General features: G+C 39.0%; 5 protein-coding genes, 1 long non-coding RNA gene, 2 other non-coding genes and 1 pseudogene across 43 annotated transcripts; 4 read left to right on the top strand and 5 right to left on the bottom strand.

Moving 5' to 3' along the window:
• Positions 1 to 44,616: 44,616 nt before the first annotated feature.
• WNT5B (Wnt family member 5B) lies at positions 44,617 to 146,080 on the bottom strand. Of its 9 annotated transcripts, none has more exons than XM_087442961.1 (7): positions 145,987 to 146,007; positions 102,628 to 102,757; positions 60,490 to 60,689; positions 59,038 to 59,285; positions 57,495 to 57,562; positions 53,755 to 54,047; positions 44,617 to 49,095 (listed from the first exon to the last, which is right to left on the bottom strand). In XM_087442961.1, exons 1-7 carry the CDS (start codon positions 145,990 to 145,992, stop codon positions 48,637 to 48,639), a joined length of 1,404 nt encoding a protein of 467 aa, XP_087299087.1. In that variant the 5' UTR covers positions 145,993 to 146,007; the 3' UTR covers positions 44,617 to 48,636. The 9 variants fall into 9 exon arrangements, with proteins under 9 accessions (XP_087299087.1, XP_087299088.1, XP_087299090.1 ...); XM_087442962.1 differs by having other exon boundaries at positions 60,538 to 60,689; XM_087442964.1 differs by lacking the exons at positions 57,495 to 57,562; positions 102,628 to 102,757 and having other exon boundaries at positions 60,538 to 60,689; positions 145,987 to 146,080.
• Positions 90,661 to 94,400, top strand: FBXL14 (F-box and leucine rich repeat protein 14). Of its 2 annotated transcripts, XM_087442960.1 has the most exons (2): positions 90,661 to 92,521; positions 93,903 to 94,400. In XM_087442960.1, exons 1-2 carry the CDS (start codon positions 91,323 to 91,325, stop codon positions 93,985 to 93,987), a joined length of 1,284 nt encoding a protein of 427 aa, XP_087299086.1. In that variant the 5' UTR covers positions 90,661 to 91,322; the 3' UTR covers positions 93,988 to 94,400. The 2 variants fall into 2 exon arrangements, with proteins under 2 accessions (XP_087299086.1, XP_004438840.1); XM_004438783.3 differs by having other exon boundaries at positions 90,662 to 94,400.
• Positions 130,746 to 130,852, bottom strand: LOC147914839 (U6 spliceosomal RNA). The gene has a single exon (XR_015555023.1). It is a non-coding gene; the product is annotated as a U6 spliceosomal RNA (small nuclear RNA).
• Positions 146,081 to 173,706: 27,626 nt separating the features above from the next.
• ERC1 (ELKS/RAB6-interacting/CAST family member 1) lies at positions 173,707 to 741,590 on the bottom strand. 14 transcript variants are annotated; one of them, XM_087442946.1, is made up of 20 exons: positions 741,411 to 741,562; positions 724,934 to 725,084; positions 705,165 to 705,988; positions 642,348 to 642,764; positions 626,169 to 626,243; positions 619,974 to 620,129; positions 618,360 to 618,452; positions 615,279 to 615,446; positions 588,804 to 588,971; positions 554,403 to 554,540; positions 552,758 to 552,898; positions 551,648 to 551,788; positions 541,393 to 541,586; positions 504,229 to 504,364; positions 482,962 to 483,093; positions 442,223 to 442,383; positions 330,333 to 330,477; positions 264,870 to 264,968; positions 228,917 to 229,105; positions 173,707 to 179,349 (listed from the first exon to the last, which is right to left on the bottom strand). In XM_087442946.1, exons 3-20 carry the CDS (start codon positions 705,831 to 705,833, stop codon positions 179,212 to 179,214), a joined length of 3,360 nt encoding a protein of 1,119 aa, XP_087299072.1. In that variant the 5' UTR covers positions 705,834 to 705,988; positions 724,934 to 725,084; positions 741,411 to 741,562; the 3' UTR covers positions 173,707 to 179,211. The 14 variants fall into 14 exon arrangements, with proteins under 14 accessions (XP_087299072.1, XP_087299074.1, XP_014649413.1 ...); XM_087442948.1 differs by lacking the exons at positions 724,934 to 725,084; positions 741,411 to 741,562 and adding an exon at positions 741,569 to 741,590; XM_014793927.2 differs by lacking the exon at positions 724,934 to 725,084.
• Positions 478,336 to 478,471, top strand: LOC147914838 (thymosin beta-4-like; annotated as a pseudogene).
• A 15,640-nt stretch (positions 741,591 to 757,230) lies between the features above and the next one.
• LOC147914837 (uncharacterized) lies at positions 757,231 to 762,999 on the top strand. The gene is made up of 3 exons (XR_015554903.1): positions 757,231 to 757,429; positions 760,204 to 760,321; positions 761,495 to 762,999. It is a non-coding gene; the product is annotated as an uncharacterized LOC147914837 (long non-coding RNA).
• Positions 763,000 to 795,993: 32,994 nt separating this feature from the next.
• On the top strand, positions 795,994 to 820,361 carry RAD52 (RAD52 DNA repair protein). 5 transcript variants are annotated; one of them, XM_087442941.1, is made up of 13 exons: positions 796,010 to 796,089; positions 797,294 to 797,420; positions 806,427 to 806,531; positions 807,658 to 807,759; positions 808,429 to 808,522; positions 808,704 to 808,771; positions 810,261 to 810,379; positions 811,283 to 811,358; positions 814,511 to 814,695; positions 814,873 to 815,018; positions 817,053 to 817,133; positions 818,105 to 818,320; positions 818,636 to 820,361. In XM_087442941.1, exons 3-13 carry the CDS (start codon positions 806,445 to 806,447, stop codon positions 818,695 to 818,697), a joined length of 1,236 nt encoding a protein of 411 aa, XP_087299067.1. In that variant the 5' UTR covers positions 796,010 to 796,089; positions 797,294 to 797,420; positions 806,427 to 806,444; the 3' UTR covers positions 818,698 to 820,361. The 5 variants fall into 5 exon arrangements, with proteins under 5 accessions (XP_087299071.1, XP_087299067.1, XP_087299068.1 ...); XM_087442945.1 differs by lacking the exon at positions 797,294 to 797,420 and having other exon boundaries at positions 795,994 to 796,089; XM_087442942.1 differs by lacking the exon at positions 797,294 to 797,420 and having other exon boundaries at positions 796,010 to 796,085.
• Positions 819,938 to 987,189, bottom strand: WNK1 (WNK lysine deficient protein kinase 1). 10 transcript variants are annotated; one of them, XM_087442939.1, is made up of 32 exons: positions 985,452 to 987,189; positions 920,390 to 920,562; positions 907,557 to 907,777; positions 905,263 to 905,420; positions 869,300 to 869,388; positions 867,402 to 867,621; positions 865,531 to 865,864; positions 864,556 to 864,743; positions 858,589 to 859,827; positions 855,998 to 856,081; positions 849,770 to 849,919; positions 848,087 to 848,545; positions 847,075 to 847,353; positions 846,290 to 846,387; positions 846,016 to 846,178; positions 845,475 to 845,591; positions 844,982 to 845,155; positions 844,716 to 844,773; positions 844,459 to 844,581; positions 842,208 to 843,655; positions 840,961 to 841,044; positions 838,985 to 839,068; positions 838,294 to 838,354; positions 835,058 to 835,131; positions 832,674 to 833,335; positions 831,813 to 832,015; positions 830,182 to 830,376; positions 828,829 to 828,921; positions 826,490 to 826,531; positions 824,537 to 824,563; positions 823,410 to 823,597; positions 819,938 to 822,896 (listed from the first exon to the last, which is right to left on the bottom strand). In XM_087442939.1, exons 1-32 carry the CDS (start codon positions 986,208 to 986,210, stop codon positions 822,579 to 822,581), a joined length of 8,565 nt encoding a protein of 2,854 aa, XP_087299065.1. In that variant the 5' UTR covers positions 986,211 to 987,189; the 3' UTR covers positions 819,938 to 822,578. The 10 variants fall into 10 exon arrangements, with proteins under 10 accessions (XP_087299065.1, XP_087299066.1, XP_087299057.1 ...); XM_087442940.1 differs by lacking the exons at positions 824,537 to 824,563; positions 826,490 to 826,531; positions 828,829 to 828,921; positions 848,087 to 848,545; XM_087442931.1 differs by lacking the exons at positions 824,537 to 824,563; positions 826,490 to 826,531; positions 828,829 to 828,921; positions 858,589 to 859,827 and having other exon boundaries at positions 985,452 to 987,186.
• Positions 987,190 to 1,066,844: 79,655 nt separating this feature from the next.
• Positions 1,066,845 to 1,066,951, bottom strand: LOC147914836 (U6 spliceosomal RNA). The gene has a single exon (XR_015555042.1). It is a non-coding gene; the product is annotated as a U6 spliceosomal RNA (small nuclear RNA).
• Between the last annotated feature and the right edge of the window lie 34,295 nt (positions 1,066,952 to 1,101,246).

Here is a 1,101,246-nt window from a genome sequence, read left to right as displayed (position 1 = left end):
AAATAAGACAATTAAAAAAGAGATTGTTCAAAGATCTCAAATCTTTTCTGCATCCCTCTCTCTTCATGATTTTGCTTTGACAAAACAAAGTGCTTTACTCTAAGAAGTTTCCTCTGGAACAGTTCGTTGTGTGCTAAAAACATGTGAGAAAGAGACATCATTTTCCCACCAAGATTTTACCTCTCATTCTCTGTCATGTTGATCCCATTCCCAGATCACTACTGCCAATTCCTGATGCTCACAGTGATGAAACAAACCACATCATTTCCTCAAAATGCCCACACCTTCTCAGCTAATGAGGAAGTTGCCACCATCCCTGACCTGAGGGACATTCCCCTGAGTCCTACCTCCTTGGCTGACTTCACCAGTATCTCTTACCTAAATGTTACCATTAAACATTCTAAAGCAGATTTCTCAGGGCTGTCTCTTCGACTGTACTTCAGCTATTAATCTTTATATGTTGTCTTCTGACTAGCTGTCCAAAAACCAAGAGGAATTCAGTAAAATTCTGTATCCTCCAGTTCAGCTACATATCTTTAGAATCTCTGCTCTCTCCATTCTTATTGTGTCACACTTCTCCACGGGAGAGTGGAGTCCATCATCTTCTGCAGCACCAGGAATAGAGTCCCTTCCGCCCCTACTCCCCATACTCGTCATCAGTGACCCAACAGTGCCTTGTGGCACAGCTAGTCTGATGTAGTCATCTCTACAATTATTAGATGTTGTTGACAAGGAGAATGGATCACTGGGTGAGTAACATTCATAATCCAGTTGTGGCCATCCCAGAATGAGACTTCAGTGACACTACAATGTGTTGCTGAAATGATGATATTGGACTTGCTCTAGGGACAGACTTAGCCTCCATTGTGATATGCAAGTCAATAGCCAATGAGAATTGAAGATTTATCTAAAGCAACAAGCAAATGAAGTGCAACTTTCAAATTCTAAAGGGTAAAAAAAATACTCTAGACCTCATTGTGAATTTAAACTTGACTTTGCAACTGGTTTTTCTTGCTTCTCCTATAAAGAAAAGAGAAATTATTTCATTTATTATTTTTCTAATCAGAACAATTACTATTTTTAAGGAAAAAAAGACAAATTATTCTGCTAGTGAAAACCAAAATTAGTAGTTTTCTTTGAGAGAACTGTGTGACTTCTCAAAAAAAAATTACAACGGGAAATAAGCTTCATTATTACAAAATAGTTAAAACCATTCTAGACTCTTCTTTTCTCCCCTAATATCTATAAGCTTTTGAAATATAAACATTAGAACTGAGGGAAAAAATCTGAACAATACAGAAGATGGACCAAAAGAAAGAGCAAGGAATGTGACATCAGTCCCTGTGATTGTCTCATATAGATGTTGTAGGAGAGGAAAAACTTCTTTCTACTCTCTTAGGTTCTGTGGCTGGCCTAAGAATTAAACGGACGTAAGACAGATTAACGGGAGAAAAGTAAACAAATGTATTTAATATTTTTACGTGTACATGGGAGTCTTCAGAAGGAAAATGAAGACCCAAAGAAGCCATTAGACCTGAAACCTTATATACCTTTTTACACAAAGAACGACAAATTGTGGGGATGCAACAAGACAAAGGGGCCTGGAGTAATAATGGGACAATGACTAGGAAATATACTATGGAAACTAATGGAAGATATGGGTTACTTTAGCAGATTTGTTTGTTCAACTTCCAGTCTCTGATAAGAATGTTCTTCTCAGGTGAAGGATGTTAACTAACCTATTGTGGTGATCATTTTGCAATACACACATATATCAAATCATTATGTTATACATCTTAAACGTCAATGTACATCATTGACAATGTTAAATGTCAATTACATCTCAATAAAACTGGGAGAAAAAAATATTCTCTTCCTGGAAGAGTACAGGAAGGGTATGGGAAGGTACAAGAAGTATACCTTTCTCAGGGGAAATTTTGACCTGCTTTTAGGTAGGAAGGGGGAGAGCAGAGAGCCCTTTTTGCATCTGCTGTTTCTCAAGCGTCCTCAGCTCAAAATAATCCATATGCCAAAGTGGCGTATTTTGGGGTGGCATGTTCTGAACTCCTTCAATGTAAAACAAATTGTCAAACGCAGCCAGCTAATTGGACTTTGAAGCATTGCGATTCAATGGTGTTAGCTGCTTTAAACATAATCTAGTAATCTATATGGCAAAATTAGAGAGAAATATATAAATATCTGCATCCTGGCTTAATTGCAATTAAACTGATATCAAATATAGTCATGCGCCACATAACGACGTTTCCGACGATGACAGACCACATATACGACAGTGGTCCCATAAGATTAGTACCATATAGCCTAGGTATGTAGTAGGCTATACCATCTAGGTTTGTGTAAGTACACTCTATGATGTTTACACAACCACAAAATCGCCTAAAGACACATTTATCAGAATATAGCTCCATCGTTAAGACACTCATGACTGTAGCTATACAGGTTTCTCCTGCTATCCAAAAGTTCACTTTACACCACTTTGCTTTTACGAAAGACCTACATTAGTACCTGTTTTCACTAACAAAAAGAAATCCAAAGAGGATTTTTGCTTTTACGAAAAAAGGCAAAAAGTGAAAATAGCGTTCAGCATTTGTTTCACAGCGAGCTGTTATAGAGGCTAAGCAGTCATGCCTACTGTCGTATTTCAAGCCTTCCACATCAGCCATAGCAGTCACAGCACAGATGAATCTCAAACTTCGACACTGAGGCGGGCAGACATGGAAGGAGTAAATGTTAGTGACCTGCCTGCCCTGATGGATTCAGACGATGAGAAGACGTTAATAGATGACCCTCTTCCTCTCTTTCCTCTACCCCAACCTCCCACGACTCAGCTTAACACACCATAATCACCACCACCACCTCTCAGCCTTCCAGCGTGCTTGCTGTCTTCCCGATTCTGGTAAGTGACACTACACCGTACAGACATTATTTCTACTTTATACAGGCTGTGTATTCATCATATCATTCCTGCTTTTACTATATGTTAGTGTTATTTTAGGTTTTATGTGTCATCTGGTATGATTTCGTAGGTTATTTTTTGGGTCTGGGAATGCTCAAAAATTTTTCCCATGTAAATTAATGATAATTGCTTCTTTGTTTTTTTTTTTTTTTTTTTAAAGATTTTATTTATTTATTTTTCCCCCCAAAGCCCCAGTAGATAGTTGTGTGTCATAGCTGCACATCCTTCTAGTTGCTGTATGTGGGACGAGGCCTCAGCATGGCCGGAGAAGCAGAGCGCCGGTGCGAGCCCGGGATCCGAACCCGGGTCGCCAGCAGTGGAGCGCGCTCACTTAACCACCAAGCCACGGGGCCGGCCCCTGCTTCTTTGCTTTAAGCCATTTCGGCTTACAAAGAGTTTCATGGGAACGCTCTACTTTTGGGTGGAGTGGGGGACATGAATGGAGTGGGGGACATGACCATATTGATAAAAATCACATTAATCTTGGATTTGAAAGTTTCCAAGGGGTCCATTTTAAATACTTAGAGAAATATCACAGCACACTAAATTTGTGCCACGTTGTAGTCATGTTTAAAACTGAAGATAAAGAACAGTATAAACATTCTCGTAATTACATAAATTACATTAGCTAGGAGCTACATTAGCAGCTCCTCAAACACAGGTTAGGTACCATAGCCCTGGGGAATGGGTATAAGACTGAGAACATCATTACCAGCTGTGCTGCTGGCTCATTGTTTAACTATGGCCTATGTATTAGTTCTCGTTAAACTTTGACATCTTCACCAATAAAATGAAGATGTCTGTTAGTACATTTTTTAAATGGACACAACTTTATGAATGTGCTTGCCAGTGGGAAGAGGTGGAAAATAGGTCTGGGAACTAAGATTTTACCCTTATCAGTAATATTTCATTTCTTCTATATGAAAAACGATAAAGCAAATGACAAAATTTTTAACATTTATTAATCCAGGGTGGTGTGTACATGGATATGTATTAGAATCTTCTCTGAACATTTTTTATAGTTTATAAAAATCAGCTTTATTGAAGTATACTTTACATACAATAAAATGCACCAATTTTTTGTGCACAATTCAAGTGAGGGGGTTTTTTTAGCTTTATTGAGGTAAAATTGACAAATAAAATTGTAAAATATTTAAAGTTTACAACATGATGATTTGATATACATAAACATTATGAAAAGGTTCGCCTCATCAAATTAATTAGCACGTCCATCGCCTCACATTTTTACTTTGTGTGCGTGTGTAAGAACATTGAAGTTCTACTCTATTAGCAAGTTTCTTTTTTTTTTCTTTTTAATTAATTTTTTATTGAGGTAACATTAGTTTGTAACAGTATATGAATCTCAGGTGTACATCATTATATATATTTTTTGTGTGTGTGAGGATGATTGGTCCTGAGCTAACATCTGCCAATCCTCCTCTTTTTGCTGAGGAAGACTGGCCCTGGGCTAACATCCGTGCCCATCTTCCTCCACTTTATATGGGACACCGCCACAGCATGGCTTGACAAGCGGTGCATGTGTGCGCTGGGATCCAAACCAGCGAACCCTGGGCCACCACAGCAGAATGCGCGCACTTAACCACCTGTGCCACGGGGCCGGCCCTGCAAGTTTCAATTATACAATATAGTGTTATCAGCTATAGTCACCATGTTATACCCTAGATCCTCAGACCTTATTCATCTCATACCTGAAAACTTCTACCCTTTTACCAACCTCTCCCTGTTTTCCCCACCTCTTTTCTACTCTGTGTTTCTTCTCTATATTCTACAAGTTCAACATATTTTTTTTTAGATTCCACATGTAAGTGATACTATGCAGTATCTGTCTTTCTCTGTCTGGCTTATTTCACTTAGCATAATGCCCCCCAGTTTCATCCATGCTGTAGCAAATGTCAGGATTTTTTTTTAACAACTGAATAATATTCCATTGTATTTATATACTACATTTCCTTGATCCATTCATCCGTGGATGGACACTTAGGTTGTTTCCATACCTTGGCTATTGTGAATAATGCTGCAATGAACACGAGAGAGCAGATATCTCTTCGAGATAACGGTTTTGCTTCCTTGGATATATACCCAGAAGTGGAATAGCTGAATCATATGGTAGTTCTACTTTTAATTTCTTGAAGAATCGCCATACTGTTTTCCATAGTGGCTGCACCAATTTACATTCCTACCAACAGTGCACAAGGGTTCCCTTTTTGCCACATCCTTGACAGCATTTGTTAGCTCCTATTATTTTTTATAATAACCATCCTAACAGGTGTGGGGTTATATCTTATTGTAGTTTTGTGTGTGTGTGTGTGAGGAAGATTAGCCCTGAGCTAACATCCAATGCCAGTCCTCCACGTTTTGCTGAGGAAGACCGGCCCCGGGCTAACATCCGTGCCCATCTTCCTCCACTTTATATGGGACGCCGCCACAGCGTGGCATGACAAGCGGTGCGTCGGTGCAGACCTGGGATCCAAACCTGCGCACCCCAGCCGCTGAAGTGGAGTGCCAGCACTTAACTGCTGCGCCACTGGGCCGGCCCCTATCTTATTGTAGTTTTTATTTGCATTTCCCTGATAATTAGTGATACTGAGCTTTTCATATACTTGTTGGCTGTTTGTATGTCTTCTTGGAAAAAATGTCTATTCAGCTCCTTTGCCCATTTTTTAATTGGGTTACTTATTTTTTTGCTATTGAGTTGTATGAGTTCCTTCTATATTTTGCATATTAACCACTTATCAGATATGTGGTTGACCAATATTTCCTCCCATTTCATAGGTTGCCTTTTCATTTTGTTGATGGTTTTGTTTGTTGAGTAGAAGCTTTTTAATTTGATGTAGTCCTACTTGTTTATTTTTGGTTTTGTTACCTTTGCTTTTGGTGTCAAATCCAAAACATCATTGCCAAGACCAATGTCAAGGAGCTTATCCCCTATGTTTTCTTCTAGGACTTTTATGGTTTCAGGTCTTGCATTCAAGTCTTTAATCCATTTGAGTTGATTTTTGTCTATGGTATGAGATAATGGTTCAGTTTCATTCTTTTGCATGTGGATATCCAGTTTTCCCAACACCATTTATTGAAGAGACTATCCTTTCCCCATTGTATATCCTTGGCTCCTTTGTCAAAAATTAATTTACCATATATGCATAAGTTTATTTCTGGGCTCTCTATTCTGTTCCATTGACCTATGTGTTTGTTTTTATGCCAATGCTATACTGTTTTGATTACTATAGCTTTATAATACAGTTTGAAATCAGGAAGCATGATGCCTACAGCTTTGTTCTTCTTGCTCAAGATTGCTTTGGCTATTTGGTGTCTTTTGTGGTTCCATACAAATTTTAGGATTTTATTTTTCTATTTCTGTGAAAAATGCCATTGGGATTTTTTTTATTTTTGAGGAAGATTGGCCCTGCACTAACATCTGTTGCCAATTTTCCTCTTCTTTTTTCTCCCCAAAGCCCCAGTACATAGTTGTGTATCATAGATATAGAGTTGTAGCTCTTCTATGTGGGATGCCGCCTCAGCATGGCTTGATGAGCAGTGAGTAGGTCTGCCCCCAGGATCCAAACCAGGGAACCCAAGACTGCCAAAGTGGAATGCGTGAACTTAACCTCAACGCAACCAGGCCGGCCCCAGGCCGTTGGGATTTTGATTGGGATTGCATTGAATCTCTAGATCACTTTGGGTAGTATGGACATTTTAACAATATTAATTCTCCCAATCCATGAGCACAGAATCTCTCTCTATTTATTTGTGTCTTCTTCATTTTCTTTCATCAATGTCTTATAGTTTTCACCGTATAGATCTTTTACTTCCTTGGTTAAATTTATTCCTAAATATTTATTCTTTTTGATGCTATTGTAAATGAAATTGTTTTCTTAATTTCTCTTTCTGATAGTTCATTGTTAGTGTATAGAAACACAATTGATTTTTGTATATTGATTTTGTATCTTGCAAATTTACTGAATTCATTGATTGGTTCTAACAGATCATGTCATCTGCACATAGAGACAATTTTACTTCTTCCTTTCCAATTTGGATGCCTTTTACTTCTTTTTCTTGCCTAATTGCTCTAGCAAAGTCTTCCAGTACTATGTTGAATAAAAGTGGCAGGATTGGGCATCCTTGTCTTGTACCTAATCTTATAGGAAAAGCTTTCAGCTTTTTACCATTGAGTATGATGTTTTAGTTGTGGGCTTGTCATATATGGCCTTTATTTTGTTAAAATATGTTCCCTCTACACCAAGTTTGTTGAGAGTTTTTATTATAAAGGATGCTGAACTTTGTCAAATGGTTTTTCTGCATCTTTTGAGATGATCTTGTGATTTTTATCCTTCATTTTGTTAATGTAGTGTATCACGTTGATTGATTTGCAGATGTTGAACCATTCTTTCGTGTGTGTGTGTGAAGAAGATCAGCCCTGAGCTAACATCCACGCCAATCCTCCTCTTTTTGCTGAGGAAGCCTGGCCCTGGGCTAACATCTGTGCCCATCTTCCTCCACTTTATATGGGACACCGCCACACGATGTCTTGACAAGTGGTATGTCGGTGCACACCAAGGATCCGAACCCCAGGCCACTGCAGTGGAGCTCGTGCACTTAACCACTATGCCATGGGTCTGGCCCCTGTTGAACCATTCTTGCATCCTTGGAATAAATCTCACTTGATCGTGGTGTTTGATTCTTTTAATGTACTATCGAATTTGGTTTGCTAGTATTTTGTTGAGGACTTTTGCATCTATGTTCATCAGTGATATTGTCCTGTAATTTTCTTTTCCTGTAGTGTCCTTGTCTAGCTTTGGTATCAAGGTAATGCTGGCCCCATAGAATGAGTTTTCAAGTGTTCCCTCCTCTATTTTTTGGAAGAGTTGAGAAGGATTCGTGTTAATTCTTCTTTAAATTTTTGGTTTGGTAGGATTCATCAGTGAATCCCTGTGGTCCTGGACTTTTGTTTGTTGGGAAGTTTTTGATTACTGATTCAGTCTCCTTACTGGTAATTGCTATGTTCAGATTTTCTATTTCTTTATTATTCATAGTCTTGGTAGGTTGATGTTTCTAGGAATTGATCCATTTCTTCTAGGTTGTCCAATGTGTTGGCATATAACTATTCATTGTAGTCTCTTATGATCCTCTGCATTTGTGTGATATCGGATGTAATGTCTCCTCTTTCATTTGTAATTTTATTTATTAGAGTCCTTTCTCTTTTTTGGTAAGTCTAGCCAAAAGTTTGTCTATTTTGTTTATCTTTTCAAAAAACCAGCTCTTAGTTTCATTTATCTTTTCTATTGTCTTTTTAGTCTCTATTTCATTTCTTTTCACTCTGGTCTTTGTTATTTTCTTCCTTCTACTAACTCTGGGCTTCATTTGTTTTTCTTTTTTCTATTTCCTTGAGGTGTAGAGTTAGGTGTTTATTTGAGATCTTTCTTTTTACTTAATGTAAGTGTTTATCACTATGAACTTTCCTCTTAGAACTGCTTTTGCTGCATCCCATGAGTTTTGGTATGTTTGTTTCCATTTTCATTTGTCTCCAGATATTTTTTATTTCTCTTTTGATTTCTTCTTTTACACATTGGTTGTTCAGTAGCATGTTGTTTAATTGACACAAATTTGTGAATTATCCAGTTTTCTTCTTGTAATTGATTTCCAGTTTCATACCATTGTGGTCAGAAAAGATGCTTGATATGATTTAAATCTTCTTAAATTTATTAAGACTTGTTTTGTGGCCTAATATGATCTATCCTGGAGAATGTTCCATGTGCACTTGAGAAGGATGTGCATTCTGCTGCTGTTGGATGGAATGTTCTGTAAATGCCTGTTAGGTTTATTTGATTTAATACAAAGTTTAAGTCCAATGTTTCTGTATTGATTTTCTGTCTGGATGATCTATCCATTGTTGAAAGTGGGGCGTTGAAGTTACCTACTATTTCTGTATCACTGTCTATTTCTCCCCTCAGATCTGTTCATATTTGCTTTATATATTTAGGTGCTCCCATATTGGGAGCATAAATATTTACTAATGTTATGTCCTCTTGATGAATTAATCCCTTTATCATCACATAATAACCTTTGTCTCTTGTTACTATCTTTGGTTTAAAGTCTGTTTTCTGATATTAGTATAGCTTCCTCTGCTTTCTTTTGGTTTCCATTTACATGGAATGTCTTTTTTCATCCCTTCATTTTCAGTCTGTGCCTTCATTGTGTCCTTACACCTGAAGTGAGTCTCTTGTAGGCAGGATATAGTTGGGTCTTGTTTTTATCCATTCAGCCACTCGATGTCTTTTGATTGGAGAATTTAGTCCATTTACATTTAAAATAATTACTGAAAGATATGGACTTACTATTGCCATTTTGTTGATTCTTTTCTGGCTGTTTTGTAATTCCTTTGTTTCTCTTCCTTTTGTCTCTTTTTTGTGTTTTTTTTTTTTTTTTGGTGAGGAAGATTAGCCCTGAGCTAACATTTGTTGCCAATCCCCTTTTTTTGCTGAGGAAGACTGGCCTTGGGCTAACATCCATGCCTATCTTCCTCCATTTTATATGGGATGCTGCCACAGCATGGCTTGACAAGCGGTGCGTCAGTGCATGCCCGGGATCCAAAGCCCAGGCTGCAGCAGTGGGGCATGCACGCTTAACCACTACGCCACCGGGCTGGCCCCACTTTCTTTGTGATTTGATGATTTTCTATTGTGGTATGCTTTGAATCACTACCCTTTATCTTTTGTGTATTTTCTATTGGTTTTTGTTTTGTGATTACCATGTGGCTTACATAAAACTCATTTATAACAATATGTTTTAAGCTGATAACAACTTAACTTCAAATACATACAAAATATCTACATTATGATACTCCCTTCACTCATTTTGTTTGGTGTCATAATTTACATCTTTTGACATTGTGTATCCATTTACAAATTACCGTAGTATAGTTATTTTTAATACTTTTGTCTTTTAGTCTTCATGCTAGGGTATAAGTGATTTACCACCACCATTGTAACATTAGAATATTCTGAATTTAACTATATACTATATAGCTTAAGTATAACTATATAACTTTTACCAGTGAGTTTTATACTGTCATATGTTTTCCTATTACTAATCAGCATCCTTTCATTTTGGCTTGAAGGACTCCCTTTAACATCTCTTGTAAGTCTGGTCCAGTGTTTATGAACTCCTTCAGCTTTTGTTTGTCCAGAAAATGCTTTGTCTCTCCTTCAATTCTGAAGGACAAGTTTGCCGGGTAGAATTTTCTTGGTTGGCAGGTTTTTTTTCTTTCAACACTTTGAATATATCATGCCACTCCCTCCTGGCCTACAAAGTTTCTGCTGAAAAATCTGCAGGGAGTCTTATGGGGAGTCCTTTGTACATAACAGGTTCATTTTCTCTTGCTGCTTTTAAGATTCTCTCTTTGTCTTTAACTTTTGACAATTTAATTACAATATGTGTTGGTGTGGGTCTCTTTAGATTCGTCTCTTTTGGAATGCTCTGGGCTTCCTGGATCTAGATGTCTGTGTCTTTCCCCAGGTTAGGGAAGTTTTCAGCCGTTATTTCTTTGAATAAGCTTTCTGTCCCTTTCTCTCTCTCTTCTCTTTCTGGGACCCTATAATGTGTATATTGGTCTGCTTGATGGTGTCCCATAAGGTAACTTCACTCTTTTTCATTCCTTTTTCTTTTTGCTCCTCTGATTGAATGAATTCCACTGCCCTGTCTTCTAGTTCACTGATCCTTTCTTCCATTTGATGTAGCCTTCTGTTGAATCCCTCTATTGAATTTTTCACATCAGTTATTGTATTCTAAGCTCTGTGATTTCTGTTTGGTACTTTTTAATATTTTCAAACTCGTTGAAATTCTCACTTTGTTCATGTATTGCTTTCCTGATCTTGGTAAGCATCTTTATGACCATTATTTTGAAGTCTCTATCAGGTAAATCACTTATCTCAGTGTCAATAAAATCTGTTTCTGGAGATTTAGCTTGTTATTTTGTTTGAAACATATTACGCTGTTTCTTCATTTTCCTTGACTCACTCTGTTGGTTTCTGCACATTAGATAACACAGCCACCTCTCCTGGTCTTGACAGAGTGGACTCGTGTGGAGTTGAACCTCATCAATCAGCCCAGCCTAAGCTCCTGGTTGTCTCTCAAACCTCTGTGATTGTCCAAGCCACCTTCTTTGTCCTTAGTGGCTCCCAGTAGTTGAGAGTATGCCAAGACCCATCAGTGTCCCAAAGGAGAGGAATACATTCAGCACCTAGATACAGTTTGATTGTAATGCAGACCCCCAGGCAGCAGCTAGGAAAGTATGTAGTTAAGCCCCTTCTGGGAAGAAACTAGGAGACAGGCATTTTTGCTTGCTCCTTCTGTACTGGGTCTGCGTGTATAGCCGCAGGGAGGTGCTCCTGCACCCATTAAGAACTGCTTCTTTGTTTGCTATACTCCTGTGGGACTCATGAATGGAAGTCACATTGGCTATCAGAGCCAGGTGATCCAGGGACCTATCCCTTGGGCAGCAGCTGCAAAAGCTGGGGTGCAGTGTGTACAAGTTCCCTCAAGGAAGACACTGGTAACTTGGAGTGGGCTAGAAGGAGATGGCAAGGGATATATTAACCAGTTTCCTTGATATCTGAGGAGGATCACAGCCAGCCTCTAGATCTGTGCTAAATTAGAAGCCTGACCCTCAGGAAGCAGCTTTCAAAGTAATCAAACAGACCCCTTTCAGGGAAAGACTGAGATATGGGCATTTTTGCCTATATTCTCTGCTCTGAGCCCTGCCGATAGTGATGGTGAGTGCTCACACACCCATTAACAACTGCTTCTTTGTTTGCTATAGTTTTGTGGGTCTCATGAATGCAAGCCTCATTGGCTTTCAGAGGTAGATGTTTTGGGGCCCCACCCCTCAGGTGGGAGTCTTAAAAGTTGGGACACTAAATGTGGTGTCCAAACCCTTCACTCCTCAGGGAGAAGATGGGAGCTGGGAGTTTTCTCCCAATTGTACGGCACTGTGCCAGGGGTGGGATTTATGGCAAGAGTGTGTCTCAGGCTTTTCTACATTTTGATGTGGGGATTTTCTCATTTACAGAATGTGTAGGAAGTTTTTGCATTTCTTTCAGGGGTAATTGCTCTGTGTGTAGCTGTACATTTGGTGTGTTCATGAGAGGAGAGGTGTTCAGGAGCCATCCAGTTTAAATGAGTTTTGACAAATGTATACACCCATGGAAGCATCACTTTAATCAAAATATGGAATGTTCCCAACACCCTCAAGCCAAGGTTCCCTCATGCCCCTTTGGAGTCAGTAGCCCTCTCCCAACTCTGGCCCAGGCAACCACTGATCTTTCCTTCACTATAGATTAGTTTCATCTCTTCTAGAATTTCAAATCAATGGAATTGTGCAATATGTACTCTTTTGTGTCTGGCTTCCTTCATTCAGCATAATGTTTTTGAGATTATTTCCTGTTGTTGCAGTAATTTGTTCCTTTCTATTGCTAAGTATTATGAGTATACCACAGTTTGTTTACCCATTCACCCATTGATGAATGTTTGGGTAATTTCCAGTTCTTGACTATTATGAATAAAGCTGCTATGAACATTCATGTATAAATCTTTGAGAGGACCTATGTTTTCATTTCTTTTGGGTAAATACCTAAGAGTGACATAGCTGAGTCATATGATAAGTTGATGTTTAACTTTATGAGAAACTGCCAAATTGTTTGCCAACATAGTTGTAACATTTTACACTCTCACCAGCAATGTATGAGATTTCCAGTTGCTCCATATCCTCACCAACACTTGGTTTGGTCAGATTTTTTTATTTAAGCTGTTTTAGTGGGTATGTTACTATTAGCTCACTGTAGTTTTAATTTCCCCTTCTCTGATGACAAATGATTTTGAAACTTTTTCATATGCTTATTGGCCATTCTTATATTTTCTTTGGTGATGTGTCTGTTCAAATCTTTTGCTTATTTTTTAAAATTTGGTTGTTTCCCTTCTTATTATTGAGTTGCAAGAGTTCTTTATATATTCTTGCATACAAGTCCTTTGCCAAAATGAAAAGCAAGCAGGAAATATTTTTTAAGAACTCCACATTTAACATCGTATTTCAAAGTTACAAAGGGTTGTTTCCATTTAGTCTCTCATTTGCTGTGAGAATGGAATTGGAACACAAAAATTTTCATTAGTTTGAAAATATAGAGTAATAAAGCTTTGCATTAGAAAGCTACAAATACTGAAAAATCAGGAAATAGAGGTGAAAATCAATAAAGAAAAAAGTAGTTTCAGAAGTAATTTAGAAGCACCTGTTAGTTAAAAATCTGTCAGCTTTTAATTAAGGAAAAATTCAAGACAGCATCTGTTCTGCTTAGTGACTAGTTAAGCAATCATCCCCACAAAGAAAAGTGTGAGCCAAAAAAAAAGAGCATTTGTTGTGCTAAAGTTTAAAATCCATAACATAAAGAGGTTTTTAACCTTGAAATATCTTGATGACGTACAGCTAAACTCAGAACTTACAACAAGGTGCTTAGTCAGGGTAATGTGATAACAATTCCCTTATCAAGTTACCCAGGATGAATTCCCAAGCCCTTGGGGTTGCAATTACAGTGTAGCGACAATTTGCAGAAATCAGTTTCAAGAACTGGCAGGCATTTACTGTGGAGCAAACAGGACTGATCTGGAATTGAATTCCAATGAATGTGATCACTGAGGGTGGGGCTGTGTGATTGGGATTGATCTCATAGGATTATTTCCCTGGTTTGTTTTTCTTTCTCTGTTGCTTTAGATTAGAAGTAAAAGCAAACTGGGTAGGAAAAGGAGACTCTGGCAAAATACATGATTCCTACAGAAAAAGTGCCCAGACCATCATGAGTCTTCCTCCCTCCCCTCAAATTTTCTCTTTGTTTAATAATTTCATATGCTTCAGCCAAGTTTAGCCATGGCTGGGGTATCACTAACAGGCCCAAAATAAGGATAGAATAGAAGAGGAAAGGGGACAAAGAAGAATAGAATGTGAGAGAGCAAAAAGAAAAGCTGAAGGTGGTGTGAGGTAGGTACTCCCAGCTGCCTCAGGCAGCCATCCAGGCAAGCAAGTCAAACACTTTGAAAAGACAGAATTTCATTTTCTTCTTCCCAAGCAAATGAAGAAAATAAATGGAAGGGGCCGGCTCCGTGGCTTAGCGGTTAAGTGCGCGTGCTCTGATGCTGGCGGCCCGGGTTCGGATCCCGGGCGCGCCCCGAGGCACCACTTCTCCGTCCAACGCGAGGCCGAGTCCCACGTACAGCAACTGGAAGGATGTGAACCTATGACATGCAACTATATACTGGGGCTTTGGGGGGAAAAAAATGAATAAATAAAATCTTTAAAAAAAAAAAAATAAATAAATAAATGGAAGGTTTTCGATGTTTTGTGTACAAAATCAGCACCTGGAGAGCTTGTTAAGTATGTCAATTCCCAAACACCATTCACAGAGATTCAGGCCCAGAAATCAGATGTTCACCAGTCAGATTCCACAAATTCTGTTGCCACGGGCTCCACAGAGGCTTGGCTTCGTGGATGTACAACCTGTGCAGTTGGGTCCCTCAAAAGGACCTAGACGTGGTTTAAATCTTGAAATCTGAATAAGAAGCCCCTCATTTTCATTTTACACTGGGTCTTGCAAACTATGTAACTGGTCCTGTCCCCATGGACCACATTTTGAAAAACACTGCAGTGGGGCTTAGATCTTAGGCTTCCGTCTTCCACCACTGAAAATACTAAGACAATTGTCCATAGACCTATTAGATTTTCTAAGTCTGATAGACATCCAGCATCTGAATAAAATCACCTTACGCAATTTCTGCTTGGCACTCTTGGTTCAGGGCTCCCAGAGTGGGTTTGTTTCCAGAGGGAGAGCCCAGGGAGAGATGTAGCCATTGTTACAGGAAGCAAATTCCTGGAAGCAGTTGTTGCAGGAATTGGCAATTGTTTGTGCAAGGAAGGGATAAAGAAAAAATAGAGACCTCAAAAATATTACGTGGAAAAAAATCACCCTCAGGCATTTGAGGGGAGGCAAAATTGACCCAACAAAGGTAAACAGATAACCCTGAAATTCAATTTTCTAAAGAAAACTTTGGTCATTAAAAGCTAGAAAAAGTTAAAGACCTTTGGAACAAATTCTAATCTAATCTAATTCCAGCAATCCTTTCAGCAGTGGAGGTCAGTGGGTGGAGATTGGGACTTAAAGAAAATGTTTCTCAGATTGTCACAGTATTTTGTCAGAGAACTGAGAGAAAGAAGCTTTAGGACAGCTAATCAAAAGTCCACATCTTCCCATTCATTGTTTATCATTGGTAGAGCATCAACAACACACATTCCGTGGGTAAAAAAGACAGAACTATGGCAATGAGTCAGTTCCATCCTAGGCTAACAAACAGAATCAGTATACATTTTAGTTAAATCTAAAAAACAAATTGCTGTTGCCATTATAATTCAACTTGAATACACTCATCTCACCCAGGTTTAAGAGTCTGACTGGCCTTAAAGTAGAAGGAGAAGGGAAAGGCTGTATCAGCTTTGCCTGGAATGGGCAGCTGGTTATTCAACGTTTCTTGTGGCTGTTTATTTTCATTCTTAAGTGGCTTCAGGAAGGTATAAGTCATCATGATTTTCACCATCATTATCATCAATGCCATGTCTACGTAATAATTATAATAACAATAGCTAATATACATAGAATATTTACTGTGTGCTTAGCATTTTCTGAGTTATATATATATAACTCATGTAATCCTCACCACAACCCCATGACATAGTACTATTGTTATCTCCATTTTACAGTTGAGGAAACTAAGGCACAGAGAAGTTAGTGACTTGTTTAAGGTCACACAGCTATTAAATAGCAGAACCAGGGTTCAAACCAAGGGATGATGACTATATTACCCAAGGACTTAAACCACTAGGCTATGTAGCAAAGGGCACTATTCTGGGGGCTTAATGAAGGCAAGCAAACAGTTGCTCTTGACATTTTGTGGGTTATAGACTCCTTTGAGAATCTAAAACCCTCAGAAAAGTAAATATATACACCACATGGTTACAGATTGCCAGAGGACTGCCTCTGCCCCTCCAAGACCATACATTTACCTTTATGACTCATCCCAGGTTAAGAATGCCTACTCCAGGCACGAGTTGCTTAAAATTGTAAGGTAGCTGTCACTACCAAAGACAAACAGACTTTAAAAAATCTGATGGCTCTGTGAAGTGTAGACTCAGAGCAAAGAGAAACTGTAAGCCTTACCCTGCACCACGTCCTCAGATCCAAGAACCGAGCTATTTTTAAACAACAAACTTTAAAGCTTTTCATCAACTGCCAAATTATTTCAAGATGGGACAGTAAATCACGGTCACTTCCGGCATGTAACATGGTGCCTGGCTGGTACTGAGTGCTCAGTAAACGTTGACAGAGAGAGAGAAAGGGAGAAAAGGAGGACAAAGGCATCCTGATGCCTTTTAGTAGTGTGCTAAATGTGACTTCAAAATATCGTTGAACTTTTTAACAGCATTCACTCATTCACTCACTGATTTAATAGGATTTATTAAATATTTACTATGTAACAAGAACTACGCTAGGCATCAAGAGTATGAATTTAAAAGTTACTGTATGGGCCGGCCCCGTGGCTTAGCGGTTAAGTGCGCGCGCTCCGCTGCTGGCGGCCCGGGTTCGGATCCCGGGTGCGCACCGACTCACTGCTTCTCCGGCCATGCTGAGGCTGTGTCCCACATGCAGCAACTAGAAGGACGTGCAGCTATGACATACAACTATCTACTGGGGCTTTGGGGAAAAAAATAAATAAATAAAATTATTTAAAAAAAAATAAAAATAAAAATAAATAAAAGTTACTGTGGAACAAACACACCAAAAATGTGAGATCTGTGAAATGCCAGTTGTCGAACAAAACCAGCAATCAGAGAAGCATATCAAGGCTGAAAGCAAAATCTACACAGATGTTGCAAATTTGGTGAGGGAACTGCAATATTTGCCTTTACTTTCCAGGTGCTTTCTTCCCTAGTAACTCTCTCTCTCCACACCCACATCTTGATCACTCCTTCTCAGAATCAAGTTATTCCAGTTCTTCTCCAATAAACTCCTTAGCTTCATAGTCCTACTGCTTTTCATCAGTTCACTCATCAATTAAATACTAAATGTGGCATCTTTAAATAGCTGGTGTTCATTTAAATTTAGCCAGCTAAGAAATACGGTATAATACAATCCACAACCATTTGGGAAGGGGAGACACACACACAGGACTTGTATGAAAATAATCTTACCAGAATAATGTGAAAATAGGTACAAACCAAGACAATTTGGATTGCCACCATGCCAGTTGGATACATGACCCAGTAGGAACATGTGATTAAATTGGCCTGCTAAGAAATTTGGAGATCAAAAGTCCAGAGCAATGATTTTAGAAGATCTTGTTAACAATAGTAGCAAATAACAAGAGACCACTTAAACTCTTTCTGCTGACGCTAAGAACAGTTGTTTATACTCTGTAGAGCTTGGATCTCTCTGTTTTACTCTGCTTTCTCTGTTTTAAAAATTGTTTTTCAAACTACACTAATGCATGCTTTTCAAGCCTGGGTTCAATAGCAACAGAGCTCCAGCTGTTGGGAAGCAACTTAGCTCTAGAGAATGCCATCATATGTCTATATTGGCATCCCTTCTCAGCCCCAATTCAGTTAGTAACTACAATTATACTTGGTCATTTCAACAGCTCTCAGCCTTGGTCAGACCTTACCCCGTTAGTGCCTTCATACCTTCTTCTTGGGCTACTACAGTAGCCCTCTCCCTGCCATCAATCTCACCACCCTCCAAACCACTCTATATATTACTGCCAAGGTAACCTTCGAAATGGATTAAGTTTGAAAACTTGCAAAGGCTCTCAAAGTCCAAATTCCCTTAAACTGAAAGCCAAGGCCCTCCACAGTCTGTCCCTAATTTACTATTCCAGAAATTCACTCACATTACTCCACGTACCATGCACTGTGATCCAGCCAAACCAACTATTTACTATTCCCAGAATATGTCCTTCATTTTCTGCCTCTCTGTCTTTCATTCCATTGAAAAACCTTTGCTTCCTACCAGCCTATTATGAAGTTCTTCCTAATACTGCCGGCATTCCGGGGCTGGCCCGGTAGCGTAGCGGTTAAGTGCGCACCCTCCACTTTGGCAGCCCAGGGTTTGCAGGCCCAGAACCCCGGGCAAGCACTGACGCGCCACTTCTCAAGCCATGCTGTGGCGGCGTCCCATATAAAGTAGAGCCCAGGGCCAATCTTCCTCAGAAAAAAGAGGAGGATTGGCATTGGATGTTACCTCAGGGCTAATCTTCCTCATACACACACACAAAAAAGTGGGCATTCTTTTTGCAGTTTTACCCAACCTATTAAAAGTTAATTAATAAATTTTATAGTATGTGTATTTTACCACAGGTAAAAACATTTTTTAATTAAAACACACACAAAATTAATAGAATTCACCTTTGGCAAGTTGGCAGACCAGATAACCTGAAAATTCTCCTGCAACAAACACCTAGAACTGCTGCATAAATTCAATAAGCTTTCTAATAAAGGCAAAGCTGAATACTCAAGAAAGAAAGTTAAATTCCAAGGTGCCAGAAACATAAAGAGAATGAAAATCACTGTGGTAAATGTGAATTAAAGTTTCATTTTCCATTGGAGGTAGGGGACAGGGGAAAGAAAAAAGCCTTCCCTGAGAAATTAATAACCATGTGCCTGTGCCTCATGTGAGCTTAGGGTTTAAATTTAGAATAATATTATTGAGGCTATAAAATAAGTATTTTAAAATTATAAAATATCTAAAAGAAGAAATGAAACAAGAACAAGTAGAAATGCAAAATAATCAAACTTCTAAAATTATAAATAAAAAGTGAATAGGTTGAACAGCAGATTAGATATAGCTGAAGAGAAAATTAGTGGACTGGATGGATTTACCAGAAGGCATCACAGGATGAGAGAGAAAAAAAATAGAGATTTAGAGAGCAAGAGGATAATATGTCCACTATAACTCTAATAATAGGTGATCTAGAAGGAGAAAAGAGATAGAATGGAGGAGAGTCAATATTCAAAGAGATAGTCACTGATAATTTCTCAGAATTGATGAAAGATATGAATGTTCAGATTCAGGAATCACAATGAGTGCCAATTACAATAAACAAAAAGAAGTTCAGGGCCGGCCCCATGGCTTGGTGGTTGGGTGAGCGCGCTCCACTGCTGGCGACCCGGGTTCGGATCCCGGGCTCGCACCGACGCGCTGCTTCTCCGGCCATGCTGAGGCCGCGTCCCACATGCAGCAACTAGAAGGATGTGCAGCTGTGACACACAACTATCTACTGGGGCTTTGGGGGGAAAAGTAAATAAATAAAATCTTTAAAAAAAAAAAAAAAGAAGTTCACACCTAGACACATCATCGTGAAATTGCAGGCACTACAGACAAAGATCTTAAAATCTTCCAGAGACAAAAGACAAGGGAATTACAATTGGATGAAACAATGAAGGCCCAAAGATGATGGAATAATATTTTCAAATTGATGAGAGAGGGGTGCCACCCATTTGCATAGTGGTTAAATTCGCATGCTCAGCTTTGGTGGCCCAGGTACACACCGCTCATCAAGCTGTGCTGTGGTGGCGTCCCATATACAAAGTAGAGGAAGGTTGGCACAGATGTTAGCTCAGGGCCAGTCTTCCTCACCAAAAAAAAAAAAAAAAAGTGATGAGAGAAAAACAAAAAGCAACATCAATCTAGAATTCTATGTTCAGGTAAATTCTCATTCAAGAGTGCATGCAAGGGGGCTGGCCCCATGGCATAATGGTTAAGTTTGGCACACTCCACTTCGGCAGCCCAGGTTCTCGGATTCGGATCCTGGGCGTGGACGTACACCACTCGTCAGTCATGCTGTGACAGCAACCCACATACAAAATAGAGGAAGACTGGCACAGATGTTAGCTCAGGGCTAATCATCCTCAAGCAAAAAGAAAAAAAGAGGAATATTGAAAACTGATGTTAACTCAGAGCGAATCTTCCTCAGGAAAAAAAAGAAAGAGTGCAGGCAAAATAAAGACATTTGCAATAAAACGAAGACCAGGAGAGCTTAACATCACAGATTTTCTCTGAAAAAACAATTAAAGTGTACACTTCGGGAAGAAGGAAACTGAACCCATAACGAAGGAATAAAATGCAAAAGACAATGGTAAGAATTCTCACCTACTTCTGGCAGGAGTGTAAATTTGTATAACCAGTTTGGAGAATAGTTTGGATTACCACTTATAGTTGAATATGTGACATCCTATGACCCAGAAATTCCACTGCTAGGTATAGAAACTCCTGTATTGTGTACCAGGAGACATACATACAGGAACATCTAATAGCATCATAGTTCATTATAGCAAAACCCTGGGAACAAGCCACATGGATAAATAAGGTGCTATATATTTACATAATAGAATAAACAGTGAAAATTAATGAACAAACAACAGCTACATGTATTAGCATAAATGAATCTCAAAACATAACGTGTTTTGAAGTAAGCAAGTCACAGAAAAATACATATAATATGATTTCACTTATACAAAAGTTAAAAAATAGGCAAACTAACCAATGTATTGTTTAGGAATAGATATAGGGTTGGTTAAAAAAAAAAAAGCAGAGAAATGATGAGAAAGTTTGATCAGGGAGAGGCACACAGGTGGTTTTGAGGCATGATAATATTCCATTTCTTGGCTTGGGTGCATTTTATTGCTGTTTTTCAAACTGCACATATTTTTTTGTTCATTCACTAGATATTGAGAGCCTGCTGTGGGTCAGGCCTCATGCTGGGTGTTGGAGATACAACAGTGCCCAAGTTAGACAATGCGCCAATCCTCATCAAGGAGTTTGGTATGAATTAGATTTATGAATTCCAATTACCTTTTTTGCAGAAATAGAAAACTGATTCTAAAACTCATATGAAAAAGCAAGGGACATGAAATAGCCAAAATAATCCTGAAAAAGAACAAAGTTGGAGGGCTCACACTTCTCAGTTTCAAAACTTACTTCAAAACTACAGTAGTCAAGACAGTATGACACTGGCATAAGAACAGACATATATATTAATGGAATCAAATGGAGAGTCCAGAAATAAGCCCATACATCTATGGATAATTGATTTCCGACAAGGGTGCCAAGACCATTCAATGGAGAAAGAATAGTCTTTTCAACAATGGTGCTGGGACAACAGATGCAAAATAATGAATAGACCCCTACCTCACACCATAAACAGAAATTAACTCAAAATGGATCAAAGAGACCTAAATGTAAGAACTAAAACTATAAAATTCTTAGAAGAAAACATAGTGTAAATCTTCATGGTCTCAGATTAGGCAACAGTTTCTCACCTAAAGATGCCTAAAACATAAGCAACCAAAGACAAGTCACTAAATTGAACTTCATCAAAATTAAAGACTTTTGGACTGGCCCCGGGCTTAGCGGTTAAGTGCGCCTGCTCCGCTACTGGGGGCCCGGGTTTGGACCCCGGGCGTGCACCGACGCACTGCTTCTCCAGCCATGCTGAGGCCACGTCCCACATACAGCAACTAGAGGGATGTGCAACTATGACATACAACTATCTACTGGGGCCTTGGGGAAAAAAAAAGGAGGAGGATTGGGCAATAGATGTTAGCTCAGAGCCGGTCTTCCTCAGCAAGAAGAGGAGGATTAGCAGGGATGTTAGCTCAGGGCTGATCTTCCTCACACACACAAAAAAAATTAAAGACTTTTGTGTATCAGAAAAGTGAAAAGACAACCCACAAAATGGGAGAAGATATTTGAAATCATATTTTGATAAGGGTCTAGTAGCCAGAATATATAAAGAACTCTCACAACTCAATAACAAAAAGACAAATAGCTCAATTTAATAATAGGCAAAGGATTTGAATAGACATATCTCCAAAGAAGATCTACCATGGCCAATAAGCACATGAAAAGATGTTCAACATCATTAATCATTAGGGAAATGCAAGTCAAAATCACAATGAGATAGAACTTTACACCCACTAGAAAGTCTATAATTAAAAAAAATATATACCAGAAAATAACAAGCGTTGGTGAGGATGTGGAAAAACTGGGACCCTGGTGCATTGCTGGTGGTAATGTAAAATGAGGCAGCTACTGTGGAAAATGGTCCAGCAGTTCCTCAAAAAACTAAAAATAGGGGCCAGCCTGGTGGTGTAGTGGTTAAGTTCTCATGCTCCGCTTTGGCGGCCTGGGGTTCAGATCCCAGGTGCAGACTGATGCACCGCTCATCAAGCCATGCTGTGGTGGCGTCCCATATAAAGTAGAGGAAGATGGACACGGATGTTAGCCCAGGGCCAATCTTCCTTAGCAAAAAGAGGAGGATTGGCAATGGATGTTAGCTCAGGGCTAATCTTCCTCACAAAAAAAAACCAAACTAACTAAAAATAGAGTTACCATATGACCCAGCAATATCTCTAGGTTTATAGCAAAGAGAATTGATAAGATATGTTCACACAAAAACATATATATGAATGTTCATTGCAGTGTTATTTGTAAGAGCCAAAAAGTGTAAAGAACCCAAATATCCGTCACCTGATAGTGGTTAAAATGTAGTATTATCCATACAATGGAATATTATCTGGCCATAAAAATGAATGAGATACAGGGGCCGGCCCAGTGGTGTAGTGGTTAAGTTCGCGTGTTCTGCTTCGGTGGCCCGGGGTTCACAGGTTCGGATCCTGGGTGCAGCCCTACGCACCGCTTATCAAGCTATGCTGTGGCAGGTGTCCCACATACAAAGCAGAGGAAGATGGGCACGGATGTTAGCCCAGGGCCGATCTTCCTCAGCAAACAGAGGAGGATTGGCAACAGATGTTAGCTCAGGGCTGATCTTCCTCACACACACACAAAAAATGAATGAAGTACTGACACATGCTACAACATGGATGAACCTTGAAAACATTATGCTAAGTGAAAGAAGGTCACATATAGTATGAATCCATTTATTTGAAATGTCCAGAATAGGTAAATCCGTAGAGACAGGAAGTAAATTAGTGGTGGCCAGGGACTAGAGTAAAAGAAGAATGGAGAGTGACTGCTAACAAGTATGGGATTCCTTTTGGGGTTGATGACCATGTTCTAGAATTAGATGATGATGATGATTGCACAACCTTGTGAATGTACTAAGAACCATTGAATTGCACACTTTAAAATGGTAAATGATATGCTATGTGAATTATATCTCAATAAAAAACAATAACAACAGCAACAACAAAAAAGATTTATGATATCTCTTACCATGTGAAAGCAGGAAGGAATCTTGAACATCATTTGGTCCAGCTCGATCGTTTTAGAGGGAAGGAAGCTGAGGCCCAGAGTAGGGAGTGACTTGTGGAAAGTGACACAGCTAGGCAGCTGCAGGGTGAGTACGGGGGCCCAGGACCTCTGCTGCCAGTACAGTGCTTTCTCTTTTTTCTAAATTCTTTAACATGTATGAAGATTTTCAATCATATATAAAAATAAAGCAGGGGCCGGCCCTGTGGCTTGGTGGTTAAGTGCGCGCGCTGCGATGCTGGTGGCCCGGGTTCGGATCCCGGGTGTGCATCGAGGCACCACTTCTCCGTCCATCCTGAGGCCGAGTCCCACATACAGCAACTAGAAGGATGTGCAGCTATGACATACAACTATCTACTGGGGCTTTGGGGGGAAAAAAATAAAATAAATAAAATCTTTAAAAATAAAGCAAATGGCATCAGCTCCCTGTATCCATAACCCAGCTTTAATAATGATCAGTATGCAACCAATCCTACTTCATTTATGCCCTCACCCACTTTCTCCCCTCCCAGATTATTTTGAAGTGTATCTCAGACATCATATTATTCATACATAAACACTGTAGTATGTGCATGTTTTCATATATTTTCACTTGTATTATCTATTTCTCACATACATACATATGCATACAAAAGAAAAAAATTAACGATCTCTCGAAAAAACAAAGAAAGAAAGAATGGTGAGCAAAGAATCTGGTAAAGCCTTAAATAAGTCTAAATATGCATTCACTGTATAACTGTATATTATGATAACTGTATGATTACTGATGATGAATATATAAGGAAAGTGAAACTAAAGTACCTCAGCAAACAGCATGTAAGATACAGTGGTGGTGCCTAGAAGTAAAGCATGCTAAGGTGCTCATATTTTTCAGGATGAGGTGCGAGAGGCTGAGTAACAATCAGCTCTTGTGCAGTGCACTGGAAAACGTGTACAACAATGTTCATGGAATTCTTTATAGTAGCAAGAGAACTGGAAACAACCTAAATATGCATCAGTAGAGGAATGGATATATAAAATATGGTATATGCATACATTGTAATACTGTGTGACATTAAAAGGACTAAACTAGATCTGTGTAGATCAGTGTACACAGATCTTGAAAATGCACCGACTGAAAACAAGCTGCAAAACAAGGTGAACAGTAAAATAGCATTGATTTGAATTAAAAAGAAAAAATTATCTGCTCCTAGGATGGAGAGGAAGAGGGAGTAGGACTAAGAGTGGTGGTTAAAGGGATTTTTAGCTACATTCATAATATTTTATGTCTTTGAGGGAAAAAAAGATGAAGCACATATGACAAAAGTGTAACCGTTATAAATCTTAGATTGTAAGAATAGGGGTGTTTGTTATATTATTTATGTTTTCTACATTATTATTGGTGCTTAAATTTTTACAATATCTTTTAAATTTCTGAAAATTATATACATATATATTTTTTTAAGGAGAATTAAGGAGTCCAAAGAGCAATCTAAACTTTTGGCCCAACGTCATCTATGCTATATAAATAGTCCCTGCTAAAAGGTGGACTTGATTGGAGCTATGCACCTATTCTATGGAGGGAAACCCAGCATTTTTGCTCTCCATTCTCCCATTTCTAGATTCTGACAAAGTTGATCCACATTTTCAGATTTCCTGTCCTCATGAATTTAACTCTGGAATAGAATTCTGGGTAAGTTAGAAAGGAACACTCTATTTGAAGTAAAGTCAAAGATAATATCATGAATTAAGGAGAAATGTTTATCTTGCATTTATTTTTGATATTTACTATATTCACACTGTCACAGTAGGAATAGATTCTGTTTGCAATATGTAGGTTTGTGGGAAAGGGTACAGCCAAATACTAAGTAGACCAAAGGAGCTGAAGAATCAGAGCCAGGTACAGAGGCTGGTCCTACGCAGGGTGGCATCCAGGGGTCATGACAAGTTCAGATACAGTTAGGGCAGACGTCAGCCCTGAAAACAAGGGACAGATGATCTATCTGGCAGTTGGGATATAGCAGTTGGATTAAGAGTATTGGGTGGTGGGTGAGATTAAAGATCAAGATATTGCTGTGGCAATAGTGTAATTGCTGGTTATCTGACCATTTATGTCAGGATTCCAGCAGGAATAGAGAGCCAATATTCTGGGAGAGGGATTTGGCAATGGCTAGTCAAGGTAATATGACTACATCCTAAGAGCTTAGGAAAGACTTTTGCATTAGTCAGGACTTGTTTGGTTCCTAATAAGGGAAACTCAACTCACATAATTGGGTGGCATTGACTTCAGATGCAGTGGGATCCAGGGGTTTAAATGATGTACTCAGAACTCTTTTTCACTTGTCATCTATGTTAGTCAGATTTGCTATAATCATGCTATGTAGCAAGTAGCCCCCAAATCTCACTGCTATATAATGAGTGATCTCAAAATCTCAATGGCCTACAACAACAAACATCTAGTTTATGCTTATAGGTCTGCAGATTGGCTATGATTAAGCTAATACTGGCTGCGCTTGGCTGGGCTCAACTGGACTCCAGGCTTCAGGCTGGCTATCAGTCTGCTCTGTGTCTTCACCCTGGGACTAAAGCAGAAGGATAAACAGCTACCAGGGGCCGGCCCTTTCATGGCAGAGAGCAGAAGTTCCAAAATGGTTGGTGGAAATTCTTAAAGCCTCAGCTTAGAATGGGCACACTGGTCATTTCTGCCCACAGTCTGTTGGTCAAAGCAAATCATATGGCCAAGTCCAGAGTCAGTGGGCAGAGATGTAAATCCCATTTACTCTAGTGGGAGGCACTGCAAAGTCACTTGGTAAAAGAGATAGAGAGATAGATGATTGATAGATAGATAGATAGATAGATAATCTCTCTCTATATATAATTTCAGGGAAAAATGAAGAGTTGGAAACAATAATCCAACCCACTGCACTCTCTCTGAACTTTGCTTGTCTCTGCTTGGCTTCACCCTGCGTGCAGGCTCTGTTGCCAAGGGCTGTCCCTGTCTCACTTTCTCCAAGTTTAGAAGCCCTAATGGACAGAGACCATCTTTCCAGGTAACTTTAGTTAAAAAAAAAACATCTAAGAAGGGCTCTAGGGGCCAGCCCCGTGGTGTAGCAGTTAAGTGAATGCGCTCTGCTGCTGGTGGCCTGGGTTCAGATCCTGGGCACGCACCGATACTGCTTGTCAGGCCATGCTGTGGCGGCGTCCCACATAAAGTGGAGGAAGATGGGCATGGATGTTAGCTCAGGGCCAGTCTTCCTTGGCAAAAAAAAAAAAAAAAAAAAAGGATTGGCAGGGATGTTAGCTCAGAGCTGATCTTCCTCACAAAAAAAAAAAAAAGAAGAAGAAGATGAAGAGCTCCAATTGTGCTGGCATGGGTTCTATACCTATCCCTGAACCAATCACCACAGCCAGGGAAGATGGCCAGCCTCTGGCCAGCCTCACACACCCACATTCTATTATCTAGAGTTTGGGAGGGGGATGGGGTCAGCTTTGATAGCCTCACCATGATGACATAAAACTATTGAGGGGTGCCTAAAGGAACTAATACTGGGCACACATAAGTACTACAGTCTCCATTCTCAGCAGGAAACTAGAAGCCTGGGCAGGGAAACCAAGTAAAAACAGCCGTATGGTGTCAATGTGAGAGAACTAGGGAGGGAACGGCAGGCCCTGGGCACCAGAGTCACAGCGGTGGCCTCAGGCTGAGGCTTCTGTGCACTGATCCTTACTGTGGACCTGGGATGGGCCTGGTGGAGACACGGAGCTCTAGGAACATCCAGCGTTAGGAGCTAGAAAAAGCAATGGGAGGGGAAACAATGTCTGTTTAGCTGTGTAGGTAGAGTCAAAATGTTGTGTTTTGGGCCGGCCCCGTGGCTTAGCGGTTAAGTGCGCGCGCTCCGCTGCTGGCAGCCCGGGTTCGGATCCCGGGCGCGCACCGACGCACTGCTTCTCTGGCCATGCTGAGGCCGCGTCCCACATACAGCAACTAGAAGGATGTGCAACTGTGACATACAACTATCTACTGGGGCTTTGGGGGAAAAATAAATAAATAAATAAAATTATATATAAAAAAAAATGTTGTGTTTTAAAAGGTGAAAAAGTCAGTGCATCTGAATCTCAGGGAAAAGCTGTGTGCTCCAGCTGCAAGACTCAGACCCTGGCGCTGGCTGAGAACAGGACGGAATGACTACGGCAGCTCTGCAGGTGGGACTGCAGTGCGGCCACGTGGCTGACCTTTCACCAGGCATCAGGTGTGGTGCCCTCCATAAACTCATGACTCAGAGCACCGTACGAGGCATCGTCTGATAACACACCAACAACTTCATGTTGACAAAGGTCATAGCTGAAGGGAGAAACTTAAACTGGAGTAGAATCTTTTCAAATGAGATGTAAATTATATCATCTCAAATTAATGGAATGAAGTCTAAACCTTCAGTGATTTTTAAATTATGTGCTCAGTATATACACAGTGCATGAACAAATACGTCATTGGGATTTCCTCCATTGAGCAGTTTTGTGAAAGACCTGTACCACGAATGTGAAAGAGGGGAAGATAAAAACTGAGGGGAATGAAGGGCGGCAGCCTGAGGGGCGGTGCAGAGTCGTACAATGAAAAGGTAAGGGCGGGCACTGTTAGAGTTGAAAGCAAGTGAAGAGAAGGTGATTGCATGGTTTCTCCAAGCTGAAGAACCTTTTGCAAGGTCTCCAAGGAAAACTGTAAAGGGCCCAAGCAGGCCCAAGCATCCTCTTTCTGTCTTGGCTTACTCTTGCTCCTTCAGGAGCTGGTTCTCCTCCACCCTCAAATTCTCAGCCTTCAGAAAGGGAGGTGATATTAGCACTTGCCTCTCCGCTTCTTTCAGAAAGAGAGTTAGGGTGGAGTGTGGAAAAAGCCAAATGTCACTTCCGGCCTGAGTTTTTGGAGGTATGTCAGACTCTAGAATGAGCTCTGTCTTTCTAACACCAGAACAAACAAGAGGTGTGAGGGGTTCTTTGGCCTGTGAAAGGGAGGTACCTCAACAAAAGCTTGTGGTGTTTCTCACAATTTCTTGGAGATCATTTGAGGGTGACACAAAAAAAAATAATGTATCAAGGATTCAAATTGCACCCAATTATTATAATAGTCTACTTCTCCCCAGTCCTCCTCCCTAAGCCAGAGCTCCTATTTGCCAGCCAAATAAACTACAACCGAAGTAAAAGGTCTTTGTGTGTGTGTGTGTGTGTGTGTGTGTGTGTGTGTGTGTGTGAGGAAGATTAGCCCCAAGCTAACATCTGTTGCCATTCCTCTTTTTGCTGAGCAAGATTGGCCCTGGACTAACATCCTTGCCTATCTTCCTCTACTTTATATGTGGGATGCCTGCCACAGCATGGCTTGGTGAGTGGTGTATAGGTCTGTGATCGGGATCTGAACCTGCGAACCCCAGGCCGCCAGAAGCAGAGCGTGTGAATTTAACCACTACACCACTCAGCCAGCCTCAGTAAAAGGTCTTTTTAGACAAAGATCAAGCCAGATTAAGACTCTTTTAGCTAGGTTTCCCAATCAGTATCAGGTGTTTCAATTTCTCCCTTGTCTAGGTCTGAGGCAGTGACATGTCCATGCCATCAGGCCAGGTGCTGATCCCATGGCACTGAGTGGGAGGCTCAGGGTCCAGAGGACAGGCCTTGGCTGGGCACCCCAGAGGAGTCCTCTCATTGGTGGAAGTGGTATAGGGTGATGTGGCCTCACTTGGCTGTCACTCAGACTGTTATTTCAAAAGCAAGAACAAAATAAAGTGGGCTGATAGCCTTGGGGCAAGCAGAGATTGGGCCATCGCTACAGAAAGTTACAAAACCAGCATTTGGCTGGCATAAGGCAACAGCAATATCTCTTCCAGATACCAGACTCCCTCTGCCCTAGTTCTGTTCAAAGACCAAAGACCAGGACTTGCCCTAAAGCCCAAGCTTGAGATACGCTTGCTTGCACATATTCCGATGCTGACTTTGGAAAGAAATTCAGTTAGGATACTGGTGAAAAGGTCAAAAGCAGTGAAATGCCATCCAGCTGTAGATTAGCGAGGGGTGGCTGTGCTGGAGGGACACGTTATGTTATGTCATGTGCTCACAACATGGTTAGTAACAGACGTGTATGTGTGTATATCTATATATATATGAAAGTCAAAGCGGTATTTCACACTCTTGGCAGAAAATTTATAGGACAAAAATAAAGGAAGGTTTGGTTAAAGATCATGAGGCAGTAATAAGACCGGTGAAGCAGTGAACCTTTAAATGTCTAGTTAAAGGCTTTAGGCTTTTAATGCTTGTCAGGATTGTCAGTCAGCTGGGTGGGTAATTATTTTTTTAATTGTGGTAAAATATACATAACATAAAATTTACCATTTTGATCGTTTTTAAGTGTACAGTTCTGTGGCATTCAGTGCATTCACATTGCTGTGCCACCATCACCACCATCTGTCTCCAGACATTTTTCTTCTTCTCCAACTGAAACACTGTCTCCATTAACACCCCCACCCCAGGCCCCAGCAGCCACCACTCTACTTTCTGTCTCTGAATCTGACTATTCTAGGGACCTCACAGAAGTGGAATCACACAGTGTCTGTCCTTTTGTGACTGGTTTATTTGACTTAGCATAATGTCTTAAAGCTTCATCCATGTTTGTTGTTAGATTTTTACAGTCTGTTTTCCACTGATTGGACTGTTTGTTTTTGTTTTCTTGCTGAGGACTCTGACATTGAAAACAGGATAACCATCTGAAAGTTGGCCTGGCCATGGGGTTTCCTTCTCACCACCCTGAAATATACTTATTTTTGCCATATTGGACATTTTTCAGTGTTTTTTTCCTGCCTTGCTCACTACATAATTGGTGTGTTAATAGCTGCTCAGGGCTCTCAGCATGGCCCGCACTGAGAGGATGGAGGCATGCATCTCTCTCTCTTTCTCTCTCTCTCTCTCCCTTCAGGCAGAGACTTCAGAGAACCAAAAGAAGCCCTTTCTTCCCCAGGCGCATGAAGTACTCCTGACCTAGAGGGCAGGCTGTGCTTACCTTCCTCTTGAAGCACAGAAGGCTCTTAATGCATGCTTTTCGTGTGTTTGCTCTTTATTTTATTTTTTTAATTTTTGTTTATTGTAGTAACATTGGTTTATAACATTGTATAAATTTCAGGTGTGCATCATTATACTTCTATTTCTGCATAGATTACATCATGTTCACCACCCAAATACTAATTACAACCCATCACCACACACATGTGCCAAATTATCCCTTTCGCCCTCCTCCCTCCCCCCTTCCCCTCTGGTAACCACCAATCCAATCTCTGTCCCTATGTGTTTGTTTATTGTTGTTATTATCTACTACTTAATGAAGGAAATCATACGGTATTTGACCTTCTCCCTCTGACTTATTTCACTTTGCATAATACCCTCAATGTCCATCCATGTTGTCACAAATGGCTGGATTTCATCGTTTCTTATGGCTGAGTAGTATTCCATTGTGTATATATACCACATCTTCTTTATCCATTCGTCCCTTGATGGGCACTTAGGTTGCTTCCAAGTCTTGGCTATTGTGAATAATGCTGCAGTGAACACAGGGGTGCATGTATCTTTACGCATTGGTGTCTTCAAGTTCTTTGGATAAATACCCAGCAGTGGAATAGCTGGATCATATGGTAGTTCTATCCTTGATTTTTTGAGGAATCTCCATACTGTCTTCCATAATGGCTACACCAGTTTGCACTCCCACCAGCAGTGTATGAGAGTTCCCTTCTCTCCACATCCTCTCCAACACATATTGTTTCCTGTCTTGTTAATTATAGCCATTCTGACGGGTGTGATGTGATAGCTCATTGTAGTTTTGATTTGCATTTCCCTGATAATTAATGATTTTGAACATCTTTTCATGTGTCTGTTGGCCATCTGTATATCTTCTTTGGAGAAATGTCTGTTCAGGTCTTTTGCCCATTTTTTAATTGGGTTCTTAGTTTTTTCGTTGTTGAGATGCATGAGTTCTTTATATATTTTAGAGATTAACCCCTTATCAGATGTATGGTTTGCAAATATGTTTGCTCTTTATAATTATTATTTTTAAGTAGTACATGCAAATGGTTAACTACATACACAGTAAAAATGTGCAGTGAAAGCAAATCTCCCTCCCACCCCTGACCCCACTTCCATGTCCCCTTTCCCAGCAGTCAACCACTGGTACCCTGTCTATCTTCCCAGAGAGAGTCCACATGTAAACCAGCACCATGGGGTCTTTTTTACACAAAAGATGTCATCTTATACCCACTGATCTGTATCATGCTTTTTGGAAAAATACAGAAAAGAGTGTCATATAGGAAGTTGCCACCATCCAGAGCTGATAAGAATGTTTGGTCATAGCTGTTTCTTTTTTTTTTCCCTGCATAATGAAGTAAAATGTTACAGATAAAGTTGAAATATTCTGTGACCTTCACAGCCAATCCTATTCCCCCCCTCGCATCCCCAGAGGTGAGCATTATCGTGAATTTGTTATAACCTTTCAGTAATTTTGCATATTTTCACATGCGTACATATATATGTCTGTGAACAATATATAGTATCATTTTGTGTGATTTTTCAATTTAGATAATAACCATGTTTAATATTCATTCCCTCTATTGAGAGGCATTTAGGTTTTTTTCAGACTTTTACTCTCCAAATAATGCTGCAGGAAACGTCTTTTGCATATATCTTTGTACACACATGTGAGCGTATGTCTAGGATAATTTTGTAGAAGTGGGTTCACTGGATGAAAGGATATGCACATTTTTAATTTTGGTAGATTGCTCTAAAGAAGTGGTACCAATTTTTACTTCCACTAACAATTCATGGAGTACCTATTTCTCTACATCCTTTCTCACACAGTTTATCAAATTTGTTCATTTTTACTCATCTATTAGGTGAAAAATTGTATCTCCTATAGTTTAAATTTACATTTCTTATGTTATAAATGAGGTTGATCACCTTTTCGTGTGTTTGAAATCTATGCATATTTCTTCCATGATTTTTTTGAGGTCCTTTGCCCATTTTTCTTTGGGTTGATGATCTTAATGACTTTTAAGTGTACTTTGCATGTATAAATGAAAATTAGCTCTTGGGGCCGGCCCCATGGCGTAGCGGTTAAGTGTGCGCGCTCCGCTGCTGGCGGCCCTGGTTCGCGCACTGATGCACTGCTTGTCAGGCCATGCTGTGGTGGTGTCCCATATAAAGAGGAGGAAGATGGGCATGGATGTTAGCCCCGGGCCCGTCTTGCTCAGCAAAAAGAGGAGGATTGGCATGGATGTTAGCTCAGGGCTGATCTTCCTCACAAAAAAAGAAGAAGAAGAAGAAGAAGGTTAAAAAAGAAAAGAAAATTAGCTCTTTGTCATATGTGCTGAAAATATTTTTCCAGTTTATTGCTTATCTTTTGATTTGTCTTGGCTATTTTTGCCACATGGAAATTTTAAATTCTTATGCAGTCAACTTTATCAATCTTTATTAATGCTGTAAAGGGCTGACACATTTATTGCTTTCTCTTCCTTCTCTTTGTCTCTCACCTTCCCATTTCCCCCAAATACCAAAATTAATCCGACACCATTCTAACCCAAATCATTCCTCATCTTCCTGGGTCTAGGAACAGATCAACAGCTGGAAGTCACCCAAAGTTTATCCAGGTGAATCCTGGAGGTTCAACATAACCACCAAGGCTCCAGGTAGCCTTGCATCAACTTTGCCCTGGTGTGTATTTATCGAGTGTCCTAAGTCGGTCCCAAGCACTGCCACGTCTGGGACTTCCTACAACCTGGAGGTGCCCCGCCACCACGCTGGTCTGCTTTGGCCGCTCTGCCCTAGTGTGACCTACACCTCAGAGGCATCACAGCGGTGCTGGCACAGGGGAGCTAGGACCATGGTGACCTAACACTTCTTTTTCATTCTTTTCAGCTCCTTAAAATACTCCCCATTGGAGCCAGGAAACAAGAATGAACTTGATGGTGTTGGATTGGATTTGGAATGTGGTTATCAGTGTGAACTCATGATTTCCAATACATAAAGAAAGACACAGAGATAAATACAGATGTATAGGTGTATTTGAAATTTTGAATTTGCTTTTGTGTGTTCTTTACAGGTTTTACATACACATCTTTTCATCCTTTTCAGTAGTCATTCTCCCCTGGTTTGTACGGGCTGGGGCATGCTCAGCCATTTCCTTTTCTCTCTCCACATCTCTTCTGCCATAAACACAAGGGTCTGCACAAAATCTCATTATCTAGGCATTAAGAAATAAAAAATAAGACTGAGGAAAAAAAGATCATTATTCATTGTCATGGACTGACTGGCGCATCCCCTCACCCTTCTCGCCTTCCACGGTCCTCAGCGGTTTGACATTCTGCACCTATAGAAGACTATAGTTTGCTTTCTTAAATTCAGAGGATACTTCCAGTTCCTTATATTCATCAGCAGGCTTGTAGGGGAATACAAACGGATCGGGTGACTGCTGCAAGCTGGAGTGTAGCCCAGGCCTGGGGGAGGGAAGGATGAGGAAGGCACAGTCCTTGTCCTTAGAGAGCTTGTGATGGAGGAGGCTAACTAGATACGTAGACGCTCTACTGCTGTGAGGAGGGAACTTTGGGGGGGTATGAACAAAACACCACGTCGGGACCCTCCTAGAAGTCTCTCTTATCCACAGCACAGGCTCTCAGGGAGGAAGAGGGAATTTATGGACAAGTTTGGAGGGAGAGGGGAGAGGAGTGTCAGAAACTCATGATCCTCTTTGCACCAGCTGAGCTCGAGCGGAGCAGGGTCAGCAGAGAGGACCTCAGGCGTGCAGGGAATGTGAGAGGGACCACGGAGGGGAGAGGAACACAACAGAGGAGCAGCAGGGTGGAGCCGCCAAGGTCCAGAAGCATGAATTCATCACTGGGGTGAATTGGCCCAGGTATGTGATTTTCTTCAGCAAACTTTGCAGCAGGAGAAAAGAAGAGAGAGAAATTGGACAGCTGTTGGCCAAGGGGAAGAGGAAATCCTGCAAAGTCATGCCCATGTAAGCGCTTTGAATATATAAAAGCTGTATGTACACAGATGCAAGATACTGTTATTACCCCGTGGGGATCAGGAATCAGGTTGCTCAATAGCTCTGAGAAGGCTGTCTCCCCCAGTGGGCGAGAAAGGAAAGTGCGTTTCGTGAGTGGCTGATTCTGCAGGTTTTACCCTTGTAACTCACCTGCTGCTGAGCGCTGCTCTCTTAACAAGGCGGTCCAGGGGGAGGTGGAATTTGAGGGTGCTGGCGGGTGCGATGGAAGTGACTGGGCAGGGGAGGGCCCTGGTAGGGGAGAGAAGAAAATGAGGGCAGGAGAGGGCAGACAGCCTGGGAGAAGGGATGTGATGAGACCGCAGGGCGGGTTTGGAGGCCTTGAAGGCGAGGCAGGGGTCGAGGGCTGGGGGTTGGGTTGGAGAGGGCATCTAGGTGTTGGAGCTGTCAGAAAATAAAGAAATGATGGGATGTGACAAGCTCCAAGGCTGTGGCCAGCCTGATGCGTTACTGATGCGGCTCAGCTTGCTGTCACGAGACAGGCTAGGAGGAAGATGGCAGCCGCGGGCCTCGATTCCCAGTGCCTTTGTGGAGAGGCCCCAAGGTGGCTGGAGGACAGCAGCCAAAATGGGGAGAGCACGGTCTGGCTGGAGCGTTGGCTGAGCAAGGTCTGAGTGGTGTGTGGAGACCCCGAAAGAGCCCCACAGCGTGAAGGCACGGGAGAAGGAAGAGCCTCTACTCCAGAGGGCTTTAAACTAAATGACATTGCCAGGGAACACCCATAACTTAGTTAAGGCAAGAAGGAGGGAGAGTGTTTTAGGAAGAGTAATGTAAAGCTCTGTAAGGTTGCATTTTCGTGGAATCTTCTGGATGCTTTCCCTAGAACCAGAGTTGGATTTTCCATGGAGAAAATGAAGCTTAAGCTTCAGGACCTCTTCCTTGCCTTGTAAGGCCCTGGTCATAATTTTGTATTTGTAATTTTTAAAATTGCCCCCCACCGCGATTGTATAACCTTTAGCCCCCACAAAAGCTTAATCTACCTCTGCTTAGAACTCTACAAATTGGGGGAATGGAAGGACCTCGGTGTTCTATAAATCAGTACTGGGAATGTGAGGTACGACATGATGACTACAGTTAACACTGGTGTATCTGAAAGTTGCTAGGAGAGTGGATCCTGAAAGTTCTCATCACAAGGAGGAAAACATTTTTTCTTTTTTTGTATCTATATGAGGTGATGAATGTTAACTAAACTTATTGTAGTAATCATTTCACGAAATATGTTAAGTCAAGTCATTATGCTGTACACTCTATACTTATACAGTGCTGTACGTCAGTTATAGCTCAGTAAAACTAAAAGAAAAAAATAAAACACTTCTCTACTTGCAATGCAAAAAGAAAAAGAAAAAGAAAAAAAACCCTCAGTGTTCTGATTTCCAAACAATTTCCCTCTCCCTGTATTGTTAAAAGATAAGCAGGAACAATGATGAGTGTTGTACCTGGGAGTGAAGTTTTTTCTTAACACATGTGGCCTGGACAAAATCTGAAGCTGGGTTCCTATGACCTCAGTAGAGGACACAGTTACCCAATATTCTTCAGCCCCGAGTGAAGGTTAGGTGGCATGTTAGCAGGATACGTGACTGTCATGCATAGGGTGTGTTCCTCTGGGCAGGTCACCAGTGACCACTGTGTGCCCATGGGTTCCTAGCAAACATGGACTTGGGTTTCTCGGCACAGCCACTTTGTAGGGATGACACCCTACCAACCTCCCTCTCCTGAGAACTGCGACTGCCCAGACAGCAGTCACTTGTACAGAACGTCCCCATCTTATGAATGGGCATTGTTCTCAGAAAGAGAATTTGTAAGTCAATTGTTGAGAATTGGAAGGCATTTCCCCAGATAAACAAGGGTATGTGTAATCTTTATTATTCAGGACAGCCCAAAGAACTTCTTGTGTCCCTGAAATCAAGGACTGTACAATGGTAACAGAAACCACGCCCTGAGTAAACTTGTGTCTCTCAGAAAATGCCTTCCAGCTTCTAACCTGAGATCCTGGGAATCTTCTTCCCTCATCACAGACCCTCTGTGGACAAGAGCAGGGACCTTCCCCACCTCTCAGCCCTCCATGTGGCTGCCACGGTTTGGGGTGGAGGCCAGTGAGGAGTAAGAGCTGGGAGTGGAGTGGCCAGACCCACCCCATGGAGGGCAGAGTAAATCTCAGAATTCCTTTTAGAATCTGGCTCCCTATCCACATCTTCTGAAGGCCACAGGGATACGCCTGCTTCCCTTCTGCTTCTAGTCAAAGTTTCTTTGCCCTTTTGAAGTTTCCTACAGTCTTTGTACCGTAGAAACAATGGTAAATAGACTGGAGGCTTAAAAAAATTGCTTCCTTTTGAGGAGGAGTAGAATGCTCATTTTTCATTTAATGGCCCTCTCAGGAAAGACCAAGGTTGACAAAGGGAAGAATGGTGGATTTCTGGGTATACAAAAGGCCAAACAAATCCAGGTTAAATTCCTTGCGTTTGTGGTTGGTTTTAATCAAGAGATGATTCCCGAGATCTCATGTGTCATAATCTTATACTTTTTAAAAAATCGTTTTCTTTGATCTTGCCTTGATACAAGCTCAATGTATCTATACCGATATCTCAGTCTTTAAAAGGTTTATATTTTACAAAAGGCTTTCACATCCATTACCTTGTTTGAGGTAAAGATATTATTACCTCTGTTTTATTGCTAAGGAAACTGCCTGAGATCGCTGAGCTAGTTGGTTGGGAAGCCAGGTCTTGTGCACCAAATCCGTGCCCTTGCTGATGTGTGTTAGAGGTTGGCTAATTCCCTAAAGGGAGGCAGGACTCACAGTTCTGTAGCTGAACTGAGTCTCCAGAGAGGATCTGGTTTTCTCGCTGTCTACAGCCTCTGCTAAATTATACTAAACACCTAAATGCCTCTTATTTTCTTACACTTCTCTAGGGAATGAAATCTAGAACTCTCACTTACCTGTCCTGGTTGACAAATAATAAACTCTCTCTGATTAGAAAGACATCCTTTATTTCCACCTTGGTTCTTTTTGTCACCAGAAAAAAGTTTGTTTGGCAGAGAAAGTATTTTTTTACTATTTTGTTGGGAAAATACAATAAGGGGCTTAGAAAACAAGAGACTAGCCTGTGATTATTGGGTCTGTTCACAACAGTCCACAGAAGACCTGAAATAATAACCAAAGCAAGATTGGGATCGTGTACATTTCCAAAGCACTTCCTCATCTTCTGTGGCAGCTAAGCCTCACAAAACGCCTGAAGGGCAGGCAGAGCTGGCAGCAGCACCAGGAGCTGATAAGCAAACTGAAGCCTGGAAGCCTGGTGTTGCATCAAGGCTCTTGCATAAATAGACAGCAGAGCTGGACTAGAGTTCTGGTCTCTCTCCCTGGGATTAAAAAGCTAAGTCTCTACGCCCACCAAAAAGTCACGTTGAGGGGCCGGCCTGGTGGCGTAGCGGTTAAATTCGTGGGCTTGGCTTTGGTGGCCTGGGGTTCACAAGTTCGGATCCAGGTCTCAGACCTATTCACTGCTTATCAAGACATGCTGTGGCAGGCATCCCACATATAAAGTAGAGGAAGACAGGCACGGATATTAGCTCAGGACCAATTTTCCTCAGCAAAAAAAGGAGGATTGGCAACAGATGTTAGCTCAGGGCTAATCTTCCTCACACAAAAAAAAGTCATGTTGACTTTATAGATTAGCAAGGTTTTCATTTGGGGGAGTTCTTAATTCAGTGCCCAAGCCCAAATTCAGGACTGCTGAAGGCAGAAACAGAGATAATCCCTGGGGACTTTCCTTAGCGAGAACACGAAGCCCCAGTTGGCTGCTGCCAGGGGGTTCCGAGGCAGAGCCAGGGGAGTGTGTGCAACTCTGCAGTTGCTGGCTTTGCCCTGCTCAGGCCTGCGTGGGAACCAGCAACATTCAGACATTTCTCTTGAGCTGTGACCCATCAGGTCTGTCCAGACCTGCACACAAGCCACATGGCCTTGTACAATCTGAGTGCAGGGCTGCTTTTGATGCACGCCGTCTCTGTGTCTCTCTCCAAAGCCAGAGAAGACAGGACACGCAAAGATGCAGGCCAAGCTTAGGCTTGGGTTTGCCTTGAAAACAATCCCCCTCCTCATCTGATCATATAACGTGGTCCAACTGACCGCTTTGGAGATTAGAAACAGGTCCAGGAAGTTACGTTCACACATCTTGTTATGCAGGGCGTTTGGGGACAGACTGTACTGATTCTAGTCTCTTGGGAGACTGATCCAGGACAGTTTACCATTCCCTCTCCCAGGTTCATTTTGAGTGTGCAGACACTGACAAGTTACTCTGGATCCCCACCCTCAGCCCTCTAACAGCCCGATGCCCTGATCACGCTTCCTCTAAGCCCAACTCTTCCTGCAAACAGCCATCTCACTGCGTGGAAGGCTCGGTGTAGTCAGACATAATCACCTGTCAGCAGTTCCCAACCTAGTTGCTCAGCACTCACCCAAGGCATCTTTTGAAAACACAGATTCCCAGATCCTACCCCTGATTTTCACTCAGTTAGCATCTCTGGGTCTGGGTCCTGGGGGTCTGCATTTTTAAATCTCCCCAGGTGATTTTAATTCAGCCAGATCGAGGGCAAGTAATTAGGCACACAATGAAATCCTTCCTCCTGGCACCACCAAAAGGGGGGAAAAATCACCACCCTCCCCATTTCCGCCCATTTCCGTACCACTTGGGACACTCAGTAAGCTGTGGTCCCAGCTCTGCTCAGTGTCCTTTCCAAGCCTCCTCTCTCGTAACACATAAACACCATCTTCCTTTGACCTGGGCTCTGTTCTCTCTGGAGATGGAGGGTGGGGAGGCCCGAGAGTGCTCCTTCCGCGCTCTCTTCTAAGACTTACACCCTCCTGCACTCCTGCTCTGAACACAGAAGCCCAGGCAGAGCTCTTCAGGGAGCAGGTCACTGCCCGCTCTCGGGAGTGGGGGCAAGAGGAGCTCCCCTTCTCACTAGGAATCATAGTACCTGCCTCCATTTCCCACCTCTGTCCCCACGGTGCCTCAGTCCCTCATTCCAGAGCAACGTGCAGGCTCCCCGCCTTGACTGCTCTGACTGCACCACCAGCACGCTAGAGGGCCAGGGCTGTACTACGCTGAGAGAGAGGCCTTTGAGTGGCTGAAAATATGACGTGGAATTCGAAAGTATTTTAGGTTGTCTCCTTTTCTTGTGATAGAAATTACTCACTTGTGGTGGGGAGTTAAATCTCGGCATGGACACTGACAGGCTGAAAGAGCAAGTTGGGAAGGGGTTCAGAAGCTCAGTTCATGGCTTCATCTGTTTGATCTTGGACATTTTCAGAACACTTCTGAATTTTAAAGACCACCACTACTCAAAACCTCAGACTCATAATACCTGGGAAAGTCAATGGAAAGAGAGTTTCCCTTTGTGTAAGTTCAGGGAAGCGGCACCATAGAAAATGCCCATTCTCTACTGGGAGCGTCCGGGGCCTCCTCCTGTGGGCTGGTACATTCCCACCTCCTGGGTGCAGGTTGGGTAGAAGGACATTTCTGCCAGGATGTTGGCTGCTACTGACTGCGAAAGAAATTCCTGGAGATAGGGGCTGGCCCGGTGGCATAGTGGTCAAGTTCTCTGCTTTGACGGCCCAGGGTTTGTGGGTTTGGATCCCGGGCAGGGACATATGTGCTGCTCATCGAGTCATGCTGAGGCGGCATCCACATAGTAAATAGAGGAAGACTGGCAACAGATGTTAGCTAAGGGCCAATCTTCCTCACCAAAAGAAGAAAGAAAGAAAAAAAGAAATGGCTGGAGAGAGACTTGACTGCTCCAAGGCTTTTGAGACACAAAAGAATCCCAACGAGCCGGGAGGGGACGGGCTGGAAAGCGGACATTCCCAGTCCTGTGAGCTCAGGTGACCTCTTCAGAAGGAAGAGATGCTGCTCTGGCCCTGGGGGCTGAAGTCCAAGCCCAAGGTTTGACTGGTGGACCCAGGGAACTATGTGACCCCCTCTTCCCACTCTCGCTCCCCCACCAGCCTAATTCCATTCTTTCCCTCTGTTCTCAGACCCTATATGTCCACAGAGGGGCAAGCAACAAGCAACCTGACCCTTTCCCCTCAGAACTCTCTCTGATAATTGAAGGGAAGGGTGTTTTTTCTTGTTAAGCTCCAGGTTAAGGCTGGGCAGTCCATCCTTATCCCTCTTATCGCTTGGCCCTGACACCTAAAACCTTCCCACAGTTCATCTGTGTAGCTCCTTCCTGTCCCACCAAGAGTTCAGCTTATTGCCTCCTGCCAGCTGCCTGCACTTTCTTCAAGGGCCATCCTGTCTTGCCCAGCCTGAGGGCTTAAGTCCTTATGCTATGTTGTTACATTGCCAGAACAAATTAAGATTTTCAGAGAATTAGGGGCTGGCCCGGTGGCGCAGCAGTTAAGTGCTCCCACTCCACTGCGGTGGCCCAAGGGTTCACAGGTTCGGATCCCGGGTGTGCACCGATGCACCGCTTGTCAAGCCATGCTGTGGCCGCGTCTCATATAAAGTAGAGGAAGATTGGCACAGAGGTTAGCCCAGGGCCAATCTTCCTCAGCAAAAAGAGGAGGATTGGCATCGGATGTTAGCTCAGAGCTGACCTTCCTCACACACACACACACAAAAATTTCAGAGAATTCAAAAGAAAGCCAGCTCTCCTGTGTAAAATGAACCTCCCAGAAGGCAGCTCCATGGTTCATGCTGAATCCGAGCCACCTAGTGAGTTCCATCGTCCTAGGCACGTACTCCCTGAGCTCAGCTCTCCTCCAGCTCTCTCCCTGCTTCAACATGTGCGTCAATATATTCTCTTCATGTTGTGCATAATTTTCCGTCATTAGCCCTGTACACTTTGTCTTTTTACTTTAGATTCGGGACCACCAAGTTCCCTCTGCAACGTAGAGGGGAAATGTCCCTCATCACTCTTCTCATTCAAGATTCAGGGTGGCAAGTAGGGAAGATTATTGTACACACCTTGCAACTTAGAAGGAAATGGGCCCCTCTTATCAGGTGATTAGATTCTATAATTACCCAGAAGTTCACTGAGGAACCAGAAAGAGCTCTGGAGTCAGCATCAATTATCAGCTGTGTGAAGTGAATGATGTTACTTAACCTCTCTGAGTCTTAGTTTTCCCATCTGGAACAGGTGGATAATAATGCCTACCTTACAGAGGTACTGAGAGAATTATATGTAAGTGAAGCAGCTGGTACACAGTAAGCACTCAATAAATGGTAGCTATAATTATTCCCCACCTCTGTAATGATAACCTTGAAGCATGCAACGTATTCAGCTGCCTGGAAACTACTTAGGAGCAGGGAACAAACCGTGGCTAAACTCACCCCCGGGACGGCAGCCGCTGCCTCCGCCTGCACTCCACCGTCACCCTGGACGTCTCGGCGGGCTAGGAAGCAGGACTAGGCACTCCCCTCGTGGTTTCCTTAACTGCACTACCCTCCACTTCAATCTTTAAGAAATAACTAAAATAACACGCACCTAATTCTTCCCAAACTCATCCAAATGAGAAATTTAATTAAAACTCGGCTCTGCGGGGTCTAGATTCTGTTTCCGCCATCAATCCACGAGGATCCCCCCCGCCACGGTTTGAACTAAGGCGTGAGCCACAGACACTTGGCTAGAACTGATGAAACGGCGACACCGTGTGGCCACACGGAACTGCAGTCCGGCCCAGGGTGGTGCTGTCTGATCCCAGGGTCTTGGTGCCGGCAGAGGAGCGCTGAGGTTCTGTCGGTTGGAAAATCAAATGAGGAAGCAAGCACAGCACCCTACAAGTGTGAGGGGAATTCCTTCCTGCTTTACAAATGTGTCCTTCCCGTCCACGGCCTGAGATCTCAGGGCTGGATGGCTCGTGCTTTCGAGTCAGAAAGGACAAAAGCAGGCCAGCCATAGGGCACGTGTCGTGTTTCACGTTTGCCGTGTGGCGCCCCAGGAGCTGTGGACGATTTACAAAGAAACCTTCGGAATCCTTAACCCGCTCAGGTATTTCTTTTAGTTGTGTACCCAGACCGTGAAGAACTAGGAAAAGTATGAAGGAAGCAATTGATAGTGTACAGCTATACTGTCAAAGGGACGATATCTTTAAATCATTAACACGAATGACTGGCCCTTCAAATAGAGCTCGGTAGAAAAAAATTAATCTCTCTGTAGGATAGAATGTCAGCCAGGGCTGTCACTGAGTCTAGTCTAGTCACCTGCTTCCTAGCAACTCAACTCCCTCGATTCATCTCATCCCTGAAGTCATTCAGGGAACAGGAGCCTTCCTCTTCACACTCGTGGGCTCAGGTCTTTACCTCTTTGAGAAATGTCTCATGACTTGTCCCATAATTTTGCATTTTCACAGATAAAGGACTCCTTACTAGCACTTGCAGGGTAAATACTTAGGGTCTCGCTGCACAACAAGCTGGGCTACACGTTCTCTGATCCAACCATCAGCAGAGAAACGGAGGAGGACGGAGCAGCTCCTCCTGTCTCCACGAATTCTTAAACTTGTCTGCTTCATGGACTTGACCCACTGTAAGGTCATGGGATGGCAGAGAGAGCCCTGCGCAGGGATTTGGAACAAGGACCGGGAAAGATTCAGAGCCATGCCCGTGGCTGGAACTGTAGTCCTGTCAACTCGGAAGCTGTCAGCTGTCATGTTTCCACCGGGAGAAGCAGCGGAAGCTGGTCTGCAGAGAGACAGAGAGGGGGAAGCAGACCACAGAGGAGCAAAAGGAGGGAGGGAGAGCGAGGCGAGGCATCTGAGTCAGCTCCTGAAGGGTCTGTGAGCCTCTCCTGAACATATCTCCCTTCTTTTAAACTGGCGCAAATCCATTTCTGTTACTTCCAACTTTCAGAGGACAAACTACACGGTGGCCAGGGCAGTTAATCTCCTTCTCCTTCAGTTTCCTCATCTGCTCAGTGAGAATCATCATTCATTTATTCATTCATTCAGCAAATCTTTATTGAATGCTTTCTCTGTGCTGGGCACTGTTTTAGGTTCCGGGAGACAGAGCTGGGAACAAAAGAGATTTTCTTTTTTTTTTTTTGGTGAGAAAGATCGGCCCTGAGCTAACATCTGTTGCCAATCTTCCTCTATTTTGTATGTGGAACGCCACCACAGCATGGCTTGATGAGCAGTGTGTAGGTCCACAGCCAGGATCTGAACCTACGAACCCTGGGCCGCCTAAGCAGAGTGCATGAACTTAACTATTACACCACTGGGCTGGCCCCCAAAAGAGATTTTTTAAAAATTCCTTCCTTTATGAAACTTACCTTCTACTGAAAAGGCCTCCGGAGATAAAGTAAACATATGAGAGAAGACATAACCTTCAAATCAGGGACCAACCAAAGGGCTGGTTGACCCAACAGAGAGAGCACAGCCCCAGGTCTTAGAAAATGTCCCAGAGGATTAATGGCCAGGGCCACTTAAAACAATACACAATCTTTTTGGCTTTAAGATACAATTGGATTAAAAGGATTCACCCTTTCTTTAGTATCTTTTCTTTTATATCTTGGTGCAGCTGCTGGAGGCCCCTTCTGATACTCTGCTGATAGGCCCCACACTCAGGCCAACGCTCGCGTTACTGCGGCTCCCCACTTGTTTGGCGGTGGGCAGCTTTCAGTCTATCTCAGTTATCATGGGGAGCAGTAGATAATACACATAAGTGACAAACTAAATTCACAGATAATTTTAAAATTTAATTTTGGCCACCACTTCTCCCTTTGTAGTTATTTATCGAAACTACTTAGAAAGCCCGCATTAACTGATTTGGTTCTATTTTCTGTTGCTGCCTCTGGGAGAGGTGCAGATAAGCAGAGTGAAGACCAAAAGGCAGGCAGCGGGAAGGAGACAGCAATGCCGTGGATAATCCACATGGCGAATGCCCAGATGCTCAGACAGTCTAGAACGTTAACTGTGAGGGCCTGGCTTCCATATTGCTGAACGCCTGGCCCTCACTCCTGGGCTAAAATCTTCTCACGTATGGGCAAATTACCCAGCATGTGTATGTAAAACACCCTTTACTTATGGTTTTAAGTATAAATATAATACAGAGACTCGTGTGTAATTAAGGACTAATAAAGGACTTAGCAGCTGTGGCTGATGGCCCTTCTCAGCTCTCCAACATTCCTTCTAGCTACTAAGCTGGTTATCACTAGCCAACCAGAGGCAGGGATTTCCAATACAGACAGACCATCTACCATCTACCAGCCAGAAGTGATGACAGTTATTTTTATTTATGATTTTTTAAAGTTTTATTTATTTTTTTGGTGAGGAAGATTGGCCCAAGCTTACATCTGTTGCCAATCTTCCTCTTTTTGCTTGAGGAAGATTGGCCCTGAGCTAACATCTGCGCCCGTCTTCCTCTATTTTGTATGTGGGACGCTGCCACAGCTTGGCTTGATGAGCGGTGTGTAGGTCCACGACTGGGATCCGAGCCTGCAAACCCCAGGCTGTGGAAGTGGAGTGCACGAACTTAACCACTATGCCACTGGGCCAGCCCCGATTTTTATTTTTTTACTTATTCTATACCTCAAGTGCCTCTCCATCTCCCCCACAAAATTAATGAAAAACATTCATTCCTGTGTGCGTGGGTGTGCATGAGCGGGTGTGCACACACCCACCCCCATACACACACTGAGGGTCTCCCAAATACGTGACCAGTGTCAGTGGGATTTGGCAATGTATCACAGCTTGTTTTAAGATGGAAATGACTATTTTTTTCCACTCTCTCAGGATGGCGTGGCTCTCTGCCCAAGAAATAGGTTTCTCTCTTGATAAACTCCTGCAGCTGTAAGATCTCTATCTCATGGAGCAATCTCAACCACAGATGTCTTGCTGGCCCTAGAACTCCAGGGGATGACAATATGATTTAAGAATGGAAGCAGGGCAGAATCTCAGAAGCAATAACCAATTTGGGGTTTTAATACAAGTAGCAAGTTTTGTTTCTCCCCTCAAAGAATGGAGAGTGGAGGCCCACTAAATGAACTCTCCAAGTGAGGACTCTGAATCCAAGTTTTTGAGACTTTCATCACAATGCCTTTATGAATGGAGGCCTGCCCTAATCTGAACCCCCGCTGGGCCTGCCTCTCTACCCCCCCCATCTAAATGGAGGCAGTCAGGCCTTTCTCCCAATCTTATCTTGAAGACAAGGTGAATACATGCAGACAAATAGCTAAGCAAATATTGCCTTATTATATTTGTAATGGATCTGTAGGCTCCCCTACCAGTTCCAGGCAGAGGACAGTGGTGGAACATCCCAGGGCAAACCAGTTCTGCTCTGTGCCAGGATGCTCTTTCTCCTCTCATCAAAAAGTCTCCCTGAGATGGCTAGAACTGCTTGGTCCAGGCATTACATCCAATGCAATGATCTTCCAATTAGACTACATGGTAATAATAATACATGTCAGGTACCAGGGAATCCTGCACAGGGTTGCCGAGAGCACTGGGTTGGGAATCGGGACCTGGTGCCTGTCTCCCTAAGGATCTTGGGCTAGCTCTTAATGCCTGTAAGTCCAGTGTAGTCTTTGGACCACGAGCATAGGATTCCCTCCAGTCCTTGTTAAAGACAGTAGTCCCAGATCCACCCCAGACCAACTGAATAAAAATTTCTGGTGCTGGAGGCCTAGGACTCTGCATTTTTGCAGTACACTAAGGTTTGGGACCTGCTCAAGATTTGGAAGTCTTTATCTGGAAACCCAGGAGCTGGAGATCTGACTGCCATGTTCTCTTCCTGCTCTAACATTCTATGGTTCTGAGCAGAAGCTCGTTTTTTTAGGTTGGTCTCCATATTCTCCAGCCACATTCCTATGGCATTACTCATCACTTTACAGACAACTGCCAATCCAGCAGGGTTCAACAAGCATGTGACAATAATTATAACTTCATCCCAACCTATTTTGAAAATTAAATATTTCCTAACTCTGGTTGTCAGTGGATACAACAATCACACTGGTATTTGAACATATGACTTACTCCCCGTGTCAGAAAGAAAACATTCAATATTTACTCCATCCCCTTGCCATGACTGTGCAGGAAAACCTTGACGTGATAGGGATGATCCATCTCCCTTCATGAACAGGGAAGTCACTTTTTGGGATTGTGGACAAGCCACTCTCAACTAATTTCCTGAAGATTCTAAGGATGAACTGGATTTCAGCTCTTAAACACTATGAGCACTCGATATAAGGTAACTCTCCAGGCCTCTACGACAGTGATACAGGAAAGAGCAATAATGCCAGCCAGTGTTTCAAACCCTTATTATCATTATTAATCTGTGTGATCAGTTAGTTCATTTGGTTAAATGCCAACTAATGAAGCCAAGGACATGGTTTTGATCTTTTGTAGGCCAGCTGACTTCAATCACTTTCTTTCATGGACCACTCATCTTGTAAACGTCAACCAAAGGAATCTGAGTAACACTGTGAGGAATAGTTACTGGTAAAATAACCCTGGGTCTGATGTTCTCTCACATCAAGTCAGAAGGTTCTTCTTTAGTTACTAAAGATACAAGTAGTACACATGGCCATGGATACCCTCAGGCAGAATCTCTTTTAGATTGTTTTTTAATATCATTTGTTCACTATAACCCAATGGAATTTCTTAATTCCATTATTTCCTCAGAAATAAACTTTTCTAGAATAAAACTGGTGTCTTTATGTGGTTCCTGGCTCACCTGCAGGATGGTCACCCCAGTGCAGCCTGGATCAATGTCTCTCCCTGTAATTCCCCCCTGCCTTTCTAAGATATAGCATCTCCCTTCTCGGATCCCCGAGCTCTGTCTTACTCACTCTCCTGGCCCCACATACTGGAGTCCGCCACTGGAGACGGCAACATCAGTGGCTGCAGAGCATCCCCACAGCCTGTGCTTCACCCAGGACCCCGTGAACTAACCAGCGTTAACGTGGCGGCTGTAAAATGGAGAAAGAAGGGAAAGGGGAAGGCAAATGTGAGGTTTAAACTCAATCTCTGAATTGTTTTGTTCATAATAGTTATATTAATAGCTACTATTTATTGAATATTTAACCTTGTGCTAGCCCTTGGCGAGAGTGCTTCAATATATTACCTTATTTAGTTCTCATAACATTCTCCTGTCCCTGTCTCTAATCGAGCTCTGAAGTTTCAAGGGTAAAGGGTAGAGGGTAAAGTTTCCTTACCCTCTTCCATATGTGCACCATGTAGCAGGGCTCCATGGACAAGACTGAAAATAAAAGGAGACTAATGAAAGATAATCACATGTCCAAATAAGGAACGGGAGAGCAACTTCACTGAGGGGGATTTAATGTCAGAGAGAAACTGTACATCTGGGGCAGAGATGAAGAGACCGCGCCAGGCCGGCCAAGCCTGACCTGGCTACGCATCCTGTCATTCGTGAGGCCTCCCTTGACGGAGGAGGCGACAGCAGCAGCATCACAAGTTTCCTCTCCCAGGCGGGAGCACAGTGCAACGTTCGTGCGGTCCAGTTTGCACCTGGATTTCTGCAGCTCAGGCACAAATATTCAGTTCATGTCTTTCCTAACGTGTCAGGCCAAATGACCCCCTTTCCTCTTGGTGCAGGGAATTGGGGCAGGAGCTAGTGATCTTTGGAGGAAGAATAATTCTTGCTGGAAAGACAGGCCTGGGAGTCTGGGGAGGTGCAGGTCCCCTTGTTGTCACCGGTCAGAGATGACTCGGACTTCTCCTCATTCCTATAACTGTGGATTCTGCAAGTATGCACAGAGATGAAAAGGTAAGAAAGCACTGGGCCTCTTACGGAACCAATCTGTATTCTGGACAAGACCCTGAAGACATCACGGTTTAAGCTGAGTGCCTGCCACCTTCCAGAGGGCCTCTCGGCCTAATGGCTGGGGTCATAGGGCCGTCATCTACCCAGCAAAGACTCCAGACTTCCAGACAAAGCCATCTTCCCCAGCCTACCACCACCTCTCTCCTCAAGGCCATGGTGGAGAGACAGTGAATATTCCCGAGTCCCTACATCCTGAGAGTCCCCACCAGAGGGAGAGTTCCCACCCACTGGGAGTCGAGAGCCAGCAAAGTCCAATCCTCAAAGATCTCCAGCGTCTCTTAAATAAGCTTTTCCTTTTCATTTTCTGCTTTTCCTTTTCATTTTCTTCTTTTAATTATTTATCATCCATCCATTTATTTATACAAATATAAAATATATTTATATAGATTTATATAATATAAACTTTGTGAGGCAGAGTGGAGAAGAGGGCCAGAAGTGCGGGCCCCGCCCTGGCTATTTGCAGACATACTGGTCGACAATCTCGGTGCACTTCTTGCACTTGACAAAGCAGCACCAGTGGAACTTGCAGTGGCAGCGCTCCACCTGGACGCTCTTGAACTGGTCGTAGCCGCGGCCACAGCACATGAGCTCGCAGCCGTCCATGCCCTCCGAGGTCTTGTTGCAGAGGCGGCCCTGGGTGCCCAGGGAGCCTGTGGTTTCGTTGCGCAGGCAGTAGTCAGGGCTGGGGTCCACGTAGACCAGGTCCTCCGGGGTGGGCTGGGTGAAGCGGCTGTTGACCAGCTCCAGCTTGCCTTTGCGCGTGATGCGCATGGCTGCCGCACTGTCGTACTTCTCCTTCAGCTGGTCCCCCACCTTGCGGAACTCGGCCAGCTGGAGCCAGCAGGTCTTGAGGCTGCAGGACCCTGAGACGCCGTGGCATTTGCAGGCTATGTCTGCCATCTTATACACAGCCTGAGGAGAGGAGAAGAAGGGAATGAGAAGGAGTATCCCGATGGACGATGTCGAGAGCGTGGGAGGGTCGCCACCTGTACAGAAGAGGGCTGATGGTGTGTGTGTGGGGGGGGGGCGATAATTTTTCAAATGTATAGAGAGATCTTTCTAGGATCCTCAGGTGCTCAGATTGAAAGCAGACAAAAGGAGCACCACATAGAAAAACGCTGGGAGGCAATGTTGGTGTCTGATCAGGTACAAGGAGGGCACCTGGAGCCCTTGCACATTTTACTCTGTTTCTTATTGCTTGAAATTTGTTACCATAAATGCGTCATCTTTACCATTAGGAAAAAAAAGGACATTTCTATCATGATCAAAGTCTCAAACAAACAAACAAAAACCAACAAAACCTGCCTAGTTTTAAGCACAAGTCAGAAAAAAGAATCCAATTACTAGCCTATAACCGAAACTGCTGGCATGGCCCTGGTTAGCCAAAAGCTCTCCCTGGCCCTGCCAAATCCCCTTAGAATTAAATTGTCCCTTTTTCTGTGTTAACATTTGGTCATTAACTCCACAGAGTCATCAGGAGCCTCACCGTGAACCATACCACATTTGTGAGCAAGACCACTTTCTTCCACCCCAGCAACCCCAGACACCCCCTGGGAGAGGCTGTGAGTGTGGAGGGAGAGGGGCAAGGCCCTGTGCAATGAAAGAGAAGGTCGGCAGGCTCACCTCTAGGGGTGATGCATTTGAAAACAAATTTACCCGGAAGTCACTGAACCACAACAATGTGGAGTGGATTGGAACTTGTTTTATCCCACATCAAAATTGAAAAGCAAGAGGAGACCAGAAAGCTGCTTACAAAGTGTTTTCAGTGACAGCATACTGACGCAGTGTGTCAAATAACCCTGGCAGCGGGCCCAGCAGTGCAGACGGCAGGATAGAAGTGCAAGCCTGCTGCAGAACATTTTCTTATGCTACAGCTATTGTCACCAACTGAGTCGAGACTCATTTTTCAAGGGCTTCTCTCAGATTTCTTTTCAAGAGTCCCCAGATTGCGTCTTTATTCAGCACTATGCAGAGACCACTGCAGGTGCAAGAAATAGCTTAACCATCATCAGCTCATGTTACTATTGTCAAAACTCTTCCTGATTTTTTTCTGGTATGGAATTATTCCCACTATTTTATGGTGGAGAAACTGAAGCTCTAGAGAGTCTCAATCACCTGTTCAGGGCCACCCAGGAGGGAGTCTGAATGACCAGCACTTCTGCACTCCAGTCTTGGGGCTTAAACACGGCTTAGGGTGGAGGAGGAAGGAATGCTCCTCCCCAAGGTTAAAGGCACTTGGCTGGCAGCTCCAGGCCCACAGCATAAAAGAACCAACTCCCATTCCAGCAGGCACTTCAAAGACAGGGCCTGCAATTATCCTTCTGGCACAAATCCCCCGGGTCTGAGCTGGAGCCTGACATTCCTCTGGAAATGGTCCTTGGTTTAGAGAGGGATGTCAGGCATCTGGCACTCCTGGAAGGAGGAAGCATTAAGGGCCTAAAACTGTGTACCCTGCCGCTAAGTGCCTAAGAGGACAGGATAAGCATCTCCCCTGGGAGCAAACACTGAGGGAGATTTGGGGAAGGAGAGTCAGAGCAAGACCACAGATGAAGGATAGAGAGTTTAGGAAGACAGACCCAGAGGCAGAGTGTCACTGACCCCCACTATTCAGACATTCACTCCACCCTTCCTCTAGGAAGGAAGACATTGTAGAGACATTTTACTATTGATAGTATAGATAAGCTCCTCTTGTAGGAGAAGGAGGAAAAATCCTAATTTGTGGCCCTTTCTGCTAACTGAAAAAGCAATAAAATGTTTTTTTATTTTCTTAGTTTTACATTTTGCTCCCTGGCAAAGCACCGCACCCCCCCCCCCGCCCCCACCCAGTCCCTCTTCTACATCTATCTAATGGTGTGACTGAGCTTGGTAACTGACAGGAATGTCACAAGAATTAGGCAGCTTTTATCTGGAAGATGCTTAGAAGCCCTTAAGTGACAAGGCAATATCAACCCACGGCTCTTGCCATCAATACCTAAAACGGAGTTACTTGAGACTCTTAAAGGCCAGGAGAAATTTCTTGCAAATATGCCCAAGATTTCCTCTGTGGTCGAGATGTCAGATCCTAGATATTCTATTTTAAAAAAAAAATCTGGTGGTAAAATACTAGTCCAGGGGATTTTCAATCCCTGCCAGCACTTAGTCCTTCCTGAGAAACTTCTTATGTAGGTGTGAGGAGGTGGGAGGTGAATACCTTTAGCCTCAGATGGTGATTGATGGCGGAAGCCTGTTCCTTGGAGAGAGGATAAAAAATAGAAGGGGACAAGAATTCCCAATCTGGAGCAGACAGAGGCAAAGGGAGAGATAAAGGGCTATGGAAGAGGTGTGGAGACGGAGGAAGGGGGCCAAAGACAGGGAGACAGACAGAGAAAGACAGGGAAGGTGTGTAAGTGAGAAAGGCAGATGGAAGGGAAGGCGCTGGCCGAGATAAGGGCCCAGTACAAAGAAACAAACAATTAAGGGCAGTAAAATAAGGAGCCAGCAGAAGTGGGGTCAAGACTGTGACTGAAATGGGGCCCAGATTAGGATGAATGCCTAGTCACCTCCACATCTGCCACAATGCTCCAACGATAGCTCTGAGCAGAGACAGGAAACAGCCTTGCGTGAATTTGACCTCTTACTAGGAGGCAATATGTGAATTTTTCTCTGCATATTCACATGAACCCACAGACGTAAGGCACAGTAAGAGCTGCTCCAAAGAGGCTAGATGGCTGATCGCTGTCCTCAGGAACTCACAGCCAATAAGATGAAGTGGAGTAAGCAATACCTCAAGAAAAGTATAAAACGCTCCACCGCAGTTCAGATGCAGAGACTACTAATTATGGAGGAGGGGAAAGATCTTAAGGAATAGGTGGTATTTGAATTGTGATCTCGAAAAATGGATAGAATTTGGGCATTCTAGAGATAAAGTGAAGATCTTAACCTTTTTCACCAATCCTATTCCTCACGGTTAGACACCCAAAGACTGGCAAATGGACAGGCAAACAGAGGAAGCCCTGGGAGACTGAGGCAGCTCCACAGATGCCCTCAGGGTGGAAGGTCATCCAGGACAGTTCTAGTCTCGCTGCCCTGGTTTAAACCATAAAAACCACAGGTCAGAGCATCGACCAGAACTCCCAACACTGCCATTGAGTAACACCACCCCCCACATACCCATATCTGGCTAAACAAAACTAGCCTCTGAATATGGGGCACGTAAGGAAGACACTGGGCAAATGACCACTTCTAATCTCTACTTGGCATCACATTTGACGTCTACTTGATGCTAAGTTGACACAAGTGTGCCATGTTCTACCAAGCCAACATCACAAGATCCCAATTCATATAAAAGACATTCCCAAGTCCATTATTTGATATGTGCTCCTATGAAACGTGAGTCAATTTATTAAAAATTGATATATAAACACATGTTTAGAAATATATCCATATCCTATTACTGAATCACCAATGAACCAACATTAAATTTCTGAATTTATTTCTTCTCAAGAAACTGCCGTTCTCACTTGTTAATTAGTTCGTATTTGGTCTCACTACAGTACCTTGCCTGGGGTCCCGAGCCAGGTGGCTTGACACAGACCTGAGTGTGGACAACACTCCCAGAAAGAAGTTTGTGTTGTTTCCTGAGAGGTCTGTGGTCCCCTGGCCCTTTGCCACCACCTGGCGCTCAGACTTCAGACCTCTCTATGGGGGGACCGGGATGGCCATCCATACTCCCCTCCACAATGGATACAGTGGGCGAGCCCTCCAGTTTCCTGTGGCAGAGCCAGACCATGTCGGGGCAGCCAAGGAAAGAGGAGGCCAGAGCATGTGCTCAGAGGTGGGGTCTTCATGAGCACGGTGCAGATGGAGAAGGCATATGCTCCTCAGCACACCATAAAGGAAACCTGACGCTGTTGCCCAGGTATGCTCTGCACATACAATAAACCAAGCTCACCTCAAAACCTCCATTTTAGTTTCTACTGAAATTGAGGCTCAGAGACAGCCACATCTTGCATGAGATTGGTGAGACTGTCTACCTTAGCCTTCAAAAGATGGTTGCCTTTCACACTTCCACTTATATTTAAAATTCCTAGCACAGAAGTATGTTTGCCATTAGTACTTAACAGTGCTTTTGGACTGGGTTTCTGGATACATATGATAGCAGCTCTTAAAAGTCAGCTCTGGTTTTACCTGAGCATCCAACAAACCAGAAACCTAGAGTAGGTCTAATGGCCTAAACTTCCAATCCTCCCATGTGTTCAAATGACAGGAGGGGCAGTCAAGACAAGAACTCCACTCCCTATGTCTGGAATTCTGATCATAAGACTGCACCTAAGTCCTGTAGGGACAGATGTCCTGTGGAGAAATAAATAAAGTTAAAACAATGACAACTGCACAATGACAAGTGCCCTTGGGAAATGGAGGTTGTTGAAAGGGATTAGTTGAATAATGTGGGCATCTAGGTCGGCAGTTGCAGGTAAGAATCTCCATAATCAAACCAACCCCCTTCCTTGATGGCCAGGCCACGGCTCCAGCTCAGCCCAGGAACAGCCCAGTTGGTCTGCAGTGTGTGGAGGTGGGGGAGCTCCAGCTTACCCTTCGACCCGCCTCGTTGTTCTGCAGGTTCATGAGCACTCGGCCCTGCTCCTCAGACCCCTTGGCAAAGTTCTTCTCCCGCTCCCGGGCATCCACAAACTCCTTAGCAAAGCGGTAGCCGTACTCCACATTGTCCCCACAGCCACCCCACAGCCAGTCCCGGGGAAGATCCTTGGGCCGTGCTGTCCGGCTGCAGCCACATGTGGAGAGCTCACCCTCGCGGCAAGCCCGGCTGATGGCGTTCACCACCCCCGCGGCACTCACTGCGTAGGTGAAGGCAGTCTCTCGGCTCCCTGCAAGAGAAGGCAAGAGAGGTGGTTGTGAAGGAGGTCAACTCTCTGGCGGGGCCCTTCCTTTCCCTCTGCCTGCTCCGGACCCAAAACCATCGCCTGGGCTATGACACTCCTGGGAGACGCAGCAATGTCAGGAGGGAGCACCTTTCACTGCCCATGGCTCTAATGGTTAGAAACATCTCTTGATAATGAGCTGAAACTTGCCTCCTCTGCCATCTGAACACACAGAATAGAATGAATCCCTCGAGTCCTGGCCTATACTAGCATCCATTCCAGAGACGTTTACATGACCAGTAGATTCCTAGGAGGCAGACCTAAATGGAAGGGAGAGTGGGCATTAAGGAATTTATGGAACACGTGGGACGAAGAGAATGAGACTGAGTAGAAATCTTGGGACCAATACCAGGACTCTGTATCTTAGCAAAAATCTCTCCCTCACAGATACCAATTTCTCCCCACTCCATGAGCCACACATCTGTCTTTTTTATTGCTTCCATTATCTAGCTAGACAGTGGCAGAGACCAGGAGCAGAACGTGAACTAGAATCACAACGTCTAGAATCATCCAAGCTGTCTCCCTCTGTCTTCCGTAGGGTCCACGCCGCCTCCTAACCCGAGAGCATGGGGGAACCACATCTACAGGAGACTCAGCACGGTCTCTCTGAATATCCAGATCATTTCCAGTAGAAAATCCAAATTCTGTTCCTCTTTATTGCTGTAGTGAACTGCTTAAAAACTCATATGATGTGTGCTGTACTTCAATAAAAATGTTTATAAAAAGTAATATTCAGCCACCAGGGAAATTCAAATTAAAATCACAATGAGATACCACCTCACAGCCATGAGGATGGCTATAATTGAAAAGGCAGATAATAACAAGTTGGTAAGGATATGGAAAAACTGGAACCCTCATGTCCTGCTGGTGGCAACACTAAATAGTGCAGCCCCTTTGGAGAACAGTCTGGCAGCTTCCTCAGAAGGTTAAACATGGAATTACCACACGACCCAGCAATTCCACTCCTAAGAATATATCCAAGATAAATGAAAACACATGTCCACACAAAAACTTACACATGAATGTTCACAGAAGCATTATTTAAAATAGCCAAAAAGTGGAAACAATCCATATTGACCATCAATGGGCAAACAAAAAGTGGTATTACCCATACAATGGAATATTATTCAGCCATAAAAAGTAGTAAAGTTCTGGTACATGCCAAAACATGATAAACCTTGAAATTATTACGCTAAGTGAACCACTTAGCGTTTTGTATCTGTATTGAACCAGATACAAAAGGCCACATATTGTATGCTCCCATTTATGTGAAATGTCCATAATATGAAAATTCATAGAGACAGAAAGATTAGTGGTTGCCTAGGGTTTGGGGAGGAGTGGGGAGAGATGGAGAGTGACTACTAATGGGTATGCAGTTTCTTTATAGGGTTATGAAAATGTTCTGGAGTTAGATAGTGGTGAGAGTTGCATAATCTTGTGAATATACACTGAACTGTACACTTTAAAATGGTGAATTGTATGGTATGTGAATTATATTTCAAGAAAGCTCTTATAAGAAATAATAAATAATACTCATATGGACTCAGGTATGGAGGGAAGGGAGTGGTTCTTAGTAGGAAACTGAGACTCAATCCTGATCTCAGCTATTAAACCAGGCGCAATCTTCTGCTCTCCGTTTCCTCCTCACCTGAGTCTCCATGGTCAGAAGTAGACACCCCACAACCCTGTCTTGGCAGGTGGAGAGGGAAGCAGTCTGCAATCACCAGTAGGTCTAGAGTCATCTCCCACCTCACCCTACTTTTTTTTTGTGAGGAAGATCAGCCCTGAGCTAACATCCATGCTAATCCTCCTCTTTTTGTTGAGGAAGACCGGCTCTGAGCTAACATCTATTGCCAATCCTCCTCCTTTCCCCCCCCCCCCAAAGCCCCAGTAGATAGTTGTATGTATAGCTGCACATCCTTCTAGTTGCTGTATGTGGGACGTGGCCTCAGCATGGCCGGACAAGTGGTGCGTCGGTGCGCGCCCGGGATCTGAACCCGGGCCGCCAGCAGCCGAGTGCGCGCACTTAACCGCTAAGCCACGGGGCCGGCCCTCACCCTACTTTTTGATTGTCTAGGCGCAACATGGTGAAGTCTGCAACCAGACCACACTGGGCAAGTCAGTTTTTCTCTATTAGCCAGGGGTCAGCTTCTGGTCAGATGTGGACTAGGAGCAGCACGAGAAAAACCCAGATGATGCGGAAGTCACACTCGTGATCTAGCCATCAGGACTGATGTTTGAGTCAGTTTCGAACCACTGCTAGAGACCAGAGGTCTGTCCCGTCTAGAGTCAGATGGGAGTGAGCTCCCAAGATGGTTAAGATGGCTAAGAAGCTCTTCGAGAGGAGGGCCTGGGCCCCTCTTTCAGGGAGTCATGCCTGAGAAGTCCTCCTAAAATGGAGCTTCAAGCCCCTTCCTGGGTCAGGAAGGAGCCTCTGAAGCTGCAGCCCAGATCGACATTCCAGCCACTGTGAGCAATCCTTCTACAGCATTCCTCAGAGAAGCAGAGTGGGTTCTGAAGGCAACCCAGTCCATCTTTTTTCAAATGACTCTAATCACCATTAGATTAAGCTGAAATATGCCTCCATATAACTTCACCTGCTGGAGCCACACTGTCGAACCCCTTTTCCAGTTGACAGCCCTTCAGTATTTAAAACAACTACTATGTCTTTTATGTTTCCTCTTTTCCAAGCTACATACGTCTGATTTCTTCTACCATTCTTTAGCAAACATGCTTTTCAGAGCTGACTCATTTGTCTCAGAATTGCCTTTTAAAATAATGTACCTGCAGCTGAGCATAATATTGCAGACGCTACGTGCCCTGACGGTCCTGGCCTATCACGGTAGCTGGGATCCCAGTCTGTTTGCGCATGAATTAGCAGTCTCTTGCAGTCACTGCGTCTACCTCTTTGGGTTGCGGGCATCACTAGGCACTGCGTGCAGGTAGCTCTGCCTTCCTGGGGTAGCATTTGGGTCTCTGGTAAGCCTGGTAAGCACAGTGCTACTAGAACTACTCTCAGCAAGAAAGAGATAACTCGGGGCTTCACAATGGATAAGCAGTACAGCAGGCCTCTTTATATGTGAAACAACTCAGAGTGGAAACTCAAACCACCTCAAGGATAAAGGCTAATAAACCAGCAGCCATGGAGCTATGAGAGAGATTTTTGCATCTTCCCCCTACAAGGAGATAGCAGGACAATATCATGCTCTCTGTTCCATAGTAGCCCAACTACCAGGAAGGTACCCCCATGTTCCCTTGGGCGGAGGCGGGTGCACTGCCAATGGCTCCCTCTGAGCTGCTCTGCTGCCCTCTGGTGGTGGACTTTTACACAGGTTTCAAAGAAGGAAGGAATCTTCCAGAAGTCATACACAAGATAGTAGTGAGAGGACTCACCAGAAGCTAGCTGGGCCCAGGGGGAGGAATGGAGGACAGCTTCCCAGGTAGCATAGCCTGCAGGGAAGCTACAAAAAGGAACGGTGAAAATAAGGCAAAGAGAAGGGTTCCATTTGTAACAGAATAGGGTACAGAGAGATTGGTGGATCTGCTTTCACAAGCCACTCCACCAGGCAAATCTATACCAGAGAGTTTCTATTCCTGACGATCCCTCTGTTTCCTAAAGTAAAGCCTCCCTTTTTGGCCTTCACTCAAACAAAATAACACATGAAAGGGATCTAGCCAACGTCAGGCATACGTTAGGCTCCAAACACATATTAGTTCCCTTAAAGCGATTGGGAGATGCTTCTGTCTACACCTGGCCCACCCTAGTTTCCTCACCTGAAACCCAGGGCAGGGAGTGCTGCTGCCCAAGACTTTTACAAGGAAGAAGGGACAGATACTAAGTGTGTCTGAGAAGAACTGATAAATTACGAACAAGTTCCACTGAGCCCCCAAGTCCATTCTTTTGAGAAAGTTGCCCAGGAAGACTGTCACATGAGCATTCCTTTAATGGACCTTGAGTTGGTACTGAAGGAAGGAAGAGAGAAGCAAGGTTCAAAGGGTCCTTTCCCCTGGTGCATGCTTCTCAATAGTGGGCAAGGGCAGGAGGGGAAGGCAATCAGGGCAGGGAGGGGCCGTCCAAGCATCCTTCGTAACAACTCCCTCACATGCTAAATCATTCTTTGGGAAAGCCCCAGCCTCAGGTAACTTGGGAAGCTGCTCTGGGAGAATGTGAGACAGGGAACACAGTGCTCTAACACCTTCCTTTTATGGCCCTGGGAATAAGACCCAGTAGAATGGGGCCGGATTTCTCAATTTCTTGCCAGGGAGGGGAGGATTGCATTTCAAAAGGACCTAAAACAATTAGAACCCAGATCACACCTCCACCTAAGCAAGAGGTAGCCAAAGAATCCTAGACCAGGGGTGGGAGCGGGGAAGGGATAGGAATCCGGGAAGAGGTGGCCCCCTCCATCTTTCTTGTCCAGTCTAACCCTTCCCCCACTTTCACACACATCCCCTTTCAAATGAAAAAGCCAGGACTGGATCAGGGTCGATTTAATGACAGCTATTACCAATTTGGCTCAAAGTTTCTATGTCTCAGGGTCCAAGTGGAAGAGGCAAAAATCCTACTTGAGGGCTGCAATTTTCAGTTCTCTGCCCAAGGCTCTCAAAGGAGGCCCTTGTGCTGAGACAAAGGGCAGTGGTGCTGGGTGGGTTTCCTAATGCACTCTAACTCAACTCAGATGTTCTGACCCCTGCCCACAGTGAGTCACACACAGGCTGCCCCACACAGGGTGAAGCTGGAAGCAGAGGGCCAGCTGAGCGCCAAGCTGCATGCTGAGACGTTGCCTGAGCCTCTGCCTCCTGCGTGTGTCTCCCTCTCTCCCTGCACACCACTTCCACCGAGACTCTCCCTGTAGCAGTCCTGAGAGACCGTGCTTGCACCCAGGCCAGGTGAGCACAGCTCCCTTCGCCAAGCCCTGTCTTGCTGGCCTCTTACCTATCTGCATGACTCTCCCAAAGACAGACGCGTTGTCCACGGTGCTGCAGTTCCATCGCCTCTGCCGGAACTGGTACTGGCACTCCTTGATGCCCGTCTTTGCTCCCTCCCCTATGTAGGCCATGTGCTCCTGGTACAATTGGCACAGCTTTCTCTGGCCAGGGGAGAGCCCAGGAAGCTGGCTGCACACAGGCTGGGCACCGATGATAAACATCTCGGGTCTCTGCACCGGGTTCATAGCTAACGACCTACAGCAACGATCCAGAGAGAGGGAAAAAAGGCCAAGGAGTGAGCATATGCTGTGTGCAGCCATAAGTTATGCATTCAACACATTTATCGAGTGCTTTCTGTGTATAAGGCTCTTTATTAAGGGCTTGGAAAGGAAAATTATTAAAAAGAGTCCTTGCCTTCCAAGGGCATTGTCGGGAAACTGAGGCATGAACACAGATGACATGTGAGATGTCAAATGCCTAAGACAGACTTGAGCTTCTGGATCCACCGTGATCAGAAAGGGAAAGAGCTCTTACAGCTGGGGAGAAGCCTGTATAAGAAGACAGCCAGAGTGTGAACTGGGTCGTAAAGAATGGTGGCTGGGGGGTGGGGGGTGGGGGGTGGGGGGGCAGGCAGAGAAGGCGAATGAGAGGGAAGGGTATGCATTTGAGGCAGAGAACAGGACAGCAAACCTCCCCAGGAGAGTGCATGGCTTATTCAAGGGGAGGAGTGATCAGCTCACTTTGGCCCACGTGTAGGACACGTGATGGAAAGCAGTCAATTCCTTTCAACAGAACTCCACTTATGCCTTTAAAATAGACTCCAATTGACATACATCGAAATATCTTCTATGTTTTCACTTCTGTATCTCACGCACACATCCCCTAGCCCACTCTTACTCAGTTCAGGGGCTCTCCCTTTGCTCATCGTCTACCAAATATAATAAAGAGTTAAGTTAGAGAAGAAGGCTGTAGATCTGCCATCTGAGTAAAAACGTGAGCAGGGCACAGACCTGTGCAAAATAGGTGGTGAGTGCTTGCGTTTCCATGTTGACTTGGCAACGACAACAGTCTTAAAAACAAAAAGAAAGTCACACATGGTCCTGCAAACCCCTCATCTGCTCTTCAGACTTATAAAACAGGAATTCTACTCTCCTTGCTCCCACCAGCAAAAAAAAAAAAAAATGGATATCAATATTCTTATTGATCCAACAGCAACAAAAGAACTACTTCTAACAACCCATGAGAATAGAGGAAGTCTAGGAAAAGGGGAATGCGGACAGCATCACAGAAAAAGCCAAATGAACTAGTCCTTTATCCTCAGGGAACCTTTATCTCTGCGGGCTTGAGAGAGAAAAAGAGCTGTCCTGGGAACTTTCCTGGGATAAAAGAGGTCCTTAGGATTCCTACGGATAAAGGAGTGACCACGACACGCGGGGACCCTTCTCCACATTTCAATTACCAAAGGAGGCGCAGGTGGGGCAGGAGGACTGCAGCCCCTCTCACTCACCACCAGGAGCTGGCTTCGGCCGGAAGCTGAGCCCAGCTGGAGAGCAGCGCAGCGGTGAGCAGCAGCAGGCCGGGCATGGTGGGCCTCGGCCCTCCCCAGTGTCCTGGGGAATGGAAGACCCCCGGGACAGACGGCTTCCAAAACAGGGCTCCCTAGAGAAAACAGAAGTGAAGGGAGAATCAGTATGGAAACGCAACAGATAGCGGAACCAGGAGAGAAGAGCGTGGGCTCTCGGATTCTAACGGCAATTTCTGCTCCCCCAAAGAAATTCAGCCTCTTTCCAATCTCCATCTCCTACCTCCTCTTCTCACCACAAGCTTGCCTTTATGTCTCTTACCCAAAAGTGTGGGAACTCTACTTGGGAACTAATTCCAAAGGAAACAATGAGCTGAGAAACTAGAAAAGAGGAATGAAAACAAATCATTTCAAGAACAGAGTGCGCCCTACGCAGAATTTAGGAAGATGCTTTGGCTGTTGCAATGCACACCTGCCCTTCTTCCAGAGCAGCCAAACAAATGAGTGCCATCGCATCCACTCTTCCCTTTACCTATCACTCCAGCCAGAGATGTCTCTCTCTGACCATCAGGCTCTCTTTTGTGAGTCGGATTTACCTACAGCCAAACAGGAGTCCTCCCTCTCCACCTGTACCCTTCTTACGCTAAACAAGCTTCCCAAATCCCAACCCTTGTTTACCGGATTACTGGTAGAGAGAAGGGTGAGCACTTTTCACTTTCTCAAGGCAACTTCTCTGAGAAATGTAACAGGTGTACAGCAAACCGCCGCCTCTAAACCTCTGGCGGCTGAGCTCTGCCTTCCGAGGTGGCCCCTTCCCTTCCTCTGCACTCTGTGGCCCACAAGGGGCAGCCACGAACCCCTTTCCCAGGAGCACAGCCAGCAGCAGTGGGGGCAGAGCCAGCTCCTGCTCTGCAACCCTTGCATCAAACGTCTGTGCCGAGGATGTGTCTTCCAGAAGCAACAGCCCCTTCCCTGGTAGGGCTCGAGAGCTTCCCACATCTTTGCCGTATGCTTTTTGTAACTAACGCCTCTGCCTGTACCCCCAAAGAACACCTTTCCTCAAACCCTTAAAAACACATAGAGAATCCATGCTTCTGGATCCTAGAGCAAGTCTATAAAAACACGCCTCCTCCCACGCACTCCCACCTCGTCTCTCCCTTAGCTTCCATCCAAGGCATGACCCCACATCTCCAGTGAGTCTTCTTCCCACGACTCCTTAACACCTCCAACCTTACACACGCAAACACACTCGCACACGTGCTCCAAGCTGCCCCACCCCACCTCACCGGGCTGCTCCCACGGTTCTGGGTCTCCAGGCTCTCCGGGAGGGGGCGGCAGGTACTTTGGGTCATCAGCCCAGGGGATATTTTTGTCCTGGGGCCACCAAGAGAGGAAGCTGGCCTGAGCAGGATCCAGGGAACCTGGGCCACGGCCTGTTCCCCACCCCCTTTTGGTTATTCTTCTTGAGGTCTCAGCTGGGGCGGGGGCACCAACAGGCAGGTGTGTGGGGCCGGCAGGGAGCAGATCAAAGAAGAAACTTGCTCTTTCCCCTTTGTCATGCAGAGCCAGCTCGGAAATGATCCGGCCTCTAGGCAGGCCGACTAACAGCTCCCCACACCCAACTTTCCTAACAGACCTCTCTTCCTCCAAAGGATGCCCCTCCCCCTCCACCCTCTACCCCCCATAAATCCTCCCCTCCCTCAGGGCAGGAGGTCTGTGAATGCACCGACTGGAACCAAGAGAGATGGAGCAGAGATAGGACTGGCACCAGAAGCTAATGGCTTTATGGAGGGGAGGGGACCAGGTCCAGAGTAGGGAGGACGAGAGAAAAGCTTCAAAGAGTTTCCTTGTCCAAACATCCTCAACTCCACCTACCAGTCCTCCTTGGGGACTAAGGAGTCAGAGCTGCCCCTATTCCCTGTGGTCCTTCTCCCTCCCCACACTCTCCCTCCCACCCATCCACATGCCTCCCCAGCACCACACCTCCTGCAGACCCCTACTCCCCGCCCCGACATATATCCTCACACATTTCCACACCAGATAGCTGAGTTCTTTCTCCCAACTGGTGACACTTCTTATCTCCATGGATTCCCCCCTCACACCAGCATCTCTCACTTCTGTCACATGCTTCCATCAGGCTCCTGTGAAATCTTTCTGGCTCTGCACGTCCTAGGTTCAACCGAGGCCACATTGGGGGGCCACTGTTTCTGAGCCAAGGACAGGAGTCAGTGCCTGCTAACAGTCACTGTGGCTTTGACTCCCCAGTGACAGGCTGACAGGAGAGCTAAGGCTACACTCCCCAAGAGCTGCTAATCCCGCCCCTCTGTGCCTTATAAACATAAACGGAGACAGGAGTCACTCTTGGCAGCTGTTGCCACCACCCTGTGCTTTCCATCAAACTCAGCTCATTAAAAAAAATATTTTAGGGCCGGCTCCGTGGCTTAGCGGTTAAGTGCGCGCGCTCTGATGCTGGCGGCCCGGGTTCGGATCCCGGGAGCGCCCTGAGGCACCACTTCTCCGTCCAACGCGAGGCCGAGTCCCACGTACAGCAACTAGAAGGATGTGAACCTATGACATACAACTATCTACTGGGGCTTTGGGGGGAAAAAACTGAATAAATAAAATCTTAAAAAAATATATATATTTTAAAAACTTAAAAAAGAAAAAAAAAGACTGGCACATGTGATGGCTTCTCTCTCTGCCTTCCAGATGTGTGGCAGCTGAAATTGAACACCCCCCCACACACAACCCCTCACGATGCTCTCTCTCCTGGCAGACCGACGTGAGCCACCCCTCAGAGTGGTCACAGAACCAAAGCGGGCAGCCTTTTGCCCTCGCTTATATTCTTTGCTTTCCTCGTGAGGGCTGGGAGGAGAAAGGTGAATGTTGGCGATTGGTTTCATCAGTTTTGGCAGAATGAAAACTTCTTGCCTCAACCTGTCTGGGGCAGAAGAAAGCTGTGTGGGGACTGATGGTTTGCTCATAATGAGTAGGACACATTTGGACACAGAAAGCCCTGTTTGTGGGTCACTGGTGAGTTTTACAGCAGATCTCAACCAGGAGAGGTCCTCCTGTGTGGAGGAAGAAAGATCTATTAAATACCCAAAAGAGAGAATTCCTTCTGCTGCCTTTGTAATAACTACAGATTTCCTCAGAGAACTAAAGTTTCCCCTTGCTATGAGAAGTGTCATTTCACACACACCGAACACAGTTCAGGAGGAGGGAACCCAGGGTCTCTCTTCTTTAGTAGTGACAGGAAGGTCAGGGTGTGGGAAGATGTAACATTCTCCATCAGGACCCCTCCAGAGGCCAGAAGGAGCTGGTCAGACATCTGCTCTGCTCTGCTTCTTCATTCAGTGATTCATTCGTTCCATAAATTCATGAATCAAACATGTGTTGGAGGCCTAGGATGTGCCAGTTTCTACTCTAAGTGCCAGAGACATAGCAGTGAACAAATAAATACGTAATATGTTAGGTTCAGTGAAGACTATGCGGAAAAATCCAGCAGGGACAAGAGTCAAGACTAAGGGGGGTAGTTTTCATTATTTAGGGCCTTGGGGAAAGCCATACGCTGAAGTATGTGCCCACCCATCGCTCTGCACACCATGATGTAGGTGAAGGTAACAGGGATGGAACCCTGTGCACATCTCAGGCCCTCTGTGGCATGTCCACATCCTTACTAAGACTGCCTCGCCCCGCGTTACCATCACAACCAAAGGCGCGCACATTTGGAAATAGGAACTCCAGGTTCTCTTCCTTTTTCTGGTTGGACTCAGTCACCAATTTTCATTCCCTTAGGAGGCTGTGGCATCCAGCCCCGAGATAGGAGAGCAGGGAGAAAGACCTGGACGAGCGGAGCTGAGACCCTAGCAACTCTGTGCTTTCCACACACACTTCAGACAGCGCCTGAGACGAAAACTCCAACCCACGGGACAAGGGCTTGAAAAGGTCACTGGCTGCTCATAAAAACCACTACCCGTATCTTCAGAACTGACTTCCCTCAGAGCCCAAGGACTCAAGCATCTTATGAATTGCACAGAAAATGGTGTAATATCCCATACCTGTCCCCGTGCCCCAGACAAGCACCCTCACACCTAGAAACCTACTGAGAAATAACCAAGAACGTTGATGGGAGCCTTTTCACGGTTGCCACTGGCTACTTCTCACGGTGTGACCCAATGAGGAGCTATTGAATGTGTAATTTAAAAATACATTTGCAATTTTGTTAACATTCCTGGCATAGCAAGGTAGACCATCTTAGCAGTCTTTGAAAAGGGAACACTTCCCTTTGTGAACTCCTGGCTGCACTGCTGTGAAGTGTCTGCCTGTTGTTTGATGGTTTCTGTGGGGGGGGGGGGGACAGGTGGAGGAGGAGCACAAGTGACAGAGCTGTAATCCTGAGTCTTCTCTCCCCCGGGTCACTCCATTTCCACCACCATAAAGAGTAGAGAAAGACTCCTAATGGATCTCAAAAGACTTGACAAACGTCTCCTAAAGTGTACCTCAAGTTCATTCATTTCCTTCCCTATTTTCAAGTAAGTGCTTGCCCTCCTCACATCTGAACACCAGAACAGTTCTTTGTGGTCTAACCCACGTAGCTCCAACACCATTTTTCCTAAAATACTATGCGTATATTGTAATAGTCCCGTTTGAAAACTTATAGTGGTTCTAAGTTCTCCAACCATTCTAAACTTCCCAGCCTGGCCTGATTTTCCCTCTCATTCTTTCCCTGAATCTCCCACTATGGGGTCTCTTTTCCAATCTCCTCCTACTCCTAGAACAAGCCCTGCTTTCCCCCAACAAGACCTCATTCTGATCCTCCTCCCGGGGATGCTTTCTCTTCTTCTGCAATCCAAACCGTAAACTACTTTCAAGTCCATGCTCAAGGTTCATTTCCTCCATAAAACTGTCCTTGATTCATCCAACACCATGAGAATCTTTCCACTTACTTGGTATTTCCTTAGCATTCAGAAATACAGGTTCTAGTCTGCACTGCCCTATCCCAGACATGCTGCCTTGGAACTGTATGTATTTCTTACCTTCCCGGTAGATCCAAAGTTTCCCGAAGGTGCAAACTTCTCACCTACTTTTTCTCTGTGCCCCATTGGGCCTAGTACAGTTTTATGAGGCAATAATAAAGGGCTCTTGGTTGATAATCAGTGGCAATCCTCATATTAGTGAACATTTGTTGAGCACCTGCTACACACACTGAGCCAAGTGTTTTACATCCATTGTTCTAATTTTATCTTCACTAAAATTCTATGTGGAATATGCCATTATTATCCCCACTTTGAATAGAGGGACACTAAGGTGTAAAGAGGTTAAGTAACTTGCTCATACAGCAATTGAATGGCAGACCCTGGCTTGGAATCCAGATCTTTCTACTCTGCCCCAAATACAGGCACGTACATCACACGCTTGGTAATTCCTCCCTGGCCCTGGAACATAACGCCTCCTCTGCCTCGCTCTCCTTCTTTTCACCATTGCTCCATTACGAAGGCTTGAATAGCAAGGCTGGCAGATAACAACATCCTGATTTATAGGAAGTATAGCACAAAAAGCAATGCTTATAAAAACCATTTGTTTATAAAAACTTTGCTGATTGCAAAGTTACTAGTATAAACACATACACACAGCCTTGTGGGGGAAAAAAAGCCAGACTTTTCCCCAACGAAAATGATACGTGGATGGAGAACAGGCCAGGCTGCTTAAAGCTGGAGAAATTAAAATAGTATCATAGTTTTAGAGAGCTGGTGTTTATGTTTATTTAGGGATGGAAAAGACAAATGAAGCCAAGAGATAAAGGTCTGGGAAGACGGACCCTGACGTGGCGCGAGGGCTCAGGGGAGACACTGGCAGAGGTAAGGAGCAGAGGGGTTACATGAAGAAATGTAAAGTTTGGGGAGAAAGTAGAAAGAAGTTTTAGATTACTCATAACAGAGAAATTGACCAAGGGACTATGTCCTCAGCAAGAGAAGACTCTACTGTGATAGCATAAAATTGCCTTACCTTTCAATGAATACAGCTACCAAGAGCTCTTTTTAAAACTCAGGTTTGACCATGTGACTTCTGTGCTTAAAACCCTTGAAAGGTTCCCCATCTCATAAAGGATGAAGTCAAAACGCCTCACCACATTATACAAGGCCGTTCAAAATCTGATCCCTGCCAACCTTTCCATTCGGTTCTAGTTTTCACTTTGCCCATATATACTTCCTTACCCACCCCTCATCCTGTTTCTCCCCTTTGTGCCTTGCTGACTTCTGTTCTGGGAACAGTTTCCCCTCTCTCTGCAGAAAAGGCTCCTTTGTCCTTGAGGTCACACCTTCAAAGAAGCCTTCCCTGACCATCCCATCCAAAGAAGGCCACCACCTCCATCATTTCCATCCTAGATTCTTGCATGTTTTTGTCATGTGGCATAATTTGGCATGCTAATTTATTTGTGTTTTTGTCTCTTTCCTCAAAAGTCCTGCAAATGGTCTTGTTCACCATTTTCTCCCCAGTGGTTAGGATAGTGTCCAAGGGTACCCAGTAGGTGCTAGATAAGTATTTGCTGATTGAAGGAAGAGAAGAGCCCTCTTTGTTTCTCAAGGAAATAGGAGGCAGGCCACTAAGTCCAGCCTCTCATGGAGACAAAGGAGTCCTTTTGGCTTGTGTATGGCCCAGCCCACTGACCAGGGAAAAAGCTGCTTCTACTGGCATATACCTTTATTTGAGAAGCTACTGTCAGCTGCTAACTGAGATTTTGGAGATTCCAGGTCCCAGCTTTGTCTCTACCTTTTCCTCAGAGGAAAACTACCACTCAGCCCATGAGTACCTCTCAGCTTCTGATGCTGCTTATTATAAGATAAAGTAAAAATGCAAGAGACGCTGCTCCTTGAGGGCTTTGCTCTAGCTGGGGGGAAACATGAAAAACCTACTCCGAAAGGCAGGACACACGAAGTACCTGAGGAGTCCACGGGAGCGACCACAGCAGATGTGGATTGAGAATGTGTAGGCTTTAAATAGGAGGAAAAGAGCGAGAAGGGTTTCACACAGAGATGGAGCTCGGTCAAAGAGAAAAAATTTCAAGCTGCTTTTGGAAGGGTAGGAGAGAGACTGCGATCAAGGAGGACTTAGATAATTTCCAATGTTCTCAGAATTTTTCTGGTTCATTAAATTTATGTAGTCCCTCTGAAATCGGATATTGAATTCCCACTGAGTATTCCTATCAGTGGCCCAGGGAAACGCTCATGATCATATGCTTCTAGTTTCTGGTGCAACACTGCAGGAATGCGGCCAAAGGCTTAGGAGATCAGTCATCTTTGGACCATGAAGTGATGGTGAGTAATCCTAGAGAGTTGAAAAGTATAGAAGTTAAGATACTGATCGATTACACTCTTTCCTGGCAATTCTGCTTATTTTCTGTCCTCCAATTCTCTTCTGGATCCAAGTCTAAAATCTTGGTGTCGTTTTTGACTCCTCCCTCTCCTTTACCTTCTATGTCAAATCAATTGTCAAGGCCTCTTAATTGTGTCTCCATAACATTTTTAAACTTCATTCCCTACTCTCCATTCCTACTGCCATACTCTGAGCTACTACAAAAGTCTGCTAATTGCCTTCTTTTCTCTCCGACAAATGTAAGTGTCTTTTGTCCCACTCTTATCTATTGAACGATTGAATGAATTCCTTCCTCACTCAGTTCTCTAATTTCCAACATAACAGTCAGCTACTAGGTTTCTCAAAGTATGGTCCCCAGACTAACAGTATCATTATCACTTGGAAACTGATTAGACATACAAATTCTCAAACTCAACCCAGACCTACTGAATCTGAAACTCTGAAGAAATGCCTAGCAACCTGTTTTACCAAGCCCTCCAGGTGCTTCTGATGCCCATGAAAATCTGAGAACCACTGTCATAAAGCCATCCATAGTGATATGTAATAAATTAAAGCAATAAATCTTTCAAGTAACATATATGTATTATAATGGCAAATTTCTACACGTCAATGCCTAAGGCCAGTGTGTCCTTACCTGGAGGCTAAAGACCTCTGGGGGCCACAGAACCACAGAACATGTGCAAGCCAAGCTCTATCTCTAGAATGAATAAATATGTCCACCTACTTCTACTCTGATGGTCTACATGTATGTAGACCCTTGTAATTCATTTAAAAGTGTTACCGATGATTGTGGCGATAGCTGCATAACTCCAGGAATATATTAAACAACATTAAATTGTACACTTTAAACAGGTGAATTATATGATATGTGAATTATATCTCAATAAAGCTGTTACATTTTTTAAAAAGTGTTCCGATGATGCAGCAATTCCATTCTCCTGGAGAAATCTGCCCACCGGTACACCAGGATACATGTCAAGAATAGCAGTGCCGTTAACAGCCTCAAACTGGAAACAACACACATATCCATCAACCATGGATGGACCAATTGTGATATATTAATGCAATGAAATATTAGGCAGTAATTAAATGCATTAGGCAGTAATTAAAATGAATGAACTACAGTTACGTGCAACAACATGCATGAATCTTACAAACATAATGTTGAGAAGAAGCAAGTCACAAAAGAATATATAAACTATGATTCCGTTTACATCATAACTTTACTATTTAGGGATCCATACATAAGGGGTTAAGCCATAAAGAAAAGCAAGGAAATGATTACTGTACACGTCAGGAGAGCGGTTTCCTGGAGGGTGGAAAGAAGGGATTGTGATGAGGACAAGACAAGGGAATTTCTGGAGTGCCAGTAATGTTCTATTTCTCAACCTGGGTAATGGGTACCCAGAGGTTCACTTTATAACAATTTACTAGGTTGTGCACATATGCTCTATACACTTTTCTGTATATGTTACATTACACAAGGGTAAAAAACATTTTTAAATGGGAAAAAGTCTTATTAATACCTAATGGTTTGAGGGGATCTTTATATATTTCCTCAGTGGAGAGTACAACTATAGTCCCACGGGGCACAAGATTTTTTTTGTGTGTGTGGGGGCCTTAGAAAAGGGCCCTCATACTAAAAAGAAACCTCTCCCTTAAACACATGCTGGAAAATTTAGGCACAGAGATAGCCACATGGGATAACTACGTGAGGGCAGGTGGGGCTGGCGGGGAGGGAGCAGGTCAGGGCAGACCACACAGCTCCTTCCACGGAGTGCAAGGCCTGGATTAACTACACATGAAATAGCAGGCCCCTGACCATGCCAAGACCACGCCAGGAGCTGGCTCAGTGTTTGGTTTCTTCTATTCTCACTCCAGGAAACAAGGATCTGGCAAAACCACTTTCTGGCAAAACCATCTCTGTCTCACCTTTTATTTTTGGTCAATTTTTACTAATTTAGTCCTGTAGCTAGCTGTTTCTCTTATATGAATTTTTTTCATAGATACTTTTGTCCCTTAAAAATACTTTTTAAGTAGAGACCAAAGATTAATGCAATGATGTATGCAAGACTTTATTGGAATATTCCATAACCTCTTAAAAGAATCCCCAGTTGCTCATCTTTTTTCTCAGCTCAATTAAGGCAGCCTTACCCTGCCAGCCTTAATTCTTTCTCCCAAGGGTCTCTCTCTGTCCCCAGGTCTCCCCAGTCCTCTCTTCTAAGCTCTGCTCGATGAGTCCTCTCAGCCCTAAGGCTCAGCATGCCTTTGTGTGATCTACTTTCTCCACATTTGGTGGAGATGAAAATAAAAAAGTTTTTTGGAGGGGGTATCCCAGTTTCCACCACGTCACTTCGCAGCAACCCTTTGGGAAGCCTTATCTCCCAAACAGTCAGTGTCTTTTGCCATTGCTTCTCTGGCTTGGGGGAGAAATAATGCCTTGGGGGTGGGGAAAATGGGAGACAGAGGGTGGGTAGGAGTGAGGAGATTTTAATTCTGGCCCTCGAGGAAAATGCAAAATTGCCCCTCCTCAAAAATGTGTTTGTCATTCACGGTGATAAATTTCCCAGATTTGGGAAGTATAGAGCAAAATGACCCAATCACAGTGCAGGGTGGCAGGGACACAGAAACACATCCTGAGACCTCTGCACTGAAATCGAGTTCTTGACATTTCAGAGAGTGGCCTCCTCACACCCTGCTAGAATAAATCCCACCAGACAACCAGAGCAAGTCCCCAACGCCAGGTCCCTGCAGGAGCGGCAGACCCCAGCTGACTCCTCCTCTTATTGGGAAAAGCAGTTTTCTTCCCCGGGTACCAAGCAAAACTCCATCAGAAGTCTTATTCTGTACAGAAGAGAAGAAAGAGGAATTTCTCCTTCCCCTGAATCCTGATCAATTAAAATCATTTCAAAAGATGCTCCAGAGGGGGCCGGCCCAGTGGCGCAAGCGGTTAAGTGCGCGCGCTCTGCTGCGGCGGCCCGGGGTTCACCGGTTCAGATCCCAGGCACGCAATCATGCACTGCTTGGCAAGCCATGCTGTGGCGGCGTCCCATATAAAGTGGAGGAAGATGGGCATGGATGTTAGCCCAGGGCCAGTCTTCCTCAGCAAAAAAAGAGGAGGATTGGCAGATGTTAGCACAGGGCTGATCTCCTCACAAAAAAGAAAAAAAAAAAAAGATGCTCTAGAAAAGAAGGGAGAAACGTCTGGCCATGGATCAGTGTGGTACAGGACATTATTTTAGAAGCATGGCAGCCATGGCTGTGGACTTTGTTTTCAGCGGGGTTGGAGAGTTGAGGGGAAGCTGTCTGGATGCTCTCACATCTCTCCAAGGAAGCTATTATCACTGGGTCTGTGATTGTGGGGAAAAACATTTACCTGGGCAATTGCCACCCACTTCCATAAATTCCACGGTTTGGATAGAGTGAATGAGGCAAATAAATGGAATTCTGGATCCCCATCATGGGCAGGTTGATGACCTCTCTCGACGCCATGAGCTAATTAGAATAAAAATGCATCTTTTGCTACCAAGTAAATGTGTTCCTGTTTTTGCAAACTGAAGTATATTTTCAAAGGACTTGGCGAAATTGTACTATTTAAAAAAGCAGGGATCACCAACTGGCGGACAACCAAATCTCTTTGGCTAACACAATGTTTTAAAATTTTTGGAATATGAATGCATTGGGGGGGGCAGTGCACAGATTCTCTAATTTTCCAAAATCCCCACTATTCTCTGTTGCATTTTTCCTGGCTGCTTCCCACATTCATTTTGTTTATCAGTTGCCCAAAGCTGATATTAAGTATGCCACACAGTTATTTAAAGGAACCTTAATATATGTATTATATATTATAATTCTATTATATATATTACTTATGTAATAGTCCTTTTACTATATGAACTATCTATAAACCTGGATTTGCACATGTGGCGTTTTCTGAAAGCAGTTATACCGATTCTTCTTTTTCCTAAACAATTCTGTCATTTCATCCCAGACACTAAGTTTGGATGAGAAGTTATTGCTTCACCTATCCCAGTCTTCCTGCTCACTTTAAATCTTACTGAAGCTGCCAATCTTCTGTTTCGAAAATCGGCAATTTCCATTTGGAAAAATGGGGTAGTTATTTCATTTTTATAAACGAGTAGGAGGTAAGTATTGCAGTGAAAAGAACAGCAGAACCAGCAGCCCCGGACCCACAGAGGCCTTAGACGTCGAGTGCCGGGGACCACCCTCTAGCCGTCATCAGTCAGCGCACAGGGAAAACGGCGGAGGAAGCCCGCGGGTGCATGGGCTCCCATGGTGAAGCGGGGAAGGAGAGATTGCAAGCTAATTCTCCCCGTAACTTACTGCTCATGCAGAAATGACGGCTGGTTTTTCATTTGGGGAGGAACCAATAACTCTAAGTGATGTGGATCTGCTTATTGCTGCCCCTAGCTGTCGCTCCTATGTTTCAAACTGATCGTTAGATTGTGCTGTGAAGAGTTCCTAATCCTCAGAGGGAAAAAGTGCCAAGCAGCTTTCTAATGAAAACCCCGGGCAGACAGAGTTCAGCCCCTCTCAGGCACAGCCCCACTTCCTTCCTCACCGGATGAGAACATTCACAGCCACGCTGGCCACCTCTTCTCATCTCCCCATAGTCGGTGATGAGACACACACTTTGCCAAAACTAGAGTCACTGCCAGCAGTCTTCAGACCAGGTTTGTGGGTCTCACAGGTTCTGGGTTTTGGAGTGAAATGACTTCTGCAGCTGCCTCCGGAAAAGGCATGATCACCAAATTCAGGCCTGGGCAGGGCAAAGGGCTTCTGGTTCACCGCCGAGATTCTTGCTTTTATTTTATGGCTTTTCCAGGCCTCTTTCCACAGGACTCCCAACCCTCTTGCTAAGTTGCTCCCATGGCTGCCTGCTCTCCTGGTAAAGGCTGCAGTGATGGAGGTCAAGCCTCGGTCCGCGCTGCCTCAATGAGGGACTCTGCAGAAAATGAAGGTGCACACAGCACACAGACGGTCCCCGGCAAGCACCTCGCATTCAGCATCCACTCAATAAAGGTTAAATGTTCATCATCTAACAAATACTTATCGTGGGCCTACTGAGCACCTCACACTATAAAGGAGATTACAATAAACTAGTAAGATGTTACTTTCCTAGGACCTCAGTGTCGCTGTGCTGTCCAATATAGTAGCCACTGGCCGTTATGTGGCTGTTTACATTTAAATGAATTAAGATTAAATGTTCAGTTCCTCAGTAGCAGTAGCCACATTTCAAGTGCTCAATAGTCACATGTGGCTAGTGGCTACTGTTCTGGACAGAAGAGATTATCGGACATTTCCATCACCACAGAGAATTTATGGGTGGTGCTGGTCTGGAGCGGAAGCCAGGTAAGAAAACAAATTACCACTCACACAAACCAAAAGCTCCACCTGAAAACTACTATTTCCGTTTGGTGTAATAAGGCCATAATAGAGGTAACATGCAAAATACTACGGGCACTTGGGTAGGACAACTAACTCTAACTGATGGCCCAGGATCAACACCTGCCTACCAGCCTGGGAGATCAGCGTTTTCTAGTCCAACGACAACCTCCACTTCTCATCTTTATACTTAATCATTAAGAAAAGCAGACACTGTAATGATGTTGGGAGCAATTTCCCATTATCAGAACTAAATGGGTAGCTATTTTATATTTGCTACTCAGAGTAAAGGAAAAAGTTCAGACTCAGTGAAAATGTCAGAAAGTAATTTAAGTGGAATTCTTTCTGTGACTCCAAATCAAATCAATAAACATTATTGAGCATCTACTAGGTCTTACTCGAAGACAAGTAAGAGAATTTTTTATAATCTTCTAGGGGTGAGGTAAACATGTACAAGATTATTATATTTAGCAGCGTGATATGTTATAATGGAGGTGCCAATTTCTATCCAATTGTTATCCTAATAATTATACCCAATTATTAGTCCTAAAAAAGACTAATAATTCCAAAGGAGGGGATGCTTCAATGGAGGTGGTATTTGAACCTGTCCCTAAGAGGACAGGCAGGATTCCCACAGCTGGAGATGGAAGAGTGAAACCCTCCCACCGGGCAAAGGTGCAGAGGCCTGAAAATGCATGATGCATTTTGACAACGGCAAGAACATCACACAACAATTTCATGTCCAAAATTCAATTATAGAAAACAGAGAGAGAGAGAGAGAGAAACAAAGCCAAAATTCAAAGAAAAACAAAAGTCACTAATGCTTGGTGAAGGAGGATCATCATGCTGGGACCTCCTCATGGAAGACCTTAAGGCCCCGCCAAGGAGTCTGGGCTTCATTCTGTAATCTGTAGGAGCGATCCAAGACATTTCAACAGGAGAGAGGCACCACCAGATCTGTATTTAGGAAAACTGGCGATAGTTTGCTAGTGCTAATGATTGATGGAGTCTAGAGAGAGTCTAGAGGTGGGGAGCCCAGCTGGGAGGGCTAATCCAGCAGAAATATGATAAGTGGCAGAACGAAAACATTGTCAGCCTGAGTGGAAAGCAGGGGAGAAGGTGTGGTCTGTGCATTATGCTGCCATGAGAATGACAAATGTTAGCAGTGGGAAGCAACCACCAGTACAGGCCCTCAGACCACTTACCTTTGGTCACCACTGAATTGAAATAAAGAATACTGATGGTAGTACACCTACATGTGCCTTTGGGGAGAGCCCACTGTTTCTGTGCTCATCTCCAAGGCTACATTAGGTGGCTGGAGCAGGGTTGATCCATGGGACCTGACCATCTTGCAAACACATGTCATTGATCAGAAAGAGTCACCACTACAGAAAAAACAAACAGCTTGAAGTACATATACCACCTGGGACGAGTCAGCAGAAATACCTTTATGAAAATTAACAAAAATTATAGTTAATAGTAGAAATAATTATTAATAACTTCTGCATTCCTGGGTGTATATATATATTTGTCTAATAAGTTACTTCAGCCTCATAAGATGTCTTCCCACTTTGGACCCTCAGAGCTATTTGTGGCAGAGCTCACTTGATAGTCACTAAAACTGCACACAGGTTGACTACATTCTCCAGCCTCCATTGCACTAAGATGTGGTCACATGACTGAGTTCTTTCTAATGGAATGTTAGAAGAAATGATGCCTGCAACTTCCTGGCCTGGCCCATAAAAACCTCTGGTGAGCAGTCCTCCATGTTCTCTTTCCTTCTTTCAGCTCAGTAATGGCTAAAGATAGAGTCCTAAGACAGAAGCAGCCCAGGTCCCAAAAGTACCACTTGGAGAACTGCCTGCCAGTGAGGAACATGCACTTTGGTTTTTACATGGGCTAGAAACAAACCTCTATGGTTTTAGAGCCAATTTACATTCGGGCGTTTGTTTACTACAGGAGCTAGCAATACCTTAACTAACACAAACTCTTACAACTCTTATGCTACTTTGTATTAGGCTCATCTATGTACTTCTTAAAAATCCCCTTTTAGACTGTAAACACATTATTTTTATCTGTAGTTGCTCAAATGGTTTCTAACTAAGACTATAAAAGGGACTTCGACTGTGGATGGATTGCTATCCTCATGAAAAATATAGAGGGATCCAGCCGCTCAGTCACGTAAGGACAGAGAGTGAATGAGGAAACAATGCCTGAATTCCTGTTATTTGAAGTCTATGACATTTTGTCTGTCTAGAAAGACAGTAAATTATTAAATTTACTGGAGGTATTAAAACAGAAAAAAAGGGCCGGCTCCGTGGCTTAGCGGTTAAGTGCGCGCGCTCTGATGCTGGCAGCCCGGGTTCAGATCCCGGGCGTGCCCCGAGGCACCACTTCTCCGTCCAACCCGAGGCCGAGTCCCGCGTACAGCAACTAGAAGGATGTGAACCTACAACATACAACTATCTACTGGGGCTTTGGGGGGAAAAAATGAATAAATAAAATCTTTAAAAAAAAAAACAGAAAAAAAGTTTAATCCTCTATTAAGCTATTTACCTACAGCGAGATCTAATAATAGCACTCATATCTTACTAATGCATTTCCAGCTCTTCGTAACTATGTGCCGCGGACAAGTCACACAACTGCTCTAGATCCCTGATTTCTCAAGTATAATTGAGAATGAGGGGCTGAAGCATATAATCCCTAAAGTCTTTTCCAGTCCTAACATTTCTGGCATCTATTAAGCAGTCAATCAATCCAGTTAAACTGGCTAATTAAGTTTACTGGGCAATTTATTACTCTTTCAAAGTAAATTATTTTTAAAATTTCCAACCTTTGATGAAAGTAAAGCCTAATAAAACACTAAACTAGGTTTTAGTTTTAAAAGACAAAAGTTAATTAGCATGTTTGGATAGTATCATTTAAAAAAAATCTTTTCTCATGATAGGTGAAAAATGCTATCTCATTTTAAACAGTTATTTTAATTTTATTTATTTTTCCCCCAAAGCCCCAGTAGATAGTTGCATGTCATAGCTGCACATCCTTCTAGTTGCTATATGTGGGACGCAGCCTCAGCATAGCCAGAGAAGCGGTGCATCTGTGCGCGCCGGGGATCCGAACCCAGGCCGCCAGCAGCAGAGTGCGCGCACTTAACCGCTAAGCCACGGGGCAGGCCCTGCTATCTCATTTTAAACTGCATTTCTTTGATTATTAGTGAAGGCATACACTTTTAGATGTTTATTAGCCATTTGTATTTCCTCTTTCACGGATTATTTAGTTTTAAGATTAGAACACTGCAGTAGGATCACAGGAGGGGATATGACCGCCTGCGTCTTTCAGCCAGCAGCCAACTAAAGGGGGTTAAAATACCTTCCCAGAAACATCACCAGCTCAACCGATGGAACTGTAGGACTCCGAGCACTGGTTCAGCTCCGCGCCTCCCAGAGCATGCCTGCCTTTCATTATGCGTTAAATTCAATGGAATAAAAGTGGCTGCAGGCATAGCATTGTGGGGTTCCATATTTATTCTCTTTCTGTGACAGCCGCATCCAATTTTCTCAGTTGAGAAGTCAAGGGGGTTACGAATTCCACCGAGGACCTGGAAATCCAGCTGGGCTGTTTGAGTTTCTTTCTACTTCTCCATGAATAAAGATTCTACAGAGGGGCCCTAAACAAATAATGCTGCTAATGACTAATGACGTGTGAGGCAGATGGGTCCTCAAACTCAGTGGCCAGGGAGACACTGGCTTTGCCTGGCTAACTGCAGCGCAAAAACTTGTTTTTGCCAAAGAAACCTTGTAACTAGATATGCGCTGAAGTCACACGGAGAGCGGAAGTGTTGAATCAGAAGTCATTTCTTGGCTCTGTTGCTTTCCCAAACCTAACCATGCTCTGCAGCCACAGCACTGTCCTGACATCGCCCCTCGAGTCTAGGTGCTACAGTGCATGTGCAGTGACTCAGCCGATGGAAAAACAGCTCTCTCCTGCCATCTGGGTTCTATCCACAAAATAAAACAACACTGTTGCTTTCAAAAGCATTTATAAATTTAGTTTAAAAAATAGATTTAAAAAACTGACAGAGAGGGAAATTCTAATGAGGATCCTCTGCAAAAAATGCCCAGTAGCCAGTGTCCCCAAATTCAAATCAAGGAAACTGTTAGCAGGAGTGCTGTCAGATCTCAGCCACTAGAGCAAGCAAAGCATTCTCGATCTTCTGCAAAGGGCCTTATCCCTGTGGGTGTCACTGTCTGGAATGGCAGGAACAGGCAAACACAGCTGGATCTGAAGCTCTGTTAGACCACAAATGTGTGTTAACGGCACACAGCATTACCAGGGTTTCCTTTTCTTCCCAGCTGCATAAGAGAAGCTGCATTTTTTCTCCTTGTACGTAGCACGTCCAACTACACCACAGAAAGCCCATGCTCTGGGTGCACCCACAGATGAAAGCAAGAACAGGAATGTCAAAATGCATCCCAATGACAATTTCCAGCTTAAAATGACCAGACTCCTTGGAAAATTTCAGTGGTAAAATATATTCATGTTTGTGTCAAGAGAAACCACACACCCAACCCTAAAAGCCAGTATCAACAACCTAAAAGTCAATGGAAAACAGCACAGCATAACACAGCAAGTACAATGTGACCTGATTTGGTTCAGTGGAACAGCATGGAATGGTGTGCAGCAAATGATAAAATTATTGCATTCTTCCAACATTAAGAAAACATGCTCAAAGACTGAGGCAAAACCAGAAATGTCTGGGTGTTCCCTGTCCCAGCTCCTGCCCAATCCCAGGTTGCTCCCCATGACACAGATTCCCTGATCTATTCCTTAAAAAAATCTTCCTTTTCCCCTTTCTCTCCCACTCTACTCCCCGCCTCTAACACATATTAACCAAAGGAAAATGATCAGAATTAAAGTCAATATTTATTGAGTGCTAACTGCATACGCTGTACCAGGGGCTGAAGGATGGGGGTGAGCAGAGGCCTGCAGGTGAAGAGTAACAAAGAAGGACAGAATCCTCGCCCTCGTGCAGCAGGGAGAGCAGCCAGGCTGGGCAGGTCCAGCAGGGAGTGGCAATCACAGGCTAGAGAGGGTGGCGGTGCTGAGGATAGGGCCGAGTTACCATCCCTATTCAATTCTGGGCAGCAGCTGCTGCAGAATCTCTACCTGTTTGGTCAGCCTGTTGAACAAACAGAACTTGTGATAATTTGTATGCATAGAAGAAGATCTTCCTTAACCCATTAAACTCTCTCTGACATAAACAAACAAACAAACAACTTTTTTATTGAAACAAAACATACATAGAGCAAAATTTGAAAATCTTAAATATACAGCTTGATGAATTTCTACATTTGAATACACCCACGAAACCACCACCCAGATCAAGTACCATTTAACTATGAGGCAAATCAAACTGGTATGCTGCTGAAAAATGCAGGCAGACTCCAGATGGATCTCTAACATGCCTCTTATTGTTGTTGTTGATTTTATTTTGATGTTGAGAGATAGTTTACTCTCTTTTTATGGGGGTGGAGGAAGGTCCACTCAAGCAGGCTCTAGGAAACACTCCCCTAGCAGGCACACAGATACTCATTCAGGAGGGAATTTTCTACTTGTTTAGGGATCTTTCAGGATCCCTAACATTTAAGAAATGTTTAAGAAAACATTCAGGCTTCAACCTACGGCTGCCACATGTTTGCATCCTTATGTTTAGGAACAGGGTGTGAAGAAGTTTAAACTTTTATGTGTAATCTGGGTGCTTTCTCCTGCAGAACACCACAAACTTAATTCCTGCCAACTTTTTTTTTTTTGCAAGCCATTTATTTTCCATGGTAGAACAGCAATGGCAGACAATGTTATTTTCAGATCTTTAATTCTCCCTCTTCCAGCTTTGTCTTCGAATTTAAATGAACAGGATAAAAAATAAAACTTGATTTTTTTTAAAGAAAAATGAAACAAACAAAAACATCCTCAGTTTGGAACATGATCCATGCATTAGAATTGAACAATCAGCCCTCTCCCAGAGCCACGGATAATTTAAGATGATCTAATGTTAACCAGGTGATTCTTTATATTGGTCAAGGATTAAGAAATGCTCAAATTTTAAGCAAAATTACTATCTTACAGTACACAGAAAAATATGAGTTAGCATATTAATTCATGTAGTAGTCACAACTTTCTATCAGTTTATGACACCTTACAGGATGTTTTTAATAAATGCTATGTTAATATTGAAAACTATAATGGTCAGGATATTAAGTGTAGCGTTAGGAAGAAAATGTGCAATTTCTATAGCGAAGGCTTACAGACTAAAACATGTTGCTGATGAAATCACAACGCAAGCTAATTCAATTTTGGCTCTGCTAGCTACGACAATTTCTTAGTTTATACATTATTTTTCAAAGATATATCAAACTTTTTAAATTTATAGATATAAAATCAGGAAAATGGAGAAGTAGGCTGAAAGAGGATCCCAAAGATTGTGTTTTCCATTTTCCCACAGCACTTTAACAGTCACTAACATGCCTGGGTGACACACATAATCACTCTATTTAAAATGTCTACTTTTCCTCCCTTATTGCAGTTATAGTAATCCTAATCACTTAGTAGCATAAGTGATCAAATTTCTGTGTACTCTTCTGCCAATGTCTGATTACCCTTCCAATTGCACACGAATTTTACTGAAACATCAGGTACAAGGGTGTAGGTGAGTGTGCCCCTTTGAGGGGTTCCAAGATGCTCTGCAGATCACAGGAAAGACACACTCAACCTCGACTGTTCCCACAGCTCTGGGAAAGTCATGTCTTTATTCTACGCCTTATTTTCTCCATTTGTAAAAAAAGAACAAGCGTTGTCATTCAATGTCTACACAGTGCTCTCAAAGCTTTACAGAGAAGGTGTCATCTAATTACTAGGTTTTGTTATTATGCCAAAATGTTGACAACTCCAATTTAGGCTCCCTCAACCAGCTAAATCAAGGAATTCTTGATGGTTACAAGAGTAGGCACTAATTACTGGAGTAACTTGAACGTTTTGGCCTTAAACGGTAAGTGAAGTTTAAAAATAAAAAGTAAACAACAAACAAAGAACCTCACTGAATTCTAGGTCTCAAGACTGAGACCAGTTGTTCCAACTTTGGAAAAAATTTGGACAGGGTTTTCCTACTGTTTTCATGTCCCTCATACAGGGGTGAAAATCCAGTGCTTGGTGTTATGGACATCTTTGGGAATAACTGGTATTCAGGAAGGCAACAGTAGCACATAAGATGAAGATCTGATTTTTATCTCCTAACCATCTTTTCTGGGGTGTGAAGAGTTAACACTAACAAGGTTAATTTTGCTTTTTTACCCCTTGAGATTCCGGCTATTTTTTTAAACCTTTAACCCCTATCCTCTCAGCAGGAAAGGGGACCCGGCTGTGAACTCTGCGACAGGGTGGACCCCTAATACTCCTCTGGGTCTGGCATTACGTAAGAAATGTAAATGCTCTGGTTCATCCAAATAGAACTTTCCAGCAAAGCCTGGCTCAGCGCCAGCATCTTTTCAAAAAGAGAATAACCTTCAAACTCTGGCCCACTAAGGCTTTAGACAGCAGAGTTCAGGCCTGATGTGGAGTTACAAACCAGGTCTGAGTAAGATTGATCTTGATCCCCTCCTTGCCTTTTGAAATATTTATCAAGATATGACAAACCTATGAGGATTCTGGTTTAAATGACCTTTACCAGCAGAGAACACAGCCTCGGACAATGGAGAAGCAGTCAAGTCAGCTGTCCGCTCCAGGGTGGTGGAAGCTTGGAATCTAGTCAGTCTTTGTTAGTCACACAGTCTGTCCCTACTTCTCCTGCAAAAGAGAACTGAAACTGGTTAAAAATATTCCTTCTCCATTCCCACTTCAGCTCTCTGTCCCGAAGCTCTGGAAAGAAGCCCAGATGCAGTAACTGTCCTGTCCCACAAACATAAAACGGTACTGGATAAAAACGGATATGCAGGAGCCTCGCTTGAGACCGTCTTCCTTCCCCTCCTCTCTCCACATGTCCTGCCTTTCCTGCTTCCCCTTTCTTCTCTGCCAGCAGACTAACAGTTATCCCTGGTAGTATTTTCCCTCTCTTCAGATCCTGCCACTCTCTTCTTGCCCACGGCCACACTCCTCTTTTCTCAGCACTGCCCCTCCATGCCAAAACCTCCCTGAGGTTCTGCTCACTGAATCTCATTTGGAAGAGCGGTCACCGACACCAAAAGTGGGCTGTTTCATGGATAAAGGGCTAATAGGGAAGCAACCACTAGAGGGTGACATAACTATACACAAGCACATTCCCTTGGGACTATACAAGGCCAGAGCCAGTCAGGCATCCAGCTGTGGGCCTGGAGGTATAAAATGGATATCAGCACGTCTACCCACAGCGTGCACACTCACACAGGCACCCCTTTTCTCTCTCTGTCATACACCCACACACACCCACACACACACACACTGACCTACTCTGGCTAGCAAATCAACAAGGGCCTTCAAGTGTTTCACATGAAAGCCACACCTCACCACGGCCCAATACTGCTCACAGCACAGTCAATATCTAATTCACTGCTGACCATTGCTTTCACGGACCCCTCTTTATGTGGTGTCATACAGAAACTGCATCCTAGCAAGGTGGAACAATAAACTTATATTGTTAAGGCAGCAAAGCACAGTGGTTTAGAATGTGGTCTCTAGATCTAGACTATGGAGTTCAAATTCCAATTCTGATAGCTGTTTGGTCTTGAGCAAGTCACCTCCCTGTGCCACAGTTTCCTCATCTGTAAAATGGAGAAAATAATGGAACCTTCTTCATACATTGTGCAGGTTAGCTATTGTGAAGAATAGATAAGTTCATATATGTAAAGACCTTAAAAGAATGTCTAATGCACAATAAATGCTCAACAAATATTATCTTTTCACTACGGTCAGGAACTGTGTTAGGAGGTTACATGCATTATCCCATTCAATCCTCACAAAATTCCCAAGACAGGAAAATCGCTAGTGCCATTTTACAGACAAGAAAATTGAGGGTCCAAGTGGTTAAATAACTTGTCCAAAGTCACAGAGCTAAAAAGTCATAGAGTCAAAATTTTAACCCAGAATCTGTCTGACCACAAAACCCACATTCTTTTCACTATATCACTGGGGAAAAAATTCAGTCTTCATACTAGAGGACTAAAAGACAAAAGATGGGGGAAAAATGGTTTTTGTTCTATATTACTTTTATTTTACTAAAAAGGGAGAGGCTTTAAGAAGTATAATTTATCAAAAGTTTCAAAGCATGAGAAAGAAAACTGGGTAGTAGGAGGTCGTTCTACCACTGGTTCTCAGTGCTGTGGTCCCAGGTCAGCAGTATCTGCATCACCTGAAAACTTGTCAGGAATGCAGATGCTTGGGCCCCGCCCCAGACTTTCTGACTCAGAAGCCTTCAAAGTTATTCTGATGCATACTCAGGTTTGAGAACCACTCTCTAAGCAAAAGACAGGTGAGAGCTGGTAGTGAAAATACGGGTCAAGGGCAACAGGAGGGATGCGTGTCTGGCAGAAGAGAAGTTTGGGACTACCTCTTGGCGACTGAATGAACATGCTACTCTCCCTGACTTAGGGAGGAGAAAATGAGGTGCAGAGAGATAGATGGCTTGTTCAAAGTGAGAGACCATTTCATTAGGCTCTTGCACTTTCGCTATGTTTCCACTCCTTTAACCTGCATATTTCTTAAAAACAGGAAATAATGTTTAAAAAATGTTTAACTGTCAGCATATGTGTATCTGTACAATTTTCGGGCACATCTCTGTGGGGTTTCTTCATGGCGCATTTATAAAAGAAAAAACAAAAATGGCATTTTTAGGTGCCTGCTATGTACCAGGTTCTACACTGGGCCACTCCTTTCTCATGGATTTTTTTCTTCAATGAATTCTCTCAACAGCTCTGTGAACAGGAATTACTTTCTTTTCTTTTTTTGTGAGATCAGCCCTGTGCTAACATCTGCCAATCTCCTCTTTTTTTGCTGAGGAAGACTGGCCCTGGGTTAACATCCGTGCCCATCTTCCTCCACTTTATATGGGACGCCGCCACAGCATGGCTTGCCAAGCACTGCGTCGGTGCACCACCGGGATCCGAACCGGCGAACCCCGGGGCCGCCGCAGCGGAGCGTGCACACTTCACCGTTTGTGCCACCGGGCCAGCCCCTACTTTTATTTTATAAATGAGGAAATTTAAGTCACTTTGCCGTAGGTCATGCAACTATAATGGGAGAGCTAGAATTCCCATGCGCAACTTCAGACTCCAAGTCTGGTGTACATTTAGCTCACAAGGCTGCCTTGGGGACAGAGGTGTGCTAAGGAGCCCTCACGTCACAGGCACTTAAGGGAGACTCACACATGGAAGCCACCCTGTCACTGGGGCCTTCCTGGGGGCCAGGCAGAACACTCCGAAGGGCTCCCCCCTTTCCATCGCTGCCTGGATATGGACCACCAAGCTCTATTGTCAGAGAGGGGTGAACTGGGCAAATGAAGAGAAAGACAGTTGATTAAAAACAATTTTTTTTCAAGGCAATCTTGGTTGTAAAAACAGTAGCAGAAGTCCAAACCATGAACTAAAAATTTCTAACTTCACATACTGAATTCCAACTCCAGATAAACAAGAGTTAAAATAAATGTTCCTTATTTTTTGGGGAAAAAAAAAAGCTAAGAATACCTTGAAAAAGTGATTTTTAAAATTAACCTGGGCCGGCCCTGTGGCTTGGTGGTTAAGTGCGCGCGCTGCGATGCTGGTGGCCCGGGTTCGGATCCCGGGTGTGCATCGAGGCACCACTTCTCCGTCCATCCTGAGGCCGAGTCCCACATACAGCAACTAGAAGGATGTGCAGCTATGACATACAACTATCTACTGGGGCTTTGGGGGGAAAAAATAAAATAAATAAAATCTTTAAAAAAAAAAAAATAAATAAATAAATAAATAAATAAAATTAACCTGGGGCCGGCCCCGTGGCTTAGCAGTTAAGTGCACGCGCTCTGCTGCTGGCGGCCCGGGTTCGGATCCTGGGCACGCACCAACGCACTGCTCCTCTGGCCATGCTGAGGCCGCGTCCCACATGCAGCAGCTGGAAGGATGTGCAACTATGACATACAACTATCCGCTGGGGCTTTGGGGGAAAAATAAAAATAAATAAAATTAAAATTAACCTGATGCCTCAATATGGAAGAACCATAACAGTGTATACAATATATGGTTGCTGTTATAGTCTTCTTATTTTTTTCTAAACAAGTAAGGAAAAACAAGCCTGTTCTCTAAATAAGTTTCCACCCTATGTAATGACCTTCCTCCCATCAACACCTATTCAAATTCTAGGCTTCCCCGCGGTGATCTCTAGCCTGAAGACATTTTATTTATAATATCACTGTTGGCACTTATACCACTAACTAATACGGTCACTCTCAGTAGGTATTTTCTAGCTCATTGCTGGGTCCCAAGTCCTCAAAGGCAGAAACACCATTCATCGTTGTCTACTTCGTAGCACAAAGCACTGCACGTAAATTGTATTAACATTTCCTGAACCATTCAATGATTGAAAACCCACCTTTCTAAGTGTTCAGTGCCCTGGAAATGGCTACGTTTACAACTCAGCCTGTTTTTTTAGGGTTGTAACAAGTACCTAGGTGTTTGATTATATTAATAAATAATAGCTGACATATGGGATTATTCCATCAAAATATTTCTAATCCTTTGGTCGAGTGCCTGAAAATATGAAAACATATATTAGAGTTAACACTCAAAAGCTGCAAATTACAAATTACAAATGGCAACCCCATTTCCACAGTAGAGGAAGGGAATGACCATTCAGCAAGGGGTGATTGTTAATAGCACGCCCTTTCACTCTCATGAGTTTTTTCCCTTTGGACAATAAAGTGTAAGTCATCCTAATGGGAGGGCTCTAGCTACTCAGACCTCAAGCCCTTATTTTTATTGTGGTGGATAAAGCCCATGTTTACAGGATAGAGCCAACTAATAATTTGGGAGAGAGTAAACAAATATTTTGAGGTGTTCCTGGTAATTTGTTGATTTGAAAACAATTTTCACATATTTTTCCTACTTATTTACATCTTTATTTCAAAATGTTTGTTCTGCTTAAATCTTTTCATTTCTAATTGTGGTGAAATATATATAACATAAAATTTACCATCTTAACCATTTTAAAGTGTACAATTCAGTAGTGTTAAATATATTCACATTGTGTAACAAATCTCCAGAACTTTTTCATCTTGCAAGACTGATACTCTATACCCATTAAACAACTCCTCATTTGCCCCTTCCACTAGGCTCTGGCAGCCACCATTCTACTTTCTGTTTCTATGACGTTGACTACTCTACACACCTTATGTAAGAGAAATCACACAGTATTTGTCTTTTTTTGTCTGTGTGTGAGGAAGATCAGCCCTGAGCTGACATCCATGCCAATCCTCTTTTTGCTGAGGAAAACCAGCCCTGAGCTAACATCTATTGCCAGTCATCCTCCTTTATCTCCCCAAAGCCCCAGTAGATAGGTGTATGTCATAGTTGCACATCCTTCAAGTTGCTGTACGTGGGACGCCGCCTCAGCATGGCGGGACGAGCGGTGCGTGGGTGAGAGCCTGGGATCCGAACCAGGGCTGCCAGTAGCGGAGCTCGAGCACTTAACCCCTAAGCCAAGGGGCCAGCCCCAGTATTTGTCTTTTTGTGACTGGCTTATTTCACTTAGTATAACGTCCTCAAAGTTCCTCCAGGTTGTAGCATGTGACAAGATTTCCTTCCTTTTTAAGGCTAAATAATATTCCACTGTATGAATATACCACATTTTGTTTATCCATTCATCCCTCGATGGACATTGGGTTGTATCCACCTTTTGGCTATTGTGAATAATGCTATGAACATGGGTGTACAAATTGTTCTCCAAGATTCTACTTTTATTTCTTTTGGATATAAACCCAGAGTGGAACTGCTGGATTACATGGTAGTTCTATTTTTAAGTTTTTGAGGAATCTCCATAGTGTTTTCCACAATGGCTGTACATTCCCACTAACTGTGCACTAGGGTTCCAATTTCTCTACATCCTCACCAATACTTTTTACTTTCTGTTTTATTAATAGTAGCCATCCTAATGGGTGTGAGGTGGTATCTTATCGTGGTTTCGATTAGCAACTCCCTAACAATTACTGACATTAAGCATCTTTTCATGTGCTTTTTGGCCATTTGTATGTCTTCTTTGGAGAAATGTCTATTCAAGTCCTTTGCCCATTTTTTAATCAGGTTATTTTGTTGTTGTTGTTTCTAGTTAAATCTTCTATTTGCAGTCAGTGAATCAAGTCCTCACTCTCTCTCATCTTCAATACTCAGGAGGTGCTCTCCTGCTTAGAAATACTTAGGTATGGACCAGCCCATGGCTTAGCGGTTAAGTGCGTGCGCTCCACTACTGGCGGCCCCGGTTTGGATCCCGGGCACGCACCGACGCACTGCTTCTCCAGCCATGCTGAGGCCGCATCCCACATACAGCAACTAGAAGGATGTGCAGCTATGACATACAATTATCTACTGGGGCTTTGGGGAGAAAAAGGAGGAGGATTGGCAATAGATGTTAGCTCAGAGCCGGTCTTCCTCAGCAAAAAGAGGAGGGTTAGCATGGATCTTAGCTCAGGGCTGATCTTCCTCACAAAAAAATAAATAAATAAAAATTAAAAAAAAAAAGAAATACTTAGGAATAGACAACGTTGCTCTCAAGAAATCTTGAAGTTGGAAAGGCACCATTTTATAAACCTTAGAAATTTATTGCTGGGCCGGCCCCGTGGCTTAGTGGTTAAGTGCACGCACTCCGCTGCTGGCAGCCCCGGGGTTCGGATCCTGGGCACGCACCGAGGCACTGCTTCTCCCGCCGTGCTGAGGCCGCGTCCCACATACAGCAACTAGAAGGATGTGCAGCTATGACATACAACTATATACTGGGGCTTCGGGGGGAAAAAAATAAATAAATAAAATCTTTAAAAAAAAAAAAAAAGAAGAAATTCATTGCTATTGATTGTCCAGAACTCTTGGAGAGGTTTTGATATGTATGAAGTCTTTCACAAAGATATGATATTATTGTTATTGTTCTCACTCATTTTAGTTCCACAACATTGACAGAGTGCCTACTACATAGCAGGCATTGTGCCGAGGGTGTGCTAGAGTTAATATAAAACACACACACAAAATTTTAACTCCTTTGATCCAACACCCACCAGCTAGACTCTGGGTCACTATTTTTGGATACATATATTCTTGAATGAGGAATTTAAAAAACTACAGATCTCTTCTGATCTTTCCAGCCAGATCTTCTCTCTCTGTATGAGGAAGTATACATCCTTAAGTAAGCCTGATCTTTGGGTTGGGCTTCTCAATTTTCCCAGGCCCCACCCAGGTGAAAAACACACCCTATCTGAAAATATAGTTTTAAAAAAATTCTTGGTAAAGTTTTAGAGACTCCCTGCACAAGGCTATCACCTCTGCTTCTAAACAGAAGTTCACAGCTCATTCAGGAAAAACTTCATTCTGGCTGCAACTTGTTAAACCACATACAAAAATCTCAACCCGCCTTCAAAACATGAACAGCTATCCACAGGATTTTCTCCATTGGTATACATCTTCTCCAGACAATCAGAGTCTCTGGTCCATAATACCCTCCATCTATTTTTGTGTCCCCCATCTGAGCCTAACCCAAAACCCCCAAGAAGCCACTGCATGTAGAAACGTTCTTAATCTCAGGCCTGCATTAGGAACAATGCATAATGCCAGGGTTCAGGAGACAGCAGGACTAACGTAGGCTCTTGATCTCACAGAGTGTTACTGTCGGAAAGGACCCTGGAGATTATCCAGTCAAACTGCCCTAGTGTTACATGAGGAAACTGAGACCTGCAAAGGGGAATCATTTTCTCAACGCCACAGTCACCAGGTCTTCAGACTCAACATAGGGCTCATGTGATGCCACGCTTCTTTCTCCCACTAATGTTCATTTTCTGAGATGCTTCTTTTCCTTTTTTTTTTTTTTTTTGTGAGGAAGATCAGCCCTGAGCTAACATCCATGCCAAGCTGCCTCTTTTTTGGCTGAGGAAGACTGGCCCTGGGCTAATATCCGTGCCCATCTTCCTCTACTTTATATGGGACGCCGCCACAGCATGGCTTGACAAGCGGTGCGTCGGTGCGCGCCTGGGATCCGAACCCAGGCCGCGAGCAGCAGAGCGCGCGGCACTTAACTGCTACGCCACGGGGCTGGCCCCAACTCCTTTTCCTATTTACTGAACACGAAAATAATCATATTGCCGAAAATCTTTAGAATATATGTTTGAATGCCTTAAATAAAAGGCTCTGTGTTAATAAAATTCTAGACTTCAACTCAAGAAAAAGTTTTGCTAGAACTAGGACCAGGTGGCCAACTTCTTGAGAAAGTATTTCCAGGCACCTCTGAACAACTCCGAAGACTTGAGAGGAATGGCCCATCTAGAGGAGGAAACCCACTAGGCTCCTTCTCCTTAGGTCAGGCCCCCCACCCCATAAACCCTCCCAACCTCCCATGTGTTAAACCGGATTAAGGTGTTTTGGATTAAGACTCTGACATCAACACAAACACATCTACATCCACAGAAGAACAACAAAAAAAGTGAGTTTCACGTAGAGTCTAAGGTAAAAGTTTAGACAGAAGTGACTGAGACAAATACAAGCCTAGGTACACTCCAGGAGAAGAGTATAGGCCCAGGTATGCCCCAGAATTGTGACACTTATTGCCACAGCGCATCTGGCATCATCTGGATGACTAACAGAACAGCCTGTTACTTCAGGAAGGTTATAAAAATCTATGGGCCTCACACCACGTGTAACGTGGGTCAGGGAGGAAACTTGTAAGAATTTTTGCTTCTGCATTTCCTGGTTTAGGAACACGAGAGGTGGGTGAGGGTCTAAAATGTATTATGCCTACTAGTGAATCTTTATGCATTTGGTCTAGTATTGCTCTCTACAATCTCATATACTTAATACGGAAATTAACATGGAATCAAAATCTTGTTCAGGTCCTCAAAGAGTCAATGAAACATTTTCCTTTTCTGATAGACAAATCAGGTTGTCTTGTATCTAGTTTTGTGGACCCATAAATTCAATAAAATTAAGGAGGGTCATTTTCCCTGATCCAAAAACTCTTGGTTTGGGGGCAGTTAAAATGAAACTCTGAAATCCTATCCTCTGTGTGGGCATTTAAGACCCAGGAGCCACATTCCAGAATGGAACATTGCCCTGGTTCCATAAAACAGTTGATAAACCAACAGATATTGGCTGGAACACCTTAAACCAAGTCCAATTGTCATTCTATTTTATAAAAATGTAAATTTGTATTAGCACATACAAATATATTGACTATCAGCACACTTGGGCCATACAATTTATATATACTCTAAGAGGCTGATGAGAAAGAAAAAGATCATAAAACGAGGCGTAGGGAAGGCTGCCCTTGTAAGTGCAAAGCAGGCTAAGGAGCTGCGAGGGCATCAGGGCGGCGCTCCGACAGTCCACAGTTCAGCAGCGAAGCGCGGAAGTGGAGGCAAGTTTTGAGGTATAAAGTACTCACAGCGCTGTCTGGAAACAACCAGAAGATGCTAGGAGGAAGTAGTAATGGATAATTCTAGAATGAGGACTGGAGAGGCTCAGTGTCAAGCTAAGGTATGAATGAATAAAGCCGAGTTTCTCCGTAATATAAGACACAAGACTGGAGAGAAAGGAATCGTAGGAAACAGCCTCACTGGGGAGAACTGGGGTGTGATAACAGAGACGTGTTAAGGGGCATTAGGGACAGTAAAAAAAGGAAGGAGAGTTGGGGTGACGATTATTGAGTACTACTACTGGGAGGAGGGTCTGGTAAGCATAATAAAAGGAGAAGGGTGTAAAGCAAGGGTCAGGAATTGTAGGAGGAAACTATGGGAAAAGACTGTGCAGACGTCAGCAGCAGAGAAAAAGAGAAGGAACAGGCTTGGGGCATAGCCCAGAAAGGGAACGGCTCAACAGCGGGCTACGGGGTGAAAAGCAGACGGGTGGGGAAGCGCTAGGCTGACAGCTGCTCTCAAACGGCGCCTACAGGGTTAAAAAGCAGGGGCGGCGAGAATAGGAAGAACTCGGTTTCCAGGGAAACGGCTCCTCCAGTTCCGGCAGCGCCGGCCCGTACCACTGCGCGGGCGCGCGGGGGGAGCGCCGAGGGGCGGAGGGCCGCGCGAAGGCGCAGTCGAGCCGAGGGTACGGCCCGGACTCTACCAAACGCGCGGCCCGCCTGCCGCCCCGGGGTCCGCGCCGAGCCGCGCTCCGGCCGCCGCGGCCGCGGCGTCCTCCGAGCCGGGGCCGGCAGCTCCCAACTGCCCGCGGGCGGCGGGGGGAGAAGGGGCGTGCGCCCGGTGGCCCGGGTTGGCCTCCTGGTCCCCCCGCCTGGCGGCGGAGTGCGGGCGGCCCGGGCTGGGAGGTTTGAAAAGCGGGCGAGAGACAAAGGCAGCAGGCAGCCCCCGCGGCGCCCGGAGCCCGTGCGCGCAGCCCGGGGCCCTCGGCGGCCCGGCGGCAGGAGGTGGAGATGCAGCAGGGGGCGTGGGAGCGGCGGCGGCGGAGCGGCGCGGCCCGAGCGCGGCGCGGGTAGACCCCAGGCGGCGGCGGCGGCCCGGCCGGCTCGGGAGTGAGTGAGGGCGCCTTCCCCGCCCGGGATGTGAGGACCGAGCGGAGCCCGGGGCGGGGGGAGGGAAGGGAAGGGAGGCGAGGCCGGCAGGAAGGAAGGACGGACGGACGGACCAGGAGGAGGAGCGGCGGCGGCGGCCGGAGCCGGAAGGCGGGGAGGGGCCGTCCGTTGGGCCCGAGGCGGCGGCTGGGGCGAACCGCTCTCGTCGCCTCCCGGGGCCGGAGCGGCGGGGCCGCGCCTCCTCCCCCCAGCGCCGCGGAGGGGGGAGGAGGAAGATGGAGACCCACATCTCGTGCTTGTTCCCGGAGCTGCTGGCCATGATCTTCGGCTACCTGGACGTCCGGGACAAGGGGCGCGCGGCGCAGGTGTGCACGGCCTGGCGGGACGCCGCCTACCACAAGTCGGTGTGGCGGGGGGTGGAGGCCAAGCTGCACCTGCGCCGGGCCAACCCGTCGCTGTTCCCCAGCCTGCAGGCCCGGGGCATCCGCCGCGTGCAGATCCTGAGCCTCCGCCGCAGCCTCAGCTACGTGATCCAGGGCATGGCCAACATCGAGAGCCTCAACCTAAGCGGCTGCTACAACCTCACCGACAACGGGCTGGGCCACGCGTTTGTGCAGGAGATCGGCTCCCTGCGTGCCCTCAACCTGAGCCTCTGCAAGCAGATCACCGACAGCAGCTTGGGTCGCATAGCGCAGTACCTCAAGGGCCTGGAGGTGCTGGAGCTGGGGGGTTGCAGCAACATCACCAACACCGGCCTCCTGCTCATCGCCTGGGGTCTGCAGCGCCTCAAGAGCCTTAATCTCCGCAGCTGCCGCCACCTTTCCGACGTGGGCATCGGGCACCTGGCCGGCATGACGCGCAGCGCGGCGGAGGGCTGCCTGGGCCTGGAGCAGCTCACGCTGCAGGACTGTCAGAAGCTCACTGATCTTTCTCTGAAGCACATCTCCCGGGGGCTGACGGGCCTGAGGCTCCTCAACCTTAGCTTTTGCGGGGGCATCTCGGACGCAGGCCTCCTGCACCTGTCGCACATGGGCAGCCTACGCAGCCTTAACCTGCGTTCCTGCGACAACATCAGTGACACGGGCATCATGCATCTGGCTATGGGCAGCTTGCGCCTCTCGGGGCTGGATGTGTCCTTCTGTGACAAGGTTGGGGACCAGAGTCTGGCCTACATAGCCCAGGGCCTAGATGGCCTCAAGTCCCTCTCTCTCTGCTCCTGCCACATCAGTGACGATGGCATCAACCGCATGGTGCGGCAGATGCACGGGCTGCGCACGCTCAATATCGGACAGTGTGTGCGCATCACGGACAAGGGTCTGGAGCTGATTGCTGAGCACCTGAGTCAGCTCACTGGCATAGACCTGTATGGCTGTACGCGAATCACCAAGCGCGGCCTGGAGCGCATCACGCAGCTGCCCTGCCTCAAAGTACTCAACCTGGGACTCTGGCAGATGACGGACAGTGAGAAGGTCAGGTGAGGGCGGCAGCACCACCTCCCCTCGTCCCGCCCTGTTCATCCCCACCCCGCCCCGTCACCACCACGCACCCCCCCCCCCACCCGACACGCACACTTATACATAGATCATTGCGGTGGATGAGATGGAGGCAATGACACGAAGCCTCAGGCCCATTTTCTCTTCCCTTCTCCAGCATCCCCGCCCACTACATGCCCATTCTCCTCATTGTATCTGGGGTTCCCCTGCTCCCCCTCCCATACTCCCCTCTCTTTTTCCCAGAGGATAGAGAGATGGACTCAGCTACTTACTCAACCACTCCTCTCTGCGGGGGGGATGGAGGACTGACTGAGCTACTGTATTCCCACTGCGATGCATTTGGAAATGGGGGTGGGGGTGGGGAGTGACTAGTCCTTGCGACCCTGGGGAGCTGAGGAAAATGTCTGCCTTCACTTAAAGCTTTCATTTGAATACTGTGATCTGGTTTTTATTTTGAAATGTATAAAAAAGCAAACGCAACTGCAACGGCCTTTTCACCTTCTTCCACTTTGTAACTAATCCCAGTCTCTTCTCATCACTGCTCCTTTTACAGTACTCTGCTATTCACGATCATTTCATTTTTATTGTCTGTCTTTTCCTTTTTTTAGTTTTTGAAGAAATTTGAAATCATGGTCCCTTTTTTCTGCTGAATATATTCTATATATTATATATATATAAATTATATATATATATATATATGTCTGGCTACCTCGTTTTAGTTTACTTTTTTCTCTGAAGCCCTGGAATTCTACAAGAGAGATATTTTGAGACTAAACATTTTCGTGCCTAGACTGGAAAGATGCCCATTGGGTTTGTACGTCCTTTTTGTTTTGGCTTCTTCCCAAACCCCATCCATCCAGTGTGTCCCCTTTCCACATTCTGGCTATAATTTTCTTTTTCTCCTTGTCTATTGGGATTTTAGGGCCCAACCCTGTTCCTAAATCTTGACTTAATTTATAGCACAAATGTGTGGGAGAAATGAGTGGAACTGTTTTTTTTGTTTGTTTGAGATGCAGATTGTGTCTTGAAAATGATTATTATATATGCAAATTCTGCCCTACCCTCACCCTCTTCCGAGTTTCCCCACAAAAAGGTCACACGGTGAGGCTTCCTGTTGGAAGCACAGGAGCAGAGTTGGCCTTCAGAGCCCCTGGGGCTGTGATGTGAAGGGGAGGAGACTGAAATTCTCGTCTTATCTCTTGTTCTGTTAATAAAATGGGAGTTTGTGGGTTTTAAAAAATTCTGTTTCTAAATGGAGGAATAGGTGACTTTATTTTGGTGGGGGTTGGGACTTGTGGCTTTAAAAAAATCGCTTTTGAGTAGGATGTATATTTTTGTTGGATTTTTTGTTTATTTTTTTAGAATCCTCCACAGCAACATGAGAGATGGAGTTAAAGAAACCCAGAGACCTTTATCAATTAATTGTACTGTTTGTGAATTTGTATAAATAATAACAAAGATCCTCTTAAAACGTTTATATTCTTACAGTAAAAGGTTAAACTGATATTTATATAATAAAAGAGGAAATATGAAGTATGTTTTTGAAAAAAAAAACAAAACATCTTGTATCTGTGAATTATTTTTAAGGCAGTGTGTGTTTGGGTACGTGCCAGAGTAGGAGGTGCTGTTCGTGTACTCTACAGTGAAGGGAAATAAGGTACAGAGTTTGGTGCATCCTATGTGGTCTGAGTAAGCTCGTGGTTCAAAATTTATTCTGTATAAGGTTTACTACTGACATCTAAATGTTTTGTTTCTAGAAATGTGATTAGACTGGAGATTTATATAATTTTTGGTTTTAAACTGTCAACAATATGGAAATTTTAAAAAATTGAACAAAATGAAACTTTTTAAAAAACCAGATTTGTAAGAGTCACAATTTCCCCAGGGTGGCCAATTTTTCTTTGGGTGGAAACAAGATCTAAGGGTAATGCTGAAAAAATGGGTCATGAGATGTGGAAGTGGGGAAGAAAGATGGGTTTCTTTACACTTTTGAGTGGGTGTGGGGAGCATGTGAAATGATGAAGGGTGGAGGGAACTGAAGCCATTGTTCAGGAAACTTACAAGAGTGCTGTCCTTGCTGGCGCTCCCTTGCTCAGTCATGCATGCTGAACCTCCAGTGTGAGTGAGGGTCCAAATGGAAAGGAGGAGGGCAGTTCTACCCCTTCTTTTTAACATTCTCCTCCAGGCCTGGCTGTATGTAAGCCCTTTCCTGGGGGATGGGGAGTTTGGCCAGGAGTCCTGCACATTTGCATTTTAAGCACTTCCAGCGCTGAAGCTGCCCACTCATCCACCCTGGTCAGAGTTCTTAGGCCGAATTTGGGGCAGATAAATGAATACCAACAATTCTAGCAAAGAGTTCCCTTTGGTAGACAATAACTAAATCATCGGACACCCTGTGGTTGGGCTGTGGAAACGAGGGAGCATAAATGCTCAGACGGTGGAGTAAGTCATATTTCCTGGTTTCACATAGGTCTGTCTTAGTTGTTTGAGATTTCTTTTTTTAAACAAAACATACTGATCCCAGCAAGAGCTGATAAGAGTAATATAAAACTTTCCTCGATCTACACCTCTTTCCAGGAAGAGAGCTAGAACCGAGGTTTCTCTTGGAGTAAGATTGTTTTGTAAAATTTCCAAGCTTTCTGCTTGTGCATATCACAAAAGCTGCATTGTTCCTTTTTGGAGAGCCATCACAATTGGGTCTAATTGAGCCTGACACTAGATCCATCTTCCTTTTCTTTGGGGAAGGTGTGGACCTTTCTTCCCTCTTAGGTTACAGTGCTTATTGCCCGAAAAAAAAAATGTGTGAACCCCAGTAAGAAGTAGGGACTTTGAATTAGGGTCAGCTTTTGACACTATGATGCATGAAGGTTACACAAGCTGTAGGTCCTGAGATAGTTTTTCTTCCTCCAAGAGACTGCATGGCTGTACAGATGCAGTCAATAAAAATGTGAGCACCTCTCAAGTCTTAGACTCTGTGTTCACATTCTTCATATTAATACGTAAAACAGTCCTACCAACTGTAACCGAAAGGGTTTTCTGCTTTTCTGTTTTGTTTTTTATTTTAAAGGTTAAATATAAATTTGACTAAAGGTCAGTAAGTTAATGTTTGAAAGTTAAGATCATGGGCCTAGTATCCTCATCCTGAATTGGACATGCTTAAGAATACATCTGGAGTGGCTCTGGAAAAGATGAATAAACCACTTTCATTAGTCAAGGTTAACTGCTTATCTCTCAACCTTTTTGGATGAAAAGAAATGAATATGGTGTGCTTTGCATGGTGCTTGTAAATTTCTCCTTTTAGTCCTCACAGCAATATGCTGAAACGGGTAAGCTGTTTTCCAGATAAGGCCTACTACTTGCCTTAAGTTATCCAGCCACTAACTGAAGGGAACCAGGACTCAAACCAGGTCCAGTTCCCAAGTCCAGCTCCCTTCTGCGCCATGAGATGGTTCAGTTACTGATCACACCTTGGTTTCCCGTAAGGTGACCTCACAGAAGTGGTTGGTAGCTGTCTGAACACAGATGGACGAGCTCATGCCACAGGGCACTACTTTAAAGGGAATATGGGTGGATTCCATCTCCACCATGCCTACAGGAATGGAAAGAAATGCTTTTAAAGAACAGAAGCACCAAAGAAAATCAATTGATACATATTTTATGGGTGGTACAAAAGTTAAAAGGCACTTCAGGGCAATTTTTAGAATAACACAAAAAACCTGATTCACACATTTGCTGAAACTTCAGAACTGAAAAACAAAACTAGGAACTTAGTGTAAACTTCATCATTGAGAAGTAATCAGCCTCATAGAAACTGGGTAGTAGTTGAGAAAGTGCTCCGGATACCTGTCTTTTCTAAGTGTCATTGGGCTATTAATGTCTGTACTGAAAAAATGATCTACAAAGGCAACTGTGTGACTCAGTCTCTGCAGACCCCTAAGGACCATGACAGGCCTCTAGCTAAGCGTACTGGGCATTTTGGCATAGTTCACCCTGCAGTGCACTCCTTCCTGCCGAATTCCTCAGGCCTAGGGTTGGAGGAGGGCCCACTTGATTTATTCCACATTTGGCAACAGCGACAAGGATGCTTGCCTAACTTACAGTACTTGCCCTTAAATAGTTAAGAAAACTCAAACTGATAATATTCTCTCATGATTCAAATCAACAACAAAGATCTGACAAAGCAAATGTTCCTTTTATTGGCATTTCTTTTTAAAGGTAAGAACTTCTCTTAAATAAGGACGCGTGACATGTAAATTGAAGCATGGCCTAGCCCCCAAACTTGGGGCTTTCCTGCAATGGTTACTAGACAGGTGCTGGTCTGGGAATATAACTAAAACCTTTCACTTTTGACTTAGAGAATTTGAACTCAGGTTTTCAAAGGAGAAAGAGTAGTGGCCCCCAGGGACCACTGTGTTTCCAAAGAAGAAGAACCTCTTGATTACAAGATCAGATTTGTAAAACAAGTCAAGACCTCAGGCAGCTTCTGACAACCGTCCCTTCCCAGTCCCAGGCAAGGGAGAGCCCTGGCCTCTGCTCTCAGCTGCTCTGCGTGAAAAAGGGAGCTACAGTGAGTCATCTAGTGGTCACTCTCTGTTCTTTCTCTTCCCTGCATCAGACATCACCCCCTTTTAACAGTTAATTGTATCCCTTTAGTAGAGGGCAAGACCTACATTTTGTGCCACTGTGAACCTCTGAGGAGTCAGGGTGAGGCTTTCTGATGAAATAATGTGGCTCACGGGGTTAGAAATTGGAAGGTGCATTCAAACCTAAGCTTATGCTTGGCTACATATTTATCTCATTTTTGTCAACGTACTTGTTCAAATATTAGGTAGCGAGTTAAATTTTTTGAAAAGTGAATGTTGTCAAACAGGTGAGACATTCATATTTAGATCAGTGCCAACTATTAATAATTTAGAACTTATCAAAGGTAAGTGCACAGCTGGAATAAAAGCATATACTCTGAGGTCTTGGATTGAAAAACGGATATTTGTAGACAATTGGTAAATTTAAATGTCCACAAATGATCAGTTTTAGTCTTTTCCTGTTTTTCAGGGATTGCTCTGATTTTGCCTGGTGGAGTTGCCTGTACCAACCCAGAACATTTGGTACTGTATAAAGCTGAGTCTTCCAGTTAAGGTGCAAGAGAAAATAAGAGATCTTAACTGCACAGCACTAGAGTAGGGTATGTTAAGCATCCCCCCAAATAAAACAAAATAGAAGTGGAATTCCTCTGCCTGTGTTTGTTAACCCAGAAAAGTGTACATATTTTCTTTAAAAAAACAGGACAAGTTTTTATCTCATTACCCTTCCACTTTAATTTTCTAAGGGACAAATGCCAATATCCTTGTAAGTTTGCTTTTATTTGTGATAGTGGAAAGTAGTCTCAATTACAGAGAAGAGAAGAATGAGGTCTTCTGTGGCAGCAGCAAAGAAACCCAGGTGAGAGGTGCTAGGGATGTGAGTGGGATCTGCTGGAAGAATTGTCATAACGCAGTGCTCAATTTCTCTATCTCAAAATTTTTGTTTACCAAATCTGGCAGATATTGTACATTTAATTTTATAAATGAGGAAAGAGGCTTGACAAGTGAAAAGATCCTGTCCAGGTGGTGCGAGGAGTCAGTATCAGCACCGAGGCTGCTCCAGACTGTCAAGACCACAGCAGAGAGCGATCGGCGTGCAAGTAGCTCTGACTTTTCCCAGAGACGTGACCAAGCAGCACCCTGACCTCTCGCTTCAGAAAGGTGCTAAACTAGAGCATGTTATTTTCATTTGGAGTAAAAAAAACCCCAAATGCTGAAAGTTATTATTACTATTTAATGAGCATTAAATTATGCAAACTCAGTTTATGTTCTGCAAGCATTACATACAGGGTTATTCAAGAAGCTGAAAAAGTAGTGCAAGTTGGTAAATGGGCTACGGGGTACCGAAGTAGCTAGTAGTGTCAAATCTGTCACCTGTTGTCCTCGAGGATTTGAGCCAGTTTCAAAAACACTGCTTTGTCACAAATAGTAATATGAAGTACAAACGCTGGAAGTCTGTGCTTGTGACAGCCTCAAAGCTAAGAACTTACATAAATTAACATGTTTACAAATGTCTGTCACAGTGTCCTTTCATAAAGTAGAATCGGGTTGCAGGAATACTAGCTATTTTCTCTTTATCCAAGAATAAAAAGGGTTGACTTCACAGATGTTTTAGTTACAAATCCCTCTTGTCCAGAAAGAGTAAAAGGGTCTAATTTGTTAATATCAGGCACTCTCTTATGTTTATTACTCCTCAATTTATGTAATCCACACTCCAGAAGGATCAGGCCTAGCACACAGCCGACTGTCAATGATTACTACTCATATCGTGGATCTAAGTTACTAAACTGGACTGTGGGAAAACAGTTCTCGGAGACCAGATTAACTTTTTTATAAATAGTATGGAATCATTCAATATGGCTTGGAAAGCATTGTTTTCCTCATCTAAGAGGAATGTGAAAATATTTACTACAAAGGTACATAACAATATTTCTCCTGAGGAAATCTTTACCCCAAACTGGCATTTTTATGTACACATTTGTGTAGGAATAGCTGCCTGTTTCCATTTTGGTCTCTAAATAGGGAAGAACCAAAAAAATTAGTCCTGATATTCCTTAGAATCTTTAGTAAAATCACCAAGGCTAAAATTGGACAGATGGGTAAAAAAAGGGAGGAAGTGCAACAGTTAAGCCCCTCAAATTCTTAATGTTCTTGGATGGAAGACAACCTAATAAGAGTCTTCCATTTTCACTACAGTGTTTGAAAGCTGAGCTTCATAACTCAAAAGCCCACTGCTGTGAACTACCAAGAAAAAAGGACCAGTAGATGTGTCTTATGCAAACAATATGAAAATGACAAAATTAAAGTGACAATTTCTAGTTCTTCTAGTTCATTTCAAATGCATAAAATTTAGACAGAGTCTTTCAGGAATCTGTAAACACAGCATGGCCATGTTCTGTGGTCTCCTGAACTTTATGAAGCTTGTAGCTTGCTGTTGTAGGAAGCAGAGAAGCCTTCACGTCTCCTGGCCTGGAACAGACAGATGGCTGGCTCCTCCAGCCCTGGCTCACGTCTGCACACTGGAGCCACATGCCCTGCCACTGTGCTCAGAATCAACTGGCGACAATCAGAACAGTGTGACCCAAAGGAAGGCCGCTGGCCTATCTTTTTGCCACACACATGGGTCTCGTTTCCAATGGAATCACAAGAGGAACTGCAGAAATTTACTATAGTAAGGACGACACAGGACTTAGCAGCAAACAGCCTCATCGCTGCTTACTTTAGAAATAAAAATGTGTATATGCAAATTAGGAGCTAGAAGTCAAGCACTACACTTCACTGAAAGGCAGGGGTGGGAAATCATTTTTGTCTCCTTCTGGATTGTTCTTTCTTTGACCCCCCCCCCAAAAAAAAAAACCTCTCCCACCAACTGACGCAATCTACCCTCCCCACTGTGATGCAGCTACGAATCATGTCCACACCAGATTAGGTAGCTAGGAGTCTGACCCTGTGTTTTCCTTTACCCAAAGTTTAAGATGACTTCAGGATCCACTAAAAGGCAGAAAAAGTATGGTTAATGCAAAACTCTATAAATACTTGTTTTCCAGTGTGGAAGATGGAAAGTGGAAAGAGATGTCTTTACCCACCAAGTCTGCACGCCCCGTGGGTGGTCAGCAGGCGGCAGCATTGTCTGTGAGTTGGAGGCTATTTCCAGCGGGAACCACGACCTCCTCCCCTCTGACAAATGCCCTCTGGTCAGCCCCCACCCCTCCAAAGAATTCCCCCAGGGCATAAGAGTTGACAAGAGAGGAATCTCACGTGGCCAAAAGATAAAATGAAATTTTAAAATAGTGAAACGGCTCAAAGGAGCCCCAGGTGCTAGCATTTGGTTTTTGGACGAGGTAACCCATGTGACCTCCTCATGAATGTTCCTGATTTAGTTCCAGCTCTTTGCCTGGAGGCTGTGGAAATCAAACCTCAACTTCTAATTTTCCGTAAAGACCATTTCATACAAATCCTGTTAGATTGCCATATTTGGGAAGTTTGGGAGAACCATTGGGGAAAAATTTTACAATCATATATGGAGATATCAATTTTAACAGCAAAAGTACTAGCTTTTTTTATTACAAAAAAAAAAAATAGAAAGTATACTGCCTGTGATGAAAAATTCTAGAGATCTTTTAAGGAAAAACAAAAATATTTTTAAATTTTTAGGAGTATCTATTTTTATTTTTTTATTATTAAAATGAGAATCTTTATTGCCCAGATGAAGACATCTTCATAGAATCTAAAGGAGTCTATGAAACTGAAAATGATTAAGAGCCCTGATAAAGAAGTAAGGCTGCTCACATACCTAAATTCCTCCCCTGGAAAACAGACATTAGGAAAAGGTAGCAGAAATTAAAACAAAGAGAAAGAACTTCCAAGCCAATTTGGCTGGATTCCATAAAATACCACAATAAGGGACAGGCTGAGGGCAGGAGAGGCCTGGGGCTCTGGCCCTCATGGCACTCCATAGTATGGCCTCAGGAAGTCAAAGCATGGGTCTGAAGGGTAGTTGGTGCAAATGTGGAATAAACACGTAGAAGGTGGAAGGTGGAAATCCCCTGTGGCTACTTCTACCAAGCTGAGTAAGCGGATGAGGCACAGCTTATTAACTTGGTAATACAGAGGTCATTTTTGGTTAGAGAATGAGACAAAAGAAAAGAAAAGCTTCTGGAACTCAGGGCCCAGGCATGTAGCAGATTACGATTCCTGGCGCTATCTGTGATGGTCTTATAAAAGAAGAAAAGCTCCCCATGCAGCTTTATGGACACCGTAGCTGAAATATGCCCTTGTTAGTGACCATACCAAATGAATACAGATCCAGGGAAAACAACCAAATAGGAAAAGGAGTGGTAGCAGAAAGAAAAGAGACCAAGTATCACTCCACACAAAGCTGAGGAGAAAACGGCAGGCTGAGGAGCCAGGATAATAAAGACACATGAAATTATTTTATTTTCATTTTTTTTTGTGAGGAAGATCAGCCCTGAGCTAACATCCGTGCTAATCCTCCTCTTTTTGCTGAGGAAGACCGGCTCTGAGCTAACATCTATTGTCAATCCTCCTCCTTTTTTTTCCCCCCCCACAAAGCCCCAGTAGATAGCTGTATGTCGCAGCTGCACATCCTTCTAGTTGCTGTATGTGGGACGCGGCCTCAGCATGGCCGGAGAAGCGGTGCGTCGGTGCACGCCCAGGATCCGAACCTGGGCCGCCAGTAGCGGAGCGCGCGCACTTAACCGCTAAGCCATGGGGCCGGCCCTCATTACATGAAATTAAATGAGAGAAAGTATAAACTATTTAAGGACTAGCAGTTCCTAGAGGTGGTCGTTGGGATGAACTAGGAGGGTTGCTCTTTGATCTGCAGTCTCCAAGGACAGCTTTCCTGGGCTAGCACATGATTCCAAGAAGATAGGCCCTCTCTCTGGTTGTTTGAATCTGATTTGAAACAACAATTCCAACTAATAGGTCACCAAGCTGCCCTGAGGTGAACCTGTCACTGAGGAGATGGATGTACGGTGACAGCGTCACACACCTGAAAATGTCCTACTCAGAGACAAGCTGTTACTGCCCCACCCTCCTCGGCCATCATCGTCTCTAGCCATGTGTTCATGGCAGTCAGGAAGAATGTTGTTTTATCTATTATCCCACTTTTACAGGGAGAAATAGAAAACAAGAGTTTCCAGGGCAAGCTGTTGACATCCCTCAACGTGGCCCCTCAGGTAGCAGCTGGCTCCAGTGGCCTGAACACTGCCCATCAACCCCACATGATTCAGGCTTCTACGCTCCATTCTGGCCAAGAAGGTATAGCTGACAGCTCTAGTAATCTCGAGAAGATAGAGTTTCTATTTTAGGTAACTTTCCCCAAATCCTCACCTTAGAAAGTTCCCATGGCACAGTTTGCAAATCCACATAGCCCGGATACTTACTTGCAGACTGGGCAGCCACTGCTACGGCCTTCTTAACCTTCCTCTGTCCTCTTAGTCCCTCCCCCACGAAAAGAAGTGTCCACATAGACATCCATTTACCCTTTCGAGTGATCCAGCACGGCCCCTTCCCTGTTCCTTGATTTCCTGCTGCCTCGTCTGTGGAGACGGTGGAGAGGGGCACGGCGAGTTTTGTGATGGGAGGGTTCCAGGTAACGTGGCTGTGCAGGACCTGTAATGAAGCAAGTCTTATGGCCTCTTACACACCACTGAGCAGGTCTCAAGCATCACCTTGCCATCCTCCCTGATTTGGGTTGCCTTCCCCTTGATGCTGCAGAGTTAAAGCCCCCTCTGCCATTCCCAAGCCTGTTAGCTCCCACTCCTGTGTTCATTCCTACTTCTGCACCTGTCCGGAACTTGCAGAGAAACTAAGGCACTTGTGTGCAAATGGCTGCAAACACCTTCCCACCCTTCCACTAGTGCCAAAAACAAGCCTGCTAATGCTAATCTACCCCTTCACTTGCAGCTCAACAGCTTTTCTCCTTTAAGCCCCTGATAATGGTTTTACTAAAATCCCCTTTTGATGGAAAAAAATCCCAGCTGGACATTTCAGGCCTCAGCACAATGTACAAGTCTGCAGGTCCCTTTCCCTACCTCACAAAGGCCTCTAATCAAGTGGAAAATGTGCTGGAGGCCAGAGGTTTGGGTCTGCAATTATTTTTTAAGGGATTACTAGAGAAGAATAGTGGGCAGCAAGGACCTCCCCCGCTTTGTTTTCCTGCTTTTAGACAGATTGAGCCAGTAGTAGCCGTCCAGATCTCCAAGAACAAGAGCCTCATCTCTCCCTTCCCTAGTGGAAGGATATCATCTTTGAACACCATCACTTGGAAAAGATTTACAGAGTTAGGAAGCAATACGCAGGTCCTATTCTGACCCCATTTAAGCCCTTATTTATAAAACCACTATCAAACAGGATCTCATGTGTGAGGAGAGCACTCATTCATTAACCTCTCACCCTGCTTGGTATGCAGAGGGGAGAGTTCACACCCTGTCCGTACACTGCTAAGATTGGCAGCATTCATTCGGGCTTCCCAGGCTTTGGAGGGCAAGAGGTCATGTTCCCAATCTTGCCAGATATCCTTCTTCTTATTTATATACATTGGCCCTTCCCCTCAACACGAAGCAAATATCCAAAACTCCTAATGCAAGACATGGATAAAAATATAAACTGCAAACCATTTTTATTAGCCTATTTGGAATCTTCGTTTAAAAATGTACACTACAGAAGGGAGTTTGTCTTCTCTGTATATTGTGAAGGACCTTCTTTGATGTCATTTATACATGAATGTTCAGTAAGAATTAATTGATAAAGATGAACATTTCAGCTTGGCCCTAAGATCTCACCATTCTGTTTCAGCATAGAGAGACTGCTCATCCTGTTAAACCTGGGTGGTTAGTATGGATGCAAATACCCAGTAACAAGGAAATGGTCACAAATTCTTAAACTCATTCTGGGATGATCAAGGATTAGGCTGTTCAACTCTGAAAGTCAGAAGTCAGCATATATTTCAAAATAAATACCAGGCTGAGTAATAATTTTCAGGTTCTTTCTTCCAAGTTCCTAAAATACCTTTGGTCAAAAACAACTACAAAAAACAAAACAATAACTCTCATCTGTCTTCATCAGTATAAATGCCTTACTGACATATTTTGCCTTATTGATTTTTCAGTTCTCCCTCAGAAGAACCCTAAACAACTGAGAACTAGAAAGAGAGAAGCACAATTATAACATTTAATATATTACATTTAATACTTAATGAAAATATTGTACTAGTATTTGATGTTGGCCTTCATACTTCTTTGGATGGGTGTTACAGGAAGCGGGGACCATATAGTTTCTCTAAAGAAAGCAAGTAAGGGTGGACCTCTGGAGTCCTCTCCCCAAATAATGACAGAGGCTTGCAGAATCACTTCTGCTAGCTATCAAAATGTTCTGACAGCTTCTTCCAGGAGTGAATAATCTTCACCCCACTTTAGATGTAGATGAACTTCTTTAGAAAGGTGAAGTGATACATTAAGGGCATCAAAGGAGACAGCGGACTGTCTCTAAAGCAGAGCCTTAAGAGGGCTGACTCCTTAAATAAAGAGCAAGTCCTGAGATAAGTCTGCCTTCCAGGGAGAGTTGTTCTAAAGCTTCCTCTCTTGGATTCACTTCCTGAATCACTACTCAGAATGCCCCTTTACTTCTTTCCTTGGCCTAGCACCATTATTTTGGTATTCATCAATATTCTTATACTTCTCTGTCCTTTTAACATACTATATTGAACAAAATATCAGTTGTTTCAGAAGTCGCTCTTCCTACTAAAACCAGCTTAGGGAAGAGTAAAATAGCAATTTGGAAACAATACTTTGATAAAATAGTTGACAACAATGCATCTCAGATTTTTCAGGGCAGTTGAAAATTTTAGTACTTCGAAATATAAACATCTTTCAGCCTCTCATTAGATCACAAAAGTATCTAAAAACCAACTTAAGACCAACTTTCTTAATTTTCCATTCAAAGAACAAGACCAACATAATTAGAATTAAGAAGTACAAAGTATGGGCTTTCAAAGTAACAGAGAAAATTTTGGTCAAGGTCTAAAGAGAGAAAGAAATGATATCTTGAGTTTGAAATGCTATTGGTCCAAAGTTCATTGTGTCTAACCGGCATACGTACAACAGTTGGGAATTCCCTTGAATCCACGAAGAAGACAGGAACTATTACTTCTCCAGATCGCACCAGGTGGGGGAACCTACAGGAAGAAATGGAGCCTCACTTCTCTATGCTATTTTCTCTAGCTCCTTCTCTCATGGTCTTTATAACCGAGGTCTGCACCTAAGTCCTGCTCAAATTGTCTCTGTTGTATTGTTTTATATTTCTAAAATTCTCTCTGTTCACTCATTTTCCATCATAGGGGCACACATATCATCGGGTTCACCTAACTCTCTAAACCACTATCTTCTTGCCTAACAATCTCAATTCAGCATCTGCAGACCCTGCTTGGGATGGCTGCACTCCTGACTTTGTGGCTCTCTGCTTCCCCTGCTATGCCCCCAAACCCATCCCCGGCATCTCCCAATAGCCATGGAACTTTCCAGAATCATCCAAACTCGTGGTGGCCAGATGAGTGATAACTGCCATTATGGTATTTGATTGGCAATCTCTACATTACAGTTTTAAAATATTATTCTTACTAAAATATGCCTGCCTATTTAAGGCTGCTCTTAAAAGTGATACATAAATCCTTATTTTTAAAAATCCTTATTTAAAAAATTGTCCAGGGCCAGCCCCGTGGCGTAGCAGTTAAGTATGTGCACTCTGCTGCTGGTGGCCCAGGTTCGGATCCCGGGCGCACAGTGATGCACTGCTTGTCAGGCCATGCTGTGGTGGCGTCCCGTATAAAGTAGAGGAGGATGGGCATGGATGTTAGCTCAGGGCCAGTCCTCCTCAGCAAAAAGAGGAGGATTGGCATGGATGTTAGCTCAGGGCTGATCTTCCTCACACAAAAAAAATTGTCCAGAATAGAAAAATTTGGATGATAAGGCAAAGTTGCCCTTCAATCCTCATCTGATGCCACTTCCCTCCCCTGAGGTCCCCCAGCTGACAGAGTGGGCTGTCTCCTTTTGGACCCAGCTCCAGCTTTCAGAGTTACCAATAGTAGTGAGGTGACAAATGCCCCAAATTTGGGTCTGATAGAGAATCTTATTCCTAATTTGTATAAGATCTTGAAATTAAGCATTTGTCACCACAGGTTAAGGCCCCAAAGGGTCTATGGTAATGAAGCAACATTAAAAATATCTCTCCCCAGGTCTCATGCTTAAGAATCTCTTCAAGTTCCTCTCTGGGAATTATTATGAGTTTATCTACATAGTGCTGACAGTCAAATGGCAGGACTGATAACGCTCGTGCTTGGTTTTATCAGTTATAGAGCTAAAAGTACTTTCAGAGCCTATAAAAATGCTAACAGATATTCCTTCTGACCAACCCATCACAGCACACCTTCACAATCACAAGATCCGTCTGGTTTATTGGGATTAATTGCTAACTAATAGTTAAAATGCTAGCGTTTATGAATGACTTTTTAAAAATACGAATTAGTGTGGATTCAAGGCTATCTTTTACTTAGTAAATATTTCTTTGGCAGTTATTATAGGCGGGAGTCCTGTGCCAAGGGCTGGGGGTACAGAGCAATGTCTCACACTTTCTTGTATGGAGGTCTGCTTTCTTGAGTGGCAGAGAAAGAAATGGAGTTTCACTGGGAACTGCTCCCAACCCACAGCTGATTTATCTATGCCGCAGCCTGTAATTTGGATATGCCCACGCGAGTGTGTCTCATGTGTGTTTTAGGGAAAAAAAAAAAGCTGGGGGTTGCTGCTTCACAGAATTCACTTCAGACTCTCAGCGCAGGAGGGAGCCAGAGCCAGCCAGTGGTGAATAAGGAGGAAGAACCAAGGTTAGACACATACCACACGAAATTCCCTCTAACTGCCCGAGGGGCAGCCTCCTGGTCCGTGCCTGAACTGCTGTCCTCTTGCCTCATCCCCCACTCCTCCAGCTGCCCTCCATGTCAGTTTCAACATGATCTCACTGGTACAGAAATATTGAGTGAGGGGCTAAATGAGCACACAATGGCCCACCCCCAGGCCCCGTCACTGGAACTGCCCCCTGCCTTTCGCTTGGGTCAGCTTAGCCAGCCTGGACTTGATCAGCGTAGCACAAGCTAGAATGTGTCCAGGGGAGGTCAAGCCAAACCAGGTCCTTGATTTAAATGACCATTTGAATTATTCCCTGCTTCATCTCTAGTAATTTTGTTTTATTAGAGAGAGCATTTGTGAGAAGAAAAGGAAATATTTGTTTTCCTCTTGCTATTCAAAGCTAGTTAAATGTAAATAGAAAAAACCTGTTGGGCTGTGTTGAGGCATTGTGTACAATTTGTCATGTGCATCTCCGTGTTGACGCAAACACACGTGCCGGTGGGCTTCACAAGCAAGGGGAAGCTCTCCTGAGCTGCTTCCTCAGGACAGGACCTTGTCTACCCAAGATCCTGCAGAGGAAGAAAGTTGAGAGTCTGTGCCCAACCTGCATACCACTTTGTAATAATTCCCCAGGATCCAAGCACAGACAGTTCCCCAAAACACTGCCACAGAGACGGTACCCCTCCCGTCACTCTTCCTCTAACGCGCACATAAAAACTGATTGCACACACTCCTCTCGCCCTTCTCCTCCCCAGCAACCACCAGGTGCCTTCGTAAACTCCCATGACCGTCAGCTCCAGACACTGACCCGGCATGGACAGGAGCCAACAGCAACTCCAGGGGCAAGGATCACAGTGTGCTTGGGGGCGGAGAGGGTCGACTCCACTCCCAGAGGCCTACATGGGCTTCAGACACAGGCTTGTTGAAGCTGTGAGCACAGGATTCTCACTGACCAATGAGGAGGAGGACTTTTTCCCCAGGGGATCCTGAGCGGCACAGTGTTAGTGTTTATTCAAAGTACCATTAATGCCAGCCATGCACAAAGCTCTATTGCTGTGGCTGGCATGTTCAAGACCAGAGGTAGACAGACAGACAGACAGACGGACAGACAGATAGTTGGAAATACTTTCTTTTTGTTCAACTCTTAATCAGCATCTCCTGAGAAGCCGAACTACTTTTATCTCAAAGTGAAATAAAGGAAACCCCGTGAGCAAAGGAGGATAAAGCTGTGGGGGAGCTTTATTTTTATTTTAATTGAAATTTTTTTCTCCCTTGGAGTTTTGTTTATCTGTCCATATATGTCCAAAGAAAATATTATTCTTTGAGTCCAGAGTGTGCTCACATTTGTTTGTACAGATTTTTAAGGGCAAATAAAAGATAAGCAGGGATACTTTTGATACTTACTGTTGTCTTTAGATGATGTGTTTAGATCTTTCCCATCTAGTTCAGGAGCAATTTGTTTATCATTACTGGCCAAAACGTACTTTTGAAATACACTATTAAGTTCACGAAAGATAACTTGTAAAAGAAAGCCCCTAACTTTTCTAATGAACTCCTACCAAAACCTTTTCAATAGCCATAATAATGCTCACACTATACTAAAATCACATCAGGACACCAGGGACTGCGAGCAGATCAAGTCTCTAGGTAAGGCAGGATCCTGCTGACGGCACACTGGCATGGCCGTGTCCCCAAAGCTTTCTGCCCACATCCAACCATTAAAGCAAGCCCTAGGCAGGACTGCAAAGCTTCATGTGGTTCATCATCACTGATGCTCTGGGATCTCTGAGGCCCTGAATTTCAGATCCCTCAGAAGGTTCTGAAGACTCCTTTAGCTAACTCGTTGGGGTGGCCCTCATCAGCTCTCACTTGCGCTCACTGTCCCTGCTTCCTAAGGTGCTCCTCTGTGACCAGCCTTAACTTACTCCAGCTTCTCACTCACACCACTGTTTCTCCAGATGTGGTCTTTGGATGACCTACATAAGAATCACCTGGGTACTTGCCAAAAATGCGTTTTTCAGGAGGAGGGGTTCACAACCTCTCTACTCTATCCTGAGAGATTTCTTCCTAAAAATGTAATCAGAGCATATTGCTGTGCTGCTCAGAAACCTCCACCAGCTTCCTGCTGCATCAACCACAGTCCCAACTCCTGACCACAGTACTGCAAGCCTGCAGGGCCCCAGTTACTCTTCAAGCGCCATGGCCGTCCAGACCTCATCCCCCTGAATCCCAGCCTCTTATTCTGGACACAAACAGCCCTCTCACTCTTGTGTGACCTTGTGTATGTGTATGTTGTACCCTCAGGCCTTGAATGTTCTTTCCTCCCTGTTTGATTGGAGAATCTTCCTCACCCTTCAAGGCCTGGCTCAAATGAACTTCGTAAAACCTTCTATTACTTTCTCCTCTTTGTCCCCACAACGTGTTCTCTGAGGCTCCAGTATTAGCACTTCTGCCACTGATTGTAATATCTTCTTTGCATTATTCCCTCTCCCTAGAAGGATCTCCTAGTCACGGATGGTCGGGGTGGCATTCAATTGACAAGTATGAAAGGCTGTACTGAGTTTCTACCAGGTGCCCAGCTCTGTGCTAGGGACTGAGGACACGGCAATGGACAAACCTTGGTTCCAGTCTCACAAACCTTATAGCCTTATGGGGAAGAGAAACAGTTAGTAAGTAATTACCATAATGTGTGATGAATGTTTTGATAGGAAAAGTACCTAGTGCAGGGTTGGGGTGAGGAACCCAAACCAAGAGGACTTTACCTGGCCTAGGGGTCAGAGAATGCCTCTCAGACAATGCCAAAGCACTGCTGCCCACACACTCGGAGGCTCTGAACAAATTTACCTAAGTGAAGTGTCACTTAAATGAGGATGATCCTCAAATGTTCAGCCCAGACCTCTGGACCCACAGGCCCAACTATTATTAGACACTTCTATTCTGTATCCCACAGATATCTCAACCCAACCCATCTAAAACTAAACGTCTTCCCTCTCAAACCTACTCCACTTCCCCAAATAATCTACAGCCTCCATAAAGGCACCACCTGGTTGGCCAAACAATAAACCTGGGAGTTATGTATGATTCCTCCCTCTCTCTCCTTAAACCATATGCCCAACCAGAGCATCCTAGCCTGTCAATTCTGCTTTCTAGATTCAGAGTGCTTTACCCTCCTCTCCATCCCCCCACCACTGTCCTAAGTTAATCTTCATCATTTGTAACATCTAAAAGTGATTTTTCTAATATACAAATCTGATTCTATCACTTCCTTGGTCACAATTCTCCAATGGTTCCTTCTTGTCCATAGGTTAAAATCTAAATTCTGTTGCCCACCATCCAAGGCCCTTGGTGATCTGGCCCCCTCCTTTCCTCTCCACTGCTCCCTGCCCCCAGCCTGTATGTGCTGGCAGCACTGAGCCCCTGCAGTTGTGGTTGCTCCATGGCACATCCTCTCACACCCTGGCCTGTGCACAGGAATGCGGCAGGACCCCTGGACTTGGTGGTCCAGTGCAAGGGACTTTGTGAAGTACCAGGTGGGCTGAGACCGAAGGACAGTTGAGGGTGCCTGGTGCATCTTACTTGGTAACCAAAAAAGCCAAAAGTATAATGAATAGTGTTTTGATAAGATCAAAATGTTCCTGCATTGAAAGAGGCACATTATTTGTATTAAAATGTTCCCTGCATCAGATTGCAAAGGTGGAAGAAGAGACTTTTCGGGATGAAGAAAAGTTCTGTATCTTGATTGTGGTGGTGATTTCATGGAGGTATAGATTTGTCAAAACTCACCAAACTGTATTCTTTAAATGCATGCAATTTGTTGCACATATAAATTATATCTCAATCAAGTTGTTATGAAAATGTCTCCTCTGTGAAGACTAACTGTTGCATGAATTGTCAAACGCTCACCTAAAATGTTCTCTCTCTGCCTACCTGCCTGTCACCTCTCCTTTTTTCTTCACTACCTCCATGAAGCCATTCTTGACTCCCCCAGGCAAACTTGGGTGTCATTTCTCTTGTCCCCCACAGTTTTAGTCATCCCTTCCCGTCCTTGATGCTGAGGTCTCTGAAATCCCCTTGATAGAAGAACTGGCAGTTAAGGAACTTAAGACTTTATAGAAATGATAGGCTTGCGGTGGAGAGGTCTCAAGTGATGAAAGCACAGGAACTGTCTTGTCATTTTGGTAGCCCCTGCACTCAGGAAAGTGCTTCGTATATAGTAGGAGTTCAATAAATATCTGAGGAACAAGTGGAGTAGACAATAATACTCTACATTAGGCTCAAGTGATTCTTACTTGAAGAAGACAGATGGAGCTATTGTCTGCCATGGCAATGACTGCCAATGGGATTTGCGGTCTCACTTGCACTTACCTTGCTAGTGAGGACTGTATTAAAAACCCAGATTTATTAAAAAGTCACTCTTTGATAACTGCTGTGTCCCTGACCCAAGGTAACCATTTCAAAGTCAAAGAAACAACATACATGATTAGAATATTTCAAGTATCTTTTTTAAAGCATTATTTGAGTTCATGCAATCGATGGGCTATGTTGCTTAAGCTTTGCTCATTAAAAAAAGTAAGTGTCCACAACTGCTACCATACAAAAACCCACTTTTGGAGCTATATACAAGTGTATCTAAAACCTAAGATACACAGGGGCCGGCCCGGTGGCGCAGCAGTTAAGTTCATGTGCTCCGCTTTGGCTGCCCGGGGTTCGCGGGTTCAGATCCTGGGTGCGGACCTGTGCACCGCTCATCAAGCCACTGAGGCGGCGTCCCACACAGAGCAACTGGAAGGAGGTACAACTATGCCATACAACTATCTACTGGGGCTTTGGGGAGAAAAAAGGAAACAAGGAGGAAGATTGGCAACAGATGTTAGCTCAGGGCCAAACTTCAAGAAAAAAAAAAAAAAACCTAAGATACACACAAGATAAAACAGTTACTGAAGGACCATCCAGTCAAATGGTCATAGCAATAACTGATTACTAATGATACACAAATGCCACACAGGGAGAGGACTACTAACAATAATGGCATATTTAACTTGCCCTTGTCTTGCAGTGATCTCTCACCCAAGACTCAGCAGACAAGGGTAAGAGGAGCCGGACTCTACGACAACCCTGCGGTCTGTGCTGTGGCCCTGCCATCATGACTTCCCCCATCATTACCACAGCCACTTGGGAAACCCCAAAGGGATAAAAATCAAGAGAGACAGAGGAAAATTAATAGCATTTGTTCTCCATGATCATATCATCAAAGATTTATTGAACATTTACTGTATGCTCGGACTAAAACAGGCAAAAATGGTCAAGAAACTTGAGTTCTATTCTGCTTTGCTCATTCAGTCCTTGGCTTAACTTGATTGACCTTCTCTTGCCTCACTTTTTTCACTTGTAACTCCAGACAAGATGCTAGACTTAGTCTTCGCCGGTAGATCCAGGAAAGACTCTAGGAATCACAGAGTGAAATAAACTTCAGTTCAGCAAGGATGTGCTGCGAGTGTGGAGCGTGCAGCTGGTGACGCCCACATCCCCTCACCTCCACCACTTCAGGGCACAGGAGCCCACCTGCTAACTGCCAGACCCTGCATTTCTTTGCAGAGCCCTCTTTGCCCATCCTGGTAGGAATTAAACAATGAGAATTAATGCTCCTTGCGACAGCCCTCAGCCAGTGACTGATAGGAGGTGGGGTAGAACCACTCCAGCCCCTGGGGCGTGTGTTCTACCCTGGCTGAGTTCCCCAGCGGGTTCAACCCCAAAGCCCCCAGTGGTAACCGGCTTGGCAACGCACCCTTTACTGGCTGCCTTCCCTTCTCAGTCTCACTCTCCCACTCCCTGACCAGAAGTTCCCTCACCTCACAAATAATCTACACAAACAACTGCTGTCTTTCCTCACCTTAGAAAGGAAAGAAAATGAAAAGGAGAAAAAAGATGAGGTAAGACAAAGAGATAGGATGAATTTAAGCTAGCTCATTCCTTTTACTTCACACACAGTCTCCATAAATACACATACATATGCATACAAAGATAACACTGACTATATTAGCATGTGTAGCGATAAAGATGCACCCATCTTCTCCTTTCGGTTCTGTAAGAACTTTAATGTATTCTCTACACAGCACCCTTACAAAAATGTTTTTAAGATTATTATTAGATTATTAAAGATAATTATTAAAAGTTATTCTTGATGTCCCAGGACTATACTTTGTGCTGCCCAGTCCAAAGTGACCTCAAAGAAGCAGAGTTTAATTATATATGTATGTATATGTGTGTATATATCTATATGTGTATGTGTGTGTGTGTATACATATATGTAAAACAATGATATATGTAATGATGATGTATATTTCTGAGAAAGAAAACTATGATTACACAGCGATAGCTGGACACACAAAGAATTCACAACTCCCCAAAGAAAATGCATCTGGATGACCTGCCTAGCAATTCCCCCCTGAGATATAGGAATGTCTCCATATTTCATTCCCTGTTGCTGCCCTGAAACAGTTTCAATCACTTGACAAATCATTATCATTCATTAATAACGTTTACTGAGCGCCCATATGTGAAAGAAATTCACTACACATTTCACAGATGCAATTCCTTTCCCCAAGGACTTTTCATTCTAATGCAAACAATATAGAATATATGTCTTCCTTTTACATCTTCTGTTTGGGTTTCTTGTTGTGTCTTTCTCTCTCTTTGGTCCAGAGGAATAATTTCCTGGTTTTATAAACTAAGTTGGATCATTTCACTTCCGTGAGTCAGGGAATACTTTATGAAAGAGTAAAGATTTACAGAGGACAGGGGATAAGAGATGAAGGAAGCTGAGGGGAAGCACACTCAACTGGCTGACCCGTGATGGCTGCGCCTCCTCAGCATGGAAGAAGATTCCTGGCTGTGGGTCACCTTATGCAAGGATCAAGGAATAATCACTGGGGACAAAAGGAGCACACGACAAGAAGAGGTCAACTGACAACAAGCCAATGTTGTCCCATCAGCACTGTTCTCAACGCCTCATCTCAAATTACTTTGTCAATTTGATGGGACCAAATTCTCTCGGTCCCCATTTCAGAGCCACAGAGACTGAATTCTGTACTATATACACTTTAGGAAGTCTGGAGAGGTGGAATCTAATTTTCTCTTCCAAAGCTCTCTATCAGGCCTGCCTTAGTTCAGCTATGATGGCCAAGGTGTTGGAGACCTTTGTCCCTTTTGATTGTTCTAGAAACTGCTAGGGACACTGATAAGAATCCTCTCCCTGCTGCCCAAAAAGACCTTCTGGTTTGGATTCTGGTATAAGGGTCCCAAGGCATGAGCTTCCCTACATTCTGAATCTGGTGAACTTGGACTTTTGGTGTAGGCAGGCTTCCTAAAAATATGATAGTATCATCTGGTGGTGTAGACAATTTGATGGTAAACCTTATATTGAATCATGCAGGTTTAGAGGTAGTGATTATCTAGTTCAGTGGCTTTAAACTTATTTTTTTTAAGAAACAGAACTCTGCTTTTCCACTAAAATCATATGTTGAAGCAAGAGAAATAAAAACATTTATGTAGCTGAAACTTGGGGAAGAGAGGGATCTCCACACTGGCCCCTAAGTAAGAACTGTCTCAAAAACCACTGTCTTGCCCAGTCTCTCCATTTTGTGTGTGTGTGTGTGTGAGGAAGATCAGCCCTGAACTAACATTCATGCTAATCCTCCTCTTTTTGCTGAGGAAGACCGGCTCTGAGCTAACATCTATTGCCAATCCTCCTCCTTTTTTTTTTTTCCCCCAAAGCCCCAGTAGATAGTTGTATGTCATAGCTGCACATCCTTCTAGTTGCTGTATGTGGGACGCGGCCTCAGCATGGCCGGAGCAGCGGTGCATCGGTGCGCGCCTGGGGATCCGAACCCCGGCCGCCAGTAGCTGAGTACGCGCACTTAACCGCTAAGCCAGGGGGCCGGCCCCCAGTCTCTCCATTTTACAGACGAGGAAATGGTACACAGAGAGATCGGGTAAATTGCCCAGGGTTACAGAGCTAGGGACCAATCCAGTTTCCTGATGTGAATCTTGTGCTCTTTCTACTTTGTCACCCTGTTTTGAGAATCTATTCTGAACCTATGGAACTACATGTGGCAATATTGAGCCACAAAAAGTACTGACTCAATGCATTCATTAAAGACTCCCTCCTGTTTATTTCCTGAGAATGAGAAGTTTTTAGTTCTTTGTACCACATTAACTCCAATTGGTAATTTTGCATTCCTCCTGGCAGAAGTAATATAGGTCAGATTCCATTAGACACATATCACTACAATAAAAAAAAATTCAACCCAGCTTATGGTCTACAAACTCCAGTCAGATCTAATCAGCAAGAGTTTAGTGCTATACTACGAAAGAATTTGGACAGTGTTTTGGATTTTACTATAAAACGATTTTGCCTATACTGTATATACTGGCCTCACGTTGGTTGATTCGATAATTCAGACAACAGTTGGCTTCCAAGTCTGTCACCATAAAAGTGGCTGCATATTACAATTCAACACTAGGACATCACTACCCAGACCCCTGAGGAGTTATCCCCACACTTCATTTAGTTTCACCAGGTAGTCAGATATGATATGCAATTTGCTACCCTGTCACAGAGAAGAGGAAAAGAACCACTGGCACTCCCTAGGTCCACCCAAGGCCTCCATGCGGCCCCTCAGGGGGCCCTGTGATTCCAGCTTTGTCAATAAGGAGTCGGGTTATTTACAAGACGAGAGAATTTATTTTAATATGTCCAAAAAAGGGAAGGTAAGTGAGAATTTGATAGAAATGTATGTACATGTTTAAGGAATTCAAGGACATGGAAGTGGGCATGGAAGTAGGATGAGGTAGGGCATCAGATTGAGAGGCTGACACTTCTGTGCAAGAACCTGTGGGGGGGGCCCTCTTACTCATTCCTACACCACTGAGGTTGGGGGAAGGGGTGATGTTGCAGTTTCAGAAAGGATTGGTCACGGAAGCAACAGCAATGAAAAGGAGGCCACAGGAATGAGGAAATCGTCTACATGGAGTATAAATTCAAGGCCAAGATCCAAGTAAAACACGGAATTGGAAAGAAAAAAATAACAGAAACATTTCAGATGACAAAGCTGAAACTCCATCTCTGAGATGTGAGGTCCCCCTCTCAGGCCTGACAGCTAGAATCCGAGCCCTGTCATTTCTAGACCCTGAGTCCCTGACACGCGATGCCTCTGGTACAGACAGAACCCCTCACTGTGCAAGTGATCTGGGCAGGGGACTAGGTGTGTGGGGCCAACTCACATCCCCTACTCAGGTTTCTCAACCATTAGCTTGTATTTGAAACCCGGTATTAGAACAGTTCATGCTGGGACACTCTCTGAACTCTGCTTGCCCTGGTCCTGGCACTTCTACCCTACAAAGGGACAGGAATTTTAATAGCATTGAAAAAACAAGAGAAAGGGGATGAAATACTTGTAAAGCTTTTGGTAGTATTGAGTCATATACATATAAGCATGCAAGTGCTAAGAGTACTGTACGTTCTATAACATACACAATAAAACTTTCAGTACAACAACCTTTTATATTACCTCATGGAGCAGCAAGGCTAAGATAGAGTTGAGAACCAAACAGAAGCCTCTAAACATCTGGGACTTTTGAATACCTTTGCACTATATATTGTTTTGGAGTGACCTACAGCTTTCTGAAGAAAGCTGAGCACTCAGAGCATGTAGACTCTGCAGCACTGTTGAAAGAGCGCTGGGGTTTAAAACACAGTTACACCAATTATTTGCTGTGTGACCTTGGGCATGTCTTCTAACTTCTGGTCCTCAGTTTCCTAATCTGTAAAATGGGAATATGAACACATACTTCATAGGGTTATAGTTGGAATAAATGAAATGAGATGATGTATGCAAAGCACCTACTATAGAGCCTGGTACATAGTAGAGGCTTCATTTCTTCAACCAGTATTAGTTGAGCACCTTACTATATGAAAGCACTGTGCTAGGTGCTGGAGATAGGAGTTAGCACAGACAGACCTAGTACTGTCCTCTTGGAGCTCTCAGTATGTCTAGTCACTGAATAGGAGCACTCACTGTGAGCTGTTTGTCCTGACAGAGGTGTGCCGGTGGTACCACATAGGTTACAAGATAAGAGAGGTACAGACTCTGTTCCTCAACTGCTTAAATCTGATTGAAAAGGTAAGAGAAACCATATAACTGGATGGCTCTGCCACTAATTATGTGACCTTGGGCGAGTCATTTAACAATTTTGGAGCTCAGTTTCCCCGTAAGTAAAATAAGGAGACTGGATTGGATTCGTGGTTCTCAAACTTGACCATGTATCAGCATCTCCTGGAAGAGCTTTTAAAAATACAGATCCCAGGGCCCTACCCCAGACCTGCTGATCAGAATCTCCAAGTGTGGGGCTCAGGGGTCAGCCAGGATTTTTCAAACGTCCGCAAGTGATCAAATGCAGATATTTGGGTCTTGGTCCTTCTGTAAGATCCCTTTGAACAGTCAAGTTCTATGATAAATTACTGTACCAAAAAGCTGAAGCTAAGAGTGCCAGAGAAAAGTCACCAGTAAATGCTATGAGAGTTAGGAAAAGGTGGGAGGCGGTAGCACGGAAGAGGAACTTAAGCTGGGCCTTGGATGAGGACTACAATCTGAATTTGAGGAGACTGAGAAAAGGAACAGTATGAAGAACAGAAGCCAAATATTCGGCCGGAGGACCAAGTGTTTGAATGGGAATGATGGGACATGAGGTTGGCAAGGTAGATTGAGACCAACTTCATTAATTATTTCATTCATTCATTCATTCACTATGTGACCTTATTTGGAAACATGGTCTTCATAGAGATGATCAAGTTAAAATGAGGTCATTAAGGTGGGCCCTAATCCAATATGACTGGTGTCCTTATAAAAAGGGGAAACTTGGACACAGACAGAGATGCGTGGAGGGAAGACTACGTGAAGAGACACAGGGAGAAGGCCTGTGAAGGTGGAGGATCGGAGTGTGCATCTACAAGCCAAGGAATGCCAAAGATGGCCAGTGAACCACCAGAAGCCAGGACAGAGGCATGAACAGATTCTCCCTCACAGGCCTCAGAAGGAACCAATCCTGCTGATGCCTAATTTCAGACTTCTAGCCTCCAGAACTGTGAGACAATAAATTTCTGTTTCTTTAAGCCACACAGTTTGTTGTACTTAGTTACTGCGGCCCTAGGAAACTGATAATGTAATGGCAAAGGGAACAGAGGCAAAAGAACTGTTAGAGATTGTGTATTAGAGGCTTGACGATTCATTTTCTGGATTGTTGCATTAACCAGTAATTGTGTACCTAGATTGGTGCCTGGCACACCTCATTTAGTATCATCCAGGATCAATAAATATTTGCTGAGTAATTAATGAGATGTTGAGGGAAAAAAGAGAGTAAAGATGGATTCTTGGGGAGAATGGTGGGATATGGGAGGAAATGCACATTCAGCCTCAGACACGTAAACTTCTCCAGATGGAGATATCTAGAGGCAGCTGGAACTCAGAAGCGAAACTTGGGAGAAAGTCTGGGCAGAGATTAAGTTTTGGGAATCATCCATATAGAGATAATACACTACACACAGTTACGAAAAATTATATAGGAAAAGAAAAGAGCTAAAGGCAGACTCACCGTAATTTAGGGTCTCAGAAAAGGACCGAGAAAGAAGAGAGGAAATAGACAAGTCTGGTGGCACAAAAGACGAGAGGAGATTTCAAGGAGGACTTAGCTAAAGAGAAATGGAAAAGGAGACACGAGTTTTGACGTATCTCAAGTTATTTTCCTTCCATATAATAATGGGTCTTTTTTTTTTTTTTAACATAAGTCAATAACAAGTCTTGAATGCTTTTAAATGGAGCAGCTTCTGAATTTCTTAAATTCAAGAAAAGGTTCTGCGGAAAAAAAGTGGTAGTGTTAATCCTGAGTGTTTCCATAGCAATCTTAACCTGAAAAGCTCGAAGAGTGTTGGCTCAGGCAAATAATCTGGTGGCAGACATCACCTCCCAAATGTCACAGATAAGAAGGCTCAGAGGATAAAGATTTGTAGCAAAGTTTTACCCAGAAGTTCAGGTGAAGAGCTGGGATTCCTGGGGCAAATATTCAAATCAAAGCACCAGCCAGATCATCCATTTATTCGTTCATTCAACACATTATTGACCACGTGGCACTGCACTAGAAGCACAAAGATGAATAAAATCATCAAGGAGCTTACAGTCGAATGGGAAAGATAGACACGCTATCAGGTAGTTTAAAAATACACTAAAGACTTTTAACTAGAGAAACTTCAAAAAACAATAATGTTCCATCGATGGATGACTGGATAAACAAAATATGGTATATACATACAATGACGCATAGAGGAACCTTGAGGACATTATACTAAGTGAAATAAGCCAGATATGAAAGGACAAACATTGTGTGATTCCATTTAGACGAGGGAGCTAGAGTAGTCAAATTCACAGACACAAAGAAGAACGGTGGTTGCTGGAAGCTGGAGGGAGAAGAGAGGAACGGGGCGTTACTGTTTAATAGGCACAGAATTCCAGATGGGGATGATGAAAAAAGTTCTGGGGCCGGCCCCGTGGCTTAGCGGTTAAGTGTGCGCGCTCTGCTGCTGGCGGCCTGGGTTCGGATCCCAGGCGCGCACCGACGCACCGCTTCTCCAGCCATGCTGAGGCCGCATCCCACATACAGCAACTAGAAGGATGTGCAGCTATGACATACAACTATCTACTGGGCCTTTGGGGGAAAAAAAAAAAAGGAGGCGGATTGGTGACAGATGTTAGCTCAGAGCTGGTCTTCCTCAGCAAAAAGAGGAGGATTAGCATGGATGTTAGCTCAGGGCTGATCTTCCTCACAAAATAAATAATAATAAAAAATAAATAAATAAATAAAAGTTCTGGAGATGGATGGTGGTGATGGCTACATAACAATGTGAATGTACTTAAAACCACAGAACTGTATGCTTAAAAATGGTTACAATGGTAAATTTTATGTTGTGTACGTTTTACCATGATAAAAAAACCCACAATAATGTTTGTGAACCTATCAGGTAACTGAATAAATTGAAGATCTTTTTCCATGAGTCCGTATCAGAACATAAGCTCGTTCAGCTCAGTGAATGGCTAAGTTCTTATGCTTACAGATACTATGTTGAAAGGAAAGTATCCTACTTTCTATTGCCCAATTTGACAGCTAGCAGCACCCCATGGATCAAAAGACACATGGAGGCCTTCTTGACTGTGACCTTGTGTGTAACAGGTTCTTACCCTGCACAATTAGGGATCAAATGAAGCTGATACAACGTTCCAGGGGTTCACTAATTACTGCCCATCATCAGGGAGAAATAAGGACACCCCGAACTGGCTCCCTCCTCCCACTGCCACAGAAGTGAAATTTCTGCCACAGCCCTCTCAGAAAGCGACCAAACTCGGACTGCAACCAGGGATAGTGTCACCTAACTCAAATGGCATGTTACTACTGACATTAACTACTAACATTGGTCTTAATAGCGGGCATTCCAAATTTCATTTTAATACACAGAAAAGGTATGGAGGGGGCCGGCCCCGTGGCTTAGCGGTTAGGTCCTCGTGCTCCGCTGCTGGTGGCCCAGGTTCTGATCCCGGGCGCGGCGCCAATGCGCTGCATCTCTGGCCATGCTGAGGCTGCGTCCCACATACAGCAACTAGAGGGCTGTGCAACTATGACATACAACTATCTACTGGGGCTTTGGGGGGAAAAAATAAATAAATAAAATCTTTAAAAAAAAAAAAAGAAAAGGTATGGAGAAGTTCAGTGACTGACTCTGTCGAATAATAAGTCAATGTCAAATTCAAGTAAAGAGACTAGGTCTAAGCTGCTATTCCAGTACATACTTCACATTTTAAAGTTTTTATTACTGAAATTAATTAGTGTTTGCATCTTTTAAAGTAACTTTGAGTTTTACTTTTTGTGTGTGTGTGTGTGAGGAAGATCAGCCCTGAGCTAACATCCATGCCAATCATCCTCTTTTTTTTTTTTTTTTTTTTTTTGCTGAGGAAGACTGGCCCTAGGCTAACATCCATGCCCATCTTCCTCCACTTTATATGGGACGCTACCACAGCATGACCTGACAAGCAGTGCATCGGTGCGAGCCCCGGATCTGACCCCGGCCGCCAGCAGTGGAGCACGCGCACTTAACCACTACGCCACGGGGCCGGCACCAGGTTTTACTTTATTATATGTTTACCTTCAGAAATGTTAAGAATAAGAAATGGGACGGAACAGCACTTAAAACTCTATCACCTAAAGAGAACCACTATTAATACTTTGCACAGGATTTTTAGCTATAATGTGTCCTATATTCCTTTTTTTTTAAGTTCAAATCCTTATATGGGAATTTATCATTCTCCCTAGGTACAAATGGCAAAGTGTCATCTAAAAGGAAGGGTCAGGTGACTCTCCAGCATCTCAAATCTGTCAGGAGGGAAGCCAGAATTAGAATTCAACTCTCCTCAGCCATCTGGGCCTCTCTGCCACTCCAGTAACTATCTGGATGATCAGAGTCATCGCCTACCACAGCCAGAACCCCTGGCTAAAAATACAACCTCCTTTGAGATGGTTTCCGTTATTTATATGTTTGAGAGCAAGCCAGAGCCTGGCCTGGGCACTGAGCGAACACCTGGGTGAGGGACCGGCCAGAGAACCACCCGCAGCTGGAGGCCATCTGGGCACTGAGCCTCTCCAGCCAGCAAGGCCTCCCTCCACGTCCTCCCCCTCCCCACACACCTCCGCCTTCAAAGGCTTCCGCCCCCTCTTTTGCCAGATCACAGCTCTCCTTCACTCCTCTGCCCTACCTCACTTCCCCACTCTGCCCAGGATAATCATTTCTCCTGCTTTCTTTGTTCCTTTTCTCCTTGTCATGTCTCCACCGTCTTCCTTTTCCACTCTACCCTGCACCTGGAAGAGTGTTTCCCTCTCTTGCTTGTCGGTCAGTCAGATGGTTTCCTCTGACTGCTTCCTCAAAAGCCATTTGTCTCTGAAAGGCTTCCATGGATTTCCCACCCCGGTGGCTTTGCTGCAGCTTCCCCAGACCAGTTAGCCTTACCAGAGAAGGGTCATTCATTTAATCAGATTCACCAAGACTGGCTCTGGGTCAAGCACAGTACTGAATGGGCAGGGGTCTCTGCCCTCAATGGCCTGAGCCTGGTGAGGGGACAAACCAAAATCAAACAGTTAAAGGAATGTGCTAGGCTGTATGCTAGAGTTTTTGTGTACAAGCATCTTTGGGAGCTTTGAGGTAAAAACCAGCCCTGCCCCGGAAGATCAGGGAGGCATGAAGAAAGGGCTGTTCTGGGTGAATCTTGTGGTAAATGTAGTGTCTGACGGGCTCTCAAGGCGCAAAAGGGCATTGCAAGCAGCAGTGAGGGCATGTGCAAAGGACTACCTGGGCAGGAAGGGCTTGGAACTCCACACCCAGGAGTGAGGGCCAAGCTCCTCGTGGGGCTACCGTGTGCTGCTCGCGTGTCCCTAGTCAAAGGCGCTTAAACCCACTACAAGCTGACCAGATTCTGTATCTAATTCTTATGTTCCGTTGGGGAAGTTCAGAACAGTTTTCCCTAGGCGTCAGTTCACAGCACAGCTAAAACCATTGCTGCATGCACTGTTAACGGTTCATAAACATTACACAGAGTGGCATCATCACAACGGCCCATTAAAGCCACGACACAGTCCCCAGAGTCTATCTAAAAGACGACTAACCCCAGTGAAGTCAGGTTCTCAGTACTCGTGAGTTTGCTCATCTACTAAATACGGCAAGGGATTAGACCAGGGACTTGCTCTGACAAAGAGGGTTCCACAGTCAACTGAGTATGGGAAACACTCCCCTTCCTGAGGGATTCATGGCGCACATGGACACATTCAAGTTCTGTGGTAAAAAAAAAAGTGTTTAATTTGGCTGAAATGAACACATCTCAAACTTATTTGATCACAACACTTTTTTTCACCAAATAGCTATTAACCTGTAGGGAGGAGCACATGCTGGAAAGTGTTGGATTAGATGCTTTCCAGCCTACCTTTCAGCCATTAAAACCCTCAATCTTCATGGATTAAAAATAAGTCACTAGGGGGCCAGCCCCTGGCTTAGCGGTTGGGTGCGTGGGCTCTGCTACCGGCGGCCCGCGTTCAGATCCCGGGCGCCCACCGACGCACCGCTTCTCCAGCCATGCTGAGGCCGCGTCCCACATACAGCAACTAGAAGGATGTGCAACTATGACATACAACTATCTACTGGGGCTTTGGGGAAAAAAAAAAGGAGGAGGATTGGCAATAGATGTTAGCTCAGAGCCAGTCTTCCTCAGCAAAAAGAGGAGGGTTAGCATGGATGTTAGCTCAGGGCTGATCTTCCTCACAAAAAAAAAAAAAGAAACCAGTTTAAAAAAAAGAAAAAAGAATAAGTCATTGGGCTGGAACTGGAGTAATCAAAATATAATTGGGTTTTATATATATATTAACATTTACTCTAAGAAGAGAATGAAACTGCAAGTGGGGCATGGCTTTATGAGAAGGTGTGATGATGATGATGAAGGGTGAAGCAGGATGCCCAGGGGACCAGACGTGAGGACAGAAATAATTCAGAAAGCAGGAAAAGGAACAAGTCCTGAGGGGAAAACAAATTGGTTAAAAGATAAAGCTAGGAAAACCTCGATCAGAAAAAAAAAACCAGTTCTAATAAGTTGGGAAAGTGCAGAAAGTATGAGACAGTTTCACAGAAACTCTCGGGCACCAACGAAGGCTGAGGCAGGGATCAGGAGGCCATGAGAACAGCCTCTGCCTCAGACTGAAAGAAATCCGTGTCCTCAGGGACCACGATGGCGAGAAGGAAACTCAGTAGCAGGCGAGGGAAAAGTAAGGAGAGCCTAGTAAGAAACAGAGGGTGAAGGAGGGGAAGGAGAGAAAGACTCAGATAACCTTGGGGTGAAAAGGAAGGAAACAAGGGCTGATGAATCCCTGAAACTGGGCAGACAGACTGTGGGAACAGCAGGGTCCTGGTTCCCTGTAATCTACCCACTTGGTGGGAATAGTTACCAGTTAAACCCCTGCCCTGTGTTCCCAATCCCTCTCCTTCTCTGGGACCTTGTCCACTAACCACACTCCTCTCTCAAGCATCTCATGCCCCTTTGTAACCCACTTCCAAGCTTTCCTTGACTCTGCCACCCACCTCAAGTTACTGCCCAATTTCTAGCCTTCATTGCCAAACCTGTTGAAAGAAGTTCCAGTGCCACGTTTACCACCTCCAGTTTAACATAGCCAACAGTGAATCCACCCACTTCCCCTTCAATCCATCCCTAACTTAGTTACTCATGCGAGTGCCACAACCATGTTCCATCAGCCAGTCTTAGAGCCACAGATACGTCCCCGTGACTACGTAGGTGAGAAGTCTACCTTTGCACTGTCTCTTACATCTGCGCTGCTCTCCAGAGTCTCACCGCACCACCTGACCCCGATTAGAGTGGCCTTCTAAATGTTCTCCGTGGTCTCATCCTGGAGGGCAGATACTCACACGCAAGGCCGCACTCCCTCTTCCTTACCAGACACCAGTCAGAAGACACAGTGAGGGAAGACAGCGCTCCTTCCTGCTGAACCAGACTTAGTCTCACAATCCTTCTTAACAAGTATACCACCCTAGGAAGCCACCATCAGTCCACTAAAGTTGACACTAAAGATGACACTCAAGCCCACCTTTCATCACAGTTTAACAACTTTGAAATCTGAATGCAAATGTCAATGCTGTCAGCCAAACGAATTTCAGTGCTGCAATTACGCAGTCACGACATAATTGCTATTGCCCCTGAATGACAGAACTTGGTCACAGTTGTTCATGTTGTTGTCACTTCAGTTGAGTAATGTACATTGTTGGTACTATGCACACTGAGTTTAACTGTCATTTGAAATGTCTTCAAAAAGATGACACCATGATTTAGCATTGAAACACAGTTATTGGTACACAGAAAGGTATAGAAACAGAATAGTAGAATTTAAATTTTATATTACATAAAATGTTTGTCACTGGAGGAATGACCAAAATTCCATACCTTATTGCAAAGCAACAAGCAAAAGCTTCATGGGACCTAAGAAAGGAAGATACCCACAGGTAGATGAAGTTGGGTTACTTCTTACTAAGACATCCTTATCACAGGCCAAACAGTGTACCTATGCCCCTGGAGGCAGGAGACATGACAAATCCCTCAGAACAGAGCAAAGAAACTGTAAAGCAAGAGAGGCTGGCATAAATTCCTATGTTTCACAGGACTATCTTAAAGGCACTATATCATAGGTGATTGGCAGTGTTTTTCTTTCTTTGTGATACAGAAAATAAAAGCACAGCATAAAACCAAAGGCATGTTGGAGTCAATGAACTCTCGGTTCATGTCACACTTACAGCTGCGTGATTTTTCCATGGAGTCCCTAGGCCAAAAGAAATACCTAACAGGTCCATTTATTAAGTAGTTAACTCCAAACAACTTAATAAGCATTTACGTTCCAACAACTTAGTAACCATTTGAAAAGATGATACACATACATTGAAAGAAAAATATTTTTATTTTATTCTTAAGGAACTTCACAATAACCCTTCCAGGTGAATTCTCATAACCTCCTTTAGGGATGAGGAAGTTGACACCCAAAGAAGTTCAAAGACTTTCCCACGGTCCCAGAGCTCATCAATGGTTCTGCCTTGTAATACAGTAATTTGCATAGTATTTTTTTCTCTCTCCTGTAGAACATAAGCTCCTTAGAGGCAAGAACTACGCCTCAGTCATGTCTGTAGTCAGCAGAACCTAGCATAGCATCTTGCCACAAAACAGACGGTGAATAAATACTTCTTGAATTAAATAATCTCTATCAAAAGAACCCCTCTCATTATAGCATCTTGGCATTTTTAGTCGCTAACTCTCTGCTTGCCACATTGAAGAGGATGGTAAGAAAAAGGTACCAAAGGAAATGGAAAGAAGAAAGGATGGTTGATTGTACAGCCTGGACATAGGTGGCCAAGAGTTACCCAAGTGGTGACCCCTCCTGGCCAACAGCAAGTTTGCCTGGGGATGTCTTAAACTTAGAAGTCACTCCCGAGCTGTTCAGCCTTCTCAAATTCCAATGTGCAGTGCCCCACTCGGCTCTGGAGTGCCAACGTGAACTCGACTGAAAGGACTCGTGTCCTCAGCCACCCCAGCATGCACATCTCCACTGTAAAACTAAGGCAGTGTGACCACCAACGGGTTAATCACGTGTGTGCTGAAACCAGCTACACCAATGGGCATGTGGAGAGCCACAGGCAGGTGCCCAGCTCCCGGTCGGGGTCGGGGAGCAGCTTGCTGTCACTGCTTCAGAGCCGACGTCTGAGGCCTGACTCCCCGAGGTGGCAGTCCAGGGCCTCTGCGAAGGAGATTGCTAGGTTCACTTTGCTTGTGGAAACAGCAGCTTCCATCACAGCTCCGACCACGTGAAGCACCTCCGGGTGGGCCCTTACAAGGCTCTGCATTAAACGGTTCCAGCTGTACTTCAGGACCCGCTCTGACTTCTGCTGTAACACCCAACACAGTAAAATCCCAACCTCACACACGTAGTTTACGGCATGGTTGTGAGCCACATTTCCCAGTTATCTGTCCTAAAAAGGGTTTTTATTTCTCCTCTGGAGGAAGATCACCTCTGAAGAAAGTGCCAAGCGTGTTGGAGGGAACTGGCTCTCCACAGGAATTCATTTAATTCACTTCACCTCGTGTACCCTCCTCAATCCTGAACCTGAGGTGTGTATGTATGTTTGATATGGGGTGGCTGACAGAAAATGTCTCCCCAGGGAAAGGGCCCAGGAGAAACTCCATAAGGATTAAATGGATCTACCCTGCTGAAGTGCTGACAAGCCGCTGCAGTCTTGAAATGACAGCAAGTCAACACAGGATGCATAGATCTCCTGAGACCACAGGAATCATCCGGGGAAGTTACATGAGAGACAGAAAGCTTAGTAAACAGGACTGGACAGAAACAATCTGGGGGCCACATCGTCAATCAGCCTGGAGACCTTGCAAAAGCCCCAAGGGAGAAGTTCCTGCCTTTCTTCTCCCAGGCCTCCCGGTTCTCTTACTGCCCATTCTGATGTGGGCAGTTGGGGCAACAGGGTGGCACAAAAAACCCTGACAGAACCTCCTACGATCCTTCGCATTTGTGGAAATGAGAGCAGCGTTCAAGGTAGTCTCACGTACGTGACTTCATTTGATGCTCACAATACCCCAGTGAGGTGGCAGGGCACACATTAGCTCCCGAGGAAACGGTTACTCATGAAAAGTAAGTATTGGCCTGAGGTCAGACAGCGAGTTCTCAAATCCAGATCTCTCCAAGTCAGGACTTGGCCACTCCATCTTTAATCCAAACATCTCAAAGCATTCTTACCACCACACAAATGGGCAAATGGCAGAGTAAAGTGATTTGCCTGAGATCACACACACATGCAAAGCATTATCATATTATCACCTACTCTTGGAAAAAGAGTCCCATAAACCGCAAGGTTGTTAGTTGATGGAAAGAACAGGCTGGCATGGGAGACTTTACTCACCACCAATGACAGACGTGCCCTTGAAATATAACTCGTAGAAATGCTTTTCAGAATATTTAACAAGACAATAATATTCAATTAGAATTTTGGGTTATCTCTAATTAGCTCCAATTATCTTAAGAGGTATCATGAAATACAAAACTAAGTTAATTTCAATTCACATTTATTTAAAAGACATACACCATGCAGTATTTTGGGAGAAAGGAGAGAAGAGGTGTCACAACCCATAATTATAAACGTTTCCATTCCAAAAAGTTTACTTGTATTTTCAGAGGACTTTTATTCACCCCTAAGCTTCTAAAATTGTGCAAAGACACTACAGCATAATGCTCAAGTTACTGTGGAATTTGAACATCCCTAAGATTCCTGAGCTCTAACCACTAGTGCCTCACTCAGAATGCTCCCATTCAACAAGCCAACTGTCAATGGGGCTTTGATGCACAAGAAAGTCCCTAGGCTTCTGAGCTCCTGGAACCCTAATGATATTAGTTAGTGACAATTACAGGATTTCCTACTTACTATACAAGAAAACAACATTAAATACTCCAAATATATGAAGATTTATGCTGTGTCAATTTATAATAGCTTGACTGGATTTTCTAAAGATGTTCAGGTTACTTCCTCTATTGATAACTAATGCAGGATGCCTCAGAGACCTGTATTAGCTGCTTAACATGCTTCAAACTTCCATCCTTAGTGGCACAAACAATGCACCCAAAAGTCAGTAACCCACAAAACAGGAGTAAGTATTTGCAAATCATATATCTGATAAGCTACAATATATTAATAACTCTTACAACCCAATAATTAAAAGACAAATAATCTAATTTTTTAAATGGACAAAGGATCTGAATGGATATTTCTCCAAAGAAGATATAGAAATGGCCAATAAGCACATGAAAAGATGCTCAACATCATTAGACATTAGGGAAATGCAAATGAAAACCACAATGAAATACCACTTCATACTTGTCTTAGTGTGCTCAGGCTGTCATAACAAAATACCATAGACTGTGTAGCTTAAACAGCAGAAATTTATTTTCTCAAAGTTCTGGAGGCTGGAAATCCAAGATCAAGCTGCAAGCATGGTTGAGTTCTGGTGAAGGCTCTGTTCTTGGTTTGCAGACAGAGCTGCCTTCTCACTGTGTCCTCACATGGCAGAGAGAGAGAGAGAGAGCATACTCTGGTATCTCTTTTTATAAGAGCACTAATCCCATTATAAGGGCTCCACTCTCATGACCTCACCTAACCCTAATTACCTCCGAAAGGCCCCATCTCCAAATATCACCACATTGGGAGTTAGAGCTTCAACATGTAAATTTGGGGAGAACATAATTCAGTCCACATAGCAATACCCATTAGGATAGCTATAATAAAAAAGACAGATAGTAACAAGTGTTGTCAAGGACATGGAGAAATTGGAATCCTCACACACTGCTGGTGGCATTGTAAAATGACACAGCCACTTTGAAAAACAATCTACCAGTTCCTCAAAAGATTAAACATAGAGTTACCAAATGACCCAGCAATTCCACTCCTTGGTATGTGCCAAAGAGAAATGAAAACATATTTCTACACAAAAACTTGTACACAAATGTTGATAGCAACATTATTCATGATCACCAAAGAGTAGAAACAATCCTAATGTCCAATAACCAATGAAAAGATGAAAATGTGGTATATCCATTCAATGGAATATTATTCAGCCACAAAAAGAAATGAAGTACTGATACATGCTACAACATGGATTAACCTTGAAAACATTATGCTAAGTGAAAGAAGCCAGTACAAAACACCACATATTGTAGGATTCATTTTTATGAAATGTCCAGAATAGGCAAATCTATAGAGACAGAAAGTAGATTAATGGTTGCCTAGGGCTGGTAGGGCGTTGGGGAAAAACGGAGTGACTGCTAATGGGTATGGGGGATAAAAATGTTGCAAAATTGATTGTGGTGATGGTTGCACAACTCTGTGAATATACCAAAAACCACTGTATTATACATTTTAAATGGGCGAATTGTGCGGTATGTGAATTATATCTCAATAAAACCATCACACATATATAAAAAAGTAACTGATAGTTACCTGTAGAATCCAGCTGAAACATGCCTTAGGAGTAAGGACCATGCCCTTGATGAAGACCTCTTCTAGACACAATCTAATAAAATCTAAAACCAAGTCCTAACAAAATCTGCAGGGAAGATTGAGTCACAGTTTGAGTCCTGCCAAGTTCAAGTTTGTGCTTTCCACAGATCCACATTAACAATGTGTCAAACCAAGACTATACTGGCAAAAAGTGATCAGCCAGTAATTTAACTGTCTGCCAAAATAAGAATCAACACACTTCAGAGAATAATAACAAAATCGAGTCTTTAAAACATATTATCACAATGCCCAATATTCAATGAAAAATCTCTAGACAATAAATAAATAAATAGGAAAAAGTTGAGAAAGAAAGTCAAAATACACTAAATTTGGGGCCAGCCCGGTAGTGCAGCAGTGAAATGCGCGCGCTCCGCTGCGGTGGCCCAAGGTTCGCCAGTTCAGATCTTGGGCGCTCACCGACGCACTGCTTGTCAAGCCAGGCTGTGGCCGCGTCCCATATAAAGTAGAGGAAGATGGACATGGATGTTAGCCCAGGGCCAGTCTTCCTCAGCAAAAAGAGGAGGATTGGCATCGGATGTTAGCTCAGGGCTGATCTTCCTCACACACATACACAAAAAATACATTAAATTTGACAGGCTTTGATGATGAACTTAGCTGACAAAGATTTAGAAGCAGCTATTATAACTATATTTAAATTATTAAAGGAAAATATGTTAAAAACTTAATAAAAATATGTTCTTAATGTGGAAATAGACATGGACTCTCAGGAGAGAAATGAAAACTACATAAAGAACAAAGTGAAAATTAAAGAACTAAAAAGTGCAAATCCTAAAATGAAAAATTCACTGGATAATCTTTTTTTTTTTTTTTTTTAACTTTTTGTTTATTGCAGTAACATTGGTTTATAACATCGTAAAAATTTCAGGTGTACATCATTGTACTTCTATTTCTGCATAGATTACATCATGTTCACCACCAAAATACTCATTACAAAAATATGGAACGCTTCACGAATTTGCGTGTCATCCTTGCGCAGGGGCCATGCTAATCTTCTCTGTATCGTTCCAATTTTAGTATATGTGCTGCCGAAGCGAGCACGACTGGATAATCTTAACAGCAAATTGGAGATGGTAGCAAGAAGAGTCAGTGAACATTAACACATCAATAGAAATGATCTAATCTGAAGAACAGAAAGAAAAAAATAATTAAAGAAAAATGAACTAAATTTCAGCAACATGGATGACAATACCAATCAGCCTAATATAAGTATAATGAAACCATCAAGATAAGAGGATGAGAATGGAGCAGAAAAAATGTCTGAAGAAATAATGACCAAAACTTTCCCAAATTTGATGAAAACCACTAACGTATAGACCTAAGAAGCTCAACAGACTCCAAGGAGGATAAACATAAAAAGAACCATGCCTAGGCACATCACAGTCAAAATGCTGAAAGATGTGATAAAAATCTTGAAAGTTGTGGGGATTGTGGGGTAGGGGAGACACACTACAGGGAACAAATATTTTGTAGAAGACAGCCAACTTCTCATCAAAAGCTACAGAAGACAGAACACAATGAAATGACAGCCTTAAAGTGCTGAAAGAAAAAAAATGAATTTTATATCCAGCAAAAATATCCTTCAAAAAAAGGACGTAATAAAGACATTTTCAGATAAATGAAAGCTGAGGGAATTCATTATCAACAGACTTGCACTACAAGAAATGCTAAAGGATATCCATCCAGCTGGAAACTTGGGTCTACTGGAAAGAATGAAGAGCACCTGAAATGGTAAATAAGAGTGTAAGTATAAAAGACTCTTTTCTTTCTTCTCATAATTTACTTTAAAACACAACTGACTGTTTAAAAGCAAAAGCAATAACTCTCTAAAGGGGTTTATAACATATGTAGAAGTAAAAGATATGACAACATACTACGGGACGGGAGCAGGTAAATGGAATTACACTGTTGTAAGTTTATCACGTCTGGGAAGCATGGACCGTGCAGAGGTACTCCAAATAGACTCTGACTGGTTAAGGATGCATATAGTGAGCCCTAGAGCAATCACACACACACACACACACACACACAAAGCAGGGGAGAGGATGAATGGGAAACAAATAGCAACATGGCAGACTTTAACCAAACCATATAAAAAATTACATCACATGATCAAAAGTTAACATCACCAGTAGTAGGAAATACTGACATCAGGACCCCCTGATATGATGTGTTGAGAAGGGCACAACATCACTTCTGTAGTATTCCTTCCAGAAATGCATAACCATGATCTAACCACGAGAAGACATCAGACAAGCCCAAACTGAGGGTGGAACCGTCCATAAATGTACACATCAAAAGTGTCCAAGTCACGAAAAAGGAAGTGTCACTGACTGGAGGAGACTAAGGAGACACAGCAACTAAATTTAATGCGAGCTAGTGAAAAAGATATTAGGTAAAAATTGGTGAAATTGGAATAAGATCTGTGAACTACTTAATAATACTGTAACAAGATGAATTTCCTGTTCTTGGTAATTGTACTATGGTTACGTAAAATGTTAACATTAGGGGAAACTAAGTGAAGCGTATACAGGAATTCTCTGAACTATTTTTGCAATATTTATGTAAGTCTAAATGTAAATAGACTAAACATCCCAATTAAAAGACAGAAACTGTCATATTAACCAAAATCTAGAATAACCCAAATGTCCATCAAAAGTGACTAAACCTACTATAGCATTCATTCAATGGTATACTACTCAGCAATAAAAAGGAACAAACTACTAATACTTCAACAACATGAAAAAATCTCACAGATATTATGCAAAGCAAAAGAAGCCAGACACTGGGTCCGGCCCAGTGGCATGGTAGTGAAGTTCACATGCTCCGTTTTGGCGGCCCAGGTTCGTGGGTTCAGATCCCGAGGGTGGACCTACACACTGCTCATCAAGCCACGCTGTGGCAGTGTCCCACATACAAAATAGAGGAAGACTGGCACAGATGTTAGCTCAGCAACAATCTTCCTCAAGCAAAAAAAAAAGAGGAAGATTGGCAGCAGATGTTAGCTCACAGCCATCTTCCTCATCAACAAAAAAAAAAAAAAAAGAAGCCGGACACCAAAGAGCTGAAAGAAAAAAACAGAGAATTCTGGTATGATTCTATTTATGTGAAATTCTAGAACAGGTAAAACTAATCTAGAATGACATAAATCAGATCAGTGGTTGCCTGAGGTGGGGGGATGGCATGTAGAGATTATAAAGGGGACCAGGCAACTTTCTGGGGAAGTAGAAACAGTATCTTCATTGGGATGGTGGTTTCATGGGTGTATAATTTGTCCAAATTTATTGAACTGTACACTTACAATGTATGAATTTTATTATATGTGAATTACACTTCAATAAAATTGATTAAAAAGAAAAAGTAAGGAGCATCCCCACCATTCAGCTGTGGCAACATAGGGCAGCACATGAAGAAATAGGACAGAATATATGAAGCTTACGAGTTTTGACACTGCTAAGACTCTCCGTAACCCCCAAATGCAAACAGATTGTGGAAGCAAGTGGATGATACTTTTTCAAGCAGGCCTCCTGGGCTTTTAAGCATAAAAACAAGATGTCACTTAAGACTCTTCCTCAGCATGTGGGATGGTTAACAGTACACTGCAACAATCTCACTTGAAAGAAAATATTTAAAAGCTGTCTGCTAAGGTTTTGACGAGGATTCTCTTGATTTGGTTATAGTACAACAAACTATGTATCTGAAAATGCAACGTTATTGAGATCAGATTACCATCAAATTGATGTGTTTGTGTAGCTTATTAATGCCATGCTTAAGTATGAAAATAACACCAGCTCTATCCCTTCTTTCCAGACACAGCCAAGCTTTTGATTATGTCAGCAGAACTAGTCACTGGCGATTGCACAATAGCATTTTTTGTGGTTGTTTAGAAGCATAATTAGAATGAACATCTACTGGGAGCTTTCTATGCACACAGTCCTGCTAAGTGTTTTTCATGCATTTCGTTTAATTCTCATAATAACCCTTTAAGGATTTTTCTTTTTCCTTTTTTTTTTTTGTGAGGAAGATTAGCCCTGAGCTAACATCCAATGCCAATCCTCTTTTTGTCGAGGAAGATTGGCCCTGGGCTAACATCCATGCTGATCTTCCTCTACTTTATATGGGACGCCGCCACAGCATGGCTTGACCAGCGGTGCGTAGATGCACGCCCAGGATCCGAACCTGTGAACCCCAAGAGGCGGGGAAGCACACGCACTTAACTGCTACACCACCGGGCCAGCCCCCACTTTAAGGATTTTAACAGACGAGGAAACTGAGGTGGAGAGTGTCTGGGTAACTTGCTCAAGGTCACCTCTGTGCAGTGGTCACACTGCTGGTGAGTTTTGGGGTCAGGATTGAGCCAGCACATAATGGGCTGCAGAAGTTGATTTCTTAAGCACTGTGCAGAAGAGATTAGACTTATTCTTTCATGATAAAGATACTTGTGTTAATGTTAATGATATTTTATTGGAATACTTTCCAATGCCAAGGCAGGGAAATGGAAAAATATGAAATGAGAAAAAGAAAAAAAGCTTGTACTCTAATTATAGGATGTAACTTCTTTTTGATCCTTTGGGATATTATTTCACCTCACCGGACAAGCTTCTACAAGGTTTTCAAAGACTCTCTCCTAGAAACAGAGAAATAAGAAGACAAGTGCCAGGTATGAATCCCTGGTGAGTCACCTGGGGCTATATTTTGTGAGTGGATTTAAGAAGTCTCTGGGTCACATTTCCACTCTGCTCATCCTACAGGTAGGAACAGTGACTTACACTGGTTACAAACCACTTTCATACACACTGTCTCAATCCTACAATAACTCTGATAGGCAGGTAGGGGGCTACATTGTGAACCCATCTATGAAAGAGGAAAGGGAGACTTGTCTAAGGCATCTTTTGCCCCAGATCCCTGGAAACACGGGGGCAGTAAGCTAAACTTCTGATTGACAGCTGGCTGCAGGGAGGCTGATCCTCCAGCATCAGGGTACAGGGTCCATGGGACATCTAGTCTTTGCCTAGAATTTCTTATCTCAATTTTGACTCTTAGTCAATAGATGTTCATCATGAAGGTGACACTCTAAATACTCTATTTGGCAAAAGAACAGAAGCACGCTTCCAAGGGAACCACCAAGGCAGGCACCAGGAAAAGACAACAGGTCATCTTAGCAAGCAGTGATCAATGACATTACCTTATTTCACAAAATCTAAGAAGCTACTCATTCTAAAATGCACCATTATTTGTACCACTAAGAAAGAGAAGTACTCCCAATTAAACTATGACACATTGATTTTAAGATGCATCCTGACCTCAGATATGTTCAAATGTGTCTTAGTATTGATGAAATATGGTAATTCAAGACCAGTTTTCTCCAACAGGGGATTATAACCTTCTTAGAAGTCACTAGCTCATTAATTTATCAATTTTATTGAGTAGTAACAATGCTGATAGCCTAGACTGTCAGTGGGAAGAGAGGAAAGGAACAAAGATCACTTCCGCCATCCAGGAGCCCACCTCTCAGACTGGCTTCTTCAAGGAAAATTCCAAGAGCCCGGAGCTGCTGAGCTCTCAATAGGTCTTTGGTAGAAGTAGCTGTCATAAAAGTGAATTTTCAGGTCTCCTTTGTCTCCTCAATGTCAAAACAAACCAAATTCTAAAACACCCCGTTCTTCTGGACCCAACTCTGAACAGGTATTTGGAGCAGCTAGGTGACAATTTCTTTACACTTTCATTTTTTTCAATAAAGAAGGGAGCTATCACTGCCTGAGTACATACTATGTGTCAGGAATTGCCCTAATTCACATAAATTATCATGCTGAATTCTCAAAATAACTTATGAGTTGGACATTATTATCCCTGTTTAAAAGATGAAGAACTAGGAACTCAGAAAAGCCAAACAGTCGGGGTAAGGTCAGTCAGGTTGGGAATGTGAGTCAGGATTCAAACCCAAGGCCGTTTGCCCCCAAAGGCCATGTGCTTTCTACTGGACAGGGGACAGAAGGCATGGAAGGCAAAGGCTTTTCTAAGCTTGAAAATCACTGCTAGACTAAACTGAAGTCTGGAAGGCTGACATTCTATTTAAACAACTCCACAGTAAATAACAAAAGCCCTTCTGCTACAGGACACCTCCCTCAATTTGAGAACCCGTTTAATCAGCAGGATGGCTGTTCACCTCTCTGAGGTGATTTCTAGCTGCATGTAGGGGCTCACCTAAGATCTACTGAGAAGACAATTTAACCAGCCACAAAGCTAGTAGTGAAGATAAGATGTGAATACAAATCACTCCAATACACGACAAAGTGTGCAAAGGGCCATCATAACAAATGTTCTCTGAACTGTACTAGCCCTTCGGGGAGCCAACTCCCAGCCACAGAGACATCACTTCTGACAGAGGAGATCAGGGAGATGGCATCTGAGCTGCACCTTGAAGAACAGGTAGGTATGAACAGGAAGAGAAGGAAGGGGAAGGGCTTCTGAGGAGCAAACAGTCAGAAGCAGACTTCGAGTCTGGTGCAATGTAGGGAAGCACTGGAGAGAAAGGCAGGTTAGGGTAAGATTTTGAAGGGTACCAAACACCAGAGTAAAGACATTTTATTAATTCAGTAGGGAGATGAGGAGTCACTCAAGAAGTCTGAGCAGGAGAGAGACCTAGAGCAGCAGCATGACTCGTCTGGGAGCAGGTGACGATGTCCTGGTGAGGAGTGGACCAGGGACAAACGGCCGGTGAGAAAGCGAGGCCATAATTCACATCTGATGCATAAGGGCTCACACTCGGGCAGTAGCATGGACACAGGATGCAAAATGGAAAACAATTCCAAAGGATTGAGGGGAAACGAAAACAAGGCAAGACTGTCGGGAAAAAAGCAGAGACACTTTAGAACAGTGGTCCTCAACCAGGGCAGTTTTGCGCCCACAGGACATGTGGCAATGTCTAGCGACATTTTCGGCTGTCATCACTGGGAGGCAGATGCTACCGGCATCTAGTGGGTAGAGGTCAGGGATGCTGCTAAACATCCTACAAGGCACAGCACAGCTCTCCTCAACAAAGAAGTATCGGGTCCAAAATAATCAATAGTTCCGTGGTTTAGAAACAGTTTTAGAACCATAAGGAAACAAAAGCAGTAAAGATGTTACACTCACCATGCAGCTCATGAGCCAAACAGGCAAAGAAACCACTGAACCTGGCTCTGCATAGAGACGACCACTCACAGGAAACAAGCACACACGTCTTCATTCCTTCCTTTAACCTACACTTTTGTGCACCTGCTATTGGCCAGGCCTGTAAGCACTGAAGATAAGGAGACCAGGCAGGGTCCTGGCCTCAGGCATTACCACCCAGAAGGGAGAAGCATGTAAGAAACCTACACCTGTCTGAAAATACATATGTGCTTGTGCATATACATATATAAAAGACTGAAAAGGATTGCACCAAAATATTATCAATGATTAACTTGGAATTATCGTTTTTATTTTTCTTCATATTTTTCAAGAAAATATGAATGAATTGAAATTGAAAACATGAAAAAAATTCAATGTTTTTCAGTGAACGTTTTAATTTCATCAGTTATAAGAAATAGAGGTATGTCCTAGGGCCACACGTCCTCACCAGCTGCCCCACCTCTGTGGTCTGGCGAGGGGAAGGGGAGAAGGACAGGAAGGCACAGACCAGAGAAAGGACTGCCTCCTCGATGTCAGACTCGTCCGTGTTGACACGCAGACTTCTGTTGTTCACTCTTGTAATTCCTTCACCCACTACGTGTCAGGCATTGTCCGTGTGCTCCACATACAACAGCGAACAGAACAAACATTCCTGCCCTTGTGGCGTTTCTGTTCCAGTAAGAGGAAGCAGACAAGAGAACAAACAAGTAAAATATAAAAAATATGTACGTTCAGCGGAGAACTCTGGAGAAAAATACAGCAGAGAAGGGGGCTCGGGAATGGGTGGAAGGGTTGCAATTTACATGGGGAAGTCACAGAAGCCCTCGTTGGGGTGACATTTGATGAAAGATCTGAGGAAGGAGTGGGGAGAGGAGGGAAGGGGAGAAGGAACAACAGGGTGCAAAGCGCCTGGTGGGCTCACAGACAGCAAGGAGGCCAGTCTGCTGGAGCGAAGGGAGAGAAGAGACGAGGTCCCAGAGGGAAGCAGGGGTCAGATCACTCGGGAGTAAGCCACTGTGAGGACTCTGCCTTTTTCCTGCCCGAGACTGAAGGCCATCGGAGGGCTCTGAGGAAAAAAAAAACACGATTTGACACGTTTCAACAGGACGCTGCAGCTGACTAAGGCAGGGAGACCAGTTAGGAGGCTATTACTATAATCTGGGAGAGTTGCTGCTGGTGGAATGAGCCAGGAGCAGAGGGGGGAGGAGGTGAGAAGTGGTGAGGGGTCTGGGTATCTTCTGAAATTAGACTTGGCAAGATTCACTGGTGGACTGGATGTGGGCAGTGAAAGAAAGAAAGAAATCAAGAATGACTCCAGGGTTCATGGCATGAGCAACTAGAAGGATGAGATGGAGAATTGCCAGTCTGAAGGACAAGGAAAGGAACAGGCAGGAGATGAAAATGTGGGATTAGTAAGAGTGCAGATGGTATTTACCGCCATCAAAGTGTATATAGAGAAGAGGTCGAAGAAGAGAAAGAAAACCAGGAAAGCTGCTGCCAGTAAAGGAGAAGGGAAACTAGGAGAGTGAGGTGTCCTGGAAGCCAGATGAAGATCCTGCATCAAAGAGGAGGCAATGATGCAACTGCCCAGGGCAACCAGGGACCAAAGAGATGAGTTCTAGTAACTTCTAAGGGTGCCAGTAGTCTGGAATGACAGCCTAGCAAGGTAGATGACTGTGTGCCTGGGATACAAGGCACTGATCACGGAGCACTCATGGAACTCCTAATCCAGTTCCTTCACCATCTCCCAATCTGGTCACATGTGGGTAAAAAATACCCTACTAGTAATGGCAGCATGGAGGAATGTTCCAGTTCCCCTTGAGAGCAGCCCAGGATCCAGCATGAGCATAAGGTCAAGTCAGCTTCCTCTCATGGATCTACCACTGGCCTGAACAGCTTCCTCTGGCTTCCTGTACTTCCTGCATTTCGGCTCTATACTGCATCTCAAAACCAGCTGTGACGTATGTGATTGCAAGATGGGTCTTCAGCACAGGGTATGGGAGAATAAAAGACTTGAGAGATTCTGGAATGCCACGCACTTGCTACTTGTATGCAGTAAAAGTTACTAGAACAAAAGCTACTGAAGTTCAAGAACTATACATCTCTAGCACCTGGGACACGCCTGAGTCAATATTTATTACATGAATAATTCAACGGTCAACAGAAAATTATTAAGGATGGTATATTTATTAGGCAAAATGGGGCCTATTTCTAGCAAGGAACATGCTACTTGCTACAATTACAACTTTGCTACGATTACAAAGTTCATTGCCCTAAGATCAACAACAACAGATATTTACCAAACACCTCTTAAGCTCAGGCACTGCTGAGCCACTGTTTTAGCTCTGAGGATGTGTGGAAAACAGGACAATCATAGGGGGAGCAGACATTTAACAAGAACTAATAAATAAAAAAGAGAGTTACAGATGGTGATAAGGGCTCTGGAGAAAAGAGTGAGAAACAGAGAGGGCCTGGGGGTGGGCGGCAATTCTGCCTGGCAGGGCCTCTTTGAGAAGCTGAGACCTGAAGGGCAGGGGGAGCCATCCAGCACAGAGAGGGCAGGGTGGTGGAGGCAGAGGGAGCAGCAGGTACAAAGACCCGAGGGCACACGGGGTGTTTGTGCAGCATCATGGACGCCCACATGGGGCGTGTTCACACCACTGGGTGTGAGAGAGAGCCGTGCGAGATGAGGCTGGAGATCAGGTCAGGAGCCAGGCAATGGAGAGTTTGGTGGACCATGGTGTGGAGTCTGGGTTGTATTAAAAGCTGCCGTAGAGAAAAAGAGGGTGTTCTCTGGGATGTGTGAAAACTCCTTGTTAATATCAGGAATGATAGACAAAGTCTGTAGAAAACTCCATTTGTACCTGATACCTCTGAAAGAGATGGCATTCTCTTAGAGAAGCCAGGAGATTAGGTTCAGAGCAAAGCTGGGAGTGAGTAGCCCCTGGGCTTTGACAAGTTAAAGGACCCGACCCAACCCCCCAGATGAGGCCTCACCTCCATTCTGGAGAAAGGCCTGTAGCCAGGAAAGCACGTGGTCCCCACCTGTCAGCCTGAGGTCCCCTGCAGTCACAATGAAGGTCTCGGACAGCATCCAGCCAACAGGTGTTTGGTAAGGCTGACTCAGTGAGTTTTAAATGTGAGTTTTAAATGTCTGAATTCGGATACCTTTAGGTGGGAACACACTCTCCAGTTTGCAACAGGGAGCATACCTCCACTCACTAGGGTAGTATAAACCCTCCCATCCTCCCTCACTCATTTCGGCTACCCGCTTGTTCCTGGGGGCACCTGAGGATGAGACCCTGACAATTTTTCCTTCACAGGTATATTATACTGTCTCACAGTGGTAGACAGACCTGGACTGGGGGGAAAAGAAAACTCTCCAATCTGATCTTCCCTTTTATATTTAAAGCTTATTTTAGATTTGATTTTGCAGAGGTTACCTTTTTAAGAATAAGAAAATACAACATGTCAAGATTTTAAGTGGTTTCCAAACATAAGGAATGTATTAGCATCTGCTTAGTTAAAACAACAGACTTGTTTGAGATGGAGTCAGCAAGACCCCTTCCTTCTCAGCTAAGACTTGCTCAATCCTCAACATCCAGGACCATATCAGAATCTAACTCGCCCATTGACAGTGTCCCACTTTTCCTTCCCTTCATGACAGCCAACAGTGAACATATGTCCTCTCCTGTCATTGGTCATTCCACAAACTGGGACCCTCTACTCCCATCGGTGTAATGATCAAAATGACATCTACACCTGACTGGACACAGTCAATGGTCATGAGAGTCATTTCCTTCGAAAATTGGCAAGCACATGCTGACATAAGCAATGGGTATGCTGCTAATGTCCCATATGAAGCAGCTCACATCTTTAAATGCAGAGCAAGTCAGGGGTGGGGGGCCAAGGAGTTCTAACCGCCCTGCCATTGGACCCTCATCAACAGCACCATAATAGTTAACACTTTCACAGCCCTGCAAAGGGCATGGTGTCAGTGCTTCACATCCTCCAACCCTCACCGCAACCCACCTCACCGCAACCACAGGAGAAAAGTGTCAAGTGACCGTTTCCGTTTCACAAGTGACAAAACTGAGGCATGGAGAAGTCAGGTAACCTGCCTGCCTAAGACTACAGAACTGGCTACTAAGTGCCAGGGACTTAGTCTGACGCCAAAGCCCTGTCTCCATTGTCTTAGCTGTCTACAGCCTCCTGCCCCAAGGCACATCCTGATAGTACAATCTAGAGCCCCCCCCCCCACCACCAGTTCATCAGCTCCTGCTCCTGCGTGTGACATGGCATTTTCTAGTTCTAAACTTAGACATAAAACCTCTTTAAAGGTTTAATTACTTTGATTACAGGTCTTGTACCCCAAACAAGATTTGTATGAAGTATTTACTAATTCATCACTCAAATTTTCCCAGGTGAAACTTCTCAACGAATATGGATGAGGTGTAGACATTAGCGATGTCTACGAAGGGACTCAACTGTACTGCCACCTCCCGCAGCAATGGAACCTTCTTATCATCTCTGAGTATTTGCTGGGAAGAGAAACGGGTGGGGGTGCGCGGATCCTGGTTCAGACCCAGCAGCAGGAACAGAGCCCAGAGCTCAGAGCCGCCCTGCGCTCCTCCCTGAGCCTCCGGCTGCCCTCTGCGGAAGGAGGCAGACTGAGAGCGGTCAACAGGATTACCCCAGCTGGTGTCAGAAAAGCTTTGTGACCATATTTTTCGCTCCCCCAGCAGGACTCAGAGCAAATCTCCTGACTGAATATTCCTGATAACTAAGTGACGTTTAAGTGACGTTTTGGGCTAAAGTTTGTATACCGAGAACTTTAATCCACTGCCTTTTTTAACGTAAGCCCAGCTCTCGTTTCCCAGGCCTGGGGAAATTCCCTCCTGACCCTTTATCAATTAGCCAGACAAGACTAACCTTTGAGGGGTTAGCATTTCGGGTCAGGGAAGCCGTAGAGCAGAGAGGACTGGAAACTCGTTTAAGAATGGACTCCAGGTGCCCCCCTCTAGAGACTCAGGCACCATCCCCCAAGTCGCCGAAGCTGGAGACAGAGCCTCGTGGTAATCCTCTGGATGCCGACGAACCACAGAGGCCCCTGCCAGGCCGGAGCCCAAAGCCAGGAGCACAACCTGAGCCTCCAGGAGATCACAGGCCCTGCGGGCAAGAACAGGGCTCGGGGAACAGTAACCCCGCCGGGCAGCGGGCCAGCCGCCCTCGGGGACGCGCCGCCTCTGATTGGCCGCTGCCCCGCCCCAGGCCTGGTCCACAGCAGAGGGATTTCCAAAGGTGAACCAGCTAGAGCTGTTGACCACGACAGGGTGTTAGAGCTGGAAGGGGCCTCTAGGACAGTCTAATCCAACGCCTTCATTTTATAGAAGAGACAACTGAGGCTCCGAGAGGAGAAGCTACAACGCGCCCCCTCCCGCCGCCCAAAATAAACCTCCGGGGCAAAGCTTCAAGAAAAGACAACAGGACATACAGGCTGCTTGGGTTCTTGGGGCTTTGTAGGTTTGGGGGTGCAAAAAGAAATTCTGAGAAAACACCCCTGTGCCTTTAAGGGCTGCAGTGCTGAACGCACTGTACTTGCTCAAAGGGGGTCCCAGGGCCTGTGGGCTGGGCTGGGCAATGAGTACAGTCGGCATGGCCCCTGAGGACCTTCGTGGCAGTCTGAATCTAGGTTTCCTGAAGCCTCCGTGCATGGCATTTGGAGCGGTCAGGGGAGAGTCTCCCCCAGTGCCAACCAGGTTTCAAATCACCCAGGAGCAAGAGTTGGGAAAAAAGCCACATGGGTGGAGAAGCAGGGAGGAGAAAGACCAACTTTAGAAAGTCTAGAGGAGGCTTCCTGCAGCACAAACAGACCTGATTGCAACGACGGGGGTCAAGAAGTCAGGAAACGCTGCCGGGGGCCGCCAGCCCAGTGGTGAGACCGCCAGCCAGTGGGTCAAACTGGGATGGAGGGGGCAGAGGTTTAAATTTAGCGAGGTAAACAGAGCCGGCAGTGGACAGGACCTGGTCAGAGCAAAGCCACCACCTGCTCCGAGCAGTCAGCGCTTCTCGCTGAAGGGCAAGTGTGGCCAGAACTGTACCAGGTGGCAGGTCTGCTTTCGGGGCTCCACCAACTTGCTGTCCTCGAGTGGGCAGACGGCTCCTCAGAGCTCCCCAGAGATGGGTAAAGAGTGTACTGTTACCTGAAAAGGTAGCTCAGACACAAGCCTATCAGGTCTTTTCATCATTATCACAGTATCTAGTCTCAACCCTGCTCCTGGATTTTTCTGGACTCTTGAATGCAGTTTGAAGATGCTCAATAGAAACCAGCCCAGGACGCCCTTAGGTGAGGGTGGGGAGCCCCATATTCTCTCCTCACTAGGGGATTTTTACATCTATTGCTGTTGTGAGTCTTGAGAGACCTGACGGAGCTACAAACACTACAACCATCCACAACCACAACAATGCAACTCTGAGGACTGTGTTCAGGTGTGGGGCTGGGACAAATGGGGTTTGAAGACCAGTTCAAAAGATTAAGGAGATAAATGGCAGGGAGTTTGAAAAGGAGATAGGGAGAACAAAATCAGAGGAGCGACAGGAAAGCTTTTGTGGACATACTGGTTTTTATTTCAAAGAAGGCAAGTATCACTTCACGCAAAATTTCCTCCCCTGCTAGAGATGCCGGGCCATGACAACCCAGAAACCAGCAGAACTGTCCTGGAAGTAAAAATTAGAACAGACTAGCCTGGTCCTCTGCCCTCCTTGGAGAAGAGCAAACAGAAAATCTTTCCACTGCACTCGAGTAGGAGGAGGGTGGAATACCAGGAGAAGTCCAATCCCCAATTTTTTCTTTTCGCAGCTTATGACTCCCAGCAATTTGGCAGTATCTGTTTAACTTATGCTTTAGGGATAGAAAAATTTTTAGAAAACACTTGTTTCAAGTCAATAAGATACCCTTGGAGATATTACAACAAACAAATGAACTAAATAGGGGACTGGTTTCAGACACCTTGAGCAAACACCTAACTCACACACCCTCGCTCACATACTCATACTCAAATATCTAAGAAATCAGAGCCTGGGAAAGCAGGAAATCTACAGATGGAAGAGGGCCAGCAAGCTCTTCCAAGGCTGGCTCCTGTCCCCTGGCGGCAGACCCCACAGTGTGTCACACGCCCTCTGTCTGATTTTCTTTAGGAAAGGAAAGGGAGCTGTTGCTCATGGCTGCCCTTAGGTATTTATCACATATTGTCCTTTTAGGTCCCTTTGCTCCGTTCGCCTCCTACCCTGGTGTCAGCTCCACCTGCGCCTTTTAGCAGGAACCTGGCTTTAAGTCTCCCTCTTTCCTTGGGCTGCTGGACTTGACCTCCCGGCGAGGAGCCCAGCTGCATCGCTTTCCTCACAACTGCGCAGAGCTCTCTCAGCACTGCCTTTCCTTGGGGGGAGACACACCTCCTGCATCTTGCTATTTATAACCACAAATCTTCTGTGTCAAAGAGAGAACAGACACTATTTTGAAATGGAGAAAAACCACCACTCAGCCTTCCACCTCTCATGGGTCGGTGTGTTTGCCAGGACTTGTGTGTGTGAGTCTGGACAGGCGTGTGGGCACAAGCTCAGGGCCTGGCACCCCCTCATCCATGCCTGAGATTGGGAGTCTTGCCTTTGATAATCTGAATCAGACAGCAGCAGGAGTGGCTGGGTCCAGAAAAGGGTCCTCAGGCTTTGTGAGGTGTGCCCACTGCTCCCAGGGACCCTATGTTGCCTTAGGGCCAGCCACAGAAGGGGTCACCCTAAGCTCCCACCCATATGTGTGCACCAGTCCTGGTATTTGGCCAGGAGTGTGACCCTGCCCCACTGACTCAGAGTTTTCTGCACCCATACTGATGGCATGGCACAGATGTCCCCTCAGGGCTCTGTCAAGTGGGCACATTCCTTGGCGACTGGAGCAGTTCAGGGGATTGGTAACATGATCCCGAGCCTTTCTCCTCCAGGTACCAGGCTGAAATTACTACCAGAGCGGTAGTAATTGAAAGCTGTTGCCACCATGGCCAGGTGGCCAAAGCAGTGAAGATGGCCCCGGGGGAAAGCGGAGAGCAAATCCCCCATTCACTGCCCGGTAAACACCCCACGGCCTGAGCCGCCTCAGTTTCCCTCTCTGTGAAACAGAACAAATCATGCTCCAAGCAAACGTAATGACCTCTCACATGGTCTGCAGGATGAAAGTATCTAGGAAATTTGGCTCTGACAAGAGTGCACGGCCAAATATCCACTGAGGCTCCACAAGAAGACGGAGGAGGTCCCTTCTCACTTCTCCCAGGGCGAGGATGGATGCAGCCTGAGGAGCGGAGGAGCAGTGAAAGAAAACAGAGAACTCGGCACACCAGTCAGGGCTTTACCTGCTCCGGCTTAGGCAGGAATTCAGGCACCACACTAACCCTGCTCGCGGAGGTTAAAGTAATCCAGATGTAGTCCTCGCCCCAGTCTGGTGGATGCGGGGCGCAGACCTCAAGCAGAGGATTCCAGCTGGCCCGACAAGCCAGGGAAAGTGGGGCTCCGAGGGGCTCACACTTCTCGGACAGCCGCGGGCAGTCCTGGCGCACGCCGGGGGCGGCGGCTCCCGCGCTCCTCGGCCGCCACCTTCGGAGACGGAGAGCCGCGAGCGCCCGAGCTGCCGGGAGAGGCGGGGAAGCCCTGCCTACCTGCCCGGCCCGAGCGCCCTCCGCGCCCAGCGCCGCACGCCCGCTGGGGGCAGCAGCTTGGTCCGCGGCCGGGGCGGGAGTGACCCTTTCCCCCCACCCGACGGGCTGCCCCCCCGCCCCCCGATCTGCAGCCCAGCTCCCAGCCCAGCTCCAGTCTGCCCGCTCCCGGAGCCGCCGGCCGCCCGCTCGTCCCTCCGCGCGCCCGGGACCCGAGAGCCCAGACCCCGCCGGCCCGCGGGCCGGGAGCTCTAGGAAGTTTCGGGCCTGGCCGGGGGCGGAGGCCGGCGGGCGCCCCTTTCCCACCGCGGGCAGCGGGCTTACCTGCATGGCCCGTCAGGCCCGGGGCTCCGGCTCGCCGCGCTGCTGGGCCCGCTCTTCTGCGCTCGGTCGGCGGGGCGCGGCGGCGGGAGGCGGCCCGCGGGGTCGGGGCGGCCGGGGCAGCCGCCCCGCCGGGGTAGCCGCGCAGACCCTGCCCGCTCCTCTCAGCGCGCGGGCCGCTCGGGCCGCCGCACCGGACTCGGCACGCGCCGCCGGGCGCGGGGCTGCTGGCGCGGGCGGGCGCGCTCCGCTCCGGGGGTCCCGCCGAGGCGTCGGCCCGCCCCCCGATGCTGGGGCCGCCTCCCGGGGTCCGCGGAGCCTAGCCGGGCGGTCCGGCCCTCGGAGTCCGCGCTGCGCCCTGCGCCGGGAGGGCTCCCTGCTCGGCGCCCGGGACCCCCGAGCTCGGCGGGCGGGGCGCGGAGCCCGCGGCCGAGCCGGAGGAGGCCCTGGGCCCTGGGCGCCCGGCGCTGGCCGCCGCCGTCGGTCGTCGCTGGGCTGCGCGCCCTGCTCCGGAGCGCGGGCCCCGGAGAAGTTCCGGCCCCGAGTGGGCCGCGGGGCGGGTGGCGGCCGAGCTCGGAGTGCAGGGGCCCGGGCTGGGCGAGCGGCTCCCGGGGCTCTGCCGCCTCCGCCCCGCCTCCCGCGCCGCCTCCCCGCCCCCCGCGCCGCGCCGGCCCCCGCGATGCTTCCCAGCGGCCGAGCCCGCGACACTCCTCCCGAGGGCTCCTCCCGGGCTGGGACCGTGACCTCCGCACCTGCCCGCCGCCTGGGTGCCCTCGCCCTTCCCCTCGGCGCCTCGGCAGAGCGGCCCGGGCCGCGACGAGGGGTGCGGATTCGGAGCCCCCGCCCCGGAGGACCCCGCCCGGCCCCCTTCCCCGGCCCAGCACACCGCTGCCTTCTTCTCCCGGAACCCGACCTGGTCCTCCGGGAGGACCCGTGGACTCACCACGGCCAGCAGCCCCCTCAGGCCGCCCAGCAGGAGCACCCACCTCAGGGGCTGCGGAGCTGGAGGCTCTGAGAGGGGAGGGAGTCACATCAGTAGCTCTTATGTTTCCAGCAAACACTTGCACGCGCTTTATCCTCCTCTGTATCCCCCAAAGAAGTAGCGTGAGCTATTATTTCCGCTTTACAAATCCAAGTCATTCGTCTCCTATTCCTGGACGCTTTTCCTTCAGCACCAGGCAGAGAACTCTCTGGGATAACGAAATCTGATGGAGGGGCACACCAAGAAAAGCGTCTCCAAATGGGACACGCGTTCTCTCATCACTTCTGTGATAGCTTTAGGGCTGAATTATTCACCTGACTTTTTATGGGGAAACCAAAGCACAGAAAAGTGGCACGACCGGCCCATAGTCACTAAAGGCAGTTAGTGGCCTGAAAAGGTTAGTAGAGTCCAGTTTTCAGCCTCAGTTAGACGGAAGTTTAAATACTTTTATTGAGCTCGCCAAGCCCTGTTGGGGACCGCATAGCACCCCTAGATGAGCTGCCCAAGGAGCTGGCCAAGGTCCCGGGTGCTGGAACTCAAACCCCGGCTGCTGGACCCTGTTTCAGACCCAGTAACAGGGCACCCACGGGAGTAGTCCGCCCGTTTGAGGCCTGCCCTCCAACGCCTTCAGTTTACATTCCGAAACCCCCTTCTCTTCCCTGAGTAGGATGTTGCCCTGCTAAAGAAATTGCCTTTGAATGCAGTACAGTGAGAAAAAAAAATAGTAATAATAGAAGGCTTTGCCTTTCTTTAGTTAGTAACCAAATAAGGTGACAGCCTTCCCCTTTCAGTGAGAGGAGGGGCAGCAGGGAGGTTCAGGGACTGAGGGACCAGGAACCCACCACACTGGGTTGGCGACAAGAAGCAATTGTCCTCTGGGTTTTACAATAAGGAAAGTAAGAGCTGTTTTAGCAAATACCTGACTAATTAGAGGAAAAGGCTTCCTTGGAATTGTGCTGGCTTAGGCCGGAGGTTCACTGTGACTTTTCTCACCTCGCAGTGAATGGGGTTTATGAGACCAGGTCCAGCAACCTTAAATGAAGGGCCTGTAATTGCCATGGGGATGCCTGCCTTCACCAAGGGGAGCTAGTTCCAGGCTTTATCTTTGGGGACAGATGGGACAGGGAGGAGAGCTGGTCTAAAACAGGCATACAAGCTTTGAATCCACTTTGTCAAATTACCAAGAGGCTCAGTTCCTCTCCTCCTCGGAAACAAGCATCAGTGCTGGGGTTGCAGTCTTTGTGGGAGGTCAAGGGAAGGCCCTGTCCAGGAGGCCCCAATCATTCCGGAATGTAACCTGGGAGAATTTGGGGATTCACTTTATACACAAGTTTATTGAGCCCTAAACACTCAGAGATGACAGAGACCAGTTCCCAACCTGAGGAGGTTTAAAGTCTGAAGGAGTAGGATAGGGGTGGGGGACAAAATTCTGTTGGGGCCCAGAATGAGCACAAGAAGGGACGGCTCTGCTTGGTCCCCAGCTGACGACCCAGGAGAAGAGCAGGTGACGGATGACAGCAACCTCAGCTGAATGTCCCACATGTCGTCCTGCACCTCCCACCGTCTTGTCCAAGATGAGTCAAAATTTGTGGTCCAGAGAGGGAAGCTGTAGCGCCCCCAGGAAAGGAGCCTGTGGCTGAGTAGCTGGGGAAGCATTTGAATGAGGAGACAGTGGCCAGATTCCCATGGGAAGTGGTGAGGGCCCCATTGCTTGAGTCACTGCACCGCTGAGGCCTCTCCAGCCGGCCCGGGGGGCAGTACTGATGGGAATGTGGACAGAGCTCACCCATGTTTTGTCTGTGATTGCTGGGTGGGGTCTCTCGTCTTCTCCCCCAAATAAAACATATCCCGACTTAGCATTTGTGGTTTAAACAAAGAAAGAAAAAACAAATACTTGGACCTATGGAAATTTGTAGTGATTCCTGCTCTGTTTATTGGAGACACTGTTCCCCTTCCTGGTCATGCCCTCGCAGCCCACCAGCCACACTCAGAGGTCCCTTCCAAGCCAGAATGTCTAACAAAAACCCTGTCGGAAAGAGTCAGAGAGGAGCCGGCCTCCTCCTTCTTCTTGGCTCTCTGTGGCTTTCCCATGGGGGTATATCTCGGGGTAACCAGTGGCCCTGGGGCTGTGCGTTCTTAGGGCGCTCGTTCCCTTCCCCATTCCCAACACCAGGAGCAACAGCATCAGGGAGCACCGAGGGTCCTGCTGCTGCTGGTGGCAGGAGGAGGCACCCTGCGGTGAGACAGTCCTCCACTCCGCCTCAGGCTGCTTTCCTGGCCCCTGTCAAAGGCGTTATTTGGGGTGCACAGAAAATTTCTTGGGGGAACCAGCCTGATGAGCCTTCGAAGTCCAGAATAGGACGGAGAGGCAAAGCTGATAAGCTCTTGTCCCAACAGCTATTTCACAGGCATTTTACCTGTATTGTGGTCATTTTACCTCTATTCAGTGTTCATTTTGTGCTTGCTACCTGGATGTTTTTCTAAGAACAAGGGCTTAAAAAACTCATAGATTCTGACCCAAATATCCAGACACCATCCATGGACTACCCCCTAGACCCACAGCAGTTGAGACACTTTGGGACATCTGGATCCGTGGGAACTCTAAGAGCTGAAGGCAGCAGGATTGGTAAGAAGAAAACTCCGCTATCGTGAGTTCAAATCTGGCTCTGCAGTTCACTTGTAGGGAAAATGTTCGCACTAAGATAACAGCAGCTGAAGGAATTTGTATAAAGGCAGAAGGAGGGCTGAACTATTGACAGTCTTAACGTGTGCAGAGAGCTTACCAGTTTATAAACTGCTTTTACATTTTCATCTTAATTGAGATCCACCAAATGAGAACAGTCCGGCTCATCTCACTTGGAGGTCTCTCCTTGAACCACTTCTCCCCAAAAGAGACCCTAGCGCCCTCCAGGGAGTGGGGTTACTGAGCAGGAGGCTCCAAATCAGCCCACATGGGAAATCTGGCCTCACCTCCTATGTGATCTTGGGCAAGACACTGATCTCTCTGAGCCTCAGTTTCCTCATATGAAAGGGAGTGGTGGTCAGATCATCTTCCTCGTGGGACTATGAGAGTTAAATAGGACGATGCAGATAAAGAAACTAAGAAGCAGGTCTTCCCTGTAGTGCGCACTGCGTAAGTACTAATAATGGCGTTATGACTACCAGATGGACAGGACCTGAGTTCCCGTTTGGACAGTCTAATGTTGCTCTCAGTCCTTGAACTCCTGGATTTTAATCCTCACTTTTTCTCCTAAGAGAAAACAGAGTCCTAAATTGTTCCTTGAATGAATTACTGCTTTACACATATCTGAATGAAGCAGTTGAAGGTGTCACTAAAAACTTGCAAAATCCAGAGACACCCACTGACTGGGATGGCGGAGAGTTGTCATCCCATCAGCATCACTCATCAAGGTCTGGAAAAAGAGAATGAGAAGTACTAATGAACTTGGTCTTGTTAATAGACTGCTCCAATGCTTAACCAAAAACTGAGGTACTAGGGGCCAGCCCGTGCCTAGTGGCTAAGTCTGGCATGCTCCACTTCAGTGGCCTGGGTTCACAGGTTCAGTTCCTTGGCGTGGACCTACACCACTTGTCAACCATGCTGTGGCAGTGTCCCACATACCAAGCAGAGGAAGACTGGCACAGATGTTAGCTCAGGGAGAATCTTCCTCACCAAAAAAAAAAAAAAGAAAAAAAGTGAGGTACTATTTGGAATTGGAATCGACATAAAACACTGCTACCGCAGTACACAGTTATATATCCTAGTTGTAGGTCCTTCTAGTTGCTCTATGTGGGATGCTGCCTCAGCATGGCTTGATGAGCAGTGAGTAGGTCCACGCCCAGGAGCCAGACCCACAAACCCCAGGCCGCTGAGCCAGAGAGGCCAACTTAACCACTACACCACCAGCCCGACCTCTGCTTTCCCTTTTGAGACTCTAACGTCCCCACGTCCCTCCTGTTTTCCCCCTTCTCGATGTGACCTCAAGTCCTTTCCTGTGTTCTCTACTGAGGGACGTTCCAGAGGAAACGGAGACAGGGTACCTGCCCTCAAGGAGCTTTGCTGTCAGGGTGGGGCCAGGGTATAAGCACATGGACAGTTGCCCATGTCGTGTATCCCCAGGGGCCCAGGCAGCTCCCGGTGTCAGGACCAAGGGTGGAAGCCGGGGCTTCCCTTCTTTCTGAGAGCTTCCTTCTCTGGGTCTGAGTGTCCTCGCTAAAGGAATCTACGACTGAGTCAAAGGGAAGTGGAGGAAGATGGAGGTGTGGGTGGAAGACAATGAACTTGACTTGATACATATTTCGTTTTGCGTGTCAGTAGGGGCATTCAAGTGTTGACAGCAAGAAAGAGAGAGCTGGAAGGAAGGTTAGAGGTCAGGGTAGCTGGAGATGTCATCTCAGTGAAGTGAACTGATAAATATGAGGGCCCAGTGGCAAGGGGTGGAGGGAGGGCCACATGTGTGGATGACCCTACAAGTTTACGGGAGGGCACCGGGAGGGGCCCCGGGGTCAAGTGATGGGTCTTCACAATAAGGGAGCCCGGGACACACTTGAAAGCAGAGAGAAGAAACGTGAGGAGGGTGAGAAATTCCTGTTGTTAGAAAGAGATGGGAGAGGCAGGGAGCGAGACCTCCCTGGGTGGGAGGAGGGGAGGCGGGGAGCTCACTAGGGGTTATCATTCCAGAGCTGAGGGGCCCCTTCTTCCTCCCTCTCTGGAGACCCTTAGGATGACAGGAAAGGCAGATACCCAAAGAGAGGAGTTCGCAGTGAGGAGCCCTCTTGGAGGAGCACCAAAGTGGCCCCGCGTGGGAGAGACACCTCCGCCTTGTGACTAGAAGGTGTCTCAAGGTCATTGCTCTCAAATATCTCCTTGGGGGGCTTCCTAGGGCTCTGATGGGTTGAATTGCTGCTCTATCAGAATCTCCCAGGAAAGAATGTTAAAAACACAGATTCCCAGGCTGCACCTCAGGCCTTCTAAATATGCGTGGTTGCAATCTGTAAGTTTTAAGTCCTCACAGGCAATTCTAACCCTCAACCCAGCTTGAGACCCAGCCACGGGGTCCCAAAGGTCCAGCACTGAGCAAGCCTCCTGGGAGGGGGAGAGGTGCCTGCTGAAAGGTACAAATGTAAACCTGGAGAAGGCCGTGGCCCTCCCCTGAGCCCCAAGAAATGATCAGTTAAGTTCCCTCAGGCTACACTGCAGTGGGTGGGGGAGCGAGGGGGCTATGGTAGAGCCTGAATCGGCCTGGTTTTCCGCCTTGGCCTCTGCAAGAACCAGGCTTGGTGCCCTCATCCTACAGGACACTGGGTTCCGGTTCCGCTGTGGCCATGTATTTGAGAGTTAACTTTTGCTAAATCGTACTAATAAGGATGATAAAGGAAATCCACAGGTAATCCAAACGTCTCAAGGTAAGTAGTGGTTTGTCTCCTGACCTATAATTGTCATCAAAAGCATCTATAAACTCCTGAATTCCGCTCCCTGAGCTGGGATGCTTTGCTAGGCAGTTTCCCATCTGAAGCCTTTGCTTGGCTTGAGGAAAAGTGGTTGTACCACAAACAGTGACAAGGGAATTTTCACTTGTATCATTGAAATGGACAATAGTTAAACATTCAGAATGTTAAATTTAAAGCATTATATATAATATTATATAATTAAAGCATTATATATAAAATTCAGCATCCTGCATTAGTCCTTGAGGTTCTTACATATATTGATCAATAAAAATGACTCATAGAAAATAGCAATCAGCTACAATGTTCATTAGACTCCAACATTTCTCCCTTTTTCGACGTCCTTTTCAAAGCTTCATGCATTGACCGTAAAGACAGTGAGAGAAAGATGATTACCAAAGAGACTGAAATTACATTCAGTATTTCCTTTCCTTTCAAGTTTCACATATGGGCCTGAAACACCTTTGATTCTAAGAGAAGAATGAAGACAAATACCATTGGTTTTCACAGGCTCCAGTACAGTGTGCTGAAGGTGCTGACTTACATCTCCCAACCCTGAGTAGGTAGGAGGGAAAGAGATAAGGAGAGAACAGGGCAAGAGGCGACTAGCCCAGGTTGGAGAAAGCGCTGCCTAGTGACCTCACCCTCATGTGAAACACTGCAGATCTCTTTCATGTCCACACTCCTACCTCCCCTTTTAATTTCCTTTTTGTCTTCCTTGAAGCCTGGCAACCATACCTGTATCCCCACCTGCCTATTTCATTCTTGGGCTGCCATCTGTGGTGCGTTTTAAGCAGGATTTCTGGAAACAGAAAAGATACCAGACCCACAGCAGATGATTCTCCAGTGGTGGAATTTCAGGCACCATGGCATCCAGTGGAGGAGATATTTCAGGGCCCCAGGGGTGGGTGGTGAAGCTGACCGGAGCCTTCCCATTACCTTCAGATCTTACCACCTAGAGGGCTGCCTGCTTCTGGTCCGCTGCCTAAGGCGCTTTGCTCAGGGCCCCCCACCCCCACCCCAGCCAGTGGCAGGCAGCCGGAGCTGCCTGCTCGGCTTCTTTAGTTTAAACATCCATCGGGGTTGCAGTGAGTTACAGGGACACGGTCTCCAGAAGCTGACAGTGAAGGCCCAAGTAATGGAAACCTATGCCAGGCAAGCCACAGTCCTCTGGAATTTCCCTCCCAGGGAAGGGTTTTGAGTGTGTGTTTTAAAGATGCCTTCAGTCTAACAATTAAAGGATCAGAACAAATCTGGTCACAATCAGTACTTTTAAACCTTCTCCCTTGGCACTTAGAGAACCCTCAGCATCACCCTGCTTGCAATGATGGCTGATGAGGGGCCCCAGACAGACAGAGGAAACTCACTTGCTCCAGATTCCAGGCACAAAAACATTTGCTTAGATCCAAGCAATGGCCTGACTGCCTTTTATGTGGCAGGGAGAGAGGAATGAATCAGGCAGGTTGGCAGTTGGGCCAGGATGGGTGGGGGGGCGGTTCTTCTCTGGGAGCAGCTAAGAGCTGTCAGAAGTGGGAGAGGGGACTCTGGAGCTGGGGGAACTTGGGAATGGGATGTCCTGAGAGGGCGCAGGCAAGGGGAGCCAGTGGGCGTGCCGGGAGGACCGAGCTCTGCCTGAGAGGACCGTGGGTCACTTCACCAGCAGATGCCAGAGGCTGGAGGGGCCCTGGCGTTTTCACCGCTGTTTGAAACAAAGATTGTAATCTCAGCCTTGTCTTCCAGGGCCAAACATGGGAAGAGGGAAGAGAGTAACACCTAATAAGGAAGGGTGTTGACACTGAGGCCCCTTCAGCTGCCACCAGCCTGCAGTGCCAGCACTGCTGAGGACTGGGTTCCAGAATCCATGCTACCAAGAAAATGGTCTTGCTGTAGGTTATGCCAGAGATGGTGTGTCTTCTCCCACACAGGTAGCACTATCACCCCAGTCACGCCCTTGCCCCCACGCTGAGACCAAGTTTTAAAGATTTTATTTATTTTTCCCCCCAAAGCCCCAGTAGATAGTTGTATGTCATAGCTGCACAACCTTCCAGTTGCCGTATGTGGGACGCGGCCCCAGCATGGCCAGAGAAGCGGTGCGCACCCGGGATCCGAACCCGGGCTGCCAGCAGCGGAGCGCGTGCACTTAACCGCTAAGCCACGGGGCCGGCCCCTGAGACCAAGTTTTAGCCACAGAACCCCACTGTGTTTCCAATCTCAGTGGGGTCAGGGAGTGCTGGGCTGACTGGTAGCAATAAAGGATGTTTTGAGCGGTTGAACCCAAAGGCATAAACTGGGATCCTGGGGTTGGGCCAACCCCAGGACAAGCTATGGGGCAGCCCTATGCATCACCCCTTTCTGTCCCAACTCCTCGTCACTTAGGGCTGCTTCCTCAACAGGGGGAGCCACTTCACCCGGAGCAGTCTCTGCACCCCCTATTTGACCGCTGTGCTGCTCCAGAGGCAGCAGAGAGAGAAAGAAGGAAGGCAGGGGAAGTGATTCTATCTGGTCCTTGTTCTAACTAGAGGAGATGTTCATCTTCTCTGAACCAGGCCCCAGCCACCTCCTCTCTGCTCTCCCTCCAGTAGCCCCTCTGGGTTATCAGGATCTTTCATTCCGGGGGCCCAGGTGTGGTAGTTGGGGTGGGGGTGACGGTGTTGTCTGAGTTGGGGAGGGAACACCTGCTCCAGCAGAATCCAGCATTAGAACTACTGTCTTGGTGGCATAGATTCTGGAGTCCAGCCTGCAGGAAAAGTTTGTGGATTAGGATAGTTTCCATGGCTATTCAATGAGGGTGCTTTGTCAATAGCACTGTAATGTGCGTATAAATGTTAGGTTTTTTTTGTTGGTGTGTTTTTTGTTTGTTTTTTTTTTTTTTTTTTGGTGAGGAAGATTGGCCATAAGCGAACATCTGTGCCAATCCTCCTCTATTTTGTATGTGGGACGCCACCACAGTATGGCTTGATGAGTGGTGTGTAGGTCCATGCCGGAGATCCAAACCCAAGAACCCAGGGCTGCCAAAGCGGAGCACGTGAGCTTAAACACTACACCACCAGGCGGGCCCCAAATGTTAGTTTGTATATGTATTCTCCTGGCATGTGGTGTGAGGCAGAATGTGGGGGGACACCTGCAGCAATCCAGGACTAAGTTCCCCAGGAGATTTATAATGTCAGGACACCAATCCGTAATAAACAGTCCTAACTGAGCACTTACAGTGTGCTAAGGCATTTAATCCTCACAACAACACTGTGAGGTTGGCACTATTACCCCATTTCACAGATGAGAAAATGGAGACCCAGCGAGGTCAAGTCACTTGCCCACAATTGCACAGCTAGCAGGGATCCAGGTCGGGCTTCACCCCCAGCTGTAGGACAGCCTATCCGGAGAGAGAATGAGGAGACTCCTTGCTGCTGGTTAGGCCACGCTCTCTCCCCCAAACCACCACGGACCAGGAAGCAGTTCTCCATTCCTGCTTCCCTACAGTTGCTCAGGCATGGGAAATCTGCCCTGGCCCTAATTCTACAAATGATGGGAGAGGAAGAGTTGGACTGGAACTTGAGAGAAACGCGGAAGATAAAGTACTTTTTATAGATAATTTGTTCAAGTTCACGGTGAGGCAGGAAACCAATTTTCCCCAAACTAAGAATTGAGGAACGAGCAGCTCTTTGATTCTTAACCTCAATCTCTCACCCCTGGGGCCAGAGATGTGTTGCTTTTAATAAAGCAATTTTGAGGCCGTGCTTGGAGCTCAGGGAACAAGGAGCCTGAAGTCTGCCCGGGCTGTGAATGGGTCAACCCATGAGAAATGGCTCTGAGAGCTGGGAAGGGCTGTGTTTCCTTCATTTGATTCTTCCTGTTTCCTTTCTCACCTCCATCAAGCTGGAGGCTGCAAAGAAATCAAAGACCCCACCAAATCCCAGGGTGGGGAGCTCCCCCTAGTGGCCCAATGGACCCACTTGCTGGTGGCCCCTGGGGTCTTGACAAAAGACGGGAAGGAAGCAGATGTTTGAACGAGTCCAGAGTCTGGCATAAGGGAGAACCATCTACCTCTGGGTACACACCCAAGAGAAGTGAAAGCAAGGACTCGAAGATATTTTTGAACACCCACGTTCATAGCAGCGTTATTCACAGCAGCCAACAGGTGGAAACACCCATGTGTCCCTTGATGGATGAATGGATACACAAAATGTGATCTATACATACAATGGCATACGATTCAGCCTTAAAAAAGAAGGGAATTCTGACACATGCTACAACAGGATGAAGCTTGAAGACATTATGCTCAGTGAAAGAAGCCAGATACAGAACAAATACTGTGTAATTCCATTTACATGAGATACCTAGAGTAGTCAAACTCAAAGAAACAGGAAGTAGACTGCTGGTTGCCAGGGAATAGGGGGAAGGGGGCATTTAGTGTTTAATGGGTACATAGTTTCATTTGGGGATGATGAAAAAGTTCTGGAGATGGATGGTTGCATAACAATGTGAATATGCTTAATGCCACTGAACTGTACACTTAAAAATGGTTAAATGGTAAGCTTTATTTTACGTATATTTTACCATAATAATAAAAAACAGAGGGCCGGCTCCGTGGCTTAGCGGTTAAGTGCGCGCGCTCTGATGCTGGCGGCCCGGGTTCGGATCCCGGGCGCGCCCCGAGGCACCACTTCTCCGTCCAACGCGAGGCCGAGTCCCACGTACAGCAACTAGAAGGATGTGAACCTATGACATGCAACTATCTACTGGGGCTTTGGGGGGAAAAAAAAATGAATAAATAAAATCTTTAAAAAAAAAAAAAAAAAAAAACAGAAAAAAGAGAGAGAGAATGAGTTTACCTACTTTTGTGGGAAAAAACACACCTTTTTAAAGGTTCCTAAAAAATTTCCCAAATCACCCAATTTAAGTTGAAATTTCCTGTGCTTTGTCTCAGCCTAGAATGAAATCTAGGGTGAATATTGTCTTAAAATCCACTCAGTTTGGAAGAATAAAATGGGAGGAATTACTCTATTTGATGTGAAAACTAACTGTATAGTTAGAGTAATCAAGACAGTATGGTTTTAGTGGAAGGACAGACAGATCAGTGGAACAGAGCAAAGAACCCAGAAACAGACCCACACAAATATGCCCAACTGATTGTTGACAAAGGTGCAAAAGCAAGTCAATGGAGGAAGAATAATCTTTTCAACAAATGGTGCTGGTAGGGCCGGCTCCGTGGCTTAGCGGTTAAGTGCGCGCGCTCTGATGCTGGCAGCCCGGGTTCGGATCCCGGGCACGCCCCGAGGCACCACTTCTCCGTCCAACCCGAGGCCGAGTCCCGCGTACAGCAACTAGAAGGATGTGAACCTACAACATACAACTATCTACTGGGGCTTTGGGGGGAAAAAATGAATAAATAAAATCTTTAAAAAAAAAAATGGTGCTGGAGCAACTGAATATCTATGGACTAAAAATATGAACCTCAACCTAAATCTCACACTTAATACAAAAGTTGATGTGTTCATCATTAACCGCTATGGAAACACAAATTAAAACCACAATGAGGTATCACTACACACGTATTACAAAGAGCTAAAATACAAATAGTGACAACACCAAATGCTGGCGGGTCATGGAGAAACTGGATTTCTCATACCTTGCCAGTGGGAATGTAACATGGTACAGCCACTCTGGAAAACAGTTTGGCGGTTTCTTAAAAACTAAACTTACACTTACCAAACAATCTGGTAATCGTAACCTGGGCATTTATCCCAGAGAAATGAAAACTTATGCTCACACAAAAACCTGTACATAACCTTCATAGCAGCTCTATTTGTAATAGACAAAAATTGGAAACAACCCAGGTATCCTTCAACAGGTAATGTTTAAACAAACTGTGGTATATCCATATGGTAGAATACTACTCAGCAATAAAAAGGAACTGACTATTGATACATGGAACAATTTGGATAGATCTCAGAGGTATTACGCTGGGAAAAGCCAATCTCAAAATGTTACATACTGCATGATTCCATTTATGTAACAGTCTCAAAATGGCAAAATTATAAAGATGGAGAACAGATTAGTGGTGGTAGGGGTTAGGGTTGAGGTGGGAGGGAGGAGGATGGGTGTGGCTATTAAGGACAGCACAAGGGAGATCTTTGTTGCAATGGAACAGTTCTGTATCTTGATTGACAAGAATCTACACATGTGATAAAATTGCATAGACACACACACACACACACACACACACACAAATGAGTAAACTGGTGAAATCTGAATAAGGTCTGTAGCTTGTACTATGTCAGTTTCCTGGTTTTGATGTTGTGCTATAGTTATGAAAGATGTGACCATTGGCAGAAACAGGGGGAAGGATACAGGGAAACTTCTGTACTATTTTTGTAACTTCCTATGAATCTATAATCTCAAAAAAAAAAAAAGATTGGAAAAAATCCACTCAGCTCTTCAAGAGACAAGGAAGAAAAGGGAAGTGTCATGGAGCATTTACCCCTTGCCGGGACCTGAGCCAGGCACTCTGCGTGGGTCTTCTTATTCCGTCCTCCTCACGGCTCTGTGAAGTATGTTATACTCCATTTTATAAAGGAGACCAAGGCCCAAAGTGGCAGAATTGTGTTTCAGACCAAGTCTGTCTGACCTTAAAGTCTGTCCTCTTTTAGGGAGCTGAAGTATATGTGAGCTTTTGAGGTTGTGGGCTTGCAGAGAATAAATGGTCAAGTTTTGCTTTGCCTGCCAAAATTACCACCTTCTCAGAGATGAGCCCTGTGCACTTTATTTCAGTCATCATTAACTGAATGGCTCGTCTCCTCAGGTTCTCCTGTTTAAGGTCATCCATATAAGCTAATCAGAACAAAGCTCTGCCTTCCGAAAGCTTATGTCCTCCTTTAAGCACCACTTTTGTTACGTCACTCTCCAGCCCATAAATCTAAGCGGCTATTGAATGAAGGCTAAATCCTTCTGCTTGGACACTCAAGGCCCTGACCAATTGCCTCCTGAACAAATGTCTGGTGTTTCCTCCCACTGCTCTCCACGTGAACTGTCTCCTCTAACTGAAACAGTTCATGGTCCCCATACTGACTTGCCCACAGTCTTTAGCTCCCTCTGGTCCTTTCACTGTTCTTAGCCCATCTAGATTCTGTCCATTTTTACGGGCCTGTCTTCATTGCCCATGGAGCCCACCCTGACTACCCCAGCACCAGGGCATTTCCCGTTCTTCACACTGAGGTACTTAGGCCTCTGCCTAGCATGCAGTAGGCACTCAGCACAGGCTTGTTGAGTAAGTGAATTGTGAACTTGTCACATATGGCCTTATATTGACATTAAGTGTATATTTATGTGTTCATTTGACCCTTCTCACCAGAAGGTAAGTTCCTTAGCTTACACTGTTTCATAACCTCAACAGCCCTTAGCTCAGTTTGTTACTGATTTTAGAATAGCCACTAATAATGAGAACTTGTTCTCACACCCACAACTGGACATCCACCTTCACCCCTGGTCAGCTGTTGGGACGATCTTGCCTCAGACACAGTCACTGCTGAGGGTGCTGGGAGCCTGAGGTCCAGTCGCCACTGACTTTCTAATTCTTGCTTCTCCTCTTCTTTTGTGGAGAAGTTTGAGTTGCAAAGGTCCCAAGATGTACAAACTCTTCACAATAGCCCATCCACCCACCTCTCTCCTCATGATTATTTCCTCAGCAATAATCTTCCTTGGGGGGCTGACTTAGCTCCTTCAGTTTCAAGCCCATGTCTGGAATGAACTTAGACACCGGCGCTCATAGCCTTGGTCTTCTATCTCTCAGGATGAGGGAGCTATAGAAACTGTAACTGAAGAAGAATTAGTTACACTGGGGAAAGGGCTGGGGCTGCTGCTATGAGTGGGCCTGAGCTCATTGCCATGCATAACATAAGTCAGGGCTGAGGCCTTGAGGGAGACATGCTAGAGGGAGAAAGGTGTTTGTGGAGCTCAGAAGACTGGAGAACGAGCTTGTATCAGAGATAGGGGGTAGGAAACGCTGCTCTCCTTTCTGCTCTCCACACGCTTCTCAGAGAGCTCCAGGAGCCCTCTTGAGCCAGTAAGATGTAGAGGCATCTGCTCAGGGGGGCCTTTCAGAGGGAGGTTCTGGGTGTTCTTGAGCCTTGGTGCTCAGGAGTCAGACCGAGGCTCTGCCATCCAACCTCACTCCCCAGAAAAACACTGTGGAGTCCACATGAAGAGGTTCTTGGAACGGATTCAGCCACCTGTGTCGATGCCGAGGTCTCTAGTGTCCCTCCTGTTCTCTGGTCAGGCAGAAGAAACAGACCCAGGATCACAATTCTGGGGACTAAGGTGGCTTTGTAGAGGGAAGGAGTAAGAGGGAGGGAGTGGTGGCCTAACCTCCACCTCTGCTTTCATTGGTTGGTCAGATCCAGGGCACCAGAAGGAATAGGTGAATTAGCTGGAAAGGTGTTGCCAAAAGGTACATTTCCCTCCTCTACACCGCAGTGTAGACACACACAGTTCTAACTGATAACACCCCATTCCTGTGCCCAATATGGCAGCACTCTAGCACGACCTGTGCAGAGTAAGCCTGGTAAATTCCCAGGAATCCAGAATTTCTATAAGAGGAAAATTATAGTCTCTCCAGATTTTTCTCTGGGCCAAATTTCAGCCAACTATAACTCAGGGGCTGAGTTCAGCCCACCACCTGTTTTTGTGAGGCCTGCAAGCTAAGAATGGTTTTTACATTTTTAAGAGGTTGGAAAAAAGTTTTCTTAAAGAATGATATTTCATTCTTCACGTGAAAATTATATGAAATTCAAATTTTAGTGTCTACAAATGAAGTTTTATTGGAATGCACACCTCCGTTTACATACTGCCTATGGCTGCTTTAGGGCTGCAGCAGCACGCCTGAGCAGTCGCGTCAGAGACAGTAGGGGCTGCAGAGCCTGAGATCAAGACTGGCTACAAAATGAAAACGTGGAGCCCTTTGTTAAAAAAATGATTAAGACTTCCACGATGGCAACAGGAGAACATTAAACCAAGTGTGGGGTGTGGGCCCCTCTAAACCCAGGGTCCAGTGTGACTGCCCAGGAAGCCAGCCAGGACTGAAATATTTACTATCTCTCTATTTACTTACAGCAGTTTTGCTAGCCTCTGCTCTAGGGGTTCAAACACCGACATGCTTTTTTTTTTTTAATGATTAATATTAATCTCTAGCAAAAAATTTAGAGGAAATTATTAAAGTGTTTCTGGATATTTTGAAAAGAAATTATTAAATACTAGGACTCCGTATGGATTCACTAAAAATATATTATTCCAAGTTGGACTCATTTTCTTTTTTGATAAGATTATCTATTGGTGCGGGAGGGTGGATGAGGCAGGGCCGGCCAATGCCGTAGTTATGCGCCTCAGCCCTTCAGTTCAGGCACTCATCCCGCATCCATACCAAAGTATCAGGGAACATATGTGACATTCTCTTCATGCATGAAGTTAAAATTTAAAAGTATAAATATTTTTGAGTCTTCTTATTTCTCAGATACCACGATAGTTCATTCGAAAGTCTACTCCATATGCCTTATTGTTGGGTTGAGAAGTTAATTTTGAAAGTTATTTTGAAGTTATTTGGGCTTTTTCTCAAGCCATTTCAGAGGCTGTGCCTGAAGTTGAATACATATTAGCATTTTTGTCAGATACAGTAATTGAATTTGGTACAAAGCTAGGCAGCAGATACAGTTTATGGCTCCAAAATGGGGAATGGGGGTGAATCCCCATCTAACCCCAAAGGCTCATATCTACACCCTGTAATTGCTGGCAATTTTAGAATCCACATGAACGTTATAGTTTGCAAGCTGCAACACGGTCTTTTGCTGTCTCTGCTAGATAACATCAGCTTATTAAATAAAATGTGAGATGTAGCTTCTGTAGGAGGTCCTGATGGGGTATCCATTTCTAGCTGGAGCGAATAGTACTGATCTTTGCTATTTCTAGGAGAACAGATTTATTCTTGTTGAGGTAGAAAGGGCTGGGGCATGGGATCCGCGCTCAGCTTGTGCCTAGCCTCTAGTTGACTAGCTCTTGGGTTAACCTTGGGGAAGATGTGCTCTTCACTGGCCGTGGACAGAGAGGTTCCCTGAGCAGGGGAGCACATTGTCAAGGCTAAGGCAGGAAAGAACTGGCTGTAGGGAAGGCCTGAGCTGGTGTCTGATTTAGCTGGGGTCAGGCTGCCCCAGCTCAGAGGTCTCATGTGCCATGCTGGAGGGAGCCCTGGGCTGGAGAGCGGAATCTGGGGCTGCCACTAGGGACCGTGGGACCTTGACTGCATTGCTTAGTGTTTCTAGACCTCCTTCTGTTTAAAATGAAGAGACTGGACAGGATTATTTCTAAGACCCTTTCCAGCTCTAATCATCTATGAATCTATAAGGAAGACTTGTTCAAAAATAGAACTGGCTGCCTTAGAGAATAAGAGGGGTTGTATGTAGCGGAGGGGATCCTGCAACAAAAAGGAGGTTAGGGTGACCCCACTGCTCTCTTACAACGCCTGTAATAGAAAGCAGCCTTTCTTTATTCTAACATAAAATGAATTCCTCAGGAGGTTTCTGCTCTGAACCAAACATATCTAATAAAAAGGAGTTCACTCAACCTCCTTGTGCCCATTTGGAAAATGGAAGAAGCACTCAGGTATACTTTAGGGTAGACACAGGGAGCCAAAGGAGTGGCCAGACAGCCTGGGGCAGCAGGGATGGAGAGGGTCAGAAGCCCCTTGGCTGCTCGGGAAAGGGAGTGGACAGGCAAAGTGCTCCAGAGACACTAGCCCTACACTGGGGCCAAGGCTGAGCACAGGAGGTGGGAGGCCCCGGGATGCTGGGCCAGGGAGCCCCGAGGAGCCTTGGTGCCAGGCTGACCAGGCTTTATCTTTGGCTAGAAGGAGCCTTTGAAAGACTCTAGACCAGGGAGCGACAATGGCCAAAGCAGTGCCCAAGGCTGCAAGGATTTGATATGGTGGGAGCCTTTAAAAATTAAAAAAAAGAAAATTTTTTTTTTCTAAAACTAGGAAGAAATTTATTTTTTATTCTATTATTTTTTCCCCAGTTTTATTGAGAAATAATTTACAGACATCACTGTATAAGTTTAAGGTGTACAGCATGGTGGTTTGATTTACATATACTGTGAAATGATTACCACAATAGGCTCAGCTAACATCCATCTTCTCATTAAAAAAACACAAGAAACCAAACTCATAGAGAAAGAGATCAGATGTGTGGTTGCCAGAGGTGGAGGGGAGAGGAGGGGGAATCGGAGGAAGGTGGTCCAAAGGCACAAACTTCCAGTTACAAGATGAGTGAGCACTAGGGGCGTCCCGTACAGGCGCTGCCCGTAGCTGACTCAGCTGCACGATACACGGGGACGCTGTGAGGAGAGTAGGTCCTGAGAGCTCTCGTCACAAGGAGAAAATCTGTTTTCCTTTTTTCTTTTCTTTTTATTGTATCTATGTAAAAACTTTTTATTGTGGTAAAAAATACACAATATTTATAATTTTAACCATTTGTAAGTATACAATGCAGTGGCACTAAATAAATGCACAATCTTGTATAACCATCACTACAATCTACACCCAAAACTTTTTCATCACCAACAAAAACTCTGTTCTAATTTCTGTCTGTATTTATTATTTTTTACTAATTTTTTATTGTGATAAAATTTATATAACATCAAAGTTACCATTTTAACCATTTTTGTGTATAATTCAGTGGCATTAAGTACATTCACGCTGTGGAGCAACCATCATCACCATCCATCTCCTGAACTTTTTCATCTTCCCAAATTGAAACTCTGTACCCATTAAACACTAACTCCCCATATGCCCCACCCCCAGCCCCTGGCAACCTCTAATCTATTACCTGTCTTTATGAATTTGCTTAATCTAGGTACCTCATATAGGAGGAATCATAATATTTGTCCTTTTGTATCTGACTCAATCACTTAGCATAACGTCTTCAAGGTTCCTCCATGTTGCAGCAGGTGTCGGAATTTCTTTCCTTTTTAAGGCTGACCAATATTCCATTGTATATATCTATTTTGTTTATTCATCCATCAATGGACGCTTGGGTTGCTTCCACCTTTTGGTTATTGTGAATAATGCTGCTATGAACAGAGGTGTACAAATATCTCCTTGAGGCCCTGCCTTCAATTCCTTTGAGTGTATATGTCCGGAAATGGGATAGGCATATGGTAGTTCTATGTTTAATTTTTTGAGAAACCACCATACTGTTTGAGGGCAACCTTTGCAAGAGCCCCACAAGCTATATCCAGAGAAGATGTGGAAGACCCTGGAAAGGCAGGAGAGGAGGAGCCCAGGCTGGGGGCCAGGCAGGCCTGGGCCTCCATCCACCTGGCTGCACCGGGCTGGGTGACTCCACATAAGTGGCATCCCACTCTGAGCCTCTGTTTCCCTTCCATTCACTTCTAGAACACATTTTTATTGAACACCCAGAATGCCCCAGCCTCTCTTCTAAGCACAGGGATACCCTGATGATAAAATAGATGTGGACAGTGTTCTCATCCAACATCTGGATACAACGTGGACAGTGCTCCCCAGTAACATGTGCAAAGGGCTGGCTCAGTGACCAACTCAGCACAAGCTCGTAATAGAGTTCTTTCCTTCCCGTTAACTCGGCAGCTGGATGATCAAGGATACTGTCTGTTCTCATATAAGTAACCTCCTGCTGAGGTATTTAAATAAATAACTCCCTTCTAATTCTCAATTTTAAACTCAAAGAGGGCCACTGTGAAAAAATAACAACAAATCCAAGGGGTGCTTGTTTGAATGAGGAGCAGTGTGTGAAGGCTGGTGCAAAGCAGAGTCGGCTCGGGCCAGACTGCTGCTCATGCTGGGGCGGGAGGCATGAGGGGGACCGTGGGGAGCCAGGGGGCCCAGGCTTGCCCTGGTAACTAAACTTACTGCCAGTCAACAGTGACTGAGGCAAACCTGGAAACAAACACATATCAGCAAACCTCAGAAGGATCCCAGAGCAGCTGCTGAGAGACACAGAACATAAGTAATGGAGTTTGGGTCAGGAAACTTCTCCACCAACCGGCCCAGCTGCCAACAGTGGGGATTTTGTGTCTCGGGGACCCAGGAAAAATCCTTCCCAGTTCTGCTGGGAACAGATCAAACCTTGAAACCGCCCCTGGTCCACACCTGAATACAGTGAACTCCTGCCTGCAGACCAGTGCAATTTCCAGCCCCTATGGTTTGCTGCTCTGGTTGCTACATAGGGAGGAAGAGAAGAAAACATTTTTGCGGTGGGATCTTTTTAAGCAAAGGGGGAAAATGGGAAAGAAAGAAAGGGCAGCTGCTGAGAAACGCTTGCCAGGTTTGGGGTTGGCACTGCCCCCACAGACCAGATTAGCAGCAGATGTGGGAGAGGAGGGCCAAGGGAGAGCAGGCCTCGTCTTCCTTGGGCCGCAGAGTAGCTCCCGGCTCGTAGCACACACCTCTCCTCTCTTTCAGTCTTAAGCCGGGGAATTCAAAGAAACTCCAGGAGGAAGCAATTACATTTAATAGAAGCCTTGGTTTGCAGACACAGATATCCAGTCAAGAATATTTAATCGCTATTTACAGAGACACCTACAAACACACATATATGGGAAATTATTCCAAGGGAATTAGAGGAAGTCCTGCCAGACCCACCCCCATGCCTCACATCTTTGAAGGTTGCAGAGAATCTGGGCAAAGGTCCTCCCGCTCCCAGGAGACAACACTGAGGAGAATTATAAGAATGTTGTGGCCAGTCCCAAGCTGTGCTGATGACTTTTAACACCTTATAATAAAACCAATACTTTTGTTAAGACGGGAAAGATCAAGCAGATCTCCTGAAGTTGTTCTGCCACTGAAGTCTAACACAGTTGGAAGATCAGCGCGTTCCCACATCCACCACCTGAGGCTCCCTCCCTTCCTCCTCGCACCGTGGTCGTCTAGAGGGCCTCGTGGCTCCCTGGGGTCAAAGAGCTCAGAGGGGCCAGCTCAGGGACGGAGGGCCTACGTCAGGTGTGGAAGGGACGGCTCCTGACCAGGTGCCGCAGGGCTCTGCAGAGTTGGGCTCCCGCCCTTGGCAAGCTTGTGTCAGAGACGGGAGAGGAGGCACTTGCAAGTTCAATGACACAAAAATCGCAAGAGACCCTGAGAATGCAGAAACGTCCTCAGGAGTTGAAACAGATCAAGCATAGGAGGTGGGCCAGGTGTTAGCGAAGGGCCTGAGCTTGGCAGGGCCCTTATGGGAAGACGTCGTGGAGCTGAAGCCGGGTTGGAGGTAAGAGTGCTTCCCTCTGCCCTGTGAAGGCTCTCTGGTGGGTCCCCTACACCCCGATTCCCTCCTGAGTTACAGTGCTCACTGTTGATTCATGTCTTTTTTCTCATTCTTCATCTGGATTTAGAAATCCTCGCAAGCAGGAATCTTGTGTGTCTTGTGAGATGCTGAGCATAGTCCCTGCCCCCGTAGAGAGGCAGCTAGTCTTTGGAGGAGGGGTCCTCGTGGTGGGTGGGGAGGAGCCCAGCGGGGGAGCAACAGGAGCTTGCCTCTGCTGCTTGTATCTCACGGCTACTCAGTGGGCAATTCTGGCCAGCTCTGGGACCCGCTGCAGTAGATGCTCCCCTCCCTTGCCGTGAATCCTTTAACCATAACCAGCCTCCATTAGTTAAGAAAATAGTATGAGGAAAGGTAGAAAAAAGAACCAGTAGTTTAAAGGCCTCCCCGGGCTCCCGCAGCGGCCTCCCTGGTCGGCTGGGTGGGTGGCAGAGTCCGAGGTTGCGGCCCCCACTCCTCCTTCTGTAGGTCGGCTGCCTTGGCTGACTCCCACCCACTGTCTTCCTCCACCTGATTCCTCTGGATCAGCTCAGAGGAGCTTTACCCCCAAGACTCTGTCCAAGTTGGCGAGAGTCACACATTGGGCTGTTTGGCTTTTAATAAAGTTTATGATTTAAATCTTGTGCTCTTAACACCTTCTTTGCAAGCCTCAGAGGGGGAAAAATACTGAAGTTGTTTACTCATTTCCTTCATAACATGGAGACCCTCACACTTGGCCAAAGCCTGTGTGGTGTGTGTGTGTATATTAACATAGAGTGAGGTTGTATGGCTGTGTGTACACACACACACACACTCAGAGGGAGAGGAGGAAACTTTAGAAAGACTGGCTGCATTTCAGTCCCTGGCAAGTTCCCCAAACATCAGATGTGCCCTTTAGCATGATGACATTCCTCGGAAGAACTAATATCTGCATTAGATGCTGAGTCTTTGCTCCCTCACCAAGGTCAGTGAGGTAAGGAAGGAGCCTTATCAGACTTCTCTAGAGCTCCTGGAGGGAATTAAAGTTCAGAGACACCAGGGGACCTGAGCAGAGTTCGGCACAGGGGAGTGGAGAAGGCCATGGTAAGATCCTCAAACAGGATCCTGAGGCCCCAAGGTCAAATGCTAGCTGCTTCCCTCCTACTGCTTCACAGGAGATGCAGGCAGAGGGACCTGCTGCTCCAGCCCCGGCCTGGAAACAAGGAATTTGACAGCAGGCAGCAGACGGGACTCCCCATGACATGAAGCAGCTCTGGTGCTGGCTTGTTCTGAGCTGTCCCGTCCACAGGGGAAGTTCAGTTCATAACAGATGTCCGTGCTAATAGTCCAGAAACAGATACATTTCTAGTGACATGGGCTAAAACTGGGCCAGCTGTGGAAAAGAGTCTCCCGGAACACAAAGCTTGTGGGAGGCCGACAGGTGAGCAGAGCAGTCTGAACCACTTGGTAGACCCTAGTGTGAGCACGAGCGTGTGACACTGGCATGCAGGGGACCCAAAAGGAAGAACAGACACATTCCCTGTCCTCAGAGGCCTTTTATAGGCAGTGAGGGGACAGGGAGAAGAACAGGCCACCGGTTTGGGTGGGAGGAAATGGAGATCAAAGTGTCCTCTCACTCCCGGGGTTGAATGGGGGCCACTCAGGCACCTGCTGCAGGTTTCAGTACACGTGGGAGAGCTGGGAGGTGCTGGAAGCGGGTTTGTTTGTACGCTGCGGCCGGAGCTCCACGACGTGATGTCCTAGCCGAAGAATCCAACGTCAGGCTCCAGTCTCCTGGGTCTCTTTTGTCACAGTGACTAACAGGCAGGACAGACAAAGCTCGCATTCAGGAGCCCATCCCTGCAGGAGGGTAACACGGCCCCAGCTGATGAGGCAGGCACATTGGCACCTGGGTTTTCTTCCTCCTAAAGCAGAAGCAATATGATTGCTGGCATCTGACTGCCCTGGGGGAGGGGACTGCAGCCCAGGCCCAGGGACCAGGTTCCCAGGAAGGCAGGCCCAGAGCCCTCTGATGGTACTCTCTGAGTTCAGAGAGGGCCTGGGGGAGCCTGGAACAGGGGCAGAGTGAAGAGGGCAGCAATCCCCTGCAGGAGATTTCTCCTTCTAGGCCTCAGTTTTCCCATCTGTAGATAATTTCTACATCCACGGAGGATTCCAGATGGCAGGAAATAGCCCTTGGAGTAGACCCTGGTCAGAGGGGGATGACCTTCTATAAAGGTGATGGTCCCATTTTCAAGGCTTTATAAGGCGAAACAATATGTGGATTTCCTCGCAGGCCACAGGGATAATCCTACCCTACACATGGCGGTGCTGCCCAGCAAGAGCTTCCCAAGCAAGAGACACTCACTCAAGCTGATTTAATGCAACCAAGGGCTGCAGGGGGCCCACCGTGTACTGTGTGGGGCTTGATGCTTCCCATGCATCATCTCATTTACCTTCACTACACACCTGTGAAGTGGGCAGCATTATTTCTATCTTAAAAATGAGAAAACTGAAGGTCAAAGAAGTCAAGTGAATTCTCCACGGCCACACACCTTATTGCAGCAAAGCTAGGGTGGGAATGTAGGTCTTCCAATTCCTGGCCCACTTGCCTTCACGTTCAAGGCCAAAGTTCCCATAGGCCAAGCCCTACTTTGCCCTGAAATCGAGAAGCTGTTTGTCTCCCATTCAGCGGGATAAGCATCCTGTTCCCCACAAACCCCGAAAGCCCCACAGAGGCTGCACTTGGGCGAGGAGCTGGTCTGGCCTGAAGACAGCCTCCCAGAGACGGCCCAGCCCCTCCTGGACAGGCTGTCCTTTAGGCAGCTAGCACCATGGGAATGTCCAGCGATGAGCCCAACTGATGAGGAAGGCTGACTGGTTTCTGGAGTTTTCTTTTCCCCTAAAGAGTCAGACAACTCCTAAAAGCTGCAGGATCCTCCTGCCATCAATGCTTATGATAACAATCCAAGAAAAACTGGATGCAGTCACCCATTCACCCTGGAGCCTGCCCCATGTTTTCAAGGTCTCTGCCCACTCGGTTCACCATTTACCTCAACGCCTGGCCCTGTTGCTGTGGGAGGGGCAGCAGTGGCGGAGCACCATCACAAAGTTCTCCTTTCTGGGTTGTGTTCCCAACACATGTACGCTGCACAAACGCACAGTAAGGAGTCGTCCAGGGACACCAACCCGTTAAACAATGCACACAACTTCAAGTCCAAGTTAAGGTTGCAAACAGATTCCCTCCAAAGCCTCATTTCCCACAACCCTTAAGAATAAAATCCTGATAAAAAAAATTCAAGCCCAAGATGAATGAAACAGGAACCACCTCTTGAGTGTAAATTCCACCAGAGGCCAGAGACGGCTTTTTGGCATGGAAACTCTGCAGACAAGGGACGTTTTCCTCACACGGCCAACTCTCCCTCTTAAATGGAACATGGCTCAAGTTCTTCGCCCTCATAAGCAAGGCTGAGGAGACTGAGCGCTGAGACTGAGAGATTGGAAGGAATGTTAATTCAGGAGGGGAAAGATGAATGTCAGCACACTGTCATGAACAGTTTGGAAGGAAAACAGAGCATTCATTTCACAGGAGGACCAGCACAAGGCTGGGAAGATCCCACAGTCGCCCTCTGAGCCACTGCTATGGCAGGGTAATAACTTTTTCCCCCGCACAACATGGCAAAGGAATGGTCTCTGTGGATGGGGAGGGCTGATGTGGCACTACCAAGTCTTCAAACCTCATTCCTTTCCCACGAAGGGCCCAAAGAAGGTGAGAACATTCATAGCGTTTCATCACCTGATCCTTGGTGAATAAATGGCTTCCGGAGCCTAACAGGGCACGAACTCCTGGTGGGACTCACATCCATCCTGCTGGTGAACAAGCCAGGTGTTTTATTTCCTTCTTTCCTCCGAAATCCCAAACCACTTCCTGGCCTCGATGCCTCAAATCCTCCAAGGCTGGCAGGAAGTCTCCTCAGTGTCCCATATCACACATTAGCCTCCTACCTGGCTTTGAGCCTTTGATGGTGCTGTGGACTAGTGGAAGGAACTGGAGAGAAAGGTCTCTTTGGAGAGAGACCCACTCAGGTTTGAACTCCAGGTCCATCACTTCCTGGCTGTCTAACTTTGGGCAACTTCCCTTGACAGCTCCAGGCCACGGCCTTCTCTTTACTTTCTCCAACTGCCCTCAGGGTCAGCAAAGCTGGAGACTTTCCACAGTGGACACGCCCAGATGCTTTTTTTTTTCTGAGGAAGATTCGCCCTGAGCTAACATCCGCTGCCAATCTTCCCCTTTTTTTGCTTTATGAAGATTAGCACTGAGCTAACATCTGTGCCAGTCTTCTATTTTGTACGTTTGTCATTGCCTCAGCATGGCTTGATGAGTGGTGTGTAGGTCCGTGCCTGGGATCTGAACCTGTGAACCCAGGCTGCTGAAGTGGAGCGCATGGAACTTTAACCACTAGGCCATGGGGCTGGACCCCAGGTGCTTTTTTTTTTGATCAGCCTCTTGTGGTGGCTGTGGTTAGGGTCACTGGTGGTGTGGGTAATGCTCTCCTAAACTGGCCTTCCTTTCCAGAGTGTTTCACAACATGGGCTAATTCAACCTCCTTTTAAGCTACACTTTTGGCCACCATGCCCCTTCCTTCATGCTCTCAAACCAAGCAGTATTCTATCTATTGACATTGGTCTGATTGCTTCCAAACACCTCGTGTCCTTTCCTACCTCCCTGTTTTAGCTCAAGCTATCTTTTCTGCCTCCTCTCATCCCTGAACTCCTTTGCTGGCAAAATTTATCTTTTAAGGTCAAACTTGAATGTCTCTGAAGAGATTGCCTGCTCTTCTGTGCTCCCGCAGGACGTTTTATTGAGATTAGTTTCCTCCACTGGATTATGAGCTCCCTGAGAAGTGGCCACAGTAGTGGTTTGAAGAGCACAAGGTGGGTCTGAATTCTAGCCCTACCACTGATGAGCTGTGTGACCCTGGGAAACATGAGTAACCATTCTGTGCCTCATCTGTAAAATAGGGATAATAGCACCTACCTCCTAGGATTGCTATGAAGATGAAATGAGACACAACAAGTACCGCGCTGAGGACTGAACCCGACACATGAGAGATGTCCCACTAGCTATGAGTATTTGCATGCCTGGTGCCTAAAACACATGGGTATGAACACTGGACTGAGTGCTACAGTGGCAGTTTGTGTATGTGGATTACCTGGATCCTGGGGAAAGGTCCACATGTGATGACTGCGCACGTACAGTTGAAAGATGTGACTATTTAACTTACAAAAATTTCAAACACACAGAAGAAGAGAGAGAATAGTATAATGAACCCCATGTACCCAACGCCCAGCTTTAACAATTATTGACTCACGGCCAATCTTTTCTGTATCTATAGCCTGCTTCTCTCTGCCTCCGCAATACACACACTGGATTATTTTAAAGCAAATTGCAGATGTGAAGAAAGCAATTGTATGCTTTAGACTCTTAAAGGAGCTTCCAAAAAGGAAAAATGTCATTATGTATTTTCCTCATTATGGCTTGTGACCTAGATGAAGGCAACATTATTTTAGAGGGGAAGGGTGAAGAGGGGCCGAGAGGTCAAGGGCAGACAAGGGCTCCAGGCTGGAGTCCAGGGCTCTGTCCAGGACATCCGGGAAAGCTCGTGGATCTCAGACTGCTTCCTCAGAACACTCCCTCACCCCAGGGCCTTCTTAACCATCTTTGAGCTAGCCTGAGATATTCCACCTCAAAAATCGAATAATAGCAGTCTTTCCCAATTCAGAGAAAAAACCAAGTTAATGGATGGAATTCTCAATTGCAAGTTCTCCTCTCACGTATTTTCCTTAAACCTTGTAGTCTCTGTGTCCATTTGTCTGCAACCGAGTGCTGCTAGACCACAGAGTGAATAAACAGTGAAAAAAAGATTAATGGAGAACCCTGGAAACAGCTGACCAGTGTAATCTGACAGCTTTCTGTGGACACATCTTGTGGTTGTGATTGTGTACTGTGCAGTATGATACACATTCTGCTAGGAAAACTGTTCCTGCTTCATGATGGAATGATGAGCGACATCAGGTTCTCGGTCCTATAAACAGTGCCATCTCCCAGGTGTTCCTCCACCTGGCAGAACTTCCGAACAGCTGCTCCGGCTGGAGAGAGCCAAGCAGGGGCAGAGCCTGGGCACTGGGAGACCCTACAGCAGGGGCACCGTTCGACCCTCACACTCCAGTTCTCAAGTGCCAGCGCACCGAGGGCAAGAGAATTTACAACGGGAGAGGGACACAATGCAGCAAGCAGGCTGATTCCCTTCTGGGGCAGACACAGAAATGAAGCTAACCAGAAAACTAATTCTCATAAAAGAAATTCCCCAGGATAATTTCTTATTGAGCATAAGGCCCAAGACAAATATTAGAGCTGGAAATTTTTCCAACACTTGGCTCCCTTTCACTCTTGGTATTCACACTTTCTGTTGGCTGATGCGGCTCACACATCCCAGAGTTAATACATCAGAGTGCACCCCAGCGAAGCTCCAGTCCCAGTTCTGAACAACCCCTCAAGTCGTGGCCTTCCTCACTGCTCTCTTCCATCTGGGCATGAGCAGTGCTCCACGGTCCTCGGCAGGGGGTGCGCACTCCAAGCTCGGGAACACAGGTGGATCCGAAGCGGAGAACCTGGCTCGGGCCTAGGGTGTAAAGAAGGAAAGAGGGAGGTGGAAATTGACTTGGAAAGGCAGTTATGGGGGCTGCCAATTCAGAGTTCAGGCGGGACCTAAAGGAGGCCTACTCCTCTCTCTGAGGAGATCACCTCACCAGGCCCGTCAGAGCTGGGTGTGTTGTCAATCCCTCTGCCCCTCCCTTAACCCTGGGCATCCCTGGTTCTCGGGTTACCCACCACTGGAAGTGACCTCTTGGGGACTGCTGGCCTCTCCTTGCTTTTCTAGCATTTGAGGACACATGTCACTTGGCTTATCAGACTGGATGAGACTTAAAGAAAGATACAGCACATGATTTTTAAATAACTTTATAATTTCCTGATGGGTTTAGTTTGTGAATAAAAAAGAAAAAAATGAACAAAGTGTTTACAATAATTATCAAGGCAAAGTTGACTATAACACAATTTCTTTGTAATGTCATTATCCTGTCAGTAACACAACTCTGGCCATCACACACACACACACACACACACATACACACACAGTTGAAGGCAGCGGGTGCATTTGCATCACAGACACCACCATTGCGGTTGCTATTGTCACCAAAAGGAACTCAAGCTACAAGGAGTCAGTACCCAGTGCTCCTCAGCTCCTCACTAAAGTGCAGCACTTCTCTTTGGAAGCAGAGGGGAGTGAACCCCAGAGAGACCCCAAGTCTCCTGGTGTGCTTGGCAGGTTCCTGGCTAGTCCTGCACGGGGGAAGCAGGCCAGACCAGGCCAGAATGGGTGGTGTGTTGCCCTCAGGTGGGTCTAGCTGCATTAGAGGATGGATGCAATACTGGTGTGGTGTGGAAAGAGGGGCTGGGCTCAGAGGGCTTGCTCTGGCCCAGGGGTGGATTCTCTGGCTTTAGTAGAGTTCACTTCCTTTCCTGACCACGGTATCTCTGGGGCCAAGAGAGACCGCCTGGGCCCGGATCTGGGGTCTAAAAAGCTTTAAAGGGAAAGAATCTAGGGACTGAAGCCAGAAAGAACTGAGATCTGAGTACAATTCATTCGCCTGGATTGCAGGCTCCAGGTAGCCCGTGCTTGGCCCACACTGGATGGGTCCCTGGATGATGTAGCACCAAGTGGGCAGGAAAGAGGTTCTGTGGCCTGTACAGGGCTGCTGCCAGGTGTGGGGCTTGAGAGTCAAGCCCAGGTTACCACACAGTATTAGGCACACTGAGCTGGGACCAACGTGGGCGTGAGGGTGGTTATGCAGTCACAAAGTGTGAAATCTCTACCCAGAGGTCCTGAGGATGTATAGGAAAAACTCTGGCACAACGGGGACTCTCTGAGCCCCAGGTTCCTGTTCCTTTTACTCAGCAGTTGCTTCCTTCACCCAGGCAGTCACCTACCTGGAGTGTGGTCATTGTGTTGCCCAAGCAGCCAGCCCAGCTGCCACCTAAGCCAACTTAGGAGGAGGGGGAGTTCGGCTGCCTTATAGCTTGAATTCCTTTATTAACATGATATTGGTTTGCATTTTCTTTAAATACAGCTCTTTAATTTTTCAGTTCTACAACTACTTTTCAATATCTTAATAATCTCAACAATGGACAAAATGTAACTGCCCCAATTCTCTGAACCACACAGACAATATCGACAAGCAGAGAAACGAGAGGAGGTGGGAGGGGACAAAAATCCGCTCCTCCCAAATCAATCCTAAAACCACCTCTCCCCCAAAAGAGTCAGGGGGAGAAATACCTACAGCAGGGTCACAGCACTCGCCAAATACATTGGGGAAAAATCAGCAGACACTTGGTTACAGCTTGGACACTAAAAAGTTTGGAAACAGTTTTTCTTAAAAAGAATAAGTAAAGAAGCCATTTTGTTCAGAAGGATTTCCTTGTAATATATATTTTTTTCTTCCCCAAATATTCCCTTAGTTCACATGGGGGAAACTCCAGATTCTTTTTCAAATATTTCTTTGAATGGTTCAAGTCACTGTCCTGAGAAGCCCGGGGACTGGCAGTGATGGATGGGTTGGCCTTGCAGGCTTTGCAAAGGGCAGCGTGCTGCACTGCCTCTCTTCTCTCTTCTCATCGCCTTTTCCATAGTTCTGAACTCCTGTAGGTCGGGAGATGAGGATGGGGAGGGAGACATGAAAGTTACTGATATTGCTGACACAGGGCCCACTGTGACTTTGGAGGTGCCATGTGAGGGTCACAATTCACGTGGCAACATATTTCTCAATTTGGTCTTTCCTCCAACACCCCAAGGGTAGCCAGTGGGTCCATGCTTAAGTAACGGAGTCAAACAGGAGGGCAGGATGGTTCTGGGATCAGCAGAACTCTCTAGCAGCAAATCCAAATGCCAATCCTGACCATCCACAGGGGAGGGATTAGTTCAGCAGTTGACTAAAACTTTGTGATGACTTCCTCTTCCTCTTCTCTCACTCTGAGGAATGGATGAGCCAACGAGCTCCTCACTGAAAACCAGACAGACTTTTGTTGACAAGAAGTGCCAAGTCACATCGCCACTACTGACACTGAAGGTGGTCTTGGGTGCAGTCTGCTTTACTAGTACTTCTAAAGCTCAAGTGTAAGGAAGAGAGAGAAGCACTTAGATCTTCTTTAGATTGTGAGGTACAAGGTCAAAGGTTAGAGCTGAGATAGATTTGGGGAATCCCATTCATATTTCTTAATATGTTAAAGACCAATTAAAAATTGTTTCCATTTCAAATGGTATCCAAGTCCTTGCAAATCTCAATTCAGATACTTCATTAAGAACTCAATGAGTACCTGGGACAGAGGTATATGAAAAGATGAGAAAGTCACATTGTATTTCTTTAGTCATGAGCCCCAGGTTGGATTCTACCCACTCTTCTTCTTCTTGTCCCCTTTAAGATGACCTTGATTTGGGGTACAGATCTTTAGGTGCTGAGGGGCAACTAGATTTGCCAGTGGAACGGATGAGTTTGGTGAACATTACAGGCAACCTGCAGTGCGTTTTCAAGGCTACCGACCTTCGGTAGCAGTTGAGGGACCTTGTGAAATCATGAAGACCAGAAGAGGGTCATGGGATGACAAGTCTTTGTGTGATGGGAATTGTGCATTTAGTATGTTGGCTCAATGGTCTAAACTCAGTAAGATACTCTAAATGCTAGAAACTGTATTAACTTTGCCCCTATAATATAAAGACAGGTCACGTTCACTGTTAAACTTTAGCCAGAGACTACTTTCATCTATGACCAAACAGTCCCCAGAACCACGTGAGATGCCAGGATGACCACCCAAGAAGAATCAAGGATATTCCCTGCTACGGTTCATGGAGACTAGACAAATGATGTCTACCCCAGAAATTTTTCTTCTCAGAAGCACTTACTTGTCCAGAGGACTTCCATAAGGTTTTGGAGGAAGCAACAGGAAGGGTTGAAATGAGAAGGGGAAGGAAGGAGGTGCAGTGAGAGTCATGTACCAAGTGGGCAAGAGTGGTAGGTACTGTATTTGATGGTAAAGGTAGAATAAGCGGGATCCAGGGAGACCTGCTTGATGCCTTCCCTTGCCAGACCAGCTAGAGAGCAGCCAGCCAGTACCAAGCCAGGCCACCTCTTTGGGCCTGGCCTCTTCTCCTTGATTTCTCTGTTCTGCTGTAGTCCTGGGAAGGATGTTATCATACCTCTGGTCTTTGCATTATGATACATAAAGTGAGATTCTAATATTCTAGCCCTAAAATACTGGGGGCTTTCTACATGATTTATGGGCAGTGCAATAAATAAATGGAATTGAGGTAACTGACCACAAACAACTATGGCACTTACTATCTAACTCTTGCACCCTCGCTCTGGCCAGCCTGGAAGCATCTCAGTAAGAAGTTTATGAGCAGAGTCCATTTAACCCTTTGATAAAGAACACTCTACAGCTTCTCACAGGGAGAGATTGTTTTACAGCGGGGAATCAGGGCAGCTGCAGATTTGACCATATAAGTTAATGGGACAGTCAAGGGCTGCTAGTGGGAAGATACTGAACTGATGGCTGTGATGACTTTACAGGCAGCATCAGATTCTTTGGGTGAGTAACTAGGGAAGGGGAAAGGAAAAAACGCAAGACAAAAACATTTAGCCCAGCAACTTTTATCAGAAGATGTGAGTGTCTGGTGGGTGTCTGGCCGTACAGGTGGTCACAGGGCTAGATTTGGGTTAAGTGGTCTAGTTCTTGGTGCCTGACTATCTATGATTGCCATTGTCTATGCTTGGGAAAAATGTCCTTCAAAATGCCAATACTTCCAACTGGATCTGCAACTTCGCGGTCAATTTTCTGATATGCAACATGGAGCTGGCCAAGTTCCACGATGTGCACAAAGATGTGTTAAGAAAACACTATCCGCTATCGTAGCCTTCTGAACAGAACACTCTTTCAGGGTAATAACAACAAACAAAAATCCTGAATCACCAAATGGAGTCCTGCAGGCAAGTAAGTGACTCAGCCCTCTGCCCCCAAAACCCATCAATTCCATTATAATGAGAAATGCTGAGTTGTGAAAGATTTTTCTAGAAAAGATACCTCCTATTAGGATGGGAGAGGGGAAAGGTATGCCTTTTACTGCTATGACTCAACCAGGTATGTCTCATAGAATCCTTTACACCTCTCTCTCACTGAAAAGATACTTCTTTCAAAGATGGGTGCCTAACAGTGACTTGCATGCAGTAGGCATTTCATATATTCTTTGAATCAAAGAAGGGAGAAAGGAATGTCTGTGGGATGAGAAACATTCATTTGGGCCAGAAGGAGGTTCCAGGCAATGCACGAGGCCCATGGTTCTGGGAGTGCCAATCAAGAGTGAAGCTAAAAGGGTGGAAAGGTGGGTCATGAACTTCAGTGACCACTGGGCTGCAAGAGCTTGGAGCATGCATGGCGGGAAGGCAGAAGCATTCTTTTGGGGCTCAGGGGCCTAGAATGCTGATCAGGGAGATGTTTGGGAGGAAGCAGCCTGACCCCAAGGAACAGTCGGTCATCTTCTACAGAGGCAGAGCCGCAGGTGGTGATGACAGTGCCTCAGCTCAAACCCTCTTCTCTTTCAATTAGAGACATATGATCTGACAAACCAAGTATAATCGGGTCAAAGGCCTTAAACAAGACGGACGAGGGGAGAACTGTTCACACCACCCTCTTGTTCACTGGTTGAGGAGAAGAGCAAGGACAAGTGTGACAGAGAGGGCTGGGTGAAGACTTGAAACCTGGGGTATTAGTGTTCACTAAGCCATCATGAGGCCTGCTTGTAGCTCCTCTGCGTAAAACATTATACATGAAAAGTAAACAAAAGAAACAGTAAAAAGAAGTGTCAGTTCTCTCTTTTCCCCTCTCTTTTATTCTAATCCTCTCTTTTTGAGATTTTTTTTTTTACCCTTTTAGGAGAAAGCACCTGTTGTGATATTAGAACAGTTAGCTCTCTGGTCCAGGGGGAAGCATTCTCTCAACATGTTGAACTCCAAGTAGATTCCAGATTTAGTTCTCATGTCAAGTACAGAGGTAAGAGGGCTCTCTATTACATGTCCCTCTGTAATGGCAGAGCCACCAGCTTCCACAGTTCTCCACTATTGATGACTGGATGGCAGTTCTTCATGGAGACTCAGCCACTTACCTGGACACCAAGAAAATTAGTATAGAGACAACATCCAAAGTAGAAAGGCAGAGTAAGATGACAGACATAGAAACGGCGCTGGAATCACACTTGAAGGACTAACCAAGACAGGATAGAGTTTGTAGTGTTTGTTTGGTGTCAAGAAGTTTCTGGGTGCCTGTTCCTTGTAGTTCTCCTTTCTTGGCTCCTGGGTTCACTCCATCGGGCTGCTGGGCTGGCCAGTCCCCATGAAGCAGGGTCAGGATGACTCTTCTAATGCGTTGACCACTTGCTCCAGGATGTCAGGGCAATGATCTGCTATCTGCTGGAGAATGGCATTGGCAAACTCCTGCAGTTCTGCATTGTCCCGTTCACCTTTTTCTAACTCATTCTGAAGCTGAAAGAAAAAGGAAAGATGGATTTCAGATAAAATAAAACAATCCTATTTGCACTGAGTTAAGAATTATTGTTCATCAATAAATGACATTTACAACATGGATGAACCTGTAGGGCATTATGCTAAGTGAAATAAGCCAGACAGAGAAAGACAAATGCTTTCTTTGGTATCACTTATAGGTGTAGAATCTAAAAAAAAAGTAGAACTCATAGAAACAGAGTAGAATGGTAGTCACCAGGGACTGGGGAGCAGGGGAAAGTCTGATAAAAGGGTACAAACTTTCAGTTATAAGATGAATAAGGTCTGAGAATCTAATGTATAATACGGTGACTATGTTAATAATATTATATAATTGAAACTTGCTAAGAAAGTATAACTAAAGTGTTCTCATAAAGAAAAAAAGGAAACGTTGAGATGACGGATGTATTAACTCGATTGTGGGAATCCTTGCACGATGTATACATATATCAAATCTTTGTGTTGTACACTTTAAATATATCACAACTTTCTTTGTTAATTATACTTCAATAAAGCTGAAAAAAAGAGAAATGACAAAAAAAGGCTCTTTCTACGTGAAATCTTCCTGCATCAAAATTAACAACCAGGAAAGTGTAAAAGTAAATATCATACATCTCTTTATGAACACGAGGCCTTGACGTTAAGTGACTAGTCCAAGACCCAAAGATGGTAATTTGCAGACTGGAACTCCAATCCCAGGCCTCTCGTTCCAGGTGAAATGTTCTCTCCACTGTGTACTGTGTATCAGGAGCGGGAGAGGGGTACATGGGTGATCTCAGACAGGATCTTAATCTTGCGTAATGGTCTTTGACCTAGGGAAACTTATAATTTTAAAGACTTTCCTCATTTGCTATGTACCATTCTTTTTTTTTTTTTTTAAATTTTTATTTATTTTCCCCCAAAGCACCAGTAGATAGTTGTATGTCGTAGTTGCACAGCCTTCTAGTTGCTGTATGTGGGATGCGGCCTCAGCATGGCTGGAGAAGCGGTGCGTCGGTGTGTGCCCGGGATCCGAACCCGGGCCGCCAGCATCGGAGCGTGCACACTTAACCGCTAAGCCATGGGGCCGGCCCAACTATGTACCATTCTTATTCAGTACATTAGACTATCCTACCTTAGGCCTGCTAATTTAGCTAAGGAGATTATTTTGAGAAACATAAGATAGTCTTCCTGTTTGTTTAGGAGTAAGTTCATTTCTAACTTCCTATTGTTTTAAACACTCTTTGGCATGTCTTCTCAAACATTAAACCAACATTTATTGAGGGCCTACTATGTGCTAGGTGCTGAAAGATTAATGGATTTGGTGCTTGCCCTGAAGACCCATTTAGGTTAATGGAAGAGACAAACACACTAACAGATAATTACAACCCAGTATGGTAAGGACCGTAACTGAGGCATGTACATGTGCTACAGGGGAAGACATAAGAATGACAGTTTCATCCTGGAGGAGTCTGAGAAGATGTTACTAAAGGCAACATGTGATCTGGATCTTGAGAGCTGAATAGAAGTTTGCCTGGGAGATCAAAGACAGAAGAGGCTTTCAAGCAGATGAAACAAATGCAGATCCGCAGAGCTATGAAAGGGCTTGGCACAGATCTGGGGAAGAGTAAAACATTCAATTCGGTTGGAGCATAAGGTAAGGGGACTGGGGCAGAATAATAGGAAATGAAGCAGAAGACACAGACTGAGGCCAGATTGTGTATGTAAAGCTAAGGAGCTCAGATTTAACCTGGTTAAAACAACAACAACAACAGGAAGTCCAAGAGTTTTTAAAATGTGCAGTGACATGATTAGCTTCATTTTCTTAGAAGATAAGTACCAAGATAAAAACACGTGAGATTGAGTGGAAGGAAGAAAACGTCAAGGGAGGTTATTGTTACAAGCCCAGGTGAGATTTACAGAGGGCTAAAACTAAGGTAGGTTGGGGGACGTGGAGAGGAACAAACGGATGTGGGACTTTCCAAAGGTAGGACAGATAGGAGGTGGAGTTAAGTGAGAGAGAATGAAGAATAATTTTGACAGTTCCAGCTGGAGAAATTAGACAAATAAGATTGAAAACACAGGAGGCAGAGCAGGTTTTAGGGAAAGAGGGAAATTAAAAACTGAGTGTAAAGTGTAGTTGATAACATAGGCTGCCTGGGTTTCAATGTCAGCTCTGCCAATTATTAGTTTGTATGACCTGGACCTCTCTGAACCTCAGTTTCCTCATTTGTAAAATGGAGTAATAACATTTATACAGTTGTTTTAAGGACTTAATGTTTTAAGGATTTAGTGCAATGTACTGCACTTTAATGTAAAGTTAATGTAATGTAAAGTTGTTACTGTTGTTTTTATTAAATAGATAAGATTACCCAGAAAGAACATGTTGATTAAAAATCCAAAAGAATCAAGTTTTAATTACACTGTTGATAAAATCTAGATGCTCTAAGCCTGGAATTAGCATGCTACTTCTTCAAATATATCTAAGAGTTGGGAACAGACTTAGTAATCTTCTTTCTGGTAAATATTGACTTTAGTCAATTTACAAAGACCAGGACATACAAGGGTCAGATTTAGACCACATTAAGTCTTGGTGCATCTCAGGGTCTGGCTGAGATGAGACAATATATAATGATAAAAGGGACACTCCACCAAGAAGACATATCACTTATAAATATATACGCACCCAACACAGGAGCACCAAAGTACATAAAGCAACTATTAACAAACCTAAAAGGAAATATTAACAATAACACAATCATAGTAGGGGATCTTAACACCCCACTTACGTCAATGGATGGATCATCCAGACAGAAAGTCAATAAGGAAATAGTGGACTTAAACGAAAAACTAGACGAGATGGACTTAATAGATATATAAAGAGTACTCTATCCAAACACAGAAGATTACACATTCTTCTCAAGCATGCATGGAACATTCTCAAGGGTAGACCATATGTTGGGAAACAAGGCAAGCCTCTATAAACTTAAGAAGATTGAAATCATAACAAGCATCTTCTCCAAACATAATGCTATGAAACTAGAAATCAACTACAAGAAAAAAACTGGGAAAGTGACAAAGATCTGAAGACTGAACAACATGCCAATGAACAACCAATGGATCACTGAAGAAATTAAAGGAGAGATCAAAAAATATCTGCAGACAAATGAAAATGAAAAGACACCATGCCAACTCATATGGGATGCAGCAAAAGGGATCCTGAGAGGGAAACTTACAGCAATACAGGCCCAGCTTAACAAACAAGAAAAATCCCAAATAAGCAACATTAAACTACACCCAACAGAATTAGAAAAAGAAGAACAAACAAAGCCCAAAGTCAGCAGAAGGAGGGAAATAATAAAAATCAGAGCAGAAATAAATGAAATTGAAACAAAAATAACAGTAGAACGGATCAATGAAACAAAGAGCTGGTTCTTTGAGAAGATAAACAAAATTGACAAACCTTAGCCAGGGTTCTCACTAAGAAAAAAAGAGAGAAGGCTCAAATAAATAAAGTTAGAAATGAAAGAGGAGAAATTACAACAGATACCACAAAAATACAAAGGATTATAAGAGAATACTATGAAAAACTATGTGCCGACAAATTGGACAATCTAGAAGAAATGGATAAATTCTTAGACTCATACAACCTCCCAAAACTGAATCAAGAAGAAATAGAGAATCTGAACAGAACAATCACAAGTAAAGAGATTGAAACAGTAATGAAAAACCAGCCAAAAAATACAAGTCCAGGACCAAATGGCTCCTCTGGAGAACTTTACCAAACATTCAAAGAAGATTTAATACTTATCCTTCTTAAACTATTCCAAAAAATAGAGGAAGATGGAACACTTCCTAACACATTCTACGAGGCCAACATCACCCTGATACCAAAGCCAGACAAGGACAATACTAAGAAGGAAAATTACAGGCCAATATAGCTGATGAACATAGATGCAAAAATCCTCAACAAAATATTGGCAAACCGAATACAGCAATACATTAAAAAGATCATACACCATGATCAAGTGGGATTTATACCAGGGACACAGCGATGGTTCAACATCAGCAAATCAATCAATGTGATACACCACATTAACAAAACAAGGAATAAAAACCACATGATCATCTCAACAGATGCAGAGAAAGCATTTGACAAGATCCAACATCCATTTATGATAAAAACTCTCAACAAAATGGGTACAGAAGGAATGTACCTCAACATAATAAAGGCCATATATGACAAACCCATAGCCAACATCATACTCAATGGGGAAAAACTGAAAGCCATTCCTCTGAGAACAGGAACAAGACAAGGGTGCCCACTCTTGCCACTCTTATTCAACATAGTACTGGAGGTTTTTGCCAGAGCAATTAGGCAAGAAAAAGGAATAAAAGGAATCCAAATAGGCAAAGAAGAAGTGAAACTCTCCCTGTTTGCAGATGATGTGATCTTATATACAGAAAACCCTAAAGAATCCATTGGAAAACTATTAGAAATAATCAACAACTACAGCAAAGTTGCAGGGTACAAAATTAACTTACAAAAATCAGTTGCATGTCTATACTCTAATAACGAACAGAAAGAGAACTCAAGAAGACAATTCCATTTACAATTGCAACAAAAAGATTAAAATATCTAGGATTAAATTTAATCAAAGAGGTGAAAGATCTATACAACGAAAACTATAAGACATTACTGAGTGAAACTGATGATGACATAAAGAACGGAAAGATATGAATTGGAAGAATAAACATAGTTAAAACATCCATACTACCTAAACCAATCTACAGATTCAATGCAATCCCAATCAGAATCCCAATGGTATTCTTCACAGAACTAGAACAAAGAATATCAAAATACATATGGGGCAACAAAAGACCCCAAATAGCTAAAGCAATCCTGAGAAAAAAGAACAAAGCTGGAGGCATCACAATCCCTGACTTCAAAATATACTACAAAGCTATAATAATTAAAACAGCATGATACTGTCACAAAAACAGACACACAGATCAGTGGAACAGAACTGAAAGCCCAGAAATAAAAACCACACATCTACGGGCAGCTAATCTTCAACAAAGGAGCTAAGAACATACAATGGAGAAAGGAAAGTCTCTTCAATAAATGGTGCTGGGAAAACTGGACAGCAACATGCAAAAGAATGAAAGTAGACTATTTTCTTTTGCCATACACAAAAATTAACTCAAAATGGATCAAAGACTTGAAGGTAAGACCTGAAACTATAAAACTCCTGGAAGAAAACATAGGCAGTACACTCTTTGACATCGGTCATAGAGGGATCTTTTTGAATTCCATGTCTACTCAGACAAGAGAAACAAAAGAAAAAATAAACAAGTGGGACTTCATCAGACTAAAGAGCTTCTGCAAGGCAAATGAAACCAGAATCAAAATGAAAAGACAACCCACCAGCTGCGAGAAAGTATTTGCAAATCATATATCTGACAAGAGGTTAATCTCCATAATATATAAAGAACACACACAACTGAACAACAAAAAAACAAACAACCCGATCAAAAAATGGGCAGAGGATATGAACAGACATTTTTCCAAGGAAGATATACAGATGGCCAAGAGGCACATGAAAAGATGTTCAACATCATTAATTATCAGGGAAATGTAAATGAAAACTACACTAAGATATCACCTTACACCCGTTAGAATGGCTGTAATCACCAAGACAAGACAAAAGATAACAGATGTTGGAGAGGTTGTGGAGAAACGGGAACCCTAATCCGCTGCTGCTGGGAGTGCAAACTGGTGCAGTCTCTATGGAAAACAGTATGGAGATTCCTCAAAAAATTAGAAATACCTTATGATCCAGCTATCCCACTACTACGTATTTATCCAAAGATCCTGAAATCAACAATTCAAAGGGCTTATGCACCCGTATTTTCACTGCAGCATTATTCACTACAGCCAAGAAGTGGAAGCAACCCAAGTGTCCCTCGACTGATGACTGGATAAAGAAGATGGGGTACATATATACAATGGAATAGTACTCAGCCATAAAAAAAGACAAAATCGTCCCATTTGCAACAACATGGATGGACCTGGAGGGTATTATGTTAAGTGAAATAAGCCAGAAAGAGAAAGACAAACAGTGCATGATTTCACTCATATGTGGAAGATAAATTAACACACAGACAGAGAGAACAGTTTGGTGGTTACCAGGGGGTTTGGGGGTGGCCACAGGGGGTGAAGGGACACATTTATATGGTGACTGACAAACAACAATGTACAACTAAAAGCTCACAATGTTATAAACTATTATGTCATCAATAAAAAAAAATCATGTGATCACCTCAATAGATGCAGAAAAAGCATTTGACAAAATTCAACACCCAATTATGATAAAAACTCTTAACAAAGTGGGTATAGAGAGAACATACCTCAGTATAATAAAGGCCATATATGACAAGCCCACAGCTAACATCATACTCAATGGTACAAATCTGAAAGCTTTTCCTCTAAGATCAGGAACAAGACAAGGATGCCCACTCTTGCCACTTTTATTCAACACAGTATTGGAAGTCCTAGCCAGAGCAATTAGGCAAGAAAAAGAAATAAAAGGCATCCAAATTGAAATGAAACAAGTAAAACTGACACGATCTGCAGATAACATATTATATATAGAAAATCCTAAAGACTCCACCAAAAACTGTTAGAACTAATAAACAAATTCAATGAATTTGTAGGACATAAAATCAATACACAAACCTGTAGCATTTCTATACACTAGTAAATAACTCAGAAAGAAATATTAAGAGAGCAATCCCATTTACAATTGCATGAAAAAGAGTAAAATACCTAGGAATAAATTTAAGCAAGGAGGTAAAAGACCTGCACGATGAAAACTATAAGACACTGATGAAAGAAGAATATAAAAATAAATGGAAAGATGTTCCGTGCTCATGGACTGGAAGAATTAACATTGTTAAAATGTCCATACTACCCAAAGCAAGATACAGATTTCGATGCAATCTCTATCAAAGTTCCAATGGCATTTTTCACAGAAATAGAAAAAACAATCCTAAAATTTGTATGGAACCATAAAAGATCCCAAATAGCCAAAGCAATCCTCAGAAAGAAGAACAAAGCTGGATGCATCATACTCCCTTGATTTCAAACTATCTTACAAAGCTATGGTAATCACAACAGTATGGTACTGGCATAAAAACAGACACACAGAACAATGGAACAGAATAGAGAGCCCAGAAATAAACCCACGCATATATAGTCAATGAATTTATGACAAAGGAGTCAAGAACATACAATGGGGAAACGACAGTCTCTTCAACAAATAGCGTTGGAAAAACTGGACAGCCGCATGCAAAAGAATGAAACCACAATCTTACACCATACACAAAAATTAACTCAAATGGATTAAAGACTTGTATGTAAGACTTGAAACCCTAAAACTCCTAGAAGAAAACATAGGCAGTAAGCTCCTTGACAACGGTATTGCTGATGATTTTTTTGATTTGACTCTAAAAGCAAAGGCATAAAAAGCGAAAATAAATAAGGGGGACTACATCAAGCTAAAAAGCTTCTGCACAGCAAAGGAAACCCAATACAATATGATCTCACTTATGTGTGGAATCTGAAAAAAAAAAACCAAAAAACAAAATGAAAAGGCAACCTACTGAATGGGAGAAGACATTTGCAAACCATATATCTGATAAGGTGCTAATATCCAAAATCTATAAAGAACACATACAACTCAGTAGCAAAAAAACAATCTGATTAAAAAATGGGCACAGGTTCTGAAAGGACATTTTTCCAAAGAAGACATACAGAGGGCCAACAGGTACATGAAAATGTGCTCAACATCACTAATCATCAGGGAAATGCAAATCAAAACCACAAAGAGATATCATCTCACACCTGTCAGAATGGCTATTATCAAAACACAAGAAATAACAAGTGCTGGCGAGGATATGGAGACAAGAGAACTCTTACACACTGCTGGTGGGAATGCGAACTGGTGCAGCCACTGTGGAAAATAGTATGGAGATTCCTCAAAAAATTAAAAATAGAACTACCATATGATCCATCAATTCTACTTCTGGGTATTTATCTGAAGAAAATGAAAACACTAACTCAAAAAGATATATGCACCCACGTGTTCACTGCAGTATTATTTACAATAGCCAAGATATGGAAGCAACCTAAGTGTCCAATGATGAATAAATGGATAAAAAAAATGTAGTGTGTATATATATATATATATATATATATATATATATATATATATATATACACACACACACACAATGGAATATTATTCTGCCATAAAATAGACGGAAATTCTACCATTTGCAATAAAATGGATGGAACTTAAGGGTATTATGCTAAGTGAAATAAGACAGAGAAAGACAAATACCATATGATCTCACTTATGTGTGGAATCTAAAAAAAAAACAAAAAACAAACTGAAATCATAGATACAGAAAACAGATTGTTGGTTGTCAAAGGTAGGGGCCTGAAGGGTGGGCAAAACAGGGGAAAGGGGTCAAAAGGTACAAACTTCCAGTCATAAAATAAAATTAATAAAATGTTATGAATTGAATAAAAAATATAAATATATAAAATAAATAAGTTATGGGGATGTAATGTACAGCATGGTGACTATGGTTAATAATAACATACTGTATATTTGAAAGTTGCTAAGAGAGTACTTCTTGAAAGTTCTCATCACACACACAAAAAACTTTTGTGTGGTGATGGATGGTAACTAGACTTATTGTGATCATTTCATAAGATATACAAATATTGAATCATTATGTTGGACACCTGAAACTAACACAATATTATATGTCAATTATATCTCAATAAAAATTATAAAAAAATTATACTGTGAAAGTACTAGAAGCAAATTTAGGAGCATGTTTTATAACTTTGGGCTGAGGGACAGGTAAATGCTTTTTATTTTACTTTTTTTTGGGTGCAATGGACTGAATGCTTATGTCCCCCCCCCAATTCATATGTTGAAATCTTAATCCCAATGTGATGGCATTTTAAGGTGGGGCCTTGGGGAGATAATTTGCTCATGAGGGTGGAACCCTTGAGATTACTGCCCTTATAAAGAAGAGTTCAGAGAGCTAGCTAGTTGTCTTTCCACCATTTGAGGATACAAGGAGAAGTAGGCAGGCAACCAGGAAGAGGGCCCTCACCAGAACCAGACGACACTGGCGTCATGACCTTGGACTTTCAGCTTCCAGAATTGTGAGAAATAAATTTCTGTGGTTGATAAGCCATCCAATTTATGGTATTTTGTTATAGCAGTCTGAACTAAGACAAGGGGTAATGCTTTTAAAAAAAGCTATAAAAGGAAAAAAAAAAAGGGCAAATTTGACTATACAGAATTTTAAAACATTTGTATGAAGAAGAAGAGACATAAGTTAAATTAAAATACAAGTGATGGCTTGAGAAACATTTATAATAAATAAGACAAAGAATAAAAAGACAAAGGATTGATATCAACCTATTATGAAAGTAACTTAATAGAAAAACAGGCAGAGGATATGAACAAAAAACTCACAGAAGAAATACAAATGGCTAATAAGCACATAAAAAATACTCACCTTCATTAATAATTTAAAAAATCCACATTAAACAAGATGCATATTTATTTTTCCCCTATCACATTGGCAAAAGTTTCAAAGATTGTTAACAATCAGTGTTGGTAAGGATTTGGGGAAGTAGGTACTCTTACTAGTATTAATGGGAATATAGATTGGTGAGCAATTTGATCTTATTAACCAAATTTAGTTGTATATATCCTTTGACTAAATAATTCCACTTTTAAGAGTATATTCTATAGAAAGAGTATATTCTATATTCAAGAATGGGGGCCGGTCCTGTGGCGTAGTGGTTAAGCTCTCACGCTCCGCTTCGGCGGCCTGGGTTCACAGGTTCAGATTCCGGGCATGGACCTACACCACTTGTCAGCCCACATGCAGTGACCCATATGCAAAGTAGAGGAAGACTGGCACAGATGTTACCTCAGGGCTAATCTTCCTCAAGCAAAAAAGAGGAAGATTGGCAATAGATGTTAGAATCCTCCTCAGAAAAAAAAAAAGAAAGAAATTCAAGAAAGCATGCACAGTATGTTTATCAAGGCAATTTGTAAGAGCAAAAATTTATTAACGACCTCAGTGTCAAACAAGAAGTGAGAGAGATCTTTATGTCTGGACCTATATATATAAAATGTATGGAAAGAAAAACACAAAACTATGAAGAGTGGTCAGTTTCAGTGGATGGAAGGACTTTTGATTTTACTCTATATACTTCTGTACTGTTTGATTTAATATCACAAGCAACATAATTTTATGATAAGAAATACATATATATAAATATATAATATAAATATTCAAAGCTGCATGTAATTTAAAATGTGTAATTCTTATATTCTAAGACACTGAGAAGGGACAATAGAAATGTATACAATATTAATTCAAAAAGCACTGACTTATTTGCCAACGAAAAAGAATAAGTTCTGATACATTCTATAAACATGAACCACGAAAACATTATGCTAAGTGAGAGAAGCCAGTTACAAAAGACCACATATTATATGACTCTATTTTTATGAAATGTCCAGACTAGGCAAATCCAGAGTAGTTCAGTGGTTGCCTAGGGCTGGGGTGGGATGGGGTGATTGGAAGTGACTGCTAATAAGTAAGGAATTTTTTTTGCAATGGTGAAAATTGATTGTGGTGATAGCTGCACAATTCTGAAAACATACTAAACCTACTGAATTGTACAGTTTAGACAGGTGAATTGTATGGTGTGTAAATTATATCTCAATAAAACTGTAAAAAACATTGATACTCCATGCAAATGCAAAGCACAGTGTAGTAAATGCCCACAGAGAAGCATGGCATGCTGCTGCCTTCCGTGTGGGCAGAAAGAAGGAGGAGAATGAGGGGAAAGTTTCTTGAAGAATGTGGCAGTTGATATTGGAGGACAGAAAAAGAGTCATCCAAATGGAAAACTAGTATGAGCTAAAAAGGCAAAGAGGAGGAAATGCACTTGGCTGTTCACTGCAGTCCAGGAACACAAGAATTACTGGGTCTTGACAGAAGTAATACCAGCTCTTTGAGAGTGACAAAAGGCCCCTGGGCTGGCCAGGCTTGGGCACTCTCCCTCAGAGGACCCTCTTCCACTATACGGTTTCAGTGAAGCCACACCTAGGGCACTGTGTTCCACTTCACGTACCTCATTAACAGAAAAATGGAGACAAACTGGAATAAGTTCAAAGAAAAACGGCAGGCAGGATTAAGAAGCTGAAAGGATCATTTTATGAGACAGGATTAGAAGAACTAAACAGTAGACCTGAACTAACTGAAAATGAAGGGGAGGGAACGTGATTATTACCTACGAAAGTCAGGAGGGTGTAAACAAGGAGCGGGAAGAGTGACTTAGCACTGGAGGAGGAAGTATAACTAGAAGTGATGGGAAAAGATTAGGGGAAAAAACCCAGAGGTAGACTATAACGCTTTTTCCAAGGTGTAATGAATGGTTTGCCTGGGAAAAGGTATTTAAAAATAGAGAGTATCTGAAGAATCAAGAAGTTTTGAGACGGAAGTGCTCCGTCATTAGCCAGAGTTGCTTTCCGTCTGGCAGGCCTTTCTCTGTTCTCCAGGGATTATGCAGAATTTGTATTTTATCTGAAAGCAGTATTACAGGTGGGCATGGCTGAGCAGGGAGAGATGTCTTCGGCACTTGATCCATTATATGCTAAAATTTCCTGTCTTGAAAAAAATCTCAAAGATCAACCTTTCTTGTGAAATTGGAATTACTTTTAAAACAAGGATTTCTATTTTGACTTTGAAATGCAAAGCTTTAGTCATTCTGAAGTCAAAAGAGTACAGGAACGTGTTGTTAAAACTTTTAGACCACTTACGGAAAAAAGGCAACACAAAGTAAGCAAACTAAAAACTTAGATGTGTTATATACAGCACAGGTGTGAAAACAAATCTTGAGATGGATTAGTATCTCGTTATTTTAAAATATTTCTTTAGCATGCACATCACATGTAAAAAAGGAAGTTTTTGTATGGCTTCGGTAGGCAGCAGTCCTATGGATAAATCGGGAAAGGTGTATTCTAGCTTCTAAAAGGTAATTGACCAGACCTCACTCAAGATATTCTTGTTCCCTCTCCCCCTTGCCCACTGCCCATACCCACCCCACCACGCTTGCCTAATCCGTCTCTCACCTCCTCCTGAAAGAAAGGCTCATTTAGACTTAACACTAGAAAATAATTTCCCCAAAAATATAAGCATGTAATATTTGGAATCTAATGAAAACGCTTATTACATCCTAGCTGCAGTGAATTAAATCCTTCTCTCTCCCTCCTTCCCTTCGTGGTTAAAGCTACAAATCCAAACTTAGACTGAGTAATCCAACAAGAGCTTCCATTTCCGACTCTCTACTTTCTGAGATTGGCAGGCTAATTCCACCACTGCAAGTACTACAGTGTCTTCTGTAGTCTTCTCATTTACTTTCTTAAAAACAACATAATTGTACCTAGCACATAAGTTTATATGATCCCCTCTCTAGATATAAAGATGCAATTTTCTGTGTCTGTATTGAAAGCTGTGCACCTAAAGACAAACAACAACAAACTTAAAAACACTTCCAAAGTAAAATAATTCCCACTAAACTGCAAAACAAATTTGTTTCCAGAATCCTGCAAGCTTCTGTAACTTAAGCATTAAATCCCATATCTCAGCACCTTAGTTTCCTCTCTATCTAAAATATCTACTAAAATTTTACTACAAAATTTTCTTCAAGCCTCTTGGGCAACTCAAAATTTAGTGGAGAAGCCCCTTTCTACTAAACCTTAATTTAACTAAGATACTCTGGAGGAAGGAACTATTGGAATAAGAGATGTTCAGGTATGCACCTCCAGTAGAGAAAACATAAAATAACATGCTCTGCATTATTTACAATAGCCACGACTTGGAAACAATCTAAGTGCCCATCGACAGATGAATGGATAAAGAAGATGTGGTATATATACAACGGAATACTACTCAGACATAAAAACGATGAAATCTCACCATTTGCAACAACATGGATGGACTTTGAAGGTATTATGCTAAGCAAAATAAGTCAGATGGAGAAACACAAATACTGCATGATTTCACTCACTTGTGGAAGATAAACAAAACAATAACAAACAAACAAACACAAAGATACAGAAAACAGATTGGTGGTTACTAGAGGGGAAGGGGTGGGGGGAGGGCGAAAGGGGTAAAGGGGATCATTTGGAAACTAGATTTTTGGTGGTGAACATGATGTAATCTATAGAGAAGTCAAAATACAATGATGTACACCTGAAATTTATATAATGTTATAAACCAATGTTATCTCAATAAAAAAAAATGCTCTGCTAAAAGAAATAGGGATTTGAAAATGTGGATCAGGATGACCACGAGGGCAGCAAGTCCTGCTTCTCCAAATAGCCTACATGTGGGGTCTGGTGCTATTAGTGGCAAAGGGCACAGCACTCACAATGGCTCAGGACTGTTCACTGTATAAGCAACCCGAGTCTGAGGAAACTGTTCCTAAGGTAAGGCAGCCATGAAACATCCTGCCTCAAAGTGACCCCCCAACACTCCTTATTTCAGCCTAACTTGAGCCATGTCCCCGTCCCTTCAATTAACTCTTGTGTTTCCACCCTCTCCCCTCCCCTGGTCTTTCCCCATGGTTTCAGAGGGCACTCTCTTCCTGAAAATACCTTTTGAATATGCATCTCTCACAAGCTATTATGAATTTTTCTCTTTATTTCACCATCAAACATCTCAAAAAAATAGTCTACATTTGCTACCTCTGTTTCTCATTTCCCTCCGTAACATCTAAGAATTTAGTTTTTCCCATTTCACTGAAATTGCTCTCTCAAAAGGTCACTAAACTAAGACCTCTACATTGAAAACTAGAAAACATTACTTAGAGAATAAAAAATATCTTAAATGGAGGGATACAACATGATCATGGATTGGGAGACTCAATTAATTCTGCCCAAACTAATCTATAGATTCAATGCAATCCAAATCAACACTTTGGCAGGTGTGTGTGTGTAAACTGACAAGCTGATTCAAAGTGTAAGTGGAAATGCAAAGAACCAAGAATAGCCAAAGCAATCTCAAAGAACTAAGTTACAAGAAAAACATGAAGAACTGTCATGAGGAAAAATACTACTATAAAGCTATAGTTATTAACAGTGTTTGCTACTGGCATGTGGACAGACATATAGACCAATGGAATAGAAAAGAGAACCCAGAAAAACGGCCCAAATCTGGGAATAATCCAAGTGTCCATCAACAACTAAATGATAAATTGTGGTATATTAATACAATGGAATACCATACAGCAATGAAAATGAATGAACCATACCTATGTCTATCATAATAGATGCATTTCATAAACATGATGTTGAATAAAAGAAGCTAGACACAAAAGAGTTCACACTGTATGATTCCAGGTATGTAAAGTTAAAAAATAGGCAAAACTAATCTGTGGTGTTAGAAGTGAGGTAACCTTTGGAGGGTGGAGTAGCGACTGGAAAGAGGCACGACAAGAGGATTCTGAGGTGCTGGTAATGTTCTGCTTCTTGTTCCAAGTGTTCGTTATATATATGAGTGTGTAAAAATTCAATGAGTTGTACACTTACGATTTGTGTACTTTTTTGGATGCATGTTATACTTCAAAACTTAAAAACAAAAACAAGAACCAAACCTCAAGGATTACCTAACAGCACAGTCCAATGGTCTTTACTCAGTCTTCATCCTACTTCAGCCCCTCTGTGATACTTGCCCCCATAACACTTCTTCTAAAATCTCTCTCTCTGCTTGACTTCCTGGCTCTCCTCCACCCGTTCATATATTTCTTCTCGGTCCTGCAGCTGTTCTTTCTGCTTCCGCCCACACGTGCAGAGGTTTCCTGGGGTCTAAGGAGACTTTCCTCTGTTCTTCCTTTGTAATCTCTGCTTGGGTAATCATGTCTATCTTCAGCTTTATAAAGCGGTAATAATAACAGCAACTAACCTCCTGGACATTTATTACGGGCTAGGTATTGTTCTAAGGGCTTTAGTGCATTAACATACTTAATCCACTTTCTTTGCCAGTTTATTTCTTTTGAGGTGGGTTTTTCTGGGCTTTTAAAAACTTTTTATTTAGCACAAGAAATTTCACGCATATACAAAAGAAAAGAGAATAGTATAATAACCCTTATATGACCTAAAATCAACCATTATCAAGGCCTATCAACATAATTATAACTCTAGCTCCCTTCTCTCTCCTGAGTTTCAGACTCACATTTTTCAGATGCTTGACAAACATCTCTTTGTAAAGTTCCATTTATACATCAAATCATACTGTTCATACTATCTAATAAACTGTTCTTTTCACTTAATAATTACTACAAATAGTTTTTCATGTGATTAAGTGTCCTTTGAAAACACAATTTTAAAACGAGCTGTATTGTAATCCATTTTACGGATGTATTATAATTTATTTAACTAATTCCATTATTAGAAATTTAGTTTGTTTTCAATTTTTCACTACTACAAATATTAGTGTGTTGAATTTTCCTATATATTAATAGTTGGATATGTAAAATTGTTTTCTTAAAACTCCTGGGTCAAAGGGTATACACTTCTTTAAAGCTTTTGACATGTTACCACACTGTTCCAGAACAGTTGTACTAATTTTCAGCCCATAGGCAACAAATAAGGGTGCTCATTTCCTCCCTCTCTCAACACAGTGGGGTAACAGACACCCACCCCAACCCTGCCAATATGACACGGCTGTTTTCATTTGCAGTTCTTTGTACTTCTTTTCAGTTGTAGTGAGGCCAAAAATTGATGTAAAACATTTAAAAATATATTTATTGGCCCTTTCTTCTTCTGTGAAATTCCTGTTAACACCCTTTCTAGGCTATGTTTCTCTTGGTTTAGTTTCTTCTGGTCACAATTCTAATACAAGCTCTCAGATCATAGCATCTTTTGCTTACTGCAATAGCTTCACAACCACTTCAGCCCGGTTTGTAAGAGTAATTTTTCTAAAACAGGTTGATTTAGGTTCCCTCCTCCTCTTCCAATACCTTAAATGATTTCTTACCTACAAAATAGAGTCCCATCTCCACAGTCTGGCCCCATCCTACCTTTCCAGTTTCATCTCCTGGTATATATCCTTACCATTCCCTTGTCTTTGCTTTTACTTTGATGTGGTTCTCTCATCCTAGGATGTGGACTATCTTACCTCCTACACATCTCTCTTCCCCATCATACAACCTCATCTTTCACGGTTGAGCTCAGTTGCCCCTTTTCTCTGTGAAGCCTTCTCTATTCAGAGGCGAATACTGCTAAAGTATTAATTTTGTCTTGTGTTTCAAGAGTTGGCTATATGTTTAACTCCCCAACTATTCTGCTAACTCTTTGATGAATTTTTTTTCACATGCCAACGTTGCCTAGCAAAATACCTTCCACACAGCAGACAATTGAAAAACGACTGGTGAATAAACTAAAGGAACAGATGCTAATCCTGGGGGAAAACATGAATAATTTTCCACAGAGCTTTTTAAGATAAAATTTGAAGCATTTCCAAATTAAGACTGTCTGATGACACAGACCTTATAGCAGGGCACATAAACTATACACTGTAGCACCCACTTGGTTTAAAGTTCTCATAAGACGGAATATGGGACAAGAATAGGATCCTAAGGTGCCTGGCCTCTGGCAGAAATTTTCTGGCTTTGTCTGCTGAATGTTATTATAATGTATTCTGTTCTTAGTAGCTATTCCAGCCCTCCCTGAACTCAGAGTAGTAATATGATTTCTAGAGGGACTCGAGCCAAGAATCACAAATGTAACAGCAACTCAACCTGAATGCTCAAAGCAACACACAGTGGAAGTGTGTGTAGCAGAAGGGAAGGAGAGAATGCTTCACCTCCACCACTGCTCAGAGGAGAAACAGACAGAGGAAGCTCAGAAGGAACCAGAGGCATTTCAGAAATGATGTTTTACAACCTCACACCCAACAAAAGCATTGTTATGAAAAGCTGGCTGTAGGGGAAAGCACTCGAGCTCCCTTCCTGCTTTCCATGTTAGGATAACTATCAGAGAAGACAGCTGATGGCGTCAAGAATAAGGAACACAGCTGGGATGGATGGAGGAATAGAAGTAGTATAGCTGAGGGATGGGCTATTGATTCAGAGAAATTGCCCCAGAACATTTACTGCTCAGCACAGGTCATGATTTTAGAATAGGTACTACATCTCTCCATAGCCAAGTAAAAGCATCTGGGAGAGCTAATAGAGATCCACAAAATAAGAAACTCTTAAAAGAGAGAAAATAGCCTTATTTTAAGGTAGACAACTCTCTATTCAAAGTCACAAAGGATGAGATGAAAGAGGAGGATTACGGATGGGTATAACGAGGAGATGGTTAAAAGAGAGGTTACTGAATGAATTCAGTTGTGGTTGGCAGTGACTCAGATTAATTCCTTTCTGTAGATGGTTTTGTGGTGGGCAGGAAATTATACAGAGATGCTTAGTTTGATTTAAGCAGACAAGAATCTGAACTTGAGGTTTTTAACAGCTAGGTCCCAGGATGCATAGGTCATGAGGTCTGAGCTGTAAACTGGCATGGTGATCGGAGACTTTCAGAGGTGACGGATCAAGCTGAAATTGTCCTCTATCTTAGCCAGATCTGGGCTTCAGCCCACAGCCCCAGTCAGCAGGCTATTTAACTATATCTGCTTAGGAAACACGAAGACATGAAATCACTTGTGAGTTTGGATTTTCAAGCTAGAATAAACTGAAATGTTTTTTGCCATAATATCTGTTGAATAAAACATAAAACTTATGTGGTCAGAGGGATCTGAAAGCATGGTGGATAGTTCTTGCCCAGTCATTTACTTTTCTACAGGTATCTGTAGAATCCCTCTAGCATTTAGTACCAGGGAAAAGTAAAGTTGCTTTTGAAGTATCTGTCCTAACGATTATTTCCCACAGATTAAGACTAACTCCAAAGTCCTCTCTTCCTGGATATTTCAAGTCTGAGCTTGTGGCCTGACTCTCCGAGTTTCTTTCTATTGTCTCCACCCGCCCCAGCCTCCCGTTGTGTAAAGCCTGAAGTGACTGCCTCCACGGCCCTGGGCTCTGTGTAGCCTGACTGTAAGTGGCAATGATCATGAGGTTGCTATTGGGCCTTCCCCTTCTCCTCCCTACCTTGTGATCACCTCTTTTGCCGGGCAATGTCTGGATCTGTTTCTGTAAGAAGGAAAGGCTGTTCTTGCTTAGGCCAAAAGTAAATAAGATGTTACTGCTCTTCCGCAACTCATCTTCAACAACATGCAAAATAAAAACAAGAGCTTAGCTTACTCCACCAAGGGGGCCTGTGTATACACGATCCACAGCCACAATTCCACTGCTAAACAGTCTGATATTTCACAGTAACCTCCGCAGGTTTCACTTGGTGACATAAAGGAACTTCCTCCTTTCCTTCCCTCAGGACAGAAGCATCAAGGAGGGAGGGAACCCCAAGTACTTTAAGCCTCTCAAAATATGAAACTCATAAAATTACTTTCTAGTATTATCAAGAGCACTTTATGCCTGGGACATAGAAGGTGTTCCCTAAATATTAATTGCATCAATGCTGGCCACATACCTTAGGGTACCTAGATTTTTCAGTGCTATATAACCATGCGTTTTTATCTTTAGTTTTCAAAGGTTAAAAACAAAACAAAAACAAAAACAAATCAAGAGCTTCTCTGCTTCCCAGCTATGGCACTGAAAACTCTGCAATGTGATACTGGCAACTCCCTAGCCCTGAAAGAGATAAAATGGTTAAGATTTTTAGTGAATCTTTATTAATACAAACTTATGTTACTTTTCTACACTAACCCACTCCTCCCACAAAATATCAAACAGTGGAACTACTAGACCTAAAAGCAGGCTAATTCTGAAATTTAGAATCATGAACCTGGAAGGGAGCTAATAGAACCACCAGTCCAATTCTCTAACATCACAAGGAAGACAACCCAGGCCTAAGGAGGTCAAGTGGCTAGTACAGTTTAGGTGACAGAAGTATTTGCCTCAGGAAAACTTATGTATTATCCTTTAAGCCCAACCAGTGAGTGGTTAGGGGATAAAACTCTACTGTCTCCAGATGCACAAGTTCTCCAGAGAGGAACAGAGGAAGTCTCTCTTGCCTCAGAGGAAAGTTTTAGAAGAAATCTGGTCTTGCTAGCTCACTACTAGACCTCTTAGAGTTGTCATATCACTCACGGCTGCTTCTCATTCTTTTGAAGGTTAGAGTCAGTCATGATTTTGTGAAAGTCAACAACTGAGAGGTCAAGTAACTCAGGTAAAAGTGGACAAATGAATTAGGGTAAAGGGCAATCTATAGGACCAAAACACATGTTGCTAACACCTGTCACTCCAAAGTAATCTCCTTACGTATAGCAAGAGCTAGAACCAGGAAGGACAATGGAAGTAACAATCCAGCTTCAGACAGTTATCTGTACATAAATCAGCACAAACTTTTGCTTTCTGATGAATCTATTTTGTATTTGCAGACGTCATTAATGTACTAATATCTTAATTTCTAACCTACATATGTCTAGACACTTCTAAAATGCTGGCTGCTTTCTTGCCTAAAGCATTCTTCCGTGACTCAGGTAATTTGAGTTTTTTCAGTCTGATATTTTGTGTCTATAAGAACCTCCCAGGTTACCATCTTTCTTGATACGTTATATCTTGATACAGGTATTATACCTTGTCTTAACAAGTGGCGGAGTGGAGTGAATAGAGAAGGAGTATGGCAAGAAACAGAAAACATGGCTACAAAAGATAAAAGTGGGAACAGAATCCCCACCAAACGTTAACAGGAGATTTACAGTGGTCTGGCTGGCTCCCTATACGTTAAATTTCAAGAGCCAAGAGAATGGGGGATCATCTCTTGTGTAAAAATGTTCCTGGAACACCAAAAGAACTGTGATGTATCACCCCACTCAAAGAACAAGCCAATTGTGACTACACTTGATAACACTGTATTGTATAATTGAAATTTGCTGAGAGTAGAACTTAAAAAAAAGTAAATATGTGAGGTGATGGATGTGTTAATTAATTCAAAGGGAGAATCCTTTCACAATACATATGTATATCATATCATCACATTATACACTCTACATATCTTACAATTTATTTGTCAATTATACTTCAAAAAAGCCAAAAAGAAAAAGAACAGCTCAGTTACCCATCTGGGTGGAGTGCTTAGATGAAGCACAGTCCTGAGGCAAAGAGATAGATGAGATGGTCACTACAAGACTTTACCAGTCCAAAGACTTGCTGAGGTAGTACTCTAGTCCTGAGAAAGCATGGAGTGTTATAAACAAAGAACCAGATTTCCCAGCTGGGTGGAATTTCAATACAGTTGTCTAAGTTGACTTGGTAATATCTCACATTATCTCTTACAAATCTGTTAACTGATTCGAACAGAGATACTCAAATTAAGGGCCTGTCATTATCAAAATGGAGAAGAATTTCCCTCTTAGCCAAAGGGATCCATCAGAACAGCAGCAGGGTTCTGGGAATCGCAGACACAGCCATGCTAGCTAGCCAGCCCAGTGTATTTGGTTTGGCTCTTGAAATGAAAAATGTCAAAAGGGAAAGGATGAAAAAAAAAACTCCCAGAACAACTAATAGGAAATCTAACGCTGAAACTGTCAGGGCGGTAAGAACAAGGCTTTGTTGCAACTGAGATTTAAGTGCTAAACCAGCACCAATCCCAATACGTGTCCAGCCAACCTCTCTAGCCAAGCAGGAAGAGAGAGGAGGACGTTTCTTCCAGTCACAGCAGCACGTACTCAATGCACATTTTACGTCCAGGACTGCTGTTTGCTGTTTCCAGCACACAGTATCTGATTCTAGGGCCAGTGTGACAGGGAGAGACTGGAAACGCTCCCACAGGGAACTATGGATCTTGCTTTTCTTTCTTTCTTTTTTCCTTTCCTTTCTTTTAGTTTCAACCTGATACTGTCAGGGTGGTGTCTCCTGACTCTCTGGTGAGACGATGAAATGACCCTTTAGTGTAGTACAAGCTCCTGGCCCAGTAACTCAGAAGGGTCATAGAAGGGGTGCCATTACCGACCAAGGCTCTGAGGTTATGTGGGCTATTCTGAGTGATCGTACACATGACCATCTTATGGAAGACCATGTGCAGTGGAGAGGGGCAAGCATAATATGATGATACGGCAAGTTGTGGCTGACGTGGCTGACGTGGAGAAAGATGGTAGTGGGGTGGGAGTCTGGAGGTGCATGTTACTAATTTTGGATTGCTAAAGGGAAGAAAGGATGTGATGTGATTTGAAAGCCCTTGGGGAAGGGTGGGGTTGAAAGAAAAATATTCCCACAGCCCCCTAAAGCTCAGATAATCTTGCAGTCAGCAGTTTCTTAGGTGAAGAAGAGTGAAAACGAGAGACTCCAGGGACATTTCCAGTCCATTCTGGCTCAATCAAAGCTCAAGGTTCGGGCCGGCCCCGTGGCTTAGCGGTTAAGTGCGCGTGCTCCGCTACTGGCGGCCCGGGTTCGGATCCCAGGCGTGCACTGACGCACCGCTTCTCCCGCCATGCTGAGGCCGCGTCCCACACACAGCAACTAGAAGGATGTGCAGCTATGACACACAACTATCTACTGGGGCTTTGGGGGGAAAAAATAAATAAATAAAATCTTTAAAAAAAAAAAAAAAAAAAGCTCAAGGTCCACCACACTTGTGAGCACAGTTCCCTCAGAAAGTGTGGGCAAAGCCATGGCATTCCAGGGCTCAAATGGCCTCACACACCTTTATTTCCACATGGAAGGAATGGCCAAACATAAGAAGGAAAGTCCACACCAAAGCAAGGACTTCTGGGAAGTTTTCCCTAGCTTATTGAAGAGGGGAAGGACCACCAGATCTTTCCTCTCTACTTCTTTTGCTGAGGAAGCAGCTGGAGAGGGAAGTGTGCTCAACCTTCAGAAGCAGCCGAGCGATGAAGCGAGCGCTACATGAGCAAGAGAGATGGAGAATTCATGGGTCACCTCCCTGTGCACAACCCAGGGGGGCTAACCCAAATAAACAGGCCCTGCTACTCCCACATGTGGCTCTTTCCAATGATCCCAGTGCCCACAGGACTGCTGCCTGTGGGCTGCGGCATACTAGACAGTGCTTCAGAGCTGAGCACAAAGGGTTCAACCGACAGTGCACGGAGAAGAGAGGTGTTGGCAAAGCTACAGCCCTGAAGGAGACTCAAGAAACTTAATAGATACTTGTAATTATCTACCATTCACCTTTCTCCCCTCAAAGAAAGCCACAGTGCTTGGTTGGTCAGCACACAATGCCTGGAACAGATATGCATCTATCTGCTGTTATCCATTCCTGAAATGCACTCTGCTTGAGCTGGAAGGCAAATGCCCGTGCAGCATCCTGCAGATGATTGAACATTACTGTAGGAGACCACAGGTATTATTAAAGCTTCCTCTGACAGGCTAAGAGGATTTTCTTCCAAGGGGGCTGCAAAGTAGTGGGAAAAGGTCTGAAATGGAAGAAAATGTCCAGTCCCAAGTGTGCCACTTCCTCTCTCTGGCCTCAGCTTACTTAAGTGCAGAAAGGAAAGTGGAGATTAGATGATCTCTAAATTCTTTCCAGCTTTAATAATCTCTGAATAAATATAGCTCATTCCTGATAAAATAACATTAGAACAGTGATCCCCAGCTGAGTGCCTGCAGGCTATTTCTAGTTGGAGGAGTTTCTCAGCTCACCAAGGCTTCTCACTGCACCTTCTCTGTGTCTCATCACAGGATGCGAGAGAAAACTCGTTACCTTATCTTTTCAACAATTCCCCACCTTCCTGCTAGGTGCATCCTGACATTAATCTGCGGTAAACTTACTTTTAGGAATAAATATCTCTTGACTCAAATTTAGGCTAAAGACTTGCAAAAGGTTGATGTGATTTCCCACATACTCTAGATGTATCAAATAGCCAAAAGTCAGACAGTTCTAACGATAATGAGTCATTATTGCCAGACTTGGGTTACACTGAAGAGGAGATTAATCTGGTTTTTAATTTGGCAGTTTTGCCCTTTTTTGAACTCTTCTTTTCCCAGTTACTTGCTGTTCTTATCATTCTAGTGTTCAGGTACCCTAGCATGCTAAGGTGATAGTGACAATGTGCTACCCTTTCTAGAAATACCTGCATTTAAAAAGGCAGTACCTTGGAGGGATGCTTGATTCAGAGGAATAAATTGAACCAGTGAAATTTCAGGCCTATAGGTAGGAGAGACGAAGTCAGGCAGGAGCCTTATCAAATATCTCATCACACTATTCTTAAGCCACTACCACATACTGCTCTTCTGTAAGTTGGCAATAAGATGTTAGCCGTCTGAAGTTTGGCTCAGGGTTTACACTAGAAAACGGTAAGATTTTTTTTTCAGTCTGGTAACATTAGAAACACTATTTATCTTTAACGAGACTCCCTGAAAAATCCCATCAATCAAAAACTCATCTTTAGAGTAACTAGGCATCACCACAATTTACAGCAAGATCTGCTATCTTCGTGTTAAAATTAAAGGTTGTCTTTCACCAGAAGAGCACATGCTAGGTAGGGGCATTTTCTTTCGTGCCCAGGTGGTCTTCTGTATAAAAAGAGGTAGACAAAGCAATAGGATAGCATTTATATAATGTAGAGGAATACCACAATCCTATCTATAGAAAATTCCCAATTTCATTCATTCAATGAACAAGTATCTCCTTCACATTTTATACCTTTATGTCTATTACACAGCTTTTTAAGAAAGGTCCAGTTACTACCTTCTTTTTAAACAGCACTCTGGATTCCAGTCGCCAGCAGGCCCTGCATCTCCCCTAAGGGAGTATTCTGTAATTGGTGGATGTGAGTAACCCTACCTTTTAATAGGCAGGACCCCATGATTTATTTGGAATGCTGTTTCCAGAGTTTTTTTGGAAGTCAGTTGTTTGAAACTCTGAAACAATTACCTAAGTAGTAGTTAGGTTCCCCAGTAGTCCCCATGAGAATATTGACCCATAATGTTTATTATCAGCTGAAACGTGCTCCCCCACCCCCACCCTCCAATTCATATGTTGAAGCTCTAACTCCCATAACCTCAGAATGTGACTGTATTGAAGAGGTGATTTAAAGAGGTGCTTAAGTTAAAATGAGGCTGTTAGGGCTGTTAGGGTGGGTCCTATTCCAATTTGACTGGTGTCCTTCTAAGAAGAGGAAATTTGGACGCACACACAGACACCAGGGATGCACATGAGCAGAGGACAGACCACCTGGGACACAGCAAGAAGGTGGCCATCTGCAAGCCAAGCAGAGAGGCCTCAGAAGAAACCAATCCTGCCAACACCTCCATCGTGGACTTCTGGCTTCCAGAACTGTGAAAAAATAAATTTCTGTTGTTTAAGCCATCCAGTCTGTGGTATTTTGTTATGGAAGCCCTAGCAAATTAATACAATGTTGTTGGTGTACAGTGTCATAGAACCTAATCACCATTCATAACATTTTACATATTGGAAGATGCCTTCTGAGTTCTAACTCCAGACATCAGAAATACATCTTCACTTGCCCCAGGGGCAAGTGAGTGTGGCCTGGTCCCATCTTTCCTACTTAGCACTGGAAAGGGATCGGGGTGAAAACTTTGCTTCTATGGCAGTGGCCCCAGCAGCAGCACATTCTTATAAGGGGTGCAGGAGATTCTCTTAGAGGCTCAGGTTAACAGCAACAATAGCCAGAACATCTCGCTAGTGGCTGCTGTGGAAGGCTGGGTCATTCAAGTAGAAGAGACGCTGGACTAGTGAATAATATAGAAAGGGAGGTTGTGGCAGTATTTCCCCCAACTCTCTGGCGGAAGTGTTACGGGGCACAGGGGAGTCAAGTAGGGAATGGCAGTACCGTCTGTTTGTATGTAAACTGGAGACTGCTTACATTTCAGGGTACTCCTTTGATTTTACACCTGGGAGAAGGTGTAATGGTCCCACCCCCTTTATTTTTTTAAGTTTACATAGGTTTCCCTTAGAGAATTATCCATATATCCTTAAGTGTGCTGGGGCAGAAAATGGTTGAGAGCCCTTGGCATACACCATAGTAGATACTGTCTATAAGAAATTTAAGTTACTTCTATTTCTAGACTGTCCCAATAAAACAGGTACCACCAAACTTTTTGTAAAGAATTAAAGAGTTTGGAAGAAAATTAAGGACAATTTATTTCAAATGCTCTGACTGAAATGGAAAACTGTCATTTCTGAAGTTTCTAAGTTCCACTGGCTTTAAGTTTGCAGTGCCTATGCTGGTCATATTTTTTTGGCATTCACAAGGATTAATTTTCTTCTTTGCTTAGCTGGGGGAGTATTATCTCTGGAAGACGACATTAGAGACGACAGACCCGTATTTAATGTACTGGATTGTAGTAATTGTCAAGACTCATTAAAATTCCAAGATGGTAAATAATTGCTCCTGCAGGAGCTCTAGGAAATCTGGAGTGCAAACCTTCTTCTCCCGTGGGAATACTTTAAACACAAAGGAAAAAATGCAATTAGGGCAGCTAGCAAACATTAGGATCTCTATAAATACAGAGCTTTGTAATTAAAAAAATATTCCATATTCATATTATAGAAGTCTAAAGAGTCTAGTGTGAGGCCAAGGTAATAAAAAGTAGACTGAAAAAAGGTTCTTGCATTCTTTGCTGCAAAGCCAAGGGTGCATGAGACCTGAATTCAGAGTAGGTGTTTTCTGTTCAGTTTTATTTAGTCCCTGTGAGTTGGGGGTGGGCACCAGTAATAAGGATCAAGAGCTGCCCTAGTCAAGAAGTGGAGGGTAAGACCCATAGACAAAACAGAAACAGCAGAATTCCTCTTCTCTGAGACAAGTTAAGGAAGGAAATGGTTGGAGGGATTTTTTTGTATCAAAAAAGTTTTGGCCTAGCTTGGTCTCTCAATATTCTTTCTCTCTCTCCACAAACAAGATTATTCTACATTTAGCACAAGGCCTATAGTTTGCCCCTATTTAAGTGCATCCTTTCACCTATACACCATAAGGCTGCTCTCACACTGGGAGGGAATTAAGCAAATAATGCTTAATATCTGTGTAATTTCAACTATGTAAAAGAGTTCCTGGGCTGGCCCAGTGGCATAGTGGTTAAGTTTGCGTGCTCTGCTTCGGCGGCCCGGGGTTCGCAGGTTCGAATCCCAGGCGCAGACCTATACACCGCTCACCAAGCCATGCTGAGACAGTGTCCTACATACAAAGTAGAGGAACATGGGCATGGACGTTAGCTCAGGGCCAATCTTCCTCACCAGAAAAAAAAAAACAAAACAAAGAGAGTTCCTTATCTCCTCTATATTCAAATCCTCACTGCCTCTTCCTTTCCCTAACTTAGTTTTAGGGGATTTTAGGCAGCAGATTTGTGTCTAGGGCCCAACTTAGCACCTTGTCAGCCCCTGTCCTCTCTTGTGGAGTCTGCCCAGCTCTTCCCTGTCCTCCTCCTTTTTTTTTGAACAAGCTTTTCATTGCCAGATTTTCAACGTCTTGCCATCCAACTGCAAGACACTCTGCTCTTTGCATAAAAAGGTTAATGGCAGCTGTTAGAGGAAGGAGAAAGTGCCAGACTGTGTGAGAGCAGAGAGCAGAGAAAAAGTGAGGCTACTCCACAGAGTTTTTCTCATAAACTTTTTAAAAGACACACACATGTACACACATACAACCCCACTCTCAAGCCCAGTCCTGATACAGAAACACATTTGTCTTCATGGTTCTGCAGTTCTTTTTGTTGGATTGTTGGTCTTGCCTCTCTCAGCCTCTCACACTCTGCTGGTCTAAGTCTTTTGGACAACAGTTCAACACGGAGCTGAGGAAACAAGTTCCAACATCACAAAAAGAAGAAAACCAGATCAGAAACATTCAGGCTGGGAACCAGAACAAAGTCTGTTGCTTCACAAAGAACCATTCCTCTTTTTTCTTTCTTTCTTACTTTCTCTCCCTGCTGCCTCTTATCCCTTGCCCCCCAACAGCTCACATGTCCATCTGGCTCACTTCTGCGGTACAGCAATTTGTGCAAATACATTTGAGAGAGAAGAATGAAATGTCATGTGGTGACTGACGACTGATGCATTCCCTGAGTGAGGGAGAGGACTTTTAGGTTCTATGCCCAATACTGCCCAAGCATTAACACCCCTGATTCACCACCTTGAAAAGAGAGAGGTACAAGTCAAAGAGTGACCGATCAAAAGCGAAAAAACAAATGGATGAAGGAATCCAAGGAGAGGACAAGGTCTGAGCCAAATTTTGGAACAATACTTCCCTGAAAATTAAAAATGGCACTGTGTGCTGGGAAAGGGAGCTGGAATCCAAAGTTCCATGACCCACTGAGCAGCCTGGCTGATACAAGTTCATTCCAGTGTGGTCGGCCCCTGATGGGAGGCTGGCATGCATGGTGGAAAAAAAGAATTTGTACTCTAGGGAGAAATTACACTTTTAGCTTTTTAACAGAATCTGCCTATCAGTCAAACTGCTTCAACAAGTTCAAAAGGACACTAGTAGTGGGGTCTGGGTTTTCTATTTTTGTTTTAAATTAAACTATCATTGACATACAGCAAAATGCACAGATCTTTAAGTGTACAATCTGATGAATTTTGATAAATACATACACCCACATGACCATCTCCCCAACTAAAATATAGAACATTTCCATCATTCCAGAAAGTTCCTTGTACTCTTTTTTCAGTCAATTCCTATAGGCAACCAGTGTTTTAATTTTTATCACCATAGATTAGCTTATCCTGTTCTTGAATGTCATATAAGTGGAATTGTACATTAATTACATATTCTTTTGTATCTGGCTTCTTTTGCTTAACATAGTGTTTTTGAGATTCATTCATAAAGTTGCTTGTATTAGCAGTTCATTCTTTTCTATTGCTGAGTAAGTACTCCATTATATGAAATATAATAATTTAAAAAAATCTATTCAGTTAATGAACGTTTGGGTTATTTCCAGTTTTGGGCTTTTACAAATAAAGCTGCTATGAACAGTCCTGTACACATCTTTTTGTGGACATGTGTTTTCATTTCTCTTGAGTAAATAAGAATGGAATTGCTGAGTTACAGGATGGGTACACATCTAATTTAAAAAGAAACTGCCCAATAGTTTTATAAAGTCTTGTATCATTCTCACCAGCAACGTATCAGAATTCCAGTTGCTCCACATCCTCACAACAATTTGGTATTGTCAGTCTTGTTAATTTTAGCCACTTTTGTGGTATTATAGTACTGTCTCATTGTGGCTTTCATTTGTGTGAGCATTTTTTCATGTACTTACTTTGTGCCTCTTCTTTTGTGAAATGTCTGTTCAAGTCTTCTGTCCATTTTAAAATTATGTTGTTTTGTCTTTTTATTACTGATTTTTAAAATATCTTCTGGATACAAATATTTTGTTCAATATATACAGTGTATTTTCTTCCAGTCTTTTGATGAACAGAAGTTTAAAGTTTTGATAACGTCCAATTTTTAATTTTTTTCTCTTACGTTTAGTGGTTTATTTCTCTGTGCCTGCTGAATTGGGGGTAGTTTTAGCAACATATGTGACATTTGGCTAATATCTGGAATTAAAACATATTTCTTTAAGAAGGCTTAAAAACAACCACCTATTGCTAATCTTTGGTTACAAAGGATGAATTTTAGAGCCAAAACCATTCGCTTTACCTAAAATTCCAGGGCTACTAAGGTTTTAAAAATGAAAGATGCACTTTCAAAAATATTCAACCATACAACATATAGGTCATATATGTTTACTGATAGGATGAGATGATCTGTACTAAATGGGCACAATACTGACAAGTATGATAGGGTTGGGGAAGGGGTGCTAAGTGTTTGGGACTCAATCTTAGTTTTTAAATCTTCTCTGAAAGGAAGTTCTAAAACATTCCTTTGAAATTTATTCCATGTTCACAATTCTATAGTCAGATTCTTCCTTATGTTTAACCGAAATATTTCTTTTTATACTTGAATATATTCTCTCATTCTGTCCTCAGTAGAAATAGAAAAAAGGAGAAACATGGGCCTCCTCACCATTTAGACAAAAGCCTTCATCCTATAACTGAGTTCTCTACCTTTGTAAGAGGTACCTCTTACCTCTATGTAAGCTGCCCTTTCTAAACAATTGTTTATTTTTTAATACTCCTATCTTCCTCTTTTCAAGTCTTTTACCTTTGTTTTTTTGTGTGTGTGGAGTACGAGCTAGGACGTCACATTCAAATATAGTCCTAAAATTTTGGGGGCTATTTTACATACTCTTTACAGACAACCAGGGTTGGAAAAAATCTTAGAAATAATCTGACTCAAATCACCTCCCAGTGCTGAATTCCTTCCATAACCTGACTGAGCAGCTTCTCCTCCATGAAGAAGAACTTACCTCATATATTGCTGTCCATTCTTTCTGTCGACAGATCTAGGAAGTTTTTCTTTTTGTTAAGCTAAAACCTGCCGTTTTATAATGTCTGCCCACTGGTTGTGGAATAACACTGAATCAGTCTATATACAAAAAGTTTATTTTTTCACCTGTAACTGATTGTACATCTTGCTGCTGCCTGTGGGTAGTACCTTGGGGTCATCTAGGCTAATACACTTAGTATTCTCAATACTCTTAGGCATCTCCACTCTCACGAGAGGATGAAAATATGAACGCCAGATTTACTGACTTAAATTTTTAAAAATTTATGTAACTATAAATAAAAACCATGTAACTATAACTCTGTATGTAATTGTTAAATTCAGGTTACAAATTGTTTGGCAGGAATACCCACTTGTGTTCTTCTCAGTACACATTATCAGGAAGCCCATAATGTTGATTTGTCTCACTACTGGTGATGTTAACTTTAGTCCCTTGGTTTAGATGGTGTCTGCCAGGTTTTTCCAATGTAATTTAACTAAAAGAATTTTGTGCTAATTAATTGACATAGATTTTTTGTGAAGAGATACTTTCGGACTAGCAAATATCCTGTTCTTCAACAAACTTTTACCCATTGGTTTTCACATTCACTGATGATTCTTGTCCAAATCAGTTATCACTATGATGGTTGCCAAATAGTGATTCTCTAATTCCATTATTCCTTCTACATTTATTTGCTGGCATTCTACTATAGGACACAGCTTTCCTTTCTCCCCAATTTGTTTATTCATTCATTTCCTTATACCATACAGATTTATAAATTTCTCAATGGGTTATAATCTTTTACTATCATTATTTATTTTGCAGCTCAAATTCTTCAATATTTTGCCATTGGGAGCCCCCATATCCTTTCGACATAGCCCCAGAACTCTTGGAAGACTTCCTTACTTTCTGGTATAACAAGATGTTCTGGATCTATGTTATACTTTGCTACACATAAGCCCTAGACTCAGCCTTATCTCCAAGGAGCCTTGATTCCTTTAGGTGGAAAAAGCCATCTAGAAACCAAGATTTGGGTGCTAGATGAGCTCTTGTTACTGGTGTATCACTGCTTCTATGTCCTCTCAGTAGATAAAGCTAGGAAATATATGTATGTATACATGTAGCTGAACACACACATATTTACACACAGAGATATCTAAATCTATTTATCTATCTATCTGTTAAAAACCATGGGTCCATATCAATATCTCCAACAACAATCCAACACCACAGAGTTTGCCTTTACCCTTTCTATATTTGTTACTCCCTTCTACAGTGACAAACCTGGCTCCCATTATCCTCAACATATTTCCTCATTTGCTCAATCTCTTTGTACACAACCAATCTCCCAACCATGTGCGCCATCATCTTGGTCCTGGACTACTAGTTCCACCATGACAGCTGAATCCTCAGCCCTGCCAAAAATGCTGGCCATGTGGGTTGAATCTTTGGCCCCAGCATGCCAAACATGCCAGCTGTGCTGGCAGAATCCTTGGTCCCACCAAATATATAGGCCCCAATTCTTGGATCCATCTCCAGGCCAAATATGCCAGCCATGGTGACTAAATTCTTAGTCTCTGTTCTGCTGGCCGTTTTGGCAAAATTAGCTAAAGCCTTAGCCCCAGCCCCACTGACCATGCCAGCTGATTCCTCAGTCACAATAAAGGGGAAGGGGCAGATTGGCTGACTTTTAAAGTATAAAAACAATTTAAAAGGAACACATAATATCTACATTCTCGTATTTGTCAGGGACTAAGTCCTTAAACCTACTACTGCTTAACATATAAAACATTTTGTTGAGACTACTAATATTTAGGGAGTATTGCCTAAATACTTTCCAAAGACTTGAAAATTTATTACTTATGTTAAATAATATATTAGATATCCAAGTACTCGGGCAGCAATATTTAGGGTTTCCCAAAGAATGGTTTTTATTGAAATAAACTCTGGTGTTATGATATTGTTGAGATATTTTAAAAAATGGGCATACGAAACTGATTTTTGTATATAATGGAAAGATGCTGAAGATTCTTTACAATTTGATCTTTTAGGAGGACTCATGGGGAAGAAGTTTTTTTCACGATCATTTCAATAGATGCAGAAAAAACATTTGACAAAACACAACATCCTTTCATGATAAAAACACTCTCAACACAATAAAGGCCACATATGACACAATCACAGCCAACATCATAATAACGAAAGTTTGAAAGCTTTTGCTCTAAGATCAGGAACAAGACAAGGGTGCCCACTCTCACCTCTCCTATTCAACACAGTACTGGAAGTCCTAGTCAAAGCAATCAGGAAAGAAAAAGAAATAAAAGGCATCCAAATAGGAAAGGAAGAAGTAAAATTGTCTTTGTTTGCACATGATATGACCTTATATATAGAAAATCCTAAAGAGTCCACCAAAAAACTGCTAGAACTAATCAACAAATTCAGTAAAGGTGCAGGACACAAAATCAACATACAGAAAACAGTTGTGTTTCTATACACTAACAACAAAACATCTGAAAAAGAAATGAAGAAAACAATCTCATTCACAATAGCATCAAAAACAATAAAATACTTAGGAATAAATTTAACCAAGGTGAAAGACCTGTATCCTAAAAACTACAAGACTTTGATGAAAGAAATTGAAGAAGACATAAACAAATGGAAAGATATAACATATTCACGGATTGGAAGAATTAATATTGTTAAAATGCCCCTATTACCCAAAGTGATCTATAGATTCAATGCAATTGCTATCAAAAGTCCAATAGCACTTTTCACTGAAATAGAAAAAACAATCCTGAAATTTGTATGGAGCGACAAAACCCTGAGTAGCAGAAGCAATCCTGAGAAAGAAGAACAAAGCCCAAATTATCATACTTTCTGATTTAAAACCATACTGCAAAGCTACAGTAATCAAAGCAGTATGGTACTGGTATAAAAATAGACACAAAGACCAATAGAACAGAATTGAGAGCCCAGAAATAAACCCCTGCACGTATGGTCAACTAATATTTGACAAGGGAGCCTAGAATACCCAATGGAAAATGATAGTCTCTTCAATAAATGGTTTTGGGAAAACTGGATAACAACCATGCAGAAAAATGAAAATGGATCCCAATCTTACACCACTCACTAAAATTAACTAGAAATGGATTAAAGACTTAAATATTAGACCTGAAATTGTAAAACTCCTAGAAGAAAACACAGGGGAAAAGCTCCTTGACATTGGTCTTGGCAGCAATGTTTTGGATATGACACCAAAAGCACAAGTAACAAAAGGAAAAATAATTAAGTGGAACTATATCAAACTAAAAAGCTTCTGCACAGCAAAAGAAACCATCAACAAAATGAAAAGGCAAACTATGGAATGGGAGAAAATATCTGCAAATCATATATCTGATAAGGGGTTAATATGCAAAATATATAAAGAACTCATACAACTCAATAGCAAAAAAACCCAAACAACCTGATTAACAAATGGGCAGAGGAATTGAATAGACAGCTTTTCAAAGAAGACATACAAATGGCCAACAGGTACATGAAAAGGTGCTTGGCATCACTAATCATCAGGGAAATGCAAATCAAAACCACATGGAGATATCACCTCACATCTGTTAGAGTGACTATCATCAAAAAGACAAGAAATAAATGTCGGCAAGGGTGTGGAGAAAAGGGAACCCTTGCTTGTGCATTGCTGGTGAGACTGTAAATTGGTATAGCCAGACGGAAAATAGTATGGAGGTTCCTCAAAAAATTCAAAATAGAACTACCATATGATCTAGCAATCCTACTTCTGGGTATGTATCCAAGGAACTAAAATCAGGATCTCATGAAGATATCTGCACTCCTATATTCATTGCAGCATTACTCACAACAGCCAAGATATGGAAACAACCTAAGTGTCCGTCAACAAATGAACGAATAAAGAAGCCATGGTATATACACACAGTGGAATATAATTCAACCATGAGAAAGAATGAAATCTTGTGGTTTGTGATAACTTGGATGATCCCTGAGGGCATTACGTTAAGTGAAATAAGTCAGATAGAGAAAGACAAATACTGTATGATAACACTTATCTGTGGAATCCAAAAAAGTCAAACACAGAGAAATAGAGTGTAGAATTGGTGGTTACCAGGGGCTGGGGGTGGGGGAAATGGGCACACATTGGACAAAGGGCACAAACTTCCAGTTTTAAGATTAACAAGTTCTGGGGATCTAACATACAGCATGATGATTATAGATAATAATACTGTATTATACACTTGAATATTGCTAAGAGAGTAGATCTTAAATGTTTCATCATAAAAAAGAAATGGTAATTATGTGACAGGACAGAGGGGTTAGCTAATGCTATGGTGGTAATTATTTTGCAATATATAAATGTATCAAATCAACACATTATACATCTTAAACTTAAACAATGTTATACGTCAATTTTATCTCAATAAAGCTGGGGAAAAAACAAAGAAATTTCTTTCAGATCTCAGGACCAGAAACAGTCATACTTTTGTTTAACTACTGGTTTGTTTTAGTCTTGTAGGATACTACAAATTGCATAACTAGTTAAATTTCTCTCTTGACAGTGCCTGAGAGCTCACTCCTAGATTCACCTTATTTTTCTCTAACCTCATTTTCCCTTGATTATTAGAATCATGGATACGGGAATGCAGAAGGGAGGAAAGTTCTTTAGGATATTCTGATATCCTCTACCCTTTCTGAGAAACACTGCTTCAGAATCACTCACTTGGGACTACTGTAAGATTTAGAATTGAGTTTCTGATTACTCATTCCATCCTTTTGAAACATGTTCCCCTTTAACCTTAAAGCTGAACAAGTATACTATTATGACTATAATTTCTAATTTTATATAAGAAGTATAAATATATAATGTGAACTAGAAAAAAAGTTATCTCAGATAAAATAACGGCCTTCATGCATACAAGATATTTAAAAACAGGCTTTTCTGGCCATAAAGTATCTGAAATGTGACTTAGTTCAAATTTATTTAGTTGTTGGAACTTGACAAGATTGCAGCTAGAGGCAAAGTGGCCTTAAATTCATTATTTGAACAAAGTATGCTTGGTAAAGTCTAGAGAAAGAAAACCAAAGGAATAGGATCTAGATACTGAAGTCTTCAAAATATAACTTGCATGTATCTATTCACCTGCCAATCAAAATATTTAAAGTGTATAAAATTAACTATAGGTAGCCAAAACCAAACTTATTTAATCTATGGTGACTACGTGACTCTGGCCAGAGTATGTAAAATCACAATACATAAAATTTCTTCAAACTAGGATACTTTGACTCAAGAACAATATTATGCTCCAAGTTGGTTACCACATTCACTTTATAAACTATATGAGCCATTGTACTGGTGAGAAGTTGAAAAGTTGAAGTTTACTATAGCAGGGAAATCATGTTACACAACACAGCAGTGCATGAATAAGAGAGCCATATAAGACATAAATGTTTCCTCACCTCATTGTAAAGCTGAAAACAACCTCTTGCAGCTATGAGAAAGATTACACATATGAGTGTGGTCTGTCCAATATCTGCATCTGCAAATATCTGGAGTGTCCCACCTTGTTGCATCTTTCTAAAACTAAGGAATTGATATGTAGCATATGTTCAACATAACCTTTTAAAAACATACACAACATTTATGTTAAACTCATCATTATTCCTCCCAAACACACCAAGACCCAAATCCTTGAGCTCTATGAAAATAACTAAGTTTGAAAATTTAAAACCTCAATCTGTTTGCATTTATAATGACGGGAAAAGCCATTTGTCTGAAAAGTTTTAGTTGAAAATTTCCCACAATTTTCATGTAGTTCTATAATACTTGACCTAAGAACCAATAATTCAACTCCTTGTAAATGTTAGTTCTCTGTTAGCTAGTATCAATGCCAGATTCATGGAGAGAGTAACAAGGTCTCCTCCCAAGAGTTAGCAAGAGGGCTTGGCAAAGAAATGAAGGCACCTTATGGAAGGAGGAGAAGGTAGAAGTGCAGTGTAAGAAATGTGGACCTAGAATTTCAATAATGAGCTATAATTCTGGGAGATAACAAACAGTGGTCAAATACAGGACTGTCCTAAAATAAACAGAGAAGATGCTTAAATCTAAAACTGAACTTATAAACTTTTTCTTAGTGCTAGTCACCTTGTACCATAATAGCATTCTACTTTGACACCACTTCAACCTATTTTTTCAAAGAAAGTGTTTTTAGGGACTGGCCCGGTGGTGTAGTGGTTAAGTGTGTGTGCTCTGCTGTGGCAGCCCGGGGTTTGGGTCCCAGGCACGCACCAACACACCACTTGTCAAGCTATGGTGGCGTCCCATATAAAGTGGAGGAAGATGGGCACAGATGTTAGCCCAGGCCAGTCTTCCTCAGCAAAAAGAGGAGGATTGGCGACAGATGTTAGCTCAGGTCTAACCTTCCTCATAAAAAGAAAAGAACAAAGAACAAAGAAAGCGTTTTTAGGGCTCTAGAACCATACATAAAATGGTATAAGTGTTACACTTATCTGAAAAATTTCAACAATGGCTCTTCTTCCAATACCAAGTGACTAGAGGGCCTGGGTTCAGTAAACAATAATGAATAGAAAGATAGCCAGAGTAGTATCACAGCATTTATTTCAAATTTAAATCAACATTAAACAATATTGCATACTGTTTATGGAAACAAATATGTGTATTAAAAAGATAAAAATATGGACTGTGAAAATGCACACCCATTAAGGAAAGTGGTTGCCAATGCAGATGGAAAGAGACAAATGCAACTGAAAAGGGGTACGAAGAAGACTTGAAATATATTTAGCGTTAAAAAAAAAAACTCTGAAGCAGATATAACAAAGTAGTATTTGGTAATTCTGAGTACAAAGGTGATGTCATATTAATCTCTATACTTTTTCTGAATGCTTGAAATTTTCGTTAAAAATAATTTGGTACAGCCACATATAAAAAATAAAAGAGCCTAGGGACCAAAATTGGAACTAAATATATATTTCATAAAAAATGGCAACTGTTTATAAATCAATGTGACCTCAACAACAACAAAAAAGAATACCCACCCATGCACATAAAAAAATGGCAACTGTAGGTTTTCACAGAGGAAATCATCTGGAATCCTACGCAAAAAATTTCTGTGACTCCTAAAATATACATATTTAAGACTGCTCTCTTGGATCACAACGTGGATACAGAATGATAGGAAGCTTGAAATTAAGAAAGCCCAGATATGACTAGAGATGTAGGGTCAGAAATTTTTATGCTCAAGATTCTAGAAAAAGAAAATTTCAAAATTGATGTGGGGGTCATCAGGCTGATTCTTAGTAAAATATTAACTTAAAATAATGATGATAGTAATAGCAATAACAACTGTCATCTACACGCATTATAGTTCTCACAACAACACTATGTCCACCGAAAGATGAAGGAATAGGCAGAGATGTTAAGAAAACTAAGATCACGGAGTGATGTCAGCAACATGGTGGAGTTGAGCTTCCCCATTGAACTCTCCCCCTCTAAGACACAACAAAAAGAGCATTCATATCCCAATAGAAGCTATTCACACAACACAGGGGACGTCTGAGGCAGCCAGGCAGCTATACACTTGAGGACCAAGGTGCTGGAATCCCCAGAGTAAGTGGAAGGAGGTAAGAGGAGCTCCTTTCCTTCCCTAAGGACTGCGACACAGACTGAGATTAACGTGGCTCTCAGAGTGGGTGGAGGGGCGGCTTGCCACATGAAAACCGGCGCTCTCCAAGACCCTTCACAGCCCGTGGTGATGCCCCTATGGAGGCAGCAGAACTGTTGTGAGGGTACTTTCAACAAGCTAGCCCCTCAGGAGAGCAGAGAGTGATAGCGAGGTGAGAAACCTCTGAGATAGGGGAGGTGAAAGTAAGCACCCTCCCCGACCCGGCCCGCCCGACCGGCACTTCAGCACAGCGGTGCTTCAGCGCAGCCCCATCCCCAGAGGCAGCAACCCCCAGGTGCCTGGTATCCACCAGCAGGGGCAGCATGACTGTGCCCTGCTCCCACAGACAGCAGGCCCCAGGTGCTCGGGCCCAACCAGCAGCAGGGCAAGCCAGCGCCCCCGCACCAGAGGCAGTGGCAGCTCAGGCCCCATCACGCCACAGCCCCAGCTGCTCCGGCTGGACCAGGCCAAAGCCCCAGCTGCTCTGGCTCCACCGTGCCACAGCCCCAGCTCCTTCGGTTTGACCGCCCCCCGGCTCCAGCTGCTTCGGATGGGCCTGTGCTCAGGCTCCAGCTGACTTGGCGCCAGCAACTTTGGCCCACCACACTCCAGTTCCAGCTTCTTTGGCCGAGCGGCGCTCCAGCTCCAGTTTCTTTGGCCCAGTTGCCCTCCAGCTCTTCCTTCTTTGGCCAAGCACACTCCAGTTCCAGCTTCTCCGGCCCAGCGGCGCTCCAGCTCCTCCTTCTTCAGCCCAATGCACTCCAGTTCCAGCTTCTTCAGCCCAGGGGCACTCCAGCTCCTGCTTTTTCAGCCCAGCAGCACTTGAGCTGCAGTTGCTTCAACCCACCTGCACCCGAGCCCCAGCTGCTTTGGCCTAGCTGTGCTCCAGGCCCAGCTGTTCCCATGCTCCAGCTCCAGCTGTTCCTATGCTTAACCCGAGCAGCCTCCAGCCAGATCAGCCAGGGACTGAAAAGAGTGCCTGTGGATTGAAGTGGGCCAGAATACATAGCCCTTGACCCCTACCCAGCAGCAGCAAGAGGAAACTGTGACCATATATTTTCACTATGAGGAAAAGTAAGCCAACACTGACAGGCACTATGCAAAAATATATTAAATCTCAAGACCGAAAGGAAAATGACAAGCACCCAGAAGTCAACCCGGAAAGCACAGAAATGTATAACCTTAATGACAGAGAATTCAAAATAGCCATCAAAAAAAAGCTTAATGAAATACAAGAAAACACAGACAGACGATTCAATGAAATCAGGAGTTTCTTCACAAAAGAGATTGAAACTATTAAAAGAAAAACCAATCAGAAATCTTAGAGATGAACAACACAATAGAGGAGATAAAGACAAATCTGGAAGCCTTAAGCATCAGGGCTGACAATATGGAGGAAAGAATTAGCAATGTTGAGGACAGCAATCCAGAAATGCTCCAGATGGAGGAGGAAAGAGACCTAAGACTAAAAAGAAATGAAGAAACTCTCCGAGAAATATCCGACTCAATTAGGAAATCCAACATAAGGATTATAGGTATTCGAGAGGGAGAAGAGAGGGAAAAAGGAGCAGAAAACTTGTTCAAAGAAATACTATCTGAGAACTTCCCAAACCTGGGGAAGGAGCTGGAAATACCAGTGAATGAAATCAATAGCTCTCCTAAATATATCAACACGAAAAGACCCTCTCCAAGGCGTATAGTAGTAAAGCTGGTAAAAGTCAATGACAAAGAAAAAATATTAAGGGCAGCTAGACAAAAAAATAATAATAATAATAACATACAAAGGATTTCCTATCAGGCTCTCAGCTGATTTCTCGACAGAAACATGACAGGCTAGGAGAGAGTGGAACGATATATTCAAAATTCTGAAGGACAAAAACTTTCAGCCAAGAATACTCTAGCCAGAGAAAATATCCTTCAGGTATGAAGGAGAAATAATAACTAACCCAGATAAACAAAAGCTAAGGGAGTTCATTGCCACAAGACCCCCACTACAAGAAGTGCTCAAGAAGGCCCTCATCCTTGAGGAAAAAAAGAGAAAGAGGATTCAAAGTTTTGAACGAGAAGGAAAATACGTCGACAAAACCAGAAAAATTGCAGTCCTCTATCAAAATAGATTAGCAAACCCTTAATTATAAAACCAAAGATCAAGGGAAGGTAAGCACCAAGCATAAATAGAACCTCATCATGTTAAACACAAACTCACAACACAAGAAGGAATAAGATGTGACAACAATAATGTAGAAGGAGAAGAGGAAAGGGATCGAATCGACTTAGTCTAAGGAGTAAGAGGCCATCAAAAAATGGACTATCACATCCACGAGATTTTTTATACAAACCTCATGGTAACCACTAACCAAATAATCAGAACAGAATCACACATGATAAAGAAAGAGAAAACTAAGAGAACCCCCATACAGAACTACCAAACTAAATTGGTAGTCCAAAACACACGGGACGAGAAACAAAAGAAATGCAAAAGAACCAGAAGAAGAGTGACAAAATAACAACAACAAGCCCCCATATATCAATAATTACCCTAAATTTAAATGGACTGAACTCTCCAATCAAAAGACACAGGGATGGATTAAAAAATAAGACCCAACAATATGCTGCCTCCAGGAAACACATCTCACCTCTAAAGACAAACACAGGTTCAGAGGGAAAGGATGGAAGACAATACTCCAAGCTAATGGCAAACAAAAGAAAGCAGGTGTTGCCATACTTATATCTGACAAAGTTGACTTCAAGATAAAACAGGTAATGAGAGACAAAGAGGGGCAATATATAATGATAAAAGGGACACTCCACCAAGAAGACATATCACTTTTAAATATATATGCACCCAATACAGGAGCACCAAAGTACATAAAGCAACTATTAACAAACCTAAAAGGAGATATTAACAACAACATAATAGTAGTATGGGATCTTAACACCCCACTCTCATCAATGGATAGATCATCCAGACAGAAAATCAATAAGGAAATAAGGGACTTAAAGGAAAACCTGATGAGATGGACTTAGATATACACAGAGCACTCCATCCAAACACAGCAGATTACACATTCTTCTCAAGCATTCATGGAACATTCTCAAGAATAGACCATATGTCGAGAAACAAGGCATGCTTATATAAATTTAAGAAGATTGAAATCATAACAAGCATTTATTCTGACCACAATTCCATGAAGCTAGAAATCAACTACAAAAAAAAACTGGGAAAGTGACAAAGCTGTGGAGACTCAACAATGTGCTACAAAACAACCAATGGATTATTGATGAAATTAAAGGAGAAAGCAAATCATATCTGGAGACAAATGAAAATGAAAATACACTGTACCAACTCATATGCGATGCAGCAATAGCAGTCCTGAGAGGGAAACTCATAGCAACATGGGCCCACCTTAACAAACAAGAAAAGCCCAAATAAGCAACCTCAAACTATGCCTAACAGAATCAGAAAAAGAAGAACAAACAAAGCCCAAAGTCAGCAGAAGGAGGGAAATAACAAAAATCAGAGCAGAAATAAATGAAATTGAAATAAAAAAAACAGTAGAAAGGATCAACGAAACAAAGAGCTGGTACTTTGAGAAGATAAACAAAATTGACAAACCCTTATCCAGACTCACCAAGAAAAAAAGAAAGAAGGCTCAAATAAATAAAATTAGAAATGAAAAAGGAGAAATTACAACAGATACCACAGAAATACAAAAGATTATAAGAGAATACTAGGAAAAACTATATGCCAACAAATCAGACAATCTAGAAGAAACGGATAAATTCTTAGACTCATACAACCTCCCAAAACTGAATCAAGCAGAAATAGAGAAGCTGACTAGACCTATCACGAGTAAAGAGATTGAAACAGTAATCAAAAACTTCCCAAAAATTAAAAGTTCATGACCAGACGGCTTCTCTGGAGAATTTTACCAAACATTCAAGGAAGGGTTAATACCTATCCTGCTCAAACTATTCCAAAAAATATAAGAAGATGGAACACTTCCTAACACATTCTACGAGGCCAACATCACCCTGATACCAAAGCCAGACAAAGACAATACTAAGAAGGAAAACTACAGGCCAATATCCCTGATGAACATAGATGCAAAAATCCTCAACAAAATATTGGCAAACCGAATACAGCACTACATTAAAAAGATTATACACCATGATCAAGTGAGATTTATACCAGGGACACAGTGATGGTTCAACATCAGCAAATCAATCAATGTGATATACCACGTTAACAAAACGAGGAATAAAAACCATATGATCATCTCAATAAATGCAAAGAAGGCTTTTGACAAGATCTAACATCTATTTATGATAAAAACTCTCAACAAAATGGGTATAGAAGGAAAGTACCTCAACATAATAAAGGCCATATATGACAAACCCACAGCCAACATCATACTCAATGGAGAAAAACTGAAAGCCATCCCTCTGAAAACAGGAACAAGACAAGGGTGCCCAATCTCACCACTCTTATTCAACACAGTACTGGAGGTTCTGGCCAGAGCAATTAGGCAAGAAAAAGGAATAAAAGGAATCCAAATAGGCAACAAAGAAGTGAAACTCTCTCTGTTTGCAGATGACATGATCTTATATATAGAAAACCCTAAAGAATCCATGGAAAACTATTAGAAATAATCAACAACTATAGCCAAGTGGCAGGGTACAAAATCAACTTACAGAAATCAGTTGCATTTCTATATACCAACAGCGAACTAACAGAAAGAGAACTGAAGAAGACAATCCCAGTTACAATTGCAACAAAAAGAATAAAACATCTAGGAATAAATTTAACTGAGGAGGTGAAAGACCTATACAATGAAAACTATAAGACATTATTGAGATAAATCAATGATGACATAAAGAAATGGAAAAAGATTCCATGCACTTGGATTGGAAGAATAAACATAGTTAAAATGTCCATACTACCTAAAGCAATCTACAGATTCAATGCAATCCCAATCAGAATCCCAAGGACATTCTTCACAGAAATAGAACAAAGAATACTAACATTCATATGGGGCAACAGTAGACCCTGAATAGCTAAAGCAATCCTGAAAAAGAAGAACAAGGCTGGAGGCATCACAATCCCTGACTTCAAAACATACTACAAAGTGACAGTAATTAAAACAGCATGGTACTGGTACAAAAACAGACACACAGATCAACGGAACAGAATTGAAAGTCCAGAAATAAAACCTCATATCTATGGGCAGCTAATCTTTGACAAAGGAGCTAAGAACATACAGTGGAGAAAGGAAAGTCTCCTCAATAAATGGTGCTGGGAAAACTGGACAGCCACTTGCAAAAGAATGAAAGCAGACCATCTTCTTTCGCCATACACAAAAATTAACTCAAAACGGATCAAAGACCTGAAGGTGAGACCTGAAACTATAAAACTCCTGGAGGAAAATATAAGTAGTACACTACTTGTCATCAGCCATAAAGGGATCTTTTTGAATTCCATGTCTACTCAGACAAGGGAAACAAAAGAAAAAATAAACAAGTGGGACTTCATCAGATTAAAGAGCTTCTACAAGGCAAATGAAAACAGGATCAAAATGAATAGGAAACCCACCAGCTGGGAAAAAATATTTGCAAACCACATATCTGACAAGGGATTAATCTCTGTAATATATAAAGAACTCACACAACTGAATAACAAAAAAACAAACAACCCGATCAAAAAAAGGGCAGAGGAAATGAACAGATACTCCTCCAAAAAAGATATACAGATGGCCAATAGGCACATGAAAAGATGCTCAACATCACTAATCATCAGGGAAATGCAAATCAAAACCACACTAAGATATCATCTTACACCTGTCAGAATGGCTATAATCACCAAGACAAAAAACAACAAATGCTGGAGAGCTGTGGAGAAATGGGAACCCTAATCCACTGCTGGTGGAACTGCAAACTGGGGCAGCCTCTATGGAAAACAGTATGGAGATTCCTCAAAAAATTCAAAATAGAAACACCTTATGATCCAGCTATCCCACTACTGGGTATTTACCCAACGATCCTGAAATCAATAATGCAAAGAGGCTCATGCACCCCTATGTTCATCGCAGCATTATTCACTATAGCCAAGAAGTGGAAGCAACCCAAGTGGCCCTCGACTGATGAGTGGATAAAGAAGATGTGGTATATATATACCATGGAATACTCCTCAGCCATAAAAAAAAGACAAAATCGTCCCATTTGCAACAACATGGAGGGACCTGGAGGGTATTATGTTAAGCGAAATAAGCTGGAAAGAGAAAGACAAACAGTGCATGACTTCACTCATACGTGGAAGATAAACCAACACGTGGACAGATAGGACTGCTTGGTGGTTACCAGGGGCTCGGGGAGTGAGGGGTGGGCACAAGGGGTGGAGGGATGCACTTATATGGTGACTGACAAAAAATAATGTACTACAAAAATTTCACAATTAAAAAAAACAAAAACAAAACAACAAAAAAAGAAAACTAAGATCAAACAGATACGCAGTAGAGGTAAAAAAATGCAAATCTAAGTCTGTCCGACTCTAAAATGTGTGCCCTTAACTCCCATACTACACTGAAGCTGCCACCAGTAGCACATGACACTACTGTACATGTGTTTGCCTGTTATCCAAGCACTCATCTATCAAATTCAATCCAATCAAAACAAATAAATTGCACCCAAAGAAAATTCCAGAGTATAAAATTTGCAGGCAGACTTACAAAACTCAAAAATTAATAGTCACTGCTATGAAGAGATTCAAGGCAGAGCCTAGAAAGGAATTCATCACATTCTGCCATCTAGCTATTCTATAATTATCATTCAGATACCACAGGAAGTTTGATACGTTGAAAAAAAAAAAACCTTAACAGTTCTACGGGTCTAAATAATCTTCTAACTTTCAAAAATGGAATGTTTTATTGCATAAGTCAACCCCAGTTTGCTCAATTTTATAGCACCAGGAATAAAACAACATCAATCATCACATTTTCTAAATGGACAATTATGGAATTCTGACACAATGATAAGACTTTATTTCCTAATTCTATTAGCATTTACTGTGTGTTAGAAAGATTAGGAGCAGAGGAGGAAACCTGAGAGGGCCTTCCCTCTATGGTGCAGGTGTGTGAGGCCTGGCAGGGTTTGAGGGTAGAGCAGGAGTACTACCATAGGAGAAAGCTATCCATGCTCTAGGCCCTGTTTGAGCACAGCTGGTAATGGGCACCAGCCATGAGAGGATGGGCACACAAAACCCACCTGCAAAAATTATGTGCCAGGGAGAGGCAAGAAACCCTTCAGTGCCTAGAGCCTGACCCTGCCTTGACAAGAAAAGCTGTGTGCTGCTGAAGGCAGGGTAGGAAACCCTCATGGCCCCTGTTCCTAAGCAAAGATTGGCTGCCACTAGAGTAGTAGAAAATCTACCCTATCTTTTGCATTGACAAGGCAATCTGTCACTAGAGAAGAGAGAGGAAGTCCACTAGACCCCTAAATTCTGACCTGATTCAAAGCAGCAGTCGGCTGCTATTAGGGAAAAGGGCAGGAAATCTATCTGCAGTCTAGGCCCTGTACTGAAGAGCAGGGAGAGGTATCTGTTACTGGGGTGGGGCAGGGACACTGAGACCAAGGCTGCCTAAGACTGAAGCTGGAGCAGGAGAATGAAGAAATCTCCCCTGCTCCCACCATGAGTCTTGCACTGAGTAACAAGTAAGCGAAGCCTGACACTAGGAGAAGGGCAAGAGCATAAAGAAAGAAACCTCTGTGGTGCAGGCATGAAGGACCTACTGAAAGCTGAGAACAAAGTAGGAAAACTGAGAAAAATTGGCACTCTAGAACTTATATTAAATGTAGGATAGTGGCAATCTACCACTGGAAAATGTAAAGCCTGTCGTATAATGAAGATAACTATAGCAAAAATAAAACTCAAACCTGGCTCAATTACTGACTTATTTGACTCAGCCCCCAATGCTAACGGCCTGATGGAAGAAGAGGAATGCCTATTTCCAGATGCAAATATTATTTACCTCACATATAATATTTCATATATATATATGTTCTGTTCTTTCACATATAATATTTACCATTTAACAAAAAATTATGAGACACAGAAAAAAAGCAAGTGAACCTGAATAGAAAATTATCCAAACTGATAGTAGGAATCTCCAAACATAATGTGAAAAAAACAAAAAACAAAACAGAAATCCAGGAGATGTGGGACAAAATCATATGATCTAACAAGTATGTAATTGTACTTATAGAAGGAGGAGAGAGAAAGGGGCCAAAACATGTTTGAAGAGATACTGGCCAAGAATTGTCCAAAATTAATGAAAGACAACAAAACACAGATCCAAGAGACTCAGAGATCCCAAACAGGATTTTAGCACAAACAGGAAATATAAAGAAAAACACAAGGCACATTATTTTCAAATAGCTGAAAACAAAAGATAAAAAGAAAATCTTGAGGCGCTGGCCCGGCAGTGTAGTGGTTAAGTTCGTGTGCTCCACCTTAGTGGCCTGGGGTTTGCAGATTTGGATCCCAGGCACAGCCCTATGCACTGCTTATTAAGCCATGCTGTGGCAGGCCTCCCACATATAAGGCAGAGGAAGATGGGCACGGATGTTAGCCCAGGGCCAATCTTCCTCAGCAAAAAGAGGAGGATTGGCAACAGATGTTAGCTCAGGGCTAATCTTCCTCACCAAAAAAAAAAAAAAAAAGAAAATCTTGAAAGCAGTCGGAGAAAAAAGAAACATGACAGAGTGAAAAAAATATGACTATTGCAGACTCTTCAACAGAAACTATGGAAGCCAGAAGAAAATGGAACAATATTTTTAAAGTATTAAAAAACAAAACCAAAACAATCTGTCAACCTAGAACTCTATAGCACAATATCTTCTATACATATAGAAGAATATCTTTCAAAAAGAAGATATATTAATTTGCTAGGGCTGCCCTAACAAAATACCACCGACTGGGTTGGGTTCGCAACAGACATTTATTTTCTCATAGTTCTGGAAGTTAGAAGTCCAAGATCAAGGTGTTGGCAGGGTTGGTTTCTTCTGAGGCCTCTCTCCTTGGCTTATAGATGGTCACTTCTTCTTGTGTCTTCACATGGTTTTTTTCTCTGTGACCTCACAACCTACGCAGTCTCTCTGTATGTCCTAATCTCCTCTTCTTATAGGGAAACCAGTCAGAAGGGATTAGGGCCCACTTTTAAAATCAGCCTCATTTTAACTTAATTATCTCTTTAAAGGCCCTATCTCCAAATATAGTCATATTCTGGGAGTTTGGGCTTCAACAAAAGAATTTGGGGCAGGACACAATTCAGCCCATAACACCCTGCCCTCTGTACCCCCAAAGTTCTTGTCCATCTTACACACAAAACACATTCACCCCCATCCCAACAGCCCAAAAGTCTTAACCCATTCCAGCATCAACTCTAAATCCCAAATCTCATTTAAATATCATCTAAATCAAGTGTGGGTGAGACTCAAGGTTATCATTCATCTTGAGGCAAAATTCCTCTCTAGACGTGAACCTGTTAGAACTAGACAAGTTGTCTGCTTCCAAATACAATGGTGGGCCAGACATAGGCTAGACATTTCCATTCCAAAAGGGATAAACTGGAAAGAAGAGAAAGGGATCATGGGTCCTAAGCAAGTCCAACACGTAGCAGGGCAAATTCCATTAGATTTTAAGGCTTGAGAATAATCCTCTTTGGCTGGATGCTTTGTCCTCCAGGCCCACTGGGGTGGTAGCTCCATCTCTCTGGCCCTGGGTGGTAGCCTGGCCTATTGAAACTGAGGAAATAGCCCTGCCCTCCAGAACTAAGGAAGAAGAGAGAGCCTTGTCCCCTAGACCTGTGCCCTCTGGGCTGGTGGATATATGTTGTCTTCAAGAAACTCACATTAAATATAAATATATGGAAAAAGATTTACCATGAACTCACTAACCTAAAGAAAAGTGGAGTGGTTACGTTAATATCAGACAAAGCATACTTCAGAGTATGGAATATTACCAGCTATGAAGACAGACATTATGATAAAAGAGTCAATTCATCTAGAAGACATAACAATCCTTAATGTGTATGCACTCAATAACAGAGCTTCAGGATACATAAAGCAAAAACTGATAAGGCAAGAAAAACAAACAAATCTGTAAATTTAGTTGGTATGGTAGCTAGCCTCTAAGAAGGTAAAGGAAACAAAACAATTCAGGGAATCTTCAGGTATAATGTTATATTTCTATAGGCCAGGCAGTTCCAGATTATAGGGTCACTACTCAGTATGGAGTCTGACTGGTTCCTGACATCAATAGTCAGATTATCCAAAGCTATTGAATGGCACTGAAGAAACTGTCTTGGGTCGCCAAATAAATAATCAGCAAAGTATATACTAAGCATTTTCTACACGCATACTACTGTGCTAGAAATAAAAGACATGGTTCTGACAGTGAAGAACTTACAATCTAGTTGGAGAAATAAGAGTCACAAATATGAAAGACAATATAATAAACTATGCAGAACTCACTAGAATTCAGGCACTCATTTAAGTTACTGAGCAAGGACCAAGCACCTGACGTGGTGCTAATTTTAAGATGAAAGTGATATGGTTCACATCCTCAACAGACAGAAAGCCTAAAATGGGAAGACATATGAAAACAAGTAAGTATAAGTGTTATAGGTACTACGAAAGCCCTCAAGAGGGAGTGGCACATTCTGCCTGGAGTTTCAGGAAAGAATGCATACAAGAGGGGCCAGCCCAGTGGCGCAGCAGTTAAGTGCGTGCCCTCCACTTTGGCAGCCCGGGGTTCGCAGGTTTGGGTCCTGGGCGTGCACCGTCGCACCGCTTGTCAAGCCATGCTGTGGCGGTGTCCCATATAAAGTAGAGGAAGATGGGCACGGATGTTAGCCCAGGGCTAGTCTTCCTCAGCAAAAATAAGGAGGATTGGCAACAGATGTTAGCTCAGGGCTGATCTTCGTTGCAAAAAAAAAAAAGAATGCATATAAGAAATGATGTCTGAGCTGAGTTTAAAAACTCAGATTCCTATTTAGGTATTCCACAGAGAGACAAGGTAAGGAACGGCATATCAGGCAGAAAGATTAGTAGGAGCAAAAAGAAAGAAGTATGAAAACTGTAAGTAAAAATGTTAAAAAAATTAACTTACATTAAAAAATGCATTACATTAAAAAAATGTAAGTGGTTGGATATGTTTAAGGATAGGGTGAGAATAGATGTGCATTTAATAATTAGGCCAAATGAGAGAAGGCCTCGTATGATATGATAAGGAATATGGACTTTATCCTATCTGCCTTCGTCTTCCTCTCTCTCTTATTCATTCAACAAATATTTACTTAGTGGATACTATATACTAAGCACCGTTCGTGGTACAGAGGATACAGCATTGAAAAAGATAGACAAGGCTCTTGTCCTGTCCTCATGGGGGTGCTATTGTGGGGAGCATGGTGGCAGTGAAATGCACTGGAAATACCGAGTGGAATAACACAAATGTCAGTTGCAGAAGGCTCTACGTCCCTAAAACAAAAATATAAACAATATACACATAGAAAATAAACCAATATGCATATTTAGAAGTGATTAATGTCTTATGTTTCTAGGGCTTCAAAAACCAAAGTCCAACTTTGATCACAATACTTTCATAGGCAAATCATTTTGTGTTATTAGAGGTCATCTTTCTCAATAGTCTGCATTATTCCCTTAAACTTTCTTTCTTTCACTTTCCATGTCTGCTCTCTATTCCGATACTCATCCTGTTGTCTCTGTTTCCTTTATTCACGGTTTTTGTCTCCAGATTAGCCTTCTCATTTCTTTATTGAAATAAAAAAATCACAACATGAAAAAAAAAGAATCATTGGATTTTTACAGGCAACAGTAAACAGAAAATGTAGCATGGGGGAAAACCTAAACTAATTCATCTAGTGGTTCTTTTACTTAAAAACTTAGTTATGTTGTAACCCACAGTTCCCTAGAGACAACTGAAGATACATGCTACCAACTTGTCAAGAATCCCTTATCCAAATATCCTTAACTCAGACTTTCCTTCAGTGGCCGTAATTATTAGTGGCCATCACTTCTATGAAATAACTATGGCATGTTAACAGATTGTCCTTAACCCTTTCCCTTGTAAACCAGCCCTTTCTGATACTTGAGCAAGTTACACTGAGGGAAGAATAAAGTGGCACTTCTTCAAATGGTAATTTCTATTATCTGTTGAAGAACTAACCATTGCTAAGAATCTTGAATCTGAACACTGAATTCCCCAAGGTAGCTCCTGTTGCATCAACCTGAATTGTAGTTGCTTTTTAATAGGGTTTTGTCAAAGTTCAAGTGAGAGACTTACCTCTTCCTGGGTCATCTTCTGCAGCTCATTCTCCCAAGCTGCCTGGTCATCGTCCAAGTTATAGGAAGCTGGTGGAGTGAGTCCACGAAGGATCAGGGGGTCTCGGTCATGGCAGAGGGCTGTCAGGTGTCCAATATACAACTTTAATTTGCTTCTATTTTGGTCAAGTTCTAAGAGGGGCTGGATGATCTGAGGTGAAAAAAATGAGGAAAGTCAAGGTCAATTTGATACAAGGAGTTCAAATATCTTTATGCCTCCCAAGTCAAAGAAAATTGACCAAAGACTAAAGCTCTGCTAATCACTATTGAGATCTTCAGGCTTATAAAAAGAAACAGTTCACAAACTTGCACATTTACACTGTCACACCCCCCACCCCACCCATTCTGGGAGATGGGTAGGGAATGTTGGCTCCGTATATCAACCCGAGACTGAGAGTTCCGTACTTAGGGAGGGGATTAAGCACAGGACTAACTTGTTTCTACAGAGATGACATTCCTGATACAGAAAGACTCCAAGTTACCTCACAATTTCTCTTTCCATTTATTTAAGAGTAGAGTAGGTTACAAATAATTGCTAGTGAAATTTGCTCATCTGAAAGCCTGGACAACATACATTTCATGTGTTCCTCCACCTCCCAGAAGGAAAGAAAAATTCTGTCTCTGGAGAATGTGCATGTTTTTCTTGGCCAAGAGATGTGATGAGTGAACTCATTACTAAATCTGCCTCATCCTGGCTTAAGCTCCTTTCCTTCACTTCACAGAGGCTCTCCGATATTTTTTTCAAACAGTGATTAATAAATCCTTTGTAATACCAAACACCTGACTCACAGCCAAGGACTCTCTGCAGTTCTCTCAGTTGTAACGTTGGTTCTATGTTTTTCCTGTTCTCTACTGTTTTTCTACTCCCTTTACCCTGGATGAATAACTATCCCTTTGACTCTGTTTGGAAGCACATTAAATGACAGATGACTTCTGCCCCAGAATTTTGTTAGACAGCTCTCATGACAATTCTCTGGCCAGGTAACTTGGTAGTTAGTCAAAGCCTGGGGTGTTTAGGAAGAGCTGGGCCAGCACTCCCATCTCAGAACACTGAAATGTTAGAGCAGCATCTGCGTGATATACAGCAGCTGTGAGAGCTGCAAACCCTGCCAAAATGCTGGTGATTCTCAAAATGTTCCCAGGGCTTACAAGGCAGAGGTCTGCACCTGTTGCATGTCACTAGGCTGGCATTTCTCATCAACAGGACACCTATGACACACGTCATGAATAAGGAGCTCAATAATCTTCAAGTCAACAGAAACAACGTGTGGTATTACTTTCAAGATGACACTGATTTCTCCCTGGCCTCCTCAGAGAACTGTTCCTACTACTTTCCTTTATTTCTTTTTAAGAGTTTTTTTTAAGTGAATAAAGTTTATGTTTTTTATTATGAGATCAATACATATTTTACTCTGAAAAATATGGAGAAAGAAGTACAAAAGAAATAAAAAAATAGCCTATAGGTCCATTTGCAACAGTTTTGTGATTTCCTTCCAAGTCTTTTTTTTTTTTTAAAGGAAGGGGCAGTTTGTAATTTTATTTATTTATTTATTTTTTCCCCCAAAGCCCCAGTAGATAGTTGTATGTCATAGCTGCACATCCTTCTAGTTGCTGTATGTGGGACGCGGCCTCAGTATGGCCGGAGAAGCAGTGCGTCGGTGCACGCCCGGGATCTGAACCCGGGCCGCCAGCAGCAGAGCGCGCGCACCTAACCGCTAAGCCGCAGGGCCGGCCCCCATGTCTTTTTATAAGCTCATGTAAGTCAACTTTTAACAGTATCATACTTCACATTTTGCTTGATACACTGTTCACCCATTTAATGTCATAATGTGAGTACTACTTACGACATTACGTATTCCTGGCAAACATGGTTTTTAATGCTTGCTTTATAAATACACCACATTTCCTTTGTTTCTCATACTATTTCCGGGAAATAATTGAGAGGGAAGGGCCCGAGTTTAGTGGCTAAAACAATCTTTAGCTTACTCAAGAGATCAGAGTTCAGAGTTTAGGCCTATATAATATAACATAGAAGTTGGAGCCTGGCTAGATAAATGAGAAAAAGTGATTCAATTTAGCGTTATTTTCATTTTTAAAACATACACATGCACACACAGTTCTTTAAGGATAAAGGTGAAACACTTGGGAGCTGGTGTGAAAAGCTCTTGGGCTCTATCAGTAGGCTCATGGTACCAGTTCTGAGCTGGCATTTCCTACCTATGATAGGCATATCAACACTGCCAATCTCAGAAGGAAGAGATTATTTCAATAAAGCAGAGGATTTGGAGACCACCAATCTCTGTATTTTATTTCTGACCATAAATGCATACTCACTGTAGAAAATTTAGAAAGAACTTCAAAGTGCAACCTTTAAAGCAAATTTAAAGGCAATTTCTTTTTTTTTTTTTTTAGTAAGTCAACCTATTTTTTTTTTGAGGGAGATTGGTCCTGTGCTAACATCTGCTGCCAGTCTTCCTCTTTGTCTTTTTTCTCCCCCAAGCACCAGTACATAGTTGTGTATCATAGTTGCAGACTTGCAGCTCCTCTACGTGGGACGCCGCCTCAGCATGGCTTGATGAGTAGTGAGTAGGCCTGTGCCCAGGATCCGAACTGGCGAACCCAGGGCTGTTGAAGCAGAACACGTGAACTTAACTACTACGCCACCGGGCCGGCCCCTAAAGACAATATTTCTTTTTAGTTATTTGCACTTCAATAACTAAACTGGCTAGTCATGGTTCTACTACCACACCCCTCATGCCTCCAAGCAATGCAGCCCTATTTCATTTTCCATTTTTTTTAGCTTGGCCTTCTCTATCTTCTTTTATAGATGCATTGATAAAAAATCACTTTTGGGATTTCCACTGGGTTTGTGCAATTTAATAACCATTCCATGTGTATGTGTGTGTCTGTGTATAGTTGCCATCACATCTGGGCTGCAAGGCTGAAAGAGCTGATAGTAATTACTGTTTGGATTGGAAAGCTGGCATAATAAAGTATGACCACTGAGGAAGGGGACAATGTGATAAATGGTAGTAATGAAAAGATCAAATTTCTTACAGTAAAATAAAATTTAGAAGGATACTAGCTCACTACTGTATGACTGGGGATGAAAAAATTGACTTTAGATCTCTGTTCTTAATAAAAGATGAATTTCAAACTGATTTAAATGCATTTCATGTTTAAGTGCTAACTGATTAAAAAATATGATAGTGTTTTGCAATCTGTAATTTTTCAAAGTCCAATTGAAAACTCAAAAAATGATGGAATTTGAAATTTTTTTCCAGGATGAAAATTCATTCTACGCAATAGCCAAGATGTCTGTCCTTTTTTCCCTGCCAAAGGGAACTGCTTAAAAAAAAAACTCCAAAAAAAAAAACTATGGAGGTTATTATGTGAAAGTATATGAAACTGCCCCACTAGTATAGTTCCCAAATCTATATATAAAAAAAAATCACTTTGGCATCTCTGGGACACATTTAACCATGTCAATCATGTGGGAAATGCCCTTATCTCTTCCTTTTCTCCCCTATCTAACTTGGGTAGGCCACTTAGAAAAGAAATTGCGTTTCCCACAAGGTAGAAACTGCCACTGTCTAATCTCAAGAGGGAAGAGGGACACTTGCCAAGTAGAAAGAGGATGCCTTACAAGATCCATAAGTCATATCTTTTGTCCAAATACAACCTCAGTAGATTGGCAAGGAGTCCTACCAAAAACCATCAGAAATGTGATCAGGCCACATTAGTTCTACAGCTATGCAGAACTATATCTTTTTTGGCAAAAACAAGTTAAAAAATGAACTTGTCAAGATAACCTCTGCTTCCATCAAATATAATGCTAAAACAGCAATATTCCCCCAATCCTACATTTACCAAGTTGTTAAAGAAAAGAGTTTAAATCATAAAAAGGGATGAGAGATTTTTGGTTGATGTACTGAGAGCTTTGTTGCTTCTTGCAAGGATTTATTTGCTTACATATTAATCCTCAAATTGGCTTTGGAGGCCAGCATTTGACGACATATGGTGACAGAGGACAGAGATCTTCTGAGGGTGTTTATTTTATCCTTCCCATTTAAGCAAGGTTAGATGGCTAACGGTCTTCTAGAAGACAGATAAGTTGCTCCTATACTGTTTAATGCAGATTGTAACTGAAAATTCTATAGTATTCCATTTCTGCAACCCATTTATCTATGAGATTTGAACACACTTTCTTAGACCATTTGACTTTTCAGTACCAGGATGGACTGTGTGGAGCGAAAGGCCCCTAACCAGTCAATTATATGGCCTGCTTTTCTCTTCCTATCTTACTGTTTCTGTGTCAGACATTTACTCTAAGTACAGGTTAGTTGGTTGCAACACATTCTATGGGCTCATTTGAGAGGAATGCTCATCATAAAGACTTGATGAATAGGTACTGAGTATTATTTGGGGCTTAAGGTATTTGCCCTTGGGGTACTAATGCTTTGTTGTTTGGAAGATGTGACATTTTTTAAGCTAATATTTATTGATCATTTACTGTGTTCCTGGCAAATTATTTTAATATTTACTATGATTCTTCTGTGGCTAGCCCACTGCCCTTAATTGGCTATAAAATATTTTTGCTCTTCTTTCTATCTGCTGAAGTCTTCAAAAGCAGGTTCAACTATCCATATATTAACTGCATAAATGCTAGTGGTACTTTTGACTTCTCAGTGGGCTACCATTACACTGCTGTCCCCAACACAGGTACATCAAGAAAGTCCCAGAACAACTAACATATTAACTTCCCAGAGACATTATTCTCTTAATGGCATTCTTGTGCAGAGGCCCCAGCAGAGAGCTAAACTCTCAAAAGTGAAAAAAGAGGCAAGGGGGGCCGGCCTTGTGGCATAGTGGTTAAGTGCACGTGCTCCGCTGCTGGCGGCCCCGGGTTCGGATCCTGGGCGTGCACCAACCCACCACTTGTCAGGTCACGCTGTGGCAGCCTCCCACATAAAGTGGAGGAAGATGGGCACGGATGTTAGCTCAGGGCTGATCTTCCTCACAAAAAAAAAAAAAAAAAAAGAGGCAAGGGAATAAAATTCATCAATCCAGCCTCAAAGTCTTTTTTTCCTTAATAACTAAGCTTATCTTCTTGGTTAATAATGTACTTCAGGCTCAAGAAGATGAAGGACAGTGTCAAGTCTCTTCACAAAGGTTTGGAGCTTTGTGTTACATTCTCACTTAAACGTATCTACTTTGTGAAAGAATAGTTCTTTGAAAAAATATAGTAAGCCCTCATAATATTTTATCAAATCATACATATTGAAACTAAAAAATTACATTTAACAAGCATGTAGTGAATGCCTTTGTGCCATATCATATCCAGTATTAGCAGATGGCAAAATTAAGAATAAGATGTGGTCCTACTCTACATTAAAAAGAAAATGAAATAATAGAACTAATGTGTTGAGGGTATATAAGAATTAAAATGTGTAAATTAATGATTTATCCTTGTTTTAACTTTAATTTTGAAGTTTACTTCAAGCAAGCCCTTAAATTGTTAAATAAATCTCTTTGCCTCGATTTGAGGCTTAGTCTGATTTAGTCTTCACATTTATAAGGTTATAAAATTCAACAAGTTTTTTATTCTTAATGGTCTCTGAGATCCAACCTCTTACTGAGCCTTCCCATATGAAGCACAAACAGATGGATAATTAATGGATTCTCTGAATGCTTTTAGTGTTACGGTCCTTACTCATTCTTAAACCTAATGAATGGAAAAAAATATACATTTGAGAATAGCCCTCATTTTATACCTCTCCTGCAAGAGACATACTGGACAAAGACATGCCTAGCAAGTCTGCATCTTCATAATAATCTATAAAGAAGTCAAAATTTCAGAATAGTTTATAAGATACGCCTATATAATCTCCATCAAAAAACAAACCTTATCATTAACAAGGAGAATCCCGAAAGTTTCAGTAGCTTTAGACTGAGTATGTGCTTAGCTAGAGGGCTACAGTCACTGAAAAAAAAAGTTTCTATTACAACATAGGTGCCTTTCTTTTAGGGGTAAGACAATAAACTTCTAAAACTTCAGGAAAAATTAAGATAACCTAACGTAAAATTAAGATAATCTAACGTTAAAGGAAAGAAACTGCAGAACTCCAAATCCTAACCCACTTCATAACTATTTCTCATGTATATTTATTTGACTCCCCAAACAAATTTTATAGAATGTGACTGTCTCACATTTATCTTCCAAAACAAAAATAAAAAGTCATGACAGGGGGCCAGCCCAGTGGCGTAGCAGTTAAGTTTGCACGTTCTGCTTCGGTGGCCCAGGGTTCACCGGTTTGGATCCTGGGCACAGACCTACTCACTGCTCATCAAGCCATGCTGAGGCAGCATCCCACATAGAAGAACTAGAAGGACCTACAACTAGGATATGCAACTATGTACTGGGGATTTGGGGAGGAAAAAGAAAAAGGAAGATTGGCAACAAATGTTAGCTCAGGGCCAATCTTCCTCAAAAAAAGAAAAAAAATCATGACAAAAGCAAAAATTGCAAAATGATATTACTTATACCATAAATGTCTACTAAGTACTTAGGACATTAGTTCTATACTAAGCAGGGTCCCTTCCTCAGCATCCCTTATAGATGACCTACTATTATTACTTGTTTAGTTAATGAAATATTTGGTCCAGGGAATCACTTAGGCTCAACTAATTTTTTCATTCTCCTTATCTATATACTGGTGACAAAGATTCTCTCTTTGACCAAACTTTGGTCAGGCTCCTCTGAACTCTCTTCTCAACTAGGCCCTGACTTTTGGGCTTTTGTGTTCATCTCTACATTGTCCAATTCCAGCAAGAATCTGCTCAAGTTGGTTTATCAAGAATCTCCCATCCTCGACATTTGATCACCCTCAATTTCTGATCAGGTTCCTCATCCTCCACTACCCCCCAGATGACATCTGATCATTCCAGCCTGCCTTAAGGAAGAATTCTGTTAGGTTGGTTTAGCCAGAATCCCCCTGTGTCCCTGATGTTTCTTCTTAGTAAGTGTCCATCCACTGTCCCCCATCCTGCTCCTCGGCTATAAATTTCCACTTTTCCTTGTTGTATTCTGAGTTGAGCACAATCTCTCTCCCCACCTGCAAAACCCCATTGCAGTGGTCCCTATACTTATTATGATGGTCCTGAATAAAGTGTGCCTTACTGTTCTTTAGTAAGTGAACAAATAATTTTTTCCTTAACACTGGTTAAATGAGAGGAATAGTAAATACTGAGTTACCATTAGGAGTTCAGGTCCAGGGACCACTAGGTCACCGATGTGGATAAATGTTAATCAGAAATCTTACTACAAATAGAAACATCTGGTTCTAAAAGTAAAAACTCTCTCCAAAGGTTTCAGATACAAAGGGATTTATGATTTGTTAAAGTATAAGTGTGTATGAAAATTGCAAAAGGCTATAGGTTTTGAAATATGAAAAAAAAGTGGGAATTATTTTTTAAAATAAAATGTGATCATTTCCTCTTACAGCTCAGAAATCTGTTGTCACTTTTTCTTCAAGCATACGTTACTACAGCAAAACAAAACAAAACATCCCCTATTTCTTGATTCAGATATGGAGAGAAAAAATTCTGTACTCAAAGTTGTAAGGAGACAGGAAACAGGGTTTAGAATAAAATGAATCTTGAAATCTGAATTATAGACTTGCTAACTGCATTCTGCCTATTTGCTATTCATTTAGTTAAAACCTATCCTATCTTATGCAGTCAGCATAATACATGCTACTCAAATAGAGAGCAGAGTGGTGGGTGCCTGCCCACTAGTGAGGGAAGGAAGTCTCCTGCTATTCATGTGTTTACGGAGGATGTTAAGGTTATAGGTATTTCAAGTACTTGCTGCTTTAATACTTGGAAACTTGTAAGATACATGAAAATAAGGTCATTCTCCAGCAAGAAGGCAGACAAGTAGGTACAGATGAAGACAGTGCGGATGAATGGGCATTGAGTGGAGAGAATGCTATTTTGAGGCACAGAAGCTATTACAAGCTAACCAATCAAAGGGACACAGAGTATGCACCCTGAAGGGATGGTCAGATGAAAGACAGTGAGATAACTAGAATCTAGAAAGCCACCACTCTGCTAGATTTAGAAATGCTAGAAGCATGTGAGTGTTCCAATATTCTTCTTCCTTGCTCTTCAGAGCTAATAAAGATGGGAGAGCATCTTCAATTCAGTTCTTGGCTTGAGGCTTGCCTCTCCAAAATAAACCACTTATTGTATTTTAGTGAACAAGTAGGGGTTAAATATTAGTGCGTGTGTGTATACAGATGCACATATATAGAATAAAATAGCTGAATGACTTTCCCACTGTACGGTCAAGTCCCAGGGCTATACACTTATGAATGAGAAATTATGGGGGGAAAAGTCTAGGCATGGGAAAAAATAAGACAAAAGAGGGAGAACACAGGTTCATCTTTTTGAGCAGACGAGCCAAATGAAGGCTGATGCTGAATTTAAAAGGAAAAACTAGGTAGGCAGTTGGCCATAGGCAACAATGGTGACCTTCAACTCCTTACATGCCTGTGCACATACTCAAGTGCTGAAACTGATAACTCACACTCCATTCTGATCCTTTGGGGTCTGGTGCCTAAAGTACCCAGGCTATAACTGTTAGCTATAGTCAAGCACAACACCACTTCTTGGCATTATTACATGTCTGCTCGACAGATGGATCTGAAAAACAGCAACATGCTTGTTTCCTGCTGGACAAAACACAGTAACAACCTTATTACAACATTTCATTTTCTTCTCTCTCTAATACAATATACCAATTGTATTGGAAGTGGAGGGGAAGGCCAAGTGGAGTTGCCCAGAGTAAATAAAAGGAACCTTCTGACCTTGACAGTATCTCAATAAATAAGGAATAATGAAACAAAGGATGTGAATCTAGATTATAGGGAACACAGCCATTGGCTCCTTCTCACAGTCTATAGGAATATAGAGAAGAAAAGAGCCAAGTATGATTATCTTAGTAACAATGAGATGTGATAGCTTCTCTGTACAAGGGCTCCCAAACAGAGGCCAGTCTCGGGAGCAGACTTTTCTGTGATTAGCAGTTATTTCAAGGTCACATTAAAGGTGCATATGTGTGTGTGTATAACAGAAGAGCTGGCGGAGTAGAGAAACAATTTGCCATTAGTCACATTATTATTTCAACTCCAGTGTCAAATCAAACACAACAGATCAGGGAGATATTTAGAAGTCTACTGGGGGCAGGCTCCATGGCTTAGCGGTTAAGTGTGCGCACTCTGATGCTGGCGGCCCGGGTTCAGATCCCGGGCACGCCCCAAGGCACCACTTCTCCGTCCAACGCGAGGCCGAGTCCCACGTACAGCAACTAGAAGGATGTGAACCTATGACATACAACTATCTACTGGGGCTTTGGGGGGAAAAAAATGAATAAATAAAATCTTTAAAAAAAAAAAAAAAAAAGAAGTCTACTGCTGAATGCTCAAAGGTTGTGGCCACTGAGAGTCTCATTCTGTGTCTGAAGCCTTTGATAGACATGGCTCTTCAGCAAATAGTGCTTAAGAAGAACTTGACTTAAGAGGGTAAAGGTGGGAGGGAAGGAGAGTTTACCTATCACCTGGAATGCAGGGGAGAATGTGTCTGTAGCTGTGTATAAATATCAGAAACAGGTATCTGTGCTACTTAGAGAAAGAAATTACATATAGGGATTTGATCTCAATGCTAAAGTCATAAATAGCCAGGAAACAAACTCTGACAGGCTAGAAACATTTGTGATTTGGTGTGCATGAGAACGCACATGTATATATGCCTGCAGAGGCAAGAGGGTGCAAGGGCAAGATGGGAGGAAAGATCTGAGCAAAATGGCCCTTAGCGAATATTTTCAGCTTTAGTACAGCTTAGAACTCTGCATAACTGAGAGGATGGAAATGTTTCTGAATATTATAAAAGAACACTCCAAGAAGTGAAACCAGTACCAGGACAGGAGGCACAAAGGGTGTCTCCTTAACTTCTTCCTCTCATTACTATAAATTAAAATAAAGCTAGGCTCTCAGTGAGCTAACAGCTAATTCCAGGAAAGGCATGGGTATACACCCCCCACCTCCACCCCAGCAGCTTTGTTTTGTATCCACCACTATTACTCTCTTCCTTTCCTCTTGTACCTCCTCTCTCCTCCTGACCTACCCACACAAAGAATCTTTATTTCTACTCCCCCGCCCTCCACACACATACACACCAAAAAATGTCATATATCTGAGAAGCTAAGAGGGATCTTGGCTGCTCTGACAGAGTTGTCCTTCCTGGATTTGTCTGCCACAGTCAATAAGGAAATCATATTTAAAAAGCAAATTCTTTCAGAAAATTTTATAGACCAAGAACAAATCTCATGGATTAACGATTTCCAGACATCACCCCTCTCACCTTGGGAGTAATACAGGTTTTGGGTGGAAAAAAAAGATTTGAGAAAAACAAAAATTAGGAAGACTATTTTCTCTACCCATTTTCTTTGAGTATAAAACCTCCCATATAGTCACTGAATTAATCTCCCCCTCTTCCCTCTCTGAAAGTGGCTTAATTGCTTAGCATAACACAAACTCGGACAGACATCACCATTTCAATATTGCTAGTTGTCGATGCTTAAGCAAAGTTTTATTATTTGAGGATATACAGACATACCTCGGAGACATTGTGGGTTCGGTTCCAGACCACCGCAATAAAGTGAATATTGTAGTAAAGTGAGTCACGTGAATTTTTTGGTTTCCCAGTGCATATAAAAGTAATGTTTATACTATATTGTAGTCAATTAAGTGTGCAATAGCATTACGTCTAAAAAAACAATGTATATACCTTAATTAAAAAATACTTTAATGCTAAAAAATGCTAACCATCATCTGAGCCTTCAGTAAATCATAATCTTTTTGCTAGTGGAGGGTCTTGCCTCGATATTGAGGGCTGCTAACTGATCAGGGTGGTCGTCACTGAAGATTGGGGTGGCTGTGGTGATTTCTTAAAATGAGACAACAATGAAGTTTGCCACATCAGTTAAGTCTTCCCTTCATGAATGATTTCTCTGTAGCATGTAATGCTGTTTGATAGCATTTTATCCACAGCAGAACTTCTTTCAAAATTGGAGTCAATCCTCTCAAACCCTTTATCAGCTTTAAGCTTTATCAACTACTAAATTTATATAATATTCTAAATCCTTTGTCGTCATTTCAACAATCTTCTCAGCATCTTTATCAGGAGTAGATTCCATCTCAAGAAACCACTTTCTTTGCTCAACCATACGAAGCAACTCTTCATCTGCTAAAAGTTTTATCATGAGATTGTACCAATTCAATCTTCAGGCTCCACTTCTAGTTCTAGTTCTCTTGCTATTTCCACCACATCTGCAGTGACTTCCTCCACTAAAGTCTTGAACTCAGAGTCATCCATGAGGGTTGGAATCAGCTTCTTCCAAACTCCTGTTAATGTTGATAATTTTGACTTCTTTCTATGAATCATGAATGTTCTTAATGGCATCTAGAATGATGAATCCTTTCCAGAAGGTTTTCAATTTACTTTGTCGACATCCATCAGAGGAATCACTATCTATCTACGGCAGCTATAGCCTTACAAACTGTATTTCTTAAATAATAAGACTTGAAAGTTGAAATTACTCTTTGGTCAATGGGCTGCAGAATGGATGTTGTGTTAGCAGGCATGAAAACAACATTAATCTCGTTGTACATGTCCATCAGAGCTCTTGGGTGACCAGGCGTGTTGTCAATGAGCAGTAATATTTTGAAAGGAATCTTTTTTTCTGAGCAGTAGGTCTCAACAGTGGGATTAAAACATTCAGTAAACCACACTGTAAACAGATGTGCTGTCATCCAGGCTTTGTTGTTTCATTTATAGAGCACAGACAGATTTAGATAGCATAATAATTTAGATTTAGCATAATTTTGAGGGCCCTAGGATTTTCAGAATGGTAAATGAGCACTGGCTTCACTTTAAAGTCACCAGCTGCATTGGTCCCTAACAAGAGAGTCTGCCTGTTCTTTGAAGCTTTGCAGGCAGGCATTGACTTCTCTTTTCTAGCTATGAAAGTCCTAGATTTCATCTTCTTCCAATATAAGGTTGTTTTGTCTACACTGAAAATCTGTTATTAATTATCTTGGCTAGATCTTCTGGATAACTTGCTGCAGCTTCTACATCAGCACTTGCTGCTTCACCCTGCACTTTTATATTATGGAGACGGCTTCTTTGCTTAAACTTCACAAACCAACCTCTGCTAGCTTCAAACTTTTCTTCGCAGCTTCCTTACCTCTCTCAGCCTTCACAAAACTGAAGAGAGCTAGGGCCTTGCTCTGGATTAGGCTTTGGTTTAAGGGAATGTTGTGGCTGGTCTGATCTTCTATCCAGACCACTAAACTCTCTCCATATCAGCAATAAGGCTGTTTCGCTTTCTTATTCACGTGTTCACTGGAGTAGCACTTTTAACTTCCTTCAAGAACTTTTCCTTTACATTCACAACTTGGCTAACTCTTCGGCCAAAAAGGCCTAGCTTTCAGCCCATCTCGGCTTTCAGCGTGCCCTCCTCACTAAGCTTAATCAGTTCTAGCTTTTGATTTAAAGTAAGAGATGTGCAACTCTTCCTTTCAATTGAACACTTACAGGCCACTATAGGGTTATTAATTGGCCTAATTTCAATATTGTTGTTTCTCAGGGAATAGGGAGGCTTGAGGAGAGGGAGAGAGAGCGGGGAATGGTTGGTTGGTGAAGTCAGAATACACAGAACATTTATCAATTAAGTTCACTGTCTTATATGGACGTGGTTTGTGGAGCCCCAAAACAATTATAATAGTGACAACAAAGATCACTGATCACAGATCACCATAAAAAATATAATAATAATGAAAAAGCTTGAAATATTGCGAGAATTACCAAAATGTGACACAGACATGAAGTAAGCAAATGCTGTTGGAAAAATGGAGCTGACAGACTTGCTTGACGCAGGGTTGCCACAAACCTTCAATTTGTAAAAAATGCAATATCTGCAGAGTGCAATAAAATCAGGTATGCCTGTAAAACTGACCAGGACAAAAGAGGCTCAGCACAGAAATCCTACAAGTTGTGACTGATGTTATAAGTTAACAGCCACAGGAATTCAGGATTAAATAACCTGGGGCATGCCAAGCCTTTTTGTGTATATATATTCCAATCTTTGGAAGAAGGGCCCATGTGCCCTGATTCCCTCTGATCTAACACAGGGCTCATTAACTGCTGACTGAGGATCAATTCTGAAGCGTAGTGGCAGAGTGGAGCAGGCCCACTAGAATGCGAGAAACAGAATGGTCAGAAAGCCAAATCCTAGTGTTCTGACAGAGCTGACAGACCCTGAGAGAAAAACAGCCGAGTACTAGCAAGTGAAAAAATGGGATGCAGGCAGGCTGAGGGAGAAAGTTCCAAGGAACCAGAAATGGGGTATATCTAGACTGAAGCACGTGAAGCTACATGACCTAACAAAGAGTAAGTAGGCTCCTAGTATAGTTGTAAAGTGACTTGTCGGTGGGGAAAAAATCAGTTAAGTTTGTACAGAATCTTCGTATTTGTTTTATCTGCCAGGCTCTAGCCCCACTATTAGTAGTCATAAAAAAGCTATCATACACATGGACTCATATCCAAATTTTGTAGCAATTTTAGTGAGGAAATACAAAGGAAACCGTGTTTCTGATATAATCAGAGTACCCAATATATTACGGGTGCTTAGAAAACAGGAAACAGAATAAGAGTGAAATAGAAACTCCAACTCTAGAGATCAAGCAAAGAAGAAAAGGGACAAGAGAATGCAGAAATACATCTTTTCTTCACTATGTTAATCTGCTCATGTTATTAGTGCTTTTCCTTGGTCTCTTTCCAGGGAGTATCCTTTTGGTGTCATAGACTTGAACAGCAACTAACAGGAGGAATAGCTCTCTCCTTGCTTTAAGCAGTCTGCACGAATATATGCTCCACACAATTTGGGGAGATTCTTCATACTCAGTTGCCTTGTGAGTTTCAGCAGCTATAATCTTCTTATATATGAGATGCCACTGCTGACAAGAAATAGAAAGCCTTTCTTAGATCATCTGCAGGGAGCAAAGTCTCTGCTATCTTATTCACCTAAGCAATAAGATCTCATGCCATTTGGTCTGAATCACTTTTGTTATTCGTTTATCTAGTAAACCATCCACATATTATTTCCCAGATGTACCATTTCAAAGAATACTGCAAAGCCATCCTAAGGCTGACATGTGTGTCTCAGACAATGTCATGAGTTCAGTGCTGTACATTCTTCTACAAAGGTTTTCAGTTTCCCCTGATTTCATTAACATGCCAGTCTCAATGATCATATACTTCCGTGTATGAGAACCAAGCATCAGGTTCATGCATTACTTAAAACACACATGCATGTACGTACACACGTACAGACACACACACACACACACACACACACACACACGCACACACCGAATGTGGTCTGATTGGCAGGGGCCAAGATCCTCTGAACTGGAACTCCTGCATCCTAGTATCTCTTGGAGCAATTACAACTTGTACTTTCTAGGAAAGCACAGTTGTTTGCCTGGCTGCTTGCCTTGACCGTTCTCATGAATTACCTCCCTAATAAATTTTTTGTTAGCTATGGAATTAAATTAACTTAGGTGGTCCTCTGCATCTCATGATCTTAACTAAGAATTTTACCTACTTGAACATTTCCCTGGCAAAAGCTGTTGTGGCATCTCACACCTTACAGCACTATATGTCAAGCAGACACAGTGGTCTCCATTCGTTAGTGCCAGGGAAGGCAATGTGGCTAGCTGTGGCCATGGCCATAAACATCACCCATTCAAATACTGTAGCCATAAGCATGCAGGCCCTTGGCTGGTAATCATGTTGACTACTGGGCATCTAGTTCCAGAGACTGTGGCAAAAAAGGGCTTTTTTACCCAGAGGCTTCCCTCATCAGAGACAGATGTGTATCACTTATGTTACGTGCTATAAAATCTTTGTACTGTACTGATGACTCTGTGAAGCACTGCAGAACTACAGAGTAATAAAGCACACTAGTTAAGAGCATGGGTTCTGGAGACAGACTGTTTGGCTTAACTCCAGCGTCTGCAACATTCTAGCCATGAGACCTAGGACAAGTTACTTTGGAGATAGTATAATTCATGGGATTGTAATAATCCATACCACATAGTAAGCTTCTTCAGTAATTATTACCTATTATTATTTCCAAGAAATTGTTTCACCATCTGTAAAATGGGAATGATAGTGCTCGTTCTTGTGAAAATTTGAGTACATGTAAAACACAAGTTATTCTTTTTTGTGAGGAAGATTAGCCCTGAGCTAACAATCTGTTGCCAATCCTCCTCTTTTTGCTGAGGAAGATTGGTCCTGGGCTAACATTTGTGCCCATCTTCCCCCACTTTATATGGACGCCACCACGGCATGGCTTGACAAGTGGTGTGTCAGTCCACGCCCAGGATCTGAACCTGAGAACCCCGGGCTGCCGAAGCAGAGTGCGTGCACTTAAGTGCTATGCCACCAGGCCGGCCCCCAAGTTATTCTTGGTAACTCTAACTGATATTCTGACCTTAAGGACATCTCAACCCTATCATCTGCATTTAGCTTTACCAACAGCTGTGGATGGCCAGATAATGGCACATGAAGTGATGAGAAGCACAAAGAATTGGATGAGCAATACAATAGACCAGAGGTTGGTAAATTACAATCCATGGACCAAATCCATTACCACTGCCTGTTTTTGTACAATCCATCAGCTAAAACTGGGTTTTACACTTCCAAATGGTTGAAAAAAAATCAAAAGAAGAATATTTGGTGACATGTGGAAATCATATGAAAATCAAATTTCAATGTCCATAAATAAAGTTCTATTAGATCATAGTCATGCTCATTCCCTTACATATTGTCTATGGTTGCTTTCACACTACAGCAGCAGAGCTGAATAGTTTTGACAGTGTATAGTTCACAAAGTATGAAGTATTTACTACCTGGTCCTTTACAAAAAAGTTTGCCAATCCCTGCAATAGATCAATTCCAGACAAGAGGGTAACTATTACATTAGAGAGGAAATTCTTATAATTTTCTCACAGATTAGTTAAGAAATAAATAATAATTACTGTTTTTAAAAAATTCAATTCAGGGGCTGGCCCAGTGGCGTGGTGGTTAAGTTTGTGCCCTCTGCTTTGGTGGCCCATGGTTCACAGGTTCGAATCCTGGGTGCAGACCTATGCAATGCTCATCAAGCCATGCTGTGGTGGCGTCCCATATACAAAGTAGAGGAAGACTAGCACAGATGTTAGCTCAGGGACAATCTTCCTCCAGCAAAAAGAGAAAGACTAGCAATAGATGTTAGCTTAGGCCAATCTTTCTCACCAAAAACAAAAAAAACAAAAAAATTCAATTCATAATGAATATTACCTGTATCAATAGTAATATCAACACAAAATAAAACATTGGCTAAACAGAAAATTGGATTTGGCAGCAGGCATAAAAAGAAAATACACAGTTGCAGAAAGTTATAACTAGTAAAATTTGATATGGACAAAAACTCTGACTGATAAATAAAATCATTATAAAATTTAAATATGGAAAAGAACTGATACTAAAATGATTCAGTAAAATATGAATATTGAAAAAGTTGGACATTTTCAACTACATGTATGGAAAATTGATAGGGAAATTAAATCGAATTAACTTAGTTTCAGCTCCAGCTGAAATGTTCAGTGAAAATTCCTTGACATTGGCATAACCTGATTTAAATGTCTGTGAATAGGTAACGTGTTTCTGTTGACTTTAACATTCTCAAGGTTAAACAAGTATAAAATACTAATTGGATCAAATCAGCATCCTGTACTCACTTTGAGTACAGAACATAAAAGATGGAAAGAATTTTAGAGATCACCTAGGTCACCTACCCTCTTTCTCCTTGCCTCACTTTCTAAATGAAAAATTTACGACCAGGAGAGGTAACCTGATCTGTCAATATGCTTAGAAGCTAAGTTACTCAGGTCTGTGCATCACAGCTTGATGCTTCTCACCTTGACCAATTATAGAACAGGCAGGCGTCATTTTATTACTTTTTATCTGAATAGTTCCTGTGGGCAAGTTAACTTTCTGAACTATAACTGGGGTTTCAGATTGTGTTATTTATTTCCTAATCCAAAGAAGACTGGAAACAATTTGGGACATGTCTAAGAAGAACCAAAGCTTCTTGATAACGAAGATATTCCTACTTCTCTAACTCTTCCATCGTCGCACCCATTCAGGCCCACAGCATCACTTTCCAGGACAAAGGAAGAAGCTCTTAACTGGCTTTCTTGTTTCCAGTATTTTCCCCTTTCTGTCCATCCTCTCCAGACTGCAATGGAATACTAAGGTCCTTATGATCCACCTGCTGCTGACTGCACCAGCCTCATGACTTGTCACTCCCCTCTAGCCCCAACATCCCATGGTGGTTTTAAAATAAGTCCACAAATTCTTGGACATTCCTCTTTTCAAAAAGTAGAGCTTAAGACACTCTTCCCCATTAAATGTGGGATGGTCTTGGTGACTCGCTTCTAAGGAACAGAATGCGGTAGAAGTGACAGTGTCTAACTTCTGTTCTAGATCATAAAAGGCATTGTAACTTCCTCTTTGTTCTCTTTTCCTGAATCATTCATTTTGGGTGAAGTCAGCCACCATGTCATGAGGCCACTCCAGCAGCCTTATGGAGAGGTCCATATGGTGAGGAACTAAAGGTTCTTGCCAACAGCCAGCATGAACTGTGGGTAAGCCATCTTGGAACTGGATGCTCCATTCCCAGTTAGCTTTTGGATAACTGCAGTGCCAACTGACATCGACTGAAACACCATGAGACACTCTAAGTAAGAACTACCCAGAGAAACTGCTCCTGAATTCCTGACCCACAGAAACCATTGAGATAACAAGGGTATATTGTTTATTTATGCTGCCAAATTTTGGGGTAATGTGTTATGTAGAAACAGATAATATACATCCTAAGCACTATCTATAGCAAACTACTAAGAGTATGCCAAATTTGTTATGCTGTTTATGCTTCTATATCTTAGCAAATGTCTAAAATTATATCTGCTTGGCAAACGCCTATTACTCCTTCAAGACGCAGCTCAAGTGTCACCTCCTCTGTGAACCCTTGAGTCTCTTGTGGAGACCTGGGTTTTCCTGTTGCACCTTATATAGTTTTTTCTGTGGAGAAAATCTGTTGTTTAGTTTGTTTTATGGTCTTGAAACATGTATTTTAATCCATATACCCAGTGCACTGTAGGTACATGGTAGGCTCCCAATAAATATTTTTGACTTATTTTTTTCATTTTTAAGTCAGTTTTAAACCAAACAATAAACACTTCAAACCACACTTACGGAATTATTCTATGTGAACTTAGGACTCAGATGCCAATGATAAAGGAGTGTGGAGAATGTGCTTTTCAGTTTTTTAAAACATAAAGTCAGGAAAAAACATCCTAGTTCAATTTCTGGAAGATATAACAATATGAATACTAGATTTTAAATATTGACCCACCAACAAAATGACTATGAGAATTTAAACATTTAAGAGGTTTTCATTTAACACCTAGAATGCCAAAAGCAAAATCTGAATAACTTATTTCATATTCACATGAAAAGGAACCTAGCTAGTCTAAGAGCTTTCTATGTTTGCCAAATCCGTCCTCATGCAAAAAGTTTGTGATTCTAGTCTTGAAACTGAGGAAGAGTGGTATATGTTCAGTGTTGTCTATCTTTCAGTGAAAAGAAATGAAGCCTTGCTAACAAGTGGTTTGCCTTAAAACCTGAATATTCACCAAAAGAACCAGCCAACTGTTTTGAATATTTTAAAGACTAAGCCTCTATTTGTGCTCTGCTTTGATCTTCTCTGATAACAGGAAGACAGTGCTACAGTCCAGCTACACCTCATTCAAGTGTGCTCATCTAATTTATCCCAGAAATGCTGACTGCCAGGTCCAGCTGGAAACTTTAGTTTTGCCATGCTAAGATCAGGAAGAAGAAGGAAGACACATCAAGGGAGAATAGCTCTTTTGTTTTGGTTGACAATGCATTTTTGTGTCCAAGAAAATATTCCTGTAACCCAAAACAGATAGTAATCCTAAAGACAGAGAGACTGTATAGAAAATAACAAATTAGTGACGAGCTGAGGACAAGTTAACGAAAGGAATACTGTAAAATCCTATTGCAACAAGACTGCTGTTTAATAGTTCAGATAAAATGTGAATCAAATCATACCCACCAAAACATAACTCTATAAAATAAAAATGTAATATAATAGGCAAGTGTTAGACCTGTCTTACAAAACTGGTATTTTTAAAAAGGAGTCCTCTCATATATTAACTGAGGGGTGTGGGTAGTGAACTTGATATATTCTAGAAGGTACATGAGATATTGACTGGAGCTAAGATCAGTCTGGGAAACTGATACACATGAATTGTGTCAGGTTAGAGGATAACCTGGTAGGGTACGGAGGAAATTAAAAGATTAAAAATATCTACTCCTAGTGCATAAAACTTTAAGTAAAATACATGCAACTTTTCTTTAGGGTAAAAACTCACCACTGTTTTCATTCAATAAATATTTACTGAGCTTAGTAGTGTCCCCACATTATCAGATGACTGTGAAAAACAATTAAATGTGAAGAACTTTATTTTGCACAAAGTGCAAGGATATTTTTATTGTCCAGGAAAAATGTCTAAATCACAAATAATACCACAAACAGGAGGAAGACAGTCAAATGCTCATTAGTCGAATGCTCATAATTATTAAGACTAGAACCCATAGATCTGAGAGCATATGTCTCAGAGACATTTAAAAGACTGTAATTTTCAGTTCAAAAAATAAATCAAGTGAGTCACAGGTAATGTCAGCTTAAATCATTCAGTAGAAACTACAGAAATGTAGGATGTACCCGTGGAACACTATAAATGATGTCTTAAAAATACATTAAGAGGAAGCTCTCTCCTCCAAATTACTTACAACTTACTCATGTGGTCTAAGAGGTCTCTGCCTCAGTTGAGCTCCTGTAATCATCAAGCCTGTCAAGGATTACTTAGAACCACACTGCAGAGGTAGTGGCTTCTGCTTCTTTCTATTGCCTGAAAATCATCCTTAGGTCAGAAAACTCCAGAAGAAAAAGTCACCTGCAACCATGGGGTGCTTCTTAAAGTTAATTAAGTATGACTTAACATCTGTGGCTGACCTCCCATGCCTTGATACCTTGGGGAGGTAGCTACATGGTTGCTCAGGCAGTATTGGTGAACTCACTAATAACTCAATTCAAGATTCAGAAAAAATTAATTTCTTTTGCTGCAGGAAAAATTAATTACTAGGATTGTGGGTTACTTGTGCAATTAGAGGAAAGTTACTATATTAGGAGAGAGAAGAAGTCTACAAAGTAAACAGTAGCATCAATGGATCTCATAAATATCCTAGGGTTGTATCACAACCACTATCAACGTCATTGTCACTGTCATTTATTGAGCACTTTCTACGTGCCAGGAAAAGGGCTAAGTACCCTGAATACATTACTACATTTAATCCTCACAATAACTTTTGCTGTAGGTTTTATTATTTTTTTTATTAAAAACTTTTTAAAAAATTATGGTAAAATACACATAACTAAAAGTTACCATTTAACCATTTTTAAGTGTACAGTTCAGTAGTGTTAAGTATATTCACACTGTTGTGCAACCAATCTCCAGAACTTTTCATCTTGCAAAGCTGAAACTCTATACCTATTAAACAACTCCCCATTTCCCTCATTACTTCTGTTTTTTAAAAGGGTTTTTCCCTTGAATCAAATCTGATTAAAAACACAGCTTCCATTTTGATATGGAAAATTAATATCAAAATGAATTTCAATGTGGAAATTTATTTTATAGAAAACACTTTTTTTCCCCAAGAATAGGACTCTTCCCTAAATGTATGAGATGACTTACTAAATAGAATAACAGGATGTGAGTGCCAGGTTTAGAAAGACCTTAGCCTTGGAGGCTTCCTATATGGTATGTTATTGATATTTGAAGCAAGAAAGGTACGCCATATTTACATAAAGAAATGTATCTAGGATTTATAATTTTTGAGGAAAATGCATTTGTAGTCTACTAACCATAATATGCATTATCAGAAAGATTAAGGTAAACAACTAGGAAAAGTAGTTCCAGTAAATGGGTTAATTGGTGAATTTTATCAAACATTTAAGGAAGAAATTATACCAATTCTCTACAATCTCTTTTAGAGGACAGAAGCAGAGAGAATTACTTTCTAACTCATTACATGAGGCTACCATTATCCTAATACCAAAGCCAGGCAAAGACACCACAAGAAAAGAAAACTACAGACCAGTTTCTCTCATGAACATAGATGCCAAAATCCTCAACAAAATATTAGCAAACTGAATCCAAAAATGTATAAAAAGAATTATACACTAAGAACAAGTGGGATTTATTCCAGGTATGCAAGGCTGGTTCAACATTTGAAAATCAATTAATGTAATCAATCATGTTAACAGGTAAAAGAATAAAAATCACATGATCATATTAATACATGCAGAAAAAGCATTTAAGAAAATCCAGTATTTGTTCATGATAAAAACTCTCAGTAAACTAGGAATAAAGGGGAACTTCCTCAACTTGATAAAGAATATATACAAAAAAAAATACAGCTTTCAAAATTCTAACGCCTAATGTGATGGTATTAGGAGTTGGGGTCTTTGGGAGGTAATTAGGTCATGCAGGTGGAGCCCTCATGAATGGGATTAGTGACCTTATAAAAGAGACCGAAAGGGCTGGCCCTGTGGCTTAGCGGTTAAGTGCACGTGCTCTGCTACTGGCGGCCCGGGTTCAGATCCCAGGCGCGCACTGATGCACTGCTTCTCCGGCCATGCTGTGGCGGCATCCCACATACAGCAACTAGAAGGATGTGCAACTATGACATACAACTATCTACCGGGGCTTTGCGGGAAACAAAAAGGAAGAGGATTGGAAATAGATGTTAGCTCAGAGCCGGTCTTCCTCAGCAAAAAGAGGAGGATTAGCATGGATGCCAGCTCAGGGCTGATCTTCCTCACACACACACATACACACACACACACACAAATGTTAAAAAAAAGAGACCCAGAGAGCTTCCTAGCACCTTCCACCATGTGAGAACAAGTGAGAAGGCATTATTTATGAACCAGAAAGCCCTCAACAAATGCTGAATCTGCTGGCACCATGATCCTGGACTTCCCAGCCTTTTGATGTGTGAGAAACAAATGTTTGTTTTTTATAAGCCAAAAAAAAAAAAAAAAAAACATCTAACATCATACTTAATGGTGAGAAACTTGATGCTTTCCCACTAAGATCAGGTACAGGCAAGGATGTTCCCTCTCACCACTCCTTTTCAACATTATATTGAAAGTTATAGCTAATGCAATAAGACAAGAAAAGGAAATAAAGATATACATATTGGGAAGGAAGAAATAAAACTGTCTTTGTTCAGAGACAACATTATTGTCCAGTAGAAAATCCAAATGAATGAACAAAACAACTCCTGGAACTAACAGGCAATTATAGCAAGGTTGCAGGGTATAAGATTAATATACAAAAGTCAATTGGTTTCCAATATACCAACAATGAACAAGTGGAATTTGAAATAAAAAACACAATGCCATTTATCTTAGCATTAGTATAATTAAATACTTAGGTATAAATCTAAAAGAATTATGTACAAGATCTATATGAGGAAAATTACAAAACTGATGAATGAAATCAAAGAACAACTAAATAAATGGAGAGATTTTCCATGTTCATGGATAGGAAGATTCAATATTGTCAAGATGTCAGTTCTTCCCAACTTGATCTCTAGATTCAATGCAATCCCAATCAAAATTCCAGCAAGCTATTTTGTGAATATTTACAAATTAATTCTAAAGCTTATATAGAGAGTCAAAACTCAGAATAGGCAAAACTTTTGAAGGAGAAAATAAAGTTGGAGGACTGACATTACCTTACTTCAAGACTTAACATAAGGCTATAGTAATCAAGAGAGTGTGGTATTGACAAAAGAATAGACAAATAGGTCAATGGAAAATAAAGAACCCAGAAACAGACCCAGACAAATATGGTCAACTGATCTTTGACAAAAGAGCATAGGCAATACAATGGAGCAAGGCGGTCTTTTCAACAAATGATGCTGGAACAACTGGACATCCACATGTGAAAAAGATCAATCTAGACACAAACCTTACACCCTTTACAAAAATCAACTCAAAGTGGATCACAGACCCAAATGTAAAATGCAAAACTATAAAACTCCTGGAAGATAATATAGGAGAAAACCTAGATGACCTTGGGTATAGCGATGACTTTTTAGACACCAAAGGCATGACTCATAAAAGAAATAATTAGCTCCACTTCATCAAAATTAAAAACTTCTCTGCAAAAAACAATCTCAAGAGAATTAGACGACAAGCCACAGACAGGGAAAAATATTTGCAAAAGACACATCTGATAAAGGACTGTTATCCAAAACATATAAAGAACTCTTAAAAACTCAACAGTAAGAAAACAAACAACCCATTAAAAAATAGGCCAAAGATGCTGACACCTCACCAAAGAAGATATGCAGACAGCAAATAAGCATATAAAAAGATGCTCCACATCATATGTCATCAGGAAAATGCAAATTAAAACAACGAGATACCAGTACACACCTATTAGAATGGCCAAAATCCAAGAAACTGTTCACCTCAAATGCTGGAGAGAATAACAGGGACTTTCATTCATTGCTGGCGGGAATGCAAAACAGTACAGCTACTTTGGAAGACAGTTTGGCAGTTGTGTTTACAAAGGTAAACTTACTCTTACCACATAATCCAGCAATCATACTTGTTGGTATTTACCTAGAGTTGAAAACTTATATCCACACAAAAACCTGCACCTGGATGTTTACAGCAGCTTTGTTCATAATTGCAAAAACTTGGAAGCAACCAAGATCTTCAGTAGACTAATGGAAAAACTGCGGTACGTCCAGACAATGGAATATTATTCGGTGCTAAAAAGAAATGAGCTACTGAGCTATGAAAAGATATGGAAAGTAGTTACAAATTAGTCCAACATACGTATGTTGTTACTAAATGGGATCAGAGTAGGCCATCCCAAAACACGCCACTTTGGCATAAGGATTGTTTTGAGCTGAAGGCAATTAGCTCTTTGCCCTCCTCCTTTCTGTCTTTATTATTATTATTATAGTTGACATACAATATTATATTAGTTTCATGTGTACAACATAGTGATTCAACATTTATATAAACGATCACCATGGCAAGTCTAGTAACCATCTGTCACCATACAAAGTTATTATAATATTATTGACTTCCCTATGCTGTACATTACATCCCTGTGACTTATTTTGTAACTGGAAGTTTGTCCTTCTTAATCACCTTCATCTATTTCGCCCATCCCTCACCCCTCTCCTCTCTGGTGACCATCAGTTTGTTCTTTGTATCTATGAGTTTGTTTCTGTTTTGTTTGTTCATTTGTTTTGTTTTTTAGATTCCACATAACTATTATCGATTTTTAGTTTGTGGTTACCATGAGGTTCAGATATAACAACCTATGTATATAGTAGTCTGTTTTAAGTTGATGGTTGCTTAAGTTCAAGTGGGTTCTAAAAGCACTACATTTTTACCGCTCCCCCACTCTATGATTTATGTTTTTGACGTCATATTTTACATCTTTTTGTTCTGTGTATTTCTTAACTCATTATTGTAGATATAAACGATTTCACTACATTTGTCTTTAATCTTCAAACTAGCTATATAGATGATTGGTTCACTGTCTTGACTATATGTTTGCCATTAACAGAGAGTTTTTCTTTCATAATTTTCTTATTTCTAGTTATGGCCTTTTCTTTTTCAGTTAAAGAAGTCCTTTTAACATTTCTTGTAAGGCTGGTTTAGTGGCGATGAACTCCTTTAGTTTCTGTTAGTCTGGGAAACTCTCTCTTCTTCAATTCTGAATGATAACCTTGCTGGGTAGAGTATTCTTAGATGTAAATTTTTTCCTTTCAGCATTTTAAATATATCATGCCATTCCCTTGTGGCTTGTAAAGTTTCTGTTGAAAAATTAGCTGACAGTCTTATGGGGCTTCCCTTGTATGTAACTAGTCGTTTTCTTTTGCTCCTTTTAAGATCTCTCTTTATCTCTAATTTTTGACATTTAATTATAATGTGTCTTGGTGTGGTTCTCTTTGGGTTCATCTTATTTGGGACTCTCTGTGCTTCCTCTACTTGGATGTCTGTTTCCTTTGCCAGGTTGGGGAAATTTTCAGCCATTATTTCCTCAAATAGATTTTCTGTCCCTTTCTCTCTCTCTTCTCCTTTTGAGACCACTATAATGCAAATGTTAGTATGCTTGATGCTGTCCCAGAGGTCCCAAAAGCTATCCTCCTTTTTTTTGATTCTTTTTTCTTTTTGCTGGTGTAATTGGGTGATTCCTACTACCCTGTCTTCCAGATCACTGATCCATTCTTTTGCATCATCAAATCTGCTGGTTGATTCCATCTAGTGTATTTTTCATTTCAGTTATTGTATTCTTCAGCTCTGATTGGTTCTCTTTTATATTTTCTAACTCTTTGTTGAAGTTCTCACTGTGTTCATCCATTCTTCTCCTGAGTTCAGTGAGCATCTTTATGACCATTACTTTGAACTCTTTTATCTGGTAGACTGCTTATCTCTGTTTCACTTAGTTCTTTTTCTGAGGTTTTGTCTTGTTCTTTCATTTGGAACGTATTCCTATGTTATCTCATTTTGCCTAACTCTGTGTTTGTTTCTACGTGTTAGGTAGATCAGCTACATTTCCTGGTCTTGAAGGGGTGGCGTTATGTAGAAGGACTCCTCTGGGGCCTAGTAGTGCAACTCCCTCCCGGTCACCAGAGCCAGGTGCTCCAGATGTATACCCTGTGTAGGCTGCATGTGCCCTCCTGTTGTACCTGGGCTGCAATTGCTGCAGGTGCACTGGTGTGCCGGGGCTGGCTTCCCCAGGGTGGGAGCCACTTTGGAGGGGCTCTGGTGCCATTCAGGGCTGCCTGCCAGGTGGGGCAGGGCAGGAGTCACTTTGGAGGGGTGTCAGCCGGGGCAGGTCCACAGGGGAATGCTGGGGTGGAGCAAGGTAGATGGAGAATGTTGGAAATGGTGCTCACCAGGGTTGGGCTGCCCTAGCTAGGTAGAAAGAGAGTAAAGGAAAAAAAAAAAAAAAAAAAGTCACCCACCAGTGTTTCCATCCCCAGAGAAAGTTCCAACAAATCCCTGCCCATCTGGCACATGCCCTAAAATCAGTTAATGAATCTTCTTCATGTATAACTTAGGCACTTTTCAAACTGCTGCCTCTGTGCTGGGACTCAGAGTGAGTGAGTTTGTGCATGTGCCCTTTAAGAGCAGAGTCTCGGTTTCCTAGAGCCTTCTGCTCTCCTGGACGTAAGCCCTGCTGGTCTTCAAAGCCAGATGTTATAGGGGTTCTCTTCTCAGCATAGGTTTCCTGGGCTGGGGAGCCCAATGGGGGCTTGGGCCCATTGTTCTTCCAGGAGAACTTCTGTGGTCGTGAAATCCCTCCCGCTTGTGGATCACCATGCCGGGTGTGTCCCCCTTCCACCCAACTCGATGTGGCTTTTTCTTTATATCCTTAGTTACGGAAAGTCTGTTCTGCTAGTCTTCAGGTCATTCTCAGCAATAGTCGTTCTATATATATAGTTGTAGTTCTGGTTTGTCCATGGGAGGAGGTAAGCTAAGGATCTTCCTACTCCGTGATCTTGATCTAAACACAAAGATCTGTTTTCTCCTTTCTGTCTTAAAGCAGGGCATAAGTTTTCCTTTATAGAGGTAACCTAAATTTCCATTTGTAAAGGTGTCTCTCTCTCCTGTACTAGGAAAAGAACAACTTCAGAGACAACTCTTATCACCTGAGGCTTATTTGCAACAAACCTTACTAAATAACCCTTATTTACCATACATTTCCAAGTTACCTTCCCATAACTTACCCCCTCCTCAGAAGCCCCAAATCCCTTTACTCCACACTTTACATTCTTTTGTTAAGATGGTATATAAGCCCCAAATTCTTTTTTTTTTTTTAAAGATTTTATTTATTTATTTTTTCCCCCCAAAGCCCCAGTAGATAGTTGTGTGTCATAGCTGCACATCCTTCCAGTTGCTGTATGTGGGACGCGGCCTCAGCATGGCCGGAGAAGCAGCGCATCGGTGCGAGCCCGGGATCCGAACCCGAGTCGCCAGCAGCGGAGCGCGCTCACTCAACCACCAAGCCACGGGGCCGGCCCTATAAGCCCCAAATTCTAACTGCCTCCTTGAGTCACATTTTTTTGTAAGCTCCTGTGCATTCAAATGTAATTAAATCTGTTTTTTTCTCCTGTTAATCTGTCTTTGATTAGTTTGATTCAACAGGCCTCAGTCACTGAACCTAAGAGGGTAGAGAAGAAAGCTTTTCCTTCCCTACACTACCTTGGGGTCCCCTTCTACTTGTTTAGCTAGGTTTATTGATATTCTTAATTTTTTTTTTCTTTGTGAGGAAGATTAGCCCTGAGCTAACATCCACGCCAAACCTCCTCTTTTTGCTGAGGAAGAGTGGCCCTGGGCTAACATCCATGCCCATCTTCCTCTACTTTATATGGGACGCCACCACAGCATGGCCTGACAAGCAGTGCATCGGTGCGTGCCCGGAATCCAAACCCAGGCCACCAGCAGCGGAGCGCATGCACTTAACCACTACGCCATGGGGCCAGCCCTTCATTAATTTTTAATTGAATATTCTTACTCTCCTTTCTCTTATAATTAGCATAAATACAAAGGCATAATAACCTCTTTAAAAAACCCTTCTAGCTATGTTTCCTTATTGGAGTTGGGTCATATTCTGGCTTAGTCAGTCATATCTGGGTTCAAATCTGGCCTCTACTATCTCAAGGCTATATGAACTTGGATAAGTTTGCTAAATTCTTTCTCTGCAGTTCAGTTTCTTCAGCAGTAAAATAATGAGAATGGTTCTATCTTCTAGGATTATTGTGTTGGATTGAATGAGAATATACTTATTAGGGGCTTATAAGCTTACACTAAGTGTTTGGGACTTAGGTAGTAGGTATTAGGTATTCTTTAAATGGTAACTACAGCATCACCATCTTTTAGTCTGTATTCCCTAATGTTCATGTTGAAAATAGCTCCATTTTCAAAAATCGTTTTGGATTCGACATAAGTTCAAGCTGATTGAGACCAGGAAAAAAATGAAGCAGCATCTAAATTGTGTATGTATACAGTTATATGCTAAAAATAAGAAGCGATGGTGGCTTAAACACGGGTCCTATAGAAGAGACTTACTGAGTATGGTATGCAGAGAGAGCTGGGGGAAAGCTTGGCACGATAACAGCAGAGGACAGAGTTTTGAGACAGCTAGAGAGAATCCAGGATGGAAAGATTAGGAAAGGAGGGAGTAGAACCCTCTGGAAAATCATGAAGCGCAGAAATAAATGAAGATGCTAAATTATTTTCAGGAAGGAGAAAGGAGAGAGGAGGAGAAGCATGAAAGGCAGAAAGCAGGCTGTGTACCTAGGACAAAGAAGAACCAGCTAAAGACATTTCTGAGGAGAGTATACAGGAAATGCTATTAAACTGGTGGTGTAAGAACAGTTTGAATCCAAAGCTGAAAATTAAGGAACTCTCACCCAATCCTCCTATTTAAAGGAAGAAGAGAGCCAAGACGAAGAAAAAGAGAAAGTAGGGAAAGAGGGAGGGAGGTAGTGAGGAAAGGGGAAAGGGTATCATGTATAAATGGTCAGTGTGTGTCTTCAGGTTAAAGACATTAACAATTAACATCAATCAAGCAATCATGATATACAAAGGCACTGTTTTAAAGGCTTAATATTATCTCATTTAATCATCCAACAACCGAATGAGGTAGGTATATTATCTATTCCCATTTTACAAATTAATAAAGTTAGGTACACAGAGGTATGGAGCAAAGCAATCTGGTCCCAAAGCCCACATTCTAACTAGGACCCTAAAGCATCAGAACTAGATGAGGAGGCAATCAACTCAGAATACAGTGATTCAGACAATGTCCAAGGGAACCTGGTTGCTATTTCAATCTTCTGTAAAGCTCAATATATAATTGTTCTTGTGAGCCACTCACATTTGTAGTTTTTCTATTTGAATTACTGCTACCCTGTATTACAATAGAAGTGTGGGTGGGATATAAACATGGAATGAATGAAAGGACAATAACATCCTCTGTTTTAGTTGGTCTGGTTTCCATACTGGCCCTGACATATCATATTCTCATTCTTAGGGTCTTCCTTCAAGTTGGTTCCTATCCAAGATTCTTTTCCTTTCCCCTTCCATCCATCACACTTGACCCAACCTCGAAGATCTACTTCTTGTCCTTTCTTAATCTCTACAGTTCCAAATTCCTCACTAGATAACTAGGCGGTTGCATTTATTAAAAAAATACCAGTGGGGGCCAGCCTGGTGGCGCAAGCAGTTAAGTGTGCACGCTCTGCCGCGGCAGCCCGGGGTTCGCCAGTTCGGATCCCGGGCGCACACCGATGCACTGCTTGTTAAGCCATGCTGTGGTGGTGTCCCATATAAAGTGGATGGGCACGGATGTTAGCCCAGGGCCAGTCTTCCTCAGCAAAAAAGAGGAGGATTGGCATCAGATGTTAGCTCAGGGCTGGTCTTTCTCACCCAAAAAAAAAAAATACATATATATCAGTGAAGTGATGTCAGAAACCCTCTTAGGTTTCTTTTAGTAAGGGAAATTCCTTGCTGGTAAAGGCAGTTCTGTTATTTCCCCACATGGGAATACAATTCAATTCAACATGCCTCTACTGAGCGTCTATCATCTTCAAGAAACTACAGTGTGAAGCAGAAGAATCCTTCTCTTTTTGGTATGGTATAGTGAAAAAGCATAGTATCTGGAGTCAGTCCTGGGTTTAAATGTCTGCCCCTTGTTACCTGTGTAGTCTTGGAAAATTATTTAATTTCTATGATCTCTGGTTCCTCTTTTATAAAACATGTTCTTAGGACGGCTGTAAAAATTAAATATGAGATAAGAGATATGAAAGTGTCTGGCCCATAGTGTTTAATAAATGTTCCTTTTCTCCCTCTCATTTCTCTGCAGCTAGGATCTTCCTTCTTCCTGAATTCTACGGGCTTTTCTAAGCTTTTCAAGAAAGAAGCATCTTGCTAAAATCTCTGATCTACTTCTGAAAATATGAGGTCAAATTCTTCCTTGCCTGTTCTGTCAAAAACTGGTCCTGGTATTGGTCCAAATTGTTTAAACAGTTGGTCCAATAAACAATTTGGACCATTCTGACAAAATATTCCAATTCACTATCCCATTCAATTCTGCAAGATGACTAACACCTCCCTTCTACAGATATATTCTCTAGAGACTTCCACTGTAGTACTCACGCAATGGAATAATTTTAGGATGTTTCAAACTGGTAAGGAAATTATGTGGACAACCCAACTAGGACAGACAAAAAAGAAAAGGAAATGCCAAAAGAAAAAGAGACACTTGTTTTAAAACACTTGTTTTAAAAGCTTGTGTTAACATTTATATCATCTCTAACTAAAAAAGAAAAGTTTCATAACATACCGGTCCACATCCTGTTTTGGGATGTTACAGTGCTGATCTAATAGGCATGAAACCCATTTCCAGATTTTAGTCAATGGAATGGTCTTACATCAAGATCAACTGCTAAGCCCCTTGGCAGGTTCATCCTTCACTTGAGGCGCCTGGCACCAGTTTACAAAAACTGCTTCCATAGGATGAAGTCCAGATAGAGCACATGGCCATGGTACCTACTATGCTCCAGGCTCTTCTTGATGGCTATGAACCACAGGTTAGCAGGAGAAAAGTTTCCACCTGAAGGATGTTCAGTTAGCATAGAAAATATTTCTGAATTACATTCAACTCCTTCTTATTTAGCATGAAATCATAGGAGCTAAATTCTATGACTTAACTATGACTGCCCTTCAAATTCTCAACACTTCTCTACAAATCTTTTTTCTAGATGCTTTTCTTATCTCCTCTTTCGAAACTTCCCTTTCTTGTACTAGTAATGCTGATATTAAAACTAATAGCTAATTCTATGCTCTTGGTTTCAAGGTAAATTTTACTGTTTCTTCTCTGGATTTCATGAATTCAGAAGTTAATGAATTCAATATATATTTACTGAGGGCCTAAGGTATACCAGGCATTGTTATAGATGATGGGAATACAAAAGTAAATAATAAGTCCCTGTCCTCACCGGGGCCTACACTCTACTGTAAGGGGAAAAACATAAGAAGAAAACTCAAATTAAAGGGATAGAGAGTGGCAGGGATACATTTCACATGGATTTCCTATAGGCTGAGGGGAGGGAGAACATAGCTCTGTCACTTTTTCTAAGAGGAGGCAACACTTGCTTCACACTGTGTGTCTTAGGAGGGTTGCTTGGTGGCAACGAATTCTTTCAAAGGAAGTTTCAGTGACTAAATTCCTTTTATAGGGAATTTCTTTATAAAATTCAAGATGTTTTTCCTAAGGGAAAAAATTCCTCAACATATAGGAGATTAATCTTTTGAAGATGAAAAGGGAGATACAATCATCAATATGTCTTGGATATCTCCTTCACTGTCGTCTCTTTCCAGACCATAGAAATGCCTGGGGACCTTAAAGTCACAACTTCCACATCTCCCTTCCAAACCTCCCTTACCTATAAAATGAGGGCACTGGACTAGATATTAATAATAACTAACATTTACTGAAAGATTACTATTCCCCAGCGATGGATTCAAGTTAACCATGACAACAGCAACAACAAAAAATAACAACAGCACGAACAGAGTACTTGCTGGTAGAAGGCACTGTTCAAAGCATTTTACGTATATTAACTTATTAATCTTTCCAACAACCCTATGGAGTAGGCACTAGTAATAAACCCATTTTTACAAAACACTCAGAGATTAAGTTGTTTTCCCAAGGCCACAGAGTAGGTAGAGGAGTCTACACTCAAAGCTGTGCAGTCTGGCTCCAGAGTTCATGCCTCTTACAACTCATTTGCTTCTTACAACAACCTCATTCTAAAGATGAAGAAATTGAAGTATAGAGAGATTAAACACCTTGTCCAAAGTCACAAGCTAATAAGTGGTGGTGTTAGGATTTAACCATAGGCATTCCGCTCCAAAGCCTCGACATTTAACCATTATGCTCTACCACTTCTGATGAAATGGCCTAGACCCCTTTCAGCTCTATACTTCTATGAGTCTCTTCCTGAGTACTGATTATATCTAATAACGCTCATACTTTGCTAGTATATATGGTGTTTTAAAAATATGCTTTAGATGGAAAACATTATGTTCTTAAGTTTGATAAAATAAATCATCAATTTCAAAAGTTTGAAATTTGGTTAAGAAAATCTGTTCTCTGTAGAATTAGCAAGGAAACAAGTAAAGGAAACTGGATAGCAAGTAAAGACTTCTGCAATATTTTAGGGGTCACTCATGCATTTCTCTAGGTAAAAGTCTTATGGTATAATGATATTTACAGCACATTTTAGAAAATTTGAAATACCATATCATAGAAACTCCAGCTATGTCCAGCTGACATCAGCTGTACTGTGATAAACCAATGGCAGTTAATATTTTAGTGCAGTAAGTTCAACAGTGCAGTAATTGGAAAAAACAAAATCAGTAACATTTGAACTCTTGCTAGGAGTTACTCTATTATGGGAGAAGAGAAAGGAAAATGGAGACTTCAGGAATAAGTCTATGTGAAGAATTGTTCAGTTTTCAGTCTCCTGGTGAAGTTACCTGTGGGCCTTGTTTCCTAGAAAACTAACAGGTTTCTTCTGATTGGCTAGAAAAACGGTGTACAACCAAAATACGATCCTGTTCATGTATGTGGTGGAGGTGCTTCCTGCTAAGGCATGCCAAGAAGCTCCTATGTTTTGCCAAAACAGACAAGGCAGGTTCATTTAGAAGAAGGAGACTGGTGAACTACATTCAACTACTGTATGGCCCCCACGTGCTTAATGATGACAAATAACTACCCTTGTAGGGTGTAGTATAGATAAAGGGAATTAGCACACTAATTTTCTCAGCTTTAGCTTTGTCTGGTATGCAACATTCTAACCCAAAGAGCTTTTTGGTTGGTATTGTGCATTTCACATTCTTTCACACCCTCAGGATAAAGTCACTTGGAAAGTTTCCCATCTTCACAGTATATGCCCCTTTCCACAACTTACCTTATCATCCTTCTTGGCTGTGTTTGCCAGTGAGAGGTCTACACATGTCCTCATCATTTTAACACATACAACACCAAGACACAGACTCTTCAGGGAGAACTGACTCCAAAAGAGTGAGATCACCAATAAGAATGGGCAGTGAATCCAGGGAGTGCAAGGCCACCAATATGTGTGAACTTATTAATCATAATTATTATTTTTTCTAAGAAAAGGATTTCCTTAGTCAAACCTCCAGGGCATCAGATCAAAGGGAGATACTGCCACAGCTGGACTACATTTTCTAGCCAATTGGCCTGGAAAGGAGAATCTAGACAGTGTCCTGGCAACTGTTTAACACAGCAGCAATCCATAAAAGAGAGGAAAAAGAATTCTTTAGACAAATTTTTTTAAAAGTCTCCCTTTATTTCTCCTTATTTTTAGAGACAGCTTGAGAGTAATGTCAAAGCCCTAGGGGATGTCCTAGGTACTCACTCTATAAGAATTACTGACCCAGAGAATTCAGAGTATTCTTCTATAGATAGAAACAAAAGGTTTTAGTTCATAGTACAGTTTTGTTTTTTTTTTTAAAAGACTACATATTTAGAATTAATTATCATAAGAAGTATATCCCAAACCTACTGGCAGAGTATTTGATCAATTTTCTATTTCCAGTTTGATATAAGTCACTATAAACCTTACCAGGACACTGTAAAATCATGCTAGATAGGGAAGGTAGTTTATTAATAAAATCATAATAGGACCAATTTAGTTACATGCCCCGGAAGTTCTCCCAAATGTGTATAAAAAGAAACTATAAAAGTGACTATTAACACACAACAAGAAAAAAAGCCACAAAACCCAAACCCCACCAAGTCAGAAGCATAGCAATACACACAGGAATCATGTGAAAATGAGAAAACAAACAGCATACCAAAGGATTTCATGAATTACAGAGAAACAAGATGTGAGAATGACTGTGTAAAAAATAAAATAAAATAAAAGCAAACAAACAAAAAGCATTTCTATAGTTAAGGAAAGCTGTTTCTCACCGTTCTGAACAAAATGGCTGAACTAAGAGCATCTGATTGGCTATGCCCATATACCCTCCTCCTCATCCTATGGGGAGAGATGACAAAGGGAACATGCCCCAGAGCAGCATGGGAATGAAAAAGAGTTGGTTAGTATTTAAAACAAAGACATAAGCATAATGTAGTAGAAGAAAATGGTCTCTTAATTTCTTGACTATTTTAGATTTTAATTCCCTAAACTACCAAAATTAGTAATTGGTTTGTCATCACACTTCTACTCTTCCTACCTTTCCAAGATGCTCTCTCTATCCCAGGGCTGGATCTGGGCAAAATTATCAAGTTGGACGCTTTTTATTTTTTGCCTTTTCTTCAACCCTTCTCCATTTCTGCTTGCCTCCCACTACTCCCAGGCATCCAATTCCTTGTATTTATTACCAAAACTTGTTTCACGGAAAGGATCTAATACTCATCTTATATACCCTGGCATAAATTTAATTCTAAGTATCAGGAAGCAGGCGGAGAAAACAAAATGCTTTCTTGGCAAGGAAAGACTGCTGACATCAGGCAGACGGCTCTCCATTTTGCCTAAAGACTGGTACTGTTTTCCCTCTAAAATATAAGGCTTGCCTCAACTGTTTAGTAAACATCATCATACTATGACAATACCTTCTCAATCTTAGAAAAAATTGCCATTGGATATCATTGCTGCTTTCGTCTGCAATATTTCTTCTTCTTCTCCTCCTAAGACAACGCCATGGCTATCATTCAGTGGAGATGTTTAGTGAGGGAGTTTCCCTGACTCTTTAGTCATATGGCTGTAATTACTTACTATCACTTTTTTCCCTCAGCTACATATTTTAAAATTGAGTGTGATAGAGATGTTGAAATCTGATTTTTGGCAATGGGATACGAGGTAATCTGGTCACTACTCTCCCCATCCATCATTTTCAAGATCTTGGGAGAGTTCCCTTTTTCCAAAAAACTGGAGTTGAATACGGTTCCCTTCAGACTCATCAATGCCTCTTTTGCATTGACGAGAAGCTGAAGGCAACAATTTTCCTTGAGAATGACATATTCTGGAGGGATCCACCAAGGAAGTGGGAATGAAGAAACTAAGTTTCAATCTTCACGTTTAATAGGTGATGAGCACAGATTTTACAATTGCAATTAAACAATAATTACCTCAACACTGAGTTGTGCCTCACTGAGATCACAAGGAAAGAGTCTTGTTTTTCTAATAAGGCATTGTTTCTTTAATAAGGAAAGCAGGACAGTTACAAATTAGAATGTATCTCTGAGAAGATTAAACTTTTTTTTCTCAACCCAATTCAAAGATTCTTTATTGTCCTCAAATCTTTTGAATATCTCCTCTTAAAATATTCAGAATCATCCATCACCTTCCTATATAGAAAGTGAATCTGTGTTTTAAAAAAAAGTGAAGGAATTTTCAGAAACTGATTATTTTTATTTTTCTAACTTATACCCCAGAATTTGTAACATGCTAGTACAAAATACACCAAAATAAAAGCATACTAGTTTTTATAAAACATTCAAGAGCAGTCTTACCTGGTCTGGGGAGGGTTTATGATTGGTTTGATTGGAATGGGAGGATTTGAAGTGGTCATCCTCATAGTTATCAGCCATTAGCTTCATTCGATTTTGTGTCTAAGAGGAAATGATTCATAAGGTTAAGTTTAGATAAAATTTCTGATATGCTGTAAAGTAACAAATGCCTTAAGAACGTCATAAGAAAGGACAAAACTAATCTTGTCTGAAATAAAATAAACACAGGATTTCTCAGAATATTAGGGCAAAAGTTTAGGCACTGCTATGAACTGAACTGTGTCCCCCCAAAAAATTCATGTTGAAGCCCTAATCCCCAATGTGACTGTATCTGGAGATAGTCTTTCAGAGGTAATTAATGTTAAATGAGGTCATAAGGGTGGGACCTAATCTGATAGGACTGTGGTCTTGTAAGAGGAAAAGAGAGACCATTCTCTCTCTCTCTCTGCCATGTGAGGACACAGTGAGAAGGCAGCTTCTGCAAGCCAGGAAGAAAGCTCTCACAAGGAACTGAAACAGCTAGCACAGTGATCTTGGACTTTCTAGCCTCCAGAAATGTGAGAAAATAAATTTCTATTGTTTAAGCCATCCCATCTATAGTATTTTATTATGGTAGTCTGAGCAAACTAAGACAGGCACCTAAATTGGTACAGGAATTCTGGGGGGAGAAGTAATCTCCCCAAATTAAGCACTTTATGCAGTGTTTGCTTTTTAAAGTGTTTAAAGTACTTAAAGTCTTTAAGTGTGTAAAGACTGGATTATACTATACAAAGGATAGGACTCTGTAACTCTATTTTTTCACTTTAATATATTGGACTCATCTATCCATGTTGTTACTATAACAACTACTTATCCTTTTTAACAACTATTTCATTTTGGGGGATGTTATATAACACAGAGACCATAAATATTGGAGAAAAAAGTTATCATTATCTGTAAATGAAATGATTATATACCTAGAAAATCCAAGAGAATCAACTGAAAAATTATTACAACTTACAATAAAGTTTAGTAAGGTGATCATAAAGAAGCTATGTATATAAAATTCAATAGTTTTCTTTATACCATTAATAAACAATTCAGGTTTCGAAAATAAGTCACAGATTCTGAAATCTTTCTCCTCAACCCTAGGCTAGAAGAGGATTATTACCCCACTGCCTTTTCTCCACATTTACCAACAAGGAGGACTGGATTGTGTGTGATTGGTTAATTTAAGCTCTGAATAAATGAATTTATATATATAGAGAGAGAATTAGAGAATTCACTTCGCAGAGCAAGCAATTCATAAAACACAGGTTACATTACGCATAAAATCAAATAGCAATATATATTGACTAATAAAGTATTGTTAAAATTTGAAATTTTAAGAGCACTAAAAATAAACTTGCTAACATTGTATGATTTAAAACGTTCGCTGTAGATAATCTGAAAAATAAAAATAAAAAAAGAAAAATCACCTGTAAATCCCTATAATCAGTGATAATCAGTATTAATATTGAGGTGTATCCATGCAGCCTCTTCTCTATGAAAATAAAAAGTAGCATGCTCTTCTGACTTGTCCTCTATTTCTGCTACAATATGGTATTTTAAAAATTACTGTATCTTATAGTATATTTTTTTTTTTTTTTTTTTTTAAAGATTTTATTTATTCAGTTTTTTCCCCCCAAAGCCCCAGTAGATAGCCGTATGTCATAGGTTCACATCCTCCTAGTTGCTGCACGTGGGACCCGGCCTCACGTTGGACGGAGAAGCGGTGCCTCGGGGCGCTCCCGGGATCCGAACCCGGGCCGCCAGCATCAGAGCGCACACACTTAACCGCTAAGCCACGGAGCCGGCCCTGTATCTTATAGTATATTTTGATATCTGGTAGGAGGACATGCTGTCCTTCCCCTCTACCAATTCTGCTTTGTCAAAATTTGATTGGGTATCTTTAACACATTTTCTTTTCTAGATGAATTAAAAATATTTTGTCTAGTTCCATAAAAAAGCTTACAGAGATTTGTGGTATTTTTTCATATAATGATGCCTATGCAAGGGCTTTAGAGCCAAATTGCTTGGGTCTGAATTTCAGTTCTGCCTCTTACCAGCTATCTAAGCTTGGGCAAGCTACTTAAATGCCTGAGCCTCAGTTTCCTCACTTCTAAAATGAGGATAACAATACTTTCTCCCCACAAGACTGTTGTGAGGATTAACCAACCGAGTTAATACAAGCACATAAAATCTACACCCAATAAATTTTAGCTGTTACCATCACTATGAACATTTTTTTTTGGTCACTAAATATTATTCTAAAATCTAATTTTAACTGGCTGCATAGTATTCAGTTGAATGGATGTTTAGTTAGTCCCATATTGTTGGGCATTTAGGTTCTTTACATTTTTATCTAATAATATATGCACATTTCTAAGCCAGTTCCTCTCTCCCGTATATAATGATAGCAAAGAAAATACTTATCAAAAAATTGTCTGTGATATCAAATTTCTCTTTTCTGAGATGACTTACAGTGACTTCGAAAATATGTAGGGTAATTTTTCTTATGTCACATGATATTGCATGACAAATGGAAAGTCTTCTACATAGCAGTTCTTGAGAAAGAGGGGAGGAGAGCAGAAAGGGCAAAGAGGTGTACTCAGAAAGTGAGCAGAGCACTTGCACGTCATTCCTGTGGTTAAGAAACTTTCCTATGTCGACTTTAACAGGAATGTGCAGTGAAAGGATACTTGGCTAGTTACTTTCTTAGAACATGACACACTTAAACCTTTAATACCTGATACCTTCTGTAAGTTTAAAAACTTAAAAAGAAGTACTAATAAAGCACACACAAATCTAGTTTCAAGGCAGAATGTATTTCAAGTACTTCTTAGGAATGAGTATGAAATCTCCTGAAGGAACTGATCACAGTAGACAGATTAAGACCAAAGATTACTTATTTGATCTGTGTAAGCGAATGAAGAAATAGTCATAAAAACTTACCTCTCCATTTCTAAAAGACATGAAGATTTTCAAAGTTTAGTGTTACTAGGTCTAGTATTCAGAAATTGGGTGTGAAGTCCGTTTCCCCGTATAGTCATGAAGTTGAGCATTAAATATCTGACAGCTCACAGAGCATTATACAATCATACAGATTGTATAAATGACTCTCTGATCTTAAGGAGCTCTTGCACTACATTCTTTTTAAGATAAGACCAACAAGCAAAAGGAGTAAGTCCTTTATGTTTTACTGACATGAAAGGTACTTTATATCTAAATATTTTCCTTCTTGAACCACACCATGTGCCTGTGCAGATAGTTGAACTCCCCTGGTCCCAATGACATGAGGAATAACATTGCCTGAACGAAGGAAGGAAAAAAAAAAGAAAGGAAGAAACTTGCTGAAATAAACTTCTTTAGCTGTAAACACATATCTATGTGTATAGGTATGCACACTCTCCCAGAAGAAAAGAAGTTCATGGTTTATTCTGTTAATCCTTTCGTCTAAGATTAAGATGTCAATGCCCAAACAAGGTGTTACAGAAACTATATTTCACAGAAAAATACTTATTTAAGCTAAGAAACAGTATATGTTAGTTATCCAAACCCAGGCCTTAGAAGAAAAGGTTTGAAAATCCAAGCAGAGTTATTTGGTTGTTTACTGATCTTTGCTTTTTGGTTTGTGATAATGCTATTAACCTGCCTAAATAAGTTTTAGAAATAATAATCCTTAGACATATTCTGAAATTTTTCTGAATATTTTAGAAAACATATCACAAATAAATCTTAACCTTAACTAATTTGGGTTATTTCCAATTATAATTATCTTTAAGAAAGTATTAAAATTATTTCCACATACGTTTGTTAAATCTTGGAAATAATTTTATTATAGTGAATTTTAATTACATTTTAATTTGTTATATTGGTATTTGATATACAAAATGAAAAAAAGAATAATCTCTATCAATTCCAATTAGGTGGTCAGATTCAGTGTTGGTTATAAATTGAACAAAATCTCAACAAATTACCTTTGAGCTTTATTATAAACTTCGATTCATGAAAAAATATAAATTAGTCATTAAATATTCTTGAGTTGTTCTATGTGTTTGTCTTTTTATATACACTTGACTGAAGATTATCTTTCTAGCTGGGAAAGCTCCTTTTCCATTGGTTGAACAGCTTTGGGAAGAACTCACGTAAAGCAGTGGGGCAGAGGCGACAGCAACAAGATTAGAAGAAATAACTGTTGAATTTAGCCCAACAGCTGTCACAGACAGATTACCTTTACATCCCATTTTATTTTCTCAAATGGACGGTAAAATCTATAATAGAAAAGTGTGTCTTCTACTGATTTTGTTTTGATTTTTAAATAAATCAGTTTGGTAGTTTAATTTTGGGCCTGATTAGTATTTTTCATTTATTGATGAAATCTTGAAACTTATTATCCTGCATATACTTTCTATCATGCACCAAGAAAAATGAAACCATGAAGAATCTCAGCTGTAGCAACTCAAAAGCTGACCAACTCTCATTATTGTCATGTTGTTTTTAAAAACTTTATTATTATTTTGAATATTTTTGTACATTTATATGGTACAAGAGTTTGTAACAGTAAAAGTAAGTCTACCTTCTACTCTTGACAGTTTCTCTCCAAAGGGCTACCACAGTTACCAGTTTCTTGGGTATATTTCCAAAGATTTCCTGACATTCCATGGTTACATAAGTGTGCATACACACACACATGCACACATGCACTTTTCTGTCCAACAAATGGTAGCATACTCTATTCACTGTTCTGAGCTATTTTTTTCCACCGAACTAGATCTTGAAGAGCCTTCCATATCAGTAAACAAAGAGCTGCCTCATTTTCTTTGCTGATTTGCTGATGCACATTTAGATTATTTCTAATGTTCTGCTGTTACAATGTTGTTAAGAATAATCTTGCACATATGAAAAACTGACAAATTTGAATTGTCAAAATTAAGTATCATTATGTTATATATCACTCTTCCTCCAGATAACAGCTTTTCCCATAAGGTAAAAAGCCTAAATTTGTTTGGTCATATAGCTGGAATGGTTAGAAAGTACAGGCCCCTAGGACACACACCTGGTTTCATAGAAAGGTAAAGAGGGGTGAGAATGCATAAGAACATCCATATGTCTAGTGGACTTCTACTTAATTTAAATAGAGAACAATGAAAAATATTGACACTAAAAAATGTATACAGCTGTTAGAAAAATTTATTCCTATTTGATATGGAAAAGTCAAATGTATTCATATATAGTATTTGTACCCACTTTATTATTTCTAAGGCTTATGGAAATAATGACGTGTATATATATTCTCACTATTTGGAAAACATCTAAGAGTTATAGTTGCAGGCTCTGTTTACCAGCCTAAAACGGTTTCTTAATCTTTCAGTAGAGACCTAAAGAGACATCAGACTAAATCACTGTTAAAATTATTATACTTGTGACAAATATGAATATTATAGAGGCATTTTGTGAGGCTCCTTATGAATAAGTTGTTCTTCCAAACTGTTCTATGATTTCCTTTACTTTTGTTTCTTGTGATCAGAGTCACATCTTCATAATGAAGAGACACATAGAGGGACAGCATTATGTCAAATACATCACCATGCAGAGAGCACTGTGAGCTCCCCTTTCCTTCCCCAGGTCTTCTCACCATTCCAGGTATAACTCTCTGCTTGGTATTTCTTATCTGTATGAATGTAGTCTTTTTTCACCGAGTTGCTCAATCTAAAATTCTCAGAATCATTCCTAACGACTCCTTTTCCACTAATGTCTATATCCAATCAAACCACAAAGTCCTATTGATCCTGTTTCTAAATATTTCCTCTGTAATTAATTGCACCGTTTCATCTGCATTACAACTGGTGTACTATTTTGTTGCTTCTCTTAAATTGTTGTCACAGTTACCTTCCAATAGCAAATTTGATCCTGACGCTGTCCTGATCAAAAGAAATATACATATATCCACTGTCAGCAAGCAGCCACCAGAGTCCAGTCCTCATAGTGAACAACAGAGCAAGGCCCTTCACTGTCTGACCACATCCTACCATTCCAGTCTCATTTTCTCAAGGCTTTTTATAATATATTGAGATTATCCTATTTTTCTCCTTCACTTTAAATCTAAATATTAAACCATCCCTAAATTCCTGAGATAAACTATATCTAGTAATAGTGTAATATTTTTACACATTGCTGAATTTGCTAATGTTCTATTTAGAATTTTTGTATCTACATTCATAAAGTAATACTGGCTTTTTTGTATTGTCTCTAGTTTTAGCATCAAAGTTATGCTGACTCATGAAATGAGTCAGGAAACTTTCCTTTCATTGTATTCTTTAGGAACAACTGTTAAAAGGTAGGAATTATTTGCTGTTTGATGTTTGGTGGAATAAACCTCTAAAAACAACTAAGCTTTGTACCTACTAGTAGGAAGATTTTAAACTGACTTAAATTTGTTGGTTCCAAGGACTACTCAGGTTTGGTAAGTTACATATTGGCATAAAGTTCATCCTATTTTTCTATGATTTTAAAGGTCTCTTTTGTAGCTGTAGATGTGTCTCCTTTTCCTTTCCCAAATACTGTTTATCTATATCTGGTCTCTCATTTCTTGAACAATCTGTCCTCCTATCTTTGATATCCAATTTAAGTCACTAAATTCTGTCTATTTTGTAAGTCTCCTCCATAAATCAGCTTTGTTAATCTTCTATATGGTTTCTTTGTTTTTCTTTTCATTCATTTCTGCCTTTATTTCCTTTCTTCTTTTTGGGGGGTGGACGACTTACTTTGATGTTATTTTTCTAATTTCTTGAGGGATGCTTAGCTCACTAACTTTTAATCTTCTAAAATATGCATGTAAGGGTATAAATTTTTCCCTAAGAACTGCTAAAGCAGGGCCGGCCCTGTGGCTTGGTGGTTAAGTGCGCGCGCTGCGATGCTGGTGGCCCGGGTTCGGATCCCGGGTGTGCATCGAGGTACCACTTCTCCGTCCATCCTGAGGCCGAGTCCCACATACAGCAACTAGAAGGATGTGCAGCTATGACATACAACTATCTACTGGGGCTTTGGGGGGAAAAAATAAAATAAATAAAATCTTTAAAAAAAAAAAAAAAAAAAGAACTGCTAAAGCAGCATCCCACAAATTTTGATATATAATTTTTCACTGTTGTTCCAAATATTTTGCATTTTCCCTTAGGATTTATAATTTGACTCATGATTATTTAAAAATGAGCTTTAAAATTTCCAAATGTATAGAATTCAGTTGGTATATTGTTTTTATTATTGATTTCTAATTTTACTGTATTCAGAGAACTTGCTCAGAACAGCATAAATTCATAAGCATTTGTTAGACTTATTCTAAGATTTAGTATAGAATCACTTTTTATAGATGTTTCATGTGTGCTTTTAAAGAATATATATTTTATAATTGTTGGGTACAGGGCTCTATATGTACCCAGAGATAAAGACTGTTAATTGTATCTTTTATATCCTTTTTAGTTTTTTCATCTGTTTGATCTGTTCAGTTTCTCAATATGATTGTGAACTTGTAAATTTCTTTTTTCCAGCTATGTTCTTAGGTCCATAGAGCTTCTTTGGTAAATACCAAATATGTTCTTTGATTATACCTTTTAGGTAAATTATTCCTTTTGTAAATATACATTGAATATTTTTATACCTAATATTGCTTTTCTGCTTTAAAGCCTATTTTGTCCAATAATCATAGAGCTCTACTGGCTTTATTTGGGTAGTGTCTGCCCAGCATACCTTTTACAAACCTATTTTACTCTTTTTCATTCTGTATCATTTTATTTTAGGGGTTTCTCAAAAATAGCATATTCATTCATTCAACAAATATTAGGTGTCTGACATTGTTCTAGGTGCTGCGATAAATGAACAAAGTCCCTGCTCTCATGGAGCTTACATTTTAAAGAATATTGGCTGAACTTAAAAATAGCCTATAGCTGGATTTTGTATTCTTCCATCTGTCATCAAAAAAATGTAACCTTCTTACATTTAATGTATTACTGATATATTTAGATATATTTTTAACATTATTTTTGGTAACACATGTATTTATCCCAACACCTCTCTTTCCTAACTTCTAGTGAATGGATCAACAAAATTTTTATTCATTCTTTTCCTTATTTTGAAGTTTTGCATTCTATTTCTATCACTTTACTGCTTACCTGTAATATTAGCATATATAGTTGACAAGTCCAAAGTTATCATATCTCTATTCTCCTTCCTCTACAATACAAAGATTTTATATAATATTCCCACTGGTCCTACTTACCATTTATTGTTTCTGTCACTCTGTTTTTAATCTCTCATCAAATTTGTCACTGGTATTGAATTATGTATTATGTTCAACGCTCATTTAGATTTGCTTATATATGCATTCTCCCCAGTCCCCAGCATTGTTTCTGGTATCTCATCTAATTTCTTTCTCACTGAAGTAGTTCATTTTTAATGAGCATAAATGATAAACTCAAGTGTTTGAAAGTATTATTTTATCCATATTTTGGGTGCAGATTTTTAAATTTGCATTTATTATTCCTTATCACTTTGAAGATATTTGTTACCCCACTCTCTTATGCCTTTTATTGATTCTATTGAATCTGTTGACAAATTCTTGTATCTTTGTAGGTTATCTGTTCTCTCTGGTTGCTTGTTAACACGTCTTTCTCTTTGATGATCTATAGTTTCACTAAAATATTTCTGTGTGTAAATATTGATCTATCTCAAGACTTGTAGTGCCTCTTCAGTCTGAAGATTCATGATTTTCACCAATTCTGGAAATATGTTTTTATCCATTCTAATATTGTCTCTTCTGAATTTTCTCTGTGATATTCCTCAAAACTCCTATCAAATGAATGTTGTACCTTTTCAGTCTCTCTTCCATGTCTCTTAATCTCTCTTTCCTATTTTCTATCCTGTTTTATCTCTCTGTGCTGTATTTTGGGTAATTTCTGCAGTGTTTCCTTCCAAATAATTAATTTTCTTTTCAGATGTCCACTAATTTGTCCATTAAGTTTGTAACTGAATGACTAGATTTTTTGTTTCGTTGTATATTGATTATTTGGCAAATCTACATATAGTTTTTTAATAGCCTATTTTTTCTCCTATGTGCCAAGCACTGTTCTAAGAGCTTTACGTAACTTAAATTAAATTAATCCTCATAGCAACAACATGAAGTAGGTACAATTATCATCCCAATTTTATAGATGAAGAAACTGGAGTACAGAGAAACTAAATAACGTGGTAAAGTTCACGTGACAAATAAGTCACAGGGCTGGAACTCGAATACAAACAGTCTAGCTTCACAGCCTGTACTCTTTTTTACAACTAAAAATATTATATTTTATATTGAGAATTTCCAAACATACACAAAAGAGGAAAACAGAAACAACCCCCATAGATCCATGTCCCTCTTCAAAAACCATCATTATATTGCTCTACTTGTTTCCTTTATCTTCCCTTCTCTTTATTTGCTAGAGTATTTCTTCCTTTTTAAAAAAGTTTTTAAATTTGAGATAATTGTAGATTCACATGCAGTTGTAAGAAATAATACAAAAATAGCCACAAAAATCTTGAGACAGGAAAACAAAGTTGGAGGACTCATACTTCCTGATTTCAAAAGTTACTACAAAGCTTACAGTAATAAGACAGCATACTAAGCATAGAAATACAGATCAATGGAACAGAACTGAGAGTCCAGAAACAAACTTGAACGTTCACAGTCAGTCAGTTTTGGACAAGGGTACCAAGACAATTTAACGGAGAAAAAATACTCTTTTCAACAAACAGTGTTGGAACAAATGGACACACACATGCAAAAAAATAACATAAAAGAATGAATTCAAAATGGATCATAAACCTAAATGTAATAGCAAAAACTATAAAACTCCTTTAAGAAAAGACGGGTAACTATTCATGACCTTGAGTTACGCAATGATTTCTGAAATATGACACCAAAGAGCACAAGTGGCAAAAGAAAATGCCAAATAAATTAGACTACATGAAAATTAAATAACTTTATAGTGCAAACTATACCATCAAGAAAGTGAAAAGACAACCCACAGAATGGGAGAAAATATTCACAAATCATATATCTGATAAAGGATGTGTATCCAGAACCCTTAAAACTCAACAAGAAAACAACAACTCAATTAAAAAATGAGTAAAGGATTTGAATCGACATTTCTCCAAAGATATACAAATAACCAATAGGCATACGAAAAGATGTTCAACATTATTAGTGATTAGGAAAACGCAAATCAAAACCATTATGAGAAACCACACCCACAAAGATGGCTATAATAAAAAAGAAAGACAATAATAAGTATTGGTGGGAATGTGGAGGAATGCTTATATAATGCTAGTGGGATTGCAAAACAGTACAGCTCTTTGGAAAACAGTTTGGCAGTTCCTCAAAAGGTTAAACATAGAGTTGCCATGTGATCTAGCAATTCCACTCCTAGGTATATATCCAAGATAATTGAAAACATATTTCCACACAAAAAATTGTACATGAATGTTCATAGCAGCATTATTTATTATAGCAAAAAGGAGAAATAACCCATTTATCCAACAACTTATAAATGGATAAGTAAAATGTGATTTATCCATAGTGGAATATTATTCAGCCATAAAAAGGAATGAAGTACTGATACATACTACAAACAGATTTAAACTGAAAATATTACGCTAAGTAAAATAACCCACACAAAGGGCACATATCATATGATTCTATTCATATGAAATGCCCAGAACAGGCAAATCTATAGAGACAGAAAGTAGATTAGTAGTTGCAAGGCCAGGGGTAAAGAAAGAATAGCTGAATATGAAGAAGTTAAGTATCAAAATCAATAATGCTTTCAATTTATTAAAACATATTGAATACACTAATGCTACAATGGCAATCACATTGCAACATAAATGTATCAAATCAAAATGTTGTACACCTTAAACTTACATAATGTGTGTGTCAAATATATCTCAATTAAGGGCCGGGCCAGTGGCACAAGCAGTTAAGTGCGTGTGCTCCACCGCGGCGGCCCAGGGTTCGCTGGTTCGGATCCCGGGCGCGCACTGACACACCGCTTGGCAAGCCATGCTGTGGCGGCGTCCCGTATAAAGTAGAGGAAGATGGGCACGGATGTTAGCCCAGGGCCAGTCTTCCTCAGCAAAAAAAGAGGAGGATTGACAGATGTTAGCCCAGGGCCAATCTTCCTCACACACACACACAAAATATATCTCAATTAAAAAGAAAAGTACTACATATATAAAAAGATATGAGACTGAATGATACTAAAGAAAAATAGATACTAAAAAAAATTTAGGAGTTTGTGGTGACGGTTATATATCCCTGTATTTACTAAAAAACATGGAATTGTATACTTTAAATGGATGAGTTACATAATCAATGAATTACGACTTTAAAAGGTACTTAAGGGGCCAGCCCGGTGGCGTAGCAGTTAAGTTTGTGCGCTGCGCTTCGGCAGCCCAGAGTTCGCAGGTTCGGATCCCGGGCACAGACCGACACACCACGTGACAAACCATGCTGTGGTGGCGTCCCATATAAAGCAGAGGAAGATGGGCACAGATGTTAGCCCAGGGCCACTCTTCCTCAGGAAAAAGAGGAGGACTGGCACTGGATGTTAGCTCAGGGCTAATCTTCCTCACAAATAAAATAAATAAATAAAATAAAATAAAATAAAAGGTACTTAAAATAAGTAAATAAATAATAAAATAAACTAACGTGCAGTCACGTGAATAATGCTTTTGCTCTTAAAAAATAGAAGAAAAGTTACCAGGGGCTAGGGGGATGGGGGTGGGCACAAGGAGTGGAGGGATGCACTTATATGGTGACTGACAAACAATAATGTACAACAAAAATTTCACAATAAAAGAAGAAAATAAAAAAATAGAAGAAAAGAAAGCAAAACTAATTTGTCATCACTGAAGTTTGCTAGGGCATCAACTCATTAAACACACACACACTCTCATATTTTTTTTGCCTTCTTTTTTTTTTTTTTTTTTAAATTTTATTTATTTATTTATTTATTCCCCCAAAGCCCCAGTAGACAGTTGTAGGTCATAGCTGCACATCCTTCTAGTTGCTGTATGTGGGACGCGGCCTCAGCATGGTGGGAGAAGTGGTGCGTCGCTGCGCGCCCGGGATCCGCACCCAGGCTGCCAGCAGCGGAGCGCGCACACTTAACCGCCAAGCCACGGGGCCGGCCCCTTTTTTGCCTTCTTATGAATGGAATTTCAGGGTAACAAAATAGCTCTAATAGATGAGGAAAAAAGTTAAATACAAAATAATTTCCATTAATAAATGTGGAAGGAATAATCATCCTGTGGGTTTTTCATATGGTATTAGGGTTTCTTTGTCCTTTTGACATGATCTTTATTACTCTTGCTTTCTGGCAAAGAGGTGCTAAGTTCATCTTGTACATTTCTTGTCCCGGATCTGGAATCAGCCATTTTTCCAAAGAGCTCATTCAGTTCAGTGGGAAACCACAATGTGGGTGCTAGGTATTGACTGCTGCTTACTAGGCTGTTTCAGTAAGAGCCAGGAAACATTTACTTTTTCCTTTTAAAGAGGGAGAAATTTATAAATTAACAATAATATTTTCAATACAGATTTAAGATTCTAGATCTTAATCTTGAAGAATAAGTTTTTACTTAACTTCTTTGTATCCTTTTGATTTTTTTTTCCTCCTATGCTGAAAAATCTTGGTTCCTAACAATACTAACATAACTACTTGTTATTTGCTTTATCTATCAATATAATTCTTTGAAAACACCAAGACCAGTACAGTTACTATCAATATGCCGGTAGGATGAACTTTAAAATTTCTTTGCTTTTTTTTTTTTACTTGTCATTGGAGTATTTTCTACTGAGGATGTACAGAGAAAAATCTCTATTATATAAGGTTAGTTTAAATAATTCTTGAGAGACTGGAGGGGAAACGTTTACAAACCAAGGAACGCCAAGGATCGTAGGCAGCTACCAGAAGCTAGAAAGGCACATGTCAGAGGGGCGCCGCCCTGCCCACACCTGATTTTGGACTTCTGGCCTCCAGAACAGTGAGAGAATAAGTGTCTGTGGTTTGAAGCCCCCCGTTTGTGGCACTTTGTTCCGGCAGCCCCAGGAAACGAAGACCCTGGGCCTCAACTTCCTCATCTGGGAAATGGGAGACAATGCAGTTGCTCACATTTAATGAAAATTTGAGGACCCCTCCTTGCAGACAGCAGGGGTGGGCATCAGCAGGTATGACTTGGCTGTAAAGGACTCCATGCTCCTTTTGCTCGTGAATACCTCCGAAGTCACCCCAGCACATTATGGGGTCCCTGGAGATGGGGGCAGCCTAGGACTGGGACCTCACACATGCCTGGACACGTCCACCTGTGACCTGAGCCGTTAGCTGAGCTGTTTTCTCTGCCTGAAATTCCCCTCCTTGGACGCCTCATTAGTCCTTCAAGGGCCAGCTCCCTGGCACCTTCCTCCAGGAAGCCTTTCCCGCCTCCCCCACCACCGGGTGTCCAGCCACGCCCCCTCCAGCCACGCCCTGACCTGCGGGACAGCATGTCTGTGTCCAGCTCTGTCTCCCAGTGCCAGCCAGCACCAGGCAGGACGGCCGGTGAGTCACTCTGGGGCGAACTCAAGCCATTGCTGCCTCTGCATCCCTTTCCTCTTCTGGACGGTCTCCCCTCCCCACCACGTGGCTGTCCACGGCGAGAGGGGAGGCCTCCTCCTCTCTGCTCCCCCATTCCGTCCCAGGGACGCTTATGACAGACAGACTTCCCCACGGACAGACGGACAAACCGAGGCCGGACAAGGAGAAGCAGCAGCCACACACACACGATGGGAGCCCAATGGGGACCAGCTCGGCGCACACCCTACTCTGAACTCTGAGCCTCGTTCCCGCCTTTTGAGCCTCAGTCTCCCTATCTGTAAGGAGAACACTCCCCTCTTTTTCTCCAAAAGAAGACTTTTCCTTCTTCTAAAAGAGTTAATATTTTGTTACTATTTGATATCTTATTCTCCTTTCAGCTGTTTCCAATGAGTTGAAACTTTGTTCCAATAATCGCCTACGTCTGAGCCAGCGCATGCGTGCAAATGAATGATGCTTCTGAGCGTGTGTGCAAGAGAATGATGTTCTGAGCCAGCGTGTGTGTGTGAATGAACGATGTTCTGAGCCAGTGTGTGTGTGCAAGAGAATGATGCTTAAAAGTGGGAGCAGTTGTGCGAATGGTCGGCAGCTGTCAGGGGGCAGGAGTCCTCTGAAGGCACCGTGAGTAAGGAAGTCACAAACACAGGAGAAGGAGATCTCGTTCTCCGTTTTCGCCTCCGAGCATCGGGCGGCTCGAGCACAAAGGCTCTGAGTGACGAACGCTAGATCCAGACAAGGGTGACTCCACACCCGCCTCTGCCACTGATTGTGACACCCTGCATACGTCACTGCATTTCCTCGGGCCTAAGCCTCAAACATAAAGAGGCTAGACCAGACGCTCAATCTTTTTTAAAAGTTCCTTCTAAAATATTCCCTCTATAAACTATCCAAGCGCTCTGTGGCATATACAAAATATAGGGAAATTCAAAGTAAAAATTGTTCAAATACCTACAAAAAAAGGAAAAAGCCTATTGGTTGATGCTAAAGATTGACTAAGAAGCTTATGAAGGTTTTCTTCAAGTGGCTTCAGATTCAGTTTTCCCAGCGGAGCTCTGAGCGGAGATGGAAGCGCTTTCTCTCTGCCCTGCCCAACATGGCCGCCACCGGGCACAGGCGCATGGCCCTGGCCACTCCAAAGGTGTCTAGAAGGATGGAAGGACTGAAATCTTGTTTTCTTTATTTTAATTAATTTAAATATAACTTCAACAAGCCACCCGCAGCTACCGCGTTGGGCAGCACAGCTCTGAAAGCTCAGTGTGCCCCGTGGCACAGAGATGGACAACGGAGGACTTGTTTTCCCACTGCCCTGGAAAGAAAACGACCCTGAGGGCTTCTCCACATCTCAGCCACGAGGCAAACACTTGTTTGCGTCATTAACTTCGTCGTCAAGGAGGAGCCTACGTGACTATGTTTCATAACTGGGCGTTGCCCTGAGCTTTTGGACCTGGAGTAACACGGGGTGGTTCTGAGGGACCCACTTCTGGAGACACTGCCAGAGCACAGAGACCGGGGCCCTCTCCTCGGCTGATGTCGCTGCTGCGCCATGCAGAGGGAACCTTGTCTTTGTCCAGCTGTGGGGCCCTGGGAGGCTAACTCTGCAGGCTCCGAGGTGCCTTTCTCAGAGCCGAGAGGCGGTGTGGCTTTGTGGCTGTGGACGTGGACTCAGAAGCCTGCTTGACAGGGTTCAAATCCTGGCTCAGCCACGTACTAGCTGTGTGACCTTGGGCAAGTCACGACCTCTCTGTGCCTCGCTTTCCTTATCTACGTGGGGAGATGAAGAGATGAATCCTCACCTTGCGAGATTGGTATAAGGAATAAGTGAATTAGCTGGGACCCATTAGAACGCCTGGCACATAGTAAGTGCTCAGTTAACTCTCACTACTCCTCTTGCTTAAAGACTAGACACAGCAGGGGCAGGCGGGTGAAGCTGACCCCTGCAAATGCAGAGTTGGAGCCCGTCTGTACTTAAAGTTTGGATATTTTATTCATTGTGGAGTTTTAAAAATTTCATTGAAGTATAACATATACAACAAAATTTACTCTTAAAAAAAAAAATAAATAAATAATTCTTTGCTCCATGTGGCCATGTCAACAATTTAATATATAATTAGATTCATTTATTTCAGTTTGTTTTTGAATTTCAAGAATTGCTTTTTCCCCCCTTTCTAATCCGATTTTATTTTTGATTATGTAAAACATTCATATGATTCTAGAGCCAAAACTAGATAACTAGGTACATTCAGAGAAGGCTGGCTTCCATCCCTGTCTCTTCTATCCTGTTCCTTTCCTTTTTTGTATGGAATTTTTTTGGGTAAAACTTTGATTTATCTTTATATTACTTATTTATGCAATTATAAGCAAATATACACTCTTACAAACATTTATCCATTTACCCACCTTTCTTACATAAAAAGTAGAATATTAAATATACTATTCTGCATCTTGCTTTTTCATTTAATAATATATTCTAGAAAACACTCCATATCAATGGAGATCTTTTTCATTCCTTTCTACAGCTGCAGAGTACTGGATATACTATAACTGATCCAACCAGTATCTCATTGTTGGACATCTGGGTTACTTCTAACCTATTGCTATTACGATACTGTAGCAAAAATTACAATAGCGAATACTGAATTACCTTGTACGTATGTTATTGCGTATTTCTGAAGATGTATCTTTGCGATGGATTCCTAGAAGTGAAGCTTCTGGGTCAAAAAGTCAAAGCATAGACAAGTAATTTTACCAGTATTGCCAAATTCCCTCTATAGGAGGTGCACATTTTGCACTCCCACCAGTAGAGTATTAAGAATGCCTGATCTACACAGCCTTGTCAACTGAGTATGCTGTTAAACTCTTGATTTTCGACAAATGGTACCTAAGTTTGCCTTTACCTTACTATGAGTGAGGCTGAGCATCTTTTCATATGTTTAAAGACTATCTACATTTCTTCTCTATGATCTTCTATTCATACCTTCTGACTATTTTTCCCCCTATTAAACTGTTATTTTCTTCTCAGTTTTTAGGAATGCTTTTTATTAGGGATATTAGCTCTTTGTGATGTAAGTTGCAAATTCTCTTCTGTAGTCTGACATTTGTCTTAATTTTCAGAGCCCATACTCTTAACTACCACGCTATACTGCATCCACTGTTCTTTCCTTATGATCCTTATACTTTATCTCTTTAGTTGTTTTAAAATCTTTTAAAAATGTTGCTCCTCTATGATCTCAAGTCTTTAGAGAGGTAATCTTCCTGTTTGTTTCATCTTCCTCATCTTAAGGGGCACTTATTTTTTTCTATGGGATCATTGTGAAGTTTGTGCTGTTGATACCGTGATTGTTTCTGCTAGGCTCTAAAGGGGCATATAAGTCTGGGATAAATTTTATACTAATATTTCAGGTAGGAACTTCCCACACCAAGTGGCAGTATAAATTTGTACTCTAAATGTGCAGGAGGTACAGGCTTCAGAGTTTTGATATCTTATAGGAGACTTTGGGTTTCTTCCCAGAGTCACGGCACAGAAAAGCTCCTTTGTCATTCACCAGCGGTAAAGGTTTGACTGAATTAGTCTTGCTTTCCCTTGTATTACACTCCTTTCACTGTCTTATCCTACAGCAGAGGTTCAGTTCCAACTCCTCACCTCTTGTAATCCTAATGTCTCATCTCCTTTCCCTGTGTAAGCACTAAAACCAAAGCTCCTAGTCATAACTGGGTCATAACTAGTTATAACTTCCCAGGGCTGCTGCTGCATTAGTTCAACACCTCATCTCTGCCTTTCAACCCCCTCCTGGATTCCGACACCTGAAGATTTTCCTTTCTTTCAATGAGCTCAATCATGCATCACAAATTTTGAGAAGTGGTTAAAGCTTATCCAGCATCTTAAAGCTTATCCAGCATCTTTAGGCTTAAAACAAAAGCGTTTCAGTGTCATCTGAAACCTCTGTCAGATTCTAATAGTCTGTTTACAAATATTTTCTTCCAATAGATTGTGAGTTTATGAGGGCTGGGACAAAGACTCATTCACCTTTGTTGCAATCCAGTTCCTAATAAAATTGCCAGCATATATAAGATCCTTAATATATGTCTGTTGAATTTAAGAATCTATTTTCCACGGTTGGTACAAAGGGAAAACAGGTTAGTAGTTCCCACTTTTCCTACCATTTAGGACTATATTTTATTATTTTTCCAGCAGTGAACTTCATATTTTGAAATTTTTCTATCAAATTTATCTTTATTAAATAATATACTTTTCCATTTGCATTAATTAAAAATAGATATACTTAGTAAACAGAATTTCTCATGACTACGAAAAATCCAGCATTACCACAGTGAGTTATGTCAGCCAAGAGGAAAGAAAATAGACATTTTCACTAACTAGCAGAGTTTTAACCCAAATAAAGACATAATTGCTGCTACTTAGTTTCAAAAAGAACCTCGAAATCCAGGGATCCTGATTTATAAGCATTTATAAAGTTTCTTCTTTGATTTCCTCATATACAAATGGATTTAAATATGAAAAGGAGAACTTTTGATTGCAGATATTCATATACCTATTTTAGTGATCAGTGGATTTTTCTTTTTTAAAAGGCTTCATGTAATTTTATTCTCTTATCTCAAGAGTACTCAGATACATCACCATTGAAGGCATTAAGCTCTTAAGATACCGGTTCTTTCAACATATTCTGTACTTCCTACCAAAACTCTACTTTTTTCTTCTCTTGGTAGAAAGCAAAGAAAAATCAAATGCACACTAAATTGTCTATCTGCTTGTTTGCAGGAGCCTAGTCTCTTCCATCTCATTATGATCATTCCTAAATTCTCAGGCTGTGTGGGATGCCTTGCTTCTATAACACAATACAGCTGCGAGGATTTTCAAGCATAGTTAATAGGTTTCACTGAGCTGAAGATATTTCTTCTCAGCCACCAGAAAGAATATATTAATCTTAATGGTTAATCCTGATTATCATGTACATCCAACACTTTCCTCTATGCCACGCAGACTTTAACTTTAAACTCTGGAGGATAGCAGCCTACACTTTCTCTCTTCAAACAAATATTAACATGAGGATAAAGATATATTCAGCATTTTTAAATTAAAACACATTTTTTATAAGAATTTCTATTACATTCCTAATTTTTCAGAGCTGTTCTGTTTTCTGGCAAGGCCATGGTGTGTGACTGCAGTACACTGGGGTGAAAAAGTCAGAGTCAGATCCACAAAGCCATTCCTAAAATTAGGTGAGGAACTTAAGTTCCAGGAATGAAATATCTTGTAGGCCAACTTGCCTATACTGACCCAAACCAATGTCTGAAATTAAACTGTTCTAAAACAAAGTGCAATTAAGACTTTATTCCTGATCACCGCCTCACTTTCTAACACATATTTCCTCAGCCTTGCAATAAACCTAAAGTAACCCTAGTTCAGTTTTAACATCACAAGGATCATTTCTCTCAGTTGTATCGGTTCTCAAAGAAACAGAAGCCCTACATTCTGAAAAGCAACCAGAATGTTTAAGGGGAATATTAGCTGGATCCAGTGAGACTCACCATCGTATCTAAGGAAAGAAGAAAATGTAGGCAGGTGTTCTCTGTTATTCTAGAAATCAGAGAGTATTTACCACAGGGTTTTGTCTATGGTTTAGGCTATCTGGGTTGATGAGTATATAATTAAAATTTTACAGATACAGAAGGCCATGAAAAAGAGAAGTGACACTAAATTTCTTCACCTGTAACAGAAAATACAGGCTTTTTTTTTTTTTAAATCTTAGATGTTATTAAACACAAGTTAAAAAAAATCATTTTCTCAAGGATGATGGCACAAACTAGAGGTATCACTTACAATGCACCCCAATCCAACAACTTACTTCTGACAGCAGAAAAGCTTAGTATTCTCCCTTCAAATAAAAGATTTTCCTTAGTTAATACACAGAAATTAACTTTAAATTATTTAATGCTTTTTATTAAAAAAAAAAAAGCATTTTATCCTGAGGAACAGCTAAGCAGGCAGAGGGGTGCTCTTCAAGAATTCTAAGCATTTTAAACACATACACACAAAGAAAAAAACACACTTTAGATCAGAATCAAAATTCTTCTAGTAAGAAGTTTTTAGGGAATTTTATCTTTTCTTTTTACAAAATCATGGTTCATGTGTGGGAAAGGAAAGAATGGAATTGACTCAAAATACGTTAACTATAAACTGTACACTCATGTGCACGTACACTGAAGTAACACCTGGGGGATGTGAAAGCATTCAGATTCTTACTGGAAACCATCCATACTGAAAGCAATTGACATAAGGCCAAACTCCGCAATACCATCTTTTCTTCCTGTTCTGTGAGAATTCATTATAAAGGGATTTCTCTGTACATATGTGCTTGCACAAACTTTTATATGTGGTTAAACTGTTAAAATTGGCATACAATGACCAGTGCATTCTTGGTGTCTTCTCTATTCTCCAAAGTTACTTTTTGTGTGTGTGTGAAATTGAGCTAAGTGGCTTTTAGTCTTTTGTGTAAAAGGAAAAAAAGAAAACGGACATTTATTAAAATCAGGACTTTCTAGAAAAAAAAAAGCTTAAATTATAGAGAAGTATCTTAAATGATTTCATATATTATTGAAATATATGAAATATGTATTTCATTGAAATACTTGAAATTGTTGTTGAAATACTTCACTTATCATTTAATGAACTCAAGTACTTGAAAAAATTTAATTTCTAGAAATAAGTAAGAAGTATCAGGGGCTGGCCCCGTGGCTTGGTGGTTAAGTGAGCGCGCTCCACTGCTGGCGACCCGGGTTCGGATCCCGGGCTCGCACCGACGCGCTGCTTCTCTGGCCATGCTGAGGCCGCGTCCCACATACAGCAACTAGAAGGATGTGCAGCTATGACACACAACTATCTACTGGGGCGTTGGGGGGAAAAAATAAATAAAAATAAAATCTTTAAAAAAAAAAAAAAAAAAAGAAGTATCAGGCATAGATAGATTATAACAAGGAGTGGATACCTATTAAGGACTATTTAAAAGGAATTAGAAGCTGAATAAATTAATGATACTAGACAGCAGAACTTGTCTGCTACTAGAGGTATCATTTTCTAAAACACATAAATATGTGACTAGGGGTTAGGGGTAGGGTAGTGATGAAAATTATGATTTCAAAACAGTTGGGTTATCTGAATGCAAGCACTAAAATTCAGTCTACTAATCACTTAGATATCTAAACCCAGAACATATCTTTTGTTTTCCTAAAGAAAAAAGATAGTTTTGCCTAAGTTTTCCTTCAAAAATAAATGTAGCTATAACTTGTGCCTTCGTAAGATGGAGCAGACATAATTTTCCCTATACCTTCCAATAAGTACAAAAGTACAACTAAAAACTATAAGCTATATATATACATATACAACTACATCCACACCTGCACAAACATAAAAAAGGTGGAGAGAAGATGGCAAATTGGTTAGGGACACTGGGACCCAAAGAATCACACAAATGGTAAGTTCCCTGGATTTTCTTTTTGCCTCATATGTCCAAACTTGGAGCTGCAGAAACTGGCAATCTGAAAATGCCAACAGTCACAGACAACAAAAGCCCATGTTCTCTAGCCAAAACAGTCTAGAAAATAAAGGGGCAGCCTAGCAAGATAGGAAAATTTTAGACAATAATCACTACTCGAAAGTCCACAGAAAAAACCGTGGCGCCACTGCCACTCATAGCAGCAAAGGCTGAATGGTGAGTTGAGATTTCTACCCTCACAACCTCCCCTGCCCCTGTGGAAGGTGTCAGAGAAAGCCAAGGAGGGAGGAAGGGCTTTCACCCCCAGCAGGCAGTAACAAAGTCTCCCCTCGACCGTGTCAGTGGAGACAGGGACGGATCCTCCCCTGAGAACTGTCAAGGGAGGCCTAGTGGAGAGTCAGGACTTCCACCACCACACAGCAATAAGAAGTCCCCCTCGCCCTCCAACCTCACTCTCCACCTTACAGTGTTTGTAGAGGTATTCCTACTCCTCCCAGGCAGGAATATGTCAGTGGAGATGTAGTAGATATGAACTCACACCTCTGCCCAGGAGTAACAGCAGCCCCCACTCCTTGGGTGTCAACAGAGGCCAAGTGGGAACCTGGACTTCTACCTCCACTGGGCAATAATGAGGCAGTGCCTCCCTCTTCCCCGGCTGAAGTGTATCAAAGAAAACCAGCTAAAATAGAAAGTTTAGGAGTGACGTCAGCATCACGGCGGAGTGAGCTTCCCCCATTGAACTCTCCCCCTCTAAGACACAACAAAAAGGACATTCATGTTCCAACAGAAGCTATTCACATGACACAGGGGACATCTGAGGCACCCAGGCAGCCGTACAACCGAGGACAGAGGTGCTGGAATCCCCAGAGGAAATGGAAGGAGGTAAGAGGAGCTCCTTTCCTTCCCCAAGGACTGCGACCCAGAGACTGAGACCATGCGGCTCTCAGAGGAGGGGGAGGGGCGGCTTGCTGCGTGAAAACTGGCGCTCTCCAAGACCCCTCACAGCCCGAGGGGATCCCCCTATGGAGGGAGCGGAACTATTGCAGGGTAGTTTCAACAAGCTAGCCCCACAGGAGAACAGAGAGCGACAGCGAGGCGAGAAACCTCTGAGATCAGGGAGGCGAAAGTAAGCACCCCTCTCCCACCCAGCTGGCCCAACAAGTGCTTCAGCTGAGCCCCGTCCCCAGAGGCAGCGGCCCTCACGCACCCGGGCCCCACTAGCAGGGGCAGCGTGACCGCCCCACCCCCACAGGCAGCGGCCCCTAGGTGCCCGGGCCCAACCAGCAGTGGGGCGAGCCTGTGCCCCTGCACCAGAGGCAGCGGCAGCTCAGGCCCCACCACACCACAGCCCCAGCTGCTCTGGCTGGACCACACCACGGCCCCAGCTTCCCCAGCTTCCCCATGCCACGGCCCCAGCTCCTTCGGCTGGACCGTGCCCCCCACCCCTGGCTCCAGCAGCTTTGGCTTGGTCTGTGCTCAGGTTCCAGCTTACTGGGCGCCAGCAACTTTGGCCCATTGCACTCCAGTTCCAGCTTCTTTGGCCCAGCAGCGCCCCAGTTCCTCCTTCTTCGGCCCAGCGAACTCCAGTTCCAGCTTCTTTGGCCCAGCAGGACTCCAGCTCTTCCTTCTTCAGCTCAGCGCAGTACAGTTCCAGCTTCTTTGGCCCAGCCCACTCCAGTTCCAGTTTCTTTGGCCCAGCACACACCAGTTCCAGCTTCTTTGGCCCAGTGGCACTCCAGCTCTTCCGTCTTTGGCCCAGTGCACTACAGTTGCAGGTTCTTTGGCCCAGCGGCGCTCCAGCTATTCCTTCTTCAGCCCAGCCCACTCCAGTTCCAGCTTCTACTGCCCAGCAGCACTCCAGCCCCTGCTTCTCTGGCCCAGTGCCACTTGAGCTGCAGCTGCTTCAACCCACTTGTACCTGAGCCCCAGGTGCTTCAGCCCAGCTGTGCTCCAGTCTCAGCTGTTCCCAAGCTCCAGCTCCAGATGTTCCCACGCAGCCTCCACTCAGCTATGCCTTAGATCAGCCAGGGGCTGACGACAGTGCCTGCGGATTGAGGCGGGCCAGAATACACAGCCCTTGACCCCTACCCAGCAGCAGCAAGAGGAAACTGTGACCATATATTTTCACTATGAGGAAAAGTAAGCCAACACCGACAGGCACCATGCAAAAATATATCAACTCTCCAGACCAAAAGGAAAATGACAAGCACCCAGAAGTCAACCTGGAAAGCACAGAAATGTATAACCTTAATGACAGAGAATTCAAAATAGCCATCAAAAAAAGCTTTTTGAAATACAAGAAAACACAGAAAGACAATTCAGTCAAATCAGGAGTTTCTTCACAAAAGAGACCGAAACTGTAAAAAAAAAAACCAATCAGAAATCTTAGAGATGAAAAACACAATAGAGGAGATAAAGACAAATCTGGAAGCCTTAAGCATCAGAGCTGACAATATGGAGGGAAGAATTAGTAATATTGAGGAAAGCAATGCAGAAAAGCTCCAGATGGAGGAGGAAAGAGAACTAAGACTAAAAAGGAACAAAGAAACTCTCCAAGAAATATCCAACTCAATTAGGAAATCCAACATAAAGATTATAGGTATTCGAGAGGAAGAAGAGAGGGAAAAAGGAGCACAGAACTTGTACAAAGAAATAATATCTGAGAACTTCCCAAACCTGGGGAAGGAGCTGGAAATACCAGTGAATGAAATCAATAGCTCTCCTAAATATATCAACACGAAAAGACCCTCTCCAAGGTGTATAGTAGTAAAGCTGGTAAAAGTCAATGACAAAGAAAAAATATTAAGGGCAGCTAGACAAAAAAAAAATAATAATAATAACATACAAAGGATTTCCTATCAGGCTCTCAGCTGATTTCTCGACAGAAACATGACAGGCTAGGAGAGAGTGGAACGATATATTCAAAACTCTGAAAAACAATAACTTACAGCCAAGAATACTCTGTCCAGCTAAAATATCCTTCAGATATGATGGAGAAACAATAACTATCCCAGATAAACAAAAGCTAAGGGAGTTCATTGCCACAAGACCCCCACTACAAGAAGTGCTCAAGAAGGTCCTCATCCTTGAGGAAAAAAAGAGAAACGGGATTCAAAGTTTGGAACGAGAAGGAAAACAGGTTGACAAAACCAGAAAAACTGCAGTCCTCTATCAAACACTTAATTATAAAACCAAAGATCTAGGGAAGGCAAGCACCAACCATAAATGTAACCTCATCATGCTAAACACTAACTCACAACACAAGAAGGAATAAGATGTGACAACAATAACAGAGAAGAGGAAGAGGAAAGGGATCGAATTGACTTAGTTGAAGGGAATAAGAGGCAATCAAAAAATGGACTATCACATCCACGAGATTTTTTAGACAAACCTCATGGTAACAACTAACCAAATAACCAGAACAGAATCACACATGATAAAGAAAGAGAAAAGTAAGAGAACTGCCATACAGAACTATGAAACCGAATTGGTAGTCTGAAACACATGGGATGAGAAACAAAAGAAATGCAAAAGAACCACAAAAAGAGCAATAAAATAACAACAAGCCCTCATATATCAACAATTACCCTAAATGTAAATGAACTGAATTCTCCAATCAAAAGACACAGAGTGGTGAGATGGATTAAAAAACAAGACCCAACAATATGCTGCCACCAGGAAACATATCTCAGCTCTCAAGACAAAAACAGGCTCAGAACGAGAGGATGGAAGACAATACTCCAAGCTAACGGCAAACAAAAGAAAGCAGGTGTTGCCATACTTATATCAGACAAAGTGACTTCAAGATAAAACAGGTGAAGAGAGACAAAGAGGGGCAATATATAACGACAAAAGGGACACTCCACCAAGAAGACATATCACTTTTAAATATATATGCACCCAATACAGGAGCACCAAGGTACATAAAGCAACTATTAACAAACCTAAAAGGAGATATTAACAACAACACAATAATAGTAGGGGATCTTAACACCCCACTGTCATCAATGTACAGATCATCCAGACAGAAAATAAATAAGGAAATAATGGACCTAAATGAAAAACTAGATGAGACGGACTTAACAGACATATACAGAACACACCATCCAAACACAGCAGATTACGCATTCTTCTCAAGCGCACATGGAACATTCTCAAGAATAGACCATATGTTGGGAAACAAGGCATGCTTATATAAATTTAAGAAGATTGAAAGCATAACAAGCATATTTTCAGACCATAATGCCATGAAGTTAGAAATCAACTACAAGGAAAAAACCAGGAAAGTGACAAAGCTGTGGAGACTCAACAACATGCTACTAAACAGCCAATGGATCATTGATGAAATTAAAGGAGAAATCAAAGCATATCTGGAGACAAATGAAAATGAAAATACATTGTACCAACTCATATGGGATGGAGCAAAAGTGGTGCTGAGAGGGAAACTCATAAATACAGGCCCACCTTAAACAAGAAAAAGCGCAAATAAGCAACCTCAAACTACGCCTAACAGAATTAGAAAAAGAAGAACAAACAAAGCCTAAAGTCAGCAGAAGGAGGAAATTAATAAAAATCAGAGCAGAAATAAATGAAATTGAAATTAAAAAAACAGAAAGGATCAATGACACAAAGAGCTGGTTCTTTTTTTTTTTTTCTTTTGTGAGGAAGTTCAGCCCTGAGGGAACATGCATGCCAATCCTCCTCATTTTGCTGAGGAAGACCAGCTCTGTGCTAACATCTATTGCCAGTCCTCCTCCTTTTTCTCCCCAAAGCCCCAGTAGACAGTTGTATGTCATAGTTGCACACCCTTCTAGTTGCTGTATGTGGGACGCGGCCTCAGCATTGTCGGAAAAGTGGTGCATCGGTGTGCGCCTGGGATCCGAACCCAGGCCACCAGTAGTGGAGCACGCGCACTTAACTGCTAAGCCACGGGGCCAGCCCAAGAGCTGGTTGTTTGAGAAGATAAACAAAATTGACAAACCCTTAGCCAGACTCACCAAGAAAAAGAGAAAAGGCTCAAATAAATAAAATTAGAAATGAAGGAGAGGAGTCAAGATGGCGGCGTAAGCAGACTCGGAACTCACCTCCTCCCGTGGACACAGCCAATTTACAACTACTCGTGGAAAAATTACCCCTGAGGCAGAACTGAAAACTGGATGAGAGGAACTCCTGCAACAATGGACAATCCTAACTGAGGTGGAAGAGGCAGAGACCCCCTTCCGGAGAGGAAAAACGCTGCCTTCACAAGCCGCCAGCTTCACGGCCGCCGGGAGCAGCTCACAGGTACGCAGCCTCCCTGGAGACGCCGGGCCCTGAGCCAGGGAGCGCCCCCGCTGTGGGCATTTTGTGGACCCAGCACAATCGAGACCAGCGGCATCATATCTGACTGTGCCTGCTACTAAAACACTGGGGAGCACCCCCAGAAAACCCAGTTCACAAAGAAACTAAAACTGGCTCTTAAAGGGCCCGCACGCAAACTCACCCGTTTCAGGAAGCACCCTAAAATCACCAGAAAGAAAGGTATACAGTGCTTTGGTGACAAGAGACTCACCTAATAGGCCCTGAGTGCATCTCGGTGAGGGGTGAGACCTCTCCAGGGACTGGGACATTGGCGGCGGCCATTGTTGTGGCCTGGTGTGGGCGTGCTGACACAGACACCATTGGAGTTCTCCCTGAGGCCTGCTAGCCCAGGTCTGCCCCACCCGCTAGAGCACCGATTTAATCCAGCTCAGCAAGGGCAGGCAGCCCACCCTAGAGACTGGCCCCACCCAACAACAAGCCCTCAGGCAACTTGTGGGCCTGCATAGATTGGTGACTGGATTCTCTGCAGCCTGGCAACTGAGCCGACTTGAGCAGGGCAGGGTGTGCACAAGGAGCGGGTGGAGAGTGTGGGGCGGTGGCAGAGTGTGTGGGGCTCCTGCCGTGGAGAGACTGGGTCCGCTTGGGGAGGTCGGGGCGCTCATACGGGGCAGGACTGTGTTGACTGTGTGTGTGGACCTGTGGGCGGCAGGGCTTCTCAGCCACAGAAGACTTGTACTTCTCAAAGACCCACATAGGAGGTTTGCTCCACCTTCCAAAACCTGAAACAATTGGGTGCTCCTGTGCCTGAGGCCAGCCCCACCCAGCTGCAATCCTCAGAGAACTGACAAGAGACCTAATAGGCTAGAGGCTTACAGCAATTGTAAGGCCCTGAGCCTAACAACCTGCCACGGTGGGGGCCTACTCACTTAAAAGAAATACTGCAACACAAATGTGGTATTAGAACTTGCAGCCAACTGTGCTGGGGCTCCCCACACCTGATAAAGAGACTGAAGGGCCCACAACAACTACAAGCAGCTGAGCATTACAACAGCTGGCCAGGAGCATAACTCAGCCTCCCTGGGCGCCTACAGGGAGAGCAAACAGGCCACAGCAGAAGGATACACGTAGCCCACACAGGGGTCACCCCTGGAACATTGAGAACTGAGGTAAGCACACTGGAAGCCTCCTAAGCCATCACTTACATAAGGTCACCTATCCAAGAGCAGGAGACATAGCTGACCTACCTAATACGTAGACACAAGCACAGGGAAAGAGGCAAAATGAAGAGGCAAAAGAATACATTCCAAGTAAGGGAACAGTACAAAACCCCAGAAAAGGAACTAAGTGAAACAGAAATGAGCAACCTACCCGACAGAGAGTTCAAACTAAGAGTGTTAAGGATGCTCACTGATCTGGGGAGAAGAATAGATGAACTCAGTGAGAATGTCAACAAAGAAATGGAAGATATAAAAAAGAACCAATCAGAAATGAAGAATACAATACTGGAAATGAAAAATTCATTAGAGGGACTCAAAAGCAGAGTAGAGGATACAGAAGAACGGATCTGTGAGCTGGACGAAAGACTAGAAGAAATTACCCGAGGTGAACAGGTAAAAGAGAAAAGAATTAAAAAGACTGAGGACAGTCTAAGGGACCTCTGGGACAACATCAAGCGCACTAACATCCGTGGTATAGGTGTCCCGGAAGGAGAAGAGCGAGACAAGGCGTCAGAGAATCTATTTCAAGAAATAATAGATGAAAACTTCCCTAACCTAAGGAAGGAAACAGACATCCAGGTACAGGAAGCACAGAGAGCCCCAAACAAGATAAACCCAAAGAGGCCCACACCAAGACACATCATAATCAAAATGTCCAGAATTAAAGACAAAGAGAGAATCCTAAAAGCCGCAAGAGAATGTCAAGTTACGTACAAAGGAAACCCCATAAGGCTATCCGCTGACTTCTCTGCAGAAACCTTACAGGCTAGAAGAGAATGGCACGATATATTTAAAGTGCTAAAAGGAAAAAACTTACAGCCAAGAATACTCTACCCAGCAAGGTTATCATTCAAAATGGAAGGAGAGATCAAAATTTTCCCAGATAAGTAAAAATTAAAGGAGTTTGTCACCAAGAAACCAGTGCTACAAGAAATGTTAAAGGGACTGATTTAAGGGGAAAAGAAAAGACCACAAATAGGAAAAATTATCTATTTCCATGATTAGAACGTAATGGATACAAATGCACAAAAGAGGTTAGATATGATATCAAAAACATGAGGGAGGAGGGGAGTTAAAGAGTACAGCTTTCAGACAGAGGTCAAACTAAAGTGACCATCAATTCTGTATAGAAGAAGAAAGGAACAGAGAAGGACTACTAAAACACTGAGAAAAAAAAAAAGTTAAAAAATGGCAGTAAGTACATACTTATCAATAGCTACTTTAAACGTCAATGGAATAAATGCTCCAATTAAAAGGCATAGGGTGGCTGACTGGATAAAAAAACAAGACCCATACATATGCTGCATACAAGAGACACACTTCAGACCTAAAGACACTCACAAACTGAAAGTGAAGGGATGGAAAAAGATACTCCACGCAAATGGCAATGAAAAGAAAGCTGGGGTAGCAGTACTCATATCAGACAAAATAGACTTTAAAACAAAAACTGTAAAAAGAGACAAAGAAGGGCATTACATAATGATCAAGGGAACAATCCAACAAGAGGATATAACACTTGTAAATATCTATGCACCCAATGTAGGTGCACCTAAATATATAAAGCAATTATTAACAGACATAAAAACAGAAATAGACAGTAACACAATAATAGTAGGGGACTTTAACATTCCACTTACACCAACGGATAGATCATCCAAACAGAAGATCAATAAGGAAACATTGGCCTTAAACGACACACTAGAACAGATGGACCTAGTAGATATATACAGAGCATTCCATCCAAAAACCGAAGAACACACGTTCTTTTCAAAGGCACATGGAACATTCTCCAGGATTGATCACATATTAGGCCACAAAACAAGTCTCCATAAATTTAAGAAGATTGAAATGATACCAAGCATCTTTTCTGCCCACAACGGTATGAAACTAGAAATTAACTATAGGAAGATAATTAGAAAAGCCACAAATACGTGGAGATTAAACAAAATGCTACTGAACAATGACTGGGTTAACGAAGAAATCAAAGAAGAAATCAAAAAATACCTGGAGAAAAATGAAAATGAAAATACGACATGCCAGAATTTATGGGATACAGCAAAAGCAGTTCTAAGAGGGAAGTTTATAGCGATACAGGCCTATCTCAACAAAGAAGAAAAATCTCAAATAAACAATCTAACAATGCACCTGAAGGAACTGGAAAAAGAAGAACAAACAAAGCCCAAAATCAGTAGAAGAAGGGAAATAATAAAAATCAGAGCAGAAATAAATGAAATAGAGACCAAAAAAAAAATAGAAAAAATTAATAAAACCAAGAGCTGGTTCTTTGAAAAGATCAACAAAATTGACAAACCTTTAGCTAGACTCACCAAGAAAAAAAGAGAGAAGGCAGAAATAAGTAAAATCAGAAATGAAAGAGGAGAGGTTACAACAGACACCTCGGAAATACAAAACATTATAAGAGAATACTATGAAAAGCTATATGCCAACCAATTCGACAATCTGGAAGAAATGGATAAATTCTTAGAATCATACAATCTTCCAAAACTGGATCAAGAAGAAGTAGAGAATTTGAATAGACCAATCACCAGTAAGGAGATCAAAACAGTAATCACAAACCTCCCCTAAAATAAAAGTCCAGGACCAGACGGCTTCCCTGGTGAATTCTACCAAACATTCAAAGAAGACTTAATACCTATCCTTCTCAAACTCTTCCAAAAAATTGAGGAGGGGGGGACGCTCCCTAACTCATTCTACGAAGCTGACATTACCCTGATACCAAAACCAGACAAGGACAACACAAAAAAAGAAAATTACAGGCCAATATCACTGATGAACATCGATGCAAAAATCCTCAATAAAATACTAGCAAATCGCATACAACGATACGTTAAAAAGATTATACACCATGATCAAGTGGGATTTATTCCAGGGATGCAGGGATGGTTTAACATTTGCAAATCAATCGTCATACACCACATTAATAAAATGAAGAATAAAAATCACATGATCATCTCAATAGATGCAGAGAAAGCATTTGACAAGATACAGCATCCATTTATGATAAAAACTCTGAATAAAATGGGTATAGAAGGAAAGTACCTCAACATAATAAAGACCATATATGAGAAACCCACAGCTAATATCATCCTCAATGGTGAAAAACTGAAAGCCATCCCTCTAAGAACAGGAACCAGACAAGGATGCCCACTGTCACCACTCCTATTTAACATAGTACTGGAAGTCCTAGCCAGAGCAATCAGGCAAGAGAAAGAAATAAAAGGGATCCAAATTGGAAAGGAAGAAGTGAAACTGTCACTATTTGCAGATGACATGATTTTATATATAGAAAACCCCAAAGAATCCACCAGAAAACTTTTAGAAGTAATAAACGAATATGGTAAAGTTGCAGGATACAAAATCAACATACAAAAATCAGTTGCATTTCTATACACTAACAACAAAGTAGCAGAAAGAGAAATTAAGAATACCATCCCATTTACAATTGCAACAAAAAGAATAAAATACCTAGGAATAAACTTAACCAAAGAGGTGAAAGATCTATACACAGAAAACTATAAAACATTTCTGAAAGAAATTGAAGAAGACACAAAGAAATGGAAAGATATTCCGTGCTCTTGGATTGGAAGAATTAACATAGTTAAGATGTCCATATTTCCTAAAGCCATCTATAGATTCAATGCAATCCCTATCAAAGTTCCAACAACATATTTCACAGAAATAGAACAAAGAATCCTAAAATTTATATGGAACAACAAAAGACTCCGAATAGCTAAAGGAATCCTGAGAAAAAAGAACAAAGCTGGAGGTATCACACTCCCTGATTTCAAAATATACTACAAAGCTGTAGTAACCAAAACAGCATGGTACTGGCACAAAAACAGACACACAGATCAATGGAATAGAATCGAAAGCCCAGAAATAAACCCACACATCTATGGACAGCTAATCTTTGACAAAGGAGCCAAGAACATACAATGGGGAAAAGAAAGTCTCTTCAACAAATGGTGTTGGGAAAACTGGATAGCCATATGCTAAAAAATGAAAGTAGACCCTTACCTTACACCATACACAAAAATTAACTCCAAATGGATTAAAGACTTAAATGTAAGACCTGAAACTGTGAAACTTCTAGAAGAAAACATAGGCAGTACGCTCTTCGACATCAGTCTTAGCAACGTCTTCTCAAACACCACGTCTGACCGGGCAAGAGAAAAATAGAAAAAATAAACAAATGGGACTACATCAAACTAAAAAGCTTCTGCACAGCAAAGGAAACCATCAACAAAACGAAAAGACAACCTAACAATTGGGAGAAGATATTTGCAAACCATACTTCTGATAAGGGCTTAATCTCCAAAATATATAAAGAACTCATGCATCTTACCAACAAAAAAACTACCAACCCAAATAAAAAAAGGGCAAAGGACCTGAACAGACATTTCTCCAAAGAAGATATACAGATGGCCAACAGACACATGAAAAGATGTTCAAAATCATTAACTATCAGGGAAATGCAAATCAAAACTACAATGAGATATCACCTCACGCCCGTCAGAATGGCTATAATTAACAAGACAGGAAACAACATGCGTTGGAGAGGGTGTGGAGAGAAGGGAACTCTCATACACTGCTGGTGGGAGTGCAAACTGGTGCAGCCACTATGGAAAACAGTATGGAGATTCCTCAAAAAATCAAGGATAGAACTACCATATGATCCAGCCATCCCACTGCTGGGTATTTATCCAAAGAACTTGAAAACACCAATTTGTAAAGGTACATGCATCCATGTGTTCATTGCAGCGTTATTCACAATAGCCAAGACTTGGAAGCAACCTAAGTGCCCACCAAGGGACGAATGGATAAAGAAGCTGTGGTATATATACACAATGGAATACTACTCAGCCATAAGAAACGATGAAATCCAGCCATTTGTGACATCATGGATGGACATTGAGGGTATAATGCAAAGTGAAATAAGTCAGAGGGAGAAGGTCAAATACCGCATGATTTCCTTCATTAAGTAGTAGATAATAACAACAATAAACAAACACTTAGGGACTTAGATTGGATTGGTGGTTACCAGTGGGGAAGGGGGGAGGGAGGAGGGTGAAAGGGATAATTCGGTACATGTGTGTGGTGATGGCTTGTAATTAGTATTTTGGTGGTGAACATGATGTAATCTATGCAGAAATAGAAGTACAAAGATGTACACCTGAAATTTTTACAATGTTATAAACCAATGTTACTGCAATAAACAAAAAATTAAAAAAAAAAAAAGAAATGAAAAAGGACAAATTATAACAGATACCACAGAAATACAAAAGATTATAAGAGAATACTATGCAAAACTATATGCAACAAGTCGGACAATGTAGAAGAAATGGATAAATTCCTAGACTCATACAACCTCCCAAAACCGAATCAAGAAGAAATAGAGAACCTGAATAGACCAATCATAAGTGAAGAGATTGAAACAGTAATCAAAAACCTTCCAAAAAATAAAAGTCCAGGACCAGATGGGTTCTTGGGAGAATTTTACCAAACATTCAAAGAAGACTTAATACATATCCTTCTCAAATTATTCCAAAAAATAGAGGAAGATGGAACACTTCCCAACACATTCTATGAGGCCAACATCACCCTGATACCAAAGCCAGGAAAAGACAATACTAAGAAGGAAAACTACAAACCAATATCCCTGATGAACATAGATGCAAAAATCCTCAACAAAATATTGGCAAACAGAATACAGCAATACATTAAAAAGATCATACACCATGATCAAGTGGGATTTATACCAGGGACACAGGTATGGTTCAACATCTGCAAATCAATGAATGTGGTACACCACATTAACAAAACGAGGAATAAAAACTATATGATCATCTCAATAGACACAGAGAAGACTTTTGACAAGATCCAACATCCATTTATGATAAAAACTCTCAACAAAATGGGTATAGAAGGAAAGTACCTTAACATAATAAAGGCCATATATGACAAACCCACAGCCAACATACTCAATGGGGAAAAACTGAAAGCCATCCCTCCAAAAACAGGGACAAGACAAGGGTGCCCACTCTTGCCACTCTTATTCAACACAGTACTAGAGGTTCTGGCCAAAGCAATTAGGCAAGAAAAAGGAATCCAAATAGGCAATGAAGAAGTGAAACTCTCGCTGTTTGCAGATGACATGATCTTATATATAGAAAACCTGAAAGAATCCATTGGAAAACTATTAGAAATAATCAACAACTATAGCCAAGTGGCAGGGTACAAAATCAACTTACAGAAATCAGTTGCATTTCTATATACCAACAACAAACTAACAGAAAGAGAACTCAAGAAGGGAATCCCATTTACAATTTCAACAAAAAGAATAAAATGTCTAAGAGTAAATTTAACCAAGGAAGTGAAAGACCTATACAATGAAAACTATAAGACATTATTGAGCGAAATCAATGATGACATAAAGAAATGGAAAAATATTCCATGCACTTGGATTGGAAGAAGAAACATAGTTAAAATGTCCATACTACCTAAAGCAATCTACAGATTCAATGCAATCCCAATCAGAATCCCAAGGACATTCTTCACAGAAATAGAACAAAGAATACTAACATTCATATGGGGCAACAAAAGACCCCATATAGCTAAAGCAATCCTGAAAAAGAAGAACAAGGCTGGAGGCATCACAATCCCTGACTTCAAAACATACTACAAAGTGACAGTAATTAAAACAGCATGGTACTGGTACAAAAACAGACACACAGATCAGTGGAACAGAACTGAAAGTCCAGAAATAAAACCTCATATCTATGGGCAGCTAATCTTTGACAAAGGAGCTAAGAACATACAGTGGAGAAAGGAAAGTCTCTTCAATAAATGGTGCTGGGAAAACTGGACAGCCACTTGCAAAAGAATGAAAGTAGACCATCTTCTTTTGCCATACAGAAAAATTAACTCAAAATGGATCAAAGACCTGAAGGTGAGACCTGAAACTATAAAACTGTTGGAGGAAAATATAAGTAGTACACTAGTTGTCATCAGCCATAAAGGGATCTTTTCGAATTCCATGTCTACTCAGACAAGGGAAACAAAAGAAAAAATAAACAAGTAGACTTCATCAGATTAAAGAATTTCTACAAGGCAAATGAAACTAGGATCAAAATGAAAAGGGAACCCGCCAGCTGGGAAAAAATATTTGCAAACATATATCTGACAAGGGATTAATCTCCATAATATATAAAGAACTCACACAACTGAATAACAAAGAAACAAACAACCCAATCAAAAAATGGGCAGAGGAAATGAACAGAGACTTCCCCAAAGAAGTTATACAGATGGTCAACAGGCACATGAAAAGATGCTCAACATCACTAGTCATCAGGGAAATGCAAATCAAAACTACACTAAGATATCACCTTACACCCGTTAGAATGGCTATAATCACCAAGACAAAAAGCAACAAATGCAAGAGAGGCTGTGGAGAAATGGGAACCCTAATCCACTGCTGGTGGGACTGCAAACTGGGGCAGCCTCTATGGAAAACAGTAGGGAGATTCCTCAAAAAATTCAAAATAGAAATACCTTATGATTCAGCTATCCCAGTACTGGGTATTTACCCAACAAACCTGAAATTAACAATCCAAAGAGGCTCATGCACCCCTATGTTCATCGCAGCATTATTCACTATAGCCAAGAAGTGGAAGCAACCCAAGTGGCCCTCAACTGATGATTGGATAAAGAAGATGTGGTATATATATACCATGGAATACTACTCAGACATAAAAAAAGACAAAATTGTCCCATTTGCAACAACATGGATGGACCTGGAGGGTATTATGTTAAGTGAAATAAGCCAGAAAGAGAAAGACAAACAGTGCATGATTTCACTCATATGTGGAAGATAAACCAACACACGGACAGATAGAACTGTTTGGTGGTTACCATGGGCTGGGGGGATGGGGGTGGGCACAAGTGGTGGAGGGATGCACTTATATGGTAACTGATAAACAATAATGTATAACAAAAATTTCACAATAAAAATAAATGAATAAGTAAATAAGTAAATAAATAAATAAATAAAATAGAAAGTTTAAATAAGATCTAGAGCTGCATAATGTAATACCTGAAATGTCCTGGCTTCAATAAAAAAGTCACTCATCATACCAAGAACCAGGAAGACCTCAAACTGAATGAAAAAAAGACAACTATGGTTAAAGGCACACCAGGGACTGGAAACATTCTTCTCCTCCATATATAGTCTTCTTCTGGATCACTTGTCTCAACCAGTGGAACCATCTCCACTTACTCATCCAAATCAGACATTTGGCTCCGGCCAATGGTGTGCGAGTAGAAGTGACCTCAGGGCCCACGTATAGAAGTAACAGCACTCAATCCTCCAGCTAACTCTTCCTATGCCACAGTGACTAAGGAGGACTCACTCTGAAAGAGATAAGCTATAAAAATTTAAGTAGGTCTGGATCATTGTATTGCTGCATGGAGAGCGACCACCTCATCGAGTCAGTAAGACCTGCAGTAGATTCCGCATAACTGAGAAATTAACTTTCACTGTGTTAAACCACTGAGATTAGGGGGTGTTTGATACCACATGATAGCCCAGACTACACATTACCTCCCCATTTCAACTGTGCTGTATTTTTTTTTAAGATTTTATTTATTTTATTTTTTCCCCCCAAAGCCCCAGTGGATAGTTGTATGTCGTAGCTGCACATCCTTCTAGTTGCTGTATGCGGGACTCGGCCTCAGGATGAACGGAGAAGCGGTGCCTCGATGCGCACCCGGGATCCGAACCCGGGCCACCAGCATCGCAGCGCGCACACTTAACCACCAAGCCACAGGGCCGGCCCTGCTATATTTTTTTTAAATTAAAAAAAATTTTTTTCTTTTTTTATTGTGGTAAAATATACATAAAATTTGCCATTTTAACCATTTTTAAGTATAAAGTTCAGTGGTATTAAATTCATTCACACTGTTGTGCAACCATCACCACCATCCATCCCTGTTTTCATCTTCTAAAACTGAAACTTCATTACCTACTAAGTAATAACTCCCCATTCCCCTTCCCACCAGCCCCTGGCAACCACCATTCTGTTTTCTTTCTCTATTATTTTGATTACTCTAAGTATCTCACATAAGTGGAATCATGCAGTATTTGATTTTTTGTGACTATCTTGTATTGTATTGTGATTTTCATTTAGCATAACGTCCTCAAGTTTCATCCATGTTGTATCATATTACAGAATTTCCTTCCTTTTTAAGGCTGAATAATATTCTATTGTATGTATACGCCACATTTTACTTTTCCATTCCTCCCTCGATGGACACTATGGTTGCTTCTACGTTTTAGCTATTGTGACTATTGCTGCTATGAACACAGGTATATAATATCTTGAGACCCTGCTTTCAATTCTTTTGAGTATATACTCAGAAGTGGAACTGCCGGATCATATGGTAATTCCACTTTTAATTTTTTCAGGAACAGCCATACTGTTTCCCACAGTCGCTGTACCATTTTACATTCCCACCAATACTGCACAAGGGTTCCAATTTCTCCACATTCTTGCCACTACTTGTTCACTATTTTTTTGATAGTAGCCATCCTAATTGGTGTGACATGGTATCTCATTATAGTTTTGATTTGCATTTCCCTACTGGTTAGTGATGTTGAGCATCTTTTCATGTTCTTATTGACCATTCGTATATCTTTGGAGAAAAGTCTATTCTCAAGTCCTTTGCCCATTTTTGAACTGGGTTGTTTTCTTGTTGTTGAGTTTTAGTTCTATATGTATTTTGGATATTAATCTCTTGTCAAAAATATGGTTTGCAAATATTTTCTCCTGTTCTGTGGGTTGCTGTTTTGTTAAGTGTTTTTTAATCATGAAAGGGTATTGAATTTTGTCAAGTTCTTGCCCTTCATCAACTGAGATGATCATGTGGTTTTCTTCATTCTGTTAATGTGGTGTATTACACTGACTGATTTTCACATGTTGAACCATCCCTGAATTCCAGGAATAAATGCATCTTGGTCATGGTGTACAATCCTTTTAATATGCTGCTGAATTTTGCACGCTAGCATCCTGCTGAGGATTTTTGCATCAATGTTCATAAGGGATACTGATCTGTACTTTTCTTGCAGTCTCTCTGTCTGGCTTTGGTATCAGGGTAATGCTGGCCTCACACAATGAGTTAGGAAAGTATTCCCTTGTCTTCAATTTTTTGGAAAAGCTTGAGAAGGATGGACCTAGTTCTTCTTTAAATGTTTGGTATAATTCAAGGGTGAAGCCATCAGGCTTTTCTTTGTTTGGAGATTTTTGATTGCCGATTCAATTTTCTTACTAGTTATAGGTATACTCAGATTTTCTATTTCTTTGTGATTTAGTCTTGGTAGGTTTTGTGTTTCTAGGAATTTGTCTGTTTCATCTAGGCTACCCAATTTTTTGGCATACAGTTGTTTATAGTACTCTCTTATAATCCTTTTTATTTCTGTAGAATCAGTAGTAATGTTCCCACTTTCATTTCTGATTTTAGTAATTTGAGATTTCTCTCTTTTTTTCTTAGTCCATCTAGCTAAAGGTTTATCAATTTTATTGACTTTTTCAAAGAACCAACTTTTGGTTTCATTGATTTTTCTCTACTATTTTTCTGTTCTCTATTTCGTTTATCTCTGCTCTAATCTTTATTATTTCCTTTCTTCTGCTGGCTTTTGGTTAGGTTGTCCTTCTTCTTCCATAAGTCATAAAGTTAGGTTGTTGATTTGAGATCTTTCTTGTTTTTTAATATAAGCATTTATAGCTACAAATTTCCTCCTTAGCACTGGTTTCACTGTGTCTCCTAAGTTTTGGTATGCTGTTTTCATTTTCATTCATCTTTAAGTATTTTTTAATTTCTCTTGTGATTTCTTCCTTCATCTATTGGTTGTTTAAATGCGTATTGTTTAATTTCTACAATTGTGTAAATTTTCCAGTTATACTTTTATTATTGATTTCTAACTTCATCCTGTTGTGGCCAGAGAAGATACTTTGTATGGTATCTATCTTTTTAAATCTATCGAGACTTAATGTGTGGTCTAACGTAAGGTCTATCCTGGAAAATGTCCCATGTGCACATGAGAAGAATATGTATGCTGTTCCTGTTGGGTAGAGTGTTCTGTATATATCCGTTAGATCTATCCGGTTTACCGTGTTGTTTACATCTTCTATTTCCTTACTTATCTTCTGTCTGGTTGTTCTATCCATTACTCTGAGTGGGGTACTGAAGTCTCCAATTATTATTGTAGAACTGTCTATTTCTATCTTCAATTCTGTCAGGTTTTGCTTCATATATTGTGATAGTCTGTCAGTAGGTTTGTAAATGTTTATATCTGTCTTATCTTCTTGCTGTATTGAAGGTTTTATGAATATATAATGTCCTCCTTTGCCTTCTGTAACCTTTGTTGATTTAAAGTCTATTTGTCTGATATTAGTATAGCCACCATTCCTCTCTTTTGGTTACTATTTGCATGGCATATCTTTTCCCATCCTTTCATTTTAAACTTGTTTGTGTCTTTGGATCTCAAGTGAGTCTCTTGCAGACAGCACATAATTGGATCAAGTGTTTTTATCCATTCTGCCAATCTCTGTCTTTTGACTGCAGGGTTTAATCCATTTACATTTAAAGTCATTATTGACAAGGAAGGACTAACTTCTGTCATTTTGCTATTTGTTTTCTACATGTTTTCTAGTTTTTTTGTCCCTCACTTCCTACATTACTGTCTTCTTTTGTGTTTAGTTTATATTTTGTAGTGAAACGTTTAAATTCCTTTCTCATTTCCTTTTGTGTATATTCTACAGCTACTTTCTTTGCGGTTACCATAGAGATTACATTTAACAGCCTAAAGTTATAACACTCTAATTTGAATTTATACCAGCTTAACTTCAATAACATACAAAAACTATGCTCCTTTACAGCTCTGTCCCCACCCTTTTCAGTTGTTGATGTCACAAAATTACACCATTTTTTTGCTGAGGAAGAGTCACTCTGAGATAACATCAGTGCCAATCTTCCTCTATTTTTTAGTATGTGGGCTGTCAGCACAGCACGGCTGCTAACAGAGCAGGTCTGTGCGTGGGAACCAAACCTGAGCCGCTGACGCAGAGCGCACTGAACTTAACCACTAGGCCAATGGGGTTGGCCCCAAATTATATCTTTATATTTTCTGTACCCAAAACCAAACTAGTAATTCCTTTAAATGCACCAGTCTCCTAAACTATGTAGAAAACAAGATGTGGAGTTACAAGCCAGAGTCACAGTAATACAAGCTTTTACGTTAATAATTGTTTTCCCTTAAATATATTAGTCTCTTAAATCACGTAGAAAACAAAGTACAGTTAAAAACCATTGTTACAATAATACTAGTTTCTATAATTCCCCATTTATATACCTATATTGAGATCTTTATTTCTCCATATGGATTCAAGTTACTGTCTGGTGTCCTTTCATTTCACCTTGCATGACTCCCTTGAGTATTTCTTGCAGGGTATGTTTAGTGGTCATGAACTCTCTTAGCTTTTGTTTAACTGGGAATGTCTTAATTTCTCCCCCATTTTTGAAGGACAATTTTATTGGATATAGGATTCTTCTTTTTTTTTTTTTTCTAGCTCTTTAAATATATCAGCTCACTGACTGTCTTCTGGCCTCCCAAGTTTCTGATGAGAAATCTGCTGAAAATCCTATTGAAGATCCCTTGTATGTGATGATTCGCTTCTCTTTTGCTTTCAAGAATCTCTATCTTTTGACAGTGATTATAATGTTTCTCGGTGTGGATGTCTGAATTCATCTTACTTGGAGTTGGTTGAGATTCTTGCATGTTTATATTCAAGTGTTTCATCAAATTTGGGAAGTTTTCAGCTATTATTTCTTCAAATATTCTCTCCGCCCCTTTCTCTCTCTCTCTTCTCCTTCTGGGACTCCCATGATGCATATGTTGGTCCACTAGATGATATTCCACAGGTCCCTTAGGCTCTGTTCTCTTTTCTTCAATCTTTTTTCTTTCTGTTCCTCAGCGTCGATAATTTCCATTGTGCTATCCTCAATTGCACCAATTCTTTCTTCTGTCTGCTCAAATCTGCCTTTGAATCCCTCTAGTGATTTTTTCATTTCAGTTATTATACTTTTCAGCTGTAGAATTTCTTTTTGGTTTCTTTTTACATTTTCTATCTTTTTATTGATATTTCCATTTTATTCACACATCATTTTCTTGTCTCTGTCCACATCTTCCTTTAGTTCTTTGAGCATCTTTAAGACAGTTGTTTTAAAGTCTTTGTCTAGGATATCTGCCATTAGGTCTTTTTCAGGGACAGTTTGTGTTGATTTACTTTTTTCCTTTGAATGGGGCATACTTTACTATTTCTTTGTATGTCTTGTGCTTTTTTGTCAAATACTGGACATTTGAACCTAATAATGTGGTAACTCTGGAAATCAGATTCTCCCTCTTCCCCAGGGATTGCTGTTTTTATTTATTGTTTTGATTTTTTTATTGTTGTAGGCTGTCTCTGTGCTGAGGATCAGCCTGAGGTGTAAACTTAAGGTCTTCACAGGTTTTTTCTGAGCCTTTCCTTGGGCATGCATGGTCACTTTCTAATTTTCCCTGTATATGCAGTTGTTTTTGAATGTTCTAGTCTTTAATGTTTGGCTCCCAAAAGGGGAAAAAGCAAAAAATGAAGGGGGGAAAAAGGGTGCCAGGCCTTTAAGCTCCCTGAAAGTCATTTCAGCCCTAGGAAGAGGGCCTTGCAACAATTGGCGGAGGAGCAACAACAATGGCTACCCACCTCTTTGTCTGCACCTCTGTGATCAGAAGCAGTGATCAGTGATCAGAGCACAGACCCCCAATATTTGGAGAACAGGGTCCTTGTTGCCCACCCTGGCTCCCACAGGCTGTGTGCAAGCTGCTCCAGGAACACGTGCACAGCTGCCTGCCAGGTGGCTGGTGGTGGAGGATGGGTAGTTGCTACTTTGCTAAGACCTGAAATTGACTGAAATTAACCACAATTTACCATCCAAGTCTTCTCCCTGGAAATTACAAGACTTCAACAGACTCCAGAGTTCCAAAATAGTTACATTGCTCAGATTCTGCTAGTGCAATTGTTGTCTTGGTGAGGAGACAGACTCCTTATGCTTCCTGCTATGTCAGTCACCTTTCCAGAATCCTCTTGATTTTGCCCTGTATTCTTGGCCTCATCAATTATATTGGATAATTGGAACAGACTCTTTAGTCTCCCTGTTTTTAACCTTACCATCCTCTTCACACTCCAGGCCCCCTCAACTTTCCAGGTTCTAGGGATTTGGATGTGGATGTATGTTTTTAGAGACCACCATTCAATCTACCACCGTGTGCTCTCTAATGCCCCCAAATTCATAACCTTCTCATATGCAAAATACATCACTCTATCTGGCTGTACATCACACTGTCAGAGCGATGTACCTAAAAGAATACTCTGAAAACATCAGTGAGACTAAAAACCTCTCCATGGCTTGGCATTACCTACAGGATCAATTCCAAACTAACCTCAGCATTGTCAATACGAGACTCTCCATGCAATTGTCCCTTTCTAGCTCTAGAGACTCATCTCATGTCAATTCCTATGAGCAGTATATACTTGGTAATAATGACTCTCTTGTAGCTCTATGATCTCATGTCACTTCATGCTTCAGTGCTCCTGTTCATGTTGGTCTCTCTGCCTAAAAAGGATCCTTTTCTAGTTTTTTTTATGAGGGTACCTCTTGTTAGTCTTTTAGAATTCTCCTTTCTCAGAAAATATTTGACATCTTCTGCCCTCAGGCTGTCTTAAGAATGTTTGTTGATAGAATGTTTAACATCTATTAACGAATGCTAATCATTATACAGAAATAATTTATTTATGTTTCTCTTTCAAATAAAGAGCAAACCTAACACATTCAAGGGCCACAAACATGCCTCATTCATTTTTGTATCCCTATACTTAGAAAAATACTTGGTACAAAATAAAATGTTGAACTGAATTCCTACCTCACTTTCCAGAGTAAACCAGAGGCAAACAAAATTCAGAATATAGGTGTTAAAAATTACATATTTTTCTAGCCAGTTCTAATTACATATTACAAAACCTTGAAGATGTAGGAGAGTGAGACTGTTAATATGAGAGACTTGAGAAGTTGTATCCCCTTCATCCATGTTTTAGTTTCCTGTAGCTGCCATAAGAAATTACCACAAACTTGGTGCCTTAAAACAACATAAATTTATTTTATCACAGTTCTGGAGGCCAGAAGTCCAAAAGTAAGGTGTTGGTGGGGCCATACTCCCTCTGAAGGTGCTAGCGGAGAATCCTTCCTTGCCTCTTTTAGCTTCTGGTAGCTGTTGGTATTCCTTGGCTCATGGCCACATCACTCCAGTCTCTGCCTCTGCCTTCACATTGCCTTCTCCCCTGTCTGCCTTTTCTTCTGTGTCTTAAAAGGGCTTGTCATTTCATTTAGGGCCCACCCAGATAATCCAGCATGATCTCATCTTGAGATCATCTCATCTTGAGATCTTTAACTTAATTCCACCTGCAAAGGCCCTTTTTCCAAATAAGGTCACATTCATAGGTTCTAGGGATTTGGATGTGGACGTATGTTTTTAGAGACCACCATTCAATCCACTACCGTGTGCTCTCTAATGCTCCCTAATTCATAACCTTCTCACATGCAAAATACATTCCCTGTATCTCAACATCCCCAGAGCCGGCCTGTGGCCTAGTGGTTAAGTTCGGTGCGCTCCGTTTCAGTGACCCAGGTTCAGTTCCCAGGCACAGATCAAGACCACTCGTCTGCGGCCATGCTGTGGCAGTGACCCACATACAAAATAGAGGAAGACTGGCACAGATGTTAGCTCAGGGCTAATCTCCCTCAAGCAAAAAGAGGAAGATTGGCAACAGACATTAGCTCAGGGTGAATCTCCCTCAACAACAAAAAAAAAACAAGTCTTGATCCATTACAGCATCAATTCTAAGTCTAAAATCTCATCTAAATATGATCAGCTCAAAAGTCTCAAATCTCATCATCTAAACGGGATGAAGGAGACTCTGGATAGGATCCACCCTGGGGCAAAATTCCTCTCCATCTGTTGACACATAAAACTAGAAAACAAGTGATCAGTTTCTAAAATACAACTTGGTGGGGACAGGTATAGACAAGATAGACATTTCCATTCCAAAAGGGAGAAATTGGAAGAAATAAAGGAGTCATCAGTTTCAAGCCAGTTTGAAATCCAGCAGAACAAATTCCATTAGGTTTCAAGGCCTGCAAATAATCTGTGGCTCAAGGCTCTGCCCTCTGGGCATGTGGGGCTTCACTGCCTCTGGACCCCAGCCTCTTGATTTTAAGGTAAAACTAAGCAATACTATTAGAATTCAGGACAGCAGTTAGTCTTGCAGGACCGGGCAGGGTATAGTGCCTGAAAGGGAGCATGAGCACTAGTTTTTGGAGTACTGGTAATGATCTGCATCTTGAGTGTGGATGCTGGTTACATGAGTGTGTTCTCTTGTGAAAATTCACTGATGTATACTTATGATGTGTATTTTTCTATGTCTACGTTATATTTCAATAAAAAATATGTTTTTAAAAAGATTATATCACAAGAAGCTTCAAGCAATAGAGGAAATGATCTCTGAACAAGGAGAGTCATTTCCTTCAATTACAGTTCATGTTTTGTCTTTTTCTATAGTTACAATTTTGTGGTAATGAATAGAAGACATTAAGTTATGTTATGTTAAGAAGATGTTAAATTATGGTTGCTTTTACCAGGTGACATAAAAGTAAGAGATTCATCTTAGTCTCAGATTACTGAAAGATATAATTTAGTTATCTTTCCTATTATACATTAAGAGAAATCATTATTTCAGTGTACAGCCATAAGAACAGCTGCAAGTCAGCAGCTAATAATATCATTACCATTCAGGAGGATAATCCAGGATTAGGAAATATTGCTATGACCATTGTCGTGATGTCTAAATACAAATAGAGTCAAAGTTGGCAATAAGCTAAAGTAGAACCAGCCTTGAAAACCGGTCACCTGTAGCATACAGTTCTGCCTGGCTATTTTTTCTATACAACAAGGTAAACAGGGAGGCAACTATGAGGAAAACTGCTACAAAAAATGACGATTTTAAGGATCCTCCATTCAGCAGAGATTGAAATTTAACATGTTGAACATAGCAGACCAGAGGGATCTGATACAACTCTGTCCTTTCACTGGATTCAGCCCAAAGACTAAGAAGCAATGAAGAGTCAACTGATGTTGACTGTTCAGTCCTAAATGTGTTTAATGTGAGTCTTAATAGACAGTTGGTTTCAGGTCTGCAATTTGGGTACACTTGTGAAAAACACATATACATTTAAACACATATACATTTAAACATAGTAATATCAATTCAATCTCTGTATATTTCTGATGCATCAGCTAGTTAAAATCTAGGGAGGACAGGAAGGTGCATATTCAAAATTGTTTTCAGAGACCCCATAATTTTACATTTGACTATTAGTAGGTTGCAATTGTATACAAGTCCAGGAAAAACATTATACCAAATTCAGAACGCCCTATTCAGGAATATGATTGGCAATACCATAAACTTTATTTTTAAGCATTCTCTACTTTGAAAACCAACTACCACAAATACTGTTTTAGTACTACAGCTCAACAATTTATTTAGTTAATTAAATTCTTATATTTTATAAAATTTTGAAATACAGGGGGAAGAAACCCTTGAACCATAATAGATGCTCATCCTTTGACAGTCACTATTTGCTAGGAGCTTTTCAATAACAGTTCTTCAGTCTCTCATCTCTATGAGCTCTTCTTGAGAATGCAAATTTATTGATTCTTTTTTTGTTGTTGTTGTGAGGAAGATCAGCTCTGAGCTAACATCCACGCTGATTCACCTCTTTTTGCTGAGGAAGACTGGCCCTGGGCTAACATCCGTGCCCATCTTCCTCCACTTTACGTGGGATGCCGCCACAGCATGGCCTGACAAGTGGTGCATCGGTGCGCACCCGGGATCCAAACCCCAGGCAGCCAGCAGCAGAACATGCGCACTTAACTGCTACACTGTGGGGCTGGCCCCTATTGATTCTTAAAATTAAAAAATTCTGGTGTCCAAAAGCTATCGTAATAAATGCTGTGTAATATTCTGGGGCCGCGTTCCATATATCTGCCTATGTATATACATGACAGTACCTGTATTTTAACACCAGAATTATTTGTGATGGTAATTTAGGGTTACAAGCACATAGGTTTTCAAATTTGGCTGCTTAAAAAGCCTATCTGATTTCAGATGTTCTCTGAGTTTTGAATCAGAATTCTCTGATCTACAGTTGCTCATTAATCCAGTCAACAATTTCTAAGATAATTGTTAAAATAAGAAGACATCTTTTGATATAAGATGGAGAAGAGATTTTGACCTGTCACGATTCTGAATTAATTTTTAAAAACTGAGAGCAGTCCTTTATGATAATTTACATATTTTCACTGTAATTAAAATAAGCATTGATTAAAGTACTATTAATCACAAAAGAGAATTATGGGGTCATTAATAACATGGCTGAAGGCTGTTGAAATCTCTAACCAAAAGCACATAATGATGGCAACACATTCTGGTGTAGTGCTGAACAGTGTCAGCACGGGAGAGATGATTTGTCCTGAATCCTAGCTCAGTCCCTTACTAGCTATGTGACTTTGGGAAAATTACTTAACATCTCTCTCTCAGCATCTCCTTTGTAAGATGAGGATAACTCTATTTCACAGGGTTGTCGTGAAGATTAAATGAGTTAATTCATGTAAAGCACTCAAAACAAGGCTTAGCTCAATAAATGTTAGATATTATTATCTGTGAGATGACCAATGGCATGAATACTGTTTTCTAAAAGGCCATGTAGTAGTACAGATGATTTAATTTGGTCATGTAAATTGCCCACGTAAAGGGCACTCTGTGACAGCTAATGTTATAGTTTATCTAATATCACTTCTCTTGTCCTTGAATGCAAACATCATTTAATTCCATAGTCACTTTTAATAGTATCCACATTAATTCAAAAGAGACCAAAAGAGGCGGTAGGAATAGACTCTGTGGAATATATTGGTCTGACTGATTCCCACCAAGAGAAATTTCTAGTTTTACTTATGCTTAATGAGATCCTCAGGCCAAGGTCAATCAGCTCAGGAAACATAGTTATAAATCATGCCACCTGACAAACACAGAAGAAGAAGCAAGAATAGGAGGGAAACAAGCGTAGGGGCAAGAAAGCTAGCTGATTTATTTGTATTGAGACAATTCCAGAGGGATTAGGAAACTCAGAAGATTTATAATTTCCCTATGGCATCATAAAAGGCAGCAGTCTGACAATAGGAAGGGCAAGTTAGATCTGATGCTAGAAAAGAAGAGAAGAAAGGGAAGAAATCTTATCAAATTTTTGTGAAGGATTTTCCTACATCTGGAATTGATGACAAAGAAGATGGAACGGGACTGGGAGGAATCCAGATTCCCCACATGTCCTAACCTCTGCACTTTACTTAACGCCAAGCAAGCAGAATTTACCTAAATATGATCTATTTCTTTGTAGGATACAAAGAACATTTTAAGGGGATAGTGAGTAACCAGGATGTTTTTTTCAACTTGGAAATCCAATACTTATACTTCCATAAAATAGACAAATTTCTATAGACAGATTTAAACAGTCCTTACATATGTGTTTTCTTATGCTTTATAATTGCTTCTTTTTAAACTATTCCTAACGTCAGCAATTAGCAGATAATATAGCTATAGGTAAATATACTGATTTGTCAAAACATAGAAAAATAAAGAACTTTAGACCTCAAAATTCATTTTATCTACCCATCCAATATTATAGATGAGGAAGATAAAATCCAGAGAGGGTAAGTTAGGCAGCTTGTAGCATGGTTTATATAAAAAGAAAAAATAAATTAATTGCCAACACTTAGATATCAAGAGATTTATAGGTGAAGGGGGTCAAAAAGTACAAACTTCCAGTTATAAGATAAGTAAGTCTTGAGGACGTAATGTACAGCATGGTGACTACAGTTAACAATACGTATCGTATATGTCAAAGTTGCTGAGACTAGATCTTAAAAGTTCTCATCACAATAAAAAAAATTTGTAACTATGTATGGTGATGGATGTTAACTAAACTCATTGTGGCAATCATTTCACAATATATTCATAAAATAAATCTCTATGGTGTACACCTAAAACTAATATAATGTTATATGTCAATTATATCTCAATTTTAAAAAAATTTATATAAAAATCTAGATTCTCTGGGGAAAAAAACAGATGCTTGGGTAACATGAGGCTCACATCTTGCATGGTCACAACAAGCTGGAATTAAAAGTGGCTGCCTCTTTAGACAAAGCATGTGGCCCCTAGTTCATCACAGTTCTATCTCTCCTATTGTCTTACACGCTTCACTCACTTCTTTTATTTATGATATCTGCCCACAGAGCCCGAGGGTCAGGTACCATAAGGTATTTGAATAGTACTTTGTAAACTGTTAAGTGCTGTATATTAGTTGATGGTGTTATTACTGCTCAAGATATATACACAGTTATCAACAGAGTTGGGGCTAGAGCTCAGGTATCTTCACACTCAGTGTAGTGTTATTTCTGTGGTACCACCTTGCTTCATACAAAGAAGTAAACAAGACAGCAACAGTTACAGAATGGGAATTTCTATATTTGAAGAAATAGCCACACCAATGAGAATAATTTGGCTTAGAATAAATAAAACTAACAACAACCGTAGTACAATGAGTGAATAGCTTCTCTTTTTCTTTCCTCCTCCCCTCTCATGTTTCAACTTAATGCCCAAAGGAGGATGAATGTGTGAATGAAAAAAACCATAGAACGGCTTTGCTAATGATAAGGAAAAAAACTGATTTCATGGCTAGGAAATTCCAAACTACAAAGTTGAGTCTGGAAGTGAAGATTACAGTAGAGATTAAGCCGAGGAAGCAGAAGCAATTCCAGGAGTAAGGACAGTGAATGAAAAATGCTTTGCATCCAGTTCCTTTCAAACAAATCTGGATGCCATCAGCAGGAAAATTCTGGCTGATCTTCATGTTTGTAGTGGTTTAGAGGAAGAAGTATAGTATTGAATACTTAATACATAAAAATCTAGAACTCAAAGGAGATATGATAATTAAAGTGATTAACGTTTTTATCTGACCAAGTCAATAACGGGTGTTGAATCATTAAATACTGATTGAATCTTCTATGCTGTCAACTTCTGAATATTGTATATTCTAACTAGACAGAAGGTTTTTACTTTCTATGGTCACAAAATAACAGGGACTGTCAGGAGATAATGTCATACACGACAGCTGACGTTGATGCTTGTGTACACAGCAAATACAGGAGAAAGTAGGCACTGTGAAGTGCAACACAGAAGGAGTTCTCCAGCAGCGCCTAGCATAAATGTGTTCTCTGAAGAATGTCTGCTCAGTCAAGCAAAAGGTACCTGGCATTATAAATGTGTGGTTAACAAATAGATACTTGAAAGCTCTCAAAGGCTGGTCTCATTATCAAGAATTTAAACTGCTTAGTGAGATGGTAGATGCCAACGACATTTTCCTTTCGACACACAGCTTCTGTAGCACTCCAGCGACTTTAACATTTGCTATTTCTTTTTCCCTTTGTTCACTAACAACTCAGGAACTCTTTGTAGCTTTACTCTATTACTGTTCTCTTTTTACAGAATGTAAAAATTTTATTGTTCTCTCTCCAATTTTAGATGTCACTTTTAAGCTAGTTTTAACATTATGATGAATGAGTTTTTCCAGTTGTTTCAGAATTGGTGACCAGGGCCCAAAGCTAGGAACAAAGAAGAGCTAATAAACAAACTACATTATAAAGAGAGGTTACTAACGGGTGGCAGAAAGGCACAACCGTCCACCAGTCCAACACCTCAGCACTTGTCTTTTTTAGTCTGAAACTGGTGTGAGGGTGATGCTAGGAATCTTGATGTCATGAGAAGTATATATTCATGCATAAGAGGTCCCCTTTGCCTAAGCTAACTGAGAGGGGCTCAAAGAGAATGCTATCCTAAATCTTAGAGTATTCAATCCTAAAGATTGGATGTGAGTACAAGAAGATTGGCATCTCATTCCTTTGTTTGGCATACTTAGGCATCAGACTTGTTGATTTGCTCTGTGCTTATCTGAGGAGGAAAAAAGGCAACTGGAGATAGATGGCAGGATGGACAGAGAAGCACTGAGGCAGCCTAAATATTCTCACTATTTGGCATGGCAAAGATGCATGAGTTTCCTGTGGGTCAAGTGACATTACGGAAAGCAGCCAGGTTTGTGTCTTTTGGTTACTGCTCTACCCCAAGGGGGTCAATGGTGGCCACAGAAGCAGCATCAGAGGACTGCAAGAATATTAGAGGACCCCAACACCAAAGGAAGAAGAAAAAAAGGGAATGAAAGAGAACAGAACTCGTCCTTTTCCACTGCATGCCCCTCACGTGAGCTGAGGTAGGGAAGAGTAGATGAAATGACTTCTGCTTTGTTGTCTGATCTGCTTTCTGAGGTCATAAATTAATAGTCTTCTCTAGAGTTTAATATAAATATGAAATCATACAGTATGTATTCTATGTCTGGATTCTTTCGCTCAGTGTGTTTTTGAGATTCATCCACATTGTTGTGTGTATTTGTAGTCCATGCCTATTTACTGCTGAGCAGTATTTCATTGCATGAATATACCAAAATTTGTGTATTCATTTACTTGTCATGGTAGCCAACCTTCAAGACAGCCTGCAATGATCTCCATCTCCAGTTAGTCACATCATTGTGTTGTTCCCTCCCACACTGTAGAGGGTCGGTCTATGTGATCAACAGAATAAGGTAGAAGTGATCGTACGTCACTTTTTTATTTTATTTATTTATTTATTTATTTTTATTTTGTGAGGAAGACTGGCCCTGAGCTAACATCCAATGCCAATCCTCCTCTTTTTTTGCTGAGGAAGATTGGTCCTGGCTAACATCCATGCCCATCTTCCTCTACTTTATATGGGATGCCGCCACAGAATGGCCCGACAAGCGGTGTGTCAGTGCACGCCTGGGATCCGAACCTGTGAACCCCAGGCAGCCGCAGCGGAGCATGTGCACTTAACCACTGTGCCATGGGGCTGGCCCCTGTACGTCACTTTTGAGGCTACCATTTTGTGACTTACATTTTGGTTGCTCTCTTCTTCTCTTGGATCACTTGTTCAGGGAGAAGGCAGCTGCCAAATCCTAAGTAACCCTAAGGAGAAGCCTAAATGGTGTAGAGCCAAGAGCCACATGAGTGAATTTGGAAGTGAATTCTGCAGACCCAGTCACGTGTTCAGATAACTGTAGACCTGGCCAATAGCCTGACTGTAAACTCATAAAGATCCTTAGACAGAACAACCAGCTAAGCTGTTCCCAGATTCCTGACTCTCAGAAACTATGTGAGGTAATAAATGTTTGTTGTTTTAAGACACAAAATTTAAGGTAATTTTTATGCAATAATAGATAACTAATAGATTTTGGTAACTGGGAATAGGGTATTGCTGTAACAAAAACCTAAAATGGAGTGGCTTTGAAATTGGGCAGTGGCTGGAAGCTAGAAGAAGAGCTGGAAAGATTTTGAGGAGAGTGTTAGTCAAAATCGAACATGTCTTGAATAGATTGTTAGTAGAGATATGGGCTTTGAGAAGGTTACCAGTGGGGTCTAAAAGGAAAGTGAGGAATATGTTATTGGGATCCTTGTTATGCAATATCAGAACATTTAGCAACAACATCGCTTGCTGCTATGTGGAAAGTAAAAACTGTACCTAATGAACTGAGTGATCTAGTTAAGGAGACGTCTAGCCAGAGACCTAAAGGTGTGTCCTGGTTCCTTCTTGCTTCTTATAAGAGAGGAGAGAAATGCACTAATGTGGCCACCCCAAAGACAGCTTAGCTTGATCTTTTTATGTGTTTATGGGAATTTACAAACAAAGCCTGATTCTAATAATACTTTTTAAAAACCTCCTTACATATATTATAACAAACTGAAAGCAAAAAAATTAGACCAGTATATCACACAGTACATTCCCTAAATTAGACAATATTTGGCCTAAAAATAATTGTTCTTTGTGATGCACTTCCCTTTGATAGTTTATTTGTCAAAACCATGAAGCCCCCACTAGAAATAATAGGTGTAGAATATCCTAACTGTACAGTTTATTTCAGGATGTCATCTTAAGGTCTAAGTGCAATATTACAATAGTCAACAAAGCACACTCTGCCTTCAAATGCCTTAAATTTTAAGAGTCTTAAGTTCCTGCCTCCATAAGAATATTTAGTCCTCTATTGATTCAGAAAGGAGGGAAGGGCAAGGGAATGGAAGACTGCTATAGGAAGCAGCTAATGAAACTGACTAGATATGTGTCTTTCTCTGGCTCACCACTATAACACAGAATGATGGCAACCCAAGATTCTACATTATGTATGTGGCTTTCAAGGCTGATTCTCCATTACTCTTATTGGCAACAAACTTCCATGAAGAATTTCATTCATAAGGAAAAGGCTTTAAATGAGTAAGTAGCCAACTGAAGTGTCTAATTTCTTGGCTAGTCAAAAGGATTTTTCATACATCAATTTTTTTCTTTTAGGAAAAGAGAATAACAAATCCAAAATGGTGACTTTCATTAAACTGGGATTGTATCAGTAGATAATTAGTACGTCCTCACACTATTTTAGCTTCATTCAGGAACAACCTATGTATACTACAGAGAGTCAAACAATAAGTTTGACAGGTAAGAATCCCATAATTTACTGTGCTCCAACTTGGTAGTCCTAAATGTTACTCCAATAGGTGGGTCAGGGCCTGGGGCTAACAATTTGGAAACCAAATCTGAGCTTTTTTTTTTAAAAATGTATCTGACCCATACTTTCATTCTTCAGAACAATGTTGAGCCAGTTCCACCCAAAATTTAGTAAATAAGAACAAATCACATTTCTATATATAAAACAATAGATTACATTCTTTATTCAAAACTATGAGATACGTATAGGAAGACACATTCCAAACAAAATAAAATGATTTGAGCTTGGCTTGCTTAGAATCAATACTAAAACAGCATTTCCTTTCACAGAAACTGTGATAAAAAACCATGGCACCAAAGTTGGAGTTGGAACAAGTGGTAATATTTTGTTGTTGCAGCCCTCAGTACCAGACACAGGGAATTTACTGAACTTTCAAAAATTTATTCTCCTTTGGACCATGAATAAGCATGAGAAATTGTAGTGCAAAGGAGGATTTATTTGGAAAGTTCCAAGTGCCTAGACTGGTTATGATAAAAGTGACTTTTCAACCATAACTTCACAGCACATCACACTACTATAATAGACAGTAGCCTTCTATGATATGAGAAAGAAAAGATAGATGATTTAAATATTTCTGTTTAAAGGTGGGCCAATGGTCAGCCCTATAATATGTGAGAAAAAAGGTCTGAAGTCAAAATAAGAAAGGCATTACCCTATATACACATTCTATTCACTAAGAACAAGGGAGTAAAATAACCCAAAATAAAGGAAGTAAAAGAGAACAAGTCCATATTATAGGATAAATTGTTTCTGAGTGAGATATGTGGATGGAACATTGAATAGTCATTACCATTAACCAGAATTCTAACAAGGATGAGGAAGTCTGAAAGAATGTATAAACGTGGGTTTACAGATGAGTGAACATATGCTGAGCCAGACTGAAGTGCCAATTCAAAGCACAGGCTCGTTTCCTGGGCCTCACCATTGGTTGTCACAGTCCTTAGCTCTACCTGACAAAGTGATAAACAAAAGTAAAAGTGTCATGCAAGGTATCATAAATAGCTCCTTGCGAGACTAAAAAACTGTTAACCAGAGAGTGGGCAGATCTTAATAAAAGACAATACTTAAAGTATAATTCATTTAATTCAGATATTTGTTCATATTGTACCTATTGAAAACACTTGAGACAACAGTGAAGTACCCCCTTTCCATCAAGAACTTAGAGATTAGGGAAATAAAGTGGTCTTGTGAGGGTTAAACAAGTAAAATATACACAACACAATAGGAAACAAAGAAAGTATGTGAAACTGCTTGACTGAAGAGTGCAGGATGACCACCAATGCCAATCAGGATCACCTGGGTGTACTTGCAAGGAGGCAGAACTGGGACAACTGGAAAAAGACTGTGTGAACAGAAGGGTGATGTTCAGCCTGGAATAGTGAAAAGGAAAACCAAAGAGAACAGGAGCAGACTCTGGTCAACTGAATACTGTGGAGATGAATCTTGACGTTAGTATCTGTTTGACAATCAGCTAACTTCCCCAAGTGACAGACACCTTTCTGCAGACTATGTACCAAGAGATCTTAACACATCACACAGCTCTGCACTTACATACTACTCTTCTCAAAAAGATCTTGGTTCTCTTTGAAGATACTAATTGATCTTCAAATTTCACTTAATAGGAATAGGAGAGAGATAACATTCATTTTATACCTGGGAGAAATGAAGCAAAAACACACAGCAACTCATTCAAGTTTTTTCTGTAACCACTAAACAAGTATGTACGCATTATGATTCTTCAGGCCTACTTAGTCATCTTAGCTATCCTTAGTCCATTTATAATTCTTCTATTGAGCATAATGGAAACTGACAATTTGTTCAGAAAATATGAAATAAGAACAAATTAAAATTAGAGCTCTAAATTAGACAGACTGAGCAATCTGAGATTGTGTGACAAATTACTGATACGTTTTTTTGCTCCGTATTCCTGTACAATATGAAAGAAGTACAGCTTCTCTGCCAAACTAGGTAACCTGAAAATGCTTATGTGACAAAATATTCAGAAATGCTGAATAAAGTAGCTGAACTTCCAATAAAGAGAAGTCCCCAACAGCCATGTTGGTTTTGCTTACCCTTGTATCACCAGCACCCAGGAAAGGGCCTGGCACATAGTAAGCACTAAAGAATAATTGGTGAATGTTGGTAAATAAATTTAGAAGACAGTCTGGAAGGATCTGTTAACAATAAAGTGGGTGGGTCAAGGAAGAATAAGTTCCTGGACAGCAGGGAATGTGCTAAGGCTTAGGCGTGAATTAACTAGCCCTAATTGACGTTAGTATCTGTCTAATTAGGAACACTGATATGGCAGTATAGGCTATCTATGTTCAAGTACAGCTCTACTCTTCTTATAAACTTTTGATTCCCATAGCTGATTTATGCAGTTAGCTGATTAGTGCCTTGATTTTACCTTCTGTGAAATGGAACTATACTATTAATAATGTTTTCCTTATAGGAGATCTTGTTAGAAAATGATGACAGAATTCTGCAAGCACGCCAAAGGGAGCAAAGGGATACTCAACATTACAGATAGCCAAGTGTGAGTGTGTAAATAAAAGATGTGAGGCTGTCCTGACTTTTTATAAAGATCTTTCTTTAACTCCACTGAATTTTTGATGTCAGTATAGAGTAGGTTTCAGGCAGTACTCTCTGGTAGTTCACTTACTACTAGATGTCAGTAGCAGAGCAGACTCCTCAGGTCCGGAGGAGAATGGAAATACGAAAAGTATAAAGAACCACAGGTTTAATGCTGACAATAATTTTCATAATACATTATGAATATGAGAAATTAATATTTGAGAAGAAAAGGTTAAAGCCTAAAACATTTTATGTGATGTAATTCAGAAGAAGTTATGGATTTAAAAAAAAATAACCAATCAAAAATTTGGGCTTCTCATCATGAGTGAACTGATTCATATACTTATCTTACTTAGACCTAATTTGGCATTAACCTATTACAGAAAGTAGAGCATCCGCTCATGGAACTCACGAGTTGAAAAGTCCATAGTGAATACCATCAACAAGCACTAAGTTTCCAGGGTAATCTGTGATTATGAAAAATTAGCATTTTAGAGGTGGTTACTTCAGACTAGTTTTAAAAAGCATAATGATTTTCTAGTTTTTGTTTTCTTTAAAAAGCAACTCATCCTGGAAAGCAACTAAATTAATGCAGTCTAAATCTTGAGTGGTTACCTAACTATTCTTTTAAAACAATAGTTTTGAACCCATAGGACCCTGAAATGACTATTCTGACTGGCTGCTCTCAGAAGGGGACTATAATCGCTCTTATTTCATGTATGTCATGTTCACAGGTAATGAAGGTTTAGGGGTACCAGACCCTAAGTGGATGATTCTCTTAACCCCGTATAAAGGCCAAAAAGACTGGCCACACAAGCTACCTTCTAGATAGCTGCAGGGTCAGAATATCTCTTCACTACCCATAGGTCAGGGATCCAGGGAATCAAACTTTCCTCTATGATCACTCTGAATTTGAAAAGTCTCCATAGATTCAGGGTGGTCAAAACCTCTAGGAGGCTGGCTCCTGGTTGGTGCTTTTAGGAGTGGTTTGCAGACTGCTCAAAGTAGGCAGAATGTGCAGCATTCCTGGGTGCATACTGTTAGAACCACAGCATGTTTAGTCCTGATAGAGTACTGCCATCTCTAAAGACATAAAAGAAGCTAAATTATACCTCACTGTTATTTTGTAGCTTCACGTTCATAGTACTTCTCTTGGTAATTTGTAAAACAGGGATAAATCACATCATTTTTTTTGTGTGTGTGAGAAAGATGGGCCCTGAGCTAACATCTGCCAATCCTCCTCTTTTTGCTGAGGAAGATTGGCCCTGGGCTAACATCCATGCCCATCTTCCTCCACTTTATATGGGACGCCGCCACAGCATGGCTTGACAAGCGGTGTGTCCGTGCACGCCCGGGATCCGAACCGGCGAACCCCAGGGCGCCATAGCGGTTGCACTTAACCGCTTGCGCCACCGGGCCGGCCCCCACATCATTTCTTTTTTGTTTCAGGTTCTTCATAGGCAGAAAGAGAAGGGAGAGATTGGAGTATAAGTAAATACCCTTTCCTATCTCTCAGGGGAACAAATGAGTGTCATAAGAACTTGAAATAGCATTGTTTGTATTATAATTCCAATACAACCTTTATAATTACCAACTGTCTGGAATTTCCACATATGATGGGAAGAGTAACAAGAGAATTGGTTATACCAGAGGGGAGGGTGGGGGAGAAGGGCAAAAGGGATAATTAGGCACATGTGTGTGGTGATGGGTTGTAATTAGTATTTGGGTGGTGAACATGAGAACATGATGTAATCCACGCAGAAATAGAAGTGTGATGTACACCTGAAAGTTATACAATGTTATAAACCAATGTTACCACAATAAACAAAAAAAAAATTTGAAAAAAAAAGAAGAGAATCGGTTCTAATTCTGGTTCCACCACTTAGTCCTTGTGGAAATTTCACCAAAAAAATTTCATCTTTTGGGGTCTCAAATGCGTCATCTATATAATGAGGATAATATTATCCAGAGTTGTGGTGAGGACTAGATATGATATATATAAAGCAACTGTGCCGAGCATATTACAGTCAATTGATAAGTGGCAGCCATTTTTGTAGTTATTCCATTTTCACACAATTCTGAAAAGTTATACCAGCCAGGGATAGTATGCAAATGGAAAGCCACAAAACTAGAAAGTGAATGAAATAGAATACATGCTTGGGAGTTGTAATTTTCCTAGTGCTGACAACTTCGGGCAGGTGGGCATTGAAATGATGCTCTTCAATGATGAAAATGTAAGATTTAAGAAAGACATATTAGATTTATTTTTTCAAATGCTATTATTATAATGTATCATTAAAAAAACAGGTAGAAAAAAGGAAGGATAAAATGTACTATTGTACATCTTGTTCTCCTAACTGCTCTGAGAACTATGTTCTTCCTCAGAGGAGTAGAACACAATGTGCTGGTTGCGTAATTCTGAACACTACAGCCATGTTGAAAATTAAATAAAGTATCAGAGATGACTGAGAACGAGAGCCAGTTACTGAAACCTCCCTTCCTTCAATGTAACGCACATCACCTAGAGCATGGTTCTCATGTGGAACAGGGATCTTGGAGAGGGAACAGAAGTGGGGATCTAAGTGTTTTAAGTATTTAATTTCACACCAATCCTGTAAGGTAGGTAAAGTTATCCAAATTTTACAGATGAGGAACATGAATCTAAAGAAGTAATCGTGTAACTGGTAAAGGGACAGCTAGAGCTACAACCTAGGTCTGATTAGCTCTCTACCAGGCCGTTACTGGGAAGTAAGACATTCATTTTCCATTAATACAATATTTGACACACAGTAGATGCTCAATAAATCTGAAATGAATGGGCAAATAAATCACGTAATGCAAGGATGATTTGCTGAGGCTGTCAGCAGGAAAAGATGGTAAGGCCAGGGAATATCCTCTACAGAATGGTTTTGCCAAATGTTGAGAACAACTAGTACTTTAAAAACTAGACTGTAAGCTTCTTCAAGACAAGTACTGTGTCTTGATATCCCTCATGCCTAGAAAATGTTGGAATAAAAGAATATGTTGTCTGACATTTAATCCTAATGCCGAGTATTATAAAATTGTAGTTGTAAATGAGATTGTCTAGACTCAAATCAAATCAGTGTAAGTTTGTAGCCTTTACTCTTATAATGTTATAATTGACTTTTAAAAACAGAAAAAAACCATCTAGCCTGTCTTCAAAAGCCCAATCTGCCCATGACACATCTGTAAACAGCACATACAGGCAGAGCCAGACTCCACACTAACAGCAAATACAATATGGAGGTTGTAAAATTCTTGAGGGGAAAGGAGAAAATAATGCTGAGAGAAAGGCTATCTTGTGACAGCTGCTGCGGCTAAACAGATTGTGTTACTGCTTTCCAGGTTTCTATCTGAGTTTACATTAAATCCATCGTGGGTGCCTGACAATCAGAGTGGGGGCTTCTTCATGACTTATAATCTGAACACATTGGTTGGCACCTACCACAGCACATCTGGAATCTGTTAGACAATCTTTAGTTTTTATTTTTTTCACTGGCCCTGGCCCCTTCCTCTGATGTGGCCTCTCCAAGTGCTGCTTTGCCATGAATGAGTTAAGGAGACAAGTTACCCTGGAGGGGTAAGTAAATTGGGACTATCTTAGAGGGTGACCCCCAAATCTGTAAATCCCTTGTTGCTTCACTTCTTTCTGAGAATAGAAATCACACATGAATGCCAAGAGCCCATCAGGCTGGGGCAGCTCCATGTACTGGAAAGCCTGGTCAATGCTGACTGTTTCCTTATTAGGAAATGGCCTTTAGATTGAGGCACATTCCAGCAATTCAAAAACTAGAAGCTTTAAATTAAAACAACATTGGTGCCATATCCTCTTTCCAAAAGGCCTCTCCCTTGTCCAAAAGTTAGTACATACACTTAGAGAAATTAAAGAATCAAAATGTCTTTGGCACGACCTGTTCCTTCTTGCTCACAGCATCCCAGACACCTTTTGAGAGGGCAAGAATATGAAACTTTACATGGAAGGGAGACAGAAAAACACTGTTAGGAAGGACTCCCAAGAACCACATTATCTTTCTCCGTACAAAGATTGCATCACTACGGAATATTCAGGGCATATATTTAGTTGTAAAGATATCAGGAATCTTTTAGCCACTCCTTTCTAAGGTTATAAGTTCATGGATTACTTAATATCCTTAACTTTCACCTAATAAAAACATATCATCTTGAGAGCTAAGTAATCAAAAGCCACTGTGAATGAGATACAGTACTCTTGGCTGCTAGACATTTTATTCTATTTGGTGTCTTAAGGTGGAGGGACCATAAACTACTTAAATCATATGTCTATATATTCAGGCCTAACTACTTAAGAGAACTCACATTACTAAATATATATACTTACAAACTAGTGAATGAATGCCTTTGCTCAACAATACCCTTCTATTCCATGTTATCAGCTTTCCCCCACTGCTTTATTGAGGTATAACTGACAAATATAAATTGTATATATTTAAGGTGTATGATGTGATATTTTGATATATGTATATATTGTGAAATGATTACTACAATGAAGCTAATTGACGTTTTCATCACCTCACATAATTACCATTTTTTTGTGTGTGGTGAGAACACATAAGATCTACTCTCAGCAAATTTCAAATATACAATTCAGTATTATTAACTATAGTCAGCATGCTGTACATTCGATCTCCAGAAATTATTCATCTTACATAACTGAAACTTTGTGGCCTCTAACTAACATCTTCCCATTTGCCCCACTGCCTAGTCCACGGCAACCACCACTCACATTATCAGCTTTGATAAGCCAAATTTCAGTTTTGAACTGGACAGATGTCTTTAATAATAAGCACATTCTTCTTGTTTTACTTAACAGGCATCCAAATACTAGATGATGTCCTCTTTCTGTTACAAATTATTTTAGGACACTGGAAAAGTTTTCTTTTACTTGTAAATAAGCAATGGGTTGTTTTTTGCTGGTTATTTATCTCTCCTACAGAAAAGGGACATCTTTTGGTATTTTCTTGGCAAATCAACCACATAAATAAATATAAAGTCTATTTCCAAGCAGTTTTTTTTTTTTTTTTGTGAGGAGATCAGTCCTGTGCTAACATCTGCCAATCCTCCTCTCTTTTCTTTTTTTTTTTTTTTTGCTGAGGAAGACTGGCCCCGGGCTAACATCTGTGCCCATCTTCCTCCACTTTATATGGGATGCCGCCACTGCATGGCTTGCCAAGCAGTGCGTCGGTGCGCGCCTGGGATCTGAACTGGCGAACCCTGGGCCGCCACAGCAGAGTGCACGCACTTAACCACTTCCACCACTGGGCCAGCCCCCAAGCAGTTTTAATATGGGTCTACAAACAGAGAAAATATCTTGTCTAAATATTGATACTTGTTAATTTGAACATTAAATATTATGCCAAAATACTATCAACTGATGACTGATCCTCCAAAGTTGAAAAGAAGAAATTCCCTCACTTGAAAAATTTTACCAGTCTGATTACTTCAGGCAGAAGAGCAAAACCTAGGCAGGCAAAATGCACAGAAAATGTGACTGAGAACACACGAGATAATACTGGACGATAGGATTGTAGACACTGCAAATAGTACAGGAATGGCCAGTGAAGAGCATTAAAGATAAAGAAGAGGACTCAGATTTAAAAATTCAGCTTTCGGAGGAGTGAAGTCAAGATGGCGGGGTAAGCAGACTCTGAACTCACCTCCTCCCGTGGACACAGCCAATTTACAACTACTCGTGGAAAAATGACTCCTGAGAGAGAACTGAAAACTGGATAAGAGGAACTCTTGCAACAAAGGACAACCCTAATTGAGGTGGAAGAGGCAGAAACTCCCTTCTGGAGAGGAAAAACGCCGCCTTCACAAGCCGCCAGCTTCACGGCCGCCCGGGAGCAGCCCACAGGTACGCAGACCTCCCTGGAGGCATGGGGCCCTGAGCCGGGGAGCGCCCCCACTGTGGGCATTTGGTGGACCGAGCACAATCGAGATGAGTGGCATAATATCTGACTTTGCCTGCTACTAAAACATTGGGGAGTACCCCCAGAAAAGCTGGTTCACAAAGAAATTAAAACCGGCACTTAAAGGGCCCATGCACAAACTCACCCGTTTTAGAAAGCAACTGAAAATCACCAGAAAGAAAGGTGCATAGTGCTTTGGTGAAAAGACACTCACCTGATAGGCCCTGAGTGCATCTTGGTGAGAGGTGAGAACTCTCCAGGGACTGGGACATTGGCGGCGGCCATTACTGTGGCCTGGTGTGGGCGTGCTGACACAGACACCATTGGAGTTCTCCCTGGGGCCTGCTAGCCCAGGGTCTGCCCCACCCACTAGAGCACTGATTTAATCCAGCTCAGCAAGGGCAGGCTGCCCACCCTAGAGACTGGCCCCACCCAACAACAAGCCCTGAGGCAACTTGTGGGCCTGCATAGATGGTGACTGGATTCTCTGCAGCCTGGCAACTGAGCCCACTTCAATGGGGGAAGGCGTGCACAAGGAGCGGGTGGAGAGTGTGGGGCAGTGGTGGAGTGTGTGGGGCTCCCGCTGTGGAGAGACTGGGTCCACTTCAGGAGCTCAGGGCGTGCACACGGGGCAGGACTGTGTTGACTGTGTGTGTGGGCCGGTGGGCGGCAGGGCTTGTCAGTTGCAGAAGACTTGTGTTTCTCAAAGACCCACATAGGGGGTTTGCCCCACCTTCCAAAGCCTGAAACAATTGGGTGCTCCCGTGCCTGACGCCAGCCCCACCCAGCTGCAATCCTCAGAGAGCTGACAAGAGACCTAAGGCTGGAGGCTTATAGCAATTGTAAGCCCGTGAGCCTAACAAACTGCCACGCTGGGGGCCTACTCATTTAAAAGAAATACTGCAACACAAATGTGGTATTAGAACTTGCAGCCAACTGTGCTGGGGCTCCCCACACCTGATAAAGAGACTGAAGGACCCACAACAACTACAAACAGTTGAGCATTACAACAGCTGACCAGGAGCATAACTCGGCCTACCTGGGTGCATACAGGGAAAGCAAACAGGCCACAACAGAAGGACACACGTAGCCCACATAGGGGTCACCCCTGGAACATGGAGAACTGAGGGAAGCACACTGCAGGACTCCTAAGGCATCCCTTGTATAAGGTCACCTATCCAAGAGCAGGAGAAGTAGCTGACCTACCTAATACGTAGACACAAGCACAGGGAAAGAGGCAAAATGAGGAGGCAAAGGAATACATTCCAAGTAAGGGAACAGGACAAAACTCCATAAAAGGAACTAAGTGAAACAGAAATGAGCAACCCACCCGATAGAGAGTTCAAACTAAGAGTGTTAAGGATGCTCACTGATGTGGGGAGAAGAATAGATGAACTCAGTGAGAATGCCAAACAAGAGAAACCCAAAGAGCCCCACACCAAGACACATCATAATCAAAATGTCCAGAATTAAAGATAAAGAGAGAATCCTAACAGCCGCAAGAGAAAGACAAGTAACATACAAAGGAAGCCCTATAAGGCTATCAGCTGACTTCTCAGCAGAAACCTTACAGGCTAGAAGAGAGCGGCACGATACATTTAAAGTGAAAGGAAAAAACTTACAGCCAAGAATACTCTACCCAGCAAGGTTATCATTCAAAATGGAAGGAGAGATCAAAAATTTCGCAGACAAGCAAAAATTAAAGGAGTTTGTCACCAAGAAACCAGTGCTACAAGAAATGTTAAAGGGCCTGATTTAAGGGGAAAAGAGAAGAACACAAATAGGAAAAATTATCTATTTCCATGATAAGAGGGTAATGGATACAAATGCACAAAAAAGAGATTAGATATGTATCAAAAACATAAAATGAGGGAGGAGGGGAGTTAAAGAGTAGAGCTTTCAGACAGAAGTCAAACTAAAGAGACCGTCAATTCTGTATAGAAGGAGAAAGGAACAGAGAAGGACTACTAAAACACTGAGGAAAAAAAAAAGTCAGAAAATGGCAGTAAGTACATACTTATCAATAGCTACTTTAAACGTCAATGGAATAAATGCTCCAACTAAACGGCATAGGTGGCTGATTGGATAAAACAACAAGACCCATATATATGCTGCATACAAGAGACACACTTCAGACCTAAAGACACTCACAAACTGAAAGTGAAGGGATGGAAAAAGATACTCCATGCAAATGGCAATGAAAAGAAAGCTGGGGTAGCAGTACTCATATCAGACAAAATAGCCTTTAAAACAAAAACTGTAAAAAGAGACAAAGAAGGGCATTACATAATGATCAAGGGAACAATCCAACAAGAGGATGTAACACTTGTAAATATCTACGCACCCAATGTAGGTGCACCTAAATACATAAAGCAATTAATAACAGACATAAAAACAGAAATAGACAGTAACACAATAATAGTAGGGGATTTTAACACTCCACTTACACCAACGGATAGATCATCCAAACAGAAGATCAATAAGGAAACACTGGCCTTAAATGACACACTAGAACAGATGGACCTAGTAGATATATACAGAGTGTTCCATCCAAAAACCAAAGAATACACGTTCTTTTCCAATGCACATGGAACATTCTCCAGGACTGATCACATATTAGGCCACAAAACAAGTCTCCATAAATTTAAGAAGACTGAAATAATACCAAGCATCTTTTCTGAAAGACAACCTAACAACTGGGAGAAGATATTTGCAAACCATACATCTGATAAGGGGTTAATCTCCAAAATATATAAAGAACTCATGCATGTCAACAACAACAAAACTACCAAACCAATTAAAAAATGGGCAAAAGACCTGAACAGACATTTCTCCAAAGAAGATATACAGATGGCCAACAGACACATGAAAAGATGTTCAAAATCATTAACTATCAGGGAAATGCAAATCAAAACTACAATGAGATATCACCTCACGCCCGTCAGAATGGCTATAATTAACAAGACAGGAAACAACACGTGTTGGAGAGGATGTGGAGAGAAGGGAACTCTCATACGCTGCTGGTGGGAGTGCAAACTGGTGCAGCCACTATGGAAAACAGTATGGAGATTCCTCAAAAAATCAAGGATAGAACTACCATATGATCCAGCTATTCCACTGCTGGGTATTTATCCAAACAACTTGAAAACACCAATGCGCAAAGATACATGCACCCCTGTGTTCATTGCAGCGTTATTCACAATAGCCAAGACTTGGAAGCAACCTAAGTGCCCATCTTGGGACGAATGGATAAAGAAGATGTGGTATATAGACACAATGGAATACTACTCAGCCATAAGAAACGATGAAATCCAGCCATTTGTGACAACATGGATGGACACTGAGGGTATTATGCAAAGTGAAATAAGTCAGAGGGAGAAGGTCAAATACTGTATGATTTCCTTCATTAAGTAGTAGGTAATAACAATAATAAACAAACACATAGAGACAGAGATTGGATTGGTGGTTACCATGGGCGACGGGGGGAGGGAGGAGGGCAAAAGGGATAATTCGGCACGTGTGTGGTGATGGGTTGTAATTGGTATTTGAATGGTGAACATGATGTAATCTATGCAGAAATAGAAGTATAACGATGTACACCTGAAATTTATACAATGTTATAAGCCAATGTTACTGCAATAAACAAAACAAACAAACAAAATTCAGCTTTCTCCTTAGTTTCAAACGGAAATATTTTCCCCCAGTTTTTAAATTGTGGTAAAATATACATAACATAAAATTTATCATTTTAACCATTTTTAAGTGTATAGTTCTGTCCATTAAGTACATTTACATTGTTGTGCAACCATCATCAAAAGGGAAACTTTTAGATTTTCTTTTCAAAGATGACAGTCCTTACATCAATTTTAAGTATTAAATCTGGGGACGGTTTAGGTTGGAAAAGAAAAGGGCAATATTTGCTCTTAACTTCAAGCTTACCTAGCCCTGAATAACTAGAAATTGTTTAAATAAAAATATACTTAGTGCCTTCTGTAGTAGGAATCTGACTGGATGTCAAAAAAGAGCCTTTTTTTTATTTCAAATGGGCAGAATTTCACTAACTTCACCTAGCCATTGCACACAGTTAAAAAACATTTTCATAGAAAACTTCTGACATCTTCTAAACCAGTCCTTTCACCAAGGATACTCTACATTTCCTAGACATAGCCAGAGATTTGTGAAGAAGATCAAAGTCTTTGCTTATGAAATTAACTAGATACAAAGATCAGATGAGACCTTAAAATACAAGCTGGCAAAGACATGAGTCCCACTGCCCCTCCTCCACTGGACCTTCCCTGGCATTTAATTCTACCTGCTGCTTGAGCTGCTGTACCAGGCGATCCTTCTCCCGCTTCAGAGCAGCCACCTCCTCTTGGGTCTTTTTCTTAGAGGATGAAAGCTCCAAAAGAGCTATATTGGCATCTTTTTCACTAATGGCAGCCAGAAGAGCTTCTTGCCTGCAAAAGAAAGAAAACGCCAAGACTTTCATTTAACCCTCACTACAGTCCTTTGAAGTTACTATTATTATTACCCCCATTTTATGGGTGATTAAACTAGGGCTTAGAGAGCTTGTATAGCTTGCCCAAGATCACACTTGAAGTAAATGGTGCAGCCAGGAATCCCACTCAGGTTTTTCTGACTCTAAATGTCTTTATTATGTTGTTATACTGACATCTTAATAAAGAGTTCCTAGATGTAAACTTTAAAAGTAAAAAAAGTTAATGACTTGTTTTTAAGTAAGAATAATCCTGTCACCTATACACTTTTCCCATTTAACTCATTCTTTGGATAAGTATTCTATAGCTTCCCAGCAAATTGAGGCATTACTGAAACTGAAAACACTTTTTTATGCATAGGGTGTGTAACAAATTGTAAATGTTAGTAAATAAGATTTAGAAAAATCAGCCAGCCATCTGTTCCTGGGGCTTTCTGAATACCTATAACTCTTTTTATCTCATCAATGCAAATAAGTTTCCAGTCGTGGCTTTATTTGGCAATAAGCTGTACAATCTGACACAATAACTTAAACTTTACAGATTCCTTGTGATTTAGCTAACTACTTTTTGGTTCATATCCAGAAGGAAAAGAAGATGAAATTTAGTAGGGAGTGAACATGAGAAAATAACAAAATAATCAGAATGAAGTTGGTGAACAATTAGTCTACAGTCCAAAATGCATTCCTCAATAGATCATCTTCTATGTAAGTCATCCATAAGAAGACAGATTTGATTTACAGGAATTATATAAGTGGCCTGAGCGTTTGATCTGAGGAAATGCTGAATCTGAGAATGCACTGCCCAAGTTTAACCTTGCTTCTGACTTTTGTTAAGATAATTATGCCTCAATAGCAGTCATATGGAAGAGTTTTGGTTTAGCCACAAACTAGAAGACTATCTTTTAAATTTTCTGAGAAGGATATTCTGTATTCTGGATGGGTAGATCTGGGGAACTCCAAACAAGCGGTACTAACAAATAGCGGTTGTAGATCAGTTTACATCACGGAAATGAAGATCTGTTTCACCAGTCTTTGCTGTTGGAAGGGAAGAAGATTCTCAGTGACTCCAGTATAACTTTCCACTATCCTCACACTCTATATAATTCTAAGAAACAGCAGATGGCTTATCCCATGAAGCTCTAGTCAACACCAAAGGGATAGCGATAGTCTAAATATATCCACTGACCACTTGAAAAAAATATGTTAAGTGGTGAAATGAGCTTAAAGGTGAAGGAGTTCAAGATGGTCTCACTATGCACAGTTTCCTGTTGATTGCTGTCATCTGTTCCCTTTTGGGAAGCTCGAAGACTGACAAAGCTGGAATGAGAAATGCGCTTTCTCAACAAGGGTGCTGCATTTCTGTGCACCAATAGTCAGAATTACACACTTAGCAGCAGGCAAATAACAGAAGATGAATGAAAGATAAATTACTCTATTCAGTTAGACCGAGTCATGAGCACCTTCGCTGAATACAAGATACAAAGGTACTGGGATCTGAGTTCCATTCTGTGCTTAAGGAAAGCACCATCATATGAAATAGTAGTAAAAATTATTCTATATTGTTGAAGCATCTTGACTGAATTCCGAATTCTTTTATAAATGATATGCTTGGCTAGTTAGCGTGGCACAGTTAATCTATGGGTAAAATGTCACATTCCCAAACTGCAATAGGATATAACAGGTGACAATTCAGATTCTAAATTTTAAAATAAAGAATGTGGCACTGGAGGCTGAGCCATTGGAATAATGCCTTTTAAATAAGATATAATTTGAAGTTTTTTCTTTTTATATACAATTCAAATAGAAATTTTATTATGTCATTGATGCTATTTATTTTTTATTGAGCATTGCTAATATACTATGAACTACACAGAATCAAACTTTCTCTCTCATACCCATGGCTCTCACCTTCTAAAAATTCCCTAACAGATTAACATACCATTGTCCTTTCCATTTTAAAAGTATACTCTTGACATTGATTTCTTCATGTGTATGTGCCTAAAAAGGGCAATTCATAGTCAAGAGAATAAAATGTTTTGATTATACATTGTACATGTAATCATATAAACTCTCAGTATCTTTTATGGGTATATTGGCTTTTAAGTTCTTCTTTTGTTTTTGGAAAGTGACAGAGATAGTATTAATATCTTGTCTACAATTTTAGTACATTTGAAATGGACACTTATAGGGAAGAACAACCTCTTGAAAAAAATTTGGAGGAATAGTAAAGGTGATAAATAGTAACAGCCATCTAACTTTTTGAGAATAAAAAAAATTATTCTTCCCTTAATATATCTGATAGAAAAGACCATATGGTGTAGTTGAACTTACGTGGTTAAGTTTTACAGAGAGCACTCAAAGTATCTAAACTACAAAATTTTGTTAAAGGCACCCTGCTTTTCAGTGGGAATGGGATTCAAAGTGAAAAAAAAAAAAGCAAACTACAAAAAGAATCTTATTGTAGTAGCCACCTACTCCTAATATAATTGCTTCTTTGAAAAAATATATTTTCTGATAAAAGTAACATGCATTCAGGGCCAGCCCGGTGGCACAGTGGTTAAGTTCACACGCTCCACTTTGGTGGCCTGGGGTTTGCCAGTTTGGACCCTGGGCGCGGACATACTCACCGCTGATCAAGCCATGCTGAGGCGGTGTCCCACATAGAAGAACTAGAAGGACCTATAACTAGGATATACAACTACGTACTGGGGGCTTTAGGGAGAAAAAAGAACCAAAAAAAAAAAAGAGGAAGATGGGCAATAGATGTTCGCTCAGGGCCAATGTTGCTCAAAAAAAAAAAAAAAAAAAAAAGTAACATGCATTCATTGAAGAAAAACTGGAAGATACAGAAAGAAGAAAATAAAAATACCAGAAATAGTTCTTTTTCAATCAGAGTCAATTGCTTGAGATCTGGAAGTCACCTATTCCTATTCTAATATGGCTATTTTAAAGAAAAATGAAGCTTGATGGGGATTAATAATTGACTTGAAGAGCTTTACTAACTAAAGGCTATCCACAGAAAAGGAGGACTTGCTGGTGGAGCAAGCTCTGACTTCATTTCCCATGAGCCCCTAGGGAGTAATACAAGCACATAAAATATGAAAGGTAATATATGTATGCCACAAGCCCAGGGCAATATAAGAACTGCAACGCTCTTCCTGCCAAATTACTCCTTGTTCTGTTAGTGTCTTTTCCTCAGTAAAAAAAAAAAAAAGAAAAAAAAAATTGAAAATGTGGACACACAACGTTTCAAAGTGATTAGCAACCCCCTACTGCATGATTAACATGCCATATTACTTGCATAATGAGTACTAGTAGCAGAAATCCAACTTTAAGTCATTCAAGTGGTCTATTCACTCCCTCCCTGGTGCTTTAAACTACCAGAAGAGTTGAACCTGCCCTTTGACCTGCAAATTCTAATAGAATCAAGATGTCTCTAAAGTACTCTGCTGTGGAATTTGAGCTAAAGAAATAGTAAGACCACCCCCTATCCCCTTACCCCTTCTGAGCAAATTTCAGAGAAAAGAGGCAAACATCCAAGGCAAAAGGAGCTCAAAGTCTTTCTGATAATTCCTGAATCCTTGAGAATAATACAACATTAGCCTTCTATCACTAGTAAATGAGATACATAATCAGTGTTGGAATGATGGTAGTTAACAAATTAAGAGTGAGTCTTAAATATGTGTGTGTGTTTAATAGAAATGCAGGACAGAAAAGGAGTATGAATGAAGGGGTGTTACCAACGTTTATATTCCCCTCTTCCTCAACTGGGTATTTCAAATTGAATGATTAAATAATCATGTTTCATAAATTCCATAATCCTGAAAACATCAGGAAAGAGATCAGATGAAAACAAGAATGAGATCAGTAGCTTTGGACGTATTATTGTCATGGACATGTAGTCACAGTTAAATGACTCCAATTTTAAGATAAATGTGAAACCTAAATTCTCTTATAAATGCCTCCTTGATTCTGATGCCTCCTTTACTTGTTATTTAACGAATCAACTACCCAGAGTGAGTAGTAAACTACTAGGCCATCTCTTCCACTCTTTCATCTCATTTTCTGAAGAAATCCTTTCAATCATTATTTTCTCCAACTTCTCTCACAGAGGTCTCAGAGAGTATGGCAGATACACTACCTTAATTAAGCTCAGTGAAAACCAGTCTGAAGTTGAGGCTCTGTGGGTAAGCCTGACTCAAATGCCTGATCTTTCAAACTTTGGTCCCTGAACGTATATTATCTCCTCTTGAGGTCACCTTTATTTAGATACCCAGAAATATTTTTAATGTAAAATGTCAGCACTACATAAAGTTTTCCATCCACCATAACAGATTTCCCTTTCAATGTTAATTAAATCACCATATTCCTTGGTCCATATGCTTACAACATTTAAATAATTGATTTCTTCTTTGCTCTCCATAACCAACATTCAAGTTTTGTTGGTTCATCCTTTCTAATAGTTTTTAACGAACTCACTGCTTTGTATCTGCATGTTCACTATCAGAGTCACTACCAGCCTTTTATCATGGCCTGTATTATTCTTAAAACCCCTTCTCTGATTTCCCCATCATTCGATACTGTCCTACTCTTCTAACGTCATTTTATCAGGTTTCTTACCACATCAAATGCTTTGGCCAAATATTTGACCAGCTACCATTTTCAACCTATTTCTTCCTCACTGTTCTCCAAAGACCATGTGTCACCGAGTTACTACTTGTTTTCACTTAGGTTTATGCTATGCTCTCTACCTGAAATGGCTGTAGCTTTCTCTCCTTCAAAATCTGGTTCCTCATCTGACTGCTAATTTCTCTCTATTCATCATTTCCTTTCAGCACTTTCACAGTTTAGATTATATTAACAGGCCTTTGCTCTGTAAATGTCCTTCAATTAATTCTTCTACATGTGCAGGGTCTGCTTCCCCAACTATATACTATGTTTATGGCTTATGTCTTCAAAAATTTCTTTTACTATTTCTATGAGTTTATTGGTCTTTTAATTTATTAGCTTACTAATTTTTAAAATTTTTTAATTGTGGTATCATACACATAACATAAAATTTACCATCTTAACCATTTTTAAGTGTACAGGTCAGTAGTGTTAAGTACATTCAGACTGTTATGCAACCAATCTCCAGAACTCTTTTTATCTTGCAAAACTTAAACTGTACCTATTAAACAATTCCCCATTCTCCCCTCCCTCCAGCCCCTGGCAACCACCATTTACTTTCCATCTCCATGAATCTGACTACTCTAGGTATCTCATATAAAGGAAATCATACAGTATTTTTCTTTCTGTGACTGGCTTATGCCACTTAACATAATGTCCTCAAGGTTCAGCCTTGCGGTGGCATGTGTCAGAATTTCCCTCTTTTTCAAAAGCTGAATAATATTCTACTGTATGTATACACCACACTTTGTTTATCCATTCATCAGTCAATGGACATTTGGGTTGGTCTACCTTTTGGCTATTGTGAATAATGCTCCTATCTTTAATTTTTTAAATATGTTACTTTCCTTCTAGTGTCTTGGCTCATGGCTTTGAACACCAGAAGCTTGCAAATATTATTCATTTTTTGCATTGCATGTGCCTAAATGGCTTACAATTTTTTTTTCTTTTATTTGGGCAGCAGTTACTCTCCATACTCTGTATACCCTGACATTATTTGCCAGTCTTCCTCTTTTGTCTAAAGCCTTTGCTTAGAAATAACTGGAATACAAAATCCATGAAAGCAGGATCTTTGTCTGTTTTGTTCACTAATGTATCCCAAGTGCCAAGAATAGTTCCTGGCATGGAGCAGGCTCTTCATAAATGTATCTTGAACCAATAGCTCCTTCAATTATGACTCCATTTCTATTTGTTGTGGTGGTTTCCCAACTGTTCCAATGTTTTCACTTATTTTGAAGCTGTGTTTCACCATATTTTTTTTTTTTTTTTAAAGATTTTATTTATTCAGTTTTTCCCCCCAAAGCCCCAGTAGATAGCCGTACGCCATAGGTTCACATCCTTCCAGTTGCTGTACGTGGGACCCGGCCCCGCGTTGGACGGAGAAGTGGTGCCTCGGGGCGCTCCCGGGATCCGAACCCGGGCCGCCAGCATCAGAGCGCGCGCACCCAACCGCCAAGCCACGGGGCCGGCCCTTCACCATATTTTTAAGGCTTTTTTTTCAGTCCAGAAGCATGGAAGGCAAGCAAGCAGAGAGTTCGAGTTGAGAATACCAAATTTTGAAAACATGAAAGAAACCAAGACTAGAAAGAGACCACAAGCTCTGGCCAATATACATTTCATTTAACAAAGAGTTTTGTTTTTCTCTACCTAGATGGATGACAACTAGAGTAGTAGGTTCAATTCTGGATGCCATAATTTAAGAGGCAATGTAAAAGTAGAGGGTATCCAAAGGAAGGTGAGAGGAAGGGGTTATAAAAGGGCATGTTAATCCAAAAGGATTTACCCATACAGCATGATAATTATCAAAATAGCAGGAACAGGAGCCAGCCCTGATGGCCCAGCGGTTAAAGTTCAGGGCTCTCACCGCTTCAGTGGCCCGGGTTTGTTTCCTGGTCATGGAACCACACCAGCCGTTTGTCAGTTGCCATGCTGTGGCGGCAGCTCACATAGAAGAACTAGAAGGACTTACAACTAGGATACACAACCATGTACTGGGGCTTTAGGGAGTAAAAAAAAAAAAAAGAGGAAAACTGGCAACAGATGTTAACTCAGGGCAAATCCTTCTCTGGAAGAAAAAAAAAAATAGCAGGAACAGGAATAGCAGAAATAAGATATTTAATCTGTTTCTCTACAGGGTACAAATGACACTAAAGGGAGGAAAGTCATAAAGATAACATTTCAGTTTATAAAATGGACATATTAACTCCTGTTAATAAATAGAATTGGGAGATCTAAAAAAAGATAGAGGTTCCCATGACTAGATGTTTAAAGAGATTATCAGAGATACTGTATAAGTGATTTTGGTCTGAGTGGAGAGTCTGTCCTTCTTAACTGTAAGATTTCACTATAACTAATGAGATGAGATAGTAAATGATAGGTACCAATAAACCATCTGGGCAGTAAATGCTGAAGTAATACGGTAGTCAAAGAAATTACCTTCAACCAAGGACATGGGAATTGAGATGGGCCTTATTTTGACAAATAAGAAAGACACAGAAAGTGGCAAGTGTAAAAAAGTGTCCTCATATGGGAGGACACACTGCAGAACTAGATTAGAGGGTTTCTATAGCGAAAGGAACCAGTGAGAGAGAAGCTGAAAAGGTAGCTTTGAATCAGAGTACAGATGATCTGGAATGGCAGTAAGGAATAAACATAGATTGTGAAATCCTTGAGAGTTCTAACCAGAACCTGGCAGGCAGAGGGTACTCAAAATGCTAAATAAGGAATGATTTGATTTTGAATATATTACAGGAGCATCAAAAGTTCCAGAAAAGTAAACCAAGGTTTTAGAAAGACTAACTTGGAGACAAAGAGGAAAGATTAGAGAATTCTGGAAACAGAAAGGTCAGCATGCTACTGTTAGAGATGTATTATGAGTAGAATTCTTATTCTTAAATTATTTTTAAAGAACGAAGAATAAAATGCTGCTGTTTGACTCTTGGATTCAAGAGTCACAGGGAAGACTATGATAAATTGCTATACTATTCAATGAATATGAAATATTTAAGTATCACATTTATGTTTTGCTGCTGGAAAGTAACTTTCCAATGTCACCAAATATAGACTATCTTAGGGCATTTAATCCAATAGTGCATGCTGGGGTCCTGCCTAGTGTAACCTTGCAGCGCAGTGGCAAGGCCTTTGCACGGCACAAGTTTGAATCCTCTTGTTTACTGCTTGTCTCATGTCTCCTGAAACAAGGGAAAGAAATTGATCTATATTAAGAAATACACTGACATGAGGATGTGTAGAGAAGTTATCCCAATATGGCCTGACTTTTATTTTTCAGAAGTCCCTGAAAACAATCAAAATCCACATAATAAAGGCAGAAACTGCTGATAGTTATAGCTCAGTAAATGAGGTTGACTGAACAAAATTTTGTGTGGAAAACCTGTGTTCAGTTTTTCTCCTCACTTTTTCTGAAAAATGATCATTCCAATCCACTACAGATTATGACAAGTTTGGAAAACTTAGTTTTACTGTGTAAAACTTCTTTTACAAAGCTTCTGTCTGCTTCTCAGACTGGCAAAAACTTGATGTCTGTACCTCCATTAGTTAGAAAAAACAAAAGCTTGTATTTTTTCCATTTGTTTAAAATATATAAAAATTAATTGTAATCTAATCCACAAAGAGATAAAAAGTAGATGAGTGGTTGCCAGGGACTGAGGGTGGGAGCTGCAGAATGACTGGAAAGGAACACAAGAGAACTTTTTGGAAATGTATTACAGCTTGACTACGGTGGCAGTTACACAGTATATGCATTTGTTAAATCTAACCATACTATACACTTAAAAGGTATGCGTTTTATTATATGTACATTATAACTCAATAAAGTGATTTTTAAAATCAAGAAAATTGTCTGAATGAGCAATGTCACACCACAAACATTACAATAAGCACAATGTATTTTTTTATTGTGGTAAAATATACATACGATAAAATTTACCATTTTAACCATTTTTAAGTGTATAGTTTTGTGGCATTAAGTATATTTACAATGTTGTGCAATCATCATCATGATCCTTCTCCAGAACCTTTTCATCTTCTCCAACTAAAACTCTGTAACCATTAAACACTAACTCCCCATTTCCTCCTTGCCCCTGCCCCTGGCAACCACCATTCTACTTCTTGTCTCTATGAATTTAACTACTCTAGGTACCTCATAAATGGAACTATATAGTCTTTGTCCTTTTGTGTCTGACTTAGTTCATTTAGCATAATGTCTTTAAGCACACTGTAAATTTATGCTTCCAAATTTAAGTGACCTTGAAGATAAAAAATACACTGTATTTTTCCCAAGTCTTTTTTCTAACTCTTTTTCTTTACCACCATTCTCCAAAAAAGAAAAATAGATCTCTAAAAATTTATGCCTCTTATTCAGTCATTGTAGGACTAGGAAGGTGATGGTGGGAAGAGCCATGATCAGATGGACTGAGCAGATGAGGAAAGGTCTGAGGTAGAAGCACTGACCAGACTTGGTGAATGATGGTAGCCTCTTTGGGGTCCTGAGGCTCCTCTTTATTAAGTCTAGTGCAAAAGTACAATATACAAGCATGGCTTCAGTGCTGCTAGACTGGATATAACTTAGAATTTCTGTGAATGACTTGTTTTTTGTTGCTTAATGTTGAAAACGTCATTTATAGCGATACTGAAAATCTGTTTAAGAAACTGGAGGTGATATTTATAGGAGTTCCAATATTTGGTTAAACTTGAAATAAATATTCAATTGTACAAAAGCCTGTCCACTCTTTCATAGAGCTGTAAGACAATGACATCTGAAGAAGTACTAGCAACAGAATAAAGCAATTTGGAGATAAAAGGTCTAAAATAAAGAATGAACCTCAGAAAAAATAGAATGGCTTTCTTTTAAGAAGCACTGGAAACCAGCACCTCTTCTATGAATATTTGTCTTGACATGAGTACAGCCATGTTTGGCCGCTCCATTGACCTATAGCCACCAGCACACAAAGAAATATAAAGCGGCTTTCTGTGTGGTGGGAACTGGCCTTTTCCCAGGAACTGGCCTTTCTCCCGTGGAGAGAGTTGCAAGTTGTAACATTTCAAGGCTCTTGGAGCATCGTAGCACGGGATGGACTGGCCATCTGTGCCGGGCTAGGTCGATAACCAGAGAGAACAATGCACGTACACAATTACTGGGCTGGGACGTTAGCCAGGGGGCTCAGCGCACGTACGCCACCGATAACCATTTGTGCATGGAAACACTAAATGCTTGCTCTGCAAACTCTGTAATTGCTTACTCTGAAAATTACTGATAGTATAAAAACTGCTGGAAACTGAGCCCTAGTGAGAGTTCCACCTGTGGAAGGGACGCCTTGCCCAAGACGTGTGATCTTTGCCCAGCTGTGTCCATTGACAGGGCTCTCCCGGCAGTGGGGCGTGGATATTGTGAGTAATTGATTTATTATGAAGTAATTGATCTGATGTGTTCTCTTTTCGGTCAACCTGGTGTTTCTCTTTCTGGTTGATTTGTGTCATTTCCCTTCAGTCGATCTGGTGTTTCCCTTTCCGATCAATCTGATGTTTTTCCCTCTTATTATATGACCTATTCGAATCTGCTGCTATCTCAGCCGATGTGGATGTTTTCCCTTTCCAGTCCAGCTGGTGTTTTTCCCTTTTATTATTTGACCTATTTGGATCTGTTTGCGGACTATCGCCTTTACTATCCTCTATATAATAAAATATACCTTCGGTCCATTTGTTTGGAGTGGAAAGTTTCTTTTACATTTCCGATCGAATCCTCGAACCTCTCATAACAATATTTTAAATAAAACTCAGCTTCCCTGACTCATTTAAACAAGGTCCCAATAAACTCTGGAAATTCTTTCTACTCTTTCTCCCCCCATATTTCATTCAGAGTCAGCTATTAGTTTCATCCCTTATTGTGTTGACTAGCTAACAATAAGTAAATGCTTTTCAAAAACTGCACCTTCAGCTTTTGCATGGATAGTCACAGTTTTATACATGATGCATTATGTGGTCCAGTATTCCAGAGTTTTGCTTTTCTGGAGGCACTTTCATAAAACCAATTTCATGAGAAATTTTTCATTCTATATTCATGACTGTGGAATGTGAATTCAAACTAGAGTTTTAGATCTATGTCTTGTTTACAGTACTGAAGATTAAGATGGCAGGAGGGATCTGGGTATTTAAGCACAGCAGAGAAGGTGAGGTTGGCATGCAAAACTCATTTTGCCAAAGCACAGATTTCCATAAATTCTTTATCAGCTTAATACAAATAGGCTTTTTTTTTTTTCCTTCAGGCCAGAGATGAAATAGCATGACCTCAATTTGATGGCTGTATCTCTGAATACCTTCCACTCATCTTTTATGCCCATCTTTTCAAGTCTATGTTTACTCTCTCGATAAAGCCTTCTCAAGTTCTATTTCTGGCATCTTTCACTTGTCTTATCACAAAGAACTTTACTATCTATACCATATTGTTTTGGAAGAGGCATTGCTGGTAGGTTGAAGACAGCTTTTTAAAAGGAAATTTTACACATATTTAAATCTTGAGTACTCAAGTAGAGTGTAAGTTTCTTGAGTACACTGTATCCTCTACATATAAGCTCTTCCTATAGTAGGCACTCAGTAAATTAGAGTCAATTAATCATAAACTGAACTACTCCAGAACTAAACATCTTTCTTGGTCTACTGTCTCTGAACCAAAGTTAGGACAGCCCATTTACCTGAACACAAGAGAAAAGAAGATAAATGATTAATTGTCGCAGTATCCATTCTATATGCAACAAAGTAGACCTTCCAATAGTTAAATAAATAAATTTTAATCAATGCTGACACAGTTATTTGATGACAGAAAGCAATACCTTTTTGCATATGAACTCATCTAGAGTCACTGTTATGCTCATTCTTCTTTATGCTGACCTTTTAAAGATGAAACTTGAAGAAGTCCCAGTACATTAAAGGTCGTTAGAGCCCTACAGAAAACAGCATCCCTTTCTGACTCTATTAAGAAACATCTACAATAAAAACTGAATAGGATCATAGAGGGAAAGCACAGTATGATTTCCAAGGAAGCAGACACTTGCATAACGTCAACACCCATAAGATTTCTGAATGCAAGCCTTTTCACTTAAGCTACTCTGCAATTTAACGTCTTAATGATTCTTCAGAGGGAAAAAAAATCTAATTTCTTTTAGTTTGTCAAAAAACACACAGGAAATTTATCCCATTCATATTCCATATTGTCTTAACAAACAGGAAAAGCATCTTTAAGAAAATGTATACAGTAGAATGTATACAGTAGAAAAAACAAGGGAGAAACATTTTAGTTACTCTAGACTTTATAGATATTGTAGTAATATACCACAGCAAAGTAAAAATGGATGGAAGCTCACCAAGCAACATCAGAAGCTCTCAAAAATTATACTGGAAAGTCCCCAAAAGCCAGCTACTGAGAAAAGTAATTTAACAACTTTGCTAGTTCATTTTTTAGGTATTTTTATATGCTGAGCTATAGATCTAGAAGCATGAACTACTTTACTTACTTACTAGCCTATGACCTGACACTTAGAATCCTACTACCACAAACAAAACAAGATGTAAACACCAATTATCAAATATCTGAAGTGCCTACTATGTGCCAGGTTTTATGCTAAGTACTATTGATACACTGAAAAGATGACTCCACAGAACTGAGTCTACTACAGAAGCTAGACATGAAGCAAAATTATGCACATGACTAATAATTATAATGAACTTCTTTTCGCTCTTTAATGTTAGACGTCACACAAACTTTAATAAACTATTTTTAGTTCTACTGATGATACCCATGTGTCAAAATGTTAGAAAATTCCTTCTGTATTAGAAAACAAATCAACAAAATTTTCTTTTTTATTTTTATTTGTTTATTTTTTTTGTGAGGAAGGATTGGCCCTGAGCTAACATCTGCCAATCCTCCTCTTTTTTGCTGAGGAAGACTGGCCCTGGTCTAACATCCATGCCCATCTTCCTCCACTTTATATGCGACGCCACCACAGCATAGCTTGACATGCAGTGCGTTGGTGTACGCCCGGGATCCGAACCGGCGAACCCTGGGCCACCATAGCAGAGCGCGCGCACTTAACCGCTTGCGCCACCGGGCCGGCCCCAAAACAACAAAATCTTTAGCTAAGTGTTCTTTTAATGAAGTCTGGGGCACCCATTTTAAATTTTATACATGGACAACAAAAAGACTGACTTTGTTAAAACTGCAGCAAATGCTGAGGCACTTGCAAAATGCAGCTGTCCATATGGGAATAATAAATATGGCATAATCTACATTCCATGATTAAATCAGCTTGCCCCAAAGTAAATGGCCTCGATTCCAGAGCTTCCTTGGGACTACTGAGAGTTTAATATTACTAATACAAAAAGACGCTCCTTCTTATCCTGTATTTCCCTAAAATACTGCAGAAGTTATCCAGTTGCTTCCTTCATGAAATATACCTATACTTGTACTTTAAATGAAAGATAAGTTCTTCAAAGAATTTATTTTGGGAAGTTATATAAAAACATTTACTCTAATGATGCTGCCAAATTTATCTTTAAAACTGGCTTCAAAATCTATTACATTATATAAGTATTTGGAATTATGACAAATATCCTTTTTATTAAACTGAATTTTAATTTTGACATCAAATCTGGGGCACTGAAGTTAGACAACAAATCAGGATGATATCTCTTTTGGACCACAATGAGGTGTTAAGTTTATATTTATTCTCAGGGGCATCTTGTAAACTGGCTCTGAAAGTAACTTGCAAAAAAAGGCTTACAAATATATTCTGAGCAAGGACAGCATCAATGGAATAAGTGTAAAACTGTCTAGATGACTATTTTGAGACTCAGTTGGATCCTAAGTTCCAACATTTTTATTTAAAAAAAAATATTCTTACCACTTCATAGACAAGCCTCATATTCTTATGTATATATCAAGACAACACAATCTCCTCTATACAATGTTACATCTAGAGATTCCCTCCCGATGAATACGACATCCAGACTCTTTTGATATTCTAAGTTTTTGATATTCTAAGTTTCTTTACTTTTGAATTATACTTAATCAAAGTAGCTCATTGCTTATGTAGCTAAGTATGCCCTCACCTTCTCCCTTTCCTGCTGTCTAGGAAGCAATGTGGTAGTGAGCCACCTTGGATTACGTGAATGAGGGTAATACCCTAGGGATGGCAAAGCAACAAGAGAGGATGACTCTGAACCTCTGATAACTTCACAGAGCAGAATTACTACACCAGTTTGGACTCCCACATGAAAGACACATCAATTTATATATAGTTTACTCTGTTATTTTCATCAAAGTTGGTGAACATATATCCTAACTATGTTTTGTATACATGAGGCAAAGTCTGTAAATAGTAAAACAGACAATATAACTGGAAGCTAAAAATTAGAAAAGAGGGGCTGGCCCGGTGGTATAGCAGTTAAGGTCGTGCATTCTGCTCTGGTGGCCCAGGGTTCACTGGTTTGGATCCTGGGCACGGACCTACTCACTGCTCATCAAGCCATGCCAAGGTGGCATCCCGTACAGAAGAGCTACAACTCTACAACCATGATACACAACTATGTACTGGGGCTTTGGGGAGAAAAAAAAAAAAAAGAGAAAGATTGGCAACAGATGTTAGCACAGGGCCAATCTTTCTAAAAAAAATTTGAATTAAAAAAAAACACTTTAAAAAAATTAGAAAAGAAATTAAGAGATCAGAATTACCCTCAGAATATAATCTTAAAAAAAAAACCTAGAAGAGAAAGAAATACCTTGTTAAGATAATGTTGAGTCACTTGGAATGTCATTTTATTTATTGATTAGAAGAAGATCTATTAAAAATTTACAGAATCCACAATAATTCGTAAAATAATGGCACACAGTACCTTTTTTAAAAAGAAATCTAGAACTATAAAATTAGTCAACTACCAAATTGTACATAAAACGTATCTACATATTCTCCACGTTAGAGGATTCTAGTGATGATGCATCTTGTGTGATACCCAAATACGTAGAGATCAATAGTCTCTTCAATATATTATGCAGGGAACTACAATTTATGGTGAAACATTATACCAGAAAGGAAAACAATATCATTTAGGAAAAGTCTTAGATTTTGTTCTCTATAGAATCACACACAGTTCATCAGATTAACTTGTCTCTGTCTCTGGTTCAGTGCAGAAGTGATTCCTGGATTCTACCTAATGTCTACCTGTTTCCAGAGAGAACTCATAAAAATTAAGAACATGTGTTTTATTTGATCTAAAATGTTGATCGTTCAGACTCTCACCATGCTACAATTACTGATACTCATCTTGAAAGAAAAAAACCTCTATGGACTCTACTTTTCCCTAGGGCTGCTATGCTTTCTTTTTTCCCCTCCTGGTCAAAATTTTTGGGACTCCAATATAAGACTAATGACAATTCTGGATTCCTGATTTCAAGATGGCAGAACAAAGACCTATCTGCTCCCTTCTCCTCTAGAAAATCACTCCAAAACAACAACAAAAAACAGAAACAAATCCTATCTTTGATGATCTAAGCAGATTTATGTTATGCCAAACTATAATATACAAAGATAAAATGGATAAGGAAATTCTTAGCACGTGAAAATCAATCCAAAGCACCTACGGAGGGAAATATCTATAAGAGGGAAGTAGATTTACCTTTGGAACACAGTAAGAGCTCAAGAATGGTTAAGTCAAAAGCTGTGGAAAGTTGTGTAACTTAAAAATATGTCAGACTTGCTTTACAAACAGTGGTTCTCAAACATAAAGAAATTATTTAAAATGGAAGTCTGTGCTCTATTCCTGACCTACTGAATCTGAATTTCAGGGGATGGGCATCTATACTTTTAAGAAGCTCACCAGGTAATTTTGAGACCGACTAATTTACAGAAAGATGAACTAATTTAAAACAACAACAGTAAGGTATTAGTTATCCCAGATTCACCATACCCTTGCCAAGACTGGGCGTTTAGCATTTGTATTTACTTTTCCTAATTCAGTAAGTATATAAAAAATCTTCTAATTCCATAGTGAAAATGATCAATTATTATTTTTTTTTGTGAGGAAGATCAGCCCTAAGCTAACATCCATGCTAAACCTCCTTTTTTTTTGCTGAGGAAGACTGGCCCTGGGCTAACATCTGTGCCCATCTTCCTCCACTTTATATGGGACGCCGCCACAGCATGGCTTGACAAGTGGTGCCTCGGGTGTGCGCCCGGGATCCGAACCCGGGCCACCAGCAGCAGAGCGCACGCACTGAACCGCTATGCCATGGGGCCAGCCCGATCAATTATTTTAAACTCTTAAATTCTAATGCTATTGCAGAGATTCATAATATGGACCAGTACTGGACTTAGAAATATCATGCAGAGATTTTTGTAGTGTGGTTCTATCCAACAGAGTGTTTGAAAAAAAGTTTAGGCGAGCATCTCACAATGCATTCACAGGCAAATTTCTTCCTATCTTCATGGCAAGGGCCATCACAAGACAGACAGATGAACTTGGAATCTTTTGCTTTCTAAATCTCTGCCTTTAAGAATAGCTGGCAAGCCAAGGGAGTTTGTGTAGGGGGGATTTACTCAAATCCTATCAAAATCCCTTGTGAATTATGTCTTAAATCCACTGATTTGTGTTGGAGATCTGGGGGGAAAAAAAACGCTTAGCATGAGCCTCAAGAGATAAAGCTAAGTGGTGGGTTCACAGTAACATCTGTGGATGATGTGTACAAAAAGATTTCTACTAGCCTTTTCTTTCACTTTGACTTTACTATTTCACAATAGTATGTCCTTTCTGCCTCATGTCTGATAGTATAATATGAACAGAAAATTTCAGAACACAAACCTCCCTTATAAAGATGCAGTCCCTTCAAAATGAGGTACACCTGTTATTGCTATACTAACACTTTTGCGCTATACCATTCGCTGTGTCTTCTTTTCTTAGGAAGTCTCTGTTTCCAAAAGAAAATAAAGTCCTCTTATATTGTTTCTCAGAACTCAAACTCCGGAATACCTCCATTTATTTAGATGTCTGTTTTAAGAATTATTGAATGCTTTAAGCAATTAATCCCTGCACTTTGTCACTGTCCCACTGTTTACTTAACCTTTCCAGTCGTAGATGGATAACATGTCCATACCAGCTGTCCATGCTGTGCTACTGTGGGGGCTTGCTTGCCTTTTCCTTAGCTTGCACTACATCTCAAGTCTGTTTGCTATGACATTTGCTAGAAGAATGCCAGTGGTATCATGGCATTCATTTCTCCACCTTCTCGCACAACCAAGAGTTAAATGTGTCTTTTTGTGTGTGTGTGTGTGTGAGGAAGATGAGCTCTGAGCTAACATCCGTTGCCAATTCTCCTTTTTTTGCTGAGGAAGATTGGCCCTGGGCTAACGTGTGCCCATCCTCCTCTACTTTATATGGGACGCCGCCACAGCATGGCTTGACAGGCGGTGTGTCGGTGCTTGCCCGGGATCCGAACCTGCGAACCCTGGGCCACCGCAGCAGAGCACACGCACTTGAACACTGCACCATGGGGCTGGCCCCTAAGTGTGTCTTGATTTCACAACATAGCCAACATTATACAGAATATCTAATGTTTGGATTTGTGGTACACTACCTAAAAAAAAGTAGAACTGTTCCAATGAGTAAATATCTAAGATATTCTTCAAGCTGTATATGAAAGTTATAGGGATATATATGAGTGACTACTGGGGTGCACTGAGAGATGACTCACGACACTGGGGATGCTGAGACCTTGAAGGTCACCGAAAGCACTTGCTGGCCAAAATAGATGGAAACACACTCTATAATTTATTACCTTCCTGTATTAATGATTCAACAATTTCATCATTCATATGCCATCAATTTTTTGGCAAAAATTATAAGAACAGCTCCTCTCCTACACAGGTTTGGAATGAAACATCTGGTGAGGAAATTCTGTAGGAATGGGCAAATGACTATGCTTGCATTTGACAGATGAATTATTATTATTGTCAGCTGGGATGATCTTGTCTTCTCTGCATCCTCCCTTAGGTTCTAGCTGCTTGTCAAATGATAGACATAATTTAGAAAACATGGTTACTACACTTATTCTTCCTTTTTATATATATATGTAAGGGGCACATGGTTACAGTAGGCATAAAAGGATGGGACATGTAGAATCTTCTGATACAAGTGTTTTTTAAAACATCTGAATTTTTCCTGCATAGCAATGGTATTATTTTTAATAGGGAAAATATGCCCCCAAATAGTAAAGCAATAACAATCACTGCCTACTGAGTCACACATTTACTTCTCAAAGATACAAGAAAATGACAATTGAAAAAATTAATTCAAAACAAGTTTTAGAATTTTACTATATGTAAACTAAAAAAAATTTTTAAACTTTGCCTAGTATTTTAACAAGAGTAGTAAAAATTTGAAAACTATAGGAAATGATAACTATTACTGCTTGTATTTTGTATATGTCCTCTAGATATTTTCCTCCTTGACTGAATATTTTATCTTAGAGGATCTCTATTTTGCCTTATGTTATAGCAACATACACATTTTTCCCATTCCTAAAAGCTAATCGATGGCATGACCTTTATCATGTCCACCTTCAACTCAGCCAATCCTTAACTCAGCTGTAGTGCCTAACTGGTGCCTTCCTCACAGGGGTAATTCCATTTTCCAAACTGCCATTCTTTCTGTGAATAGTTAGCTCAGCTGATCAGAGCAAGAGTAATAAAGAGAAAATACTTTCTCTTATCATTTCCAGTCTGTTCCATAGCCAAAATTTTCACCTCTAGCACATATAGTTATTCTGTAGGTCAGCATTTCTCAAAAGGGTATTCCACAGAAGGATGGCAAGAGATATTAACAAATGTCCTATGAAAAAAGATTTCCATGGTCAAATAAATAGAAGGAACATTGGGTCTAATAGCATACTGGTGCAGAACTTATAAGAGCTTCTTATGGTGTAGGTTACACATCTTTAATAGGAAACTACATTTTAAAGTAGAGCTTGCCCAACTACTGCCCACAGACCAAATCTGGCCCACCACCTGTTTAAAGATTTTATTTATTCATTTTTTTCCCCCCAAAGCCCCAGTAGATAGTTGTATGTCGTAGGTTCACATCCTTCTAGTTGCTGTACGTGGGACTCGGCCTCGCGTTGGACGGAGAAGTGGTGCCTTGGGGCGTGCCCGGGATCCAAACCCGGGCCGCCAGCATCAGAGCGCACGCACTTAACCGCCAAGCCACGGAGCCGGCCCCCACCACCTGTTTATATACAGCCCATGAGCAAAGAACAGCTTTTGCATTTTTAAATAATTGAAAAAAATAAAAGAATAATATTTTTGTGACATAATATAATATATAATAATATTTTGTGAAAATGATTTGAAATTCAAAGTCCGGTGACTATAAATAAAATTTTAATGGAACACAAACATACCTTTGTTCACGTTATTTTCTATGGCTGCTTTAGCACTACAACAGGAAATTTGAGTGGTTGTAACAGAGACTGAACGGTCTACAAAGCCCAATATATTTACTATCTGGCCGTTTACAGAAAAAGTTTGCCAACCCTGTTATAAACCATTTTCAAACTTACTTGACCATAAAACCCTACTTCCTCGTTTTCCAAGTGGAGCGCCAATTAACACCTTAAGGCATACTCGTATTCTAAGAAAACAGTTTGGAAAGTTGGTGATTTAAGGATAAGCCAACGGTTCCTCAAGAGAATGAATAAAAGAGTCTGAATGAACTGGATAAAAATTTATCGTGATCAACACTGTCAGCCTGATTACTCCAGAGCCAGATACTCTGCTAAGCATTTTACACGGATTAAATAATTTAATCTGTACAACAACCTTATGAACTTCAGAGAGGAGATATTTAGTAGGCAATTGTATTGATGGGCCTGCAGCCCCTCAATAGTTAAAGATGGATGTGGAAATGATGAGCACAGAAGATAGTTGAAATAATAGGAGTGCGTGAGACCACCAAGATCAGAGGAGGGGCACATAGCACTAGTGGAAGAAAAGTCTGTAAAGAACCAAGGGGGAACAGTCTTAGAGGCAGAAGAAAACAAGGAGAAAGTGGTATCTTGGAAGCCAAAGAAAGAAGCTTTCAAGAAATAGGAAGTGACCAAATACTTGAAAGTGTTTACAGACAAGTCAAGACAAAGAATGCAAAATTTTCATTGGCTTTAGCGGAGAATGTTACTAGTTAATTTGGAAAGCAGTTTCAGTGCTGGGAGAAGCCACACTGAAAAGGGTCAAGGAATAAACAGTAGAAAGAAGTGAAAAGAGACCATAAATTAGTCTTTCAAGATCACAGAGAGCAAAACTAGAATCACGGACTTGGAACAGCAAAGACCTTACAGATCATCAAATCCATCCATGAAAATCATTGCTTGATATTATTCTGTCACATTTCTGTCAAGTGGCCCTCCAGCCTATGCTTAAACATATTTAAAGACATGGAACTCTAGCTATGGCAAAACAGCCTATATCAGCTTTGATAACCTAACTCCTAGAAGTTACTTTATAAAATCAATCCTGAAAGCTGTCTCTTTGTAACCTCTTTAGTACTATCCTTTTAGGTCACATTAAAGAAATTTAATCACTCTTCCATGATTGTTCTTAAAATATCTGGAAATGCTATTCTGTCTCCTTAGTGCTAAACAATTATTTGCCAAAAGATTGGCCAAAGTGCTGTGGCTTAATTTAGCTCTACACTAAGCCCAAGTACACTGAATAAAAGTCTCATAGAGCTGGGTGATCTGTATGAACTGGCACCTGATGGGTTGATTTGCTGATGAATTTCTAAAATAAGTAGATATGTCTAGATACTTTATTTAAAGCAATCTGTAAGCTGTATCATATGTAAAGTCTAGTCTTAAAATCTCAGATGTTGGCCCTCCCGCCTTGATTACTTTGGAAAACAAAGTTAAGGCTTAAGAAATTTGTATAAAGAGTACAAACAACAAATGTGGATCTTCAATGCCTCATTTATGATTAAACTGATACTAGGAAATTTTACAAAGATTAAAACATAACATTATCAGGGAATGTTCCTGCTTGAATCAGATGAGGGAAAATGAAATGACCTCTTGTGAAATGTATCTCCTATTAATTGGCTAGGAGTTCCAATATCTTCTCTATGGTAGTTTCTGTGTCAATCTCTGCAGGGCAGGAGTCCTTAATGAACCATATCTCTGCTACTACCCTAGAAAGTTAAAACAATTGAAAGCCTTTTGTGAAGGAAAAAAAAAAACCAACATAACACTATATCTTAATTTATAAAGTTCATTATTCGATTTGTCCAAATACACCTGTAGGTAAAAAGACTTGATTGATTCTCATACCCTAAAATCTTATCACAATGGGAACTAAGACACTGGATTGAGCACACATGCTTAAATAGCATTTAAGACTACACTTTAAAAAGAAAAAAGATGTTTCAAACTTAAAGTAGTCCTATTCTAGAGTAAGTGCACACTGTCTTACACAGGAGATCATGAATATAAGAAGTATTATTTGTATGTATTTTGAAAGAAACAAAAAGAAAGCAACAGAAAGATGAAGTAAAAGCAAGCGTTACAGTCTCCACACAAACCCCAGATGCTCTCTAATTATGTGTATTGTTTTTATTTTTGCAGATTTCTGTGATTACTATGTGCACGTGCCAGCATACTTGAGGATACAAGAGCCTAAGAACGAAGGTGTAGGAGAACGAGAAATTATTTGGAGATCTACTGACAGATCTCAAGTGGATGTTTTCTGGATTAAGAAAATGAATTCTAAGAACATTCTAGCTATAAAAATTCACCTTCTATGTAAAATATAAGTATATAAATTCACAAACTACACATGATGACACTCAAACCATTCACAGTTTGGCTCTAACCCAAATTTTCCAGCCCGATGCTTTAGTCATTTGGAAATTTCTGATGTTACCTAAATATATGCTTTCTTTTCTTAGTGCCTATTAATCCTTCTCACTTAGAATGCTGTCTTCTAATCTGTCTTGCCCCTGCTGGTTCAGCTCAGTTCAGTACATATTTATTGTATGTCTTCTATGTGACAAAGGTCACGCTAAGCATTGAGCCAAGATAAGGACTCAATCTTAAAATATTATCCTGAGAAATCTTCTAGGTAACTGGAACAGCGTGGCACGATGAAGTCTTATGGTGGATGGAGCCTGGTGAGCTCTAATAGCCCTGTGAGGCAATTAGGTGGGTAAAGCCTGAAGCTTTTTGAAGCTCTGGGGAGAAGAGGGAATTTTGGTACATTATGTTGGATTTAAACTGGTGGCCTAATGGATCTTTGGGCCTTTTGAGGCAGTATATATTAAGCAGTGATTTACTTATCAACTGTTTAACCATATTAAAAAAAGGAACTGGTTGTTTTCTTCTGAACAGTTATTTGCAAATGACGCTTATAAAACTGAAAAATTAACCAGTTGGGTTTATCATGTATATCTGGAAATTATTTTCCCCTACATTTCATTAATAATGTCTCTCCACTAAAAAAGAGAATCTTAAATTGCCTAATTTAAGCATATAAGTCTTTGTATTCTGGATACTTTTGTTGAAAAATAAACATGTACCATTATTTTATAAAACATATGTGTTTAAAAATTTCAAACATCAAGAGAAGACTGAGGAGACAGGCCAGAGACTGGGAGAAAATATTTGCAAAAGACACATCTGATAAAGGACTGTTATCCAAAATATACAAAGAACTCTTAAAACTCAACAATAAGAAAATGAATAACTTGATTAAAAAAATGAGCAAAAGACCTGGACACCTCACCAAAGAAGATATACATAAGAAAAGATGTTCAACATCATATGTCACTAGGGAACTGCAAATTTTTATTTTATTATTTTTTGTGTGTGTGAGGAAGATCAGCCCTGTGCTAACATCCATGCCCATCTTCCTCCACTTTATATGGGACGCCGCCACAGCATGGCTTGCCAAGCAGTGCGTCAGTGTGTGCCCGGGATCCGAACCGGTGAACCCCAGGCCCCCGCAGTGGAGTGCGCGCACTTAACCGCTTGTGCCACTGGGCAGACCCGGGAATTGCAAATTAAAACGAGACGGCACTTCACACCTATTAGAATGGACAAAATCCAAAATATGGACAACACCAAACGCTGGCGAGAAAAAAAGGGACTTTCATTCACTGCTGGTGGGAATGCAAAATGGTACAGCCACTTTGGAAGACAGTTTGGTAGTTTCTTGCTCACAAAACTAAACCGACGCTTATCATACCATCCAACAATCATGCTCCTTGACATTGATCCATATGAATTGAAAAACTTATGTTCACACAAAAACCTGGAAAGGGATGATTACAGCAGCTTTATTCATAATTGCCAAAACTTGGGGAACAACCAAGATGTCCTTCAGTAGGTGAGTTGATAGACTGTGGTACATCCAGACAATGAAATATTACTTGGCGCTAAAAAGAAATGAGCTATAAAACCATGAAAAGACATGAAAGAAACTTAAATACATACAGTATTACTAAGTGAAGGAAGCCATTTTGAAAAAGCTACATACTCTATAATTCCAACTATATGACATTTTGGAAAACACAAAGCTATAGAGACAATAAAAAGATTAGGGGTTGCCAGGGGTTGGGGAGAGGGGAAGATGAATAAGGAGAGCACAGAGGATTTTTAGGGCAGTGAAACTACTCTATATGATACTACAATGGCAGATACATGTCATTATACATTTGTCAAAAGCCATAAAACGTACAAAACTATGAGTGAACCCTAATGTAAACTATGGACTTCGGGTGACAATGATGTCAATGTAGCTTCATTGATTGTAATAAATGTACCACCCTGGTGCCCACAGTTGATAGTGGGGGAGACTGTGCATGTATGGGGATGGGGGTATATGGGAACTCTCTGTACTTTCTGCCTAATTTTGCTGTGAACCTAAAACTGCTCTGAAACATAAAGTTTATTAATTAAAAAAATATATCCAATAACTAAAGTCACAGTTAGTTAAAAGTTTCTGTTGAGAGGATGAAAAGGTAAGGTACAGACTAGGAAAAAATACTTGCAAACCACATATCTGACAAAAGACTAGTATTCAGAATAAAGAACTCTTCAAAACTCAACAGTAGAAAAAAAATCTAACTAGAAAATGGGAAGAAGATATGAAGAGATATTTCACTGAAAAGGATATACAGATGGCAAATAAGCACAAGAAAAGATATTTAACATCATTCTCCATTAGGGAAATGCAAATTAAAACCACAATGAGATATCACTATATACCTATCAGAATTGCTAAAATAAAATTAGAGACAACACCAAATGCTGGTGAAGAGCCGAAAAACAGGATCACTCATACATTGCTGCTGGGAATGTAATATGGTACCACCAGTCCGGAAAACAGTTTCTTAAAATATTAAACATGCAACTACCATATCACCCAGCAATTGTACATCTGGGCATTTATTCCATAAAAAGGAAAACTTAAGTTCACCCAAAAATCCATACACAAACGTTTATAGCAAGTTTATTTATAATAGCCAAAAACTAGAAACAACCCAGATGTCCTTCAACAGGTGAATGGTTAAACAAACTCCAGTACATCCATACCACAGAATAAACAACAGAAAGCAATGAACTATTGATAGACACAACAGTCTGGATGAATCTCTAGATAATTATGCAGAGTGAAAAAAATCTGAAAATATTACACATCGTATGATTCCATTTATATAACATTCTTGAAATGACAAAATTACAGAAATGGAAAACAGATTAGTGGTTGGCAAGAGATAGGAAGGGAGTGGGGTGAGAGGGGAATGGCTGTGGCTATAAAAGAGGATCTCTGTGGTGATAGAAATGTTCTATGTCTTGATTATATCAATGTCTATATCCTGGTTGTGATATTGTACACAAGAACACATCTTGGTTTTAAAAGATGTTACCATTGGGGAAACAGCCTAAATGGTACACAGGATCTCTCTGTGTTATTTCTTACCACTACATGTGAATCTATAATTATCTCAAAATAAAAAGTTTAATTAAAATAACAGACTATTTCATTCAGATAAATTAATTATTATGTTGTCCATTTTGGTTCAATATTTGGCTACCTCATATAAACCCTAAGTGCAATTCTAATAGAATCTCTTTATTAGTGCTGGAGAATCAAATGAAGTTCAAAAAGCTAGGTAGAGGGCCGGCCCCGTGGCTTAGCGGTTAAGTGCGTGTGCTCCGCTACTGGCGACCTGGGTTCGGATCCCGGGCACGCACCGACGCACCGCTTCTCCGGCCATGCTGAGGCTGCGTCCCACATACAGCAACTAGAAGGATGTGCAGCTATGACGTACAACTATCTACTGCGGCTTTGGGGAAAAATAAATAAATAATTTAAAAAAAAAAAGCTACATAGAATTCCAATTTTATTGTAATACTGGCAATCAGAAAAGGATGACTGATCATTGGCTTAGTAGTCCAATGCAGTATTTTCCAAACAACAACAAAAATTGCTTGAAAAACCTGTGGGCAACAATCTAAAACATTCAAGTCAATTCCACTTTATAGAAGTAAATCCAAGAGAAAGTATGAGTGACAACAGGACTAGACTACATTTCAGAGCTATTTTTCAGATTTGTAAGCAATGAATCAAAGACTGGGTAGCACACAAAAAGTCCAAGGACACAATCCGAGAAAGATGCTGAACTTAACCAGTTCTAGAACTGTAGATCCCTATAAAATAGAAAGAGATCTCTTGGACATGACATGAGCTGTGGCTGACTCTGCCCTAGCTCACTTTATGGATTTATGGCAGTTTCCCAGTTAAAGACCCATCCCAGAAACCACGTGTGGCTTACATATTTGCCATTCCTACTATGGTATGGCATAAATAAATCATGGGGCTTGGGTCAGTGCGGCCAGCCTGTAAAGTGATTCATGGAGCCAGCAGTACCATCCCCTAGGACGGTGTACTTTATTACAGTAAACCTCAGAACAAGATACAATTTCCTGACTCAAGAAGTAGCCTTTAATTCAGGACACCTGGACAGCCGTAGCATCACTTAAAAAATACAATAGGTCTCAATCCACCACTGTTTCTCAGTGCTGGCCTACACTTGCCCCAGGCCTGTTTCTTTTAACACTAAATACTAAATTCAAAATGAATCCTTTCTGAGTGAATTATCATGGTAACAGAACCATAGAATAAACTTAAATGCATCCCATTTCTTATCTCATTTGTCCTCTGTTTTTCCCTGAATTTATTTACTCACTCAAGAAAATAATATGACCCATGTCAAATTTCCCTCTCAATCCTTTTCCCAGCCTTTAAAACTCATAAACCAACAGCACCTTTTGGTGCCTAAAATAAAAAAACAAAGGACTGTGAACCTGGTTTCTCTGTAGATAACCCAATAAGGAGCACTAGTTAGACTGAGCCTGGAGACAAAGTTGCCAGGGCATTCTCTCGGCTTGGAGACCCACACTGCAATCAGTGCGCTTATATAGATATTATATATACTTTAAACCAAGACTGACAACAGTTCCACAGTCTTTTTTAGGAAAACTGGAAATAGAACCAGTTGTAAAGGTCATGAGTTTGTTGAACTTCTAAGGGCTTTTTACATTAAGCTCTAAGTATAACCACCAAGCTAAAATCTTTTATGTTCTCAACTCTGAATAAAATGCTTAAAGCAGCTAAAATAAACAAAACCACATTACTAGTTATCAAAAAGAACTACTTTTAGGCCAAGATGCCAAACAGTTTTTAGCTAGACAAAAAACTACTAATCCTAATCAGTCTCACTCTATGGATTTACTGAAGCCTCCAAGCCGAAGGCCAATCACATACCAATATTGTTTTATGCTTCTTGTAGAGACTCTGGAGGAAAAAAAGGGTTGGGACTCTCTGTTATGACCATAGAACTGGCTCCAGTGCCTCCCTGATCCTTTAGGGGTACAACTGAAGCAAATCTACTTTTATTCAATAATGACCTACTTGATGCATATGTTTGGGGAACATGCAGCCAACAATAAATATAAAAAGCTGCAGTGCTTTACTACATTCCTTTTCAATAAGAAACAAGCCAAGAGAAAACACGGAGTCTAGCTCATTAGCTTCTTCACACATTCCCAAGTCATTGAATTGACTGGACTGTAAATATGCATGAGGTGTTCAAAAATTTGAGCATGGCAACTGGAGGTCAAGGTAAACTACAATAATTAAATCATACATATATCAAGCTTTCCAGTGAATCAGAAAGAGAGGAAAGAAATGACTATGGGAATTCTCAGTAACTACAAACAAACTACATTTTGATGACAATGTGATCTCTCATATACCTCAAGGCACACAGGTCTTTGTAAGTCCTGAGTAGGAAATCTTGTCACATTATGTTGTAAGACATTATACAATTTTTTCCTTAAGCTGATTCTTCATCATTTACCATACAGTACAAGGTTTCTAAAACTAATTCAGTAACAAAAGTTCTTTAATTAATACATATTAAAACTTCCAGAACAAGAGAGGCACTGACATGTTTCTTCTTAATGACCTCTGGCTCACTTCTTGCATCTGTGTTTTGCTAGAAAGGACATCCAAACCAGGAAGAGGCAGTGGCAGATCAATTACATTGGTCAGGGAGTTATTTCTCACTAGGAAATGCCACAAGCCTTTGTAGCCTCCCAGACAGTGTAAATAAACACTGCAGATAACATGCTATAAAATGAATCACACTCTAGAGAATCAACTAATTGGAGAGATATATGAGAAACTAGCATTTAAAAAAAAATAACATTCATTTCTAGATAAGCCTTGAATTCTTAACCTGGCAGCAAAAAGATACTTTTTGTGGCTAATGTGAAAATTGATACCAATCACAAAATTTATTTAGTATTTTGGAGGAAATATATCTTAAGGACCATCAAAATAGATGTGTTTGAGTTTTATAGAATTTCTCTACATAGAAATTATTACATTATTTCAATTTCCCTCTTCAAAGTAGTTAATTTTGATTTGGGTGCATTTTAAATTGACCAATAAGTTCAAAATTGACACTTTGAAAAAGTAAAAAAGTACCTGGCACTAAAACATATTCTAGTATTTCGATGACATATTTCAAGAAGATACATTTTGAAAACTGCTAAGAGTAAGTCTTGACAAAGATGAATAATTGCATTTCTCAATTCTATCACTATTTAAACACTGGACTACAAAATACCATCCTCATTGATCCTGGGTGCAAGTCTGAAAAACAAAAACAAAACCCAAAAACGTCAAAACCATCTATCTACTAAGTAAACAAATGTCACAACACACTCTGTTTCCTATACATTACATCAACTGACTGATAATATCTACTTACTCTATTAGGGTCATTTAATCAGTGGTTCTCCTAGAAATGAGAGGAGGATTGTCAGTTTTTTGAGTTGGGCCATAGTTGACCAAATTTTTTAACTAAAACATGAAGCTTCTTCCCATCATTAAGGACTATGATCCCTTCTGAAGTTTACCATGCTTTTCCTCCTCAGTTTCCTCCTTCGTAAACAGGGATCCATATTAAATAGATATGAACATTAATAAATATTCGTAAATAGCCCTGAAGAATCTGTAGTGATATAATGAAATGTGAAAAAAAGAACAGGTTTTCATCAAAGGAAAACCCTTTGGTTATTCTCTCCAGTATTAGTGATTTCTATCGTTCAACACACAGCTAGACAGGGAGACAAACCTACTCCTGTTAGTCAGGTCCACTTCTCGCCCGGGCTGCTTACTGTCACAGATTCTACCACAATAATAAACTGGTATTGTGTAAAATCTACAGCTTTTAAATACATGTGTAAAGAAAGAACATAAACATTTTATGTGTAACATGAGCAGTGGCTTATTAGAAATGATACTTTTCAAAACTGTATGAAGGAGAAGATTAAAGTCATTTAAAGTTGAATGACAAAAATATATTTTCTTTTTCCTAATTAAGAGTTTTATGTGAAATTAATATTATCTTTCTAATCCTGTGATCTTTTGACATCATAGGGCAACTGCTTCTCTCAATTTGCAATAAAAAATTGAGCAAATATTAAATAAACATTGAACAGACTATGAAAATATATACACAAGTAAAAAAAGAAGACCCAATTCTTAATTTCATTTGGCTATGTTGAACTTCTCTACTATCTTCAATAAAACAGCTGTAAGTGTTAGACGCTATAGATGCAAATTGAAAGAGACATAATCTCTGCACTCAGTTTATAATCAGGGGTAGTCAACTATGGCCCACGGGCCAAATTCACCCTGCTGCCTGTTTTTGTTTGTTTTAATTTTTTAATTATTATATATATTTTTAATTGTGGTAAAATATATATATATATATAACATAAAATTTACCATTTTAACCATTAAGTGTACAATTCAGTGGCATTAGGTTCATTCACAATGTTGTGCAACTACCATCACTATCCCATTTCCAGAACTTTTTCATATTTTAAACACACTGTACCCATTAAACAATAACTCTCCATTCCCCATTCCCCCAGCTCCTGGCAACCTCTATTCTACTTTCTGTCTATATGAATTTGCCTACTCTGAGTACCTCAGATAAGTGGAATCATATAATATTTTTCCTTTTGAGTCTGGCTTATTTCACTTAGCCTAATGGTTTCAAGGTTCATTTATGTTGTAGCAGGTGCAGAATTTAATTTAAGACTGAATAATAGTCCATTGTGTGTATATACCACATTTTGTTTATCCATTTATCTGTTGACGAACACTTGGATTGCTTCCATCTTTTGGGTATTATGAATAATGCTACCACAAACATGGGTGTGCAAGTATCTGGTTGAGTCTCTGCTTTCAATTCTTTGGGATATAGACCTAGGAGTGGAACTGCTATACTACTTGTTTTTGTAAATTTGTTTGGAACACAGTCACATGTATTTATTTACATATTGTCTATGGTTGCTTTTACACTACAATGACAGAGTTGAGTAGTTGTGAAAGAGACCATACGACCCACCAAACCTAAAATATTTTCCATCTGGCTCTTTACAGAAGAAAGTTTGTTGACTCCTGTTATAGTTCATTATAGTAAGATGTGGAAGGGGTGGAGAAGAAGCTAATTTGTTTTATAAAGTTATGTGGGCTCTGTGTGTGTGTGTGTATTTGGTGTGCACACATGCATGCGTGCGTGTATTCTGGAGGGGGCAAAGGGAAGGGAATCATTAGACGCCAACAATACTACCTTGGAAAAAATCATTCTGTGTTTTCACACTGAGGTTAGGGTCACTATGCTAACTCACTAAATTAAAGCATTTAGTTTAGGCTTTTCAAACTATACTATTGAGCTTTACATTTTATGATTATAGCTTAACTATAGTTCCTTATTTTCTCAACATTGTATTCTCCCTTGGCTTCTGTGAAATCTTACTGGTTTACTATCTAACTCATATCACTTCTTCTCTGTCTCCTTTGCTAAATCCTTTCCCTTCCCCAAAACATTGAAATCCCCAGTGTTCCATCTTAGGCCCTCTTCTCTTCTCATTTTATACTCTTATTCATTCCCTTTTGTTTGAGCTCTAGGCCTACAGATATCTAATTGTCTACTGGATAATTCTATCTTAATATCCTATATCTCAGTGGACCACATCAACATCCACCTAGTTTCTCAGGCCAGACATCTAACAGTCATCCTTAACTCCTCTACTTCCTAACTTACCACATCCAATCAATAAATTATGCCTTTTCTGTCTCTTAATTATTCTCAAAAAATCTCTTAAACCTCATAAGCACTGCTTTAGTTCAAGATCTCAACACCTCTACACTACAGTGTTTCCGTGACTTTAATTTTGCCCTTTACACCTCATTCTCCACACCAGAATCATATATCTGAAATGTAAATAATGAACATCACTTATATGTTCAAAACATTTAATAGCTCTTTATCAATTCCAGGATGGAGAAGCCAGCCTCCAACATGGCCCCCAATGATCCCCATGGCCTGATATTCACATCCTTTTATAGCCTCTTTCTATATTATACCAGTGTTGACCTGTGTGACCAACAGAATATGGTAGAAATGATGCATATCACTTCCAAGGTCAGGTTATAAGAGATACTGTGGCTTCTGTCTCTGGTGCCCTCTCACTCTTAGATCACCTGCTCTGTGGGAAGCCAGCTGCCATGCTGAGAGCAGCCCTACAGAGAGGTCCATTCAGTGAGGAAATGAGGTCTCCTGCAAAACAGGCAGTGAGGAAGTGAGAAGAATTCTCACCACCCATGTGAGTGAGCCATCCTGGCCATAGCTCCTGAAGCCACAATCAAGATGACTGCAGCCTGGGCCAGCCCCATGGCTTAGCGGTTAAATGCACGTGCTCCGCTACTGGCGGCCCGGGTTTGGATCCGGGCGTGCACCGACGCACCGCTTCTCCGGCCATGCTGAGGCCGAGTCTCACATACAGCAACTAGAAGGATGTGCAACGATGACGTACAACTATCTACTTGGGGGCTTTGGGGGAAAAAAAAAATAGGAGGAGGATTGGCAATGGATGTTAGCTCAGAGCCAGTCTTCCTCAGCAAAAAGAGGAGGATTAGCATGGATGTTAGCTCAGGGCTGATCTTCCTCACAAAAAAAAAAAAAAAAAAAAAAGATGACTGCAGCCCAAGCTGACACCTTAACTGCAACCTCATGAGAGATCTTGGGCCAGAAGCGCACAGCTAAGTGGTTCCCAAATTCCTGACCATCTGAAACTACGAGATAATAATTGTTGTTTTAAGCCACTAAGTTTGGGGTAATTTATTACACAGCAATAGATAACTAATACATAGGATAAAGGACAAATGCCTTAGCATGGTACATAAGGCTCTTCATGAGCCATGATTATATATCTCTCTCTCCCTCCTCCATTATCCATTGTAATTTATGTTCCAATATTACTGAACTACTTGTAATCTCTATGTCTTATCAACTGCTATCCAGCTTTCAAAATCCTTTTCTGATATCACAACCTCCTAGAAGTTGTCTCTGATCATCAATTCCTATCTCCTTTTATGTGTCAGATAATTTGACTACTGCCAGAATTCTGTGCTACCTTTATACATGGTACATACAGGGCCAGTGGCAAAGCACAACTTCTGCTATAGTTGATATGTGAATGGTACACTGTGGCCACACACAGTAGCTTTATGTATAAGCTCCCATTTTTTAACTTGATCATGGTTTAGCATATTTGTTTATATATTTCTCCTTAGCTCCTAAAATAGGTATTCAATAAATACTTGTTGAATGAACAGACTTGTGTTAAATTATTATACAACCATATTATACAAACACTTAAAATATACAACTTTAAAAAATGAGAATTGTGCAGATCCAGCAATTATAACTCTCAACTCTTATTTTTAATTATACTAACTCTAGACAGAAACTCTTTACCCCTAGAAAAGGAATAGGCTATAGTGATGTAGAGAATGTGTCCTAGGAACCTATATTTAAAACACACAAAACATTTCTGTTGTTGAAAGAACAAAATACGTGAATTTTAGGTCCTGGAGTTGATTAGTGCTTCCCAATCCTTTTCACTTCATTGAACACACAGAAAGGGATAATATTTGTATGGAAAATTGAGATACAAAGAGGAAGCTGCTCTTGGCCCACGTGTGAAACCTATTAGTCAGACAGCAATATGCTGCAGCATCCTGGTTCATATATATGGTATCCTCCTAGGTTGCCTTTCAAATTAAATATGGCAACTTTGCCTAAAGGTGGCAGATTTCAGAATTTCTTCCCCAATACTTAAACGAAACAAACCAAACACTGTAAAAGCCTGCAAAATACTTACCTGCAGGAACCAAACAAGAAAAAGGACATAATCTCAACTTTACCTGCAAGTAATAAAATGGAACAAAAATTCTGGTGGGGAATGGAAGAGTTCTTAACTTGATTCTAAGCCCCAAAACGATACAAGGGTCAGAAGTGAGGTGACAAAATCATAAGAAGTCCCAGTAATATCCCCAAATTTGTAGAAAAAAAGACTGAAAGGGTGAATTGACATTTCAAGAAATCAGCCAGGAGAAAACACGTATCTACAGAACCTGCAGTACAGGCAAGAAAAACTACCAGGATATGTCATCTACTAGGGATCACTAAAGAATTTTGCAAATGATCTGAACTCACTCTGACCAGGATGAATACAGGACATTTATCAAAATTTCAGAAGAAAAAACCTGAGCCGAGGTGCTCCAACAAATACCGTGCAAGGCTCTAGTTGAGTATTGTCACTGCTCCCCACATTGCTCAGGCTACGGAAAAGAAGACTGAAGTCAATTTCCAGCCCTTATACTCTGACTCAGCGGAGGAAGCAACCAGATTTCAGATAAGGTGGCCATAAGAAGGGTATCAGTGAACGTTCACCCACTCTACACTAGATGAAACATGTCCAAGAATTTCATAACCAGCTAAATAACTCTTCAATTATAATGGCAAAATAAATAATATCAAGCATGCAAAAACAAAAAATGAAAATAATTCAGTATAAGTCTTTCCTGAAAAAGCTGATTAAAGATACAATTCAATAAACAAAAAGATGAATCACAGCAAAGAATTCAAGAAAGCAAAGAGAAAATGTGGCAATAGACAGGTAATAAGCACTGAATTTAAATGTAGAACCTAGACTAAGTAAATTTGAGAATTACAGTTATAAAATCAAATGCAAATGTTAAAAACCTTGGCGAAGCTAAAATAAAAATATATCTTTAAAAATCTGAGAGGAATAAGTGTTAATTTCCTCATTTTTTTAGAGCATGGGGTAAATTAATACTGATTAAATGCTGTTGAAAAGCATGACTGTAGTCTCTTAATGTTTTCTCTTATCCTTACAAGGATGTCTTAGGAATTCTTCTACACAGTAAAGAAATATTCAATTGAAATTCCATTTGTTTATTCTATAAAAATCATGTAAAATCAAATTCAACTTTTATTCAAAATGGCATGTTATTATGATCCTGTTACTTTTTCCCCCTATTTTTCCTTCTGTGTATGTGCACAGAAATATGACAAGAATCAATACTCACCTACTACAAATGATGATTATTTCCTAAGCAGTTGACTTTGGTTTTTTTTTTTTTTTGTCGTCTTCTATTTTTTGTTATTGTTTAAATTTTTAAAAAGAATAAAATAATAAATAAATAAATAAATAATTACAGACCTCTGATTTGAGGCACACACTATGAGACATAAGGAAAAGCACGTGCTTTGGACTACAACTTTCCCATTTACTAGTTGTGTGATCCTAGACAAGTAACTTCTTGAATCTCATTTTTCTTAACTATAAAATAATACAAATGTCTAAACTTCTCAGAGAAGTTTTTAAGATTGAGACATTTTAAAATAATACACCTCTATTTCAGCTGTGAATCTGTCACATGGTAGGCACTTAACAAATGTTAGTTTTCCTAGAGAACTCAGGTTGTGACAACAGAAATAGAAAGAAACCCAATAACACTCCAGGCTTTGTGTTTCTCTCCAATTATATCTTTTAACCTTTAGTCAAGAGTCAAATGGATGAGTTTTATTTCCCAAGATTAGCGTGGCTAAGGACTGTTTGCTTTGTTAGAACCTGAGGACCAAAACGTACTGTAAGGGCTTTCACAACATAAACTTTCCTGCGGTCCAGAGGCTTTCCTTTCCTCCTCTTGAGAGATCAACATCTTCTTGACTCAATGCAAAGAGATTATATTTAACGTATATTAAAAATCTTCTTTCTCCCACTGACACGTTCACAGAATCTATTGCATCCTGAAAGTAAAGGTCATGATTAGCAAAGAAAAACCACCACCACACAACTGGATCAATAATCTTAAAAAAAAAAAAAAAAAAAAAAAAAAAAAAGCCCTGCCCATAAACTGGACACGTCCCCCATTTAGTCCATAAAACTATTTTAACATGGTTAGATGTTTTGTTTATAAATAAAGATAAAAATGTTTTTACATATGAAATCCATAATTTAAAAGATAAGCCTCAGAATACAGTTTATTTCAGCATATTAGCATGTAGTTTAGAAGCATTATTAAAGAGAAGTCCAGCACTAACAGGAATTATACAATGTGCTAATCTCTCCTGGCACTGCAGGGAATGAAATAAAAGCATGTGAGACTTGAGTGAGGAGGAGGAGAGAGAAGAGGATGCAGGACACAGAGGTTCAGAGAGGGTAGAAAGGGTAGTTAAGCGACTGAACAATGGAAGTGATGAGTTAATAACAGCTACATAACTTCCTAAAAAAATGACTCAATATCAGGCCTGCCCGGTGGTGCAAGTGGTTAAGTGCGCGCGCTCTGCTGCGGTGGCCCGGAGTTCGCCGGTTCGGATCCCGGGCACGCACCAACACATCGCTTGTTAAGCCATGCTGTGGCAGCGTCCCATATAAAGTAGAGGAGGATGGGCATGGATGTTAGCCCAGGGCCGGTCTTCCTCAGCAAAAAACGGAGGATTGGCATTGGATGTTAGCTCAGGGCTAGTCCTCCTCACACACACACACAAAAAATGACTCAATATCAATACCAACATAACTAAACTCTAAAGACACAAGACAATCTGCTTCAAGGAAGAACAGAACTGCTGTTTTTATGGTAGATACAGTATTCCTGATGTAGCTTATAGGCACCTTTTAAATTAAAAGCATCATGATGACTGAATGGGATATTTTCATGCCAAAATAATGAGCAGCAGAGTTCTGAAACTGTAAAATACAAAGATTGATACCAAAGCTGCTATAATTTGAATGTTCCATGAAATGTTTTAAAATCAGTGATACAGGTAAAGGAGAGAAACACTAATTGCAACAACTGGTACTCTCTTTGGAGGGATGGAGCTTGTAATGGAAAAAAATGGTCATTTGCTTATGAAGCTTATTTGCACAGCGCTCCGTTGATCTCATCTTGCCTACACGAGAAATCCTCAGAAGAGCTTAAAGTCGGCTTTAAGTCCAGGTGCTTCCATTCCTGTCTCTCAAAACAGGGACATTTTCTTAATAAACCTTGCAAAGCTGCCTAGTGCCAGGTCTATGCATATGCAACTATGACATACAACTATCTATTAGGGCTTTGGGGAAAAAAAGGAGGAGGATTGGCAATAGATGTTAGCTCAGAGCCGGTCTGCCTCAGCAAAAAGAAGAGGATTAGCATGGATGTTAGCTCAGGGCTGATATTCCTCACACACACACACAAAAAAATAGTTAAGATAGTAAATTTTATGTTATGTGTTTTTTGTCTCTAAAAAATTTTGAATTAAAAAAAGACAATTCCTGGGGCTGGCCTGGTGGTGTAGTGGTTAAGTCTGCGCACTCCACTTCAGTGGCCACACTTTGGGGTTTGCGTGTTTGAATCTCGGGCGCGGACCTACACACTGCTTATCAATCCATACTGTGGCAGGCATCCCATATATAAAGTGGAGGAAGATGGGCATGGATGTTAGCCCAGGGCCAATCTTCCTGAGCAAAAAGAGGAAGATTGGCAACAGATGTTAGCTCAGGGCTAATCTTCCTCACCAAAAAAAAAAAAAAAAAAAGACACTTGCAAATTAAAATATATATATATATATATAATGCCTTTCCACTTTGATTCAAGTCCAACGTTTCCTTGTTGATTTTCTATCTAAAAAGATTTATCCATTATTGAAAGTAGGGTATTGAAGTTCCCTACTATGATTGTATTATCTATTTCTCCCTTCAGATCTGTTAGTATTTGCTTAAGATATTTAGGTGCTCCCATGCTGGGTGCATATATAATTATGATTGTTATATCTTCTTGATGGACTGATCCCTTTTTATCATTATATAATGACCTTTGTCTCGTTACTGCTTTTGGCTTGTTTGGTTCCACTTGCATGGAATATCTTTTTCCATTTCTTAACTTTGAGCCTATGTGTTTCCTTAAAGCTGAAGTAAGTCTCTTGTAGGCAGCATATACTTGGGTCTTGTTTTTTTGTCCATCCAGCCATTCTATGCCTTTTTATTGGAGAATTCAATCCATTTACATTTAGAGTAATTATTACATGTAAAGACTTACTAATGCCATCTTATTCATAGTTTTCTGGCTGTTTTGCAGTTCCTTTGTTCCTTTCTTCCTCTCTCGCTGCCTTCCTTTGTGAACTGATATTCCAAAGTGGTATGCTTTGATTCCCATCTCTCTATCTTTTGTGAATCTACTGTAGGTTTTTGCTTCGTGGTTACCAGGAGGCTTAAATAAAACATCTTATAGATCTAATGGTCTTTTTTTTTTTTTTTTTGTGAGGAAGATCAGCCCTGAGCTAACATCCATGCCAATCCTCCTCTCTTTGCTGAGGAAGACCGGCTCTGAGCTAACATCTATTGCCAATCCTCCTCCTTTTTTTCCCTTTTTCTCCCCAAAGCCCCAGTAGACAGCTGTATGTCATAGTTGCACATCCTTCTAGTTTCTGTATGTGGGACGCGGCCTCAGCATGGCCAGACAAGTGGTGTGTCCGTGTGCACCTGGGATCCAAACCCGGGCCGCCAGTAACGGAGCACGCACATTTAACCGCTAAGCCACAGGGCCAGCCCCCTAACAGTCTATTTTAAACTGATAACAACCTAACTTTGATCACATACAAAAACTCTACCCTTTGATCACCCCCTGCCTTTTATGGTTTTTGATATCACATTTTACCTCTTTTTATATTGTGTATTCATTAACAAATTACAGCTGCTAAACTTATTTTTAATACTCATACTTTAACACCAGAATTTTAATACTCTTGTCTTTTACTAGAGTTAACACACCACATTACTGTATTAGAATTTTCTGAATTTGATTATGTACTTCCCTTTACCAGAGTGTTGTATATTTTCATATGTTTTCATGTTACTAATTAGCATCCTTTCATATCAGCTTCAAGCGCTAACTCCTTTCAGCATTTCCTGTAAGGCACGTCTAGTGGTGATGAATTCCTTCAGCTTTTGTTTGTCTGGGAAATCTTTATTACTCTTTCATTTCTCAAGGACAGCTTTGCCAGGTAAAGTATTCTTGGTTGGCAGGTTTTTTCCATTCAGCACTTTGAATACATCATCCCACTCTCTGCTGGCCTGTAAGGTTTCTGCTGAGAAATCTACTGATAGCCTTATGGGGGTTTCCTTGTAAGTTACAAGCTTTTCTCTTGCTGCTTTTAAGATTCTCTGTTTGTCTTTGATTTTTTTTTTTTTGGGTGAGGAAGATTGGCCCTGAGCTAACATCCATTGCCAATCTTCCTCTTTTTGTTGAGGAAGATCAGCCCTGAGCTAATATCTGTGCCCATCTTCCTGTCCTCTATTTTGTATGTGGGATGCTGCCACAGCATGGCTTGATGAGTGGCGCATAGGTCTGCACCTGGGATCCAAAGTCACAAATCCCAGGCCACTGAAGCGGAGCACATGAATTTAACCACTATGCCACTGGGCCTGCCCCTGTTTGTCTTTGATTTTTGACAGTTTATTATAATATTTCTCAGAGAGGATTTTTTTTTTTTTTCTAGTTATATTGAAATATAATCGACATACAACAATGTAAAAGTTTAAGGTGTTCAGCATAATAACTAGACATACATATATTGCCAAATGATTACCACAATAAGTTTAGTTAACAGCCATCACCTCATATAGTAACAATTTTTTTTCCTTATGATGACAACTTTTAGGATTTACTCCCTTAGCAATTTTCAAATATACCAGACAGTAGTGTTAACTATAGCCATCATGTTGTACATTGTATCCCCAGTACTTACAAATGTTATAACTGGAAGTTTATACCTTTTGACCACCTCCACCCTATTCCCTCATTCCCCACCTCTGGTAACCACATATCTGATCTCTTTTTCTATGAGTTTGGTTTTTGTAGATTCCACATATAAGTGAGGTCGTACAGTATTTGTCTTTCGCTGACTTACTTCACTTAGCATAATGCCCTCAAGGTCCATCCATGTTGTCACAAATGATAGGATTTCCTTCTTTTTTATCGTTGAATAATATTCCGTTGTGTACATATACCACATTTTCTCTATCCATTCACCTGTTGATAGACACCTAAGTTGTTTCCATATCTTGGCTATTGTAAATAATGCTGCAATTAACATGGGGGTGTACAAATATTTTCAAGATCCTGATTTCATTTTCTTTGAATATATACCCAGAAGGGGGATCACTGGATGATACGGTAGTTCTCTTTTTAATTCTTTGAGGAATCTCCATAGTGTTTTTCATAGTGGCTATACCAATTTACATTGCCACCTACAGAGTACAAGTAGTCCCATTTGTTTATTTTTGCTTTTGTTGCCTTTGTTTTTGGCATGAAATCCAAGAAATCATCACTAAGACTTTTGTCAAGGAGCTTACCTCCTATGTTTTCTTCTAGGAGTTTTATGGTTTCAAGGCTTACATTCAAGTCTTTAATCTATTGTGAGTTGATTTTTATGTATGGTGTAAGATAGTGGTCTGGTTTCATTCTTTTGCATGTGGCAGCCCAGTTTTCCCAACACCATTTATTGAAGAGACTATCCTTTTCCTATTGAGTATTCTTGGCTCTTTTGTCATAAACTAATTGACCATATATGCATGGGTTTATCTCTGGGCTCTCAATTCTGTTCCACTGGTCTATGTGTCTGTTTTCATGCCAGTACCATAGTGTTTTGATTACTATAGCTTTGTAACATAGATTGAAATAATCCTAATCAAGTGAGATGCTGAAATAATCCTAATCAAGTGAGATGCCTCCAGCTTCGTTCTTCTTTCTCAGGATAGTTTTGGCTATTAGGAGTCTTTTGTGGTTCCATATAAATTTTAGGATTTTTTTTTTTTATTTCTGTAAAATATCCCATTGGAATCTTGATAGGGATTGCATTGCATATACAGATGGCTTTGGGTAGAATGGACATTTTAACAATATTAACTCTTCCAATCCATGAACACAGGATATCTTTCCGTTTATTTGTGTCTTCTTCAATTTCTTTCACCAAAGTCTTGTGGTTTTCAGTGTAGCTATCTTTTCACCTCCTTGGTTAAATTTACTCCTAGGCATTTTATTTTTTTGATGCTCTTGTAAATGGGATCATTTTCTTTATTCCTTTTTCAGATAATTCATTGTTAGTGTATAGAAAGGCAAGTGATTTTTGTATGTTGATTTTGTATTCTGCAACTTTACTTAATTCATTGATTAGATCTAACAGTTTTTTGGCGGTGTCTTGAGAACTTTATACATATAAGATCATGTCATCTACAAACAGAGAAAATTTTACTTCCTCCTTTCTATTCCTTGTCTGATTGTCTGGCTAGAACTTCCAGTACTATGTTGAATAGGAGGGAGAGGATTTTTTAAATTGATTTCTTTTTTTTTAAATTGATTTCTTTTTTTTTGTGAGGAAGACTGGCCTTGAGCTAACATCTATTGCCCATTTTCCTCTTTTTATTTTGGCTTAAGGAAGACTGTCCCTAAGCTAACATCTGTGCCAATCTTCTTCCACTTTGCATGTGGGACACCACCACAGCATGACTTGATGTGTGGCGTTTAGGTCCGCGCCCAGGATCTGAACCTGTGAACCCCGGGCCACTGAAGCAGAGCACGTGAACTTAACCACTACACCACTGGGCCAGCCCCTAAATTGATTTCTTTCGGTGACTCACAAGCTTCATGAACTTGGATATCCAAATCTCTCCCCAGATTTGGGAAGTTCTCGGTCACCATTTCTTTAAATAAGCTTTAAATAAGCTCTCTGTCCCCTCTCACTCTCTTCTCTTTCTGGAACTCCAACAATTCACAAATTGGTCCTTTTGAGGAACCCATAGATCATGTAGGGTTTTCTTCATTCTTTTTTCTTTGCTCTCCTCTGACAGCATATTTTCAAAGTTCCGGTCTTAAATCTCACTGAAATTTCTTCTATTTGAACAAGTCTGATGTTGATGCTCTCTACTGCATTTTTCATTTCATTCACTGAATTCTTCAGCTCCAGAATTTGTTTGGTTCTTTTTCATGATTTCTATCTCTTTGTTAAACTTCTTGTTTTGTTCGTGTATTGTTTTCCTGATTTTGTTAAATTGTCTTTGCGTGTTTTCTTGCAGTTCGTTGAGTTTCCTTAAAACAGCTACTTTGAATTCTTTATATGGTAAATCATAGATCTCCATGTCTTTGGGTTCAGTAACTGGAATATTATCATGATCCTTTGATGGTATCATATTTCCTTGATTTTTTATGCTTCTTTGAGTTTTGTGTTGCTGTCTTCACATTTGAAGTAGTAGCCACTTCCTCTAGTCTTTACTAACTGTCCACTGCGGTGTGTCGAAACTTATATTTTTTTGATCCAATGGATTACTGGATCTTCTCCCATGGGAACCTGAACTTCAAAAAGCCTCTCTCTTCTGTGGGTGATTGTCTAAGTCAGTGTTCTCCATGGGCTCCCAGACCATGGTCAACAGAGACTGGAGCTGGTTCACCAGTCACTTCAGGGTCCACAGCCAGGAATGAGGTCTATCTGCCTATTACGCAATGCACAGGTGGGTGACTCCTTCCAGGTTCCCCTGGTATACAATGGTGAATTCCACATCTCCCACAGAGGCTCCTTTGTTATGGATGGATGCCAAATATTTGTTGTTGTAGGGGCAGGGGACAAAATTGAGAAATGTCTCATGTCACCATAATGTTGACACCATTCCTGTCTTTCCACTTTGAAAATATACTGTTCCTTTCAAAAAAGAACTGTAGACAAGATTAGCAAGATAACAGAAATTGCTTCCTGTAGTCTGAAAATGGCTTACATAAATGTTCTATTTGTCTCCATGGAATTTTGTATTGTTTGTAAGTGAACCTGAATGCCTTAAGACTGTCCTACTTCAATCATTTATATTATGTCCCATTTCAATAATTTATATTATCTGCTTGACCACTGAATACATCTGATTTTGCTACTATACACTTACAAGATTGAAAAGCTAGACCAAACAACCATGGCAGAATCTTCTCACTTACACAGATTTAACAGTACACTCCTTACATTCAGGTAGCTGCTTAAAAATTTAGTTATTTCACAAATTCAAAAGCATGGCAGGTTGGTGGGAAAGGACTAGTTCCAGCATACTGCTAATCCTGGAAGTCTCTCTGGTTTCACCCATCCTGGCTCTGCTGAATAAATGTCTGAGCATTTGAGTGTAAAAATCTTGGAACCTAAGTAGGGGTTACCACTGTGGCCTGTGCAGAAATCTGGGCTAGCAAGGGCACATCACCACAGCAGAGTAAAATTACCCACAGAACTATGCAGGACCAATTATCCAAGCCAAAAACAAATGAGCCATCCTTGATTCCTTCATTTCCATCATCCCCAATATCCAAGCCATTAGAATGCCAAAGGTTCAACCTATAAAATATACTGTAGATTTATAAGCTTTAAAAAGGATAAATTATACCATGCCAATACTTTGGTTAAAATTCTTTGATGGCTTTCCATTCCATTTAGAATAAAATTCAAACTCCCTTAAGACCTTAACTGACCTGAGTCTTGCCTACCTCTCTGAACACATTTCTTATAAATCCCCTTATTTATTACACTCAATGGCCTTGTTTCTATTTTTCAAACTGTCCAACCTCAATCCTGCCTCAGGGCCTTTATATGTGCACTATCTTCTGCCTAAAAACAGCATTCCTGGACCTCCTCATGTAAATTTTTTCCCCACATACCATCAAGCCCCTCCAGCAGTCAATCTCTATGAAAGAACTTTTGTATTTTCTTCCTGTTACTTAATCATTATCTAAAACTATCTTATTTATTTGTTTACTTATTTTATGACCTCTCCCCTCAACTAAAATGTAAAGTCCATAAATGCAGGGACCTTATCTGTCTTGATCATGGGTGTGTCTCTTGATATTAGAAGACTTTCTACCACACAAGGAATATTTAATAAATGTTTGGTGAATTAATTAATCTATCTTCAATAATTATATCAACTGTTAGTAGTGATTTGAACTTTCCAATTATCCCTTTGAGCTTGGTCTCTGAAAGCTCTTCTAGTTCAATGGAGACCCCACTGAAATGATACTAAAGAAATACAAAGAGGAAATAACTTTACTGCTTTGGGTGTATTTCCTATTTGTATTTCTGTAGTATCAATATCAGATGAGAGAGTTCAATAAATTTCAAGAAGAAATAACAAGAAAGCAAGTATGCTGACAGATGAATAGAAATGGAGGAAACTGAAGACTAGGATAAATGTAGTAAGGAGCTAAAGATAAGATGAGAGCAGATCTTCCCCTGAAAAGCTCCAAAGAAATTCAGGACTCAAAACCAGCACGTGTGAGGGATAGAAATGATAAGACACTTGAGAAAAATACGGGGTTTCATTCACAGTCTGTCAAGTGAATAGGTGTAATAGTTGTCCCTCTTCACTTTCCTATCCTCTCGTATGGGACAAGCTGCTTATTATTTTCCCTACCTAAAACAAGCAAGCAAAGAAATCTGAAAGGATCTTCTCTATGATACTAAAGAAACTACTTGGGGAGATATAAGGCTGTTTATGTCAGGGTTGGTGCCCCTAAGTAAATTATTCATTCTTGCATTTGGTGGGGAGCCTCCAACCTAACAGCTGGATTTATGCCCAACCATCCTAAAGAGATGTCTGCCAACTGACAAGTTGTGCTTCTGCATATAAAACTACTGTCAGCTGCCTCGTTCAGGAGAGACTTAGGAGGGAAGTAAACCTACTAACAATAGCACAGGAATCTTAATTCAGCCACCTAGTGCAATCAACTCAGTTCTTAAATATGAATGGACAATTAAGGATCATCAGACATATGCGGTAAACCTCCAAAACGAAAGAGAAAATAAACAAATCTAATAACTCAGCCAGGAGGAAACACAATTCAGGAAACAGAAAAAAGTTTTGAAAAAGGTCTAAGTACCTTTCTCAGAGAAATTAAAAAAGATATTGAAGATACAATACAAGATTAAGAGCCCATGAAAAGAACATTCAGATTATAAGAAAATTAAAATGCTTATTATCAAAACAAAAAAAAATTCAAAGGGACTGAAGATAAAGTCAAGAAAATACACCCAGAACTAAAGGAAGAAGAAGAAAAAAATAAAGATTTAAAAACATAAGAGAAATTAGGGCTGGCCCCGTGGCTTAGCGGTTAAGTGCACGCGCTCCACTACTGGCGGCCCGGGTTCGGATCCCGGGCGCGCACCGACGCACTGCTTCTCTGGCCATGATGAGGTCGCGACCCACATACAGCAACTAGAAGGATGTGCAACTATGACATATAACTATCTACTGGGGTTTTGGGGAGAAAAAAAAGGAGGAGGATTGGCAATAGATGTTAGCTCAGAGCTGGTCTTCCTCAGCAAAAAGAGGAGGATTAGCATAGATGTTAGCTCAGGGCTGATCTTCCTCACAAAAAAACAAAAAAATTAAAAAAAGAGAAATTGAGGATAAATCTAGGGAGATCTCAAGTCTACCTACTAGACATTTTAGAAGGCGAGAATAGTGAAAATGAAGGAAAGGAAATGACCAAAGAACTAATACGAGAATTTTTCTGAGCTTAAACAAAGGTGGGGAAAAAAGACATGGATATATCCCCAAATCCAGGAGTCTTCAGATTCAAAGACTTCTGGCCAAGATGTTTTAGTAAATTCACGCTTTGAGGCACAAAATACATAGCCACGACAAATAAAATAAAAGCCACAGATGGGCTCAGAAATACACGTGAACAAGAAATGGAATAGAAGTACAAAGTGATACGCAGGGCTGAAGCCATGGCCTGCCAGGAACCTGGATCAGCGAGTAGGCTGGGGTGGCTAGGAATCAGACTCCCACTGCATGATGGGGACTAAAAGCACTTTACAGGAGATATAGGCTGATTACTTAAAAGTAGGAGCCAAAATCCTCTACCCCTCACCCTTCCCAATTGTTAATTGCTCTCTAGAATTTGGGCATAGTGAATCAAGACAACAGCCTCAAGAATAGAAACAGAACCAAGATATTTACTGCCTCTGTGACTTGATCTTTGTGAAACCCTCAATATCACCTTGGGTCAGGAACCACTATTATACTGAAAATGGTCATGGTACCACTATTTTTAAGTGCCCCAAACTAAATACTCTATGTTTCCATCAACATTGAATAAAAAAGTAGATAGATAAATATCCATTTAGATAGATAAATAAGTGGTAAGTCACACAATGTAATACTAAATAGCATGAGATTAAAAGAACTATTAACTGCATGTAACAACTTGAATAAAAATGTAAAGTGAAAAAATCCAGACCCAAAAGAATATTTACTGTATAATTCCATTTATATATAATAAAAAACAGGTAAAATTAATATATGCTTTCGGAAGTCAGAATGCTGGTTAATCAAGGGAGGGGAGCACAAAGATGGCTTCTGGAGTACTAATAATATTCTGATTCTTGATCTGGGGTCGGGTTATATAAATTTTTCAATTTGTGAGAATGTAGTGAACTGAACTGACACTATATACATTCTTCTGTAAGTGTAGTATACTTCAATAAAAAAATTTAACAAATAAGTTATAAAATTAAAAACTAAAGAAGTGGGAGCCTTATCATTGGATACAGCTAAAGATGAAATCAGTGAACTGGAAGATAGTATTAGGAATTCACTCAGAACACAGAACAGAGAGATAAAGAGATAAAAACAGCCAAGAGAGAGGCTGACCTGGTGGCGTAGTGGTTAAGTTTGCACGTTCCTCTTCTGTGGCCCAGGGTTTGCAGGTTCGGATCCTGGGCGCAGACCTATGCACCTCTTATCAAGCCATGCTGTGGCAGGTGTCCCACATATAAAGTAGAGGAAGATGGGCATGGATGTTAGCCCAGGGCCAACCTTCCTCAGCAAAAAGAGGAGGATTGGCAACAGATGTTAGCTCGGGGCTAATCTTCCTCACATACGTACAAGAAAACAGACAAGAGAAATTAAGAGACACGGAAGAAAGAATGAGAGACTCTAATGTAAGTCTACTAGGAGTTGCAGAAGAAAAGAACTCTGGAGAGAATGGGGAAAGAATAATATTTGAAGTGATAATTGTAGCTAATTTTCCAAAATAGAAGAAAAAGAGGAGTCTTCAACTTTAAAGCATTATTGTATGTACTGTATAAAATGAATAAAAATAAGTTCAACTGTCAGAATTTAGGAACCGAAGGCTGAGGGGATGAGAAGTGGAGGGAAGGGTAGAGGTACTGATAACCTTATTTTACATAGTAACTAATCAAAGAGAGCCTATGAGAAGTTGACAGAACAGAAAGTAGAGTATTAAGTGTATGAGTTAAAGTCACAGAGGTAACAAATAGGAGTACTAAAATAACTATAATACTAATGTGAAAATTGGGACAGTGAGGGAAGGCAGTCAGCAGTTTAAGTGAGCTAAATCTTAACCTTCTGAGTCACCAAGAAATAATAGTACAAACCTCAAGTCCAGAGGGATGAAGAAACCTCAAAAAGAAAAAATAATTCAATCTAGGAGGTAGAAATGGGGACAAAAAAGGTAGTATTGTTGCTTTTCCTTATAAGTCCTTCTGTACTATTTGGTTTTTCACCATCATCATGTATTATGTTGATTATGTATCTCACAAAAGAACATTATAGAAAATGTTGATCCTACAAAAAGTGAAGTTGCTATTCCTAGTTACATAAAACAAAGGATACTGATTAAAATTTCAGCATTGAGTCCACTGTTGCTGGCTCTAGGATTTAAATATCCCCATCTCAGCTTATATAATTTACTTCCATAGGGAAATGTTAAACTATTCTCCAGAATGTCTTTAAAGGAGAAACCACGCATACTAGAAAACTGAGGTCAAAAGTCTTGGGAGCTTTTAGCTTAAATCATCTTTGACTCCTCCGTTTCCTTCAAACTCCACATATCCCTTTGTCATTAAATCTTCTGTTTATTCTACCTCCTCAAATTTTCTTCAACCTCTACTTCTAACATAACCCCAATTCATTACTACTTGCCTGAATTACTTTAACATCTCACTTTTTGTATCCTATTTCTTCACATTTTCCCCCTTTCTAAACTAGGTAAGATTTAGAAGAGCAGGATTAGGTGGCAAAAGGAAGCCGAAGTTTTAGATCTGTTCCTTTCCATTTATTAGTGTAATTGGCAAAATTACTCACTTTATTATAGCTTCAATTTCCTCAACTACAAAATGAGTATACTGAAGTCAGCTCTTTCACAGGCGCCTGTGAGGCTTCCATAAATTAACTTACCACAATATGCACTTGGAAAATGTGAAATAGTATGACAATTTATTATTATTATTATCGTATTTATTTCATCTTTTTGCATACCAAATAGGCTATCATTAAATATTTGTGCGATGGGTTTGGTTTAGGCTGTTATAAAATTATTTTTGAGATATTAGATGAATCTACATTGAAGAACTGAGAAAAAATATAACTTTTTCTAAGATTAAAAAAACTTTTAAATAGACATTTATTCCTTTATCAAATGAACTCTATAGGAGTTCCAAGAATGAAAAAGACAAGAACTCTCCCTTCTTCCTTGAGAACAGAGACTGTGTCTTATTTACATTACACTGTCAGGATGCAGAACTGCTCCTAACACTTACTCAAGATGCTTATGATTTAACAGAAAAGAAAACATGTACACAGATAATTTCAATCTGTGGTAGAAAATAAGCAATATGAGAGGTTCAGGTCAAACTCAGAGAAAGTAGTGACTGCTTCCTGCTGTGGTATCAAATTGACAGAGAAGAGGGGAGAGAGGGAGAAAGAAAATAGAAATGGAGGGAGTGAGGGAAGGAAGGAAGAAACAGAAAGAATGAAAAGTGAGGTACTAAGCAGTTCAGGCAGTGGTGAACAATAGGGAGAGGCCAGATTAAGAAGAACCTTGAGTAACATGCTAAGGAGCCTGAATTTTATTGAAAGCAATGAATAAATAGCCTTTGGAAAAATTTAAGGGGAAATAACATGACCATATATGTGTTTTTAAAAAGTATTAATCTGGGAGAAATGGAGGAAAAGGGCTAGCAAAGGGCAAAACTAGTTAGAGGATCCATTAATTAAGATGCTGTTGCAAAAACAAAAGTGATAAAATATTAGAAAAACTGCTATAAAGAGAGAAACAAGATGACGTGGAGATATAATTCAAAGTTTGAATCAATAGGATATATGCTTGAAAAAGCTGTGGGGGATAAGAGAAAGTAAGTAGTTAGAAATTATTTACTAGTTTCTGCCTTGAACAATGGAGTGAATGGATTACATTCATTGATGTTGAAAATACTGGAGGAAGAGTGTTCTTGTAAAAGAAAATGATGAGCATAATTTTAGACATGTTGAGATTATTTGTGGAATGTTCAAGAGGTCATTTACAGTTGGCAGTTGATACAGAGGTCTAAAGCTTGGAAGAGAGTATGGGCTGGAGAAAACAATGTATGGGTATGTGTCTATTTGTACTTGGAAGTCATCAGCACTTATAGATGGTAGGTGAAGTTTTAAATAGCTAAAATTACTTGGGGAGAAAACATAGAGGGAGGAAGTATAGAAGAAGAAGAGAGCTGAAAATGGACTCATGGAGAGCATCAACTTTAAGGGAAAGAAAAAGGAGCTCTTTAAGTAATGGCCAAAGAGGTAGGAGGAAAACCAGGATAAGTAATTAAAAGAACCAAAGATGAATCTTTGAGTAATGTGAAGAACTTTCTATACAATTTTTTGGGGGGCTGGATATCATTTCATGCTGTATTAGGGTAAAAGGCCTCTAAATGCTACTAAAATACTTGTGTAAGTATACATTTATTCTGCTAAAAGCAATCTATAAGAACACCGTTAGAACATAAAGATATGAGAAGTGACTCTAAGGGATGGGTCCACAGAGACATATGAAAATCACTCTAGTTACTGTAATAGAAATGTCTTATACTTTCCTTCTCCAGAGTAACTGGCCCTTAAAACATAAACGGGTTATAAATTTGAATTAATGCAGCCATTAGTAAACGTATGACACAGATTTAGAACTAAAACCAGGCCACTAAGATAGGATATAAAATAACTTGAAATTGTGTTGATTTTCAATATTAGATATAAAGAGAGTTAAATAAACAAAAACATCCAGCATTTATAGACCACTATAAATGAGGTAACATGCTAAGTGCTGTACATTCACTACCAACCGAAATACTTTAGTTCTATTAGCGCGTAGGTTAACTTACTTTCGAAATTATTTTTTAAAAAACAGCACAGTAAAGGATTATCTAAAATTGAGTCTGGACTAATGTGACTGTGCCACACTCTTCATTTTGGAGAAGGACATGTAGAAGGAAGAAGTTCTACTTTGTGTTGGCAATCCCTAACCTTTCTAAGAAAGAGAAATAATGAATTTTAAAAGACTGAAGAAATTATCCTATGAACTACTCGTAAACAGGAAACAAAAAAGATACTTAGTTTTTAACCCAAAACATTTGTCCTTACAAGCAGTTCCTACTAAAACTCAAGGGAGAGGTTTTTCTCTATCTCTAAAGCATCAACTTGCAAACACAAACATGGCACCTAGTCTGTTCCAAGCTCTTCTCACATATAATCTTTCTCGCTTTGATAAAGAATGTTTAAACCAAGTTCAATTTGGAAACAGTACTATCATGCAGGATAAAAAGTTTGCCTCCTTTTTCAACTCAGATTAATTGCTTTTCTGCTTCAAAGGTACAATATCAAGGTGACTTTTTGTTATGAATACCTTCAGCTTTACAGATTCAGGATTATCCCAAACCTGACTAGACATTATCAGCCAATGATCAGGCAATTTAAGTGTAATAATGGGACTTAACACAGTTAGTTATTCAATCTAATTTGTCAGGTCAAGGACTGTTAGGCCAGACTCTGATTTAGCCCTTTTCAATTAATAGGGTTTGAGTAAAATGTCTTGCTTCTAACCTTGTTCCACTTTTCCACAGGCTGCTAATCACAATAGTGAGGATTCTTCTACCTTACTTTCATAAAATAAGGATTCAGAGAAAAACTTGTAAAAGATTCTGACATACTTTAAGGAAAAGAAATTAAAATGTATTTTTAGGACTACTGATATCATAATAAACTTTGGCTCATTTTCTCCAAAGGAAAGAGAAGTTTTTGGATCATGAATATCAAGGTAAAAGATTGCTGGTTTTAACTACACTCAGGTCCCTGAAATCAATAAGGTTTATTTGACTTTAGAATGAGTTTGTTTACTATGAAATCAAAACAAATATCAAATTGAAGTAAGTGTATACAGTGGTAACAATTAATGATCAAATAAAGAAATGAGACAAAACTAAAGAAGCAAGCAGGCATGGGGAAGTGAAGAGGAATGAGTAGACAAATTGGTCTATTATCTTGTGTTAAGAAAGAGATTAAAGATAAATTATATTCATGAAAAAGAAATGCCGAGTCAAAACTGCAATCCTTAGATTATTCTTTAATCTACACATTTTCCTAAAGAAAGAGGAATAAGTGGTTGGTATGGTCAATGTTAAGAATTACAATCCTTGAAAATATAATCTGAAAAACAAATGATTCAAAGAAAGTTAAAATATATATAATATTCCCTCTACTAAATTGTTTTCTCCAACCTCTGCCCTTGTAATGTTACACTTACAGGGTTTTATGAAACATGCCTTCCCTTATAAGCTTACTAATAAAACCAGTTGTCTTGGCTTCTGAGGGTTGTTTTCCTATGTCAGGGAAAATGCTAGTTAAATAGAATAAGAAACAAAGCAAACTCAATGGTTACTGGACAAGATCAGCAACTTTGTCCAAACCTCTGGGCACATAATCACTTGGCATTTTTTCAACTTTTCATCTAGTAAAAAATAGCACACTATGGGTTCCTTGAAATTTCCAACAGAAGCTAAACGAGACCAGCCAGTTTCTTTGGCCTCTGGCAATGTGCATCAATACAGACTCCTAGAACACTGATACAAACTGCTTTTATTCTTAATGTTTTCTTTTTAAAAATGTGGTTTTTTGTTTCTTCCTTATCAAATCTCCTAAACTGATGGACCACTACTGCAGTTTAAAGACAAAGGGAAACATGGATGGGGATAATAAAATAATTTTTTACAACTTCCCAAAGTTCATGTTCTCCTAAAAAACCAAAAAAAGGAAGCTGAAGAACTTCTTTATGAATACCGAAAGACAAGTTTTTCATTATATAGTAGGACATTGTCTATCAAATATTTCTTTAAATCAGTGAACCAATTTCAAGCCATTGATCAATCTTTTAATTACTATGATAACTGCCACAATCTCAACTAATAATGATAATACTTTAATTTTCACAACTCAAAGAAGCAGTTGCTATTATGCTCATTTCAGAGATGGAAAAGACACAGGTAAGTTAATTAACTTGTTTAAATTCACATAGCTAAAAAATGGCAGAGATTTATATCTAACTTTGACCTATATTTCTCTATAGTAACACTATGAGCAGGAATATGGTTACAGAAAACAATTTAATCTAACAAGACTATAAATCTAAGAATCAATTTACAGAAGACACTATTAGTGGAGAAATATGTTAAATGTCTCAGTGATACAACTAGCAAAATCTAGATCGCAAGGCTAACATCTTTTGTTTTTTTCAATAAATGTACTGGAAGGGGGAACAAGAGGAGGAGGGAGAACTTAAAACAGATTTAAGAGACATATAAACCAACTGCCATAAACAGACTGATCTGGATGCTGAGTTCAACAAACTATAAAAAATCAAAAGTACAAACCATTAAAGAAACAACCTGGGAAATGTTGACAGTAACTTTGATGAGAATAAAGAATTACTGTTAATTTTTTTTTAGCTGTGATAATGATACTGTTGCTATGTTTTAAAAAAGAATTCTCTCAGAAATATATAGGATAGTCCAGGACCAGACGGCTTCCCTGGTGAATTCTACCAAACATTCAAAGAAGACTTAATATCTATTCTTCTCAAACTCTTCCAAAAAATTGAGGAGGTGGGGAAGCTCCCTAACTCATTCTACGAAGCTGACATTACCATGATACCAAAACCGGACAAGGACAACACAAAAACAGAAAATTACAGGCCAATATCACTGATGAACATTGATGCAAAAATCCTCAACAAAATACTAGCAAATCGCATACAACAATACGTTAAAAAGATTATACACCATGATCAAGTGGGATTTATTCCAGGTATGCAGGGATGGTTTAACGTTCACAAATCAATCAACGTGATACACCACATTAATAAAATGAAGAATAAAAATCACATGATCATCTCAATAGATGCAGAGAAAGCATTTGACAAGATACAGCATCCATTTATGATAAAAACTCTGAATAAAATGGGTATAGAAGGAAAGTACCTCAACACAATAAAGGCCATATATGAGAAACCCACAGCTAATATCATCCTCAATGGTGAAAAACTGAAAGCTATCCCTCTAAGAACAGGAACCAGACAAGGATGCCCACTGTCACCACTCCTATTTAACATAGTACTGGAAGTCCTAGCCAGAGCAATCAGGCAAGAGAAAGAAATAAAAGGGATCCAAACTGGAAAGGAAGAAGTAAAACTGTCACTATTTGCAGATGACATGATTATATATATAGAAAACCCTAAAGAATCCACCAGAAAACTCTTAGAAGTAATAAACGAATATGGTAAAGTTGCAGGATACAAAATCAACATACAAAAATCAGTTGCGTTTCTATACACTAACAACGATTAGCAGAAAGAGAAATTAAGAATACAATCCCATTTACCATTGCAACAAAAAGAATAAAATACCTACGAATAAACTTAACCAAAGAGGTGAAAGATCTGTACACAGAAAACTATAAAACATTGCTGAAAGAAATTGAAGACGACACAAAGAAATGGAAAGATATTCCGTGCTCTTGGATTGGAAGAATTAACATAGTTAAGATATCCATACTTCCTAAAGCAATCTATAGATTCAATGCAATCCCTATCAAAGTTCCAACAACATTTTTCACAGAAATAGAGCAAAGAATCCTAAAATTTATATGGAACAACAAAAGACCCCGAATAGCTAAAGGAATCCTGAGAAAAAAGAACAAAGCTGGAGGTATCACACTCCCTGATTTCAAAATATACTACAAAGCTGTGGTAACCAAAACAGCATGGTACTGGCACAAAAACAGACACACAGATCAACGGAATAGAATCGAAAGCCCAGAAATAAACCCACACATCTATGGACAGCTAATCTTTGACAAAGGAGCCAAGAACATAAAATGGAGAAAAGAAAGTCTCTTCAACAAATGGTGTTGGGAAAACTGGATAGCCACATGCAAAAAAATGAAAGTAGACCCTTACCTTACACCATACACAAAAATTAACTCCAAATGGATTAAAGACTTGAATGTAAGACCTGAAACTATGAAACTTCTAGAAGAAAACATAGGCAGTACGCTCTTCGACATCGGTCTTAGCAACATATTTTCAAGCACATATCTGACTGGGCAAGAGAAACAATAGAAAAAATAAACAAATGGCACTACATCAAACTAAAAAGCTTCTGCACAGCAAAGGAAACCATCAACAAAACAAAAAGACAACCTAACAATTGGGAGAGGATATTTGCAAACCATACATCCGATAAGGGGTTAATCTCCAAAATATATAAAGAACTCATGTATCTCAACAACAAAAAAACTAACAACCCAATAAAAAAATGGGCAAATGACCCGAACAGACATTTCTCCAAAGAAGATATACAGATGGCCAACAGACACATGAAAAGATGTTCAAAATCATTAACTATCAGGGAAATGCAAATCAAAACTACAATGAGATATCACCTCACGCCCGTCAGAATGGCTATAATTAACAAGACAGGAAACAACATGTGTTAGAGAGGATGTGGAGAGAAGGAAACTCTCATACACTGCTGGTGGGAGTGCAAACTGGTGCAGCCACTATGGAGGACAGTATGGAGATTCCTCAAAAAATCAAGGCTAGAACTACCATACGATCCAGCTATTCCACTGCTGGGTATTTATCCAAAGAAGTTGAAAACACCAATGCATAAAGATACATGCACCCCTGTGTTCACTGCAGTGTTATTCACAATAGCCAAGACTTGGAAGCAACCTAAGTGCCCATCAAGGGACGAATGGATAAAGAAGATGTGGTATATATACACACAATGGAATACTACTCAGCCATAAGAAACGATGAAATCCAGCCATTTGTGACAACGTGGATGGACATTGAGGGTATTATGCAAAGTGAAATAAGTCAGAGGGAGAAGGTCAAATACCGTATGATTTCCTTCATTAAGTAGAAGATAATAACAACAATAAACAAACACAGAGACAAAAAAAAAAAGAAATATATAGGATAAAATGATATGATGTCTATAACTTGCTTCAAAATAAAACAGAATGGGGGAAGTGAGAATATAGGTAAAATAAAATTAGGCAAAAGTTGATCATTGTTGAAGATGAATGACACAAATACAGGGGTTCATTGTTCTTTTTCTTCTACTTTTGAGTACGTTTTAAATTTTGCATAGTAAAAAATACTCGATGTCTTGAACACTGAAATCACACAAAATGTTATTACTTGAATTATAGATCGAGCATCAGAAATTTTAAAACTATCTTATACTTTCATTTGAGTGGCTTAAAAAAAAAAATCACAATTTTTAAAAACCCAGTTGTCAAAGCAAAGGAAGAAATATACAGCTCTTGTTGTATAATAGAAGGGACATTCCAAGTCATCATAGAAAGTATCCTATTCTGAAGTAAAGATTTTTGGGGCCGGCCCAGTGGCTTAGTGGTTAAGTGCGCGTGCTCCACTGCTGGAAGCCTGGGTTTGGATCCTGGCCGCGCACCAACGCACCGCTTCTGTGGCCATGCTGAGGCTGAGTGCCACATACAGCAACTAGAAGGATGTGCAACTATGACATACAACTATCTACTGGGGCTTTGGGCAAGAAAAAAAGGAGGAGGATTGGCAATAGATGTTAGCTCAGAGCTGGTCTTCCTCAGCAAAAAGAGGAGGATTAGCATGGATGTTAGCTCAGGGCTGATCTCACTCACAAAAAAAAAAAAAAAAAGATTTTTGTAAGAGTATTTATAAAAGGAACATGGAACAATATAGAGGGGGTATCATCCATTACAATAATGATATTTAAATTTTTACTACATATAATTATTTTTAAAGATTTTATTTATTTACTTTCCCCCCAAAGTCCCAGTAGATAGTTGTCTGTCATAGCTGCACATCCTTCTAGTTGCTGTATGTGGGACGCGGCCTCAGCATGGCCGGAGGAGCGGTGCGTCGGTGCGCACCCGGGATCCGAACCCGGGCCGCCGGCAGCGGAGCGCGCGCACTTTAACCGCTAAGCCATGGGGCTGGCCCATACATAATTATTTTTAAATTTTAGAGAATTTCAAAGCCCACCAATATTCCATGTTTAATGCATTTCTAATAATTAATCAAAAACATTTTTTTGTACATTCACATTAAGTTGTCTACTGTATGGGCTACAAAGTATATGTCTATGAAGGGCTGCTACCAGAGGAGGCAGAGTATGTGAAGTGGGGACGGATGGATGAAGTAAATACTTCATTGTGGTGAAGCCTGAAAATAAAAAAAGGTCAGTGGAAGTATAAACTAAATTTGGAATAATAGGACATTCCCCAGCATTCATAACTGGAAGATTTACTGTAAATATTGACATTATTTTCAAATAAGTTTGAGATTGTTAAAAAACATTTCCAGAAATCAAATAAACAGGAGTAGCTAATAATTCTGGAAAGTCTAATTTGGCATACTGTATGTATCAGATAACTTTTTAATGGAAGGAAGGAAAGATACATATGTATATTTTTCCCTGGGTAAAATGTGGGCATAGTTAATTCTCTGCAACAAACTTTCTGCCCACACTCAGAGAGAAAACTTAGTAAAGAATACATACACACAGGCACACACACAAACTCTGAATTCAAGCCCTACTTGCAGTGCTTCCTCTTTGACTGGATTACTCTCAGTGATTGGCACTAAGACCTGTGATTTACTCTATTGAGAGTAACATAATGTATATTCTGCTTTGGTATTGATGAGTGACAAGTTACACTTATAACAAGGATCCAGGAAAGTCTACCTGTGTTAACATCCTTGAAATGTATTCTATTAAAAAAGTAAAAGTCTTGGTGGGCTCCAGAGTGAGGCATGCCTACTGTCTGGGTTCCTTTCCTACCCAGGCAGTAGGGCAGACTTTTGAGTTCATTATCACCTCATCAGCATGTCTGTAAACTGCCAATGGTGAGAGAAGACTAAGCTACTCACTAACTCTTGGACTTTTTGACCTCTCTAAAGCAAAAGCAAATCCCTAACAGATGGATACTTTTCAAACCTCCTATATCCATTTTAATTTATTGGATCAATTAACTCAACTCAGAATAGGAAATGACTAACACTAGATATGCCATTAAATGGGCATATACCCTATTGTCAGGACTAAGAGTAGGAAAGTCAAGATGTGAGTTGGCGGGAGACAAGAGCACTGACTCACCTTTGATATAATGCTAATAACTGCGGTCCAAGTCTGACAGAGATTCAGAGTTTACAAGGTAAAGCAGCAGAAGTGAAATCATGTAAAAGCGGTGAAGTTTGTTGTGAGGGAGAAATAGCAAACAATACAGGTCTCAAGAAGTAGTTTAATGTTGCACATTTAAAATAAGGAATAGAGAAGACAAAAAGAAAAGCAATCATTCTTTCTAAGCAAAATATTTTCCCAGCATCTTTTCTATTTTGGAATGTGGGTTTAAGTCTTTAATTTTTCCCTGGGTAAAATATGGCCACAGTTAATTCTCTGCAACTAATTTGCTATACTTTCTGCCCACACTCAGAGAGAAAACTTAAAGAATACTGAGAAAACAGAATTTAGGTATAAAATGTAAGAGAATGTATTCTAGATATGATTGAGTTTTCCTTATACAAATAGCAATTGATTCCCAATGTTCACAATACACGGGGAGTCTTTTTCAAATGTTGTGACAGCAAAAGGAATTATAGACAATGACCATTTCTTTACATTGAAATATAATTTTATTTATTTATATATATATACCACATGTATATATAAGTACTTTGAAAAGTTACAATATGTAAATGTAACGAGTTGTTATTTTCAAAGTTAATATCTTACCTTGGCTAGAGGGAAAGCCAATACTCAAAGTGAAGGCAAAAAACATTATAAGTAACTATAAAGTGATACCTTTGGCTGCAAGCTTGCTTTCTTCTATCACCAGCCTCATAATTCAAGTCATCAAGTAAGTGTGTTGACATTAAAATTATTTGGGTTTCAGACACTACATACTTATGTCCAACATTGTTTGTCAAAAGTTAAATATTCACATTCCTCACAAATATATACTATATACCAATTTGACCTCTCTTTTTGAAGATACAAGATTACTTTACAAATGTAATTTTTCTTATTGTGGTGCTGAAGAAGCCCAGCAATGAGAAGAGAGATGGTAGAGAGAGTAGGTTTCTCAATTCTAGACTAGTTTTCTTTTTATCAATCCACTGTTAAGGCATACAAACTCTTACATATATATACATATATATATTTGCGTGTGTGAGGAAGATCAGCCCTGAGCTAATGTCCATGCCAATCCTCTTTTTTTTTTTTTTTTTTGCTGAGGAAGACTGGCCCTGGGCTAACATCTGTGCCCATCTTCCTCCACTTTTTTATATGCGACGCTGCCACAGCATTGCCCGACAAGCGGTGCATTGGTGCGTGCCCGGGATCTGAACCTGGGCCACCAGCAGCAGAGCGCATGCGCTTAACTGCTATGCCACAGGGCTGGCCCCCGCACACAAACTCTTATTAATCTTTAATCAGCAAGACTAAGGAAAATCAGATGTGGAAAAGGAAGTCAGAGATAATTGAATTAATCCAACAAAATCATGGATGGTTTAGCTGTTCTAAAATGGACAAACTGAGGTTAGCAAACTGGAAAACCAAGTTAAAAATGAAAGTTTAGAAAATATAAGCTTGCTCAGAATGGAAAAATGACTATAGAGGCAAGTTACAGCAGCTTTCAATAAGGATAAAAGTTCAGAATTGAAAAATTTTATCAGTTGAGAAGAGGTGAACCTAAAAGAAACTGCTGAGATTTGTGGAATTATCGTTACTGAAGATGTTTATGCTGGAACTCAACACCTACCTTTCTGGAATGGGGTCAGTGTAATGAAGCTTAATTCTTAGCAATTTCTATAAATACATACTAGATCTTAACAGGATGGAAAAAAACATTAAGCAATAGTTTTTGTTTTTTTCTCACTGAAAATTGTATACACGAGAATAAATGAATGATAAATAAATAAATAACATGATAAATAACTTTGAATAAATGAACAACCACATATGGTTCTTGCTTGATATAGTGGAAAGAATCCAGTGGCAATCAAAGTTGCAGATCTGGTCCCAGTTCTGTCACTAAATTGGCCTTTTGACTGGGCATAAATCACACAGCCATTCTGAATGCCAGTTTCCTTAAATGTAAACTAAGAGAATGGAAAGAAAAGAAGGAAAGCAACATATACTGAGAGCCCACTATGTACCATGCATTCTTAGTTATTTTCACAAGTGATAATACTCATTTTATGCTTACAACATCCTTGTGAATTAGTTATTAGAATGCTCATTTTCATAAGTTATGAAAGTTGGTTCAAAGAGACTAATTTGCCGAAGGTCACACCTTTAGAATAGGTAGCAGAGCCAAAGGTTTGTGTCCAGCTCTATATGACTCTGAAGTCCATAATTAAAAAAAAAAAATAACTGCACTGCCTCTCAACAGCCTCAAAAGGTACTAGTAACGTTAATTCTCTGTGGTTTTGCTGATTAGACACTCGCCACCCCTTTGGCCACTTCCTTACTGAAGATCTTTCTTCTGGCATGCTGTACTTGCTCCCTAACAGGTTCTCCCTGCTCTGGTCTCTATCCTCCCTCATCTACTTCCCATATTGTGCCTAGAATGTCATTCCTAAGATATACAAATTTTATTTTTATACCCTTGCATAAAGGCTCAAAACACAGGGAAAATACCAAAATCTTTGGAAACACATATTAATGTCTTCATAGTCCACTTCCAACTTTCCCTCCTAACATCATTCCAGACATAATGAGCTATGTGCTACTGCCCAAACACATCTATGCCTTTCGGAATGCTGAAGACTGGCCTAGAATGCTCTTTCTCTTTCATAGCTCATTTTCCTCAGCCTTTGAGTGTACAGTCATGTGTTGTTTAACGAAGGGGATATGTTCTGAGAAATCGTTAGGCAATTTTTGTCATTGTGTAAGCATCACAGAGCATACTTACACAAACCTAGATGGTATAGCCTACTGCACACCTATGCTCTATGGTACTAATCTATGGGACCACCATCGTTTATGCGGTCCTTGTTATGTGGCGCGCATAACTGTAGTCTGTCTCCATCAAGTAACTTTCTCCATCCACACAGTTACTAAGCTGACCAGCCCAGAATGTATTTCCTCCTCTTCTCTACTGGCAAAAATCCTACTCAATCTTTAAAACACAACTCAATTGTTACTCACCTCCTCTGTGATCTATCACCCCCCAAATTCCCAATGAGCTGATTCTTCCTTTGAACTTCTACACAGTGTCTCATTCATACCTTTATAAAATATTATATTAGTTTTGAGGTTGTCTTCTCTATTGTAAACTCTCAGGGTTTTATTTATCTTTGTATTATTGTCCCCCTCTTATCACCTATCAGTGTTTGGCAAATAATAACTACTTAATTTAAGTTTGTTAAACGAATAATCTGAGAAGAGTAGCCCTTTCATCATCAGTAAACGTCATTGTTTCCTTGTTGACTCTGGAGTAGTCCCATTTCTAGCAAAACATATCAAACCTCAAGAGTTAAAAAATCATCTTATTTAGGATGTGTGTATGGTGCAAGGGTGTGGGAAGGGAGAGGAGGAGAGAAAAGATGGTAGGCTAGGACCGGATTATGCAGGGCCTTACAAGGAGTTGGGACTTTATCCTACAGGTGATAGGGTGCTACTGAAGGATTTTTAATTTGAGAAATGACATTGCCATATTTGCTTTGTGGAAAGATGTTTAACAGCAGAAGAAAGTCTGAATTAAAAGACAGAGGAATCAGTAGGCAATTTAAACAGGTGAGGTGTGAGATGATGAAGGGCCTGGACTAAGATAGTGAGGACAGAAAAGGGATAAACTGCAGGGGCAAGGAGGGGTAGGGAGAAGAAAGAATCAAGGTTTTCAAGTTTAGGGAATAGGATGGAAGTTAGTATCATTATTTAAGGTGGGAAATATAGGATGCAGAATAGATGTGCTGGTAGAAATTATGAGTTAAGCTTTAGACATGTTAGAATTTAAAATTCCTATAGGAATTGAGTTGAATATGCCAAATGGCCATATAAAAATATAAGCTCAGAGAGCTTTAGGATAAAAGGTTTGGAAGACAAAGATACACAGAGAGAAGAAAAAGAAAAAAGTAAGCATCATTATTTATTAAGTGCATTTGACATGCCAGGCACTGTTCTAAGGGCGTACATGTGTTAATTCATTACATCTTAAAATATAGGAGGGAGCTACTATTACCTCCATTCTAAAGATGAGAACATTGAGACAGAGATTTTAAGTACCATCTTACCAAGTTTACACAGATGGAAATTGGTGGAGCTGGAATTTGAACCCAGGCAATCTAGTTTCAGAGCACCCCTTCTCTAACATAACCTCTTAATAGTAAGAGGAAAGATTGCCCAGAGTGAGCTTGTAGATGGGAGATGAGCAAGCTCAGGCTGAAAGGGAATACCAACAGTTAGGAGTGGGAATAGTTCACTTCCACAAATATTTACTAAGTATCTACTATATAACAATTAATGTGCGCCAGGTATTGGGAGGTATAAGGGTAAATAAAAAATAATTCACAGTCAAGTAAGGGAAACAGATTTACACACAAATAACTAAAATATAGAATGATGGTTCAACAAAAAGAGGTCATTATCCAAGTATTAAAAGGAATAGTTGAAGACAAACAAGAAGTATGAGAGCAAGGTATCACAGAGTCAAAGGGAGGAAACTGTGTCAAGAAGAAAAAGAGGTGGAGGGGCAGCCAAAAAAACCCCCAAAAACCAAAAAACACACTGTACCCAGCCAAAAAAAACCCACGAAAAATCATACACACTATATCCAGCCAAAAGAGAAAAAAAGGGGTAATTAATAGAGTAGCAAATACTACAGTGTCCACACTGAATAAGGACCAAAAAGATACTAGTTTGCTTCTTAACTTTTGAAAGTAAACAAATTTTGAAATTTCATATTTAAGAAGATGGCATCTTCAGTTAAGTATTTTCCTCCAGGTGTAGATTAGAAATTCCCATAATTCTAAACACTGCATTATGACTAATTCGAGTGTCAAATACCTTAACAGTGGGATCTAAGTCCCTCACTGCATCAGGTAGGTAGATATCAACTCACATATATAATCCTATATGAGCACATTTATTCAACCTCCTCCCACAAACTTAGGAGCAGATGACTGATTACTTCTCAAAGCATTAAAACACAGAAAATGCTCTGAACATTGGTTCCAAAAGGATTAGCACTGCTGAACACAGTATGGAAAGAAGTAATCCCTTATTTCTAGGAATACGGTATTAATGTGGAAGTGATTCTTAGTCTTTTACTTAATTTTATTAGCACAAAAGGAGAGAAATGCTTAACACTGTGTAGTTGAGTACAGTGAATTCAATAAACTTACGGAAGAGAAGTAGAAAACGGTAAAGGAAGACAAACATTATACTCAAGTGTTATTTATAAAGGCTTCTAAAGTATCTGCATGCTTTCCCAGTATATCACCTAAAACTACGGGTGAAAAATACTCTATTTTAAGTGTCCATAGAGAACTTTCATCAGGAACAGAACAAGCTGTAGCGGTCTCAAGTTTCTAGGAGTGAAGCTATGTGCCTGTAAATTATTCTCAGCAGTAAAATAGATAATTCAAAGCAGAAGCTGCATTTTCTATGATGACAGTTCAATGTATAATTGATTAAATAAAAACATCATTGACAATAAGGCTCCACACTATATATGTGCAGTAGGCAACTGCTACTTTTACAAGAGATATCTGTGTCTAACATGAGAATATGCAGCAAAAGAAATTTAAGCTTGAGATAAAGTTACATACATATATATTTGTAGCAAAGTGAAGGTCACTTGTTTTGTAATAAGTGCTGGAGGAAAAAAAGACTCTCAGAAAATAGTAATAAATCCAACCTGACAATACCAGGAGTAAAAGGCAATCAAGTACAGTCAGTGCTCCTTATTCATGGTAGTTATCTTCTCTAACAGAGCTGAGAACGTTGAATTAGCAAATACTAAGCCACTGCTCCTAAGGAAAAACACAGGGTTAGCCTCCTGCAAGCTTCTCGTTACATTTTCATCAACCAATCAACACATAACCGTGTTTAATGTGTGTTTTTGTTTTAAAACATCTTATTTAATCTAGTTCATATAATTCATCTAGTTCATCTAATTAACAGTGAATTCATGGCCAAGAGCACTATAACTCTTGCCTGAACGGAGCTTAACTACACACGTATTTTCTCTATAAGGCACATCACAGCCTTTGTGTGCTTAGGAACACCACATAGCGTTTTGTGCAAAAATGTGAAAAATGTAGCACTAAACAGACAGTGGAAAGGACACTTACTTATATTATAAGAGCTGAAACAAGAAGGCAAAACATCACTTTGTTCAACCGCAGTTGGCAATGTGCATGTAAGGTGAGTCAAAAATTTTTGCCACTCTGCCCAGGTCCGTGAATGACTGTGAAAGCATCATGAGTATTGATTTTGGAGTTGCAAATAAATTTTAGCAAGTAGGTGAATTTGTAAATACAGAATCCACGAGTAATGAAGGTTGACTGTACTTGTTTCACAAATGTATTAAGTGAAAACAAACTTTTATTTTCCACTCCATTAATCAATCCTGCTTCCTATTAGAGTGACTATGAACTGGCAGGGGCCATCTCTTTTGGCTTTTGTTTTTGTTTCTAGTTTAGAAAAGAAGCAATGTATCTACATATCAAGAAATGAAATTAAATGTAGGACAAAATACCTGAGGGATTCACTATTCTTCAATCACAACGTTATAAATTCTTGAATAAGAACATGTAAAGAAAATTGTGAATAAAATCAGTAAAGACTGAGTTTATAAATAGATCTGAACAAGGAATTAAAATTCGTAATTCTTTACCTCATCAGGTTACACTCTACAAGATAAGGTTTCTCTTGCCAATTCTAAGATAAATTTCATTCCTAGTGGATTCTTGAGATGGAAAGGTTTGGAAAGGCAAAGGTCTGACTCTATTTGTCATCAGTACTCTTCTAACAACTCAACAGCCTAATACTATATATGAATACTATACCACTGATTTCATGTAGACATCTTTGTTTCTAAGAAAAATAAAAATGTGCTCAATAGTCATAGAAAGAGTGGAAGAATTTACTAAGTACAGATATGGAAAAATTGCTGCTTAATAAAACTCTACATTTTTCTAGAGTTTTTAAATGGGAGTTCACTTTTCCCTAACAAAGGCCTATGAGTAAACACAGCTGCAGTAAGGAGTCTGAGAAACATAGGACATATTTTTTTTAATTATCACTCTAAGAATGGCAATGGGTATTGTCTAATTTGTGTTACAACAGTAGAGTAACCTTCCTCCTCCCTGTCTCCATTCTTTCAAAAAACTTCTATGTCATGTAATGTGCTAGAACTTACAAAAATTAAAAACAACATGGCCTCTATAAATTCAAAGTCTGTTGGAAGAGACTATAAGTAAAGAGGCAAATAAAATATAATGTGGTCTATTTGTAATTTCTCCAAACCAGAAACAACCCAAATTTCTATCTATGATTGAATGGATAAATAAACTGCAGTATACTCATAGACTGGAAAACTACCTAACAATGAGAAGAAGCAAACTACAACTACAGATAGGGGTAGCAGAAAGCAGGAGAGAGATCATGAACAGCTACACAAACCATACTAAGAAAAATCTATTTTTTGTGAGGGATATGAGAGGAGGGGATAGGAACACTGAAGATTTTTAAGTAGAAGATTCAAAATATCTGAATTTTATACCAATCATTCTGGCAGGCAATGTGAAGAATGTATCACAACGAGAAATGAAGACCACTTAGGAGGCAATTAAGGAAATCCAATCAACAATCATCGTGGAGGTACAAATTATGTTAGTGACAGCAGGAATAAGGAGAAGAGGACAAGAGAAATCAAGTATATAGAATCAAAAGGACTTGGTGTCAAATGACTGTGAGAAGAGAGAAGAGTCAAACATGAGTCCCAGAATCATTTTGGAAGGAGCAGAAGGCAAATTAGAAAAGACTGCTGGAAAGTTTATTCCCAGTAGTTTCTATTGACATCTTTGACAAGGAAACTTTTACGAAGTCTTTGAAGTAATAAATGATTTGAGAGGGAAAACTAATGGAGCGAATGTGGAAGAAACACAAGACATTTTAATATATTGTAGTGATAATAAGTACTTGGTATTTAAAAAGTTGATATTCTTGTACTATGTGTGCATACATATCACTAATTCAAAATTTCTTTCTTTACAGGAATTACCCAGAAGCTATTACTGGCTAAATTATTGAGGCTTATAAGTAGATCCAGTTTACACACACACACACACACACACACACACAGAGCAATATAAGACTGCAACACACATGCCTGATAACATATGAACCTGTCCTAAGGATTGCTTGCATCAGCCATAGCTTCTGAGGAAGTGTTTAACTCACTGAAGCACTATAACAGTTCTATTCTGTATTCATTTATATACATATCAGTTTCCCACTCATGTTCATTTTTCCACTGTCTAGTAATATAAAAGAAGTCACTGTCAGAAAATCAAGCCAAGGTACTGGCCTCCTTGCTAGTAACACAAATGGTTCACTTCTGCCTCCATATTCGTATTTCAAGAGAGTGGAACAGCTAACAGACATTCTATGACTAAGTTTTATCCCTCTAAGTATTACCTCTCAGGATTTCATATTACAGGAATAACTCTGGCAGAAAGAATGGAAGAAATCTAAAGGAACTTACAATTTACTTACATGCATCATGCGCTGGCCACTGTGTTATATACTTTCCCATACAATTTCTCACTTAATTCTCATCCTTCTTTATTTAAGACAAGCATTTACTTGTTTCATTTACATTCATGAGGAAACAGATTCAGAGTAAATTAAATGTTTATGCCTAAGGTCACAGTGTGCATTTAAATTCAGTTTTAACTTGAAAGCTCATGCTTTCACCACTACATTAAAGAAATATTTAAAATACTATATAGGTAATACATTCACATAGTTAAAAACTAAAACATTATTTTAAATAGTGTGTATGTGTATATATATGTAAAAACGTCCCTCTCACCCTTGTCCATCATTTTGCCCCCCGCCACTGACCCAGATAACATATAAGTATGTATATGTCTGCATATATATATTCCTATGTTTTCCCTTTTTAAACAAATGGTAGCATACTCTGCACACTTTTCCATCTTGCCTTTTTTCATTTAACAATATCAACTAGAATTACAGATGTATATACCGTCTAACCTTATAATTCCACTTCTGGGATTTCATCCTACAGAAATACTTGTATATATGCGAAATAACTTTCATACAAGGTTACTCTTATATTTATGAAAATTTTGTATTATTACAAATTTATTATTATTTTGTAGCATTGTATGTAAAAGAACGAAGTGTTAGAAGTAACTTATATGTTCATCAATGGAGGACTACTTAAATATAGTACTATGGAATCCTACGCTACTGGAGGAGAGAGTAAGCAATGATATGGAAAGATATCACAAATATAAAAATAGGTCAGCAAAAATTTAAAAGATAGATAATATAAAGTATGCCCAACAGTGTGGGGATACGTACACTCTCATACACAGTTCTTAGGAGCATATCTGGGTAGAGCCTTTTTTTAGAGCAATTTAGCAACAGGTATCAAAATAAAATATGCATTATGTTTTGACTCAGCAATTCCATTGAAGAATCAATCCTACAGAAACATGCTGACATATGTGAAAAGATGCAAGCATAATAACATGCTTTGCAGTATTGTTTGTAATACTGCAAAACTGGAAATAATCTAAATGACCTTCAGCAGAGAAATGATTAAAAAAATAATGTAACATCTATACAATGGAACACTAAACAGTTGTTAAACAGAATATTGCAGATCTTTATGTTGACATTAAAAAATAACCATGACACATTCTTCAGTTAAAATACTAATTGCAGAACAACGTATCTAACATTTCATCTATATATATACGTAATCAGAAAAACAAAATGTAAAATAAAATGAAACGAGAATCCTCCTCCCACCACAAACACATAAACAGACACACAAATATTCTATATGCCTTTCCATTTCTACCATAGCTTTAGCTACTTTGAAAATGAAAACTTATTACAGGTAAGTAAAGAAATACAGGATTTAAGCATGCCAAGCACATCTTTGCGATGGCCAAAAGTTTGAAAACAAGAGTCAAATTATTAAAATTCTGAGGCCTTCATTTTCTAATGATAAATGACGCATAATGTTTCTTTCAGTGACAATATCGTCACCTAAATAGAAAGACAAAATCTGAAATAACACATTAGTACATCGAAGTCTTGCCATAAAACCCAAGTGATATTTTTAGTAATGTAAGTTTATGGGACTGACCAGCTATGTATGTATGGACACCAATCGGTAAATTATTTGAAAGAAAAGAACATGTATCTCACATAGCACCTAACAGTGTTCTGCATACACAAAGGGCTTAATACATAAATAACAAAAAGCAATGAAAAACAGAAATTCTGTAATATAGAAACTCAATCTGGGTCATGTGATAACAGACAATCACCTGTTTTGGGGATTTCAAATCAGTAACCAAATCAGAGATGGAGTGAGTGATCAAGAATTTTTCTATTTGGGCCGGCCCCGTGGCTTAGCGGTTAAGTGCGTGCGCTCCGCTGCCGGCGGCCCGGGTTCGGATCCCGGGTGCGCACCGAGGCACCACTCCTCCAGCCATGCTGAGGCCGCGTCCCACATACAGCAACTAGAAGGATGTGCAGCTATGACAGACAACTATGTACTGGGGCTTTGGGGGAAAAATAAATAAATAAAATCTTTAAAAAAAAAAAAAAAGAATTTTTCTATTTGGTGTGTGAAGCAAAGCAGAAAGCTAACCAACAGAGGCAAATACTATCCTTAAAGAATACATGCAAAAATATACCCATATATAACATAAACAACATAGATGAATTAAACATCAAAATTGATTCTTAAATTATAATCTTGTATAACTAGATAATATCACTGTCGATTTTTCAAAATAGGCAATAAAACTGACATTGACTTGACACTAAGGAACGAAAAATGAAGAAAATGATCACTGTGAAATATAAAATAGCAGAAATAATAAGACAGCTATCATAAAGAAAGCATGAGTCAGTTCAAAAGTCAGGAACATGGAAGAAACACGGCTGAAAACCCTCTTCTTTGGGAACTTTTCCCTCTTTTTGTTGGGGAAGACATATTCTGACACTTAATTGTTCCCACAGAGGAAATGCTTTTCTATAAACTCTTCTTCAAAATTACAGAGAGCTGAGAATTACACAGTAAATTTCTGGCAGCTAACCGTGGAGAGACTGCTGCTTGGAGCTGCTACACCCAAACACTAAGCTTCTCAGCAAACAGGGCCTGCTGCAGCCATAAACAAATCTCTGTGGAGGGCCCCACTGGAGATCTGCAAGTTCTATAGCCAGTGCCAACACCCCTTTCAATACTCCAAAGATTCACTTGCAACTCTCCATAAATTGTCAGTTTCTCTTGGCTCCAGAGACAGCTTCACCTGCAGGGTTTCATTTTTCTGTTTGACACCTTAATGTTGATTTTCCTATATACTACAAAAGAGCCCTCTCCAGTGCTTCTCACACAATTACACAATCACTCCATTGTAACTCAGAAGAGGATTAATGACTGGGTTTTATTTGATTGTAGTTTTGATTAATCCTGACTTTGTTTAATTTGTGACCCTTGCTGGAATCCCAAGGGCTGGGAATTAGAAAATGCACACTGTACCACTGTAGTTCAAGCAGTTTAAACTTGCCAATTTACTTCATGCCTCATTAGCCACAAAAGCTATGAAATTTTAGTCCAAAAACAGCTTCACATTTTTTCAGGGTATGGGTACAAAATTCTGTATGAGCTTTTCATTCTGATTTAAATATAGTAAGCCAGTAATTAAGTCTATCCTGGTTATGCCCATAGGGCTCCCATTCCAATTCGCAGGTATCTCAGTAAAATATCAAACTCACACAAGTCACATAATGATGCAGCTGTCCTGACTTCCCAAGGATTAGAATTAGTTTTTGTGAAAGGTTGAAGAGAAAATCTGACTCTTTAGATTGCAAAAAATTACAATATTCTTTGACAAATTCGTCTTTGGAATTAAAAACAAATTCATACAAATAAATTTAAACTAGTTTGTGTTAAATCTTAAAGATATCACATCACGGAAAAGGTGCTATAGCTTTTAGTTACTTACTAGTTAAGAACCAGCTACCTATAACATTCTTATACATAATTTATAATACACAACATTTGATATAAAAGCTTTACCTTTTGGAGTTCCCAGAATCAAGAAATTATTTACGAGAAACTATAGAAAATGGCCTTTTATAGGACACTTGATTCTGCTAATTGATTAACTAAAAAAAGAATGGAAAAATTATACATATAAAAGTACACTGCTTCACCAAATTTTGACGAAAGCAAGGTCCAACCTCGCCATATGATGCAATGACTTAAATTCAGCATTGTCTTTTTTTGTATTCTGTCCACTTCCAGTTTTGTTAAAGTGAGGCTAGTACTTAAAGACATTTGAAAGCAATTTCAATTTAAAACACTTTTAGATTAAAAAAATCCCCCCAATATTTAATAATTATCTTACTTTTCCCTAATTCAACAACAAATTTTAAATGGCTTCCCTGTATTCTCTTTCCAAAACATTGAGCTTTAGTTTCATAGAAATATTTTTTTCTTACAGATATGTCATTCATTTCATATAATAATGAAAGTACCTAATTACAATATCAAGAATACCTTGAATAAACATGTGTGGGAACAAACATTAACTTTTAATAAGCACACAACTCAACAGGTTAACTGAGATGTGCCGGCTATATGTGAGTGTAGTCTAATAGCTGTTCCAGCATGCTACTTATCAGTATCTTTAGCAGAGTAAAAATAAAGCTTCAATTAATCTGGCAAGTAGGTTAAAGGTTAAGTAGAGGTTGGTCACAAGGGCTTCTTATATATTTAATAGTAGCGCTCAGTTAATCTAAAAGTGCCCATTAGCGTAAAAAAGATGTTTGCCGTTTCAAAACAGATTTGTGTTTCTAGAGATAATATAATTGGTAGCAGTTTTATGAAGTGATGAGAGGCAGGAGCCCTGATCACTTTCCTGTTTTTCGTTAAAGTCAATTACACCATATGTCTCTTCTCTTTCTCTCTCTCTCAATGTACCAAGTCTAGAATATAAAGAATAGAATATTTTACAGGCAGAACAGCACAAGAAAAGGAAAAAGTCTGAGGATTAATTTTGGAAGAGGCACACCTTCATACATTAAAATCTTACAGAAAAGCTTCTGAGTATGTTGTTTACTAACTAAAATGCAACAAAGAAATAGAAGACAGAGCAAAAGGCTCTTATGAAACCTTTGTTAGACCATTAGGTGAGTTTCATTTGGAAATACTTTATTCAGATTTCACTATAGGTAAAATAGACAATACCAAAATGGACTGATTAAAGCAAAAATCAACTAAACAAAGAAACCCACAATAGTTATTGTTATTTTAAAAAGGTTACATATCTGTATCTAATTAAAGATGGTTGCCATTGTACTCCTAATACAATGTGAAAAAAAAACAACTAAATGTTCACAGCTTCCATTTTCTTTAGAAGGAAAAAAGTTTGACAGTAAATGTATATTTATTTCTTAGAAAGCTATATGTGATTTAATTACTACAGGAAAGGAAGAAACTGGCTGGAGTTTAAAATACCTTGTATCAATTTGCCAGGTCAATCATTGTGCACTTGTCTAAAATTTTATTAGGAAAAGTTCCTTGAAGTAGAACTGCAGAGTCAAAAGGTCTGTGCATTTTTAAAGCTTTTGATAAATATGCCCAATTGCCCTATAGAAAGTTTTACTACTTTAGACTCCTACCTTATCATATATGAGAGGCTTGTTTTTTTACATTCTTATTGTAATGGGGTATTATCATATCTCTGCTACTGTTAGATGTTTGAGAAAGCCATCTTTTTAATTTAATTTTCTTTTGTCATAAGTAAGGCTTAATATTTTCTTATAGTTTTATTGACAATCTGCATTTACATTTTCGTGAATTGCTTGTTTATGTTCTTTGCCCACTTTTCTATTAGGGCCTATGTTCTCATTCCATAGATGAAGAAATAGAGGCCCAGAGAGGTTAAATAACTTCCTTAAGGCTCTACAGTGATTTAATCATATTCTTGGAGTTAAAATCTTGGTATCTTTCTAATAGGTGTGTAGGATGTACTGCTGAAACACTGATAGGCAGTAAGCTTAGCATGTCAGCAAAGCAGACTCACCACACCCTCCAGCCCATGACTACCCCCACAAAAAAGAAGAGAAAAAAGTATTTTAAAAAGAATATTTGATATTTTTGAAAAAATACTGAAAGTCATAGGAAAAATCAGACCGTTTCTGATCCTCTTTACATATATTTTGTTCAATTTATTATAAAGTTTGAGTTACATATGGGAAGTAAGCTTCTTTCCAGTGAGTTGTTAGCACCTTTAAAGGCCTGATTCCGGTCTTATAATTCTTCCTTGGCTAAAGAGCCTAATATGCCAGGCAAAATGGAGTTATAATATGTTTCTGAAAAGGAGAGATGTGGCAGACACTGCTGGTTGCCTGTTCAATATCCATTCCATCATCCTTGTTTACTAATAGAATCTGGATTTTGAATTAGAGAGTCCCTGCACAACTAAAACTGGTTTTCCAGACTCTCTTGCAGCTGGTTGAGGGGTAGGGAGGGCATACTACATAGTTCTGGCCAATAAGAAGTAAAAGGAAATCTAGTGGGTGGGTCTTTGATAAAAGAGTTAGACTCAAGTTTGCAAATAACTTTAGTCCCTTGTATGTGTCTTTCTTCATAGTCTGGAATATGCATGCAAGGCCTCAGTGCACAGTCATTTTGCAAACATAAGGAAGAAAGACATATATTAGGGATTGTGGAAAAGAAATAAAGAGCTCAGACCCTTCTGGTATCATGGAACCACTAAGGCTGCACTAGATTGCCTACCTTCATACTTCTTGTTAGGTGAGAAAAATAAAACCCTGTTCTACTAATATTTTCTTATACTTTTACTGGAATAGGGACATCATTAGAATTTTCATTAAAAATGAACAAAGACAATCCTAAATTGTATTAAAGTAATCTGTCAAAAGTAACAATTGAGGGCCAGCCCGGTGGCGTAGTGGCTAAGCTTGCGCGCTCCGCTTCGGCAGCCCGGGGTTCACAGGTTCAGATCCCAGGCGCGGACCTATGCACTGCTTATCAAGCCATGCTGTGGCAGGCAGAAGAAAATGGGCACAGACTTTAGCCCAGGGCCAATCTTCCTCAGAAAAAAGATGAGGACTGGCAACAGATGTTAGCTCAGGGCTAATCTTCCTCACCAGGAAAAAAAAAAAAGGTAACAAATGAAAAAAATCATTCTAGCATTTATATGTCAGATAGCTTAGAGCTGAGAGGAGATTTAGCAAGACTGGTTGCAGTTATCCAGGGATAACATGATAAGTGGTTAATGCAAGTGGATGCAGAAGAAGCAGAAAGGAAACAAAATTGAAGAGATTTTGATAGTAAAATGTTTAAAAACAAATTCATGCGAAAGAATAGACCAACCCATAACTATGGTGGATGATTCACGTCTAAAGTTAAATGTGATTTAACAGAGGTAAATATTCTAGGAGTGAGGAAAGAATCAACTAAAGTCAATATATTAAATCAAACAACTGTTTTACTTCTCTGAGAAACAAATACATTTTGAGAGTCATTGTCACCTTCAGTGGGTTAGGAGGTCACAGGCAAATATATCACTTTCTTTTGCCTTTGGCAACTGTTTTTTTCTATCACCTTTCATTTATGCTTAAGGCCAGAGGTCAAGCTCAAGGTACTGAAGTGGCATTCAGCAGTACTAAACTCAGAACAAAAATTCTATATGGGGAATGCAATCACACTCCTGATTACAGATAAAGAGCCCCATATTCCCATTACTGATGAAATAATACAAATAGTAGCCATAAACAAGAGAAAACGCACTGCAGGGAAAAGAAATTACGCTATCTGACCCCTGAACTGAGATGTAAAAGACAAAATGATGTTCTTGGGGGAAAAAACGGATATATATTTTTCAAACAATGCAATTATGTATCTTGGGTAGCATGAATAATAATTGGTTTAATTTTCCATAGTACAAATTCAATCATATAAAGCCAATGGAAAAGTTTTTATATTACTCAGACCTAATCAAATTCCATTCCACCCAGCTGTTGAAAACACTTATTTTTAGCCACAGTAAGAAAGAAAAGCATGGCTAGTTCAACTGAGTCAGAAGGATAAATGATAACTCTATACAATAAAGCAACTGCTCCTTTTTGAGCAAAAAATAGAATAGTGCTTGTAAATTTTCTGCTATGGATAGCAACCATGTCCAAGAATTTCTAGTCTAAAATAATCTGTACAAGTCTTGGTTACCCAGAACCTATAAAGAAAAAAAGCCTGATTTTTTGTGTGATGCTTGCAGGCAAAAGAAAGGTTCCCTTTAATAAGGCAACAATGGATCTGGGTTAGAAGTGACGATAAAAACTGTATTGATAAATTATTTTCCTAGACAATCTAGAAACACCAAAGGCCAAAGGTACATCTCTCTCTTGCTCTCTAGGCTCGTAAGGTCTTTCATACCTCCCAACTAGAGAAAAAAAAAAATTCCCTACACTTGTCCATCCCACCTCTACTATTTTAGGTTGCTACATTTGACTCTATTAACCAATAACCTCTGCCACATTAGACTTAGAATGACAATAATCAACCTACGCCATACTATGTAGCTGAAAGCAATGACTTTAAGGATCTGACTCATTCCAAGTGAAACCAAACACTTTTTATTGTGTTTCTTAAAGAACAAGGTCTCAATGGGAAAATGGGAAAGGAAATAATAAGAAACCACTCAAAAATAGTGCATTCATGTATGTCAATCCGTTATATTCAATCAAAATTATAAATTCAACATCAAAGACGAAGCAGACTAAAATTTAAGCAAATTACCTCAGAATTTATGTGTAAAATCCTTGACATGGGCTAAAAGGCCCTGCATGATGTAAGTCCTGCTTTCTTCACATATCTTGAATACTTTCGTCCCATTTTCTATACTTAACCACACTAGCTTTCTTTCAGATTCTTGAATAATCTAAGCCTTGGTACCACTGGACCTCTCCTCATGCTGATTCCTCTGCTTAGAATGTTGTTCTCTTCCTCTAATCCCTTACTGCCCTCCCTAGTCATATGGCACTCCCACTCATTCCTCACCTCTTTTTTTATCTAAATCTTTAAAAAATCTAACATATTTTTTCAGTTTACTGAGATATTACTGATCATAACACATATAAGTATAAGGTGATGATATGCATATATACTGCAAAATAATTACCACAATAAGGTTAGCTAACACCTCCATTCTGCCACATAATTACCATTTATATTTTTGGTGATTACAATTAAGATCTACTCTCTTAACAACTTTCAAGTATATAACACAGTACTGTTAATTACACTCACCAAGCTGTACCTTAGATCCCCATAACTTACTCATTTTATAGCTGGAAGTTTGTACCCTTTGACCAACATCTCCCCATTTCCCAAAGCCCAAGCCCCTGGCAAACACCATTCCACTCTCAATTTTATGAGTTCAGCTTTTTTAGATTTCACAAAAAAGGAGAACATACAGAATTTGTCTTTTTCTGTCTGAGTTACTTCATTTAGCATAATGCCCTCAAGGTCCATCCACATTGTCATAAAAGGGAGGATTTACTTCTTTTTTATGGCTGAATAATATTCCACTGTGCATATGTGTGTGTGTATGTGTGTATACACACAACACATTTTCTATATTCATTCATCTGTCGATGAACATATTGGTTGGTTCCATGTCTTGACTATTATAAATAATGCTACAATGAACATGAGGGTGCACATATCTCTTCAAAATAGTGATTTCATTTCCTTTGCATAAATTCAGAGAAGTAGAATTACTGGATCATATGGTAGTTTTATTTTTAATTTTTTAAGGAAACTCCACACTGTTATCCATGGTGGCTATATTTTCCATACTGGTACATTTCCAAAATGCACCAACTTACATTCCTACCAACAGTACACAAGGGTTCCCTTGTCTCCAAAGACTTGTCAACACTTGTTATCTCTTTTCTTTTTGATTACAGCCATTCTAACAACCGTGAGGTGGTTTCTCATTGTGGTTTTGATTTGCATTTCCCTGATGATTAGTGCTGCTGAGCCTCTTTTCATGTACCTATTGCCCATTTGTATGTCTTCTTTGGAAAAACGTCTATTCAAGTCCTTTGCCCATTTTTCAATCAGATTGTTTTTCTGCTATTGAGTTACATGAGTTCCTTATATATTTTGGATATTAAGCCCTTATCAGATACGTTTTGCAATATTTTCTCCCATTTTGTAGGTTGCCTTTTCATTTTGCTGATTGTTTCTTTAGCTGTAGAGAAGATTTTTGATGTAGTCCCACTTGCTTATTTTTGCTTTTGTTGCACAAGCTGTCATAATCAAAAAAATGTTGCCAAACCAATATCAAGGAGTTCTTTCCCTGTTTTCTACTAGTAGTTTTATGCTTTTGGATCTTACATTTAAACCTTTAATGCATTGTGAGTTAACTTTTGGGAGTAGTGTAGGACAGACAACCAACTTCATCCTTTTGCATGTGAATATCCATTTTTCCTAATACCATTTACCCAAGAGACTATCCTATCCCCAATGAGTATTTTTGGCTCCCTGGTCAAATATTAGTTGACAACAATCCCCATATACGCACGGGTTTATCTCCGGGCTCTAAATCCTGTTCCATTGATCTGTGTCTGCTTTTACATCAGTACCATAATGTTTTGATTACTATAGCTTTATAGTAAAGTTTGAAGCCAGGAATTATGATGGCTCCAGCTTTGTTTTCTTTCTCAGGATTGCTTTAACAATTTGGGACTTTTGTTGTTCCGCGCAAATTTTAGTATAGTTTTTTCTATTTCTGTGAAAAATGCCATTGGAATCTTGATAGAGATTGCATTGACTCTATAGATGGCTTTAGGTAATATGAACATTTTAACAATATTAATTCTTCCAATCCATTAACATGGGTATCTTTATAATTACTGGTGTCTTTTTCAATTTCCTTCATCAAGGACATAATTTTGAGTGTACAGATTTTTCACATCCTTGGTTAAACTTATTCCTAGGTGTTTCATTATTTTTGATGCTACTGTAAATGAAATTGTTTTATTTATTTTTCAGAGAGTACACTGTTAGTGTACAGAAACACAATTGACTTTTGTTATGTTGATTTTGTATCCTGAAATTTTACTAAATTTCCTTTTTAGTTCTAATAGGTTTTTGGTGGAGTCACTAGTGTTTTCTATATATAAGATCACATTATCTGTAAAAGGAGACAATTTTACTTCTTCCTTTCAGATTTGGATGTCTTTTATTTGTTTTTCTTGCCTAATTATTCTGGCTAGGACTTTCAGTACTATGTTGACTAGGAGTGGTGCGAGTGGGCACACTTGTCTTGTTCCTGATCCTAGTGGGAACTTTCACCGTTGAGTACGATGTTGTTAGCTGTGGATTTGGCATATATGGCCTTTATTATGTGGGGGTGCACTCCTTCTATACTCAATATGTTGACAGTTTTTATGATCAAAGGATGTTGGATTTTGTCAAATGCTTTTTCTGCATTTATTGAGAAGATCATATGATTTGGGGGAATTTATCCATTCTAGGTTATCCAATTTTTTGGCATATAATTGTTCATAGCAGTCTTTTATGATCCTTTGTATTTACGTAGCGTCAATTGTAATGTCTCCTCTTTCATTTCTGATTTTATTTGAGTCTTCTCTCCTTTATTCTTAGTTAAGGATTTTTCAATTCTATTAGTTTCATTGATGACTTTTCCAGTTTTTCTGCTCTCTATTTTGTTTATTCCTGCTCTTTGTTATTTCCTCAGTTCTGCTAAATTTGGGCTTAGTTTGTTCTTTTTTTCTAGTTTCTTAAAGTGTAAAGTTAAATTGTTTATTTGTGATCTTTGTTTTTTCTTAATGTAGGCATATATCACTAAAAACTTGTCTCTTAGAACTGCTTTTGCTGCATCTCATAAATTTTAATATATTGTGTTTCCGTTTTAGTTTGTTTCAAGATATTCTTTGATTTAACTTTTGATTTATTCTTTGGCCAGTTTGGTTGTTCAGAAGTGTGTTATTTAATTTCCACACATTTGTGAATTTTAGTTTTCCTCTTGTTGTTGATTTCTAGTTTCATACCATTGTGGCTGAAAAAAATGCTTGATACGATTTCAATCTTCTTAAATTTATTAAGACCTGTTTCATAGCCTAACATATAATCTATCCTGCAGAATGTTCCACTTGCACAAGAAAAATGTGTATTCTGCTGCCATTGGATGGAATGTTCTGCAAATGTCTGTTAGGTTCATCTGATTTAATATGTCCTTTAAGACCAATGTTTCCTTATTAATTTTTTATCTGGAGGATCTGTTATTGAAAATGGAGTATTAAAGTCCCTTACCATTATTGTATTGCTGTCTACTTCTCCCTTCAAATCTGTTCATAACTGCCTTATAAAGTTAGGTGCTCCTATGTTGGATGCACAAATATTTACTAATGTTATATTCTCTTGATAAAGTGCCCTCTTTATCACTATATAATGATCTTCTTTGTCTCTTATTACAGTTTTTGACTACGCTTATTCTCTTTTGTTTTCTACTCACATGGAATGTCTTTTTTCATCCCTTTACTTTGCACCTATATGTGTACTTAAGGCAGACGTGAGTCTCTTGCAGGCAGCATATAGTTGGGTTTGTTTTTTTTGGAAGAAGATTAGCCCCGAGCTAACATCCATTGCCAATCCTCCTCTTTTTGCTGAGGAAGATTGGCCCTGGGCTAACATCCGTGCCCGTCTTCCTCTACTTTATATGGGATGCCGCCACAGTGTGGCTTGACAAGCAGTGCCTTGGTCCACACCCGGGATCCAAACTTGTGAACCCTCAGCCGCCGAAGCAGAGAGCATGAATTTAACCACTACACCACTGGACTGGCCCTGGGTTTTGTTTTTTAACCATACAGCCACGCTACACCTTTGGATTGGAGAATTTAATCCATTTACATTTAAAGTAATTATTGATAGGTAAGGACTAATGCCATTTTATTAGTTGTTTTTCTGGCTGTTTTGTAGTTCCTTGTTTCTTTCTTCCTTTTTTGTTATCTGTCTTTGTGATTTAATTTTCTATAGTGGTATGCTTTGATTCCCTTCTCTATCTTTTGTGTATCTACTGTAGGTTTTTGCTTTGTGGTTATCATCAGTCTCACACAAAACATATAATAGATATAACAGTCTATTTTAGGCTGATAACTTCAATTGCACACAAAAACTTTACCCTTTTGCTCCCTTCCTCATATTTTACTTTTTTTTTTTTTTGTGAGGAAGATCAGCCCTGAGCTAACATCTGCCAATCCTCCTCTTTTTGCTGAGGAAGACTGGTCCTGGGCTAACACCTCTGCCCATCTTCCTCCACTTTATATGGGACGCCACCACAGCATGGCTTGACAAGCAATGCGTCGGTGTGCGCCCGGGGTCCGAACCAGTGAACTCCGGGCCACCGCAGTGGAGCAGGTGCACTTAACCACTTGCGCCACCAGGCTGGCCCCATATTTTATGTTTTTGATGTCATAGTTTACCTCTTTCTACACTGTGCATTTATTAACAAATTATTGTAGCTATAGCTATTTTTAATACTTTTGTCCTTTAAACCTTTAATGTAGAGTCATGTGATTAAAGTACCACCATATTATGGTATTAGAGTATTCTAAATTTGATTATATACTTACATTTACCAGCATACTTTATATTTTCATGTTTCCAATGTTACTAATTAGTGTCCTTTTGTTTCAGCTTGAAGAACTCCTTTCCACATTTCACTACCGTAAGGCAGGTCTAATGGTGATGAACTCCATCAGCTTTTGTTTGCTTGGGAAAGTTTTTACACCTCCTTCATTCCTGAAAGACAACTTTGCTGGATAAAGTTATTCTTGGTTGGTAGTTTTGTTTCTTTCAGCAGTTTGAATATATCATCCCACTCCTGGCCTGTGAAGTATCTGCTGAGAAATCCACTGATGACTTATGAGGGTTCCATTATACATGAGAAATGTTTTTCCCCTTGCTGTTTTTTTTTGTTTTTTTTTTTGGTGAGGAAAATCAGCTCTGAGCTAACATCCATGCCCATCTTCCTCCACTTTATGTGGGACACCGCCACAGCATGGCCTGATAAGCGGTGCGTTGGTGTGCGCCCGGGATCCGAACCTGGGCCACCAGCAGCAGAGCACACGCACTTATCTGCTACACCATGGGGCCAGCCTCTCTCTTGCTGTTTTTTAAATACTCTTTCTTCTTTGATTTTAGGCAGTGTTATTACAAAGTTTCCTAGAGAACATAATATTGCATTGAAATTTTGTGGTGACCTATCAGACTCATGAACATGGATGTCCAAATATCTCCCTAGATTTGGGAAGTTCTCAGCCATTATATCTTATATCAAATAAGCTTTCTGCTCCTTTCTTCCTCTCTCCTCCTTCTGGGACTCCAATAACGCATCGATTGTTTCCTTTAATAGTGTCCCATAATTCACATAGGCTTTCTTCACTCCTTTTATTCTTTTTTCTTTTTGCTCCTCTAACTGGATGATTTCAAATGACCTGTGTTCCAGTTAAGTAATTCTTTCTTCTGCTTGGTCAAGTCTGCTGCTGAAGCTCTCTATTGAATTCTTCAGTTTAGTCAATATATTCTTCAACTCGATGATTTCTGTTTGATTTTCTTAAATGGTTTCTATTTCTTTGTTGAACTTCTTATTTGCTCATGTATTGTTTTCCTAATTTCATTTGGTTGTCTGTGTTTTCTTGTAGTTCACTGAATTTCTTTAAGAGGATTGATTATTCTGAATACTTTCTCAGACAATTCATATATCTCCATTTTTTTAGGGTCAGTCATTGAAGTTTTATTAGTTTCCTTTGGTGGAGTCACATTTCCCTGATTATTCATGATCCCTTTGGCCTTGCATTGGTTTCTGTGCATTTGAGGACGTAGAAACGTCTTCCAGTATTTATAGACTGGTTTTGGCAGGCAAAGCCTTTCACCAGTCAGCCCATTCAGAGATTCTAGGTGGGCCATCTGGTGGTGTCTGTGAGCAGGCTGGCTGCTGGAGTTCTTGGGTGGGTGGGTCTGGTGCCTGGGTCTGTGGAGGCAGGCCTGCTGCTTGAGTCTGTGGTGACTGGGACCTGGGTCTGCATGGGAGGACCTAGATTCTGGGTCCACTGGGACAACCAGGTACCAGGGACTACTGGGGTGGGCCTCGCATCTGGGTCTGTGGGAGTTGATCTGGTATAGGAAGGGCCAGGAACCTGGTTTTGTGGGGGCCAGCCTGGAGGGCCAGTCTGGATCTGTGGGAGTTGGCCTCTAAGGTGGGGTGGCTGGAGGTTAAAGGGGCTGTCCTGGGGCTGGAGTCAGCTGAGAGCCTGGGTCTGCAGTAGCTGGTCTGGAGTCTAGGTCTGTAGGGACCAACTTGGCACTGGAGTCGCTGGGGATCTGGAGCCAGGAGAACTGGCGTGGTACTAGGGTGGGTTGAAAGTGTAGGTCTGCGGTAGTTGGCTTGGTGCAGGGCCCAGCTAGGAGCCTGGTTCATGGTTGCCCACCCAGAGCATGGGTTCATGGGTGCTTTTTGGAAGCCTGGGGCCACAAGAGCCACCCCAGGCCTCTGGAGCCAGCTGGTGCTCGGATGTGCTGGGAGCCTGGGTTCAAAGGAGCCAGGAGGCACTGGCGCTAGGTTCACAGGAGGCCATAGGGAGCCACCTAAGGCTGCAGCAGTTGGCCTGGTCCTGGGGTAGACCAACTCTGGGGTCCATGTTGAAGTCAGGTACTCATTTCACTCTCCTTTTCCCATGAGGAGATTGTCTCTCTCTGTACTAGGCTGCCTTTCTCTGTGCCAGTTGCCTGGGCTTGGGCGACGGGTGATGGGAGTAATGTGAATCTATCTTTCTTACACTCCTCAAAGTGTCTTTTCTTATTTCTGTGCTTTACACAGGTGCTGTAATCCCTCATATGAATCCATGACACCTGTAATAATATTTTCATGTAGGGATAGTTGTTCAAATTGATGTTTTTGGCAGGGGCAAGAGTGCTAGCAATTCCTATGCCACCATTTTGCTGATATCACTGTCATTCCTCAGGTCTTAAATGCCACTTCTCAGGGAAAATCATTGCAGATTAGCTCAGACTCCCTCTCATAGATTTTCATTTAACACTATACTTTTTGTTAATTAGATAGTACAATCATAATTAAATTATTATTTGCTTAACATGTCCTCTCATCATTAGAGTATTCAATAAAGGGACTGCATACATCTTGTTCAAAATTATATTATTAATGTCCAGTACGGTTCCTGAGACATAGGTACTATTATAGACATTTATTAAAAGACAGAAAAAAACAAAGAATAGGAGGGAGGAAGAGACAGAGGAAGAGTAGAGGATGAGAGAACTGGGAGGCAACTGAAACTCTTACTGGGAAAACTTTTTTATTATCACTAGCTTTACAAAAAAATAAGCCAAGATATTCCATCATTTGTTCTAATAAAAAAGATGGCTTCTATATCCTCCTAAGATAGCATAACCTAATAACCTGGACTAAGCATTATGTACTACTCCACTAGCTACAACTTCAGGAAATTATCAACTACAATTAAGTGTAGGGACACACTGACGGAAATATTCTACTAGAAATAACTACTGGTCAACTGAGACTGACCTCATATCTTTAACACTATTATAGTGTGATAAAAGCAAATATTAATAAACTTAATATTGTATGAATGGAACAGGAACGAGAAGTTAGTGGTCAATTTTTCTTGCAAAGCAGTTGTGTCTGTTATAGGACTCCTGGAAATTCTAGGTTGCCCAAGCAGGCGCAATTAGGTGAGACAGACAGGATTCAAATCCTGGTGTGTCTATCCTTAAAGTTCATACCAGAAAGGATACCTAACTGCTAAAAGTTATGAAACATGAACTTGATTACGGGCCTCCTGTATCCCTGTAAAATGTTCCTGCTCTTAGGGTAACATTATTCATTCTCCAGATTTTTATGCCTCTCTTCCCACTCTCACTCCCTGGAGAATTAATCTGATTGGCACGTTTTGTAGAAAGAAATGAACATGCTCATTTCAGCCCCTCTGCCCTCCTCTCTCTGGATTCGCCTGTTTTTGCAGAATGTACATCCTGTTCTGCTCTCTGCCGTGTAGTAAAATGCCTCCAGTTATTCAGCTGAGCTAGTTGATAGACCTAATACAGGAGTGAGATATTCGGAAGGTCACTTGGCTGCAAATATAAAGTCACGTACTCTAATCAGCTTTATCAGTATAAAGACAATATTTTCATCTCCCTTGTTCTGATTCCTCTCTTTATCTCCCAACTGGATCCAAATTCAGAAGGGTAAATACAGAAAATCTCTGGCAAAGGATACAAAATACATCTGCCCAGGAGTAAAAATCCAGAAAAAAAATTCAGACTCCTTTAGATAGATATATACATAGATAGATACATAGATAGATAGATAGATATAGAGTACCATTTTTAGAGGTTGAAACTACGTTTCTTTCCAATCCCCCAATGTCCTAACTTCTGATTATTCATTGAGATTCTAGTAATAAATAATATAGCAGTAATTAACAGCCAAGGTCTGTTTCAAGTGTTTTACATGTATTGACTTATTTAATCCCCTCAACACTGTGTATTATTATTAATCCCTACTTTATATGTCAGGAAACTGAGTAACTGAGAGGTTAAATATCTTGCCTTTGGTCACACAGAAAGGAAATGGTGAAAGCTATTTTAAAACCAAGTTGGGTCCCAAAGTCTATGCCCTTAACTAATCTTCTTCAGTTTAGTAGGTCTTGAGGAACAAGATTTAAAAAAAAAAGTAAACAAGAATAAACAAGAACAGAAAATATCAGTGCACATAGTAAAAGTACTGTTTTGTTAAATGCTCGTTTCAGCTGTGTGTGTGTGTGCATGAGAGTGAAAGAGGGAGAGAGGAGAGAGGAGAGGAGAGGAGGAGAGGGGAGGGAGACAGAGAGAGAAGGGGAGAGGGAAAAGATGTAAAATGTTTTTCTTACTAGAGTTGGAGTCAAAAAACTTTGAAAGCCACTGTTCTTAGTTAATATGCCATGCTGTCTACCCATAGGCAGGCGAAGAGTCATGGTTACCCTGTTAGCAGCTTAGTGTACAATTTACCCACTTTCCCTATAGTCTGGCAGGGCAATAATTATTCCTGAACGGAGGTGCCATCAATACTTATTATTAGCTAATCTTACTCTCTACAGTACTACCATGGTTCTCAAATTGCTCAGTGAACTTACAAGGGCACTGCAGAATATTTTAAATTTAAGAAGGAAACATAGTGACATTTGTCAGACAACATGAAAATTACTAGCTTGAAGTAGTGTACAGTTTTAACACTAGATCATGCTACATTCCAAAAAGGACACTCTAACTTTGTGAAACTGCGTTTTCAATGGTTGCCGTGATTAAAAGCACAGCACAGTAATGCACAGAAATCAATGTAGAACAAGAAATGAAGGTGGCAGTGTCTAATCTGATTCCAAGATTTCAAAAACCGTGCAGTGCCCAGCTGCACACATCCCATTAGTAAGTTATTGTGGTGATTTAAGAATGAAATTAAAATATTTTTCCTTTTAATTTATGTAAACTATTATTTTTGAAGTGATTAGTAAATTGATAAGACACAAATATTTAAATTATACAAACCTAATTACCATTAGGAACTGTTAGGTATTTATTTTGGCCTAGAAGTCATGAAAAATTTACTGATTGTACTGAAACCAAGAAAGTTTGGGAACCTCTGCCCTACTATAAGTAAATGGACTTCCTTTAAGCAAGTTATAGGATAAAGTTTAGCATTTAAGTTTGAAGAAATTTCAAGTACTCTTTCATTTTGTGCATGTGGAACAACATAAATGGCTTTTGTTTTTCATTAAAAATTCTTCATCTTAATATAATTGAATATGAGCTCTTTTTTCTTTATCTCAGGTCTTTATCTGCTTCTAATCTGTTATAATACTCTAGGATCCAAGGAAAATTGCCTATGATGTAATCACAACTATTCATGCAAAAAACTTATAGCTAAAAAAGAAAAAGAATCTCAACTGCAAAAATATTACAATTCAGCAGCCACTCACCTCTCATCTCACCTCTATCCCTGAGAGTCTAGGACATTGCCCTAACTTACCAGCAATACTGCTGTTTTTAAAATAATGAAATAAGGTCTTAAATATGCACAATGAGCATTCACACCAATGTGACCTTAGGATTTATCTCCTGATATTTTGAACCATGTTGTCAGTATTCAGACGGGATTTAGAATAAATCAAAGCTACGGCTGTCATATGACATTACATCTACAATAGAATGCAATAAGATACCATAATATCTTCATTTGGTACTTTTTTTTAGCCTACAGTTCAGTTCTAGTCAATAAAATACACAGTGCTTTCTAAGTTGAAAGCCTCTATCTTTAGTACTTCTTTAAGAAGCTGAGATGGAGGAGGAACACCACAGAGGATATGATCCCTCTGATCTAAAAAGCAAGTAAAAAACGCTCAATTTTATTTTTTTTTATTTATTTTTTTTTAAAGATTTTATTTATTTATTTCCCTCCCCCAAAGCCCCAGTAGATAGTTGTATGTCATAGCTGCACATCCTTCCAGTTGCTGTATGTGGAACGCGGCCCCAGCATGGCCAGAGAAGCGGTGCGTGCCGGGGATCCGAACCCGGGCTGCCAGCAGCGGAGCGCATGCACTTAACCCCTAAGCCATGGGGCCGGCCCAAAAAATGCTCAATTTTAAATAAAAAATGTTGGGCAGCATAAAGGAATCATCAACTTATTTAAAACAGTGATCGGTGACTAAAGGGATGCTCTGGTATTAGTTTAAAATAAAAACAAAACATAGCTCTGGAATCTTCTTACGCTTTAAAAGTAAAAACAAAGATGTCATTATTAGCAAGATGCCATAGGGAAGCACCCAAAGCTAAAAAGCAGTAGGAGGAGGAGAAGCTACTATAGCAAAGAAACTCCTTCAAACTAACCACACCCAAAGAGGTAATTGTAAAGGGAGGAAATCACTTCATTCAAAACAATGTGTTAATTCTAATCAACCCCAAGTTCTAAAAGAGACAAACACCCTACCTAACATGATTCTAGGGCCTCCGGACTTACTCAAGACTTCTGTTCAAAACCGCAAAGCAGGGAGTGATGGGGCTCCAGAGTGTGGGGTTGAAAAGAAAGAAGAAAACACATGCTGACGCAATTCAGAGTAAAATCACAAAGAACTTACTTTATGCAACACTTACTAAACTTGACTACTCCTTCTTTATTTATTGGCCCAAAATTAAGTGACCTAATTAACTATCTTCAGGAAAAAAATTAATCGATCTTTATTTTCAATCCAAAGAAACTGACAACAGCTGACACTTGCTGAAAGAGCTCTCATTTTAGTGATAAAAGAGATGGGATACTAATGAGGACTGGCATATTATAAATGGTTTCTAGGGCTGCTCTTGGTCTGGAGCCCATCAGCACTTCCCAGAATGGTGACTGGGAAGAAGAGGGTATTTGCCCACACAATCCCCACATGAAACCTCCCCCAAAACAACCATGCCAAAATATTTCTATTGTTTGCATGTGATGCAGAAGTTTGTGTGTGTTGTGCAATTATTTGGATACTTTATAACAGATGGAATAACAATAAAATGAGGGGAAAATACTCTCTTAACTAGCACAGACCCAATCAAAATATGTATATTTGTCCCGTAAAGAAACTCTCTGATTAGGCCCTCTGCCACATCTGGAAATTATTGACAGCTTGAACCATATTACTTCATCACAGTAGGACTTCATCCCTAGCAAGAAGAACTACAGGATCTACTTAAAAATACAACAATAATTTAATCCTTTTCCTGGTGTCTTAGAACTTTAGTACTGAGGGGTTTAGTCACATTAAGCCTGCCAATAAAATAAAAACAAAACAAATTAAAAAATCAGACCTAGAAATAAAAAGAAATGTCCTCCAGCACAGTTTTACACGGAATGACGGAAATACACAAGCACAGTGTGACTTTCTTATCTCTCCAGAAAATTAGGAGCCAAAAACGTTTACTCCTCCAGTTTCTACTTCAATATTATTGGGTTGAGCAATTACCACATGGAACAAGCCCCTTTAATATCACCCGGTCTACTTCCCAGCAGTAAATTCCACTCCCAGGCTTGTCATGGCTCATTTAGATAGTACAGTGAGTTTCCTCTGTAAGTCTGCTCCTAGAGCTGACAGAGTATAAGATATAATGAGATACGAAGGTGTTTATCATGAGGCAGAATGGAACTCTGAGCCAAAGCAATAGGAGCTGGGTATCATGAGCAGGCTGGGAACAGAAAGGTTTTTTTTTTCTTTGAAGTGTATTGGAAAAATCAACTATTCCATAAAACACACAAAGTTCGAGTAAAGACAAGTTTTTAAGCAGAAGTAACTCTCCACCTTACAGAAAGTTAAAAGAACAAAATAACATTTCAGAAATAGAGATGAAGAGGGGCAAGTACATCTTTCATCATAAAATTTTGGCTCAAGAGAGTTGTAATTTACCCCATCCCATAAGAAATGGCAGAAATTTTGCAACAGATACTCTGTCTAAAAACTAGCAATCAAAATTCTTGTTATGGATCTTGAAGATATCAGGAAGGAAAAGTATGTTTATAAAAATAAAGGCCAACAAAAAGCAGGAAAGGAGAGAAAAAGACAAAAAAGCTAACATACTGAAAATAAATTTGGTTTCAAGTGGAACTTACGCTTCTAATAAATATTATGAACTAAGCAACATAAAAGGACTTGCCTCTATTGCTCCAAACTCATGAAAATACTGCATAAAATAAAAAATAACAATTAGGTATCAAGCATGAGCTAAACGAGGAGAAGTGCCAATACTGAAGACAGAACTTAAAGTCAGAGCATTGATGAGAGCTTAAGAGGAAATGGTTCATGAGGGGTAAAAAGCTGGGTTCTAGGCTCTAATAGTTAAGGACCTGGGAGGAGATCTCAGAATTCAAGCTAAGGGGCAGACAGAAATAATCTATGTGTATAAAGCTAAAGAAAGTCACAATGGTTGGCTCCATTTGTAAAATGGGGACCAGAAAAACTGTCTACCAGCTCAATGGAGCAGCTAAGAGTCTAGAGCTATGGGTAGGAAAAGAAATCATCCACGAGAAACCACTGGTGCATGAGACACACACAGAATTCCAAGCACAGATATTCACACAAAAATTGGTTCAGACACAGTATTTGGTCCCTGCACAAACTCAAAGCTGATCTGAAGAAGTAAGACTCCTGAGGAAAGTAGCCCAACAGAAGATGAGCTCATAATCAAAGATTACAAACCATATGAAAAAACAAATCCTCATGAGAGGAATTGAAATGTTACAACAAACAGGAGACTTCACACTGTAAAACTAGAAATAACTGAACTGTGTTAAAAGGCATTTAAATAAACACAACAGAAGCTCTCCTAACAGAATGCCATGTATCAGACTCTCCAGATTAATCAACATCCTCTTTCTCCCTTCCAATAAATTCACTGATACCCACAGCATACTGAAATATGGCAACTAGAAGGCAATATAGAGAAGACTGTATTGGGCTGCCTAACTAACATCCATACTCCCAACTCCCACCTTCTCCCTTCCAATTTTTTTCATGTATCCACCCCTTCCACAGCGTGACTCAGAGATAAAGATCCTATTTCCAGATTTCAGAGGTAAATTCTGATTAGAATAAGATAAAAAGTAATCCTATTTTCCCTTCCCAATGACTTGGCATGTGATTCAGTCTGGGCAAATGACGTGAAAGGGAAGTCTACTGTGGGAGGAGGCAGGAGAGAAGAACTTTTCATATATTTAGAAAGAGACCCTGGAACACCTGGAAATGGTAGCATCATCCTGATACCAGCCTGAAGATAAAATCAACATACAATCTAATGCCAGTATACCTGGTCAGTGGATAATTTTAAACATTTCTAGTGTAGTTGTATTTATGCCTCCTTTGCTGATCTTTTATAGACTATGTTTACTCACTACAATGCAATAATATTGTGAAATCAACACTGAATACTCCCCCCTAATTTTATGAAGTGAAATCACCACATCTTGGATAACACATGGATTAAGGAGAAAAGCTCAGGAAACCAAAAGACATTTATAATACACAAGGAGAAAATTCTATAAATCAAAATTTAGATACAGCTAATGGAAGTCTAAGAGAAAATTTTATAGCCTTCTATAATAACTGAAAATATTCAATTCAAGTAACTTGAAAAAAAATAAACACGGCAAATGTAAGGAAAATAGAAGAAAATCATAATAGAACAGAAACCAGTGGAGTAAAAGCAAATACAAAATAGACATTAAACAAAATCCAAATCTTAAAAAAAGGCTCCTTAAAAAAACATATAAAGTATACAAACTTCTGGCAACACTGAACAAGAAAACAAAAGATAAAAGTCACAAAGCATATGAATGAAAACAGGGCATAAATACAGTACAGATTTATTTTTTTTAACTTTATTTATTTATTTTTCCCCCCAAAGCCCCAGTAGATAGCTGTCTGTCATAGTTGCACATCCTTCCAGTTGCTGTATGTGGGACGTGGCCTCAGCATGGCCGGAGAAGCGGTGCGTCGGTGTGCGCCCGGGGTTCCGAACCCAGGCCGCCAGCAGCGGAGCGCGCGCACCCAACCGCTAAGCCACGAGGCCGGCCCAATACAGTATAGATTTAAAAAGTACCTACCAATCAGAAATAACAGCATTGGACTGTTAGACAAGTGAGAAATAAACTTTTACTGTGTTAAGCCACAGAAAGTTTGGGGTGAGTTTTTTTACAGCACCTTGTGCTACTCTAACAAAACTAATAAGGGGCAATAGAGTATACAAAATATTTTTAATTAAGCAATATTTTTAAGCAATTTATTTAAGCAATATTTTTTTTTAAAAATAGCCTTTCTATACACCAGCAATAAAAAACGAGAGAATTTAACAGAAAAAAAATATCATTCATGATAGCAGCGCACGAGGCATCTAGGAATAAATCTAACACAGATGTGTAAGAACTTTACTGAGATAAAGCACAAGATATTAATGAAGGTCATAGAGGAGAACTTAAATAAATGGATAAATAGGCCTTATTGGTGAGTGCAAGACTCACTGTTATAAAAGTATCTAATTCTGCCAAACTTAGTCTATAAAATCGATGCAAATTCCTATCACAGTTCCAAGAGGATTTTTTTAAAGGAACTAGTCAGTGTCATTATAAAATTCATATGAAAGAGTAAAGGTTCTAGATGAAAGAACACTGAGGAGAGATTTGTTCTACCATATACCAGAACCTAAAAGTAATCGTATATAAAACATTAATGAATGAGTTAAGCAATAACAAACAAGTGAAGGGAAAACTCGACAGAGCCCAGAACAGACTCAAGCACATATGGGAACTTACTATATTATATGGGTGATACTACAACTGGCTTTGCATAAGGAAAAACTAAAATAAAAAACTTTCCTTAAACCAAATATTTCAGATATATTAAAAACTTACATGTGGAAACAAAACTTTAACACATATAAAAACAATTCTATTAAAATATCTCCTCCAGGATAATATATCTATTTATGAATTTACCAAAAGATGCACCACACTCATACTGGCTGTTTAGGTTTTATGTTCACCCACAGAACCCTATGCTTTGCCCTATAAAAAACTGTGTGTAGTTAAGTCTATGAGCTCTGTGAAGTTAGGAAACATATATCATCTCAATGAGTGTTTTATCCACAGTGCTTAGCATAGTTTTGGAGCATGCAGTAAGTCTAGAAACAAGGCATAAGTAATGTAAAATGCTCCAAAAAACAAAACAAAATAAAGAGCAAAGTGACGGGGGACTAGTGTTGACTGGGAAGATTCAGGCAGGTTGCTTTCTAGCTAATGTGATTTGGTGTGAGCCATAAGGAAAGGGTGAAACCATAAAAGGCAGAATTATGGAGAACGGGGCCGGCCCCGTGGCTTGGCGGTTAAGTGCGCGCGCTCCACTACTGGCGGCCCGGGTTCGGATCCCGGACGAGCACCAACGCATCACTTCTCCAGCCACGCTGAGGCCACGTCCCACATACAGCAACTAGAAGGATGTGCAGCTATGACATACATCTAGCTACTGGTGCTTTGGGGGAAAAATAAATAAATAAAATTAAAAAAAAAAAAAAAAAAGAATTATGGAGAACACATTTGACAGAACCATTTCAGCAAAACGTGAAGGAGGGAGAATATAAGTAAGTTTGAATAGTTAGATGTTTCTGGAGAATGGAGATAAGAAGTATAAAGGGAAATAAAGCCAGATATGTATTTAGGGACACAATTCTGGAGGGCTGATTGAAATATGGAGCTTCTGAAGGTTTCTAAACATAAGCGCAACATAATTAGATTTTTGTTCCCAGTGAAAGTAGGAAACTTCTTATTTCCATTGAGCAACTGATTAGAAAAAAATGTCTTGAATATATATGCCTATCTATTAGAAAGGTCATGACAGTACTTTTATCCAGTTCATGTTCAATTCAGTGATGTTGATTACACTGCTCACCCCCAAAGATGAAAAAAAGAAAATGAAAGCAATAACATGAGACTTTATTATATTTCATATTATGGGAGAGGGAATCATGGTATGAAAGGAGTATTTCTAATATCTGCCTTTTAACAACAACAAAAAAGTGACAGTGAATAGAGATTTGATTCTATTTTTAAAAAGATAATAAATAACATCCATAAACATATCTGAATCAATCATACTTTTATGACAAAAGAAAACTATCCTATTTTCACTGTCTCATTTTTTTTTAAATTTTAACCCTCAACTCCAAATTTGACCATGGGATAAAGGCAATTTAACAATCCTGAGGATTACAAATGTTTCATAAATGAGCTAAGAAAATACAAACACAAAGAAAATATAAACAAGCAGGACAGTAAAACGAAACAAAAAAAAAACAAGAAATAATGAACGAAAAGGAAGGTATGCAGGCTGGATGTACCCAAAACAGAGGAACACCAAAGGGACTACTGTATATCTGTATACTTTGACTTGAAAGATAACACCGAACATGACACCAGACCCCTGAATAACAGGCAGATGTATTCTGGTAGGTTCACTCCAGATGTGAACGCTTTCACCTGTGAACTAAAGCTTAATTTCAAGATCAGAAGCGTTTGCTATCTCTGCTAGCTAGTAAGCACCTTGCTCTAAAAAGTAACAGTATCTTTAACCAGAAAATGCATGGCCAGAAACACACTGAGAAGAAATAACTTCATTCTGGGTGGAAAATTATACCAGTGTGGATGGGTGTTATAAGAATGTCATTATGTGGAAGAAAGGCAAAGAAGAATGAATCCAGCCACAATTGCTTTCACATGCATAGCCAAGATATCCTCTGCTAAAAGGAGAGGTTTATCTGTTGTCTCTCTGACAATGACTTACGTATAAAACTGATGTCTGTCACAAATATTTTCCATAACAACTGTTCCTAACCCAACAGGCATCTTTTATTTAATTTCCTAGAATATTAAACCAAAAAGAAAAGACGAACTCTGGATCTAAACAATGTTCAATCTGTCTTAAAGATCTAACTTGTAGAAAAGACAAACAATATAAAGGCTATTTAAAACAATCAGTTTTTTGGCTATATATCCTCTGAGAATAATTACTTCGAGGATAAAATAATTTAGTACAATTCAAAAAATATTTACTTAGTGCCAATTGTGTGTTGGGTATTGTACTTGTTTCTGGGGATTCAAGATGCACAACGCTTCTGAACGTCAAGTGTCTGGAGGAAGATAATAAAGCCTACAAATAAATGACTATAATACAATTGGGTAAATCCTATAGAAACACAGATATAATAGAAATTTGACTATCATCTCTAAAGATTCTATACAAAATATTTTCCACATCAATACTTTTTATCTTTATCATTTAATTATATTCATTTTCTTAATGGTGTCTTTTAATGAATAGCTTTTAATTTTGATTAAGTCCATTTTATCAACTTTTTCTTTCATGATTACTATATTTTATATACCTGAGAAATCTTTGCTCACTCCAAAGTTTCCTGTTTTCTTTCAGAAGATTATGGTTTTACCGTTTATGTTTAGGTTTATGATCCATTTTGAATTAATTTTTGCATAAAGTATAAGGTCCTAACCTCATTTTTACCCAACAGACTTCCAGTTTTACACTTTTATCAAAAGCTTTTCGTGAATGTCCTGAGATAATTATATGATTTCTTTCATTATTGTTAATGTAGTGAATTTAATTAATTCGATTTTTGAATACTGAACAAGCCTTGCATTCCAGAAATAAGCCTAACTTGGTTGTAATATATTAACTTTCTTATTTATGTTAGATTTAAGACTTTCTTGGGAAATTTCATGTCAATGTTCCTAAGGGAGACTGATCTGTACTTTTCTCTTTATGTAATGTCTTTATCAGGTTTAAGTGTGAGGGTAATTCTGGTCTCATAAAATAAATTAGGAAGGAAGTATTTCCGTCTTCTCTGTTTTCTGAAAGCATTTATATCAGACGGGTATTATTTCTTTCTTAGATGTTTGGTAGAATTCACCAGTAAAGTAATCTGGGCCTGGAATTTTCTCTTTTGAAACATTTTTTATTACAAATTCAATTTCTTTAATAGATACAGGCCTGGTCAATTTTCTGTTTCTTTTTGAGCCAGTTTTGATAAATTGTATTTTTCAAGGAATTTGTCTATTATATCTAAGTTATCAAATTTATTGGCATAAAGTTGTTAAAATAATCTCTTCTCTTTTTAAATAGCTTTAGAATCTTGACTGATTTCTCCTCTTCCCCTCTCTCATTCCAAATATTGGTGATTCATGTGTCTTCCTTTTTCCCCTTGATCAGTCTTGCTAGGGGTGCCTATCAATTTTACTAATCCTTTGAAGAACCATGGTTGACTTTGTGAATTTTCTGCGTTGTTTTCTATTTCCTTGACTTCTGCTCTTTATTATTTCCTTCGTTCTATTTACTTTGCCCTTCTTTTTCTAGTTTCTTAGTGTAGAAATTGAGATCACTGAATTTAAACTTTCTTCTTTTCTAATATACACATTTAAAGGTATAAATTTCACTCTAAGTACCACTTGACCTGGATAACACAAAATTTCACATTTCTATTTTCATTCAGCTCAAAATGATTTCTCATATTCCTTACGACTTCTCTGAGCCATTGTATTTATTTATTTATTTATTTGTGAGGAAGATTAGCCCTGAGCTAACATCCATTGCCAATCCTCCTCGTTTTGCTAAGGAAGACTGGCCCTGGGCTAACATCCGTGCCCATCTTCCTCTACTTTATATGGGATGCCACCACAGCATGGCTTGACAAGTGGTGCGTCGGTCCGCACCTGGGATCTGAACCTGCGAACCCTGAGCCACTGAAGCGGAGCACATGAACTCAACTGCTACGCCACTGGGCAAGTGCCCGAGCCATGGTATTTAGAATTGTATTAAGTAATTTCCAAACATTTGGCGAATTTTCCAAAAACCTTATTAACTTCTAACTTAATTCCACTGTGGTCAAAGAACAATTCTGACATATTTCAGTCTTTTAAAATTTATTAAGATTTATTTTTATGGCCCGGCATATGGACTGCATTGGTGAACATTCCATACAGATTTGAGAAACATATATATTCTTCAGTTGTTCAGTGTACGACTCTATAACTATTTAAAAAAATTTTTTTTTTGTGAGGAAGATCAGCCCTGTGCTAACATCTGCCAATCTTCCTTTTTGTTTTTTGCTGAGGAAGACTCGCCCTGGGCTAACATCCATGCCCATCTTCCTCTACTTTATATGGGAAACCGCCACAGCATGGTTTGCCAAGTGGTGTGTCAGTGCACGCCCAGGATCCGAACCGGCAAACCTCGGGCCGCTGCAGCAGAGTGCACGCACTTAACCGCTTGCGCCACGAGGCTGGCCCCCTACTATAACTATTTAAATAGGTCAAGTTGATAGTTTTCAGATCTTCTATATTTTTACTTTTGTGTTGTTTTTTTGTTCACTTACTCTATCAATTTCTGAGAAATAGGAGTTATAATTTCCAGCGATGACTGATGACTATATTTGTCTGTTTTTCCCTTTTCTTCTGTCAGCTTGCCCTTCAGGTATTTTCAAGCTCTGTTACTAAGTGCATGCATATGAAGGATTGTTATGTCTTTCTGATGAAGTATCCCCTTTATCATTATGATATGTCCTTCTTTATCTCTGGGGATACACTTTGGAAGTATCCTTTATCTGATATTAATATAGCTATACCAGGTTTCCTATGATTACTGTTTACAAGGACGATTTTTTTCCATTCTTTAATTTCAACCTATTTGTGATTATTACAGTGCATGTCTTGTAGATATAATTGCCTCTTTTTTTAATCCATTCTAACCATCTCTGTCTTTTAATTGGAGTGTTTAGTTCATTTGATTTTGACACAACTATTGATATGCTGAATTCATATCTATCATCCACTTATCCCTTCTATTCTTTGTACCTCTGTTGCTCCTTTCCTGCCCTTTTTCTTCTGGGTAAATGAAATAATTTTTATTCATATATTTTATTTCCTCTATTGGATTTTCAGTTTTTTGGTTTTTATTTTTGTTGTTGTGGTTAACCTTTCGTAGTTGCTCTAGAGCTAACAATATACATTTTTAACTTTTCAAAGTCTATTTAGATTAGAAATTATAAAACTTCACAACTGATACTTCATATTTTCCACTGCACAAAGTTAACAACCTTACAACAGTATAAATCTAGCCCCCTAATCTTTTGTGCTATTGTTGTCATATCTTTCACTTTTACATACATTATAAACTCCACTTTACAACATTATTATTCTTGTTTTAAATGGTCACTTGTCTTTTAAGGAAAGTACGAGAAGAAAAAATAAATTTTGCATATATGTCAACTTTATTTACCATGTCTGGTGTTCTTCATCTCTTCCTGTAGATTCAAGCTCCCATCCAGTTTCATTTCCTTTCAGCTGGAAAAACATCCATTAGCATTTCTTATAGGTGTGTTTTCTAGAGACAAATTTTTTTCATAGTTGTTTATCTGAAAATGCCTATTTAACCTTAGTTTTTTTTTTTTTTTAAGATTTTATTTATTTATTTATTTTCCCCCAAAGCCCCAGTAGATAGTTGTATGTCATAGTTGCACATCCTTCTAGTTGCTGTATATGGGACGCAGCCTCAGCAGGGCCGGAGAAGCGGTGCGTCGGTGCGCGCCCGGGATCCGAACCCGGGCCGCCAGTGGCGGAGCACGCGCACTTAACTGCTAAGCCACGGGGCCGGCCCTTAACCTTAGTTTTTTAAGGGTGATTTTTATTTGACCACAGAATTCTAGTTTCACAATTTCTTTCCAGTACTTGAAAAGAAGTTCCATTTTCCTCTGATCTCCAAGGTTTCTGATAAGAACTCAGCTATGATTGTTTCCCTTTACATACTGTGTCTTTTTTCCCTTGCTGCTTTTGTCTCTTTATATTTTGTTTCCAGAAATTAAATTATGATGTTTATAGATGTGGTTTTCTTTGTATTTATCCTTTTTGGTTTCACTAAGTTTTTCAGATCTGTAAATATATGTGTGGTTTTTTTTAAGACGTTATTTATTATTATTATTTTTATTTTTTGGTGAGTAGATTAGTCCGGAGCTAAAATCTGTACTCATCTTCCTCTATTTTATATTTGGGACGCCTGCCACAGCATGGCTTGACGAGTAGTGCATAGGTTCTCACCAGGGATCTGAACCTGCAAACCCTGGGTGTCTGAAGCGGAGTGCATGAACTTAACAACTACGCCACTGGGCCAGACCCTGAGACTTTATTTTTTTAAAGCAGTTTTACATTTAAAAAAAATTGAGAGACAGGCAAAGAGATTTCCCATATACCTCCTTAAATCAATATATTTTAAGTCAAATTAGAGAAATATTTCAGCCAGTATTTTTCAAATATTTTTTTCTACCCCTTTCTCATTCTTTTATCCTTCTGGAGTTCTAGTTACATATACATTAGCCCATTTAATATTGTCCAACATGTTATTGAGGCTCTGTTCATTTTTTAAAAACCCTTTTTCTTCTTATTTTTTTGTTTGTTTGTTTGTTTTTGTGAGGAAGATCAGCTCTGAGCTAACATCCATGCCAATCCTCCTCTTTTTGCCGAGGAAGACTGGCCCTGAGCTAACATCTAGTGCAAATCTTCCTCCTTTTTTTTTCCCTTTATATCCCCAAAGCCCCAGTAGATAGTTGTGTGTCATAGTTGCACATCCTTCTTAGTTGCTGTATGTGGGAAGCCGTCTCAGCATGGCCGGACAAGTGGTGTGTCAGTGCGTGCCCGGGATCCAAACCCCGACCGCCAGTAGCGGAGCGCATGCATTTAACCGCTAAGCCACGCAGCTGGCCCCACCTTTTGTTTTTCAGATTGGATAATTTCCATTGATCTGTTTTAAAATTTATGGATTCTTTCTTTTGACAGTTCCAATCTGTCATTAAGACCATCCAGTAAGTTTTTCATTTAAATATCAGTTTTCAAATTTCCATTTTTTAATAGTTTTCCTTTCTTGGCTGAGATTTCCTATCTGTTCTAACATTAACATGCCATTTTCCTTTAAGTCTTTGAAGCATATTTGTAGGAGTGACTCTCAAGTCTTTATCTATTAAACTCTATATCTAGGACTTCTCTGAGTTGATTTTTACCGTATGCTTTTCTTCACTATGGGTCACATGTTACTTTTTCTTTGCATATATGGCAGTTTTTAAAAATCTAATATAGGATATTATAGATGATACATTGTAAAGACTCTGGATTCTATTATTTTCTTCTGAAGAGTAACGATTTTTATTCTAGTAGGTAATTCAATTAATAGCTGAGCCTCTTGTACTTGTAGGCTTGGATTTATCCAAGATATTTCTCAGACTCTCTATCGGGGTATTTCCCAGACCTCTCTATCTTGGTGGGACTCATTCCCCAAATTGTATCTCCTCTGTAGACTTTCTTGGGGCTTTAAGTTTTGTTAGTCTGAGTCTATAGTAGGCTTTATTGTAGGGCATGATTCCTACTCCTAAACCCTAGCTTTTCTGTTATCTTGGCAAGATGCCTGAAGTTTTAACAAGATTGGGTTGAAACTCCAAATTCCCCAGCACTGCTCTGGCTCTAGTATCACAATTCCACTTTCATCCCCATGGCAGCCAATCTCTGGTAAGTCTTGGTTAGTCTCATCCAGTGAATGTGCAGCATACTCCTAAGTGAAAAAAATTCATGGACACGTAACCCCCAATTTCTTCTCAGTATACTATTTATATATGTTACTTCTCTGATTTGCTCAGAGCATTTACAACTACAGAATCAAGGGACCTCAGAAAGTCACCTAGTCAAAGAACTATATAATTTTTAAAACCACATGGATCTTAGAGATTGAGAAAACCCTTTCATTTCAGAATGAGAAAATGACAGACCTGAAAAGTTAGCTGCAAATTGGATTTTCATTTGTGAGCAATCATGCTCTTCAAATCTTCACCTTTACAAATTTCAAAGTGTTTTCATTACTTTATCTCATTTGATCCTCACAACAACCTCAGCAGTTGGGTCTACATGTTATTATCACTGTTTTAGAGGTAAACATATTGGCTCAAAACATAAACACAGGAACGGCTTCGGCTTCCAGAGGGGGTATTTCCCATGCCGGGAACCGGGAATCTTCCCCCAACCCCCGAGGGAGACCTGCCACTGCGCCGCAGCCTGCGGACAATCCTTCACATATAGACCGTGTTTGGCTTGAAATCTTCCTGTTTTCACTCCATTCAATTGACTTAGCAGGGTTTCAAGAGCAGCATTTGTAAATTTGCAGACTGGCCCTGGACTAAGATCTGTGCGCATCTTCCTCCACTTTATGTGGGACGCCACCACAGGATGGCTTGACAAGTGGTGCGTTGGTGCGCGCCCGCCATGCAAACTGGCGAACCCCAGGATGGCGCGGCGGAGCGCGCACACTTGACAGCTTGCGCCACCGGGCCAGCACCGATGTTTTAATATTTTTGATTTATTCATGCAACAACATTGGTTGAGCATCTACTGTGAGCTCAAGTGTTGTTCAAGGAACTGGGGATACAGAAGTAAACAAGGGGAGGAAGTCAAGAAGGCGGCGTAGTCAGACTCTGAACTCACCTCCTCCCGCGGACACAGCCAATTTACAACTACTTGTGGAAAAATTACCCGAGACAGAACTGAAAACTGGATAAGAGGAACTCCTGCAACAACGGACAATCCTAATTGAGGTGGAAGAGGCAGAAACTCCCTTCTGGAGAGGAAAAACGCCGCCTTCACAAGCCGCCAGCTTCACCGCTGCCCGGGAGCAGCGCACAGGTACGCAGCCTCCCTGGAGGCGCGGGGCCCAGAGCAGGGGAGCGCCCCCGCTGTGGGCATTTTGTGGACCCAGCACAATCGAGTCGAGTGGCATAATATCTGACTTTGCCTGCTACTAAAACATTGGGGAGTACTCCCAGAAAAGCTGGTTCACAAAGAAATTAAAACTGGCTCTTAAAGGGCCCACGCGAAACTCACCCGTTTCAGAAAGCAACCGAAAATCACCAGAAAGAAAGGTGCACAGTGCTGTGGTGAAAAGAGACTCACCTAATAGGCCCTGAGTGCATCTCGGTGAGGGGTGAGACCTCTCCAGGGACTGGGACATTGGTGGCGGCCATTGTTGTGGCCTGGTGTGGGCATGCTGACACAGACTCCATTGGAGTTCTCCCTGGGGCCTGCTAGCCCAGGGTCTGCCCCACCCACTAGAGCACCGATTTAATCCAGCTCAGGCAGGGCAGGCTGCCCAGCCTAGAGACTGGCCCCACCCAACAACAAGCCCTCAGGCAACTTGTGGGCCTGCAGAGATTGGTGACTGGATTCTCTGCTGCCTGGCAACTGAGCCGACTTCAGAGGGGCAGGAGCGGGTGGAGAGTGTGGGGTGGTGTTGGAGTGTGTGGGGCTCCCGCCCTGGAGAGACTGGGTCCGCTTTGGGAGGTTGGGGCACGCACACAGGGCAGGACTGTGTTGACTGTGTGTGTGGACCTGTGGGCGGCAGGGCTTCTCAGCCGCAGAAGACTTGTGCTTCTCAAAGACCCACACAGGGGATTTGCCCCACCTTCCAAAGCCTGAAACAATTGGGTGCTCCTGTGCCTGAGGCCAGGCCCACCCAGCTGCAATCCTCAGAGAGCTGACAAGAGACCTAAAGGCTGGAGGCTTTTAGCAATTGTAAGCCCCTGAGCCTAACAAACTGCCACGCTGGGGGCCTACTCACTTAAAAGAAATACTGCAACACAAATGTGGTATTAGAACTTGCAGCCAACTGTGCTGGGGCTCCCTACACCTGATAAAGAGACTGAAGGGCCCACAATAACTACAAAGAGCTGAGCATTACAACAGCCGACCAGGAGCATAACTCAGCCTACCTAGGCGCATACAAGGAGAGCAAACAGGCCACAACAGAAGGACACACGTAGCCAAGATAGGGGTCACCCCGGGAACATTGAGAACTGAGGGAAGCACACTGCAGGCCTCCTCAGCCATCACTTACATAAGGTCACCTATCCAAGAGCAGGAGACATAGCTGACCTACCTGATACGTAGACACAAGCACAGGGAAAGAGCCAAAATGAGGAGGCAAAGGAATATATTCCAAGTAAGGGAACAGGACAACACCCAAGAAAAGGAACTAAGTGAAACAGAAATGAGCAACCTACCCGACAGAGAGTTCAAACTAAGAGTGTTAAGGATGCTCACTGATCTGGGGAGAAGAATAGATGAACTCAGTGAGAATGTCAACAAAGAAATGGAAGATATAAAAAAGAACCAATCAGAAATGAAGAATACAATACTGGAAATGAAAAATTCACTAGAGGGACTCAAAAGCAGAGTAGAGGATACAGAAGAACGGATCTGTGAGCCAGACGAAAGACTAGAAGAAATTACCCAAGCTGAACAGGTAAAGTAGAAAAGACTGAAAAAGAGTGAGGACAGTCTAAGGGGCCTCTGGGACAACATCAAGCGCACTAACATCCGTGTTATAGGTGTCCCGGAAGGAGAAGAGCGAGACAAAGGGGCAGAGAATCTATTTCAAGAAATAATAGGTGAAAACTTCCCTAACCTAAGGAAGAAAACAGACATCCAGGTACAGGAATCACAGAGAGCCCCAAACAAGATAAACTCAAAGAGGCCCACACCAAGACACATCATAATCAAAATGGGCAGAATTAAAGATAAAGAGAGAATCCTAAAAGCTGCAAGAGAAAGACAAGATACATACAAAGGAAACCCCATAAGGCTATCAGCAGACTTCTCAGCAGAAACCTTATAGGCTAGAAGAGAGTGGCACGATATATTTAAAGTGCTAAAAGGAAAAAACGTACAGCCAAGAATACTCTACCCAGCAAGGTTATCATTCAAAATGGAAGGAGAGATCAAAAATTTCCCAGACAAGCAAAAATTAAAGGAGTTTGTCACCAAGAAACCAGTGCTACAAGAAATGTTAAAGGGACTGATTTAAGGGAAAAAGAGAAGACCACAAATAGGAAAAATTATCTATTTCCATGATAAGAACGTAATGGATACAAATGCACAAAAAAGAGGTTAGCTATGCTATCAAAAACATAAAACGAGGGGGAGGAGGGGAGTTAAAGAGTAGAGCTTTCAGACAGAGGTCAAACTAAAGAGACCATCAATTCTGTACAGAAGAAGAAAGGAACAGAGAAGGACTACTAAAACACTTAGGAAAAAAAAGTTAAAAAAAGGCAGTAAGTACATACTTATCAATAGCTACTTTAAACGTCAATGGACTAAATGCTCCAATTAAAAGGCATAGGGTGGCTGACTGGATAAAAAAACAAGACCCATACATATGCTGCATACAAGAGACACACTTCAGACCTAAAGACACTCACAAACTGAATGTGAAGGGATGGAAAAAGATACTCCACGCAAATGGCAATGAAAAGAAAGCTGGGGTAGCAGTGCTCATATCAGACAAAATAGACTTTAAAACAAAAACTGTAAAAAGAGACAAAGAAGGGCATTACATAATGATCAAGGGAACAATCCAACAAGAGGATATAACACTTATAAATATCTACGCACCCAATGTAGGTGCACCTAAATATATAAAGCAATTATTAACAGACATAAAAACAGAAATAGACAGTAACACAATAATAGTAGGGGACTTTAACACTCCACTTACACCAACGGATAGATCATCCAAACAGAAGATTAATAAGGAAACATTGGCCTTAAATGACACACTAGAACAGATGGACCTAGTAGATATATACAGAGCATTCCAACCAAAAACCGAAGAATACACGATCTTTTCAAATGCACATGGAACATTCTCCAGGACTGATCACATATTAGGCCACAAAACAAGCCTCCATAAATTTAAGAAGATTGAAATAACACCAAGTATCTTTTCTGACCACAACGGTATGAAACTAGAAATCAACTATAGGAAGATAATCAGAAAAGCCACAAATACGTGGAGTTTAAACAAAATGCTACTGAACAATGACTGGGTCAACGAAGAAATCAAAGAAGAAATCAAAAAATACCTGGAGACAAATGAAAATGAAAATACGACATGCCAGAATTTATGGGATACAGCAAAAGCCGTTCTAAGAGGGAAGTTTATAGCAATACAGGCCTATCTCAACAAACAAGAAAAATCTCAAATAAACAATCTAACAATGCACCTAAAGGAACTGGAAAAAGAAGAACAAACCAAGCCCAAAATCAGTAGAAGAAGGGAAATAATAAAAATAAGAGCAGAAATCAATGAAATAGAGACTAAGAAAACAATAGAAAAAATTAATAAAACCAAGAGCTGGTTCTTTGAAAAGATCAACAAAATTGACAAACCTTTAGCTAGACTCACCAAGAAAAAAACAGAGAAGGTACAAATAAGTAAAATCAGAAATGAAAGAGGAGAAATTACAACAGACACCTCAGAAATACAAAAGATTATAAGAGAATACTATGAAAAGCTATATGCCAACCAATTCGACAATCTGGAAGAAATGGATAAATTCTTAGAATCATACAATCTTCCAAAACCGGATGAAGAAGAAGTAGAGAATTTGAATAGACCAATCACCAGTAAGGAGATCGAAACAGTAATCACAAACCTCCCCTAAAATAAAAGTCCAGGACCAGATGGCTTCCCTGGTGAATTCTACCAAACATTCAAAGAAGACTTAATACCTATCCTTCTGAAACTCTTCCAAAAAATTGAGGAGAGGGGGAAGCTCCCTAACTCATTCTATGAAGCCAACATTACCCTGATACCAAAACCAGACAGGGACAACACAAAAAAAGAAAACTACAGGCCAATATCACTGATGAACATCAATGCAAAAATCCTCAACAAAATACTAGCAAATCGCATACAACAATACATTAAAAAGATTATACACCATGATCAAGTGGGATTTATTCCAGGTATGCAGGGATGGTTTAACATTCGCAAATCAATCAACGTCATACACCACATTAATAAAATGAAGAATAAAAATCACATGATCATCTCAATAGATGCAGAGAAAGCATTTGACAAGATACAGCATCCATTTATGATAAAAACTGTGAATAAAATGTGTATAGAAGGAAAGTACCTCAACATAATAAAGACCATATGTGACAAACCAGAGCTAATATCATCCTCAATGGTGAAAAACTGAAAGCTATCCCTCTAAGAACAGGAAGCAGACAAGGATGCCCACTGTCACCACTCCTATTTAACATAGTACTGGAAGTCCTAGCCAGAGCAATCAGGCAAGAGAAAGAAATAAAAGGGATCCAAATGGAAAAGAAGAAGTGAAATTGTCACTATTGGCAGATGACATGATTTTACATATAGAAAACCATAAAGAATCCACCAGAAAACTTTTTGAAGTAATAAACGAATATGGTAAAGTTGCAGGATACAAAATCAACATACAAAAATCAGTTGCATTTCTATACACTAACAATGAAGTAGCAGAAAGAGAAATTAAGAATACCATCCCATTTACAATTGCAACAAAAAGAATAAAATACCTAGAAATAAACTTAACCAAAGAGGTGAAAGATCTGTACACAGAAAACTATAAAACATTGCTGAAAGAAATTGAAGAAGACACAAAGAAATGGAAAGATATTCCGTGCTCTTGGATTGGAAGAATTAACATAGTTAAGATATCCAGACTTCCTAAAGCCGTCTATAGATTCAATGCAATCCCTATCAAAGTTCCAACAACATTTTTCACAGAAATAGAACAAAGAATTCTAAAATTTATATGGAACAACAAAAGACCCCGAATAGCTAAAGGAATCCTGAGAAAAAAGAACAAAGCTGGAGGTATCACACTCCCTGATTTCAAAATATACTACAAAGCTATAGTCACCAAAACAGCATGGTACTGGCACAAAAACAGACACACAGATCAATGTAATAGAATCGAAAGCCCAGAAATAAACCCACACATCTATGGACAGCTAATCTTTGACAAAGGAGCAAAGAACATACAATGGAGAAAAGAAAGTCTCTTCAACAAATGGTGTTGGGAAAACTGGATAGCCACATGCAAAAAAATGAAATTAGACCCTTACCTTACACCATACACAAAAATTAACTCCAAATGGATTAAAGACTTGAATGTAAGACCTGAAACTGTGAAAATTCTAGAAGAAAATATAGGCAGTACGCTCTTTGACATCGGTCTTAGCAACATATTATCAAGCACCATGTCTGACCGGGCAAGAGAAACAATAGAAAAAATAAACAAATGGGACTACATCAAACTAAAAATCTTCTGCACAGCAAAGGAAACCATCAACAAAACAAAAAGACAACCTAACAATTGGGAGAAGATATTTGCAAACCATACTTCTGATAAGGGGTTAATCTCCAAAATATATAAAGAACTCATGCATCTCAACAACAAAAAAACTAACAACCCAATTAAAAAATGGGCAAAAGACCTGAACAGACATTTCTCCAAAGAAGATATACAGATGGCCAACAGACACATGAAAAGATGTTCAACATCATTAACTATCAGGGAAATGCAAATCAAAACTACAATGAGATATCACCTCACGCCCGTCAGAATGGCTATAATTAACAAGACAGGAAACAACATGTGTTGGAGAGGATGTGGAGAGAAGGGAACTCTCATACACTGCTGGTGGGAGTGCAAACTGGTGCAGCCACTATGGAAAACAGTATGGAGATTCCTCAGAAAATCAAGGATAGAACTACCATATGATCCAGCTATTCCACTGCTGAGTATTTATCCAAAGAACTTTAAAACACCAATGCGTAAAGATACATGCACCCCTGTGTTCATTGCAGCGTTATTCACAATAGCCAAGACTTGGACTCAACCTAAGTGTCCATCAAGGGACGAATGGATAAAGAAGCTGTGGTATATATACACAATGGAATACTACTCAGCCATAAGAAACGATGACATCCAGCCATTTGTGACAACATGGATGGACACTGAGGGTATTATGCAAAGCGAAATACGTCAGAGGAAGAAGGTCAAATACCGTATGATTTCCTTCATTAAGTAGTAGATAATAACGACAATAAGCAAACACATAGGGACAGAGATTGGATTGGTGCTTACCAGAGGGGAAGGGGGGGGGAGGGCAGAAAGGATAATTTGGCACATGTGTGTGGTGATGGGTTGTAATTAGTATTTTGGTGGTGAACATGATGTAATCTGTGCAGAAATAGAAGTATAATGATGTACACCTGAAATTTATACAATGTTATAAACCAATGTTACTGCAATAAATAAAAAATTAAAAATAAAACAAAACATAAACACATTCTTTGCTACTAAGAGCATCTTATAATACTCTTTTACTCAGGATCCTCAAATAGGAAAAGCTTATGATTAAATGGATGGATTATTACCCTCTACATCCAAAGCTTGAGGGAGGTTTTGCCCATTTACAGAATGAGAACCTATCTATATGGTACTCTCTGAGGGACACTGAAAAGGAAGCTCCTGAAAGCAAAAGAGTAAAAGGGACCCAAAAGATCTCAAACCAAAAAAACTCTCATACTGGTATATTATATAACATATTTTCCTAAAATGGGTATTACAATTAGGTTAAGGGATTAGGTTACCTACCTGCAACAATTAACCCTTTAACTGATTCCCCTGTATTTAACAGAAGGGACTAGGAGTGACCCTACACCTCAAGGAGAAGAAAAAATAAAAAGATAACTAAGAAGTAGAACAGTAACCCCACTCCTTTCTTGCTTGGGAGGAAGAGGATGACTTATATTCTTTTTTTTTTTTTTTTTTTTAAAGATTTTATTTATTTATTTTTTCCCCCCAAAGCCCCAGTAGATAGTTGTGTGTCATAGCTGCACATCCTTCTAGTTGCTGTATGTGGGACGCGGCCTCAGCATGGCTGGAGAAGCGGTGCGTCGGTGGGCGCCCGGGGATCCGAACCCGGGTCGCCAGCAGTGGAGCGCGCTCACTTAACCACCAAGCCACGGGGCCGGCCCTGATGACTTATATTCTTAATTTCATCCCTGCACAGGTGAGGACATTCTTGCACATAAACCATATATTGAGAGGGGGAGAGAAAGAATTATAAAAGCTGTAAAAGAGAGGTACTTTGGGGCTTTTATCAGAAAAGCTCATTTCTTTACTTGCTACTTAGAGATTACTCTAGCCATCTGAGGCGTTTTACATGAAAAGATCATTAAGAAGCATGATTTTTTAAAGAACTATGGTTTCTTCTGTTTGGAAGTTACATCTGACCCTAAATGACTAAAAAGCGGAATGGATTTAGGCTTTAAGGTGGAGAAAGTGATATTTAGGGATACTTGTAATTTATTAATTACAATTCAGGTCACAAGAAAATAAAAAGATTTGAGAAAAACATTTGTAAAACTCACGCCTCATCTTGAGAGAAGCTGAGCATCGGGTCAAAGTTCAGAGCAGGAAGAGGTAAGGACTCTAATAATTACTGCATTTAATAAACCCATTTCCACCACTGTCCTATAACAACTCAGAGCCCCAACTAAACTATTAGCTCTGTGAGGAAAGATGTTAGGAACAGTAAAGATCACACATTCTATAAGGTGAGTAGCACAAGAGAGCTGGATATCAGGGTAGAAAAAGGCAGGGCAGAATTAAAAAGTTAACCAAGACTAGGGAGGAAGTCCCAAAGTCCCAAGAGATAGTTGATTGTAGACACAAACTTTGCTTTATAATTTCAATTAGGACTTGTCCCACCAGTGTTACTTGTTTATAGCTACACTGTACAGCATACTTTTTCTTTTTCAAGTGCAGAAAATTTCTATATTAATTTCTGTGATTTCCTACAGAATATTTAAACCTCAGTATTTTATGCCACTGTTAAACGCTTCCAACTCCACTAAAAGTCCTTCAGCACATATCTAATGACTCAAATAAATGCATTGGGTAGGAGTATAAATGAGTGCACCTTTGCAAAAAGTATACATGTTCTTATATAACTTAGAATGCATTTTAATTTGTTGCTAGGATATAATTTGCAGAACTATTTTCAATTTGGTAGTTAATTTGGAAGACTGGCATAAATCCACAAATGAGATGTTTTTTAATGTCAGCAAGTGTACAATAATAAATTTTAAAATGAAATACTAGGGGGTATTAGGAGATAAAATAATTTAAAATACAGTCTTATCTTAATTATTCAAGGTATGATAGATTGATCACCTAACTATACTACCCCCAAATAGCCTGAACTTTTTCCAGTAACCATTTTTTATAGCTTTCTTAATTATAATCATACTCTACATTTTGCTTAAAAGGCAAGGATTTTTAAATATCAGAATTCAGATTACTGGACACGTCTTAGGTCCTTATAAAAATTTATTTTCTGTTTGTGGGAAGTCAGATCTTTCTTTAGCCAAAAGGCATCTCAAGAGTATGTAATTTAGCCCATAGAGGTTTGGATTTCTCTGCCAAGTTTATTAATGGGATGCTAATTATCATACAGCTCTGGATTCTCAAAGAAACTAAAGAGCTCTTTGACAACTTCCCCAAACAAACCAGTTTTCAGGGTAGTCAAATTCATACTTTGATAAAAACTTTATTCAAAATGAAAAATGAGTCTTTTAAGCTTTATTCGTAATGCCAACAGAGGGTGAGATTGCAGTAGGAGTTTGAATGCAGGGAAGTGGAGAATGAATCAGGTGAGATTGCAGTATGAGTTTGAATGCAGGGAAGTGGAGAATGAATCAGCTCATCTAGAAATCTTAATAGTGAAGCTCATGACCTGAACTGATACTTAAAATTTATTATGGTTATTAGAGACATTTTTTTTTTTTTTGTGAGGAAGATTAGCCCTGAGCTAACATCTGTCACCAATCCTCCTCTTTTTGCTGAGGAAGATTTGCCCTGGGCTAACATCCATGCCCATCATCCTCCACTTTATATGGGACGCTGCCACAGCATGGCTTGACAAGTGGTGTGTCGGTGCGCACCCGGGATCCGAACCTGCGAACCCAGGGCCGCTGAAGCGGAGCACATGCACTTAACCACTGTGCCACTGGGCCGGCCCCTACAGCTGTTGTTATTTTATGATTTTTCCCCTTTTCCCATTCATCCTTTCTTTCTTAGGGAAAGACGTTAACACAAAAGTGGAACAAAAAAATAATGGGTAACAAAACCACAGCATAAGGAAAAGAGGAACCAATATGGGATCTGCCAATAAAAACATTCCTTCTCTTCAGGACTAGCTATCGAACTCAAATGTTTCTATTGAATCACTGGCAGGCTACCAAGCGAACAGTTTCCTATCTCCCCAAACTCATGGCCACCATTTATCTGTAACAGACACTCAAAATCATAGTCACAAATGATAGGGATAGAAAAGAACTGTTAGATTATTCCTCTTGGTGTGACTAGATCAGAATTATTCCAGAAAACTAGACTAGTCTAGTGCTTTGCTGAAAAATTTTCTATACAAATAGTCCCATTTCCTTTTCCTCAGGGAAGACTTTTCTTATTCTAGATTCCAAGTCACATATATGCATGTTTTGGTCTCTTTTGCACATTGCATTCCCCTCATATTTCTTCTACATTTCAAGTTCTCTGGTTATAATGAACAAGCCCTTTTACTTGTACAATTGTCAATAATTAAACAACGTAAACATTTAAAATATGGTAGGTCCTGCCATGATTACAGAATGTAGAATCTAGTTGTCATTCCCAACAGCCACATCTAGAATACTGCCTTTCTCCTTTTAAAGTTTGCTTAAATAATTATCTGTTTTCCCACAAATCATCACCAGAAAATAACTTATACCAAGCGAATAATACCCACTATTTTTTTTATTTTTATTTTTATTTTATTTATTTACTTATTTTTTCCCCCAAAGCCCCAGTAGATAGTTGTATGTCATAGCTGCACATCCTTCTACTTGCTGTATGTGGGACGCGGCCTCAGCATGGCCGGAGAAGCAGCGCGTCGGTGCGTGCCCAGGATCCGAACCCGGGCCGCCAGCAGCAGAGTGCGCGCACTTAACCGCTAAGCCACGGGGCCGGCCCTAATACCCACTATTAAGTGCTTAGTGTGCCAGGCACTGTTCTCAATTCTATATATTAATAATTTCTTATTTTATTGTCAGGAAAGCTCTGTGAAGGAGAAACAATTATTATTGCCATTTTAAAACTGAGGAGACTGAGGGGCCGGCCAGGTGGTGTAGTGGTTGAGTTCGTGCCCTCTGCTTTGGCGGCCTGGCGTTCGCAGGTTCGGATCCCAGGTGCGGACCTACACACTGCTCATTAAGCCATGCTGTGGCGGTGTCCCACACACAGAGTAGAGGAAGACTGGCAGAGATGGTAGCTCAGGGACAATCTTCCTCAAGCAAAAAGAGGAAGACTGGCAACAGATGTAAGCTCAGGGCCAATCTTCCTTACAAAAAAAAAAAAAACACCAACAAGAGACTGAGGCATAGAGAGGTTAAATAACTTGCTGAAGTCACAGAGCTAATAAGTGGTGGGAGTCAAAATTCAGATTCAGGCTCTTTTATTCCAGGAAGTATGTTCTTACTAGCTGCTATTAGTAATTAGAGGCAGATATCACGCAGAACTACTTGGAGAGAGTAAACTCCTTACAAATTGACAACAGAATGAAGTAAATTCTGAGCAAAGGTGTAGAAACTGAGATAACCCCAACCAAGGACAGATGATTAACAGAACTTGTTCCACATTAGGGAGAGAAGGAGGCCAGAATACAGTAAAAGAAAGTCTATTCCCTTGGTCAGCTACATAGTGAAAAGGAATCGAAAGTTCATTGTATCAGAACCCACAATATGTCATACACAGTGTTTTCTGTATAATTATACTTATGTTACTGTATAGTTTTCAACTGAGGTTTTATGAATCATTACTTTATATTTGTATGCCAAATTTTTAAAATCTATGTTTTTAAAAATACATAGGGGTTTCAATTCACTGTTCTAGATGGAAAGAACAGAATAACTGTTGTTCCCCACTTGGTAGAACCATATAGCTTGGTCTACAGGGCAGTGCAATCAGAGAACATCTGTGAAGAACCACTACTCTCTCAACAGAATATCTGGATAGAGGATTAGGCCTAAAGGGCTGAGATAACTTATTAAAAAGAAGACATTAAAAAACCATTTACTAAGATATGAAAAAGAAAGACACAACAAGGGAAAATTTAAGTGAAAATTAAAGCAAGGACTACTTTAAAAACTTTAAGTTGGTAAATCTGCATGACACTAAACTTGTGGAAAATCTAAGAACATCACCATGCCACCATAATATATCCTAAGCAATTGAAGAAGGTGATTTAAGAGGTCATCTGTCAGAGCCAAGTTTTAACATTTTATTTCTAGAACTTTTATTTAATGTTTGTTTATTAAATTTCTATACCACTTATAAATTTCTCTATATACTTTAATTACTTATCCCATGCCTGATTGTGTGAGTGCTTATCTTGCCAACAACAGTTTTTCTAATCATAGTATTTTTCAGAAATGTAATCTCCAACCTGGGTTGGCAAGGGAAATTCATAATAGAGTTTAGTACTGTGGTACCAAAAAAACAACAAAAAAAAAATCACACACAACTCCTTTTTCATGGTTTGAAGTCAAGCATTCTTTTAAAAATTCTTTCATATTTTTTCAAAGTCCTAATAATAAAGGAAAATTTGTATACAAATACACCACTATTTTGCTTTAAATAGATATTTGAACTGAATGGGAAATACCTGACAAAGTCAAGATATTGGTACACAGAGAAAACAAAACAAAATTTATACACTGCTTCTTCAGCAAGGCCTGTTTCTGCTTAGAAACATCACACATGATACCTTGTTTACTCAAACATTATATACATCCTTCCTCCATTTTCTTAATTACTTTGGGCCCTTAATTTTCTTGTCGAGTCTATATTTTACCATGTTCTAGGAATGGTTCCCAGACCTCTTTAAATTAAATGATTTTACCCTTTATCGCCCAAGAGTTACATCTGTTACTCCATCTCCAAAATATTAACCTTTGAATTTTACCACCAGTGATTAAAAATTTGTCTTACACCTCCTTTACTAATTTGCTCCTAGGAAGCATATTTGCAAACTTTTTTTTCTCATGATGACACTCAGAACCCCAACCTAACCTCTCCCTACTCTCCCAGCATATCAATCTATTTCTGGCTTTAAGCAGATCATCTGTAATGCTTTTCTCAAAGGTTAGAATATCTTAACCTTGCACTGTGGCCTAATAATCCATAAGCACAGATGATACCCCAACATTTGCTTCCTTGACTCTTGGGTTGCTGTCATGAAATCACAATAATCCTGTCCCATGAAAATTCACACTAATGTATCGTGGCAAGATCCTCTGCTGTTCTATAATTCTGGTATTGAACATTCATTGATAGTTCAAAGTAGCAGAAAAGAAGAGGTGATGTTAGGGGCCAACTGGGTGGCGCAAGTGGTTAAGTGCATGCGCTCTGCTGCGGCAGCCCGGGGTTCGCCGGTTCAGATCCTGGATGCGCACCGACGCACCGCTTGGCAAGCCATGCTGTGGCAGCGTCCCGTATAAAGTGGAGGAAGATGGGCACGGATGTTAGCCCAGGGCCAGTCTTCCTCAGCAAAAAAAAGAAAGAAAGAAAGAAAGAAAAAAAGAGGAGGATTGGCAGATGTTAGCACAGGGCTGATCTTCCTCACACAAAAAAAAGAAGAGGTGATGTTAGCTTAAAGCACTAGCTGAGCTGAGAAAAGTTTGTTTACTTTAGGTCAGAGACACTGTGTACTTATGCAGAAGAAGAAGGAACTAATAGAAAGTGAACAAGATTACGTGAGAGAAAATTGACAGAGGAAGATTGCAGAGGAGGGGACCAGTGCTTAAAATCTGTAATAGAGCTAAGAAGCTAGCCTTATGAAGGAGAAAGAATATCTCCTCTGAGACAGAAGGGAAGACAACAAAAATACAGATAAATGTTGAGGTAAAGAAGGTAACTGACGGATCCCAGGATAGACTTGGTTTCAGTAAAACGGTATAGGACAATTAGGTAGAGGTGAGGGTTGAGAATAGTAAAGGAGACAGTAGTACTGGACCTTCAGAAGGACGTATTTGTTCTAAAGAGAAGTAAACCAGAACTTTTCAAAGTCACAGAGAAGAAAAAGAAGCATCCATTATGTACTAGCAGATGTATACATGCTCCACAATAGATCATCTCAAGAAGCCACAAGATGTGGGGGAAGTATAAAAATGATGTACAGCAAGGTTTTGCTAAAAGTGACAATTTTGTAAAAATTGACTGGAGAGTGCAGCAAAATTTTAACTGTTAAATATGGGTATAGGTATATGAAGGCATTCATTATATTATTCTCTCTACTTTTGTGTACCTTTGGAAATGTTTGCAATAAAAAATGTTTTAAAAAATTGTTTAGCCATCATATGATCTCAAGACCAACAGTCATCTTCCTCAGTAAACTCAATAATTTGCCTAAAGAAGATTTTAGAAATTTCAGACATGTAACTGGATACAGATACATATACTCTAAAGGACTTTAAAAGTTAATGAAGAGGAGGCAAAATAATTCTATTTGACCAGGATTTGTTCCAAATTTGTTCTATGGATTGAGAAACACAAGTTGGCATTAAAATTACGCTAAGGGTGTCAGGGTATTGTAATAAATAGTGCTAGAAGATGAAGGTAATGAGGAAAAGTATTCATACTAAGCGCATGCCTGAAGAATAAGATTCTAAACACTTACTTCATCTCCAGAACTTCCTCTAAGTGTTTCCTTCTCTCTGCCCGAAGATTGGTCAAATGAGTTTCCTTTTCTGCTAGAGACTGTTGAGTAGAGGACAGCTTTGCTTTCATGGACTCTAGTTCCTGCTTTACTTTCTCCATAGCCATCAGTAACTCCTCCACCTGTGATAAATATGGAAAATAAAAAACTGAACATTTTGATCAATTAAAGTCAGAGGAGCTGGATAATGAGCAATTCTGGGTCCAGAAAAACGAAGACACACACACGTCAAAAATTCTGTACTCTTTCTGGATCAGACATATATCTCAAGAAGATAGAGCAGATAAAGAAATAACTCTCTGATCATCCCTCCACTATAATCCTTCTCAGTGTAGGTCGAAAGAACTTCATTTTCTTTTTGGTAAATGCAAGGCATGTAAGTTAGCAGTTCAAGAAGTCACAGTCTGCCACAGACAATCTCTTTTAAGGAATTTATTTAGAAATTGCCCATAAATTTCCATGAAATAATATAATGCAGATAAAAATATAAGGAACAAATCATAATGAATATTTTTAGAAGGATTTTAGGAAATGAAAGACAAACTTGACTAATAACAGATTCAGTTTAAACATAAATGAGTCATTTTTATTCATCCAAACTAAGATTTTTCTGTTTACAGAATCAAAAAGACTTTCTTTCTTCTTCTTTTTTTTTTTTTGTGAGGAAGATTAGCCCTGAGCTAACATCCATGCCAATCCTCCTCTTTTTGCTGAGCAAGACTGGCCCTGGGCTAACATCTGTGCCCATCTTCCTCTACTTTATATGGGATGCCGCCACAGCACGGCTTGACAAGTGGTGCATTGGTGCACGCCCGGGATCTGAACCTGTGAAACGAAGGCTGCCGAAGCGGAGCGCGCACACTTAACCACTACACCACCAGGCCGGCTCCCCCAAAAAGACTTTCTTTTTAAAGAAATTGCTAGAATTCAATCAGATAATTTCTTGCTCTAAAGCCAGGTAGGTAGAGTTTTTTCAAAGAAGGCAGGAAGAAAAGAAAAGAAAAATATATGACCAGATAGAGAGGAGACAGAATACCTTTAAAAGACCTAAAAAAAAGACCCAAGAGAAAGAAGATAGAATGCTAAAACACAAGAAACTAAGACAGCAAGGTTTGTACTTCATCAGTTATTTCCACTTACTCTGGGTGGTTCCCAAATCAGAATTATTTAAATAAACATGTTCAACTTAATTCAGAAGCAAAAAATATGCTGACAGAACTATCTGTTATTAACAAAAAGCAACCTCAACCAGGCAACTGCACCAATCACAATAGTTTATGTCAGGTTGCTACCTGCCAAGAAATAATTTTGGTGACAATCCTTTTCAGAGGTAGAGGTGAGTGTAGGGAGAGACAGGGGATCTGCCATTCACTAACTCCTACATAAAACCAATTTGTGTGATATGAAAACAGAGCAGTCTGGAGACAAAACTATAGTATAACAAATCAGAGTTGAAACAGACCCCTGGATATTAGCGCCTCATACCTAACCAAAGTCTCCATGTTGATTGCTAACAGCCGCTAAACATTGCTGGTAAACAGATACATTTAGTTTTTTCTGCACCTGAATAAGTTTACTTTGTGTATCTTTTCAGAAGTGATCAAGTTAATGTTCTCAGCTAATAGCATCCTGACAGTCCCAGTTGCTGTGAGAATATATATTACTATGCAGATCTCCTCGGATATGTATTCACATATCTGCAAGTTTTACATGGACATATATCACTATCTGACCTTTTGAAAACTGTCTATAAGAATGATTCCATTTTATCAGTTTAATTCACATAAAATCTTATCTAAAAATGGATTGAAATGATACACCAACGTATGTTAACACAGAATCAGCAATCTACACCACTATTTACAGAAGCTCTACTAAACAAAGTGTGGGATGTGTCTATCCATCATGAACTTAACTTAAACATATCTCAAAAAAATCCCCCTCCTATCCTGTCTTTAACTTCTCCAGCTTGGAGAGATATCTTATACATACACAAGCATGTACAAATAACTTATTCCTCCTTTTTCTACACAAAAGGAAGCCCACTCTATAAATAGTCTTATGCATCTGAAATTTTCAGTCAACTTTTCATTGAAATACAACATAAATACAGAAAAATACACAAACAATAAATGTACAACATGAAGAATTTTCTAAGTGAACACACCTATGTAATCAGCACATGGACCAATAAACAGAACGTTACTAGTACCCCAGAAATCCCCCTCATATCCCCTTTCCAGTTAGAGAGTAACCATTATTCTAATACTCTCAATTAGTTTTGCCTATTTAACTTCCTACAAATGGAATTACATAGTATATAATTTTAAGTATAGATTTTTTTCCACTCAGTGAGATTAATCCATATTGTTGGGTAAAATTATAGTTCTATAATTCTCATAACTGTATGATATTCCACGGTGAGAAAATAGCAAAATTTACTAAAGGCATTTGTGATAAATAGAAATCTTTTAATTTAATGGAGTTTAATTTTTTCCTTTATATTTCTTTTACGTTCAGAGCTTTTTGTACACCGAATAAGAAAATTTTGCCTATCTCAAGGTCATGAGGATATTGTTCTATTCTTTCTTCTAAATCCTTTATTGGATTACATGTTTCACATTTAGATCTACAACATATATGCAAGTGATTTTTGAATATGGTGTAATAGGTCAACATTCATTTTTCTCAATATGGATATCCAAATGACTCAGCACTATAAACAGGAGAACTTCAGTCATGGTGGGAAGGTACTTTGGGCCTACTTGGCAAAAGATCAGAAATTATTTAAAGACTACTTATAAACTGTAGGAAAAATAATTTAACAATGCTTTATATTGCACATAACCAACTTTAAATTTCATAAATAAGCAATGTGAAATATTATATGCATATTTTAGAAAAGCAATATGTCCATATCCTAGAACCAAGGGCAAAACACATATCTATATACACACCCCCTAGGAGCTTTGTAAGTGCAATTATCCAACTGTATCCCTTAAATCCCCTGTGATAGATAATCACCATTCTTATTTAGTGTTCCTTATTCCTTTGCATTTCTTTATTTTTACCTCTGATGATATATTCCAAAATAAAGCACTGTTTAGTTTGATCAGTTTATGAACATTGTATAAATGGAATCTTTTGACTTGATTTCATCCAACATTATGTTTTTTCATGCATATAAAAAAAGGGCCCACCATATGTGTATATTCCAGAACGAAGAGCAAAACATACACCTATATATTCACCACTCAGGAGTTAAAATCAATGACAGCCAACAGCACTGAGCACCACAACATCGAGATTATGGCTTCCCGCTAAATTGAATGGGCTCCTTGGAAAAATGGCTGATTCCAGATTTGGGGCAAGATATGTACAAAAAAAGAACTTTGTACATCGTATGCTAGAAAGCAAGAGAAATAGGGATCATGACACAGAAACCCTGATAACAAAACCAGAAAAACACAGCACAAGAAAGAAAGAAAATTATAGAGAAATATCCTTAAGAATACAGATGCGAAAAATACTAGAAAACCAAACCCAGCAACGTTATAAAAATTGGGATTTATCCCAAGAATGCAAGGTTGACTTAACATATAAAATCAATATAATAAACCATATTACTAGAATACAGGCCAAAACCCTGATGATTACCTCAATAGATATAGAAAAGCATTTGACAATTTCCAACACCCTTTCATGATAAAAACACTCAACAAACTAGGAATAGAAGAGAACTTCCTCAACCTGATAAAGGGCATCTATGAAAAACTCACAGCTAACATAATTTTTAACAATGAAAGACTGAATGCTTTCCCTCTAAGACCAGGACCAAGAATAAGACCAGGATGTCTGTTCTCACCACTTCTATCATAGAGATGATAGCCAGGAAAATTAGGCCACACAAAAAATTTAAAAGCATTCACATTGGAAAGTAAGACATAAAACTGTCTTCATGTCTCTTGAAGATGACATGATCTTATAGAGGAAAAAACATAAGGTATCTACCAAAAATATTATAATAAACACGTATATGAAGGTTGCAAGATACAAGATCAACATACAAAAATCAATTGTATATCCATACACAATCAGTGAAAATGAACTGATTTTCCGAAAATGAAATTAAGAAAACAATTCCATTTAAAATAGCATCAAAAAGAAGAAAGTACCTAGGTATAAATTTAACAAAAGAAATGCAAGACATGTATACTGAAAATTACAAAAAATTGTTGAAAGAAATAAAAGAAAATTTAAATAAATAGAAAGCCATCATGTTCACAGATAGAAAGACAATACAGCTAAGATGGCAATATTTCCCAAATTGATCTACAGGTTCAATGTAATCTTTATAATTCTTTTTTTGCAGAAATTAACAAGCTGATCCTAAAATTAATATGAAAATTAAAGGGAGCCAGAATAAGAAAAGTAATCTTGAAAAAGAAAAATAAGGTTGGAGGACTCATACTTCTTGACTTCAAAACTTACTACAAAGCTTCTGGGTGGCATAAGGATGGACAGAGAGATCAATGGAAAAGAAGTGAGAGTCCAGAAATAAACCCTAACTTTTATGGTCAATTGATTTTTGACAAGAGTGTCAAGGCAATTCAATGAACAAAGAATAGTCTTTTGAATGAAAGGTGCTTGGACAACTGCCCAAGGCTCTACATTTTAAATTTCCCATGCTGTTGACTTCTTGACAAATACAGGTCACTTGTCCTATACAATGTCCTACATTTTGGATTCAGTTGACTTTTTTTTTTATGGTGCTACTTATGGTATTCCTCTTATCTTCATGTTTCCTGTAAACTGAAAGTTTTATCTGAAGGTTTCATTAGATTTAGGTTTGATTTTTTTGTCTTTTTGACAATAGTACTCCATAGGTAAGGTCGTGTACTTCATGTTAGATCACATGAAGAGACATATAATGGCTGTCTCTTTCACTTACACTGATCAGTGGGTTCAGACAGCAATTGCCTGATTTCTTCCTTATAAATTTCTCAATAAATTTTTTACCAAATTCTTTTATTATTTCAATAATAAATCAATGAGGTTAAACATGTTTCATTTGTTTAGGGACCATTTGTGCTGCTTCTTCCTTGAAACTCTCAGACGAATCTCCCCTGCCGTGTCCCGCCACCAGTCCACCCCCCATACTCCTGTCTTGACATGAGTACAGCCATGTTTGGCCACTCCATTGACCTACAGCCACCAGCACAAAAAGAAATATAAAAGCTGCTTTCTGCGTGCTGGGAACTGACCCTTCTCCCACGGAGAGAGTTGCAAGTTGTAACATTTCAAGGCTCTTAGAGCGTCGTAGCACGGGATGGACTGGCCATCTGTGCCGGGCTGAGACGATAACCAAAGAGAACAATGCACGTACACAACTACTGGGCTGGGACATTAGCCAAGGGGCTCAGTGCACGTACGCCACTGATAACCATTTTGTGCATGGGAACACTAGATGCTTGCTCTGCAAACTCTGTAACTGCTTATATAAACTGCTGGAGACTGAGACCGGATGAGAGTTCCACCTGTGGAAGGGACACCTTGCCCAGGACGTGTGATCCTTGCCCAGCCGCGTCGATTGACAGGGCTCTCCCGGCAGTGGGGCGTGGATGTTGTGAGTAATTGATTTGATGTGAAGTAACTGATTTGATATGAAGTAATTGATTTGATGTGTTCTCTTTTTGGTCAACCTGGTGTTTCTCTTTCCGGTTGATTTGTGTCATTTCTCTTCAGCCGATGTGGATGTTTTCCCTTTCCAGTCGGGCTGATGTTTTTTCCCTCTTAATATTTGACCTATTCGGATCTGTTTGCAGACTATCGCCTTTACTATCCTCTATATAATAAAATATACCTTGAATCCATTTGTTTGGAGTGGAAAGTGTCTTTTACATCTCCGATCGAATCCCCGAACCTCTCATAACAACTCCCTAGCTTGTTTTTCTCATTTTTGTTGATGTGGAGGAGTTTTAAACATATAAATGCATATATATTCTAGATACCAACCTTTCATCAATTATATGTATAGCAAATTTCTTCTCCCAGTTTGTGGCTTATGTGTTCCTTTAATTATGGTGTCTTTTGATGATCAGAAATACCTTAAATTAATATAATCAAATTTACTAAGCCTTTATTTTAGGATTTGTGACTTTTACATCCTATTTAAGAAATCCTTTCCTATATCCAAGGTCATATGATATTTCCACTTTTATATTGCCTTCAGTAGTAGACTGAATTAGGGGTATCAATTATTCATTCCTCTAAAGTATTGGTATACAGCCATATCCTTGCCATGACCTCATGGTAGGAAGAGTACACTTCTTTGATCCTTGATTTTGGCTTGGCTATGTGACTTGCTTTGGGCAAAAGGATGTTAGCAGACAAGACACAAGTGGAGGCTTACAACATGTGTGGTCAGGTTGTATTTCCACTATTGCCAAGAAAACAACATTCTGAGAAACTGTTGTCTCTCAGTTGGGTCCTAGAATGAGCAACATGTGGCACAGGCAATTTAGTCAACAACTAAAGCAGAGCCAACCATAGTAACCCTCCAATCTATGTAATTGAGAAATAAATGCTTATTATTATATGTGTATTAGTCAAGGTTCTCCAGAGAAACAAAACCAATAGTATATATATTGAATACAGTACACGTGTGGGTATACGCATATACATCCAAACACACACACACACACACACACACATATATACTGATTTCAATATATATTCTACTGGTTCTGCTTCTCTGGAGAATACTGACAAATAAATCAATATTAATATAATTAATTATAATATAATAATATATTGATATAACATCTTATAACATTATAATTATAATAATATAATACATAAGACTTTTATATATAATATATATTATAAAGTATGTATTTTATAAAAAATTATATATGATATATATTACATATATAAAATTAGCTCATGTGATTATGGAAGCTGACAACTGCCAAGATTTGCAGAGTGAGTACACAAGCTACAGACCCCAGAGAGCTAACAGTGTAGTTCCAGTCCAAAGGCTGGCAGGCTCAAGACCCAAAAAGAGCCAATGCTTCAGTTCAAATCCAAAGGTAGGCAAAAGATGATGTCCCAGTTCAAACACAATCAGGCAGGTTTTCCTTTTATTCAGGGGAGACAAATCCCTTTTGTTCTATCAGGACTTTGACTGGAAGGCCTGAATATTAACAGGATGAGGGTCACCCACATTAGGGTGGGCAACCTGCTTTACTCAAGCCTATTTATTTAAATGTTAATCTCATCCAAAAATACCCTCACAAAAACACCCAGAGTAAGGTCTGACCAGATATCTGGGCACCCCATGGCTCAGGCAAGTTGACACATAAAATTAACCATCACAATTTGCTACTGTTATTTTTTGATTGTTTGTTATACAATACCTGACTGAGAAGCTTTCCAAGAATTTTAAAGTATTGCATGTCACATTTAGTCTTTAATCCACCTAGAATTGATTTTTGTGTATGGTGTGAGATAGGGGTCCAATTTCATTTTTCCCCATAGGGATATCCAAATGTCTCAGTACCATTTATTGAACATCCATTCTACCTTCTCCTTTGACATTCATCAAGTATTCCCATTAGCATAAGTATGTTTCTGTGATTTCTATTATGATCCACTGGTTTGCCTACTCCTGTATCAAAAATATACTGTCTTAATTATTATTGCTTTATAAGGCTTGATATCTAATAAAACAGGTCTTTTTTCAAGAGCATCTTAGCTATTTCTGAATTTCTGCAAAAAATATTTATTGAGTCTATTTACTGAGTCCAGGCACTGTTCAAGAACAGTTCATGAAAGAGAGATATATTTAGGATGTCACTATATTTCAAAAATTTTTATAATTTTCCCCATTAAGATCTCGAACATTCTGAAGATATTTATTCCTAGACACTTTATGTTTTTTTAAATGTCACAGTAAATAGTATCTTTCTTAAAAAATGTAGTTTTCTGTTTGGTGCAGGTTATAAAAATGCAACTGATTTCTGAACATTGATACTGTATCTAGCAGCATCCTTAAATGCTCTTATTTATCTACAGATTTTTATTTATTATGGAGACAACCATATCATATATGAATGATAGTTTTCTCTTTCCTTCCAATTCTTATAATATTTACTTTTTACTTACCTTACTGCACAGCCTAGAATGTCCACTACAACACTGAAAAGAAATGATGACAGCATGCATTCTACTTTAAAAGTTTTACCCATAAGTAAGTAGTTTAACTTTTAATAGATGTCCTTTATCAGATGAAGGAAATTTCCTTCTATTGATAGCTAGTTAGGAATTTTTTCAAATTATAAATTAATGGAAGCCTGGGTCCAAGATGGCAAAGTAGGAAGACCCTGAACTCACCTCCTCCCATGGACACACTGAATCTACACCTACATATACAGCAATTTCTCCTGAAGAAGAACTGAGGGCTAACTGAAGCTTCTACACAACAAATGATAGAAGGGCCACATAGAGCTGGGTAGAAGAAAGGGAGATACAGTATCAATGGGAACCCCACCCCCAACGTGGCGACCTATAGTAGAGAGGGACATCACTGAGGGGACCATGCACAGACACGCCTACACTGGGGTACAGTGAAAAAACAGTAGTTTAAAGGGCACTTCGATTGTACAAAAAGGAAATCCATTTACTAACCCTGGAGTGCCTGTCAAATGGGCAGAGAACTGCTGGAACTCTCTCCAGGGTCAGAGGCAGTGGCAAGTGCCACTTTGTGTGTTTCTCTTCCACCTTAATAGCATGTGTGGAAGCATGGTTCAGCTGCTCTAGCTGGCCTGCCAACAACACCCTAGTGTGTCCTGGGGCCCTGGCCCACACCAGCTCCAGTCGTTGTCCTGAGGTGGCCCCAGCATGGCACACCCTGGGCCCTCCAACCACACCAACTCCAGTTACCCTGCCAGGGTTTCCTCAGCATTGTCTGCCCCAGGACACCCCTAGCCCAGGCCCACTCCAGCCAGCCTGTCAAAGCCGCATAGCACAGGCAGTCTACACAGAGGATGCTTCTACACAAGGCCACCCCTTCAAGACCAGGAGAGGTAGCTGTTTCACCTAATTCATAGAAACCAACACAGAAAGTCAAACAAAATGAGACAAAGGAATATGTTCCAAATGAAAGAACAAGATAAAATCCTATTAAAATCCCTAATGAAATGGAGACAAGTAATTTACTTTATAAGGACTTCAAAGTAATAGTCATAAAGATGCTTACTAAACTTGGGAGAAGAATGGAGGAACACAGTAAGAACTTCATCAAAAAGTTAAATGATATAAGAACCAATCAGAGCTGAACAATACAATAACTGAAATAAAAAAAATACACTCTAGAGGGAATCAACAGCAGATTAGGTGATACAGAACAGATCACCAATCTGGAAGACAGAATAGTGGAAATCACCCAATCAGAGAGCAAAAAGAGAAAAGAATTTAAAAAAGAGGATAGTTTAAGGGACATCTGAGACAACATCAAGCATACTAACATTTGCATTTAGGGGTCCCAGAAAGAGAAGAGACAGACAAAGCGGCAGAAAACATATTTAAAGAAATAATGGCTGAAAACTTCCCTAACTTGGGGAAGAAAATAGATATCCAGGTCCAAGAAGAACACAAAGTCCCAAATAAGATGAACCCAAAGAGATCCACCCCAAGACATATTATAATTACAATGGCAAAGGTTAAAAAGATAAAGAGAGAATATTAAGGGCAGCAGGAGAAAAACAACTAGTTACACACAAGGGAACTCCCCTAAGACTATCACCTGACTTTTCAGTAGAAACTTTGCAGGCCGGAGAGAAGTGGAATGATATATTTAAAGTGCTGAAAGGAAAAAATTTACAACCAAGAATACTCTCCCCAGCAAGATCATTCAAAATTGAAGGAGAGAGAAAGAATCTCCCAAACAAGTAAAAACTAAAGTAGTTTATCACCACTAAACCAGCTTAACAAAAAATATTAGAGGGTTTTCTTTAAGAGGAAAAGAAAAGGCCATAACTAGAAATAAGAAAATATATGAAAGAAAAACATCTCACTGGAAAAGGCAAATATTTAGTAAAGGCAACAGATTAGACACTTAAAAAGCTAGTATGAAGGTTAAAAGACAAAAGTAGTAAAATCAGCTATAACTACAAAAGTACCTAACAGATACACAAAATAAAAAAATGTAAAATATGACGTCAAAAACATAAAACATGGGGGGGTGGGGTAAAAATGTAGAGCTTTTAGAATTAGAATTTAGGTGACTATCACAGTAAAAAAAAACTGCTATATAATATACAGGTCAATATATATGAACCTTATGGAAACCACAAACCAAAAACCTACAATAGATACAAAAAAAATAAAGAGAAAGGCACCCAAACTTAACACTAAAGAAAAGCATCAAACCACAAGGGAAGAGACCAAGAGAAGAAGAAAGTAACAGAGAAGAACTACAAAAACAACCAGAAAACTACTAATAAAATGGCAATAAATCCATACCTATCAGTAATTACTTTAAATGTAAATGAAGTAAATGCTCAAATCAAAAGACTTAAGAGTGGCTGAATAGATAAAAAAAATAAGACCTATCTATAGGCTGCCTACAAGAAATTCACTTCAGATCTAAAGACACGGATAGACTGAAAGTGAAGGGATGAAAAACGATATTCCATGCAAATAAAAATGAAAAGAAAACTGGGATAGCAATATACATATTAGACAAAATAAGACTTTAAAACAAAGATTGTAACAAAAGACACAGAAGGGTATCACATAATGATAAAGGGGTCAACCCAAGAAGAGGATATAACATTTGTAAATATTTATGCAACCAACATAGGAGCACCAAATATATAAAGCAAATATTAACAGACTTAACTGGAGAAATTGATAGTGATACAATAATAGTAGGGGTATTTAATACCCCATTTACATCAATGGATAGATTATCACACAGAAAATCAATGAGGAAACACTGGCCTTAAACAACACATTAGACCAGAAGGACTTAAATAGATATATACAGAACGTTCCATCCCAAAACTGCAGAATACACTGTCTTTCAAGGGCACATGGAACATTCTCCAGGATAGATCACATGTTAAACCAAAAAACAAGTCTCAATAAATTTAAGAAGATTCAAATCTTACCAACATCTTTTCTAACCACAATATAGTACGAAACTAGAGTTAATTACGAGGAGAAAATTGGAAAAAACACAAACACGTGGAGACTAAGCAACACGCTACTAAACAACCAATGGGTCATTGAAGAAACCAAACATAAAATTAAAAAATACCTTGAGATAAATGAAAATGGAAACACAACTTTCCAAAATCTATGGGATGCAGCAAAAGCAGTTCTAAGAGGTAAGTTCAGAGTGATACAGGCCTATCTCAAGAAACAAGAAAAATCTCAATTTGACTTTATAGCTAAAGGAACTAGAAAAAAAAGAATAAACAAAGCCCAAAGTTAGTAGAAGGAAGTAAATACTAAAGATCAAAATAAATGCAAATAAAGCATTTATAAATGCAAAAATAAATGAAATAAAGACTAAAAAAAAATAGAAAAGATCAATGAGACTAAAACTGGGTTCTTTGAAAAGATAAACAAAATTGATAAACCTTTACCCAGATTCATCAAGAAAAGAGAGAGGGGGTCCAAATAAATAAAATCAGAAATGTAAGAAAAGAAGTTACAGTTGAAACCACAGAGGGGTCAGCCCCATGGCTTAGCGGTTAAGTGCGCGAGCTCCGCTACTGGCGGCCCGAGGTTCGGATCCTGGGCGCTCACCAATGCACCGCTTGTCCAGCCATGCTGAGGCAGCATCCCACATACAGCAACTAGAAGGATGTGCAACTATGGCATACAACTATCTACTGGCACATTGGGGAGCAAAAGGGGGAAAAAAAAGAAGGGGGAGGATTGGCAATAGATGTTTGCTCAGGGCCGGTCTCCCACAGCAAAAAGAGGAGGATTGGCATGGATGTTGGCTCAGGGCTAATCTTCCTCATGAAAAAAACAAGAAAAAGAAAAAAAGAAACCACAGCAACACAAAGAAGCATAAGAGACTGCTATGAATAATCATACACCAATAAATTGGAAAATCTAGAAGAAATGGATAAGTCCCTAGAAACACACAACCTTCCACGACTGAATCATGAAGGAACAGAAAATCTAAATAGACTGATCACAAATGATGAAATTGAATCAGTCGTTTAAAATCTCCCAAAAACCAAAAGTTCAGGACCCGACAGCATCACAGGTAATTTCTACCAAACATTTAAAGAAGATACCTATTTTCAAAATATCCCAAAAAACTGAAGAGGAATGAACACTTCCAAATGCATTTTACGAGGCCAGCAGTGTAACACTGATACCAAAACCAGACAAAGACATCACAGAAAAAGGAAATTACAGGCCAATATCCCTGATGAACACAGATGCAAAAATCCTCAACCAAATATTAGCAACCTTAATTCAACAATACATTAAAAGGATTATACACAAAGATCACGTGGGATTTATCCCAGGGATGCAAGGATAGTTCAACATCTGCAAATCAACCAACGTGATACACCACGTTAACAAAACGAAGTATAAAAATAATATAATCATCTCAATAGATGCAGGAAAAGAATTTCACAAAATTCAACATACATTTACGATAAAAACTCTCAACAAAGTGGGTATAGAAGGACTATACCTCAACATAATAAAGGCTATAATTGACAAACCCACAGCTAATACCACACTCATCAGTGAAAAGCTGAAAGCTTTTTCTCTAAGGTAAGGAAAAAGACAGGGATGCCCACTCATGCCACTTTTATTTAACATAGTATTGGAAGTGCCAGCCACAGCAATCAGGCAAGAAAAAGAAATAAAAGGCATCCAAAATGGAAAGGAAGAAGTAAAACTGTCAATATTTGCAGATGACATGACACTATATATAGAAAACCTTAAAGACCAAAACTATTAGAGGGCAAGCCCTGGTTGCCTAGTGGTTAAGTATGGCATGCTCCCCGTCGACAGCTCAGGTTCAGTTTCCAGGCGCAGATCTACATGGCTGGTCAGTGGCCACGCTGTGTGCTGGCAGCCCGTGTACAAAACAGAGGACGTTTTGCCAGAGATTCTAGCTTGGGGCAAATCTTCCTCAAGCAAAAAGAGGAGGATTGGGAATATGTTAGCTCACGGCAAATCTTCCTTAACAACAACAACAACAAAAAAATCTCTTAGAACTAATAAATGAATTCAATAAAGTTGCAAGATACAAAATTAATACAGTCATGCGTCACTTAACGACAAGGATACGTTCTGAGAAATGCGTTGTTAAGCAATTTCGTCATTGTGTGAACATCATAGGGTATAGTTACACAAACCTAGATGGTAGAGCCTACTACACACCTACACTACATGGTATTAATCTTATGGGACCACCATCATATGTGTGGTTTGTTGTTGACCAAAACATCATTATGCAGTGCATGACTGAATACAGAAATTGGGTGCATGGCTATACACTAATAATGAGCTATCAGAGAGAGAAATTAAGAAAACAATCCCATTTACAATTGCATCAAAAAGAGTAAAATGCCTAGAAATAAATTTAACCAAAGAAGTGAAAGACCTGTACTCTGAAAACCATAAGACACTGATGAAAGAAACTGAAGATGACATAAATAAATGGAAAGATATACTGTGCTCACAGATTGGAATAATTTATATTATTAAAATCTCCATATTACCTAAAGCAATACACAGATTCAATATAATCCCCATCAAAATATCAATGGCATTTTTCACAGAACTAGAACAAAGAATTCTAAAATTTGTATGAAAACACAAAAGACTCCAAAGTGCCAAAGCAATCTTGAGAAAGAACAAAGCTGGAGGTGTCATGCTCCCTGATTTCAAATTTACAAAGCTATAGTAATCAAAACAGTATGTACTGGCACGAAAACAGAGACATAGATCGATGGAATAGAATAGAGAGCCCAGAAACAAACCTATATGTATATGATCAATTAATCTATGACAAGGGAGACAAGAATATGCAATGGGAAAAACACAGTCTCTTCAATAAATGGTGCTGGGAAAATTGGTTAGCTATATGAAAAAGAATGAAATTGGGCTATTATCTTACACCATATACAAATATAAATTCAAAATGGATTAAAGTCTTGAATGTAAGACCTGAAACCATAAAATTCCTAGAAGAAAATATAGGCAGTCAGCTCTTTGATATTGGTCTTAGCAACATTTTTTGGACCAATCTCCTTAGGCAAGGGTAACAAAAGCAAAAATAAACAAATGGGATTACATCAAACTAAAAAGCTTTGTACAGCAAGGGAAACCAACAACAAAACGAAAAGGCAACCTACTCAATGAGAGAAGATATTTGCAAATCATACGTCCGATAAGGGGTTAATATCCAAAACATATAAAGAACTTACACAATTTAATATCAAAAAACAAACAACACAATTAAAAAATGGGCAGAGGACTTCAATGGACATTTTTCCAAATGGCCAACAGGCACATGAAAGGATGTTCAACATCACTAATCATTGGGGAAATGCAAATCAAAATCACAATGAGATACCACCTCATGTCTGTCAGAATGGATAAAAAGACAAAAATTAACAAGCGTAAGGAAGGACATGGAGAAAACGGAACTCTTGCACCTGTTGATAAAAATGTAAACCAGAGCAGCCACTACGGAAAACAGTATGGAGGTTCCTCAAAAAATTAAAAATAGAATTACCATACAATCTAGCAATTCCACTTCTGGGTATTTATCTGAAGAAAACGAAAACACTGATTTGAAGAGATATATGCACCCCTGTGTTCACTGCAGCATTATTTACAATAGTCAAGATATGAAAACAGCCTACGTGTCCATCAAAGGATGAATGGATAAAGAAGATGTGGTATATATATATAATGGACTATTAATCAGCCATAAAAAACAATGAAATCTTGCCATTTTCAACAGCATGGATGGACCTAGAGGATATTACACTAAGTGAAATAAGTCAGAGAAAGACAAATACTGTATGATCTCACTTATATATGGAATCTAAAAAACAAAACAAACGAACAAACAAAAGAGAGAAACAGATTCATAGACACAGGAAACAAATTGATGGTTATCAGAGGGAGGAAGCGTTGAGGGGCAGGTCAAATAGGTGAAGGAAATTAAAATGTACAAACTTCCAGTTATAAAACAAATAAGTCACGGGGATACAATGTACAGCATAGGGAAGATAGTCAATAATATTGTAACAACTTTGTATGGTGACAGATGGTAACTAGACTTTTCATGGTGATCATTTCATAATGTATATAAATATCATAGCACTATGATGTACACGTGAAACAAACAGGATATTATATGTCAATTATACGTCAAAAAATCTTTTTAATTATAAATCAGTGTAAAGTTGTTGCATTTCTTGAGATGATCATATCACTATTCTATCATATCTAATGTGGTAAACTATAGTACCTAGTTTTCTAATGATAACTATCTTGAACTCCTGGAATAAACCTAACTTCTTCAAGCATATTTTTCTTTCTCACTAATTTTGGATTGGCAATATTTTGTTTAGGAATTTTTGCACTAATGTTCATGGTTGAGACAGGCCTAAACTTTTCTTTTCCTGTACTAACTTTGTCAAGTTTTGATATGAAATCATGTTAGCCTTATAAAATACACTAGTGATTAACTGCTCACTCTATTTTCCGGAGTTGTTTCTTTAAGACTGAAATTATTTGTTCATTGTATGTTTATTAAAAATCACCAATATAACTCTCTGGGCTTGAAATCTTTGGGAAAAGATTTTATTACAGACTCCTTTCTTTCAGGTTCTCTTTTTCATATTCAGCTAGTTTTGCTAAGTCCCATTTTTCTTGGCATTTCCTCATTTAATCTAAATTTTCAAATGTACTGGCAAAGATATCTTTTTAAAGGTATCTTTTTAAAACCTGCAGAACTTGTAGTTGTGAGCCCTTTATCATTCCAAAAATTGTTCAATGTGCCTTTTTTCTTTTTCTCTTATAGTTTCATGAAAGGCCAATTTTCTTAGTGTTTTCAAAGGACCAATTTTGGACATTATGGATCCTTTTTTAAAAAGAAGGGGAGTGTTGGTAGTCTATTAGACTCTCCACCTTGGGCTGCCATGGACCTTTTCTTTGTCCTGCCAAGATACAAAAACCACTGTTCAAGTTCAACAGCTTACCAAGTACTTTTCTTTGAATACCCTGTCTATTTATGCCCTGACCTGAGAATTTCTTACTTTCTTGCCAACTTATGAATGCATATTTTATCAACCATCTTTAATTGTTTCTGTGGAAGTTATTTTCCAAGCATCAAGACTGCTATGTCTATAGACATTTTACCTTTCATTCCAAACTTTCACATACAGAATTTTGCCTGTTAGTAAAACACGATTTTTTAAAATATTGCTTAATTTTCCCTGTTAGTAAAACATGATTTTTTAAAATATTGCTTAATTTTCCCATCCACGTGAGTGCCAGACCCTCAAGGTATTTCTTCCTCAGATCATACATCCAAATAAGTTTTAAAGCATTTCAGTATTTAAGGCAGGAATGGTACCATAAATCAGGATTTCCAACTAATCATCTGATTTGCACTCTGGCTCCAAGTCAGGGAAATAGTTTCAAGGTCAAATTGACATATTTCACTTTCTGTTACTTTTCCACAATCCCAGAGGACACATTCAGCTATCTCTATTTGAATATCTATTCCATTACCTGCCCAGCACACAGCAGTTGTTGTATAGTTTTAGGTATAGTCACTGAGAAATAAAGGTAATGAAAGCTGAGTGGAAGAAGAGATATATATACACCACATTAAACAAGGAAGAAACTCTCCACAATTTTTAAATGTGCTCCAGGTCACAGTACCATTTTCAAAAGCATATGTTTTAAGACATAAAAAAAGCCCAAGCCAGAGCTGGGATTGAAGTACGCAACTTAACAGCCTCCAATAACATATTAAGGAGAAAGCACAGGGCTTGATAGTGCAGTATGCCAGCAGGACCAGATGGTTTGCTTAAATCACAAGCTAATAAACTTTTACTCAGAATAAGAAGGGAACAAATTATGACTTTACCACAGACCCATTTTCCTTAAGAAAGCAAAGGAATTGGGTGCTTCAGGTGCTGGCAAAGATGGCATCTTCAAGTTTTCCACCTTCTTCTGTTCCACAACCAAGAGCAAAATACTTTTTGTAGTTTTCAAGATGCTTAAGGAAAATCTTGTTGTAGTTTCTTGGGAGAGTAAGAAGCATAAGTCTCCAAAGGAAAAAAAAGGATTAGAAGAAAAAAAGAGTGGTCCAAAAAGATTATTTAGAGATTAGGTATTCAACATGTCAGTCGGATTTTCATTTGAGAGTTCCACTACTTTTCTTGATTTCAACGAAATTCTAGATCAAGAACCACTCTTATATACAATTATAAAAAAAAAAGTTACCAAGCTTCTGAGTTGAGGAGCATTTTTGAAGTATTAGTGAGAATTTACATACATACATACATATATACATTCTACCATCCTCTCCTAACAAACTCCTAAAAGGTGTCTCACAATTACTACTAACGAGAATTTGAATTTACAGAATTCTTAAAAGAGATTTATACTAGTATTTATACTAGAAATCTTTTCTTTATCCCAATACATTCTTTTTGCCAACGCTTGGTAATTCTTTGACAAGATATACATCAACAGTACGGTATTTTATGAATATGGAATAGCTATAGCTATTACAATAATCACAGCAGCAACTTACATTATTTGAATAGTTTGAAGTGTTCTAAGTGCTCTTCATAGGTATGATACCACTAAATCCTCACAATGATCCTATTAGGTATTATTATTATCCTCATTTTTACAGAAGAGCAAACACGTTTACAAAGTTTAAGTGCCTTATTGAAGGTCATACAGCCAGAAGAGGCAGAGCTAGGATTCCAACCTAGGCAATCACACTCCATGTATTCACAGTTAATGCTGCTTTGCTACAATGTATCAGTGTTCAAGAAATTCTAAAACAGCTTTCCACAACTACATCTAATGAATCACTCTGGGGGGTGTTCTCATACGCACTTTTGCATCTTTCCAGCCAAACTGAATAGAGAGGGAAGCAAAGACAGGGCTAATGATTTAGGTTAAAGCAAAAAGAGACAAGTTCAAATGACATGGAAAGATAGTTGTAGTGGAATACTTGAACAGAAAGATAAAATTATAGGATACTGTGATTAGAGGAAGATGCTGTAATGAGCGAATCTGGACGTAGACCAGATGACAAGGTCCAGGATGCTGGATATGGAATGAAGAAAGTGAATGGAGGCAAAGGCCATTGTCAAGAAACTGAGAGGACAAAGTAATAAATGGTTTATTCATGTAGATGCTGAAGTCAGTGAGGTAACAAAAGTCTTCAATGAAAAGCTTCAATGTTATAGCTGAACAGCATGAGCCTCAAAGAAGCAGGAGTTCTTATAAGAAGGTGATAGGATAATGGTCTAGGATACAGCAGGAAATAAGAATGATGAGAGTCCTATCTCCAACCCTAAGGTTCAGAACATACACTTACTTATCACCAGAAAGGGTTGTCGGGAGTTTTCAGGGGAAAGGCTAGATTACACTTCAGGCAAAGAAGGTGAAAGGTGGTTCAAGAAGGAAATTAAAAATGTATGTGCCAGGGCCTGACACAGAGTAGACACTCAATGAATATTTGTTGAATGAGTGAACTAATGAATTTAGATGAATTTGTGAATTTTGGTGACTTAGTCGAGAGATGTAAAAGGGATAAGAAGAGTTAAAGAGTTGGGTTAAGGCAAGAAAGTACTGAATAATATAGAGATGATGGTTCAGTAGAGTATAGATAACTGGGATCTTATTTTTTGGACAATGGTGAAATCCAGGATGAGAGGCAGAGAAAAATTAACTCCACTAGGTTCTTTGACGAGGGTGGGCACTGGTCCCTTTGGACTATAACTTCAAAATAAATCAGATGCTACCAAAATAAGAATTTAAAATTTTCATTTTTTCTTTTAGTCCCCGTTTAAATGCATATATGACTTACACGATAATGTTTATTATAATTTTCTATTCCATTTATTGAACATCAGATAGTCTAAGTGATTCTTGAGGTAACCTAACAGATGCCACTGAATTCAGCAGGATATTAAACTCAGGAACTGCCAGGTACTACTGCTATCTTTTATTCCTGACTTTACAGAGGACCCAAATATGAGTAGGGGTCACAGATACAGCATTGAAGAAGAAACTATAAAACCCATATTTCCAGGGGCCGGCCCTGTGGCATAGTGGTTAAGTTTGGTGTGCTCCACTTCAGCAGCCCAGGTTCATGGGTTCACATCTGGATGCAGACCTACACCACTCATCATCCATGCTGTGGCAGCGACCCACATCCAAAATAGAGGAAGGGTGCCGGCCCTGTGGTGTGGCGGTTAAGTGCATGCGCTCTGCTGCTGGCAGCCCGGGTTTGGACCCCAGGCACGCACCAATGCGCCGCTTGTCTGGCCATGCTGAGGCGGCGTCCCACATACAGCAACTAGAAGTATGTGCAACTATGGCATACAAATATCTACTGGGGCTTAGGGGAGAAAAAGGGGAAAAAAAAAAAAAAAGAGCAGGAGGATTGGCAATAGATGTTAGCTCCGGGCCCGTCTTCCTCAGCAAAAAACAAAAATAGAGGAAGACTGGTGCAGATGTTAAGTTAGGGCTAATCTTCCTCAAGCAAAAAAAGAGAAAGATTGGGAACGGATTATAATCTCAGGGCGAATCTTCCTCAGCAAAAAACCCCCAAAAAACCATATTTCCACGATTCAACTTTGGGAGTGTTTGTAGATTTCTTGGCTTTTTATATATTGTTGCATTTCTCTAATAAGTCAACACTGCCAAAGGTTTGTGAGAACAAATAAAATACACAAAGGACACTTTAAATAATTAATGTGCTCTATGGGTGAGGAATTTACAAAATGTTTTCACCATTTCTCAAAATATAGCTCATATTTCCATAGGACACTTAACAATGATGGGTATTTCTATAAAAGCTTATGGTTTATAAGTATCCACAGAGTTAAGACTGACTTGTAACATGAGAAAAATTCACATTGATTGACTATATTCCTTCAATGGCAACTGCCTTTAAGTTTCCAGTAATATGCTGTGGTAACAAATCTTCAACTGAAAATAAATTTAAAAAGAGTGGAAACCTGACAATATGAAAGAAATGCTTCCTTTTTGAGCCATCTCAATTTTCCTTTTTTTAAAAAATCAACTCAGAGGCTTGGGTAGATAAATCCTATAATAAGTACTCATCATGCCTAAATGGAACTTGAAAAATCAGACATCAATAAAGTGTGGATGCACATATTCAAAGCAAAGCAAATGTCCCCCTGGTGCTATGACTCTCATCATCTTATGTCACAGAGGGTGGAAAGAGGCTTCAAGAAGAACCAAGGTTTGTCTCATTGCCAGTTCTATTTAGGTGATTTTTTTTGTAACATAGCATCAAAACTAAAAACTAAAAATTTGAATTAAAGCACTGCAAATTATTTTTTTCAGAAGACTGTTATTTTATTAACGTCTCCTATAATTTGCTTATTTCAGCAACAAACAGGTTGTACCAGAATCAAGTAAGAAAAAATATTAATAATTTCCTGGATCTACATAAACTCCATGGCTCCCCTCTACTTCTGGAAGAAAGAAGAACAGAAATAATCTAAATAATATCACATATTCTTTCTACAGCAGCAATAACAAAGAAGATGTGGCAACCATCATTTTACACTCTTCTGCATCTGGGTCTGGGAACTTTTTATATTTCCTTAGGTTTTGTGACAAATGAGTAATTTGGGAAAGGAATACAAATAGAAGTGGAATCACAAGACGTTCCCTTGAATTTCAAGCTCTGGTAAGTTCTCTTCTGAAAAAAAAAATTTTCTGCATTGCCAGGAAGTCAAGATAACAGCACGAAGCACATGCTAGGAAGGCTATATAAGTTGTCCAGGTTTTGGAAAGAAATTTCCTTATTAGTTGAAATTATTTGGTCATTTCACACGAGAAAACATTAATTCCATTTTATTACAGAAAACAGCAATCCCCTCACTAGCATAAAGATACCAATAGAGAACAGAGCATTCAGGGCTTAAGTATTTTTTCTAAGAACAAATGAACACCTTGAATAAAACAGCTTCATACTGTTTCCTTAAGTTTTGAACAAGAAAAATAAAAGTCTACTGGCATTTTAACTGAAATTTTAATCCTTCTCATCTCAACTGCTGAAAAAAAATCAAACAGCTACCTAAAAGTAAACAGAGTGATATTTCATTAATTAGAGATACACTTTGTGGAGAAAACATATTATTTCAATATAACTCCTGGAAAAGAAAGAAAATATTGGCAAATGAAATGATAGTTATTGGACTCAAAGAAAATATTGGCAAATGAAATGATAGTTATTGGACTCAAAGAAAATATTGGCAAATGAAATGATAGTTATTGGACCTTATCCAAACTTTACTATTAGCCAAAAGAGAAAAGCAAAAGGGTGAGATTTAATGTCTGGCAACCCAAGGATACCAAGAGGGAACTCATAAGTATCACATGAGTGTGTGCATGTACACACACACATACACAGATACATATAGAATTGTTTTGGCCATAGTAATAAGCTCAATCTTTGTATACTGCCTTTGTAGACTACCAAAACACTTGCGGAGATAATAATTTGCTCCATACAGGTGAGGCTACAGAGGCTTAGAAAGATTATGGTACTTACCCTAAATCACAGCTAGTAAATAGAAGAAAAAAACGAATGCACATCACTTGACTTCTGGTTCAGCACACTTGGCACTAACCCTTATTCCCTCTTTATTCATTAAAGAGGGCGGAGATAAGAGAAAGGAACAAGAGAGGGCCAAATAAGAGCTTGAGACATGCCGCACACGAAAACTATCTGTTGTGTAGAATAAATCCTGCTGTGCGTATTTCTCTAGGAAAATATGTTTCATTGAAAACATCCAGGAAGGTGCAGCCAAGGAGAACATACATTGCATATAAAAATAAGTGGAAAGCCATCTGGCTCTCATGACTTCACCTTCAGCCATATCTTGGATGACTGCCTCTATCGTCAATAACTTGGTTTATCAAACTTCTCAGTAGGAGATAACAGAATAAGCGCCAAACACCCCAAGAGCTCATTACAAGCAAACTAAATATCATCTGTTATAGATCTGCCACATAGATTCCAAAAGTGCTTCCCAGCGCAGTAGTTGTTATGTAGTTTAGACAGAAGTATAAAAACATGTCCACTTTGAAACTCAATATCTACAGACTCTGGCACTCATCTCTGGTTGCTTTGGGGTGTGCCAAGGTTTTACTTCTTTTCCACTACAGCTAATTTTTTCATTTGATTATAACTTTTGAAAACATAGATGTGGTACTTTTGTTGAATAAAAAGGAAAATGAAGCTGAAATTCAGGGACATACATATTTCATGAACTTCCAGGACAATATAATCAGGCACTACATTATCAAAAATTTTTCAAGAGGAAAAAACTACGATAAAAAAGACAAGCAGAGAGAGAGAGAAGTCAAGATGGCGGTGTAAGCAGACTCTCAACTCACCACCTCCTGCAGACACAGACAATATACAACTACTCGTGAAAAATTACCCCTGAGACTGAAAACTGGATAAGAGGAACTCCTGCAACAAAGGACAATCCTAATGGAGGTGGAAGAGGCAGAAACTCACTTCTGGAGAGAAAAAACGCCGCCTTCACAAGCCGCCAGTTTCATGGCTGCCCACAGGTACGCAGACCTCCCTGGAGGGCGTGGTCCTGAGCCAGGGAGCGCCCCTGCTGGGGGCATTTTGTGGACCCAGCACAATCGAGACGAGTGGCATAATCTGACTTCGCCTGCTACTAAAACATTGGGAGTACTCCCAGAAAAGCTGGTTCACAAAGAAATTAAAAACGGCTCTTAAAGGGGCCACGCGTAAACTTACCCATTTCAGAAAGCAACCTAAAATCACCAGAAAGAAAGGTGCACAGTGCTTTGGTGAAAAGAGACTCACGTGATAGGCCCTAAGTTGATCGCAATGAGAGGTGAGACCTCTCCAGGGACTGGGACATTGGCGGCGGCCATTGTTGTGGCCTGGTGTGGGCATGCTGACACAGACGCCATTGGAGTTCTCCCTGGGGCCTGCTAGCCCAGGTATGCCCCACCCACTAGAGCACCGATTTAACCAGCTCAGCCAGGGCAGGCAGCCCACCCTAGAGACTGGCCCCACCCAACAACAAGCCCTCAGGCAACTTGTGGGCCTGCACAGATTGGTGACTGGATTCTCTGGAGCCTGGCAACTAGCCCACTTCAGTGAGGCAGGTCGTGCACAAGGAGCGGGTGGAGAGTGTGGGGCAGTGGTGGAGTGTGTGGGGTGTGTGGGGCTCCTGCCGTGGAGAGACAGGGTCTGCTTCTGGAGGTTGGGGCATGCGCACGGGGCAGGACCGTGTTGACTGTGTGTGTGGACCTGTGGGCGGCAGGGCTTCTCAGCTGCAGAAGACTTGTGCTTCTCAAAGACCCACATAGGGGATTTGCCCCACCTTCCAAAGCCTGAAACAATTGGGTGCTCCTGTGCCTGAGGTCAGCCCCACCCAGCTGCAATCCTCAGAGAGCTGACAAGAGACCTAAAGGCTGGAGGCTTATAGGAATTGTAAGCCTCTGAGCCTAAGAACCTGCCACGCTGGGGGTCTACTCACTTAAAAGAAATACTGCAACACAAATGGGGTGTTAGAACTTGCAGCCAACTGTGCTGGGGCTCCCCACACCTGATAAAGAGACTGAAGGACCCACAACAACTACAAGCTGCTGAGCATTACAACAGCTGACCAGGAGCATAACTCGGCCTCCCTGGGCGCCTACAGGGAGAGCAAACAGGCCACAACAGAAGGACACACGTAGCCCACATAGGGGTCACCCCCGGAACATTGAGAACTGAGGGAAGCACACTGCAGGCCAATACAAAATCAACATACAAAAATCAGTTGCATTTCTATACAGTAACAACGAAGTCGCAGAAAGAGAAATTAAGAATACAATCCCATTTACAATTGCAACAAAAAGAATAAAATACCTAGGAATAAATTTAACCAAAGAGGTGAAAGATCTATACACCGAAAACTATAAAACATTGCTGAAAGAAGTTGAAGAAGACACAAAGAAATGGAAAGATATTCCATGCTCTTGGATTGGAAGAATTAACATAGTTAAGATATCCAGACTTCCTAAAGCCATCTATAGATTCAATGCAATCCCTATCAAAGTTCCAACAACACTTTTCACAGAAATAGAACAAAGAATCCTAAAATTTATATGGAACAACAAAAGACCTCGAATAGCTAAAGGAATCCTGAGAAAAAAGAACAAAGCTGGAGGTATCACACTCCCTGATTTCAAAACATACTACAAAGCCATAGTAACCAAAACAGCATGGTACTCGCACAAAAACAGACACACAGATCAATGGAATAGAATTGAAAGCCCAGAAATAAACCCACACATCTATGGACAGCTAATCTTTGACAAAGGAGCAAAGAACATACAATGGAGAAAAGAAAGTCTCTTCAACAAATGGTGTTGGGAAAACTGGATAGCCACATGCAAAAAAATGAAAGTAGACCCTTACCTTACACCATACACAAAAATTAACTCCAAGTGGATTAAAGACTTGAATGTAAGACCTGAAACTATGAAACTTCTAAAAGAAAACATAGGCAGTACGCTCTTTAATATTGGTCTTAGCAACATATTTTCAAGCACCATGTCTGACCGGGCAAGTGAAACAATAGAAAAAATAAACAAATGAGACTCCATCAAACTAAAAAGCTTCTGCACTGCAAAGGAAACCATCAACAAAACGAAAAGACAACCTAACAATTGGGAGAAGATATTTGCAAACCATATATCTGATAAGGGGTTAATCTCCAAAATATATAAAGAACTCATGCATCTCAACAAGAAAACAACTAACAACCCAATTAAAAAATGGGCAAAAGACCTGAACAGACATTTCTCCAAAGAAGATATACAGATGGCCAACAGACACATGAAAAGATTTTCAAAATCATTAACTATCAGGGAAATGCAAATCAAAACTACAATGAGATATCACCTCACGCCCGTCAGAATGGCTATAATTAACAAGACAGGAAACAACATGCGTTGGAGAGGGTGTGGAGAGAAGGGAACTCTCATACACTGCTGGTGGGAGTGCAAACTGGTGCAGCCACTATGGAAAACAGTATGGAGATTCCTCAAAAAATCAAGGATAGAACTACCACATGATCCAGCTATTCCACTGCTGGGTATTTATCCAAAGAACTTTAAAACACCAATGCGTAAAGATACATGCACCCCTGTGTTCACTGCAGCCTTATTCACAATAGCCAAGACTTGGAAGCCACCTAAGTGCCCATCTTGGGACGAATGGATAAAGAAGATGTGGTATATATACACAATGGAATACTACTCAGCCATAAGAAACGATGAAATCCAGCCATTTGTGACAACATGGATGGACACTGAGGGTATTATGCAAAGTGAAATAAGTCAGATGAAGAAGGTGAAATACTGTATGATTTCCTTCATTAAGTAGTAGATAATAACAACAATAAACAAACACACAGAGACAGAGATTGGATTGGTGGTTACCAGAGGGGAAGGGGGGAGGGAGGAGGGTGAAAGGGATAATTTGGCACAAGTGTGTGGTGATGGGTTGTAATTAGTATTTGGGTGGTGAACATGATGTAATCCATACAGAAATATAAGTATAATGATGCACACCTGAAATTTATACAATGTTATAAACCAATGTTACTGCAATAAACAAAAAATTAAAAAAAAAAAAAAAAGACAAGCACAAATGCATTATGTTAAGAATTACTGTTACAGGGCCGGCACCATGGCTTGGCGGTTGAGTGCGTGCGCTCCACTACTGGCGGCCCAGGTTCGAATCCCAGGCGCGCACTGATGCTCCGCTTCTCTGGCCATGCTGAGGTCGCGTCCCACATACAGCAACTAGAGGGATGTACAACTATGACGTGCAGCTGGCTACTGCGGCTTTGGGGGAACAAAAAAAAAGAAGAAGGGCACGAGGATTGGCAATAGATGTTAGCTCCGAGCTGGTCTTTCTCAGCAAAAAGAGGAGGATTAGCATGGATGTTAGCTCAGGGCTGATCTTCCTCACAAAAAAAAAAAAAAAGAATTACTCTTACGAACTACTCAGGTATTTAGAGATTTTTTTTGGTCATACTACCACTTGTGGTTATTTCCTGGGGGCTTCAGTTTTCCTTTAGAATTCCTTTGGTTGTTGTCTACTGACCCCATCTGGCAAAATTATAGGGGAAGTAATAGTGGCTAAAGGTTCTGCCTAGTCAACTTTTTTATTTTCTGTAAGGAGAAATTTTAAGAGAAATAAGAAAGCAGGTCAGGGCAAAAGAATCTAAGGAGTCTTAGCTTTATCCTTTTATAATACATAGGATGAGAGGGAAAACACATAATTAAGAAAAGTCATGCCATTGACTTATAATGACTTTAAATCATAAATTTCAGCTACTCCTCACTCTCACTTCATATCACATATAAAACCTCCACATTTTTACTGCCATATTATTTATAAAGTTTTCCTTTTTCTTTTTCATGTATACTAAACATGACTCCATCAAAGGGATATCTTTTAGGGTTATCTGTATTCTAAGAAAAAGAATTTATGCTGCTGCCTTTTCCTCGTTATTCCTGAAGATGCTCGTTAGTACTTTGATCTTTTATTGAAAGAGTTTTATTAAAACTCTGAGATCTTTTTTAATAGAAAGATAAAGTAATTATTTTAAAATTGTATTCAGCATAACTAGATGAATAAGATTTTAAATAGTACAAGGTAGTTTAAAATATTAAGTACAGAGTTACTAAAAGTACAGAAATATCAGTTTAAAACCATGCAAATCAGCCTTGAGATTACAGGCTTTAGTTGTCTGCCATTCTTACTATCAACATTCAGAATTTGATTCTACTCAAGCGGGTAAAAATTACAAGGAGAAATTGAAGGAGAGTTTTAAAAACACATTGAGAGTTTCATTTTATTCACCATCTGACTTATTCCACATTTGTGAAGATTGCTAAAACATTAATACAGAGTTTCAAATCTTCTTTTGAACATTCATTCTCTGAGACATTTGAGTTTTTAGACTTGCTCTTATTTGAACATATTTGGGTAATTTCCATTAAAAAGTGGACTGAAATGTAGAATAATATTGGGTTGCCATTACTATGGACTGTATCATTCCTTTAACTTAAAGCCATTTCATACATCTTTCTAAGATCAAAAGACGGAGAAGTCTAAACATGGAGATTTCTCCTATGGCAGGGTACAGCCATTTAACAACTTCTTTCAACAAGCCAGAGATGACAGAATTCTCTTTGAAGTAGCAGCCCTGTTGGCCTTTGAAGTCCCTTGTCAATTGCAGAATGGCTCTGGGGGGTTTGTTTTGTAGCCAGCTGTCACCATGAAGGCAGACATGACGTATTTCCAGCAGTCTCACTTCAGGGTCTGTCAAGTGACTGATTTCATAACCAGTCACCATAACAAAGGAGATTCAAACTCACTGACATTAGAGCAAGAGTCTATAATGAAATTTACTAGGTTCCTCTTGACAGAGCTTGATTTAAATACTGAAATGATTACATAATTGATAAGAGAAAATGATTGTGAATTTAACTGTCACATCTCAGGAACATTAAAAATGTACTTTCCATATGTTTATCAATAAATAACATCTTTTTTTAAATGAAATATCTTTGAATAACAATATCTTCAATCTTTACATTGATGAAAAATGATGACTTCTGCAGAAATCAGTAAACTGCAGTTTTATATTGCTAACTTACAACTGGACTTTCTTATAAGACTGAACGATTCTATATAGTTCTGATAAACATGTTTGTATTTGTAATATTTTTAGACTCCTCAGCTACTCACCTCAAAATCCCCATCACTACTGACACAGAAATCAGTTTAAGACTTATAAGGGGAAGTAAAGAAAAAAGAATTTAAAGATACATTAAGAAACTTCTATAAAATGTAAATGTAGCCCATTATAACACTATATAAAAAGAAATAATCTTAATATTATAAATCTATTTTTAAGGCAGAGAGAGACGAGATAAAGGTTGAAAAACCTAACGTCAAATTTACCAATGATGATCAGAAGTATTAGACCTACTGGAAGGAAATAAAGTAGGATCAAAAAGATTTTCTACTAATTTGATCACATTTTATATCTGTTCTGTAGAATGTTTTAAATTTTTATGTTTTTATGAACATGGCTTACTGCTATTTCAGAGTTGAAGACTAGACGCTACACAAGACTTTTAGCTAGCTCCCACTACCTGAAGTTCAACAACAGTGGGGCTAGAGTGTTGCACATTGACCCCATAAGACACAGTAAGTCCTCTGTTTCCCACTGAAGTACAGGTCAGGGATAATGATGATTTCTAAATTTTATTTTTCCATTCTGGCTACCATACTTTAAAATCAAGCACTAAAAAAGCCAAGTTACTTTCAAACAAATAACATTTATTCTAATTTTTTAAATCTACAATTCTGAAATCTTTGAGTTTTTTTGGTCAGATGACAAAGTGCTTCATCAAATCCTGTGGAAAGGAATTGCAACAAAGAATAAAAACGTAATAATTCAAAATATTTTTTTGGTAACTACCAATTATGAAATTACCATTAAACCTTAAATTGTTTAGTAAGTAAAGTGATGCTGCTGTGATTAGGGGTGCAAGCATTCAGGAGCTAAGAATAAAATTTCATTCATTTGTTCATTCACTCAATATATTCACTGAATGTCATTATATACCAGACATGGTGGTAGGTATCAAGGATACAACAATAAACAAGACACAGCCCCGGCCCTCAAGGAGCTTTCATTCTATTAGAGAAGACAGAGACAGTCTCTTAAAGTGATGAATGTAAGTAATAATAAGTAATAATAACAGTGTTGCTTTACAACAAATAGTACAGGGTACTGCTGAAAAACATGGGACAGACTATAACTCAGACTTGGAAGGTCAGAGAAGGTTTTATGGAAGGAGAAGTAGGATTTATCCAGATGAGAATAAAGATGAAGACACCACTTCATAAAGAAGAACATGTAATTTAATAAATGCAAAACATTCTTCGTTCCTCTAAAAAAGGACACAATGAGCACTGATGCTCTTTTTCTGTCCAGGAAACACTAAATATATCTAAGATTTATTGCTTAAATTATTAAATCATACTATTAAGAAAGTATTTATCATGGTGACTGGTAGTTAATAGGTAATCAATAAATGTCAGTATCTCAAGCCTTGTAATTGTATTAAGAGTAAAATGCTATGTACTTCCCGTGTGTCATATTTTCTAGTAATAAGCCAGTCACATATTTATGGAGTCATCAGAAGCTTAGTTTGTAGAAATATAGAAAGTAAACAGGCAAGTACTCAATTTATGTGCATTTGAGATTAACTTGAAGAAGCCTGTATATGGTGAATGGCTAACACAAAGTTAAAGTAAAAGAAGAAAATTGAACCATATGTTACCCCCCAAGTTTATATTTTTAGCTCAGAGTACTCTTCTGAGCTAAATCCATATATCCAACTGTGTACTTGACATCTTCATGCGAAAGAGGGCACAGACATCTCAAATTTAACATATACAAAGCTAAATTCCTACCTTAAACTCTTCCTCCTCCAGTTTTCCCCACAGTTCAATAAACACCACCACTAACCACTTAGATCCTCATGGCAGAAAATGTGGGGGTCATCCTTGTCAAATCCCTCTCCCTCATCTTCCACGTGCAATCCATCAGCAAATCCTGCTGACTCTATCTCCACATAGATCTCTCCATCTCCATTGCCAATACCCTACTATGCCTCTAGATTATGCAATATTTTCCTAAGAGGTACTCCCCCTTCTACCCTTGCTCTCCCTCTATTTATTCTTCATATAATTGCCAGTATAATCTTTTTAAAATGTAAAATGGATTTTTATCACTCTTTTGCTTAAAATGATTTAAAGGCTAACCATTATGATTAAGATAAAATCTAAAATCATTTATAAGACCATCCTACATAATCGGTTTCTGCCTACATCTCCAGTTTCATGTCACACCATCTGTTCTTTCACTCATTCACTCACTCACTTGTTTAACGACCCACTTAGCCACCAACTCACTTCTACTCAGTATTCTCCACTAACTCTGGTCTTCTTTTGGTTCCCTGACTATACCACACTCTTCCCATAATTGGGGTGTCCACACATGTAGTTCCCACTGAAGTAAACTTCTTGCCATTCTTAATCTCACTAATTCCTACTTACTTCACCTCTCAATTTAAATATCAATGTCTTAGCAATGTTTGCCTGACCCTTCATTCTAAATAAGGCCCCCTTGTTATACTCTTTTACAAAATACTATACTTTTATTTACTTCTTTGTGTCATAATTTTAAAGATGTTTATATCTGTGATCACCTAATTAATATCCCTAATAATGTATAAACACTATAAGAAAAGGGACCATATTTGTTTGGTTCAGTAAAATATTCCTATTTTCTAGTACATAGTAGGGTCTCAATAAACATTAACTGAATGAATAATGGAGTAATGGAATAAACGATACCTCTGAAGCCATTAAACTCTTAACAATGCTGGGGTGGCATATTCTCATGACAGACAGATGTCTCTTTGTCACTTCTATAACTATTCTACTCCTTTTTCCTACATTAATTCCATCACTCACGCTATAAACTTAAGTGTCTAGTATAATATGAATATGGAGTAATACCCACACAATTATGACATCTCTTGAAAGTGACTTAGTCTTTTAAAGATTTTATTTATTTATTTTTTTCCCCAAAGCCCCAGTAGATAGTTGTATGTCATAGTTGTACATCCTTCTAGTTGCTGTATGTGGGATGCGGCCTCAGCGTGGCCGGAGAAGTGGTGCGTCGGTGCGCACCCGGGATCCGAACCCGGGCCGCCAGCAGCGGGGCGCACGCACTTCACCGCTAAGCCACCGGGCCGGCCCCGACCTAGTCTTTTACCCAGCTAGTCTTTCATCATTATTTCTTAAAGGAAAAATTACTTTTGACAAACATGTTTTTAGACCACAGATGTTTTTTCAAAAACAAAATGGAAAAAGGACCAACTACATTAAAAAAGTGCTTGTACTTTTATATTTCAGTACTACAACTCTGTCAGGCTCAGAAGAAAAAACTAAATAGTAGCTGCTAAGTATGTATATGTATATACACAGGTATCCATTCATCCAACACATTATAGAGTTCAGCTGCCCAATGCACTAGCCACTAGCAAGATGTGGCCATTTAAATTTAATTAAAATTAAATAAATGTGAAAACTCAGTTCTTCAGGTGCTCTAGCCACGTTTTAGTATTCAATAGAAATGCATGGCTAGGGGCTATCATATGGGACAGGAGAGATATAAAACATTTCCAGTGTTTCAAAGTTCTATTAAACAGTGCTGCTATGAAGACTACAGAGGCTTCAGTAACCAATGAGCACTCGTGAAGAAAAATGTATCTTCACAGAATTCACTTTTTGTCAAAAGAAAAAAAGTAACTTCTGTTTGGAATTCAAATCCTTTTAATAAGGAATGGTATTTACCTACCACACCCGAGCACTAGGAGTATGCATCACTACTGAAATAATCACTATTTTCTAGGTATTTTCAGTACACAGAAAATGTGTGTGTGTGTATCTGTGTGTTTAAGAGAAAAAAGTCATAAATATTCAAACAGATATTTCCAATTCCAATTTAAGATTATGAGGATCAAACACTTAAAAAAAAATTTTCTAATCCTAAATTTTCTGTATCCTCTTACTTCTAGGAATAAGGTCTAAGCATTATGTTCTAAAGTCCATATTATGTTTTCAATAGTGCTAAAAAAGTATTTTTTTCCTTTCCCTCTCTCCTTCCCTCCCTACTTTCCTTCCTAAAGGAAACCATAGAATACATGACTTTTAAAAATGAAAAATAATAGCATTAGGGTTGGATTTCACAGCACACATTTCTAGCCATTTACTAAAGCTACCCAAACTATTTTTATGAGGAAAACCTAAAAGTAAATTGGAAAATACTAGTGGTAGTATTTTGTAGTACAGAAGTATCAGTAGTAGCTAATGTTTATTAAGTGCTTACTATATGCCAGACTCTAGGTGCTTTATACATATAACCTCTCTTTAATGTGGCAGATAAAATGGCAGATAAAATAAGTATCTTTCTTTGACAATTAGGGAACTGACCCGGAAGTAACCTGCCTGAGATCGCAATTTGTAAGTGATGGAACCATAATTCCAACTGAGACTTCTAACTCCAGAACCCACTTTCATAGCCACTATGTAATGCAGCTTCCCTAGAGTTCTGGAGTGGCCCTCTGAACTGGAGACCCCGAGTATAAAATCTCTGTACCCAACCAACCACTCATGCCTTTCTTGGACTTGATTCTCCTAACACTCACTATGCCTAATTTCAGCTTTGTAGGGTACAAGTGTTTTCTCAGGTGAAAGCAAAAAGCCTGAGGGAAAGCTGGTTTCAGGGCAGAAATCAAGAATGCTGGATTTGGATGGTTTCAGGTTGAGATGTCAATGAAAGAGCAGAGTGAAGCTATGAAGCAGATTTAGTTTGGATCTCAGAAGAGAGAACTGGGCTGAAAATATAAATCCAATGTCATAATAATTCTCCTACTAATGATAATATAGCTAACATTTCTTCAGCACAATTTCTTTGTTCTTATCCTCAAACAAGTTGTTCCCTCAGGCTTTCTCATCTCATAAAATGGAGCTACTATCCTCTCAGTTGTCCAGCCAGAAATGAGAGGATCATCTTTGTTTTCTCTTTCATCCTTACCCATACATGCATTCACCAAATCTTTTCAGCTGTATTTCCAAAAGACATTCTAAATCCATCCACTTTTCTCCAGCTCCACTATCACTACGTAACTTACTCAGCCATTGCCTAATCTGCCCAACTTCTTCCTAGACCAGGAGTGTCTAACACAATTTTGCTTGTATACTCCCTAAGAGTTTATATAACTGTGATTTTAACTTGATATCTAATTTTTTTCACATCAAAAGTTTAAAGAATTATAAAAAATGTAATTTCTTAGATATTTTTAAAAAACAAAGCATCAATTTTTTAAAAAAGAAAGTATCGAATGAAATATAAATACCATGGCGACTTAATATCCATTATTAACTATTTAAAAACTGTAAGGACAAAAGGTTCTCTAACAATTAAAATGATTACATTTGCCTTTTTCTCTTTGACCTTGTGTTTCCATTCCATTTCTCCCTAAAATTTTATACTAATGAAATTTATTTTATGCTAGACTGCTTGTATGGATGCTCTCTTGCATTTTCTGCAACAAAAATATGTATATAAATTTAAATTTGATATTTACAAAATTTCCTGTGTTCATAACTCTGTTAAAAAATTCTTTTGGATTGAGTTATCATCACAATTACTAGTAACATACAATCAATCAAACTAATATAAATATTAGATATTTTGAGAGACTATTAAATGCGTCAAGTAAAATTTTATTAAAAATGTATCTCATCATTAAATGTATTTATCTTAATGAGATTAATGGAACTTTTATTTTTATTAGTTTAGATATCCCTTGATGAATATTACTTATTGCTAGAAAGACCCAGGGTTTAGTATCAATTCTACGTATGTTTCATTGTCACAGGTGTAAGCACTAACACACCTTCACATAAAGAAATAAATAGGAATGGAAGGAGTTTTGTTATAGTAATATAACTCAATTTTTTTGCACTCCTTCAGATTTATATACCCCAAATCACATAGTAGCTTATCATAAAAAATTATTTATAATAATCTATCAGCTGGCAACTTAATTAGGTTGCCTTTCAAATCTGTTGAAAACAAAGAACTGTAAACAATCTGACTCTTCTTACCCATTTTCTCAACACCAATATTTGGAATTATGCCTTTGTTATTGTTCCAGAGGTTTTTTTCTTCCCCAAAAGAATACAGAATGGTAAGATTCAGGAGAAGTGTGTGTATCGTAAAGTGAGGGATGTAAAACTGCAAAAGGGGAAATGAAAAAAGAGAATCTGCACATCTTACATGCCTTCTTAGGCACATCAATTTGAGGGGAAAGCACCTTTAGAAGCTGAGGAGCTGCACCCATGTGCCTTTTGGGAAAATGCTCGTGCATCCAGGTGTATGTGCATCTCAGTTTGAAGACCTCTGGCTTCGGCTACTCTAATATCCATCTCATCTTCTTGCTTCCACTCTTAGCCCTGTTGAATCCATTTTCCAACTAGCAGCCAGAATAATCTTTTAAAAACACAAATCAGAGGGTGTCATGCCCTACTTAACCCTCTTTAACAGCTTCCAACATGTTAAAAAAACACACACTTCTTGCCACCACTTACATAAGGCCCTGCATCCCTTGCATTGCTCCCGCCCACCAGCTGTCCTCACACATGTCCAGCTCTTCCCCACCTTACTGCCATCCCAGTGCTGATTCCTCCCCACACTTCAGATGGCAGGCTTCTCATCCTTCAGGGCCCAGGTTAAATGTTACTTTGTCAGAGAACCCTCTCTGAGCACTCAATCCAAAATAGGTTCTAACCTCTCCAACCTCCACCAAATTATTGTCTATAGCAGAAAACCTGTTCTTATCCTTTATAGTACTTTGTGACAACTTGTAATTAAATGTTATTTGTCAGGTTATTGCCTGTGTCCCCTTGTGAACTGTAAGCTCTCTTAGGGGAGAGACCACAGCTGCTTTGTTCACCATGATATACCACCCAGGACTACCGCAACACCACTGAATACTCAAAAAAGATCTGTTGAATGAATGAATGAATGAGCAAGCAAACTCATGAAGAAACACTGTTCTGTGCTCAAAATGCCTCAATAGTTCTCCATTGCCTTGAATATAAAATCAAAATTCTGGAATATAACATAAGACTAAACATGCTTCAGCATGACCTGCTTGTGTGCACTTCCCTCTCCTACCCTCCCTCTGTCCCTCCCCTAGATCGTGCCACTCACATCTATCCTGAACTGTAGCTACTAACCACTAGTATATAAAGTTTCTCGGATGCTTCCAGTTTTTACCTATGCTGGTTCCTCCACATGTAATATGTTCAATATCCTTCCACCTCTTCTTTGCCTAACTCTTTTTAAGACTCAGCACATGCATCAGCCATCTCCTCCAGGAAGCCTTCTATGGAGCTCTCCAATCTGGATGACATGCCTGCCCTTCCTTTTCTATTCCTAAAGCTCTCTATTCAGATCACTACCATGGTACTTATCAAATTGAACCATAATTATAAGTTCATTCTTCAGCCTTTTCCAATAAACTATGCACTTCCTGAGGCAGAGGCTGTATCTATTACCGTTTTATTTACAGTGTTCAGTGTAGCATCTATAAAAATACATGGTATTCTATGTTGTAGAAAAGGTAGCATAAGTAAAAGTACCATTATTTCATTTTCTGAGCATTATTGTCATTTAATTAAAAATGAGAGAAATAAACTTCCTATAAATATTCAGATCGCTTCAGGATTATGTTTATAAAACCGAAGAATAAATTGTCCACTCTGGAATAGCTAAAAGTAAGACGGCAATGGGAAGGATTGGGGAGGACAATTATAGTTCTACTATCACACATCATCTTCTACAGGCTACCCAGCTACCAATGCTGCTTCAGTAGTGGTAACTGTTCTATTTGAAAAAATACTGCTGGGTAATTGACCGGGGAGATCTGCAGTCAACAGAGGATTTAATAAATGTTTAAGAATAAAAAAAGATGGGACACTCAGTAGTGGCTACTGTGCAGACTGAACTCCATTCATGCATGTGTCTAGCTCTACTTCCTCTGCAACCACGTCTGACAAACCAGATATGGGTGAAATTGAGAAACTCGATTAAGTCAAAAATGAAAAAAATACATATGCAAGAGAAAACTGCACTGCCTTCAAAAGAAACAATCGAACAGGAGAAGCAAGTAGGCGAATCATAACGAGGCGTGTGCCGCCAATATGCACTATACAGTCCCCAGGCAGGGCCTTCCTACCTTACTTCTTTCAGCTATTTAACTTTGTGAGATGCAAAGAGGTTGGATCAAGTTTAAACGACTGTGCTGCCCGTTTCACATCAAAGAATCAAGAACTACTGACAATAAAGGCCATGCCTGCCTCTCCCATCTGCCTGTCTGGCTGGCAGGGAAGGAAAAGAACTTGCACGTTGAAGGAAGAAGCTAGGTGGGACAACAGGGAAATCTAGAGTAAAACCCAAGCTGGCCTGAGGCGTCCCGCAGACTGTAAAATTCAGTTTAATCAAGAGTGCCATTTTTTTGTTCAAATTATTTTAATTATTGGAATGCACAATTTTTAATATGCAAGTAAAAAGTTTTAAAACCTGAATAAAAAAATGAAAAAGATGCAGTCCTTAAAAATGCTCATTAATCTATAACTATCCAGCAAAACAGGCCAAATAATATCAAAATGGCAATGTGAAAAAAAATGAGTATCACTATTAAAAATGAGCTTTTAAAATAAAAATCAGGGGCCGGCCCGGTGGGACAAGCACTTAAGTGTGCGCACTGCGCTGCGGCGGCCCGGGGTTCGCCAGTTTAGATCCTGGGTGCGCACCAATGCACTGCTTGGCAAGCCATGCTGTGGCGGCGTCCCACATAAAGTGGAGGAAGATGGGCACAGGTGTTAGCCCAGGGCCAGTCTTCCTCAGCAAAAAAAGAGGATTGGCAGATGTTAGCTCAGGGCTGATCTCCTCACAAAATAAATAAATAAAAATAAAAATAAAAATCAGAACTCATGCATATGTTAGTTACACTGAAAGGATATATCATTATCATTGTTCAAAACATTAACAAATATTTATTTAGGAACAGATATAAATCCAGCTTACTGAGCCACAAGAAACAGTTTTATACTTTAGAGGCATTTTTTAAACCTTTAGTTAGCAATCTATTTGCAAATGGCTCCTTCAAAAACTAAATTTACATTCAAAGAATACCAGTGAAGATATTAAAACACTCTTTTCAAGTGCAAAAAAAAAAACCATTCCAACAATTTTCAGTTCACAGCAGCACTGCTGAACCAAGGATACTGCTCCCTACCTCCTGATAGTTCTGTGACTTCTTTAAGAGAACAAATTCTACTCTATGCTCATTTTAAGAAAATGGACTTGGGGCTGGCCTGGTGGTGTAGTGATTAAGTTCACATGCTCCGCTGCGGCGGCCCAGGGTTTGTCGGTTCAGATCCCGCACATGGACCTACACACTGCTCATCAACCCATGCTGTGGTGGCATCCCACATAAAAAATAGAGGAAGACTGGCACAGATGTTAGCTCAGCAACAATCTTCTTCAAGCAAAAAGAAAAAAAAAAAGAAAGAAAATGGACTCTCACAGTCAACAAAACACAACACCTGCCAAAACTTAAGCAGAGAGTAGTTTCAGAAGGAGAAAACCCATGTGAAAATGAATAAAGCAAAGTAAAGAACTCCCAGGGTTTTCCCCATAAGATTATTCACTTTTACCTCTCCATTTGCCAACACAGGTTAGAGGACATCTTCCTTCACTGGATCATTAAAAACTTCTCTAAATTTGGGGCTTGGGCTCAATATAGAGCAACATGTATTAGGAATAAAGATACCGTAAGGGGATTCTGTAAGAATATGGCAAAGGCATCAAGAAATGTTTTCCTTTGAGAGTTTTTCCCTGCTCAAACTTTAAAAAGTTCTGTATTTTATTTTAATAAGAGATAGGGTTCCCAAACAATTTTACTCTGCTCTTTGAGAAATCAAGAGATGCAGATATCCTCCTTCTATCAGAGGGAGTCATTTCTTCTCAGAAGCTAAACATAGGCAAGAGACAGATAATTTTTGGACCTGAGAAAGATACTAAGAATAGTGTCCCTAGCCAAAAAAAGCTTCACCCATTTAATATATTTCAAACGAATATGTGTAAATTACCTTATCTTTTTTTACAATTAATACATATAAGTAAAATTAACAGTGGGGCTTGAAGACAGAAGATAAAAATAAGAAAAGAATAGAAGATGAGAGCTGGGGGACAGTGGATGAAGGTTATACAGCCTCAGAAGTACAAACGTAAAAGCAGTTTCTTCATACCTTAAACCACTTAAAGCCTAAATGACTGGTCTCACGCAATATTTCACTCAACAGCTTCAGACAGGCATTGAGTAGCAGAACAGTGGAAAAAGAATAAACAGGAAAGAGGGAAAGAAAAAAGCATGCAATTAAAAGCAAATTATATATAGCCACTTGGGAAGAGTTTCACAGTTTCTTACAAAGCTAACTATAGTCTTACAATAGAATCCAGCAATCACACTCCAAGATGTTTACCTAACTGAGTGCAAAATTTATTTCCATACAAAAACCTGCAGATCAGTGTTTATAGAAGCTTTATTCATAATTGCCAAAAACTGAAAGCATTTAACATGTTCTTCAATAAGTGAAGGAATAAACAAACTGCGGCACATCCATACAATGGAATATTATTCAGAAATAAAACAAAATGAGCTCTCAAGCCACAAAAAGACATGGAAGAACCTTAAATGCAGAGGCTAAATGAAAGAAGCCATCATACTACATGATTCCAATTATATGACATTCTGGAAAAAGCAAAACTATAGAGACAGAAAAAAGATCAGGGATTGGAGAGATAGGGGAGGCATGAACAGGTGGACCACAAGGGATTTTTAGGGCAATGAAACTATTCTGTATGATACTGTAATGGTGGATACATGACATTATTCATTTGGCAAAACCTATAGAACTGTACAACATGAAGAGTGAACCAAGATGTAAACTACGGAGTAATTAATAATGTATCAATATTGGGTCATCAATTTTAACAAATGTATCACACCAATGCAAGACATTAATAACAGGGAAAACTGAGGTGGCGGAAGGAGTATATGGGAACTCTGTACTTTCTGCTCAACTTTTCTATAGACTGAAAAACTGATCTAAAAAAAGTCTATAATAAATAAATGAATGAATGAATGAATAAATCCACAAAAAAAGCACATTATAACCAGTTCACATAATAGCTTAAAAAAAAAAACACATAAAAGCAGTCTATATACCGTAACGACATGATCTATTATTATTATTAATAGACAAAATTTCTACACGATCTCTGATATGTAAGACTTGTCACTAAATAATGATCCTGAAGCAGAAAGAAATCTTTATAGAAAGAAAAAAATGGAGAATAGTTTGAAAATAAAGGGAACAATGGGTAAGAATCAAGGTAAAAGAAAATCCCTCCTCACTCCGGAACAATGGCTGTCCCCTTCCATTCTCTGAAGCTCTCCACTACCCACTACTCTATCTAACTGTACATTAGGAAATATTCAAATAGAAAGTGGACTAAGGCATTTATCTAATAACAGGGCACTGAAAGATATTCATTCTGTGAAAAGATCAATTTTCCTTCAGCTTTCCTTCAGCAAAGCTAATAAATGTCAGTTTGTCTTTCTTTCTATACTTTCTTTCTATATGACTCGAAAGAAACGATATCCTCACATCTAACACAGTTTTAATGGAACCTCCTTGTGGTACATACTACAATATGTCCGCTTTGAAAATGTATCCTTCTTCCTTGCGATACAACTACCTTAACTCACAAGAGCACTGATGGTCTGATCAAGGGGTTCCCCAAAAGATTCATGTTACCCTCTCATTGAACTTTTTACCTGTTTAGCATTTATATTTCTCCAACAAAGAAACAAAAAGGAAACAATCACTGAAAAAATTAAATATCATGAATCTCTGTGTGCGGTAGATTCAAAACCTCAAATCACACTCTCATAATGGGAAATGAGATTAGAGCCTTCACTTGTTAAAACTATTTCTTCCATTCACATCTCCCATCTTTAGTTATTTTTCCTAATAAAAAGTTAAAAGCAAGAGTATGGGGATCTAAAAAGATGTAAAAAAAATATATAAAACAAACAGCAACAGCAGAGCTCTTTAACAAGTCACCTCAAGGTTAAGATATGCAGAGCCGGGACTCTCAAGTGTCATGATACCTATGTCCTTCATACCTGGTAATAACTTGTTAAAACTTTTACTGCTTTTTTGAACAAGGCAGAGTATAAAATAAATAATCTATCTGCTATTTAAAATTAACATCTTTGACTAGAAATATTTGTATTTTCCCATTCCATTTTAAAGCAGGGTTGTGCCCAGTCTTGTAACAGACAGACAAGTTCCATTTCATCTCATCAGATATGAGCATATACCACATAAATATATATGAAATAAGTTCCAAATTATTAATGCAGAGACCTCTGCATTAACACGAGTCAATTCTCATGTAACTATATTTCAATTCTTATTTAAATCTAAATACTACTTGATGAAGTGCTTTTGAAACCCTATAAACATAGATTATGTATAGTTTACCTAAACTATACTGGTTAGGTTTTACCTTTTGTTTAACCAGCAGCATTGCCAGTAACTGTATAAAATAGCAGACCTGTTTTTCAGCATTGGTCCTGGCTGATTCCTCTTGTGCTAGCACCATTTCTCGCTCTGCAGTTATCTGTACACTTTCTCTTAGTGCTTCTTCCAGCTCTTCAATCCTGTCATCCTTCTTACGGAGACTGTCCTGGAAAATGATGGAAGACTAGGTGAAGTAGACTAGTAAGTCAACCCAAGGAGAGCCTATTTATCAAGAAACGGGTATTTGCTTATTAAATGTTCTTCCCTTCAGAAGTAAACCCAGGCCAAAAAAGATATCTTCAAAGAGGAAAGAATAAAACAAGGGAAGAAAGAAGTAAAGGAGGTTGAAGAAGTATATTATTAAGAGCAAAGGGTCAAGCTAGTTAAGCAAGAGAAACTTGTGATCAACTTGTTCTCCATAACAGAGAGAATAAAATTGTTTGTGTTAGGCAGCACAGGTAGCAAGGGCTTGATTATTTAATAGCGCAAAGTTGTTTTTGAACTACTCTCTGAACTGTGCTTAAAGCCAGCTTTGATGAAGCCTAAGTAGTAAGACTCTACATCAAAACATACTCTTTCCCTGCAAAGTTAAGCCTAGATGAAAAAGTTAAGTAAGTAGCATGATCTTTCAGACTATAATCCTCATACAGACATTTGTTGGCAAACTAATTTTTAAAAAAATGAAAAAGGAGATTTTTTCCTAATGAATTCAAGAAAGCCAAATTTTCTCTTAATCTCACATGAGAAAACTAAAAATGATAACTGGATGTTAAATGACTGGTCTGGTTCAAGATGAGTAATTTAGTTAGCCAACCAAACCCTACTAGGCCTGATATTCTACACAGGTTTAAAAAGTAACTTTTGGGGAGGTGAATATGGATTTCTATCAGAAAGAGAGACAAAATCCTACAGGACTTTAAGATTACGTAAGATAGGAGATTTTAAAATAAGAAGGATAAATGAAGGAGCATTTAAGTAGGATGAAGAACTGGATTCATCAGGTTATTATAAGCATTTCGTTTTTTAATTCTTATAGAACCAGAAGATTAAGAATAAAGTGCTACTTTTGATTAATATATGAAACAAAATAACAAGATTTTCTAAATCATTCTCCAACTTTCAGAATATTCATATCAGCAAAAGATATCAAAGGATTTAGTATTTTGTCTATGCAACTCTCATTTAATTATATAGTAGTCCACTTTTATAAGTACAAGGTAAAAGAAAGTCCTTTTTTGACAACTTCAGGAATCTTTTGTCTTCAGGAATCTAGAACTTGAAATCTGCCAAAGATAAATCAGATTTTTCTCCCAAATTTGAAGGAATGGCATCTATTACTTAACATCTTTCCTATTAAGAAGTTGATAAATCTTTTGCACTCTCTCATTTTTCTTAATTTAAAAAAATGAGATTTAGAAAAAGGAATATTCACATTTTGGTGATACATGTTATGTTCATTTTTTTAAAATGTTTTCGTTCTTCTCAGAGATAATGTTACAAAATATTCTAATTTAGTCCCATAAGTAAGGTTCTGTTTTATGCAGGGCAGTTTAGCTATATCAAAAAATGCTCTTTATTAAAATCTTAATGCCAGTTTGCTTGCCTTGAACAGCAGAGCACAGTGAGTGTTTCTAAAACGATGTCAAGCCAAGAGGGACAAGAAATAATGACAGTAAAAACAAAGGCCAAGGTAGGTTCTTTTGATTCAAAGAACATGAAATGTAACGAAAGGATTATGCGGAAATGGATGGATGCAATGATCAGTTAGTTCAGTCCTTTCAAATCCTCTAATGAATAACTACATTTGGAGTAACATGGATTCTGAACTACAGATTGCTGTAAGCAAAAAGAAACACTAATGTTTCCCATTATCAACTTGCTGTGAATAACTCAGTATTATGTTTTTGTCCAGTCTATTACATCCTTCACTCTTAAACTGTCTTTTGAAGATCTCCTGAGACGCTTCTGTTATCCTAACATAAATTGAGGCTGAAAAAGTTATTCCAAATAACTTCCCAGGAACCAATTTCAAACAAACAGGTTAACTTGCACTTCGGCATGGACTGAAAAACAGCCTTGTGGCCTTATCAGTAAAACTTTTTTCAGAGAGAGGATGATTAGTAATTTGTCATAATGCAGATGATAGGTGCAGGTTTTCATACTGAAAGTTTCCTCGAAACCAGTGTAAAGCCAGAGCCAACAGAGGAGCTCAGTATGCAAGACCAATTACTTAAGAAAAGTCTTCTGGACTTAACGGCAAAGCTTGGTTCAAAATATTTCTCTATAATAAGGACAAAGAACAAAAGCCAAGTGAAACCACAAATAAAGAGAAAAGGAGAGGATTGTTAAACAATATTTACGAGATACTATAAATTGCATAACATTTCAATGTAAAACTAGGTATGGAACCATCTGCTCTAAGGACACCATAGTAAACCAGGGTAGTAACGGGAGAACAAAGATAGCAAATGCCCTCATCACGTTCATCGACAAAGTCCTTGACTACTTAATCCACCTAGTGAGTGAAATATAGCTCCAGTTCTGTTTTTGGAATCTTAAGAGATATCTGCTAAGGCAAACCAAGGAAGTTTCCTTTGTACTGAACTACACCTTGAATCTATTTCATTTAATAAAATATTGAACCAATGCCAGAAATAAACAGAACCTTTTAGTTCTACAAATACTGAAGCCCTAAACACACTGCTAGGTCATATTTATAATTATTCTTTCTCGAAGACTAAGTACATTCTTCTGTACTTAGATTATAATATGAGTACTCTATTTTTTTTAAGTTTAGAATACTAGAGAAAAGATCTTAAAAAGTTTTAGAAAGGCAAAAAATGATTACTCACAAAGAATAAAAAATTGGAAGGCAATGGAATTTTTAATGGCAACACAGGAAACTAGAAGACAACTGAGGTAATGCCTTCAACCTCTGAGGGAAAGATGATTTCTGATCCAGAATTCTATATCCAAATTATCAATCAAATGTGAGGGTAGGGGGCTGGCCCAGTGGCACAGCGGTTAAGTTCACATGTGCCACTTCAGCGGCCCGGGGTTCGCCGGTTTTGATCATGGGCGCAGACCTACTCACTGCTCATCAAGCCATGCTGCGGCAGCATCCCACATAGAAGAGTTACAACTCTGCAACTATGACACACAATTATGTACTAGGGCTTTGGGGAGAAAAGGGAAAAAGAGGAAGATTGGCAGTAGATGTTAGCTCAGGGCCAATCTTCCTCAAAAAAAAAAATGTGAGGGTAGAATGCAAAATCTGAAAAAAGTTATCTCACATTACAGACTCTCTCAGAAAGCTACCAGGAATGTGCTCTATCAAGGTGAAGAAGTAAACCCAGAAAGAGGAAGACATGGGATCCAGAAAAAAGGGGATCTATCACAAGTGAGTGGTGGTAAAGGGAACCTCAAGGGTGACAGCAAGGCTAGAGAATAAGTACAGTTTGGAGCAGAGGAAAGAAACTTGAGGAAAGATGTTTCCAAGAAAAAAAGGGGATGTATAGATTACCTGAGGTTATCCCTTTAATAAGGGATGATGTCTTTTACAATAGAAACAATATTGGGAGAAATGTTACAGTTTGAGAAAGGAATTTGGGAAGAAACTGGTGATATGCATACAAGTAACTAATAAAACAAACAAAAATCCCAAAGCAATTATTACCACCAGGAAAAACTAAAAGTACAATAAAGGAAATGTAATCACAATATGATATGTGCCTTAGACACAAAAATGTACAACTTGATATAACTATGGGAAAGCTAGAAAGAGGGAAGTGTGTGGTGTGGGGCTGCGTAAAAAAGCTAATTCCTCATCATTCATGATAAGAAGTCAATAGATAACTAATGTCCAAATAAGAAAAATAATGAAACAACAATATAAGAATATTATTTGGAAAGGTGGAAATAAACAGCAGAAGAAACAACTAAAAGTGATTGTCTCAGAGGAGGAGGAATCAAGGTTAGACAAGAATGAGGTAGAGACTATTATTATCTATTATAAGCCATGTAGTATTATTTCACTTTCGGTATGATATAAATACATATTGTTCTGAAAAAAATCAAAATCAAATTAAAAAATATGTTAAAAGAATAGCACATTCTGCAAATAAACTAATAAGAATATAAAGAGAACTTTGGGAAATAGTTATAAATGTGGTGAGTATTTCAGATACTGATTTTTTGTGTGTGTGTGAGGAATATTATCCCTGAACTAACATCCGTTGCCAATCCTCCTCTTTTTGCTGAGGAAGATCGGCCCTGGGCTAACATCCATGCCCGTCTTCCTCTACTTTATATGGGACGCCACCACAGCATGGCTTGACAAGTGGTGCGTCAGTTGGTGCCCAGGATCCGAATCTGCAAACCCTGGGCTGCCAAAACGGAGCGCGTGAACTTACCTGCTATGCCACCGGGCTGGCCACCAGACACTGACATTTTAAACATATAGGTTAACTATTTACTGTGGAAAGAGAAAAGCAGACTAGGCAAATATATCTCAAGACAGAGCTAACGGCAAAAAAAAAAGTTTAAGAGGAAAAAATGTATGAATTTTAAGTCATTGTGCTCTTCAGTTTTTTTATTGAAAAGTCCTGTGAATTCCTTCATGCCAATAATTTGCATGAGTCAAAATTATGATGAGAAATACCTTTTAGTCTTTAGGTAACTGTTGGATAGTCAAAATAAGAACATTTTTTAAAAGGACAATATATTGCAATAAGTTGTGCTATTATTCTGAAGATTCTAAACATACCTAAAGCTTAAATAGCCCAAGAGCAGATGTCTGAGACACAGCACCAAGCCAAGAGCTTTCAAAATTGTCCCCTGTCCCCCTTTCTGTGCAAATAGTTTCCCTTTTCTTTTCATACCTATTAAAATACTAGTCAGTAGATTTTGGTGATAAAGTTTGACACAGAATTCTAGTGATAAAACTGTTCATCTACACTATACGGTGTATTTTGATTTGAAGGAAGAGAAAAATCTCTAATCTGTTCAACGCCTGAACTTTGAGTAGAAGTGCCAGTTATCACCAGCTTCTCTGAATATGTGTAAGCCAATAAAATGTCAGTTGGTAAATTCAGAAACTGTGAAACACAACTTGGTATACTTCTGCTCTCAGGCCCAGGCTCAAGGAAGTAAGAAGTTGTGCTGAAACCCCTAGGAAGTCCTTCTTGGTGGCTCAAATAGTGAGAGTGATTATACCAGGTACAGCCTAAGGCCCTGAATATGCACTTTACATTCCTAACTATACTTTTTCTCTCAAAAAGTCCACGTTCACCAGTCTTCAAGAGAAATCATGAGGCAGTCATGCCATTCTGACTCTCTGATCCTAGAGAAATCTACAGAGAACCTCTGAAATTCCTAATCCCTACTATCCCCAGGATATTCCACAGGTTTGAAGGATCTGAGGCATTCAGAAAGTAGAAAGATGACTTACTGGAACTAAATGTAGATAGCGATTAAAGTTAAGGTATAATATGCCACATTAAAGTTTGAGAAAATCAAACTTCCTGTTGTTTATATGCATTGTTGATTTGCTTCTAGCTTGGAATAAAGTCTTAACTTCCTCAGCTAAATACATTATTTGTGCTGTCCAATATTGAAACCACTAGTCACATGTGGCTACTGAGCACTTAAAATGTGGCTAGTCGAAACTGAAATATGCTACAAATACATACTAAATTTCGAAGACCTAGTACCAAAAAAAAAAGAATGTAAAATATTTCATTAATAATCTTCACATTGACTATATACTGAAATCGTAATATTTTGGATATCTTGGATTAAATAAAATACATTTTTAAAATTAATGTCATGTTTTTAGTTTTTTTAATGAAGCTATTAGAAAATTCAAAATTATACATGTGCTCACCTTATATTTCTTCTGGACAACACTACTAGCTAGAACAGTTTTTACATATGAAATGTATCTATAAAAGGCTATACAACACATCACATTTTATATAAATTCATAACTCTTTTCTTAGCTTATCAGCACACAAATATGAGTTACACTGAGAATCCTTATGGCCAATACTGCCAAAAGCTCTAACAATCCTCAGTGGTGTTACCATGATCATGATTATATCATGTTATCATATCACTGTGGTGATAACATCAATAAAACAAATTCAAATACCACTTACTCTTCTGACAACAGAGAAATCAAAATGTGCATTAAAGGGAAAAAATTCAGGCATACAGCAGATCACTTTAATATCTAGGATATAAAGTATCTGTTATTAGTTTTTTATTGTTATATAACAAGTTACCTCAAAACTTAGCAGCTTAAAACAGTGACCATTTTTTATCTCACACAGTTTCTGTGGGTCAGGAACTCAAAAGCAGCTTAGCCAAAAAGTTAGCAAAAAGTCTGGTTCCAGGGTGTATCACGGGATTATAGTCAAGACATCAGCTAGAATTTCGCTTCCACTTATATGGCTGGCAAGTTGGTGATAGCTACTGACAAGGGGCCTCTGTTCCTCTCCACAGGGCTGCTTCAGTGTCATTACGACATGGCACCTGGCTTTCCTCAGAGCAAGTGATCCAAGAGAGCAAGGCAGAAGCATCAATGTCTTTTATGATCTAGCTTCAGAAGTCATCACTTCTGACATTTTCTGTTGTTCACATAGACTAATCCTGACACAACGTGGGAGAGGACTACCCAAGGGCATGAATACCAGGAGGTAAGTATGATTTGGGGCGATCTTGGAAGATGGTTATCATAGTACCCAAGGGTGTAGCTCCAGTACAAGAAAACTGGATTATCAATAAAGCAATGAAGAATGAAAGCAGAGATTATCAAAATTGCTTCTGAGAGAAAAATATCTGTTAGGATAACAGGACCTTTACTACAAAGACACAGCTTTTGATTACATTAAAACAGAACTCAATATGCCTAAATGTAAAAGGCAGATATTAAGGAGACTTCACAAAATTGAGATACGGATCAGCATATCATTGGATATGAGATAAGCAAAATATTCATTCTGTCAGGAATTATTCAGAATAAAATCTGCAACTGGATTGAGTTCTAATGAGAGATGTTTTCTTGTGATTATGGTAAAATTTAGAGTAATCCAGCTTAATTCATTAATAAGGACTAAGAATACTCAATGACATGTCAATCAAAGTTCAACTGAAAAAAACTATTGGGCAAATATTTAGAGAGCTATACAATATTAATAAGTTTAGTGTTTACATTTTAGTGAAGTTCCTTCCTTTTGGGAATCAACTCATTCTTTAAGAAAATATGAGAACGCAATATTCAGAGTCCTGTTGGCCCCACTGAGTAAAGACTCTGTTCCCTCACAAATTTTCATTATAATTGATTCTTTAAGACAGACAGGTGGAAAAGTCACAAAATTTAGCCAAAAGTAAGAATTTAATTTAAAATTACAAAGAGAGGAATTATTTGTACTGTTTTGAGTTACTTTCTAGCACTCATTATTTGGAAGAAAAATATTAAATTGGCAGCCTGGGGGAAAAAGACTAAGTAGAGAAAGAGTATTCAATTTCATTTACCTGCTCTAATTTGGATATTTCACCCTGTTTAACCAATTCAGGCAAGCCAAAATTCTGACATAGTTATCTGAAGACAGTAAAGGAACATGCTTTACCATTTTAAATAGTTCATATCACTTAAAATGAAAGCAATATCTTTAGAATTCTACTTCAACTGCTATAAATTATGTTTGCACTCATCAAAACTAACACAGACCAGTTTTCCTACCACTGGATTAGGTACTGAAGCCTACTTATTATGCCAACATTCTTATTAACAAAGGTCAAATGAGACCATTTCATTCACAGAGTATAGGAATCAAAGCAGGAGGTTTGTGTGATTTGTTTTTGGGGAGATGGTAGAGGGAGAGAGAGAGGAAATGGGAAGCTACCAAAGAATTCCTCACATCCTTAAATAAGAAGACCCCTATATTCAAACGAGATTAGGGCAAAAACTGTGACAGCTGTAACTGCAACTTCACTTAGGCAGACCCTTTAGCAAAACCCATACTACTCCCCAATACATTCCTCTGAACTTTGCTTCTTGACATCACCTCTGTCAACATCAAGCTATATAGCTCTGCAGCTGTAAGACCCTAGTCTCCACTGCCTTTCTTTCAAATCAAACATTCAAAAAGGAAAGCAAAGGCAAAAAGAAAAATAGCAACTAAAAATTAATTTTTGGTTCTCTTCAAACATCTCCCTCAAAATTAAAAGGAAAAAGGCTCAATAATACAGTAACATAAAAAGAAATCACTTGATGATGACAGATCTTATTAAGCTTTTCCCTCTTTCAGCTGCAGAAAGAAGGTGACTGCAGATTTCACACAGATTATCCAAGGTAACACAGCCTTCCACGTTCACTCATCCCTTTCCCAACTCAGACTCTGCCATGGTTATGGAGGTCATTTATTTGGGTTATTATTAAGAGCTGCCTCCTTTGGAGTAAATACCACTTGCCAGAGAGACTTTAATACGTTCTGAAAGATATTAACGTTAACTGCTATCCATTATCCTTAATGTAAAGAGACAGTAGTTCTTTATCCCCCTCAACCCCACTGCTTATTCTTCCTCCCTCTTCCCTATCCCCAAGCATATAAACACATGCAGAAGATTTCATTAAAATCATTCAACATGTCAGAATTCAATTACCAATTGCTCAGAAGCTTAGTGGGGAAAAAAGAAACTGAAGCCAGATGCATCGATGAACTCAATGTTAAGAAAAGAAAGCTAGCCTAATACACAGAATTTAGATACACACCAACTACTTTTTATTATAAGGAAATGTTTTGTGTTAAAATTTAAAGATATTTTCTTCTCCTTCTCTTTAAAGTCCCTCAATTATCTTCCCCCCACCCCCCGTTAGAGCAGAACTCTGTTATAACCTCAATAGTTAAAAATCAAAGTCAAAATAAAAGCAGATGAATTTCATTAAAGAAATGGGAACGCACACATATAAAATGATGTTTTATATAAATAACTTTTGCAGAGCATCTAATACAAATATTCCATATACATTGGTGAGTTTCTCATCTTGAAAACTCTGGTACTGGGTATCAGAAACTTGGGCAAGGACATGGGGTTTCCCTAATCTTAGGACAGGTCTCCTCTGATTGGTAATTGGCAGCTTGGCTATCAAATGAAACTGAATTCTGGCCACGTGGAAAAGTATCTATAAAGTACATTTCAAACACTGCCGAGTTTCTTGACCTTAGGACTTGTTTAGCATTTTTTCTAAATGGTAAAGAGCGGCACAGTTTGAGCTAAAAGCTCTAAAAAGTCGCATACACGTCAACAATTTGAGTAGGTGCTTCACCTGAAGGAAAACGGAATCTTCAAGTTAATTTCAGCAACTGTCCAGAGTGTTATAAAAACAGACGCTGATCTGCATGTACACTTTTCCAGTGTAATCCCTAACTCCATTTAATATTTGTCGAAAACACCGTGAAAACTCACCTATGCCCATACTCTAGACAGAAAAAGCCCTGTTTTTGCCAAGAAAAAAAATTAATTAAAAAGAAAGAAATGATATAGAATTAAATCTTTAACTATGTCGAGAAGGTCTATTAAGAAGAAATCAAAATTTATTTTTACAACAAGAAGAACATTAATACATTAGAGGTATCTAGCATGTGACACATCACATAGTGTCTCTAGAAAGACATCAGACAATCTTAACTTTTTAAAAAGTTTTCTTAAATAATTACCCCCATGGCCAATGTGAAAGCCAAGGATAAACAGTCTTCATCTCAGAAAGGAAAAAAAATCTCTTACCAAAATGGAAGAAACTTTTTTTGTAGATAGAACAAATCAAATCAAATTTTAAAGAAAAACACAAATATTTCACTGATTCCGCATCTAAAAAGAGAATAGGCCTAAATATATGTAAAGCTGATTTCCCCTATCTATATGTATTTCTATTGTTTTCACTTTCTTTGAACTAATATTCTTAATACAGGTTTCCCCCACTATCCGAAAGTAGAGCGTTCCTGTGAAAGCTTTGTAAACCGAAATGGCATCAAGTGAAAACATGCAAAAGCATTTCGTAAAAGTGAAAATCGACTTCGGATTTCTTTTGGTTAGTGAAAACAGGTACTAACATAGGTCTTTCTTAAAAGCAAAGTGGCGTAAAGCGAACTTTCGAAAAGCGGGAGATACCTGTATTCACTGGTCTCAGGAGAGCTGATTCACAAGAGCCACAGTGTTCTTTCAGCAGTTTCATTAATCTCCCCGGCAGTACCCTCTCCCAAGGTTAAATTCAGATACTATCTTTGTTATAAAAACAAAGCACCAGGGGCCAGCCTAGTGGCGTGGCAGTTGAGTTTGCGAGCTCCAATTCTTGGCCCGGTGTTCACAGGTTCGGATCCCAGGCGCAGACTGACACACCGCTTGTCAAGCCATGCTGTGGTGGCGTCCCATATAAAGTAGAGAAAGATAGGCACGGATGTTAGCCCAGGGCCAATCTTCCTCAGTAAAAAGAGGAGGATTGGCATCGGATGTTAGCTCAGGGCTAATTTTCCTTAAAAAAAAAAAAAAGGCACCAAACCACTATTGATATGAGCCCCCTTGTCCACCAGTTCAGTCTACTTTGCCTTATTAGAATGTGACTAAACTAAAACTTGTAGTTTTGTCAAAAGATAAAGTGACTGTTACTGCTTAAAGAATAAAAATATATACGGTAAATATTCTCAACTCAGGGATGACAACTTTTCCTTTGTTAAAATATGTGAGAGGTCCTTAACATGTAAACCTATGAAATTTTAGGAATATCAGGATGCTAAATGTAATATTATCATACAAAGTTTTTTTTTAATTTGTAACTAAATTTTTAAATTTTATTTTTAATATTCATAGCAACAATTATAGCTATAATTAACGAACAGCTATGTAAAACACTGTTTAGAAAAAGCTAGAAAGAAATTTAAAAAATAGCCCTTAACCTAAGGCAGATATAAACTAGTTAAGAAGGGAAAAGAAAAATGATTAAATCACATGGGAGCAATTATAAAATAATGTATTAAAAAATATAAACAATAAAGTATAATTAAACATACAGGCTGAGGAACAATGGATAAGAGAGTAACAAGAACAGGGTAGAAGAGTTCATCAACAAAGGTTACTTTTAAGCCGGAATCCTTAGGTGGTAAAACTGAAAATCCACAGGAAAAAGATTCTGTGTAAGTAGAAGAGCACAGATTAGAAGACCCATAAACTATAACTATCAGCTTGTCCAGAAGAGAGTAGCTATGCTAGTGAGTCTCTCACCTAAAAATGAGGTTAGAAATTCTTAAAGGGTTTGGTTGATGGAAGACTCGAAAGGTCAGGCTAAGATGCTTGTGAATGAGAGTTTTTGACATCTGTCAATGCAATTGAAATCAATAAACATTTTTATAGAAAACCAACTATGTGCAAAGTACCAAGACAGGGTTCCCAAGTATATGGGGGCAACAACACACAAACCATTAACATATAATACAAACTAAGATAAAATAAGTCCTAAAATCAAAGCAGAAACAAACTCTAATGGGATTACAAAAGAGGGTATGATTGGGGCTGGCCCGGTGGCATAGTGATTAAGTTTGCACACTCCGCTTTGGTGGCCCAGGGTTCACAGGTTTGGATCCCGGGCGTGGACCTACAATACACACCACTCACCAAGCCATGCTACAGCAGCGTCCCACATAAAAAATAGAGGAAGATGGGCACAGATGTTAGCTCAGGGCCAATCTTCCTCACCAAGAAAAAAACAAAAGAAAGAAAGAAAAAGAAAAAGAGGGTATGATTAGTTCCAACTGTGAGGATTTAGGCAGGCTTCACAAGGGAGGGAGCATTTGATCTGAACCTTAAGAAGGGTAGGCTTTCAACAGGTTTTCTAATCCCCAAATCACTATCAGTCAAATCAGCTAAAATTATGCTTCCATATAATGTTTACTGCGGAGGCTCTTGTTGCTGGGACATACCTAACTTCAGTTCTTCTTACAGCAATTACTTATGAATTGCACTGTAACACACCTTTTGACATATCCAGTACAAAAGAATGTTATAATAAGCATTTTTAATGTTCACAGTGAGGAAAAAAACATTTCTTATTTATCTCTATATCCTCACAGCACTCAGCACAGTGACAGTTCCATAATAGGCACTCAATAAATGTATATTGATGACAAGTACAGATTATTCTGAAATCTGATTTAGGCATTAAAGTGAAAATGGTTTACAGAAAATGTTAATGAAACAACTAAGAATTGAATTTAACTAATATAGAGCTAAATTCTTGAGTAAGGGACACAGAAAGTTTGGCAAAATTAAACACACAACATCAACAGAAGAGGCACTATAATAGAAAAATATGATAATTGGAAAGGCTCATCACCAATACCTGTCTCACTGTTTTTGTTTTGTTTTTTGCTGAGGAAGATTCGCTCTGAGCTAACATCTGTGCCAATCTTCTTCTATTCTGTATGTGGGCCACCACCACAACACGGCTGCCGATGACTGGTGTAGGTCCGTGCCCGGGAATCTAACCCAGGCCACTGAAGTGGAGCACACTGAACTTAACCACTAGGCCACGGGGCCAGCCCCCTATATTGATGAATATCAACTAGAATTGTAAAATAGTTTCAATGTATGTATCAACCATGCTAGAAATACTTTAAATAACCATTGTGTAATCATGTCTTAAACTAGTCAAGTACATACCTAAGGAGACATTCCAAAGATCTTGTGAGAAGCAGTGAATTTTGGTGAGTGTGACAGAAAAACTGGCTAAGTATCTGGATCACTATAGGACTATCTACGATCTCCAAGGTCAATAAGGCATAATGGAAGGAATCTATCTACCTTAGCCCATGGAGATCAATGTATATTCTCTCTTGATTGTTATGGATACACTGGATCAGACCACTCAACTATGTCCTCCTTCTCAGCCTCTCAGCAGCATTAACATTAATGTACTTACTTCCTCCTCTGGAGACAATTTTCTCTCTTGCCTTCTGTGATGCCATACTCTCCTTTTCCTCTCCCACTTCAACTGGACTTTTCATTTTATTTTCCTTTCAAGCATGACCGTCTCCTACTTTACCCTATCTCTAAATGTTGAGGATCCTATGGGCTCAGCTCTAATTCCATGTTCTTTTGTTAATTTTGTTAATTTGTTAATTTTACCTCTAGATGATATCACTGATTTTTATGGATTTCAATATGATTTTTAAGCTCAAGTCTCCAAAATTAATTTAACTACACCAGACTTCTCTAAACTTCAAATCTGTACATCCAACTGCTTGCTCGATATCTCTGTTAGGATATCTCACAGATACCTTCACATGTTGAAAATGGACTTGTTCTTTTTCCCTGGCAAACCTGTTTATCATCACCCCTAGGGTTCCCCCACCTTATTATTTAGCATTAGCATACATCCAGTTACTCAACCCAGGAACCTAGGAATCATCCCTGATTCTTTCTTTTCCTTTAGTGCCCACATTCCAATCCATAAGAAATTCCTGATCACTCTACCTAAAAAAATCCACCCTCTCTTCTTTTTCTCTTCAGAGCCTCCCCAAACCTCTATCATTAACTCTCACCCTCATTATTACTACAGAGCCTCCTACTATGATGTGAGCTCCTTGAGAGGAAGGAGCTTGTTTGTCTTATATCATTACTATTTCTGGCACAGAATATTATACAGCACAAAGTAGGTGTGCAATACATATTTGTTGACAAATACTTTCTTTGTAACCACTCTTATTCCATTCCAATCCATTCTCCAAATATTACAAAAAATAATATTCACAAAATGCAAATTGGATCCTGTCAATCTTCCACTTAAAATGCTTCACTACTCATAAAATCTAGACTTCTTATCGTGGCCTATAAGGTCCTGCAAGATTAATACCCACCCTTGCCTATTTTCTCCCTTACTCATTCTGATCCTTGAACATGCCAAGCTTTTTCTTACCTTAGGGATTCCCTCCACTTTAAACACCGTTTCCTCTGCTTTTTACATGGCTTCTTTAGATCTCATCTTAACGTCACATCATCAAGGAGACCTTCTCTGATAGTTCTATCTAAATTTGGTGCCCATCATCTTTCCCTCCTCCATTATCTTTCACAGTATCCTGTTTATTTTCTTGTAACACTTAACCATAATTTCTATTTACTTATTTGCTTAGTTTCATCATTACTTTTCTCCCCCATGAAACAATATACTCCAGAAGGGCAGGGAACATGTCTTTTCACTACCGTATAAACAAACTTTAGCGACAAAGCTCTACACTTAGCACTCAATCAGTTTATATTGAATAAATGAAATATATCAAGTATGTCTAAAGAAAATAAGTAAAATTAAATCTAATATCTGGAGGGATACAGACCAAAGTCTATCAACTCTAATAATAATGGGCATATCATCATATCATCACAGCTTTAAGATTTGGCTTCAGAACAATCAATGTGCTCAACTAAATTCTAAATTGAACTATGGCCTTATGATGTCAAACAATATGGAGTATACAATAACATCTGCATTACAAATTTAGAAATGATATATGAAAAAAGCCCAAGATATCTATCCTGTATCATTAAATTTGGTAGTAAGATGTTTTTGAAATTCACAGCTCACTTATTTCAAGGGGATGGGAAAGGGAAGTGGGTGATTAAAAATGCTAAGGAAATATAGAGTCAATGACTATTTTTAATAAAATTTCTATTCTAAACTAATTACAGACATACTTAAAAGTTGCAAAAATAGTACAGAGTTCCCATATACCCCTCACCCAGCCTCCTCTAATATTAAGAGCTTACATAACTGCAGCACAATGATCAAAACTAGAAAATTCACACTGGTGCAATACTATTAACCAAACTAAAGACCATCGTCTAATTTCAACACTTTCCCTAACGTCTTTTATTTGTTCCAGGCTTTAATGTAGGATCCCACATTTCATTAGTTAACATTTCTTATTTCCTCCAATCCACCTATAACTGTGCTCAATCTTTCCTTGTCTCTCATGATCTTGACATTTTTAAAGAGGACTGCTCAGTTACTTCGTAAAATGTCCCAGAATTTGGATTTGTCTGGTGTTTTCTCACGAGTGGAATGAGGTTATGCATTTTTTGGAAAGAATAACACAGAAATGTATTTATCTGCTTCTCACTGCATCATATGAAAGGGTTCATGATGTCAGTATGTCCCATTACTGGCAATGTTAACCTTAATCATTTTGTTAAGGTGGTGTCTGCTAGGTCTCCTCACTGAAAAGTTACAGTCTTCCTTTTATAGTTAATAAACATCTTGGGGAAGATATTTTGATACTATGCAGATGCTGTTACTCTTCAAACGTTCACCCACTAATTTTCACAACCACTGACAGATCTTGTCTGCAACAATTATTACTGAGGTGTTTGCTTCACGGTGATTTTTTAAAATCTATTTCCTTCTACATTTATTAACTAGAAATCTTCTATAAGAAAGAGTTATCCTTACTCCCCGTTTACTTATGCATTTGATTATTATCAGTATGACTCATGGATATTTATTTCTATGGATTAAATTCAAATATTATCATTATTTATTTTTTTACTCAAATTGTTTTAGCATGGGATATTAGGAGCTCCTTCAGGTTGGCTCCTATATTCTTTCCACAAGCCCCCATCCTTTTGTTGAACACTTTCCTACTTTCTGGAACCACAAGGTTGTCGAGGCTCACTGTGTATTTCCCCTGCCCCAGCCTGGAATCAACCACTTCTCCAAGATGCCTTGGTTCATTTGATTGTAGAAAGGTGTATAGAAACCATAACCTGGGTGTTAGGTATGCTTACTGCTTCTAAGCCCTCTTAATGGACAGACTTAGGAAATATATGCATGTATAATAATCCCATGCATATATACACACCAACATCTCTATGTCTTTCTATCTGCATATAAATTAAAGACCATGAGTTCATACTAATATCTCTGATTCCAGTCCAACACCACAGGGTTCATTTAAGTCTTTCCAATACTTTACTTGTTTGCAACTTCTTTCTCAAATAATGAAAAACTCAGCCCTCATTATCTATAATAAATTTCTTTATTTGTTGAATTCTAGTACACAGATAAAGTGGTTTCAGAATGGCTAATCTATCCTCTGTGAGGAACACATTTACCACTAGATTACAGCATTTATGTACAGTTTTTTTGTCTTTTGCTTTACAGTATTCAGTCAAGAAAATGTCTTCCAAAGCTATTTAGGTTAGTTCCCTTCTCAACCCCTTTGATGGTGGTTATATTACCCATTTATAAAACAGGTTCATCTGTTAGCACTTGTGTTCCTTTTGGGGTTCCACCCTACATCTTGATTGGCTGTAGTTTTTAGAGTATGTGAAACATTACTACAGTTCTAAGAGTCAGAGCTATACAAAGAGATATGCTAAGAAAAGCATCACTTTCTCCTCAAATTTATCACCCCAATCCCATTTCCCCCTCCTTTCCACCCCTCTCCCAACCATTCCTGTAGAAAACTGGTCTCTTTAGTTTCTAGTTTATCCTTTCTGTTTTCTTTTACAAAAAAGATCAGACATGTGTGTACTTTCTTATAATAAGAACAGCATACTATAGATAGTATTTTGTGCTTTTTTTTTCTTTTTTCACTTAACAGGATGTCTAGAAATCACTCCATATTGGTTCATTAGAGATCTTCCTCATTCTTTTTTAAAGCTGCCAGTCTCCAATGTGTGAATGTACCATAATGAATTCAAGCACTCTCCTACCTATTTGCAATTGAGTCGTCTCCAATATTTTGCAATTACCAACAAGACTACAATTATATTATTGAAGATGTATCTTCACAAACAGCTAGACACTGGATAGCTGGGTCACTAAGTAACTGCATATGTATATGATAATTATAACCCACATAAAAAAATCACTTTTGGGACTGCATAATTTTTAAGAGTATAAAGGAGCTTCTAAAACCAAAAAGCTTGAGACTAGTTAATACAGATCATAGCAATAACTGTACAAAACACAAAGGTACAAACAGGATACAGGCAAGTGGCAATGTGATATCTTAAGAAAGGGTATTCATAACTAAGGCCAAGGTAAACAAAGGCAGTGTTTAGAGTCTGTGGGATCCCTAGATTTTCTCCATTTTGGGGTATCATTTTCATTTTATATGTAAGGAATTTGTTTAATCTCTTCAGAACACTTTTAATGCGTTGAGCCAAGAACAAAGAGTAAAGTAACAACTTATTTCCAAACCCACTTTCTGCCAAAAAGGAATACTTTTAGTTCCATCTGAAGTATTCAAAAAACAAAAACTGGAAAGAAAGTTATTTTTTAAAATATTTTCAAGATAAAACATGAAATTTTGAATTAAAAATAAACACAGGGCCGGCCCCGTGGCTTAGCGGTTAAGTGCGCGCGCTCCGCTGCTGGCGGCCCAGGTTCGGATCCCGGGCGCACACCGACGTACCGCTTCTCCGGCCATGCTGAAGCTGCGTCCCACATACAGCAACTAGAAGGATGTGCAGCTATGACATACAACTATCTACTGGGGCCTTGGGGGGAAAATAAATAAATAAAATCTTTAAAAAAAAAATAAAAAAAAATAAACACAGTCAGGCTGGCCCCGTGGCTTAGTGGTTGAGTGCGCGCACTCTGCTACTGGCAGCCAGGGTTCGGATCCCGGGCGCGCACCGACGCACCACTTCTCTGGCCATGCTGAGGCCGCGTCCCACATACAGCAACTAGAAGGATGTGCAACTATGACATACAACTATCTACTGAGGCTTTGGGGGAAAAAAAGGAGAAGGATTGGCAATAGATGTTAGCTCAGAGCCAGTCTTCCTCAGCAAAAAGAGGAGGATTAGCACGGATGTTAGCTCAGGGCTGATCTTCCTCACAAAAAAAATAAAAACTAAACACAGTATAGCAAGGACAATAAATGTGCAAATTCTACGTGCAACTATCACGAATAAACCTCACACAGGATGCTGAACAAAAGAAGTCACTAAAGAATAAATACAATGCCTCTATTTACATAAAGTAAAAATATGCAAAACTAATCCATAGTTTTTATTTAATATATACACAGGTTGTAAAGAAAAGAAATAAAAATCACAATAACGATCTCCTCTGGAGGATGAGGGGAAATAATGATTGGGAAGTAATAGACACATGATTTCTGGGATGCCAGTAATATTCTAATGCCTGAGACGATCACTTTATATGTACTATTTGCATCGTGTGTGTGTGTGTGTGCGTGTGTGTGCGTGCTATGTACTTTTTTTAAAATGTATTTTATTCTTCAAAATAGAGAAAAGTAAATAAAAAAGTAGTACTACTGCTTTTTTGGCAAACTATAACTTCTACCAGGAAGAGTGAAGCCACAGATGAACTTAACATCATAATTGGCAGTCACTGAATAACAAAAGATGAAAATGAACCTTCTAGATTAAACCAAGTTTTAATCTTCACAAACAAAAGAAAACACATTATGTGTTTATTAACATGATTAGTAGAATTAATCTTTGGATGCCAAGGTGGCATCTGACAAAGACTAAATATTGATTACTCATCAAAGTTCAAAACATTAAATTTCTTTTTAACATAATAAAGAATATATTTTAATCTTAGAATTATTATTATGCCTATCATGAAAATACTAAAATAATTCCTTCCCTTTACTTCTATTTCACAAAAACATCAACAGGTGGATCCAAATGTATATTCAGAAATTTAAAACACACAAAAAAATTCAGGTAATAAGAACATTTTTTTAATACAAATCCTCAGTTAATTGCTTTTCTACTCCCCCATGAATTCTACTATTAGCCATTTCTCCAAATATCCCTAGCTTCTTTTAGGGGGAAATCATATTTAGAGATCACAATCTGGGTGCTAGGGATACTCACTACCACTGGGTTGTCATTTGCAATAACACAGTTAAATAAGTAGCAGAGCTAGTTAGTAAAAGAGATAAGATCAGATCCACAGCATTCTATTTGTAGTCCAGTGCTCTTTATACTACATTTGAATGAATTACATCCATGTGTATCTTGTATATGGCCATCAGCTATCATTTTTAATAACTTTAATATCTATCACTTACTGAGATACCTTGGAAAAGTCACTCATCCACTCTAAATTAGTTTTCTCTGTATGTAATATATAAATAAATAATCTGACTTAGTTCTTTCTTGGATTATATAAAGAGGAAATAAGAGGTTACATGTGAAAGCTCGTTTGGTGTTATCATAACAACTGATAGAAGATTAAAAATGCATCTTTCGGTTTACAAAGATAGACTAGCAGTAGAAAACATCAAATGGGGGACAGAAATGACAAACAGTTAAGAGGCTAACACAAAGAAGGGCTTGTCTTATAAATCTTTTCTATAATTAAAAGCTATGTGATCCTAGTTCAAGAGTTTGAATTGAAATCCTAGAAATAGTCTAATTATTAAACAATTTCATAAAGTACAAAGATGCCAATTCAAACTTGTGAGCAATGAAATAATTTCCTATAGTCTAGTGAAATTGTTAGCAATAAAGAAAAAATAAGACCCTCACCACACAAAATATCCTAAAATAATTTAAATTAAGTAGTAAAGGTAAAAAATGAAAGCCCAGAATATCTTAAAAATATTTATAAGTACAGTCATGTGCCACATAACGACCATTCAGTCAACAATGGACTGCATGTACAAGGGTGGTCCCATAAAATTGGTACCACATAGCCTAGGTGTGTAGTAGGCTATACCATCTAGGTCTGTGTAAGTACACTCTATGATGTTCACACAATACTGAAATTGCCTAACAACACATTTCTCAGAATGTATCCCTGTCATTAAGCGATGCATGACTCGAAGTATTTATATGTTCTCAAAATGGGGATGAACTAAGTAAAAAAGCCACCACGGAAAAGAGATAAATTTGAATTACATTAACAAACAAATTAAAATTTAAGACAAGAAAATATATTCAGCCTCACTGGTAATCAGAGAAACATAAATTAAAACAAAAATTAAATATTTTCCACCCATCAGATTGGAACAAAAAAATAAAAAAGAAGGAAGAAAACTGACAGCATCAACTGTTGCTGGCAAGGGTGAGGGCAAACTGGTATGCTGCTTTTTTCAAAAGTTGATGCATTTGAGAAAACTTACACTGTTTCTGTAAAGAGTATGTATTTTATAAACAGTAAAAGTTATATAAAATAGGAATGAAAAAAAGAAAAGTTGGATTTTCATGTCTGAAATGAATTTGTTGTAAAGCCTAAAAATGGCTTCCACATAACAGATAACTCCTCTAAATCTCTGCAGTAAAGATTTCCTGATTATGCAATTGTGGCATAAACACTCTATCATACCCCATTAGAAGTTGTAACAAGAGAAAAACAATCTGGCAGTGGCTTAGCAGTCTTAGCAGGAGTTTCAGAGATTTCCAGCAAGTAAATGGTATTCTTCTTGAAAACCTAAACCTTCATTCTGACATGCTAGAGATCCAGGAAGTTTCGGTTAAAATCATAGCTGAGCCACTTATAAAGTTGTGTGCATTTAGGTAAGAAATTCAAGTTCTCTGAGTCTATTTCCTCATCTGTAAAACGTGCACAAAACCATCTGCCCCACTGAATTATTGTGAAGGTCAGAAACAATGAGTGACCAGGGCCTAGTTGCAAGAACTGGGCACATAATTGGCACTTATAATGTGGTCACTGCTACTATTGTTACCAAGCCTGGTTTAACTTAATGTGATTAATTGGGTTTACAGATCAATTATCATTTCATTGAAGTAAAAAAGTGTAGTATATACGTCCTGTATGACTGTGAAATATGCTCTCTAAATTGAGTTTTTTAAAAGGAAGGAAAGAAAGAGGGAGCAAAAAAAAGGAAAGAGAGGTGGGGAAAAAAGGGAAAGGAAGAATGAAAAAAAAGAAAGTTAAACAGACACAAACCAAGATTAGCAGTGCACTTTGATGAAGGAAAATGGTAAATAGTTATACTGACCACCCTGAAGCTCAATAGAACCCATGTATTAAACTGACATTGAACTTACCAAATAAATGTGATCAATTCGAAGCAAGATGAACTTTGTCCTATGCTGAGGTGTCCTCACAAAGCTGTGGAATAAAACTTGCCTTTTCTATTTAAAGCCATTCCTTTATTGCTAAAGAGTTGGTCTGAGAGGAAGGCAGCAAGCAGGGTTAGAAAGAGAAAAAAGAGGAGGATAAAGATGAAGAGAAAAACAACATGCAATTATGGATCAAATCTCTTCACCCGATCCTTCCAGATCCTCCTTGCATTCTGACCTGTAGTTGTTGGGAGCTGTCAGTGAGATTGTCCTCCCTTCGTCGAGCCTCCTCTAGCATCTGTGCACTCTTCTTCTTTTCCACCTGTTCTTTGTGCTTCAGATTTGCTACTTTCTTATTCTGGTCTTTCACTTGCCTATTGATAAGGAGGAGAAAAATCAAGCTATTCATATACATGCGTAGAAAAATATATGTTTATTTACAGACTTGCACCGCTGACACCAAGGAACAGCTGAAAACCAACAAAGACTTCCTGCTGCAAAATTTTCCCAACACTTCCAAATTCTTTCCTACCAATGGGAGCAAATTGTTAACAATGATGTTTCAGGAAGATGTATTTCAGCATGTACTTTATGAAGCACAATGAAATCATAAAACAAAAGAAAGCCATGTGATAGTCGGAAATGACAGAAAAAAGAAACCAACTCAGAGATTTATGTTGGAAATATGGAAACAGTCTCCTGACATCAATGCTATGAAATAGTAGAATGGCTGATTAAGAAAGGTTTTGTAATTCAACTCTAATTTTACTATTGTTAACTATTTCAAACTTTCAAAAGGCTATCTATAATGTATATGTATATGAAAATAATGATAGAAAGATCTGGGAACCCAGCTTAAGCAAGAGAACATTATCTTTACTTCTGAAACTTCCTATCCTACTCCACTGCCTCCACACTAAGATAAAAATAACCTATATTCTAAATTTTGAGTTTAAAATCCCTTTGCTTTTATTATAGTTTTGCTACACCTATGGATCTTTCATTTAGATTGCATGTTTTTGAAATTTATATATAAAGTTGTTAATAAACTGTTTTTTCTTTTCAATATATGTTTTGAGAATCATACTGTTCAATGAGTGTAATGTATTGTTTTATCCCCTCCATTTTCACTGCAGTATAAACTAATATATGGCAATTGTTTTAACCCATTCCCAAGGTGATGGGCAATTGGGTTGTTTTTGTTTTTCTTACTATTATAAACAATGCTGCTAGGTACATTCTGATATCTCTGTGCAAGAGTTTCTCCGAGGTAGAGGCCTAGAAACTAAATTGCTAGGCCATTTAGTAGGTACACCTTCAATTTCACTAATTACTTCCAAGAAGCTGTATTAATTTATACTTTCACTAGTAGTGCATAACAGTGCCTGTCACACTTCTACACATCCACTAATACTTGGTACTATCAGACTTGCTTTTACCAATCTAGTATATATAAATAATACCTCGTAGTTTTATTTTTTTTTTATTTATTTATTTTTTTTATAATTTTTATTTATTTGTTTATTTTCCTCCAGAGCCCCAGTAGATAGTTGTATGTCATAGTTGCACATCTTTCTAGTTGCTGTATGTGGGACGCGGCCTCAGCATGGCCGGAGAAGCGGCGCGTCAGTGCGGGCCCGGGATCCGAACCCAGGCTGCCAGCAGCAGAGCGCACGCATTTAACCACTAAGCCACGGGGCCGGCCCCATACCTCGTAGTTTTAAAATGCACGTTCCTGACTACTGAGGCTGAACATCTTCTCATATAGTATCAGGCAATTCCTGTTTCCACTTCCATGAAATAGCTATTTATGTGTTTTGCTCATTTTTCAATTAAGATATCTTTTTCTTAATGACTTATAAGTATTCTTCATATATTCTGGATAATAACCTTTTACCTGTTGTATGTTATATAAATATTTTCTTCAATCTATGAATTATTTCTTTGATTGTTTTACGGTTATGTTTTCATTCATAAAATTTAAAAATTTTAACTGTTTCAAATGTACCAATCTTCTTTATGGTTTGCAATTTTGTGACTTTTTCATAAAATCTTCCCCATCCCAAGTTCATAAAGATATTCCCCTAAAAATTTTGTAACCTTGTCTTCCACACTGAAGTCATTAATCTACCTGTAACTGATGTTGTGTATGGTATGAGGTAAAGATATAATTTCATTTTGGGGGTATGGTATGAGGCAAGAATAAAATTTCACTTTTTACATATATTGATAACTAATCGTCCCAGCAGTACTTACATGCATTGCTATTTCTGTCATATACAAAGTTTCTACATACATGTGTGCCTGTATTATGAATCTCTAGTCTGGTATCTTTGTGTATTTCGATGCCAGATCTATACTACTCTAATTACTATACCTTTACAAGAAGTCTCAATAGTACCTAGTAAGGCAAGCCTGCCAACCTCGTTTTTCTCCAGGACTATTGTGGCTATTCTTGGCTCTTTACACTTCTCATATAAATTTCAGAACCAGACTGTCAAGTTCTATTAAACCAACCAACCAACAACCACGGCAACCAAAAGTCAACAGCAGCCTATTGGGATTTTGATCGAAATTGCACTGAATTTAAAAATCAACTTGGGAAGAATCAACACTTCCATGCTCTTGAATCTTTCAATGCATTAACATGGCATATCTTTCCAGTTATTTAGCTCTCCTTAAAAGGCTTTCAACAAAGTGTTATAATTTCTTTGATAAAAGACTTGCATTTCTTTTATTCCTAGGTACCTTATATGTTTTGTTGTCATTTTAAATTCCAGACATCATGTCATTTACACACGGTTCCTTATATAAAGTACTCTAGAAAAAGTACTCTTTCAACAATGTATTAACAAAATTGACAATAATTCCTTGTCATCATTCAATATCCAGTCCATATTTAAATTTCCCCAGTTGTCTCAAAAACATTTTTTTAATAGTGGCTTGTTTGAATCAGAATCAAAAAAAGGTCCACAGCATTGTGTTTGTTAAATACTTCAAGTCTCTATTAATCTAGAGGAAAGTCCCTCACCTCCCCCTCCCCTGTTCCCTTTTTTAATGGCACTGACTTGTTAAAGAAGCTGAGACAGGTGTTCTGTAAAATGACTCACATTTTGGACTGTCTGTCTGCTTCTTTATGGTATCATTTAACTTGTTTCTTTATCTCCTGCTTTTTCGTTTTTCTTTTTTGGATACTTAAAGACTTGAGCAGATTCAGTTTCAACTTTTTAGGTCAGAATACCAAATAATGGTGTTGTATACTTCATATTGCCTCACATCAGAAAGCATATAATGTCTGGTTTCCTCACTCTTAGTGAGGCTAAGATTCATCAGTGAATTAAGGTAGTGACACAGCCTGGTTTCTTATGTGTGTAAAGTTCACCTTTTACCAACTTTTCATCTAATGGTTGGTTCCATGCACTGAGGAACCTTTCCTGAATAAATTATTTCAATGATATATTTTTTAAATTAAATTTTCTAATGTCTTCTTGTTAGCATGTAGACATGCACTGGATTTCTGTATATGGATTTTATATCTGGCAAACTTGGTAAATGCTCCTGCTATTTCTAATAATTTTTCTGTGGATTATTTTGGGTTTTCTATGTAGACAGTTATATAATACATAATGATTTTTTTTCAATCTTTACACTCTCTTTTTTCTTATCTTATTGAACTTGCTAGACATTCCAGAACCATGATGAAAACAAGTAATGAGAGTGGGTATCTTTCTCTTTCTCCTGATCCTAAAGGAAATGCTTTTTACATTTCACAATTGACTATGGTATTTGCTACAGTTTTTTCTGTAGAAACTTTTTATCTATTCCTTGTCTGCCAAAAGTGGCCATTGTTTTAGTTGTGAATGAGTGAATGTTGAATTTATTGCCATGCTTTTGGGATTTTCTAATGTTAAACCAATTTTTTCACAAGATAAACTCGATTTTGTATTTTGCATCACATTTACCACTACGAATTTCCTTACTTCCTTCCAGCTCAACTACACATTTATAAAATTCATGAAAAAAATCTGGCATTTTTATTGTTTTGTGTAACGAAGGTTTCTCAGAGAATACGGTTAATGACATTGTCAAAAACAAAGCTGCGGAAACCCCTCTTAAGGTTTTGAAAACCCATTCTCTTTCGGGTGATTTGGATATGATTCTACCTATAGGTCATAAAAAACTTTTTTGATAATTTCTAAATGCTTCTTCAGCATAGAATTTTAATTATGAGAAATTATTCAAAACTAGCATATTAATGACATAGATGGTAAGATAAAAAGTCATTCTCTGATGGAAGTGCACACTGATAAGATATCCAAAAGTCACATTTGATATCTTCACTTTCTGCCATGTTGAATATCTAGAGAAAGATACAGCCACAGAGAATATAATAAAACCAGTTACCACTAGAAAAAATGGAAGTAATGTCTATATTTGATTATCCTCATTCCATGTTTTCTATGCTAATATTTCTATTTTTATTAATCTGATATCATTCATATCAACTAATGGAAAAAACAGATTGAGATCTTTGCATCAGAAAAGACAAAGAAATGGAACAAAATTTTGCTTTCATGAATTGAACTGCTCTTTCTCAACATTAAATGCCTCATAACATTGGTTTACTAGATGCAAAAATTTTGCTGTTTTAAGAGAGAAAAAAATTTTAAATGGTATATAAATTCGTTTTACGTTGCAAGTGTGAATTATTCTGGACGATGCCTGTAGCAATAGCCTGGTTATTTGGAGCAGTAGGACACATGGAGTAAGGAGCCTAATTAAAACCACTTGACTCTATTTTGGTTAGAAGGCATGTATTATAGGCTAAGCTTTTGATCCAATCAAAGCCAATTTCATTCTTCAGCACTTTTTATAATTATACCTGAGAGTGAGTGATTTTTTTATCCTAACTTTACCCCCAAGTCATAGAACTAAGTCAGGGTATTTTTTAGTTGTGTTTCAGAAAAGAGAAGTAAAAAATTCATTGTCCCTATCCTATCCCCAACCACCACCCAACTTGTGTGTGTGTGTTGTTAAAAAAGGTTATTTTGATCTTCAAAATATTGGGCAAATAATTTTAATGATTAGCTCCATCAACTCCAAAAAGACATGATAAAGTGCTAAGTAAAAAATACAGAATATCAAGCTGAATACAGAGCATAATCTTAAACATATGTGTGTACATGCATAATCAAGAAAAAAATTAAAAATTAAAAAGGAGGCGGAGTCAAGAGGGCGGCGTAAGCAGACTCGGAACTCACCTTCTCCCGTGGACACAGCCAATTTACAACTACTCGTGGAAAAATTACCCCTGAGACAGAACTGAAAACTGGATGAGAGGAACTCCTGCAACAACAGACAATCCTAACTGAGGTGGAAGAGGCAGAGACTCCCTTCCGGAGAGGAAGGACGCCGCCGTCACAAGCTGCCAGCTTCACGGCCGCCGGGAGCAGCTCACAGGTACGCAGCGTCCCTGGAGGCGCGGGGCCCTGAGCCGGGGAGCGCCCCAACTGTGGGCATTTTGTGGACCCAGCACAATCGAGACCAGCGGCATAATATCTGACTGTGCCTGCTACTAAAACACTGGGGAGCACCCCCAGAAAACCCAGTTCACAAAGAAACTAAAACTGGCTCTTAAAGGGCCTGCGCGCAAACTCACCCGTTTCAGGAAGCATCCTAAAATCACCAGAAAGAAAGGTGTACACTGCTTTGGTGACAAGAGACTCACCTAATAGGCCCTGAGTGCATCTCGGTGAGGGGTGAGACCTCTCCAGGGACTGGGACATTGGCGGCGGCCATTGTTGTGGCCTGGTGTGGGCGTGCTGACACAGACACCATTGGAGTTCTCCCTGAGGCCTGCTAGCCCAGGGTCTGCCCCACGCGCTAGAGTACCGATTTAATCCAGCTCAGCCAGGGCAGGCAGCCCACCCTAGAGACTGGCCCCACCCAACAACAAGCCCTCAGGCAACTTGTGGGCCTGCATAGATTGGTGACTGGATTCTCTGCAGCCTGGCAACTGAGCCGACTTGAGCGGGGCAGGGTGTGCACAAGGAGCAGGTGGAGAGTGTGGGGCGGTGGCAGAGTGTGTGGGGCTCCTGCCGTGGAGAGACTGGGTCCGCTTGGGGAGGTCGAGGCGCTCACACGGGGCAGGACTGTGTTGACTGCGTGTGTGGACCTGTGGGCGGCAGGGCTTCTCAGCCGCAGAAGACTTGTGCTTCTCAAAGACCCACATAGGAGGTTTGCTCCACCTTCCAAAACCTGAAACAATTGGGTGCTCCTGTGCCTGAGGCCAGCCCCACCCAGCTGCAATCCTCAGAGAGCTGACAAGAGACCTAATAGGCTAGAGGCTTACAGCAATTGTAAGGCCCTGAGCCTAACAACCTGCCACGGTGGGGGCCTACTCACTTAAAAGAAATACTGCAACACAAATGTGGTATTAGAACTTGCAGCCAACTGTGCTGGGGCTCCCCACACCTGATAAAGAGACTGAAGGGCCCACAACAACTACAAACAGTTGAGCATTACAACAGCTGGCCAGGAGCATAACTCAGCCTCCCTGGGCGCCTACAGGGAAAGCAAACAGGTCACAGCAGAAGGATACACGTAGCCCACATAGGGGTCACCCCTGGAACATTGAGAACTGAGGGAAGCACACTGGAAGCCTCCTAAGCCATCACTTACATAAGGTCACCTATCCAAGAGCAGGAGACATAGCTGACCTACCTAATACGTAGACACAAGCACAGGGAAAGAGGCAAAATGAAGAGGCAAAAGAATACATTCCAAGTAAGGGAACAGGACAAAACCCCAGAAAAGGAACTAAGTGAAACAGAAATGAGCAACCTACCGGCAGAGAGTTCAAACTAAGAGTGTTAAGGATGCTCACTGATCTGGGGAGAAGAATAGATGAACTCAGTGAGAATGTCAACAAAGAAATGGAAGATATAAAAAAGAACCAATCAGAAATGAAGAATACAATACTGGAAATGAAAAATTCATTAGAGGGACTCAAAAGCAGAGTAGAGGATACAGAAGAACGGATCTGTGAGCTGGACGAAAGACTAGAAGAAATTACCCGAGGTGAACAGGTAAAAGAGAAAAGAATTAAAAAGACTGAGGACAGTCTAAGGGACCTCTGGGACAACATCAAGCGCACTAACATCCGTGGTATAGGTGTCCCGGAAGGAGAAGAGTGAGACAAGGGGTCAGAGAATCTATTTCAAGAAATAATAGATGAAAACTTCCCTAACCTAAGGAAGGAAACAGACATCCAGGTACAGGAAGCACAGAGAGCCCCAAACAAGATAAACCCAAAGAGGCCCACACCAAGACACATCATAATCAAAATGTCCAGAATTAAAGACAAAGAGAGAATCCTAAAAGCCGCAAGAGAATGTCAAGTTACGTACAAAGGAAACCCCATAAGGCTATCCGCTGACTTCTCTGCAGAAACCTTACAGGCTAGAAGAGAATGGCACGATATATTTAAAGTGCTAAAAGGAAAAAACTTACAGCCAAGAATACTCTACCCAGCAAGGTTATCATTCAAAATGGAAGGAGAGACCAAAATTTTCCCAGATAAGCAAAAATTAAAGGAGTTTGTCACCAAGAAACCAGTGCTACAAGAAATGTTAAAGGGACTGATTTAAGGGGAAAAGAAAAGACCACAAATAGGAAAAATTATCTATTTCCATGATTAGAACGTAATGGATACAAATGCACAACAAAGAGGTTAGATATGATATCAAAAACATGAGGGAGGAGGGGAGTTAAAGAGTACAGCTTTCAGACAGAGGTCAAACTAAAGTGACCATCAATTCTGTATAGAAGAAGAAAGAAACAGAGAAGGACTACTAAAACACTGAGAGAAAAAAAAAAAAGTTAAAAAATGGCAGTAAGTACATACTTATCAATAGCTACTTTAAACGTCAATGGAATAAATGCTCCAATTAAAAGGCATAGGGTGGCTGACTGGATAAAAAAACAAGACCCATATATATGCTGCATACAAGAGACACACTTCAGACCTAAAGACACTCACAAACTGAATGTGAAGGGATGGAAAAAGATACTCCACGCAAATGGCAATGAAAAGAAAGCTGGGGTAGCAGTACTCATATCAGACAAAATAGACTTTAAAACAAAAACTGTAAAAAGAGACAAGGGCATTACATAATGATCAAGGGAACAATCCAACAAGAGGATATAACACTTGTAAATATCTACGCACCCAATGTAGGTGCACCTAAATATATAAAGCAATTATTAACAGACATAAAAACAGAAATAGACAGTAACACAATAATAGTAGGGGACTTTAACATTCCACTTACACCAACGGATAGATCATCCAAACAGAAGATCAATAAGGAAACATTGGCCTTAAACGACACACTACAACAGATGGACCTAGTAGATATATACAGAGCATTCCATCCAAAAACCGAAGAATACACGTTCTTTTCAAAGGCACATGGAACATTCTCCAGGATTGATCACATATTAGGCCACAAAACAAGTCTCCATAAATTTAAGAAGATTGAAATGATACCAAGCATCTTTTCTGACCACAACGGTATGAAACTAGAAATCAACTATAGGAAGATAATCAGAAAAGCCACAAATACGTGGAGATTAAACAAAATGCTACTGAACAATGACTGGGTTAACGAAGAAATCAAAGAAGAAATCAAAAAATACCTGGAGACAAATGAAAATGAAAATACGACATGCCAGAATTTATGGGATACAGCAAAAGCCGTTCTAAGAGGGAAGTTTATAGCAATACAGGCCTATCTCAACAAACAAGAAAAATCTCAAATAAACAATCTAACAATGCACCTGAAGGAACTGGAAAAACAAGAACAAACCAAGCCCAAAATCAGTAGAAGAAGGGAAATAATAAAAATCAGAGCAGAAATAAATGAAATAGAGACCAAAAAAAAATAGAAAAAACTAATAAAACCAAGAGCTGGTTCTTTGAAAAGATCAACAAAATTGACAAACCTTTAGCTAGACTCACCAAGAAAAAAAGAGAGAAGGCACAAATAAGTAAAATCAGAAATGAAAGAGGAGAGGTTACAACAGACACCTCGGAAATACAAAAGATTATAAGAGAATACTATGAAAAGCTATATGCCAACCAATTCGACAATCTGGAAGAAATGGATAAATTCTTAGAATCATACAACCTTCCAAAACTGGATCAAGAAGAAGTAGAGAATTTGAATAGACCAATCACCAGTAAGGAGATCGAAACAGTAATCACAAACCTCCCCTAAAATAAAAGTCCAGGACCAGACGGCTTCCCTGGTGAATTCTACCAAACATTCAAAGAAGACTTAATACCTATCCTTCTCAAACTCTTCCAAAAAATTGAGGAGGTGGGGAAGCTCCCTAACTCATTCTACGAAGCTGACATTACCCTGATACCAAAACCAGACAAGGACAACACAAAAAAAAGAAAATTACAGGCCAATATCACTGATGAACATCGATGCAAAAATCCTCAATAAAATACTAGCAAATCGCATACAACAATACGTTAAAAAGATTATACACCATGATCAAGTGGGATTTATTCCAGGGATGCAGGGATGGTTTAACATTCGCAAATCAATCAACGTCATACACCACATTAATAAAATGAAGAATAAAAATCACATGATCATCTCAATAGATGCAGAGAAAGCATTTGACAAGATACAGCATCCATTTATGATAAAAACTGTGAATAAAATGGGTATAGAAGGAAAGTACCTCAACATAATAAAGACCATATATGAGAAACCCACAGCTAATATCATCCTCAATGGTGAAAAACTGAAAGCCATCCCTCTAAGAACAGGAACCAGACAAGGATGCCCACTGTCACCACTCCTATTTAACATAGTACTGGAAGTCCTACCCAGAGCAATCAGGCAAGAGAAAGAAATAAAAGGGATCCAAATTGGAAAGGAAGAAGTGAAACTGTCACTATTTGCAGATGACATGCTTTTATATATAGAAAACCCTAAAGAATCCACCAGAAAACTTTTTGAAGTAATAAACGAATATGGTAAAGTTGCAGGATACAAAATCAACATACAAAAATCAGTTGCATTTCTGTACACTAACAACGAAGTAGCAGAAAGAGAAATTAAGAATACCATCCCATTTACAATTGCAACAAAAAGAATAAAATACCTAGGAATAAACTTAACCAAATGGGTGAAAGATCTGTACACGAAAACTATAAAACATTTCTGAAACAAACTGAAGAAGACAAAAAGAAATGGAAAGATATTCGGTGCTCTTGGATTGGAAGAATTAACATAGTTAAGATGTCCATACTTCCTAAAGCCATCTATAGATTCAATGCAATCCCTATCAAAGTTCCAACAACATTTTTCACAGAAATAGAACAAAGAATCCTAAAATTTATATGGAACAACAAAAGACCCCGAATAGCTAAAGGAATCCTGAGAAAAAAGAACAAAGCTGGAGGTATCACACTCCCTGATTTCAAAATATACTACAAAGCTGTAGTAACCAAAACAGCATGGTACTGGCACAAAAACAGACACACAGATCAATGGAATAGAATCGAAAGCCCAGAAATAAACCCACACATCTATGGACAGCTAATCTTTGACAAAGGAGCCAAGAACATACAATGGGGAAAAGAAAGTCTCTTCAACAAATGGTGTTGGGAAAACTGGATAGCCATACGCAAAAAAATGAAAGTAGACCCTTACCTTACACCATACACAAAAATTAACTCCAAGTGGATTAAAGACTTAAATGTAAGACCTGAAACTGTGAAACTTCTAGAAGAAAACATAGGCAGTACGCTCTTCGACATCAGTCTTAGCAACATCTCCTCAAACACCACGTCTGACCGGGCAAGAGAAACAATAGAAAAAATAAACAAATGGGACTACATCAAACTAAAAAGCTTCTGCACAGCAAAGGAAACCATCAACAAAACGAAAAGACAACCTAACAATTGGAAGAAGATATTTGCAAACCATACTTCTGATAAGGGCTTAATCTCCAAAATATATAAGGAACTCATGCATCTTACCAACAAAAAAACTACCAACCCAATTAAAAAATGGGCAAAAGACCTGAACAGACATTTCTCCAAAGAAGATATACAGATGGCTAACAGACACATGAAAAGATGTTCAAAATCATTAACTATCAGGGAAATGCAAATCAAAACTACAATGAGATATCACCTCACGCCCGTCAGAATGGCTATAATTAACAAGACAGGAAACAACATGTGTTGGAGAGGAATTGGAGAGAAGGGAACTCTCATACACTGCTGGTGGGAGTGCAAACTGGTGCAGCCACTATGGAAAACAGTATGGAGATTCCTCAAAAAATCAAGGCTAGAACTACCATATGATCCAGCTATCCCACTGCTGGGTATTTATCCAAAGAACTTGAAAACACCAATTTGTAAAGTTACATGCACCCATGTGTTCATTGCAGCGTTATTCACAATAGCCAAGACTTGGAAGCAACCTAAGTGCCCATCAAGGGAGGAATGGATAAAGAAGCTGTGGTATATATACACAATGGAATACTACTCAGCCATAAGAAACGATGAAATCCAGCCATTTGTGACAACATGGATGGACACTGAGGGTATAATGCAAAGTGAAATAAGTCAGAGGGAGAAGGTCAAATACCATATGATTTCCTTCATTAATTAGTAGATAATAACAACAATAAACAAACACATAGGGACAGAGATTGGATTGGTGGTTACCAGAGGGGAAGGGGGGAGGGAGGAGGGTGAAAGGGATAATTCGGTACATGTGTGTGGTGATGGGTTGTAATTAGTATTTTGGTGGTGAACATGATGTAATCTATGCAGAAATAGAAATACAATGATGTACACCTGAAATTTATACAATGTTATAAACCAATGTTACTGCAATAAACAAAAAATTAAAAAAATAAAAAATAAATAAAAAGGAAAAAATTTAGGGCATTTAAATTTCTCTCTTTATGGTTTTCTATAGTCGTGAAATTTTCTACAATAGACATAAAAATTTTTTTTTATTTTGAAGTTACATCTTTTAAAAGTGAGATATAATTATATCTCAAAATAGGGTCTTCATCCATATCAGACTGGATAGAAGGTAGTATAGTGTAGCATATTTGAATTTCCCTTATATTTTTGGTCTTAAATTTTCTATTTCTTAACCCATTTTCTTTTCATATTTTCAATTTCCTTTAATTTAGTTTCTTAGCTATTACTTCTACATTTTTACTCTGTACACTAAAAGATAATTAAATATGAAAATAAAATGATTTTATCTAAGTCAGGCAAGCAAGAAAAGTATAGAAAACTGTGAGAGGATTAAATCAATCCCTCTCCTATTGCCTCCTTCTTCCCCACCGCCTTGCATTATTTGTGTGTGCACACGTGTACAAACACGAGCATGAACATATATATAGTTCTGAATTCGTGAATTAACTAGAGTGGATGATACACACTACTTTCTTGCCTCACTAATATCCTTTTCAATATTGTTGCTCAGGGAAAGGACACAAAAGCATATCAAAACAAGTTAAAAGTAAAAACGGAGGCCATTTCTTGAATGTATATTTAGGAATAAATATTCTGAGACATAATAGAACCTCTGAAATATGGAATTTCCTTCTCTTTACTTATAAATAGATCAATATATAATTTGATTTAAATCCCAGTTCACAAGAAAATCCAAATGTTAGTAAATCTATACTTTAAAGTGCTACTAGAAAGAAATGGATTAAACGGCTTAGTACAGACGTAACTCACAGACTTCTGTTGTGCCTGAATTAATTTGTGATAAATTCGAAGTGAACTTATATCTTTTACTATTATTCAAGCAGGAAAAGAGGAGAAATGAGATTCATAAACGAATTAATCCCTTAAAATCAGATTCTCAATGGATGAGTTCCCAACTACTATAATAAACAATGAAATGATGACTAATAGATTTAACTCTCTCCCTGCAGATATTAATAAACTAAAGTGTAAAAAGAGAGAACAGTAGAGATGGAAAGGAAACAGTTTAATCTCTATTGGTCTCTGCCACAAGAAGTTTTATACAATGTGGTCCACCATCTGGCTATTCAAAGTGTGATCCATGAACTCTCATCATCAGCATCACCTGGGAGTTTGTTAAAAATACAGAATTCTCAGGCTCATATCAGATCTACTAAATCAGAATCTGCATTTGAACAAGATGCCCAGGTGATATAAACACACACTGGTCTACCACATAGGCTATGCCAGGCAGGCTCTGCCTCTATTTACTTTGTTATTGTTCCCTCAGCCTCAGTCTCTCCTTATTTTCCCTCTTCTTCACTTGTCATCCTTTCTCGATCATTTCTGATTCCATCATACTCCCCTAGGAGAGAACCTGCTGTCAGAGATGCCAAAAGAAAACAGTGTTTCAAGGAAGGGAGTGTGTAGAACGATGCTGAAAGGTAAAGTAAGATGGTGACAAAGAGTGATTTTTGGACCTGGCAATGTAGATACACATTACTGATAACCCTGACAAAAGAAGTTTCAGGAAAGTGATAAAAATAGATTTAAAAAACAGATAAAAATAGAAACCTGATTTGATTACCCTGAAGAAAGGTGAGGAAATGCAAATAACAATTACAGTCGATTCTTCTAAAAAGATTTGCTGAGAAGGAAAAGAGAGAAATGCGGTGCCAGTTAGAAGGGGATATCATGTCAAGCGAAAGCCTTTTAAAGATGTAGGGTGGAAATTTTATGGCATGCCTGTGATAATAACCCAGGAGAGAGATAAACTTTGAAAAATAAAGGAGAGAGAAGGATAATTGAGGGAGCAGCATCCTTGAGCTGAGAAACTAGGATTGGATTAAGAGAAAAAGTAGTCCAGCTGAACTTAGATAGGAACAGTGACACTACTGTAAATTAGGCAAAGCACATAGGTACAGATGCACGGAAGTCGGTAGATTTAATGGTAGGAAGATGCAGTGGATAGCATCCGATTATTTTAATTTTCCCAATGTAATATGAAGTGAAATCAGCAGCTCTGAGTGGGAGGGGAGGGATTTTGTAGATTTCACAAAAGAAGAGAGAATATGATATAATCATCTCTGAGACTGGGAAATCAAATTTAATAGGCATTTGTACTAGGACTGCCTGTATAATTGGGAGCACACTGGAGATATGTGGCCATAAATTTAAAGTGAGACCAGTCAGCACAGTTGTGTAATTTTTTTTTCCAAGTAATATGCAGCTGCTCAGTGCGGAGGCAGTATAGGTAGATCCTGGATTGGGGTTTTGCAAGGTAAGTATGACAGAGGAAAGAAGCAAATAAGGGTGTTTAGAAGGGAATGATTACATTGCTGGATCATGAAATCTGAGCCAGGTAAGGAAGGAAGTGAGGACATAAGAGATTTAAAACAAAGGAGTATGCTGCTATATCCAGGTCCTAATGAAGCCCAAGAATTGTTGGAGTGGGAGACAACTAGAGTAAATGAAGTGAGGGGACAGGAGGTGGTGGTCAGAGCTGCACTGTATTTTTCGGCATCACTAAACCAAGGTGGAGAATTCTGACAGGTAACAATCAACTCCACATACTTAAATACATAGGAAAGGAAAGAGGCAAGTTTTACTCTAGCCAGAACAGCTACACAATCCCCAAATCTAAGAAATGACACTGCCCAGGAATGGCACCAGACCAGAGGAAAGGAAAAGCAGAGAACCTATTCTCATATATCATGGTATAATTTGTGGAGTTGTTTTATTACAACAGTCACTGCCTGTTTCCCAAATTGTGTAAAGATAAGAATGCAGTACTGTTGATATATTCAAAATCAATTTATAAAGTCTGAAAAAAACAGACCAAGGATATACCTAATGTTACAACTCTACTGTGCCAAGAATCTGAATATCTGATAGAGAAACAGAAAACCAAAGAAAATCCCTGCCTTAAAACGTTGACTTGGCTATTTGGACCTATGACAGAATAAATATTGTCAATTGTTTTCATTTTTTTTTTTTTAAAAGGTGGGGGGAAGCTGCTTTATGATGCTCACTCTGGATTTCTCCCTGATTTATTCATAATGACAGAGGAAAACACCAAGCATTGTTATGGAGAGTATCCATTTCTTTTATGCATTATCTTAATTTCTATCATTGTCTAAAACAGGACATATAACTTAGACTTTTGAGTAAAAACTTGGTACCAAGAGAAAAAAACATATATATCCTCGTGCCCACTTTTATTTTTTCTCCCTTTTTCATTACATTTATTTTATTCTTCTTCCCCAACACTCCTAATTTTCTTCTCCCTTTCATGTTTTTCTGCTTATATGCCTCAGGTCTCATAGAATCAAGCAGGGATTCAACCCTTCTGGTAGAAGTTAGACCTATGGACGTTACTGGCCCAGTGACTCAGGAAAAGTAATGTTCTAGCATGAACAGAACAATGAAACAGACAACATGGCTTTCTATTTCCTGCTATCTCATTTTCCTCTTTCTATCCGAAAAGTGCTTTTGTAGATATTAGTCCATTTACTTTTTTCCCCCCTAAGGCTATGTCAATGATGAATGCTGTAATTGCTACAGTTTAATCATACTGCACAATAGCATATTAAATTGTGTAAGAAGAAAGAGTACACCATTCATATTTTTCACATGGTGATTTCACAGGGCTGTTTAAAAACTAATTTAACTTGGACATTTCACAACATGCATAGTGTAGAAGTACTGGCTGGAGGCTACTGTGGGAACCAATGCATTAACAAAAGCATTAGTAAAAAGCAGATATATTAAGTAGATAATAGTAACAGTTTTTCTCTGGTGCAAATAAATGCTAGGATGAGAAACCTCATAAGTGGTTTTCTTCATAATTTTGTTTAAAATACAATAAAAATCATTAAATCAATTGGGTAGAAGACTATTAATCACTAAAGCATTCCACTGAAATGGGAGGAAAGAATAAAGTTTCAAGTTTCTGATTTCATTAATAAAGGATAAGCCTAGAGGAAGAAAGGAAGGAGAAAAAATCAAAATTGTAATTTATAAATCTGAAAATGTACAGGACAATTTACTTTCATTACAAAAACATTTACATTCCACTTCCAAGGGTCCTTAACCAATAAGGCTCTAATTTTTTGTAAAATTAATGTAATTTTACAAAATGTAAATGTAAAATTACATTAATTTTAACATGATTTAATTTATAAAAATTCAGTATGTACACAATCTAATTATAAAAGTTTAGTTTACATTCCCCTGCTTTTTGCTTTTGTTGGATTCATACTGACTACATAATAAAATTCAAATTCCCTTAATTAGCATTCCCTTAATGATCAGGTCATCTATATTTCTATCATTCCCTCATGCAGTAAGTTTTTTGTTTTGGAGTGTTTTTGTCTTTCCATATATTTTAACGTCCTTACCCTTTCCCTTGCCTTGTCCCTGCCTAAGATACATGCACTCACTCTTCAAGATGAAGATCAAATGGCAGCATCCTGGCAAAGCTTTCTAGCACTCTCCTAAGCAGAAGTGCTTCATTCCCATGACTGAAGGGTCTGCATCTAAACTATAGTACAAGTATAATGTTATAGGAAAATATTTTCTAGATTCCCTGTTCATAAATTATAATACTTAAAAATACACAAATATTAAATCTAGAGTTTACAAATTAAATATAAGGAAAACTGAAATACACAATGAAATGCAAATTACCAATCTTAATTTAATATGCAGTTAAATCACTACTCACAGTACACTCATGGTACTTACTACTATGGTCCAAGTTCTTTTGAGTCATAAGAAGATTAAATTGTCCCAAAACTTTTCTTTGTTAAATTGCTAAAAACAAGTTTGCTTCATACAGTGCATCATAACATCATTTGAACTTTGCTTGAAACAAAAATAACATTATGTGTTAGTCCACCACTCTTTTCTCTTGACCCATAACAATTACAGCAGTAATACTTGAGGACAACACAATCATAACTACAAAAATGGATGATGAAACTACATATGCTATTTAGTTGTAAGACATTCACTCAGATGATCCAAAATATGTATATAAATTATGTTTTTATTGTCACGGAAATGGAAATGCAAAATCATAACATCTGCATGGTAAACTTGTAAATCTCAAAACATATTCATGGTCCACCAGGACGTGAGGACCTCTAATGGAAACACAATGATGAAGAGGTTAAAAGCAAAGGTTTTAAGGGTTAGAGAGCTCTGGGTTAAACACTAGCTCATCATTCATTACCTATGTGACCATTAGTTCTTTAAATTTCAGAGTTTTTTTTAATCTTTTTAATTTGTGATATGGGAATAATGCTCATCTCCCATAGAGTTGTAATGTGGAATAAATAAGATAATGTATAGAAAATGCATAGCATAGGATTTGGCACATTGGAAGAGGCTAGTAACATTCATTCTCTCCCCCTCACACACACACATATTTACCTTATTATATTTTAATATATAAATTTAAATAACTAAATTCCCCAAACATTAGCCTTCAGAGAATCATGGAATATGCTTTTTCCTTTTTGTAGGTAGGGGGAAGGGGTGTGTACATGTATGTGTGTTTGCTACTGAATGTTCTGTGTTATATGTTCAAATTTAAGTCTAGCACTATGTTAGATATAATACTATAATAACCCTATAAGTTACTCATTATATACTAAGTACCTTAATGTTTATCATCACATTATCTTATGTGTCACCTTATTCAAAACACTCTTAGGAGGTTTTATTAAGTCCACTTTATAAATGAAAAGACCAAACCTTCAATAAAATTTAGGAATTAGCCCAAAAGCACAGTTTTACACATCACAGAACTGGTATTCAAATCCAGATCTGTCTGACTGCAACTGTTGTACATTTAACCTCTCTGCCATAGTTAATAATAAGCAAAAACTGCTTATTTGGTAAGATCTTTGACACCAAACATTGAATGAAGATGGTTTATATAATACATAAAAAATAAAGTAGAAGGTGGAAACCCATTGCTTTATAGAGTTGTTACCTTACATAGCTTCCTTTGTTCTTAAGAAATTTCATCCTTTAGTGTTTTTGCCTCTTTCCAAAAGGGCAGCACATCTTGGCGTTCTCAGATTGATTCATTTCATTTTTTTCAGCTGAACTCTTCTGAAAGTGAGCTTCAACTTTAAGGTTAGTAGCATTTCTATGCACTTTGTCTTTTAAAACACTACTACTTTCTCTCCACTTGAAATGATAAGTGACACAATAAGTCTTTAGACCTTCCATAGGACTTGTCTCTTCATGAACATCAAACAGTGAATGTGAAAGTATATTGTAAACTATTAGATACTAAATAAATGTAAGACATTATGATTTATTTTATTTTATTTTTTTACTTTATGTGGACAGCTCAAAAAGAAACCAAAAGTTTTAGGCAGAAAGAGTCAGGGAATAATTCTACATCCAGGAGAAATTATCTCAAGGCCATATGGTTGCCAGAAAATTAGACCAAATGCTAGGTTACAGGTAAAGAAGACTAATCTCATCCAAGCACGGAATGAGGATTACCAATGAATTAAAAAATATGTTTAAGGCATTTCCCAAGGAGAAAATGGACTCTGGACTATAAGAGAATCTACATTTGCCTAAACTTTAAGTCTGCTAAGTTCTTTACATTTTCATTACTCATTAAATAGAAAAATATTTGGTTAAACATCACTATCATCTATCAAACACTAGGGACATAATGCCATGAATAAAAATAATTCCTGCTCTCAAATACCTCCCAGGCATCCAAGCAAATGCAGTATGTACTAAGTACTATGAAAGCATACAGCAAAGGGAACTAACTTAGTCTAGGGGTAGGCGTGGTGGTGATGATCAGGAAAAGCTTCCTAGAAAGTCATATATGAATTTTCCCAAGGGATTAGTCCAGGTTACTAGGCAGGGAGAACAGTATGAGTAAAGCCCAGATGAAAAGGAGAACGTATCATGTTGGAGGAAAACCGCATTCAGTATGACTACAGCCTCAACTTGGAGGAACCAAGTAGAGAAAAAGGAAGCTAAAGGTAAACAAAAGTCAAATAATTACATCATACTAAGCAAGGAATTTGTAGTTTGTCCTAAGTGTGTAAGACTTTGCGTAGAGAAGTGATATAATCAGATTTCCAAAATTTTGGAGAACAAACTGAAGGGGAATCATAATCTGGGGGAGAAGGGGACAATTAGATAGCTTTTACGGTAATGCAAAAAAGAATCAATTTGACTTTGTCCTAAAGTTGCATCAATAAACTGAACTAATAATGAGAACAGACAAGCTAGTATGGTTTATATTTAATTAACCTCCTTGAAATCAGGTAACGATAGCCTGAGGTGAGTTTTCCTTTCACAATACATTCTACAAAAGTTATTTTGATTATCTCCAAACTATGTCACCATGACCACTTTCCCAAACCCATTATTCTTTGCTTCTAGTTCTCTTGGAAAGTCATTAGGCAAAGAATTTTCCTTTTCAACTCAATTTAAAAAACACATTTGAAAAGAATCAATTTTCGCTACCACTTTCAAAATAGAAGTTTAACAAACTTCTTAAGTGATTTTTTAATTTAGAGACTCATAATAACTAACACTGAAACATTCAACACCTAGACCAAATAGCTAGTTATAGCATCTTAACAATGTCTTTTGTGGCCATTGGTGGCAAATATCCCAACAACAGAAACAAAAAAAAATCCCACCTTAATGAAGAAAAACAAAGTGAAGAAAATTTAAGCAGATATATTTCTTGCTGCCTATGACAAAGGTCAAGTTCAATTCCACTAGACTTATACTTTAAATATGAAATCTGCTTGCAAAAAGAAACTACTTTAGTGATCTTTGCGATCATGTTCTAAAATCCCAGACAAGAGCCGCTCTCCGCTACTAGCGGCCCGGGTTCGGATCCCAGGCACGCACCGAGGCATCGCTTCTCCGGCCATGCTGAGGCCACGTCCCACATACAGCAACTAGAAAGATGTGCAACTATGACATACAACTATCTACTGGGGCTTTGGGGGTAAAAAAAAAAGGAGGAGGATTGGCAATAGATGTTAGCTCAGAGCTGGTCTTCCCCAGCAAAAAGAGGAGGATTAGCATGGATGTTAGCTCAGGGCTGATCTTCCTCACAAAAAAATAAAAAATAAAAAAATAACAATATAGCGACTCTGTTCTTAATACAGTTGGTAAGAAGTATCCCATGGATTTCAAACGTTTTGAAAACAAGTCTGTAACAGTCACTGCTGAATAAAACATGGGTAAAAATAATATTGAGCTCAATTTGTTTAGACCTAAGAGTGAAAGAAATGACATTTATAGGCCTTACCTCCTGCAAGTCTTGTCTTTAGCCAAATGTGCTGCTATATAATAAAAAGGAAGGATGAATTCTAGACAAATCATATATTTGCATCTATTCATAGTATTATTTCTTTGTCTTCATTCTCTGGGTGTCATGTCATTGATCAGGAACTAAAGAGATGTATGTGTTTTAAGGATAGAGAATGTGAATCTTCAGTTATCCTCACTGTAAATAAAATCTCTCTGCTCTTTACTGAATGGAAAGGGGGACAGACAAGGGCAGGAGAGGACAAGGGAGGAAGAGAGGAAACAAATAAATCTATCCAAAATGGAAATGCTAAGTGGAGACACTAAAATAAAAACACAACAGATAAGTATCACTATTAACACAAAATAGGTGGCTAAAACAAACATCGAAGGGTTAAGTATGTTGCCTATAGTCATATAATAAAGTCACCCAAACATCCAATCCAATCTCAAACCATCAATAAATTATACTCTCTTGATGACCTACCCAATTGGAGTTGGCAAAACCATAATTAAAATGGTGAACTGCTTCTGTATAGAAAAAAATACTGCACTAAATTTCAATCTGGAATGAAGAGATAGCTTTTTTACATACTACAGCCAAAATGATCTTTGCCACTGGAAAAACAAAACCTGCTTTATTCCTTAGAAAACAAACTTACTTAGAAATAAGTATGGTTTAACGGCATTTACTGCTAGAGTAAAAACAACTAAAATGAACCAACTAAAAATATTATAACTAACATAGCTCGTAACTCAGAGAATTATGTATATACCAATGACTTCCATGGACAAATTCTTCTGGAGCATTTCAAAGGGTTTTGTTCAGAGACACTTAGATCAAAACTTGTCATGCAAAAGACAAAATATGGCAAAAACCAATAAAACTTCAGTAAAAATGTGTGTAGAGAGCACACAAAATGGAAGAACTTATGCTAAGGACTCATGAAAGGGCACAAGAAAATGGAGTTATGGGTGTACTGACAATGCCTTGACACACCCAGAGATAACCAGACAGCACAACTGCAGATCTGGATAAGATGTGCAAGCAGCACAAAAGGGAGAAAGGAAAAAACACTGATGCCAGCGTGTCATCCCAGAAAGAGGACTATATTTTGCCTTGCTGATTCCCGTGCCTCTCGCCGCTCCCGTCGGCTGGACCAATTTCCCATTATGGACTCGCTGGACTGTGACAAGGACTTTGTGGACTTTGGTTTGTAACCCCTTGCATACTGAATGCTGTGTATGGTGTTAATTAATATGTTTTTATGATACTCGTATGATTTAATTATGTGATGTTTGATTGAATCTCTGTAAAAGAACACCGGGCTATTACTGCTATTCCTGGACCTCAGTCGCTTGCAGTGAGATCCTCTGAATTTACGCTAATAAATTCTGGCATTGTGGAAAGACACAAAAGTGAGTGGATAATCCATTATTAACTGCTCATTACAATATGAGTCCACTTGAAGCTTAAGTTAAGTTGAAAGTTCTTCAAACACAAGGTACAAGCCTTCACAATATTTTTTCTACTAAAGCTGAATTGTTTTCAGATTTTGCCATACTTGGGATTACTTAGTGGTACCCATACTGTTTTACTATACTATGTGGAAAAAAATGTTTAGAGTAGAAAATGGGAAAATCACTTTTAAAATGCAGCAACTGTGCTTGCTATTTTTACTGCAAACTTGTAAGATTTCTTCTGTTACGAAAATAGTTTATTTGAAATAGGAGTTCCATAAAAATTTAAACAAACAAAATAAAACCGAGTCTTTGGTGGTAACAAGGCAGGTGACCAATAATGTAGATGAAAAAGGAATTTTCTACAAGAACATGAGAAATACCAAGAGTTAAGAAACATGTAAAAGAAGAAAAGCAAAATAGACTGAAAAATCTCAATGAGGTGGTAAGAGAGCTAATAGAAAACAGTGTCACATAAACTACGAAAGAAGAGTTTCTAGAAGGAAAAGAGATAGTCAATACTATGTAACACCCCAGAAAGGTCAGTAGGCCCAAGACAAACAAGGTCACTGAATTTGCCAACTAGCACATCACTGAAGCAATTTAAGCACAGCAGTGAGAGAAGAATCCAAATTATGTTGGCTTGAAAAATACATAGAAAATGTGAAAGTGGAGGCAGCAAGCATAACTGTTCTTTCAAAAACTGTACCAGTAAACAGGAAAAAAAAGTAGAACGTTAAAGTAGGATATTACAGTCAATTGAAGCCAAGGAAAAGACATTGGGAAGGATTATTTATGTTTCGTTTTAAGGATGGGGGAAACCAGGATATGTTTTATGTTTGGGAGAATCAGTAGAAAGGAAGAGAATGGAAATAAGGAAATGAGGAGAAGAGGATTTAATTTATTTAATTTATTTTTTTATTAATTTTGTTTATTTATTTTTCCCCCAAAGCCCCAATAGATAGTTGTATGTCACAGCTGCACATCCTTCTAGTTGCTGTATGTGGGACGTGGCCTCAGCATGGCCAGAGAAGCGGTGCGTCGGTGCGCGCCCGGGATCCGAACCCAGGCCGCCAGTAGCAGAGCACGCACACTTAACTGCTAAGCCACAGGGCCAGCCCAAGAGGATTTAATTTATGAAGCAAGGTTTTGAAAACTGCTAAGAGGGAAGGAATGAAGGGAACAGTTAGATGTAGCCTTGGAAAAGAGCTGGGACATTAGTCCCAATGAAATAAAAGGAAGTTCAAGATGAGTGAAGATATAAATTTCAAGATTGCTGATACTCTAAACTCTATTTACTTGGTAAAGTAGGATAGGTCATCTGCTAAGAGAGAAAGAAGACAGTGTAAATCTGACTGAAGAAGCTTTTTCATGAATTAGATTAGTATAAGTAATTATGAAAGAAAGGTTTTATTTTGTTTTTTAACATACATACACCCCACACAATCGCTTGTTTTTAAATGAGTCAAAGATAAGGGGACTTTTTCAGAAATATCATTTAGGTCCTCAATTTAAATACTGAGAAGAAATAGCAGCGAGTAGAAATGGAAAAGAGAACTTTTTTCCAAAAAAGCCTCAACATCATCTTTCCACCTATAATAGAAATTTTAGCACCTTAAAAGATAAGCAGAGTCTTAAAATATCATTACAGACAAAATATGTCCTCTCTTCTCATTTTCTACACATATACAACTTTGCATTGGGATTCTACTTTGCACTTTCTATTAATACTGGTATGAATCAATAAAAACAATATAGTGTTTTAAAGAACCTGAAATATATGACATTGTGCTATGATATCCTTGATCAAACAGGAATCCATGAAAAAGGCAAAAAGGAATAATCATAATAGCTCCATTTATTGATTTCTTACCCTGTGCCAGACACTAAGTGCTATTTGTATTAACTCATTCAATGTTTACAACAACCTTTTAGATTAGATAATTATCCCAATTTTACAGATGAAAAATCTACCTAAGAAAATTAAAGCAATCTGGGGCTCCATAGCTCATACTCTAATTCCTAGTCTAGAGTGCATATGACATAAAGAGCCCTGAGGTTGAAATGAGAAGATGTGGCTTCAAATCTAAGTACCATCACTTACTAGTTGGTTGACCCTAGAAAAATCATGTTCATTAATCTTAGTTCCTCATCAGAATAACAATCTGTCCTGTATAACTCATATGCTAGCTGTGAGACCCAAAGAGCTTTTATAAACAGTAAATATATATGATGTCATTGTTAATAAATAATATTATTTATTTGTGAAGTTTGAAGGAGGAAAGTGTTCATCACCCAAATCCAGAAATCACTCCAAACAGGAACGCTGCTGTGCCTTGAAGGGAGAAGGCTGGGGCGATCCCTGTGAGCTGTGCCCCACTGAACCCGATGGTATGTCTGCCATCTGCATTTCTCTTTGGGCCATTCAAGGTGCAGACTGGCCATGAAATAAGATTGAAGGCCTACAATCTTATACACATAAATATATATGATGTCATTATTATTAGAAAATAGCTGCTAGGTAAAATGCATATGGTATTAATACCATTTTCTGAACCATATCAGAAATTCTCACACCTTAATTTACACTGCTAAGGCTCATATGCAAAATAAATAACTTTTAAAATGCAGGTTTCTGATTGTTTTCTGCCAGCTTCTCTTACTAATTTACTTACTAACGAAGACAGACAAGTTACTTAACGGGCTCTGAACTTGTGTTATACACCTAAAAAGTGCAAATAATAAATCTCTCTACGTACTTGCTGGGAAGATCAATTGAAACAAAACATGTCAAGTTCCCACCACAGTGCCTCTGGCACATATAGACAGTAGTCATTGCTTTCGTTATCACTCGTTCTGGTTGCTTTTGTTATCACTAGGTCTACCATTCTACCATTCAGCAGAATCACAAAAAAACCCCAAATTTAAACGGAGTGTGTGTGTGTAGGTTCGTGTACATGAAATAATTCAAAGGTTCTTATACAAATCCACAGACTGTAGCAACTTTCCCTCCATCATTCATGCTGCACTTGACCCTGCTATTCTAACATAACAGCCAGAATGTCTTTATGAAATTTTAATTAAGTTAAAACAATATTTTGTTTTCTCCTCATTCCCCTGGTGGCTCCTTTCATCTCCATTTCTCTCTCAGTCAAAACCTGGTCAGTCTGATTCTTGCTTTCTGACTACTCCCACTATCTTTTGAAGCACAGAACTCTGAATCCACTCTTCTGATAAACCTAAAACTCTTGCCATTTTATGCAACCATAACTAGATTTCTAGACCTCTCTTTCCTGGAGTAAGTTCTATCATGTCAGTTCCTTATTACAGTTCAAGATAATGTTAGTGTCCAATGTTCTATTACATATCTTTGTATTAGTATAAGCATACTGACCTTGAGGTGAGACTGAAGGAAACAGCAAATCCAGGAAGAAAACGTGAAAGAGAAAGTTAGAAGGCATTAATAAGGACAATATTTAGAAATATTATTATTCATAGATACAGACAAAACATAAAGCACAGGATTAGCGAAGGGGAAGGAGACACACAGATTCTGCACAGGCACTAAAAATTAGTAATTTCAGATTTTCAATTCTCAATAACTATTAGATTTGCATATTAGATTACACCATTGTACCTTAATGTAAATTTCTAAAGGAAAAAATTTTGTCTAAAATTTATCATTTCCTCTGGTGGGGGAAAAAAACAATTTCTTAAACACAAAGGAAAAGAAGAGAAGGTTAGCTGCTCCCCTTTTCATTTAGGTTAGCTTAGTTTGTGAAATTGTGATTTCACAACTTTAGTAAGCTTAGTTTTACACACACCCACCTTACAACTCACTACTCCTTCATCCACTCTGCTCCATTTCTTGGATCCAAGTCATCCATGAACAAAAGCAAAAAAACACTGACAGCTTCAGTTATTCTGAAGAATACAGAACTCTAATTTATTTTCCAAATAAATCTGAAATAATTTTCTCAAATGTGAGAACAATCATTATTTTTCTAATTACAACCAATATTTCTCATTCCAAATCTACCAAAATCACCTCAAATGGTGCAATCTAAAAGCAATAATGAAGAATATATGGCTCTATAAACATCAATTCATTTCCAATACTGCTCAACAGTAAGAGATGCAAAGTAGTCATGCTTAATATTCCTACATAGCATGAACCCCTTGTGGTTCATTATTGCTTTTTATAATAACAAGCAGAGGCAGTATTTCCTTTATAAAAATTAATCAATTTCACTGAGATTTAGTATGATCCTTCAAATACTTAGACTTCCAATGGCCAGTGCCATCCAGATTGTCTTCAGGATCTAAATTTTACTTTAAGAATCTATAACAAGATGTTTTCTCTTGAATGCCAGCACCATTTCAATTTGTACTTTAATGTTTTCTAGTGTGTCAGTACTTAAAAAGAGAATTTATAAAAGTCATTTTGAGAATAATGAAAGGTAAGGATGACAACATTTATTATCCCCATTATATAAGATAAGGCGATGAAAAACAGAAACAAAATGACTTCCTCATAATCACACAGTGAGTAAGTGGTAGATCCAGGATAAGAACGTAGGTCTGCTGACATATCACCCAGGCATACTTCAAACATTCTATGATGCTTATAGATTCCTAAAGAGAATCTACAAAAATCCATGGATCTTTGGGATATATAAAACAGTGTAGAATGCAGACAACGTTCAAAGTAAAAGGAGGCCAATCTCTAAAATTATTATTGTTGGTTATGACACAGTAAGTTAGAATAATTTTAGATCAACAATGACACCAACTGAAATCTCCTATAGATTTATATAAGGCTTTATATAAGACACAGATATATCCATGGGGGAAAAAAAGAAGTTTATTCCTGTCAACAGTGAGCAACTTTAAGAACTTTCTTGCCTATCTTACTGTTTGTGAGTCATATTTCACTTTGGCATCAAACTACAGCTCTTGGGAAGTAATTTAGGAGAGAAAAATCTGCATATAGAATAACTATATATGTCTAATGCTTACACTTTTAAGTAAAAATTTAAGGTAACCACTAAACACAAACCCCTATCAAGCCTGAGTAACAAATTATAAGGTGCTGTGCCCACAAGAAACTTTGGAAGGATGACCTAACACAATAGAATACAATAGAATTGACTGTGTAAAACTGTGTAATTTATTCTTCTTTTAAATGAAATCAGTGAAATTCATCAAGGAGGAAGAAGAAAGAAACAAGCAGCTTCCCTGGAAAGCAAGCTGAAGCAAGCAGGATCAGATAAAGAACCAGTCATCTTCAGTTAATAATACTCTGAGCATCTTTCGTTTCCTTTTTTTTTTTTTTTAACACAGCCCATTCTTCCTCAAGCAAGAACACACAACCACCACAGCAGCAGCAAACATTTCTCTTCACTTCAACTACACTAAGAACATATTCTCTGACACTATACTTCATAGACCAAAGACACAGAACCATAAATTTAAAAGTAAGGAAATTCTTCTCTAAGGAACCATTTCCCTCATGAATTGTATACTAGATTATGCCAAAGAGATATAACCTTGATATTAATTTCTATATGGAAGATCTTTGAAGACCTTAAACTGAATATCAATTCAAGCTTTCTTTATGGAAAAATATTTACAAATATGTAGGTTTATATTTTCAGGTTATACTGTGACATTGATGCCTGAATATACTGTGATACTAATATAAAATAATCACAAACATAAAGCCTATTTTCCCAATGAAAAGGTCCAAAATTTTTTCAGGTCAACCTAAATGAATAAACGTTCAAGATACTGGTAAAACAGTCAAATATCTAATTATAATAGTAAATATATTCATTTGGTTACACACCTATTTGAAATGGAATACATGAGAAAATAATGTTAATTTGGAAATACTTTCTTCCACTCCCACATTCATTGAAACAATTTTATTCACTCTCTTTGCAGGCATCTTCAATATTAATTCGCCAAGCATAGAAGATGCACCATTATATATGTATCACTAAGAAAGAAAAAAATTATATCAATTAAATTATACCATGCCATTATTTATACACGTATCTCAGTTTCAGAGATGTTAAAATGTAAAAATAAAAGTTAGAATTGGTACTTCATTGTAACAAGAGGAAAGAGGTTGTCTATACTTTTGTTTACCCAGAAGCTCAAAAACTAATCCCAGTGAATATTAAATTATATAAGAATATTCTATGCCTGTGAATTTACTTATACTTTTCCTTCTGTAAAAGTATATGTACAATTGTGAGCAAATAACAAACACAAAAAAAGAATATAAAAATAATATTTTCAATATAACTAACAAGTATATAACAGACTATTAAATCTACATCTGTTTGATGAAAGGTCTGAGTAGACGGGCAATGGGAGGATAAAACGGAGGAAATGTGGGATGACCGGATAGTGAAATGAGAAAGGAGCTCTGCTCTACGTTTTAATAAATATATTCACTGGGTCCTCGGTAATGTACAGTGAAGGACAGAATGTGATAAATACTATAAGAAAAGTACAAATAAACGAAAGAGACATTACTACGTAAGGGAGGTCAGTAAAGTTTGTTTTTGTTTTCTTTTTCCCCAAGGGGTCAGATTCTCACAAATGAAGAAGGGGAAAAATAATTTTAGTCAAAGAGAAAAGAATAAGAAAAAGTAGATAGAAAAAAAAGCATTCATCTTGGGGGCCGGCCCGGTGGTGCAGCAGTTAAGTGTGCACACTCTACTTTGGCGGCCTGGGGTTTGCAGGTTCAGATCCCGGGCACGCACAGATGCACCGACTGTCAAGCCATGCTGTGGTGGCGTCCCATATAAAGTAGAGGAAGATGGGCAAAGATGTTAGCACAGGGCCAATCTTCCTCAGAAAAAAGAGGAGGATTGGCATCAGATGTTAGCTCAGAGCTGATCTTCCTCACTGAAAAAAAAGCATTCATCTTCTAATTTTGAGGTCCATTTTTTAAGAAAACAGAGTTAATTCTACTAAGACTATGAAACCAAAAATTGGAAATATCATAAACTAGTTTAAGTCTGCCAATACATTTTAGAAGATTTATGAAAAATAGAAACAACTCCATTTTCATTACATAAAATTTCAGATACTAGGAATCTTTAAAAGCAAATCAAAAACTCAAAAAGCCATATCCCTTGAGCCATGAGATTTAAGCCTAGCAACTATCTTCTCTAATTCCTCCAAATACCACCAGAAAAATTTTCTCTTGCACACACACACATGCAAATAACACCCCAGATTAAATGTCACTGCTGACAGGATAGGAAAATGACCTCATTCTTTGTGTTCAAGCTCAGTTCAGTATGTTTATCTTGATCTATGGAAGTACAGACTCCTCTCGCTTACCAAAATGAGGTCAAAAGTTACTGCTTTAGCAGTTCAGACAGTTAATTCAGGAGCTAACTACCCTGAGCCTAAATTCTGAGCAAACTGAGAACACCCCTACTTTAAAAAAAATCAACTAAAGTAGCTCCAAATCTTATGAATAGATCATATACCACTTTTTAAATAAAACCAGTTGTTCATAAATCAGAATGTACTTCCCTTGGAAACAATATTATAAATACAGGTTAGGTTTTCTTGCTAGTTCATAAAATTTAAGTTTAATCATGATTAAAAGTCTACAACTGATAGTTCTAGATGAGGTCTGGAAAAGATGGTTAGCAAAGAAAATAAAATTAACCATCACAAAGTGGAAAAACTAAGTTTCCTCCATTATAACTACTTACAAGATTGGCCCAACAATGCATGTGCGTATATCTACTCATATATATATACACACATACACACATACACACACACACACACACACACGAATGAATAACAAAACTGATCTCTGGTTCTTTGCCTTCTTCAGAGTAGTCATAGTGGCAGTACAATAGCCTGGCTTTCCCTCTCCATTTCCTATCTCTACCGACATCAGAGTTCTAGGACCTGAAATTAGCAGTTTAGGATCCAAAATTACTGAATAGCCTTCCAACCAAATGAGTTCTCAAGCCATTATAATTTAATATTGGTCTAAAAAATTAAAAGACCAGACTTAAGAGTCCACAGTTGAACGAGAAGCCCCTTCTCTATGATAATCCCATATCCTGAGGCACACATTAATTGAGTATGTTAAGTATTACTTCCCAGGAGAGCTCAACCAGCCCTGAATCTGAAACTCATCACTGAAATTTCTAGCTACTGGACAAGCTGTGGAAGAATGCCTCTGCTAGCATCATCTACAAAGGAAACGACAATAGCCGCTCTTTGTTGCAATCTTAGTCTTCTGGGGCCAGAAGTATCTCTTTACTGAGTCCAGACTGACAGAATGGCTAAGAGTCACATATGTGGAAAAACTGGCACCTGGCAGCAAAACAACCCACACGTCAGTTCCAAAGCATCTGTCCTCTAAGAGGGCATTCCAGCGTGTGGGAAAAGCCTTTGGCCTCAGCAAGATCCTCAAGTGAAGAGCCTCTGAATCATCTAGCTGTCTACATCCTCCCCTTGCAGAAGGTGGGCTCATTAATGAAAAGTGAACACACAAGGTTCAAAAGGAGAAAAGGTAGAAGAGACAGATTCTGGAATCCTTCAGCACAACTCTGCTACCACCTACGTACTTATGTGATATAGGACCACTCACGCAGTCCCTCTGGGCCTCAGCCTCCTTATCTGTATCAAAAAAATCTATATAACAACCCTTTCCAAAAACAAACAAGAAAGTCATGATGCAAGAAGGGGTAGCTAAAATTAACAAATATAACTTTTACACAAATTGCATTAAAATTTTGGGGCATCTTGCTTAGAAAGATAGGATCTACCTGACATATAACAAACAAAACACATGAGGCTTACAGAGTTCCTGCAGGAAATCTCCACCCAAAATATGTGCCAGTTTGCTTTTTAGTGTTTCTAATAAAGGACAGAAAAAGAATTGCTCATTGAATTCAAATGGGGTAAGAGTAAAGCCAATATTTCAAAGTGAAACATGACCATTTCTGCCACAATAAAAATTTATTTTTAAAAAATCAAAATATATTCCTTTTTAAATTATTTGCCTGATAAGGGGCAAAAATCTGCTGTGTAATGCCCCTTTCAAAAAGCAAAGGGGTGAGATCTATTCCTGACATTTTGGTGGGCATGGGATGAGAGTAGAAACAAAGGAAGACAGAATTAAAACAAAGGAAAAGCAGGACAGAAACCTGTGTGAACATATCTGAAAATAACAGCATAACAGAATAATTTATGACTGGTTTAACTGGACCCTCAAATTACTGCCTTATTTTAAAAGAATCAAAATGGGCATAGCAAGTGAATCACTCCTGATCTACAGAAGTAATTAAAACAGTGAGGAAGTCATTTTTGGATTCGTAAGGTATTAAGTAGACAAAAGGACCCCAACCTTGGTCAGGGCCCCTAAGCTGCTTCTGTTCTAGCACTTTCAATCCTTATTTGACTTCCCAAAACTTTAAATCTTTCCAAAATGGTTGCTTCTACTATAGAGAAAACAAAAAGAGGAAATAAGTTTGCAAACAGCTATAACAGTTTGAATGCTTTTGGCTGCAAATAACAGAAAATTCTGTTTCAAAATGGCTTAAACCATAAGAAAATGTACTATCTCACATAACAAGAAGTCTAATTTCAGGAATAGTCCCCTAGGGTGCTGGCTCTGCTTCTCTGGTTTTCCTGCCTCTGTCACCCTCTGGATGACTTCATCTTAGGCTGATAGAAGGTCGCTGCAGCAGTTCTAATCATCATATCCGGACGTGATAATGTCCAGAACAAAGTGGCCACCTTTCTTCTGGTAAATCTTCCTTATAAGAAAATCATTTCTCAGAAGCCTCTCTGTAGTTTTCCCCTCAAATCACTTAGGGATTATATGCTCAATGTGTAACTAGTCACTGGAAAAGAAAGTTCTATTACCTTGACTGACTTAAATGAAAAATGATCTACTCCTGGAGCTGGGGGTATAGGAAACTACAAAACTGGGGATTGTGTTAGGATAGAAGAGCAAATGGATGTTTGGTTGGTGTAATACATTCTTAACTCCAAACAAAAAATGGAAAGCAGAAAACTAAAAGCTAAGATAAAGTTAATTTAAAAAGTGGTTCTCAGGGCCAGCCCGGTGGCGTAGCACTTAAGTTCGAGCGCTCCGCTTCGGAGGTCCAGGGTTCGCAGGTTCGGATCCCGGGTACGGACGCACCGCTTGTCAAGCCATGTTGTGGCAGCATCCCATATAAAGTAGAGGAAGATGGGCACAGATGTTAGCCCAGAGCCAATCTTCCTCAGCAAAAAGAGGGGGATTGGCAACGGACATTAGCTCAGGGCTAATCTTCCTCACACATATAAAAAAATGTGCGTCTCAGATCTGTGGTGCTAGGGCTAGGGATGGTAAGAGATTTGCTGCAAAGGGATATGAGAGAACTGTTGGGGGTGAAGGAAATGTGCTATCTCTTGACTGTAGTGGTGGTTACACTGGTGTATACATTTGTCAAATCTCAAACAAAAAGCTTAAAATGGGTACATTTTATTGTATGTAAATTGCACCTCAATGAAGTAGGTTTTTTTAAGGGCTTCTGAGGACTTCTAAAGAAAAGAGCCTCTCCTTGAAGTGTCTGCTCAATCACATTATCAGAAGATCTTTCCTGACCACCCCAAAAATATAGCAACCAGTCACATTCTCACACCCTCTTATCCTGCTTACTCTGCTTTATATTTTCCATGGTATTCATCACCACTTGACATTTACATCTTTAGTTTCTATTGTCCATCTCCTCCCAACTAGATTATAAGCCCTATGAAGGAAGAGATTTTATCTGTTTTGTTCCCTGGTGTGTCCAGAGCCCAGAACAGTAACCAGCAAATAAGAGCCTCCATAAGTAAAAAAATTAATTCACCAAGTAATGAAGAAGGAAAGGGTATATTTTGTGGCAGAGAGGAGAGTAGGTTGTGGAGAGAAAAACCAAACTCACAGATTGGATATTATTTCAAGAGCCTGATAACTATAAATCCTATTAACAAGGGTATTTTTAGAGACACATATTTAAAGGGAGAGTAACCAGGCAAAAGGAATAAGGAATAAAAAAAACTACAAGGTTGTTAAAGATTAAAGGTTTATAAGAAGGTATGTCCTTTCTTCTCATCTTTTAATTCCTCTGCTAAATTGCAAAACACACCCCAAAATGAAATCTACATCCATGAAAATCCCAGTTTTATATTCTCCAAATCAGGAAATATAGTAAATCCACATTTTCTATTCATTATTTAGGTTACACAATAATAGATTCTATTATTCTTTTGATCACTAAAAATTCCTAACTTTGATAAATCAAAGACAATCCTTGATACCTAAATTATATGAAAATCAGAAGATGGCTGCCATTCGCTAAACACTATAAAAGTTTCTAAATGGTATGTTGAATCCAATCTAAATGAACTTCATATTAGAATGACCCGAGGATTTCTGCTGCAAACACCAAATTCTGCAGATTCATTAGTATTTCTGTACTAGAAAAAAGGTAATAAAGCAAATACAAAAGCAAAATTTATGAAGCAAACACAACACATGGCATGGGAGATAATGTTTCCAGCATACTGCCATGACAGGAATATCTGGCTAAAAGGAACGGCATTAGTGAAAGAGAAGACAATTAACAATTCTTTCAGGAGTCTGAAAAGATACTAATATCAGAATTCTATCAGCCTACATTACTAAATATTTTAAACATTATGCCAAAGAAAAGCTATTCATTATGAATCTAAATAGAAACTCTAATATGCTCACTTTAGAAGAGAAATTTCAACTACATTCAGTTCCTGAGGCTAATCTAAACCCATCTACAGACTTATAAAAGGACATTCCAAGCTCTAGTTTTGTTTTTGTTTTGTTTTATTTCCTTAAATTGACCTATAAAGACTATCCAGAACTACCAGGTGATGACTTTCTTGAAGTGTTACCTTCAATAGGCTATAGTTCCCAGTTATTTAATCAAACGCTAGTCTAGATGTTGCTATGAAGGTATTTTGCAGATACAATTAAGCCTCTAATCCATTTAAGTAAAGGAGATTATCCTGGATAATCAGAGTGGGCATAAGTGAATCCTTTGGAAGGCACTAAAAGCAGGGCTTAGGTTTCCCCAGGAAAGAAAAGAAATTCTGCCTGTGGACCAGTTTTGGCCTGTGCCCACAGGAATTCTACCCTGCTGGTGATCTCTTCCTGACAGCTTACCATACAGATTTCAGACTTGCTTAGCCAGCCCCCCACAATCATGCAAGACAATCCCTTGTAATAAATCTGTTTATATGTATATATATCTTCTACTGGTTCTGCCTCTTTGGTTGAACTCTCACTCATATACACCACAGTATGGAATATGATTTTAGAAGTAATACTTCTTAAACTTAATTGGAGAAAATATTTCATATTTGCAGATGTATGGGTGAGCAGACATAATCCTCTTTTTAAAACCGCAGTAGGTCAAGACAGTGGTACAACACTAAATCATCTCCTAACAGAAACTACTGTTGTTCTGTGAGAGTAATGTAAGGGAATATTTGTTTTCCTCAAGACCACAAAAATAGGTCTAGGAATTCTTCATGATTTAATCTAAACCTTTTAATACTGGAGATCCTTACATAAATACTAGGAAACTTGAAAAGAATGCTAAGAATTTTCTTTAGTTCAATGATTATAACAGTCTGCTTTTATTTTTGCAATTAGAAGCTTGCTGAACACTTTTTAGAAATGAATTCTACATCCTGAATTACAGTGGAGCACTACAGTTGCCTCAGTTAAGGGGCTACTACTTAAAGGGCATTCCAGCACAAAAACAATCACATAAAAGATGGGCTAGAAACAAAGACTAAGACAATTATAAACAATATCAGAACCTTACCAGAGAGAATACACACTTTATCCACAAGCAATGTACCTAAGAGGGACAATTCAACTTGATATATAAATGGCTGTTCTTTAATTCTGATCAAGCAAAATTCCCAGCAAGCCCCAGCAGTAGCAAGAGCAGCAACAGCAATTCAGTCTAGTACAGAAGTGTAGCCTTACGGAACACTCACTTTCCCAGGAAGTCCCAAACAAACCCCCCTGACGGTGCAGGGACAGAAACCTGGCGTGGAAGGTACAAACTGCGGGAGACTGACTTTCTGAGAAACAGCATGGCCAAGAGGGAACACACATATGAACACAAAGAGACCAAAACCCCAATGGAATAGGACCATGATAAGACAAATCAAAAGAAAAGTGAAGAAACGCAAACGATAAATTACAGGGAGACAGACACCCACACATAGGAAATAGTGGAATGGCAACACAAGAAGCAAATGGTTAGTAAGAAACACAGCAGCCACACACATGCACCTCAGTACTAAATCTGGGAACAAAAGGCATAATATAATCCTAACTATTTTTGACTATTTATTCTTATTTTAAACTATGTTGCTCAGTAACAAACTACAAAGCCAGTGGCAAAAACGGAATTTTAAAAACTGTTTCGTTCTTTGGTAACCAAGAAACTTTGTCTCAAATCCTAAAACAAAATTACAGTGCTGCACGACCAGAGAACAAACCTGGACAGCGCTTTTTCAACCTTATAAACTATATTCTGTGCAAAGAGTATATCATTTACAACTCTTTCTCAAAATACGAAAAAATAGTGGCTAATAAAAGCTATTTGGTGTGCTTTGGATATCAAATATCGATTTAATCCTATTTCTTAACTCTCATTTAAATCTTGTCCATCTCCCCAAATCAGTATTAGCTCCAAAAATGAATCAAAATGTTTTCAAGCAAGCCGTCTGGAATAGCAAAGCAATAATTTCAATGTAGATTTCTAATATAAGAAATCAAACTGAAAAATGAAACTTTATCAAGGAATTTCTTTTCTGAAATATTGAAATATATTTAGTTGGAAGTCATTAATCCATCAAAAGTATTGTATTTTAAAATCTAGGCACTACTGCTGCTGATGTCAGGCCAACACAAAAGCAAAGAGAGGCATGTATTCATGCAAGTATGTAAGGTGTGTAGGGGTGTGGGGGGGGTGTGTGTGTGTGTTCGGGGGGGAGTAATGCAGTGTAAATATGGATGAAGACATAAAAAAATGCACATAATCTAATCTTGAGGTTCTGGTAGTTTGTTAATTCTGACAAAGAATTTTATCTGTTCATCTTATCCAGAACCAGAAACTATAAATAGAGTTAATATCAAAACAAGAGGAAACGAGTAGGTAAGCAGCCCATGTTATTCACACTTTCAATACAGGGAAGGAGAATTGTTAGGGTTGGACTTCATTGTTTTAGTTTCTTGAAAATCAAAATTCTATGGGTACAGAATAGGAGAAAAGAAACCTTCTAGGGGAAAATATCAAGTCTTAAATTCAAGTAGTCCCCAAATTTAAAACTTAATAAACTTATGAAAGGAGTCTAATACTTCCCTACTTTCAAGAGCATGAAAATAAAATATTCCTAAGAATCAGGCCCCATGGAGCCACCAAGATTAGTGACTTCATTCTGTCACTGACAGTCTCTCTGACTGTTCAGAATACAGGTGATTAATGAAGTTCTACTGAAGAACTGTTTCTATGCATCTGTGAATTTACGTTAAATATATGGTGTAAAAGAAGAGGTCAAGAGGCATATGCTCAATCTTCAGTATAAAACATCCTAATAAGAAAAAAGAGGACAAAGAAAATTCCAAGAGAGCTGTCTGACTGGATCTGTTCAAACGCAGCTCATTTAGATGAATTCAAAGTCAGAGCTCCGTAAAAATCAAATCCAAGTCTCCTAAATTGTCCTCAAAATGTCCCTCGACCTTCTAAATTTGACCTATGCACTGATGTAATAGCCTGCTTCTCTACAATACAAACTGTGAAAAGTCTAAAAATTCATAATCCAAAAGAGTATGAGCTCAACAAAAAAAGACTAAACCTATGAAAAAATATTAATTCCTTGAACTTGGGGCTCATTTGCTCTTTAGATAGACAGATAAATAAAGAGCAAGCAGCTATTTGTACTCTCTTGATTAGCTGGTAGAAAACTTTAGTTTCTTAATCAATGAATACTTTCTGTCTTTCCAATCAATGATGCTGAAGTCCATAGTTGCCCAATTTATTCCCATTCTGTGTTGCCTTTTAGAGACTGCAACAATGAAATTACACTGACTCAGGATAACAAGTAGATGGGGCCAGCCTGGTGGCGCAAGTGGTTAAGTGCACATGTTCCGCTGCAGCGGCCAGGGGTTCGCCGGTTCGGATCCCGGGCACGCACCAACGCGCTGCTTGTCAAGCCATGCTGTGGTGGTATCCCATTTAAAGTGGAGAAAGATGGGCATGGATGTTAGTCCAGGGCCAGTCTTCCTCAGCAAAAAGAGGAGGATTGGCAGATGTTAGCTCAGGGCCCATCCTCCTCACAAAAAAAAAAAAAAAAAAAGAATAGCAAGTAGATAATAAAGTAACATCAACCACTCAAGAATCTAAATTCAAAGAAGCAGATATATTGAAAGAGTATGCCCCCCAAAATACATAGTTTTAAAACCATAACTTTAACATTTCTAACATAGTGCCCATTCAGCTTCCCTTTCCCTACCTTTCCAACTCAGCGATCTTCTTATCTTTATCATTCTTCTCATTTTCCACCTCCTTCAAGATTTCCAAAAGGCGGTCAACTTCTGCCTGGGCCTTGCTAGATTCATCTTTGTACCTGGCAATCTCTCTCTCCAATTGCTGTATTCGGTCACTCATCTCTGGACTGGCTCTGGCTTCCAATGTTGCCTCATGTGCCTATAAAGAAAAGTGTTCAAATTCTATCAGATAAACATACAATGGCAGAAGGCAAACCACGTCCCAAAGAACTATATATATTCCAATTTAAATAGAGTATTATCAAAAATCTAATAAGCTAGTCTTCAATTTATAAGGTTTTTCTCTGTTTAAATACTACATAGACAAAATATTAGTAATAAATGAAGAAATAATTATCTTAGATCCTGAATGAATTAGTTATTTTAAAATAGTACATCTCTGAATATTTATTAGGCCCAAAACCATCATAAGCCAAGAGATGCTTCAGAGTCTAGTGAGATGTACTAACAAGCCATCAGACTACTATTGATCTCTCCAAGATAATGTCAGAAGGCAACATCAGGGGGCAGCCCAGTGGCGTAGCGGTTAGGTTCACACACTCCACTTCGGTGGCCCAGGGTTCACAGGCTCGGATCCTGGGCACAGACCGACGCACCGCTTATCAAGCCATGCTGTGGTGGCGTCCCATATAAAGTAGAGGAAGATGGGCACGGATGTTAGCCCAGGGCCAATCTTCCTCAGCAAAAAGAGGAGGATTGGCAACAGATGTTAGTTCAGGGCTAATCTTCCACACACACACACAAAAAAGGCATCACCAGAGATTTACTGCTGATCTTACCATAGCCAGTACCAATGCTGAGATCTAATTTCCACTTGAGCCTTACTTCCCTTCCCTTCTCCTATATACTGCTTTACCAAGCATGTATGAATCATATGGCCTTGAGCACCTAGAATCATATACAGTCATGCATCACTCAGTGACAGGGATACATTCTGAGAAATTTGTCGTCAGGTGCTTTTGTCATTCTGTGAACATCACAGAGTGTACCTACACAAACCTAGATGGTATAGCCTACTACAAACCTAGGCTATATGGTACTAATCTTAGGGGACTACCACTGTACACGTGGTCTGTCAACTGAAACAGCATTATGCGGCGCTGTGGCGTATGACTGTAGATACTGCAAGCGTGATGCCATAACAATGGACTTAGGTTAAGAAAATGGCTATCACCACATAGGTACCTTCCTAAGGCAAGGATTCAGAATTGTTCAAGATAACACAAGACGAGGTCAGAAATCAACAATCACATTTAGAACCGAGAAACGATTTTTTATTCAGGATCCTGTTGCAATGGCAACGAACACCTTCAATGTGTTTTAGAATACAAAGCAGTTTCAAGAAATAAAAACCAATTTTCAAGTCTTCAATTTTCCTCCTGAATCTCTAAAGCCATGCGCGTATAATGTATTTAATCAGAAGGTAAAGGTTAAGATATTTTATTTTCCCTTATTCAACAGACAACAAAACACACTTAGTCCCTTAAAATGGTTTGAAAAAATATTAAAGGGGTAAATATATATTCTTAGGAAATACTTTGGAAAGCTCTGAGGCAAAATACCTTGAGTAAAAGACAAATGTTTCTATAAAATGGGCTAAACCCTTTGTCAAAGCAACAGCTGTACTTTTAAGATTAAGTCCTTTACCAATATCTTTTGTGACAGGTTTAATCAGTTGTGAAAATTCACAATTACTAACAGTCGCCTTTAAAGGAGATTCTATTGGCAGACGTATTTTAATGTGTTAGCAAAATTCTGCCCTTAAGTGGTGTAGTTAAAAGCCACAACAAAGTAAAAGCAAGGGGAAAGAGAGGCAGCCCTGAGTGAATTAACTCACTACGCATAAAACAAAGCAAAAGCGACAGAAATGCGAACATTTACCAAAGTTTGGGGGAGAATTTTGGTCTCACAGAAACTTTCCCACTTTGTATCTACCTCAAGATACTTTAGAAAAGAATCATTAAAAAAGAAAAACTCTAGAGTTCCTATTCAAGGAAAGGAGAGATGAGAAGGTCAAGTGTATTCATTTTTCTATAGGGCAGTAAAAAATCACTTGTGCCAAATACAGAAAAAACATCAACAAGGACTTTATGGCACCACTTTGTCAGGTCACTGACTGGCTTGGATGGGTGGCTTAACACTATTTCAGGATGCTAAAGGGAAAGAAGAGTCAAGGAGAAAAGAACGAAAAAAAGTAGAAGGAGATGGTATGAGAATAGAACAAGCAAGAAAAACATAAGTAAAAGTAAAAAATATGGTTAAAAAAAACTCTACTAAAAAAAATCAGAGTCTATTTCTTTCCAGAGGAGGGAAAAAAAAATTTATTAGCATTTTTAAAAATTCCAATAATACAAAAGTTGAATTTCAATGCTTTCCTCAATAATTCTGAGGTTATTATTTCATGCTGAAGATACAAAATACCAAAATACAGGCATAGGGTAAAAATTTTTAAGCTATAAATAGGTCAAAAATGATTTCAATTTATCATTATCTCAAGACCAGTCATTTCCTACTCCAAACAAAACAGAGAAGAAAATTCAATGATAAGCACAGCCTTTTGAATAAATATATATTAGAACACCAACTTTACACCAGTTATGGTTCTTAGCAAGAAGAAAATATGCCAAATATTACTTCAGGTAAACCTATAAATAAACTATAAAGCAAAAAAGACTGCTAATATAGTAGACAAAGATAACAAAATTCTAGGCCTAAGAAGCTACCAAGAATTAAAATTTTAGTGAATAAAAAACCAACTGACAATATTTGTCCAGCTGTTTTTTTTAATTGAGATATAATTGACATACACGTTATATTAGTTTCAGGTACACAATATAATGATTCAATATTTGTATATATTTCAAAATGATCACCACAATAAGTCTAGTTAATATCCTTCACCACACAGTTACAAATGTTTTTTTCGTGTGATGAGAACTTTTAACATCTACTCTCTCAGGAACTTTCAAATATACAATACGGTATTATTAACTGTAGTCACCATGCTGTACATTACATCCCCAGGACTTAGTTATAACCAAAAGTTTGTACCTTTTGACCACCTTCACCCATTTCACCCACACACCACCCTGCCCCCCACCTCTGGCAACCACCAATCTGTTTTCTGTATTTATGAGTTCAGGTTTTGTTTTGATTTTTATATTTCACGTATATGTGAGATTATATGTTATTTGTCTTTCTCTGTCTGACTTACATCACTGTCCTGCTTTTAAAATGTAGTAATGCTAGGGAAGTATTTATCTACTAGAATGAGATAAAATCTGAAATGCAATACTTAACTATTGTTTTCAGTACATTTTATTACTTAACTCTTATCTCAATCTTACATTAGGCAATATGCTCTCATTTATTCTAAAATATTTTTTAAAGTCAAGGTGCTTTTTTTTTCAATACAGGAAATTTCCAATATAAATTAATAAGAGTTTAAAACACTTAGGTAATATGATAAAATACTCAAGTTAATTTGACATCTAGCAGAACTAAGAAAGCTGTAAAAGACACATATATTGTTAATTAAGACCTCTGTGATTTCCTCTCAAATTCCTGGGGATAGGTAACTTATTAATTCCATAAATGTGTTAATTAATAAAACCTAAATCTGATTCCCAAATATAAGCAATAAATTGGGTTTTTATTATGATTTTAGATTTTATTCTAAATGGCAAAATTCACATAAATATCCTCATAAAATAAGAATGAGTAGGTCTGTTCCATGTGGAAAACTACTGTAACTTCAGCTCCAACATGGAAAAAGCTTGGAAGTCATAACTACCATTGTTACAACAAGAAAAAGTTGAAAAACTAAGAATCAGTGAATTTTCTTGGACCTGTGAGAGAACTGAGGTCACAGGACAAACTTTCACTCCAAAATCAGGACACAAAGGCAAATCCATAAAGTCGAAGTTGAGATCTGCTTACCTAGAACAGAAGCTGTTAGTCGAAAACACTTAAATGGTAATTTTGAGGAACTGCTAGAGGCTGAGTGTGACAAGCAAGAGAGTGAGAACGTCCTAGGTCCACAGTTTTAAGGAAGCACCACACACTTTCATGGGCTTTACCTCCAGGGACCCCCACCAGGTTCTCAGTGAAGAACTGACAAAAATACCCTTGTGGTTCTGGCAGGGAGAGGGAAAGACTAACAACTGTGACCAAAGGGTACTCTATCCAAAGACTGACTCTCCAGGAGTGAAGATTTTAACAGAGCTTTATCTTACTTGGGGGAAGGGCATTTCTCCCACTCTATCCTGCTCTAGCTAAGGGGGAAAAGAAGCTAAGAAACCTTTGTGAAGTTCACAGTCAGGGACACAGGTTCATAAAAGACTGAGACTTAAAAGATTACAGAACGCTCCCCCTCACCTTACCACCACCTATAGTGCACCAATGTAATTACAGGGGATCACAGCTGAAAGAGCTGAAAGATACAGACTCTCTCTGAAGAGAGAGGCCTAAGCCAACAGAGGAGACAAAGACACTAGAGGAATGTGAAGCCTCTGGCACCTAGAACTACAGCAAACATTAAATACAGCTCAACTTCCAGCCAAATTAAAAACTCACACACAGGCCTATGACCTCAGTTCCTACTATCTGATACATCACATCTGACTTTCAACAAGGAATTACAAGGCATGCTAAAAGGCAAGAAAAAAAACACAGTCTGAAGACATACAGCAAGCATCAGATATTTGACACAGATGTTGGAATAATCAGACAGGGAATTTTAAATAACTATGATTAATAGTTAAGGGCTGTAACAGAAAAAGTAGAAAACATCCAAGAATAGATGGGTAATATAAGCAGAGAGGTGGACACTCTAAGAAAGAATCAAAAGGAAATGCTAGGTATAAAAAATACATAAGAGAAATGTATGCCTTTGATAGGCTATTCAGTAGACTGGACCTGCCCAAAGAAAGAATCAGTAAGCTTGAAGATAAGTCAACAGAAACTTCCCGAACCAAAAGGCAAAGAGAAAAAAAAGAAATGAAGAAACAGTATAAGACATCCAAGAACCATGGGACAATTTCAAAAAGTGCAACATACACATAATTGGAATAACAGAAGGAAAAGAAAAGAGAAGAAATATTTCAAGTAATAATGTCTGAGAATTTTCCAAAGTTAATGGCAGATAGCAAATCAGGAAGCTCAGAACATCAGGCAATATAAATACTAAAAATCTATACATAAGCAAGTCATAATCAAAAAGTAGAGAATGAAAGACAAAGAGAAAAGCTTAAAGGAAGTCAAAGGGAAAAAACACCTTACCAGTAGAGCAATAATGTTATGAATTACAGTGGACCTGTCATCAGAAACCACATATGCAAGAAGATAGTAGAGTGAAATATTTAAAATGTTGGAGGGAAAAAGAAAATACCAACCTAGAATTCTATGTCTAGTATTATTATCCTTCAAAAGTGACAGATATCCAATCACTATGAGGTATACCTGAAACTAGTAGGATATTGTATGTCAATTATACTTCAATAAAAAAAATTTTTTTTTAAGTGAAGGAGTAATAAAGACTTTCTCAGGGCCGGCCCGGTGGCTTAGCGGTTAAGTGCGTGCGCTCCGCTGCTGGCGGCCCGGGTTCGGATCCCGGGCGCACACCGATGCACCACTTCTCCGGCCATGCTGAGGCCGCGTCCCACATACAGCAACTAGAAGGATGTGCACCTATGACATACAACTATCTCCTGGGGCTTTGGGGGAAAAAATAAATAAATAAAAAATAAAAATATTAAAAACATAATGTTCTTTAAAAAAAAAAAAAAAAAAAAAAAGACTTTCTCAGACAATCAAAAACTGAAGAATTCATTGCCAGGAGACCCAATATATTTAAGATATATTAAAAGAAGTTCTTCAGGGAGAAGGAAAACGATTCAGGTAAGAAATTCACATAAACGTAGAATTAGAGATGGAATAAATGAAGCTAAAATTACATCTTTTATTATTCGTACTTCATCTAAAAGGTAATGATTTAAAGTAATACTAAACGTATTGGGTGATTATAGCATATGGGTAATGAAATGAATGACAATAATGTCATCAGGGAAAGGAGGAAGGAATTGGGAATATTCTTACGGTACTTGCACCACACATAAAGTGAGACAGTGTTATTTGAAGGTGGATTTACATTAGTTAAAAATACACATGGCATGATTTTTTGAATATGACACCAAAAGCACAGGCAACAAAGACAAAAATAAACAAGTGGGACTACATTAAACTAAAAAGCTTCTGCAAAGCAAAGGAAACTATTAACAAAATGAAAAGGCAACCTATAGAACAAGAGAAAATATTTGCAAATCATATACCTAATAAGGGAGTAATATCCAAATATGTAAGGAACTCATACAATTCAATAGCAAAAAAACAAAAAATCCTATTAAAAAATGGGCCTTTGACCTGAATAGATATCTTTCCAAAGAAGACTAACAAACGGCCAGCAGGTATATGAAAAGGTACTCAACATCACTAATGATCAGGGAAATGCAAATCAAAATCACAATGAGATTACACCTCACACCTGTTGGGATGGCTATTATCAAAAAGACAACAGAAGGCCAGCCCGGTGGTGCAAGCGGTTAAGTCCGCGCGCTCCGCTGTGGCAGCCCGGGGTTCACTGGTTCGTATCCTGGGCGCGCACCAATGCACTGCTTGTCAAGCCATGCTGTGGTGGCGTCCCATATAAAGTGGAGGAAGATGGGCACGGATGTTAGCCCAGGGCCAGTCTTCCTCAGCAAAAAGAGGAGGATTGGCAGATGTTAGCACAGGGCTGATCTCCTCACAAAAATAAAAATTAAAATTAAAAATAAAAAAAAGACAAGAGATAAGTGTTGGCAAGGGTTTGAAGAAAAGGGAGCCTTTGTATACTGTTGGTGGGAATGCAAATTGATACAGCCATTATGGAAAACAGTATGGAGGTTCCTCAAAAAATTCAAAATGGAACTACTATATGATCCAGCAATCCCACTCTTGCATATATATCCAAAGGAAATGAAATCAGTATCTCAAAGAGATATCTGTACTCTCATGTTCACTGCAGCATTATTCACAATAGGCAAGATATGGAAACAACATAAGTGTCCATCAACAGATGAAAAGATAAAGAAAATGTGGTATACCTATATATACATAAATACAATGGAATATTATTCAGCCATAAAAAAGAAGGAAATCCTGCCATTTGTGACAATTATGGATGAACCTGGAGGGCATTATGCTAAGTGAAATAAGCCAAACACAGAAAGACAAATACTGTATGATGTCACTTATACATGGAATCTAAAAAAGGTGAACTGATAGAAACAAGAGAGGAGAATGGTGGTTGCCAAGGGCTGGAGGATAGAGAAAATGGGGAGGTACTGGTCACAGGGCACAAACTTTTAGTTATAAGATGAATAAATTCTGGTGATCTAACGTACAGGACAGTGACTATAGTTAATAATACCATATTGCATACTTGAAATCCGCTAAGAGAATAGACCTTAAAAAGTGTTCTCAGCAACCTAAGTGTCCATTGATGGACGAACAGATACAGAAAATGTGATACACACACACACACACAGAGAGAGGAATATTATTCAGCCATGAAAAAGAATAAAATCTTGCCAATTGTGACAATATGGATGGACTTTGAGGGCATTATGCTAAATGAAATAAGTCACACAGAAAAGACAAACACTGTATGATCTCAGTTATACGTGGAATCTAAAAAAAACAACAAAAACATAACACTAAGCTCACAGATACAAGAGAACAGACTGGTGGTTGCAGAGGCAGGAGTTGTGGGGTGGCCGAAATGGGTGAAGGGAGTCAAAAGGGACAAATTTCCAGTTATAAAATAAATAAGTCACGAGGATGTAATATATAGCATGGTGACTACAGTTAATAATATTGTATATTTGAAAGTTGCTGAGAGAGTAGATCTTAAAAGTTCTCATCACAAGAAAAAAATTTTGTAACTATGTATATTGACAGATATTAACTAGATTTATTGTGGTGATCATTTCACAATATATACAAATATCAAATCATTATGTTGTACATCTGAAACTAATATAATGTTACATGTCAACTACACCTCAATTAAAAAAAAGTTTTCTCATCACAAAAAAATGGTAACTATGTAAGGTGTGGATGTGTTAATAGCTTGATTTATTGTGGTGATCATTTCACAATATATACAAATATCAAATCATTATGTTGTACATCTGCAACTAATATAATGTTACATGTCAACTACACCTCAATTAAAAAAAAGTTTTCTCATCACACAAAAAAATGGTAACTATGTAAGGTGTGGATGTGTTAATTAGGTTGATTGTGGTAATCGTTTCACAATGTATACGTATATCAAATCATCATACGCCTTAAATATATACAATTTTGTCAAGTATATTTCAAAGCTGGGGAAAAAAAGAGTCAAAATGCATATAGCAAATTCTAGGGCAACCTTTTAAAAAATTTCAAGAAATATAATTGATATGCTAAGACAGGAGAGAAAATGGAATTATATAAAATGCTCAATTAAAACAGAGAAGCAGAAAAGAGGTAAAAAAAAAAAAAGAAATGAACAAACAAAACAAACAGAAAGCTAAAATTACAGTCTCCTTCCTGAAGTAGGGCACCATGGAAGCAGTAATAATAAGAAAACATCAGTAATTATTTAAAATGAAAAGAAATAATTATCCAGAATTAAACAAGGGAAAATATGAAAAGAAAAATGGCCATGGGTAGAAAAACAGGTAATAAATCAAAGAAAGGGAAAGCCATCAACCTCTTCTACCCAAAGTTTATTTTTTCTCATGAACCTAAATATAAAACCTAAAATATAGGAGACCATATAAATAACCAGCTATAGATGTATCATGATAACAAGGAGATTAAAAATAAACAAAAGGAGGGGAGCTGGCCCTGTGGCTTAGCGGTTAAGTGCACGTACTCAGCTGCTGGCGGCCTGGGTTTGGATCCCGGGCGCGCACCAATGCATCGCTTGTCCGGCCATACTGAGGTGGCGTCCCACAAACAGCAACTAAGAAGGATGAGCAACTATGACATACAACTATCTACTGGGGCTTTGGGGATAAAAAGGGGAAAAAAAAAAAAGAAGGAGGAGGATTGGCAACAGATGTTAGCTCAGGGCCGGTCTTCCTCAGCAAAAAGAGGAGGATTGGCATGGATGTTAGCTCAGGGCTGATCTTCCTCACACACACAAATAAATAAACCAAAGGAAAGAAAATGTGGGACTGTCATAAACAGGGGAGTTTGGAATATTAATGAAAAACATTACTCTTGATAGTTACCACTCAGTTTTATAACCCTAAATATATTTAACAGCCTTACCTTCAATATTCAGGTATTAAATAGAAAATTAACTCCACCTTTTTAGTGAGGAAAAAAACAGCCAACTATCAAATCTGAAATAGTTAAACCAGAATCCTTAATCACAAAAAAAGTATTTCCCTACTTATTCAAAAGTAACTTTAAGACACCGGATTTTCGTCCTTTCCTTAGCTCAAGAAATGATTTTATTTTTGGCATATCCTAAATGATGATTATGAGGGCATCATGTTGAATGCACTCAATATATGGAAAGAGATCAAAACTTGAAGTCTCAAGACTAGGCTGTACCCTTTTTTCATTAGTTATGATATGAACTGTACCCAGTTAATGTAACTGCTCCCAAGTCTCAGTTCTAATTCTCACAGAGTTGATAACTCAGAGAAAATAAATATGAAAGTGCTTTGATAACTATAAATTGCCATATAAATATTAGAGAAGTATAAATCAAAGAAATGGACAGTAAATATCTGCACCATATCCTGATATTCCCCAGTGTAGGTAACTATCACTGTTAAATTATCTCCCTCTAGGAAGCCTGATGCTAATAAAAGGAAAATATCAGATAATTGAGATTTTTACATTGTAGTCTTGTATTTCATCCATAAAGGACCTGTATATTTTAATATTCCCCTGAACTGTCAATTTCTAAGAGTTTGGGAATTCTCAGGAGTAAAATAAAACAGGCTAAGAATACTAAGAGACTTAATCCAGGTATAAATGGTATTTTGAACTTTAGGGGATTATTACTCCATTGGTAAGTTATTCCATATAAACACTGTAGAGTTTTCTACTATGTTCTTATTTAAAGCAAAGCAAGAAAATAGAAAAGTCTTCTTTAACCTTTTTCAACTGTGATTCCATTTTCAGACACTCCTCCTTCTTCTGCTCCAAAGCAATTTCTAGTGTCTTAAGCCGTGAGTCCTTCTTCAGTCCTGAGGAAGCCAGGGAAGAAGCATGCTCTTTCAGATCCAAGAGTGAAGCCTAAAAGAAGCAACACAGATCTAGAATAAATACTAACTATAAACAAAAAGGGCCTTTAAAATTTTTAATTTATTTTCTTGGTGGCTTGTACTTTCTTTCTATTACCATATGCTGACATATTTCCATTTCAAGAACACAAAATGTTTTCAATATTAGCTTTAGCTTTCAAGTGCTAACTAAAATAAGATGAATTCCCAAGAAATACCAATTGAATAGTGATTTAAAGAGTTCTATGAATACATATCCATTTCCACAAAATAAATGGAAGTAGATCGAACTTTGTAAATGTAAATAGTCAAGCTTAGTAGCTACACTGACTTAAATATAAAACACTTTCCCCTTTTAGAAGAAAAATTCTACTAGGAATTTAAATTTCCATAAATTTTCCTAAAGATAATAGAAAGAAAATCCTGAGAATGTCCCTAAGGCTCATGCATTATTATCTGATCACAAGGCATTAGGCATTTTTACTATTTAGCTCACATAATGGGACTCTCCAAAAGCAAGGTCAAAGCACAGTAAGTCACCTAATTGGTCAACAATCATTAAGATTTCTCTGCCAATGTAGAGATGAAGTTTAAGTGGCAGTTTAAGAGCTGTTGTAAATAAACTGTCCTCCTTTTGCACATTCCTTTTGTCTGTCACTTTTCTTACCATTAGTACAATGTTTCTCCAAATGTAACTGGGCTTCAGTTATTTTAGGATCTATAAAAATGTCATTAACAAGTGAGAAACCAACTCTCAATACACTGAAAGAGATTAAGACTTAGAAAATAAATGATCCAATCTACTATGTCTCTGCAAAGTTTCCTGAAATATCCCTTACGGTCTTCCCAAAAGGCCTGCTCTAAGAATATTAAGAAAATCTTCCATCAATTACTTTTTTATATGTATTATGTAAACACCAACAACATATACACACAATGCACTGGCTATGCAAATGAAATAATTCCATTTTGGGATCTTAACCTCTTTCTCTGAGAGATCGCCTTGCAATAGGCTGACTTTTTCTTTCAAGTCTTTAAGATCTCTTTTGTAGTTATCAATTTCCTCTTGTTTCTCTCGCTCATCTCTGTCCCGCTGCTCCTTTAAGCGTTCAATTGTCCGCTCCTGATGAGACAGCACATAAATACATGAGAAAATTTCTTTCATACTTGTATCATATGACTGTAATTCAGCTTTTAGCTGATAAACTTTCACACTTCCATCCTCCATTCAAAAGACAGTGATAAATTGTTTTTGTTTTTTTTTTTAAAGATTTTGTTTATTTATTTTTTTCCCCCAAAGCCCCAGTAGATAGTTGTATGTCATAGTTGCACATTCTTCTAGTTGCTGTATGTGGGACGTGGCTTCAGCATGGCTGGAAAAGCGGTGCGTCAGTGGGTGCCCGGGATCCGAACCCGGGCCGCCAGCAGCGGAGCACGTGCACTTAACCGCTAAGCCACGGGGCCGGCCCAATAAATTGTTAATAATTTACTTTTTAAAGAATTCATCCTTCCTACCTATCTTGCTTTAACCAAGATCTGGTTTTGTTCTTTTGATTCCCCTAGGTTTCTTTTCCTGTAATCTCAACTAGTATTAGATGTCCCTAAAGTATTCTTTTGGAATTATCCCATTTATTCAATTCCCAAGTAACCAAAAACTTACATATATACCCTAAGGACAATAAGTAACAAATATTTCTTCTTTATAAGTACTTCACACGTTGCCTACAAGGCAATGGAAACAACTCGCAATTCATGCACTAAAGGAAGGAAAAGGTTGGGGAGATTATGATATGTTCAGCTTAAAGCATAAAGAAGGGTAAACAAAGGAGAAACCATTAAAACTTCTTTCTGTCAACAGATACTCAGGAAGTTTGAAAGTTGAAGTAATTTAAGTATATTTCTGGGTATTATTTCTGAATATATTCAGGGATCAAGACTTGATCCCTGGCAGGCAGCCTGAAGCATTCTGAATCCAAGAAGCTTAAGGAACAGTGACCCTATTCTTTTTTAAAAATCCAACTAAAATGCCCCATCAAGATTCCTTAAACCTCCTTCCAAGACATTAACACTTGTCATGTTGGGCCACTTCTTTATTTAGTCAACTATTCCTGAAAAACTAGGTTTGCTCATAAAGGCAAAATGAAATAGCAAGGCCAAGACTAGAAAAACAGCAAGTACAGTATATTAATAACTAAAATCCATGAATACATTAGGTATCAATATGGCATAGTAAAAGAGAACTAATTATACATTGCCTCCTGATGGTCAATGTCTGATATTCCCACATCCCTGAATTCTAGCTGACCATATACATAAAAAGAACTTTTCTTTTTCTTCAGAAGATAGTAAACAGGGAACATATGGCTGATTCTTTAGAAATTTCAGCCACTGCCCTCTAGTGTGGAATCCATCTTGCCCAGCAACAGATGCTTAAATTGGCAACAACGAAATGGATTTTCTTTCCCCTTAGACTATATATGTCAGCAATAGTCCAGAGAGCTCTGTTCCCTTTTGCCCAAAGGGATTTCTTCTCACTTTTATATCCAAGTCTCATCACTAGAGAAAATTTTAGATTAATGAGAAAGCAGAAGAAATGTGTCTATGAAGAGTCTGGACCAGTCACTCACTTTCTCTGCAAGGGCCTCCTCCAAAGTTGTCAAGGCAGTGTCGGTGTTGGTGGTGTCAGCCTGCAAGGATTTGACTCGTTCTTTCAAGCTGCTCATCTGCTTTTCCTTATCTCTAAGTTGCTCTTGAAGATTTTCAATCTGAGTGTGCATATACATTTAAGAGAAAAAAAGGAAATTAATACAAATACAAATAGTCACAATAAAAATCATTTTAAGTTGGAAACAGGTAGATCAGGGTTGTCTCTGAGTATAAAGGTTTTAGAACTGCACGCAAAACTTTAAACCCAGAATTTATAGCCAGAACAGAGAAAAGATGCACACATGGGTATGGGCACACACGCATACACATAAATCTCTAAAGAAATAAGGAAAGTAGGTAGGGAAAAGAGACCCACCATAAAGAGATGGGAATGGAGAGAGGAACTATACAGAGGAAAGCCATGAAAAATTGGATTACTTCCCCAAAACAACAGTGTAAATGCTGAGAGGGATTCCTTCACAAAGAATCAAGGGACAAGAGAGACTGAAACAGCTAGACAGTAAGAAAAACAAATCAGCTGTATAAAGGAAAAATTGTTCTTAAATGCTAGTGTTGTTAGATTTTTATATCATCTTTTATCTAAACAGCAAGCATTTTCAATGAAATTTCTTATTGTTATACATTCCTTCACACACATTTATATGCATTCATTTACTCAAAAAAGTATTTACTTAATTCTATACTATATGCCAGGCACTAGTGATACAAAAAAACAGGAACATACTCATTTTTATTATGTTATAAGATGACAAGAGAACCCCGCATTATGTAGCTGGATCCAAGCTATCGAGGGGCTTGTGTGCCATCCTAAAGAGCACAAATTTTATTCTATACAGATGGGAACTATTAGAGATTTTTAAGCAAAGAAATGGTCTGGTCAGTTCTGCATTTGAGATAGATAATTCTGATGGCTGTGGAGAAGAAATTTAAGGGAACTTGCATGGAGACAAGCAAGACAATTAGATTTTATCAATTCAGGTTAAGAGACTTTGGAGACTAAATGAGCTAAGAGAGATGGAAAAGAGGGTATGGGTTTGAGAAACAGTGTGGAAATAGCATTTATCACTAGGGAGATTCAAGTACACATAATGAAAAATACTAAACAAAAATATGAAGGAATTGTAGAGAGATATTCTTAATAAACTAGAGGAAAACAATAAGGCAATTATTCTAGAACTCACAAACTTCATTCAATCTCTCAACACATATTTGAGCTCCTGCTATGTGCCAGGCATTTTTCTAGGTGTTGCAGACATAGAAGTAATCAAAATAGGCAAAAATCCCTACCCTCAAAGAGCTTACATCCTAATATGGTAGACAATAAATGAATGAATGAAATGAACATAGTATGTAGGATGGTGATAAGTTCTATGGAGAAAAACAAAGCAAGAGAATATAATCATAATCTCCTGTTGAGCTAAAATCAGAACTAGCTAGTTTATTTTACATGGCTTTCAAAAAGCAACATTAATGTTATCTCCTTTGGGAAGACTTTCTTGCTCTTACCCCATTAGATGATCTCTGTCTGTACTCCATCACACATATACATGTTAAATATACATACACACACATACATACTTATCTCCATTCTTTATCTATATATTTATCACATTTATCTCCAATATTCCACCTATCTATATATTACAACATTAATCCTTAACCATACTGTAATTATTTGTTTTATACATGTCTCCACAAATAGACTGGATCCTGCCCCCTACCCAGTTTTCTATCTTCATATCTGGCACACATCAGTTCTATAATAAATATTGGTTCACTAATCAGTAAATGAATAATATATAAGCTTGGACCTTTACAAACTATATTTAGGCATACACATAAACTCCTGCCAAGAAAGGAACTACAAAAGATCCCTAGATCCAACCTTCGGATAATTTCCTGCATTAATCAACTTAGTATACGCTCTTTAAGGGTCCGCTTCATTCCACAGGGGAAGAAAAAAAAGTCCCTCTCTAGAGTCAATGTGAATTCCACAACCAGAACAAATAAGCTAAGCAAAAAGATTTAATAATTTAGAATAGGGTACTACGAACACTGTAAGGCTTGGATTTTCATTCTTTAACAAAGACAAAATCATACAGGTAAACCACTAAAATGGGCTCCAGTCTTTTCATCACTAATAAAAGTCTAAAGCCTATTGTGAGAGAAAAGACCATCAGAGATGAAAAGCATTAATCTTCCTTTAGTTAATCAGACACTACTATTGGAATCTCATATGGATCAATATGGATCAATAGTAGTGGTAAACTCACAACCGCTAAAGAGAGTTTTGCCACTCAAAAATCTAGTATTCCATATACATAGAGAATGCAATGACCTGGTATTCACATGTTTAAACAGCTGTGCAGATCATTCCAGTTGCTAACATATAAACCTTATACAAAGACAAGATATGATCATGCTGTTGATTAGACTTTCTTATCAAGAAAGAGCTGGGGCCGGCCCGGTGGCATACTGGTTAAGTTCGTGTGCTCCGCTTTGGTGGCCTGGGGTTCATAAGTTTGGATCCCGGACACGGACCTACGCACCGCTCATCAAGGCAGGCATCCCACATATAAAGTAGAGGAAGATGGGGATGCATGTTAGCCCAGGGCTAATCTTCCTCAGCAAAAAGAGGAGGATTGGCAAAGGATGTTAGCTCAGGGCTAACATTCCTCAGCAAAAAGAGGAGGATTGGCAAAGGATGTTAGCTCAGGGCTAACCTTCCTCACCAAAAAAAAATTAAAAAAGAGCGGTACTAGAACCATTATTTAAAATGAAATTGCACAGGGCCGGCCCTGTGGCTTGGTGGTTAAGTGCGCGCGCTGCAATGCTGGTGGCCCGGGTTCAGATCCCGGGTGCGCATCGAGGCACCACTTCTCCGTCCATCCTGAGGCCGAGTCCCACATACAGCAACTAGAAGGATGTGCAGCTATGACATACAACTATCTACTGGGGCTTTGGGGGGAAAAAATAAAATAAATTAAAAAAAAATTAAAAAAAAAAAAAAATCTTTAAAATGAAATTGCACAGAACCAACCAAGCTTTACATACAAGAAAACATATTTGTTTTATGAGTCCACTTAATATACAAATAGCCCTTACATGCATAATAAGAATAATACCCTTCTTTCTCCTCCATCATTAGTATCTAAGAAAGAAATTGAGAGGTTAAACTGTTAACAATTCCATTTGTATAATTTATATGTAGTCGAACTATTAAAGTAATCCATTATTCTTTGCTGGCAAAAACTTTTCCTAATATACGCAAGTGCAGAAGCTGCTAGTTTAGTAAAAATTTAGTAAAATCCACATCAACAAGTTCTCCCTAAGCTACTTTCTTCTTCAATTACCCAGCTGTCTAAACAAATTGACTGTTGAGTTGGAAGAGAGGAAAGGATGGCTATTCTTGGACTCCTATTTACTTCTAAGGGGAGGAATAAACATTCCATAGTGAAAGGAACTGACAAAATGAAGAACAGTGGACACTAAAATTGCCTCCTTTGGGCTAGTTGCCATCAGTGAGGAAGACTTGAAATAGACACAGATATGTACAAACTAGCTGCATAAGCATTGAACAAACCCAAAAGATGCTGTGTGTGGTGTGTCGGAGGAGGGGTGTGTACAAAAATACTTTTCATTTACCCAGCATCATGGTGGATAACAGTTGAGCCCTACTGAAAGCTCCTTTTATATATCCTCGCATTGGCTGTGATTCAATTGTGCCTTTTGATCAAGGATCTCCAGGTTTACGTGTGTCACTAACCAGCTGGTGTATGAATGCTACCAGATTATTCTTGCCATTATTCTCCTCTTTTTCACTAACCTAATGTGGAGGTTGTAAAAGCTGTTCTCCCTGATAGTTCCATATCATATCACTTCAGTATTTATTATGCAATTTCCTTAAAATACACAGTGGCGATCCTATTCTATACTCAGTTCAATTGTCCACAGGATCTGAAATATACGATTTACAAAAAGTTTTGAATACAACAGCCAAGAGAAAAACTGGATCAGTTATGCACATTGAATATTAATGATAAAGATTATTGTTTGGAATCATGTTAAGTGAAAAAATACTCCTTTAAATATCCTAAAGAATATTCTAAAAAAAATTAGAATATCCTAAAAAAAACCCTCTCCATTTTGTAGGAACAGAAACCACAGAATCTCTAAAATAACAATATGATAACAATAACAACAACAAAAATAATAATAATGGTGGTGGTGGTGGTGGTGAGGAAGAAGTAGTGGTGGTAACAGGGGCCACTAACACTTAAAAAGAGTGTTAACAGGCACGCGTCAGGTACTGTTGTAAGAACTTCATAGTTAACAACTATTTAAGCATCACCACAAGACTATGAGATAATCACTTGGCAATCTAGCTCCAGAATCCTATTCCTTTTTTTTTTTTTTTTGTGAGGAAGATTAGCCCTGAGCTAGTATCCGTTGCCAATCCTCCTCTTTTTGCGAAGGAAGATTGGCCCTGGGCTAACATCCGTGCCCATCTTCCTTTACTTTATACGGGACGTCGCCACAGCATGGCTTAATAAGCGGTGCGTAAGTCCACACCCGGGATCTGAACCTGCAAATCCTGGGCTGCCGAAGTGGAGCGTGCGAACTTAACCACTATGCCACCGGGCCAGCCCCCAGAACCCTATCCTTAGTCACTATGCTATAAATAATATGTTCTATGATAAACGAAAAAAAGAAAAACAATCACACAAAGGTGACCCTAGCATCTTTCCATAAACTATGGAAAACAGACTATTTTAATAATACCACGATATTGAAATTCTGATATCAAGTATCTTTGGCTTTGCCCATCAGCTTTAGTGTTTTGTGTTTGGATATACATTTGTCCCATGGAAGATGTACTTTTGCATTTGCAGTGGTTTGGTAAATCCACCCTTCATTCTTTGCTTCAGTAAGGGATAACGTTTTAATGTAAGTGACCATAGTAATAATATACTATGTTACCCCCTGACTTTCAAGGGGTAGAAGGAAACTAGTTTACTTATATACATGGACTAAGGAATACTTGACAATGAAACAGCTAAAAAGCTTTTCTTCCTTTTCTTAAATAACTTATTTTTAATAATTTTGAAAATTAATAAAATGATTGTTGCAGAAAATGATAGATTTTATAATTCTGTTGGCATTTTTTCTACTTTTGCATACCCTAACTGATATAGAAAGACATCATTAAGTACCTATTAGCATGTATTCAATTTCTGCATGAGTAAAATTTTGTAGAGATTGAAGGAATTGGTGTTTATTCTATATATCTGTGTCCTTGATGATAAATAGGAAGGGGGAGGTCAACCAGGTTTATACATATAGTTTATTATCATAGAGAAGAACTAACAATGAGAACACAAGAAGGAAATATTTTTTAATTAACTATTTAGAGAAAGAGGACATTTTTCTTAAAATAACCTCTCTAATCATAGTATAGTTCTATTAACTGGGTTGGAAAGAAAAGAGAAATAACCTAATTATTCTATTATAAAGAGCCTTTCTTCTCCTTATAGAATTCTATTTTACAAAGAGAGAGAAAAACCAATGAAACCAGAGGAAGACTAATGCCAAATGCATGCTACACGTGAATTCATCAAATCTGCATACCAACTCCACATTGGTACAAATTTCGTGACATCTTTTGTTTTGGTTTTTATCAGCATTGCCACTTGTCAGGAACTATCATGTTTCAACAGGGGTAATTTATTCTTAGTCAAGTGGAAGTGATTACTCTGCGTTTGCGGCCCTAATCACTGAGTTAAGGTAGAAGAGACTTCCTCTAGGATAGTTCTAAGGACAAGGAATCCCAAAACACTTCTTGCAATCACCTGGCTACTTTAAACATCATTTAAAGGAAAGAATTTTTTTGATGATGACTCTGCAGTTGTTCATCAGCATCAAATTTATTGTATGAAGCAAGTTTATTCAGAAAGGTTCTGACCTTTACCTTCTTGGTTAATAACACCTTTAGTACTAATGGTAAAGTACAGTCTGGATGAACTGGTCATAATCAGCTGGCAAAAAGGGATCTACGGTAATTAAGAGAATCTAAAAAGGAAAAATTCACTAAGTCCCCTAATTTCTAACCAATTGTTTATCTACCACCCTACACTCCGGCAAAACGTACTAAAAAGGCACAACTATAATTTACCAAAATGAGCAGGTCTTGCCCAGACTATTTATATTGGCATCTAAATTTTACTTGTCCAATCATGCATTTCCAATGCTTCGTAGAAGACACAAGAGCAACAAAGTCATGAGAAACTCTAAGCAATGTTTTAAACTCAATTTAGGTTGTCAAATGTTTCCATATCTATATTCTCAATTACTGTTTACAGTCTTTAATAAGTACAGCCAATTTTGGTTGGCAATCAATTATGTCCTTGGTTGAGTTTCCCTCTCAATTATGCTATTCTCTCATCATATAAGTTAAGGAGTGGATAACTGTAATAAAGACATAGCTAGCTACGTCATATTGGGCAAGTTATTTGATCTTTCTAATTACTTTACCTATAAAACAAAAGACCACTAATATTCCTTTCAATTCTAAAATACAACTATATTATTATGATGGGGAAGATGAGAACATCTAAAAAGTAATAAACTTCATCAGAGTACTACTATATTTTATCTTAAAGACTGTTCAAATTGAACTGTACAGGAAGTATAGGTATGATGTCTAGAAAAATACATTTCGAGTCCACTGCTCCAGATAGATTTTATTAATTGCTGGGTGAGGAAGTAAGTTACTTGATAGACTTGCTCAATGGGACAGATAATGGAACTAGGGACCTCTTGCATTAAAATAACTGGATAATATAAAGCAAAAGCTGGTAAAACCAAAAGTCACTGCCAGTCAAGTTCTGCTCGGCAGTCAATTACGGAAACGGCTCAATACTTTTTTTATATCTGGCAGGCATATATAAAAACTTGACAGACATTCCTGTGCTAAAATTGCTCAAAAAAACAAAAATCCATAAATCCATAAATCCACAATGGCAATCCTTCTGAGGCAGTGGCAATGATGAGACTGCACTTAGGACCTCACATTATATAGATAATTCTCATTACCTATATGAATGGCATCCCCTCAAGTTGTACAATAACAATGGCTATCTAGATACAACAGTCTTAGATCTAACAGCTCACTATATTTTAGTGATGAAAGAACCCAGTAATTTTAAATAACTAATTAAAGCAGACACACTAGGCTTATTTTCAAAAAAAAAAAAAAAAGCAACCACTATTCCTTGTATTATTTATTAACAATAACAAAGTTGAGAAAAACCAAATATATAACAAAGGGAGGCTAGCTAAATTAAATATGATCTACCCACTGGAGAGGATATTATGCAACCATTATAATTCATATATTTGAGGATTAATTAAGGATATGGAAACCTGTTTATTATATACTACTACATGAAAAAGTTATCAAAATGTATATACAATATCATCCCAATTTGAAGTAAGGAAAAGTTTATTCTTACATAGAATTTTCCTTATTATAGCTTTTCGTATTTTTCAGATATTTAGAATGGACATTCATCATTTCAACGATAATGACAAAAGCAATAATATTCTAAACGCTATCCAAGAAATTTTAGGATTTATGATAAGGAATATGGTTAGGATTATGATAAGAGGGATTCTCTTATCACATGCACTTATCAACATGGGAAGTCTCTAGGGGTCTCTGTGGGACATATCAGCAACTCTTTATTTAAACACACCTTTCCTACTGTGTGACCAAACAAACTGAGCTGTCAGAAACCGTGGGGGTTTTCTGCAAAGCCAAAGAAAGACTGGGAGACAATAAATGAATTCAAAGAAACCAAGACTTGCAAAACTTACTTAAAATAGAAGGTCTGAAGGAAACAGTAATTGGATGCTTCACATATTTTAAGTCTAAATTCCAGTTCATCTCACCAAATTTTTATTTTAGCCAGGCCTACTTTTATGGCCTGAAGTAAGCTAATTTGTGCTAATATTCAACCCTAGTGTGACAATGCTGGGATTCTCAGGAAGCAGACCTTGAGACAGATTTTACTGTGCAAGAAGTTTATTAGAGGGTGCTCTTGAGATCAATACCAGTGGAAAGGAAGGGGGGCAGGGAAGCAGGATTGTGCAGAGGAAGAAATGCAGCTGCCACAAAGTCCCAAAGGATTCAGACAACCCCATGAGGAGCTCTGAATCTGAGATGACCTTTCAGAGCTGTCCCAAGTCAGGACAACGGATTCAAGCCCTTGTAGCCTACAAGGATCAATCACTGGATGCCAATGGGAAGGGGTATGCCCTTGTGCAAGGCAGGTTTCTTTAGCCAAGGCAGCCTCCACAGGGACTAACAACTAAGGGCTGTGTCAATAGCACTTCCAGCATCTAGGGGAATATGTCCTTCAACCCTCAGAGGGGATTTGGGTTACTCATCACAACATCCATTATACCATTATACCCAGCAGCTATACTCTTTCTAGTTAAATTATACTTAACATGAAATTGTAATTGCCCTCAATTTATGTTGTATTTGAACCAGATACATAATTTTATGGCTTTGTAAAACCTAGAAACCCTTGTATCCCAACTTGGTTGTTTCATAGAGGGTGGGCATTTTTAATCAGGACGTAATGGATGGCCTTCAGTGGTTTATGACATCCCAATCCATATAAATAAACTATGTGCGTTTTTACACAGAGAGAGCCCATAGCTTTCACCAGATTGTCAAAAGGGTAGGAGAAGTTACAAATCGTTAATCAGTGGCATTCTTTTCAAATACCCAGAATGTTGTTTAAAATGGACAGCCACTTCACTTAAAACTGCTTGCTTAGCTGCTTTATAAAAATACTGTTACTAAATTTGCATTGCATAAAATAAGAGTTTGGCCTGGGTGGGACGTGGGGAGAACAGGTCCAAACAATAGTTTCTCACCTATATGCAATGGAAGCCCAAGAATCTTATCAAATTTAGCAAATTTTGCTCAGTAAATTTGGATAATTTTTCTAATCTGAAAAACTCCTCTAGGAAAAAATTATTCTCCTCTAGGAGAAAAAACTAAGGAGGTCTGACAATTACAGGGGGTGAAACAGATAAAGGACAAAATACATGTCTGATGCTTGAAGCTATTTTCTGGTTAGGGTATACATATTGGTGTGGCAGAGAGAAGGAACAGCACAAAAAGCTACTTCATCAAAGGTTGATTTAATAATTTCTTCAGGTGGTTAATTATTTCAACTTCTCAACTAGAGTTGACAGGTACCTGGGCATCTATCCAACCAGCCATTCCCACAGGTGAGAATGCAATGCAAGTTAACTCATGTCAAATTATATAGCAGTTTTTAAGCAGAAGAAAATATTGACTGTACTTCAAAACTTTAATCAAGCATTTTTTTCAAATCCTTTGTCCCTTTCTAGATACTTATCTATGGATTTATTACTCTGACAAGTTCCTGCTACAAGGTCTCCTGAGAGACCACTAAGAACAACTTTTGTCACAATAGGGACCTGACCCTTCCATACTGACTTGTTAATTACCATTTTTCAAGTTTAAAATTGTGTTCAGTCAAAACAGAAGTCAAGGCACTCTGAACTAGAGCTTGCAAGACTCTGAGAATACTAATATGGCATACTATCAATAGAAAATGGACAAAGATAAACATAAATCCTCAAATTATTCACTAAGTTACTTACTAGTACATAGAAATGATGTTTCAGTAAGGGTCAAAATTACTTCTATGTTGTACAAAGCATTACCAATATAAGCCTTTGAATAGTCCTTATTTATGTTATACCTTAGCACTTGAAAATAAAGCATTTATCCAAAGGCTAAGTTCTCTCAGGTCCATTCCTATTGCCTCCATGATAATGGTAGTAGAACAAGTTTCTACATTTCTCCAGGTGAAAAATACAACACAATTTAAAAACATCCATCCTTATCCCAGGAATGCAAGATTGGTTCAATATATAAAAATCAATCAATATAATGTACCATATTAATAGAAAAAAGAACAAAAACAACATGCTCATCTCAACAGATATAGAAAAAGCATTTGACAAAATCCAACACCTTTTCATGATAAAAACACTCAGTAAACTAGGAATAGAAGGGAATTTCATCAATGTGATAAAGAGTATCTATGAAAAACCCACAGTTAACCTCACACCTAATGGTGAAAAATGAAAGCTTTTCCCCTAAGATAAAGAACAAGAAAAGAAAAGAACAAGATGAATATAACGCCACTTATATTCATCATTGTACTAAACAATTAGGGAAGAGCAATTGCGGAAGACAGAGAAATAAAGGCAGCCATATTTGAAAGGAAGAAGTATAACTATCTCTATTTGCAGATGGCATAATCTTATATATAGAAAATACTAAAGAATCCACTGAAACACTATTACAGCTAACAAGTTTAGCAAAGTTGCAAAACAAAAAATCAATATGCAAAAATCAGCTGTATATCTGTACACTAAAAATGAATAATCTAAAAATGAAATGAAGAAAATTTCATTTACAATAGCATCAAAAAGAATAAAATATTTAGGAATAAATTTAAAGACATACAAAACTTGTAAATTGAAAACCTCAAAACATCAATAAAAGAAATTAAAGACAACTTAAATCCTGTGTTCATCAATTGAAAGACTTGATATTGTTAAGATGGCAATAGTCCACAAACTGATGAACAGATTCAACGCAATCCCTATCATAGAGTTCCAAAGGCCTTTTTTATGGAAATGGACACACTGATCTCAAAACTCATATGGAATTACAAGGTACCCCCAAAAGCCAAAACAACCTTGAAAAGGGAGAAAGGTAGAGGATTCACAGTTCCCGATATCAAGACCGACTATAAAGCTACAGTAATCAAGACAGTGTGGTATGATACATAGATAGACATATAAAGCAATGGAACAGATTGAGAGTTCAGAAAGGAATACATGTCTATGGCCAACTGATTTTCAGCAAGACCATTCAATCAGGAAAGAAGAGTCTATTCAACAAATGGTGCTGGTTCAACTGGATATTCACATGCAAACTAATGTAGTTGGACCCATACGTTACACCATATACAAAAATTAACTTGGAATGGATCAAATGTAAAAGCTAAAACCATAAAACTCATAGAATAAAACACAGATGGAAATCTTCGTGACCTTCAATTAGGCAGGTCATATCTAAGAAATGACACCGCAAGCACAAGCAACCAAGGAAAAAAACAGACAAATTGGACTTTATCAAAAGTTAAAAATGTTGTGCAAAGAATGCTATCAAGAAAGTGAAAAGATAATGCACAGAATGGGAGAAATATTTGCAAATCACTAATCTTATACGAGTAAAGTCTCCAGAATACATAAAGACTTCTAGAACTCAACAATAAAGACAACTCAATTTAAAAATGTGCAAAGGATTTAAATAGATATTTCTCCAAAGAAGATACATAAATGGCCAAAAAGTACAAGAAAAGACGTTCAACATCATTCATCATTATGGAAATGCAAATCAAAACCACAATAAGATTCCACTACACACGCATTAGAATGGCTATTTGAAAAAGAAAAATAAGGGGCCGGCCCGGTGGCGTAGTGGTTAAGTTCGCACGCTCCGCTTCGGCAGACTGGGGTTCACAGGTTTGGATGCCGGGCGCAGATCTACACACCATTTATCAAGCCAGGCTGTGGCAGGCCTCCCACATATAAAGTAGAGGAGGATGGGCATGATGTTAGCCCAGGGCCAATCTTTCTCAGCAAAAAGAGAAGGACTGTCAACGGATGTTAGCTCAAGGCTAATCTTCCTCACACAAAAAAAAGAAAGAAAAATGAGTGTTGGCAGGAACATAAAATCGTGCAGCCACTTTAGAAACAGTTTGGCAGTTCCTCAAAAAATTAAACATAAAGTTAATATCAATTCCATTCCTAGATATATACGTAAAAGAAATGAAAACATACGTTCATACAAAAACTTGTACATAATTGTTCACATAATCATTACTCGTGAATAGCCAAAAAATGGAAACAACCTAAAAGACCAAAAACTGATGAATGAATCAACAAAACATGGTATATTCATTACAATGGAATATTATTCAGCCATAAAAAGGAATGAGGTACTGATACTTCCTACAACATGAATGAACCTTGAAAACATTTATATGAAATGTCTAAAATAGGCAAATTCACAGAGACAAAAATTAAATTAGTGGTTGCCAGAGGATAAGGGGTTTTGACTGCTAACACACATGGGTTTCTTTTGGGGGTCATGAAAATGTTCTGGAATTGGACAGTGGTGATGGTTATACCACGTTGTAAGCATACAAAAAAGCGACCAAATTATACAGTTTAAAATGGTAAATTTTATGATATATGAACTATAAATAAATTAGAAAAAAAAAATCCATCCAATTAACCCCTTAATGCTAGCTTAAAAGTCAAAGTTCCACAATATCCATCAATGAAGTGTGAAACTACTCTAAGCCTGAGATTTATCTTGCTTTACTCCCCAAATAACACAAATCAATTTAGCCAAGTTTGTTCTTAATGGACTTAAAAATTCTTTTGCATTCAATGTGTCATCTCTGCACCAATTCAGTCTGATTATCTTCTAGATGGAAGTCTCTTCCATGTTAGATAACTAATATGCAAAAGTTTCCCTCTAGAGAGTTTTACTTCTCATCTAAGGTGAATCTCCAAAATAAATATGCAGCATTAATTCACCTTCTGCTGTCAGTCCACCCTTTCCAAACATCTTATTCCTCTGTACCCTTTTCCTACGAATTATTTTCATACCCTGTGATAATTCCTGAATTGGGTAAAACAATTTTAAACTGTTTACAAATCCTTCTGGTTTGAGGTGACTTCTGTTGGGAGCAATGAATGATAGTAGAAGCCCTAAGAATAACAGACTAAAACACTGAACAGAACACGGAAATAGAAAAATTCTTCTTCTATTCTTACTAATAAGGCTGCAATGTCATAAGATAACAGAAAAGGGAATAAGAGCTTTATCACCATACCACACAAAAAAACTCACCCTCATATTTTCAATCCTTTATGCAATGTTTTTATTCATTTGGAGCAGATATTTTCTAAAGATGGGCACAACAATATCTCCCACCTTCAACACTCTTCTGCGATGTGGCTTTGCCAGTTCTTCATTAAGAAGTAGAGTCTACTTCTTGACCCCCCTGAATCAAGGTAGGTCTTTTGACTACTAGGACCGACAGAACACAGCAAAAGGAATCCTCTGCCACTTCTAAGTTTAATTCCTAGCATAACTCTTAATTGGCCAGGCGGCTTCCGCCTCTAACATCTGTGACTGTATAAGGCAGGTGCCACATAAGAAGTATGACTACCCGCATCATGCTGTGAGATACCCAGGGCATGTGCAGAAGCCCTGAGGCAAAAGATGCCATGTAGCCAGGGGCCAAGGAGTACCTAGGCAGAATGTATTCAAGTGAAGAAGCCATCTTGGTAGTGGATCATCTAACCACAGACACACTCAGCTGTCACCAAACAAATTAGGAACAAACTACCCAACTACCCTTCCTGAATTCCTGACTCACAAATAAGTGAGCAAAATAAAATGGTTGTTTAAGCCGCTAAGTTTTAGGGATAGTTTATTATGCAGCAATAGGTTTTTCTCCACCAATGTATTGTAAAACAATTCTATTACTATTGTTGTTTTAACTACTTACATCTGAAGTTTATGGTTTCTAGATTATCAGAATGTAGGGATAAGGGGTGTTGTGTCTTGTTTTATTGTTTTTATCTTTTAGAGAGGAGTGTTCTGGAAGTGGAAGGGATGGTGAGGAAGAACATATCATAAGTAAAAGATATTTTATAACAAGGTAAACTAAGACCCTCCCTTTTTTAGGGAATAATTCTTTGATCATTATAAAATGTCACTTGTATAAGATCAGCATCATTTAAAAACCGTTATCTGTTGACAAATTGGAAGTTAAATCAGACTTTGCAAGTTCAACTATCTACCTCCTTAAGGTTTACTTGAAAAAGAGAGGAGAAAAATGTTATATGAAGCAAAGTAAATCCATATGGAGTATATTCCTCCCTAGAAATTTCATCATCGGGGCCGGCCTGGTGGCATAGCAGTTAAGTGCGTGCGCTCCGCTTCGGCAGCCCAGGGTTCACGGGTTCGGATCCCAGGTGCGCACTAACGCACTGCTTGTCAAGCCATGCTGTGGCAGCGTCCCATATAAAGTAGAGGAAATGGGCATGGATGCTAGCCCAGGGCCAATCTTCCTCAGCAAAAAGAGGAGGATTGGCATTGGATGTTAGCTCAGGGCTGATCTTCCTCACAAAAAAAAAAGAAAGAAAGAAATATCATCATCAATCAGACTTCATTTACTATGCACCCTCTTTTTTCAATAAAATGATATTTCAAGAATTTAGCTATATATATTCTGCATAAACAAAATTTTAATTAAACTGAGTTCTATTAAAAAATTGTAAGTAAAAGAAAGAAAAAGGAAAATTCTAATGCCTAAGCATATTAAGTTTCCAACTTAAAATTCAATTAGGGCCTGACTTGGTCTTCTCTTAACTTAGTTTCATTAACAGCTGGGTTGTGACTTAAAAATAATAACATTTAGGAAACACTGCAATTAATTCTTATTAAAAATAAAATAGCACAATTTTAAAAACAAAATATTAATTTTCTCTAAATAAATTAGTAAAAATTGTTTTTGATGATAAAACATATTCTCTTTTCCATTTTATGATATGGAAGAAGTGAAGACACTAACACTGCCTTAGTCAAGACTCCACAGAAAACAAATAGAATATATAAAGAACCTATTCTTTCTGACTTCCTACTCAAAACAAAATAACAGATGAGACTTAAAGAACCAACGCAGGACCAAAAAAACAAACAACAAAAGCCTTCTAATTCTATGAATCAATCAGCTTTCTGCTACTGTTAAATCTAAACTCTAAATACCAAAACCTAGGAAACTGGAGAAGCAAGCAAAGCAAAATAAACAGAAGTTACAGAAGCACAGAAGAGAATGATGATAACATCTGTGTCAGCAAATTAAACTCCAAGCTACATTATCATTTATAATCAATCAAGCAAGAAGCTATACAATTTTGAGCTGAATACAGCTCAAATTCAAATGCTCAATTGCATTTTCCAGGTCAGTGATTTATTACAAAGATAAGAAATTTACTGTAACACAAAACTCCTTTAAACCACAGGGGAGAACCCTGGGAAGGAGGAGCCCAATGCTAATCCCATTGTACAGCATACCTGGCTATCTGCTATTGTCCCATTTCATTCTCTGAGCACAGGGTTATCCCAGTGCACACAAATACATACACCACCTAGAAAGCTGGGAGACTATGGGCAGGCAGTGGTGGCCTAGACAGAGCCAAAAATAGCCCAGAGTATCTGACTCACAATCCAGCCATAATCACAGCTGCTATTGTTCTCAGAAAACAACGATTTTTTTTTTTGAAAATGCGTATCAAATATGCCAAAAGTAATGCCAAAGTAATATATTGTTTCCTGGTATTCCTCCTTAAATATACACTTATAAATATTTGTGAAAAAAATGATTAGAGAATGCAGATGCCAAAGAACAAGAAGAAGATGAAAGCAAAGTTACCATATCCCTCTTCCTTAAGTGTCTGAATCAAGAAGCAAAGTAGGTTAAGTGTTGTGCAGAATTAAGACATCTCTCCAGGAATATCCAAAGTTCTCCCTGAAAGGTTATACTTCAATATCCCACTGCAGATAAATTTCTAAAGTTGCTGACAGAAAATCTTCAGGGCCAGAGGAAAGAAAAGTTGAATTCTATTCATTAGTTTTCTAAATAAACTAACAGGACAATCAAGATGAGTATATTCACTGAAAACTTTCTCATTGTCTAAGAACTGGGAATAATTTTCCCAGAGACCAGGTAATACGAGAGTTCATAATAAGAAAGAAAAGGCATTCAAAGACAGAGCTCTGCCAGTAATTTTTAAGAATCCATATTACAAAATGTTTGAAGAACAGAGGTGAAATCCCAAAGCATAACAATCTGGAATGGAACATCACTCCACGTTTTCATCCACACTGCCCTCTCGGCTTGGATGTCTTACCCCTTCCCCATCTGCCTACCAAACTTTCATTCATCTTTCAAGATTCAGCTCCTAAGACTTTCTTAGACACCTTTCCCACAAGGTCAAATCCAAAACTCCTTGCTTTGTGCCGTACTGTACACCATTCATATCATAACTTCAACTCTCACAACTCTGAGATTTTTAGAGTAGAAACCACATCTTATTTCTTTGTACTTAGCACAGTGGCCTAGTATATAGCAAAAGGTACTATGCTGAATGCATGAACAAAGACAGTTTAGGAAGACTGGGAAGCCCACAAGAACATAATTTTGACTGTGCAACTATAAACGTACTCAAGAGGGGGAAAAGAGGACAAAGAGCAAAGAATATTCCAGCGTGTACAAATATATACATTGCTTAGAAAGCTAGGAAAATGTGTGCGTGCTGGTGGTCCTGAAAAAGCCCAAAACAGGCGAGTATATCATGTAGCTCATACTCCAGGCATAACTATAAGAAAGAATTATACAGAGTGATCTCTCCAATTGACTCAGATTTTTAAGACAGATTTATAAGAGTCTAGATGAAGAACAGAGAGGAATATGAATTTATAAAAAGGCTAGACCTGCAAACAAACTAGGCTTACAAAAAAAAATTCTCCAGACAACAAAAAGAGCTTTTAGATTGTTTTGATAAATATATCAATCTGATAGCGGTTTCTTACAAGATACCACAGAAGTCTTTTTTGGGCATATTCAACATTTTATCACTTATATGAAAGTATAAAGAATATGCTGTAGAAGGCATAAAATTGAAGAATCAAGATTCAACAAGATGCTCAAAGATTAGAGAAACTGGCTGAATTCAGCAAAGTAAAATTTAATAAGAATAAATAATATTAACACCTTACATCCACAGTATGTAACAGGTTCCAAGGTACTTTCATACACATTACATCATTTAACAAAAACCCCCTGAGGTAACTATTATATCCTGTCTACAGATGAAGGAATTGAAGGTTGGTGAGTTTCATTGAGTTGCCCAATATCATATTTCAGCTAGGCGCAAGAAGAGAACATTAATAACGTTCTAATCATCTCTCTTGTAATTAGATCCAAAATTCCAACAGGACAAGTATAGTATGGAGGAAAAATGAGTTTAGACAAATAACTGCCATCAGAAAAATTAACCAGGGTAAGTAAGAATAATGGAAAAAACAAATTTTTCTCCTAGAAAAATAAGATTTGGGGCTGTCAAATAGTAAGCCTACAATATCTAAAAAGCCATCCTGCAGAAGAAGGATTACACTTGATCAATATGGCCCCAAGCTAATCTCAATCAGCAAATACTAAAAGTAGCTAAAGTCTGGTTCAAGGAAAGAGAGTCAAAACTGTTCAAGTTATTCATTCACCATAATCGGACATATTTGACCATAAGCTGAATAAATCCATTTGCCAGAGACTTTGGAGGAAAAATTTAATCAAATGGACAGCTGGACTTTATCAAATGAGGCTCTACATCTGTATCAGACATTGTTTCAAATGTACAAATGAACTTCTAGGGAAACGTGGTTTTGATTTTAGGATTATAAAATTAAGAATAAATTTAAAATAAAATATAGGAAAAATTCTTTTTCAATGAAGATAGATGTGTACATATATATATAGAGAGGCTTTCTTTCTAAGCATTTTTATTACTAACATTCAAAGAAAAGGAAAAATATAAAGTATATAATAAACACTCACATACCACCATGCAAATTTAACACAAGTTAATCTGCCTCTAGTTATTTTAAATTATATTACATAATATTTAATATATCTATATTTGTTATGAAGTTTAATAATAAATTAAACACACACAAACCCATTACTCATCCTAAGAACGAGAACATTACCTAAACTACTTAAGATACTTATATATTCCTCCTTATCCCACCTCTCTGCCTTTCCCAGCTCTGGAAGAAATGACTCAGCTGAATTTTTATCCTAAATATTCCCTTTCCTTAAAACAAAAATAATATGTTCCATTGTGTGACTATACCACAATTTACTTACTCAATCTTCTGTCAATGAACATTTGCACAGTGTTTCCTCAGTTTTATTTTGTTTTGTCTTTTTTCTTTTTTTTTTTTTTGTGAGGAAGATCAGCCCTGAGCTAACATCCGTGCTAACCCTCCTCTTTTTGCTGAGGAAGACCGGCTCTGAGCTAACATCTATTGCAAATCCTCCTCCTTTTTTCCCCCCAAAGCCCCAGTAGATAGTTGTACATCATAGCTGCACATCCTTCCAGTTGCTATATGTGGGACGCGGCCTCAGCATGGCCGGAGAAGCGGTGCGTCGGTGCGCCCCCGGGATCCAAACCTGGGCCGCCAGTAGCGGAGCGCGTGCACTTAACCGCTAAGCCACGGGGCCAGCCCTGTTTTGTCTTTTAATCCAAACGAGGTTACTATGAGCATTACTACACATGTCCTAGAGTTCATCTAAGGTAATATGTATCTGGGAGGGCATGCTCACGTTTAATTTAATAAGGTAAGTGCTTTCCAAAGTACCTGTACCAATTTAAAAACTCAACAGCATTGTGTGAGAAACTCAGCTGCCATATTTACCAACACTTGATAGTGTCAGACTTCTTAATTTTTGCCAACATAGTATAAAATGGTAGGTATAAAATGGTTTCTTAATCTGGTCTTATTTTACACTTCCCTGATTACTAACTACAGTAAGGGTAAATAACTTTTCAAATCTACTTGCCATGTATATTTCCTCTTATTATATATATTTTATTAATACATACATAGGTTGTAAAATTACAAAAACATGTATCCTGATCTAAGGCATAGGGGCATGCATAAACACTAAAATGAAGTGTTTATCTCTGAGATAGAAAGGAGGAGAATGCTATCAAGGAAAGATATGCCAAGGAACTTCAACTGTACTTGAAATTTTACTTCTTAAGTTGAGTAATTACAATCACTTATTGTATCATTCTCTATATGTTTTTGTATCTCCGTAATAATGAAATTATAAAATATAAAAAGATAATATAAACATATGGTCAACAAGCAAGAACTTGGGAAATACAGCATCCACGACCTTTCTTGAAAAAGAATTCAAAGAAACTCTTGGGCAACCAAGAATTTAATAAAAATTTAAACCTTGGGAATAGTTAAGCTATGATGCTAAAAGACTAGTAATAAACACTTAATTCATTTAAACACAGAATGAAGGCTAAACAATATGAATTACAATTACAGAAAAGAATGTTTTTCCCCCTCAAAAAGCAACACAGGTAAATCTGTATTATGGACTCAGCAAAAGACAACAAAGCTTACCAACAAAAATTAGGAAGGGGAGATTATAAATAAACTAATTATTTTTCATAAAAAAGTAGTCAATAGATGTGGATTTGTTAAATCAAGACAAAAAAATTAAACACATTGCTTAAAATAATAGAAAGATTAAGGAAACTAGGCACAAATTATAAACTTTTCCCACTCTATTAAACTATTGTAATCAAGGTTACCAATGACCTTTGCTTTATTAAACCCAATGGTCAATTCTCAATTTCCATCTTATTTAACTCATCAGCAGTATTTGACAAAGCTGATCATTCCTTCCTCTTTGAAACTTTCTTGACTTCTGAGACATCACCTTCCAACCAAAATAGTAACAAGATTATTTTTTGGAAGAAGGGAATTTGACAAAATGATACTAAAGTTCATCTGGAAAAAGAAACAAGTGAGAAAAGTCCGAAATTCCTCCAAAAAGGAAAGTTAATAAAGCAGAACAACCTACTAAACATTAAAATTCATTCTGAAACTATAACAATTGAAAACAGTTTGATACTGACACAGAAAGAGAGGCAGATAAATGGAACAGACCAAAATCCAGAAACAGGCCCAAGTTTATATGATAATTTGTGGCATTTCAAATCGGAAGAGAAAAGGTAGATTATTTAACAAATGTTATGACGACTGGCTGGCCATATAAAAACATAAAGCAGAATCATTACAGCAATATATAAATTCTATAAAACAGTATTTAGGTGTAAAGAAAAAAGAAACTTTAAAAGTACCAGAAGAAAGCATGTATTAATTATTTAATAATCGTGGCACGCATAAGTACTTTCTGAGCATGACCTAAAATTGAGAGGACACAAAGGACTACTAAATTTGACAATTCTAAAACAAATACCATAAATGAAGTAAAAAGAAAATGACAAGAAAATATATTTGTAAAACATGAAGAAAGAGGCCAATCCACTAACAGGGAAAGAACTCCTATAAATCAATAAGGAAAAAATAAACCATCTAATAGAAAAATGTAAAAAAAACACGAATATGTAGCTTCCAAAACAAAGAAACCCTACGAAAAGATGTTCAACATGCACTCAAATTTAAATATAATAGTAAGCAAGAAAATAGATATTTTCTTTTATTTTTTGTAAGGAGATCAGCCCTGTACTAACATCTGCCAATCCTCCTCTTTTTTTGCTGAGGAAGACTGGCCCTGGGCTAACAACCGTGCCCATCTTCCTCCACTTTATGACGCCGCCGCAGCATGGCTTGTCAAGCAGTGCGTCAGTGCGTGACCGGGATACGAACCAGCGAACGGGCCGCCGCAGCGGAGCGCATGCACCTAATCGCTTGCGCCACCGGGCCGGCCCCTGAAAAGAGATATTTTAATAATTTTATTTATTTATTTATTTTCCCCCAAAGCCCCAGTAGATAGTTGTATGTCATAGCTGCCCATCCTTCTAGTTGCTGTATGTGGAACGCGGCCTCAGCATGACCGGAGAAGACTGACCAGAGAAGCGGTGCGTCGGTGCACGCCCAGGATCTGAACCCGGGCTGCCAGCAGCAGAGCGCGCGCACTTAACCGCTAAGCCACGGGGCCGGCCCTAGAGAGATATTTTAAAATTATCTATTAGGTCAGTCGAAATTTTAAAAGGTTTGGTAACAAATGTTTGATGAAGCTATGCAGAAAGACATTCTTAACATAAACAAATACAAGGTTTTTGAAGAATAATTTGGCATCTATCAATTTTTTAGATGCATACAATCTCTAATCATGAAAAAGGTATATTTATATCATTATGTTATACCATTATAACAAAAATATAAACAAGAAAAAACCCATTAAAAAAAGAAAAAATCTATAAACATTTACTTATAAAGCTATAGGCCATTAGTTAATTAGATTATGGTGCAAGTATGACACTGAAAACCACACAGGCATTAAAAACAAGGTGAAGCTACATATAAAAAGACATAAAAATATGTTTATTTTCAAATGAATAAAAAGTATGATTCTAGTGGTCTTAAAAAAAAAAGATGTGTAGCACATATATACCTATACGTGCATAGATATTTTATAGGGTGCACAAAGAATTGTTAACAATGGTTACATATCCAAGGAGCTGCACCGAGAGGGTAAAAGGATAAGGGAAAAGACTTCCATTTCATTTGTTTTTGTACTTCTTGAATTTTCTTTTTACCTTAAACATATATTACTTTCATAATTTTAACATTAGTTAATTTTTTTAAAACCACGTTGTCATTTCTTAGTTTTTTTTAATTGAGGTATAATTGACATATAACATTATATTAGTTTCAGGCATACAACATAATGATTTGATATTTGTATATACTGCAAAATGATCACCACAATAAGTCTAGTTAACATCTGTCACCATATATAGTCACAAAATTTATTTTCTTGTGAGAACTTTTAAGATCTACTCTCTTAGCAACTTTCAAATATGCAATACAGTATTATTAACTATAGTTACCAAGCTGTACATTACATCCCTATGATATTTATTTTATAACTGGAGTTTGCATCCTTTGACTTCTTTCTTAGTGCTTTAAAAGAATTACTTATCTAGATTTTAAAAGAGTTTAATACACATATTTCAAATATACTAGTTGTTCTACATTATATATAAAAATCAGACAAAAAAATTTCAGAGGCCAAAATTTCACAATGACCGTACAACACTCTCCCCCAAAGAATATTTCAGAATTATTTTCCCTATTAAAAAATAACTGCTGGCACACTGGAAGTCAGTAGCAAAGTTATACCAACAATCTACAGTGAGCATAATCTAGGCCTGACAGCAAGCCAAAACATTGATGTATAATGGACAAGAAAAAAAAAAATACTCAAGCTGTATAATATGTTTTGTAAAGCTAAAGAGTGTCAAAGTCCCCAATTAAAAGCAATATAGGGGCAGTTCCTCACAAGGTAAACATAGTCTAACCATATACCCAGCCATCGCACTCCTACGTATTTACCCAAATAAGTTGAAAACTTATGTCCACACAAAAACCTGTACATGAATATTTATAGCAGCTTTATTCATAATTGATAAAAAATGGAAGCAGCCAAGATGTCTTTCTACAGATAATTACATAAACAAATTGTGGTACAACCAAACAATGGAATATTATTCAGCAATAAAAAGAAGTGAGCTATCAAGACACGAAATGAAATGGAGGAATTTTAAATGCATACACTAAGTGAAAGAAGCAAGTCTGAAAAGGGTACACACTACATGACATTCTGGAAAAGGCAAAACTATAGAGACAGTAAAAAGATCAGTGGTAGCCAGGAATTGGGAGAGAGATGAATAGGTGGAACACAGGAGATTTTTAGGGCAGGGAAATTATTCTGTATGATACTGTTTATGGTGGATCCATGTCATTATACACTTGGTAAAACCCATAGAACTGTGCAACACAAAGAGTGAAACCTAATGTAAACTATGGACTTTTAGTTAATAATAATGTATCAATATTGGTTCATCAATTTTAACAAATGTACCACATCAATGCAAGATGTTAATATCTGGGGAAACTGTGGGCAGGGAGGAGCGAATATATGGGAACTGTCTATACTTTCTGTTCTATTTCTCTGTAAACCTAAAACTGCTCTTTAAAAAAAAATCTATTAATTTAACAACAATAATAAAAAAATCAATATGGGGTACCTCAAAGGCACAGGGAAGGGAAGAACCAAGGGAACGGCACTTGGCTGGGGGTTGTAGTCAAGATGACACAAAATTAGGCCATGAGGAAGATCTGGGAGGATAAGCCCAGCATCCAGATGCACTAGCTTGGCCAGGAAGGGACTTCTGAGCATGTGCTCCTCCTGAATTCACAGCGATCCACTTCTTCTGTCCTCTCCAAGCTCATGCATTCTTCAAGTCTTGGTAACTGGAATGGTTATCTCTTCAGGCTCAAAAACAATCAGTGAAAAAGGAACCAAAATAAATACTTCATTATGTGTCTAGATTAACCTGGGAAAACTGTGTGGCTGTTGACTGGATTGTTTCTCTGAATCAGCTGCTACTCTAGTTTTAAAAGCTCCCAACAGGCAACCTGAAATCCAGAATCTTCTCAGAACAGGATGGGGGTAATTCTGAATATATCATCAAACAGTAAGAGTATCAAGCTCTGGAAAGAGTCAAAATACAAAAAGCAAGAAATTGCACAGCTTTGTCCACATTGGTGTGATACCCTGATAATTATCTAACAAATTCAGCATGTGTCCATCCGAGTTCCAGAATAACGAGAACTCTTGGGATTCATCTGATTTAAGAAATATCTTTAATTACAGCTGAGAATCACCTCCATGCTCTTTATACAATTAAGTCCTGGAGTCTTCTCACTGTGTCTGTTCATGTGACGTATGGCTCCCACCAATGTGAAAAGGAAGGATAACTTTGTTCTGTGGGGAAGACAACTATGAAGGAAGGAGCTGTGAGTGTGGAAGAGAGAGTCACACAGAATGCCCCCACCAAACCAGCCAGTGGACAGTCTTTTCCTAGAGGCCTCTAACAGACCCTGGATGCTAAAGAAACTGCAGGAGCTTGGGATCTGGGAGCTTCCAGGAGCTTAAAATCTCTCTTGCTCTGGTCTTTTCCATCATCATACTTACCACGGTCCTCTCCCATGCCTTTGTGCCTACCACCATCTTCCTTGCCAGGAAGCTCCACACTCCAGCCATTTCACTGGCTCCCTGGCCATGACCAATCTCTTGGTTTTCATCTTGGTCATATCCATCAGCATCATATATACCATCACCCACACCTGGAACTTTGGCTAAATCCTATGTGACATCTAGCTGTCTTCTGGCATCATGTGCTGCATGGCCTCCAACCTGCATCTCTGCATCACTGCTCTGAATAGGTACTAGGCCATCACTGATGCCCTATAGTACAATAAACGCCAGATATTCAGCCTCCATGGTCACCATCGTCTGGGCCGTCTTCATCTGTATCTCCATCCCATTGCTCTTCTCCCCGATCTCCTACACCATCTACTCCACGTGGTGCCTTCTACATCCTGTCCACATTGCTCATCATCTTCTACATGGCCTTCTGAAGTCACCACCATTTCACCACGGCCCAACTCATCATAGTTCACTCTACTCCCTCAACCCTAGCCTCCAGGAGGGGCACTTGCACTCAACCAGCTCCCCTCTGTTTGTCAACTACACAAAAATCAAGCTGGCTAACAGTATCCTGGAGCAAGAGGATGTATGCAGCTCAAGAAAGAAAAGTACATCATAAAAATAATTATAGCTCTTTTGAGAACCTTAAAGTATCTCTCAACTAAATGTGTACATTTTATTTAATTTTATGTGGATCTAAAAATCAAAGCTAGTTGTATTTTATCAGCAAACAATGGTCCAGGAAATACACCACAAATGTTGATTCTGCTCATCTTAGTAAAGTAACTTCTACAACAAAATAAGTAGACAGAAGATAAAGGCTCTAAGCATTGAAAATGAGAGGTATAGACGTAACTATCGTAAAAGAAGCAGTACTAATCTAAACCAGTTTTGAAAGTAGCTGTGTTATCTATTTGATAACTGTTTTAAGACAAATCAAAGTGTGTAACATGACAAATTAGTGAGGCAGGGTAGTATACTAGAAAGAGCACAATTATTGGCCTTCCACTGCCTCCTGCGAAAGATAAACATGCTAGACAAAGAATAATACGTGTACTATTTGTACGATGTTCTATAGCATCAAAAAGTTTTACACACATATTACCACCTAATCATCCCAACAGGGAAGTTGCTGTAATGGGAAAAGCTGCATTTTGGAATCAGACCAACCTTGTATCAAAATCTGAAGCTACTGGGGCTGGCCTTGTGGCACAGCGGTTAAGTACGTGTGCTCCACTGCTGGCGGCCCAGGGTTTGGATCCTGGGTGCACACCAGTGCACCGCCTGTCAGGCCATGCTGTGGTGGCGTCCCACATAAAGTGGAGAAAGATGGGCACGGATGTTAGCTCAGGGCCAATCTTCCTCAGCAAAAAGAGGAGGATTGGCACAGATGTTAGCTCAGGGCTGATGTTCCTCACAAAAAAAAAAAAAAATCTGAAGCTACCACTTCTTAGCTAAACAAATTTGTACAAATGAAACTCTCTTATCATATGATATGTCTGGAGTTTGTTTGCTTCAGGATTGTTTTTGTTTTTGCTTTGAGGTTAGGAATAGGGAAGCATGGGAGATAGGAGACCAAGGTATAAAAGTCTTCTATTGGTGGGTACTGAAATAGTTTAACAGGTCAGGACTAACATTTTTTTATTTCCTTTAAGAAATGGGAGAAGACACTTTAGAGTACATTTCATAAAGTTAGAGTAAGCACATTTTGTGAAAGTTTTGTTTTAGCTAAATCCTCTAAAGATCTATACTATATGTAGACACAGATGAATGTGTATACTATATCACATGTAAAATATATTTCTTGGAGAGAAGTCAAGATGGCGGCATAAGCAGACTCTGAACTCACCTCCTCCTGCAGACACAGCCAATTTACAACTACTCGTGGAAAAATTACCCCTGAGATGCAACTGAAAACTGGATAAGAGGAACTGCTGCAACAAAGGACAATCTTAATTGAGGTGGAATAGGCAGAAACTCCCTTCTGGAGAGAAAAAAACGCCGCCTTCACAAGCCGCCAGCTTCACGGCCCCCCGGGAGCAGCCCAAAGGTACGCAGCCTCCCTGGAGGCACAGGGCCCTGAGCCGGGGAGCGCCCCCACTGTGGGCATTTTGTGGACCCAGCACAATCGAGACCAGCGGCATAATATCTGACTGTGCCTGCTACTAAAACACTGGGGAGGACCCCCAGAAAACCCAGTTCACAAAGAAACTAAAACTGGCTCTTAAAGGGCCCGCGCGCAAACTCACCCGTTTCAGGAAGCATCCTAAAATCACCAGAAAGAAAGGTGTACAGTGCTCTGGAGAAAAGAGACTCACCTAATAGGCCCTGAGTGCATCTCGGTGAGGGGTGAGACCTCTCCAGGGACAGGGACATTGGCGGCGGCCATTGTTGTGGCCTGGTGTGGGCGTGCTGACACAGACACCATTGGAGTTCTCCCTGAGGCCTGCTAGCCCAGGGTCTGCCCCACACGCTAGAGCACCGATTTAATCCAGCTCAGCCAGGGCAGGCAGCCCACCCTAGAGACTGGCCCCACCCAACAACAAGCCCTCAGGCAACTTGTGGGCCTGCATAGATTGGTGACTGGATTCTCTGCAGCCTGGCAACTGAGCCGACTTGAGCGGGGCAGGGTGTGCACAAGGAGCAGGTGGAGAGTGTGGGGCGGTGGCAGAGTGTGTGGGGCTCCTGCCGTGGAGAGACTGGGTCCGCTTGGGGAGGTCGAGGCGCTCACACGGGGCAGGACTGTGTTGACTGCGTGTGTGGACCTGTGGGCGGCAGGGCTTCTCAGCCGCAGAAGACTTGTGCTTCTCAAAGACCCACATAGGAGGTTTGCTCCACCTTCCAAAACCTGAAACAATTGGGTGCTCCTGTGCCTGAGGCCAGCCCCACCCAGCTGCAATCCTCAGAGAGCTGACAAGAGACCTAATAGGCTAGAGGCTTACAGCAATTGTAAGGCCCTGAGCCTAACAACTTGCCACGGTGGGGGCCTACTCACTTAAAAGAAATACTGCAACACAAATGTGGTATTAGAACTTGCAGCCAACTGTGCTGGGGCTCCCCACACCTGATAAAGAGACTGAAGGGCCCACAACAACTACAAGCAGCTGAGCATTACAACAGCTGGCCAGGAGCATAACTCAGCCTCCCTGGGCGCATACAAGGAGAGCAAACAGGCCACAGCAGAAGGATACACGTAGCCCACACAGGGGTCACCCCTGGAACATTGAGAACTGAGGGAAGCACACTGGAAGCCTCCTAAGCCATCACTTACATAAGGTCACCTATCCAAGAGCAGGAGACATAGCTGACCTACCTAATACGTAGACACAAGCACAGGGAAAGAGGCAAAATGAAGAGGCAAAAGAATACATTCCAAGTAAGGGAACAGGACAAAACCCCAGAAAAGGAACTAAGTGAAACAGAAATGAGTAACCTACCTGACAGAGAGTTCAAACTAAGAGTGTTAAGGATGCTCACTGATCTGGGGAGAAGAATAGATGAACTCAGTGAGAATGTCAACAAAGAAATGGAAGATATAAAAAAGAACCAATCAGAAATGAAGAATACAATACTGGAAATGAAAAATTCATTAGAGGGACTCAAAAGCAGAGTAGAGGATACAGAAGAACGGATCTGTGAGCTGGACGAAAGACTAGAAGAAATTACCCGAGGTGAACAGGTAAAAGAGAAAAGAATTAAAAAGACTGAGGACAGTCTAAGGGACCTCTGGGACAACATCAAGCGCACTAACATCCGTGGTATAGGTGTCCCGGAAGGAGAAGAGTGAGACAAGGGGTCAGAGAATCTATTTCAAGAAATAATAGATGAAAACTTCCCTAACCTAAGGAAGGAAACAGACATCCAGGTACAGGAAGCACAGAGAGCCCCAAACAAGATAAACCCAAAGAGGCCCACACCAAGACACATCATAATCAAAATGTCCAGAATTAAAGACAAAGAGAGAATCCTAAAAGCCGCAAGAGAATGTCAAGTTACGTACAAAGGAAACCCCATAAGGCTATCCGCTGACTTCTCTGCAGAAACCTTACAGGCTAGAAGAGAATGGCACGATATATTTAAAGTGCTAAAAGGAAAAAACTTACAGCCAAGAATACTCTACCCAGCAAGGTTATCATTCAAAATGGAAGGAGAGACCAAAATTTTCCCAGATAAGCAAAAATTAAAGGAGTTTGTCACCAAGAAACCAGTGCTACAAGAAATGTTAAAGGGACTGATTTAAGGGGAAAAGAAAAGACCACAAATAGGAAAAATTATCTATTTCCATGATTAGAACGTAATGGATACAAATGCACAACAAAGAGGTTAGATATGATATCAAAAACATGAGGGAGGAGGGGAGTTAAAGAGTACAGCTTTCAGACAGAGGTCAAACTAAAGTGACCATCAATTCTGTATAGAAGAAGAAAGAAACAGAGAAGGACTACTAAAAGACTGAGAAAAAAAAAAAAAGTTAAAAATGGCAGTAAGTACATACTTATCAATAGCTACTTTAAACGTCAATGGACTAAATGCTCCAATTAAAAGGCATAGGGTGGCTGACTGGATAAAAAAACAAGACCCATATATATGCTGCATACAAGAGACACACTTCAGACCTAAAGACACTCACAAACTGAATGTGAAGGGATGGAAAAAGATACTCCACGCAAATGGCAATGAAAAGAAAGCTGGGGTAGCAGTACTCATATCAGACAAAATAGACTTTAAAACAAAAACTGTAAAAAGAGACAAGGGCATTACATAATGATCAAGGGAACAATCCAACAAGAGGATATAACACTTGTAAATATCTACGCACCCAATGTAGGTGCACCTAAATATATAAAGCAATTATTAACAGACATAAAAACAGAAATAGACAGTAACACAATAATAGTAGGGGACTTTAACATTCCACTTACACCAACGGATAGATCATCCAAACAGAAGATCAATAAGGAAACATTGGCCTTAAACGACACACTACAACAGATGGACCTAGTAGATATATACAGAGCATTCCATCCAAAACCCGAAGAATACACGTTCTTTTCAAAGGCACATGGAACATTCTCCAGGATTGATCACATATTAGGCCACAAAACAAGTCTCCATAAATTTAAGAAGATTGAAATGATACCAAGCATCTTTTTCTGACCACAACGGTATGAAACTAGAAATCAACTATAGGAAGATAATCAGAAAAGCCACAAATACGTGGAGATTAAACAAAATGCTACTGAACAATGACTGGGTTAACGAAGAAATCAAAGAAGAAATCAAAAAATACCTGGAGACAAATGAAAATGAAAATACGACATGCCAGAATTTATGGGATACAGCAAAAGCCGTTCTAAGAGGGAAGTTTATAGCAATACAGGCCTATCTCAACAAACAAGAAAAATCTCAAATAAACAATCTAACAATGCACCTGAAGGAACTGGAAAAACAAGAACAAACCAAGCCCAAAATCAGTAGAAGAAGGGAAATAATAAAAATCAGAGCAGAAATAAATGAAATAGAGACCAAAAAATAGAAAAACTAATAAAACCAAGAGCTGGTTCTTTGAAAAGATCAACAAAATTGACAAACCTTTAGCTAGACTCACCAAGAAAAAAAGAGAGAAGGCACAAATAAGTAAAATCAGAAATGAAAGAGGAGAGGTTACAACAGACACCTCGGAAATACAAAAGATTATAAGAGAATACTATGAAAAGCTATATGCCAACCAATTCGACAATCTGGAAGAAATGGATAAATTCTCAGAATCATACAACCTTCCAAAACTGGATCAAGAAGAAGTAGAGAATTTGAATAGACCAATCACCAGTTAGGAGATCAAAACAGTAATCACAAACCTCCATAAAATATAAAAGTCCAGGACCAGACGGCTTCCCTGGTGAATTCTACCAAACATTCAAAGAAGACTTAATACCTATCCTTCTCAAACTCTTCCAAAAACTTGAGGAGGGGGGGAAGCTCCCTAACTCATTCTACGAAGCTGACATTACCCTGATACCAAAACCAGACAAGGACAACACAAAAAAAGAAAATTACAGGCCAATATCACTGATGAACATCGATGCAAAAATCCTCAATAAAATACTAGCAAATCGCATACAACAATATGTTAAAATGATTATACACCATGATCAAGTGGGATTTATTCCAGGGATGCAGGGATGGTTTAACATTCGCAAATCAATCAACGTCATACACCACATTAATAAAATGAAGAATAAAAATCACATGATCATCTCAATAGATGCAGAGAAAGCATTTGACAAGATACAGCATCCATTTATGATAAAAACTCTGAATAAAATGGGTATAGAAGGAAAGTACCTCAACATAATAAAGACCATATATGAGAAACCCACAGCTAATATCATCCTCAATGGTGAAAAACTGAAAGCCATCCCTCTAAGAACAGGAACCAGACAAGGATGCCCACTGTCACCACTCCTATTTAACATAGTACTGGAAGTCCTAGCCAGAGCAATCAGGCAAGAGAAAGAAATAAAAGGGATCCAAATTGGAAAGGAAGAAGTGAAACTGTCACTATTTGCAGATGACATGCTTTTATATATAGAAAACCCTAAAGAATCCACCAGAAAACTTTTTGAAGTAATAAACGAATATGGTAAAGTTGCAGGATACAAAATCAACATACAAAAATCAGTTGCATTTCTGTACACTAACAACGAAGTAGCAGAAAGAGAAATTAAGAATACCATCCCATTTACAATTGCAACAAAAAGAATAAAATACCTAGGAATAAACTTAACCAAATGGGTGAAAGATCTGTACACCGAAAACTATAAAACATTTCTGAAAGAAACTGAAGAAGACACAAAGAAATGGAAAGATATTCCGTGCTCTTGGATTGGAAGAATTAACATAGTTAAGATGTCCATATTTCCTAAAGCCATCTATAGATTCAATGCAATCCCTATCAAAGTTCCAACAACATTTTTCACAGAAATAGAACAAAGAATCCTAAAATTTATATGGAACAACAAAAGACCCCGAATAGCTAAAGGAATCCTGAGAAAAAAGAACAAAGCTGGAGGTATCACACTCCCTGATTTCAAAATATACTACAAAGCTGTAGTAACCAAAACAGCATGGTACTGGCACAAAAACAGACACACAGATCAATGGAATAGAATCGAAAGCCCAGAAATAAACCCACACATCTATGGACAGCTAATCTTTGACAAAGGAGCCAAGAACATACAATGGGGAAAAGAAAGTCTCTTCAACAAATGGTGTTGGGAAAACTGGATAGCCATACGCAAAAAAATGAAAGTAGACCCTTACCTTACACCATACACAAAAATTAACTCCAAATGGATTAAAGACTTAAATGTAAGACCTGAAACTGTGAAACTTCTAGAAGAAAACATAGGCAGTACGCTCTTCGACATCAGTCTTAGCAACATCTTCTCAAACACCACGTCTGACCGGGCAAGAGAAACAATAGAAAAAATAAACAAATGGGACTACATCAAACTAAAAAGCTTCTGCACAGCAAAGGAAACCATCAACAAAACGAAAAGACCACCTAACAATTGGGAGAAGATATTTGCAAACCATACTTCTGATAAGGGCTTAATCTCCAAAATATATAAAGAACTCATGCATCTTACCAACAAAAAAACTACCAACCCAATTAAAAAATGGGCAAAAGACCTGAACAGACATTTCTCCAAAGAAGATATACAGATGGCCAACAGACACATGAAGAGATGTTCAAAATCATTAACTATCAGGGAAATGCAAATCAAAACTACAATGAGATATCACCTCATGCCCGTCAGAATGGCTATAATTAACAAGACAGGAAACAACATGCGTTGGAGAGGGTGTGGAGAGAAGGGAACTCTCATACACTGCTGGTGGGAGTGCAAACTGGTGCAGCCACTATGGAAAACAGCATGGAGATTCCTCAAAAAATTAAGGATAGAACTACCATATGATCCAGCTATTCTACTGCTGGGTATTTATCCAAAGAACCTGAAAACACCAATGCATAAAGATACATGCACCCCTGTGTTCACTGCAGCGTTATTCACAATAGCCAAGACTTGGAAGCAACCTAAGTGCCCATCAAGGGACAAATGGATAAAGAAGATGTGGTATATAGACACAATGGAATACTGCTCAGCCATAAGAAACGATGAAATCCAGCCACTTGTGACAACATTGCTGGACATTGAGGGTATTATGCAAAGTGAAATAAGTCAGAGGGAGAAGGTCAAATACCATATGATTTCCTTCATTAAGTAGTAGATAATAACAACAATAAACAAACACATAGAGACAGAGATTGGATTGGTGGTTACCAGAGGGGAAGCGGGGAGTGAGGAGGGCGAAAGGGATAATTCAGCACATGTGTGTGGTGATGGGTTATAGATAGTATTTGCGTGATGAACATGATGTAATCTATGCAGAAATAGAAATATAATGATGCACACCTGAAATTTATACAATGTTATGAACCAATGTTACTGCAATAAACAAAAAATTAAAAAATAAATAAAAATAAATAAATAAAATTAAATATATTTCTTATTATGTCTCATGGCCTAAAACTTGAGCCACTGACTGTGACAGAGCAATCAAGATCTAAAAGCCATTGCCAAAGGGTTGCAAGGATTAAACAAGATTATGGATATAAAGGGGCTAATATAAGTGTTGCTGTTCTATTTTTACAAACTATGACTATCTCTGGATAAAGATGTGCTAATTTGAACTTCAAACCTCCAGTCACAGTTATTAAAAGCTTATTTTAAAATGTTTACCTAGTTAAAAACAAAACATGCATTACTTCCAAACAGTCTTTGGATTCTAATCAATACACTTGTTACTTGGCAAAATCCACCAACATTACAAATGCATATCCTTTCACCCAGCAATTCTACTTCAGGGAATTTACCTAGAAATATACTTCACATATGAATAAACTAAATGTGTACAATATTTTTTTTTACTGCAGCATCATTTTATGTAACAGCAGAAATTTTAAGCAAACTAAATATCCATCAGTAGAAACCTTGTTAAATTTTAGCACATCCATACAATGCTGTTGGTAACAACAATGAGGAAGCCATTGGAAGGAGTTTCAAAATACATTAATGAAAAAAAAAAAAAAAAAAAGAACAGGCAAAAAGGAAGGGTAACACCTGTGTTGAAAGAAACATTTTTGCTCTAAAGGGATTATGCATAAAATGTTTCCGGAAGAATACAAAAACAAGTAAATAGAAAAAAGAGAGTATATATTTGTTTGTATATACATAGACTGTTTCTGGAAGAATATATAAGAAATAGGTAAGGAGAAGAGAGCAGTTGAGGTGAGAAGGATAGATATATATATACATGTATGTATGTGTAAAAATTTAAAACAACAAATCAGAATCCACTAACAAGATATAGTCAACTGATATTTAGAGTGATCAAATTTTATGCTTACTTATAGAAAGCAAATGAAAACCAAACTAATATAATGCAGGACAAACATAGGACATGGTCCTCTACATAAAAGAAAAGCTGCATTTGAAGTTTAGCAAAGAAAGTTTTACTCCTTGGCTATTGTTAGAGGTTAAAAATAAACTGGGACAATGTCAAATATTTCTAATCTGTCACCTCAATGAAGATCAACAATAAATACTAGTGTCTACTATATATAACTGTTATCTCTAGCACTCCTTAATTAAGCTCAAAAAAAAAAAGGAGGCAATTACTAGTACTTTCCTTATCTATTCCAGAGTTAGCCTCTTTGCAATAATGACTAAGGTAAAAAAGGAAAGAAATTCATTCTTTCCTTGACACATATACATTATATGTTAATTACATATTAACATATATGTATGTATACATATGTATGTAACATACATACATGTATGTATGTCTTACATACATAAGACTACAAAATTGTAGTCTTATTAATCACATAGATGGAGTTGCAACCATCCCAAGACCATGTATTATACTAATTCATGTCATTACAGTTCCAATACAAGAAAGAAGATCAGAAGAGGCAGAAGAATGTCAACGCTAACACTTGGGCAATTTACAAAGCACCTTTTGAAAAGAGCAGCATGGAAACTACTACTGAAGATACTAATAGTGTTTACTTTAAAATTTTAAAAATTGAATCTGCATAGCAGTTTCTACCTATTGTAACAACAGTCTCAATTATTAACCATAAAAATATAAACAGAGGAATGAGAAAGAAACCTTGACAGCACTTGGATGTAAGTTGGTGGTAGGAATGAGGACGTATGTCAGATGCGGGACACTAAACTCAGAACACCTGCACCTTACCTTCTTCTGAAGAACATTAACCTTGCGCTCCTTCACATCCAGCATGTCCTTGAGGTCATGTATCTCTCCAGCCTGTGTCCCCTTCTCCTCAGCCATATCCTGAATTTGTTTTGTCTTCTTATTCAGCATGGTTTCCTTCTCTTCCAAACGCAATCGGAGAGCATCCACCTAAGAATGTAAGATTTTTACAAATGATTAATTAAAAGAAGGGAATGTAATTCCTTTCAAATAGATGTGTATAGTTGCCCAAATGATACTTATGTAGTAAACTTTCATTAGAATCAAACACAGTCCCACTCTAAATATAATTATTACTACTTAGAAATCAAATCCTAAAACTTTGTGAGCACTTTTATAATAAAAATAAAATTTATATCAGTTAAATTTATATCAGGATAAACAGATCTGAATCAAGGGGACAAAATAGAGAATTGTTATAAAGAGGTTGAGTTTTGCTACTTCTATTAAAGTTGTATAATCCGCAACTATGTTTCTCAAACTTTCTGTGCATTAGAACCACTTGGAGGGTTTAAAGAGATTGCCAGGCCCAGCCACCAGAGTTTTTGATTCAGCAGGGTTGGGGCTCAAGAATTAGTATTTTAACAAGTTCCCAAGTGATGCTACACTGCTTTAGAAAATGTAAAATTGGAAAGAAAACCATAAGCATTACCAAGCATGACACTTGCTGTATCAGATAACACAATCTAGCTGTAGGACGTGATGCTTTTAGGGCAGACAATCCCATAATTCACTTAGATATCTGTACAAGGCAAAGCAAAGGTCTACTTTCAGACCCCAAGACTAGTCAGCTAAAGTCTGGTGTCCAGTTATCTTTATTCCTGAAGTTTAACAGCTTTTGTTAGATGTAACTTTAAAATAAATAAAATCTAATCATAGTCCTTTTTTTTTTTTTTTTGGCAAGGAAGATTAGCCCTGAGCTAACATCTGCTGCCATTTCTCCTGTTTTTGCTGAGGAAGACTGGCCCTGGGCTAACATCCATGTGCCATCTTCCTCTACTTTATATGTGGGACACCTGCCACAGAATGGCTTTACAAGCAGTGCCTAGGTCCGTGCCCGGGATCCAAACCTGAGAACCCCAGGCCATCAAAGCAGAGCATGCCAACTTAACCACTACTCCACTGGGCCAGCCCCACAGTACTTATTTTTAACTCTATTCACAGTAAATTTCATTAAGCATACTCACACACCAAATTTTTCTGGTTTTTTTGCTTTTCCGCTAAGGATTTATAATTCAGCAAACAGTTACACATTTAATTATAGCAAAACAAGGAGGTGGATTTCTTTCATCTTAAGACAGTGAGACATCTTAAGACAGAAATATAACGTAAGTCATATACGCAAGCCACATATCAAATTTTAAATTTTCTAGTAGCCACATTAAAAAGTAAAAAAGAAACAGGTAAAATTAATTTTAATAATATATTTTATTTAATCTATCTACAATATTGTCATTTCAAGCATGTAATCCATATTTAAAAAACTGTTAACTTATTTTACATTCTTTGTTTCATACTAAATCTTCAGCGTTCAACGCACATTGTAATTTATACTTAACAGCATATCTCAGTTTAGACTAGCCATACTTCAGGTGCTCAACAGCCACATGTGGCTGGTGGCTACCACACTGACAGTGCAAATCTAAGATATCAAGTATGTTTCTACAAAACATCTTTAGTCTTGAACTTGTCCTATATTATTTTTTCTGTCTGACTGTGGATTAACAGTTAATGGCTTAAAGAAAAAAAAGGTAATATGGGTAATGACTCATATTTAGAGTACACCAAAACTCTCAGGAAAAATCTAATATTATATCTAAACTATAAGGTATTTGAGAACCAATACTATGTGTATGGTGGTACTTACAGCTCAGTGGGCATGGAAAATTTCCTCCTCAACTGCTATAGTTGAGTCACTATGTACTTACACATTATGCTGGACTATGCTGGGAAAACAAAACACGTAAATAAACCAGATTTCACTCTGCTAAACTACATTTCTACCAACCACTTCAATGCCACCAGTCTCACCGAACCAGAAACTGGGGAAGCTATGTTTTTAGGTACCATTTATAATCCTTCACCACAAGTTCTACCATGCCCCCTCAATAAAAACTCTTTCACCTCTAATCTTCCTCTGTTCTGCTTCAATGAACGATATACGGTTAATCTTATCATATTCTGGAAAGGCCCACCTAAGAACTTTCAAACTCTGAAAATCTTATTTCTGAAACAATTCTTTTCTTTCTTCTATGCCTGCTAAATCTACTCTTTGTTCACAGCATAACCTCTGATCCATCATCCCTATGTTTTTTTCCTTATTCATGTCTATTCTGGTTTTACTTGTTTTTCTCTCAGTTTTTCTCTCAGCCTGAACAGTCATTTCAAACACAGCCTCACACCATCTCCCTTTTTTTTTCAGTCACATTTGCTTTACAAATCTTTACTTCTATATTAAACAGCTTTCTTTATTCTACCCTCAAACTTCTGACCCTTCCTACATATGGTCATGTATATGCTTGCCAACCATATATATAGTATATTAAAAATCCTTACCATTCTATCCTCAAGTATCGTATTTTCTTCCCCTGCATTCTCCCTGTGGAAAATTTCACTCTCCCATGGCAATCTGAGAAGCTGATACTTAGAGAGGATAGCAGGCCCAAGATCTCATAGCCATAAATAAGTGATAGAGAAGGGATTTAAGATTAAATGGTCTGTCTCCAGATCCTATGATCTTAACCACTAATTCTATAATACACTTCTCCTCTCAGAGCTAGACAAAAAAGAGTATATATTGTATGATTTCATATATGTAAAGTTCTAGAAAATGCAAACTAATTACAGCAATGCAAAGCAGATGAAAGGTTGCCTGGGAATGAGGGCGGAGGGTGGAAGTAGTGCAGAATATCAGGGAGAGGCAGGAGAAAGAGATTACAAAAAGGTACAAGAAAACTTTTGGGGGCCAGCCGCTGCGGCTTAGTGGTTAAGTTCAGCGCGTTCCACTTCGGTGGCCCAGGTTTGGTTCACAGGTGCAGACCCACACCATTCGTCTGTCAGTGGCCATCCTGTGGTAGTAGCTCACATACAAAAAGAGGAAGATTGGCAGCAGTTGTTAGCTCAGGGCGAATATTCCTCAGCAAAAAAGTTTAAAAAAGAAAACTTTGGGGACAATGTTCATTATCTTGTCTGTGGTGTTGGTTTCACAAGTGTATGTGTCAAAACTTACCAAACTGTACATTTTAAATATATGCAGTTTATTTTATGTCAATAAATCTGCTTTTTTTAAAAAGTAAAATTAGAAAACATGGTAATGGTATAGGAATAAACCAACAGACTGTCGCAACAGAAGTGGAAGCCCAGTTACTGACCCACACATACAGGGACTCATACATATATAAAACAGAGGTGACACTGTAATCAGTGAGGAAAAGATAGAGTATTCAATAAATTGTTGAATTTATTCAGCTAGACAATTGGCTACCCATAACGGGGAGGAGGGAGGATCCCTAACTCATATCATACACAGAAATGAATTCTAGGTGAATTAAAGATTTATATATGAAAAGCAAATCTTTACAACTTTTAGAAGGAAATATAGGAAAATACTTTTAAGGTATTGAGGCATGGAAGGATATTTTTTAAAAGACACAGAATGGACACATCATAAAGGAAAAATACTGATAAATCCGACTATGTTAAAATTTAAAACTGCACATCATGATACCATTTTAAAGTGTTTATATTTTTATGTGCCTGAAATAGTTCTTAGTAAAAATAAAACTAAGGAAAATAGAGGCATATTTATACTTGCTTTTAAAAATGTAGATATTTTGTAAACTGGCCAAAATTAAACATGACCCAACACAGAACTACAATTTTTAAAATTTATGACCATTTACAATTGCTCCAAAAAAATTAAATTCTTAGGTATAAATCTAATAACACATGATAGGATCTGTATGCTGAAAGTTAGAAATGGCTAATTAAAGAAATCAAAAAAGATCTAAATGAGTCCTTCCTTTGAGTACTATATGAAATGTAAGCCTACCTAAAATTTTCCTCCAGGACAAAGAAAAAGAAAAGATTACTTAGCAGTGATTAAAAAAAAATGTGTTTTACTAACAAACAGTAGAACTACAATAAGTCAAACCCAGTGAATCCAAGAGATGTTACACTAAAAATTTCCACTTTTGGTGCCTGACTTCAGCACTGAAGACCTCAGAGCAAGAATTAAAATCCAATCCAAAACAAAGATGAATTATATGATTACCACTGAGTTTTCCAATGGTCCTTTCTAAAGTGCAAGATGACAAAAGTCTTTAAGTTTCCCTTGGTTTTCCTTCATCTACCTACTACAATCAGAAACACTTCACCAAGCAAAGAAGAAAAAAGGTCCAGAAGAGAAATGTCAGAACAGACTGAATATTAATTCAATCGAGAGAAAAGGACTGCCACCACAGAGCAAAGATCTTTGTAGAATATGAAATTCAACAACTAGGCTGCTCAAGATGCCAAAAAAACTCACTGACCCTTATCCACTTGGCATTCAGGCACAGCTCAAGCTTGCCTGGCGTGGCTACTAATCCTATCTGACAGTATCAGATTTGGTTCCTATTAGCTGAATCCATTACAGGGCATCAGTCACGGTGAGTCAAGAGGGTGCTTATTGAATCCATTGACCCTTCTGCATAGTTAAAGAGGTCAAAGTCTTAGAAAAGTATACATGTCAAAAATTTAAAAAATAAATAAATCACACACTAAATAATTTGTACCTAACTTCTACATTCTAATTTGTATTTTGTATACTATATATTCCACCTCTAATATGTATACTATGTATTCCAATAACCACAAGCAAAAAACAAAGCAACTCACCTAAAAAAAAATTTTATGCAACATCCCCGAAATACACTATTCAATTCTTATTATAAAGGCAAAAATCCCTGACATTTAAACCTGTAGATAAGTCTTAACTGCCTAATTTCCTTGTCTCTCAGTTCTTCTCAGCATTAATAGCAGAAAAATGAAAGGCTTTCCGTCCGTGGGTCAGGAATCAGAACACAGCAGGAAAACATCCCTTATCACTTCTAAATGTTTCTCATTCTGATGGTACCAAAGTCTCATAGGACAATAACTGTTAGACTTCATATTGCTGCTTCTTTACGAAAAGTACCTAGATGCCCTTGTTCCACTTTTACATTAGATCCCTGACTCAGGTAAGTGACCTGGAAATGTGCCAGTGCTAACCAGTCATAAAAACTGGCATGCCATTTTGAGGGAATGTCAGGTATGAGACCCACATACCTGACACAAAAGGACACAAAAAAGTAAAGAATGAAAACTCTTGTTATAAACATATAAACCTTTGGTATAAGAATAGCTGGAAATGCAGGCTTTGATATAAGAAATACTTCATATCACAAATATTGAGCACAGAAATTACCCAAGTCCATACTCTAATTACTAAAGGATCTTTTCTTTACTAAGTATTCAATTCAAATCACCTGTGTACACTTTTTCTTAGTCTGCTTTTTCGTGCAATGCAGAATTTAAATGTGCTGGTCTGGAGATCTGACATAAAAACAACCACAAAAACCACCTTGCTACTACTAGATTAATTGCTCTGAATTTTAACTGATCTTTTCGTTTGGAGTGAACTAAATTCACAGCATAATTTTGCGTGAGGTCCACATTTTGCAAACCACAAAAAACATATTCAGGAAAGCCCCTCAGAGACTCAGGGACACAGTCATCACCCTAACACCATTCCTGGCAGAAGGAATAAGACCTTGTTTATTCACATCAACTGAGCTGGAGGAATAGCATCCACCCAGCTTGCCAAGCACAAAGGTCTGTGGCAAATAGGTATGCCAAGTTCAACAAAAACAGAAGGTCTTTCTCTAAAAAAATTTCTCTACCAATGGACATGAACAGAAAAATGGCTACCTTGCTGTTTTGGCTTCTCGCTTCTGATCACAAAACTATTATGTCAACCTATCTTAACCTTCTTTTGTTTTACATCAATAAATAGATCTACCTAAATGCATATTAGCAGTAACAACTGCATGGAAACAACAGTTTGTTTCCTGTAATTCCTCTCTTGGCTTTATCAATATGACTCACCCCCTTTCTAATTCTCTGACCACACCTTTTCAGTTTTCTTCACTGGATCCTCTGTCATTTCCCCCTCTTCACATCTCACTTTATACAACTTCCTTTGGAAAACCCAATTCAATCCTAAGGCTTTAACCACCACCTCCATAATGACAGCTTCCGAATCTTTATTCCTAGCCCCACCCAGTTCTAAAAACTTGAGATTCTAACAAAATTTTCTACTTAAACCAGATCTTTCATTGAATATTTAGTTTAGAATGAGATTTTTTTTAGAACCTTTTCTTTTAAAGGATCTTTAAAGATCACCTAATACAGCCAAACATTAGTGTAAGTTAAATCTGAGTGCTAAGTATCTATTACATTATTTTCTGCATTTTTTCTGTATTTGGCAGCATTTCATAAATTTTTAAAAAATTAAATAATCTAAATTTCTAATTTTAAAGCTGAGGAAATCAAAGCCCAAACTAAGTGACTTGCCCAAGATCACTGTGTATAATTTCCTATCACCATATTTCCCATTGTTCCTATCTGGAAAGGAGGCTGAATGAAGGGCATTGGGCCATGAGATTGACAACGTACACAAGTAAATCTTTTTAAAAGGCTTTGAGGCAACAAATTGCATTGAGCTCTGAAGTCTCATACCTGACAAAACGTTGAAAAGCTCAGAGAAACATCAAAAAGGCCAAGGGTAGAGATGGGCCATTCCAGAGTACCCGGTTTATCTGTATTTTGTTTAAAAAAAAAAAAAAGGCTGCAAATATATAATCTAAAACACCAATGTTGATATCGTCTCCACCCACTTTCCCTTGAAAATTCGTAGCAAAGAAGACACTATAATGATTATACAAAGTATATTGTAATAAGCTGTATTCAGGTATGCAGCCCTAATAGGAATGTTAATACTCTAGGTCTCTGCAAATGCAATAAAGCAAGACAGTCAGCCAAACTAGTTCTTCTACCTTGATTCCTCTAAGCCAACACATCTCTAACACTTCCTCATTGTGGTATCAGAACTAAAATCAACTAAGCCTTATAGCCCTCTCTATTTGAAAACCCCTAGAATCTCAAAGAGCGAATCTCCATATTGGAAGAACCCTTAAAGGTCACCTGATTCAATCTCTCATCTAAAGCCTGAATCTCTTTATACAACACCCCTTTTAAGCAGGCTTCTCTAGTATTTGAACACCTCCAATAAAAACCAGGTACATGGTTCCTCTCTAGAGGCTGCTCACACTCTGCTTTTAACAAGTATAGTAAAAAGTACGTAAAAATAATATGTTTTTCTACAGTTTTATCCACTGGCCCAAGGTCAACCCCTTAGGCCAGCCGCTCTTCCACATAACAGCCATTCAGATACAAGGTGACTATCATGTACTCCCAAGAGCATTTCTCTTCCAAGATACCCTTCAATTATTCCTTAGTATTCCATGGTTTCAGAATCTTTGCATCTAAACATGCCTAAATGTGCCAATGTCCCTCAAAGCATTGTTTCCAGAACTCAATATTTTAGGTGTGGTCTGATCACCTCATCCTTATTTCTAGACATTTATAAAACAATCTAAGATTGCATAAAGTTTTTGTTTTTTTGTGGAGTTTTTTTTGGCGAGGTGACTTTGGCAGCCACTTTACAGATATTGAAGGATTACTTAAAGTAGACTGTTTTGTTTTGTTTTGGTTTTGGTTTTTACGGTTTTTTGGGTTTTTTTTTTTTGGGCTAGCTTTTTGTTGGAGAAAGGGAGGGACAGAAAAATAAAGAGTTTTACAGTCATCCTATTAAATTTTATCCTGCTTGATTTAGCCCATTACTCTCCTTTAAAGTTCTTTTGGAAGGCTGAATTTCTAATCTAACAGGCACGTCACCCACCCCACCTGACATTTTTTTCCATCCAATTCATTAATAAAAATATTTAACACAGAACAGTCAAGGTTAGAGATACAAGATACTACCAGAAACTTATATGTAGGTTAACACATATCATTAAACACCATCTTTTGGGAAAAGTCATTTTACAGCAATGAAGAAACCCAATTATCATCTTATCCAGCTTACATTTCTCCATCTTATTTACATCAACTTGCCAATGCTTTGAAGATGTATAGATCTACTATGTCTCCCATATATTCCTGATCTTCCAGACTAGAAATCCTTTATATAGAAAGAATATAAAACGAGTCTGAGATGATCTAGTTTTAATGCTGACTTTTAGCGATCACTGTTTCTACTTCAAGGTCCTCCAATACTCCATTCTAAAACTGCACTTAGGAAAAAGATTAGGTTGTGCATAGATTTGGCAATCCTTTCTTCCCTTTTTTGAAAATCAAAATATTTGCTCAAAGCCAATCGCAGAAACCTGTCTTCATGATTCCTCAGTGATGATCAGTAACAGATCAGTATTTTTATTTGCACCTGGGATTTAAACTGTCCTAACCAAAAGACAAAAATTTTATAGCACTTCTCAAACTGAGGAAACTGTTAAAATGCAAACTCTGATTCAGGAGGAAGGGCTCAAGATTCTGTGTTTCTAATAAGCTCTCAGGTGAGCCTGTACTGCTGCTCTTTGAACTTTGAGTAGTAAGGTTGTAAACTTCTTGGATGCTTTCTTATAATTTCTCTTTTCACACAACATGGGCTTCATTTTCATGTTTCCACTGTTGAAATATACATTCTACCCTTTTCAGTCCTATGATGTTCATCTTGATGGGGACAACAAAAATAATCTAGATGCAGAATTTCAGCTGCTCTATCATCTAGCAACATTATACCAACAAGTAGAAGCAACCAATAAGCTCCTCATTTTATGATCTTTCTCCAAAAGTCTTCACTTTTATTGGATAAACTCCAATTCATTTTGGAGTTTTGGTTTTAACAGCACTATTGTTGTTAGGCCTGTGCCAAAATCTTATATTGATATTTGATTATCTTTTCCTACTTGTCACATTAACATCATTTTTCTACTATTCTTTTGTGCATCTCACTCCTTCCCTCTAGCTACAATTTCTTTCTTTTTAGCAATCCTTTCTATGTAGATCCATGGGTAGTAAACTCTCTGTTTGTGTTAGTCTGAAAAAATATCTTTATTCTACCTCCACTGATGAATGACAGTTTAAGCTAGGTACGGAATTACGAGCTGCCAATGTCTTTCACTAAACGTTGAAGATTTTACTGTACCATATTCTCACTCCTGTTGTTGCTGTTGAAAGGTCTGCTGCTGGCCCAACCGTTAATCCTGTGTTGGTTAACTATCCTTTCTCTCTGGCAGCTTTTAAGCTCAGTTTATCTATGGTTTCGTTATGATGTATGTAGGTGTGGATATTTTCCTGCTCAAGAGTTCTTTGTTCCTGAACTGAAGGTCCATTTCTATCAAGTCAGCAAAATGCTCAGCAATTATCTCTTTTAAAATTGCCTCCCATTCCTTCTATCTTCTCCTTTTGAAACTCCCTTAGACTTCCATTTCCACAGACTTCTCTTTAATAAATCTGTCTTTTTATCTGTCCTGTTGCTCTCTGGATAATATCTCATCAGATCTACCTTCCAATTCACTAATTGTCCCTGCAACTCTCTTTAATCTGCAGTTTAATACATTGAGTTTTTCATTTTAGTTATATGTTTCTTGTCTAAAATCCTATACCGTTCTTTTACAACATGCCTGGTATTATTTATAGTGTTTTGCTTTGTTCATGTTTTAAATCCTTCCTTCATGTATTTAATAATAATAATAATAGTTAATATTTACTGAGTGCTACTATGTACATATATTAATTCATTTAATTCTCACATTTTAATTTAATTCTCTATGAAGTAATGCCATTATTCTCACAAATGAGGAAACTGAGGCACAAAAAATATAAACTTACATAACAAGTAAGTGGCAAAGCCAAGATTAGAAGACACACCACCAAACAGCTAGTACCTACCTTTACTACATTGCATCAGCTTTTACTCTTAATAGACCTGAAACAACATCCCCAAAAGTTGTATCTGTTCATCCATTCTGGAGACTGCTCCCATGCTTATTAGTCCATCCTTTATTTTAGTCATTTAACTTACAGTTTCATTCTATTATCCAATGTTCCTAAGGGTCTAATCACTCTATTTGTTCTTACTTCTGATATTGGCTCAGAACAGATTTAATTCCACAGGTGATTAAGTAATTTGGGGTTGTAAGTTCATTCTAAACAGGGCTTTTATCTGTGGGAATCTGTGTGGACTAGGTTGAAAGCATGTTCCCTGAGAGCAGCTATGTATATTCAAATTCAAACCTGCATGAGGAGAGATTTTTTCCCCTAACTCAAAGGTCAGGTAAGTCAGTTTCTTATACTGTCAATTAATACTGGTAGGAGGAATTTTTCCTAGTCCACCCTTTCTCAGGAGTGTTCTGGATTCATGCAGGGGTCTCAGTTTCAAATCCCAACCCCATTTAGGGCCAAGGTCTATCTGCTGTCCACACATTACCATTAAAATCCAAGCCCCTTGGTTACAAAAATGATAACCCCTCAGAACAACCCTGGTGTAGAGTCCTTGTTGACAAACGCTCATTGTTGGAAGGAATGAGGAGAGACATCTGCCCTGTCAGAGAGATCAGCCAAATCAATTCTGAGACTCAGTGTGGTAATAAACCACATCCAGCTTACCCTCACAGTAGTTACATAGTCAGAATTACTTTTTTCAAACTTTTATCAACTTGGAGAAAGAACTATATTACTCTCATTCCTCAATTCACTTAAAACTATCATTGATCCATGCAAAGTTCTACTGTTGTTTTATTTTATAGTAGTCTCCCCTTATGTGTGGTTTCGCTTCCCATGGTTTCAGTTACCTGCAGTCAACCACAGTCCAACAATATTAAATGGAAAATTCCGGAAATAAACAATTCTTAAGTTTTAAATTGTGCATCATTCTGAGTAGTGTAATGAAAATCTCACAGCATCCTGCCCAGGAAGTGAATCATCCCTTTGCCCAGCTACCTGTCCATTAGTCACTTAGCAGGCATCTTGGTTATCAGATCGACTGTCATGGTATTGCAGTGCTTGTGCGGTTCAGGTAACCCTTATTTTACTTACTAATAGCCGAAAAGCACAAGAGTAGTGATGCAGGCAATTCAGATAAGCCAAAGAAAAGCTGCAAAGTGCTTCCTTTAAGTGAAAAGGTGCAAGCTCTCTGCTTAGTAAGGAAAGAAAAAAAATCATATGCTGACGTTGCTAAGATCTACAATAATTTTTATTACAGTATATTGTTATAATTGTTCTAATTATTAATTATTGTTGTTAATCTCTTACTGTGCCTAATTTATAAGTTAAACTTTATCATAGGTATGTATGTATAGGAAAAAACAGTATATACAGTCATGCTTTGCTTAAAGACAGGGAATGATCTAAGAAACGTGTCATTAAGCAATTTCGTCAGTGTGTGAACATCATAGAGTGTACTTACAAACCTAGATGGTATAGCCTACTACACACCAAGGCCATAAGGTACTAATCTTATGGGACCATGGTCATATATACAGTCCATCACTGACCAAACAGTTGTCATGCAGTGCATGACTGTATAGGGTTTGGTACTATCCGTGGTTTTAGGCGTCCCCCTGGAGTCTTGGAATGTATCCAATATCCATTCTCCCTTCAATATGCAGCCATTCTAAAGCGTTTAATATGTTCTTGAATATGCATGCATGTTAGAAATATAGAGGCTTCTTTTTGTATACATATGGTTTTAATTTATATGAACGCTATATAACTCATTCTGTGTTTCTTACTTTTAAAAAATATATATCCATGGTCCTATGAATACTTTTATCTAGATCATTGTTGTTGACTTTTACATAACATTCCATGGTACACATCCACTGTGTTTTACTTACCCAACTCCCTTAGTAACAAATCTGTTGGTTGCCTTCAATTCCCTGTTCTGTAGTGAACATCCTTATACATGTCCTCTTGTGGACCAGTGGGAAATTTTCTCTGGGGAATATATCCAAGAGTGGGATTACTGAGACCAACTATGCCGTCTATGCTCCTGTTAGCCCAAATCCTTATAAGCATTTAATATTATCTCTTTTAATTCTTATCAATCTGATGAATGGAATGTAGTATTTCATTGTCTTTAAAATGTGCATTTCTCCATTTCCTAGTGTGATTGAGGATCTCAAGCTGTATTTGTTAATCACTTAGGTTTCCTTGTCTGTTAACTGCCTATTCAAATCTTTTCCTCCCTCCCTATATTCTCTACCTTTTCCTTACTGATTTGCAAGCATCTTTTTTTATTCTAGATGTCAATCCTTGGGATTTCGGGAGGCAATGAAAATATCTTCTCCCAGTCAGTCACCCATTTGTTAATTTTGCCAATGTTGTTCTTTCATTCTTTCTTGAACAGAAATACTTAAATTTGATGGAGTCATTTAAGATATCCTACCTAAAATGTAACATTTTCATTGATTAGCTTTACAGCTTTCTCTTTCACATTGAGGTCTTTAATCAATCTGGAGTTCACTGTTTTACACGGCATGAGGTAGGTGGCTAACTTTATTCTCCATATAGTATGTCCGTTTTCTAACACTTGTTTAATTCACACTAGTTTATGATACCCCCTCCATATACATGTCTCTGATTTCAAATTCTCTATTGTTTTTCACCAGTCTATCTGCCCATTCCTGTGCCAGTACTACACTATTCTGGGGTGTATTGTTTGGTTTGGTTTGGTTTATGGCTCTGTAGTATATTTTCACACCTAACAGGACAGGTCTCCCATGTTTTCTTTTTCTTCACTTTAATGCTAGAGCTTTATTTGTCCATATAATTTTTTTCTAATCTTAATTGTGGTAAAATACACATAAAATTTGCCATCTTAACCATTTTTATGTGTATAGTTCAGTGAAGTTGAGTACATTCACATTGTTGTACAACCAATCTCCAGAACTCTTCATCTTGCAAAATGATGCAAACTTGCAAAATTGCAAAACTAAAACTCTGTACCCATTAAACAACTCTCCATTCTGCCCTTCACCGGCCCATAGCAACCACAATTCTACTTCTATCTCTATGAATTTGACTTCTCAAGGTATCTCATATAAGTAGAATCATACATCTTTTTGTGACTCATCCATTTACATTTTAAAATAAAATGAGTTCCCCCAAAAATACTGCTGGGTATTTTCACTGGAGCTGCCAAAAAAAAAAAAAAATTATACTAGGGAGAATTGATGTCCTTACAGTATTAAATTATACCATCCAATGATATCGTATATCTCTTAATTTGTTTTTCCTCATATCCTTTTGTAGAGTCTTGGGCTTTTTTGCTTTTTCTATTTTTTGGAACAACTTGAATATAAAAATGATTATCTACTTTTGGATGTTTGATAGAACTCTACTGGAAAGCCATCTGGGCCTTAGGATTTGGGAGAGAGATAGGATTGAGGTTTACCATTTTAAAACCTATAATGATCGTTGTTCGTGTTTTCTATTATCCCTTAACCTACTTTGTAATATTTTCCAGAAATGTATTTCTTTCCTCTGGCTTTTCAAGCTTATTAGAATATAACTGTTGATAACTGTATTATTTTAAACTCTGTGGTACTATATTAGTTACTTTTCCATTATCATTCTGTAAGATTATTCCTATCTGATTAACGTTTTTCAAATAACTAACTCTTGGTTTGGTTTTGTTTTATCCTATGGTCTATACTCTACTGATTTCTGATTTAATATCTGTTACTCTCTATCTTCTTGTTCTTTTGGATTTAATTCTGTTGCTTTTTTTGTGGTTTCTTGATTTGAATGCTTAGCTTATCTGCTTTCATTATTTCTTGTTTTCTGATAAATATGTTAAAAACTAGACATTTCCATCTAAATACTACTACTTTGTTATATCCCACAGATTTTCCTTTACTTTCTATTCCATACACTTTGATATATAGTGCTTTCACTGTCACTCACTTCTAAAATTTTTATATTTCTACTTTAATCCAGGGGTCATTCAATAGCACATTTTCAGATTCCAAATTATTTTGGTTTTGTGTTGCAACTCTTTATTACTGATTTCTACTTTTGCTGCATTAGGGGGTCAGAGAATACAGTCCATGTGCCTTGGATTCTTGGGAATTTTGAAGTTTCCTCTGTGACCCAGCACTTGGGTTGATTTTTATGAGTGTTCAATTATGAGCGAAAATATTGCTTATTCTCTATTTGTTAATACATATCCAGTACTTTGAGCTTACTAATGTTATTAAAATTTTCTAAATTTTTGTTTGCCTTTGTTTCATCAAATTCTGAAAAGAGCATGTTCAAATAACCAACTGCAACTGATGATTTATCTATTTCTCCCCATTGTTGTTTTATATACTTACAGGCATATTGTTAGATGTATAAATGTTCATAATCACTACATTTTCCTGATCTGTTGTTCCTTTATCAGTACATAACATTGCTCTGTGTGCTTTATAACTTCTTCTTTGTCTTAAAAGATAATTTAATAATGTTAAAACAAATTTGGGGGTCATATTTTCCTAATATACCTTTTATTTTTAAATTTTTTCTATCCTTTTACTTTTAATTTTGCTGTTTCTTTTTGTCTTATGTTTAACTCTTGTTGACAACATATATCTGTATCCTATTTTGTAGCCCAACTGAGATTTGTATTTTGATCTAAATTTAACTCATTTGCATTTATTGTCTTTCCCATTATTCACATCTATTTCAGCCAATTTTTTTCATGCTGTCTATATACCGCCTTGGTTCCCGCCCCCCGCACCCCCATTCTATTCCATTCTCCACTGGATAAACTGAGTTTTATACTAATGGTCTGAAACTTCTACATTCCATTTTTATTCTCCTAGTGTACTAACAGACATACTTAAACTTACATTTTACTGTCAATTTCTTAAGCTTATCATTATCTACATCTCCCCAAACAAGACACTGCCCCATCACCACCGTGAGTGGTGCCAACTCACCATTTGGAATGGGGGAAGTAGTGGTGGCAGGAAGCAGCCCCCCAGATCAGAGAGCCTCTGAAGTAATTAATCTGCACCTCTGCTCTCCAAAGCTCTTTTTCAAAAGCTATCTTCTACCTCAGGTAGAGAGAGGATGTGGAGAGAGGAGAAGGCATTCAGAAGCTGGTCAGACTACCTTCACAAGTTGGCTTGAACGGCACACCAACATTACCCTGCAGTACCTGCCCACTCCGCTACCCCATAACTCATATGGGGCTATGCACTGCTCACAGTGGTGATGGGGCAATGATCCACCTAGAACAATCTGAGACAGAAAAAGGATCTGAAAAATATCCCAAATCATCTCATGACACTCAGTCTTCTTTTATTCTGAGCAGCTGTTTCATACACACACACACACACACACCCCAATCATTTTCTGTTACACAATTTTTATGCAAATTTGTCAAGATTCTTCAACTTCCCTCACTTCTCTGTTATCTCTAGGGTTGGACAGGGGAGAGAGACCTGTCAGCCTTTCTGTTTTATTCACCACTGTATCCCCAGTACCCAGAAGAGTCCTTACCAGGTATCTACAAATAACTGTTGAATGAATGAAAGAATCAATCAATAAATCTTTCTCTTCTTTCATAAGCTCATGTCATGAAAGCATGTTCTCTTTTTCTGAAGCTATAGATTTCCATTATCCTAAATTCTAGGCTACAGCCTTTTCTCATCTCTGCTAACATGAATTGTTTCCTTTTCTCCCACTTTTCTTTGTAGCTAGTTCTCAATATACCAATCAAACAAGAGTCATGGTCTCTATAGCATATCATAATTAGCAGAGTTAGAAAAGATAGGTTCTAGTCTCAAAACCAATACCAAGTAGTCGTACAGGCCATCAGCATGTCACTTACTGTCTTCACACCTCAGATTCCTCACAGGGAGGCATTACAGCATTATGATCAAGAACATAAGTTTTGAAGTTTTAATTGGTCAGGTTCTGAAGCCCAGGTAATCAGGCAATAAGTCATGCAACCTCAATCTCTCTAAGCTTCAGTGTGTCCATCTATAAAATGTTACAACAATTCTTTATTTCTTAGAAGTTTATTGTGAGAATTAATTGAGAAAATCAATGAAAGTATGTGCAACCTGCATAGTATACAAAAAGCATTCAACATTAGATATTATCATATGTTTTTTAAATTATGGAAAGACTATACGATCTCTAAAATACACTCTAGCTCAAAGAATGTATTATTAACTCTAAGTATGCTGAGGAAGTCAGAATTCGAGCTTGAAGAGGACAGCATACTGGGGTACCAGGTTGGGCCAATGAGCAGAAGGTGCATGTCAAACAACAGCATCCAAGATCCAGTGCCTGAAAGTCCTGGAGCTAGGGCAGTTCTTAACTTCAGACTGGATACCGATTCCCTGAATCACTTCCTCTAATTATCACTAAGATATGGATGATAATGTCCACCTATAATAAACAGAACCCCAAAACTCAATGTCTTAGGGAAGTAAGAAAAAATGGTACTACTCTGAGGCAGTAAGGTCTCCATATTTTAATTTACTGATAAAATCAGCTCTGCTCTGCACATTGAGAACTCATCCAGAAAATAAATTCAATGAGATGTCCTTGGTATGTCATCAAGATTTACGAACAAGAAAGTGGGCATAAAATAGAAAAATTCCTGTAAATATTGTAACCAATATTGAAAGTCCCTGGGATACTAGTGAGATTGGCCCCAAGTGCCAATCAAAAGGAATGTACTAATTAAACATTTTACCTAATTTTCACTTACAAAAGCAAGACAACAATACTTATCTTGCCTAACCCATACTATTACTCTGAAGATTAAATAAAACCATAGAGAACAAATAAAATAAAAGTGCTTGAAAACTGTAAGGTAATTAAAAAAATTTTTAACCCATTGATATTTAATATTTCCCTCCAAGTGCAGATGAGGGCTACATAATTAAACATCTATTCTAATCTAAGGAAGTTGGTTTATTATTATCCTTATTTACAAATGAGGAAATGGAGGATTAAAGAGGTAAAATAACTCAACCAAGGTCATATAATTAATAGATGTAGAGGGTGGTGTTTCTTCAAGCATTGGTCTGACTCCAAAGCCCATGCTTTTGACCACTATGTTACTAAATCCAGACCACTTCTGTGAAGGTCAACAGATTAAAAGAGATGTTCATAAAATAGGAGCAATCCCATAGATACTGTATATTGTACACTGCCCAACACAAGAGGGCCTCATTCCCTGGACCCTGAACAGGTAGAAAATCACATCTTTTCCCACATCCCTTTTTTCCTTAAATAATTTCAAAATTTAAACAAACTTCTTGATCCATGTTCTCTTTGATACATGCTTAATTTAGTGATTTGCAAGTTAGATCAAAGTCTACTATTTGCTGTAGAGAGGAAGACAAGATCAATTAAGAGCAAAATGTGAGGAGGAAGTGAAGATGGCGGCGTAGGGAGACTCTGAACTCACCTCCTCCGGAAGACACAGCCAATTTACAACTATTCGTGGAAAAATTACCCCTGAGACAGAACTAAAAACTGGATAAGAGTAACTCCTGCAACAACGGACAATCCTAATTGAGGTGTAAGAGGCAGAAACTCCCTTCTGGAGAGGAAAAGCGCTGCCTTCACAAGCCGCCAGCTTCATGGCCGCCCGGGAGCAGGCCACAGGTACGCAGCCTCCCTGGAGGCGCGGGGCCCTGAGCCGGGGAGCGCCCCCACTGTGGGCATTTTGTGGACCCAGCACAATCGAGACCAGCGGCATAATATCTGACTGTGCCTGCTACTAAAACACTGGGGAGCACCCCCAGAAAACCCAGTTCACAAAGAAACTAAAACTGGCTCTTAAAGGGCCTGCGCACAAACTCACCCGTTTCAGGAAGCATCCTAAAATCACCAGAAAGAAAGGTGTACAGTGCTTTGGTGACAAGAGACTCACCTAATAGGCCCTGAGTGCATCTCGGTGAGGGGTGAGACCTCTCCAGGGACTGGGACATTGGCGGCGGCCATTGTTGTGGCCTGGTGTGGGCGTGCTGACACAGACGCCATTAGGAGTTCTCCCTGAGGCCTGCTAGCCCAGGGTCTGCCCCACGCGCTAGAGTACCGATTTAATCCAGCTCAGCCAGGGCAGGCAGCCCACCCTAGAGACTGGCCCCACCCAACAACAAGCCCTCAGGCAACTTGTGGGCCTGCATAGATTGGTGACTGGATTCTCTGGAGCCTGGCAACTAGCCCACTTCAGTGAGGCAGGTCATGCACAAGGAGCCGGTGGAGAGTGTGGGGCAGTGGTGGAGTGTGTGGGGCTCCCACCGTGGAGAGACTGGGTCCGCTTCGGGAGGTCGGGGCGCCCACATGGGGCAGGACTGTGTTGACTGTGTGTGTGGACCTGTGGGCGGCAGGGCTTCTCAGCTACAGAAGACTTGTGCTTCTCAAAGACCCACATAGGGGGTTTGCCCCACCTTCCAAACCTTGAAACAATTGGGTGCTCCCGTGCCTGAGGCCAGCCCCACACAGATGCAATCCTCAGAGAGCTGACAAGAGACCTAAAGGCTGGAGGCTTATAGCAATTGTAAGCCCCTGAACCTAACAAACTGCCACGCTGGGGGCCTACTCACTTAAAAGAAATACTGCAACACAAATGTGGTATTAGAACTTGCAGCCAACTGTGCTGGGGCTCCCCACACCTGATAAAGAGAGGGAAGGGCCCACAAAAACTAGAAGCAGCTGAGCATTACAACAGCAGGCCAGGAGCATAACTCGGACTCCCTGGGCACCTACACAGAGAGCAAACAGGCCAGAACAGAAGGACACACATAGCCCACACAGGGGTCACCCCTGGAACATTGAGAACTGAGGGAAGCACACTGCAGGCCTCCTAAGCCATCACTTATATAAGGTCACCTATCCAAGAGCAGGAGACATAGCTGACCTACCTAATGCGTACACACAAGCACAGGGAAAGAGGCAAAATGAGGAGGCAAAGGAATACATTCCAAGTAAGGAACAGGACAAAACCCCAGAAAAGGAACTAAGGGAAACAGAAATAAGCAACCTACCTGACAGAGAGTTCACACAAAGAGTGTTAAGGATGCTCACTGACGTGGGGAGAAGAATAGATGAACTCAGTGAGAATGTCAACAAAGAAATGGAAGATATAAAAAAGAACCAATCAGAAATGAAGAATACAATACTGGAAATGAAAAATTCACTAGAGGGACTCAAAAGCAGAGTAGAGGATACAGAAGAACAGATCTGTGAGCTGGACGAAAGACTAGAAGAAATTACCCAAGCTGAACAGGTAAAAGAGAAAAGAATTAAAAAGAGTGAGGACAGTCTAAGGGACCTCTGGGACAACATCAAGCGCACTAACATCTGTGTTATAGGTGTCCCGGAAGGAGAAGAGCGAGACAAAGGGGCAGAGAATCTATTTCAAGAAATAATAGATGAAAACTTCCCTAACCTAAGGAAGGAAACAGACATCCAGGTACAGGAAGCACAGAGAGCCCCAAACAAGATAAACCCAAAGAGGCCCACACCAAGACACATCATAATCAAAATGTCCAGAATTAAAGATAAAGAGAGAATCCTAAAAGCCGCAAGAGAAAGTCAAGTTACATACAAAGGAAACCCCATGAGGCTATCAGCCGACTTCTCAGCAGAAACCTTACAGGCTAGAAGAGAGTGGCACCATACATTTAAAGTGCTAAAAGGAAAAAAACTTACAGCCAAGAATACTCTACCCAGCAAGGTTATCATTCAAAATAGAAGGAGACATCAAAAATTTCCCAGACAAGCAAAAATTAAAGGAGTTTGTCAACAAGAAACCAGTGCTACAAGAAATGTTAACGGGACTGATTTAAGGGAAAAAGAGAAGACCACAAATAGGAAAAATTATCTGTTTCCATGATAAGAACCTAATGGATAAAAATGCACAAAAAAGAGGTTACATATGATATCCAAAACCTAAAAGGAGGGAGGAGGGGAGTTAAAGAGTAGAGCTTTCAGACAGAGGTCAAACTACAGAGACCATCAACTCTGTATAGAAGAAGAAAGGAACAGAGAAGGACTACTAAAACACTGAGGAAAAAAAAAAGTTAAAAAATGGCAGTAAGTACATACTTATCAATAGCTACTTTAAACGTCAATGGACTAAATGCTCCAATGAAAAGGCATAGGGTGGCTGAATGGATAAAAAAACGAGACCCATATATATGCTGCATACAAGAGACACACTTCAGACCTAAAGACACTCACAAACTGAAAGTGAAGGGATGGAAAAAGATACTCCACGCAAATGGCAATGAAAAGAAAGCTGGGGTAGCAGTACTCATATCAGACAAAATAGACTTTAAAACAAAAACTGTAAAAAGAGACAAAGAAGGGCATTACATAATGATCAAGGGAACAATCCAACAAGAGGATATAACACTTGTAAATATCTACGCACCCAATGTAGGTGCACCTAAATATATAAAGCAATTATTAACAGACATAAAAACAGAAATAGACAGTAACACAATAATAGTAGGGGACTTTAACATTCCACTTACACCAACGGATAGATCATCCAAACAGAAGATCAATAAGGAAACATTGGCCTTAAACGACACATTACAACAGATGGACCTAGTAGATATATACAGAGCATTCCATCCAAAAACCGAAGAATACACGTTCTTTTCAAAGGCACATGGAACATTCTCCAGGATTGATCACATATTAGGCCACAAAACAAGTCTCCATAAATTTAAGAAGACTGAAATAACACCAAGTAGCTTTTCTGACCACAACGGTATGAAACTAGAAATCAACTATAGGAAGAAAATCAGAAAAGCAACCAATACGTGGAGATTAAACAAAATGCTACTGAACAATGACTGGGTCAACAAGAAATCAAAAACTACCTGGAGACAAATGAAAATGAAAATACGACATGCCAGAATTTATGGGATACAGCAAAAGTGGTTCTAAGAGGGAAGTTTATAGCAATACAGGCCTATTTCAACAAATAAGAAAAATCTCAAATAAACAATCTAACAATGTACCTACAGGAATTGGAAAAAGAAGAACAAACAAAGCCGAAAATCAGTAGAAGAAGGGAAATAATAAAAATCAGAGCAGAAATAAATGAAATAGAGACCAAAAAAACAATAGAAAAAAATTAATAAAACCAAGAGCTGGTTCGTTGGAAAGATCAACAAAATTGACAAACCTTTAGCTAGACTCACCAAGAAAAAAACAGAGAAGGTACAAATAAGTAAAATCAGAAATGAAAGAGGAGAAATTACAACAGACACCTCAGAAATACAAAAGATTATAAGAGAATACTATGAAAAGCTATATGCCAACCAATTCGACAATCTGGAAGAAATGGATAAATTCTTAGAATCATACAACATTCCAAACCGGATCAAGAAGAAGTAGAGAATTTGAATAGACCAATCAGCAGTAAGGAGATAGAAATAGTAATCAAAAACCTCCCCAAAATAAAAGTGCAGGACCAGATGGCTTCCCTGCTGAATTCTACCAAACATTCAAAGAAGACTTAATACCTATCCTTCTCAAACTCTTCCAAAAAATTGAGAAGGGGGGGAAGCTCCCTAACTCATTCTACGAAGCCAACATTACCCTGATACCAAAACCAGACAGGGACAACACAAAAAAAGAAAACTACAGGCCAATATCACTGATGAACATCGATGCAAAAATCCTCAACAAAATACTAGCAAATCGCATACAATGATACATTAAAAAGATTATACACCATGATCAAGTGGGATTTATTCCAGGTATGCAGGGATGGTTTAACATTCACAAATCAATCAACGTGATACACCACATTAATAAAATGAAGAATAAAAATCACATGATCATCTCAATAGATGCAGAGAAAGCATTTGACAAGATACAGCATCCATGCATGATAAAAACTGTGAATAAAATGGGGATAGAAGGAAAGTACCTCAACATAATAAAGACCATATATGACAAACCCAGAGCTAATATCACCCTCAATGGTGAAAAACTGAAAGCTATCCCTCTAAGAACAGGAAGCAGACAAGGATACCCACTGTCACCACTCCTATTTAACATAGTACTGGAAGTCCTAGCCAGAGCAATCAGGCAAGAGAAAGAAATAAAAGGGATCCAAATTGGAAAGGAAGAAGTGAAATTGTCACTATTTGCAGATGACATGATTTTATATATAGAAAACCCTAAAGAATCCACCAGAAAACTTTTAGAAGTAATAAACGAATATGGTAAAGTTGCAGGATACAAAATCAACATACAAAACTCAGTTGCATTTCTATACACTAACAATGAAGTAGCAGAAAGAGAAATTAAGAATACAACCCCATTTACAATTGCAACAAAAAGAATAAAATACCTAGGAATAAACTTAACCAAAGAGGTGAAAGATCTGTACACCGAAAACCATAAAACATTGCTGAAAGAAACTGAAGAAGACACAAAGAAATGGAATGATATTCCGTGCTCTTGGATTGGATGAATTAACATACTTAAGATGTCCATACTTCCTAAAGCCATCTATAGATTCAATGCAATCCCTATCAAAGTTCCAACAACATTTTTCACAGAAATAGAACAAAGAATCCTAAAACTTATATGCAACAACAAAAGACCCCGAATAGGTAAAGGAATCCTGAGAAAAAAGAACAAAGCTGGAGGTATCACACTCCCTGATTTCAAAATATACTACAAAGCTATAGTAACCAAAACAGCATGGTACTGGCACAAAAACAGACACACAGATCAATGGAATAGAATTGAAAGCCCAGAAATAAACCCACACATCTGTGGACAGCTAATCTTTGACAAAGGAGCCAAGAACATACAATGGAGAAAAGAAAGTTTCTTCAACAAATGGTGTTGGGAAAACTGGATAGCCACATGCAAAAAAATGAAAGTAGACCCTTACCTTACACCACACACAAAAATTAACTCCAAATGGATTAAAGACTTGAATGTAAGACCTGAAACTATGAAACTTCTAGAAGAAAACACAGGCAGTACGCTCTTTGACATCGGTCTTAGCAACATATTTTCAAGCACCATGTCTGACCGGGCAAGAGAAACAATAGAAAAAATAAACAAATGGGACTACATCAAACTAAAAAGCTTCTGCACAACAAAGGAAACCATCAACAAAATGAAAAGACAACCTAACAATTGGGAGAAGATATTTGCAAACCAAACATCTGATAAGAGGTTAATCTCCAAAATATATAAAGAACTCATGCATCTCAACAAGAAAAAAACTAACAACCCAATTAAAAATGGGCAAAAGACCTGAACAGACATTTCTCCAAAGAAGATATACAGATGGCCAACAGACACATGAAAAGATGTTCAAAATCACTATCAGGGAAATGCAAATCAAAACTACAATGAGATATCACCTCACGCCCGTCAGAAAGGCTATAATTAACAAGACAGGAAACAACATATGTTGGAGAGGAATTGGAGAGAAGGGAACTATCATACACTGCTGGTGGGAGTGCAAACTGGTGCAGCCACTATGGAAAACAGTATGGAGATTCCTCAAAAAATCAAGGATAGAACTACCATATGATCCAGCTATTCCACTGCTGGGTATTTATCCAAAGAACTTGAAAACACCAATGCATAAAGATACATGCACCCCTGTGTTCGTTGCAGCGTTATTCACAATAGCCAAGACTTGGAAGCAACCTAAGTGCCCATCAAGGGAGGAATGGATAAAGGAGATGTGGTATATATACACAATGGAATACTACTCAGCCATAAGAAACGATGAAATCCAGCCATTTGTGACAACATGGATGGATATTTCGGGTATGATGCAAAGCGAAATAAGTCAGAGGGAGAAGGTCAAATACCATATGATTTCCTTCATTAAGTAGTAGATAATAACAACAATAAACAAACACATAGAGACAGAGATTGGATTGGTGGTTACCAGAGGGGTAGCGGGGAGGGGGGAGGGCGAAAGGGATAATTCGGCATATGTGTGTGGTGATGGGTTGTAATTAGTATTTGGGTGGTGAACATGATGTAATCTATGTAGAAATAGAAGTATAATGATGTACACCTGAAATTTATACAATGTTATAAACCAATGTTACTGCAATAAATAAGAAATTTGAAAAATAAAAAATCAAAATCAAAAAAAAAAAAAGAGCAAAATGTGAGAACTTTCAAAGAGCTGGTTCAAACTGACTTTTATGGGCTCTAAGATGAGAAAGTTGCTTTGGAAAAAGTGACCTTTGCCAAGTGTCACCAAAGTAATTTGAGGAAACAAAAGTAAACGCTAATAAATAGGCACATTACATTCATATAATCATCCCAAATTCAAAAGGAAGTTAGCTTTTATACTGTTATCTTTCATGATGAGACAGTTATCTTTGAGCAGTTGTCCTAGTAACTTACAGGAGTAATCACTGAAACTCAGTTACGCCTACAATGGCTAAAAACAAATATAAGAACCATTCAAGAATGACCACAAATACAGCTTTATTCTCTATGGTACAAGAAACCAATCACAAGCCCATCTATGTGAGACCGAGCTAATAAGAACATTATTTGAGAAGGGTACAAAGAGAAGGATGGATTGTCAAGGGGAAAATGTCATTTATCAGACTGTGTGTGACATGCTTTTAAACGTTTCTATTATCATTAACCAACTGCCCAGGTCTCTGGTTCGCACACTTGCCACCTCCATCCAAAGTTATCATTGTAGCAAACTTGGAAGTAGGCTCACCTCTAAGACACTGGCACCCTCTTCTGATCTTTTTGTAGTACTGCATGCATACCAGTTACTGAAGTGAAAAACTCTAATAAAGCCATAAATTAATAACTTTGCAGGTAACACTTTCCAGATAATTTTTTATTTGCAATTCCCTGAATAAACCTAAATTTACCTTAATAAAAATATGAAAGAGCAGACCTTCTAATAAAATTTATGTCAATGAAAAGAAAACCAACTATGTTCTCATAACATTTTAACAGTTTATATATAATTAGCTGATTTTATTATAATTATAATGACAACAATAACTAACATAGCAAAGACCTCACTGTATGCCAGGCACTAGTTGTGAATAAACTAATTTAATCCTAACAACAACCTTATGAGGTAGGCACTCCTATTCTTTTCATCTTATAGATGTGTAGTTAAATAACATGCCCAGGATTGTGCACCTGGTAGTAAGCACTAAGCTGAAGTTCAAACTCAGTAACTATGACTCCAGAGCCAGAGCCTAATTTATACCCGAAATATCCCTCTGAGGTAGAATGGAGCTGATATCATAAAATGAAACACAATTACAATAGAAAAACTGTAAGTTATAAGGAAAATTACAAAGACATCATCCAAATCTCTCATGTTTAACAAAGTCCCAAACTGTATGAAAATCAAATACTACATGCAATAGTTTTGGTCATTTTCTCATTCCTCCTCAGTTGAAGATTCTCATCTTCTGGGTCTATGATGTTTTTTTGCATTCTTTTATTCCCCATTCCTTTTTCTATCAAACTATGCCCTTATTTATGTATGATCTGGTTCTTTAAAAGAAGAGAAAAAACTAATCCATACTGTATGCTTTATTTTTCTTAGATGAAGCAGAACTACTTACCTATTCCTAACTAAATTCTCTACTTCATTGAAATCTTTAAAAAATGTTTGCATTAAGACAGTAAATCCAAATAGCATCATCAATTCCGTTTCATAGCAAATATGATAGATTCTCATCTGTCTGAATTATTTAGTGTATTCCTACCTGAAATTAAGGCTGACAGACTAGATAATCTTCTGAGATTTTAAAAACACTAACTTTATTTTCAAACAGGATATGAAGGTACATTGTCTAATGATCTGTAGTTCAAAACGAGATCTAGAACATTTCTAGATTTCATAGTATGCCTACTATTCTACTACTACTACTAACAATATCAAAAATTAAGAACACTTCATAATCCAAACACAGGGTAACAAGCTCAATGCCATTCATGACTGCAAGTTTTATGATGGGTGGGCACAAAAGCTTTATTTAGATTTCTTTTTTACAACTAAATATCTTTTCATTTCATAATGTTAGTTTAAAGTATATTTAGAAGTAGAGACTAAGTGACAGTCCAAAGTATTAAAAACATATATAAACTGCACCAGCTTTAATTAATTTGTTAGATCCAAGATCAACAGAAACAAGATGATTATATTTTAATACAATAACTGAATCACATTGTTCAAGAATTAACCATAACATTATTCTTATCTCCCAAATCTAAACAGAACTAATACAGCATAGGTAATAATACATATGAAAAGGTGTCAAGGAATCAACTCCCTGCAAATCTGAGAATTCTTCTTACCTCGGTCTGTAGGATGGCAGCCCTTTGCTCCTTAGCAGTCAAGGACTCCTTCAGCACTTCAATGTGTTGCTTGCTGTCTGAGAACTGGTTCGTGAGTGTTTCTAGCTTTGTCTGTAGGGCTAGTAGTTCTGTGTCCTTTCTGGACAGCTCCTGCTTCACCTGGCCAATCTGGAAGAAAATAAAATGCTGTAAGGAAAAAAGAAATGACACAACCACCCCTGATCTGGATTTTTGACAGATCTGAGTCATGAGATATGAAATTAAAGGCAGTGTTAATTTTATGACAGGATATAATTCATCTTTTCGCATCATCTAATCTTGGATTACCACCCCCTCCCCCCAAAAAACAAAGCTTATTCAACTAATAGAGAAATTTCCTATAAATTTTCATTTATTGTGTCTCCTAAACATTTTTTTAAATCCTTTAGAAAAGGAATGGAGAGAAAAATCCCAATTCAATTAGATGTCTATGAGATAGCAGTAAGCATCTGAAAACCACTGTGCTGATAAAACAGTTTTCATTTTATTAAGTCAGGCCTCTTCAGAATATAAAGCAGGATTAGTGTAGATGTAATAAAGAAGGAAAAAAAGGAACCTCCTAGTATTGCTATCTAAATTTAAATTCAAAAGCTAGTGCTGCTGTATTTTTTTTCATTAAGTTTTTTCTTAAAGTCATGTCATGCCATACCAACTAAATGGATAAAAGTTATTTGACCTAAACAAAGAATGCATAAAATTTCATTCTCTAGGAATCTACATGTGTAATTTTAATTTGAATTACTATGACAGAGTAATCCATAAATCAATAGGTACCATTCATTCTCCCATAAATTTCTCTCATCTTAACTTAGAAAACATTTTATTTCAAACATCTCCTTTACACTTCTACTGTGTTTCTAAGAATTCTTAAAATAGTCTTTTATTCTAAAGGTAAGCCAAAATAACAGAAGTCAGACCTGCTTTTACATTATGTCTACTGCCTAGCAAGGTAGCTGTGCACTAAAAGACAGACTAATCATTAGAAGCATAAACGTGACAAGAAGTCAATAATTTCAGTATCACTGACAAAATGAAAAGCACTTTTTTTAATTGAATGTATCTAAAGTATTTTAATTGTAATAATCTTAGGTATAAGAGACAAAGCTTTTGAGAATAATTTCCCATGAGAAAGTATGAAATAAATTTTACTTAATTAAAATTAGACTAAAGAGCACTAAAAGTAAATTTCTAATTTACTCTTCTGTTTCAGCAAGAAGACAAGCATTTTTCTCATATGCATTAAATCTCTATTTACAGATAGTTATTCATTCATTCAACAAATATTTATGTGTGCTTATTGTATGCAATGTACTTGAGGATACTAAGAACACCAGTGGAAGATAATTGTAAATGGCAGCTATTTTCATCTGTAATATAGATATGTACCCAGGAGTTACCACACTCTGTAATGGTGTAGCATCTTTCATGACATCCCTTTACTAACAAAACACACATATTAGTATTATTCTATTCCTAACATACAGAACACACTAAAAACACATTTGTTGTATGAATGAATATTCAGGAGAAACGTTCAAAGTGTTATCATTTCCTCAGCTAGAGATCTAGGGCTTAAAGATAACTCAAATTTCCAGCTACCTTTAATCATGTGATCAAAAATAAATATAAAATCTCAGTTTCCTCATCATCTGCATTATTAAGTAATCTTCAAATAATGCTGTATTGACCATAAAGATTGAGAAAGAGAAGAAAATACTCTAAATGGAAAGCAGAGTTTAGAAGCACAAATTTTCCTTAAAAGTTAGGAGCACAAGGCTTTGCAGCCAATCACACATGAGGATGAGTGTGTCTTTGAGTAATTACCTCTCTAAGCCTTGGTTTCCTAATCAGTAATATGGAGAACGTAAATCAGAGCCACTGTACTATTTAGATATTAAAATAATGTATGGAGTGCGCTTAGCCTGTTTGACACAAAGAGAAATGAACAATAGTAGCTGAGGAAAAAAAAAAGAAGTTATAGATCAACTTCTCTAGATAATACATGATCACCATAAAACAAATTAGACCCTTTCAGAAAAAATATTTCACTTTTCTATCTATACTATAAAGTGGTCCATAAATAGCAAACACACCAAATTAGCACAAGTTTTTTTTTTTTTTCTTAATGCTGCATTCCAGTCTTATCTCACAATTATTTTCAGAAGCAGTTTTTCTGACACTTGTGTGACAAACGTGTGCACGGCCTAGTATAGGGCAGTAGAGTGAAGAGCTTACCAGCATAGATTCTGGAACCAGATTGCTTGTGTAAAAATCAAACTGTGCCTCTTACTAGCTGTGTTTCCCAAGCACCACTCTGTTACCTCAGCTTCCTCATCTATAAATCGGGGTTGATAACATACCTACCTTAGTCAGTTATAAAATGTTTATAAGTGCTCATGTGTTAGCTATTCTATTATTAACTATTTTATTATATTTTGAAATAGAATTTTAAGTTCTTTAGACAGAAAACTGAACTATATTTAGAGACTTCAAATAAGTTTCATGCTAATTCTAATTTACTAGATAATTCTAAATAAGCTAATCACTTTCTACACATCTGTTTTAAACAAAGTAACATTTGTAGCAAAATCACCTAATGGGGATGTAAAGATGATGCCTATATATGAAGGTAAAGCGTTTTACTCAAGAATTTCCAATTCAAATAAACACTAGGTGATGGACCTAGAACATTTGGATATTTTTGTACGTAAGAAGAAAAAGAGACTACCATTCATATAAATCGAGTATCTAGTAACAGAAAAGGAGCTGAGAAAAAACAAGCTTTGAAGTTCCATCCATACAATGGCAAAAGCAACCATAAAGAACCAGGTATAGGGCTTCCAGAACACATGAGGGCTCACCGCACACAAAGTGACATATGGGTCAAACTGGTGAACAAGAGTCGGTTAAAGAGCAAAGCAGGCTGGTTAGTGCTAGTATTGGGCAAAGCTGCCAACCATAGAGAATGACAGTGTAAGTCACCCAGAAACCAGAGCTAGCAGGGTCCCACTGTGGGATCACTGCATACAGAGTAAATCTTACGGCAAAGACCTCAGCCTGAAGACCAGCCGCTCTCTTTTTCAGCTCCTCCCCTTGAGCCTCTTTCGAACTTAGTTCCTCCTTCAGTTGCTCTACCTGTCACGACATTGTTATTCTTTTTTACTTATGCGTCAACTTAGGTCTTCTTCTTATCTGCTTTTAAGCCAGAGCAGTAACTGCAAATAATAATAACTTATATAACACAATCAAATCTGTTCCCCTAATTTCCTTTTCAAAGGACCCCAGATGGTTTCTCTATTTTCACAGGGTTTTTTAAATGGACTGGAATGTGCTAATCAGCAAATAGGAGCAGAGATTATATTGTAGTATATTTTGTTCTCAAATTAGGGTGAAAAATTCAAACTAATAGAAAGTTGAATATGTGAATTTTTCAGTTCTAAAATTAACATGAAATTGGCAGCAATCATCGATAACAGATTCTTAAAATAATAGAGGAATATTCTACAGACTTATGTGCCAGGTACGGCTACCACAGCAAGAAGCCAGAAACTAGAGAGTGAGAAACTTGACAGTTTTCACTTCTGAGAAACTGTGGAACTAATACAATTTGGATATGAGGGTTGGGGAGAATACTTATTTTCTAGCTAACATTTTATAATTACAATGATGATTTTTAATTAAACCACAACAAACCTGATAAATTGATAACTGTAATAAACTAAATCCTCCAATTTGCCTAAATAGTTTATAGAATCAAACTAAATGACTTTGGATCTAAGGAAGGAATACTGTGACCTAGTTTATAAATACAGACTGATATGTCTCAATGGTACCTATCTTACCGTACATACACCTGAAGGGCACATGGGAAACAATAAACCTGATACAAATGGATCTTCTCAAAGGGATAGAGCAAAGGACTTTCCTTTATGGAACTGTATTTGAAGGGAAAACATGATTTTACTTAAGCCATTTCAGGAGAAAAAGCGGGGGGAGGCAGTGCTGGGTTCAGCCTCTTAAGAGTTTTGACTTTTTTTTTGTTTTTTGTTTTTTGGTGAGGAAGATTGGCCCTGAGCTAACATCTGTCGCCAATCTTCCTCTTTTTGCTTGAGGAAGATTGTCGCTGAGCTAACATCTGTGCCAGTCTCCCTCTATTTTGTATGTGGGACACCCCCACAGCATGGCTTGATGAGCAGTGTGTAGGTCCACATCCAGGATCCGAACCTGCAAACCCTGGGGTTGCCAAAGCGGTGTACGCAAACTTCACTAAGCCACCAGGCCAGCCCCTAGGGTTTTGACTTTTAAAACACTTCACAAGAGGTAGAGAACTTGATGTCTCATATAGTGAGAAAAACTCACCTGGATGTAATTCTACTAAACCACCACAGAAGTACTGATGGATATAAAATGTTAAACTTTTATATAAATACTTAGCCTCATACAGGTAATTTTCTCTTAAGTGAAAACACGAATAACTACATGACATCAGTAATTCTGCCTTTAATTCTGGGAAAGTTCCATTTGAAACAATTATGTTAGAAGCATTCTTCCCTGAAGTCTGATAAAACAGTGTGAAGTTCATCATCACTAAGGAAGTAGGAATATGCATCAATTTTTCAAACCCCATTTAAAAATTACAGTATCACACACCATTACCTTATTTTTCATAAATTTAGAATGGCTCCGATAGACCTCCATTTGCTTCATTTCTTCCTCCCGCTCTTCAGTACTCAAAGCCCCATTTGATTTCAGCATCTGAATTTCCTCTTCCAAGTCTCGGAGCCCACGCTCCATAGAGGAAATTTTTGAATCCTGAGGACATTGGAAGATTTAGACATTAAAGTATTCACAAAAAAATCAGAGAAGTTGACTCGATCTTCACAGATGTTAAATTTAATAAAGATAAACACATATGCAGAATTGCTGCCTAGCAATTGGTGCCTTGCTTCCAAATTATATCCTTTATGGTCATTTGGGTGGGAGAAGGAGGACTCATGTCTATAATATGATTCTTCCTCTATCCCTTCCTCCAGTCTACACCTTTTCCATTAAAGTTGAGAGAATTAACTAAAGAAGTAGAAGCAATGGAAAACTGGTTAAAGTTTCTTTGCACTCTGTGGTCCACAAACTTCTAGTGAAAAATTTTGTAATATTAACAGTAAAAACTTTTCTAGCTATATTTTATCATTTTACTTGGTGACCCCTAAAAGGTTTATTTCTGCCCCCAATGGTGGGAGGAGAAGGAGAAGAGGGCTTCAAAGATTTATACAATAATATGTGTAACTATATTTACAATAATAAAGATTTTATAACAACCCATTGCACAAAAACAAAGAGGTGAATAATTATATTAACAGTTACAATTTATCATATTAGTAATCTTATTGTCTATACTTATCCATATATTTGAAATATTTCATAATAATTCAAAAAAGAAACATCACTGTCCTTGTAAATCACCACCACAAATTATCAACTCCCAGTAGAACATCATTCTATAGTCAATTTCTTGGTTTTGTTTATCACAGTATCTAGTTTACCCCTGGATTATTTTAGATGTTATCAATTACAGAAAGATTGCTTTAGACGGCATCAATTACAGAAAAACTCCTACAAAGAATGGATATTTTCATATCTTTAGTTGCACATGCTTATTCATCTAAGAAATAAAGACCTTAAAGAGCATAAATAAAGAGCTTCATTTTATTTCGAATTTTAGAGAAACCACTCCTTTAGGAAGTAATTTTGAGATGGACTTCCTTTTGCACTTTACCTCAAGGATTTCTTGACTGACTCCTTGCTATCATAATTCTTAGAGCATGAAGATAAAAGTTAAAGGATCTATCATGAGACAGTTACAACTAGTTATTTTTAGGTTCAGGGGAGAGGAAAGGGATGTACTCCCCTGTCTTGCATTGCATTACCTTTAAAAATATCACAACAAATATTTTCTTTTACAAATCTATTCAATATAACTTATGTTTGGTTCAAACTTAAATGTATTGAATTAATACAGTCAGAGACATTCTAAACCTAAACCAAGATTTTGATTTACTTGTTTAAAATTAGTGGGTCTCAGGCAATCTCCCAGCCTATAAAGAATAAATAAACTACCTCAGTTGCACTATCTGATTCACTGCTGCACTACCTAAAATTCACGTTTTTGATGTGAGGAAGAGTGGCTCTGAGCTAACATCCACCGCCAATCCTTCTCTTTTTGCTGAGGAAGATTAGCCCTGATCTAAGATCTGTGCCCATCTTCCTCTATTTTGTATGTGGGATGCTGCCACAGCATGGCTTAATGAGCGGTGCATAGGTCCGTGCCCGGGATCCAAACCTGTGAACCCCAGGCCGCCAAAGCGGAGCATGTAAACTTAACCACTATGCCACCAGACCAGCCCCTAAAATTCACTTTTAAGATTACTATAAATCTTCCTGGAAATATCAGGATGTAGTCCCTCAAGAATGACTAAAATACGAGGCATGTGCATGTGACTAACTGCAAATGAAAGAAAGTGAAATGTGGTTCACCTCTGACATCAGCCTGAGTGGTAATGAAAGGGGCCAGCAGAAAGAGAGTGCATTTCTAGCACCACTGGTGCTCCACACAAGACAAAATAGCCTCCAGCTAAGAACTCCAGCTCTGCACATCACATAGACAACCTCTACCTCTACAAAAACCCTTGCAAGGCCCTTGCCAAGAAACATTATCCATCTTCTCCCCTAACCCCAACACAGATAGATGCAGCTCTTGACCAGATCATGCACCGGGAAAAGCTACTCCCCAGAAAGGGGGCATAACTGCAGCTCTGAAAGCCATGAGGTAGGCACTAACTAATCAAAAAAAGAACCTGCCAGACTACTCTCTGAAATCAGGAGACAAAATGAATGCCTAATATGCTCAACTAGTTCTAGCACCAACTCAACCAGTTCTCAGGCTGGGTTTATTTGAGGATAGTCCATCCAAGGAGGTTTCTTATTCCTAGAATGTGTAATAACTAAGTAAATAAATTCCTTTTCATCTTACTAGTCTGTATTTCCCCAGCCTTAGGTCTTCCATCATTAATCAATCAAGCCCACTGAGCCTACTGAAATTCTCTGCTCCTTGTTAAATTTCCCAAATCCTCAACTGTTTTCAAAAGTTGTCTCCCTACCCCAAGTAAAACCTGGCTTTCCCATAGGATACCATTTCCCTGAACTCTCTCCGGTGAAGGTCACTAATCCCCCAGCACCACAAAGGAGCAGGGAAAAAGTGGGCATCCTCCTGATTCCTCTCTGCTGTTCCCCTTTATTTAAAGCTCATACTCCTTTTCACTTTACCCTCTTTACTACTGCCACCTAGTGACTTTCCAATCACTCTTGCCCATTTTAAGTCTGGCACCTGGCTCACAATCAATATTCCCTCCAAATGCCGTTCTTGCCATCATCCCAGGATTTCAATATCCAAATTCCTTGATGTCTTTAATTCCAGTGACCTCATGCTCCAGTCCATTTTAGCTATCCAGTTTATAGGACTATACTCTGGATCCTATCATCACCTAGGACTCACTTCCCAGGCCCGTCACACCATCACTCTGTTCTTCAACCTCACAGAGATCTCCACTTCTCTGACTTTCAGATTTTCTCCCAACCTGTCACTCCATTCTGAACTGTCTTCCTTCCTATCCAGGTGACATTCCTGGACTGATCATGCAAACTACTCTTTCACCATCACTCTCAATTCATTTGCATCCCAACAATTCTGCTGTATCTCCCCAGCAAAACTCTAACCCTAGAGCAGTACAGTAATTCTTCCCTGCTCCTCCACTGCTAAAGGAAAAAGAAAAAAAAAAAAATCAGAGAAGAAGGGAGGAGGAAGCAGAGGGGAAGAAGGGTAGAGAGGGAAAAGATGGAAAGAGGGAAGAAGGTGAGTGAATGGAGAAGGAAGGGAAAGAGAGGAGGAAGAAGAAGAAAAGGAGGAGAAAGAGGAGGAGAGAGAAAAGAAATGATATCACCTTGAAGACTGGGGGGCCCTTTTACTGTCTATCAGTCATCTTCCTTTCTCATTTCCCCCACAGACCATTCTAGATCTACATAATTCTCTCAAGCTCATCCCAGACTCTCAGCAACTCAACTATTTCAGTTGTAATTTCAGCATAATATCCACCAGACCCCACTGAGCCACTAGAATCTCTTGCTTCTTAGCAGAATGGCTGAAAGTTAACACAACTTAAAACAGATTCACTGCCGATTAATACCATTACACTTCCCCATTCTGTCAAAAGGCGAGTAAAATAATTTTGTGAACATAGGTACATTCATGTGTTTTATTCTCAGGTTTCAACAGAGATTATGTACCAATACACTTGTGGGAAATGTGAACATGCAACTAAACCTTCCTAAAGGCTCTTTATAAGATTATGCTCAAGACTACTAATTGTCTAACTATAAACAGCCCAGAATCCACTAATTTGGAATTTGTTTGGTAAATCCTTTCCCGATTGAGAATAAAGACGTACACAATATACACAAAGTTTTAAGAGGAAATCATCCAAGAGAACAGTTCTCATAACTGTATTTGAGAAGCATATATTTACATAAAACTATTTATATACCAAAAACTAAATATTTTTGTCACATCAGCAAATTTTTTTTTTTTTTTTAAAGATTTATTTATTTATTTTCACCCCAGAGCCCCAGTAGATAGTTGTATGTCATAGTTGCACAGCTTTCTAGTTGCCGTATGTGGGACACGGCCTCAGCGTGGCCGGAGAAGCGGTGCGTCGGTGTGCGCCCGGGATCCAAACCCGGGCCGCCAGCATCAGAGAGCATGCACTTAACCGCTAAGCCACAGGGCCGGCCCCACATCAGCAAATATTCAATGAAGGCCCAAAATGCACAGTGTCAAACTTTTGAGGGGATATGAAGAAATTAAAGAGAGAGAAAGAGGTCCTTATCTATAAGAGTCTTTTAGCTTAAGAATATGTTGTTAATAAAAATAATAATAGCAGCAGCAGCTAACACTGATTGAAGCTCTACTATGTGCCAGGTCCTGTTCAAAGTGTTTTACTTGTTTTAACTAATTTAAACCTCAAAACAAACCATGGGATAAGTACTATTATTGTCATCATTTATTGATAAAGAAATTGAGGCATAGAGAGGTTAGGTAACTTGCTCTATATCATATAGTTAAGTAAAGCCAGATTTTGAATCCAGGAAACTTAACTCGGAAGGCAAGATCTTAAGCACCAATCACCATTTCATACAGCCTAAAGATTTCTAACTGTTCATTAACTTCAAGTAGAGGTTTTCAAAGTATGGTCTGTGGAACCCTGGGGGTCCCCTCCTAGACCCTTTTCAAGAAGTCAGCATAGTCAAAACTATTTTCATAATAATACTATGACTTTATTTGCCTTTTCCACTGTGTTAACATTTGCACTAAAGATACAAAAGCAACAGTGGGCAAAACTGCTAGTGCCTTAGGACAACACACAATAGCACCAAACTGTACAAGAAGTCACTGTATTCTTCAATGTCAGGCACTTGCAGAACAAAAAAAGAAGGAAAAGTTTTAAAAAACTGCTTCACTTAAGAATGTCCTTGGTTATTTTATTTTAATAAATCTCAACCCTTGAGTACATATCTTTTTAATATTCTGTGTGATGGAATGGGAAGGAGCTAGGCTCCTGCTATATACTAAAGTATGATGGTTGTTCCTAGGAATAGCATTTGTGTGCTTCTTTGAGCTGCAAGCTGAATTAGGTACTTTTTTCATGGAGTATTATTTTTTCTTCTTTGTGAGGAAGATCAGCCCTGAGCTAACATCCATGCCAATCCTCCTCATTTTGCTGAGGAAGACTGGCCCTGGGCTAACATCTGTGCCTATCTTCTTCACTTTATACAGGACACCGCCACAGCATGGCCGGACAAGCGGTGCATCGGTGCACGCCAGGCTCTGAACCCAGGCCGCCAGCAGCAGAGTGCTCGCACTTAACCACTACGCCACCGGGCGGGCCCCCTGGAGTATTATTATTATTTTTTTTAAAGATTTTATTTATTTATTTTTTTCCCCCCAAAGCCATAGTAGATAGTTGTATGTCATAGCTGCACATCCTTCTAGTTGCTGTGTGTGGGACTCGGCCGCAGCATGGCCGGAGAAGTGGTGCCTTGGTGCGCGCCCGGGATCCGAACCCGGGTCACCAGCAGCGGAGCGTGCGCACTTAACCGCAAAGCCATGGGGCAAGCCCTGGAGTATTATTTTTACTTAAAAGAACAACTGACTACTCAGACTTGATATCTGGCAGATATTTTCTTAAAAATGAATGAAATGAGCCTGTTACTTTAAGAGAATAAAGGGGTCCTGAGATCAAAAGGTTTCAGCATAGCAGATTTAAAGAAATTCTGGGGGCCAGCCAGTGGCGCAAGTGGTTAAGCGCGCATGCTCTGCTGCGGCGGCCCAGGGTTCACCGGTTCGGATCCCAGGCACGCACCGACGCACTGCTTGGCAAGCCATGCTGTGGCGGCGCCCATATAAAGTGGGCACGGATGTTAGTCCAGGGCAGGTCTTCCTCAGCAAAAAAAGAGGAGGATTGGCAGATGTTAGCACAGGGCTGATCTCCTCACAAAAAAAAAAAAAAAGCAATTCTGGACAACCCTTTTCGGCCCAATTTTGAGTTATGGTCTACAATTAAAAGGAAATGAAACTGAAGTTCTTTTGAAGTGTCATTTTCATTAAGTCTTACTATGTCTTCTCAACCTACAAAATGAATGAAATATTATTACATACCACTTTCTGAAACTCACACATGAAAGTGTGTGATCACTTAAAAGTGTAAACTGATTCATAAGATTCTTTATTAGATTCTCACTCACCTTCATTTCAATAACAGTTTGCAGAGCTTTTGTTTTGGCAGAATCAGGAGCATTCTCAAATCTCCGATGCATCTCCTATACAAGAGAAGCAAAAAAGAGAGTAAATGTCCTCCTTTTCACTCTCATTTTTTTTAAAAGGGAAGGCAGAGGAGGGGAGCGAAGAGAGAGTAGATGTGTGCAAAGATGATTACCCCAGCCTTACAAAACACTCTGATACCTTTCTGTCTCCCCAACCTTTCCCTGTGGATCAGGGAACCCACAGACCGCATTCAGGCTAAGGAGGCATAGGAGGGTCCCCATCTCTGAACACCTAGTTATTTAAAATTAGTCACACAGACCCCAGCTACTGCAACAGTTGAAACTGTTAGAGTCAATCTTCCACACGACTCCAAGACATATAATCAGAACTCCAAACAATCCAAAAAGGGGATCAGAAATATTCCCTTTTTAAAAGAAGAAATAAAAGCAGCTACAATCAGCCTGTATTGCACAAAGTGACCGAAAGCATCTGTGTTGACAACATCCTTTCCACAGCATCCACCCCCAGAGTAACAACCACCTAGCTACCTATGATGAAAATCTCTCTCCAGTGGGGCTACAAGTAAAAAGAAAAAGAAGATAAGACTGTTGAACAAGTTTCCTAAGTAGTTCATGTATAGAAAATGTCAGAAAAACATAGCTATTTTTTTATCCAAATTTTACTCAGTTCATGATAAGGAAGGAAGGAGGGGATGATAGTAATATTACAATTAGGGTCTTCAAGGATCACCCTGAGGTTACCAGACCACCTCAGGCTATTTTCTTGACAGACTTTGTGAATGTCTCTGAGTTAGTCAGTATTTCCAAAGAACACTGGGACAGCCTCTAGTGACCCCAGAGAATACACAGATGAATACTTTGCATCTGAACAGTGCTAAACCATAATGTATAATACTTTAATTATACTTTTCACCTAATTTACTCATTCTTGCCTGACCAGGAAGAATAGTTTGAGAGAAAAAGAAAATAGAACTACAAACTTCACTAAGTTACTTCTTCCTGAAAGAGTAGTCTCAATGAACTGACAAAAGTTCTAAATCATCAACAGTCAACAGTTTCAACACCAGTAATTTCTGAACATCCACACTCCCCATCTGGCTGCTGCTACTATGGTGCAAATCACTATTAGTACATACCACCTTTCTGCTACCTCTCTCCCTAATTCCAATCTTAAATATGCAACTAGCCATCCCTCTTGTACGTTTAACAAACACCTCAAACTCTACATGCCCAAGACTAAACTCTTCGTGGTGCCCCAAAACCTGCTCCATGCTCCCAGTTACTCAGGTTAAAATCCTATGAGTCTTCTTAATGCCCTCCTTTCTCTTTCAAGCCACAGGCAATCAGTCAGGAAATTCAGTTAACTCTATCTTCAAAACCTATCAAAAATCCAAACACTTCTTGCCATCTCCATTACTACCACTTTGAATGAGCCACTAATGAAAATATCCTTTTAATCCAACAATAACCTCCTAGTTAGGCTCTCCACTCTTTTATCTTGCTCCCCTACAGTGTATTTTCAACAGAGCACTCAGAATGACCCTTTTAAACATAAATTTGATCCTCTGCTCAAAACCCTGTCATGGATCCCCATCTGACTCAAAGTAGAGCCAAAGTCCTCTCCACAGCCTACAAGATCTCATCTCTTACCACTCGATTCCCTCAGTCACTATGCTTTAGCCACACTGAACTCCTTGTTGTTCCTCAAATACGCTAGGCATTCTACAGTTCCTTAGGACCTTTACACTAGATGTTCCTGTTGCCTACACTCTCTTTCCTCAGCTCGTGGGGGAAAGACTTCATCTCCTTCAAGTCTTGGCGCTAATGTCTCTTCTGTATTATTAGGTTTATTAGAGCAGTGATAATCACATTGTGGTTATGCAAGAAAACATCCATGTTTTAGGGATGCATATTGAAGTCTACAGAGGTAAATTACATTGTGTCAGGAATCTGCTTTAAAACCTTCTGTGAAGAAAACAAAAAGGAAAAAAAGATACATGAAGCAAAGTATGGCAGAATTTTGCTAACTGCTGTATCTGAGTGATAAGTATATGAACATTCATCGTACTATTCTCACTACTTTTGTGCAGGTTTGAAATTTTTCATCAAAAATTAATGTTTAACGTTCTCAGTGTAACCTACCATTTTAAAACTTAAAACTGACAAGAAAGAACCCGCGTGTCCTTTCCCTCCTTTTTTTTGTCCTTATTTTACTTTTCCTTTCTCCTATAGCACTTATCCTCTAACATATTAGATAATTTGTTATGTGTACCATTTATTTTCTTTTTCCCTCTACAAGAATATACACTCCACAAGGCCTTTGTTTCATTCATTGATGAATCCAAAGTGCCTAGAACAGTAGCTGCTACACTGGTAAGTGCTTAATAGATATTTAAAGAATGAATGAATGAATGAATAACGAATGGTTACCAAACTTGCAAGACTTAGCTAAAGAGAGAATCTTTTTTCTTTTTTTTGTGAGGAAGATCGGCCCTGAGCTAACATCTGCCAATCCTCCTCTTTTTTGCTAAGGAAGACCGGTCCTGAGCTAACATCTGCCAATCCTCTTCTTTTTTTGCTGAAGACTGGCCCTGGGCTAACATCCATGCCCATCTTCCTCCACTTTATATGGGACGCTGCCCCAGCATGGCTTGACAAGCGGTGCGTGGGTGCGCGCCCGGGATCCGAACCGGCAAACCCCGGGGCCGCTGCAGCGGAGCGCGTGCACTTAACCGCTTGTGCCACCGGGTTGGCCCCAAGAGGGAATCTTTTAACCCTTCTTACTCCTGCGCTGAATTATATGCACCTCCTCTTATTTCTCATACAGCTTGCTACACAGCCCTCGTTTAACCACCTACAACATTATATTTGGAATAATTTTCTACTCTAACATACCAGATTGTGAACTCTTTAAGGGCAAAAACTGTCTTTTGTATTCCTCAGACACTATGTGACAAGTAAACAATCATTAAAAATGATTTCTCCTCGACATCCATTCCTCTTTTGTTGGATGAAGAAATGAGTGAATACATGAATAAATTATCAGCTAATTTCCATCTTCACCTCTCTATTGGACAACTCTCTCTACCATACCAAATAAAGGACCTCCTTGTTTCTAAACCTAACAGCTGTGGTCAGTCCACACCCTTTCTGAACTCCATCTAGTAGCTGACTTTTTTTTTAACCATCTAGTTAAAGGAGGAATATCTTTAAATTTTTCAATTGGCTTCCATTAAAGAATTATCCCAGCTCTAAATGCTTATTCTCTCTGCCGTTTCCCCTATCTTACCCACAGACAAACATTTTCTAAATTCCTGTCTTTGGAACTCTTCTCAATTCTATAGCTCCAAACAAGGGCCTCCACTAGCCCAGAGAGTAACTTAATTTGAATTAGAAAAAAGCAACCTTTCTGGGGTAGATGCAACCTCACCATGAAGCATGGGTTGAATTTTAGGCCCCACTTGCTCCATCAGTAGGAAGCTCTTGTTTGGTGAAGAACCTACACACACAACCAATCCAAGGCAGCCCTTCAACCCCCAGATTTAACTATTACCTTTCCATGGATAACCTGCAAAATCTATTTCTCTAGCCCAATAGTGGATATCTATTACCTTTTCTTGCCATGTCTGATCTCCTTTCTATGGTTGGGGACTCCACATTTTAAGACAGAGTCTACGTTCCACAATAAAAGCTAAAAACGTCACATACTTGTTTTCCCATCCTTCCTTGCAGTTAAAGCCCAGACATGTGACCTAACCACCCCAATCAGACATATATATCACTTACTTTGAATTAGAATGCTATACCATGAAGAAGCAGGGACATGAATATTTAGAGACAATTCTGGCAATAAGTGGCAGAGACAGCAGCTACCTCAAGCTTCCAGACTCAGGAATGGTAGAGGTTCCGGTGTTAGTAAGCAGTGTCAGTGGTATCAGTGGAACAAGCCGCTGTGCCTGCACCAACAGCAACACCCTTCACCAAACCCATAAAGGAGCATGACTGATTTGGGCCCCTGTTTTTGGCTATATAACTTCTGAACCCAGTTCTCTAACCCCCCTAGAGATTCTGGGACCTAGGTATTTATTCATTTACTCATGCCAGGAACTACGCTAAGTTTTGGAGATATAATTGGGGAGCAATAAATTTGGTCCCTTTTATCGTAGAATTTTTAGTCTACCAGGAAAAACTAGACTTTAATCAAATAATCACCTAAACAATTCATCAGGGTCACCAATGACCCCCACATTGCTAAAACCCATGACTCATCCTTAGTCATCATCTTACTTGATCTATGAGCAGCATTTGACATAGTTGCTCAATCCCTCGTCTTTATTACACTATCTTCCCTGGGCTTCCAAGACGTGACACTAAGTTTTTCTTCCACCTTAAATGGTTTCTTTTCTGCTCAACTCCCTAGGAGTGCCCAAGGCATTAGTCCTTTGTCCTCTTCTCTTCTCCATCTACATTCATTCCCTTGGTGTTCTCATCCAGTCTCATAACTTTCAATACCACCAATATAATGATAACTCCCAAATCTGACCTCCTGCTGAAATCCACACTTGTATATACCACTGCCTTCTTAGCATCTCCATGTGTATGTATATCTAACAGATATCTCCCTGTTAATATGTCCAAAACTGGACTCCTAATCTTTCCCTCAACTCGCTTCACCTATAACATCACGATTAATGGTATGTGCCCACCCAGTTATTTGGGCCAAAAATGTGAGTCTTTTTTTCTTATACCTACATCCAAGCCATCAGGAAATTCTGTTGTTCCTACTTTCAAAATGTCTCCAGAAACCGACTGTCTTACTACCTCCACTGCCACGCTGATCTGAGCCACCATTATCTCTTGCCTGAATTACAGCAACAGTCCCCCAAAGTTGATCTCCTTATTTACAATAAAGCAGCTAGAGTGTTCTTTTTAAATAAACATCAAAACATGCTTGAAACCCTCAAAAGCTCCTCACTTCATTCAAAGTAAAAGTCACAGTCCTTATGCTGGCCTAGAAGGCCTTATGTGATCTGGCCCCGTTACCTGTCTGGCTTCATCTCTTACTATTCTCTCCCTTGTCTCCAGCCACACCAGCTTCCCTGCTTTTCCTCAATACATCAGTCCTGCTCCTGACTTAAGGCCTTTGCACTCACGGTCCCCTTTGCTTGACTCTCTCTTCTTCCCTTAACTATTCAAGCATTCAAAAGTCAAAGCCTCAAAGAGGCCCATCCTTATTATTCTATTGAAACTTGCACTTCATCTCTAACATGAATACTTTCAATCTCCTTAACCAAGCTCTATTTTTTCTTAGCATTTATCACTTTCTAAAAGCATGTTACTTATTACGATAAACATAACATCTCTCTCCTATCTCAGGGGTCTTTTTCTTTTTTTGTTCCTTGATATATACCAAGCACCCAGAACAATATCTAGCACAATGGTAGTACTCAAAAATTTGTCAAATGAATAAATAATTTAAAAAATGTATAATTCATACGTGAAAAGTGTTATGAAGAAAAACATCCACAGTACCATAAGAGAAAAAATTACCATAAGAGAAAAAAAGAAAAAATTAGAATCTTGATCAATTCTAAAGATCTTGGAAAGTTTCCCAAGGGATACTTGAGAGCTGAAGAATAAGTAGGACTTAACAGTAGGCAAAGTGCAAATGTAAACGGGGAAGAGATAGAAGAACTCACAGATATGTACTCAGCCAAATGTAAAACGTAAGAAATGAGGACAAATGGAAGTTGAGAATCCGGAATTGCCCTGCACGCTGCTCACATATCCCTGGAAAGTCTTTGTGAACTCCAAAATATACAAATACCTCAGTCTGAAGTCTGCTAGTCTATACAAGCTACCTATCTCATCTTCTTCATTTCCCATTCATTCTTCTATTCAATTAATTGTAAAATATTTCAGACATACAAGATCCCTTTACTCATGAAAGCAGCTTCTTTCTCTACCTCTCCATTCAAACAACTCATCAAGATCACCAATGAATTCCAGGTTGCCAAATCTGGACATATTTCTGTCCTCATCTTGCTAGAACTCTCAGAGGCATTCAAAGCACGGCCCACTCCCTCCTGTATTCGTGTTTTCTCTTGACTATTATGACACCACACTCTCCTGTTTTTCTTTCTATCTCTCCAGCTGCTCCTTCTCTGTTTCTTGTGCAGGTTTTTCCTTCTAAATTAGACCCCCAAATACTATAGTCACCAGGTGATCAGTCCTAAGCCCTTTTCTCTTTTTCATCTAAACTCTCTAATCTACTACACTGCTTAAAATTCAGTTGAGATGCTGGTAAATTTCCAGGCCTGCCCTCTGCTCTGATTTCAAGACTCATATATCCAACTGCCCATCTGACATCTCTATTTAGATGTCTAATAGGTAACTCAAATTTATTTTATCTAAAACAAAATTCTTAATTTTCTCTTCCTTAATCTTTTTTTTTTTATAATTTTATTTATTTATTTTTTCCCCCAAAGCCCCAGTAGATAGTTGTATGTCTTAGCTGCACATCCTTCCAGTTGCTATATGTGGGACGTGGCCTCAGCGTGGCCGGAGAAGCGGTGCGTCGGCGTGCGCCCGGGGTTCCAAACCCAGGCCGCCAGCAGCGGAGCGCGCGCACTTAACCGCTAAGCCATGGGGCCAGCCCACTCTCCTCCTTAATCTAACCCCTCATCTGATGAATCTGATGAGAGATGAGTCTTCTCCATCTTGTTAAATGGCCCCTCCCTCCCTGTGGCTCAAGCCAAACACCAGAATGTCTCCTTTCATTCCTCCCAGATCTTCATTTCCCACAACCAATTCAACAGCCGGTCCTAATTGTTCTATCTTCAAAATATTCCTTGAATTTATCCATTTCATTACATTTCCAGTCTAGTTTAAGCCTAGGTTACTAAAACAGCCTCTAGTTAGTTCCCTTCCATTTCCTTTGTCCATTTTCAAGAGGGCACCAGAGTAATCTCCACAAAGCATCAACAAATCATGGCACCAGTCTGCTTTAAATCCTTCAGTGAGTTTCCCATTTACTTCTCACTCTCTACAAGATCAACACGATCTCACCATAACAGATAGAAGACTGCCCCTCCTGTCATAAACTATTTTAAAATTAGACAAAATGCATGAAATAACTTTTCAGACATTGGAAAACAAGCAGCATAGGACTATGAACCTTGAGAGAAGAGAAACAAATAAGCTGTGGCCCAGACTTGCTATCTAGTATGTGATGCAGGAATAGGAAGCCCAAACAGAAAACAGCAGTCATGCAGAGCTCAGAAGACAGATCAATGGGTAAGACTCCTAAAGACAGGGGAAATGTGCAAAGCAGAATAACACAGAGAAGGATGCTAGCCCGAAAAGAAGCAGTGTCTAATCTCACACGGACCCCTTGAGTCTTTGGCCAAATACCAAGTGTGCATGCACAGGGCAAGACTCCAAAACATCAGACAAAGAACAGATACCCGAGAACAGAACAACCACCTGAGAGCTATGAGTTGAGCAACTACCTTAACTCCCACGGGGCTGGGAAAATTCAATTTCCAAACAGCCCAAGTGGAGAGGACATCAGAGGCATTTAGTAGAGACACCAGAAAGGCCAAGCCTTAGGAGCAAAGCTAAATCGAGCCCAAGAGGGAAGGCTATCTAGACCAGCCATAGCAGTTTAAAAGCAAGTCTTGTAAGGATCAAGTTAATCCACAATTAAATTAACTCCTGCAAGACAAAACACTTCATATAAGGAAGACAGTAAAATCCAGAACACATTAACCCAGGACAAAATCTGAACACATGAGTTCAGGCCATAATAATCTCTCACCTCTATTAAACCAACAAACTTATCAGCTTCCTCCCAGCCTCCAGTTCGTCCACATTTAATCTGTTCTCCACACTGTAAACACGGGGATCAACTGGGCACTCAGTAGATATTTAATAATATTTGTTCAATAAATGAGTGTAAAACTTTAAAATGTATAAACAAAAATAAAATGAATCCTGCTAATTTTAAATAATCTTCATCTATTAATAAAAATCCTGTAACCTATACTTTACATTTTTCATTTGGTATTTCTGTATCTACTTTAAACAATTAAAACTGCATTTCTTTGAAAATACCTCACTATTCAAATACCGAACTAATTTTATCTGACCTCTTCCCCATTACCTAGTTCTAAATTAGGCAAATTTCCAAATGCTTTAAGGTGAAACTACTATAATTTCACTTTAAACCCCAGCAAACGTGAGTAAAACATGAAGAAGCCAGAAATTTATTTGAATAAAAAAATCCTTCTCTGCTAAGGAAGTAGGATGCATTTTAAACCATTCACAGGCATAAAGTTTTCCTATTAGGACATTTTAAAACCTATCACTAGTAACAAATTTCCATTCAGAGGGCTACACATTAAAGCTCACTACGAACACATCTTGCAGTCAGTGAGCTGATAAACTCCCCCTTCCCACAGAGCACATCAAGCCTCTGACTCATGTACTGTTAATAAATAGAGGAGACTCTGGAAACAGAAATGAATGTGCTATCTAAACAAATGTAAGAAGTAGAATAAGCTATCTGCTCACTTTATTTTACTCCTCTGGGCCTGAAAATTTTCATTCAAAAAAATTAAAGTACAAGTAGAATTATCTAGATCTTGTTATACTGTCAACTGTTGTAGACAGTACAAATATGTTCATTTTCTGTCATTAATTTACTAAAAAATAATGACTAAACTTAGAAAACAAACAAGTTAGGAATAAAATTTCATATTTCTCTCTTTAGTAGTTTTTTCTTTTTAAAAGTAAGTCAACTTTTACTTACAACTGAGAGAAAGGAGTATTTGTGACTGAAAAGTAGTACTTAGGTCTGAGGTTTCTTTTTTTCAAGTTTCACGTTTTAGCCTCCAGCACCCTTGGTTCAAGGGTAGAAGCTCCAGATTGCTTGTGAAGTCCCTTCACAGACTCAATCCTCCAAACAAGTTCTGGGTTTACTGTACTCACAACACAGAAGAGACAGAAATGAAAAGGGAAGAGTAAACATAAAGAATCCTCACTACTTTTTCTGTATCTTAACTCAGCCAATGTCAAACAGCACTGTGCTTCAACCCTTTACCATCTCTAATAATGGCATTATTCTGAGAAAACGTTATCTTCTTGTCAAAATGGAAATAGGGCACAAATGACACAAAAAGGCAAGGGTGGTGGGGGGGGGTGGAAATAACCTGAATAAATAAGGTATGCAACTGTTCTCGTTTTCCAAAATCACTACAAAAGAGCAAACTATCTAAGGACCCTTTTTTAGCTTTTTTAATTTTTCCTATTCTTTGCTGTTGTTTCTATTTTTTTCTCTCTATTTCTTTTTTTTCCCTCCATTCTCCTCTGCTTATACCTTAAACAATTGCCAATGATACAGACAGGTATTCCTCAGATATGCTAGTTAGAGTCAGAATTCCTAGCCTAGAACCTAGTCAAATACTAGGACTTTTAACCTCAAACATTTCTGCAAACCTTAACATGATAGCTGTTGTACTAACAAGGTTTGTTGATTGAAATATTATAGAGACAAAAACTAGCATGCATGTAATAATGTTTTAAAACAAATCTATATTATATTCATCACAATAGCATCTACACTTTAAAAAAATAGGAGCACATACAGGTCTGAAATACATCATTTATTTGGCCTACAGACAATGCTTGGTATGCCATATGGATTGCAGATCTAAACATTCCATAGCCAACCTAGGCATGTTCTGCCAAGAGACTGAGAACCAAAATTCGGGCCCCAAACTTTGGTGTATAACAGAATCACCTGTAAAGCTTGCTAAAACTCCATATGCCCAAGCCCCATGCACTAACCAAGTCTTGATTGTAGTTCAGTATTTTTCCAATAGAGGTCTTCACTATTCTATCAATCAAAGGAACAGTACTATAGTAAACAATACAAAATCTAACAATAAGCAGTCACATAACGTAATTTCCATACAAACAGAAAATACAATGCTTGATTAAATTTTATTTTTTCTTCTTTGGCTTTTATTTGGGGGAATTATTTACCTGTTATCTACAGAATCATGTTCAGAAACAAAACGGAAAACTAATCCAGATGTTACTGGATACAAATGCCATTTTAATGTTACTGTATTTCATCAAATCTCAGATGCCACTGATTGTAGGACACACCATTGTTTTATGTGCTAGAAAAAAAAGGGGGCAAATGCCTCCAAATAAATGATGACACAAAGCTTTATCATTCAGAATTTTTATTTTATACTGATTGCAAGAGTTCTTTTTTACTTATTTAACCATAGAGTTTAATTATATATTATTTTGAAGTGTTTTTATAACTTTCTCCATACTTTTTGTTTCAGTGCTGATTCACAGCATAATATTACTGAATACATACTGAACAACAATTAAAGTTAACATGAGAAATACCAACAATGCTCACATCCTCAACTGAAGTGATAACACAATGAGCAGCTATGACTACATTTGTGAAGGTACAGGCAAATAAATCTAGCAGGACTGCTGCCTGGCTGCCAGAGATCATACAATGCCATCAAGGGTAAGAATACTCAATTTCATATTGTTTAAATGCGAAAAACTGTGAGTCTTAGAATTGATGAAATAGCAATTTTTTAAAAGATGGACAATAATCCAATGAACAACAAAACCTAGAGATACCCTGGTGTTGATACACTAGTGATAGAATGTACCACAGTCATTTCAAGTCACCATTCACCTAACATAGATCAGAGCTGTTAGGTTCTCTAATAGACTTCCTGGTTCATTTTTTATTTTTAATGATTTTATTTATTTATTTTTTCCCCCCAAAGCCCCAGTAGATAGTTGTATGTCATAGCTGCACATCCTTCTAGTTGCTGTATGTGGGACGCGGCCTCAGCATGGCCAGAGAAGCGGTGCGTCGGTGCGCGCCCGGGATCCGAACCCAGGCCGCCAGCAGCAGAGCGCATGCACTTAACCGCTAAGCCACGGGGCCGGCCCCCTGGTTCATTCTTGACTCTTCCTCCCCCATTTATTCTCAACACAACCAGAGTAAATTTTAAAAGCTAACCAGATTTTATCACTCCTTTGATTAAACAATAGAATGGTCTTCTCTTGTATTTTAAATAAAATTGTTGCATTATCTGCAAGGATCATGAAGGCAAGTGCTTTGTCTCGTAGAGGGCATGGATTTTGTTTTGTTCCCTGCTATTTCCCTAATACTTTGCACACATTAGTGCTCAATAAACATCTGATGAATGGAATGAAAGAATCTGGCCCTGGCTACCTGTTCAACCTTTCATCTCATGCCAGTCTTCCCCTTATACAATATGCTTTTGCCATCTAGCCTCCTTGCTGTTCCCTCAAAAATTCCTTCCCATCAGGCCTTTGAAACTGTTAACCCTTCTTCATGAAATGATTTTACCCAAATGCTCAGCAAGACTGTCTCCTTGCCTTTCTTCAGATCTCCCTTAAAGGGTACCTCCTCAAAGATGCTTAATCTGTTCACAGAAATCCCCTCCCCCAACATAATTAGACTCCATTCAATTCATTAATTTCATCTCATAATTATCAGTTTACTATCTCTCATCAGATTTTTAAGTTCTAGAAGGGCACAGACCATGTGTTCTGACATGAAAAATGTATACCTAGTGCCTATCCCAGGATCAAATACATATTAGGTGCTCAGTAGATACTTGTTGAGTAAGTGAGAAAGGAAAGGTGGTACCAAGGGCTTCTAGCATCTTATTGTTTTGGAAACAATCTTTATGTATTAGTCTAGCCACATGTTACAAAGCTTTACCCCAAATTATCATTTTAACTTTTGTTAATTGTATTTTCCAACATACACAAATTAATTCTTTAAGGTTCTTGCTATGACAATGAAAGATTCTTTCCTATCTCAAGATTATATTAAAAGCTTTTTACTTACATTTTCTTCTAGTGTTTTTATTTCTTTTTAAGTAGCTCTTTACTTCAACTGGAATTTTTTTGAGTGTGTGTGAGGAAGATCAGCCCTGAACTAACATCTGCCAATCCTCCTCTTTTTTTGTTGAGGAAGACTGGCCCTGGGCTAACATCCATGCCCATCTTCCTCTACTTTATATGGGACGCTGCCACAGCATGGCTTGACAAGCGGTGCATCGGTGCGGGCCCGGGATCCAAACCAGTGAACCTTGAGCCACCGCAGCAGAGCGTGCACACTTGCACCACCAGGCCGGCCCCTGGAATTTAATTTGATGTAACTATGTAACTGTTTTCCAAATAGATGGCTATTATTCCAAAACATTCATCATATACTTAAAACTATATTATTTCTAGGTTCTATTCTGTTTCATTGATCTAGCTATATATTGCTGTGCCAAAACCCTACATTTTAATATCACTGGGTTTAAAACATATATATCACGAACTGTTTAAGCAAGTGTTCCTGCATTGTTGTTCTTGCAAATAAACTCCAACATTATTTGGGCACATTTCAAGAATACGCCCACTTGGATTACATTAAATTTATAGATTTGGGGAAAGTAACATCTTTATATTAAATGTTCCCATCTACACGGTAATGAAAAATCAGCCCTAACCTTTCTACCACCATTACTGATATTATTTATTCCATTTCCCACCTAATTGCACTGCCTAACACTTCCAGAATAATGCTAAACACTGATGAACACAACGATCTTTGACCTCTTCATAACTTCAATGGGTGTGTCCAGTATGTCACGGTAAGCATGATGCTATTAGTTTGAAATATGTTTACAATATACATTGTTATCATTTATTTAAATCGTGCTATAAAAGTATCATTCAATTCTTATTTTTAGTTCACTTGGTTTAGTTTTCAATCAAAATGTCTAACATTTTATCTAATGTCTTTGAGACACCTATCAAATACTACAAGGTTCTCTTTTTCTTTTAACTGTTATAAATTATAATTGTGTATGATATATTGAGGCATTCTGGCATTCATAGAATAAACTCCTTTTGGTCAGAGTATTACCCTTTTATCATAATGCTAATTCTATCTGCTAATATTTTATTTACAATTTCTGTATCTAAACTCATAAGCAAAACTGGTTTGGGGGTTCAGTTTGTTTTCTAATCTTCATCAGGTTTTAGTATCTAGTGGTCATACTGGAAAAAAAGAACTGGAAAGGCTATCCTTCTTTCTGTAAGCTCCAGGTTTAAATTTCTTTGCCTATGTTTCAACTTATTCAACTAACACTCCTTGAGTAGCCACTGTATATATGTTAGACACTGACAATATAAAGATAAAAAAACATAAATCTTTGATGCAAAAAATTAAGTGAATGATGAATAAAACATACTTGTCAGTGTACTATAATATGACTGGTTCACCTACACATACGTATAGAACTGCACAAGGAATTCTTCACAGAAGAACTGAAATTTGAGCTAAGTCTTGCAGATAAGGAGGAGAAACAGAAAGGAGAACAAGCATTCTAAACAGATGTTACTGAACCAATCATTCCCACTTGCTCTTAAATAATTTTAATTCGTATGACTGTATTTTCTATAAGATGATGCTATGTTACTAATAGCAACTGGAATCGTATGTTGGTATATTGACAAGACCTGTATTTCTTTCCTCTTTATGTACGTAAGTGGGACTTGATATTTGTAGAGCTTGTTATTTGAAAATCACTCTTAAATTCATGTTTTTTTCCACCATTTTTTCAAACTCACCATATTTCTGACTGTTCTCTGCCAGAATAACACTGTGGCTTTTCACAGTCCTAAACTATTCACCATTTATTAACTCCAACACTCAAAAATAAATGGGTATAGGTTGAAATATTCAGAACAGAAGCAGTAAAAACGTAACAATCAAAGGTCATCATGATGCTGGTACAGTTTTCATGTCACATGCTGTTTGAGATTATCACAGATTCTCTTACAATGTTCTATGGCTAGGCTCTGGGTTATCTCATTAAAATATAAAGTCTTCAAAGTAAACTGAAAGAAATCCAAGATGTGCCTATAACATAGTCGATAGAAAATTTTCTAAAATAGTATGGTCTGGTAATTTGAAGGGCATAACGTCCATAGCTGCACATTAACCATAACAATACAGTATAAGCTGTTGGGAGGATAAACTGGTCCAATCACTCTCGAAGATAAGATTATTCCAAGTTTCTAAAATGTACACACTCTTTGATTGAGCAAATTCATTTCTAGGAATGTATCCTAAAGAAAAAAATTAATGTACAGGAATATATGATTAAGGATATTCAGTACAGGACAGTTTTAAAATACTGAAAAATTAATAGTAGTCTAAATTTTCAACAGTAAGAGATAGTCAAATAAATGCAATGGAACACTATAAATTCATCAGAAACTACAAAACTCTACACATACTGACAAGGAAATTTATCTTTGTCCACTGGTCAAGATAAACTATTTAAAAAAGTAGGTAATATTACATTATGCATAGTTCCACTATCTAACACAGTAGCCTCTAGCTGCATGTAGATATTTAAAACTAATTTGATTGATTAAATTTACTTTTGGGGCCAGCCTGGTGGCATAGTGGTTAAGTTCACCCGCTCTGCTTCGGCGGCCTGGGGTTCCCAGGTTTGGATCCTGGGCATGGACACACACGCCCCTTATCAAGCCAAGCTGTGGCAGGCATCCCACATATAAAGTAGAGGAAGATGGGCAAGGAGGTTAGCCCAGGGCCAATCTTCCTCAGCAAAAAGAAGAGGATTGGCAACAGATGTTAGCTCAGGGCTACTCTTCCTCACCACCCCCCCCCCACAAAAAATTATTTTTAAATTAGTTATATTTAAATAAAATTCAAAATTCAATTTCTCAGTCACACTAGCCACATTTCAATTGCTCAAAAGTCACATGTGGCTAATGGGTAGTGGCTACAACACTGGACAGATACAAAATTTCCTCATCACAGAAAGTTATATTAGACAACACAGTATTATATCTTTTTAAGGGAAAGAAACATAGAAATAATGAAAGAATGTATACATAATAAAAATGACTGGAAACATATACATAATGAAAATTAACAGTTTTTACTAGGTAATGATGCCTTGGGTTTTAAGTTTTTGCTACTCTATTTTCTAATTTTACTATAATAAACTATAATGGATTTACTGTGTAATAAAATCATGTTTTTACAAAACAGTGAATTTCTCCTTCAAAAATAAAAATGTCCCCACTGTAAATAAATATTTCAGATTTTTTACAAAAGGAGAAATTATAGAACAAACTACGAATTTAGAAGTATTCTTTTAAAGTCACTGTTTTGCTGCTTTGGGAATATTCCATTGGTTTAACCTCCTTCTTCACATTTCATTTAAAAAGGAATTATTCAGACTGGCACTAACACAGTTCTGAAACTTTTTTTCCCCCTCTCCAAATGTGAAAGTTATCTGAAGTCTCTGACCACATATAGAGAATTACGGCTGTTCATTTTTTTTAATTCAACGTAAGATGAAGTCCTCATTTATGCTTTCTTAAAATGAAGCATTACCTAGAAAAGTGAAAAATTATCAATAGTCACAGTGGTCAGCTAAAGTCTGAGTTTCCTCTCTAAAAAATAAGTGACAGTGTGCCTCTATTTCATTCTTTCTCACTGTGCCTCCATGGCAGCAAATGATTTTTATCACATACCTTTTACAGCAAGGCAACAGTTTCCATGGAAACCACAGGGCAAACATCCATTACTGCTGCCAAGAACTTTACAATCACACCTAAACTGAGGTAACTGCTTACTGTCTCTTACTAATATTTTAAAATTGAGCAATAGATAGCTACTCTGATTCTGGTTTTGTTACATGTATCTGTATGAACAAATCATGAGATGAGTAATCAGGAAAATTCTGTGCCTCTCTAGCAAGAAAATGAGTCTACAGAAACCAGGAGCGGGGGGCGGGGGGGAAGACCCGGAAAGTTATCAAGCTAGTATACACACCAGTCAATGTCATCTTATACTAGAGAGCAAATCAGAATAGAAATCAGTAAAGCACGTAAATATCAAAGAAGAAATTCCCTTCCACTAGCTCAGTAGAGCATATAAATTTATCTAGGCCAAGATGCTGATTAATGAAGGAAAAACAAGACAACAATAAGTCATAACAACTGAGAAAAGTGGTCACTCACCTCTCTCAACATATTGTTCTCTTTTTCCTTCTGCTCCAAAAGGCTTTCTAGGTGGTGGACGTGCATCTCTGCCTCTGCCAGTCGTCTTGTTCTCTCATGGTCTTCCTCGGTAGCCTTAGCAGAAAGTCCTTTGCTCTGCAACATCTCCAGAAGTTTCTTGATGGATTCATCCCGAGCATTTAGGGTTTGCTTCTGAGTCTCAATACGCAGCTCCATTTCCTCCAGAGTCTTTCGAAGAAGGAACAGCTCTTTGGCCTGGCGCTCATGCTCAGCCTGTAGCCTCTGAAAGTTCTCCTCCGTCAGCTCTGCAACACAAGGTTCACCAGTCCTACTGCTACTATCTTGCTGAAATAGCTGGTTCAGGTCCCTCTGGATCCGCAATTCATCCTGGAGAGCCTGGATTGTCATTTGCATGTGCTAGAACCAAGACAAAAAGGAAACTCCAAATCAGCTTTCCTCCTCCAGTAACAAAAACGGAGCAGATTGAGGGGAGTCAGGCTACCAGGGTTCTCAGAACCCTGCACTTAGCAAATCAGGATTCACGTCATTCTATTTTACATTGTCTTAAAAAACGATTGAGATAATCTGTAAAATGTCAATAATTTAACTTGTGTTTATTCCCAACAGGAAACAAGTATGGCAGCTCCTCACTTTGCATAAACCATGACAAACTAAAGACACTGTTCAAAATTAATAGACAGTATTACATAGAACTGAAGAGGAGGGGAGGGGAAAGGCAGGGGAAATCTACAGGAATATAAACACATCTTACAAAAAATCTCACCAAATAATACAAAGTATATAAAAACATACATGACTTTTAAGTATTTTACAATTAAATTTACACATTAAATAATAAATACTATCATTTAATGAGTAGTCTACTAGCCAGATTGTGCCAAGCACTTTTTATGTATTAATTCATTTAATCCTCACTATGACACATACTATTATTTCAATTTTATTGATGATGACACTAGGCTTACAGAGATTTAAGGAACTTGCCCAAGATCACACAGTAAGTGACAGAGCTGGCATTCAAATCAAAGCAATTCTCCCACCCCACTGAAACTAGTACTACCCAAAGGTAATAACATAACTTGAAGCTTTAAAAAACAAAACAAAACTGAGACTATGTGAGCTTTTTATACAGGGGAAGATAACAATATAGGCAAGTAATTAAATGAAGATGTTAATGCAGATAAACTACTAAAATGTTTGAGAGGATATATCTTTAGCCTATACCCCTAATGAAGGTATATGAACCTTTAATCTGAACAGATACATTCCAGCACCTTACACAAAGACTCTAAAAGGATGTTACATCAAGAATCATATTTTTAGAAATGAAGAAGAAATAAAAGATCACTTTTTATACTCAAGGTATTCAAAGCCTGGCAGTATGCCACAGTGGAAAAAACACTAACCCACAATCAGAAGACGAGAGTTTTAGTTCCAACTCTCACACTAACTAGCTACGTAATTTGGGACACATTGCCATCTTTCTGGGTTTCAGATGCCTCATATTTAAAATGAGGATATAAATATCTGCACCATCTTTCCACAGAGTTAATAATATCACGGAAATCTTTGTGGTGTATATTTTAAAAGATACATTGTTTAAAAATTTTGGCAGAATGGAAAATAGCAGTATAGTAAATATCTCAAAAAAATGATTTTGCAAGTGTACAAAGATGTATATATAAAGATACTCATTGTTTATAATAGTGACAAAATTAGAAATAAGCTAAATGCATATTAATAGGAGATGAGTTAAGTAAATGGGAAATGTCCAAAACTTAATGCTATGCATCAATAAAAAATAACAAGGTAGATTTATATTTACTGATGAAAACTATGGTCACAATATATTATTTTAAATGTAAAAAAAGACTATATAATAGCAGGTACAGGATGATCTCAATTCTGATTTTTAAAAGAGTATATACACGCAAAGAAAAGTCTAAAAGGATGTAAACAATTACCAAAGACTATCTCTGGGTATGGGCAGCTTTTATATTTTTCTTCATACATTTTTGTACTATCTAAATCTCCTACAGTAAGCCTATAATCCTTTTGTAATAAAAAAAAAATGACATTTTTACCTAAAAATAAGAGAAATAGACTTCAGAGATGCCTGCTTGGATGAAGAATACTGTGTTCAGTTTGCTCCACTTTCATTAAAAGGAAGGGAACAATAAATATTTACTATAAACAAAAAGTAAAACATTCATAAGAAATAAAGATATTTCTGGAAAGTTACAGAAGAAAAAATTAATGGTTATTTTTATTAAAAAAGAAAGAAAAACTGGAATGGTTGAGAAACAACTTGTGAGAAGACATTATATATTTATTCTATTCCTCCTAAAATTTTTTTAACTGAGGTATAATTGACATTTTAATTTTGTTAGTAACAGCTTTATTGAAATATAATTCATCTGCCATAAAGATCACCTCTTTAAAGTGTACAATTCAATGGTTTCCAGCATATTAAAAGTTATATATCGATCACTACTAATTCCAGAACACTTTCACCACCCCTAAGAGAAATTTCATACCCATTAGCAGTCACTTTCCATCTTCCCTACTCCTAACCTTCCTCTTGAATTTAAGCTAAATAGATGTACTACCCATTCAAAAATTAAATTTAAAAAAATGCCTACCAGGAGCCGACCCGGTGGCGCAAGCAGTTAAGTGCGCGCACTCTGCTGCGGCAGCCCAGGGTCCGCCAGTTCGGATCCTGGGCGCGCACCGACGCACCGCTTGTTAAGCCGTGCTGTGGCAGTGTCCCATATAAAGTAGAGGAAGATGGGCATGGATGTTAGCCCAGGGCCAGTCTTCCTCAGCAAAAAAAAAAGAGGAGGATTGGCATGGGATGTTAGCTCAGGGCTGGTCTTCCTCAAAAAAAAAAAAAAATGCCTACCAATATATTTCAACCTTATAAAGGAATGAAATTCTGACACATGCTACAATATGGACGAACCTTGAGGATATTACACTAAATAAAATAAGCCAGTCACAAAAGACAAATATTACATGATTCCACTTAAATGACATATCTAGAGCAGTCAAATTTATACAAACAGAAAGTAGAACAGTGGTTGCCGGGGCTGGGAAGAGGGGAGGGATGGGGAGTGACTGTTTAACGGGCACAGAGATTCAGTTTTACAGGATGAAAGAGTTCTGGAGATGGAGGGTTGCACAACAATATGAATGTACTTTATGCCACTGAACTGTACACTTGAAAAATGGTTAAGATGGTAAATGTAAGATGTATTTTACAACAATAAAAAAAATTGGGGGAAAAAGACATCTGCCATAGAATTCCACTGTATGAATATTAAATAATTTATTTATAACTATTGATAAACATTTAGGTTGGTTATTTTTCACTATTATAACAGGCACCTTCATATGTACATCTTTGCACCTATATCCAAATTGTTCCTGGGGAAAAATGCTCAAAGGTGGAATTGCTAGATTGGAGGGTATGCAGTTATAATTTTGATACATGTTACAAATTATCTCTAAAAGAGTCTGTACAGATTTAAACTTCCCCCAAACAATATCTGGGAGTGGGCACTTCTCCATACCTTTTTTTTTTTTTTGTGAGGAGATCAGCCCTGTGCTAACATCTGCCAATCCTCCTCTTTTTTTCTTTTGCTGAGGAAGCCTGGCCCTGGGCTAACATCCGTGCCCATCTTCCTCCACTTTATATGGGACGCCGCCACAGCATGGCTTGCCAAGCGGTGCGTCAGTGCGTGCCTGGGATCCGAACCGGCGAACGCCGGGCCGCCGCAGCGGTGCAGCACGTGCACTTAACTGCTTGCGCCACTGGGCCGGTCCCCACTTCTCCATATCTTTGAAAACTTTGGGTACTTTCTTTTTCTGGCATTTCTTTGATTACAAATGAGGCTGAACATCTATTCACATATCTACTGGCACTTTGTATTCCTTCCTTTGTGACTCATCTGTTCTTGTTCTCTGCCCATTTTGTTAGTGTGACATTTAATCTGTTTTCCTAATTCATTTTAGGAGCTTTTTATATCAGAAAAATAACCTTTTGCCTGCTGTGCATGTTACAGAATATTTCCAAGTCTGTCATTTTTCTCTTAACATAGTTTACGGAGACTTTTAAATAGACAATTTTTTTTTTTTTTTGAGGAAGATCAGCCCTGAGCTAACATCCATGCCAATCCTCCTCCTTTTGCTGAGGAAGACTGGCCCTGAGCTAACATCTGTGCCTATCTTCCTCTACTTTATGTGGGACGCCGCGACAGCATGGCTTAACAAGCAGTGCGTCGGTGCACACCCGGGATCCGAACCAGGGCCGCCAGCATGGGAGCACGCGCACTTAACCGCTATACCATGGGGCCAGCCCTAGACAATTTTTTTTAATGTAAAGATATCAACATTTTCTTTTATAGTTTCTGGTTTTGGTATTGTGCTTACAAAGTAGTAAACTTTCAATTCTGGTAGTCTTCAAACTCTTGAAAAGTATTGCTTTTTCTTACCAAGAATATATTTAAAATAAAATTATCAGGGGCCGGCCCCGTGGCTTAGCGGTTAAGTGTGAGCGCTCTGCTACTGGTGGCCCGGGTTCGGATCCCGGGCGCGCACCAACACACCGCTTTGCCTGCCATGCTGAGGCGGCGTCCCACATACAGCAACTAGAAGGATATGCAACTATGACATACAACTATCTGCTGGGGCTTAGGGAAAAAAAGGAGGAGGAATGGCAATAGATGTTAGCTCAGAGCTGGTCTTCCTCAGCAAAAAGAGGAGGATTGGCAAGGATGTTAGCTTAGGGCTGATCTTCCTTGAAAAATAAATAAATAAATAAATTAATTAATTAAATAAATTAAATAATCAGGTATTTTAATTAATGAATATGATTTTTTAAAAGCATTTAACTGGCAGCATCACACTATAAAAAGTCTCAACAGTTGATGGAGTTCAAAATCCTTAATAAAAAAAGTGTCAAAATGCTAATTCTCTGAAGCCTAGAACCAACCCTAGTTTCCTTCCTTACTTTTGGAAGTCAAAAAATCCAGTTAAATCCTGAGCGAATTTATCCCAAAGGGAAAGATCAGAAGTTAAATTCAACAACGAAACTGATTTCTAGGTACAACTTTCCTCCTTTTTTGGACATTCATCACCAATTCATTCAAGTAAGGAGAAACAGACATTGACTACAGCTAATAGTATCACATATACTTCAGCACATACGATTAAATCTAGTACGGCCATTAGTATTTTGGTAAAGAAAGAAAATACAACTACTAATGTGTCCATTTCTTCAGCTCTGCTTGCACCCATTTTACTATGGTATAGAATTAACACAATGCTCTGACTGGTAGCCTAGAAGGCTACACAGCAATTTTCTCCACTGAAATAGGAATCAACGTTCCTACTTGAGGCTACACTCAAGCTAGCTTTACTTTTTAAAAAGTCCTGCCAACTCCCTTGGGAGAAGAAAGAAGAAGCAGTCTAGAAGCCAGGATACTCTTTTTCCAGCATCTTCATACAGAAGAAAAAAAGGGGCATATCTGCACATCTCACAGACATTGACAATGACCAGCCAAGAACAGATATGTACAATTAGTGGGAAGATATCAAATGTAAGATATTAGGAGAATTTCTATTTGGGAATTCTGCTCATGACACTCTCCAAAATGATCTCACACTTCTCATATTCCAAATACCGACACTCACTAGTCTACTTCTTTTCACTCTAATATTAAGTTTGATCTGGAAAGACTGGAAAGTAATGGCTTAAAATTTACTCCAAGGATTATGCTATTATTACACCAAGCTATATCTCAATGGAATGGTAGAATATTGTGAACAACAATAATGAAAACTCTTAAATCTCTGATAGGAACTATGACTTAGAAAAATAATACATCTGCAAAAAGGACAAAACATCACAACAACACTTCATATATTTTAGATAAATATTAGAAGCTCTTCTGAGGGAGAACTTTCAACAAATAAACTATCATTAGTTACTTGGAAGAAGACAATGATTTGATCCAATTTATCTTGATTTCTAAAATGACAGAACTACGTAGTCTAGAACTATTTTTAGTTAGAGAAAAAGAATATTAGAGATATATGAAAATAGTCATCATTACAAACAATATATCACAGAGAACTCAATGCACTATTTGTGAAGATAACCAGTTAGAAAAAATACCAGTATTGCACCCTATTACATTAAAGAACAATTTCTTTCTGAAACATGTAAATAAATACATTGAGTAAACTTTATTAATATAATATGCAAAAGAGCTTATAATAATCTTACTAAAGTCATTTGAGTCAAGCTTCCAGCTTCCTCACGCTATTTGATGTTCTGATCTGTGCTACCACAATACTGTGTCCCTAAGAACAGCACTTACCAGACTGATCTGCAATTTATTTCTTTGTATCTGTCTTCAATAAAATGTAATAGGTCTTGGGACTGTCATCTTTTTACTCTGTGGCACAGCACAGTGCTTGGGATAAGTGTTCAATAAACTTTTGATAAAAGATTGACAAAAACAAATTTTGAGAAATTATTCTGAAAGTAAATGGCTACTGGATAGTAGATGCAAATCAAGTCCCTGGAAAGTCCTGTCCTTTCCCTATAATACAGTAAATTACTCCTATTCTGTAACAATTAGTTCTTTACCAGCTAACACAAATAATTCTATGTTAAATACAAACTGGCCAAAATACAAAACACAATCCTAATAAAAAATGTTAATTATATACTGTAGGTTTATTTGTGCTTGATCCAAAGAGCATTTTCAGATAATTAATAGTCAACAAGAAGCTTTCATACTTTTAGTACTATACAAAGCACACAAAAAGTATAGGATAAAGTTCTTGCCCAAAAATAAAGCTTACAAATCAGTAAAACACGAAAGTTATACACACACTCACTCACCAGCACTATACCCTATTATAAATTTTAAATTAAGAACAATATTCAAGAAAGAGATATGCGACACATATAAAGCACTTATTATACATGCCATATATTCAAATGAAGTTTAGAATCTATAAGATCACTATGAGCTAGAATCATGAATCTTTAATATGAAAAGAAAGTGTTCTAACTTCTATCATTTTAGAAGAAACTTGGCAAAGTAATTTAATGAGTCTGAACCTCAGAGACTAAGACAGAGGAAGAGCCTCTGAGGTAATTTATTTCTTCTGATTATTAGTCTAGTATTCTTTCAGTTGATGACAAAGATTTATTTTCTGTATAGCAAAGCACACTAAACTCTCAAATATTAAACCAAAACCAAGTTCTCAGACTGATCTAAACACCAGCAATAGACAGACTACAATGCAAGAAACAAGCACACCAGAATTCAAATGGATAGATTGAATTGTTTAACCTTCTCACCCTTTACTTTGAGCTTATCGTCTTCTAAAAAAGATGTCGGAGTCAAGAAAACAAACAAGGAATTATACTAGAATTCTAGCAACTAACGCTCCGCTACTGAATCCAGGAAAAATAAGAACATCTATCTTTATGCTAGCACAACCCAGAATGGAAGTTCAAGAATAAAGGAAAATGCTATCAAAATGGGGAAGTCCTGGGGCCCGCCTGGTGGCATAGTGGTTAATTTCATGCGCTCCGCTTTGGTGGCCCGGGGTTCACAGGTTCGGATCCCAGGCGCGGACTTACCACTCACCAAGCCATACTGTGGCAGCATCCTGTATACAAAATAGAGGAAGATGGGCACAGATGTTAGTTCAGAGCTAATCTTTCTCAGCAAAAAGAGGAGGATTGGCAGTGGATGTTAGCTCAGAGCCAGTCTTCCTCACAAAAAAAATATAGGCAAGTCCAAAGGTCATAATACATTCCATACACTATGCGCTCATCAAGATAATCAACAACTTGGGCCGGCCCCGTGGCTTAGCGGTTGGGTGTGTGCACTCCGCTGCCAGTGGCCCAGGTTCAGATCCCGGGTGCGCACTGACTCACCGCTCCTCCGACCATGCTGAGGCCGCGTCCCACATACAGCAACTAGAAGGATGTGCAGCTATGACAGACAACTATCTACTGGGGCTTTGGGGGAAAAATAAATAAATAAAATCTTTAAAAAAAAAAAAAAGATAATCAACAACTCAAGAAACAATAAACTGCTTTTAGTATAAGTTCTAGAAATCTCAAATAGCTTTTAGTTACCAAAGCCCCATACTATTTATAATTTACCTCTTAACCTCTACATAGGCAGTCTCCTCTGCCCTTTCCCTCTCTTTCACTCCCAGCTAAATCCTACTTGTCCTTTCATTCTTAGCACAGGCATCATCTCCTCTAGAAAGCCTATTCTGACTCCTCAAACAGAAAAAGAAAGGAAGGAAGGGAGGGAGGGAGAGAGAGAGGGAGAAAAGGAGAAAGGGAGAGAGAAAGAGAGAGAGACAGAGAGAGAAAAAGAGAGACAGAAAAAAAGAAAGAGAGAGAGACAGGAAGGAATTGGTGGAAGAAGAAAAGTACAGAAAGAAGAAAAGATAGTACTCCAAATCAGAAATTACAATAGTAAAAATATCATACTAACCAATGTCAGAGTTGGAGAGATTCATTCCATTTAAATAACATCAAAATAACTAAAAAAACAAAACAAAAACACTTAAAAGTAAAATTGACCAGCAGAGTGATCCTGTAACAACCATTTCCATAGTGTTTGAAACTTGAGAATGCTCAGCAGTAACAGAGCAACGGCAGAACTACAAGGGTCCATGAAGATACTGCTTATTCCCAGCAGCATCTGAAGTATCAACCTCACTTCTTTCTTGATTCTCTACAACCCAAAAGTTTCCAACACCCGCAACAAAGGTAAATAAGGTTAACAAAATTCCCAAATTTAGTCACAGAAATACTAGTATATGAATCAACAAACAGAAAGAAGAGTAAAGAAAGAAGAGTTAGGTGATACCAATCAGCCATGAAAGTGGTAACAGCTAATCTCAGCAATGCTGTTACTGGGAGTGGATTTTGCTGAATGAACACATATTGGAGGCAAGAAGCTTGGCTATCTGAAGAGAGTCCCTGCCAACACTGAGCTGCAGCACACAACGTAAAGCCGACAGTGGCTAATGTCTGTGTCTAGCAGAGCTTTGTCAACACTGAAGTCACTGTGTACCCAAAGCTTATCAGAAGCTATAGAATTTCTTTCTTCTCTTCCTCCAGAGACAGAAGAAGTGAGGAAGACTATTTGATATTGAGGGAAAGTACAAAGAGATCATGACCTTACAGTCTTATGGAAAAGCATTCATGTACAGTGCTATTGTTTAAGATGCTTTCACATACTCTATCACTGAAAAATTTTAAATTGAGATGAAGCCAAACAAAATTATTTATATAAATAATTCTCTATGGGGGAGAAAATAGCATAAAACATACATAAAGAACATCAGTAAACCAGAATAAACTGACCAAAATTATTCACATCTTTTTTGAAGACTTACATTCTTAGTAATGTGCTTTCCTATAAAAATCAAATCTAGCTATTAAGCAAATCAAGATGAAACAGACTAGACTAGGCAACAGACATTACAATAGTCCACTAATATCTGTATTATTAAGCATTCAGCAATCCTGGTAAATACAAGACCAACATGTAAAATTTAACTTCATTTCTCTACACAGGAACAAATCTTTAAAAAGTATAATTAAAGAGAGAGAAAGAAAAGCTTGACAAGAACAAAAAGGCACCTGGGGATAAAAATAACAACAACACGTCAAAGCTTTTATAGAGAAAATCACAAAACACTAAAGTGTAAATATAAATATTTATTGTATACAATCCCTTAATATATTCCATGGCAACCACCAAATAAGGTGTGTCTAAGACTCTTGCCCATGCTTCTGTACAAATGTTAGGTAGATAAAAGAAATCTTTAAAAATTAATGAAAAATTTTTGAAAAATTAATGAAAAAACAGAAATCAACTTAAGTAGTAAACATAGTACAAAAGATTGCTTCATGTTTTAGTAGCACTGTTGAGAGCAAACAGGAATACCAGACAGAAGCTTCATGAGGTATTTAAAAGGAAAATAATTTGCTTTCTTGACTCTCACCAATTCTATCACATAAACTCCAATAAATACATTTGCTACCATTATTTTCAAACATTTAACTCCTGCATCCACATTTACAGAGATTTTACTTACCATATTGTATTTGCAATTCAAATATTTAGGTCTATGACCACAAAAATCTTTCACCATCACTTCAGCTGACTGTACACTTTTAAGGAAAAGATATTTGGATATCTATGTTAGAAAGCATTGCTCATAAAATTAAAAATTGATAAATTGGACTTCATCAAAATTAAAATTTTTTGCTTATCAAAAGTGATCATTATAGGGCCGGCCCTGTGGCTTGGTGGTTAAGTGCGCGCGCTGCGATGCTGGCGGCCCGGGTTCGGATCCCGGGTGCGCATCGAGGCACCACTTCTCTGTCCATCCTGAGGCCGAGTCCCACATACAGCAACTAGAAGGGTGTGCAGCTGTGACATACAACTATCTACTGGGGCTTTGGGGGCAAAAAATAAATAAAATCTTTAAAAAAAAAAAAAAAAGTGACCATTATAAAAATAAATTGGTAAGCCACATACTGGGAGAAATGGTAACTGTCAAAGGACTTGTATACGAATATACTAACAACTCCTATAACTCACAAATAAAAAACAAACCAATGTTTTAAAAATGGGTGAAAGACTTAGATTCTTCAAAAAGGAAGATATATAACTAGCCAATAAGCAAATGAAAAAGTGACCAATATCAATTGTAATTAGGGAAATGAAAATTAAAACCAGAATGAGATACTACTACACACCCACTGGAATAGCTAAAATTTAAACTAATGCCAGTATTGGTAAGGATGTGAAACAACCAGAACGTGAAATTATACCAACACTCTGGAATTGGCCTGGTAGTTTCTCATAAAGTTAAACATGCACCTACTCTATGACCAAGCAATTCCACTCCTAGATATTTCCCCAAAAGAAATGAAAACGTCCACAAACACAGCTGTATAAAAATGTTTATAGCAGCTTTATTCATAAGAGGCAAAAACTGGAAACAACCGCATCAACAGAAGAATGGATAAACTGATTATGCAATATCCATACAATGAAAACTACTCAATATTAAAAAGTGACTACAGATACACGCAACGACATGAATAAATGTAAAAAACAACATGCTGAACAAAAGAAGCTACACATAATAGAGTATAGACTTTATGATTCTTTTTATATGAAGTTCTAGAACAGGCAAAACTAATCTAAGGTGAGAGGAATTAGAACACTATTGTTAAGGGGCAGGGAAGATATTGACTGGAATGGGATGCAAGGGAACTTTACGGGATGATGGAAATGTTCCATATCTTGATAAAACAGTGGATTACACAGGTGTTGGCATTTGTCAAAACTCACGGAACTATGATGCTTAAGATCTGTGTATTTCACCGTATGTAAACTATATCTCTACAAAAAACGACTATTAAAAGAGAAAAAGTAAAACAAAGAGAAAAACAAACAAACATTCAAACCAATTTCTTAACAAGTAGGAACAACTTCCCTTAAAAGAAGATAATTTAGTTGATTTTGAAGAACGCTTCCAATTCTAACATGCTTTGTAGTACCCTCTATCACCTAATTCAATTGTTAACTTGCAATCTTAAAAAAGTAAGAGAAGAAAGCAGAAGCTTGGGGTTATAAACTCATTCAAACATATGACAAAGTAAGGAAATCACTGTCAACAATTTGCCTTATTTGCTTCAGATCAATCTCTCTCTCACTATTGTTTGTTTAAAATTCACATAAATGATGTCATTTGCACATGGTTCTCTTTGCAACTTGTTTTTCCTACTCAACATAAGGTCTTTGAGAACGTAAACTGGTGCAGTCACTATGGAAAACAGCATGGCGGTTCCTCAAAAAATTAAAAATACAGCTACCATATGATCCAGCAATTTCATTTCTGGGTATTTATCCAAAGAAAACAAAAACATTAACTCAAAAAGATATACGCACCCCTATATTCACTGCAGCATTATTTACAATAGCCAAGATATGAAAACAACCTAAATGTCCATCAATGGATGAATGGATGAAGAAAATGTAACAAATATATATACATACACACATACACATACACACAACAGAAACTTCGGCCATAAAAAGAATGAAATCTTTCCATATACAACAACATGGATGGACCTTGAGGGCATTATGCTAAGTGAAATAAGTCAGACAGAGAAAGACAAATACCATATGATCTCACTTATATGTGGAATCTAAAAAAAACCAAAAAACAAAAAATACATATACACACACACACAATATACATATACATATACATACCCACATAAACACATACACACACAATTATAATTGCAAATAGGGATAAAAGCTGCAAATTCAAGGTAGTAAGAGAATACATAACAAAAAGACCTGAACCACCTTGGGAGGTTCAGGGAAAGTTTACCCAAGAAAGTGATTAGGGGGCTGAATGAGATTTGAGGAATGAATTAACTTCTGTTAGCTATTTAACGACATGAAGAGACATAAAGACATGAAGAGAGGACAACTTATGTGAAGACCCTGAGGAAGGAGGGTGTATGGCACATTTGAGGAATTAAGGAGACTGAAGCACAAATGACTTTAAGGAAGTGTGGCAAGAGTTTTAATGGACTTTAAGTGTAGTAGGAAGCCACTGAAAACTTTTGAGCAGAATATTATCACCCCCATCATCATTACTAATATTTATCAAGTGCTTACCACATGCCAGGCACACATTACCTCACTTAACTCTTACAACAATCACATGAAGTAAGAATTACTATAACCATTTTACAGATGAGGAAACTAAGGTTTGGAGAGACTTAGCAACTTGCCCAAGGTCACATAACTAGTGAGTGGGGAGCCAGAATTCAAACATCACGTGCATTTTTAAAATCTAAAACTGACTGCAATGTTGCTGCACATTAGGGCAAAAGAGAAAGACCTGGAGAAAATGAGAGACTGTTCCAACAATCTAAGCTAACAATGCTGATGATTGAACTAAGATAATGGTAGTAGTGGTGGAAAAATGGATGGGCTTAGTGAAATACTTAAGACAAAAAACATCACCAAGATTTGATGGCAAGGTGGGAAATGAGGGAATCAAGGAACATTCTGAAGTTTCTGACTTAAACATCCTAGATAAGTGTGTGGTGCCATAAACAAAAACGGGAAAAAATAAGAAGGACCAGAATTGAGGAGAGATCATGAGATGAATTTTAGGTGCCTTTGAGATGTTGAGAAAATGTTTCAAGTGAGCAATTAATTGGCTATGTGGGTCTGGAGCTTGGAGGAATGATATGAGCTAAAGATATAAATGCGGAGGCTCTGATACACAGATGTTAACTGAAGCCACTCATAATAAGTGAATGAGCCTCTCTAGGAAAAGAAAATAGAGTAGGAGGAGACAGTCATAGGATTGATCCTACATTAAATGGCAGGTACACTATGAGAGGCTGGCAAAGGAGACAAGAGAAGCAGTCAGGGAACTGGACGGAAATCACGAAAAAACAGTGTCACAGAAATTAAAAGCAATAAGACCCTTTCTCTAGGTTAAGGGGAGAACACAGACCAAGAAAGATTTGGCTCTGGGTTCAATTCCTGGTTCCATCAGGTTAACTTCATTTTTAGCAAAGTGATTTAAATACTCTGAGCCTTAATTTATTAATCTATGCTATATATATATATATATATATGAATGAAACTTAACCTGCAGGGTTATTATAATAATTAGCAATAATATAGAGAGACAGCACCTATTACATTGTAAATAATCAATAAACGGTAGTCACTGTTGTTGCTGCTGTTTGTAAAACCAAAAGGTTTGCTTAGTAGCTTTTCGAATCAGGCTCTGTAAAGCCCTAGGGGTTCCGGAGCGCATCTTCAGGGAATGCCTGGCAGGCCAATACTGGGGGACCTGGACTCCCCAGGCCTGTCTCAATTAGAACAACTCTGCCTTCTTTTTTATTTTATGTCTTAAAATAAGTTTTGTTTATATACCAGAATAAAATTTGTCTGAAAAAAGGGGTCTGCAGCTTTTTAAAAAAATTTTTGAAAAACCCCTGACTGGATCATCTCAATAGTCCCTTCAAATCATTTAGATTATAGCTTATAATTCTTCACCAAAGTAAAATATATGAGAAATAAGAACAAAACAACCCATCTGATAACATAATCCCCAAGATGAACTTACAATTTATAAAAATTACTTTAGAATAATGGTTACGAATCAATTAGCTCTGTTTATCTACTGAAAAATGGAACTCTTCTTCAAAAAGTACAAGAGAAAATTAGAAGCTAGAGACAAAACACATGGCCCACATCATCTATAAATGTTTAAAATACATACACACACTTATAATGGAATCATTGTATAATATGCCACAGCACAGAAAACTGAAAGTAACCCATTTATTACCACAAATTTGTCCAAGAGAGGAATGTCCTTATCAACACTGTATTTCTTTACTTACCAGTATAAGCACAAATAAACCAATCAACCTTTCAGAAGTCATTTTCTTTCATGCCAAATCTTCCAAATCCAGTTCTCATGTTCCTCATTATTATTAAGTGAGCTGTTAAAATGAAGACAACTATTGATCGACCATCAGCTCCTATTTAATTGCTCAAAATTTCCTTCATACACTATGTCATAAGAATCTAGAGAACAATTCAAGCACACAATTTTAAAGTAAATAAAAAGAAAGATATAATTAAAGCCTTTAAAATCTACAGCCTGTCTTATTATTGGCTGATTGATCTGCCTCTGAAAATTCTCACTAGCAAATACTATTGTTTAAGAGAACCAACAATATTATTTAAGAATGTAAATTCCAAAATTGTAGTTAAAAAAGGATATTACACAATACATATTTGATTATGTCCTAAATGAAAAAGACAGCCAGCGGCTGGGACACAAAATCTGAGAGGCTCTGTAAAACCTTTGTCCCATTTTAAGACCAACTACTAGGATGTCTGTGCCACAGAGTTTCAAGCTAAGTGTTCCTGAGAATTTTCAGCTGCACTAGAGGGGCAACTGCTCAAGAGACTAAAACTGAAGAGTATGTGGGATAATTACCACAAAGAGGACCAGACACAATGATGACATGAAAAATAATTAACTAAACAATTGCATAAGAAAGGGATATTAAAAGAAAGTTTTTAAAGGTACTAATTTCAATGAGAAAAGGGTGGTGAGATTTTTTTGATGCTCTACTTAGCATTTTCCTTCACGTAGGCATATCAAAAAGAAAACTACAAGTAATCTGAATATTAACCAACCTTATTTTTATTTTTTTTAATTTCCAAAGGCTATTTTTTAGTCTCTGAATGTTTCTTTTTTTTTTTTGAGAAGATCAGCCCAGAGCTAACATCCATGCCAATCCTCCTCTTTTTGCTGAGGAAGACCTGTTCTGAGCTAATATCTATTGCCAATCCTCCTCCTTTTTCTAGTTGTATGTCATAGTTGCACATCCTTCTAGTTGCTGTATGTGGGACTCCACCTCAGCATGGCCAGAGAAGCGGTGCATCAGTGTGCGCCTGGGATCCGAACCCGGGTCGCCAGTAGCAGAGTGGCTACTTAACCGCACACTACTTAGCATGCACTTAACCACTAAGCCACGGGGCCGGCACCCCAACCTTATTTTTTTCATTAACCTTATTAACCAACCTTATTTTTCATGAAAAAGAAATCCGTATGTTATTTTAATGCAGCTTAACTCTTTTCTTCACTGTTCACACAGTTGCAATCTTAAGCAAAAATAGTTGAATATGAGACTATGGTGCTTCAATAGCAGTAATGACACTGGCCCTAGTGCAATTAACCCTTTATCCTTAAAGACAAAAATAATAAGAAATATCAATAAACACCAAACTGCAGGAGTAACAGCAGCTCAGTTATCTTCCTTTAAGCATTTGAGTAAAGAAATTTATTAGAGTTAGCCACAAAGCCACCAACTACAACAAAATATTTAGGAGGAGGAAAGATCTGAAAAGAAAAGCTAATGATATGTTAAAGACCTGAGTTAATAAAACCTAGAACAGTACTTCCTTTCCTCACTCAAGCAATTTTAAATCCTTAGTTTCCTTCATTATAGCTGCACTATAAAAAAAAGAAAAAGCATATAGCTATACATATGCATTAGTAAGGGGAAACTGCCCACTCAGTGAAAAATACTTAATATCTCAGCTTTATAATATTTAAAACTCATTGTGTTAGCAATTTTAAATTTTGTTGTTGCTGTTGATAAAACGAATAGTTTGTGGTATAACATTCAGACACACTGGGGTGAACGCCTCAGCAGTGATGGGAGACTGTCACACAGAAAGAAACTGATAAAACGCAAATATATTAAGAAAAATGGCACACAAGTTTCTCACTGTAGGAAAAGGGAATTACAAATATAGAAAGTAAAAAAAAAAAAAAAACTAGAAATGAATCCTGTGGTGTTGGACTGGAATTGAAAGTATCAGTGTGAACTCACGGTTTTCAATACAGAGAGATAAATATATTATAATATGTGTGTAAATGTATATGTATAAGTATGAATATTCCTGCGAGCGTGCGCGCACACACACACACGCACAGATATTTCCTAGCTCTGTCCACTGAGAGGGACCGGGAGCAGAAAATCTCAATAGCAATGAGCACATCTGAAGTTCAGATCTTGGTTTCTAAACATTTTCCACAGAAAGGAACCAAGCCTCCTTAAAAAAGTAGCTGATTCCAGGCTGAGGCACGGAAAGCACAAGGTGAGTCTCGAATCTTCTATTAGGCCTGAAAGAAGAAATCAAAGAATAATGGGAAGATGTCAAATAGACACAGGAACAAGATTGAATGGGCTCCAACTGGCCAATTCTGGGAGAAACTGAGGATCAAAATGAATAATGATGGTTATACACAACCAACTGAAAAAAACAGGAACCCATAAATCCACATAGATAGAAATAAATTGATAGTTTGATGAGAACTGTGATATTTATTTAGTCTCAAAGTATCTCCTCACAAAATATTTATTAATTACAAAGGGAAAGAGCAACTGCACACGGAGATGCCTGACAGACATGACCTTAATCAACAGATCAAAGAGATTGTCATTAGTAATGGGACAAATCAAAATCATGTGTCACGTGACAGGATGCAATGACAAGAATAAAGCATAACTTCGGTGATATTCTTTCCAATAACACACCACCTGAATATATCATAAGGAAACATAAGACAAATTCAAACTGAAGTAGAGCCCATAAAATTACTGGTCTGTAATCTTTAAAGTATCAAGGTCCTGAAAGACTGAGAAACTGTCCTAGATTGAAAGAGACATGCAACTTGTGACTCTGAACTGAGGCTTTTTCTATAAAGATCATTATTAGGACTACTGATGAAATTTGAACAGTCTGAAGTTTAGATGATAGTACTGTATTAATATTCTGAATTTGATAGTTGGATTATGGTTATATAGGAAGAGGTCTTTGTTTGTGGACCTTTTCTCTAAGTTTGAGATTGCATTTTTTTAATTACTCAAAAAATATGATGGGAAAAAAATTTCACTCAAAGTAGAAAAAAAACCTTACAAGTTACACAGTAGTAACCTTGACAAAAAATGTGCGTGACAAATGAAGTAAACTATAAAACTTTGCTGGAAAATGTAACAAGGTTTCAATCAACAGACAAATAAGCCATACTTGAAAATATTTCCAAAATAGTTTGTAGGTTTGACACAACACTGATTGTGGTTGAGTTAGAAAAAATGTTTCCAAAGTTCATTTGGAATTTATTCAGTAAGCCAAAAAATATTTATTGAGTGTTTACCACACGTCAGGCACTAGAGATACAGTAGTAAGCAACAAAAACAAGATACCATCGTGGAACTGATATTCCAATGAAAGAGACAGTAAACAAAACGCTCAGCATGTTATTTACTGATTGTTAACACTGATTAACGCTACTGAAGAAATAGGATAATAAGGCAGATGAAGAGCAGGCTGTTCTACTTTAGATACAGTGGTTAGGGAAGGTCCCTTTGAAGAAGTAACATATAAGCTGAGACCTGAGGCAGCTGGCACATAAGAAGAGCGGGGTGAAAATACGTGGCAGCACATAAGAATAAAGAGTTGAGAATGGCAAAAATAATCATAGTTGAAGGAAACTGTTTTCAATGCCAAACCAGCCATTAATACAAATTATAAAACTGTAATAATCAAATCAATGTAGTGCTGGAAAAAGAATATGAACAAATAAATCAATGGAAGAGGTCTTACAATAATGAAGCACTTAATAAAGAAAAAGGAAATGCCACAAACCTACAGAAAAGGGACTGATCTTCACCACACACCGTTTAGAAAGCTTTTCAATTATTAGGAAAACATCAAAATAAATATGTTCTTCTCACACAAAATTATAAAATAAACTCCAGGCAAATTAAAGAACTAAAAGAAAATATAGACATATTTAATGATATGCAGACAGAGAAGGGCTTTCTAAACAAAAAAGAAATGTAAGAAATTATAAAGAAAAGTGTGGTGCATTTTACTGCTTAGAACAGTGTATATCAAAAAATAAAAACTAGAGAGTGACGTCAGCGTCATGGCAGAGTGAGCTTTCCCCCTTAGACTCACCCACTCTAAGATACAACAAAAAGGACATTCATAAACCAACAGAGGACATTCAGACAACACAAAAGACATCTCAGAGACCCACACACCCTTACATCGGAAAGTGGAGGTGCTGGTACCCCCAGAGGAAGTGGAGGGAGGTAAGGAGAACTCCGTCCTTCCCCAAGGACAGTAACCCTGGGACCAGGACCACGCAGCTCTCTGAGAGAGGTGGGAGGGGTGGACCTCCACAGGAAAACTCGCACTTTGTAAGTTCTCTCACAACCCGTGGGAAATACCCATATGGAGGGGACTGACCTGTTGCAGGAGTGTCTGCACCAAGCTACCACCCCAGGAGAGTAGATAGCGAGGGAAGAACAAGAAGCCCCTGGGATCGGGCAGATGGAAGAAAGACACCTCCCCCTGCCCAGAGCACCAGCACAGCCAGTCAGTCAGAGTGCCTGCAGATCATGGCAGGCTCAGAATACACGGCCCTTGGCCCCCACCCAGTGATGGCAGGTGGAAGCCGCACCCAGATATTTTCAGAATGAGGAAAAATAAGCCCACACCCTCAAGCACTATGCAAAAATATATTAAATCTTGAGACCAGAAGGAAAATGACAAGCACCCAGATATCAATCCTTAAGGCACAGAAATTTATAACCTAAACGACAGATAATTCAAAATAGCTATCATAAAAAAGCTCAATTAACTACAAGAAAACACAGATAGACAATTCAATGAAATCAGGAACCTTTTCACAAAAGAAACTGAAACTATAAAGGAAAACCAATCAGAAATGTTGGAGATGAAAAATACAATGGAGGAGATAAAGAAAAACCTGGAATCTTTAAAGAACAGAGCTGACAATATGGAGGAAAGAATTAGCAGTACTGAGGCTAGGAATGCAGAAATGCTCCAGATGGAGGAGGAAAGAGAATTAAGACTAAAAAGAATTCAGGAAATTCTTCGAGAAATATCCAATTCAATTAGGAAATGCAACATAAGGATTATAGGTATTCCAGAGGGAGAAGAGAGGGAAAAAGGAGCAGAGAGCTTGCTCAAAGAAATAATAGCTGAGAACTTCCCAAACCTGGGGAAGAAGCGGGAAATACAAGTGAATGAAATCAACAGATCTCCTAAATATATCAACACGAAAAGACCCTCTCCAAGACATATAGTAGTAAAGCTGGCAAAAATCAATAATAAAGAAAAAACATAAAGGGCACCAAGGCAAAAGCAAATAACGTACAAAGAAAGTCATATCAGGCTCTCAGCTGATTTCTCGGCAGCAAGTTTACAGGCTAGGCAAGAGCGGAATGATATATTCAAAATTCTGAAAGACAAAAACTTTTAGCCAGGAATACTCTATCCAGTGAAAATATCCTTCAGATATGATGGAGAAATAATAGCTATCCCAGATAAACAAAAGCTAAGGGAGTTCATTGCCACAAGACCCCCACTATAAGAAATGTTCAAGGCCTTCATGCCTGAAATAAAAAAAGAGAAAAGGGATACAAAGCTTTGACCAAGGAGAAAAATAGGTAGACAAAATCAGAAAAATTGCAGCTCTCTATCAGAATGTTAACAAACACTTAATTATAACACCAAAGATTAAGGGAAGGAAAACACCAAAAATAAATATAATCTCATCACTTTAAACACAAAACTCACAACACAAGATGGAATAAGTTGTAACAAAAAAAACTTAGAAGGGGAAGAGGAAACGGATGGAATCGACCTAGTCTAAGAAAATGAGAGACCATGAGAAAATGGACCATCTCATTTACGAGATTTTTTTATACAACCTCATGGTAACCACCAAACAAATAATCAGAACAGAGGCACATACGATAAATAAAGAGAAAACTAAGAAAACCATCATACAGAACGACCAAACTGAATTGGTAGTCTGAAACACACAGGACAAGAAACAAAGGAAATGAAAAGAACCGGAAAATGAGCGATAAAGTAGCAACACTAAGGGCTCATATATGGATAATCACTGCAAATTTAAATGGATTGAGGGGCCGGCCCTGTGGAGTAGCGGTTAAATGTGCGCTCCGCTGCTGGCGGCCCGGGTTCGATCCTGGCCGCGCACCCTGGCACCGCTTGTCAGGCTATGCTGTGGCGGCGTCCCATATAAAGTGGAAGAAGATTGTCACAGATGTTAGCCCAGGGCCAATCTTCCTAAGCAAAAAGAGGAGGATTGGAGCGGATGTTAGCTCAGGGCTGATCTTCACATACATACATACATAAATAAACGGATTGAATTCTCCAATGAAAAGACACAGAGTGGCGGGATGGATTAAAAAACAAGATCCAACAATATGCTGCCTCCAGGAAACAGATCTCAGCTCTAAAGACAAACACAGGCTCAGAGTGAAAGGATGGAAGACAATACTCCAAGCTAATGGCAAACAAAAGAAAGCAGATGTTGGGGCCAGCCTGGTGGCGCAAGCGGTTGAGTGCGCGCGTTACGCTGCGGCGGCCCAGGGTTCGCCGGTTCGGATCCCGGGCACGCACTGACACACCGCTTGGCAAGCCATGCTGTGGCGGTGTCCAATATAAAGTGGAGGAAGATGGGCACGGATGTTAACCCAGGGCCAGTCTTCCTCAGCAAAAAGAGGAGGATTGGCAGATGTTAGCTCAGGGCCGATCTTCCTCACAAAAAAAAAAAAAAAAGCAGGTGTTGCCATACTTAGACAAAGTAGACTTCAAGATAAAACAGGTAATAAGAGACAAAGAGGGGAAATACATAATGATAAAAGGGACACTCCACCAAGAAGACATATCACTTATGAATATATATGCAACCAACACAGGAGCACCAAAGTACATAAAGCAACTATTAACAAACCTAAAAGGAAATCTTGACAATAACACAATCATAGAAAGGGATCTTAACACCAAACTTACATGAATGGATAGATCATGCAGACAGAAAGTCAATAAGGAAATAGTGGACTTAAACGAAAAACGAGACGAGATGGACATAATAGATATATAGAGAGGACCCTATCCAAACACACCAGATTACACATTCTTCTCAAGCACACATGGAACATTCTCAAGTGTAGACCATATGTTGGGAAACAAGGCAAGCGTCTATAAATTTAACAAGATTGAAATCATAACAAGCATCTTCTCCAAACATAATGCTATGAAACTAGAAATCAACGACAAGAAAGAAACTGGGAAAGGGACGAAGATGTTGAGACTGAACAACATGCTACTGAACAACCAATGGATCATTGAAGAAATTAAAGGAGAGATCAAAAAATATCTAGAGACAAATGAAAATGAAAATACACCACACCAACTCATACGGGATGCAGTAAAAGTGGCCCTGAGAGGGAAACTCATAGCAATACAGGCTCACCTTAACAAACAAGAAAAAGCCCAAATAAGCAACCTTAAGCTACACCTAACAGAATTAGAAAAAGAAGAACACACAAAGCCCAAAGTCAGCAGAAGGAGGGAAATAATAAAAATTAGAGCAGAAATAAATGAAATTGAAACCAAAAAAACATTAGAAAGGATCAATGAAACAAAGAGCAAGAGAGAAGGCTCAAATAAATAAACTCAGAAATGAAAGAGGAGAAATTACAATGGATACCACAGAAATACAAAGAATTATAGGAGAATATTATGAAAAACCATATGCCAACAAATTGGACAATCTAGAAGAAATGGATTCTTAGACTCATACAACATCCCAAAACTGAATCAAGAAGAAATAAAGAATCTAAATAGACCAATCACAAGTAAAGAGGGTGAAACAATAATCAAAATCCCCCCAAAAAATAAAAGTCCAGGACCAGATGGCTTCTCTGGAGAATTTTACCAAACATTCAAAGAAGATGTAATACCCATCCTTCTCAAACTATTCCAAAAAATAGAGGAAGATGGAACACTTCCTAACACATTCTACGAAGCCAACATCACCCTGATATGAAAACCATACAAGGACAATATTAAGAAGGAAAACTACAGACTAATACCCCTGATGAACATAGATGCAAAAATCCTCAACAAACTATTGGCAAACTGAATACAGCAGTACATTAAAAAGATCATACACCATGATCAAGTGGGATTTATACCAGGGACACAGGGATGGTTCAACATTCACCAGTCAATGAATGTGATATACCACATTAACAGAACAAGGAACAAAAACCACATGATCATCTCAATAGATGCAGAGAAAGCATGTGACAAGATCCAACATCCATTTATGATAAAAACTCTCAATAAAATGGGCATATAAGGAAAGTACCTCAACATAATAAAGGCCACATACAACAAACACACAGCCAACATCATACTCAACAGGGAAAAACTGAAAGCCACTCCTCTGAGAACAGGAGCAATACAAGGGTGCTCACTCTCACCACTCTTATTCAACATAGTACTGGAGGTTGTGGCCAGAGCAATTAGGCAAGAAAAAGGAAAACAAGGAATTCAAATAGGCAATGAAGAAAGTGAAATTCTTGCTGTTTGCAGACATAATTTTATATATAGAAAACCCCAAAGAATCCACCAGAAAACTATTAGAAATAATCAACAACTACAGCAAAGTTGCAGGGTACAAAATCAACTTACAAAAATCAGTTGCATTTACACACTCTATTAACGAACTAACAGAAAGAGAACTCGAGGAGACAATCCCATTTACAATCCCAATAAAAAGAATAAAATATCTAGGAATATATTTAACCAAGAAGGTGAAAAACCTATACAAGGAAAACTATAAGACTTTATTGAAAGAAATCAATGATGACATAAAGAAATGGAAAGATATCTCATGCACATGGATTGGAAGAATAAATACTGTTAAAATGTCCATACCACCTAAAGCAATCTACAGATTCCATGCAATCCCAATCAGAATCCCAAGGACATTCTTCACAGAAATAGAACAAAGAATACCAAAATTCATATGGGGCAACAAAAGACCCCAAATAGCTAAAGCAATCCTAAGAAAAAAGAACAAAGCTGGAGGCATCTCAATCCCTGACTTCTAAATATACTACAAGGCTAATAATTTAAACAGCATGGTACTGGTACAAAAACAGACACACAGATCAATGGAACAGAATTGAAAGCCCAGAAATAAAACCACACATATACGGACAGCTAATCTTCGACAAAGGAATTAAGAACATACAATGGAGAAAGGAAAGTGTCTTCAATAAACGGTGTTGGGAAAACTGGACAGCCACATGCAAAAGAATGAAAGTAGACCATTTTCTTTTGCCATACACAAAAATTAACTCAAAATGGATCAAAGACTTGAAGGTAAGACCTGAAACTATAAAACTCCTGGAAGAAAACATAGGCAGTACACTCTTTGACACTGGTCATAGAGGGATCTTTTCAAATTCCATGTCTACTCGGACAAGGGAAACAAAAGAAAAAATAAACAAGTTGGACTTCCTCAGACTAAATAGCTTCTGCAAGGCAAATGAAACCACAATCAAAACAAAAAGACAACCCACCAGCTGAGAGAGATATTTGCAAATCATATATCTGACAAGGGGTTAATCTCCACAATACATAAAGAACTCACACAACTGAACAACAAAAAAACAAACAACCCAATCAAAAGATGGGCAGAGGATATGAACAGACATTATTCCAAGGAAGACAGACAGATGGCCAATAGGCACAGGAAAAGATGTTCAACATTACCAATCATCAGGGAAATGCAAATCAAAACAACTCTAATATATCACCTTACACCCGTTAGAATGGCTATAACCACCAAGATAAAAAATAACAAATGTTGGAGAGGCTGTGGAGAAAATGCAACCCTCATTCACTGCTGGCGGGAATGCAAACTGGTGTAGCCTCTATGGAAAACAATATGGAAAGTCCTCAAAAAATTAAAAATAGAAAGCTATCCAGCTATCCCACTACTGGGCATTTACCCAAAGATCCTGAAATCAATAATCCAAAGGAGGTTATGCATCCCTATGTTCACTACAGCATTATTCACTATAGCCAAGAAGTGTAAGCAACCCAAGTGTCCCTCAACTGATGACTGGATAAAGAAGATATAGTATATATATATGTGTATACATATTTATAAATAAATATATATACATATACACAATGGAATACTACTCAGCCATAAAAAAGACAAAACCGTCCCATTTGCAACAACATGGATGGACCTGGAGGGTATTATGTTAAGTGAAATAAGCCAGACAGAGACAGACAAACATCACATGATTTCACTCATATGTGGAAGATAAACTAACACATGGACAGAGAGAACAGTTTGGTGGTTACCAGGGGGAAGGGGGTTGGGGAGTGGGCACAAGGGGTGAAGCGACACATTTATATGGTGACTGACAAACAATAATGTACAATTAAAATTTCAGAATGTTATAAACTATTATGACATCAACAAAAAAAAAACTAAAGAGCAAATTACAAATACTAAAAATTATTTACAGCAAATGTGAAAGAATTTTATCCTCACTATATAAAAAGCCCATATAAGTCAATGAAATACTAAGACCTTCCTCTCCCCAAGAAAAATTAACAATAGGAATACACAATTCACAGCTAATACACAAACATCCAATAAACACATGAAAATGTAAACAAAGACATGCAAATTAAAGCAAGATAATACTTTTTTAACCCATAAACAGGCAAAAGATTTTTTTTTCCAGGCAAAACATTTTTAAACATTCTATTAACAGGTAAGGTGAGACAGGCATTCTTACACATTGCTGATGATCACCTAAAGAGGTCCAATCTTTCTACAAAACAATGTGTCGATAGGTATATTCATCTCTTTTATCTTATAAGCACAATTGTGCCACCCTCAGGAGGCAGAGGCTATCTTTTAGCAATGGTGCTTTTCTCTCCAAATATAACATAGACAATACAGTAATATGCAGAATCATTTTTGTAACATTTTCTCATTACAAAGTAACAAATATATGTTAAACATTTTAAGAATATATAAATTTATATGGGAAAAACTCTCCTGTAATTCCTTTGATCCTCTTTGATTGATATATTCAATTTTTTAGCACTCTATCATAGGAAAATAATCAGAAATGTGAAAACGTATTAACAAAGATGGCCACAACAGTATTACATATGACAAAAATCTGAAAAATCCTAAATGTCTAACAATAAAAGAATGGCTAAAAGTATGACAACTTTATGTAGTCATTTAAAATAATGTTTCTAAAGAATATTTACTAACATGGGGAAATGTTCATCTCATATTAAATTTTGAACAGTAATACAGGAGTGATGTCAGCATCATGGCGGAGTGAGCTTTCCCGTAAACTCTTCGCCCAATAAGATACAACAAAAGGAACAGTCACAGACCAACAACAGACTCCTAGACAGTGAAAAGCAAGATCAGAAAGATCCACACTGCCGCACATCTGAGAGTGGAACAGGCTGGGCCACTGGAGAAAGTGAAGAGAGGTAAGGAGAACTCCTCTCCCTCCCCATCTGATCCCAGTCCGCGTGGCTCCCAGAGAGGGGGGAGGGGCGGCCCTCTGCGGGGAAACCGTAGCTCTTCAACATCTGAGCACCCCAGGAGAGCGGATAACGAGGGGCGATCAAGAAGCCCCCCACGCCAGGGACCCAGCAGGCAAAAGAGAGAGCCCACCCCCTGCAATCCGGACACCGCAGCTCAGCCAACCACACCAGACCAAGTGGCTGGCGGATCACAGCGAACAGCCAGGGCAGAGCGCAGGGGGCTCAGATTACACAGCCCTTTACACCCATGCAGTGGCGGCGGGTGGAAATTGCAACCAGATATTCCCAGGATGAGGAAAAACAAAGCCAATACACGAACCACAATGCAAAGGTACATGAAATGACCAGACCAGAAGGAAAATGACAAGCACCCAAAAACCAACCCTGAAGACACAGAGATCCATAACCTAAACGACAGAGATTTCAAAAGAGCTATCATAAAAAACCTCAATGACACACGAGACAACACAGACAAACAATTCAATGAGATTAGGAGTTTCTTCACAAAAGAGATTGAAATCATAAAGAAAAACCAATCAGTACTGATGGAGATGAAGAACACAATGGAGGAGACAGATAAAGGAGAATCTGGATCTTTAAAGAACAGAGCTGACAATATGGAGGAAAGAATTAGCATTATAGAGGATAGGAATACAGATATGCTCCAGATGGAAGAGGAGAGAGAAGTAAGACTAAAAAGAAATGAAGAAAGTCTACGAGAAATATCTGACTCTATTAGGAAATGTAACATAAGAATTATAGGTATTCCTGAGAGAGAAGACAGGGAAAGAGGAAGAGAGAGCCTATTCAAGGAAATAATAGCTGAGAACTTCCAAAATCTGGGGAAGGAGCAGGAAATACCAGTTAAGTGAAGCCAATAGGTCACCTAAATACGTCAACAGGCAAAGGCCCACTCCACGACATGTAGTGGTAAGGCTAGCCAGAGTCAATGACAAAGAAACAATATTAAGGGCAGCTAGACAAAAACAAAAAATAATGTACAAAGGAACTCCCATCAGGCTCTCAGCAGATTTCTCAACAGAAACTTTACTGGCAAGGAGAGACTGGAATGATATATTCAAAATACTTAAAAACTCTCAGCCAAGAATACTCTATCCAGCAAAAATATCCTTCAAATACGATGGAGAAATAGTAACTTTCCCAGATAAACAAAAGCTAAGGGAGTTCATGGCCAGGAGACCTCCACGACAAGAAATACTCAAGAAAGCCCTCAGGCCTGAAAAAAGAAAAGAAAGGGAATACAAAGCTCGGAGCAAGGAGAAAAACAGGTAGACAAAATCAGAAAAATAGTAGATCTTTACCAGAATAGGTTAGCAACCACTTAAATACCAAAATCAAAGATCAAAGAAAGGAATTCACCAAAAATAAATATAACCTCATCACTGTAAACACACACCCACAACACAAGATAGAATAAGGTATAACAAGAACGACTTAGAAGGGGAAGAGGAAAGTGACTGAATTGACTTAGTATTAGGAAATAAGAGGCCATCAGATAATGCACTATCTCATACACAAGATATTTTTTACAAACCTCAAGGTAACCACTAAACAAATAATCAAAACAAAATCACATATGATAGACAAAGAGAAAAACTAGAAGAGTCATAAAGACAGAAGAACCAAACTGAATTGGCAGTCCAAAACAAATGGGACAAGAAACAAAGGAAATGCAAAAGAACCGGAAAATAAGTGACAAAACAGCAACATTAAGCCCTCATATATCAATAATTACCCTAAATGTAAATGGATTGAACTCTCCAATCAAAAGATACAGAGTGGCAGGATGGATTAAAAAGCAAGACCCAACAATATGCCGCCTCCAGGAAACACATCTCAGCTCTAAAGACAAACATAGGCACAGAGTGAAAGGATGGAAGACAATACTCCAAGCTAATGGCAAACAAAAGAAAGTAGGTGTTACCATACTCATATCAGACAAAGTAGACTTCAAGATAAAACAGGTTAAGAGAGACAAAGAAGGGAAATATATAAGGATAAAAGGGACACTCCACCAAGAAGACATATCACTTATAAATATATATGCCCCCAACATGGTGCACCAATGTACATAAAGCAACTATTAACAAACCAAAAAGGAGACATTAACAACAAAACAATAATAGCAGGGGATCCTAATACCCCACTTACATCAATGGATAAATCATCCAGACAAAAAGTCAATAAAGAAATAGTGGACTTAAATGAAAAACTGGACGAGATGGACCTAGTAGATATATACAGAGCACTCCATCCAAAAACAGGTGACTACACATTCTTCTCAAGTGCACATGGAACATTCTCAAGGATAGACCATATGTTGGGAAACAAAGCAAGCCTCAATAAATTGAAGAAGATTGAAATCATAACAAGCATCTTTTCAGACCATATTGCTACGAAACTGGAAATCAACCAAGAAAAAAAAACTGGGAACATGACAAAAATGTGGAGATTAAACAATATGCTACTGAACAACCAATGGATCACTGAGGAAATTAAAGGAGAAATCAAAAACTATCCAGAAACAAATGAAAATGAAAATATGCCATACCAAACCATAGGGGATGCAGCAAAAGCAGGCCTGAGAGGGAAACTCATAGCAATACAAGCCCACCTTAACAAACAAGAAAAAGCCCAAATAAGCAACCTTAAATTACACCTAACAGATCTAGAAAAAGAAGAACAAACAAAGCCCAAAGTCAGCAGGAGAGAAATAATAAGAATCACAGCAGAAATAAATGAAATTGAGACCAAAAAAACAGTAGAAAGGATTAATGAAACAAAGAGTTGGTTCTTTGAGAAGATAAACAAAATTGACAAACCCTTAGCCAGACTTACTAAGAAAAAAAGAGAAAAGGCTCAAGTAAATAAAATTAGAAATGAAAGAGGAGAAATTACAAGGGATACCATGGAAATACAAAGGATTATAAGAGAATACTATGAGAAATTATATGCCAAAAAATTGGACAATCTAGAAGAAATGGATAAATTCTTAGACTCATACAACTTCCCAAAACTGAACCAAGAAGAAATGGAGAATCTAAATAGACCAATCACAAGTAAAGAGATTGAAATAGTAATCAAAAACCTCCCCAAAAATAAAAGTCCAGGACCAGATGGCTTCTCTGGTTAATTTTACCACACATTCAAAGAAGATTTAATACCCATCCTTCTCAAACTATTCCAAAAAATAGAGGAAGATAGAACACTTCCTAAATCATTCTATGAGGCCAACATCACCCTGATACCAAACCCAGACAAGGACAATACAAAGAAGGAAGATTACAGGCCAATATTGCTGATGAACATAGATGCAAAAATCCTCAACAAAACATTGGCAAACTGAATACAGCAATACATTAAAAAGATCATACACCATGACCAAGTGGGATTTATACCAGAGACAGAGGGATGGTTCAACCTCTGCACATCAATCAACGTGATACATCACATCAACAAAACAAAGAATAAAAACCACATGGTCATCTCAATAGACGCAGAGAAGGCATCTGACAAGATACAACATCCATCTATGATAAAAACTCTCAACAAAATGGGTATAGAAGGAAAGTACCTCAACATAATAAAGGCTATTTATGACAAACCCACAGCCAACATCATACTCAACAGGCAAAGACTGAAAGCCATTCCTTTGAGAACAGCAATGAGGCAGGGCTGCCCACTCTCACCACTCCTATTCAACATAGTACTGGAGGTTTTGGTCAAAGCAATTAGGCAAGAAAAAGGAATAAAAGGAATCCAAATAGGCAACGAAGAAGTAAAACTCTCACTATTTGCAGATGAGATGATTTTATATATAGAAAACCCTAAAGAATCCGTTGGAAAACTATTAGACATAATCAACAACTACAGCAAAGTCGCAGGGTACAAAATCAATCTACAAAAATCAGTTGCTTTTCTGTATGCTAATAACAAACTAACAGAAAGAGAGCTCAAAAAGATAATACCATTTACAATTGCATCAAAAAGAATAAAATATGAAGGAATAAATCTTACCAAGGAGCTGAAAGACCTATACAATGAAAACTACAAGACATTATTGAAAGAAATCGATGATGACATAAAGAAATGGAAAGACATCCCATGCACATGGATTGGAAGAATAAACATAGTTAAAATGTCTATGTTACCTAAAGCAATCTACAGATTCAATGCAATCCCAATCAGAATCCCAATGACATTCTTCATGGAAATAGAAAAAGAATACTAAAATTCATATGGGGCAACAAAAGACTCCAAATAGCTAAAGCAATCCTAAGAAAAAAGAAGAAAGCTGGAGGCATCTCAATCCCTGCCTTCAAAACATACTACAAAGCAACAGTAATCAAAACAGCATGGTACTGGTACAAAAACAGACACACAGATCAATGGAACAGAATTGAAAGTCCAGAAATAAAACCACACATATACGGACAGCTAATTTTCAACAAAGGAGCTAAGAACATACAATGGAGACAGGAAAGTCTCTTCAATAAATGGTGTTGGGAAAACTGGACAGCCACATGCAAAAGAATGAAAGTGGACCATCTGCTATCGCCATTCACAAAAATCAACTCAAAATGGATCAAAGACCTGAATGTGAGACCTGAAACTATAAAACTCATAGAAGAAAATATAGGCAACACACTATTTGACATTGGTCATAAAGGAACCTTTTTGGATGACGTGCCTACCCAGACTAGGGAAACTAAAGAAAAAATAAGCAAGTCGGACTTTATCAGATTAAAGAGATCCTACAAGACAAACAAACCAGAACTGCATGATTCTGAACAGACAACCCACCAGCTGGGAGAAAATATTTGCAAAACATATATCTGACAAGGGGTTAATCTCCATAATATATAAAGAACTCACACAACTGAACAACAAAAAAACAAACAACCCAATCAAAAAATGGGCAGAGGAAATGAACAGACAATTCTCCAAAGAAGATATACAGATGGCCAATAGGCACATGAAAAGATGTTCAACATCACTAATTATCAGGGAAATGCAAATCAAAACAACACTAAGATATGACCTCACACCTGTTAGAATGGCTATAATCACCAAGACAAAAAACAACAAATGTTGGAGAGGATGTGGAGAAACAGGAACCTTCATACACAGCTGGTGGGAATGCAAACTGGTGCAGCCTCTATGGAAAACGGTATGGAGATTCCTCAAAGAATTAAAAATAGAAATACCCTATGATCCAGCTATCCCACTATTGGGAATCTATCCAACGATCCTGAAATCAACGCTCCAAAGAGACTTATGCACCCCTATGTTCACTGCAGCATTATTCACTATAGCCAAGAAGGGGAAGCAACCTAAGTGTCCCTCGACTGACGATTGGATCAAGAAGACGTGGTATATATATACAACGGAATACTACTCAGCCATAAAAAAAGACAAAATCATCCCATTCGCAACAACATGGATGGGCCTGGAGGGTATTATTTTAAGTGAAATAAGCCAGAAAGAGAAAGACAAACACTGTGTGATCTCACTCATATGTGGATTATAAACCAACACATGGACAGAGAAAACAGTATTGTGGTTACCAGGGGCAATGGAGGTAAGGGGTGGGCACAAGGGGTGAAGGGAGACATATATATGGCGATAGACAAACAAAAATGTACAACCCAAAATTTCACAATGTTATAAATTATTAAAACATCAATAAAAAAAAATTTGCTCCTCAACATACCTTCAGTTGTAGAAAATCCAAAAAAAAAAAAAAAAAGTAATACAAAGACTGTGTGTGTTTACACTCACATAGACAAAAGACACAAGTATAATCTCAACTGTGTATGTCTATGACATTCAATTACAAGAGAATTTTTTCTTCCTACAAATGTTTATGTATTCTTAAAATGTTTTACTGTATGTATTTATTAACATATGTATTTAGCATATGTATTTACCGTACGTATTAATGTATTTACCGTACGTATTAATATATTGTAATGAGAAAAAAATGTTATAAAAATGACTCTACAAATTACCATATTATCTACTCTGTGTTTGGAGAGAAAAGCAACATTCCTAAAATACAGTGTCTGCTTTCTGAAGACAACAAAATTGTGCTGTATAAAATAAAAGAGACTGAATACAATACTCTTCTTAAACAATACGCAAATCAATATTCTTAACAGTACTACTCTGATAATATGCCCTTCCACGTACTCCAAAGTCAGTCTCTTGGGAGTAAAGTTAGTCTCCAGTCAAGAAACTCTGATTACAACCACATGAACATTTAGTAAACTATTTGTTTACTACAGTTGTACAGTTAGTACACTAAACCTAGGAAACTTGCTGACCCTTCAAATATTCACTAACGAGGGACATTTAAAAGCTATTAAGCAATAGTTTTCCTTGAGATTTGGCCTATATGTAAAATCTGCCAGATATCAACATCCTTTCCCCACCCAGTGTCATCAAAGTTCTAATCAAGTTCAAAGTTCACGTAAGTATAAAACTTAGGCAGCAAATAACCTGAAATCAATAAATATATAAATATGAATATATTGCTTCATTAGGCAATATAAATGTAATCTCTAGACACAAGAGAAACTCGCATTTAAGCAATACACACAGAGTTTACAGACAGACAGTAACAAAGAAACTGTAAAATCATCTTATGCTCTAACAAAGCACTAGTAACAGTTTATGCCTATCATTCAGAGACTCTAAGGTCACTGTTTGACATTTGGAACAAGACTATAACAGGATCTTTGAAATCAAAATTTCAAGCTGACACTACCAGCTATGGCGATTACTCTAAAAACAGCAGCTGAAATGGAACACAATGAAAGTGGCCAACTCCAAAAGACACACATACAGTCTTGTTTTGCAATAAAGTGTGTTTTTATATTATGAATTAGCTCATACATGATCATGGTAAATAGAGGACTATCATTACATCAAAGTTATGTTGGTTCATAAGCAATTTTTCCTAGGCAAAGGAATAACAAAGGGCAGAAGTAGAATTACAGCCTTCAGTAGGAAGGGAAAATGCCCTCAGCTTGGCTGCTACATAAACAGGAATCCTTCCAGCTATTTTAGGAAAATTAAAAGTGAGCACCTGCAGCAGGGCTCCCTCCTACAGGAGCACACCTCTAAGCATTCTGTTCAAGGCACGTTGCATGTCCTCTTGCGCTCAGAGATCCACTTCCATCTGCATTGTCTCAGCAAGCCAAGCAAGCGTTTCTGCTCAATTATTTTTATGAGTTTTCAGTATCTGCTGGAGCAGTCTCCAGTCACAATGCCCTGCTACCCTGGGGCTATCCAAGTTATCTCCTGAGGTACCATTTATCATTTCTGTTAACTGTCCTGGTTATAAAGTTGCACATATTTTAAGCAGTCTCCCCCAAACCCTAACTTTCCTATAGTGAAATTTTATACAACTCGATGGTCTCCATGTAATAGAAGAAACACCCACATTTAACACTAGTGACTTTTTTTTTTATAATTTTATTTTTATTTATTTTCCCCCCAAAGCCCCAGCAGATAGTTGTATGTCATAGTTACACATCCTTCCAGTTGCTGTATGTGGGACGCGGCCTCAGCATGGCCAGAGAAGCGGTGCCTCGGTGCGCGCCAGGGATCCGAACCCTGGCCGCCAGCATCGGAGTGCGCGCACTTAACCACTAAGCCACGGGGCCGGCCCGTAACACTAGTGACTTTTCAAGCTGACTAGCTATAAAATGAGTTGTAAAATTAATTTAGCAATTGACAATCAACATTTTTTTCAGTAAAACAATAAAATTTAAAATATCTAAATACATCTCCCATAGAAAGAGCAAATGTTTTTTCAAGAAAGTTATGTTTTATATATTATATAACATAATATATATATTTCTACAATGGGTTATGATCAAAAAAGTGCTTAGTTTATGCCAAATTAAAATATATATTGCTGAAATAATTCAAAACATTAGCTGTCACTAAATGGCTTAAGAATAAATATTAATGTTAACTATTAAATGTTATTAAGAGTCCTCATAAAAATTACCACCAGTTTTTAAATTCAAAGTGCTACTGAAAGAGGCAAACCATTCATATAATGTGTTCAATGGACCAGTCATACCTAAAACATCAACATCTGACAAACCCAAAAAGACTATATTTAACCATGATTTAGAACTAGGTACCAAAAAAAAAAAAGGAAATAGACATAGACTATCAAAAAGGAAATTCTTTTCCAAGTTAAAAAAACAAAACTAATTTACTATTTCTATTAAACAAATCACCCATTTAAACTATTTCGTACAACACATATTTTTGTTAAATTTTTAAATGTAATTTTCATATTTTCTTTTAAATCAAGAATATCAAACTTCAAATACATGAGGTCACAAATACAAACACTTTTTCTACAGCAGAAAAACGTCATCACTTACAATACTGAAAACTGGAAGATAAAACACAGAATTCAAAAAAGTGCAAGCTCATGATCAGATGCTTCAAGCTGGCAATTTCCAAAGTATCCAATTCATATAACAAATCTAAATTTATGACTTAAGATGCTCTAAACATAACCAGAGCAAGGTAAGTAACAAGAGTGCCCCCTACTGGCCAGTCTTTGATTAGATTTCAAGAGCTCACTTTTAATTTGATTGATAAACTAGGTTTAAAGTGGTTCAAAGTCAATATTTTAAACTGTAAAGATTTCTTTTAAACCCACTAATATAGTTCTTTGTTTTTCTTGTTCCTAACACCTATCTTGCAGTGCTGCCGTAAGAATTAAGATCAATATATGTGAAGCTTCCAGCCTACAGTAAATACTCAACAAAGGACAGTTATCATCACCATCATCTTTGTAACAAACATCTGTTGTATTTAATGGCTGTTCATACACTTTTTAAAAAATAATTTATTGAGGTGAAACTCACATAATGGATCATTTTAAAGTGAACAATTCAGTGGCATTTAGTACATTCCCAACGTGGTGCAACCACCACTTTCATCCAGTTCTAAAATGTTTCCATCACTCCAAAGTAAAACTCCTTACCCATTAAGCATTTTCTTCCCATCCCTCCCTCCCCTCAGTCCCCGGCAGCCACCAACTGGCGTTCTATCTCTGTAGATTTATCTACTGTAGATATTTCATATAAATAGAATCACACAATATGTGATCTTTTGTATCTGGCTTCTTTCACTTAACATAATGTTTTGGAGGTACACCCACATCATAGTATGTATCAGAATTTCATCCCTTTCTATGTCTGAATAAAATCCTGTTGTATGTATATACCACATTTTGTTTATCCATTCATCCACTGATGGACATGTAGACATTTCCACGTTTTGGTTATTTTAACTTATGCTGCTATAAACATGCATATACATGCACCTGTTTGAGTATTGGTTCTCAATTCTTTTGGGTGTATACCGAGGAGTGAAACTCCAGGGTCATATGGTAATTCTATATTTAACTTTTTGAGGAACCGCCAAACTTTTCCACAGCAGCTAAACTATTTTACTTTCCCACCAGCAATATACAAGGGTTCCATTTTCTCTCCATCCTCACCAACACTTGTTATTTCCCGTTTTTTTTCATTATCATAGCCATCCTAGTGGGTGTGAAGTGGTACCTAATTGTGTTTTCTGTTTGCACTTCCCTAATGACTAATAATGGTGAACATCTTTCCCTGTGCTTGTGCTCATAATCTGTTAAATAGTCTTTCTACATATGAAGAAATCCCCTTGTTATAAGTCCTGCTTTCCCAATGTAAGAGTGAAAACTCAAATTCCCACACTCCCTTGTAGCTAGACCCAGGCATGTGACCAGACTCTGCCAATCAGATGTACGCATAAAAGACTGATACGGAATTGAGTAACAAGAGGAAAGAGGCTCTATTTCCATTTTTACTGGTACAGATGATGACAGATTAATCCAGCTCTGGAGACAGGAACAGCAGCAGTTGCCCAGTGATTACAAGGTCAATTCTTGGCTCATAAGTGGCATTAAAGCGTCAACTGAAATATTTCCTCCAGGGTTCAGTGAAGCAACAGCAATAGTGGAGGTTTCCTCATCAGCATAGTGTAGAACATTGTAGAAGCTAAGCCTCAAGCCTAATTCTCCAGTCCTACCGGCAATTCTGTGAGCTACTCAATATCCTTTCCTATTACATCAATAATCTTGGAAGAAGCCTTAGATTTGTTCTACCTAGCTCCAAACTGAAAAACCTAGGATAAATGTCAAGTAGTTAAACAGATGCAGGTCTAGTTCAATTTAAGAAAATTTCCTAACAGATACCAAAATTTTTTTTTAAAAATTGAATAAATTATCTTAAAACAGAGTAAACAACCAGTCTCTGCAAATTTAATGTTGATATTACATCTATCAAAGATGTGTGAAGGAGGTGGATGTAGAACTGAACAAGATAGCCTTTAGGACTTTTTCCCCTCTGTATTTCTACCAAGTCTCCTATACTAAAGTGTGAACAACTTAAAGATAAAAATCACACCTTCGGAGCCCACCGAATATCACTCAAATATTTACTAATTTACTAGCAACTAATTCTAGCTTTTGTCACGTAACAATTCATATAAACGTTAGGACTAAATCTTATTCTTCATTATTTTTTACTTTACTATATAAGAAATGCATGTCCATTATAAGAAAAACAAAAGAATTATAAACAAAAAGAAAAAGAAATCCAGCATCTTACTTATCTGAGAAAAATCAGTGAAAATATTTTGGTAGGTATCCTTCAAAATAGTTTTTCCTATGCTGAAATTCACCTTTAAAAAAAAAGATTATAATAATAATAAAAGTTATAGCTAATATCTAATTAGTGCTTACCACATGCCAGTCCCTATTCTAAATGCTCTATATATTTTAACTCATTTAATCCTCACATCTCCCATGTGAGATGTAGCCCATGATGGACTATTATTATTTTCATTTTACAAATAAGGAAACCAAGACACAAGAAGAAAAGTGACCTGCCCTAGGTCACTTGGATAATATGTGGCAGAACCACTCAGCAGTCTGACTCCATACTTTGTGCTTTTAACACTATGTTATAATGATTCTATACTGCTTCCAAAAAATTGATCATAGTATACATACCATATATATTCCCCTATTATATCTTTCCATTTCAATAACTTTTTAAGTCCTGAAATTGTGGGAAATACACTACATATTTTAAGATATACTGATTTTTAAAAATCATATATAAAATACCAAATTTAAGAAAATCCTTAACATTAAATCATATTCCACTTATATGAACAAGTTACACTTTAGTTAGGAAACAGCTTCTCTTATGAATAATTCAATGCTTGAAGTTAGTTTAGGCCAAAATACTCTAGAATTCCTCCCCTCCAAAAAATTCATTTTTATGAAACCACAAAGCAGATAGATTTCATGATAACATGGTTTTTAAATCCTCAAATGCATGTCTCTGTTTCTCTCTCTTTCTTCTCCCTGCCCTCTTCTTAAAAAAATCTCTCAAAGTACCCAGCATACTACTGGCATTCATAGTAGGCACTCAATAAATATTTATTGATAGACTGGTTAGACAATGCTACGTTGAAGAAGAGAATATGCAGCAACAAAGGTCATCTTGTGAGAGTGAATGCAGCTGGACCTCCTTTCTCTCATCAGGAAACCACACAGATACCCACAAAGCATTCCATCCCAGATAATGTATAGTGACATACTACGAGAAAAACAACTAACTCTGCCAGCCACTTTGCCTAAATGCTGAACTTTAACTGCGCTATCTAAGGTCAGGTAAATATATAAACAGGCAAAGTACAAACTAAAGTGAATTTTTTTTAAAGGGGGGCAGGGGGGCAGGAATCCTAGTGACACAAAAAATAGGCAAAATAAAAACCCTAAAGGGCTTGCTACGTGCAGTTCCTAACCAACTGCAACTGCTCTGTGATGTCCATCCTACTACACAATGTGCCTAGGACCTGGACATCATCCAGCCTTAGACCAGCCCTCTACAAAGAAGGAAGTCAGTTACTGACTGGTCCTAGATTTCAACGTTAAGCTAATCCTCATGAATTGAGAATTATGATAGTTCAAACTTTGAATACATGATTTTTATAGTATACAACATTTAAAATAATTTCCTCTTTGTGAATTTTCAGATCCTTATCCATGAATATGAGGAATTCAGCTAAAAATAATATAATAATATATATATTTTTCCAAATCTAGAAGACCAGGACCCTAGAGATAACATAGGTAGTATGCTTTGACATGCTGGTCCTAATTATTGCACACACTTGAAAGATGAGCAAATACTATCTAGCAAGTTAAGGCTAGCTTAAAGACTACTCTCCCATTTGCCCAAAAAAAAAAAAAAAAAAAGACGCAGCTTCCAGAGAGAAGAAACCAAATCACCAGACTGTATGAAAACTGAAGCAAACACCTCAGTAATTTACAAGGTCTCTGCTTTTATTTGTCTTCTACTACCTGCATATACTTAGTATGTGAGCTGCAAACACAAGCTGGCCTCCCTGTTAAAAGAAAAATGGAAAGGATTATTTTTCTAAGGTCTACCTCATGAGTGAAGATAGTTTTAGCAGGAGGGAACAAAGAATCCAAGAAGGAAATCAAACAGGACAAGAGTCTGGAAAGAAAGCAGAAACAAACAACTGCGTCAAGAGGATAAATACAGGAAATATGTGATATGAGGAATGAACGAATGGATGCATAGATGGATGGATAAATGGACAGATGGATGAACAGACAGGAGGGAGGAAGAAGGAAAAATTGAAGCTATACAAAGATTGTCATCAAACAGTAAGTCCATACTTTCCAAAGCCATGTACAAATATTCACTTCAAAGAACAGTGAGGAAAATTCAGGGAAGCTAGGAATCCTAATATTAGCTCCAAGATGAAAAAGTATATAGAGGTGATTAAAATAATGCATACAAAAACAGCATCATTTCTATCTCACAAAACTAATTTGGCTGGCGAGATCGCTACAAAATGAAGCCTCTATTTAAAGCATGACAAAAAGCTAGGCAAGACTAACCAAAACTGTCTTAACTGGGGCGGCCCCGTGGCGTAGCGGTTAAGTGCACACTTAAGTTTGAGGACCACCTGACTAGATAAAAGATCTTACCATTTACCAAGAACAGAAAACAAGAGAAGCAGGCTGGGGCAGAGGACATAATTAGGATAAAGAGCCTTGGTACTTTACCAATTCACCTTCTTTTCCCTCCTTCCTGCCACACCCCTAGGTAGCTTCCACTACCTTCCTTATTTCTAATTCTACCCAGATAAATTCATTCAGCACTCATGAATTTATGCTTCTTAGTCTATTTACATTGTACTTTTTTTTTAATCTCTAAATTCTCAGCCCAAAATATACATGATGATTACCTGGGAGAGCGTTTTAAAAATACGGATGCCCAGGTCCTATTCCAGACCAATTAAATCAGATTTTCTAGGAGTGCGGACTGCCAGAAAGTATCTTAAAAGCTCCCCATGCAATTCTAGTTTACAACCCAGAGCTGAAAACTACTCAGACTAAATGCAAGTTTTTGTCTCTATTTGATATATTTCCAAGTAGGAGAAAACTACTTGTATCAGAATCACCAGGGGCATATTTCTCAAAAAGATATTCAAGATAATCTTCAGTGATACCTACATATATGACCTTTTTTTAAATAGCTATGTATTTACTTTTACTTTTTTTATTGTAAGTGATATGTTTTCCATGTATGGCAGGGAGAGTTTCATTTTTAAATAAGATTTCATTTTTTAAAAGTGAACCAATTTTTTTTAAAAAAGAAAGAAAGAATAGTACAAAGGATAGGGCAAATATTACAAGATGGTGAGCAAAGAAAATCATTTGATTAACCTCGACAAGGTGCCTATTCAAAATACAGATTTCTGAGCCCTACTCCAGCAGTTCTAAATGAGAAACTTTGGGAGTGGGATCCGGAAATTTACATTTTTAACAAGTGCTACCAGGTGATTCTTATTCACTAAAGCTTGAAAAATGCTCTAATAAAAGGTATTTGAGGGCCGGCCCCATGGCTTAGCGGTTAAGTGCGCGTGCTCCGTGCTCCGCTGCTGGCGGCCCGGCTTGGGATCCCGGGCGCGCACCGACGCACCGCTTCTGCGGCCATGTTGAGGCCGCATCCCACATACAGCAACTAGAAGGATGTGCAGCTATGACATACAACTATCTACTGGGGCTTTAGGGGGAGAATAAATAAATAAATCTTTAAAAAAGAAAAAGGTATTTGAGCCTTTGCCACTATGAGAGAACAAGTTTGGATGTAAAAGAGAATCCTCTCATTCCATTCATGTTACTACCACCACTCCTGGCTGAAGGATGAGCCTCAGCTACACCTCCCGGTTGAGGAAGAAGTACAGTTTTCTGCTTCAAGGCTTAGATCCCATCCTGACTTCCCATTCCATCCTTTTAGTGCAAGTCCCTCAGAAGCGAGAGCTCATTCTAATTTTGCTTTCTTCTTTTCACTCCTCTCATCCTGCTTAACACCAGCCCTAACTCTTGAGTATTCCCACTCCAATATGACCACCTTTTCTTCCATGCTCATTCACCTTTCCAGTTACCCTGTGAAGCTAATTCTTTACAAATGTCACAAAATACTAGCACAATCTAATCACCCCCAGGTTATATCTGCACTCTCAAATTCCAATGATAAACATTCTCTATTCAAATTGTAAATTTTCTTCAGATGTTCGTATATTATGGCATGGTTATAAACCACCTCACTAGACAGAGGATTGAAAATAGGTTTCAGTTCATGTACCAACTCTTATCCATTAGTAGTAGCCAGTGGTTCTCAACCTTGACTGTACATCAGAATTACCTGGGGAGCCTTTACAAATTCCCTTATGGAGGCCACGCCCCAGTCCCAATTAAATCAGAATCTCTCAGGGTAAGGGTGAGACCAGGTATCCTTTTTTTTTTTTTTTTTTTTCTTTTTAAGTTTCTCAGATGCACGCAGCCAAGGTTGACAACCATTAAGCTAGGTTCAGCTAGAAAGATGACCAAGACAGATTTAGAAATTGTCTGCCCTGGGTGGGCAACATTTTTGCCATTATTGCACTAGATTCACTCAGCCATATACAGAAGACTCTGACAGAACAGTGGTTTCTGAAGACAGAAATTTCATATTCCAACACTAATGAGGGTAATGTGCAAGTATTTGTTTATATTTAACTTAACTTTTTTTTGGTCAAGAAATACCCTATAGGGGCCAGCCCAGTGGCTTGGCAGTTGGGTGCACGCACTCCGCTGCTGGTGGCCCGGGTTCGGACCCCGGGCATGCGCCAACGCACTGCTTCTCCGACCATGCTGGGGACGCGTCCCACATGCAGCAACTAGAAGGATGTGCGGCTAAGCCATACGGCTATCTACTGCGGCTTTGGGGGGGGGGGAATAAATAAATAAATAAATAAAATTATTTAAAAAAAAAAGAAATACCCTATATTTGTTTACTCTAACTTGGCAGGTGTTTTTTAAAGCCAAATACCATATCTCCAAACACGAACAGAATTTTTATAGAATTACGGGCCGGCCCTGTGGCTTGGTGGTTAAGTGCGCGTGCTGCAATGCTGGTGGCCCGGGTTCGGATCCCGGGTGCGCATCGAGGCACCACTTCTCCATCCATCCTGAGGCCGAGTCCCACATACAGCAACTAGAAGGATGTGGAGCTATGACATACAACTATCTACTGGGGCTTTGGGGGGAAAAAATAAAATAAATAAAATCTTTAAAAAAAAAAGAATTTTTATAGAATTAAACTGGCTCAGATTTAGACTTATAATTTGCCTCAGTGTCTAAGATGATGTCATTTATATCCACCAATGAACAAGAGAAATACTGAGCAAGAAAGTTAAAATGGAAACATACTATTGTCCGTATGTACCACAAAGCATATTCAAATATAAGTTCAAAGTTTAATACCATACATCACAAACAATTTCAACTGCCTTTGGAATCTCTGGGATAATAAATCCCTTTCATGATTATATTCATTATACTCAGTAAAGGTAGATTTACTCATTCAATATCTTGTACAGACTGCAGTCTAATATACTACAAATATTTGAGTATGTGCAATTCAGATTTTAAAACCTATTTTGTAATAAATATGCCACCAAAAAATACTTACTATACAACAAGTAGAAAGTATATTCTAAAAAAAGTAACAAAATTCACTTTACTAATGGTATGACAAAGAAATAATGTTTAATTTTAGGAAGCTGCAATTCTTCTACTAAATGAACACTTGGCAAAGAGAGTCACAGTTGTATCCACTTCCTGCCATAAATGCCAGCAGCAAGTACATCCAATTTCAAGTTGAAGCCAATGAGTGGGCAGAAGACAATCATAGCCAAAATGCGGAACACAGGGTATCCATTCTTTGAAAAAAATCAGCAGTGGATTATAACCAGGAGGGGAAGCCATCTGTCACAAAAAAAGAGGTGGCAGTAGCTGTCAAGGACTATAACATGCCACCTCAACCTGGGCAGAGTCAAGTTTTAGATTTTAATTCCAGCTAACTCTTGTAATAAGCAATAGTTTTCAAAATTATTAGTGTCAAATTATGAATGGAATGGGTAAGAGGAAGAAAAACCACCAACACTGTAATTCTACCAACATTGCAACTCTATCTCGCTATTAGGAAGGGCAACGACATAGCAAATAGAAACCACAAACATGCAACAATTCAAAAACAAGTCAACACTTGGACAAATTCAACTCCCTCTACTACAGAAAGCACTGACAGTTTTATCTGCATTATATTTCTTTACATTTGCCCAAAATGAAAAAGAAAGCAACTTCCCAAATATGAAGGTAAAAGTGAACCTCAAGTCAAAAATCAACCTTTAATTACCACCCCATCCTTCACCTAACCCCCTTCCTCCAGTCACCCTAATCACACCCCAAATCCTGCAAGCACCATTGTCCCTTGTTTGGGATTCCACCTATTATAAGATAAAATCACTGGGCAATTAAACAGATTTGAAAAAAGACTCTTCCTTAAGTACCAGTCCTATCTTCTCTATGGTCTTAAACCCATTAAAATCAGTTTCAGACATAGCAGGTTTCTAGGCTTCAGAGGATCACAAAACTAACTGAACATTAGTTACCATCATTTTTAAATCTCAAAATACAGGTGATGTTTAATTCAGATAAAGTGTAGCCACTAGACCTCTATTTATTTAAATCAGCATTTTATACTGTCATTAGAATGTACAAAAGCTGTTTTTTTTTTTTTTTTAAAGATTTTATTTATTTATTTTTCCCCCAAAGCCCCAGTACATAGTTGTCTGTCATAGCTGCACATCCTTCTAGTTGCTGTATGTGGGACGCGGCCTCAGCATGGCTGGAGGAGTGGTGCCTCAGTGCGCACCCGGGATCCGAACCCGGGCCGCCGGCAGCGGAGCGCACGCACTTAACCGCTAAGCCACGGGGCCGGCCCTACAAAAGCTGTTTTTAAACACAATATATTATTTGTGAAATTATAATTGGTCACACTAATTCTAGTTTAGTCACTTACTTGCCAATATTCCTTCCTTCATTTAAGCAGTCTTTTTAACCTCACTTCCTCCCCTCAAAGCCTTCTTCTCTAAAAGGAAAATAGTTATTTCCTCTGGAATAGATTCATTAAATATCCAACAACCAGTAACCAGTAATGTACAAGTAAATTTTTCTTGTACACTTTGGCTTACAAAACCATATTTATTCTAAAAAAAAAAAAAAAAAGCAATAGCCATTAAATTTTCTTAATTAAAGTATACTTCAATAAAAGTGTAATTTTTAAATTAAATCAATGACAGGAGGTATACTTTATGCTCCTTAAGAACAACATAATAAATACTTATTTATGATGATGGTGAAGAACAGAATAAAGTTACCTTACACCAAGTTAATAGTGCAATTTATTATGCTAATTATACCAAAAATGAAGTCAATGTATGGTACAAAAATGACATTTATTTGGTCAAAAATTCAATAAGTAAAGACATCAATAAGTAGATCATCTCAACAAACAACTCTGTGGGAAAAATCTACTGAGTTAAACAAAAAAAAATGTTCATATATCATAAAGCAATTAATGCTGACTTCATTCAACTACTCAATGATAACATTTTGAGCAACTACAGAACAAGGCTATTTTCCTTTTTTCTTAAAATAATTAAGGTAAATGTGAAGAATATATTCAGTGTCCTCTTTGTTTCTTTTTTCTGACAGTCTAGTGCAGTAGGAAGGAGCACAGATAGTGGAGCAGACTCTCTGGGCTTGAATCCTGCCTCGGCCACTTAACAGCTGTGTGACCTTGGGCAAGTTACTTATTCTCTCTAAGCCTCAGTTTCCGTATCAGTAAAATAAAAATAACAGTACCAAATAACATTTTTATGAGGATTAATAATATAGGAAGAGCATATAAAATAGGGCCTGCTTCTTGGTAAACACTACACAAAAACTATTACTACTTATTAGTAATAGTAGTTGTCTGTTAGCTATTACTATTTATTCTGTAGTCTAAACCAGATGTCGGCAAACTTTCTCTGTAAAGGGCCAGAGAGTAAATATTTCAGGTTTAGAGGGTCATATGAACTCTGTCACAACTACTCAACTACACTATTGTGATGGGAAAGCAGCCATAGACAATACATAAATAAAAAAGCATGGCCGTGTTCCAACAAAACTTTATTTAGGGACACTGAAGTTTGGATTTCATACAATTTTTGCATGTCACAAAATATTATTCTTCCTTTGATTTTTTTAAATCATTTAGAAGTGCAAAAACCATTCTTAGCTTGAGGGGGATGTACAAATTCTGTGGGCAGGATTTGGCCCATAGGCTGTAATATAACAACCCCTGTTGTAAACCAATGCTTCTTAAATACTAGTCCATGACCAAGTTTCCACCAATCCTTAATAAAATTGTCACTGTAAAGTTAAAATTTTCTTGGGAAGAACTGTCCTTTACTCAGATTATGCAATTCCAACTCCTTTGGTGTTAACAATGGTTTCCCTCTTATAAAATGACGGTAAGAATATGTGGTCATTTATCTTTTTTTAAATTGTCTTTATTTGACAATCCCATACCAGCCTCCCTCCCCCACTTTTTTTTTGGGGGGGGGTGTTGTTGTTGCTTATTTTTTATTTTACTAGTGTGAAATCCAGGTCTGGGAATCAGTAATATAAAGCTTTATGCTTAATCAAAACAAGAAAAGTACTGATATGTGTCATTTACACCTGCTGATATAGAATAAATATTTAAACTAATCAAATTCACCTTTACCATCTGCTCAATTGACCACCTATAGATCTTTTCTCTGTCCTTTCTCTCAATTTAATGTTAACTCCTTTCCAGAAGCCTTTAGATCCTAGGATACTCCCATTCTTGTATTTCCTCCTCTAACTAAAATATAGAGGAATTTTAATGTAGTCTTTCATGTTTAATTAGTGACTGAATACACGTTAATTTTTCAACAAATATCTTATACAAGTACCTACATTTGAGTCAGTTATTCTTAGTTGAAAACACCACAATGACATTTTAGTTGGCTTTGTAACCAGGGAGACCAAGATCTGTCACTTCCCAGATACAAGACATGAACAGGTTCTTCTCTTGATTTCTAGTTTCCTCACCTATAAATGAGGACAATATCACTTACCTACAGGATTGTTGTTGGGATTAGAAGTGATATAAGAAAGAATCTAGTATGGTATCTATAAATGCTCTATAAAAATAGTTATTATTAACATGTTCATTGGGTCTCTATAAGCTGTACTCAGAGATGTGTTTGACAACAGTGTCACTGTAAGACATTATTTTCATTGACAAACCTATTACGATATTTTTAAGGGTACAACAGCAGATGATATACAAAAACCAAGGAGAACATCGGAGGTAGTGCTACATTTTTTATGTCAGCGGAGTAAATAATAGAGATAATGTGAGCAAAGAGCACTTTTCAGTGACATACACTTATGTAAAATTTCAGCCAAAAAGAAAGTAGCACAGCACAGAAATTAATAGGTTGAAATACACAGAATGAGTAAATATAAGCATTCTGTGTTTCCCATTCTCAACAAATCTCCGATTGGTTAAGTGTGCTTCTTACAAAGGCACACAGTTTAAATTATTTGCGGAGAGTTTTGGGTCCAACTAACCAGCCAGAAACTCCTGACCACAGAAAGAAACTACAGCAGTAAAAAAATTATTTCCAGCAGTATTACATTCCTTTTGGGAAAGCACTCTATAATTTATGGATGAGTCATTGTGGAAATAAAAATGTTAAGTAATGGATATGACTGTAACTGAAAATCCTGAGAATTAATTACCCTACTTAAAGTTCCTGGTAACTCCTTCAGGAACACTAAGGCTACACTGGTAGTGATTAGTTATCCAAATGAAACTTATTTTTCATTGTGACCCAATTTCTAGAAAAACTATATAGGTCCCATGCTACTGTTTCCCTTCTCATAGCAGATTATAAAGTACATTTCATACTTCAAAAAATGTTATACAATATTATTTGTATTTATGAAATATTTGACTTTTTTCAAATTCAATTAACATTTATTGCATTCCATACCTATTATGTCAGGTAGTCTTATCCATAATTTTATACATATTATCTCCTTTAATGTCATTTAACTATCACAACAACCATAAAAGCATTTTCTCCATTTGACAAGTGATGAAACTCTTTGGTCTTTCTTTCTTTCTTTTTTTTTTTTTTTTTTTAGTGAGGAAGATTGGCCCTGAGCTAACATCTGTTGCCAATCCTCCTGTTTTTTTGCTGAGGAAGATTGGCCCTGGGCTAACATCCATGCCCATATTCCTCTATTTTTTGTATGTGGGATGCCACCACAGCACAGCTCGGTAAGCGGTGTGTATGTCCGCACCCGGGGTTCCGAACCTGCCAACGCCAGGCCGCCGAAGCGGAGTGCAAGAACTTAACCCACTATGCCACTGGGCCGGCCCCACTTTGGTCTTTATATGCAAGCACTGATTTTATGCTCCCTACCTTGGAAAGAATATCAATAGTCAAGTATTTCTCATTCCCAGAAGCATTTAACTTGGTTATATGAATCAGTCTTGAATTAGGGCATTACAATCAAAGTGAAGAGACACTTAGAAAATTCCATCAGGATAACCGACAAAAAAAAATCAGATAATTTTAGAAGTAAGGAAGAATCTCTAGAGACCACCTTATCCAACTCTCTGGGCTTTACAGACAAGAAAACTAGGTCCAAAAGGATTAAACAATGTTCCCATAGTCATACACGTAGTTACTGATTAGTAGAGCCAGGATCAAAACAAGAATGCAAGTCTCCTTTTTTAAAATTCCATGTCCTATCCACTACACCAGTGATTCTCAAGATCAACAGACAGAACTCCTCCTCTCCCTTTATATAACAAATATTTTGCAATGTGTCCTTTACTAGCCTGAAATGAAATTCACAGATAACAAGCCCACTGTCATATGCAATCAAAAAAATTAATATGCTCAATAAAAGAAAAATAAAAGGAAAAAATTTTATAATAAAATAATTATGTCTGTTAATATGTAAATACTGTGGTACAGCAAAAGACACATGCACTTGCAAATAAAGGGCAATAGGTGGTAGCACTGGCCAACGATGCAATGCTGCTGTTGAGGTGATTTTCTTTTTTTTTTTTTTCTGGTGAGGAAGATCAGCCCTGCGCTAATATCTGTTGCCAATCCTCTTCTGTTTGCTGAGGAAGACTGGCCCTGGGCTAACATCCGTGCCCATCTTCCTCTACTTTATATGTGGGACACCTGTCACAGCACGGCTTGATAAGCTACGCGTAGGTCTGCACCCAGGATCCAAACCTACGAACCCCCCAGGCCGCCACCGAAGTGGAGCAGAAGAACTTAATCACTACAACACTGGGCCTGGCCCAGTGATTTTCTAAAATGATAAAAACTGTAAGTAAAGTTTCAAACAAAACAAAGTACAATCTTCCATCAACTTACACTGGTAGAAAATTCAGTGTATAATGAAGCCATTCAAAAAATGCTAATGTGCTTATAACACATTTAGGTAGTTAGGATTTAGGCTCAGGGCATTATAAACAGATTTTTCACCTACACAAATTTCTGGCAAGATATGTGAAAAATCATATGGAATGAGGGAGGAACTTTTCAACATACAGGCCTAACCTGAGCATTACAGAGTATCTAGCAATCTAGATATCTCTAGCCTAAATCTCTACCCTATATCCCAGAAATGCCTTCTGCCTCCAAGTTATTCTAGGAGCCAATGTTCCCTCAACTTTCTAACAACTGAGAACTAATACATTACATCTTGAAAATAAGTACCTACCATCAGAAATATCAAAAGAAATTCAAGAATTTATTCATTGCCATTTAAGTAGATTATCTTTTACCTGCTTCATCTTTCGAAAATGTTCTGTACCATGGGTAACATATTTTCATAGAGAAACAAGAAATATACCCCACGAAATCACACAATAGAAAAGACGGGAAAAGCTCATTAAAGTGTGCTTCTCTCCTAAGAATTTGGCACCTATTCTAAGTTCCTATGCCCAGGAAGAAGAGCCATGTGGCAAGAATAAGTTACTAATTATTCTGGTTATCAAATCTATGAAAGATGATCAAAACTAAGAACATTTTCTGAATATATTCTTCCAATTTCTCAGATTTTAAATGCTACACAACTGTTTTCACTTAACTCCAAAAAATATTTTCTTTGAAACAGAATGAATGCTGTAGGAGGTTTATAATGTAAACATAATGCAACTGTGTAAAAAAAAAATTAAAAATACTATGCTTATGCAGGGTACAAAATCAACTTACAAAAATCAGTTGCATTTCTATACTCTATTAACGAACTAACAGAAAGAGAACTCAAGAAGACAATCCCATTTATAATCACAATAAAAAGAATAAAATATCTAGGAATATATTTAACCAAGGAGGTGAAAGACCTATACAAGGAAAACTATAAGATGTTATTGAAAGAAATCGATGATGCCATAAAGAAATGGAAAGACATCCCATGGATATGGATTAGAAGAATAAACACTGTTAAAATGTCCATAATACCCAAAGCAATCTACAGATTCAATGCAATCCCAATCAGAATCCCAAGGATATTCTTCACAGAAATAGAACAAAGAATCCTAAAATTCATATGGGGCAATAAAAGACCCTGAATAGCCAAAGCAATCCTGAGAAAAAAGAATAAAGCTGGAGGCATCACAATCCCTGACTTCAAAAATATACTACAAAGCTATAATAATTAAAACAGCATGGTAGTGGTACAAAAACAGACACACAGATCAATGGAACAGAATTGAAAGCCCAGAAATAAAACCACACATCTACGGACAGCTAATCTTTGACAAAGGAGCTAAGAACATACAGTGGAGAAAAGACAGTGTCTTCAATAAATAGTGCTGGGAAAACTGGACAGACACATGCAAAAGAATGAAAGTAGACCATTTTCTTTCACCATACACAAAAATTAACTCAAAATGGATCAAAGACTTGAAGGTAAGACCTGAAACTATAAAACTCCTGGAAGAAAATATACGCAGTATACTCTTTGACATGGGTCATAGAGGGATCTTTTTGAATTCCATGTCTACTTGGACAAGGGAAACAAAAGAAAAAATAAACAAGTGGGACTTCATCAGACTAAAGAGCTGCTGCAAGGCAAATGAAATCGGGATCAAAATGAAAAGACAACCCACCAGCTGTGAGCAAGTATTTGCAAACCATATATCTGATAAGGGATTAATCTCCACAATATATAAAGAACTCACATGACTGAACAACAAAAAAATAAACAACCCGATCAAAAAATGGGCAGAGGATATGAACAGGAGGAAGACAGACAGATGGCCAATAGGCACAGGAAAAGATGTTCAACATTACTAATCATCAGGGAAATGCAAATCAAAACAACACTAAGCTATCACCTTACACCCGTTAGGATGGCTATAATCACCAAGACAAAAAATAACAAATGCTGGAGAGGTTGTGGAGAAAAGGGAACCTTCATTCACTGCTGGTGGGAATGCATATTGGTGCAGCCTCTATGGAAAACAGTATGAAGAGTCCTCAAAAAATTAAAAATAGAAATACCTTATGATCCAGCTATCCCACTACTGGGTATCTATCCAAAGAACCTGAAATCAACAATCCAAAGAGGCTTATGCACCCCTATGTTCATTGCAGCATTATTCACTACAGCCAAGAAGTGGAAGCAACCGAAGTGTCCCTCAACTGATGACTGGATAAAGATGTGGCATATATATACAATGTAATACTACTCAGCCATAAAAAAAGACAAAATCGCCCCATTTGCAACAACATGGATGGATGTGGAGGGTATTATGTTAGGCGAAATAAGCTAGACAGAGAAAGACAAACACTGCATAATTTCACTCATATGTGGAAGATAAACAAACACACAGACAGAGAGAACAGTTTGGTGGTTACCAGGAGGAAGGGGGTTGGGGCGTAGGCACAAGGGGTGAAGGGACATTTATATGGTGAGTGACAAACAATAATGTACAACTAAAAGTTCACAGTGTTATAAACTATTATGACATCAATTTTAAAAAACACATTTAAAATAAAAGTTGCTAAAAGAAAAAAAAATACTATGCTTAAACAAATATTTATCCATGACCAGCTAATCAGAGTTGCTTTCATTTTAATATCATTATCTGAGACCAACAAAAGGAATGATTAGTGTACAAAGAAAAAAAAAATATATATATATATCTATAAATACTTGTCCAAAACTCTTCACCCCAAACAGATAATCTATAACATACCATTATTTATATTTTTTGACAATGAAAATACCTGAATTACAGACACATCTCTTCCTTGATTTCACAAAACATGAAAGAAAAATCCAATATAAACAATAAAGAACTTACTTAACCTGAAAAAATATTTCCTTCAGCTATGCTTTTAAGATACTAAGAAAATGAAGGACCAAGTTTCTTCATTACAAAATTTTACAGCATGAAGGAAAACTTAGAGATTAACTTGTCCAAATCCCTGCTTCAGGGCAAAAAATGTGTAATAAACCGGTGACAACCTATCATCATATCTTATGCTAGTAGTATCAGAAAATAAAAATACATAATTTCTCTTTTTTACCACATAGAGAATTTAAAAATCAAATCAAAATGAAACATACAAAAAAACAGGCCTAAACATACACAATGTAACTTTAGCAGAAGGCAACACATACCACCGGTTCAACACTCAAAAATACTCCCTTAAGTTTAATGGGATGGGGAAAGAAGATACTGTATTCCTCAAGCACGAACTAGGTAATAAAGAGTTACATAAAATTTTCCATGAGAGTGGCTTAATATGCATTGCCTGCCAATATTCTCAGTCTTTAAAACTGAGCTCAGAGACTTGCAGAATTTTACAATGCTTTCTAACAATTAAGCAAATGTAATACAGATTCCCATTGTCAAGGAATTCTTGATGATCTGCTCTCTTCTTTTTCAAGGCAACAAATTATAATGTTCAAGTACTGCTCACAAGATAATTTTTAAAATACACAGTGATTCCTGAAGAATTTAGGTCTTCTTTCGTTTAGAATTACGGATATGGCTGTATTCAACAGCTCCCAGAGAGTGGGAGAACAAAATTAAGTATTAGTGTGGACACAATTACAACCATCAATTATCAGGATGTCCTTTTCCTTTCTTCACAGTGAAAACTGGGTAATTGATGAGACAAAGAGGAATCTTGACTACAAAACACTCAATAAGGAGAATACACACGGTTAGCCAACTAGAATTACTGGCTAAGACAGCCCAACCGAGGAACCTTTCTAAGCTAAGGACAGAGAAATACATGCTGTCAATCAACAACAAACAAGTCAGGAAGAAAACACTGGATCTTTTGACCTTTTTCAACTTGTTGCTCTTTCTTTCACTGATGTTTCTACTAACGGTTACTATGTATTTCTAGAAGTCTATTATCTTCATATTCATTTTACCCTACAAAATAAGACACAGTTTGAAAAGAAAAATCCAGAAGAAAATGTATGTATTCTTTACATATATCCTCTAAATCGCTAAGTCACTTTAATGTTAATGTTAATTCAGGAGTCCAAAAACTCAAGAAAGCAAGTTACCACCTTGTAAAGTTTTCACATTGCTTTCAGCTTTATTTCTAGTTATGGCAGTTTACCAGAAAAATGTAACGGTACAAAGAAGGTGTTCAATATTTGTTAAATCAACAAGTAAATATTAAACATTAAAACTAGTATTTAAAAACAGATGAACACTTTCATGGCTTATCAGAAAAAGGGAGGCATCTTTAATCACAGTTAATTGAGAATGCACAACCAAAAAACATTAACGACAGATCTCAAAGCAGGATTTTTCATTTAACGTGCATGGATAAACTTACCTCAAAACTTTAAAGAAGTACTTTTTCAGCTTTCTAGAACAGCGAAGCTTTCTCCTATTATTTAATATTGTCTGGGCTGAATTTTGGCCAATTAGATTTCATCCAGTCTTTTCCCATTACTCACTATTACTGAAGAAATAATGAAATTTCCTAAACCATGGCAAGAAGCAAAAGCCTTGCTGATGTCAAAAACCACATTTTACTACAATACCCAACAGATAAGAGAAGAGGGACATTAGCTAAAGAATAATCTAGTCAAGGCCCTCTTCCCAAAGTCAGAAGACCCCTGTAAGGCCTTTAGACTTGTAGTTCCTTCTCCCTGGAACATTTAACCCCAGACAGTCACATCATTCAGGTCTCTCTTTGCTCAACTAACATCTTCAAAGAGACATAGAGCACTTCTGCTGCATACTGAAATACAATGGTTATCTCAATGAACACCATTTTCACCTAAAAGTCTAAACTGACAACCTACGATTCTTCAGACTCAGGTATACGGCTGAATTTTTCTCAAAAAGTAATGAAACAAACCTGTCACTTCAAAGATGATAACTGACAATATTTCTTGCCAATGATAAAATTTGAGCTTTCAAGCAAAAACCAGAATTTTCCAAAAGTTGTATCTCCCAACCAGAGATAGGTAGCTTGACAGGCTACCAATACTTAAAGACTTTTCTGATGCGAAAGAAAGTGATATTAAGAGAGAATTTTTTTAATTTGTCTAATGAAATGTGTCAACATTTGGAAGATCTGCATAACTCACTGAACCAATATTTTCCAAATGACCAATACACAATGTTACAAATGCAGGAGAAGGCATATGTATTATTCATGTATATCCTCTACAAGTAAATAAGATCTGTTGAAATTGCAAGACAGACCAACATATTTTAATGTAACAAAGTATGGAAAGCTCACTGATAAGGTTTCAGATTCCACACTGCAACTAACTTTAAGAAACTACACTTGCTGATGAAAATGTTCTAAAATTAGATTATGGTTATGGGTGCAAAGCTCAGCAAACTTATTTTTTAAAAAATCATTGAATTGTACACTTAAAATTGATGAATTTTATGGTATCTAAATCATACTTCAATGAAGTATTAAAGAAAAAAAACTACTGCTTGTTCAATTTTGGTGCCATTTCAAAAAATATCCACAATTATCTGAAAAGGCTTTTAAAATACTCCTACCTTTTCCAACTACATATTTATGTGAGGCCTGATTTTCTTCATATACTTCAACCAAAACAACAAATTGCAACAGACCACTGAAAGCAGAAGCAGATATGAGAATCAGCTGTCTTCTATTAAGCCAGACATTAAAGAGACTTGCAAAACTATTTTTCATTAAAAATGTTATTTATGTTAACATTTAATGTGTTTGTTATTATTTTTAAATATATAAATATTTTTTAAATTTCTGTTTTAGTTTCTAATATGGCAAATATTGATAGATAAAGCCTACATAAACAAAAGCTGCTGGGGGCTCCTTAATAATTTTTACATGAGTACAGGTGTCCTGAGGCCAAAAAATTTGAGAATTGCTGCTAAAGGGGACCATACAAGTGCCCGAGGGCTCATCCAAGACTAGAACAAGTTATCCAAGGGTGATTTCAAAGCAAAATAGGCTCCTGCATATTACACACTCTGGAAGCATATAAGCCACCAGCCACTGGTAAGGGACAGTACAATGTGTACATCAAGGCTGAACTATTTCTCACCTTCTCAGCCTACAAGGTTTCCACAGATGAAATTAAGCTGGACAAATGTCATTTCAACCCAGTATTCTCTACCAAATGTCAAAATGTAACAAAACTTACATAGAGCCTATTATGTAGGAAAGACTACCAGAACAAAGAGAAAGGGAGGTAGTTTCAATAAGCATTATTGCTAATAACATGTAAAAATAAAAGGAATAGATCTATGTTAAAGACGAACTTTCAAACTCCAAAAAGAAAAATGAAAATTTTTAGAGAGGCATATAGCAGCATAGAAAATGATACAATTCATAAAACCATTTCTAATCTTGTCCATAAGGGAAGAACAGAAGATTTTCAATAAAAAGTTAATCATTTCCTTGCTGAAAGCACATTTTCTGCAATACTTCTTTTTGACAAGTTTACTCCCAATTCATCATGCAGAGGTACATGATCTTCAATAAACTTGTTAATCAAAATAAAATAAAGGATATCTATCAGCACAAGTTCATCACAGGAATATAAACCATTATTAACCTTTTTTAATGAATATAGTCAGCCCTCCCTATCCATGGATGTGAAACCCACCGATATGAGAGCAGGCAGGGGGCCGGCCCCGTGGCGTAGCGGTTAAGTGCACACTCTGCTGCTGGCAGCCCGGCTTGGGATCCCGGGCGCACACCAATGCACCACTTGTCAAGCCATGCTGTGGCGGGGTCCCATATAAAGTAGAGGAAGATGGGCACGGATGTTAGCCCAGGGCCGGTATTCCTCAGCAAAAAGAGGAGGATTGGCATGGCCTTTAGCTCAGGGCTGATCTTCCTCACAAAAAAATAAAAAAGAGAGAGTGGGCTGTATTGACTACAGCACACCATTTTATATAAGGGACTTGAGCATCTGCGGATTTTGATATTTGTGGGGGTTCCTGGAATCAATCCCCTGCAGATACTGAGGGATGACTGTAATGACTTTCAGGAGTTGAATCACTCAAGTTATCCTGCCTTCAACGAAAAATACCACAACAAAGATAGAAGATCAAAAATAGCTGGGCAAGCAAATACATATAAAACATGTACCATGTAATGGCTTCTCTCTTCCTCTCCACTCCTTACTCCCACAAGCAGAGACATGTAGCTTCTGATACTGAATTAACTAGATCAGTATATTTTCCAACATTAACAAGCATATATACAATAACACTTAGGTGCATGTACCTAAGACCACAGTCATCAATCTCTTATTTCCAAATGCTTATGAAAAACTTCTACTCAAATAATTAAAACTAAATTCACCATTTCTTACCCTAAATCTTTAGAAAGTTCCACTTTCTAATCCCTATCCATTTTTCAACAATGGCAAAAACATTTCCCCAATCTCAATACCACAGTTCATCATAGCCTTCTCTCTTGCCATCATAGCCTATATCCAAACATTTCTTTGAAAATATCTCATGGATGTATACCTTCTTCTCCATTCCTATTACCCAAATTAATCCAGGCCTTCCGCAACAAACTCATTTCCTTTCCCTGCCTTCCTCCCTTCAATTCACTCTGCTAACAGCAATAAAAGCTGCTTCTAAACAGTATTTTTTGTTACATCATTCATCCCCTCATTCAAGAACTCCTTAGGGCAACTTTCTATTACTTTCTTCAAATTGTTCTTCAAATAAGTCAGATTAAGAAAGAAAAAATTACACACTTTTAAAAGATTAATTGAATTATATCTCAATAAAGTTGTCATAAAGAGAGAAGGGGAGGAAGCAAGGGAGGAAGGGACAAAACAGGGTGGGAGGATGGGGGAAACTCTCTACATGGTTCTCCATGAAGTCCCACTTTATTCCATACCACTTCAGGCATTCTGAAGAGTTGAAAGACTCAGAGCACCCAGTTGTCAGACGTAATCTGGCCTCCCAGTAACCAATTCCAGTGATGGTCAATCATTACTTTCTGAAACTTACGCTTCCATCAATTCCAGTGATGGTCAATCATTACTTTGTGAAACTTACGCTTCCATCAAATGGATATAGCTTTGCTAGAAAATATATTCCTCCATGGAGCCAAAATCTAAAACCGTAATATCTGCACTCATTTTTCCAGTTTTAGCCTTTCAAAGAAAATACCAAAAAAGAAAGAAAAGAGAAAAAAACTTCCTTCTACGTGGCTGCCCATCAAATAAACAGAGAATAACTAAAATGTCACAAGTCTCCTCTTTTTTAGTTCCCTCAACCACTAGCTATAAAGCATGGTTTCTAGGCCCCTCCAATACTCTTCTGAGCAAACAGAGCACCCATAACATGATGTCAAGTTCCAGCGGCAGCATGATTTTAAAAAGTAAAATGGAACTATGACATCCCTTGATCAATATTAATATAACTAAAAACTAAGTTCATTTTCTGGTTTCTTTCACATAAGAGAATATAAAGTGGGTTTCCCAACTCATATTTAAGCTGCTATCTGCAGTGACTGTAAATTAGCAAATCCCTAAAAACAATTCTATTTCATTGAGATGAAATCACACACTAGATTGCACTGTGAAATACAAGAGGGGGCGGCGGGGGGAAGAGACTGCAATCCTCTGTTAAATTCTCTTATTTCCTCACAGATAAGCCATGTCAGATATTTGCACAACATTTTTTATTAGATTCATGGAATCATTTTTCAAAATACTCCACTAGATTCCAGGTAAGCAAACTTACCAACTCTACAAGAAGCCAATTTCCCATAACCACTTATATATCTTTGTACATGACAAGATCCAACGGATAAATAGCTTAAATTTCTATAAGCCACACATGAACAAATTTTGCTTCTCAAAATGATTGTTAAAGCCCCAAAAGGAATATATCTTTTTTACATTTGATTTAATTTTCTCAGGGCATTCTGCTAGTGCCTTTAACACACCCCATTTCTGGAACACCAAAAAAGATCAAATCTATCTGGAAAAAAGACTAGAATACAGATTTATCCACAATACTCTGAATAATCATTCATAATTCATCTCTATGCTAAAACAGAATTATCAAAAAGAAAAGCTAAACAAATAGTCCAAGATATAGATCTCAGATTTTAAGATCAGACTTTAAATGACAATGAAACAATTAGCAACCTCATGAAAAAGCTTAGTTAAATTCAAATAATAACGGCTTTCACCATGTGACAAATCAAGGTACAACCTAAAATTATAAAAATGTTAACAGTCACTAATGTCCAAACAGTGAGAAAAACGACAAAACAAAGATTTACACAGAGTAAGTCTACCTTTTGTATTTCTAAACTTGAAATTCTCTTGATCCCTAAATAAATAAAATCAAAATCCAAAAATCAGAATCCTGAATAAACTCAAACTCCAAAAAGAAAACAACACACAAAATATTAAACTCCCTTGCCGCACTATAATATTAAACAGAATGTACTCTGATCACACAAAATTCCAAAGAAAGTGCTTTAAAACAATTATTTTTAAAATAAGCTTCCGACTAAATTCAACATACAGAAATACTACAAGACATAATAATCAAAAAGAAGTATCACAATATCTTGTTAGATGTTAGAACAAAATAAAAAATATAATCATCCAAAGCCTTAGTTTCCCAATTCAACCAAGCTCACAGCTGGATTTTTATTCTTCATCAAGTAAACATATACTAAAAGCCTTTCTCATTCTCAATTTACAAAACAAAGAGAAAAGGCATTTCCTGTCAAAACATATATTGTTTCCATCTCTCCAACCACCAGTATTTGAAAGTTCAGTTACAAAAGGAGTAGGAGACATAAAAACAGCTGGGTATTTATTTTAGAAATAATCTTCAAAAAGAACTCCATAATAATGAACCATACACATTAGGCAATTCTAAGCAAATGTGTTTTTACATTTGACTGGATTCCAGACCAAGATCTCTGCGGCACAATCAGATCAACCATTTAGAACCCATCTAAATCCCCAGTCTCAAACTGAAATGGGGAAATTTATTTAATTACTGTAAATCCTAATAAACCAACCTTCTTTGTAAACTAGAAAATGTCCGACCTCTGAGGGCTATGGAGGGTATAATGAATGCAGAGTTTAATTAGGGCCCACTGCTGGCTCACTATAATTTATTAATTAGCATTATCAGTTCTCCATATCTCACTGCAGTATTTCACTTCACTTTAAAATTGCACCGTTCATTTTTTGGACCAAAGTTATACAATTCTAGGATTGTGTGGTAATTACAGTGGGTGCAAGAAGAACATATTCCTGCCAGCACTGGTGTTTAATTAGGGCAAGAGGTGGAATCCAGATAAGACAGTGATCATCCTCCTTCAGCACATAGGGTTTTTTTGGCATCATAGTCCTGTGGACTGCTTCACTTCTACTGGACTCAAGTGCTGAGTCCCCACTACAGCCTTTTCAGAAGATTCAAGTATTTTACCTTTGAACATAGCTTGATAATTAGAAAGAATATTGCCATTGCTTTTTACCCACACAGCTTTTAAAGTATAGGCATAGGGCCGGCCCCGTGGCTTAGCGGTTAAGTGCGTGCGCTCTACTGCTGGCGACCCGGGTTCGGATCCCGGGTGCGCACCGACACACCGCTTCTCCGGCCATGCTGAGGCCGCGTCCCACATACAGCAACTAGAAGGATGTGCACCTATGACACACAACTATCTACTGGGGCTTTGGGGGAAAAAGTGAATAAATAAATAAAATTATAAAGTATAGGCATAACCGGCAGCCTCAATTATTTCAAAATAAAGATGTACCCCAATAATTTTTTTCCTTGTTAAAATGGACATTTCCAAGCTGCTCGATAATAAAAACCATCTTGGTGATAGGTATATTTTCAGCATTATCAGAAAGGTACATTGGAGGCTAGCTAATTCAATGATAAATCCAGTAACCTCAATTCAACTTCTATCAAAATCCGCTTTAAATTTTATATATATATATATATAGACACACACATCTATACACATTACATTTACATCTATACACACACACACATACTGTCAATCTATTTTGAAAGGTAGAACCTTTAAAGGGAAGTGTTTATTCATGTGTAATTTTATTAATTTATTAATAAGAATTTATAGCTCAGCCACTTTTCAGGTAAACAGAAGTAAACTTTTATTAACAATACACTTGAGATTGGACAATACTAAAGTATGACGCTTAACTGCCTAAATACATATAAAGTACTTCATATTTGAGCACCGATACACCATTGGTAGATACTCCAAATTAATTAATCTTATTTTTATAAAATTAAAAGAATCTAATATCCTCCCAGGAATGCAGATACAGTTTCTAAAACCTATGCTACATTGATACTTTACAACAAGACTAAATAAAGCAAACTCATTTTTTCTCTCTTGATATCTACAATTCAATACCAAACTATAAAAATTTTCAGAATGTACTCATTTTATATTCAGGAATGAGAAATTTTTGGTGGTGTACTTCACTTTCTGACAACTTAAATGTTAACTAAAAAAACTACTACCCCATTCTGTTGTCATATATCATATGAATATTTTATCTTATGCCTCAGTGATTCTCAAGGTGAGGAGACATCAAAATCACCTGGACTTTTTTTTAACTAAACATACCTAAGATTTTAAAAACCTTTTTTCCATACACATATTCCTTCTACTGAAGGTCACTGTCACAATTAATGATCATTATGTATAGGAGTCTGTCACAACTCTGAGTTGTAATATGGGAAAAAACAAAAAAAGGATGAGAAGCACTGAGCCAATGGTCCCTTGTTTTTTTCCCCTTCTTTCACAATCGAGCTCAAAAGTAGCAATAGAACCATCGCAAATTCCCTATGGCAAATGAGCAACAGACTAGTTTAAGAATTAGATGTACTAGATTCTAAAGATCCCAAAATCAGTTTACAATCAGAACCACCAGAGAAACCTGTTTAAAACACATGTTCCTGGACTCCATTTCCAGAGACATTTACTTAGTTGGTATGAAGCTGGGAATCTATATTTTAAACAAATATATCTGTTGATACTGATGTATCTGAGCCAGCACTTAGGAATCCTGTCCTTACTTTTTAAGATCTAACACTGGGGTCTATTTCAGTTCTTTTCTTTCTTTTCACATTTTTAAAGTCTTGAAGACTCAAATGCAAAGAACATCCTAAGGAATACTTTTTAAGGGACATTTCCTCTTTTTTAAGAAGGCTGTGTCAGGCCGGCCCCGTGGCTCAGCGGTTAAGTGCGCGCACTCCGCTGCTGGCGGCCCGGGTTCGGATCCTGGGCGCACGCCAACGCACCGCTTCTCCGGCCATGCTGAGGCCACATCCCACATACAGCAACTAGAAGGATGTGCAGCTATGACATACAACTATCTACTGGGGCTTTGGGGGAAAAAAATAAATAAATAAAATCTTTAAAAAAAAAAAAAAAAGAAGGCTGGGTCTTTAAGAGCCTTAGAGATTTAAGACTACTAACAAAACATTCAGATTTTGGGTAGTGAAAAATTAAATTTAATCACTGGTTAAAAACTAGAAGCAAAGCAGTTTGGGGTTATAATATATCTGAGAAAGAATAAAACTGTAAATTTTAAATATTTTTTAAATCTCTGATTCAAATGAATTCAAGGTTTAGTTTTTAATTCATATTATACTATCAAATAATAATTTGAAGATTTAAAAATCTGAAGATTTTTAACTGTGATAGTTAAATTAACTGGTACAGTCACAATAGTATATAGGCATTAAAAATAATGATTTAGATACATATCACAGGGCTTTACTAAATACAATAGAAATGTTGTTGGCTAAAAAAGGTGACAACAAAACACCTACAATATTCCATTCATGTAAAATTTATATGTGTGTACGCACAAAGTTCATTAGGGAGAAACATCAAAATGTTAACAGTGGAATAGCAAAGTTATCAGAGATGGGAGGATCTGGACTAAATTTTGCTTTCTTATCTATGTTTTCCTGTATTATTTTTATGATCAGAAAAAAGAAGCTAACTTTATTACTGAAAAAATAAGTCTGGGGTTTTAACATACAAAACAATGTAACTAGAGATCTTTTTCAAATAACCAAAACAATAGCTCTGAATGTCTGAACTGAGGATTAGTAATAGAATGGTAAAACAACCAACAGAAATCTTAAAATTAGATTCACTTCATCAGTGACAGAGATCATTTCAAATTCCTCTACTTCTTAGCATCATTCAAGAACACTGCAGAAATCCAAATAAGTTTATTACTGTCTTCATGATTTTTATTAACCTAACCCAAAAATAAAATATAATATAAAACGAGGTAGCTACTTCAAAATTCTCCTTTAAAAGTACAGGAGAGGGTCGGCCCCGTGGCTTAGCGGTTAAGTGCGCGTGTGTGCGCTCCGCTGCTGGCGGCCTGGGTTCGGATGCCGGGCGCGCACCGACGCACCGCTTCTCCGGCCATGCTGAGGCCGCGTCCCACGTACAGCAACTAGAAGGATGTGAAACTGTGATGTACAACTATCTACTGGGGGTTTGGGGGAAAAAAAATAAAATAAGTAAAAAGTACAGGAGAATTTTTTCACGGAGGTAAACTCAAACTTGCAAGTGTAAGAAAATTTCTAAAAGTCTTTTAAACAAAAAGTATGGTTAAGTTTTTAATTGCTGGAGTTTAAATATGATTTGTTCAAATCTTTGAAGTCATATGCCGCTGAATGTGACATGGCTATGGCCAAAACATCAACTATAACCTGGAAGAGTGCGGAAAAACAATAAATAAATGTTTCATATAGCCATAAGATAGCACTTAACTCTTGAACTGCAAAGCCCATAATTATAATGCCTACTTATCTCAATTATTCTCTAGAAGCAACCAATCACACCAAGTTGCCTTTCTTCCACCTTAAATTTGAAGAATTAAAGAAAAAGAAAAAAAAGCTACATAAGCATCCTGAAGTTAAACTTTCACGAATGTCAACAAAAAGAACTGCTACTCACTGTAGCAGTAAATAATAAATATTTACATAATCCATGTTATTCTTTTTTAACTAATTTCCATTCTGTGCTGTCAACACAGTGATTTGCCTTGTGATAGTTTTTTTGTTTTTTTTAAGATTGACTTGTTTGACCTTAGGGTAAATCTTAATGCTATATCTCACACTTAAATTACATAGCCTGAATAATTTTGATAAAAGATCCTAGAGCGTGTGGCAAAATTATATTCTCACAAGAACAGAAAAACAGATAATATATGCTGAAAGAAAAGACAGGAAGAGAAAGAGAAGCCAGGGAAAAGAAACAAGCAAGAATGGTGAGCAAGCAGACATGGCAACCAGAAAAAAATGAAGGCACAGGACCAAATCTGGAAAAGGCTGAGAAAGGGAGGACAGAAAATACTAACATAAATAGGAAAAAGAAAGATAAATGAACCAAGAAGAGAAAAACCTAAGAAAGAAAAGAAAAAGAATGGCTCATTTCATTTACATACATGAATTCAGCCAATAAAGGTAATTATACAGATAAAACTAACCTGGTTTTCCTCCTGCACAACTCTATACTGTTCCTTCCAAATAGTGATTTTGGAAGCTTCATCTTTTCTCAGGGCTCGTTCTTTCTTCAGCTCTGGGCTCCAGAAGGTCTTGATGCTATTCATTGAAGAACTTAATTTGCTCTCCTTTACTTCCACATCCTTCCTCAAGAGATCATTTTCCCTTAATACTTCCTTCAGCTGTGTCTGCAGATCCATGATTGTGTTATCTCTTGCCTGACGAAGAGAATGCGGAACGGTGGATGCCATACTCACAGGAGGGAGGTGATGCTCTCCAAATGCTATGGTGTCACTAGCAACCCCACTGCTAGCTATATTGGGGCTACTGCCCATAGCAGTCATCCTAACACCATAAGGCAGACGTCCCCCAGAACGGCCAAGTGTCATGGTGCTTTTAGGTGTTTCTGAACCCACATTTTCATGGTCACTTAAGTACATAGGGCCAGATGTGGCATAGGCAGCATTTAAGGATTGGATATTCTCCATTGAAAGGGTTTTTCCACTGCCACCTCCAACATTGCTTCCAGAACTCCCTCCTGTACTATTCGTTCGACGATGACCCAAGCGAGGGGAACGTGGAAGCCTAGGTGAACGCCCAGGGCTCTGGTTGCTTGGTTCCACCTTCCCAACTGAGCGAGCACTTCCATACATGGTTGCAAGATGAATTTAGGTGCCAGAAAGGTGTAAAGCAGAAAACAAAATATGGAACTCCGTGAAGTTTCTCTATGGCTATAACTCTGCTTAAGGCTAATCAGAAATAACAGGTCCTCAGCTGTCCAGTCTTGAAGAAATATCTTACACCATATCTGCAATGAAAATGTCACATATTAAATAAACAACTTATTTAATTTCACAATAAACATTTTTAAAATATTTCATATGTCTCAAAACTGAATACTGAAACCATACCATGCAAATGGAAGATAAAAAGAAATAAGAGATACAAAGATTAGCAAGGAAAAGATAAAACTCGGGGCCGGCCCAATGGCCTAGTGGTTAAGTTCGGCACACTCCACTTTGATGGCATGGGTTTGGTTTCCAGGCGCGGACCTACACCACTCATCAAGCCATGCTGTGGTAGTGACCCACATACAAAATAGAGGAAGATTGGCACAGATATTAGCTCAGGGCAAATCTTCCTAAGCAAAAAAAAAAGATAAAACAATGTTTGAAAAATGATTTTCTGACTGGAAAACCCAAGATCATCAACTAACAGGTAATCAGAACTGATAATAGAACTCAACAAATTGGTCAGACACAAGATCAATATATAAATATCAATACTTTCCTGTATATCGGTAATAATAATAAGAAAATGCAATTTTTTAAAACTCCCATTCACAATAGCAACAAAACCATAAAAACACTTTGATATAAATCTAACAAAAATGTGTGAGCATTTTTGGAAAAAACTATAAAACTTTACTGAAAGAACATCTGAACAAAAGGAAAGTTATCCATGTTCATGGATGAAAAGACAAACACCTTAAAGGTGTCAGTTCTTCCCCAACTACTTCAAATTCCAATGCAAATCTCTATAAGATTCTTCACATAACTAAACAAGCTGGCTCTAAGATTCAAATGGAAGAGTAAAGATACAATAATAACCAAAACAATTTGAAATAGAACAAAGAAAGAAGATGTCTCCTAAATAGCAAGATAAATTATAGGTCCATGATCCTTTATTTGCAATGCAAAAATCCAAAAAGCTCTGAAAATAAGTTTCTTTCTTTTTAACTCATTTAACTGATAGGAGGCCATTTATTGGTTATGTGTGTCTCAGTGTGATTATTCCTACATTTTATTGAGAAAACAATGTATATGATTACAGGATACTACATAATGCCCACTGGGTATTATGTGGAAAAAATCTGGACTCCAAAACCTATCTGACCCCCAGGATTTCTCATAAGGACTCATAGTAGCCTTTTAAAGCTATAGTAATTAAAACTCTATAGTACTGGCCCAGGAATAGAGTCTAAATTATATATGTGAGTTTAGTATATGCTAAAAGTAAAATTTCAAAACAGCGAGGAAAGGAAAAACCACTCAATAAATGGGGTTTGAACAACTGGTGTTCTTGGAAAAAAATTAATTACATCCCTCCTTCACACAGTACACAGAAATAAATTTTATGTACATTAAAGATATAATTTTAAAACCATTAAAAGTACTAGAAAAAAACTTGGGAGAATATCCTTGGGAACTTGAGTTAAGGTAGGACTTCTTAAATAAGAAACAGAAAGCAAAAACTATAAAGAAAAACAACTAATATACTTAATTATGTCAAAATGACAAAATATTATACAAAAAAATACCATAAGCAAAATTAAAAGAAAAACCAAAAACTAGGTGAAAAATATATCTAACGTATGTATAAAAATCTGCATACAAAATATATAAAAAATTCCTACATAAGAAATGCCAAACTTGAAACAGCAATGGTAAGATGGGAAGGGAACTTGTATTGTAAGGAGAGGTTGGGGCGAAAATGTTTATGAAGGCTTTAGCTTCATTTATAAAGCTTTTATACTCATACTACAATAAACCTTGAATATGTTCATATTCTACAAGTAAAATTAAAACAAATTTTAAAAACATATCATAGCTATCTGTTTCCCACACTTCTCTCCAAGATAAATCAAGACAGATTAAACCAGATCTCTGTGATTTCCTAACATAATTCTACCACAGAATTGGCTTAGGTCAAGTAATAGGTTTCAGCACATTAGATAGTATTTTCCAAAAATCCACCGTTACGTAGAATTGATTCTTGTAAGTGTTTCTTCATTGAAAATGCTATCCAAGTACATCACAGGGTCAAAAATAAGATTTTAAAGGGTCTATATATTCTAGCCAAACTCAAACAGGTTAAAGATCCTCAGAAATATGAATAACTGGCAGTCTCATCTCTACATAAGTGACATTACATCCAGTAAAGACAGCCCTAGGGTAACAACAAGCAGGACAGGAAATACCCTGAGCCCAAACCTTTAAGGTTCCATCTCAGAAACAGCAATAATACACTAAGTTCAGGAATTGCAACATTCTGCCAGCAATATGAGGAAATTCCTTTCCGGGACTAACCTAACTCATGAAGTAAAAATTCCTTTTCATGATTAATCTGGACTGTAACATAGGTGACAAGTAATAATCTACATATTACTGTTTGAATGAATTCTTTTTCAAGATCAGTGAGGGAACCTGAATACTGATTAAAATAAGAGAGCCATTCATTCATTATCCAGAACCCCTTGAATGATAACAAAAGCTAATATTCAGTGAGTGTTTACCACATGCCAGGCATTGTGCTCACAATTTTATAAGATTTAATTTAGTATTTATAAGCCCCCTATAACATAGGTACTGTGATTATCTCCATTTCACAGATAAAGAAAGTGAGGCCTTTGGGTGTTACATGACTTAGCTAAAGTCACATAGCTATTAAGTGGTAGGGTCCAGATTTGAATTAGGGCACCTAATTCCAGAGCCCTGGAGGCTCTTAACTGCAATGCTTCACCAACACCATTGCTGATGTTAACATCTCGATTGTCCATAGGATATTAAAGGCTTCCAGAGTTTTCAGGCAGTGTGTCCTGCTAACCCAGTACTCTAAACCTAAACTTTAGGGCATATTTTAGGTTTTCCCAGGTGTAAAGCTTATCTCATTTATCTTTCTATTAAAGAGAAAGTCTTTTTTAAAAGATGGTGGGCAAAAGAACAAATAAGTAAAACTAACAAAATAAGGAGTAACAATGCAGAGTTTCAGGAATCATGTCATCAGAACTTTAAACTGCTACATTCAAGAAAAAAATTCCCAACTGTGCTTTTGTGCAGAACTCTATTTTCATGTAGTCGAGTAACTAAATAGGCTAAGATCCAATAACAAAAATTCACATCAAGTTTTCAACATTAGCAGGTGCATTCTATGTTCAAGTCACTTTCAGATCCAAAACAGCATTTGCATGTGGAGTCTTTGTTATTATCAGAACTATATTCATTTATACAACAAAAGAAGGAAATTCACTAGCTCTGTCAGAAGCCCTCATACTGGCTTTTTAATCTCATGAGCCTTAGGGAAGAGTTTTTAAAAAAAAAAAATTTCTTTTCAAAATACGCCAGACACACAACCACAAAATAATAATTATTAGACTTTAAAACAGCTGACAAAAAAGAATTTTGACCAAAAAAAAAGTTACAAAGTACGATTTCATTTATATAAAATTCTAAAACTAATCTATTATTACAGAAAGCAAATCAGGGGCGGCCCCGTGGCTTAGCGGTTAAGTGCTCACACTCTGCTGCTGGCGGCCCGGGGTTCGGATCCCGGGCGCGCACCAATGCACCGCTTCTCTGGCCATGCTGAGGCCATGTCCCACATACAGCAACTAGAAGGATGTGCAACTATGACATACAACTATCTACTGGGGCTGTGGGGAAATAAATAAATAAATAAATAAAATTATTAAAAAAAAAGAAAGCAAATCAGTCCGTGCCTGGGGATGGAGGTGAGGGAGGCATGGATCACAAAGGGGTAGGAGGAAACTTTTGAGGTGATGAATATGTTCATTATCTTGACTGAGGTGATGGTTTCATAGGTGTATACACGTCAAAACTCATCAAACTAATACTTTAAATATGTTCGGTTTATTGTACATAGATTATACCATGAAAGTTTGAAAAAATAATTTCACATTCCAAACTCCTTTGCCTTTGATTAATCCAAAAGAAACACTTTCACTGATTATACACCTGGAATCCTGATTGCTGCTGGAGAAAATCATGCAGCTGTTCAGTTTGAGCCCATAATGTTGCCCCCCACAGTCCTGAAAGTCCCTTAGTTAGCTTCCTAGACAATATTTTGTTAGCTCTCTATCTAATATCTGTTGTGGTGGTTATTTCAAACCTTTTCCCTCTGCCCATCAGACAGAACATATGAGTCTCCTGGGTCAGAGACAAAGAACTTGATTACTCACAGCACAGCAAGCAGTATGAGCATCACGTTTGCATTGGCTCCCTTTTACCCCCAAGTCCCACAAGGTATCACAGAAAGGCCCAGGTAGATGCTACACATGCCAGTGGGCTTGCATCACAGCTGAAGAACATTAAGATTAGGGAATCCACCACTTTTACAGTAAGCAGTAAGTAAGCCTGCTCTCTCCCAACAGGAGACATTACCTCATCCCTCAAGGTGGCTTGTTGCAAACACAATCCTGACAAAAGGTCCAGGTTAAGAGCAGACAGAGCCTTGCATCCTTAGCATACCCAGCAAGACATGCAAGAAAGAAGAGACCCATGAAAGACTCACTCTCCTGACAAGTATTTGTGGTAGTTTTAAGGTATCTCCACAAATTCTTTAATACTCCTTCCCTTCAAGAGGGGAAGCAAAATACCTCTCTGTGAACGTGAACTAAGCAATTTGCTTCTGATGATGTACCACTTCCATGACACTGGAGCTTCAGTCTCGTTCACTCTCTTGGATCACTCACTTTGGGGGAAGCTAGCTGCCATGCTGTAAGGATATTCAAGCTACCCAACAGAGAGAGCCACATGGTGAGGAACTGAGGCCTCCTGCCAAAAGCCACATGAGATAGCTTGGAAAAGGATCCTCCAACCCCAGTCAAGTCTTCAGATGACTGCAACCTCATGAAATACCTTGAGCCAGAACCACCCAGCTAGGCTCTTCATAAAAACTGTGAATAATGTCTGTTTTATAAGTTTTCAGGTAACTTTTTATACAATAAGAGATAACTAATACAGTATTGTTTCCTGAAACTTTTGTTTCAGGTGTGCATATGTAAACACATGTGCCTACTGGATCACAATTTAAAATGTATTTCTTTTTGCTGGTTCTAAACAATTCTCAACACCATTGCCAGAATGACCTAAAACAACAATTCTCCAAGTGGGTCAGGAACCCCCAGGAGTCCCAAAGACCCTTTCAGGAGGTCCATAAAAGCAAAACTATTTTCATAATACTATGATATTTTTTGCCTTTTTCACTGTACTTTCTCACAAATGCATAGTAGTGTTTTCCAGAGGCTACATGACATGTGACATTAGCCCAGTGACAGCTAACAGAATGTGTGCTGTCTCCTATGTTTTAAAAATTTCTCAGTTTTGGGCCGGCCCTGTGGCTTGGTGGTTAAGTGTGCGCGCTGCAATGCTGGTGGCCCGGGTTCGGATCCCGGGTGCGCATCGAGGCGCCACTTCTCCGTCCATCCTGAGGCCGAGTCCCACGTGCAGCGACTGGAAGGATGTGCAGCTATGACATACAACTATCTACCGGGGCTTTGGGTGGAAAAAATACAATAAATAAAATCTTTAAAAAAAAAAAAAAAAAAAAAAAAAAAATTTCTCAGTTTTACTTTCTAATATGGTAAATAGTAATAGATATAGTTTACATAAACAAAAGCTATTTAGGGTCCTCATTAATTATTAAGAGTGTAAAGGGATGCTGGACCAAAGAAGTTTAAGAACCACTGCTCTAAAATTTAAACATGACATAATCACACACACCTACATACTTCCTTTGATGGCTTCCCAAAATAAGAATCTAAATTCCTTGGCAGTGCATATAAGATTTTTCAGGATTTGGGCCCAGCCTACGTTTCTAAAGGCAGGTCCCTTCTTAACCATTCTCCTTTTCCACATGACAACCATGATCAACTACCTGCAGTTTCCTCAAATACCATGCTCTCTCTTGCTTCTATGACCTTCCTCTTCCCCATCAACTAGCTAACTACTTACCATTCATCCTTTCAAACTAAGTTTAACAGTCACAATCCTACACAAACCCTTAAACCTCTTAGTCTAATTTAGGTGCCCCTCTTCAGGAACCAGGGGCTTTTAAAATAATGTACTTACTATGTTTTAGTTAATTACTTCTTTAAAGGCAAAGGAATGTCTCATCTCCAAAACCTAGCACAGTGCCTAATGCAAATCAAGTATGCAACAAATGTTTGCTGAATCCACAAGTTAACCTAAATCCAAATAAAATTTCATTAAGATAGTTCTTATACATTCAGAAGGTGGTAGTAATCTTGAAATTCGTTTATGGAAACTGCAACTAAATGCAATGTAAGACAAATATAACGGAAGACTTTTTACCATTTCCTTCACGTTAATAAACCTTATTTTGAAATTGTAACCAAATTCCATACACTGACAACCTCCTTCTCTATATGTATTGCTATATATTTTTGTCCTCTAAATTTATGCCTTGAAAATCATAAAGAAACTTACTAAATGGTCAAGATTTCAATTTTGTAAAAAACAAACTGTTCTTCTTAACATAAATAAAAATAGGAAATTCTGTAGCTAAATCTTAATTCCAAGAAGACAGCATAAGCTCAACAAGAACAGACTAATGTCTCTCATCTTCTAGAAAAAGAATTAAAATTTCACACACACACAGCAATCATACACAGAAAATATCATGCCTATGGGTACAAATCTGCTCTCAATACTGAAAAATCTCTATTAAATTATATGTCAAGTTAATACTATAGCCAGAGACCTACGAAGTACTTAAAATTAGTTTTCTTATCCTATATTTTGAGTTTCAAAAAATATCAGCACAGCATTTAAATCTCTGCAAGTTTGCCCAGATTTATGCTTAGAAAAATTTCCTAAAATCTAATTCTGATAAGAACATTTCCAGAAATCTGGTCTATCTTCAATTTTTTTTTTTTTTTTTTAATTTTATTTATTTTATTTTTCCCCCCAAAGCCCCAGTGGGTAGTTGTATGTCGTAGCTGCACATCCTTCTAGTTGCTGTATGTGGGACTCGGCCTCAGGATGAACGGAGAAGTGGTGCCTCGATGCGCACCCGGGATCCGAACCCGGGCCACCAGCATCGCAGCGCGCGCACTTAACCACCAAGCCACGGGGCCGGCCCTGGTCTATCTTCAATTTGATGTTTGTTGTTTGTTAACAACATAGTTCCACAATCAATTCATATTTCCATATTCCCATAAAAAATGACAATTTTTAGAGCTTTTCTATTTTCACTAAAGAAATATTCTAACTCAAAAACAGGCTGAAAGACTCACAATACTGGGTTTTCCTTCTGAAGGCACAATTGTTTCTCAGAAAAGAAAGTTAAAAAAACTAAAATTAATTCAGCTTTGGTGCTATATACTTATAAGCAAATACTTTAAAGATATATAAGACAATCAACATTTAAAAGGATTAGATTTATTTTTAAAATAATAAAGTCATTTTTTTAAACTTCTCCAAATGAAGTGGAATGGCAAAAGTTAAAAACACAATTCCAAATCACGAAGTAACAGTGCTCAGAATACATGGACATAGTAGTTTTTAGACTATCCTCAACACAGTTGCTCTTCGTATTAAAGCAGATTAGTAACACTATGCTCAACTATGAAACCAAAAAATATGACTTGATATCTTTTCTACAGAGTAAGTGTAAAAATATGCAGTAACAAAAATGCAATGCATAAACCTTAAATATATTTCATCCTAACAAGGGCCCTGTGAAATAATTCTTATTGTGCTCCTTAGGCTTAGTCATGTAGCGACTAGTACAAAAGGCTTGGGCCAGTTCAGCTCCACTATTTAAATGCATAGCTTTGAACAAATAAACGAATCTCTTAGAGCCTCATCTATGAAATGGACAGAGTATCTTCCTCAAAAGATGGCTAAAAAAAAATTAAATCAGTGAGTAAGTATAAAATATCTGTTTCTTGGTAGGTTTTCAATAAATGTTAGTCATTACATTTCTAGAAATTTGTCTTATACAGATTTTCACACAAATGGGAAAACTGAATAAGAATAAACTGTAAAATTCTTTGAAATAAGACTCTGGTAATAGCCTATATAATTATGGGAATATGGTGCAGTTATTAAAAAGAATAAGGTAAATCTAGGGCCAGCCCCGTGGCCTAGTGGTTAAGTTCAGTGCACTCCACTTTGGCAGCCCAGGTTTGGTTTCCGGGTGCGGACCTACACCACTTGCTGGCAGCCATGCTGTGGCAGCAACCCACATATAAAATGGAGGAAGACTGGCACAGATGTTAGCTCAGGACTAATCTTGCTAAGCAAAAAGAGGAAGATTGGCAACAGATGTTAGCTCAGGGCAAATCTTCCTCAGAAAAAAAAAAAAAAGAATAAGGTAAGTCTATATGTACTGACAAGAGATAGAAAATAGACATTTTTTAATTTATAAAAAGAGGAATATAAGAATTCATGGAGAAAGGTGGGTTTTCCACATTTTTATTTTCTGTACTGATAGAGGTTTTAACATGAATATGAATTGCTTTTATAATTTAAAAAGTACTTACAGACCCACAAATATATGGACAACTCATTTTTGACAGAAGGGCAAACACAATACAGTGAAAAGAGTAAGACAATAATGCTCCCGACAACAGGAGATCTGCAACAGCCCTTACATTTTCAGGGCTGCCACAGTCCACCCCTTGCATTGCATAATTACTTCTCCACACAGGGACAGGAAGCAGCTTCTCCCTGATTCTCATAGCCCTCTGTTTTTGAGGAGAAATCACAGAAAGATGAAGGTCACTGGAACAAACTACAACTGCTGTTAGTCTCAAGAGCACAAATGGTACTCATCTTCTCCTCCTCTACTATTCTAAATTGCACTCATCCTCAGTTTTCACTTCAGCAGGTCTTAGTGGCTTATCTGATAGCAACCCAAACTTTCATTACTAAGGGGCCTAACCCCTTGGCAATCGTAGTCATCCCAGGCCAGGGCTGCTGCACATGTCCATTCACAGTTAAGATGGGGCAAGGGAGACCAAAAAGTGCCCAGCTGGATCACCTAGATTCTACTACACATATTATTCCCTGCCCCTATTATGTTCATAATAGTGAAAAATTAATCTAAACGTCCAACAGTGGGACATTGGCTATATAAGTTAAGGCACAACTATAAAATGGGTTACTCTCTGTAATGGGTTAAATAGTGTCCCCCAAAAATTCATGTCCACTAGGAACCTCAGAATGTGACCTAATTTGGAAATAGGGTCTTTGCAAATGTAACCAAGTTAATACAAATTCATACTGGATTATGGTATGGTAGACCCTAAGTCCAATGGTGTTTGGGTTGGTGTTTCTCTATGAGAAAAGAAATAGAGATTCTGTCACAGAGACACATAAGAAAGACCACGTAAAGATGGAGGCAGAGATTGGGGTGATGCAACTACAAGTCAAGGACCACCAAGGATTGCCAGGAGCTGCTAGGAGCCACCAGAAGCCAGGAAGAGGCAACAAGGGATTCTCTCCAGAGCCTTCAGAGAGGGCTAGGCCCTGTTTACACTGATTTTGGACTTCTAGCCTCCAGAACTGTGAGATAATAATTTCTGTTGTTTATATCACCAAGTTTGTGGTACTTTGTTACAGCAGACCTAGAAAACTAATATACCATACCATTATAAATGACATGGCTCTACACTTAATGATAGAGAAAGATGTTTATGATCTGTTGTCAAACCAAAGAGAAAAAAGAAAAAGTTATAAACACATATTCCACCTGAGTTTGTTTTTTTTTTAAGTTAAAGCAGGATATACAACTCTGGGTGTAAGATTTCTGGTGGTGATTGCATTCTCTCTCCAAACCATAAATTTTTTTCTATGGGCACCTACAGTCCTCCCTTGGTATCCGCAGGGGATTGGTTCCAGGAGTCCCCCCACACCAAAAACTGCGGATGCTCAAGTAGCATCGGCGGTTGGTTGAATCCGTGGCAGCAAAACCCACGGCCATGGAGGGCCGACTGAACTATTTTTATAATCAGTAAAAAACAATAAAACTATTTGTGGGATGGATGGTATAAAGATATTCAACAGAAATGGTATATTTGCCTAAAATAAGGCTCTAAGTACTAAAAAGTCCCACTATCACTTCTAGAATAAAGCCAGAATGGTTTCCTTATAGCCAAGTTCAATGGATTTTCTTTACTTCTACTGCATTTAACATTACTGACCACTTCTATCTTGAAACTTTTACTTGGGTTTCTCTAATTCTACTCTTCTGGTTCTCCTACTATCTCTCCAAGACAACTCCTTTTTTGTACATTTTATTGGCTCCTCTTCCTCTTTGTTGTGTTAGTGCCCGTGAAGTTGATTCCAACTCCTAGAGACCCTGTGTACAGCAGAGCGGAACCCTGCCCAGTCTTTTTGCACCATCCTCTTCCTTCCACTGAAATCTATCCACCATGAGTGACCCTGCTGGTATTTGAGATACTGGTGACATAGCTTTCAGCATCACAGCAGCACTGCAGCTGCCACAGTATGACAACTGAACAACAGACAGGTGGTGTGGTTCCCTAACCAGGAAACGAACCTGCGCAGTGGTGGTGAGAGTGTGGCATCTTAACCACTAGACCACCAGGGCTGGCTCTGTGTTTCTTACTATACGATAAACTCTATGAAAATAGGATTTTTATACACACACACATCCCTTGTTCATTAGTGTAGCATCCACAGACCTTACTACCATACCTGGCACATAGCATGCATTCAATAATTATATGTTCACAGACAAGATGGACAGATTTGTGGAAGGAAGGGGAGGGTGGAAAAGAAGAGGGAAGGTCAGGCCATCAAGGATGTCAAAGCCAACCTACTTTAGACATTAAGTATCTTTATATAACATCCATTCTCCAGCATCAACCTGAGACAGAGTTAAAAAGGAAATCAATCTACATATCATACAAGCTCTACCAATGCAGGAAATGTCAACTAAAGGTTAAGTTAGAATAAGAAAGTAGTATCCTGTTTGTGTAATTCTGTTATTTTTACAATAAAAATTTATTGCTTTTAATAACCCATTTCTCTTATTTTAAAACCTTTCAATACACGGGGGTGAGATTTTGAGGTGTTCCTCCCTTCTTTTTTTTTTTTTTAATTTTATTTATTTATTTTTTTCCCCCAAAGCCCCAGTAGATAGTTGTATGTCATAGCTGCACATTCTTCTAGTTGCTGCATGTGGGACGCGGCCTCAGTGTGGCCGGAGAAGCAGTGCCCCGGTGTGCGCCCGGGATCCGAACCCGGGTCGCCAGCAGCGGAGCACGCGCACTTAACCGCCAAGCCGTGGATCCGGCCCCTCCCTTAATTCTTTAGTAAAGTTCCTTCTGAAAAATTTCAATTTTAACTTCTCAAGGGAAAAGTGCTTTTTCTATCCTTTAACCAGAATATACAGATGGCCATAAAGAAGTAGTAATAGTGAGAATAATCCACTTCAAAGCCTCCAAAAGGAACCAAGGAAATGCTGCTGAGCCAAACAGAAAAACATGGAAGGTGGAAGAGGCATAGCTGTGGAGGTCAATTCTTTGTGATCTAGAGTTTTTCTTTTTTTAATTATAATTGTTTCTTTTTTTTTAAGAGCATTTACTTATTTTTTTGTTTTGTTTTCTGAGGACGATTGGCCCTGAGCTAACATCTGTTGCCAATCTTCCTCCTTTTTTTTCCTTTTTTTCTCCCCAAAGCCCCAGCAGATAGTTCTATGTCATAGTTGTACACTCTTCTAGTTGCTCTCTGTGGGACACCACCTCAGCATGGCTTGATGAGCAGTGCGTAGGTCCGCGCCCAGGATCTGAACTGGCAAACCCTGGGCTGCCAAAGCAGAATATGTGAACTTAACCACTACACCACTGGGCCGGCCCCAGAGTTTTTCTTAACATCCTAAATCATACTTCCCATATTCATTACCAAATCTCCATGAGGTCTTAAAACAACAACAAAACTGAGTTCAGATCCGGCCACTACTACATATTCACATCACAAAGCCTGTCAGCTAGGTTAGGAAAACCATAAAAAGAAGAATGCTAGAAAATTCCAGAATCATTTTTCCCTACAAGAGAAGCATTGGTCCCAAAACCTATATACATGCTGAGAGAGAATAGCCCCCAGCCCGGCCCCACCCCACAGACACCCATATACACCCACTCAGAATCCTGGAGTATACCCAGGGACCTAAAAATAAAAATAGTTCCACACACAATGATTGTATGTTAGCCTTTAATTCTCACTCTTCCCACAAATAGCTACAAGTGTAATGCAACTACAAATAGCAGTCTCTTACTCTTTCCTCACAGATTAGGATAATAATAGCTCTCTACAACCTGAGTCGCCAAAGAAACACCAAATATTCATAAATTAAACTAAAGCAGAAAGTCCTTTAATAGCAACACAGTAACCTACTTCAAATTAATTACAACTGGATAGGCTGACATAGATGTGCTATGAGATATTTATAAGGTAAACTAGAAAATATATCACCCATTAGCTATTTAAAGCATTATATGTGAAATTCTAACCTAAATCTCAAAATTACTAGTCCAACCTGCTGTGATGGGTTATATTCATCACTAATTAGCATTCATTTATTATCAGAAAATGAGTTGAATATTTTTAAACACTGTATTTCAAAATTTTAAAAAATTCTCTTTGGGGCCGGCCCCGTGGCGCAAGCAGTTAAGTGCACACACTCCACTGCGGCAGCCTGGGGTTTGCCAGTTCGGATCCCAGGCACGCACCAACGCACTGCTTGTAGAGCCATGCTATGGTGGCGTCCCATATAAAGTAGAGGAAGATGGGCACGGATGTTAGCTCAGGGCCAATCTTCCTCAGCAAAAAGAGGAGGATCGGCATCAGATGTTAGCTCAGTGCTGATCTTCCTCACAAAAAAAAAAAAAGATTCTCTTCATTTTGTTAAAGGGTTATAAATGTCACTAGGAGCAAGAAATATGCTGCTATCTTAAGTGCTCTATGAAAAGATTAACAGACCAAACTTTTAAAATCCCATTCAAGTACAATTTGGCAGACTCTATCAAATAAATTTTAAATGTGCATACCCTCTGACCTGGAAGTCTCACTTTTAAAATTGTGGGGGGGCCTGCCCCGTGGCCGAGTGGTTAAGTTCAGCGCACTCCACTTCTGCAGTCCAAGTTCAGTTCCCGGGCACGGACCTATACCACTTGTTGGCAGCCAGGCTGTGGCAGCGACCCACATACAAAATAGAGGAAGACTGGCATAGATGTTAGCTCAGGGTGAACCTTCCTCAAGTAAAAAAAAAAAAAAAAAAAAGAGGATGATTGGCAACAGATGTTAGCTCAGGGTGAACCTTTCTTGGCAAAAAAACAAAAAAGTATTCTCTGTAAGACATATTTCACAGGTTCAAGGATATATGTGCAATGATGTTCAATTATTGCATTATTTGTACCCGGAAAAAAGAGAGAACAACTTAACTTCCATGAAGAGATTTGTTAAATAAATTATGGTATCTCCAAACTATAAAATAAAATACTGCTGTTAAAAAAATTTCTTAAGTAAATCTCTATATGTGACAATCTCTGTAAAGACATCTGTAATATATTGTGAAATGGACAAGAAAGCAAGTTTCAGAAGGATTGCATAATACAATCCCATCAGTATACAAAAGTATGTACATAGGTATGTTTGTATACACACAGAAATGATTTGGAGAGTAAGAAGCTATTTCTGAAAGGTCAGATGGAGCCACTGTTTCCCTTCCATATATTACTTCTTTCCTTTTCTTTCTTTTTTAATCATTTTAACAGTAAGCATATATTGCTTTTACACAGAACACACACACACACCAAAAAAAAGTCTCACTATAAACTAAGGGCTTAAATTAGGACCTCAACCATTCAGCACTATTATATGATAATTAATAGACTGGGCTCCATGCTGATAAAATCTGTGAGGAGTAGGAAGTTAAAAAAAAAAACCTGCAAGTTAAAGAAAGCACAGATGTCTCTGCTTCCACTCTCAGCATGTAGCATATCAGATTTGCTAACACCACGCATCAGGTTGTATGACCTTAATCTGATTCTCCCAGAGACCAAAATTACAGAACTGTGTGGCTAAAGCAGCACTGTTTTGGCGACATACCTACCACAAAGAGCACCTCTGCTAGGAGCCGCAACAATACAACACTTGCCACAGTTGCCATTTCATTCTTTTTTATGGAAGGGTGAGAAGGTAACTCAAGTTAATTGTGGTTTTTAATAATTCTTATCAATCAGTTAATCAAGTTAATTGTAAGGTCTATCAAAGTTATCACCATGACAAACACATCGTCAAGCAGATACTTAGAAGCAAACACAAGGTTATTAATCATAGTTGTTCTCTACTTATATCAGCAATCTGTGCCATGTAGTTCAAGAGAATCAAGTTCTAGGTTGTGTAACCTTCCCCAATGACTCCAGTCCTCACTGATACCCTGATTTCTTAAAATCCTAAAATATTAAATTGTTTGTAGTTATATTATCTTTCACTCTGTACCACATCTCATACTACATTATGATCAGTTCAACACAAAGTTCAACAAATCTTTCCAGATTGATTAAACTAAACAAACACAGTGAACAGATGCACGTGTTCACAACCACTTATCCACAAATGTGAATTCCAAAAATCTCTGAAAACCCAAAAATTCTATAACTGATTTGGTGGCAAAACCACACCTGAACTGATGCAGAAATACCAATGTGTCTGATGAAGGAATTGAGTGCCCCCTAAGCTTGTTTGGAAAGTTAGATAATATATAGTATATGCATCATATTGCCTTCCTAAAATCTGAGAAATTCTGAATTCTGGCCCAAAAATCTTGGATAAAAACCTGTATTATTGGATGAGATTAAACAACCACAGCATTGTTGGTAGAGACATTTATAATTGGCGAGAGCTACCCAAGGAGTTTTTATATTTTATTTCTTAAGCTAAGTATTAGGTAAACAGGTATTAATTATACAATTCTATCTTTTTGCATATCTGAAGTATTTCATAAATTTTAAGTGAAAAATTTTAGGTATCCAATGTTTTATTTTATTCCTTAAAATAATAAAAGCATTTGTATTCAAAGTCTTTGTTTTCTTCCTTAAAATGGTTAAGAGCATTTGGGAAGCAGAAAGTTTGAAAGTGGTTATGTTAAGGGTCTTAAAAACTTTCATATCATTTGATCCAACAATTCCATAAACAGGAAACCAATCTACTTATATGATCCAAAATGCAGAGAAAAAACCAGCTACATTATGAATTATGACATACCAGCTTTATTAGTACTCATTCAATCGGGAAATGTTTAAGTGAAATCTTTATGATTTAACACAAGCCTACAAAAATATATTTACAACCAATGTCTGACATAAAAAACGTTTATAATACAGTAAATGAAAGTGGATATATAGGCAAACCTCAGAGACCGCAGGTTCAGTTCCAGACCACTGCAATAAAGCAAATATCGCAATAAAGCGAGTGACACGAATTTTTTGGTTTCCCAATGCATAAAAAAGTTATGTTTACACTATACTGTCATCTGTAAAGTGTGCAATAGCATTATGTCTAAAAAAACAATGTACATACCTTAATTTAAAAATACTTTATTGCTAAAAATTGCTAACCATCACCTGAGCCTTCAGCGAGTTGTAATCTTTTTGCTGGTGGAGGGTCTTGCAAAAAATGCAATTCCGACGGACAAAAACTAGATTATTGGGGCTGAGCACAATGCAGTCTATACAGAAACTGATATATAATAATGTACACCTGAAACTACACAATGTTATAAACCAATACGACCTCAATAAAATAATTTTAAAAATGCGATTCTGCAAGGCGCAATAAAGCTAAATGCAATAAAAGGAGGTATGCCTGTACATTTTAACATCCAGTAGATCCTCGATTTTGCAAATATACATATAAGCATAGCAGAAAGAATGGTAGGAAATCTTTTTACTTTATTTTTAATACCTGCCAAAATTTTCCAAATGGGTATATAACTTTTTTTGTGTGTGTGTGAGGAAGATCAGCCCTGAGCTAACATCTGATGCCAATCCTCCTCTTTTTTGCTGAGGAAGATTAGCCCTGGGCTAACATCCATGCCCATCTTCCTCTACTTTACATGGGACGCCACCACAGCATGGCTTGACAAGCAGTGTGTGGGTGTGCACCCGGGATCCGAACCTGGGAACCCCGGGCCTCCAAGGCAGAGCACAAGCACTTAACCACTGCACCACCGAGCAGGCCCCCATAACATTTTTTAAAAGGAAAAATATTTAAAAGATTTAAACAGAAACAAAAGGAAAATTAAGGTGAGCATTTCTTTCTTTGGGACCTGGTCTCAAAATCCTTCCCAACATAGCACTTCCAGCTGCCACCACCAAACACAGTTGGCATATAATATCAAACCTATCTATTGGCCCTAAAAGCATCATAAAAATTTTTCATTATTTGCAAGAATACAGATGCAAGATGTCTAATATTATTTCAGACCTGAGTGAATATATGGGAAATACTGTGAAGAAGACAGCAAGATTTCCTAGCACACTGGAGGTATACAATTCATGAGATAAGCACTACAAAAACGTTTCTTGTCTTCTCCAATACACTCAAGGAACGGTACACTGCCAGATATAATGGGCAACACAGGACTCGAGGAAAAGACTTGGAAAAACAATTTGTGGAGCCATTAAAAATCATAATTCCTTCCTCCTTCAACCTGGGATAGTCTATTTGTCTCCTGTTACCATGTTTCTCTGAATAAGCTCTACCAAGGCATTTTTTAAAAATAATTCTTTACACGTATACACCCAAATGTAGAATTACAGACTCTTTTTTTGTTGTTTTTTGGTGTGTGTGTGTGTAAGGAAGATCAGCCCTGAGCTAACATCCATGCCAATCCTCCTCTTTTTCCTGAGGAAGACCGGCCCTGAGCTAACATCTATTGCCAATCCTCCTCCTTTTTCTCCCCAAAGCCCCAGTAGATAGTTGTATGTCATAGCTGCACATCCTGCTAGTTGCTGTATTTGGGACGCTGCCTCAGCATGGCCGGACAAGCGGTGCGTCGGTGCGCACCCGGGATCCGAACCTGGGCCACCAGTAGCGGAGTGTGCGCACTTAACCGCTAAGCCACGGGGCCAGCCCCAAATTACAGATTCTTAAATACTATAGATTTAGCCCAGAGTACTACAAAATCATAAATTTAAGAGTATCCAAAGCGATTCAAGCAGAATTCAGTGGTTTCTGGAATAACTAAGAAAGAGTTAGAGCATAATACATTTCAAAATTCCAGAATTAAAACAGCCCTTCTATTACAAAGTTTACCTAAGTGAAACTTAACAACAGAAATATCATGTTATATAGCACATTTTTTAAACAACCTTTCACATCATCATATAAAGCATTTAACATAGTACATGGATCATAACAAGCACTCATCAGTATGAACGATAAGCATATTTCCTCTATTTTAAGATATACTTTTTTTCATAAAGTTTCTGAAAATGAGATTCAGCTTATAACAACAGGTATAATTAAAATAGATTTTTTTCCTAAAAAAAGAATTATTAAATTGATGGTACACTCCACAAGAAAGAAATGGCAACACAGAAATGGGGAGACATGGTATTATACGTGGTCAACACTTGCCATGAATACTTCCTTTATCCTTCCAGCAAACCTTTGGAGAAAGGTTTTACTATCCCATTTCTAGATGAGCAAACCAAGGCTTAGAAAGGCTCCATAAGTTGCCCAAGATCACACATTTAACTCTGAAGTTAGACTTTTTTTTTTTTTTTGAGGAAGATCAGCCCCAAGCTAACATCCATGCCAATCCTCTTCTTTTTCTGCTGAGGAAGACTGGCCCTGGGCTAACATCTGTGCCCACCTTCCTCCACTTTACACGGGACGCCCCCACAGCATGGCCCGACAAGCAGTGCATCCGTGCAACCGGGGAACAGAACCCGGGCCGCCAGCAGCGGAACATGCGCACTTAACCACTACACCATGGGGGCGGCCCCTCAAGTCAGACTCTTAACCATCATACACTGCATCTTCATCTACTATTTTACACTCACCATTTATATATTTTTCTAATGGAGCACTGAGAAGTTAATATTGGTTTGTCCAAAATCACATCCACATTTCTCACAGTCCCTGCCATCTGGCTCTCTGTTTCTATACCTCTTTCCTGAGCTCCAGACATGAATTTCCAACTATCAAGAGAATGCACTTAGTTATTCCAGAGCTGCACTGTCCAGTATGGTAGCCAATAGCCACAAGTAGTTGCTGAGCACTTGAAATGTGGCTAGTGAGACTTGAGGAACTGAATTTTTAATTTTATTTCATTGCAATTAAAAGTTAAAATTTAAAAACTGATAGTTCAGTTACTAGAAAACTTTTAAGCATGTTTGGAACAAGATGGGTATGTGAATCCACTTTTCCAACTGTAAATCTTATGAAATCTAAATACAGATCAAGTATTTCTGATAAAAACTTAGCATCTGAATTAGGATATGCTGTAAAAGAAAAGTATATAATTGATTTCAAAGACAGTATGAAAAAAATGTAAAATGGCTCATTAATAATTTTTTAAATATGTTTCAACATGTTGAGATGATACTTTAGATGCACAGGTTAAATAAAATTTACTTAAAAAATTACAAAAACTAATAGTTTCTTTTTACTCTATAATGTGGCTACTAAAATTTTAATTGCCAATTAATTTACTTCAACTAGTTTACTGGTTAAGATTCCACGCTCTCACCACCACGGCCTGGATTTGCTTCCTTGTCAGGGAACCACACCACCCATCCGTTGGGTTTTCATACAGTGGCAGCTGCATGTTGCTGTGATGCTGAAAGCTCTGCCACCAGTATTTCAAATACCAACAGGGTCACTTGTGATGCACAGGTTTCAGTGGAGCTTCCAGACTAAGACAGACTAGGAAGAAGGACCTGGCCACCTACCTCTGAAAAAACTGGCCATAAAAACCCTATGGTTAGCAGCGGAGCATTGTCTGATACGGTGACGGCAGGTCAGAGGATGGCTCAAAAAGACCGGGCAGGGTTCTGCTCTGCTGCACACAGGGTCGCTAGGAGTCGGAATCAACTAGATGGCCTAACAACAAAAAATTTTTAATTACTGGCTCACATTATAAATATATGTTAGCTCACAAATATAATGGCTCACATTATATTTCTATGGACAGTACTTTCTAGAGGTTCCTATTGCTCCCACCACAGCCATCAATAGCTCAATGAATGACATCACCATCCCTCTAGCTCAGTGCTGTCCAACAGAACTTTCTCTGATCATGGAAGTGTTCTACAGCTGTTGAAGACTGGATGATTGTGGTGGTAGCAGTGATGACGGCGTCTGACTCACAGAATCTCTTAAGATATTGTGAAGCCAGAGTTCTTAGAAGACTAAAGAATAACCTATTATTTTGACTTTCCTCTGGGGGAAAAGGTAGTAGATACCAAAAACTGCAGACCAGTGTTGTACAACAGAACTTTCTGTCACAAAAGAAATGTTCTGTATCTGCACTGTCCAATAGAGAGGCCATTAGTCCCATCTGGCTATTGAGCACATGAAATACGGCTAGTGCAACCAAAGCACTGAATTTTAAATCTTATTTCATTTAAATTAGTTTAAATTTAAATAGCCGTATACAGCTAGTGGCTACTGTATTGGACAGCACTGCTTCTAGTCTACTTGATCCATCTGAAAGTCTGGGAGTCACCTTAGTCTCCTCCCTCCCTATCAACTGTCCTTTCCCCCACAAAAGTACACGTACACACACACACAAACACACACCTATACTCAACAACCCAGTCCTGTGTTCTTTAAAGCTTTCAACTCTGTATGCTTCTCTATCCTCACTGTCACTACTTTAGTTTTCAGGCTTTAACAGGATTAAAGGCCAAGCCTCATAGCTGGCCTCCTCACTTAGCCTCCTCCTATCCACTCCTTGCAAAATGTAAATATAAACTTGTTATTTCCTTTATTCAAAAGTCTTCAAAGTCTTGCCATTGCCCTAAGGTAAAATTCCAGACTCTAATACGATTTACAAAGCCCTTCATAATCCAATCCCAATCTCCAGCCTCATCTTTCACCACTCCCTTCCACGTTCCAGTTCTTGCCCATATTAACAGTTACCATGTTCTATTAAAATTGCCTGTTTACTTGTCTCCCTTCCCAGTCACTAGCATCAGGGCAGAGACAGTGTCTCAAACATTATAACGCTAAGATGGAGCACAAGAGAGTCATAGTACACGAAGGAAGTATACTAGATTTTCCATACATACTTTCTGAATGAGGGAAGAAAGGGGGAGAAAAGAAAAAAGGAAACAGATGTGTACTCTCGGACAACTATGAAAACAAAAATTTTGTAAAGCAGATATTTTTGCTATACTACTTAAAAGAATTGTAATATGAATTTGTTAAGAATCAACTCCTCATTCTGAACTTTTCAAGGAAATTCCTGATTGATGCTTTAAAAAAATACACATATGTACTTGCTATATAGATATATATAGTTATATATTATCTGCATTTGTGAATTTAAACCTAAAGAATAATTTATATCCATTTTCAATTAACTTATTATTTTTTTTAATAAGCAGTAGGGGGTTTTTTTGTTTGTTTGTTTTTGGGGGTTTTTTTTTGAGGAAGATTGGCCCTGCACTAACATCTGTTGCCAATCTTCCTCTTTTTCTTTTTTCTCCCTAAAGCCCCAGTACATAGTTGTATATCACAGCTGTAGAGTTGTAGCTCTTCTATGTGGGACGCCACCTCAGCTTGATGAGCCGTGAGTAGGTCCACGCCCAGGATCCAAACTGGCGAACCCCGGGTTGCCGAAGCAGAACACACGAACTTAACCGTTATGCCACCGGGCCGGCCCCCAATTAACTTATTTTTAATAACAACCAAGGAAACAGATAAAAATTGCTACTCAATTAAAATTAAGAAGTATCAAGCCCTAAGCATAAGAATAAATAATCAAATTATTTCAGAATGGATTCAGAAACTTGGCAATACTATAAAATTTACTACCAGCAAACCACTAGAAAAGCCAACAGAAAAACCAAGTGGAACGGCCAATAACTCTACTTTCAATAACTCTTTCTACTTACGCAGAGGAGAAAAACACCAAGCAAAGGTTCAGCCTAAATTTAAGACAGCAGTTTAGAAAAGGGATGCAAAACTATTTGAAATATTCAAAATTACCTGCCACTAATGAAAGTGAATGAATATTCCCATGAAGGTAGAAGTCACCTGTGTAGCATCTGAAAGGATGTATCCTAAACGATCGGAAGGAATGTACTCAAAAAGATGTAAAACATAGCTACTTCTTGTTTCAGAAGAAATCCTATGAGTCTCTTAGATCTTTAATACTTCATATTGATTAATCATAACTTCAAATTAGTCTTTCTTCCTTGAAAAGGTCAGCAACAGTAAATTCTATACATACAAGGAGAAAATTATATATATACACAAGGTGAAAATAAAACAGGCAGCCAGAGAGAAGAAAGTCTCTATCAATTTTTTTCAAATAAATGAAAGCTTTTAAAAGAAAAAAATGCTAAGAAGTTCTTTAACCAGTAGAAATGAATTTGAAAATCCATGCAATTAGCCACATTAACAGGTTAAAAGAAAAAAAAAAAACCTGATTGTCTCAATGGATATGAAAATGCATCAGGTAGACTTTAACATTTATTAATGATTAAAAATCTTAACAAATCAGGAATAGAAGGAAATTTGCTTAATCTAATAAAGGATACGTGCAAAAGCAAATAACAAGTATCTGTAGGGGAATGGCTCTGCTGTTCCACATGTAGTGACCTGCAGTTTATTTGATTCCCCTAGAACAGGAGAGGATGGGAGGCCTATAAGAATCCGCTACCAGGCCATTTCCCACCGCTTCCCTATCTCCCTTAGAGGCTGTCATGAATCCATCACTGTCTGGATTACAATGAAGCATCAGAATCAGCCTTGCTCATCTCAGAACAGAGTTGCAGAATATGAAACCCCTTAGCAGCAAATTAGAATAGGCTCCTCATCAACAGGGTATCTCACAGCTCACACTGTAGTCATCAGCAATGTTTTCGTTTTGGTGTTATCCTTTTTGGTTATGGGACAAGGGTCACAGGGAGCTGGCACCTTTGGCTTATTTGTCTTTCCATTGCCCATCTAAGTGATAAACTGCCTAAATCTAAAGGGCTCATTGTATGTATATCAGTCAAACCAGTCAGGCCTATGCCTTGGCCTTGCCTTGTCTTGTGTGTGTGTGTGCTTGGCCATAACATACTTAATAGTGAAAAGTGCATCAATTTCCCTTTGAGATGGGAAAATAACAAGGATGTCTCCTATCACCACTCTATTCAACCACAAGCCAGAGATCCTAGCCAAAAGTAAGGCAAGAAAAAGGTGTCAGAATTGCAAGGAAAAATACAAAACAGTAATTATGCACAAATGACATGATTATATAAGTAGGAAACCCAAGAGAATCTATAGATAAAATTATTAGAATACATAAGATTTTGGGAAAACACAAAGTCAATATTCAAATTCAATTTTATTCCATATACCAACAACAAATAGAAAATAAAATTTATTTTAAAATCCCATTTATAGGCCGGCCCCATGGCTTAGCGGTTAAGTGCACGCGCTCTGCTGCTGGCGGCCCGGGTTCGGATGCCGGGCACGCACCGATGCACTGCTTCTCCGGCTGTGCTGAGGCCGCATCCCACATACAGCAACTAGAAGGACGTGCAGTTATGACATACAACTATCTACTAGGGCTTTGGGGGAAAAAAATAAATAAATAAAATCCCATTTATAATATCATCAAATACCTAGGACTAAATCTACAAAAGATGTGTAAGAATATTGCACAGAAAACTATAAATCATTACTGAGATCAAAAAAACATAAATAAATGGAAATACCATATTCAATGATTAAATATTATATTATCAACAAGTAATTTTACCCAAATTAATCTATAAATGCAATGTAATTTCAATCAGGATCCCGACATAATTTCTTTTTTATTTGCTGAGGAAGAGTCACCCTAAGCTAACATCCGTTGCCAATCCTCCTCTTTTTCTGCTTGAGGAACATTAGCCCTGAGCTAACATCTGTGCCAATCTTCCCCTATTTTGTATGTGGGTCACTGCCACAGCACGGCTGACGAGTGGTGTAGTCTGTCCCTGGGATCCGTAGGTCTGCACCTGGGATCCGAACCCCTGACCCAGGGCTGCCAAAGCAGAGTGCACCAAACTTAACCACTACATTACAGGGCCATACCCCCAACGTAATTTCTTTTTAACTTGACAAACTGATTCTAAAATGTATATGGAAATACAAGACCAAGAATAACCAAAACATTGTTTTTTTTAAACAGCTTTATTAAGTCATAATTTACATACCATAAAACTCATCCACTTTAAATGTACAATTTGATGAGTTTTATTAAATTTACGCAGTTGTGCAACCATCACCACAATCCAGTTTTAGAACCCTTCCATCATCTCAATAAGCTCCATTATGTACATCTGCAATTAATCCTCACTCCCACCTCTAGGCCCAGCAACCACTGATTTATCTTTTCTAAAAATTCCATGTAAGTAAAATTATAAACTGGCAGCTTTTTCACTTGGCAAAACATTTCTGAGTTTCATTTATGTTGTTAAATTTATCAGTAGTTCCTTTTTATTGCTCAGTAGTATTCCATTGCATGAACATTCTATATTTTGTTTATGAACTCGCCAGCTGATGCCTTTCAACTGCTTCTAGCTTTTGCTATTATGAATAATGCTGCTATGAATATCTGCATACAAGTCTTGTCTCAACATATGTTTTCTTTTCTCTTGGGTAGATATCTAAATAAAGTCAGATGGTTGAGGACATACAGTAAATATATGTTTAATTTAAGAAACTACCAGACTGTTTTGCAAAATGGCTGTAACATTTAACATTCCCACCAACAATGTACTAAAGTCTCAGTTTCTCCACATCCTTGCAAACACTTGGTATTTCAATCTTTTGATTTTAGCCATTCTAGTGCATGTGTACTGGTATCACACTGTGGTTTTAATTCGCATTTCCCTAATGACTAATGATGGTGAGTATCTTTTTCAAGGGCTTATTATCACCAGTTTATCTTCTTTGGTGAAATGCCTATTCAAATCTTTTGCCCATTTTGCAGGAGGCTATTTGCATCTTATTTAGTTGTAAGATGTCTTTAGATATTCTGGATGCAAATCCTTTATCAGATATATGATTTGCAAATATTTTCTCCCATTCTGTGGTTTGTCTTTTTTATTTTCTTAATGGATTCTTTCAAAAAACAAAACTTTTTGAGCCAGCCCTGATAGCCTAGCGGTTGAAGTTCGGCACTCTCATCACTTCAGCTGCCCAAGTTCATCTCCCAGCTGCAGAACCACACCACCCATCTATCAGTTGCCACGCTGTGGCGGTGGCTCACACAGAAGAACTAGAAGGACTTACAACTAGGATATACAACCATGCACCGGGGCTTTGGGGAGGGAGGAAAAAAAGAGGAAGACTGGCAACAGATTTAGCTCAGGGCAAATCTTGATCTGCAAAAAAAATAAAAATAAATAAATAAAAAGCAAAACTTTTTAATTCTGATAAAGGCCAATTTATCAATATTTTTCTTTTATGAGTCAAGCCTTCAGTGTCATATCTAAGAAATCCTTTCCTAACCCCAGGTCGCAAAGATTTTTTCCTATGAGGTAAGGTTTTAAGTTCATTTTTTTGCACATTGATATCCAATTATTGTAGTACCTTTCGTTGAAAAAACTACCTTTCCCTCTATTGAATTACCTTGGCACCTTTGTTGAAAATCAATTAACCATAAATGTGTCAGTTTATTTCTGGACTCTCTATTCCATTCCACTGATGCATATATCCATCCCTATGCTGATATTACACTGTCTTGATTACTGACCATGACAGTCACTGACAGACATTGAATGTCAAAGAAGACATTTTTGCAAAAAAACAAGGATGGAAGCACTTACTCTACCAGGCATTAAGCTTACTACAAAGCTACAATAACTAAGACAGTCTGGCACTGGACCAAGATTGAGAAACCAGTGGAACAGCATAGAGAGCCTTAACTTATACAAAGCAGTTGAAGAAAACAAAGGAATTGTCAGTAAATGGTGCTGAGAAATCACCTACCCATATGGTGAAAAAACAAAACTCATCTTCTACCTCACAGCATACACAAATCAATCATAGGCAGATCACAGAGCTATATGAAAAAGGTATAGCAATGACACTTCTGTAAAATAATAAAAGAGAGTAATTTCATGCCCTCAGGGAAGGAAAGATTTCTTAAACAGGACATAAATAGCACTAAGCATAGGGGCTGGCCCAGTGGCGTAGAGGTTAAGTGCACGCGCTCCACTTCGGCGGCCCGGGTTTCACAGGTTCAGATCCCAGGCACGCACAGACACACCACTTCTCAAGTCATGCTGTGGCAGCATCCCATATAAAGTAGAGGAAGATGGGCACAGATGTTAGCCCAGGGCCAACCTTCCTCAGCAAAAAGAGGAGGACTGGCATCGGATGTTAGCTCAGGGCTAATCTTCCTCACAGATTAAAAAAAAAAAACAAAAAACAGAGAGAGAACTAACCACACAGCAAAACATTAATTGGACTACACTAAAATTAAGAATCCTGTTCTTCAAAAGACACCATTACAAGAGCAAAATGGCAAGCCACAGATTAGAATGGAAATATTTGTAACACAAATAACCAACAAAGGGCTCATATTCAAAATATATCAGTAACTCCTATAAGTCAATTAACAAGAAAGACAAACAGAAAATTGAGCAAGATATTTGAATAATCACTTCACAAAAGGTTTTCCAAATGACCAAAAGACATAAAGATATTTAACTTCATTAGTAACCAGTGAAAGCAAACTAAAACCATGAGATACTACTATAAATAGTATAAATGAAGTATCCTTGAAGTATAAATAATTTCACCAGAATGGCTGAATTAATAACACTGACAATATCAAGTATTGGCAAGGATATACAACAAAAAGAAGTCTCAAATACTACTTTGGGGCATGTAAGTTTGTACAATAACATAAGAAAATGGTTTGGAAATTATCTACTAAAATTAAACATATGCATACTCTATCATGCAGCACTTTCACTCCCGGCTATGAAGGCATCAGAAACATATGCACCAAAACTCTTGTACAAGAATGGTCATAGCGGCATAATTCATAATGTCCCAAAACTGGAAACAACCTAAATACCCATCATGAAATAATGGGTAAATAGCGGTGTATTTATACAATGGAATACTATTTAGCAATGAAAATGAACAAACTACAGCTACACACAACAAATCTTAAATTTCACAAACAAAATGTTGAGTCAAAGAAGCAAAACACAAAAAGATCTTTACAATATGATTTCATGTACATAAAGCTGGAAACCAGGCAAAACTAAACTATGGGTTTATAAAAGAAAAGCAAGAAAATGATTCTCATAAAAGTCAGGACAGTAGTTACCTTTTTGGGGGAAGGAGTGGGTTGTGACTGGGAAGGGGCAAAGAAAGTTTCTGGAATGCTGGCAAGGTCCTAATGTTTGACCTACATGATGGTTATGTAAGTGTTTGTTTCATAAGTTGTTAACCTATACATTTGTTTTATATATTTTCTATATGTGTGTTATATTCAAGAAGAGCTTCAAAGAGGAACTAATTCCTTCAACCAATAAGTTATATAAGGGGCCGGTCCTGTGGCGTAGTGGTTAAGTTTGCACGCTCCACTTCAGCGGCCCAGGGTTCCCAGGTTCAGATCCTGGGCGTGGACCTACTCAAAGCTTACCAAGCCATGCTGTGGCAGGCGTCCCACATATAAAAAAGAGGAAGATGGGCACAGATGTTAGCCCAGGGCCAATCTTCCTCAGCAAAAAGAGGAGGACTGGCAACAGATGTTAGCTCAGGGCTAATCTTCCTCGCCAAAAAAAAAAAAAAAAGTTATATAAAATTATGTTTAAGGTCCAAACTTTTATTTCTTGAAATGTTTTCACAATTTCAGTGATGTTCAACTGAAGTTAGACAAGTTTTTTCCATTAGTTATCTAATTTCCACACAAGGACTTTCAAACAAAAAAGAAAAATAATAAAATATGGAGAAAATGAAATATATATATATATACATGAAGGGCCTGTCAGATGAAAATCACTGCCTATTCATCACAGAGCACACCATAATAAAGAAAATTAAAGGGAATACAAGGTTTAGTTTCATTCTTGATGAACCACTAAAAATGAGAGTTCATATGGACTTTGGGTGATAATGATGTGTTAATGAAGGTTCATCAATTATAATAAATGTACCACCTAGTAGCAGATGTTGATAATGGGAGAGGCTATGCATGTGTGGGGGCAGGGGGTCTATGAGAAATCTCTGCACCTTTCACTCAATTTTGCTGTGAACCTAAACTGCTCTACAAAATAAAGACTTTTTTTTTAATGTGTTCAAGAGTTGCTATATCTCTAAAGCACAGCTCTGATCATGTGTCTCCTAATTAAAAACCTTCAACAGCTACCAACACAGTATCTCAAGACTGGCAGGTACAGTCTTAAAATCACCTAGCAAACATTCAATCAATGTTTGGAACCTGACAGGGGATGCACTACCTCACAAAAACATTCACACCATCACTGGACAGCATTACTTTTACAAAATTAACAGGGAATAGTAAAATGGAAGGTGGAAGAGTGGGAGAAATCAAGAACACTACACATATTTCTGGCTGGAGCAACTGGTAGTGTTATTTAATGAATTAAGGAACACCAGAGAAGAGCAGGAATCACACATTTAGTTTGGACGTGCTGAGTTTAAGTGGCATCCAAATGAAAATATTGAGTAACAATGGTCCTTAGACTCAGGGGAGAGGTAAAAGCTGAAGACAGAAAAATGAATACTCAGCATACAGATGAAAAATGAAACAGCAGATGAGATCATCCATAGAAATTCAAACATTTAATGAATGGGTACAGAAAGATCAACAAAGGTGACCGAGAAAGAGAGCCCAGAGAACCAGGAAGAAAAATAGAAGCATGATCTGAAGATCGCAAAAGAAGTCAGAGTTTTACAGAAGAAGGAGAAACCAACTCTGTCAAACGCTGCTGTGGTAGGCAATCTTGAAAACAGCTCTGAATGATCTCTGCCTCCTAGTAGAACTCATGTTCTTATGGAATTCCACCTTGCGTGTGTTGGACCTAGTGACTCCCTTCTAAATGAACAGAATACGGCAAAAGCGATAGAATATCATTTCCGAGATTAGGTTACAAAAAGACTCTGGCTAATATCTCCCTTCCTCCTCCACAGAGCTCTCAATCAAGAAGAAGCAAGGTGCCGTGTTGGGAGTCCTATTTTTGTTGTTAGTGCCAGTAGAGTCGATTCCGATTCCTAGTGACCCTGTGTACAGGAGAGTGGAACCCTCACCTTCTGGCAGTATAGCAGCTGGTGTTCCACTACTATTCAAAGGGTTTTCACGGCCAATTTTTTCAGAAGTAGGTGGCCAGGTCCTTCTTCCTAGTCTGTCTTAGTCTGGAAGCTCCACTGAAACCTGTCCACCGTGGGTGACCGTGCTGGTATTTGAAATACCAGTGGCAGAGCTTTCAGCATCACAGCAGTACTGCAGTCGTCATAGTATGACAACTGATAGACGGGTGGTATGGTTCCCTGAACGGGAAATGAATCCGGGCCTCGGCAGTGAGAGCATGGAATCCTAAGCGCTAGACCACCAAGGCTGGCAGGTTATCCTACACAGAAACTCAAATGGCACAGAGACTGATTTCTTCAGCAAACAACCAACAAGGACCTCAGGCCACATGAGTGAGTTTGGAAGCAGACCCTCCCCCAGTCAAGCTTTGAGGTGACTGTAGTCCTAGGCAACATTTAATTGCAGTCTTATGAGTGACCCTGAATCAGACACATCACATTCAGATGTCTGACTCCCAGAAATCGTGAAACAGTACATGTTTCTTGTTTTAAGCTTGGGGGTAATTTGTTACATATCAATAGACATGTAGTACAGCTGCTACGAGGTTAAAAAAGAGGACAGAAAAATAGCCATTGGCTTTAAAGACATTAATAATCGCAGCAAAACAGATTCAGTGAAACTACGGAGACAGCACAAGACAGAAATGGGTTGATAAAAAAATTACAGGTGAAGAAATGGAGATGTATAGCAAATGTAGACAACTCTTTCAAAAAAGTCTGGCTGTAAAGCAGAGAGCAAGAGTCAGAGAAAGTATGAAATTGGAGAAGAGTTTTTTGTTAAGATGAGAGACTTTTTAAAGTTTAAGTGACGAAAATAAGAAGCCTATAGGACGGAAAAAACACACTCTCAAGGAACTCCATTCTATTATCAAGAAACTCATCCAAAAGTTCTTACTACCTCTCCACCTTGGCTGAAAACTGGCTTTGCCAGGACACCTCTTCCCATGCAGCCCTTTAAAGTGGAGGCTATTAAGTCTCTCACACTCCACATCCAATACTGGGAAATGAGGCTGGTACCCTTCTTTGTTTCAGTGCCACCTCCAGACCATTATTCCTGAACCCTAACGTAAAATCCTTGTTACTCTGATTCTCGTGCTATTCAACAATAATCTTCTACCTCCACCTCTTCACTATCAGCTAATGACCACCTGGACATCCTCCACGCTCAGTGAGGCTATACTGGCAACTAGTTCCCACTGCCACTATCTTCTATGCTACCACTCCTGGGTCATTTCAATACACACATGGATGAGTCATCTAACACCAGTTCCTCAAAGGTATCATCCTCAGTAAGCAACTCTCTATTCTCTGGGTATAGCCATTCACACTCAGTTGTGAATTCACTTAATTGTATTATTATCCATTCATTCATCAAATACTTATTAAGTATCTAGTATTTGCTCAGTAGAGAACACACGACAGATAGTCCCTGTTCTCATAAAATCTAGGACTTATTTTTTCATATTTTCCACAAAGACGGCATGAAAAGATCTAGCTGAAGTCTAGATACATTATAACTACCACATTTCCTTTATTTATCAGTCTAGGAACCATGTCAATTCTAGGAAACTAGAATTATTGTCTAATGGGACCTAGTGAACCCATGCTGTGATCACTACTTTCCTTGACAAGGCTTCTAAAACTACCTTTCAAATAATCTATTCTAAAACATTGCCAGAATTCAATATTAGATTCATCAATCTATAAATGCATACCTGTGCTGTCCAATACAATAGCCACTAGTCACAGTGGGTATTTAATTTAATTTAATTTTTTTTTTTTTTTGTGAGGAGATCAGCCCTGTGCTAACATCTGCCAATCCTCCTCTTTTTTTGCTGAGGAAGACTGGCCCTGGGCCAACATCCGTGCCCATGTTCCTCCACTTTATATGGGACGCCGCCAGAGCATGGCTTGCCAAGCAGTGCCCGGGATCCAAACCAGCAAACCCCGGGGCTGCCGCAGCAGAGCGCGCGCACTTAACTACTTGCGCCACCAGGCCAGCCCCTAAATTAATTTTAGTAAAATTAACAATCCAGTTACTCAGTCACACCACCCACATTTCAAGTGTTCAATAGGCACATGTGACTAGTGGCTACTGTATTGGATGGTGACGATTGAGAACATTTCTACCATCACAGAAACTTCTATCGGACAGTGCTGGTCTAAGGTTTTTAGTACTCACTTCCTTCCTCCCAGAAAAAAATTAAAATGACAGGTGTCATCCTCCAGTCTCCTGAGAACTCTCTGGGGCTCCATAACATCCTAAGGAATTCCATACATCAGGCATCATCATCACCAACATCATAATCACCATCACTATCACCCTATTGTCATCATCAGTGCAGCTGATTTTTATTGAGTTATTACTATAGTCTAAGGACTTTATTAAAAGCTTTATGAGTATTATCTCATTTATTCTTCAGAACAATCACATGAAGTGGGACTATAACTTCCTCATCCTTAAAATGAGAATAAACTGAGTTTTAGACAATAAAGTAACTTACTCAAAGTTATACTGCTAGGAAGTGACAGCAATCTGTAGAGAGTGTAAGCACATTAATAATGTAATTATTTTGCCTTTTTAAGGCACACTTTTTAACAAAAAGGAGGAGTGAGACCAACACCTCATGCTAGCACTCAACATTCCAGCCAGACCAAACTATTTTCAGATCACTCAATTTGCCCTACAGCTTTCTTGCCTTTGGGTTCTGCACATGCTGTTTCCTCTGCTTGCATCCTTTTCATTTGGCCAAATCCTGCTTATCCTTAAGATCTCATCTTAGATCTTCCCACAATCCAGTTTAGGGATCTATCCTATGAGCTGATGCAGAATGCTGTATGTTACCTATTAAAGCACTTATCACCGCAGACCACAAACTCCTGTTAACTTTTCCTCTTCTCCCACTAGAATGAAACTCCTTAAGAATAAGAGACCCTGTCCCTTATTTATCATGGACTCCATCTGGCCTAGCCCAAAACTTGGAACACAAAAGGTACTCAAAATTACTTAATAAATGAAGGAAAAATAAAAAGAAGATGGTTAGATAATTAAATCATTTCACAACTATTCACTCAACCAAATAAAACATTATCTAATTTGACTTTTACAAAAACTTATGCTTCAATTCAATGAGAGAATATTAATAGTACACATTAAATGGCTTCATTGCCATTTAGTTGGTAACAAAAGTATTTCACAAACATTTTTCCCACACAATATGCAAAACAAAACTTAAAAACCAAAGGTCAGGGGAGTAACTGCTAATGGGTTTGGGGCTCTTTTTGGGGCAATGAAAATTTTCTAAAATTGATTGTGGCAATGGTTGCACCAAAAAAACTGAATTGTACACTTTAAATGGGTGAATTTTATGGTATGTGAATTATCTCTCAATAAAGCTGTTATAAAACAAAAACAAAACACCTACAGGTAGCTAGAATTAAATTATGAAAACAAATATTAAAGATGCAAAAAAAATACCTAGAAGATAAAATACTTGTTATATTTAGGCATTTTAAAATAGCTAAATACCATATTATTGCAAAAATTTCACTGGTTAAGAAAAACAAGAAATTGAAAACAATGACTGCCTTCAAGAATAACTGGATGGGACAGGAGAGACTTACTTTTCCCTGTGTACTCTTTTACATCTTCTGATTTTAAAAAAATAAGTATACATAACATTAATAACAACCAAGTCATATCTCTCCTTAATACTAGTAAACATTCCCAGGCTGCCTATTTTGTTCTGAAAAGAATAAAGAATGAAATATATTTTTAAAAATCACTCCAGGGAAGTAAAAAACTGAAAGATTCTTACATTTGTCTCATCTCCCACTGAAAAGCATTTAGTCATTTCTCTGTTACTAGACATTATAATCAAGCAGAATTCTCTCTTACCCAACACTCCGACACATCTTTAAACAATGACACAGTTGATCATTCCCTCCTCCTTGAAACTTCCTTTCCTTCACTTCTAGTACATCACACGCCCCTGGTTTTCCTGCTAACTCAATGACCCCTGTCATTCTCCTTTGCTGGGTTCCTCTTCACTTCCCCAGAGGTATCTAGAAGGTAAGTTCCATGAAGGTGGGGATTTTTGTCAACTTTGTTCACTACTGTATCCCCAATGTCTAAAAAAGTACTTGGAACCATAATAAATTACTGTTGAATGAATAAATGAATGAATCAATGCCCTAAGGCTCAGATGTTGAAGAGCCATAGAAAAAAAATCATATTCCACATAACCTTTATGCTAAGTTTACTTTATTACATTATATTTCTCTTAAAATTGATAATCAATGTACTGGTTATTATTTGATTAACCAAAATACTTCATTCCTGGTCTTTCTCCATCAATATTTTTGATACACTATGTGTAAAACACACATTTAACAGCTCTTATACTAGTTCTAAAAGCATAAACATATCGTAGAGGAGGAGCAGTTGTTGCTAGAAGCTTCAATTGTTGTTTTTTTTTTTTTTTATAATTTTATTTATTTATTGTTCCCCCAAAGCCCCAGTAGATAGTTGTATGTCATAGTTGCACATCCTTCTAGTTGCTGTATGTGGGACGCGGCCTCAGCATGGCCAGAGAAGCGGTGCGTCGGTGCGCGCCCGGGATCCAAACCCAGGCCGCCAGCATCGGAGCGCGAGCACTTAACCACTAAGCCACGGGGCCGGCCCTTGAAGCTTCAATTGTTTTCAGTATTAATGTTGAATTAACAGACTGACATATTTATCTTAATTTAGTAATTTAAAAAAAGGAACACCTCAGTAGACTCAACAAGGATATCAGAGTAACGACTAAAAAGTGACATTTCTTGAAAAATAAAAAGTAGCGGGTTTTTTAGGTATAAGAAATTCTAAAGAGAAATAGATCACTTCTACCTTACACTTTCCCTCAAATCATATATTTCATTCCTACAAGAAGAATAACATCCCACAGTCAGCCATGCAAATGTCATTTTAGCAATATATGCACCAAGTTTCACCCAGTATCTTAGTTCGAATTTGTCTCGTGTACCCAATTAAATCACAGTAAAATTTAAAAGTCAAAACTAGACATATGAACTTTAATTTTTCCATCAAAGTAATCCCAAATCAAAACTATTCATTGTACCAACTTATAATTTGATCTGTCTGAATACAGCTAATTAAATCTTTTATTTATAATTACAAATTGGACCACACCCTTTCTCACTTAATAGCTATTACATCATCTGCTTCCTATAAGTCTCTTCAAGCAGAAGTATTTGCTAGAAGATAATAATCTGCTCATTAAGTAGGCATGTTAAAAAAGGCAATGATCTGCAACTACTGACACTCACATCTGTATATTTCTCTCTTGGGTGACAGGAAAGCACTTCTCTGGCTATGTTCCCAAATAAATTGAGTAAGCCTTGGGAAAGTCACTGCTTAAATTCCATTTCATGACGGTTTCTCTTCCTCCATAAATGAATTATTGAGAGTCATGCCTACTTCCATCCATTACATAATACATGTTCATTACATGACCTGTTTTCTAAGCAAGAAATAGCTCAAATGACACTGATAGGTAAGGTCAGTGATTATTAGATAGTATAACCTAATAGGGAGCAGGAGTCCAGAAAAGAAGATTCTGATTTGATGTGCTAAGTTGTGAAACACTGATGTGAAGAACACTGAACACTGTTTACTGTAGTAACATCTCCCTATGAAGTGACAGACACATGCCCCCAAAAATGTTATTAAAGAGCATTTTAAAAGCCCTTGACTCCAAGAACACTTCTCAGAAATTGAGAGGTCTACCAGAAAAAAAAAAAAAATTATTCCACTTCATTTTTAAAGTGTCTAATAAAGACATCTGCAATTGAGAAATAAAAATAATCTCAAATAATTAAGTGCTGAAGACTTAAAATGTCTAACATCAGGTCTATTGAAAAACAAGCTGTAAAAGACAGCAGTGCTTTAAAACATTTAAGCATTTTTCATATAATTGGCTTCGACAGAACTGTTCAAATTGTTCATTTATCTATCCAAAGCAGTCAACCACAACCACCTGCAACTATTACTCAGAAATGTGTCTTCCAAAGCAACCACTTGATTCTCAGGCCTTCTCGTAAGGGACCAGAATAAAGCTAGTAGAAGAGATGGTATAAAGAGACCTTTCAGGTACAGAAAAAAGACTGGAAGATAACACCTTTAAGGAACTAAGTGTAACGGGACCTATTCCTTTATGTTGCTGCCAGAATGAAGTTGTCAACCCAAGATATCACTCTTCTTGAAGGGTCTAAAACTTCAAATCCATCCACGCTCATAATTTACCCACTCCGAGCCAAAAACAGAGAGATTCTCCTCCCCCCGGGACTCACCCACCCACCCCCCGCCAGGATGATAAAAAGAAAAATAACCAAAACCCTAAAGTAGAAATGTCAGACCGAGTGCAATCGCTTCTCCAAATGCCTCAAAGGCAACATCCACAGCTCACCTTTTTGAAATACAACCCTTCACCTCCTATCTTACCATTTACACAGAGGGAAAAAAAAAAAAAGAATCCTCACCTCTTTCAACATTTTACATCAATCACCTAAACCCAGATCTACCCTGACCGCACCCCAACCTCCTCATGGCTCCCCAATTCCTCCATCTCGCCACTACCTCGCCCGCAACATCACGCCTCATAAACCTTCCCCGCTCGGTTCTCCGAGCGCCCAGAGCCCCCGTCTCCCACCTCCCGCCCCGGGTTCCCCACATCTATCGCCACAGCACCCGTCCAAACCCGGAGCCCGGCCGGGTGGAGCCCCCCGGTGGGCTGGGGTGGGGCCCGCCCCTCCCGGACTTCCCCATCCCCCCGGCAGGGAGCGGAGGGGGAGGGGGTGCCGAAGCCTCACCTACAGCTCCGCCCCTGCCCGGGGGCGCGCTGCCCTGCCCTACCCAGGGCCGTGAGGGAGAGGCAGGCGAAGAAAAGGCAAAAGCCTCAGCGCCTGCGAAGGCGGGAAGCTCTAGGGCCCACCCGACTTCCGAGCTGCCGCCACCGCAGCCGTCTCACCCTCCTCAGCGCGGCTGCTGCTACCGCCCGGGCGCCGCCGCCGCCCCCACCACCACAGCCACAGCACGGCCCCGGCGCCCGCCGACGTCACCGCGCCCCGCCCCCTGCGCGAGACACCTAGCACCGCCCCCAGGCCCGGCCGCGAGGCGCCGCGAGCTCCGCCTCCTCCGGGCCGGGCAGTCTCTGTCTCTGGCACCCTCCTGGGAGTACGGCTCGGCAGCCCGCTGGCATCCGGCGCCTCCTAGGGGAGAGCGGCGAGGTGACGCAGGGTCCCGGCGGTGGCCGCGCGCCGAAGCAGAGTAACGGGCACGGGGCAGACGCACGCACACCCCCCCACACACACGCGGCCCCTGAGGCCGCGGGAGGGGAGAGCCGCAGCCGGCTCGGGAAGAGGCGGTAGGTGGGAGCGAGGCAAGGCGGCGCTTGTCTCCTTCTGCTTGCCGTAGGAAGTGGACGGGCCAGGCCCGAAGAGCGGAGTCGTCGCTTTCCCAGACCTTAGAGCTGCCCCACCCCCTCCCTCCCGGGGCCGTTAGACAAACCCCGGGGCCGCCGCCGCCGTCGGGGCTAGCTCTAAGGCTGTCAGTACATTCCCGGCTGCGCGCCCGCGGCCGCAGTGGGCACCCTTTGTCCAGGGAAGTTGGATTTTTCCCCACCCTTAGCTTTGGCCGCGGAAGCTAGTAATATGATCTGAGGTACTCGGGGCTGTCCACACGGCCCTAAGGAAAGAATTCAGGCGTCGTGGAAGAACCACGCCAGTGTGCGTCGTTCTTCTGTAGTGATTGTCGCAGGAGAGGAGAGCGTGGGCGGAAATTAATGTGCACGTTCAGTACCTGCGATGTGCCAAATGCGGTGCTACAGTGTCTTACTGAGTCCTCACCACAGCTAGGCAAGTCTACCAGGCAACTGGTACCTTGTTTCAGGCAAGCCAGTTCTCTTGTGCTGAATCGCAGTCGGGTTTTCTTTTGTCGGAACCATGCAAAGAGGGTAACTGCATCCATTAAGGATGTCGATAAGCTATCTCTAAACCAAGAAAGGAATAGTGATGTGAATTGTATTTATTCCCAGCGCTCCAGTGTTCATTGAAATAATTTAAAATGCCCTTGAAAGGAATTGAGTCATCATTTTACCCCTACTTTCCACCACCGCAATTAACCAGTTTACGCTCCCTCATAATCCTACTAACATTTTCCCGTCTCTCCTCAGTATTCACATTCATTCTTCACCAAATTCTACTGTTTCATCCTGCCCAGGATCACCACACACTTGGATTCTTGCAGGTCCCCTTCCTGCTGTACAGTCGCCCCCTTCAGCACATTCAACATATGGCTACCAATTGTTAGGCTGCTGCCAGAGAAGGAGACTGACTGTATGGCTCCCAAATAAGCAACCTGAAATATTTCATTTTCTTGGGCATCTAGCTATTGGCCCAGGAAAAGCCATCCCTCTTTGACTGTTTTTCAGGATCTTTCTCATCTGGCCGCTGATGTGCCGGTCCTGTTACTCCCCAGCAGAGTGGTGAGGTAAAAAAAATAATAAAGTGCAAGTCATATCTTTCTGGTTTTCATTCTGCCACTCTCTACTTATGCGACCTTGGGGAAATCACTTTGCTTCTCGGTCCTACTTTTCTTAACTGTAAAATGAGGTGTGAACTAGATGTCTGAGATCCATCATATCCCTAAAATGTGTAGATCTGGAGAGTTTGAGATGCTATGCACTAAGTTATATATACACAGGAATACTGTCAATATCACAGACTCAGAATTTTTCTTTTTTTGCCATTCCACTGGTTGTTTTTTCTTATTTCCTACTCTGCCTCAGATATCTTTTTTTTTAACCTACATTTAGGATTTTTTTCATTAAAGCTGGCTAACTGAGCACATACATTCATTGCCTTTTCTTCCTGAGACCCCCAAATAAAATGATAATTAAAAAAAATGATGCACACTCATACAAAATAGAAAATGGGAAGGGGGCCACCAAAAGATAATTTATTTTTAAATTTTACTCACAGAAAGTGAGTGCAGTCTGACTAAACAAAATGGAAGGAACCATAGTGTGGAATAGGTGTAGGAGGTGCTGAAGCCAAGGAAGGGGCCCTCTCTGCCAGAGATGATTTAGGGAGACTGAAATTTGGAGACACAGACAAGAGAGAGAGCAAGAGTGAGAAGCAGGGCTGAAAACACGGAGACTAAATAAAGGTTTCTATACAGAACAGCAGAACCCTCTGTATATCTCAGCTACAATAGCTAGGCAGTTATCCCAAGCTAAAAGTCAAGAGTTCTATAATCTCTGGGGAGGACTTGGGCAGCTATTTGCGCGTTTAATGACTCAGAGTAAAGCATTCTTCATTCTGGCACAATAGCCAGTTTCCTACCCACTTACCCTAGAGTGAAGTTGTGCAAGTTCAAAAGACCCTCCCAAGTTCACAAGATTCCTAATCAGTATTCCAACTACCTCATCTTAAATATGAACAGACACGAAGGATTATTAGATATTTAAGGGAAGTCTCCAATTTGTTGGGGAGGGGGAGGATAAAAAGAAAATGTGACCACAGAGGAAACAAGAGAAACTTCAGAGAACTTAAAAAGAAATAATTGGGGGCCAGCCGGGTGGTGTAGTGGTTAGGTTCGCGGGCTCCACTTTGGTGGGCCGGGGTTTGCAGGTTCAGATCCCGGTTGCTGACCCATGCACTGCTTATCAAGCCATGCTATGGCAGGCATCCCACAGGGAGATGGGCACGGATGTTAGCTCAGGGCCAATCTTCCTCAACAAAAAGAGGAGTATTGACAGTAGATGTTAGCTCAGGGCTAATTGTCCTCACCGAAAAAGAAAAAAAGAACTAATTAGTATGCTTACAGACTTATATTACATCTATGAAGTAAGAACAGTATGTTCAGATGAATTAGCAATCCAAAAATAAAAAGTAGGTCTTGAAATTAGAAATAAGAAATTGCTAAAATTATAAATTCACTTGAAGTGTTGAAACATAAAGTCAATGAAATTTTAAAGAAAATAGAAGAAATATGCAAAGAGATGGAGATTGCAAGAGAAAATATAGGAGAAATAGAGAGTTAATCCAACAGGACTAATATTACAAAAGAAAGAGAAAATAAAGTAAATAAATAATGGAAAATTACCCTAAAAGTAATGGAAGAAAATTTTCCAGAGCTGAAAGCATCCACTAGTGCAGAGCAAAAACAAAGAAAAAACAACTTTGTGAAATGTTATAACTCTAAAGATAAAGAGAAGGTCCTAAATTTCCAAAGAGAAAAAAAAAAAGTGACCTATAAAAGAACAAGAATCAGGCTAGCATTAGAATTCTTAACAGCAACACTAGATATGAGAAGATAACAGGCAAAGACCTTCAAGTTTCTGAGAAATGTTTTTTGAACTTCAAATTCTAAGAAAAAATTTTTAATTTTCAAAAAAACCCTCTATACCTAGCTGAATTATCATTAAGTGAAAGAGCAGAATGAAAATATTTTCAGATATGCAGGGACTCATTAAGTTAAACTCCTATGTACCCTTTTTTGAAAGAGTTACTTGAAGATGTGCTTGAGGAAAATGAGGTAGAAAACAGGTATCTGACAACATCATATCCAGGAATCATTAGATCTAATTCAGGAAAACAGTGAGGAAAAGTCCCAAGAGCAAGGCCAGATTGGAATGGAAGGATAGGAGTTCTGGGAGAGAAATCTGAAAAAGAGAGAATTCAACTGAATAATTAATTACTATGATAGAAAGCTTAGAAAATGCTGTTTTCTGGCGTTCAACTTTTAGACTTGACCTATTAATAAATTATAGATAATCTTGCTATAGTTAAAGCATAGTTTATAAATTATATCAATGTTGACAATATAAAGGTAAAAGTATAGCTGACAGTTTTAGATGTGGAATGTAGGGAGGAAAGGTAGAGGTAAAGGTAGAAGCATTCAAGAGATTGTGTGTATAGTTGGCAGAACCAGAAATGGTTGTTGAAATGTATTGTTAGAAGTAGGAAAACTAACCAATGGAGAAGCAAGGAATTATTAGGCTATACTGAGAGGATAGGAAGACATGAGCGAGGTACAGGGTTTATAATGAAGCTAAATCATCATCTGTCTAGGTAGTTCATCAAGAAATAGTAGCAGAGACTTAATATTAAAATGGCAGTACTCCCCTGTTTTGTTCTATAGACTCTATGCAATCCTATCAAAATCTCAGCTGCCTTTTTTTGTGTGTGGAAATTGACAAGCTGATCCTAAAATTCACATGAAAATGCAAGGGAGGGGCCGGCCCCGTGGCTTAGTGGTTAAGTGCGCGCGCTCTGCTACTGGCGGCCCGGGTTCGGATCCCGGGCGCACGCCGACGCACCGCTTCTCCGGCCATGCTGAGGCCGTGTCCCACATACAGCAACTAGAAGGATGTGCAGCTATGACATACAACTATCTACTGGGGCTTTGGGGTAAAAATAAATAAATAAAATTAAAAAAAAAAAAAAAGAAAGAAAATGCAAGGGACTCAGAATAGCCAAGACAATCTTGAAAAAGAACAAAATTGAAACACTCATTCTTCCCAATTTTCAAACTGACTACAAAACTACAGGAATCAACATAGTGTGGTACTGGAATAATGATAGACATATATCTCAGTGGAAAAGAATTGAGAGTTCAGAAATAACCCATACATTTATGGGCAATTGATTCAATGGGAAATAGTTTTTTCAATAAAGCTGCTGGGACAATTGTATATCCACATGCAAAAGAATGAAATTGGGGGGCCGGCCCGGTGGTGCAAGTGGTTAAGTGCTCACGCTTCATTGCAGCGGCCGGGGGTTCGCCAGTTTGGATCCTGGGCACGCACTGACGCACCGCTTGGCAAGCCATGCTGTGGCAGCATCGAATATAAAGTGGAGGAAGATGGGCATGGATGTTAGCCCAGGGCCAGTCTTCTTCAGCAAAAAAAATAATAAAAATAGAGGAGGATTGGCAGATGTTAGCTCAGGGCTGATCTCCCTCACAAAAAAAAAAAAAAAAAAAAGAATGAAATTGGACCCCTAATTCACATATACAAAAATTAATTCAAAATGGATCATAGGCCTAAATGTAAATGCTAAAACTATAATACTCAGAGAAAACATAGGTGTAAATCTTTGTGACCTTGGATTAGGCAATGGTTTCATGTAAGAAAGCACAAGTGACAAAAGAAAACAATAGAAAAACTGGACTTCATCAAAATGGAAAAACTATTATTTGTATTATTGAAACTGGTGGACAGTTATTAATGATTAGATAGCTAGTAACTAAAGTTTTTTTGGCAATTATTAATTGTAGTCTTTATTTATTCACCTGTTCATTGTTAGCTGTGCTGCTTATGTTTCAAAGACAAGTAGACAGGCAATATATTATCCAACTCCCACTAGGTTCCTCATAGATAACATCTCCCTGACACTTGGTCACCATGGTAACAGATGCCTGAGTTGTTTTTCAGGAACTAAGAGTTGACCCTTGTCCTGTTTGGGCCAGTCAAGATCACCAACCCACCAACTGCGCCTGTGCAGGTGTCTGATAGGTGAACTCCTGACATCAGGGAGCCAAAAACTCCACCCCCAGATCCTGTTAATGCCACCATTTTGTGAACATGCATCCTATGAAGAGCCGTGAAGCTTGACTGTGCTTCTCCTTATCTCCAATCATCCATTCCCACATTTCAGACCACCCTGCACCTTTTCCCATAAATATGCCTAGTCCTCATTTTTGGGGAGGCAGATTTGAGATTTGTTCTCCCATCTCCTCACTTGGCTGCCTTGTGAATAAACCCTTTCTCTGCTGCAAACTTGTCATCTCGGTCATTGGTTTTTCATGTGACAGACAAAATGAACCTGGTTCAATAACATTATTCAGCCTTAAAAAGGAAGGAAATTCTGATGCATGCTACAACATGGATGAACCTTGAAGACATTATGCCAGGTGAAATAACCCGGTCACAAAAAGACTGTATATTATATGATTCCATTTATAGGAGCTACTTGGAATAGCCAAATTCATAGAAACAGAAGGTAGAAGGATGGTTGCCAGGGGCTGGGGATGGTAGGTGGCCATCTGCAAGCCGACCAAAGCTGCCAACAACAACTTGATCATGGATGTCCAGCCTCCAGAACTGTGAGAAGTAAATTTCTGTTTTTTAAGCTACCCATCTGTAATATTGTTATGGCAGCCCTACCAGACTAATACAGATTTTGGTACTGAGAAGTGGGGTGCTGTTGTAACATTTCCCTAAAAAAATGTGGAAATGGCTTTAGAACTGGGTAATAAGTAGGGGATGGAAAAGTTTTGAGGTGCACATTAGAAAAAGCCTAGATTGCCTTTAAGAGAGATTGTTGGTAGAAATATGGATGTTAAAAGTGATTCTGGTAACAGACAGAAATGAGGAGCATGTTATTAGAAACCGGAGGAAAAGTGACCCTTATTATAAAGTGACAATGAACTTGGCCAAATTGTGTTCGAGTGTTTTGTGGAAAGTAGAAGTTAAAAGGGATAAACTTGGATATTTAGCTGCAGAGATTTCTAAGCAAAGAGTGGAAGGTGTGGCCTGATTTCTTCTTATCAGTTATAGTAAAATGCAAGAGGACAGAGATAAATTGAAGGAACTGTTAAGCAAAAAGAATCCAGAATTTGGACAATTCTTAGCGTATCTGTGTATTGTGATTTATAAGAAATATATATTTGCCCATTCAGATGGCCAAAATGTATTTCTCATATATATTTGGTCTTAATCCAAGGTTCTTGGCTTATGGCTCCTAAAACCCTTGGAATTTCCTCAGCCATAAGAGCAATGGGAGCATCTTTTGTCATAACATTTGGTCTCTTGTCCTAAATGCCTGAAATCACTTCAAAACTGTAAAGTTGAAATGGGTGTCTTGTTATTCATAACAACCCCTTTCTGCCACAACTGGGTTTATGTTAATGAAGTGACTTTGGGGAAGCACCTAATGATGGGGGCTGGATGCCAGGGGAACCAACCAGGAATAGAGGGTTGGCAGTTTCAGTCCTGCCTCCTGACCTCTGGGGAGGGGAGAGGGGCTGGATGTTGAATCAATCGCCAATGGCCCATGATTTATTCAATCATCACTGTGTAATGAAACCTCCGTAAAACCCAAAAGGATGGGGTCTGGAGAACTTCCGGGTTGGTGAACACATGGAGTTGTGGGGAAAGTGGTGCTTCTGGAGAGGGTATGGGAGCTCTGTGCCCTTTCCCCATAACTTGCCCTATGCATCTCTTCCATCTAGCTGTTCCTCAGTTATATCTTTTTATAATAAACCAGTAATCTAGTTAGTAAAATTTTTCTCTGAGTCTTGTGAGCTGCTTGAACCCAAGTAGTGGGTCACGGGAACCTCTAATCTATAGCCAGCTGGTCAGAAATACAGGTAACAACCTGGACTTGCGATTGGCATCCTGAGTTGGAGGGGGTTGTTGGAACCTCCAACGTGTAGCCCATTGGTCAGAAGCACCGGTAACAACCTGGGCTTTCAATTGGTGTCTGAAGGAGGGAGAGTATGGTAGTCTTGTGGGACTGAGCCCTTAATCTGTGGGATCTGATGCTATCTCTGTGTAGTGTCAGAATTGAATTGTAGGACACCCAGTTGGTGTCCAGAGAATTGCTCCTTGATGATGTGGGGAAACCCACCTCCCTCCCCACATGCTGGAATGGGTGCAGAACCCAATTACTATCCATATTACAAAAATGGAAAAAGTATGCTCTGAAGAGCACACCAAGGGTGTGACTGGAAAATATTTAATAAAGAGATCACGGGTGCAACTCATGGATTTAATCAGCTAGCTCAGAAGTAGCCAGGAATAGAGATGGGATTATACGAGCAGAAGCTGCCAGCTTGGACTCAAGAGGACAGAGGCAACAAAGTGAAGCAAGACTGTCCAACTTCTGGAATTCTATAGGACAGGACAGTAGAGCTATCCGGCTGCCAATTCACATTATCCTTCAAGAAAAGGGAGAAATGACACCAAAAGCAATTCAGAGATCAGCAAGGCTGCCATTCCCACCATGGGCTGGAGGGTACAGGTCTGAGGGGCAAGGCTGTCTCCTCAGTTTCAGTGGGCCACGCTGCTACCAACCAGTGCCTCAGGAACGAAGCTGCTGCCCAGGGCTGAGGGGGCGGAGCCACCACTCAGGATCATGGGGATGATGCTGCCACCCCAGGGGGCCCAGAGGGCAGAGCATTGAGCCAAAAAAGGATTATTCTTGAGCCTTAAAATCTAGTGGAATTTGCCTTGCTAGATTTTGGACTTGCTTTGGACCCATGCCCCTTTCTTCTTTCTGATATCTCTCTTTTGGAATGGGAAGGTCTATCCATGCCCGTCTCACCACTGTATTTTGAAAGCACATAACTTGTCTGGTTTCACAGGCTCACAGCTGGGGAGGAATTTTGCCTCAGGATGAATCATAACTCAAGTCTCACCCATACCTGATTTAGATGACATTTAGGTGAAACTTTGGACTTAGAGTTGGTACTGGAATGAGTTAAGACTTTGGGATGGGGGTTAATGTATTTTGCACATGAGAAGGAATGAATTTTGGATATCCAGAGGGCAGAGTGTTTTGGACTGAATTGTGTTCTGCCAAAATTTATATGTGGAAGCCCTAACCCACAATGTGACTGTATTTGGAGACACAGCCTTTAAAGAGGTGATTAAATGAGGTCATATCCAGTATGTGGTATTTTGTTATGGCAGCCCTAGTAGACTAATTCAGACACTGTCAGAAAAGTGAAAGGACCACACACAGAACAGGAAAAAATTTTGCAAACCACATATCTGATATTATATCAAGAATATATAAATAACTCTTAAAACTCAACAATAAAAAGACAACCCCGTTAAAAAATGGGTACAGGATTTGAATAGATATTTCTCCAAAGAACATACAAATAGCCAATAAGCACATGAAAACATGTTCAATATCATTAGTCATTAGGGAAATGCAAATCAAAACCACATTGAGATACTACTTCACATCCACTAGGATGGCTATAATAAAAAAGATATATAATAATAACTGTTAGTGAAGACGTTGAGAAATCAGAATCCTTGTACACCCCTGGTGGGATTGTAAAATGGTATAGCCACTTTGAAAAACAGTCTGGCAGGTCCCTGAAAATGTAAACATAGACTTACCATAAGACCCAGCAATTCCACTCCTAGATATATACTCAAGAGAATTTAAAACATATGTCCACACAAAAACACAAAAATTTAGGGGCCGGCCTCATGGCCTAGTGGTTAAGTTCGTCATGCTCCGCTTCAGCAGCCTGGGTTCAGTTTCCAGGTGTGGACCTACACCACTCAGCAGCAGCCATGCTGTGGTGGTGACCCACATACAAAATAGAGGAAGACTAGCACAGATGTTAGCTCAGAGTGAATCTTTCACAAGCAAAAAGAGGAAGATTGGCAACAGATGTTAGCTCAGGGCTAACCTTCCTCAGCAAAAAACAAAACAAAACCACAAAAATTTATATATGAATGTTACAGCAGCATTATTCATAATAGCTGAACAGTGGAAACTAAATCATGAATAAATTACAAGAAATAATAATTTTTAATAAATTGCTGGCTTGCAGCCAAATAAAGGAGTTGTCCTCAAAGACTCAGTGGCTTACAAACAACAAATATTTATTTCTCACTTAGTTGGAAATTGACAGCTGGAGGGAGGGGCAGTCAACTGCTGTATTCTAGGTGCAAGTCAAATTCAAGTCAGCTCCACATGTCTCCCATTCAAGGACCCAGACTAAAATAGTAGTAGTCACTTTTGCTTTGATGGAAGGCAAGCACACCAGAGGCTAAGCCGCTGAAACTCATTTGAAGCCTCTGCTCAGATGTATCATTTGTTCTGTGTGCTCACATTTCATTAACCAGAGCAAGTTACAATGGCCAGGTCCAATATAATAGTGTGAGAAAGCATACTCTTCTCTTGGAGTAGAAGGAGGGGAGAAAAAAACGGAAGGAAAAAGACATGCCTTTACCTTTACGAAAACTTCCTAAAAATTGTGCACACCACTTCTGCTTATATCCCATGGTAAAAGCCTAGTACATGGTCATTCCTTGCTCAAGGGCAAATTGGAAATAGAGCCTTTATCATGAATGGTCATGTACCCAGTTAAAATGAAGACGTTCTTTATGCAATATAAGAAGGAGAAAATGGCTTTTGGGAAGTAACAATCAATCTCCGCTACAAACTTCTAAAAAAAATACTGACATTTAAAAACTTGATAGACACATTGGATGCATCTGAGGAACAAATGAAGTGGAAGATACAGCCGCAGAAACTACCTAGAATGCAGCACAGAGAGACAAGGAGATGAAAATATGACAGGTTAAAGACGAGGAGAATAGAAAAAGCAGTTTCCTAATTTAAATCTATTTAGAGTCCCAGAAGGAAAACTGAGAGAATGGAGGTGAGCTTATATTCATAGAACAGGTGAGAAGTTTCCAAACCAATGGAAGACATAAATCCACAGATCAAGAATCACTGGGTATACTAAGCAGGATAGGTCAAAAGAAACTCAACCTAGATACATTGTAGCAAAACTGAGAACGTAAAAGACAACACATCTCTCTTTTTTTTTTTTTACAACACATTTTAAAATTGTATTACTTTCCTAGGGCTGCAGTAACAAAGTGCCACAAACTGGGCAGCTTAAAACAACGGAAATTTATTGTCTCACAGTTCTAGAGGCTATAAGTCCAAAATCAAGGTGTCAGCAGGGCCATGATGCCTCTGAACTGGTAGGAAAGAATCCTTCCTTGACTATTCCTAGTTTCTGGTGATTTGCCAGCTATCCTTATCATTCCTTGGCTTGCAGTTGGAGCACTTCAATCTCTGCCTCCATCATCACATAGCATTCTCCCTTCGTGTCTCTGTGTCTCTTTCCCTCTTCTTATAAGGACACCAATTATATTGGATTAAGAGCCCACCTTTCTCCAATACAGCCTTAACTTAACTGATTATATCTGCAATTACCCTATTTCAAAATAAGGTCACGTTCTTAGATACTGGGGGTTAGGACTTTAATATATCTTTTTGAGGAATATAATTCAACCCATAACATCAGACAAATTAAAGATCAGCTTACGTACAAAGAAACAGTAACTAGACTGACAGCAGACTTACTAACACACAAGGGAAGCCAGGAGACAGCAGAATGATATCTTCAACTGCTGAGAGAAAATAACTGTCACCTTAGAATTACATACCCAGTAACACCATTTTATAAGATCGAGGACAAAATAAAGACATTTTCAAATAAACAAAAGCACACGGTTTATTACCAATTGATCTTCATTAAAGGAAAATCTAGGGCCAGCCCCGTGGCTTAGCGGCTAAGTGTGCACACTCCGCTACAGGCGACCCGGGTTCGGATCCCAGGTGCGCACCGACACACCGCCTCTCCGGCCACGCTGAGGCCGCGTCCCACATACAGCAACTAGAAGAATGTGCAACTGTGACATACAACTATCTGCTGCGGCTTTGGGGAAAAAAAGGAGGAGGATTGGCAATAGATATTAGCTCACAGCCGGTCTTCCTCAGCAAAAAGAGGAGGATTACCATGGATGTTAGCTCAGGGCTGATCTTCCTCAAAAAAAAAAAATAAAAAAAAGGAAAATCTAAATGATACTTCAAAAGAAAAATAATCCTAGAAAAAGTTCTAAAAGACAAGAAGATGGTGATCAAAGAAATTAGTGAACATGTGGGGATATCTAAATATACATTGTTTGTTTATAACTTCCCAAAACTGATTGAAGAAGAGTAAGCCTGAATGTTCCTATAAAAAATAAATTTGATTGGTATTAAAAAACTCTTCCATTAAAAAAAAGGAAAAGGTCCAGAAGGTTTTACAGATCAGTTCTACAAGATATTCAAGGAATAACTCATATTAAACTTATTCCAACTCTTCCAGAGAATTTACAAAAAATATAGTGAAAGAGAAGATGCTCCCACTCCAACTCATTTAGTGAACTTAATAAAATATTGATACCAAAGTCAGACAAGGACAGTATAAGAACATTAAATTATAGAGTAATAATACTCATGAAGAAAGGTGCAAAAATATTAAGTTAGTAGCAAACCAAATACAACAATGTATTTAAAAGATAGCATATTATAACTAAGTTGGGTTTACCCAGGTGTACAAATGTGATTTAATATTAGAAAATAAATCATTGTAATTTGCCACATTAACATATTAAAGAAAAAACAATCATATCAATAGATACAGAAGATACATTTGATAAAATTTAAATACTCATTTATGATTTAAAAAACTCAGCAAAACAAGAGAGTTTTAATCTAATAAAAAGCTATTTTAAAAATGCCTATAACAAACATTATCTTTAGTGGAAAAACATTAAAAGCATTCTCTTTATTTATTTATTATTTTTTTCGAGGAAGATCAGCCCTGAGCTAACATCCATGCTAATCCTCCTCTTTTTGCTGAGGAAGACCGGCTCTGAGCTAACACCTATTGCCAATCCTCCTCCTTTTTTTCCCCAAAGCCCCAGCAGATAGTTGTATGTCACAGTTGCACATCCTTCTAGTTGCTGTATGTGGGACGCGGCCTCAGCATGGCTGGAGAAACGGTGCGTCTGTGCGGCCCCAGGATCCAAACCCAGGCCACCAGTAGCGGAGTGTGCGCACTTAACCGCTAAGCCACGGGGCCGGCCCCAAAAACATTCTCTTTAAAATCAGGAACAAGACAAAACCACTATTGTCTCTTCCATTCAAACTTCTATCATTGTCCTAACTAGCACACTAATACAGGAAAAGAAATTTATAAAGATCAAAAAGGAAGAGACAAAACTGTTATTATTCACAAATGATATGATTGTCACCTTTAGGGCTTTCTACATAAAAGAATTGACAGACTAAACATTAGCCTTAATAAAATAACTTAATAATATATCTAGATATAAGATCAACATACAAAAATCAAGCATATGCTACACCCTGGTTAGAAATATAATTTTAAAAAAGATATCCAGGGAAAAAGATATAAATGACACATAAACATATGACAAGATGCTCAACTTCACTAATGATAAAAGAAATGTAAATTAAGAGTACAATGAAATAGCATCTCGTTATCAGATTGGCAAAAATTCAAAAGCTTGGCAACACACTGCTGGTGAGGCAGTGAGGAAAACACACTCTCATACATTGCTGGGGAAAATATAGAATGGGGCAACTCCTCTAAAGAGTTATTAGGCATTATCTAACAAAACTACATATGCATGCACCCTTTGACTCTGCTATCCCTTTTCTAGGGATTTACCCTAAGTAGACACCTCCACAAAGTGTTTAAAACATCAAACAACATGTACATAATGTTATTCATTCAGGCATTATTTGTGGTAGTAAAATATTGGAAACAAGAGTTGGACAAACTGTGGTAAATACATACAATAAAGAAATGCAGTTGTAAAAAAGAATGAGGAATGTTTCTATAGACTGATATAGAGTGATTTATAGAATATATTGTTAAGTGCAAAAGAGTATATAGTATGCTACATTTTGTGTAAGAAAAAAGGAAATGTTTGCTTATTTTCTCAAAAAGAAACACAGGGAGGATAAATAATATACTGATTAATAGTTATTGTATTCATCTGCTAAGGCTGCCATAGAATACCACAGCCTGAGTGGCTTAAACTACAGAAATTTATTTTCTCACAGTTCTGGAGGTTAGAAGTTTAAGATCCAGGTGCCAGAAAAGTTGGTTTCTGATGAGGCATCTCTTCCTGGCTTGCAAATGGCTGCCTTCTTGCTGTGTCCTCACATGGGCTTTTCTCTGTGCATGTGCATAGGGGGAGAGAGAGAGCTCTGGTGTCCCTTCCTCTTCTTATAAGGACGCCAGTCTTATCTGATTAGGGCCTCACCCTTATGATCTCATTTAACCTTAATTACCTCTCTAAAAGCCCTGTCTCCAAATATAGTTACATTAGGGGTTAGGGCTTCAACACTTGAGTTTTGGGGAACACAATTCAGTCCATAACAGTTACCTCTAGGGGGTGGGTGGAATGGATAGAGATACTAATGAGATTTCTCTGAGCATTCCTTTTTTTTTTTTTAAAGTTTAACATTTTTAATCACATAAATGGTTTATGTATTTTTAAGAAGTAAATTAAAAACTAATGAAACAAATGAACCTAATTATATCAAATTGATAACACAACCATACTGACAAAAATTTTATTCAAGTCACTTTTTTTTTTTTTTTGATGAGGAAGATTCACCCTGAGCTAACATCTGTGCCCATCTTCCTCTAGTTTGTATGTGGGACACCACCACAGCGTGGCTGCTGATGAGTAGTGTAGGTCTGCACCCAGGAACCGAACCCAGGCCACCAAAGCAGAGAGTGCCAAACTTAACCACTAGGCCATGGGGCTGGCCCCTCAAGTCACTTTTGAACATAGTATTCTGATTGTACACCCTTAGTGGTATATAGTCCAATAACTACAAAGAAAATTTGAAAGTTACTTAGATTTGTCATTGGTGGCATCAATGGAATAGTAATTCTGAAACTATTTTGCCTTTATTGTAGGATAGAGCAAATTAATAAATATATTGATGCTATTATGGAAGACATGAAATTCAAATATGGAACGGGGGAAGGTGAAGAAGAACCCTGTGGCACTGGATTTGGAATAAAGGGATCAATGTGAACTCACGATTTTTCCCTCTTGTTCTGTCCACTGAAAGGGTCTAAAAGCCAATAAATTCCAGCAGCAGTGAGCACATCTAGATCTTTCTTTATAAATACTATTCCCCTCTAAAACAAAACAAACAAACAACAGCAAAAAATCAGAACTCCTAGGAGATATGACAGACTCCAGGTATGGGGGAAATAATTAGTAAGTAATCTGTAGAGTGGTATTCTGAGACTATGCGAATGAACTGAATAAAGAACTACAAAAGTGAAAAAATATTTTGACAGTGGAGAGATCTGGCAGACATCACCTTAACTGAGTGATTAAACTTAGTATCACTAATAATGGAACAAACTGACATTATATGCCTTCACATGGGATGCAAAGGGAAGCACACAACATCATCTACTTAACATTCTTGGCCAAAAATTGTTTAACCTGAATCTAATCATGATGAAACAGTCAATCAAAGCCATTGTCAAGAACTACGAAGGGTCTGAGCCAGCCCTGATGGCCTAGTGCTTAAAGTTCCGTGTGCTCTGCTTCGGCGGCCCGGGTTCAGTTCCCGAGCGTGGAACCACACCACTCATCTGTCCGTAGCCATGCTGTGGCAGTGGCTCACACAGAAGAACTAGAAGGACTTATAACTAGAATATACAACCATGCACTGGGGTTTTGGGGAGGAAAAAACGAACTATGATGGTGTCTTGACATGAGTACAGCCATGTTTGGCTGCTCCATTGACCTATAGCCACCAGCACAAAAAATATATATAAAAGCTGCTTTCTGCGTAGTGGGAACTGGCCCTTCTCCCACGGAGAGAGTTGCAAGTTGTAACATTTCAAGGCTCCTGGAGCATCATAGCACGGGATGGACTGGCCATCTGTGCCGGGCTAAGACGATAACCAAAGAAAACAATGCACGTACACAGCTACTGGTCTGGGACGTTAGCCAAGGGGCTCAGTGCACGTCCGCCACTGATAACCATTTTGTGCATGAGAACACTAGATGCTTGCTCTGCAAACTCTGTAACTGCTTATATAAACTGCTGGAGACTGAGACCTGGTGAGAGTTCCACCTGTGAAAGGGACACCTTGCCCAGGACGTGTGATCCTTGCCCAGCCGTGTCGATTGACAAGACTCTCCGGGCAGTGGGGCGTGGATATTGTGAGTAATTGATTTGATGTGAAATAATTGATTTGATATGAAGTAATTGATCTGATGTGTTCTCTTTTCGGTCAACCTGGTGTTTCTCTTTCCGGTTGATTTGTGTCATTTCCCTTCAGTCAATCTGGTGTTTCCCTTTCCGATCGATCTGATGTTTTTCCCTCTTAGTATATGACCTATTCGGATCTGCTGCTATCTCAGCCGATGTGGATGTTTTCCCTTTCCAGTGGAGCTGGTGTTTTTTCCCTCTTATTATTTGACCTATTCGGATCTGTTTGCGGACTATCGCCTTTACTATCCTCTATATAATAAAATATACCTTCAGTCCATTTGTTTAGAGTGAAAAGTGTCTTTTACATCTCTGATCGAATCCCCGAACCTCTCATAACATAATTGGCGCTGTGAGCAGGATTCGATTAAGGAGATGCCTTTCCTATTCAAACGAAAGGTAACTGAAGCCAAGGTGGAAGAAATTCCAGGATGGGAGGACCCTCCCTTTTGCACTCTGGCTGGGGAGTGGGCTCATAGGTCAGGGTTATGTGAAGCTTGGGATGCTCGTCTGCGACGATTTGAACCGTTGGATCTGACCAAAGCTTTGCAGACGGTAGAAAAAAAAGAGATGATGTTTCTTTTCTGGCATGGCGAGGTTAATGTTTATTGACTGTTTATCGTCGGGCTATAGATGATAGGGATAAAATACAAGGGAGAAGGTACTCTTAGAAAAAGAAGCTTCAAATTTACAGTCCCGGCTGATGTCACCCAAAATAAAAACTCTTTCCTTGCTGTGAGCCTGGCATTCTAGTTTTATTTGCCCCCTCTTAAGTGACAAATAGAGAGCCTAAATATATATCCAATAATAATTGGGCAAGCCAGTCGGGAGGCTCTTTGTCTGTGGCTCGGTGGCCCTGGGCCGGGTGGGATGTCCTGGGAAACAGTCCAGCAGCTGCCTAGGTGATTTGCCCTAGGGACTGCTCCCAGTGCTTTCCATCTGACCTGGCACCGCTGACCCTGGGCACATTTTTCTTATGACAGGGAAACAGGCTCTAAAATTATTTGTTTGTTTGTCTATTTGTTTGTTTTTGCTTACACCAAGAACTCCCTTCCCCTTCATCTGGAGTCCTGTCTGTTTAAGAGGCAGGGCTATCCCTACTAGAGTGAGAATAATTGTAGGACTTTTACCCAGAATCTGTTAGATGCATTTTTCTGTTCTGTTTGAGATCCCGTTTAACTGTCTGTTCTATATGTTTATAATTTTAAAGGGGAGAAGTTCCATCTGTCCCCAAGGAGAGCCCTCTGGGCCACCTCTTGGCTAAATGGGCTATATTCAGCTAAGAGCCCATGTCCAAAAAGAAGATAATTTTTTCTTGTAACACCACATGGCCACAATATTCCATAGACTCCAGAAAGGAAAAGTGGCCAAAATGGGGCAATTTCAGTTTACCAAAACTGATGTATTTGCTTATACAATTAGAAAAAGCCAACTAAAAGTTAAACAACTAGTGGGAAGCCTATTTTAATCCTTTGAGGTTTTTAAATAAAATCAAAAACACTATATTGCCTCTTTAAGAAAGAATAATTAAATAATTAAACATGCCAGCAGCCGAAGCTAAATCTGCTGCTCCTCTCCCCTCTCTTGCTGAGCTTCCCGCTTCAACTCCCCCGGAATTCCTGATCTAAAATTAAACAAGTAAAAATAAGTAAACTTTTAAAATAATTTGAAATTGAGATGGCTATTCTAGAAAATCTGTTTCAGATGAGTTCACCTTAAAGGTCACCCTTAAAAGAGAGGCTTCAAAACCTCTCATGATAAAATACAATCTTTAATTAATACACAGAGACTTCTAAAAGACAAAGTTATTTCAAAAACAGCTTCCAAAATCTTTTTGGTAACTTAAAGCTTTAGAGTTTTGCTAAATTAAGTTGATAAAAATTTATTGAGTCTCTGGGTCATTTCCACATAAGATAAAACATTAAAAATTGGTTACTAAGCATAGATTTGTCTGCCTATGGTTTCTTATCTTAAAAAAAAAAAAACTAAAAGATTCTTACGTTTATTGATAAACATGTTATGTGCATGTTGAAAAATTTTCTGTGAAAAAGTACACATTTCTAGAAAGTCTATATACAAAAAGCAAAATATATGTTGTCCATAAAAAAGATATAAAAAATAGAGATATTTTTGTTTGTTTTATTAAAAAAGATAAATTTGTCCTAAAGTACTAAAAAAAAGAAAAAAGCATGGGACAAATTCTAAATGTAAAAAATAAGTGACAAAAGGTTTATAAAAGTAAAGCCCTGAAGAGTTTTGCACATGATCAAGTTGGCTAAAATAAGCTGATATAAAATTAAAATTTGACTTTCTCTCTTATAAAGATAATTTTCTTAAACTTTTAGTCTGCTCTTTATATAGAGATTAAAAGGTGTTCTTTTAAATAAGCCTATGTAAAAGACGAAACACCTGCGTTTTGTTAAAATAATTTCCTATAAAAGGACTAAAGTCTCTCCATTAAAGTTTTTCTTTTTGTTTTTTGACTGTTTTAACTCTCTGTTTGCCTTTCACTATTTTTGTTATCAACTTGATTAAATAAATAACTAGGCATTATTTCCTATTTGACCAAGTGTTTTAAAATCTTTTGATATTTTTGATAAACTTCTGCCAAAATTAAAGTTTTTTTAACTTAAAAAGAAATTACAAAAAGACATATGATTATGATGCCAAAATACAATTGTTACTATATTTCATGTTGATGCTCACAGTTCTTTAATTTCTGCAGAACAAAAATATAACTCTTATGCTGATCAGCTGGTGCAAAGTCATGCAACGCACAACCCAGGCTTAGCACAGTGGGTCCACAAAAAGAGTGGACACTTGGGAGAACAAACTTCATACAGGTGGGCACAACAAAGGGAAATCCTTGTCACCCATGATGATATTGCCACTGCAGTACAACAATGTCAGTTATGCCAACGGTTAAATAAATGGGGAGTTCCACACCCCTACCAAGGTCATATCCAAAAGGGATTATTTCCCGCCCATACATGGCAAATAGATTTTATTGAACCATTGCCAAATTCTTATAGATATACTTATGCCTGCACTGCTGTTGATACATATTCTAGTTATTTATTTGCTATGCCAGCTAAAGTGGCCACCCAACAGAGTGCCATAAAATTATTAGATACAATTAAGTTATATTATAAAACACCAAGAGAAATTCAGAGTGACAATGGTTTCCACTTTACAGGTAAGTTGATTCAAACTTATACCAAAAAAAATTATATAAAATAGATTTATCATATACCTTATTACCCCCAAGCTGCAGGCCTCATAAAACAAATAAATAGATTGCTTAAATAACAATTGAAAAAACTCAGTCATGGCTCATTAAAGGGGTGGCACAACCATCTAAGTACTGCTCCTCAGTCAAGGTTATTACCAGCAAAGATTACAAAAGTGACAACTGCCACCCATGAGTTTATGACCTTAACCTATTGGCCCTTGACTCAATCTGCTAAACTGCCTTTTTGTGCCACAGCCGAAGCGCCTAGATTAGATTTATCTACTGTTTATTCTATTCAATTGCCCCCTAAGAAGCAGTCTACAGTCCCTACTGGGATAAGGATACAATTTCCTAAAAACACCTTTGGTTTATTAAAAGGACGCTCTAGACTAGCAACAAAAGGTATTGATGTACTAGGAGGAGTCATTGATCCAGATTACCAAAAAAAAATAAAATTTATATTATATAATGATAGTGACACAGTACTAACTGTAGAGTCTGGGGAACGAGTGGGACAATTATTGGTGCTTCCCCTCCTGACTCCAAATGTGTCTGTCACAAGGACAACCTCCAAATAAATTAACTAAAAAAAAAAATGCAAAGATTTAGGTCTACAAATAGATAAAAATCTAGAGCTAAAGTGTGGGTGACACATCCGCCCAATGCAGCTTCCCGTGCTGCAAAAATAGTGGTCCAAGGGCCCACTACAACACTCATAGTTATATATCCAAAAAATAAACAGTTATATCATGTTCCTAAAAATTCTGTTTCTTTGCGTAAATAGATATTCCTGCTGTGTTCGCTATTGCTATGCTGCACTTCCATGTCTGCTGCAGACCTACACACCAACTAACGTCTCCGTAGCACAACCTTTGACCCTGCACTGCTGGACCAACTGCTCTGCACCAGTGAGACCTATAACCTGGACTATAAATGGCCAAAAATTTGGTCTCAAAAACATCAAGCAACTTCTCAATATAAGATAATTTCTCTATCACCCTGCCTTCTGCTACCCTCCGTGATGGGGGCTGGTCTGGACTTCTACAAGCTAGTTTGTTAGGCCTAAGTCTTACCTTATCTAATGTTATCTTTGATGCTATACATAATTTACAAGATCAAGTTAATAACATTTCATATTCTAAGGGGTTATTTGATTGGTTACCTTGGGGTTTGGGTCCTTTATTGTGAGATAGTTTTATAACTATTATAGTCATTAGATTTTAGATTCTTAGATATGCCTTATATACTTGTGTACAAAGTTCATTGTCTGTGCATATGGTGTCTTATGGTTAATAGAGACGGCCACGGCCAAATATCTCGACATGAGTACAGCCATGTTTGGCCGCTCCATTGACCTATAGCCACCAGCACAAAAAAAATATATAAAAGCTGCTTTCTGCGTAGTGGGAACTGGCCCTTCTCCCACGGAGAGAGTTGCAAGTTGTAACATTTCAAGGCTCTTAGAGCGTCATAGCACGGGATGGACTGGCCATCTGTGCCGGGCTAAGACGATAACCAAAGAAAACAACGCACGTACACAACTACTGGGCTGGGACGTTAGCCAAGGGGCTCAGTGCACGTACGCCACTGATAACCATTTTGTACATAAAAACACTAGATGCTTGCTCTGCAAACTCTGTAACTGCTTATATAAACTGCTGGAGACTGAGACCCGGTGAGAGTTCCACCTGTGGAAGGGACACCTTGCCCAAGACGTGTGATCCTTGCCCAGCCGCGTCGATTGACAAGACTCTCCGGGCAGTGGGGCGTGGATATTGTGAATAATTGATTTGATCTAAAAGAATTAGGGCCGGCCCCGTGGCTTAGCGGTTAAGTGCGTGCCCTCCGCTGCCGGCGGCCCGGGTTCGGATCCCGGGTGCGCACCGAGGCACCACTCCTCCAGCCATGCTGAGGCCGTGTCCCACATACAGCAACTAGAAGGATGTGCAGCTATGACAGACAACTATGTACTGGGGCTTTGGGGGAAAAATAAATAAATAAAATCTTTAAAAGAATTAATTTGATATAAAATAATTGATCTGATGTGTTCTCTTTTCGGTCAACCTGGTGTTTCTCTTTCCGGTTGATTTGTGTCATTTCCCTTCAGTCGATCTGGTGTTTCCCTTTCCGATCGATCTGATGTTTTTCCCTCTTAGTATATGACCTATTCAGATCTGCTGCTATCTCAGCTGATATAGATGTTTTCCCTTTCCAGTCGAGCTGGTGTTTTTTCCCTCTTATTTGACCCATTCAGATCTGTTTGCAGACTATCGCCTTTACTATCCTCTATATAATAAAATATACCTTCAGTCCATTTGTTTAGAGTAAAAAGTGTCTTTTACATCTCCGATCAAATCCCCAAACCTCTCATAACAGACGGGTTTGAGGTTTTACCCTACTTGCAAGGTAGAAAATTCGCCTGCCACAGCTTCATGATGGCAGAAGATACAAGAATCCTGGGTGGGTCAGAGACTGAGGACAGTTTATCACTCACAACAGTAGCAGTAATCAAAGTATCATTATTTTATTATGCCAGTTTCCTGAGCCCCAGTTCCCACAGGATGAAACAAGAGCAGGTGATGCCTGCACACACTGTGGGCTGAGTTATAAGACAGGAATCCCAAGTTTAGGGATCCCCAATTCTTTTTATAATAGGCAGCAAGCAAACCTGCTTGACTTCTGCCATAGAGAGAGACATAACCTTTATGATACTGGATAATAACAAACAAACCTGTCCCGATGGGAGATATTATCTCTAGCTTCCAAGACTGTTCATTATCTAAATACCTTTGAAAACATAATCCAGAATGAAAGGAGAGTTAGTGCTTCTGCTCACAAGTCATGAAGAAACATGAGACCATGGAGAACTAACTCCCAGCAGCCAATTTGTAGGATATTCTACAAAACTGGCCTGGAATTGTTAAAAAAAAAAAAAGTTAATGTCCTGGGGCTGCCCCGGTGGTGTAGTGGTTAAGTTTGGCACGCTCCGCTTTGGTGGCCTGGGGTTCGCAGGTTGGGATCCCAGGTGCGGACCTACACCACTCATCAAGCCATGCTGTGGTGGCAACCCACATACAAAATAGAGGAAGATGGGCACAGATGTTAGCTCAGAGCCACTCTTCCTCAAGCAAAAAGAGGAAGATTGGCAACAGGTGTTAGCTCAGGGCCACTCTTCCTCACCAAAAAAAAAAAGTTAATGTCCTAGGAAATGTTGTCAGTGTCCTGACCATATTCCCTCAACGTTCCCACTTCAATGTGCTTCAGCTCCCAGGCTCCCAATGTGTCTCACTCCTAGGTTTTTCATTTCTTTGTCTGAGGGCTTTTTTCCTAAACCTCTGCCTAAGGCAGGCTGTGGGAAATTAGCACCCCCATGAGCAGCCCTCAACCAATGACTGAGAAAAGTTAGCATGTAAATATTCCAGTTCCCTTGCCCTCTGAGTGAGATAACTCAGACGTACATGTTTTACACGAATTCCCTGAGTTCCCCAATAGCATAAAGCAGTTTTCTTCAGTGGTAACTGGCTTGATAACACACCCTTTATTGTCTGCTTTCTTTCCCTGTCTCACTTCCACACTACTGTACTGGTATTCCCTTGAATCACCTCTCAAATAAGCTACTTGTACTTGAATCCTTGCCTCAGAGTCTCCTTCTGGTAGAACACAAAATAAGGCTTGTCCATGTGGAAATGTCAGATATGCAGTTAGATATGAATCTGGAATTCAGAGGTCAGGTTCAGGAAATTTGTGAGTCATCAGCAAAAAGATAGTATTTGTTCTGGTTATCTGTTGCAGCAAGAGAGATTACCCTAAAATTTAGTGGCTGAAAACAACCTTTTTTTTTTTTTTCTTTTTTTTTTGTGGCTAACAATTTTGTGGATCAGAAATTTGAGCCTGTCTCAGCTGGGAATTCTTCTGTTTCACATGGTATCACCTGAGGTCACTCACTCCATGGTATTCAGCTGCCAGATATGCTTTAATGTGCCACAACATGTAAAGCTATGAGCCAAGATGAGAACACCAAAGGTGTGAATGGGGATGCAGTCCAAGCACTGAAACTTCCAATGCTAGGAGACCAGTGAACTGAGGAAGAACAAGCAACAGAGGTTGAGGACTATGGCATATGTTGCTGATAAATCAGTAAGATGAGAATTAAAATTTGGCATTGGATTTAGTGATGTGAACATCATTGGGCACCTTTTTTTTTTTTTTTAATTTTTTGTTTGTTGCAGTAACATTGGTTTATAACATTTCAGGTGTACATCATTTTACTTCTATTTCTGCATAGATTACATCATGTTCACCACCCAAATACTAATTACAACCCATCACCACACACATGTGCCGAATTATCCCTTTCACCCTCCTCTCTCCCTGCTTCGCCTCTGGTAACCACCAATCCAATCTCTGTCTCTATGTGTTTGTTTGTTGATGTTATTATCTACTACTTAATGAGTGAGATCATATGGTACTTGACCTTCTCCCTCTGACTTATTTCACTTAGCATAATACCCTCAATGTCCATCCACGTTGTCCCACAAATGGCTGGATTTCATCGTTTCTTATGGCTGAGTAGTATTCCATTGTGTATATATACCACATCTTCTTTATCCATTTGTCCCTTGATGGGCACTTAGGTTGCTTCCAAGTCTTGGCTATTGTGAATAACGCTGCAATGAACACAGGGATGCATGTATCTTTATGCATTGGTGTTTTAAAGTTCTTTGGATAAATACCCAGCAGTGGAATAGCTGGATCACATGGTAGTTCTATCCTTAATTTTTTGAGGAATCTCCATACTGTTTTCCATAGTGGCTCCACCAGTTTGCGCTTCCACCAGCAGTGTATGCGATTTCCCTTCTCTCCACACCCTCTCCAACACATGTTGTTTCCTGTCTTGATAATTATAGCCATTCTGACTGGCGTGAGGTGATATCTCATTGTAGTTTTGATTTGCATTTCCCTGATAGTTAATGATGTTGAACATCTTTACATGTGTCTGTTGGCCATCTGTATATCTTCTTTGGAGAAATGTCTGTTCAGGTCTTTTGCCATCATTGGGCACCTTGACGAGAACAGTTTATTCAGATGTTGAGTCAAAAGTTTGATTGATTGGTTCAAGAGAGAAAGGAGTGGGTGGAAATAAAAATTGTGAGTATTAGCAATTCTTTAGAGAATTTCTGTTATAAACTTGAATGGGTGAATGCATCAGGAGCTGGTGGGGAAAGTGAGGTCAATATTATGTTTCCATGTACCTTTCTCCTATTCCCAAATTCCATTTGACACCATCCATTTCTGGTCACTTATGGTTTGGAATTTGTAGGTGAAAGAGGCATACTGATTGGTATAATAATTTGGGATCCTCCTTTATTATCTATTTTATTTGCATAATGAGAAGATAACTAAACTTGCTTTAAGTATCTCCTAAAGCATTTTAAGTCCAAAATTGCAGGGAGGAAAATGAGAATGATTTTTAGTCATTGTTTAGCCATATATAATATCATGTAACTTTATCCTTTGTATTTGAAGTCTTTTACACCTGATAAATGTCCATATTGTATAGGTGAAAAAGAATTTGCCACAGTAAGGTTTATAGTTGTACTGTTCGTCTTTTTTTTAAATTGGGTTATATCAGCACATAGCATTTTAAGGTTTTTTTTGAAGAAGATTGGCCCTACGCTAACATCTGTTGCCAATCTTCCTCTTTTTCTTTTTTCGCCCCAAAGCCCCAGTGCATAGTTGTATATCATAGTTGTAGAGTTGTAGCTCTTCTACGTGGGAGGCCGCCTCAGCATGGCTTGATGAGTGGTGAGTAGGTTCGTGCCCAGGATCCGAACCGGCAAACCCCAGGCAGCAGAAGCGGAACACACAAACTTAACCGCTATGCCACGGGGCTGGCCCCCATAGTTGTAGTTTTATGTCAAATTATATAATCACAAATATTGGAAGCCAGTATAGCAGAGCAGTTATGAGCAAAGGCTCTGGAATCAGACTGCCTAGGTTCCTATTACAGCTTCATTTCTCCATGCCTCAATTTCCTTATCTAAAGTGGAGACAAGAATAGTAACTATCCCATAAAGTTATTATAAGGATTAAATGAGAAAAAATATATAAATGCTTAGACTAGTAAGCACTTACTTAGTACGTAGTAAGTACTTGATAAGATTGCTACTATTATTATTGAGCAGTGAATCAGTCAGGAATGCTTTCACTGTAAGTAAGAGAGGACCTGATTTACAGCAGCTTAAATCAGAAGGGTTTGTTTCCCTCACATAGCAGGCACCCCAGAGATAGGTGGTTGCTAAAATTGGTTCATTTCTACAAAGCCAGGGCTTGGCTTCTCTTCAGTTCTCTTGGACTATCCCTGATGGTTGCAACACCACCAGTCATCCCATTCTCAAACAAAAGCATTCAGAGGCCAAAAGCAGGGGCAAGAAAGGGCAGAGAATTTCTCCTCCTGTGCCTTTCTCTTATTAGAGAGGAAACCACTGCTCTGTGTGTTGTGTTGTGTTTTTGTTTTGTTTTGCTTTTCAAGTTTGTCTTAGTTTGAGAAAGCCCCCTGGCCGTCAAACGAAGGTGCTGGCAGTCGGAGGTCAGGCTGTAGTAAGTGCCCTGATGTGCTACAGTCAAGGGATATGGGTGAGGCACCAACTTGCTGCCACAGCTGTCTAAAAGGCATCTGAAGGTACACCCGAAATTTATATAATATTATAAACCAATGTTACCGCAATAAAAAAATTAAATTAATAAAAAAATTAAAAATAAAAGGCATCTGAAATCTGACATATTCAAAAACAAACTTCTGATTTCTATCCCCAAATCTGCTCCTCCCACATCTTCCCCATCTCAGCAGATGGCAACTCCATCCTTCCAGTTATTCAGACCATATGCTGGAGTCCTCCTTAATTCTTCTCTCTTACATTTCACATTCAATTAGTTAATACATTCTGTTAAGTCTACCTTCAGATTACATCCAGAATCCAACCACTTTCATCACCCCTATCACTACCACACTGACCCAACCCACCATTTTTTCTTGCCTGGATTATTTCAATAGTTTTCCGACTGACTCCTGATTTGCATATTAAGTTGACATTTTCATCTGGATGTCTAACAGGTAACATATTAACATATTCAAAGTAGAACTCTTGATTTCCTCCTGAACCTGCTCCTCCGTCTGTCTCCCCATTTCAGTACATCATATCACCATCTACTCAGTTCCTCAAGCCAAGAGCCAGGTATTAGCCTTAATTCCTTTCTTACTTTATCTCCATTATCCAAACTGTATTCAAGTCCTAAGATTCTCTATGAACACATTTCCCAAATCTGTTACCTTTTCTCCAACTTTACCAAACCAATCCCTCTGCATCCCCACTTGTTCTCCTACGATCAATTCGCCGCACAACAACTGGAATGATGTTTTCACCCAGATCGGATCATTTATCTGCTTAAAATCTCTGAAGTGCTTCTCATAACACTTAGAATAAAACCCCAAATCTTTACGTATAAAGTTGACATGATCTGACCTCTGTGCCATCCTCCCCACCTTGTACTAATCTCTCATTGTCCCATTCCCCAAACTCCTTCCACCTCCTGAACGTTTGTGTTTGCTGTTCCCAGAGCCAGAATTGCTCTTCCCCCAAACTTAGCCATGTCTGTCTCCTTATTGTTACTCAGGTATTGACATAAAGTCATCATCAGATATCACCCTCATTTAATGTCGTCTTATTATTACTGTTCTTTCCCCACTAGAAGTAAGTTCCATGGTGGTATAAACTTTATCTGCTTTGTTCACCGATGTGTTCTTAGTGCCTAGAACAACGCTAAGTCATCATAGGGCCTAATAAATGTGTTAAATGAATAAAATTATCTATTTAAATATAATAGGGCAGCATAGTTAAGAGGCACTGGAATCAGACTGGGTTTGAGTTCCTACTCTGTTACTCCCTAACCTTGCCAATTACTTCACTTCTCTAAAATGCACTTTCCTTAACTGTGAAAAGTTTTGAGTAGTTTTGAAAATTAAATGAGATAATACATGTAAAACACAGCATCCTGTTGAGTAAACAATAATGTTAATGTTATTTTTATTTCTTCAGCATTTCTCTGTCAAAGTATTAAATCACATGCCTAAAGGCATCTTTCCCTGGTGAGTAGAGTGGCAGTGACTCAATAAGCGGTACAGCTGCCATCGTAAAATAGACAAGGACAGGAAATAAAAAGAATACTCTATCCTCTGGGGATCGAGGGCAAATTCAAAGAAACAGAATGTTATTACCAGCTTTGGAACCTGGCCGAGTTACTAATACTAACATAGTGATGCCTGAGGAAAATGTCACCCATTGTCCTGAGGCCAGACTCTATCCTATTACCGAAGCACCCCACCCGCCTCTATTTTATGTAAAATAAAATGACCTCTGAATCACCACTTCCATTCCACATGACCCAGATCCTTCCAATTTCAGCCTGCATTAAGTGTGAAAGTACATAAAAGGCTTGCCAACCACGTCACGTCCTGGCCCAAATCATTAGTATTCTGTGGCAGATAGCATTTTCCAAAATGGCTGTCACAATATTTTCCATCTCACATATTCTTACACTGCAGTTTTGCCACTCTCCCACTGAGAGCGAGGTTATCTTTTCTCCCCTTGAATCCGGGTGTGCTTATGGCTAGGGTGGATGTTACGTGACTTCTAAAGCTAGGTCAAAAAGGCAATGCATCTTTCTGCTGTTCTGGATTGCTCACTTTTAGAGCTCAGTCATATGCCATGAGAAATCCCAAGCAGTCTGCGGAAAGGCCCATACGGAGAGGAACTTAGGCCCCCAGCCCCTATCCACAACTGAAATCTGAGCTGAGAGCCAGCGCTTGCTCGCCAGTCGTGTGAGTGAGCCATCTTGAAGAGCAGATCCTGCAGCCCCCAGTCAAGCCACCCCAGCTGATGCCACAGGAGCAGCTGAAGCTGCCTTGCTGAGCGCAGCCCAAAATGAGACACATGAGCAAAGTAAATGTTTTCCTCTCCAAACAAATATTTATAATACAGGAGAAAATGAATATGGATAGAACCCATTTTTCCCAGTGTCTACACCAAAGTGGTAATTCTTAATTACTAAAAATTTTATTTCCCTTTTCAGATTCTTTTAATTCTTCAATTTAAACTTTATTTACTCGTTAATCTCTGAAATGTTTGTTGGTTGTTCTATTTTTTTTACTGAGAGCTGAAGGTAGTTTTCCCAAATAAAGACTTTTGTCTGCATAGAATTCTTATGCTTCTCTCCTTTTACCAGGTGGGCTTGTTGCAAGGTATGGAATTGAGAGTGAATGCAGCAGATATTACTGAACGTCTATTAAGTATCAGATATTAAGCTGTGTGCTTTACACGTTACCTCATTTAATCCTCCCTAGATTCTGACTAGTAGGTATTATTTATTCTCATTTTAAGAAAAACAAAACTGTGGTTCAGAGACTTAAAGCAAAAAGCTCGAGTTGTAGAGCTCCCTAAATCCAAAATTCACACTTTTATACAATTTTAATATTTTTCTCGCTGAGGTGAGAATCCAGCGATTTTATAGGAAACATTGTTATGGATGGATCTTGCCTCAAGTTTAAATACTGTATCAGAATGTGTTTAGTTACAAGTAACAGAAAGCCCACCCAACAGTGTTCTCATCCAGAAGGACATTTATTGTTAACAAGAGGTTTGGAAATAGGAGATTCCAGAATCTGCACTGTCACTCTAATTGGAACTTGCTACATAATTTGTGAGGCCCAGTGAGAATGATAATCCAAGGCCCCTTGTTAAAAATTATTATTATTATTATTATTATTATTTTTTGCTGAGGAAGATTAGCCCTGAGCTAACATTCGTGCCCATCTTCCTCTACTTTACATATGGGACACGTGCCACAGCATGGCTTGATAAGCAGTGTGTGGGGATCCAAACCTGTGAACTCTGGGCCGCTGAAGCGGAACACAGGAACTTAACCACTACACCACCGGGCTGGCCCCTAAAAATTATTAATAGCTTCGGGACAGAGACAGCAGAGTGTTAAACCAAGAGCAGAGTCATTCTAAGTGCTGAGGCCTGCGTGACTTGGCCCATGAAGCCAAATCCGGTTCTAATGATGTCAGGACTCTGGGTTGGCATCCACAATTTTCTTGTCCTTTCCTATTTGGACACAAGATGGCTGCTGTAGTGCCAAACAGAAGTGGATGGACAGAAAAATTCCCAGAAGACGTCCACTTGCATTTTGTTGGTCAGAACTAAGTCACGTGGCCACCTTTTGTTCAAGGGAGTCAGGGAAAGTGAATATCAGGTGAAGGGGAACTGAATTGCCACAACAGACTTAGATCAATGGAGATTCAGTCCCGAAAGAAGAGTACATTGCTGTCCCAAATCAGCGTTCTATTAGTAAAGATGAAGGCTTGGGGTAGCAGCCATTGGGCAAGCAATCACTGTGTCTTCTACAAATATGTTTTCAGAGTGTCAGAGCACATTAAACTTTTTTATATCCTGTGGTTCAGCCAAATTGGATACAATTTGTCCTGCATTTTTACTGACACTTTTTCCTCTACTTAGAAGTAGAGGAAACACTTTTTCCTCTACTTTTTCCCCACCACATGGTGGGCATGATGCAGTCTACTCAGAAAATGATAAATAATGTACACCTGAGATTACACAATATTATAAACGATTATGAACTCAATAAAATAATTGAAAAAACAAAAGAAGTCACCACACATGTAATTTCTTATGTATCTAAAACTTACACATTATTTCAGTCTATTGAAAAGGGCATTTCTGTCATGAAGAATTATCTAGTTCTCCCAGTAGGGTGCAATTGTTCCCACATCTAAACCCTTAAGAACTTTTACTTTTAAATTCTAATAGGCATATTTATCTTATCACCTCTATAGTGACTACTGTTTTGTCTGCCTAGCACTTGGTAAGGCATCTTGCTAATCAAGCCATAGTAATGGGCATGTGACCTAAGCCAGACAATCAACCTTTCTCTATAATTTTTCAAATTGTATCTAGGAAAAAGAATCCCCTTTCCTCACTGGTCACATTATTGAGAAGTTGCAAATATGGAATGCTTTAGTCACATCACTCATGGATCCCTAACCAAGGCCACATTTAAGGGAAAATTCTAGATTAAAGTTTTAAGTATGAAAAATTATACCATCAAGATTTAATTTAGAATTTTAATAGAAGATGTAAGATAATATTTTTGTGATCTATAGCCAGGAAGGGGCTTTTAAATACAATTGTAAAAGTACAAACCAATAAGGAAAAATATCTATGAATGTTATTATATAAAATTTAGGGATTTCTGCTCAAGAAATGACACTATAGACAAAGTTAATAGGCAGCTAACAGAATAAGAGAAGATATTTACAAAGTCAAAATCTGACAGGAGATTGATGTCTAGACTCTCAAATAATACCTGTAAATCAACAAGAAAAAGGTCATGACCACATAGAAAGAAAAAAAACATATCAATAGAAGAATGATATAAATAGCCAATTTAAAGAACAGAAAATCAAAAAACTTAGCAGGCACAGGAAGAAATGCTTAAAATCTCTAGTAATCAGAAATGTAACAACTTAAAACAAAAATAAGGTATATATTTACTCCTATTAGACTGCCAAAAACTAGAAAGTCAAGTTTTGGCAGGGATGTAAAATATAGGAACTCGCATGCACTGCAGCTATTGTGGAGCACAATCTGTCATTACATAGGCAAATAAAGTATATGTCTATGACCCAACAATTCCAGTCCTGTGTGTATATTCCAAAGAAGTTCTCACACAGGTTTATACAGGGACATGTATGAATATGTTTTCTGTAGTATTATTTATGCTGATGGTGAGTTGGAAGCAACCTGGATGCCCATGGTGGGGAAAGTAGATAGGTGAAATGTGGGGGAGGTTACACCACGTAAAATTCTATGGCAGGTAGACACAATGGATTAGATATAATAGTGTGTTAGTTTTCTAGAACCACCATAACAAATTACCCCAAACTGGGTGGTTTAAAACAGCAGAGATTTATTCTCTGAAAGCCCAAATGCTAGAAGTCCAAAGTCAAGTTATTTGCAGGGCTACTGTCTCTCCAAAGCCTATAGGGGAGGATTTTTCTTTGCTTCTTCAAACTTCTGGTAGTGTTAAGTGTTCTTTGGCTTGTCACATCATAACTCCCATCTCTGCCTCCGTCTTCACATGACTGTCTTCTCTTTGTGTCTGTGTCTCTGTTTTCTTATAAGAACATCAATTACATTGGATTAGGATCCACTCTTAATTGAATATGACCTCATCTTAGCTTGATTACGTTTGCAAAGACCCAATATCCAACTAAGGTCACAGTCACAGATACTGGGGGGTTAGGACTTCAACATATCTTTTTAGAGGACACAATTCAACCCACGACAAATATCAAGAGAAACAATCTTAAAAACATGATGCTGGGGGCTGGCCGGGTGGCCTAGTTGTTAATTTTGCTTGTTCCACTTTGGCGGCCTGAGGTTCACAGGTTCGGATCCTGGGACTGGCCGTACACACCACTTATCAAGCCATGCTGTGGCAGGTGTCTCACGTATAAAGTAGAGGAAGATGGGCATGGATTAGCCCAGGGCCAATCTTCCTCAGCAAAAAGAGGAGGATTGGTAACAGATGTTAGCTCAGGGCTAATCTTCCTCACCAAAAAACAAACAAACAAACAAAAACCATGATGGTTAGCAAAAAACAAAAATAAGATATTATATTCAGTAACATTGATAACTTTAAAAATACAACTACCCCAAAATTTATATACCAAAATGTGTAGAATAAGCAGTTCTTAGAAGGAAACTTATAGCTTTAAATGCTTATATTAGAAAAGAAGAAAGATTTAAAATCAAAGCCCTAGGGTCCAGGCCCCATGACCTACTGGTTAAGTTCGGCCACACTCCACTTTGGCAGCTCGGGTTTGGTTCCCAGGTGTGAACCTACACCACTTGTCGGCAGCCATGCTGTGATGGCAACCCACATACAAAATAGAGGAAGATTGTCACAGATGTTAGCTCAGTGCGAATCTTCCTCAGCAAAAAAATAAAATAAGTCAAAGGCCTAGCTTCTACTATAAGAAACTAGAAAAGGAAATGTAAATTAAACTAAAGTAAGCAGAAGAAAGGAAACAATAAAGATAACAATGAAATTAAAAAATGGAAATATAATTGTAATAATTAACAAAACCATGAGCTATTTCTTTGAAAAGATCAATAAAATTGACAAATTTCTAGCTAGACTAATCAAGAAAAAAAGAGAAGACACAAATTACCAAAATCAAGAATGAAAGGAGGGGCCAGCCTGGTGGCACAGCGGTTAAGTGCGCGCGTTCTGCTTCATTGGCCTGGGGTTCGCAGGTTCGGATCCCAAGCGTGCACTGATGCACTGCTTGTCAGGCCATGCTGTGGCGGCGTCATGTATAAAGTAGAGGAAGATGGGCATGGATGTTAGCCCAGGGCCAGTCTTCCTCAGGAAAAAGAGGAAGATTGGCATCGGATGTTAGCTCAGGCCTTATCTTCCTCACACACACACACACACACACACACACAAAGAATGAAAGGAGACATCACTACAGACACTAAAAGGATGATTAGAGAATACTACGAACAACTTTATGCCAATAAATTCAACAACTTAGATAAAATGAAAAAATTCCTTGGAAGGCAACCTACCAAAGCTCATTCGAGAATAAATAGATAAAGCAATATTTGTATATCTCTAAAAGGAATTGAATTTGTGGTTAAAAACCTTCCCAGAAAGAAAATTCTAAGTCCAGATGATTTCACTAGTGCATTCTACCAAATGTTTAATAATAAAATAACATCAATTCTATATAAACCTTTTCAGAAAATCAAAGAGAAAGAAAACTTCCCAGCTAATTTTATGAGACAAGCTTTAACCTAATATCCAAACTAGACAAATTAAGAAAAGAAAACTACAGACCAATATCTCTCATGAACATAGTTGCAAAAACCTCAAACAAATTTTAGCAAACCAAATTTAGCAATATAAAAACCATCATGGCCAAGTGAGGTTTTTTCCCCAGGAATGCAAGATTGATTTATCAGAAAATCAATCAGTGTAATTCAAGTTAATAAACTAAAAAAAAAAAAAATCATATGATTATCTTAATAGCTGCAGAAAAAATATTTGACAAAATTCAAAACCAGTTCGTGATAAAAACTGTCAGCAAAGTAGTAATAGAAAGGAACTTTCTCAATCTAATAAAAAAACAACCAACCTACAGTTAATTTCATGTCTTTATTTATTTTTAATTATTTTATTGAGGTCATATTGGCTTATAAGACTGTGTAAATTTCAGATGTACATTATTACATTACAGCTTCTGTATAGACTGCATCATGTTCACCACCTATAGTTTAGTTTTTATCCGTCATCATACATATGTGATCTTTTACCCCTTTCGCTCTTCCCCCATCCCCTTCCTTTCTGGTAACCACTGGTCTGTTCTCTTTATCTATGTGTATGTTTGTTTGTTTCTCTTCCACATGAGTGAAATCATATGGTATTTGTCTTTCTCTGTCTGACTTATTTCACTTAGCATAATACCTTCAAGTTCCATCCATGTTGTCACAAATGGCATGATTTTGTCTTTTTTAAGGATAAATAGTATTCTGTGTTTATGTATACCCCATCTTCGTTATCCATTCAACCATTGATGGATACTTGGATTGCTTCCAAGTCTTGGCTATTGTGAATTATGCTGCAATGAACATAGGGGTGCATATATCTTTTTGAATTCATGACTTCACGTTCTTTGGATAAATACCCAGAAGTAGAATAGCTGTATCATGTGGTATTTCTATTTTTACTTTTTTTGTGACATCTCCATACTGTTTTCCATTGTGGCTGCACCAACTTGCATTCCTACCAGCAGTGTTTGAGGGTTTCCTTCTCTCGACATCCTCTCCAATACTTATTATTTCTTGTCTTGTTAATTATAGCCATTCTGATGGGTGTGAGGTGATATCTCATTGTAGTTTTACTTTAAATTTCCCTAATAATTAATGATATTGAACATCTTTTCATGTGCCTTTTGGCCATCTGTATATCTTCTCTGGAAAAATGTCTGTTCAGATTCTCTGCCCATTTTTGGATCAAGTTATTAATTTTTTGTTGTTGTTGAGTTGTATGAGTTCTTTATGTATTTTGGAAATTAACCCCTTGTTGGATATGATTTGCAAATATTTTCTCCAAGTTGGTGAGTTATCTATTCATTTTGTTGATGGTTTCCTTTGCCGCGCAGAAGCTTTTTAGTCTGATGAAGTCCCATTTATTTTTTCTTGTGTTTCTCTTGCCTGAGGAGACATGGTATTAGAAAAGATACTGCTAAGACTGATGTCAAAGAGTGTATCGCCCATGTTTTCTTCTAGGTGTTTTATGGTTTCAGGTCTTACATTCAAGTCTTTAATCCATTTTGAGTTAACTATTATATATGGTGTAAGATAATGGTCTACTTTCATTCTTTTGCATGTAGCTGTCCAGTTTTCCCAACACCATTTATTGAAGAGACTTTCCTTTCTCTATTGTATGTTCTCGGCTCCTTTGTCAAAGATTAGCTGTCCATAGGTGTGTGGTTTTATTTCTGGGCTTTCGATTCTGTTCCATTGATCTGTGCGTCTGTTTTTCTGCCAGTACCATGCTGTTTTGATTACTATAGCTTTGTAGTACATTTTGAAGTCAGGGATTGTGATACCTCCAGCTTTGTTCTTTTTTCTCAGGATTGCTTTGGCTATTCGGGGTCTTTTTTTGTTCCATATACATTTTAGGATTCTTTGTTCTATTTCTGTGAAGAATGCCACTGGGATTCTGATTGGGATTGCATTGAATCTGTTGATTGCTTTAGGTAATATGAACATTTTAACTATGTTTATTCTTCCAATCCATGTGCATGGAATATCGTTCCATTTCTTTATGTCATCATCGATTTCTTTCAATAATGTCGTATAGTTTTCATTGCATAGGTCTTTCACCTCCTTGGTTAAAAATATTCCTAGATATTTTGTTCTTTTGTTGCAATTGTAAATGGGATTGTATTCTTGACTTCCCTTTCCTCTAGTTTGTTATTGGTGCATAGAAATGCAACTGATTTTTGTATGTTGATTTTGTGCCCTGCAAGTTTGCTGTAGTTGTTGATTATTTCTAATAGTTTTCTGGTGGATTCTTTAGGGTTTTCTATATATAGAATCATGTCGTCCACAAACAGTGAGAGTTTTACTTCTTCTTTTCCAATTTGGATTCCTTTTATTTCTTTTTCTTGCCTAATTGCTCTGGCCAAAACTTCTGGCACTATGTTGAATAAGAGTGGTGAGAGTGGACATCCTTGTCTTGTTCCTGTTCTTAGAGGGTTAGCTTTTAGAGTTTCACCATTGAGTATGATGTTGGCTGTGGGTTTGTCGTATATGGCCTTTAGTAAGTTGAGATACTTTCCTTCTATATCCATTTTATTGAGAGTTTTTTTCATAAATGGAGGTTGGATCTTGTCAAATGCTCTCTCCTCATCTATTGAGATGATCATGTGATTTTTATTCCTCATTTTGTTATGTGGTGTATCACATTGATTGATTTGCAGATGTTGAACCATTCCAGTATCCCTCAAATAAATCCCACTTTATCACAATGTATGTTCCTTTTAACGTATTGTTGTAGTCGATTTGTTAATATTTTGTTGAGGACTTTTGCATCTATGTTCATCAGCGATATTGGTAGGTAATTTTCCTTTTTTGTGTTGTCCTTGTCTGGTTTTGGTATCAGGGTAATGTTGGCCTCATGAAATGAGTTAAGAAGCACCCCATCCTCTTCAATTTTTTGGAATAATTTGAGAAGGATAGGAACTAACTCTTTGAGTGTTTTGTAGAATTCACCTGATAAGCTGTCTGGTCCTGGACTTTTGTTTTTTGGGAGGTTTTTGATTACTTTTTCAATCTCTTTGCTTGTGATTGGTCTATTCAGAGTCTCCATTTCTTCTTGATTCAGTTTTGGGAGGTTGTATGAGTCTAAGAATTTACCCATTTCTTCTAGGTTATCCAATTTGTTGGTGTATAGCTTTTCATAGTATTCTCTTATAATTTGTATTTCTGTGGTGTCCATTGTAATTTCTCCTCTTTCATTTCTGATTTTATTTATTTGAGCCTTTTCTCTTTTTTTCTTAGTGAGTCTGGCTAAGGGTTTGTCAATTTTGTTTACCTTTTCAAAGAACCAGCTCTTGTTCCATCGATCCATTCTATTGGGTTTTTTTTTAGTCTCTGTTTCATTTATTTCTGCCCTGATTTTTATTATTTTCTTCCTTCTGCTGACTTTGGGCTTTGTTTATGCTTCTTTTTATAGTGTTAGATTATTTATTTAAGATTTTTCTTGTTTCTTAAAGTAGGTCTGTATTATGATATACTTCCCTCTTAGTACTGCTTTTACTGCATCCCATAAGTTTTGGTATGTTGTGTTTTCATTTTCATTTGTCTCCAGGTATTTTTTGATTTCTTCTTTGATTTCTTCACTGATCCAATAGTTGTTCAGTAGCATGTTATTTAGTCTCCACATATTTGTGACCTTTCCAGCTTTTTTCTTCTAGTTGATTTCTAGTTTCATACCATTGTGGTCAGAAAAGATGCTTGATAGGATTTCAATCTTCTTAAATTTATCAAGACTTGCTTTGTTTCTCGACATATAGTCTTTCTTTGAGAATGTTCCATGTGCACTTGATAAGAACGTGCATTCTGCTGTTTTTGAATGGAATGTTCTATATATATCTAAAGTTCATCTGGTCTAGTGTTTCATTTAAGGCCATTGTTTCCTTGTTGGCTTTCTGTCTGGATGATCTATCCATTGATGTTAGTGGGATGTTAAAGTTCCCTACTGTTAGTGTGTTGCTGTCAATTTCCCCCTTTAGGTCTGTTAATAGTTGCATTATATACTTTGGTGCTCCTGTGTTAGGTGCATATGTATTAATAAGTGTGTTGTCTTCTTGGTGGAATGTCCCTTTTATCATTATATAATGTCCATATTTATCTCTTGTTATCTTTTTTGTCTTGAAGTCTGTTTTGTCAAATATAAGTATGGCTACTCTTGCTTCTTTTGTTTGCCATTTGCTTGGAATATCATCTTCCCTACTTTCACTCTGAGCCCATGTTTGTCTTTAGAGCTGAGATGTGTTTCTTTGAGGTAGCATAATTGTTGGGTCTTGTTTTTTAATCCTTTCAGGCACTCTGTGTCTTTTGATTGGTGAATTCAATCCATCTACATTTAGAGTGATTATCGATATATGAGGCTTAATATTGCCATTTTATTTTTTGTTTTCTTGCTGTTCTATATTTCCATTGTTCCTTTTTCCTTGTATTTCTGTCTACCATTTAAATTTGGTGGTTTTTCTGTGATGCTTTTATCAGTTTTCTCTTTATTTATGATTTGTGATTCTGCTCTGATTTTTTGTTTTGTAGTTACCATGAAGTTTCTAATTTCATGTTTAATGATGAAAGACTGAATGCTTTCTCTCTAAGATTGGGAAATACTTAAGGATGTCTGCTCTTATTATATCTATTCAAGAGCCTAGCGGAATCCTAACCAGCACAAGAAGGCCAAACAAACAAATAAATAAACAAAAAAGCATACTGATTGAAAAGGAAGACATAAAACAGTCTTTACTCATAGGTGTGACGTAAGTGTCCATGTAGAAAATCTTAAGAAAACTACAAAAAAGCTACTAATAAGTAAGTTAAGCATCGACATAGGATAAAAATTCAATTACATATAGGCAGACTAGTAACAAATAATTGGAAACTATAAAAAATACCATTTCAATAGCATCAAAAATACGAAATACTCATGGATAAACTTAATAAACTGCAAATACTGCTGAGGGAAATTAACAAATACCTAAATAAATGGAGAGATACACCATATTCATGGACCAGAAGACTCAACATTAAGATATCAACTCTCCCTTAAATTGATCTATAAATTCAATATAATCCAGAGAGAATTTTCAGCATGATATTCTATAGAAATTGACATGTTTATCCTAAATTTTATATTAAAATGCAAAAGATCTTTAATAGACAAAACAATTTTGAAAAAGAACAGAGTTAGAGAACTTAAGCTACCTATTTCAGGCCTTACCATAAAGCTACAGTAATCAAGACAGTGTGGTATTGGTGTAAAGATAGGCATATAGATCAATAGAACAGAATAAAAAGTCCATAAATGCAGTCTTATGTATTTAGTCAACCGTTTTGTTTTTTGAAAAAGCTACTAAGACAATTCAATGGGGAAAGGATAATCTATTCAATAAGTGGTGCTAGAACAATTAAATATCTACACACAAAAAAATGAATCTTCACATTTACCTCACACTGTATACAAAAATTAACTTGAAAAGGAACATAGACTCAAATACAAGAGCTAACACTAAAAGATTTCTTGAAGAGAACTTAGGAGGACATCTTTCTGACATTGAGTTAGCCAAAGATTTTTAAAATAGACATTAAAATCACAAACTATTAAAAAATTGATAAGTTGGACTTCATCAAAATTAAACATTATTGTTCTTCAAAAGACACTGTTAAAAAATACAAGAAAAACCACAGTCTAGGAGAAAATATTTGCAAAACATATATCTGATCAAGGAGTTGTATCTAGAATATATAAAGAACTCTTACAATTCAATAACAAGAAGACAATCTGATTTTCAAAAAATGGACAAATAATTTTGCAGATATTTCACGATGGAATACATAAAGATGGCAAATGATGACCACCATCATTAATACTTAGGGAAAAACAAATTAAAATCACAATAAGATACCACTAACTACATACCTACTATAATGGCTAACCTTAAAATGATTGATAATAACTACTGTTTATGAGGATGTGGAATAAGGGTAACTTCCATACATTGCTATTAGGAAACCAAAATACTATAGCCACTCTGGAAAAATAGTTTGGTAGTTTCTTATAAAGTTACCCTCAACATAGCCATTCCATTCCTAGATACTTATCCAAGATAAATGAAAAACAAGTCTACACAAAGACTTGTTTTGGAATGTTCATGACAGTCATATTTATAATATTCAATTATTATAAACAAATTGTGATGCATTCATGCAATGAAATACTGCTCAATAATGTAAAGGAACAAACTCCAGATATGTGAAATAACATGATTGCAACTCAAAAGCATTATGTGAGTGAATGAAGCCAGACACAAAAGCCTGTATTATTCCACTTATATGAAATTCTAGAAAGAGCAAAACCAGTGATAAAAGAAGATTAATAGTTACCAGGAGCCTAGGGGTGAAGGAGGAGTATAGGGAACTTTTGGGAGTGATGCCTTCAAAGGGCACAAAGTAAGTTTTGCAATGATAGAAATTTTCTATATTTTTATTGTGGTGGTGGTTGCATACAATTTGTCAAAACTCATTGAAATTAATATTTAAAATTGGTGAATTTTATTGTACACAAATTTAACCACAATATAGCTGATTAAGAAAATCAAAAATAAGTAATTTTCAAGAATTTATCAAAAAAGGGATATACATTAAACACATCAATGTGATTGCTGGGGTGGAGGAAGGAAATGAGGGTGGTTTATGGAGATTAAGGGGAATAAATAATTAAGTAAGAACAAAAGAAGAGCCTTACACAGACCAGTGCTGATAATATGTTATGAATTGTAGAGTATGATGAGCTCAACCTTCTACATCTGAGGTTAAGAGAAAGAAAAAGAAAAAAAGACAATTCATACAGAGACATCCTAAATAATTTCGGCAGGCACTTCTAGATGTATAACCCGAAGTCTATTCTGGTCTTCTCTCTTACTACCAGAACCCTGACTTTGTTCAGGATGGTATTATGCTTGGATGAAAATACTCACTTCCCCAGGAAGAGGTGTCCACATGACCTTGTTTTAGCCTCTGTGATGTAAGTTTAATGCTTGATGGCACTATATAATGCTCGTTTCTACAAAAGCTTCCAAACATTGTCAGACTCAGCTAACACATCTTTTGTCATTTTCCTTCTGGAACATGCATGTGAGGTTGAGGTGGAGCAGCCATATAATGATAAGGAGGCAAAAAACATGTGGATGAAAGCCACATGTTAAGATGGTGAGTCCAAAAGACAGAAGAAGCCTGAGTCATTAATGACTTGAAGCTGCTATGCTAGATTTAGATTAGATCTCTAGACTACCTATTATGTGAGAAAAATCTACTTCCATTTGGTTAAACCACTGTTGTGGGGTTTCTGATATACACAAATGGATGCAATCTTAGTTGCTATAATAGTTATATCATTTCAAAGACATAAATCAAGTTGATTCTTTTATTTTTTTATTGAGATATAATTGACATATAACATTGTGTAAGTTTAAGGTATACTACATGTTGATTTGATACATTTATATCTCGTGATATGATTACCACCATAGCATTAGCTAACACCTCCATCATATAATTATCATTTCTTTTTTAGAGTGAGAACATTTAAGATTGAGTCTCTTAGCAACTTTCAAGGATATAATACAGTATTATTAGCTATAATTACAACACTGTGCATCAGAGCTCCAGAACTTACTTATTTTCTAGCTGCAAGTTAGTATCCTTTGACCAACATCTCCCCAATTCCCTCACCCTCCAGCCCCTGGTAACTATCTTTCTACTGTCTGTTTCTACAAATTCGGGTTTTTAGATTCCACATGTAAGCGATATCATACAGTATTTGAGGTTTTCTGTCTGACTTATCTCACTTAGCATAATGCCCTCAAGGTCTATCCATGTTGTCTCAAATGGCAGGATTTCCTTCTTTTTTATGGCTGAATGATATTCAATCATGTATATATATCTTCTTTATCCATTCACTCCTTGACGAACACTTACGCTGTTTCCATATCTTGGCTGTCGTGAATAGTGCTTCTATAAACATGGGAGTGCAGATATCTTTTAGATACCCTGTTTTCATTTCCTTTGGACATATATCCAGGAGTGGAATTGCTGGATCATATGGTAGTTCTATTGAGCATTTTTTGAGGAACCTGCACACTGTTTTCCATAGTGGTTGAACCAATTAAAATTTCCACCAACAGTGCACAGGGGTTCCTCTTTCTTCACATCCTTGCCAACACTTATTTCTTATCTTTTTGATGATAGCCATTCTAACAGGTGTGAGGTGGTATCTTATTGTGGTTTTTATTTGCATTTCCCTGATGATTAATGATGTCGAGCATCTTTTCATGTATCTGTTGACCATTTGTATGTCCTCTTTGGAAAAGTTTCTATTCAGTTCCTCTGCCCATTTTTTAATTGGATTATTTATTTTTTTGCTATTGAGTTATATGAATTCTTTATAATTTTGGATATTAAGCCTTTATCAGATATATGGTGTGCAGATATTTTCTCCCATTCTGTAGGTTGCTTTTCATTTTTTTGATTGTTTCTTTTTGCTGTGCAAAAGCTTTTTCATTTGATGAGTCCCATTTGTTTATTTTTGCTTTTATTGCTTGTGCTTTTGGAAGTTGATTCTTTTAAATGAAACATAAAAACTAAGACACTAAAAGAACAATTTATGAGGGCTATCTTTAAGATTTGGACTGAGAGATAAAAATACTTACATTAAGTCGTTTATTCTCCCTCCCATTCACCCCCAACATTAGGCATTTATGATCACTTGCTCTGTGCCTAGCATCATACAAGATTTCTACCAGGAATTCGCAGTCTTAAGGAGAATACATACAAATAAACAGATAAATTATAGTATAATACAGTGAAAGCCTTATGTAGATGAGGAATTTGTCAACAAGAAAGACTGAAATGATACCAGGCATAGAGCCCAGATTCTTGCAGATTTCTTTCAGGACTTAAACAATGGTGCCTAAGTTTTTCTTTCTGTCATTGATATGCAAAATCTTTCCTTCAAACTTTTCTTAATTTAAGAACAATTGCATACAACCAACTCTTGATTTTACTTGGCAATGAAAGGAACTGATATTTTGTCAAAATTGACTTCAGTGGAGCCATTTTAAAATGGAGTCAGAGCTGTCTTTCCAGAGAAACTGCCTTGCAGTCTTGAACCTTGGACTGCCTTGCAGTCTTGAACTTTGGACTGGGCCAAACCTCTGGACTAGGCCAAAACGGCAATTGATCTCCAAGCAAGTGTTTGAGAAGTCAGCAGAATGGACATCCTGATCACAAAGACTGAGAATTGTGGGCTTTCTGAAGATAAAATCACTAGTTAATCTATGTTTAGCCAAGACTAGTTCTTTGCCTCCAACTCCAATTAAAATTCTTTGTAATACGAACCTTTCTTCTTTGCCTTTAAAAGCCCCTGACTTTTACTTGCTAGCAGGACACTATTTGGGTTTCTACCTACTTCTGTGTTCCCCGAACTGCAATTCTTTGGACTCAAATAAGCACCTTACCTCTTGAACTGGTTTCTGATTTTTATAGGTTGACAATTTCATGGACAATTAAAATATGTAGAAATTCCCAGATCACATTGAAGGCAATAACCTAATCTGCCTAATGTTTTACCAGAACTGTTATAGCAAAATATGTTGTAGTTCTTTCCCACTTTCTGGTAGAGATATTAATGAGTTGTGAGAGGGCCAAACTGTGGACATTCAGAGGGAAAGGGAAGCAAGAGCCTGAATAATCCAAGACTACATATATATTAGTGTCAGAATAAGAAAATAAAGAATACCTCCTAATAAATGCAATAGATTAGCTCAACTATAGGTTCAAACATAAGAAATTGCGAATATTCAACCATTTTTGACCTGTAAAAAAATGGCTATTTCTTGTGGTTCAACTTCTATGTTAGGCAAAAGAAGAAGTAGGGAGAAAAAAGTGGCTGGATCAATTTGCATAAGTCCTGCACTCTACCTTCTAGGGTTCATTTATTCAATAAATATTATTGAGCATCCCACTGTGTGTCAGCCTACTATACTTCAGTCAGTTAGCACATAGTGTTGAAATTAATTTCTAGGCCCAAGATGGAGCCCCTCCTGCCCAGGTGCCATGTCAGCAAATGGAAATTTAGTTAACTTTTGTGTCCCTGTAAATGCTCCCCTTGCCCAGAAACACAGTCTATCCAGTCAGCCAATACCTAAACACCAAGCCAACTCTGGACTCTATACTTATTTCCTTGTTCCTTATTCATTTTCTACTTTTCTCTTCCTTGTTCCTTATTTTTTATCCTATGAAAGCTTCCTGCCTTCTGCTCCATTTTGCAATTCTCTGGATCCTTGGGAACAGAGATTGCCCACTTCATGAATTGTTAAGTAAAGTTTGTTTGTATCACCTAAATTGTCTTCTTTAATCATTTTTAACAATAATATCAAAGAAGACAGCATCATAGATCAGCTTTGGAATGATACAGGGACAAGAAGCCCCAGGCCTTCCACATGTAGCTTTTCTGAATTGCTTTTGTTAAATCATGAAGTTCCACTGTTGAGAAGGAACTTAGAGGCCATTTAGTCTCAGGCAGTAAATACAGAACAAGAAGCAATTTGTCAGGATATATATTTTCTCCAATAAATGAGGTAAGAAAGTTACTATTGATCACTGACCCTCCTTAAAACAATGAAAGCAAAGGGCAATCCTTTTTGACTATAAAAGTCTTCTCTCAGAGGAGTAATAATTGAGTTAATGGATACAGAGCTAGACTTATTCTCTGTAGAAGCTACAAAAATGTATTAAAAATAATTGTTTTACATTTGTAGAGAGCTCTATAGTTTATGAAGTTCTTTTCAGTGATAATAATTATGTTTTACATTTGTAGGGAGACTTACAGTTTACAAAACTCTTCCACTCATGAGACTTTATTTATCTTCCCCCAAATTCTGTGAAGTGGATAGGACAGGTATTATCACCTCCATTTTAAAAGCATTTCAGGGCCGGCCCCATGGCTTAGCGGTTAAGTGCGTGTGCTCCGCTGCTGGCGGCCCGTGTTCAGATCCCAGGCGCGTACTGACCCACCGCCATGCTGAGGGCGCGTCCCACATATAGCAACTAGAAGGATGTGCAGCTATGACATACAACTATCTACTGGGGCTTTGGGGGAAAAAATAAATAAATAAAAATTATAAAAGCATTTCATATTAACATAATTTCAGCCTTAAAGAAAAGTTGTAATAGTACAAAGAATTTCCATATACCCCGCACTCAGATTCTCCAACTGTTAACTTTACCACATTTGCTTTATATCTATTTCCCTACTACATTGTAAGTTCCTTAAGACTAAACATGTGGTCCGTTCTCTTTATATTCTCTATAGTTCCTTGCACAGTATTTTGCACATAGTAAGTGCTCAGTAAATACTTGTTGAATGAATTCGATACAATTGGTCTCCTCATCATTTGGGAAACTACAACTAAAACACTGTCATATGAAAGAGGCATTCGGCTTGTTCCATGTGGTGCCAAAGGATGGATTAAGAGGGGAAAAATTTTGATATACAAGCACTTTCTTCCAATTAGAGTTGTCCAAAAATAGATTTGCTGACTTGTGAGGTGAGGTTTGCTATTTTTCGTGGTTTCCACCAGCAGAAATGGGATGAATATTGAAGATGCATAGGGTAGAATCTTATTCCACTCTGGAAGTCTCTTAGTGGCAAAAGCATCGACTCTGAAGCCAGACTGCCTGAGTTCAAAGTCTGGTTAAGCTGCTTACTACCTGGGTGGTTTTTGGCAAACCACTAAATCTCTCCATGCCACAGTTTCTGTATCTACAAAATGGGGATAATTTCTTTGATTCTAAGGTACAATTATTTTAACATTTCTGAAATCAGGATGTTTATTCCAATTATTGCCAGCCAGATAGCAGCTGTGACATAATTGTCAGTTTGTATTGTTTACACTTGAAATGAGCCATCTTAGTACACCACGTGTATTGAATTTGAATTCCTTTTAAAACGTCTTTCAAAATGTTATAGTATAAATTGGCAATGAAACTAAATGTTTTTGTGTATGCAAAAAGGCAAGGAAACAGAGCAGTGGGTGTAAATTTCAGATTAGTGAACAAATATTTATTGTTTCAGTTTTTTTTCCTTTCTTAAATAAAATAATGGTAAGTCTTAAACTTGACAACATCTTGGATTCAGTGAATCTGGTACCTTATTGGTTACTTCATAAGGTTATCGTAAAGATTGTGAGGATTAAATGAGTTAATATATGTAAACTGCTTAGAAGAGCACCTGGCACCAAGTTAGCTCCATATAAGCACTATTGTTATCATATTTTTATATATTTAGTCACCATTAATTTCAACAGTTGCATCCTCTAATCTAGCTTCTAATAGGATGTCATAAGCAGTAAGGTCATGGAGATTGCAAAAGGAGAACTAGGGGTTTCTCCAAGGTGAAAATATAGTCTTGGAAATTAGGAACCAATGCAGTTAAAAGTGGAGTAAAGGCTCTGACAATACAGTGAGTGCTTGTAGAACCAAACTCTTTAAACTTTTTTCAATGAAACTGAATGCAGATGAAAAGACTCAAATAAAAATATCAAGATTATGGTGGCAGCATTGGCCTTATCTCACTCTTACTCTCAACAATTTCTGTGCTGACCCACATTTCTCTTCTGCCACTTCACTGTCTGGCAGGGGTTCACCATTTTGAAGGTCAATCACTTATAGAAGACTCACTTCATTCTGAAGTTTGCAGCAACAGGAAGAGAGCCAGTGCTTCTCTGAAATTCCTTGCCTGCCACTGCCTCAAATGCAGCTAAAATAACTTTGCCCAGGGAGTACATTAGTTGGGAAAAGATGTTTTTCATTGAGGCGGGGTAGTTCTGATCCCAGCTGGCTTCAACTCAGGACCACCTAATTTGGATATTCAGCCCAGGGTAGGCTTTGTGGAATGATATTTATTGAAAGAATGCAATATGGAGATTTCCGCTTGACAACTGCTACATTGAGTTCTCAAAACCTCTTATTTCCTGTTAAGAAACAGGCAGTAGAATGCATAGGAAATTGAAGGCTAATTGGGGGTGCTGCTTCACCTAAGACCCACACCTATGTATGAAATGTCTCCTAGTATGTCAGCTCTTGCTTTTCAACAAACAATAGTTAGTGAATCATGTATTAAAATTTCACTAGTCTTGTTTCAGGCGTTAAGTTCACTTCTGCTGTAACTTCAGTAGGGTCGAGCGATGGAGGAAGGGTGGGAGGATAGAGGGAAGCAGTAGAGGAGTTAGGGAGACATTCTGCAGTCTCTCTCACTCTAGGATAACAATAGGCTACAGGAATGAAGGATCAGTAAGCTCTGGAAATAATTTAGATTGATACCCTGTCTTCTCCACATCCCTCCTTTCTGGCTTTAAAAGACTAAAGATTCAGTCCTCATTACACTGGGTTGATAACACAGGTAGGAAAGATCGATTTTCAATACAGCTGGTTTAGGTGTGTGCTTGAAAGAAGATTCACAAAAACAATCAGCAGTACTGGAAGAGGGTAGAATTTGCACAACTCACAGAAGTGTGTTCTAAGGTTATGGAATAACGCCCCCGTCCTGAGGTATGACTCAACCTGTTCCGTCTCTACCTCAAAGAAATATGCTCGGGATAAAGCATAATTTTAAAATCCTGGAGCATTTTAGAAGGAAGTTGTGTGATAAACACCAGATTTTTTTTTTTTTTTTTGTGAGGAAGATCAGCTCTGAGCTGGCATCCATGCCAATCCTCCCCTTTTTGCTGAGGAAGACTGGCCCTGGGCTAACATCTGTGCCCATCTTCCTCCACTTTATATGGGACACCACCACAGCATGGCCTGACAAGCGGTGCATCGGTGCGCGCCCAGGATCCGAACCTGGGCAGCCAGCAGTGGAGCACGCGCACTTAACTTCTACGCCACAGGGCCGGCCCCAACACTAGATGTTTTAATATGGCTAATTCAATTATTGTGAGGCACCTTGAGGAAGTATCAGGATGTCAATCTGCTCCGAAGTCATGTAAGAGGTATTGAAGGCATATATCAAGAGAAACGAAGAATGCCTCAGCTGCCATTCAAACACAATTTTTTTTTCTGATTGTAAAAAATAATACCTGCTTATTGTGGATGGGATACAGAAATGTGTACATTTATAGAAAAAAATAAAATTACCTATATTCCCCTTGCCCAGAAAAATCTGATATTTCCTTTTTGTCTTTTTAAAGAATGAATACATACATAATACAAATGATACAAAATTAGTATCATATTGCATATACAGTGAAAAGGAGGAAGACTATCCTCTACCCACTCTGGGTTCTTTCTGGCTGGGCTATAAATTAAATTGCCATGAGACTGAATAGCAGGAGAAAATCAAATAAAGCTTTGTATATAATATGTATACATGGGAGAAACCAGGGAAACTGAGTTTCTCCACAAATGGCAGAGGTTTTCACCTTAAATAGCATATTCAGGTAGACAAAGGAGGAAGTAGGGGGTGGGGGAGTCAGCTATGGGAGATCACCAGAAAGCACACTAATCAAGAGTATGCAGATATAAATCCTCGCCTTCCGCACTGACAAGAGTTTCTAGAAATAAGGTCATTCCCCCTTCTTCCTGGTACAGAAAGGGAGATACATTTACAAATGGAGATTTCCCTTACAAATGTAAATGTTTGGTCTTAGCAAGGACCCTCCCAGTCTATTGCTTTTAGGCAGTTTGGGGGAAGGTCAAATGTCCTTCAGAGAAAATAATCAAGGTAAAGAGATACTTTGAGGTGTCCAATTCTGATTTCCCACAACAATATTTTTAAACTTTTTATTTGGAAATAGTTTCAAGCTTACAAAAAGCTGCAAAAATAAAAATAGCACAAAAAATACTTGTATACCCTTCACCTAGATATGCTTTATGGTTAACATTTTACTCCATCTGCTTTATCATTTGTTTTCTCTCTCTCAGTATATATATATATATAAAATTTAAGTTACATACATCATGGCTCCTTTACCCCTAAATACTTCAGTGTGTGTTTCCTAAGAACAAGCACTTTTCTTGAACACAACCACAATTGTCAGCTTTATAAATTTACATTGATTTAAGAATTTTCTCTAATCTACCATTCATATACCAATGTCATCAATTAAGCCACAAATGTCCATTATGGCATTTCCCCCCTCCAGTACAGGGTCCAGTCTAGAGTGAGGTATTACATTTAGTTGTCAATTCTCTTTAGCCTCCTTTATTCTGGGACATTTTCGTAGCCTTTATCTTTTATGACATTGACATTTTGAAGAATTCAGTGCCTCTCATCCCTGCCCCTAACACATAGGGAGTTTTCTATTGTAATTGAGTGTTCCTATTTTGGGTCTGTCCAATGTTTCTTTGTGATTAGATTGAGGTTACGCATTCTCTGTTGGAACACATAGGTGATGCCGTCCTTCTCAGGGCATCACATCTGGAGACACAGTGTCCTGCTATCCTTCGCTGGTAATGTTAATCTTGATCACCTAGTCAAGGTTTGCTTAATTTCTCCACCACATTATTACTGTCTTTTTTCCTCCTTTGCAGTTTGTAAGTCTATGGGGAGAAAATTTAGGATCATGCGAATATTCTGCTCCTCATCAAATTTCCCCTTAGATTTAGCATCCATTGATGATGCTTGTCTGATTCAATCTTTACCATGATGGTTGCCAAATGATAATTTTCCAACTCCAGCATTTCCTCAACATTTGCTAGCTGGCCCTTGTCATTCTGCTATAACAAGAGACCTCACTTTTCCCCAGTTGTTTATCTTTTTTTTTTTAATTGGGAAAGACTCATTGATAATTCTCAATACAATTTTCCCACATGTCCAAAAGTCAGGTAATCTATTAGCACCATTTTTTCCCCTCTGTAGATGTTCCATCTGGAGCTCTTCATCTTCCTTTCCACTCCAGACTGATGGTCCTCTGGCCTACAGCATAGCTGCCTTCCTGAGGTTGTTACTTCCTATCATCTCAGGAATTCCATGACCTTTCTTCTGTGTTGGATCCTGTTTCCTGAATCCTGTGCCTCTCTCTTTCTTAGTTTCCTTTTACATTTTGATGAAGACATTCTTCTCCAACCCTCTGAGAAAAGGTGGCAACAAGTTACACTTTTTTGAGGATATGTGTATCTAAAAATATCTCTACTTTTTCTTTCACTTTATTGACAGTTTGGATATTGAATTCTAGGTTGGACGTTATTTTCCCTCAGAATTTTGAAGGCATTGCTTTAGTGTCTTTTAGCTTCTATTTCTGCTCTGAGGAATTCCAATGCCATTTTGATCCCTGAAACTTTTGATGTAACTTGATACTTTGTATGTAATGATAATTTTTTTGTTTTCATTCTTGATATTTTCATTTAAAAGACTTCTTCTACCTCTTATGATCTAAAATTTCTCAGTGTAGCTCCTTTTTAACTCACCATATTGAGCCCTGGGGTGGGACATTTCAATATGAAGACCCATGCTTTCAGTTCTGAAGCTTTTTTGTGTTTTCTCTTTGTTAATTTCTTCCTGGTATTTTCTTATTCTCTCTTTCCAGAACACTATGTCAGATATTGGACTTCCTTGATTGATGCTTTAATTTTCTTATTGTTTCTCTTTTATTATCCATCTTTTTGATCAACCTTCTGGGAGATTTCCTTAACTTTACTTTCCAACCTTATAAGTGAAATTTTTATGTTATATTTTTAATTTCTAAGAACTTTCTTTATCTAATACATTTTTTTCTTATAACATATTGTTCTATTAATGAACAAGAATACAATATCTTTTTTTTGTTTTTTTTTGCTGAGGAATATTTGCCCTGTGCTAACATCCATGCCAATCTTCCTCTGTTTTTTAGTATATGGGCCACCAGCACAGCATCACCATTAACAGAGTGGTGTAGGTCCATGCCTGGGAACCAAACCCAGGCTGCTGGTGTGGAGCACACTGAACTTAACCACTAGGCCACTAGGGCTGGCCCCCAATATCTTCTTATCTGAGAATATTATTTATATTTCCTTTGAATTTTTTTTTTCTGTTTGCCTTGTCTCTTGGGTTTCTTTATCATTTGTTTTTATAGCTTTTACATCAAAGATATTCCTTGTGATCCTTTACTGTCCTCATATTTAAGAACGAGGTGTTAATCATGTCATTGTAAGCTTTTTGAGGGTATGAAAGCTCTCTGATTTGTTTCATTGTAGGCAAGCTTTTAAGAATTATTTTATTTTAATTTAAATTTTTAAAATTGTGACAAAATACATATAATATAAAATTTTCCATCTTAGCCATTTGTTAGTGTACAGCTCAGTAGTGTCAAGTACATTCACATTGTTGTGCAACAAACCTCCAGAACTCTTTTCCTCTTGCAAAACTGAACTCAATATCCATTAAACAACAACTCTCCATTTCCCCTTCCCCAAGCCCCTGGCAACCACTCTTCTGCTTTCTGTCTTTATGAATTTGACTACTTTGAGTAGAGTTTGAGGAGAATTTGACTCTTGTAAGTAGAGTCATACAGTATTTGTCTTTTTGTGATGAGATTAATTTCCTTAGCATGATGTCCTCAAGGTTCATCCATATTGCAGCACAAGTCAGAATTTACTTCCTTTTTAAGGCTGAATCATATTCCATTGCATGTATTTACCACATCTTGTTTATCCAGTCATCTGTCAATGGACGCTAGGATTGCTTTCTCCTTTTGGCTATTGTGTGAATAATGCTGCTATGAACATGGGTGTACAAATATCTCTTCAAGACTTTTCTTTCAATTCTTTTGGGTATATATCTGGAAGTGGAATTGCTGGGTCATATGGTAATTCTGTTTTTAATTTTTTGTGTGTGTGTGAGGAAGATCAGCCCTGTGCTAACATCTGCCAATCCTCCTCTTTTTTTGCAGAGGAAGACTGGCCCTGGGCTAACATCTGTGTGCATCTTCCTCCACTTTATATGGGACGCCGCCACAGCATGGCTTGACAAGCGGTGCATTGGTGCACGCCCAGGATCCGAATCGGCGAACCCTGGGCTGCTGCAGCGGAGCACGTGCACTTAACCACTTGCTCCACCGGGCTGGCCCCTGTTTTTAATTTTTTGAAGAACCACCATACTGTTTTCCATAGTGTTTGCACCATTTTACATTCCCATCAACAGTCCACAGGGGTTCCAATTTTTCTACATCCTTGTCAACACTTGGTATTTTCTGTTTTTTAAATAATAGCCATCCTAATGGGTGTGGGCAAGCTGTTTTATGTATATAGTTTTGGACTCTGTTTTTCTACAGAATATCATCTTGAACATTTTTCCACGACAATAGACATTTTTCTAAATGTGATTTCTAGTGGCTGTATTATTGAATAGATTCCATAATGCAGTATTTTAATTTGTTTCCAGTAATTTTTCAGGGATAAATAATGTTGTGCAGAATATTCTTATAAAGAAATCTTTATGTACATCTTTGGTATTTTCCTTAGTTGATAAGGTCCTGGAGGCTGAATTCCTGGATCAGAGGGTATATATTTTTAATACAAATTGCCAGATTGCTTTCCTGAAAGGTTGCATCAGTTTCTATTCCTACTAGCAGCGTGAGAGTATCATCTACACTGAATAGTATCAGACAAAATTATTTCAGTGTATAATCATAAATACAAGAATATACATACAGCAAAAATATACATCAATTGATAAACATGGGTAACTCTGAGAATAGGACTGGTTTGGCTGTGAGTGCTCAAAAAGAGTTAGGTTTACTTTTATTGTTTGTATTTTTCAGTAAGAATGTACATATGTAATATTTGTATAAAAATAAATATTTTAATTTCCTAATTTAAAATGCAAATAGGTGAAATGATAAACTTATTTTAATATGTATGCTTTTTACTTTTATTAAAGTTAAATCTTTTTTTCAAATTTATTATATTTCTCCTTTTGTGAAATATCCACTCATTTCAGTTGCCTATTTTTCTTGAGTTGTTAGAACTTTTTCTGTATGAACTCTCTTTACCATACATGTTAATAATATTTCCCCCTTTTTCTTGTTTACTTCTAAAGTTTTGTTTATTTTCTATTTCCGGAAGTTTAAAAAGTTTTATGTAGGTAGTTACATTTATCCATCTTTTACTTAACGATTTATTTCTTGGCTTTTATACAGACAATCCCCGACTTACAATGGTTGGACTTAAAGATTTTTTGACTTTATAATGCTATGAAAGCAATGTACATTCAGTAGAAACAGTACTTTTTTGATTTTTTTTTTTTTTTTGGTGAGGAAGATTGGCCCTGAGCTAACATCTGTTGCCAATCTTCCTCTATTTTTTCTACGTGGGACACTGTCACAGCATGGCTCGATGACTGGTGTGAAGGGCCATGCCTGGGATCTGAACCAGCGAACCCCGGGCCCCCGAAGCAGAGTGTGCGAACATAACCAGTATGCCACTGGGCCAGCCCCACGAATTCTGAATTTTGATCTTTTCCCAGGCTAGCAATATGCTGCAGGATACTCTCTCCTCATGCTGGGCAGTGGCAGGGGAGCCACAGCTCCCAGTCAGCCACGCGATCACAAGGGTAAACCTACAACCATCCTGCACCCCCACAACCATACTGCTTTTCACTTTCAGTACAGTATTCAATAAATTACATGAGATATTCAACTCTTTATTGTAAAATAGGCTTTGTGTTGGATGATTTTGCCCAACCGTAGGCTAATGTAAGTGTTCTGAGCACTTTTAAGGTAGGTGAGGCTAAGCTGTGATGTTCAGTAGGTTAGTGTATTAAATGCATTTTCAACTTATATTTTCAGCTTACCATGGGTTATCTTACCCATCCTAAGTTGAGGAAGATCTGTAACTCAGAAAGCCGTTCTCCCTTCTGAGGTCGGATATTCATCTGTATATTTTTTAGTTTGTTTTATGTGCATCTTTGTGTGTTTAACACTTCACCCTTGAATTCAATTGTAATTTATTTTAGTGTATATTTTGGTCAGGAACGTAATCCAAACAGTTAACTAATTGTACCAACACCATTTTAAAAGCAAACATTCCTTTCTTGGTTGATTTGAAATGCAACCTTTATCAAATAAATTATTTCTGCATTGGGTCTGATTCCAGGCTTTTTACTCAGCTTCTGACGGTGTTACTAAGAAGAGTGAGAAGTCATCCAAGAAATGATTTGCCCTGGATGGAATATTACTGCTCAGACAACGAACCATCTGATTAAAGGGGGTTTATTGAAACAACCAATTTGTAAAACGTAAGAGAATGATTTTGTTGGAGTCCTTAGTACTTAATTTGGGTTTGTGATGACTAAACTTTTTAATCCTGTTTCTGAGCATTGCTAACAGGATATGCAGTCATCACCCAGTTGCAAGGCACGGTTCCAAGGGACATTCTAAAGAAGCACTCCCTTCCCACAAGTCGCCACACATTTCCCTCTGGGCCTAGCTAATGTAACACGCCATCCGGGGATCAGTGGGTGTATGCAGCAGTGGTAGGAGAGAAAGGAGGCTTGGTGAACAAGTATGTCCACATTGCCTTGGTTTTGCTGTGCCTGTCTGGGGTGGAAACTACAAAGAGCTCTGACAACCATTATTATTTTTTTTTGTGAGGAAGATCAGCCCTGAGCTAACATTCATGCCAATCCTCCAACCCTCCTCTTTTCTGCTGAGGAAGACTGGCCCTAGGGCTAACATCTGCGCCCATCTTCCTCCACTTATATGGGGCGCCGCCACAGCATGGCCTGACAAACGGTGCATTGGTGTATGCCCAGGATCCAAACCTGGGTCGCCAGCAGCAGAGCACGTGCACTTAGCCACTACGCCGCCACCGGGTTGGCCTCTGACAACCATTCTTAATAAGACTTAAAAGCATGGTTTTCCTTTCCTGCAATATCCCTAGTGTGCACCGATAATACCAGGAAGTTCTTCGCCCGCCCCATCACCGCACCCTGACTGGGACTGGGTTTGTGAGGTCCTGTGGGAAGGGGCGAGAGAAGTGGGCCCTAAGAGGCCTTAGATTAAGCCGCATGCACCGGGCGAGCTGGCCGGACCCGCCAAAGGGCAGCAGAGAGCTGGGCGGCCGCAGAACTGGAGGCAGGCGTCTGGGAGCCGCAGGCAGAGAGAGCGAGGCGGAGACAGCGGCTCCGAACGCAGCGGTCAGCATCGCGCTTCCAGCTTGCTTTACGGCTGTCGAAAGATTGCTTTGCGGCTCCTCTCCCCTTCCGACTTGAATTACCGCTCCCCCCTCCTGTTCTTCTCGCCCCACCCCCGGCTCCCTCTCGATTTGGACCTTCTTCCCAGGGTTCTCTTGTGCTTCTTTCCCAGTTTCCTCTGCGCGGCTGTGCCTAAACTCCATTCCCCTCGCATTTAGTCTAAGGGAGCTGCGTGCGTTCGCCGCGCGCTGCCCGAGGCGCGTAAGTGGGAAGGGAAAGCGGCCCCGCTGGGGTGGTCGGCGCTGGGGTTGTGGAGCGCGGGGCGGCTCGGATCCTGAGTCGGGCGCCGGGGGCGGCGGTTGAGCTCGCCTGCGGTGCCCCCAGAGTGGCCGTGAGACTGGAGGCCTGTGCTGACTAGTCCAGTGGGGGTTCAGGAGCAGGGCTTAACTGCGAGTGGGATTGGGAGGGGCGGGGTGCAGGGGACTTGCGCCGCCACACGGGGCGCACGCACCAGGACCCGCGACGGGGTGAGAGCGGCGTACCGTTGCTTGGGGCGGTTCCCTGCGCGGGCGCCAGACCTTTGCTTGCTGCTTGTTGACAGGCGTGGAGAGCGCTGAAGTTTGTGTCGGTAGCTGATCAGAGTTGGAAGAAGTGGCTGCGGTTGGGCAGGAATTACCCATTTAAAAGGAATTTGACACTCAATTTAGACGCGTATTCAGCCTTTCTAGATGTTTTCAAAAAAGTGGAGATACAGTTCATATACTATTAAATTCATACTTTTAAAAAAAATTTTCTCTTCTTTTTACTTTTTGTGAGGAAGATCAGCCCTGAGCTAACAACTGATGCCAATCCTCCTTTTTTTTTGGCTGAGGAAGCTTGGCCCTGAGCTAACATCCTGCCCATCATCCTCTACTTTATATGCGACACTGCTGCCACAACATGGTCTGACAAGCGGTGCCTCAGTGCGCACCGGGGATCTGAACCTGCGAACCCCAGGCCACCAGAGCAGAGCTCGCCCACTTAAGCGTTTGTGTGGTGGGGCCGGCCCCTAATTCATACTTTTAAAGTGAACAATTAGTGGTTTTTAGTATATTCACAAGGTTGTGCAACCATCACCATTGTCTAATTCCAGAACATTTTTGTCACCCCAAAAAGAAACCCCCAACTCATTAGCAGATACTTCTCGTTTCCCCCTAACCCCAGTCCCACTAATCTACTTTTTGTCTCTATGAATTTGCCACTTCTAGAAATTTCATATAAGTGGAATCATACAGTATTTGTCCTTTTGTGTCTGGCTTATTTCACTTAGCATAATGTTTTCAAGGTTCATCCATGTTGTAGCATGTGTCAGTACTTCACTCCTTTTTATAGCTGAATATTAATATTCCATTGTTGGGATATACCACATTGTGTTTCTCCGTTAATTGATGGGCATTTGGGTTGTTTCCCCTTTTTGACTTCCTAGACCCTTTTAAGGTGTCTACTCAGATGAATTGGATTACATCAAAATTTGAAACTTCTCATCAAAGACAACTCTAAGAAAATGAATAGGCAAGCACTGACACCTATCTGACAAAGGACTGATATCCAAGGTATGTAAAGAACCATTGGGTTCAAGGCCTGGGACTAATCCTCTGTGGCCTGCCCTACCCTCTGCACCTGTGGCTTCATCTTCAAGTCATTCTTCTTTTTTCATGAAGAGTAGCATGTGTTTACAGCTGGGTAGTTTTATCAGCCCATTTCCTGCCAACAGTGTATGAGAGTTCTAGTTGCTTCACATCCTTGCTAACTTTTGGTGTTGTCAGTCTTTATTTTTAGCCATTCCGCTGGATGTAAAGTGGTATGTTATTAGGTTTTAATTTTAGTCCTTGATTACTCATGATGTTGAGCACTTTTTCCTGTGCTTATTGATATTTTTGTATCTTCCTTTGTGAAGTGCCTGATCAAATCTTTTGCCCATTTTAAATTGGATTATTTGTCTTTTTATTATTGAGTTGTAGGGGTTCTTTATATATCCTTTTTATATTATGGATATCAGTCGTTTGTGGTTGCCTATTCATTTTCTTAGAGCTGTTTTTGATAAGCAAAGTTTTACATTTTGATGTTGTCATAGTTATCATTTTTTTCTGTTATAGTTATTGCTTTCAGAGTCCTGTCTAAGAAATCTTGGCCACCTCCAGTTTGTGAAAATATACTTCTGTATTTTCTTCTAGAAATTTTATAGTTTTAGCTTTTATGTTTAGGCCTGTGATCCAGCTCTAGTTTTTGTGAATGGTGTGAAAATTATTTTGTGAAAAATATTAAATTTTTTTCCCACATGGATATCCAGTTGTTCCATCATCATTTGTTGAGCGTGCCATTGTATTGCATTGATAACTTTATTGAAATTCAGATGTCTGTATAAATGGCAGTTGATTTCTGGACTCTCTCTTCTGTTCCACTGATCAATCCTTATGTCAGTAACACACTGTTTTAAATATTATAGCTTTATAGTAAGTCTTGGAGTCACATAGTGTAGGCCAACAACTTTGTGGTTATTTTTTAAATTTGATTTGGATAGTTTAGATCGTTTGCATTTTCCATATAAATATTAGAATCATCTTACCAGTTTCTACCAAAAAGTCTGGTAGGATTATGATTGGGATGGATTAACATCTTAATAGTATCCAGTCTTCAAATATATGAACATGTACATCTCCCTTTTTATTTAAATCTTCTTTAATTTCTTTTAGTACTGTTTTGCAATTTTCAGTGCAGGGGTCTTACACATCTTTTGCTAAATTTACTCCTCAGTATGTTTTTTTAAGTCTGGAAGATGGAGCCGTCATTTGCATTGTTACTCTGTATGTAACATGCCATTTTTCTCTGACTGCTTTCAAGATTTTCTCTTTATTTTGGGTTTTTAGCAGTTTGCCTATGGTGTGTCTAGGTGTGATTTTCTACGTATATCTCCTGCTTTGAGGTTTGCTGAGCTTCTTAAATCTGTAAATTATGCCTGTCACCCAATTTGTGAAATTTTGAGCCATTATTTTTTTAAATATTTTTTTCCCATTCTCTAACCCCTTCTTTTGGAACTTTAATTATATGTGTGTTAGCCATTTTGATATTATCCCACAGGACCCTGAGGCTCTTTCATTATTTTCAATCTTTTTTTTTTTCTCTTCTTTAAATTGTATAATTTCTGTTGAATATCTTAAGTTCACAGACTTTTTTTTATCTCTAATTTTGCGTTTTGTGAACAGAATTGACAGTTGGGATGATTTACAAGATTCTTTGTTCAAGAGTAGGTCCTATTTTGTAAGTGTAGTGAGTATGGTTTCTTAGAAGGCTTTTTAGGAGAGATGGTTGTCTGTCCCTTGACTTTTAAATTTTCTCTTATTTTATAGGATCCTAAATTTCCCCTCTTTTGCCCTTTACAGAACAGTTTCAGAGGGCATCTGTCATTCTTTATCACCCTCTTCTCCCCGGAAACATTGACTTTCCAAGACTCCTTCATTGAGTTCTGCATACACGTGTCTCTTTCTTTTTCCTACGCTGCTCTGATCTACCAGAACTCTTTGTCGGTATCTTCATACTTAGTGTGCGGTTTCTCTTTCCAGGAGTGATTTTGGTTCTACCTTAGGCTCTCCATCCTCCTCTTCTCTCTTCTATGCATTTCCCTTCCCATCTGGGTCTCACCTTGCTCTCCTTAAAGAGTTGGAATGAGAGTTTGAGAAATAATCTCCAGCAGAAATTGATATTTATTTTTCCAACTTCCAGGCAATTTGAAGCTTGTAGTATTTTCAGTCTTCTAATTATGTTAGAAGATATGAGATATTTGTGGTTTTATTTGTTCCTCTTGTTGGTCTGTATAGTTTTTGGAGGATGTGTTGGGATATTTGGATTTATGTACCTGCCATAACCTTGGCTATCAGGAAATCTTTCCTAACATTTTATTTTGAAAAATTTGAAGCCTTCAGAAAAGTTATATGATGAACGTCTGCACATCCTTCGCCTAGATTTATGAATTTGTTATTTTGCTTTATTTCTTTCTCTCCCTCTCTTTACACACACACTTTATTGGTTGAATGATTTGAGGAAGTTGCAGAAAACATGACAGTTTACTCTAATACTTCATCGTATGTCTCCTATTAAGATCATTTTCCTGTATAACCATAATATGATTATCACACTCAGTAAGTTTAACGACAATACAATACCATCATCTAATATGCTCTCCATCGTCAGATTTCCTCACTGTCCCAAGAATGTCCTTTATTCCTTTATTTTTCTGATCTAAAATCCTATCAGGGATCACCCAGTGCATTTTAGTTGTCATGTCTTTTTAGTTTTCTTTAACCTAGAAGAGTTCACTAGCCTTTTTGTTTTGCTTTGTTTTGTTTGAGATATTTACATTTTTGAAGGATCCAGGCCTTGTAGATTTGAACTTGTCTGATTATTTCCTCATGATTAGAGTTATGCTTAGATTGGTGGAAATGCTACCTAAGTGGTGTTGTGACCTTCTCTATACATCCATCAGGAAGCACTTGATGTGACTATTATTGGTGACATTAAGTCTGATTACCTGATTAAGGTGGTTATCTGCCAGATTTCTCCACTGTAAAGGTATCTTTTGCCCCCCCTCCCTTTTTCCTCCAAGTGCAAGTGGTTTGTTTGGGAGATGACCCCAGGACATACTGGTAGAGGAGAGGGGAAATGAGAAGGGAAAGACAAGGCAGTCAACAAAGGGTGCATTGTCCAGCTGGTTACCACTGGTGGGCAAGCAAACCTAATTTCACTGGGGAACTCTGGAGCCAATGCAGAGCTCACAGCTCAGTGTTATCTCACAGAGGGGTAAGAAATCTGGATCTTTAAACACCAACTCCCGCCAGTTAGTGTTTGAGGGCTGCTCCAGGGGCATGTGTTCTCTGGCACTTCCAGCTTAAATGGGCCCTGAATGCCAAAGAAAGCCCTCAGGTAAGGAGTTGCACATGTTGGCATTTGGGAATTAGGCCAGGGTGCACTATTGTGGTAAGAACTGAAGGAATAATTAGCAGAGCATCAATAGTGCCTGCTGTACCTGGGTACCCCAGAACCTAGAGCTTGAGGCAAAAGCTTATGTGCTATTTTTTTTTAGGAAGTGCAATTCCAGGAAGCAGAAGTGAGGGAAAAGGGGATTGAGGACAGATGGATGACTAAGTCAGTTCCAGGGTACATTTTCTATCTGGCCACCCCTTGGCAACAAGTACAACTTAATTGCTTGATCTCCTAAAGCTGTCTCCTAGGAAGATGTTTAAAGTACTGCATCCCAGGACAATCCACCCAAAGGAAGGAAGGAGAATTTACCCCTCAGCTGTGTATCTCGTTGGTAAAGGCTGCCCCATGGTACATTAACTCCCCAAAACTTCCAGGTTGTGCATGTGTGGGCATCAGGTGGGTCCCATAGGTTCTCACACCTCAAAAGCAAGAGGGAATCAAAGGGTGGGAGGTGAGAGGTACCCAGCATGAGCAGGAAGTAAGGGACCATAGTGTTGTGCCTGTGTGCAGTTGGTTAGAACCCATGCATATTTGGTCCAGCTAATGGCAGCCAGGGTGGAAAAAGTGGGCAAGGGCCTCAGAGACAGGCAAGGCCAAGAAGATTTGAGGTGCTGCATGAGATACGCCTGATACATTCGGCTTCTACTTTTGTTTAACAAATATGCACATATATTCACACACATACAACACTCATATGCAAACAATCACATGTGAAAAAAGACAACAGCTATCTCTTGCTGGTGAGGATCTAGCCAAATTTTACTCCCTTATTTTTTGATGTATGTTTAAAGCTTTCTACAGACAAAGATATTTTAATTTTATAGGGGAAAATAGTTGTGGACAGTTTTAGAAAGGAAGGCAGAGCAGTAAACATTTTTTTCAAACTAGACACTAGCAAAAAAAGGAATGATTCCGTGTTTTATTTTATGGGCAGAAATAAAAGTTTGAGTCTTTTAAGATATTGTTTAGAAAAGTAGCAACAAGTTGCTTTTTAAATGTGAGAAGTGTTACTCTTGCCATATAAAATTAGTTTCTAAAGAATTAAAAAATATACTTTGTTTATATATCTTGTATTATGTATTTAATTCATTCATTCACTCATCTATTCATTCATTTACTTACTCACCAACATTTCCCTTTCTGACCCCCTTCTATGAGCAAGGTACTGTGCTAGTCACTAGAGGTGCCAAGAAGAATCAGGAAGAATCTCCCACCTTCTAGAGGCTCATATTGGAGTGGGGGAAAATGGACGTGCCAGAGACAGAACTCAGCAAATATTCAGATACTGTCTTACGTTTCCTAGCCTCCATTGCAATTAAGTTGGGGCCATGTGACAAGTTCTGTCCAGTGGACTGTGACCAGAAGTGATGCATATCAATCACTTCTGGCTTAAGGTAGCTATGAGCTGCTGTGATTCCTCCAACTGTGTCTACCCCTGCAGCGATGACCTTGGAGGTCACATGTGCTAGATGACACAGCTACAAGATGGACAAGGCCACCTGACTGCATTAGATCGTGCATGAATGAGATATAAACTTTTATTGTGTTGAGCTATTCCCCCTCTTTTTTTTTATTATTGTGGTAAAATATACATAACATAAAATTTTATCATTTTAACTTTTTAAGCATGCAATTCAAGTGGCATTAAGTACAGTCACAACGTATACCTCTTTTTTTTTCTTGTAAAATTTTTGTTGTACATTATTGTTTGTCAGTCACCATATAAGTGCATCCCTCCACCCCTTGTGCCCACCCCCACCTGCCTAGCCCCTGGTAACCACCAAACAGTTCTATCTGTCCGTGAGTTGGTTTATCTTCCACATATAAGTGAAATCATGCACTGTTTGTCTTTCTCTTTCTGGCTTATTTTGCTTAACATAATACCCTCCAGGTCCTTCCATGTTGTACCCCTTTGTTTTTAATGAATAACCAGACGGGTGCTCATTTGAGACTTTGTGAATATCCTGTTTCCCAACAACTTTTTAGTCTCCAATGATAATTCTTCCTGGATGCTATTATCCCTCCTTTTAATATGATAAATTTATGAGGTCGATCTTGTTGATACAGTCATGTGTTGCATAACAACATTTCGGTTAACATTGGACCACATATATGATGGTGGTCCCATAGGATTAGTACCACACAGCCTAGGTGTGTAGTATGGTATACCATCAAGGTTTGTGTAGGTACTGTAGGGGAGGAAGACATTTTCCTCTACCTTTCTAGGTTCTTCTGGCTGGTCTAAGAATTAAATTGATAGCAGACCTTAACGAGAAAAACAAACAAAAGTTTAGTAACATGTATATGTGGGAGATCAAAATTTGGCCACGCTGAAATATATCTCTTTACCTTGATTGTTTTCTCTGAAGGACATTTGACCTCCCCCACTAACTGCCTAAAGAACTTGACATGGTGGCTCCTTCCTGGAACAGATCTTCTATCATGATGGCTGTAAAGATAATGTAAAATAGATGTTACAATGGGAGGGGCACCAAGCCCCTTTTATCAAAAACTCTGTCTCTCCCTGACCACGTTATCTATAGATGACCCCAAAAAGAATTGTCCTCCTGCCCTCTGAAGTCCCAGGCCACTACCCACCCCCAACACGCTCCTCGCCTTTAGCTGCAATACTTAAGCAAGCAGCTTAGACAGAGGGACGAGTTGCTCATTTCTGAGTTTCTCCCATGTATACATGTTATTAAACTTGGTATTATTTTCTCCTGCTAATCTGTCTTGTTAATTATTTGGCCAGCCATAAGAACCTTAAGGAAAAGGGCAGAGGGAGATTCTCCCTCTTCCCCCGACATATAAATGGGAGAAACCCAGGAAAACCTAGTAACTTGTCAAAATGGCCGAAGCTCTTACCTCAAATACCTCACCTCAAAGAAGATGTTGGGGGTGGGGCGAGTCAGGGCCTTCAAAGGGAAGAAAGGCAATTCACAACTAGGTGAAAAAAAGCAAACAGTTGGGAAAGCAAGTGTTTGGCCACACAGAAACTGAAGAACATAGTGGGGAGCCCAACAAACAGGCTTTTCTAGGTTCCTCCTTGTCTACACCTAGTTCATGTGATGCTAAGGTGATAGCTCGTTTCCTGAGACAGGTTTTTTTATCTGAGTTCTTTTAGGCAGTTAAGGGGGAGGTAACAAGTAAACCGGGTCTTTTGTTTCTTAAAAATCATCAGCCTAAAATAATCCTCATGTGAAAGAGACATATTTTGGGGTGGCAAATTTTGTTCCCCTTCAGTATACTCTATGATGTTTGCACAACAACGAAATCACCTAAGGATGCATTTCTCAGAACAGATCCCCGTTGTTAAGTGACGCATGACTGTATTCCCTTTTAAAGATGAGGAAATTGGGGCAGAGAGGTTAAGAAATTGGCCAATTTAAGTAATTTACCTAGTGGAACTGGATATTGAGCCACATCTGACTCTAATGTTCAAAGCATGCTTTATAGCAGAGTTGGCACACTATGGCCTGTGGGCCAAATCTGCCCCTCTTTATTGGGACACAGCCATGCCCGTTCATTTACATATTGTCTGTGGTTGCTTTCATGCTAAAGTGCCAAAGTTGAGAGGTTGTGACAGAGACCATATAGCCTGCAAAACCTAAAATGTTTACTATCTGGCCCTTTACAGAAAAAGTTTGCTGACCCCTTTTTTATAGAGTAGGTGTTTAAATTTTTTATTTTTATTTTTATTAAAATAACACATGGACATATTGGAAAATGAAATAGTGCTAAGAGTTTTATTTTGGAAAAGGAGATCCCTGTTGCGCTACAATCCCCCCCAGCACCACTCCTCAGAGACAGATGTGTTTCATTGTTTCAACTATCTCTTCTGGCATTCACAGTTACATTCTAAATATCCTTATTCTACTATTTCTGGATTTAACAATTTTAGACACTAATTGTTTTCTAACCTAGTTTAGGCCACTATCCTACTTTTTAGTGCTAGATTATGAATAAATTTATCATTTTTACCTGAAATGTAATGTTTTATGGTCATTTAAATAGTTTTATGCATTTTCATCATAATGTACATAAGAAAATTGACCTAAATTTAGCAATAACTAACATTTATTTAGTCCTTCATATGTGCCAGGCATTATTCTAATGCAGTTTTCATGCAGTATCACATTTCATCATTACAGAACCCCTAGGGAATGTAGAGACTGTACTGTTGCAATACTGTGGTCTTCCTGGATGTTAGGGGTCTTCTGTATCGCCTTCTCTTGCTTTTAATTGTTGCATGTCTGTTAGTCTTCTCCCACCAGCTAGCTTGTTAGCTCCTGGGAAGCAGTTCAGTGACTGTGGCTTCTATGTCTTTTTTGACCCCACTGAGGCCAGGCTTATGTTGCTCATATAGTAGATAGTAGTAAGTGGATTGTTTTCTCTCCCTTAGAGTGTTTTTGCAATTTTGAGTTTTTCAATTATAAACATTATAATACATAATTGTAATTCATTCTTAGTGTAAAAATCACCTTTAATAGCACCACCACTCTAGCAAAAATTTTAGTAGGAAGGAAACGTCATTTAGAGAGATTATGTGATTGTTTTACCTTGGTCAGGCACCTAGCAGGTGATAGAGCCAGAAATCGACATTTAGAACTTGAGCCCTTAAACATTATATTGTAACGGCCATGTGGAGAATCATACTACTTGACATTCATAGATTTGTGATTCTACTATTAGCAAATAATTTGAAGATTTATACCATCTAAGTTTGCTGAGGCACAATTTTAAATGTTTGATTTGAGACAGGTGTAGGTAGGGGTTGTCAGGTAGTGGGTCAGCCAGTTGCAGATGCTTTTTCTGAGGGTAATTCTTATTTTCTAATGGACTGGACATTTGCATGGTCTCAGTCTAGTGCACTGGCTCTCAAACTTGAGCTTGTGTCAGAATCAGCTGGTGGGCTTGGTAAAGCACTAATTCCTGGACCTCACCTCTACTTTCTGATTCAGTAGGTCTGGGGTAGGGCCTGAGAATTTGCATTTCCAACAAGTTCCCAGATGATGCTCGTGCTGCAGGGGACCAAACTGTTGCAATACTGTGGTCTTCCTGGATGTTAGGGGTCTTCTGTATCGCCTTCTCTTGCTTTTAATTGTTGCATGTCTGTTAGTCTTCTCCCACCAGCTAGCTTGTTAGCTCCTGGGAAGCAGTTCAGTGACTGTGGCTTCTATGTCTTTTTTGACCCCACTGAGGCCAGGCTTATGTTGCTCATATAGTAGATAGTAGTAAGTGGATTGTTTTCTCTCCCTTAGAGTGTTTTTGCAATTTTGAGTTTTTCAATTATAAACATTATAATACATAATTGTAATTCATTCTTAGTGTAAAAATCACCTTTAATAGCACCACCACTCTAGCAAAAATTTTAGTAGGAAGGTAGAAGCAAACTCTAAAGGATTTTCGGTGGCTTCTTAGACTATAGTGAAGCACTGAGGAACTTAGTCCTTGATTGGGGCAGTGTTTAGAAGTATATAAATATAGTAACTTGTAGATACTTTATCTGGTTTTTAGTAGAGGCTCCTGCCTTTTACCTTTAGCATTCTTTGAGATCTTTTTTTAATCTTCTGTTTATATAGAGGTCAACCAGAATCAACATGTCTGGGACTGAGGAAGCAATTCTTGGAGGCCGTGACAGCCATCCTTCTTCTGCTGGTGGCAACCCTGTATTATGCTTTGGTCAGGTAACTGGCTTTTTCATACCTGGAAAGAAAGGTTAGGTGAAAAAGGTGTGAGGAAGCAATTTGTAGAGCACTGTCATATTTATGTGTGCTCTTTATTGTTATTAGTTTTTTCCTTTAGATGCATTATTATTTGGGAGTCTTTAATGAACTCTGAGGGCATTTTGAAACTTTAGCATCAAAAGACTAACAGTACTGGGGATTACATTTACATTGACATTTTATTTATTTTTTGGATAGATTACATATTCATATGATATAACATTCAAATTAGACAAAGACCCTGTGTGAAAAATCTCACTATTTCCCTATCACTGCTGTCCACATCTCACCCAGTTCTCTTTTTTGGAGGCATCCAACATTTCTGGTGTCCTATTTCTTTGTGGATATATGTTATGGATATAAAAGAGATTCTTGCTTTGTCCACCCAAATTCTATCTTTGTCTTTACCAGAGATCTGTTTGTGAGTATTTATTTTACTTAAATAGGGCAAGGGGAAAACTACCCAGGGGACAAAAATCAAAACAAGTAGTCATGTGTTTATTAGTGTGTAGGATGGGAAATGGCCGGTTAGAGGAGCGTATAAAACTTTGGAGGCGACAAATGGGAGCAAGACTTCCTGTCATGGCTTCTCTCCCCCACACCCTTGCCTGTATAAACGTTATATCCAGACTTGGAGGCGGGAAGTCTTAGCTTCCCAATTCTGGCTTGAGAAAGTTTTATAAGGATGGTAGTAACACCTAAGGCAGTGGTTCTCCAAGTGTGGTTCAGTGACCCCTGGGGGGTCCACAAGACCTTTTCAGAGTCCCTGAGGTCAAAATGATTTTCATAATAATACTAAAATACTATTTGCCTTTTCCACTCTCCTTGTCTCATGAGTGGACAGTGGAGTTTTCCAGAGACTACATAGCATGTGATGATATCATTTCTCTGATGGCTAGTAGAATTGTGCCTTAAAAGTTTCTCAGTTTTAGTTCCTAATATTGCTAGGTGGAATCCACCTAAGCAAAAGCTCTTAGGGTCCTCAGTATTTTTTTGTGTAAAGGGGTTTGGACACCAAAAGGTTGGAGACTTGCTGATGTAAGGAATGGTGGAAATGTCAGTTTAATTTTCCCTTTCTGGATTTTAGTACCAATACACAGCAGAAGAGTACCAGGCCATCCAGAATGCTCTGAGGCAGAGGCTGGGCCCAGAATATATAAGTAGCCGCATGGCCGGAGGAGGCCAAAAGGTAGGAGAGTTTATATGCCTTAAGAGTGGGTGCCTATATAGCTGACCGCCCAGATGATCTTGCCAACTCCCTCTCTGGGTCCTTATGGATTCAGAAGGTCTCTTGTTGGGGACTGGCCTGATGGCATAGTGGTTAAGTTCACGTGTTCTGCTTCGGCGGCCCCAGGTTCGCTGGTTCGGATCCTGGTTGTGGACCTACTCACTGCTCATCAAGCCATGCTGAGGCGGCGTCCCACATAGAAGTGCTACAGTTCTACAACTATGATGCACAACTGTGTACTGGGGCTTTGGGGAGAAAAAAGAAAAAGAGGAAGATCGTCAACAGATGTTAGTGCAGGGTCAGTCTTCCTCAAAAAAAAAAAGAAGGTCTCTTGTTCACTGTTACTAGATGTTTCCTAGTGTCTTTGGGAGGGGTGGGTTCCAGCCGTCCTTGTCATCTGAAGTGACCCAAGCATTGTCTTGAGACTACCTCCCTCAAGACAGAACATTAGTTCTAACTGGCTCCTTCTGGAAGATCTTTGAAATAAGTTCACTGAGAATTTCCCTGTAATGTTTAAGGTTAGTTTTGCCAAAACAGCTGGTAAGGAATAAATTAAGTAAATTTTGATCCACATTTAAGTATGGCAAGGAATTTTAACAAGCTTTTTTTTTTCTTTAATTTTTGTTCTAGGTGTGTTACATTGAAGGTCACAGGGTAATTAATCTGGCGAATGAGATGTTTGGTTACAATGGCTGGGCACACTCGATCACACAGCAGAATGTGGGTGAGTGTGCTTCCTGGCAGTTGACTTCTTCGTCTCCCTTACTTTGGCATTGTCTGATTTCTGACAAGAGCACTTTGTGGGTGAGGATGCAGGGTAGGTGTAATTGGTTGCCAGCAGGAGGAATATGGGTGAGGTACAGGGATCAGCGTCCTCTTCAACTGGTTCTCTTTCCCACTCCTAGATTTTGTTGACCTTAACAATGGCAAGTTCTACGTGGGAGTCTGTGCATTTGTGCGAGTCCAGCTGAAGGTGAGGGTGGTGGAGCAGACCTGCTGCCTGCAAGGATCGGGGGTGGGAAGAGAGAAGGAGCAGGTGGGGAAGTCTCTGGACCGTGGCACAGCCGAGCTAGAGAGCTAGATCCCAGCGCTGTGTCTCAGCCAGTGTTCCTTTGATGGTGGTATTCAAACATCTTACTCATGTGCCCCCTACAAGAATTTCGAAAAGCTGTTCTCTTGCACATTTTAAGTTGACCCCTAAAAGTTTTCACCATAAATATAAATAGTTGCAAGGGTGTATTTTTTGGCATATGGTAAAATTTGACATTCTATAATAAATCTGTTACATCTTTTTAAAATGTACCAATGGATTCTGTGTACCATAAAGGATTAAATACTGTCATCCATTTAAAAAAATACATGAGCAAGCTATTCCTTAATCATCAGAAATTTTATGTTGTTCTTTAACTCATATTTCCATTCCATTTCCCCATTGGCTTTTATGCTAATATATATTTATGATTGAAAATCTTTTATTAGTAACCTTATGTTTGTCTGCCTCTGTGTGTGTGTATATACGTGCGTATAAAAATAATTTTTGGCGGTAAATTTCCGGTGACCTTAAGGCTCTAAATATTAGACAGTTTCTTCTGGATTGAGTTACTATTATAGGTATTATTAACACACAATTGATCAGTCAATTGTGTTTATGTTGAAGAGATAACATACCGCATCAAAATTTTTGTACTTAATAAAAATAAAATTTTATGGAAAATGCATTGCTTAATGAGGTGAATGAAACTGTTTTTTTTCTTTTTAGTTAGTTTATATATCCATAGTTTCATATTACTTATTCCTAGACTAAACACTCAGCATTATTTCTATTCTGATTTCTTATTTTTATAAATAATACTGAAAAACCCCTTTCACATAAATGAACTGGGAATGGAAGGGGTTTTGTTATAGTGTCATTCATTTCTTTGAATACTTTCTGAGTTACATTTCAAAAATCACAGAGTGCTATCTTCAAAAATTATATTCAATTCTTTATCAGCTAACAACTTGATCAGGTCCACCTTCACTTTTGGTGAAAGCCAAGAAATGGATACCACCTGACTCGCAAAAGGATTTGCTGTCCAACCATTAGAGTCTGTTAAATACAATATTTCAAATTTTCCTTTTGTTTGGTGTACCAGAGGTTTTTATATATACCTTCGGGTAATGCACCTTAGTAAGATTTGGTGTGGGTTAGATATGTGCCTTTTTTATGTAAAAGAGAAGGTGGGAAAGGAGAATTGCCTGGGCACTTTGACCACAAGCACATTTCCAGGCAGATCAGGTCTAGGAAATAGTACTGGAACTTGATTCTTTTATAGCTCTCTGTGCCCGTGTGCCCTTTGGCAAGTCCCCTGGGTTCTTTATGCCCAGTCTGAACACTGCTGCCTGAGGAAAAGAAGAGCTGTGGAGCCAGGGACAGGACTGCAGCTTTTCATGTAGATTTTGCACTCTTCTTCTACCCCCAGGATGGGTCATATCACGAAGATGTGGGCTATGGTGTTAGTGAGGGCCTCAAGTCCAAAGCCTTGTCTTTGGAGAAGGCAAGGAAGGAGGCAGTGACAGATGGGCTGAAACGAGCACTGAGGTAAGCAAAAAGGGTTGGATTCCAACTTGCTTCATTTCAGCTCTTGTTTCAGAGGCGTTTTCTTTCTTTTTTTTTGAAAAGATAATACATTCACATGGTTCAAAAAGTCTCACTCCCACCCTTATCCCTGTCTGCCCTGTTTTTCCACTCTCTTTTGTGTTTTCCCAGGTCTTCTTTATGCCTGCGTCTCCACTTTTTTGGGAATATGTGGTAGAATACTATATTTTGCATTCTGCCCTCCTCTACTCAGTAATGTATCTTAGAGACCTTTCCACATGAGTACACTGACAGCTTCCTCATTTTCTTGAAGATACCTAAACAGTTCTTCATTATGTACACATAACATAGTTAACTTAGTTACATAGAGCAGGGTTTTTAACCTTTTTTTTGGGTCAGGGATGCCTTTGAGAATTGAAATGAATTGAATCACCAGAAAAAAACATGTATAAACATGTACAAAAAATTTGCAATACCATAACCTGTGGGGAGTCTGTATATGACAAGTAAAGAACTTTACGAGAATTGTGCCCATAAGTGTTTGTAGCTCACTATTATTGGGGAATTGGAACAGTCCTCAGAGAAAATCTCTGCTCTGGAATTTTCTCTTCATGTCAGGAGGTAGCCACTGGGTTTTTTTGTAATGGTTTCTTAGTCTTTTCCTACTCATTGCCTCTTCTGGAGGGCAGGGATTTGTGACTGTTATGCTCACTGCTATATTCGCAGAACCTAATACAGGGCAGGAACAGGGCAGATGCTCAGTAAACATTTTTGAATGCATGTTAGTGTCCATTTCCTCTGCTGTAGTTGAGAAGCAACTTGCACAAAGGTTGTAACTCTGGTCTCTGATATTTACATGTAATAATTGTCAACCCTGTTTAACTTTTTTTTTTTTCTTACCCTTAGAAGTTTTGGGAATGCACTTGGAAATTGTATTCTGGATAAAGACTATCTGAGGTCACTAAAAAAGCTTCCTTGCCAGGTATGTTAGAAATGGATGAATGGAATGCATTGCAGTAAAGATAGAACTAATTCCCGTGTGTCATAGGTTGAATATTTAAGGATGGAGAGAGAAGTGAAGACTCAGCTATTTAGAGGGTCTAGAATGTATATGTCAGACTTCTTTGAATATTAGAGCTAGCAGGAACCAGTCACCTTATTTTACAGATGAAGAATTTGAAGCCTATAGAATTGATGTTAACTTGTCTCTTACATAGAGAGAACTCTGGTTGGGAATGGTCTGTGAAACCTCAAAAGGAGCACATAGCCCTCTGCAGCACCACTGTCATTTCCTAGAAACAGTCAGAATCTCACCTGTTCAGCCTTCTTGCTTTTCCTTAGCTCTGGTGTCTTTAAGGTGTAGATGTCCCTTGTTTCTACCAATGCCTATCACACTATCTGAGTGTTTGCTTTTGGAGAATGGGGTCTGAAGTTTAGCATCCCCAGAGTCACACTTGACCTGGGCTGAGTCCGGCTTTAGAGTGTTCCTTTTGCCTGGTGGAGTGTGGCTGCTTTCTCTGTGGCATTCTCCAACGTCCCTGCAGTGCTGCCAGCCATTAGGATTGCTGCTATCAGGGCGATCCTATGCAATTCTATAGTATCAGGGCAATCCTATACAATCCTACGCTATCAGGGCAATCCTATACAATCCTACGCTATCAGGGCAATCCTGTACAATCCTACGCTATCAGGGCAATCCTGTACAATCCTACGCTATCAGGGCAATCCTGTACAATCCTACGCTATCAGGGCAATCCTGTACAATCCTACGCTATCAGGGCAATCCTGTACAATCCTACGCTATCAGGGCAATCCTGTACAATCCTACGCTATCAGGGCAATCCTATACCAGGGCAGCATTCCCTATCTTGTGCTTGAGGGATTCTTTTTCTTGTGGAGCCCCTAATAGAGATGTGTGTCAATTGGCATCTGTCAAAACTCCATTTCTTTCCTTTTTTAAAATCCTTTTTATATATAAATATTATTGGACTCAGTTTGCTAATATTTTGTTAAGGATTTTTGCATCTATGTTTACAAGGCATATTAGTTGTAGTTTTCTTTTCTCATTTTTATTGTGGTAAAAAACACACAACATAAAATTTACCATTTTAACCATTTTTAAGTGTACAGGTTAGTAGTGAAACAGATCTCCAGAACTTTTTTATCTTGTAATACTGAACTCTATACCATAAAACAACTCCCCTTTTCTCCTCTCTTCCAGCCACTGGTAACCACCATTCTACTGTTGCATGAATTTGACTACTTTAGATACCTCATATAAGGGGAATCATACAGTTATTGTCTTTTTGTGACTGGCTTATTTCAGTTAGCATAGTATCATCAAGTTTCATCTACATTGTAGCATGTGTCAAAATTTCCTTCCTTTTTAAGGCTGAATAATATTCTATTGTATATATATACACTACATTTTCTTTATCCATTCATCCATCGATGGGCATTTGGGTTGCTTCCATCTCTTGGCTGTTGTGAATAGTGCTATTATGAACATGAGTGTGCAAATACCTCTTCAAGACCCTGCTTTCAATTATTTTGGATATATATCCAGAAGTGGGGTTGCTGGATTATATGGTAGTTATATTTTTTATTTTTTGAGGAACTTCCATACTGTTTTCTATAATGGCTGTACCATTTTGCACTTCAACCAACAGTGCACAAGAGTTCCGATTTCTCCACATCCTTGCCAACAATTGTTATTTTCTATTTTTTTGATAGTAGCAATCCTAATGTGTGTCAGGTGATATCTTATTGTGGTTTTTATTTGCATTTCTCTGATGATTAGTGATGCTAAGCATCTTTTCATATGCTTCTTGGCCATTTGTATATCATCTTTGGAGAAATGTCTCTTCAAGGCCTTTGCCCCTTTTTCGGCTGGGCTATTTGATTTTTTATTGTTGAGTTGTAGGAGTTCATTTGTCTTGGGAATTATTGGGTCAGGTCAGAGGATAAGCATATGCTTAGTTTTTGTAGATTCTTCCAGTTTTCCAGTATGGTTGTACTAATTCACACTCCCATATAGCAGTATATGAGAGTTCCAATTGTTCCATATTCTTGACAGTACTTAGTAGTTTCAGTCTTTTTAATTTTTTCAAAACTCATTTTTTTCCCGATGTTGCTCCCTTCTCCCTACAGCCCCTGGCAACCACCATTCTACTTTCTGTCTCTTTGATTTTGACCACTCTAAGTCCCTTATATTAATGGAATCATACGTATCTGTTCCTTTGTGATTGTCCTATTTCACTTAGCATAATGTCCTCAGGCTTCATCTATGTTGCAGCATAAGCTCATCTCTTTTGAATTTACTTCTTAATGTAGATAAATTTCACAGTATAGTTTTCATTTTTGGGTTATCTTTATCAAAATATAGTCATCTCAATCTTTCATATTTAATTATTCTATCAGTATCAATATTATGAATTGAGAGAGAAGTTTTCCCAAGTGAAAAACCTCTGGTTTCTGTAGTGCTCATGGCCGCCTAGAAGTAAAACAAGTTGGTATACGCCATGAAGTACATGATCATTCCTTCTCACATTTGGTGAGAGGCATGAAGGACCCCAAGTTGGGAGATTCCCTGCAGCCTTGGCCGGCAGCCTATATGAGTGCTTTCCAAGTTTTCTTCTTCTTGTCATTTGAAGGACACTTAATTGCACCACAGCATACCTGAGGCTTCTTCAGTGATGAGTGTTGTGTCTGCAGGGGAAGTCCTGGCAGAAAGGGCAGAGAAGGTGTAGGCCTCCACAAAGACTCTGTGACCATTTCCATAGAAGAGAGAGAAAAAGTAGACAGCTCCAGTTGCCAAGGAACGATTCAAATTAGATTTGACATACCATTTGCCCTAAATCAAAACTAAAGTTAAGATTCCTTTTTATCAGAACTTCATTAATACAGAGTGGTATAAAGTAGAAAATGAAATTGTTTTACTCCTTCTCATGTAATTAAAAATATTACTTGAAGTCGTGGATCCTTTGTCTCTGCTTTTCAGGACCTGCTAGGAATGACAGAGGATTGTCAAATGCCATTTTTCAGGAATCTGGATCTTTAAGGCAGGGAAAAGAAAGGAAGGGGAAGAGCAGTTGGAGGAAGTTATTTCCCACTCCCTCTTTCTTCCCTCATTAGTTGCCTCTTGAAGTGGATTTAACTAAAGCAAAGAGACAAGATTTTGAACCATCTGTGGAACAAGCAAGATACAGCAGCTGCCGACAGAACATGGCTCTGGGACTCCCAAAACCACAGGAGGTGACCTCCCCTTGCAGAGCAAGCCACTCAGATGATCCCCAGGGGGATAAGGACAGCAGATCCCGGTATGGGCCTAAGTTCCCCCCCTTTCCTCTTCTGCTCCTTCTCATGTGGTCTAAGTTACCTCCATTTCTACCTTCAGAGCCATCAAGTTGTTTTATATGCTCCCTCAGGAACCATATATTGTTATTTACTCAGTTAATTCAGGAACTCACTCCCACCTTGTTGCTCTTCTGATGCAGAAGCCTGCCCTCCTCTGCTATGGAGAGTGATGCCACATACCAACGGAAGCTCCGGCAAAAACAGTTGCAGCAGCAGTTCCGGGAGCAAATGGAGAAACAGCAGCAAGTTCAACCATCTGCTCCATCAGTTGAAAAGAAGAATCAGGGTGTGCGAGAAGTGTGGGAGCAGAGGCCCTGGGGAGGTGTACTGTGAAAGAGGAAGTCTAGTCAACAGAGTAACCTGGTCATTTGTCAGTTAGGTCCAAACCAGAACTCAATAGGACTTCTCTCAAGTTACACACAGGATAGATGAGTCTAAGAAATTAAGATAACGAAATCCTGCTATGCATTTCCCCATTTCTAAAGACATTGATCTTTTGTAGGGGGAAGGAAATAGGCCTTGACATAATCTGGAACCAGAAATTTCAGGGTACAGAATTTTTTTTGCTTCAGTTACTTTTGCTGTCTCTGCATTAGAAAGCCTTTCTGAGCTATCCTTGAATATGATGCAAAATTGGGTTTGAAGATAATGGGGGCTCTTGGCAATTATTTATCCATGAACTTGAGTTTACAGGCATACCTTGGAGATATTGTGGGTTTGGTTCTAGACTACCGCAATAAGGTGAATATTGCAATAAAGCTAGTCACACGAATTTTTTGGTTTCCCAATGCATATAAAAGTTATGTTTACACTATACTGTCATCTGTTAAGTGTGCAATATTATTATGTCTAAAAAACAATGTACATACCTTAATTAAAAAATACTTTTATTGCTAAAAAATGCTAACCATCATCTGAACCTTCAGCAAGTCGTAATATTTTTGCTTGTGGAGGGTCTTGTAAAAAAATGTAATATTTGCAAAGCACGATCAAGTGAAGCACAATAAAATGAGGTATACGTATTTCAGAGTCCAGATTCAGTGGGAGTAGTAGATACAGATTTTTTTTGGAGTCTTTCCCAGAGAGTAGAAACAAAGACAGGGCTTATCCCAGACCAACTGGACTTTTGCCCAGCTTCTCCCTAAGAATTATGAAGATTCATAGATGACTTGCTTCACGTTTAGTTCACTAATATTCCCTCAGTTTCACTTTGTGTGAAACTAATGTAGGAAAAAAACCCCAAAACAACTTCCTGTGCTGGGGATGTTCTTAATAAGAATTATTCTAGATCTTGAGCTTCCAAACCATTGCAGAAGCTCCTGGGGTTGAGGGGTAGAGAGTGTCCTCCAGGACTTTTCCCTACCCCTAATCAGACAACCAGTCAGTTTATATTGGTTTTACACTAGTCCCCCCTTATCCGCAGGGGGTATATTCCAAGACCCCCAATGCATGCCTGAAACCGTGGATAGTACCGAACCCTATATATACTATGTTTTTTCCTATAAATACATACCTATGATAAAGTTTAATTTATAAATTAGCCACAGTAAGAGATTAACATTAATAATAAAATAGAACAATTATAACAATATATTGTAATAAAAGCTGTGAATGTGGTCTCTCTCTCTCACAATATCTTCTTGTACTGTGCTCACCCTTTTTGTGAGGATGTGAGATGATACTCAGCCTCTGTGATGAGATGAAGTGAGGGGAATGACGTAGGCATTGTGGCATAGCATTAGGTTACTGCTGACTGGGCGATACATCGGAAGGAAGATCACGAAGCCGTGATGATGATGGTTGCGGATCCAACGAGAGACTCACATCCCAGGAGGGATGGAGCCAGTGTGAGATTTCATCACACTACTCAGAACGGCATGCAATTTAAAACTTATGAATTATTAATTTCTGGAATTTCCCATTTAATGTTTCAGACTGTGGTTGACCATGGGTAACTAAAACTGTAGATAAGTGGGAACTACTGTACATACTGCATTTTTGCTTAAGATTTTGTTTGAACAAGGGTTATAGCTTTAGAAAGTAAAAACTGGACCACGTGGCTTCTAATAACCCTTCTATTTTTGCTGCTAAAGGAGAAATAAACTTTTGTTTTTTTTCGCGATTTGGTGAAAAGAAAAGAGTATTTTTAACTTCATATATAGAGCTGTAGGTAGGACTGGGACTCAGGAATCTTGAGTTCTACTACTGGCTGTGCTATGAACCAGTGTAACTAGGCAGCTTTGGACTTCTGAGGCTGTTCCCTCTGACAATTTAGTTACGTGATTCTATGATTTTGTCCTTTCTCTTGTGTAAACTGCAGCAGTGCTGCCGATGCCTCCTTTGAAGCACAGCACTCCCATAACTACTGTTTCAGAACCACTCACTGAGGACTTCCTTGCAGGTCAGTAGGGCTAAAGGCATGACTGAAGTATTAGTACCTATGAAATGCTTGGATGCTGCCGTGCTGTATACTTTTGGTGGTCACAAATACATTTTATTTTATTTGTTTATTTAATTTATTTTTGAGGAAGATTAGCCCTGAGCTAACATTTGATGCCAAGCCTCCTTTTTTTTTTTTTTACTGAGGAAGCCTGGCCCTGGGCTAACATCCATGACCATCTGCCTCTACTTTATATGGGACGCCACCACAGCATGGCTTGACAAGCGGTGCATCGTTGTGTGCCTGGGATCCGAACCTGCAAACCCCGGGCTGCTGCAGTGGAGCGCGTGCACTTAACCGCTACGCCACTGGGCTGGTCCCACGAATACATTTTTTTTTTGGTGAGGAAGATCAGCCCTGAGCTGACATCCATGCCAATCCTCCTCTTTTAGCTGAGGAAGACCGGCTCTGAGCCAACATCATCATCATCTATTGCCAATCTTCCTCCATTTTTTCCCTTTTTCTCCCCAAAGCCCCAGTAGATAGTTGTATGTTGTAGTTGCACATCCTGCCAGCTGCTGCATGTGGGACGCAGCCTCAGCATGGGTTGGTGCATGCCCGGGATCTGAACCTGGGCCGCCAGCAGCGGAGTGCGTGCACGCAACTGCCAAGCCACAGGGCTGGCCCCCCACAAACACATTTTAAGAGAGGCATAAAAATCCTCATTTCTATCTGTCACAGTTTTAGAAAAAGGGAAGGCGGACCTGAAATGGATTGATGGCAGTTCTGACTGATAGCACATATTCAGTGCCTCTCTTGTCCTAACCTAAGAGGATCTTCAGTGTACTGTTAGGGGTAGGGGAAAGAGAAATTCCAAAAACGATCATAGGGCACTCATGATGTGAAATTTCTTGTGACCTGGTTTTCCAGTGCTTTATGTGAGAATACTTCTTTGTTGATGCTACATGTTCCTGTGATCTCTGTCCTGGCAGACCATCTTGAAATGTGGGATATGGCTCCAGATGCAGGGGACAGTGTTGTCAAGCCCTTGTCTAGACCAGAACCACCCCAGACCCCTGCCACACCAGTCCTGAAGAATCAGATGGTGACTTGGAACACGACCCCACAAAGCCTCTGCCACCAGAATCCACAAGCAAAATCTGGACCCTGGCACCTCCAAACTCACAATGTTAACCAACACATAACAGGTGGCAAAGTGTTTTAAGAACAAAAATTGAAGGGGGAACCTGGGTTTAATTCTATGAATTTTAAAGGAAGAATGACATTTCATTTTACAAAGTTGGGTAGAATCATGCCAGAGGAATATCAGTGTAAGCAAATGGAAGATAACTGGTTATTACTGCACTTGGTCTAGTTACAGAGGGATCTGTCCTCCTTGTAACAATTGTCATTCTTGGGCTTTTAGTTTAGGTTAACTAATACAATTCAAAAATTATTAGCTGTCGGTTTATTCCTTATTTTAAAATCATGGCAGCTATATTGAAACTTTTTTCTTTCCATAGGAAACTGTGATTCCTATAGGAAGAACCAGGACATGAAGAAAAGGAAATTGGATCCATCTTAACTGAGGCTCAGGTCCCATCATTGGACTCTGTCACAAAGGGACTTTCGAAAACTACTTTTTGGTCGTGAAGTTGTTCATCATTCCTAGGGAATGAGCTTTATTTCCAAGGATTTACCTTGCTTCATTCTGAACTTTACCAGAGGATTTGACCATTGGGACCTACTGCAGATAACGCTGAGCAGTGGGAAAACAAACACTTTAAAAAAGCTTGTCATACACTGCAGTGGGGAGGATCCATGGAGATTAAATACCTTTTCTTTGGCTCTTGAGGCTCTTCACTATTTATTCCTAAACTACTATGTTAATAAAGATAGAAATTTTAGAAATCACCAGTGGCTACCTGCCCTCAAGCAATATAAGCCATACTACTAAGCACCAACCTGAACAACTGCCCACATTAAATTATTAAGAGTCATCTCTGCCTTCTTTCATTTTCGGGCTCCATGTTTTTAATGTTGCTCACGTGAGTACTGTGTATCATGCTAAGAACAAAGGCTATAGTAGTGTTTTACTATTTTGCTATCAGTCCAAGCTACAATCTTCATCTGTGATTATCTGTCATTTATAGGTTTGTCACTATCCTGCATTTTTTCCTAATCAAGGAAATAAATGCTCTAAGACCAAAGAAAAGGCATTTTAAGAAAACAAAATAAACTCGTTACTTTGTTACAAAATAGAAAATGTAAGTAGCTTTTTATATTTCCTCATTTCAGATGTGAGATATAACCCACCTTAACACAAACTGTTTTTTCATTGTGTTCAGACGTTTCATAATTCTTTCTCCCAAATAATGAGTTTATAATTTTACTTTTTAAGGTGCATTTTGGGCCGTGCCTTTTATCTAATCTTGAAGCAGTGGTTTTTATTGTTTTTTGGATCACAGACCCATTTGTGGGAAGCTGTGAACCTGAGGTAAGAACTGTGATTAAAGTACAGGAAGGCAGTCAACCATTCTGTTCCTTTGGAAGATGAAGCGGCAGTAGCTTACCCTGATCTCCCTTTTACCTTACCTGTTGTTGCATAGATTTGGTCATATATTCATCTTTTGATTTTGATATCCTTACTGCTTTCTTCAGAAAAAATATCATCTTCCTTGTCTGCAGCATAATCTTAGTTCAGGTCAGAACTGCCACTAAAAATAGTTCCTGGAGTTAGGAATCCAGTTATAAACTGCAAACAACTCAAAACCGATCTAATGAGATCATGAAAAAGGAATTTGCTAGAAATGAAACCCCACAGCTCAACAAAAGCAAGTTTGGTTTATTTGAATGGTTTCATTAAATAAGTCTACAAAGGTAACAAACTGAAGCACAAGCGCAATCTTACAAGAAGCGCAACACCCAGAGTTAGTGCAAAATGTACAATTCACGGCTGCTGAGAAACCCCCAAGGTCTGAATTCAGTTTATTTGTTTTTTTAAACAGTGTACATTGTTAAATAATGTAAGGAAAACATTTATAATTCAGAAAGTTTTTATAATGTGGGAAAAGATACTCAAAGTGTACTATTAACAGAAAAATAATTTAAACAGTTCAGTAGCACTAGTTCATTCCTCTAGGCTTCAGTTATTTCATCCACAGGAGGGAAAAAAAAATCGACAGTAAATAAAGCCAGTTCTTTCTGTGTGTGAGTGAAGAATGTCAAAATTAAACCAAAATAAAACAATACGTGCTGCATTTGGTTCCCTCGTTCCTCTGGTAGAAAATATTGTTTCATTCGTCTCAGGTGGTCCATTTCTCATTCACTTGACACCTTCTTTGTTCTATTCTTCCTCTTATCTCCCCAAGAATTATAAGCAAAGAATAAATAAGTAAACAATTTTGAAGCAGAGCTTGGAACCCCTGCCCTTTTCATTTCTACCTTCTTAAAACCTTCAGCTGTCATTGGCATCTTGGGGGTGTAGCCTAACTTAATAAAGAAAACAGGACCCGTGAAGGAATGACAGGATAGGACAGCCAACCAGGCTCTTCCTATTGTGGTGATTCCTGGGATGTGCCGTTGAGGTGGGTAAGAGGTTGGAAATGTGTCCATTTCCCAACTCAAGAGTCAAGAGAAGAAGCACCCAAAAAATTAAGAGTCCTAGCTTCCTTCCCCATCTTCAGAGATAACTGAGATCCTAAACATAGCCAATTAGGAGAGTATTTCCTGAAAGCTCAGAAAATAATAGAAGTGCCAACGAGGTCTCACAACTAAATAATACTGGTTGGTTGCAGTTATTAAGGGGAATATTTGTTTATATGAAAATGTGAGAATATCAGTTGCAATTCTAGAAATAAAGGTGGCATAATAGATTATGATCCTGCAACCATTTGGACATTAAACAGGAAATAAGTAGGAATAAGCATTCTTTCCTACAAAGCCTAATTCAGGTGTGGGTCCACTTTTTCCACAAAATATTGTACCCCAAGCTGAGAAATGCATGGTACATTTGCAACAAGAGGAAAGCAATCCAAACAGTTTTTCTTAGAGCAACTTTCTCCATCTATGACTTTTCCCAATCACGTTTCTCAACTTAAAATAGCCCCCAACCCCCTTCCCTTTATATTCAGCCATTTCTTCTAGCTCTTGTCTGTTCAAGCCCAGCTCAAATAAGTAAGGCTTATGGCAGCCACTGGCCAGGCATCACATATCTTCAAAACAAGTTTGTTCTCCCACTCTTTAGTCTTTCTTTTTCTCTTACTTATCACACACTACCCTTAATCTTTTAAATTGCCCAATTTTGTTACAACATCCTGCCTCACTGTTCCTGAAACAGAACTTTCTGCTTTCAATCACTGATGTCAACTTAACTTCTCACTCTGCTCATCTTACACCTGCTCTAGACAAAATTGTTGAATGACTTAAGAAAAAATACTCTTTCGATTTCCCTTTGGCATAATCTACTGCTGGGGTCACATGGACCTTGGATTTCCTTCCACATGCCCTTTGCTGATCTGGGGTCTGATGAGAAGTTGATGCTAATGGCAGAAGCAATAGAAGTCCAAGGCACTAAAATATCCAGCAAGCAATACTGGCAGAACAGAAGTATTCAAGTACAGTAATTTATACAATTTTACATTCACATTTATTTATCTAATACAATGGAAATACAAAGGAAAAAGTTAAAGTGTCTCAATAAGTAAAGGACAGAGCTAGCTTTTTTTCAACTTTTTAAACCTTTCATATTTTACTCTTAAAACTACTGTTGTCCAACAACATTTATATATCACAGTGTTTCCACATCAAAACTGATGGCAAAGTTACATGTCCGCAGGGAACTTAAGTTTTTTTCCTAATTGCTAATGCTGCAGTCAAAGCTGCTAATATCATTTGCTTAAAGCACTAATGACCTATCATAAGAAAGGGTTGAAACCTCAGTCCCCTGGTGTTTTTCAATGGGTTCTAAAGAGAAAAAAAAAAGAGAAAGAAAGAAAAAAAAAAGGAAGTGTAGGGAGAGAGCCCAATAGTTTTTTGTCTTGTGGTTTAGATTCTTGACAGAATAAGGGATTTGCAGTGGGTACCAAAATTAAGAGCTCTACCCACTTGAAAATACAGATGGGGTTTGGTTTTCCATTGAGCTCTCGAGTAGCTTTCTGATAAACACAATTCTCTTTCCTAGCCCTCACTGTTATGTATAGATCAACAGGAAAGCATAGTTGGAAGCTGCCCCATCACAAGAAACCTGCTCTTTCCTTCCCACTCCAATAAATGGTGAAGGTAGAGGGAGATTCTCCATTCTGAGGGCTCTAAGCGGTATTAAAAACATTCCTTTCTGGCAAGAAATTACCAGATAAATGCAGCACTAGTAGTTAGTATATAGGCTACTCTTTCCAATCCCCCCTCCCACCCACACTCAGCAGTCCATCTCCTGCCCCCAAATCTACTCAGTTAATGTCTCTAGGTCTAAGTGGTCCGCAGGTTGGAACCTGGGGGGTTGCTGATGGATTTCTGCAAATTGCTGATGTTGAAATTCTGTAAGGAGGCAGTTCCCACAGGTTGGAACTGGCCAAGTGGCTGTGGTGCTGGGCCACCCGTCCCACTCCACTGAGTGCCAAAGGGGGGAGCTGGAAAACCGTACTGCTGCGGAGGGCACATAGACTTGGTGAAGTGACCTAGAGAGGTAGCTGATGCCGCAGAGATGGGGGCAGAGCCACCCAAGTTTGAGGTCATGGAGACGCACAGCTGACCAGGTGCGGAGAACTTCCTTGCCATTCCAGGGCCCTGAAAACAAATGACTATGTGTAAAGTTTGGTATAACACCCATGGGTGTGAAATGGGTGGTACTAAAATATAATTCTAGAACTGGGACTGTTTTACTCTTTTACAGAGTATAGCAAAACAAAAACCAAAACAAAACCCTCATAATTATTGGCTCTTTACACTTAGCAAATAGGGGTGATAATAACTATTCTGATTGGAAGTGGGCAGTGTCATGTGTATGTGTGTGTATGTGCATGCAGTTCAGGGTGCTGAAGGAAAAGAGAAAAAAAACTGAGTTGACCAATAGGGACCTAGGGATTCAGGGAATGAAAAATAAAAGTGTACCTGAGTGATTTTTGTCTTGTTTGTCTAAAAGTGTTAAAATTCATGAGCTACTAAAGAAGGTCATGGGATGAAATGTTAATTCATAATTAATTAATGTTAATTAATTTAGTTTATATTGCCTCTGATTCAGATATATGTGCTAAGTGATACTCTGATAGATCAGGAACATGGCAAAAAGGGAAGCCTCACCTCATAATTCATGTGTCCTTTGCTTCCTCTCCTGCCTGAAAGAGTCATAGCATCCCGGGCCCAATTGTCTACCAACTTGTGCAGGTCATCTGTGAATGTGCCCTTCCTGCTTGATGTCATGGCAGGAGGCTGAGCTTGGGCGGCTTGGCTGTTCACTGTTCCCCCGACGGTATTTGTGCTGCTGGTCCCTAGAGTTAGAAGAAGGAACAGAAGACAATCCATTAAAAGGAGCTTGGGTTATAATTTCAAGAAGAGGAAAAACTTCACAGGATGATGAATGGCAAGCCACAGAATGGGGAGAGGATGAATTGGGAAGCCATGCAAGAAAGGAAGGTTCCAAGGTCTTATTTAACCAAATGTTTTTGCCTAACAGGGTAATGAAAACAGATTTTCTTCAGGAGTTGCAGATCAGGCTAAACAACTCAGGATGATGGTAGGCACAAAGGGTAGGGACCTCTTTCAGCCCATTCACATAGCATCAGAGTACTGAAACTTACTGCAAGTACTCTATTTCCAGCATCACATTGATGAGAGAGGTCTGGTATGGTCAATGAGGCTACTTGCTCTAGAAAATTGCAGAATGCAGGGCAAAGGAAGAAGACTTCTTGAGTACGGAGGCAGGGTTAAAGTAGGACTTAAAGGAATGCAAAGATAGGTGCTTGGCCCAGGAAAAGATGGGGTTCCCAATCCACGTGGACACTGCCACAGATTTTAGCCATTCTTTAATAAAAAGAGGTAATAGGAGAAATAGCATGCTCTGTTCAAAAAACTTTTTCACCTGGACCCATAAACATGAATTTGTAAACATAAACTTGGGATGAATTAAGGCTTCAACCTCTCCCAATTTCCTATGAGTAAACAACCAAGATTACTCATGAGGAAGGTTCTCTATGGTGTGCCTGAATCTTTCAACTCCAGGAAGACATGGAGATGACCTCAGTTGCAACTGGTTCAAGGATTCTAACCCCCTTTCCCTCCTCTTCCCAGAAGAGCAAGCACTTTCATGTGGAAGCAACAGGAACATTCAGCTGAGGTAGGGGTGCAAAGGGGAGGAGGAAGCTCTGAGGTTATGATATAGGAATTCTATTTCTATGGTTTGATGAGAAAGAAAGGAGTCTGTGTCCTGCCTGATTTCGGCTCTGCTGGAGGGCACACTGAAGATTATTCGAAGAGGCAAGTTTTAGGGAAGAGGGAAAGAAGAGTCATGGTCTTGTTTTTTTTTTCCTCGCCCCCCACTTTCTTACCAGATATCACACTTGCTGCAGAATAAACAAAAGCTACTAAAGTAAGTTGTGAGCCACTAGGCCTTAAGATATCCAAGTAATGCTGGGGGCTAAATAAATGCATAGATTTTCCTGTTTTCAAGCTCAAAGCAGCACCAGAGCACAGCAGCATACCTGAAGCAACTCTGCCATTTAAAAGCCCTTTGTAATCCATCACTGCTCTCAAGTCAAGTTTATAACCTACCACCCAGGGAATGGCACACACAAGCATGTCTGTACTGGAGTGACAGCTAATTCTGAGGTGAAGCTGCAGAGTGAGGAAAGTCACATGCTTCTTACCACCACGGCAAGACATGGAACTACTGCAGTGTGTATTAGCTCACTTCTTAGTGCCTGCTGGAGCCACTAGGGGATTGCTATTGCACATACAGTGTGAAGAAGAGTAAGTTCCCCTATAGTACAGGAAACCCAAGTGGAAAAGTATAAAAGCACAGGAAACAGCCTTCCTCGAATAGCAAGAGTGAGACGGTGGTGGAGTGGGAAGCGCTGGCAATGATGACGGCAGTCATAACAAAGATGAAATCCAGAATAAGCATATCACATGCACGAGGACTATTATCCTATCTGAATGATTACTGCTTGGTGAGCTTGATGATGAGTGAGACAATCACAACAAAACCCAGAAATAATCACAAGTGAGCAGAGCGGTCAAAAGCCAAATACAAGCAGCTCAGTAGAGGTGGATGCTGCTTATTCACAAAGAGCTCATGCTAGGAGTCACACCTCTCTAGTCTCCTGCTAGTCACCTTTGATACTGTGAGGCCCCTTTATAACCAAATTTCACTTTTCATTTTAATATATATTACACAACACTGGATTCTGAAAGCGGTGTTTATAGAGTGAAGGAGAGTCAATCACACAGTTAACTTGCTTATTCTGGCTTCTGAAAATAGGCTTTCCCATTAAAGAAGGAAGCAAACAAACACATCCCTTTCTGACCAGAAATTAACTCTTGGGAAAAGGTGACTTGACTATAAAAGCTTGGAGAATGGGTAGTACATTTAATCCATTTTAGTAGTAAAGTGTTTAAGAATACTTGAAATACAGACATTTCTGAGAACACTGCTTGCTTTCCAGAGATTATACTAACATTTAAAAGTTCTAAAAAGTAGTGTATGCTTTACCACCAAAAACCCACTTTTGATTTTCTCTTGCCATAATACATTTCCTCCTTCCCCACTCTCAAGCTGTCAGATCCTAGTAACAATAACCTATTGTGAACCACAACTTACTGCCCAGCATCTCAAGTATAGAGTTTTCTGGTTGACCCTGTGGGTGGCCTGTTGGGTTGTTGAGCTGTCTGCATCTTAAGGAGAAGCCACCAGTCTAAGAGGCCAAACTCTACAAAGTAGCGTTTCTCTCCTCACCAATCTAGCAGACGTCTCCCACTACAATGTGAGGGTATGGACTTTTGTATGCTTTGATCACTGCTGATTTTCCAATGGGCAGAATGGTGGCTGGCACATATTTGCTGACTAAAGGACTCCCTTTCCTAAAGCAGCCAGGTATCCCTGATCTCTCCATACATACCCATGAGCATTATCAACCCATAACTGTCACAGAGCTAGGTTCACAGGGGGTCATCACTGAGAGCATTTACTACGAGGTGATTTCTTAATCTGAAGGATAGCCAGTGGTCAGCAATTAAGCTCATTAAAGGATATATTAGAAAGGGGTGCAGAACTAGACAGAAAGAAGTTGGGAATCAGGGAGCTGTGAGGCTTCAGGGTTCAAAGAACTCACAGATAACAGGCTTTGCAATCAAGGACCAAAAGTAACAGAAAAAAAGATAATTACTACAGAGCTGGTTGCAAGGACAGACTTTTTTCACCATCTTCCCTGAAGCACAAAGAAAGAGCAATGTGTTAAAGATAAAGAAACATCAGCATAAAATATTTAGAATCTCCAAACAGCACACAAAGTCCCAGCAAGAGAAAGCAGGAGGGGAGACAGATTGGTAGAACCTGGGAGCCCTTGCCATAGATAGCGTTCTATGGGATGTATCTTACTGGCTTGTTAGCTTACCATGGTTATCTGATGGACTGTGGTACTACCTGGAAGACAGAAGTTGTTTCCATACCCAACATTTGTATCTAAAAGTGTAATGCCCTGCATTAACATTCTAGGATGGGGGAGGAACACCAGTCTCAGGTTTCACTGCTTGAATTTCAAATAACCAAGCAGTCTTTCCAGGGATCCTGTCCCACTTTCTGTTTCTCCTGCTGGGTTGTTAAAAAAGCACCCAATTAAATGCATTAGCAATTCTACTACAGTAGGCTGATAAATATACCACTGTTACAATTTTAAGTTAATTTAAATTGGGTAATGTATTTCCACATCCTAGACATACATACTAACCCTTTCCCATCTTGAAAAATCTTTAAAATTATGTGGAAAACAAGCAACTTTTGAACGTAAATAAAGCATTAAGCCAAGCCGTGCTTCCAAACCATTATCTATTTTGAGAGCATAGAATAATGCATCCAAAACTAAGACCCCCATGCCTATAAGCACCTGTTTTCTTTCCATATTTGCTTTACATCTGCCTCTTGCAATTTGTTCACCAAGGCTTATGTGATGTATACTCACGTGCTGTCAACAGATGTCGGGTCTCTCATTTTAGACTCAAAATGAAGTGATAAGATTTAATATTTTTAACCAGTTTCATTTGAGCAACAGTGTAATACCACCTACCTTTAAGAGTGTGATGATAATTTACTGAATTAATTAATTTGAAGTGGTACCTGTCATATTATACTTCACAAAAAAGCCTTGGTTGTCTTTCTTCCTTTATAGACATTTCAGGCTGAATAATACAGGCCTGACATGTCACATTCTACTTCAAGACACTTGTCTCCTATTATCAATGCCTTTTCATCTTTCTAGCTGGACATATAAATTAAGTGCTTATATATGTGTTAAGGTGCTAATATGCTTGGTCCAGCCTAGTCTAATCAGAAGAGCTACTGATCTGAGTACTCAAAAATCACACATGCTTGGAAAACTACTAAATTGGGTAATGCCTTCACCTTATTCTTTGTTAAATAGCCCTGGCCTAGTGATATGTGAGGCCCAAGGACCTCTGAACCACACTCAGAAACAGTGATGGCCTTAGCACATGCATTTATAAAGCACTGCAAAAACCACATCAGAAGTTTGAGGCCTTAAGAGAGAAGATCTTTATCCAAAGTGTAATAAAGGTTTTCTACTTGAGCTTTATTTTTAAAATTTTTGTTCCAATATATATTTATTGACTACCTACTATGTGCCAGGTAAGCACTGGCTAATCAGAGGGAAATGATGTGTGCTTCCCAAGTGCTACCTGTTTTTCTGTAAATGATCCAATTTGATTTGTACAACAACCCTAGGAGGTAGGTATCATCTTCATTTCACACATGGGGAAGATGGGCCGGAGAGGTTGGGTGACTTGCTATTGAGCCTTGTTCTTAAGAAGAAAGCTGAGAAATTCCAGCAATCATGTTAAAAAAGACCAGTTTCACTTGCAGGTGCTGGGCTTTGGTCTTTAATAGAATAAATGCTTTATCAGAATAACCACACTAAAACCCTTTTTGAACTACTGATTTTGTGGAGTTAGAGGGTAGTGGTGGTGAAAGGATCCAATGAAGAGATTCTAGCATCTTTTCAACTAATAGATGGTTAGGCTTAATTGAGAAGAAAAAAAAGATTCCAACCTATTCTGGAAAAACAAAAAAGAAAAGAAAAATAGAGTGTTACTTTTACCTGATGCTAGGATCTAAGTGCATCAGTGGTCAAGATGCTATCTGTCTAATGCTAGAGCAAGGGGCAGTACTGAATAAGACTGTGGAGTTCAGTCTTCGTTATTTGAAATGACCCAGCAGTCGATATAGCCTTGATACCGTATCTACCCTCTGTCACAAATCTATGAAGAAGCAATTCTACCAGGAAGTTATTTTTTAAGTTTATAGAAACCTATCATTATTTCTACATCTTCTAACATAATTAATATAGAGACCCAAACTTCTGAGGGTAATAGTAGTTCAGCCAAGCCACTGACTAGATGATATACAAAGAGACAAATGAAAATGGACTGCGTGATACATCAGATCCAAGCAGCAGAAAAACAAGGACGAGGAAGGAGTAAAGGTGTTACACACAAAGAGCCAAGCAGGGCGTACTCAGAAATCGGGTCCTCCTGCCACCAGGTTTGAATGTCACCTGCTCAGATGCACAGTTAAACTTCGCATAGCCTGTGAGAGGGGAAAAACAGGGAAGAACAGAGAGAGAAGAGACAGAACACAACTACAAGATGTTAGAAACTTGAGGCTGGAGTGGTGAAACGCACTCAGATGGCACACAGAAGAACAAGATTCTAGGGAAAGGTCAGATATGTAGGACAGGAAATATTAGGCCTCAATTCCCCCTACCTGCAAAATGCTGAAGCTTTTCCCAGTGGGAATAATGCTAGCTAGTTTGCACTCCTACCAACAAGTACATTCATCTTGTGAAGAGACGATCTAATCGTTAATTTCTGTGATATTGTGGCAAAAGCACCTATGCTAGTTATCTACATTTTCTTTCATTCTTTTCTACCCAGACACCCAACTCCTTTCAATTCGTGTTCTAACCTAACGTTACTAGAAGCTTTTTCCTCTATAGGAATGTTTTGAGTGATCATTAATAAACAAAACTATATCTGGAAAGTAGATTATGGATAAAAACCTGAATTGCAGGGCTATTCATCTTAGTATGCTACTCTCAAACTTAGAAGTTGAAAAAGTCTACACTGGCTAAGCAAATGCACTAGCTTTCAGAAACTGCTAAAACTCCTTAGAATTTGGTCCAGGAATTCTCAGTCTAGTATTTTTTTTTTCTTTTTTTGTGAGGAAGATCAGCTCTGAGCTAACATCTGTGCTAATCCTCCTCTTTTTCTTTTTTTTTTTTTTGCTGAGGAAGACGGGCTCTAAGCTAAGATCTACTGCCAATCCTCCTTTTTTTTTTTCCCCCAAAGCCCCAGTAGTTAGTTGTATGTCGTAGTTGCACATCCTTCTAGCTGCTGTATGTGGGACGCGGCCTCAGCATTGCCAGAGAAGCGGTGAGTCGGTGCGTGCCAGGGATCCGAACCTGGGCCGCCAGTAGCGGAGTGCGCACACTTAACTGCTAAGTCATGGGGCTGCCCCTCAGTCTAGTATTAAAGCTTAAGTTCCAATCCCAAATGAGTCATTTATTTAGTTAAGTCCTCATATAGGCGGCAGATGTAATTTGTTACTGTAATCCCTTGAAAAAAGCTATTTCACCTGATGGGAGCAACAAGCCCACCTAATCTAATCATCACCCAACTTCCTGTTTCAACCCAAAGATCCCTAAATGTGCAATACACAGGCTGTGTTCTGGTCAGCTGGTCTTCCAACCCACCTTAACAATACGTGACTCATCAGGCTTTTGTTCCAGATATGGCAATATCTCCATTTTAATGTTTTTGGAAGATGATGGTTGCTCTGATTTCTTACCTTGACCTGGAGCAGAAAGGCTTGGTACTGAAATGGCACCATCACTGGTGAAGGCTGAATAGAGGTTGTCACTGGAGGGAGATGGCTTAAGGGGCTGTAACAGCTGATTCTGCCCAGTGTCTGGGATGTTGCCAGGAGGGTGGAGGGTCTGCTGGGGGTGCAAGACCGAAGCTGCACTCTGACCAGACAGGTTACCTGCCAAAAGATAAAGCAGCATGAATAAATGTGTACCACCTTCCCAATGCACTTAATAGGCACTGCTCTTATTCCTCCACTTTGTCCCACTGAGTGATTAATAATGGGTCAAAAGCTGTAACTGAAGAAAGAACAAAAGCCTCACTAACAGGAGGGGAAGTGAGGAATCACAGGAGCTTCAGGGCCATAGGATAAACTATCCCAACAGGTTTTTTAGCTTTAGATAACCTAGATGGTTCATAAGTCTGAGCTGAGTAAGAAGACTAGAACATGCAGTGGATATGAGGGAAGTCCATTTTGCAATTCCATGATGGCTTTTTTTACCCTATTATAAAACACTGAGTTGGATCATGATACAAATAGGTTTGGTAGGCAGTCTCTACTTAGTCTTTCTTGTAAGCATGTGTCAGATCAAGTATAAGAGGTATCAAAAAGTGATGCAGATGACTAGAGTAATGTATATTTAAAATTGTTCTTAGTAGGTGGCTTTCAATCGCTAGTCAAGTGTCTTGAAATTGACTAACTTCTCTGTGCCCTAGTAACTAGTGGAACAGAAGTCCACTCAAAAAGTATGTCAAAATTGGGATCAGAATCTAAATTACCTGATATCTCTTATAATCATATCTCTACTAATGGATTGATTCTAATGTGCTAGAGAAAAGGTCTGGGTCTCTGAAAGCTTTCAGAAGATGGAAAGCTGCTATGAAGTTTGCAACTGCTCTCCAACATATTTAAATTAGACCTGGAGAGCAAATATGAGGTTTAAACTTATTTCAGTCCTTTTCACTTTTCAACTAATTATCTGTTAACATTACCATAATTTCACCAAAATGTAAAACCTACCATGATTAAAATAGACAAACTATAGTTTATTAACAAGAGATTATGATTTAACTATTTTTTTGATTACAACCACTAGCAAGTTCTTTATTCCAACATAGATAAATGAAATAAAAACTTTAATCAAGGAAATTACCACTCAAGACATACCCAAATAGCTATATGAAATTTATATTCATCCCAGTTGCAATTATCACCAATTCATTCATTAAAATGAAGAATCTACCTGAACTTTACTAAATAGAGAACAATGTATTTTCTTCCAACTGCCCAAGAGTTTGGTGAAGTGTGAGTTATATGAATTACCAGGCAAAGCTAAATGTTTTATCCTTAGGAACTATAAATGAAGACTACCAGTAGACAGCAATATGGATTACAATGGAATAAGCCATTGTATGCACACAGTCTACTCCCATACACTCAAAAAGAGGTACTATAAATATGGGGATTAGAGAGGTAAACAAAACAAGATTATTAAGACAGTCAAACTCCTTTGAAATTTAACAAAAACAGCAAATGTTCAACAGATTATATACAGTTGGAGACAGAAACAACAGATGGGACAGCCGTGGCTGACCTGGTCCAGGGCTTTTTACCTGAAAGCTGGGGGCTTTTATTCCCCAAGGAACTGCTGCGACTAGATTTGCTGCCTTTGCTTTTAGTGGGTCGCCTTCTTCTTCCTGAAAGGGGGGCAGCTGGAGGAATAATGACAGCAGGGGGAACCTTGCCCAGTTTGGTATACAAAGATTCAATTTCATGCTTCTGGCGACTCTGCAGGTCTTGAATCTCTTTAAGATGTCTATGAAAGATAACCAAACATAATTCTTGTTTGAAAAAGGTGGTTATAATATTTTTGAATTAACATATTCTTTGACCTCCGATTCAAGTACTTACTTACTCATGAATCTTTCCCTAAATGTACTTAATCTAATTTCCACTACCTTGAGATTCTAGTTTGTCAGTACATCTTGCTGGCCTCCATTATCTAAGCCAAATTCCGACAAGCTCCTAGCCAACAACAAATGATTGCTGATGTGTTAGGAGAAAAAGATACCCTGACTTTAGAGGCTATATGTAGGAGTACTGAATTTGCCACTCTGATCCAGTTTGTTAAATATGACCAAAAAAGCTGTCAACATCATCCATATCTCAGTGCCATTATCAGATTCATTTGGTAGACTAGTAAATAGCTAAGATTAGGTTAATAATGATAATAATACAGTAACACTAATACAAAGGTGCTGAAGGAGTTCTATAACTAGAGATGCCATTGGTTCGTATGAGTACAAGAGACTCAATGAGAACTACATTCAGATAACTAGTTTTTGCATATCACCCTCTCTTTAAAAGAAATGAGATAGAAGCATATTGCAGTGAAAAGAATACTAATCTAGGCACCAGGAGCTGGTCTTAATACAATCGTGTTATTATTCTCTCGCAGGAGAAAATATACTTACTTTTCTCGTAGTCGTCGCAGCTCTAACTTTAAGTCTTCATCTTCAATATCTGACTCATTGTCACTACTCATGTAAGAGGAGTTGAATGAATTACTAAGGCTTTGACTTAGATTTTGGACAGGAAGGCTCTTTGAGCTCAGCTGATGGGGGGAGTGTGGACTACCTGAACCATCATCCGCATCCCTACTTAGGAAGGCAGCCTCCAGGTCAGAAGACGGCCCGTTAAGATGAGAAGGCTCCGACAGTTCAGGTTTTTCTTTCTTTGGTATCACAGCAGGAAGAACAGCTTGTTCCAAATCCACAAAAGGAGGAGATGCCATCGATCTCTCTTTCTTTGCCTCGGCAATCTTGTCTTCAGTTTTTGATACAGAGAAACGACCTACTTTGTTTGCCGTAGTTGTCACCTGAAAACGTCCAACCTTGGTAGGCTGCCCAGTTTCTGACTTTGCTTCTGAGGCAGGAGTTTTGTGGGCACTATCTGGCATATCCGAAGAGATGCCATGAATGGTTATCCCATTAGGCTCTGGCTTCACCAGGGTACTTTCTGGACTACTACTTGATAGCACTGAGGACTCTGAAGTGCTGGATTCAAAATGAACAGACTTTGCATCTTCTGACTTAATTTTACCCTCTTTCTGGGCATCATCCATTGCAACTGAAACCTGATGGGACGAGACCAAAGTGAGATTAAAAAACAAAGTCCCTGATATTCAATTTTTAAAATGGACCATAAAAAAATTGAATCACTTTATTTCCCAGTCAGTCAGTAGGCTGATTATCTGTTTACACAGTCCATCTTTGACTGTGAAAATAAAGTGACTATCATTATAAAGAACAAACTATCTGTACTGAGATGTACAGATTAGATGTAGATTCTGAGTGCTTGGCTAAGCTTACTAAGTAAATGATTTACTTTCATATTTCATGGTATGCACAGGACTCAGATTCAGGTCTTAGTGAAAATACAAAAATCAACAGGTCATGGAATCTTGAAGGCTGCTTGTGAATAAGAAAAACTACAGGGGCCGGCCCCCTGGTGTACTGGTAGAGGTCCGGTGCGTCTGGTGTGCTCTACTTTGGTGGCTCTGGTTCCCAGGTTCGAATCTCGAGCATGGACCTACACCACTCGTCAAGGCACCTTGTGGCGATGACCCACATACAAAGTAGAGGAAGACTAGCACAGATGTTAGTTCAAGGCTAATCTTTCTCAAGCAAAAAAATAGGAGGATTGGCAACCAAAAAAAAGAAAAACTACAAAGATGAAATCTAATAAATGTTAAACGCCAGCTAAGCTTCAAGAATCTACACAACTAACTGCTACTAAAAGGAGGATCCAGATCTTTGTCCTAGTTTGTCCATATATTATAAATACAAACTCAGCCCAGCTATAAACTCTCAGAACCTCAGTTTACAAATGAGAAAAATATCACCTAATATCCCCAACTCCAAGTGCTATTATAAGATTAATCAGAAAGTCATTGCAAAAGCAGTGAAAGAAAAAAAAAAGATTTTTCAAAGCTCATTTGGCGCTACATACTAAAAGCCAGAAAATGTTCACTTCTTGGGCCAGCTGGGAAAATAAAAACGATATGGTATCACTTGATGCTGACTCAGTATTTTCACTTCAGAAATTAATCCCAAGAAAATTATCCTAAACATGGAAAATGTTTTTTATATACAAAGATGTTTACTATTACTTTACTTATTATGTTGGAAAAATTAGAAACAACCTAATGATTAACAATAGGAGACTGGTTAGGTAAAGCAAATACTAGATGGGAAAAAAAGATACAAAATATATTCAGAGGAGAAGCAGGGTCAATTTTAGATATACACATGTTTATCTGAGGAATGGAATGGAAGGAAATAGATCCCAAAAAAGTAATCCTGGGGTAGCAGAAGGATGGGCAGATAGCATGGCTATCTACTGTTTCTCTACTATTCTAAGTATTGTATATTTTCTCTAATTAGCATGTATTATTATTATTATTATTTTTTGGTGAGGAAGATTAGCCCTGAGCTAACATCTGTTGCCAATCCTCTTTTTGCTGAGGAAGACTGGCCCTGGGCTGACATCCATGCCCATCTTCCTCTACTTTATACGTGGGACGCCTGCCAGTGTGTGGCTTGATAAGTGGTGGGTAGTTCCACGCCCGGGATCTGAATCTGCGAACCCCGGGCCACCAAAGCGGAGCACACACACTTAACCACTATGCTACCAGGTCAGCCCCAGCATGTATTACTTTTAAGAGGGGAAAGTGATAAACAGCTTTATAAAAGAAACGTATCATTGAATTGGCAATTATATCCAGAAAGGTAGGTAATAATTTTATTATATACACACTCCCCCAAAAGAGGGAATCAAGAAGAAGTGATTGTCTTACCTGAAATCGCCCCATCTTAAAAACACCAGTTCCTGAAGTAGTTGCCAGGACAGGACCTTCTGTGACTTGAGAAACTGAAACCAATACATGGAGAATGAAAAGAACTTAAATTAGCATCTCTTTTTAGTTAGCTTCTTTTCCCTTTGGCCAGAAATACAGCAAAATGAAACTACGTATCAGATGAGGAAAGTCTTTAGAAGCAAGGAAAACTTCTTATCTCCCTTTCCCCTTAGGCTTTGTCCAACAAGGCGAAACAGTTATTGTTTGATCTCCTACAAGATACCTTTAGTATGAAAGATTATACTGTTTGTGAAAAACTGTCACAGTCCCAGGGCCTGCCTGGTGGCGCAAGCGGTTGTGTGTGTGCTCCGCTGCGGCAGCCCGGGATTTGCCGGTTCGGATCCCGGGCGTGCACGGATGCACCTCTTGTTAAGCCATGCTGTGGTGGTGTCCCATAGGAAGTAGAGGAAGATGGGCGCGGATGTTAGCCCAGGGCCAGTCTTCCTCAGCAAAAAGAGGAGGATTGGCATGGATGTTAGGTCAGGGCTGATCTTCCTCACACACACACAGACACACAGACACAAAAACTGTCAAAGTCTGAAAATATATCGTTAACCCTCTACCTTTCCTTTTACACACGGACAGATGATATGTCATTGTTTGAAAGAATAAAAGTTACATATAAGCAAAGCAGCTTCACAGCTTAACTACATTAGGAGATACGATAAAAACTAAGGTTAACAAGCAGTAAGAACTCAATTATTCATTCTTTAACTCAAAGATATAGATAAATGAAGGGAACAATGAGATTTTAAAAGGATATTAAAGGCTTAGAATATTATAGGATACTAGGATATTAAAGACCCATTTTTAAATGAAAACTAGGTATGGCAAACTGGTTTAGGCACTTAGGCGACATCCTAGAACATGAAAGTACAGGTGTCAGAATCACTGATAAGTAGTTTTGAGCAACTTTAAAGCCATCTAGGTCTTCCTTTCTAGGGACAATCACTTGTTTGAGTTTCTTTTTAGAGATAATGTAGATACATACCAGAATTTTCTTTATTTTCTACAACTAGTAGAATACTGATTTTGATATTTTCACTTAATGATATAACTTAGAGATCATTCCATATCAATATCTCATTCTTTTTAATGGCTGCATAGTATTGTACTATATGTATGCATCATATGTATACTTTTGTTAATGTACCATATTTTAACTAGGCTTCTACTGACGGACATTTAAGTCATTCAGAACTTCTTGCTATTATATAAGTGCACTAATGAATATTTTCTTATAGATCTGTGGAATAAATACCTAAGAATGGAAGTGCTGAATCATTTCCATTTAAAATTTTGATAGGCTTTACTAAACTGATCTCCAAAGAGACTGTACCAAGTCACTGGTGGCTACTAAACTTCTGAATTTGCCAATGAGAGGTGAGAAATGCAATCACTTGTAGTTTCACTTTGCATTTCTCTTATCATGAAGGAAGTTAAATATTTTCACGTCTAAGTTTCATTTTTCCATACCTTTTGATTATTTTTTGGTCCATGCTGAATTTATAAAACTCTTTATATTAGCAAAGCCAGTCCTTTTTGTGATATGAATACACACACACACATTTCCCAGTTTTTCATTTATCTTTGGACCTAACGGCATTTTTTTTCCCGTGCAGAAAATTTAGATCTATTACTGCTTCTGGGTTGGGTAGTAAACATAATAACACCTTTCTATATATCAAGGATCAGCAAACTATGATCTATGGACCAAATTCAGCCCACTGCTTATCTTTGTAAATAAATTTTATTGAAACACAGCCAAACTCATTCATTTATGTATTATTTATTGCTTCTGGGCTATCATAGGAGATTTGAGTAGTTGTGACAGAGACTATATGGCCAGTAAAGCCTAAAATATTTACTTTCTTGCCTTTTCCAGAAAAAGTTTGTCGACCCTGCTCTAGATAAAAAACAAAAAAAGAAAAATATTCCTTTTATGTTTCCTTATTTTATATACTATTTTATGATATCATATTTCATTTTTGATCCATCTGGAATTTATTTTGATCTAGGCTAGCAATCAATCTTTGCTGTTTTCCAGATGGCTGTCCAGTTGTCCCAAACTATTTATTGAAATATCCCATCTTTTCCTCACTAATTTGATAGGCGACCTTTTTCATATTCTGCCCTTTTAGTTTGTCATTTTCTAGACTTTTTATTCTGTTTCATTGATTTTCAAGTCACTTCTTTTAAAATGAAGAGAGCCAATTCAGAATGTTATTGTCTTAAAAATAATTTAATTTAGAGAGGTTTTAAGTGAAATTTAGCATTTAAGGAAGACAAGAAGTAAGAGTAATCAGGTAATCTTATTAATAGTTACACAGGGAAGTACATTTATTTCAGGTGGTGGTGAGGGAATGGATATACTGTAAAAAGGGAAATTAAGCATGTGCTACATAAAATCACACTAAGTATAGTTCATATTTAATCATTTTCACTTTTGAATATAAATGATTCTGAAGGAAAAGGTGACAAAAAATAGCTTAAAATTTCCTAGGTTGTGTGGGACTGATGATGTGGTGAAGACATTCAAAACAAAACTTGAGAACAGTAGTAGTTGATATGAACTTATGACTAAGCACATGGTGATAAAAGTTCTAATAAAATATTTAAGTTGGTATAGATAATTTTTACAAAATTAAGTTGGAAATATGCCTTTCTAAAGAGATTATATTTATGGACATGGCAATTCTAAAGACACTGGAAATAGATAAAAATAATGTTTCAAATGATTAATTGAAATCTTACATTTGTATTTCTACTATCTATGCTGTTCAAGCTTATCTGTATCTCTATATATCCAGTGTCACGGAAGCCAAGAGGTTACCAGTAAACTAACTTTTATAAAGATGCTTGAATTTCCTGATCTGTCTTAGTTAGCAAGGATCAAAGGGTCTTATGCTAAGAAACTATCATTACCCCTTGCATTCTCCCTACCCCCGAAAAATACCAACGTAAAAGATTCATTAATTTGCTAATATTATATGTTCTAGATATTAGTATCAATGCTCCTTGGTCATGAAATACATAAAAGTGTTCTTTAAAATAGTCTCAAATACACCTAGATTCTCAAGAATATCTTTCTTGACTATATTGACTATTTAGTCAATATAATCAATTATAGGGAGGTCTGGAAGCCGTAATATAAGAGGAAGAAGGATGATTCTCACCATCCTTCTGAGGTTGTGCTGCTGCTTCCATAACTGCTGTTGGAGCCACCACAGACACCGGCTGCAAAACACACACACACAGATACCACAAAATCTTTAGCTTTAGTCACTCAAACTTTTGTCCTGCTGCCTTTCCTCTGGTCTTTACAGAAGGCAGAAAGAAAGACAGTATATGTGAAGAAACACATGTCTGAGGCAATTTGTTTTTTTTTTTTACAGCCTAAAAATAAGTCTGATGTAAAGAAAGAGATTTTTAAGAAGAAATTTTGAGTCTTAATCCTTCTATGTTGCTTGCTTAATTTTTCTCATGGGATACTTGAAATTATAACTTGGATATTCATAGAAAAGTAGTTTTAATCAGAATGTTACTGTGTTACAAGCCTAAAAGAAGTTAAAATTTTAAAGTATAGCCTCCTCCAAAGCATAAATACAAAATCCATAGGACTGATCTGTAGTATAATTCTAACCAGAGGTAAGACAAGAAAAGTATCTTTCAAATCAAATATTTTCCATAGTTACATTGGGTCAGTGTTACTCTTTCATTAATCTGTCTCATTTCTGTTGGCTGAAACAAGCAAAGTCTCCAAATACGTGTTAAAGGTATTAATAATGGTCTAGGTTACAGTTTACGTTCCAGGAATAAAATACACTAGACTTATAGGAAGATTTCATTAAGATTTTCAAAACTTACACCAACTGCAGATGTCACTGCAACAGTCTCTGGACTAAGTGTTCTTCTCAATTGAGCATCAAGATCTTCCAAAGGTTGCTGGGACTAAATGAAAACAGCCACAGTAAGTATAGGTCTTTGGTATATTCAGAGCCACTATATATAGCCAATTTATATAGGATATACCGTTTTATGCTTTAGATTGACACAATATAACATTTGTCTATTCACTGACTATAAAACTCAATATACTAAGTTCAACTCAGTTATACTGCTTGAATGATTTACCATTCTCTCAAAATTTTATGTCAATCTCGCAAGCCTTAGATAAATTCGGTTACATTTATGTTTTTACAGTTTTGAAGTCTTCTTTCTTACCTTCTGTTTGATGTTACTTAAAGTGACAGAAAAGTTGTCTATTTGTCCTCTCCTTAAAAGTATATTCTGAAAAATGTATCAAGATCTATTGGTAGATTAATTGTATCACATGCTCCCTATTTTCTTTTTCAGTTTGGTACATCTTTCTGAGAACTTGTCCTTATGAATAAAAGATGACATTAACATATTCTGTCACTATAAAGGAATATTATTTTTTTCTTCAGGTCTTAACAATCTATACTCTTATATCCTATAGATGGCAGCAAGGAGTAACTGGAGGTTGGGCATCCCATTTTGTTAACCAAGTCTTACTATCACCCACCCCAAGGCCATAACTTTTATCCTTTGCCACAGTCTCTAATCCCACATCTATTTTGGCTTCTATCATCCTATTCTTCCACAGCCTTCATTTATGCTTCTCACTCTACATGCAGGCACTATCCACTTACCCTCCCCACCCCCCACGTCTTATTTGCTGTTTCTCATCACATTTTGAGCCCTCTTAGGAATTTGAATACAAGTTTTTAGTGAAAAAATAGGTTTAAAACTCCTAATTTACAGACCATCACAATGCAATTTCTTCAAAATTTAGCAGCTGATGGATTGGCTTCTCTGTTGGAGTTATTACTTTATTATGGCAAGTTCCTTAAATTATGTTCTATTGTACATCCGGGATTAAAGAAGCAAGGATAAATTCACACTTCTCAAGTTAGCAATTTACTATGTTTTTCTTAAATACAATTCTAAAATAAATTCTTCATTTAGTTTCAACGTTTACTAGCTTGTCCCATGTCAGAAGCTTTTTCATGGTTATAATGGATTCATAACGAGTACTTTCCTTAAAGGAATTCAACTAAATGTGTAGGGTAGTAGGGTAGTGTGGGAAGGGGAAACAATAATTTAAAGATTGCAGGCAATTCCGACTACCAATGAGCACAACTGAGTGTGAGATGGAAATCTCATATTCATGTCACTGGTCTCAGTTTCTCTGTGAGAAATCTCATGTTAGCTGAGCTGTGTGGTTTTTGTATTTAAAGATATAATACATATTTTTCATGAAACATGACCCTTAAACCCACCTATATGTAAGTCCATTACTTCAATAGGTGGTCACTGAAAGAAATGTCAAACACTCAAGAAAAAACTGGTAGCACTGAACTCATAGAAAAAGGGTATTACCAGTTATCAGTATGGTACACTTTCCTAAGAAACTTTCAAAGTTAATTTTGATTACATACAATTTTTTACTTCCACAAAGGTCTAGAACCTAATCTCACACTTAAAATGTAATTTCATTATTTTATAAAAGTGTGAATGATAGGAGGAGTTATATTTGTCTAGCAAAATATCAACTTTGCTATTTTCTTCCTTCATAAGATATGAAAAAACATTAATATCAAATGTTTTCTAGATGACTTGAAGCAACATTACAAACAAAACAACTGTGAAGCTTCTTACTTTAAGTAGGGCCTGGGTCATTAGCTACACTGTTTTAAAAGAAAGTTGTTACTAAGTTAAAACCAAATAGGAGCCAGAAGCCAAGATCATAACACGGAGAATTTAAATAAGCTCTGTGAAAAAGTACAGCACAAAAAGAAATTTGCCAAGTTTTGGTGTACCTGAGTTAATGAAGGTCCTGGAAAAGGTGGCAGCTGCTCACTGGGTAGAGTACCAGCTGGAAGTTCAGTGCCCACTGGCAGTACCTACAGACAATGAAGGGAAATTCAAGTTCACGAGACACTAAGAGGAAAGACTACATACTGGAGAGCAAATCAACTAATTCGAATGCAGAAGCATAAGAATAAAATGTATCTGGTTATGGCATGTTTGTCACCTGGGTTACATTCTGGTATCTATCTTAAATAAAGGACATTATAACCATGATACTATCATAGGAGTTACTATGACATACCAGTAAAATGAATAGTAATATTTAGTAAAAGGTTATTCCTTATGGAAAATTGAGAGAACAAAGGCTATATATGGACATGAGAGGCACAGCCTAGAAAAATTCTTGAGCCACTTATTTGGTACAGCATTACCAGGCTTTTCTTAAAACAAACAAGACTTTTCTGAGAAAACAAAACAGTTCAGAAATAACCAAGGGGCAGGTCTGATAACAAAAGGCATCAGAAATCTACTACTACCAAGCAATTTGTATTTTGTCTGAGTGAAGCCAATACATTACCCTACTGTAAAAGGAACTGCACATCAATGGCAAAGCAGAAAGATAAGTGAAACATTCAATACAGTAGAAAAAATATAGCCGTATTATTTGAAGATCAGAGAGAGTGAAGATGGCAGAATGAGAGGAAATCCACCATAGCAGAATTAGAAAACATTGTCTAGTTATTTTATTCCTAGGACTGGATTCTTTTCTCGCCCTTTGTATCAAATTCATCACCAACTTCCAACTTTTTATAAACCCCAAATTGTACATCTGTGGAATCTAAGCAAAGCAGAAAATTTGCTTCATTCTCATTGAAACAAAGATTTTGAACTGCTGTTACTATGTATAATTGTCAGCAGAAGCATTTAGCTCCCTTTTGGGATACAGATTTCTTCAGTTTATACCAATTAGGAAGAAATGCCTGTATTTTACCCAATTATTACACATTCTTAGAACACTGTGCAGTATGATTAACCCAAAAATCCTGCCATATTTCAAAAGGAAAATATCTTGTGTTCAATGTACATATACCCTAAAATCACCTTGAATTTATTTAATAAATACCGAGAGCTGACTATAAGCCAGGCATCTTTATAACTACATTTCTAGTATGTAAGGCTGAGTTAAAAAAATGCACTTATTAGGGAGAAAAAAAGTGATCACACTTATCAAATTATTTCAAAACAAGAATCTTACTGGAGCCTTAGTTAAAGGTGGCTTTGATGGAGCAGTTCCAGGTTTCACTCCTGGTGTAGTGCTGACTGGGGCTGAAACATAGCTGACTGGGGTACAAACCTGCCCAGGTGTGACCACTGGTATAACTGACAAACCAGTTGTTCCTAATGGCAAACTGGTTGGTGGTAAGCAAGTACTTGTAGTGGATGTCATGAGTTTGCCTGGTGCAACAGCAGTGGTTGGGATGCCTGGCGCGACAGTGGTCTCTACCACTAATGATGTCTCCAGTGAGACAGAGGCATGTTGAGCTCCAGATGAACTGTGTTCACTAAAGAGAGACCGCAGCTTTTCTTCTAGAGTCTTTATGTCATCAATCCCAGGAGCTTTGGGTTGTGTATCAGCATCTATTTCAGGACAGTGAGTATGGGGCTGATTGGGAAGCAAAGCTGGTTGAGGCTGACTATGAATTAGTGTCTGCTGTACAGCAGGCACACTGGCAACAGGTTGTGCCAAGGGTGGTATACTAGGTACTTGGGGTAATAAAGGTGTAGAAGTAGGTCCTGCTGCTTGGGGAAGGACAGGAGTAGAAGCTATAGCTGATGAGATGACCAAAGGATGCACTCCACCAGGTTGAGAAATAGAACTAGATAGTCCTGCTCCAGGGGAGGAGGATGATGCAGAGAGGGACAAAGCCAATCCAGTTGTACTGCTATGAGATGTTTTATCTAGTGAGTGTGCACTAATCACCACTGTTTCAGCTAGAGTAGGAGCAGAGGTGCTGCTGCTAAGCTGAAGAGGCGGCTGTGAAGCTATGCTTGGGAATGGAGTGATAGTAGAAACTGATGTTAATGTGGCTACCCCAGTAGTACTGCCTGCTGCCTGCTGAGATAATACGGGTGGAGGCTTAGCACCTGGGGCAGCAGGACTGCCCATTGCAGAGGCTGAAGTTGTTGAAACTGATATACAGGGGAAAGTGCCTATACTAGAAACAATGCTCCCAGATGTGGGAGCCTGAACTGACTGGGATGTTGTTGATATTGAGACAACTGCAGGTACTGTGATGCTTGAAACCATGCTGGAAAGTACTGGTGATTCAGATGCAGGTGGTATAGAGAGACCACTTGAAATTATTACACCTGTGCAGGTGGCAACTCCAGCAATTCCTTTTTCAGTGGGCACTATAATCTCAGACTGAACTACTGATGTGGAAATGTCATTAAGAGGGCAGCTAGTTGTAGGGACAGATACTGAAGGTGTGGCTGCTGCTGCAGTTGAGACTCCAGCAACGCCACTCATGGAAGGAGGTGCTACTGGAAATGTTGGTCCTGTATGACTAAAGTTGGGAGGTGCTGTATTGGGTCCTTCTGTCATTTGGGTACGTCTAAGTTCAGAAAAGGCCTGCTGTAGACTAAGGGATGAAGCAGAGTGAGACAAGTTCATTCCAGCACCATGAGACGTAGAGGCAGCAACTGCAATGGAAAATAAAAAATTTAGAATCAGTCCATTTTAAAAGAGTGGTTTTATTTTATTTATTTTTAAAATATTTATTGATTTAGTGTGTGTGTGAGAGGAAGAGCAGCCCTGAGCTAACATCCATGCCAATCCTCCTCATTTTGCCGAGGAAGACTGGCCCTGGGCTAACATCCGTGCCCATCTTCCTCCCCTTTATATGGGATGCTGCCACAGCATGGCCTGACAAGTGGTGTGTCGGTGCACGCCCGGGATCTGAACCCGGGTCGCCAGCAGCAGAGCGCGCGCACTTAACCGCTATGCCACGGGGCCGGCCCCTAAAAGGGTGGTTTTAAAAGATTGTCCTAAATCTATTTTTGGATTACCAACAGTGCCACATACCAACAAGGTTTAAAACCCTTCCCAAGGAAATGATAGGCTGTAAAACACTGCTTTGATCAAAATAAGCTAGCTTGTATGAATATTTATTTCTGAAAAAAACATAAAGTAACCTCAAAGCATATACAATAGTACTAAATAGAGAAACAAACACATACTACCATATCTACACAGTACTTATTACGTGGGCTATATCTAGTATGGTGGTCCTTTTGGGCTCTTTTTGTTTAATTCTCACTATTCATCATCTTTTTCCATCCTCCATATGTTTATCTGTTGATTATAGTCTCAATTTCCTACTCTTCTTTACTGTCTATGTCATCATTTGAACTACTGCTTGATGACCAAGCTTCCAATATAGCAGAGATACTGTACAATTTATGTAAAATTCTACACAAAGCATACGGTAGAATCACTTCTTTACCCGTATCTGATATTTCACTGGTGAAAACTTTTGATTCTCGTAATCGACTTTCTGGCACAGGACTCACTATAAACCGTCTTCCGGCAGAATGAACAACTTGAGTTAAAGAACTGGTAGGAATGCCTGGTTAAAAAGAAACAAACCACCTCATCACATTATTATTATATGTATTGTCACCAACACGAAGCTTCAAGATTTCATTATTAGCACACAACTTCTTACATCAAAGAACAAACATGAAAAGAAAAAAAATTCACCTATTTGCTGTGGCATGGAAGATGCAGGAATTGGTTGTTTGAATTCTCCTTCCAATTTCTACAACAAACAAAGTGAGTAATTCATTCTCAAAAGCAATCTTAATGATTAGGCAAAGCAAATTGCCACATGCAAAGAGAACATAAATGTTTGATAATCTCAGTCATAGGTGTAATGTGATATCACTGGACATTTTGCATGGCAAATTTAGCACTATTTAGAAATATTTTAAATAAACAAACCTTCACTATGGTAATGGTGAACTTACTTGAGAACCTGAAAAGCCATAGTCATCTTTTTCCTGTAGACTCTCCAATCCTTGGTCACCCTCTGGTTCCACACTGACATCCTCACTGAGCATTTCATCAGCTTTTTCAATAATTTCCCTCACTTGATCCACAAATGACTCTCTCTCTATTGCTAGAATAAAGTCATTGTTCACCTGTAAAAGAAATGCGATTTCAGTCTGATTAGTAGTGTTTCTTAAGCTTTAAGTCATTCAATCACCACTTTCATGACTTCTGCCCTATCTGTATACCACTTGTATTATTATTTATTTGATATTAGTTCTTCAATATTTAGACAGACACGTACTAGACAAAAACATCTCTAAATCATAAATTTGATGTTCTAGTTACATTCACATTGAAATAAATACATAATTGTCAAAATAGATGACAAAATATTACAGATTTGCCTAGGGCAGTGGATAGTACACTTAAGTTCTGAGGCAAAATTTAGAACTTTAAATGCAGACATACCATAATTGTTGCTATCTCCTCAGGGTTGTCACCATCTAAATCAAATTTGAATGTAACCATTTTCCGATTGTGAGTCTCTAACTGACATTCTACTACTCGGTCACCTTTATTTGAAACCTAAAAAGAAAAAAGAAAAGGTACTTCATATCTCAGAAGACCATATTCAGCTTTGCTACTGAATTTGAGAAAGTAATGCAGATTATTACTTGAACTTAAGCCTGATGTTACCACTATTCCTTGAAGCACAGGTACTTTTGCCTCTTAAACTGGTAGCAAGAAAATATTTAGAAAATATCAGCCTTTGAGCTACTCACTTACTTTCCACTGAAGAGTCTGGAAGGAATATAAAGTCTTTGTTCTACAAATTAAAACTCCATTCTTTTTCTAAAAGGTAAATAATACCTTATCATAGAAATATGAAATTTCACAATATCATTTAGGTGACGAGAAGATCTCAAACTTTCATTAATACACCTAAGCTCTAGAAATATTTAAATGATATTAACTAACTATATGAAACCCACAAATCAGTAATACTTACATTCAAAATTCTCAATTTTGGGCGTGAAGTCTTTTCATGACGAGAACGACTTCTCACAGATTTTCGATAATGCCGTTTTGTGGTTCTCCCTTCATGCCTTCCACTGGATGATGGCACATTCTCATTGCCATCACTCATACCTGAAGCAACATCTGAATGTGCACTTGAAAAAACAAAAGTTCAGTTTACAATATAATATTTAAATATTTGATATTTTCAAGTTTCACACCATCCTATCTACCAGTCAAGAAAGGAGAATTTTACTTTTGCATACCTGTCTATAGAAGAGACCAAAGTGGTGGGCTGGGTAGGTTGTGGCTGTGCTACTGGAACTGGCTCTGGAGGAGCAACCTGGGTGACTCCCTGAGTACTCTGTGAATAGAAAGGATAATTCAAATCTTGGCAGTAATATATTTTATTTGTTTTTCACCATCCCCAATAAGCTACTCTTTTTTTTCTTATCCCTCCCCTAAGTCCTAGAAGCACTAAATTTACTAGTAATTCTCAATATTCAGCATCTAGAGACAGTGGTCTTAAAATTCCAAAGGAAGTTTCTATAGCTAGTCTCTGGTATAGACTGCATGGTGTGACATCAGCCAACATAGTTGCTAGGTAGTGAGAAACTACAACTTGCCATGCAGCCAGCATCTTACCAGAAGTGTGCAATAAGGCAGGCAGAGCAAAGTGCAAAGATGATTCAGATCTTTCTCCTAGTAGGGCAAAAATGATTACTGGGAGCACAGCGGGATAAGATACTCTTATGACTGCCAATGGCAAGAATTTGTGAAAGGATAAGAATAATGGCTAAAGTACTAGCTAGAGAAGTGAAGTGCTAATAGGGTTAATCTTCTCCAAGGCACACTCACTTCCCAACAGAACAGCCAGTGGCAACAAGGCCCCCACATTGGCATTTCATTCTGCTGTAAGAAAAAGTCATTCAAAAGTTAGTTTGAAATAGTCTCCAAGTGAATTCTAAACCAGGGGAACCTATGTTTCTCCTTTGTCATTTTAATCCCATTACATATGTTTTAGATATAAACATGCAGAAATTCTATTTACCTCCAGAGCTGCCTGCTGGGAGGATGTAGCGGGGGCTTGTGCTAAACTCACTGCTGGTTGGGACACTTGAACCTGTCCTCCTATACTGCCCACAGGAACCAAAAGATTTGATTCCACATAAGGCTGCACCACTGTAGGAAAGTAACCTGGTGTAGCCAATGCTTCTGCTGGCATGGGAGGGGATAGGACTGTAGAAGGGATGCAAACAGAAGCCACGCTGGAAGAGGGAGCAATATTTGAATCTCCTGGGTATTGTGGTGGCAGTCGAGGTGGGAAGCCCTGTGATAGAAATGAGGAAGGTGAGTTAGTGCAGGTCAGGTCATCAAACTAGCAAAACAGCAAGAGATGCAGAAAAAAAAAAAAGAAAGCACACAGTAAAGAAGAATAGTAGCCCAATCTCTTTCTAATAATTTAAAGAATATTTAAAGATGATTCTTGAAATGAAATGATAGAATGGTTTCAATTTAGGGGACAGGACTCTACTACTTTAAATTGCTGGTTTTTTTCCTCCTGGAAATTATTTAAACAGGAGGAATAGACATAATTCCTTCTAGAAAAATGTCTACTTTCTAGCCAATCTCATATGAAAGAAGGTAAAACCTCTTCAAGGTATTAGTCATCCCAGTCATACCATGACATGCTAATCTTCTAAATCCAAACTCTGAAGCTTTTTTTCGATACCATGTTAGGTACTCTACCTCTAAAAAAAAGTAGCCTGATGTATTCTATTATTAGCCATATCTAGCATTCAATTAGCTTAGGTTGAATATTTAGAGAACCATTTTTCTCCCAAGATGTGTCTTGAGAAAAATGGAAATGAATTATCAGACATCATCACCCTATCCTTTCTCAGAATTTTACTATTTTAGCCTCTCTAGTTGAGATCAGCATCTTTTGTTGCTGCTAGTTATTCTGATACTCAACTATGAGCTTTTCAAGTCCTTGATGGTCTACGTGATGGTTTTAGAACCAAACCCTCTGGTGCCCTCCTTTTTGATAGCCAACACAATACCTGGTACAGAACATCTCCAGAGGGAAGTGGAACCTCAGCAGCTTGTCCAAGGTTAGCTGGTATTCCCATGGACTGAACTGCTGGTTGCAGGAGCTGTGGGTGAACCTGACTTGGCAGCTGAGTCACAGGCTGCAGAAGGGTTGGAAGCTGACTAGGAACCACAGTTGATCCCCCTGGGATCGTAGCTGCTGTAGCAGATGAAGCCAAGGTGAGCAGAGGCTGATTAATGCCAGCTGCCATTGTGATGGGAAGGGAAGAGAAACTTGTCTGAGACACAGACACATGAGGAGTTGATATGGGAACCTGAGAGACAGGGTACTGAGGAAGCAAGGAAGCAGGGAGTGGCTGTCCCATTGGGAGGAAATGAGCACCAGAATGGACTGGAACAACTGAGGGTTGTGTCGCAACTGGGATGTGAGGTTCGCCTTGGATAGGTGGTACTGGCTGGGAAACTGGAAGCTGGGAAGGTAAAGAAAAACAAAACAGACAGACTTTAAAAAAAAAAAAAAAAAAAAAAAAAGCAAGGTTGCCAAAAGCAAGATTCATGTATTAGCCAAAAAAAAAAAAAGAAAAAACAATCCTGCACACATTAGTGTAAGTTAATATGCCACATAAGAATAGGGAAAGGATGGCAGAGACAAAGAGGCTGATAGAATGGCTACTATTCCAAATCTTTTGTTGTAGAAAATTTTGCTAATGCTTCATTGTTCAACAATAAAAAGCAGACCCTTCTATAGGTGAGGTTTTTTGTTTTTTATAGCTTTACTGAGATATATTTCACATACCATAATCCATTGGCATGTTTGCTGTCACTAAATCTATGACTGCTTTTATAGCAGTTATTGAAATTCAAATGAACTCCTTCCAGTGGAATTAGATTTCATCCATATTGCTTCTACAATTCTTAAGTCTAACACAGGCCTATAAAAGTAGGTATAATTTCCATATGTCATTGATTCTAGAATGCAATCATCCCTCTCCACCACTTGGTCATTTTAACATATGTGAAATTGAGATATATCTTACAATTAACGGTGTATCAGTACTCAGTGTTACATAAAATAATGGCGCATTTTACAATTGATAGTACCTCAGATGCTATGAAATATTACAGGAACAACAAATTGTGCCAAAATACAAGCACAACAAGCCCCAATAGTAAAGTTGAAAAAGGGTCATTTGGAAAAGCACATCTTTTACGGTGTACTTTTCAAGTGATTAGAAGGACAACTTGGAAGAAACACCATTCCATATAAGGGGTTTTATGACTTACTGTCAGTAGGCAGTGAGAGATGAAACAATGCATAAATACAGCATAGTTGCAAATGTAGAATATTAGATATAACTGACACAATTCTAGAAAATGTCATAGGTTCAGTTACCAAAGCACCTTTATTTAACCTGTTAGTTCTAATACCTGTCAAACTGATTTTAGACTGACATGTCTAAAAGTTAAATTTTTAAATTTCTAAAAGTTAAATTTTTGATTGTTACTGCTATCAGTATGTACCCATTTACATTAATCAATGCATATGCACAGAAGGAGCAATTTTGACTTCATTTTTGCAGTGATAATAACAAACTTTCAAATTTCACCATTAGAGAAGGTAGAGGCCTATCCACATGAAAGGGCAAGGTACTTGGAGATCCCTTTTAGCATCCGTTTAGAAATTAAGAGTTTACCTGTTTTCCAGCTGACACTTGAGGCAAGACCTGTGGAGCTTGAGGTTGACTCACTGGCTGTGCAGTAGTGGCCTCACTGGAGGTGGATGTCTGTGGAAGTGAATACTGCATTGTCTGTTGAGGAGGGGCTGTCTGCTGTATTCCTTGCTGCTGAGGTACAATATAATTATTCAGTTTTATTTCAAGTTTTTATTGGCATGTTTCTAAGGAAGTATGTTTGCCTAAGGCCTTTAGTGTCTGTAAATGACAACAATTTTAATAATCAAGACATGCACAAACCCAAGTTCATCAAGTCCCTTTTACGTTTCTTTTTCCTTTGGTGTTCTTTCTTTATTTGTGATGGTAACACCAAGAACAACTAATCACTGTTTCTAAACTTGAGTCACCCCAACAGTAGGTCATTTACAAAGACCTTTAGATAGTATACCCAAATAGATTCTCTCTCCTCCAACTCCCCCCACCTTTTTTTCCTAGTTCTTGGTATCAGCTCTCATTTTGGTCCTATATTAAACTAATCCGATCTCCTCCTTCAATCTCTTTCCCTTAATCTATTCTATCAACTGTATAATTAATTTGCTTGAAGAATAGCTCTAACTATAGCTACAAAATAGTGAGAAAAGTACTGAATCAGGAATTTTAGCTTTACCATTTACTAGCTGTAATACCTTAGAGATTGCTCATTTTACTGCCCAAATGAGGTTTCCTTCTTTGAAAACAAGGACGCTATCACACAATTCAGTAGGGCAAAGGGAATGATATTTGGGAATGATATTTGGGAATCAACTATATGCTAGGAACTCTGGTATAATACACCTAAACTTAATGCATGGCACATAACTATACCCAAATATTAAATATTGTAATAAATTAATGGCCCCCTCTGGCCTAACAAAAATCTGAACTTCATAGCTGACTTTCAAGACTCTAATACCTAGAACTAATTTAAAATTAATCTTTAAATACTAAACAACACCTCTTTGTAATAAAAATTTTAACCAACATATTAGATTATAAAGTTAAATGAAAATACCCCAACCCCATTTCTCCAGAGGCAACCATTATCAGTAGTTTGATGGATCACTTTTATGGATTTTTTTCTACACATAAGTGGTCATTTACACACAAGTATATTTTTGTTAAAACAAAACAAAACATGCCCATTCTATAAATACTGTTTCCTAATATGCTATTTTCATTGCATTTACCAATGGCATCAATATCTTAATGATGAAAGTTTTTTTTTTTTTTTTTGCTACTTAAAATAATGCTATAATCAATAGCCTTTTATATACGTCTTGGGTCCATACAACTAACTGGTTACTGCTAGTATAAAGATAAGCTATTTGTATGTGTGTGTATATGTGTATATACATATTTTTTAAATTGAGATATAACTAACATATAACATAATCAATTGATACATGTATATATTGTAAAATGATCACCACAATAAGTCTGGTTAACATCCCTCACCACACATCATTACAAATTTTTTTCTTGTGATGAGAACTTTTAAAAACCACTCTCTTAGCAACTTTCAAATATACAATACAGTATTATTAACTATAGTCGTCATGCTGTACACTGCATCCCAAGGACTTATTTATTTTTGTTTGTATATTTATTATGTATCTAGCCACTTTAACAAGTATCCTAGATTTTGTTAGGTGATAATCTAGAAATATTTTTGCTCTCCTGATATTTATTCCTTACTTCTTTCTTATTATACCAGTTAAAAATCACCAATAGGATCCTGAAATATAATGGTGACAGTCATGTTTGTTTTATTTTTATTTAATTATTTCTGATAAGGTATTCTTACTTTAAATTTAAAAAAATCAGGAACACATGGCTATTGAACTATATGAAATTTATTTCAGCAACTAAGATATATCATATGTCTCCAACTATAAGGCAATTCTGAACATAAGACAATTTCCCCATTTTCCCACCGAGAAAGAACTAAAAAACTATAAAACCTTGTTGGTCAACTTGAATATATTTAAACTTTAAGGCACTCACATTGAAATATCCACAAGTATCTGTCATTAATTTACATACCTAAATAAGATTGCATATTACATAAATATACTAATTTAGAAATATCGCTCCTTCTCCCTCATGCAAACTCTTCACATGTAACACACCAGTGTCTTTATCTTCAATGGAGCTACACTATGAATACTCTAGTTTTCTGGAGCATAACATAACACTTTCTCTTTAAGTTGTGTCTTGGGATAAAATTTGCAGTGACAAGCATCTGTCTGAATGATATTAGGATATTTGTATTTTTTTGCATTTGTCTTACAGGTTTATATGCATGTAATGTTTGTATTAACTCCTTAAAGTGATCTTTAAATAAGCTGTTTACAATGACATACAGGACCTGGAATAGTGAAGTTGTTCCCCTAAGAATAAGGACCAAATCTATGTTTAACTTCTTGGTTTTTATTTTAAAACCAATTCTGTGAAATGTTGTCTATAAACATTTCCAACTACATACACTATTTAAGGTTCTTACAGGCAAACTTGTTCTCACCAGTTTTATTTTATTCCATTAACATTTTTTTTGGTTATTGTTCAAAATAAAGGGCAGTGAGAGCCCTGTAATATGAAAGTACAATAAAGATTTGAATATATGGTGATTCCCTTGTTTACTAATGGAAAGGGATAAATTTGAGGAAAAATCCTCACCTTATATTTGGGCATATAATTAACTCTCTCTCACCCCATTAATGTGGAACCACGCTTACATCAAGATTCAGACTCAATCAGCTCTTTCCTGAATCTATACCTTCACTTATTTGTGTTCTACCTAAACTGAACTGAAGGTTTGTTTTTGTCTCACATTTTTCTACCTCTGTGCCTTCTATCTTGCTTACATTGCCCTTTTTTTTCTCTTTTGGCCTAGAATAGTCTTTATTCTTACATCTGAGTCTAACTCATAATCAGAGACCAGTTCAAATGCTCTCTCTTTCATAAAGCATTCCTGATAGCACCCACACTGCTCGGGAGAGATGTAATTTCTCTCCTTCTATGACATAATTGTGTAGTAGTTAAATGGTGAGTTGTGGAGTCAGGCTACTTGGATTTAAATTCTGTTTTTACCTCTTTTAAGCTGTGTAAGCTTGGGTAAATTACTCAGCTTCTTCAGAACTTATCTCAGCTTTCTCATCTGCACAATGGAAATAATGATAATATCTATACTTATAGGGTTCATATAAGGATTAAATAAAAGGTAGATACAGGTAAAGTGCTTTGAAATTGTATATAATGTCAGCTATTATCATTATTTGTTTTGTAGGAGTTGACATATATGTTTACTAGATTATTTAGGCTCCCTCAAAGTAGTCATATCTGGTCCATCTTGGTAGACCCTCAACGCCTAGCACATGGCCCTTCAGAGGATGAACTCAATTAGGAAAAAAACTGTTTAAATAGTGGTAGTGGGGTAAGGACTATCAAAAATGAGCAGCATTATAGACATATTCCCTTACTCTTTAAAATAATTGAAAGGCATGTATGCCAGTTATACCTTAGAGCATTTAGGGAGAAGTGGCACCTCCAGGTAGGCCAGGAGTATATGGTGATTTTTTGTGCACAATCACACTGGCTAATAATCAACACTTCAGCCAAACAGGTATTATTTAGCATAGCAGCGTGGCATCATGTTTTGCATAAACTTGCTTCATGAAACCAATTCAAACAGCCTATACTGACTGTGTACTAGCTGCTGGACACAGGTGCTTGATGAAAAAAATGTTCATGAGCCTCATTTGAACAGAAAGTAAGAAATATCTGAAGACTCTACATGTGCTCTATGGAAGAAATTATTAAGTAAGTAAGGTAGCTCATGACCTTGCTTGTGGCAACAAATTATTAAGTTTTCCAGTAGAAGGAGGCTATTTTTGGTACTTCATTAAGAAACAGTATACCACTAGAAGGCACTCTTGAAAAAAACATAAAAAAAAGCAATCTTTTATTGATTATATTCCAGAAGCCCATGAAATAAGGTAAAGTAAATTACAGTTAAAGTACATTTCTTTCCTCACTGTAATAAAACTAGAGATATAGTTTCTTAAGGTGGGGTTGGGACCTGACAGTATGTAAAACAAAAATCACATCTAAAAATAGATTCTACCCTTGCAATGTACCCTTATAGTACATAAGGTTTACAACCTTTCTTTTTTATATATGGAACCCCAGTAGCTAAAATAAATAAATGCAGCTTCTTGGGTACCTTTATAGAATATAACTCCCTGTAAAAACTTTAATACAGAAAAAATAACACTATTCTAGAAATCTTTTTTTTTTTTTAAATGAGTGTTTGCATCACTCTAATTGTATTTATTTATTTTCCCCCCAAAGCCCCAGTAGATAGTTGTATGTCATAGCTGCACATCCTTCTAGTTGCTGTATGTGGGACGCGGCCTCAGCATGGCTGGAGAAGCAGTGCATCAGTGCGCGCCCGGGATGTGAACCCGGGCCACCAGCAGCGGAGCGCACGCACTTAACCACTAAGCCACGGGGCCGGCCCTATTCTAGAAATCTTGAATTTTAAGTTCTATCCACTTACTGGCTATGTGACCCTGGAAAAGTTAAACATTCTAGATTGCATATGCTTATATAAATTGAGGGCTCAATTTTATGATTTTATTTAACTTAAATATCATGCTATATTTAAAATAAGTCACAAAATAAAAGTATCTTTAAAAAGCATCACTGAAACATAAATTAATTTTTGTTTGTACTGTAGAGATCGCCATTTAGCCATATTTTTTCCCGGAAGGGTCAACCACCACTTAATTCTTTTAACCTGACATTTATGGAATTACCCTCCCCTACTCCCACGTACTTTTCTCACCAGTGAACCCAATGACTTATTTCACTATCTTCTTCACTTGGTAGTAAGTATACACATATATGCCCAAATACAAGATATATAACAAATTCCTTTGGAAAAGGAAAAACAAAGGACACACTTATATTTGCTCAGTTTATTGGTGTTGGCCTGTGTCCAAAGACAAGCAAATTAGGAGACTAGTACCCACAATAGTGCTTCTGTCCTCCATCAGCTTTAGGTGACTTTTAATTTGTATCCTTATTTGGGGTTGTTAATATAATTAAAATAGAATTTGTTAAGGCTGGCAAAAATGTGACTACTCGAACTAACCATAATAATATATAGATTCAGATACTTGTCTGGAAGGAAGGGCAGAAGCAAGATAAAGCATATAATTCCCAGCCCTTAAATTCTGTAACAGGGAGGTGTTGGTCACAGAGTAAATGTATATATAACCAAACTAATCTTATACAAGCAACATCATAATCTAGTATCAAATGACTAATTGATCACACACTGGACTGGAAGCAGGCCATCTGTATTAAGAATTAAAAGCTTTGTTTCAAAAATTAATAGAAACAGAAGCCAATTCATAATCTGGTGGCTCAAAAACACACTTCGTTAGGGAACCATCAATGAAATAGTTCATCGGGAAGTTTTTATGACACGTGTAGTGGCTATAAATTTTATTTGAAACAGCTAATAAATATTCGATTGTGCCAAAAAAGGCATTATTCCCATGCAAATAATTGCTATTTACTAATATCAGTGATGAACCATAGGTATTTAATTTTAGAATTAACAGTTTTGCCGCTGAATACATCAGCATTGTATCAATCTCTTGTGTTCTTTTGAAAACAAACTCCCCAAATCAGAAGTTTAAAAAAATTTTAAAAGTTCCTGAAGTAGTTGTTCTTAGGCTTTCAATCAGTGCTTCTTAGCATAAGATCTGATACCTGCTTCCACAGACTAGAAATAATTACAAAGGAGTGCAGTATTGTTAGAGTCAAGAACAATGATAGCAATGGCAAAATGCTCATAAAAGGACAAGTCATAAATATAAGTAGAAACAAAACTGATATTCTTTGTATGATTGAATTATGTGTAGAATTATCTGTTTAAGAAGGCAGATGAATTATAATATATCAGTAATAATGATTCTTTTGAATTTCAATGTATGTCTAATCTAGCAGATTGTTCAAAAACACATTTAACAAAAGAGAAGATTTTCTAAAATGTTATTGGACACGAGGAATGTTATGCCTCTTGATTTTCTTTCCAATAACTTAGCAAGCTATTTATATCAGGAATCTAATTCACGAAAGATGTAAAACAGAGTTTGGGCTACCTCTAATCCTTAAAACGTAGCAATGAGTTGTTCTCACCTGCTGAGAATGTTGTATGGGCTGGGAAGATGGAACGCCTGTTAAGCTACTTGAGGATGGCTGACCCTGGCTCTGCCCCTGTGCCTAAAGGGAAAAAGTGAATACAACAAATTAGAGAAGCCCCAAGCTAAGTGCATAGAAAGATCAGGCTTTTGCAATAAATATTTAAGCTCCTGAGCTTGAGCTTGAGCTTTTGCTTGAGCAAAATGAAACATCAGCTTGATTAAGGATGTATGGGAGACAATGCTGGGAAATCTTTTGTAAGGAAGAGTTAGAGAACGATCACATCATAAAACATATTCTGATCCCATTCAAAAACCAGTGATGCGTTAAAACCTAACCTCACTGCTGCTCAGGCTATAACTTTTGCTGGCCAAAATATTATGATTCATAACAAAATTATTATTGAAAATATAATAATCAGGAAAAAAGACTATCAATGAGGAAAAAACTCTGTATCTGAACAATTAAAGAAAAAAGGGTATTTGATAATACTTATTTGGTTCCTTTTGCTACTTCTTGTAGTGCCATGATGACTTTTATCAAAAATGTAAGAAGTCTGTTATCATCAACTGCCAAGTACATAGAGCAATGATTCTCAGCCAGAAGCGATTTTGCCCCCCTCCCTCAAGGGGACACGTGCCAATACACGAAGACATTTTTGGGGGCCACCCAGTGGCATAGTGGTTAAGTGCGCGCACTCTGCTTCGGCGGCCCCTGGGGTTGCGGGTTTGGATTCCAGGCACACACCAACGCACCGCTTGTTAAGCCACGCTGTGGCGGCGTCCCATATAAAGTAGACAAAGATGGGCACAGATGTTAGCCCAGGACCAATCTTCCTCAGCAAAAAAGAGGAGGACTGGCAGCAGATGTTAGCTCAGGGCTAGTCTTCCTCACACACACACAAAAAAAGACATTTTTGGATGTCACAACTGGAGGAGGTGGCTGCTATTGGCACCTAGTGGGTAGAGGCCAAGGATGCTGGTAAACATCCTACAATGCACAGAACAGCCACTCACAATGAAGAATTATCCAATCTAAAACATCAATAGTGTTGAATTTGGGAAACCCTGACCTAGAAGAAGTCTAAGTTAAAATAAATGAGAAAGTGAGAAATAAATGCAGGACTTTATAAACAGGTAAGTTAAGGAAATGAAAAGGCCCACCTTTGCCGTTCCATTTCAGTTTAGAGGGGTTTCTTTGAAGCTAACTTGGATATGACATCACATTCCACTGCATCTTAACCACTGTAAATATTCATTCTTTCAGCAATGTCTGTAAATTAACTATCTGATATTTGAAATTTTACTTTGGAAAGTTTAAAGAGAATGGCTGGCAGTGCAGTAAGATTTACAGTACGGGCTGACAACTAGTGTATTAATGTGAGTATACTGCATGCCTAGGCAGTATAATTTTCAAGTTTCTGGATCTTTCTGCTTCTTGGTACTATTCTAAGTAACTGATACTTTATGTACATTTTCAGGGTTGTTTATGCCCCTAATGGCGGAAGAATATAGGAAAAAAGTACAAAGAACACATATTACTTTATAAAAGAGTGGAATGTTTAAAAGATCCAAATGATGTCTTGAATATATAAGTGCCAAGTCTCCTATACAACTGCATAGTCTCCAATATAGATTTTATAAGACTTATACATTTAATAAAATATATCAAAGGAATATATGAAATAGTTAATACTGACTCCACTTCTTGAATCCTATTATGTCCATTACTTTGTCTTTTATTTCCAAGAGTGCATATGCTCATCGACATAATAAATAAATAAATTCAAATCTGTTAAGGAAAAAACCAAAGCCTTATCTTTGGTTTTTACAAGCTAAGGTTTGTTACAAGCTAAGAAAGCTAACCTTTCTTAGCTTGTAACACATTATCACCAATTCTTAAAACAAAACCAAACACCCACACTAGATTCTAACTGAGTTGCTAAAAATTAGAATCAGTCAATTTTATGGATTAATATTTTATTTGGACATATAATACACAGTGACTTGTTTGATTGAATGCCATTTTAAAAAGGCATCTTCATTTGTTAGGACAAATTCCTAAGATATTTTCTTTCTCTGTCTTTTAAGATCTTTCCACACTAATGAAAATTCTGTGTATTCTTAATACTGCTTCAAAAAAAAGTATTCCCTATTTTCTATTCTTTTCATTTTACTGGAAAAAAAATGTTATCCTTTCTAATTTTTTTTTTAAACTAACCATATCTGTCTCTAGGGAGAAAGGAATACTTCACATTAGTATTTGTTAATAATCAATGATGAGTCAACTTTACATTATAGACACCTGCATTTTCACTAATTGAAAATATTATACAAATAGAATTTATTATGACGAGTGACTAAAATTCTAATTTTTGTGTTCTCTTTTCCAAGGGTTTGCACATTTTATAGGTAAATAGACACCTTCTCTCTCCTATTTTGTTCTTAAATACAAGCAGTTTATGATCCCCCCCAAATGGAGAAACTCTACTAAAATTAAACAATATCCTCATAAATGGAAAAGAGGGATAGAAAACTTAAATGTAATGGTAGGATAGTTTAAAAGAATTGTGGAAGTTTTCCTATAACCTGTGGATGGAGTGCAGATCCTCCTGAAGAAACTGAGGCAGATAAAACCTGCTGAGATGTGGTTCCTTGGGGGAAACAGAAGAAAAGTGGGGATTCTTGTAACACTGTCTGAGGCAGACGGATATAGGGTAATGAGACGTCAGAGCCAAAAGGTGCAGCTGCTCCCCCTGTAGGGGGAGGTGATTGAAAATCACTGGGGTCTGAAGAAGTAATTTGTGAGGAATCACTGGAATATTCTGGGCTTCCTATTGGCCAGTTCTGTCCGATAGGCTCTACCACAGAAACGGTCAATTCTGGGGCATGGTAATTATGCTGTTCTTCAGTCACAGGCTGCAGGCGGCCAAGTAATCCAACTGATTGAGGAGGTGGTTCTTCCTGATTCAAGTCCACTGCAACCTGTCGATTTCGGTAAACACGCTGAGGTAAAACTCCTCCTCCTTCTCCTGAAGAGGAGCTTGGAGTGTGAACGTGAAACTCAAATACACAATTGCTTCTGCTCTCATTGTTATGAGTTAACACAGCGGGCGCAGAATGAGGAACAAAGATAGGGTGAAATTTCAAACGTGTAGCATCTGTACTGATAGGTGCAGAAATACTAGAGAGGGGAGATCCCGGACTCAGTCCAGAATCTAATCTTAAATTCTGAAGGTGTCCTACCAGAAAAGCCTGTCCAGATGGAAATTCAAAGACAGAACTTGAGGTAGGACCCCCTTGTACTGGCTTCTGTTCAGGTATCTGTTTCATATAACTTGACAGCACTGGTGAGTTGTATGGAATACCCTCATACTGTTCTGCCACCTGGGTCTCGTAATGTGCCCCAGCTAGATACACTGCTTCCTGAGGAATAAAATAGTGAGCTTCTTCTGGAAGTACTAGTCCAGGTCTATAGTCATTGTAAACTTGAGTTGGTTCAAACATAGGATGGACCTGTATCTCACATGGCTCTCCAGTTATTCTACTGGCTGTAGTACCCAACATAACTACAGCCTCTGGTGTCCAATTAGTTGGGCTGCCACCAGGTGGAAGAAGATTTTGGCCAACAGTCCTCAGCAGGGGTTGGAAGTGGTGAGTTTGGGCTTCCAGGAAGGAGGTGCTCTTACGCCGCTGGGAAATGGCCACCTTCGGTGGACAGGTGGGAGGTGGTGAAAAAGAAACTGGACGTTCATGAATAGTTGGGAAAAATATCTGTGATTCTGGGTATGTTGGGGTCCCCCCACACGGATGCGCCATGGACTGAGGCTGTATCAACATGAATAAGACAAGTAATTCATACATTCATATGTGAAATTACATTAGACATGCAGAACTGGGTAGCTCTCTGTAACCCTATGAAACGGTTACATCAAATTTATAATTAATAAAGAAATAACAATGCTTTTGGAAATTATGTGCATAGTAAAAATCCATTAAATACATCCAGGGTCAATAAAATTATTCTGTGAGACTCTGCATTAGATGGCAGCTGCTTTTCCACAACTTTCCTCTCTCAAAGGAAATGGAAGAATTTAACTTTCTAAGTAGTTATTCTGTTTTTACCCACAATTAATATGCTTACTCTTAAGACAATGTAAATTACATCAGTGGAAAAAGAGTTAAGGGAAGACAATAAGCCCAACAATTTTTATAATGTAAGAAATATGCTTCAATTTAGGCTACTGTACAAAGTCTTCCTATATCCTATATTCTTATTATCCTGTGCTGTGTTCAGGGCTTCAGTGTTACTTTCATGGTATTACTACTAATAGCATGTCTTCTAAGTCAAATCAAGAGATTTTTGGCGGATAGTTAAAAACACACAACTTGACTAGTGATAGTAATGTCTTTTCCCTGTCTATTCCAAACTAGATGCAACTAATTTTACTACATGAAACATGTTACAGATGCCAAATCACTAAATTTCCACTTTTCTGATCCTACTTAAGGGGTGAATAATTTGGTGTTCAAATCAGGTGAAAAGGACAATATAAATAATAGCTGACTTGATTTAACAGCACTTTTTGTTTACAGAAGCAGCTCTAGATTTAAGACTAAATTTAGAATCTTACCTTGCCAAATGCAAACAGTGTACACTGTAATAGCTCACTTTCATGGACTCTTGTTTAAAAGAGTAGACCAGTTTCATTCTTTCAATAGGGAAGACCCCTATCAAGTTAGCAAAATGGCTTAACTGCTACTTCTTCACAACAGCTAAAAGAAGGTTTCTATTTTGAATCAAAATGCTTTATTTTATTGTTGTTTATTTGAGTATCCCAAAGCTATACAACACTATACAGTTAATCATTCTCCTAGGTAAAAATCTGAAGATTTTGGGCTTGCTAGATCAAAATATGTTAACTATATTCTCTATCTGGAAAAGCAGCAGCAAGGTCCCACAGTGTATAAAACAACTTTAAAAGATAGATCTTTTATAGACATGAACGGGGCCAAAGAAAATCATATGTATTATATGTGTATCTAATGCATTCATTAGCGACAAGGTCCTATCTTAATTTAAGGAAAAAAACTTCCATGAGGGAACATTATATTATGTGGCCTTTTAGTTTGCTGACATATCATTTTAAACAGCCAACAAATTACAATCAATTTTCACTCTTCAATTATTCTTCACTGACTATGGGAACAAATGGACTCATCCAGCTCCATCAGTGTCTCTACAGAATCAAGTGAGGAAAAAACATGTTTGGATAACGTCTGATAAAGAGAAAATCTGCTTTTGATTAAGCCAACAATAAGTTTAAAATTAAATAATACACATATTCTTTACTAGGATATGAAAATGCAAGGATTTGTGTGCAAGGGAAATATTTTACTATAACTAAATTTTATTGTGCACACACTGATATGTGCTAAGGGTGTTACAAGCATTCTCTCTCATTACCTCCTTGCTTTTTTTCCCCTTTAAAGTCTTATAACAAAAGTTTCCTATAGGAAGAACTGGTATCCTAAAAGCATAACATATTACTAAGTTTAGTTATGTTCTTTATTTAATTTTTATTAAAATTCTTGATGCCTGGATGTATTCATTGGTAATAAATTTTCATTTGTCAGGAAGTTTATGGTTACATACAGTACTGACAAAGAGGGAAGGCAGGCTGGAGCGTTGGTGCTTGCGCTGAGAGGCAGAGTGCATAGGCAGGACACTCTCCAATGCTTTAGAAAGCTTTTCGGCAAAAGTTTCCTCAGGGGCAGTCCGAAGGAGGGAAGAAGAAAGAAGTGCAGACAACACTGGTGGTGGGGTGGAAGGAGCACTGGGAGAGATGCGGGACAGAGAGGGAACAGCAGAAAGATGGGGAACATAAACTGACATGCTACGGCCGTGACGAGGCTAAACAGAAAACAAACACACACATGAAAAACACAGTACTTTGAAAACAAAATAACCAAATGCACAATGATAACTGGGTATAGTTGACATAAAAATGTTCCATCCTCCCCCAATTCCACAAAGCCAATTTTTTTGAGGAGAGATATAATTCCACAAAGTACACCTGGCAGATCACAACTATTCTCTCTACACTATTGGTCAAGTACAGGTTTTTTTAATGAACAATCATGATAATTATCAATTATCTTCCTAAATATTCTGAAATAACATCAATTGTTATGAGTGTACGAATAAGAACGACTGACTGAGGTGGCAGAACAGACACGGAAAACAATGAATATTGGCTTGCAGTTTCTGCAAACTTATTAAGACTAAACAAGAATGAATTCTACTAGTTTAATGTACATTATAAGATGTAGATGATTTTAAGACTAGAATACCTTGCAGGAGCTCCGCAAACATCAGAAAAGGGTTCTCAACTCTATTTTAGAAGGTATCAGACTAAAAAAGTTGTTGGCTTACACTATTTTATTATTACACTTGCCTATCTTTATCTGTATGGGTAAAAAGTCATTTTCTACTAGGAAAAGCATTAGCTTTCTAGAAGTAACTCACAATAGCTACAGGAAACATTCTGTATTTCTATTAAAGTAGTCAACAGAAAAATATTTTAAATGTGAATCTCTAAAGAATAACTTAAAAAAATTTTCAGGCATATCTGAGATTCAACTTAGGTTTACCAAGTTTGAGGCATCTTAACATAAAGGTTTTAATATAGCTACAAAGCAGTACATCTAATACTGTAATAAGGCTGTCCTGAGCAAGTCTGCTATTTCCTTTTAGGTATTGTGAACTGTGTAACTAATTACATTTTCTTTTCCAAAATTGGCTGCATAGAATGCTTTGAGCCAAATTTGTGGCCTACCTGTAGTGAGTATGTAAGTATCATCATATGATTACTTAATCTCATTCCTGATTCTATCTTTCTCTACCCTTGTTTCTCCTTTATTCTAATTTTTTTATTCCACTTGTAATTGATATAGTGCTGTAAGCCACAGTAAATTCCTTCTAGAATATGAAAGGAACAGAATTATAAAATTTCAAAACAATCCTCAATACTTAACTCTTCATGATACCTCCACAGAATATTGTCATTAAAAGGCAAAACTGTCATTAACAGTCTGCTCTTAGAGCATCAATAAATATAGCTATGTTTGTGGCTCAAATATTTTAAATCTTCATAAATGGTCATTCCATTTCCTTTTCTAAAACAGAGATCCAATGTCCATAACCCTGTGATGAGGGAAGCCAAGAGATTAAAAATAGTTGTTAAAAAATCTAGTTATGATGATCCAGATAAAAATCAATTAGAATAAGAGCGGAAACTGACAAGAAATGCTGACAAATAATAATTATCAGATCAGAGAAATATCTCTATATAGTCTTTATAAGTTCTTCTACCCTACCTAATTATTTTAAAGGTCAGAAAAGTAGACTGTTAAAACATTAGGACATTAGCAGTTTTCCATGTGTTACTGTGGCCATTCATCTTGAGACCTAGCCAATGCAGGACTGATGAATGGACTCAAATAAATAAATATCTTTTATTCTAAGCTGTACGATAAAAAACAAGAGCAAGATTTTCATTTAATGAAGAACAAGAGTTCCAAAAAATTCAGACTAAAACCTTTCTGAGAAAGAGTGAATATCTATCTGTCAAAGATCTCACTAAACAAGTGCTATACAGTGATCAGTTATACTCTAATTCCTTCCTGAGGCCGATGATGTATTTTATTTACCTCTGAAGACTTCATGGAGGGTCAACAAAAGAAATGGGGTATTATCTGATGATCTACTTTAACATCTTCTATATGAGAAGCAAGAGTGGCTAATATAAAATATGGGATAATAATGTGCGTGTATATATGCCTGTGTATGTGTGTATATATATATATATATATATAAATGCATAAAATATTTCAAGAAATAATCTCCATAAGTTGATACTAAAAATAAATCAGTAATAAAACAGATACCAAATAAAGGGAAAAAGCAAATGAACATATACTGGGGAAGGAACTTGTGTCCAACATAGACTTTAAGGCAGGAGCACACATAGCAACTGATGACACAAGCGCTAAATTAAATGGTCATACAAATAAAGGATTCCTTCACTCTAGAGTACTCACATGCAGCATTCTATAATCGTTTGAAGGTCTTACCTGTGTTTTATACAATAAGAAATCTCACAGAAAATACTTAGTAATTCTTTTAATAAGTATCCTCATCCCCACCCCCAAACCATTTATTTGTTATGTCCAACTTAGGCTGCTTTTAACAGTCTCAACTCCGAAGTGCTAAAGAGAGTATTATCTTTAATTGAACGCAGATTAGTCTAAATCTTGTACATAGTTTCTCCACATAAGAAGTTCAGCTAATTCCCACACATTAATGTATATATCCTATTCTGCCTGAACTACCCCAATTATATTCTATAATAAACCTATTTCCTTTAGAAATATACCATTTATATTTTCTACTGCAGACTCATGCTGTTCTTTGGATAGTAGAAAGAATCTGAATTTAACACATTATCTATTGGCTCTCACTATAGGCTTACACTCTCTTATGCAGTTACTTACCATACTTGAGGATGGATATACCCCATGGGGCTGAGATTGTGCTTGGACTATAGAAGCTGTATGCCCTGGGAGCGTGCCAGTAGAATGTGCCTGTTCATGTTGGGAACCATATGAAGCGGTCTGTTGGCTGCTCACTCGAGATTCTGTGAAGACAGAAGATCCCTGACCACTGTCAACCGTCCCATCAGCTGAAGGAGAAATGAATTGCCAAAAAACAGAGAGAGAGAGAGAGAGACAAATCACGAAAAGGAGGTTCACATTTTCCCATCAGAAACCCATGACTTGAGGATTAATTAGTTTTATTTTTGCACAGATCTGAACTAAATAAAAAGTGAATATTACTTATTTTACTAAGTAGATTTCTATGTTTAAATGAGGGATCCATATGGAAAAAAGTCTCAATGTCTTAAAAAAATTCCCTGGCTATCACAGACTCTCATTACCTGAAGAATAAAGGAAATAAAATAGAATGTTGTTAGCTTTAAGTTTGACACAGCTTTCAAAGTCTGATCTTTGGAGACCAGTGGGTTCTTAGTATTAAGCAGGTAGCTCAATTAATAACTAGTGGTCTCATTAGTTTCTAGCTTATATGTTATTCAGCTTTACTAGAAGAGCTGAACCAGATTAATGGGTTTATTTATAAGTGGGCTAAGATAAACTCCTTCATTTTTCATTATTAATTATACTTTATTTTAAGGAACTGTGAAAAGTAGAAATCTACAAATTGGAACTTCCAAGATGTTGGAATCTATAAAATTATTTTATTTCCTAATCACATTTCCTCACTGTCCAATCCTTCTATTCTATTAGCCATGGACATAAGAATAGAAAGAAAAGGTAGAAGGGAACAATTTCAAACTTCTTATACATTGGATTCATAATTCAAAACCAAGAGGCCAGTGCAAAATGATGAACAAGAAGATAAGTCAATTAGGAGTATCATTAACATACTTGTCCACTTTCCAAAATACTTACATAATACAGATATACTAGGTGGTTGGTACTGTAGTTGTTGATGTTGATCTGCCTCAGGTTCTTCAGGTTCTACTTGTGTAGAAACTGAAGCTGAAGTGGTTGAGGCAGTTGGTACACTGGTGCTAGCAGAAGGGAGCTGCTTGATTCCTGCTTGGGGAGCACCTGATTGTTGTTCCACCTGCTGTTTGAGACTGCTCTCTTCCTGCTTTCTTTTTTCTTGCTCTTCCCGCACCAACTGCCGCTGCTCTCGTTTTCTCTTAATTAATGACACTCTATCCTTGATGGCTTTCGCCATGGTCTTGTGATCACCTTCACAGACATACCCAGAATCTACCTACAGGATAAAAGGGTACATTAGGAAGCAGTAGAATATCAAAAGAAAACAAAGCAAATATAAAACAAAAAAGGTACTTTTGGGGAGAAATGTAGAGAAGAAAGGGAAGAAAGAACTCTCTAAGACTGGTCTTAACCAGTGTGACATAAGTGGTCTGCATTATGCATTTCCCCATCATCTTTGTAGAAACTCACAGGGTGGATCTATCTTCACTCCTTACAACAGAACAATGGGGAACCTAAAAACGAAGTTGTTAAACCAAATAAGGTTCATTCTATTCTATTTACTTTATTTCCCGCTTACATGTAACAATTAATATTAACTTGTGTTGCTTTTACTTCCTTTCACTAGGCAACCACTTAACTAGATAAAACAACTGTGGTAAAAATAAGGTTAACCCCCCCCCACCAAATTCTCAAATAGTTATAAAAAACCAACAATTAAAACTAAGTATCTCTTGGGCCAGCCCCGTGGCTTAGTGGTTAAGTGTGTGCGCTCTGCTGCTGGCAGCCCGGGTTCGGATCCAGGGCGTGCACCGATGCACTGCTCCTCTGGCCATGCTGAGGCCGCGTCCCACATACAGCAACTAGAAGGATGTGCAACTATGACATACAACTATCTACTGGGGCTTTGGGGGAAAAATAAATAAATAAATAAAATTATAAAAATAAGTATCTCTTAAGGCAACTACTATTAAGTGGTTCTTATAAATTCTAGTAGAGATATTCTTTGCATGAAAAATGGCTATTTTAGGCACTACAGCAAGCTTAAAATTGGTGAAGTGTTTCCTTTTTGAAGAGTGATCTCTCAGACATACTTCAAAAAAATGATTCACCGAAGGCTGCCTACTAATAATGGATCTTGAAAACTCCCTTCAAAGTAAAAACAATTTATGATCTATTTATAGGGTTTATCCAGATGACTCATCAAAGGCTAATGTATCAATATTTAAAAAACATAAATTGTCATTCTAACTAAATAGGCTTATACAAAATAGGAGTGATTCAACCTTACAGACTTTCAAAATTACTTCAGCATGCATTCTAGTTTGTTCTACCTACCTACCTATCTATTCTATCTATCCATTCATCCTTATACATATCTATGTCTGTATATTTTTTCCTCAAATAAAAATAACTTTGGGGCCATTAATCAACACAATTTTATATCAATGGGATATGCCATACACTCTGCTTCCTAAACTGTTCTTCTGCTCAACAATATCAATGTATAGAAATCTACATCAAATTTTTTTTTTGTGTGTGCAGGAGATTGGCCCTGAGCTAACGTCTGTTGCCAATCTTCCTCTTTTTGCTGAGGAAAACTGGCCCTGAGCTAACATCCATGCCCATCTTCCTCTACTGTTTTGTATGTGGGATGTTGCCACAGCATGGCTTGATGAGTGGTGTGTAGGTCTGTGCCCAGGATCCAAACCTGTGAACCCCAGGCCACTGTGCAGAGTGTGCAAACTTAACCACTATGCCACTGGGCCGGCCCCTATATCAATTTTTTAAACAGCTGATTAGTGTTAATTTACCATTTCTTGAGCAACATCTTCTGGCACATCTCTCTCCAAGTCAAAGGAAAACTCAATAGCTTCATTATCTTTGTATTTTCCCTTTAATTTCTTAATATCTTCAATACGTAGCCATAATTTAATGGCTATCTTTTCTCCATCATCTTCTTCTGCTAATTCTACCCGTACCCCTGTTTCTTCCTGGAAGAAGGCATGGTTCAAAAGGTCTTTGATAGAATATCTTCCAAAGAGAGGGAAAAGAAACAAAAACAAATGCTATTAGATTGAAAAGATAATTTTCAACTGTGGCTGATATTTGTTGTGCTCGGAATAATGAACAAAAGACTGTGAAAAGAAAAACGGGAAATTTTATAACTCATTTCTACATTGCTCCATTTGAATAGTGATTACAGAGTTTGACTCTCAAGTTACAGAACATCATAACAATCTCATTTATGAATAAGAGCTGAAAATGATACTTTTTTAATCTAATGATCTGATCTCATATTAGTTAATAGTGTACTAATAATAGCAAGTAATACACAGAATATCATAGCTTCAAAATACCACATCATCATTTATATAGCATTTATAGTTAATAAAAACTCTTCATACGTAAGATCTCATCTGATCCTTGACCAACATCCAATGACATATCATTTCCTGCTTTTTAGGAAATGGAGGCTCAGAGAGGTTGAAAATCTTGCTCATAGTTATAAAAGTCATAAATGGTGGAATCAAAATTCAAAAATAAATCTTTTGATTTCAATACCTTCTACTACAGCAACCTTTATTTACCCCAATAAATTCTCTCAATTCCTTGTTCAACAATTTGTGTACCAGGCAAGCAGAAGTCTGATTGTGGAACAATCTTCTTTAGACAAATGGTTTCAAAATAGCAGTAATCAGTAAACTGTTCTATCCAGAAAAGAAAGAGAGTAATATGTTCTAAGACTGAAAACAAATATTCCTTTGTCTATAGTAAAAAAAAATTCTTAAAGAGATTAAAGACTTTCCTTTCCAATCAGGGTATATAAAACTAGAAACCCAAACTAAATTTCTACTAAAAAGCCTTAAAGATCCTGATGTTAAGCTCTTCCAAATAACAAAGTTATGAATCTGAGACTGGAGAAGTGAAGATACGGAATTCTTTAATTTGGCTGATATACCTGACTGCTCACATTCTTCAGGAGGTAGATTATGCTCAACTTACAATTTTTATTTGTGCTGGCTGGTCTTTTTGTTTTTTGGAGGCTGAGGGGGTACGGTGAAGGTAGATTATCTTTCAAAAACAGACACTGGACCTTTGCCATGCCTAATGGGTGATGAATCAGCTATATGGCAGATCAGATACTTGCCACTCCTCTGAGAAAAGTCCTCTGTTAGCACAAATGACTAAGCCAGATCTCCTCCTAAGCTTTGGGTGAAGTCGTCTCTTTTTACTCAAAGGAATTTTGATGTTTTGCTCTTCTTCAATTCTGGCATAATGACAGCAAATCAAGACTTGTACAGTTGAGTTGATTTTAAAAAGCTAAGATTCTATTTCACCTTTTAGAATTCAATGGGTAGAGGACTAAGGAATAGATCTGCTGTGTTAGAGAGGAACTGAACCCCACAGAGTTTTATAAATCATGGTAATGCTGTAAGCAAGCAGTTTTCACTGAATATAGTGGCTATATTTAAGGTGGTTCTGGTTGGCAAACTCTACTACACCACATTTTTACAAAATTTCAGTATATCAGATCTGAATACTACCTTCAATGGACAGAATTCTACTTTTAAAGATATTACATGACATAAATGGAGAAACTAATAACAACTAAAGTATCAAATATACCTTAGATTGAGTGTTATATTCAGAGCATATTATATTTGAGGTTTTTGTTTAAGCAATACCCAGGTCAAAAGAGGCACCTTACCTTTCATCTTTGTTTTGCCGTATGCATCCTTCAATAATTTCCTTCACTTCAGGAATTGCTACTTTGTCAAAACTGGCTGGCTTCACCCCCTGAAAATCATAAAAATAGCAACAGATACACATTAATGAAGGTAGGGCCTTTGAACTTGGATTTTTTTTTTTTTTTTTTTTTGGGCAAGGAAGACTAACCCTGAGCTAACATCCAATGCCAATCCTCCTCTACTTTATATGGGACGCCGCCACAGCATGGCTTGACATGTGTGTCGGTGCACGCCCGGGATAGGAACCTGAGAACCCCGGGCCACTGAAGCAGAACACGCACACTTAACCGCTGCGCCATCGGGCCGGCCCCTGAACTCTGATTTTTAATTGCCTCTTAAGGTTTTACTAGGTTGCCTTCTTACCATCCTGACTTTTTTCTGATTTGTCTGCAGGAGCTGGTCCATGCAGGGTCATAGTTGGGTATGGCAATTTAACTCCCACAAGAAAACAACAAGGAACGGTTAGATAGTGGGGTCACTTACTTCCATGGCCTCTATATGTGGCTAGGGAAAAATTCAGGCTGTTGTCAACATCTTCTACTATTTCAGGTAAAGGAAGTTATTGGCTAAAATGAAGCCCAAATAGTCTAATTGGTTAGAGGATCTTTCGTTCAATCTTGTTCCCTAACATATTAATCAACACAGCATTTAACTATTTTGAACAGTGAACCCATGTGTGGGCATAAATTCATATGCTTAGATTGACAGGTATTCTATTATTATACAAAGTACTCTTTAATAAACTCAAAAATGTAGAAGGAGTTAAGTATTTGGATTGGTTTACAATGATAACCGAAGAGCAAACTGTCTTGTTTGTAAGAAACAGAAAATGAAAAGTGATATATCAGACCCATATGAATGACAAGCTTTCTAATTAATTTCAGAAGAAAACTCAATATCACTATTACATGTAATACTAAATAGCATCACAGTAATAACTGAGAATCTTCACAAAGTGTAAATTCTTTGCAAATAAAAATTTCAGGAATGTATGAAAAATATACATAAGATATAAAAATAACAAAATACTCCTATCTGAGAGGTGGTGTGGAGAAAAAGGTCTCATAATCCATTCCTACCTCATCTAAGCAACCACACAATTGAGCTGAAGTAGCTACACTGATATAGTGTCCAAGTGGCCCTGTAAATCTATAAATACACAGATCACAGGGAATGGGAAATAGGGGAGAAGGAGCAGAAAAGTTTAAATATATATAAATTCGAATCATCTACAGTCTCAGTGACAAGATATACAATCATGCACTGCATAACGACATTTCAGTCAAGGATGGACCGTATATACAATGGTGGTCTCACGTAGCCTAGGTGCGTAGTAGGCTATACCACCTAGGTTTGTGTTAGTACACTCTATGATCTTTGCACAACGACAAAATCACTGAACGATGCATTTCTCAGAACATATCCTCGTCATTAAGCAATGCATGACTGTATTAAAAACAAAATTAGTGATAATTATTTGATAAATCACAGAAACGCATAATCTCTCATAGATTGAAATGAAATACATCAGATGGTTAGCTCTAAAAAGTCTTTAAATATTAGAGTTGTGGGGGATAATTCTCATTAATTACTCACTGCATTATTCAAAAGTCCTGATTTGGAGGATTCTACCTCTAGGACTAACTTTCCACAGCAAGGAATTGTCTAATAGGGCTAACCCTAAAGTTAAATCCACATATTTAAAAGGTTCATTTCTGCGCAATGACTACAAAGATCACTATTTGTACTTTTCTCAATCTTCTTATTTTTCAAATTCAGCTAACTAAAAGTTCTCTGGTAGTAGAAACAATGGAGATTTTGTTTCGTATTTGTTTCTAATTTTCTACAATAAACATGTAAAACTGTATAAAAGCAAACTTTTAAGATGCTATTTATAGATATAGTGGGAAGAGCAATCTTAAGTACTCTATATTAAGTTTGTAGAACGTTCACTATTGGTAGAAAATTATCTGCAAGATCGTTCTTATAATACATAGTTGGGCTCTGCATGTACAGACATTCCAAATGTTACAGGAAAGTGGTTAAAGAGAATATAGAACATGATTAGGAAAAATGTTCCTTCTTTCATAAACACATATATTTTAAGGGAATGTAGTTTGGCCTTCTGCCAGAAAAATTCCACATATTAAGTTAACAAAAGCACACACATATTGATTATATTAAAAGACTCTTCTGTTTCCATTTCGCATAGTCGTATTGCAAAGATGAAAGGAATGAAGAGAAGACTTGAATTCAGTGTGAATTGGGTAAGTAGAAGCAGCTCTGAGCTTCAGATTCCCTGTCTAGCAAATGTGGATAATACCTGTCCAACTTACCTACCTATATTCACGGTAGCTAGAATCAAATGTGATATCTAGGTTGAAAGCTCTTTGAATTATTAAGTTTGCTGACCTAAAGCCACCTCTGAGTTCAAAGGCACTCACCAAAGATAATAAAGCTCAGGCTTAAAAGGAAGTGAAGAATTCTCTTGAAAAATAATCACCAAGACCCAACCATTTTGGTTATCCTTAAAAATAAGTAATCCTCTTGTTAATCCTACCCATGCAAACATGCACAAACTCATGACTTTACAAATAGGAATTCCTATTTACAAACAGAAATACTAGTTGAACAAATGAGATATAAGGTCATAATAGCAAAACCCGTAACTGTGCCTCATATACCACCTTGAATCTACTAGGTTAAGCTGCTTTCAAGACATACACCAAGATTTAAGTATAGAAAATTCCATACCAATACTATACAACATATTCAGATGCCACTGCTGCCTTGAAAAACGTATTGCAGGTACCAAGGTAGACAATAAAACTGAGATACACCTTATCAGCCCAGCAGCTAGTATTAAAAGATTAAGGCTGCTTACTGTTGCCCACTTAGATAAAGAAAAAGTTAAGAAGAAATTTCTTCTTTATATCAAGAAGCCAGGATTATCAAAATATCTAGCAGAGGTATTCTGAATCATTTGAGAAGAAACAAGAACATACAAGGATTGTATATTAAAAATGACCCAAAAAGGGTAAAAATGAGTATGAAACCTCACTGACCCTGAAAGTGATCCACAGGAAAGTCATCTGGGACATATAATAGAAAGCTGCTTAAAAATAAACAAGAACAGGTTTTGGGGCCGGCCCGGTGGTGCAGCAGTTAAGTGCGTGCACTCCACTGCGCCAGCCCGGGTTTCGGATCCTGGGTGTGTAGGGACGCACCGCTTGTCAAGCCATGCTGTGGCGGTGTCCCATATAAAATGGAGGAAGATGGGCACGGATGTCAGCCCAAGGCCAGTCTTCCTCAGTAAAAACAGAGGAGGACTGGCGACAGATGTTAGCTCAGGGCTAATCTTCCTCACAAAAAAAATTAAATTATATTAAAATAAACAAGAACTGGTTTTGATATACTCCTCATACTCATAGGCTTCTTGTTCCTAAGACATGAGAGAACTCAATGTATTTTTTTATAACTGATATTTTTCTTAAATTAAAGTTGGTCTAGATTATCCTAAAACATGATTTTAAGCACCAGACAGAACAAAGTAATGATTAGAAAACGTTTTAACAATAAGACTTTATCTTTTTTTCCTTTTAGTTCATATACTTCAACAAAGACAGTAACTTAGAGCCTAAAAATTCTCCAAATGTCACCCCTTTTCTTTATTCCCTGATTTAGCCGCACACAGTCCTATTTTAGTCTTATTCTGACCATTGTAAAGGTCGAGTTTTATTCACCTCTTCTGAATGAGGTTCAAAAACACAAAACAGAAAAGAGTACTAAGGTAGATAAACTGGGCTAATATTTTACACATAAGAAAAATTAAGTTAATTAAAAACACATACCCTCTCACTCCAATCTTCCAGAGCTAGCAACCCACAGGCTCTAGAAACATTCTTACTTAACTTTTTTAATTTACAGGGTCTCTCTTTAGGCAGTAGTGCCATATTATGTTTTTTGAAACGGGACATTAGCATATTTCTCTGCATTAAACAAAAGTACTTCTTGAACATCTAATGTATATCCATTCAAGATACTGTCGGGGTTACACAAAATTATGTATTCTCCTAAATAAAACAAAAAACAAAGGGCACTTTTGTGCAATCTTAAATGGAATATTAAAAAAATAACAATTGTGACTCACCAAAGGCATATCAAGAGTTGATAAAAGATAAAAGTTTATAAAATGTTGCTTTATTTGAACTAAGAAAAACCAAAAAACATACACATGCATTTTAAAGACTCTGAGTTTTTCTTTGAATTCTGTATACTTAGGGTTTGCCAACTAATCGGCTGGAAAAATAAAAGTGAGTCATAATATAGTATTCTCTGGTTCAATCTTCTAGCTCTTAAAAATTGTCAGCACTTGCTTCTTAAAAGCTTAAGTTTCAAATGTGTTAGGGTAACATTTAACTTTTTTTTCATAAAGTAAAACTTTTCCTAACTATACAGAATTGAGAAAAGCCTCCTTCTTCCTCACACAAAATATACTGTAAGTTAACTAAACTACAAAATTCTAAATATTTTAAAAAGCATTCTGAAGTAAACAATTTCAATACTTCAACCGAAACTTTCTACACCTATCACCAAATGGCTACAATATACCTTCTGTATAAATTGGAAATTCTTACCCACCTCATTTACACAATCATTTGGAGGACAGCAGCAGCAACGAGAATTTACGATGACAAACACTGAGCAAAAATCTTTCTTTGTAAAATCCATCAGAAAAGGCAAAATAGACTTGTTAGAGTTAGAGGAAAACGAGGGGGGAAATGGTAAGAGGTAAATTAACAGAGTAAATTAACCCACAGCATAAGCAAAGCAGACATCAAAATCAGACTGAAGCAAAGTCTCTTCTTTAACACTAGCCATGCTTCCTCAACTCTCAGATAGGAGTTTGCTCTGCTCAGCCAACAATCTACTTATTCTAGATCGGCCCTTTAAACAAAACTACACGCTAAACAGGAGGGAAACTGTTCTACTATTCCTCCTGCTTCTCTTCCAACAGCAACAGATCTCTAGACAAGTAAAATGTGATTCTGACTTGCTCAAAGCTCCACCCATTATGTCCCCAGGTTCTGCCTCCTTGACATCAAAATCTACACTAGAAATCTATTTATCTAAACATTCCCTTCCCCCCTAATTATGTTGAAACTGTGCTTCAAAAGAAAATGGGGATTGAGTTCAATGACCAAAATGTAAACTCAGAATTTGTAGCCAAAAAACACTGGACAGACAAGGAAATCACAATACTGGGGTTGGGTTCTCAGTTCAACCTCTCATATACCAATTCTGTGTGACCTGGACCATATCCCCTTAAACCCACTTGAAAAGTACAGATAATAGTTCCTCTGTTTACCTAATTTAAAAAGTGGTGATATTAAGGTAAACTGCCTTACCTTCTCTCATGGTACATTAAAAGAAAAAAACAAAAAAACAAAAAAACAGCAGTGAACACAGAAGCGGTAAGAATTTATTCTCCCTTTCCTCTATTATTAAAAGCCTCAATCAATATGCACATCTACCTAAAGACATTTCCATTTGCCAGGAAGATCTCATGGACCCAAATAACTACTACTTTGATTTTAGTGATTAAGGAAAAGTTTTTCTTCATGGCATTTCTACCAACAAAGATGGTAGAGAGAGCACTGTTCATTACACTGTTATAATGGGTAATAGAATAAAGTTCTATCCCCTGTCATTTGGTAAGCTTCAATCCCCATCAAGGCAGTGGGTACTAAGGTTTCAATTGCTCAATGACAGTAGCCAAAGATAAGGACTTGGAAGCTATTTGGGAGGAATATTTCTACTCTAAAGGCTAGAAATGACTATTAATTCTAACAAGCTATCTCAAAGTAGTTGCCACTGATATCTGGCTCAACACAATTCATCACTGCTAAGTAGGCAGTCTAGGATGTCAGGTATTGGTCAGAAATACAGCAACGTGGTCCAGCATTACCTTTAACTTACGTGTTTAAGCAAGCCTGCTTAGGACTATGATTAGCTAAAAGAAAATGAAAGAGCTAGAAAACAGGTACCTTGTTGCCTGCTTCATAGGTTTATCAGATATAAAGATGTGGGTAAGATTTTTTTTTTTTTTGTGAGGAAGATCAGCCCTGAGCTAACACCCATGCCAATCCTCCTCTTTTTCCTGAGGAAGACCGGCCCTGAGCTAACATCTATTGCCAATCCTCCTCCTTTTTTTTTTTTGGTCCCTTTATCTCCCCAAAGCCCCAGCAGATAGTTGTACGTCATAATTGCACATCCGTCTAGTTGCCGTATGTGGGACGCCGCCTCAGCATGGCCAGACAAGCAGTGCGTCGGTGTGCGCCCAGGATCCGAACCTGGGCCGCCAGTAGCAGAGTGTGCGCATTTAACCGCTAAGCCACGGGGCTGGCCCAGTGGGTGAGTTTTTAAACTCTACTGGGTAACAAACAAAACCAAAACAAGATAGCTTTTTTTGGACAAAGGTATAATGAAGGCAAAAATATCTAGGTCTATAAAAACCAGGCTTTTCTGTATAGCAAAATAAGAGTTTTCAGTATATACAACAAAAATACCATTCACATACAGATAACAGTTCACATGTCTGAACTCTAATTCCTCTTTCTCTTCAAGTCAGTGCCTTTCTCTGGATTTCCCCATTTCTTTCAACGGTATCATCACTATTTCCACGATCCAGAATAGAAAACTTAGTTATTATTGGATGCTTCTTCTCCCACAATATTTAGGTACTATTATTCTCTATGAGCCCCCTACACAAAGATAAATGTCTAGAACAGCTGATAAACAGTTCTGCTAATGGTACTCCTACTGCCCCTCCAACAGCCAAAGATCTCTGGCCAGGCAAAACGAGATTTTTACTGGCTCTTTTGTTACCTCTCAAAATCACTGCTTCTTTTGCATAACAATTATGACCACCAAAGTCCAGATTATCAATACATCACCTCTTTAAATTTAGACCAATTTAAGACAGGCCTCACTGTTCTGATTCTCTCCATCTCTAAGTTGTATTTCACATCGTGGCCAGCTTGACCATCTGGCTTCATTTAATTATCTGACCTTTAACCCTTTCCAATCATCTGACATCATTTAACTCACATCACACTGCTCAAAAATGGTAACAGTTCTCCACATCTAGAAGATGGCCATAGGATCACAGATCTAGAAAGAATGTGAGTGAGAGTCCCTTCTTGTTCAAGTGAGACAATTGTGGGCCAGAGACATGAATGTCATGTCAAAGTTAGAATTAATTCATTAATTCTAATTAATTCAACTAGCATCTATGGAGTATCTAGTTTAATAGGTATAAAACACCTACTAGATATATGCATTATCTTCAGCACCTAGAATAAAACAAATAGAGTCTATATTCCAGTGGGTAAGGGCCTAGTCAATGGTAAAGCAAAAACTGGAATCCAGATTCTACAATGTCTAGTTCAACGTTACTTCTAGTCCATGTTAGTGCTTTTAGTTTCCTTAATCTGGTGTGAAAAGCCCTCACAATCTAACTTCTACCTACTACTCTACTCCTATCTCCCTAAAATAAGTCAAATTGGTTACTTGTTCACTGAAATACTTAACGTACATTTTCACTGACAAGAATACTCTCTCTACTCCTCCCTTTTTAAGCCCAGTCCTACACTTCTTTCAAGATATATCTTAAATCATATATACTATAATGAGAAAGCAGCAATTACAAAGTATCTACATGAATCTTTTAGCATATAAATTATTTACAAGATATCAGAAAACTTGACACTGTTATAACGTACTTAAATATAGAAACTATCTTTCTATATCCTACCAGTTTTTATTCTATAGTCGAATGCCTTGTGAATTATAGATCAACATTCAGTGTGGATAAGTAAAACTAGCTTTTCTGAGAAATTCTGAAATAAGAATTTCACAATTGTCTTTTAGTACCTAAGACCCAGAACTGTTTGGTTTAAGATTAACGATCTGATTAAGATTAAGAACTTTTAATCTTAATCAAATCACAGTAGAGTAATGGAATGACTCTGAAAATCATGCAAAATGTTCCCAAGATACAGCCCATGATACACAAAGTTTTACATGTACAATCCAAATTTATTGGGTGGAAACAGAAATCAGATTTATAAAGGTACCATTTCAGCTAATTCCAGTGGATTTAGATCTCTGTGATAGCACAAAAAATTCCAGCTGCTAAATAAAAAAATACAAAGTTTTCCTCAACTTTTCAAACTCTATCTAATCAGGAATCAGTCTCATTTGTTTCTGTAAAAAAGTAAGGTGAATTGCAATCTGTTATATAAAAACTAAGAGGAATTTCACCCTAATTGCTTTAATTCTGTTTTTCCCAGACAGAATGTTCAAACCCGGCAATCCAAAGGCTAATGAAATCAGTGACAAAGTCAAATTACACAAACAAAGTAATTAAAAATCCCCATTATTTCTACCTTGGTTGTTACGAGGCTGGATTCAGCCAGATTCTTACCGGTATGAACCATTAGTTTACAGGAATTTGAACATACCTTATGATCCCATTGGAAAACAAGCCTCTTCAAACTCCCTACCAAATCCAGCTAGCTCTATGAAAGGAAATTAGTTTACCTCATGATTCCCCAAGGCTCATTACTCTCTGGATACATGAAAGCTTGTGTATTGCTCTACCTTTCATATAAAAAATGCACTATCTTTCATATAAAAAAATCGATACCACCGCTTACTGTAGTTTCTATTCTTTTAATAGCAGACAAAAATTGTGCTAAGTACATTACTACTCTTATTTGGATCTTCTCATTACTAATGACAGAAATTTTCAAGATAATTGAAATTTTTCTCCCTTGAAGAGGGATCATGAACCCTTTACACAGGGCTCAAACCTGCAATACTAGTCTTATGCTACCCATGTACCTTAAACTTTTTACTCTCAGATTTTTTTTCCTTGAGGTCTAGAAAAAAAGTTAAAAAAAAAAATCAAGCAGGTAAAGAAAAACATTGTAAGGTTTGTATTAGTATCATGTTAGAGAAGCTTGATTTCTGACCTTATTATTATTTCTCCTGGGCAAAATGCTTAACCTCTGAATCTATTTTCTTACCTGTGAAATGAAGATATCTATTTACCAGGATACAAACGATTAAAATAAGATAGTATAAGTAAAACACTTTGCAAGGTGATTGCCAAGAAGCAAGATTACAAATAAACGTTAGCTCATTTGCTCTCATTTAAAACTGGACTTGTAAGTTCATTGAACATATTTTAATCATTGAATTTGCTCAATGTCTCTGGAAAAAAGAATACAATAAGAGACAGCTTATTTCCCTACTAAGCATGTCCCAATGATATTAATGATAACAATGGCAATGTCTAGTAAGTACTGATTGATAACTGCATGTCAGGCACTTTGCTACCTTCTATATGCATTTCGCATTTAATCTTCATAAATACCTTAGGCTCAGAGAGGTTAAATAACTTGTCCAAGGTATCACAGCTAAGAAACAACGTTGCTGGGATTTGAACTCAAGCAGACTCAACTTCAGAGCCCATTTCCTCCACAGGAAAATTGTGTTTCACTCCCTATAGTTCTGTATTCATTTCACAAATACTGACTGACTGCCTATGACTTACCAATCTCTAAGCACTAAGAATACAGCAAAGAACAAGCCAAATAAAACCCCCAACCCATAGAATTTGTATCCTAATTGGGGCTTTAGATAAACACTGCAAGGCTGTGATAAAAGTCATAAAGAAAGACAAAACCATAAGGGGTTAGAAGTAAAGTGTGTGCACATTTAAGAACATTTTAGGGGGCCCGCCCCGTGGCTTAGCAGTTAAGTGCGCGAGCTCTGCTACTGGCGGCCTGGGTTCGGATCCTGGGTGCGCATCAACACACTGCTTGTCCGGCCATGCTGAGGCAGCGTCCCACATACAGCAATTAGAAGGATGTGCAACTATGACACAACTATGTACTGGGGCTTTGAGGAGAAAAAGGAGGAGGAGGATTGGCAATAGATGTTAGCTCATGGCCGGTCTTCCTCAGCAAAAACAGGAGGATTGGCATGGATGTTAGCTCAGGGCTGATCTTCCTCACAAAAAACAAAACAAAACAAAAAAAAGAACATTTTAGATAGAGCGGGCAGGGACGGCCTCTCTGAGCAAGTAAAACTTAAAGTAGAGACCTGAATGAATTGCATGAAGAACAACATGCAACAGTTTATTATCAGTGCACTATAGAATGTAATTATTAAATCATAATCTACATTTACCCCCTTCACATCGGCACTTACAGACAGGTTTAAATGACCTCAGGTCACAGACTGACACTGTATAGGATTTTGATATGAGCGGGGGATCTGGGATCAGAACTCTGTTATTTTCTAGATATGTAATCTTGCGTTAGCCATCCTGCGTTTCAGACTATTTATTTATAAAGTGTTGATAATAGTAGTATTTATCGCCCCCAGGGTTGTTGGAAGAATTAAATTACATAATATATGCAAAGTGTTTAATGCTATGTCTGGCACATAGGATGTATATTTATTAGTATACTGCTATCATCTGCTATTTACATGGTGGTGTACCACTGCAGGGTCAGACATGTAGTTGTAAATTGATCTACAGAGGAAAAAAGAAACCTGTCTTGAGAGGCTCAGTTCTAATGGGGGGAAAATAGTTAATACAAATTTAATTATATTAATAAAACAGAGATAGAGCATGATGGGGACACAGAAGAGGGAACAATATTGGCATGACTTTATTCTAAGAATCCTAGAAATATTTCTGGTAAAGAGTGCCAGAGGCATGAGGCTACTGGCTTATTCCTTCATACAGATTTATCTCAGCATCCCTTTCACAGTAGGTCAATAAAGTCTCAATTTAAACATACTTTCTCAGGAACACTGTCTTTGACCATCTCAAGGAGATTAAAACCCCTTACTTCATTATGTCCATAAAATCCATCTGCTTTACTGTAATTACTACTTCAATGATTACCTTCTCTACTAGAAGGTGGGAGAACACTGCACACTGCTGTATCCCCAACATGGCACATAGAAGATGCCTAGTTAACAGCTGTTAAACAGACTCTGGAGCACGTCATGGCGGAGTGAGCTTTCCCGTGAACTCTTCCCCCATAAGATACAACAAAAGGAACAGTCACAGACCAACAATGGAATCCCAGACAGTGAAAAGCAAGATCGGAAAGATCCACACTGCTGCACATCTGAGAGTGGAACGTGCTGGGCCCCCAGAGGAAGTGGGGAGAGGTAAGGAGAACTCCTCTCCCTCCCCATCAGATCAGCGATCCCGGTCTGCACGGCTCCCAGAGGGGGGGGAGGGGCGGCCCTCTGCGGGGAAACCGTAGCTCTTCCAGCTCTCTCAGCCAGTGGGCAACTCCCACACAGAGGACTCAGAATTGCTACAGGGTACCATCAACATCTGGGCACCCCAGAGAGTGGATAACGAGGGGCGAACGAGAAGCCCCCCACCCAGGGACCCAGAGGGCAAAAGAGAGAGCCACCCCCCTCCCCGAAAACCGGACCCTGCACAGCTCAGCAGACCAGACCAGACCAAGCGATCCGAAGTAGACCAGGCCAAGCGAAGGATCGCAGCAGAAAAACTGGGGCAGAGCGCAGGGGGCTCAGATTACACAGCCCTTTACCACCACACAGTGGCAGCGGGTGGAAATTGCAACAAGAGATTTCCAGGATGAGGAAAAACAAAGCCAACACAGGAACCACAACACAAAGATACATGAAATCACCAAAGCAGAAGGAAAATGACAAGCACCCAGAAACCAACCCTGAAGACACAGAAATCCATAACCTAAACAACAGAGATTTCAAAATAGCTATCATAAAAACACTCAATGAAATACGAGACAACACAAACAATTCAATGAGATTAGGAGTTTCTTCACAAAAGAGATTGAAATCATAAAGAAAAACCAATCAGTACTGATGGAGATGAAGAACACAATGGAGGAGATAAAGGAGAATCCAGAATCTTTAAAGAACAGAGCTGACAATATGGAGGAAAGAATTAGCATTTTAGAGGATAAGAATACAGATATGCTCCAGATGGAAGAGGAGAGAGAACTAAGACTAAAAAGAAATGAAGAAAGTCTCTGAGAAATATCTGACTCTATTAGGAAATGTAACATAAGAATTATAGGTATTCCTGAGGTAGAAGAGAGGGAAAGAGGAACAGAGAGCCTATTCAAGGAAATAATAGCTGAGAATTTCCCAAATCTGGGGAAGGAGCAGGAAATACCAGTAAGTGAAGCCAACAGGTCACCTAAGCTGGTGTTGAACCTATAGAAGGCCTTGTGTATTTAGGAAGAGGTGGTTTGCTGATTACTAATAGCGTATACATAGTAGATCTGAGATGGAAACCAGACATCTGGAGTGGTAGAGATGGGGCGGGGGAAGGGGGAGTGGTAGGGGGGAGTTTGCATTAGGGAGCCCTATGCTAACATATGCTTTAAAAAATTAGTTAAGGGGGCCGGCCCCGTGGCGTAGCGGTTAAGTGTGCACACTCCGCTGCTGGTGGCCTCGGTTTGGATCCCAGGCGCGCACCAATGTACTGCTTGTCAGGCCGTGCTGTGGCGGCGTCCCAGATAAAGTGGAGGAAGATGGGCACAGATGCTAGCCCAGGGCCAGTCTTCCTCAGCAAAAGAGGAGGATTGGCGTGGATGTTAGCTCATGGCTTATCTTCCTCCCCTCTCAAAAAAAAAAAAAAAAATTAGTTAAATTTACATCCAAAGCAGACTTAAGAGAAAGTACAACACTTCAAGGTGTATTTCAACACAGAGTCATCACTATTGCTTATATAAATCATTGTATAATCTAGGCACTTATTTAAATCCCCCACATTTATCTCAGCACCCAAGATTTGAGAAAAACTTTTGAAAATTAAGAAAAGGTATAGCCCTTTTTATTCATTGGAAGCCAGAAGATGGGAATGGAGGTTGATGAAATCAAGACAGCATTTCCCAGATAAGAAATATAATAACTGACACAGAATAATGGACTGTAGATAACACAGAACTTAATTTTCACAGCTGAGAGGAAAAATAAAGCACAAGTGAATACATGCAATACCCTTAGAAACTAAGAATTCTAACAGAGTTCCAACTGACTTAAAGAACTCAAGCTTTTTATTCCATCTTTTCTACAGCTTATTATTTTGCTTTTTAAAAAAGCAACTGCTAATAAGGAAGAAAAAAATGCAGTTAAATAGAGTTAAATTTCTAAGTCAATATGGTTACTTACAATCCTAGTTAAAAGGTTCCATGAACAATGGAATGATAATTTATCCAAATAATGTTTTGGTATTACATTATTTAGCCTACTTTTTATTTGTTTAACCAAAAATAAGGTATACAGAACTGAAGGGACCTCAGGTGCACTGTTCCAGCTCAAACTTCTCAAACTTTAATGTATACATTAATCATATTTGGATATTGTAAAATGCAGGTTTTGCTTTAATCTGTCCGGGATGGGGCAAAAATTTTACATTTTTAACAAGTGCAATAGGATGCTGATTCTGCTGGTCTGGGGCTGCACTTTGCATAGCAAAGATCTAAACGGTGATTCTCAAAGTGTGGTATGAAGGCCCCTGAGGGTCCCCAAGACCCTTTCAGGAGGCCTGCAAGGTACTTCCTTTTCCAATAACATACCTGCGTGAGGCTAGATTTTCTTCAAACACTTCAACCCAAACAATATATTCTAACAGACTGAATGCAAAAAACAGGTATGAGAATCTGGTTGTCTTCTTTCTGACCAGACATTGAAGAGATTTGCAAAAAGGTAAAAATGCTGCTCTTTTCACTAGATTTTTAAAATTAGTTTTGGAAAAAGTTATTTTTTGTAAAAATGTTATTGATGTCAACATATATTGTGCTTATTATGTTATTTTTAAATTAATAAATACATTATAAAATTCTGTTTTAATTTTTAATACGGTAAAATAGATATAACCCAAGTAAACAAAAGCTCTTTGGGACCCTCGATAATTTTTATGAGTATAAAGGGGTCCTGAAACAAATAAGTTTGAGAGCCATTGAGCTAAATCATTCAAGTCTGGCGGCTGCTACCTTGATCCCTTCTCAAAAGATCTCAATGGACAGGGGCCAGCCCGGTAGTGCAAGCGGTTAAGTGTGCGCGCTCCACTGCAGCAGCCCGGGGTTCGCTGATTCGGATTCCGGGTACGCACCAACGCACGGCTTGTCAGGACATGCTGTGGCGGCATCCCATATAAAGTGGAGGAAGATGGGCATGGACGTTAGTCCAGGGCCAGTCTTCCTCAGCAAAAAAGAGGAGGATTGGCAGATGTTAGCACAGGGCTCATCTCCTCACAAAAAAAAAAAAAAAAAAGATCTCAATGGACAGAATCTCAAACCTTTACCAGCAGGCCTTTGCAATGTCTTATAATCTTGCCAAGTTCTGTATGTTCAACTATGATTCTTCTGTCCTTAGTCTCCTCTAGGTCAAGAAAACAATTGCTGAGCATCTCCCTCTTTCAATTAAGCATATAAGCCCCTTCTCTCAAGAAATCAAAAGGAATAGTTCTAAAAATTGAAAATGATGAGTCTCAATCAGAAAGGACTCAGAACATCAGGAATTGTCTTGAAACATCTGAGGGACTAACAAGGGAAATTATGACTTGATTTTCCCTACGAAATCTCAGAGAAAAAAGTGAGAGTAATTATAGGGTAAAAATTATGGTGAAATACTTTTCAACTAAATAAAACACAGACCTAGTCCCGTAAGAGAGTTACTTAAATTAGGTGTTTAGAAATTACAACTATGAGATTTGAGAATCAATGGAAGAGCATATAAATAGATGACTTTTTAAAATGTCTTTCTAGTCCTGGAATTTTGACTCCTTCTAACTACTAAAGTTATTGTTTTCTGCTTTATTCGCACCAAATATTTTTTCCCATCCTATAAAATGTATTGCTTTTACATGTGTATCAGTTTCTACTTACTACTATTCAATTTCATTTCAGTAGGATAATTTTGTTAATATTTCAAAGGTGACCTTAAGTTTCATTCCTCTTTTGCAGGGTAAATTCAACTCTCCCAAACTCACTTAGTGTCTAACTGACTATATTTGAGATTCCTTTAATTGAATTACTTATTCTTTAAAATATCAGAGTGCCTACAAGGTGCCATATACTATGCTAAGAATACAATACGTTTAAACAGATTTAATATATCAGGCTCTAGGACAATACCTTTTCAGACATTGTATATTTCATCCTTCCTGTTCCCCATCTCTCTCTAGAGGTGAGGGTAGCTATAGGTTCAAACAGTTTAACAATGAAAAAAGGAGAAAGAAACTACAGAAGTAAAGGGAAATAAAACCTGTTGAACATAATAAATGTGGTATACCCATACAATGCAATATTATTCAGCCACAAAAATGAATAAGTACTGATTCACGCAACAACATGGATAGACCCTGAAAACATTACGCTAAGTCAAAGCATAACACAAAAACAAAGTTTAACACGAAAGGCCATATATTGTATGATTTCATTTGTGTGAAATGTCCACAACAGGCAAATCAAATCCACAGAGACAGAAAAGTAGATTAGTGGTTGCCAGGGACTGGGTGGAAGGAAATGGGGAATGACTGCTAATGGGTATGGGGTTTCTTTTATGGGGTGATGGAAAGGTTCTGGCATTAGAGGTGATGATTGCAGAACACTGTGAATATACTAAAAACCACTGAATTGTAGACCTTAAAATGATTTAAACAGTTAATTTTACGTTATGTGAATTTTATCTCAAAAGAGAAAAACCTGCCAAAAAGCTGAAAATGGTAAATACTATACTGAGAACATGGAAACAGTGATAAGGGTCTTTCTAGGTTCTATTAAACTAACACCGAGGACTGCTTTCATTTGAGAAGGGGATTTTCTTCTCATCTGAGCTCAAGTATGCATCTGTAAATGAAGATGCATTTGTTTACTAGACAATGTCTTAAGTGCCTTTTCTTAAAAATCTAATCTCTTTACTTTTATCAAATTACTGCTTATATAAATTTGTATCTGATCTTATGGCAGTGCTGTCCCTCACAGTCTAAAGCCAAAGAACTCTGAAACACACTTTTAGCCGTGAGCCTCTGGTGAGCAACTTTTTAATCAGTAGGGTTTAGCTCTATTTTTCACCTACTCATTCTCCAGTCATTAATTTTAACGAGTTAATCACATTTGCTGGGTTAGAATATAGAATAGTGATAAAATTTAACACAGGTCACCCATAAAATTTGCATTTAAAAAAACTGGTACTACCATATAATTTATAACTTGATCTCTTTAATTTTTTCTTAATCTTATTTATTTATTTTTTTCCCCAAAGCCCCAGTAGATAGTTGTATGTCATAGCTGCACATCCTTCTAGTTGCTGTATGTGGGACGCGGCCTCAGCATGGCCGGAGAAGCGGTGCCTCGGTGTGTGCCCGGGATCCGAACCCGGGTCGCCAGCAGTGGAGCGCGTGCACCTAACCGCTAAGCCACGGGGCCGGCCCCTAACTTGATCTCTTTAAATAGCAGAGTTACTTTTATACTTCATTTTACACACAAAAAATCTAAAATTCCATGATCCCCTGAGACATTTTAAGTACCAATCTTTATTGTTTAGAGAAAAGAAATCAGGAATTGAATTCACAAGATTAGTCAGAGACACTTATCACTAAATAATGGAGACAGCCCAGTCAATGCTTAGTCAGTATCTCTAACAGCAGCCTACAAAACAGTAGAGCCACTGTCTGTGGGTATATAACGAAATCTACCCCAGTTTCAAATTAGAAATACTGCAAGATCAACAAAGAAGGCTGGTGGCTGAGAGAAAGCTAGGAATGTTTTGTTTTTTTGTGTGTGTGTGAGGAAGATCAGCCCTGAGCTAACATCCATGCCAATCCTCCTCCTTTTGCTGAGGAGGACTGGCCCCGAGCTAACATCTATTGCCAATCCTCCTCCTTTTTTTCCCTTTTTCTCCCCAAAGCCCCAGTAGATAGTATGTTGTAGTTGCACATCCTGCTAGTTGCTGTACGTGGGACGCTGCCTCAGCATGGCCAGACAATCAGTGCGTTGGTGTGTGCCCGGTTCCGAACCCAGGCTGCCAGTAGCAGAGTGCACGCACTTAACTGCTAAGCAATGGGGCTGGCCATAGGAATGTTTAAGTATATAGCTATCTTATCTATACTTCATTCTCCTACTCTGTTCAGTATCAAAACATTCAGCACTGGTGGAAGGTAAATAAAAAATAACGTTTCATAAACCTTTGTGTTTAAAATCTGGAATGATCAGCTCAAGCAGTAATACTAGGTTTGTTTAAGATGTTATTTATTCTTAGGCCAATACCAAGAATAAGTATGGCCAGTGAAAAATGGTTATTACATTAAAACCTCTTATGTTTTCATTACAGAATTAAAGTGATAGTTCTACTCTTAACAGAGAGAAAAGACTGCCCACACATTTTCAGAGCTAATAATTTAAGTAGCTACTTGCTTGCACTGAGATTCTCGTGTCTACTATACATACAGAGGCTAATAGCATTCTAACAGAACACTTCCACAACTTTTGCAGGTTATTAATTACTTACAGAACTCTTTAAAGGAGAATTTTTTAAGAAGTTCTGGTGACACGTGTTTAGAATAGGAGTCAGCAACTACTTCTGTTAAGAGCCAGAGAGTACATATTTTAGACTTTTTGGACAATACAGTCTGTTGTAATTACTCAACTCTGCCATTGTAATATATGAAAACAGGCATAGTTAATACAGAAACAAACGAGTATGGCTGTGTTTTATTACTTTACTTACCGACACTGAAATCTAAATTTCACACATCATGATATAGTATTCTTCTTTTGATTATCTCCTGAACTATTTAAAAATGTACATAGGCTATACAAAAATGGGCAACAGGCTGCATTTGGCCTGTGCATCATAGTTTGCTAGTCCCTGGTTTAGAGTATGATGGAATGAAGAAAATTAATAGATGCAAAGTTAGTAAATAAAATACACAAACTATTCCATATACAAATTGTAAATTTTATAGTCCTAAAGTTTAAAGTTATGTATTTAACCTCATAATCAGGTTTGATGTTCAGTCTGATCTTATTTTCTTAAGAAGATATGTATTTATAACGGGTTTTTATTTTCATAAATGTTAAGTGGAAAAGAAGAATTTAGCTTAATTGAATTCATCCATCTACTTTGGCCATCTCTACCGCAACTCCTTAATTCAGACTATTAATCCTTCCCTCAGATTACTGCAACAGCCTCTTAACTGGGTTTTCAGCTTTAGTGTTTCCTCATAAATCTATTCTCCACTCTGCAGCCAGAATAACCTTTAAAAAATTTAAAATTTAAGTCTGATCTTATGACACCTACCCAGTCTTAACGTGCTGCAATGGTTCCCCCAGTGCTCGAGTACAGTCTAAGCTTTCCTCTCCTCCCTTATCCCCTGCCTCTTCCTTTTCCTACTTCCAAACTCTCTAGACATACAAATTATAGATTTCTCACATACAACACTATCTTAGTCTCCCTATTTCTTTAAGATCATTTTTCTAACCTGTCCAAACTCAATTAGGCACCACTCCTACGTGCTTTCGTTAAGTACCTATCCCTAGAATAACTTTTTATACCATATGGTAACTGGTTTCCATGTCTGTTTCCCTTCCCAGTAAGCTCTTGAGAGACAGGGATTGTGTTTTACCTCACAATAATATTCAATACCTAGGATCTAGAAAAAAGTCTGGAACATAGGAGAGACTTAAAGTATTTGCTGGATGAAACCATGAACTGTTATGAGATGAACTGTGTTCCCCAAAAAGATATGTTAAAGTCCTAACCCTCAGCATCTCAGAATGTACCCTTATTTGAAAATGGGATCACTGCAGATGTAATTAATTAAGATGAGGTCATCCAGAAGTGGGGTGCACCCTTAATGCAATCTGACTGGTGTCCTTATAAGAAAAGGAGACACAGAGACAGATGAAGGGAGAATACCATGTGATGACAGAGACAGACAAGCCAAGAAATGGCAAGGATTGCCGGTAAACAATCAGAAGATAAGAGGCAAGAAGGACTCTCGCCTACATGTTTCAGAGGGAGCATGACTTTACTGAAACCGGGATTTTGGACTTCTGACCTCAGAACTGAGAGACAATAAATTTCTGTTGGTTTAAACCACTCGGTTTAAGGTACTTTGTTACTGTAGCCCTAGAAAACTAACACAAGGTCTATGCTCAAATATTTGGTGAAACCAATTTAAATTTCAGGTATATACAATTTCCTGTGTCCCTCCACACCCCCACTATCAACTCTTCCTTGAAAGTTAGATAAAAAAATCAATTGATATTAGCAGACTTGGTGAGGTAAGTTTGATGCAATATAATGTGATAGAACAAGTAATTAAATTCACATATTTGGATTCAAACAAGAATTTGTACAAGATCTATCAAAACAATTGGGTGGTTCACATTTTTTTAAATTCAATGTTTTAATTGTCAACCATCCTGTCATTTCTAGCAAAATTGGGATGGTTAATGAAAGGAAATAAAATCCCAACCAACTTGAAAAAAAGGGCAAATTATTCTTAGGAAAAGTAAAAACATAAAAGTAATTTACTTATGAAATTTTATTTATTATTCCTATAGTTAAATTTTAAAAATAAGAAAACACTTTTATTGGTTATTTCACTGAAAAGTTGAGAACTGTGTGTTCATCTTCTCTCACACATACATAGACTGTGTAATTACAATGGGAGTGGAATCTGACATCATCAAGAGATGCTCTTTTTTCTCATTAGAAAATCCCCAGAAGCGGGGCCAGCCCAGTGGCCTGGCGGTTAAGTGCGTGCACTCCACTTCAGCGGCCCTGGGGTTCACAGGTTTGGATCCCGGGCATGGACTGACACACTGCTTGTCAAGCCATGCTGAGGCAGCGTCCCATATAAAGTAGAGGAAGATGGGCATGGATGTTAGCCCAGGGCCAGTCTTCCTTGCAAAAAGAGGAGAATTGGCATTGGATGTTAGCTCAGGGCTGATCTTCCTCACAAAGCAAAAAAAGGAGGGGGCCAGCCCTGGTGGCCTAGTGGTTAAGTTCAGTACTCTCTGCTCCGGCAGCCTAGGTTCAGTTTCCAGACACAGACCTACACCGCTCTGTTACCAGCCATGCTGTGCTGGCAGCCCATATACTAAAAAAAAAAAATAGAGGAAGATGGTACAGATGTTGGCTCAGGGCGAATCTTCCTCAGCAAGAAAAAGAAAAAAAGAAAACAATAAAATTCCCAGAAGCCAAATACTACCCACAGTCTCTTGTTTTTCCAACTTTATCCCCAAACCTTTGTTGATTAAACTACAAGTCAGTCATTTTTCTCAATTCTTTCTCACAGGTAAAGCATATATTCGCTCTTGCCAAGTCTTATATTTTTTTAAGAACTATCCCTATTCACAGATGAAATGATCTTGTTTATAGAAAATCCTAAGGAATCTACTAAAAAAATACTAGAATTAATAAATTAGTTTGGTAAGGTTGTTAGATTCAGGATCAATATTAAAAAACTAATAGTATTTGTAATGAACAATCAAAAATTGAAATTAAAAAAAATTCCATTTACAATAGCATCACAAAAAAAATACATTATTTAGGAATAAATTGAATAAAAGAAGTACAAAACTATACTCTGAAAACTATAAAACATCACTGAAAGAAATTACAGAAGATGTAAGTAAATGGAAAAACATCCCATGTTCATGAACCGGAAGACTTAGTATAGTTAAGATAGCAATACTCCCCAAATTGATCTGTAGATTCAATGCAATAACTATCAGGATCCCAGCTGACTTCTTTGTAGAAATTGACAAGCTGATACTAAAATTTATATGAAATTTGCAAAAGACCTAGAACAGCCAAAATTTGAAAAATAGGAGGACTCACACTTCCCAATTCAAAACTTACTACAAGGCAATGGTAATCAAGACATATACAGTCATGCATGGCTTAGTGATGAGAATACATTTTGAGAAATGGATCCTTAAGTGATTTTTGTCATCATGAGAACATCATAAAGTATATTGAAGGACAACAAAATTTGCCATGCCAAAATACGTCTCTTTCACATGAGGATTATCTTAGGCTGATTATTTTTAAGAAACAAAAGACTCAGAAAATTTTTGTCACCTCTCCCTTAAATGCTTAAAAGAATTCAGATAAAAAAACGTGTCTCAGGGGCCAGCCCTGCGGCGTAGTGGTTAAGTGCGTGTGTCCCGCTGCTGGCGGCGCACATGCAGCTCCCAGGCGCACACCGACGCACTGCTCATCAAGCCATGCTGTGGTGGTGTCCCATATAAAGTGGAGGAAGATGGGCATGGATGTTAGCCCAGGGCCAGGCTTCCTCAGCAAAAAGAGGAGGATTGGCATGGATGTTAGCTCAGGGCTGATCTTCCTCACCAAACAAAACAAAACACAAAACAAAAACCTGTCTCAGGAAGTGAGCTATCACCTTAGCATCACATGAACTAGGTAAAGTAGGCAGGGAGGAACCTAGAAAAGCCTGTTTGTTGAGCTCCTCTCTGTGTTCTTCTGTTTCTGTGTGGCGAAACACTTGTTTTTTGAACATTTTCTCCTTTTCACCTACCCGTGAATTGCCTTCCTTCCCTTTGAAGTCTCTGCTTCTCCCCACTCGCAACATCTTTTGTCTTTGGCTTAGGATGGTATTTAAGGTGAGGGCTTCAATCATTTTGACGAGTTACTGGGTTTTCCTGGATTTATGTCATGTATACATGTTATTAAACTTTTGTTTCTTTTTCTCCTGTTAAGGTCTTATGTCAATTTAATTCTTAGATCAGCCAGAAGAACCTAGGAGGATAGAGGAAAATTTCTTCCTCCCCTACAGTACTTACACAAACCTAGATGGTATAGCCTACTTAGGCTATGTGCTACTACTGTCCTATATCCGGTCCATCATTGACTGAAATGTCATTATGCAGCACACGACTGTAGATCCATGGACTAGAACTGGGAGTCCAGAAATAAACTTATGTGCCTATGGTCAACTGATTTTCAGTAAGGGTGCTGAACAAGACTATTCAATGGGGAAAGAATAGTCTTTTCAACAAACAGTGCTAGGACAACTGGACAGTCACAAGGAAAAGAATAAAGTTGGACCCTTACTTCACACCATATGCAAAAATTAACTCAAAATGAACCAAATGCCTGGAGAGTGACATCAGCATCATGGCGGAGAGAGCTTCCCCCATTGAACTCTCGCCTTCTAAGACACAACAAAAAGGACATTCATATTTCAACAGAAGCTATTCAAACAACACAGGGGACGCCTGAGGCACCCAGGCAGCTGTACACCCGAGCACTGAGGAGCTGGAATCTCTAGAGTAAGTGGAAGGAGGTTCCAGCTGACTCGGCGCTAGCAACTTCGGCCCACCACACTCCAGTTGCAGCTTCTTTGGCCCAGCGCACTCCAGTTCCAGCTTCTTTGGCACAGCGCACTCCAGTTCTGGCTTCTTTGGCCCAACAGTGTTCCAGCTCCTCCTTCTTTGGCCCAGCGCACTCCAGTTCTGGCTTCTTTGGCCCAACAGTGTTCCAGCTCCTCCTTCTTTGGCCCAGCGCACTCCAGTTCCAGCTTCTCTGGCCCAGTGGCACTTCAGCTGCGGCTGCTTCGACCCACCCGCACCCGAGCTCCAGCTGCTTTGGCCTAGCTGCATTCCAGCTCCAGCTGTTTCCACACTTCCCCCGCAGCAGCTTCCACTCAGCCACACCGCAGATCACCCAGGGGCCGACAAGAGTGCCCACGGACTGAGGCGGGCCACAATACACAGCCCTTGACCCCCACCCAGCAGCAGCAAGAGGAAACCGAAACCATGTATTTTCACTATGAGGAAAGGTAAGCCAACACTGACAGGCAACATGCAAAAATATATTAAATCTCCAGACCAAAAGGAAAATGACAAGCACCCAGAAGTCAACCCGGAAAGCACCGAAATGTATAACCTTAATGACAGAGAATTCAAAATAGCCATCATAAAAAAGCTTAATGAAATACAAAAAAACAAAGACAGACAATTCAATGAAATCAGGAGTTTCTTCACAAAAGAGATCAAAACTATAAAAAAAAAAACAATCAGAAATCTTAGAGATGAAAAACACAATAGAGGAGATAAAGACAAATCTGGAAGCCTTAAGCACCAGAGCTGACAATATGGAGGAAAGAATTAGCAATATTGAGGACAGCAATGCAGAAGTGCTCCAGATGGAAGAGGAAAGAGAACTAAGACGAAAAAGAAACGAAGAAACTCTCTGAGAAATATCTGACTCAACGAGGAAATCCAACATAAGGATTATAGGTATTCCAGAGGGAGAAGAGAAGGAAAAAGGAGCAGAGAACTTGTTCAAAGAAATAATATTTGAGAACTTCCCAAACCTGGGGAAGGAGCTGGAAATATGAGTAAATGAAGTCAATAGATCTTCTAAATATATCAACACGAAAAGACCCTCTCCAAGGCATATAGTAGTAATGCTGGCAAAAGTCAACGACAAAGAAAAAATAGGGGCAGCCAGACAAAAAAAAAATAATATACAAAGGATTCCCTATGAGGCTCTCCGCCGATTTCTCGACAGAAACTTTACAGGCTAGGAGAGATTGGAACGATATATTCAAAATTATAAAGGACAAAAACTTTCAGCCAAGAATACTCTATCCAGCAAAAATATCCTTCAGATATGATGGAGAAATAATAACTATCCCAGATAAACAAAAGCTAAGGGAGTTCATTGCCACAAGACCCCCACTACAAGAAGTGCTCAAGAAGGCCCTCATCCCTGAGGAAAAAAAGAGAAAGGGGATTCGAAGTTTTGAACGAGAAGGAAAATAGGTCGACAAAACCAGAAAAACAGCAGTCCTCTATCAAAACAGATTAGCAAACACTTAATTGTAAAACCAAAGATCAAGGGAAGGTAAGCACCAAGCATAAATAGAACCTCATCATGTTAAACACAAACTCACAACACAAGAAGGAATACGATGTGACAACAATAACATAGAAGGGGAAGAGGAAAGGGATCAAATCGACTTAGTCTAAGGGAATAAGAGGCCATCAAAAAATGGACTATCACATCCACGAGATTTTTTATACAAACCTCATGGTAACCACTAACCAAATAATCAGAACAGAATCACACACGATAAAGAAAGAGAAAACTAAGAGAACCCCCATACAGAACTACCAAACTGCATTGGTAGTCCGAAACACATGGGACGAGAGACAAAACAAACGCAAAAGAACTGGAAAAAGAGTGATAAAGTAACAACAACAAGCCCCCATATATCAATAATCACTCTAAATGTAAATGGACTGAACTCTCCAATAAAAAGACACAGAGTGGTGGGATGGATTAAAAAACAAGACCCAACAACATGCTGCCTCCAGGAAACACATCTCAGCTCTAAAGACAAACACAGGCCCAGAGAGAAAGGATGGAAGACAACACTCCCAGCTAATGGCAAACAAAAGAAAGCAGGTATTGCCATACTTCTATCAGACAAAATTGACTTCAAGATAAAACAGTAATGAGAGACAAAGAAGGGCAATATATAATGATAAAAGGGACACTCCACCAAGAAAACATATCATTTTTAAATATATATGCACCCAATACAGGAGCACCAAGGTACATAAAGCAACTATTAACAAACCTAAAAGGAGATATTACCAACAACACAATAGTAGGGGATCTTAATACCCCACTCTCATCAATGGACAGATCATCCAGACAGAAAATAAATAAGGAAATAACGGACCTAAATGAAAAACTAGACGTAAGATGGACTTAACAGACATAGAGAGCACTCCATCCAAACATAGCAGATTACACACTCTTCTCAAGGGTGCATGGAACATTCTCAAGAATAGACCATATGTTGGGAAACAAGGCATGCTTATATAAATTTAAGAAGATTGAAATCATAACAAGCATCTTTTCAGACCATAATGCCATGAAGTTAGAAATCAACTACAAGGAAAAAACCGGGAAAGTGACAAAGCTGTGGAGACTCAACAACATGCTACTAAATGGATCATTGATGAAATTAAAGGAGATATCAAAGCATATCTGGAGACAAATGAAAATGACAATACACCATACCAATTCATAAGGGATGCAGCAAAAGCGGTCCTGAGATGGAAACTCATAGCAATACAGGCTCACCTTAACAAACAAGAAAAAGCCCAAATAAGCAACCTCAAAGTACGTCTAACAGAATTAGAAAAAGAAGAACAAACAAAGCCTAAAGTCAGCAGAAGGAAGGAAATAATAAAAATCAGAGCAGAAATAAATGAAATTGAAATTAAAAAAAACAGTAGAAAGGATCAATGAAACAAAGAGCTGGTTCTTTGAGAAGATAAACAAAATTTACAAACCCTTAGCCAGACCCACCAAGAAAAAGAGAGAGAAGGCTCAAATAAATAAAATTAGAAATGAAAAAGGAGAAATTACAACAGATATCACAGAAATACAAAAGATTATAAGAGAACACTATGAAAAACTATATGCCAACAAATTGGACAATCTAGAAGAAATGGATAAATTCCTAGACTCATACAACCTCCCAAAACTGAATCAAGAAGCAATAGAGAACCTGAATAGACCAATCACAAGTAAAGAGATGGAAACAGTAATCAAAAACCTCCCAAAAAATAAAAGTCCAGGACCAGATGGCTTCTCTGGAGAATTTTACCAAACATTCAAAGAAGACTTAATACCTATCCTTCTCAAACTCTTCCAAAAACTAGAGGAAGATGGAACACTTCCCAACACATTCTACGAGGCCAACATCACCCTGATACCAAAGCCAGGCAAAGACAATACTAAGAAGGGAAACTACAGACCAATATCCCTGATGAACATAGATGCAAAAATCCTCAACAAAATATTGGCAAACCAAATACAGCAATACATTAAAAAGATCATACACCATGATCAAGTGGGATTTATACCAGGGACACAGGGATGGTTCAACCTCTGCAGATCAATCAATGTGATAGAACACATTAACAAAACGAGGAATAAAAACATATGATCATCTCAATAGATACAGAGAAGGCTTTTGACAAGATCCAACATCCATTTATGATAAAAATTCTCAACAAAACGGGTATAGAAGGAAAGTACCTCAACATAATAAATGCCATATATGACAACCCACAGCCAACATCATACTCAATGGGGAAAAACTGAAAGCCATCCCTCTAAAAACAGGGACAAGACAAGGGTGCCCACTCTCACCACTCTTAATCAACACAGTACTGGAGGTTCTGACCAGAGCAATTAGGCAAGAAAACGGAATAAAAGGAATCCAAACAGGCAACGAAGAAGTGAAACTCTTGCTGTTTGCAGATGACATGATCTTATATACAGAAAACCCTAAAGAATCCATTGGAAAACTATTAGAAATAATCAACAACTATAGCCAAGTGGCAGGGTACAAAATCAACTTACAGAAATCAGTTGCATTTCTATATACCAACAACAAACTAACAGAAAGAGAACTCAAGAAGACAATTCCATTTACAATTGCAACAAAAAGAACAAAATATCTAGGAGTAAATTTAACCAAGGAAGTGAAAGATCTATACAATGAAAACTATAAGACATTATTAAGCGTAATCAATGATGACGTAAAGAAATGGAAAAACATTCCATGCACTTGGATTGGAAGAAGAAACATAGTTAAAATGTCCATACTACCCAAAGCAATCTACAGATTCCATGCAATCCCAATCAGAATCCCAAGGACATTCTTCCAGAAATAGAACAAAGAATACTAACATTCATATGAGGCAAAAAAGGACCCCGTATAGCTAAAGCAATCCTGAAAAAGAAGAACAAGGCTGGAGGCATCACAATCCAGCAGTCAAAATATACTACAAAGCAATAGTAATTAAAACAGCAAGGTACTGGTACAAAAACAGACACACAGATCAATGGAACAGAATTGAAAGTCCAGAAATAAAACCTCATATCTATGGGCAGCTAATCTTTGACAAAGGAGCTAAGGACATACCGTGGAGAAAGGAAAGTGTCTTCAATAAATGGTGCTGGGAAAACTGGACAGCTACTTGCAAAAGAATGAAAGTAGACCACCTTCTTTCGCCATACACAAAAATTAACTCAAAATGGATCAAAGACCTGAAGGTGAGACCTGAAACTATAAACCTCCCGGAGGAAAATATAGGTAGTACACTACTTGCCATCAGCCATAAAGGGATCTTCTTGAATTCCATGTCTACTCAGACAAGGGAAAAAAAAAAAGAAAAAATAAACAAGTGGGACTTCATCAGATTAAAGAGCTTCTACAAGGCAAATGCAACCAGGATCAAAATGAAAAGAGAACCCACCAGCTGGGAAAAAATATTTGCAAACCGTATATCACAAGGGATTAATCTCCATAATATATAAAGAATTCACATAACTGAATAACAAAAAAACAAACAACCCAATCAAAAAATGGGCAGAGGAAATGAACAGAGACTTCCCCAAAGATATACAGATGGCCAACAGGCACATGAAAAGATGCTCAACATCACTAGTCATCATGGAAAGGCAAATCAAAACCACACTAAGATATCACCTTACACCCGTTAGAATGGCTATAATCACCAAGACAAAAAGCAACAAATGCTGGAGAGGCTGTGGAGAAATGGGAACCCTAATCCACTGCTGGTGGGACTGCAAACTGGTGCAGCCTCTATGGAAAACAGTATGGAGATTCCTCAAAAAATTAAAAATAGAAATACCTTATAATCCAGCTATCCCACTACTGGGTATCTACCCAACGAACCTGAAATCAACAATCCAAAGAGGCTTATGCACCCCTATGTTCATTGCAGCATTATTCACTATAGCCAAGACATGGCAGCAACCCAAGCATCCCTCGACTGATGAATTGATAAAGAAGATGTGGTACATATACACCATGGAATACTACTGAGCCATAAAGAAAGACAAAATCGTCCCATTTGCAACAACATGTATGGACCTGGAGGGTATTATATTAAGTGAAATAAGCCAGAAAGAGAAAGACAAACAGTGCGTTTCACTCATATGTGGAAGATAAACCAACACACGCACAGATAGAACTGTTTGGTGGTTACCAGGGGCTAGGAGCATGGGGGGTGGGCACAAGGGGTGGAGGGATGCACTTATATGGTGACTGATAAACAATAATGTACAACAAAAATTTCACAATAAACAAATGAACCAAATGCCTAATTATAAGAGCTAAAAGTATAAAACTCCTAGAAGAAAACACAGGGGGAAATGTTCATGACTTCGGATTTGGCAATAGATTCTTAGATATGATACCAAAAGCACGAGAAAAAGAAAAAAAAAGTAAAACAGATAAATTGGACTTCATCAACATGAAAAACTTTTGTGTTCTATCGGACACTATTAGGAAAGTGACACTACTAAGAAAAGACAACCCACAGAATGGGAGAAAATAATTGGAAATTATATATTTGATAAAGGACTTATATCTAGAATATACAAAGAACTCACATAATTCAATAACAAAAAGATAAATAACCGAATTAAAAAATGAGCAAGGGAGCTAAATAGGCATTTTTCCCAAGGCGGGAGGGAGACATACAAAACAGCCAATAAGCACATGAAAAAGACGTTCAACATCATTAGCAAGCAGAGAAATGAAAATCAAAACCACAATAAGATAGCATTTCAAACCTACTAGGATGGCTAGAATAAAAAAAAAAAAAACAGATAATAACAAGTGTTATCAAGGATATGGAGAGATCCTAACCCTCTTACAGTGATGATGGGAATGTAAAATGGTGCAGCCCCTTAGAAACAGTCTGGCAGTTCCTCAAGTGGTTAAAAATAGAGTTAGCATATGACCTAGCAATTCCACTACCAGGATCATATCCAAAAGTTTTGAAAACGGATGTTCAAACAAAAACTTGTACGTAAATGTTCGTAAGCAGCTCTATTCAAAACAGCCAAAAGGGGGAAACAGCCCAAATGTCCATCAACGGGTGAATGGATAAACAAATTGTGGTATATATTACTCAGCCTTGAAAAGGAATGAATTACTGATAATCCTACAACATGGATGAACCCTGAAAACACTATGCTAATTGAAAGAAGCTGGTTACAAAAGACCACATACTACATGATTCCATTTATACGCAATGTCCAGAATAGTGAAATCTACAGAGACAGGAATAGATCAGTGGTAGCTTAGGGCTGGGGGGATGTGGGTATAGCGGATGACAGCCAAAGGGTATAGGATTTCTTTTTCAGATGATGAAATTATTCTAAAATGACTGTGGTGATGGTTGCACATACTCGTGAATATACTAAAAACCACTGAATTGTTCACTTTAAGTGGGTAAATTATATGGCATATGAAATATCTCAATAAAGCTGTTTAAAAAACCTAAATGTAGATTTCTGGTGAGCATATACAATAAAAAAGAAAAATCATTCCTAATCAATACTCTGACCCAGCACATTATGTCACACAGAGAATAAATCAATCAATAAAATCCCCAAAGGGTCTATAAAATTTAATAAAAGCCATAAGCACAAAATATTAGATTAAAAAATTTATAAAAGTCACTAAAGGATAGAAAGCAGATTTTAGAACTACTAAAAGCCTATGACTTGATTATGTAGAAAATTCATACTTATAAGTGTCAAGAGCTAGATACTTAGCTGCACAAGAAATAATTTGTTGCATATTTCCTATTTAATTGAAAAGCTGAAGGAATAAAACAAAGTCAAATTCTTTTAAAAAGTCCTAATAACAGATTTTGGAAATTTATGCAAACAACGCATTTGAGCCTTATTAAACTAACCAAAGCTAATTATTACTACTATCCTCCCAATCTTTCGTGGCAGAAACCCTTATGTGTCAAATCATTCTAAAATATCAAGAATCTATTGAGATAGAAGATATTTCAGAGATCATCTAGTTACATGTCTAATACAATAAATTTATTTTTAAATTTTTTCAAATGTATCTTCTTATACAATTTCAACACATTGCTCTTCACAACAACCTTAGTAGGCCTGGCAGTTATGATGACCATTATCAGATGTGGAAATTAAGGCTCAGAGGTAATTTGCCTGAAGTCACATAACAGAGACATCTTTTACTCTTTAGTAACATTGCTCATACAGAATGTTGATCTATAAACTTACTTTGATTCATAGCAACTTTTGTTATCTTTTCCTCAGGTTTGAATCTATTAGCTTGTATCTTCTCCCTCATTACTTGGTTACTTATTCTACTATAAAAAAATCAGACTGCTTTGGTATCTAGTCATGCAGTTCAGGCAAAAAGAATGAATTCGTGCCACAACACACCTAGTTCAGCTTCTCAATCTTAATCTTCCATCTACTCTAGACATGAACCTTGTTATCACACTAATAGAGTTATCAACTGTTTTCATGCATGTGAATGTAAGCTCCATGTGAGAAGGGACTTTTTAACCTCATTACTTGGTGTATCCTCGGTACATAGTATAGTGCTTGGTCACAGTTTATAATGAATAAAAGTATTCACAAACAGATGAAATCTGTCAAGTGGACAGGATACCAAATAAGTAATATTTCTCCCATGAAGCCTCACTCACTTGTGTCAACATACCTCACCATAGTCTACTCTTCAAACATTGGTATACAGAATTCAGAATATAGAAAACTGAGGACTAATAAAGCATTTTAAGCTATTATAGTTTATCACAAGGAATACGTAAGTCATAGATGAGAATTGCTCTTTTATACTTACATACACAAGTACAAACAATGAATTCATTGTTTACACAGTAATGTGTATCAATGCTAAAAAGCAATTCTGGAAGCTTGGTGCTGTTTCCCAATTATTATTTCCTGGTCAGTTCAAAATTCCATAGATGTTATTTTTAAGCCTTTACCACCTTTAAAGGTCATCTTTCATTCTACACCCCAGAGAAGATGACTTAATTCATATTTCACAGAAAATAACCAGGACCTACTCCTAGCACCTGTACCAGGTACTGTGCTAAGCAACCTGTAGGGGAGTATTAGTATCTTTCTTTTATAGAGAAATTAAGCGACTTGCTCAAATGAAGTTTATTTTATTTTATTTTTTCCCCAAATCCCCAGGAGATAGTTGTATGTCATAGCTGCACATCCTTCTAGTTGCTCTATGTGGGACGCGGGCTCAGCATGGCCAGAGAAGCGGTGCGTCAGTGCGCGCTCGGGATCCGAACCTGGGCCGCCAGCAGTGGAGCGCGCGCATCCAACCACTAAGCCACGGGGCCAGCCCAAGTGACTTGCTCAAGATCATATAATAAGAATAAGAGAAGGGAATGTGAACCCAAGACTGCACCCCCAAAACCCATCTTAATATCTTACCTCATCTCAAGAAAAAACGTCCTTCTTAAGGTTTACCATATGCCTTGCTCCAGATCCCACTGAATCCTGGCTATTGCTCTATCAATTACCCCCCTACTACTGTAATTTCAACCTTTCTCTTTTCCTCTTGCTACTTCCAAAAGCCTATAAACAAATGGAGGTCTCTTTCATCTTTGAAACATAACAATACAACAGCAGCAAAAAACACTTATAAGGAGACACTAGTTCCTCTTAATTACAGACCCCTAAGTCTTTGCTCTGAGATGAGAGACAGGATTTTGGAGCAGGAAAAACCAATTAGTGATCCATTCTTGTCCCTTCCTTCCAACCACAAAACAACATCCTCACCCTATTTGATCAATTTGCCTTTCCTGTAATTGTACTATGGTGCTCACCACCTCAGTGTTCAAGTACACACTATTCTCATTTCTTAGAATGCTCACTATTATTCCCCATTCTCTCTTTTTGCCAGTTCCGTCTCCATTATAATACTCATCATACTGTAATTACAACTGTTTGCTTATACATTTATCCTCCATATTGGAGCTAGTTTTCTGAAGACAGAGAATATGAATGTTATTCATCTTTAATTACCTGGTGTCAAGCTCTGGACCTGGCACACAGCAGGGATTCAGAAAATGTTGCATATATTTGCATTTGAGATTTATATTTGGGATAGTGCTAGGGATAAGGATTCATTTCATATTTAAACAGAAATACTTTATAGAGGTAAGATTACAAATTTTAAAGAAGAATATAAATCAGTAAAAATAATAAACAGCAAGCACTTATATAGTGCTTATTATATGCTAAGCACTATTTTAAATGCTTTACATTAATTCAATTTTTGAACTTATAAGTAAAATAATCAATTACAAATAAAATTCTATGATTCAGATCAATTGAGAAGCTCAGCTCAGAAAAGGCAAAGATCATTATGCAGTAGAGCCAATCAGATAAAATTTCATCAGGGAAGTTTGTTAAGTACAGTATAAAGTGTTTTTTTTCTTTTAATTTTATTTATTTATTTATTTTCCCCCCAAAGCCCCAGTAGATAGTTGTATGTCATAGTTGCACGTCCTTCTAGTTGCTGTATGTGGGACGCGGCCTCAGCATGGCCAGAGAAGCGGTGCGTCGGTGTGCGCCCGGGATCTGAACCCTGGCTGCCAGCAGCGGAGCGCACGCACTTAACCGCTAAGCCACGGGGCCGGCCCATTAAGTACAGTATAAAGATCAACGGGATAGCAGAAGAGCATGTAGAGAAAGCAAATAGCATGCACAAATGGATGGATAGCAATAAAGGAAAGGATGTGGCATATGTTAAGATAATAAAGAGGACTGGCTTGACTAAAAAAAGTGTTTAGATGAAGATGAGGCATAGCAAAAGATAATTTAAGAATTTGTACATGCTTTGATAAGAAAACTGGTACCATATAACATAAGTTCCTTATACCAGGAAGAGACAGCAAGAAAGTTCAACTAGTTTAAGTGAAGCAGAAAAACAAATTTATAATGTAAACTACTCCTGGAAGATAGTGTAAGGAAGATGTGAAATCAGAATTCTGACAATGGGAATGAAGAAGACCTGCATCTTCTAAGAGTTATTCTGAACCAAGAATCTGATAAACTGGAAGGAGTGAGTAAAAAAAACAAGGAGTCTAATATACTTCTTGAGGTTTCAAGATTTCTAAATAAAATAAAGGGGGAAATCATCCAGTAAATAGCCCACCCCACACCCAAAGAATAAAAGGGAAAATTATTATGCATTGGGGAAGAAATGGGAATAATAATAAAAGACCTGAACTTGGAATACTGATATCAAACTCTAAGAGGCAAAGCAGATGAGCTTTCTAAGGGTAAAACTGTAGACCAGTGATAAGGATAATTATCATAATTATCTGAAGGCTAAACAAACTACATTTCTCCTGTCCCCACTCAGCCTGAGTTAAGGATCAATGCTTTAGAAAGCCCTATCATGGATTAGAAACTGGGGTGGGTGGGTATTGAAAAGAGGCTGATAAATATAACAGTAAGGCCTCAGGACAGAGACTTGGAGACAATAATAATAATTGATAGAATACTACTGCAGCTATAAAGCCAAGAATAACTTGAGTAATGCTTCTTTCTACACAAACACCCTAATGCTTATCATTCACACTGAATTAAATAAATTAACTGTCCAAAGTAGCTCCACACACATCATATAGCAGAATCACATACAAACACACACAAAAAAGACATTAAAGGAATAGTCACAGCAATTATAATTAATTAGGTAATCAAAGATTTCTCCCAAGCCTTTTGTGAAGATGTAAAACTAATTTGGTCTACCTAAAGCTAAATGTTTCCCATCTGTTTTTAGAAATATACTAAATTACCATTCTAATCAGCTATCAAAATCTAAATAAGCAATTTATAATCACATCTAATATACCAAAATTCAATGAAATTGCGTCACTAAAAATAGGTTAACTAGAGGGCCTGCCCGGTGGCACAGTGGTTAAGTGCGCGTGCTCTGCTTCAGCAGCCCGGAGTTCGCAGGTTCGGCTCCAGGGCGCGCACTGACGCACTGCTTGTCAAGCCATGTTGTGGTGGCGTCCCATATAAAGTAGAGGAAGATGGGCACGGATGTTAGCCCAGGGCCAATCTTCCTCAGCAAAAAAGAGGAGGATTGGCATTGGATGTTAGCTCAGGGTTGCTCTTCCTCACCAAAAAAAAAAGGTTAACTAGATACCATGTGCCTCTTGATGTAATATAATACGAAATACACAGCACCACGTATTAAGTATTCTTGCAAAAAAATTTAAACTAAATTCTATCAATCCTTTGGAACAGTGGGTCTCAAACCTGTTTCTCTCAGGACCCCTTTACGTTCTTAAAAATTACTGAGGATCCCAAAGGGCTTTTGTTTATGTATTATATCTATTGATATTTACCATGTTAGAAATTAAAACTGAGAAAGTTTTAAAATATTTAATTCATGAAAAATTATAATAATGAACCTATTAGTATGTTAATAATATATAACCTTTAAAATAAAAAACTCAATATTTTCCAAAACAAAAAAAACTCAGAAGTTTGGTATGGTTTTACATTTTTGTAATCTTTTAATATATGGCTTAAGAGAAGACAAGTAGATTCTCATATCTGCTTCTGCATTTAATCTGCTGCAATATCATACATCATTTAGCTTCTGGAAAACTACATACACTCTTGTATGAATGAGTGAAAAAGACAAAATTATTTTTACATCATTGACATCCTCCCAACTACTTTAAGGTAAATTTCTGTTTACAGAAATATGGAAGATAGAATAAAAGCTAAATGACATCATAAGGAAGCAAATCAATAAATACAGAATGTATTCCTTAAAACACTTCATCTAATTTCTTCAACAAATCAATAGAACACAGAAAAAGAAAGTGGGGGCAATAGTTCTAGATTAAGAGACAAAAACAAAATACCTTCTGTGGACCTTGATGAGCCCCATTTTGAACACTGACTATAAACAGACATCTCTGAAACACTGGGGGAAACAGCTGAATAGATTAGGGTATGAGATGATCTAGAAATTGTTAATTTTTTTCAAGGGTATGATATGGTTATATAAGAAAAGATCTGTATTTTTTAGAGAAGCATAATTAAGTACATAGTGGTAAAATGAAACAAAGAAATAGAGAAAGAGGACAGATGATGCAAGTGTAGTAAAAGTGGTCCTAATATTCATGCTGCATTGAATAAACGGGAATTCACTGTAATATTCTTGTTACTTTTGTATATGTTTGAACTTCTTCATAATAGAAAAAGTTCCAAAAATATTCAATGGAATTACTTGGCTTAACTTTTATGCCATTGTTGAAAGCCTCCACATTCTTACAGTAAATTTCTTTTAGTGCTTTATTATTATGGATCTAACAACTATGTTTCACGTTTAAATTGGATAACTCTAGAAAATATCTCTTTTGGCAGCAGAGATGAACCACCATGTGTAATTTAAACTGGAGTAAAGTTTTAATTTATATTTCAACACTATGGGTACTTACAAATGATTTAATAAATTAATAAATCACTTTTAAGCCATTCAGGGAAAGTCTATGAACAAAGCAGCTTCAGTTAGGAGTGTTACTTTTAACTCAGATAATAAGCTTTATGGCGGGAGAGAATGAGAACTCAGATGAATAAACAGGGGGTTGAAAAGTAGGTAATGAGAGTATTTTTAAACATAATATATCTCATAATAAAGGTTTAAATAAGTGCAGGGAGGGTCCAGGATAAAATGATGCTTCTTTGATCTTTACCTCTCACTGTATCTTTTGCTCTCCCTATATCATGAGCAATAAAATACCTCAAAAATCCCTCTCCCCCAACAGCTCAGTATGTTTTCTACTATTGTTTCCTTTTGCATGGTTTGACGTTATCCAGCTTGGGAGTCTTTCTTAGATGTAACCTAAGCTCACCAATCAGTTAGGGGAAGACTTACACTGGTCACTCGACGGTAGATCTGTGCAGCATTTTGGCACTCTGAGTAAGGGTATTCAGATGTGGCCATCTCAAGCATGCACATCCCAAAAGCATAAACGTCAACGGATTCATCATATTTCTCTTCATACATCTCAGGGGCCATGAACTCCGGGGTACCTTAAATTAAAACAACAATTCAGACTTAATATGAGCAGAAGCTGCAGACATCACTTACCAGTGGGGAGAAGCAGAGGGAGTTGACCTGCAAGAGAGAAGAAAGTGGAAGAGAGGAAGAAAGAACGAACGAATGAAAGAATGAAAGGAAGAAAATGGGGGGGTGGGGAGAGGAAATCTTAGTCAGATTTAATATCTTATAGATCTGCCGCAAGGCCTTCATAAGAAACTGGAACAGGGTCAAGCGTCTATTTATTTACTGTTTCAAATGGATTACTGTTATACAACACCAAAATAGAGCCTTGGCTAAGAGATCAACTAATATAACTGATATTGAAAACATATGGAAGGAAAAGGTAAGAGACTAGCAAGGAGCAAAGTAGATATAATGGCATCTACCTGTAAGATAGGATGATGGGTTAAAAAACATCAAACTACTTGTCTGCCCCCTACCGTATGGTAGCTGTAAGGTTAACATTTATAGCTAGTCTCTTGCCATTAACATTCCATCTGATCATTTTCACTTTTAAGGAGGTCTTGCAGTGGAAAACTCAATATTCAATATATTTTTTAAAATAATAAAATAAAGTATAATTGTCTGTAAAGGTCACTCACCAGAGCCCTTTTCTTCATATACTTACCATTCCACCTGTAGTATACAAATAAGCCTACTGCAGGTACAAGAAATATAGTGAGGGACATCCTACAGGCAAAAAACAAATACACACACACACACACACACACACACACACAACCCAAATACAGACTGAATTATGAGCACAGAGTGCATGATCCCACAGACCAGGTTTTCAATGTTTCCAAAGGAATTAAGTCTGGATACTTTGAATTATAGGATATTTCCAAGCAGAGGCTTGCACACTGTGATTTAAACAAAAAAAGAAAAAAAAAAACAAATTCTCTTGTGCCAGAGATTTTTAAGATGCTAAAGACAATCAAAGAAATGTTTCCTGTAAGGAAGGCAAAAAAGAAATTCAGCTTTAAATAACTTTTCCCATTCTTCTTGTTAATCTATTGTAAGGAAACAGAAAAACAGCATTCCAAGCTCAAGTTACATAATATTCCAAGGAGCATACTATTTTATAAGGATGTGCAAATTACTGGTGTTCTATGCTTTATTAATACATAGGATTCTAGCCCACTTAAAAATTGTTTTCTTGTTGTTGTCATCATCACCTTTTGGGGAGAGTACAGTGTTTATGAAGATTTCAAGTTTTCAAATTGTTATATCCTCTTCAGAGAGTGAAAGCTTATCAAAATAATAAGCATTAAATTATTTTTCCAGCTGCAACTCTCTAACATATAGTTAAAAGTCTGAAAGGACAGCCTTGTTCTTTAGATCAGTGATTCTCAACAGGGGGCGATTTTGCCACCCAAGGGGATATTTAGCAATGTCCAGAGATATTTTTGGTCGTAACAACTAGCAGGAGGTGGACAGCGGGTGTGCTACTGCCATCTAGACACTGGCATCTAGCGAGCAGAGGCCAAGGATGTTGCTAAATACTCATATAATGCACAAGATGGTCCTTACAACAAAGAATCGTCTAACCCAAAATGTCAATAGTAAAGAGGTCGAAAAACCCTGTTTAAGATATATCATATCTTCTGAAGAGTAGGACTAAGAAAAAAGTTGATAAAACCAAATTTTCAGAATGAACTGTCATATTTTCACATTTAAAAATAATGTTTCAATAGGCAAATATTTTTGAATATACATATATATCCAACAGACATTTTTAGAAATTAAACTACACATAAATTCTATTTCTCTTATAAGAAAGAAACACCCTATACCTATTATATAAATTAAGTATATAATACTAATAAGTATCAACAGCATGACCCAGTAAGATTGATAGTTACACAAGGTTTTGTCAACAAAGTTCAACTTACTTCTCTTCATATAACTTTATAAAACATCAATAGTTTTAAAGATGATTCTAGAAACATAAATATAGAGAACTCTACATCTTATAAGTAGAACTAACTGATCGCTTCCTGGGTTCAAACTATGAATTTTTGAAGGTTTATTTCACGTAATAAAAGCTCTGACAGGATCAGGTTTCTAAATAAAAAGAACGTCAGAAGTCAGTTAGGCTGCAAGGTACACCTGAAACATACCTATCACGCTCTTGGCAAAAGAAGCCCTCTTCAGGGTTGCCAGACCTAGGTCTCCAATCTTGACTGAGCCTGTAGGGCCAGTGATAAAGATGTTGTCACACTTAAGATCTCGGTGAATAATAGGTGGAGTTCTAGTATGAAGAAACTGAAGTCCTTTAAGGATCTGACGGCACCAGCTTCTTAGAACTTTGATCTTCATCACCTTAAACCTTTTCAGGTACCTAGAAAAGGCAAGGTATACACCAAAAAGGTTATCAATGATGTGAGTTTACCGCTTTTAAGAATTCCATTAAATTCTAGCATATCTAAGATGGGAATATCAAATTAAGAATATTAAGATTCAGTAACTTGAAAGGTTAAGTGATACGTTCAGTGAGGTTAAAGGGGAAAGGATAATAGGTGGTCGGTAAGCAAATTCTGGTAACAGCACAAAAAATGAATTCCTTCAAATTAGATCACTATTAAAATGACTTAAAAGTTAAGTAGAGTTTGACTTCTGATAAATGATAGGGCAATTCTTACTGGACACAGATAATATGAACTCTAGAAAAAATATATACAAAACAACTACTTGAAGGCTTTGGAGAGCAATCAAAATCAGGCATAAATTGGAAGGGAGTTCACACAAGGAAAAAGGAAAAGCACTGCTTGAATTTCCTACTATCTATAACTTGTCAGCTGAAGGAAGGCTCCAGTTTGACTATGCAGGTCAGCTCACACCTGGATAGAAACCTGTAGCCTTATTAGCTGAGGAATATGAGGACAGAGTTCGAGATGACCATAGCATCCAGAATAGTGCTGTCCAACAGAACTTTCTGCAATGATAGTCTGTCCAATACAGTATCCACTAGACAAACGTGAATATTTATATTTAAATGTAGATTAATTAAAATAAAAAATTCCATTTCCCAGCCGCACTAGCCACATTTCAAGTGCTCGACAGCCGCCTGGGGCAGGTGGCTACCATTTCAGACAGTGCAGATTATAGAACATTTCCATCACCACAGAAAGTTCTCTTGGACAGCAGAAATCTAGAAAGTGAAGGAGGGAAATCCCAGAAAGGAGATGTGCAAGGGGAGCCCCAAATTCTGCAAATTTACTTTGCCCAAATCTCTGGTTGACCTCTAAGATATGTACATGTGGGGCAGATTCCAAGTAGCACCAGCTAATGCTAAAAGAACAGAACAGAGATTTCTGATGCTACCCACTGCAAGGAAAATAAAGTTTGGGGATTGAGTTCAGATGCATATTTTACCTGGAAATAATCAGAAAAAAAATGAAGAACACTTAAAATGGTAAATATAAAAGATTACATTTTCCTCTAACTTTAAAATACATATGACTATTTACAGGAAAATTTCTAACATTGTATTATAGGGTCTATAATATATATAAATGTAACATATATGAAAACTACAGCATCAAGAACAAGTATTAGGGATAAATGGAACTATATTTGTGCAGGGTTTCTTTATTTTACATGAAACTGTATGGTATCAATCCTAAGCGTGTAAAAAAAAAAAAGTTAAATGCAATCTCTAGAGCAACAGCTTAAAAACAAAACAAAACAAAGAGGTTTAAGTACAAAGCTAATACAGGAACTAAAATGAAATTCTACTTCATTTGGGTGGGGTAATTAAAGAAAACTAATGGTGAAAGTTGGGTTATGGTTTAAAAAAAAATCCAAACATAGTTACCTCTGGAGGGTGAAGGAAAGACTGCCTAGGAAAAGGCATGAGGGCATTTACTGAGATGATGGAAGTGTTATATATCTTAACAGTTTTGATTACGTGAGTGAATGACTTTGTCAAAACTCACTGAATGATACAATTATGATTTATACTTTTTACCATATGTAAATTTTACTGGAAGGAAAAACAAAGCATAAAAATACCGGAACTTCATAGAAATGCATACTGAAGTGTTTACAGGTGAAGCATACTGATGTCTGCATGTTATTTTATCTTTTTATTTTTTTTTTGCGGAAGACTGGTCCTGAGCTAACATCTGTTGCCCATCTTCCTCCTTTTTTCTTCCTTTTTTCTCCCCAAAGCCCCAGTAGATAGTTGTATGTCATAGTTATACATCCTTCTAGTTGCTCTATGTGGGACGCTGCCTCAGCATGGCTTCATGAGCAGTGTGTAGGTGCACACCCAGGATCTGAATAAGCAAATGTCGGGCCACTAATGTGGAGCATTTGAACTTAACTGCTACGCCATCTGGCCAGCCCCTGCAACTTATTTTAGAATGAATAAAATTAAGATAGATTGATAAATGGATGATTAGATGGACATATGTGATAAAGCAAATGTAGCAAAAGTTTAGTAAATTATAGAATCTAGCTAGTGAGGATGTGTGTGTTCACTGTATAATTCTTTCAACTTTTCTGTATAATTGAAAATTATTATTATTATTATTTTTTGTAAGGAAGATCAGCTCTGTGCTAACATCTGCCAATCCTCCTTTTTTTTTTGTTTTTTTGCTGAAGAAGACTGGCCCTGGGCTAACATCCGTGCCCATCTTCCTCCACTTTATATGGGACACCACCACAGCATGGCTTTCCAAGCGGTGCATGCCCAGGATCCGAACCGGTGAACCCCAGGCCGCCGCAGTGGAGCGCACGCACTTACTACTTGCACCACCGGGCCGGCCCCTGTATAATTGAAAATTTTTATAATAAAATGTTGGGAAAAAGTTGAGGCTGGCTTGTATCACTTTCACATCTATAAAATGATGAAGTACATAAAATATAATAATATTACTGTATATTAACCTTACTAAATTTGTTTAGAATCACTGAAATTTTCTATGTAAACGATTACATAATCTGCAAACAAGGGCAGTTTTATTCCTTCCTTTCCAACCTTAATGTCTTTTACTAGTTTTCCCATTTTTTAAGCCTTATTGCAATGTGTGGGCCCTCTAGAACAATACCAAATGCAAGCGGTAAAAACAGACATCCTTGCTTTGTTCCTAATCTCAAGGGAAAACAGCAGGTATGATGCTATTAGCTATAGCTTTTTCATGGATGTTCTTTATCAGTTTGAGGAAGTTCCCTACTATTCCTAGTTTGCTAAGAGTTTTTACTCATAATAGATGTTAAATTGTCAAATGCTTTTTCCATATATATTGAGATCATCATATGGTTTTTCTCTTTTATTCTGTTATTGTGAATAATATTGACTTATTCAATGTTAAACCAACTCTAAGATTCTGGGATAAACCCTATTTGGTACTGATGTATTGTGATTGTTGGCTTCAATTTGCTATTATTTTTAAAGGATTTTTGTACCTATATTCATGATGGACATTGCTCTATAAATTTCTTTTGCTATAATATCTTAGGTTTTGATATTAGTGTTATGTTGGCTTCATAAAATGAACTAGCACTGATTCTTCTGCCTCTATTTTTTGAGAAAATTCAACAGATTGGATTTTCCCATTTTTTAAATTACGATAAAATACATATAATGCAAAATCTACCATTTTTAAGTGGTATTAAGTATATTCATATTATTGTGCAATCATCCCCACCATCCATCTCCAGAACTCTTTTCATCTTGCAAAACTGAACCTCCATACCCACTAAATAATAACTCCCTATTCCCCCTTCCCCTCAGGCCCTGGCAACCACCATTCTACTTTCTGTCTCTATGAATTTGACAACTCTAGGTTCCTCATATATAGTGGAATCATATAGTATTTGTCCTTTTGTGACTGGCTTATTTCACTTAGCAATATTGTCCTCAAGGTTCATTCATGGTGTAGCATGTGTTAGAATTTCCTTCCCTTTTAAGGCTGAAAAATATTCCACTGTACATATATATCACATTTTGCTTATCCATTCTTCCACTGATGGACATGTGGGTTGCATCTACCTTTTAGCTATTGTGAATAATGCTGCTATGAACACGGGTATACAAATATCTCTTTGAGACCCTGCTTTCAGTTCTTTCGGGTGTACATAGACTCACAAGTGGAACTGTTGGATCATATGGTAATTCTATTTTTTTAATTGAGATATAATTGACATATTAGTTTCAGATGTACAACATAGTGATTCGAAATTTGTATATATTGCAAAATGATGACCACAAAAAGTCTAGTTAACATCCATTGGCAGACAGTTATAAATTTTTTTTCTTATGATGAGAACTTTTAAGATATCTTCTCTAACTAACTTTCAAATATAAAATACAGTATTATTAACTATAGTCACCATGCTGTACATTACATCCCCAGGACTTATTTATTTTATAACTAGAAGTTTGTACCTTTTGACTACCTTCACCCATTTCACTCACCGCCCACCTCTGGCAACCACCAATCTACTCTCTGTATCTATGACCTTGTTTTTTCTCTTAAAAGATTCCACATATAAGTGAGATCATACAGTATTTGTCTTTGTCTGTCTGACTTATTTCACTTAGCATAATACCCTCAAGGTCCATCCACATGGTTCCAAATGGCAAGATTTCCTTCTTTTTTATGGCTGAATAATATTCCATGTATATATATACACATACCTTAATTTCTTTATCCACTCATCCAGTGATGGACACTTAGGTTACTTCCATGTCTTGGCTATTGTAAATAACGCTGCTATGAACACGGGAGTACATATACCTTTTTGAGTTAGTATTTTCATATCCTTCAGGATAAACACCCAGAAGTAGAACTGCTGGATCATATGGTACTTCTAATTTTAATTTTTTCCAGACTGCTTTCCCTAGTGGCTACACCAATTTACATTCCCACCAACAGTGCACAATGGTTCCCTTTTCTCCACATCTTCACCACCACACTTGTTATTTCCTGTCTTTTTGATAACAGCCATTCTAACAGTCATGAGGTGGTATCTCATTGTGGTTTTGATTTGTGTTTCCCTAATGACTAGTGATGGTGAGCATCTTTTCATGTGTATTCGCCATTTGTATATCTTCTCTGGAGAAAGGTCTGTTCAAGTCCTTTGTCCATTTTTGAATTGGGCTGTTTACTTTTATGTTGTTGAGTTTTGGGAGTTCTCTATACATTCTAGATATTAATCCCTTCTATACATTCTAGATATTAATCCCTTTTGAGTTATATGATTTGCAAATATTTTCTCCCATTCTGTGGGTTGCCTTTTTACTGTTGATAATATCTTCTGATGCACAAAAGTTTCAAATTATCATGAAGTCCAATTTTAAACACGCTGGATTGTAAAATATTTGATATGGCATACATTTCAAGCAATGCTAATAACCAAAGTCACTTCCACTTTTGGTGGAGAGTATTAAGTTTTTCTTTCTATTGATGAGGATATTGAGCCCAAGGTAACACAACTATTACAAGACAGAGATGGCAACTGAATTCTTAAGCTTGGGCTACTGCTACTGCCTGACTAGCAACTCTACCTCTAAAGCTGTTATGTATACTACCATCAGATAAGTCTTTATAAAGGAATGCTAATATAGTCCCTGGCACATCGTAGGTACTCAACTGTTTTCTGAATTATTCAATGCATTGTAACACTGCTAGATCATGATCAAAACCTTTCCAATGGTTCCCTACTACCCTTAATTAAAGCAGAAACTAATCTTTTGCCATGCATTCAAATCTCTCTTGTATATAGATATATATATACACACAACAGAATATTATTCAGTCATAAAAAAGAGGGAGATCTTACCATTTGCGACAACATGGATGGACCTTGAGGGTACTATGTTAAGTGAAATAGACAGAGAAAGACAAATACGGTATGATCTCATTTATATGTGGAATCTAAAAAAGAACAAAAAACCCAAAACTCATAGATCTAGAGGACAGATTGGTGGTTGCCAGAGGTGGGGGTGGGAGGTGGACGAAATGGGTGAAGGGGATCAAAAGGTACAAACTTCCAATTATGAAATAAACAAGTCATGGAGATGCAATGTGTAACATGGTGACTATAGTTAATAATACTTTACTGCATATATTTGAAAGTTGCTAAAAGAGCAGATCTTAAAAGTTCTCATCACACGGGAAAAAAATTCTGAAACTATGTATGGTGACAGGTGATTGCAGTGATCATTCCACAATATATACAAATATCAAATCATTATGTTGTACACCTGAAACTAATATAATGTTGTATGCCAATTATACTTCAACCAAAAAAATTTTTTTAATTGAAAATAATATAGGGGCTGGCCCTGTGGCATAGCGGTTAAGTGCGTGCGCCTGGCTGCTGGTGGCCTGGGTTCGGATCCCGGGCACGCACTGATGCACCACTTGTCTAGGCCATGCTCTGGTGGTGTCCCATATAACGTGGAGGAAGATAGGCACAGATGTTAGCCCAGGGCCAGTCTTCCTCAGCAAAAAGAGGAGGATTGGCATGGATGTTAGCTCAGGGCTGATATTCCTCACACACACACACACACACACACAAAATTACACACATACTTTGACTCACATTTCACTTTTAGAACCCCTAATCTACAGAAAAAAATAAAGACACAGGTATAGGCATGATTACTGTGGCATTGTTTGTAAGAAGAGAATGTGGACAAGAAGAGATCCAATTTGCCCCATACAACCACAAATGGGACATTTGCAAAGTCAGAGAAGCTAAATATGGTGAGAATAATAAGTGGTGCTAAAAATAGGAATATTAGTTAAAACCCACCACAACCAAACTAGGAAAATGACAACCAAGCAATATCAATGCAGAAAAGACATAATTAACTAATTACTATATATATTACATACAAATGAACGAATGATCTCCCTGATACAGCATTTCCAAGTCCTTCATTACAGCTGACTCATGTACAAGCACTTTGAAGAAAAGCCTAAGTAGTTGAAAAGACCCACCACTATAACCATAGCTCCTCATCAGCTTTTCAGTGCTAAAATATTTAATATAAACTGACAACTTGTGATTAAGTGGGGGTAATTATAGTACCTAATCCACAAAATTGGAAGATTAAATGCTAACAACAATGGCTGCACAATATTACAGCATAGGAAATGATAGCTCAATAAACATAGAATATTAATAAACAGAGAGAAATTACAAAAAGGAACCAAATGGAAATTTTGGAGCTGAAAAATATAATAACTGAAATAAAAAATTCACTAAAGGGTTTTAACAGCACATTTGAAGACGCAAAAGAAAGAAGCTGCAAACCTGAAGACAGGTCAATTGCAATTATACAGTCTGAGGAACAGAAAGAAAAAAGAGTAAAGAAAAATCAAAAGAGTCTATGAGACCTGTGAGATACCACACCAAGCTGATCTACATACACATAAAGGGAATCCCAAGTAAAATGAGAGAAAGGAGCAGAAAGAATATTTGATAAAATAATGACCAAAAACTTTCCAAATTTGATAAAAGACATGAATCTACACATCCAAGAAGCTTAACAAACTCCAATAAAGATAAATTCAATGGAATTCACAATGAGACACATTACATTCAAACTGTTGAAAGACAAAGACAGAGAGAATCTTGAAAGCAGCAAGAGAGAAGCAACTTGTCAGACCAAGAGAAATCCTCAATAAGCTCATCAGCCAATTTCTCAGCAGAAACCATGGAGGCGAGAAGGCAGAGGAATGCCATATTTAAAGTGCTGAAAGAAAAAAACCCTGTCAACCAAGAATTTTATATTCAGCAAAATTATTCTTCAAAAATGAAGATGAAATTCAAGACATTCCCAGATAAACAAAAGCCGAGAGAGTTCGTTATTAGTACATGTGCCCTACAAGAAATGCTAAAGCAAGTTCTTCAGGCTAAAATGAAAGAACACTAGACAGTAACTTGAAGCCATAAAAAGAAATAAAGTCTCTGGTAAAGGTAACTACATAGCTAAATATAAAAGCCAGCATCAATATATTTTTAGTTTGTAACTTCTCTGTTCATTTCCTACATGATTTAAAAGACAAATGCATAAAATAATAATTATAAATCTGCATTAATGGGAACACAACGTACAAAGATGTAATGTGTGACAATGAAAACATGAGGAAGGCAAAGCTGTACAGGAGCACAGATTTTGAAGGTTATTGCAGCTAAGTTGGTATCAATTCAAACTAGACTGTTAGAAATTTATGATATTAATTGTAATCCCCAAGGTAACCAATACGAAAATATCTAAAAATATACACAAAGGAAATGGGAAATCAAAATGGCACACTACAAAAATCAATTAAATATAAAAGAAAACAGTAATGGAGGAGATGAGGAACAAAAAAGGTATTGAGAAATACAAAAAGCAAATAGCAAAATGGCAGAAGGGCTTCCTTATCACTAATTACTTCAAATATAAATGGATTAAGCTCTTTAATCAAAAGACAGTAGGATAGAAATATATATATATATATGCGCTGTCTACAAGAGACTCACTTTAGAGCCAAGGACCCACGTAGGTTGAAAATGAAAAAACAGAGAAAGACAGTCCATGCAAATAATAACCAGAGGAGGGTGAGGTGGCTATATTAATATCAGACAAAACAGACTAAGTCAAAAACTGATACAAGAGATAAAGAATATCATATATTGATAAAAGGGTCCATTAATCAAGAAGATATAACAATTATAAACATATACACATCAAACAACAGAGCACCCAAATACATGAAACAAATATTGACAGAACTGAAGGGAGGAATATATAGTTCTGTAGTAATAGTTGGAGACTTCAATAACCCACTTTCAATAATGGATAGAACACATAGAGGGAAGATAATTAAGGTTACAGAGGATTTGAACAACACTATAAACCACTTAGACCTAACAGAAATATATGGTACATGACACCCAACAACAGCTGAATACATATTCTTCTCAAGTGCACATGGAACATTTCCTCAAGAAACCTCCCAACAAAGAAAAGGCCAGGACTAAATGGCTTCAGTGGTGAGTTCTACCAAACATTTAAAGAAGAATTAACACTAATTCTTCTCCAACTCTTCCAAAAAGTAGAAAAGGAGGAAATGCTTCATAAGTCATTCTATGAGGCCAGTATTGCCCTGATACCCAAGACATCACAAGAAAAGAAAACTACATACCAATGTTTCTTACAAATATAGATGCAAAAATCCTCAACAAAATATTAGCTAACTGAATCCAACAGCATAGTAAAAGAATTATAAAAGTAAAAGGATTATAAACCATGACCAAGTGGGATTTATCCATGAAATGCAAGAGCAGTTGTTAAGAAAATCAATCAACATAATACACCACATTAATAAAACAAAGGGAAAAAAATGATCATCTCACTTGATGTGGAAAAAGCATTAGACAAAATCCAACACCTTTCCATGATGAAAATACTCAAACTAGGAATAGTAGAGAATATATTCAATATGATAAAGAGCATTTGTGAAAAACCCACAGCTAACATCATACTCAATGGTGAAACATTGAAAGCTTTTCCATTAAGATTAGGAATACAACAAGGATAACGAATGCTATTCAACATTGTACTAGAAATTCTAGCCAGTGTAATTAGGCAAGAAAAAGAAATTAAGGTGTCCAAATTGGAAAGGCAGAAGTAAAACTATCTCTATTTGAAGATGACATGATCCTATACATAGAAAATCCCAAAGAATATACACCCACACCCCCCAGAGTTAATAAAAGAACTCAGCAAAGTTGCAAGAGTACAAGATCAACACACACAAATCAGTTGTGTTGTATACACCAACAATTAACAATTTGAAAAGGAAATTAAAAAAACAATTATATTTGCAACAGCATCTAAAAGAATAAAATACCCAGGAATAAATTTAAACAAGGAAGTGAAAGATTTATGACTGAAAACTAGAAAACACTGTTGAAAGAAATGAAAGCAGGCTTAAATAAAATGAAGACATCTCATGTTCATGGATTGGAACACTTAATATAGTGAAGATGGCAATATTACCTACAGTGACCTACGGATTCAATGTATCTACAGATACATTTGATTATATCTACAGATACAACCAAAATTCTATCAGCCTTTTTGCAGAAATGGAAAGCTAATCCTCAAATTTATATGGAATTGCAAGGGGCCCCAAATAGCCAAAACAATATAAGAGTAGATATGTAGACAAATGGAATGGTATTGAGAGTCCAGAAATAAACCCATACATCTATGATTAAATGATTTTTGACAGAGGTGCCAAGACCATTCAATAGGGAAAGAATAGTCTCTTCAACAAATGGTGCTGGGACAACTGGACAACCACATGCAGCAGAATGAAATACACAAAAGTTAACTCAAAATGGAACAACAACCTGAATATAAGACCTAACCCTATAAAACTCTTAGAAGAAAACATAGGGGTAAATGTGCATGACCTTGGTTTTGGCAATGGATTCTTAGATATAACACCAAAAGCACAAGCAGCAAGAAAAAATAAATAAATTGGACATCAAAATTAAAAACTTTGTGCATCATAGGACATTATCTGGGAAATGAAATGACAGTTTTTTTGCAAAATCATGTATCTGATAAGGGTTTAGCTTGTAGAAATATATAAAGAACTCTTATAACTCAACAACAAAAAGATAAATAACCCAATTAAAAATTGGGCAAAGGACTTGAATAGACATTTCTCCAAAGATATATAAATGGCCAAAGATATAAAAAACACATAACAAGATGTTCAACACTTGGTTGAACTCATTATGATTTCACTAGAGAAATGCAAATCGAAACCACAACGAGATACCACATCATACCCAGCAGGATGACTACTAAAAAAACAAAAAACAAACAAATAAACAAAAACGCAAGCGTTGGCAAGGATGTGGAGAAATTGGGACCCTTATACATTGCTGGTGGGAATATAAAATGGTTCAGCCACTATGGAAAACAGTTTAGAGGTTCCTCAAAAAGTTAAACATAGAATTACCATATGACTCAGCAATTCCACTCATAGGTATATATCCAAAAGAAATCAAAACAGATACTCAAACACTTGTACACAAATGTTCATAGCAGCACTATTCACTATAGCCAAAAGGAAATAGCCCAAATATCTATCAATAAATGAATGGATAAACAAATTGTGGTATATCCACAAAACGAAATATTATTTAATCATAAAAAGAAATGAAGTACTGATACATGCTACAAAATGAACCTTGAAAATATGCTAAGTGAAAAAAGACTAACACAAAAGGCCACAAATTTTATGATTCCATTTATATGAAACATCTTGATTAGATAAATCCATAGAGACACAAAGCAGTGGCTGTCAAGGGCTGGCGCAAGAGGGGAATGGGGAATTGTTTAATGGGTTTTAGTTTTGCAAGATGAAGAGTTCTGGAGATTGGTTGCACAGCAGTGTGAAAGTACTTAACATTACTGAACTGTACACCTAAAACTAATTAAGATGGTAAATTTTATATGTTTTTTACCACAGAAAAAAACATCCAATCCATAAATCCTAGAGATCCGCTAGTCCAACCCCTTATTTTACACATAGAGAACTGAGGCCCAGAGAATGGGAACAGCTTGCTCCAAATCACAGTTGGTCAGAGGTAGAGCTGGGAGCAGAACTCATGGCTCCTACTCTAAGTCTAGCACTCTTTCCACTACACCCTCTTGCCGCCTTAGCTCTGAAGCTCAGAAACTATAACAATGATGGGAAAAGAGAATTTTAAACCTAAAAAGAAAAATGACTAAGAACTTAGATTGTGTGCAGTTAAAGAGTAAATACAATGAGTGGGAAGGGGAATGGGGAGTAACTGCTTAATGGGTATAGGGTATTCTTTTGAGGTGATGAAAATATTTAGGAACTTGAACAGATATACACACCACTACTACCACACAATTCTCCTTAATTCATTCAAATATTTATCAAGTTTCTGGCACAGTGCTAGAGGGTACAGTCTAGTGAAAGAAACAGACGTGATAACAAGAAGCCTAAATGACTAAGAAAAAGTGTTGCCATAAATATTAGTGAAGTTCGGTGGGGCAATTAGAATCTCCAGGGGGGGAAATAATCTGTTGGCTTTTCAACATGTTAATCTTGAGAATCCAAGAGCACATACAAGTGACTATATCCAGGAGATACAAGACTATGTTTCAAAGATCTGGGATTAATCAGCTCAGTAGTATTAACTAAAGAAAGTAATCAAGAATAAATATACACCACAGAGACAATTTTTAAAAATCCAGTTCCTCCACAATAAAAAATTTACACTATATAACTTACACTAGTTTCCTCTCTGAGTACAAACAGATACTCTAAGAGACCTGGGATTCCAAAGGCATACTTCAACTCTTATCTAAAAACTCTTTATAATAGGGAATAGGGAATTGCTGCATTTGACCTGTCTATATTCCCGAAAAGGAGGATAGGTCTAGTTGTTTTTGCTTCAATTTCTGATGCTATGGGAAATGGAATTATCTAGTGATAATTTTCACAATACAATTTGCATTTGATACAAGAGCTGCCGAAATGCAGCAAAAACTGCCCTACACAAGGTGATAAAACAGATGAAGCTTCTCAATAAGCTTCAACCTTCTTAATAAACTTCAACCTCATTTTAACCACTAGAGGGCTACCTTGTCATCTCAATTCTCATCCCTTAGCCAATAAATTTTAGAAACGCCAAGCACCATGACTTAAAAGAACTATGTTTATTCTGCAATAACTTCTCATTTTAATACTTACCAATAAATAATTATAAAATCATTCTATACACCAGAGGACTTTGTGGGCAGGAAAATGTGCTAATATACTAATGTTTGGAGAGATTGTTCCCTCCTTAGTATGCTGGGCAACAAAAGCAGGACTGATAAGGCCTAAAATAAGAAAACTTAACTTCTCTCATACTTCTTGGTCAGCTTTTATAATATTGATGGACTTACGTTTTAAGTGTTCCAGATGTCATAAGTTCAGTCACCAAAACAATGCACTTCTTTCCCTTTACTGTGGATTCCCAGGAATCATAGAATCGAACAATATTGGGATGCTGAAGACCCTTTAACATTTCAGCCTCTTCTTTAAATCTCTGCCTCTCAGACTTTGTTAACTTTCGATCCTAAAATCAGAAATCAAAACAAAATGTGGTTTAAAATAATAAAACACCAAGTCACACAGTTAAATTTAGACGCTAAACATGTACTAAATTATAACGATTAATAGTGTTAAAATAAAACAGGAACACTGTAACACTGAAGTTACTAATAACTAGTAATTTCATCAGCCTGTCATATGAGGGAGAACAGGTTCAAGTGTAAATAAGAAAACTTTGGATTATAAAGTCACGCTTGAGATTTAGTATCTTTACTGTCTGTGCCTCAGACACAGTCATGTTTTTTACATGCAGTTAACTTACCACTTCCAAAATAAGTTTTATTGCTAGAGATACACAATTTAATAACATGGAACAATTATGGGCTTTGGAGGCAGAAAGATCTAAATATAAATTCCAGTTCTCTCTTTGCTTTAATTAGAATTTCCTTTATGAATAAATACCTTCACAGGACTGTTGTAAGAATTAAATAATCTACTAGGTATGCTTTCATCACATGTTTAAAGTGCCTGGCACTTCCTAAGTTAACTGACTTCTTATCTGAGATGAACTGGGGAAAAGCACTAAATTAAGTGCTTTTTATTAGGGAACAACAAATTAGTTGTTCTTCCCTTGACAAGGTCCCATATATACAAACTCGGAATTGTCCTGTAAATTAAAATTGAAACTATCTCTGTCATATTAATATTTTGTCAATGTATGTAATACATATTTTAACAAAATATTCCAGGCATAAAATAATGTGTCCATCATATGGTTAAATAATTAAACATTACGGACATAATTTAAAGCCCTCTGTGTAACTAGATTGTCCTTCCTATCACTACTGCTTACCCTTGAATTTGAACATACCATTCCCATATGGGTTTTTATACTTTATATGAAATGTTATAATTTCATAAAATGATATTATACAGTATGTATTCTTTGGAAGCTTGCTTTTTTCACTCAATATTGTTTGAGATCACCCATGATGGTATTCAAAGGAGACATTACAAGATATGTACCATATTACTGTAACTCAGCTTCATTATCACTGCTATGCAGTTATTCATTGTCTGAATATATAACAATTTATATAATCTCCTACTGATGAATCTTTATGGGCTGTTCGCCATTTTTTGCCACTACAATACTGCAATTGTGTTGCAATGTTAATCTCCTTTGACATACATTTAAGAGTGTCTCTAGGACACAGGTTCTTAACTTGGGGTCTACAAACCCCTTTAATGCAGGTTTGTGAACTTGTGTGAAAACAAATCTTTATTTTTCATTAACCTTGAATTGAAATTTAATATTTCCTTCAATTAGGAATATATACACCTAATAGTATTCAGCAGTACCTGTGATTTTTGTCACAAACAGACCTAGAAATTTTCATATCACATAATAGTGGTGGTGGATTATTTCAAAATATCATTTACACTAATAATTACTTTTGAAAGTATGAAAGCTGTTAGATCTTCCAGTAGATCTTATTAGTATGCACTAATTACGCACACTATAACACAAATTAAAAAATTTTGATAACTATTTCAACATAATTTTTTCCATTATAATCCTATGTATTTTATTATACGGACTTAAAACAAAACATTATTCTAGCCTTCCCTAGACTTCAAAAGAGATCTGAGGCACAAAAAAACTATTAAGAACAGCGATTAGGATACATGGCTAGCAGAAGAACTGCTAGATTAGACGGTATAGGCATCTTCAGTTTTCACTGGTATCAACAAATTGCTTTTAAAAGGGACTGTACCAATTTACTCTCTCAATAGCATTGTATGAATGTTCCCATTGCTGTACGTGGTCACCAGCTATTGGTATTATCAGACATTAACTTTTGTCAATTTGATAGGTGTAAAATCACACCCTGCTGCTTAATTTACATTTTCAGAATCAATAATAAGAGGGAGAAATTTTTTTTTTTCTTTGCAGACTATCTGAGATTCCTCTTCTGCAAGCTGCCCAGTCATATCATTTGTTGCTTTATCTTATTTGTAGGAGTTCTTAATACATTCCGGATATTAATCCTTTATTGGTTTTGTGAGTTAGAAATAGCTTTTCTCAATTTGTGGTTTGTATCTTCACCTTGCTTATGATGTCTTTTGACTTACAGATGTTTTTATTTCACTGTAGTTCAATTTATCTATCTTTTACCTTGTGGTAGGTGGGTTTTATGTCTTCAGTAATTCTTTCAGACACTGAGGCCATAATTTTTATTTTTCTTTTCCGTTTTAAAATATAAATTTGTTTTGTTTGCTACATTTGGGAATTTATTTGTTGAGGAATTTATTTGGTTGAGTAAAAGAAGATTTGGCTGGGGCCGGCCCCGTGGCTTAGCAGTTAAGTGCGTGCGCTCCGCTGCCGGCGGGCCAGGTTCGGATCCCGGGTGCGCACCGAGGCACCACTCCTCCAGCCATGCTGAGGCCGCGTCCCACATACAGCAACTAGAAGGATGTGCAGCTATGACAGACAACTATGTACTGGGGCTTCGGGGGAAAAAAAAAAAAAAAAAAAAATCTAAAAAAAAAAGAAGATTTGGCTGTTACTTTTGTTCTATATCAACCAATAACCCCAATACCATTTGATGAACAATCCATCCTTTCCATATGTGTAGTTCTATTTCTGGATTCTATATTCTATTCTAATGGTCTGTCTACTCCTGCACTAATACCACACTTTATTGCTATAATTTTAAAATAATTCATAGCTAATAGGACTACTTCCTGCAACACCCTCTCCAACTTTACCTTCTAAATTATTTAGGTTACTTTTTATCCAATGAGAAGACTTTTATTTTCATAATGCAGAAATTATAGCATGTCAACTAAAACTATTAGAATATTATCAAGAATTTTAATTAAAGGCATATTACTTCAAATGACACTGAGACTGTATATTCTGTTCTCCAAAAACCGTTGTTCCCAAGTAGCATATATTAATCTTTTAAACCTCATTGAGGTAATTTGCATACTATAAAAAATCACCACTCTAATCACCCCTCCAATCTTACATGTTATTTCCCCTAATATTTTAGTTCCATCTTATTACTCCTTAAGTAGATACCATTATAACTATTACTTAAACAGTATATGCTTACTTGTATTTACCCACATATCTTTGTCCACCATTCCATTTTGCTCCTTACTCCCTTCTCTGGGTTCAATTTTCTTTGTTTTTGAAATATATTTTTCAAAATTCTTTCAGTGAATGTCCATTAGTGGTACAGCCCTAGGTTGTTTAAAATATTTATTTCTTCATCGCTCCTGAATGATAGTTTAGATGGATGTAGAACTCTAGGTTGGTTCCTTTTTCTTTCGGCACTTTCAAGATATTGTTTCACGGTGTTCTGCTGTCTATTGTAGCTGTCAGTATAAATGTCCTCCTTTGCAGGTTATCTGTATTTTCTCTCTGGTTGCTCTAAAGACTTTTTAAAAAAAATTGTGCTCTGCACCTTCACTACTATGTATTGTTTTATTTATACACAATGGGGCTAATTGTGCTTTTTAAGCCTAAAGCTTCAAGTATTTGTCTTCAAGTCAGGAAAATTCTTAACTATTATGTCTTTGAATATTGCCTCCTCCCATTCTCCATTCTCTCCTTTGTAAGATTTTATATGTGTCTTTGTATGTGTTGTGTGTGAGGGTATGTGTGTGTGGAACCTTATTCTATCCTTCATATCTTTTAACTTCTCTCACTTTCCATTTCTTTCTCTCTGCTACCTTCTGGGCAATGTTCTCAGATCTACCTTTTAATTCACTAAGTCTCCCTTGAGTTATTATATCTAACCTGCTTATTACCTCTCTTTAAAAATTTTTTAAAAATTAATCAAACTTTAAAGCCTAAAGGAGGCAGGGATGCAAAGGACATATGGCAAGGTCTCAGCCTCTACTCCAGAAATAAGAGATGAACACAACCCAGACACTTCCAACTGACCATTCAAGTCCTGGAGGGCTGGGTATATAGGTGAGAGGGGCATATATTTGGACATCCATAAAGAAAATAAAACATAAAGTCAAGCAGTTAGTCTGTTACCAGAAGCATCCACTGAGGGGTCTGATAAAGAGAACTCAGTCACCACTCCTGTCCCTACTCTACCCTTTAGCATCATAAAACAAACCTAAGAGGGAAAAAAGAAGGAAAAAAAAAAAAAGGCACTTACTAAAGGCTTCACGTGGGAAGGAATGCTGCCACTTCACCAGGCCCAGTGCCTGGGGAAGGGATTTGTTCCTCTCTACTCAGTGGTAATCCTACACATGAGGTTTTGAATAAGGCATGAGAACCGGCAGCTCAACTTGCAATGATCCCATCTTATCTCTACCCCATCCCTGCTTCATAAACAGACAAGTTTTCCCAGCATCCTCCTTGGAATTTCCTCCCTCTCAGGGTCCTGGCTCCATCTCCAAATTATCACTATAAGATTGACCTGTCTCAAAGTTCCACAAAAGCTCCCTTTCACAGCCCTTGATCATTTTTTATTCCCACTCCCAACCAGAGGCTGCAACTATCCACAAAGGCACATACCCTGTCCACTGAGACTCAGATCCATGGCAGCAGAACTATTCCATGCCGGGTTATTTTCCTAAAACATTCTTTTCCCAGAGAACAGACAGCCAGAGGACAAATCAAAGTATGTGGGGCCAGATGACTGAGGAAGGTAGCACTTATCATTTAGTTTTTAATTGCAATGCATTTTCATTTCTTGAAGCTCTATTTGGGTCTTTATCAAATCAGTCATTCACTACCCCCTACAACACCATCTTGATGTTTTTTGTTGTTTTAGTTTTTAGTCCTTTAACTCTTTGAAAGTAACTTAGAGGCTCAATTCAATACCACCTTTATCTGAGTTACTGGGGATTTAATTTTGCCTATTGTTTTGGCTGCTGACATTTACTCACGGTGATTTGCTTCTTCATGTGATTTCCACTATTGGATAATATGGTTATCTTAAACTGTGATTTGTCTCTTGGAATATCCTCAGTTGTGGGTGTATCCCTGTAGACAGGCTCCAAGTTTGTTTAGGCCTAGTGCCCGAGGGATATTACTAGTCTTGGCCATGACTCGATGCAATCAGTTCAAATTTGAATCTCACACATGTATGAATACAGGTCCTTGATTATGAATTCTCAGGGTAAACTTTTTTTTCAGCTGATCTGGAGAAGATTGTCTTGTCTGTTTCAGAAACTGAATTCTTCTCTAGTCTGTCTTTTCATTAAATGTATAGCTCTTCAAGAAACAACTTTATTGGATCTCAGTTCCAATATCTGCTTGGGCTTGAGATTTCATCTATCCTCAGATAGATGGTTAATCCATGCCTCTTAGTTAAGATTGGCAACTGTCCCAGAAAAGCCCTAGTGTCAATTCACACTTTTCCCACTCTGGGTTTTAGTTTCTTCTTAGTTTTTAGACCTTGGAGATTATCCTTACATTCTTATAAGTTCAGCTATGCATTTAAAAGGATAGGTTTTTGCAGTCCTTTTAATTAAAATGTTCAAAATATCTGGTGTTTTATAGTGGGAAGAGTTTTCAGTTTGTTTGGTTTTCCATTTACTGACAATAGGATTTCCCAACATATTTTTTTTTTAATTTTGTTTATTATACATTCTTAAATGGTGGTCATTTAAGGAAAATTTATATAGAAAACAGAAGAAAAATCTAGATCACTTGTTGTCTCCCTTACACATTAGTGAACCTTACTATAGTCGAATTAAGAAAATTTATTTTAAAGAAATTGTGAAAAGTTAGTCCAGTCTCAAGACAATTAGAAGACTGTAATCACATGAACCAAATGAATTATGATATTCTACCTACCATTAAGTGACATATAATTTTTATATTTTAATATATAGTCTACTTATGTGATTGTTTTGATAAGTACTCTGTCATCTGTAGCATGCAACACTCATTTTAGTTTTAGCAAATATTGTACATCTTCATAAATGTTTGCTTAAAGTTTAACAAATATTTGGGCACCCTATGTCAGACAACAGAATACGGTGAACATCAGAGACAAAGTTCCTGCTATCCTAGACTTCACAGTGTAAGAGGAAGAGGCATTAATTTTATTAAGTATAATGAAGAGAAAAAAATTGGGTGCTTTGAGGGTATATCACAAAAGACCCAATGCTGCGCGCACAAGTGTGCACAGGCTAGAGTTATCCATGTAAGAAGAGAACCCATATTAGCAGGTTACCCTGAGGATTAAGTGAGATCACAGTTCTAGTCATATAATACTAAAAATGCTTAAGACCACAAGAATCTGTAAAAAGTGCTAAAGGCAAACTTGGAAATATAGGATATAGATTAAAGGTGAGGAGACTCATAACTTTAATAAAAAGTGAGCTACGAAATTTAAATTTATTTATTTATTTATTTATTCATTCATTCATTCATTTATTTATTTTGTGAGGAAGATCAACTCTGAGCCAACATCCATGCTAATCCTCCTCTTTTTGCTGAGAAAGACCACCCTGAGCTAATATCTATTGCCAATCCTCCTCTTTTTTTTCCCTTTTTCTCCCCAAAGCCCCAGTACATAGTTGTATGTTATAATTGCACATCCTTTCTAGTTGCTGTATGTGGGACTGCCGCCTCAACATGGCCCGACAAGCAGGGCGTCGGTGCACGCCCGGGATCTGAACCCGGGCCGCCAGGGAGCGCGCGCACTTAACCGCTAAGCCACGGGGCTGGCCCCTAAATTTATTTATTTAAATTTGTTTATTCACTGATAGTTTAGAACTGCTGGGTAAATACACCATTAGAGTAGACCATTATAATTGAATCTCGGAATACACATTATACAGGATAAGGTAGTATAGTGCTTAATAGTAATAACAAATATAAATTATGTAAATACAATCACTGTTGTACAAATAGCAAGTTAACTTTAACTCTGAATAATTTTCTGTGTAGGGCTTTCACAAAATCCTTATATAGTTTAAAAGACATTGAATCTTCAATTGTGAAATGTTTTCTCTTAACTGGTATATAACTTTAGACAGAAATTATCACTAGATATGAACTAAGATTGTAGCATAAATCATTCTACCTTGTTACTTAAATTTTAATTATAATTTAAAACCTACTTAAAGATTGTTTCTATCATATCTAAAATTCCAAGTTTTCGAAGTGTTCAAGGCCTGTAAATTCTTTCTGCTGAAAACTTAAAGTAATTTACATATGTCTTGCTCAACTACTACCATCCTATTTCAAGCCAACACAATCTCTTCTGAATTCCTGCAATAATCTACTAAGTCATTTCCACACATCTAATCTTACCCTTTTACAATGTGTTTTCCACTTTATCCATAGATAGCCAGAAAATTTTTAATGCCAATTTAATCAATTCTAAGGTATGTCCACTTAATTAATTCTTAGAAATACTGTTTTCCACATTTTTAACATCTCTGAAATTAAGAATGTGTACAATTGGAGTGTGAGAGTCAATGAAATATTATATGTCATAACCCTGTTTAAAACTCTTTAATAGCTTACTACAGCCTTTAGGATAAAGGTGAAAATCACTGTGAGCTATATGAGGTCCCACTTATATGGTCCTAACCCACTCTTTGAACCTAATTGCTTGTCACTCTAATATTTTCCATTCTCAAACATGCCACGCTTCTTGCCACTCAGGTCCTTCATACATGCTGTTCCCTCTATTTAAGATGCCATTCTATCAACGTTTTTCGCCTAGTTAATGTCCAGTCATCCTTCAAAGATCAAATCAAGTCACTTCCTCAGGGACACCTTCCCCGACCACCCCTTACTCTAGGTTAAATCAAATCCCCTCCATATTTACATATGTTTTTATGAACTACGTATATGCTTCTTTAATAGTACTTGATCACAAGTAATATTATATTGAGGCTTATTCTAAAAGCAGTGACAAAACGCTTTTTCAGTGCTCAATCTTTAGCATCTGACAACCTAGCATAATGACTTGTTCAATAGCCACGTGTTGAATGAATCCATGAGTATGCTTTCCAAAAACAAAGCGTGTGTATATATCCTTAACAAGCAGTTAGCATCTCCCCAGGAATAAAAGAACATCCAATGACTTAAAAGAAAGGTGAGAATTCAAATTGGGTCTCTGAATCTCAGTAAGTCTAACACAACTCAAACACAATAACCAACTTGCATAAGTCACAGCTGCTACCATTTTGATTTTCAAAAATAATTTGTAAAAACTCATTGTAAAAAGGCTGACAGCTTATTTATAGCAAAGCATAAATAAAGGGGGTGGAGGGCCGGCCCCGTGGCTGAGCGGTTAAGTGTGCGAGCTCTGCTACTGGCGGCCCGGGTTCTGATCCCAGGCGCGCACCTACACACTGCTTCTCCGGCCATGCTGAGGCCGCGTCCCACATACAGCAACTAGAAGGCTGTGCAACTGTGACATACAACTATCTACTGGGGCTTTGGGGAAAAAATAAGAGGAGGAGGATTGGCAATAGATGCTAGCTCAGGGCCAGTGTTCTTCAGCAAAAAGAGGAGGATTAGCATGGATGTTAGCTCAGGGCTGATCTTCCTCACACACACACAAAAAATAAAATAAAGAGGGGGAAAAAAACCCAAACAGGGACTTCTTCACCAAAAATCGACAACCAATTTTCCTTGAGAATACACTAAATGGCAATCTTAAAATTCTATGGGAATATTAAGATGAACTTTTATCTAATTTTGCCTAGAAGTCATTACACTATAAATAGAGGCTATTTTTACACATCTATTATAGATTTTTATCCTTCCTGAGAATTTCTGATGATTTATTTTAAGGGGTCTGAGAATCTTGCTTAAATCTTTAAAATTAGAAACATAGTTGCATGAGTACAGATTATCAACTAAGTGGGAAAAAAACCCAAACAAATAATTTGAGCCTCTTTCAATAATTTGTCAACTTGTTCTATATATAACTAAGTCTCCCATTTTTTATCTAGAAGCATTTCATAAAACATCTCAGAGAACTACATTATTTTAGCACTCAAAGGAATTTTTAAGACAATAGTAAAATAGATCAAAATTAACATAAGTATGCAGACCACTAAGAACAACTGGGGTTTTAAAAATAATATTTGCCAAGTGTTTGCCATTTACTAGCTGGTTGTTTTCTTTTGTTCTCATTAATTCTCAGAAAAACTCTGTGAGATATTAGGTAATATTACCTTATTTTAACAGATGAACAGACTCAGAAAATTTTATACTTCCCTCCAATCTACATGAAAAGTAGAACCAAGAATTAAATGATTTGATTCAAAGCTCATGTCCCATTCACTATACTAGACAAACATATCTTAAAAATTTTGTAAAGCTTCTAAAACAATTTTCTTCTCAAAAAAGCCATGTTAATGTTTTTGTTATTAACTAGAGATCCCTGAAAAGGATTAGGTACTTCACTAAATTATAGCTGAAGGTGAAATAAGAGGAACATACATTGTTTAAATACTACCAACTGTCAATCAAATTATCATGATAAAAATTTTTTTTTTTCTGTGAGGAAGATCAGCACTGAGCTAACATCTATTGCCAATCCTCCTCCTTTTTTTCCCCAAAGCCCCAGTAGATAGTTGTATGTCATAGTTGCACATCCTTTCTAGTTGCTGTATGTGGGACGCCGCCTCAGCATGGCCTGACAAGCGGTGGGTTGGTGTGTGCCTGGGATCCGAACCTGGGCTGCCAGTAGCGGAGCACGCGCACTTAACCGCTAAGCCATGGGGCCAGCCACTGATAAAACTTTAAAATAAAGTATCAAATAAGATTTAGAACAAATTAGCCACCGTTGCTTTTTAGTACCTCTCTCCAGCATTATCAAGCCGGATATTCCTGGGCACTTGACAGACTATCCCAATTGCAGCATTCATTACCTTCAGTGTAAACTACAGCTGATGCAGCTAACCCACTCTATTCATTTCATTCATTTCTTTCCACCTACATAAAATTGTTTTGATAGGCTAAATGAACAAAATCAAGGATACTGTCACATGACCTCCCATAACATGCACAGTTCCAGGATGCTGAGGGGTGGAGATGGGGAGCCAGGCAACAACTAAAACAATTGTTCATCTCAGTACCATGCAAATAACAGTGCTCAGTGCTGATGTAATTTCTGCTTGGGTGAGAATCACAAGGCTAATACTTGGCACAATGGCCTTACAGCAATTTGCACATCTTCAGTTCCTTGCTTTTAAGAAGTTATTTTACTGTAAACATCTTCTGGAAACATTTTCTCTTTATCCCTGAATTTCAGTATTTTCTCAAGTAGCAATCCTATGCCTTCCTATTGTTTATTTTATTAGCCCTAGAAGCAAACCTTCCAAATGAATCGTGTGACTGAAACAGTAAAAATGGTTTTCATTAATGAAACCTGAAATATTCACTTTATTAGCTAACATCTGTACCCCAAAAATATTTGGCCCTCAAGTATTATTTAGTAACATTTAAACTTCTGTAGCATTTTATTTTTAGCAATATTCAAAGTTTTACTGCTAAATTAAGACCACAAGATAATCTACATATCAAAATATGGGTGGAGAGAAGGGTCTGGAATTTCTTGATTAAAATATTTTAGGTCAATATTGGAGTCCTCCCTCCTTATCATTTTCTGCACCACACTGACTTAGCAAAGACCTGGGCATCTATTCCAAGTTTTAAAGTGATACTAATTGTTGGGTGTTGGGATATAGAAATAAAAACTTGTCTTCAGGCAGAGAGAACAGCAGTTTGAAACATTGCTTTCCCACGCAGCATGGGTTTCAGTTACCGTTTACAGAAAAAATTTTTTTAAAGAATTATTCTGTATTTTGAAAGGAAGAAATCATATAGATAATTATTTAAGTGTGGCATCTCTCTCTCACACAGGTCTACTTGGTCTAATAATAATTCAAAGACAACAGAAATATTTTGTACTTCTACATACTTCTATCTACTAAATACTTTGCCTTTTTAACTACAGATAACTTTTCTTAAAAACTCCAGAATAATTAAGAGATTGAAGGCCTGGGGAAAGGTGGGAAAATAATAGAAGCAAAATAATGATTCTCATGCAAAAACTCTTAACTGTTAACAACAATAAAAAAGATTAACAGGGCTTTTTTTTTTTTTTTGATGTTTTAATAGTTTTTAACATTGTGAAATTTTGGGTTGTAGATTTTTGTTTGTCCACCACCATATATATGTCTCCCTTCACCCCTTATGCCCACCCCCCCCACCCCCATTGCCCCTGGTAACCACAATACAGTTTTCTCTGTCCATGTGTTGGTTTATATTCCACATATGAGTGAGATCATACAGTGTTTGTCTTTCTCCTTCTGGCTTACTTCACTTAACATAATAACCTCCAGGCCCATCCATGTTGTTGCGAATGGGACGATTTTGTCTTTTTTTATGGCTGAGTAGTATTCCATTGTATATATATACCACATTTTCTTGATCCAATCGTCAGTTGAGGGACATTTAGGTTGCTTCCACTTCTTGGCTATAGTGAATAACGCTGCAATGAACATAAGGGTGCATAAGCCTCTTTGGATCGTTGATTTCAGGTTCGTTGGATAGATTTCCAGTAGTGGGATGGCTGGATCATAGGGCATCTCTATTTTTAATTCTTTGAGGAATCTCCATACTGTTTTCCATAGAGGCTGCACCAGTTTGCATTCCCACCAGCTGTGTATGAGGGTTCCTGTTTCTCCACATCCTCTCCAACATTTGTTGTTTTTTGTCTTGGTGATTATAGCCATTCTAACGGGTGTGAGGTGATATCTTAGTGTTGTTTTGATTTGCATTTCCCTGATGATTAATGACGTTGAACATCTTTTCATGTGCCTACTGGCCATCTGTATATCTTCTTTGGAGAAGAGTCTTAACAGGGCTTTTTAAAGTGTTTCGAAATACAATATGAAAATTAAACCTGGATTTTATGTGGCCTCCAACTACAAATTTCTTTATGACCTTCCAATCCGGCGCCCTTAGAGAGGAACTGGGTCTATCCCACAAAGAAGAGAGTCTACATTAGTTGAATTTTCCTCAATAGGCCAATAGATATGATAGTGGAGGGACATTTAAAGAATGACATTGTGTCCCTTGCTTCTCCATGGAGTCTTCTAAGAACTATTCTGAAATAGTACCAGTTTCCGAAAGACAAAAAAAGGTCATCCAAAGAATAGTAAAAAGCAACCTGGTTGTTCTAACTCCTCCACCAATCCCTTCTCAATCCGGCTCATCTTTATTTGCATTTCATTTATTTACAAAAAGCTTCTCTGTGTTAAAGCAGCAAGAAAAAATAATCTACTTACACAAGAAAAACAAGAGTGTTTTCTCATACCAGATGCGTACTAATTTATATAGTTCTATCATTAAACCTCCTCCACTTCATCCCCAAATCTGGACCACAAATATGTAAACTTGAGCCCTAAAGAGACTCTCTCCAGCCCTCTCTTTTGTGGGGGCCCAAAAGCCAAACAGAATTCAATAATATCTAGAACCTGGCACATATAGAAAACTTTATGTTAATGGTAAAAATATAGCAGATACTTAACATAGCTGAACCACAAAAAGAAAGTGAACACATTTAGTCTTATTTGAAAATGGCAAACTATTTTACTAAATGACTTATAGTACCCATTACACTACATAGCCATTCACATAAATTCAACAAATATTTACTGAAATAGATTAGATGGATTTGAATGCAAAGGCAATTAACTGAGAGGGCTAAACTCCAATTGTAGGTAGGGCCTTGTACTAAAATTTTCTAAAGAAGGCAAAAAGGCCAAGAAGGGGACAAGAAGGAAAGTTGAATGTGGACCAGAATAAAAACTGAAAAATTCCTGGGGCTGGCCCGGTGGCTTAGTGGTTAAGTGCATACACTCCGCTACTGGGGCCCGGGTTTGGATCCCAGGCAGGCACCGACGTACAGCTTCTCCGGCCATGCTGTGGCGGCATCCCACATACAGCAACTAGAAGGATGTGCAACTATGACATGCAACTATCTACTGGGGCTTTGGGGAAAAAAAAGGAGGAGGACTGGCAATAGATGTTAGCTCAGAGTTGGTCTTCCTCAGCAAAAAGAGGAGGATTGGCATGGATGATAGCTCAGGGCTGATCTTCTTCACAAAAAGAAAAAAAAAAAGATCGAAAAATTCCTGCTCATTATTAGGAAGGAAATTTTACACTTTAGAGACAAATGTTATGCTGCAGCAGATATGAGAAAACCGTTTCCAAAATTTTTTCAATAGGGGTAATGAAGAGATGTCAAAGGGGAGACTAACAAAACAGAACTGAAAAACTCAAATGGAGTTATTAGCGCTGAAACTTAGTGGGTCATCTTGTTAAGAATCCGCCACCACAGGAAAGCAAATGTGGTGGGTGCACATTCCAAAGACAGCAAGAATCTCATCAAAGAATTCACCAAGCCTGATATCCAAAACTTGGTTTCATTTTGTTCAGGAAAGAAATCAACAAAATAAATAAAGTCCAGTATACAAAAACACAACGTATTAGCTTTTTGGTGTGCATGATGAGGTATTCACTTAAGAAAATAAGACCAAGGCAAAATTTTTTTAAATCTTAAAAAAAAGAGAAGACTATAAGTATAACATACATTAAGTATTTAAAGTTAATATGAATGGGTATCACCTTTTCTTCTAGGATCCTCTCCTTATCAGCTCAATCTTAACCTTTCCGTCTTTCCCATACTCACTTGAGGGGCAGGGAGTAAATATTTCAACTTTACAGGGAGACTCCAAAGTGCAGAAAGCAATAAAATTTGAAAAGTCAAAGAAAAACAAAAACAAAACCAGAAAGCTCGATTTGCACAAGTGCACCTGTCTTAACAGAGTTTTATATTGAGAATAATAAACACTTATATCTTCATGCTTGGCAAGGTCTGACTATTTTAATGTAATGTTTTACTAATTCTGGAATTCAAATTAATATTTACAAATGTCTACTGGCCATTTTATGACCAAAGATTCTATATCTCTAACCCTACAAAGTTTCTTCCACAAATCAGCTTATCCACTCCCATCTCCCTATATCTTTTTGTCTTCCCAGGAAATAAGGTTGGAACCATTTTCAATCCCTATTATTCTATCATTCCCCACATCTCATTTCCACTGTTGCAAGCTAGTAAAAGGTACAACTACCTCATGTCAAAGTAAGTATTGCCTAATTACTTTTTTCCCACTTCAACCTCTCCTTTAGATGCAGATGTTCCCCCAAACACTATTTTTACCACATCAGGTCCCCTGTTTAGAAAGAGTGAGTGTAAAATTAACCAATTTTGCCTAATTATAAGAATCTTCTGGAGCACTTGTTAACCAAGGATTCTAGGGCATTACCCAAGTCCCAGTGAATCAACCACCAGAGGCAGGACTTCTTATGAGCAGTCAGTTTGGAAAATATTCTATTACATCAAATCCAAATTCCAAAGCCACTCAGATCCACCTTCTTTTTCAACACTTTCTGAAATAACTCATCACAGATAGGAGGGATTCCTATATTCTCACAAGCCATGCTTATCTCTTCTTTAGCACTCTTATATCTAAAGTAACTGACATGTCTTAGTTTCCTTCCCTGTAAAATGGAAACACCATCTTTCTGGACTAGCTATTTTGAGGATTCAACATGTTACATGTAAGCTTTTAAAACTGTGAAAATAATTACACAAAATAAGAACATTATCTTTATGGCAACTACTCCATTCACGGTGATTTATTCTCCCATATGTATTTCTGAACATAATTCACATTTGGCTATTTTTACACTGCAGTGAAACAGACTGTTGAACAAGTCATCAGGAGAAGTTAGCATTTTCTTAATTTGGGACTACAGACATATGAACGGTGGGTAAAAGAATTTTGTGCTCTTAGACAATTACAAATTTATATATGTATATTGTGGCTCAACTGGTGGACCAAAAGATTTCACGAGGCACTTTGCTTTTTCAATTACATTAGCAACCAAATGATAACCTAAGTGGTAATTTATAAATTCAATGTATTGTTAATAAATTAATTTTGGCTGTAGGTAGGTTGGCATGTCCTAACGTCAGCAAATTTCCCCAGTCAACTATTTACTCGGAATTCCTTTACCAGTTAAAGATAAAATTTCTGCAGATACAGTTTGTGACTGAAAAAGACATTCTCATAAGATTAAGTTATTTATAAAGGAAGACTGACTGCAACAATTTGCTTTAGACTGGTAAGGAAACATTAATTTGATTTTAGTTGGTTTTAATTTGCATTTAAACTGAAAGTCTGTTTTGACGTTACAGTTGTATAAGATCTATGAAGCACAAGGGGTGTATATTTTGTTTTCTACTTACAGGTGTAAAATTTTAATAATTTAAGTCATGCTAAGGGGCCATAATTTTTTTTCCTTTAAAACATGTTTAACAATGAGACACCACTGCAAATCCGTTAGGATAGCTATTATTAAAAAAAAAAAAAAAAACAAAACCTAGAAACTAACAAGTGTTAGCAAGGATGCAGCGAAATTGGAACTCTTGTGCATTACTAGTAGGAATGTAAAATGGTACAGCCACTGTGGAAAACAGTACAGCGTTTCCTCAAAAAGCTAAACATAGGATTACCATATGATCCAGCAATTCCACTCTTAGGTATATACCCAAAAGAATTGAAAGCAGGGACTCAAACAGATACTTGTATACCAATGTTCCTAGCAGCATTATTCTCAATATCCAAAGGGTGGAAACAACCCAAGTGCCCATCAACAGATGAACAGAAAACAAAATGTGGTAAATATGTACAATGGAATATCATTCATTGAAAAGAAAATTCTGACACATGCTACAACATGGATGAACCATGAGGACATTATGCTAAGTGAAATAATCCAGGTGGAAAAGGACAAAACACTGTATGATTCCACTTCTATGAGGTACCTAGAATAGGCAAATTCATAGAGACAGAAAGTAGAAAAGAGGTCACCAGAGGCTGAGGGATGGGGAGTTGTGTTTAATGAGTTCAGAGTTTCAGTTTGGGATGATGAAAAATTTCTGGATATGGATAGTGGTGATGATTGCACAACACTGTGAATAAATGTACTTAATGCTATTGAAGTGGACACTTACAAAACGGCACATTTTGGTAAACTGATGTTATGTATATTTTACCACCAAAAAAAAAAAAGTCTAAACATTATTTGATTTTAGGAATTCTGCTCTTGACGCTTAAGAAAATGAAATGCAAAATTCAGGATAGGGGAAGCATGTGGATGCTACTGGGGAGAAGCACACTGAGAACTTCAAAGGTATAGATAATGTTCAACTTCTTACACTAGGTAAGTACTTGATGTACATGTTGAAATATATGAGATATTGTATATAATTCTTTTACACCTAAGAGAAAAAAATGTCACTGATCATCTATCAACTCCCTAAATAAGAGAAAAAATAAGTTACAAATTTCACATTTTCTTATTTTGAAGGCAAGTAAATAATTCTACCTCAATACTGATCTCTTGATAAGTCTACCTAAGAACTAGAAGGTTTGCATTGATTATTATCACAATCTAATCCAACTGTCGTTTCACCCAATTAATTGGTTTTAATGTATCTCTTGAAAAAATTCACTGTTAACAACAATTTAAGTGGGTATATGGAGAATTTAAAAATTTTAAAACTTTACAGGAACTTTTTAAAGCATACAGAAATGTAGAAAATATATATAACTATGTATGCACCTTCCGTATCTGTCACATCTTAATGTCTTGTCATACTTGCTTTAGATTATTTTTTATGAAATACAAATAATACCATTCCTCTCTCCCTCTCCCCATAGCCAGCCACTGTCTGGAATATGACATTTACCACGCCAGTGTATATTTTTATAGTTTTACAACATATGTACACATTCATGAATTATATACTGTACTGTTTTATATATTTTTATTTTTATATAAATGCTATCTCTGAACTTTTTCTAAGTCTCGCTTTTTGGCTTAGGACTTTTTTAATGAACTAATTTCCCATCCCAACAGAGAAGGCCATCACCAGAGTGTACCTGACTAAATAAAACACATATCCTTGTCAAATCTGCAGCAATAACTATGGATTTTCAAAGTAACTATTATTTATTTAACTATAGTTTGTAATACATAAAACTAACCTTTTAATTAGCATACTTTTAGAAGCTGCTTGTCAATCAGGGGGAAAAATATGCACATTTTCCTTTAGCTAAATCTTGTTCATCATTTTCAAATATGGATACTATAGGGGGGCTGGCCAAGTGGCGCAGGTTAAGTGCACGTGCTCCGCTTCAGCAGCCCTGAGGTTCGCGGGTTTGGATCCAGGGCGCGCACCAACGCACCGCTTGTCAAGCCATGCTGTGGTGGCATCCCATATAAAGCAGAGGAAGATGGGCACTGATGTTAGCCCAGGGCCAATCTTTCTCAGCAAAAAAGAGGGGGATTGGCATCGGATGTTAGCTCAGAGCTGATCTTCCTCAAAAAAAAAAAAAAAAAATTGAGACTATAGAGGAAAGCTCTTATTTATTGAACATATCCACCTAATTTTACAAAATTAGATCTGAATGCATTTTATGCATGGCCTCAGGCTGGCTGGAAAGTTTTTCCAAGAAAAAGGAAATCAGTTGCTGCTTCAAAAGTATCTTGTTTCCTACCCATCTTTACAATGAAGTTTTAGTTTATGTGGAATCACAGTATTTCATTTAGAAGCAAACATAATTCCCCAGTCTTAACGCTTAAACTCTGACATAAGAGATCAGTTCCAAACGGCTACATTTCCAGACTTATATTCAACAGTAACTGAAAATTAAGTAAAGGGTTTTTTTCCATTGCCTTCTTTTATTTCTAGAAGGGAAAAAAGACTGAAAACAAAATCAGATTTGTTTAGTATTACGGCTTCAGCACCAAGTCAAAGGCATATCTATAACCAATCATAATGGAACTCTATATTATCCACCAATATGTTATTTGTCCTAAGGTCAGCTCTACAAAACCCAATTCTTACTGAAATTATACATAGGGTCATTAAGTACCACACTAAAGCACAAACAATTCAAAGTATAAGAAGGGTGTGGCACCTGTACCCGAGAAACTCAAAGGGAGGTGTGAGTGTGGGGGCTTCAGGATAAAAAAAAAAAAAAAAAAGGCAGAAATAGAATTAACCATATTATAAGGTTGAACCAAACAAAACTGTCATTTTTGTCAGTCATAATGGTTGAATATAGGCTATGTCATATGATTCAACCTAACATGACTGAATTATTTTCCTTTTAATTTCTTCTCCCAGTGGTTTGGCTATCAGTGCTTACTTTTAAGTTGTCCAACAATATTCTTTAACATATCTAGTATCAGGATCTTTGGAGTACCTTACATTTGAGTTCAAAACACGTTTCCCATCTTCCTTACCTATTTCTTAGTTGTGAAAGTAATTTGGAGATTGATTTTTGCTTCCTTTTTGATGCCATAGATTGTTAGTCACAAATAACATGACATTTATGTTCCTTTTATAGCCATGTTTACAATTTTAACCATTTCATACATACTGTCAGTCATTATAAAATGACTTCAATTCTTGATGCCTTAATTCTTGTTTCAATACTCTAGTCCCTTTAAAAACAGTAGATGCCATGGTCTTCTGGCATCTAATATTGGAGTGAAGAGTCTGATTTTAGATCTTTAGTAAATAACAGTAATTCCCTACCTAGATATTTATAAGATGCCCTTCCACCAATCTTTAGAGCTCAATTATTTTGCTAGAATGTGTCTAAGACAAGAGTCCCTTTTCTTGGTTTTTTAACTAGAATTAAGTGAGTTCTTTCTGTCTGTATATAAAGAATTTTCTTTAACTCAGAAAAGTTTTCTTCTAGGCTATCAATTATTGATCCTTTAAAAATATCAATTATCCATATATTGTTTCTTGCTTCTCCCAACTCACTTATCTCACCATTACTATATTTCTTTTTTCATCTGCATTCTGAAAGTATCCTCCTCATTACTAATTTGACTTCCTATGGCATCAGCTCGTTTTTTACTAAGTTCAATGTGGATTTAAATTCTGCTATTGTTTTCTTGAATTGCCTTCTTTATCCCTCCTTAAAATATTCTGGTTTTCCTTCTCACATGCCATAAGCCAAGTCTTCACACCTATTACTAAATATGTTGGCATTTTGATTTATACTTTTGGATCCTGCATCATTCTTCTGGATTCTCTTCTTAGACTCATGCTTTTTTCTTTTGGCTCTTCGTCGAACAAGGATAGACCTAAACTTAGGGTTTATGGCTCCACTGTCTGCCACACATGTGGAAGTCAAATTCCCTTCTCATATTCACAACTCTGATATGCATAAATAGCAGTATTATTGCCAGTTTCTAGCAAGCTTTTATCTAGTGCAGATGTTTCTCAAACTTCCATTGTTTGCCTATCATTTTCAAAATTTTTTGCTAAAACCAATACCAGCTATAATAATATTTACTTGATATCTTTATTTACAACACATCACTATACTTAATACCTATTTTAGCATCCTCTTAACCAATTAGCATTGCTGGTTATTAAAACACTTCTTAGTATTAAAACAGTCATTCATATATCACCTAAAAATATCTTTTATCTCTAGCAGTATATGTACCATATTTTGGATAACAATGCCCAAGTATACTACATGCACACTATTGGTTACTACCTACACAGCCTTCTCCTCCCACCACCCCATTTACTTTTATGTTTACATCCAGAAAATTTGTGAGGGGTACACACTTAGAGGCACGGAAAAAGGACATCTGGTTCATCTCACGTAAGAGTGGGTGAAGTTGATGGCTGCTCAACTTTCCGGTTAGCAAGGGCCCCAGTCTGACTTTTGAACAAATAATGGAGATAGATAAGGTTATTTTTTTTCCTGCTGGTGGTCTCTATTTCAAAAAACAAAGTTGATATATATTCTGTGTGCTGAAATCAACACAGTATTTCTCTATCTGGCTCAATTTGTCTCATCGTTAGTACCACTTATTCCCAGTTCTGTCTTTATGTCTATCAATTTTCATTTGTAGTAATGTTAGCTTTCATTCATTCCTAATTTCATGATTATTTGAGTGAGAAAAATAAGAAAAGCTGTATTTGGAGTTGCTAGTCAGCCACTATCTTGAAGCGCCCCCCTACACACACCACATTTTCAGCTCTGCTAAGCAAACAACCAAAGAGCTATACAATTGACACCAAGGAACAAGCTTGTCATTCCACAGAGAAAGGTGATTCAACATCATTAACATCATTCAAGAAGTTTGCAGGGCCAGCCCGTGGCTTAGCGGTTGGGTGTGCGCACCCACGCATCGCTTCTCCAGCCATGCTGACGCCGCGTCCCACATACAGCAACTAGAAGGATGTGCAACTATGACATACAACTATCTACTGGGGCTTAGGGGGAAAAAATAAATAAATAAAATTAAAAAAAAAAAAAGAAGTTTGCAGAAGTTTCCAACTCAAGATGGCAGTATCAACATCTTACTTTACCGCTACCTACTTTCCCTCCAGACTCTATTAACATGATAACCCAAAAAAGTTACAGAAATAAATACTAAATGCAAAACAATAAAGAAGATGGGAAAGGAGGCTTCAGCAGATAAGAGACGTCTGCAAATGGTGACATTCTGGCACAAGAAGTAATAGCCTAGAATAAAGTTGGAGGGTAACTAATAAGGGAGCCAATTCTTTCCTCAAAAACACCAAGAGGCCCAGGAAAGCAGAAAAACATATTTACAAGGGTCCGTTAACAACCCAACCCAATGGATGGAGGAGAAAAATTAAAAACAAAATAACCAAAAAGAAGGAAGCCCCTCTAGTCCTATAAGACAATTAAAAAATGTGTAAAGGATCTGAATAGATCTAATGGCCACAAAGATATTCAACATCGCTAATCATTCAGGAAATGCAATCAAGATCACAATAAAATAGCCACTTCCTCTGCACATTCACTCAAGGCTAAGTTTAAAAAGATACATAAAAATAAGTATTGATAAGGATGCTGAGAAACTGGAACCCTTATTCATTGCTGGTGGAAATGTAATGCACCTACTTTGGAAAACAGACTGGCAGTTCCTTAAGATTCAATATGGAATTACCATATGACTTAGCAATTCCAACCTTCAGTATCTTCCCAAGAGAAATGAAAGTATATGTCCATACAAAAACTAGTGCGTTAATGTTCATAGCAGCATTATTCAAATAACCAGAAAAGTGGAAGCAACACAAATGTCAATCAACTGAGGAACAGATACACAAAATGTAGTATACCCATACGATGAAATATTACTCAACCATAAAAAGAATGAAGTACTGATACATGCTACAACGTGGATGAATCTTGAAAACATTATGCTAAGTCAAAGAAGCCAGTCACAAAAGATCATATATTGTATTATTTCATTTATACAAAAAGTCCAGAATAGGCATATCTATAGAGACAGAAAGTAGATTAGTGGTCGCCCATACCTGGAGGGGTTGGAGAGAAATGCGATTTCTTTTGGGGGTGATGAAAATGTTGTAAAATTGATTGTTATGATGGTCGCACAACTCTGTGAATAAATTAAAAACCACTGTATTGTATACTTTAAATGGGTGAAGTGTATGGTATATGAATTATCTCAATAAAGCTGTTTTTAAAAAATGCAAATGTCAAGCTAACAATAAAATAATACAAACCATCATCAAATGGATTTAAGAACTGCTATAATTAGTCAAATTTGTGGTCCCTCTTATCCAGTGTTCTGTCTCAGTGCCAGAAAAGAACATATATATAGTGAGAAAAAATGGTCCATTTCCTTTAGATGGAGAGTCCTAAAACCATACTGTCACTCATTATGAATCTCTATTATCTAAATCCTTTTAAAAATTGATATCATCCTCTCTTTTTACTTGGAATAATTAGTTACAGTGTTTACTACCTATTGAACACAGAAATATTATCCTTATTTTTGTCCTTAATTTACTATTTAGCTCTTCTGTGGGTGTTTCCTTATTTTAATATATGACAGTTTGGAAGACAATGTGTTTTCTCCTTTACAATTTTATAGACTTTTCAGGTCATCCAACCTTGGTCAGCTCTGTTTTATAAAGTTCTTCCATAAAAAGCTAACAGTTTGGTATCTCAACAGTTCTAAAAACCACAGAGAAAAGGTCTGATTTGTTCGTCATGAAACAGCCCTTTAATCATTTGGTAACAGTCATCAGTGCCATAACTCCTAGGCCCCATATAAAGATTTTATTCTCTAGATTTAGAAGGTTGGCTGATTGTGCTCTACTGCTACAAGTTTATTTCTTAGGTATAGGAGGACAATACAGAAATACGCTGGCCTTGTTTATTAATAATAGTAATAGTTACTATGTGTTAGTTTACCAAGAACCAGTTACCATGCTAAGGAATCCATATGTAGTCTCATTTAATCGTTGTAATAACCCTAAAAGGTAGATGCTATCATTATCCTCACTTTACAAATGAAGAAAACAGAGGCTTAATGGCTAGCTGGGTATTTAAATCCAAATTGTGTCTCTTCCTTAGAGTTCCACAGTGATAAGATCTCCATGAGTTAGAGTTAAGGATAAAAAAATCAAGTCACAGAACAATGTTTATATATATATATTTTTAATGTGAACATATACTTGTGGAAATGTGTGGAGAACTGGAAGCACATGAAAATACATGGTTGCCTCTGGGCAAAGGAGTGAAAGCAGAGTAGGGGCAAGAAGGAACTTTCAGGTTCTGCTGTAAACATTTACATATGGTTTTAATATTAAACAATGTAAAGGTAATCCTGTTTGTACTTTTTTTTTTTTTTAATGTTTGTTTACTTATTTTTTTCCCCCAAAGCCCCAGTAGATAGTTGTATGTCATAGCTGCACATCCTTCTAGTTGCTGTATGTGGGACATGGCCTCAGTATGGCAGGAGAAGTGGTGCATCTGTGCACGCCCGGGATCCGAACCCGGGTCGCCAGCAGCGAAGCGCGTGCACTTAACCACCAAGCCATGGGGCCGGCCCTGTACGTTTTTTTCGTACGAGAACAACAATATTACAAAAACGGAAAAATAGTTTTATTAATCAGAACTAATACACATAGTACTGTAGTTTTGTGCCAAGCTCTTTCACCTTTAGACCTTTGTTCTTCCTCAGCCTACAACATACATTATTTCCCTCCCCTGTTCCATGTGGCTAATTTTTTCCCCCAGAAAACTTCTCTGACAAGCTCTCTCACTTTTGGGGGGTTGGGAGTAGGGGAGTAGTAGTGTTTAGGTATTACCAAGATCACTAAGAAAGCTCCTGTCCTTAGGTCTAGGTGGGGAAAAAGGCAGGCAGGCAGACAGTTTGCTGTAATGGCAAATGCCATATAGAGTGCCTTCTTCCATTGTGGGCACTCAGGCTACAGTTACTGAGTAGAATAAAACAGCTATTTCCAATTGGAGCGTGGAAGTGGGAGGGGGAGTATTATGAAGTGTTTCAAACATGGACTAATAAATGACTCTTGTATCACCACACATACAAAAATAAAAAGACTAAAAAAAGCAAACATCCTCCTTCAATTTAAGATTAGAAATGGACAGAAAATTATCAGGAAACAACATACCAATCATACTGATGATTAATGTTATATACTTTAAGTACAATGTCCTGTGCTAAGTAAGCTATAAACACAAACAATTTTATCCTCCCTCCTCCACATCTTTCACAAAGTAAATCATTAATAAATACCTGATGAACTAAAATGGCTTACCACATTAGGGTGGCAGGTTACATACAAAATGTAACCTTTTATCAAAAAGAGGCTCTCTCAAGCAAAAAGAGGTCAAGTATAAACTTAACCCAAGAATTATAGAAAACCACAGATCTAGATTTTAGGTAAGTTAAGTTGTACAAAAAGTTCTCACACAAGAGTTACAAAGAACCAGTATTTATAACAGTATTCTGATATCACTAAAATTTTGTGTGAAAATTTCCAGATGGGTCTCACTATTAGTGTAGTAATTATCTCTTTTTCTCTTAGTTACAAGAAGGACCTTTTTTATATGTTCATAATTTTTTTAAAAAACATAGTGAAATTCTGTTACTGACATTTCTAGATTCTTTTCCAAGTTTGCTACTTAACTACTACATACTGTGGTATTACGACATCCACAAAATTTACAATAACCTACTAATCCTAACAAAAACAGTTTTATATCCCTTTTTAAAATATCAGGCTTTCTTTGGTTTAAAAAGATCTTCAGAGCCAGCCCTGACGGCATAGTGGTTAAAGTTCAGCATGCTCCACTTTGGCGGCCCAGGTTCGGTTCCTGGGCACGGAACCATACTACTCGTCTGTCAGCAGCCGTGCTGTGGCAGCGGCTCACATAGAAGACTAGAAGGACTTGCAACTAGAATATACAACTATGTACTGGGGCTTTGGGGAGGAGTTAAAAAAAAAGAAAGAGAGGAAGACTGGCAACAGATGTTGGCTCAGGGTGACTCTTTCCCAGCAAAAAAAAAAAAAAAAAAAAAAAAAAAGATGTTAAGACAATTGTCTCTAGAATCTTAACACAGCATATTTCCCTTAGTTCTCCACTACAGCTACAATTCATTTCCCTAAACAACCTGACTTCTAAATGAACCTCTACTAGCCAAACGATTTCAAGCAAATAATTTAATCTTTTTGAACTTCTACATCTTCATCTCTAACATTAGAAGAACGAGACCAGGAAGAAAGAACCAAACGATGTACTTAAGTTCCATTCCAAAAAAAGAGAAAGGCAGAAAATGATGCTAAGGAAGAGAAGGGAAGAGAAAGGAAGGAGGGAGGGAGGAAGGGAGCGAGGGAGGAAGGAAGGATAGAAGGGAAGGAAGAGAGGGAGAGAGACAGAATAAACACTGAACAAAACAACACTTAGGCTGTAAACTCAATATCTCCCAAAGTTAAAAAAAAAAAAAAAAGTTAACACTAAGGTATGAGACATCAAAAGATTTTCTGTCATTTTAAAACAGTGATTAGCAGTTTCCTATAAGGCCCTTATCTCACAGAATATGTTTCATTCAACTAAACCAGTTGCTACATGTTCCTTTTAAAAAAGTCCACGACACAGCTTTTACACACACATACATAGAAGGTCAAGACAGATTCCTAGGGGAATACGTTAAACACGTTTACTATTCTTAAAAAAGAAAACACAAGCAACGAGAATGGCTTAGAAGGATAAGGAAAAGTCTCCCTACTAATCTCCCCTTGTCCACAAAGCTCAGCTTAGAAATCACTTTATCCAGAAAGTTGTTTCCTTCTACTTTACTTCCTCTCTATCCCTCAAGACTGAGTTAAGTAGCAGGCATTGTCAGAGTTAAGTAGCAGGCATTGTCAACTGTCTACCAGCCATTCCCAAACCCCCTTCCTGCTAACCATGATCACTTATTTGGTTCAAGTACCTATCCTGTGTGAGAAGAAAGGCAGGCTCCATCTCCAGTCCAAGGGAATGAATCATGATCACCCTAAGCCAATCATGGAGGTCTCATCTGCAGTACTTGATTTAGGCATGGGCATGGGACCACAACTCTGGCCAGTGAGACATGAGGCAATCTGAAAGAAACTGTTTCTTCTGCTGCTGAATGCCGACCAGGATACATGTGATGCCTGGGAATGGGACCATAAAGGGATTAGTCTGAAACACACGGTGAGAATGGCAAAGAGATCTTTGGTGACATAACTGAACCAATCTATCTGGAAATGCCCTACCTCTTATAAAACATTATAAATCTTTATTGATTAGAGTTGGATTTTCTGCAACTTGCACGCCAAAAACATCCTGAAAACTCTCAGTGCTTTCAGAAGACACTTTATCAAAGCAGAATTATCACAGAAATACTACGACAGGACTTTTCACAAAGACTATTTGCAACTTAAAGGCAAAAATGGTGCCTTGATCTTTGCAATGTCTAAGCTGAGAGTATATCCTCAATATGTGTTCCTTGGAAAACTGCTAGTGTATGTGTGCAAGGTAAGAAGGAGATGAAACTAAAAATGTTGGTTGGAGCAAGACTAAAAACCTGACCAAGCTAAGGAATTTAGACGTGATCTTGTAAACAGGCCAGCGTTTCCCAAAATGGTGTTCTGGCATATTAAAAGACATACCAACAAGAGTATCAAATGCCTTTGGAAAATGTTGGTGAAAGTAAGTTAAATAGGTTTCCTCAATGCAAGACTTCTTATGAACCTACAAGATGCAATATGCATTCTCAACTCCCAAATGTTAGTCAAGAAAATGCAATTTTAGGCAATGCTAAGTAACGTGAAACATGAAGTTTTGTTTCATAAAATTTGAGTCTGGTGGCAGTATAGGAAATGAAAGATTTATATATATGATTGGGTGGGGTAGTGTGGGTACATGCAAAGGGTTAATGCAGCTGGATGCTGAACAGTCAGCTAGATTATTAAAACATCAAGATGAGATGACGGCCTAAATTAAGGCAATGGAGATGGAAGGAGAACAAAAAAGAGAGTCATTTCTGAGATAGGATAGGGTTTAATGAAATGGGAAGAGACAGAGTTGAGATATAACCACAACCATATAGTTTCTGCCTCGGCGAAATGAAAGGCAAAAGTGATACGATTAACCTGAGCATTGAAGAGAGAAAGAAAGACTAATACAGGCAGAACTGGGGACAGAATCTAAATTTTACTCATATTAGGGTGCATTATTTACAACACTCTACTATACTGGTTAAAAATTATGCTTTAATTTTAAACACAAAACATTATGTGGCCTTGTTTAACGTTATCTATCTATACACGGTACAATAGGACACTGTCATGCTTCTCACTTAACAACTAGAATGGAAAACCACTGGGGTTTTATGCTACAGCTTTTTCCAAATTTATGATTTTTATCATAAATCAGCAGCCCTGTTTGGTGCCATCAACAAAAAAGTACCTTCTCTCAAAATTATGGGTTGCCTATGAATCTTACCTCCTCACTTCCCAATCTATTTCTATTCCAGTTTCCCTACCCTTTCCTTCACACTTGATTTCACTAACAAAGATGTATTGTAAGCTCACTATCATCTTTCACTACTATGCCTTAATTGAAGGGAGCATGTGGTTTTCATATCTGAGCATTCAACTAATAAGTATTCCCACAGAAAATGTTATAAACAAAGGTTAAAGTCTAAACAAATATTAACATTACTAGCACCACAAAGATGTACAGCATTTAATGGTGTTTTCTTCCATTTTAAAATAGGTTTCTTTTCCACATGTAATATTTCAGAAACTGTGTGGAATCAACTTTTGCTGGCTTTTCTAGGAACAATCATTTCTAATACTGGCATTATAGGCCTTTTTCACTGAGAACTCAACAAATGACCCACAAACTTATAGAATATGATCTATGTATGTGTAAGTTGACCTCATGTTAGCAAGGTAAAACTATAAATTATATTTTACTAAAAATCTGGATAATGCTTAATTTCCATGTAGCATTACACACAGTAACTTTTTAATTTCAAGAGGTTGACGGGCAAGGACAATCTACCCTGAAACAATATGCCCATCTATGATGGTTTTACGTGTTGACTTACATACAATACTCACTTAATCAAACACTGATCGAGACATTGCTGTAAGGGTATTCCGTAGATGTGGGTAATACCTACAATCAGTTGACTTTAAGTAACAGTTGACTTTAAGTACCCTCAATAACATGCGTGGGTGTCATCCAGTCACCTGAAAGTCACTAAGAGCAAAACTGAAGTTTCCTGAGGAAGAAGAAATTCTGCCTCAAGACTGCAGTATAAGGTCCTGCAAGAGAGTTTCCAAGTGATGGCCTGGCCTGCCCTGTAGATTTCAGACTTGCCAGCCCCAACAATCATATGAGCTAATTCCTTGAAATGAAATAAATCTGTAACATGTGATATTGTGATTTAAAATAGGGAATATATATTCCACTGCTGGGTATTTATCCAAAGAACTTGAAAACACCAATGCGTAAAGACACATGCACCCCTGTGTTCATTGCAGCGTTATTCACAATAGCCAAGACTTGGAAGCAACCTAAGTGCCCATCAAGGGACGAATGGATAAAGAAGATGTGGTATATATACACAATGGAATACTACTCAGCCATAAGAAACGATGAAATCCAGCCATTTGTGACACCATGGATGGACACTGAGGGTATTATGCCAAGTGAAATAAGTCAGAGGGAGAAGATCAAAGACCGTATGATTTCCTTCATTAAGTAGTAGATAATAACAACAATAAACAAACACATAGAAGACAGAGATTGGATTGGTGGTTACCAGAGGGGAAGGGGGGAGGGAGGAGGGCCCATGTGTGTGGTGATGGGTTGTAATTAGTATTTGAGTGGTGAACATGATGTAATCTATGCAGAAATAGAAGTATAATGAGGTACACCTGAAATTTATACAATGTTATAAACCAATGTTATTGCAATAAACAAAAAATTTAAAAAAATATAAAATAAAATAGGGAATATATATTTGGTCTTCATCCCCATTCCTGGCACAGAGCTCCTAAAACCCTTGGAACTTCCTACATGTTAAAAGCTATTTTTTTAAGTGTCTTTTATTATGTTAATGAGGTGACATTTGGAAAGGCTCTAGGTAACCCAAGGAGGGGGGTTGATTGCTAGGGGAACCACCCATGTGATTAGAAGGTTAGAACTTTTAGTGGTACCCCCATTCTCTTGGGGAGGGGAGAGAGGCTGGAGATTGAGTTCAATCACCAATGGCCAATGATTTAATCAATCATGCCTATGTAATGAAGCCTCCATAAAACCCCAAAAGGACAGGGTTTGGAGAGCTTCCAGGTTGGTGAACACATGGAGATGTGGGGAGAGTGGCATGCCTGGAGAGGGCATGGAAGCTCTGAGCCCCTTCCCACATACCTTGCCTATGCACCTCTCCCATCTGGCTGTTCCTGAGTTATATCCTTTTATAATGTAGTAAGTAAAATGGTAATGTAGTAACTAAAATGTTTTCCTGAGTTCTGTAAGCTGTTCTGGCAAATTAGTAGAACCAGAGCAAGGGGTTGTTGGAACCTCTCATCTATAGCTAGCTGGTCAGAAGCACAGGTAACAACCTGGAAATGCGACTGGCATCTGAAGTAGAAGCAGGGGCAGTTTTGTAGGTCTGAGCCCTTAACTTGTGGGATCTGATACTATCTCCAGGTAGACAGTGTCAGAATTTAGTTGAATTGTAGGACACCCAGGTGGTGTCGAAGAATTGCTTGGTGATGTGAAAAACACACACATACAATATCTCCTAATAGTTCTGTTTCTCTGGAAAACCCTGACTGACACTCTCTCACACTCAATTTACACACACACACACACAAAACGTGTAATTAAAGCATTCAGATATCCATGCCACCATCCAAGATGTTAACATTTTTGGGTTGAACCTGTCCAGAAGGTAAAAGGGGATGGAAGGAAAAAGAGAGGGAATACACAGACAAAAGTCAAAATAAAAGGAGATAACTCAGCTGAACAGAAGACATACTTGAGTCTTTACTAATAGAACAGCCCATATACATTACATAATAATGAAAATAGAATTGTAAAAAGGATAATGAATATCTTAAAACAGAAAGCAAATACCGATTAAGAACTAAGCAAAAATCAACCACTGGGACCCACAAGAACTATGCTTATTAATGTAGTTTCAAGCTTTTGTTAATAACTGATACCTAATAATGATTAACTTTTATTGAGTCCTTACTATGTGCCAGGCCCTGTTCTGTGCTTTACATATATTAACACATTTAAACCTAACAACACCCCTGTGAGGTAGGTACTGTTATTATCCTCTTTAAGGATGGCGAAATGGAGGCCCAAGTGGGTCACAGTTAAAAACCAGCAAAGCCAAGCCAAGATCCAAATACAAGCTGTTTTGATCTAGAGTCTGTGCTCTTTTCATTACACAATACCACCTAAGAAATAAGAGGAACAGTATTATTTTTTAAAAGTAACAATTACTACTTAAAGGTTAGATTTCAACAAAAATTTTACAGTAATCACTCGAATAACAAACAACATATAACATACCGCCCACTAGGGATAAAAATGCATCAAAGAGGGCCGGCCCCGTGGCTTAGCGGTTGGGTGCTCGCACTCCCCTGCTGGCGGCCTTAGTTCCGATCCCGGGCGCACACAAGTGCGCCGCTTCTCCGGCTATGCTGGGGCCATGTCCCGCATACAGCAACTGGAAGGGTGTGCAACTATGACATACAACTGTCTACTGGTGCTTTGGGGGGAAAAAAGAAAAAAAGGAGGAGGACTGGCAATAGATGTTAGCTCAGAGCCGGTCTTCCTCAGCAAAAAGAGGATTAGCATGGATGTTAGCTCAGGGCTGACCTTCCTCACAAAAAAAAAAAAAAAAAGCATCAAAGAAAATCAAGTTAAGGAAAGGAAAAGCAGAAATAAAACATATACAAGGCAGGAAGAAGACCAACGCCAAACACATCAATTATCAGTACAAATGTGAATAGGTTAGGTTCTATTAAAAGAGACCTTTGGAACAGGCTTTTTCTTTTTTTTTTTAATCTAGCTAAGTGTTGTTTATAAGAAATATACCTAAATTAAAATGACACAGGAAGGAAGAAGAAATATCAACAAATAAATGAGATAAATGCTAATGAAATGACAATATGAAAAAGAGAATTTGTTAGGCAGAAAAAATTATTTGAGTCAATATATTTTATATTAATGAAAGGTACATTACTCAAGTATACAACCTTCATGCATTTAACTCAGCCTAAATATAAATACATATTATATAAAAACAAAAATTTTTAGAAATAAAGAGAAACTGATAAATTCACAATTATTAGGACTGACACGTTTCTCAAATATTAGCTAATCAAGTAGTGTAACAAGGCAAGAATATATGGAATTTAAGCAATATGATTAATATAGAACATTTTCCCCTAAGAAACAGAACACACTTTTGTCAAATGACCACAAAACTTCAATTTTTAAAACACCCACATATTAGGCTATAAGTAGTTTTAATAAAATCCCTAAAGTAGAAACCACATAAACCATAAGCTATTCTTTAGTTATACATTTATATAAACTATATATATATATACGTAATATACATGCAATAAAACTAGGAATCCGACTAGCCTAAATGGAAAGATTTAAATCAAGATACCAACATCTGGGTTCCAAAACCTTCCCCAACAGGCTCCCGAGCAGCCCAGTCAGATCACAGTGAGGCCCACAGTAAAAAAGCCCCAACCATTAAACTTCTTAACAGTTTTTCAATGCCCAACTCAAATACCAGCAATCAATCAAGGCTCATCGGATACCTGAAGAAAGCCTTTAAAATCAAAGAGCAACTAAAATCAATAAACAGACAAAAAAAAAAAAAAAAAAAAAGGCAACTAGGAAAAAGCACAAGCTATGAAAGGAAGTGAAAACTTCAAGAAGGAAAAAAAACTCTAAAATGAGAAAATCTTGTATACATGAAACAAAATGATCCTTAAAAAAAAAAAAACACTCTTGGAAGTTAAAAAAATATGATAGGAGAATTGAAACTCAATAGCATCATCAAGCCAAAATTTTCCAAGAAGAAATCGAGAGAACAGAACATAAAGATATGAGAAACAGGAGAAAAAAGGTAAGCAAATTAGACCATTGGTGTAGGAGAACCAACATGTAACAGGAGTTCCAGAAGGAGCAACAGAGAAAATAGAGGGTAAGAAATAAAGCAACAAAAGGAAAATTCTCTGAATAGATGGTCAATGAATTTCCAGACACAAAGAGCCACGATGGAAAAAACATACCCACACCAAGGCACATCACTGTGAAGTTTCAAAACACTGAAGACAAACAGAAAAACCTAAAAACTTTCAGAGGGAAAAAAGAGGTTACAGGGCACAGAGAATCCTACTAGCATCAGACTTTAACAGCAACACTGGAAGTTAGAGGAAAATAGAGCAATGCCTCTAAAATTTTGAAGGAAAATTATTTCCAATCTAGAATTCAGTATATCTAAACTACCAATTAAGGAGGGGAGGAAAAGAAAGTTGTGAAGGAAGATATTTTCAGAAATGCAAGGTCTCAAAAAATATATGTATCCCAAAGGCCCTTTCTCAAACAACTTAAAGTATACTTTCAAAAATGAGGGAGGAGACCAAGAGAAAGAAATGGGATTCTGGAAACAGGATCCAACATCAGCTAGAGATAAAAGGAATTCCCAAAATGAATGAAAGGAGACCCTTAGCCTGGGCATCAAGCTGGAAAGCAACTAATACAGATTGGTGAAGGTTAGAAGTCTCTAAAAGAGGCATCTACAAAATGGAAGAATATCTAGAAGTTTCAATGTGTTGATAGGACATTTAAAAACAACTGGGGGAAGAATTTAGGGGAAAAAAATATAATAAATAAATAGAAAACTAAGCAAAGACTCAAAACATTAACTCCAGAGAAAGCAAAAGGTTCTACAATAAAGGAAAAGTAATCATATTTATTATTAGGCTCAGCTTTGTACAGCACTTAAATAGTCATAATGATGTAAACATAAACACTAAATATTTCAACTTCATTGGGGAGATGACAGAGGAAAAGTATGCAGCAAGGATGTGAGAGTTAATCCACAGTGAGAATCAAAACATAATGTCGAAAAGTGAAAAACCAAGAAACTGCAGTTACACAGATATATAGAGGTAAATACCAAAAGAAACAGCTCAAAAAAATTGCAAGTAGGTACCTCTGGGGACTAAGAAATAGGAAAAGTGGGCCGGCCCCGTGGCTTAGCAGTTAAGTGCGCGCACTCCGCTGCTGGCGGCCCGGGTTCGGATCCCGGGCTCGCACCGACGCACCGCTTCTCCCGCCATGCTGAGGCTGTGTCCCACATACAGCAACTAGAAGGATGTGCAGCTATGACATACAACTATCTACTGGGGCTTTGGGGGGAAAAAAATAAATAAATAAATAAATCTTTAAAAAAAAAAAAAGAAATAGGAAAAGGAAGGTGGAAAGAAAACAGAGGGACTGTTATTTTTTGTAATAAGCTTCATAAAACTATTTACCTCTTCAATTTATGTGAGTATACAACCAACCATAAAATTAAAAACTTAACCAATGGTAGCCAGCCCTGGTGGCCTAGGGGTTAAGGTTCAGCATGCTGTGCTTTGATGGCTTGGATTCACTTCCTGGGCATGGACCTATACTGGTCTGCTGCTAGCAGCCATGATGTGCTGGCAGCCCACATACTAAAAAATAGAGGAAGATTGGCATGGATGTTAGCTCAGGGCAAATTTTCCTCAGGGGCAAAAAAAAACTTAATTAGTGAATGTGCATACCCAATTACCTAGCAATTCCACTATGGGGATCCATCCTACACAAATATGTTTGCACTAAGCAAGGATGCCTAATATATTGTTTATACTGTTTAATAAGGTATAAATCTGAATATATAGCCTAAATGTCACCTCAAAAAATGATTAAATAATTTATGATATAGTTATATTAAAAGAGCTATGAAACTGTCCAAGAGAGTAATATATGGGGCTTGCCCGGTGGCACAGCGGTTAAGTGTTCATGCTCCGCTTCAGCGGCCCAGGGTTCGCAGGTTCGGATCCGAGGCACAGACCAACGCACCACTAACCAAGCCATGCTGTGGCGGCATCCCACATATAAAGTAGAGGAAGATGGGCACGGATGTTAGCCCAGGGCAAATCTTTCTCAGCAAAAAGAGGAGGATTGGCAACAGATGTTAGCTCATGGCTAATCTTCCTCACACACACACACACACACACACAGACAAAAACAAAGAGTAATATCAGTGTGATACAGAATATTATCAAAGTTTAAAATTTGGGCAGGGAGAGGAAGGGGCGGTAACATCAATATTTCAATTTTTGCAAAAAGTTATTAATATATGTAAAGTTCATTAGTGACTGTTAATGTGTACAGGGTTTCTTTTTGGGGTGATAAAAATGTTCTAAAATCGATTGTGGTAACAGTTGCACAATTCAGGGAATACACCAAAAGCCAATGAATTGTACATTTTGGATGGATGAATTTTACGGTATGTGACTATCTGAATAAAGCTAACCAAAAGGGACAACTGATTTTTGACACAGGTACAAAAACAATTCAGTGAAGGATAGTCTTTTCAACAAATGGTGCTGTAATAATTAGATATCCATATGCAAAAATAATGAACTTTACTCTATACCTCATGCCATATTCAAATATTAATTCATAGACCTAAATGCAAAACCTAAACTACAAAACTTTTAGAAAACTGCTGTGATGTTGGATTAGGGGAAGCTTTCTTAGGTATGTCACCAAAAGGATAATCTACAAAAGAACAAATTGATAAATTAGACTGCATCAAAATTAAAAACTACTGCTCTTTGAAAGATATGTTAGGAAAATGAAAAGACCGGCTACAGACTGTAAGAAAATATTTACAAATTCATACACCTGTTAAAGGACTTGTATCCAGAATATATAAAGAACTCAAGAAATATATATAAAAAATACATATTGAATATATATATAAAAAATATATGAAGAACACAAAATTCAATAATAAAACAAACCAATAAAAAAAAAAGTTGGGCAAAATATTTGAACAGACACTTCACCCAAGATATCCAGATGGCAAATAAGCACATGAAAAGATGCTCAGCTACAAGTCATTAGGGCAACGCAAATTAAAACCACAATAACACACCACTACACATGTATTAGAAGGTCTAAAATTAAAGACTGACCATACCATGTATTGGTGAGAATGTTTATCAACTGGATTCTCATACATTCTGGATGTAGAAATGTAAAATGGTACCACACTTTAGCAGTATCTTAAAAAATTAAACATATACCTAACAGGTGACCCCACCTTTCCACTTACAGTATTTACCCAAGAGAAATGAAAGCACATATCCATACAAAGATTTGTATACACATATACATATGACCTTTATTTGAAATAACAAAAACTGTAAAAACCCAAATGCCCATCAATAAGTTAATGGATAAACAAATTTCAGTACATCCATTCAATGGAATACTACTCAGCCATTAAGAAGGGATGTATTGATTGGATTGGTGGTTGCCGGAGGGGGGGGGTGAGGGGGGTGGTTCGGTGCATGTGTGGTGATGGGTTGTGGTTGGTGTTTTGGTGGTGAGCGTGATGTGGTCTATGCAGGGGTGGAGGTGCAATGGTGTGCACCTGAGATTTTTGCAGTGCTGTGGACCAGTGTTGCTGCGGTGAGCAGAGAATTGAAAAAAAAAAAAAAAAAAAAAAAAGAAAGAAAAGAGGCCTGAGGGCCAGCCCCGTGGCTTGGCGGTTAAGTGCACCCGCTCCGCTACTGGCGGCCCGGGTTCGGATCCCGGGCGTGCACCGACGCACCGCTTCTCCGGCCATGCTGAGGCCGCGTCCCACATACAGCAACTAGAAGGATGTGCAGCTATGACATACAACTATCTACTGGGGCTTTGGGGAAAAAAAAAAAAAAAAGGAGGAGGATTGGCAATAGATGTTAGCTCAGAGCTGGTCTTCCTCAGCAAAAAGAGGAGGATTAGCATGGATGTTAGCTCAGGGCTGATCTTCCTCACAAAAAAAATAAAATAAAATAAAATAAAAAAATAAATGAAAAGAGACCTGAATGAAGTGAGAGAGCAAGTGATGTGAAGATATGAAGGAAGAGCAATCTAAGCAGAGGGAACAATGAAGGCTGTGAAGGGAAAACCAGCTTGAGGTGTTTGAGGAACAGCAAGGAGGCCTGTGATGTTGCAGCATGGTCAGTGAGGAGGAATGTGGTAGAAGGTGAGACGAGAAAGGCAGGCCTAGCCAGGTCATGTTGGACATTAAAGGCCAAGGAGAGAACTTTATGGGTTGATGAGCCAGAGTTTGTACCTAGACTTATTGCACTCCAGAGCCTCCATTACTTATACATATCACGTTCTATAATACAATGATGGGATGGGAAACCTTTAGGCTGTTCAAAAATGTGTAATTAAAATGTAATAAAAATGAAAAAATTAATCATATTCATTAATTAGGAAAGAAATATACAGTATTTTAGCCCTAGTATTAGTCTTTGATCTATTTTGATCAACTCAGTGAGGATATAGGTTTTTATCAGGCTGAACTATTCTTTTTTTTTTTTTTTTTAATTTTTTTTAAATTTTTTGTTTGTTGCAGTGGCATTGGTTTGTAACATTGTGGGGATTTCAGGTGTGCATCATTGTGCTTCTGTTTCTGCGTGGACTGCATCGTGTTCGCCACCAGAATACTAGTTGCGGCCCATCACCGCGCGCATGTGCCGAATTGTCCCTTTCACCCTCCTCCCTCCCCCCTTCCCCTCTGGTAGCCACCAGTCCGATCTCTGTCCCTATGTGTTTGTTTATTGTTGTTATTATCTACTACTTATTCTTAAAAACTGTTATGTTGGGGGCCCCGTGGCTTTGCGGTTGGGTGGGCGCGCTCCGCTGCTGGCGGCCCCAGTTCGGATCCTGGGCGCGCACCGACGCGCCGCTTCTCCAGCCATGCTGGGGCCGCGTCCCACATGCAGCGACTAGAAGGCTGTGTAACTATGACATACAGCTATCTGCTGGTGCTTTGGGGGAACTAAAAATAAAATAAATAAATAAAAATTTTAAAAAATATATTAAAAAAAAAAAAAAGAAGGGATGTATTATTGTTACAGGCTACAACATGGATGATACTCTAAATAATTATACTGAGTGAAAAAAGCCAAAAAAAGGGGCACAAGGAAACTTTAAATACATGCAGTTTATTATATGCCAATTAAACCTCAATATAACTACTTTAGGGGCTGGCCCAGTGGTGCAAGCGGTTAAGTACGCACACTCCGCTGCGGCAGCCCAGGGTTCGCCGGTTCGGATCCCGGGTGCCAGTGGGTGCATACTGACACACTGCTTGTTGAGTCATGCTGTGGCAGCGTCCCATATAAAGTAGAGGAAGATGGGCGTGGATGTTAGCTCAGGGCTAGTCTTCCTCAACAAACAAAAGGGGAGGATTGGTGTCAGATGCTAGCTCAGGGCTGATTTTCCTCACAAAAATAAATAAAACTACTTTAAAAAATAAAAAAATTTCATAAAAATATTCATTTTAAATGCTAAATTATACACCATAAAACAAGACTCATAATCGCATGAACAAATATAAACAACACCATAAGATAAACCTATGCATAGCCAACATTTGTCATTGTTAGTGCCATCGAGTCGATTCTGACTCCTAGCAACCCTGCGTACAGCAGAGCCGAACCCTACCCAGTCTTTCCGCATCCTCTCACCTACTGATGGTATATCAGACAATGCTCCACTGCTAATCATCGGGTTTTCACAGCCAATTTTTTTGGTAGTGGCTGGCCAGGTCCTTCTTGCTAGTCTGTCTTAATCTGGAAGCTCCACTGAAACCTGTACATCACGGGTGACCCTGCTGGTATTTGAAATCCGGTGGCATAGCTTTCAGCATCACGGCAACACACAGCTGCCCCAGTATGACAACTGACGGGGGTGGTGTGGTTCCCTGATGGGGAAATGAACCTGGGCTGCTGCTGTGAGAGCACCAAATCTTAACCACTAGACCACCATAAGAGACAACATACCAGAAGAAAATTCACTAAAATATTAACACTATTATTTGGGGATGGTGGAAATACAGGTAATTCAGTTTTTTTTAATTGAGGTATCATTGACATATTATATCAGTTTCACGTGTGTAACACAATGATTTGATATTTGTATATATTGTGAAATGATCACCAGGAAAGTCTAGTTCACATTTGTCACCCTACATAGTTACAAAATACTTTTTTTCTTGTGATGAGAACTTTTAAGATGTACTCTCTTAACAACTTTCAAATATGCAATATACTATTACTAACTACAGTAGTTCCCCCTTATCCACAAAGGATATGTTCCAAGACCCCCAGTGGATGTCCGAAACCACAGATAGTACTGAACCCTATATATACTGGTTTTTCCCATATCTATGATAAAGTTTAATTTATAAATTAGGCACACTAAGAGATTAACATCAACTAATAATAAAATAGAACAATTATAACAATATATTGTAATAAAAGTTACTGTAGATCTTAGCAACTTCAGCATACGATTTTTTTTTTCTTTCCTTATTAAGTGGAGAACTTTCACCTTTTCACTTAAAGGAAGCACTTTGCAGCTTCCCTTTGGCATATCTGAGTTGCCAGCATCACTACTCTTGCGCTTTGGGGCCATTATCAAGTAAAATAAGGGTTACTTGAACACAAGCACTGGGATAATGCCAAAGTCGATCTGATAACCCAGATGGCTACTAAGTGACTAATGAGTCACTTAGCGTATACAGCATGGATACAGTGGACACAGGAATGATTCACATCTCGATCAGGATAGAGCAAGATTCATCACACTACTCAGAATGGTGCACAATTTAAAACTTACGAATTGTTTATTTCTGGAATCTTCCATTTAATATTTTCAGACCACGGTTGACCATAGGTAACTAAAACCTCAGAAAGCAAAACCACGGAAAAGTGGAGACTACTGTACAGTCACTATGCCATACGTTAAATCTCCGTGATTTATTTACAACTGGAAGTCTGTACCCTTTGACCCCTTTTACCCACCCCACCTCCAGCCCTGGCAACCACCAATCTGTTCTCTGTTATCTATGAGCTTGGTTTTTTTTTTTGGTTTTGGTTTTTTAAGATTCCACATATAAGTGAGATCACAAGGTATTTGTCTTTCTCTCTCTGACTTATTTCACTTAGCATAACACTCTCAAGGTCCATCCATGTTGTTGCAAATGGCAAGATTTCATTCTTTTTTTATGGCTAAATAATATTTCATTGTATATAAGAAACACGGGCAGTTTTTCTTTCCATCTCTAGATTTTCCAAAATGTGCAAAATGAGCAAGTATTAATATTCTAATACTGAACATCTTTAAATTAATTACATTTTCTTCAACTTGAAACTGAGGAGAACTCAGAGAATGCAATCTCACCCATGCTTGCAACCAGTCTTACTACTGATATGACATAATTTAAAACTTTTTTCACCAACTTCTTGAGATGGTGGGAAAAGGTTGCTCAAGCACAGTTTAGCAAGAAGTCCTCAGCATTCAGAAGTAAAAAAATTGGAAACCTCAGAACTCAGTTGTCTAGTAATGGCAGCCAAGCCAAACATGGCTATTGAGTGCTTCACTGAAATGTTGCTAGTATGAATTGAGATATGCTAAGTGTACAATATACACTGAATTTTGAAGATTTAATAGAAAAATACTTTATAATTTTTATATAGATCACATGTTGAAATGATACTTAGATATACTGCATTATATAACATATATTAAAAATTAATTCCACGTGTTTCTTACGTGTGTGTGTGTGTATGTGTGTGTGTGAGCAAAATTAGCCCTGAGCTAACATCTGTTGCCAATCCTCCTCTTTTTGCTGAGGAAGATTGGCCCTGGGCTAATAACATCCGTGCCCATCTTCCTCTACTTTATATGCAGGATGCCTGCCACAGCATGGCTTGATAAGCAGTGCGTAGGTCCGCGCCCAGGATCTAAACCTGTGAACCCCAGACCACCGAGGTGGAACATGCAAACTTAACCACTACACCACCGGGCCAGCCCCCAAGTTTCTTACTTTTTTTTAATGTGGTTATTAGAAAATTTAAGCTACATATGTGGTACACATTATATTTCTATTGGACAGTGCTGATTTAGGACATTAATTTTTTAATGTACCTAATTTGTCATAGATAAATATAGTTAAGATAAAGTCTCTCACTACAATTTTATTTCCATCGTTTTCCTTGGATTTTAATTAGATTTCTAAATTCTAATTAATTTCATAGACTTAGGAACCCCAAAGTGATATATTCAATGATACACAACTAAGCCCCTGGGAGGATCCTCAATTTTAGAAACATTATTCCAACCAAATAGTTCCCCTGGTTTTCTCATCTACAGAATAGGAATGACAACATACTATGTATGGGATTATTAGAGAATCGAACGAGATGATACGCTACGGAACAACTAAACTGACACTGTTTATAGACTTGCTAGATTAAATAGTCAGCTATGTAGCTGCTTCTACACTATTCTCCCTCAGAATTCAGGATACAAATTCAAGCCTCAATGAAATGACAATTAGGTCATGAACTTTCAGGGTCACTTTAGGCCAAAAATCTCACAAATTAATCTCCAAAGCCAAGCCAATGATAAAATTTCACAAGGTACTGTGAGTGTACTGCATTTTTTGGTTGTTATTTCAAATAATCCAGTCAAGTACACAAATTACCATTTTCAGATGAGGAAAAAGGCTCAACTATATCTAAGACAAGCATTTAAGAAAGTGGGATATCCAGGGTCACACAAATATCAAGTAATATTCCCAGAAAACTTTATTTTAGATTAAAAAAGTAAGCAAATCCCAGAAGAACTCAATCATGGAAGGGGAGGAGGAGACAAAGTAATCTGATAGAATGAGAAGATTGGCAAATTAAAAAAGAACAACGTATCTTGATGGTTAGAACACAAACGCAAAAAACTCATTTAAAATAACAGCACATGTATGCCTTAAAATTAAATCTGTATTCTCCACAAAATACCTTTCAAAAACTCAAATCCAAAAAGGTACTGAAGATTTTTAGTGCCACTGGTTTGTGTTATAGCCAATGTCTATTATAATGTGCCTATTAATAAGGGACTCAATAAAAAGCAGAAATAAAACTAACAGATCATTAAATTATCTACACTGAAGACCAGCAACTGCAGAACTACGTGTGTCTAACTTCAGCTGTTCTACAAAATCATCACCATTTGTTCCTTCCTAAGAATGAACACTGCATTCGCAGCTTCTGTTATGAATAACAAGCAATGTTCAGGAGCTAAAATTCATATAGCCACTTTTTTTTTTCATTTTGTGGCAAATATTTATCAACAACTTACTGCTTGATTTAACTAGTTAGGTTAAAAAAAAAAGGATCTAGCTTCAAGTTTATACTCTGAAGTGTTTTTCAAAGAGTAGATTGTACATAGCCTTTTTTTTTTTTAATGAAATAGAATGGAAAACATAACTCATTACTAGTAAGGTATTTTGCGAAACTTTTGTCTTTTTATGTGTATATATGTTGGGTCATAATGCAAAATGTATTTCTTAGAATGGGTCGCAGTCAAAAAAGTTTGAAAGCCACTACAAAGTAGTCTATCTAGTACAGCAAAGCTACTACACATGTAGTAACTGGAAGAGGGTTTGGGGAAATCAGACTGAATCAAAGTAAAAAGTCCTCCTTTTTGATTGTTCAAGAGGATAAGAAGCATATTTCAGGCAACAGCCTAAAGCTGAAAGGATCCTTAAACAATTCTGCCTCTCACTTTATGAATACGACAACCTACTTACCCAAGGTCATTCTTCTACAGTTAGCATTAGAACCAAGTCTCCCATTCTAATTCTCTTTGTACTAAATTAGGTTACAGAAAGCCACTTAAAAAAAAAAAACACATTTAAGTGCTAATTCTGAATTTCCTATTTTGGTTTCTAATAACCAAAACAAACTGCATATTAACACATACAACCATTTTCTCAAATACTGTTCTACCAGATTAATGACCGTGCCAGCTTTCCCATTAAAAGCTTTTTCCAGCTAGTTACCTGGTACTTAGCTTTTTATAGCACTTTTCTTTTCCCATTATGCTCAGTAGTGCATGCGATACACTACATTTAGGAATGCAACATACTGCTTTTGAAAATGCATTGCCAAGGCCATAATACAACTGAAATTTTCCTAAACTTCTATATTCTGTCCAAATTTTAGAAGCGAAGTACTGCAAAATTAAATTCAATCAGACCATATTTTTTTCTGATCTGTGTACCTCACTCAGTATAAAACACTATAAATATTTTAAGAGGTCTCATTCAGAACAGTAAAACCTCGGGCCGGCCCCATGGCTTAGCGGTTAAGTGCGCGCGGTCAGCTACTGGCGGCCTGGGGTTCGGATTCTGGGCGCGCACCAACACAGCGCTTCTCCGGCCATGCTGAGGCCGCGTCCCACATACAGCAACTAGAAGGATGTGCAACTATGACATGCAACTATCTACTGGGGCTTTGGGGAAAAAAAGGAGGAGGACTGGCAATAGATGTTAGCTCAGAGCCTGTCTTCCTCAGCAAAAAGAGGAGGATTAGCACGGATGTTAGCTCAGGGCTGATCTTCCTCACAAAAAAAAAAAACACAAAAGGAACAGTAAAACCTTAAAGTAAATGCAAAATACTTCACTCCCATCTCCTGATAAATCTTCACCAACAACTGAGTCAGTAAGAAAAGAGAAGAAACATGTAAGGATTGAAGTCTAAACAAAGGTGATCTTTCTTCCAAGAACTAAAAGGATTAAACACTACAAGTGGGGGGCAGATTATCAGCACTTCATACTACAAGCAAAGATTTATTTCTACATCCTCTCTCCTAATATCCATAATAAAGTCATATTACTTGCAAAGAATCCAAAAAAAGGTGCCTCAAATTATTTCCATAAAGAACACTAATTGTTCACCCTTAAACAATTCTGTTAATGATTACCAACAAAATTCCAGATTAAAAAAAATTGCTAAACATAGGGAATGGCAGAGATATAAAGCTATTTCTTCTGAGCCTTATGATGACTAGTCAAACCATTAAGTACATAGCAATTTCAAAAAAATGCAGGGAAGAGGAAGAGGAAACGGAAGCTGACTGAGGTACAGTGACCTTCACACCAAAACAAAGAAGAGAAAATGTCTTAGTTATTCTTTATTTCTCAAAACTGCAGTATAGTGGTGGAGACATTAAAAAATACAATATTTTTATTCCATAGTCCAGTCAATTCACAAGATTGTGTATGAATTTTTTCTTAGAAGATTAAGGGAAAGAGAATTTATAAATAAATATATGTATGTATATTTTTAAATTATACTCACAGAAATATAACCTAGATTATTTTCCCAACAGGGAATTCTACATCTGAAAGCAAGTACCACTCACATGCCAAATATAAAAGCTGCCAAAGTTCACTCACTAATTTTTCTAAAATATAATGAAAAAAGTAAATCACTCAACTCTTTTGAGAGAGAATAGACAATATGATCACCACTGTTAGGAGAAACATATAATCAGTAGTGGTTTTAATACAAGAAAATGCTGTCCTCCTGAACGTGAGGGGGGAAAAAAAAATCAGACTTCACCCATTTTCCCTTTTAGAGTAGTAAAATAAGAAAACGCCTGCAAATTCTCATTCCTCAAACAATATTCCCCATTATTGCTTACTCCTCTCATAATGTTTATTCCTCCTTCAGTTCAAAGATTGTCCTAAATTTTGAATTTCCTGGCAATACTTGAATTTGTTAATATTTTTAGAACACCTCTGACCCTGTGGTAAGGTTCACCGTGTTACCAGGGAGAAGTCATACCTGTGTTATTAGTCTACTACCAGTATTACTAAGGAGAATCAAAAAGTTTTGTTCTAGAGGTTAAAATATACATACCTAGTGGTTTTTTCCTTAAAATCTTTCATTTTTCCATAGCTTGGTTACGTCAATCTCTTTAAAAAGTGGACATGTTCTAACCCATATTATTTTATTCAGTTGTTCATAATCTCAAACCCTAATCACGAGCGTTAGCACAATGAGTGTTTCCTTCCAATTTCCATGAATCACTTTTTAATAACAAATTATTCACTTAGTATGACAATCAAGTAGTCACAATATGTTAACTTTTTTCTAAGTTTATGTTATATTTAATATCTCATTAAAATATTTTACCATTAGCATATCAATACAAATTTTAACACTTTATAAGACTTTAAAAACTTAAGTATCAAATCATAATCACAAGTATGAAAAACCTGAATATTAAATACTATTAGAAAATAGCCCTCTTCTGGTTTCCCACAACTCAAGTAAACAGTTGAAACAAAATTTAACCCTAATTATAAGCAAAGATGTGAAATCACTTAGGTCAGAAGATAATTCCTCTTAAGTAAAAATATTATAATTTAAATCGTTAGGAAACCAGGAGCCAGCTACTACTTATAAACTTCCAGCTAAGGCACTAAATAAGAAGTGAGGCTTGAAATCCTTCTAAAGCAACTAACAAAGTATCCATCGTCAAAAGTTTTGAATTATGTTTGAGTCATACATACCTGTGGCTACAACTCAAAATTAAACACTACTCAAAGCTTAGGTTTAATAGTACAACTCTGTCACATCTCAACAGGACAGAAAGACAGATGAAAAGCATTGCAAATTTTTGGAAGCCAAACGTTCTGAAGTTCCTTGAGTCTGTGGTAAGTTGTCATAGATTCAATGCAATCCCTATCAAAGTTCCAACAACATTTTTCACAGAAATAGAACAAAGAATTCTAAAATTTATATGGAACAACAAAAGACCCCGAATAGCTAAAGGAATCCTGAGAAAAAAGAACAAAGCTGGAGGTATCACACTCCCTGACTTCAAAATATACTACAAAGCTATAGTAACCAAAACAGCATGGTACTGGCACAAAAACAGACACACAGATCAGTGGAATAGAATTGAAAGCCCAGAAATAAACCCACACATCTATGGACAGCTAATCTTTGACAAAGGAGCCAAGAACATACAATGGGGAAAAGAAAGTTTCTTCAACAAATGGTGTTGGGAAAACTGGATAGCCATATGCAAAAAAATGAAAGTAGATCCTTACCTTACACCATACACAAAAATTAACTCCAAATGGATTAAAGACTTGAATGTAAGACCTGAAACTGTGAAAGTTCTAGAAGAAAACATAGGCAGTACGCTCTTCGACATCGGTCTTAGCAACATCTTTTCAAACACCACATCTGACCGGGCAAGAGAAACAATAGAAAAAATAAACAAATGGGACTACATCAAACTAAAAAGCTTCTGCACAGCAAAGGAAACCATCAACAAAACGAAAAGACAACCTAACAATTGGGAGAAGATATTTGCAAACCATACATCTGATAAGGGCTTAATTTCCAAAATATATAAAGAACTCATGCATCTCAACAACAACAAAACTACCAACCCAATTAAAAAATGGGCAAAAGACCTGAACAGACATTTCTCCAAAGAAGATATACAGATGGCCAACAGACACATGAAAAGATGTTCAAAATCACTAATTATCAGGGAAATGCAAATCAAAACTACAATGAGATATCACCTCACGCCCGTCAGAATGGCTATAATTAACAAGACAGGAAACAACATGTGTTGGAGAGGATGTGGAGAGAAGGGAACTCTCATACACTGCTGGTGGGAGTGCAAACTGGTGCAGCCACTATGGAAAACAGTATGGAGATTCCTCAAAAAATCAACGATAGAACTACCATATGATCCAGCTATTCCACTGTTGGGTATTTATCCAAAGAACTTGAAAACACCAATTTGCAAAGGTACATGCACCCCTGTGTTCATTGCAGCCTTATTCACGATAGCCAAGACTTGGAAGCAACCTAAGTGCCCATCAAGGGACGAATGGATAAAGAAGCTGTGGTATATATACACAATGGAATACTACTCAGCCATAAGAAACAACGAAATCCAGCCATTTGTGACAACATGGATGGACATTGAGGGTATAATGCAAAGTGAAATAAGTCAGAGGGAGAAGGTCAAATACCGTATGATTTCCTTCATTAAGTAGTAGATAGTGACAACAATGGACGGATACATAGGGACAGAGATTGGATTGGTGGTTGCCAGAGGGGAGGGAGGGAGGGAGGAGGGTGAAAGGGATAATTCGGTGCATGTGTGTGGTGATGGGTTGTAATTAGTATTTTGGTGGTGAACATGATGTGGTCCATGCAGAAATAGAAGTACAATGATGTACACCTGAAATTTTTACAATGTTATAAACCAATGTTACTCTGCAATAAACAAAAAATTAAAAAAAAAAAAATAGCTACCATATAGTATTAATATTTGTTTCACTGAGCAACTACAGTGAACTTTGATACTAAATATTTACCATCTGTCATTTAAAAAGAAATATCACACTTGTAGCAAGCTTTGCTTTCACTGTTTCTCTTCAAATGCTTCTCAGCTCATAATATCATAATACTTGAGAAATTACACAGCTGGGTAATGGTTCCATGGTAGACCATATCTAGCTCTACCTCCAAATTCTAGCAGACTATGCTTGGCCCAAAGTAACACAAGCATCTAACTCCACGACAAAATCTTGTCTTTCACACAGAAGCAAATCCAACTCCTTAGCGATTTAAAAACTGCAAATGAAAAGCACAGATGTTGACTGATATTATCCAATGAGAATAAGTAGCAACTAAAATTAACACTGGACATCAAAGAATGAGTTTTAACATATGCACATAATTCTAAATAAATCACAGAATACTAGTAACAACAGGGACCAAGGTCATTTAGTCCAATCCTTTATCTTCAACACTTCTGAATGAACACCTACTCTGTGTAAACAGGTCTTTGCAAACATTCTAGTCAACAATTATGACTCAAACACAGGATTATTGGCTAATTTTCTGCAGTTCCCATTCTTACCTAGATCCCCATTTTCTTTTACTGCCTCTCGGAAGTCCTTGGGAAACCGCACAATTTCTCTCCCAAAGCACCCGCCCAGCTACAAATGCCATACAAAGCAAGAACACGTTGAGATCCAATTTCAACTTCATAAACTTAAGATATAACATCAAACACCAGATTGAAAACTGAAAAATTATCAATTTGGTTTTTGGGTCACACACAGACAACCTGAACCATTCATTTTAGTGTGCACTACAAGGTAATCATAAAGTTTGAAGAGAAGCATGCTAGCTTTTAAAACAAGAATGAAAGGGAAAAAAAAAGAAACAAGAATGATCTGGGCTCAACTCCCACTTCTACCATTTGTTAGTCATGATCTTGGCAAATTACTGAATTTCAGCCTCCCCATCTGTAAAACAGTGAATGATCTCTATGTGGCACAAGAATTAAATGAGACTATATTTAAAACACAGTGCCTGGTCCATGAATAGTATTCCCTCTTCCAAGTCCTTTAAACACAAACACACACACTTCAAACTTTTGATCAAACGTCACATTAGACCCTAGAAGGAGTTGCTAATGAAAATACAACTTGTCATGAGACAGAAATTTAAAGACAACTGAATTAAAAACTATCCTGTGTCACAAGAAACAGTATTACCTGATGTGCCATTCACCTCACCACATAAGTAATGTCTTAATTTACTCTCTAAATACTAATAAAGAACACAGAAATGAAAGAATAACCACTATGGTAATTGCAAAAGTAAAATTTTAAACACTGATGAGGTGTTAGTATAAACATTTTTTAAAAATCTATTTCTGTGCATATTAAGTTAAAATTTGGATCTTAATACTATAGCATAAATATGCCCACAAGGACAAACCAATTTTTTAATACCAACATCAGGAAGACATGAAATTAGAAATTCACTTATCAACTTCAGAGGGAAGAGTCACTATAATTAAAAGTAATAAAGAAATGTAGAATCAAAGACAATCCAAAAGAATTAGACCAATTCAAAAGAATTAGAAGACAAGCCAGAGATTAAGAAAATATTTGCAAAAGATACATCTATAATAAAGGACTGCTATCCAAAATACACAAAGAACTCTTAAAACTCAACAGTAAGAAAACAAACAACCTGGTTTAAAAAATGGGGCAAAGACTTTAACAGACACCTCAGCAAAGAAGATATACAGCTGGCAAATAAGCATATGAAAAGATGCTCCGCATGTCATCAGAGAAATGCAAACTAAAACAACAGATACCACTACACACATATTAGAATGACCAAAATCTGGATCACCAACACCACCAAATGCTGACAAGGATGTGGCGCAACAGGAACTCACATTGGTTGCTAGCAGGAATGCAAAATGGTACAGCCACTCTGGAAGACAGTTTGGCAGTTCTTACAAAACTGAACATACTCTTAACATCCTATCCAGCAATCATGCTCCTTGGCAGTTACCCAAAGGAGTTGAAACTTATGTCCACACAGAAACAGGCACACAGATCGTTTATAGCACTTTTACTCATAATTGCCAAAACCTAGAAGCAACCAAGATGTCCCTTTAGTAGGTGAATGGATAAATAAACTGGTATATCCAGACAACGGAATATTATTCAGCACTAAAAGGAAATGAGCTAACAAGCCAAGACATGGAAGAACTTTTAAGTGCATATTACTAAGTGAAAGAAAATCTGAAAAGGCTCCATGTACTCTATGATTCCAACTACATAACGTTCTATAAAAGGCCAACTATAGAGAGAATGAAAAGATTAGTGGTTGCCAGGGATGAGGGTGGGAGAGAGATGAATAAGCAGAGCACAGAGGATTTTTAGGGCAGTGAAAATACTCTGTATGATATTATAGTGATGGATACTTGTAATTATATATTTGTCCAAACCCATAGAATATACAATACCAAGAGTGAACACTAAGGAAAACTATGGACTTGGGGTGATTATAATGTGTCAATGTAGGTTCATCCTTGGTTAAAAAAAGGAACCAAAAAGTGTGCCATTCTGGTGAGTGATGTTGATAACGGGGGAGGCTACGCATGTGTTGGGGGCAGGGGGTATATGAGAAATTTCTGTACCTCTCTCTCAATTTTGTTGTAAATCTAAAACTGCTCTAAAAAAATTAAGTCTTACGAAGAAAAAAAAATTGTAATGTTGACATTCAATTCCCAGCACTGAAAAAGATTTGCCAAAAATATAACAAAGGATTATTAATCTTGAAGAATTTATTAAAATTGATTAGGGGAGAAAAGCACCTGAAAGCAGGCAAAATATATCAAAAGACAAAAGAGGAAATATGATTATCAAATATATGGGAAAAAGTTCTGAAAAAATAAAATATAAAGCAATGAGAAAATTTTAAGATAATAGTATTTATTGATAAATGGGCAGTGAAATAAGAACTCTCACTTGGGTCACTGAAACTATACATAAGCATATATCTTTTGGAAAACAATCTGACAATATGTAGAAAGTATTTAAATGTTCATACCCTTAGAACCAATAATTCCATTTCTGAAATTTAATCCTTAAAAAATAGGTCTAAAAAGTAAAATCTGAGGTATTAATTTGTGTTTTGTTCACAAGGCACTAGGTGAATTTCTTTCCCCTATTCCAAACCTTTGTGGTCCCTAGCCTCGGGGTCTTTTGTGTTATTTTAGCAATTAGAAGACAACCCCCTCAGCTAGCTTCTGTTTGAGAAAGCCCAGGCCCAAAGAGAGGACTTTAGCTGGACTGTACCAGAGACGGAGGGGATGGAAGGAATGAAGAAGTTTGAAGAGGTAGAAACTGGAAGAAAATAAGGGGATTAGAGAATTTGCCCAAGATCAATATCCTCACCCCCACTGGAAGTTGCACAGGGGTGGGGGGTGGGAGGTATGTGTGCGTGCGTGTGTGATGGAGAGACAATGATCCAAGAATTGTTTTAAAAAATTCTGCAAAAGATTCTATTACCCAAGATTCTATGTAATTTGGACTTCAAAAGAACCTTCCAGGCTTACATAAATGAGCATGTCAATGACAAGCAGTGTAGGTAGAAGGCTGGAAAGCCCTTTCCTGATAAGGTTCTAAACTGTATGAAGCTATCCAAGGACTGGGGAGAGGAAGAGTTGTACAGGGGAATAATGACTGATTAAACTAGGTGAGGACACAACACAGATTAAATTTTAGTAAAACAGGAATATCTTTCATAGTTACAACCTTATAGGACTCATACCTACTGTATTTATAATAGAAAAAATAACACTTAACAACACTGGGGGTAAATTATGGTGTTTCTGTATAAGGAACTATCATAGAGCTGTTAAAAATACTTGTACTAATTCTTATGTTACAATGAATTATAAAATCATCATGACATAAAATTACACATATACACATACCTATGATCCCAGCAGAACATAAGTTCCATGAGGGCACAGTTTTTTCTCTGTTTGCCAACTAAGATAGCACTTGGCACACAGGAGTTCAATAAATATTTGTTGAATAAATACAAAACTATTTTGAGGGAGAGGGAGAGATGAAAGGAAAATATTCCAAAATGATACACTGGCACTGTCTTTTAGTGATGGAACTTCAGTGGGGTTATTTGATTTTTATTTTTCCCTGTCTTCTAAGATGTCTCCAAGCATATATTACTTCTATTATGGAAAAAAACCAATTAGGAAGTAGTTGCCTTTAAATGCGTTAAGAATTTCCTATTATTTTCAAAACATCTTTGGTATGCTCTAGAGAAGACAATGAAAATTTAAGTAAAGGAAGTAGATTTAACTTATCTTGAGCGGGTAGGAAGTAGAAAAACGCACACTAAGGCCTTTTTTCCCCCTGTAGTTTAGTCAATACACAAAACTAAACTTCCTCAAAGAACTTTCAATGTATTGTTATTAAAGCCTCTAACACTTGGCTTTTACAAACTTCTCAACCACAGTAACACTGCTCTAAAGCAAAAGATTGATTTAAAATAATCTGACCATGTCCAAAATCATGAGAGGGAGTGAATGAACCTTCTGCAAATCTCTGAGCAAAGGCTGAATGTGGGAAAAAAAAAACAGCTTTGCAAAATATCAACCATGACTTTCAAACTTCTGTTCAGAGTGATCAAACGCATCAACGACCAATTTCCTAGATTTAGTTGTAACTAAATGTTGGCATTTGTGGGTCAAACATTCTAATTGATTTTCTTGTATTGAGAATTAAAAAGAAATAATACATACTCAAGTACGAATTTAAGTGTTGTTGTAAATTCTAACTTAAGATCAAAATGTTAGTTCTGAAATTGATGATGTCACAGCTGCATGTGCAGTGGTACAAAGTATCAAAAACAATTATGATAACAGTGTACAAACATTAGTTTGTATCTAAAATTTCAAATTTTCAACCTAAGAAATATTTTTTTCTGTGAGGTAAATCAGGCAAATTATGCCACCAAACAGCATAATCACAACTATGTAAACACACATACCAATTACGATTACAGTATACAAAAAGTATTTGTCGTTTATCTAAAAACCTCAAATTTCTAAATGAGAAAATGCTTTTGCTATGCAGTAAAACAAACTGTACCACCATACAGTATGATCACAACTATAAAAACAAAAATCAAACACACAGAAATTAAAACTGTTACAAATGGTAACGATTATCTCTAGATGAAGGGATTAATTGCAGGTGATTTTTATTTACTTTTTTTTTTCCTAATTTCCCAATTTTTATAATGAGACTGTATTAGTTCTATAAAATTTTTTCTTAAAAAAATCTTCTTTTTGTGTGATTTAAGGATGGTTACAAATAACTAAGATAGAAATAAATGAAGCTTATAACTCAGATAATTGAGTCAAAAATCAAATTAGCATGTAGCTGTAAACAATGATCAAATCAAAAGCCTTATACAAAAGAAAAGCAAGCCTCTGTGGTCATTAAATTACCATTTAGATTTGAAAAGCATTGTCTTGGCATCTCATATATTTTACAACTTTATTAAAATAAAGCAGTTAGCTATATTTTCACTAATCTTTTCATCCTTATTCGTTGTACAGGAACAACTAGTCGAAGAATTAACTATTTTGTAAAAACTTAATGCAAATAAGTAGTTAAACTACAAATAATGTATCTTTTATAAGTAAAAGATACCAAAAGTCAATTTAACCTTTTCTTCAATATCATTAAAATATGAATATGGGCACTACATTGGTTAACAAATTTAAGGAGCCACAATGGCCAGAAATTACTAAAGAATATAAATAAAGCAGCAGGTTTACACATTCAATATACGTCTAAACATGCATCAGTGGTTTATCTGAATAGACAAACGTATTTCAAGATATTTGCAGTAATAACTAAAGTACTCAAAGAACAAGACCATAAGAAATATCATTTCTGATACAGACATGCTAGTAACTAACAAAAGACAAGATAAAATTTTAAAGGACTAAAGGCTGATTTTCATAATAATCAGATATTAAAAGCACCACAAACCAAAAAGAAAAGACTTTAAAAACCCCAATTTCTGTGTTCAGCAATAGAAAAAGAATTATGGTTTGTAAAGGGTGCTTATGAAATAAACCACAAAAAGGAAGGTGCTAAGGTATTTTTTAAAAGGAAGTAGTAAACTTCATTTACTGCAGCATCAGGTCTTTTACAGTATTTTATTTTAATAGACTAGTCTAGGTCAGTGGTAGCCAACAGAAATATGTGAACTATACATGCAATTTTATATTTTCAAGGAGCCACATTTAAAAAAGGAAAAAGAAACAGATGGAGTTAATAATATATTTACCCAATATATCTAAACTTCATTATTTCAACATGTAATCAATTTTTTAAAAAACCAGAATATTTTAACTTTTTGTTAATATTAGTCTTCAAAATCCAGTGAGTATTTTATACACAGCATATCTCAATTTGGATACTAAATTTTCATCAGAAAAACCTTAGAAAACAAATACTGAATTTGATACTAAGACTCATAGAAGTTATCTGTATTTACACGGAATGATTTTGAATGTGGGTGAGGGAAAAACTCTCCTTGATTACTGCACTCTTCTCCTACAATTACAAAGTAAATTCAGAGCAGTTTATATCATCTGTTTTCTTGTAAGGCTAAAAAGCTGTATCATATCCCCAACAGCAGCAACAGAAAGAATGTAAAAGGACAGACAGCAAATTAATTATAAAAGAGTATTGCTGCCAGAGAGGAAGATATTAGAGGAAGAAGGGATGGCAGCCGTAATGCAGTGAGAAGGTGCCTGAGGGGACATCAGCCCAGAGGAGCTAAGAGACTGGCTACTCTGAACTGTTTTTTCTCTCAATACTTCCAACACCAAATGTGTCATGTTTTTTACACCATGCATTTTTCAATTCTCTGGACAGCAACTGGGTGTCCTACAATTCAATTCATTTCTGACACTAGGTGAAGTTAGTGCAGACCCCACAGGTTAAGGGCTAAATCCCACAAGACTGCCCCTACTTCAGATGCTAGCTTCAAGTTCCAGTTTGCCAGCCAAACTTCTGACCCAGAGGCTATAAATCGGGGATTCCCATGACCCCCTCCCTCAGGTTTGATAATTTACTAGAGAGGCTCACAGAACTCAGGAACACTTTACTTACTGTTACCAGTTTATTCTAAAGGATACAATCCAGGAACAGCCAAATGGAAGAGAGGCATACAAAAGGCAAGGTATGGGAGGAGGACCACAGAGCTTCCATGCCCTCTCCAATGCACCACTTTCCCAGCACCTTGATGTGTTCACCAACCCAGAAGTTCTCTGAACGTCACTGTTTAGAGGTTTCTATGGAAGTTTCATTACATAGGCATGACTAATTAAATCATTAGCCATTAGCGATTAACTCCATCTCCAGCTCCCCTTCCTCTCCATCTCCAGCTCCCCTTCCTCTCCCCGGAGGTGGGGGAGGGCTGCAAGTTCCAAACCTCTAATCATGCCTAGGTCGTTTGGTGACCAGGCCCTATCCTGAAGCTATCTAGGGGCCAGCCAAGAGTCACCTCATTAAAACAAAAGATATTCCTATCACTCTGGAAATTCCCAGGGATTTAGTTCTCTGTCAGAAAGTGGGGGGGTGGGGTGAGGGGGAGGGGGTGGGCTGCAAAGATCACATATATATTTCTTATTATGTCACAGCCACATACAGGAGGATTATGCAAATTCATACATATATTCAGGAAGATGAGAACCAGGTTTCTCACTCTTGGAGAAGGGAGGTGTATACACATACAGAAAAAGAGAAAAGCTAGAATGAACTCTACATTGAATTGGAATTGGATATATCAATGTGAACTCATGGCTTTCAATATATATAGATAGATATAGATATAAATATAGATGTATATACACACACACAGAAGCACAAACACACATGCCTACATATAAATATTTCCTAACTCTTCACTGAAAGAGTCTGGAAACAGCAATGCTCAGATCTTGTTTTCTGAATTCTATTCTACACTAAAAGGCAACAGGCTCCTTGGAGAAATGGGTGGTCCAGGGCTGGGGCGGGGAAAGAATAAGACAAACCTGGAACATCTTGTGCAGAAAGCAAGGATGTAATCAAAAAATGACAGGGATATGTTAATAAAAAAGACACAGATGGCAGCTTAGCTTCTGGCCAAATCTGAGACAACCATTATTTTCGAAAGTATTTCACAGTAAGAAGTTTTTTTAAAAGTATTACTGTATCCATCACGTGAAGATAAGAGGAAAAAAATTATATCGTGTAACATTTAGCTAAGTACTAGTTGTTAAAGAAATCATCTTTACTCATGAAGAGGGTTAAGGATGACGTGTTTAAAACTTTAAACTAATAATGTATTCACACTGAGTACATACTCAGTAAGATCTGTGAAAACTTTTAATAGTGGTATTTACGGGAAGTACAGCAGTTTCACTCCTGCCCTTATAAGAGAGATAGAAAATGGTCAAGATTCTTATCACAGAAATCAAAGCTATGCTTTAGCCATAAGATGTTGACCAGCAAAATACCACTATGCCCCCATAAGAGAAGGAAAAAAGAGGTAACAAGAAAAGAAAAATCAAGGGAAAAAAGACAATTCATACTGTCAGTGTCAGCAACTAAACTAACAAACTATAACCTATATCTCCAAAGTAGATAAAACTACTAAGTCCTATGGAAATTACGCAACAATTAACATATCGATCTATTCATTGGTACTTCAACATCCTTAATTCTGCTTTCCTGGTGAGTAAAAATAGCAATGGTACCTAACAATTTTAGGAATTTAGAAGTCCAATTAATTCTTACCAACAATGTAAAACTTGAAAATGAATAATCTTTATACATAGAAGTCATCTAAAAACCACTGACAAAAATCTTACTAATTCTATAGTCATTCAATTTGTCCCTATTAGAAGGGAATTTAATACACACAGACCACTAGAAATATTCCTTCTGCTTAAATACTTAAGTCTAAACAGAACATTCTCTGCAACAACCAATGTAAATAACATCTAAAAAATTCTGAACACACCAAGTAGTTAATAAAACCAACCTGCCATCTTCCTCCTTATAAAATCTACATATGTACACTGGATAAAAGGCTATTTAAGTGGAGATTTATTTCATGAAGTAAAAGTATAAAAGGCATAAGATGCTCAACAACAAATTATAATTGCTAAATTGAGCAAAAGGACTTAGAATTCCACTAGAATTCAAACTCTTTTTACTGGCTTAATTAAAGTATTTTGCAGTGGAAAGAACAAGGACTCAGATATGCCATGTGATCTTAAACAAGTTATTAAACCTGAGTGAGTTTCCTCAAATATAAAATTAAGAAAATATCTGCCTTTTACTGTTGTGAGAATTACAAATAACATGCTGTGGGCATAGCACTGTGTCTGTCACAAAAAAGGGCTCTTATTAGATAGCTAAGTATTGGTAATTATTAATACCTTTCCAGATTAATTGACAAGAAACACTCGGCAAAAAGTCAAGGCCTGAAGAAAGTATATGCAGTATTTAGGTTTTTTGTTGTAGAAAAGTCCATTTCGACCACATCCTAGAAACACTATAATAATTCAGAATCTTTTTTGTAATGGCATTTTATTTGAAATCTGGCTGTTTCCTCAAGTGACACACAAAGATGGTCACTTCAGAGAGATGCGCCACTTATAAAGTATATATCACCATATAAATATGCATATATAGCATGAATGTAAGAGATTATAGGAGAGAAACAAACTGTTTAAGAATCAGCTTATTACTCCCAACACTTAAGTGAGTATTCCAGAAACTAGTTGATAAATGTCATGAAGTAAGAAAACTTATTTGGATTGAATTTATCCACAAAGAATAACCAAAACTAAAACAGTAATGGGCTTAGAACAGACTCTTAGGATAGATACTGAGGCAGAGAAAGCAGATATGCTTTAACTTTTAAAGACCTTTCCTTGCTCATCTATCCATCTTATCCTTGATTACTCCTTCTAGTTACCCAATCTTTCTTGCCCCATATTCGTTCAAGCTTATCTAAAGAAACAGCCTACTCTTACTGTCTCTACTTCTTAACCTTCCTCAGCCATTCCTTAAACCCACTGCAAATTTTCCACTCTTCTGAAACTGTAAGATCGCCAAATAGCTGGAGCAAACGTGACATAATGTCAATCTTTGTTAATTCTGCATGTTTATGTGAGTTTGTGATAATATCCTTTGTACATCTTTCCCAAAAAAGACTATTTTTCTTTATTATTAATACAGGATACATTTTTTTTTTTTTGGTGAGGAAGATTAGCCCTGAGCTAACATCCATGTTGCCAATCCTCCTCTTTTTGCTGAGGAAGATTGGCCCTGGGCTAACATCCGTGTCCATCTTCCTCTACTTTATATGTGGGACGCCACCACAGTATGGCTTGATAAGCAGTGCGTAGGTCTGCGCCCAGGATCCCAACCCACGAACTCCAGGCCACTGAGGCAGAGCACGCGAACTTAACTGGTACGCCACCGTGCCAGCCCCAGAGGATACATTTCTAAAGTGTGTAAAACTTAAGTTATAAAAGCACCACACTGTATATTCTTTACGGTGTGTGAATTTTATCTCAATAAAGCTATGAAAAAAAAAAAGCACAGCTCAACTCAAGATCTAGATACACCACATTCCAATAGAACTTTCTGCAGTGAAGGAAATGTTCTGTATCTGAGCAATCCAATATGGTAGCCACATGTGGCTTTTGAGCACTTGAAATGTGGCTAGTGCAACTGAATGAATTTTTAAATTTTTTTTCATTTTAATTTATTTAAATTTAAAAAGCCACATGAGGCTAGTGAATACTTTATTGGACAGTGAACCTTCGATATGCAGAAATCTAGGATATTACCAGCTACTTCATCTATTTATGTGCTCCTCCCTTACTCAACCTCTCCTCTCACTTAGATAATCCCAAATTTTGTTAATGACTTCTTAATAGCCAAATAGTCAAATGCAATATATAATTTCAGCAGCTTAACTATTCTATGCTTCTTTTTTACTCCTTCTAAAATCCATTATCCACAATTACTACTACGCAAATTGGACTTCTCTGCTATAGTCTTTTCTTGAAATTTTATCCCTTGATATTACCATTCTCCTAGTGTTCTATTTAGTCTAACCTCTGGGCTCTTTTTTCCTTTGCCCACCTACTAATTATTCCTATTTTGCCCTAGGACCATTATTCTCCCTGTCTTTTCCTCTCTTTCTCTCTCTATATATATCCTCTCCCTAGATGATATCATTTATTTCCATTATTTCAGCTATGACTCATAGAGCCATTTGGGAATCATTAACCTCTATCTCTACCTCCGACCTCTTCTTTGAGCTTCAGTAATATCTCCAACTACCTACTGAACTTCTTCCTGGAGGTTTCATGAGTACCTCAAACTCAACACGTCATACTGAATACATCGCCATACCCCTTTCCCTTCTCAAAAAAACAAAACTATTCTTTCTTATTCCCTCCCTCAGTTGACAGCATCATCATCTATCCCCATTAATTGGCATTTTTCCTCCAAACGCCAATTAATCACTAAACCCTGCATATCTTACCTCCTAAATATTTAAAGATTCCACTCCTCTATTACTGCCCTAGTTCAGACTCTAGAAATCTCATACTCATACCCTAACTAAACTCTACACATCCCTTGTACTCCTTAAATCCATTCTCCACAATTACTACTATGCAAATCTAACCAATTAACTTCTTCGCTTAAAATTCTTTAGTTACTCTCTACTGCCTACAGATGAGTATTTGTGCGGGAGGGGAATGTTAAAGAGATGATCTGTTACATTTCCCAAATTGACCTTAATTCACAATGACTTACCAGTCCAATTAAGGAGAGTATCCACATAGGGATGGATATCTGAGGTTATTTAGCTAAAAACTATCAGCCATGAAGATGATCTTGTCATTATCCCACGCAATCTGATTACTTGTCTCCACTAATAGAGAAAATGTGCACATCAATAATAATTTGATTCACTAATTAGTTTCATCTCTCACTGTTTGGTTTATAGATTAGTTTGTGTTTGATTAACACAAGAACATCTACTATGCACATTCTGACAAAAACAGATCACCTGTCTCCGAGGAGCTGAATCTTGGCTGCACAAAAGGCATCTATAGAAATAGTGTGTTTTGTCTTAGCTAACCTGAATATGATGATTATACCAAGTAGATTTCCAAACGCTCTTTCTTAAATTATTCTTAAGACTTCTTAAATTCCTAGGAAAACTATATTTGCCTGTGATGACAGTTTATCTGAGGATTCTCTTCTAAAAATCATTAATTTAGCATAGCACATTTAATGTCAATTTTGTTGTGGTATATATATACACACACACATATACATACAATGGAATCCCACTCAGCCATAAAAAAGACAAAATTGTGACATCTGCAACAACATGGATGGACCTTGAGGGTATCATGTTAAGCAAAATAAAGCCACACAGAGAAAGACAAACACTGTATGATTTCACTCATATGTAGAAGATAAATACATGGATAAGGAGAACAGATTAGTGGTTACCAGGGGGAAGCGGGTAGGAGGTAGGGCAAAAGGGGTAAAGGGGCACATATGTATGGTGATGGATAAAAACTAGACTATTGGGGGTGAGCACAATGCAGTCTATATGGTAACTGATATATAATAATGTACACCTGATATTACACAATGTTATAAACCAACATGACTTCAGTAAAATAAAATAAAAAAATAAAATACGTCAATCTTGCAATACCAAGATTCAAGTCACAAACTGAAAATAAAATAAAAAAATAAAATATGTCAATCTTACAATACCAAGATTCAAGTCACAACATCAAAAAGTAAAATATTTATGAAAGCCCATCTGAAAAATCTAAATTAATATAAATTAAGGGTGAGATATTATATAATCAATGAAGTCAACCACAAAACCAAGCAAATTACTGACATTTTTCTTCTCATGTAGAACGTATCAATAATCAATCTTCTTAAAACTACATACAAAATTAAGTCTGCCACCCATCAAAAGTACAATCCTCTTCCAAATAAAAACACTCTTAAGAAGAGCTTCTGGCAATCTCCTCAGTCTGAAAAGCTGCTCCCCTTTTGTCTTAAGATTTGATAAAATTCCTAAACAGACAAAGCAAAAAGTTCCTAAAACCCAACTTTAACTTAGAAGTTTAAAATATTCAGGGGCCAGCCCCGTGGCTTGGCGGTTAAGTGCGCGCGCTCCGCTACCGGCGGCCCTGGTTCCGATCCCGGGCGCGCACCGACGCACCGCTTCTCCGGCCATGTTGAGGCCGCGTCCCACATACAGCATCTAGAAGGATGTGCAACTGTGACATACAATTATCTACTGAGGCTTTGGGGGCGAAAAAAAAAGGAGGAGGACTGGCAATAGATGTTAGCTCAGAGCCGGTCTTCTTCAGCAAAAAGAGGAGGATTAGCACAGATGTTAGCTCAGGGCTGATCTTCCTCACACACACACAAAAAATTTCCATTTGTAAAAAGTGACAACATATGGCCCTCAAAATGCATTTTTTTAAGGCACCATCATTCTTTTATTATATTGTGTATGACACTTCATATTTTTCAAAGTACCGTCACACGGTATTTCAGTTGATCCTCAACAATCTTGTGAAGTCAGTAAGACATGTTACCAATAAATCAGCATTACAGATTAAGTTCCTTACCCAGGGTCAGATAATTGGGTAATGTAGAACCCAAGTGTTCTGCCTTAAAGCTCTTTTCCATTATACTTTCAGTACTGTATTATACCATAGTAAACTCGCCAAATACAAGATTAGAGAATTTGCTGTGGACCAAAGACAGGCAAGGGCTATAGATGAAACAACCCTGGAAACTACAACTATTCCTAACTTAATGACAGAAAAAAATTAACATTTATTAAAGTATGGTATTGGGCACCTACTTATATTTTCAAAGAGCTCAAAGACTAGTGAAGTAGACAAAGAATGTAAATGATTGGCAATCAATTTGAAGAACACTATAAGAAAGATCCCAAAAGGAAAAAGATCTTAGCAAATTCTGGAAACTAGTAATTCAGAAAGGCTGACTTTTGAGAAAGTGACAGGTCATGAAATTAGAAAGGCAGAGGACAGGTAAAGCTAAAGAATTTGAAAGCACATTTGAAAGATGACACCATGTTCAACTCCAAAGTTCTTCCTATAAGAATGGTGGCAACAGTAAAAGTTTTGCTACATGATTTTTCAAGCATAAATGTAAACAAACAAACAAAATCTTCATAGATACTCTCAAAAAGCCTAAAAAAGATGCTGTATCATCATAGCTAATATTTATGTGCTAGGCCCTGTCCTAAATGTTTTACATAGATATTAATTCATTTAATCATCATAACTCTATAAAATAGATACTCTTATTACATTCCATTTTACAGACAGGAAACTAGCATAGAAGTTGTTCAAGGTGACACAATTATTAGCTGAGCCAGGATTTGAATCCAGGCCACTCAGTTCTTAAGAACTATGTTATACTGCAGAAAAACAGTACCCTTTTCAAATCAAAATTCAGGTCATGCTAAATCTCACCTATTCCTGCAGACTAGATTGGTCCTATATTAAAAAAAAACAAAACAAAAAACCTCAAATAAAATGCAAGATGCTAAAAATAAATATATAGAACTGGTAGAGCAAAACCTAGTAACTGTAATTATTATGAATTTTGTCATGGTATACTGACATTTTCAGAAACTGTAATTTGAGCATAACCACTCGTGCTGCTTTTATAGCTTTATCTAAAAAATTTAAAAGCTACTATAAAAACCCAAATAACAGGCTTAGGATGATTTCTGAAAATGAGAGCTCAGTTTTAGTTGAATGTTTCCATAGAGATTAACTAGGATGACTTTCAAATGACCAGGATCTTGCACTAGAATCTGAATATCAAGAAATGAACTCAGGGAGCAACAGACTGTCAATTTTTTTACACAAATACAACCTCTCTTTCCAAGTTCTCACACTAGGAACAACTGTGATACTAAAGGTCAGAAAAAAGGTAAATAAAAGGAAAATATTTAAACCTCTAAGACTAAGAACTAACCACATCATTAAAAATCAACCTAAATGTAATTTAATTCTCAATTCCTGTACCACAAAAGTTACAGCAATAAATCTATATATATTTTAAATCAAATCTTACCTAACCAAAATTATCCTGTCTTTAATTCTATTCTGTCCTGTGTAGAAAAAACAAAGGATTATTTCAAACCAGTTACCAATCATTCTTTAATTGGCACAGCAGTTACCCTTGAGTTATATGAATTTTATCCATACTCCTAACCGGTGACTCTGAGAATTAAAAAAACAAAAAACTCCAAAGACTATTCTCTGAAATCTAGTTCCTGGGGCTAAAAGTTACTGAAGATTCTCATCCTAAAGAACAAGGAATGTGGCACAAATTTAAAAAGTGAAGGTAAAAAAATCCTCAATATTCAAATGGGAAGATTCCATTTAATGAGTTGTTTTAGGAACTATAGCAAAGAAATAAGTCATGGTTTCTTAATCACAGAACCACATCCCATTTCTGCAGCATTGCTAAATGTTTTATAAAACATTAATATAATATACTCATGACTAGACATGAGCCGAACTTACTAAAAGCCAGAGAAAAGCAAGCACTAAGGATACTAGAGTTTAAACAAAATTGATGATTTGACCTCTCCTTTCAGGTAGATCTGGAAACAATCTCATTAATATATAGTATGAATATATCAAGTGAACTCAGTATTTAAAAGCAAGCTGGGGAGAAAAGTGCTTAAAGTAAATCATTCCTAAATCTCTGTGTATAAATACATTTTCTTTAAGCAAATTATGCTATGTTTCTTAAAAAAAAAACAAGATCCCTCCCTAGAAAAGCAATGTAAACTCTGCAAAGTCCAGCAATAACATTTTCTGACCACGGCAACAGAGTATTAAAATTAAGGCACATCATTCGCCTAATAAAACCAGGTAAAGATATCTGATAACTGCATCTTAAAAGATCTTAGTTATCACTTAAGATCTTGTGATACCAGAGTATTACCTACATATTATTTATTAAGAATAGCTACTTGTTTTACTAGATAGCTATGCATACGAGACTCTAAAAATAAGCTTGATGGAAACAGGGTTTGATTTGTATACCATACTCATCCATTCTCCATCTCAAAAAGCCTATTTATTTCTTCATTTGAAGTAATAAAATCAACACCTGAATCAAAAGTCTGGGACATGCCATGGTTACAGCATCAGATTTCTCCAGAAACCCGACAACGATTTCAACACCAAAATAGAATTGCTTTGAGATTTACTAATTTGCCATCTACTAGACTACAAATGCTTTCACATTTCCCAAATTATTAGATCCTAATCAGTTTAATTTTTATTCTTCACCAACTTAAGCAAGTCGTTTACCTGCTCTATGATTTCAGGTTCTTTATTCATCAAATAAGTAGTTGGGCAGAACAACCTAAGATTTCTTCCAGTTTTAATACACTAAGATTTTTAACTCAGCAACTGAACACAATGTTTCTCCTGTCTTCCTACAGAAAAATACGTATATTAGAAGTATACATTTAGTGAAAAAAGCTTCCCTTTCTTCCCAATGCTTTAGTAATCCTTGACTTGTCCTTTAATTTGGATCCAAAGACAAAAACTCAAACACTAACCTAGTGAATAGGTTATTAGGCAAATGTCCTGGTCAAAAAGCCAAAAACACTGCCCACCTAGTGCTAGAAAAGATCCTGAGGCTACGATAATCACATTTTAAAAACCAAAATGAAAAACTGTAGAAGCAGGGTCAAATGACACATGGAAGTTTCTAAACCAGAGTACCACTCAATGAGCTAGCATTCATTTGGTTCTACAGCCAAATCTTGAACTATTAAAAATATGGTAATACTATATATAAGGATATCAGATAGTCTTTAGTTTGACCATGCCCACGCCTAGACAGAGAACAAAAATCCAAAACAGTCATAAGTTTTAAGAAAAACTGAGAAGCTTAGACAAAATTCTTATTGTGACCTTAGACAAATTGAGTTTTTTCCATTGTATCATTCAAGATAAGAAACAGAAAAATTGAGGTGATAAAAGAAAACACACATTACATTCTGAGAAGTCTTAAAAGTTAAATAATTGAAACTAACAAAATTAATCCATAAAGTGCTCAACATTTACTTGGGTCCAGTCTTCAGAGACAGGTAACAAATTAAGGGAAAAAAAATTGCTAAAAAGCACCTTTTCAAATACGAAACTATGTAACAGAAGAACAAAATCCAGGATCAGTAGCAATAGGCATTTTTGGTACAAAAAAAGAAATAGGTGTCCGCCTGTAACCTAAATTTTAGCCTGTAAACCAAAAGAAATCAGATCTAAGTTTCTGAGTATGACTGACCAGTAGGAATAAAGTTAAAGTTTGACAATTTTTTTAATTAAAATTTAAAAAATTTTTTGCTCCCTTTCCAACTCTAAACCACTAGAAAATTGAGTAGTTTTTATTTCACAATACCTTAGAACTTCTATATCATTAACTGTAAAACTTAAGAAATTATTATGTTTCTAAAGAACTTGTCAGTTTTTAAGTTTACTTCCTTCCACATGTTCAGTTCATTTCCCTTCACATTTGATATGGTCTTGGTCATTTGCAAGGTGACATTCTAAGGGTTAAGTGTCAACATATTAGTTCATGGATAAAATAAATTCCTAGATCATTCAGTTACTTTCAAATTCTATTTCAGGTTGGTCCATCTTCTTGGCAAGAAGAATATGGACAATGGCATTTTTCATGTATAACATGGATGACTTTTCCATTCAATGTAACTCTGTTTCTTCCAACAATCCATGTTCACTTCCTGATGAGGGCAACATTCAATCAAGCTGCTACAGGTCAAGCAACAAGTAGCCCAAACCCAGCTATTTAAACCTGGAATATACTTGTCAACCACAATGACACACCATTATTTACACTATGAAAACATTCCTGACAGGTTAAAAAGGAAGCATTGTGACTTCTTTGGACTCTTGAGAAAGCTCAGCTTAAAAACCTTTTATAACAAGATTAAAACAATAATGACAATACAACTCTCAAAGCACTTATATAATTTTACATGGGCTCTTGTACTATTCACTGTCTAGTGAATGGGCTGAAAACATATTAGTTTTAATTAACAACATCAGATCACTGCTACCATAAGGCTTAAGCATCATTAGGTGGAACAAATCAAACACTTACTAGTACCAAGGCATTCATCTAGAAAAGAAAGTCTTTTTTATAGTTTATATTAAATGCGCGGGCAATCACTAACTAAGATATATCCAAAGGAAGGTCATTCACCAACAAGGTGGTTTTTAAAAAGAACAGCATGATCTCAGGGATGGAAACACCCATCTAACACACCAGCAGCTCATCACTACAGAGCCTCTGATGAGATTGAAATGCACAAGGCAAGAAGACTCCGTACTTTCCTAAAAAAAAAAAAAAAAAAAAAAAAAAAAAAATCCCCACTAATTCCAAGTTTCCTGCCAGACACTAAAACAATAATAAGAAGGCAATGGGTTTGTACTAAGATGACTTGCACCACTCCTTCCTTAGTAGCAGATCTCTTTGGCTACCAATAATTCCTATCCCATTCAAACACCTAGATACATGCCCCAAATTCCAGTTTCAATCTCTTTCAAAAGTTGGCCTCCCCCTACTGAGAGGGAACAGTTAGAGAATGACATGTAGAGGATGAACTCAATTAACTGGCTTAACCGAGCCAAATCTGGGATCTAAACCACCGTGACATACATAAGTAGATGGGGCTATACCTGCAGTTCACACCAGGCGACCTCCACAGTGGTTTCAGTGTCCAGACCTTTGTAGACCGTCTTAAAGGAGCCTCTGCCAATTTCGATGTCAAACTTGAGAAAGCGGCCATCATTGGACATTCCCACGGCCTTGGTCTCCAGCTCTTCGATATCATCCTGTTGCTGGCTCCGTTCCTCCTGCGGTTCCTTGGCGCTGCCGCCGCCGCTGCCACTTCTCGCCGACGGAGGCTCCTCTTTGCTGCCCACATGGCTGGGCTGGTAACCTTGGCGGTCTTTGCTGGTACTACCGGGGGCGGTCGCGGCGGCAGGGGCTGCGGCGGCCGGTTCTCCAGGGGCCGCAGCGGCGGGAGGCTGCTGGGCTACCTGGGCCGCGGCGGTGGCGGTCAAGGTCTCCTCGCGGTGGGGCTCCGGTGGAGCACTCTGCAGAACAACCCCGGCGACGCTGGGCTGGGGGAGAGAGAGAGGGAGGCCGGGCAGTTCCAACGCGGTGGCGTTGGAGTCGCAGATGACGCTGCGGCGGAAGAAGCGGTGCTCAGTGGTGGTCGTGGTCGCGGCCGCGCCGCGGCTGTCTTTATCCATAGTGTGGCGGCGACGCCGGTACTCCTCAGTTCTGCCAGTCCCGGCGTCGGTGCCCGCGGCGCCTAGTTTCTCCCCCACCGAGGAATCGGAGCTGGAGCCATTCTTGGGGGCGGACGCCGGCGGCGAGAGGAACAGCGCGCTCGGGGTGCTGCTCTGCTTCTCCGCCGCGCCGCCAGACATGGTGGGTCCGCTGCAGCGAGGCGAGCGCGCTCGAATTCGTGACGGAAGAGAGGGCGAGGGGCCGCCCCGAGGAGCGGGGAAGGTCCGCAGTCCGCTCCGACGGCTCCCGCCCCCGGCGGCTTCGGCCCGGGCGGCCGACTCCGCACTCAGCACTCGGGCCGCCCCGCGGAGAGGCGGGACGCTGGGCCCAGGTGCGGCGGCTGCTGCGGCTCAGAAAGCGGGCTCGTCGGCGGGCGATCGAGAAGCTGGGCCGCGGGGGTCAGCGCCTCCCGGTCCGCATCCATCCTGCGGCGGGCGGCGGCGGGGAAGGCTGTGGCGGCCGCGGCGCCGCAGTCATGAGGGCAGGGCCCCGAGCCGGGCTGAGGCGAGGCGGTGCGGCGGATGCGGCGGCGGGTCGGGTCCCGCGCCGCGCTTCCCGGGCTGGGCGCGCTAGGCCCTGAGGGCGGCGGCAACGCGCGCAAGGGACGAGCAGGGGCTCCCGAGCGGCGGCGGCTGCGGGGCCAGAGAGTGGGAGGGGCCGAGGGAGGCCGGGGGCTCCGGGTCAGTCAGTCAGCGGCCGCCGCCTCCCACACGCTCCCCCACCAGGGGGACGAGTCTCACAGGGCGCCCATCGCCGAGAGGAAGGGCCGGAGCCTCGAAGCCTCGGCGCCTGAGGAGCGGCCCCCCCTTCCCCGAGGCCTCCCCGCCGCCCCGGGTCTGGCAAACCCCGTCCCCTCCCGGGCCGGTGCCGGGGGCTGACGAGGGAGGGAACGGTGGGGAGGGGAGGGCCGCTCACCGCGGGGCCCGGCTCCGCTGCTTCTCTGGGCCAACAGTAGAGGAGACCGAGACGACTGGGTGAAAAGGGGTTAGGGAGAGAAAAGGAGTAGTCACCCCCACCAGGCGCCTTCTGTCACCGAAGACGGGGGTGCAGAGCGTCCGAGGGACAAGAGTCGCGGCCGCCAGGGAAACTCTCCGCGCTAAATGGCGCCGGGAGTCTGAAGTCTCCACACAGCCTGCTCGGACCCCGCCCCCCGCCGCCCGGGGCAGCCCCACCCCCACGGCACTCTCGGGGCTCTCGCGCAGGCGTGCCAGTACCGAAGGTCCCTGGGACTCGTAGTTTCCACATTTGAGGACTGAAAGGGACTGAGGCGGAAGGAGCCTACGACTTCCGTGATGCCCTGCGGTTGCTTTATTCTGGTGCCTCATGGGAGTTGTAGTTTTCTTCGGAAACCGCCCCTTCTGGAAGGCTGATGGGAGCGTCACCGTGGGTTGCTAAACCTCATCCTTAAGTCAGCGCTAGTGAGGAAAATCATTATTTAGGGATTAATTGTGGAAGGAGGGAAGGAAGAAAAAAAGAGAGAGGGGCAGGACGAGAGGAGGGACTCCCATCATGCTCTGCTGAGGCGAGAGAGAGCTTTTAGGGTTGCCGGGCAATGAAAAATGATCTGTTGTTCATCTTTAATGGAGAGAGCGCGGTAGCGTTGAGTGACTGTAGAGGTTGGGGGGGAGGGGGAGGGTAACAGCAAAGCAGGAGAACCAGCGCCTGAGCCAGAGAGCCAGAGGGCTGAAGATTCCTTCTGTTTCTGTTAGGGTAAAAGAAACTTTGAGAAGATTGCACATGAGATTAATATTGATTAAATGGATTGGGGAAGGATACAGGGAAAATTATCTTCTATCCTCCTCCTTCCATAACAGTTAAGGCCGCGTTCTCAACTCCAGCCCAAAGACAGATATTCTGGCTCTCAAGCATAGGCTGCCGTACTGAAATCTAGGATCATAGCAAACTCTTTGCTTTGCTAGAAAAAAATGAACGGTGCCGGAGAAGTGGGGATTCGAGAAAAGATAAGGTCTGCATAGCTTTGCTTCTTTCACCACAAACTTGAGAGCTGAGTTGACTTTTGCCTATGTAGTTGGTTGAAACTTAATTTCCATCTTTCTTTTGCTTGGTGGCTTAGTAATACAACATCCCCTCTTTCTCTAGAGGTGCGTGAATGTATGTACACGTGTAATTTATACCATGGCTTTTACATAGAGGAAATCTGGATCCATACAGTTCACAGTAATGGAATGCTTTTATTGAAAACATCCTTGGGCACCCTGGACCCCTTTGCTCCTTGCAACTACTCAAGATTGTACAGGCGGTGAGCACCAGGGGGCACCAGACAGAATAGGAAGCCAGACCTGCGAGCCAGACGACAGTTAAGTCTTAGCCCAACGGGTAAGAGCGGGAAGCCCTTAAATGTACGCAACTGCATCAGAGCGTCCACACGCTCCTGCCCCTCACCAGCGCCTGCTGTAGAAGGAACTCAGAAGCGCACGTCGTAGCGGAAGACTACACTAAGACTACGCTAGGTATGAGTAGTTTGAAAGCCAGTTGACAGAAGATCCCTTAGTACTAGTTACCAAGGAAATGCCCACAACTTCTCTAGGTGGGCTCTACTTAGAGAAGTTTTACTATACAATTCATATTAATTCATCTGATACGTAAAATAATTGCACTATTTTTCAGTTTTTTTGTTTCTCAAAAGTTACACTTTCAGGTTTACAAAAAGTTGGTTTTAAAACAAAGGTTTGTTAGGTTTCACCAGGCTAGCAAATTATGAACGTTTTAAAATATAAATTCAGTGAGGGCAAGTAGAGCACCCTCTGCGTTGGATACAAGTCCCTTGACAATCACTGTGCCCTGTCAGCATGTTTTTTCAACCAGGAACAACTAAATGCGTTGTAAATAATTTAGCTGTTGACTTTAAGCCATGCTTGCCCACGTGACAGCTTTTCCTACTTGTGCAACCCTTAGCTTTACTATGAAAACAGGTACAACTTGGAGTATAACTATATTGGGTACGATGCTTAGATTTAAAGGTTTAACTGTCTAGTGTGAATATTTTACTTTGTTGTTAGTGCCATCAAGTTGATTCCAACTCCCAGTGACCCTCTGTATAGCAGAGCGGAACCCTGCCCAGTCTTTTTGTACCATCCTCTCACCTTCCTATGCTATATCAGACAATACTCTGCTGCTATGCACAGTGTTTTCATAGACAATTTTTTCAGAAGTGGGTGGCCAGGTCTTTCTTCCTAGTCTGTCTTAATCTGGAAGCTCTGCTGAAACCTGTCCACCATGGGTGACCCTGCTGGTATTTGAAATGGCATAGCTTTCAGCATCACAGCAACACACAGCCACCACAGTATGACAATGGACGGCAAGTAGTGTGGTTCCCTGACCCGAAAACGAACCTCAGACGGAGGTGGTGAGAGCTCTGAATCTTAACCACTAGAGTTCCAAATCTTAACCGCTAGACCACCAGATATTTTACTGCAGACACTTATTTGCTCAGTTCCCTTTGTAATGCTTACCAACTTCCAATTAACATGATATTTTGTGTTACTCATTACTATAATATCCCTAATAGTACTTTTCCATTCTCTGTCATTTCAGTTATCAAGTAAAGAATTGACCGCTCTATAATCCATATAAAACATCAAATGATATGAGTAGAGATGGCAGCAAGAAGCCAGGACACAATGGATGCTCTAAGCTCAGAGAGATGACTGCCTGACTGGTGGGTCTACAAGAAGAATACAAGTATTCTATTTTCTTTCACCATATTCTTTGTTCACTTTAGTCCTTGCTTATTATCTCACATTAATTCATGTTTCTTTCCATTTCTTGTCTTCACATTTTGTGTTTATATGGTCCCTGCCGTTGGTAACTGGCTAGCAATGAAAGCCAGAGGCAGGTTTGATTTACGCATGGCTGAACATAAAAAATCTACCTTATTTTGTATGTGGCATAATTCCTAGGGTAACTTCTTGAAGCGTAGGGGAAAAAATACCATGCTGAGAGCATTTCTCTTTTTTTTTTTTGTCTCCTTTCCCTCATTTTCCATGCTCCTTTATCTTGCCTATGGATAATTATTTTTTATTGAGGTCATAAAAGTTTATAACTTTGTGAAATTTCAGTTGTACATTATTATTTGTCAGTCACCATATATATGTGCTGCTTTACCCCTTATGCCCACCTCCCAACCCCTTTCCCCTCTGGTAACCACTGATCTGTTCTCTTTGTCCATATGTTTGTTCATCTTCCACATATGAGTGAAATGATAAGGTGTTTGTCTTTCTCTGTCTGGCTTATTTTGCTTAACATGATACCCTCAAGGTCCATCTATGTTGCTGCAAATTGGACGATTTTGTCTTTTTTATGTCTGAGTAGTATTCCATTGTACATATATACCACATCTTCTTTATCCATTCATCAGTTATTGGGCACTTTGGTTGCCACCACGTCTTGGCTATTGTGATTAATGCTGCAATGAACATAGAGGTGCATAAGTCTCTGAATTGTTGATTTCAAGTTCTTTGGATAAATACCCGGTAGTAGGATAGCTGGGTTGTATGGCATTTATGCTTTTAATTTTTTGAGAACGCTCCATACTGTTTTCCATAGCAACTGCACCAGTTTGCATTCCCACCAGCAGTGTATGAGGGTTCCCTTTTCTCCACATCCTCTCCAACGTTTGTTGTTTTTTGTCTTGGTAATTATAGTCATTCTGACAGTGTAAGGTGATATCTCATTGTAGTTTTGATTTGCATTTCCCTAATGATTAGTGATATTGCACATCTTTTTGTGTGCCTATTGGCCATCTGTATATCTTCTTTGGAGAAATGTTTGTTCATATCCTCTGCCCATTTTTTGATCAGGTTGTTTGTTTTTCTGTTGTTCAGTTGTATGAGTTCCTTATATATTTTGGAGATTAATCCCTTGTCAGATATATGATTTGCAAATATTTTCTCCCAGTTGGTGGGTTGTCTTTTTGTTTTGTTCGTGGTTTCCTTTGCCTTGCAGAAGCTCTTTAGTCTGATGTAGTCCCATTTGTTTATTTTTTCTTTTGCTTCCCTTGCCAGAGTAGACATGGTATTTGAAAAGATCCTTCTAAGACCAATGTCAAAGAGTGTACTGCCTATATTTTCTTCTAGGAGTTTTGTGGTTTCACATCCTACCTTCAGTCTTTGATCCATTTTGAGTTAATTTTTGTCTGTGGTGAAAGATAATGGTCTACTTTCATTCTTTTGCATGTGGCTGTCCAGTTTTCCCAACACCATTTATTGAAGAGACTTTCCTTTCTCCATTGTATGTTCTTGGCTCCTTTGTTGAAGATTAGCAGTCCGTAGATGTTTGGTTTTATTTCTGGGCTTTCAAGTCTGTTCCATTGATCTGTGTATCTGTTTTTGTAACAGTACCATGCTGTTTTAATTATTATAGCTTTGTAGTATATTTTGAAGTCAGGTATTGTGATGCCTCCAGCTTTGTTCTTTTTTCTCAGGATTGCTTTAGCTATTTGGGGTCTTTTGTTAACCCATATGAATTTTAGGATTCTTTGTTCTATTTCCATAAAGAATGACATTGGGATTCTGATTGGGATTGCATTGAACCTATAAATTGCTTTAGGTAGTATGGACTTAAAATTTTAACTATGTTTATTCTTCCAATCCATGTGCATGGGAGATCTTTCCATTTCTTTATGTCATCATCGATTTCTTTCAATAGTGTCTTACAGTTTTCATTGTATAGGTCTTTCACCTGCTTGGTTAAATTTACTCCTAGGTATTTTATTCTTTTGTTGCAATTGTAAATGGGATTGTATTCTTGACCTCTCTTTCAGCTAGTTCATTGTTAGTGTATAGAAATGCAACTGACTTTTCTAAGTTGATTTTGTACCCTGCAACTTTGCTGTAGTTGTTGACTATTTCTAATAGTTTTCTGGTTGATTCTTTGGGGTTTTCTGTATATAAAATCATGTCATCTGCAAACAGCGAGAGTTTCACTCTTCCTTGCCAATTTGGATACCTTTTATTCCTTTTTCTTGCCTAATTGCTCTGGCTAAAACCTCCAGTACTATGTTGAATAAGAGAGACAAGGGTGGGCACCCTTGTCTTGTTCCTGTTCTCAGAGAGATGGTTTTTAGTTTTGCCCCATTGAGCATGATGTTGGCTGTGTGTTTGTCTTATATGGCCTTTATTATGTTGAGGTACTTTCATTCTATACTGCCTATGGATAATTTTTATTTTACCTCCTTGTCACATGAAACTCAAGGAAGAAGGGAGAGTCAGCCAGTTAAACAATGGAGAATAGATTTTTTTAAAAACCTTTTTTATTATAAATGAAATAAGGTGGAGTGGGACTTGCCCCATATCAAAGCATATTACAAAACCATAGATTAAATCCCTATGGTATTGAGGTAAGCATAGACAATGGAACAGAGGAGAGAATATGGAAACAGACTCATGTATGTATAGGAATTTCGTGTATGAGGAAGATAGCATTTCAAGTCAGTGGGGAAAGGTTAACAAACAGTATTTGGACAATTAGTTATTCATTTGAAAAACAAATTAGGTTAGATGTCTACCTCACACCATTCACAAAATTAATTTCCACAGTTTAAAGAGCTAATTTTTTTTAAAGAGCTCTAAGAAATTTTAACATATAGGAAAACATGGGATAAGAAAGGACTTCAAAGAACCACCCAAGAACCATAAAGAAAAATATTTGACTATATCAAAATCAACAGTTCTGTTCAATAAAAAACAAATTATGAAGTGACAGAAAAACTTTGGAACCTGTATAACAAAAGTGTTTGCAAGGGTATGGAGAAACTCATGTGCTATTAATGATAGTATAAATTAGTACAACCTTTTTGGAGGGCCATTTGTTAATACTTATTAAAATGTATAATGTGCACAGCCTTTGACCCAGCAGTCTCCCTTTTTGGTACCTATGGTCGAGAAATACTTGCACATATGCACTAAAAGTATATCTATAAGAAGATCCACTATGGCTTTGTCTGTAACAAAAAATTGAAGCAATCTGTGTGTACCTCTATAAGAAAACAATTAAACTATGGAATACCTAATTTTTGGAACACAATTTTGAAACAATAGAAGAGAAGGTGGTAAATATATATGTGGTGGGATAAAAATAGTAAGTGAAAAACTCTAGTTGCAGAATAATATGTACTAGATCATATGTTGTATTAAAAAATTATGTTTCTATATCTATTTAAATGCACAGAGAAAAAAGTCTGGGCAGTATATATCAAAATGAAAGTAGGAGGTTACTTCTGGGGAGTACTCATGTATATATTGTGTGATTTTCTTAATACGTTCTTGCTTATTGCAGACAGTTTGAAAAACACAGAATAGAATATGAAAGTAAAAATCCCCAGCAACTCTACTAGCCAGAGATATCAGCCCTTTATATTTAGGTGTCTTTCTTTCCAGACTGATAGAAATTTACTTATATGTTATATAAATTTATAATCGTTATAAGCATTTCCAATGTCATTAAATAGTCTTTGGAAACATCATTTTTACTGGCTGCATGGTATTCCATCGTATGACATTACCAAGTATAAATTTATGACATCATCTAGAAAGAACATTGGGGAAAATATTTAAAAATTGGAATCCATATCATGTTCCAGGCCTTAACAAACTCTCACAGGAAGAGATTTAGCAGAATCACCTGGAAAGCTATTACAAAATACATCTGTTGGAGTATTTTACCACCACCACCCCACCCAATGTAGGTGTATTTTTGGTGATAGAATTCATTGCAAGCAGCCCTGCACTACAAGAAATGTTTAAAAAAAAAAGTTCTTCAGGAAAAGAAAATATTAGTAGATGGATTAATAAATTAGGATTTCAACAAGGAATGAGAAACACTGGAAAAGATAAATATATTTTTTTAGTCACATTAAAAGACAAATATCAATTTGAGCAAATATAATGATAATGTATTATATACATATATAATATATATAGAAGTAAATGGATAACAGTTACAGCATGAATGACAGAAGGGGGAATAGAAGAATACTATTATAAGGTTCTTAACACTATGTATGAAATGGCATAATATTATTTGCAAGTAAACTATAATAAGTTAAAGATATATACCCTAAACACTAAAGCAATCACTAAAATTATAAAATAAAATAAAGAGGTATAAGTAATAAGCCAATAGTAGAGATAAAATTGAATTATTAAAAAAATACTTGTCATTGGAAAGAAGGCAGGAAAAGAAGAAAAAGAAAAAACATAGGGCAACTAGAAAACAAAGAGCAACAGGAAGATTTCAATCCAACCACATTGACAATTACAATAAATGTAAATGGATTAAACTCTTTAAACTCTCCAATTAAAAGGAAGACGTTGACAGATTGGGTAAAAAAGTAACATCCTAATACATGCTCCTATTTTTTAAAAAGCCATCTTAAATATTAAGACACAGGTTACAAGTAAAAGGATGAAAAAAACGTATACCATGCAAATACTAATCAAAAGAAAACAAGAGTGGCCATATTAATGCAAAACAAAGACTATTAACAGGGATAGAGAGGGGTATCTCATAATGATAAAGGGGCCAATTCATCAAGAAGATATTTCAATCTTAAATAAGTATGCATCTAATAACAGAACTTCAAAATACATGAAGCAAAAACTCTGAAAAGAGAGAATAGAGAAAATCCACAATTATAGTTGGGTATTTCAAAATTCCTCATTCATTATTTGATAGAGCAAGAAGACAAAAAAGTCATTAAGGATATAGGGTAGAACATATCAAAATTTGCAGGATGAAGCTAAAGTAGTGCTTAGAGGGAAATGTATAACATTAAATGCTTATATTGGAAAAGAAGAAAGATCTAAAATCAATAATTTAAGATTCTACCCTAAAATGTTAGAAAGAGAATGGTAAATTAACCCAGAGTAAGCAGAAAGAAGAAAATAATAAATCAAGAGTGGAAATCAGTAAAATAGAAAGTGGAAAAACAATAGATTAAATCAATGAAACCACAAACTGTTTCTCTGAAAAGATAAATAAAATTGATATACCTATAGCTAGACTAATCAAAAGTAGAGAAGATTCAACTTACCAATATCAGCAACAAGAGAGTGGACCTCATGACAGTTCCTATAGACATTAAAAGGATAATTGGAGGGCCGGCCCCGTGGCTTAGCAGTTAAGTGTGTGCGCTCTGCTGCTGGCGGCCTGGGTTCGGATCCCGGGTGCGCACTGACGCACCGCTTCTCTGGCCATGCTGAGGCCGTGTCCCACATACAGCAACTAGAAGGATGTGCAGCTATGACATACAACTATCTACTGGGGCTTTGGGGGAAAAATAAATAAATAAAATTATTAAAAAAAAACTATTAAAACATCAATAATAAAAAAAATTTTGTCCTTTTAAAAATAATGTTACAAAAATGAAAAGGCCACAAACTGAGAGTAAATATTGCAAAACAAATATCTGGAAAAATATTTGTAAACAGAATATGTAGAGAATTCTTACAATTCAACATTAAGATAAACAGTGCAGGGGCTGGCCCCGTGGCATAGTGGTTAAGTGCGTGCGCTCTGCTGCTGGCGGCCCGGGTTTGGATCTCAGGTGCGCACCGATGTACCACTTGTCAGGCCATGCTGTGGCGGCATCCCATATAAAGTGGAGGAAGATATTAGCCCAGGGCCAGTCTTCCTCAGCAAAAGGAGGAGGATTGGCATGGATGTTAGCTCAGGGCTGATCTTCCTCACACACACACACACACACACACACACACACACAAAACAGTGCAATCAAGAAGTATGCAGAAGATATGAACAGATACTTTACCAAAGAAGATAAATGAATGACAAGCACATGAAAAGATGTATAACATCATTAGTCATTAAGGAAGGGAAAATTAAAGCCACAATGAAATATTACCACATACTCACTAGAATGACTGAAATTAAAAAGACAGAGACTACCAAGTGTAAGTTGAACATACACTTACCATATGATCCAGCAAAACCACTGCTAGGTTTTTACCAAAGAGAAATGGAAACATATGTCCACACAAAGACTTATATGGAAAATTTCATAGCAATTTTATTCATGATAGCCCCAAACCGGAAAAAAACAAATGTCTATCAACAGGTGAAGGGTAAGTAAATTGTGATAGTTCCACATAAGGAACAACTACTGATATGTACAATAATATGAATGAATCTGAAAAGCATTATGCTAAATGAAAGAAGCCAGACGCAAAAGAGTACTGATTTCATTTGTATGTCAATCTAGAAAAGGCAAAACTATGGTAACAGAAAGATCAGTTCCAGGGTTAGGGGATGAGGGGAGGGGATTGACTGCAAAGGAGTGCAAGAGAACTTTCTGAGTGATGGAAAGTTTTCTGTCTCGTTTTTGGTGGTGGTTACATGACTCTATTCATTCAAAATTCACTGAACAGTATACTGTAAATGGGCAATTTTTTATTGTACGTAAGTTATACCTCAATAAAGCAGATTTTTAAATGGCATATAATTCTGCCAAAATTATTGAAACATAGTATAGTTTACAAAGCATCCTATTCTGTTTACAATTATTTGTCTTAATACCCAAGAGATGTAAAACATAATACTTAAAAAGTCTACGTAAACTCTATGGGTGAAAATGAAATTACTAGTTCAGTTAGATAAACCCCTGAGCAGTGGTCGTTTTCATTTGTTTAATGGTTTGGAGGGGTAGGGATAACTAGGAAGAATACTGAAAAGAATTATGAACATAATCACTGCTCACCTTCTGAGTACCTTCTTGCCAATTAATAGAAAGATGAGCTTTCAAACTCCTTATGATCTCTCTTAAGCATTTGCATACATTATTTAGTCATTTATGATGGAGGAAAATTCTATGTGCTACTGCAATATTCATAATTTAATATTCAGTGATAACTTTCTAAATCCTAAAATGATGATCTTACTGAACATATTTTGCTCAATTAACCTCCACAGTTAGGTTCCCTCTGCAACTAGAGAGAGTATTTAGCAAATTCAATCGCAACAGCAATAATATTATTGTCTTCCAAATGTCTGTATGTGTTTGAAGCAATCGAAGATATTGTAAATTTGCTCTCACCTAACTGCCCATCAAGGGACGAATGGATAAAGAAGATGTGGTATATATACACAATGGAATACTCAGCCATAAGAAACGATGAAATCCAGCCATTTGTGACAACATGGATGGACATTGAGGGTATTATGCTAAGCGAAATAAGTCAGAGGGAGAAGGCCAAACACCATATGATCTCACTCATAAGTAGAAGATAAAAACAACAAACAAACACACAGAGACAGAGATTGGATTGGTGGTTACCAGAGGGGAAGGGGAGAGGGAGGAGGGCGAAAGGGATGATTAGGCACATGTGTGTGGTGATGGATTGTAATTAGTCTTAGTCTTTGGGTGATGACCATGATGTAATCTATGCAGAAATCAAAGAATAATGATGTACACCTGAAATTTATATAATGTTATAAACCAATGTTACCACAAAAAATAAATAAATAAAACATTAAATAAATAAATAAATAAATTTGCTCTCTTAGAATGGCTGAGAATTAGGAAAAGAGCTCCAAGTTCTACATTGGGTAATACTCCACAGTAGACAGAACTGTACATTGTTTTTTTGTTTTCTTCTTTTGGTAAGGAAGACTGGTCCTGAGCTAACATCCATTGCCAATCTTCCTCTTTTTGCTTGAGGAAGATTAGCCCTGAGCTAACATCTTTCCCAGTCTTCCTCCATTTTGTATGTGGGATGCCTCCACAGCATGGTTTGATGAGCTGTGGGTAGGTCCATGCCTGGGATTCGAACCAGCAAACCCCAGGCTGCCAAAGTGGAGTGCGTGAACTTAACCACTACACCATGGGGCCAGCCCCTGTACCTTCTTTTAAGATGGTAAAAATAGTCCTTAAACAGTAGTCTCATTTTTCTCCAACTTGATCACACAGCTCATAAAATTATACACAATACAAGGAAACAATAGGGGAAGAAGATGAAGAAAAAGGAATCCGGGCCGTCTAGGTCAGCAGTGAGTGAGACTGCAGCAGATTTGCCTTTGCAGAGCTGGACCCTTCGTTGAACTGAATTATAATTAGTTGGTATTCCATTGTCAGAATGGCAGGTTACCTCAACCTACTCCCTTTTGGACTTCCTGTGAAGTTTCTTTATACTTTCTCTAGGAAAATCCTAAAATGATTATTTCTTTCCCCCTCCACTGCTTTCCCTCCTTCACCCTCTCCTAAGATACTTCTCAATTTCTTTTGTGTGCATATCTAGATTAGGTTCGCACTAGAGAGGAAATATGTCTAATTTCACATTTTGTATGCAGTGTAATTTTTATTCTTCAATAAAGGTGCTAAGCAATAATAACAGACATGATGATAATAGAGGGCCACGTTAGGGATATGTGTGTGGAACCTAAATTTGGAATGTGGGGGTTACCTAGGGAAAGACAAGATAATGTTGCCTCATAGCTTAGTGCATGTTAGGAATAACTTCTCAAAGTAGACCTTTTCAACTGCCAGGCTGATTGTAGCTCTCTATCTGTACATCTTTACAGCTCTTATCACCCAGTTTTGACAGAGGTATTAAGTTATGACACAATAGGACTGGGGAATCTTATCACTTGTCTCTGCCTATAACAAACCAGGACAAGTTGAAGTGTTGGATTAGCTACCAAAAAGAATCAGGTCACAGTGCTGGCTTTGATTAGAAAAAATAAAGTCGCAGGTATTAATTAGAAGGAGGCCCAAAAGGCTGAACACTAGCCCAAAGAGAAATTTAAAAACCTTGTAAAGTCTTAGCTCCTATCTTATTGCCAAATCAATTTTGATTCAATTTTTTAAATGAAAAACAATGTCTTACCTTTTCATATTCCTGTGATACATGGTTATTACCTAAAGACAGATAACATTCCAAAATAGACTGACTAAGATGTTTTCAAGTGTACAGGTCCTCTCAAGAAGCATCTTCTGGTCATCAAGTTACAGGAATGAAACATCATGTGATGACTTGTGGAAAAACACATCAGCTAGCCATGGGGATTGTTATTGACATTTCCACATGTTTAAGCCTTAGTTCCACAATCAGATGTAAGCCTTCTGCAAACAAGTTCTGTGCCTCCTCATGATTGTGTCCTCTACAGCATCTATAAGGAGGCCTGGTCACTGCAGGTATGAGTTATGTGATTATTTAAAACATTACATTTAACTTTGTGTATCCACGACCACCCCCCACACACATTCATACACACAAACTAGGTTTTTAATAAATTCTGTTCATCACAGCAGTAAAAGACAGACTTTTAAAAATTACATTATTTTGTCTCTTCAAAGGCCAGAAAGCCTTTTTATTTCTTTATTGCACTCTTTAAAAACTAACTTTCATTGTTTTATTCTTCCAGCAGTATACATGTTCACTTAGAAAATTTACAAAATAAAGATAAGCCAAAGAAAAAGTAAAAACCACTCATAATTCTACCACAGAGAGATAACCTGTGGTATCTTTTGATATATTTCCTTCCAATATTTTTTCTGTGCTTTTATGTGTGGGTATATGTTCTTCTTTTCTTTTTTACTGTACATGTTGTTTAATATTTTTTTACCTAACAATATAATCATATTTCCAATTTTCCATTAAAATTATCACTAATTTTTTATTTACAATATCATTTTAAATAACAGCATAGTCTTTTATCACATGGCTGAACCAAAACTTATTTAAACATTACCTCAGTTTTGGACTTTGAAGTTGTTACTAGTATTTTACTATTATAAATAAGATACTTTTGGAAGATCTCTCTCTATTCCCAGGTCTAAAAGTGGAAGTTATGTGCAGTGAGGAATAGAGATAGGGCAGAAATGTAATCTGACTCCACTATCACAGAGACCTCCTTCCTCTCTCCGGGGCCTTGGCACATCAATAGAGCTTCTTTAAGGAAGATTTTAAAAAATTATTATTATTTAAATACTAAATATGAGATACAGAGCTTCATTTTCTTTACCTCTCCACATTAGCTTGAGTCACCCAGTCATCCAATTTTTCCTGACTCATCTTTATATTCATTCCTCCTTTCCAAAAATTGATTTCTCTCTTCACACAAATACTAATGACCGTTTACTTCATAAAAAGATCACTAAGAAAAAAAAAAAGAGCACTTCAAAGTGTAAGCAATCTGATAATCCCGTTGCATTTTAATTACATGTAGAAAATGTATAATTGGACTGGATATTATCACTAGAGCCTTCTCTTGAGGAGATAAGGGGAAGACCAAAATAAACTTCTTAATGAGTTTCTGTTTGTTGGTACAAGTTTTGTGTTAAAGGCTTTTGTTTTTACTGTTAGAAGCTCTGTAATGAGCCTAGTTAGAAATAGTTCAGTAAATGGATGGTAACTAGACTTGTTGTGGTGATCATTTCACAATATCGAATCATTATGTTGTACACTTGAAACTAATACAATGTTGTATGTCAATTATACCTTAATAGAAAAGAAATAGTTCAGTGGGAGGAGAGATGACCTGCCAGTCTGTGTTGTTTTGGTCACATTAAGGCCCTCAAACTAATATATTCTTTTTCCATGACCACTGAGAATAACAAGAGTTGACAATGGGGAAAAGGTGGGGAAGGAAATAAGTAGGAAATTGTGACAAATAGACATGAGAGCCAAGCTCCATTTAAAGGTCAACAAATCCATTTAGATATTATGATAACTTGTCAGCTTCTAGCACACTATAAGCTTTTAGTATTTATTTAATATTAACTGGGTTTTTTAAAGGCTCTCCTAGTCAAATTTTTTTTTTTTTCAGGTGAAAATAAAGGCACCAGGGACAGTCAATGTTGTGTCAAATAAAGTCTAACCTGCCCTATCCTGACAAGAGTCCCCTCCACACTTAAAATCCCACATCAACAATAGTCCCTGAACTTTCAGCTGGCAATTTATGTGACTCTTGATTTAAGTGAGGCCAGCAGTCCTAATCCTCATGTTTGATTTAGGATTAAACAGCTTTCTAGCTGGTATGCATGTCTGTGTTTTTAAAAGGTGATGCAATGGCATATTCAAACTGATTATTTTACTGTAGTTTTGATTCTACAGTGTGTTAATTGGTCTTTATGGGTTATTGTTCAGGACAGATCGATTCTAGTAGCATCTTATATTTTCCTAGTATCTTTCAAACTCAAAGCTCTTCACATAGTCATACTCTTATTTTCATTTGCCCACAATCCCTCTGAGGAAGGGAGGAGACTGGGATAAAACAGATGGGAGACTGAGACCCAGAAAGGGGAAGAGCTTGGCCCTAGTCACCCAACCAGTGACTAAACTTGACTAGTAGGTTCTCTTATGTCCAAATTATAACCTCCACCTAGACTAAGGCATTTGATCTTAGTGAATCTTAGGATTTTTTACCACCTTTTATTTTTTGGTTAGAAAGAAACTTGCCTATCTTAAAAACATACTTTTCTGGGAAAATAGCAAGTGCTAAGGTTGCTCTATTCATTTTCTTTGATTGATATGTAATGTGGAACCAGGGTAGAAATACTGAGAGAGGAAACTAAATTTGAAGATGATTATCCAAGAGTTTTCCTTATGCTCAATCTGGGATTTTTAAAATACAAGGCTGTATAAGCACATGAATTCTCTAGACAAACTATCTGGGTTCAAACCCTGACTGTCACTTAATAGCTATATAACTTGTGCAAGTCCTTAACCTCCCTCAGCCTCTTTCCTTTTCTATAAAATGGGGATAATAATAGTACCCATCTCATACAGTTGTCAGGTTAAATAAGTAAGTGGATATAAAAAATTTAGAACAGTCTCTGACTCTGCTCTATGTTAGTTATTATTAATACATTATTATTTGCACAAATCTTCTTAGGAGTGCAACTGTTACATAAAATGATAAATATGTATCAACCCTAAAACTAACTCATTGTAATAATTCTCATTTCCTTTTCTGATAAGAGTTCTAATCTGGTAAATCAAGGAAATGTCATAAGACATAGTATCTTTATTTTTATCAAGACTTATTACAAAATCCCCTAGGTTATTTTTATGGACAAGATGGAGAAATGTGAGCTGAAAGATATCAGAGTAATATGGCTGTTATATTGGAGGGAGGTCCTCTGGCACATGCCACAAAATTCTGTCCTTGACCTGTACTATTCAACATTTTAATGAATGTCTGCAACAAACACTAAAAGAAACACCAACTAAATTTTCAGAAGACATGAGGCTTGGAGGGATTGGTGATTAATACCATGAGTATGAAATCAAGGTTTTAAAAGATCTTAAGAGGCTTGGATAATGAACCAAAATGATCAAAATAAAATTTTACAGAGATAAATATAAAAGTTCTAAACTTATATTTAAATAATCATCTGCTCAAGTAAGCTTTGGAGATATTTCATTGACAACAACAACAAAAGAAAGAAGGTAGAAAGGGAGGAAGGAAAGTAGGAAGGAAGGAAAGGAGGGAGGGAAGGAGGGAAGAGGGGAGGCAGGCAGGCCACCATTTGCCAAAATTAACAGGCTAAATACTCAAGTCAACAAACCTGGGATAAAAGAAACCTTAGACTTTATCAAATATTCAATTAAGGAAGGTGATAGAACTATTATACTTCATAAATACTATTTAATAAGTGGGGTCTACGGTTAGACTTTAGACAATTCTCAAACTCCCTGAATGGGCTATGCAAATGATGAATTTTTTGTCTACATTCTTTTAGGGGAAAATGTGCATAGTTTTCATTGGACTCCCAAAGATGTCTTTCACTCCTCCCCCGTCAAATAAAAAGAGCTTAAATACCACTAATCTATAATGCGGTCTTCAGTTCTGAGCACTATTTTTAAAGAAGAAATTGATCAAACAAGTGCCAGTTAATAGAGCCCAGGATAGCAAATGGCTTGGAAATCATGTCCTATGAAAACAGCTGAAGAAACCTGGGAAACATAGCATGGATAAGACAGTTTGTGTTGGGGACACGATAACATTCTTCAAATATCTGAAGGACTTCTATGTGTAAAATGGGTTAGATTTATTCTGTGTGGCTCCAAAGGGCAGAGGGGTAGAAGTTACAAGGAGACAGATTTCAGCTTAATATAAGCAAGAATTTGCTAATGACTAAAGCTGCCCTAAATTGGAATCAACTGTCCTATGAGCCAGTGAACATCTTGTTACAGGAAATGTTCAAGCAGAAGCTGGATAACTGGTCTTCAGTCAGTGATATTGAAGAGAATTTCCACATTGGACAGTAGGTTGGTCTAGATGACCACCAAGGATTCTTTCAACTCTAGGATTCCTTCATTCCCTGATCTTTGTCAATGTTAGGCAGATTCCTTAGCACCCCTCCCTACCATCCCCAAATTTTCAGGTGTTTGTACATCACATTCAGAGGATAAAACTAGCTCTGTTCAGAATGGTGACGTTAGTATCATGGCAGAATGAGTTGTTCCCTTTGTCTCTCCCCTCTAAATTACAACCAGTAGGATATCCATAAACCAACAAAGGACTCTCTGCACAGCACACCAGAATGCCTGAGAGATCTATACATCTATACATCTGAAGGTGGGTGGGCTGGACCTCCTGGAGGTAGTGGAACCAGAGGAATAGTGGCGGCAGCTCCTGAGACTGGAGGTTCTGGGAACTGCAGGTATGCCTGCAACCAGAGGGCCCAGGAACTGAAGTAACACCCACGAATGGAGGCCCCAGGAATCGAGGCAGCCCACACTCCCAGAGATACCAGGAATCACTGTAGGCCCACTACTGGAGGCTCCAGGAACCTCGACAATACCTGTAACCCAGCCCTCTCTCTGTTCTCCCCCTATGGCAATGCCTTTGACCCTGGCCCTTCCAGCAGCAGAGGCTTCATCCAAGACATCAATAACCCTGGCAGCAAGAGTGATGCCAGTGACCTGAGGTTCTAGGAATTGCACAGGTGCTAGAGACCAGAGGCTGCAGGATCCATAGCAGCACTCATGGCTCAGGCCCTCCCCCTGTCCCAGCAGTGGTGGCTGGCGCCCATGGTGAGGCTTCAGGAACTGCAATGGTGGCTGCGACCCAGCCCCCAGCCACAGCGCCCCTGACACTGGCCTTATCAGCAATATGGACTTTGTAAAGGACCTCGGGCCCCTGGCAGCAGCGATGGTGCCAAGGACCTGAGGTCCCAGGAACCACGCAGGTGCCAGAGACCAGAGGCTTCAGGAGCCCTGGTGCTGGCAACCCAAGTACCCCTCTCCTCATAGTGGTGGTGGTGTCACCCACAACCCCGGCCTACCTAGCAGCTGCAGTGACACCCATGAACCCAGTGCCCCTGGCAGCAGCATTGCCAGCACACCCAGATAGCCTGAAAGCAGCAGTGTGAGTGGCACATGCAGCAGCAGCACATGAGCCCATGGAAGGCCAGGTAACAGTGACAGCAACCATGACCCTGGTGCCCCCCAGCTACAGGGGCACCCACAACTTTGGCTCCCCCACTCATAGCAGCAGCACCTGCAGACTCAACAAACCCAGATGTGGTGGAGGAGCTTGTGACCCCAGTTCACATCTCTCTCCATTCTCTCCCCTCCCACCACAGTGGGGGAACCCATGACCCAGGTGACCCTGGAAGCAGCAGAGGTGTTTGCCAGCCTGGTGACCCAGGTGGTGACACCCATGACTTCAGTGACATGGCAAGCAGCAAGGTGCCAGCAACCTCAGAGGCACATGAAGCACAATGACAACACCTCCAGCACAGGCAGTGGAGGGTGGAAAGTGCAAGGTCTCAAATACAATCAGAAGCAGCTCAGAATCAAAGTAAACAAAGCTTTACCCAAATAATAAAGGTGTTTGCTACTACAAATTCGCCAGCAGAGGAACAACTCATCAAGCGCCATGAAGAACTACAGTAACATAGTATCAAAAAAAGAAAATGACAACTCTCCGGACATCAAGCTTGAAGTCATGGAAGACTGCGATCTAGCTGATAGAGAATTCAAAATAGCTGTCATGCAAAGTAGACTTCAAGATAAAACAGGTAAAGAGAGACAAAGAGGGGCAATATATAATGATAAAAAGGACACTCCTCCAAGAAGACATATCACTTATGAATATATATGCACCCAACACAAAGCACCAAAGTACATAAAGCAACTATTAACAAACCTAAAAGGAGATAGTAACAACAACACAATAATAGGAGGAGATCTTAACACCCCACTTACATCAATGGATAGGTCATCCAGACAGAAAGTCAATAAGGAAATAGTGGAATTAAACAAAAAACTAGATGAGATGCACTTAATAGACATATATATAGGACTCCATCCAAATACAGCAGATTACACATTCTTCTCAAGCATGCATGGAACATTCTCAAGGATAGAACATATGTTGGGAAACAAGGAAAACCTCTATAAATTAAAGAAGATTGAAGTCATAACAAGCATCTTTTCTGACCATAATGCTATGAAACTAGAAATCAACCACAAGAAAAAAACTGGGAAAGTGACAAAGATGTGGCGACTAAACAACATGCTACTGAACAACCAATGGATCATTGAAGAAATTAAAGGAGAAATCAAAAAATATTTTGAGATAAATGAAAATGAAAATACACCATACTAACTCATATGGGATGCAGCAAAAGTGGTCCTGAGAGGGAAACTCATAGCAATACAGGCTCACCTTAACAAACAAGAAAAATCCCAAATAAGCAACCTTAAACTACACCTCACAGAATTAGAAAAATAAGAATGAACAAAGTCAACAGAAGGAGGGAAATAATAAAAATTAGAGCAGAAATAAATGAAATTGAAACCAAAAAAAAACAGTAGAAAGGATCAATGAAACAAAGAGCTGGTTCTTTGAGAAGATAAAATTGACAAACCCTTAGCCAGACTCACTAAGAAAAAAAGAGAGAAGGCTCAAATAAATAAAGTTAGAAATGAAAGAGGAGAAATTACAACAGATACCACAGAAATACAAAGGATTATAAGAGAATACTATGAAAAACTATATGCAAACAAATTGGACAATCTAGAGGAAATGGATAAATTCTTAGACTCATACAACCTGAGAAAACTGAATCAAGAAGAAATAGAGAATCTGAACAGACAAATCACAAGTAAAGAGATTGAAACAATAATCAAAAACCTCCCAAAAAGTAAAAGGCCAGGACCAGATGGCTTCTCTGGAGATTTTACCAAACATTCGAAGAAGATTTAATGCCTATCCTTCTTAAACTATTCCAAAAAATAGAGGAAGATGGAACATGTCCTAACACATTCTATGAGGCCAACATCACCCTGATACCAAAGCCAGACAAGGGCAATACAAAGAAGGAAGATTACAGGCCAATATCACTGATGAACATAGATGCAAAAATCCTCAACAAAATATTGGCAAACCAAATATGCAGCAATACTTTAAAAAGATCATACACCATGATCAAGTGAGATTTATATCAGGGACACAGGGACACAGGGATGGTTCAAAATCTGCAAATCAATCAATGTGATGCACCACATTAACAAAACAAAGAATAAAAACCACCTGATCATCTCAACAGATGCAGAGAAGGTATGTGAAAAGATCCAACATCCATTCATGATAAAAACTCTCAACAAAATAGGTATAGAAGGAAAGTATCTCAACATAATAAAGGCCATAAATGACAAACCCACAGCCAACATCATACTCAACGGGGAAAAACTGAAAGCTATTCCTCTGAGAACAAGACAAGGAACAAGACAAGGATGCCCACTCTCACCACTCTTATTCAACATAGTACTGGAGGTTTTGCTGGAGCAATTAGGCAAGAAAAAGGAATAAAAGGAATCCAAATAGGCAACGAAGAAGTGAAACTCTCGCTGTTTGCAGGCGACATGATTTTATATATAGAAAACCCTAAAGAATCCATTGGAAAACTATTAGAAATAATCAACAACTACAACAAAATTGCAGGGTACAAATCAACTTAGAAAAATCAGTTGCATTTCTATATACTAATAATGAACTAGCAGAAAGAGAGGTCAAGAATACAATCCCATTTACAATTGCAACAAAAAGAATAAAATATCTAGGGGTAAATTTAACCAAGGAGGTGAAAGACCTATATAATGAAAACTGTAAGACATTATAGGTACCAGATGGCTTCTTGATACCAGAAGGTAATCAATGATGACATAAAGAAATGGAAAGATCTCCCATGCACATGGATTGGAAGAATAAACATAGTTAAAATGTCCATACTTCCTAAAGCAATCTACAGATTCAGTGCAATCCCAATCAGAATCTCAATGTCATTCTTTATGGAAATAGAACAAAGAATCCTAAAATTCATATGGGTTAACAAAAGACCCCAAATAGCTCAAGCAATCCTGAGAAAAAAGAACAAAGCTGGAGGCATCACAATACCTGACTTCAAAATATACTACAAAGCTATAATAATCAAAACAGCATGGTACTGTTACAAAAACAGATACACAGATCAATGGAACAGACTTGAAAGCCCAGAAATAAAACCATGCATCTATGGACAGCTAATCTTCAACAAAGGAGCCAAAAACATGCAATGGAGAAAGGAAAGTCTCTTCAATAAATGGTGTTGGGAAAACTGGACAGCCACATGCAAAAGAATAAAAGTAGACCATTATCTTTCACCACAGACAAAAATTAACTCAAAATGGATCAAAGATCGAAGGTAAGACCTGAAGCTATAAAACTCCTAGAAGAAAATATAGGCAGTATGCTCTTTGACATTGGTCTTAGAGGGATCTTTTTGAATTCCATGTTTACTCCGGCAAGGGAAGCAAAAGAAAAAATAAACAGGTGGGACTTCATCAGACTAAAGAGCTTGCGCAAGGCAAATGAAACCAGGATCAAAGTGAAAAGACAACCCACCAGCTGGGAGAAAATATTTGCAAATCATATATCTGACAAGGGGTTAATCTCCATAATATATAAAGAGCTCACGCAATGAAAAACAAAAAAAAACCTGATCAAAAAATGGGCAGAGGATCTGAACAGACATTTTTCCAAAGAAGATATACAGATGGCCAACAGGCACATAAAAAGATGTTCAACATCACTAATTATTAGGGAAATGAAAATCAAAACTACAGTGAGATATCTCCTCATGTCCAACAGAATAGCTATTATTAAAAAGATAAGAAATAACAAGTGTTGGAGAGGATGTGGAGAAAAAGGAATCCTCGTACACTGCTGGTGGGAACAAAATTGGTGCAGCCACTATGGAAAACAGTATGGAGAGTCCTCAAAAAATTAAAAACAGAAATACCATGTGATCTAGCTATTCCACTTCTGGGTATTTATCCAAAGAACACAAAAATACCAATTGAAAAGATACATGCATCCCTACATTCATTGCAGCATTATTTACAAAAGCCAAGACTTAAAAGCAATCTAAGTGCCCATCAATGGATGAATGGATAAAGAAGATGTGGTACATATATACGGTGGAATACTACTCAGCCATAAAAAGAGGAAGTCTTGCCATTTGCAACAACATGGATGGACCTTGAGGGTATTATGCTAAGTGAAATAAGTCAGCTGGAGAAAGACGATTACCATATGACTTCCCTCATATGTGGAAGATAAACAAACAAACAAACACGTAGATACAGAGAACAGACTAGTGTTACCAGAGGGGAAGGGGGTGGGGGGAGGGCAAAAGGGGTAAAGGGGAACATATGTACCATAATGGATGGAAATTAGACTTTTGGTGGTGAGCACAAAACAGTCTATACAGAAGTAGAAATATAATGATGTACACCTGAAATTTATATAATGTTATAAACCAATGTGACCTCAATAACAACAAAAGAAGAGAAATATACTAACACTTAAAATTTTTGTGGAGGAAGTGTTTTTCAGAGCAAATTTCAATAGACATTTTAATTTCTTGATCAGTTTTTAAAATATAGCTCCATATACCAATTCTAGTTTATCCACATTTATTTTTAATTCATGAAATTATTTTTTATCAGGATCAATTATTTTTTAAGTAAATGACTTGATTTTGTATCCACACCATAAAGTATTAAGTATAGATTCTGCTATTTCAAGCCTTGAAGATGGAAACCACATACTAGGATGCTGGAGCAAAAAGACATACAATATGTGAACATCTGTGGTGGACAATCCATGGTCAATCATAGACTGGCCGCCCCCAGAGTTCATTTATATGTGAAAGAAATGAATCTTTCCTGTTTCTGCCACTAAAACAAAAACAAAAACAAAGAAAAAAAACTAGCTCTGTTCATTCTGAACGCTCAATAGGTAATTGGGAGATTAGTAAATTCCAAAACTATGTGTAAAATATTGGTGAAAGACCAGAATGAATTTAACGAAATGCTTAATTAAAAAAAATAAACATAGGGGCTGACCTGGTGGCGTAGTGGTTAGTGGCGGCCTGGGGTTCGCAGGTTTGGATCCCGGGCACGCACCGATGCACCACATGTCAAGCCATGCTGTGGTGGGGTCCCATGTAAAGTAGAGGAAGATGGGCACAGATGTTAGCCCAGGGCCAATCTTCCTCAGCAAAAAAAGAGGAGGATTGGCAACAGATGTTAGCTCAGGGCTAATCCTCCTCACACACAAAAAACAAAAAACAAAAAAACATAATGCAAACCCACAGTTACTATCATACTTAATGGAGAGAGACTGAATGCTTCCCTCTAAGATCTGGAACAAAACAAAAATGTCTGCTCTCACCGGTTCTGTTCAACATTGACTGGAGGTTAAAGCCAGGGTAATTAAATAAGAATGGATTGGAGAGGAAGAAGTAAAACTGTGTCTATTTGCAGATGACATCATCTTGTATATAGAAAATCCTAAGGAATCTACTGAAAAACTATTAGAACTAATATCGAAATCAGCAAGTTTACAGGATACAAAATCCATATACAAAAATCAATTGTAGTTCTGTATAGTAGCAATGAAAAAACCAAAATGAAATTCAGAAAACAATTCCATTTACAATAACATCAAAAAATAAAATAATTAGGGATAAATTTAGCAAAAGAAGAGTAAAACTTATACTCTAAAAATTACAAAACGTGGAAAGAAATTAAGGAAGACCTAAGTAAATAGAAAGACATCTTATGGTCATTGATTGGAAGACTTAATATTGTTATGAGGGCAATACTCTCAAACTACAAATTCACCACAATCCTTACCATAATCCCAGCTGTCTTCTTTGCACAAATAAACAAGCTGATCCTAAAATTTGTATGGAATTTGAAGGGAATAGCAAACACAACCTTGAAAAAGAAGAGCAAAGTTAAAGCACTCACACTTCCTGATTTCAAAAACATACTACAAAGCAATAGTAATCAAGATGGGGTGGTATTGGCATACAGATAAACGTACAGATCAGTGGAATAGAATTGAGAGCCCAGAAATAATCCCTCACGTTTATGATCGGTTGATTTTCAACAAGAATGCCAAGACCACTCAGTGGGGAAGAATAGTCTTTTCAACAAATGGTGCTGGGACAACTGGATAGCCACGGGCAAAAGAATGAAACTGAATACCTACTTCACGCCATACACAAAAATTAGCTCAAAATGGATCGTAGACCCAAATTTAAGAGCTAAACCTATAAAACACTTAAAAGAAACATAGGAGTGAATCTTTGTGACCTTTAGTTATGCAATGGTTTCTTAGATATGACACCAAAAGCGCAAGCAACAATAACAAAAATTAGATATATTGGACTTCACTGTTAGTAGGAGTGTAAAGTGGTATAGCTGCTTTGGAATACAGTCTGGCACTTCCTCAAAAGGTTCAAGACAGAGTTACCATGCAATTCCAGCAATTCCAGCTGGAATCAAGCTATTTATATATGTGATAAATGGAGATAAGAGGATAAAAAAGCTTAGAAAAGTTCCACTCCAAGGTTCATACCCAAGAGAAATAAACACATGTCCACACAAAAACTTGTACATGAATGTTCATAGCAATGTTATTCATAGTAGACAAAAAGTAGCAACAACCCAAATGTCCATCAACTAATGAATGGATAAATGAAATGTAGTATATCCATACAATGGAATATTATTCAGGCATAAAAAAGAATGAAGTACTAATACATGCTACAACATGGATGAGCTCTGAAAACATTATAGATAATCTGCCCTTAATCCAATCCAGTATAGTCATCATCTTGGACATTAGAGTTTTCATTTCTAAAAGTTCAATTTGGGTCTCTTAAAATATCTTCCATGTCTCTACTTAACATATTCGGTCTTTCCTCTAGCCTTTTGAACCTATGGAATAGGGTTATAATAACTATTTTAATGTCCTTACCTCCAATATCTGCATCTGTTCTGGGCCAGTTTGATTAATTACTTCCTCATTATGGGTCATATTTTCCTGTTTCTTTGTATGCCAGTAATTTTTTATAATACCATTCATTGTGAATTTACCTTGTTGAGTGCTGGATATTTTTGTAGTCCCATAAATATTCTTGAGCTTGCTCTGGGGCACAGTTATTTGGAAACAGTTTGATCCTTTCAAGCCTTGCTTTAAAAATTTTTTTAGGGAGAACTAGAGCAGCATTTAGTCTAGAGCCAATTTTGCTCTACAACTGAGGCAAGATCCTTCTGAATACTTTACTTAATGCCCTGTGAATTATGAGATTTCCAATCTGGCTGGTGGCAACAGGCACTATTCTGTTCCTGTGTGAGTTATAGTTACATACTGTTCCCACAATACTTTCAGGTGGTTCTTTCCCTAGCTTTGAACAGTTTCCTCACATTCATGTGCTGGTGAGTATTCTACTGAGTACTTGAGGTGGACCCTCTGAAGGTCTCTAGATTTTTGTTGCTGTTGTTAGTCATTTTTCTCTCTGTGTGTAGGCTCTCCTTTATGGTATTTGGCCTTGCAAACTCTAGCTGTCTTAGTCTCCCTAGACTCTCAGCTCCATCTCCTCACCTGTGGGAATCTGGCAGGCTCTACCTAAATTCCACCTTTCTGTGCCACCATCTGGAAATTCTTTCAAGGCAGTAAGCTGGGCAATCATAGGGCTTACCTCATTTGTTTCCCGTCTCTCGGGGATCATTATTCTTCATGGCCTGATGGCCAATGTCTTGAAAATGGTTATTTAAAAAAAATATTTTGTCTAGGTTTTTAGTTGCTTCAGGTGGGAGGGTAAATTTGGTCTCTATTATTCCATCTTGATAGGAGGTGGAAGTCCAAGCTCATGCCAAGTTTAAAAAAAAGTTAGAATTAATTGGCTCCCATAATCCAAACACAGAAAGGAAGAAAGTATACTGGCCTTAGGGTTGACTGGATCTATTGACTCAAATTACACCAGAACACTTTCTTTTTCTCTCTGCCTCTGTCTTTACATCTCATTTCTACTTCTATATGTTAGCCACATTCTAGTGGAGGACATGCCCACTGTCAGCTCTAGAGCCCACCCTGACAGCCAGCATGCAGAGGACAAAGAAAGAACTCCTTTTCCATTTATTTATTATTTTTTTTGTGAGAAAGATCAGCCCTGAGCTAACATCCATGCCAATCCTCTCCTCTTTTTGCTGAGGAAGACCGGCCTTGAGCTAACATCTATTGCCAATCCTCCTCCTTTTTCCTCCCCAAAGCCCCAGTAGATAGTTGTATGTCACAGTTGCACATCCTTCTAGTTGCTGTATGTGGGATGCCGCCTCAGCATGGCCGGAGAAGCGGTGCGTCGGTGCGCGCCAGGCACTGAACCCCGGGCAGCCTGTAGCGGAGCGCGCACTTAACTGCTAAGCCACGGGGCCGGCCCTGAAAGAACTCCTTTTCCATCTCCAACTTGGACAATTCTGTAGAAGGAGTGACCTGAGTTGGATGTATCCTATGTCTGTGTACCAACCACTAAGCCCTGGAGGGTACATTACAAAGATTGACCTAACAAACAACAAGAAAAAATACATATTGTCTACCTTACCATTGTACACATAGGTTTGGGCATGTGTAAGAATTTTCTTGGAATAACTTCCTAGAAATTGCTGTGGTAAAGGTTTTAGACAAAGCTTTTTTTCATATTGTCAACTTTCCCACCAAAAAGTTTATACCACTTTACCTTCCTATCAACAGTGGCACATTTCCCCTCACCATTACCAACGCTGGGTATTATTTTTTTTTTCACTGTTGCAAAACTGACAGGTGAAAATGATATTTCACTGTTATTTTAATTTGGAATTCTTTGGTTAGTCCTGAAAGCAAACATTTTTCATAGACATTCATTCATACAGTGGATATTTACTGAGTGCCAACTATGTGACAGACACTAAATGTTTATTAGCCTTTTGTATTTTTTGTTTTGTGACTTGCCTATCCTTTGGTCATTTTTCTACAGGTGTTTGTCTTTTTCTTACTGATCTGTAAGAATTTCTCATATAGTAATGATGTCAGCTCTGTCACATATGTAGCAATATTTTAAAATTTAAGTCATCTGTCTTTGATTTTGTTTTTTATAATTTCTTGATGTGCAACTTTTTAATGTATTTGTGTCAAATCCTTTATGATTTCTACCTTTGATGTTATTACTTTTCAGCTGGTCACATTGGGCATGTTAGCCTGTTTCTGTTTAAGACTCACCAAGTCATATGTAAAAATCAGCTTTTGGCACATTTCTCTTCTAAAGGTTAATCTGCTCCTGCTTCTTAGAAGAGTCCCAGGGCTGCAGGCATCGATTCAAAACATGTTTCTCCCCAAAGGCTAATTAAGAGAAGGAGTACTTCTGCTGTGTTTACCAAGATCATCACAGACTTGGGTTATAAACACATATTTTAGTTAATGATGTTCTCTGATTATTAACTTAAGAAAATCTATGAATAATGATACAAAAAAGTCAAATAACAACACATTCATTTTTCATTTATGACCTTTTAAATTTTGGTTTGATCTGATCTGATAGCTAACTTATTTCCTGGTAGTCCCAGGAGAAAAGCAGACGAACAGCATCCGCAAGTGTACCTGTGCCTGAGCTGCTTCTCTCATACAGACCCAGTTATCTGGAACAAAGGTGGCAGGGCCAGGACGACCAAACCAATGAAATTCAATCCAACAATCTTTTATTGGATGCCTTCTGTGTGCAGAACAAATATTCAGCTGTATACGCCAGTATGGCTGTGTGAAATGCCGAAGACCAGTGTCCATTTGAGTTGGTTGGTGCCTGTGCTGTACTGGATGTTAACTATCTTGAATATCATCCCTGACTGTGAGGAAAACAAGGGAGGATGTCTTGAGATCCTCCTCTCCAGGAATTTGCAACCTGGTAGAAAAGCAGACACCAACTTTAAAAGCAAGCAAACAAATAAAACAAAACAAAACAAAAGCCCTTTAATGTAAGACAGATACTAAGTGATATATGCAAGGAAAATGCTATGGGAATATAAGGGGTCAGCCACAGAGGGAACCACAGGTGGATGATGTTGTTTGGTTGGTTAGTTGTTTTTTGTTTTGTTTTGTTTTGCCCAGGTCTAATAAACTCTCATCTTCTTACCTTTTCTTCCACGGGCTTGACAAATTTTTCGAATAAGATTTTTAGACCCCTGTAGGGTTAAATCAAGATGGGCATATTTGTGAGTGTATACTACAAGAAAACTTCCCTCACTTTATGCAAAGAAAGCCAAAGGATCCATCAGTCAGGAACCCCAAACCAATGAAGTGCAATTCAATTTAAAAAGACATTTGTTGGGGCTGGCCCCATGGCTTAGCGGTTAAGTGCGCACGCTCCGCTACTGGCGGCCCGGGTTCAGATCCTGGGCGCGCTCGGACGCACCGCTTCTCCGGCCATGCTGAGGTGGCGTCCCACATACAGCAACTGGAAGGATGTGCAACTATGACACACAACTATCTACTGGGGCTTTGGGGGAAAAAAGGAGGAGGATTGACAGTAGATGTTAGCTCAGAGCCCGTCTTCCTCAGCAAAAAGAGGAGGATTGGCATGGATGTTAGTTCAGGGCTGATCTTCCTCACAAAAAATAAATAAATAAAAAGACATTTATTGAGTACCTACTCTGGCAATGTCTGTAATTCCAGACTACTGGGTTAAGTTTCCTGGTGTAGCAGTCCATTTATTCTACTTCCCTAATTTCTATAGTCAAGAAGAAATGCACAGATCTCTCCACCAATCACAGACATAGCTGGATGGTACTCTGAGAGTCATCCAGCCCTTGTTCAGCCCATCTACACTACAGAAAGTTGCCAATTACTGTATGTCCCTTTCTCCTCCCCTTTCCAAACCTTAACTCCTAGATGAGGTTCTCTTCATTTTTTTCTCCATTACTACTCTCTGAAAATTATGACAATTCAAAATTTCCCCTAGATTTTGAACTTTAAACATGACTCACAGCTGTGCAGCAGATAATTGTGGATACACTGATTCTTGCATCTGCAGAGTGTTAGCTGTTGGTGGTTCACAGCTGAGTCCCCCTCTGAATGGCCCTCAGTAAGAATGCTGCCTTACGCAAGCTTACACCTCTTCCTGGGGCAATCAGCATTAAGTGACTGGTCAATAGGGATGCAAAGGCCCACACCCCATTTTATTGGAGACAACTTTGCACTGTTATCCAGCACCCCATAGGCCTAGCTGAGGCCTCTGTTGGAACAGCATCGAAGTTCAACTTCTCCCTCTGCCCAATTCTGCTTCCCTTACTCCTGTACAGGTGTTGTTTCTAAGAGTACTCCACACCAAAACAAAAACAAAAAACCACAACACCCTGCACACCCATCTCTGCCTAGAAGTCAGTTGCTGGGGAGCCTTACTGACATAGGTTGTTGAAATATCTCTTAAGTAACATTCCAGATTCTTAGGACAAACTTCTAGCTTTGTTGAGATTGGCTTTTTCTATTGCTTGTGAAAAACATGGCCTGAACTGCCTTTTTCCAGACAGATAGGCAAACTTCATAGAGGCAGGAGACTGAGCAGTTTCTGGAATGTGAGAGGAACTTTCCAGAGTTACATTAAGTGGGATGACCAGACTGGCAGGTGCCTGCAATTAATCTTCCTATTCCTCAGTAAAAAGCAGATGACCCAGTGAGAAACATAGATCTCTGGATATGCTTAGGTTAATCCAATCCTGGCCAGCAAAACAGTCAGTCATTATAGTGAAGGAATCCCAAGAGCTAATTTCACCTTCTGTAGAAATAACTATTTCCTCTTTCTTCTAGTAGGCCTCTCACTTATCCCTCTCCTGACTAACTTTTCTTGCAAGACTAAAAGCTGCTATTTGGGATCTTGGGAGTGGACCTTGATGCTTCTGATTCGAAACCACTTAATCTTGTGGAATTTGACTAATATCTCTCTCATTGCCAGCTGTCATCCATTCTTCTCTCCTTTGGCTTTGTGCCTGCTTTCAGTGTAGCTGCAAAGTGGAAAATGAGGGTAGAGTGGAGGGTAGAGCTTATATGCATGGAGTTTCTACTACGTACCAAGTACTGTGCTGGGTACTTCACATACTTCACATTACCTCATTAAACCTTACAGTAACCCTAGCAGATATATACATCTTCCTTTTCCCCCCAACACACACAACACCAAGGTTCAAAGAGTTATGTAATTTAGTCATTTGAGATGTGTAACCTCTCCTCTTTAAGAAGTTTTCAGTCTCGTGAGGTTTGCCCAGGATAGTGAAGCAGTGTCTAGGTTAATTCTAATGGTATTAATGTTAGTATTGGTAGAACATGGTTTGATAGTGATCTGGAGTCAGATCTAACCTCTGAATATCTCCCGATTTTACTTCTAAATCCTTTACAGTCTTAGCTTTCCTAATGCTGTAGGTCAGAGGAGATATCTGAAAGTGGGAGAGTCTCCTAACAGCTGACCAACATTTTGTTGTATGACTAATTAACTAACTGATTAATGAATTCATTTAGCAAGTATTTAATGCATCTTTATGGCCTACAATGTGCAGGAAGCATTATTGGGGGATGCTACAGCCCGGTAACAAAGAGCATAGACTCTGAGGTCAGACTACTTGAATTTGAATCCAGGCTCCATCACTCAGTAGCTGCATGACCTACTAGATATCTACCATACTAGATACTAGATATTAATCTTTTTGGCCCTCAGTTTTTTCACTTGTAAAGTGGAGATAAAAACATTTCATGGGGAGTAGTTGTGAGGTTTAAATAAGATTGTATGTGTAAGAGCTTGGCATACAAATAACTGCTTGATCAATGGCAGCTGTTCTCTTATTATAGGAGAAACAAAGTGACTGAAGAATGTATCCTGATTCAGGAAACACATAGTCTAGGAGAGGAGATAAGATGAGTGCATGAATAACTATAATACAAATTTAGAAAGTGATGGATACCATGGGGGTAGAAACCATGTGTAATGAAATTTAGAGGAAGGAAAGATTACTTCTAGGTGAGGAAATCAGAGAAGGCTTCTTGGATAAAATAACATTCAAGATGATGGATGATATTCACACTATTCAGTATTAAACCTGTGAGTGGCAACCCTCTTGTAAACCAGTAAGTTCTATCCTAAGTTTAAAATGATACCAAATAACAGACTCCTGGTGCAGAGTCCTGGAATACAGCATTACGAGGCTGGGTGCCCACTGGACATGAGGATGTGCCTATGAGATAGTATAGGATAATACATGTCCAACCCACAGATTCTGCTTCCCAGCTGGTTCCACAACGTTATTTTGACCCAGGCAAGACTTCTGCCTAGGTGACTTTAATCAGGACTCACTCTGGAAAAGACTCCAAATTAATGACTGTCAGCAAGAGTTTATTAAGTGCCTACCAAGAGCTCTAAATTATAGGTATGGGAAAGGATACCAAAAAAAAAAAGTGACCCCTCTCTCAGAGAGTTTATATAGTCTAATTAGGAAGATAAATTTAACATACAAAATGACTTTTATAACATTTATTGTTGTTTCTTCTGTTTATAAAAGCAATGCAAGTTCACTGTAGAAAATTTAGAAAATATAGAAAATTAAATAGAAGAAAAGCAAAATCATCCCAAATCTCACTACCCAAGATTAACCTTAGTTCAGATTATAAATTTTTACCCACACACCCCTCTCTCGCCCTCCACAGACAGGTATACTACCCCTACCCTCACTCACACTCACTTATAGGAGGAGGTTCTTATGCAAGTGGATCATAAATCCTCCCATTTCCTCTTTCCCTTCTGGAGATGTCTGCCTGGGAATGTGATTTGGCTTAAAGTACAGAGAAGTGTTTTTTTAAAAAGCTACTTCTCAGTGTAGCCATCAATCAACCAACAGCTCTGTAAAGTCTCCTGTTTCTCATACAGGTAGGCCTCTTGTATTACCATATAGGGTTAGGGGGAAAGAAAGTGACTGACACAGCTCTGCACCAAAAATGTAAAGCTATTCCCATTTGGGCACAGAAGAGTCAGTAAATATTATGTTGCATATGGGGAAATGGTTTTCTTCCATAATGTAGCTCCAAAATATACTGTATTTGGGAGTTAATATTAGTTGGGTATGCCTGTGTGTGTGTGTGTGTGTGTGTGTGTGTGTGTGAGAGAGATTCTGGATGACTAAGAAGAAATCCTCATTCTGAATCTCTCAATGGCAGTGAGATCTTTAAAAGGACTCACAGCCCACTTTGGACTGATCTGTTGAAAGGAAGGCCCCCTGTGGTGGTAGTCTAGACTAAAGATCCTAAACTAGGAGCCTCATACATTGTTGGTCTGTACAGTGTTTAAAATTTAAATTAGTATTCAATGTGAAACCATCAGGAGATATCATATAAAATTTTGGATTTCCAGCTTTTATTGGAAGGAACGAAGGGAGGGAGGAAGGGAGGAAAGGGAGAAAGACCCTGCAATCCTGGGATCTTTTTTTTTAATTAAGGAAATTAGCCCTTTGGGTGTCATATTTTTTCCCAGCTTGTTATTTGTCTTTTTAATTTTGAGTTGCTTTTTATTGTTGTTATTTGTTTTTCTTTCTATGCAGAAATTTTAAATTGTTATATAGTCAAATTTATCAATCATTACTTGTATGGCTTCTGAATTTTGTATCTTGTTTAGAGAGATTTTAGTCACTTGTGTTAGTTTGTTAGGTCTGCCATAACAAAGTACCACAGACTAGGCAGCTTAAACAACAGAAATTTATTTTCTCTCAGTTCTGGAGGCTAGAAGCCCAAGATCAAGGTGTTGGCAGGGTTGGTTTCTTCTGAGGCCTCTCTCCTTGGTTTGTAGATGGTCATCTTCTCTCTGTGTCTCCACATGGTCTTTGTGTGTGGCTGTGCTCTAATCTCTTCTTACGTAGACATCAGTCATATCAGATTAGGGCCTACTGCAATGACCTCATTTTAACTCACCCCCTCCCAAAGCCCCAGTAGATAGTTGTATGTCATAGCTGCACATCCTTCTAGTTGCTGTATGTGGGACGCGGCCTCAGCATGGCCAGAGAAGCAGTGTGTCGGTGCACGCTGGGGATCCAAACCCGGGCTGCCAGTAGTGGAGTGCGCACACTTAACCGCTAAGCCACGGGGCCGGCCCGACCTCATTTCAACTTAATTACCTTTTTAAAGACCCTATCTCCCCAAATGGTCACATTCTGAGATATTGGGTGGGGGTTAGGACTTCAGTATTTGAATTTTGAGGGAACACAATTCAGCCCATAACATCACTCAAGATTATTTTTTAAAATTCTCCCAGGTTTTCTTCCAGTACTTTTATAGTTTTATTTTTAACATCTAAATATTTGATCCATCTGGAATTTCTTTTGGTGTAAGGAATGAGGTAGGGATCAGATTCTTTTTTTTCTAGATAGTAAGCTAAATGTTCCAACTCTGCTTATTGATAATCTTCCGCTCCTGTCTTGAAATTCTACCTTTATCTTATACTCAATTCCCCTGTATATCGGAGTCCATTTCTGGATACTGTTTTATACCACTAATCTGCCTATTTTTGTACCACTACCAAACATTTTTTGTTTGTTTGTTTTTTGTTTTTTGTGAGGAAGATTGGCCCTGAGCTAACTTCCGATGCCAATCCTCCTCTTTTTGCCGAGGAAGATTGGCCTTGGGCTAACATCCGTGCCCATCTTTCTCTACTTTATATGGGACGCCACCACAGCATGCTTGACAAGCGGTGTGTTGGCGTGCACGCAGGATCCGAACCTGCGAACCCTGGGCCACCACAGCGGAGCGCGAGCACTTAACCACTACGCCACCAGGCCAGCCCCCAAACTTTTAATTATGGTAATTTTATAATATATTTTAATCTTCTAGAGCTAATCATACCCTGTTATTTTTCCTTTCTAGAATTTTCATCACTATTTTTGCACATTTACTTTTCAGCATTTACTTTAGCATTGCCTTGTCCAGTTGTAAAAAAATTCTGATAGCATTTTTATTGGGATAGGGTCAAATATATAGATGAATTTAGGAAGACTTTACATGTTCATATTATTGAGACTTTAATGTCTATATTATTTCTTAAGATTGTTTACCCTTTTGTACTGCTTGAATTTTTAACCATGTACATGCATTATTTTTTATGACCAGGGGAAAACTCATTTCCATTCTAAAAAAAATTAAAAGTAAAAGAATACAGTAGGGGTAAACAATGATTAGCAGAGATAAATTTATCTAGAGGAGCCATTTTGGAGCTCCCTAAATTCTAAACTTCACAATAATTTCTTCCCTTCTGTTTATGAGTTAGTCTTGCTTTCTCACCATTAGAACAAAACAGATTCAGCAACACATTCTGACACAGTCTGCATGTTATACTAATGAGAAAAGTTAGTTCTCCCTTGTGCTCTGTCTCATTTCTGCAAGTTCAAAAGATACACTCCTCTCTCAAAGGTTGTCGAGGCTGAGATAGGCCGACTGTAAACTTGGCAGGTTTCCCCAACATTCCCCAGCCAAGGCTGTCATTGTCTGACTAAACGGAAAAGGGTCGGGTTTCTAGTGACAAAGGAACTGCCTCAGGTCCTCCTCCAGTCTCACCAGCAACCAGCTGCTTTTCTCTCAGGAGCTCAAATGTCTTCCCTGGCCCTCTTGAGGAGATGCAAACCCAAGGAGAGATTGCAGCAAGCAATACAGGCACCTTAAATGGGTCTTTGTGTCTTTAATGCAGTGAGAAAGTGAATCAGGAGGTATACTTCTCTTTAAGAGGTCATTTCTAATGTTGTTTCTTGGTTCCCAGGTTCAGTAAAGGCCTATTAGCTCTATTTTCTTTTTTGCCCCCATTTTCATTCATTCAGTCATTCACATTCAGCATGTATCTTAGAGTGATCATTCTAAAATGTAAGTCAGAACCGTGTCACTCTTCTGCTCATAGCCTTCCGTTGACTTTTCACCTCACCCAGAGTAAAAACCAAAGTCCTTATAATGGCCTACTCCTGGCTCTGTGTGATCTATCCACGGGGCCCCAACATCTGTGACCTTATCTTCAACTGCTCACCCAATTATTCACTCTACTCCAGTCACACTGGCCTCCTTGCTGTCTCCTTAATACCAGAACTCTCTTACCTCAGATAGCCACATGGGTCACTCCCTCACTTCCTTCAGTTCTTTATGCAAATGTCACCATCTCCCTGAGGCATTTTCTGGTCACCCCACCTAAAATTGTAAGCCCTGTACTCCCTACCCCTATTCCTGGCTTTATTTTTCTTCCTAGAGTTTACCACCATCTAACATACTATATATTTAGTTTCCTATTTATTATCTGTCTCCCTTTACTAGAATGTCAGCTCCATGAGGGCAGGGATTTTTGTCTGTTTGATTCACTGTTGTGTCCCAAGAGGCTAGAACAGTGTCTGCTATAAAGGCATGCATAAACATTTGCTGAAACTTGTGAACAAATTAGTAATCACACTAGGTTGGCATCAAGGACATCCCTTCATCTTCCAGCTACCTTTCCCCAAAGCCACAGAGGATTTGGAGTCTCTGCTTCTGTCTCATAGAGTAAGAGTTTAACTTTCTTGGAGCCATTATAGTAAGATGTGGGGATTCCCCGAGGCACCATTCCCCTTAATAGAACATTTTTCAAGGAAATTATCTTATTTGCAGAGTGAATAATTAAGATCTCTTCAAAAAGAAAGATAACAAACCAAATCTAGCTTTACCTACATTCAAACCTTTCCTTGGTTAATGGGAGAGAATCTCTTCTAGCCATGATGTGTTTATCTATCATGCATTTATTGTCATTTGATACATGGCACTACTGAAGTCAGTTTGTTACTTAGTTCCCTTAGTGAGCGAGGGAGGGTGCTCAGATATTCATTTATTCAACAAATATTTATTGTTTGTAAAAAATATTACAAACTGAAAAAAGCACTATGAAGGTAACAAACCAAGCACTGTGATACATGATAACACAGATGGACCTTCTTAGATACAGGCAGGGAAGGCCTGTCTAAAGAGGTAATATTTAAGCTGAAATTTGAGGATAAGAAAGAGCCAGCCAAGACACATATGGAGACAGAGACTTGGTGTGTTCTCAGAACTGAAAGAAGGCCAAGGTAGCTGGAGCAAAGTGAACAAAAAGAAAGAGGGCTCAAGGATGTTGAAGATGTTGAAAAGATAAGGCTAGATCATGGATCCCCTTGTAGGTCTTGGTGAGCAGTTTAGGTTTTGTTCCAAGTGCACTGTGAAGCCACTGAGGAGTTATTAAGCAGGTGGTGACCTAATCCAACTTACTGTTTTTTTTTTTTTTTTTTGCTGAGGAACATGCCCTGAGCTAACATCTGTTGCCAGTCTTTCTGTTTTTTTGCTTGAGGAAGATTAGCCCTGAGCTAACATCTGTGCCAATCTTCATCTATTTTGTATGTGAGTTGCTACCACAGCATGGCTGATGAATGGTGTAGGTCCACGCCCAGGATCCAAACTCATGAACCCAGGCAGCCAAAGTGGAGCATGCTAAACTCAACCACTATGCCATCGGGCCGGCCCCTCAACTTACTTTTAAAAAGATCACTCTGACTCTTCAGAGTATGGTGGCCACTAGCCACATGTGACTATTGAGCACTTGAAATAGTCAGAATTGAGATGCACTGTAAGTATAAAATACACATTATTTGATATATTTAAAATTGTACCTTTTAGATATAATGTACAGTTACACATTGTACATTGTACAATATATAATAGTTTTATAATAGTTTGAATGTATTAGGTTAATAAAATATATTGTTAAAATTAATTTCACCTGTTTCTTTTTAGTTTAATGTGGCTACTAGAAAATTGAAAATTATATATGTGGTTGTATTATATTTCTATGGGACAGTGCTGCTCTGGCTGTTGATGAAAAACAGATCTGAGGGAGAGCAATGGAGGAAGTGAGAATACCAGTGATGCAGCTACTGCCAAAATTTAGAAATGATGGACTAGTTGGGTTAGGGTGTTATCATGGGAAATGGAGAGAAGTAAACACATTTGAGATATGGTTTCTGGTGGGGGGTTCTGTAGGATTTACTGTTGAATTGAAGATTATTCCCACATTTATGATTTGAGCAACAGGTTATATGATGGTGCTATTTACTGAGATGAGTAAAACTAGGGAAGGATTGGCTTTGGCGTGGTAAAGCAATCCTAAACCTAGTTGTGAACATATTAAGTTTGAGACACCTGTGAGATGTTCCAGTGGAGATGCCAGGCTGACGTTTAGTGATGGAAGACTGGAGCTCAGAGGAGAAGTTTGAACTGGACTAGAGAGAGAACATTTTGAGTTCTCAGCACATAAGTGGTACATCGGGTTAGGAAGCTTGTGTAGGCAGAGAAGAGAAGAGCTTTGTGTGGGTTAGTTGATTCATATACAATAAAGACTGTTAGAGCGTGGGCAGAAGACAAGGGGCCTGAAAGGAGAGCAAAAGGACGCAGACCTAAGAGGAAAATAAGGAGATTGTGTTGTCATTGAACTGAGAGTAGCTTGAAGAAAGAGAGAGTTCCCAGCTATGACAAATGCTGCTGAGAGATCAAATGGATAAGCACGGAACAGTATTCATAGGTTTAAGCAACAAGCGAGCCATATACTGTTAATAAGCATGATGACAAAAGCCATTTCTCAGTGGAGAGGTGAGAAGAGAAGCAAGATAGTAAATGGAAGGCGAAGTGGTAGTGTGTGAAGACTTAACTCTTTCAAGAAGTTTGGCTCTGAAGAGAGCAGAGACAAGGAGGGCACCTAGAGCAAGATGAGTCAAAGGGGAGACAGGGCTGAAGGGATGGTAATGGATGGAGTGAGATCAGTGACGCAGGACAGGGAAGAGAGAACCAAAGGAGCAAAGTCCTTGAGTTGTTGAGAGGAGATGCGATCTTAGACACAGGTGCAGGCAGAGAAAGATTTATTCTGAAGCTAATGAAGCGGAAGCCTCAGGGCTCCTCAATGGCATGGATGCCTTTCAAGACTGACTTTTTATTTGTAATTTTGTATTCTTTTTCTTAAAGAGGCCCTCCAAATTATATAGGCTTAAGGCCCCCGCAAAATGTGGTTCTGCTCCAGCGTGAAGGGACTGACTTTTGCTAGGAGGGGAGATGGCCCTCTGTTTCCCAAACTTGAGTGATGACAGGAAAGTAAAACAATGAAAAAAAAGTCTCAAGATCCAAAGAAATCTATCAGAGGAACCCCAGGAATTTGTGTCCCTGGTTTGGGAATCACTGATCTGTTTTGGACATTCAAATACCTGATTGGGGACCAGGAGACTTGAGATCTATGTCTGGCTTCACCTGCATCATGTGCAGGGCTGGCTTCATGAGTGTGCGACCTGTGCAATCACACAGGGCCCCATGCTTAGAAGGACCCTGTGCTTGGTTTAATGCTCTGCTGTCACTGTCTTGAAATTCCTCACAATATTTGAAAAAGGATCCCACATTTTCATTTTGTATTGGGCCCTGCAAGTTATGTAACTGGTCCTGGCCAACTGTTGATATTTGACATTTTTTTAAAGTGAGATGTAATTCACATACCATAAATACTTGACTTATTTGTGCCTCGGTTTCCTCATCTTCAAGTAACCATAACAAATTTCACCTCTTAGATAGGTGGTATGTCAATGAATGCAAAATTCTTGGAGCTCCTCCAATGAGGTGATTCTTTCCATTAGGTGGGTTTTCATATTTGTTTTGCAAGCCACTACTCATCATGCCATGGTTTCTTGCAGCTGCTGCTGAGGCTTTCTATTCTTAACCCACATCGATAGCATTTATTTCTTCATTTTCACACCATCAACCTTTTCCTAATGAAGCTTAAATATATTGATCACATCATCCTCTTTCCCAAGCTGTCTCTGCTTGCTAGGGTTTGGGTCTGTGAGTGATTGCCTTATGTGGAAGGCATAGCCGATACAAGTCCAAGACTCAACTGGGCAAAGTGAGTGCTTTCAGTTCCCTTCTTCTTATGAGGGTGCCTAAGACAACAGCTCAGCAGAGTTAGCAAGAAAAGGAAAAAAGAGAAGCAGGCTATTTGTAATATTTGCAGGACCCAAGGCACAAACACAGACAAAGAAACAAACTATAGAGTTAATATTTAAAATTTATAATTTATGCTGACAATCTGTTAAAATCTTATATCCTTCTACCTTGACAAATAGATTTTCATTATGTTGGCTAGGTTTAAGTTTAGAACGTTTGGAGTAGCAAGAACTACTTGCACGGCCCCCAGCAAGGGAACATGATAGTGTGAGGTGAGCCAGCCTCCAGTCCTCTCCATGTCTCTTCCCATTCCTGGCTCAAAAAGTTTTGGGGGATGAGAGAGCAGTAGCCACAGAGGGACTGAAGGCAGAGGGGATGGAGAACTTCCAAATCTCGCCCTTGAGCTGAGCCGGGTTTGTGAGGGTATCCAAGTTCTTATCATCATTATAGGGATTCATTTCTCAATATTGGAAGAGATGCGGGAATGCTGGGGTCAGTGGAAGGAAGGGCTCAGCTTGCGTGCCCTAGCCTATGCCCTGCACATCATTGGGTTCAACCTTACCTGCCTCTTGAGGTCCTCTCCCAGGAATGGCTGCCCAGCAGGACCAGGCCCCTTTCAGTGAGCTTGACAAGACCAAAGCAAAGGTGCAAGTAGAGAAGAAAAGGCAATGGCAGGAAGTTTTAAAGAATGGGTCCTGAGGCACTATATTTTCCAATCATTCCACGGGCTATATCAGCCTATGTTCCTTCACCAGAACAGGATTAAGTGCTTGCTATCTGAACAGGAGGCACAGATTAGTGAGCCAAGAATTTTCAGAGGAATTTGTGGTGAGAAATAGGGACACTACTGTGATAGATGGATGTCTAGACTCTGAGGGTCTCTCCAGAGTTTCCACCCTAATAAGAATAAGCTTCAGCCTGATGTTAGGCTACCATTGTCACCAGCAGGATGGTAAACAGAATTTAGTCAAGCTCATGATAGTTGCCTTGCTTTCTAGTGTGTATATCAAGGAGATAATGAGAAGAAAAGGGAGTGCCAGGGGACATCATAGTGCCAGGTGAAAAGAATCTTTCTGAGAATAAAGTCAAGACAGAATAAAACAGAACCAATAGATTCAGCGAGCATGAGCAAATAATCTGATGACCATGGACCCAGCCTTGCCTGAAGCTTAGGAACTCTAACACTTATAGCCAATAAATTCCTCCTTCACTTTTTTTTTTGCATGAGTTAGTTTAAGTTGGTTTTCTGTCACTTGCAAAGAAAAGAGTCCTGATTAACCCCTGGAGTAAGGCTCTATATACATGAATGGAGAGTTGAGATGAGTTGAATAGTACAGGGAAGGTAATTCCAAATCATCGCCAGTCTGTGAGTATGGAATAAGTTGGATACATCACTTTGAATAAGAACTGATAAACATTCTCCAGGAATCTGTATAAGCACTTGACCAGAAGGATTAGGTAAACCATTCTTTCTAATCCCACTCCCTCTTACACTACTACCTACCACTTGCCATCACCACACTCTGTCCATTCCCACAATGTGCACACACCAACAGTTGCCTGGATTTCTCTACTGTGGAAAGTAAGGAAAGCAAAGAAAGCCATATATATGTCCACCAACCAGCTGACAGTAAGACTGTTTTTATTACTGACTCCCAGGATAGAGGGCATATTGTCTTAATTAAGCAATCACACTTACTGAGTTCCTGCTAAGTGTAAGGCATTAGGGCAGATATTGTGGTAGATGCAGGGAAATAGAAAACATTGATCCTTCCTTCAAGGAGTTTATAAAGTTAATTGGGAGATAAAACCTAAATAATGTGTATAGAAAGTTAAAAAAAAGACAAGTGTTTGGAAAACAGTTTGGCAGTTCCTCAAAAAGTTAAACATAGAGTTACCGTTTGATTCAGCAATTCCATTCCTAGGTATTTACTCAAGAAAAAAGAAAACATATGTCCACACAAAAACTGTACATGAATGTTCACAGCAGTGCTATTTACAATAGCCAAAAGGTAGAAACAACCCAAATGTCCATCAACTTTAGAATGAATAAACAAAATGTTGTTTATACATACAATGGAATATTATTCCATAAAAATTATACTTTTCTATAAAAATTATTATCCTATAAAAATTTATATTATTTTTTAAAAAGGAATGAAGTATTATGGTACAATAAGAAATATATATTTGATCTTTGTCCCCAGTTCTTGGGACAGAGCTCCTAAAACCCTTGGAATGTCCTAAGTGATAGGGGTGATAGGAGAATCTTTCATTATTCATAACCAGCCTTTTTTAAATATACCTGAGTTTATGCTAATGAGGTGACTCTTGGCCGACCTGTAGATAGCTTCAGGATGGGAGCTGGTTGCCAGAAAGATCAAGCCCTGATTAGAGAGTTGGAACTTTCAGCCCCACCTGCCAACCTCCAGGGAGGGAAGAGGGGCAGGAGATTGAGTTCAATCACCAATGGCTATTGATTTAATCAATCATGCCTAGGTAATGAAACCTCCATAAAAATTCCTAAACAACAGGGTTTGGAGAGCTTCCGAGTTAGTGAACGCATTGAAGTGCTGGGAGGGTGGCATACCCTATGTGCCTCCCCTCGCCATACCTTGCCCCATATATCTCTTCCATTTGGCTGTTCCTGAGTTGTACCCTTTATAATAAACCGATAACAGTAAGTAAAGTGCTTTCCTGAGTTCCGTGAGTCAGAGTCATTCTAATGAATTATCAAACCTAGGTGGGGGTCGTAGGAACCCCTATATTGTAGTTGGCTGGGCAGAAATATGAGTAGCCTGGGCGCTACATTTGTAGCTGGTGTCTGAGGTTGGGGGCAGTCTTGTGGGAGTGAGCCTTTAACCTGTGGGGTTAACTAACTAACTCCAGGAGTTAGCGTCAGACTTGATTTAAATTGTAGGACACCCAGCTGGTGTCAAAGAAGTGGTTGGTGTCAGGAAGAAAGAACCTTAGAAGTATTGATATGTGCTGCAATATGGATGAACCTTGAAAACATTATGATAGATGAAAGAATCCAGACACAAAAGGCCACATATTGTATGATTTCATTAATATTAAATGTCCATAATAGACCAATTTATAGAGACAGAAAGTAGATTAGTGGTTGCCAGGGACTTGGAGGAGGGGAGAATTAGGAGTGACTGCTAAGGAGTATGGGTTTGTTTGGAGTGATGAAAATGGGAATTAGATGGTGGTAATAACTGCACAACTTTATGAATGTACTGAAAACTCTTGAATTATACACTTTAAAAACAAATGAATAAACTTTAAAAAAGAAAAGCGAGGGGAAGGAGTATGACACAGTTATATATAAGAGAAGTTATCACACCAGTTCTCCCTGCATGGAGCAATGCATTGTGAAAGAGACACTATAATGAAAGACAGGAGAAATTATAGCTTCCAGTCAACTGACAGTGACTTCAAAATAGCTGATTCCATAAGAATGGCTATTTTCAGTCTATTGCCTTTGCTTAGCCTAGTACAGAAACCAAGTATTTCTGTCTTAATAGCCAAATCCTTGCTGACTGCTAACATTTACTTTCCTCTTAGTCTTGTGTCATTGGTTACAAGAAATCATTTGTTATTTTTGACTAAAAAAAAAAATACAAGAGCTATCAAAAGACTGAGATTACTGTATTAGCCTGTGTTCTTCCTGGAAAGCAAGGATTGAGGCCAAGACTTGAGTAAAAGGCTTTTGGGGAGGGGAGGCAATAATCCCATGGAACTGGGAAGAGTAAAACAGGAAAGAAGGGAAAACCAATACAAAGGTGTATTCTCAAATTGGTGGTTGTTAGGAAACTGAGTCTCCATCTCGTCAGACCTTTTTGAAGAGCCATGTTGAATGGCCTCAGAATTATCCACCTGAGATCAGGAGAGACTGGTTCCTGATCCCGTTGGTCAAAGTTTGCCCCATGGGGCATTGACCCCTCTGCACTTCTAGGTTGTGTATGCATGAGTTCTGATTGGATTTTGTAGGTATTCCTCACCTCAGTCTCTGAGTTCTGGGGTTGAATATAAGAATCATACCCAAGAAAAGTTGGTTGCTTCAGCAGTGGCTGGAGTAAAAGGTGGGCTAATTAATAACAAAAAAATCACAGACAATGAAAGCTAGGAGATCAATAAAATAAGGAATCATTTTAGGCTGCAGAGGTAGGCATCATGAAAGAGGTGCAACTTACATTTGTAATATTAACAGAGCTCTATATAACAGTCATCTGATTTTGTTACCATATTTACTTAAATATAAAATATTTTGCTTATATATTGCTTACAATTTAAGTGATTCCCACTTTTCTAACCATAGTGGGGAACCTAAAAAGATGTAAACATAAAATAAGACTGGAAAAAAGACAATCTTTTCAACAAATGGTGCTGGGAAACTAGATATACACATGCAAAAGAATGAAGTTGGACCCTTACCTTAGACCATATACAAAAACTAACTCAAAATAGATGAAAGACATAAACATAAGAGCGAAAACTATAAAGCTCTTAGAAGAAAACGTAGAGGACATTTTCCTGACATTGGATTTGGCCATGATTTCTTGCATCTGACACCAAAAGCACAGGCAACAAAAGAAAAAGTAAATAAATTGGGTTTCATCAAAATTAAAAACATTTATACATCAAAGACTCCTATCAAGAAGTGAAATAAACGCATTCTGCTTTGATAGCCCAGGTCTGCAGGTTCAGATCCTGGCCGTGGATCTACATCAATCATCAGCCATGCTGTGGTGGCGACCCACATAAAAAAAAGTAAAGCATGGGGCAGCCCCATGGCTTAGCGGTTAAGTGCGTGCGCTCCACTGCTGGCGGCCCGGATTCGGATCCCGGGCGCGCACCAATACACTGCTTCTCTGGCCATGCTGAGGCCACATCCCACATACAGCAACTAGAAGGATGTGCAGCTATGACATACAACTATCTACTGGGGCTTTGGGGAAAAAAATAAATAAATAAAATTATAAAAAAAAAAAAAAAGAATGTTGCATGCATTGCTGGCAAATGCCAACAGAGTAAGATGGCTGAACCAATGGGTGCAAGCAACATAGATTATTTAAAAAAGTAGAGCAAGTTGGCACAGATGTTAGCTAAGGGCAAATCTTCCTCAAGCAAAAAAAAAACGAGGGGAAGACAGCCCATAGAATGAGAGAAAATATTTACAAATCATGTATCTGAAAGGAGATTAGTATCTAGGATATATAAAGAACTCCTACAATTCAACAACAAAAAACAGACTACCCAATACAAAAATGGGCAAAGGACTTGAATAGGTATTTCTCCAAAGCAGATATTCAGACGACCAATAAGCACATGAAAAGGTGATCGACATCAGGGCTGGCCTGGTAGTTTAGTGGTTAAGTTCACATGCTTGACTTCAGCAGCCCGGGGTTCAAGGGTTTGGATCCTGGGCGCGGACCTACACACTGCTCATCAAGCCATGCTGTGGCAGGTGTCCCACATACGAAATAGAGGAAGATTGGCACAGATGTTAGCTCAGGGACAATCTTCCTCAAGCAAAAAGAGGAAGATTGGCAACAGATATTAGCTCAGGGCCAATCTTCCTCACCAAAAGAAAAACAAAAAACCTTGGACTTTTGGGGCCGGCCCAGAGGTGTAGTGGTTAAGTTCACTTGCTCTGCTTCAGCAGCCTGGGGGTCGTGGGTTCGGATCCCGGGTGTGGACCTACACAATGCTCATCAAGCCATGCTCTGGCAGTGTCCCACATGTAACAATAGAGGCAGATTGGCACAGATATTAGCTCTGGGCCAATCTTCCTCACCAAAAAAAAAAAGATGATCCACATCAGTAGTCCTTAGGGAAATACAAATCAAAACCACAATGAGCTACCACTTCATACCCACTAGGATGGCTATTATAACAAACAAACAAACCTGAAAATAATAAATATTGGTAAGGATGTGGAGAAATTGGAACCCTTGTGCATTGCTGATGGGGATGTAAAATGGTGCAGCCATTATGGGAAAACAGCTTGGCAGTTCTCAAAAGCTAAACATAGAATGACCATATGATCCAGCTATTCTACTTCTGAGTATAGACCCAGAAGAATCGAAATCAGGAACTCATACAGACATTTTACATGCACATTCATAGCAGAATTATTCACAATAGTCAAAAGGTAGAAACAACCAAGTGTTGGACAGATGAAAGGATAAACAAAATGTGGTATATATATAGAATGACATATTATTCAGCCTTAAAAAGGAAGGAAATTCTGCTAGAACAAGGATGAATCTCGAAGACATTATACTACGCGAACTAAGCCAGACACAAAAGGACAAATATTGTGTGATTCCACTTATATGAGGTACCAGGAATAGGCAAATTCATAGAGACAGAAAGTAGATCAGAGGTTACCAAGGTCTGGGGAGGGAGGAATGTGGGAGTTATTGTTTAATAAGTACAGAATTTCCGTGTGGGGTCACAAAAAAGTTTGAAAATAGATATTGGTGATGGGTGCACAATATTGTGAATATAATTAATGTCACTGAGTTGTACACTTAAAAGTGGTTAAAATGGTAAAGTTTATGTTATGTGTATTTTACTACAATAAAAAAGAACCCCCAAAAAAGAAAGGAAGGAAAGAAGGGAGGAAGGAAGGAAATAATGCCAAAAATTCTTCGAAAGGACCCCTTCAGCAATGTCCAGGGCAAACCTGTACCATCTTAAATTAATAAAGCAATTTTTAGGGGCCTCTGACAGGGGATAAGGTGAATTAATGAGCGGAACAGGTAATTCTCACCTGTGTGTCAAATGGGGCATCTATAGCTGTAGCGCATTGAGACAAGTAGTTTTAGGTTGGCACTTGGCTAGGGTTACTCTGAAATCAAACCCCTACAAGGTTTAGCTTTCCTCTTGACTTGTTTGTTTGGCTCCTCTTTCATTGTCATGAGGCAAGGCCAAGGCCAGGTCACCTCCTGGCTCCAAGGATTCAAAAGAGATGCACTATCACAGTGTCTTCAGCTTCTGCCACAGGTTGCTAGAATCCTCAGTCTCATACCTGACTATTGGTCCTGCTCTGTCATCTTTGCTTTCAAAATGTCAGTCTTTGAGCCCTTATAGGCATTTTCCTCCAGAGTTGCTGAATGGGGCTTCATGAACCGTTTTTCTGGTTCTTCCTGTTTAGTACCTGCTATTGTGATTGGCCTCTGAGATTCACAGCAAATGGTTTTTCCTTCCAGTTTCCTTTGGCTGTGGCGTACAACCTGCTCCAGCTAGTTTGCAGCCATGAACCTACGCACTCTCTCCACTCTCTTCCTCATTCTGCCTTCAGATTATCTTTGTAGGACACAAGCAGTGTCTGTCCCTGCAGCTACCACATGTCAAGGCTTGTGGCGAGCACTCCTGTATTTGGCACTCTTTCCCTTGAGAACTTCCTGCTTGTTCTTTTCCATGGTTCTTCAAGACTTTGTCTTTCTCTGATTGTATCCTGTGGAGTAAGATTTACCTCTCTCCTTCAAAGGCTTACACTGGGTAGGATCTCAGATCTATGACCATTTTCAGAGAATTGTGTACACAGGAAAAAGTTTGAGAAATAGTCTCTTAAATGCTTGCTTGCCAAAATTTAATTTTGACATCTTGCCACATAAAAGGTTTTTTTTTTTAATTGTGGTAAAATACTCAAAACATAAAATTTACCATATTAATTATTTTAAGTGTACAGTTCAGTAGTGTTGAGTACATCCACACTGTTGTGCAACCAATCTCCAGAACTCTTTTCATCTTGTAAAACTGAAACACTATACCCATTAAGCAGCAACTCCCCATTCCTCCCTCCCTCTCTCCAGCCCCTGGCAACCAACATTCTACTTTCAGTCTCTATGAATTTGACTACTCTAGGTACCTCATGTAAGTAGAATCAATCGGTCTTTGTCTTTTGTGACCGCCTTATTTCACTTAGCATAATGTTTTCAAGGTTCATCCATGTTGTAGCACATGTAAGAATTTCCTTCTCTTTTAAGGCTGGATAGTATTCCATTGTGCATATACACCAAAATTTGCTTATCTATCCATCCATCACAATTTGAGTTGTGAATGAGGTTGCTATGAACATGGGTGTATAAATATCTCTTTGAGACGCTGTTTTCACTTCTTTTGGCTATATACCCAGAAGTGGGATTGCTGGATCATAGGGTAATTCTATTTTTAATTTTATGAGGAACTGCCTTACCGTTCCATAAAAGTTTTAGAGGATATCAAAATTACCGAAAAATGATCAATGGAAGAAAGTGAATTAAAGCGATGCAAGATGGTGAGTCTGGCGTCTTTAAAATTTATCATCAATATTTTCCTTGTTCTTGGCTTTCCCATACACCTGTCTATTTCCTTTCATTTTAGCCTAGACAGTGAAGATTGTACTCTTTTTTTGAGTGCGTGAGGCCTATGGTAGTAGTCTCAGATTATTAGAGAGTACATTTGGGGATCAATAACTGAGGAAGAAAGGGGTAGGAAGCAGAAGGGAGTAGAAGGAGAAGTTGAGCTGCAATGCAGGCCTGATGACAGCCTTATCCAACCCCACAGGGAGTTCTGGAACTAAAACGGCTCATCAAGTAATTCTGTGTTTGGCCGAAACAGCAGAATCTTTATACCTTCCTTGGTCATTGGATATGGGCTGCCTTGGGAAGGACATGACCTTGAGCAAGGGGGCTCTCTCTGCAGCTGAAACAAGCTCTGAAGCCTGCAGCTGTCAGTCACATTCCTGGCAGCTGGGACCAAAAGTCAGTCCTTGAAGGGGGAGTCTGGGTGGCCTTTCACCTGTCTACCACAGCAGTTTTTGTGAAAGCCTGCTGAGGGAAGCTTCAGAAGCACAGAAGATCATGGGTCACAGGCACCAGCAATAATGTGGCAGTGCTAGTACAAAGCATATCATTCACTGTGAATTAGAGAGTCTAGGTATGGTGGTTAAGAGCACAGACTCTAGGGCCAGACGACCAGGTTTGAATCCTTGGTTCTGTACTTCCCAGCTGGGTGACCTTGGTCAGGTTGCTTGACCTCCCTATGCTTCAGTTTCTTCCTATGAATTGGAGTCATACTAGAATCTATCTCAGAGGAGTATTATATGAATTAGATGAGTTAATGTATATAAAGTGCTTAGGATAGTTTCATGTTGAGAGCAAGCACTCTCTGTGTAACTATTATTATAGATGTAGGGAGTTTTATGAAGTCTCTGAGTGAAGATAGGGGTTTTAGAACCTGTAGAAACAGTGGGAAACTGGAAGGAAGTTGAAAGATTCAGAGAACTAGGTGTAAAACGAACAATGAAAATGACCAAGGAAGTACTAGAGGATGAAAAATGAGATACACAGAGAAAATAATAAAAATGACTGGAGAAAAAAGTGTCCAGTTGAACATCAAAATCAATGGGCAACAAATTAAACAATTTGAGAACATTATTGGGGAGTTGGTTCTCTGAATATTCTGAATATTTAAAGATCTTACTTGTAGCAAAATTGCTTCTGATTCCCACTCCCTCTTCCTCTTTCCAGTCATCCCACTGTATTTCACCTTCCTCCTACTCACATTTCAAGTTCCAACCTCCTACTGACCAACTGCTGGAACTGTCATTGTAGGCACGTTTCAAATGCAAGCATAGTGCACTCTATTAATAGAATGTGAACATTGCCACGAAGCAAGTCAAGGAAAAGATAAGACAAGAAGATCAAAACACAGAAGGTGAGTATAAGCACATCATTCCATCAAGTGGTGGCTGAAGGCAAAGCAAATGTGCTGTAAGAGAAAATATCAGAGTTTAACCCCATGAGCATAATGCTGAGGAAATAGGCCCTCCCAGCCCCTTTCACACTGGGCCATCAAGAGTCCCAGAGGAAAAAACTGAACTGCTAGGAGTGTAGTAGAACTGTCAATAGCACACAGAATCAGTCTTGATTCTGTGACAGACTGAAGACTATGACAATGTTTGTAAAAATCACAAACTGTTCAAGATAGAACATTAAAAAAACAACAAAAAATGAGAATACCTTCATATAGCTAACTGCCAGTGATCTTGATTGTTCTGACTCGATGTGAGTCCTGCCACTATTCCATCATGAGGGCTAGACTTCTCCTCCCCAAACATTTCAGTCCTGCTGTGCTTCTGGTGAGGCCTGGAGGATTCTGTGGCGCTAACCCCACCCAAACCTGTGAGGAGGCAGTTCTCTTTGCTAAGTAAGGTCTGAGTTCTAGGCCATTTATTTGCATTCTTAGCATGTGTATGGTTCTGTGCTGCATCAGGTACTAGATTTCTCTCCTGGCTTCCCAGAATAACAGCACATCTTTGAAAAGTGGCTAAGCTCTTGAGAAAACTCAGAACCAAAGGAGAGGAGCAGGAACTGATCCCCAAGTTTACAGTGCCATCTTTAGCCGCTATGCCAACAATGGAAGTATTGTTCTCATCCCTCGATTGGCAGGATCCATTGTTCTCTGGTTACAACACGAGTGAGATAAACAGAGGCTGTGAGGCCCCAGCCTTTCCTCCTCCAAGGCCTGGGTACTGAATGTGAGAAGCCTGGCAGCAGTACAGAGGGTTCTGACAGTTCTCAAAAGACAGAGTTGATGAAGATGGAGGCATAAGATTCACTCTTGAAACACAAACTATTATCTGCAAGAAAACAGTAGGAGAAGGCTGAGATGTTACAATGACTGTTATCACTAATATCTTCCTATATTCTGCATATGAAATAACTAGAGAAACAACAGCTTGGCATACGATTTATATACATATATTTACATTTGCCAAGCCTCATGTAGTCTTTGAGTCAATTTCCAAGTTTATCTCCTTTTATTTATTATTTTTTGGTGAGGAAGTTCAGCCCTGAGCTAACAGCTGCCAATCCTCCTCTTTTTGCTGAGGAAGAGTGGCCCAGGGCTAACATCCATGCCCATCTTCCTCCACGTTACATGGGACGCCCCACAGCATGGCTTGACAAGTGGTGCGTCGGTGCACACCCGGGATCCAAACTGGCGGACCCCGGGCTCATGCAGCAGAGCGTGCGCACTTAACTGCTTGCCCCACCGGGCCGGCCCATATCTCCTTTTTTTTAATCTTAGTTTTCCTGCACCTTACCCCCTCAGATTCCTTACAATACATGGTCAATTCTCATTTTTCACGGTAGTGATGTTCTATGAAGTCACTGCGAACACAGAATTAGTGAATGCTGAAATGCTGCTCCTAGGAGAAACACAGGGTTAGGTTCCTACAAGTCTCTGGTCACAACATTTTCTCAACTGATCATTTACATGTGTTTCTGTTTAAAGACATCTTAGAGGCTGGCCCCATGGCTTAGCGGTTAAGTGTGCGTGCTCCGCTACTGGCGGCCCAGGTTTGGATCCAGATGTGTACCGACGCACCGCTGGTGCGGCCATGCTGAGGGGGCGTCCCACATACAGCAACTAGAAGGATGTGCAACTATGACAGACAACTATCTACTGGGGCTTTGGGGAGAAAAAAGGAAAAAAAAAATAAAGGAGGATTGGCACTAGATGTTAGCTCAAGACTGGTCTTCCTCAGCAAAAAGAGGAGGATTGGCATGGATGTTAGCTCAGGGCTGATCTTCCTCACAAAATAAATAAATAAATAAATAAAGACATCTTAATTTAATATGTATTATTGATTCATTAACATTGAACCGATGGCCAATGGCACTATAACTCAGGCCTGAAGAAAGCTTACCTAACTCACCTATTTTCTCTGTAAGGCACATCACAGCCTTCTTGCACTATGCTTGGAGGCCTTTTCAAACAGAAAAATCAGGAACAAAAAGTACAAACTGTGATAAACATGGCACTAAATGGGCCTCGAATAGGACACTTGTGCAGAATGAAAAGCTGAAACAAGAAGGCAGAGCATCGTCTTGTTTGACAGCTGGGAAGATGCATGAGCTTTGGACAAGTGAGATTTTTTGCAGCTCTGCACATGTCTATGTATGACCTCAAAAGCACTGCTGGGATAGATTTTTGGGTCACAAATAAATTTTAGCAAGTAGACAAATTCTCAAATACAGAATCCTGTAATTTTACACATTAGCGAATGAGAATGTTCTGTTGGTGAAATCTTGCCATGGAACCAGAAATCAGGGAAACATGGTTCTATCAGCTTTCAGAACATGGAGAATTCTATTCTAAGGACACCTTGGGATGTGCTGGGCTTCATACAAAAGTGACACTGCCACATTCCCTAACTCCACTGTCATTAGAACACGTACTGGGAGATGCTTTTCCATTATTGGACACATATTAGCCCTAAACCAGTGATTCTCAAAGTATGGCCCTAGATATACCAGTAGTATCAGCATCACCTGGAGACTTGTTAGAAATGCAAATTCTCGGGCCCCACCTCAGACCCACAGGATCAGAATCTCTGGGGGTGAGGTCCAGCAATCTGAGTTTTAGGAAGCCCTCCAGGAGATTCTGCTGCACCCTGAAGTTTGAGAACATTGCTCTAAACCATGTAACTCATCTGGTCCCCCTGGTGGCTAATGGCCTACAGCAGGCCTGATTCATTGTCCTTCAGTGTAGAAAGAGGGACCTTCATAGTCAGAAGAACTGGGGTCAAATTGCACTTCTGCCTTTTATAATAGGGAGACCTTAAGTTACTTAAATACTCTGACCCTCTAGTTTCCTCATCTGTAAAAATGTAGAGATTGAAAGAAATAGGTGATGAGAAAGTGCTTAGCACACAAAAGGCCCTCGGGAAATGTTAGCATTCTTTTATTTCCCTCCTTTTCATTATTCATTCCTGAATAAGACATGAAGGGTGAAGGAAAAAATCCCAGAGAGACAGTTTTCTTTCTTTAGAATACAATAGAGCTTGGGGTTTTATCTCAGAGGAAACAATGATGGTTTTTATCATTCTCTCTCCCTCTCCCTCCCCTGACCCCTCCTAACCCCCTACCGACCAATTGCTAGAACTGTCATTGTAGGCACATTTCAAATGCAAACATAGTGCACTCTATTAATAGAACGTGAATGTTGCCGTGAAGCAAGTCAAGAAAAAGATGAGACAAGTAGATCAATACACAAAAGATGAGTATAAGCATATCATTCCAGATGATTCACATCATTCCCTTTCCCTCTCCCTGTCCCTCTCCCTCTCTCTCTCTCTCTTTCTCTCTCTCTCTCTCTCCCTCTGTAAGGAAAGCTGGTACTCTAGTCTCAGGGTGGCTATAAGGGGATAAACACACTAAAGTCCTTTAAAGAGAACTCAGACTACTTCACTGAGTACTTTTACCTTAATAGACAGTTAAAAAGTAAGTCCTCTGCACTCATTGCATTCTTCCCATTTCCCTTCTGTCTTCTACATCCACCAGCAACTTCATTCTGCTCTTCTTTTAGCCTAAGGAACTATGAATTCCTTTCACTTGGCTTGCTAGGATCCTTAAAGACTTTATTTGAAAAATGGGTGAGTATAGGCTCCTGCCAACCACCCCTCCAACACCCCCCTAGATATAGCTGAGGGAGAATTCAGGTCTCAACTTGCCAGCCCTTCATCTTGAGTCATGCAGTCATTAAAATCAAAATAGAGCTCCGCAAGTTATTGTGTTCATAGATTGTAATTCTGCGTATTGGAAGGATTTTTTCTTTGAAGTTGCTTTTTTTGGTTCCTCCATAGGATTGTAGTTCATTTTCTTTGGCTTCCTGTAGTGACATTGTCTTCCTGTATTTAAACTCTGTCAGAGTCATCTTGTAGACCTGCTATTGCTGCCCTTATATAAAATAGTTTGTCCCAATCTTGATTCCTTTCCCCTGAGCATTGATAACGTTCAATAGGTTAACCAACATTTACAATGAGGGAGAGAGGGTTGCAATCTCGGAATTTTAAAGGTAAAACCCAAATGGTAAAAACCAATTGCCCTGTTCTAAGCCAGGGAAATTCCTTAATACAAGTTTAAAGACACCTCACAGGCTGCCTCATTCCATCCCACCTTAATTTTTTTTATACTTTAACTCAGACTGCTTCAGCTAGACAAACCTGATTGCCATTTCCTTCCCTATGCAATTTTCTTCTCTGGAAAACAAAGCTGGAGGAAGCTGAGACTCAGAAAAGAGAGATGATTTATCCAGATCATATTTTGGTCCAGGGTTCTTTCTCTAGCATCATACTTCTCTTTCCTACTCCTAAGTCGTTATCTTAGGTCTTCCCTGTTACCCAAAACCTTCCTTCCTCCTTTCCACCAAAGCCTGTCCTCGAACCTTTCAAATCTCTCTTGAAAATTCTTCTCCTCTAAGAAACCAGACCAGAGTGACGTCAGCATCATGGTAGAGTGAGCTTCCCCCATTGAACTCTCCCCCTCTAAGACACAACAAAAACGACATTCATATTCCAACAGAAGCTATTCATACTCCAACAGAAGCTATTCATACAACACAGGGGATGTCTGAGGCACCCAGGCAGCCGTACATCCGAGGACTAAGGTGCTGGAATCCCCAGAGTAAGTGCAAGGAGGTAAGAGGAGCTCCCTTCCTTCCCCAAGGACTGTAACCCAGAGACTGAGACCATGCAGCTCTCAGAGGATGGGGAGGGGCAGCTCGCCACATGAAAAATAGCACTCTCCAAGACCCCTCACAGCCCGAAGGGATCCCCCTACAGAGGGAGAGGAACTGTTGCGAGGGTAGTTTCAATAAGCTAGCCCCTCAGAAGAGCAGAGAGCAACAGGGAGGTGAGAAACCGCTGAGATCGGGGAAGCCAAAGTAAGCGCCCCTCCCCTACCTGACCCACCTGACTGGCACTTCAGCACAGCAGGGCTTCAGCTCAGCCCAGTCCCCAGAGGCAGTGACCCCAGGTGCCTGGGCCCCACCAGCAGGGGCAGCGTGACCACCCCACCCCCACAGGCAGCAGCCCCCAGGTGCCCGGGCCCGACCAGCAGTGGGGCAAGCCTGTGCCCCTGCACCAGAGGCAGCGGCAGCTCAGGCCCCACCACACCACAGCCCCAGCTGCTCCTGCTGGACCAAGCCACGGCCCCAGCTTCCCCAGCTCCACCATGCCACGGCCCCAGCTCCTTTGGCTGGACTGCCACCCCCTCCCCCAGGCTCCAGTTGCTTTGGCTTGGCCTGTACTCAGGCTCCAGCTGACTTGGTGCCAGCAACTTTGGCCCACTGCACTCCAGTTCCAGCTTCTTTGACCCAGTGGTGCTCCAGCTCCTCCTTCTTCGGCCCAGCGCACTCCAGTTCCAGCTTCTTTGGCCCAGCAGTGCTACAGCTCCTCCTTCTTCGGCTCAGTGCACTCCAGTTTCAGCTTCTTCAGCTCAGTGGTGCTCCAGCTCCTGCTTCTTTGGCCGAGTGGCACTTCAGCTGCAGCTGCTTCAACCCACCCGCACCCGAGCCCCAGCTGCTTCAGCCCAGCTGTGCTCCGGTCTCAGTTTGTTCCCACACTCCAGCTCCAGCTGTTCCCGTGCTACCCCCGAGCAGCCTCCACTCAGCCATGCCTCAGATCAGCCAGGGGCCAATGAGAGTGCCCGCAGATTGAGGTGGGCCAGAATACACAGCCCTTGACCCCCACCCAGCGGCAGCAAGAGGAAACTGTGACCATATATTTTCACTGTGAGGAAAAGTGGCCAACACTGACAGGCAATATGCAAAAATATATTAAATCTCCAGACCAAAAGGAAAATGACAAGCACCCAGAAGTCAACCCGGAAAGCACCGAAATGTATAACCTTAATGACAGAGAATTCAAAATAGCCATCATAAAAAAGCTTAATGAAATACAAAAAAACAAAGACAGACAATTCAATGAAATCAGGAGTTTCTTCACAAAAGAGATTGAAACTATAAAAAAAAACCAATCAGATATCTTAGAGATGAAAACACAATAGAGGAGATAAAGACAAATCTGGAAGCCTTAAGCGTCAGAGCTGACAACATGAAGGAAAGAATTAGCAATATTGAGGACAGCAATGCAGAAGTGCTCCAGATGGAGGAGGAAAGAGAACTAAGACTAAAAAGAAATGAAGAAACTCTCTGAGCAATATCTGACTCAATTAGGAAGTCCAACATAAGGATTATAGGTATTCCAGAGGGAGAAGAGAGGGAAAAAGGAGCAGAGAACTTGTTCAAAGAAATAATATCTGAGAACTTCCCAAACCTGGGGAAGGAGCTGGAAATACCAGTGAATGAAATAAATAGATCTCCTAAATATATCACATGAAAAGACTCTCTCCCAGGCATAGAGTAGTAAAACTGGCAAAAGTCAATGACAAAGAAAAAATATTTGGGGCAGCTAGACAAAAAAAAAAAAAAAAACAAAAAGAAAACATACAAAGGATTTCCTATCAGGCTCTCAGCCGATTTCTCAACATAAACTTTACAGTCTAGGAGAGTGTGGAACAATATATTCAAAATTCTAAAGGACAAAAACTTTCAGCCAAGAATACTCTATCCAGATATAATGGAGAAATAATAACTATCCCAGATAAACAAAAGCTAAGGGAGTTCATTGCCACAAGACCCCCACTACAAGAAGTGCTCAAGAAGGCCCTCATCCTTGAGGAAAAAAAGAGAAAGGGGATTCAAAGTTTTGAACGAGAAGGAAAATAGGTCGACAAAACCAGAAAAATTGCAGTCCTCTATCAAAATAGATTAGCAAACCCTTAATTATAAAACCAAAGATCAAGGGAAGGTAAGCACCAAGCATAAATAGAACCTCATCATGTTAAACACAAACTCACAACACGAGAAGGAATAAGATGTGACAACAATAATGTAGAAGGAGAAGAGGAAAGGGATCGAATCGACTTAGTCTAAGGAGTAAGAGGCCATCAAAAAATGGACTATCACATCCACGAGATTTTTTATACAAACCTCATGGTAACCACTAACCAAATAATCAGAACAGAATCACACATGATAAAGAAAGAGAAAACTAAGAGAACCCCCATACAGAACTACCAAACTAAATTGGTAGTCCGAAACACACGGGACGAGAAACAAAAGAAATGCAAAAGAACCAGAACAAGAGTGACAAAATAACAACAAGCCCCCATATATCAATAATTACCCTAAATTTAAATGGACTGAACTCTCCAATCAAAAGACACAGAGTGGCAGGATGGATTAAAAAACAAGACCCAGCAATATGCTGCCTCCAGGCAAAACATCTCAGCTCTAAAGACAAATACAGGCTCAGAGTGAAAGGATGGAAGACAATATTCCAAGCTAATGGCAAACAAAAGAAAGCAGGTGTTGCCATACTTATATCAGACAAAGTAGACTTCAAGATAAAACAGGTAATGAGAGACAAAGAGGGGCAATATATAATGATAAAAGGGACACTCTACCAAGAAGACATATCACTTTTAAATATATATGCACCCAATACAGGAGCACCAAAGTACATAAAGCAACTATTAACAAACCTAAAAGGAGATATTAACAACAACACAATAATAGTAGGGTATCTTAACACCCCACTGTCATCAATGGACAGATCATCCAGACAGAAAATCAATAAATAATGGACCTAAATGAAAAACTAGATGAGATGGACTTCATAGACATATACAGAGCACTCCATCCAAACACAGCAGATTACACATTCTTCTCAAGCGCGCATGGAACATTCTCAAGAATAGACCATATGTTGGGAAACAAGGCATGCTTATATAAATTTAAGAAGATTGAAATCATAACAAGCATCTTTTCAGACCATAATGTCATGAAGTTAGAAATCAAGTACAAGGAAAAAACTGGGAAAGTGACAAAGCTGTGGAGACTCAACAATGTGCTACAAAATAGCCGACGGATCATTGATGAAATTAAAGGAGAAATCAAAGCATATCTGGGGACAAATGAAAATGAAAATACACTGTACCAACTCATAAGGGATGCAGCAAAAGCGGTCCTGAGAGGAAACTCATAGCAATACAGGCTCACCTTAACAAACAAGAAAAAGCCCAGATAAGCAACCTCACAGTATGTCTAACAGAATTAGAAAAAGCAGAACAAACAAAGCCTAAAGTCAGCAGAAGGAGGGAAATAATAAAAATCAGAGCAGAAATAAATGAAATTGAAATTAATAAAACAGTAGAAAGGATCAATGAAACAATGAGCTGGTTCTTTGAGAAGATAAACAAAATTTACAAACCCTTAGCCAGACTCACCAAGAAAAAAAGAGAGAAGGCTCAAATAAATAAAATTAGAAATGAAAAGGGAGAAATTACAACAGATATCACAGAAATACAAAAGATTATATGAGAACACTATGAAAAACTATATGCCAACAAATTGGACAATCTAGAAGAAATGGATAAATTCCTAGACTCATACAACCTCCCAAAACTGAATCAAGAAGCAATAGAGAACCTGAATAGACCAATCACAAATAAAGAGATGGAAACAGTAATCAAAAACCTCCCAAAAAATAAAAGTCCAGGACCAGATGGCTTCTCTGGAGAATTTTACCAAACATTCAAAGAAGATGTAATGCCTATCCTTCTCAAACTATTCCAAAAACTAGAGGAAGATGGAACACTTCCCAACACATTCTACAAGGCCAACATCACCCTGATACCAAAGCCAGGCAAAGACAATACTAAGAAGGAAAACTAAAGACCAATATCCCTGATGAACATAGATGCAAAAATCCTCAACAAAATATTGGCAAACCAAATACAGCAATACATTAAAAAGATTCTACATCATGATCAAGTGGGATTTATACCAGGGACACAGGGATGGTTCAACCTCTGCAGATCAATCAATGTGATAGAACACATTAACAAAACGAGGAATAAAAACCATATGATCATCTCAATAGAAGCAGAGAAGGCTTTTGACAAGATCCAACATCTAATTATGATAAAAAATCTCAACAAAATGGGTATAGAAGGAAAGTACCTCAACATAATAAAGGCCCTATATGAGAAACCCACAGCCAACGTCATACTCAATGGGAAAAACTGAAAGCCATCCCTCTGAAAACAAGGACAAGACAAGGGTGCCCACTCTTGCCACTCTTATTCAGCACAGTACTGGAGGTTCTGGCCAGAGCAATTAGGCAAGAAAAAGGAATAACAGAAATCCAAATAGGCAATGAAGAAGTGAAACACTCACTGTTTGCAGATGACATGATCTTATATATGGAAAACCCTATAGAATCCATCGGAAAACTATTAGAAATAATCAACAACTACAGCCAAGTGGCAAGGTACAAAATCAACTTACAGAAATCAGTTGCATTTCTATATACCAACAACGAACTAACAGAAAGAGAACTTAAGAAGACAATCCCATTTACAATTGCAACAAAAAGAACAAAATATCTAGGAGTAAATTTAACCAAGGAAGTAAAAGACCTATACAATGAAAACTATAAGACATTATTGAGCAAAATCAATGATGACATAAAGAAATGGAAAAACATTCCATGCACTTGGATTGGAAGAATAAACATAGTTATAATGTCCATACTACCTAAAGCAATCTACAGATTCAATGCAATCCCAGTCAGAATCCCAAGGACATTCTTCACAGAGATAGAACAAAGTATACTAACATTCATATGGGGCAACAAAGGATCCTGTATAGCTAAAGTAATCCTGAAAAAGAACAAGAAGGCTGGAGGCGTCACAATCCATGACTTCAAAACATGCTACAAAGCGATAGTAATTAAAACAGCATGGTACTGTTACAAAAACAGACACACAGATCAATGGAACAGAATTGAAAGTCGAGAAATAAAACCTCATATCTATGGGCAGCTAATCTTTGACAAAGGAGCTAAGGACATAGAGTGGAGAATGGAAAGTCTCTTCAATAAATAGTGCTGGGAAAACTGGACAGCCACTTGCAAAAGAATGAAAGTAGACCATCTTCTTTTGCCATACACAAAAATTAACTCAAAATGGATCAAAGACCTGAAGGTGAGACCTGAAACTATAAAACTCCTGGAGGAAAATATAGGTAGTACACTACTCGCCATTAGCCGTAAAGGGATCTTTTTGAATTCCATGTCTACTCAGACAAGGGAAACAAAAGAAAAAATAAACAAGTGGGACTTCATCAGATTAAAGAGCTTCTACAAGGCAAATGAAACCAGGATCAAAACAAATAGGGAATGCACCAGCTGGGAAAAAATATTTGCAAACCATATATCTGATAAGGGATTAATCTCCATAATATATAAAGAACTCACACAATGGAATAACAAAAAAACAAACAACCCAATCAAAAAATGGGCAGAGGAAATGAACAGACACTTCTCCAAAGAAGATATACAGATGGCCAATAGGCACATGAAAAGATGTTCAACATCACTAATCATCAGGGAAATGCAAATCAAAACAACACTAAGATATCACCCCACACCCGTTAGAATGGCTATAATTACCAAGACAAAAAACAACAAATGTTGGAGAGGATGTGGAGAAACAGGAACACTCATACACAGCTGGTGGGAATGCAAACTGGTGCAGCCTCTATGGAAAACGGTATGGAGATTCCTCGAAGAATTAAAAATAGAGATGCCCTATGATCCAGCTATCTCACTACTGGGAATCTATCCAACGAACCTGAAATCAACAATCCGAAGAGGCTTATGTACCCCTATGTTCATTGCACCGTTATTCACTATAGTCAAGAAGTGGAAGCAACCTATGTGTCCCTCGACTGACGACTGGATCAAGAAGATGTGGTATATATATACAATGGAATACTACTCAGCCATAAAGAAAGACAAAATCGTCCCATTTGCAACAACATGGATGGGCCTGGAGGGTATTATGTTAAGTGAAGTAAGCCAGAAAGAGAAAGACAAACACTGTATGATCTCACTCATATGTGGAATATAAACCAACACATGGACAGAGAAAACTGTATTATGCTTACCAGGGGCAATGGGGGTGGGGGATGGGCACAAGGGGTGAAGGGAGACATATATATGGTGATGGACAAACAAAAATGTACAACCCAAAATTTCACAATGCTATAAACTATTAAAACATCAATAAAAAAAAAATGGGCAGAGGAAATGAACAGAGACTTCTCCAAAGCAGATATACAGATGGCTAATAGGCACATGAAAAGATGCTCAACATCACTAATCATCAGGGAAATGCAAATCAAAACCACACTAAGATATCACCTTACACCCGTTAGAATGGCTATAATCACCAAGACAAAAAGCAACAAATGTTGGAGAGGCTGTGGAGAAATGGGAACCCTAATCCACTGCTGGTGGGAATGCAAACTGGTGCAGCCTCTATGGAAAACAGTATGGAGATTCCTCAAAAAATTAAAAACAGAAATACCTTATGATCCAGCTATCTCACTACTGGATATCTACCCAACAAACCTGAAATCAACAACCCAAAGAGGCTTATGCACCCCTGTGTTCATTACAGCATTATTCACTATAGCCAAGACATGGAAGCAACCCAAGTGTCCCTCGACTGATGATTGGATAAAGAAGATGTGGTATATATATACAATGGAATACTACTCAGCCATAAAAAAAGACAAAATCATCCCATTTACAACAACATGGATGGACCTGGAGAGTATTACGTTAAGTGAAATAGGCTGGAAAGAGAAAGAGAAACGGTGCATGATTTCACTCATATGTGGAAGATAAACCAACACATGCACAGATAGAACTGTTACCAGGGGCAATGGGGGTGGGGGGTGGCGACAAGGGGTGGAGGGATGCACTTAATATGGTGACTGATAAACAATAATGTACAACAAAAATTTCACAACAAAAAAAAAGTTGTCTAAAGCCAAGTTTAAACTTACCAAAGGTGCTAGAGAGTACCCAGAAATAATATATCTCCTTCAATTTGCCACTATTTGAAGACATGTATTTACACTTTCTAATAGTGTGAAATCCAGAAATACATAACCTTCAGTTCTCCTAAAAAAAAAAGAAAAAGAAACCAGACCTCTCTGATCCTCATCTGGCTCTAAACACTCCCATTTACTCCTAGATCCTCTTTCTCTTCTAGGCATAGAATTATAAACTGTAGGGTGATAGAAATTTCTACCTTAGAGGATCAACTCAATTTTTATGAATAAGGAGTCCAGCTAGCTAAGTCGTTAGTCTGTGATCACTAAGCTAGTTAAGGAACAAAACCAAGTCTAGAACTCAAGTCTTTGATCCCTTAGCTCAGGATTCTTTCTTACTAGATGGAAATATCTATTTGTACTTCTTTTCTCTATTCATATTCTTATATCTGTCACCATTACCATCATCGTAATTATAATCAACATCATCACTCAGCAGTCCCAGAGCACCTTGCACAGTGCCAGGCAGTACTCTGTAACCATTACTAATTGCCCAGCTCCTTCATCCTTTTTCCTTATATCCAAAATGATTCTAGCTTTATCACTCTGTGAATGTCCATCATCCTCAAGCCTCAAGGAGACCAGAGTCGGTAAAATGAAAGAAACATTGCTACTGAAGCAGGAAATCCACTTATTAATCTGAAATACCAAATATCAAAATAGAACTTGCTGAAATGAAAGAACAGGGAAAATGGGGACCATATGGAACTTATTTCATGGAAGTTGACCCAAGTCTTGTCTGTTAGAATTCACAGGAGCCAATGCCAACTAGTGCAAAAATGCTGCATTTCAGAAGAGCCAGTTATACCCTGGCTATAATGCACTGGACGGCAATGAACTCTTTACTCATGCTGGGACAACCTGACTCTCTTATGGCAATTTAGAATTGAGGCCTAGAAACACTGGTACTTGTCCTTTAGAGGCTATAATTGTGAAGTGATGCAAAGCTAGGGCCTGGATGGTCATGACTGATGAAGCTGTGAAAGAGAGAGAATGAAGCAGAACTTCAGAGAAGCAGAGATGAGATACTCAAAGAAGCAGACAGCAATCTTGGGTCCTGATTCCCACTTCTGGTTCCACCTCTTGTGATCTATAAGAAACCCAGTAAATCCACCAAAACTCCTCTACTTCTACTTCTTCCTTTTTCCCCCTTGGCTTGAACCAGTTGAGTGGGTTTCTTTTGCAACCAAAAAGTCTTAACTAAGACCCTCTTCTTCTTCACAGAGCTAAAAGATGAACCAGGCAACTGCACATGGGTGAGAGGTCAGGGAGAGGGTTGCCAAGGATTCGAAGGCATTGTTTCCTTCTCTGTAGGAGGTAGTGCTTACCAGTCTGTGATTTTCTGTGAATCAGATCTCACAATCATAGATATTTTCCTCTGCCCCACCTTCTACCCCCATCCAGGCAAACACAGCAACCGTTGCCAGCCTTCAGCATTCACAGAACTTCATTTCCTCTCACGCACTTCCTTCTGCAGAACCTAGAAGACACTTTTGTTGGTTGGGACAGAAACAAGCTCAAAGCCTTGCTAAAGTGAATCCAACTGGTCTTCAGCTTTTTGCCTCTAATCTCCCTGTTGGGAGGTAGAGGGTATGTTGCAGAGATTCTCCAGCTTCAGTCACTAGCACACTACCTTTATGATTTTTGACATTTTCACATACCACCTGTACTGTAATTTTCTTAATATTTTTAAAAATACACTTTAAAGATTTTTTGCTTATCCTCACCTATAATATTCACTAATGAAACCATGGATTTGCTATGCATATTATATTTTTCTAATATATATTAAAATGCAAAACTATTACAATAGAAATATATTTTTTACCACCTAAGATCATCTCACGTGTACCACCTTAGGAAACATTAGTGTAGTGTGGGCTTTGGAGTCAGACAGGCCTGGTTCAGGTCTTGCTCTGCCACTTAATACCTATATGACCTTGGACAAGTCACTTAATCTCTCTAAACTTCAATTTTGTCATAATTATTGTGTCTTCCTCAGGATTTTGGTGAGGATTAAATGGGATACGTTTAAATATAGTGTGTTTCAACTATTCAGCACAATGCCTAGCACATAGTAAGTACTCAATAGATGTTAACTATTGTTATTGTTGTTAGTGTACTCTCTACTTCTTCAGTTTGTCTATTCTTTATTTCCTTTCTTCTCTTCTCAATCTATGTTTGAAACAGGCACCAGTATGAAATGGGTTTGCTTACTGAAGTGTATGGAATTTATATAAATCCCTTCAGAGACTAGAAAGCTAAGTGTGGCGCATCTGCTAGGTCCAGATTTGTTGTATCTAATGATGTGACTTATTATCCTATTGTGCTGATGTGGCTGAGACAATGACATTGTTTCTATAGAACCTAGTTTCCAAGGTGTTCAAAGCCCTCATGGATATTATCTAACTCATCCCTATTAAGGGTGGACAAGTGTTAGCTTCCTCATTTTTCAGGTGGGGGACTCAAGACCCTAACAGGCCTGACCCGGTTACTCAGCAACACTGTGGCAGAACCATACAGAAGAGTCCAGGACTCCTGATTCAGAGACAAGACATTGTCTTAGTGCAACATTCCCTAGGCTGACATGGAAGGTGTGAAGAGAAGTGAGCAGGAAAAGTGTTCCACGCTCAAATAAAAATTTAACACTGGATTAAACAAAGTTAAAACAGGTTTCTTTTCTGCACAACTTCTCAATCTTTAATGTGCTCAATTGCATTATGATTTGCCAACAGAGAGATAGAGTATACTTAATTTTCCAGATTTGACCACTAGGTATACCTACTTAGCAGTTCTTAAGATAGTTTTCCTCAGAGTACTAGTTTGGAAACAGGGCCTTAGTTGATCATATTGGCATGAATTCTACTCTTCTAACTCCTTTCTATTATAAAATCAAGCTGCTCTTGGAATGCTGAAAAATAACCATGTCTGAAATTACTCTACCCTCACATCACCCTAGACCCACCCTGGAGAATAAGATGTTATTCCTGTATCACAGGCCGTTAGATCCTGGGGAGCTGATTTCCTCCACAGCCTGTCTTTGAACATATGATTGCTGAGGTGTAATATTTCGACTTTACTTTGTTCTTTTTAAAATTTGTATATTTTCTTTTTTTTATTTTGAGAACTTAATACAAGAAAGTAATTATTTCTCATTTTTAAATATAAAATACTGGTAGAAAGTTAGAGTTAGAAGATATGTCACATTATACAGAAATGAAGCCAAATCCTACTTTGGCCGAGTTGCACAGCGAGACAACAGCACTCCTAGAAATAGAAGTGAAGGATCCTGTCTCCTAGCACAAGGCTGTTTTTCACTACTGAAATGATTCCTTTGCTTAAATTTACAGGATAGGTGTGTTACTGAGCCCTTTGAATTATCTTGACTCCATGTTTCTCATTTGGATGTTTAGCATAAAATACTGTGTGGGGAGGAGAGGAAGAGATAGTTGTGGAAACATCTGCTTTAGAAATATGAAATAGACCCCAAAATATACATCCACAGAGAGAACCGCCTTACTAACTGATGTGAGCTCTCAGAGCTAACCCTGGGTTAAAGACTCAGCTTGGTTATATTAGGCTTTTACGTAGCATAATGGCCATGCTAAGGATCATGAGCATGCTCTCCTGCAGTTCGGGTTCCCTTGCTGTAGGAGAAATGAAGCACAGTCAACAGAAAGAGGCTGAAAAGGAGGTAGTTGATAGAGAGAGGATTCACGCTTTTGTTTTCTGAAGAGGTTTGAGATAGCTTAAACAAAGGACATGTGTACAATAGTTAGTATCAGGATTGTTTAAAGTAAGAGGAAGCAAACCAGGAAGGCAACTATACATACTGAGTATACATTTGTCTCTGAGCTTCCTGGTAATTCTACTCCTCTAATTCCTTTCTGTTATAAATAAAAAGGGAAACAAGTTATAAAGAAAGGTGGATACCTACCAATTATCCGTTAACAGGAAAAGATTTTCCTGGAACTAATCGTAAAAAATTTCTTCTCACATAGGATCTTATTTTAGGGGCTATTGTGAATATAACAGACAATGTCCTGCATAGTAGCTTTATAATAAATGCAGAAAATTTTCACAGGACTGTTTCCTGTAACAAGCTTAGATTGGAGTCAAGATTGTTATAGAAAAGCCTAGTGACTATGGTCTTTGATGAAGAGCATGATACTTATTATTTCTAGGCCTCAGTTTCCTCTCCTGTGAAATGAAAGAATTGCCATTTAGATCAGAGAAGAGGTAGGGAAGCCTATCAAATTAATCTGCAGAGTTTATTCAAAACACACATGCCTTCTACATTATCCCTACCCCTGCATATCTAATGTTTGTGAAAAATCATTCCAGATGACTTTTTTAAAAATAGAAAACAGTAATGAGAGTAATATAACACTCATGTACTCTCCACTCAAAATAAACAAATGTTAACATTTAGTCCTATGTTCTTTAGACCTTAAAAATAAAAAGAAGGAATAAAACATTACAGATAAAGATGAAGTCCCTGTATCAGTTAGAATGGGCTAGGCTGTACTGCAGTAACATATATACAATTCCACAGTTTTAATGGCTGAAACAACAAAGGTCTATTTCTCAGTCATGCCTCATGTTCACTGAGGGTCATTAGGAACTCTCTCGTGCATTGTCCTCACTCCAGAACCCAGGCTGGTAGCTTGAAACAATAAAATCTGAAACACTGCTAGTCACTACAGCAAAAGGAAAAAACTTCCACACAGAAGTAACACTTCCATTCACATTTTATTGGCCAGGCCTGACTTCAAAGAATGAAGGACATGCCTAGAAGGAAAGCTCGAATATTCATGAACAGACTCAATGACTGTCACAGTCCCCTATGCTTCTCTCCCCAGATTGATTTCCCTCTCCACACAGAGGCAGCGACTATCATGCATTTGGTGAATACCTAGACCCTATTTTGCATTTTTACTACAAAGTAAGCATTTATAAATAATATATAGTTTTAGTTTGTATATTTTATAAAATTTTTGTTAATGATATCTTACTTTTACAATGTTCTATAATTTTTTTAATTAACATTTTGTTTTCAGGATTTCACTATGTTAAACTATAGATCTGGTTTATTTATTTAAATGGCTGCATAGAATTCCATACTGTAAGTGTACTGTGATTTATTTATCCATTCCCTTACACATGAACAAGCCTCCAAGTTCTTATTGTTACTGTAGTTGGTATTGTAAATACGTTTGGGAGATTCCCTGGAAGTCTTTCTCAATTGGGTTTTACAAGACAAATCCTAATGTCATAATGCAACCACTGTGTGTAATGAATTAACTTCTTTCCTATGCATCTAGAATGATGGAGAGTTGAGAAAATAGTCACTCAAATAATTGTCTGTGTTTATGGTTCAGACGCAGAATCCCATTTGAGAAAGGCTGCTTGCAGTATAACCTAGCAGTGGATCACAAGGTCTTAGAATATGGACATTTTCAACTTTTCTAGATATTGCCAAATTATTCCCCAAAATGTACCCTGTAATTTCCATCAGATGTTCCTGAGAGTCTCTTTTTCCTACATCTGTACCAACACTTGCTATTGTCAGACATTTTACTTTTGGCCAATCCCATGAGTGTAAAATAGTATCTTGTTCCTTTAAGTTGCATGTCCCTGATTACCAGTAAAGTGGAGCATTTTTTCATATTTAGCAATTGAATTTCTTTTTCTGTGCATCACCTGTTCAAATTCTTTGCCCATTTCTTTTCTGGGTTGTTTACATTTTTCGTGTGGATTTATAGTAGTTCTTTATACATTTTGAATCTAATGATTCATCTGTTACGTATGTGGCCATCTTCAGGTGATTCTCGTGTATCTTCCACCCACATATCACCCAGCACCACCACTAACGTCTTTTCTATCTCTTACATTTTATGTATCTATGTCATGACTTGACACAAATATACATATACACCCAAACCTAGGAAATTTTAAATCAAGCTACAAAGAGTTCTACTAAACATATAGATGCATTTTATACATTCCTTCTATCCCTAAGTAACCTCTTCCCTAAACAGAGGACATACTCTGAATTTGTCTAAACTGCAAAGAACTTTTGAATTGCCAGATCTGGACATGGTTGTGTTCGGTTAAGCACAGTTATTATCACCCGAAGATCAGCCAGTCCAAATGCTCTCCTCATAGAGGCCTTCTTTCACCTAGTGAGCAACAGAACTGTTAAAATAAGCTGACCAGTCCTTTAAATGAAACTGGATTTATGGTTACTCTCTAACAGACTAAGGCAGAGCAGTCAATGGTGCCCTGTGCTCATGAATTGGCAGTAGTGTCTTAAAAAGGGAACGCTAGCTTAAAAGACATTCTAAGTGCAAAAATAGTGTGGTAATTATAGAAGTAACTGGAGAGTCAAATTTTTCCTAAAACATCATCATTATTAAAATAGACTACGTGCAGGAGTGTGTTAAGATCATGAAGTTATTTATGGTATTTTTTTCCTTTTCTCTAGTCTCCAAATATTCTATAATAGACTTATACTATATTAATAATTCAATAATCATAATGAGAACCCAAACCAATATGTAACCCGTTGTGATTACAAGGACTCTCAGTTTCTCCAGTAGGCGGTCACCTCAAGTGGGGGGTGGGGAGGAATGAAAGGCAGAAACATCTAAGGGTCTTTCCCATTTGTAAGCTTTTCAAAGTAAATTTGAAAGCGTTAGAAAACTGCAGGTTTACCTAGGATCCGGGAGGAAGTGGCCAAATGCTGTGACTGAGCAGGGTAGAGAAAAAGTACTGGTGATAGAGGGAAGGAACAGACCGGAGCGAGGAAGGAAAACGGTGGCTCAGCCAAGCTTGGGGGGTCCTGAAATGGGTTTTTATGACTGGCTGAACAAGGCAGCACGGTACAGAGGAAAGAACGCCAGGAGATGTGATGTAAAAAGAGTCGAGTGTGAACCTTGGTCTGCTGTAACTAGTGTTTGACTATGGGCAATTCACTCAACCTCATCTGTGAAATGAAAGTGACGCCCAGGGTTGTCATGAGCCCCAAACGCGACAATGTCTGTGAAAGTACTTGGTAAACGCTGAAGTTCCATACTCAGGTTAGTTATTTTTAATGAGAAAAGGGCACCAGAGGAGTGCCAGCAAAGAGCAGAGAGAAAAGAAGCTCCAAGCCAGGGGCAGGGCAGGAAGGGTGCACACAACAGGGAACAGTGCCAGTGCACACAGCCCAGGAACCCAGACCGTGCCTGTCCCTCCCTATTCATTGTGATTGACCTGGGGTTACATAGAGATCCCAAGACACAGGGGATCTTGCTGGGGATCCTCAAGACACAGGGATTTGGGGGAAAGACACTCTGTTACATGCCTTGTATATATCTAAAGTCTAATGATGTTATTTCTTATTAAATCTCTTGGAACAACATTGGGTTAAGACTGCTTGCCAGCAAAGGGCACCAAGTCATCTAGAAAGACACATTTTGATAGGTGGAAACTTAATACCAAATGAGCAGGGATTTTTCCTACCCCAATGCCCTTCATCTTCTGTGAGGGGGGTGATATCACCAGCTATTGTTAAAAAGGAAACTGCCTCAGCCTAGTGTCCCTAACTGAGCTGCTTCAGCTCCCCAAAACTCAGTTGACTTCAGGGACAACCAACTACCTGAGTGTTCTTTGCCTGGCACACTCCTAAGGCTGTGGGTTGCATTTTGTGATTTTTCTGTCCCCTAAGAGGTAGCTGTACACTGTCTTCCTTTTAACCGCAGTTCACTAGCAAAAAAAATATATTTATATATATTGTGACATGTGGGAGGAAGTGTGTGCTGTGATAGGCCTTACTCCTCCCCCAGTTCTTGATCCCAGGGACCACAGACATGGCTGCCGTTTTCACTGAGGAATTAGGGCCTCCAAAGAAATTCTAATTTGCTGTGACTTAAGCTTGGCTCTTGGTTTAGAGATCCCAGCTTTGGGAAAGGCCTACCTATTAGGTCTTTTCCTCATTACGCCGTTGTAGTAGCTCTAATGAGCTTCATGTTACAGATGTGGATACCGAGACTTAAAAGAGATTAAGTAAATTTCCCAGAGTCTGGACAGGTATATAGTAAGATTTTTAATATTAGCTTCAGAACTGGTTCTTTTTACATGTAGTTTTGTAAAGGGGGAGAGGGTGAGTACATAACCCCTATAGGGATATTTGAGCGTGTGTGTGTGTGTGTGTGTGTGTGTGTGTGTGTCTAAGAGGGAGGTTGAAAATTATATTCAATATAATAACATTATTATGTTGGAAAATAAACCTTATTGCTCTCATTTTGCAAATTGTGAAAAGTGAAACTTGACAAAAATCTTGGCTGTTGGGGATATACAAAGATATCTTCTTTAATGTGGAGGACATTCAGAGCAGGGAGAGTGAGATGTTTGTGGTCTGTTTATCAGATGAAGGATATGGGTTAAGTCTCCACTGGCCACATGTTCTTGCTTTGGCTCATTGATGTTTTGTATTTAATATAATCTTGCAACGGACTTATTCTCAATGCTTTGCCATCTGGAACTATTTCTCACAAATAGCCACTGTTTTTCGTCTATATTTAATGACATAGTCTATGGTCTGAATGCTGGTGTCCTCTACCGAATTCATATGTCGAAATCCTAACCCCCAAAGGTGATGGCATTAGTAGGTGGGGCCTTTGTCACAAGGATGGAGTCCTTCAAAGCTCCCCAGCCCCTTCCGCCATGTGAAGTTACAAGGAGAAGTCTATGACCCAAAAGAAGGCCCTCCCCCGACCATGCTGGCACCTGATCTCGGACTCGCAGCCTCCAGAACTGTAAGCAATAAATTTCTGTTGTTCATAAGCTACCTAGTCTGTGGTATTTTCTTATAGCAGTCTGAATGGACTAAGACACATAGCAGAAAAAGTACTCATGATATAAAATGGAAAAGAATGCAATATAAGATTTTAAATATAGTATAATCTCAATATTATTAAAATTTTTTTACTAATGTGTAAGTTAGTATGAGAGGCAGTGTGCCATAGTTGGAGAAAGCATGGACTTGCAATCAGAAAGGCAAAGGTGTGAATGTGGTCTCTGCTACTTCCTAGCTATATAAACTCTCTGATCCCCGGTTGTCTTATCTGCAAAATGGAGGGAGTGGGGAAAGAATTACATTTATTTTAGAGAAATTGAATTAAATTAGAACTAATTTAAGTAAAATACTTGATACATAGAAAGCACTCAATAAATGATTTTATTATTATTTTGAGTAGGGAGTATAAAGAGCCAGCTTCATGGGCATATGACTGTGCAGTTACACAGGGCCTGGTATGTGGAAGGGCTCTGTACCTGGTTTAATGCTCTGCTGTTGCCATCTTAAAATGCATAATAAGTTTTGAACAAGGGGCTCCACATTTTCATTTTGCACTGGGCCTTGCAAATTATGTGGCTGGTTCTGGGAACACACACACACGCACACACACACAGAGGGAAAAGATTGAAAAGCAATAAACCAAAATGTTAACAGTGTTTATCTTTGGGTGGTTTTAAGGGTGATTTTTATTTTTTCACTTATTCTTCTGCATATTCTACATTTTCTATAATGAACATATATTACTTTTTTAGTCAAGAAAAAAAAGTGAATACATGTTCCATTCTAAAATTGTTTTCCCCATTTTGCAGATGAGTGAAACCAAGGTAACAGATAGGAAATGACTCACCTAAGATCACAAAACAATTGATGTCACATTATGACAAATGCTCAGGAAACTACGCTTCCAGATCTGCACCCCACTCGCTTGGGTCTGAGTTACCCATAGTTTTTCTAATGAGAATCTCTTTGGGCATCTGACTTGGTTTGGGGAACCCAGCACTACAGCAGGCAGAAGAAGCGCCTCTCAAAAGCCCAGGATCCCTCACTCTGTGCTCATCTGCACGGGAGGTTCGGAAGTAGAAGCCAGCATCCCTGTTCTCAGAGGGCTTACATACTGGGTACATACGACACAGTGATGTAAATACTGTTGTGCAGACTCTACATGTTGTTAAGAACAGCTGGGGGAGGATTTGGTTGTCAGAGGAGCAAGTGAGAGCAGTTAGCACAAAATCTTTTCATTGGGGCTGTTTACAAAGAAAAAATGAGAGATGCTGGAGTTTTGCTCCTTTTAATTTCCCCCAGCTACCCTCTCTGAAGGTGTCCAAAGGTGAATGGTGTGAAAGAGAGGGATATAAACGTGCAAGGTGGTTCAGTTTGCACATTCCACAGCTCGCAGTATTAAAGGCCTCCTGTGACCAACTCCCACTGAAGGGGCTTCTTGATTTCACATGTGCAGCAGCTCACCCCCACACACTGATTTTTCCATTCTGTGCTTTCTCTTCCCCTCTGTGTCTCTTGGCAAGTAGTCCAAATCAGACCCTTTGTGTCCTGCGGCCCACCTTCAGAATTCTGTGAACGTCCATGCATTTTGTCCCTGCTTCACCTGACCCTTCCTCCTCCACAAACCAAACCTACAATTTAAGTTCCTCTCAGCAGCACAGTAAATCTTCATAGACGAATATTTTTAAGGAACCTCTAGAACTCATCTGTGGCAGAATTATCTAGGCCCAGACTAGAGACTCTGGGCTGAGATAAAGGAGAACAAGGGAAAGACTCAGGAGGATTAAACAGCCAGGCTTACACTGATAATATCATAAGAAATTTAATATTAGCTCCATTTAATGAGTTCTTACTCTGTGCTAGGCAGGTAATTTGCTTTACATCCATGATCTTATTTAGTTTAATTCTCACAATGATCTTGATAAATTAGGTGCTACGATCTCCATTTTTACAGGGGGAAAGGAGGCAACGTAGTTTGCTCAAAAATACAGCTAGTCAAAACCCATAGAACATACAACACCAAGAGTGAATCCTATTTTACACTGTGGACTTTTGGTGATCATGATGTGTCTATGTAGGTTCATAAACTGTAACAAATGTACCAATCTGGTGCCTGATGTTGATTGTGGGGGAGGCTGTGCGTGTGTAGGAGCAGGGGGTATATTGGGGAACTCTCTGTATTGTGTGCTCATTTTTGCTGTGAACCTAAAACTACTCTAAAAAATAAAGTCTATTTTTAAAAACACACATGCAACTAGTAAATAGTAGACTAGGAGTCAAAACTAGGTCTGTCTCCTTGGGTGATAGTGGGTTACTGTCATCAACAACCCGTTCAGTTCCACTGCATGGGTAGCAATAATGATGGGTGTGCGTGTGTGTGTCACATCCTATTGTAGATCACACTACTGTATCTGTGTATGTGGCAGGGGTTGGGGGCGTGCATTAAGTAATAGCATGTGGAGAACAGAGAAAGAATAGGAAAGAAGAAATCTTGAATTGAGTCTTGGCTCCATCACCTGGTAGTTGTGTGATCTTGGGCAGGACACTTTGGTTTTAATTTCTTCCTCTGTAAATTGCAACTGGGTCATTGAGAGGGTCAAATGAAATAAAGTATGTACAGAGTACTTTGAAACCCTAAGCAACTATTCCCATATTAGTTGTCTTATACACACACACACACACACACACACACACACACTCACATGTATACATCCATGAGATTAAAAGGGTAGCCAGGAAACTTAGCTTCTAATTCTGTAATTCCACCTTCACCAGCTGCCTCTGTCATCTGTAAGATGAAGTGGTAGGACTGGTTGCTTCATCTCGGAGGGTTTTTTCCATCTCTGAGCTCTGATTTCCATACTCTACTCAGAGTTCCACTATTGTGCTGTCTGAGCCTCCTGCCCCTGCCCCTTCTCACCAGTCTTAGAGCCATGTGTGGTCCTCACAGCCCTTATAACCATTCCCCCATGCACCTTCCAGCTTTCGTCCTCCTCACACCCAAACCCTGAGCCCTTTGTGCTCTTTGGGAAATGGTGCAGCAGTGACACTTAGACTTCACTGTCTGAGGAACACTTTGTCTGCAAAAAAGTCCCTGTGGGCCAGCATCCCATCTGCTGCTGGGATAGTGGCCATAATTTTGACTGTGCTTTTTAAATCTTCTTCTTCCTATTCTTTTTTTTAAAATGTCATTTCAAAACTTGAAAAACTCCACACAATTTTGTGACTTGTGATTGCCCACCCCTAACACACCAAAGGCCCTTAGGCCTCTGAAGGCTTATAAACCATGCCGCCTGCCCAGAATTTGAGTGGTTCCCAAGAGGTGCCTTAAGGGTAACTTGAGAAATAGAGGGTGGGATAGGTGGGACAGGAGTGGATGTGACCCTAGAATCCCAGCAACTTCACTTCATTCTGCTTTATATTAACTTCTGCATAAGATTTCATTAAGAAAAAGGTACCCTTCCTTTAAAAAGTTTGAAAACCACTGGTCTCTCTCCCCTGTTCCTAAGAAGAGATCAGTGATTACCCTCCCTAAAGGCACCAAGAGAGGGCCAGGCCCCTTCTAACTTCATCACAGAGGTGAGAGGTGAGAAGTGTTCCACATCAACATGAGGAGGCTCTGTTATTAATCACCCATTGAACAGTGAGTCACAGTTAAAATCCCCCCACCTGAATGCAAAAGAACGAAGGGGAATTTTACTCACCACAACCAAGAGCATCCCCGGGCCTCATGGGGCATTCCCATGAGAGCTGTGTGTCTGAGTTCCTATTTATGTCAAATCAGGCTTTTGCCTAATGAACATCTATCAAGAGATGAGCAGCCAGGATGGGCATGTTAAATATGTGGTGGCCACTGCTAAGCAATGTTCTGAATATACTGAATTTTGGTCTAGAGCTCCACTGTCCAATATGGTAGCTACTAGCTATTTAGATGTGAATATACTAAAATTAGATAAAATTTAAAATTCAGATCCTCAGTTATACTAGCCACATTTCATGTGTTGAATACCTACGTGTGACTAATGGCTGCTATACTGAACAGTGAAGGTGGAGATGTTCTTGAACATTTCCATCACTGCAGAAAGCTCTATTGGACAGTGCGAGAGTCACCCAACCTAATTCTTAACTATCCATTTGGCCAACCTGGGCCCCTCATCAGCCCCTGTGCTGGCAGCTCTCTCCAGAGACCCCCAAAAAGTTTCCCTTTCCCATCCATCCTGGCCCTAGGATTCCGGGAGCAATGAGTTTGGAAGTGGCTGAAGTAACGTGTAAATGAGCATAAATGAGTTTGTAAGCACGTTCTGAAGTTTGCCTTTATTCTCATTTCTGTATCTTGTTTGTCATGTCTGCCCTGCCTAGTCTCCACTGACAGAGGTAAGGAGTAATCTTTCCTAATAATTTTCTAATTACATAAATATTCCATTAGGGATCCTTAACTTTTACATACTGAAATTCAGACCTGGATCTGAGATCTTACACGGTTACACAGGAAGTGTTTAATATAAACACACGTTAGAAACAGAATTTAAGAGCTGAAGGGGTCTTAGGAACCATCTTTTTTGACAGTTTTACTTTTTACAAAGGAAAATATAAGGCCCAGAGAAGTTCAGTAACTTGTCTAAGAACACACAGTGACTCAGCACACACAGAGAAACCTAGGTCACCTGGTTTTCACCCTAGGTCTTTTCTCACTATTTGACATTAAGGGGTCTTCTTATTGCTGGCTTCTTCAGTACCCTACAACTCTTTGCTCCTCCTACACAGCAAGATACTCCTAGGGTCTGATTGTAGGCACCCCCATTCCATGACCACTTCCTGAGTCACTCTGAGTGTTTACTTATCTATAAGTTCAAGCATGTTCTAAAAAATATACTTCCCAAGAGCAGTTTCCCTAAAAATGTCCCTTGGGTTTCATATTGCAAAAGTCACCCTAGCAGTAAAAAGAAATAGAAATCTTTCCCATCTAGATTGAATAGGCTCCGTGTAGGTATAGTTTCAGTATCACAGTCAAATGTCAGAAACTCCACTGTAGCTTAACTTTCCATGCACATGTCTCACAAGGGCCTGTGGGGGATTTTCTATCCCCATAGTGTTTAACATATTATCCTTGCAGTAGGGGCTCAGCTGTTACCTCTCAAATGGGAATTAGACTTGAAAGACATGGTCTGGATGATTGGACATGGCTGTGATAATTAGAACTCCAGATTCTCTTTCTGCTTATATTCTAGAGCAGGAGTCAGCAGACTATGACCTGTGGGGCCAAATCTGGTCCACTGTCTGTTTTTGTAAATAAAGTTTTATTGGAACACAGCCACACTCATTTGTTTACATATTGTCTATGGCTGCTTTCACACTACAGTAAGAGTTGAGTAGTTGCAACAGCAACCATATGGCTTACAAGGCTAAAAAATATTTCCTCTCTGGCCCTTTACAGAAAAAGTTTGCAGACCCTTGGTCCAGAGTCACAGTAGATAAACTGCTTTCCAAATCCTGCTTGCTATTTACTTCCAAATGATTCTTATGAGGTGGGGAAAGGTCCAAATCCAGAAAGATCTTGCCAAACCAAAATCTTTATTATAGCCAATTACAGCTGTTTCCTTTTAAAACCAATGTGCTTATTAATAGAAAAACTTTTAAAAATATATATTTAAGTGCTTTTCTCTTTTGCATTTTCTTGATCTGATTTCCCCTCTATTTAGCCAGACGCATCCATATTATCTAAAGGGTGATCAGGACTGTCACAACAGGAATGCAAAGAGAAAGAAATAGTTGATATTTTGCTTCTGACATCCAGAATGAGGTTTTCTAGCAAGATGATATTTTTGATAGTCAGGCTTTGTTGAGAATGAGGATTTTCTAAATTTCTTGATTTCCTCTTTGAATTATTGTCATAGAGTTCCACATAAGGCGCGTCCTAACCAAACAGGAAGAGAAAAAAGACCAGCCCACCTTTTCTGATCCTAGATAATGGGGAGTACGGGAAGAACTAAGGCAGAGGAAGAGAAAGCAGGCTTTCAGACACATGTCTCAATCTCTCCTTTCTGAGCCACATCATGGATAAGGGCATGGGCTCTGAATCCTGATTGCCTGGGCAACATTAAGTTGTGCTTCTGTTTCCTCATCTGTAAAACAGTGGTAATAATATTACCTTCCTTGCAGAATCATTATGAGAACTCAGTGAGTGAGTGTGTGCTAAAGTGCTTAGAAGAGTGCCGGTCACATAGTGCCACAGTTGTGGGGGAAGGGAGTGATGGATATGACTGGTAGATTTGGGAAGAAATGCTGAGAAGAGAGTGAGCTCTACATCTCTCTCCCATTTTGGAGTCTGGAAGGAGATCACCTCAAAGGCTGTCCCTGCACGAACCTGAAGCAGCCACAGCAAAGCAAACTATTTACCAGAAGTGGGGTTGAGCTTACCTTTCTCCAGGATTGTCAGCAGTTCTCAGGTACCTGAGGGGGAAGAGGAACATTAGCTGAGTGTCTGGTAGGAGAGTTTCCAGAGGGGATTATCTTAGAGGATGGATCGCTGAGCTGGTACCACTGGGATAGGAGCTCATATGAGTCATAGCAGGTCTCAGGATAGTCCCCAATACCAAGATAGGGCAGAATCAACAAGAGAGCCCACTGGGTCCTCAATAGCAGAGAGAGAGTGGGCCATGAGTTATCCTGGCCACCAGTGCCAGCATGGGCCCAGGAACAGGCCCAATCTCTCCTCAACAATCACCAATTCAGGGGGCAGCCCAGCCCCGCCCAGCAGCTCTATAGCAAAAACTAGCAGAGATAGAAAGGCAACAGAGTACATAGAAGAGCCATCACCCCTCCACCACCAAGCATACGTAAACCACACCCCTCTCCCAGGCACCTAGATGCCATCTTTGGGGGAGAGGGGTGGAAATCTGAAAGACTGGGCATTCTATCTAAACTGAACTGTTTACCATTTAAATTAAATCCAACTATGCTTATTTAGATCAGACTGAAATATAGCCCTCATCCCATTGTCCAACCCTCCCTCTTACCACTTGTCCAGCAGGGTGGGACTTATACAGACTTTAGATCATTTAATAGAAATAAAGAAATTCTCTCCCCCCTTTTTCACACATTTGAGAGTAGTGAGAGTAAATTTGTGATTTTGCTACTCTTATCACCCCTCTTTAAACTGTCCCCTTTAACATCGCCCCCCTCATGCACACTCACAGACATACCCACACCCACACATACACAGGCTGGTGTCTAAAACCAGCTTCAGGAACAAGCCAGAAGAGTTTTAGGCTCTAAAGTAAACCAGAGAAAGAAAACCTTTCCAAAAAAAGACTCACTCCTAGTAGCTTTATTTTAAAAGTAGGAAAAATGCAACTACTTGCATAAACAGAAAGTGAAGGTATAACTTTTTGCAGCTCTCTTTCTGGCTAATCAAGGGATAAAATGTGGGCATCAAACAACCTGCCAATAAAAATGTATTGTTTACTCGCTTTGTAGAATAAGGCTATGCTTTGGGGCCTATTAGGTAAACTACCTTTTTTTTTTTTTTAACTTTTAGGGACAGAGGGAATAAGAAAAGGAACAACAGAAGTCCCTAAGTCTTGGAATATGCTGGAGGTCACCCCACCCTTGGTCACTCCCCTAGTATGAAGGCAGACAGCATCCTCAGGTTGTTTTTCAAGTTCCTGACAAATCCACAGGGTTTCTATGCCAGTAGTAAAGTTACTAGCTCAAAGCAGGCTGAGTGACCTCAGGTGGCTTCTCTGGGACTGGAGGGGTTTTGGAGCCACTGGAGAAAATGACGCTGTCACTACCAGCTCAAAAGGTCACCTACCAATGTGCCCCCCACACACACACACACACTTGCACGTGTATGCTTGTGTACACTTCCCCCGGGGGCTGAGGCCAAGACAGGCATCCCATGTCAGATGGATGAATAGCAGATCTGTCCTGCCAGCTGTGTGCTCTCTCCCACCCAAAGAAAGCAGCAGAGACTCGGACAGCAAAGCCTGGAGTAGCCCATGCAGTCTGTTACCAGCACCCAGTGTGTGTGAAGGCACTTGAGGGCAGCAGAAGATGGAATCAGGAAGAGAAATCATCGACCTTCAGGTAAGTTCTCTCTGGGAGACAGGAGAGTGGAGATGGGGAGCAGAGGTGGAGTTGGTGGAAGAAAGGATTCATCTTTTGGTCACTTGATATTCTCCCCCTGCCCATTCACTTTCTTACTTATCCCCCTTCTCCAAATGCTCCCTAGGCTTTGTCTCTTTATTTTCTCTTTCTCTCCATTTCCCTCTCTTGTTCTTCATTTGTTTTGAAATATGTGAGAAACGGATTGTTTAAATCCTTCTTGGCCTCTGCTGCTTCTTGTCAATCAAAGAGCTAGTCAGACTCATGTTACCAGAAAATAAATGATTTCGCTTTCTGCGCAGCGCTTTTCCCAAAATCCCAGGACAGTAAAGACTTATCTGAGAGTGGCTGGGCAGTTCTCTGGAGACAAGGAAAGATATGAGTTTTGGGGTTAGGAAGAAAGGCAGCCGGCCAACTTTGCATTTTACAGGTTGGAAAAAACTGGAGCGATTCCTCATCTCTGTCCTCAAAGCTCTCCTGTGTAGGAGAGAGTGTCTCATTTGGGAAGAGCAAGAAAAGGCAGCAAGTATAATCTACGAGGACAGGCGTGGAGAGCATCAGAGGTTCCCAGTCTGCCAGGGTAGGGGAAGGGAATGGGAGATTCTGGTGAGAGGAGAGGCAGGTTGCTGGAATCGGCACTCCCTGACTCTTGTCTATTGAATAGAGTCGAGTCAGTGCTTCTCTAGGGATCACAGAGGTTGGATGATAAATTTTCATAGAGTTGGACAATTAAAGAGTGGACACGGGCCGGCCCCGTGGCTTAGCGGTTAAGTGCGTGCGCTCTGCTGCTGGCGACCCGGGTTCGGATCCTGGGTGCGCACCGACACACTGCTTCTCCGGCCATGCTGAGGCCACGTCCCACATACAGCAACTAGAAGGATGTGCAGCTATGACATACAACTATCTACTGGGGCTTTGGGGGAAAAAACTAAATAAATAAATAAAATTATTAAAAAAAAAAAAAGAGTGGACACGGACTTCTGAGATCAAGAATCCTTGGTCACAAAATCTTAAGCAGCACCCCAGTATATGCTTCAGATTAAAGAGGAGCTGCTGCGTCTGTGTTGGGCAGGGTGGTAGGAGCCCGGCAGAGCCTCAACCCTTGTTCCCTCCACCCCGAGACACCACCAGAGAAGTTCAAGGATTACTCGGGGTATTGTGTCAAAACCATTGATCTAGTACAACCGCATACCAGTGTCACTTTCCTCGATTTTCATCCAGCCCCAAACGTGGTCCCACCTTAGGGCTTGCTGGTTCCTCTGCCTGGGATAGTCTTTCCTTTGGCTGGTTTCTTCCAGTACATTCAGTTCTTGGCTCAAATGTTACTGCCTCAGGGAGACTTTCCCTCACACAACCCCCCCCCCCCCCCCCCCCCGCTGTAGAGGAACAATCCTCTCAATTTGTCTTTATCATTTGTTTTATTTCTTCCATAGCACTGCTCACTATCTGAAGTTCCACTGTTTATTTACTGATTACTTATTTAAGCTAATCCATCTCATTAGAACTTAAACTCCATTAGAGCAGGACCTCCTCTGTTTCATTCATTACTGGATCACTAGTGCCCAGGGCAGTGCTTGGTACCCAGTAGTTGCTCAGAAAATATATGTTAAATGGTTGATCAGAAGGTTATCTGTGAGTTTCCACAACTTCCCATCCAGCTCTCTAGATCAAATTAGGTCTTGGATCTTTTTTGGAAACTGAGTCATTGTGGTCTTCCAAGAAGGTGAGCTTTGGGTAAGGACAGGTGGAGGTGTCTGTCCTCTAGCAGCATGATTTTACTCTCTCCTCATGTGGCAGCTGCCACATGAAATCCAGAGGAAAGACGTGTATAAAGACCCTAGAATATTATGTAGAATAAATAAATACTAGTTCTTCCTTTTTTTTTTTTTGAATGGTTTCCCAGGAGTGGTAAAGATCTATTGACTACAACTAAGCCATTTCATCCATTCAGTCAACTAATATTTACTGATTAATGACTATATATTTCACTCTATGCTTGCTAGGTATGGAAAAGTTATCTTAGTTCATGAGATCATTATAGTGGGTTGAATTTCTGCGTGAGCTAAATAATGTTGCTCTGTTTTATAGCCCCAAGACTAATTCTTAAACTTGCAAATGTGTTATTTACCCCAGAAAGAAGAACTAGAAAGTATGTGAATGATTTACTGTTTTCCATCCTGAACACCTTAAAGCCCAAGTCCAAATAATGATGGCACAGTAGTTAAACCAGGGCAACTTTCTTTTTTTAAAATTTAATTTAATTTAATTTTTTTATTGTGAAGTTTTTGTTGAACATTATTGATTGTCAGTCACCATATAAATGCATCCTTTCACCCCTTGTGCCCACCCCCCACCCCCTTTGCCCCTGGTAACCACCAAACAGTTCTCTCTGTCTGTGTGTTGGTTTATCTTCCACTTATGAGTGAAATCATGTGGTGTTTGTCTTCCTCTTTCTGGCTTATTTCGCTTAACATAATACCCTCCAGGTCCATCCATGTTGTTGCATTTGTGATTTTGCCTTTTTTTTATGGCTGAGTAGTAGTCCATTGTATATACATATCACATCTTCTTTATCCAACCTTCAGTCAAGGGACACTTGGGTTGCTTCCACTTCTTGGCTATAGTGAATAATGCTGCAGTGAACATAGGGGTGCATAAGCCTCTTTGGATTGTTGATTTCAGGTTCAAAAATATGGAACACTTCACGAATTTGTGTATCATCCTTTCACAGGGGCCATGCTAATCTTCTCTGTATTGTTCCGATTTTAGTATATGTGCTGCCAAAGTGAGCACAGGGCAACTTTCTTTACCATGTAAATATTGCTCTCCTTTTTATAATCGTGATCTTGGAGACTTCATTTATGTTAAGTACATAGATTAATTCCTATTGATAATCGTGATCTTGGAGACTTCATTTATGTTAAGTACATAGATTAATTCCTATTGATCACTACTCCATCACCAAAACAAATCAAACCAAAGGAAGAACAAACATTTATTGAGCTTCAACACTGCACTAAGCACGAAATAAGGCATGATACCTGACCTTAGAAACCTTACAATTAAGTGGAAGAAACATACACAATTAACTATAATATAAAGGAACTGTTTAGTTACAACAGTGTTTTTATAAAAAATGCAGAACAATTACTACCAATGAGTAGTAAAGGTACTACTAATTTTTTATTATAATGGTTATCTTTGTAGTTTTAGTATGTCTTACAAAAAATGTAACTAATCCATCAAACCTGTGATTTTAAAATTTTTATTGCTTAGGATGAAGCTAAAGTAAGTGGCACAGTGTGTTTTAACACCTTATGCAGACCTTGACGTGGGCACACCCTGAATGTTTTAATAATTATATCTGTCTTAACTTTTCAGAAGTGTGGCTGGTTTGGATGACATGAATCACAGGTGTGTGTGTCTGTGCATATTGCTGCTTTCTTTTCACTCAAAACACTGAAATCACGAGCAAGGTACAACTGAAGTTTGGGAAACTCCAATCTAAAAAACATTAATTTAAGCCTCTACAATCAATGTTGCGGTGTTTCCCTAGGTCAAAATCTAGGAGACTGGGATGGCCAGTAGTTGTACAATTGTAAAACTGGTGGTACCACTGTTTTTACAGTGATACACAGTACTCAAAGCAAGTTGCCTTTACCAGGTGAGTGACTGGAACTGCCCCTCTCTTTCTACAACCTGAGGCTGTAGCCTCCAAGCCTCTGTCTTTCTCTCCGCCCTTTGTGGAAGCCCTGCCAGGGAGCTAAGACTGCTCCTCTCCCAGGCTCCAGACTTGACTAATTTCCATCTTTCCCCACCTAGAGAGGATGTACGAAGGGTTGAGGAAAATCCCTTTCTTCTCCTTCAACAAGTGTTGCAACTCCACCCCTAAGTATGGAGTTCAAGCCCTCTCCTTGCTCCTTCCCAGAATGGAGCTCCTCTTCTGCTTACAGTTTCCCTAAATAGATTCAGTCCTCTGCTCTCTCTTGTCCACCTGTGCTGGATGTTGAGGGAGAGATGAAGATGGTCAGAGATGGTTTCCTAGTAAGGGAACTAAGACTTGTACATACTGAATGCAAATTCAATGCAGAAAGGGTTAAGTACAGCAGGAGACAGAATGCAATGGGAGTGGAGGTAAAGATTACTCATGAATAAAAGGAGGGCTGTAGATAAAGTACTCTGGAAGTATTTTCAAATGGAAGTCCCAGAAAACAATTTGGTAGTAGGTATCAAGAGACTTAAAAATGACCCAGTAATCCCACTTCTAGAATCAGCCTAAGAAAATAATCAGATATGTGTTCAGATATGCAAGGATGTTCACTGAAACATTATTTATAGCAAAAAATGGAGTGTCCAACAATGAAGGAATGGTTAAATAAATTTTGGTACATCTCTGAATAGATATCATGGAATAATTTTTTTCAATGTTTGGGAAGAATATTTAAAAGGATACCAAAATGCTAGTCATATGTTAAGTCAAAAAAGTACGATACAGAAGTGTATAAACATTTTATCCCAATTTCCTTTTAAAATCATACAGAGTAAATTGTGCAGGAAAACTATTCACAAGAAATACACCAAAATGTTAATACTGGTTATTTCTGGGTTATGAATGAACTTATTTTCGTCTTTTACTTTACTTTTGTTTTTACTTTTTATTTCCTTTACACATTTTCTACCAACCCATATATTATATTTAGAATAGAAAAAAAACCCTGTAGTTTAAAAAAGAAAATTAGAGAAGCAGATGCGCCTGTATGCAAATGAGTAGATTTGTGAACATGAGCCATAGCAGATATATACATACAGATACACTTATTCCCCGTCTCTGATCACCATGGAAAATAAACAGCTGACTAATCTTTGTATAAGTAGACACCTCCTTTTAATTGGTTGTCCCACTTTTTTAAAGTTTTGCATAGTATCTCAACTCTTGTTTTTCATATCTGAGTACGCTCCATGAACAGACTTTAGAAACATAAAATCCAGGGACAAACCCTCAGACCACTGAGTTTCTGCATAGCCCCTTCAGAGGGACAATGTGAGACACAAGTAGGAGGGGGTGAGGTGGTTGCATCCCTGATTTAGTTAGATCTTACACCTGACAACTTCAGTAACATGACCTACTACCACCCAAAGAAAAATATAAAAATCACTTGTATTAAATAGAGAGAGAGATACATGGCTAGATAGATACATAGATGATAGCTAGTTAGCTAGATAGAAAGAAGGATGACAAAAGGATTTGGGATGACTTCTTGGAGGAAGTAGTCATTGGGTGAACTTTGAAGGATGATTAGGACCCTGACTAGTGGAGGATATACTAGTGGTAAGAACAAAGGGTGGAAGCCGGAAATCACAGGGCATATTTGGGGAAGGATGAGGAATCCAATTTGTCTAGACTATTAGGTGAATGGAGGAAAAACAGTATGAAATATGATTATAAAGGTAGGCTGGAACCAGATCATGATGGACCTTGAAGGCCAAGTTACTCTCCTTGGGGATGAACTGACCAACGACTCTGGTGATTGATGTTTGTTGCAGAAGCATCTGGGCCCTCAGCTGGAAGTCCTGGAAAGGGGTGGGAAAGGAATAAAAAATGTGGCTGTGGCTCCCAAGACCTAAGCCCCACCCTAGAACTGGGCTTCTAAATGGGACCCGGAGGGGCCATTAGTCTAGGAGACCAAAGGCCATGTTTTATAGAGGAGAAAACTGAGGTCCAGAGATATGTAATGTTTAGTTGGGCCTCAGAATCTCCACATATGATCTGCCCAAAGTGAGCCATGACATTGGGCAGAGTATCCGACAGACAACAGACAAACTATTCAATATATACTGTATTTGTTGACTAATTCATATGTTCAATTTGCCATGCACAGTAATAGGGTCTTTCAAATACATGATGGAATCTAATCTTCCCAACCACTCAGTGGCCATTACTCCACTTTAATGGAAGAGGAAATGAAACTCAGAAAGGTCAAGTACGAGATCACAGAGCAGGAAGGTGGCAGGGCTAGGACTTCAACCTCGGTTTTCTCTTTGTATACTCTAGCTCAGTGGTTTTCAACGGCAGTCCCTGGAGCAGAAGTAGCCTTTCACTTGGGAACTTGTTAGAAATGCAAATTCTTAGCCCCCATTCCAGACCTACTGAATCAGAAACCCTGTGGACAGGGCCCAGCAGTCTGTATTTTAACAAATCGCTTGCTGATGCTGATGCACACTAAAGTTTCAGACCCTTAGACACATGGCTGATTGATGTAGGTGGGTGGGCAGTATGGAGGCTTCAAGACTGGCCTCCTTTCTCCCAGGTAATCCTAGATAAGCCAAAGGGTAGCACTTGCAGCAGACCTGGAGTGAGGCAGCCCACCCAGGATCAGGCAGGGATGTTGGCAAAGCACAGGGCGCAGGCCGGAGCAGATGCCAGGGAGGAGGAGCTGACAGTCACTTGTTGAGAGCACAAAGGATCTAGGCCTCACAAATCCAAACTTCTCGTTTCAATATGGGCACCACCGCACTGTCTCTGCTACTGCTTGCCTGCCACATAGTTGTGGGGATTTACAGCCACTCTGATGACAGACGGTTTGGGATTACTACTGCAGCCTGGGAAAGAGGTGTGTTGGACAGGCCTACCCCGTTAGGGAGATTAAGCATAACAAAGGGCACAGGTGAAGATGGATGTCTCTCCTGTCACCCAGCCCTGCCTCTCATGGAAGGGAGAAGAGCACCTGCAGGCAAGAGTGAGACTTCCCCACAGGGTACCTGGGCACAGACCCCTGGATAGGGAGCACTTCTTTTCTATAGGGGTGGGGGAAAAAGAGCACAGGAGCATAGTATTCCCAAATGGTCTGCCCAGGACCTTGGGGATAGGAGTAAGGAGAGCAGGGGGCAGTGCTGGAACATCAGCCAGGTGAGAGAGAGTTGCAGCCTGCAATCTGGAGTATCTCTGCAAAAGGACTACCAGTGTCCTGAAACCGTGAGCCTCGGAGCCAGAAGTTCGCCAGGCTCCATGCCAAGAGAATGGAAAACCCCTCAGCCTCTCCAGAGGTGAACTCCCTGTTTCCACAACCCCCACCCAGGGAAGCAGGGTTGTTTACCTCCAGGTGCGAGGGTCAGGCTTTGGTCTTTGTTTTTGTGTGCTTGCCTTGTGCCCCTGACACAGAGTCCAGGGACCCATCGTCTGCCCGGATACGTTTTCAGTCCTAATCTGTACACAGCCAGGCTGGTCTCCTTCACGAAGCCAGGACCTTTCCCCCTCAGCTGCAGTTTCCTAGAAATGTGACTGCCCAGTGTTATGATTCAAACAAGGCTCAGTCCCTCGGGATAGCAGGGCTGGGTGGGGTTGGCAGTGTTGGACTTGTAATGCCGCGCCCTGTCTCTGTCTCTCTGGTTTTCACAGCATCTAGGTAATTTAATGCCCATCCATATCCCTTGTGGGGAACTGCCTTCAAGACGATTGGGGTGGGGATGAGGAACAGAAGTCTTGCGAAGCCGGTGTTGGTTGCCACAACAGAATCTCTGTGAACCAGACCCCAGGCTGCTCTAAGCAATCACTGGAAAGCCAGTGCCTTCCCAACCCAGGGAGCCTCCAAGCTTTCAGGCCCTCAAGGAGCAGTCAACAGGACAGAAGCCCCGAATCCTCTGTAAAAGCTGAGCGTTCTCCTCTTCATACAGGAGAGAAATGTATCCTGGCAGTTGTGGGGGAGCTTGAAGAGGAGGTAGGGTGGCATTGAGGGGAGCAAAGCGTAGACAAGTAGAAACTTTCTGCTCGATACAGTTTCTACTGGTGTCCCCAAACCCCAAGGGTTAAGATTGCCTGTGCTGTCTCCACATGCTCCTCACAGTCATAGCAGCCAGCAGGGGGCTGTCATTGTGAGATTGTGTGTGAGAGAGAGACAGACAGACAGACAGAGAGACAGAGAAGAGCTCTGTCGTTCTGTTTTCCATTCTCCACGTTATCTGCAGCATTTTTCCTCCTCCCGCAAGAAGTCAGCCTCCTCCGCCACCATCCTGACGTGACCTACTTATCTACTCCCTTTTAAGGGAGGTACCCTGGAAGGGATCCCTGTCCAGGGCGGTCTTTCTGAGTCTGAAAGAGACAAGTTCTTTAATAAGGGAAACCCAGAAGCTGTAAAATGTGGGGCAAGGTAAGAGAGGGTTAGGCAAGGCGGGGGAAGAAGGGAAATGGAGGTTGGTGCAGCCCGAGGAGAGTGTTCAGTGGTGTGCCATTGGTTGTGATGACGGACTGACTCGTGCCATGACTAAGGGCAAGAGGCTTTGGCCCCATCAGAGTGGTGCAAGCGGCAGACGTTGACTGCAGAGACAGTGCACAAACAGAAGCAAAAATAAAACTCCAGCTGTTGCAGGTTTCCCATTTCTAGTTCACTGAGCTGTGTTATCTAACCTCTGAGCCCCAGTTTCTTTATCTGCAAAATGGGGATAATAATTTCTACATCAGAAGGCTGATGAAAAGATTGAATGATTATCCCAACCTCTGTTCCCTCCCAAAGAAAACTCAACTAGGTCTCAGAACAATGGCACATATGTGATAACAGCTACCATCTATTTGTAAGTAACTATTCTGTGGGAGGCACTGTATGTATAGATTATCTCACTTAATTCTGTGAAGAATGTATTATGCCCATTTTTACCCATAAGGAACCTGAGGCTCAGAGAAGTTACATCACTTATGCAAAGTCACACAACTAGCAAGTAGCACAGCCGAGGTTCGCACTCACACCGGATTCAAGGCGTGTGCTCTTAAACACCTCCCCCAGACTGTAATATCACTGGCCTTATAAGAAAGGAGTTGCCAAAACCCTTGTCCCCAAATCTTAAGTAAATTTAGAATGCTAAGTCAGATTGGGCCCGAAGGAATCAAAGAAGAATTGGGTTGTATAATGCTATCATTTTATGCTAATCCTGGCTCTGAGGAGAGACTGTTTTGTAGTCTGGAAGACTATCAACGCCTATCTGGTCTCTAGCTGCTGGGCCTCCAGTCTGGCCTCCCTCCAATCCATTCTCCTCTTTGCAGCCACAGAGAATATTTTCCTGCTTCTATCAGTGGTTCCCAGCTGCCCTCAGGACTACATCCAAACCCAGTGTGGCCAGGGCCTGTCCTGTCCCTGGTAGGCCCAAGGCTTGGGAGGCCCTACCCCATTTTTTATCAAATGTGTTAAAATATACCCATATCACTCACTAAATATGATTTTTTTATGTAAAAATTTTGAAGGATTTTTAATGAGTGAATTTTGGAATGGTTAATTTAAATTGTCAGTTTTCATATGTATATGCCAATAAACTTTTTTTCAGGTCTCAAATATTTGGGGCCTTTGGAAAGCTCATAGCACTAACTCCTATGTACATGGTGCCTAATGGGTGAAACAGCCCTCTGTGTAGCCCCTGTCCACTTTTCCTTCGTGCCAGGCTTTAGTAAATACTGTTTCTTCGGCCTAGAATTTTGTTTCTCCTTCTACAATGTACCCTGCTTACACCATTCTCCCCTCCCTCATTGCCCTGCAATTTATTTATTTTGACCTAAGTTCATATATGCTTAATCTCTCAGTTTCCTCGTGTGTACAATAGGAATAATAGCGGTACCTACCTCATAGGGCTCTAAGAGGATAAAATAAATTAATACACTAAAGGCTTGCTATACAAAGGAAGATTCACGGACCATCACTTGGGAGATGGTTAGAAATGCAGAATCTCGGGCTCCACCCCAGATGTACTGAATCAGAATCTGCCATTTAACAAGATCACCAGGTGATTCAAAAGCGCATTTAAGTTCGAAGAGCACTGCACTAAAGCACTTAGAACAATGTTACATAATAGGCACTCAATAAATGATACCATTGTTATTATTATGGTCATGATTATTCAAGGTCAGGTTGTTAACAGTTGTCTCCAGTTTCCTTCTTGCCTTACTTTTAACTTCCAAACTCTAGTTCAGTGGCTTTCCAGTGGAGTTCCTGGGGAACGCTGACATCCAGGGAGCTGGACCTTGGCATTGCAGCTAAATGCTGAGGTTACAGTCAAGACGTGAGTCCTGCACCCAGGTAGCCTCCCTCCATCTGCAGAGGGAGCTAGATAAGGAAACAGGCGATGGCAATAGGCGGTATGATCAGGGCTACCAAAAAAGGGATGTGGAGGTGCGGTAGGAGCCGGCCCACCCAGGCTGGCGGGGTCAAGGAAAGTGCCCTTTAATCTAAGACCTGAAAGATGAGTTGGTAACTCAAGATTCCCCCCAAAAGTGGCAACATAGTCTCTCCTTGAACAGTAGACTGACTGCTCCCACAGTGTAAGAGGGCCTGAAGGCCTTGAGCTTAGCTCCGGGGAGTCTTACTGCCCTTGCTGTGCGCTAAGCAAGCAAACAAGGGAAGCCGCGGGGGCTTGAGTCTAGGCCCTACTTGGCGTCCTGGTATGAAGCCCAGTCACTTAGGAACAACTTCGGCTTCGTTGTAAATCAGAACCTCAGTAGCTGTCAAATTCCTGCTCTCTCAGAACCTTGGTTTCCTCATTGCAAGGACAAGAAGAACGATACACCGCTACAGGGCTCTTGTGAAGATTCGTGGGAGCACAAAGGTCGAGTTCCAGGCACACGGCAGGGCAGAAGCCAGTGCTCCCTCTCGGCTCCCTTTATCTGCCGGTGAACTGGGTAGCAGATCGGGATTTAGGCCTGAGAGCTGGAGCTTCTGAGACTGCAAACGTTTCTTCTGAGGACTGAAAAGTACCACCCGCCCTCCTCCTCCCCGGACCTGGGTCAGGAGGCTGCGATGTGCCGCAGGCCTGCGTGATCTCCAGACAGCAGAGCCGGGAGCCCGCTGCGAGGGAGGGGGCCAGGCAGGGTCACAGGTGGAGTGGTTCCGCGGGGGAAAAAAGGCGCGTTGTTTTCCGGAGGCCAAAGCAGCCCTTGGTGGATGCTCGGAAAGCTCCGGAACAGCCCGGGCACAGTGCGCCCCGGCGAGCCTGGCCCGAGGCGGCGCGTCCCCGACAGAGGCCTTCGTGGAAATGTGGCTATGCTTTCCATAAAGAGGAGCTCGCGTCCTCTGAGGGCGCCTTAGGGCGAAGTGGCCGCCCCTGCCCAAACTGGCCCGGGGAGGCCAGCGAGGCAGGGCGCAGAGGCCGCCGCCGCTCGGCCTGGGGAGCGCGCCCGGGCCCAGCGGAGGCGGCCGCGCGGGCCCGGGGCCGGGGCCGGGAGCGGGGGGGCCGGGACTGCGAAACCGAGGTCAGCTGACTGCGGCCGAGAAGGGCAAGCGGGTCTGCGGACACGCTTCCCCCATCCGGCCCCGGGCCGCTGGGGTTTGGCCTTGAGCTTTTGTTCCGTGCCTTTATCTTTTCCTTCCCCCGCACAAGGCCGGGGCAGCTTCACCCTTTTCTAAAGCAGAACAGCCCCCTCCCCACGCAGCTCAGCCCGCCCCTCTGTATTGACCGGCGGTGGGCTGCCGGCGGGGAGGGCAGCGAGGCCGCTGTGGCTTCTCCCCCTCCCGGGCGGGCTTGCTGACGGGGTGGGTGGAGCCCAGTCTGGGCTATTTCGGTTCCTTGTTCGCTGGGGAGTCCTTGGTTTCCTGCTGAGTTTCCCCTAGGCTTCCCTTACGTTATTAATAATAATAACTACCGTTTCTGAGCACTTACTTTACATCAAGCCGGCACCTTACATATATTTTTTTCCTGATTTTTCAGAGTAACTGTGTGGGTATCATTAACCCCAATTTACAGATGAGAAAATGAAGTTCGGAGAAGTTAATTTGCTGAATGTCACAGCCAGTAAGTGGTTCAACTGGGATTCACATGGTAGGCTGTCCACTTTTTCTCCCTGCCATTCTCTCCGGGAGAGGCCCATGCCAGGACCATGTTGAAGAATGGTAGTGGTCAGCTAAATTCTACCCTAAAGCCACTTGTCTTCAAAGATATTTTTGGGGCCAGACCAGGAAATAACCTAGCTCTAGGGAAATATTAGAAAAGATTGCCCCTAGATCCTATTTCTTTAGCACAGGGATCTAATCAAAGCTAGTGATCTGGAACTCTTTCCTGACTTCCCCTGAGAAGGATCCTGGCTTGGGGCACATTCCTCCTCCAGTCCTCAGGCCCCTTCTCCACCCCTTCGCCCTGCCGAGAAAGAACAAGGATTTGCATTTGTCCAAAGCTCCCCCCCCTCCCCCGCCCATTGGAACTCACTAGCAGATCAGGTATAGACATCATTAATCTAGAGAAGGGAGAAGGGAGGCACCGGGAGCAATTCAGGGCAATCACTTTCCCGTCCTCAGAGTGCTTGAGAAGGATAGCCATCTCCCAGGTCCTATCCTATTTGTCCCCACAGAAGAGACACATCCATGTCCCCAGAACAGCCTCTTTTCAGTGAGAGAGAGAGTTAGGGACTGTTTGAGAAGGTGTAAGTGGTAGCTCTGAAAAGCTGGGAGCATTGTACATGTGAAAGACAGGGTTTTTGTTTTGATGAGACATCAGTAAGGCAATGACTGGTTTTTATTATTTAAAAATAATACAAGCAAATCGTCAAATAATTCCACCTTGTAAATATAATTACATAAGAGAAAAGTGTGAAAACCACCTGGAGGACCCATACCTTAAGATCCCTAGACGCAAGGTGTGCAAACAAGGTATGAAGATCCCTGCTTACCCCCATCTCCAACCTACATCCTCCATTCATCCAGTACTGAAGCTGGGAGAAGTCTGCAGCATTGGAGCCACAGAGGGAATGGGGTGGGGCTGAGTCTCCTTTTACATGTGAATAAACACAGTACAAACAGGACATTGGAAAATAAAAATGCAGTTAAAAGGGGAGGCGGAATAGAAGTTACCAGTCCCCTGGGATGAATTAATGACTGTGGTTGAGCACTGATGATCCTGGAGCCATGGAAGGGGAGGTCTGAGCAGCCCACAGTGCTGTTGCTCCACAGTGTGTTACATTAGAAGAACTACACTTTAACTTTCCCCTGGCCAGAAGACCTGATATCTACCCTTTTGTAAAGTTTCAGTTTCCACATTTGTAAAATAAGGACTTTGGATATAATAGTTCCTAAGCTGCCCCCAAGTTTGGAAACTCCTGGTTCTGCAATGCCTGGATATTTTCGTTAAGTGATGCTCAACTCCTCCATCTCAATAATGTGTTAATCATCTGACTAACTGCTCAGCTTTCCTGCTATATGAGGTCATCACTGCCAGTTCCAAGTGCGTTTGGCTGCCAGAGAGCAAACATTCCACGTGTGAACTGGGGATATATATTGTTGTGACAATAGATCTGGGAAATTTGAGGCATGCTGATTTAATCTGAAACAGCATTAAACATGGTGCAGTCTTCAACACACCACTGGGGACCTGGGCCTGGGCCTCCCAATTCACTTTCAGGCAGCATCAATCTTACTGCCCCAGGGCTTTGAGGAGCCAATAGAGTCCTAGAAACCTCAGGCCTACCTATGATCTTCAACAAGGTATCGGGCCTACCCCCCACCTTCCATCAGGTAGGATTCCTTACACCTGGACCGTCATCAGCCTTGTCTGTTAAGCTGAGGTTCTACTTGATATGATCCACAGTTGGGGCTAAAACCGTCCTCAGGAGGCACTTGCTGCGGAAGTCTCTGTGTATGACACGACTAACTACGGTCACGACAAATGGTCATGTCTCAGTAACAGCCCGCACGTAGTCTCCAGAAGGCATCAGTAGCTCCTTACATGTACCTCAAACCTTCCAATCTGTAGAAGAAGTGTAGGTTAGGATGGGGAATGGGATTTTTTTTCAGCTAATTCTCACACAGTGTTCTGAGTGCCATCATTGCAGCATAAGAAAGATGTAGAAACACAGAGAAGGAAGGAAAGGGGTGGGGAAAGGGGCTCATTTACTGAACACCTTCAGCAAAGTGGTTCAGAATACAGGCTCTGGAGCTAGACTGCTTGGGCTTGAATCCTGGGTCTTCTGCTTCTTGCTGTGCTGTCTAACCTAAGGCAAATTACTTAACCTCTCTGTGCTCAATTTCTTATAGGACTATTATGAGGGTGAAATGAATTAATTCATGTAAAGCGCTAACAACAATGTCTGCCCCATGTAAGTGCTATATATCTGTGACTATTGTGGCAAGTCCTGTGCTAACTGCCTTACACATATTATTTGTGTAACATTAACAACAATCCCTTTTGAAGAGGAAAATACAGGAAATTACTGAGTTCTACCACCCTAGTTATAACAATGTCTGTGGCGAGGGGTGTATATGAGGAAGGAAATAGACATATGGACCAAGCCCTTGTTCTTCCGGTCCCTTCTCCATAAAGGGTTTCATACTGTGCCTGATTGCTTTATTTTGACACAATAATGTGAATTGGAAATCTCCCCATGTCAGAATATGTAGATGTACCTCATTCTTTTTAACTGCTGCATAGTATTACATAATATGGATCTACACTAGATTATTTACACTGGAGGATCTAATGTTTACCGTGTGCAGGACAAGATGTGGGAGGATGCGTAGGTGGCAAAGCAGCATAGAGCATGGTTCCCTAAGAAACTTGTAATTTTGGGAGGGAATTTGGGACTTAGATGAAATAATCAGAGACCAATATAAGACAGTATGTAATAAAATATTAAATTGAATTTAAAACTGTCAATGCTAGAGATTTAATAGAAAACAATGGAGTGAAGGCCTGCCTCCTGGATGCCCTGGCTGGGATAGAGAGAAAATTTACCCTTTAGCTCTTCCAGCCCAGTTGAAAAATTACTCAAGACAAGAAGGACAAGTCTACACTCCCTGAACAAGCTGCAACACAGCAGCACACGGGCGTCTCCGCTGGAGGTGGAATGCAGCTGGCCTAGGTGTTCTCCTGCGACTGCATAGCCTGTGGGCAACACCTTCCTTCTAAAGAAGTTCAGGGGATTCTTCTCACCTCCATCTTTTTCTTTTTTTTTTCCTGCTTAGGAAGATCCGCCATGAGCTAACATCGGTGCCAGTCTTCCTCTATTTTGTGTGTGGGTTGCTGCCACAGCAGGGCTGCTGACGAGTGGTGTAGATCTGTGCCCAGGACCCAAACCTGGGCTGCCGAAGCGGAGCACGCTGGACTTAACTGCGAGGCCACGGGGCCGGCCCACCTCCATCTTCTGATAGAGGCTCATGTTGTTCTCCTCGAACCCCCAGTGGTGCAATCCCTCAAGGCACAGAGACTCTGTTCAAGGAGCCAGAATGAGAACTCTCTTTTCTGAGGTCCTCAATTCTTTGTTTAGCCCTGCTTCCTTGGGAAAAATTAACAGGGTTGTGAGAGCAGTTGCCCCATAGGGCCAAGCTGGGGACTTTCTGTGCTTAGGTATTCATAAGCTTTTGCCAAGGCTGTAATTCTTTTACCCCACCCCTAAGCACTAATCACTACCTAAATCCCTAACACCTGGTGGCCACAGAGAATTAGATCATGTCAAACCCCACACTTGACATTCCTTCTGCAAGGCCCTACCCAGCAGCATATTAATACCTTAGTTGGGGTAGACATTTTGACCCCATCCTTGACTACTTATACTTCCATATATGCCTTTCTCTCTATACTAATGGGATAGCCAATAGTCAATTAATAGAAAAATATTTACTAGGCACCTACTGTGTATTTAGTTCTGTATAAAACATGGGGTTGGAGATGTTGGGACAAGGAGGGTCATAAGAAAAGTGAGACATGGCCCTGCCCTTGGGGGCTTAAGACTTTGGTATACACAAGAACACAACACAGTAGATCCCGCAGTGGTCAAGGTAGGTGGCATAGACAACATGTGCTGGGGGAGAGCAGAGAAGCAACCCTGGAAGGGAATGGAGGGCCCAGCAAAGAGTCACTGTTGACAACAGCATCTCTTCTCACCTCCCAAATAATCCATGTCAGCTCCTTCTGGCAACTTTGGGGAGTAAGTTCAGTGAAACAGGATAACCCAATGTGGGAAATCAATCAACATTTTGCTCACAGATTCACAGCAAGTCAGAGTTTCCTTGGTCATTTGGGAACCAAAATGACTATCCCATTTTTCCTCTAACTTTTTATTTTTCAATACAAGAAAGTGGAAAGACTCGTACAATAACTATCCTTAAACTCTTCACCTATATTCATCAGTTTTGCCATATTTATTTTCTCTCTTTCTATGGATACACATTCCCCCTCCCCATTTGAAAGTAAGTTGCAGCCCTCATCCCTAAATACTTCAGCATATATCTTCCAAAAAAGGGATTCTCCTACATACCCCAGTATCATTATCACTCTGAAAAAATTTGACATTGGTAGTTCACTTTTCCCAATTGTCCACCCAGCAATGCCCTCTATGGCTTTTCTCCTTTTTTAAAATTAACATATATCAAGGATTAGTCATTGCATCTGGGTGTCCCATCTCTGAAGTCTCTCTTAAACCGCACCAGCACCCCACTCCCTTTTTTTGTCCTTTCATCATCTTGACGTTTTTGAACAGTGCAGGTCAGTCATTCTGGAGAATGACCCACAATTTGGATTTGTCTGATTGTGTCCTCATGATTGGATTCAGGTTCTATTTCTTTTTTTTTTAATTATTGTGGCAAAAATCTACACCACAAAATTTATCATTTTAACCATGTTAAGTGCACAATTTGGTGGCATTAAGTACATTCCTAATATTGTGCAACCATCACCACTATCTATTTCCAGTATGTTTTCATCATCCCAAACAGAAATTCCATACCCATTAAACAATAACTCACCATTTCCTCTACCCCCTAGCCCCTGGCAACCATCATTCTACTTTCTGACTCTATGAATTTGCCTATTCTAGGTACTACATATAAGTAGAATGATACAATATTTGTCCTTTTTGACAGACTTTTTTTCTTTTTAAGGCTGAATAATTTTCCATTGTATGTATAGACCGCATTTTGTTTATCCATTCATCCATTGACGGACACTTGGGTTGCCTCCAACTTTTAGCTATTGTGAACAATATTGCTATGAACATTGGTGTACAAGTATGTGTTTGAGTCCCTGTTTTCAATTCTTTTGGGTATATACCTAGGAGTGGAATCACTGGGTCATATGGTAACTCTATGTTTAACTTTTTGAGGAACTGCTATACTATTTTCCACAGCAGCTGCATCATTTTACATTCCGACCAGCTTCCAGTTCTCACAAGGCTTCCAATTTCTCCACATCCTCCCCAACACTTTTTTTTTTCTTTTTCTTTTTTATAACAAACAGTCATCCTAATGGGTAAGAAGTGGCATCTCATTGTGATTTTGATTTGCATTTTTTTAACAACTAATAATGTTGAGTGTTTTTTATGTGCTTATTGTCCATTTGTATATCTTTTTGCGGAAATGTCTATTCATTTGTTCATTTTTGAATGGGGTTATTTGCTTTTTTGTTGTTTTTCTTTAAGTTATAGGAGTTCTTTATATATTTTAGATATTTAAACTCTTATCAGATATATGATTTGCAAATATTTTCTCCCATTCTGTGGGTTGTCCTTTCACTCTCTTGATAGTGTCCTTTGATGCACAAAAGTTCTCAATTTTGATGAAGTCTAAATAACCTATTTTTTTGTTGTTGTCTGTGCTTTTGGTGTCATATCCTAGAAAACATTGCCAAATCCAATGTCATGAAGATTTTCCCCTATGTTTTCTTCTAAGAACTTAAACTCTTAAGTTTAGGTCTTTGACCTACTCTGAGTTAATTTTTGTATGTGGTATAAGGTAAGGGTCCAATTTCATTCTTTTGCATGTGGGAATACTCAGTTTTTCGAGCACCATTTGTTGAAGAGACTGCCCTTTCCCCATTGAGTGGTCTTGGCACCCTTGTCAAAAATCAATCATTTCTGGCTTCTTATTTCTAGGCTCTCTAATCCATTGGCCTATGTGTCTGCTCTGTTCCATTTTAAGAAGAATATGGGGGCCGGCCCCGTGGCTTAGAGGTTAAGTGCGTGTGCTCTGCTGCTGGCGGCCCAGGTTTGGATCCCGGGCGTGCACCGACGCACCGCTTGTCAAGCCATGCTGTGGCGGCGTCCCACATAAAGTGGAGGAAGGTGGGCACGGATGTTAGCTCAGGGCTGGTCTTCCTCAGCAAAAAAAAAAAAAAAAAAAAAAAATATGATTTCTTCCACCCTCTTTCTCATACTTGTACCCACTCCCTTAAAGAGAAGGAAACGAGGAGGAAAAGTCTTAAATGCAAAAGAATTTAATGTTATGGTGCTCTGCATTTGAATGCTGGGAAGCGTGCAGCATTCTGGAGGCGCCTAATTTTCAGATAAGCACTCAAAGTGGCAGTGTTGAACAAGCGTTTTATTCTATCTTAAACCCATCCCTTTACTATTGTAGGCACAACCATTCTCTACATTTTTTCCCTGTGTTACCAAACTTAGAGTACCCAAATATGCTTGCAAGTCATGGCGTTTTGAAATCCCACATGATCGGGATCATGTGTGTGTGTTTAGCCTCTAACTCATAGAAGAAGAAGGATTGCAATTAATCCACAGTTATTTATTGAGCACAATTTAGGTGGGCCACCGTAACATAAAATTCATATTTATGGTGGCTTACGGTGTGGTTGGGGAGGCAAAGTGTGTGTGTGTGTGTGTGTGTGTGTGTGTGTGTGTATGACATGATAATTACTTAGAGATGGGAGAGATGAAAATTGAAATAGATGGCAAAATCTCCAAAGGTGGGGTCTTTTGGGGATTGTTAAAGAGGAAGAGTAAATTCAGATTCAGGGTTGAAGGTGAAGAATACTGGGTATTAAAACACAAAGGCAGGAATGAGTAAGCTTATCTGGGGACAATGAGAAGGTCAGCCTGACTAGATCAAAGTGTGTATGTGGGAGAGCACTAGTGGATAGGTGGGGTGAGCTACATTACATAGAATTTTTCAATAACCAGGCAAAGGAATGTGCACTCAATTCAGTAGACAGTATGACACTCTTAAAAGTTATTAAATAACATGATTTTTTTTTTTTTTTGGTGAGGAAGATTGGCCCTGAGCTAACATCTGTTGCCAATCTTACTCTTTTTGCTTGGGGAAGATTGTCCCTGAGCTAACATCTGTGCCCATCTTCCTCTATTTTTTGTATATGGGATGCCGTCACAGCATGGCTTGATGAGTGGTGTGCAGGTCTGTGCCTTGGATCCGAAACCGCAAACTCTGGGCTGCCAAAGTGGAGCATGCGAACTTAACCACTATGCCACCAGGCTGGTCCCTAATCTTTTTTTAATGGAGGAGGGGGCACTGTTTGAGGTAGGTTGGTTCAGGAGGGGATGTGGGATAGATTATTAGAGAAGAGGAATTGATTCAATTCTCACATGACTTCCCTGGAAAGAAAAGGAGTAGATCTTTGCCCCAAGTCCAGTACCAGACTGAGGTGTATTTCACAAGCTTTGTTATTGAAATCTGCGGTTAGAAAATGTACTAGATCTAAGATCCTATGAGATCTTGCCCAGGTTCATCCGGGTCCAATAACCTTTTGTGTTAATGGCATAAAATTTCCACTGTTGGTTCTGGTTTGGTTTGGCACTGTCCCCGGATTGCCTCACTGTGGTGCCATGTTTCCAAAGCTTCCAAACTACAGGCAGGGCTGTAACGTTAGTTTCCTCTTTTTTACAAAAGGTCAAGTTTCCTAAAGCTATCAGTGGATCAGCTAGAATTCGTCTATGTTGAGAAGGTGCATGAAAGCTGGGGGACATTGCAGTTGACATTTAGAGGCTTCTCCCCGCTCCTCCCCACCGCCATTCCCCAACATGCTAAGCCTCGTCAGGACCTAGACTTTCTCTTCATTGAGTGCTTTCCCACAACAGCTGAAAATCACCTGTGATGCACACAAGTGCTTCAAGCTACTCAGTCCCAGACGGCAATGTTGAGCCTTGCCAGTTGACATTTTGGGGGTCACATGAAAAGAGAAGGTAAGCAGGAAGTGTCCTGTGGGCTAGAATCAGGAGAGATGCAAGGACACCTCATGAACATTCCAGAGCGCAGTGCTGGACAATGATATGTGAGGAGCCATTAGGCTGATTTCCCCTGTGGTCAGAGGCTGGCTGCATTTTTACCCTCCCTTCCCTGCCTGAACACTCCCGACACTGGAATTTCTTCTGATGGCTACTGTGTTTGGTTTTCAACCAGGACAAACAAAGAAAAGTGATTTGTTTTCCTGTCTGCTTTTGCTGGATGGAATCTCTGATTCTACTTACTGGTCATGCCTTAGACACCTTGGGGCTAGTTAGGACTTTAAACCCTGAACACACAGGACTCCTAGCTCTCCTGAATCCTTTTTCATATCCTGAGCCTGAGTACAGACTTCATCATCCCCCCACCCCCAACGTCCCTTCAATCTATAGGTAATTCTGCAGCCAATTCCTGGCTAATATTCCACCCACAAATTGCTATTTCAGCTGAACTTCCCCAAACTTGATCATCCTTACCAAACATTTTGGGCTTCCTCACAGTCTAGTAATCTTCTCATCTGTATGCCTTTCTGGTATAATTTTGAAATAGTGAAGAATCTCCTCTGATTTTAAAGGGCATGCAGTCAACTCAGCCCCCTAAGGGGTGTGGCAGAAATCTGGAGTTCTACCCGATTCATACCTAAGTCCAGCCTTCCAGGAGTTTCAAATAAAATTTCCTAGAAACCTTTGTGCTTTGGGGTTTTCTTCACCTTCTTTTTCCCCTAACCGAAAACGGGGTGAGGAGCAAGAAGGAGATTGTGAATCAGAATGATTAAAAAACAGCATGCACATACAGCACAAGGAGAGTCTTTGCACTTCCCCTTTCTGATCCTAGGGATCCAGAGCTAGAGGCAACTCTCAGGTGAGTAAATTCGCAGATGCCCAGGCACGTCGGAACGTTCCCCAAGGGTCATGAGAAACTGTCCAGCGGGGGCGTGCAAGCCAGTCTTCCGTTTTGGTTTTCTTTCAGAACTCTTGTCCGGAGAGCTTCCTGTTCTGTTATATACATACCCACTGCCGTCTCTAAATTGCTAGGTTGAGTACAGCAATACTCAAGTGCCTGGTGTTGGGTTAGAAATAGAAAATGAGCTGGCAAGACCCTGGTCCCAAGCCTGTGACAGGGGCTGTTGCCGAGTCCTCCCCACAAGCCCTTCTGCACTTTGCTTCTCCTTCTTCCCCTCCAGAGCCTGAGAGCTTAACCTCTTCCTCACTCCACAGTTGAGGGCATTTTAAAATGTTTTCAAATACACCCATGATTCTTGCACAGATTTAAGAAGCAGCTCTTTCTCCTCTAGCACATCAGGCATAACACTGACCCCTTCCTTCTCCCTCTGTCACTTGGGTCGGTGGATAGGGCTGTGCTGCCCACCAGGGAGGGGAATGAGGCTAGGCTGGGGCCTCTCAGAAGGGAGCCTGCAGCCGAGGGTGCTCACGCGCAGCCTTTGGTGAGGGAACTGAGCGGGGCGGGAGGGCTGTACTCCTTGGGGATTTGCATTTTGCAGGCTATGTTTAGAAGCAGCTTTCCTGCTTGTAGACAGCAGTGGCCCACGCTGGCTACAGTCATGACTGGAGAGTCACTTTCTTTCAAAAACTCTTCTTTTCAGCTGTTTACCATTTTCTTTAAAATGGAAAACACAATGTTACCTTACAGGCAGGTGGTCCCCGGCATTTTCAGCCTCCTGAGAGCTGTGTGGCACAACTTCACTCTCCTATCTTGTAGTTACCCGAGGACAGGAACTGAGGGAGGGCTTGAGGGACAGCAGGGACTGGAGATTCTCATTTTCATCACTGACACGGTCAGTGAAGTCTTGAGTAGGTTCATTGTGTGGAAGGACCTAGAAGATGGGGTTTCTGGGTTGTGTTCCTACTTTCCCCCACATCAGACCTATGCCACCTCCATCCGGATAGCATAGAATAGTGGCCAATGAAGCCAGACTGCCTAGGATCGAATCCCACATTACTAGTTGTGTGACCTGCTTACTAGTTGTGTGAACTTGGGCAAGTTCCTTAATAACCTACTTATAGGTTTATATCTTATAGGTTAAGTACCTACCTTAGAGGATTATTGTGAGGGTTAAATGAGTTAATATATGCAAAGTGTGTAGGATAGGGACTGGCATATATTATATGAGCATTACTGTGATTATGTTTTTTTCTTTCCTTGTCTGTAAAATGAGGAAATGCTATTAACCGTTATGCTGGTCACTCCGTGCTATGGACAGGAAGAGTGTCCACTGTGTGCCCAACACTCCCTGCCAGCGACGTGATGAGGAGAGGAAGGCCCTGGTTCCTACCCTCTGGGCGGGGGGGGAGACTCCTCAGAGAGATTGTCAAAGGGACAAGACTCCGCACGCTGCCTTCCCCGTGGAAAGCGTCAGCCGCAGAGGCCTGTCAGAGGCTCGGGCCGTGGTCGCGTCTCCACCCAGAGCAGGGTGGCAGCTCGGCCTGGGGATGGAAGAAAGCTGAGGAGGGATCACGCAGGCCTCTGACTTGCTCAACCCTGCTCTTTGGACACAGCTCTCTGCCTTCGTGATTGGCCTGTCCCTGCGACCAGTCTTCATGCCCCAGCCCCGCTGTCAGGCATAGAGTGTGCAAGAGGAGCTGGGAGGACAGACAGGACTTGGCTTTGCCAGCTGGGATTTTGGCAAAGGTCTCAAGCAGCTGATGGACTCCCATCACTGGGCCCAAAATCTGCCCCATGGAATTCTGGCTCTGCCTCTGGGCCTGGCCCCATACTCAGAGCCCAGGCTCTGGGCACACTGGTGCCATCCTTAGTGTGCATGTGGCATGCCACAGCCGTGACCCCCAAGTCTGCACCTGCCTCTCTTGAGCCCCCAGCCCATTCTAGGCTTTTATAATCAGAGTCCTTGCTTTGCTTTGTTCCTTCAAATCCTACCCAAATCTGTCAAAGTCCACTTCAATCTCACCGCCTCCATGAAGCCTTCCCTGACTGCCCAGCTTACACCACCAGTCTCACTGTCCTAAGTTTCCTAGTTATTCTTCCATTCATTTGGAAATTAGAAATTTACTTAATTATATTCCCCCAAAATATCTGAGCACCTGTTTGATTGCAAGGCACTGGGGGTGGGTGTTGGGGGAATCTATAAAAGTAAAGGATAGGATCTTCTTCTATGAAAAAGCTTAAACTCTAAAGGGATGGCTTGGAAAACACACTATTGTCGTATGTTGCTTTTCAGATCTGATGTTATTATTTAACTTAATAATAATAATAATAATAATAAACAAATTTGGGGTACTTGCTGTGTGCTAGTACTGTCCTAAGAACTTTACATGAACTATTTGACTCTTAATAGTACTCCAGTAAGGTAAATGCTATTGTGGTTCCTACTTTACAGATGAGGAAACTAAGATGCGGAAGGGTTAAATAGTTGCCCCATGTCAGCTAGTGAGAAAGTCAGGATTGGAACCAGGCAGCCCGACTCCATTGTTTATACTCTTAAGCACCGTGCCGTATTTTTCCTGTGTTTCACCTTTTCTGTTCAACTAGAGGGAAACTCCTCGAAGGCGGGCACCTTGTCTCGTCCTTCCTCATGGCCCCTGTAGCACTTAGCACGTTTGTAGAAAGGAGGCAGACATGGGGAGTGAGTACTCAGTAGGTACTCGGGGATGCCTTGGTTAACAGGCCCTGCAGCAGAGACGAGAAGGGATTGTCCAAGGCTTCTTAGTTCTGGGGCAGTAGAATTGGGAAAAGAGCCAGGAGGCCAAGGCCCAAATACTGCTCTGTACTAACTCAGCTCACACTGCCTCCTTGCTAACCCAGTTCTTTCTCCAGGCCTAGACCAAGGTTACCACAGAGGCATCCAGCTAGCTATTAGGAGGGCTTTATGCGAGTACCTCTTCGCACCTGGGCATAGGCCCCTTAGGAGCAGGCCCAGAAGCCTTACTGACTGCAGGTTACTGCTCACTGAAACCACAGCCTGGAAGCACTGGGAGTGTCCTGTCTTGAGGACAGCCTCATCCCATGCCCAAATCTACCAGCTTCCAGCATCCCTCAGGATTTCTCACTGTATCTATCAAGTTAGAGTGATTGCATGTGAACAGAGAGCACTTCAAGCAAGAAAATATCTGTCCTCATTCAAGGGGACAGATTCTCTGAAGTTTAATGAAAATATTACTCACATTCTAGTTACTTACCTACCATGTTCTCTATTTCTTTCATATTCATTGATTGCCTTCTTACTATAGAAGCTGTGTAAGCACTGAGGGCACACACACAAAAACTGGTTTCCTGCCCTCCAGCAGTGTATAATCTGATAAAGGCGATGATCATAGCTCTATACCCACATATCTACAAACACGAGTCATATGATAATGATTATCATATCAACCATTTATTAATTGCTTACCCTTTGCCTCTGTGCTTATAAGTACTTTAATAGACTTTCATTTAATCTTTATAACGAATCTGGATATAATTATCCCCATTTTACATGTGATGGACAAAGCTCTGAGAAATTATTTTGTAGCAGAGCTATAATTCAAACCTAGGTTTGTTGGACCTCAGAGCTGCTCCTGACACCTACACTGTACTGCTTGCCTTGAGAGGTCCAGACAGTGAGTACCAATGAAAACAGAGGTCAAGGGCACTTTGGGCTTAGTTGACCAGAAGTAGATTGGTGGAAAAGGATCCTGTAGAAGTCTCCTCCTCTAAATGACTCTTCCCACTGTCACCACTCAATCCTTTTTTTTTTTTTTTGACTTTTTCTCCAATCAAGCCTCCACAGAACTGCCAAATTAATCTTTCTAAGATACAGCTATGATCATCATGAACTCCTCAGCCCAGAAACCTTCAGTGATCCTCCTAAAAATCCCAAACTACTCTGAAGCCTGACATTCAAGGTCCTCCTTTGGCCAAGTCTGTCCTAGCTTTCCATCCTTCTCTCTTTCCACTCCCCTTTCCTATGTTCTTGCCAAATAGAACTCTTTGCTATTCTGCATGTAGGCCCACCAATATGGCTTCCAAGTCTCTTTTCAGGCCATTCCCTCCACGTAGAATGCCTTTTCCTCATCTTCATCTCTCCAACTCCTACCCATCCAATGTCCACCTTAAATGTCACTTGCTATTACTAACCTAGGGCAAATCTATGTATATTTCTATCACGTATTGTGGTTTATTTATGCATTTTATTTCCTCCACTAGACAGCAAGTTCTTTGAAAGCAAAATCCAAATTTCATTCATTCTTATATTTTCCTATATCCTAGTATCCTAGTACATCTTCATGTTCCCCCATATCCTCCATATCCTAGTATCCTAACCTAATTAGAGCTCCATGAATATTTATTGGATAAATTAATTTTTAGAATCAACAAATAAAATAATTAAGTGGAGGGATTTGAATGTGTAGGGTCCTCCCGTGCCAATCTTCATTTGAAGTGCTCATATCCTTACACAACCTGGAAACATATCTAGACAACTATAGGTTTAGGGTCTTAGAAAGCTGAGATAGAATTGAACCAGCAGGGTAAGATTATAGAGAACAATGGGTCATTTCACAGTACATTGTAGAGGAAAAGGGTAGAGGAAGGGCTGTAATAGCAATGAATTTCATTCTCTGAAATATTGCCCAACATCCTGGTGTTTGGGGAATTTACCTCCCTTGCCTGGTGCAAACTGTGGCACCCCAGACAAGCCTGGCAGCCTGGACTCTCATTGGTGGACCTGTTGGTTTTCCCCTGAGCCCCTCCACACCTGTTGTCCTCTCTCTCATCCCAGGGCACATGTTGGATGTGAACTAAGTCTAAGGATGAATGCTCTTGGGCTCAAGTTGGTAAATAACCACTGAGCTTTTAGATTCAGAGCGATGTTTTGCGTGGATGTAAAAAACCTTCTCTGATTTTGGCTCGTTCATTCAGGGACTCACAGCACTGAGCAGGCTGAGCCCTAGGAAAAGGTGTCTTCACACAAGATCTGAAGGTGAATAGAGAGCTGCACCAGTGGGTAGGTGGGAGGAGGAGTGGGAGCTGGGAGATCCTTCCTAGAGATGAGAACAGCTTTCCACTTCAAGAACTACAGGTCTGCAGGCCCACAGTTCCTAGGATAGAAACTTATAAAAATAGCACTGTCAGGAGGGATTCTTGACTCTCAGGTGAACTCTGGTCCTAAGCCCCTTTCTTGGTTCCATTCACCTTGCCCCAGCTACCCAGAGAACCTAGCCTTGAGGTGAAGTCTACATTTGTGGTGCTCCACCTTAGAACATGCAGCCGCCTTCTGTATAGTCTTCCAAAATCTAAGAAGCCTGTATAGAACTTTGGGAAATGGGACTCTTAGAAGTTCCTTTAGAGCTTGGATCTATGGAAAACTAAGAGAAGGTAAATTTAAACTTATTGAAAGCAACCCACACAAGAGCAGGGTTTCCTAACCTAGGGTCCATAAATCCCCCAAGAGGTCTATGGTGAATTCAGGAGGTGTGAACCTGCTGAAATTTTGTGTAAAAATTATATGTGTATGTGTAGGTGTGGCTGCATTTTTTCTGGAACAAGGGTCTCATAACCTTTATCATATTCTTAAAGAGTCTGTGACCTCCTGAAAAGTTAAACAAAACAAAACAAGGCATTTTTCTAGAGGATAAAGGTGGGAACTGGGTGTCAGGGGAATTTAGAGGACATTCCAACTCCTCCCATTTCCCATGTGCTGCAAACATGTGTGCAGTGGGAAACAATGACAAGTACAGGGAAATGACAGGTCACTTTTTAAAAAAGACCTTCAAACTGATAGAATCCTGAGGATGTCCTAGATTTTCTTATAACAGTTGTCTTCCTCTCCTTAAGTAATGCTACTCTTTCTTACCTGTCTTTCTTCCTTCCATGTTGTCTTCACTGGTACAGGAGAAGCTTCATTGCACTGCTATTCCAGTAGCTGCTATTTGTTCAAAAGGATTGAGGCTAGAAGGGGAGGGGGTGCTTGTTTGTCAGGCTGGAATGAAGAGCCGTGGTCCAGGAAAGGTTGAGTATGTCCTTCCTCTGATCCAGTAGGAGCCAAATTTTTCAAGCTTGCACCTCTTTAAAACTTCAAAAACACTTTTGGATTCCTCCAAGTAATTATAATTGTACTTTTAGTATCCATGAATTAAAAACTGCATGCTGATAAAAAGCTACAGTGCGTGCAATAATCCTTTTAATATCTATTTAAAAATTACAGCAGCATCTCTGTATTTTTGAAAAATATCACAGCACCTACGTGTTGAATTCCTACAAGCTGAATTACCTATGTGGTCTATAGGCAATGTTTGGTGTGCATCTGGATTCAAGGACCCCATACTGTAACTGAGGACCCTCTCCCCTTCCCACAAAGTGGGAAGTACTGGTCTAATTCAAGCTCTTCACTTTATAGATGAGGAAACTGTGGTCTAGAAAAATGAAGTTCCTAGTGAGATAAGGCGGAGGCTGTTCCAGAACCCAGGTCTCTTAACTCTCTCCTGGGCTCTTTGTGGGATGCCCAGGCAGCTCAGAATGCTCTTAGGGCATCCAATCTCCCGTTGGCCCTTTAACTGCCTCCTCTCCCACACCCCCCTACACCCCCTCACCTCCCACACTCTCCCCTCACTAAGAAGTCTCCAAAGGGCACCTAAGAGGGGAAATGACTCTTTAGGCTTGCCAGATCTGGGAAACAATCAGACAAGAGAGTCAGCTGTGCAATACCAGGCCTTGTCAACAAACCGGAACACAAAGCTGTAATGCTGGCTGCCATGGGCTGAGGGTGGCAGCCATGGGTTAAGCTCCTTCAGTCCTTACAACAACCTGTGAGTTAAGTATTATTATTATCATCTTCATTTTGCACATGAGGAGACTGAAGCTTAGAAAGGTTAATGACAACGTCACACAGTTTCTAAAGGCTTCAGAGATGAGATTCAAAGCCAAGTCTAAATCCAGACCCTGAGATGGTAACCAGCATGCAATACTATGTTATGCAAGGCTGACCAGGCTCGGGATTCTCACGTCCTCTTTAGGACTAAATTAGTTTGCTACCTCTTTACTCAAGAAATCATTCTAGGCGCCAGCCTGGTGGAGTAGCAGTTAAGTTCGCATGTTCCGCTTCAGCGGCCTAGGGTTCACCAGTTGGGATCCTGGGCGCAGACCTACTCACCACTTATCAAGCCATGCTGAGGTGGTGCCCATATAGAAGAGCTACAACTCTACAGCGGTGATACACAACTATGTACTGGGGCTCTGGGGAGAAGAAAGAAAAAAAAAGGAAGATTGGCAACAGATGTTAGTGCAGGACCAATCTTACTCAAAAAAAAAAAAAGACCCCAATTAAAAAAAACTAAGTTTAAAAAAAAAAATCACGCTAGGGGCCAACCCGGTGGCGCAAGCAGTTAAGTGCGCATGCTCCGCTGCAGCGGCCCGGGGTTGGCCGGTTCAGATCCCGGGCGCGCACCGACGCACTGCTTGGCAAGCCATGCTGTGGCAGCGTGCCATATAAAGTGGAGGAAGATGGGCACGGATGTTAGCCCAGGGCCAGTCTTCCTCAGCAAAAAAAAAAAAGAGGAGGATTGGCAGATGTTAGCTCAGGGCTGATATCCTCACAAAAAAAGAAGAGAGAGAAAAAAAAAATCATTCTAAATCCAGCCACAGTTTACCAGTACGGCATAAACCCCTCTCTTCCGGGAGACTGGAAGCGTCTCTGCCACGTCTCTCAGGGATCCAGATGGGGTCCTGGGACAATGCTGACCCTTGAGGGCAGAGGCAGCTATTCTTTACAGTCCTGATTCCAGCTCACAGCCGATGTACAGGGAGGCTGGAGAGAATGAGTTCCTGCGCTCATCTCCCCTCTGCTCAGGCACCTAGCCCTCCTAAAACGCTCCCACTCCATTCACTCACTAAATAAAGAGGAGAAGCTCATGCAAAGATTTCCCTCCTCTGGGAAGCCTTTCAGAACTATATGAATTCACACTGAGTTTTCTCATTCCTTCTGGAGCATTTGCTCTTTGACCTTTAACACAGCTTCTCCCTTTTGTCTTTTTTGACTCATATGTGAGAGTCCTATGCCCCCAGCAAGCTCCTTGAAAGCAGGAGCCAAGTTTTAAATATATTCTGTATCCCCTACCACAAGTGCCCAGCTTGGGGCTGGACACACCACAGACAGCTAGTAAGTACTTGATTAAATCCAATGGGCCTGAGGACAAATTTCCTCCCTCCTGGACCATTCCTTCTGGCTACTGCTCCCCTCCAAAGAAATTGCTGACCCCTACTCCCTACCTGATTCTCCATGAGGCCAATGACATTTATAAAGCACTGGGATTTGTTTTTGCTGCCTTGTCAGAAAGAAGTCTGACCTTTCTGAGAATCTTTTGTCTGTGGGGCCCATGAGGCTCTGCCTGGAAGACGTGAGACCAGTTTTTCTGCACCCGAGCCAGGTTCTCGTGGAGCTCTAAGAGGCCATTCAAAGCTTCAGCAGCTCAGACTTTTAAAACCACTTGAGTCCAGGCAATGCGTTACAGGCGAGATACGGAGGAAGGTATGTACAGTGTTCTGCTCCCCTCTTGTCACTTTCTCAAGGGCTGTTGTTAACCAAGTGTATTTGCCTTTTGCTATCCTGGGAGGCTGAGAGCCTCTTTTTCTCTGCAGACTGAGACAGAATGTCTGCAGTAAGAGGCAATTCAGCTCCTGATCCAACACCCCAGTCTCCCCAGAGCCCAATCAGTGCTCCGGCATTGTGACTAAGCAGGCCCTCAGGCCGCAGTGTTGTCTGACTGACCCTCACTGGCTCCACCTAGACTGCTAACTGAAGGCTGCTGGGAGTCTTGAGCAAGCTACGAACCTCTCTGAACCTCCATTTCTTCATCTGTAAAATGGAAGGGTTGGGTATTGATCACTAAATTCCTCCCTGCGCTAATGTTCTGGAGTCCTAAAACAGCACTGCCTTCTCAACACTTCCCCTACATCTACCCCCACCCCACCACTAATTTCCCACAGGATTTTTAACCACATTGCATTCAGGGCTGGACCTAGGCATTGTCCAGCTAGGAGTTCCTATAGGTTGGGATAATCCTACTGACAGAACAGGGTTGCTGCCATCTAGCACCCTAGAAAACTGCAGAAGGGGACAGAGGGGCCTTTTATGTAGTTTGAAGTTAAGTCAATAAATGAGACTCTCCCCTATTTCCCTTTGGAAAATGCCTTATCCCTTTCAGACTACCAAAGTACTATTATTCACTGAATAATTTTAATAACAATAATAATATCTGAAATTTTTACCTGTTCTTTAAAGTTTATGAAATCGTTTTACACCTACTATCTCATTTTTAAATCCTCACGACAACCCTGTGTAGAAGACAGGGAGTATTATTTCCATTTTGCAAACCAGATAAACAAAATAATTTACCTAAGTAACCAACCAGAATGATAAAGCTGGGAATGAAGGTACTGTGTCCTCAACAGAGAAGCCAGGAGCAAATGCATACTCTTTGAAGGATGCTTACTTTACTGCGAGAGAACTCAGAGTGAGCATTTGAAGGACCAATCGCAGTAATATATAAAGTATATGCAAATAACACGTAAACTTGGCTCTGGACTTTCTGAACTAAGAGTTTGGAGGTGTTTTGCAAAGGAACACAGCAGCACTCCTTCTTTTCCTTCCCACAAGCAAGAGCCAGAGAAAGCAGAGGAGATTGTGAGGAAAGAGGATATTGTGCCATTTCTAGCCTGCTTTGTTCCTTCTTCTGATAATCTTTGTGGAGGAGAGAGAGTGGGAGGGAGGCGCGGCTCTTTGGACAGTCAAGGCCTTGGAAAAAGGAAAAGAGCTTCCTGTGCTTGGCCCCCTTGCCTTCTTTTTCTCACCCCCAGCTCTTGCGCAGAGAAGCCTCTTGAGATCCGAGGCTCCCAGCTCCTCCATGAGGCCCCGGGGCCTCCGACCGGCGAGCGGCCTGATGAAAGCAGGCAGTGGGAGGGAGAGGCTCAGGCCGCAGTCCCTCCCTCAGATTCATGTGGTCATGCCCTCCCTGTTAGAAAGCGGTGGAGGGTAGTTCTTCTCTCTAAAAAGGAAAACACTTTGAAAATGGTGACCAAGTTAAACTATATAATCACCCTCAAATTGGGCAAAGGAAAATGAGGTGATCCTTAAGAAGGTGAAGCAAGACCTTCATACCCACAGCATAGTCCTCTCTGGAGAGGTCAATCAGGTGAACTCTGGGCACCTCTTCTGTAACTTTGCACACTGTCCTCTGGGCCCAGTCAGAAAGTGCAGCTAGTCTGAGTCAGGAGAGGCACTGGATTAGGCAGGAAAAGCTATTTGTTTTGGCTAGCCATAGGGTGACTACAGGGCCATAGTCGACAACGTTTCTTAGAAAAGTGTGTACACTTACCGAAGGCCAGGCACTTTAAACAAATTATCTCATTTAATCCTCACAACATCTCTGTAAGAGAGGAACCTCCTATCCATTTTACAGGAGGGTAAAGGTCAAGGTCACACAGCTAGCAGGTGGCAGATCCAGGATTCACACTCAGGAGGGTGACCCCAGAGCCTGCACTCCGGACTGAGCACAGCACTGCCTCCATGTGGGAGGTCTTTGTGCACCAGACTTCTGAATGGCAATGCCTGGAGAGAGAGTAACCAGAGTCGGGGTGAAGGCCCAGGCTTCGGGGTGACTGAGGCCTCCGTAGAACGAGTGACTTCAGGTTGACTTGTGAAGGAGAAGCCCTTTCCTAGGAAGCAGGACCCTGACCCTGAGGCCCCAAGGTAGCTGCCCAACCTCTGCGGCTAAACAAAGAGAGGGTGGTGAGGAAATCAGAACATCCTGGGGAATGAGCAAAGAGAGCAGAAAACACGCCGACGCCATTGGGCCTGGGCAGCCAGGGCGAGGGCACCCTGCAAGCCTGGCTGGGGGCTGCGGTGGGAGCCGCAGCACTTAGCTATGTGAGCCTCCGCCTGCAATAACCACCCTGGAGAGCTCAGGGAACCGTGAGAAAAAGCACGGGGCCAGACTGGGCCTTTTATCCCAAGGAGCTTGAGATCCTCACAGACACCTCTTAATTACAAGGCCAGGAAGAAAGGGGAGGTAAACTGTGCTTTGGCCAGAACACTTGCCTCATCAGCTATAGTAAAGACAGGCCTGGGAGGCAGAAGGGATGCTCAGGGTGATGGGTACAGAGAGGCAGCATTAGAAAGAAGGCTCCTCAGCACGGGCCAGGGCTTTAATCGTGAGGGGAGAAGCGTGGGAACCTTTTGCGAGGGACACTGTGCTCTGATGACTACGTGCTCTTGCCCACTGTCTTTCTTCTGACGTCCTCGTAGCAGGTACCAGGCTTCACTACAACAAGCTTGCTTAGGTTAAGGGACCCGGGAAAACTGCAGGAGGTGACCACACTCTTAATGAAATGCAGGCGGTTTTAGCACTGCAAGTGCCCAGGCTTGCGGCATTTATCTTGGAAGGTCAGTGCCCAGGGATTTTTATCCTTTATTGGCATAACTAGGGATTCTTGTCTCTAGAATTAGATCACATAAGATGCTGCTGTGTGGAAGGGTATTCCATTTTGGACAAATCTCAAAGGTATGAGAAAGGAGATCACTATACAGTTTCCTTGCATCATTCAGAAGTCTTGCTTCTAATTTGTAAGTTGGGAGATAGGCCCATTTCATAGTCAAGAAGCCCCTTTTTTTTGGCATCTTGGCCACCTTCCTATTTGGAGAAGGGGTGGGGGTGGGTTTCCTGGTGAAACCTGTAACACTGGTTTTTCGTTTTCCCTGGGACCAGGGCAATCACACTTTTCACTGTAATGAAGAGAGAGCACCCACACAGATGATTTTCTGGCATTCCATCCCTGAAAACTTTGTGCCGCCACCACCCAAGATCCAGACATGTGTCCTCCCAAGATCAAGCCCTGAAAGCTATACACATTCCTTTTCTCTTTAGTGCAATCCATATTTAATCAGCAGAATGCAAGAAATCTTGAGGTACAAACCGTAGAGAGATTAGTAACTTATAGGTTCACAATCTGGTTAATCGGTGCAGTTTGACACAGTTAATCCCAATGACCAGGTTATTATCATTGCCTTTGTTTCCTTCCTTCCTTCCTCCTCCAATGTCAGTTCCTGGAGAAGCCCAAGTCTGCTCCTAGAGTCATTCTGTCTAGACGACTTTGTCTCAAATTTTGGCCAGCCAATCATTCCGAATAGCCACATGGTTCTGGTGTTCTGTACTCAGAAATTTCCTTGAACCAGTCCTTTACCTGTCCCTACAAGTTCTCATTAGCTTTTTCTAACCAATCTACCTCTAGGCCATTGAAAGTACTCCTTTTTCAGCCGGTCCCCCTAGATAATATCCCCTGAAACGTACACCCTATCTGTCAGAGAGTATTCCCCACTTTTCTCTACAGTCCTTTCCTCCCACATGCTTCCTACAGCGACACCACCTCTCCACCAATCAGCAGGGTCTTCTCTTGCCCGTCAGTCGATCCCGAATGGGTATAGGAAGTTGTGTGAGGCACATTTCCTGTGCTCTAGGAGTATGCAGCCCATGGGGTGACAGTCTCACACGTAGCCCTCTGTAATCGCCACAGTGCATGCTGTACCAGTGGAATGAAACAAATGCTTTGGGAGAACTGAGAAAGAGGGATAAATTTAGCATATGAGGCTGAGGAAGTCTTCCCAGTTGAGCTGGGCTTTGAAGGGTGAGTAGGATTTCTTCAAGTACAGCAAAGAATGGAAAGGATAGCCTTTGCAAGGGCAGTGTTAGTCCTTTTAAAAAATCATGCTCCTTTTGATAAACATAAAATATTCCCATTTATCACTCTGGTCCCTGAGATTCTGCTGTATGCTTCTAGTGGGGCCTGCATCTCTCTTTTGAGAATCACTCATTTATCAGAAGTGAGAGATAACTATAGATTATTATTTCTATAATCCACCATGAAATCAGAGACGGTTCCTCCACACACATACACCTTTTACACATTCACATAACCACTCGCCCTTGATTCTTCACAGACCGTGGAAGTGTGGAATCCTCCTGGAGTCTCTGTACGGCCTCTGTGGATAGTGTCAGGGACGTGAGCTTGTGTGCTAAATGGAAGAGGTCAAGACTTCAGGCTTATGTCTTTCGAGCTCAGGACCACAGCCTCCCCAAGCCAGGCAGCTTCCTTGTCTTTGCATGACAGCTGTTTGTTGTCATAGGGCACTGACAATGCATGCCACCTGGTGTGTGTAGACACAGTCCTGTCCGCAGGCCTCTGGGAATCTGAGCTAGAGAGAGACTCAGCTATGGGTGCAGACACAGCTTGAAAGCAGGCAGGCTGAGCCTTGAGGTGTGAGGCCTTTGTTTCCTTCTCCAAGGGAAAAATGAACTAACTAGATGACTTCTCTAAAGAAGGTAGCACTCAGGAGGAGTAACCAAGACGTCCTGGTGAGGATAAGAGGAGGCAGGGCCAGGCACTAAAGAATGCCTAAGGAGGGAGGAGGGAGCAAGTGGGAAACGGGTGGAGGCAGAGAGGAAGGGAGGACAGGCCCCAGAGGAGGAAATGAGGGCAAGATTGTGAGAAGACTGCCATCTGCTGAGCCTCCCACGGGCACCGCAGGGCACACTACCCTTACCCCACCATGTCCCGTGGGTCTCAGCACTGACTGACCCAAATCCAGCCCGCTGAGCACGTGCCCATGGAGAAGGCTGGAAAGTGAAGGCAAAAAGGATCGAGAAGGACAGATCTTAAGGAGGCAGTAGGATACGATGTAAAAGACAGGGGGTTCCAGGCAAACCAGCCAGATTCCTTTCCTAGTACTGTTCCTAGTAGCTGTGTCTTGGGCAAGTTGTTTGTTCTTTCTCAACCTCACTTTCGTCTCCTGGAAAATGGGTTCTTATAGGATTTAAATGAAATAGCAGTGGAAAGAGCCACGCACAGTGCCTGGCACATGGTGGAGTTACCCTCATTACTCCTTCCATGGAAGAAAAGCCATTTACTCTTTAAAATACATGGTAAGATTTAGAATTAGGGAGAATGACCCCCCAAAAAGAGAAAAGGATCATTTTGCATTTTTCCTAGGGGCCACGGAAGTGGCAGGTTTGGCATAGCTGTCATAGGGAGTTTGCTAATCGGTATGTGGGAGGTATTCCTGGGGTGTCAGAGCACCCCAAAATCAGGCCAGCCAGGGATGGCAGGGAAGGAGGAGTGAGCCTGGGGGTCAGGGCGAGAGTTCCAGTCCAGCCTCTGCCACTGAACTGGGGCTTTGGGCACATCACTACGCCTCCATGGCCACATTTTGCCTGATGCCTTTGGTCTATTTCACCCCTGATTCTGTGATTCCATGAGGCCTGCTTAGTGTCCCTTGGAAAATCCATGGATTGATCTGCTAGCCAATCAATCAGGCAATCAATCTATCCATCCATTTAGTTCACCTCAGATCCTTCTTTTGTTGCAATGATGAAAGGATCCAGGGTGCCAGGGGGTGGGCTGCAGAGGCGTGGTCCCCTGGTTTACAAGGATACACAGACCTTTACAAAGATCAGAAGAGACAGGCACTTTTGGTTATAGGTTACAGAAATGAACCTAAAGCATCTAACACCAAAAGGAGAGATTTATTGTAAGGTGTCAGGGTCTTTTCCAGAAACCATGGGCAGAGTGATCAGGGAGGCCACACCAGGGCCTGGAATCAGAAATTAGGAAGCCCATACCAACCCAGCAACTTCTTTTGCTCTGCCTCTCCAGTGATGCCTGCCCTCTCATTTCTGCTTCTCCCTGAGCATCTTGGTTCATGTAAGTGGCCGAGGTTGGATAGCCACAGTGAATTTTATTTGCAAATTCATGGGAGAGAGAATCTGATTGGCCCTGCTTGGGTGGGATGCCTACCTCTAGTCCCCTCAGCCACAGCCAGATGAGCTAGGCATTCATAGGCCACTAGGATAATCTCTTATAAATACAATCTTACTAGGCTACCTTCTGGGTGAGTAGAGTGGGGGAATCTCAGAGAAGGGGAGGTTGTGACTGCCCTGACACTGCAAAAACTGTTGTGTTAGTTAGGATACAGGTTTGGCTTCTAACAAGACTCTAAATAATAAAGACTTAGACAAGATGGAAATTTACTTCTCTCCTGTGTGTAACAGTCTGAGTGCAAACAGTCCAGGGATAATATGGCAGCTCCACAGTGTTAGGGACCCAGGCTCCTTCTAACTTGTTGCTCTGCTCTTCAGATACTTGCCTTCTACACATGGTTGAAGATGGCTCACTGCAATGTCCACATTCCAACCAGGTAAGAGGGGATAGGGAAGGCCTGGGCCTTCCTTTTAAGGGCATAATCGTTCCTGCTAACTTCTCATTCACCACAACTTGGTCATGTGGACATACTGCAGGAGAGATTGGGAAAGGTTGACTTTAGCTAGGTGGTCATGTGCCCAGTCAAAAATCCTACCACCCTGCAAGAAGGTCAAATAGATACTGGGGGACAACCTCCTACAATGAGCCATGGTGGCCTTGGTTCCTGGAAACTCATGAAAGTTTTTGTCTCTCCTGACTCTAGCCTTGGCAGGTTATTGCCAAGGAAGAGATGTGGCAAGCTTGGGTAGGACATTGACATGAAAATGCTCAGGAGGAGTGAAGACTCAATGATTTCTAAAATCCTTCTGTACTCTTACAAGGCAGGGGATGGTGTGCCTCTTCCCCTATCCTAACTTAGGGTACAGAAAAGGAAGTTCTTGGGACAGTTTGCAGAAGTGAATTTTATAACACAGTTCTTTAAAGAACAGATTTTTAGTGCTGTGGTTCTCCTAGGCATAGCTCAGCTCTGCCAGACGAGAGGGAGTTGAAGTCATTTCTTTCAGGCGCTAGACCCACATGTTGTGTTCCTGCCTAGCAACCCCATCGCACAGCTGTGCTGGGCACAGTAGTTCAGAGCAGCTAATCCACCAGTAAAGTTGTATTGAGCACCTACTGTATGCAGGGCTCTGTGCTGGCTGCTGTAGAGAAGCCCACCGTGGTAGAAGGTGTGTCTAACAGAAGGTTGTGCTCACTGACCCCTTCCTCTCAGCCACCAGACTGACCTTATCTTCATCTGAGGCCTTCCTGTTAGCCAGTAATTACTTGATGGGGCAAGAGGTTTCAGTTCCAAGTCAGTGGATGGGATGATGAGTCACGACGCATATGGTGGCTGTGGCTTTGCTGACAGTGCATTCACCATCTCCGCACTGCACTTGGGCTCTGGACAAGAAAGGAGCGCTGCCAGAGGGG

The sequence above is a fragment of the Ceratotherium simum genome, chromosome 17 (assembly GCF_057802395.1).
Source record: "Ceratotherium simum simum isolate JZ-2026a chromosome 17, ASM5780239v1, whole genome shotgun sequence".
Lineage (NCBI taxonomy): Eukaryota > Metazoa > Chordata > Mammalia > Perissodactyla > Rhinocerotidae > Ceratotherium > Ceratotherium simum.
The sequence above is the reverse complement of the archived record's forward strand: the minus strand, read 5'-3'. Positions and strand labels throughout refer to the sequence as shown.

Excerpts from the sequence above, each read along its gene's own strand:
- WNK1 (XM_087442939.1), bottom strand. The coding sequence starts at position 986,210 with ATGTCTGGCGGCGCGGCGGAGAAGCAGAGCAGCACCCCGAGCGCGCTG. Across the intron at positions 859,828-864,555 it reads TATATCCATCCTCAAGTATG|CCTCAGTCCATGGCGCATCC; the intron begins GTAAGTAACTGC and ends ATGTTGATACAG. Across the intron at positions 832,016-832,673 it reads CTGCGACGACTACGAGAAAA|ACATCTTAAAGAGATTCAAG; the intron begins GTAAGTATATTT and ends TATCTTTCATAG.
- FBXL14 (XM_087442960.1), top strand. The coding sequence starts at position 91,323 with ATGGAGACCCACATCTCGTGCTTGTTCCCGGAGCTGCTGGCCATGATC. Across the intron at positions 92,522-93,902 it reads ACGGACAGTGAGAAGGTCAG|AATCCTCCACAGCAACATGA; the intron begins GTGAGGGCGGCA and ends TTATTTTTTTAG.
- ERC1 (XM_087442948.1), bottom strand. The coding sequence starts at position 705,833 with ATGTATGGAAGTGCTCGCTCAGTTGGGAAGGTGGAACCAAGCAACCAG. Across the intron at positions 552,899-554,402 it reads AGGAGGCCCTTGCAGAGAAA|GAGCGGACAATTGAACGCTT; the intron begins GTGAGTGACTGG and ends CTGTCTCATCAG. Across the intron at positions 504,365-541,392 it reads AAGATCGCTGAGTTGGAAAG|GCAAGTGAAAGACCAGAATA; the intron begins GTAGGGAAAGGG and ends CCTTATCAATAG.
- WNT5B (XM_087442961.1), bottom strand. Across the intron at positions 60,690-102,627 it reads GTGCTGGATCACTCGAAAGG|GGAGCCCTGTTTTGGAAGCC; the intron begins GTAAATGGATGT and ends TGTTTTCTCTAG. Across the intron at positions 54,048-57,494 it reads CTGGGCCCAGCTAGCTTCTG|GGAGCCGAGAGACTGCCTTC; the intron begins GTGAGTCCTCTC and ends CTTCTCTTGCAG.
- RAD52 (XM_087442945.1), top strand. The coding sequence starts at position 806,445 with ATGTCTGGGACTGAGGAAGCAATTCTTGGAGGCCGTGACAGCCATCCT. Across the intron at positions 806,532-807,657 it reads CTGTATTATGCTTTGGTCAG|TACCAATACACAGCAGAAGA; the intron begins GTAACTGGCTTT and ends TCTGGATTTTAG. Across the intron at positions 808,772-810,260 it reads TTGTGCGAGTCCAGCTGAAG|GATGGGTCATATCACGAAGA; the intron begins GTGAGGGTGGTG and ends TTCTACCCCCAG.